Here is a 1,032,678-nt window from a genome sequence, read left to right as displayed (position 1 = left end):
AAGTTGCCAAGTTGGCCTGTTTTGTCACTGCTCAAAATTAAGCAGAAAGATTTCAGCGAAAGAAGAATTTCAGAAGCCACTTTAATGAACAAGCTTGGATAAGATGGAACAGTAAAAATGTCACAATTCTACGTGTCTTATGAAACCCTGCAGTGCAAAATGTTCCCATTCTTTAGCAGGCTTGGAAATATCTAAATTAGCTACAGCACCATGGAAGGTCAGAGGTGGCCTGTTCAAGGTGAAAACGATATAAGAATGTTCATGTTTTGTGAGAAAGTAGAAATTCAGCTCAACCAGGCATCCAAAGATGCTGGCTTCAATGTCACCTGTAAATAAAGAACAAGGACAATGCCTAAATGCTAAGCAAGGGTTAAATGGTTAATAATTTATAGTAATCAAGTGATAAGCTAATATGTACCCATTTTTAAAGTATGAAAACTTTAAAAACTTACAAAAAACATTAAGTAAGAAAAGCAAAATTCCAGTTAACATGGGCATCCTGGTTATAATTATATAAAATAGCACGTGTAAACAAGACACTAGAAGGCAGGTTACAGAAGAAAACTGTTGTGTTCAGCTGATAAGAGGGCAAATGGTGGGGTAGGTGCTTCTAACAATGATAAAGAACTTGAGCCAGGCTCAGAGACGGCTCTCATTCCCCCTCACTTACTAGAAATGACATTGTGGGCAAGTTTCCTCATCCGTAACATAGGAATAATAATAGTGCCAACTTCCTTCATTCAACTAATACTTTTTGAGTGCCTGTTAAGTACCAGGTGCGATGGATTCACCATTAAACTAGACAGGGTCTCACCTCTGTGGAGTATTCAGTCTGACAGTTAAGACAGAAAGAAAAGTATACTAAAATTATAAACGTAATAAGTTCTGTAAAGGAAACAACAGTTCACTGAGATAGAGAATTTGAGACCAAGCATTGATCGGGCAGTTTGGGAAGGTTTTGCTGAGAAACTTCGTCATAAGGATTCAATGGATGCAATTGAGGATTCAAAGGATGCAATGAATAAGGATTGAAATAAGGATTCAAAGGATGCAATGTCTATAAATCACCCACACTCTGCCTAACATACACTAAATGCTCAAGAAAGATGAATTATTATTTCAATTTTTTCTAATACTACTATATTTTTCAATTAAAAGAAAAAAAATAAACCCTGCTCGATTATGAACATGTTTCAGAACAAGAGTTCAGACAGAGTGAGATGGGCTAGATCAGAGCTTTCAGAACCACTTGGGGGATCTTGTTAAAATGCAGACTCCAGTGCAGTAGGGCTGGGATTAGAGGCCTGAGTTTCCTCATCTCTAACAAGCTCCTGGGTGATGCTGATGCTTTTGGTAGGCAGAGCACACCTTGAACAGAAGTCCCTGGCTTGCCTGTCCTTGATCTTGCCTGCAAATTGGAATCAACGGAGGAGTTTGAAAAGATACTGATGTTCATTTCTACTCCCAGAGATTCGGGTTCAGTTGGTAAGGGGTGCAGTCTAGACATTAAAATATTTTAAGGCTCTCCAGGTGCTAACGTGCAACAAAATTGGAGAAACCCTGGGCTAGACTGGCCAGCTCCTGCAGGGAAGTTAATCCAGGTCTAGTCATTGGTGGCTGGGCAGGCTGGAGGAGCCAGTCTCAGAGAAGTATGGTCACAGGCAAGAGGAGGAAGCACGGCCTGACAGATGTTTTCCCTCGAGGACAGACAGCCACGTAGCAGGAACCCAGCCAGTGATGCCCAGAGCATGAGGCAGGACCGTTTCTCTGGAGGCTTGGAATAAGCAAGGCTGCCCTTTAGTTCTAAAGGAATTTAGATTCCAGGCAGGGACATCACACTAGGATCCAGGCACCAAGCCTGCAGTATACAGCTGGGGGGGTTAATTACCAGGAAAGAGGTAAGAGGTCAGTCACTAAAATTGGGTTATGGTGTCAGAATCTGATCCAAGGCAAAGCTAAAGAGGCTGAGTGTAAGCTAAGCTTCTTAACATCCCGTGGCAATAAATAAGGTGATTAGGAGACTAAGCCTTAGGCAGGGGTGAGGGGTGCTGGTCCAGTAGACAGAGTAAGCAAATTAGGGATGGAGGCCAAATAGTGCACCCCAGAGATGTGCACGTCCTAATGGCTGGAACCTGGGAGGATGTTATGCTACGTGACAAAATGCATGCAAAGTTGCAGCATGATTCAATAGGAATTTTTACAATAACTTTATCTATTGATATTTATTCATTCATAACCCCAAACTGGAACCAAGCCACGTGTCCATCTCCAGGAGAATGGATTTTAAAATGTTGGATGTTTTGCAATGGAATGTTACTTGATAGTAAAGCAGAATGAACTACTGGCTCACACACCACATGAATGCATTTAAAAAAGAATTTTGCTGGGCTTCCCTGGTAGCTCAGTGGTTAGCAATCTGCCTGCCAATGCAGGGGACGCAGGTTCGAGTCCTCGTCTGGGAAGATCCCACATGCCACAGAGCAACTAAGCCCGTGCACCACAACTACCGAGCCTGCGCTCTAGAGCCCACGAGACACAACTACTGAGCCTGCACGCCACAGCTACTGAAGCCTGTGAGCTACAACTACTGAGCCTACGCACCTAGAGCCCGTGCTCCGCCACAAGAGAAGCCACCACAATGAGAAGCCCACACACTGCAATGAAGAGTAGCTTCTGCTCGCCTCAACTAGAGAAAGCCCGTGTGCAGCAATGAAGACCCAACGCAGCCAAAAATTTAAAAATAAATAAAAAATTTAAAAAACATTATGGTAAGAGAAAGAAGCCAGACCCAAAAGAGTCTATTAAGGGAAGTTTAGCAACAGGCAAAACTAATCAAAAGAGTGCTTGCCTATGGAGAGAGTGAAGATTGACTGGAAAAAAACAAAAGGGAACCTGGGGTCATGGAAATGTTCTGTATCCTGGTTGGGGTGTTGGTTTTATGCATACAAACATTCACCAAAATTCATTCAATTATATAGATTTAGGGTCCATGCATTTCTCTGTATAAATAAGGATCTTGAGATGAAGTGATTTTCCTGGGTTTTCTGGGTGGGCCCAATGTAATCCCAGAGGTCCTTGTAAGTGAAACGGGAGGTGGGAGGGGAGGGGAGGGGAATCAGGGAGATTTAGTGTGACACAACCGAACCTGCCATTGATGGCTTTGAAGACAGGGGAAGGGGACCGTGTTCCAGAAATTCGGCAGCTTCTAGAGGCTGGAAAGGCAGGGAAACACATTCTCCCCCAGAGGCTCCGGAAAGAACCAGCTCTGAGGACACATTGACTTCAGCCAAGTGAAAGTCCATTTTGGACTTCAGACTTCCAGAACTGTAAGACAATAAATTCCGGTTGTTTTAAGGCACTAAATTTATGGTGATTTGTGATAGCTGCAATGGGGAACCAAGATACTAGGTAAAGACTATGGCCCAGAAATCAGATATAGATGATATTGGGGGGAAAAATAATAAGTAGCTAAAATCTAAGCAGATAAAAATTGAGATCTAAGCAGATACTGAAGATTCCATTCGTGTCCATGATAAAGAAAGATCAGAAAAAGGAATAATTTGAAGAAATTACATGAATTATTAAGGAGAAGGGAAAAAAAGAAGAGAAGGTCTCAGAGCTCAGCAGTAGAGGAGGGCCTGGGGCGGGACAGGACTGCTTTTCTGAGGGACCGTGAGGTTTATAAGCTTTGGTCTTCGGGTAAGAACTGATGTTCTATAAACTCTGTAAACGAGTGGGCAAAGCAGCTATAAAGTGACAGGCAGGACTCTGCTTGTAGCTCAAGGGGACAGATAGCTACTTGCCTCCTGAGATCCAGGCTTCTCTTCTGAACACATGGTCACCCAGGTGGGACTGCATTTCCAGCCTCCCTTGCAGCTAGGCAGAAATAGTATTAGTCTGCCCAGGCTGCTGTAACAGAATACCATGGACTGGATGGCTTGAGCAACATGAATTTATTTTCTCACAGATCTGAAGTCCAAGATCAGGATTCCAGCTTATTCTGTTCCTGGTGAGACCTCTCCCAGCCTAGTAAATGGCCGGTCTTCTTGCTGTGTTTCCATATGGCCTTTCCTGTGTGTGCAAATAGAAAGCTCTCTGCTATCTCTTCCTACAAGGACATAGTCCTATTGGATCAGGGTCCCACCCTATTAACTTCATTTAACCTTAGTTACTTCCGGAGAGGCCCCATCTGCAAGTACAGCCACACTTAGGGGTTAGGGCTTCAATAAGGAATTTGAAGAGGACACAAACATTCAGTCCACAACAGACTCTGACTAGGTTCAAGCCAACAGGATATGAGCAGAGGTGAAGTGTATGACTTCAGTCCACCTTCAGCTGAAGACCTCCTTGCCCTGCATGCTGGGTCGGCCCCTGTTTCACCGGCTTAAACTCACATGTTGTTTTGCCATGAAGCTTCTACCCCACAATGGTGGGCCAGTCTGGGAGGATGGCAAAGGAACATAACTTCATGAAAGAGAGCTGCCTTGCTGCCAGGACTGCATTTTGGAAGAAAGAAATAAAATGTTGTTAAGCTAAGCCACTGTATTTTGAAGTCCTTTATAAAGCCAACATAGTCTTACCCTAATACATCCTATAACCCCCCAAAACAGGCTCTCTATGTAGTTAACAGAAGTAACTTATCATGACTTTCCACCAGATTATTTTAAAATTAAAATAGAAAATTTTTAAGATACCTAAGCTTACTTAATGAACTAGCCACTTCACAAGAGTCAGCTTCAAAAGAAGTTAATAGGGCTTCCCTGGTGGCTCAGTGGTTGAGAGTCCGCCCGCCGATGCAGGGGACACGGGTTCGTGCCCCAGTCCGGGAGGATCCCACATGCCGTGGAGCAGCTGGGCCCGTGAGCCATGGCCGCTGAGCCTGTGCGTCCGGAGCCTGTGCTCTGCAATGGGAGAGGCCACAACAGTGAGAGGCCCACGTACCAAAAAAAAAAAAAAAAAAAGTTAAGATAAATACCATCTCAAAGCCAAAACTTACCCTCAGTGTGCTCCAGGCCTGAGTAGAAAGCTACTTTCTCCCTCACCCTGAATTTCTTAACTTTGAATTAATTTTGATTCAAATAGTATGTCCTCATTTCATTACTTCTTACAAGATTTTTCTCTCTTGTTTTGGCTAGTCATAGCTTTTTCTTTTGCCTCAAACATTGTGTCTTATATCTGCTTCAATGTTAGGGAAAGTTTTACTTTTCAAAACTCTGTTATTAATATTTGTTTGCAAGAGTACAGAACCACATGAGTAGAATTATAATTAATGTCAGGAGCCTATCATGCCTTGCCTGGTCTAGAACTGCCTTATCAAATGAGAACATTTCTCACCGTTCAATTTAGGCCTGTACTTTTGACAACATTTCTTAGAAAACGTTTCTTAAGGAAATTTCCTAGCTTCTCCACTGTCTTTGTAGACATGGATGGGATAGTTTAACCACACTCCCACACACTCTCTGAGAACTACCTTCCCATGGTTCTGTTGTTACCGCAAGAAGACCCAGTTTGCACCACATGACCTTGTTCTACCCACCCATATCCAGGCCACCACTCCCCGCCTCACCCCCCGTGGCTTGGCCAATCACAGTCACTGTCTGAGACCCCACCTAGGTGGTGTACCTGAATCTTGGCACCATCTTGGTTTTTCAGCCTTCCTTACATCCACCTGCCAATAAACTCTCCTCTTTCTTTAACTATTTTGAGTTGGGTTTTTGTCACTTGAAACTGAGTCTTAATGCACTTTTTAAATATTTATACACCTTCCATTACTGATCATAGAGAATGTCAGGTAGTATCTGCCTTCTGACCCTTAATGGTTTCTTAAAGTGCTTGTATCATTTTACATTTGCAAATCTAAGTTTTCAGAGCATACTTAAAAAATACATTTAATTAGACTTTCACAAGAATTTCATACACAAATCAGGCCATGGCAAAAAATACAGGAATCAGACAGCCTAAGACCAAATACCAGTTCCCACATTTACTTAACTGGGTGATCACTGGGAAATTATTTGGCTTTCTTGTCCTTAGTTTCCTCATCTGTACACATAGAAGACCTATATCAAAAGATGAGAATCGGGCTTCCCTGGTGGCGCAGTGGTTGAGAGTCTGCCTACCGATGCAGGGGACGCAGGTTCGTGCCCCGGTCTGGGAAGATCCCACATGCTGCGGAGTGGCTGGGCCCGTGAGCCATGGTCGCTGAGCCTGCGCATCCGGAGCCTGTGCTCTGCAACGGGAGAGGCCACAACAGTGAGAGGCCCGCGTACAGCAAAAAAAAAAAAAAAAAAACAAAGATGAGAATCAAGGTTCTTAGCATAGTTCCCAGTATCAAGTCAAGTAAGTGTCCAATAATTATTTTCTTCGATTATTGTCATTATCATCAGAGGATTAGAAAGCAATGTTGTTACAGCCACTGTCATGAAGATGGGCAGATCTGTCAGCACAGGCTTATAAAAGGCAGTTGGACACAAGTGAAGAGATAAACCATTTTTCATCTTCTTATTTATATGGAAGAAGCACAAGAGACCCTAAGGGGAAAGGCAAACTAGAAACGAACATCTTCCTGAAAGCCAAGTAGTAGATAGCGATTAATGTAAAACAGCCACCAGCTACAGCAAAACCCAAAAAGATTTTTTAAAAATTTTGGCAGGGAATTGGTCATTAGGGAACTTGGTAAGTGTGTTTTTTCTTTCATCAAGGAAGAGGAAGCCAAATTGGGAGGTGGGGGGTGGTCTGGAAGACAGCTGTTCATAAGGACATGTAAACAGCATTTGTCCCCCAGACCCTGCAGGACATCCCTGCCTGCTGGGTATTTGTAACAATGAAAACCTTCAACAGGAAAGTTAGATTTTGAAATCAAGGTTTGCAGCACACAAGAAATTTAAAGCTGGACACAAATTATCTGAAAATTAGGAAATAGATGTTTATTTTAAAATTTATTTTATTGAAGTATTTACAACGTTGTGTTAATTTCTGCTGTACAGCAAAGTGATTCGGTTATACATATATATATATTCTTTTTCATATTCGTTTCCATTATCGTTTATCACAGGATTCTGAATATAGTTCCCTGTGCTATACAGTAGGACCTTGTTGTTTATCCATTCTATATATAATAGTTTGCATCAGGAAATAGATGTTTATAAAGATACTTGTCGTGTCATTTTCATCCGCCCTGGTTTGGGAGAAGACGCCTACAAACCACCACTGTTATTGGTGCTTTCTTCTGTTTTTTATTAAGGTCTCCTTCTATTCACTCCTTGCGGAGGCAGATATTCTACAATATTCTGCGCTTTCAGTTCTCAGAGCATTTCCTTTCTCCATGTTTATCTCCAGATTCCCGTCTTTCCTCTCTTTATAACACCTACATACGTTTCATCAGGAAGTCAATTTATAGTCAAATAACCTATAAACCTGGTAGTGATCTAGTGGCAGAGACAATATTCAAATTTTAGGAAGTAGACGTTACTAAGAAATAGGATTTGCGGTAGGAACAGACAGCATTCTTCCATCAAAAGGTCCTTTACAGGATTCAGGAAGCAGTTAACTCTGGAAGGCAACGTTGTATATTGGAAATTCAGAAGATCTAAGATTAAAATTGTGTTTCTGGAAAATGTGAGCTATTTGACTCTTGGACAGGTCAATTACCTTCTCTGAGCCTCAGTATTTCTCCTCTGTAAAATCTGGAAAACAACAGATGTTGTAATTACTGCCTCTAATGACAGCAATAATAATAACAGCTACCAGGTACTGAATGTTGAAAGGGTACTTTACACCCGTGATCTCCCGTATTCTGCTTCAATCTCTGTCCCAGGACTGCATCATGTCTGCGGAATGAGGCTAGAGAACTACACTGACCAGTGTCTCTTCAACACATGCCCACAGTCGTTAAAGTCGACCTTTAGAATTGCCTGGAGATCTCAGGACCTGCTCTAAACTGTTCACATGCCACTGATCGACCCCATCCTTTCAGAGCTCAGCCGCATTTCCCTCCGGCTAGGATGCCCATCTCTTCTTTTTCCTCCTGTTGAATTGATGGCCATCCTTCAAGACCCACCTCAAACATCCCGACCCCTAGGCAAGCCTTCTGTGATTGGTCCAGTGCTCAAGGACTGCTTTCTCCTTTTTGTCACCAACGTACCTTGTAATGCAATCTCCATCATAACCAACCTGTGGATTTTATTAACCTCTTTTTCACATTAAGCAACGAATGCCTGACCCTTTCTATTTTATTTTGTCTTACACTTCCCACAGTGTCTGAAGCTAGACAAATTCTTGTTGAAAATGATAATCATGTTGCTGCATTCAACACTATGTAATAATGTTGGTGCAGTTCCTGCGTTATGCTAACACGTCACATAAACTATCTCCAAGTACTGTAAACATCCCAAGGTGGCAGAAGGCAATGTAAGCTACTAAGTATAAACAGAGTTCTCAGTTACAAGCAACACAAGCTGACCCTGGTCACCTTAAAAAGGGCAAGTTAATTCCGGAGATATTTGTGGAGCGGGGAGAATGGGGGTCACAGAATCCACAGGAACCTGGAGGATGGGGCTTGGAGAACAGGTAGGAACCGAGAGAGTTCCAGACGCTCGGCAACAGGCCCAAGGGCAAGGTCTCCCATCCAAACAGAACAGCTGACGCGGACTACAGCCCAAGAGCCATCTGACCTTCAAATGCCCGCTTCATCTTTGTTTTTCTAGCTCAACTTCCAAAACCTGGGGAAACAGTCACTGGCAGAGCTTAAATCCTGTGCCCATGTAGTTTTTTTTGTTTGTTTGTTTGTTTTGCGGTACGCGGGCCTCTCACTGTTGTGGCCTGTCCCACTGCGGAGCACAGGCTCCGGACGCGCAGGCTCAGCGGCCATGGCTCACGGGCCCAGCCGCGGATAGGATCTTCCCAGACCGGGGCACAAACCCGTGTCCTCTGCATCGGCAGGCGGACTCTCAACCACTGCGCCACCAGGGACGCCCTCCAGTAGTTTTGACCAATGGGAAATAGAAGACAAATGAGCCAGACTGAGACACCCTCTTGCTTCTCTCTACCAGGCACTGCGGGAAGGCCCGGGGTCTCCTTCTCCGCCCAGAGAAGCCGGCAGGCAGACGGGCCTGCTGAGCGCCCGTGAGCTGCTCTGGCTCATGCAGAAGCAGAATCAGCCCTGGCCTCACTCTGCTGCCTCCCCCTCTCCCACCTCTCTTCATTCTCCTCTTCTCCGTTGCCATGGATTTCACCTCCCAGCTAGAGTATCAGCATTTTAATCTTTGCCTCTGCATCTGTGTCTGAGATGCTGGGCTCGGAACAGAGCAACTAGGGACAAGTGGGAAGTTGGTTTGGCTACAGCAGTGAGACCACGGTATGTAGGGAGAAACTGGGGCGAGGAATTTGAGCTTGAAACAGAAGTGATGGGAAGGGATTATAGATTCTTAAGCAGAGAAACAAGAGTGAAGTCTTTCTTAGAAAAGTCTGCTGGCAGTGAACAGAAACAGTGGAATCAAGCGAAATGGAAGGTGGGTGACTAGGGAGGTGATGGAGGTAAGGTGGGGAGAACGGAGAAGAGAGGGAATGGGGAAAAGTAGGATAAAACGAGATTTCAAAAGAAGAAACACGACTTAGTAACTAATTGGATACAGATGATCAAGGAAATCGGGGATTTACATTTTTCTTTCCAAAACCGCAAAAAACTGGTTACATGGGCAGGTGAGCCACTGGCAGAGGAAATCACGAGTCCAGTTGTTTGTTGTAGTTTTGATGTTACAAGAGAGTCCAAGGGAGATGTTAGAAAAACAGCTGGAAATTCGAGACAGATGGAGAGTTCCATTCTCTCTGCATGATCGTGAAGCCACAGACAGAAGTGAGCTCACGAAGTGGGATGCTCAGAGGGAGAGGTAGTGAGGACTCAAGTGAGAACAAGGCAAGGAGGGGCTCCTGGCAGATGGCCGAAGCCTTCTGTGGAAAGGAGGTGCAGAATCATCCACGGAAGGCGAGAGCTAGAGGAAGGAGATTCGAGGAAGGAATAGGACAGAGGATGAGCTAATGGCTATGGTGAGCACTCCAGGAAGCTGTAGGGAAGATGAGTGACACCCATTTTACTGAGCAGTCATGACGCCAGCTGCTTAACCCTCACGTGCAGAATCAACATTTCACTTGTTGAAATGATTGTTCATTTCAATCGTCCATTTCAAGGGTAAAACAATAAGAGGCTCTGAGAGGTTAACCAACTTGCTCAAAGTCACACACCTAAAATGTATATCAGTTCATTTCTGCTATGGTCACAAATCACCCTCAAACGTAATGGCTTAGAGCAATAATCATTTCTTTTCCTCCAGACGATTCTGTGGGTTGGCAGGTGGTCCAGTTCAGCAGGGAGCTTTTCCTGCTGGTCTTCCCTGGGCATGTTCACAAGGAACTAGTGATTTAGGGGGTGCCACGGTCGGGAATGCCTGGAGCTAAACCACCGGAGAGCAGCATGGTCCGAGGAAGCTAATAGATTCCGTGACTTAGAAGTTAATAAATTTAGAATAGATGCAATTAGAATGAGAACAAAATATCCAAAGTAACAGGAACGGAGAGCGAATCTAATATGTGGTAGAGAGCAGCTGCCTACAGCACACGGTAATAACAACAATTAGAGCTAATGGCTGTTGAGCATTTGCAGTGGGCCAGGCGCTGCTCTGAGGGCTTTTATGCATGATCTCATTTAATCCCCACCGCAATCCAATCCGGCACGGTCGTTAGCTTTATCTTTCAGTGAGGAAACAGGCTCAACATGCCTGGTCGCTTAACCAAGATGAATCCAGGCAGAGGGGTCAGGAGTTTGGAATTTGGAAGAAAGGTTTGATTGAGTGATTACAGTCTTGGTGTAGATGTCTTAGAATAATGAATTCCAGGACGTGAGCCTGTTGGATGCTGACTAATACAAAGAAAAGTTTTAAAGGTAATGAGGACACAACTATGAGCCAAAGATACTGAAGGTCATGAACTTGGCTATGGAAGTCAAAAAGAATAACGATGGGGCTTCCCTGGTGGCGCGGTGGTTGAGAGTCCGCCTGCCGATGCAGGGGACGCGGGTTCGTGCCCCGGTCCGGGAAGATCCCACATGCCGCGGAGCGGCTGGGCCCGTGAGCCATGGCCGCTGAGCCTGCGCGTCCGGAGCCTGGGCTCCGCAACGGGAGAGGCCACAACAGTGAGAGGCCCGCGTACCGCAAAAAACAAAACAAAACAAAACAAAAAACAAAAAGAATAACGATGGATAGATAATAAGGCAAAAAATTTAAAAAAGAACGCAAACCATGTCCTGAAGTCTCCAGTAAAATACAGGATGCGAAAAGTTTATACAATACTGTGAAACAAAAATAATAGACAAACACAGGAGAGGACGTATTGTCTGGACATGCCAGCTGTACTCTAGTAACAAACAACTCCCGAACCTCAGAAGAGAAAATAACCAAGGTATCTTTCCTGACCAACCACGGTGGGTTAGCTGTGGGTTCTGTTCACCCTTGTAACTCAGGTATCCAAGCTGACGGAGGCTTCATTCAATGCCTGCTTCCACAGGGAGATCAGCTCGGTGCTTTGTGCCCACCTAGAGGGGTGGGATAGGGAGGGTGGGAGGGAGACGCAAGAGGGAGGGGATAGGGGGATGTATGTATATGTATAACTGATTCACTTTGTGATACAGCAGCAACTAACACAACATGGTAAAGCCATTATACTCCAATAAAGATGTTAAAAAAAAAACGAAGCCAAAAAACACCTGCTTCCATAATCACTGTGTCCGCAAAAGAGGTACATCGCAGGCCAGCTCTTAAAGTTTCCATTTGCATGTTTTGGGCCAAGGCAAGTCACTGGGCCATACTAGCCTCAGGGGAATCTTACTGTGTGCCTGTAAGTGGAGAAGACCCAGAAATACTTGGAGAAAGGTTGCTAATGACAACCGCAGATACATTCTTGAGGATTCTGCTACGACATGAGACACATAACTAGAACATAGGTGTGGTATAGTCTAGGGATAGCACAGGGACACCAGCTGAGTATGCAGAATGAAATGGGGTGCAAGGGAGACAGAGCCGGGTGGTGAGGCCAGGTGAGGGGCAGCGGGATCAAAGCACAGTCAGGGTCACTCTCCAAATGGCAGCTGTGTGGATGGAAGATGCTGCAAACAGGGAAGCTTACTGTTAGAGCAGCTTGGAGTTCTCCTGAGCTCTCTCCTATTCAGGAAACTCTATTCCATATTAGGATGAGAAGGTTCTTTTCCTTTTGGTCCAACCATTCTCCAAGTCTGCCCTGGGATAATGTATTAGCAATTCAAGGGTGGGGTGAGAACTTCACTGGGGACAAGAAAGGCCTTAAGTAGAAGTGGCCAGAATCATGTTATCCCCAGGGCCCGGGGGCTCCATAGCTGGGCATGTGCCAGACTGTTAGAAAAACAAACATATCAGCTGTTAATAGGTGTCTAAGCTGGGCTCATCGTTACAATTCTTCAGAAGGTTTTAACTTTATGTATCCTAACAACCAACACAAAAATGAAAATGCCCCAAGCTACTTACTTTTCATTTTCAAATAAAATAAAACATGGATATTTATCTGCAAAGACAAACCTTTAAGTGTAAATACATTCCAGGATGAATTTGCTATTTGTGAATTACTGGCATAACGGACAATATTTTTCGTTACAGGTTTCCAAGTGACAGTGCTATTCAGAGATTGTTATATTCACCTACTTGAGTGTCCAGGGCACAGCTTCACATCTGTCACTCTGGGAGGGCTTTTAAGGAAGGAAAGGGACTTTTGAGATAATGTTTGTTTGTTTTTTGATTACCTACATTCCTAAGGTATTTAGGACCTAAAGAAAGTAGAAGAATGCATTGATTATTTTTCTACTAGATTGTCTTTCTTACATATCAGATGTTTCAGCTAAGCTTGTACTAGATCTCAGTCAATTTATGCGTGAATTCTTTGACAGCTACCAGGAACGCATCATGAGTAGAGAACTTAAGTTATGCACAGTCCTGTGACTCACCCATAAAGAGCTTTGTTCCTGAAATCTAGATAGTAGCAAGGACCAGCCTAGGCCTATTTTAATGAGAACTGTTGGTGCAAGGCAGGCTTCTTAAATTTCAGCACAGACATCAGAAATGGAAGCAAAACCTATGTAGTGGGGAAAAATAAACAGATTTTAAGAGCAAAGCGGCATATTCTTTCCTCTCTGAGAGTTTGGCAAAAATGTCCTCCCTTCAAAGCCAGCAGGACAAGCAAAGTAGCCAAGGATTGAAAACAAAACAACCCAAATGAAGGGAAGGAAAAGAGACGTTTAAAGAAGGTCACTCACCACATGTGCCGGTCACAATATCACAGCTCGTTCAAGGGGAGCTTAATCGTCTCTTCCCTGACGTGCCAGCTCATGGAGCTGCAGGATTTGCTTGAAATGTGTCTTTTCATTGAAGAGCTGTTATTCAGTAACATCTACACACTTTGGGTCCTCAGGAAGGGTTCAGCACGTAATTACCTATTCATGAAAGACTGCACTGTAATTATGAGATGGTCATGTATGGTTAATTCGAATAAGGATGTTAATGTTCTCTGAAGCTTGTAGATCTGACCTCGGGTAGAAGACACCCCTGGTTGTAACCCCACCTTCCTTCTTGCTAACAAACCCCCAGTTAATCCAGGTTTCAGATGGTCTGTGTTTGAGGGAAGGTGAGCTCTTTCCCCACCCCAGGGCTTGAATCTCGATAAACCCAGATCCATCAGAGAATTCTATTCTGTTCACCAGGGATTGGCTTAGATAAGGCTCATGACTCAGTTCTTTTCTTAATCAGCATATGTGAGGTATATACTTCTACACATAATAAAATCCAGCAATTTTAAGTGCACAATTTGAAAAGATCGACAAACGTAAACAGCCCTGTAACCACTGCCAGGTTCACGACATACATTTTCCTCACCCCCAGAAGTTTCCTGTTGTCTTTGTGCAGTCAGCTCCTTCCCCCACCTTCTAGAAACAATTGCTCTGCTTTATGTCACTATGGATTGGCCTTCGCTAAGTCATCACGTGCATGGAATCGTACAGTATGAGGTCTGTGTACCTTCTTTCACTTAACCTAACACCCTGAGACTCTTCCATGATGCTCGGTGATTCAGTGGCCTCTTGGACACATGGCTGAGCGGCTCTCCCCTGGACACCACTAGTACCATAATTTACTCGTCAGTTTGGATGGATGACAGACTTTGGGCTCATACTTGCAAAGCTGTTGTGAACATCCAAGGACAAATTTTTGCACGGACCTGTGTCGCCGTTTCTCAGTAAATACCTAGGAGTGAGATTGCTGAGTCATAGGCAGGTATATGAGAACTCTTTAAGAGGCTGCAAAAGCGTTTCCAAAGCGGCATTGCCATCAACAATTCTTGATTTCCAAGATTTCCGGTTGCTACACATCCTTGCTTACATTCGGTATTGTTCCTCTTTTTTTTTTTTTGCAGTACGTGGGCCTCTCACTGTTGTGGCCTCTCCCGTTGCGGAGCACAGGCTCTGGACGCGCAGGCTCAGTAGTTGTGGCTCACGGGCCCAGCCGCTCCGCGGCATGTGGGATCTTCCCGGACCGGGGCACGAACCCGTGTCCCCCACATCGGCAGGAGGACTCTCAACCACTGCGCCACCAGGAAAGCCCCTGTTCCTCTTTTAAATAGCAATGATTCCAGCGGTGGGAATTCAGCGTAGTTTAATTTGCATTTACCAATGACAACAGATGATATGATAATCATTTTTTCACGTGCTTATTTGTCATTTGTACCTCTTCTTTAGTGACATGTCTGTTCAAATCATTTGTCTTTTTTAAAAAAAAAACTCAGTTTATCTTCTTAATATTGAATTGTCAAAGTTCTTTATGTATTCTGGATATCAATCCTTTAGCAGATATGCTTCAAAAACATTTTCTACCAGCATATGCTTGTCTTTTCATTTTCTGAATAGTTACTTTTTAAATGAAAAGATTTTCATCTTTAGAACACTTTTAGATTTACAGGAAAAGTGAGCACCTCTCATTTCCTCACTCCACAAAGCTCCTTGAACACTGGTGGGCATGGAGCAGTCTTCTTCTGAAGAAACTACAGGAGAATTAACATTAATAAAGGTAAGTATTCCAGTCCATGAAACACCCTACATCTCTCTAGGAATGTCTGCAGGGGACAAAACACCAGGTGACATAAGTGAGCTGACTCCTGACAAGCCCCCTACTGTGTTATCTGGCACATTCTATTAAATATTGTGCAAATTTAAATTAAATGAGGGAGCAAAATGAAACAAAAGAGCAAAAACCTCCCAAATAATAAGTTTAGTCATAATTGTCATAATTATATTTTCACTTCTAACATAGGCCTAAAAATAGATTTAAAATATATATATATAAAATATTATATATATTATACATATATATATTATATATATTATATATTTTATATATATATATATATATATATATATCCTTCTGCTGGTATTGCTTATTTATTTCAATTGATGGAAAAATCCTCAAGAGATTCCCTCACATTTTGAAAGCAAGCGTCAAACATTTTATTTGGGAAGTTATTACTGTTATCCTCTTGTTTTCTAAATTAGGGATGGTCAAGAATATAATTGAGTCCTTTTGTGGAAAAAAACACGCCTGGCAAACTATGAAGGAGCTGGACTTCGCTTGTTCTAAGAACCTAATCTAACAAAGCGACTTCTTTTCCCCTTATGTGTGGAACTGGTTGAAACACGTCTACAGGCCTGCTTGAGATGATGTGGAAAATGTGACAGAAAAATCACCAGAGTCGTACGTTAAAGGGGACTATTTCTCAATACCCGAGGGAAAAGAGAAAGAGTAACTACAGCCAGGAAATCCAGGAGCGCCTTGGAAAGGGATCCAGAAAGGCCTGGTGATGGCAGACAGGGGAGATTTTGGCAGGAGTGCCAACAGGACACGAGGACATAGAAGGCTGTGGAGGATCACCTCTGGCACACAGACAGTTAAAATGCAGGGGGCAGGGGCTTCCCTGGTGGTGCAGTGGTTGAGAGTCTACCTGCCAATGCGGGGGACGCGGGTTCGAGCCCTGGTCTGGGAAGATCCCACATGCCGCGGAGCAACTGGGCCCATGAGCCACAACTACTGAGCCTGTGCGTTCTGGAGCCTGTGCTCCGCAACAAGAGAGACCGCGACAGTGAGAGGCCAGCGCACCGCGATGAAGAGGGGCCCCCGCTCGCCGCAACTAGAGAAAGCGCTTGCCGCAACTAGAGAAAGCCCTCGCACAGAAACGAAGACCCAACACAGCCAAAAATAAATAAATAAATGAATTTTAAAAAGAATTTACAGAAATACAAAAAAAAAAAAATTCAGGGAGCAGGACAATCTCCCTATTACCTATTTTCGGGGGAGAAGACAAACATTCAAGAAGCGTGTATGTCCCAATGATGCTCTTGGCAGGAAGAGTGGGATCCAAGCAAAATGGTGGCAGGTGGGGCCACGGGGCAATGAGCATGGGGTGAGGGTCTCTCCGTAACTGTGGAGAAACTGAACAACGGTGATGTGTTCCGGTAACTTGTTTAAAAACCCTAAGACGGCCTTTTCTTCAGAAAAAGACTGTTCCATGCCAGTCTTAGAGGAGTTTTGTGGAGTGAGGAGAGAGGGACGGTGTCCGGGGTTAGGAGGAGGATGGAGACGGAGGGAGGACGTGATGGTGTGTGTGTGGGGGGGTGACACAGGGGATGACGGAGAATTCCTCAGAGCAGAGTCTGAACAGGAAGTGACCAAGGGGCCGTGAGGGAATCTTTCAGAGAAGCTCCAGAAGAGGCGGCAGGGCCCAGACTTGCTACCCTAGATGGGGTGGGGACTGCTTCATTTCAATGTGCTCCTAAAGGAAGAAACAGTCCTCAAAGGAAGGGGGATTTGAGGACATCGGTGGGACAGACACGTAGTGAAATAGATGTAAAAAACAGCCCCCTCCTTATGGTTTGTCTATTAACCTGATCAGGCCTTCACTGCTTTGCCCTTTGTGCAGTGCACAGAACTACCTTCCAGACATTCTCTTCTGTACATCATTTACCGTGTTTGATCTTACATCTGTTTACATCAAATTCAACTGCATATAACAGAAAAAGCAAAATAATTGTATTTTCTCACAAAGAATTTTGGAGGAGCCAGTTCAGGACTGGTTTGGAGATTCCAGAAAGTCTTCAGTTTCTGCTCCATCATTCTCTCTCTGAGGCTTCTTTCTTGAAGGTTACCTCGTGGCCCAATAATGACACTGGAGTTTTGGGTGCCTGCAGGTCATCTTTGGGGAGATGACTGATGGGTGTTAGGAAATGTGGAGGGAGACTGGGAAGGGCTGTTGTGTATGAGTCACCAGCATAGATGCTGCAGCTAAAGTCGAGGGTCTAGGGGGACATGGGCTGAGGACAGCTCCCAGGGGGGCACCTGTAGTCAAGGAGAGTATGGAGTAGCAGAAATGAGCCTACCATTGGGATGGCACCGATAATACTAACACTCAAAACTAAAAAATTTTAAATCAGGACGTTCCTTGTATATCAAAAAATGCAGACCTTTGAATGTTCTAGAAAATTGTAGACACTAAAGATTGTCTCTCTATAATTTCCTAGGATGCAAATGTGTGAAGCAGATTCTCTGAAATATGAGGGGGTGCCCACACAAGACTATACATTTCTCACGAAGGCAGGGTTTTGTGGTCCCCCCACTGCAGCCCAGGGAGGGTCTGGTACACGGTATCTGTCAAATGATAAAATGTTGTTCCAGCCAAAGATCCCTGTTTCCTCCCTTCACTCCTCCCAAAAGTCTTTTCTCTTTAAAGCTATACCCTAATCTGGAATAAATTAAGTTGAACACATGCATACGGAGTCGAAGAGTTGGAAGGGAAAGAGGACGTGGGTCCTTACCTGTTCCGGACCACGGGCAGTTTGTTCGGGGAGCCACTAGATGGCGGTGCGTATCCACTCATCAGGAGAAACCCGCACTCTCTGAGCCAGTTTCCAAACGTCTAATTCAAATGTAACAGGTGTAAATTCCTGGATGAGATCACAAAGCGAGTCTACCATTTCATTTGTCTTTAGTAACAGTCTGACTCACTAAACAAAAAAACACTACCTCCTGATAACGGGTAGCGCGCCGAACACAATCAACTATCAAACCCTATCCCCCAACCCCGGGTCCTTTTCCTGAGGTTTCCCAAACAACAGCAGAAGGCTACCTTCCCTTCAGTTAAGTAGACGCCTTCCTTCTTTCCCATCTACCTCTCTCTTCCTCAAAACCCTACTGCTGTCCTAAAAGAGCCAGAGCCCTTGACTTCTCATCCTAGGGACCCACGCCCTTCGTCAGCCATCTGCCAGGACCACCTGCAAACACCTGGCCTGACTCTGGAAGCCACCAGAGGTGATGCTGAGTTTGAACCAGAAGAGTTCACTCAGCGGAGGGTTGGGGATGGGTGGGGAGGTCCACAGCGACCATCCCATGCAGCCCGAGTAAGAAGTTCCCGAAGCTTGAGTGTAGAGTCAGTGGGAGGTTGGCTGATTGTAAGACGGGAAGGACTGCTGAGGATGGACCACGTGTGCCCCTCTGACATTGAGACCTAAACACTCTGAGCTATGAGGAGCCGGCAAAGGCTTTCCAGGTCTGTTACGGGTTGAACTGTGTCTCCCCCTCAAAAGATATGAAGCCTTGACCCCAGTCCCTTCGAATGTGATCTTGTTTGGAAGAAGGACATTGCAGATGTAATTGGTTAAGGTAAGATGAGGTCCAACACGGCTGGCGTCCTCGGGAGAGAAGAGACACAGGCACGTGACGAGGGAGACAGAGACTGGAGCCCCGTGGCTGCGAGCCAAGAGAGGGACACTAAAGATGGTCCCCAAACACCGGAGGCTGCAGGAGGCGAGGAAGCCCCCCCCCCCTGCACATCAGAGGGAGTACAGCCCCGCTGACCCCTTGGCTTTGGACTTCTGGCCTCCAGACCCGTGGGGCAGCACCTTTCTGTTGCTGTAAGCCCCCCAGTCTGTGGTGCTTTGTGACAGCAGCCCTAGGAAATGAATACAAGGTCATTGCCATGTCTGCTGGCCACTGGAGCCTGGCCTGGAAGGCTCACCCTGGCCTCACCCCTTCCCCGCTCTCCTATCCGTGCTTCAGGGATGGACTCAAAGCTTACCTGTCCCTTCAGGGAGCAGCAGCTTTAGACGTCCGTCCCAGGTGTGTGTGCCTGAGACCCACAAGAGCAGCCATGGGACTAGCCCTCATCCTGGGACTCCTGCCACAGGCGGGGAGGGAGGACTTCACCCAGCAGCTCCTTCCTCCTCCCTGACTCCATCCTGCCCCTGCCCTGTGAGTTCCCAAACCCCGCCAGGCCTGAGCTGTGGAAAGCTTTGACTTGAAGGACAGATTTACATTTTGAGTCACAAGGGTCTTGACTTCTCAAGGTCTGAAAATGAGACGGTTCTAATCCTCAAAAGCAACAGGAAAAGCTTAGGGATATCCTCTGGTCTTGGAAATAGGGATCAGATCCTACAGGTGTGAAGACAGTGGGGTGAGAGGGGAAAAAGTTCCCCTTTCCTTGTTCTGAACAAGGTCAGTTCATTCAATAAATGAGTTAAGCACACCGAACGTTTTCTCCCTACTCACTTTATTAGTTTTTGAAGAGTTGGCATCTTAAGTGATCCTAATGACACCGAATCTATCTTAATTATAACCCTTCCTCTCAGGGCACAGACATGTCTATTGGAGAATTTTCTAAATTTCTTAATTAACCTGCCCTGACTTTATGTTGCCAAAGATTGTGCTCTGAAACCTGTATGAGATATTCTATATAGGCTACCCCAGAGTAGTTAAATTTTTTTAACACCATAAAGCAAAAAAAGTATAGCAATAACCTGCTCAGTGACTAAAGGTCAGAAAGACTAAAGAAAATAGACAACAACCAGAATTTAAAGGTCAAGGGTTATAGAGATTCATATTCTGCACACATCATTTCCAAGGGAATGTTTGAAGATAGATTTTTTTTTAACCTGCCCCAAATCTAATGTTTGATGGTGAGGGTTTTATAAGCAAGCTTGAATTCATTAATATGTGGCTGTTTACTCTCTACTTTATCTTTCAAAGAAAGTAGTTAATCCTTCATCTAAACAGAGACCAGGCCTGGAGTTTAATGAGCAGAGGTTTAACTGGGAGGAAAACTCATCTTTTTCCCTGTTTCCCTTTAAGCTCTGGTCCCTTTCAGCAAGAGGAGGACTTGCCTGCAGACGTAATGAACCTGCAGCTCCTTCCTCCGGTCCCTTGTGAGGCCTGAGAGGGACCCCCTCTATTGTCACACGGTCTTAATGGCATATCCGACTGACAAAATTAAGATGATTTAACTGCAGTGGGTCAAGAGCATCCTATCTTTTCACTCCAGCTTGTCCTTTCCAGAAGATTCTTTAAGGTCAGGTAGCATTGGGGAGGCCGTGGGCATTTTGGGGACCCAACTAAGGCAAAGTCAAGCTAATGTGCGTTCAGGGGACGGGCTCTAAGGTGTTATTGGGGGAACCTCTGGCCTCCGGCTGGTTCTTGGTGGCTGCTGCCCTGGGGAGGGTCCCTGGGCTGCCGGGGCCGTCTGAGGCCCACATAGGTTGCCTCTCTGACCCCTCCGAGGGCCCTGGGGTCTTCTGCCTCCCCCCACTGTGGGCCCTGGGCCCCTCTTCACCTGCATGGCTCCTGGGTACCTTCTCCTCCAGACCCTCCTGGGCGTCTCCTTGCTCTGTCCCTGGGACCACACAGGCCACTCAGCACTCCCACGACAGGGCTTCCTGGGGAGAGCACCCCAAATTCCTGTCTGGAGCTACCACCAAGGCCATGCCAACCTGGAGATTATACCACTGAAACCACTGTCATTGCTTTTCTAGAACTCTGCCCCGGGGGTTAGTAGTGGGTGGAGAGCAACAGTTCCTTTCTTTGCTTCCTGAGCTTCCCTGAGAGAGGAAATGAGGAGCCTTAGTTGCACCAGACCCCCATCAGGCCTCCCAGGCAGGAGGCTGCCCCAGTGGGGATGAGGGTTCATAACTGCTGCACTAAAGGATGCTGGAAATCCACCCGGAAACAGATTTCCTACTGGAGGAGACTGCTGACCACCTCCTGCCAGCCCTTCCCCTTAGTCCAGAGACTCAGAGAAGAAGGCAGCCTACCCCACCCCCGTGAACGCACACACACACGCACGTACGTGTATATATATACAACACAACACAGACCACACACACACAGTGCGCATAAAACACGTACAGACATGCGCGCACAACACGCACACCAGAAACTCTTAGTAAACAAGATAATCTTATTATGATATTTTCAAAAATCAAAATTAACGTAAAAATTCCTGATGAACAACATATTAAAATTCTAAAGATCGGGTTCGACCCTGTGTTTGCACAACCTCACTTGCCTCGTGCTCATCCCAGCTCTGAAATAAAACGTTATTTATGAAAAGAGGGGGCCAGCCTGGGAGCCGTGGTTTGCTAACGTGACTTCTTTTTATAAATTTATTTATTTTATTTATTTTTGGCCACGTTGGGTCTTTGTTGCTGCGCGTGGGCTTTTCTCTAGTTGCGGTGAGCAGGGGCTACTCTTCGCTATGGTGCGCGGGCTTCTTGCGGTGTCTTCTCTTGTTGCGGAGCACGGGCTCTAGGTGTGCGGGCTTCAGGAGTGCTAACACGACTTTTTAAAATACTGCATTAAGACAGTATCTGTTCTGATTAATGAGTTGTCTGGAAGCCTCTTAAATTCTGTGCCCAAGGCCAGGGCCTCCGTCTCCTTACCCCTGGTCCTGCCCTGGGTAGTGGAGTCGGGATCTGAACACAGAAAGCCTGGCCCTGAGCCTGTGCTCTCAAACACTGGGCTCACCTTCCCTTAAAAGACCTGGAGGGGAAGGAGCATTGGGCTATCCTTGAGGTCAGAGACCCGGGGAGGTGAGGAAGCCATTCCTTCATTTACCTGTCCTGGTCCTGGCTAACTTGAGAAAACATCTCTCCATGGCCTACACTATGCTCTTAAAAATTTTTTTTAAACTGGCTCATTTTTAAGATATGGAAACAGATTCAGTGATATCTGAAACAATTTGCCTCAGTTTACTCAGCTGGTAAGGGGAGGGGCCAGGGTTCATCCTAGGACTCTGCTTCCAAAGCCAAGCTCTTTGACCAGGGCTGCCTGGAGTGCTTGTCATCTATGATACGTGTATTTAGTGAGATTAGACAAATGTAGGCCTGGAAGAGAGATTTTACCCTGAAATGAAGCCCAAGACACACAAAGAGATAAACAGAGACAAAGGCAGAGATGGGTGGGGGTGGGGGTGGGGAGGGGAGGAAAGGTGGGGGAGGGATGTAAAGGCGACGGGGGAGGAGAGGTAGGAAAGTGCAGGGCAGGCCCCGGAAGGATGCTCTCATTAGCAGAGGACGTTTGACGGACAGTACAGTTTGTCCTTCCATCTCAGGGACAGCCCTGTGAGGTACACAGAAGAGATGGCACAGGTGGGAAGTGAGAGGTGAGATGCTAGGTGACTCGTCCAAGGTCAGGTACTCAGTTGTGGTGCCAGGACCCGCCGGGAGGCGAGCCTGGCGCCCTCAGCTCCAGGCCTGCTGCTCTTTCTATTTTATCAGACGACTGTGTTTGGGAAAGAGACAGGGCTGGAAATGCGAGGCCATCAGAGCCTCCATCTGAGCTTGGAGTGGGGACCGTCGAGGGAGGAGTCGTGGAGGCTGACAGCAATGATTTCCCAAATCCCCTCAATGAAGAGATGCCTCTCCCTCGCCCCACCAACCTCACTTCCTTTAAAGCTCAGCTCACTGGCCTGTTGATTCCTGGAGCTCCTAGAAACCCCTGCTTCCCACCCCGGCCTCTCCTATGTGGCCTTCAACTCCAGGAATGCTGGAGGTCTTTGAGGGCTCAGGAGAGAGTCTGATAACATTAGAGCAAGGACGCGTTATCTCCCAGGCACTGAGGTTGGGTAACTTGCCCAAATCCCTTGCAGAATAAGTGCAGAGCCAGCGCCCGCTCTCTCCAAGCCAGGCTCTCCCCCGACTGAGACCTGGAAGGAAGTGTCTCCAGTTGCCAGCTCGCTGTCTGCATTACCATGACTCCAAGGTCCTCCCCAAAGTGTTTCCTATTCCAGGAAGCTCTCACCCAGGAAGCTGCGGATTACTTTGGCTTCCCAAATCTTCTTCAGAGACCCATCAGCTTTTCAATCGAGAGCATCAGAAATGGCTCACACCCCAAGACGCTTCCAACCTCTGCCTCTCTAATCCTTGCCTTGCGGTGCCCAGCCTAAGGGGTGGGGTTAGTGAGCTCACCCTACCTGAATCCAGGCTCCTTCCCATGAAAACCTACCTCAACCAGCCTTCAGAATCTCGGTGAGGATCCCGGCGTTGGCCTCCTTCCTCTGACTCTCCTCCCTGCTCCCCGCACAGTAAGAATGAACACAGCTGGGTCTGCTAACCAGCAGATTGTTTGGGCGATATTTTTTGCGGAGCTGGAATTTGATAACAGAAAGAAAAGAGGAAAAGTAAGAGTTCTCTGTGCTATACAGTAAGTGCTTATTATCAATAGTTATTTTATATATGGTAGTGTATGGGACAAGAATCTAAAAAAAAGTGGATCTATGTGTATGTATAACTGATTCACTTTGCTGTACACCTGAAACTAACACAACATTGTAAATCAACTATATTGCAATAACAAATATAGCAATATAAAAAAAAGAGAAATAAGACAAAGAAGGACGAATAGGGACATTTCACTGGGGACCAGGGACCAGCTCATGCAGCAGCAGGACATCCTGGGGCCCCGGGCCCACAGGGAACTCGGGCCTTGATGGACAGCAGAAGTGGAGGCAGCTACGTGGAATCCCAGGGTTAAATCTGCGGCCCTCCTGTGGCCTGTGTAGGCAGATCGCAAACTTGGTTCCCTATCCGCCAGGTGGAAGGGAAAGCTGGGTCTGCTAAAGAACCATCTTTCAGTCTCCTTTCCGGGAAAGGTTCAGGGTTTCAGGTTCCACAGCCCACATCTCCCTCCCCAGGATGCAGTCTGTCTGGCCAAGGGGAGCCTGCTGAGCCCTAGGGCCTCGACGGTCCTCAGCCGCGGCCACTACTCACTCTGCGGGCATCTGCTGCCGGTGGTCCAACCCCGACTAAGCTGGGCCTGGTGTGCTCCCTGCCAGCCTGGCCTCACCGCCTTCTCCCAGGAACAAGGTCTGACCTTGACTCCCATTTGCCCCCTGCAGGGAGTCCAATCCGAGGTCTTCCTAGAGTCCGGCCTCCTCTGCCCGCCCAGGTGACTGTCCTCCGGCGTGGGTGCTGCCTGCCCCGCCCTCCGCGGGGCCCACACAGCGGAAGCCACTCTCCAGCCCAGCTCTGGACTCATGGCACGCAGGCGGAACCCCTACACTAGATCGAGGTCTTGTGGAGGTTTTCTGCCCAGAACCCCAGAATGTCCAGACAACAAATGACCTGCCGTCAGCCTCCCCTCAGCCTGTTCACACATCATCCCTTCTCCAGACATCAGCCAGGAGAGGGAGGCCGGGGCCTGTGTTACCACCAACTGGGCGCTCAGCCAGCAGAAGCCTATTGTCTCCCAGTGCGGGTGCTCGAAGTTGAAGAGCAGGGTGTGGGCAGGGCTGGCTTCCTCTGAGGCCCCTCTCCTGGGCTTGCAGATGGCCGTCTCCCCGCTGTGTCCTCGCTGGTCGTCCCTCTGTGCCTGTCGGTGTCATAAATGCCTCTTTTTTTAATTTTTTTTTCCTTTTTGAATTCCATTTTACTTTTTTTTTTTTCTTAATACAGCAGGTTCCCATCAGTCATCCATTCCACACATACCAGTGTATACATGCCAATCCCAATCTCCCAATCCATCCCCTGCCCCTGCTTTTCGCCCCCTGGTGCCTCTCTTATAAGGACACCAGCCATACAGGATCAGGGCCCACCCATAGGACCTCGTTTTACCCCAGTCACCTCTTTAAAGGCCCTGTCTCCGAATGCAATCACACCCCGAGGTGCTGGGGGTTAGGACGTCGACATATGAAATTGGGGTGTGGGACACAATTCAGCCCCAAGAACACGGCTCTTCTCTGCTGTTTCCCTCACGTTCCATTCTGTTCTCTTCCAATCCCCAGGGGCCAGAATCCCCGCCTGCCCATTTCTTTTTTCTTTCCAGATGGGAGTTTTCTCATCACTCCTCTTTCTAATCTGCCATCTCCCCTTCCATAATGGGGAAAAGGTGACCGTGGGACATGACTTTGAAGGGAAAGATGAGAAGTCCTTTGACTTCACATTGTCAAAGTCTTCTCTTCCTTACTTAGCTTTACGTGGAGGTCGAGGATCCCCGTGGATAAGCCTGGCAAGATGGTGAGGAAAGGAGGTTGATAGAACCGACGAGCAAGAGGAAGGGCAGGGCCTCCAGCAAAGGAGGGTGAGCTCGCCTGGGCTCCAGGATGCCCGGTGCTCTGCTCCCTCAGCCTTTCCTGCCCGGGCCCCTGCGGCACATTTACGTCCTGGGAGGAAAGGCTCTGTGCCAGTGGGGAGAGTTTGCTCCCTGCTTCTGTAACCATTTGGACCCCAGGAGAAGATAGAACCATAAAAGAGGGACCCTTTTCCCCACCTGGAGAGACTGCTGGGGCTCTCAGATTCTAGAACAGCGGGAGCACTCCCCCATGGGGCCAAGATTCCACAGTGACAACATGGGTCTAGCAAGCCACTGAAAATCTCAGTGATCATATGAACCCTTTGGCACCCTCAAGCTGTGAGGGTTGGGAAGATCCAGATTCTTTGAAGTGGATTGGAAAGGAAAAAAGTAAAAAAAAAAAAAAAAAAAGGACGCTAATTGACAACATTTTCATGGTACTTTGTTCTTTAATAGGCAGTATTGAGACCATTTACCATGTCCCTTTTGACCTACCATTCCTTTCGACTGTAATGAAATGAGTTTCTTGAATGGAATTTTTATAATTCTACTTTCTATGTTAGAGTAGTTAGTATGTGATGATGGGCCTGAAGCCAGCTGAACATCCTTTAGAAGTTTTCAAGGTATCTGATTGAGTTTATCAGCTTCTCTTTTGAAGCTTCTTTACTGCCTCTCTGAATGATTAGAGAGTTTTTTTATAATTGTGCAGAGCTTGACGTGATAATGAGACAATCAGAAAGTAGCTGCACAGACAGGGCAGAGGCACTGCTGCTTTACTGAGCAATGAAGGACCAACAGCTCTCCCTAGTGAAATAACAGGGGTATAAACGTTTCTATGAGCTACCTTAAAAACCCCATTCAATCCACACAAAGTCGGGATCAAACCTCTTTCTACTGCAGATCTTCACAAGTAGAATCGAAACGTATCAGTAAAACTTCTGATTATCAGTTAGGAATAAGTTAAACAATATATCAATTATTATATTTGTGACTGAAAGACTTTATAATATGCCCTTATTTAAAGAGTCTTAAATCTGAAAAAAACAGATAAAAGTGAATTTAATTGTCTCAGAACAACCATTCATCTTAACTTATCAAAACATAATGATAAGGGCTTATTAAAAGAATAGCAAATATTGATAGACTACTGGTAAGACCAAAAATATTTTGACTGGATTTTCATGAGAAATTGATAAATATGGTTAAAAAACTGCCACTAATACATTTGGGGAAAATTATAAAATGCCAAGAAAGAAACCCATATTCAATTTTTCTTTGCTCCAGGTGTGAACAATGCTTAGTAGAGACTGGGATATTCATGAAGGTCTTCCCTACTTGCTTCATTCATGCAAATGGAAAGTTATTCTGCATAATTCTCAATTAATGCACCACGGGAGAGGAGAGATTCCCACAAGACTTTGAAAATTAAATGGAAAGAGACCCAAAGGCCAATATTACATGGAGCCACAAATTGCAGACAGAAGTCAAGTCGGTAAGATTTGATAATCTAATGGAAAAGGCTTGATAGAGAAGAAATTACTTCCTTCAGATTCTACTAATTGTTGAATAGAACACGTATTCATGGGATTCATTCACAATCTAAGTGCATTCACTTGATGGGTTAGAGGAAAGCTCTTAACAAATTAAATTTTTAAATGTAAGCTGTACAGGGTTGGTTAACATTCAAGATTAACCCACCATTTTGAGGCATTCGGTGAAAAGAACAAAGAGAAGTTCAAGCTTTGAACCAGGAAGTGAAAAGTTCAAAGTTGTTTGGATTTTTCAGGCAGAAATATATGTGGTGACCTAGATGGGTGGGATGGGGGAGTGGGGTGGGAAGGAGGTCCAAGAGGGAGGGGATATATGTATACATATGGCTGATTCGCTTCGTTGTACAGCAGAAACTAACACAGCACTGTAAAGCAACTATACTCCAATTTTTAAAAAATCGAAGAATCCACGGTTAGGCATAGAGTTTCTGATATAGAGACCTAGAAAACTGAGTTTCAAAGCAATTGGTTTTCATTAACAGAATGTGATGGGTCATAAAAACCCCATCTAAATGGGTATAATGTCTGGAATGGGATCTAAATTTGGATCCCCGCTAATGTGCAGCAGTGGTTATTTGGGCCTCTCTATCCTCCCAAGCCTCTTCAAATGCACCTGTCCTGACCACGGAAATGCCTGGAAGTGAGGAGAGCTTGCTGTTTCCAGCTCAGGAGTTAATATCCTGTCTCCCACTTGCCTGCTTTTAATCCTTTGTGTCTCCCTGGTGACCTTGGTTCTTTGATCCTGTTGCTGTTTTTTCTCCCCTCTCTCTACAATATTTGCTCTCAAAAACTTAGCTATGGGGACAAGAAAAGGAAGCATATTTTCCCAAAGTAGCATCTTTTCAATCATTGTGAATGAGACTATGTTGACACAATATAATCACTGTTGAGATAACAATGAAAAGACAGTAGAAGTCTTGTGATTCCAACACTCGGGGGTGCGAGAGACCCTGACCAGTTCTTCCACTTACATAAACTAAGTCTGCTGGGCTACAAAATAATTAAATGTATTGACAAACTAATAAGAATCTTAAGAAAATGATGCAAATGAACTTACTTACAAAACAGAAATTGACTCACAGACATAGAAAAAACTTATGGTTACCAAAGGGGAAGGGTGGGGGAGGGATAAATTAGAACTTTGGGATGAACATACACACAATACTATATATACAACACATAAACAACAAAGACGTGCTGTATAGCGCATGGAACTCTACTCAATATCTTGTAATAACCTATAAGGGAAAAGAATATATATATTAAAATATATATATATTAAAAAGAGAAAAACAAGTCTTAAAAAAAAAGAAATTAAGGCCAAAAACTAAGTGAAAGTGGAACGTGAAATAGAAAGTACATTGCAAGCAGGTTTCAGCCCTGGGTTCATTTGCCAAACCTGGTGCCTTGGTCTTTGGCTTTTATGGCTGGTCCAAGAAGGAGAATCTAATAGGAGACCCCCTTGGTTTTTTTAATTGATGTGTAGTTGATTTATGATGTCATGCTAGTTTCAGGTGAATAGCAAAGTGATTCGGATGTACATATATATATATATATATATATATAGAGAGAGAGAGAGAGAGAGAGAGAGAGGCTCTACTACCATAGGAATGGGTCAAAGGGAACATTTGAAGAAATAATTGTGGTGGATTTTTCAGAACTAATAAAAAATTTCAATTCAAAGTTTGAACCCAACAATTTCCAAACACAATTAAAGAGAAAAGAAATCAACATTTAGTTGCATCCCAATGAGACAAAGCGATCTTCTCAAAAGCTGGAGAGAAAACGCATATTATCAACAATGGCATGAGATTTATTCTGATGATTTTTATTCTGATATTTATTCTGAGATCTGATTTTTCACAGCCCAGGAGAGTGAAACTCTATTTTTAGTGCACTTAGAGAAACTTAAATAATTTTCAGATCAATAAAAAAGCCAATAGGGCTTCCCTGGTAGCACAGTAGTAAAGAATCTGCCTGCCAATGCAGGGGACATGAGTTTGAGCCCTGGTCTGGGAGGATCCCACATGCCACAGAGCAACTAAGCCCGTGCACCACAACTACTGAGCCCACGCACCACAACTTCTGAAGCCCGCACGCCTAGAGCCCATGCTCCGCAACAAGAGAAGCCACTGCAATGAGAAGCCTGTGCACTGCAACGAAGACCCAACACAGCCAAAAATAAAAAAATAAAATACATAAAACAAAAAAATATGTAAAAAAATTAAAAAGCCAATAGCTTTTGTTAAGGAAATTCTGAAGGAAGTGTTTCATGAAAAGGAAAAGGACCCCAAATATAGATCTGAGATGTAAGAGGGAACACTGAGAAAGCATACATTTATGCAAACACTGGCTGTATAAAATAATATCAATCAACCCTGTTGGATGAAATAAAAACAAGACAGAAAAAGGCACTACAAAAAAAGGAATAATCAAAGTTATGGTGTTCCAAGTTTCTCGTATCATTTAGCAAAACTATGGAGCCATTGCTTGGCTTTAAACTTGGTTAAGTTAAATAATATGTCAACCGTGGAGTTGGTGAGAGACACGGGTGGGATTCCCAAGGTCGTGGTAATTAGTCATTTCTTAATATAAGCTGTGGGCACACAGTTGTGCGTTGTATCCCTATTCTTTTCTCTTACACATCTTGGTATCTGCTCAGTGCTATGAATTAGCCAGGAGAGAGGTTCATGTGATTAGAAAGTTGAGTGAAATGCAATACTGCCTTCAAGGTGCTTTCTCTGCAGTGAAGGAAATACACATGTAGGAACTGAAAAGCCACTAGGAATTTGCACACCAAATATAAAGTGATAGGAGAGGGCAGAGAGCAAAATGGGGCTCATTAAGTGGCCAGAGAAGATTAGTAAAAGGGGTGGCCATGGAAATGAGGCTTAGAGGAAGAGTGCCTGCAATGGGGTGGCTGATTCTAGGTAGGACCTGGTGAGGAGAGGCCCTGGAGTCACATGGAGCAGAGAGAGAAGAGAGTCGTCATTGCAGATGGGAATACAGCTGAAAACACATAAAAGGGATGAATATTCTGTCTAGTTCTCAAATTGAATAGACCAGTTTGGGGTAGGTAATTGAAAATAAAAGCACTGATTGTTAGTGTTGCTTTACCCACTTTTCTTCATTTCCTAGAGAGACTCTGATTGGAAGGCCAACACCGTTCCATTCTCAGACATCCCTATTTAGCAAGGAATATGCCCTTTGATACAACTTGAAAATTTCTTCATACCCCTTGGTAATTTTTGCTCCTCTCTGCTTTCCTTCTTCCTTTCTGATCTAGAAGAATTTTCTTCCTTTCCCTCTCTTATTGCATTGGCAAGGACCTTTAGTAAATGTTGAATAGAAGTGGTGAAGTGGGCATCCTTTCCTTGTTTCTGATCTTAGGGGGAAAGACTTTAATCTTTAGCCATTGAGTGTGATGTTATCTGTAGGTGTTTTCTAGATGCTCTTTATCAGGTCAAGGAAGTTTCCTTCTATTAGTTGGTAGACATTTTTTTTATTTTTATTTTTTTTTTAAATCAGGAATGGCTGTTGAACTTTGCCAAATGATTTTTCTGCATTTATTGAGATGATCATGTAGTTTTCTTTTTTAGCTTGTTAATATGTGAACTATATTGATTGATTTTCAAATGTTAAATTGACCTTGCATTTCTAGAATAAACCCCACTTGGACATGATATATTACCCTTTTAATATATTGCTTGATTAAATTTGCTACAGTTTTGTTAAGGATTTTTACATCTATGTTCTTGAGGGTTATCGGTCTGTAGTTTTCTTTCCTGTAATACTTTTGTCTGGTTTTGGTATCTGAGTAATGCTGGCTTCATAGAATGAGTTGTTAAGTATTCCCTCCTCTGCAATTTCATTGAGGAGTTTGTATAGAATTAGTATTATTTCTTCCTTAAGTGTTAGATCTGCAAAGGGGTCCCCTCCAGTCTGCAGCTGAGTCATATTTTCTTACTTCTTTGCCTACCTAGCATTTTCTGATTGGATAACAATAAAGTTGTGATTTTTACCTTGTTAGAGTCTGGATATTGTGTTACTATAAATATTTTTGAGCTTTGTTCTGGAATGCCATTCATTTCCTTGAAAAGGATTCTATCCTTTTGTGACTTGCTTGTAGGTTTGTTGACTGGGTACAAGCATATCTGCTTTTGAATTTTGTCCACTACTGAGGCAATACTACATGAGTCCTTTAACTGATGTAGTATATATTTTTAAAATTTATGTTGTTGAAGTATAGTTGATTTACAATGTTGGGTTAATTTCTGCTGTACAGCAAAGTGATTCAATTATATATATATATATATATATATATATATATATATTCTTTTTCATATTCTTTTCCATTATGGTTTATCACAGGATATTGAATATAGTTCCCTGTGCTGTACAGTAAGACCTTGTTGTTTACCCATTCTATATATAATAGTTTGCATCTGCTAATCTCAAACTCCCAATCCATCCCTCCCCCACCCCCCTCCCCCAAATGATGTGTATAAATGGCAAGGGTTCCACTCTGGAGCAAAAACGATGGCTGGTCCTGTGTGAGTTGAAGCAGCTGTTCTCTGTAATCCTTTCCGGTGGTTCTTTTCCTGGCCTCGGGTCATTTCATGACGTGCCTATGCTGACTGGCGCTCTGCAGACAGAGGGGAAGGGGCCGTTTGTAGATTTCTAGAGCTCTCTCTGTGGAGCTCTTGCCTCTCTGGTTCTCTGCCCTGAAAACTCCATCCCTTTGACCTCCTCTTCCTCCCAAAATCTTCTCCTGAACTCAGGGAGGCTGCCCAGCTCTTCCTGGTTGCCCTCCCCTCCAGGTGATGGTGGGACTCACCTTGTTTGTTTCTCCTATCTCAGGAATCTCTGTCCTTTGCTTTTGTCCAATGTCTAAAGATCATTGTTTCATGGATTTTGTCCTCTTTTTTAGACATCCCATCTTGACTAGATGTGAAAGTCTCAAATTTACTATCTACACTAATTTCGATTTACATGATTCTGTCTTTTCTGCTTGCCTTTCCACTTCTAATCAGATGCTAGGGTTTCATGAAACCAAAGTCATGTCAAATGAGAATCCAGGGTTTGGAGGAAAGAAGGAACAGAGAATTAATCAAGTTAAAGATAAAACTAGTTCAATACCTTCACTGGGTTCCTCCTACCTGTGAAGCATCATGCTTGGTGTCAAGCAGGTATTAGACGTTTGCATAAGCCATAGTCCCCTATGGATTTAGAGTTGAATGCAGTTAAGAAACAGGTTTTCTGAGATTTCAGGATTACTCTTTGAAACAGAGAATACCCCTACCCATTTCTTTTTTTCCTCTGCTTCTCCCTCCATTCATTTCCTAAGCCTCCTAGAAAACTATTCCCCAGCAAGACGGCCTGTGTTTGCCACTTGGAAGCTCTGCAAGCGTCCTTCCCTGGTTGCTAGGGGCTTCCTAAGGCTTCCTACTCAACTGTTCAGCCCTGATCTGAGAAGAAACGAGGAAGCCATTAGCCGCATCCACTCAGGGATGATCTTACAAAACCTGACTCTTGTCTGCATCTCAGTTCATTTACGCGTTCTGTTTGTCCTGTAGTTGCTGATGCTTTATTTATGTTGGGCATTCGGGCAGCTGTGCTGGCCTTGTTAGAGCCGCTGGTGCCCTTGCGGGAGCATTCCATTCTGCTACATTTGTGTCATACTTTTGCAACACACTGGAAGGCTGAATCTGGGAGGTTCAAGGAAATGTCAGCCCGTGATGTGTGTGAGGCTCAGCTGTGCTTCTCCATCTACCAGAAGAAACATTACTAATTGATTTGTCATTTGCAAAACCACAATCCTAATAAAAGTTCCATGAGAGGGTGCTACCAACTTTGACTGCAACACTGGTGGTCTCTTTAGGCTCCAAATCTGACATGAGCTGATCTTTAAACTTCTGCTTATTTTTTGAGCCGCCCATCGAATCATATAGTAACTTCTCCTTAATAGAAGCTTAGCCAAAGAAAGGGCTATATATTCCTGGTGGGGGTAGTCATGATGCTCAACTGTGCCCTCCCACATGAAAGAGAAGCCTAGGAAGATGTTTAGAAGGAGTAGAGACAAGTGAGAACCTACTAAGTGCTCGGACCCAGGTACCAAGAAGCAAACTCCTCCCTCCCCCATCTCTTCACACAGGGCTACAGTTAGGATGCAATCTTTGATTGTGTTCCTTGTGTTTATGTACCTTGTCTGGCTCCTCCGTGAGGCTGAGACCTGAATATGTGGCTTTAGGTGACAGATGAGGTGCAGAGCAGCGGTTCCCCCAGATGGTACCCCTCACCTGCCAGGTCTGTCTGTACACAGCATCTCCATCCCTGGAACCAGCCCGGATGCTCACCTCAGCTCTGTGAGTTCAGGTGAAAGCCCTCGTGAGCACTGTCAGCTTTAGTGAACATTGCGGGGGGGGGGGGCGGTTAGATCACGTGCTCCTCAGCAAAGAACTCGAAAGTCCTATCTTGACATTGACATTGATGTTCTCCAAAGTGATTTCTCAGCCATACGGCTGGCTGCAAAAACTCTCTTCTTCCCGTTACCCTATATCAGCCTCTCTGGCGTCTTTCCCCTCAAATGCCTTTCCTTTCTGTCATGGAAAGAACTTCTGCTCTGTACCGGCAACTGCCCTCCAAACTTGCATCCCTGAACTAGTCACTGTTCTTCAGCAGAGCTATGAGCTGTCCAGGTAGCAGCTCCATCCTCTTTAGAAGGCAGCGGGTGGCCATCTCTTGTTACTGATTCATTCTTTTCAATCTCACTTTTAATCCAAGAAGATTTTCAAGTGATGTTCCCAAAGGGGATTCTGGTGGAGTAAATCTGCTCCATCACTTTCCATCAGAGTTCAAAGTATGCCTAGGAGATGGAAGGACCAGAGAAGGTGTTAAAGAGAAGGTGGGAATGGAGTTGGACCTTGACACAAAAGTAGACTTAATGGGTGGGGATGAAAACAGAGGACCACTTCAAGCTATTTTCTGAACTTCCAAGCTATTCACATGTTAACTCTTCCCAAATAGAAACATGACAAAAAGAGCTGATATTCTCTTCACATTCTCCATAGGAGTTGACTAGGAAGGGTTCTAAATCTTTTGTCTGGCTTTTTTAGGTCCCTTATATAGGTGATATCATACAGTATTTGTCTTTCTCTGACTTATTTCATTTAGCATGTCCTCAAGCATATCCATGTTGTCACAAACAGCAGGATGTCTTTCTTTCTAATGGCTGAATAATATTCCATTGTATGAATACATACTACATCTTCTTTATCCATTTGGCTGGCTTTTTTAGGTCTGGCTTTTTTAGGTCCCTTATATAGGTGATATCATACAGTATTTGTCTTTCTCTGACTTATTTCATTTAGCATGTCCTCAAGCATATCCATGTTGTCACAAACAGCAGGATGTCTTTCTTTCTAATGGCTGAATAATATTCCATTGTATGAATACATACTACATCTTCTTTATCCATTTATTCATTGACAGACATTTAGATTATTTCCATATTTTGGCTATTGTAAAAAATGCTGCAATGAACATGGGAGCGCAGATAACTGTTTAAGATCCTGTTTCCATTTTTCTTTGGATAAATACCCAGAAGTAGAACTGCTGGGTAGTTCTATTTTTAATTTTTTTGAGGAACCTCCAAACTGTTTTCCATAGTGGCTGCACCAGTTTACATTCCCACCAGCAGTACACATGGGTTCTCTTTCCTCCACACCCTGGCCAACATGTCATTTCTTGTCTTATTGATAACAGCCACTCTAACAGATGTGAGTTTTGATTTGCATTTCCCTGATGGTTTGTGATGTTTGTCTGAGGACATCTAGCTTCCATTGTTTCATTCACAGCCGACACTCCAGTGAATTCACCTGAATTAAGTTACTGAATATGCACAGATCCTTCTTTTCCTTGGTTAGGACTGCTTTGTCCTTTTCTCCATCATTCTCATTTCTAGCCTTTCACCATCTGCCACTGTTTATTTATGCTCTTCCTCATTTCCATTTCATAATTTTTAAAAATACTGACTTCTGACCACAGTTTCATACCTCCAAAGCCCTTAACTGTTTTTTTAAGCTAGTAAGGAATATTAAAAAATAACATTACCAAATAACGACATAAAATAAAAACCAAATACCAAGAGCTGTCAGGTAAACTAATAAAACATTACAACTTTTCATCCAAACCAGAATGGATAATGGTGGGTGATTTCTCAAATCCAGATCACCTTTCCTTGGCGGCTGGGTCTCTAAAAAGATCACAAAGTCAGGGAAACCCAACTGAAAATGCAAACATCCTTGTGCACAGGGAGAGCTGCAGGGTTAGTGACAGTTATCCAAACAGAGGGGGTCCTTACGGGTGGGTGGGACTGGGAGGGGCAAGCTCACTTGAAGACCCGGAGGAGAAAGGAAATATGAGAAAGCCTAGAGAAAAGGTTTGAAAAGTGATTTAACAAAGGCCAGAAAAGAAGAAGGAGAAGAAGAAGAATGAGGAGGATGGGGAGAGAGGAAGGGGGAGGGGGAGGGGGAGAGAGGAAGGGGGAGGGGGAGAGAGGAAGGGGGAGGGGAAGAGAGGAAGGGGGAGGGGAAGAGAGGAAGGGGGAGGGGAAGAGAGGAAGGGGGAGGGGAAGAGAGGAAGGGGGAGGGGGAGGGGAAGGAAATAAGGAAGTACATTAGGAAAATTAGGTAGTCAACATCAAAGGAATTGAGTCTGCTTCACCTTTTCTAATTCTTCCCTTTCCAATCTGCCTGTGTGTATTTACTATACTACATACCTAGTGTTTCTAGTCCTCTGTCTCTTATTCAATCCAGCATCACTGCTGAGTATCAGACACTTTGGCATCTGCTAGGGCAGCGGCACCAGGATGTGGACCCTGCCCTGAGCAGCAGCCAGAAGGAGGAGGTGGTGATGTGGGAGGGCAGGTGGGACATTGAAGATGTCATTGCAGGGCCGAATAGACTTTTGACAGGGTAATGGTTTTTATTAACTAATTACAAGGCTTAACATAATCCCAAGAATGACATTTTACAGGTTTAACAGATTCAGCAGTTCTATCAACTAGCTAGATTAGCCCCAATGTCACAATAAAACTCTTCTGTTTACTGAAAGTCTGTAAGACATTGAGCCCTAGGCGTTTTCCCAAAGAGTAGAATAGACAGTGAAACTAAATGGAATAGAAAATAAATGGAGAAGAGCAGGGGGTGGGGAGGGAACAGGAGGGAAAGAACAAAACAGAGAAAGTACATGGAGTAAATATGAAAAGGACGCAGGGTTTGATGACTACTGAGAATAAGAGCTGGAGGGATTTGGGAAGGTCATCGTCTTTGAAAGTCATTGTAGGAGCACGTTTGCACTCAGAATCAAGTTGACACAGCAACCTCATTTCCTACAAGAGTATTCAAGAAAGATTTTGTCTTCAGCACCTTCAACAAGCTTCATTTGAAATGGCCTAACCACAGTCAAGTCCTTCCATATAACATCCTGCCAAAAAGTTTCACAACTATTGTTTTGGAGCCAAGTAAATTATTTTTAACCAGTAGACACCAAAGACTCTTTCAAGTAGGTCATCAAACAGAAGTCTGTGTTCTTCCGCTGCTGATTCTAACCTCATAATTCAAAACAGTTGAAAGGTCTAAACATCAACAATGAACATACAAAATGCTTAACAAAAACCTAGCTCCTAAAGTGGGGAGGACTCCCGGGTCTCTGGTTTACCGCCTCTGGATTTATAGACAGTTGAACTGAGATTTGGTGCCCTTGAGTGATGCTCTCAGAGCTACACAGCTGATAGCAAAGCGGGGGCTGAACTTGAATCCCAGCATCCGGACTCCTGACAGCAGCATCTCCCCACCACCACACCGCCCTCTCCTCATGAAGAAATAGTTTCAATCTCCTCTTTTTCTGCAGCCCCTCTGCTTTCAAGATTCTCCCAAGATTCCATATAAGGTCATAAGAGTAAGACTCGTGCATTGAACAGTCTGAGCTCGGGCACAAAAGTGAAATGTTTATTTTCTCCAACTGCTGCCTTTAACTATGCTTTCCTCTTCTTATCGCTTAAACACATCTTGGGTAAATTCCTCAGTTCTTCTGTTCATTTTATGTATTAAAAAATGTCCACTACCATTTAAAACATCAATTTGTCTTCTTGCCAACCCACCATTGAATGATTCTTACAATTTACTTCACATGGAGAGAATAATTGCAACTTATTTAACTGTTCATCTTTACCATTTTTGTTGCATGTTCCATTACTTTAAAAAAATTTAAACACTTTAATTTGAAATAATTTTGGACAGAGACAAGTTTCAAAATGGTACAAACAATTCCTACATATTCTTAGCCCATAATCCCCCAGTGATAATATTTTACTTCTTTGGCTTTATTATTCGGTTTTATATATATATTATATTTTAAAAATACACTTATATGCACATTTTCCTAACCATTTGAGAGTAAGTTGTAGACGTTATGCTTCTTTGCTCCTCAATACTTCAGTATGTATTTCTTTTTTAAAAATGACATTCTCCTACATAACCATGCAATGACTTTCAAAGCATAAAATTGACATTGATGCAACACTACGATCTAATCTACAGGCCTTATTCAAATTTCAGTATTATCTCACTAATGTCCTTAAAATAAAATGAGAAAATTAATTTCTTTCTGGTTCAAGATCCAATCAAGCATCACTCATTGCATTTAGTTGTCGTTTCTCTTTTGGCTTCTATTATCTGGAACAATTCCTTAGTCAGGTGTGGGTGTGTCTGGGCGGAAGGGTGGGACGTAAGACTGCGGTTGTGCCATGGCCCGGGGGTGGGGGGGTGGGGGGGAGTGGATGGACCACAGAGGGTTCTGGGAGGGTAGCACCAGGTGCCCTGCTACTCACTTTGCTAGTGTCATCCCATCCATCCTCACTACAGGTCAGTGAGGAGGAAGCATAGTCACCATCTACAGACGGGGACATGGAGGGGCTGCACCTCAGCTGCCCAATGCCCTGCGGCTCGAGGGTGGGACCAGGACCTTCCTGAGACAGCACTGAGGCCTCCTCTGAGAGACAGACTAGACTCGGCTTGTGGGACAAAGCTTTGTTCAAAGGAACTGCTGCCATGGCGGTTAGATCGGGGATTCTGAAAAAGCAAAACACGAAAGACTGAGCTCATAGACACAGAGAACAGAGTGGTGGTTGCCAGAGGTGAGGGTGGGCGAAATGGGTGGAGGGGGTCAAAAGGTACAAACCTCCAGTGATGAAATAAATGTCCTGGGCATAAAATGTACACCCTGGTGACTAGAGTTAACTTTGCGTTGCATGTTTGAAAGTTGCTAAAAGAGTAGATCTTATAAGTTCTCACCACAAGAAAACAAAATTCTGTAACTATGTGTGGTGATGGGTGTTAACAAGACTCAGTATGGTTATCACGTCACAATATGTACGGATGTTGAATCATGTGGTACACCTGAAAGTAATATAATGTTATATGTCAATTATAGGTCAATAAAAACAATTCTGGATTATGTGATAAGCCCATGCACACAGGACGCGGGTAAATGGAGGGGTGCATTAAACAGACAAATGTCAAAATATAGTAACAGAGAAGCGATTAAAGGCAAACGGGATAATACTACTCAGCCATAAAAAGGAATGAAAGTTTGCCATTTGCAGCAACATGGATGGCCTTGGAGGGCATTATGCTAAGTGAACTAAGTCAGACAGAAAGACAAATACTGGATGATATCACTTCTATGTGGAATTTTAAAAATTACAACAAACTAGGGAGTATAACAAAAAAGAAACAGACACAGATGCAGAGAACAAACTGTGGTTACCTGTGGGGAGAGGGAAGGGGGAGGGGCAGTGTAGGGGGAGGGGAGTAAGAGGTACAAACTATTACATATAAAATAAGCTACAGGGCTTCCCTGGCGGTGCAGTGGTTAAGAATCTGCCTGCCAATGCAGGGGACACGGGTTCATTCCCTGGTCTGGGAAGATCCCACATGCCATGGGTCAACTAAGCCCGTGAGCCACAACTACTGAGCCCGCGCTATAGAGCCAGCGAGCCACAACTACTGAGCCCGCAAGCCACACTACTGAGCCTGTGCACATAGAGCCTGTGCTCCGCAACAATAGAAGCCACCGCAATGAGAAGCCTGCACAATGCGACGAAGAGTATCCCTTGTTCGCCACAGCTAGAGAAACCCCGCACACAGCAATGAAGACCCAACACAGCCAAAAATACATTTAAAAAATTAAATAAATAAAATTTTTTAAAAAGTAAAAATAAAATAAGCTACAGGGATATATTGTACAACATGGGGAATATAGCCAGTATTTTATAACAACTATAAATGGAGTATAACATTTTAAAATTATGAATCACTATGTCGTACACCTGTAACTTACATAATATTGTATATCAACTAGACATCAATCAATCAATCAATAAAAACAATACACAAATAAACAAACAGGAAAGTCAGGTGCCTTCTCTGTTGTTTTTTTCCCTCACATCAGATTTCCATCAGCACCCAGATGTTTGTTCGTTTCAGTGAGCATTTATTGAGCACCTACTGTGTCCTCAGAATTGTTTCAGGGATCTGGGGAGATAAGGAGCTTGAAATCTACCTGAGCTGAAGGAACAGACTGAGACAGTGAACAAATCTGCGGATAAGCGGGTTTGGAGGAGGAGCCTGACTTTGAGGGAAAGCAGTTGCGCTTGGATCTGCCCCAGGACCCCCCTGCTCACCAGGAGAACGTGCTGTGACCTGGAAAGAGCTGACTGTTGGCACAGCTTGGCTAAGAGGAAGGTCCAGGAGAGAAAAGGACCAGGCTTGCCCTGCACGGATGAAGTTCCTGGCACTCGAGCCCCGGGGCAGCCGTGGAATTGGCCGTCTTTCCTGTGCTCTGTCTAGTATCCATTCATGGGCTACCTATGGAGATGGGTCCTATGCGTTTTATGTGTATTAAGCCATTTAATTCTCACAGCACCCTTATAAAATACTGTGATTACCTCCACTTGACATATGAAGAAATGGAAATACATACAAGCTAAGTACCTTGCCCCGGTTCACATGCCCTTTCAGTAATAAATCTAGGATGACAACCCAAGATGCTCAGCCCTGGCAACCAGGGCTCACGACATTGACCACCAGGCTGGGCTGCCTCTCACTGCGGTGGCTCTGAGCTGGCAGGCGGGGGCATGCTCTAATCAGAGTAGTAATAAACCACTTTACTAAGAAGAAAAGCTGTGCAGAGGGATGCTGGCTAGTCACATGGTAGAAAGAGAACAGGATTTAGATCAGAAGACCAGGTGTTGATTGAACTCTGATACTAACTAGTTATGCATCAGTTAACCCCACTGACTCTCAACTTCCTCATATTTAACCTAAGGTTAACAGTATCTACCTCACGAGTCTTCTGAATATCAGATAGACTGTATAACTGTGTCTAAAACAGCTCCTGGCACTAAGTAAATACACGGTAAACAGAAGGTGAGTGAAAGATCAGTGAGAGATGCTTCATAGACACAGGTCTGATTGCCCTTGACAAGAGTGTGAAGTTCATGAACAAGGACAAAATAAACATCAAACGTGTGGGGATGTTCAGTGGATGAATCTAGGGGTGTCTGTGGGGGGGGGGGCGGCGGGTGGTCTATGTGTATAATAGCTGCCATTCATGGGGCAACTGTCATTTACTGAGGTCACCATGAACCTTCAATGTACCATTAATAACCATGAATTAAGGCATTTTGTTATGTACTTTGGGTTTCACCGTTACATGCATTTTACAGATGCTTAAGCAGGGACTGTTCTGAGACATGGTGGTCCAGCCACCGTGCAGATGTCTATGAAACCTAGCAACAGGCAGGCCTTGCTGCAAAGATGTGGCCAACTTAGCCCCAGAGCTCCTGCCTCCAGCTATGCTATTGAGGAAACCTGGGCTAAAACAGATGAAAAGAAATTTTTTTTGGTACAAGAAAATACATTGAAGTAGATATGTATAGGAAAAAGCTCGAAATTTACATATGCAAAACATTAACTGGATTGTCTCCATACTTTTCTATACTTTCTATTTTAAAAACTTTAAATCAATAAAATGGTTATTTTAGCAAACGGTTGAAACAGGCACATTTCTTTCTTCCAAAATTAACAGACATGATCTGTAGACATAAGCTGAAAAGCCATAGTGACAATAAAGAGATTTTCAATGGATGTCCCATTAGTGTAAATTCAGGAGAAGCTCTAGATGTTTTCATAACCTACTATTTTATACTCTCCTCGTTTCAGTTGTATTTTATTGAGGGTTAAGGAAATAAGAAACGTTGATTTTCATATGTTGAACAAGAATCACTTGGAATATATAACAATGTAGTTAACATGGTAGGCTTATTAAATATGTTTCTATAATTCTGTAACTTCTTTAGGTTTTAAAGACAGTCAAATTACTTACATGCCCTGGAATTTCAAAGACTTGTCAACAATGCTACCCTCTGAGGCTTATGCCAAACTGAAATCCACTCAGCCTCAAAGAGTCTCTTTTGGCAAAAACTGGATGTGTAGGCTTAAGAGTAAGTCCCAAAGCCCCACAGCATTTCCTGTTACTGTTTATTCCCCAGGGACCAAACTTAATGTGAGGAAAATAAAAGCTGCCTTGGAATTTTCCTGCTTTCACCAGAAGGCGTTAAGTCTGACTTGCATTTCCCTACAACGGTCTCACTTGTAGTGAGAATCTTGACTCGCAGGGTAGCAAGGGGCTCCGGGAAATCACCGCCTACAAACGGCCCACATCATAGACAAGGACACGACCCAGAGACTATGACCATCCCCTCTGTGAACCTGCTCTGACTGGAGCTTGGACTGGATCACCATGGTTAATAAGAGGCATCATCCATGTTTCAAAAACTTAGAAGAAACAGTCAGCTATCCACACAGCTCGTCCATTTGATATATGAGAATCTCGCTAAAGAACTGAACTATTGATTGCTGGGGAAGATGGCAGAAGAGTAAGACGCGGAGATCACCTTCCTCCCCACAGATACACCAGAAATACATCTACACGTGGAACAACTCCTACAGAACACCTACTGAACGCTGGCAGAAGACCTCAGACCTCCCAAAAGGCAAGAAACTCCCCACGTACCTGGGTAGGGCAAAAGAAAAAAGAATAAACAAAGACAAAAGAATAGGGACGGGACCTGCACCAGTGGGAGGGAGCTGTGAAGGAGGAAATGTTTCCACACACTAGGAAGCCCCTTCGCGGGCGGAGACTGCGGGTGGTGGAGGGGAAAGCTTCGGAGCCCGGGAGGAGAGCGCAGCAACAGGGGTGCGGAGGGCAAAGCGAAGAGATTCCCGCGCAGAGGATCGGGGCCGAACGGCACTCACCAGGCCGAGAGGCTTGTCTGCTCACCTGCCAGGGCGGGCGGGGCTGGGAGCTGAGGCTCGGGCTTCGGTCGGAGCGCAGGGAGAGGACTGGGGTTGGCAGCGTGAACACAGCCTGAAGGGGTTAGTGCACCACGGCTAGCAGGGAGGGAGTCCGGGTAAAAGTCTGGAGCTGCCGAAGAGGCAAGAGACTTTTTCTTCCCTCTTTGTTTCCTGGTGCGCGAGGAGAGAGGATTAAGAGCGCTGCTTAAAGGAGCTCCAGAGACGGGCGTGAGCCGCGGCTAAAAGCGCGGACCCCAGAGACGGGCACGAGACGCTAAGGCTGCTGCTGCCGCCACCAAGAAGCCTGTGTGCGAGCACAGCTCACTATCCACAGCCCCCTTCTGGGGAGCCTGGGCAGCCCTCCACTGCCGGGGTCCCGGGATCCAGGGACAACTTCCCCGGAAGAACGCACGGTGGGCCTCAGGCTGGTGCAACGTCACGCCGGCCTCTGCCGCCGCAGGCCCGCCCCGCACGCAGTGCCCCTCCCACACCCGGCCTGAGTAAGCCAGAGCTCCCGAATCAGCGGCTCCTTTAACCCCGTCCTGCCTGAGCAAAAAACAGACGCCCTCCAGCGACCTACACGCAGAGGCGGGGCCAAATCCAAAGCTGAGCCCCTGGGAGCTGTGAGAACAAAGAAGAGAAAGGGAAATCTCTCCCAGCAGCCTCAGAAGCAGCGGATTAAAGCTCCACAATCAACTTGATGTACCTGCATCTGTGGAATACCTGAAGAGACAATGAATCATCCCAAATTGAGGAGGTGGACTCTGAGAGGAAGATTTATGATTTTTTTCCCCATTTCCTCTTTTTGTGAGTGTGTATGTGTATGCTTCTGTGGGAGACTTTGTCTGTATAGCTTTGCTTCCACCATTTGTCCTAGCGTTCTATCCGTCCGTTTTTTTTTTTCTTTTTTTCCTCTTAAAAATTATTTTTTTATTTTAATAACTTTATTATGTTTTATCTTACTTTATTTTATTTCACTTTATCTTCTTTCTTTCTTTTTTTCCTTCCTTCCTTCCTTCCTCCCTCCCTCCCTTCTTTCTTTCTTTCTCTCTCTCTTTCTTTCTTTCTACTTCTACTAATTCTTTCTTTCTACTTTATTTCCCTTTTATTCTGAGCCGAGTGGATGAAAGGCTCTTGGTGCTGCAGCCAGGAGTCAGTGCTGTGCCTCTAAGGTGGGAGAGCCAACTTCAGGACACTGGTCAACAAGAGACCTCCCAGCTCCACATAATATCAAACAGCGAAAATCTCCCAGAGATCTCCATCTCAACACCAGCACCCAGCTTCACTCAACGACCAGCAAGCTACAGTGCTGGACATCCTATGCCAAACAACTAGCAAGACAGGAACACAACCCCACCCATTAGCAGAGAGGCTGCCTAAAATCATAAAAAGTCCACAGACACCCCAAAACACACCACCAGACGTGGACCTGCCCACCAGAAAGACAAGATCCAGGCTCATCCACCAAAACACAGGCACTAGTCCCCTCCACCAGGAAGCTTACACAACCCACTGAACCAACCTTAGCCACTGGGGACAGACACCAAAAACAACGGGAACTACGAACCTGCAGCCTGCAAAAAGGAGACCCCAAACACAGTAACATAAGCAAAATGAGAAGTTAGAAAAATACACTGCGGATGAAGGAGCAAGATAAAAGCCCACCAGACCTAACAATTGAAGAGGAAATAGGCAGTCTACCTGAAAAATAATTCAGAATAATGATAGTAAAGATGATCCAGAATCTTGGAAATAGAATAGACAAAATGCAAGAAACATTTAACAAGGACCTAGAAGAACTAAAGATGAAACAAACAACAATGAACAACACAATAAATGACATTAAAAATACTCTAGATGGGATCAATAGCACAATAACTGAGGCAGAAGAATGGATAAGGGACCTGGAAGATAAAATAGTGGAAATAACTACTGCAGAGCAGAATAAAGAAAAAAGAATGAAAAGAACTGAGGACAGTCTCAGAGACCTCCAGGACAACATCAAACGCACCACCTTTCAAATTATAGGGGTTCCAGAAGAAGAAGAGAAAACGAAACGACTGAGAAAATATTGGAAGAGATTATAGTTGAAAACTTCCCTAATATGGGAAAGGAAATAGTTAATCAAGTCCAGGAAGCACAGAGAGTCCCATACAGGATAAATCCAAGGAGAAATACGCCAAGACACACATTAATCAAACTGGCAAAAATTAAATACAAAGAAAGCATATTAAAAGCAGCAAGGGAAAAACAACAAATAACACACAAGGGAATCCCCATAAGGTTAACAGCTGATTTTTCAGTAGAAACTCTGCAAGCCAGAAGGGACTGGCAGGACATATTGAAAGTGATGAAGGAGAAAAACCTGCAACCAAGATTACTCTACCCAGCAAGGATCTCATTCAGATTTGATGGAGAAACTAAATCCTTTACAGACAAGCAAAAGCTGAGAGAGTTCAGCACCACCCAACCAGCTTTACAACAAATGCTAAAGGAACTTCTCTAGGCAAGAAACACAAGAGAAGGAAAAGACCTACAATAATGAACCCAAAACAATTAAGAAAATGGGAATAGGAACATACATATCGATAATTACCTTAAATGTAAATGGACTAAATGCTCCCACCAAAAGACAGATTGGCTGAATGGATACAAAAACAAGACCCATATATTTGCTGTCTACAAAAGACCCACTTCACACCTAGAGACACATACAGACTGAAAGTAAGGGGATGGAAAAAGATATTTCATGCAAATGGAAACCAAAAGAAAGCTGGAGTAGCAGTACTCATATCAGACAAAATAGACTTTAAAATAAAGACTATTAGAAGAGACAAAGAAGGACACTACATAATGATCAAGGGATCAATCCAAGAAGAAGATATAACAATTGTAAATATTTATGCACCCAACATAGGAGCACCTCAATACATAAGGCAAATACTAACAGCCATAAAAGGGGAAATCGACAGTAACACATTCATAGTAGGGGACTTTAACACCCCACTTTCACCAATGGACAGATCATCCAAAGGGAAAATAAATAAGGAAACACAAGCTTTAAATGTTACATTAAACAAGATGGACTTAATTGATATTTATAGGACATTCCATCCAAAACAACAGAATGCACATTCTTCTCAAGTGCTCGTGGACCATTCTCCAGGATAGATCATATCTTGGGTCACAAATCAAGCCTTGGTAAATTTAAGAAAATTGAAATTGTATCAAGTATCTTTTCTGACCACAACTCTATGAGACTAGATGTCAATTACAGGAGAAGATCTGTAAAAAATACAAACACATGGAGGCTACACAATACACTACTTAATAACGAAGTGATCACTGAAGAAATCAAAGAGGAAATCAAAAGATACCTAGAAACAAATGACAATGGAGACACGACGACCCAAAATCTATGGAATGCAGCAAAAGCAGTTCTAAGAGGGAAGTTTATAGCAATACAATCCTACCTTAAGAAACAGGAAACATCTCGAATAAACAACCTAACCTTACACCTAAAGCAATTAGAGAAAGAAGAACAAAAAAACCCCAAAGTTAGCAGAAGGAAAGAAATCATAAAAATCAGATCAGAAATAAATGAAAAAGAAATGAAGGAAATGATAGCAAAGATCAATAAAATTAAAAGCTGGTTCTTTGAGAAGATAAACCAAATTGATAAACCATTAGCCAGACTCATCAAGAAAAAAAGGGAGAAGACTCAAATCAATAGAATTAGAAATGAGAAACAAGAAGTAACAACTGACACTGTAGAAATACAAAAGATCATGAGAGATTACTACAAGAAACTCTATGCCAATAAAATGGACAACCTGGAAGAAATGGACAAATTCTTAGAAATGCACAACCTGCCAAGACTGAATCAGGAAGAAATAGAAAATATGAACAGACCAATCACAAGCACTGAAATTGAAACTGTGATTAAAAATCTTCCAACAAACAAAAGCCCAGGACCAGATGTCTTCACAGGCGAATTCTATCAAACATTTAGAGAAGAGCTAACACCTAACCTTCTCAAACTCTTCCAGAATATAGCAGAGGGAGGAACACTCCCAAACTCATTCTACAAGGCCACCATCACCCTGATACCAAAACCAGACAAGGATGTCACAAAGAAAGAAAACTACAGACCAATATCACTGATGAACATAGATACAAAAATCCTCAACAAAATACTAGCAAAGAGAATCCAACAGCACATTAAACGGATCATACATCATGATCAAGTGGGGTTTATTCCAGGAATGCAAGGATTCTTCAATATACGCAAATCAGTCAACGTAATACACCATATTAATAAATTGAAGGAGAAAAACCATATGATCATCTCAATAGATGCAGAGAAAGCCTTCGACAAAATTCAACACCCATTTATGATAAAAAACCCTGCAGAAGGTAGGCATAGAGGGAAGTTTCCTCAGCATAATAAAGGCCATATATGACAAACCCACAGCCAACATCATCCTCAATGGTGAAAAACTGAAAGCATTTCCACTAAGATCAGGAACAAGACAAGGTTGCCCACTCTCACCACTCTTATTCAACATAGTTTTGGAAGTTTTAGCCACAGCAATCAGAGAAGAAAAGGAAATAAAAGGAATCCAAATCAGAAAAGAAGAAATAAAGCTGTCACTGTTTGCAGATGACATGATACTATACATAAAGAATCCTAAAGATTCTACCAGAAAACTACTAGAGCTAATCAATGAATTTGGTAAAGTAGCAGGATACAAAATTAATGCACAGAAATCTCTGGCATTCCTATATACTAATGATGAAAAAATCTGAAAGTGAAATCAAGAAAACACTCCCATTTACCATTGCAACAAAAAGAATAAAATATCTAGGAATAAACCTACCTAAGGAGACAAAAGACCTGTATGCAGAAAATTATAAGACACTGATGAAAAAAATTAAAGATGATACAAATAGATGGAGAGATATACCATGTTCTCGGATTGGAAGAATCAACATTGTGAAAATGACTCTACTACCCAAAGCAATGTACAGATTCAATGCAATCCCTATCAAACTACCACTGGCATTTTTTACAGAACTAGAACAAAAAATTTCACAATTTGTATGGAAACACAAAAGGCCTCAAATAGCCAAAGCAATCTTGAGAACGAAAAACGGAGCTGGAGGAATCAGGTTCCCTGACTTCAGACTATACTACAAAGCTACAGTAATCAAGACAGTATGGTACTGGCACAGAAACAGAAAGATAGATCAATGGAACAGGATAGAAAGCCCAGAGATACACCCACACACATATGGTCACCTTATCTTTGATAAAGGAGGCAGGAATGTACAGTGGAGAAAGGACAGCCTCTTCAATAAGTGGTGCTGGGAAAACTGGACAGGTACATGTAAAAGTATGAGATTAGATCACTCCCTAACACCATACACAAAAATAAGCTCAAAATGGATTAAAGACCTAAATGTAAGGCCAGACACTATCAAACTGTTAGAGGAAAACATAGGCAGAACACTCTATGACATAAATCACAGCAAGATCCTTTCTGACCCACCTCCTAGAGAAATGGAAATAAAAACAAAAATAAACAAATGAGACCTAATGAAACTTAAAAGCTTTTGCGCAGCAAAGGAAACCATAAACAAGATGAAAAGACAACCCTCAGAATGGGAGAAAATATTTGCAAGTGAAGCAACTGACAAAGGATTAATCTCCAAAATTTATAAGCAGCTCATGCAGCTCAATAACAAAAAACCAAACAACCCAATCCAAAAATGGGCAGAAGACCTAAATAGACATTTCTCCAAAGAAGATATACAGTCTGCCAACAAACACATGAAAGAATACTCAACATCATTAATCATTAGAGAAATGCAAATCAAAACTACAATGAGATATTATCTCACACCAGTCAGAATGGCCATCATCAAAAAATCTAGAAACAATAAATGCTGGAGAGTGTGTGGAGAAAAGGGAACCCTCTTGCACTGTTGGTGGGAATGTAAATTGATACAGCCACTGTGGAGAACAGTATGGAGGTTCCTTAAAAAACTACAAATAGAACTACCATATGGCCCAGCAATCCCACTACTGGGCATAGACCCTGAGAAAACCACAATTCAAAAAGAGTCCTGTACCAAAATGTTCATTGCAGCTCTATTTACAATAGCCCAGACATGGAAACAACCTAGGTGCCCATCATCGGATGAATGGATAAAGAAGATGTGGCACGTATATACAATGGAATATTACTCAGCCATAAAAAGAAACGAAATTGAGCTATTTGTAATGAGGTGGATAGACCTAGAGTCTGTCATACAGAGTGAAGTAAGTCAGAAAGAGAAAGACAAATACTGTATGCTAACACATATATATGGAATTTAAGAAAAAAATAATGTCATGAAGAACCTAGGAGTAAGACAGGAATAAAGACACAGACCTACTAGAGAATGGACTTAAGGATATGGGGAGGGGGAAAGGTAAGCTGTGACAAAGCGAGAGAGAGGCATGGACATATATACACTACCAAATGTAAGACAGATAGCTAGTGGGAAGCAACCGCATAGCACAGGGAGATCAGCTCGGTGCTTTGTGACTACCTGGAGGGGTGGGATAGGGAGGGTGGGAGGGAGGGCGATGCAAGAGGGAAGAGATATGGGGACATATGTATATGTATAACTGATTCACTTTGTTATAAAGCAGAAAGTAACACACCATTGTAAAGCAATTATACTCCAATAAAGATGGAAAAAAAAAAAAAAGAACTGAACTATTTTGGGGAGGGGATTAAATCCATTATGCGAAAGTCTTTGGGAATGGTATTTTAACTTTGGCTTCTCCTAGTTGTGTTGGGGGAGAGAAAGTAGGGTTAATGCCTAATTATGTAGTTATTTCTATTATGTGGTTACAGAGTCATTTCTTTACCTATGTTCTCTCCAGACCTACTCCATAGAAACTTGAAAACAGAAAACCATATCCTAGCCACAGTTATTCCAGCTCTGTATACATTTAAGCCCAGAGTTTTCTTATGGTTCCAGCCAGGGCTGTTGAGTCAGACTAACTGGGTTTGAATTCTGGTCCTGCCATTGAGTAGATACTTGAAGTTGGGCAAGCAACTTGATCTTGCATTAGCAACTTGACCTCTCTCTGGCTTCCTTTTCCTCATATTAAAATGGAGTTAATTTTAATATTCATCTTCTATGTAAAGTGCCTAGTGCAGTGCATTTCACATAGTAAATATTCGATCAATATTGGCTACTGATAAGTGCTCAAAAAGTATTTATTGGAAAGAATGTATTAAGGGGAAAGAGAATTGTCACAAAGAAGAAAGCCATGACTCTTTCTCAAACCACTCCAGCTCCTGCTGGTCTCAACATTTCAGATATTCTAGCATAATTTCTCAGGCTCATGGAAGCAGAAGAATTCTATTGTCACATGAAATTTACATATATAAGGTGTGATCTGCTCCAAAAACCTAGGATACAAATTTAGTCACGTTACTCCCCCACCCCCTTCCCCAATTAATACCTATGGTATACTCAGATATACCATAAAAAAAAGTCTAGAGTGGGCTTCCCTGGTGGTGCAGTGGTTGAGAGTCCGCCTGCCGATACAGGGGACGCGGGTTCGTGCCCCGGTCCGGGAGGATCCCGCATGCCGTGGAGCGGCTGGGCCCGTGAGCCATGGCCGCTGAGCCTGCGCGTCCGGAGCCTGTGCTCCGCAACGGGAGAGGCCACAACAGTGAGAGGCCCGCATACAGAAAGAAAAATAAAAAGTCTAGAGTGTCCACTTTTGTCCAGGAATGCCTGGGGCTTAATCAGTTGAAAGGGGTCAGAGCGCTCTCAAATGCCAAGTGGGGCAGAGATGGCCTGGCACTGTCTTACACTTCCTGCCACTCCACCTCAGTGGATGGGCCTGCAGCTTCCCCGGGGCGGCATCCAGCCAGAGCCCAGCTCAAGGTCCTGGCTTGGTGATGACTGTTCTGAGACCACAGTCACAGGACCAGCACTGCTGTCCAGGAGGCCCAACTGCTATGCCACAGCTGTGCCAGCAAAAGCCGCAGGCCTGCGGGCCACGCCAGCCGTTGCAAAGCCCATATGCCCTTTTCTGAGAACCTGGGCCATCAACCTCGATATCTCTTCTCCCCTTAACCACAACTTATTTTTAGGATTATTTCACCTATGCAGATGTGTCCGCCTGTGCCCCAGCTGGGTGAGTTTGCCAGGGCCGCCACACAAAGCTCCATAGACTTGGCCAGTGGGGGAGCTTAAACAGCAGAAATTTATTTTCCACAATTCTGGAGGCTGCAAATCTAAGAGAAGGTGTTGGCAGGTAGGTTGCTTCTTAGGCCTCTCTCCTTGGCTTGCAGATGGCCGTCTTCTTCCTGTGTCCTCATGTGGCCTTGTCTCCAAACACGGTCACATTCTGAGTTACTGGAAGTTAGGATTTCATCGTTGGAAATTTGGGAGCGGGGGCACAGTTCAGCCCATGACACCAACAACTGACTACCTACTTAGGATGTAAGTTAACTTGTTCAGTGAGAGAGATGGAGAGAGGTGTGTACCCAGGGAGGCCTCTCCAGACTACTTTCCAGGACAATAGGCACCGTGCTTTCCTTACTAAGTGGACAGTCAAGGGCTGTCCAAACATTTACAGAGCACCCTACCAAGCCCAGGAGCTCTCTGTAGAACAGAGGACCCCAGAGCTTCTCTGGGAGAAAATGGGAGTGTGGTCAAGACCCCTTCACCCTCTCCTCAAGGAATCACCTCTGACCAGTACCGTGTAAAACCCTGTCCTGGAGGATTCCAGGTGTCCCGGCTCCCTCTGTTACTTTTTCACAACGACATGATTCACTGCGGTTTGAATCGGTATGTATGTTACGTCTGCCAATCCTTAACTTTGGGAACATAATTCTGCGACTTACATTCAGCCCGGCTCCGCTCCACGGTCCGGATAAGCCTGAGACCTGCAGACACCCTGGCTTTATTTTTCCCCTTGGCTTCTTTTCGGAGACGGGCTGGTTAATCGCCCTGCTCAGCTGTGACACCCAGAAAAGCAGAGACAGGAAAGTCAGGCACGGCCTCCCCTTGACCTGTTTGCACACACCAGACCAATAAAGTGCGGGCAGAATGACAGTGACAGCTGCCCCGTGGTGTTCAGAGGGACCCGAGAGGTTCAGTTCTGCAGCCTCAGGGACAAGGGTATCATTACAGCCCGGCTGCTCCGAGAGAAGCCACTTCAACCCAGCCTGGAAGACGGACAGCTCTCGGTGGCGCAGCTAGACATCTGGGACCCCGAACACCAGGCATCTGGGACCCTGAGAGCCGGGGATCTGGGACCCCCCCCCCCAAGTCCTACTCACCCTGCGGCACCACCGGCCACGGCTCCCATCACCCGATCGGCTCCCTGCCGGGCTTCAGCAGCTGGGCCGGGAGCCCATCCCCACCTGCGGCGACAGAGGGGCACGAGGAAGGCAGGTAAATGGGGGCCAGGCAGTCTGGTGCCCGCTGCAAGGACAAGGGCCTCCCGGGGCGGGGGGTCCTGCGGGGGAGGCAGAAGTTCTCCCCGTGGGACGATGCTCTGCTCTCGGGGAGGGACCCGCGGTGTCTGCTGAAGCGGGGCCTGCGGCACGTCAGTTTCAGCCTGGTCACCAAGGGCATGACAGATGCTCCTGACTTCCTGTGGAGCCTGTCAGAAGTGCAGAAGCTCAACCTGTCCCACAACCAGCTCCGGGCCCTCCCGCCCGAGGTGGGGAAGCTGACACGGCTGGTGGTCTTGAACTTGTGCGGGAACCGCCTGAAGACCCTGCCCCGGGAGGTCAGCCTCCTCCAGAGCCTCAAGGTCCTGTTTGTGCACATGAACTGCCTGACGGAGCTGCCGGCAGAGCTGAGCGCCTGCCGGAACCTGGAGGTCCTGAGCCTGTCGCACAACTTCCTGTCCCAGCTCCCCGCCAGCCTCGCGGACCTCTCCCGGCTGCGCAAGCTGAACCTCAGCCACAACCGCTTTGCACACATCCCTGTCTGCGTGTTCTCGCTCAGGGAGCTGGACTTCCTGCACGTGGGCTCCAACCGCCTGGAGAACATTGCCGAGAGCATCCAGTGCCTGGCCAGCCTGCAGATCTTCATTGCCGAGAGTAACAATATCCACACCTTCCCCCGCTCCCTCTGCCTGCTCACGAGCCTGGAGCTGCTGAACTTGAACAACAATGACATCCAGACCCTCCCCGAGGAGCTCTACCTGCTGTGCAGACTGGCCAGGATCGCTTGGAACCCCATGGACAAAGGGCTTCACATTTCCCACAACCCTTTATCCAAACCTCTGCCTGAGCTGCTGGAGGGGGGTCTGGAGATGCTCTTTAGTTACCTGAAGGACAAAATACATACCTGACGTGGGCGCCGGAGACACCGACAGACTTAGCCGGGTACTTTCCTGGTCTAAACCTTCTCCTCTTCCTGTTTCTGTGGGTCGATGCTTGTGCTATTATTTGCTAAATCACACTGAACGCCCCTTCTAAGGAGGCGTTTGCTTTTAGCTCTGTATGTTCTTAATAACCCGCATAATACTATGTTCATCTCCTTCTAAACATTAATTGAAAGAGGACTTGGGTTTTCCCCAAAGAGAAATAATTCTGATTCTTCTGGGGAGCGGTGGGATTCAGCCTTTGGAAGGGAGGACAGCAGGTCTGATTCAAAGTCAATCAAAAGTGAAATATTTGTTAAGTATGTGCAGTGGGCCAGGTACGATATAGGAGGCATTGACACCATCTGATTTCAGCCCCTGAATTGGCAACGTGGGTAGCACTGGCAAGACATGCTCCCACCTCAGCCGCCATCAAGCATCACTTGGGACCAAAGAGCAAGCTGGGGCCCTGCCCTCCCGGCAATGACCAAATCAGCCAGAGCTTCCCCACGAGTCCCGGGGGGAAACAGCCACAGGAACTTTGTCTCCAGAATGACTGTTGGGTAACAACCCAGGCGCTCGTGCTGACATCTGGTGGTGAGTGACGGGGGTACAGAGTGATGGCTTTCAGAGAATAAATACAAACCAAAGCTAACATTCAGTGTCCACCTTCTTTCCCAATCCTCCTCTTGCACTCACGGTCACATCCTTGAGCTTTTCTAGAGACGCTTGCCAGTGGTTACATTATCCTTTAATAATTTCATTATTCCTCCCGTATACATTTGCCTTCTCAGAGATGAGCTAATAATAGGGGAAAAAATGGCCAAAAGGCAGGAAGGAGGAGGTAAGGCAAAGACAGGCCACCCAAAAAATTCATTACCTTTTTCACATTCAGAGAAGGGTGATATTTGCCACTTGGCTTTCCCATATGGACATTTAAAGATGAGTTTGCAACACGCAAAACTCTTTAGACAAAAGGATCTGTAAAAATATGGTTTGTTTTGTTTTTAATTCTGAGAGTACACAGCTGTCAGTTAAACGCAGAATCAGGACGAGGAATTACAGAGCTCCTGCCACGAGAGTCCCTGAACCTCACTGTTGTCACAGCAGCCAAGAGCCCCTGAGACATCACTATGTGGTGACAGTTCAAGAATTAGAATGAAAAGGTAGCAGTGAACCTACAGTACCTTCAGATCAGTGGAAGTCCAAGCATTCGGGTTTCTTGGCACGTTTGTTTACAGGACACAACAAGTAATAGCAAGACAGGAATGGGGGTTGCTGCTAGGATTTATCTAACTTCTTACTACCCTTAGTTTAATTCAGTTAAATTTATATTTATTAGCCCCTTCCCTGGGCAAGGACCTCGAGAGGAATAACGCTCAGCTCCTTCTACCAAGGAGCTCAAATTCTGGTGAAAGAGACAGACCCACGTGGGTTTCCACAATGTGGCAAGTTGTGATCCCCACTAAAGAGAAAGGACTGAAGCAAAGATAACACACTAGATGGCGTAGAGCAGACTGAGTCCCGGGTTTCAGAAACCAAAGGACACGACCAGGATGAATCAGTCAAACCCCCATTCTAGCAGTCGTCTCACCCTAATTCCCCCTTCTGCCTTCACCCCATGTGGGGAAGGGCAACAAAGCCTGGGGCAGTGGGTGGCTCTTTCTCAGGTTCAGACTCAGGCAGCTTTAGTATGGGGGACTGTGGTCTTATGTCTTCTAAGCGCTGCTCAAGGCTGGGGGGGGGGCGGGGGCTGGTGGTGGTCCATGTAACTTATTCACAGGACAAGTGATTTTTCCAGCAGACCCCAACATCAATTTCCCATCCAGCAAAGAAGGCAGCCAATTCCTGCCTTTACCATCAGACACCATCGTTCCATGAGCACCTTAGTGCATGAGCTCTTGTGTTGAACCACTGCAAACAGATCTTACCAGTGTCACTGGGAGGCAACTGCAGTCCCCTCCAGAGCCCCCTCCACAGCGCCCTCCAGCAGCAACCGGAGACCTGCTTATCCCCGCCAGGCACACACAGGCACACTCAGTAACCACACCCACGTTTGCTTGCTGGAGCCAAGGCTATTTAAAGACATCAGAGGAATTCTTACTTGATCTCATGACTCAGTGGGAAATTGTGGGACGCACTTTCCTCTGCAGAGCAGGGCTGAGGCTGGAGCTGGAGCCCATATATGCAGCTGTCCCACAAACACCACTTGTGCCAGGATCGCGCTCACGGTGTCTGCTGCTGAAGACCCACTTGGGCTCACGCTGAATTTCCATGACCTTTGCTCTGGCGGAGAGGCAGGCTGGAACACCACCATCACGCTTTTCCTGCTGAGCAATCATTTTATTTCTTCTCCTCGCTTTTTCAGTCACTTGATACCTCACAGTAACTCTATTCCAGGGAAAGAACGTAAGCATATTTTGAAGGTGACCCAAGAGCTTATTATACTTCTTGAGGAAAAAGTGCTATCAATGTGGTTGCCAGCATCTATCGGTGCCTTTCAGAGTATAGAAGCGAGGTTTTCTTTGTTAAAGCTCGGCATTGAGGACATCATAAAAGTAATTGCAGTTGCCTGATGAACTTTAGATGTTGATTCTTTGTGAATGCTCCTTTTTATCGATAAAGGGAAGTGCTGAGCAAAAACCTGGCTAACGAGCTTGGTTATTCAAAACATTAACGTGGAGGGAAATTTGATACAACCCTGGGTGTCTGCTCTCAAATCCTACAGTTTGCTGACGGGCTGTGAAATGCTTCCTGCTTATCTTTTGTAGTTCTGATACTGCCACATTCAAGTAACTGCCAGGTATTTCTAAGGCTTCCAGATCAAAGCATTGAGGCTCACTGCATTGGCTGAGGAGTACGTTTAGCAAAAGAATACGAGCTAATTGGGTGCTTGATGTGGGGAGCTGGCTGTTCACATCCTGATGAGGGGTTGGTTTGCATATCACTGGGCCCTCTGTAAGGAAGGATCTCAGTGGTGTGTTCAGAGACACCTTTTGAAGCAGCTTACAAGCATACAATTAAGAAATCCTCTGTTCCTAGGAAAGGAAGACAGCTTTGAAAAGACACATCTGTTCAAAGAATAATACCGCTAAATGCATAAAACTGCTGCACGCTAGAAAGAAGAGTGTCGTCATTAGTTACTTGTTGACTTAATAAATGGTTAATAGTAGAAATGGGCTCCATTCTCAGGCTTTAGTTAATGCACTGCGTCTCTATATTAACCAGATAGTTAATGCGCTGCGTCTCTATATCAGCCAGAGGGACAATCAGGGTGCACGTGTACTTCACAACCAGGCGTGCCTGCAAAGAGATGGAGAGGGAAAGCTGTCATTATTGGCAGGGATACTTTAAACCCTTTTCTTGTGGGAATGGATTATTGCATTTTAAAATTCCATTTCCTATGCCTCAAAGCACAGACTGAGTATGCATGTGGATGGCTATGCATTACACACAGAGGAAGAGGAAAGCACTGTGGGCTTGGTCACTGGAAGACGATGCAGGTATCAACACCCTGAGATGACCAGGGTGAGTGAGGCTCGAAGCTGGGCTGGGGTGCCTCTCATCAGTAACACACATCGGTGAGGGAGAGTCTGGACAAAGTCCAGACTTTCACTACAAACAGTGAAAAACAGAAGATGAGTTCAGGAAATGGTCTTTTTTAAAAAAGCAGACATTAAATCTGTTAGATTTTAGCTAACAGGAAGATACTACTCCATGACTCCATCAATACCTCCTTAAGTATCCACATGTACTCTATCTTCTTATCCCACCAAAGAATTATTTTCAGCACTGTGTGAGATATAGAGAAACACAAAATCCCCAGCCTAGATTAAATGCGCAACTAAGTACTGGTACCCGTGATGTAATTATAATTAATCCAAGAGCATAAAAATACAACTTTTCATAGATTTTAAGAAAATGAAACAAAATTCAGAGGAACATGAAAGCTATTATAAACAATAATGGGAACAATCTTGACCTTGTTGAGAAAAGAACTTTTTACGAGTGTTCCTTTGATGGTACCCATCAAGTTATATGTTGAATCCAAAGCATTACTAATTAAAAAAAAATGACAGCATAGTAATAAAAGGGAAGCAGAGAGGGCTCATAATGAATTTGTAAGAGCTTGGGCATCATTAGGCGAGCATAACTGAAAGCTATTAGCATCAAGCTTGCTATGCAGATTTTTTTTTTAAACATCTTTATTAGAGTATAATTGCTTTACCAGATTTTTTTTTAGTAGTGTCGTAGGCATCTATTTGCAAGGAAAGAGCTTATCTCCCATTGCTTAAACTTACTTCTCTCTTTTTTTTAACTCTTTACTTTATATTGGAGTATAGCCAATTAACAACGCTGTGATAGTTTCAGGTACACAGCAAAGGGACTCAGCCATACATATACATGTATCCATTCTCCCCCAAACTCCTACTGTCTAGGACAGGGAACTTTGCTCAATGTTATGTGGCAGCCTGGATGGGAGGGGAGTTTAAACTTACTTCTTATTTCAGCACAGGACAGAAAATGAAAGTGAACTTGAGTCCATCAGGAAAGTGTCAAAGTATTTCTGGACACTCTGGAGAGAAGCGTACATTATGAAATTTATAGGACTACTGGCTTCTGCAGAATGAGCTAGAGCAGCCTATGGAACATCATAGAGTCCCCCATATTCTTTGGTCTTCAGCGACTTGAGTTCCCCAGAAGAGCCAGGACATGCCACTGGGGGCAAATCCACATTCCAGCCTCAGTGGCTTCTTTGGTGTTGCTGGTTCTCTGATTGCAAAGCCGCTGGAATTTGTCTTCTTGGCTGACTTAGATCTTCGCATCCAGCATAGGGAAGAGATTCAATCATAATGCATTCATTGAATAGATGAGAAAGTGAACGAGTATGTACAGGTGACTTCACCTGTCCAGGCCTCAGTTTTCTATAAAGTGAGGCGACTGAATTCACTTTAAAGTAAACTCACTTTAAGCCTTTTTTAGCTTTGAAATTCAGACTGTATTTTTTTTCTTTGTCTTTCCCTTGTCTAATGCCTCAGTAAATAGCTACCTGAGATAAGAATTGTTGTGATGACTCAAGAAAAGCCAAAAACATTGATGAAATGCGTCAAGATCACTACCTCCTTGCAGTACCATAAAAAAATATCATTTAATTTTCGTTGACTTTCAAAAATATGAAAAGAGCTAAGCCTTTATTCAGGGTGAGTCTAGGAGTTTGCAGACCTCTAGATTGTCTGGATTCCATCTCTAACTTTGTATTGGATTGGAGGCTCAGAGGGAATATTTCTCTTTGGCTTTGTTGATTGAAAGATTTGAAGCTCCTCTTACGTTTCTGGAAGAGAAGGAATTCCTAATTATCTGTTTCCCACTAAAAAAAAGAACGAATTGGATTTGATGAAATAATATCATTTGGGTACGCAGAGCTGAAATCTTTTCTCTTATAAAAGAGGAAGCATAATGTGTTTCAAAGCTTGAGTTGAACTCTTGTAATGAGTCATGCCTTCTCTACATCCCAGTCCACATACATATGTGAGTCAAACTTGAATTTTGCTATAAATTTTCCAAAGCAACTCCTGCAGGTGGACACGCAGAAAGCTACAAAACAGCTCTTCCTTTGGTTTGTTTGATTCTTAATAAAATTGCTCCTCTCTCTGCCTCTACTGTTTTAATCAAAGCCACAAATGGGTGATATTTACAGTGTGGAAATTAGAAATTAATGACTATAATTTGGTTTTTGACTACCTCTCCTTCTAGAAGGGCAAATTACAATTGTGTTGGGTAAGAAGTCCTGAATAATTTTGTTGCCATAAATACTTTGAAAATTCAAAGGATGGTTCTGGTATTATCCTCCTCAGCCAAGGATTATGAGTGAAGGTTCAGGAATATTTTCGCTCTGGAAACCACAGGAGTAGTGTAAACTAAGAATATAGCAAGAAGGATAAATGTCTACTTTATGTTTTATTGTTTTATACTTTCTTCTTATCATGATTAAGTGTCTATGGTAAATAATCAAGAAATCTGTTTATTCTCTCAGAAATGTATATGTTTGTTATAGAAAATTTTAATTGTTCAACTAACCATGTAATATGTTGGTTATAGAATAACTGAGTTGACCCACTTTGTTTGTACATGGACTTGCCAGGGTCTCACGGATTCATCCACTACTGTCATTTTAGCTGGCTTTCTTCTGTGGCTGAAGAGGGAATGTAATCCTTTCTGATCTGAATGAACGGGTTCCATTTTTTCTGCCACTGAGGTTGTGTCCTTCATGGTCATCATCTATTGTGCAAAGGCCAAGGATGCATTTGACAAAACCACACGGCATGTGTGCAGTAAAGGTCTGACTCAGCAGTTCTTGGGTGTTGAAACTCTGTACATTTCAAAGAAAGGTCTGGCCTTTGACCAACTCCTGGGAAATAACCTCTAAGCTTTTGGGATATCCTGTCTGATAAGGGCATCTTTGTTTACCGGGGGCCATGGGTCACACCAGACAGGCTGGGCTCACCGTGTGATTTATGGTGAGGTCTTGGGCAACACAACAGCTGTGTAACCTCTGGAGAGGCTGGGAACTGAGGTACTAAGTTCAGCCACGGGGAGCTCCATGCCTCCAAGACACACTCCCAACAAAAACCCTGGACACCAAGGCTCAGGTGAGCCTCCCTAGTTGGCAGTACTCCATGCACATCAAATATCATTGTTGGGAGAATTAAGCAATGATCATCAAATTACTCCATTAGGAGAGGACAAGGGGAAGCTGTGCCTGATCTCTCCTGGACTCTGCCTGGAGGCACTCCTTTTATCTTTGCTGATTTTAACTTGTGTCCTTTCGCTGTAATAAACCATAATCATGAATATGAGAGATTGTCTGAATTTTATGAGCCCTTCTAGCAAATTGTTGAACCTGAGGTGCTCCTGTGGACTCCAAAAAGCATGAGCTAAAAAGTAGACTTTATTAAGAAAGCAAGAGAATGAATAAAGAAGACATGTGGTACATATACATATATACAATGGAATATGACTCAGCCATAAAAAGGAATGAAATTGGGTCATTTGAAGAGATGTGGATGGACCTAGAGTCTGTCATACAGAGTGAAGTGAGTCAGAAAGAGAAAAACAAATATCATACATTAATGCAGATATGTGGAATCTAGAAAAATGGTCCAGATGAACCTATTTTCAGGGCAAGAATAGAGACGCAGACATAGAGAACGGACGTGTGGACACAGCAGGGGAAGGGGAGGGTGGGATGAATTGGGAGATTAGGTTTGACAAATACACTACCATGTGTAAAATAGAAAGCTAGTGGGAACCTGCTGTATACCACAGGGAGCTCAGCTCGGTGCTCTATGATGACCTAGATGAGTGGAATCGGGGGGCGAGGGAAGTCCAAGAGAGAGGGGATATATGTATATATATATATATATATATATATATATATATATATATATACATATAGCTGATTCACTTCATTGTACAGCAGAAACTAACACAACATTGTAAAGCAATTATACTCTAAAAAAAAAAAAGAATACTTGCTGGAAAAAAAAGCAAGAAAAGGGAAGCGAGAGGTCCTCACATTCCTCCTCCATGTCAGACCTCCTGGGAGATAACTCACCTGCTGTATAGTTCCTTCTTTGTATAGGGAAATCCTGAGCACAGTATCCAGACACGTTTGGTGTCTGCCTGTCTGGTTTTGATTCTGGGAGTTGTGTAAGAAAGCCAGCTGCAGAGCACCCCAAATTTGGGGGCATGATGGATTTGCCACAAGCGATGGATGTCACGAGTCCCAGAGAAGACAACCTGGGGTACCATTCCCTCCTCCGCTCCCACTCACTCCAAGCAGCCTGGTGGGAGCTGCCACATCATTGTGGACATTCTTGTTCCTCACACAAACTTCTGAGAATCTATTAGGCATATCACAATTTCCCCCCAGGTGGAATAATTCTACTCTATTCGGAAGTCATTTATAGGTCCATCTCAGTTATTCAGGATATAGCTAAGATCCCAGAGTTAACATCATACATTTTACGCATTTATTCATAGGTAAGAGCTTTAAGCCATAAGAATAATGAATGAATCCATCCATCCGTCCACCCATATTATGTTATATAACGATAAATATATGGAAGAAAAATAAAGCAGTGAGAGGGAATATGGTGGGAAAGGTATTTGTTATAAGGTGGTTGGGAAAGTTGCCAACAGCATCCTGTTGGAACAGAGAGACCTGTAGAAAGTGAGGGACATAGTCATGTAGGTATTGTAGGAGAAAATATTCCAAACAGAAGAGAAAGCATATGGAAAGATAGAGTGTGTTTGGCATGTCCATGGACTGAAGTGGATGCAGGGGAGGGCACTGAGGTCACTTTGGTGTCAGGATGGCTCATGGACAGCTTTGGGCCATTGGAAGGACTTTGGATTTCACTCTGAGTGAGGTGGGACGCCATTGGAGGTTTTAAGTAGAGAAGAAACACATACTGACTTACATTTTAGAGGCGTTACTTTGACTACTATTGAGAATAGACTGTAGGGGCAAGAATAAAGCATGGAGACTAGTTAGGAATCTGTTGCAGTGTTTCAAGTGACAGGTGATGGTGGCTTGAACCAGGGCAGAAGTGGTAGAGGTGATCTCATTGTGGAGATACTTTGATAATAGCAGTAACAGAAATTGCTGATGAATTGGATATGAGGAGAGAGAGAGAGAGAGAGGGGTGGGGTACAGAATAACCTCAATGGGTTTGACTTTAGCAACTGGAAGAGTAGAATTGTCATTTACTGAGAGAAGAAGGGTTTAAGAGAGATCAACATGTTAATTTTGAGATGATTAATAGATTTTCAAATGGGTCTGCTAAGTAGGTACTTAGATAAAGAAAATAGGGTTCAGGGAGAAGTGTCCATTGGAGATATAAATTTAGGAATCACCAGCAAAACACACAGGAAGAAGTAAGGAGAAAATGTATCTCTTGTGAAGGGCTTCAATCAAAATTGGTGATTCTTTTTCCTTAAGTTTTGGTACTCAAAGTGCTATGCAAAGTGCTATGAAAATTCCATGTTTGGTGATGCTTGTTTTTTCCAGGTGCTGGATAAATAGGATGTTACTATATCTAGATCTCAGAGCTGTATTTGTGAAAACCCTTGAAATCATCGGTTAACAGGAAGAGACGCTTTCTCTAGTCACATAGAAATCAGAGCACAGAAAGGCAAGTTCCGAGTGGACACCTGATGCCCCATTTGCCTTCCTTCTGCTAAATTACCATCCACAGTCCTACCTGGCAGGTGATTTTAGTCAGTCATCAAGTAGACAAATATGTTGGTATTGCTCAAGATTCACCGAAATACAGTTGGAAAAGCCTCAATTTGTCTTCCTTCACCCTTTTTCCTTCTCTGTGTGTTTTAATTTGTTTAGATCTTAAGGAACATGATTAAGATTGTTTAAAACAAGGGTGAGGGGGAGCAAAATCAACAGTTGCATTCGATTTCCTCTCCAAACTTTGGAAATGAAATTTTTACTCCAATCTATCGTTCTAATAAAAACATTTTAGAGTGCACAATGTGACAAATATAATTGATGAGCTGGCCCTGCATTTTCTTTTACCTGTGTACTGCTTCACCTCATGGCATACCTGCTTCACCTCATGGCATCTGGGTGGGTCCACAGACAAGGAGCCCAGAAGGCTTCTCTGTTACTCTCTGGTGTCGTATGTATTCTACTGTTTTTCTTGATCTGAATTACTAATGCCCCTCCTATTTAAGCAGAACCAAAGAGCTTTCTTTTGGAACTCTAACTAAATCTGATCTTTTGTTTTGGCCTCATTTCATATTCTCTCCACAGGCATGGAAACACCATGAAGTCAGGTACAAGGAGAAACTATGGTACTTTAGATGATGATTCTTACATGTAAAACAGAGAAACTGCCCCATACATTCTGACGTAAGTCACAGAGAGAAAGGATGACCCTTCTGGGATCAATGCAGGATGTGATCCATTGTCGCCCCCCCCCCTTTCTTTTTGCACAGGGTATTTGAAAGAAAATAAAACAAAATGCTGAACAGTTTTGAAAAACAAAGAAAAAGTCCTACTGGCATGTATGTGCTCTTATTTTACCCACATATTGGTCCATAACCTCATTGTCCTCTGCATCTTGCAAACACAAGTCTTTTTGAACATGTTGTATGCTCTGAGTTCAAACTGCTCCCAACTCAAACCAGATAGCCCACAGAATTTTATCTTCTCTCTGGGAAATTATTTTCTCCACATATGTTTTGATGATGACAGCCCTTTTAACGTCTTGCTGTTCCTCCTCCTTGGGGGAACAGAAATGTAAGGAATAATTTCCTATTTGATACTTGCTTTCTACCCATGTACCACTGCAGTTTGAAGACTGTCTACATACCTGCTAATAACTTACTTTAAATCTATACTTTGGGAAGATGAGAGACAAAGGGGAAGAGAAGAAGGAACTTAAAATAACACGTTTGAGAAAATATGTGTAATATTTGGAAGAAAAGATGATCCACTAATTCTACTGGCTGTATCACATTCTATAAAGCTACATCCATGGGGGCTGGGCAAGCTCATTTCTAAGCTAAATTCCATAATTCTGCTACATAGGAAGAATGATAGAATCTCACTCTAAGTGAGGATGTTTTCCTGTATACATCACCTAACTCAAAACTGTCATAGTTCATCATTCATTCGAGAAAAGAATGATCAGTATTTCAGTTTACCTGCTAAAATGACACAGCCATAGGAAAGCAACAGACACACAATTCAAAATCCACAGGATTAATCACCTTTGAAATTAAAATTCCTGATTTTTCTTTCATCGAACTATAGTTGATTTACAATATTGTGTTAGTTTCAGGGGTACAGCAAAGTGAATTCTTTTCAGATTCTTTTCCATCATAGGTTATTACTGGATATTGAATATAGGTCCTGGTGTTATACAGTAAATCATTGTTGTTTATCTATTTTATATATAGAAGTGTGTATCTGTTAATCCCTCCCCACCCTTTGCCTTTTGGTAACCATAAGTTTGTTTTCTATGTCTGTGAGTCTGTTTCTGTTTTGTAAATAAGTTCACTTGTATTATCTTTTAGATTACACAGATAAGTGATATAGTATAATATCTGTCTTTGTCTGACTTACTTCACTTAGTATAATCTCTAGGTCCATCCACGTTGCTGCAAAATGCATTATTTCATTCTTTTTTATGGCTAATATTCCATTTTGTGTGTGTGTGTGTGTGTGTGTGTGTGTGTATACATATCACATCTTCTTTATCCATTCATCTGTTGATGCAAAATTCTTAATTTTTTTAACTTAGAGGATTGACATTATTTTGAATTTTGTGCAAGAAATGAGGCACTGTTATTAATGTCACCACATTATTTCAAATCTATAAAACTCAAATTTTCATATAATATAGCAATATTGTATAACTCAGAGACGTGTCAATTATTTTGGTATTGAAGGTAATAGAAAACTGTACCTTGTACCCAATTCCATAGGTCAAGAGATGGCCAAGCATTTGTGTTTTTTCTCTTAATACTACCAGGCTGCCATCCAACCAATACTTGCAAACTCTAGAATTAGAACAAATGAATCTTAAAATTCATCTCATCTAAATTTCTCCCCCATATGTATCTTTAAAAAAACCATTTATGCTCAAACACTCTTCAGCAACAGGGGGCTCACCCATGTGCAAATGGTCCAGTCCATGGATTTCTTGATATGTCTTCTCCTTGTTCTCCATCTCAACAAATGGAACCTCGGGCTTCTCTGGTGGCGCAGTGGTTGGGAATCTGTCTGTCGATGCAGGGAACACGGGTTCGTGCCCCGGTCCGGGAAGATCCCACATGCCGCGAAGCGGCTGGGCCCGTGAGCCATGGCCGCTGAGCCTGCGCGTCCGGAGCCTGTGCTCCGCAACCGAATAGGCCACAGCTGTGAGAGGCCCGCGTACCAGAAAAAAAAAAAAAAAAGGAACCTCCACCCACCCAGAAACCTGAGATGCATTTTAGCCTTCTGCCCGTCTTAGTCCTTCATCTAATCTCTCACCCAATCCTGAGATTCTGCCTCCAAAATCCTCTTTCCACATCCTCCTATTGTCCTATTCAAGCCACCACTGGGCCTCATTCTGGCCTCCATATTCATTCCTTTGGCCCTTTTTCATCCATACTTCACACAGGCACCAAAAGGGACTTTTTTTTTTTTTTTTTTGCGGCACGCGGGCCTCTCCCTGTTGTGGCCTCTCCCGTTGTGGCCTCTCCCATTAAGTACTTAATGCATTGTACAGAATGCATTCATATCTAATTATTCAAAATCATTAATTTGAAAATCGTGCCTTAGTTGAAATTTGTTTTATCAACCAGATGAAATAAAATGATGTATGTGTATCCATCATGAAAAAGTGCTTTTTGGTACAAAACAAAGTTACATTCATTTAAAAATATCATACTTGGGAAGCAAAGAATAAACAGATGAGAGTGGTCATCACTTATTTAGGTTAACGCTAACATTAACGGTGCATAATTAATCACGCAGTCATGAGTTAAATGAATAAATGATGACCTTGGGGACCGAATGGCCACCGCGCACAGTATCATCTCATTCACTGTTTGTCTGGTGGACGACATTACCTAGTTGCTGCAATTTAGTTACATATGTTTCTTAGTTGGTAGTATGTGGAATAAATAATAATTATTTAATGTGATATTGTAAAAAATATAGATAACATTCCTTGAGTACTTACTCTGAGTCAGATTTATTTAATTCTTATAAGATCTCCATTACATAGATATCATCTTCCCACTTTACAGGTTGGAAAACTGAGACTTCGAGAGCTTAAATTACTTGTCAGTCTAGCAATGGAAGGAGCAGGGCATCGACCCCAGGTCTGTCTGACTCCACTGTTCTGTCTTCTCTTGGGTACGTTTCCCTGACCTGCCCAGGGAGGGCACAGGGGACCACCTTCCTTTCTGTTTAGATATCTCCCCTTAATAGCACACAGAAGATTTCTTAACTCAGCTTGATGAGAAAAGACTGAAGTAAAGAGAGCTATGTAGTTTACTGATGATTAAATCCTGTTTGTGCACTTGAACGTGTATTTAAGAAACAGATTAATATTCAAGCTTGTGCACGGTAGTTCCTGGCATTACTACCAAATTCCCCAATATTGGTATTGGTAAGGCCTCATCTAGGAACTGATCCCCACTGGGTAACACTATAGTGACTTATATCTCTTAATTAATCTCTAAAACAACTCTATGAATTAGGTATTTTCCATAAGTAAGGAAAGTGGGGCAAACACTGTGTCCAAGTCATGGAGCAGCCAGCCTGGAGTGAGTGGATGCCTCCTCCCCACCTCCCGGGGATGCTGGGAGCATCCGTGCTTCCTTAGGGAAACGTCAAGAGTCAGGACCGTCATGAACAGGGGGCGCCACCGAGGCAGGGACTGTTGTGGGGTTGATCAGAAGTCAGTGTGAGTCCAAGCTGGAACCAATAAGAGAAAGGAGGGGTGGGCTGTGCGAGTGAAACCAGAGGGGGCTGGATGTCCAAGCTTCCGGCACAGGTGCTGAGCAGGCAAATGGGTCCGAGGGCGCTGGCCAGGCGGGCAGACCCCTGCCCATCCTGGTGCCTCCGGCCACCAGCCAGGAGCCTTGGGGGCAGTCTCGTCTGCTTCTGGGAAGGCCTCCCCCTCACCTCCCTGCTCGCCAGCACTGTCCCTGCTGTCACCGTTAGAGTGGACCCTCCTGAACCAAAACCAGCTCCTCTAAGAAAGCTGTTCATTTTGAGCTGTGATGGCCTGCGGTCACATCCTCCAAGGACAGACTTTGCACTTTAGCTGCACGGAGTGTATATCACCACCCTCCCTCACCGTCATGTTTCTCCCACAGATGATCTTTGAGTTCCTAGTGGTTGATGCCCCAACTCGCAGCCCTGGGGAGTCAAGGTGCCTCTGATGTGGGCCTCCCACCCCAGGCTCCAGAGCATCCTTGGCTCCTGTGGGCATCTTGTTCCCAGACTTCCCTGGTGTTTTCCAGTGAAGAAATTCTCACGTGGGTTGCGTGCTTGCAGAAAGGGCTCTGTCCTTGCCCCGGTGGCCCATCCTCTCTCTCCCCACAAGCATCCTCTGTCTGACCCTGGGCTGAGGCTGACAGCCGTGGTCTCCCAGGTGGAACGCAATCTGTGACACACTTCCAAACCAGAGTCAAAGCTGGCCAGTGCTAAGCCCCCTGCATCCCGGGCTCCAGAGCAACTTTATCGTTCAGGGCTTCAAATGCCAACGTGTCCGCCTAGAAAGTCTATCATTTCTGACTCAAACATTGTAGTAAGTTCCACAAGACATTGTAGTAAGACTTTACTGATTATTTTTTTCCAATAAACGAACGCAAACATTTTTACACCCTGGTTTCAGTTCCAGTAACTGTGTTAAAATATTTGGCTGAGAAAATCGAAGACAGTTGAAAGAGTATTGTAGACATCAACTCAGCCCTTCAATAATGCATTCAACACCTCGAAAAGCAAGAGGAAATCAAGGATGAAATGAAATAGTAAACAGAGCGAAGGCAGATTTCACATATGGTGGCAGCTCTGTCATTTCAAGCCTCAGATGGAACAGTGGATCAAAATGCCGAACGTGATGGATGAGGCTTGCATGTCCCAGATGAGTTGCTTTGGCTGCTGACACAGAGCATGCTTTTTGCACAATGCATTCTAAGTTGCAAGAAAAAGAAATTTAATGTCTGGCAAAGTTTAGTCTCATCCCACAGGAGCTTCCATGCCCTGGGATATCCTTGCAAGAGATGGGAGTCCAGGCACGCTATTCAGTGTTTAGCCCCTCAGTGGGAGAGACAAACAACAAAGAGATCAACAGCTCTGCCAGGCACCCCGGGTTGGTCCCTTGCAGGATCCTCCCAGGCCATGCCCACCTCTCAGATACTGATTCTGCCCTGTCTCACCAGCAGAGTCCTCCCAAGCCCAAGGCCCAGGCGTCCCTCATGTGTCCTAAAGTCTCCATATGGTAGAGCTTCATTTCCTACCCACTGCAGTGGTTCCTAGTTCCATTTCTGGCTCTGGTTTCCATGCAGAGTCCTCTGAAGCTATCTCCCTCTCCTGGACGAAACATTATTTGTGGAGGAACAGGGTCAGCCACTGGCTTCTCTGATCCCAGGACTGTGTGGGAGCCCCCTCTCCACTTCCCAAGACGCGGTCATGGGATCATCTATCCCCCACGAGCTGCAAGTGAGACGTGGTCCAGGCCGTCCTTGTTAAGTGGCTGAAGGGGATTAGTGTCACTCGCCTCTCAGGCTCTTTGAAATGTGCCTCTAATTTCAAAAGTCATGAAGTAGAGCCGCCTGTCCTGCACTATATTTATCATGTATTTCAACAAGGCTAATCCCTGTACTGTACAAGGAAACACCTGTGTCCACAGCCTCTGGCTCTGGTGTCCCAGCAGCGCCCAAGCACAGTCGTAGGTATGTGCCCGTGAGGGACACTTGTCCAAAGATGCCATCTGATTGAGTGACCAGAACCTTTTGTGCCTTCTGTGGGTGACAGGAGATTTGTGGCCTCGTGGACACTGTCCAGCGATGTGTGAATTACCTGGCATGGTCCACTTCTGCCTGAAACCATTCCTGACGTGCCATCCGTTGCCACAGAGACCATGTCGCAGTGTTTGTTATATCTTTCTCTCTCTATCATGGGTCTTAACCTCCTTTCATCACTTTTTCTCTCTGGACTGAATTCTAAAACATCTCTTCAGGTCTATCTTTTAGTTTGTTAATTTCTCTTCCTCTGAGTCTGGGTCAGTTAAATAGCATTCACTGAATTTTAAATTTCAGTTCTTATATTTTTCACTTCTAGACATTCTACATGGCTCTTAATCCAATCTCTTAGGTCTTTCTTTCTAATCTCTTCTTCATTACTATTTTTGATCCCTTTTCTTTCCGTGTCATTGAACTTATCCAATGTATTTGTTTAATGTCTGTTGTCTGATAATCCAACATCTAATATCTTATTCCAGTTCTGCTGAATTTTGTTTCTGCCTCATGCTCATAAGCCTAGCTTCCCTGTAAATTTCACGATTTTTAACCATGAAGCTTTATCTGAAAGTATCCTTTGAAAACTAGGTTAAAGGTGGGAAGGAGATTCTTTCAGAGAGGATCCGCATTTGCTTCTGTTGGTTCCCGGGTGCCTTACCTACCAGGGATGGCTTTCAGCTAATGTATAGGGTTAAAGTTTTGGACTATCCGTATAAGACTCACCTGCTTGAGGCCTGGCTTGTCCTTACGAATACTAGGTGGAAATTTTCTTTCTCTACCCAGCTCAAATCTTTAAGATTGGACATTTCTCTAGCTATCCCCTGGGGAGAGGAATGTGGGCTTATTTCCAGTTCACCTTTATGTTGAGGGCTGGCAATCTGGTTGAAGTTGTGCTCTTTTGTGGGGCAGGGGGAGACTTCTCACCTTGGACAGACCCCTGGTTTTGTTTCCTTCTCCTTATGCCCTAAAAAGCTATGGACATGTAAGCTCAGGTTCATCTAGGTTTGGCAAATATTTTAGTTTGGAAAATACCTGGTTTGGTAATTCCTGTCTTTCTCTAAATCCCCACTTTCCAGGTCTCTGCAGCATCGAAAACATTTTAAAAAATACAACACCTTAGGGCTTCCTTGGTGGCACAGTGGTTGAGAGTCTGCCTGCCGATGCAGGGGACACGGGTTCGTGCCCTGGTCTGGGAGGATCCCACATGCCGCGGAGCAGCTGGGCCCGTGAGCCATGGCTGCTAAGCCTGCGCGTCCAGAGCCTGTGCTCCACAACGGGAGAGCCCACAACAGTGAGAGGCCTGCATACCGCAAAAAAAATAAAATAAAATAAAGTAAAATAAAATACAACACCCAGGAGTTCCGTGGTGGCGCAGTGGTTAAGAATCCGCCTGCCAATTCAGGGGACACTGGTTTGAGCCCTGGTCCGGGAAGATCCCATATGCCTCGGAACAAATAAGCCTGTGTGCCACAACTACTGAGCCTGTGCTCTTGAGTCCACAAGCTACAACTACTGAGCCCTCGTGCCACAACTCTTGAAGCCCACGTGCCTAGAGCCCCTACTGCACAACAAGAGAAACCACTGCAATGAGAAGCCTGCGCACCAACGAAGAGTAGCCCCCGCTTGCTGCAACTAGAGAAAGCCTGCGTGCAGCAACAAAGACCCAACACAGCTAAAAATAAATAAATAAATAATATAAATAAATTTTTAAAAAATACAATACCCAGAATTTGTATCTGTTTTATATGGAATCAGTTGGGTTTGGCCATGTGCTAGAGACAAAAACCTGGAATTCAGACTTTATGGAAACGTCAGTTTACATCTCTAGCATTCAAGTAACTTTATGCGTGTATAACATACAGTTTTAATGTGAGTGTTTTGGGTAACATTTCAGAAATTAAGATTGAACAAAATGTTTATTGCCTTTGTTCTGATTATAACAACATTATATGCTCACAGCAGACACTAAATGAAATGGAAAAGTATTGATAAGGAGGTTAATATCACCACTAATCCCACCATCCAGAAGTAGCTGCTATTCATATTTTGTTATATCTACTTTTATTCAGCTTCGATAGGCTATTCTATTTTTAAATAGTTGAAAATGCATTGTTTCAAATAGATTTATTTAACTGGAAGATGATCATTGTTTTTTGAGATGTAAGTCACAGGACAGCTTTATTTCTCTCCTTTCTATTCTGAGGTCGCAGCAGATCAGTTAACTGGCTTGTAAGATACACTGCATTCCTCAGTGTAATCTAGCCTGGTGCATCTAATCAAAAGAATCCACTTAGAAAACCACGGGGGAGTAGTAACTGAAGAAACAGTGTCACTCGGTGAGGGATGTAAAGTGTCCAGCTGTAAAGGACTGAGGCAGAAATGACCTTATCATCATTTAAATACTGCTGTAGGCTGTGTTTGAGCTCCGAGGAATGGAAAGGGGGATATGGTGGAATGAGGGCCAGGATTGAAAGTGTCATTTGTATTTTACAAATAAAAATGCTTCGATATAATAATCTAATTATAATTACAGAAGTTTCACATTAGCTCAGACCTCCAGGGCCTGTCTCTGAGAGAGGGAAAGAGGTGCACCCACCTCACACCCCAGGCATCTTGAATGTGACCATCTGGACTCCCTAGGTAGATAGGGACTCTTTATCCAAGATGCTAAAGTCTCTGAAAAATGACAAAGATCTCCAGTTGAGCTGAAATACTTTGGTCTGTAACCATGCTTTCCTGTCCACTAAAGCCTGGGAGGGAGCCTCCCTGAGTGAACATGGACCCAATTTCCCGGTGCGGGGAGGTGTAAGGGGTGCAGAACATGGGAGAGGATTCCAATGAAAGAACACAAGGCCACAAGTGTCAGCAAGGCCAAGGAAATACAAGTACCTCTGGTTAGATTCCAGGAGCACAGAAGGTGGAGGGTCATTTTTTGACTCATTTAGAAGTCCTAGCTGGGTGTACGCTACCTTTTGACTCAGAGTCAGACGAAGGATAATACATTGAGCTTTATTTAGGGTGAGTTGGACCCCTTTCTATGACAAAAAGCACAGGCTCTGGTGTCAGAGATGATCAGAGTCTAGGTGCTAAGTCAGCAGCTCCGTGGCTGTGTGAACGCACAAGAGATACTTACCGTGTCCTCTATAACATGGTGATGATAATCCCTATCGTTGCTGGGGTGCTGGCAGGATTGAAGGTGATCTCTCTACCTGGCACAGGTAACCAGCAGTGATTTCACCTGACTGTGTAGGTCCATGTGTTCTGGAGTCATACTTTGATCATCATTGCTCCTAAAATAGCTAGCACATAGTAATTTTTTTATGTTCCAGTAAAACTTTATTAAAAAGAAAAGCAGGTGGCAGCTGGATTTGGCTTACTTGTCAGTTTTTTTAATTTTTAATTTTATATTGGAGTATAGTTGATTTACAATGTTGTGTTAGTTTCAGGTATACAGCAAATTGATTTTTTTTTTTTTCCCGGTACGTGGACCTCTCACTGTTGTGGCCTCTCCCGTTGCGGAGCACAGGCTCCGGACGCGCAGGCTCAGCAGCCATGGTTCACGGGTCCAGCCGCTCCGCGGCATGCGGGATCCTCCCAGACCGGGGCACAGAACCCGTGTCCCCTGCATCGGCAGGCGGACTCTCAACCACTGTGCCACCAGGGAAGCCCTAGTTTCCTTGTATTTTGTTGCTTGAGGAGAGGTGTGTCCAGGTGCAAGCACTGCAGCAAAAGCTCCCAGGTCCCAGCTGGTCTTATTCCCCCCTGAGAGACTACATCCTTATTCTTAAGGGGTAAGGGGCTGAAGGTCTCTGCTTCTGAAACTTCTTCCTGCTGGACAGGGGCCGCAGACCGTAGCCTACCCTAGAGGTGTAGAAGTCCCTCGCTGACTGTTCCAAGGACCTGGAGGGACCTGGGCTGCTTTCTGCTGGAATGCGCTGACTGGGACGTTCCAACAGCTCCAAGCATCTGAGTTGTGCGCTCAGTGTCTGCTCAGGCATCTGGACCTGGGGGTGGCCCCTTATTTCCAAGCCTTTTGCCTGAGTCCTGATTCTGTCCACAAGACTGACCAGATGTCCGTCCATACCGGCTTTTGATGCACCCCTCCTCCCCTTGACACCTCAGCCTGTCCATCTGCTCCGCTCACGTAGCCGGGATTCCCCACAAGCACGTGCACCTGCGGGGAATTGGAAACGGAAGCAGAAAGGAAGACACAAGTTTGCAAGTGTGGCAGAAAGAGGGCGTTGAAAGTTGAGTCCCACTGTGAAAAACGATCAAGTCGTTTTACCTGGAGGCTGATTTAATAAATGATAGCCGTGGGCTTCCCTGGTGGCGCAGTGGTTGAGAGTCCGCCTGCCGATGTAGGGGACACGGGTTCGTGCCCTGGTCCTGGAGGGTCCCACATGCCGCAGAGCAGCTGGGCCTGTGAGCCATGGCCGCTGAGCCTGCGCGTCCGGAGCCTGTGCTCGGCAACGGGAGAGGCCACAACAGTGAGAGGCCGGCGTACCGCAAAAAAAATAAATAAATAAAATAAATAAGTAAATAAATAAATGATAGCCGTGAGTCAGTAGGGTGGTGTCAGATAAATGAAATATTTAACACGATGTAATAATCCCTCCAGTAATGTTAGAATGCTTGCATTTGTTAATCCAAGCACCCCCTGATGAGATGGCTGAGTGGCTGAACATTCTGGAAAGCTGCTCACTAAATCATGGGACCCCCTTTAGTCAGGGGAGGGAGGTCCTTCTTTCCTGGTCCTCTCAGGGAACCCGGCGTGCTTTCCTCCAATTAACAAACCATGGATTTAAGGACACCTAGAAAATTACTCTCTCTCTCTCTCTCTCTCTCTCTCTCTCTCCCCCCCCCCCCCTTGTGGACAGAATTTGCACAGGCCTCCTGCAAGCTCCCTTCTCGGGTGGAGGATGCTGGTAAAAGTACCTCCTCTTATCTCCCACCTTGTAATTTGATATCTGCTGTGAACAGAGGGACAGACAATAGACCTTCCCCAGCACGGTGGTTGGTTTGCCTGTTCACAAAACTGGGGTCAGCTGAGGCTTTGTCAACTTTTGGCTTTCTGATGAGCAGCATAAAAGAAAAAAGAAAAAGAATAAAAAAGAGAAAGAAGAACTTTTATTCAGAATTCCCAGGCTCACAATAAATAGAGTTGTTAATTCAAGACCAAACTGCTTAGATAAATCGACTCATGGCACCCTATTAATTTATATGTTAAGTACTCAGTATCCATTTCTGGATTATTTTCATTCGATGATCAAACAGTACTGCCTCTAAGGGAGACAAAAGAAGTTGTATTGTTCCTGTGTCCCAGAGGCCCCCTTCACTGGCTAAGCCTTCTACAGCACGACTACAAACTCACCGAGGACCAGACTGGCTGCATGTGACACGGACGGGTCTTTGCTCCGGCCACCTGTCAATCACTCTGGGAAATATATGTGAAGTCATATTTTTAAAGCTTCAAAGAAACCTCTTGTTCGATTTCAGATAGGATGACTTCCAAATCTTTGGGAAAGATATGAGCAGGAAGAACCTCGTGCACTAACAGAAAACTTGAAACACAAACCTTAGCAAAGAGCCACGAAAAACAGTCAGTTTTTAAGGACGAGGGAAAATATGCAGAACTTTATATATACAGTGCGATTCAAATTTTAATACGTGCACATGCATGCATGTGGGTAGATGTTAGAAAAAAGACCAAGGAGAAATGGGCCAGAATGTGTTGGTTTCTATATGAACATATGTTGCTTTCATGTTTAGAGAAAACAATGTAACAGCAACAACCACAAAATAAGAAGGTGAGACCAGATGTGTAGACAGATGTGCAGGACATCCCCAGACCGAACAGCTGGTCAACCTTAGGGGCTGATGGGCATGACGTCTTCCCAAGGGGCTGGGTTAGCAGACCTGCCCAGCCCACCTCTGCTCCCAGCACCTCGTCTCTTTGTCAGGGATGTGTTTCACCATGCGAGACACATCATTTGGTAGGAGATGAATGAGTTGGGAAGATATATAGGGCTTAGAAAATGTTTCATTTTTAGAAATGTATCATGCATAGCAATTAAAGGCACCTCATACCTTTCAACAATCATTTTGCATCAATGGGAAACAACCAGGTTTAACCTAAAATGGAAAAAAATAAGCCAGTATAAAAAAACTCCCAAATATTGACATAGATTTTTTTCAGCCATCATTCCTGGATCAACATATAATTATTGAAGACTTCCTTTGTGCTTCTAGTCACTGACTGAGGTTTCAGAAGAGAATAAGAAAGTCTCTCCCCTCATGGACCTTACCTCCTTCTGGGAGGAGACAGGAAACCAACGAGGGAGGAAAGCATGACAGGGGTGTGTTCATGGGTGTCCAATATGTTAGTTTGCTTTATAACCGCTATATATGATTTCAGAGAGTGTTAACTGCTATAGAGGAAAATTAATCCAGGCTAACGGTGTAGATGGTAATATGGGGGGAAGCAGCTGCAGAAGGAGGCAGGTTTGGACCAAGAATGCAGAGAAGGTCAGACCCCATCTTATTCACTCTTCTTCCCCCAGACAGCTGAGCACAGTCTGAGGAACTACAGACTAATAGTTTTCTTAGTCAATGTTATCAACATCATAAAAATATCTATTACGACTGACATGCTTTAATAATTTTTTGAGATTTACCTTACGGAACATTTCTCTGGCCCAGAAAGCCTTCAGATTATCACTGAAATGAAAATGTCATATCAGCATGAAATGAAAATGTCATATCAGAAATTAATTTGACTTTCTAGGCTCCTATTGCAAACGATGTGTGAACACACTTAGGAGAGAAATTCTGGTCAGCTGATACTCTGGTTAACAGGGAACCACCAGATGTCACACTTAGCAAGGCTGATATGCAATGTTAGGAAATTGGGTCACGGGAAAATAGACTTGATACTAGAATCTCACTGAGTGTAACCCAACCATTGATGGTTCAGAGCACCTTGGGGTCTTGTGATGTCTGCTGTGACGACCCCTTGATTCTGCCCGTGTACCAGTGAATCACGATGGATTATTTGGTCCACTGCAGAGAGAGATGGCATGAATACACGGGGACGAGAATGGGGACTCTTATTGGCGGTAGGACAGGGGATAAGTCACATTTCCCCCCAGTTGTGAAATAAGTCCCACACGAAGTAAAAACAAAGCAGTAAAAAGTTGAAAGATGAAACTTGACAGAAAAAAACCCTCTTACATTGGAGACCATAGTGTTAAGTTATCAGAGGTTATACATGTCCTTGGCTTTGTAAGCAGGGCTGTGGCTCCCACGGCCCCTCTTCACTTTCCCGGGCTGCCACACAGAGAGGCTGAGCTGGCAGGAAAAGGATGAGGCTTGTCCCCCTCCCAACTTAGCAGGTCTGAGAGCACCTGTCCTGATCACGTGTCCTTGGTCTGATACCGCCCTAGTCTTTTGTGCTTCCTTCTGCCCCCTTGATATGATCGCCGTTGTCAACCCTTCTTTTTTTTTTTTTTTTAAATTTTTAGCTCATCCATGCTAGATAACCCCTGCCCTCACATCTCTCCAAAACTTATTTCAGGAAAGAACTTAACTTAAAACCCTTTGCTGTTTGGAGAAACACATGTGAGTCTGTGTTTTCTTGTTTTCTGTGGTATTTGCATTTTAATACTCACCTTGAATTTTTTCTAAAAGAGCTATGTCTCTTTTTTAGGGTTTTCAGAAACTGATTAAGAATGGTGGTCTTGTATATACACTACCAAAAGTAAAAAGGATGGCTAGTGGGAAGCAGCCGCATAGCACAGGGACATCAGTTCGATGCTTTGTGACCACCTAGAGGGGTGGGATAGGGAGGGTGGGAGGGAGGCCCAAGAGGGAGGGGACATGGGGATATATGTATACATATAGTTGATTCACTGTGTTTTGTTTTGCTTTGTTTTTAAAAATTATTTATTTATTTTTGGCTGCATTGGGTCTTCGTTGCTGTGCGCGGGCTTTCTCTAGCTGCGGCGAGCGGGGGCTACTCTTCATTGCGGTGTGCGGGTTTCTCCTTGCGGTGGCTTCTCTTGTTGTGGAGCACGGGCTCTAGGTGTGAGGGCTTCAGTAGTTGTGGCACACAGGCTTAGTTGCTCGGCGTCATGTGGAATCTCCCCAGACCAGGGATCGAACCCATGTTCCCTGCATTGGCAGGTGGATTCTTAACCACTGTGCCACCAGGGAAGTCCCTGATTCACTTTGTTGTACAGCAGAAACTAACACAGCATTGTAAAGGAATTATACTCCAGTAAACATATAAAAAAATAAAATAAAAAGGGAAAATAAATAAGTAAATAAAATGTGTTAAGAAGCAAAAAAAAAAAAGGTGGTCTTTTTTTCCCTCATCCAGGGAGTGAGTTAACAAAAAATATTTATTATTATCATCGTCATAATCACCACTATAGACTTTCCAAACTCTTCTATAGGCACCATTCTTTCCAGGACCCTACAATGGCATCTATAAGTTGTCAATCACATCACCTACCCTTGAGGCTTGCTACGGTTCTTGAAAAAAAATATTCGAAGATCCTTCCTAGTTGTAACATCCTGCAGTTGACTTGTTCCATGGAACAGGCTCCTGCAATCTTCTTTTTCTGTCTAATCCACAGACATAACTATTTATTTCGATACAATAACTGTTCATTTTCAGTTGCATCTGCCAAGAGTGTTGCCATAAAGTGTGGCATACTTCCAATCTTCGGGCGATGCGCCTCTTTAAAGACCCAGATGATGGAGAACATGCATCCCTTGGAATCACTATGGACGTATGGTACGTTTACCTGCTCTGAGCTGGGCCAAGCCTGTTGTGGGAACTACGTGATGTAGGCATCATGCATGTATGGCTTCGTGCAACGTTAACATAGAATGTTTGTCCACATCTGGCCGTGTGCTTTGAAATACACACTACTTGTAGGTTCTGACCATGGACAGCAGATGGCGCGCTCGTTTTAGGATTCCAGCTCCTAAGTGCGGCAGTAACCACGGAAAATTTCAGGTGCATATAAAAATTTATGCATTTTTTTTCTCTGCCAAGCCAGAAATGTACTCCATTTTCTTTAATCGGGTTCATTTGCTTCCTACTGTGTTACTTCAATTGGGTAATAGTCAACCCGGCTTCTCCTCTGGCTATCTTCTTTCCTAGGGCAGGGTATGAGGTTTGAGATTTGCCGGGAGTTGAGGGTTAGTGGTCAGTGCAGGTCTGGCAGAGACATTAAGTGCTGTATTTTCCTGCAGGGCTAGGCTGGGTGTCCTTCCTGACAGTTCCAAGTGGCCTCGTGCAGACACCGTCTTGACGGGAGCATGTTTGCCCTGGGTGTGGAGCCTGTCTGCTCCCCTGTCTGAGGCAAGGGAGCCTGGAGCCGGGAAAAGGCTTCCCCAGAAAGCTGGGAGGGCGTCTGTGCCAGGCAAGGAGTGTGCTGGGGGCAATTCCCAGGGGCACCCAGCTGGCTTCCCGGGAGGCACCTGTGCTCATTCCCAGTGATGGAGCGTGAGCACGCCTTTGGTCAGCTACCGGGCACTGGTTCATTCATTCATTCCTGCAATCATTCATTCAGTAAACACAAGGCCTCCTGTATGCCCAAAGTGCTGTTTGCCCATGTATTAGTCAGGGTCCAAACAGGAGACAAAAACCACATCAGCTATTTTAAGAGAGAGAATTTAATCTAAAGAACTGTAAACTCTGCATAAACTGTTAACTAGGCAACCAAATAGACAAAAGAAGAGCAAGGTATCCTCCGGCGGTGGTGATGGGAGGAGTGGCTGTCCCCTGGGGGTGGGGATGGGGGTGGGTACCATTTCTGGAAGCCCCGGCCAGTCCTGCTGGGTCTTAGCTCTGAGAAGGCTCCGCTCAGCTGGTTCGGGTCTCTGAGCCTGTGTGATGAGAGCGGTTCTGTGAGTGTTAGAAAAACGGCAAACTTGAGTCGGCCGCTGCTGTGGACAGGAAATGCCACCATCGGGGTGAAGAAACGCAGCCAGCAGGGATGCTCAGAGGAATGGGGAGCTCTGGGAGGATCAAGTACCAGCTTCGTGCTCCCTCCTTGCAGTCTCCCTCTAGCGCCCCCCACTGGCAGGTCTGGGCCAGCGCACAACAGTGATGCGCAGTCAGGGCCCCTGCCCCTGGGGCAAGGTGTAGAGACATTGCCGAGTCATGCATGGAACTTCATTCCCACCCCCATGGGCTCAACTTAGAGGGCGAGCAGGACCCATTTCCTCTTGTTGCTCCAATGGGACAGAAAATTTCACTAAACGTAACATAACTTATTTCCTCTCTTTTGCTTGAAGATTCAAATGAAATTTCCTCACTCCTATCTTTTCACCTCCCTCCCATCATGACAGACCCCTGTTTCCTTAGCCTGGTCTTACTCTTCACAAAAATCAGATATAAGAGCAAGAAAAGTATGTCACAGTGTCATCGTGGGCCTTTTGTTGAATGTAAATGGATGTGTTGGATTGAATTAATGCACTTTGAAACTAGACAGAGCGACTGACTACACTTTCAACAGCTTCCATTATGACGGTAACGTCTTGTTATCAGATCTAATCCATTTGACATACATTGGCATTCCCGTTCTTTGTTAGAATGCTGACTTATGCATTTTTTTTTAAATCAAGCAAAGTAGAAGTGGAAGGTATTGTGGAGGTTTGGGTCCAAAGGAGAGGAAATAGAATTGAATGGAGAATTATTTTGAAGACCACCTGGTCACTGTCCATGGATTTATCAAGGACAATGAGTATCAAAGGACAAGCCCCAGTCCAAACTGTACAGAGGCTGAAAGCTAGGAAGGCAGGTGGTTGGTGAAGGAAGGGTACCAAACTAGAAGTACTGAAGATAGAGGTTGGGCTGGGAATTATCTGTTGGCAGTACATCTCCTGCTGTTGTTTCTCATGGTTCACAGGCCAGAAATTTGGAAGCTGCATTTCCCCTCCTCCCTGGCCAGGAGTGCTTGGCATACATTTAACATTCCATCAGTGAGATGAGCTCAGTTGATATTTGGAAAGCGGGAGGAGGATGTTTCTCCCTCTGGAAGCCATGGTTGTGCTTCCAGCAGATGAGTTGTCAGCAACTTCAGCCCTGACATTTGTATCAGCCTGCAGAGGTTCATCTAGGGGACCCTCAGCAATTCTCTGTAGGTTCCTGACTTGGGGCGACAGCACCTCTTTGGTCTCTAACAGCAAATCTGAAAGTTATGGTGGTGCCTGATTCCCCCTCTTTCAGGCTTCCAGTGGTTTTTTAAGCACCTAATTTCCTCTCTTCAATCCTTTCCTGCTTGATCTACTAAAGTGGTCTCTACTTTCCTGAGCAAACTCATACTTAATTCAGAGGTGTGAGGGGAGCACAGTCCAAAAGGCACATTCCTTTATAAAGTCATTTTCTCTGATGAGTAAGTCTTATGCCACCGTGTTTACCAGCTGGACAAGTTTCAAGAAGCTCAGAGATTATATTCGCTATATTTCTTGATGACCAAACTTAGGTTTGGACAAATCTTGATAGCTTCAGAAACCTCTTCTTCCTGATCCAGAATTAAATATCCTTCCAGTACCTGTAATGTACAAGGGACAGCTGAGGTGACTATTATGAGGAAATGCCTGCCTTTTTTGCTGGTATGAACCACACAATCCAAATTAGAAACAAGCAGACAGTGCCTTCTTTCCTGTGGACGAAGGTAAATGAGAATCACTTTTCACACAGTAAATCTGACTCAAGTCTTTTATGAAAGGTGAAATTTAATATTCATCCCTGGAATGAAGATTCATCTCTTTAAAAGCTCTTCACTGTCTCAGGGTGTTAGTACTCATGTGGGATAGACTGAGATGGCTCCATCAATTCTGTCTTCCCAGGGGTTCTTGATCTGCAGGAAAAGAATTTAGTCCCTGAAACTGAATTATTTTGAACAGTCCTTGTCACAAATAGGTTCTTTCTCTTTGCTCTGTCTCCCACTATTTATACTTTTTTCTAGTTTTAATTTGTCTTAAATCTGCATTATATTATAAGTTTATAAATGTAAAATTTTATAAATTGCAGAGGGTTCAGTAAATGCTTTGTTATTATTTCCCATTCACAATTTCGTGAATAAGCTCTTTCCTTGTAAATCCTGAAAAGTGGAAGGATCTGGTAGCATTGTTGGTCAGAATAACAGTCTAAATGGAGACCACTTGGTCCATCTGGTCGTGGCATTTCTGAGCAAGGACCGTGCTGACCCATGCAGACCAAATCTACAAGGCTATTGTCCTTTCATTTGAGTGATGTGTTTGGTATTTAAGTGAGAGACATTGATTGATAATGCTTAGTATTTGCTGTTCTTTAGTGCTACTACACAGATGATCTTATCTGTTGGTCACAAAGATACGGGGAGGTAAGGAGGACAAGTAGGAACATGCCTCCATTTGACCACTTTGGAAAGACACACACTTTTCCCTGCAGCTGTGACAGCCAGGCACCCCAGTTTGGCCCAGACCAGAATTAGTGCAGAGCCTGCCCTGCTCTCTTGGCCTGGCCCTGATAATCCTTAGGGCAACAAAAGGGTAAGACAGAAAGAAATACCAAAAAAGACAAAAAGACATTTCTCCAAAGAAGACATACAGATGGCCAAGAGGTACACAAAAAGATGCTCAACATCATTAATCATTAGAGAAATGCAAATCAAAACAACAATGAGGTATCACCTCACACCGGTCAGAATGGCCATCATCAAAAAAAATCTACAAACAATAAATGCTGGAGAGGGTGTGGAGAAAAGGGAACCCTCTTGCACTGTTGGTGGGAATGTAAATTGGTGCAGCCACTATGGAAAACAGTATGGAGTTTCCTTAAAAAACTAAAAATAGAATTACCATATGACCCAGCAATCCCACTACTGGGCATATACCCAGAGAAAACCATAATTCAAAAAGACACATGCACCCCAATGTTCATTGCAGCACTATTTGCAATAGCCAGGTCACGGAAGCAACTTAAATGCCCATCAACAGATGAATGGGTAAAGAAGATGTAGTACATATATACAATGGAATATTACTCAGCCATTAAAAAGGAACGAAATTGGGTCATTTGTAGAGATGTGGATGGACTTAGAGACTGTCATACAGAGTGAAGTAAGTCAGAAAGAGAAAAACAAATATCGTATATTAATGCATATATGTGGAATGTAGAAAAATGGTGCAGAGGAACCTGTTTGCAAGGCAGAAATAGAGACACAGACATAGAGAACAAATGTATGATCACCAAGGGGGTAAAGCAGGGGCTGGGAAGTGGGGGGTGGGATGAACTGGGAGATTGGGATTGACGTATATACACTAATATGTATAAAATAGATAACAAATGAGAATCTGCTGTATAGCACAGGGAACTCTACTTCACTTCGCTGTACAGTAGAAACTAACACAACATTGTAAAACAACTATACCCCAATTTAAAAAAAAGACTAATTTACAATGAGTTGAATAAATTGTTTATCAATATGAAAAAAAACAAGAAAGTTGACTAACCACTGTTTTAGAGGCTTTAAAGTTTTAGATTTTATGTTCCTGTCTATGAGCTACTTCACATTACTTTTTGTGTGTGATATGAGTAGGAATGAAGATCCATTTGTTTACCAGTTGTCTCAACACATTTAACATGACTTTATTTTCCACACTGAATGGGTAGGTCATTATCTGAACTTCAGTTTCATTGATCTATTTGTTTATCCTGACATCAGCATCAAATTCTCCTCGATTACTGTAGCTTTGTATAAGTCTTGCAGTCAGGGGCTGTTAGTTCTCCAAAATTGCTCACCTTTTTCAGGATCTTTTTTGCTCTTCTAGGTTCATTGCATTTTCATATAAATTTAAGAATCTGTATGTCAGTGTTATAAAAATTTCCATTGTGATTTTGAATGGGATGGCATTAAATCGATAAATCAGTTCAGGGAGAATAAGACCTTTAATACTTCCATTCATTGAACATGGTATGTATAAATCTTCATTTAGATCTTTATTTCTGTCAGTCGTATTTTGTAGTTTTCAGTGTAGAGGTCTTAAATATCTTCCATTAATTTTTTTCTGCGTATTTTGTTATCCAATGATACTATAAATATAATTGTATTTAAATTTTGGTTCTGCAAATTTGAAGACAAAATAAGAGTCTATTACAATGAGTCAAAAAAATAAGGACATGTTTTTGGTGTAGAAGTTATTATTACAAATTACCTTATAATTCTATGATTTCTACCAAGTGGACATATTTGCTTATGTTGCCACCTCACCCATATTTTGTTGCTGTTGTTCTTAATAGATGGCAATATTTGCATGTGATTCTGGTATACTAAAAATAAAATTTTCCTTTTAAAGAAAAAAAAAAGAAACCTTCAAGAAAAGTAGAAATAAAACTTGTCCAGCTATTCTAAAAGTCTTAAAAGGTGAAGAGAATAAATTTATCCTGTCACTTAAAGAGTTGGGATTCTATAGAGTTGCCATATGATCCAGAAATCCCACTTCTGAGCATATATCTGGACAAAACTATAATTTGAAAGGATACATGCACCCCTATGTTCGTAGCAGCACTATTTATAATACCCAAGACATGGAACCAGCCTAAATGTCCAGTGACAGATGAAAGGCTGAAGAAAATGTGGTGTACATACATATATATATATGAATATTACTCAGCCATAAAAAAGAATGAAATAATGCCATTTGCAGCTACATGGAGGGATCCAGATATTATCATACTAAGTGAAGTGAGTCAGAAAGAGAAAGACAGATACCAAATGATATCATTTATATGTAGGATCTAAAATAAGACACAAATGAACTTATCTATGAAACAGAAACAGACTCACAGACATAGACAACAGACTTGTGGTTGCCAAGGGGGAGGAGGGGTGCAGGAGGGAAGATTTGGCAGTTGGGGATTAGCAGATGCAAACTATTATATATAGGATGGATAAACAACAAGTTCCTACTGCATAGCACAGGGAACTATATTCAGTATCCTGTAATAAAAACCACAATGGAAACAAATTTTAGAAAAAGAGCTGGGATTCTATTTGACTAAAACTCTAGCCGGCCTTCCAAGCCGCTGATCAAGAACCACAACCACCAAGCACCGTCAACACAATGAGCCTGCCCTGCATGTTGGTCGGCTGACGCAGGTGCCCTAGAAGGTTCTCCGTTTCTCTGAGTGTCTTGTCCCATCTCCTTGACTAGACTAGAAGAGTCTTGGACAGAAACTAGGAACCAGAGAGCCACACACAGCCACCGTGCCTATCCTGCCTGGCAACCCAACTCCCGTGAGGCTGACCAAAACACCATGTGGTCACTTCTGACCCTCCAGCCAGTGTTCCCTGGCAGATCCAAGCATGACTCCTGTGTAGGGAGGGAAAGAGGCAACCCTCCGGTGAGAGAGTGCCCCGCTTTCCACACCCACACCCGCACCCAGGAGCTTCTCTTCATCCTAATACAGATCAATACACAGGATCAATTGTGTGACTGTGCACTTGTGGGACTGTGAAGACAGTGGGAGAAATGGCCTTAGGGAAGGCTAGATGCAGCGATGCAAATAATGCCATCATTCTCTCTCTCTCTCTCTCCCACTCTCTTTCTCTCTCTCTCCAGCTTGTCTTTGCTTATTTTGGTAGGTTGACTTGTTCTTTCCCTTCTAATCCAAACAATTTATATTCACTTGGCATGGGGCGCTGCTGAAACCAGGCTTACGTCGTGTCAATGCAGCAACCTCAGAGGAGAAGAGCATCTTCCTCCGCCTGAAGCTCTCTCATGGGCCTCATGCGGGTGACACGCTCACTGCAGTGACCAGCCCCTGGGACGGGGCTGGTGCTATGTGTCCCCAGGCAGGCTCTCAGGAACCACGATTGGTAGCCCACTGGGAACAAGAGCTGTGGACAGGCAGCTCTCCAGAGGAAGGTACCCACCCCGAGTGTCTATGATGGTGATTCCCCTGAAGAATCAACACATCATTTGTGCAGCAAATTCCTCCTCTTATGGATACAGGGAACAATGAGAGTAAGTATTTGATCCCATAGCCATACATCTCTGCACAACCACCCACGGGCGAGTTCTCCTGGGGTGAGCAGTGGAATTCAATGGAATTCAGGCCAGAAGTCATCCTCTTTGGCAGAAGCCGACAGGGAGGCATCCCCCGTGGCCATTTCAGACGTTGGTATTATGTCTGGCTCAAGCCAACATTATCTGTCATTCAGTTTCAGGAACACCTGACACACCTTTCCATGCTGAGAGCTAATTGCCCTATTTTCAAACCTGGAACTGTCCCTCTTGTGATGTTTTTCCAATTGCAGTGATCTATTTGTCTAGCCAGCAAGCACAGCCAAAGCCAGAGCTATTCTCGAGAGTAGTCGGAGTAGCGAGCAGGGAAATTATTCAGCCACACAGTAAACAAAGGGAAATTCTCTCTGAATCAAAAGTTCCAAAGCAATAGCATCCTTTCCATAACCACACATATATGATGATAAAAATGATTTGCTATCCATTTTTAATCTTCATGAAATGAATACAGTCCATCATGAAAGTTGTGCAGGAGCTGCTTACTTCAAATAAGGCAATGAATACATTACCAAAGTAATTAAGTGAGAACCCAAGTGAAATAGAACGGTGTTCTCTACCAACAGTTCTCTGTAACCAGATAAAAAAACAAAACAATCCACAGGTTAGACACAGGAGATAGAGAAATAAAAACCAAGGCAATAGACATGTAAAAATAAATAAGATCCACTGCAGAACATTGAGCTGGATCTCACATTTCTAAAACCCCTCATAATATTATTTTTATTACCTAGGAAAGAAGAAACAATAGGGACTCACTTTAACCTGAACTTTGAGTTATTACTTTATTATTAATAGTTATTGATCACTTGCTATGTATAAAGCATTCTGGCAAGAAGTATAGAGAATACAAAAAAAAGGGGCATAAACTATTGATCCTGTCCTCCAGGAGATCAGAGTCTAGCTGAGGAATTAAGTTATATCCAGTGCACACAAAACTATGAAACTAGATGACGAGGGTTCTGTGTCCTATAAGTAGAATATATGCTATTTTCCTCTGGAATTTAGAAGAAAAGAGAAATTAAGGCAAGGCTTTTTGGAGGTGCCATTTGGCCTTGGCCTCGGCATGTGCACCAAGGTGTCATAAAAGGAGATGTTAAGTGGAGGGAGGGAAGGGGTGTGCTCCAGAAAAACATGGTGAGGTCTGGCAAAGAGTGGCGTATGCAAGGAGCAGAAATGCAGATAGGAAGAGCAGGAAGATGCAGCTGGAAATGGAGGTGGTAACAAACCAGTGCAAGCCTTCAACGCTAGGATGAAGCTCTCCAGACCTTCTGTACAGGGACGAAGAGGCTGTCAGAACCTTTTGAGAAGGGGTGTGCTGTAGTCAATGGGGTGATGTAGGAAAATCATTCTTGGTCGTGCAGAAGGACATTGGTATTGGAAGAGGATAAATTGGGGGCATGGAAAGTGGCCAGTAAGCTATTAGAGCTTGGGTGTTGTGTTCGTTTGCTAGGGCTGCCATAACCTAGTATCCCAGGCTGGGGAGCTTAAACAACAGACGTGGATTTTCACAGTCCCGGAGGCTAGAAATCTGAGATCAAGGTGTCGGCATGGTTGGTTTCCTCTGAGGCTTCTCTCCTTGGCTTGTAGGTGGTTGTCTTCTCCCTCTGTCTTCGCACGGTCTTTCCTGTGTGTGTGTGTGTGTGTGTGTGTGTATCTTAATCTCTTCATATAAAGACATGGTCGTATTAGATGAGGGCCCACCATAATGACCTCATTTTATCTTAATTACCCCTTAGATGCCCTATGTCCAAATATAGTCACATTGTGTGGTATTCGGAATTAGGACTTCAAGCTGTGAGTTTGGGGGGTGGGCACACTTCAGTCCGTAACAGGCATAATAAGGGCTTGAAAGAAGATGGTTTCCTTGGGTGTGAAGAAGAAAAAAATCTGGAGGCATCATGAAGGCAGAACTAAAACTCTTAGTGAAATGCTGGAAGTGTGGGGAAGGGAGAAGATGCCGTGGAGACCACGTTTCCTAAAAGGTAAGGGATGGAGGGGAAGAAAGAAGAAGGATGAACAAGGTGACCACAGATAAAAGTTGTTTTTTGTATAGAGGAGAGTTTAACACAAAAGGTAAACAAAGGGAAAGGAGGCAGGAGACAAAGAAACCAAAGGTGGTCTTGGGCAGGTGGAAGAGGGAGAAACGCAAGCCACTGAATTCAGTCTACCTATGGGAAGGGTCATCGTTTCCTTTTAGTTAAGACAAGAGAAAATTTAGAGAGTACAGAAGATTGTGAAGACATGTCAAAATGCAGAAGATGGAAAACAAGGGAATTCCCACCAGGTGGTCTCAGTCTTCTTGGTAAAACTCAAGGCAAGATATAGTGGAAACATCTAGATAAGTTAATGAACTGAAGTTTTTTGTTTGGGAATCAGAAAAAGGTGTCGGGGTCCCAGCTCTGCTGTGAGACCCTGAGCTCCTCCTTCCCTCTTTGCTGCTTTTCTAGAACAGAAAGTCTACCTCCCTGAGTGCACCTGAAATATGAATGTAAAAGCATCTTACAAGTTGGAAAGTCCTCTGAAGTCATGGGCTGTTAATCATTGTTTTGTTTATTTATTATGTGGGTGGGAAGATGACCCATCAAGCAGACCCTTTAGGACCATACTGGGTCCAAGTGGATCTCAACCTTCATATGCCCTGGGGCCCCATCCTCAGACCAGATTGAGCTGAAATAGACCTATTCTCCAATATGCTGGGCAGACTCCCCTTCCCCAGAGCTTCCCACCTTCAACCATTGGACCTTGAACTTGGTACTTTCCTAAAAAGTTACTGACATGTCTCACCACGGTGTTCAAAATAATTCACTCCACCCAGTAGAGTTAACATGAAGTTAGCTGGCACTTCATAAATCACTTCCGTTCTTGCATTTTTTATATCAGGATGTCATATTCCCTTCTAATCTCATATATCACTTCAGGACACAATGTCACTCGCAGATTTTTTAAAAACTGTAGAAAAGATCTTCACTTCTTTGATACATATCAATGACTCTCATTATTCAGAAATTGTCACTATTACTCGTAGATTGATGAACAGCTTGGTTTCCAAAAGTTTGTTTGAAGTCCACTGTTTTCCCCAAGATGAATATTTTCTATTATAAAAATGATATACGTCAGTTAGGTTTATAGGTCAACCTACAAGAATCTATACAACCATAAAAGAGAATGGACACCATAGCCTTACATCACTCTGTCCAAGCTATGGGAAAGCGTTTCGTCTCCCAGCTTCCTCAGAAGCAGAGAGAAGAGTCTTTCTCAGAAACACACATCTCAGGACCCCGAATTGGGTCATGTGTCCATTTTTAAACACTTTCTCTGGCACAAGGTGTGTTCATTGACTTCAGCCAATCAGGAGGTGGGGGTGATGTAAGACCTCCCTGAAATTCCTGGACTGACGGGGGAAGGACCAATCAATACCTGAATAAAGGGAAAAAAAGGAAGGGAGTCTGGATTCTGGACAGCCAGGTACATCACCCCCACTCACCACACATGTGCTACAGAAAGAAGCAAGAGCAAGAAGTGTTTTCTCTCTGTTCTTTGTACGATGCCAGCTTGGAAACCTCCAATTTCAGCTTTCCTCCCTAAATCCCAGCTGCCAGCATACCCAGGCTTCCACTGAGGTCAAAGTGGTCCATAGCAGACCTCATGTTTGGAAGCCTAGTGCAGAATAACCCATTCAATTCGCCCAGTTCTTCATGCCAACCATTCCCCTCTCCCACGCCCTCCCCCTACACCCACATTGGTGTTGCTGATCTCAGTTGACTAGTAAGAAGTTGCTAGATACACTAAGACACACTGAGGTCGATGAGTCACTAACTCAGGTATTTGTGTCGTTAAAGTAGGTGATTATTTCTAACCCCAACATCCCAGTAAATCACGGATTGGTGAAATTTCAGGCTGCATAAACAGAGAGAGATAATAAAAAGAGGAGGAAATGGAAGTAGATCAGTAAGCCAGCTGTGCCTGGGTCCAGCTGTGCCTGGGTCCAGCTGTGTCTAGGTGTCTTCCTTTGGATGCACTTTTCTTACTATTCCTTCTATTTCACCTATGAACATACATGGCAGTAGCAGCAGGAGGAAGGAACATGGTGGGGACTGTCGCATTTTGATATGTTACGGACGCCTTCCACATTCATTTGCCAAGTGAAGGCTGCTGCATGGAGTTATAGATGAGTTACTAGACAGGCAGGTGACGAATGATAGAGACTAACACACTGTATTCCGTCATCATCCATTATAGGAAGGACTATTACTACGTAACACTAAGAAAGGGAAAAAATACTGCCAATTATAAGAGTCATCAGTGTTAAAAATGAAAAACAAGAGTGCATTTCGAATTGATGGAATACAGTATGCACCTTCTTTCCCAAACTGGGTTATTTTCTAACTCATTTAAGTGCAGTTTGGAATAAGGAGGTAGAAGCATCAGAGATCTGAAGATGAAGATTTGAGGAATTCGTTTTCCTTTTTACCAAAAATACAGGCAGGGTTTCCCATTCCTGGGTCTTTTAGACCATCCATTCAAAAACCCATTAATAGTATATGAGCAGAGGCCGTGCACAAGGCACTCTGCTCGACTCCGTGGGGCACAGAGAGATGTAAACCATGGCAACAAGCCACAAGACGTCGTCTTTATGACTTAGTCGAGAAGAGGAATCACAGAGAATAGAAAAGAAAACCTTAAACAGAAGAAGCCATCATATTGTGTTACAGATAATTCTGGAAGGATCACTGGGGTCTGGCGCCATAGGGAAGACTTTGGACTTGAACTGGATCTTGTGGAATGGATACAGTCTAGACAGCAGCGGCGGTGTTCTGTGCTCTGCTACTGGGGAAGAGCAGAGTGCTCTGATGTAAAAAGGTCCTGAAGAACCTGGGGCAAGATGGGAATAAAGACGCAGACCTACTGGAGAACGGACTTGAGCATATGGGGAGGGGGAAGGGTGAGCTGGGACAAAGCGAGAGAGAGGCATGGACATATACACACTACCAAACGTAAGGTAGATAGCTAGTGGGAAGCAGCCACATAGCACAGGGAGATCAGCTCGGTGCTTTGTGACCGCCTGGAGGGGTGGGATAGGGAGGGTGGGAGGGAGGGAGACGCAAGAGGGAGGAGATATGGGGATATATGTATATGTATAGCTGATTCACTTTGTTATACAGCAGAAACTAACACACCATTGTAAAGCAATTATACTCCAATAAAGATGTTTAAAAAAAAAAAAGCTGGAAAAAAAATTCATCGGAGACCTCCCTGGAGCCAGCCACATGCTAACGCCCTCCCTCCAGCCTCGTTAGGGAACAGTACACTGATTTAGTTTCCTCTGCCTTCACTGCATTGATTCTCTCTGTGATCTTCCAGCCAGTGAATCTAAACCAGGTTCTTCTCATTCAGTTCTTAGCCATGCATCTTGGTGGATTGAATTCTCTTTATGCCCCAACTATCAATATCCTGGGACCGATTGGTAGAGTTGTTATACGGGGAATGGTATTCTGAGAGCACTTACTCAGGGAACCAGGACTACTAAAACCCAACCCATCATAACAGCTGTCTCCTAAGTCTCTGAGGTTCAAGGACGATGATAAGTATATTAAGGGCTAAGGAAGTTGGCACTGCCTTTGGTTTTGACCCAAATCCCAGTGTAGAACTCCAATAGGCTGGGCTGGATCTTGACAAAGACTCAATTGTCCAGGACTGATGCCCGAGTAGTCACATTTCTCTCTTTCCAAACCTAAATTTCAGATTATACTGTTGCACAAAGAAAAGCCATATATTTATATCCCTGACAGATAAGAGCTAGAACAGAGAGTCCTCATTTCCTTGTAAGAATTTATGCTCATCTCCAAGTTCAACCCGCCCGAGAATGGGGCCTGATCCGCTGGCTTTGATCATTTCTTCCTTGACCGTGGAGTCAGGCAGGGAGACATCTCTCCCCTGGAAAGTCTCAGGAGTTACCCTCGTTTCTGATCTGCAAAGTAGAATACATCGGACGGCAAAGGAATGAAAACAAAATCACACAGGATTCCCTTTCCAATGAATATCATTTACTGAAAAGAATAAATGATGTGAAAATCTAGGCACTACAAAGCCCAGGGAATAGGTGAAATATTCAGAGAATTTTTATATACGTAAAGCAAACAGAATGTTTCACATTAAGATAAAAGAAAATTTTTTTTTTTCAAAAGCAAGTTGGGGAGGGGAATGATGGAGACATCCTTCAATATCAGAATTACTGCAGCAGCTCTGGACTTGGCTTTGTCCTTTGGGCCATCCGAACACAGACAACGGGGTCAGCTCCCAGCTTGAAATGCCGGCTCTCTCCTCTCCGTCCCCTCCTCATTGGCCTCTATCGTGACTCAGCATCTCTGACTTTTCCTGCAATGTTAAATAGTAAAAGGCCCCAGAAAGTTCTTGATTAACTCTTTGTCTTAGACCCATCAACCAGTTCTAGAAAATAACGCTACAAGTCATGTCATTCTATGGTAACAACAAACGATGGGTCATTAGACTCAAAGACCAAAAAAAAAAGGTTCTAGCCAAAGTTTTGACTTCCTGCTACATTAAAAAAAATGGAGCCAGGGAGCCTCCCATTATTCTGCATGAGGTCCTGTACAGTCCCAAGCTCCACCCACTAGGAAATGAACCAAATCTCCAGCCCAGAATGTGATTAGCTGATCAGCAGAGGGTTGAGTGATGGGTGGGGACTTGGGACCAGGTGGTTTTCTTCCTTCTCGAAGCCAAATGCTGATCTCAAAGGGAGACGCTTGGCAAGCCAAGGCCAAACTCACATCCCTCTGAGGCCCCATTTCCCATCACACACACCCTCACTTCCACTCCCACTCCCCCATTGCCCACGACTTTTCATTCCCTGCTTCTCTCAGCCCCCTCAGCCTGATGGTTCCTGCCTCGGCTGGGGGCTCCTTGCCACGTCCATGGCCATCACGGTCGGGTCAGAGGGTCATGGGAAAACTACATAGAATTAGTCTTAAACACACAGGCACACGCATGCACACACACACACCCCATATGTAAGCATACACGCGTGCACACACATACACACACATGCACACATGCACATACAAGTGTACACACACACGAATTCTTTTTTAAAAATTCATTAGAATGCTTTTTTTCAGACCCACCCAGATTCCTCGCTCTCCCTCCCAGCATTTCTTGTTTGAGTTTACAGTTGACGGTGTTACAGTCAAACGCTGTAAATAATAGTCTCCCGCTAAATGACACCTGTTAGAAAGTTCCTTCTTTATGGGTTTCAGAACACAGGGTTGGGGTAGGGAGAGGATGAGAGATGGATTCAAGCTCTTCAAACATCATTCTATTGATCTACGTATGAAAAAATATGGAATCTGTCAAGACAAACAGCACTCTGTTCAATGTGAAATGTAAAACCAGCTGTGGTAGCCACTGCGGCCGGTATGTATATTTCAGGAAGTCAATTTACTTTTAAACGGAATTTTAACATGGGTGAAAGGAGTCACACTGGAACCTTTTTTTTTTTTTTTTTTTTTTTTTTTTTTGCGGTACGCGGGCCTCTCACTGTTGTGGCCTCTCCCGCTGCGGAGCACAGGCTCCGGACGCGCAGGCCCAGCGGCCATGGCTCATGGGCCCAGCCGCTCCGCGGCATGTGGGATCTTCCCGGACCGGGGCACGAACCTGCATCCCCTGCATCGGCAGGCGGACTCTCAACCACTGCGCCACCAGGGAAACCCCACACTGGAACCTTTATTTATGTGAAAACTTCTTTAGCAGTGAGGAACAATGCACACGCTCTCAGTCTGCAGAGACGGAAACTACACAAACCTCAGGAGACATGTTTGTTTTCTCAATCATCTATTTACCTGCGGATGCAGTGGGCAAAGACGGAGAAGGAGGCGGGGGGCCGGGAGGATCCATGGTACAGGCCTGCCAGCTTTCCAGCTCCTGGAGGTCCATGATCAGTGTGAGTGATCCCCTCTTTGGGGCTTGGGGAGCTACCTTCCTTGGGAGAAAGGGGGAAAGGTGACGATGGCAAAGCCACATCACCCTGCTGAAGGTCTACATGGAAGGGAGGTCCATTCTCTACATCACCTCTGAATTAGAGCTATGTGATCATGGGCCTTTTGCTTAACCTCTCTGGGCTCAGTTTCTTCATCTGTAAAGTAGAGGTAGCAACCCTTACCTGTCGGGATTTCGTGAGAGTTAAATAAGAGGACACATGTACAAGTGGCGTCGGGGTAGCTAGTCAACAATGAAAAGGTAGTATTTCCCTTTTCTCTTCTTTTTTTCCCTGAAGTGAAGACTTGTGTCTTGTTCAAGGTCCAAGGGTAAGGTGGATGAGGCCAACCCACCTTTCTGATTCACGGCACGGCCAGGGAAGCCTCTCCCTTCCTTATAGGCAGGAGCTGAGGAGGGTCTGAGACAGGTTAGTGCTAACGAGTGGGGTAAACTTACTGGTTAAGGCTTCTTGCTCAGTTAGCAGAGGTGCTGATCTGTCTTGGCACACGGGCACTTGTTCTAAGAGCTTAAAAACTGTATGAATAGTAAGCCAAGAAATGCCTGTGGCTGGGCTTGAGACTATCTAAGTAAATAGCAATTCTGCTGATGGCACATTTTCGGCACCTAGAAGGGATCCTCTTCTTAGGCAGGACAGGAAGTCCTGTTTCTCCCCACCTTGTGGAGCAGGTAGTTGCCCGTGGGGGAAAGTCACAGAATAACCTCTTCAGGAACAATAGTTTCTGACCGTCACGGAGCCATGAGGGAATTTAAGGTCATCTGTCCAGCTCCCATCAGATGTCTGATCCCCAGCATCCTGTGGGCTTCTCAGGTGACCTGCCCATTGGTGAGGCTTCTGGAGCTGTGTGTGCATCATGCACAGGCCTGTCCTCAGGGCCGGCGGATGGGGGACTCACTGGAGAAACCCCATTCTCTCAGATTGCCCACTTTGGCTCCCTGACTCCTTCAGATGTGACACGAAAAAAGAGTTTTATTAATATTATAATGTACCAGATAATACATGTTAGTTAACAAGAATCCACACAGCTCATTTTGGTTCTAATTAAAATCTGAAAATACATTCTCCACTGTAAAATCCGTATCATTTAATCACCGAATTACATATCCCGTCCATGTTCGTAGTTCCCAAATTGTGGTGCCTTTGATACAAATATCATTATAGAATGGATTACATGCTTTTAGTTTGATATCATGAACACTGATATGTGCTTTGGGAAAGATTATAAAGAAATCACTTGAGAACCACGACGCCCCTACCCCCTGGCCCTGCCACATAAGCTTTGGGGAGATCCACACAAGGGCACAAGAAAAATGGACCCCTGACTCTCCTCAACCCCAGAACAGCTTTTAACACATTTATGATTACAGTTTCCCCTTCCCTCTCCCTCTCCCTCTATTTCTCTTCTAAGGCGAAATAGAATCCCCCTTCAAATAACTTTTTTTTTTTTTTCAAAAAATTCACATCCATTGGTGTCCTAGGAAATTTAGGGTCAATTCTTCCTGTGTTTTTTTTTTTCCCCTTCCTTTTTACGCTGTAGGTGCCTTAGTATATATTGTACTATATAAGCGGATTAATTTTCTCCCTTTTGGCTCTAAAACGTTTCATTCAACTTGTTTTGGATTTCAAAGCTCAGTCTTTCTGGGTGGGCAGCACTCTGAGTTTTCAAAACAGACTTCTCACAGGATATTATTTTTGGTCTTTAATCACAGGGAAACAAAACGTGGATTCGGGACCATGCCCTCCATCCCTCTTTCCTCTCTTCCCCTACCAACCTTGCACCTGGAAAATACAAGACAAATACAAAATCTAACCTAGCAAAAACCCAGAAATATGCCTGGTGCCATCTGTGTTTTAAGTGAGACCTTCATCTGCACCCGCGCCCCTGGGGTCAGGAGAGGGACCCGTCTGCTGTAGGCTTCCCTCCCAGAGTAGCCCTCGCCTGTATCTCCCAGCTGCACCCCTATTGGCTGAGTGATGAACAGGGTAACTTAACCTTTCTCAGCCTCAATTTTCTCATGTCTTAAATGGTGATATGGTACCTAAGTCATAGGGTTCTTATGAGAATTAAAGGAGGGGCCCATGGAACATGGCAGGCACATGGTAAGCATCCTTAGGGCACCATTATCACCCCTCTGAAGATTCCTTCCCCAGCACGTTGCAGAGCACCCCAGTCTCCTCCTGGCCCTGGCAGCCAGCACAGCCACTCTCATCCCTTCACTCTCTATTCCTACTTCCTACCGGGGCAGGGAGGCCATTACTTGAAGACAACCTCTCCTGTAACCGACCAGGGCCCTTGGACCCTTTAATCAATAGAAACTGATAAGAGGCCAGAGGAGAATTTCAGGTGGGCAGGATAGGAACTTGGACCTGGCGTTTGTTTCAAGTCACCTGTGACAGGCGTGACAAAGCCAGGAAGGATGGAGAAGAGACAGAGGTCACGGGGAAGCCAGGGGGGCCAGAACCTCTCCTCGCAGGGCTCACAGTGGGTGAATTTCTCAGGGACGCCTGAGACGGTTCAGTCAAGGTCAAATCCATCCTGCCCCTCTTTTCATAACGTGGTGGTTTGGGGATAACTTCATCTCACCCCCAAGAGCAGCGTGTGGCTCTGTCCTTAGCATGTGGTCACCCTTCTCATCTCTCCTTCTTCAAAGATCATTCCTGTAGCAAAGGTGCTCGTGGATATTGTTTAGAAACCAGTAAGGCTCTGTCAGTAATGTTTCCTGGAGGACTGCAAATTTGAGCCAGTGTCCAAAATACAGTAACCTGGTAATAAATCATTATATCTTCTTTTCCAAAGAAAAGTCACTTCCAGGACAGATCTCTGCTTTTGCTCCTCCACAAAATGATGAATGTCTCCTTACAAAGACACACATTATATTAACCAAGCCAGATCTGGGTGCGCAGCCGGGGCAGAGCTTAGGGGACTGCACGAATGCGACGCCCAGCCTCGACACAGCTCCACTCACCGCATCTCCCCCCAAGACCCCCTCATTCCCCCACCCCGTGCCCCCCTTGGACTGGAGGCCCCCTTCCCTACAAGCCCTCCCATTGTTCGTCCTTGCCCTGGTGTTTCAGGGCATAATGAAGAAGCTGGCTTGTAACCCACACGATTTTGTCCTGACAGCACCTCCCTGTGTTCCCTCTGGCTGCAGGCTCTCTACGGCAGTCTGGAGAAACTTCTGAAATCTCTCTTCAGACCCATTAACTGGAGAGTGATACAGCTCTGAACCAGAATACTGGATGATTTGTTATCCCAGAAACTTTTCATTTTAATTTTTAAGAAATTGCTCTGGGTGATTCTTGGGGAAAAAGAAAAAAAAAACCCTGAAAAACTATAGTTAAATGCTTTCACAGTCAAAACCACTTGCTGTTAAAATCATTGACTACATTTTTTTTGGAATGCTTGACTGATTACATGCGCTCTTCTTTAGATATATTGACAGATTCTCAGGCTGGGTTGGTTCCCCAAGCACACATAACGCATAATCCTTGGCAAAATTACTAAAGGAATCATTTATATGGGCTGGAAGACTGCAGTTCTACCTGGAGAATTGCATTATTTCTTATCTCAACTACGCCGCTGTCATTCTCAAAGTGAGCTCGCTGCATGGCTCCCCGGGGACCTGCCACCGGGAGGCTGGGACGCTGGCGGCAGCAGCCACCTCCCGAGATGCTGAGCCCGGGGTGTGGGATAGAGAGTGGATGCCAGGTCACTCTTTCCCTCCAGAGAGAGCTTCTGCTCTGTCCCGTGGACACCGAGGCCCCCTGGGCCCCAAAGTGACACTTGAGTGACAGAGAAATGGCTCAGAGGGTGGGTTCAGGACCGGTGCAGGCCTGGCCTTGGCCGAGTTAGGTAGCATCTGGCTAAGCCTGGCATCCGCATCTAGAATATGGTACCCACCTTGTTTGATTCTATGAGGATGAAATCAGATCAAGCAGCCGAAGAGGCAAGCACGAGGCCCTCAAGTCATAAGCCATCCAGAAACGTAAGCCATCCAGCAACGGTCCTGTTCATTCCGCTGCTTCATGACCACATTCTCTGCGAGGCTAACACACTTGTGCTCCCGAACCAAACTGGAAACCCATATTGTTTCATCCCAAGCCTGCTTTTCTGCAAGACTGGAAAAATGGCTGAGATATCCACACCCACCTCCCCCTCGTCTCCCTTAGGAGTGAGGACGTCCTTCCCCGATGCCCCCCTGCTGAATCCCCCTCCCTCCTCATTAGCCCAAGTAGGTGTAGGCTTGTCTGTTCTGAGCCACTTCCTGACAAGGGGAATAGAGCCAATAGAATGGTCTAGTATAATCCCCTGGCGAGCGGATGTTGGAGGCTCCTGGGATCTCGCTCTCCGAAGACCACTGCACAAGTTCAAGGAGCCAAAAGAAGCCCAGTGAACAAGGGGGCAGGCGTGGGAGGTGAGTTTAGAGAAGGAATCACAGAGGGACTTGTATGGGAGCTACCCCGGGGGTTAAGCAGGGGAATGATAGAATCCAACTTGTATTTTAAAAAGAGCACCCTCAACACTCACTTGCCAAATGGTACAGAACCAGAGCAGCCTGGAAGGGAGGAGAAGTCGGGGACCTGGATGAGGTGATGTTTCCCTGTCAGGTGTGAGGAAAAGAGCGAGTTTAACACATGCCACAAAGAGGAGAAATCCTTCCGACTTCTCCAAAGAAAGTAGAACTACTGAGTTAAAGGATGATAACATAATTTCCGAAATTACGTAAACTTAATGATGCAGGGTAATGCAACATCTGCTTTAACAACAAAGTCACATAGTCAGGATTATTCTTGGTAGACAGCTGGCCCACGACATCCTTCTAGAAAAAAACAACAGTCAAACCAAAGAATGCTGGATGGTGACATGAAGCATACAAGAGCGCGGACCAAAATGCCCTCAGTTTGGACCAGGAAAAGATGCTAAGATATAAAAACAGGTGAATTAGAGGAGCAGAAGCACATTGGCGGGATGAGGGGGGAAAGATGGGAATGATTATGGGAAACAGAAGCTGCCAGGACCCAGGATCTCAGAAGACATGGTTTATAGGAGGGAGGCCAGACATGAGCTGTTCTTTCAAAGTTCCTGCAAAGCCTCTCTCTAAGCAGAGCGCGTGGGGGCCTCTCCATGGGTTGAGAGGTGCCGATGGTGGCCCCAGTGTTGGTCATTTCTGTACACAGTGAGCACTTTCCCCCCAGGATGGGAGGCTGGGCTCAGCTGTCTGCAGTGATCACCTGTGTATCAGATCCTGGGAACACGAAGTGAAGACATGTAACGAAAAGAAGCTGGGTTTCAGACCTAAGAGCCCATGAAAGGAAAACAAATAGATTTAGGTTGTTTTCATTTTTCTCAAAAAAAAAAAAAAAAAAGTCACCACTTGTCTGAACCGGCATACAAAGTGGTTTCCCAGTCAATCCATCAGCAGCTCTAAAAATCCATGTTGATCCACTCCAGAAAATCTGAAGAAGAAAACCTCTTGAGAGAAGGAATGATTTGCTTGCTCTCTAAATAGACTGTTTGCTACGTCTTTTAACACCAGCTAATGTTTGCAGAACATCACTGAGGTCAAATTGGATAAAACATATTTAGATACAATCAGATCGTTTTGTATTCAAAACAACTTCCAGGAGAAAGGCAGCCTGCTGTCCTGTGATTGGAACCTTCTAGGGAAACGCGACTGAGGATTTGCAGGGTTACTTGGCCTGTATGCTGAATGTTTATGCTGTTGCTGTGTGTTTATGCAGTCCTGACTTCCGGGTGATGTGCAGAGACTCCAGGAAAATCTGCACAAAGGCTGCTTAAGCAGATGGCAACGCTGGACTTGGGCAGAAAGGGAACTTATTTGTCTCTTTTGTTCTATGCTCATCACTCCTTTCCAGAATTCTCTATTCCTCACCATCGTAGAGTCTTAGAAGCTCATAGTCTCCTCATATTTGCTTCTGTTTTCTCCAACCTGACTCCCTCCCATGCAAATAGGAGGTTGATATGACGGGCAGGGTCTGGGAGCCGGTGTTGAGTGCTCTGCCCTACGTTAGTGTCTCCTTATGCATCCTCTGTGCCTCAGTTTCCCCATCTATAAAGCAGTGGAAATGAAAGTACCCACCTAGCAAGGCTGCAGCTAAGATCAACTGAGCTGATCAGGATGAAGCAATCAGGCAGTGCTGGGGTCTGGTAAACACCCAATAGAGGCAGGTGAGACTATTACCATTCTTATCCTTCTCCCAAGAGATTTTCATGGTTTCCCCCTTCCCTTCAAAAACTTTTCATCATTTCAGGTCCTCGCTGCTGAGGGAGGGCTTCACTCAGCCGTATAGCATTCCAAGCTCTGTCAGCGTCTCTTGATGTCCCCAACCTAATTTTTCATTTCTGTCCTTAAAGCTCATTTGCATCCCGCAGACTCTCTGCCTCATTCAACGTTTGTAGAAATTGCATTTTGTGCCAGGCTCTGTGCTGGGGGAGGTGAAATAAAATGAATGACATTTCCCTAATCTCCCAGGAGATAACAGAGCTCTCCCATGCTGCTCTGCCTTATCACGAGTCACCGGTGGTCTCTGTTTCGCAGTTTTGGGGATGGATGCATTGGTACAGAGCCGCCGCCATCCATCCACTGCGGGAAGAGGTGGACTGTTGGTCGCAGCACTGATCACAATGACGAAGTAAGTGAGTGGATAGCAGATTTGTAGCGAGACAGCTGAGTGGCTATGCCCTTCTGGGTGTATGTTTGTTTTTCTCTCAAGGAGCTCTGGTGTTGAAGTCTAATGTGTGATTTCACTGAGGTTTACAAAGAAGCAACGGTTCACGGAGGCACATTAACTGCACATCTGGATTTGACCTTGGATCTTGCCAGCGATCTTAGGGCAGGAGAGTGGTGGCAGGTCTACAGCCCCTTCCTCTGTGCCCCCAGCACACAGCACTCGGCACGCTGCCCTAGTGACCCCTAGAGTCCACTAGTGGGCTCTCAACCACTGCGCCACCCGGGAAGTCCCCCAGCTGCAGATTTTTAAGCGGGGAAGAAGGGAAAGGATTGTGACAGTAGGAAGAGGGTGAAAATCATTATAGAACTGTTTTTTTCTCTTTGCCTTGGATGCAGTTCCATCCTAAATCAGAGATTGTAATGTTTAGTCCAATCTGCGTTTCTTTAGCATTTAGACATTTACTGATGTTACTTAACTTTGGAAACCTTGTCAGAAGGGGATGGGCTTCAATTTATTTATTCAGTGTAGCAGACATAGTCTCAGGCCTCGCAGAGCTTCTCTCTCAAAATAGGCTGCTGAGGAAGATTTGTCCCCTGGAATGCCTCCCCTCCCCGAGCTCAAGGAGCGCTTGGGTACCGAGCATCTAGAGGGCAGACGTGATCTTTATTCCCTGGTACCTGTGTGGGTCAAGGGGCCAGGACATCTCCTCCTCAGTCCCAAATGTCTTGTCTTCCTCTCTGTTAAAATTTGAGTGCATTAAAACCCCACATGCCATGATAAAACCATCATGATGATGAACAGTGGCCTTAACTGAGTATTAAAGGATATTTATGTTGGGATGACGAAGTTAAAACCCCTAATTGATTGGAGACACTTGAGTAACGGGATCCACGGAGCCCCATTAGTATCACATTGACATACTCGCTTATCTTGGTAGCTGATGGCTAAAGGATGCAGATGAGAACCTTGCCCCGCATCCCATCGAGGGTAAGATTTCTGACCTTAGATTTATGTTTGCTAAAGCAGCAAACCCAGCTGCTGACTTCATGGTCTGAATTACAGATTTTTCATTTAGCTGGACGACATGAATCTGTGGCTCCGATTATGTCTGCACTTACAGCCTCCCCGAGTGCCCACCACATTCTAATGCACTTGTTTACCTCCCCCAACCCCAGCCTCCCTTGGAGTAAAAGTACATCTGCAGCGTCCGTCCCCTTGTCCCTCATCCCTCGGCAGAGCTGTCACTAGACAGATGCCTGGACCACTCTTAGCAGCGTCTTCCCCTGTTGTTCTGCTCCTTGCTGCCTTTCTCTCTTCCAAGGAGGCTTCCTTCCATCAGAACTTTCCAATCTAAGAAATAATGAACTCGATCCTCCCCCTCTGTTCAGGGAATGCACAGAGCAGAGCAGAGAAGAGCTTTTTAAATTTAACAAGCTTTGGCTGAACCCTGCCTTGCACTGGGCACTAGAGCCCCCTTCCCAGTTTTGGGGTGGAGGGTTGCTCATGTTCTGTGCAACCAGCAATGTATCTGGTCCCAGATTTTTCTCCAAAACTTTCCTTCCAGCTGATTGGCTTTGGTCCTGGAATTTTGAGACCTAGTCTGCATCCTACATCCAGGCTCTGGTCTTTCCTTTTTCCTTCCTTTTTTTTCTTAAATGAAAATATAATCATCCTATACATGCTGTTTTATGATCTGCTTAAAAAATTTTTTTAATTAATTGCAGTGGTGATACATACTTTGTTTGAAAGTTCATGTGTTACCTAAATATGTAAAGTTAAGTCTTCAAAGAATATTTCCAGACTTTTTCAATGCAGAGAGAAACACAAGCATTAAACTATAAATGTACAATTAAAACGAACTTTTAATATACATCTTTTCTTGAAAATTATTTTTTATTTTTATTTAGCACATGGTGGATATTTTCCACATCAACAAATTACATCTATATTATTCTAGATGCACAGGTCAGATGTAACATCATTTATTTAATGTACCCATTGTTGTTAGATATTTAGAATATTTCCTATATTTTGCGATCATAAACAATTATTGGATGAGCATTCTTTTAGCTGAATCATTTTCCCATTTTTTTCTTTTTATTATGGAAAATTTCATCCATACGCAAACTAAAGTGAATAATATAATAAACCCCAAACCCAGTACCTAAGTTCAAAATTATCAACATTGTGTCCATCTTGTTTCATCTGTTTCCCTCCCCAACACACACACACAAACACACACACACACACACACACACACTTTTTGTTTCCCTAGAGTACTTTAAAACAAATATGACACTTTCTAAATTCTTTCTAAAAGACAGGAAGAGAAGTATAAAAAAGGATCACCAGATAAGACCTCCTTCCTTCCTTTCCTGTCTCACCCCCACCGCTCTGAGGGCCCTGGTTTCTGGGAGGTTAAGCCCTGTCTCCTGCTTTTCCTACGAGGTTAGAATGGCAGGCGTGTTGCACACTTATTTTATAAGGTACGTCATGTCTCACTCATCGTCTTTCCGAATTGAATCGAGTTACTTGGCCTTTCTAAGCTCGAGGGTTGAAATAATAATAATAAGCAGATTGTACGGTTGTCCTGGGCGGTGAATGGGATCATGAAGGTGGGTAAGGAGGCAAGCACAGTGCTGGCATGGAGGAAAAGACACATGGTCCACGCTAAGCCCTTGCCCTTAGGAAAGCAGGTCAAGCAGAGCCTCTGGGCACCTGAGACCAGCAGCCTGGCCTTGACCTTGAGGAAGGTGGCTCTACAGCACCGGTATGTGTCCTGACTCGTCTCCACGAAAATAGACACCCCAGTGCATGTCTCTGCATCGAGACCATGCCGGACCATCCATGTGACTGTGACATCATCAATCCTCTAAAAGCCAAACGTCTGACCAGACTGTAGTGGGTTAAACCAAGTCCTCTGTGACCCGCATTTCCTTGGTGGGTCTCACATGGGTTCCAGTTCCTGCTCTGGGGCCTGCGACACCAGGTAAGTCATGGCACATCTCTGGGTCATTGTCTCACCTGGGGGACCAGAGCGCTGGATCCCAACATCCCTGAAGGCTATTCCAGCACAGAGGGCACACTTAGAACCTGGAAACACCTTCTCTCCGGGTAGGCTGGAGGCTGGTTGTAGGATGGAGGGTGCACCCCGCGTGCGTGGTGGGGCTGCAGGGCTGGGAGGGCCCAGGGTTTACAGTCACAGACCTGCACCAAAGGCTCCTTCTTCACCAGCTCCATGAGTCACGGAAAGTCTCACCCTCACTAGGTTTCTGCTTCCCCAGCTGGGACGCAGACATCATAACGCTGCCTCACAGGGTTAGTCGTTCACTCACTAGCTCCTTCACTCATTCACTCTCCAAACTCCATTGAGTGCCTACAAGGCACGATGTCCCTGCCTGGTCGCTGAGAAGACATCAGTGAACAGAACAACGGAACTCCCTGCCTGCTTTCTTGTGGGGATACATAGAACAGAGGCAACATCCTTTATTTAACTTACCCATCACTGATAGATATTTAGAATATTTCCTATTTTAAGGTCATAAATGATTATAGGATGTGGTTGGGAGTAGAGGAGAAGTGAACAAAAATGAATTGTAAAATAAGTCGTAAGTTGGATGGAGATAAACGCTAAGGAGAAAATAAAGTGGAGGCAGGGATAAGGGTGATAGGTGGACCAGTGAGAGAGGCGACAGGATGGCAGTTTTAGAGAGGTAGCCAGGCAAGACCATGGAAAAGGTGACACTGAGGGATGTGAAGGAGTGAGCCGTGAAGACACCAGGGGGAAGAGCTTCTGGGCTGAGGAAACAGAAAGGGCAAAGGTCCTGAGGCAGGACCATGGTTTAGGGCTGGGAAGGAAGCTAGTATGGCAGGAACAGAGGAAGGAGAGGGCCAGGCCAGGCAGGGAACGGGACAGATCATACTGGTCCCCGATAAGATAGAAGGATCCTGCCTTTTATTCTTCCTGTGTCTGGGAGCCACTGAGGGGTCCGGGCAGAGGCACGGTATCATCTAACTTAGCACTTTTCAAAGCATAGTCTCCTATCTCCTGGGAGTCCCTGAGACCTTTTCAGGGACCCTCATGAAGTCAAAATATGTTCATAGTTGTGTAAGGCTTAATTTTCCCTCTCCACTCTCATCTTCTCACGAGTATACAGTGGAGTTTGCAGAGGCTACACGACATATAACCTTTAATTGCTTGAAAGCAGAGGCAGATCAGAGAATCCAACTAAATTCTGTTAAGCCAGACCTTAAGGAGATCTGCAAAACATACTTTTCAAACTGTATACTGTTACGTTTCTCACTGCACTGTTTTTGTTTTAGAAAATGTTATTTTTCATAAAATTATGTATGTTAATGTGCAATGGGTGTGTTATTTTTTTACTGAATTATTTTTAAATTTTCAGTTTTAAATCATGATACGGTAAATATCAATGGATATACCTGATGTAGCAAAGCTTTTGGAGGTCGTCAATTATTTCTAAGGATATAAAGTGTTCTGAGACCAAACATGTGAGCCCCACTGGTCTAACAAAGGTTTGCACGGACCTCGTGTGTGGTGTCGAGACGGAGGAAGTGATTTCAATAACAGGACGGAGGGTGACTAGGATGGTGGCGCTGGGGCCGTTGAGGAGCGTTTAGATTCTGGATATATTTTGAACTGACAGAAATTGCTGATTGGACCATACGTAGATTTGAGAGAAAGAGTCAAGAATTCCTCCTTGGTTGGGACCTGATCAACCAGAAGGATAGCAGTGCTGTTGATGAAGTGAGGGTGGCAGTGGGGTGGGGGGACAGGATCGAGGCGGGGGAGGGGAGGGATGGGAGGTCAGGAGCTCGGCCATGGACATGACAGCTGTTAGATGTCTGCAGGTATCCAGGCAGAAGTTTCAAGCAGGTAAATGTACATACAAGTCTGACATCCAAGAGAGGCATCCAGGCTGGAGATATAAATGTGGGGTGTCATCAGAATATACGTGGACGTAAAGTCATGCACTGGCTGAACTCTCCCAGCGTGTGAGTGTAGATAGAAGAAAGCACCCAAAGATGCTGCAACATCTAGGGGGATGAGAAGAGGAAATAGCAAAGGAGACTGAGCAGGAATGGGAGAACGAGAGAAGCTGTGGGGTTCTGGGTTCCAAGTGAAGAAAGTGTATAAAGAAGGAAAAGTGGTCGACAACCTCGAGCAGTGAGCAGTACTGACTACTGAGTTCACACCTGAAGTTCAGAGTGCCTTGGATCCGGGCAGTTTCTGTGATGGCGTGGATGAATGTGGACTGGAGTGAGTGGGTGAAAGGTGAGGGTGGACAGCTCTGCTGAGGAGTTTGCCGTAACGGGATGGAGAGAAATCAGGTGATAGAGGAGGGGAAGCAAGGTCCAGAGAGAGTTTTTATTTATTTCTTTTTCTTTGATATTGAAGCGGAAAGATAGTATATTCCCTCTTTTGATGAGGACACAAGAGTAGAAAGGCAGGCTTTGACAGGAGAGGAAAGAGCGGGGAGGATGAAGGAATGAAGGAATTCTAGGAAGGAGAGGGGGTGGGATCCCGTGAAAAGAGGGGAGCTGGTCCTGACCGCAGTGATGGGAGAGAGGCAGGGAATGTGGGCGCAAGTGCAGAGGATGCGGTGTGTGTCCACTCTCTCTGTTTCTACTTTCTCAGTGAGAGTGGAAGCAAGTGCATCACGGGGTAGTGTTAGTGCAGGAGGGGATGGAGGCTTAGAGAAAGAGAGGGTGTGAGATAGTAATCTTGGTAACTGTAAGACCACATGAGCTATTCTCCACTGCAGGATAGACGCTTGACGCTGTTTCTTGTTAACTATAGATGCAGGAAGACACAGCTATTTTTCACTGGGTCTTATGTGTCCCCAGTATAGAGGGAATTATTACTCTCTATAGGTCGAATGCACACATCTAGTAATATTTGCGTTCATGTCGTCACCCTCCCAAATTTCCCATGAGAATCCTCAGGTCTGCGGGGACACTTTATGTAGACCCTTTACTGTAGTCCTGATGACTGATGATGAGAAATGGATTCTCTTAGGTTCCGTACCTCCTGCGGCCCATACTCACCCACCAAAGAGCCTGATGGAATTAGGTAAAGTAAGTAACCCGGTGCAATGTCTCTAGGATTATGGAGGACGTGCCTGGAAAATGCTGCCTGATCTGTACATCCAGAGCCACGGTACCCGCAGACAGAGGAGGGGAGGGGTGCCAAGTGGGGGGTGGGAAGGGCATTAAGCCATGTGTTCTCTTTCCAGTCAATTTCTCCACGAGGCCCCGAGGGCTTTCTTCCAGCCCAGGCAACTAGCAGCGATTCATCACTGTCTAAGGGGGAAGTTGCCTTTGCAGAACCAAACAAAGGCATTAAATTCTTAACTTTTAAGTTCAAGAGACTTCTTTTTCCCTCTCCCTCCTCTAAGCTGGGGGAGAGGAAAAGCAAGATAGGTGGGCACTGGCTGCCTCCTCCTCTACCTGTATTGGGGGTGGTGGAAAGGGGGAGAGCCCAGCTGGGCACAAGGACCCAGTGACCGAGGGAAATCACACCAGCTTGCGTCGCCAGCAGTGGACAGGAACAGAGCAGGGTGCGTCCGGGCCAGGAGAGTCTGTCTCCATCTCAGAGAAGACAGGGAGCAAGTTCTCAAGTTTCCTATGTCCCAGAGGAGTCTGTGGTCAGGACAAGGAAAATGCAGAGTGGTGAAAGCCCTTTTGAAGTGACGGTAGAACCCAGCGGACGCGTCAGGGAGGAGTCCACAGGAGAAGCAAAGAGGATGCTCGCATGACGCCGTGGGTACCAGCACAAGGAGTACCAAGTCCCAATGACCACTGCTGCTCCTTCCTGAAGGGCATCACAGCACTGTGTACACGTCCCAGGACTGAGCGAGGAATCCTGAATTGAACTGAGTGCATCCAATCCCCAAGATGACCAAGTCTATCCATTAGGTGGATTGTATTTCTGCCATCAGGAAGCATGAATGAGAGATTAACTGGGTCACAGAAGAAAACAGAAATTGACATTTCTGCCTGTCTGCATAGCTCTTCCTTGGTTCCACTTACAACATGGAAATATTCATCAAAGAAATACATATTTAAGTCACTAACACCTTAGTCTGAATGAGCTAATCACTGTGGTTCCCAAATGTGGAAGATTGCGCTCCCAGGGGACTTTGGTAATGTCTGGAGGCATTTTTGATTGTTACAGCTTGGGGAGAGGGGTTGGTTGTTGCTGGTATCTAGTGGGATGAGGGCAGGGAGGCGGCTGGACATCCTATAACGCAAGGGTCAGACTCCACAAGAAAGACCAATCCAGTAACGAATGTCGATAGTGCTGAGGTTGAGAAGCCCTCCATTTCTCTCCTGAATCAAAAGATAGTTTCATCATTAAAGCACTGAATTCCTCAAGGAGGAAGGCCGTGCAGATGGGGAAGAATAGAAATTAAAACTGAGAGAGAAAATAAATCCTATCCTACTCCAGATTTGGAATGGCCCATAGTTTCAGCACAGTCACTGATTATATGTACCACCAAGAGAAGCAGGAATGTCAGGTTAATTGCATCCTACTTTCAAAAGTACACAAGACAAGGATTCCAAATACTAATAGTCTGAGGGGAGGGATAAATTAGGATTTGGGGATTAGCAGATACACACTATTATATATAAAATAGGTAAACAGGGCTTCCCTGGTGGCGCAGTGGTTGAGAGTCCACCTGCCGATGCAGGGAATACGGGTTCGTGCCCCGGTCCAGGAAGATCCCACATGCCGTGGAGCGGCTGGGCCCGTGAGCCATGGCCGCTGAGCCTGCACGTCCGGAGCCTGTGCTTTGCAACGGGAGAGGCCACAGCAGTGAGAGGTCTGCCTACCGCAAAAAAAAAAAAAGGTAAACAACAAGGACTTACTTTATAGCACAGGGAACTCTGCTCAGTATCTTATATTAACCTATAATGGAAAAGAATCTGAAAAAGAATATATATGTATATACATATATATGTATAATATGTACATGTATAACTGAATCACTTTGCTGTACACCAGGAACTAACACAGCATTGTAATTCAACTAAACTTCAATGAAAATAAAAAATAATAGTCATAGGCACACGATATGACAACAACACTGAGATTTCATTTCATCCCCACCTGGCACGCACAGCCTACACTGAATCTGGGTGAGATTCAGGGCAAGTTAGGCTTACAGATTAGCAAAATCCTACCCTTGGAGGTCAGCGAGTTGCCTTCAATAGTCAAAAGTGAGATAAGCCTTACAGTTCTTATCTACTCCCATTCTGAGGGAGTTGCTTGATCACTTTTCTTTTAAAAAACCTAGTTCAGTGGAAGCTCCAGGCAGAAGCGACCCCTGGCACACACACACGGGCTTTCTCACTCCTGTGTCAGCCGGTCCACCTCCAGAGCCACCAGCGGCCTTCAGATGGGCTGCTACCCCCAGAGCAGGAGCCTGGGACGCAATCCCCACACCATGCAGAACACTGCCAGGAACTTGACATCTGTCCTTATCAAACAAATGGGCCACCATTTGTGCTTGGGTTGGTGAGCTGGTACAAGGGAAACCTTTCTGACGATGGAGAAATTCACAGGCATGCAGTTGGGTCAGAAGCCACCAATCCAGCATCGGTGACTGTCCCCCTCTAGCCCCATTTCTCCAGAGCGTACTGCGCTCAAAAGCCGGTCATTCTCTTGTCTCTTGCCAGGTTTTCGCGATGCTGTCATTTGGTTTCTTCCTAACCCAATGTTCCTCTTGGGGCTGTCCGACCTCCCCTTCCTCCTGCTATGTCCTTATTTGTTCTTTAACTCTCGTTGTCTGCTTCGCTCTCTGTTTGGCAAACTGCCTGGACCTCTTAGCCTCCGCTACCTCTTCTTGGTGGATAATTTCTGGATTCTTGTCTCCCTTCTGAATGCCCTCCTGAGGTCAAGGCCTGAATTTTCAACTATTTACTACTCATATGACTCTCTGCCCAGTTTCATCCTCCATAAAATGAGGATAATAATACTGTCCGCCTCATGGTGTCATTGTGAAGAATAAATGGGTAATAGCTTGCCACAGGGGAAGTACTCAGGGACTGTTGGCTATTGTTATTATTACTGTTATTATTGTTATCTATTCCTACTTAGAAGCCCAAACACTACCTCAAACTTAGTATGTCCACAACCAGACTCATTTTCCTCCTAAACCTGATTCTTTTTCTCTATCCCACCTTTCCAGTTACTCCGCTTTAACTAGAGTGATTCTATCATTTATTGTGCCAACTGGTACACTTGTAAAGAGAGAGGTCTTCATAATCACACCAGAACAGCAGGCTGAGGGCACGAGAGTCCCAGGCAGCCTGGAGGCTGTGTGATCCTTCTGTCCTGAAACCGCTTCTCTGGACCACCATCCCCTCTAGTTTGCATTAGTAACAGGCTCTCCTCACTGAGCCCTCTCCCCTCCAGCTCTACTCCTATTTTCCCCTACGTATCTTTCCCTCCTGCAAAACTTGCAATGTTTTCTAAGAACTTAAGGAATAGGGCAGGAATTATGTAACCCAGAGTTCAAGGCTTTCTGAGATCTCAGCCAGCGTTTATAACCTCATGACTCAGAACCAAGTCAAACAAATGGGCCACCCACTGCCCGGGGACCTACCCGCCACCTTCCCCTCCCCGCTCCTGCCTTTGCTCTGGAATGTTCCTCCAGACTCCCACCCCCAGTCCATCTTCATAGATCCACGTCCTACTTACTCACCACCCAGACTCCTCCACAAAGCCTTCCTACAACAAGCATTGAGAGCGTAAGGGCGTCTGATTTCCTAGCCACCAGTAACTTTCTCTCCTTTGAACTAATATGATACTTTTGTATCCCCTTTTGTGGCATTTATCCCCTCTGACCTTGAATTGGAATTGGAGCTACTCGGATTCATGCATTTGTCTTCCCATAATATACTGCAAATTCCTTCAGAACAAGGACGTGAATTCAATTTATCCAAGGAACTTAGCACTCGGTAGGAGCTCAGCAGGTATCTGTGATCCTTCCACAGGATCTCTTGAATACTTTTTTACTGACTGCATGTAAAAGTACATTGACTGAACTTCCTTCCTGGTTTTGTCATCAAATAGTTTCAGCCTATGTGCAGTCCCCAGAAGCTGGTTAAAGCTCTCGTTTCCCTTTTTTCCCTGGGGGGAGGGCAGTATGACCTGAGGGATGCTTCGAGAGAGCTGGAAAGAGAATGCGAAGGTCATTAATGTTCATACGAGGTCAGTTGCCATCAGGCAGTGACAGTGGGGTTTGCAGACAGGCAAACTGAGAATTGGAAAGTATAATACAGCTTCGCTGACCGACACCCAGGAGAGGTGCCGAAGGGGCTCCGAAGGGCTGTCTCAAGCACCCCCTTCACTTTACCCAGAAGAAACAGCGACACAGAGGGGTGAGCAAGGTGGCTGCGGGGTCACAGACCACGTGTGACATTCAGAACCCCTATCTCCCACCCTTGATGTTTGTATCTTTAGACCCATATTCACGTAAAAGAGATGAGTCACTGGGTTGTATCCCTGGGAAGCAGAAGGGAAACATTCGAACTTGTGTTATCTCTGTAAGTGGAGAACGGTTTCTCACTGACGGGCAGGGTTGGCTTGAGGAGACAGGGTGGCCTGGCACCTGCCCGGCTGGCCGGTCACTGCCTGGGGGTCCACCCCATAGCCCATGGCCCGAGGGGAGATGTGCTGGGTCACGTGGCAGCCCCCCTCGCTGAGGTGCCAGGCAGGCTCCTTCCAGAGGCTTCTTACCTGTCCTCACAACGTGTAACTTATCTGCACACAGATGAAGATGAGCAGGGTCAGCCGGGTACAAACGGAGACACACCCCAAATTGTTGCTGGCCTCTTTTTTCTTTCAAGAGCATCTTCTAACCCCTGCCAGGTGACCATTGCTCATTTACATGTCAAAGGTCCTCTAGCACAGCTGTTGATATCATCTTATACTGTTTGCGTGGAATTTCTTCACACTTCTGTGTAACCTCTCCTGGGCATTAGCAGGGTAGAGCTTTCTAGAGATCCCAGCAGAATGAATGGCCAAACTCCCCTGAAATGAGTTTCAGGTGACGTCTAGGCCTTAAGGGAGATACTTGGAGGGGGGGTCATGGAGCCTTCTGGTTGTCCTTTAAATCATTCTCTGCCTAACGTTGGCCTTGAAGGTAAACCTGCTTTCCTTACTGATGCACCTGGGAGTGGGGCCTGAGAAATCTGGATCCTGGACCACCCCCCAGCACCCTAGAGCAGGGCAGCCCTGGGTTCCTCCAGCAGAGGAGAGAATTCTGAGCAAAAGCCAAGTGTGCATTTTCACCTCCCGTGTTGCCTTTGGCTCCCTGAACAGTAGCAACATTAATAATAATAGACTAATGAGTCTACTTATTAAGAACCTACTATGTGCCAGGCACTGCCCTCAGTCCTTTACATGCTTTATCTTTGAAGCCGTAACGAGTAAGTGTTTGGATGTGGGTATCAGGTTATCATAGTATATAACTTTGAAGATTTGCTGTAAGAATAAGTGAAAAAATCTCTAAATAGCTAGTACAGGGACTAGTGTATAAGGAGTGTTCTGTCAGTGTTAGGCTTTCAAGATTGGTTTTATTATCCCCATTTTACAGATTTGGAGACTGAGACTCAGAGAGGTCAAGTATCCTGGATTGTATAGCCAGGAAGCAGAGAAGTTAGGATTTGACCCCGCTCTATCTGATTTTGTCCACAGCTGATACTTTCCACTGCTATTAAATATCAGGTATGTTACACTGAGTGTCCCATAGGTTTCTGGAAGAATAATACTCCTGATTCAGGGCATCAGATTTGTTCCCATTCATTTGACCCAATGGATCCCGTGTACCATCTCCATATATCATAATAGAAGGTGAGGGATTTTCACTTCTACTATGATATGGTAAATATGGTAGCTGTTTGGCAATAAGCAACTTCTCTTTCCAGATCAGCAATTTTACTTTTTAAAATCCGGAGCTCACAGTTCACACATCAGAACCAAACCATAAGCCTTCTTCATGCCCATGTCAGAGCTGTTGTTCATGGTAGAAGTTCAAGGAATGGGAAGTAGTGAATGGATTTGTGGGGAGTCATCCCCTGGGGTGTGTATGTTCATATACGATACTTGTAAATCACAAGGCAGGCCCACCTGGAATCCCATCCAAGAGGCTACAGAAACTATTACAGCTGTTTTAGCACCAAAAAAGCCTCTAGATAAACATGCTAGAAGATGGTCCCATGACAACGACCCCAGGACAACTTGAATCAGATCCAACAAGTGTCCATTTCAGTCTGAGTAAGTGGCTGTACTCCCTCCATTTTACTAGGAAAGCCTGGGCATGACTAACTAGCTCTGTTCTAACCTGTTCACCAACATCCTACTATCACAAAGGATGACTTTTGGGTTTCTTTTCTGCTATTTCACTGCTAAGAGCCCTTAGATATAGGTCCTCAGCCCCTGCCACTCTTATTATGGGACTTAGGACCATTCATTCACCGTGGTGGAATTGGCTCTAATGCACAGCTGTGGCTGGTGATTGTACCGTAATCTTACTTTTCACTTAACTCATGACCCTCTCTGTGAGCACATGTTCAAAATGAGCATCAGTGCAGCTGTATTATGTACAGCATACACGGCTTTGATACATCCTTGTTCCCCTTGTTGTCTGGATGGCATTGGGTCTGCAGAGCACAGGAGCGTCTCCAGAGAGACAGATGCAAGGCAGCACCAATCCTGTTTTCCAACTCAGTTGCAAAGGAATATTAGAGCTCTTAGTACGTCCTCTAGAACATGTTCAGGCCAGACAGTGTTTTGCAAGGTTTGAATTTAAAGATTTCTGGAATGATCCAAACCAGTGGTTCTAGAAATATCTTGGTAAAGGACCAGTTTGTTTTTGTTTTGCTTTTTTTTTACTATTTATAATTCATTGCACCCTGATACATATTTTAAATGTGATAAAAATGAATTACTAGAAAAATTAAATGAAAAAGGACATAAAAATATAAGCCCTAAGTTTAAATTAGATTCAGCAAGCATAAAATGACTCTGTCAAGTTCCTATAAAAGTTTCTAAATGCTTATTCTCAGTCTGTACTCATCTCATAGACCTGAAACAAATTGTTGAGGGCCACCTTCCTGGGATGGCGATTTGAGGATGTGTATGTTTCCATGGACCAGGACGTGCTCTCAGGACCTTCACCCTCCCCTCTCTGACAGCCGGAGTTCTGTGTCTATCTTAAGACCCTGAGCCTGGAGTATCACCTTTGGCTCTTATATTATGACCCTGATTGTATCAGTATCTGGTCCAAGAGCACACCTGACTGTTATCTACTCCATTCACGAACACACAAATCACAGCTTTCCTCTCTGGTCCTTTAAGAAGGGATGCCTTGCTGCTCTGATTAATTATACATCAGTTAATTAATTTGTTGGCTTTAGTGAATTGAATCAATTATTTTAAATGGCTTTTAATTGTTCATATATGCATTATAACAAAAGACAAAAGCGGTTAATAGAATTCAACATGAAAACCTCCCAGGACAGGGGATGGCCTTGTAAAATAAATTATTTAAAGTTTCCCAAAGTGTCTTTGTGACTTCCAAAAAGCCAGTGGTATCTGAAGCAAGACAGGATTCTGTGTAAGCATCCTTTTAGAAGTAATCCTAAATGTGGTGTGAGAATATATTGAAAGATCACTGCGACTCATACAACTGCCTCTAAGCTCCTGCGTGCAGGTCTTTCAGGAAAACTCAACGGCTCCTTGGGGACAGGATCACCTCCGTCCGTCAGTGTGATCGGTGAGGCGGGCATTGAACGTCTGTTAACAAGAATGGGTGGCTGGGAGGGTTCTAGATTCTCTCTTGTTTCAGGGAAGAAGTGAGAAGGTAGAGTCTGGACAGCACTGGCTGGGGGTGGGGACAGGAGGGATGCTTCAGGGGTCACTTCCTCATCTCAGCCAGTCTAGAAACCTGAAACCCAGAAACCAGTGCAGGAAAGACATCCACACAGCTTGCAGCCCCCTGGGAGGGGCAGGGATACACTCAGCCACTCCCTTCCCTCTAGGGCCTTCCTCAGCAGCCACAAGGAAGATCTTCCATAATGAGCCACAGTAGCTCTTGGGCTCAACTTCAATATTTTTACTAGGAAGTCCAGCTCATCCGTAAATAAGCCTCATTTCACAGGCTGATTCCTGCTTTTGAAAACTGTCTGTCCGATGTTCAAAAAGGGTGGCTGGTAACCAGTAGAATAAAATTGGGTTGGGGTGTTTTTTAAACCATTATTTTTTTTAAGAGGTTTTTTTAAAGATATTTATTTATTTATTTGGCTGCACTGGGTCTTAGTTGCGGCATGCAGGATCTTTAGTTGAAGCATGCGGGATCTAGTTGCCTGACCAGGGATCGAACTGAGCCCTGCATTGGGAGCACAGAGTCTTAACCACTGGACCACCAGGGAAGTCTGAAACCATTTGATTAATTCATTTACTGTCCAAACATTTGAGAACCCCCTATATGCCAGGCTGTATTCTAAGTGCTGGGGAAAGAGAGAAAGCTGTCTGTCTATACTCTCAACAGGATGAGTCTCTGGTCACAGACATTTACAGCACTGTGTAATGAATGTTACAAAAGGCAAATACTGAGGGCTATAATAACATACTGAAATGCCACTTAACGCAGGCTAGCAGAGTCCTGGAGCTTTCATAAAGGAGGTGAATCTGGAAGGACAGGGCAGGAAGCATCAGCTAAGCAAAAAGTCAGGTCAGAGAGGAAAGGCATGTGGCAGAGAAAGAACCAGAAGACCTGTGAAAAGCGGCACCATTTCTGAGGAGTTTGTCAGGACCAGGGTGTAGGGTGCTGGAGGTCCAGACTGAACCACACAGGTGATGAGAAGCCATCGTGTGGTTTTAAAATGAAGAATGGCACGACTGGGTCTGTGTTTAGAAAGTGCATCACAGCAGCTGTGTGGAAAATGGATTGGAAATGGGTGAAGAAGGTGAGCAGAAAAACTAGGACCCTGCTGCAGTGATTCAGGAGAAAAGTGATGAGAACCCCAAATAATGAACCCACGTGGTTGGGGATGGAGATGGGGGGTGGCAGTGATGTGGACTCTGTGCTGTGTCACCCAAATGTCCTGTCGGAGAAGGACTTGTTGCCCTGTTACTGGGAACACTGTGGCTGGGCCCTCAGGGATTGTACCTGGAGCAGCACAGAGCCCCTCCCCGAGGCCACTCCCCGTCCCACTGTGGACTGATGGCTGGGTGATGAGAGCGGGTGCAGGCTTGGCCAACGTGGTTTAATTCAGGGCCACCCTGGAGGGCTGTTCCAGCCCATTCTGATTTCACTTAAGAAAGCATGGTGAGCTCCTGCTCTAAATCTGGCATCACTCTAGGAGCTCAGAGGATGCAGGATGGATAACACATTGTCTCTTCCTTCCCGAAGTTCCCAATTTAGTGGAGACTAGCACTTAAATAATAGTGAAGCAGTGTGATGAAATCTCAATGCAGACAGAGGTGTTTACAGAGTACAGAGTAGAAAGGTTATTTTTGTCAACTCTTTCTGAGGTACTACCATCGGGCCCCAGCCCGCCCATCCAATCTAGTTCACCCACTCCCCACACTTGTATCCTCACTGCCTGTGGGAGGTAACGAGCCTCCAGAGACCCTTGACTTCAGAAACTCATGCCCCCTCCCCAAAACACACCCATTGGCGAGGGCTGCTTTCTCTAACCAGCAGGATTTTGTGGACATGATGAGGTGTAACTTCTGAGGCCAGATCATAAGACATCATACTTTTTGTGAAAATACACGATGTGCTGGTTTTCAGGACACTGGACATCAGTCATGAAGGACAGTGATTGCCATGAGATGGGAAGCAAGTGATGGGAGCCCTGCAACCACCTGAGTTTACTGCCTTGAGAGAGTCCCCAGGGCACATCACAGGAAGGGGGCGACCAGGAGGCTCACTGAATTGAGGAGACAGAGCTGAGAATCTAGGAGAAGAAGGTGGCCAGAGTTTACAGGACAGACTTTGGGAGGACAGAGTGGCATTGAAGGAGAACTCCAGAGATCTGCAGGTCACCCCTGCATGTTCAGCTGAGTACTGAACAGTGCGTGTGGGTGAAGAAAACAACCCAGGGACAGGGAAAGAACCACCCTTTCTTCTCTTAAAGGATGACAAGGACTCATAATTGACATTCAGAGAGAGCCAGGAATGGTGCCTGTTCCCACCAGTAAGAATGGAAAATCTCATAATTCACAGAGCACTGGGTAAAACATTCAGAAGAGTCTTGCCTCAGTGGGGGATGGCACTACTCTTGTCCCACATAACAAATCGTACATGCAAGACCTGAAACAACCAAACTATTTCTAAACAACTTAATTATATCCCAAAACAAAGCTCAAGAAAAAACTGATAGGAATGCAAAATATCAAGTACCCCAAAAGGCAAAATTCATAATTTCTGGCATCCCATTAAAAAAATTACCAGGCATGCAGAGAGCAAGAAAATATGATTCATAATGAAGAGAAAACTCAGTCAATCAAAACTGACGTAGAACTGACAGAATTAGCAGACAAGGACAAGCAGTTGTTAAAAGTGTATTTTATATGTTCAAAAAGTTAAGCAGAGACATACAAGATATAAAAACAACCAAACCCGACTTCTAGAGATGAAAACTAACCTGTCTGTGTTGAAAATACATTGAATGGGATTAGTGGCAGGTTAGCTATCGCAGAAGAAAAGATCAATATACTTGAAGACAGAAACTATCCACACGACCATAGAAACAGTATTTTTTAAAAACAAAAGGAGCATCAGTGAGCTGTGAGACAACTTAAAGCACCTTAATATACACGGCATTGGAATCTCCAAGGGAGAGCAGGGGAGAAAAAATATTTAAAGAAGCAATGGCCAACAATTTTTCAAAATGGATGAAAACTGTAAACTTAATGTCCCAAGAAGTTCAATGAACTCAAAGCACAGTGAATATGAATTAAAATACACTGACAACTCAAGACAAAATTGCTCAAAAATAGTGCTAAAGAAAAATTTAAAATCATCCAGAGAAAAAAGATACGTATGTATGTGTACAGAGGCACATGCTTAAGAATGACAGCAGATTTCTTGTCAGAGCCAATGTCAGAGATAAGACAATGGAGAAACATCTCTAAAGGCAATGAGTCAACCTAAAATCTATGCCCAAAAAAATATCTTTCAAAAATGAAAACAAAATAAAGATATTTTTAGACCATACAAAAGCTGAATGTGTTCATCACCCCAGGAGACTCATCCTGCAAGAAATGCTATTAAAAGAAGTCCTTCAGACCAAAGGAAAAGGATGCCAGATGAAAATCTGGATCTGCACAAGGAAATGAGGAGCCTCAGAAAATAGTAACTAATGGTTAAATAGATGATGGTTGTTTTCCTGTTGTTTAATTATGTTTAAAGATAAATGATTGTTTAAACAAACATAATAACCATGCATTCTGGGTTTTATAACATACAGAAGTAAAATATATGATAGCAATAGCACACAGGCTGGCAGGGAGAAAGGGACTATACTATTGTATGTCTCATATATGTTATGGACTGAAAGTTTTGTGTTCCTCGAAATTTGTATGTTGGAATCCTAATCCCCCCATGTGATGATATTAGGAGGTGGGGCCTTTGGGGGGTAATTAAATCTTGACGGTCCATCGTCATGAATGGGATGAGTGCCCTTATAAAAAGACGGGGGAGCTTGTTCTCTCTCTTGCTTTTCCACCAGGTGGGAAGACAACAAGAATAAGGCCATTTGCAAACCAGGAAGAGGGTTCTTATCAGACCCTGGACCTGCCAGTGCCTTCATCTTGGATTTCTCAGCCTTCAGAACAGTGAGAAATAAACGTTTGTTGTTTCAGGCACCCAGTCTATGGTCTTCTGTCATGGCAGCTGAAATGGTCTAAGGCAAAATGTGTGGTTGTGTAAATATCATTTGAAGTCCAACTAGGACAAGTTAATGATGTGTACTATAAGCCCTAAGGGAACCACTCAAATTACAAAATGGAGTTAGAGCTAGTAAGCCAACAAAGGAGATAAAATGGAAAAATAAAAATATTTAGTTAATCCAAAAGAAGAAGAAGGGGAATGAAGAAAAGATGAGACAAATGGAAAATAAACAACAAGGTGGTGGATATAAACCTATGCAAATCCATATTCACAGTAAATGGTTAATGGTCTCAACACCTCAATTAAAAGGCCAAAATTCTCAGATTGGATGAAAAAGCAAGACACAACTATATGCTTTAAATAAAGGACACAATTTAAATATAACGACAGATTAAAAATAAATTAATGAAAAAATATATTCCATGCTAACATTAATTAAAGGAAAGCTGTGGTAGCTATAACAATTTCACACAAGGTAGATTTCAGAGAAGAGAATATTACCAGGGATAACGAAGGTTATTTCATAATGATAAAGGGGTCAATTTATCAATAAGACATAACAATCCTCAATATGCACCTAATAACAGAGCTTCAAAATACATCAAGCCACAACTGATAGAAGTACACGGGAAAATAAACAAATCCACAATTACAGTCAAAGATTTTGGCATCCCTCTCTCAATAATTGATAGAACAATGAGAAAATCATGAAGGCTATAGATGTGAACACAATTATGAATCCACTTGACCTGACTGATATTAATTCAAGACAGATCATATACCCAAATGTAAAACCAGAAACTATGGAACTTCTAGAAAAGAAGTTAGGAAAAAACACTGGAAACTCGGGTGAGGAAAAGCTTTTCTAGATACGACACCTAAACATGGGCCATAAAAGAACAAATTGATTAATTAGACTTCATTCAAATTAAAGTCTCCTCTTCAAATGACAATGTTTAGAGAATGAAAATCTAAGCCACAGACTGAGAGAAAATATTTGCAAAGCATATGTCTGATGAAGGTCTTGAATCCAGAAAATACAAGAAACCCTCCAAACAATAACAAGAAAACCAACAACCCATAAAAAAATCAGCAAAAGCTCTGAAGAAACATTTCATCATTAATCATTAGAGAAATGCAAATGAAAACTACAATGATATACCACTTCACAACTTTTTAAATAACTGCAATTTGAAGAGACTGAACATATTGAAGAGGACATAGAGGAAATAGAAATCTTGTTTTCTGCTGGTGGGAGGGTAAAATGATACAACCACTTCCAAAGACAGTTTTCAGTTTCTGAAGAAAGTACACATACACCTGTAGGATCCAACCACTCCACTCCTACGTATTTACCCAAGAGAAAAGAAAGGCTATATCCATACAAAGTCTTGACAGAAATGTTCATAGTAGCTTTATTTGCAAAAGCCCAAACCAGAAGCAACCCACATGTCCATTAACAGGGGAATGGATACAAAATTGCAGCATATTCATACAATGGAATACCACTCACCAAAACAAAAGGAAGGAACTACTGATACATACCGACAACATGGGCAAATATCAAAGTATTTACACTGAGGGAAAAAAAACAGATGAAAAGGAGTACATATTTTTATTTATATAAAATTGTAGGAAACACCAACTAATTTACAGTGACAGAAAGCAGATCAGGGGTCACCTGCAGGCAGGGGGAGGGGAAGGGGTGAGAAGGAGGGATCACTAAGGGACATGGGGAGACTTGGGGATACATATATATAACATATGTTTAGTATCTTGATTGTGGCAATGTTTCACTGGTGTATATATATGTCAAAACACCAAATAACACAATGTAAATATGTATATTTTATTATATATCGATTATATCTGAATGAAATAGTTTAAGAAAATAAAGAAATTGTGAAACTTATTAGTGACATTATAGTTGCAAAGAAATCTAACCTGGCTATGCAGGCAGCCTCCCTAAGGACTGCGTAAGTGACTGTTGCAATCCTTCTCTGTCAGAGTGTGTTTGGGTAGAGGGTCCAGAGAACCCCTCTTCTGCCTACCCTGCAGACAGAGAGTAGTTCTCCTTTATTGCTATGTTCAACCCTATGGCCTACAGCCTCCACTCTGTTGTGCTAAAGACAACGAGCCCCATATTGGACCATTCGAGGTGCTGCAAGCTCCTCCTTAAGGAAGGGTTACGAGCTGTGGCCTACCCCTTCTGTCCTCCTGGCACCCTAGTTCTTGCCTCAAGTTCAGCAGTGAATACACGTCTATTTTATGAGTGAATGAACAAATGAATGCTTCATGTAAAAAACACAAATTTCCAGGTGATTCTACTACATAATAATATGCACAGTATGAACAGGTTGTAATCTAAATCTTAACTCTAAGAAAGTTATTTAGAATTAGCAACATATTTGCCTACATAAAAAATGAGAGCTAACATTTATCATACATCTATGTATGATAGTGTCTATGCTAGACATTTTTCTAACTTTTTTTTTTTTTTTGCGGTACGCGGTCCTCTCACTGCTGTGGCCTCTCCCATTGCAGAGCACAGGCTCCGGACGCGCAGGCCCAGCGGCCACGGCTCACGGGCCCAGCCGCTCCGCGGCATGTGGGATCTTCCCGGACCGGGGCACGAACCCGCATCCCCTGCATCGGCAAGCAGACTCTCAACCACTGCGCCACCAGGGAAGCCCCACTTTTCTAACTTTTTTAAAAGCATTTTTTTAATTGAAGTATAGTTAATTTACAATGTTGTGTTAGTTTCAGGTGTACGGCAAAGTGATTCAGATATAGTTCCCTGTGCTCTACAGTAGGTCCTTGTTGTTTATCTCTTTTATATATGGTAGTGCATATATGTTAATGCGAACCTCCTAATCTATCCCCCACAGCCCCACCCGCTATCCCTTCTGGTAACCATAAGTTTGTTTTCTATGTCTGTGAGTCTACTTCTGTTTTGTAACTAAGTTCATTTTTATCATTTTTTAAGGTTCCATATATAAGCAATATCATATATTTGTCTTTCTCTGACTTACTTCACTTAGTATGATCATCTCCAGGTCCATCCATGTTGCTGCAAATAGCATTATTTCATTATATTTATGGCTGAGTAATATTCCATTGTATATATATACCACATCTTCTTTATCCATTTCGTCTGTTGATGGACGTTTGGGTTGTTTCCATGTCTTGGCTATTGTGCATAGTGCTGCTATGAATATTGGGGTGCATGTATCTTTTCAAATTAGAGTTTTCTCCAGATATATGCCCAAGAGTGGGATTGCAGAATCATATGGCAACACTATTTTCAGTTTTTTAAGGGACCTCCACACTGTTCTCCATAGTGGCTGTATCAATTTACATTCCCACCGACAGTGCAAGAGGGTTCCCTTCTCTCCACACCATCTCCAGCGTTTATTATTTGTAGACTTTTTGATGATGGCCATTCTGACTGCTGTGAGGTGATACCTCATTGTAGTTTTGATTTGCATTTCCCTAATAATTAGTGAGGTTGAACATCTTTTGACTCACGCTTCATCTCATGGAATCCCCCAAAAGCACCCATATTAGTTTGCTAGGGCTACCTTAATAAAATACCACAGATCAGGGAGCTTAAAGAATAGACATTTATTTTCTCACACTTCTGGAGTCTAGGAGTCCAAGATCAAGGTGTCAGCAGGGTTAATTTCTTCTGAGGCCTCTCTCCTTGGCTTGTAGATGGCCATTTTCTCCCTGTGTCTTTACATGGGCCTTCATTTTGTGTGTGTCTTTGTCCTAATTTCCTCTTCTTATAAGGAAACTAGTCGTATTGGATTAGGGCCCACCCATAGGACCACATTTGATTCAACTATCCCATTAAAGGCATATCTCCAAATACATCACATTCTGAGGTCCTGGGGGTTACGATCTCAACATACAAATTTTAAGGGGACACAATTCAGCCCATAATAGTACCTATAAGATCAGTTATAACTATTGTTTTCATTTTACAGAGAAGAAAACTGAGGCAAAGCGTCGCTGAACTGTCCAAGCTCACACCTTTAACCAATGTCAGAGCCTGGAAGTTAACACAGGTGGTCTGAGGCCTCCAGAACCACATTCTTACTAAACACGCTGCCCTGAGTCACAACTGATCCAACTGTTCTCAGGGTGGGCACATGCTCAGGCTCACCGTCAAAGCCTGATTCGTCAGTTGGAATGGTCCAAAGACCTGAGTGCCGGAGGTATTCAGGCATAAAGGGGAGACACTGAGATTGGAAATTAGCAATGGGGGCTGTGTTGGTAGGGTGAGTGGCAACCGGAATATTTGGTGGCCGCAGCCCTTGTGACATTGTGAGGGGTCAGAGGACCAATGGCTGTTTCTATGTTTCTATGTATTCATCAAGTGGTTTATTTCTGAAGCTGCCTGTATTTACAAAAGAGACCAATGAATAGAGCAGAAGACATAATTAATATGCCACTGGGATCTCAAAATAATATGTGGATTGTTTTAGGGCTTTTAATTTACTTTAACTTTCTTAATGTACTGTAATATACCACACAGGTATATGCAATATAATTTAAAATCACTGGAGGCTTTCTTTTCTGATAGTAATTAATTTCACAGCGCAGCGGTATTTGACTACATCTCTCAGGCAGCCAACAGCACGGATCCCTCTTTTCCTCCACTTAAAATGCTCTCAGGAACATGTCTATTTCTCTAGGCCATTTTTTTTTCCTGGCCTGTTTGTATCCTGTGCAATATTTAGATGTGTCAACCCCAGCTTTTGTTTTGTCTTTATTATGAAGTAATGCACACTCTGAAAGGTTTTTATGAAAGAGCCTATGTGAAACCTAGGGCATTGAGGGATACCCCCCATCCATGTGGTTTCATTCAACAAATATTTAGGCACGATTCTAGGCATTGGAAATGCAGCTGTGAAAAAGTTGTCTCGATGACCAGTGATGTATGACAGGTGAGGACAGGCCTCCGACCTAATCATGACTCTTCTCTTGGCCACTGGAGAAGATGATCCCTGCAGAGGAAACGCCCAGGTACAGGAAAGCCGAGCTGGGTCTGCTGGGGAAAAAGTCCAGAATATGAAATTTGCCTGGCCCTGGAAACGCTCTCTGCCCAGGGCTGACCCGGCACCTGGCCCTCCAAGCCCAGTGGTCCCTGCATGGTGGCTTTCAGCCTGTGTGCGTGGGTAGAGAACACATCTGGCTGATTTCTCCTCCACCAGAGGCATGGGAGTTACATTTTATGCATGTAAAGAAGAAATCTAAACCTTCAAGTTCTCAGTACAGCCTCACATGCCGAAGAAACACCAGTCAGACATCAAAAGGAGCAATTCAAAGCAATTAAAAAATCTGAACACATTTTCAAAAAAGACCAAGAAGGGATTTCATTCATAAATGTGAGCAAAGCTGTTAAAAATCCATTTTTACCATCTGCCTCCCTAAAGCCCCACTCATAGCACAGCAGCTGTCTCCGTCGGCTTCTCAAGGTTCCAAAGGAGATGGGGTGGAGACAAAGAGCTGCATCTGAACTTTTCATCAAGCCTGGCTCGGGACAGAACAGGAGCCTCTGACTTCTGTGCTAATCTCCTGCTCTAGGAGATGGCTGGCTGACTCCCGACCCGGTCCCGGAGAGGATGGGTCCTGCCCGAGCTGCGGGCTGCCCTTCCCTTGGAGGCCTGCTATGCTGTCCTTTTCTCCCGGTGGAGTTTTGGCGAGGGGAGTGCAATCACTGGAGGCTTCTTTCCTGAGAGCAGTTGACTTCATAGCACGGCGCTATTTCTTGAGCTGAATCTCTCAGGCATGGATGGCATGGATTCCCTCATGATTCTCTTCACTCAGCTTTGCCTACAGCTAAAGGAAAACTGGCTCATGGCGGGGAGACAGGCATAGTATGGGGACGGCAGGACTAGGCTTTGTCCTGTCTGGTACCAAGTGACATCTAAGCTCAGGCTGGAGTGTAAACGTGTCCTGGGCTTTCCAGGATGCCTTCCAGCACTGGGTCAGCAGGAACAGGGGGACGCTTCTGTTGGTCCATCTTCTTCTCCCCATTCTTATTCTCTCCCTTACCATCATTCATGACTATTAAGATACGTTATTTTGGAGGACTCAGCCTCTCTTCTCCCTGCAATCCTTCTCTCCCTCCGTGCCATCAACTCTTAATTAGATCTTCCCTCCCACCCTTAAGTCTACAGTCCATAAATTTGTAAGCCAAGAGTACCTTTGCATCAAGCTCCTCTACACCCAAGACACCTGATCATGTTTGGTACCTGCTTCTAGGCCATTGTCAAAAGCCAAGGAACAGGAGGGTTTGGGAAGCCTCATTGAAAACCTTTATTTCTTAACAAGAATGAGTGATATTATGTATAAGAAGTTAAATATTTTATATTAATTGTATTAAGAATGTTAATTTGATACTGATTATAGATTTTTTAATTTTGATTTTTTATTGAAATATAGTTGATTTACAATGTTGTGTTAGTTTCAGGTATACAGAAAAGTGATTCAGATATGTATATATAAATATATTTTAGATTCTTTTCCCTTATAGGTTACTGCAAAATATTGAGTATAGTTCCATTTGCTATACTGTAGGTCCCTGTTTTTATATATAGATATATTTATATATTAAATATAGATATATTTATATATGTATTTATATATTTAATATATATATTAAATATAGATATATTTATATATTTAATATATATATTAAATATAGATATATTTATATATGTATATAAATAGATATATTTATCTATTTTATATATAGCAGTGTGTATCTGTTAATCCCAAATTCCTAATTTATCCCTCCCCCCACTTCCCCTTTGGTAACCATAAGTTTGTTTCTTATGTCTGTGGGTGTATTTCTGTTTTGTAAATAAGTTCATTTGTATCTTTTTTTTTTTAGATCCCACATATAAGTGATGTCATATGATATCTGTCTTTGTCTGTCTTACTTCACTTAGTATGATAATCTCTAGGTCCATCCATGTTGCTGCAAATGGCATTATTTCATTATTTTTATGGCTGAGTAATATTCCATTGTATATATATACCACATCTTCTTTATCCATTCCTCTGTCAATGGACATTTAGGTTGCTTCCATGTCTTGGCTATTGTAAATAGAGCTGCTATGAACATTGGGGTGCATGTATCACTGTTGGTGAGAATGTAAATTGGTACAGCCACTATGGAGAACAGTATAGAGGTTCCTGATTATAGACTTTTTGATACTGATTATAGGCTTTTTTTTTTGAAACTAACAGAACAAGAAAGGAGAAAAATTTTCAAAATTGTATGGGGTTCCCACCACTTTTGCATAGTACAAAAATAACCATGTATCTCATTGAGTATGCCAAATTAACTTTGTTATAAGTTTCATTTTACTACAAAAGAAAATAAAGGAGTATTTATTATGGAGAGAGACCTAAAGTTGATACATTTCTACAGCGTTTCATTATATATGTATAATATAAATCTATATGTGTATATTTGTCATAGTTTGGTGTATATCTATCATGAGTTCTGCTATTGAAGTTGTATTTTCTGCTCAAAACTATAAAAAAATTAGAGGAGAGACTACCCTGGTGACACAGTTGTTAAGAATCTGCCTGCCAGTTCAATATCAAAAAAACAAACAACCCAAGCCAAAAATGGGCAGAAGACCTAAACAGACATTTCTCCAGAGAAGATATACAGATGGCCAACAAACACATGGAAGGATGCTCAACATCACTAATCATTAGAGAAATGCAAATCGAAACTACAATGAGGTATCAGCTCACACCAGTCAGAATGGCCATCATCAAAAAATCTAGAAACAATAAATCCTGGAGAGGGTGTGGAGAAAAGGGAACCCTCTTGCACTATTGATGGGAATGTAAATTGATACAGCCACTATGGAGAACACTATGGAGGTACCTTAAAAAACTACAAATAGAACTACCATATGACCCAGCAATCCCACTACTGGGCATATACCCTGAGAAAACCATAATTCAAAAAGAGTCATGTACCACAATGTTCATTGCAGCACTATTTACAATAGCCAGGACATGGAAGCAACCTAAGTGTCCATCGACAGATGAATGGATAAAGAAGATGTGGCACATATATACAATGGAATATTACTCAGCCATAAAAAGAAACGAAATTGAGTTATTTGTAGTGAGGTGGATGGACCTAGAGACTGTCATACAGAGTGAAGTAAGTCAGAAAGAGAAAAACAAATACCATATGCTAACACATATATATGGAATCTAAGGGGAAAAAAAAGGTTCTGAAGAACCTATGGGCAGAACAGGAATAAAGACGCAGATATAGAGAATGGACTTGAGGACACGGGGAGGGGGAAGGGTAAGCCAGGACAAAGTGAGAGAGTGGCATGGAATTATATACACTACCAAATGTAAAACAGATAGCTAGTGGGAAGCAGGTGCATAGCACTGGGAGATCAGCTCAGTGCTTTATGACCACCTGGAGGGGTGGGATAGGGAGGGTGGGAGGCAGACGCAAGAGGGAAGGGATATACGTATGCATATACCTGATTCACTTTGTTATACAGCAGGAACTAACACAACATTGTAAAGCAATTATACTCCAATAAAGATGTTATATATATAAAAAAAAACTAGCTGTGGGTTAAAATAATAATAATAAAATAAATAAATAAATAAAAGAATCTGCCTGCTAATTCAGGGGACATGGGTTTGAGCCCTGGTCCGGGAAGATCCCACATGCCGCAGAGCAGCTAAGCCTGTGCGCCACAACTACTGAAGCCCGTGCGCCTAAAGCCCGTGCTCCGCAACAAGAGAAGCCATCACAATGAGAAGCCCATGCACCACAACAAAGAGTAGCCCCCGCTCGCCACAACTAGAGAAAGCCTGCGTGTAGCAACGAAGACCCAACGCAGCCAAAAATAAATAAATATAAATAAATAAATTTATTTAAAAAAATTTAGAGGAGAAAGAGTTTGTTAGTTGCTAATTAGCAGCTAATTGGATAAACTAATTTTAGCAGTGGATTTAATAGCTGATAATGGCTAAGGGCTTGCTACACCCAGATAATATGCTGCATTTTAATAAATGCCCTCAACATCTTATCTAATGACTGAGCAGGAGAAGAAACAATTATCTATATTAGGCTAATTTGGAGATATTTTGTAGGATTTTCCAGTACACTGCCAGTCCTACTACAAAGACAACTCAGAAGCATATTTCAGAAGACATATTTCCCTATCCATATGGAACTGGTCTTGTCCTAAGGAAAACAATGTATCACTGCATGCCAGGGAACCTTCTGATAAGATGATCTTTTCAGTTTTTCTAATCTCTTGCACTTTGACAAGTGAAAACTTGAAATGAGACCTCAGTATTTAATCTTGCATATCTTTGACCATTAATGGAATTCAACATTTTAATATATCTTTGGTCATCTATGTTTCTTTTTGTAAGGTGTCTTTTCATATTCCTTGCTCAGTTTTTAAAGAGTATTTGCCTTCTTTTGGATTTATACAAGTTCTTTATATGGTAAAGGTTATTATGATATTTTAATCAATATAAAGCCCAAAGGTGTAGTAACATAAGTTTCTGCTTTTGTAAATTTGCAGGGATGGGGATTGACTGCAACTGAATGCAATACTTCTGTTCATCTTGAATTCTGCCTTCTATTGTTGGATTACCTGTCTCCCCAAAGGACTGCACATGACATTGTTCTTCCTGGTCTTTGACATTTAAAATATTTATAATTTGGCCAAGATAAAAAGACTAGAAAAGAAAACATATCAGTTTCTCATAATGAATCACCCACAAGAGATTTTTCCACTGTGTGACTGGCATTGTATTTGCATAAAGTGAGAGGTAAGACATACGAAGTGTATGATTCATCAACAAAAAGAATTTCCAAATGTCACATTTAAGCTGCCTTTTACTGATAGCCGAATATGTAATACGGCAGGACCTCATACCTTGGACAAACCATTCTAAGGGGATCTTAGGATCCTTTCCCAGCTCCGTGGCCCCCTTGCCCTTTGCTTTCCTATGCTAAATTCATCTTTGTCACCTACCTCTCTCTCTTACTTGTTAGGAAACATTTTAGACATCAAAAACACGCAGAGACTAAGTAGCAAATATCAGTTTGTCCCTACTCAGCTTAACCAACGACTATCAAAAGCAGTGGAAACCCCCTGTATTGTTCTTCATCCAAAATATCCTGTTTCCTCCCCACCCAGAAGTCACTGCAATCCTGGATGGGGTATTTATTCATCCAATGCGTGATTATACTTACGTTACATGGTCATGAACCTTTAAACAATATATAGAACTAACTGGTTGCCATGGTTTTCTGAAGTTTATGTAAACAATATAATGCAACATGTAACTTTTATTCAACGTTGTTTCTGCGATTTATCCATGTGGTTACTTGTAGCTCTAGTTATTTTCGCTGAGCATGGTATTCCATTGTAAGACTTTTATTCGACTTTCTCTCCTTGAAATTCATCTCCCACCTTCATTTTCCTTTATAAAGCCAGGAAGTGTTCAGTGTCCCCCATCCATTTTCACCCCCGTAATTCCAGAGCATTCAAAAAAGGAAACCCTTTCTCCACCATTAACTTTTCAAAATATTTTTCAATGTGTTCTGCCTTTGTGCTACTATATTACCCTTTTGCATTATCTGCTATTATCTCTTCTTCATTCTCTATCACTTTATACACAGAGGGAGAAATGAAATGGAAACTTTTCTTTTTTTTTTTTAGAAGTCCTGACTCTTATCACCGCTCCCTCATTTGGGTACAGTTCAGTATTTACTGACAAGCAGGGCCTCGAAGTTCCCAGGCAGATTCATACTTTACTCCTACTCCAGCCATACTGATATCCCGCCCTTGACCTCTGACTCACTGCCACCAGGCACAAAGTTATGAAATGGATGAAGTTTGTCTCCAGGAACATAAGCTTTCCTGACTTGGGGGGCTCTTTCTCTCATTCAAAGTCTTAAAAAGTTTTGCTTTTGATCACAAATGAAAGCCTGTAGTGTTTTCGGTTCTATCAGAACTTTTGGCCTCTACAAACAGGAGTGGGGGTGGTCCGGGGGGCTGTCTTTGGCCTGGCATCATTGTTCCCTGGATAGTGCATGGGTGTTGGGATCAGAGAAAGCCATCTCCCATCCCAGCTTTGCTACTTGCCAGCTCTAAGGCAGTGGCAAGTGACTTACCCTCCCTCTCTCAGCCTACATCTCCTCATTAAAAAAAATAAGTAAACTTCCTCCCAGGATTGAATAGGATTAAACATACTGCATATGCAGAAGCAGGCACCTAGAGCAAATACTAAATAACTTAGTTTTCTCATTTTCTTTCTTCCTCGATGGTTCTCCCCAAAGTTCCATTCACACCCAGGGGGATCTGATTACCTCCCCACCCCAGCATCCATAGGGCTGGGAGCAGACTTTGACTGCATCCCGATCTTCAGAAAGGTCCTCCCTGGTTTCTTAAAACTTGGCTAGAAGAAAATCATAGAAAAAACTAAATGAAAGTGAATGTGCTGTATGGACTCAATTTCATTAGAAATATCCTACATCACGGCTCTTGCTGGAGATGACATAGGAAATAACCATCCCAATGCTGAGCTCCTGGAGTCATGTGGAATGGCTCAGACTTGGGACTTCAGGGTGCATCCCTCAGTCCCCTCTCCCTAAATGGTTTCAGACACCCTGGAGAACCATGCTGCTAATCCTATCTTGGCTCTTAGCCAAAGATCCAGACATCTGTCCATTTCCTTGATGCCTCCCTGGTCTGGATCCATGGATCAGCTTCTCTCGCATGTTTATAACAATGCACCTGCTTGCTTCTCCATCCAGGTGCCAGAGTTGCATTTCTCCAGAAGACTATTTGGGAAAAAAAAAAGAAAAAAAAATATATAAGAATTGTTTCATTCATAAGTGAAGTAAAGTCAACTCAAATCAGCCCAGGGCAAAACAGTATGAGTTGGGGCTTTATGGGGTCCTGCAACTTTGAAGGCCAAGGGTAGGCTGGATTAGATGTGGTTGCATTCAAGTGGCACCCCCCCACACACACACACACCTGCAACTAGAGAAAGCCCGTGTGCAGCAATGAAGACCCAAAGCAGCCAAAAATAAAATAAATAAATTTGAACACAAAACAAAGCTGCTGAAAGATGACTGGAAAGCAGTTTGTTTCATGGAGCATAAGGGGTGATTTGAGTGCAACCATTAAAGCAGTTACCCTGGAGCAATTATGGATGTAAGTGACCTCAGACAGGCTCTGAATTAGCAAGGGATCTCGCCCAGGAAGCCTGAGGTTGGAAGAGGTGCCATCTATTCTTTATGCTGGCAATGCCTCTTTTGCCCTTTTACAAACGAACAGAGAAGGAAATACTTCAGGGCTACTTCTCACAACTGCAGGGGAAATGTGTCTGCATTCCTGCGCTGGCCATTGTGGCCGTTATGATAATAGACAATAGAGGATGCCCTGCAGCTGGAGCGTGGGCTGGGGAAGCAATGTTCAGACTCCCATCGCGAGAAAGACAGTCCGTGAAAGAGCTAACAACAGTGACAGCTGACGAGTACTCATCTCAGCATCCGGGCTGGGCCCTGTGCAAAGTCATTTCCAGCGAGATTTCACGGGAGCTTCATGACCACCTCCGGGGCGAGCGATTTGATTATCCCCGTCCTACAGACGAGGAAACAGGCTGTAGCTGATGTAAGCTCTCTCAGTAGCTAAGTGGCAAAGCCAGCGTTTGAGCCCGTGTGCTGCTGGCTGTGGACTACACCCGGGTCTCAGGCCAGACCAAGGCCCTGCTGCTGCTCCTCTGCTGTCCAAGTAGCACGTCCACACCCAGCTTGGTCTCAGACTTTCATTCCTGGGAAGATTTGGGTGGCCCTATGAAGGGGATAGCAGCAACCCAATTTAGGGGCAGAATTAACAGGCTGTGGTGACCCCAGGGCCCCCTGCTACCCACTTGGCCACCTCTCATTTTGGCTGCTGCTGCAGGAGATGGTCCTTGCAATGCTGCCCTTGGGACCACTCCAGGTGCCCACGGCACCTTTGGCTTTTCCAGCCTCAGGTCTTTCTCCAAGGCCCCCAGAGCTCACTCAGCCCAAAGACAAGGGAAACCAGACATGGGAGAAGGATTTGGAAGAGGGAGGCAGCCCTCAGCCATCAGGACTGTGAGTGGGTGAGGAGAAGGGAATGGAAGGAAAATCCTGCGTGTTCCTTAGCAGGTCCCTGGAGGACTGAGCCCAGCCGCCCCAGGTAGGACCCCTCAACAGTGCCCACAGGTGGCTTTTCCTCATCCCCCACCTTCGTCTTCCCATTTCTTACTCCCATTCCCTGGCATCACCTAAGAAAGCCCTGCACCCAATGCTTGACTCAGGCTCTGCTTTGGGGGAAACCAAACTAAGACAGGAAGTATTTGGGGTGCAGCCCTTCCCTGGCAAGGACAGCAGTGGAGGCTGCAGGCCTCTCCCTGGGCCTCCCCTCCCACACTCCCCTGGGACCCTTCTCTGTGTACTGCCCTTGGCTCTCTGGAGCAGATGCTGAGATGAAGAACAAGGCGTGGAGTGGAGATGGGCCCCTGTGAAAGGAAAGCCCTCGGCTGGACTGGAAACCAGGAGGCAGCTGCAGTCCAGGCCCCCGGAGCCTTGACCAACCCTGCGGGCTCCTCTCTGGGTCACTGGATGCTACTGCCCAGGAAGGGCGTGACCTTGGACCCAGCTCTCTGATCTGGACATCAAGCTCTTCCCTGCACGGAGAGCTGGGCGAACGGCCCTGCGTCTGCCGCGCTGCGGGATGGTACCATTTGCTCGTGGGCCCATCTGTACCCCTGTGTGCAGGGCACACCCCTCAAAGGCAATGGCCTGAGCTGTTTGGTTCAACAGCCAGCATGTCACCTGACACAAGTAGGCAACCCATAGCTGTTAAATGATTGAATATCTAATAATGATTAGAAAAGCTCCTAGTATGTCCTCCATTTTACAGGAAGAAAGAGCTGGAGCCCAGAGGGATTCAGTGACCTGTCCAAGGTCATAGCCAGGGAGAGGGAGGGGTGGAGCGGCTTTAAATGCAGGATCTTGACCCTGAGTCCACTGGTCCTTCTATCTGCTCTCAGAAATCTGGACGGGTAGTGTTAGGTTTTCTCGTTTTGATTCTCTGCAGGATACATACAGCTGGGCAGATTTCCAGCCATATTAAAAATAATAATGAAGAAAAAATCCAGAACCGTTAACCACCTAGGAGCTTCGGGGCTAGAAGGACACAGTGACAGTGCTCTGTCCCCAGCACGGAGGGGAGAGGCTGAGTTGTCGCCTCGTGCGCTGGGCAGAGCCAATAGGCATATTTCCTGAAAGGTGATCCCAAGCTCTACTTTTAGAAAAGACTGTTCTAGATCACGCCCACCTGCCCATTTCTAATCCTGCCTCTGGATGGATGAAATGACCCACTTTGTACACTACCCTCCAACTCTGGGGAGTCACACTTACAGGAGGACAGGTCCTTTGGGACAAAACTATAGCTGAGCTAGGGATGCCCAAGGATCAGGCAGGGTGGCGTTTTATCCACCTGGAGCGAGCCAGGGAGCAAGATGGGCTCTTGTGTCTTCCTGATCACCTAGGCAGAACCTCAGCGTGATAGAGATGCTGTCTCTCACAGCCCAAACCCCAAATGCCGCCTTATCAAGCCACCAGCTGCCGTTCCAGAGGAATCTGATAATTAGTTCCTAAGTTTGGCCAGCTGCAGGATGTAAGAAGAATAGAAGGAAGCTGGGGCCTTGGCGGCCACATTTATAATTAGCAATGTGCTGATTTTCAGGGTGCTCTCAGGATGGAACTTGAATCTCCGTGCTGTACTACTATATTGTGATCTGGGGCTTGGTAGTTACAGTCCTTTGCAGAGAGCCAAGCACCTATTCCTGTTAAGAAAGCAACACAGGGGCCCCGTGCGGCTTCCTCATCCAGGTTAGCGGAGTTACCGGCACAGGCAGGCAGGAGGGCCCATAAGTCACAGCCTGAAAGGGCACTTGGTGTATTTATTACACCTACATCTTGGGTCCCTTGTTATTTATGCACTCGTTACTTTGTACTCAACCTCACCTCTCTGAAATATTTCTGAATCTGGGCAAATAAAAGAAGCTAGAACACAGCTGGGTACCTCTACCTCTCTGGTAGCAACCATCAGAAAAGTTTGCCAACTGCTTACCTCCCAGTGTCGGCCAGTGAGGCATACGCGTCACAACTCTTCACACACCTGCTGTCAAGGTGGCTCTTGCCCTGGGCTGCTCTCCAGCCCCCATCTGTGCATGAGCTCTGCCCTCCTCCCTGCCTCCCCTTCTAGAACTTTCTGCTTGGATCCCTCATTGGCCTCATTAATGACATGTAAATATCACTGATGACTTTCTTCTTGTAATTTGTTCCCTGGCATCTTCTGCAAAGTATTCAATTAAAACCGAATTGGAGATCAGAAAGGCCTGGGCAGGCAGGCAGCTACTTGCTAGATTTTCCTGCCTGGGGGAGAAGCAGCATTCCCACCGTGTTCAACCCCAGAAACGCAGGCTGGGAATGCCAGCCCCGCCGGGGACTGGTGCCAGGGTTACCTTGAGCCACTGCCCTCAGAAAACCAAGCCGGCGCTGCCTCTGGTGGGAGTGCAGCCCGAGAAGAGAAGAAAGTAATCTCCTTTCAGGAAAAGACGTCATTTTCTCCCTGCAGGTGATGGGAGGCGGGGTGGCATGGAATTCATCAACACAGCACAGCCAGATCTGACCGGGGTTTTGAACAAACATCTTGTGGGTTGTTTAAATTGGAGACAGTCACAGATAAAGACGTATTTGGTCCAGCTGTTTGCTCAGGACTCAGCCCTACTAGCTCAAACGCTGCTTATTGTTTTGAAGACTTTATATCCCGAAGTTGCTCCCAAGCATATCTGCAGGGGAAGAAGCAGAGCGCTGATCGCATGGGTGAGCTGTGAGGGCCTGGCTGGACTCAGGAAAGAGACGGAGATAAACGCCAGAGTGGGGGACCGCTTACAGTGACCGGATTTTGTGCAGGGGGTGAGACCTCAGGGGACACAGCCACTCCCAGCGGCCCCCAGTTCTCGCTGAGTGGAGGGTCCGGAGCATCTGGGATCACCGAGGCCTTTTCCGGAGCCGGGCTTTGGCATTGAGGTCAGATGGAGGGAGAGGAAGGGGAGTGGCTTCCTGTCTGCCTGTGTGTCTCCCAGAGTGGGGCTCCCTGGCCCTGGGCAGGAAAAAGATGGCCTTCTCTGATAGGAATGCTGTTGAATTGTTTGGAACAATAGATTAGGGTCTTGGTAAAGGCATTATTTGAACTCAACTGTTTTGTCGGTTCTGAAAAAAGGTTATGATGTGATCTCCATCTGATGAGCGTGGGACAGGGCTAAGCAATCGCTTTTCTGAAATACCAAAGTCACGACAAGCTTGGCTGTCGCCTTGGCAGCTGTTCCCTGGGATGTCTGAAACTGCCAAGGGCGAAGGGCAAAGCAATATATTCGGAAGAGAGGGATGAAATGTATTTTGTGGTCGAACCCCATCCCTACACATCCACGCAAAGGCTCCTGATGGTCCAACAGCCCAAGAGGGTGTGAGAGAGAAACGCATTGCCTGATGAGGAAGAGGAAAGTGGGCGTGAGAACGCGGAGTCAGAAGCAGCCCAGGATTCGGGCCACTCTTTCCTTTTCCCTGAAGGGGAGAGACAGAATTGAGGTTTCCTTCTGGGAAGCCACCTGGCTTCTCTGGGCACCAGTGGGTCCCAGACCCAGCTCTCCTTATCCCAGAACAGTGCTCATGGCAAAGTAGGCCAAGCAACCAGGGCTCCTGGGAGCTGGCTGGAGGGTGGAGCCTGGTGGATGAGGGTGAGCTTGTTGAGAGAAAGAGAGACAAACTGGATTGGGTTCCGGTTGCAAAGGGCAGATTGGAGATGAAGACAGGAACATACCTACAGAATGAGGAGCTAAGCCAGGAGGAGGGGTCAGCAGGGGTAGGGATGGAGAAGGGCTGCAGCGGGGTAGTTCTTTTTTTAAAAAAATTTTATGGAAGTCTAGTTGATTTACAGTGTTGTGTTAATTTCTGCTATACAGCAGAATGATTCAGTTATACATATATATACATTCTTTTTCATATTCTTTTCCATTATGGTTTATCACAGGATATTAAATATAGTTCCCTTTGCTGTACAGTAGGACCTTGTTTATCCATCTTATATATACTAGTTTGCATCTGCTAATCCCACACTCAATCCTTCCCTCCCCCACTTCCTCTCCCCCCACTTGGCAGCCACAAGTCTGTTCTCTATGTCTGTGAGTCTGTTTCTGTTTCATAGATAAGTTCATTTGTGTCAGATTTTAGATTCCACATATAAGTGATATCACATGGTATTTGCCTTTCTCTGTCTGGCTTCCTTCACTTAGCATGATCATCTCTAGGTCCATCCTTGTTGCTGCAAATGGCAAGTGGGATGGTTCTTAGCGGGTCACCAGAGGTTACGGTGAAAAGGCCTGGATTCTACCCCACCATGGTATGGCCACAGAGGGACCACGGTACCCCATCGTGAAACAGCTTCATTTAACCTCTTTTGAGAAGTCTTTTGAAGAAGTGTGAAGCAAACCTAGTTGTTAAAGTGAAAAACAAATTAACTACTATTTCTGAGACCTGTTTGAAGGGGCATCTATAGGGCCCAGGAACCCATCTCTGTGGTAGGGAATGATTAGGGAAGGGCTGGAAATTTTTCTTCTTTCCCCAGGAAGAAAACATTTGCTCCATGGAAGCCAAAACCGTATGTGTGCGTGTGCACCATGAATATTCATGATGGATAAATGCCTGTTGAGACAGGTGCTTGACAGCAAGTACCCAACAAGGACAAAACTCCAAAATGGGAAGTCCCCAACTCACATGCCTGCCTGCTGGGGCCGGGCAGAAGTCAGTAGAAAGGGGATTATAATCCTCATAAGGACTCGATTTTGGCCTTCTATTGCTGTATAACAAACCACACCCAGACTTAAAGGCTTCAAACAGCAGCTTATTATTTTCTCTCATGTCTCTATGGGTTGACTTGACTCAAAGGAGACCTTGCCCCAGGAGTCCCAGAATGTTCCTTCTACATTTTATTAGCCAAGCAAATCCCTCAGCTCAGCCCAGATTCAAGTCTCCTTGTTACTTTCTACATTCTTGCATCTGAACAGCTTGCCTTTATCTCCAATGTCCCTTTTGAATTTGACCACCGATTGGATTCTCAATCTCTCTCTCAAGCTTGCATTCCCCCATGAGGCATCACTCTAGAAGGAGCCTGCTTCCATTGGAACTTGGCTCCCTTTTACTTTGACATGAGCACTGTGCTGGGATAAGAGGAACCGGGCCTGGGATCTGGTCGTACTGCAGGTTACCTGAGTGGCTTCAGAGCAAGACCCTCCACCTGTGTCTCCTCAACTGTAAATGCCCCGTGTTGTTGAGGGGTGACCAGTCACATTACAGGAGAGCCTATGGGGTGGAGCCAACGCCACAGCCATCTTTAGAAAAACCATTCCCCACAGCGTCTTAAACTGTCCTCTTTCCAAATGGACTGTCTTTGCTTTGCACATTGATTGTATAGGCACCATATGCAAATAAATGATCACTATACTCTCTCCTAGTTTTCTTGAAACATACAACCCTCCCAGGTCTAGTTTTCATTTTCCTTCTTTGGGTGGAGACCTAGTACAATCAAGATTCCACTTTCCTTTGAAGACATCTATGAAAGAAATGACAGAGCAAACACGGTGACAAATGGCAGCTGACGCTCTGGCAGGGAGATTCTAGGGAGCGGTGGGGACTATGGTGAAATGGGGCCCGTGGGCCCGTCCCTCAGAGTGGCTGAGTATCATCACGTGAGAAAGACTGTTGATTCTATCGCCTCTAATTTACTTTAAAATACTTCAGTGCATTCAGTAGGATTCATATGTGTGTACAGTTTCATTTTAATCAACGCCCTAGGTGCAGTTAACATTAAAGGACCCTTCAAATTAGAAATCCATACTCCAGGTGTGGTTAGTTAGCATTTGAAAGACCCCAGTCAAAAGTCAACATTCCAGACACAAACACTTCAGATGTTGCATCTGGATCTGGGCCAAAGGCTTCAGTAATCATCCTGAAAATGGTGACTCTGCCTCCTGGGGTCGTGGGTGTATACCTGCTGTTTGGGGACCATCATACATGAGGTGTGTGCCCATCTGGTCTCTGCAACTGCAGGATTCCCTCAGCTTCACTGAAATCAAGGAGCCCATTTGAACCACCAGATCCCCTGCGTTCACACCTGGCCTACAAAAAGGGGCAACCCTAGAGCTTTTCATGGACGTGGGTGCTTCCCCTTGTTGATACAAGTCTCTACGCCTTGGTGCAGAGTGTCTTCCAGACCTTCCTGAGGCAGCTGGGCGGGGGGGACGGATGCGCAGGTCACACATGATTAGTCCAGGTCCAAGCTCCTACCCCCCTGAGTCTTGGATTCCCTTCTCTATATTGTGCCCCAAATCTCCCAATTTGTAAGTGTTGGCAAGTGAATTTGGTCCATGATGTTGGCCAAATAAATCCACATCGTGTGGCTATGGGCAGTTACTTCACCTCTCTGTGCCTTTGTTTCCTTAGCCATCAAAGGGGGATCATAATAATAAGACTCACAGGCTGTGTCATGGGCTAAGATGAGTCTATATTGAACATCTCGCAGGGACTGACCACACGATAAGCACTATGTGTGTGGACAATTTAAAAATAACTGAGTGCATTTCCGCCAGTCAGATGTCCAGGAGCTGCCTACTCTTGACCTCCCCTCAGTTTTCCTGTTGCCCATTTGCACTGTCCTCTTAGCCTCATGGAGGGGGGCAGAAGTATGACCTGTAATAAAAAATGCACTAAAGGAAGCCGCTTTACCAATGAGCTGGACAAATATACACCCTGGAAGAGATGTTCAGAGCTCACCACATCACTGCCTTCTCTTCTGCCATCTCCAGGCTAAAGGCAAACGTGGCTATTGCCGCCGCCAGACACTCAGAGTTGATCCAGTCCAGATCTGGGCACAGGGTAGGTGCTTAACAAAAGTGTTGACTTATCTGGACACAGTTAATGCCAGCTGCCTCATCCGGAAGCCAACTTTCCCTGGCAGAAATGTTGGCCCAACAGTCTGGCATGAAAGCACCAGAAATCAGCCTAGTAATTTCTCTTCACGCCTGGCCCACTGGTTAAAATCTTGAAGTTCAAATCGAAGCTTCTAATCTTTCCCCCATCACAGTTGGAGTTGTTACCTTAGGAGCAGATGTGTCTGAACTTGAGCACAGGTAGAGGACCGTGGCTTCTTTAGGAAACCCTATTGCTTTTCCTTTTCCTCAAGCCTTCTGTCTCTGAGAACTGAAGAAAGATCGGAGGTGAAGGGAAGAGAGAAAAGGAGGTTGTTGCCTACTAGGTGGCTTGGAGCCAGTGACAGAAGGGATTTTTAGAGGAGGTGGGATGTCTCTGAGCAAGGCTTAGGCTCATGAGGAGATGGGAGACAGCAGGGACCCCGTAGGCCCCAGGGGGAGGTCATCCACGGGGTGTCTCCTTCCTGGAGTGATCATCCCAAAGCCTCATACCCTCAAGTGGGTGCCGTTGTGATATGGCAATTGTACCCAGAAGCCTGGACTAACTGCTATGCCTTCTCCATCTTCCCATGGGGTCAACCTGTCCGTCCTCTCTGTACTCTCTGTAAATATGGTCCCTGCACATTTCAGACACTTTTCCTCTGGGCGCTGTCTCAGCCCCCAAATTATGCTTAACATTTTGAGCTAATGCCTTTTTCTGCCACCGTGTTTGGGGGTAAACAGGAAAGAAGTTCTCATTTCCAATCCTCACATCCATACCCTATGCTGAATGCTTACATAGCATTCCAGAACCAGAGACAAAGTCCATCAAAAGGGTTATGGCTAGAAAGAGAGAGGGACCTCCTACAAGGGAGGGCTTTTCCTAAAACCCTTCCCACCACAGCTGACCCTCCATCCTGAAAAGACCCGAGACGCCTTTGTTCACAAGATGCAGTTGGCTCTCTGGGTCCAGGTCCTCAGAAGAAAGTGAAAATTTCCCTGAAGGGAAAAATTCTCTGAAATTCACTCACTCCTATGCATAGTTAATGACACAAATCTGGCAGGACTATGTGATTCTCACTGGAAGAAAATTTCAGGCGAAAACATTCACAATACCATATTTTAGCTCAATTTCGACTCTACAAAGAGTAGCTTATTGATTCAAAGGCTGGATTTGAAAGTCGGTCTGTCCAGGTTTGCACCCTCACTCTACCACTTCCTAACTATGGGATAGACTTCACTCCTCTGTACCTTGGTTGCCTTATCTTTGGAGTGAGCACATAAATCGTTCCTCCTCCATCGGGTTCTGGTGATAATTAAGGGAAATAAGAAATATAGGCTTAGGACAGAGCCCGGCACACAGCAAGTGCTCAGTAAGTGTTGGCCATCGCTGTTCTTGTGGTTGTTACTGCTCCAGCTTCACTGGTAACTATTTTCTAGTTGGGTAAGATGAACCACAGTTTTGTGTAGGGAAAAAACCTGTGGGTCTATGTGTGGATGTGCTGACTTGAACATCCAGGCACAGAGTTTAAAATAAAATAGGAGAAATAGAGGAAAGGAAACCATAAATAGTTGAAAACCATTGAACTGGATGTAAAAAGACTCGTGGATGTTTTTTCATAGAACAGATATGTACGTGCTGACTAGATGCTCGGAATGCGCTCTATGCTGGGAATTAAAAAATGAACAAAATATAGAGTCAGCCTCCTTCAGGGAGCCTGTGGTCTTGTACGGGGGACTCAGGGGTAGATGGGCCGTTACAGCAGAGCCCAATGTGTGGGGAGGGTCTGAGGTGCTGGCTTGGGAGCCAAGGCTTCTGAGGTCCTTTCAGGATGGGGGGTCAGCTGCGGCGGGGGGTGGGCATTTAGGAAAATTCCTTACTTGTAGGAGGTCCACGCCCCCATCGTGCTCCTTCTCATTGGCCTGATATCTGGGTCGGGAGTGCTCAGTGAGCATTATATGAGGTGTCTATCGGAAGGGTATTTGGCCCACCTGGAGGGTTTTTGAGCAGAAAGAGCTTCTTGAAAGAAGTAGCATCTAAGCCAGGAATTGCACGTTGAATTAGAATTAGGTGTAGAGCGAGGAAGATCGGTGCTGGTAGGAAGAAAAACGCAAGCAAAGGCCACTTAACGGACAGGAATGGTTTGAGGAAGTGCGGAGAATTCACAACAGCCAGGACATTGGAGCTGCCGGAGACGTGAGAGGAATCAGACCGCAAAGACTTCCAGGTCACGTGACAGGCCTGCCCCTCATCTGAAGGTGGTGTGTCTCTCAATGTCATTCTTCGTTGCACGGGCAGATTGGGTCGGAGGGCCAGATTGGGGTCTGCTTGCAGGAATCCCGGTTAGAAGAGCAGCCTGAGTCGAGCTGACAGCGAGAGGAATAGAGAACAGTGCAAGGATGGAGAGGGTATTGATAAGTCAGAATCCAAGTGACCGGTGATTCAGTGGATGTGGACTGACAGCCAAGGAAACAGGGTGGGAGGAGGGGTATCAGTATTTCAGGTTCGGGCAGCTGAGCACCTGATTTTCCTGTTTTAAAAAAAGTTTTGGGGCTTCCCTGGTGGCGCAGTGGTTGAGAGTCTGCCTACCGATGCAGGGGACACCGGTTCGTGCCCTGGTCCGGGAAGCTCCCACATGCCGCGGAGCAGATGGGTCCGTGAGCCATGGCCGCTGAGCCTGCGCGTCTGGAGCCTGTGCTCCGCAACGGGAGGGGTCGCAGCAGTAAGAGGCCCGTGTGCTGCAAAAACAAACAAACAAACAAACAAAAACAAAACAAAACAAAAAGTTTTATTGAAGTAGAGTTGATTTACACTGTTGTGTTAATTTCTGCTGTACAGAAAAGTGTCTCAGTTACACACATATATATTCTTTTTCATATTCTTCCCTCTGCTATACAGTAGGACCTTGGTGTTAATCCATCCTATATATAATAGTTTGCATCTGCTAATCCCAAATAGCACATGATTTTCTCAAATAAGGAGAAAGAAAGAAGGAATTTGGAAACGATATGGGGTGGGTTTTGAGGATGCTGTGTTAAAGGTTCTTTGGGACATCAGTAGAGGTGAGATGTAGGCCATCAGATATAGGGCTCTGAAGGGCAGGATGGAGTCCTGGCTGAGAAATCACACACACACACACACACACACACACACACACGCATGTCTTGGCTCTGTTCCCAAGACTCTATGGAAGGCTGTCATCAAGGGCGTTGGGATTTTGATTGCTGAATGAGTACCGCTTCCTTCCAGAACCCACCCCTCTGGGACAGGATGGGAACACAGCTGGTGCCCAGCAGCTCACATGCCCTGACTCTGGGCACGCCCCCCGGGGGATGGGCTCCCATCGGTTTCGGCTGTGTTGCGCCTTCCTTGTTCGTAGGGGATGAAGATGAAGACTCAGCCTGTCTGCTCCAGAGTGGGGGGCTCCCTACACTCTCCTCCGTAACTGCAGACGGAGATGAGTGTCTTCCTCCACCAACATGAAAGTATGTTCAATGTTGGAGGGGATGCTCGCTTTGGTGCTTATAACTCACTCCCACCAAACACTCACCAGGGCATCCAGGGGAAAAATAACCCCCTTGCCATCCACCAGGTGCGTTTATTTCAGGGAAAGAAAAGCCTAAGCAAACCTCACCAAGTGGTCAGAATCTTAACAAGGACACAATTCCCTTAACATTCAGGTACAGCATTAACCTCATCCATAAGCCAAATTGAAAAACAGCAGAAATAATAATAAAAAGGAGATATTTACGGTGGCAATGTAGGAGAGGGGATAGTAAAGAGAGTCCCCTCCCCCATCCTCAGCCCCTGAGTTCCGGGGTCCTGAAGGACTGGCGACCTTCCATCCTCCTAAACCCCAAACACTCACCTACCCAGCGCAAAGCCTTGGGATCCTTACGGAAAGATGCCGTGACCAGCCTGCGTGTATTGGGACAGAAGATGAAAGTCGCCTCTATAAAAGTCAGCTTTTATTCTAAAGCAGAAATTTCCCCCGTGTTTATGGAAAATCACCATCTCTGTATGTGTTTTAAAGTTTTCGTTTAATGAATGAGCAAAAATGTCAGGTCGGCTCAAGGGGCAGTCCCTGTGCTGTCAGGGCAACCAGCCACCCTCTGAAGGACACGGGAAGCCAGAGGCTTGGTGGCGTGGATGTTGCCGGATGAGCTGCAACAGTTTCTAAACAAAAACCTGGATAAGGGTGTACAGTGAGGAACAACGGGGCTGGGACAGAAGTGTGAGAGAAATAACAACAATGCTTTGTGTTCAGATCACAGCTTTTGGTCTCGATTTCAAAGCCCTGCATGCATACATTAAATCTCCAACATTCATCCGAGGTCAACATCCTTACCCCACTTCACAGATGGGGAGAGCCGTCCAGCGAGGGCCGAGAGCAGCCACACCCACAGGACAGCAATGAATACAGCCTCTTTTTTTCGAACCCAGGCTGCATCCTTCCTTCTGCATCGGAGTCACAGCCAAAAGCTGAGACTGGAACAGAAGCAAAATCAGCTCAGCCTTCCCTCCTTCAGAGGGAATCCGGGCTCATCCCCGGCCGCTGCACATGGAGGTGTCCCTGGAAGAAGACTTTGCAGAAGCAGGGCTCCCATCTGCTCTCTGTGGACATTTAGTATCCTGGGGACATTTCCACAAAGTTTATCCCAGGCCCTGGGCTGGATGCTCCTTTCATGACACGCAGGGGCTGTGCGCTGTTTGTATTCCTGGCCGTGGCTCTCCCAGCCCTGATGACCCTGGATGAGAAGCCCATCAGGTGGTTTCTGTGTGCTGGTGGCTTAGAAATGGGGAGGGGCGGCAGACACAGAGATGGAATCTCCATCTTTAATCCTATACCAGCGCCAGCACAGTTGGTAACTTGCCTCTCTGGAACTTTGGTTTCTGAGGGGACGATTCCATTTAAAAAGGACACAGTGTTTTCCCATCAGGCTGATGAAATTGACTTCCCTCAATGGTAGGAGGCCCCGCAAATCTGAAAACAGAAAAGCATTTTGCTTTGCTGCAATTCATTTTTTGGTTAAAGAGTATTCAAAGAGGTAGGGAGATAAAACTCATTTTGTCATTTACCAGCCCTGAGGGGAAAAAAAGGAAGGAGGGTAGGGTGGGAGCAAAATATGGAAAATAATGCAATTGTCAAATAGAGCCCAAATGCTGGTCTTGGCTACCTCTCATTTCCTAAGAAATCTTTAAGCCTCCACTTAATAAACCCAGAGTCTGAAACACTCTGATTTTGACACTGTCGATTGGTGTGGCGTGTGACGAGAAACGAAAATCATAGTGCAACTCTTTGGCAGTAATCGTCTGAACACTTGAAGTGCTGCAGGAATGATTTGCCAGGCCCTGTGAGGAGTATTGGGCTGCTCTCCACCAGGACGTTGGAGGCTGTTTGATTGTCTGTGCTTTTTCCTCTTTCCTGTTTGTTTTCCAAGCAGAGGGGTCAAATGTAGAGCAGCGAAGCAGACAGAAAACACATTTGGATTTTTTGGGTCCCACTTCCTGCTTGTTTCTCTCCTCCCTTCTGTGAGTTTCCCTCTTAAACTCTGTAAACATCACCTCCCCAATAACATGTCCATCATTTCTATCTTCAGATGCTTGCCTTCGTCCCTGCTTTACCAACACAGTATATCTCCCTCTGTTCCTCTCTAGATGGAAGCCATTCTAGCTTAAAAAAATAATATATATCAACGTGTTTTGGGAGGTCAGGATGGTGCTCCCCACACTCAGCAGAATTTTTTCCCGTCATAGAAGACATAGGGGCAACTAGGAAGAAATGCTTCCCCAGACCGCTGGCACCTCCTGGAAAGTAGCTTCAAGCACAGATTTCACCTGTGGTAAAAATTATAAAACAATGACACCATGAACGGCCTTGCCGCCCGAGCTGTTATAACCTGCAGACCAGAGGCACTGAAGCAAATCTGCTGGGTCCTGCTTGAGCAGTACACACTGGACTTTCAAAACAATGCATCCAGATGGAATGAGTAAACGGACATAGGAAGGCCAAGTAGTGGAGGGAGTAATGAAAGCTTCTCAAGGGCAAATCTGTACCTACCTGAGATTCTTGGTCTCTGCTTGAAGGAAGACAAGATGTTTTTTGCATGATCTGTCATGGAACAGCTATGCTTGGGATGTATGTGTGGATGAGACGGGCCTGCTGGAAACAGTACCAGGACCCTGTTGGGCATCTGGGGTGGAGTTCTCAGACATGCCCTGTCTTAGGTTGGGCATCCTAGATGTAATCCCCTGGACGGACAAAGGTTCAAGTGCAATTAACACTTGAGAGGGCACCCAGGAAGCAGCTTTAGGACAGAAAGTGAACAGAGAAGAAAAGGTAGCTAAGAAAGAGCAAGGTAGTTCCCGTGGCAGGTGCCTGGAGCTCCATCCTGCTGTAGAAACCAGGAGCCAGTGTAGAAGACACACTTCCAGACATCCACCAGCTGTTATTGGCTGAGGGCTGCTCCTGGACTCACGGTCCCTCGGCACTTTGTCTTTTACCGTGGGTGGATGAAGTTCACTCTGGAGGCCAGTGAATGCTTCCAGAAAGGAAATCTGGGTGCTGAGAGCTGTAAACCCAGTGTACTGAAGTGGAGAGGGCCATGGATACAGGTGGGGTGCTGCAATGGCCCCTCATGCCTTCTCATTTCTATATCACAATAACATATATACATATTTTTTCTACCAAGCCTCATGGCTTGCAGGATCTTAAGTCCCCTGACCAGGGATCGAACCCAGGCCCCCTGCAGGGGAAGCTCAGAGTCCTATCCACTAGACTACCAGGGAATTCCACAATAGTATATTAAGTGGAACTTATAGAGTCACGTGGCTCTTTGGTGAGTGATGCTCATAAGTGGTGGCCCAGAGTTATGTAGATGAGGAATACTAAGGATTTAGAAGATTAGTCGCTGAGTGGCCCGTGGAAGGGAAAGCCTTGTCTGAGAGGGGCTTGGGTAAAAGTATCCCTATAGATCCTACAGAATAGAAGGTCGTATACCAATTGCATATCTATTCCTAAGCAGGCCGATGAACAGAGGAGGATGAAGGGCCTTTTCCAGAAATGAAGCCTCCTCCTAATTCAACAGCTGGAGTGTTCATTATGCTCTCCAAATACCTGAGCCTTCTTTTTTATAAAAGCCAGTCCTTAGCGCATGGGCACATTCTTTGCATCCTTGTTTCCGCAACATACTTTGACCCAGCACTGGGCACATAGTAAGGGTATCCAAGAGATGTTTGATAAGTCAATCAGTGAGTGAATGAGGAGCCATATCTCTCTAACAAAAAGACTGGTCTTTGACAATTTGTCAGTGACCTTCCCTGCAGGTTTAATATAATTTGGTGTAACCAGAGTGACATAGGACAGCAACAACCATAAGCTTTTGGCTAGTACATCCATCAGACATGAGGATAAGCCTGTGAGGGCAGGGACAGTGCTACGTCACACGCCAGTGAATTTCCAGGGCCTTGCAACTGGATTTGTTGGATGAATGAATGAATGAACAACCAATGTAAAGGCACAGGGTGGAATAGCTGCTAAGAGCATAGACTTGGGAATTATGTGGCTTGTGTTCAACTATCAGCTCTGTCCTTTACTAGCTCTGTGACTTTGAGCAAGTTATTTAAACTCCTTGTGCCTTGGTTTCCTCAACTATAAAATGAGGTGAATAATAGTATCTAGTCCATAAGGCTGTTGTGAGGATTAAATGACTTAAGGCATTTAAATCATTTACGATAGTGCCTGTAGCAAATAGTAAACCTTATTTAGAGTTTTACTGTTGTTCTGGAATCTCAGAGCCCCCTAAACATCAAGAATTATTTTCCTAAAAAATGAAAATATGGTCAATGTGGCCATTGCCTTTTAAGTAAATTCTAAGTCCCGCTTTCATTGTCTGCAGAACTTTGGAGATTTCACAGCGTACCAGGCAAATGAGCTTCTTCAACCTCAAAAACTTTCAAATATGCAATCCCTATCAAAATCTCAGTGACTTTTTTACAGTCATAGAAAAAAAAATTCTAAAAGTCATATGGAATTTCAAGGGACTCTGAATAGCCAAAACAATCTTGAAGAAAGAACAAAGTTGAAGAGCTTGCATTTCCTGATTTTAAAACTTATTATCAAAACAGTATGGTACAGGAATAGAATAGAGAGCCCAGAAATAAACCCTCACGTATATGGTCAAATGATTTTTGAGGAAGGTGCCATTCAACAGGGAAAGGACAGTATTTTCTACAATAGTTTTGGGAAGCTAGATATTCACATGTAAAAGAATGAAAGTGGACCCTTACCTTATGCCACATATGAAAATTAACTCAAGTGGATAAAGAGCTAAACATAAGAGACAAAACTATAGAACTGTTAGAAGAAAATGTAGGAAGAAAGCTTCATGACATTGGATTTCACAATGATTTATTGGATATGACACCAAAACACAGTCAACAAAAGTAAAAAAAGATAAGTTGGACTGTAACATAATTAAAAACTTGTGTCAAAGGAAACAACCAACAGAGTGAAAAGGCAACCCATGGAATGGGGGGAAATATTTGCAAATCTTATATCTGATAAGGGATTAAGATCCAGCATATATAAAGAACTCTTACACCCAACAACAATAACAAAACCTGATCAAAAAATGGTCAAAGAACTTGAAGAGACATTTCTCCAAAGAACATATACATATGGCCAATATATATATGAAAATAAGCTCAACCATGAATTATTAGAGAAGTGCAAATCAAAACCACCGTAAGACGCCACTTCATACTCATTAGAATGGCTGCCATCAAGATACACAAAATAACAAGTGTTTAAGAGGATGTGTGCACAGTCCCTTGTGCACCGTGGGTGGGAATGTTAAATGGTGCAGCCACTATGGAAAACAGTGTGGAGGTTCCTCCAAAAATTAAACAGAATTATCACATGTTCCAGCAATTCTGGTTCTGAATACATACCCCCAAAGAATTGAAAACAGACTGTTGAAGACATATTTGTACACCTTTGTTCATAGCATTATTCACAATAGTGAAAAGGTGGAAGCAACTCAAATGTCCAGTGACTAGTGAATGGATAAACAAAGGTGGTCTATCCATACAATTCAGCCTCAAAAAGGAAGGAAATTCTAACAAATGTTACCACATGGATGAACTTGGAGAACCTTATGCTAAGTTAAATAAGCCAGTCGCAAAAAGATGAATACTGTATGGTTCCACTTATAGGAGTTCCCTAGAGTACTCAGATTCATAGAGACAGAAAGCACAGTGGTGATGGCCAGATGCTGGGTGGGGGGATGCCGAGGAATGGAGAGGTGTCATTTAATGTGTATTAGATTTCAGTTTGGGAAGATGAAAATGTTATAGACATTGTTTGTACAACAATGTGAATGAACTTAACACTATTGAACTGGAAACTTAAAAATAGCTTAAGATGGTAAATTTTATGTTATGTTAAATGTTATGTTATTTACCACAGTTAAAAAACTTAAAAACACACACACAGAATTGAAAAATACAGTTGAATGAATGGAAAGCTAGACCAGGGATCAGGAGATTTGGATTCCTATTCTGAGTTTGGTTCATGCATATCTTAGCTCGACTTAGCTAAAAGATAAGTGAGAAGCAGTACTGAAAAAGCACTTTGAGCATTTTTATTTATTTATTCATTTATTAAAATAAATTTATTTATTTTTGGCTGCTTTGGGTCTTCATTGCTGTGCGCGGGCTTTCTCTAGTTGTGGCGAGCAGGGGCTACTCCTTGTTGTGGTGCGCGGGCTTCTCATTGCGGTGGCTTCTCTTGTTGCGGAGCACGGGCTCTAAGTGCGTGGGCTTCAGTAGTTGTGGTGTACGGGCTCAGTAGCTCCGCGGCACATGGGATTCTCCTGGACAAGGGCTCAAACCCGTGTCCCCTGCATTGGCAGGCGGATTCTTAACCGCTGCACCACCAGGGAAGTCCCTGAGCAGTTTTAAAAAGGATGGTATTGTTATTGAGGACCATTGGCTAATTACGTTATTAAAACACTGCACTAGCAAAACAAACGTTTTTGCCCTGACAAATTGTAGGCAAAAAACAGATGACTGAGAAGTTATCTTGTCGGCTCATATTAACACCCTAATAGTAGAAAGAGGGCAAACCTGAAAAAAGACAGTCATTTACTTAAAAGCAATTTTAAAAGGAAAAAAATAATAACAGTAAATCTGTGACCCAGACTTCATTTGCTATTAGGAATGAATTTGGATGGGTCTTGGACTGTTGCATCATGAAACAAAACTAATTTGAGTTTGGATGATTTTCTGTTTCATATGGTGTATTTAACTCTTATCAGATGGATATATGGACAAATAAGTATTGACGTGTGAACAATAAATTAAGCTAAAGCCATTTTCTTCCGTTAGGGATTTAATGCAGGGAAAGCATTACGCAGGGATGGTTTCTTCAGACACTCGCCCTTGTCAGAGAAAGCTATAGACCTGAGTTATCAACATAGTAGAAAAGGAGAAATGTGGTCCTCACACCCGCGTGCTCGCCCTGAGCCCTGTTGACTGGGCTCCGGTATGCCCTGTGTAATGGGCTTGTTGCTAGGTAACAGACACAGGGACCCCGGAAAGCCTTTCCTCGGGGCTGCATATATTTTCTACTAAAGCGCCGGCTTCTGTGGTCTGGAAACTGTTTCCATTAGTCATTGTCTCTGTTGCTCTTCCTCCCATTTGTTTTTGTTCACAGATTCCAATTTAACAAATGAGTTCATACATCTTATGCCATTAAACAGCCGTGTAAAATAGAGACACCGCTTTAATGGTCCTGGTTTACTCCAACAGGTAATTTAATAAAGAACATTTGGCTACTTGTATTTGTCCCCACTTTGTACAAGGAGGGGCGCTGGGAAAAGCATGCAACCAAATGAAAATATTTCCTAACAATAGAACCCTGTCTTAACTGTGGGTTTAACCAAGCAAATAAATAGATCAATAAAATTGCTCTTTGAAATCACAACGGTTTGGGGGCAAGTGGAGAAATTTGAACATGAACTAGGCATTCGATGCTTTTAAGGAATCTTGTTAATATGTTAGGGGCGGAAGTTGCTCTGTGGTTATGTACAAGAATGTCCTCACTTGTTGAACATGATGCTCAAGGTATAAGTGCCATAATATCTGTGAATTACTATCAAATGGTCCAGAAAAAACTATAGATGAAGGAAATATGACAAAATATTAACAATGGTTAGATCTGGATGGTGTAATGTATGGATGTTCATTGTCTGTTCTTTTTTTATTTGTCTGAAATGTTTCATAATGAAAAGTAATTTATAGTAGAAACAAACAGACAAAGAAACCCACAACTACTACCTTAGGAGGAAGGTCTTACTTATAACATGGAAGGTCCATTTTTTCTGCTCCTGCAAAGAGTGAGAAGAATTTTAAAGTTAGGGGTGGAGTAGCAAAGTAGGAGGAAAGAGATGGGGGACGCAGGGAGGAAAAAGTGTGATGCTGAGGACCCTGTGACGTGAACTGCCATTAAAAAACCCACTGTTGAGTGAACAAGGACTTGTGGTGTTCGGTCTGAAACCGTCATGCTTCTGAAATATTATTCACTCCTCTTGAATCACAATTATTCAGTAAATTGAGCTACACTCAGAATGGGTTGTGAGAGTGAAAAATGAGTCAGGTGTCAACTTCTATGTTGCAGAAAGATCCATAGACTCACCCATTTCCATGGGAGCTGGGGTCAGAGGTAAGCATGAGAATCTGGTTCCCTGGGAACTCATGGAAATCTTTGGAAAGGGTTTGAACCCTACAAAGAATGGAATTGGATTTGAAGCAATCTCTTCTTGATCTCAGGGCTCAGCTGTCATTGGGCCAATAAATTTTAATCTTTTGTCAAGTCTAAGAAGACTGAAATAAAGTGTTATGTTATCCCATTTGTAACAACGTAGGACATACATTAGTTGATCAGTTAATCAGATCATAGAATAAGTAGAATACATTTACTGTGACAGTCATTCAATACCTATTTATGGAACATATACTGCATTCTAGGTATATGTTTATAAGCTGAAGACCATGCAGCAGTAGGGGGTTTTATTTTGGCATGGCATTATAAAAGAAGGCTCTAGACATCCCTTGAAGACAGAGCAAAAGAATTTGCTGATGGACTAGATGTGAGATAGCAGAGAAAGAGGGGAGTAAATGGTGACAGTAAATGATACAGGGAGACTGGGGGAGGGGCAGGTTGGGGGCAATAGTAGGAGATGAGGGCCTGGATATAAGCATTGACATCTGCTATCTGACATCTCGTGGAGATGGTCAGAAGGCAGGTGTTCACGGTCTGGGTACAGACGAAGAGTTTGGGGTGAGTGTGTGTGTATGAATGTGTGTGTGTGTGTGTGTGGTTATTGCTGTTTTAAGGGTATCTGGGATTTGTTTTAATCAGGTATGGTAAGACACACAGACACAGAAATAACTATCATGAAGGAAGAGTTTATTATACTCACAGTTCTGTAGAAGCAGGAATCATGGCATGTAGGGCCACGGGGGAAGCACCAAGGTGAGATGGGTGGGCAGACAGAAAGAGAAGGAAGTTGTGGGAAAGAGCCTTTATTGTGGTTTCCATGAGAAAGAAAGGGCAAAGCAGGGTAAGCAGGTTTAGGACTGGCTGGTTGGAATAACTTCAGTGGGCTCTGGGGCATAGGCTGTGTCTATATATCTGGTACCTGGCCCCAGGATGATTAGGGCAGGTGGATAGTGGCTCTAGATCGGTTGGTTTGCATTTGAAAGGTGGACTCTGAGGCAGGAGAGCTGTTTACTACATCTCAGAATCTGCCAGCCCCGGGAGGGGCAGTCCCTCCAGGGTCAGCAAGGCCCCAGATGTCAAAGCATCAACATGCAGGAAATAAAAAACATGGTTATTACAATAATATTTAAAGCCATGAGCATGGATGAGATCACAAAGTGTTGGAACCCTGTGCACGTCAAGCAAGAGGTCAGCCAGATGAAAAGGATCTTGCAAAGAAAACTGGTAAAAGGAAAAGAAAGCCAGCAGAGCGTTTCAAGGGAACCAGCAGAACATGGTAGCCCCAAAGTCAAGTGGATGGAGTGAGAAACTGGGCCAGTGCTACTGATAAACCAAGAAAATGACATTTTCTTGGTGACCATTGGTGACCTTTGGTGACCTTTGCAAGAACAGTTTTGGTGCAGAAGTGGGGACAAAAACTCAAATGAATCAGATTCAAGAGAGAATAGGAGGGAGGATGTGAGACAGAGTGTCCTCTTCTGGAGTCTTTTGCTGTAAAGGGAGGGCAGAGATGAAGCAGGACCTGGAGTGGGGCCAGTTTTAAGATGGGAAGAAAACCTGTTTGCGTCTGATCAAAGGAACAGGAAGAGGCAGAAGCTTCACGGGAGAGATGCCCAGGGGTAGACAAGAGGGGCCTGAGAGGAGAGGCCAGCCTCGGAGTGGAGCAGGGCTGGCTCTGCCAGAGCCTCGGGGGCAGGCTGAGGACCCGGGCACAGGTGCTGGCTGTCGTGAAGATGCGATGATGGGAGCGGGTAGAAGCACGTCCACTGGCTTCTTCTTCCTCAGTGGTGATTAGCTTGAAGCTTGTTCTTTTTTCTGATGCTGATTTGATGCTCTTGACTAGATGGGAGACACCATCTGATTCATAGGGAGTGCAGGAGCCTAGCCCACCTCCTTTTTATTTTGGCATGGCATTGTGTACGAAGGAAATTGCAAGAAAGAAACGTAAATCTCTAAATATAGTGACATAAACTAGAAGAATGTGATCCTGATTAAATTGCTTATCCCATGTTGTGAACAAATGTTCGGGAGAAGAAAAAGACCCGCATGTGATAACAGTACACATTTTAACCCTCCTTCCAGTAAGCAAAAAGTTACTGACTTACCAGAGTATTCTAAAGGTACAAGAGAGAGGGGAAAAAAGTGGATTCAGCATTTGACTATTATATCAGGAAGGGCTTAACAGCCTCCAAGGGAGTTCTTAAGAAAGTGGTTTAGGAGGAAGACATGCGCGTGCACACGCAAACCCCGTACACTCAACACGCTGACCCTCCCCCGCCCCGACAGAGCACAGTCTTGGGAGTTACGCTCTAGGCACTGGGACGCCTTTATTCCGACAGCTTATTTTTTTGACCTGGCAGTTGTTTTGTGCCAGTCGCAATGACATGTCCCCTGCTCCTCTATTATAAATAAAGGCAATTCACTTATCGGCTGTCAAACAGTGCTCAAAGATACCTAGTTTTTCTTTTTTTCCCACGTTCGTAATTTAATCCTCTAAGTGGGTACGGTAGACTTCATGGAGATCACAGGATTCTGAGCCTGATAAGAAATCATCACTGCTCCTGCCGCAGGTGAAGAGCATCCCTGAGAGTCCCTGGTCCAGGGTGCAGGTGCAGCGACAGAACACCCTGGCTGCCCTAGGCTACGCCGTTGCCCACTGATTCTCCCGGAGACCTTCCCAGGGGTTGGGCCTCACCAGGTCTGGGCTGCAACTCCCCGTCAAGGGTCTACAAGGAGTTTCATGAGCAATGGCTGTTCTTGCCTCATTTAGTGAACTCCCCACCACCTTCCAGAACCTACAAGATTTTCAGGTGCCCTGTGAGCATTTATTCACCTCCGTTGGGGGAACACTTGGCATTCAAATTCAAGTCGACTCACTCGGGCCCTGAAACTCATGTAACCTTGAATTCTTCCATTTGCCGCTGAGGAGACAGTCACTGTCAAAATTTCTGGCCTGGTTCATGCCTGGCTCTTGGAGAGACAAATCGTAGTTAGCTCCATCATCAGAAAAGATCTGGCAGGCAGAAGGTTTTTATTTGTACAGAAGGCCCCTGTGTTATCTTTTATGCTGGTCACAACTCTTTTTTCTTTTTTCCAGACGTCCTTCTCTATCATGAAAACGTATCATAGTTAAGAAAGCTCCCGCATCTGGGGTCCTCTGAGGCCCTAACTGATTTAAACCCTGGGCCGACTTTCCTGTTTGCTCTTTCTTCCCACGGAAACAGAATCTACACTGTACGGCCAGGGTTCAGGGGAGGGAGTTATTAGTGTTTACCACAGGGGTAGCCAGCACTGCTTCCCACCTCTCCTTTTCCAGGTCTAGATTACGGATGAATCTTGATTCAGGCACAGAAACCCTTGATTTATGTCACTAATAAGTATGTGCTTTGTGTTGCAGTCACTGTGAACCACTCAGAATACATGATGTGCTGGTCTTAAATTGATAACCATCTGTTGCAGATCATGGGCAGCTCAGAAAAAGGAGACAAGGATGGGAATCAAATACATACGATATGACCGGAACTCAAGATGCAAATCCCAGCCTCTGGGTCAGGGTGTCTCAGCCGAGTCCAAATTACCCAGCACATCATCAACATCGACTTCTTGAGGTCACTAAGAACACACAGACCCTTTTTCGCTTTGTCAATGTCTTGCTTATGCATCAAACTATACACAAAGAACCCTGATCGCACAAATGAAAAATTGCTCCATTATCTGCCTGCCTTATGGGGAAAGGAAGGTCCCACTGCATTAAGAAACAGGTAAATTTCAAACACGACATGAGTAAACTTTGACTCCATACTGAAGGGTGCAATGCCTTTTCCCTGCATCTGCACAGAAAAATACATCCTTTCCACGTGAGAAGCTGCAAGGTCCATGGGAAGTCCAGCAGAGCCCAGCACGTGGCCCTTACTCTCTTCCTTCAGTCCCTTGTCCTAGTTCACTTGCTTTCACTAATCAAGATCTGGAAGAAATGTGTCCTCTTAAAGCTTCAGTTTGGTTAATCACTTCATTGGGTTACTTTTCAGAAAGCATTCTTGATAGTCCTTGAAATGGAACATGATTAATGGAAGTTCACCGGAAATATTAATGAGGTTGAAATGCCTTTACATCCATCTTGGAATTCTGGTACCTCCCCAACCCCCGGGAACTGCATTTTAGTCTAGGCGGCAAGGTAATTGAGCTTTGCACAGTGAATGGCATGAGATGGGTGCTTGTGGGCTCTGATACGTTCATGGAGGAAGGGTGATCCTTGACGTGATGACACTCTTAAATTTGCCTAATTTTTAGAATCTTCTGGGAGCGATTTTTACAGTTTGTATCAGTAACTGTTTCCCCCAGAAAACAGAGGGGGGGTCATCAAATATCTGGCTGCCCTTTTACATTGTGCACCAGGTAGAGACAATCCCACTTCCCCTAAAGTTCTGAATCGTGACATTAAATAGCGCAAGGAAGTAAAAGCATGGCACTCCACCAGGACTGTCAGCTGAGATAGAAAACCCAATTAGCAGCAACTTTGGCACCTGAGACGCCTGCAAATGGAATGAATTGCTGAAGGCGTGTCTCGCTGAGAGAACACTGCCTTTTCATTCAGTTATAGCAGGAGTATGTGCTACTTGATATGGTGCATTAATTGTTTTCTTAGGAAGCGGCAGTCTAAATATAATTTTTAGTACGTGCTTTGGTAAGAGGCATTTTATGTAGCTGGATCTATATATCATCGTTGACTGTTTTATTAAATGCTAAAACTTTTCAAGCAATTGTGCCATATTTACAAATTATCTAGACTAGCAAAAACCATATAGGGGCATGCTCAGGTTAATTACCGCCTGGGAGATTTTGGGGGTCTTGACATATTTTCAATTTCAGTAGGAAAAACTCAGCATTGCTAAGAGCATTATGCCAGTAACTAATTCCCATAGACGCAGACACGTTGTATGAAACTCAGCTGTCAAGATGGACGGTCTGGATCCACGGCCACGCAACTTAGGAAAGGAGGAATTTTAAATGAAAACTTCTGGAAGACAAGGAAAATTCAGCTAGTCTATTCCTCTCACTGTCACCACAGCGACTACATCCCAAACATTTGTTTCTTGTTTCCTTATAAAGTTAAATTTGAGGCCCAGGTGACTACCACCTCTGGTAAAGGGTAGGGAGGGGGTGAGTACAATTAAAAATCTAGCATTGGATATATTTGATACGGCATTTTTGTCTTTGTTTTGTGAAATGACGTCATTTTCCACCTGCCCTCCCAGAGCACTAAGGTCTGCTAGAGATGTGTTAGGGACCATTATAGGAACAAACTGGGGAGACTACACAAAGTTTGGGATTAGCAGATGCCAACTAGTATGTATAGGATGGACAAACAAGGTCCTACTGTACAGCACAGGGAACTATGTTCAATATCCTATGATAAACCATCATGGAAAAGCATATGAAAAAGTAGATATATATCTATAACGGAGTCACTTTGCTGTACAGGAGAAATGAACGAAACATTCTAAATCAACTCTACTTCAATAAAATTTCAAATATTTCTCATTATGCCCCCTGCCCCCTGCTCTGAAAAGATCAGCTCCACGTGAATCTCTCTGTAATACCAAGGTTTAAGAAAGAAGTATTGGGCTTCCCTGGTGGCGCGTGGTTGAGAGTCCGCCTGCCGATGCAGGGGACACGGGTTTGGGACACGGGTTTGTGCCCCGGTCCGGGAAGATCCCACATGCCGCGGAGCGGCTGGGCCGGTGAGCCATGGCCGCTGAGCCTGCGCGTCCGGAGCCTGTGCTCCGCAACGGGAGAGGCCACAACAGCGAGAGGCCCGCGTACCGCAAAAAAAAAAAAAAACAAAAACTTTTTACAGGGAATTCCCTGGCAGTCCAGTGGTTAGGGCCGGGCGCTTTCACTGCCGGGGTCCAGGTTCGATCCCTGGTCGGGGAACTAAGATCCAGCAAGCTGCACGGCATGGCCTAAAAACAAAACAAAACAAAACAAAATGTTACACAAATCAGAACAGAATACTAAAAGATGTTCAAATAAACCCCAGGAAGGCAGAAAAAGTGGAATAGAAGAAAGGAAAATGAACAGAACATAATTATAAAAAATGTTCAAATAAACCCCAGGAAGGCAGAAAAAGTGCAATAAAGGAAAAGAGGACAAACAGTAAAGTGGTAGAATTAAGCCTTAACATATTAATAATTAAATTAAGCATAAATTCAGTTCATCTTAAAACACCAATTAAAAGACAGAGATGGGCAGACTGAATTTATTTAACAACCCAGCTATATACTGTCTAAAATAAACATCAAATATATTTGTGTGTAGGTAGGTTGACAGAAAAAAATGGGAAGAGACGTATCATGTCAACATTAATCGAAAGAAAGCAGAAATTAACCTCCGATCAAGCAGATTTTAGAGAAAGGTGCAAGTTCCCCAGGCTGCCTTCCACCTTCCAGAATCTTCCTGTGCTCACTTACTGTGCTATGTCCACGGATTTGTAGTTAAGAGCAAGGCTGGTGGGAGTAGGAAACAACAGGACCACTGCATCTTGGCCAGAATTGAAGTCCTCAGTACTTTTCTTATTTCTAAAATAAACTAAGCTAGATATTTAAGTAGTTTATTTAAAGTATATTTAAATTATTAAAATAAACTCTCTATGAGAGAACTTAGAACTTACACTGAATTGCAAATCAAAGTGATTTTTACTTTTGTGAATTTCAATTTTGAAAATTTTATTGATTCATTCTCCAAAAATATTCTTGATCAAGGATATTCTTGAATATTCATTCATTCTCCAAAAATATTCTTGAATAAAGCTAATGTGTGTGCCCACGGTACCCAAAAGGTACGTAGCAGAGTCTGATTGCTTTCCAGGGGAGTCTGGCTTCAAAGCCCACGTCCTTCCCTTGGCTGGCCCCATTCCGCCTCTCCTACGCACCAGCATAAAACAAGAATGCTGGCTTATGACATTTGCCATGATTTGTATGTTTATCCCCTCCCCACCTTTTTTTTTTCCGGTACGCGGGCCTCTCACTGCTGTGGCCTCTCCCGCTGCGGAGCACAGGCTCCGGACGCGCAGGCTCAGCGGCCATGGCTCACGGGCCCAGCCGCTCCGCGACATGTGGGATCTTCCCGGACCCGGGCACGAACCCACGTCCCCTGCCTCGGCAGGCGGACTCTCAACCACTGCGCCACCAGGAAAGCCCTGCTTATCGCCTTTTTGATCTCCATTCCACCCTCAGGCACATCCCTCCTTCTGTCCATTCTTTATGTTCATAGATGAAATATATATCAGTAGAGAAAAAAATTGCATAAAACATGGCAGCCTTTTATGAAAATACACCAGATCAAAGGGAAAAATAAACCACTACACAAAGAATCATTGATAACACTAGGGAAAGGGCTTCAGAGAGAGAAAAATCTAGCTTGTTTACCTAATTTCTGGTCATTAAATTGCTTATGGTCCTGAATTCTCATGAGTCATACTTATAAACAGGAGAGCTTCTACAGGAAAAGGAAAGAAGTGAGCCAGGGCAGAAGGAAAGGTGTCCTGGACTGGCTGGCAGAAGAGATGAGGAAGCCAGGGGCGGGTCCTCCTGTCCCCAAGTGTGGGTGGGCAAGACCCTATTTCTTGCCCTCTGTGTCCTGCTTCTGCAAGGGGACAGCATCTTCCCCAGAGGGTGTTCTGCTCTGTTACAGAGAGACCCAACCGCATTGGCAAAGGGCCTAACTGGTCTTACTTGCTCTTAGCTGTGCGAAGTTCCACCCATTTAATGTAGGAAACCTGTAATTCTCCCATTTTGTATCACATACTCTCCATGGTCTTACAGGAGAAGTATAGAGGCCTTTTCAGCTGCCTTGACTCTGTGCCTTTCACACCAAACCTCATCCAAGATCGAAGAGATAGGCTCAAGTTTAAGAGCATTAAGTTGCACAAAAATAGGGCACTGCATTTAGACGCTCTCCCCAGAGACTCTGGCAGAGGCAATGGGAAATGGCGAGCTGAAATGTAGAAGTGAACTGGCGGATTTAAGATAGTTGACCAGACTGTGGGTTCATTACCTGCTGTGATGGACAAAGGGAGACTTGGGCACGGCTATATATTTTTAGATATCAGGTCAAATGGAAAATAAGTAAAGTAGTAAGCTTTTAAAAGGTATTTCTTTTTTTGCCTGTGGACTGAGTGGACATTCCAGTCAGTAAAGAAGTAAAAAGATAGGGCTTCTTCCTTCTCACAACCATGAAGATCGGTTTTCAGTCCTTGCCTGTGTAGGAAACGGACGAATCCTGAACTGAATGACACAGCCTTATATGTTAGGACATGCTGATAATCAGAAATCTTTCATTTCCCATATCGTATAAAGAGGCGATGCTGTTTTCTTAAAATTACCTTCTGACAATCTTGTTAAACCTACATCAAACAATAATAGAGACTATTTTATTCATTCGATAACAAGAGAAACATTCATTCAGAAGCTTTTATTGTAGGATTCCTACGATAGGAATTTAAGTAGTTTTCTTAAACTCTACTTTATGGAGAAATTATGTTCAAAAACCGAATCCATGGAAAGTGCCCCATGCCCTGAGTTTGACAGTTACGTCACCCTCGGGAGATTCCTTCTGCCCCTTTACAGTCCATCCCTCCGTCTACCCACAGACACAGCCAGCTATTCACCTTTTTCCCACAATTATTTTTTAAGCCACAAATGTGTGTTTCCACTTATGGTGAGGAGTGAAAGAGGGCCACAGGGGTATAAAGAACTTTTGGGGTTATTTTGAAAGATCGTCCAGGGTCTATGCCATGCACAAGTACTATCCACGAAAGGTTAGTATGCGCTCCTTCATTTGCCTAATGCCAGGGAGAGGCAGATAGGGCTGGGGTTAAACTTAGCTCTGAGCGTTTGAGAAAAGAGGCACAGTGGGGAGACCAGATACGCCCTCTCTTTTTCTTTGGAACCTCGGACAATGCAAATTTGATAGAAGTGTTAGCACAAGTGTATGTGCTGGGGGCGGGGCAGAGCGCTGGGCTAAGCCCGGTGGTTTCCACCTGTGTGGTTTCAGGTAAGTGATTCCGCTCCCAATTTCCCTCACTTCTCCAGTAAAGTGAGAAGGCAGGACTGAATGACCTCTAAAGACTCTTCCAGGTCTACAAATCCGTGTTCAATCATAAACAAGGTCTTTAAAACACCACTGACTGTGAGTTGTTTTAATCAGTTGGAATAAAAACAGAGAACGAAAAATTTGTAAAAGAAATAACTTTACAGTTCTCTGTATCTCTTGCAGACATGATCCTACACCTGGGTGGTCTGGCACAAGCATTAGTTCAATTGTCTCTTTTAGCTCTTTTTAACCATTATTTTAATGATTCTGTCACTGTGATCTTTGAGAAATAAGAGGAAAATGCATAAAAAGTAAACAACATCAATGTCTCTGTATCATGTTGAAAAATACGGTTTTCCTGGAGGAGGTATTAGGTTTACTTTTTAAAGACTGTGGTATTTTAAGTTCTGGGTCACTTTCATTTAAAGAGGCTTTTGAAACTAATTAATACAAAAATTATAATTTTCTAATACTGATTTTAGCAATTAGAAGAAAAACAGAAAAATACTTGAGGTCTTTCAGAATATTCCAAACAGATTACTGATAGAGGCAACCGTAATACTATTTCAAGTTGAGTTATAACAAAAGTTATAACACCTACTTTCTTTTAATAAGAAAAATATTCAGGGAAGGGGCAAGTCAAACTTCAAAATCACTCTTCTGCTTTTTCAGAGATAATTCTACATTTTTCTTCTAATTCTTACACAGTGGATACATGAATCTTGCAAATGTTAAACTCAATTATTTTAGGGTTTCTGATCCAGTTTGTGGATTATATCGCTTTTTCCCTTCTTTGCAATTACCCTCTGATACCACAAATAAAAACTCAAATAAGTCATTTTTACTACTTATTATTGTAGAATATTTAATGGAAGAAACTAGAATCTTTAAATTATAATGAAGTTCATGGGTTTTTGGCAGCAACTTTTATGGAACCAAAAGAAGTCATGTGCATTTTTTAGAGTCTCCATCTAAACCAACTGAAAATGTCATAATTTTTTTTAAAATTTAACTCAATTCAGCAAACTGAAAACAATGAGAAAACACATTTCAAACAGCAAGTAAACTTGAATCTTTTCTAACATAACTGTGGAACATGAAAATAATTTCTGAACTTGAACCAAGCTGATAGTTATTTGATTTGCATCTCAGCTCTATAGATCTATAATTTTGTTTATTCATTATCTCATTTAAAAGTTATCATGGATATATCATCTTCAAAAGCTAACCATATATGGACTTCCTTGGTGGTGCAGTGGTTAAGAATCCGTCTGCCAATGCAAGGGACACGGGTTTGAGCCCTGGTCCGGGAAGATCCCACATGTCGCGGAGCAACTAAGCCCGTGCGCCACAACTACTGAGCCTGCGCTCTAGGGCCCTTGAGCCACAACTACTGAAGCCCGTGCGCCTAGAGCCTGTGCTCCACAACAAGAGAAGCCACCGCAATGAGAAGCCCGCACACTGCAACGAAGAGTAGCACCCGCTGGCCACAACTAGAGAAAGCCCACGCACAACAACGAAGATCCAAAGCAGCCAAAATTTAATTAATTAATTAATTTTTTAGAAAGCTAACCGTATAGATTTTGTTTTAAGTGATACATATTAGTGTAGATTGTGCTTATATAGCAAAGTTGTATATCGTTTCAGTAACTTATACAGACATGGTTATATGTGTATATATAGATATATGTATAATGTATACGTCTATATAGATATAATGTAATATATACCATAATGTAATATTGCTATACCTCAAAGGTAGCTTAAAAACTATCAAATATTTTAACCATTATATATTTATAATATTTCATATATATATATATATATATATATATATATATATATATAAAACGTTTTTTTCTTTTTTAAACCTTTCTTTCCCTGGTGGCAGGCTGTGGAGTGTGTTCTAAATTTTTAGTTAAATCCTTACTTGTCAATTAGTTCATTTTAGATCAGCTCAATTTCTTTCAAATCGTGAGCATATAAACCTCTGCTAATTTGCATAGCTGTGCATGCAACCTTAAATGTGAAGGAAATTAACGGTAGGAAATTGGAACGTACTGGAGGAGGGGTCAGCAACTTTGGTTGGCCCATTACCCCTGGGACAGGGGACGGCAGTGTCTCAGGTGTCGGGTGTCACCTCTGTGACTGGTTGGAGACAGACAGCGGCTGAACCCTCAGCCGCCAGCTACTCCAAGTCCAAGAAGCAGAGGCCCCAACAATACCTTCATTCACAGCTTCCACATACTAACTGGGGACAAAGTCCCACTGAAGGTCAAGAGGGGCTGTAGCTATCAAGACAGGCAGGCTCAAGTGTCACACCGAAGCCAAAAACTTGTACCTGCTGCAATTACAGTGATCAGGGCAGGTCCCCATCCTGGCAGGGCCTCTGTCTTGAGAGGGGCCTTGTGGGCTGGGAGGTTCTGTGTGTGGTCCCCAGTCTCTGGTTCATTGGCCACTGGTGATGCCATAGTTTAAGCTGTATTTAAACTGTCAAGGAAGAGAAAGCGTTCATTAGAAAACTAGGAACATTCTCCCAAGGTGGTCACATGCTCTGTGCAATGTGCCTGGAGAGACAGGATTTAGGCTTCCTGGAATGCTTGTGACATTCGTGATGAAAAAAGTCGATTCGATTTTTCATAGAACTATTTGAGTGTTTGCTATAAAATGAGAACATTTATTGAGTATTGGCTATGAAATGTGAAGTCCACGAGCTTTTGAGATGTGTGTGCGTGTGTGTGCGTGACTTCTGTCTCTGGTCCACTGTTGTTTCCCATAATGCTAAGCCCTGGCCCATAGGCACTAAGTAAGTATTTGCTGAATGAGGGATTGTTTCAAGCACTATCCATAGGATCTCATAGTTTACATATAACACGTCACTTAAATTTCAACAACCCAAATAACACAGATGGTGCTCACACCCCAGCTGGCAGATGAGAAAACCTGTCACAGGGAGTTAAGTGACTTGCCCTCCATCACACACACAGAGGTGACAGGCTCAGCATTCGAACCCTGGTGCTCTCTTTGCAGAGTCTGTTCTCTTCATCACATCTCACGATCTCAAAGAGTCAGTGCTTCACGCTTACTTTATACTAAAACATAACCAACCTTACCCCAAATATTTCATGGCCAGACTGGTTTCCCTGCTTCTAGCATGTTCTGACACTTGGGAAATAATTTCCTTTCAGATGTGCCATTCTTGTCTGTCTGCTCCTTTAACTGGCCGTGTCTGAGTCTGCCAGAATTGATCAATCTGATGTCATGAGCCTGTAAAAGGCTAACGATAGATTTCAGGATATGGCCGTACTCTCCATACCTGGGGAGCCCTGACTTTCACCTGCATTACCTACTTATACGAGGGGATGATGGGTTACTTTTCTTTCAGTGCCTCTGAATGAGTTTAGCTCCGAAGGTAGATGTTGTATGGAAATCCCTGGAGAAACAGTTTCTTCATTTCATGCTTACAAGGGACTGTGGGGCAGAGGTACAGTCTGTTACAACCAATGAGCCCACACCTACCCTGAAGGGCGAGCGCCTCAGCTTCCACGACTGCTCCCTCCTAAGCCAATGGAGGCTGCCAATGGCTTTTGTCGCACGGGCACTTGAATTAGGAGATGGGCTGAGACCAGACAGCCAGCAGATTGGCTATAAAACAATATGATTACTTTCAGCTATGATAGGATTGGACCATGGGAGCTGCCGGTGAGCCTCTCGATTTTATCCATTTTCCATATGAAGGTCTGGCTAGCTTTTAAAATTTTTTCCTTAAAGGATTACCTTCGCATTAATATTGTCTTTTTGAAAATGTTTTATAACTTGTCTCATTTGCAGTAAACTTCATTTATGTTCTGGGGATGAGCATAATAATGCAGAATCAAATGGAAGGTCAGGATTATAATCTACTTCCAGGGCTCTTTTGAGTAACAGTCAAGATATATAGAGAGAGGAATAGGCTATTTTCACCCACAGAATTCATGCCCTGCTGGAAACAATAGGAACTGGGCAATAACGTTCGCAATAACTATTTGTATTTTGGACATGTTCAATGCATAGAAATTAGAGAAGAAAAATATATTCCAATTGAGCAGCCCACAGCCATTAAAATAAAGTATTCTGTCTGAAAGTTGGCCTGAACTATTCTATCTTATTTCCCCCAACGGCCCAAAAATCTAAGAGGGCAATTTAGAAAGTTAAGCTGGAGAGGGGCTAAAGTGAATTCAAGATCTTATGAAATAAATATTACAGGATACAGGGACAAAGAAGCATGGGTGTGCTCTCATCAAGATGTAATTGTTTGTGTCCCAGAGAGAACATGACACTTGCCATCTTGAAAAGACAGCATTGGGTGTTGGGGGTCCATGAGCAGTTTTCTGAGGAGACGATTCATAACTTCCTCAGGCTCCCATCCGTGGGTATAGTTTATTAGGTTATGAAGCATTGTTTTAGCAAAGTATTGAATTTTTCACACTATGACAACATCTGCCTTTTGGTCCTTTAACTAGGATGTCTGAAGGTTTAGATTCCCCAGGGCTCCCAATTACTTCTAGGAAGAGAGTCAGACCTGGATCTGGGGCGAACAAACTATACCATGGGAGTAAAATAATCTCATATGAGGCAACATATGTAAACTTCTCAGGCTGCTGTTGAACACACAGAAGAAAATGCATTGGATGGTAGCTGGTTGCCCTAAAAAAAAGTTTATCACCTCATCTGATGAGCAGGTCACTCAGAGACATTTCCAAGTCTCATTCTGACTCTCCCTGGACAAAGTGCAAAGAAATCAAGAGTGAGGATGATTTCTCCTCCCAGCACCTCCAGCACTCTCCTGCCCAGCGATGGCGGTCCCACCATCTGCTGGGTCTTCCAGGGCATCTTTCTTTGTTTCACTCATTACTTGGTCCAGCTTAAATCCCCCCAAAGTAGTTGAAGACATAAAACTTTGTGGAAGGAGCAGTTTCACTGGGTATTAAGACACAGCTAGAGTATGAAGATACAGATCAGCTATAGTTGATCTGAAACCATAGACCTCTCAGAGCATTTATTGACAGTCATGGACAACTGCCACAGAAAAGTGCACACTGGCCTCAAGCAGACCTTATAAGGTTTAGGTGGGTTATTGGATCCTCACAGCCCATCTCTGAGTCCATGGTTCTCAGATTAAGAAGCCCTACTCTAAAACACAAATGCCATATGATATCACTTATATGTGGAATCTAAAATATTATACAAATGAACTTATCTACGAGACAGAAACAGACTCACAGACGTAGAGAACAGACTTGTGGTTGCCAAGGGGGGGGGGAGGGAAGGATTGGGAGTTTGGGATTAGCAGATGCAAACTATTATACATAGGGTGGATAAATAACAAGGTTCTACTGTAGAGCACAGGGAACTATATTCAATATCCTATGATAAACCATGATGGAAAAGAGTATGAAAAGGAATCTATATATCTATATCTCTGTCTATCCATCTATCTATATAACTGAATCACTTTGCTACACAGCAGAAATTGACACAACCTTGTAAATCAACTATACTTCAATAAAATAAATTTTAAAAAGACAAGCCCTACTCTAGAGCAGGAGTTCTCAACCTCGACACTCACATTTGGGGCTGGAAGAGTTTTTGTTGAGGGCTGTCCTGTGCATTGTTGGATGTTTGGCAGCATCCCTGGTCTCTACTCACTAGATGCCAGGAGCCCCCTCCCTCCATCTGTGGCAACCAGAAGTGTCTCCAGACATTGCCCCTCCCCAGGTGAGAACCACTAGGGTGGACACATCCCAGTGGGACTCTATGAAATCATAATGTCGCCAGACTGTCTAGATTCACAAGGGGAACAGGAGCCCACGTTCGTGTGATATTTTTACCTTCATGCGCTCACTTAGCTACACAAACACCCAGTGAAATAGCGGCCACAAATGTAACAAGGAGCAAGTTCAGGTCTAAAGCCGAGTCTTCTGTTGCCAAATCCAGTGCTCTTTCCAGATGCACGATAAGGTAATTGGACTATAATTCAAAGCTCTAGTGGGGGGTCTGGCCCTTAATCAGCCACATAAGCCCTTAAATTGTCTACGACTCAGGCTTGCGTGGCTCAGCTGCGTAACATGAAGGGTACCTCCGCCTGCTTCCCGGCAAAGTTAGAGGAGCAGACTGCTGAGTGATAGCAATTAAAGACGACCCACACCAGTTTAAATGTAAGGTGTTATTAAATTGAAAAGTATCCATTAGTCTATAAGCATTACATGGGCATCGGCGCTCTGAAATCTCCTTTATGAATAGAATCATGAAAAATGATGATGCTTGTGGAATATTAAAAACTGAAATGGCCCAGGGATTGGCTGTCATACATGGCATTAATTTCCTTTTGTACGGTCCGGTAGAGCAGGCATATTCAAAACCGGTTGTTCTGTGTTCCAAAAAGAAGCCACTCTAAGAAGAAATAAAATGAGCTAACAATAACTGACTATTATTTTTTTTTTGTCGATTTCCAAACCCTTCATTGGATTTGCAGCCCAACAAGGATGCTATTTGAGTAGAATAAAAATACCCTGACTTGAATCTGTAAAGAATTATAAATGAGTTACGTCTTGCTCTTGCTTAAAAGCAGAAAGCCCACATGACTCTGAAAAATGGGTGTAAAGGAAGATGAACTGGTAGTGGTGGGTCTTGGCTACAATCACCTCACTGCTTGTTATGGAGCCGCCAGGGACAGTCACCCCATCATGAACGTAATTGGTTCTTCCCCACAAAACGTGTGGGAGGGAGGCAGAAGAAATCACATCCCTTGTTAGCTTCTGGGATTCATTGATGCAAGGCATCAGCAGCCCGTCCGGGCATCAGCAGCTGTCCGGGCATCAGATGTTGGTCCCTCATCCTAGGGCTGCGGCATCTTCACAATGATAATTGGAATAATTCTTATTCAGTTGCTCTTGGGGGCCCATGAGGACAGAAAAATTATGCTCAGCCCCAGAGGTCACTTGCTTGGCTAATTTTTCACTAATTATTTCTTAGTTGCTTCTTTTTTTACAGGAGAGAGGGAAACAAAGAGTTCTCTTCTAGGGTTTTATGAAGAAGGGTTTAGAGGCTTTACAAAAGTGCAGGATTCATAGGACTAGGGCTTTTATTTTATTTTATTTATTTTATTTACTTATAATTTTTGGCTGCGTTGGGTCTTCGTTGCTGCGCGTGGGCTTCTCATTGTGGTGGCTTCTCTTGTTGTGGAGCCCAGGTTCTAGGTGCGTGGGCTTCATTAGTTGCAGCACACCGGCTCAGTAGTTGTGACTTGCAGGCTCTAGAGCACAGGCTCAGTAGTTGTGGTGCACGGGCTTAGTTGCTCCATGGCATGTGGGATCTTCCCAGACCAGGGATCGAACCTGTATCCCCTGCATTGGTAGGCGGGCTCTTAACTACTGCACCACAAGGGAATTCCCAGGACTAGGGCTTTTATAAAGAGGTCAGGACATATACGGTACACTGAAATTGGTCAAGACAGTACCACGCCCACAATATAATTTTTTAAAAGGTGAGACTTGGCAGGGTGAGGCATGGCAGGTGAGGGATGGTAAGTGATAGGGTGAGAGTAGGCGGACTTGGTCCAGAGATGGCTACCAGGCTAGTTAGGTAATAATAAAAGGACCCTGAGTGAGGCTGGATTCTGAGGTTCATTGAAACACAGGTGGAGAAACACTTAGTAGGAACTAGCTAGTCTGAGCATCGCGCAAAGTGGACTGAGCTACTGACAGCTCTCATGAATTGCTATTTAAGACTTAACAACCCGGACTTTGGTACTTGTCCTGTTATCTGATTAGTGCGATTCTGTTGTTGGAAGCACAGGGTCAGAAGGAACCTGTAAGGAGTGAGGGTGAAGAGTTTCCTCCTAAGGGAATTGATGGTCTTGCTGTCACTCACCCCGGACGGGTGCCTATCCCAGGGCAGAAAATGTGGTTGGAAATAAGCATAGGACCAGAGGGCGAAGATGAGCCTCTTCATCTCCCTGGGGCCAGGGGTGAGTTTGGCGCTGTGATGGGTGTGCAGCCGCGTGGCACTCAAGGTGGTGGAGACGGGCCGGGGGAGTGAGGGCCGAGGAGATGGGGTGGGTGTAAGTTATCCAGCATCAGTCTCTTCTGCTGTTTTTGAAACTTCAGTAAAGTCTGATGGAAAGCATGGCAGGATCAAGTTCTGAGAAGATAAGAACTGTTTTTCCCCCACGTCATCTTTTGTGGTATTCACCCTCTCTCCATTCCAGCAGTGACACCCACTGCTGCGAGGTGTCAGACACACCAAGAACAAAGACGTCAACTGAATGTTTGAATACGTTTTTCTTTCACTGATAACAGAGATGCCGAAGGCTGAGGATTTCTATTGCCAAGAGTTAGGTTGTGTGGATGCTGAGAAGGATTTATGAGCCTCCAAGGCTGCAACAAGTCGAAGAGAATGTAGGGTGACATTTTGGCAGTGCTTTTACCCAAAAGATAAAAAAGATCAAGGAACTGATGGGAGGAAAATTTCTAGAGCAGAGCATGGCCAGAGCGCGTGTGACAGGGTTGCCTCGGGAAGGCCCCATCTCCTTGACCCTCTGGGCTAAGCACCAGGGGAAGAGAGAATAGCCCCCCTGAGGTTGGGGGCATCTCAGAAGTAGAGGCTGAGAAGCAGCTGGTCTTGAAGTAAAGGACCAGGCTGCAGACAAGGTGTGGCTTGTAGAAACAGATCAGGGGTTTTCAGCAGAGAGGAGCTGGACAACTCCAGAGCAGTAAGAGAGTAAAGTCGATTGTGTTATTTGCTCAAAATATTTGCACCCTGGATCCCAATGATACGAGGACATCAGTCAAAGCCACAGCTGATAACCTTTATTATTGCAAGCCAGTGGGATTTTAGTGGGGAGGTTGCTTGTCACAAGCTAATGCAGAAAGCCCATCCCAAAGCTTTCCAAGCCCACAAGAAGGACAAGAAAGGACTGGTGGGCAGGGGACCCTTGAAGAGGCCTTGTGATTCTGAGCAGGGCTAGGATGGCACAGAGAGACATGGGTCGACCTGAAGACCAAAACACAGTAGAACATGGGACCCTCAGCAGTAGACCAAGCATGGGAGAAATCAATGAAGAAATGGATGTGACGTTGGCCATGGATGCAATATTGAACTGAGCCGAATAAAGAAGAAATGAATGCTCCCTGCTGTTGAAGCCATGGTGGTTCTTAGATTATGCATGGGGGAAGGTGCTGAGAAGGGAGAGGAAAACATCCCCAAGGATGTACACAAAATAGAGCAAGGAATCCTTAGAACATACTTTCTATTCATTTGGCAATAGCAAGTTTTCTGCCATCTGCGGAAATGGGGCTCAAGAGCTCCATTTATAGAGAAGTCAAGTCTCCCTTTAACACACTTGACTTGGTGACTATGGAATTCAGACCTGCGTGTGTGTGTGTTTTGCGCTGTGGGGATGAATCCCATTGGTGGCAGAGAGACGCAGACAAGAAAGAGGGTGGGGTTGCAGCTGCGCTCCTGGGGACACCTCTGACCTTGAGGCCACGGAGGCCACGTGCAGGGGTAGTGCCTGATCCATGTTCCCGGGACCCCTCACATCCCTGAGGAACGTCTTCAGAGACTAATTTCTAGCAATCAGGCTGCTGGGGCGGGTGCCACAGTAACTCATTGTAATCCGGTTTGCACAGTGACGGCAGCCATGCTTTATCGGGGGGTCTACTGAGCACCACCCACTTTGAATACAGAGAAGGTTTGCATCTTCTGGCCATTTCCTCAAGTATGCAAGACATTAGAACAGGCTTCGTTGTTCTAGAACTCAAGCTCCATCTCAAGGCCCATTCTGCCCGATGGCAGAAAATGTAGTCTTAGGCAATGACAGCTTTTCTCCATCCCTTCAGGCGTGAACTTTCCTCTGGGGTGGCAGTGGCCATAGGCGTCTCCCCACTTTGGAACCCTCTCTGATACGTCTCTCTGGGTTCCCTCACCACTTTTCTGCACATCATTTCTGCAGCCCTCTGCCCTCTCCACAAATCCTCTTTCTGGGGCAGGAAAAGTGTTCAAACAATCCACCTTTCTTAGGGCACAGAAGACTCAGGGGGCTGTCCTGTGTCCTCTGCATCCAGACCCACCCAGCTACAACTTGACCTACATAGCTACCCCACGGGCATGCCCAGACAGGAGAGATGCTGGGGGGGGGGGTGGCGGGGCGGGGGGGACTGGGGCCTCGATTGCTTCGAGGTAAAAAGGAGTGTGTGTGTGTGTGTGTGTGTGTGTGTGTGTGTGTGAGAGAGAGAGAGAGAGAGAGAGAAAATTTGGGGGTATACTTCAACTAACACTTCTCAAAATAATCTTGCCATATATCATATCATTTAATCCTCAATGAAATGCCATAAGGAAAATATTATTACCCTAATTTTACAGAAGATAGAACTGAGGTTCAGAGATAGTAAATAGCATGTAAATAAATAGCATGCAACTAAGTAGCATCTAAATAGCTCGCAAAGGTGGTCGATGGTTTATCCAGAGCCCAAGCGCAGATCTGTCAGATTCCAAAGCCTCTGTTTTTTCCACGTTAGCACATTTCAGTTGTTCCTTTTCCTGGGAACTTTTCTTCCACGTTCCAGACAGGGTGCTGGTATCTCATCTCCCTCCTCCTATTACCTTAGCTTCACCGGCTAGTAGATCGAACATCCATTGAAGAGCTTACTACAGATGCCGTCAGAATGGCCAACAGGCTGCTCCAGGGAGGAGGACTGAGAATTATCTCTACGGGGGTCACGCGTATTTTCTGCTTAGAACCTATAGCCCATCCTATAGATATATCCTGCAAGGTCTCCTCAGTGACTATAACCATGCTCCCATTTCGTAGCCCCAAGCGTGTCCTAGCTCCCATCGGCGTTTGATGACACACACAGGGGCATAACCAAACCCGGCAACCTTTCATTCTTTAATCCATCCATTAGACAATACTTTCTCCTGCAAGAGCAAAAAGACCATCTTAGGTGTGTTTTCGAGTCGCTGACACTGAGAGTAAATTGTTGCCGTGAAAGCTCTGGGGCACCCCAAGATGCCACCCACCCGTCTGGAGCAAATGCGCACATTTACAGATGCCTGTGGTTTGCCTAATTACTTTTTCACAAGCCCTCAGAAACCACTGAGGGCTTCAGCTGCACCATGCGTGTGGTTTAATGAGGCTTCCGAACTCCGTGTTATGAAATTGTCACCAGTTATTTGTCAGGAAACAAGCTGCCTTGTGAATAGAGCAGACTTAAAACTTGGGGTACACACATTTTAATAATAATTCTTTGTAATTACAAAAACATCATATGACTTCAGTTACACGCAACAGATATTTTCTGGGCATTTGTTTTTAATGCACCTAAGTTTTCCAGGTTTTGTGTTCCTCTGAGCGTCTTTGAGGGATTGAAAGTGACAGGCACTGCTACCCTCATCCTTAAATCTGAGAAAGAAATAATGGTTTTCTCATGAAAATAGAGCTCTCCAGTTGATCAATGTTGATTTTCTTTCCTTGAAGATGGATTAACTACTGTATACTATTATGTTTACCCTCTTCACAAATCACTGTATTTTATCATAGTCATTGCATTCATTTTTTTCTAAAGCGTATTTAATGTAAGTACTATCATCCCTTGGTTATTAAAGGGATTGATTGGTTATTAAGGGGGTGATGATCTGGTGAGTGGATTATTCTTGCCTTTGGCTGGTAGGTTATTTCTCCTTCCTTCTATCTCTTTGGGCTCCTTGCTATGTAACCCCGCTGTTGCTAATTATGAGTTCTCCACACCAGCTGGAGCATCACTACGGCCTCATCCATCCCTGTCCAGGTCTGATAACACCCCTGTGGCCAGGGGAGCCTCCCATCCCCTGGAGCCACCAGACCTCCTCTCAGAGTCAGGGAGCTTAGTACCGGGGCCTCTTGCCCGCTATCAGGTGGGGTTTGGAAATAAACTTCTACCAGGGTTTGTCCTCAGGTCAAACTGCCTGAGCTTATTCAACTCTCACGATTCACAAAGCCCCCATGTAGAACTTCTCCAGCCTTTGGGGGAGGGATATCTCGCTGTCCATATTCCTACTCCAGGAATCTCTTGGGTTTCTCTGTCCTGCTCTAGGGAGAACCCAGTCCGTACTCCGGAAAATAATTAAGTTAAATTACTAATACACGTTCACTGTGCAACATTTGGAAAATGCAGAAAAATAAGTACACACAAAACAAGAGTAATGTCATGACCCAGAGATATCCCCAGTTTTTAATCTCTGTGTATATGTCTATGTCTGTTTTATGAAAAGGGATTATATCATAATACTGTTTTGTCAACTGATTTCTTAAATTAACAATATCTTATTATTATTTTCACATTGCTAAGTAATGCATCATATGTCTGCATCATTACTTAACAAATCTTCCAATGCTGCCTATTTAGAGTGATTTCTTTTTTTATGACAGATAAGGGGCAATATAAAAAGATTTCCAAGGATATGGGTGCATATCTTATTATTTCCTTATGATCAATTTCTAGAATTGGAATTGCTGTGTCAAAAGGTAAAGTGAGGGCTCTCTTCTTGACCTGGCTCTACCAGTTCTGCTTCCCACTGCTAGGTTTTCCTAGGCCTGTGTTTGTCAGTTCTGATACTCAGACCCCCTTTAGCAGAATTAGATGCAGATTCTTTTTTTAATTTTTTTTTTTGCGGTACGCGGGCCTCTCACTGTTGTGGCCTCTCCCATTGCGGAGCACAGGCTCCAGACGCGCAGGCTCAGCGGCCATGGCTCACGGGCCCAGCCGCTCCGCGGCATGTGGGATCATCCCAGACCGGGGCACGAACCCGTGTCCCCTGCATCGGCAGGCAGACTCCCAACCACTGCGCCACCAGGGAAGCCTTAGGTGCAGATTCTTGATTGCCACCCCCCCACGCCCCCACCCCCCACCCCCCCACCTCCCCCACCCCCCCACCTCCCCCACCCGTGACAGGAGCTGCAGATCGAGTCTGCATACCTAGCCCAAGGCACAGTTTGGGAACAGGAAAATCAGGCTCCTCCAACCCGTCTCATGTGACTAGGAACCCTGTATGTTAAAAATGTACTGGGCTTTGTTTTATTTTTAGTTTTTACAAATTTATTTATTTATTTTTGGCTGTGTTGGGTCTCTGTTGCTATGCGCGGGCTTTCTCTAGTTGTGGCGAGCGGGGGCTACTTTTCATTGCGGTGCGCGGGCTTCTCATTGCGGTGGCTTCTCTCGTTGCGGAGCACAGGTTCTAGGTGCGGGCTTCAGTAGTTGTGGCACGTGGGCTCAGTAGTTGTGGTGCACGGGCTTTGTTGCTCCACAGCACGTGGAATCTTTCTGGACCAGAGCTCGAACCAGTGTCCCCTGCATTGGCAGGTGGATTCTTAACCACCGCGCCACCAGGGAAGTCCCTGGGCTTTGCTTTAGTCACATATAGTAAGATGGCAGACGTGGAAATGAGTGTCACGAAGAAGTTTATACTCACAGATCCTTAGAAAAGGATGCACACCAAGCCATCAGGGCCACATGGGGAAGCACCAGGACCCATCCAGAGACAGAAGAGGACTGGAGAGAGCATGGCCCAGAGCCTGTATTGGGGTTTCCTTGGGAAGGAATGGCGAGGCGGGGTAGGCACACTGAGTAGACTTAGGATTGGACAGTTTGAACAATTTTGGCAGCCCAGGGGCTATAGGGGTGGTCCCTAGCTGTCTGCTACCTGGTCCTGGACTAATTCAGGGCGAGGGGACTGTATGATTACAACCTCCTTTGGAAATAGGTATTTACTAGAATTGAATTAGAATTTTGCTAACCTCTTCAGACTTAATTACAGCTCCACCCTCCCAGATTTCTTAATGACTAGCCCTAGGATTCAGCTTCTAGTAACGCCCACCAAAGTCTCCTGACACCCAGAATAGTCCCTAAATGAGCCTGCCTCCAGCTGAAACAAGATCACCAGGACTCTGCTGAATTCTCCTCTGTGTCAGTTCACCCAACATCAGGCACAGCAAAGCTGAAGCATCCGAGCCCAAAACAGGTTAGCTTAGTTCAATGTTCTATATGGAGAGGTCTGCTTGGGGAGAGGCTGAAATTCTTGGCTAGATAATATTTACGAATTAGCTGTGAATTTCAAATATCCCTGCATCCATCTCACTTCATTAGTATGGAATCAAAAATTATAATTATGGAGTAAATGTTTTTCAAAGAGGAGAGAAAAAGGGTTTTTGCCACAATCCTTGTTATTTCTCTTTTGTAGGGAAATCTAAAATTGGATCAGAAAAAACGGGACTATGAGATTTCAAAACTCTCCTTGTGACGGGATTACTACATATTATTATTTCTATTCATAGTTTCATTGCTTCTGATAGAGCTGTTATTACTGGAAACAAAAACACAACAATAACCCTCTGAAATCTTTTCCAGCAAATTCTCTAAATAGGTAGGCATCTTCCTACTTCGTCTCAATTCTTTTCTAGGGGGTCAGCTAATTTTACCTTTTAAAACCATTGATATTCAAATCCACTATTTCTTTAATATCGAGTTGCTTGCCAAGAATTGTCCAACCTCTTCTTGAGCACATAAGTGAAAATGTCCTTATCTATTGTTAAGGAAGCAACTGTTCTCTGTGATCCCCACTGAGGAGGTGGGGACGACTTCCCCCCTTCATCAGCATCCTTCTGTTCATGGGCCGTTTGTTCCTGCCTCACCTGACTCTCCTCAGATGTGTGCAGGAGCTGTAAGTTCCCTGTGGCATCAGCCTGCAGCCTCTGTGCCCTTCCTCAGCGTGACAGCCCTGGGCCGGGGAGAGACATCCTTTGCACAGCTGCAGGGAGGTTTTGGTCCTCATTAGCCTTCCGAAAGCTGCCAGCTCATCCGCCTGCCCTTTCATGGACAGGCAACAGGTGACATCCTGCAGCAGCCGTGGCGCTGATAGAACTCCTTGCTCTGGGTCACTGTTGTCGCCTGGCGTTTCACTGGTGTTGATCACGTGGGCACAGTTCGTCTTACTAAGACCCTAGGCATCCATTGTGCATTCTGGTCTAGCCCTGCAGGCTAGGCGCTGGGCTGGAGCCATTTTCCACCTCACTGCCTGGAAATCAGGGCAGCAAGGAGCAGCAGAGACCCATTTTAAACAGTCTCTCAAAGCTGGGTTTGATGTAGCAATGTCATTGTCAGAGATCAGCTTCTCTGGTCCCTTTATGCACCAATGGAAAGTTCTAGAATGGTCACCACAAGAAAGCTTTTCTCTCTCCTAGCCCCTGCCAATCATTGTGTGGATCCCTGGTGTTCTTCTAAGGCAGGCCTCCCACCGCTGGCTCCCTCTGTCCCTTTGATGGCCAACCTGGGTGTAGATGCCTGTCTATTCCAGCTGCCCTCCTTCTTAAGACTTTTTCTAAAATGTGAAAAGCTGAACTCTAGCCAGCATGATGCCATCTCATTTTACTTCAGCCAGATACCAAATACTAAAGCTCTGACAAAGACACTCAAACTGTGTTTTAGAAACGAGAGGAAGAAATCCAAGTTTTAGAGCACCGCGCAGGAGTGAACGTTAGCTCTTTGCAAAGTCAGCTTGGACTTGTACTCAGAATGGATTGAAAGACAACACAGACTGGATTCAGCTACAGAAAATGGTATGAAAAGTCCCAGACACAACCTTATGCAGAATATCTAAAACCTCACGGAGAGGGCTTCTAGTGGGATTTTCCCACTGCTTATAAAATGTGTACACTCATGCCAAGAAAAAGAAAAGACAAGCGGGACCACCTCTTCTGTCCAATGGGATAGCCCATTTCTTCACTCTCTTCTTGATAGTTGGCTCTGCAAACACCAGCATCATGTCAGCTGCTGGTTCTACAACGAGAAACGCTCTGTACGGATTTCAGTGGCAAACAGGTAATCAATCGTCCACGGGGGCAAAAGGGGGTGCTCTCCCAAATCTGCACATGTCTTGTTTCTCTGTCTCCTTTGAAAGAATATCTGTGTTCAGAGACATCTTGGGTCTCATCTGCAGCCTATGTGGAAAGGTACACACATGGAAACAACACATTTTCTCCAAACATGTGACAAAACTAAGTGATGCTCTGGGGACTGTGCTTGGGAGGGAAGGAGGGAGAGAGCTGTTCCCCGGGAGGCAGTTTGCTGAAACATTTCCTTTCCTGTTCTGTGGCTTGGGAGAAAGAGGAAGCAAAAGCCAGATTGCAGGAAGAAGCCTTCTCTTCTGGAGCCCACTTGTTTGTCAGCCTTGCAATGCAAAATAATGTTTGTGACTTGGGGTAAGAAGCAAAGGCTGGGACATGTGACTTTTGCAGGCGTCTTTGGGTGGGTAGGTGGGGCTCTCCAGGGCTCTTTGCCCCCTGTTAGTGCCTTAAAGTTTGTCATCTTTACCACCCAACCCGCCTGGCCCATCAGTCTTTTTTGATCTGAAGTCCTTATTATTTTATATTTTGTTTGGATGATGGCTGTCTCCACACTCCTGGGGAAGCCGTGCTAAGGAATTCTGTGTCCCGGACTCCAGGAAATAGAGCAGGAACTTGCATTTTGCACAAAGGGTTTGAAAATGAAGCAAAAACAAAAACCCAAAACACGTATTTCCTAAAGCGTTGCGGTCATGATGATTTCCATTACTGTAGTATATGTCAATTTGTTTCTTTTTTCTATAAATAACAATAAATGTGTTGGAGAACCGTGTCATTTCTAGCATTGTTTAAAATTTTTCAAATTCAAAAATGATGGGGGCTTCCTTGGTGGCGCAGTGGTTGAGAGTCCACCTGCCGATGCAGGGGGCGCAGGTTCGTGCCCCAGTCCGGGAAGATCCCACATGCCGCGGAGCGGCTGGGCCCGTGAGCCATGGCCACTGAGCCTGCGCATCCGGAGCCTGTGCTCTGCAACGGGAGAGGCCACAACAGTGAGAGGCCCGCGTACCACAAAAAAAAAAAAAAAAAAAAAGATGAATAAGCAATTAGATGGAATTGATGATACATATTTTGTCAGATGAAAGACGTGTGATTGAGTAAATGTGGTTTTCTCTAGGCAGTTGGTAAAGCACAACATTTCTAGCTGGGGAAAGCAGAGTCATTCACATCCCATGGTACCACCGCTGAGCGCAGTTCACTCTAGCCCAGGGCACATTACGGGGTCGGGGTGCCCACTTAGTAACTGGGGCTCTCACTCGGAGCTTGCAAATGAACACTCAAGGATGAGCTCCATCAGGTGGCTGGAGGCATGGGCTCAGGTGTGACTGATGCACAGTTTGCAGCCAGAGTTAAAAAGTTTCATTCTAGGTCAATTACACCTCCATTAAAAAAAATTATAACCCAATACACTGGTAGGATTATGGAAAGAGTGAATGATGTTTGACTTATAAGGATGAATACCTAGAAGCTGGTAAAAATGTTAAGTTCTTAAGTTCACAGAAATCAAACTGAAATCATCCCTTCGTGACTTTGAAGGTGTAATCATAGCAACATAGTCTGTTATATGTTTTTAATGTCCCGGAAATAGTCCTTTGTGTGTTGTCAAAACAATCCAAATAAAAAACACTACAGTCGAGTTAAGTGTGATACGCTTTCTATGTGTTTGTATTATTTTGTTTTGTTCTCACACATGGGGCAGAACGTACACCCAGAATAAAAATGACTGATACTTTTTAAGGATTTAGTTTAAAGAAAAAAAGAGTTTCAAAATGTTCAGCAGTGGATAGGAGAGACTCTCGTTTACAGCATCTTCATTATCACTCTTCTCCCTTTCATGTTTCCTGATTCAGTCAAAATTTGGAATGGTGTAAAGACAAAAGACGGAAACAAGCGGGTATGTCTAATAACAGGTTAATTCTCCACCAATATCTGGGCTGCCAGTCTAGCTGCTACCTGGCTTCATTTCACAAAACAGCCCCCAGGAAGATCCTTTCTAAAGACAAAGCAGAGTGCCATCTTCCAGCAGAAGGAAAGACCTGTCTCTCAAAGCTGCTTTTTCTATGGACAAAGTAGCTACAATCAGAAAAATTGGAAATACCAGGCAGGATTAGGAAATCAATAAATTTTTCCCCTTACAAAAGAGCCTGTGATTGTGAACAGCTTCACATGGCTTAATTTTTGGTCGTGTAAATGGAATTTAAACTGCAGGCAATAAATCAGGGACACCTTTGATTCATTATAGATAATCGAGAGGAAGCTCTTCTGATACTCAGTGTCAACGGAGTCATAGCTCCAATTTCCTTCAAACTCTACCATCAGTCAAAAGAAGGGACTGGCCCCCGGTGGGGTGGGGACAGCACTGGGCAGTGGGTCACTGCCACCCTCTGTCCAGAGCCTCCTGGGAGCCAGGCACCTACGGATCCATTTTACTGCAGCCCCTGTGGTAGATGGCGTAACCCTCTGGGGTGCAGGCAGCGTGACCAGGGCAATTATTTACCTTCCGGGGGCCTCGTACACCTGTACAGGTAGCACCCACTTTCAGCTCATCCTGAAGACTGCTTCCCCCCTTCCCACTCCCACCCCCCCACCCCGGGCCCCCAAAGCCCCTGCTGCCATCTGACTGCAGGCCGTTCCACCAGCCCAGATGTGTGGTCCAGTGCCCACCCTTCACAGCCATGCAAGCCTGTCTTCCTCATCACAGAGAGAGACCGATGTCACTGAGGTCGTGTCCGCAGCCCTCCCGGTCACATAGGGCCATCCTCCTCAAGTGCACAGGGACTCTCGTGGCCCTGGGCCCTTGCACTGACCCTCGGTCTCTTGGGCTCTTCACCAGCCTCCCTCATGCCACCCCATAGGTTCTTTCTTGGGGATCCTATGGCTTTTCCTGCCATTTTAATTTTTGTCTTTGAAAGCCCAGGCTGTGTTAAGGTTCCTGCCCATTTTCTTCCAGGCAGTTCCACAGGCTAGCTTAAGTTCCATTTTCCTCTAAGATGCTTCTCTGCTTCTTCCCATTTCCACACGTTCATATCTGTGATAGCACAAAACACCTTGATAGTGTTTTGCAGTTACAACTAGCAGCAACTTTTTGAATTAATGCTGCGCTAAATAATGGCACATTCTACAACTGATGGCATCTTAGATTTAATAAAATACAGCAAAGGGAGGCAAAGAAGATGCAAAGCAGTGCCCGGGGCGAAGGGGCTGCCCCTGTATCATTGGTACAGAGCATCCAGGTCCCAACACAGCGGTCAGGTCAGGGAGACGAGCTGCCACCCATCCCCAACCAGGTCACAAGAACCTCCGCTTGGCAACCAATATTTCCCCTTATTTCCTTAGGAATTGTGAGCCTGTGAGTCAAAGGCTTTCATAGCTATCATCACACAAATGGGGAGAGTTGCTGTCTAGACATAGACTATAATTACTGGTATTATTTAAAGTCACAGAAATGCCTGAGTGGCAGAAAGGAGCAAAGGGTCTCCTATAAGCCAAAAGCCCTACAATGGGCCCCAGCGAACACCTCCCTGGAGGATACGCACCTACTCCAGGCTTTGTTGGGGGTAGGGTGTGCCTGGTAAAAGAAGCTGCAGTGGATATAAATTGTAGGCGGTATTTCTTTCCTTTTTTAAGTTCTCTTAATTTGGTTTCCTCTAAGGTCAATTAAAAATCTTGAAAAGCTTCTGCAAGGCAGCACGGGTGCCCACAGAAGCCAAGAACTTGTCAGTAAGTCATTACATTTGTGCAATTGTCAACAGATCCTACCTACCGCCCCTCCTTTTATACTTTAAGAAGTACAACTTATGGTTCATTCTTAGATCTACACTGGTCAAAGCACAGTATTTGGAAAACAACTATAAGACTGTGGCAGTGTATATAAACATTGCAAGCTTTTAACAGAATAATCCGGCTTCCAACATTTTCTATTTAACCACCTTTGATCATACTTACCAACATGTTTGCTCTTCTTACTCACATCCGTATCCTTTTACTGTTTCTCACAAATGCAAAAATACCCTCCCTCCTGGGCAGGATGGAGGATTTGGATGTGGGCTGGGGAGACGCCCAGACCACCAGAGTGGTCCTCCATGGAACCCTGGACTCGCCTCAGCCGTGGCTTCCCTTCCAGGCCACGGCTGTCACCTGCTCCCATGGCGGGCAAGGCCATCTTCCCTGGACAAGTCCAAATCTAAAAAGACATAGGTTGATCTCTGGGGGCTACACACTATCCATACTCCTGCCAGGGTGCTCTGGTTCCAACACCCAAGGTTGTCCCTGTGCTTCCACTCTTATACTTGGATATTGGACTTTGACAGGCTGCGTCAGCCCATCTGACTCCTGGACCTCAGCCCGTTTGACTTTCCCACCTCTGTTTTCAGGGCCTGGGTCTCTCTTTCCTGAGCCCCAGCTGGTGGCTTGAGTTCTTCATCCATATCCGTCATCTTGACATCTTGGCTTGGATGTCTACTATGCATCTCCAACAGTATATCCTGACTCTAACTGTACAATCTCCTCCCACGGCCAGACACATCCATCTCCCGATCTTCTGCATCTCATTAGTGGTCCTATATTCATTCCATTCTTCAAGCCAATATACTAGGACTCATATTTGATTTGACAGTATTAGATCCTTGGGTCTCCCTCTCCCTTCTCTGCTCCCTCCTCTCTCCTCCCCTCCCTCCACCCTCCTTGCCTCCCCTTCCCTCTTTCCCTCCTCCCTCCCCCTCCCCTCCCCTCCCCTCCCCTCCCCTCCCCCTCCCCTGCCCCCCCCCTCTTTCCCCCCCCTTGCCTTCTGTGCAGCCACACCACATGGGCATTCTTGCTGCTTCCCCTGAGTTCTCCGGCTCCCTGTGCCAGGCCCCTCATCCTCCAGGACAACCACGTGCCTCTCACCTTCACCTCCTTCAAATGTCACCTCCCAGTCAGGCCCTCTGAACCAACCTATTTAACATTGTGACCTAGCTCCATCCTATAAGGCCTTCCCCCTCTCTGAGCAATGGTCACCTTTCAAAACACCATGTAACTTACTCTTTATATTCTGGTAATTGATCATCTGACTCCTTGAGAACATCATCCCCCGAGAGGCGAGGCTTCTCTCCCTCTTGTTCACGACACATCCACACACCCAGAAGAGTGCCAGCATGTGGTAGGAGCTCCATATATATTTTTTGAGTGAATGAATTCAAGAAATCCACTTCCTGAGGAAAAGGGATGTGAATGATCAACACCAGGAAACATTTTGGTAAATTTCCAGGACACATTTTGAAATTTCCAATTTCATAAAAGGAATCCAATGGGGATCCAGGCAGAAGAAGAAAATATATAAAGGGGGCAGGGGGAGCATGTCCCCTGGGTCATCAGTGCCAGACCATAGCGGGCCATGCAACATTCAGCGGGACAGAGCAGGCCACCAATCTTATGTAAGAAGCCAAGTTTTACTTTGGATATAGATGCAGCAGACTGTCTGGACCAGGCAAGAACCCAGAGGAGTTAGCACCGCCCAGCCATCTCTTCTTGCACAAGTCCGCTGAGAACCGCTCATAGGAAGGACAGGCTGCGCTTGGCTGTGCGCTGTCTCTGCTCCCCGAGAGCTGTCACAATGCCACTTCAGTCCCAGACCACAAGGCTGTCATTTATTGAGTGATGGATCCCCCTGGGCCAGGGCTTTTCACCTCCTGCCCAATGAAAACCTCACACCCCCATTTAGGAGATAGACGGCCCCGTTTTATACATGAGAAATCCAACGTGGACCAAGTTAAGCTACTCTCCACAGTACACAGGGGTAGAACCAGGATTTCAACCCAGGCACAGTAGCAACCCAGGCCTTATACTACATGGCATTATAAACATTAACCTGGCACCTACAAACTGCTGGGTCAACAGTACCCACTGGCCTCCTCATAAAGCTGAGAACTCCATCCTGCCAAAGTAGTTTCCAAATCTCTATTTTTCTGCTTTTCCTACAGTTCTAGCAAATGTCAGAAAGCAGAGTCCCCTCCCACAATCAATACAAAAAGTATCAGGACCTTCCTTCTGGAAAAGATAATACGAATAAAGGACCTCATGAATACAATCTTTAATATTCTGAGTGTCATGGATAAAGCTGATGTACTTTGAAACTTGAGACCAATTAAGAAATAAGTAGAATGGTGGTTACCAGAGGCTGGTGGGGGATGTGGGGTGTTGGGGAGGTGTTTTGGGGTGCTCACTTGGAACTAGTAGATAAATAAGCTCTGGAGAGCTAATGCACAACATCATGATTATAGTCAACAACACTGTAGTATAAACTTCAAAGCGGCTAAGAGACTAGCTCTTAATTGTTCCCACCACACAAAATAAATGATAATTATGCGATATGACAGAGGTGCTAGCTATAGTGCTAATTGTTTTGCAACACACAAATGTATCAAATCAACACGGTTTATACCTTAAACTGACACAATGTTATATGTCAATTATATTTCAATTAAAAAAAATGAAAGAAGAGGAAGGGGTCTTAACAATCTGTGATAAACCTTTAACGTTCTTACTCAGAAAGGTGAGAGTGGGAGGGAATGAAAATAGATTCAACCTGTTTGGACTCTGTGAGGAATCTCATGCCCTAAAAATCTATTTCCCATGTGAGAATGAAATCATGGACTTGGAATCAGAAAGACCTGCATTTGAGACTTATCCCTTATTTAAACATGTCTTCACTTACCCCACACTCTCGCTGTCAGAACAGAGAAATGATTTGTTTCCCTCTGCTCTGAGGACTGGCTTCATTTAATTTGCAAGGAATTATTTGCCTCTGTTTCTGTTGCTACTTGATAAAGAAATATTGCATCTTTTAAGAAATGGTTGGAAGCTCAGACAACAAAACAATAAAGAGAATAGAAAAATAGCAAGAATGAAATAGAACTAATTAGACTTGAACCTGACATCACTTTCCATAGCTAAGGCCATATATTAGTGCAAAAGGGAGAATAATGGTTTTTCATTTACCTTCATATTTATGTTCTTTATGAAAAATCACATAACATATTTAGGGAAATCCTTGGTTTAAGCCAGTGTATAAAAAGCTTTTCATTTGAAGTATATTACACTGGTCTGCTTCTGAGCAAGTAATTTTTTCTGCATAAGGAAAATATTTTTGAAAAGAAAATATTACAAGCACTGTTCTTTTTTATTTTAGAATTATATATTTTCAAATAATGAATACAATATCTACTACTGTTCCACAATATTCTCATTATTTCTATATCATCAGAGAGTATCCTTCTGGGGGTAAAATTTCAGAAATTACCAGAACATGGAGGAACACTTTGTTGTATTGTCATCCTTTAAACACATTTTGTTGAGTAAGCCACAATGGAATTGGGCTTAGTTTTGCTTTCCTTAACTGGATCTGTATTGTGAAATGAGGCTTGCATCTTATTACTTCTTACTGTTGCATTCTTTAAAAAAATTTTTTTTAATTTAAGCTTATGAATTCTATTATAAGCAGCATAGCTAAAATGAGGTAAGACATCGTTACTCACAGCACTCTGGTTGCTCAGTTGGGGAACTCCACACCTCCTGCCTGAGAAGGGAGAAGGGATAAATACACAGCCGACCCTGAACTTGTCCCCAGAGCCACCACTCTGGATGCAGCCTGGCTCCCGTCAGGCCTTCAATCCCAGACTCATCTCCACATCACCTCCCCACAGCCAGGGCCATCAGGTGGGTACCTCAGGCAGCAGCCGTTCTTAAAGGCTTTGAGGGCCATAAGTGCCCAAGGACCTATGACCGTCGTAGGCTTGTGGGGCAGTTGGGGAACCCTACCCACGTGCCCCAGCCTTTGTTGTCCCCATCATCCCTGAGGGAGCCCCTGACCATGTCGTGCTCAGAGCCACCCTCCAGACAAACACAAGTTTTACAACTTCCTCTCTTGGCCAGACCTGGCTGATGGAAGCATGCCAGCAACACGGGGTGGGGGAGGTCCAGAGTCAGCAGGGTGCCCCCCTCAGGGCGCTGTAGACATAAAGCAGCCGCTAGCCACTGTGGTTTTTCAAATTTCAAGCTATTAAATGTAAAAAAAGTTTAAAACTCAGTTCTTCAGTTTCACTATCTCACATACACAACAGTCACACGAGGCCAGCGGCTACCATACTGGACAGCAGAGAGTGTGGAAGATCTCAGCCACTGCAGAAAGTTCTCTTGGGCAGCTCTGCTCTAGAAAGCATCATATTTCTCCCAGCTGTTGATTCTGGGTGAGGAGTCCCGCTGGGTCAGCCTGAGTGGAAGAAATCCCAATCTTGTTCTGGCTCTGTCACCGACCTGCTATGGATCGGGGCAGGTCACCTCCTTACCTGTGAGGGCTTCGTGGAATTAGATTTTGGTTTGTAATGGAAGAAGGGCAGACCTCACATGACCCAAGGGTCCCAGGTTACTTGTCTCTGCTGTGGCATTTTATAGAATCGCTTTTATTGAATGTTAGTATTGCATCATGCTTTCTACTTATGTAAGGACAATCACATACAATTCAGTACTGTGTTCATTTTGGGGAACATTTGAAAAATTATATTACATAGTATTCTCTTTATGAGACCCAACTGGAAAATTTCTCTCAAGTCTCAGGACCAGGACAAAATGTGTTCCACATAAGCAAATAGTGGGCATTTAGGTTTCAAAACAATGTGAATATTGTAACTAATCTAATTTTCCTCTTTGTTTTCACAGCAAGGAGGCTCAGAGCAATCCCATTAGAAGCAGTTAGACTGAATCTTATGGTCTACATTTTCCTTCCTAATTGTATCTCTAATAAAAGCTATTGGGAAGCCATCAGAATATTTTTGGGAATGAATTGGAATAAATTATTTTATGAATTGAGGGAAACATATGTTCAGAACCCCCGAATCTTTAAACACATCATGAAAATGCATAACCAAAATCCGTGCTAAGAGAATCCATCTACTGGGAAGATATCCTTAGAAAGACATCTTCTAACCAGACTTGACCTTGGATTTGGAAATTTGGTAGACATGTATTTCTGGAGTATAATAAAAGACTAAAAGACATTAGGGGGCCTGAAGTAAGAAACTCAGATGTTCTAAAGACTGAAAAATGAAAATACATAACTGTTTTTAAGCAGGAGGCTTCATTGCTGTTGTTAAAAAAAAAAAAAAAAGTTGGAAGTTTCCAAAACTGTCATATTAACAGAGTTCTCACTCCTCCCACGTTAAGCATGACTCTATAATCGAAAAACACCTCTTGATGGAAGAATAAATTAGTAAAAGTAAAAGCATCTCACCTCTCAAAACACTTCCATCCTTTTTTGTTTGTTTGTTTTGATCACTGTCAAAAGTATACTTTTAAAAGCATATTTTTCAAATAAAAAAGTGTCATAGAAAACTAAATAACTTTCCACTTGGAGTTGTATTGTCATGGTATCAGACTTCATGAAAAAGGAAAAATAAATGTTTTGGAATCAAATTTGAAAATCCAGACTAGAGTGTACCCAGATATAGTATATAAGGATTATCTGGACATCACTGGATTTGTGCGTCCTTACAGTACAGAGCCCCAAAAGAATCTCCTAAACAAACACAACTGTAGGGTTCCAACATGAACGTGTGCTCTGTAGTAATCATGTAACAGGGATTGTTTTCAAGAAGAAATGGTATTCAGCCTTATACTGAAGCATAAAAAACAACACTGAGTGTTCTTTTCACTAAACATCTGAGAGTCTCTTCCTTCCATATGTATCACACAAATATATGATCATTAGTATATCTATGTCTTCTCAATCATTTTGTCAAGCAAAAGGCACAATAAAGGAGGATTATTTAAGTAATAATAAACGCTGTTTATTGGGAATTTACTATGTGCCAGGCACTGTGACCCTCATTCCTGATGGATTCTCTTATAAACAAACTGTGGGGTAGATACTGTTTCTGTCCTCATTACACAGTGGAGGAAACTTGAAAGTAACTTTTCCAGAGTCCACAGCCACGCAGCAATGGATGGGACCCCAAACTGAGATAGCTTGGCCAGGACCCCGAAAGTCCTCTGCAGAGGGGAGGGGACCTGGCTGCAAGTTAATGGTGGAGCTGAGAGAAAACCCAGGGAGAGGGACCCGGATCTCAGCAACCCTCGCTTCGAGAGCGCTCCCAAGCTCCTTCTCCACTGCCCAGAGAGGATGAGAGGGACCATGTCCTTGGAACAACAGGCATGGACAGGGGGACCCAGGACAGATGGCTTCCCCAATATCTGGGAGAGAGAATTCTGACCTGGCTTCTTATCAGCTAACGGTGAAATTTTTCATTTTGCTTCTCTCTGAAGAGAGGACAAATTTGTTTTCACTTACACATGGCTAATTTGCCTGTAGTGTGTTTAATAATCATCATTCTAATTATCAGAATATTCTGACACCAGATCATTGTGACCCCAAGAGGCTCAGGTCTCCTGTCTCTCTGCTTCCAATTCTATTAAACAAGGATGGATCAAAGCCTTTCTTACCAAAGTACCTTTGATTATGACTGCAACAAACAGACACTGAGCTGCCTTGATATCCAGCTTAAATGGCCAGGCATTGTCCACTCACAGCTCCATCCACAGTGAAAGGCCTCATCCAGATACAGATTCTAGACAGAATAAGTAAGACATCCTATTTGAGACCAACATGCTAACATTCACAAATAATTAAATACTAACAACTGGCTGGGCATCTTTGTATGGTTTGTGGTCACTTCAACTTAAAGATGCCTTAGTAACATACACACTACTATGTATAAAATAGATAACCAACAAGGACCTACTGTAGAGCACAGGGAACTCTACTCAATATATTGTAATAACCTATAAGGGAAAAGAATCTGAAAAAAAAAGAAATATATGTATGAATAGCTGTGCAGCATACCTGAAACTTACACGATATTATAAATCAACTATACTTCAATAAAAATTTTTTAAATAAATAAAAAATTTGTAGTGCTAAAAAAAGGATACGTAACTGTGAAGTTGCAAAAGAAAAAAAAAAGAAGATGCCTTAGTTATCCGTAGAATGAACATAGGTGGACGCATCCTCCTTTCCAGGTTGAGTAGAAGTGGCTGGAGTGGAGGGAGGGTGGATCAGATGTTTCCCCTTATCTGGAACAAAAGCATCTCAGCTTGAAGACTGACGCTCTGCAGGCTGCCCAACCCTGTACCTCTGCCCCAGGGGATGTGGTTAACAGGATGGGACCACCTCCTTGATGAGGGAGGATGCCCAGCTGGGCTTGCCCAAACCCTGGGTCCTGGCAGCTGCTTCCTACCCTATGAAGACTCTGGCCAGCCTGCAGGATTACTGGGTAAGCAGCCCCAGAGGAGCTACAATTCAAGCATTTTTATGATATTTTTCAGCTCTCTTGGGATCCCCCTCACCATATTTAGACGTTGGCTTTCATTACTCATTCCATGTGAAAGTAAGTGACTGCCTGGATTTCAGTTTAAGATTACAATCGCTGTTTATAAATCTCATTGACCTATTCTTGTTTGTAAATATGTATATAGCTTGTTTAGATACATTTATTTGATTAACACACTTGGGTTCCCTTTATATGTGTTACTTTACATTCTCTCTTGAACGTGAAGGAAAATAGCGTTCCCTCGTCTCCCCCTCTTTCTTTCGCTCTGGTCCAAAGGCAAACAAAACTTGGCTCTCATTGACCAGCTACTGGGCACCTGGGCTTGCTGATATGATTTCCCATCCCCTCATCAGCCCCTACCTCCCACCCTCACCCTACACTGGCTGTTTAAAGACAAGTGTGTTGACAAACAGGCCCTGGACTTTCCGTGCGTTCGTGCTTTGTCAAGTCCGGCAGGTTTGCCGTAGAGCAAGGCATGGGATGATGAGCCAATGTAAACAAGAACTAGGGGGCCTAAGAGGGTCTTCTCGAGGGTTTGCCATCCAAGGGCCCTCAGCAGACCCGGACGGCTCCTTCCAAGCAAACGGGCAGATCAAAACCAAAATGATCAAACAGAGTCTTAACAAAGACCTTGAGCTCAGTGTGGTGAAGTGTGAATTGCAGAAGCTCTGCTTCCCGGTCCAGCTCCCCGGGGAGTCAGGTACAAAGGCAAATTTTATTGCAGTAATGAAAAAAGCCATTGATTTACATGGTTCTGGAAATGCATCCAGCCAGATGAAAGAACACAAAGGAAACAAGAGATAACACGCTCTCCTCCCAACTCCTCCCTCCCCCTCCCCTCAAGGATGTGGATTTGGGGGAAAATATGATTTGTGGATGAGGCAGAGAGAGGGGCTGAACATCAGATGCTGCCTGGTCTCACCGGTGGAATCGTCCAGCTGGTCATCAATATGGGCCGGATGGCAGGGGGACAGCCTCTTGCCAAGCCTAGCCATCCTCATCCCGGCCTTAGCCTACGTTTTTGACAATTACTTGGATAAAGATATAAAATGCATGGAGAGTGTATATTTGTCTTTTTTTCCCCCATGCTGGGCCTGTAAACCTCCTTCTTGTGTTTGGAGAATTGCTTACAGAACAAGCCCTGCTTGGGAGCAGGGTTCGCCTTCGACACCCGATCCTGAAAGAACCAGACGCCTGTGTTTCCGGCCTTCCATGCTGCTGGGGGGTGGCGAGGCGAGCTAGGACCAGCCGCTCGGCCTCACACCCCCCAGCTGTGAACCAGAGGATGGGGGCTCAGAGCAGTGACTGGGGGCAACCCCTGCTGGTGGCAGGAGATGGGCTGCATTGTTAGTTCCAGGTTTCTGGGCCGCACTGGCACACCCACCGTAGGGCCATGTCCCCGGTCCAGGGCCAGAGGCTGGAGAAGCTGTGCATCCAGGCACAAGGGGCAGCCACGTCCTCCCAGTGGGGTTTCGTAGACTGGTTTGTGAAGGAATCTTTCCTGCAGCTCAGCCCGCCCTTTCTATGCCTTGGCCCATGGTTCTTCTGTGGCCTTCCCAGTGAAACTCTGAGCCACCCCAAATCTTTACAATCAATTACTTCTCTGCTTGCATCAGCCAGAGTTGATTTTGTTGCAGGCAACTAAGAACATTGACTTTGTGGTATCCTTTCCAAATCTGCTATCCATTAGATGACAGAATTGAGAAGAAAAACGTCCTCAAGAATGCAACCTATTAAGAGGACATCAAGCCGGGATAACTGTGTGACCCTACAGCTGGGCCCAAGAGCCAACTCCGTGAGATCAGACTGCAGTTGGAGACAATTCCCCAGCCTGAGCTGGAAAACACAGACACTTTGAAGAAACAGAGGGACACCCTCTGGGTCGATTAAAAAAAAAATTTTTTTTTACCACATTGCTAGTCAAATATAAAGAAACATAAAATTAGGTATAAACGCCTTAAGATTGTGGCTCATTTACAGTTATAAAACCAAAACAAATTTACAAATTAATTACCAGCAGAACTACAAAAGCAATAACATTAAAATTAACATCATTAATTTAATGCGAGAGATGATGATGTTTTGCTGAAACTGGTTCATTGCTCACCACACGGTTCGGCACCAACCGCTGAGGCTCAGGGGCTTCTAGGCGGGGACGGCCCATCTGCAGCCCTGAAGCTAGCAATCCACTGAGCCCTGGGTGCCCTCACATCCATCACTCTTCAGCTTCCTCTGGATCTTCAGCAAGAGGGTTCTCTCCAGGTAGCTGGGCTTCTGTCTCATTGCTCTGACTTAATGCACTGAAATTCCTTCTTCCTCCAAATCAATCCTTCCTTAACCGAGTCCTAACACCCTGGCATTGAACTCACTGGCCCAGCATCAATTCAATATTGACCCTAGTCAAGCCAACTGAGGCTAGGAGGCAAGATCAAATGGTACTAAGACGATGGCTCCCTCAGCATGCATGTTCACAGTGCAGTGCCAGATACCACTTCAGAGAGCAAAAGCACATGGTGAAGCCCTACTTTTCATTCTGGTGCAAATGTCATGGAAATTAGGATGTGTACCCATCAGGGTCCATGTCTGAGGATGTTCAGCGAAGCACTGTCTATGGTGGCAGGAGGTTGGAGGTGACCTAGTTCCCTTCACTGGGAAGGTGACCCGTGGCAGGTGCATACTGTGCTCTACTGTGCAAAAACTAGACCCCGTGGAAGTTCACATATCAGCCTGCACGAACCTAAGAACCATGGTAGAATGAGATTTAAAATACTATTTACGGGCTTCCCTGGTGGCGCAGCGGTTGAGAGTCCGCCTGCCAACGCGGGGGACGCGGGTTCGTGCCCCGGTCCAGGAGTATCCCACGTGCCGCGGAGCGGCTGGGCCCGTGAGCCATGGCCGCTGAGCCTGTGCGTCTGGAGGCTGTGCTCCGCAATGGGAGGGCCCACAACAGTGAGAGGCCCTCGTACCGCAAAAAAAAAAAAAAAATACTATTTACATTAGCTAAAGATACCTAAAAAAAAAAAATGCATTTTGCAAGAAGGCATGCAAATACAAAGATGCATATTACGTTTAAATATTTGTCTGTAACAGTATGACAGGAAGGGTAGTGAAAGATGCTGATAAAAGAGACTAAATATGAAAACAACCAAACTTACTCACTCACTCACTAGCAAATGACAGTACAGCCTTATATGGGCCAATGATAATGTCCATGAACAGTAAGGCTTAATAAACGCTTAAGTCAACACTCTGTACCCAAGGCAAAAAAAAAGAAAGAGAGAGGGGAGGAAAAGAGCAGGGAGGGAGGAAGAAAAGGAATGCTGATACTGCAGGGATCTGCCACACACGCAGATTACAAAGTTTCTGGTAAAAATCTTATTTCACGTGATGAGAAAAAAGTCTTTTGAAAGTTGCAATTAGAAAATCTGGCTTTAAAAGACAATAAGAATATTGTTTGATACACAGTAATGAACAGCTATTAGGATTTGGGCAGCTCCTCCCAGAAGCCTCCTTCTGTCCCACAGATCCACATCTTTAAAAGTAACCCAGGGGCTTCCCTGGTGGCGCAGTGGTTAAGAATCTGCCTGCCAACGGGTTTGAGGCCTGGTCTAGGAAGATCTCATATGCCGCGGAGCAACTAAGCCCGCGAGCCACCACTACTGAGCCCACTCGCCACAACTAGTGAAGCCCACACCTAGAGCCTATGCTCCACAACAAGAGAAGCCACCACAATGAGAAGCCCGTGCACCGCATTGAAGAGTAGCCCCTACTCACCAAAACTAGAGAAAGCCCACGCGCAGCAATGAAGACCCAACACAGCCAAAAATAAATAAATAAATTTATATATTAAAATAAATGTAACCCAGCCATTACCCTGACTCCAACTTATCCAATGCAAGTCTCCCAAGCGTGATTTGAACGTAATGAACATGGCGCTTTTCTTTACTGCATAATAAGTTTGCACACAGCTTTATCTTTTCAAGCCAGAATAGGCTATGCTATTTCAGTTACATTTGAGTGAAATACCCAAGTCATGATTCATGAAAACATTTCATTAACTGATTATAGATCTTGTCGCTTCAGCGGGGGAGCCAAGAAGAGTACTCTGACCTGAAAATCCTTCAGTGGAGGTTGAGTGACACACCAAGTGTTAGAATTCCTTGTCCAATTTCTAGTAAGAGAGGCTAAGAAAGTGACATTTCTTTCTAACCAGGCATCGACCACATATTTAAAAGGGAGGTGAGTTCCATAGCTATCTTGGGATACACGAAAATCCTTTAAGACTTGGCAAATAGGTTTTAAAAATAGTGGCTTTGTGTCCACAAGAATCAGCACCTGTTGATTCTTTTTTTTTTTTTCCATCTTTATTGGAGTATAATTGCTTTACAATGGTGTGTTAGTTTCTGCTTTATAACAAAGTGAATCAGTTATACATATACATATGTTCCCATATCTCTTCCCTCTTGCGTCTCCCTCCCTCCCACTCTCCCTATCCCACCACTCCAGGCGGTCACAAAGCACCGAGCTGATCTCCCTGTGCTATGCGGCTGCTTCCCACTAGCTATCTACCTTACGTTTGGTAGTGTATATATGTCCATGCCTCTCTCTCGCTTTGTCACAGCTTACCCTTCCCCCTCCCCATATCCTCAAGTCCATTCTCTAGTAGGTCTGTGTCTTTATTCCTGTCTTACCCCTAGGTTCTTCATGACATTTTTTCCCCTTAAATTCCATATATATGTGTAAGCATACGGTATTTGTCTTGCTCTTTCTGACTTACTTCACTCTGTATGACAGACTCTAGGTCTATCCACCTCATTACAAATAGCTCAATTTCGTTTCTTTTTATGGCTGAGTAATATTCCATTGTATATATGTGCCACATCTTCTTTATCCATTCACCCGATGATGGACACTTAGGTTGTTTCCATCTCCGGGCTATTGTAAATAGAGCTGCAATGAACATTTTGGTACATGACTCCTTTTGAATTATGGTTTTCTCAGGGTATATGCCCAGTAGTGGGATTGCTGGGTCATATGGTAGTTCTATTTGTAGTTTTTTAAGGAACCTCCATACTGTTCTCCACAGTGGCTGTATCAATTTACATTCCCACCAGCAGTGCAAGAGGGTTCCCTTTTCTCCACACCCTCACCAGCATTTATTGTTTCTAGATTTTTTGATGATGGCCATTCTGACTGGTGTGAGATGATATCTCATTGTAGTTTTGATTTGCATTTCTCTAATGATTAATGATGTTGAGCATTGTTTCATGTGTTTGTTGGCAGTCTGTATATCTTCTTTGGAGAAATGTCTATTTAGGTCTTCTGCCCATTTTTGGATTGGGTTGTTTGGTTTTTTGTTATTGAGCTGCATGAGCTGCTTACAAATTTTGGACATTAATCCTTTGTCAGTTGCTTCATTTGCAAATATTTTCTCCCATTCTGAGTGTTGTCTTTTGGTCTTGTTTATGGTTTCCTTTGCTGTGCAAAAGCTTTGAAGTTTCATTAGGTCCCATTTGTTTATTTTTGTTTTTATTTCCATTTCTCTAGGAGGTGGGTCAAAAAGGATCTTGCTGTGATTTATGTCATAGAGTGTTCTGCCTGTTTTCCTCTAAGAGTTTGATAGTTTCTGGCCTTACATTTAGGTCTTTAATCCATTTTGAGCTTATTTTTGTGTATGGTGTTAGGGAGTGATCTAATCTCATACTTTTACATGTACCTGTCCAGTTTTCCCAGCACCACTTATTGAAGAGGCTGTCCTTTCTGCACTGTATATTCCTGCCTCCTTTATCAAAGATAAGGTGACCATATGTGCATGGGTTTATCTCTGGGCTTTCTATCCTGTTCCATTGATCGATCTTTCTGTTTTTGTGCCAGTACCATACTGTCTTGATTACTGTGGCTTTGTAGTATAGTCTGAAGTCAGGGAGCCTGATTCCTCCAGCTCCGTTTTTCGTTCTCAAGATTGCTTTGGCTATTTGGGGTCTTTTGTGTTTCCATACAAATGGTGAAAGTTTTTGTTCTAGTTCTGTGAAAAATGCCAGTGGTAGTTTGATAGGGATTGCACTGAATCTGTAGATTGCTTTGGGTAGTAGAGTCATTTTCACAATGTTGATTCTTCCAATCCAAGAACATGGTATATCTCTCCATCTATTTGTATCGTCTTTAATTTCTTTCAGCAGTGTCTTATAATTTTCTGCATACAGGTCTTTTGTCTCCATAGGTAGGTTTATTCCTAGATATTTTATTCTTTTTGTTGCAATGGTAAATGGGAGTGTTTTCTTGATTTCACTTTCAGATTTTTCATCATTAGTGTATAGGAATGCAAGAGATTTCTGTGCATTAATTTTGTATCCTGCTACTTTACCAAATTCATTGATTAGCTCTAGTAGTTTTCTGGTAGCATCTTTAGGATTCTCTATGTATAGTATCATGTCATCTACAAACAGTGACAGCTTTACTTCTTCTTTTCTGATTTGTATTCCTTTTATTTCTTTTTCTTCTCTGATTGCTGTGGCTAAAACTTCCAAAACTATGTTGAATAAGAGTGGTGAGAGTGGGCAACCTTGTCTTGTTCCTGATCTTAGTGGAAATGCTTTCAGGTTTTCACCAATGAGGACGATGTTGGCTGTGGCTTTGTCATATATGGCCTTTATTATGTTCAGGTAAGTTCCCTCTCTGCCTACTTTCTGGAGGGTTTTTATCATAAATAGGTGTTGAATTTTGTCAAAAGCTTTTTCTCCATCTATTGAGATGATCATATGGTTTTTCTCCTTCAATTTGTTAATATGGTGTATCACGTTGATTGATTTGTGTATATTGAAAAATCCTTGCATTCCTGGAATAAACCCCACTTGATCATGGTGTATCATCCATTTAATGTGCTGTTGGATTCTGTTTGCTAGTATATTCTTGACGATTTTTGCATCTATGTTCATCAGTGATATTGGCCTGTAGTTTTCTTTCTTTGTGACATCCTTGTCTGGTTTTGGTATCAGGGTGATGGTGGCCTTGTAGAATGAGTTTGGGAGTGTTCCTCCCTCTGCTATATTTTGGAAGAGTTTGAGAAGGATAGGGGTTAGCTCTTCTCTAAATGTTTGATAGAATTCGCCTGTGAAGACAGCTGGTCCTGCGCTTTTGTTTGTTGGAAGATTTTTAATCACAGTTTCAATATCAGTGCTTGTGATTGGTCTGTTCATATTTTCTGTTTCTTCCTGATTCATTCTTGGCAGGTTGTGCATTTCTAAGAATTTGTCCATTTCTTCCAGGTTGTCCATTTTATTGGCATAGAGTTGCTTGTAGTAATCTCTCATGATCTTTGGTATTTCTACAGTGTCAGTTGTTACTTCTCCTTTTTCATTTCTAATTTTATTGATTTGAGTCCTCTCCCTTTTTTTCTTGATGAGTCTGGCTAATGGTTTATCTATTTTGTTTATCTTCTCGAAGAATCAGCTTTTAGTTTTATTGATCTTTGCTATCGTTTCCTTCATTTCTTTTTCATTTATTTCTGATCTGATTTTTATGATTTCTTTCCTTCTGCTAACTTTGGGGTTTTTTTGTTCTTCTTTCTCTAATTGCTTTAGCTGTAAGGTTAGGTTGTTTATTCGAGATGTTTCCTGTTTCTTAAGGTAGGATTGTATTGCTATAAACTTCCCTTTTAGAACTGCTTTTGCTGCATCCCATAGATTTTGGGTGGTCGTGTCTCCATTGTCATTTGTTTCTAGGTATCTTTTGATTTCCTCTTTGATTTCTTCAGTGATCACTTCGTTATTAAGTAGTGTATTGTGTAGACTCCATGTGTTTGTATTTTTTACAGATCTTCTCCTGTAATTGACATCTAGTCTCATAGAGTTGTGGTCAGAAAAGATACTTGATACAATTTCAATTTTCTTAAATTTACCAAGGCTTGATTTGTGACCCAAGATATGATCTATCCTGGAGAATGTTCCACAAGCACTTGAGAAAAGTGTGTATTCTGTTGTTTTTGGATGGAATGTCCTATAAATATCAATTAAGTCCAACTTGTTTAATGTATCATTTAAAGCTTGTGTTTCCTTATTTATTTTCATTTTGGATGATCTGTCCATTGGTGAAAGTGGGGTGTTAAAGTCCTCTACTCTGAATGTGTTACTGTCGATTTCCCCTTTTATGGCTATTAGTATTTGCCTTATGTATTGAGGTGCTCCTATGTTGGGTGCATATTTACAATTGTTATATCTTCTTCTTGGATCGATCCCTTGATCATTATGTAGTGTCCTTCTTTGTCTCTTCTAATAGTCTTTATTTTAAAGTCTATTTTGTCTGATATGAGAATTGCTACTCCAGCTTTCTTTTGGTTTCCATCTGCATGAAATATCTATTTCCATCTCCTCACTTTCAGTCTGTATGTGTCTCTAGGTCTGAAGCGGTCTCTTGTAGACAGCATATATACAGGTCTTGTTTTTGTATCCATTCAGCCAATCTGTGTCTTTTGGTGGGAGCATTTAGTCCATTTACATTTAAGGTAATTATCGATATGTATGTTCCTATTCCCATTTTCTTAACTGTTTTGGGTTCTTTATTGTAGGTCTTTTCCTTCTCTTGTGTTTCCTGCCTAGAGAAGTTCCTTTAGCATTTGTTGTAAAGCTGGTTGGGTGGTGCTGAACTCTCTCAGCTTTTGCTTGTCTGTAAAGGTTTTAATTTCTCCATCAAATCTGAATGAGATCCTTGCTGGGTAGAGTAATCTTGGTTGCAGGTTTTTCTCCTTCATCACTTTAAATATGTCCTGCCACTCCCTTCTGGCTTGCAGAGTTTCCGCTGAAAGATCAGCTGTTATCCTTATGGGGATTCCCTTGTGTGTTATTTGTTGTTTTTCCCTTGCTGCTTTTAATATGTTTTCTTTGTATTTAATTTTTGCCAGTTTGATTAATATGTGTCTTGGCATACTTCTCCTTGGATTTATCGTGTATGGGACTCTCTGTGCTTCCTGGACTTGATTAACTATTTCCTTTCCCATATTAGGGAAGTTTTCAACTATAATCTCTTCAAATATTTTCTCAGTCCCTTTCTTTTTCTCTTCTTCTTCTGGAACCCCTGTAATTCGAATGTTGGTGCAATTGATATTGTCCCAGAGGTCTCTGAGACTGTCCTCAGTTCTCTTCATTCTTTTTTCTTTATTCTGCTCTGCAGTAGTTATTTCCACTATTTTATCTTCCAGGTCACTTATCCGTTCTTCTGCCTCAGTTATTCTGCTATTGATCCCATCTAGAGTATTTTTCATTTCATTTATTGTGTTGTTCATCATTGTTTGTTTCATCTTTAGTTCTTCTAGGTCCTTGTTAAAAGTTTCTTGCATTTTGTCTATTCTATTTCCAAGATTTTGGATCATCTTTACTATCATTATCCTGAATTCTTTTTCAGGTAGACTGTGTATTTCCTCTTCATTTGTTAGGTCTGGAGGGCTTTTATCTTGCTCCTTCATCCGCTGTGTATTTTTCTAACTTCTCATTTTGCTTATCTTACTGTGTTTGGGGTCTCCTTTTTGCAGGCTGCAGGTTCATAGTTCCCGTTGTTTTTGGTGTCTGTCCCCAGTGGCTAAGGTTGGTTCAGTGGGTTGTGTAGGCTTCCTGGTGGAGGGGACTAGTGCCTATGTTCTGGTGGATGAGGCTGGATCTTGTCTTTCTGGTGGGCAGGTCCACGTCTGGTGGTGTGTTTTGGGGTGTCTGTGGACTTATTATGATTTTAGGCAGCCTCTCTGCTAATGGGTGGGGTTGTGTTCCTGTCTTGCTAGTTGTTTGGCATAGGATGTCCAGCACTGTAGCTTGCTGGTCGTTGAGTGAAGCTGGGTGCTGGTGTTGAGGTGGAGATCTCTAGGAGATTTTCACCGTTTGATATTAAGTGGAGCTGGGAGGTCTCTTGTGGACCAGTGTCCTGAAGTTGGCTCTCCCTCCTCAGAGGCACAGCACTGACTCCTGGCTGCTGCACCAAGAGCCTTTCATCCACACAGCTCAGAATAAAAGGGAGAAAAAGTAGAAAGAAAGAATTAGTAGAAGTAGAAAGAGAGAAAGAAAGAAAGAAAGAAAGAAAGAGGGAGGGAGGAAGGAAGCAAGGAGGGAAGGAAGGAAAAAAAGAAAGGAGATAAAGTAAAATAAAATAAAGTAAGATAAAATATAATAAAGTTATTAAAATAAAAAAATAATTATTAAGAGAAAGAAAAAAATTAAAAAACAACAACAAAATAAACGGACGGATAGAACCCTAGGACAAATGGTGGAAGCAAAGCTATACAGGCAAAATCTCACATAGAAACATACACATACAATCACAAAAAGAGGAAAAGGGGAAAAAATCATAAATCTTGCTCTCAAAGTCCACCTCCTTAATTTCGGATGATTTGTTGTCTATTCAGGTATTCCACAGATGCAGGGTACATCAAGTTGATTGTGGAGCTTTAATCCGCTGCTTCTGAGGCTGCTGGGAGAGATTTCCCTTTCTCTTCTTTGTTCTCACAGCTCCCAGGGGCTCAGCTTTGGATTTGGCCCCGCCTCTGCGTGTCGGTCACCAGAGGGCATCTGTTCTTCGCTCAGACAGGACGGGGTTAAAGGAGCCGCTGATTCGGGGGCTCTGGCTCGCTCAGGCCAGGGGGAGGGAGGGGCACGGAGTGCGGGGCGGGCCTGCGGCGGCAGAGGACGGCATGACGTTGCACCAGAGGACGGCGTGACGTTGCACCAGCCCGAGGCGCGCCGTGCGTTCTCCCGGAGGAGTTAACCCTGGATCCTGGGACCCTGGCAGTGGCGGGCGGCACAGTCTCCCCGGAAGCGGGATGTGGATAGTGAGCTGTGCTCGCACACAGGCTTCTTGGTGGCGGCAGCAGCAGCCTTAGCGTCTCGTGCCCGTCTCTGGGGTCCGCGCTTTTAGCCGCGGCTCGCGCCCGTCTCTGGAGCTCCTTTAAGCAGCGCTCTTAATCCCCTCTCCTCGCGCACCAGGAAACAAAGAGGTAAGAAAATGTCTCTTGCCTCTTCGGCAGGTCCAGACTTTTCCCCGGACTCCCTCCCTGCTAGCCGTGGTGCACTAACCTCTTCAGGGTGTGTTCACGCCGCCAACCCCAGTCCTCTCCCGGCCCTCCAACCAAAGCCCAAGCCTCAACTCCCAGCCCCGCCTGCCCCGGCGGGTGAGCAGACAAGCTTCTCGTGCTGGTGAGTGTCCGTCGGCTCTGATCCTCTGTGCGGGAATCTCTCCGCTTTGCCCTCCGCACCCCTGTGGCTGCGCTCTCCTCCGTGGCTCCGAAGCTTCCCCCTTCGCCACCCGCAGTCTCCGGCGGCGAAGGGGCTTCCTAGTGTGTGGAAACATTTCCTCCTTCACAGCTCCCTCCCACTGGTGCAGGTCCCGTCCCTATTCTTTTGTCTCTGTTTTTTCTTTTGCCCTACCCAGGTTCGTGGGGGGGGTTTCTTGCCTTTTGGGAGGTCTGAGGTCTTCTGCCAGCATTCAGTAGGTGTTCTGTAGGAGTTGTTCCACGTGTAGATGTATTTCTGGTGTATCTATGGAGAGGAAGGTGATCTCCGCGTCTTACTCTTCCGCTATCTTCCCGGAGGCGTCAACACCTGTTGATTCTTAACTCCAAGGCATAAAATAAGCTTGTTATGGTTTGGCATTGAATTGAGCTGTCACCTTAAATGAAATCACAGTAAGGACATAATTATTCTAAATTCTGCAAATAGATGATGTGACATCTCTCGGTGGTATGAAACAGCTACTATCTTGAAACTACTGTCTGACCCTCATCCTAGGTGAGGTCAACCAATCTGCGTGACTGTGAGTTATTCATGATACAAATTTTTGCTTCAAAATCTATATGCTTTCCCAAATTTTGCAGTTAGCCAGGGCCTTGGGAGTTCCTCTGCTCAAAAGGCTGTGAGTGGGAGTGATGGGTGTCACGTCTGATCTGAGGAACTGAAGACCTAGAGTGAGTTTCCCGCTCTCTCAACTCCCCACTACGATGACCACAGAGCTCACCTGTGAGGTGTGCAGTGTCCGTCAGACGGGTTCTCCGGGGGATGATGAGGGGGAAGCTCCCCAGACACCTGTACTGGGTGAGTAGCACAGATAAGAAAGAAGCTTCTGCTCCATTAAGCCACTCAGATCTGAGGGTCACTTGGTCACTGCAGCGACCTAGTCTATACAGACTAATATTCATATATATATATATATATATATATATATATATATTTTTTTTTTTTCAGTACGCGGGCCTCTCACTGTTGTGGCCTCTCCCGTTGCGGAGCACAGGCTCTGGACGCGCAGGCTCAGCGGCCATGGCTCACGGGCCTAGCCGCTCCGGGGCATGTGGGATCTTCCCGGACCGGGGCACGAACCCGTGTCCCCTGCATCGGCAGGCAGACTCTCAACCACTGCGCCACCAGGGAAGCCCTACAGACTAATATTCATATTGAATGACTTAATTAACAATAACCTAATTCATCACATCTTGGCAGGAACAAAAACAAATTTAAAAGATAACTATCATTGGAGTGTTAAGCAAAAACAAAAAAATTTAAAGAAATTTTTTAAATTCAGTGGAAGAATATCTAGAGGCTCTATCATAGGATGAGGGGAAAAGTAAGTGATCCCAAGAGCAAGTGCTCCTAATTCAGAGGGGGTGTCAGTGGGCTATAGTGTTAACAGAAGAAGGTGGATAAATTGGGTGATTGGGAATGACATATATACACTACTATATATAAAATAGATAACTAATAAAAACCTACTGTATAGCACAGGGAACTCTACTCATTACTCTGCAATGATCTATATGGGAAAAGAATCTAAAAAAGAATATATATATATATATATATCTGATTCACTTTGCTGTACAGCAGAAACTAACACAACATTGTAAACCAACTATATTCCAATAAAAATTAATTTAAAAAAATTAAATTAAATTAAAAAAAAAACAGAAGAAGGTGGGTTGTGAGCCAAGCCTTGTAATTTATGCCCAATTTGAGAAGCTAGAGCAAGGAAGTGAGGGAAGATCTGAAATTAAGATTGGGCCTGGACTGGTTCAAGACAGTGAAAAGAGAGGTGTATTTAGGAGAATAATTGGAAATACAATTTGAAAGTATTTTAATACCATGATGTGAAGTCCACTGAAAGTCAAGCTAAGGATTTTTTATTTATATTAAAGGCAATAGAGAGTAACTTGGCTTTTCAGATATTCGACTGGAGAGAGAGAAAAAGAGAGAGACAGAGAGAAGCAGGGAGGGGAGGTGTGACATCAGCTCACATCAGTGTTCAGGGTGGATTTCAGAGCAGACTGAGGGGGAGTTGGGAGACCTGTCTCCAGGCAGAAGGTGCACTGGGTTGTGATGATGACCAGGAAAAGGAAAGGAAAAGCCTCATGAAGAATTTACAGATATTGGTGAGTGAGTAGATGCAGAAAGCAAACGAGAAGGATGGCTAGCAAGTCATTCATTCATGCATTCATTCATTCACCAAATACATACTAAGTACCCACCATGTGCCAGGCACTATTCCAGGCACCTGGAACACAGTGGCAAACAAAACCAAGTCCCTGCTCTTATGGGATTTAAATACTAGTCGAGAGATGCAGACGATAAGCAGATAACAAGGCACCAGAGGTTATATGGGGGGGGCGGGGAGAAAATAAAAGGACTGGGTGAGGGATAAAGAAGGACAGAGGCAGATCTCCCTGGAAACCTGAGGAGAATCTGAAAAAAGTAAGGAAGCAAACGTATTTAGGAAAGAGAATATATAGACCACCTAGTTCTCTTTAGGTAATTACTTCTTGGAATAGGTATTCCATGCACATGCAAGAAAAGTCAAAAAGTACAGCGGGTGCACTCTGGAAATTCAGTCTTCTTCCCTCCCAGCACCACCCAGTATTCCCAATGGAGTCAACCAATACGGAGGAATGAATGCATAGAGATAAACTGTTAACTAGTCATACGTCTACCATTGACATAACTGTTTAATCCTTAAATATTACTATGGCTACTGAGCTAATAATTGAAAATAAACGAAAGCAAATTAAACAGGAAAGTTCATATCACATCTAAACATCACAGTCCAAAAAGGGAGCGTTGAAACGTCTCCATTGAAAACAGACGTTATTTTCAGTAATTTCTAACATTACTTAATAAGCAGAATTTCAATGTGATATTCAGATTAACTTAAATTTCCTTTACTGTGTCTTTTTTTGACTAAGATGTAAGCATCTGAGAGTGCTAAATATACTCCTTGAGGGATGAATTTTAAAGCAAACCAGCTCTGGAGAATGAGTCATTGTGTGTGACCACAGGTCTGGATGTTTAATTGCTAGCATTTTGTTTGCTGTTCTCCTTTGCAGAAGCTGTGCTTGGTGTTTGTTCCTCATTCCTTTCTTTGTCTCGGTGCCTTTTCGTTCAGAATCAGAAACAAAGATTGTCACTTCACAGGGAGAAAGGAAGCAAGGGGGTCAAACCACAATAATACAGAGTCTATTTCAAAATTGGAATTAAGTGTAAGATAGGGGCTGATTTTCCAAATGAGTCTGTCTCCTTTTACTGCTAGTATAAACTAATAGCTTAACCAAGGTAAATGTTTAAAATATTTATAACCAGCAAGCCTTACATATTTTTTGCAGTCAGGTAACTTTTATTTGTTTGTTAAAAACGACTATCTTTTATCCTAGTTTACGTTATGCATCATATTTATCTTAAAGTTTTAAATTCATTTAAAATGAAATGTTTTGTTTTTTCTCCCCACAAGTCCAAAATAGTGGGATTTTAGTGTATTAACTTTTCCAGGAATTTGCCTTTTTGTCTCTTTGTAGTACATGTATGTGTGTGTATATATATATACACACACACATATATATACACACACACATACATATATATACACATATACATATATATTTAATTACACAAAGATATGTGTTCATTATAGAAATAATAGGAAATATAGCTAAGTTTTAAAACATTTAAAAGATCTGAAGGTCTGAACTTGAACCATCAGGTGAATAATCAAGATTATTTATAATGAAGATATTCATAAGAGATATTAAAGTTAGACTTCAGTTCATCCCCCAGGATTTAGTTAGGTAATTAGAACACACAAATTTATCACCCACCTTCATTTCATTTAAAAATGAATGCATGGGGGGCTTCCCTAGTGGCGCAGTGGTTGAGAGTCTGCCTGCCGATGCAGGGGACGTGGGTTCGTGCCCCGGTCCGGGAGGATCCCGCATGCCGCGGAGCGGCTGGGCCCGTGAGCCATGGCCACTGGGCCTGCGCGTCCGGAGCCTGTGCTCCGCAGCGGGAGAGGCCACAGCAGTGACAGGCCCGTGTACTGAAAAAAAAAAAAAAAAAAGAATGCATGGTGACTGTGACACTCAAAATTGCTATTAGTTTTTTTCTCTACTAACCAAATAGAGAAGATATTGACTAATTCAACCCACAGCTGAACTATACCTAACTAGTCAGAAATAAGAGCTTTAAATTCCATTTGTAAAATATCCAAAGGAGAAGACTCCCAGTTTTCCCGAATCACCTGTTACTAAATTTCCTTCCTGCTCTGAATAGCTTTACTGTAAAGAAGCTCTTCACTGCAGTTAATTCAAATCTCTTAAGCCATAACTTTAACTCTACTTCTTCTCCTGGGACCAGTTGTGTTTGACTCTGTCACCTGTGATGTTCACTTCTCTCCAGGCATCTGTCTTGATTTCTAGGCTGTTTTGGTTTTTCCTTGCCTGTAATTCACTTGTGCTCATTTGTTTGACAGGGACAACTGTTTGAGTTGTGTACTTGTAACACACAAGGACAAGTACACACACCCTCAAACTCAAGTTCCAAAATGGTTATGACCAGTGGGGGCACTTTTTTGGTAAAAATTTGTAAAACCTTGTGAAAATTACCTAAGAAATGCCAAATTCATTCTTACTGTAAAAGATTAAAAAATATAGAGTCAAACACCAATACTTGCTCTCACCTAACTTCACTTACTTCATATCCAACCCTTTCACTGTCTATACTTTGAGTCAATTCTTTGGCATTCTGTCAGCCTGTGTTGACTTTTCCCCCCAAGATTCAATTTGGCCTTATTTTCTCTGTCTGTGTAGCAATAGAACAAATACAGATCCATAGAATCAAAATACAGTTAATCATCAATAGGAAAAAAGTCTTACATCTTCTTATAGAGGCTGGATACTCAGATCTGGTAGCTGCTACTTGACCAGCCATCTGAGTCATACCAGTGACTGGTGTCCAGTCGCTGGTAATCCACCAGGATAAGCTCAGACAGAAGAGTTTGATGGACATCCTCAGCAAAGCCCCACTTTATCCCCCCACGGAAAGCCCGACTTAACCTCAACAACCTTTCACAGACCTATTACTTTTAAATGGTCTTTCAGGGCATTAAAGGGCCCACTCACTAGCTGAGTGACTTTGGGAACCTCGTTTATCATGATTAAGTCAGGTAGTTGTATTAAACCACTTCTGAGGGCTTCCCTGGTGGCACAGTGGTTGAGAGTCTGCCTGCCGATGCAGGGGACGCGGGTTCGTGCCCCGGTCCGGGAAGATCCCACATGCCGCGGAGCGGCTGGGCCTGTGAGCCGTGGCTGCTGGGCCTGCGCGTCCGGATCCTGTGCTCCGCAAGGGGGGAGGCCACGGCAGTGAGAGGCCCGCGTACCGGGGAAAAAAAACAAAATAAAACACTTCTGAATTTCTTCCCTGCTTCTAAATTCTTTTATATCCTTTATTTTCTAAATTCTTTTATATCCTTTATTTTCTTCAAATAAAAGGCTAACCTAAGATAATTATATTAGCAAGAATATTCCCCCCCAAATAGCAAGCATTTTCCACTGGGAATTTTCTCCCTGTTTTCCTATTTAAAATACTGGTTGAGGCTAACACACCGTTGTGAATCAACTATACTCCAATAAAATTTTTTAAAAAAGAATACTGGTTGAGAGACCTTGACATCCACAACCTAGAATGATTCCTATTCCAGGATCAGAAAGAACCAAGGTATCTTCCATGAACTATGAAGTCCCTGGCAGGAAAATTTTTCAAAAATCAAGTTCCACAGATCCCTGAGGCAGAATGAATGTGATGGTGAAGCTCAGTGAGACCTGATTGAAACAGGAGTAATATAGCACAGTGCTGTTTTCCAAGATAAGTTTTCATCTTAATAATATGGTGAATACTTAATGCTCCTCATTAAGTAATCAAACCTCAAAATATATACGATCCCCTGAAAATGCTTATAAGCAACTTTAAACTCCTGATGTTTTAGTTAATTGGAGGAAATGGAATCAGACCAGATATATAGGAGACCAAGATTTAACTCAAAATTTATATAATCTTTTAAAAAACAAAAATCTGAAAGTTCTTTTTTCTTAGCACTTGCTATGTAAATATTTCACTTGATCATATTTACTTGAGAATCCTTTTCCCATCCTTCAATAAAATAATTAAAAAATAATTTGACACACGATTAAGAGGTTGTATACAATTTAAGCCAAGGTATTTCGCTAGGGAAAGCAAAGACAGCCATAGGAATTTGAGATTAGGAACTAATCTTTAAGGGACTGAAATTGTGAGACCAATGTGACTCCTAAACAATAGACACTGAATTCATGAAATGTCATTAGTAAAACTGTAAGTAACAGAAGGGCCGGACCAGGCCCTGAACATTATCAAGTCTGCTGTGATGGGTCAGGAGAAAGTTAGTGCTGAGGTCTGAACTCTTGCTCTTTTGAATTTTATTTCATCTGTTAAAAAGATGAGGAATACAATAAGGACAAATTATTTTGCATATTATTTGTGTATTCCAAATTGGAAAAAAAATGGAATCAGTCTGTTTCCTTTAATGATTACTTAGATTTCATTTCAAGAGCAGGCTGAATGCAGGTCCCTTTAATGCAATAATAGGACATAAGCCATCCACTGGGCAGTCTCTTCCTAACTGCCAGTGGCCTCAAAGCACAGCCTTCTGAGCTGTTGCCAGGGTCACTCAACTGAGAAGAAGTGTCCCTGAACTGGCCAGATCACCACATGACCGTGCCGTCCATTTCTCAATCTCATGCATGCCCTGCTTCCTAGTTCGTCCAGCCATTCAAACATCCACGTTTGAGTTTCTGTAATTTTCCTGGCCCCAAGCTCCGCATAAGAGAGCTTCTACCCAGTGCATATATGACTGAATCCCAGCAAGGTTACTTACGGAGCCCCTCACCTCTAAAAATTTTCCTCAGTTGTACAGTCAGAGAAACTCAATCTAACCATTTCCTCTGACATTTATAATAATAAAATACAGTGCCTTTTTCATTGATTTTATCTTTGTTGTTTTCAAAAGTAAGTAGCAGCCAAAGCTATAAAAAGCCCAATAGCATATTCTTATACTGATTAAGAAATGAACCTAATATTTATTCTACATAAAGAGTTGCTAAGTAATAACTCTGTATTATTAAATTAGAAAAACAAAAACAAGATGGTGCTTTTAATATTTGTCTTTTAATCACCTCTAAATAGGATGTTGCGTATTAAGGAAAATACATTTCTGATCACTACATAGCATCCTTAGTTCAGAGAATCTGTGCTCATACATGGACAAAAGCACTACCTGGATATGATGCCCAGGGCTGTTCTCACATCTGGGAACCCAGTGTGACATCTCAAAGGCATGAGAAAAAGTGCCAGCTAGAGTAAAGGATGCTGCTCATAAACTGTACAACCATTGTCAGTGGTCAGAAGGAGCTGTTTTCGTCGGAGAGACTATAGGAATGCCCCAGCGAGGTCTGATTTTTTACTGATTTCATTTGGGCAGAAGACACACTGCCCTATGAACCACTGCTTTCATTCTTAGGAGGGAGCGCAATTAGTTAGAAAGGAAAGAAGTGTACGCCCTGAAAGACAGATCATAAGAAGGGACATTCCCTTGCTTGAACTACTAACCGATCCGTTAGAGATCTAATAAAAGTTGGCACTTGTTGTGATGTCTGAGCTGGGGTGAAGCATGGAAGGCGGGCCCCTGTGTCATCGCTGCGTGGGACGCTCTCCGTTTTCCCACTCAAGCCTGAGAGGTCATTAACCAACATTCTCTCTCTCAAACCTCTTTCCGCCCGACTCTGACCACTGGAAAGTTAGGTGTGCTAATGCTTTAGGACATTTGTCAAAATGGTAGTTCGAACTGATTTAATAAGAAAGGATGCATATAATTTTAAAAGATTTCTTTTCCATGTGTGATATATTTACTCATAGTCATAACTGAATGAGCAGAAGAAGGAGTGTCGTTCTCAAGCAGGGAAAGAAACGCTTTTAGGATTAGCAAAAAGAGATATAAATGGTAAGCACCTAATTGCACATCAAAGAGACTTACAGGATCTTATTTCCTGTCTTGCCCATTCTGAGTGGAAATCATGCAGATGAAATCAAAACTTCAGCATAAAAGCAATAAACCAATGCATGAATATGCAGTGCCTTATTTACATCCAATTCAAGTCAAAAATGATTTAACGATAGGGATTACGAAGAGTAGTTTTTCTGGGGAGAGACTAGTGAGATTGAACATACAATTTCAATTCCAGTCAGGAGGGAGAAGTTTTAAACTCTTCTTAATCAATACAGAATTTTCCCTATGTATCAATACCTAAAACAAGCTATTATGGGTGTTGGGAAAACTGGACAACCACATGCAAAAGAATGAAGCTGGACCTTTTTACACCATACACACAAATGAACTCAAAATGGATTGAAGGCTTGAACTAAGACCTGAAACCATACAACTCCTTGCAGAAACCATAGAGTGTAAGATCCTTGACATCAGTCTCGGCGATGATGCTTTTGGATTTGACACCAATCAAAGACAGCAAAAGCAAAAATAAACATGTGGGACTACATCAGCCTAAAAAGTTTCTGCACAGCAAAGGAAACCATCAACAAAATGAAAAATCAACCTACCAAATGGGAGAAAATATTTGCAAATCATGTATCTGATGAGGGGTCAATATTCAAAATATGTCGTACAACCTAATAGCCAAGAAAGAAAACAAATGATCCAATTTAAAAATAAGCAGAGGAGCTGAACGGACATTTTTTCAAGGAAGACATACAAATGGCTAAGTGCTCAACATCACTAATCATCAGGGAAATGCAAATCAAAACCGAATGAGATATTGCCTCAAACTTGTTAGAATGGCCGTCACCAAAAAGTCAAGAGATAACAAGTGTTGGCAAGGGTATGGAGAAAAACCCTTGTGCACTGTTGGTGCAACCTCTATCGAAAACAGTACAGAGGTCCTTCAAGAAATTAAAAATTGAACCACTGTGTGATCCAGCAATTTACTTTTGGGTACATTTCCAAAGGAAACGAAATCACTATCTCAAAGATATATCTGCACCCCCATGTTCATTGCAGCATTATTTACAACAGCCAAGACTTAGGAAACAACCTAAGTGTCCACGGATGGATGGATAAAGAGGATGTGATATACATATATAGTGGAATATTATGATTATGCGGCCATAAAAAAGAAGGAAATTCTGCCATTTTAGACAACATGGATGCACCTTCAGGGCATTATGCTAAATGAAATGATAGATAAAGACAAACCCTGTATGATCTCACATATATATACAGGATCTTAAAAAACCAAATTCACAGGAACAGATTGGTGGTTGCCAGAGGCAGGGGTGTGGGGGTTGGGGGAAATGGTGAAGGGGCTCAAAAGGTACCAACTTTTAGTTATAAGATAAATAAGTCCTGGAGATGGAATGTAGAGTACGCTGACCGTAATTAACAATATTATATTGTATATTTGAAAGTTACTAAGGGAGTAGATCTTACAAGTTCTCAGCACAAGAAAGAAAAAGTGTGACTTATTGTGGCGATCATTTTGCAGATATACATATATCCAATCATTATGTTGTGCACCTAAAAGTAATACAGCATTACGTGTCAATTATACCTCAATAAACCCTGACAGCATAGGAAGTCCTTTCTTTGCCTGCTCATCTGGCTTGAAGAGATCAAATTGCCCAGGTGACAGACTTGCTTTAGCTTCCATGGAAGCTTACTGTGCCCAGGTTAAAGAAACCTTCTACTGGGAACCTAAGTTTTCAACCCATTAGAGCTTAGAGTGATGGGGTAGATGTGTACTGAGAGTGATGGTCAAAGAGTCAATCCTACTTTTACCCCTTAGCTTCTGCACCCATGAAGTCAAGCTATCTTTATACCAGCCAGTAATTCAACACATATACCCCATCCTGAAAGACAGCATCCCCAAGCTCATGCTGTTTTGGAAGCTTTAATAAGCCATTCCAACATTCTTATTGCTTCCAGGTAATGAGATGTATGGGAGAACCCACGGCACTCCGTGGTCACGTGCCCATTGTCACATGTCTTTGCCATCAAATGGGTCCTTTGGTGCAAGACAAAGCTTTTTGGATTCTGTGCCTATAAATGCATCATTCTGTAAGCTCTCAGACAGTGGTGCTTGCAGATGCACTGCAGGTGTGGATTGCAAAGAGATAGATGTCACTTCTAATAAGGACAAATCACTCCTCCTTCCAGAGTTGAACGTGTCCAGTGTAACTGACTGGCCATGTGTATGGCTGGCAGCTCAGACGTATCAAAATAGAGCTCCTGATACTCTCTCTCAAACCTGCTTTCCCTCAATCGTCTCCCTCATAATTAATGGCAACTCCATCCTTCTGGTTGTTCAGGCCAAAAACCTCAGGAAAAGCATTTTCCTCGCATTCTACATCTGACCTGTTAGTAAATCATGTTGGCTCTGCCTTCATAATACATCCAGAATTCGTCCTCTCCTTCTCCATTGCCACCACCTTGCACTTACCACTGTCAACTTTCACCTGGATTATTGGAATAACCTCCTAACTCATCTCCCTGCTTCTGCCCCTGGCCCCCTGAAGTCTATTCTCAACCCATCATCTGAGTGAGCCTGTGAAAGCACAGCTCATATCACATCATCTCTCAGTTCAAAACCTTCTAATGGCTCCCAGTCTCACTCAGAGAAAAAGGCAAAGTCCTTACAAGGGTCCATATATCCCTGTGTGACCCGAGTCCTGGTAGCAGACAGGCTCTAAGGTGGTTCCATGATCCCCCCTTCTGGGATGCCCTGCCCTTGAGTGTGGGTGGAGGCACCATGACTGGTTTCTAACCAAGAGGATACAGAGAAGTGTTGGATGTCATTCTTGTAATTACATTGTTTTGTACAACATTCTCTCTTGCTGACAGACTCTTTCTCACTCTCCCGCTGGCCTTGAAAAAGCAAGCTGCCATGTAGTGAATGGCCGGTGGAGGGGCCATGCAGAAGGGAATTCTATGCAGCCCTAAAAGTTGAGGGTGGCTTCACTGACACCCAGCAAAAAAACCCCCTGAAGCTTGCAGTCTTACAGCTGCAGGGGAATAGATTCTGCCAACAGCCCAAGAGAGCTTGAAAATGGACGCTTCCCTAGTTGAGCCTCCAGATGAGAACACAGCCCAGCTCACACCTGGACTGTTGCCTTGTAAGACCTGAGCTGAGGACCTAGGTAAGCTGCCCCTGGACTCCTGACCCAAGGAAACTGTGAGCTAATAAATGGGTGTTTTTGAGCCTCTAAGTTTGCTGTAATTTGTTATGGGACAACAGACAACTGATACAGTCCTGTTACTTCTCTGACATCTCTCCCGTACTGTTCCTTCATCCACACTGCTTGAGCTACACAGGCCCCCTTTCTGTTTCCCAGATGAGCCAGACACAAACCCATCAGGAGGCCTTTGCATTCACTGTGTTCCCTCAGCTTGGGATGTTCTTCCCCAAGATACACACATGGTTTTCTGCCCTCACTCACTTCCTGTTTTCACATGAAAACCATCTGCTTGGTAGGCGTTCCCTGGCCACCTTATCTAGTATTTCACATCCCTCCCTCATATCATAACTTCCTTCCCTGCTTTAATTTTTCCTCCTTAGAATTTATCACTCTCTAACTTACTATATGTTTAAATTATTTATCTTGCTTCTTGCCTTTTCTCTCCACCAGGACAGGGATTTGTGTCAGGTTTGCTGTTATTTTTTTTTTAATTTTATTTTTTTGCTGTACACGGGCCTCTCACTGTTGTGGCCTCTCCCGTTGTGGAGCACAGGCTCTGGATGCACAGGCTCAGCAGCCATGGCTCACGGGCCCAGCCGCTCCGCAGCATATGGGATCTTCCCGGACTGGGGCATGAACCCGTGTCCCCTGCATCGGCAGGTGGACTCTCAACCACTGCGCCACCAGGGAAGCCCTGCTGTTATTTTTTGAACAGTGAATCCAGTCCCTGTGGGTGTGTGATTCTCTTCTGCCACATTCAATGCTCGGCAGTGGGTACCAATTCAGAGGATGTTTGGGTTTAGCCAGGGTTGGAGTACGATGAGGGGATGGGGGCCCACGGGCTCTGTGTGTTTTCTGGGGACTAGTTCTGGTGCTAGATCATGGAGTCTAGGAGAGAAGTGGGGCATGAAGGCCTGAGGTATGGCTTTGTGAGTGGCTGGTTGAAGTCAAGTGGAATAAAAGATTACTGGGTCCAAAAGACTAAGGAACTGGGAGACCAAGGTATTGGATAAACCATTTCTGAAATTCTGAAGTCTCCAAGAATGCTGACTGGGTTAAGAGTGAAGTGACTCAGGTCATCTAAGAAGAAGGGAACATACAGAGAGGTTGGCAATTGACAGCCCTGACCTTGGAAAGTTCAAGATGGAAAAGCAGCCTTCACCCCAAAGCTGAGGAAAGTAGGACCCCCATGGAGTAGCCGAGTTCCTGTCAGAGCAAGGATCAGAAAACTACCAAGTCCAGCCTGCCCCCTGATTTTGTAAATAAACTTCTATCGGAATACAGTCACGCTTGTTTACATGCTTCCTAGGCTGCTTTTGCGCTAGCGTGGCAGAGTTAAGTATGCAACAGGTGCAAGAGACAGTATGGCCCTTGATGCCTGAAATATGTACTTCTCTGTCCTTCACAGGGAAGGTTTGCTAATGCCTGAGTTAGAGCAAGAAGGGGAGTGGAATATTCAGGCGAGTAATTGAAGATACTCTGGGACTTTGTTGACGGTGGACCATGAATTTCAAAGGGACCTTTGGAATGATGTGGGAGAATGGAAAGGGTAGAGGGTGAGGTCAGACTAAGGGCATATTCAGGACAACCTGGCCAGTGATGGTGATCTGGAGGCTAGGACTTCCAGCGGTGACTGAGGCAGCCGGGGAGGCAGGAGGCTTAATGGGCTGAACCCCAGGATGCTCCAGGTTGGGGTGGCTGCCCGTGGGTGGAGGTGGCAGCTGGTGGAGCCAACAGCAACCGAAAACCTTGGAGGGTTGACTTGCCCTCGGCTGACGCAGGGGACATGCAGCCGTGAAGGCCCGCGTGGGCTGGGCTTGTTAGCCTGTGGTCTGGGGGCAGGGCAACCCCTGGAGTGCAAGCACTGCCCAGTTCCTGGACGGGTGCCTGGAATATAGGGGAAGGAGAGGAAGGAAGCGGGGGACGGGGAAAGGCAGGGAGGCAAGCAGATGAGCCATAGGAATAAAAGTTAAGATGATAACTCTGGGTTACATGCATTAGTTCTAGAAATTCATAAACCAGATAAAATATTAACATGCTTTTCATATTAAAACGTGTCTTATGACCCGAGACAAAGTAAGAAATCTTATTATCAGTGCTAAGGCCTCTTCGGGTCCTAAAAATCCATGGTTCAACAATAGCAAGATACACTGTGTATCTTTTTTTTAATTGCAGTATAGTTGCTTTACAATATCATGTTAGTTTCAGGTGTACAACACAGTGATTCAGTTATACACACATACACATATATATTTATATATATATACAATATATATGTGTGTGTGTGTATATATATATATTCCTTTCCAGATTCTTTTCCCTTATAGGTTATTACAAAATATTGAGTATAGTTCCCTGTGCTATACAGTAGGTCCTTGTTGGTTATCTCTTTTAAATATAGTAGTGTGTATATGTTAATCCCAACCTCCTAATTTATCCCTCCCTCCACCCCCCTTTCCCCTTTGGGATCCATAAGTTTGTTTTCTATGTCTGTGACTGTCTGTCTGTTTTGGAAATAAGTTCACTTGTATCATTACACTGTGTATCTCATTCCTTCTTAATTTAGTATTCTTCTTATCAACTACCTACAGCCGTCACCGGTGATTAGAGCGCTTCTTTAAAACCTACCTGCATTCTCGTGTCAAAACTCTCGCCTCCTAAATGAGTAACACATGGCCGCTGGCGAGCCCTGGCGGAAGTGCTCCCACCCCCCCACCCCACCCCCCCCACCCCGTTACCGACTTCTACCTGCCTCAGCCATGGGCAACCTTCCTCACCTTCCATCAAAATAATGACGGGGAAGACATTTCTTCTCCCATCTCTGCTCCACTCTGCTAGGAAGATCCACGCCCCGCAGCTGCAAGTCCTCCTCTTTCCCAGCTTCCCATGAGGATGTATAGTTTTGTTATAGCCTCAGAGAAACTTAACCCAAATTCCCAGTAGGTCAGGGCCAATTCTAGAACATTGCACCAGTTAATGACTGCATTTTAATACATCTTTTCATAAGAGCAGAACAACCCTCCTCCTCTTTCAGTCTGGGAGCTGCCTGCCTGATTTGCATACTGTTAAATATTTCTCAGCTCGGATGCCTTTAGCAAAGGTTTTTTTCCCGTGTAAACTTCCTTCTACCAAAGGGCCACCCCTAACAGGAGAAATAAAAACAAGATTCTCAAAAGAAGATTTAATAGCAATTCCGAGCAGAGCTGATCTGGTTTCATCATCGAATCCCTGACATTCCACAGGGAAGAAGCCTAATTGAAGGGTGGAGAGGGAAGGAACTCTGATAGCCAAAAGTTCTGAGAGCCAGAAATGAAATCTAAAAATAATATTTGTCAATGTACCCAGAGGCTATTGCATGATGGGTCCCCACAGGAGAAGGGCTCCAGGCAGCTGCCTCTGCCTCGGGCTGCTTATGTTGATTCGCCAGAAATAGCAACAGCAAGCGTTCACCTAAGGCTTCTGCCATCATCCTCCCAGCTACAAATGTAACTCTCAACCTGAGGATCAGACCGATTCTTAGAAAGAACGTCTTCCGTCCCCTTTGTGGGCAAGTCTGAATTTTGCTGCAGTGCTCGGTCTGTTTTCTTTGGAATCAATGAATTTCTAATATTCTTCTAGCTGCTGTCTCTTGTGTTACTACATTTATTTACTTCCTCCTTTCCGTGTGCTTTCTCTACTTTTCCTGCCTTTATTTATTCTTCTTTCTCTGGGCTCTGGAACCCCAGAGGAGGAGCAATTCCAATATGGGAATTCTCGGGAAGACTTCACAGAATGTTTAACATTCTAGGGAAAGGAAACAGTACAATCAAAGCCACTTGCTGTGTTCTGGGACCTATGAGCAGTTTATTGTGGCTAAAGCAACGGCTACATCAAAGCTCAGTCAGACTATGAACCTTTGTCCTAGAGGCAATTGTCAGCCACGGAAGATTCTATGCCTGTGACATGACTGTTGGAACAATTAATGCTGTAGAACAATTAATCTTTATATCACGGAGGTCTGCAATAATTATCTATGGCTGCACAACAAATTATCCCCAAACTTGAAGACTTAAAAGTTACTATCTTATGGTTTCTGTGGGGAGGAATCCAGCACAGCTGGTGTCAGCCAAGAAGGAGGTCCTCTCAAGGCTGGGCTGTGGGGATCCAGTTCCCAGGTAACTCAAGGGGTTGTTGGCAGGCCCAGTTCCTTGCTGGCTGTTATTTGGATGTCTACCCTGGTTCCCTGAGGCTTTGCTCTGGGTTTCTCCATGGAAAACCCACTTCCTGTCAGCTTCTCCACAGAGCAGCTCACAATATGGCAACTGGCTCCATCAGAGATAACAAATGCGCAAGCAAGAGAGGGACACCGAGATGGAAGCTGGAGTCTTTGGGGACCTACTCTCAGAAGGGACATCCTATTCTCCCAATTGTGGTGTCTTCTGGTCATTAGAAGGAGGTCCTTAGGTCCAGGCCCCACTCAGGGGAAGGAACTACACAAGGACACAAATACCAAGGGGTGGCAATCATGGGAAGTCACCCAAAATAGGAGGAGAATCTGAAGACAGTGGTGTCCGTCACAGGCGGCACAGAGGAGTCAATGCCCTCCAGCCAAAGCTGCCAGGAGCCTGCTTGCAGCTGAACAAGCTAATCATTTATTTAAGTGTTGCAAGGGGGAGGCCACACCCTGGGGAACCTCGCAGTGTCTCAGAAGGTGGAGTCAGATCCCGCTACAGGGTCTGGGCCTCGGTTGGGTGATTGGAAGGCATCTAAGGAAGCAGAGCTCACCTTGGCCTGGGTGCTGTTGAGAGCGGGGGCCCTTCTGTGACTGGGTGTCTCAGTGAATCTTACCCACAGGGAAGAGGGAGCTGGGAAGGGGATAGAGCTGTAGGTGGTGAAGAAGAAGCAGTCTTTCATTTTGGCTGGGGGGGGGCGGGGAGGGGGTTTGGTACTTTGTGGTGTCACCGTGACCTTGCTCTTGCCTGTTCTTTGGCAAAATTATGAAGTGGCCTTGTTTTGGCTCCTTTAACCGGGGTCTGAGGCCGTTTACGTCTAATGGGAGAATGACAGGATCAGCCACGAGTGCCAGGCCAGCTTCAGAGTGTCAGGGGCTGCCCTTTCCTCCTTCTCAGTGGTCAAGTGAAAAGAGGCCGTTGACACTGCAGTTAAGACAAATGGTGGTTGAGAACATGACTGCAGCTAGACTGTCTGGATTCAAGTCCTGACTTGACCGTTTACAAGCAATAGGACCTGGGCCCATTAGTGAACCTCCCTGGACTTCAGTTTTCCAAACTCAGAGCGGCAATGATAAGAGTGTTTATCTCATTGGCTTGTTCTGATGATTCAGGAGTTAACATACATGTCAACTATCTAGGACAAAACTGGCATGAGTAGCATCTGTGATCCTTGAAGGGGCAATTCTGTCAGAGTGGCAGAAGCCAGAAGCCAGGCTGCAGTGGCCAAAGATAAATAGCAATTGATGAAGTAAGTTCGTTATGTGCCGAATAGCCCTTCGAGAGGGATCCTGACACAAAAATCTGGAAATCACACAGATAGGGAAAGGGAATTGGTTTATCCAAGGTCGCGCAGAGCAGTGCTTCTCAAAGTGTTAGAAATGCAAAATCCCCAGCCCTCCAGATGACTTTTTTTTTAACAGTTTTGCTAAAATATAATTGACATACAGTAAATCGCATTGACCTAAAATGTACAATTTGGTAAGTTTTGACCTGTGCACACAATATAAAACCATCACCACAGTCGACAAATTCATCACCTCCTGGTAATCCCTCCCTCCTGTCCCCCCACCATCCCCAAGAGATTCTGATGCTAATGTGTGAGAACCACTTTGGTCTCGAGACAAAGCTTGTCCTTGGGAGGACCTGAAGTCATGGTCCCCAAAATAGTAATAAAGATGAAATTGTAACTGTGAGGAAAGGAAGAAAACGGGAGGTAATTGGCAAAATCAGTGCATGGGAAAGGCAGCCAGCCCCAGGCTCACAGACCAGGTGAGGATTGTCAGACTCAAGGCTGTGAACAGAGCACATACTCAGTTCTCTCACTGGGCAACAGGGCTGGGGGCAGTGGGGACGTAGGACTTTTGGAAGGTCACCATCTCATAATTCTGCTAGGAAAATGTTTCAACTCCAGGTCTGTGATCATGGCACATCCCTGTCAAGAACCCTTAATGGGGACTTACCTGGCGGTCCAGTGGTTAAGATTCTGCGTTTCCAATGCAGGGGGCGTGGATCCGATCCCTGGTCAGGGGAGTTAAGATCCCTTATGCTGCACGGCCAAAAAATTTTAAATTAAATAATTAAAATAAGCCATGGCTTCCTCTTTAAAAAAAAAAAAAGAAAAGAAAAGAAGAAAAAAAAACCCTTAAGGGACTCCTTTTTCTATAAGATGCAGTAAAAACAAACAGACAGACAGGATCAAGCTGCAGCAGAGCCATCTCAGCCTGGCTTTCAAGCAGTCTGACCCCAACCGCCCTTCCAACACTATCTTCCCTCTTTCCGCTCCAGTTAGCTCTGGTGGCATCCCAGGGGGTTGCTTCCTGTTCTGCCTAATTGCTCTCCTTTTCCTCCCTTCAGAGAGCACATCCTCCTCTGCGGGTCCACAGCCCATCCACTGAAACACTGCTGTTTCCTGAAGCCTCCCCCGGTGGCACACCTGGGATTACTGTCTTTTTGCTTGGAATGGTTATATCATACATGATGGCGGTCTTGTTGAAAGTGGCAAATTCTTAAAGGCAAGGATTGTGTGCATCTCATCTTTGTGTTCTAGCACCTGGCATGCACTGAAACATACACTGAATGTTTGCTGATGAAATGGATGGGTGAACCAATGAATTTGCCCAGAATTCTTCGTCTTTCATTTATATGGCTGAGTCAGGGTACCAGGGTTTCTTAAGCTTAGCACTTTTGACATTTTAGTCCAGATAATTCCTTGGGGTGGGGTTCTGTCCTGTGCTGTTGGCTCTTTAGGAGCATCCTGGCTTCTGCTCACTAGTTGCCAGTAGCATTCCTTTCCCGTTGTGACAACCAAAAAAGTTTTTCAGACATTGCTAAATATCCCCTTTGTGTGTGGTAAGGGGAGGGTTTGGGGGAGAAGGATAATTCTGTTTGAGACACTTGAACATTAACTCCCCAGGTGTTCCTACTAAATATTCATTAAGAAAAGGATAGTGGTAATAATCTAATTCAGGTCAAGGAAAGAAGGAAAGTGATTAACACTTGGAAACCTCCTAAGTCCTAGGAAACTCCCTACATGTTCTAAGTGGCTTCCTTCCCCCATCCCCCCCATTCCCTCCCCGTTCCCTGCTACTTAGTACTTTATTCCGATAGACCGTCCATCAGTTCCTTTTAACAGCAAAGAAAAATATGTCCTGAACCAGAGTAGTGAAGCTTTAAGAATGGAATGACTTGGGCTTCCCTGGTGGCGCAGTGGTTGGGAGTCCATCTGCCGATGCAGGGGACACGGGTTCGTGCCCCGGTCCGGGAAGATCCCACATGCCACAGAGCGGCTGGGCCCGTGAGCCATGGCTGCTGAGCCTGCGCGTCCGGAGCCTGTGCTCCGCAACGGGAGGGGCCACGACGGTGAGAGGCCCGCGTACGGAAAAAAAAAACAAACAAAAAGGAATGACTTCAAGTCAGTTGGAATTTTGAATAGGATGCCACCGTGTCTGAGCTATGCATGTACCTCTTACTTTATCTCCTCATGTCCACTGTGTATGATCTACGACCATCTGTTCTCAGGAACTGAAGATGCTAAATCACTTCCCCACATTTGTTATGAGATAAAACCTTTACCATCTTGACTTCATGTGGACAAGTTCTGAAAGTGAGAAAGTCAGGAAGCATGTCGTACTCCCTGAGCTCTCTAGATGTTTACAACCTTAAGTGTTTCCCCTTCCATCTTTTAGATGCAGTCTTAGTTTTAATACATTTTCTTATTATAATATGATCTATGGTGTTCATTTTGCAAGTCTAATTCAATGGACCATTTGCTAAAAATGGGCTTCTAAAACAGAAGAGCGTCAGGGAACCCTAAGCCTCTGTCCAATCAGGCTAAGCCCTCAGCGTACCTCCTGTGGGTACCACTCACTGCCCCATCATTTCCCCCTCCCCTGCTATAGGCAGGTGGCTGTCTCTCTCCTTCACAGCCTCTTCTTTCCACTTCTCCCCTTTCTTCTTTCTTCTCTGTCTACCTCACGCTGACATTTTCCTTTGATCCTTTCATGCTTTATAGACCCTTTGTCTCTGCTCTTGCACTCAGCTTCTGTCTGTGCTGTGTGCTTCAATTTCAAATCACTGGGAACATAAGCTGTATATCACTGTTCCTCTCCTTACGTCACAACAGCAAAGGAAAAAAAATGAAAAAGAAGTCATCTTTCTGCCTGAGCGAAGCCTTATTCATGCAGTTAGTTGGTGGGTCTATTGCTCAGTACCAGCTGGAGCGAACCCTGGACACGATCCTCTTAATGAGAGAACTTCTGATGCAAGTGAAAAGCATATGCTTGTAGGGAGTAGCCTGGAAAATATGGTAAGATACCCACCAGTAGGAAAATCAGATTTCATCATGGTATTCTTATTGTTTTGATATCCTCACAATACTTAGCTTTACATAAAATTCTAGAATGTGTCCTGGAAGCAATGACATTGGATTTATGTATTAATTTTGAGTGTGTCTCACACGAATGGGAAATTGATTTGGGTCCTTAACAATCAGTGAGAGATTCAGCAAGATTGCCTCTAGGAAGTCGGCCCCAGGGTGAAGGATTCTGCCATTCTAGGCAGGTCACTGCGACTACATCCATCTGTTTCTTTCCCTCATTGTTAGGAGGAGCATCTATGGCTGTAGATAAACAGAAATGGACATATAACCAGAGGTGTGGATTTGAGTGTACCTATAATAGCTGCTTAACAAATGTTACAAACAAGTTTGGGGAACAGTGATCCATGGTTCCTTCCTAGAAAAGCATTTAGTTCTTTCTGTCTGTGGTCCTCTGTTCTCTTTTGAACTCTTATTGACTCATCAAGTTCCCTGATTACCTGTGCAGCCTGCAGAACTTAGAAGGAAAGACAGTCCAGGTTCTTACTCCCAACTACCAGAAAAGTCTTTCCAAAACAGAAAAATGCTTATTTATCTCTTCAAACCCCAGGGAAAGTTGAGAACTTGACAGACAAGCAAGTTGAGAAAGGCAAATTTGCTTTGCCTAAAACTGAAAGGTGTTGGCAACTTTTGAAAAAATGGAATTAGAGACTGGAGTGATCAGAGAACCAGAGGTAAAATATGGAGACCTTATTAATTCCTCCTGAGTGGATCTTCACAATATGGTCTCAGTATTTCATTTGATATGAATTCCCTGAATAACAAATATACCCAAATTCATGTTGCAGTTCAAAATGTATTTTCCAAAGCCATATACAAATAATCTTGAGTATCCATAACTCTATTATTTTTCAAAAAAAAGAATATATTCTTCTTCATGCTTTTATTAAAGACATTTTAAAAACCAGGCTGCTTTTTTTTTCAAATTTATAATTTCATAACATAATATAAAAGGAGTATGCTTCTGTAAACGATACCTCATCTTTTGTTTTTATAAATTTATTTATTTATTTGTTTTGTTTTTATTTTTGGCTGCATTGGGTCTTCATTGCTGCTTGCGGGCTTTTCTCTAGTTGCGGTGAGCGGGGGCTACTCTTCGTTGTGGTGTGAGGGCTTCTCATTGTGGTGGCTTCTCTTGTTGCGGAATACAGGCTTTAGGCATGTGGGCTTCAGTAGTTGTGGCACGTGGGCTCAGTAGTTGTGGCTTGTGGGCTCTAGAACGCAGGCTCAATAGTTGTGGTGCACGGGCTTAGTTACTCCGCGGCATGTGGTATCTTCCCAGACCAGGGCTCAAACCCGTGTCCCCTGCATTGGTAGGTGGATTCTTAACCACTGCACCACCAGGGAAGTACTCCACATCTTTACACTGACATTGACATTTCTCTTCCTGAAAAGAGGCAAGATAACGCTAATAATATTTTAGCCTTTCTCCCTTATGAACTCAATGAATTCATAAAGGTAAATGTCATAAACAGAGATCAGCAATCATATAGTATATATTACAAGGGATTTCATTTTGATCTGGCGAGAGGTATGGCTTTGCAGTACTTTAAAGATTATTATAAAAATTTGGAGGGTTCTTGTTTTTAATATTAACTCTTTAGCTAATGTAACATTTTCTGTCTCTATTCTCTTACAGCTTTTCTCCTTTTTTATTCTCTGAATCACATTTGTTGTGACTGCATCTCCACTGGATGTCCACAAATGTATTATCAATGTTTTTCCCCATTTTTAGTCATAATAGATCCTTGAATTGTAAGCTTTTGGGAGATAAGATTCACCAGTCCATAATTTCAGGTAGTCTTCATGATATTCTGAAGTAAAAATATGGCAAATTGTCAGATCTGGAAGTGAGACAGGCTTCTGACAAAATCCAACACCATTTCATTATATAAAAATACCCTTGATAAACTAGAAACAGAAAGCACCTTTCTCAACATGATAAAGACCATATCTGAAAAACTCACATCTAACATCACAGGTAATGGTGAAAGACTAGGTGTTTTCCCCCCTTGGTCAGGAGCAAGACCAGGGTGTCTGCTCTCACCACTTCTATTCAACCTTGTACTTGAGGTTCTTACCAGGGCAATTAGACAAGAAAAAATAATTTAAAAGCATCTAGATAGGAAAGGAAGATATACGACTATCTTCATTCACAGTTGACATGATCTTGTATATAGAAAATCCCAAGGAATCCACTTTAAAAAAGCTAGTAACTTGGTTCTGCAAGGTTTCAGGATAAAAGATCAGTATACAAACATCAATTGTATTTCTACACACTTGAACGATCTGAAAAAGAAATTAAGATCTAAATAATTGGAAAAATATCTTGTGTTCGTGGATCAGAAGACTTAATATTGTTAGGATGGCAATACTCCTCAAACTAGTCTACAGATTCGATGCAATCCCAATCAGAATCCCAGCTGAATCCTTTGTAGAAATTGACAAGCTTATTTTAATTTTTTTTTTTTGGCTGCGCCAAACAGCATGCAGGATCTTAGTTCCCTGACCAGGGATCGAACCCGCTGCCCCTGCACTGGAAGCACAGAGTCTTAACCACTGGACCACCAGGGAAGTCCTGACAAGCTTATTTTAAAATTTATATGGAACTGCAAGGGACCCAGATTAGCAAAAACTATCTTGAACAAGAAGAACAAAGTAGGAAGACTCACACTTCCCAATTTTAGTGCTTACAACAAAGCAATATTAATTAAGCCAGTGGTGGTACTAACACAAGAGTAGACATAGAGATTAAGAGAATAGAAATTAGAGTCCACAAATAAACCCGTGCATCTACTGTCAATTGATTTTCAACAAAGGTGTCAAGATTATTGAGTGGCAAAGAGCATTCTTTTCAACAAATGCTAGTGGAGAAACTGGATAATCATATGGAAAAGGATGAAGTTGGGATATATATAAAAAAATAACTCAGGGCTTCCCTGGTGGCGCAGTGGTTGAGAGTCCGCCTGCCGATGCAGGGGACACGGGTTCGTGCCCCGGTCTGGGATGATCCCACGTGCCGCGGAGCGGCTGGGCCCGTGAGCCATGGCCGCTGAGCCTGCGCGTCTGGAGCCTGTGCTCCGCAATGGGAGAGGCCACAACAGTGAGAGGCCCGCGTACCACACACACAAAAACCACAAAACAACAACAACAACAACTCAAAATGCATCAAAGGCCTGAGTGTAAGAGCTGAAACTAAAAAACTCTTAGAGGAAAACACAGGGACAAATCTTTTTGACCTTGGGTTTGGCAAAGGATTCTTAGATATGACACCAAGAGCACGAGGGACAAAAGAAAAAAATAGATCAATTGTGCTTCATCAAAATAAAAGCTTTTGTGCTTTAAAAGACATTATCAAGAAAATGAAAAGGCAACCAACAGAATGGAAGAAAATATTTACAAAGTATATATCTGAAAAAGGACTTGTATCCAGAATATATAAAGAACTCTTGCAATTCAATAACAATAAGACAAATACCACAGTTTAAAAATGGGCAAAGCATCTGAACAGACATTCCTTCAAGGAAGAATATAGAAAATGAATAGAGTAGTAGAATTTGTCAATGTGCCCTCACAACCTGTAGGGAAGGAAATATGCTGATTCTAAAGACTATTAGGGAGTATCTTAGGAATGTTCCTAGGATGAACAAAGAACCATTCTTCTTGTTGCATAGTTAGATAGCCCCTAATTACAGCCAGATCTACCTGTTCTTATTCTATGTTCACTAATCAGTCTGCTGATCCAACAGATGACTAACAACCAACTCCCATCTGAGTGGCCCGTGAGTCAGGTGCGAAGGACCACAAACAGTCATCCTATTAGATACGATTCCCGAGATCAATTAATGGATGAATATGCTCATTTCCAAACCACTCAGTGAGTTGGATCAAGGGAATTGATCCCCTAGAGTCTGCTAATCTTAGATGACTAATAAAATAAACGTACATTCTACATGTGTGGCTCTCATTCAAGTTCAGGTATATCAAGACATGGGGCATAGGGGCTTCCCTGGTGGTCCAGTGGTTAAGACTTCACCTTCCAATGCAGGGGGTGTGGGTTCGATCCCTAGTTGAGGAGCTAAGATCCCACATGCCTTGGGGCCAAAAAACCAAAACACAAAACAGGAGCAATATTGTAACAAATTCAATAAAGACTTTAAAAATGGTCCACATCAAAAAAATCTAAAATAAAAAAAAAGACATGGGGCATAAACAGCCAGTTTCTTTTCTCTCTCTCTCTCTCATGCTTTTTTTAATCCCCCCAACTTCATTCATTTCCCATTCACTCAGGCTCAAAATCTTAAAGACTTTCTTTGAATTCTCTATCTACATCCTATTCTAACACTCGTCAGAGCCAATGGATTTTTCCTTCTTATCCTTTCTCCCACCTAAGTCTAGCCTTGAGGGCAGCATAATTAGTGGGGGAAAATTATTTCAAAGTACCAATTGTTGTGCCCACTCATCGCACCCCTACTCCCACGTCAGTCAGTCATTTGTTCCCTAAGCGCCCCCTGTAGATCAGAACTAGACAGGAGATGCCCATCGTCACCAGGGAACCAGGAAAAGACAAGGCAACAAAAGCAGAAAACTCTTGATTCTTAAGTTCAAATCCTTGGGGTAATGCTGAGTCAGATCCACATCTGTGACTCCCCTACCTAGACTGAAAAAAAAAAAAAGAATCTCCAGGCTGAAAAAGAGAGAAATGAGGAGATTGGTTGGCAGAGAAAAAGAAGTAGAGTTAAACGTGAGTGTGAGAGTGTGCCATGCCTTCTGCCTGCTCAGCATGAGTCCTGAGAGAGGACATAACCGATCTTCTTCTTAAGTTTGGGGACCCATGAAAAGAAAGTATTTCTGATAGAGTGGGGCTGGGAGATAGCAGACAGCAAAACTCAGAGAGAGAAGTCCCTCCCCAGCCCTGCCCATCTATCCTGCCATCATTGAGAAGAAGCTGGGGGTGGGGCTCAGATGCTGTGACAGCTAGAGACAATCTACCTGGTGCCCTATGGGCTGGTGTGGATGGTGTCTGGAGGATCCCAAAGTCTTCCAGTTCTGGAAACCAGGGTTATCTAAGGGAGGGTCTGTAGGGGCTCTCACAGTCAGAATGAGGGAGCTCTCAAAGAAGGATTCTATGGGGACAATCTCTGCTCCCAATGACTGTCCAGCCTTTGTCTGAGGGACCGTGATCCCACGCCCACACAGAGGACAGATGAGACGAGTGACACTGGGATCAGTTTCCACCATAGTATGGAGAAGGTTAACGTGAATGTCTCTCATGTCCTCCTGCCCCACTCCTTCCGCCCCCTCCTGAAATGGTGGAGCTCACAACCCTGAGGACTTGTTTTACCTGGAAGTGACTAGAGTACAATTCTTCAGCAAGCAGAATGGAGACTTAGCACCAGAAATTGAAATGAATTCTAGAGAATGAGGGCAGTTACGGGTTTTGTTTATGTTCTTGTTGCCCACTTGAGTAGGACCTTTCAAATCAGTACCTGCTCTCCTCATATGACTAAAATATCTTTTTAATAAGCTCCCTGCATCCATCTTACATGCAGCTGCCAGGTTAATCTTCCTAAATGCCCACTTTAACTGTGCATTCGAAGGCTTCCTGTTGCTTTAGGATGAAGTCCAAACTCTTCATCCCGGAGGCATGGTGAAAGGCCCTACGCCATCTGCTCCCCAACTACTTGTGAATATTTTACTTTCTGCCATTTTCAGTCAGGATCCTCTGTTTCCAGAAAGTCATCCCTCTGACCTCCAGCCTCTATGCCTTTGTTTATCTTCTTCTCCAGCTACCTTCACCATATCGTAAATGTTCTCCCTGCTTCTTTTTTTTAAAAATATGAATCTCAAGTTACCCCACCATTTGCTTAACAAACAGCTTTTACAGATCATTCTTGCAGGTTTCTAAACACACCTATCCATTTTCAGTCTGCTATGTTATAAGAAAAGTAGTGATGAGTTGCCATGGGAAACGAGAGGAAGGGGAGATTAGCACAAGATGGGGCTGTCAGGGAAGGCTTCATAGAAGGTATGCACATGTGCTGGGTCATTAAAGCAGGTAAGATTTAGATATACAGAGATAGTAAATGTGGGGGAAGAGGAGTCTGCAAGGAAGAGATAAAACTATGAACAAGGAAATGACCCATACATTTAGGGATTGTTGAATGGTTGAATCCAGCACAAGCTGAGTTCCATTTTCTTAACTCCTAAAATATTTTTTGTCTGTACCACTTATTTTATATGTAACTGATCCCTATAGCTATGCCATATCATCTCTCTGTATATACCATATTAAATAAGCTATCTATCAACCTATCTATTGGAATGATTCATGCACATGACTTGTCTCCAAGTAGAAAAACATTACCTGGGTGTGGGTGGCATGTCTTAAGGATCACAGATAATTTCTGACTGGGTTGCACCACCTTTATTAATGATAAGACATGAAAAATTAAGGAAACTTAGATACTGGACCTGAGCATTGACTTCTCTGTGGAGCTAAATGCCATTTCTTTATCATTTAGAGTGTTTCTAGGAAATGAAACATTTAAAGTGACAGATGCACAGATGCTGAGACTTAACAATGATGATTACAGAATCTGAGTATAATAAAGGAAACTACAGCAGACGTAGTAGACACGGACGAGAGAACAAGAAGATCCAAAGTAAGGGTAATTGGTGTTCCAGATGCAGAGAACTAAACCAAAACAAACAAGATGGTTCAGGCATATAGCAAGGACTTTTTAAAAATGCATAACGATATGCTCCATTACTCAGTGGAGCCTCTGATGCCCTATATCATTGCTAGAGTCAGTTATTCCAGGCAGGATATTGAGCTTCTAACATTACAAATTGGAAAACTGGATCTTTTTCTTTTAATTAAAAAAAAAATTTTTTTTTAAATTTATTTTTGGCTGTGTTGGGTCTTTGTTGTGGTGTGCTGGCTTCTCATTGTGGTAGCTTCTCTTGTTGCGGAGCATGGGCTCCAGGCACGTAGGCTTCAGTAGTTGTGGCTCAAGGGCTCTAGAACGCAGGCTCAGTAGTTGTGGTGCACGGGCTTAGTTGCTCTGCAGCATGTAGGATATTCATGGACCAGGGCTCAAATCCGTGTCCCCTGCATTGGCAGGCAAATTCTTAACCACTGCACCACCAGGGAAGCCCTGGATCTTTCTTCACATAGAAAAAATAAATAGTGGTTAAATTATTTTAGAATTAATTCAAGTAAATTTTGAGTTTAATGGGATTTTGTAGGCTGATTTAGGTACAGAGTCAGTGTTTTTAGTATTGTTTCAATGTGGAAATGCATTCTGAGTGAGAAGGCCCTAACTTAGAAATAAACTCCTAGAACATAAATCACTTTTTCATTTGGGAACTATCTGTATTTTTTTTGTAATAGCTTCAGAACCTCACAGAAAACTATACTCAGAACAGGAGTCTAGTAAACACCTGTTGGAAAAAGAATAGATGTATGTAGGTGATGAAATCTGAATTAACTTGTAAGAAGAATAGTAGTTTGTGTACTGGATAGGAAACCCTCATATTCTTCAAGTGATAATTATGAGGAATCACAAGCACAAAATAGTTACTACCCACTAAAAATGATAGTGAATCTTGTCACAACAGGGCAGAGATGATGGTTCCACCCATCTCTTGGAAGTTGTATATGGGACAAAACTTTGACCTATGTCCACAAAATGAAAGGATTCAAAGGACCTTGGAAATGAAAGTGACTTGTGATTGCACAGCTCTCTTGGAAACTATTTAACAATTTCTACCCTTAACCTACATTTCATTCACTTATTCATTAATTCACTGTTATTCATTTATTTATGTAGTTCCAGTTACTTATTCAGCCAATGTATGAATTTTCTACTGCTACGGTTGCCAGTAACACAAATTTAGCAGCTTAAATCAATGCAAATGTATTATTTCACAGTTATGTAGGTTAGAAATACAGGTCAAAATGAAGGCATCAACCAGCCAGGGTCTTATCTGGAGGCTCAGATGGGAGTCCATTTGGGTTGTTGGCAGAATCCGGTTCCTTACAGATATAGAGCCAGGTCCTCATTTCCTTCCTTTCTGGCTGCTGGCTGGGGGCTGCCCTCAGCACCTAGAGGTCCCCTCTCCCAGTCCTTCCATGTGAGCCTCTGAACATAAGAGCCAACAAGAGGGCATTGATTCTTCTCATACTTGGAATCTCTCTGACTTCCTGTTACTAGAATAATTCAGAACAGCACCCACCCTATCTTAAGATCCATTACCTTCATTATATCTGCAAAGTCCCTTTTGCCATGAATTGTAACACGTTCACAGGATCCAGGGATCTGGGTGTGAACTTCTTTACGGGGCCATTCTGCTTACCACAGCCAACAATAATTATTGTCGTTACAGACCTTTTTCATTTTTAATAAATTCTCTACTCAGTGAAAGTTGCAGGGGAAAAAAAGCTGATCATTAACCTTGTTGAAACCCCGCCAAGAAGTGATCTCTTAGTCACATGGTTCATGAGTAACCTAATTTTTTAGCCTTAAAAAAAATCATTTCCAACCCTTAACTATATTAGTGGTTCTCCACTGCTTACTTTGCAAATTATCAAATGTATTTTTTATGATGGAATCATGAACAGCATAGAGAAATTGCACACAAATATATAACAAGGATATGATCTATGTAACTAATTTACTGCTAAATTTTCTACCACGTGGAGAGATGAGCATTTGCACTCACTGGTGTTGAGAAGTAAATTTCTGGAGGGTGATTTCACATATAGAAAAGCCCTAAAATATGCATATTCTTTGACACATAAATTGCCCTTCTAGAAATTTCTCTTGAATAAATAATAATGGAATGGATAAAGCTCTCACTACAAAAATATTCAAGACAGCATAACATGATAGTAAAGGATTAATGCAATCTAAATATATAAACAAGAAAATGGTTAAGTAAATCATACTTCTTTCATACAATGAAATGTTTTCTGGAGATATTTGGAGATCTGACCTCGCAGGGGACCTCCCAGGTCAGGGCCAAACCTGGGAGAACTAGAAAGGGCTTGGATTTTTCCATGCCCGATAAATGCAGGGACAGAAGGAACATCTGCATAGTGAATCCAGACCAAGTTCCAATATGGAGCAGGGAGCATAATTTCCCCTGTCCCTGGGTGGGACTTAGTTGTGGTGAAAGACCTCAGACTATGAGAGGTTTCCATAATTCCAGAGCAACACAGGCAACCTGCCCAAGGTTTCCGACATAGAGCCAGACCTGGGGAGACTGTGGCAGGTGAGGGTGCAGGTCCATGCAAGCTCCCTGGAGCTTTCAGGTACAACCCCAGGGCAAGGGGAAATCATGAAGTGAGATTAGTTCTTGCTCCCAGTAGACTGAGAGTTAGAAATAAAAATTAAGGTGAACTTTATTTACATTTCTTAGATACCTGAGATTTCTACACACAACACATGAACAGAGAAAGTCTAGATACTCTATAATAGTAATGGTAGTTACCCCTCTAGGTGTTAGTGTTATGAGTGATCCTAACTTGATTCTTTGAGATTTTCTATAATTTCCATTTGTTAAGATAATGGAATAGGTATGAGTCTTACATGTGGAAGAAATATGATCATTCTTTATTTTCTGCTAGTCTAATGTAGAGTCTAAGCACCAGACATACAGCAGGTAATTCTACCCCAACTCTTCTGGAACTCTCTCCTACACCTAATCAGGCTTCTGGAGTGGATGCTGTATTAAGGTGCGTGAATGCCTGGGGAGAAAAGGGTCCCTAGTATCACCATGTCTGTCCACACTGGATCCCACTGTTTCATGAATGAGGTGGGAGATCTGTGGTCTTCCCGTTACCCACACCTGAAACGGGCCTTGAAAATGTGCTTGTCCTGAAGGAGACATCACTCTGTAGCTGAGAGCACATCCGTGAGTTCTAGATTCTGCTCCCAGGAAGAAACAAATACCACCCCCTCTTGAGCCGATCCTATGACTCTGAGCCTACTTCAATGCCAAAGACTATGACCTAAAGTTGCAAAAGATGACTTAGGTGGAAATGTGCCTTTTATAGACGTGGTAGGTATGGAAGCCAAGTTTAATCTCTTTTAATGTTTGCACTGCATAGAAGCTTCTCTTTGGATCCATGCCACAAGGGAGACTTTTCTCTGTGCTGCGATGAACTCTTATTTCACACACGAGGTCTACTGGTTTGCAGCTCTGATCAAGTGAAAAGGAATACATTCTGAGTTAAGGTGTGAAGTAGTAAGAACAACGTGAAGAAGAGGCAGAGCCCAGAGCAGGTTACAAATTCTGGGCCATTCTCTGCAAGCCTGGGTCTTTTCGTTTTGACTAAACAAATCACAGAGAAGGAATTACTAAGATCCCTTCCTAAGGGGCTTTCCGGCTTAGCGTCCACACAGATAAAACCAGGAAAATTAACTACACTCCACATCTGGCACGTGGCCCAGACTCTCTGTGGGAGAATGATGAGGCCTGGCTTGGGTTACAAAGATCACTGATTAGGTTTTCAGGTGGGGACAACTAAGAAAAAGCAGTAAGACAGTACACGATATATCTAATTGTGATCTTTCTTGATGCAAATAACTCCTTGAAAATAAGGGCATAGACATGTATACCTATCTTTAATTTCTTGATAGAAAAGTGGGATAAAATATATGAGAAAACATGAAAAAATACTTATACCAAGGCAGAATAAAATTTATAACTGTTACAGTTTGATGGTCATCAATGCATTTAATATAAATGGATTTTTCTCATCGGGGCTAAATAGACAATAAACCCTACAGTCAGTTGGAGTCTCTATGTACACTCAGAAACTTCTTGGTTCTGCTTGTTCATTATGTGGTGTTTGAAGACTTTAGAGCAATAGGATATAAAAATGTGTCACTTTGGTCTACTTTGCCTTCAAGTGACAGAGCCTGTATTACCTGCTAATTTTAATTACTGTGGGTCGGTCCTTATCTGTGCCTTGCTGATCTTACGCCTCTAGTCATGGTCTTGAGTGACACTGGCTGACATTCAGAAGACACCCGATGTTTTCTTTTCTAGGGCTTAGAATTCCTCTACCCAGATAAGAGGGCAACAAGCCAGGAGACCCCTCCCTGGAAAGGTCTCTCTCCTCCTAACTGGGGGGCTTACTTGGCAACCGCATGTGTGCATCACATCTTCACTAGAACTGGACTTAACCATTGGAATTGCTTTGTTCAGTCCTGAGTGCCCATATTTTACAATCATTCACACTTTTACACAATCGCTTTTTACCCTCAGGGAGTTTTGCCCTTTTGAAAAATTTGAACCATAGTTTTATTATTCAACCTCAGAGAGGAAATACTTATGAATATTCTGCTTTCTCCTATTCACATTCATTTGTGAATTCCAGAAACTTTTGGCTGTAATCCAAATGTCCCTGTGTCCATGATACTAGTTCCTCACCATTCAAAGGGACCTTTCATCTCCAGTTGGCTATTAGCAGTGAAGTCAGACTCTCAGAAGAGCTAAGAGAAAACATAAATCGGTGTTCTTTCAAGTCATTCTTGCTTCTTCCTGGTGTAAGCCGTGAAGTCTGGGTACTAGAATATGACAGTTTTTGGTGAAATCTGGAACAGAGTCAAAAGGATGACTTCTTTGCTAAACAATGATAAAAAAATAGATAATTGGGAAAATAGATATACATTTCTAAGGTAATGCCCCCCACCACCAAATGAATACAAATACTTATTAAGTAAGGGATAATTGCATTCTACTGTATGAATATGAAACTTTAATTAAACAGTTTTCTGTTCTTGGATATATTTCCAGTGTTAACTTATAAAACGAACATGGCAATGCATATTCATGATTGTTGTTTCTTTAAAAAGTTCTTTCTTTCTTAAAAATATTAATCAAAATTTTCATATTATAAATATGACATTTGTTAAATATAAAAATTTTAAGAAATATGCCTAGGGAAAAAAATTTAAATTACTCATAATCCAGCTACTTTTAGGATTTGGGGGTTTGGAATATCTATCTCCAGAATGCATGGTATTCACAGGTGAAATCTTGTGATACTTCACAAGGTGTAATAATAAATACAAGGTGGATAAAATTCCCCATTAAGTGGTAAGTTCCCATTATTTAAATTTTAGCAAATATTTAAATTCTATCAAACATTTAAATTCTATCTGTGAAGGTCATCTCTCTGTATTTCATCTCTATGTCTCCCTAAGTCCCTGAAGCCCGGTAAAATCTAGTCATTTTAGATGTGGTTTATGCTGGGAATGACAACTACCCTGAATATAAATAGATATTCATTAAGTAACAATGATCAGAAATCAAAGGTCTATGAGGGCTCTGCCAATGGGTTCTAAATTTCCTGGGCTAAGAGGGGGTAATACAAACACTCCAAACTTGCCCAGCCTGGCCATCGGTTTCCAAATATCCGGAGGGAACTCAGAGCTGCTGTGACATTGCTCCCCAGGAGACAAAGCAGCTCATGGGCGCAGCAAATCAGGGGCTAATCTGTGCCCTAATTGGGGACTTCTCTTCCCTGTGGACCAAACAAAGCCAGCTTTCCTCTTCCCTCCAGCAAAATGTGTATAAAGGGAAATTATGCCTGACTTATACTAGCGTTTTTGAGAGTAAATAATGAAAGAGCAAAGGGAAAACTAATAGATCCAATTAACTTAAACCTTCAAAATAAAATCTGACAGTTTCAAAAGAAAGGCAAATGAGCCATGTCAGGTTGGGTTGGGGGCTGTGATATTCGGTCCTATCAGAGACATTTTGTTAGCATGGAAAACTCTTTGGGAATAAATAAGCAGGTAGAACTCTGCCTGGTTCAGCACTGAAACTGGTCTTATTGTCAATTTTACAAAGTTTCAAAAAAGGGGAGAATATGATGAAACGTCCCAATGTGCACTTGACATCAGGCTCTCCTGCAAAGAAATGGGCCAAGCCAAATGGAAATGACGTGTAGACCTTTTGAAGTGGAAATGAATCACTGAAAGGGCTTCAGTTTGGATAAGAAGAGGGCAAATTATAGGAATAATGATCTAAACTGTGCTTATTGATTACAGCTTCATAACAGAACCGTACTAGCATTTGTTAGATGCTTTCACACCTATTTTTCAGATAATCTTCCAAACAAATCCTGTAAAATGATGTATCCTCACTTTACCTATGGAGAAACTGACATTAGGCAAGTGTAAGTGACTTAGCTGAGGTCATAAACTCAAAAGAGGCAGAGCTACCCCTGACAGTCTGCAAAGGCCGGGCAGTTATTATCCAAGAAAGCGGTGTGGAAAGTACTGTGGGCACACACCACAGATTCGGGCACAAGCTCTTACTGTAGCAAACACTGTTAATACAAGTTTTTAGACATAATCAGAAAGAATATTAAAAAATAAATACAAAATATTATCCTAACTTTATATCAGAGTTCACTCCTCTTTGGAATGATATGTGTGATCTTTGCGTTCAACTTTTCCAAAAGGAGAAAGGTCAGAGCTGCAGAAGGTCCAGTGATCGGGAATAAAAACAAATCTGCTCTGAGCAAGTGGTGTCTGTTCAACTCAGTGTATCCCTGAGAAGACATTGTCATCACAGCAACAAAATGAGTTCAAGTGGGGCTTCCCTGGTGGCGCAGTTGTTGAGAGTCCGCCTGCCGATGCAGGGGACACGGGTTTGTGTCCCGGTCCGGGAGGATCCCGCATGCTGCCGAGCGGCTGGGCCTGTGAGCCGTGGCCGCTGAGCCTGCGCGTCTGGAGCCTGTGCTCCGCAACGGGAGAGGCCACGGCAGTGAGAGGCCAGAGTACCAAAAAAAAAAAAAAAAAAATGAGTTCAAGTGCACTGATGTTACATCTTGCGTGTATATGTTAACTTTGTCCTCTCTTCTGTCTTCTCCTTTCAGACATGAAGCAGATATCTGCTAGTGTTTTGCCCCTTCTCCCCAACCCTCATCCATTTCCACCTGTGCTTCCCTTTTGGGGAACCTCCCCCTCCTGCACTTGGAGTTCATTTGCCCTTGAAAGCCTCTGCCTGTACTCCAAGGATGAGATGGATAAGCCAGCTGACCTGACAGTGCTCAGTGATTGGTTCAGAGTTGGTCATGTGACTCAGGGTGTTAGAACCAGAGCAACCTGCTTTATCTGATGTATTAGTGTCCTGTGGCTGCTGTACCCAGTGAACACAAAGCTGGTGGCTTAAAACAACAGAAACTTAGTCTCTCACAGTTTTGGAAGCTAGAGCCTGACATCTGTTTCCCTGAGCCACAGTCAAGGTGTCTGCAGGGCCATGGTCCCTCTAGGGGCTGCCAGCATTCCTAGACTCCTGGACGCATCACTGCCATCCCCACCTCCATGGTCACATGGTCTCCTCCTCCTCTGTGTGTGTGGTGTCTCCCTCCACTTTCTCTTATCAGGAACTATTATTATTATGTTATTGCGTTTGAGGTCCACCTGGAGAATCTAGGATAATGTCCCCACGTCAAGACTCTTAACCTAATCATATGTGCAAAGACCTTTTTTTCCTTATAAGATAACATTTACTGGCTTGAGGGATACCGACCTTCCATCTTTGGGTGGCCATTACTCAGCCTGCTGCATCTGGGCAGAATTAATGACAGGAAACACATCTTTTTCATACTGGACTTGGGCTTGCTTCCAGTGGACAAGCCTGTAGAATTCTTGCCTGAGAAGGGCCCAGCAGGAGAAGTGGAGCAGAACACAGGTCTTGATGACATCCTTTCAGGATTCAGCCAGGCCCCAAACTAGGTGCAAGTTATTTTTGCCTCTAAATTCCCTTTTTCCTTAAGCCAGATTTTTTTTTCCCCACAGATAAAGCAATATAAATGACATCTCCACTATTAGAATACATCTTCTGGAAAAGTGTCTCATATTGAGCCCATTTCATAATCTAGGGGAGTGGAAATTTTCTACTTAAACCCAATCCTTTGGAATATCCATGTGTGCATTTTATGATCATTTACTTTGAGTCAAAGGTAGAATCAAGTTGTTTCTGAGAATTCCTGTTCGTTTTTTTTTTTTTCTCTTTTTCCATTGTCTGGAGGTGTTTCTTATCCCCTCCTTTCGTGCTGTTTTTCTTTCCACTTCACCTGACTCTCACTCCATTTCTTTTCCTTTCTCACTTCAAAGGTCTCCTAACTGAAATGTGCTGAGGCACTTGAAATGTGGTACCTTGGCGAATTACTGTCAGACACTGTAACCTTTGGATCAGCTAGAATCTTGCTGTGAGAGGAGACAGCAGGTATTGATGGAAGCTTAGAAAAAAGAATCATTAGAAAGTTCACATTGGTAAAGTTCTTCTATGAAGAGAAAATAATAGAAAAGAGTTAAGTTGTAAAATGGGCAATTAGCTGTTGACAATTAAAATGTTTGGTATAAAATATTCTGAGCATATAAAGTAAAATATATGTTGCAGATACAGAGATTTGGGGTCATGAAGCAATGTAGCTTTCAAGATTTAATTTCAAGAAGATGGATTTTTAAAAAGTTTCTTATGGTGTTTCTGCTAACAGGATGGGGAAACTTGGGCTGAACAGTTGGATATGTGTTGAGTGTGTGGCCAGGTGAAAACTAGGTTGAAGCGGGTGATGACCCATGTTTATCCAGACATGGATAACAGCAGTTTTAGAAGATCTGCTAAAAAGGCTCTCTTTCATTTGATGTGTTTATTAGTAACTTCACTCAGGCATGTTTATCAAGTTCAAGTATGACATGAGCTGGGAGAGACAGAGATGAATACACTGAGTGATAGAACCCAAAATGAAACTGTCAAGCTGGAACTTGAACTAAATCTAATGAAACCAAAGTTAAGTGGCCTCTATATTAGGTTCACATTCAAGTTCACAAACTCAAGATGAGGGAACTATGGCTTAGCAGCACTTTCAGGAAAAAAACAGTTATTTTTGGTTAATGGCTAGAGCCAAAAATTTTTTTAAGTTGCCAAAAGAGGTCACTGAATCTTGGTTGTCTTGCGACTAACAGAATCTGGAACCGGGGAGATAACCATGACCCTCAGCCCATAGCAATCACTGTGCTTTCAGTGAGAACCAGGTAAACTGCCTTTGGTCCAAAGGATAGGGACCAGGTGATGAGTGGCAGGAGGAAGTACTGAAAAGATGCTTAGTGAGAAAAAATATAATTCCAAAGTCATAAGATGTGTGTTCAACATTTGAAGCCATACAGAGTCCCAGGCCACATTTCAGAAATTTAGATTCAGTAGTTAGGAAGGAGACTTCAGTAATGTATCTTTTTACAAACCTCCCCACGTGATGATTAGACGGACTAATTTTTAAAACTCAGATTCTAGATTCTAGAGCAGCTTCCAACTTTTTACACACCTAAGAATTTTTGCTTTCCAAATCGTCCACATCTTTTAAAGTATTCCTTAAAATCGATCCATCCTCAAATACACATCATGTGTTTATCTTTTGCCAGATACCGAGTTGGAGAACACGGGGATCACTGCTGCTCTCAGCCCCAACCTCCAATCACATCAAGAGCTTTAGGAAATGCCCCACCCCCATCTCCAGCCTCAGGGATGATAAATACAGGCCTGGGAAACTGTCATCCCGAAAAAGCTTCCACGATACGCTGAATGTGACATTCAACAAGGCTTTCTTTTGCTCAAGAATTCCGTCTTCCATAAATTGACAAGTTTTATTTCAGGAAGTGCTAGGGAAGGAATGATGTAGGTAGAAACAAAGGCTGGAAAGAATCATTGACACCAGCTGGCTAATGAGTTACGATTCCACCTCTCCAGATGTGGTGGGCATACACCCACCCTCTGCACATCTGCATGTGACACAGGAGGCCCTGGGGGACCAGACCCATCATTTGTGTCCCTAACGGGTTCTCAGAATTTCACACGTGTCACCCCATTTCTGCTCATGCGAGCTTGTATGTACTTAGGCTAAGGAAGAGATCCCTGTTAACTGTGGGATTCTGTATTTGAAAATAAAAGACATGCTGAATGTTTCAGACTTTTGTGAAGGCTTCCTGGCAGCCTTATTAATTTGTTCTTATTTTGGTACTCACTGTTCTTTCGTCTGAGTGGTTATTTTAAAATGGGAAAGGAACCTAAATTAGTATTATACATTTTAAGACATACATTTGCATACATCATGAACTTTAATTTATAGTTGGGCCAAATAATTTTAACAGTTGCTATAAAATCCGTTATTTAATAATAGTTTTTACTACCATACTGAATGCAGCAGTAGACAAGCTTAATAGCCTCATGTCCACAACAAATTTCCAGCTATTATGTGTACATCCCGCACGCCTTTGACAACTCCATGGACCAGTCAAATTCCCACTGATTGCATTATTTGAATCTTGCTAGAAACTAGTTCACCATGTGCGCACAGTAGTTTTTTAGTGAATACATCTGTTTTTCCGACCTCAATTTCTTTTGCTTTCTCAGATTTACATCATTATAAAAACGACTGTTATTTTCAATAGAATAATTTTCCATAATCATATATGTACCCCTTCATAGGGCATCTGCGATTCAGTTCTAAAGCACAAAGAGGAAAATGTGCATAAATTAACTACATTTAACATTTATACTTCTGGTAGTAAACATAAGAGAAGATTTCAAGGGGGTTAAAAAAAAACAGATTTTAGACATATACCAAGGTAGTTAAGTAAGGAAATTTAAATTGGGCCATTGGAGAGAAAATGTAAAAAGTATAAAAATATAACACTAACTTGATCTCTGTTTTTGGCAACTTGCTTTTTAAAATTATGTTTATTTTCTTAAAAGTGTGACTGTGGTTTTAATTGAGTTACCTAAACTTGAGGTAGTTTTGATTATCTGAATTTAAGAAACTCTAAAAGTATTAAATCTGATTATGCTAAATACTCAATTTATCTCATTTATCTTTGTACCAGCCTCAGTTAACAATAGACTTGTTTTTTGTTGGCTTAATTTTCTAATCATCTAATTTCTATCACCAATTCATTCCAAACTCTACCTACAAATATCTAAATCTCCTCCCAATATGTTTAAACATAGCATTCTATTAATTTCATCTTCTTGGAGACATCTCTCTTGGACTCCTGACCCAGTGCAGTCTTCTCTGGATCTTCCACATGGCTGTTCTCCTAGATGTCCCTATGCTTTAATCCTGAGAATTCTGTCTTTTCTGTGTTGCTTCCCTTGTTATCCCAAATTCTATGCTTTTGAAATTATTGGTTTGCTTATCTGTCAGTAGTTTCCTTAGAAGGAGTTAATTTTTCTGAAACTTTGCATATTTGAACAGGTTTTTATTTCACCCTTTTTGCAGTATGGCTGAGAATGTGATTCCAAATAGGAAATAATTCACTTTCAGAATTTTGAAGGCTTTGCTCTGTTGTTTTCTGGCCCTTCTGAGTGCTACTGAGAAGTCGAAGTCATTGTGCGTCACACTGCATTTTCTGAAGCCGTTTTTTCCTCTCTGGAAGCTCATGGGGTATTTTCTCTGTCCAATTGTTCTGAAATTTCACAATGATGTGCTGTGGTTTGGATCTATTTTCCTCTATTATGCTGAGCACTCAAAGGGCCCTTTCAATCTGGAGGCCCTTCTTTTCTTGGAAATTTTCTTGGTTTATTTCCTGATTATTTCTTTCCCACTGTTTTCTCTTTTCTTTCCCCTTGGAACTTCATTATCTAGATAATGAATGTTCCTGGCCTAATCCTGTGGTTTTCATCTCCTTGTCTTTCTGTTCTACTTTAATGGAAATTAAATTTTTTCTACTTTAACGAATAAATTCATCAATTTTATTTTCCATCCTTTCTACTGAATCTTTCATTTCTGCTATTATATTTTTAATTTCTCAGAATTCATTTTTATTATCTGGATATTCCTTTTCTCCAACATCCAGTTCTCATTTTAAAGAGGCTCTGTCTCATCGCCCTAAGAGTGTTATTGATAGATTTTTTTCTTGTAGTTTTCATGTCTCTGTCCAATATCTGGTATCGGTTTTTTTTTCTGTTTATTATTTATGGGTTTCATAGTAGAGATTTTCCTCTGCTTTTTATTAGTCTCTGGTTCTCTCCTCATATTTAAAAGTGGGGCTTTATTTTATGGTTGTGAGTTATACCTCAGTAGGGCTCTAAACATAGAGGGGTATTATGGGGTATGGGGTATTATGAAGCTCCAAGCACATGTGTGAGGCTTGTCAATTTCAGTGAGCTCCTGGATGGTTTCACTGGGAGAACTCCAATGTCAGACTCCACGTCATGTCTCCTGGGCTGGTCAGATTGCTCAGAGAAGAATCTTCCCATCTTCCATCTGGAAGGTGAAAGCCTGGTTGTCAGTGTTCTAGAAGCTGAGTGGGGGAAAAAATGGTTGAGGTGTTTCAAAATTCATTATTTACACTGTCCCTTAAGCTCCATTTTCAACCTGGTATTCCCAACCTCAGTGGTGCCGAATGTCCCCCCAAGCTGTGTCACCTCCTGTCGTGACTTTGCCTGAACCTTAACCTCTTGTCTTCCGCCAGAGCCGATGAGAAGCCGTCGCCTGCGGAAGCTGATGAAGGATGATTTGGCCGGGGGCTGTTAACTACATTTGAACAAACTCTTAGCCAATCCTCCTGTTTGCAGTCCACCTAGACCCCTACTTCCTAAAGCCTTTGGGACTTCGGGTGCTTCTTGAATTTCTTATATGCCAGTGTAGGGTTTGTTTTTCCTTGTTCTGCTGGGTAAATTGCCATTCTTCTTTCCACTTTTCCACTTTCAAAATTTTGTTGCCCTTGCCCCCTCTCCCATTTATTGTCTTTGGGGTTTAATTCTTTTTTCCCCCTTATCCCTTTTTTTAAGGTTTCAATATTTCATTCAAGTTTTATTTATTTATTTATTTATTTATTTATTTATTTATTTATTTAGCGGTACGCGGGCCTCTCACTGTTGTGGCCTCTCCCGTTGCGGAGCACAGGCTCCGGATGCGCAGGCTCAGCGGCCATGGCTCACGGGCCCAGCCGCTCCAAGGCATGTGGGATCTTCCCAGACCGGGGCACGAACCCGTGTCCCCTGCATCGGCAGGCGGACTCTCAACCACTGCGCCACCAGGGAAGCCCTCAAGTTTTATTTTAAGCGATGTTAATTACAGCATTTGAAGGGGAGGATCTAATTCCACACAAAATGGAAGACTCTAAAATGTACCCATTAAACTGCTTAAAAATGAACTGAATGGCGAGAATACAGCGGAAGTCCAATTTAGATTCTGAGTGTGCTCACCATGTGATTATCATTATTTGGGGCTTCCGGGAAGAGGCAAAGGTACACGTGTGGGTTCAATATACTAGCTTTAACCCAAAGGACTGATACATTTATGGGTCTTTCTGCCTGCAGTATCTTTTCCTATAAAGGGGGGATAAATATAGGCTCATGATACTATTTATAAGACATAATCATTTTCATCTCTGCATCGCTTTACACTGTATAAAGCGTTTCACATATATCTCCTTTCGTCCTCCTGATACTTTTATAAGTCAGTTAGGGAAGGTGCTGTTAGTCCTTTTACTTAAGTAAACTGAGGAGCACAGAGGTTCCTTTGCCAGAGGTCACATGCCAGCCAGCGATGGAGTTGGACATGCAGTGCTTCTGGGTGCCTGGGGATCTGATGGAGCTATTTGAACAGAACAGACAGCAAGGAGAGGGGCACAGCTGATTCTGGAAGCTGACTGAATGTCTACATAATTCAGAAAAAGTGAACGTGTTAGGCAGGGATAAGAGATCTCAGTTTCTATCAAGCAAATGGTTAAAAAAAAATTCCAGACGAATCTGTGGTTAGGGAAACAGAATGAAACCTAGAAATTTAATCAAGATTTCAAGACATCAAGTTAGATTCCCTGGTAAGGATACGTATGACACAAGCCATTATCTCAGCACAAAGCCCTATTTCTTAAGGTTAAATACTGATTTTCTTATCTTGGATGTCCTCTGGAAATCTTATTACCCTCATGGCTGTTCTTCTGTATTAAAGGAGCATGGAAACACAGAAGACAGCACACAGTATCTGCGATCACCGTCTACTAGCATCTCTCTCCTCTGCTGAGCTGTACGGCCCATTTGGAAGAAAAATACAGGAAACCTTCGGACTTATCATCCTCTTTTTCATGCTAATTCTGTCATTTTTATCTTTAGCCCCTTATTTAATGAATTAACAAATAGCCATGGAGTCCCTTGGTAGGTGGCCCCAGAGGAGATACAAAGAGGGAAAAGGCGACCTCTGTCCTGAAGAAGTCATCATTTTTGAGGGAATAAGACATCAGATCGTAGCAGTGAGGTCGAGATATCAGATCTTACCAAAATATGGGATATTCACATCCTGTCAAAATATGTCATTCAAAATCATTCATTCATTCAACACAATCTAGCTACTTTCCTGGGCAGCTGTTGAGCGATGGTGGCTGACCTGGTTGGATTAGGGCCATGTTGGACTTGGAATTTCTGCAAGAGTCATGCCATCTTCTTACACTGTCTCTGAAATTGGGCCATTGACTCCACCATTCTTGGGCACCTCTGCCTTGATGTCTGGCCTCTTAGTTCTACTTTCATACCCTTTATTTATTTATTTATTTATTTATGGCTGTGTTGGTTCTTCATTGCTGCGCGTGGGCTTTGTCTAGTTATGGTGAGCGGGGCCTACTCTTTGTTGCAGTGTGCAGGCTTCTCATTGTGGTGGCTTCTCTTGCTGTGGACCATGGGCTCTAGGTGTGCAGGCTCAGTAGTTGTGGCTCGCGGGCTCTAGAGTTCAGGCTCAGTAGTTGTGGCGCACGGGCTTAGTTGCTCTGTGCCATGTGGGATCTTCCCGGACCAGGGATTGAACCCATCCATGTCCCCTGCATTGGCAGGCAGATTCTTAAGCACTGCACCACCAGGGAAGTCCCCACATCCTTTTTTCTTCCAATGTTCCACCGCGGCAGGAAGGGTATGGCTCTCCACCTTCTGTTCTCTTTGACGTGGACTCTCACATACATCCTCCTCCCTCCTGAGGGGACTGCATCCTGCCCTCGTAGCAGGGGACACAGTAGTGTACCATAGGCAGGGAGAAAGCCCTGCTTGTTGAGAATAAAAAAAAAAAAAAATCCCTCTTACCCTGCCGATTGAATTAAGCGTCATGAAGGAAATAAACAGAGTATGAAAAAGAGGATAAGAAGAGATACCTGGATTCATTCATGACAGAATTCCTTCCCCAGGGGAAGGCATTCACTGGAACCTGAAGGATGAGAAAAACCAACATGCAAAAGGCAGAGGGAACCATAAATGAAGTCCGAAGCAATGGTAAGTCATGTCCATTAAGTTGATAATTAGGGAGGACAAGCAGATGGGAGGTGAGCTGGGTCTTCTCGGTGTTCCTAGAAATCAGTTCACCCAACAACCATTCCCAGCCACCTTCTCCTATGCTTCCTCCACTAGAGAGGCTGGGAAACTGCGACTGAAATTCCCAGCACCCTGGGAGCAAGACGTGGCCATAGGACACGATGAGCTGTAGCAGAAAGTCCTTTCGGGGTCCTTCCCTTCCCCAGAAAAAGTCAAAAGCCCCCAAGAAGAAATCATCTTGTCCCTTGCCATTCCTCTTCCTCCCTTCCTGGAGTGCAGAAGGAGGCACTTATGTTTCACAAGGCTGGGAATGAGCAGTAAGACCGGAGGAACATAAGCCCTGCATGGCGTGGTGGTGGGGCTGCCTCACCTAGGCTACCCATCTCCAGGTGAGAAACTATAGCATGGTAACTTCTTCTTTTTTAAACATTTTCTGAGCAGTTTACTTGAATTCATAGTTAAACCTCATAAGAATTTTAAAAAAGTAGGTGCCGTTGTCATCCCAGTTTTTAGATGAGGAAGTTGAGGCATGGAAAAGTTGCATAATTTACCCAAGAGACTCGGTTAGTCAGTGGAAGAAGTTGGACTTTGAACACAGGCAGTGTGTACCTCAATCCCATCCCCTTGACCACTGGCTACATGCCAGTGTTGGCCGGGTTTTCTGTTACCCACAGATGACTGTAACCCTAACCTATCCATCCTTGAAGGATGGATAAAGTTTAGACAGCAGCTTTCAGATCATCATATCAGTGCATGTCGGTGCAGTGTGTGCCAGAGGAGGGCAAGAGAGACAACAATTTGATGAAGAATTTAGGCTAGGTAAAGAGACAAAGGTGAAGACAGAAAATACAGCACAATGAAAAGACAAATACCATATGATATCGCTTATATGCGGAATCGAAAATATGACACAAATGAACTTATCTACAAAGCAGAAACAGACTCACAGACATAGAGAACAAACTTGTGGTTGCCAAGGGGGAGAAGAGGTTGGGGAGGGATGGAGTGGGAGTTTGGGGTTAGCAGATGCAAACTATTATATATAGGATGGATAAGCAACAAGGCCCTACTGAAGAGCACAGGGAACTATATTCAATATCCTGTGATAAACCATAATGGAAAAGAACATGAAAAAGAATGTACATATACATGTATAACTAAATATATAGTTATATACATGTATATACATTTATATGAAAAAGAATATATATATACATGTATAACTAAATCACTTTGCTGTACGCCAGAAGCTAACACAACACTGCAAATCAACTACACTTCAGTAAAATAAATTAAAAAAAAAAAGAAAATATAGCAGAGTGAACTAGAAAGGGAACTACAAGTCACAGATCTACTGGCTACGACTGACTGTGGCTTAATTATACTGCCTTATCTTTAGCAGATCTAAGTCATTCTGTCTTTAAGCCTCAGTTTCCTCATCTCTCAAATGGGCATAATAATCATACATGTCTTTTAGAGTTTCAATGCCCTAGCAAAATGCTCTGCTCCGAGTAAGACTTCAGTAAATATTAGGCCCCAAAACTTAGTGAGATAAAATCGAATGTTTTCCTCTGTGGCTTGTCTCATCTTCACAGTAATGACTGTCTGGAATCTTCAATTCAAAATACAACATTTGGAAACTTAAAAATATTAAAGATGAAGAGAAAGTAAAGATGATCTTTTCTTTGATGTTAGTGGTGAAATGTTTTTTCTTTTTTTTCATATTCTAGTGAAAACCTGGCCTTATTACAGATCACAGGCCCCTGCACACCATTGTTGCAATAACTTAATCTGAGGGAGGATTCTGACTTTGTCAGTGTAACGTTTCTTAATAGTATTAGTCAAGCAGAGCTTGAAGGAACGTACCTATTGACTTCAAAGGATTTGTTTTAAAGAAAGTGAAATAAAAAGGAAATAAGAATTCATGGGAACTGGATTGGATACCATGATTTCCACACCGAGTTTAGGAAAAGCTGCCTAACCTCCAAACTGTGTTCTGAGAAAACAGTTGTCTGGTACAAAGGCACGAGAACTGATATAAAACGTTAGTTCAAAGCCTTTGGGGAAAAAAAGAGGGACCCAAAGACAGTCATTCTCTCCTTTAATGAACCCCCATGTGGAGAGTGGCTGCTCCGTGGGGAGCTGGTGCCTTTGAAGTGACTGTGAATCAGACAACCAAGTGCCACCTCACGGCCTCTGACTGAGCTAGCAGATTTCCAAGGCTTCACAGCTCCAAAAGAGCCTGCACAAAGCATTTTCTTCCAGGACTGCTTGCAGACTTAAACAAAAGACACAGAGAGTGACTGTACAGGGACCACCAGTGGACTCTGAAAAGATCTTCAGAAATCAGGGGTTTTTTTCCTTTGTTTTTTTCCATATTCAATGAACCAGCCTGAAAACTATGGCTGACGTGTGTGTGGAAGGCTGTTACCGTGTCTCTAATGTTGCTGCTTCCAACAGGAAAAGCCTGCTGCTGGCTCTCCATCCCCAGGGACAGGGCAGACAGGCTTTTCTGGTCAGAGGGGTGCTGCTCTGCAGGCAGTTGTTTCCCCTGGTCCAGGATGCAGGGGTGGAAGTAAAGGGTACAGCATGGCTTGTTTCCCCAGAGGGCCCCTGGGTGTGCAGCAGCCTGAGCATCCTGCCCTCCCAGCGCAGGGAAGGCCCCAGAGAGCTGTGTCCTTCCCCGCAGAACATACAGAACAGCCCGCAGAGGCGACAGACTTTCTGGAGATCAGGTGGTTGCCAGGGACTCTCCGGCAGAGCGCTTCCTATATCTGCCGTTCCCGGGAACACAGGTTTGGACGTGGCTGTAATAAGCATATTTTCTAGTACTTTGACGTCACCATGTGGGGTCCACCTTGCTACAGACCCCATGAGTAAGCAGGGAATGTTTTGAGAATATCAACCTACCATTTTACCTAAAATAAAGCAAAAGGAAAAAGTTCCATAGAAACAGATTGTTATAAAAATATGACCTATTTGCAAATCGCGAACTTATAGTCCCACCTGGTAAGATGAAAGAGAAGAGCTGCATAGTAAACTAAAAGTTTAGTCATCGGGGGCCTGTTTATAAAGAACTTGTACCCGACAATGCTGTTGACACTCTTACAACACAATGGGATAGACAGGACAGAAACTATTATTCTCATTTTGCAGAGGAGCAAACGAGAAAGGGCTGTCATGATAAATATTGTGGTTCCCTTGGATGTGGCCTGGTGTTGGGTCTGGCAGCTGATATAAACTCAAATGTGCCCAAAAGCAGAGGCTGTTGAGAAAAGATGGAGGGGAAGCCCTGCTGAAGATCGTCCCATCTAAATGGTAATTGGGCCCAATTAGGTGTTTCTGTCCCATCTCCCTGCGCAGAACCCCAGCACAGAACTTCGTGCAGAGTTGATTCTCTTTAGTATTTGATTTTAAAACCAGCGCTTAATAACTTATCTACCTCTAATGATGTGCCAGGAACCATTCTGAACACTTTATATCACTATCTCATTTAATCATCTCAACAACTCAGTAAAGTGGGTACAATTATTACCTTCATTGTACAGGTAAGGAAACCGAAGCACAGAGAGGTTAAGTGACTTGCCCAGTGTCACACAGACTAATGGTGTCAGAGTTAAGATTTTTAAAAAGAATAGGCAAATGCATTGTCCTAGTATCAGCATTTCAGGAGCTTAATTTCTATTCTGAGGGTAATGTGGGCAAAGCAAAGAACTGAAACCTATTCCCTCTCCCCTTTTAATTAGGCCTCGAGAAGGAATTCCTGGGGCATCTAAAAATTCAAAAAATTTAAGCCTTTATGCACAAGTGGCTTTGAAGTCTGCTTGGAGGAGCCTTGCCTTTTGCTGGTGACAGGTTCTGGCCTCAGGTAGGATACAAACAACTTCAAAAAAGAGCACCTGCCCCCATTCTTTCTTCTGTGCAGGTGAGAACCGGGCTTCACTGGTGAAAGTTTAAATGCCCTGGTTTCTTCTGGCCCCCGCGAACTGCTAATGTTGTGTTTTTCACACACATTCAGATGGTGAGTGAAGCTGTGAAGTCCTGACTGAGTAAGCCGACTCTGACGGCGAGGGCTTGCACCCAGCAGGGATCTTCTCATCTCTGCGTCCACTCTCCCCACCCCCCAGCGCTGCCCGCGGCTCACGTGCTTCTCCAGGTAGCGACAAGTGGGGGCGGGGGCGGGGGGGGGCGGGCAGAGACTGGGATGCACTCTACACCCTTAGGGCTTTACTTCATCAGAGAGGTTTGTTCAGGGCCTCAGATGCACGCAGAGCTGCCACGTGTAATGCCATTTCTGCAAGCCAGGAAATGGAAACTAATTTAAATCACACAGTTGGGACTCAGTCAAGCTGGACTCCAAATTCCAAGCTAGCTCTGTCTCCCACTCCCTCTCTTTCCCCCTTCTCCCTTCCTTCTTTCCTTCCTTCCTTCCTCCTTCCCTCCCTCCTTCCTTCCCTTTGTTTTCTCTTCAACGACATACTATCTTTGATCAATGAAAGAATATATCATTGTGAAACCCATACGAGGGGGATTATTTACATTTTCCATTTATTATCTCAAAATACACTTCCACAATCTCAACGTGCCTCTAAAAAGGGAATTAATCATTGCAGCAGGGCCTAGAGAACAAAACGTGAGTTTTCTAGGACAATGTTTTCCGTTTCTGCTGGGTCCTGTTAACCCCAGTTAAGCCACCTGGGAGGTATTTAAATGATTCTTTTGTCGATGCTTTTCGGCAGGTGTGATAGATACTTTTGATGGATCAGGAACTTTCTGCCTGTGGTTAACCAACAAATTCAACCTAACATTGAAGATAGGTGGGGATAGGTTATGGTCAGTTTTCTTTTTTTATTTACATTTTGACTTTCAGGAGGTTGGGACAAATGTGACAAACAGAGTTACTGATGCTAAAAACACCATCACAGTGCAGACAGTGGGCAGCGTGGGCTCCTGCCCTGGGCCTGGGCCTTCCAGGACCCTGGGGATCACTAACCTATAAAAATAAATGTACTAAGGGGCACGTGGTCACGTCTGTCACTAGGCATCTGGTGCTCAGTGTTGAGAGACCATAAACCATAACCCTAAACATCCAATCTCAAAACCAGCTCTGTGCTGGCTTCAGAGAAACGCTTCACCCTGACTTTTGTCCCCTGGCCTTGGAAGGGCACTGTGAAGATTTCCAGGGTGTGCTGCCACTGACATGCACATGGACACACCAAGGTGTGCGGATAATGTCACGGCAGAAGCACTTCGTTAAAAGTCCAATCAATTAAAAATCAAATCCTTGCTTTCAGGTAGCAGGAATAGAAAACAGTCTTAAATGTGAATGAGTGGGGTTTCCTCGTAATGCCAACCACCAATTTTCTTGCTTCGCTTTGGGTTCCAAGTCTGTAAGAAGTCACACACTAGTGTAGTATTTGCATGTGTTAAACTTGGTGATTGAGGAACATCTTTCAAAATGAAATGATTAATATTACTGTTAAAATGGTAGATATGTAGTTATACGTGAAACAGGATACTGATTCTTTACATTGACAACTAGGTGGACATAGAATGCTCACATGGCTAATAGGTTTCTGTTTATTCAAAATTCATCATGTATCACTGAATTTAAAATATTAAAGAAAATGTTAAGCTTTTTATGAATCTTTTTTTTTTTTGGGGGGGGTACGCGGGCTTCTCACTGTTGTGGCCTCTCCCGTTGCAGAGCACAGGCTCAGCAGCCATGGCTCACAGGCCCAGCCGCTCCGCGGCATGTGGGATCTTCCCGGACCGGGGCATGAACCCGTGTCCCCTGCATCGGCAGGCGGACTCGTGCCACCAGGGAAGCCCTATGAATCATTTTATTTCAGTCTTGGTATTCATAATCCTAATTTGTAGTTTGCATTTTACTTCTAGCAGATATCTTTGCATCATTGGGAAGAAAGGAATCTTCAGCAACTATAGGAAAGTAATTTTAATTTTCTGATTAAAAAGTTTTGAATTTACGTTTTTGATGAAAATATATACTCAAATTTTGCATAATTTGAATACACTAATCCTTTCTCAGTGTTTTCCCAAAGAGCTTTCTATGATGACGGAAATGTTCTATATCTGTGCTGTCCACATGTGGCTACTGATTACTTGCAAGCACCACTGAGGAACAAAACCAGGTGAAATATGGCTATAAATGTTCCATACAGAACAGATCATTGCTATCACTAGGACAAAAAAATTACTTGACAGTCTCGATTATGGCAACATATGAGCGATTTTACTAAAATAAAGGTAGTATTTATGCAGTATTGTTATCTTTGTCAAGGTAGGAACATATAACATATTATATAATAGTTTGCCAGCTTGATGAATAACTTTGAAATATTTAGACATATGATGGGGGCTGGCTTGACAGCACCCCTAACTGTGACCAGCCATTCTGCATATGTCACTGTTGTCCCCAGAGAGACAGGAGTGTCATGTGGTTGGATTAAAATTTAAAAAACCTCCCCTGCTGGAAAAAAGTGACAAGAAATGTCCCATTGGAAGGACTCCTACAGCATCCTTTCCTTAGAGGAAGTCCAATACATTCCTTTTGAAGAGAGGCCTTCCATTTGGGCTCAGTGCTGTTTTGGCCAGTTACCTGGAAGAGGGAATGAAGAAACAGTAGCTTAGCTGTTAGAATTGCCAGGGAAGGAACTGCTGGCAAAAACCCCACCACTGTTTGCAATGTGGATTTCAGGCTAATAAGGGCAGAGTTGGCTTAACACTGTAATGTTTAGAGATCAGAGATAATAGAAATTCATTGGGTCTCCCACTGAGCTTTAAGTAACCTGAGGAAGGGACAGGGCACCTTCTGGTTACCAGGGTAACAGCACTGGGAATCCCTACAGGGCTTCCTCCCCACTGGTGAAGGGACCCCTATCTGCGCAGCTGACTCCCATGCCCCCACCCAGCCACCTCACACACGTCCTTGCCCCGGGGTGGGGTGCTCCAGCTCTAAGGCTGTTCAATACTTTCTCCTGGGGGTCCCCAGGGCAGTGAGCCCCAGTTGCCCACAGTGGCAACGTGCTCATTCATACACCCTATATTGACTCCACCTCACCTTTCTGTCTCACTTTCCCATTCCTCTTGTATTGCTTCCTGGGATTACTTCCCCAATAAAACCTAAAACCACTTACACTTAAATCCTTAACTTCAGGCCTGTTCCTGGGGCAGCCCAGCGTAAGACAACCTCCAGCCCATAGCTCAGTGCCTGGCAGATATATGGCCTTCTTAGATATTTGCTGAAAGAATTCACATACTTTGCAAATGAAATCATACCTTAATATTAACTTCTTCACCCGACTCAAAGAAGGAAAATGACTAGATTGACATCTCCTTATGTGGATCCATCTCACATCTACTAGTATAACAGCTCCACTGGAAAGCACATGACCATTCAAATAAAGGAAATTTGGGTTCCATCACATCACAGGACCTCAGCACCAGGGAAAGCCCAGGTGACAGACCCTCACTGCTGATCCTTGGAGGTATGTGACCCCCCTGCCTCTCCATACTTCAAACGTTATTTTGCAATCGAGATAAGGCTCAACAAGTACATATTTGGGAGAAGAAGCAGGATGATGTAAGGTTCGTAGTATTAAAACGTCAATGATTAATACAGAGCCTTCGAAAGAGCACTTCTGATAAGGATCTAATAAGTGGAATTCTGCAAGAAAGAGGAGCTGTTCGTTGGGCACCAAAATCAAGTCCAGTCCCTCAATTTGCCCCGGGGAGGTGACAGCTGTGACATATCCTTGTCTGTTGGTTCTAGGGTCCACTGGAGACAGGGTCGAGGTGAGCGTGGGATCAATGCACTTTCTGGGCCTTTGTCAGTACCGGAGGGAGCCCGGGGCCCACTTGCTTCATGGGTTTGCCCTCTTGCTGGCGCAGTTCCCCGCCCTAGAACACCGTGCAACTCACCGGTAGTTACTTGGTTTCTAATTTAACCTCTTCCCAGGCCTTCCACTGCTTTCAATTAGCTAGGCCTGGCGCCTGCAGCTCCATGTGTGTTATTCCAAAGGAAATAGAAGGATTGCCCCCCGCTTCCCCGCCTTTTTCTTTTTCTTTTTTTTCAGTTTTACAAACTGAACCTCTTTACTGATGCATTGGAAGCTATTTTATCCACTTAATGAAATAGGCATTCCACACCCCAAATGGTAAGTTATATATTTCAAGACATCATTTGATTCATTACCCACGCCTCCTCCCGCGTTCCCCAACACTTTGCAACAGACACAGAAATCACAGGTTACGTAGGTCCGTGTGACCGCCGCCTTCCGTGCATGGCCCGCGGCTCGCTTGGGCCCACCAGGGACGGCTGGGACGCAATGAAGCGGCCGAGCGTGTCCTGCTCAGAGGGTGCGAGGTTCCGGGTGCAGGAGCGCGGGTGGCCCGCGGGGCTGCCGGTGCGCTGCGGGGTCTCGGTGCCAGCGGCCGCAGCTAGCTGCCCGGGCGCCCGCCAACTTCGCGGCGCCCGCGGCGCGGAGAAGCCGCAGACCCTCGCAGCCCCGGGATCTGCCGGCTCGCCTGGACCGCAGCCGCCGGGGAGCGCGGGCCCCGCGACTCCCGGTGCCTCCGGCCCTGCCCGCCGACACTGTCGTCCGGCACCGGCGTCGGAGCCGCCTCGCCCGCCCGCCCGCGGGGCCGCAGGCCGCTGTCCCGCCCGCCGCGCTCGCCAACTCCCGGCGGCCCGTGACCCGGGACAAACTTCTGGTCCAGGCGCGTTCCCTGCGCGGTCACCCTCCCGGAAGCCGGCCGCGAAACCGAAGCTGCGGCGGGAGGGGAGCGGGAGGGAGCGGGTGGCACCGCCCGGCCGCCGCTCTCCGAGCGGTGACGCCGCCCCCGCGGCCACCCCCCGCCCGGCTCCCCCCGAGGCGCCGCGGCAGCCGAGCGCCGGGCGCGGGCCGGCGGGGCCGGGCGCTCACGCCCTCTAGCGGGCCGCGGCGGCGCGGGCGGCCGTGACGTGGGCGCTCCCTTCAGCCGGCCTGCGGGGCACCGCCAGTCAGTCGGGGAGCAGGAGCCCCGCTTGCAGCCGGCGCGGGCTCGGCCATCGGCGCGCCGCCGCCCGGGGGCTGGCTCGCCTGGCGGCGCAGAGGCGGCGGGCGGGACGCGCGCGGCCACGGCCCCGGCCCCGGCCACCGCGGCGCCGGAGGCTCGGGTCCCGAGCCGGGGAAGGAGAGCGGCGGCTAGCGCAGCCGCCGGCACGGAGGGCGGATTTTGGCTCCACGGGCGCGCCCTCCGCTCCCTCTCGCAGCGGCGCAGCTCCGAGCGGGGCCGGCTGTAGGGCGGGAGGACCCAGGAGCCTCGTCCCCGGCCCCGGGAGCCGCCGGAGTTGGGACTTTTGCAACTGTTAGCACTTTGGGCGTATGGTTCTGGTTTTGGCTGTTCACCCTCCTCTTCTTGCCGCCTTGGAGGCAAAGCTCCCGGCCGCACTCCGCCCTCGCGCCCACCCAGTGCCGCCGGGAGCGGCCCGGCGCGCACTCAGCACCATGGGGAGACTTGGGACTTGCCTGGCGACTTTGACCGGACTTTTGCTAACTGCGGCGGGGGACACGTTTTCAGGTACGCGGGGCTGCGTCTGCCGGGGCCTGGGGCGCGCGGGCCGGAGGGGGCCCGGGACGCGGGCAGTTCCCAGTGGGAGAGCCCCAGCGGCGAACGGCAGGGCCGGGCAGGGGGCGCGGCGGGCCGGGCACCGAGTCTGCCTGTCCCCGGCGCGGGCGCGGGGCCGGCGGCGAGGGCGGGCACCTAGCGCTTCGGCGGGCCGAGCGGACGAGCCCCGGAGCCTGGCCCCCGTCTCGGCACCCGCTCCTCCGCGGCCTGGGCGCGTGTCGGGGCGGACGGCGCCACTCGGAATCCCGGGTAGGTTCCGAGAGCGACAGCAGAAAACTTTGCCTGAAGTTGGGAGTTGCAGCCGCCGGCCGCCGGGCGTGGGCGCTGCGCGGTCCTTCCCACGGCGAGCGGCGGCCGGGCCGGGTCGCAGTGCCCGCTGCGCCCGCGCGATCGCCCGACCAGCCAGCGGCTCCGGCGGCGGCGGCGATCATCGGTCCTCCCCCCGCCGCCCGGCTCGCGGCGGCCTTGACCCCGGCTCGTCCCGGCGGCTGCGCTGCTGCCCGGGAGAGCCGAGGCGGCGTCCTCGTCGGTCCCGGCGGGAGGACCGGCGGCCCGGAGGGAGTGGCCGGCCCGCAGGCCCTGGGCCGCCGTGGCTGTGCCCCGCTGGGCTCCCCCTCCGAACCCTCGGCCCCGCGGAACGCCCGACCGGGGGCAGCGGTCAGCCCACCTCTCGGCCCGCGGTGCCGCGTGGGGAGGAAAGGGAGTGGCGGGGAGGTGCCTGCTGCGCGCTGGCGGTCCGAGCTCGGAGAGCTCCTTGCCGGAGGACGCCTGGCCGGGAGTCGGGGATCTGGAGGGGCGCCAACCCCGCATGGTGTTAACCTGGAACACACGTGGATGGACAGCCGGCGCTTGCACACCCGCACACTAGCACACTTTCTCGTGTGTGTCAGTTTCATTAAGTTCCACGTAGAATGGTGGCACTGGGCTTGTTTTTCTTTTAATAAAAAGCCCGCTATTTGGCCTTGAACTTAGGTTGCAAAATAGGTTTCTATGTTTATTCGGGAGGAATGAGTAAGTTGAACTTTTTGTTTGTTTTTTGAATTTCATGAAGGATACTTTCACTGACGGTAAAGCGCATATTTTAAAACGTTTCAAACGTTTGCCTCTGTCAGATCTGTGGAAACCTACATCTTTACTTTCCCGGAGCCCAAGGGACACGCAGGCACACAGGCCGTGCCCCGGTCGTCCCTGAGCCCAAGGACCCTTGACCACAGTTGGCCGCCGCCAGGAAGCCGAGCGTGGAGTTGGCTGCTCGCTCTATGCTGTCAACTTCAGTAGAGAAATACCCTTTTCCCAAGTTTAATGTGTCATTAACTGTCTGGTAATTGCACGTGCGCCGGAGGATTTAACAAATTGATCCACTGCTGTCTGCTGTGAACTTGATGCAGATACTGGCCTGCGTTCTTTCTTATTAGTGAATTATGGAGTAGACTCGCCAGTTGTAGAGCCTTGTAACTCATTAGTGTTAGAAGCCAAGGATGAGGGCCTTAGTTGATGGTTTTCTCTTTATTAAGAATCCATAGCTCCCTGCCTGGGATTTGTTTCAAGTTAAGCTGTGTCAGAAAGCACTTGGATGGATTTTCAAGTTGTGGGCGAGGGGGTGGAAAGAAATATTTATGTAGCTTATTTAAATGATCGTTTTCTCATCATTAAAAGGGACTTCAGCCTATGTAGTAGTGGCCTGTGTCCTTGTTAATGCTTATGTAAATTAATAGTCAAACCAAAAGAGACTTTTTTTTAAACTCAATTTTAGCCAGAGTTTTCTTTCAGAGGAAATATGTCATTCTGTTTGTTTGTTATCATACCATTGATTGAACTGTGCCTCCTTTTCATTTGGAAGCCAGAGTTATCCTAGTATGTTAGAGGGTTAAGAGGAAATGAAGGGCAGTATCCCAGAGAGAATGCTTAGCAACAATGAAATTTAAAAAATTGAAGTTGGCAAAATTTGTGTGTGCAAGGATCAGATAAACTGCAGTGCATTATGCTTTTTCTCTTCACTTTGGGTTTTAGGTAGAATATGTGGGAAGCACTTAATGCTTTGGAAAAGTCTTTTTTTTTTTTCTTTGTATGTTGGGAAAGTTAATTCTGATGTTATGAGTGACACTGACACTTGTTTCGCTTTACGAGTCTTCTGGACATTGAAATACTTGGCTGCTGTCCCCTGACATGGGGATCCTTTTAGAGACAGAGGAGCTCGATGGTAAGTGGCTTGAGGGCAAAGGCAGTTATTTTTCCTTCTTGGCTCCGATAAAGCACTTACATTCACTGTTTGTTGAATAAATTAGTGATGTGACTTCTGATTATTTGCAAACATTCAAATTGTATGTGAACTGACTGACCCAGAAGGGAGGGAGAGGAGAGATTGTGAGATTGGCTTGCATCGTCCCTTCTTTTGAAATTAACATTTTCATCACCGATTCTTCTTAGGGCACCCAATGGACTGAATCCCGAGGTTTTATGTAATCAGTGGAGGTTTTTTTTTTTTGTTTTTTTTTGTGTGTGTGTGTGTAACTAAGATTTATACACAAGATACTTTGCTATTTCCCCTCTGCATCCTCATATCCTCTTTTGGAATGCATTCGGAATTGATGTGATTGTTGATTAATCATTTATGTAAGGTACTACACATAATTTGAACGCCAGATATCAGAAATAGAGTGCTAAACATATTGGAAGAAAAAAGAAAAGAATTAGGTTTTTTGTCCAGGAGGACTTTTATTTAGTATATATAAACATTCCATTTTAAACATCACTTTCCATGTTTACAATTTCTAACTTGTTAGGCAAAGTATTGGAGGCTCACTTTCTGCCTTCTATCTAGGCTTTGAATGGTCATTCAAAATAACTCCTGTAAAACGATATACAAGTAAGAAGCGAGGAAGAAAGTGGAATCATTCTTGCTTCTGCTTGAAATTCTCTTTTCCAGATTGAGAAGCCACATAGCTGGGAAGTCATTCCTCTTTGACCCATTTTCTCAAAAGCCAAGTTGTAATATATCCTATGCAAGGAAGTGTTTGGTTTTATATAATAATGAGACTGATATGGTAAGGTCTGGTAAGCAAGGCTTGGTTTGCAGACGGAGAAATGCAAACAGATTGGTCCTTTGCTTCCACCTCAGTATTTGGAATAGATTAAACCTTAATATAATCTTGTGAATTTGAAACTCTTCTTGAGAAATTTCTTTTTTAAAGTACTCTTTTAAGGACATCTGTGGGAAAACATCCAAAATCTGAATGGAGTCTGTAGTTGAGTTAGTAGACCTGTACCAATATTTAGTTTCTTAGTTTTGGATAATTCGACTCTGATTAAGTCAGATGTCAACACTAGGCGAAGGCGGGCGAAACATGCACTGAAATCTTTGTACTGTTCTTACAATAAGTTGAAAATTATTTCAGAATACAAGATTGTACAGTACCCTTTACAAAGAGTGTGAATAGATTTGTTTAGCAGTTTGATTAATTTTTTTCTTTTTCAGATAACTAGAGTCATGACATTTTATATTTTTTTGGTGCTTTAATGAGATTGTTCATGGACGTGATGAAAAGATTTCAAGTTTAAATCGGGGTGCAGGATAGCAATATGCCGAGAAATCACTGACATTTTTAGTGTTATGTGGATGTAAAGAAGTATTGCTTGAGTTTAATCAATTGTTCTGATCTGGAAAAATCACAGGTTTTAGTCTCTAATGTTTTCAAAGGGTTATTTTTACAGATTTTCAGTAGAGAAGTTACTTACATATACTGATATGTAGATACGTGTGTATGCAATTTGAGTAATTCTAAACGAACACGTAATGAACAAGTAATCTGAATTATGTCTTCACATGATATGAACCCCACCTGAGTCTCAAGCATAGCCTTTAGTTTTGGGAAAAGTTGGTTTTAGAATTTAGGTACTTCTGTGACAATTCGATAAAAGTTGATGGCTTTATTGGAAATTGTCGTAGTTTTATAACAATTGTAATTCATTCCAGGAATTGATAGGCTGTACGTATCTGTTTCAGTAGAGGCACTGTTTTGGATTAAGCGTTGTTTTCTCTTGGTTTTTGTTTTAGGTTTAGTTTTCTCGAATAAGCGTGTATTATCTAAATATCCTAAGACAGTTTTTAGTTAGGGGTCAGGCATTTTAATAAGTAGTTACATACTTTTTCAACAGTATAACATTTTTTTTTTAAGGTGGTGTCTATCATGCTTTGTAATTCTAGGATTCTTCTCTTTGAAAACCAACCTTCCCACAAACTTTTCTCCAGGGGCTTCTTATCTTTATGACCACAACCTGTTAATAAGCTTATTTTGTAAGTGAGAGAAGGTTTCATTACTAATGTTTTTCAGACTCACTAATGAAAAGTTTAAAGAAGATGCAAAAGCACATAAACCTCCCATCAGAAGAGGATGCTGCTTCTCCAGTTCCTAAGATACTGCCGTGGTTTAGCACTTAGTCATCAGAAAGCCTGCATTTATACTGTTGCTCCGAAAATCAGTAGGTAGGGCTGGTGTTAGGTGGGGAGCAGGAAAGCTTTAGTCATTACCCTTGGTAGCCTGTGGTCCCCCCGCCATCCAGGGCGGGCGGCTGGCAAGGGCAGAGCCTGATAAAGGGGTGGGAACGTGGGAGAGGAGAACGAAAGAAGAACACAGGCCTGAGAAGGGAAGGGTTGTGTGTGCTCACCTGTAAGAACACAGGTCTGCAGATCCCGGCAGGCAGGGTCGCTGCTCTTCCCCTCTCTTTGCTGTTAAGGGTGAAACGTATGGAGAGTTTAGGGAGGAGGATCAACAGAGTGACAAACGGGCAGGGAGAGCAGGTGACAATCCTACACGTTGGTGGCTTTAGGTGGCCTGGGGGAGGGCGTGGGGTGTGTTCAGCCTGTGCTGCTGGTGAGCTATGTGTATACCTGTGATGCTCAAAAACCAAGCGTGCCCGAGGGTCACCGGGAGTGGTCCTTCCTGACTTGGTCTCTATGGCCGGCATGGTGACTCTGATGTCCAAGGCCCCTGGAGGGTCCCACAGCATCCCCAGGTGATCCTGGCCATCTTTCGAGAAACGTTGTTCCAAAAGAACAGTTCTTAAAGTGTTGTTCTTGGACTAGAAGCCTCAGCATCACTCAGGAACTTGTAGATAGGCAGACTCCTGCCCCCTCCCCCCCACCCCCAGGGGGACAGAATCAGAAAGTCCTGGGTGGAGCTGGGGGTGGGGGCAGCAGTAGGTGCTAGAACTAGCCCTCCAGGAGCTTGGGATGCCAGACATAGAGTGTGAGTTCTAAAAGGCCTGGCATCCTCATTCTGCATTTTCAGCCTCCCTTGACAAGAGCTGAAAGGACCTAGGGATGAAAATATAACTCACGTCCGTGCACTTGTGAACACCCCTGCCCCCCATCAGCACGGCCCAGGTTATGAACAGGATGATGGGATGGTGCAGTGACTCTCAGCCTGTTAGGGGAAACCACCAGCGTGTTGTTTCAAATAATGGTCTTATCTGGGGAAGATATTGGATCCAGCCAGTTGTGAAACGAAAATGAAAAAAAGTCTCCTCTAATTTTACTTACCACAGTGTAAAGTTTTAATTAAATCTTGCAGTCACGATTAGCCACTGGAAATTTCTCTGGGTTGATACTGTGTTTCGAAGATATTTGTTGGCTTGTTGTAAGAAGGGCGTAGCCCAGTGCACTTATTAAAATGATGCTTTTAATTCAAGTGGATGTTTATTGAGCACTTACTGTTGGGAAGGCCCCTTTAGGGGGTCGGGGAGGCATTGGGGGTGGTAATGGGCAAAGAACGGAAAGATATATAGTTAACCGTACTTTGGAAAGTTGTCCAATTATTAAAAGTTTCAAAATCTACTGAAATAGAAAGAAGCAAGGACTGTCTTAGGCGAGAATGAGAAATTTGCATAAACTTTGGAATTTTAATATGGGAATGTGACACTTTGCCTTTGGAAATGAACTTCACTTCCAAACAGAAAAGAGAAGCTCTTCAATATATATCTCTTTAAAGTACTGATAATGTACTTTAATGTATCTCCTAAGATAGAGCCTCGTTTCTCTGTTAGCCACAAAAGACAACCCCTGACTCTCTGTCATTTAATGCTCCAGGTAAACAAAATCTATTGTGATGTCATTTAACAGATATTTATCTTAAAAACACTGTCACCAGACTTTCAGGGAATCAGTGGCAGGTGGAGTGCTTTCCACGTGGCAGGCGGGCCTCCAGCTCCCTGCCCCTCCGGCTGCCATCCCCAGCCCATCACTAGATGTAGCTGCATCCCTAAACCCACCTGCCTGCCTCACCCGCAAGGCTTCCCGGATGCATCTACTTACAGCTGAAGGGAGGCACCTTCTTGATGGGCTTTCACCTGCTTGTAACTCATTCACATCAAAAGAAATTCTTTAGTGGAAGTTGCTGCATTAGTCGCACTTCTCAACACTGACCTCAAGACAGCTTTAGGCTCTGCCGTGATTTCTTTTTTTGGCTGTATCATAAATGGCTGCTATTCTGTGTATAGCAGTGGGACTTGGAGAAGTAGTATATCTGGCAACTACCTCAGAGTTCGTGGTAACCACTGGTGCCTTCACCATCAGGCCTTTCGGTAACTGACCAGAAGAGTGGCCACGAGCAGGTGTGTGTGACGTGTTCACGAGGAATGGGGGCACCGCGCTTACATCTGCAGGAGATGCCTTCTCCAGCATCGCCGGTTCATGTATATAATTCAGGATGTCATTGAAATTTGGACATCTGGATTCAGTCCATTTTTCTGCTTAAAACTGAGAAGACTCCTGAGTCGTTAAAAACTTTTTCTATGAAGCAGAAGGTTTGGGCCCCGAGTTGGAGGCAGGGGGAGGGTGGAGGATCTGATGCAAGGCTGTGTCACTTACCTTCAGGCTGGGGCTCCTGGGGAGGGAAACTGTGGTGGTCAATGATCCAGGACCTGCAGCCGAGAGCAGATGGGAGTAAAGTTGTCAGAGACTTGTCTGTTTTTAGACCTTCCCTTGGAGAAGTTTTTAGACCTTCCCTTGGAGAAGGAGACTAGTGTTTAACAGAATGATTTATTTAAAAATACAACAGCCTAAGCAGAAGCAAAGCATTTGCTTTGTATGGGGCACAGAGCAGAAGCACTTATAGAGCATCGGTTTTTCTTCAGATGGGTGAATGCTCACTTTCATCTCTTTCCTATTCAATATGCAGAAAGCAGATTTATTTCAGACAATGAAAAGAATATGTTTTCGTTTGGGTTACTGTGGATGTCAGAGGCCCGGTACTTCTCCCCGGTTCTAGTGGTGGAATCAGAACCGGGTCTCTGGTGGGCTCCTGACCATGGGTGAGGGGGCTGGAACACACCCCTGCAGTCCAGTCTCGATGGGTTCTATTTGATTTCTCTTCTCAGTTGGTGTAGTTTGAGACATTTTAAATCATGTCATAACCACATGCTTGAAGTTGGCTTGTGATATTCTCTTTAGATACAAAACTATAAAGTTGTCTAAAGCATTTCTTTTAAAATAGATACTCGTAATAAATAAAATCAAGTTACTGAACAGTGTTTAGCATGTAGTAATCACATAGTAAATTAATAAAGTTAATAAATATTTGTTGAAGGAATGAATAAATGATTGAATAAAGTTCCCTTAGGGAAGAAAAAAAATCAAATTACTTCTGCTTACTGCTGTTTTTTAAATCTTTCTATCAAGTTTGATTTTTTTTTAAAGCATTTGTAATCATCTTAACAGTAGGTCCAGGTTGTGGGTTCGGTGCTTGATACCCTTAGCAATTTATAGGGGCATAGAGATTCAGTCGCTAAATTTAAAGGAAAACAGTTACCTTTTGTTAATTAAATGTGCAAAAGTGAGCCTATAATTTTATCGTGTATAATAAAAATTTATAAATCAGTTATGGCCATAAAGTAGAATTTTGGTATAATACTGATCTCTTAAAAAAAAGAAATTTACTGTGAGGTAGATTGACCATGTTTCTACTCTAGGGGCATTCGATTTTAGTTACTGGAGTGTTAAAAGAACCATGTATCACCAGTAAGAAGTTTCCGTGACAGGCAATAGTATGTATCATCTCCTGTTTTTATTTCTGTTATAGAATGAAATTAATTGCACCTGCTCAGAGCTCAGCCTGCACCTTTCCATCAGCTCATGTTTGGTTTGCAGGCAGGCTCTCATTCCTTCTTCATTCACTGTGGCATATTCTCAGGTGATGAAACTTCATAAAATGAGGCTGCTTTGACAACAATCTTGTGATCTGTTCTCCACTTCCTAGACTTTGGACACCTAGGCCTAGGAACGTGGTGTGAAATCTCCATGATTGACATCCGTTGGCATATGTCCTGTGTGTATGTTATGGGGGCTTTTGCCCTATTTTCTCTGTCAGTTACCATTTCATCCTGTTCGTATGGCTTAGAGAGCCTCTCCCTTTGTTGCTAGCCCCTGTGGGGAGCTTGCTGAGAGGCCTGTGTTACCGACCTCGGAAGGTTTGGAGCGGGGGTCCGGCCATCACAGTGGGACTTGGATAACTGGAGGGTGTTGTGGCCTGATGTCAGCTCTGGGGCCCCTGGGGGAGGAAAGAAGGGCAGAGGTGCCCCGGCACATCAGGTGTTCCTGATTTCAAATTCTGTTTCTGCCACTGAACAGCCATGTGGTCTTGGACATGCTGTTGGATTTTTCTGAGGCTTAGTTTTCTTTTCTGGAAAAAATACCTTTTAGGAGTATCCTAAAGACTAAACAAGTGGACCAATGCCACGAGGTTAGGAGGCCTCATGAGGAAAAGAGGGGACCAGTCAGCTCTGCCATCGCCCCTTGTAGGTGTAACCACACGTACTCCCTGTTTTTCTGTCACAAAGGCTTAAATATTGGCAATGTCATATGGTTCAAACTCACAGATCCCCTTTCTGGGTCCAAGACTTTGTTATTTGAGTTGCCTGGGGTCTCTATGGGTGATGTGTATGTAGATGTGCTTATACACATATTTATGTTATAAACATATGGCCAACATTATGTTTTAAAGAAAAAAAAAAAACCCTTGAAAGTTACAAAATGACCCCCTCAGAATTGGCACCGTGAAGAGCCAGCACTGCTTAGTGCTGGAAGGCAGTGTCGGACACCTGCATTGGAATCACCTGAAGCTCTTCTTACAAATGCAGATATGGGGCCACAGAAACTGGTAAAGAAACACCTCTGATGATCTTTTTTTAAAAAAATTAATTAATTTTGTTTTGGCTGAGTTGGGTCTTTGTTGCTGCACACGGGCTTTTTCTAGTTGTGGTGAGCGGGGGCCTACTCCTTGTTGCTGTGCGCGGGCTTCTCATTGCGGTGGCCTCTCTTGTTGCGGAGCACGGGCTCTAGGCATGTGGGCTTCAGTAGTTGAGGCTCACGGGCTCTAGAGCGCAGGCCCAGTAGTTGTGGCGCACGGGCTTAGTTGCTCTGTGGCATGTGGGATCTTCGCGGACCAGGGCTCGAACCCGTGTCCCTTGCATTGGCAGGCGGATTCTTAACCACTGCGCCACCAGGGAAGCCCCCTCCGATGATCTTGATGCTCGTTAAAGTTGAAACTGTACTGGCAGGACGTTAGCAATGACTCAGAGACCCTGCCCTTTGGAGAATTTATCACATCTTTTCTGACTAGTGTTAAGAAAGCATCTGAGGATGGTTACATGAAGTTTCACGTACCACACTGTACTTGACTGGAGACTATTTCTCTTAAGAAGCAGAGGCTTTCTGGTGTCAGAAGAGAAAATGAATTACAAAACACGGTATTTTATAGGAACTAAGCCACTTTGTACCCGTCTTTCAACTTGGTGACCTCCAGTAAATGTGACATCCATCTGGAATTTTTAGGGTGTAATAAAAGAATAAAGATATTTCAGAGAATCAGAACACAGATCATTTTAGATCTTTAGATTTGCAGCTGTGAGCCGAATTTTGAGATGACTCATTCAGAGAAGATAACAAGACATGATGACATTGGGGAGGTAATTTTCCAGCACTTATTTCTGTCTGACATTCATTGAGACATGGACACTATAGAAGAATTGGTCTTAGGGGCCCCATAAGCAGGGGCCAAAAGTGTGGCATTTTTATTATAGTCGTTCCTAAAAGACTTGCTAACCTCAAAATGGGCATCCCCGTCTGTTACAGCACTTGAAGTTTCCACCAGCTCATCATTTTGACCAAGGAAGAAAGGTGCTTGTTGAAATGACATCTCTGGGAGTGGTGGCTCATTAAGTCATCTTAAATATGACATCCCCAACTCACTATCACCTCAATAAGTTAACATCCTTAGATGTCAGATTTCTCCCTCGTAAAATGAAGACGTTTGATTCAAGGATCTGTAGGGTCTCTCCAAATACTTAGAGAGTCTGAGGATTGTCACCTGAGTTCACATTAGTTTGTCAGGTAGCACGGTGTAAGGGAATGAGACCTGGATCCTTGGGTCATTTTTGATAGACGAGGATGAGAGGGTCCAATCTGAGACGGCACCTGATGCAGCAGGAAGGTGCTTGTTAACAGGAAGTGGGTGTAGCAGGGATGTTGGAAGGATTTTAGGTGCTTCCCACGTTTGCCGTCGGCTGCCTCTGCTCAGATGTGCACAGATGAAGCCTACTCCTTTCCTCCATACTTGGGGATGTAGCTGCCATCCACAGCTGCCACCAAAGGCTCTGCAGCAACAAGGATGTTTAGGCTGGGCTTTTCTGCTTACATCTTGGCAACATAGATAAACCTTATTTCAGGGGCTTAGAATTGATAGTAATAAGTGATAACTATATATTGGGCATTCATTGTGTGCTGGGTACCATGCTGAGGGGCTATGATATTCTCAAACCTACCACTGACCACTAGCTAGTCAAAGCTTGGCTGAAGTCTTTGGTGGGAGCTTTGGGCGGTAAAGTGGTCTCCATTCCTAACAAAGCCAGGTTCCCTGAGCACGAGGTGCGTGCACTGTATTCTCTCTCTCTTCCCCTCCCCCTGTGCACAGATGCAGGTTGCCTTTTCCTGATTTATGCCTTGATTTGATGCCGTCCACCTGTACTGAGGTGTGCTCTGTGCAAAAGCATTTCAAATGGAGTGTCGGGTCTGTTAGAAAGATGCTGGGTGATGTTTTATTATGTGATGTAGAATCTTTATAATGACCTTCTGGGGAGCTTCCTTCGGGGTCACAGTTCCAGGAAAAAGTTTGAGTTTCCTTGTGATCTTCCTTCTTGTGGACACAGCGAATTGTATAGCTCATCACGTTTTCCTCTTTACGTGGGCTGTTAGGATGCCAGATTCACATATGTGTGCTGTAGTAGTTAGAACTTTTTTGAACAGAAAACCTCAGTCAAACTGGACTTCATAAAACAGGGAATTTGTGGGCTCTTGCAACAGAGAAGGCTCTGGGTAGCCCAGGTGGTCCTAGTGGCTCAAGGCAGTCAGGAGAGTTCTGCGTCTCCTGAGCTGAGTCCTCCAGCTCCAAGCCCAGTGGAAAGAGAAATTCCCTCCCCGCCAGCCGTACAGACCACTCCTGCCGCGGGGCTTGTGGAGTCAGCTCATGTCACCTGTCCCCACTTTAACCTCGTGCCCTGCTTGACCCGCCCACTGGGCCAGGCGTGGGGTCCGCCCGCAGTAGCCACAGGGAACGAGAGTGTGGAAATTGAGGCTTCTCCACGGAAACTCAGGCTCTGTTACCCACTGGAGAGAGTGGCTGCTGCCTGGGCCTAAAGCCGCAAAGCACCGAGAGCCACGATCTCTGCAATAGAACCTTAATTCTGGCTCCTTTCCTGGGCCTGAGTCTTAGTACCCCTCTTCACTTGTCTCACCTCATGCCCCTTTATCATGCTGTGTTTTATATATCATGATAAGTGCATTGAGACTTTTGGAACTGGGTGGTGGTGATGGCAGAAAATAAATGAGTTCCAAGTCTTAGCATCTGAGCGTTCAGAACGCAACTTTTGTGTATGTGCACTTCTTTTACGTCCTAGTGACACCAGGAACACGGCCTCAACTCATTAACAATGAAGAACATGGGTGTGGGAAGACGTCAGGGGGAGGGTATGATAGCCGAGTTCAGTAGTTCCCCAACTTATTGTTTAAAGCATCAAAACCTTTTGGTTAAGCAAAATCTTACATACGTAGAAAAGCATAAAAATCTTTTGGTTAAACAGAATTTGATGTGGGCAGGTTTAAAAAATGACTCTCCAAATTGGAAAAGCGGGTATCTGATGAGCTACTGCCCAGTAACAGATGCCCCCAGGCCTGGTGGCTTAAACGACAGCCATCTACTGTTTTTCCTGTTCTGTGGAGGGGACGCGTGTCTGCTGGTTGGCTGGCTGCAGGCTGGTCTAGGATTGGCCTCGGCTGGGCTGCCCTTCACGTGGTCCCCCAGCCTCCAGCAGGGAGAGTTTCCAAAGAGAGAGCAGAGGGTTGCCAAGGCCTCTTGGCTTACGCTTGGGGAGGGCACGTTGTCACCTCTACCTCATATCCTTCTGGTCACAGCCAGTCACACGGCCAGTCTGGAATCTAGGGTGGGGAAATAGACCTCGCCCTTGGTGTGCGGGGTGGCAGGGCCACGTTGTGAAGGGTGGACACAAGGACAAGGGGAGAATGGGGCCCTACACAGGGCTCTGCCAGGCCCCAGGGCCTGCGTCCTGAGTTGCCTCTGCTTTGCAGAACACAGTTGGGAAATCATTGGCACATGAAAAAAGGGAATATAGAATTGCAAGACCTGCGTTCGAGGGCCCACCAGCCACTTGCTGTCCTCCGAGGGGAAGCTGTTGAGCTCGGTGGACCCAGTTCCTTATCTGTGAAGAGGGTCATTCTGGGATGTTCTGATTCAGAGGTTGGCTTCAGAGATTGCATATGTTAATGGATGGTATACAAAGAAACTTTTACAAAGTGCTGTGTCTCTGGGTGTATTCTGGAGGTGATTAGAGTTTGCTTAAACCTGAGTTCTCATCCTGGCTGTGTCATCGGCGGGACAGTCACTTGGCTTCTCTGAGGCTGTTTCTTCATCTGTGGCGAGCGATGCTGTCTTCCCCCTTGGTCACCCTGGGGAGAACACAGTGCCCCATCTGTAAGAGCCACAGCCCCTGTTCCTCTTAGAGGCCTGTGACCACAGGATAACCTTGAGCCGTTGTCTGGTGTGTTTCCTTTATGTCTGCAAGCCCCAAAGGGTGTGGGTCCCCAAGCCCCAGGTTTTTTTCGATTTGTAATTCGATTTATCAGCTTATTGCTACATCCTCTGGCTTCTCAGGAGCAAGGGAAGAGGAAATAGGAATATTTCGTGTCGTTAGGTGTCGGTCCTTCACGTGTTCATTACCTCCCAAAAGAGTCCTGTCAGGTGAAATAGTGTCTCTGTCATTTGATGGTTTTTTGGAACTGAGGCCCCAACATTTCAGGATGTGGCACAGACAGTGGGTACAGCTCTTTGTGGATCCCAGGGGACTCCATCCCTCCAGAGTCTCTGGGGCCCAAAGCACAAGTCGTAATTTTTAAGTGTGCTTAAGTATTTCATACAGTTTCTCATTTTGGTGTTAAAGACGATTGTAAAGTTGGTGTAACCCAGCAGTGCACTGTAGCCACTGCTATTCCATAGCCTCTGAAATAGCAAATTAGAAGGAAAAGTACTTAGCTTCTGAGTAACTTGTACGAAATAAATGGATGAGAGCCGTTATCCATATTTTTCACAAGCAGAGGAGGGGTGAATGCTGTTTTCTCCATGGTTTGAAATCCTCTAGATAGAATTGTATTTTTGTAATTTCTTGTGTTTAGCATCTGGAGATTGGATTGAGGTGAAAAGTGTAAAAACCTTCGCAAAGCTCTTGTCCGTGTGTGTTCGTGGTCTCGGGCAAAATGCCGCTAAGGTCAGTGAGATTTTATTTAAGACTTTTCACTTCAGGTGGAGGTGAACAGGCCTTTGGAGATGGTTGTTAATCACCTTCTTTAGAACAAATTGCATTTGCTTTTGAGGTTGGACAAGGCAAAGATAGCACGTAGATCCCTACTGGAAGATTGAAAACACTTCAATGAGTCAGGTCTGATTGCAGTCATCACGGGAAAGAACTATTTGGTATATAATAGTTTACAAGGGTTAGGTACTTTGCTTATTTAAATCACTTTTTTTGTTGCAACATCATTGGGGAGATCTATGCCAAAATAAACCGTGCATTAATAAAAGTAGAATAAGTGAATATTAAGAGGTTATTAGCATCTTACAGAGTGACTTTTTTTTTTTTTTTCTGGTACGTGGGCCTCTCACTGTTGTGGCCTCTCCTGCTGCGGAGCACAGGCTCCGGACGCGCAGGCTCAGCGGCCATAGCTCACGGGCCCAGCTGCTCCGCGGCATGTGGGATCTTCCCGGACCGGGGCACGAACCCGTGTCCCCTGCATCAGCAGGCGGGCTCCCAACCACTGCGCCACCAGGGAAGCCCTTACAGAGTGATTTTTAAGAAATTATGGATTTAGGTTTTTTAAACAGAAGTATTTGTGAAATGATTGTCATTGTTAACAGATGCAAATTTGCATGTAAGTACCTATTTTGGAAAGATTCCTGAGCAGCTGGAAGTAAAATGAGGGGGTCTGTCCATTGCTAGGGATGAGGGAGAAGCCAGGACTGGACCTTGGGATTCTGATGTTTGGTTCTACCCCCAGGTGGCACGTGATTTGGGTCAGGTCTCCTAATTGTGACTCAGGTCCCAGAAGAATAAAATGGATATTATAATAACTCCTTCGAGTGCCTAAATGATGAGGATCAGATTAAATAATTTAAACATTTGCTTTCTCAGCTGCAAAGTCTTGGCCACTTGCGGTCATCACACACCTGGGTTGGTTGTCGGGGTTGCAGCCTGAGTCAGGACCTTCTGGGGGGCTAATCTGTGTGCCTGCAACCCCCCTCCCAGGCTGACGTTCAGTGAAAATCAAAAAGCTGCCAGCCCCGCGTGGTTCTCCTTTTGCTCTTTATAGATGGGAAACTGCGGTTAAGTTGGCATCTCGTCTCCTTGGGATGCTTTCTGAGCGCATCCTGTTTGTTCTCTTCTGGACCAGCCCTCATGTGCCAGGATTATCATTGATGCCTCAGTTCTATGGACTGAACCCGAACACGGGGTGAGGCATCTTCCATGGTGGGGAGGAGAGTTCAAGAGTTGTTTGTAGGGCATCCTTTTCCAGAAACGAATAATTATCGAGGACTAAGCCTGGACTGAGGCAGGATGAGATCCTCCGCCAGAGGAAGTGGCTGTGGCCTCGAGGTTGAGGACTCGTGGGCTGCTTTGCGCTCAGCCCTTGGGGTCCAAGGGTGTCCAAGATGAGGGCTGGCTCACAGGCACCCACAGAAAAACTCGATGGACACGGGCAGGTGGAGGGCTGGCCTGTAGGGAGCTTGAAGCTGACTCTGCAGGAAGGGAGACCCTTGAGGGCAGCTCCCAAGCCCACAGGGGTGGGTGTTGGTGGAGATAGGACCCCGCAAGGGGCCTGTGGGCACTCCTAGGTGTTATTCAGAGGGAAGGGAGAGAAGTGGCTTCCAAATATCATCTTTAAATGTTTGGGTTTTTTTTTTTTTCTCTTTAAATGGCATGTCTCCTAAGCAATTAAGTTTTTGAGGTGGTGGTTGTCTACCTAGAGTAGATGCAGAAGGGAAAAGGCCTGGGGAGTTGGGGAGAGGAACCCACTTTTCATAAGTTTTTAAATTGGAAGATCATTTTGTGGCTGATGTGGTGTCTCTCCCTCTGTCCCCAGGCTGTGGGGCCTGTTTGCTGCTGTGTTTAAGGGTCTCTGTGCGGGGTGGGAGTTTGGCCACAAGTAGGAAAATGTGGGGTGTTAGGGAACATTCAGGAACCAATAATTTCTTCTTTATTACCACACTTGGTATCACTGTCCCAGGCTTTCTCTTTTTCCTTTTCTTCTTTCCTCCTCCATCTACATCTCCTGTAATAGGTGGGTTTTAAAAGAAAGTGGAGAACAGGTATCTGTATCCCGCTGGACCATCATCCCTCTTACTGTTGAGAAATTATCAGTGACAGGCTACTTGGTGTCCTGTTACTCCTCTGAAGGGTGAGGACAGGACAGAGGGTGTTGGTCCCAACAGAGGGAAGTGGTGAGTGAAAGCATGACCACGGCCATGCCTGTCAGGCACTGGTGGGTGCTTTCTCTGTTTTATTTCTGATCAGCACAGCAGTTCTTAAGGGTTAAAAGATTATAATACAACGAAGGGACAGCCAATGGTTATTGAATACTTAAAATGTCTAGGCATTATTCTAAGTGCTTTTTATATGTATCACCCGGTTTAATACTGATAAGCACCTAAATGACCCCCATTTCACAGGCCAGGGAATAAGCTCAGAGGCTAAGCAAAGGGGCGCCTAGCTCAGGCAGGTTGCACGGGCAAAGCCTGAGTCTGAAGCTGCCGAGCCACAGAACCTGCCAGTTCTTTGTATCCGACACAGTCAGAATCCCCCTGCACACACCATGGATGTAACCTGCTTCTATTTCAAGACTCTGCATCTCTTTGTATGTATCCCTTTGATTGATTCGCTGGGAGTCCAGGAGGGTGGACGGATGCTTCAGGTGGACAGGGCAGTGGTCCCTGAATGACAGGCTGAAGGAACGGAGGAGAATCCCAGCTCTCGGGATGACTTTCCCAACAGAGTCAACGGGTAGATTTACTCATTCTGGAGACAGTGTTGTAACATAACCAGCAAAACTGGTAAGAGTCAGGAACAAGGTTTAGATCCTGCTTTATGAGCTCTTGCTCTAGTTAAATGTTTTTGCTGAACCAGGAGCCAATGCCGGTAAGTTCCAGGATTTGTGGAACTTGTGTGTCCAGAGGTAAAAATGATCAGACACTTCCTTGCACGTTGATAAACTCACATCTGAAATTTTGCATCATATGTTTATACAGTTGAGAAGGGGGAAATTTATGCCCTATGGTAAATACTGACATTTTAAGGTAAGACTTTTACAAAAATCTTATAAAGGCATCCATCAGAGAGAGAATCCAAATACCAAAGGCATTTGATACGTCCATTGGCCATTTAAAAATACATGAACGAGGTTTTCTTTAATTGAGAGAAATTTTACCTGACTAATTTTTCTTCCTGAGCTGTTATTTACATTTTATTTCTCCATAGAATCTTATCCTGTTATAACATGTTTAAACTTGAGAGTCTTTTAGTGATGACTTATCAAACTTCTCTGCAACAAAAAACATGTATAAGAATGAAATTTTAATTCTATTTAATTTCATTTTATCTATTGTAATTTCTAGCAACAGAAATTATTCTTAATGACTTATAAGTTGACGGCTTGATTGGTTTCATTCCCAAAATTGTTCAAAGCAAAAAATTGGAAACCAACTAGTCTCTAAAGGATTTGTTGCCAGTCCTGCACCTTCTCATTTGCTGGCAGGTAAACCGAGTAGATCACATCTGTTGGTTTTTAACTTAAAGGCAGCTTATTTAACCAGAATTATAGAAATATTCAGAAGTGGTTCTGAAAACAAAAATAATATTAATTTTAATATACTTTATAGTCAATGCATGCTTTAAATATACATATATATTATGTAAATATATATATACATATATATATTGGGTTGGCCAAAAAAGTTCGTTTGAGTTTTTCCATACATCTTATGGAAAAACCTGAATGAACTTTTTTGGCCAACCCAATATTATGTTAAAGAAATATATATGTATATACACATACACACGTTTTTTGGTCAAACCTTAGAAATGAAGATTTAGGCTAATCGGTGAATGAAAAACTCTATGATACCATTCCGTTTACCATAGCAGTCCTCATCAAAGCTGTGATTCAAGTTTAAAATGATGTAGATTTAATAGAATTAATTATATTTTGTAATAGGTTATAAAACCATGGCAAATCTATACTGTTTCTCATTAATTTATGGGAATGTAATATAATGGTCACCTAAAATTATGAGGTATTATAAAGTGACGATTAGGGTTAAAAAAGCGTGCTGTTTTTCTGTTAAATGCGTGTGAATGTGTGTATTGAACTCTGGTGTTTTACCTCTGGGAATAAAGAATTATGGACATACTTTCAAAAAACTACATCAATTTCTGAAGATATAGGGATCCAGTTTTTCCTATGGATGTAAAAGAGAGAAGTACGTGCTACTCAAAATAAATTGACATGGCAGCAAACTAAAACATAGCATGTTTTTGTTAAGAGAAAATATTAAATATTTGCGGGGGTTGACTTTCACTGAAAAACTTGCTTTATAAATAAATGTTTGATAAAGTAGATATTAACTATTTTACTGTATAACGCAAACAGACCCTAAACTAAATCTCAAGGATTTTTATTTGTGAATTTTTCCTGTGTAATTTGAAAAATGTGGAAAGTGTTGCAATTATATTGAAAAGAGTCAGCGTCAGGAATGTCCACATTTTTACTTGTTTGACAGTTGTTTTATTTCCAGCTAATATCATGCTTGAGTGTGAGTATATTTGCTAAAAAAGAATCATTATATTTAAAACTAATTTTTTTGCATTATTATTTAGTGGTATCATTTTAAAAAAAATTTTCACCAGTTCTTTGGCTGTGAAGTGACTTCTTTATGGTCAAGGGAAGGAAGATGTGTGGTCGTTAAATTTATAATATATCTGATTTTACAACATTCCACAAGGGCTAAAATATTCTATCTCTAGTATGGTACGTTTTCTTACCTTTAAATGAAATATGGATACAACAGGGAAGGTCATGGAGCCCTACAGTTAGTGGCTGGTGTTTGAGTCATCATTAAAGAAGGCTTCCTTGACAGTTACAGCTCGCATTGTTTCTTTGAAGCCCTGGACGTTTTTATACTGGAAAAGTGTGCCTTCCTTTTGTATGGTGTGACATCTGTTGAGAAAAGGCGGGCAGGAAAGGAGGACCTACCTGATGCTAGGACGGGAGTTGGTGCTGTGTACGCCTTAATTTTCCCATATCCTTAGCTGGGAGGTCCCCTGCTCCGTGGTTCTGTTGGGACTTTCACACTGACACTGGAAATGATGGGGCCGGGCCCTATGACTGGGGGTCCGTAGCCTTTATCTTTCTAGCTAGAGATCTTAATTTTAAAAAAAAGACAATTTTTTAGAGCAGTTTTGAGTTCACACCAACATGAAGAGGAAGGTACAGAGATTTCCCATATGCTGCTGCCACCGCGCATGCATGGCCTCCCCCATCATTGACATCCCCCACCAGATGGTATATTTGTTACAGTCGATGAACTTGCACTGACACATCCTTATCACCCGAAGTCCATAGTTTACATTAGGATTCCCTCTTGGTGTTGTGTGTCCTGTGGGTTTGGACAAATGTGTAATGACATGTATATGCAGTTACGTATCACTGCCCTAAGAGTCCTCTGTGCTCAGCCTGTCTCTCCCCATGCCCCTCCCCTGACAGGAAGAGGCAGAAACCCAGCTGGTGAACTTGGGTTTACAGTAAGTCCATTCTAGTCTTGACTAAGTCTGTGACTAGACAAATATTTTATGTTTCTCTGCTTCAGCTTCCCCTCCTGAGATGGAAACAAGTCATTACAATTTAAAAATAATTTAGATGGACTTTAGCTTCTGTTATTAATAATTATTATATGAATACCAAACAATAAACTCCTGATTTGACATGAAAGAATCTTGCAAAAACATTAGTTTCCCATTGTGTAACTAAATCTGCTGGACAATTGGTGGTTTCCTGTTGAATTCTCACAACTTGGAGGGAACAAGAGACACAGGGGGCTGTAGCCATCCTTCAAACCGCCTGCATGTCTCCAAGGCACTGTATTTATTTGAGATTTCCCTCTCCACTTTGTGTGGCCTTTCTGATGTTTCTTTAGTGGGACGTGGGTAGGAATTGTCTTACTACCTGGATCTTGAAGCACAGGCTAAATGGTTTGTTCAGGCCCTAGAGAAAGCCAGGGCTCTGGTTTCCCGTGAGTTCTAAAGCCAGGCAGCAAAGCTTTTGTGAACCCACTACTTGGGGAAATGATGAAGCATATTATCCCTTTACTAAGAGGAAGGCACATTTCTCCTTTGAATTGCTTTCAGAAAATAGAACACCAGCAGCTAGTCATTTTTTTTTTTAGTAATTTTCATACATAAGGCTATTTATAATGTGCTTTGAGTGGGACTGGAAAACATGGCAGGATGGTGGGTTATCTGAGATCAACCCATGGGCCAGGGGTTGTTTCCAGAATGATGACCCTCTAAGGCACAGGTCTCTAGAATGTGCACCCCTGGAGTGTGGAAAGGGGATACATCAGTATGCAAAAGGGGGACAACTTCATTTAAATGTGAAAAAAATCCATCCTAAGGGAATGAGTGGCTATGTATGGAGAATCCCCTGAAAGCAATTTGTTAAAGCGTTATTTAGAGTAGTGAAAAGTTGGGGACTACGGAAATATCCAGCAATAGAGAATGGATTAAGGCATGGTCTATTCCTATGAGAGAATGTCATACTGATCACAGTATAGAGATGTGAGACAAAAACTAGTGGCAAAATCATGTGTATAGGATAATGCCAACTTTATCAGATGATTCAAAGTGTTTTTTTAAAAAATCTATGGAAATGTATAAAGTAAAAGCAACATATTGATAGTGGTTCTTTCTGGATAGTGGATTTGTTGGTTTTTTGCTTTCTTTTAACTCTTCTATGTTTGCCAGATTTCCTTCGATGTGTTTATATATCCATCTTATGTTGGGAGAAAGTTATTTAAAATAGTTGTTAGGGGCTTCCCTGGTGGCGCAGTGGTTGAGAGTCCACCTGCCGATGCAGGGGACACGGGTTTAGTGCCTTGGTTCGGGAAGATCCCACATGCCGCGGAGCGGCTGGGGCCATGAGCCATGGCCACTGAGCCTGTGCGTCCGGAGCCTGTGCTCCGCAACGGGAGAGGCCACAGCAGTGAGAGGCCCGCGTACCGAAAAAAAAAAAAAACACAAAAAAACCAAAAAAAACTAGTTGTTAGGTAAGAGTTGATTCCATGAGTAGTTAACTCAGTAAAGAAGTGTGATGATTTGGGGAGTATGAACCAGCAGAGAGGAACCGAACAAGGGAAAGAGGAAAATTCTCAGAGGACACAATCTACCTCCACTTTCCCTTGCTCTAAAATGTGTAAAACACAAACCATATAAACGTAGGTGTGAGAACACACTGCAGTGTGATTTTTAAAAACAGATTGTACCCTTAGCGAGCTGTCTCCTAATCCTCACTTGGCTGGCTTTTCTGTTGGAATTGTTTCTTTGCTAGAATGTTAATGGATTGGTTAATTTGTGAGCGGCACTCCTAATTGTATTAAATCTCTACAACCTTATTAAGCATTTGTGCAGAATTAGATCAGAGAGTTTGGGGAAGCAGCGTGCCAGTGGTCGGAGGGAGGGAGAGCCAGGCTAGCAAGTGGGTCTGACCCCATCCCCAAATAATACAGCACAGAGAGAAAACCCCACTGCTGGAAGTCTAGAAGGATTCTAAAGCACATAAAACAGCCTCCTTGCTGTATATTTAAACACCACTAATGAGAGAGAGAGAGAGAAAACCAGAACCAGCTTGTTCTTTTTATTTAGATCTGTTAGGATTTACTTTTATTTGGGGGAAAAGAAATGAGTAAGAACTAACAACATGTCAAGAGTACTAGGTTTTTAATTCTCGTCGCCTGTGTTTCTATTTAGATACCAGGGTAAAGGTATTCTGTGCCTAAAGAGAGAGAAACGGTTTCAGAAAATAGAGTTGGACCATGTTTATTTTGAAAACTAAAGCCCCAATGGACTGAAATATACTGCTTCTTAAAATCCATGGTGGGCAGCTACTTTCTGCTGCAAGTAAGGGGGGGTGCATTCGGCCCCTGAGAAGGCTTAGCGCACCTTCCAGCAGTGGGTTTGGGGAGGATGGATGAGGAAGCTTTAACATTGACCTCTGGGCATCCTGACTGTGTCCCATTGCTTATCTGTAACTATTGGTGTACGTTTCCCCCCAAAGTTGAAAGTTTATTACTCAGGATTATCGCAACAGTAATGGAAAACCAAGTAAAACTTTTTAGCAGCCTTTTGTTAGATTTAAAGTTATCGATTCCTTGTATTGTGTGCTCTAGCACTTTCAAAGGATACTGAAGTACTCTTAAGGATGAAGACGGTTCAAACCCAGAAGCAGTCAGAATTTTTACTTTCTTGATAGCTCCACAGTACTGCGCTAAGAGTGTTTTTCTTGTCACTGTGGTTTTAAATTGGATGGTCCCACAGGTTTCAAGAGTCACGTGGAAAATAGAAAAATAAAGGCTATCGTTAATTTTAGAAGTTGTACATAATCATGTTTGTGCCAGGGATATGGGCTTGGAGTGTGAGAATAAGGCAGGTAGGACATTAAGGAAAGAGAGGGGGATGAGATGCTGCCTTTCCAGCTCCTGGGGAGCTCAGCTCAGCGTGTCTGTCACATGCCAGGTCAGGAAATCTGTAGGGATGTCCCAGGGTGTCCCCCAAAGCGTTCCTCTCCTCCACTAGGCAGGGTCTGCTGTTTCCTCTGCCTGGATGCCATGGGGATGGCCCTGCCCTGCCTGGTTGCCACCAGCACAGGGTAGCCTTGTGGCCCTCCCTCCTTGCTGGCTGCAGTGTCCCACCTGCTCTGGACCGTTCCTACCCCCTGATGTGGGGAGCATTACACCCAGCTAGTGGCTGCCAGCCTCCCATCTCAGAGGCAAGGGAAGCGGCTCCTTATTTTAGCCCCTGCTCTGGGGCTGTCGGTGAATTGGCCTGACGTTTGTAGTCAACAGGGTCCTAGAATAGGGGAGTTAAAAGATTGGAGTGTGTGTTATAAAAAAGGGTTTAATTAGTAAATGCAAAGGTGGTGAACTGTGTGTGTGTCTGTGTCTGTGCACACATGTGCTGTGGCTGGGGGTTGAACTGCAGATAAAGGGGCCCTTTGCTTCGGAGCCCTTCCATGGGGGGTGGGGCGGTGTGGAGGCAGAGAGTTGCTGGAGGAACTTTCCATGTTTGTGAGAGGTGAGCAGGGGGTGTGGCTTCCCCTCCCACCTGGATCTGAACATTTTCCAGACATGTACAGCAGGTTCCTTCCGTTCCTCCCAGATTTTCTAGGTCCTTGTAATAATGTAAACACATTTCATGTTGTTACTCAGTTAAATATATAGGATGCTTCCTGGAATAAAATCGGTGGCAAGGAACGTGTGCCGACTGACTGCTTAGTTAATAATTGCTGGTGTGGAGCATTCTTTTACTTTGCTTTTTTCCCCTTAATTGGCTGAGTATTAATAAACTCCTGGTTTGTTTCAATGGCACAGCCAGTTTTTAATGGTTGTACAGAAATTTCAGGAAGAAAGCTAAAGAATTAACATAATAAATAATTATTGTTTCCAGAATTTTTTTGTTGTTAGGATTATAAAATGTGTTAAAAAACAAAGCCACTTGAGCAGAAAGTAATTGCCCTGACAAGCACGGTGCCAGCAGCGTTCATAATGAAGCAGCCCTTCCCTCAATGTCAGGCAGATTTGCGTCCCACGGAAACGTTTCCTCACATTATGGAAATGTTCTTTTCCCATCAGCAGTGGAGAATGAAACTCCAGGCTTCTAATTAATCTTGGCTGATGTTTGATTTCATACCCAAGTTCAAGGCAAGAGGTGGTGGGGTCTCCCCGCTCCTGCCATGTACATGACCACAGGCAAATTTCTCCATTAATGTCAGAACACATCTGTGTGGCTCATTGTCACTGCCACACGTCAGTTATTAATGCATTAGCAGTCACTTCCGTCCGCTTGCTACCCGCTCATTCCCTGCTGGAGGAAAGAGCATGGCAGGAATTTTACTTTGCAGGCCTTTAACCTTGAACCTCTGTGTTCATGACATAAAGAGCTTGTAATGCTTTACAGATTATAACTTGTAACGCTCATACGTTTTCTCCCAGCTGTGAATCTCAACAGCTTGGTGAGGAAGGCCCTATACCCTCAGTTCACAAAGGTGGGGACCAAGATTTAGAAAACCTATGTGGCTTTTGTTCCTAAGTCAGATGGAATGATGTTGTTCCTAAGAGGGTTAGAGGGCTCCTTTGAGGATAGAATTGTCTTCACCATGTCTCTCTATGACACCCCTCTCACCTCTTGCCCAGTCTACTTCCTGAAGTTGTTAGGGAAGCAGTAGACATTTTTGATTGTCCAAAGGAAGAAGAAAATCAGATGTATAGAAGAAATGGTAAGATCAATTCCCATTAATTAATTTGAAGTGGGGCATCAAAGGATAAGAAAATTACTAACATAAGAATGGAAAATAACCTGTATGTACCATTAGATATCGGTTGTGAGCTCCCTGGCGATCAGTGGAATAGGGAAATGCAGGTCATCTTGCTCTGAGAGAGAAACCCTTTTCCTGCGCCTGGGTTTCCGCCGAGGGCTCCGTGTCAGCAGATCCAGTGATGTAATGGGCCATCCTTCTCATGGACAGTTTCAGAGTCATTATGGCAGTGTTATGCACGCAGCTATTTTTTCCTTTCAACCTGACCTGCAGTTTGAAGGAATAACTTAAAACAAGTCAGCGAAGGCAACTCTGTGGGAGGTACAGAGGATGCCTGGCTGATTTGATTGAGGGACAGAAATCAGCTTACCTAGCTGAGGGAAAAACTTCTTTCTTAAGTGATCGTCCTCGAAGCCCACTGCTCTACACTGCGTGTTGATGGCCGAGACCTCAGCAGCCCTGTCGCTGCGCTGTGGACTTCTAGAGCCTTCCAGTCTCTGAATGGCCAGGCTGGACTTGGACAGGAGCCAGGGTGCCCTTGAGGCGCAGACAGGACTTGGCTGTGATCCCAGAGAGCCCCACTGTTGCTGATGGCAGGGGCAGATTTTGCTGGGAGGATTTTGGAGCAGGCAGTCACCATGGCTGTAAGAAAACCTCAGGAAGGCGCCTGTGAAGTATCAAAATCTAAGCAACCTCAAGGCTTCCCTGATGTGCCTCGGAGGAGGAATCAGCTGCAAATAGCCCCTCTAGGAAGGAAACAGATTGACCTGCATGTGGAATGGCTTTTTTTATTGGCTTCTTAAGTGCTGGGGAATATCTATCAAACAGTGACTTTTGTTCTGTTCAGCACTTTCAAGGGGGATAGTAATTAGGCAAAGGTTGTTTGGGAACACCTGTTCATGACAGTGTCACCCTAGGAGATGCAGCGTGGCTGAGGGATGCTTTTTACCCCACAGAGAAGTCTCAGGCGGTTGCATCCATAGAAGAAAGTGGGGCACGGATACTTCAATAGTGATGTTGCTCTATCGGCACTTTTAATATGTTCACCGTCACTGATAGATAGAGGGCTTCCCTCATGATTGTATTATGAATGCTTCTGGTCCCATTTTTGGGTCTTTGCCACGTTCTGTCGTTCATCTGTGAATATTTGAATTTGATGTACATCTCCTATCCTGAGGCCACTTGAAGCAGTGAAGTCTTCATTTACCAAGATAATAATAAAACCTAACATTTTCATAGTTTTGCAGTTTTTATTTTTTTCCTTCTCCCCCAAACTAATTGTGTCCTAAAAAAATAATCCCATGAGATTGATAATAGCTGTCGCATTTTAAAGTTAGGGAAATATATTTAGGCCTGGAAGGGCTAATAACTAGGATGTGAGCAGTGGCCTTTGGGGTCCACACCCAGTATTCTTCCCATGACCCCATAGAAAATGTATCAAAAAAAGATGATAGGAAAATTTCCCCAGCTATCTGTTAGTTACAGACTAAGAGAATAAATACTCATGTGTTAAAACGTCGAATTCAAGTTTTTTACTTCTAAATGATTAAAGATATTGAAACGGAAATTCAGAAGTGAACAAAAGCAAATTGAAATGTAATACATTATTTTCAGTTACCTTTTTAAAAATATTGTATTTTCTTTCTAGATTTCCAATTATGAAATACTTTTCCACTAAATATTTAACCTTTAATTGGGACTAAATATATAAACTTGATACTTAAGGTGGGTGAGTTTTTTTTAAAAAGAATTACTGAGAAGGGTTGCTCAGGTAAAGTCCCACTTGCTATTTTTAGAAAATGACCTAATTTCTCTCTTGCATTTTGGAGGTAAGCGCTAGAGTATTATTTCTTTCTGTGCATAGACTTTTTCCAAGGCGTTATGTTTCTTCCCCCTTCCCCTAATAAGTAGGAGGGTGCTTCTTGGTCATCCCAGTGAAGATTCTCACCAGATAGGCACCTCATTTATAATTAGGTTAATTGTTTTTAATTGAACTTGATCATTCTCTGTCCCCGATCCCTGGAATGCTATGTGGCATATATAGGACACTAATTTCTTCAGTAAGTGAATGAGTTTCATAAATTATTGCATTGGACACCTCACCTTTTACCCGAAAACATCGCTAGCAGAAATCTCGTTATGTAGATAACCTTTTACACTTGATCTTAGCCAAAAGGCCAAGAAGCGATTGTAGATAACCTTTTAAAATGTGTTTGGCACACATACTTTGAATTTAAATCTTCTAAGAACATTTTAGTAGAATCATTTTTTTGTAATTTCTTTAATTTTTATATATTATACAGTTTCCCCTGTAATTTCTTTTTGTTAAAGATAATATTTCTTTTTTCATAGAGCAAGTTTGGAAAATAGTAAAAATTACAGGAAGAAGAAAAAAATGTTTATAATACTGTCATTCATCCTTACCATAATTCAGTATTTTTCTTTCCAGTTTGTTTGCAAATTGTATATGTGTTTTTAAGAATTAGAGTCATAGAAATTTCATCCTTTTCTTTTTTTAACTTAACCTTAAATTGTGACCTTGAATTAAATTAGCCTTAAGTAATCTTAAACTATATTTTCCTTATATCCTTAACATTTAAGAAGACATTTGAGAGCATATTTCCATGGCTGCATAATACTCCTTGCTATCGAAGTGTGTTTTTTATGCATTAATGAACACTGAAATGTTCAAAACCTGGAACAATGACATTTCTAAATGTGTTGCATTTACCAACATGGGATATTTTGCATTTTCAAAAATGGACTTTATTGAAAGGGCCCTTTTGAAATGAATGAGAAGTTTTAGACATCACATTAGATCAGATTCTTAAATAAAACAAAGGCTTGTATTTGAAAAACTTCCACATATACGAAACTAAAACAAGATGAAATTCTTTTGATCTTAATTGGAATATATATTGGCTGAGATTTTTTGTGTCTGAGCTCGGAATTACCAAGAAAATCTTTGGTTTTGCAAAACTCAAAATGTTTATTGCCAACAGCCAAATAATGCCTTCTAGTAAATAGCATGGCTCAAAATTGTGTTCCTGTGTTTATCTAACTGAAATCTGAATGGACTGCTGTGATCGTATTCTGAGTTGTACATACTTTCATAGGAATGAACACAAAGCATAATTATGAGGTTAAGATAAATGTGTTCAGTGTTCATGAAACTATGTCTACTCATCCAGTCTACATGCATTTATTGAGCACCTACTGTATGCTCAATTCAGTGCTTCATTCTTTCAGGGGAGAGAGAGGAAGTTAGGCACTCAGAATTTTCCAGAATTAAGTAATGTCATCTTTCAGGCAGGTATAAAATAGTGCTGATCTGGTGTCCTTTTCTAACAGGGTTCCAACAACCATTGTCGAGCTTTGCTGTACTAACAGTGTTGCTGATGTCAGCACTTTCTTGGAAGAAGTCTTTTTTGCTTATTCCACTTTGGCCTCCTGTTAGATTTTTTTTTCTGCTAAACATTGCTGTTATCTTAGCTTTTTTTTTGTTGTTGTTGTTGACTAGCTCTGTGGCCTGAGAATTCAGTTTTGAACTTTTTCTTTTTTTAAAGCAACATAGGTAAGCAAGCCACCGTGTGTACAGTTTAAGATGATTTATACCCACTTACTTGGTAGTCAAGTCTCGTTCCTAAAGGATATAAACTCTGTATTCCTAGTAGGGACCCTCATGTTGTTGGAACTCTGTACATGGTAAAGCATGAGTATCAAGTTTTGGGCCAAACAGAAATATTCTGTCTCCTAATTTTTTGCCATTCTGAAACACAGTGGCCTTCTGTGGCTCAAGTAGTTTTATCAAGTGTTTAGAATTTCTTGGCTGCAACCTGTTTCTGAGAAGTTTAACTCAGCTTTTGTTGAGAGAGGTCATTCTTCAGTCACTATGAAGCTATTGTAAAAGTATGTTAAGAGCTGGTAAAGAAAAAGGAACTTGAAGTCTTGATTAGAAAATAAGATGCCCTCCTTGTGCTTTAGGTTTTGAGATGTAGCTAAAATACATATTTTTAATTGCTACAGGGCTGTATTCAAACTTGAAATAAAAAAATGTCTCAGGGGGGTCGGTGGGGAGGGATAAATTAGGAGGTTGGGATTAGCAGATACACACTACTATATATAAAAGAGATAACCAGCAAGGACCTACTGTATAGCACAGGGAGCTATACTCAATATTTTGTAATAACCTATAAAAGAAAAGAATCCAAAAGAAGCCTATAAAAGAAAAGAATCCAATATTTTGTAATAACCTATAAAATATATGTGTGTGTATATGTATACATATATATATAAAACTGAATCACTGTGCTGTACACCTCACCCTGTCCTCTTGCCCAGGTTCCCTTGTGGGATTCACCCCATGTTCCTCTTGGCAATCTTCTCGTCTTCCATAGTCTAATCTCAGGTCACCTTTCACTGTACTTTTCTCCTCCAGCACGCCCTACTGTGGTGGGAAGGCCATCACTCCTTATCTGTGTTCTCAGAGGGCTTTACCCAATTCTTGAATCCCTTTTCGAACCTATTACAGGGCTTGAGGGCAGGACTCTGGAGCCCAAGTGCCTGGATTTGAAGCCTGGCTAATAATAACAACTACAGAAACAGTACAGTTTTTTGAGCCCTTCCTATATGCTGTTGCTGTGCCATTAGAGTGCCCTGGGGGAGAGGTGTTACCACGATCCCCATTTTCCTGATGAGGTGACAGAGGCCTGGAGCATTTAAGTAGCTTGCTAAGGTCTGCTTAGCAAATGGCACAGTCGGCCATATACTCCAGGCAGTAGCCTTCAGAATCTGTGCTCTTAAATATGGTCAGCATCTGTAATCGTATAACAGATTCACTTTGCTGTATACCTGAAGCTAACACAACATTGTAAATCAACTATACTCCAGGGCTGCAGAGAGGTGGCCTCAAGTAAGGGCAGGGCAGGGGGTCCCGGTGCACGAGTTTCTAGCACTAACATGCTGTTAGACCATGGGTGAGTTGGTCCACCTCTGTGAAAATCTCCATCTCTGAGATGGAGTCCTTTTAGTCGTCCAGTAAAAGGACTATGGGAAGGGAATTAATAGGAGGGAAATATCAAAAGAAAGCCAGTGAGAAGCTCTGGACAAAGGTTTGGTTGGCTTCGGTGGAATTTCACGTTAGCTGTTTGGGTTCTCTGGGAAATTTGACGGTGACAAAGCTTCTATAAAAAGCACCCTGTAAACTGTTAGGCAGTATACAAATGTTAAATGATTCTGTTACTCACTTAGTCCCATTTCTGCTTGTACTGTCAGCTTGGAACCTTAAAAATAAACTTGGAATAAAAAAAAGGGGGGGAATGCTTCAATGAGTTTAAATATATATATGTTGATATTTGACATTAAAACTATTGGGAGAGGGCTTCCCTGGTGGCGCAGTGGCTGAGAGTCCGCCTGCCGATGCAGGGGACACGGGTTCGTGCCCCGGTCCAGGAAGATCCCACATGCCGCGGAGCGGCTGGGCCCGTGAGCCATGGCCGCTGAGCCTGCGCGTCCGGAGCCTGTGCTCCACAACGGGAGAGGCCACAACAGTGAGAGGCCCGCGTACCGCAAAAAAAAAAACAAAACTATTTGGAGAAAAAGATAAAGTATTACAAAAACGTTTGAGAACAACGTCTTTGGAATAACTTTTATAACCTTTGTCCATGCTCTCCCTTACCTTTATGGTGAAGAAAAAAGTTGAGATTGCAAAACCCCCCAAAATACCTTCTTGTAGCTCCATTTTAGGAGAGTCGTTTGGCATCTTTTTGGGCGTATTTGATTTGGATGTTAAGCTGACTTTTGCTGAGAGCTCCTGCCTGTTAATGTCTGCCAGGCCTTGGCTTGCCCAGCTTTTCCTCCTCCCCCTGGGCCGGGGCTCTGCGAGATCAATGTGAGATGCTGTGGGTGCAGGACCTCCCGTTTCTACCTCCCTCTCTGCTTTGCTGTAGGACAGTTTGTTGGGGGCCCAGAAATACTCCCCCTTCCTCCATCTTCCTTTCTTTCTACTGCTGGCTGGTGGGTTTGGCTTTAAAACGGACAAACTCCCTGCTCCCCTGTCTCAGAATTAGTGATTTCTGCCCTTTCAGGGAGCCGCTGTGAACACACAGTGGCCTGTTGGGTTTCTGCTAAGCCTGCGGATTCACAATGAAGCATTGATGCCGGGGCTGCAGCAGCCCAGCCTGAGCTCCGGCCAGACGCACTTCCAGTGGGTGTTTGGATTTGTCACGTCGGCTTTTGTTTGCAGTCAGATGGGGGGGGCTTGCTCCCCCTTCATCTCCATCCTTTATAATGTGGTGATCAGCCGCCTCATAGGTTTTGATGCCAACATAATCCTTTATGAAGTCATCACATCACATCACACTTGCTGATTTTTTCCTCATATGAGAAATGGTTTTCAGGGGACGTATTGATTGGTGTAGTTCCTATGAATTGTGCCTGATCTTTTATTTGAGATTCACTAAAATGGTCACTCTCTTTGGGAGACCAAAAATGATTCAGGTTGCGAGTGAGTTGTTCCAAGTCTTTTCATGCTGAGCGAGTCTCCACGCTAAATTTTGGACCTCAGGAGACAGATTTAGGGTCCCGAGAGTTAAGAGCGAGACATGGTGGCTGCCTGGCCACGTGCCAGAAGCCGGGAGGTAAGGCTGGTGGTTCGTGGCAGGGCTTGGACGTAGCAGATGCTCTGTCAAAGCAAAACGAAACAAAAAACAAACTCCACCTTGATTCGTGTGGAGTATGTGCTAAAATCTAGAAAACCGAGATTCTCTGGTGTGGGAAATCCCGTGGAGTTCCCAGCATGCGTGGTAGCACCTGGAAATACTCATTTCAATTCAGATATGTCTGAAGTGGGCCCTGTAGGGGCTGCAGAGGGGAATTTGCAAGTGGTGTTTGTTTCAGGAATAAGTATTGATGGTGATACCAAAAGTAGGAATATTGAAGGAATGTGTCTACTCAGGAAGAGGAAATAAAAGGACTTTGAAATTTTCGTTTGATATTACCATCCTGTGAGATGCATGGTCTAGCAGAAACTGTAAGCAAAGAGAGAGGTGACAGAGGGCTTGGCTCCTGGAAGATGTCCGGAGGTGTCCTGTCTGCCTGGTGCCACATTTATTTCCACGGGAATGCGTGGGTGGTGAGTGTCACTGCCAGCCCAGGTTTCCTTCAGCCGCGGTTGGAAGAGAAACATTTCTCCTAACTTGGTTCTGGATGGAATGGTAAAACAGTTCAAGTACGCTCTTATTTCTCAGTGGTATTACACAGTAATTTTCAATTTACATTACATTAAAGCTGTTCTAGGCCTCCAAAACAGAGTTTTGGCTTTTCTCTTTGGTGCTACTGCTTTGTTAACATTCAGAATACTGAGAGAAACTTCTGACACAGATGAATTTTTAATGTGATCAACGACTTCAGTTTTACTCACTAGAATCTTAATAAATATTGTGCAGCAAAAAGGCTATAAAACTTCAATGATCAAGTCTTAGAAATCAGCTGTATTTATCACCCCCCCTTTTTTTTTAAGAGATCGGCAAAAATGTCCCCCTTCCCCCTTTTCTTTGGTAGCATGCTTCATAACAAAAAGTTTTAGGAAAGTAAAGATATTCTTGTTCATAGCACATCAACATTCTTTTCTCCAACAGAGGTAGAAGGAAGGCACGGTGAAAATCAGATTGTCTTTTCAAGACCTTGCAGGGGGTCGAGCCAAATCTCAGTTACTTGAAGGATTAGTTCCTTGGTTTCTCTGCGGAGTTGAATTGCCTGCAGTGAGTTGATGTTGAGCAGGCCTCGCTCCTTCTGTTGCTGCCTCTTCTGGACAGTTTCAGTTCTGTTTCGGTTCTGAGGCCTGTGGTAGGGATTTGGGGAGGGGTCTGCTGTGTTGCTAGCCCAGCTGGCCCAGGCCAGCTCCCTAAGGCCTATTTGGGCCCAGACTGAGAGATGGCATGGGGGGAGGTGGTATGTGTGTGGGATCTGGTCCTCCCCTTGGGATAAGCCTTTGCAGAACAGAAGACACAGGCAGAGGCTGCAGTTTGGAACCAAGGAAGTGCTTCTGGGGATGAGCAGAGCTGGGAATGGGGAAGGTGGGATGCTCTCCTGGATCCCCCCTTAGAGCAGCCATTCCCTTCCCTTGTCCTTTGGATGGATCAAGATGGGGGGCGGGGAGGAGGCCTTCAGCCCCTTCCCAGGACTGAACGGGGCGGGGAGGTAGCTGCCTTGCTGCCTGCTACCTGCCCTTGATACCTCCCTAGCCTTGCTGCCACCTGCTACCTGCTATGTTTCTGGACTTAAGACCAGGACCATCCTTAAAACCCCTGAGGATCTGGTGGCCTGCATTGGGCACTGGGGAAGAGACTTCTCTGGCTAATGGTGTTGAGGCTGGAGAATCAAGCAGTCACCGCTCCTAACTTCCTGGGCACAGGCGATTTGGAGGCCTTTGGGGTGGGCCTAGCTCCGGGAAGGAAACACACCCAAGCCATAGCTGCTTCCGGGCCCATTGCCCTCCTTCCTTGAAAGATGCAGATCAGCCTTAGCCTCTGATCTTGGATGGGTGGGGGCCAGATGGGGAGGGGGCCGAGGGAACACTGCCTCTCGTTCTCTACCAACCAGAAATCAGATGTGCAGCTGAAGAGCACCTGATCCTAGGGTCCAGTTCTGAAGTCAGCAGAGAAGGTAAAAATCTTTTGTTTTTTGTTCAGGGCAGAGTTTGAATTGTCGAATTCACCCAAGGATTACGATTCCTGTGTGCGTTGTATGGACACACAGTCACGCATACTACATGCTAGCAGAGAGTGTGACGATGTTTCACAGCGCCTACCTTTTGGAGGTTGGCAGAGTGGTGCTGTGTTGTTTGGCTAGTTTATATGGGTTTAAAGCCCAAAGAGGCTCCTCAAGCCCTCCTGCCCTCAGATACCTTCCTGGTTCCTAAGCTTTTCTCCAGACACAGAGCCTGGCTCTAGTTGGATGTGTCTTTTGTCATCTGTACCCTGTCCTATAGTTGCTGGGGGAAGCTCCCTTGTCAGTTTTGGGTCCCTGGATTCAGAAGCAGATTTGTCTGACCTTCTCGGCCTTGGTTTTTCCACACACTGCTTCTACCTCATTTTGATTGAAGCTGCTCTGTCAAGGCCCCCTGACCCGCCAGCTCGTCCAGTGGCTCCCTGTATTCTACTTCTTGGCCATCACTGACTTCTTTTTGCTGCTTCCATCTTGCCTTGGAGGTTCCTAACCCGCATGTGGAGTCTCCCGTTCGAAATTCACAAATGTCCCGGGGAAGGTGGAACCGGGAGCCGGGTGTGTGCAAGACCCCGGGTGCAATGCTGTACACGTGCTGTTTCCTCAGATGTTCCCACCAGCTGCTGAGGGGAGGGGCTGCTGTCATCACCGTTTCAGTGACGTAGAAACTGAGATTCGGAGCTGCAAGGAACGGAGATGTCTTTTGCACTTTTACTCTGGAAATTCTCATGGCAGCCAGCCGATGCTTCCTTTCTTTGCTCTTTGCATGTGGAAAAGCCCGTAGATAAACCAAGGCCAGAGTGAGTGACGTGCTCCGCTGTGCCCAGCTGTCTCCTCTGTGCGTATCTCCCACCTGAGGGAGGCAGCCTGGTGGAGGGTTTAGACCAGAGCTTACACCCTGGGGGCGGATTTCTGGCTCCAAGACTTACTGTGTGACCTGGGGCAAATGACTCAACCTCTCTGTGCCTCGCTACGAGAGATATTGGTTAACTAAATTGAGCATTTGAGTACAAGTCTAATAGTCTCCTACCAGAAAAGGAGTAAAGATTTCTCTTGCCTGTGCCAGCCTGATCTGGTAGAGGACAGGGCTGCGGGGCCCTCTTTAGGGTAGGCTTGAGGCTGTTCAGTTTCAAGTTGCTGACTGCCTGCTGAAGGCTAACATGTCGCTTTCCTAAAATAAGAATCCTGGATGCCATAGGTAAGCTGCTCATTCCTGACTCTGCTGTCCTCAGAGAACTGATCATCCTGTCTACATAGGTCAGAGTCCTCGTGGGTGCTTCAGCCCCACCCCACCCCCCAAACGTGATTTTCTTCCGCCTGCCTCTGAAATTGAATCCCAAATGGTATGGCACTGGGCCGGGGGAGGCGGGGGGGGGGGGCTAGGGGGGATGGGCAGCTCCGTAGCTGGCCTGTTACCATCTTAGCCTTACCAGCTGCCCATGTGCTGGCCTTTTAGGGACATCAGGCCCTCTTGCTCTGCAGGATCTGTCCCCCACCTGTTCAGTAATGAATGAAACTGTAAAGCTTCCACTCCCTGGTGAGAGAAGAGGCTGGACAGGCCAGCACTCCTGGGAGAGGCATCACATCGACTGTTAGTCACATCAAAGGAATGAGAATCCCCTTTGCTTCTGAACAGATCTTTTTGGAGACCACAGGATAGAAGTGCCCTGAGAATATTGAAATGGAATGGGAAAGAGAGGCAGGGAGAGTCTGGAGGGACGAAGAATCATTTTTCCTGATTCAAGTTTTATTTCAAGCTGGCAGGCTTCTGCACACTCCTGACATCACACCAATTTACATACAGCTTGTCCAAGACAAGAAAAGGTTCTACTAATGTTTTACATTCCACTTTTACGAAAAATCTCAGAGTTCCAGGCAAAAGACAGTCTTGTTGATCTGTAAGATTGCATTAAGAAACCACTCTATTGGTTATCTGATTTTTTTTTTTTTCCCTTGAAGCTCCACAATTGGTCTCTGGAATTAGTGTCTGAACTTTTGAGGTCCCTAAAATGAGAATGGGAAGGACATGGCTCTTCTCCATCGCTGAGAATCCAGATTTCCTTCCGATTTTTCCTTGAGTCTAAAAGCACTCAAATTTTCCATACAGGGCTAGAGGCACTAGAATTTTCCATTCGTGGGTCCCATGCTTGAGCCACAGAGATTTGGGGATGAACTGGAGTGCAAAAAATCATAGTAGTGTTGGCAGCTCTGAAACAGCTTGAAGAATTTGAGGGGAACTCTCTTGGGAACTGGGGTGGGGCTGTCTGAGTGAAGAGTAGCCTCTCCCAGTTAGAACAGACGTAAGGAGAGAGAGCAAGTCCAGGAACATCTGGAAAACCCTGGAAGTGCAGACTAGTCCCCGTGGGCTGAGAAGGTTAGCAGATCAGCAGCTATGGAGGCAGATGTCAAGGTTAGCTATCTGGGAACCTCTTCACAATCCTTGTTTACTCCCCCAGGGTCCATTTGTGCTGTTATTAAATGAAGACATACTTGTCCATGCCTGTCTAGAGTGTCCTTTCTAGCTAATGTCATTTAAAACTAAAAATAATTCTATACCCCTTAGAGTTCCTGAGATTTTTTTTTTTTCTGCCCAGCCCTCTTTCTTTCTTTCTTCTGAGATTTTGGTCTTCTGAAATCATAGTGAATTTTGACCTCGCGATCTTTTTTGGCCTTGCTCTAAATGATTGGAGTTTCTGGGTTTTTAATTAATTAATTAATTTTTAATCGAAGGTTGACATGCAATATTATATTTAGTTAATTCCCTGTGATCATTATGAATTAAGAAGAACCTTTAAGAGTTAAACATAATTGAGCCCTTACTTCTATATTGTCTCAGTCCCTTTTGTTTCATTCAGTAGGTGCTCAATAAACAATGTTTGCAGCTGATGCCGACCTAGTCACCTTGTCTCTTCCAAGGAATTGAAACACCCCTGAGAGCTGGGGCCATGTTGCTCGTGCAGTTATTGATCAGGATGTAAATGTTGGGTTGATTTGAGTGCAATGGAGAGGTGGCCCTATTTGATTAATCTCCTGGGATCAGCAGATGACTACTGTCAACGCCAAGAGGGCTAACTAATAATTTTTTTCACTTGAACCAGGTGAATAAATTGCCCTGTTGCTTAGATGCAGAAGAAGGTTGAGTGGAAATCTGAATTTTCCCTGGTAACGTTCATAGCTTTATTGGGGCTGCTACATAGTTACTGGAAACAGGAAGGTGGCACGTGGATGAATCAGTGGGAGATTGATGGATCTGGCTCCCTGAGGCTATAGGATTTGCAGTGGGGAGTGGCGCATCACAGTGGAGAAAAACCTCCATTTTCTGCAGAATGATTTAGGGCAAGAAGCAGAACCAGAGAACGTGTGTTAATCAGAATCCAAATCAGACCTACCAATTGTGCAAATGATTTAAGGGTTATTGTGGAAATTTACTTAAACCACCAAACTCAGCATAAAACAGCATAAACAGGAGGCAAAGCTGGTGTTGCCATAGTGATAAAGTACACACAGGGCAATGAGCCTACAGTATATGTAAGGCAATCAAGTACATCTGGAATGCTGGTTTCAGAAATAGAAGAAGACGCTACAGGTTTGATTTTATGAGATCAAAGATCATTTCGAAGCCAAGGAACTGAAAGAATATTAAAGAACCCAGAAATGTTCATGTTTGAGGTGATGAGAGCTTCTTGTACGCTTAGAAGGAGGGAGTGAATGATAAGTGATCCTACAAAGAACAAAATAGTTTGTTGTCACTCTGAAGGGATGTCTTTTTCTTTTTTTTTTTTTTGCTGTACGCGGGCCTCTCACTGCTGTGGCCTCTCCCATTGCGGAGCACAGGCTCCGGACGCGCAGGCTCAGTGGCCGTGGCTCACGGGCCCAGCCGCTGCGCGGCATGTGGGATCCTTCCGGACCGGGGCACGAACCCATGTCCCCTGCATCGGCAGGCGGACTCTTAACCACGGCGCCACCAGGGAAGCCCGGGATGTCTTTTTCTTTAGAGAAAATTGGATCACTTATAGGCAGTTGATCTAGTTAATAATCTGAATTTTATCCGCTCCAACCAAATCATCTGGGTGAACATTTCTTGCCATTCCTGCCTAATGTGAAACACTAGTTCAGTGTGCCTCTCCTTTTTCATAAAGAAATTGTCCAGCTGCTATTGACAAGCAGCTAATGAGTTTGACACGGGATCAGTATTGCCATCAGTCTTTAGCACAGACATGTATTTATCCCATAATGTGGCTTCCTAAAGCATGGACTTAAAGAGTTGTTTTCTACTCCAGGGGACATATAAATAAACTTCATTCTAACCACTATTCTTAGAAGATTCATCAAATTTTTAAGAGAGATGATCAGTCTTTAACTGTCTTTACACATCAGGATGAGACTGGAGTTGAGGATTTGACAATGACCCATACTTGGCCCTCCTTCACCAACATACGATATTACAATAGGATTCAACCGGTGGCTTTTTTTTTCTGTTTTACAATTTGAGGTTGATGTTAACGTTGAGAATTTTCAGGAAGCTTATCTTCAAAATCACTTGTGGCTTAACTCTGATAATTTTTCAATTTGGGGAGCTGGTTTGATTTTGCTTGAAAAATACCTCCACATTTAGGTACACTTACAGTATTTTTAATTATAATTTTAAGGTAACAATAGACAAAATTTGGGACTTCTAAGAGGAAAAAAAAAAGTCAGTCATGATCTTACCACTGTAATGAAATCACTGTAGTCATTTGTATATTTCCATTCTGGTTTTTAAAGGAGGATGGTTTATTTCATATTCTCTGCTCTTTGGGTTTATTTGTTCTCAATGTACCTGTAAAACATTCAGTGACTGGGTGTCAGGTGCAGAGATGACCCTGGCCCTGCGGATTATCTGTGACCATCCCTTCACGTATGGCATGGGGGTGACTGGCGGGGGTTTAGGATCAGGAATTGGCACAGGGGAGAGGCCTGAAATTTCTTCTTATGCCCACCGAGGAGGGTGCCAAAGCCTCAGGACCACCAGGGACAGTTGGGCCTCCCCCAGGATGTGGTCACTCTGTGGCAGAGGCTCCAGAAGATGGCGCATCCTGGGGTGGAGCTCTCTAGAAATTTCTGCTGAAAGTCATCTTGACTTGTAAGATTTTCCCTGTATGTCTGAAAAGTTACCTGTGTATCGATACTTGCTGTGCAGGTATTTTTACCCACACCTTGGAGCTGCAAAACCTAATTGGCTGAGCCAGGCCCCACCAGCCAACAAAGGAGCCACATAGAATGTAATATTTTCCAGAAGTCTGGCTTCGCATTTGAAGTCACACCCGTGTGTGAATTGGTGCCTCTGGTGGCCTCTCATGTCTGCATTCTCATCCTGAAATAGGAGTGGAGGCACCTAGGACTCTGTTGGAGTTTCCCACCCCCTCTGTCTCTCTCTGAAGTTCTCTTTCATTTGCATCCCAGTGACCTTGCACAGAAAGTATGGGTTGGGGATGAGGGGATCCCTAATCACCATAAGATTAGGGGTCCTGAGAGGGTTTTGCGCAGGGGCTGGGAAGCAGTGGAGGACATACGGGTGGGTGGGGGGATGGAGCATTGCAGCCCAGGCAGACGTGGACCAGCATTGGGAAGGACACACTGAAATATGCTCTTGTCCACCACGAGTACTTTCTGGAAAGGCTTTGACTGTCCCTCCCCCACAGTACAGAGACCCCTCTTGGAAAGATCTCTGTGCTTCGCTGACAGACTCTCCACATGCTGCTGAATTAGGGAGCAGGAAGTAGTTTGAGATGGCCTGGCCTTCTTAGAGTCAACCTTTATTCTTAAAGTCCCATCCCTTTACTTTGACGAGCATCGTAAAATGCAGACCAGAGATCTTCAAGATGGTGGAGCAGTAAGATGCGGAGATCACCTTCCCCCCCACAGATACACCAGAAATACATCTACATGTGGAACAACTCCTACAGAACACCGACTGAACGCTGGCAGAAGACCTCAGACCTCCCAAAAGGCAAGAAACTCCTCACCTACCTGGGTAGGGCAAAAGAAAAAAAGAATAAACAGAGACAAAGAATTGGAACGGGACCTGCACCAGTGGGAGGGAGCTGTGAAGGAGGAAAGGTTTCCACACACTAGGAAGCCCCTTCGCAGGCGGAGACGGCGGGTGGCGGGGATGGCGATGCTTCAGAGCCACGGAGGAGAGCACAGCAACAGGGGTGCAGGGGACAAAGTGGAGAGATTCCCACACAGAGGAACGGTGCCGACCAGCACTCACCAGCCTGAGAGGCTTGTCTGCTCACCTGCCGGGGCGGGCGGGGCTGGGAGCTGAGGCTAGGGCTTCAGAGGTCAGATCCCAGGGAGAGGACTGGGGTTGGCTGCGTGAACACAGCCTGAAGGGGGCTAGTGTGCCACAGCTAGCCAGGAGAGAGTTCGGGAAAAAGTCTGGACCTGCCTAAGAGGCAAGAGACCATTGTTTCAGGGTGCGCAAGGAGAGGGGATTCAGAGCACCACCTAAACAAGCTTCAGAGACGGGCGTGAGCCGCAGCTATCATCTCAGACCCCAGAGGCAGGTACAGACCACTACTGCTGCTGCCGCTGACACCAAGAATCCTGTGTGCAAGCACAGGTCACTACCCACACCCCTCCGGGAGCCTGTGCAGCCCGCCACGGCCAGGGTCCTGTGATCCAGGACAACTTCCCCGGGAGAACGCATGGCGCGCCTCAGGCTGCTGCAACGTCACGCCGGCCTCTGCCGCCGCAGGCTCGCCCCACATTCCGTACCCCTCCCTCCCCGAGCCCTGAGTGAGCCAGGAGCCCTAGTAAGCTGCTGCTTTAACCCCGATCTGTCTGGGCGGGAACAGACGCCTGAGGGAGACCTACACGCAGAGGCGGGGGCAAATCCAAAGCTGAGCCCCAGGAGCTGTGCGAACAGAGAAAAGAAAGGGAACTCTCTCCCAGCAGCCTCAGGAGCCGTGGATTAAATGCCCGCAATCGGCTTGATAAACCCTGCATCTGTGGAATACCTGAATAGACAACGAATGCTCCCAGAATTGAGGCGGTGGACTTTAGGAGCAACCGTTAACTTGGGGTTTGCTTTCTGTGTCTGATTATTTTTGGTTTTATGTTTATCTTAGTTTAGTTTTTAGTGCTTGTATTCATTGGTGGGTTTGTTTATTCGTTTGTTTGCTCTCTTCCTTTTTTTTTTTTTTTGTCTTTTTGTGAGTGTGTGTGTGTGTGTGTGTATGTTTCTTTGAGTGATTTTTTCTGTTTAGTTTTGCTTTTACCATTTGTCTTGGGGTTCTGTCTGTTCGTTTTTTGTTTTTCTTTTTATGAGTGTGTGAGTGTATGTGTCTTTGTGTGATTTGGTCGGTGTAGTTTTGCTTTTACCATTTGTTTCGGGGTTCTGTCTTTTTTTTGTTCTTTTGTTTTTCTTCCTTTTCTTCCTTGCCTTGTGGCTGGCAGGGTCTTGCTGCTGTGGCCACGTGTTGCGCCTGAGCCTCCAAGGTGGGATAGCCGAGTCTAGGACGTTGCACCACCAGAGACCTCCCAGCCCCACATAATATTAATTGGTGAAAGCTCTCCCAGAGATCTCCATCTCAAAACTAAGACCCAGCTCCGCCCAACAGCCAGGAAGCTCCAGTGCTGGATGCCCCATGCCAAACAACTAGCAAGACAGGAGCACAACCCCACCCATTAGCAGAGAGGCTAAAATAAAAACAAAAATAAACAAATGGGACCTAATGAAACTTAAAAGCTTTTGCACAGCAAAGGAAACCATAAACAAGATGAAAAGACAGCCCTCAGAATGGGAGAAAGCATTTGCAAACGAAGCAACTGACAAAGGATTAAGTGCCAAAATATACAAGCGGCTTATGCAGCTCAGTATCAATAAAACAAACAACGCCACCTAGAGGGGTGGGATAGGGAGGGTGGGAGGGAGGTGGAAGAGGGAGGAGATATGGGAATATATGTATATGTATAGCTGATTCACTTTGTTATATAGCAGAAACTAACACACCATTGTAAAGCAGTTATACTCCAATAAAGATGTTTAAAAAAAAAAATCCAGTCGAAAAATGGGTCTAAGACTTAAACAGACATTTCTCCAAAGCAGATATACAGGTTGCCAACAAACACATGAAAAGATGCTCAACATCACTAATCATTAGAGAAATGCAAATCAAAACCACAGTGAGGTTATCACCTCACACCGGTCAGAATGGCCATCATCAAAATATCTACAAACAATAAATGCTGGAGAGGGTGTGGAGAAAAGGGAACCCTCTTGCACTGTTGGTGGGAATGTAAATTGATAACAGCCACTATGGAGAACAGTATGGAGGTTCCTTAAAAAAACTAAGAATAGAACTACCATACGACCCAGCAATCCCATTACTGGGCATATACCCTGAGAAAACCGTAATTCAAAAAGAGTCATGTACCCCAATGTTCATTGCAGCTCTATTTACAATAGCCAGGACATGGAAGCAACCTAAGTGTCCATTGACAGATGAATAGATGAAGAAGATGTGGCACATATATACAATGGAGTATTACTCAGCCATAAAAAGAAATGAAACTGAGTTATTTGTAGTGAGGTGGATGGACCTGGAGTCTGTCATACAGAGTGAAGTCAGTCAGAAAGAGAAAAACAAATACCGTATGCTAACACATATATATGCTAACACATATATATACGTGGTCCAGTGGTTAAGAATCCGCCTTCCAATGCAGGGGATGTGGGTTCCATTCCTGGTTGGGGAGCTAAGGTCCCACATGCTGCGGGGCAACTAAGCTTGCACGCTGCAACTAGAGAAGGCCATGCGCCCCAACGAAGACGCAGCGCAGCCAAAAAAAACAAGAACAGGATTCTTTCTTGAAGGCCGCTAAGTGAACTCAGTGCTGGAGCCCCTGGGGACGCGCTCGGGAACGTGCTGGGTGATGGAGTACGAGGTGCCAGCCACTGGCCAAGCCTGTGGGCTCCTGTGCTGTGGTTATGGAGGGGATGCCCTGGGTCCTTTCTAAAGTCCCACGTGTGCTTTGATGAAACGGGGACACGGGCAAAGGAAGAAAGATTGTGTGTCATGGAAAGCAGCAGGTTTGGACCCGGGCCAGAGGTCATGTTTGTGTTTGCTTCTTGTCGCTCAGAGGAGGGGCATTTTGGAGGGAGGAAAGTCTCCTTCCGACCCCAGGAGCCACCCTATCACATCAGAGGTGCCCACAGAGGCACAGAAGGCCTTTGCCTGGGGTCAAAGACTGGGGTGCCAAGCAGCAGGAGAAGGAGGAAGGGCCACCTGTTCTTCCTTCCCTTCCCTCGAGGTGCTCTGGTGGGATCCTTCCTCCCTTCTTGTAAGGGGACTCCTGTTAGGGATGCCACCTGTGTTTCAGACACACAGAGTAAGGCCCTTCTGCAGCCATCAGATTCCCACAGACTTGACCCAAAGTAACAGCTGTAAAGCCTTGGGGACTGCTTGCTGATTTCCTTTGGTTTGGGCTCTGGGTCTCAGAAAGGCCCGTGTGCAGGGCAGAGCTTTGGTCCTCTCTCCAGGTACCAGAGTGTGCGGCAGGGATGGGCTCCGGAGCATCCCTCCCTCTTTGGCCTCGTCCTCCTTCCTCCCGTCCTGGGCTGGCTTCCCAGAGGGCTGGGAAGAGAGTGTGGTTGTCCCGGCTTCTCCCCCTTTCCCTCCCTGCCCACTCCCAGGAGGGAGCTGCTGGTGGCTTCTGGGGCCAGGATTTATGGGAGGCCAAGGTGACCCGCCCGTCTGCACTCATGCGGCCAAGTGGAACCCGGCGTCTCTTTCACGTCTGGCCTGCTTTCCTGGCTGGGGCCCAGGACGTGGTTTCTTAGTGTTTCCACATGTGAGAGGCTGGGCTGGAGCCTCTGACATTGTTCTTACGATCAGCACCTCTTTGATCAGAAGAAGTGCAGAGACGGAGGTTCTGTATTTACACAAAAAGCAAAAGGGAATTTAAAATAGTATGTTTGAATAGGTGCCTTGGAAGTGGAATTCACAGCTGAACAGGGCCTCTGGCATGTTCTGAAGCTACCCAACCATGTCAGCCAGTGGATGTGCAGGGATCACTTTTCTGACAGCAGGATCTTGTATGGGGATTTTATAGTTTTAATGGGGATTTTATAGTTTTAAGGTAAGTTTGGAAAGGAAAATTTGGAAAACTTGAAGCGATGGGGAAGCCATTTTTATTCGTAGGTTGAAGAATCAAAATCGTCCTCAGTTTTCAAGTCCTTGCTTAAATGTCACCTCTTCCCTGAAGCCTCCCTGGATTCTCCCTGACTAGCACTGATATCCCCCTGCTTGATGATTTTCTAGTGCCCAGAATATATGACCTTTATACATTGCAGCACTTACTGTTATTTGTTTAAGTGACTTTGTCCTCCGTTTATCTGTAAACTCTTTGAAGGCATAACCTCCCTTTTTCCATTCTGTTTCCCTGGAGCATAATTACATCCTCAATAATAAAGATTTATTCAGTGGAATCAAAATATATCAGATAGCATTTCTCTTTCTGTGTATGGGAAAAATGTAGTTTTCCTGAGTAAATTTAGAAGATAACTGTTTCAATGAAAAAACTTAAGGCTTAATTAGAAAACTTAGTTTCAAAGAGGGTTTGCATCAAGCTTGGACACTGGGCGTATATAACTATACATCTATTTCACTGTAAGCCTTTTGTGAGAAGACGGTCATCGTTAACCATGTGACTAGCGCGTGTGGCGGAATGTCTGGGAAGTGGGAGGTTCAGGAATGCTGCAGCGATGAATACATTGAGAACATTTCTGGTTTCAATTTGGTTTACCTACTCTCGGTCTGGAAGATCTGGAACGCTGCCCTGGACTTTTGGCTCTGCGTGAATTGGCTGTGAGGAAGAGGAGGAATTCTGAGCTTCAGGGGCTGGGATCATGAGAAGTAAGTGGACAGGAATCTTCTCTAAGACGAAGCCATTGAGTCTGCCTTGCTGATGACAGCCCAGGGTTGGAACTATTCTTCCATCATTCATAAAAAAGGTTTTATTTTCACATGCAACTTGCTCATAACATGGCTCGAAGCCCTGAAACAAACAAACCAAAAAAACAAAACAAAACAAAAAACCCCCAAAAAATACCCACAAAAATTTTCTGGAAGGGGTTACTTAACAGTTCCCATTTCATAGACAGTTGAATAAAACAATGTTGTCTTTCCTTCCCTGAGGGAACTGTGGGTGGGGGACAGTGAGCTTGAATCTCTGAAGGTATCACCATCAAGGAAGTCTGAGGCTTGTAACTTTCCCTTCCTTCTCCTCATCACCTCCACTTCTGTTCTTCTCATTTAATATTTATTCCACTAGAATAGTACTTTTTTAAAGTGTATTTTCTCCCTTGCTTTCACTCTGACTTGACACATTTTGGAACTTCTGTTTAATGTGTTCATGAAGTTAGCTTGAGTACGAGTCCTTGGTCTAAGATGTAACATCCGGGCTGAGTGAACAGATTGGCTAAGAATTGTGTCTGGAGAGTTGGTGTTGTTTTGCTTTTGATTCTCAGGCTCTTATACAAGAAAACAAGTCCTTTTCACTGGCTCCAGCCCTGACACAGACCTTCCGCCTTTCTCCTCTGTATAGCACGGTGGCCAGCAGAGTCAACAGGGCAGGGTGGGCAAGGCGAGAGGTGGCCCCCTTCCCAGCAGGAAGGTCAGTTCTCCCCGACAAGGATCACACACTGTGGATAATGACCACCAGACCCCTTCAACTTCAGACACACTTTCTCACCTCCTAAGTTATTTCAGTTTGGTCTCATTCATATGAGTTTGTCACATTGAAATGGATTAAGGAGAGAGGGGTGCCCACAAGTGGTAAATGAGGAGGAGAAGCTGGATGAGGATTAAAAATATATCTTGAGGGCATTATGCTAAGTGAGATAAGTCAGACAGAGAAAGATAAATACTGATCGATATGGCTTATGTGTGGAATCTGAAAAAGTATGACAAACTAGTGAATATAACATAAAATAAGCAGACTCACAGATACAGAGAACAATCTAGTGGTTACCAATGGGGGAGGGGCAGTATGGGGGTGAGTGGGAGGAACAAACTATTGGGTGTAATATAGACTCAAGGATGTATTGTACAGCACGAGGAATATAGTCAATATTTTGTAATAACTGTAAATGGAAGATAACTTTTAAAATTTTATAAAAATAGGGCTTCCCTGGTGGCGCAGTGGTTGAGAGTCTGCCTGCCGATGCAGGGGACACGGGTTCGTGCCCCGGTCCAGGAAGATCCCACATGCCGCGGAGCGGCAGGGTCCGTGAGCCATGGCCGCTGGGCCTGCGCGTCCGGAGCCTGTGCTCCGCAACGGGAGAGGCCACAACAGTGAGAAGCCCACGTACCGCAAAAAAACAAAACAAAACAAAATTTTATAAAAATAAAAAATTTTAAAAGTTGAATCTTTTAACCCATAAAAATATGTGTCTTGAATGATGAGGTGACCTGATCAAATAGCACGTGTTTGTAGTCAGGATATTATTGAGAACAACCTCAAGACGTTTTACTAGGGTGTTTCTGAATCTTTTGGTCAGGAATTGAAAGCACTCACTTCATATTTTCACTGCTCATAATAACGCAGCTAAAACGGGCTCTTCATAGTAAAATATTATGTTGTTAGAAGCAAACCCAATATAAAATGCTGTGAAAGAAAAAGGAAATGATGATCTGTATTTGACTGTTGACCTACAGAATACCTGGAGGTAAAAACAAAACAAAACAAAGCTAAAAGTAATTGCTCTCTCATGATTTGAAAATGCTGTCTTTTCAAGTTGATATGTATGGACTTATAAAGGATGTCCTCCAACTGTTGGTCAGCCTATAGGGTGTACCCTAATCGAAGCCATCTTTAACATACCAGTAAAGAGTAGAAGATGTATATTTGGGGAAAATAAGGTCCCAGACTCATAGGAAGTAAAATGGCTCTTTAATTTAGGGAGATTGGCACAGGATAAGGTATTGCTAATATAGATAGTGTGTCATCATTGTTCCTCCCCCAATATTCATTCTTCCTTTCTTTCTCCCTCCCTCCCTCCCTCCCTCCCTCCCTCCCTCCCTCCCTCCCTCCCTCCTTTCCTCTCTCTTTCTTTCTTATATTGGAGTATAGTTGATTTCCAATGTTGTGTTAATTTCGGGTGTACAGCAAAGTGATTCTGTCACACATATACATAAATCCATTCTTTTTCAGATTCTTTTCCCATATAGGTCGTTACAGAATATTGAGTAGAGTTTCCTGTGCTATACAGTAGGTCCTTGTTGATTATCTATTTTATATTTAGAAGTATGTATATGTTATCATTGTTTTTCAAGTCAAGATCCCAGTAGGTACCAACTATTTTTTACACCACAGCAAAATTAACAAAGAAAGCCTTTCTTATAAATGGGCGACAGCAGAAACTGCTTTTATGGAGAGAGACACCTAGGTAGCCTCTTCAGTAATTAGGGAAGAGCTTGGTTACCTGGTGTGTAAAGAGAGGTCATCTTCATAAAGGAACATAACTTGGGAAATTCATCATTGGTGGCTCACTTAATAATCTTGCTCCAAGATTTTCCATGAAGGAAGTAGTATCTTGATGACTGCAGTGTGTGGTGGTTTGTTATGGTCATGATGGGGCAAGTATTGGAGATCGTAGGGTCGTTGAAAACCATTGCTTTAAGGCACTGGTTTACCAAATTCTCCTCTGCTGATTCTCAGAAGTTTTACAAGCACCTACATTACTAAAGGCTAAAAACAAAACAAAACAAAACAAAAACTTGAGAGAAAAAAATCCAAAAGAAATCCCAAATCCTTATATCCCATATCTACTATCTTTCAAAACCAAATAATAAGAAGCTCAGTTCTGCAACATCTTTCATCATTCTTCTTTTCATAGTTTGGTGTCACTTTTGATTTGAGTTCAAAACTAAATGTTGAGTGCCAGCTTAAATACACACACACACACACACACACACACACACCTGGAACTGTTCTTTTGAATCACCTTAAAAAAAGAAAAACTTAAAAAACTTAAAAAGCAAAAAACTCTTCAAACTCTATGATCGGACTTCACCCCTGTGACATTTAGGATGTATGTTATAAAAAAATACAGGAGCTGGCAAACTAGCTCCAGAGCCCTTGTTAAGCTTTTTCCATTCTGCAAAGGCAACAGCTCTGAAATACAGAAGTGATTGCGTTAAATCCTTGCCTGGCAATTTTGTGTGGGACTGGGTATTGAAATGCAGCAAAGCAAGTAATGAAGGCATATGTTTACCTATAATTCTTTTTACCTTGGGAGAAGGATTAAATAGGAACAGTTTGGTTGTTGTCAAATTCTTAGCAGTTGCTTTCAAGCATGAAACAGTCCCTGGGCTCTCGGAGGATTTACTTAGCAGTTTGAATAGAGAGGTCTTTACTGCTAATGGAACTGAGATGGCAGGCTTAAGCAATGGGGTGCTTTATAGCCTCTTTAGCCACTTGAGAAAATGTAACATCAAACAGCTGAAACCAGCTCAGTCTCCATTGGTGTTTAGGAAGTTGTGCAAAATTGGTGAATAAATAATTCAGGGTTCGACGAGTGTCTGGATGCCAAAAGTGTTGAGAGTCTCTAAAAGCCCGATTCACGGAAGGTTTCTTTCTGGGAGGAACTCTGGAAGCGCCTACCTGAGCTTGGCCCCAGGGAACAGTTACAGAGGATGACATTTTCTATGAAAGAAAGAGTTTTCGCTTGGGATTGACGGAGCTTTGTAAAGAAACATTTCACTGGGGACTCCAATCCTGGAAAAGTGTTATTCATAAAAAAAAAAGAATATTTTATTTTCAGTACAGATGGTTGGCAATGACTGCTTGTGTATGGAGGCATGGATGTGTGTTTAAATGATAGGATAGGGGCTTCCCTGGTGGCGCAGTGGTTGAGAGTCCACCTGCCGATGCAGGGGAAATGGGTTCATGCCCCAGTCCGGGAAGATCCCACATGCCGCGGAGCGGCTGGGCCCGTGAGCCATGGCCGCTGAGCCTGCGCGTCCGAAGCCTCTGCTCCACAGCGGGAGAGGCCACAACAGTGAGAGGCCTGCGTACCGCAAAAATAAATAAATAAATAAAATATAGGATGGTGATGATTGCTTAGAGTCTTAAGTAACTTTAAGCTCTTTGCTATTTGATGGTTAGGATTTAAGAAAATACCTTTTGATGGGGTGGGAGAGAATGAGCCACAGTTTGTCTCATGGTAGCTGGTCGAAGCTTCTGCTTCACCCTGTAGTCGGTCTGTTCGTGATCATGATGGAGACATATCTGGAACGTGTTCTCTAGTGAGCAGGTGGAAAGCAGGCGTTGGGCACCGGCTGGATGGATGCATGGATGTTTGCAAACATCCTAACTCTCCTTCTTGGCAGAGTAAGTAGACCTGTGCTTCCACGTCCATTTGAACATAGGTGGCCACATGACTTGCTTAGGCCAATTAAATGTGTCACTTCTGGGCAGAAGCATGAAGAGCCAGCGTATGCCTCACCACATCCCATGCCCCCTGCCAGAGCAAACTGCAATATTTTGGCCCCAGGTGAGGAGGACTTTAAAGAGCCCCCACTGACCTGCAGTGGGCATGGAGGATCTGTGAGAAATGATGCATTCCTTGGTGTTTCATGATTGTTACTGCAGCATAACTTGGTTGACCCTGACTAGTATAACTCTTGAGGTCCTAGATTCTTCTTGAGGAAAAGAACTGTGCTCAGGAGGCCTTGTAGCTATTTCTTTACCTCGGGTGCAGCAGAGAAATTCCTGTGCCAACCTGTTGAGTCCAAGGTCACACGGCTAATAATTGGTGAGCTGGGATTTCAACCCAGCCCCCAGAATCCTTGCTTTTAATTACTGTAATTTGACTGTTAAATGAAGCAGAGAAGAGTATTCTTGAACTTTTATAAATCATACTTGGACTGCACTTTCTGAAATATGTAGTTTATGGTTCTGTTTTTGGTTTAAGACTCCCCAGGTATGTACTTTTAAAAAATATATTTTATTTATTATTTACTTATTTATTTTATTTATATTTTTTGGCTGCATCAGGTCTTAGTTGGGGCACGCAGGATCTTCGTTGAGGTGTGTGGGATCTTTCGTCGTGGCTCGCGGGCCTCGCTCTAGTTGCGGTGTGCACGTTTTCTCTCTCTAGTTGTGGCGTGCAGGCTCCAGGGCGCGTGGGCTCTGTAGCTATGGCACGTGGGCTTAGTTGCCCCACAGCATGTGGGATCTTAGTTCCCCGACCAGGGATCGAACCCGCGTCCCCAGCATTGGAAGGAGGATTCTTTACCACTGGACCACCGGGGAAGTCCCTGTGTATGTAGTTTTGCTTTATCTTTTAAGCTTCTTACCACCTCCACTCTCTCTCTCTTATGATGGTTAGGGTCAGGGCTCTCATATGAGAGGAATTGATACTGGGCTTCCTTTGGTCTATACTGGGCACTCTGTGGTTCATACTGGACTCCCTGTGGTCTATACCGGGCTCCCTGTGGTCTGTATTGGGCTCCCTGTGGTCTACACTGGGCCCCCTGTGGTCTATAGTGGGATCCCTATGGTCTGTACTAGGCCCCCTGTGGTCTATACTGGGACCCCTGTGGTCTGTGCTGGGCTCCCTATGGTCTCTACTGGGCTCCCTGTGGTCTCTACTGGGTTCCCTATGGTCTGTGCTGGGCTCCCTAATTTATTGGTTTTGTCCTTTCGAAAGGAGCTGTTGATGCAGCTGTTTTTTGTAGGATGAAAACAATTGGAGGAAAAGACCAAGACTGGTAGTGAACTTGGGACCATGCCTGAGATTTGTGAGTCTAGGTGAGGTACTGTCAGGGGGACCCTGGAGGCACAAATGCAGCTGAGACAGGCCTGGCTGACACATCTGCTGGGGGCCGCACTGTGTCTGGGCCCCAGGTCAGGGTGGTGAGGGAGCGGCAAGCCCAAAGGTGGGCTGGCAGCCCTCATGCAGGTGTAGGGCTGGTGAGGGGCTGGGGCAGGGACAGGTCCCAGGCCAGCTGCAGCGCTGAGTGAGACGGGGCCTCCGTGGTGGCTGAAGAGGCAAGCATGCTAGGCTCCTGGGGAAAGCTGCACCCTTTTCACCCGAGAGTCGAGAATCAAATGCTCTACTTGGCCAGCCTCTGTGTGTGTGTGTGTGTGTGTGTGTGCGCGCGCGCGTGTGTGCGTGTGTGTGTGTGTGTGCGCACGTGCGCTGTGCATCTGTGTTGAGGGAGAGAAAGAAAACAAGAATGGGGCTGTTGAAACAAGCCAAAGTTTGGCCAAGTTCTCCTCCAAATCTTTAATCCCTCCAGGATGTTTTTTCCAGGCCTAAGAGGAAAAATCATTTTCTAAAACTCTGTCTTCCTGATTTCTCTGTGATTCTGGGGGGTCACTTGTGGAGCATTTTCATCTCTAAATTCTCTGTATGTTAAACTTGCTTTAGTGCTATTTGAATTTCTGGAAATGATTATTTTTTCTATTTTCCTTTTTTGGTGTTAGGTCATTTCTTGTTGGGATGATAGTTTACAGTTTAGTTCCTTAAAAATAGTTTTGCTTACGGTGTTAATTTCACCTTTATTTGAAAAATGTATGTTTGTTCTTAGTTGGAAGTCACTTTCCATTGTTAACCCTTTTTTCTGATTACGTGAGTCCTGCATCGTCATAGGATAAACCGGAAACTACCACAAGATATCAAAAAGAAAGTAAAACATAATCCAGTTACTTAAAGAAGTACTATTAACAAGTTTTTGTCTTTTTTTCCAGATTTCTATGTATGTATACATGCTTTATACATGTGTACTTACACGCAAAATAGTGCATACGCTACATACGTAGTTTTTACAGCTTGCTTTGTTCAGTCACCAAGATCAGCATTATTTTTCCAGGCTGAAAAATAATCCTGGAAAACATGATTTTTAATAGCTGCCTACGATTTTAATACTATTCCGTAATTTATATGTTTTTACTTTTTGCAGTGTTCGCCATTTGGGTTGTTGGCAGTCTTTCACTATTAATGATGCTGTGTTGAGGGTCTTTGTTTCCATGTGAGTTGAGAGGTGATGAAGGCCTAGAGTAAAAAAATAACTCCTGTTCCTAAGCTCCTCCCGTGACTGGCTATGTACCCAAGAGCAACCCAGTGAGGGGATTAGCATTGTTCCCCACAGAGAAACAGGAAGACCGTCCCATCCATCCGGTGCCCACAGCTGCAGGCCAGGGAGCTGGGATGTGAACCCAGTTCCTTGGGGATCCAGGCCCAGTTCTTCCCCACCTCTCATTCTGGCGTGGGGAGCACTGAGACCAAATGATAAAAGAAGGACTCTTGGCTTATATGTGGAATCTAAAAAAAAAAGATGCAAATGAACTTATTTACAAAACAGAAATAGACCCACAGACATAGAAAACAAATTTATGGTTACCAGAGGGGAAAGTTTGGGGGGAGGATAAATTAGGAGGTTGGGATTATTAACATATACACACTACTATATATAAAACAGACGACCAACAAGGACCTACTGTAGAGCACAAGGAACTATACTCAGTAATTTGTAATAACCTATAAGGGAAAAGAATCTGAAAAAGTATATATGTATCTGTGTGTATATATATATATATATATATATATATAATGTATATATATATATATATAAAACTGAATCACTGTGCTGTATACCTGAAACTAACACAATATTGTAAATCAATGTACTTCAATTAAAAAAATAAATTAATTAAAAAAATGAAATAGAAAAAGAAAAGGAAATTGTGTGGGAAAAGCTATTATGATTAAACAAGAACCTGCCCATGCTGATCAGACCTGAATATATGGGAAACTATCAAACAAACCCTCCTTCCCCAGCCTTGGCATTTTAGATTAAAAAAAGAAGGCCTGGAGTGGTTTGCCTGAGACCTCTGATTCTCTGAAGCTGTGAGTGCACCACAGCCCCAAGGTTGGCCCCCCATGTTCTTTCCTTCCACTGTGCTGGACTCTTCAGGCCTCCTTAAGACTAAAAGGTGAGGGTCCCAATTCTCTATTCATCAGGGGGGCAGATTACATCTGTAAAGGGGCTTCTCCCCACATTACCTAGTTTGAAATCAGTATCTTCCAAAGTCCAAGGGTGGCCGTCCTGCAGACTGGCTGGATTGGAACTCCACCTCCACCTTTTCCCAGCCCCGTGGCCTGGGCAAGTCATTTCACTTCTCTGAGTCTCAGTTTCCTCTTCTGTAAAATGGAGACAGCAAGAGGGTCCGCCCCACGGGCTTGTTGTGAAGACAGCACTAGCGACAGGGCAGCTGAGATCTTCAGGGACGTTGAAGGAATCATTTTTTTTTTGCCTCTAACAAAATATATAGAAACTGCAAGAACTTGAAATATACCTATAGCTGTCATTGAGAGTATATATTTCAGAAAAGTATTAAGATAAAAGTGTTGGTGAAAAAAACTTTTAGAAGACTAAGAAAACTCCAAGTTCAAAGGCTTTTTTTAAGCCGGCACTAGAATGTCATCTCAAATATGCTTCCTTTGTTTTCAGATATGAAAGTTGTTGGAAAAACACAAAACGAACCAAGCTCATCACATATCAATAAGCCAGAGTTCGAGATTTCCTGATTTGGCTTCACCTACTAGCAATTTTCCAGCTCTTGGAAATTGAATGAACGCAGATAGATGTTTTTAAAACATCTAGTTTTAAAACATCTCGTTTCCCACACGATTTGATTCAGTTCGCTATTCTGGGCATGAAAATGAAGAAGGAATAAGGCCTAATCCTGGCCTGATGGTAAAGTCACACTGCAAGGTACAAGAATAGGGAAGGAAGCTTCCGTTGTAACTGCTCCATGCCCTTCTGGAATGGAAACACTGGGCCACAGCAAGGGGGTTGAGGCTCACCAAGATGCATTTCTTCTGTCTCTGTCAGTCAGTGGAGAAGTGGCAGTAATACCAGCGGTGGTGGGCGGTGTGTGACATTGGCAGTCACAGGCCTGGGTTTGAAACCCAAGCCTGCCGTATGCACCTAGAACGGGTCACCCCCATGTCTCCCAGCTTCTATTTTATGTACGAGAGTCCTTCCTCCTGTGAGGACTGAACGAGTTAACATTTGTGAGCGCATGTGATGGAAGGAGGGCTCCCGGGATTCCCCGGATGTTTCCCGGATGTGCTTCACCCGGGAAAGGGGGCTGCATGGATCAATCATCAGGACTTCATTCTCCGCATCAGGATCATGTTCTAGGTTTTCTTTTAAACTAGGTAGTTTTGTTATACTATGCAAGCAGGTGATGTGAATATGAATTGGTGTGCCCTCTGTGAGACAAGCACTCACTTTAGAAAAGTTTGTCCCCCCCACCGCCCCTCTTTTAAAAGGGCTTCACAATCCTTGGACCTTGGCAGGTCCATGGAGTGTAGGCCTGATGTACAGAGTTTAGGCAGCAAGAAGATTTCCATTTCACAATCTCATATGTAGGGACCGAAAAACTGCAGCTAGCAACCTGGAGGTCACGACCAGAAGAGCATGTGGGGGGAGATGTCATGGGGAATGGGAGGGAGCCTACACCTCGCCCCCTGTGCCCGTGATAGAGCTGGGGGCTTCATGAACTTAACGGCCTGCTAGTCATGAACAGTAGTGTGGATAGCTGTGCCCCTGCCCGGGATCTGAGCCTGACCTGGGTTCCTCCAGATCCTACTCTAGGTTGCTTGGATTACAGCTGTGAGGTTTGGGACCGGCTCTGGTGCTCTATCCAGTCAGATCCCCTGGTGGGAATTGATGGTACTCAGCTGCCCCTCCCTTGGACACCTGACTCTGGCCTCCCCACCCTGTGTGGGCAGCTTAGTGTCCTTCCTGTCTGCAGGGGGAACTCCTGGGTCCCCTCCTCTTCTGGTGGCTCTGGGATGACTCACACTACAATCTGGGTGGAATTAGGAGTCCTCCTGGAAACTGTTTCTACCACCTCCTGACCCCATCGACCCGCACAGTCAGCCACTCAGTCCGCACTCTGGGCAGGGCCTGCTCCCTGCTCAGTTTTTTGGCCATCAAACATCATAGTCATTTGGAGCCTCAGACCTTGGCCTTTCCCTTGTCAGGGTCACAGCTCCCTCCCTCGAGGGCCTGGTGCAGCCCTGAAGCTGGACAGGGAAAGCGGTTTACTCTTCACTAACGAGGCTCACGGCTCACGTGTCCTGTCCTCGACCCCCTGGTCATCCTGTCCTTGGCCTCCCAGCCCCTGGGAGTGGGATCCTGTCTGCCCAGGGCTGGACTCCAGGCCTTGGGGTCCCCTAGGAGGGAGGCTTTGGGATACAGAACGCCCAGGGACCTGTGGTGATGCTCGGTTCATGCCAGCCAATGTTTAGGAAGCACCTCCTCCCTGCTGGGCCTGTGCTGGATCCTGAGGGAGGATGAGGCCCCTGGGTGGGTACCAGGCGCACAAGCCTTCCTGTGCGTGGGCTGGGCTTACCCTCAGCGCCCTTGGAAATGTTTCAGATGGGGGAATTTTGTGACAGGGAGTAGAACTGAACTTTAACCCAGTTATTTTCCCTCTAAAAGGAGTAGGAAGGAAACCAATAGTACAGCTTAGTTAGGAAACAGGTTAGGGAGGGAACCCTGCTAAAGTGAGCAGAATTCCATTTATTCCAAATCAGAGGCCCTTATTTGTGTAAATGGGAATCCCGGTGTGGGCAGCTCCCCTGCCTCCTCTATTTGAAAAGAAAAAAGACAACTGGTTTTTTTCTAAAAGAATTTGCAATATTTTCCAATGGCCATATGGCAAGTATACTAAATATATTTCATATTTATTTCAATAGCAATATAAAAAGTATGTATGTCAGGATACATGTTCTAAGAGCCACTATTAGGTTTCTGTATGCCAGGCTGGATTTTTTAAAGTATCTGAAGCATTCACTGCTTTTCACTTTAATATAAAAACATTAAAGTAATTCAGAAACAAAAAATGTTAAGTCATTTAATGATCCTACTTAAAATTAATGCAACTGATTTAGTGTATTTCTGTTATCCCCTGGTGTCCTATTGTTGCACAGTAGTTATTATCTTTGAAATGAGAGTTGAAAAAGATAACATCGCTTTCTATCTGTGTCTTTCATAACATTGCAAATCTGGTGCAAAAACTTGTTTCTAAATCAGACATGTCTTATTCCATTTTATTTAATAGAATAACATATTTAAATCACTGTGTGATATGCCAGAACCATTAGTTGGCATTTTAAGAGTCATTTAAAGAATGTACTTTAATTTACATCAGAAGGAAAACTAAATTAGAATTCAATTCCATCTTCTGTTTTTTTTACTATATTCAAAATGAAAACTTTTCTTACTTTAAATTCTAGTTTTGTCCATGACTGTTAATACAGTCGTTCAACAAATAATTGGGTGCCCACTCTGTGTCAGGCACTGTTCTAGATGCTAGCAGTGCTAAACAAAGCAAAGTTGACATGAAGCTCTGTCCTCAGGGAGTCCCCATTCTATTTATGGACACATGTGTGGGCCAGGCACCAGGCTGTGTGCTTTCCATGCAGGAACCATTTTAGCCCTTGTATCAGTCCAAAGAGGAAAGCACTATTATTGTTTCCGTTTATGGAATGAGGACACAGAGGCTTGATGTGGTTTGCAATCTCCAGGCTCATAGGTGACAGGCTGGGTTTCCAGCCCGTTTCCATGTGCCCTCGTGCTGGTTTTGTGACCACTGTGCAGTGGGAGAGTCCTCAACTGGGTTAGCTTCAGGGAGGACCTGGAACCATCTAAATACGGTGTTAGGAACTAAGCTTAAAAAGAGTGGTGGGGGCTTTCTTGGTGGCGCAGTGGTTGAGAGTCCGCCTGCCGATGCAGGGGACACGGGTTCATGCCCCGGTCCGGGAAGATCGCACATGCCGCGGAACGGCTGGGCCCATGAACCATGGCCGCTGAGCCTGCGTGTCCGGAGCCTGTGCTCCGCAACGGGAGAGGCCACAACAGTGAGAGGCCCGCGTAACGCAAAAAAAAAAAAAAGAGTGGTGGGCTGTGGACTCCAGGTGATGGTGATGTGTCAGTGCAGGTCATCAGTCGGCGGGATGGGGGTGGGTGTTGATCATGGGGTAGGCTGTCCATGTGTGGAGGCAGGGAAATCTCTGTACGTTTCCCTCAGTTTTGCTATGAACCTAAAAGTACTCTAAAAATGGAAATTCTTTTAAAAAAAAAAAAAGAAAGAAAGTATGGAAGCAGCCTCAGAGGAAGGCCATTGAGATGCTGAGGGTGCCAGCATCTTATAAAGGGGATTTTAAGGAATTACTGAATTAGGATCAATGGGTAGAAGGTTCCGGAAGGCAGGTTCCAGGTCAATATGAGGAAGAGCTGTCACCTGCCCACGGAGGGATGGATGGCCTCATTAATGGAGACCCCAGGCCTGTGGGCATGGTCAGGACTCAAGTGTTAGATGCATTCTGGCCTCCTGGAGATGCTTTGATTCTTTAGGTTTAGGTGGGGCCTGATCCTCTGAATTTCCAGTCAACATAATAGATGATCCATTTGTGGGGTGGGAGTGGTGGTGGTGTGGCAGAGGTCACAGAGGTCCAAAAGCCCTTTTTTGAGGAGAGTACATGGATTGTATTAGAAACTGAAATGCCCACGTGGCTGAAACACAGAGAGTAAAGCGAGCATTGAATTAGGAAAATGTGGAGGAGTAGGTCGGGGTGTGGGTGCAGAAAGGGGAGGGTTTGCTGAACCCTGGGAAGGATCTTCCCTGTAACTGGAAATCTTTTAGCCTCGAGCAGCGCAGGGTAACAGGATTATATCTGTGTGTGTGTGGAGTGTACACACACACACACACACACACACACACACACAGATACACGCAGTATTTTTAAAGCTCACTCGGGCTGTGAAGAGGATGGATTTAAAAGTGTGGATGGAGAGGGGCAGGGGTAGATGGCTGCAGATGAGCCCGTAGACTGGGGAAGCATCCCCGGTGAATGAGGACGCAACAGTGAGGAGGGTTTGGGAGCTAAAGTCAGGAGGGCTTGACGATAGATTGGATAATGTGGGTGAGGGAAAGGGAAGAATTAAGGGGGGAGGTGGGGAGAATTAAGAGCGGAGGTTGGGAGAAAGGGGGTGGGATGAATTGGGAGATTGGGATTGATATATATACGCTACTATATATAAAATAGGTAACTAATGAGAACTGACTGTATAGCACAGGGAACTCTACTCAATGATCTGTGATGACCTAAATGGGAAGGAAATCCAAGAAAAGGGGGATATATATATATGTGTGTATAGCTGATTCACTTTGCTGTACAGCAGAAACTAACACAACATTGTAAAGCAACTATACTCCAATAAAAAAAGGGTGGAGGTTAATGGTAGTTAGTCATGGAGGGAACCCTGGAGGAGGAGACCCAGGGTTGGGGCAGTGTTATGAATGTAGGGGATCTGAGATGGCTAATGGGAGCTCAGAGGGAGAGGTTGGGCGACGGAGGCCCAGGGGCTGGAGAAAACTGGGGAGCGAGAATAGCCTTACCCAAGGTCCAGGGATAAAGGCAGAAGTGCCTGATGCTGCCTGCCTGGCGGGGGAGGAGTACCAGGACGGAGAGAGTGAGTCAGGACAGGAGGGGAGATGAGGCCTGAAGGGGATGGCCTTCGACTCCCTGGCTGGAGGTGGCCGGGGCTTCGGGGACAGCCCTCGAGGTGCAGCGTGGAGGCTGCAGATGCTGGAGGGGACAGGAACTCGGAGGACCCTTTCTGAGAAACTGGGTTACGAAAAGGAGCAGAGACGTATGACAGTGGCTCAAAGGAGATGTGGAAGGGAGGTTTGAAAACAGTTTAAAAACTGGGAGAGACTTTTGGCCTCTTTGCTGATTTATTTGAGAATTGGAGGGGATGAATTAAAGAAAAGAAAATTTGGAGTAATGCTTTTAAAGTTTCAACTTGGTTCCTTTGAAACGTTTTCCGTCGTGAACTCTGAAGCCATCTTTGAGGGGATGATGGATTTCTGTTGCCAGTCTCCTCACAGGCGAGCCCTGGAGAAGGGACTTCTTTGAGACCACAGCTTTGTTTTTCTCACCTAGAGATAAGACAAAGGCACGGTGAACACCACTCTCTGCCTTATTATCTAAGAAGGGGGGTGGTCCTAGATGCATATTGTAGCTTCAAGAGGTACCAGTGGATTTGAACCCGGACCCTGAGATCTGCTCACTTTACATCCTCTGAAAGTGAGACCCCTAGGCCAGGATCTGATTTTCCTCTTTAATTGAGCATCACATTAAAATCCGGAGCCCCAGGGACTACCATGCAGAACCATTTTCCCCTGCTCCTGATTTGTTTTTCTGGTCTGCAAATCTGTGTCCTGTTTCATTGAAAACAAATGGACATCTTTAATTAAGAAGGTTTTAAAGTCATGAGATTGCAAAGTAATCTTGAATCCAATCCTCTGGAAATTTTAACCAAATCACCCAATATCTTTAAGCTCTAAGAATCTGTTCAGCTTTAAATTGAAACTGAATCCCAGGAGAAAATGTTACCAGGTCTCATCAAAACCTGTGTTAATTTCCTTCTTTGTTTTCACTTTTCCTGTCTTAAATAATCAATCAGCTTGCTTTTTTATGGCACTGAGTCTCAAGTTGGGTAACTGTGATAAGATATAATTCTTCCCATTAACTTGACTGTAATAACACTTTATATTCATAATGGCCAGGAGTTAAGTGACAGAGGGCTGACATTTTAATTTTGTAACAAACCAGGGCATTCCTTGTGGAGCTCCTGAGGATGGTAGGGTCCAGTATGGGATTTAGATAATGGTCTGGAGAAACAGATCTGTTTCCTATGTAGATGGGTGGTTTTTCTAATACTGTCCCCGTCTCCCAAGTCTGCGCTTTTCCCTGCGATTGTTCTAATGCTATATATCCATCAGGGGTGAGGCAGTAACATTAGCTGTGGACCTTAATGGATTTTTTCCAACTTTACTGAGGTATAATTGACAAATAAAAATTGTGTATATTTAAGGTATTCTCATACATGTACATTTGGTATATGTATACATTGTGAAATAATTACCACAGTCAAGCTAATTATAACACGCCTATTACCTCAAATAATTACCACTTATTTATTTGTTTATTGTGGTGAGAATATTTAAGATCTATTCTCTCAGGAGACTCCAAGTATACAATACAGTATTATTAACCATAGTCATCATGCTGCAATATATCTCCAGAACTTACCCTGCATAACTGAGACTTTGGACCCTTTGACCCACATCTCCCCATTTTCCATCCCCTCCCATCCCTGCCCTGCATTCTTGCCCAGGCTCTAGAAACCACCATTCTACTCTCTGCTTCTACGAGTTCCACGTTTTTAGATTCCATATGTAAGTCAGACCGTGGAGTATTTGTCTTTCTGTGCTCAGGTTACTTCACTTAGCATAATGTGTTTTGGGTTCTGGACGTTAATGAAATTTGATTGTCAATATATCCTGTGCTGATGGTACTCACTCAAGTTAAACAAAATTGTAAGGTGCAGATGGATAAAAACCCAAACGTCAAACGCTGGCTGACCAGTTTACAGTGAGAATGTGATATAACGTTCTGTGATGGACACGTGGTACCCAGATCTAAATGGTCTCCGGGGAAGCCAGGTGAGAAGGTTGGGTGCCTATGGAATCAGCACAGGGGATGATGTCAGTGGCCACTTGTCATCCGCTGTTTGACATAGTGTATCCATTTCTATTGTAGCGACACACGTATGGCAAGAACCAGACCATGACATTTCTTTGGCTGTGCCGTTTTCCTAGCAGTGCTCTATTGGACATTTTATATGCAAAGACATGAATGATATCCTCAGTTTATAGATGAAGAAAGTGAGCCTCAGAGAGGTTGTGTATTGGCCTAAAAGTTGCACAGATCATAAGGGTCGGAATTAGAATTGGAGCTCACATTTAATTCTAAAGGCTGTGTTTCTGTTTACTGTGCCGTACTCTTAAGATGTGGGTGGCCCATAGGTCTTCAGTGACACAAATCATCTCTAAGAAACCTCAGTGTCTCAGCACCTGATGGCCTTTCCAGGAGCAGAGCATCTGGTTCACTTCGCTGAGGCCTTTTCTCAGCGAGGGCAGCTGAAGAAGGCTCCCTGCTGCTGCTGGGGACCACTTCTGCTCTAATCAGGGATGTGTAAACTTCTAGCCATCAACTGGGCCTGGAGTCTGGATAAAGTGAATATCACAGGTGATAAATGATCCCAGGCAATTCATCCAGATTTAGGGATGGATTTTGGGAAGGAGTCATAGAGAGGAACTGATGAAGGCGCGTTTTAATGGCCTCTCACCAAAGCTGTGTGCTGTTTACTGTTGGAACTAGTATGACTGATTGTACAGTGCTCTGAAAAGCTGTGAAAACGGCTAGAAAAATTCTGTGATTGCCTCGGTGCCCTAAATAGCCTTATGTCAGCAACTAGCATTAGCAGTCTTTCGTTAATCCATCAGATTTCTGACACCGCACATCCTAAAGCAGGAGAATCCTCAGGATTAGCCAGGGATGCATCACACGGCAGCTTGTCATTACAGTAGCGGTGTTGAGACAGCGTGTGGAAACGGAAGCGCCAGAGCGAGATGCTTCTCTCAAAGCAGTAGTGCTCCCCTTTCTTCATTCAGTCCAGGGATCCAGAGAACATGGGCACATTACTAAACAGCAGTCTCTATCATGGACTCTGACACTCTTTGGAGGCAACTGGGCTTTTTAGTTGTATTAATAAGACGTTGTAAAAACAACATTCCCAGTGCCTCTTGGAAAGCGGACCGTCGCTGCTAAATTCCCAGTGGTTCAGAGTGGGCAACCGCTCCTTGCTGAAATGGCCTCTCCGTCTATTTTGTGAGCACGTGATCTATTCCGAGCCTCCGTCTCCACGTGCTTTGCCCTTCCTTTAATTCGTCTTGGATCGATTCTGTATCAGAATCACCCAGCAAATAGTCGCGTCTTTTCTGGTTTCTTCAAGCCCGCAAATGCCTCCCCGTCCCGTGTTGCTGGTACCCTGCCCCGCCTTCTGTTCAATAACTTCCCCTCCCATCTGCCCTTCCCTCCGCTCAGAATTCTTCATATCCCATGTTGGTTCTTGCATCTCAGGCTTTATCAAGGCTGAACAGAGAGTGTGCGGGTGTTGGAGTTTGGCAGATGTGGCTTCAGATCTGACCTGCTCTATACATCATTCCGGCAGAGGGACCAGGCACCGCCCACGCGTAACTCCGGATTCTCCCATCTTTCTCTCCGGAGACTCCTCCTGCATCTTTCCCATCTCAGTCAGTGACAGTGCCGTTTCAGGCCCCCCAAATCTTGGAGCACTCCTCGCTTCCTCTTTCCCTCTGCCCCACCTTCAACCTGTTAGCAGATGCTGTGGGTTCTACCTTCAGCATATGTCTGACCACCTTCCTTGCCATCGTGCGGGACTTGGTTGGTGAGATCCTTCTCCGGGATTATTGCCTTACTAACTGGGCTTACCTGCTCCCCACATGGCCCCATGGTGGTCCACTCATACTTCCAAAGTGTGAACCAATCATGGAATCTTCGGTGGCTTTCTGTTTCATTGGGAAAAATCCAGAATCCTTGTCAAGGCCCCAGGTGCTGTGTGATCTGCTCCCCACACTTCTCTGGTTTCATCTCCTGCTCTTCTTTCGGTGCCTCCTCCCGAAACAGGCCCCCCTGTCGTAACCACAGCTTCACACACTTCCTCCTGGGAGCCTGTTCTGGATGCTTCCTCTGCCTGGAATACATACCCCCAGTATTCCTCACAGCTTTTCTCAATTCCTTTAGATCAGACGCCACCCATATCAAAATACTCACCCTATTTATTTTATTTTATTTTTATTAAAGGCATTTTTAAAATGAAGTATAGTTGATTTACAGTGTTGTGACTACCCTTGTATTGTCCATCAAAATACCGTTTATTTTTAGTAGTTTATATCCTCCGCGAGGATGTTCTCAATAAAGAACAGGATTTGTTTTTTTCATTCTGCTCACTGCTGCATCGGTCCCCTCTGTCCCTCTGCCCTGTCACCCCTCCCCCATTTGACAAGCGCAGACCTGTTAAATAAAGTGCAGACCCCTTCCTGTGGCATTTGGTCGAGACTGCAGTGCCCAGGTCCTTGTTTAATTTAGGCCATTACAGTGAGCACCCCAGCTACACCTGCGTGTTTACTGGACTCCAGGTTTGCATTGGCTGAGCCTTTGTTCCCGTGGCCGTGAAGGTCTTTTCTCATTTTTGCTTGTCCACGGCCCAACTTGACTCCCACCCACAGAAAAATGTCTTGGTTTCCTCCCAATAAAATGTATCTCTCTCTGCTCTGAAGTCTGCTGCCACTTATACAGCATCCATCCCATTGGGCCTTATGGAAGTGGTGGCTATCTCCCCGTTATCCTTGAAAGCTCCTTCAGGATGGATTTATTTTCATTTCACGTTTGAGTCTTGTATCCTTAGTTGTCACCTTGTGGCCTGTGATGACCCAACTTACCGATAGAAACAGTTCTCAATTCATATTTCAAATGATCTCAGTGAGTGTGGAAAGTATATGAATTACTTACTTGAACAAGAAATAACATGCATATAATAGATTAGAATATGTTATTTTCTTATTATCTTAGGATAATAAGCAGTGAATTATTAATAACACACCAGCATATATTTTATTTCATTTTTATGTGTTTAAAATATAAAAACAAAACTAAATTGGACTTATTATTGGTCCTAAAAGGGTGTTTTTAGGATTTGGGGGGAAATGAGTATTTTTACTTACAAAGAAATCACTAGTTTAAGAAAAAAATTTAAATGTGCATTGTGCCCTCTAAAATGTTGCCATGTATTTGGAATGTATGCTCTAAATGTATTTGGAATGAACATTCTATGTATGTTAGAGTTTTAAATATTTTTTACAAAAGTATAGAAAAAAATAGAAAAAAATGGACTTCTGTTCATTGTGAAATCAACCTTTATTTTATCTTCCTAAATTTAAAGTTCTTCTGATTTGAACGGCAAAGGCAATCTTATAATACCAGGTCCACATCTCATTTTCTTCTTATCTTTTCTTCCCACCACATAAGTAGCACCTCATGATTTAATGTACTAATATTTAGCATAAAGTGCATATTACTTTAATACAGAGTAAGCACTCTGTATTAGCTTTTATTATTCATAAAACGTGACATTCCCTTTTCAGACTCTTTCTTGACTTAGGATTCATCATATACAGCCTTATGTGATACTTATATTTGTATATCTCTTCTAGCTAACTATTCCTTAAGATGGTAGAGAATTTTGTGCATGGTAAGGGATGAATACATAATTTATCCACTGAAAAAATAATGAACTTGTGAACATTCTTTTAAAATTTAAGTTGCTTTGATTATTTGATGTTCCATAACACGGAGCCCAAACATGGGGAAACACCTGAGCTCAGACAAGTTAATTCCTAAAGGATCCCAGAAAAGCCACTGGAGACAGAAGGAGCCCTTGGGAACTAAGCAGGAGTCCCACCTGCCTGTCTACGGCTTCCTGGCTGGGAAAGTTCTCCTTAATTACTAGGGGATGCATTACAGCCTTCCGAGACCTCTAAGGCGCCGTAAAACCCACAGAAGGCCCTCTTCAACTGAATTTTATAGACTTGCCCATTTGGTTAAGATTGGTTACTCAGTTTATTTATGGTGACTGACTCATTTGGCTTCTGTTTGTTCAGCAAAGGTAGGAGGGAATGTCAGAGACAGCACAACGGGCAGCGGCTTCTGTTTCCCAGCTGTGCAGTCACAGGCAAGAAAGGGGCCTTTTTCAGAGCTTTGCTGGGGTCCCTCACGTTTGAGATGAGAGCAGTTGATTTTTCAGAGCCTGGACCTGGCCTGTAACCCGTTCTTTTTTGTGTACTCATTAACCATCACAAGACTGGGAATTTAGCAGGCATTCAAGGCATCCTTGGAGGGCTGGCTAGTTGATAGACTATGGCTCACCTGCTGAACTTGCTCCATGCGAGTCTTCATCTGGTTCTCCCAAGGCTCTGTGTTTGGCCTGCAGCGTCAATCACTTTCAGATCAATGAATGGAATTGATCATTATATTACATTAATTGTATTGTATCATACCATTTACTTTCAAGTCAAAGTGGTCTTCCCTGTCATGACGATATTTATTTTATTTATTCTCGTAATGATTCAAACCTACTGTGTATCTCAGAATTGTTAAGTCACTCTGCTGAGAAATAGCAGGGTCACACATACACAAGAGGCATCTTCTGAGCTGCTTGCAGCCCAGCAGGAGACAGGACTTGCCCGCATCACTGTCAGGACCAGACGGCAGGCCTGTTACCTGATGAGAGGTTTAAGAGGAGGGAATGTTTTTGTAGAACTGGAGAAATCCAGGGGACTTCAGAGAAGAAGGTGCATTTTGAACGAGGCTTTGAAGGAAACTTCGGATTTAAAGAAATGGCTTAGGTGGGAGATTTTGACTGTAGACATTATAGTAAGAGAAGGAAGTGGGCATGGTTATTAGTAACTGTGTGGCCATGTCAATGAAGTTATGTAATGCAAAGTGTTAAACTTTTAAACATTAAAAATAAGTTAACTCTTCATCCACGTGTAGGTATCTAAGTACAGTGATGTATTTTGTCAAATTTAAGCTAAATTTGATTTTTCCCCTTTCGTCTCCTTTTGGTGCAGGACATATTTCAGAATAGTTTCGTGTTGTTCAGGTTTTTTTGTTCTTTTACTGTTTTATTTCTTTTATGTGTTGGGATTCTTCATAGTCAAAATAGAAAATGAAGTATCAGATGCTGTGCTGTCCTTTGAAGGTAGGTTGCACGGTGTCCCTGGTGGAGGTAAGGACATCAGTGTTTACTCCGTAATGAGTACACGCCGTCTCTTTCCCACTGGCCTTGGAGCCGTGTCATTCATTTGTTCACTCGTTCAAAAACTATTTATTAAGCACCTACTGTGTGCCCCAGACACTGTCTGGTGTCTGTAAATGTGCATGCATGCCTTATGGTATGTTTTATATTTTTTTTCTTTCTCCTATTCCATTAACATTTCTTTGGGGAATATGCTAGGTTCCTAAATATCATCATATGAGTGCGTGTCGAAAAATCTCAGAAGGGAATAAGGACATTGATGAGCAAGATGGGCCGGTTGAAAATGCCATTCCTGTTTTGGACTTGAGTGCAAATATTAAGCACTCTGTTTCATAGAGGTGTGTTAGAACAGAATGGTGGATACTTTTGAAACATTCTTGGTGAGCAGCGTTCAAAAACTTAATTTTTCATTTTGGTTAATCTTCCTACCTACTGGGGTTTTGGTAGTGACTTAAGCTTGAAGGACTTTTCTTGGCTTTTGACAGAAGAATAGATATTTAAAGATTTTTATACATTTATTAATGCTAAACTTTCTTTAGCCCATTTCAGCTCTTCTCTGATTTGAAGGTGAGTCAAAGACCATTCAGTCAACCAAAGAGAAAACTAGAGGTCGGTTAGTTAAAGCCTCACAGGGTATGTCTTCTCTACCCTACCCCATGCTCCCAGTTAATGCCATTCCTGGAGAGACCCAGCCAAACGAGATTAGTAGAAAGAGGCCCAGAATAAAATGATAAAGAGCATTGTATCTATAGGAGGAAGCTCTTTTGGAAGACAGAAGTTGAAGGCTAATAGCTTTGACTTTATATGATTAATCTAGTTTCTTCCATTAAAAATTTTGTGCTTCTTGATGTTTTCATCTAGGGCTCAAGGTTTTGGAAATGGAGAAAGGCAGTGTATGCGTACAATTAAAGTTTCAAATTCTGTTATAAAGAGAACAGTCAGTGTTTCTGCCTGCCCTGTGCTGTACAAACTTCTCGGTGGCTTTTAATGTCCTAAACAGGTGTCTAATGACATGTGCCTTCAGGTATCCACCTTTGTGTCTGTTGCAGTCTTTTCATGATTTTAAGTTCATTTTTATTGGTTGAGAATGAGACTGTCTTCTGAGGCAAAATCATGAAGTAGTACATGACTGTATTAAGTTATTTAAATTAGAATTGCAGTTTTAATGCATTTGCTATTTGAGTATTATTAGGTTGATTCTCATGTTAATTTTAGATTTATTAACAGATGTGCTTGAGCCTGAGAGTAATTAATTTTTTCTCTTGATTCAGCAATCATTTGTATAGTCCAAAATGCAGATGGATTTCTTATGGCCTTTTAGAAAATGGTTTTCTTTTGATTTTATCACTTGGTACAAGACATGTTTCATTAGTAACACTTCTAAATTTAATTAAATATTACATTATTCCATAAGCAATAATCATTTCTAACTCTTTTCCTCACAGTGGAAAAGTTGATTTTCTTAAATAAACTTAACCACATTTGTTTCTCTAACACTGTAGTATTTTACCTTGTAAGTGTTTTTTTTTTTCCAGGTGATGCATTTAAACTAGGTATCTCATTTCCACTTTTTTTTTGTTTTTTTGTGGGTTTTTTTTGCGGTGCGCGGGCCTCTCACTGTTGTGGCCTCTCCCGTTGCGGAGCACAGGCTCCGGACGCGCAGGCTCAGCAGCCATGGCTCACGGGCCCAGCTGCTCCGCGGCATGTGGGATCTTCCCGGACCGGGGCACGAACCCGTGTCCCCTGCATCGGCAGGCGGACTCTCAACCACTGCACCACCAGGGAAGCCCTCATTTCCACTTTTAAAGCATTTTTTTTTTTTCTGATTTGATTTACTCATACTGTTCTGAATGCTTTTTACTTCTTATAGATGTGGAGTTAGCAGATCCTTCTATGGTGGGGCTTATGCAGTTGCTTGCTGTTTCCATTGACTGATTTCCTGTGAACAAATCAAATGTCTTTACATTAGTGTTCATGTCCCAGTTAGAATATATCTGTGCTTGAACACTTACCCAGAGAATGCTGCCACTTCTTTTTTTTTTTTAAGTTTTTTTTTTAAAAGAGATGTGTGCAATTTATTTATATTTATTTAAAAAATTTTTGGGCTGCACCCCGAGGCATGTGGGATCTTAGTTCCTGACCAGGGATCAAACCCGCGCCCCCTGCATTGAAAGGCAGAGTCTTAACCACTGGACCGCCAAGGAAGTCCCTGCTGCCATCTCTTAACAAGGGGATCAGTAATGTAGGAAACAGCCTTGTTATCATGCTTTATTTTACTTGTACCCAGATACAAGTTCCTAAGTCATTCAAAAGAAGTGAATACCAGTCTTTTCCATAGAATTTATTTGGTGGGAATAGTGGGGTAGAGGTGGTCTACAGTTAAAGATGAACGGTAGGATGGAGAAACAATTGGCCGTGATAGATACTGACCTGAGAAAGGAAAATGATACTTCAAATAAGTTTCCTGTATCTTCTAAGGTCAAAAAAATGTCATATACTTTCTACTTTATTATACTGATGATTAGCAGTTGGGGTCTTTCTTCTGAACCAGTGCAGATAAGCAAGTTTGAAAACCAGAATTATCAGGAAGTATCCCGATTTTCCTGCCTTGGGTCGTCTGCAGGTCTCCCAGCCGATTGGGTTGAGTGTCATAATTTTAGGTTGTGTCCTCATTCTGAGGATGCCGTGGGAGAAGGACACATACCTAATGGCAGGGCCACTAGACCTACCTGGAAGGGGAGAGGCAGGTCTCTGAAAAAGGAAGCAAACCCACCCACCTAGCGGAGTGGTACGATTGATGGCTAGTCCGGTCTGGCTGTTCGACTTCCAAGCCAAGGTCATTGCCATCAAAACCTTGACGCATAGTCAAAGGGATGGATTAATTAGGAGGATGCCTGACTCAGTGGAGAATGTTGTCAATTTGATTCTCACTTCGAGAAGTTTGAGTTCCAGAACCTTGACTCGAAGCCAATAAAAGCTTGTAATTACAGTCTTTTGGCGCATAGGGCTTTTATAAAACAAATTCATTGTCAGTGATGTGATAAACGTAGACCAGAATAAAGCGTGAATCTGCTTTAAAAAAATTTTATTTTTCTAAATGAGAGTGTAAATAACTCCTGAGGGCATATAAGCTGTGATCTGTTCCACAGGCAGGTCCCTTCAGCCTTTCCCTCCCCCAGCACACCTGGGCCTGGCCCCATGCCTCTTCCTGGGGCTGCTGTCCTGGCCTTTTCCTAAGTCATATCCTCATGGGCTCCAACCCACCCACGCTTTCCAGCTCCAGGGCCCTTTTGTTATCTTCCCAACCACTTTCTGTTCATTTCAATAGATGTTCCCATTTCTTTCACCAGGTGTTAAATTCCTTGAAAGCAGGGCCCATCTTAAGTTTTTCTGTATTCTTCATTTTCCCAAGGAGAGAGTGCCGAGGATGAAGCAGGAGTTTCATAAGTACTTGTTGTGTTTCTTATTTGACTTGCTATCAGAAGCATCTTTTATATTCAAGGGCCCATGCTAGGCTGAATTGTATTCAACCAGTTCTTCATTTCCTTAGTCATATAAAAGTTCCTGTGTTATTAATCCAAAAGGAAGTCTGAATTACTAAGGAGAGAGGTTATCCAAAGTATAATTCGTAGACAGGTTTCACCTCAGCCAGTAGATTTAATTTGTCTTTTTATGTTAAATATTGTGTGTTTATATATGTGTTGTATATTAAATTTACATTTGATTTTTCCTAATTGTTCTTGGTGAGTTGTTATAAATGGGATCAGAAATATTCCATAGTATCAGAAAGGAGAGGAAGAGACAAGAAAAGTCTTTGTTAATCCCCAAACTGCATAATAACAAGATAGGATTGCTATCATGTAACAAGAGAATGTTTAAATTCTCTCACTCAAGATGTACATATCTTTCAGATATTAATAACAGAAATGTGTGTACTTTAATCATACCCTGTATATAAAACCAGAGGGAGAGTGTGAATCTTAAGAAGAGGGTAATTACCCAAGTCTGTATTTCTGTATCAGATAGGCTGCTCTAATCACTAAACATTTTTATAGAAGTTCATATGATACTGAGGACGTAGTGATTAATCAAAGGTAATTTTATTTTTTTTAATTTATTTTTTTTGAAGTATAGTTGAATTACAATGTTGTGTTCATTACTGCGGTACAGCAAAGAGACTCAGTTATACATATATATACATTCTTTTTCATATTCTTTTCCATTATGGTTTATCACAGGATATGGAATATAGTTCCCTGTGCTATACAGTAGGACCTTGTTGTTTATCCATTCTGTATATATATCAAAGGTAATTTTAAAATGGAAGGCTTTTATTTATAGACATTGGTTTTTTAGGATCAGAGAATAGTACCTAGTATAGTACTATCTATATAGTATATATAGAGTAGTATAGTATACAGTATCTATATAGTACTATATAGGTAAAATATAGGTGAAAATTTTATTGAATACTCACTCTGGGTCCTGCACTGTGTTTTCATGCATGCGAATCAATGTTCCCTTCCATCCATGAAGCAAGCACTATTGTAAATAATACTCTACTCTACAGATGTGGAAACGGAGGCTTCAAAGGGTCAGTAAATGATGTAAGGTGGATCCAGCCCTGACCCCAGGCCCTTGGGGTACTATGAGGGATGTAGAGCACTGTCTGGGTGCACTGAATACATAAGGTGCATACTAAGAGCAGGCATCTGACTTTGCAACCACCTGTTCTTCTGCCTGCATCCATGGCAGACACTGCCCCAAATACCTTAGGATCTAAAAGCAAGTAGCTCTGCTAGGCTTATTGACTCCGTTCCGTGAAGAAAAGAAAATTAGACATTTGTTTCTGAGAAAGATTGCACGGAAGTAGAGTGTGCCCTTAAATTGTATCGACTTTTAAGAAGTGTTTTAGGCAAGGAGAGTCTCCAGCTTTTTCCCCAAGAAGTGCTCCACAGCATTGTACCCTGGGAGGAATGGAATATAGATTAGCCTCCTTCCAGAGAACCATTTGTTCTCTTTCAGAGATGAGGTCTGCTCTTACAAGTTGGGCAGACTTCACACCTAATTATTCTACTGTCATTACAATTTCCTCCCCTAATCCTAAACCTCGTGGAGGTTTTATTACATGGGCTGGTGGCATTAGCCTGTCAACAGCTGGATGAGACAGAAGTTAGAAAATGAACTTTTCAAGGTCAGGAAGCTAAGCGGCCAGAAAAACCAATTTGTCAACTTAAATCATCTTGGGAATGGAAAAAATTATTCCATAGTGTGGGAGAGCAAAGGCTGCAGTGAGCCCCTGCTTTGTTTTTTGCTGTCTCCTGTTGGTTTTTTTTTTTTTTTTTTTTTTAATAGCAGGATCATGTCTGGATCACAGACGGTTTAAGTGTTGACTTGATTTGTCAGAAGCTGTGGTGTGTGGTCACTTGCGGTGCTTATCTGAACGTTTATCATGAAAATCGTGGGCTCTTTTTACCCTTCTGGCTTAATTACCTGCAGACACATCAACCTGCAAACACTTGAAAAGTAAAGGGGCCTGAGCATTCAGTAATAGCCTCTCAATAGACGTTCTGTTACTTTTTAAAAGACTTTCACCTTTGTATTCGTTATCTTTTAGTAATGAGATGTTAATCCATTTTCCATATTTGGGGTGATAGCATATGTGGAAGGAATTTCACTTACTGGCTTTATAAAAATTATTCTTTCACAATATTTAGGAATATATGGTATAGTATTTTATAAAATTTAAATAGAATCTTCTCTTAAAATAGATATTCTTTGTGCTCTAAGTGCAAAGACATGGATTCCTTTTTGAAACCATGAGATGGGGGTGTTCACAACAGTAAAAACACATGTTCCCTCATGATGCTCCCATTCACTTTCTTGAGCTTTGTTTTTCCTTCGTGTAAGTCTTCATAAAAATACAATTTTTTGTATATTGCCATGGCATGAAATAAAAGCCATTATTGGAAAGCCTCTGTTTCTGAACAAGGCTCAAAGCTATGTTTCTTTATTTTCAGTATGGATCCGTGTTTCTCAGGTTATTTCAATGGACTGAGAAATCCAAATTACTGTTTCATTAAATAGTAAAGCAAATATGCAATTTCAAATAATCTGGGCTTTTTATCTTTTTTTAGAAGCCCAAAGAAAAGTTGTTAATTTTTACTCAGCTTATCTCTTTCTTACGTTGTGTTTGTACGTATAAGTACAATTCATGAATGGATAATCTATGGATGAATTTCAAAATATTCTGTTATTAAAACAATTTAATATATTGATGAAACCAAATTTTTAAAAAAGTTTTTAAACAAAAGTTTTTAAAATGCAAGAAAAGTTGTAATAACCAGGCAGCACATATTTAAATGTAATAATTCTGTAGGAATTTGTTTTTAAAAAGTTTCCTGTACACTACTATTACTTATTATAAGAAGAATGTTTTTCTCTTAAAGGTTGCATATTCACTGAAATGCTGTAAATAGAGTATTTTGTAATACTCTGGGGCTTTCCATGACTAAAGATGCTCTGAGATGAATTCTCTTGCAAAATGAGGACTGGGTTTTAAAAATAAACACCCTGTTAATTGTGTTTCTAAATTTAGATCGTTATATACTGGATTATCTTTTCTTAGAGCGAAGAGCACTTTATTTTATTTTCAAGTCAGAAGATTTTTATTTACTGTGGAGACATTTTTAACTCGGATGACCAATGAATAATCTCCCTTACTTCTGTAAAACATGCTAATTCATGTCCATCTCATGCTCAACACAGTAGAATTGTGTGTCCAGGAAGAGTCACTTGTATATATTCTCAGCCCTGTTTATGCAGGTTGTATTTGTAATCTAATTAATGTACCAAATTACTCTATCAAGAAAATTGATGAGAGTGGGTAGGGGATAGAAAGAGAGTTGTCCTATAATAAAAACTTAGTTGAATCCTTTGGAACAAACAAGGGTGAGCTGTTTCAGGGCAAAAAAATTTAAAAAGTTACAGCACTAAGGTAAGCAAACCAGCTGAAAAAAAGAATTAGAAAAGGAATAGCAGAAACCTAGACTGGAAATCTGAGAAAAAAGCATAAATGGTTGAGGTTTATGCAAAACAGATGAGGGGAACCTCTAATTGGCAAATCGAGGAAAAGGCTTTGGCAATACCCCAGAGGATTAGAGGATGACATGCACGTCTGTCATTTAACTTCAAAATAAATTGTTTAATTTCTTTATTATTTTTTAATTCTCATTTTGAAGCTCCTTTCCAATTAACTAAAAAAGCATTCCTGAAGGTTGTACAACTGGACTTCCACTTCGGCGGTTATTATTAAATATATGTTTAGATATTTTGTAAACATATTTAAGTATATTTAAATATAATTTTAAAATTTATATATATGTTATATATTATATAAAATGTTATATATGTATAATATGAATGTTATATATTATATATAACTTAAACTATAAATAAAGTTGATATATGTATATATAAATATATAATTTTAAAAATATATATATATTTAAATTTTATAGACATTTAAATATATATTATTATAATTTACTATATATTAAAGTATGTAACTATATTTAAAATAACCATATATTTCATCTCACTTAATATGTCTACATACAACTTTTGTCAGCTCTTTCAAACAGTGATGTATCTTCTGTCATATTAAGGTAGTTAAATAGAAAAAGAATGTGTTTCTCCCTAAAACTCTTAAAAACCTTGTGTGATTAAACTTTGCAGTAGTTTTGTTGGAAATGTTATGTTTTTACGTGAAAGCCAGCAAGCATTTAATTAAATATTAAATATTTAATTGGGATAAACACCAGTTTATATATAATTAAATTAAATATTTAATTAAATTAATTAAATTAAAATTATATAAAAGCGATTTTTAAATAACCCACCTCATTTGACACTATTTATCAGGAGAGCAAGCATCAGGTGCATTAGCATGCCTGTGATTTAATCATGTTTCCATTCTACATATGTAGCCATTTCAGCTATTCCAGGAAAATCCTTAGTGTTTAGAAAGGAAATTGACTCATGACCCATCCATTTTATCCAAGGGGCAAGCGTTGGTTTGCTTTTGGCGTATTCCTAATCGTGAAAAAATAAGAGACACTTTGAGAAAGCATGTGGAAATAAAACTTAAAGCCGTTTTAGTGGTAGGATGCTGACATGCATCTTGGCAAAGCATTAAAACGCACACATGCTTCTATAAAGCATGTAGTAGCAGTAAATGCCTGAGCTGCTTCCCTGCCTCTGCGGAATACTGCTCATTTGACCATCAGACCAATGACAACTCAATAGACAATGCAGATGAAGGCCAGCCATGGTGCCATCACTTCTGGATTTAAAACGCCTGCAGAAATTAAAAGAAAAAGTCCATCTAGTGAGTGACATTATAGAGCAGCAGACCATTGAGCTGCCCAGATTATCCTAAGAGGGCAGTGTCTCAGATCCAGAATCTGGCCTCTGGTCTTGGAAGAAACTTAAGTCGGGTTTTGTCAGTTCTGCAGGATTGGGTCTGTCCCAAGCTAGAGTCATGTTGGTATTTTATTATTTATCATAAGCAAATATGGCAGACTTGAAAAGAACTGGGTGCCCACACCCTTTAGCCAGGACGGCCTTTCTTTGTTGGCAAGCTCTGTGTGGACCCATTAGAATCACACTGTTCTTGGTGGACCTGGAATGGAATGTACTAGGAGGCTTAGGTTTCTTCTGTAAACATGGGCCCGGTTTACACTCGCCCATGTGAACATTAGCAGGAATGCATCCGTGTCCACTGCCTGTGTCGTGCATAGACGGATAAGCTGTCAGGCAGGAGTCCTGTACTTACTGAGCTTGCAGTGTAGACGGGAGGCATCTTGGTCACATACTGAGGCTCCATGAGTGCAGGTGATGGAGGCGGCAAGCCAGGTCTCAGGTCCTTGAGGACTTGACAGCCACCTGAGACCAGAAGGAAGAGAGGGGTTACTCCTGCGAAAGGAGGGGTGAAGAGCACCGTGGGGAGAGGAAGCCCATGTGTAGAGGCCCTGGGATGCAGGGGACCGGGTTTCCATGGAAAGGGCAGGGGGCTGGTGCTGGGAGGGAGGCCGGGGAAGGAAGGGGAGGGACTGTGGGGCTGGGGAGAGGCGGGCCACTGTCCACTGTCACCCTGGGCATCCTTGTGCTCAGCCTTACTGCCTGCTTGGGTACCCCCACTTCCTCCACTCTGCCCCATGTGCCCACCTGAGGCCGTTCTCCTTCTGTTCTTGCCTTTTATTAGACAGGATCCAAATCAGCAGTGTTGGTGGCCAGAGTTGTCAGTGACACGTCTTTGTTTCCTTAGAACCTTCTTTGCGTAGAACTTGCCCTTGAGTTAGTGTGAGGTCGAACCAGGAGTCACGTCTCAGCAGCTGTATCATGGCACCGGGGACCGTCTCTGTTTTGACAAGGGAGGTGGCCTTGCCATTTCTCCATTCTTCAGCCTCCCTACAGGATCCTCAGTTTTTCTTTTTATGCAAGTAGATTTCTGATGAGCTGCCCCTCACCCCACAGTCCATCTTGAAATCGTATTGTTGGCGGTGGTGGGGAGCATGGGATCCTTGCTGGGGTGGCTCCTGCATCCATTGCCAGAGTGGCACACTTCTGCGAACCCCACACCTATAGACCAGGTGTCCTGGGGCATCCTCTCCTCTCCTGTGGCCTCGATGGACATGACCAGTGTTTGCCTCGAGAATCTCCGTGGATGACAAAGTGACAACAATGGATCCTTTGATGTGTTTCTTTTAAAGCTTACTTTGCGTATCTTTAGACATTTTGGGTTGAATTGTGACGTTTTTGACTTTCAAGTGGCCGTCTCAATTGCCAAGCCTCCCAGTTCTGAGGCTTCACTTCCCTCCCTGGTCAGGCTTTCATCCTCCCTCTACTGGTTAGTCATCCCGGTCCCTTCTTAATGCCCAGAAAATAAAGGATCATTTTTTCGTTTTTTTTTTTTTGGCTAGAAGCTCTCCAAAGCCATTTAACATTTATCTGGAACTAGGCATAGTTCCATACTGGTACTTCTATATATTAGTCAGTTCCTAATGCCTTTAGTTCCTAATCTGTAAAATGGGAAGTTCAAATTTTTTTCAGGGTTGGTATGAGGCTCGTACGACATCTGTGTAAAAAACACGTCCACTGCCACGTTTGGGGTAAATGCCAGTTTTCTTCTCTTTTTCTCCAGTCTGGGCTCTTCCAGGATTGCTGCCTGCTGTCCTGCTGTGTTTCTGACTGTGTCTCCCAGGCAGGGCACGGGGCCCTCACACCCTGGGCTCACTTGCTCTTTGGAGAGGAAGCTGTGAACTGGGCATGTTCGTTCTTTGTTACCTGGCTTTGCATTTCACTACGCCCACCTCTCTGCTGAGCCCCTTCCCCTGCTCTCCCTGTGCTGAGACCTTCTTCTCCTTCAAGGGCCCCGAGTCACCTTGCCTGTCTTATCTGAGCAGGACTGGCGGCCCAGCGCACTTTGTCCTGATTCTGGGCTGACACTGGCCACTTCCTCACACTGTGACGTTGTTTGCGTATCTTCGGTAGATGGGGAGTCCTTACGAGTGACTTGTGTTTACTTCCACCTTGCTTCCTCCAAGTTGGAATGTTTGGGGAGGTCTCTGTTTGTATATTTTTAGGAGTAGAGGCAGCGTTCTAGAGGGGAGAATGTCACAGATGGAGGAGAAATGGGTTTCTGTTCCTCCTTTAAGATATGATCTCTAGTACTTTTTGTCCTATGTCTTGAGCACTTTCTGAGGCCACTACAAGCTCTTTTTATCTTTAGCAGCTTGGTCATGAGACAAGTTCTGGTGATACCAGGGCTGAGTGAAATAAATTTAAGGTATCATTTTCTTATATATTAAGAGAATCAAGTTAAAATGAGAGGGCTTCCCTGGTGGTGCAGTGGTTAAGAATCCGCCTGCCAATGCAGGGGACACGGGTTCGAGCCCTGGTCCGGGAAGATCCCACATGCCGCGGAGCAACTGAGCCTGCGCTCTAGAGCCCGCGAGCCACAGCTACTGAGCCCTCACGCCTAGAGCCCGTGCTCCGGAACAAGAGAAGCCACCGCAGTGAGAAGCCCGCGCACCGCAGCAAAGAGTAGACCCGCTCACCGCAACTCGAGAAAGCCCGTGCACAACAACGAAGACCCAACGCAGCCAAAAATAAAATAAAGTTATTAAAAAAATTTAGGGCTTCCCTGGTGGCGCAGTGGTTGAGAATCTGCCTGCCAATGCAGGGGACACGTGTCCGAGCCCTGGTCTGGGAGGATCCCACATGCCGCGGAGCAACTAGGCCCGTGAGCCACAACTGCTGAGCCTGCGCATCTGGAGCTTGTGCTCTGCAACAAGAGAGGCCGCGACAGTCAGAGGCCGGCACACCGCGATGAAGAGTGGACCCCACTTGCCGTAACTAGAGAAAGCCCATGCACAGAAACGAAGACCCAACACAGCCAAAAATAAATTAAAAAACAAAAATTTTAAAAATGAGAAATGATTTTAAGATGCACATTGAGGGTAAAGATTTATCCTTAAATCAACCAAGCAAAACTCTGATGAACTGTGAACCCGTAGTTTCCTGTCAAGTGCAAGAATTCCATTGAAAAACCCAATCTCCTGAGGGTCAGTTCAGATTGTTTCTCGGATGGTTGAAAATAAAATCCAGTCATAAAATCTTATGTTAGATTTTAAAGTGTCTCTCTCTAATATATGATAGTTCTGGGCTTTTCCTTTACTTCTTGTGAGACTGAGAAAATTATTAGATTATCAGTACTCAGAGGCAGCATTCCAGATGAGGGTTCCTTCTAGATAAGGGATGTGTATCACGGACAGTGAGAGGTAATGTGAACCTGTGAAGATGTTGTTTTCTACGAGAGGTTGTCGCTTGTTTCTATTTCAGTTTTAGCCTAACAAGGAAATACGGTATAGTCAGAGGTGGTCTAGATTTGAAAGGCTCCCCGGGTGTGTCTTGGCCACGTCCCTAGCCAGCTCTCTCTTGAGTCTGCCTCTTAACAGATTGGAATCTGGCAAATGGTGACGAAGGCTACTTGCCTCCTTGACTTCGAAGCGTGATTGAGGTTGTTGTGTAGGATACAGCAGTAGTTCTCAAACTTTAGTGGGCGTCAGAACTACCAGGAGGGCTTGTTAAAATACAGATTGCTGGGCCTCACCCCCAAACTGGGGTAGGGCCTGATAATTTGCATTTCTAACAAGCTCTCACGTGGTGCTTATGCTGGTCTGTGGATGTTTTGGGAGAACCATTGGTGTATAGATAGGTATGTTGAAGTGCTTTGGAAGCTAAGTTTCTATAATATTCTTGGAATAAAAGGTAGATTTTGATCTCCTTACATTAGCCCTATATTTGTTCAGGATAAAAAGGACAAAACCAATGATTGTTTTGCTTGATGAAATTCTTAATGAAAAAAAATCTTGTTTTGTGTCTTCTGTCCCTTACTGAAACAGCATAGAAGTGTCAGATTCCCCCAATCCATAATTTATTGTGGTATTTGGCACGAAGACTTAAAAATTAATAGGAAGCTCAGATATCTTAGCTTAAAAATATTTAATTCTTGGATTAAAGATCCTTTAAAGTTGATCTGAAATGGGTGACAGTCTTTTTTCTTTACCTTTACCTGTGACCAACCCATATTCTCTTAGTGCTAGAAAGAAGACTTTCTGTATATAGTGCCACAGTGATGTGGAAATTCAGGATCCACACTGGTCTGAAGCACCAGCATCCCACATCCCGTTTATTCATTCACCGTCTGTCAGCACAGAAGGTAGAAGGAACATTATGAAAAACACATGGGTCTTGTCAACAGTGGTGCCGGAACAACTGGGCATCCCCATGCTGTTTTTACCGACCAGAGTTCTTGGCCTCCTTAATCAATAGAAATTGATCAGAGGCCAGACAAGAAATTCAGACCAGGCTTTATTGGGGCCCCTGCTGCAGCAGGGGGAAGCAAGAACAAACAACAGTTTCCCTTGCTTGTTCGCCACCTGCCCCCACAAGGTGGTGAGCTGGGGTGAGGGTAGGGGCAGGTCCAGGGGTCAGGCCGGAGGCGTGGCTTAGGTGGTCTGCCCACCCCTTAGGTGGTGCTGTGTGCAGGGGGCATGTGCAGTACCCTGCTTTTGCTCCCAGCTCTTCAGAACTAGCAGTTGGTTTTTTGGTCCCTTTGTATCTTCTTGTCCATAATTTGTGCACAAGTGTGCATGCACTCGGTTTTTAGTCCCTTATTGTTTCTTTGTATTTTTTTGCTTGAGGAGACGTTTGTCCAGGTGCAAGCACTGCAGCAAAGGGTCCCAGGTCCCAGCCTGCCTCAGTGCCACAGATGAACATAGACACTGACATTTTCTTTTGCAAAATTTTACTCAAAATGGATCATAGACCTAAACGTAAAATGCAGAACTATAAACTCCTGGAAGATATCGTTGGAGAACATTTAGGTGACCTTGGGTTTGGTGTGATACCTTTTTAGATACAACACCAAAAGCGTGATCCATGAAAGAAAAAAAATTGATAAGTTGAACTGAATTAAAATGTAAAAATTCTGCTCTGGAAAAAAAACATTCTTAGGAGAATAAAAAAAGACAAGCCACAGACTAGGGGAAACTATTTACAAACACATATCTAATAAAGGGCTAATATCCAAAATATACGAAGAACTTTCAAAACTCAACAGTAGGAGAACAAACAACCCAATTAAAAAGTGGGCAAAAGATCTGAATACACACCTCACCACAGAAGATGTACAGATGGCAAATAAGCACGTGAACAGATGCTTGAGCAGTATACCGTGCACTTAGGAAATTGCAAATTAAAACAGCAGCGATGCCATCATACACCCATGGCATCCAGAATGCTGACAGCACCAAAGACTGGCAAGGCTATGGAGGAACAGGAACGCTCATTCATTGCTGGTAGGAAGGCAGAGTGGTACAGCCACTGTGGAAGACAGGCTGGCGGTTTCTTACACAGCTAGACATAGTCTTACCAAATGGTTTAGCAGCTGTGCTCCTAGGTACGAGTTGAAAACTTATGTTCATACAAGACCTTGCACGTGCCTGTTTATAGCAGCATGATTCATAATTACCAAAAATTGAAAGCAATAAAGATGCCGTTCAGTAGATGAAATGCATAAACAAACTGTTTTACATCTAGACAACGGAATATTATTGAGCTAAAAAGAAATAAGCTACCAATCCACAAAAAGACCTGGAGGAACCTTAATTGCATATTACTAAGTGAAAGAAAGTCTGAAGTCTACATACTATATAATTCCAATTGTATGACAGTCTAGAAAAGGCAAACCTCTAGAGACAGTAAAAAACATCAATAATACCTTACTATCCAAAAAGATTAAAAAAAAAATAAAATAGTGTGTGTTGGTGAAGACATGAAGAAATTTGAACGCTTGTACACTGTTGGTGGCAATGTAAATTGGTGCAGCCACTATGGAGAACAGTATGGAGTTTCCTCAAAAAGCTAAAAATAGAACTCCCATATGATCCACAATTCCACTTCTAGGTATATCTCCAAAATAGTAGAAATAATAGAGATTTGTGCACTCATGTTCATAGTAGCGTTATTTTCAGTAGCCAGGAGGTAGAAGCAACCCAAGGGTCCATCGGCAGGTGAATGGATCAAACAAAATGTGGTTTTTACATATAATGGACTATTATTCGGCCTTAAAATGGAATGAAATTCTGACACCTGCTAAAACATGAATGAACCTTGAAAGCATTAGACTTAGTGAAATAAACCAGTCACAGAAGGACAGATACTGTATGATCCCTTTCTATGAGGTCCCTAGAGGAGTCAAACTGATAGAGTCAGAAAGTAGAAGGGTGGTTCAGAAAGTAGAAGGGTGGTTCCCAGGGGCTGGGGGAGGGTTGGAGAGGGATGGGGAGTTACTGTTTAATGGGTACAGAGTTTCAGTTTTGCAAGATGGAGAGAGTTGTGGTGATGGTTGCACAACAATGTAAATGTAATTAACACTACTGAACCGTACACTTAAAATAGCTAAGATTGTATGTTTTATGTTATGCATATTTTACCGCAATTTAAAGCAGGAAAAAAAAGATCAGTGTTTGCTTGGGGCTGGAGCTGGGGCTTGGGGAGGGGTGAATAGGGCAGCGAAACTGCCCTAACCATGGGTATATGACATTATACATTTACCAGAACTCATTGTAGGTCCATCACAGGGTGAGCACTAATGTAAACGTGGACTTAGTTAATAGTAGTGTGTCAATATTAGCTTCTCAATTGTGCAGATGTAGCACACCCCGGCAAGGTGTTCATAGCAGGGGAAACTGAGGGTGGAGGAAGGGAAAGGAAATAGGTGGGAACTCTATTTTCTGCTCAATTTTTCTGTAAACCTAAACCTGCTCCAAAAAATAAAGTCTATTCATTAAAACAAGCAAAGAAACTTAAAAAACACATGGGGCTAAACCACCAAATGGTACAATTGGGCTAGTTTTTGAAGTAATTCACATACTGGAAATAGTCCCGGTGAAATCAACTACCTGGGATCATTGGATCGTTAATACAAATATATGGTTAATCTTTCTCTGTGCATCTCACCCTTCCTGCCGCCATCACTGCACAGATGCCCCGGGAAGAATTCAGTGCCACGTTGGAAAGAGAACAAGGGCTCGACCTTAGCTTATGTGTTAAATAGGGACATATGTTAGGAGCACAGTGAGAACCGCCTTGGAGGTGCAGCTGGTTACTTGCCTGCCTTTTCAGGGCTGATTGGCTGGATTTCCCTTTTCTTTGAGAGAATTAGGAAAGTTTTCCTTGTTTCCCTGTTTCCTTCGTGGAGGGGACTCACTTGTGCAATGGTTTTCTCTTCCCTCCAACCTGGTACCGTGTCCTCATCCTGGGGAGAGCAGTGGGCCTGTCCCAGCAGCATCGTTACCGTAGAGTGACGGTCTGGTCCCCTTCCCATCCTCCCTCCTCTCTCTCCTCCCACTCTCTCAGGCGGATGTGGGATTAGGAAGCAGAGACAACCCCATTTTCCTTCCACTTCCCTTTGGAATCTTCCCGCTTCTTAGTAGCCTCACATTTTCAGACGTGCGGTGACCATTTCTGCTAAACTCAGGGTTCTTAACTGAATGGAAGATTGAGAGGAGGTAGTTGTGCCCCTGTCCATTTACTATTCCTTTAAAAGATTCTAAACATGACCGTCTTTACCCCGTGAGCCCAGCGATGCCAGATCGTTGGAAGGTTTGAAGGCCAGGCGTCCCCGTGTGCTGCTATTTCTGGATTTCTCATTGACAGCAGCCGGATTACAGTGAAGCCCGTAAACTGACAGTTCCGGACAGGACCATGATTGCCGTAGGCAGTCAGAGACAGCAGGCGTCTCCGTGCTCCTGACTCAGGACAAGCATTCCTCCTGAGGTGCCTTGTCCTTTCTGATGATGGATTGAGAGAGACAAGCGGCACACGGGCAGGCAGACACCCCGCCCAGGCATTTGGTGCCATTTAACAGCTTCCTCCCGCTCCTGACATTTTCATTTCCCTCCTTCGCCCCGCACATCACTAACTGTTTGCATCTTTTCTTCTTTACACAGCAGTAATGCAAAATGACAGAAGCCACATCCAAGCTCCATTCCTCATTTCCTCACTCTGTTCTAGTTCAGTTACACAGTGGGTTTTCCACGAGCTGAGCCACGAAAGGCACATTCCAGCTTTAATTGTACCCTGTACGGGGTGGAGAGGGGGCATCATTCAAGATAGCCTGAAATTTGCATGAACCATCGCTGCTCAAAAAGCAGCGGGGAAACAGAAAGGTGTTGCATCTATGAGTTGCTCACGCTGGCTTGGGCTTGCCTTGCTGGTCAGGAAGCCTCTTTCCCAGGAAAGAACAATGAGGATTTTCAGTCGTATCCCTTTGGGAAGAGGACTGATGTCTGCTGTTCGTTCTTGAGTGCTGTTCCGGGCTGTGCGGCGACTCAAATGTAGCTTTGCAGAATTTGTCTCTTTATCTCCGGAACGATCCCTAGGAGGCTTGAGAATCTATTTAAAACTTTGAGACTTCCTTTCTTTATAAAAGGTAGCGCTGGGCTTCCCTGGTGGCGCAGTGGTTGAGAGTCCGCCTGCCGATGCAGGGGACACGGGTTCGTGCCCCGGTCTGGGAAAATCCCACATGCCGCGGAGCGGCTGGGCCCGTGAGCCATGGCCGCTGAGCCTGTGCGTCCGGAGCCTGTGCTCTGCAGCGGGAGAGGCCACAACAGTGAGAGGCCCGTGTACCACAAAAAAAAAAGGTAGCATTCTTTCATAAATATATCTACTTAAAAACTGAACAAATTCAGTGTGGGCATTGCAGAATTGGTCAGTGATTGATGGAGACATTTTTCAAGATTTTCAGCTTCTGACTTAGATTCCATCAGCTGGCCTCTTTTTCTCTTATTTCCAACATATCCCATCACCTGTCCTGTTAGGGATTGCACGTTTAGGCCTTTTATTCTTTGTTTTTAATATAACTTTATTTATTTTATTTATTTATTTTTGGCCGTGTTGGGTCTTCATTGCTGTGCGCGGGCTTTCTCTAGCTGCGGCCAGTGGGGCTACTCTTCGTTGTGGTGCGTGGGCTTCTCATTGCAGTGGCTTCTCCTGTTGCAGAGCACAGGCTCTAGGTGCGCGGGCTTCAGTGGTTGTAGCCTGAGGGCTCTAGAGCGCAGGCTTGGTAGTTGTGGCACACGGGCTTAGTTGCTCCGTGGCATGTGGGATCTTCCCGGACCAGGGCTTGAACCCATGTCCCCTGCTTTGGCAGGCAGATTCTTAACTACTGCACCACCAGGGAAGTCCCCTTTATTCTATTTTGAGGGCTTGCTTTCTCCTTTCTCCTCCTTGTAGGGGCTTTGTTGGTAGGTTGGACATGCAGCCTGACATGACATGACCGTGAAGTGTGACAGAGGAAGGGCAGCCCCGGTGTCCCACTTAGAGCAGGTGCTCACTTGCTGTTTGGTTGACTTAGTAAACAGCCGAGGATGTGACGATGTGCTGTTTATCTCACATGAAGTTGGCCTGGTGAACAGCCTGAATGGTGACTGTCAGCAGAGACTGTCTTCTTTCTCTTTTGGCTGCCTTTCTCTGGGTTCTGGGAGTACTGTGGGCCTCATCTCCTTCCCCTCTTCTCACCCCCTGTGCTGCAGTCACACTGATGCCATTTCCAGCCTTTAACTCCTTAGCATTGTTTCTGCCGCAGGGTCTTTGCACTTCCTATCTCTCTGCGTGGAGCTCAGGGCTCTGCCCATGGATCTTCAGATGGCCAGTGTCTCCATACCCAAATCTCCGTTCATATGCCTCCTGGTAGCTAATGAGGTCTGATGTGGTAGCCTCGTCTGCAACTGTAAGGACACACACACACACACACACACACACACACACACACAGCATATCTCCCTCCCCTGCTTTATTTTTTCCACAGACTCTTCTTCTTCCACACTAAATATTTTCATTATTTTGTTTGTTTGTTTGGAAAGAGCCTGAAAAATAGGCATTACTGTCACTAATGGTTTTATTCTCAAGTGGCAATATAGTTACCCAAACATGTTCATATATGTAGTTGTCCTGGGAGGGGTGAGTGACTGGTCCAGGTGGGGAGGGCACTTCTGTGTGCCTGGTGCTAGCTCGGTGCCCCCTTCCTGGAGCCACCAGACCACTAACGGCCAATGGCCATGGGAAGGACCACATTCTCCCCATCACCTGGCCATCAGCAGGCCTACATCACAAGCTTTCCAACTATTTACCCTCAGCAGTTCCAACGAGTCAAGTTTTCTTATGCTGGTGACCCACTTCTTTGTAGCCTTGTTTAAAGAGATTTCATCAGAGGGGGACTTCAGTTCATTGAACAGATATTTATTGGGCAAGGACTCCGTGTGAGGCACGGTTCTAGGTACTGGGGACACAGCAGTGAGCAAACACCCTCAAAATCCCAGAGTGTGAAGGTACGCAGCTAAGTGCCCTAGTTACCTCTTCCTACACAACCAGCCAGACACCCATGCCCGCCCCAAACTGAGTGACCTAAAAGCACAGCAACCATTGCTCTGGCTCATGAATCGTCAGTTTGGGCTGGGCTCAGCGGGAAGACTCTTCTTGGCTTCACGCGGTATCTGCTGGGGCAGTTCCCATGAGGGCTGGAGCAGGCAGGCCTGGTGCACAGGAAAGTAAGAGGGCCCGTCTTTGAAAACTATCAATGGAAAAAAAATGCTGTTAAAGGTATTAAAATACGGAACATCTTTCCTTCCTTCTGTGGTCTCTTTCTTAACACGTCACAGTGTTTTTTATTTGTTCCGTAAAGAATGGGTTGCCTTGGACTTGGGGATACTTGCTGGGCAGTGCAGCCCATTCCTGGCCCCGGGGGTGGGATGGGGTGCCCTGCCTTGCAGTGCAGCACACACAGCCCACCAGCCGGCCCAGGTCAGATGCCCTGTGCCCCGGCCCGGGGTGGGGAAGGCAAGCCAGGCTTCCCTACTTCCCGTGGACCTGCCACCTCAACCCGTAGTGGACTAGTGACCCTCAAGGCGGTGCACCCTCCATGCTGGACATGCTTGGTGCCTGGATTGGGGGTGGATGAGGGTTCACCCACCTCAAGTCACTTGTCACACGTGCCATGGCTGCCAGCTTGGGGGGGGCCAGCCCCTGCTGTGCTGTGCCCTGAAACATCACAGGATACACCCCTATGTTGCTGCCCAGGCCACAGCTTGGAGCAGAAGAGGTGGTGGTCACTGGCTGAGGGTGGGCAGAGGAGCCAGGAGTTGGAGGGGTGGGCAGCTGGGGACCTGCCCCAGGGACCAGGGACCACTCAGGAGCCCAGGCTCCAAGTCCCCTGTTCCTATTTCCTTGTCTCGTGAGGTTTCATGTACAGAATACAAACTCAAAGGTAAATTGGGAATTGCAAGATGGTGACCACAGAGCATTAAAGCCAAGTGCAAGTCCACGTGAGCCCAGGGCCCGGGTGACAGCACCGATCCCACATCCTCTGCCATTGGCAGGAGGAGGTGTTTCTTGGTGACTTGCCCAGTGGAGAGCAGGTTGGTGGTGGCTGTCGGCTGGGAGCTCAGTCCAGGCTGAGATGGGCCGAGGGAGGGGTGGGGGCCTCTTCTTTGTGGCATGGTGGCTGGATTCCAAGAACTAGGGTCCCGAGGAAGCCAGGCGGAAGCTGCATGGCATTTTATGATCTAGCTTTGGAAATCACGTAGCATCACTCCCACCGTTAGTGGGGGCGATCACAAAGGCCCACCCAGGTTCCCAGTGAGACTCCACCTACCGATGGAATCATGGAGGTTCCAGGGGAGCTTGGGTCTGGATGTGTCGTTGGAGCTGTATTTGTAGAAAACGTCATCTGCCCCAGTAAGAGAGCTTGTGTGCCAGGGATTAGTGCTGTGAAGCAAGTAAGCAGAGCCGGCGGAGAAGGAGCCCTGGTGAGCGTGAGGTAGTTTACACCATGGAATAGAGGTCAGGTAGTGCCTGTCTGACCTTTAGGGAAAGCTGGAGGTGCAGCCACACAGGTATCTCCAGGCAGAAGAGAGAACCTGTGTAGGGTGAATTATGAAAGCAGAGGGGCAGATGCAAAGTGAGAGTGGAGGGGAGAAGTAGGAGAGGGTTTCCGGAAGGGAGCAGGGGACAGTCCTTTCACGTCTTGGAGGATGATGTAGAGCTTTTCCTTGTGTGTACGGAAAGCCATTGTTTTTGAGCGATAGTGCTGTACGTCCTGGCTCACTTTTTAAAGAGATCCCTCTGGCTGTTTTTTTAGAGAACAGATGGTACAGGGACAAAGGTGGAAGCAGGCTGACCCATTAGGAAGCTATTGACATATTCAATGCAAGTGTTGATGGTTGCTTGGACCAGGTGGTCACGATGGAGGTGATGGAGTGACCAGCCTCTGGATGTATTTTTCAAGGTAGAACCAGTAGGATTTGGTGACGTGTTGGATTTGAGTTAGGCAGAGTTCAGGGGCACGCTCGTTATTTTGAGTTGAAGCACATTTTTAATAAATGATACTGGGGACCGACTCTGTCATATGCCCGGCTGGGGGAATGAAGCACAGTTACTTGACTGATAATGATGCCAGACAGTTCCAGGTGTTAGAATGTCATTAAGACGGCGTGTTGTCTCTCACTGTACGGTTTAGATTTTGTTAGGTGTTTCAAATTAATCACGAGCATAATTAATAGTTGTAGTAATTAGATTACCACTTTGTGATGATCTGCAGTGCAAGAGAGAATGTGAGGAAACAAGAAAAAGGAAGACCTCGCAGGCCTGTGTCCTCGGTGTCCTCTGTATGAGAGACATCAAAACAGGTCCCCTCTGAGCATTTACGTATTGGTGCTTCATTACAGGTTGGTATGTTACAACAGCTCAATACCGAGACAATTTTAATGTAAAGTGGAACTCTCCTAGGGCCCTTTGGTCCCAAGCCACCAAAAAAGAATTGTTTATGAGGATACTAACATAACAATAGTTCTAATTGAAGTGTGGGTTACTTTGGATAGCTGTGGAGAAACCAGGAAGCAAATATATGGTTTTACGTTCCTTCAAAGCTGAATTCAGTTAAGGATCAGTATGCATAATCTAACAAAAATAAGGAAGTTCCGCATTTTAGAACTTTAATGAATTACTGAACGTATATCAGGCAGAAAATTGTTAAGTAGCGTTTTGAACAGTTCTTGTTAACCTAAAGAGACACTTAACAAACTATCCATAGACTGATAGAAAAAGGATATTTGCATAGAAGTCCCTTTTCTGCCATGGTTCGCCCTGGAATGATTTCGAAAGTTTGCATAATGAGGGCAAAAAGTTGCAGGGTTACATAGAAACTGCATGCTACTTAATAAATTATTCATGTTAGCCTAAAGGTGTAATTATTCAGTGAATTGAGAACTAAAAAATTAGCTCTGTATTAGTATTTATTTATACTGTTTTTTTTTTTAACATGCTCACATTTTCCTGCCAGAGGTAATCCAAAGGCAATTCACATAAAATGTTGAATCAGGTTGCAATTCCTGTCCATTGTGTTCATCCTTTTCTATTTTTGTTGTTGTCTTTTGTTTGCTTTTAGAGAAAGTTTCTTTCATGTAGAAAGAAAAGTCAAACTCTCATTAAAGCTGTCCTTTTGCAAAGGAGGAGAGCAGTTAACGCCCTTCACCGCAGGCATGCCTGCAGCCCAGGCTGGGGTCTCCCACATCTGCTCTGGAATGAAGAAGGGTCACAGTGACACAGTTTTGTGTCCTGGTGGTCCTGGGTTCCCCCACTTCCCCGACCTCCCACAGTCCAGGTCAGAAACCATGATTATTATCCTTCTTTGTCTCAATTGTTATCACTTAGTTTTCAGTTGCAACAGTGTTTAACACATTTTAGTTCGAGAGTCTGTGCTTCTACCCTTGACCTCTAGAGTATCCAGAACAATAGGCAGGGTGGTTCCTTCGAAGCAAATGTCAGAGCAAATCATTTCTCCGCTTAAAAGCTTCCAGCAGGTTCTCATCTCAGAGTGAAAACAGAACTCTCCACCATGGCCCGGAGTCCTGTATGGTCTGTCCTGTTTCCTCTGTGTCCTTCTGTCACTCGGCCCCTCCCCCAGTTGACTGTTGCCACACTGGCCGCCTTCCTGCCTGTGGACCAGGCCAACTGTGCTCCCCACAGAGGGCCCGGATGCCTCAGCCCCATTCCAGGATGCCTGCTCTGCTCACTTCTTCACCCTGGACCCTGGGGGCGTCTGTGTAGACGCCACCTTCCCAATGAGGCTCACGCTGACTGCTTGCTCCCTGTAACTACTGCTCTGAGCATCCTCGGTCCCAGGCTCCCCCTTACCTTTGTCCCGGTCTGAGATTTTCCTGCTTAGCATTCGCCAGTATTTGTTGAATGAATGACTGTTGTATATCCTGAAACTCTTCTGTGGAAATGCTAAATGTGCTGTCTCCAACGTTTATTAGAGAGCATGCAAAGCCACCTTGTGAAGGCCCCACGACCACCAGGAGTGTCCAGTTAGAGAAGAAATCTGGGCGGGAAGCAGTTGAAGCAGTGGAGAGCTTTTGTAGGCTTAGGTCTGGGACTCAGCACATGCACATAACCGCGTTCCACCCCTGTTTAGTGGTCATGATAACAGGATGAGAATGGCACAGGTGGCTTGAGTGGGTGGCCTGACATGTGTGGATGTCCTGCTTGTGTTTAACCTGAGGGAATTTCATGCACAGGTGTCTTTCCCTTCCCAGACCTGTTTGAATCCCAGTTTCTAGAGCAGTGGTGGCTGCCATAGCTCAAGGGATCCGTAAAGTGTGTGCTTGCCTCCTGGGAGACTGGGTCACCATTTGCTTGGAAACTTTCACAGCAGAAAGCAGTGAAGCAGAGGAAATTTTTGGAAGACTTAAATGTCAAGAGATAAGGCTAAAGGCAACGAGTTGAATCTTTTGTTTCAGAGACCTTCCTGACGGGCAGCTTTGCAATTCCAGCCGTCTGCAACACACAGACACACAGACACACACGAAAGTTAGGGAGAAAATGCATGTTATCTTATACCTTCATTTGATTTAGTGGATGGTTGAATTGCCTCTTAGACTGTTTCAACACTGTCCAATAAAAATATAATATGAGCCAAAATTACAGTGTAGCATTTTCTAGTAGCTACATTTAAAAAGTAAAAAATTTTAATATCATTTCATTATATATTTTAATACATTTTATTTACCCGAAATATTGTCATTTCAAAGTGTCATCAATATAAAATTTATTAATGAGAGATTTTACATTTTTTTTAAACCACGCTTTCAAAATTTGGTATGTATTTTAGACTTGCATCTCAATTTGGACTAGCCACCTCTCAGGTGTTGAATAGCCGTATGTGGCTGGTGGCTGCTCTGTTGGACAGTATTGGCAGCTATAAAGAGTTGGCTGTAAGATAAAAAACTTCCTATGTATGGATTCTCTTTTAAAATGGATTCTCTCTCTTTTAAAAAGGTTTGTTTTGATTCAAAGTATATTTTCAGTCTATTAATTATGTTGTAGCAAGCTTCATGTGATGAATCAGACTATGGAAGAGAGAAAAAAATGTGTACTTATAGATGATCATGAACATGGTTATTAGTGATGACAGTTATATTTCACCTTAATCATTGGTGAATCAAGTAGCAAAGATATAAACAATAGAAAGAGAGCAGATAAGAAGTGGGATCCACGCACACATTCACGTAGCAGTCTGATACAGCTTTCTGTTTTGGTACATGCGAATTTATAGAGGTCTGGCTTAAGAAGTCATGTACCAGTGAGTGCTCTTTCGTATACGGCAAGATTATCATCTTTTCAAAACTGAGCTGAAGCTTATATAAAGCAGTTATATTTTGGTCCTCTTCCAAGGAACTGTAGCTACTAAACACCTCACGTGAGTTCTGAAGATAATATTCTAAGGATGCTTGCAGTACTGCAGGGAACTTGACTGACTCTGAAAGATGATTGGAGGGTGTAATGCCTGCTAAGGGTGGTCTTGGATGCCCGTGATAAATAAGACGAAGAAGGTAGCTCTTCACATCAGAATAAATGGCATTACATTTTGTTCTTATCCTTCTGAGCAAAACAAAGGTGACAACCTTTATACTTAAAACAAAAAACCTATTACTTAAAGATGTTAAAATTAAAAAGAAATAGCATTGGAAAGAATCCCTGGGTCTCAGCATCCTCCAGTTCATTCCCTTCTGTGGAACACTTGGTCCCTCCTTGTGCTGTTTTCCGCTCCCCACCCCCAATTCAGAGAGACAAGTAATTATATACACACCAGCTAAATGTCTGGTGAAATCTCCGGGCAAAACTGAGTTGACTCGTGTGGAACTGAATTTAAAAATACTTGATGGAATATTGCTGCAGTCTGTGCCTCCTTGTCAGGTTGCATTTCCTGCCTTGCCTCGCTCGCAAGACCTGTGCTTTGGTCCTGAGCGCTGTTGCTTTGCCCAGCCTCTCCTCTTCCCTTCTTCCCCACCACGTAACGCTAGCTTCTGAGGGCTCGCCACCTAGCCGTCCTTCATTTTGTCACTCTCAATTAGAAAAGAATATAATCATAGCCTATTTGAAATTTTTGTTTCATACCTAGACAACTGTCTTTTTTAGGAAGAACATATTTACATAGTAAAATAGAGGAATGTTTCATTATTGTGTAAGTGGCAGTGGAATAAAAATAATGCACTGCATTAAAAGTCTGTCCAGATCTATAGATCTGCTTTGGTAAGCTCTTCCTTCTGTTTCTGCCGATGCATAGAAATGAAGCCAAACACTGTCCTTTTGATCAGTTTAATGGAAAAGAAATTACTTTTAGTTCTCATGGTTCAAAAATATAAGTAGGGGGCTTCCCTGGTGGCGCAGTGGTTGGGAGTCCGCCTGCCGATGCAGGGGGCGCGGGTTCGTGCCCCGGTCCGGGAGGATCCCATGTGCCGCGGGGCGGCTGGGCCTGTGGGCCATGGCCGCTGGGCCTGCGCGTCTGGAGCCTGTGCTCCGCGATGGGAGGGGCCCCAGCAGTGAGAGGCCCGCGTACTGCAAAAAAAAAAAAAAAAAAAAAGTAGGAGTGGCTAAAGACCCAGGCTCTCTCCCTAAAGTGACACATTTTGTCCTACATCTAGTGTGTGATTTGCAGTAGAGAGCCTTGCGTGTTGGCATGGTAATAATTACGTGTTGAAACAATGTGCATACTCAAGCTATATCTAGAAATATCATTCTCATCAACCTGGAGTAAAACATAAACGAAATCAGTTTTAATAAAATAATCCTGCCATGTAAATATTGCAAATAGAAATGTATTCTTCTTTTGGGGTGTTATTAGCAGGATCCTTGGATTAGAGATTTTCATTTTAGTTTAGGGCCTTCATTCTTTCAGTGTTTTGTAAACACTGTTTCACTTGCTCAGGTAGTTTGCATTTCATTTCATTTCGTTTTGTTTTTTTTTTTTTCATTTTTTAAGTTGAGATATAATTGACATACAGCACTGTGTAAGTTTGTGTACAGTATAATGACTTGACTTAAATACATCATGAAGTGATTACCACAAGAAGTTTAGTGAACATCCATCATCTCATATAGATACAACATTAAAGAAATAGAGAAGAAAACTTTTCCTTGAGATGAGAACTCTTCGGATTTACTTTCTTAACAATTTTCATGTATGACGTACAGCAGTGTTAGTTATATTTATCATGTTGTATGTTACATCCCTCGTACTTATTTATCTTCTAACTGGAAGCTGGTACCTTCTGACCAGCTTCATCCATTAGTTTGCATTTTAAATCATCTCACATAACTTGTTGGAACCTGTAATCAGTGCTGAGGACACTGTGATATTTTAAGGGAATACTGAATGGCATTCGATGTGTGAGGGAGGTGCCTGGTTTGCTGGACCCACTGGAAGAACATGGGGCTTAAATTCACGGCGAGGAGCCAGCTGAGAGCCCAGGCCTTTTGAGGACAAGAAAAGTGTATAAAAAAGTTAAATCCAAAGCACGCATGCAGTGTCAAGCGTCTCTGAGAGTTTCCTGTTATCACAGCTTCTTTTCATTCCAGTGGTGAGGACAGAATAAACAGCGGCTGTTTGGACTTGTTTTCAGAACCACTTCCTGATCTTCTTTTCACCTGGTGAAGAACCACTGCCCTTTTCCCTGCCTTGGACCCTTCTTCACACACTTACTTTTGCAGATAATCAGCAGGATGCACACCTTGGTGGCTGGTGGGATGAAGTCGTTTACTTTTTCACTCAGTACATTTTTCTGTTGTGAAACTGCTAAGTGTGTGGCGCTGTGCTAGGCTCCAAGGGATGAAGACATAGTTCGGACTTGGCTCTGGTTCTCCAGAACTGGGTTCTAAGCTTGTAGAAGCTCCGGGAAGCAGAGGCATTTTTCTTCCCTTACGTCTTGAGTGTTTCCACTCCATAGCATTCTTCTGGGATTTAAAGAGTTTTCTTTTCTCTTGATTTTACTCTAGCTGACGCTTTCTAGTCAGACTACATTTAATATGCTGCTCATCCCAAACGCCCTTCACTTCTCCTCTTAAGATCTTTCTCTTTCCATTCTGATAAAGCAGTTGTGTAAACCTATATGTCATTTCTAGAATTGCTTCAAGGCCCCCAACGATTACACTTTGCTTACAGTTTATAAAACCCCACTGGACTCTATCTGAACATGAGCTTTTAGAACTGTTGGGAGATTAATACGTGCATCGTGTCAGGGAACTACTTTACTTTTTCAGCAGTAGTATTGGATGCTTGCAACCCCAAATGACAAGTGATTACTGGTTTAACAGCTGTATGTTTCCGCAGATATAGCAAAACAATACGTTTCAGTCTCTACGTGGAGAGATGGCAATCCACCAGAGCTTAAGTTTTTTTCCCTCTTATCCTCAGCAAGAGAAGCAGATGGACCACAGTTTAAAAGGGAGTGATGAGAGGTGCCTTCCTTAGAAGGCCTTTATTTGGCTGGTTGATTAATATCTTACTGTCCCCTTTAGACACCAGTTCCATCAACACAGAGGCTGCTCTGTGTCTGCTCACCACGTGGCAGTGTTCTTGGCACATTTACTTGGCTCATTTTTCGGAGGAAAACCCAAAGTTCTCCCTACCCGAGCAGACCCACTGCTTCCCCTGGGCTCACTCCTTGAGTGCCAGGCTCTCTTTGGGAGCCCTTTCCTGCCCTTTCTCCTGCCCGAAAGGCTCTGCCCCCTTTCATTGAATCTCTGCTTAGATGCTAACTCATCAGAGTTATTAAAGAGCTCCTCCAGATTTAAGAGCTACCTTCGTCCCACACTCCCTGTGCCCCTAACTTGTCTTATTTTCCTCCTTGGGACTTAGCACTCAACCGATGACATATTGATTTCTTTCTTTATTGTCTGTCTACCCTAAGCAGGATGTGACCTCCACAGAGACAGGGTCTCTGGGCTCAGCACTGTTTTATCTCTGGTGCCTGAGTGAATGACAGGCACTTGGTTATTCTTTGAAGGAGTGAATGAAGGATTAGGGGCGCTTGGCGGGTACCTGTGGGATGAATGAGGGAGGGAGGACATGGCTCATATGGTACCTAAGTGTGGAAGGACTTGGACACTGTCCCTTAGAAAGTAGGTGGTGATTGTACTGAGTAGAGGGATACAGCCATCCCTGAAGAGGGGTTACCATGAGGAATGGGGTTGCTTACCCAGTCATGGCTCAGTGCTCCTGGGTAGATGACTGTAGGTCTGTTTTTCCTTTCATACACCTATTTTCTAGCCTAATATCTAATAGCACCCGCTTTCATTCTCAGAAGTTTCCTGGGTTGGATGGTAAAATATGTGGCCATCCTACTTAAGAGATCCGATTGCATCCAGGGTTACAGTTCTGTTATGAGCACTGACAGTGGGAAGCACTCAGAGAAGCAACTTTGTGGGCAGCCCTGGCTGGACAGGGCCCTAGGGGAAAGGGAAGGTCTTCCTTCAAAGGACCACTGAGCGTGTGCAGTTCGGGACCAGCAAATGATATGACATTGCCCATCCTGTTGAAGGGGACTTCATGGAGACTCAGGAACAGTAGTGACCAGAGGAGATTCTAGTCAGTCCTTGTGGCCTCTATGCAATCCAAGCGCTCCCCACCAACCTCATCCTACAAGTCCCCACCCTGGCCAGTTTCAGCTGTGGGTCAGGGACCATTTTCCTACTTATAGGAAACTTGTGCCATTAAATGAAAAAAACCAACAGGGTGGGACTAGGAGTCTATCCTGAGTTTGGGGAGCAGTTGATGTCAGGCAGATATCCAAGAAGAGTGTCACATGGGCTATATTTGTTACAGGTATCAGGTAATGATATTAAACTAAAACATTATCTGAATATGCTCTCTTATAGTAAATGTAATATGTCAGTCTAAACTTCATCTTATACCTCTCAACTCTTCTTCTTACTTTGCTTATAAAAAAAATAATTTCAACTTGCTGTTAGAAGAGTTAAGTCTTCTTTCTCTTGTCAACCCAGCCTTCTTGAGGTTTTCAAAGTTACCACTTTGGTTTATGTCTTTCTACATATTTTCTCTGCTTATGCAAAGGTATATAAATATGTACATATATCTAAAGCTCACCCCTCTGTTTTATTTTATAGATATGGCATTATGTCATACCCAAGGCTTACCAAAGTCTTTTTCACTTAGCATTTTCAGAACATCTTTGCTGGTCAATACATATTGATCTTCTTCATTCTTTTTAATTGCACCATAATATTCTATAGATAGATATATCATCGTTTATTCGGCCATGTCTCTGCTGACGTGCTTCAGGCTATTTTCATTTTTTACCATTACAAATAATTTTTTAAACTACATATATATTTTGTACCTATCTTTAAGTGTTCATGCTTTAATTTCTATGGAACAGACTCATACCAGCAGGACTGCTGAGTCAAAGGGCATTTAAAATTTTAACTGTCATCACAGACACTTTCCCCAGAGGATGTACAGTTCATTCTCCCTGTAGCAACGTAGAGCATGCCTGTTTTCTCACACCTTTGCCAGCAATGTATGCTCAAATATTTTTATTTTTTTCTAATCCTTTAGGTAAAAAAAAAAATGAGATTATCTCTTACTTTTGCCCTTTATTTTTGAGTATGTATTTTATCATATAGTCAAGTGTTTTGTTGCATCTGTACCTCCAAGATATGTAGCGATTACTAACTGCTGATCTTCATTAAAGGTAATTTAGAAAATTAGGAAGATATCCTGTTTAAAGTTTAAAAATCAATTTGATGTTCATATGCCATATTTTATCAGTTATTTCACATATGAGGTAATTTTTTTTACATATTTCTAGGTTTTATTTCTAAGTATGGCTAATAAAGAAGTTTCAGATCAAGGTTTATAATTGGAAAGTTTTTTCTTTTCTCAGAGATCTATAGGTAAAATTTTAGCATTCAAAGTTTTGTGGTGAATTATGACAGTCTCTAGTAGATTTTGTGTGCCTACAACAATATGGAAAGTCCTAAGACCTTAACAGACATCTCACCAAAGAAGAGATACAGATGGCAAATAAGCATATAAAAAGGTGCTCCACACCATATGTCCTCAGGGAAATGCAAATTCAGATGACAATGAGATACCACTATACACGTTTTAGAATTACCAAATTCTGAAACACTGACAACATCAGATGCTGGTGAGGATGTGGAGCAACAGGAACTCTCATTCAGTGCTGGTGGGAAAGCACAGTGATATAGACGCTTGGGTAGATGGTTCGGCAGTTTCTTACAAAACTAAACATGCTCTTACTGTATGATTCAGCAGTTGTGCTCGTTGGTGTTTACTCAAAGGAGTTGAAGACTTCTGTCCACACACAAACCTGCTCGTGGATGTTTATAGCAGTGTTATTCATAATTGCCAAAACTTGGAAGCAATCATGATATCCTTCAGTAGGTGACTGGATAAACTCTGGTCCATCCAGACAATGGAATATTATTCAGAGCTAAAAAGAAGTGAGCTATCAAGCCATGAAGAGACATGGAGGAGACTTAAATGCATATTACCAAGTGGAAGAAGCCAATCCGAGAAGGCTACATACTGTGTGATTCCAACTACAGGTCACCCTTGGACCACATGGGTGTGAACTGCACAGGTCCACTTATATGAGGATCTTTTTCAACAGCAAATACTACAGTACTACCCAATACATGGTTGGTTGAATCCATGGATGCAGACCTGTGGATACAGAGGAACCACGTACAGGGAGGGCTGACTATAAGTTTTATGTGGGCTTTCAACAGTGCAGAGACTCAGTGCCCTTACCCCCTGCATTGATCAAGGGTCAACTCTCTATGACAGTCTGGAAAAGGCAAAACTGTGGAGGCAATGACAAGATCATAGTGGTTTCCAGGGGGTGGAAGTGGAGGGAAAGATGAATGGGCAGAACACAGAGGATTTTTAGGGCAGTGAAAATACTCTGTATGATATTTTAATGGTGGATACATGTTACTATGCATCTGTCCAAACCCATAGTATGTGCAACACCAAGAGTGACCTGTAATGTAAACTGTGGACTCAGGATATCCCGATTATGATGTGTCTGGGGATTCATCCTGGGTGACGTATGTGCCAGCCTGATGGGGGACATCAAAAGCGGGGGAGACTCTGCATATGTGGGAGCAAAGAATATGTGAGAAATCTCTGAACCTTGCTCTCAATTTTGTTGTAAGCCTAAAACTATTCTAGTGAAATAGAAACATTGACAAAACAAACAGTATGGAAAACTGCGATCCATTAATTGGTCATGTAATTTTTAAGTTAATAATTAACTTTGGCCACAGACTTTATTTACCCATTATTGAAGTATGATTTAGTAGAAACTATGCATTGTAAATATTTCCCATCAGAATGCATCAGATGTGACGGGGTGGGGCAGATCCATGAGTGATGGTGCACTTGGGCCATGTGTGATTCTGTGCTAGTGATCACGGCTTTCTTGTCCCTTGAACCAAAAGCAACCATGTAAACAGCGACTTGCTTCGAGCAGTGTGCTATAGTCAAGGTGCAGGTTTCTTTCTCCAAGGGCCTTAGTGTGTCATGAAACCTTCACTGATTGATGCTCGAAACGTTGCAGCACAAAATAAAAATAGGTTGCCGTCTGGTAGTGATGGAGGGAATTGTGTACCTGCACTACATGAGGGATGACATTTTTGAGTAGACGTAGGAAAAATGTCCCCACATGTTAGAACTGCTGTGTGTTTCCTCTGTCCAAATGCACATAGACAAGGGACCGAGGTGTATGGGAAGTGCTTCTCTACTGCTTTTCCTGGGGAAATGGGCATTTTTTCGCTTGCACAGGGAAAACTGAACAGATACCTATTATCTTATAGCTTTGTGGTGTCATTGAAAATATTGAAATGTCTCCTTCTCTTTGGTCCTCACACCCTGCACTGGCCTCGGCCTCATCTACCTGTGTGCCATGCGGGTGTCACTCGTCCTTCCTCTGCCCCCCCAAGAATAGCCACCCTTGATTCTGCCCTGGGTACTGCCTTAGCATGTGGCTCAGTCCCTAGTGGACCTGCCAGCCTAGCCCATGGGAGATGACCATGCCCCCTGTTCTCTAGATGGCGCAGACATGTTCGGACCTAGGAATCCAGCATGGAAAGTTTGATGGCGTTGAGGGGACATGTGTGTGAACTGGGTCCAGAGGTCGTTCTTGAGCTCAGAGGAAAGACTGGCCACTGTGCTTTGGAAACCCTTACATCTCTGAGGGTTGACATGTGCAGAAAAGAATTAATTCATCTTGAGGGTTTTTTCTCCTTTTGTGATATAGTTCTTTTTTTAATGTGAATCTCAGAATTGCCTGAATAATAATAATGATAATAATAATAATGGATACACTTAGTGAGACCTTCTTATTAATTGTTATGTTTTATCTCATTTAATCCTCATAACTATGAGAAGATACTCACAGTATCCATTTTGTTGTTGAAGAAACTGACATTTAGTGGTGTTGAAAGTAGCTTGCCAAGTTAAGCATAGCTAGAAAGTAGAGGGTCCGTCTGCCTATAGGACTTTGCTGAAAGCAGTTTTTCTTAATGAGCAAATTTGTAACTGTTGGTTAGCGGGTAAGTGGAGCCTCTTGTCAGATGCCGTCAAATCTCTCTTTGTAATTTTGTTTTTAGCTTCTGTCGGATGATGCATATCTCTGCCCTGTACCCTCTCACTTCCTGTGTTTTGGAATTAAAATGGTGTTACATTTTGAAAAAGAATGCTTCTTTGTGTCCAGAAGTGGTTCCCAAGTGCATTGCTGGCTTAACTAGTAAATGTTGCTAATTGGCCCTGCCTTGCAGATGGCTTGCCTCACCAGGCACGTCACCTACTTGGTTCTTGCTTACTTTTCCTTGCATAACAACTCTGAAGTTTTTATATTCATTTTACATTCATTTTGAGTTTCCATATATGTACTAAAAATGAGGTCCTCTCCTACCTGTGGCTGGAGATGAGTATATTTGTGGTTTAATTGGGCAGATGTAGGGATGGGGGACCCTGGACGAGAAATTCCCAGAAGTCTCTCCGAATTCCTCTTTGTGTGCTGGCAGTGGCCGTAGAGGAGAGTTTGTTATGATAGAGCAGAACATTTTCGAGCTGATACTTACAACCATGCCTCGCACCTCATGAGCCCTGCGTAAGTGCTCACCTTACTTTCTACACCTTATGGTGAAGATCCTCTTAGGATCTTCACTTTCCAGAAGAGGGAGCAGGTTGTGTATCGTTTCTTCTCAAGGCCTAGCAGCTAGTAAGTGGCAGAGCTGGGATTCCAATTCAGTTTGATCAGATTCTTGAGCCCAGTTTGTTACCCGTAGGCTTTTAGCCTTATCCTGGTTCACATGTTTTTTTTTTGTTTTTTTTTTTCAGTAAAACTTTAAAAAACAGGTGGCAGCTGGATTTGGCTTACTTGTCAGTTTTGCCAATCACTGGAATAGACCATTTGCCTAGTGGTTTTTTTAAAAAAAAATTATTGAAATATAGTTGATTTCCAATGTTGTGTTTCAGGAATACAGCGAAGTGATTCATTTTATATATATATATATTCTTTTTTAGGTTCTTTCCCCTATAGATTATTACAAGATATTGAGTGTAGTCCCCTGTGCTATCTAGGAGGGCCTTTTTTGGTTATCTATTTTGTATATATAGCAGTGTGTATATTTTCATCTCAAACTCCTAATTTATCTGTTCCCTCCGCTCTTCTTTGGTAACTATAAGTTTGTTTTCTATGTCTGTGAGTCTGTTTCCGTTTTGTGAATAAGATCCTTGTACTTAAATATCCTGGCTGGAGGGTATCTCAGATAGAGCTATTTTGAGGGAATGTCTAAGAAGATATATGAAGCATCTTGAAGTCATATATTTCATCAACCCTACAGTTATACCACAAGGGGTCTTTGTTTGTTTGTTTGTTATTTTGGCATCTCTAACAAATAGAGCTGTTGAAATACTTTCTACTGGTAAATGCGAACGAAGGAGACACTGTACCAATCATATAATTGTCCCATATCCTGGAAAAGCTAGAATAAATCAGGGAGAGCTTAATAAAAGTCAGGGGGCAGCACTGAGTGAAACTTAAGATGCTACAGGCTCCTTTATTCCTTTTTTTCCAAGAAAATGTATCATCTTGATGACATAGACCCCATAGCCAAATGATTCCAAATACAATTGCCCGTTAGTGTGTTTTTTAATGCTGGTTTCTCAATCAAGATGTTTCAAGAAGTTTTATAATGTACCGTAAAATTAGACATTAGTTATTTATAAGAAATGACAAATTTTTAAGGCTTACAGATAATTTGCTTATGGGCTTGGGGCAAGTCCTTTGGGATTTTTCATTTTAAATGGTGCTGTGAAGCTCTGATTTCCTTTTGTCTCAGGCATTGTGAGGTTTTGGCTAGAGGGCCCTGGGACGGAGACCTACTCTTTGGGTTTCTTTAGCATCCTTGTGGCTTTGTGTCCTGCAGTAGTTGTCGGGTATGTGTAATTTGGGATCAATTTAATAGTAAAAACCCAGTTTAGAGAACAGCTTGTTTCTAGTTTGCTTTCATCTGCAGCTGTGTAGCTTTGACCTTCTATGTAACCTAGTATCTGCGGGGCTTCGTTTTTCCTTCAATGAAACAAGGATGCATTCTCTGCCACCAGGATGCCCTTTTAACATCCTGGGCACTGAAGCATCACTCCTTGAGTGTTGCCATCCTTTCCCTTATCTCTTCCCCTTCAGTGACAACTAGAGGATCGTATTGGGTGCAGGAGGTTGGCAGAGGAACTTGGAGAATGATTTCCCAGAGACACTTTCTTTTCCACTGGAAGAGACCTAGAAGCCCTGGTCTGAGAATTAACTTTCACTGACCCAGAGTTTTCTGATGTATTCATGTTCTCTGGTTGCCTAGCAACCACAGACTCAGCAGATGAAGACACCAGGCGCTTCTTAGCTCATACTTCTCTGTTGGAAGGCTGGGCTGGCTGGCTGTGCTAAGCTCATCACCAGGCCAAAATCAAGGTGTCCCCTGACCAAGCGCTGGTCTGCAAGATCTGGGGAAGCAGTCACTTCCAGGCTCGTTCATGTTGCTGGCAATCCAGTTGCCTGTGGCTCTGGTCTGAGGTCCCTATTTCCTGACTGGCATGGGGCAGGGGGTGCTCTCAGCTTCTTGAAGGCTATCTGCCTTCCTTGTTGTGCCCCTCCAACTTCAGGGCCAGCAATGTCTCATCCTGTTAAATCTCTCTGACTTCCCCTTTTGCCACCAGCCCTAGACAGCCCTCTCCTTTTAGGGCTCAAGAGAATAGATCAGACTCGGAGATTAGAATGTCCTACACTTAAGGTCAGCCGTGTCATATGACAACATGGCATCAGCATGTTTTCATAATCGTCATTGTGTGTATGATGATAAAGGTAACAGTGAGTATAATCCCAGGAGTGACATGTCTTCATATTTACAAGTTCTACATGGTGTGGAATCTGGGGGTGCATGCATTTTTAGGATCCCACCCACCATGAGGGCTATCTCCGAGTGCCCCCGGCTCCACCTGCACCCTGCTGGAGTAATCACCAGTCTGGACCATTATTCAGTGACCCAGCAAACATCTTATTTCTGTAGGTTTGGCTAATTTCACTTGGTTTTAAGAAATTACCAACAGCAGTTTCACCTAAAGTATAATCATTATCTTGATCCTCGAAGGGTGTTAAAGATTCCTCGTGATGATAGTAAGCCTATTAGAAAAGACGGCATTGTTCCAGACTTACAGGGCTCTGGATGTGCAGACTCTTAACTGTCTCACAGGCAAAACAAAGACATGGGTCAGTTCACTGCTCATTTTATTGTGGGAATGAGTCTGCGGAACTGGTTTACTCGGGGTTCCTGCAAATATAATTGAGACTATAGGTCATAAATTAGAAGGTCTGTTATTGGGCAAATGCAGCATTACCTTATTGATCAGTTCCCGAAGTCCTAGGGTGAAAAGCAGTAGCACAAGCCTTAGAAGCAGTTTACCTAATGCTATTGATTTTTTTGAGTTTGCCGCGTAAGGAGTCCTCGGGGCCACCAGGCAAGGTCAGGCAATAATTCATGTCTGGGAAGAGCACCTGGAATGGAGTCAATGTCTGTTACTTTATCATAGAGATAATCACACAAAAAGGGCACCTGTATCAGTTAGAGTTCTTTGGTTGCAAGCAATAACATTGGACCACGGTTAATTTAAAGCAGAAAAGGAGTTTATTGTAAGGACATCAGGAAACTCACAGAATCCAGTGGCAGACCAGGGAGCTGGGCTGAAGATAAAGGTCAGGAGAGATCCAGAGCAGTTTTAGGGAGAAGATTTATTACCTAACTACTGCCCTGTCTTTTCAGGGCATGCTGCAGGGAACAAGATGGATATTTTTTTCTCTCCCTGGGCACCACACTAATCAAGACTGAAAGCCCTGGAGAGACTGTCCTGTGGACCTTGCCAGAAAGGCAGGGACCCAGAGCCTGCACCCACTGGTGGAGGGATGCACACCTGGAAGGGATGCCAGATGCAGTTACCAAGCAAGGAGGGAGCGGCTGCTGGGGAAGTACCCTAAAACAAAAAACCGACCTTCACTCTGAAATCTTTTTCCTTAAAATGCTTTCTTAAAAACTATCCTAGGGGGCTTCCCTCGTGGCGCAGTGGTTGAGAGTCTGCCTGCCGATGCAGGGGACACGGGTTCGTGCCCCGGTCCGGGAAGATCCCACCTGCCGCGGAGCGCCTGGGCCCGTGAGCCATGGCCGCTGAGCCTGCGCGTCCGGAGCCTGTGCTCCACAACGGGAGAGGCCACAGCAGTGAGAGGCCCGCGTACCGCAAAAAAAAAAAACCCCAAAAAAACTGTCCTAAAGAAATGTATTGGGTGGTGATTTCAAAAACACACTTTTGCCTTAAACAAGATTGTCTTCTATTGCTACATAAATGCTGCCTTCAATCATAGAAATCCAAAATCCCCAAATGCTAATGTGAAATTAGAATATTTCAGGCGTATCCCCGTATTTGCATAATATCAATGACATCCTTTGACTAGGTGGATAAGAAGGGCCCATTTAGCATATCCCAGTGAAAACCTGTGACCAAAAAAAAAAAAAAACCAATCTGCAAGCAAATAACACAGGAGGAGAAATCAGTTTGTTGTCCAGGAGTCATGTTTACTGATTATTTGTAAAGTGAATACAAACTACGAAAATAATCCACATTCTATTTGTTGCATGATAATAGCTTTTAAAATGAACAACATTTGTGTCTAACCTAAAAAACCCTCTGTATCTGACAATTTATGGGTAAGTGGTCATGTTGTAATAGCATTGTATCAAAAGCTGCTTTTCTTTATAAGGCCTTATATTTAATCCCTCCAACCAGCCAACAAGCTACATGCTTCCCAGGGAATTAAAGATTGAAGGTAAAAAAAAGAGGGCAAAGTTAACAACATCAAAGAGAAAGCACCTGAAAGAGGTAATAGTTTCAAAAAGAATGTTGACTGTTTTATAAAACAAATATAAGCTTCTGTAGAAAGAATTGGTGTAAAATGAGGTTATTGCTTTTGACTTACTCAAAATGATTTTTTTCTAGTGTATAACCTCAGCTAATCTTGTAAAAAATGTTTTAAAGTAAAATTTTAATGGGCTCATTGGGAATGACACTGACTAGTTTTACTATTAGATCACAAAAAATGTTTTAAATATTGATAATGTAATTTTGACAAGAGCAAATCATTACTTGTGATAGCATAGAATTTTTATACTTAAAATATGAGGTTTCTAAATGGATAAATAGGCAAAAGGGGGTTTGTTGGTGAGTTAGGTAGAATCTAAGATTGAATTCTGTTCTGACAAGGAAATAAAATAATGGCATGAAACCACCAGGGAAAATTAAAAAGTGATACTTTTAGTGAATGTTCTCCATTTTAAATAAAAACCTTGCCACATAATGACTTACACCTATAGTGGAATTGAAGCAACATATTATTTACACATTTAATCTTATTTTGATTTACTCTGATTTATCTGATATTGGCAGCCTGTTAGATGATAATTTAAAAATCCACTGCTACCGTAATTACTTTAGGAAACCTTCCTAATGGTAATTTTATTCCCCAGAATAATTTAACTTTCCATTTAAAATGCACCTGTAAACACGATGAAATATGTATTGGCAACAGAAGATGTTTATGTTCATGTAGAATGCTAATTTCCTTAATGGACAGCAATACAGTGCTTCATATTTTATGGTGATGGAGATGGACTAAAATTACTTTTTACTACAGGTACCTTCTATGTTTGTGTGTAGCATGAACAAGGAGTTTTAAGAGTTGAAAACTTGAAAAACATTCCCCAGAAGTGCCTTCGTGGAGGCAACTGAGATTATGATGTCATATTTTGTCAGTTCTCACTCATACTCCAGTTCAAGCTACTTGCCCAGCATGGTCGCACTTTCGAAGACCCTACATCTGGCTTTTTCCTCAGAAGATGGGTAGGACTGGTTCTTTCTCAGAAGCAGGGCACTCTATTTCTGAATCTTCACTGCACACCTGAGAGATACAGTCCTCTCCTGCCCTGGACTGTGGCTTCCCTGCTGGAAGCTTTATTCCACAGGGAAGAAATGACAGAAAAGTCCTTGAGTTACCCTCCCTAGAAGAAAGGAGAGGGAAGATGGAAAATCTTCCAAGGAAAGATGGTGTTGGAAATACGGAGATAGTCTTTCCAGAAAAGCTCTGGGGATGGTGTTACCCCCAAGCGTCTGAGGATGCTCTCTGAATGTCCTCTTCCAGTGACTGTAGGACGGAGCCTTCTAACTCTATTCTGCAAATGTTGAGGACAGGTACAGGTGTTGGGGAAAATAAATGCTAGATGATGGCATTCAGGAGACCCCCAAGGTCAGCCTGTGATGGAGGAAGGTTGAGAAGACTTCATGCCTAAGGTGTCAACAGCGGGTGCTTAATCAAGTTACGAACAGAGGAGCCAGCACTTCCAAATCCTGCGGGTTTGCCATAGGGTGAAGACATAGGGCAATAGTTGCCCCAAGAATCTTTCACCCTGTGCTTTTTACTTTTGGTGGAGCATGTAGCCCAGTTGGTTATGGCCTAGTTGGCAGGATATGTTTATTCCGGGAATTTGACTTGGTGGACTGAAGCAAATTTATGCAGGTAGAGCTGCTGAAGTAGAAATCCCTCAGAAGGGGCCAATGCCCCTGGCCAGCCCATGGGCATCGTGCTTGTCCAGCACAGGAAGAGACATTCCGCTGTGGTGACTGTGGAGGAGGTCTTAGTGACTAGATGCAAATTAGCATACTACTCCTTCCCAGACTTCTAGAATAAAGTAATTTCAGGAGTTATCTGTTAAGTATTTCTTTTTTTTGAACCCATTACTCTGAACGAGATTTGAACCAGGCGTATGACACGTCCCTGTCCTCAAGCATGTCATAACTTTATGGAAAAAAATAAGATAGATATTGAGGCATTTCCAGTATAAATGTTATATTCGTGGAATATAAAGTAAGTAGAATTGATGTGAAAAAGAGCTGCTTCCTGGTTGAAGTGAATTGCAAAGAAAATGCATCAGCGTTTCTGCAAGAAACAGAAGGTACCTTTGAAATGGGTGATTGAGGAGGATATAGAGAAACTGTTTACAAAAGTGGAGCCAGGGTTAAGATACCCTACGAGGGGATGGGGAAGCACCCGTCCACCTATCGGGATTGGAGAGGGCTGTTGAAGGGAATCAGGCATAGGAGCGGTGACTTTCATAGATGAATTCAGCTGGTGCCGAACCAGGGACTTCAGGGTTGGAGGCTGTGGATGAAAATGCCAGACCTCTCCTTCCTTGAGCCTTCCGACCTCCTCCTGATGCCCCTGCTTGGAATCAGAAGCAGAGCCCATGTACATTGGCCTCCCGGTCATGGAGGGTGGATTTGGAGTAGCCAGTGGGGAATATCGAGCACAGGCTTTATATAAAAGTTTGAAGTACACAAATTTACATACCATTCCATGTTGTGATGAATAGTTTGAAGCACAATGAATCGCATGTGAGGTTTACAGATAATATTTAGTTGGTAAAACCTCAATCTTGTCTTTCATTCTTCGGGCTAGGTAATCAGAGGAATTCATCATTCGGTGTTTTTCCTGACACTCCAGAGCACGTCGAGAGGTGTAGGGGTACTGAGCACATATAGAATCCAGACCCAAGGGTGGAAGTCTACTGACATCTGTGGGTGTAGGGAAGAGGGATGGATGCTGAGCTACGTATGGAGACACTGAGCTGTAATAACCTCTCTTCATCCTTTTTTGGCATTATACTTTTTTTTTTTTTGCGGTACTCGGGCCTCTCACTGTTGTGGCCTCTCCCGTTGCGGAGCACAGTCTCCGGACGCACAGGCTCAGCGGCCATGGCTCACGGGCCCAGCCGCTCCGCGGTATGTGGGATCTTCCCGGACCGGGGCCCGAACCCATGTCCCCTGCATCGGCAGGCGGACTCTCAACCACTGTGCCACCAGGGAAGCCCTGGCATTATACTTTATTTGGCTGTGTTGGGTCTTCGTTTCTGTGCGTGGGCTTTCTCTAGTTGGCGGCAAGAGGGGGCCACTCTTCATCGCGGTGCGCGGGCCTCTCACTGTCGCGGCCTCTCGTTGCGGAGCACGGGCTCCACACACGCAGGCTCAGTAGCTGTGGCTCACGGGCTTAGTTGCTCTGCGGCATGTGGGATCTTCCCAGACCAGGGCTCGAACCCGTGTCCCCTGCATTGGCAGGCAGATTGTCAACCACTGCACCACCAGGGAAGCCCCTGGCATTATACTTTTAAAAGGTGTGAAGTTACTAGAAGCTGTGCTGTGGTAAGCTTTAAAAATGCCAAGGAATCTTGTAAACAGATGAGGGCCATGACATAGAGCATTTGAATGGAGAATTAAAGCCCTGAAGACAGAGACAGAGAGATACAGACCCCATAGCTCTAGGTGATTGTAACTTTCTCCTTTGACTGTGGCGACCTCATGAATTGTTCATATATAGAGATTTTTTACCCCTTTGCCTCTAGTATTTATAGGCACACTGTTAACTCATAGCTTTAATATATTACTCAGAGGAGTATTGTGGGTTACTTCAAATTTCAGAGATGCTGCAGAAAACCATTTTTAATTTGAGAAACAACATATAAAGTGTATCCAATGTAACACAAGGGAGAAATGTTCTTAGGTAAATTATTTAAGTATCCTAAGAAAATAACTCAGGACATGATAGAACAGTATCAAGGTGCTGGAAGAACGTTTTTATTATTCAGAATGACTCCTGAATAATATCATTTTATGTGTATCTCTTAAATACAATAATAAAAATATGATCTTTAAAATATGGTACAATGGAAATGAAGCTAGTGAGCAATCATGCAAGAAAGCCTTGTACTTTCATGTGGACTGAGTCCAACAAATACTGATACCAAGCAGGTGTGATAAATAAGTTATTTGGTTTTAGGGATAAGGAAGACTGTTACAGAGGAAGGCAACCTTGTGTCACCTTTACCCTAAAAAGAAAACGTTATAAAATGTGCTTTTATCGCAACTCAAAGATAATTTGTGTGCTAAACATTTGAGCTAAATTTGTGAGCTAAATATTTGAGCTAAGTAGAGGAATTTTAAAACAGAAAGTTTATGCTGCTTAGCTTCTTAAATCTTGGTAATCTGAAGCTGAAGTAATTGTTGCATGGTGTTAATTTAGTAAATTATTTGAAAAAAGTTAGTAGGGTATGCATGACAGCTGAGATCTAGTCATCCTCTTCCTTTAGTGAAAAGGGTTGTAAAATAGATAAAAGGACACAAGCTTGTGCCATAAATAATTATTTTTAAAAAAGCTCTGTGTGTGTGTGTGTGTGTGTCTGTGTGTGTGTGTGTGTGTGTGTGTGTTAACAAAGTGAGCCAAATGTGACTTCCTTGGAGTATTTTCTGATTTTCATCTAAGTCAAAGCAAGTTCAGTAATAGTATTTGTACTTTCATTACTTTCTTTACAATCTACCTGTATCAGAATTTCCTCAATAAATCTAAACATGTAGACATAGAAGGGGTCACATATTGTCTTGGCCTGACTGTACTCTCCTTGGAGGTTCAGGGGAGTGGAGAGCACATGTTTAGTGCACTGAAGGTCATGGTCATCTAATCCATACAGTGTAGATGGTGAATCGATGTGTTGGGGGAGAGTTTCTGGAGAAAAATAGAAAACACCAAAACTCTCTTTTTTAGTTGTTCATGCTGTCATCTCTGGTAAGCATAAAATACTACCTTATAATTCTCAGTGTGAATAAAATACAATGATCAGAGTAACTTTCCTGATAATAAGTAATTGATGTATAGATTTTTGCCTAACTTGCTTACTTGAATCAAGCTTAAATGAGCCAGTATGTTATTAAATGAGCCTCTGTGCCTCCTTCTGGTTAAATTTTGCTGTGTATGGTGCGTTTCTGGGGGACCTGTTCATTGAGAAATGATGGATGCCAGTAAGAGAATGGCAAATTGAAAGAAAATTCATTCAACTTTTAGAGGGAGAAAAACTGTTTCTCTTATTCTTCCCACCAATGGGCCCAGCATGACTGAATTCAGTGGAAATTTTAGTGGGATTCAGAGACAACTTCCAGCTCTCTCTACTGTTCTGGACAGACACTGACAGTTTCCATGTTTTATTCTTACCATAGCCTGACTTGAGTAATTCATAAGCACAAATTGTGAGATGATGAAACCCTAAAATGACACAGTCGAAACCACAAGTTATAATATCCTGAGATATTTCCAAGTTTACTTGCCAATGAGTGAATGCATCTTTAATGTTGATTTTTATTCTATTCTATTTTGAGATTTAAAATACCAGGTTTTCAAAACTACAAATGCTCTATAATTTAATTATAAATACTTGAAGATACTTCTGTCTTATACTTTGATGTAAACTTAATAAGCATGGGATATTCAGTAGGTTAAGAATACAAGAGGCTTGGTTTAAAATGCCGTGATTTTAGGGTACGAAGCTGGAAATCAGTTTCTCAGTCTATTCCACATTTAACACTGACTGAATAGGTATTTCCTGAATGTTTATAATACACAGGCCATTTTATTACATACTATGAGGAATTAAGGAACGAATTAGACGGATATTCTGTCCTTATGTAGCTTACAACCTAGTCTGTGAGACAGATTTCATAAAAGTATGAAGCTTTTATAATTTGAAATAATAAATTCCAGAAAAGACTTAAAGATGTGTTAACGCACTGAACACGCCTAATGGGAATGTATTTTGTGTAAGTACTGTGCTGGACGCATAGTAATCATGTTTACATGGCTTTGGGTATGGAATGCCTGGGGAGCCTGGACAGGTAGTTAGAAAGGTTGCTTGGGGTCATGATTCAGAAGAAAGAGAAAGGAAAGATCATATACATAATATAATATTTTACTGTACGATGTGTTTAGTAGACTTTAATATTAGTAATATTTAGTAGACTATAATGTAATACCATATAATATCATATTGCATAAAACTATATATATATGTGGATATATATATATATATATATATATATAGAGAGAGAGAGAGAGAGAGAGAGAGAGAGAGTAAGGAATTTAGGCTTTAAAGGCATGGAGGAGCCACCGGACTCTTTTGAGCAGGACAGTGACTTGATCTGAGTAAGATTAATCTGAAAACCAATGGGACAGGGATTAATGCAAAGAAGAGAAGTTAAACAAGAAGCTGGTTGGCATCCGTACCTGAGTTCTGCATGGTGTGACCTCAGACCACGGCAGATCAGACTCCAGGGGCAGGAAAGAGGTCTCATACCCAACCATGTTGAGTGCGTTTGCCCACCCAGTGCTTCAGGACCTGTGATCCACACGGCCCTTGGACCTGGGGTGGCCCCAAGCCCCTCATCCCTGTCTTTGAGGCAGCTCTTGGATTTTCTCCCCACCCAGAAAAGCCCCTCGTACACAGGAAACACTCCACTTTAATACTCCAAATCCTGTCTACTCTGGGGCTATCCTTACGACCTCCCACTTCCTTTTTCACTGACTTGATCTTAGATCTGAAATGAATGAGGAAGGTCTCATCATGTTGCGGATTATTTCTCCAGGCAGGTCATCTGGAATTATCTGTCCACCCCCTGGGCTTGGTGGTTTCCTGGTTTGTAACCATGTCTCACCCAGCTGCACGGCATCGAGAAAATGATGTTGACTTATGTGTAGGCTGCCTGACAGCACAAGAATGCCGCCATCAGCAGTATGACCATCCTTTGTAAATTGCAAAGCCCTTTTATGTAAATTATCCCCTTTGATTCTTCAAACAACCTACCTCTGGGGCAGGTGAGATTCCTGAGCTTAGTTGAGAGTTGAGACAAGTGAGAGATGGTGACACGTGTGAGGTTTCCCAGTAAGTGATGAAGCAGGGGTGTCGCACAAAGTACAGGTACCTGAGCAGTCAGGACCGAAAACTTATGGGGCAGGAACAATGAAAGACAAGCACAATTTTATTGCATTTCTAAGTACCAGGCTTTGTGCTAAGCAGATGGCTTATGTGCTCACCTAATCTTCATCACAGCCCACAGGATAGATAAGGAAACAATGTGCCTTAAAAGTATCAGAAATCTAAATGTGACCCGGACCCTCCCACTCTGCACCCCACACTCTCAGCACATAGCTCAGTGCCCGGCCCCAGGCTCCGAGACCACACCTGGTGTGCTGTTTCTTTGTAGTGTCAAGGAGCAAAGGGGCCTAGCACAGACCAGCAATGCCAATGTGTGCTGTTCTTATATGAGGGAATCAGGTAAATGGTGCGAATGTGAACCTGAAATTAACAGTGATCTACTGAAAACTTTACAGACCAATGTCAGAAAATAAGCAACCAGTGATGCCTACTTTGTGAATTTACTTTCCTGGCTATAGTCTTATTTATTCCACTCATTAAAGTTATAATTAGTAGCAAGTACCTTTTAATTAAAAAAAAACTCATTTTCTTAGCTCATATGGGTGGTTTATACTCAGTGTTTTTACTTGAATAATATACCTTCCTAAGAGGGGTTTATTTGCCTTGATGGTGATAAATCATTATCCTTTATCACTGTACCACAAAGGGCCCAATTAAATAAGTGCCAACTCTATTATTTTTCCCATTCGGGTACCTTAGATTGTACCGTACGAACTGACACTCTGTTTGTTGGTCAAGTATCTGCAGAAATCAGAGAGGGAACTGTTTGCCCAATGGGTACAATCAGGATCTTTTATTAACAGCTGTGGAATTTCATGTCAGCCAAAGTAAAGTCTGCCTCGTGATAGATGAACAGAAGCGACAGGCGGCTGGATAGCTCTCTGCAGTTTCTATCTGGAAAAGCATATATAAGTAGACATAGATCCACAGTGGCCCTCTGGTCACCAGAGGACCCCAGCGTGGAGCAGAAGGCTGCGTTTCTACAAGGTAATTTGTTAGTTGTTGAGAATGGCTTTGGAAGGGAAATCATCTTTTAAACTGTGGTTAGGTTCTGAGGCCAGCTCCCAAAGTGCATATTTACCCACTGTGCATTCTTCCATTGCTCTGTGTTGTGTGTTGTTTATATTATTACGTTTATCACATTATATTATACCTGCTTTCATTTTTTGGTTTTGCTTATTGGGCTGAGAATTCCCTATGAGCAGGGATGGTGTGTCTCAGAAAGTACTTAGGCCTATTCCTGGCACATAGGAGTCACTAAGAATTTTCTTTTTGGGGAATGAAAATATTGGGTTGGCCAAAAGGTTCGTTTGGGATTTTCCGTAACGTCTTATGGAAAATACTGAACGAACTTTTTGGCCAATCCAATACAATGTTTAGTAGGTTCTAGAAAACTACATGGATAATAAATGTTTTTGAGAGAGAAATCTATTCAGAATTCCAAGTCTGGAAGCCAGGAAATACTCCTGGCACAGTAAATTGGAGAATGTCTGCAAGCAATATAATTCAGTATTTTAAAATGAAGGGTGTAGGGACTTCCCTGTTGGCAGGGTGGTTGGGAGTCTGCCTGCCAATGCAGGGGACACGGGTTCGAGCCCTGTCTGGGAAGATCCCACATGCCGTGGAGCAGCTAAGCCCGTGCGCCACAACTACTGAGCCTGTCCTCTAGAGCCTACGAGCCACAACTACTGAGCCCACGTGCCACAACTACTGAAGCCCGTGTGCCTGGAGCCCGTGCTCCACAACAATGAGAAGCCCACGCACTGCAACGAAGAGTAGCCTCCGCTCGCCACAACTAGAGAAAGCCGGAGCGCAGCAACAAAGACCCAACACAGCCATAAATAAATAAATTAAAAAAATAAAATTTATTAAAATGAAGGGTGTTACTAAAGTTCATTAATTCTAACCGCCTTGATAAAACCCTTTAGGAAAAGCTTAACCTTTCTTCAGTCACATAGTAACCAGAAATAAAGGGTTCAGGACAGGCCTTCTTCAAATCTGTAATTCTAATCCAAAGGGAAATTAAATTATGATTATATGTTGAGTTACTTGTTTCCTGGAATTTTAATGGAATGTGAATAATGCTATTACAATAGATCTCAAAAGCAAAGTCCTATGACCCAGAAAGATATTTACCTTTTTTCACTTTGAGGATGAATATTTCTTAGATACCACATCTCCATTGATTAAGCAATTTTAGAAAGAGAATGGTTCGGTGAATGTTTTGATTGTACATTTTTGTATTTTTGAGACCTCTAATTACTTTAGCCAACTTCCTTATAGGGGAAAATAAGAAAATCAGAGTGCTTTTATGTTTGGAAATATTGGAAGTAAAAGTTCTAAAATCTTGTGTTGACTATGTGGGAACAACATGGAAATTTTTGAACAGTGCTTAATAAAAACCTGAATCAGGTTGTATGTTTGTATTTTGAGATTTGAATCTCTGTTACACTGGCCCCCTTTCTGACTGTAAGACCCTTGAGGAGGGATCACGCCATAATTTTCTTTTTACCCAAACTGACTTTCACAGAGTCTGAAATATAATAGAAATTACTGATGTTTGTGGAATGAATGAATTATGAAAAATTGACTCAGGCATGTTAAAAACCAAGTTAAATATTTTTTGCCCTCTCTTTCTGGGCTGCTATACCTCATGCAGTCCTAACTATATATCAAAACCCATGACAGTACCTTTGATCAAGCCTGAAGGGTATTAAATGGCTTTAAAAAGTCAGAGTGTGGCTAGCAGAACACCTTAACAGGAGCAGACAATGTATTGCTATAATGGCATTATTAAGGAACACCAACATTTTCATTTTGAATGATTATGATGTGGAAACAATTGGGCAATTAGAAACATTGAAGTGATTTGTAAGGCCAATCATATTTTTTTATGTATCTTTACTGGAGTATAATTGCTTTACGATGTTGTGTTAGTTTCTGTTGTACAACAAAGTGAATCAGCTATAACTATGCATATATCCCCATATCCCCTCCCTCTTGAGACTCCCTCCCTCCCATCCTCCCTATCCCACCCCTCTAGGTTATCACAAAGCATCGAGCTGATCTCCCTGGGCTATGCGGCTGCTTCCCACTAGCCATCCATTTTAATTTGGTAGTGTATATATGCCAGTGCTACTCTCTCACTTCATCCCAGCTCCCCCTTCCCCTGCTGTGTCCTCAAGTCCCTTCTCTACATCTGCATCTTTATTCCTGCCCTGCCACTAGGTTCATCAGTACTGTTTTTCTAGATTCCATATATATGCGTTAGCATACAGTATTTGTTTTTCTCTTTCTGACTTACTTCACTCTGTATGACAGACTCCAGGTCCATCCACATCATTACAAATAACTCAATTTCATTCCTTTTTATGGCTGAGTAATATTCCATTGTATATATGTGCCACATCTTCTTTATCCATTCATCTGTCGATGGACATTTAGGTTGTTTCCATGTCCTGCCTGTTGTAAATAGTGCTGCAGTGAACATTGTGGTACATGACTCTTTTTGAATCATGGTTTTCTCAGGGTATATGCCCAGTAGTGGGATTGCTGGGTCGTATGGTAGTTCTATTTTTAGTTTTTTAAGGAGTCTCCATACTGTTCTCCATAGTGGCTGTATCAATTTACATTTCCACCAACAGTGCAAGAGGGTTCCCTTTTCTCCACACCCTCTCCGGCATTTACCGTTTGTAGATTTTTTGATGACGGCCATTCTGACCGGTGTGAGGTGATACCTCATTGTAGTTTTGATTTTCATTTCTCTAATGATTAGTGATGTTGAGCATCTTTTCATGTGTTTGTTGGCCACCTGTATATCTGCTTTGGAGAAATGTCTGTTTAGGTCTTAGGCCTATTTTTGGATTGGGTTGTTTTTTTGATATTGAGCTGCATGAGCTGCTTGTATATTTTGGCACTTAATTCTTTGTCAGTTGCTTAGTTTGCAAATATTTTCTTCCATTCTGAGGGTTGTCTTTTCATCTTGTTTACTGTTTCCTTTGCTGTGCAAAAGCTTTTAAGTTTCATTAGGTCCCATTTGTTTATTTTTGTTTTTATTTCCATTTCTCTAGGAGGTGGGTCAAAAAGGATCTTGCTGTGATGTATGTCATAGAGTGTTCTGCCTATGTTTTCCTCTAAGAGTTTGATAGTGTCTGGCCTTACATTTAGGTCTTTAATCCATTTTGAGTTTATTTTTGTGTATGGTGTTAGGGAGTGCTCTAATTTCATTCTTTTACATGGAGCTGTCCAGTTTTCCCAGCACCACTTATTGAAGAGGATGTCTTTTCTCCATTGTATATTCTTGCCTCCTGTGTCAAAGACAAGGTGACCATAGGTGTATGGGTTTATCTCTGGGCTTTCTGTCCTGTTCCATTGATCTATCTTTCTGTTTTTGTGCCAGTACCATACTGTCTTGATTACTATAGCTTTGTAGTATAGTCTGAAGTCAGGGAGCCTGATTCCTCCAGCTCTGTTTTTTGTTCTCAAGATTGCTTTGGCTATTCGGGGTCTTGTGTGTTTCCATTCAAATTGTAAAATTTTTTGTTCTAGCTCTGTGAAAACTGCCAGTGGTAGTTTGATAGGGATTGCATTGAATCTGTAGATTGCTTTGGGTACTAGAGTCATTTTCACAGTGTTGATTCTTCCAATCCAGGAACACAGGCCAACCATATTTAATCTTGAGTTTCACGCGTGAAGGCTGCTCTAGTCATAATGTTCTGTCTTCCCCTATTTTTACTGGTTAAAAGCAAATTTTCTTTGTTTTTCTGATGATACCAGGAGCATGCTATCCCTGTGTCCACAGAATACACAGATTATCTGAGGATTGGAGAGAAATATGGTGACTCAGGAAATGGCATTATTGTGTAGTATGCATGCATGAGAGATTTGGGTGGAAGAAGTATATTTGTCCTTCCTTAATTACCTTGTCAATAAGAGAGAGTTGGAGAACAAAACCTTGAAAGTTACAGAGGGATCTGAAGAAATAAGATCTCCTGGAATAAGTTTGCTTCTGCTTTGGAAGTAGTATTTCTGGGGCACTGAGTTCACATTATCATCATAGCAAATTCTCAGGCATTGCCTTGAACTGGTGTAAATCCTGTAAATGTTCACTCTGAAGGTGGGTGAGTGATGGTACTGGCAGGCTGAGATGGGACTTCCTTGCTTTGACATTGCTCATTTTATTTTTATAAAAACACATGAATGTGTTTTTATGAAAATGTTAATAACTAACATTGGAGGGGGGTGACCGCTCGCTGAGCCACCCGTGTGACCTTATTCTACTTCCTACTGGCCCTATGAAGGTAGGAGCTGGTGTCATCCACTTTCACGTGAGACTTTCACGTCTCATTTTTTGGGAGTAGCTTGCCCACAGTTCCACAGCTAAGATGTGGCAGAACTAGGATGGAAAACCAGGCAGTCTGATCCCAAAGGCTAACCTTTGCTATTACTACTATTTTGCAATGCCTTCCTGTTCTAGAACTATTAAAAGGCCAATGAACAGAAATAAACAGAGACATGGTACATGAGTAACCAATAATATATGCCTAACATTTAACTTAATTCACTTTTTCTGCCAAAAAAATGTGTTGACTCTCTACCATGGGAAATGCTGTGTGGGAAATATGAGGATGAGTTCCGCATGAGGTTCTCTGCTCAGGAAGTAAGAGGGTATGATAGAAGCCATCTAGAATATCAGTAAACAACTCAGATTCAAAGTGGGAAATAAGTGCTTTCTAAAGGTTATAAAAGGAGTAATTACACCTAAAGAAAGTCTAGGAAGGCATTGTAGAGGATGTGGCATTTGCACTGGGCTTTGGAAGACCAGGTAGTTATCAGAAATGCAGACTCGGGTTGGGGATGTGGGGAATCAGGCTCAAAGTGGAGGGGGACATACGTGAGTAGGTATCGGGAAAGGAAGAGATGCGGCTGGAATTTTCAAAAATGAGATTTGAATTGTCATGTGCTGTAGAAAGAGATTTGGTGGTGCCAGGTGTTAGAAAGCCCTAGGACCTGAGCAGTGATCAGTAGGCAGTGGGGTGTCACAGAAAGCCTTGGGGTTAAGTTGACTTGGGCATGGCTGGTTTCCACTGTGTCAGTCTAATGATCAAGGCCTGGAGCCAGTGATCCCAGAGGCGTGGTAGCTTGTCTTCTGGGGGTGTGGTCTTCCCGAAGCTGGTCAGACTCCTCCTCTAGCCATATTGCCTTTCCTTTGTGTTGTCAACTTCCCTTAAATCGGAAGACTTATCGGCCCCAGATCATAGGAGGGGCGTGCTTGTAATCTTAATAAATCCCATAGGTCTCATGTTTCTGGAGTCATTTTCCAGTCTGCAAAATGTCATGAGAAGATACACATGATGATCTGTAATGATGACTCTTCCTCCTAAAGAACAATGCTTTGGAAAACACTTTGAATTTGATCAGGTGTGGACAGTGAATAGTACAGGAAGCACAGGAAACAGTATTAAATACAAAGAGAAGGAATAGGACATAAGAAAGTGTTCACGAAAGGTTATAGCTCTTTTATAGAATGTGCTGAGTTTCTAATGGTCAGAATAAATATGTTTAAAGCAGTAGTTTAAAAATTGAGGTTGAAAAAAAAGACTTAAAGAAAAGGGAAACAGAAACAAAGCTTTCTTGAAGCCTTACTAAAAACAGTCTTTGTGCTGAGTTTTTCCTAAGTATCGTCTCAATTAATCCTGGCAGTAGCCCTGAGCTGGAAGGTTGCATTATCTCCATTTGCACATGAGGAAGCAGAGGCTTAGGGAATTTGAGCGACTTGACCAGTGGGAGGGAAGTGCTCACAAGTGGCAGAGTGGGGGCATGAATCCCGGTCAAATGACTCCAGAGGCTGCTGTTCTCCAGCTAAATGGAGGGTCAGAGCTCATCCTGTTAGTAAAATCTCCTAGCAAGACATGCAAACCAAAAAGGATCCCAGACCCTTTGAGTTATTCAGAAACATACATGCACCCCAGTGTTCATAGCAGCACTATTTACAATAGCATGTAAAGCTATTGTAAGACATGAAAGCATCCTAAATGTTCATCGACAGATGAATGGATAAAGATGTGGTACATATATACAATGAAATATTACTCAGCCTGAAAAAAGAATAAATAATGTCATTTGTGGCAACATGGGTGGACCCAGAGATGATCATACTAAGTGAAGTAAGTCAGACAGAGAAAGACAAGTATATGATATGGCTTGCATGTGGAATCTAAAAAAATGATACAGATGAACTTATTTATGAAGCAAAAATAGACTCACAGACATAGAGAACGAACTTATGGTTACCAAAGGGGAGAGGTGAGGGAGGGATAAATTAGGAGTTTGAGACTGACACATACACACTACTATACATAAAATAGACAACCAACAAGGATCTACTGTATAGCATAGGGAACTCTACTCAATTATCTTGTAATAATCTATAATGGAAAAGTATCTGAAAACAAATCATTTTGCTGTACACCTGAAACTAGCACAGCATTGTAAATCAATTACTGTATATTTCAATTTAAAAATAAATTTAAAAAAGAAGAAAAGTAATTTTTAAGTGTCAGACTGGTTTTGATAATACTTTCCCCCTTTCTGTTGTGGGTTGTGTTTACAGGGGCACAATGAAGCATGAGGCATGGGCTCCCTTTAGCTGATGGAGATGGGCTGCCACACAATCATTTGTGCTACTGTATCATGTGTCATTCAATGGCACTTAGCGCTGGGATGGGACGTGCTGGGGTTGTCAGGGTGGATACACTGCCTTGCAGTCATTTCTGAAAGTTTTGAGTGCATTCAGTTGTCCAGTAAGTTTATGACAATTTACCTGATCTTTCTGTGCATCATCATGTAATTTTAAGCTTTAAAAATGCCCTGGTGGGGCTTCCCTGGTGGCACAGTGGTTGAGAGTCCGCCTGCCGATGCAGGGGACACGGGTTTGTGCCCTGGTCCAGGAGGATCCCACATGCCGCGGAGCGGCTGGGCCCGTGAGCCATGGCCGCTGAGCCTGCGCGTCCGGAGCCTGTGCTCCGCGACGGGAGAGGCCACAGCAGTGAGAGGCCCACGTGCTGCAAAAAAAAAAAAAAAAAAAGCCCTGGTGTATCTTTGACATATAGTTTATTTTCGATGTACTTGGTATTTCTCGTTTAGAGTTTACCTACCTCAGAGGGCTTTTATTTAGAATTAGCTGCTCTGACCATTGGCTTCTGGAAAGTTAATAGGAACAGTGGTGTTTGGTGCCATGCTGCCTGTTAAGGTGGTTCAGGTGATATGGTCCATGCCTTGCGGCCACCCTCCCATCAAAGGGCAGCTTCGCTGTCTACCTTCACTAAAGCACATGGGTTTTGACAGGAATTGACATTGCTCTCATGATGGTTTGAAGGTAAATAAGTAAAAATGTTGTTTAAACTCCTTAATGTAGAATATTTTCATAAAAGTTCCTTTCTCAGGGCTCCGATGACACTGACAGCATTGTTAATACTCAGTATTCTACTGTCAGCAAGTATTTGATATCAGTTTAATCATTTCACTGGTTAATGTTGGCTTTTTAGCATGATCATTCAAATATACCAAAAGTTTGGGTTGATTATTCCTCACCAAGTAGATTTATTTTAAAGTCAAGAGAATTGCATCACTTGTAACATCAGGTGTGCCTTTTCCAGGATTCTCCTTTAAATCAAGTCATTATAACTTATCGTTCTGATACTTAGTCATTGATCTGTTTTGACTTGTTTTTTTTCTTAATAGGATCATGAAAAGTCCTTTTGCAAATTAGGCCTTCAGAAAATGAAAACAATCATGTTCCCCTGATTCTAACAACACTCATAAAGTTTAGCACGCAACATCTCAATTTTAATCTTCCTCTGTAGAAACAGGTTTCCTGAGTAGATTTCTTTTCATGCACGGTAGTCTGTTGTATCTGTACCACAGATAATTGTTTGCATCAGATTTGTCACTTTCTGGCATACTTTGAAATAGTAATGCATAGGAATGTGTAAATGTTTCGTCAGCTACAGAAGGTGCAAATGTACCATCTAAGAATGGTTTGAAAACTTCTAAGAGCATCTGTGTTTTCACAGTTACCAGTTCATGCCGGTCAGCCTATTGCCGGGTCTTTTTTATGCCTGTTTCTCTGCAGAGCCTGTTCACAGGGCTGTTCTGACTGTGCAGGCTTTATCTTTATGGATGATCCATAGACACACAAACAAGGAATTGTAGCAGCAATATTTCATTCTTAAGGCTGAATGATGACAGGCATAATTACTGAGGCTAACATCTGGAGTATTTTATTAAAGGGAAACCTGCCAAGATTGTTAGCATATACCAAACAGCATTATCCATATGTGCCATTTTATCACTGTTCAATGTCAGGGTGTGTTCATATGAAAGGAAATGGATAAAATCCAGCAAAGGATCACTACTAACGTATCTTTCCAGACCAGATTGTAGTTTAGCTCAGTGGAGCAGTTTGCTAGAGATTTTCAAGATCATGAACATCACCCATCTGGAGGGTTCCTAGATAGACCGGTAGTACCTAGTTACTTGGTCTTCCCAGAATTAAAATGTACCCTTCATTAAAATCCTGCTGAGTTTTTTTTTTTTTAATGTTCTTCAAATCCTTAAAAGGCATAAAGACTATCATTAAAAAATAAACAAGATCGGGCTTCCCTGGTGGTGCAGTGGTTGAGAGTCCGCCTGCCGATGCAGGGGACGCGGGTTTGTGCCCCGGTCCGGGAGGATCCCACATGACGCGGAGCGGCTGGGCCCGTGAGCCATGGCCACTGAACCTGCGTGTCTGGAGCCTGTACTCCGCAGTGGGAGAGGCCACAACAGTGAGAGGCCCGCGTACCGCAAAAAAAAAAAACAACAAGATTAACAGATTTTGAGGGCCTACTGTGTGTTCCATCTTTTTGAAAGCTTGGTACACACACTTGAGGAGTGTAGTAGGGATCTCGTCCAGTCGGGTGATAAAAGAGCACTCTGGTGCAATTATCAAATTTCTTGGAGTAGTACGGAATTACTGTTCACTCTTTTCCTTAGCAGACAACTCTACAGTCGAATAGAGGGTATTAAGTCGGCAGATTGGTCCTTATCAAACTGTAAGAGGTTCGATTCCTATGAATACTGCAGTTCTTGTAATAATCTTGCAATTCAGTTTATTTAAATAGTAATCTAGAGAGAGAGGCTACCCCACCCTGGCATGGTCATAGTTTGCCTCCTTAGGCACGAGTGGAGGGAATCGTGCCCGTCTATATTCTGTACCCAGGAATTGAGAAAAAGACAGATCTTCAAAAATCATACCCAGATAGTTTTCGATGGAAGGAAGAAAAAACCTGTCCCCAGAAAATGCTCCTAGTTTGTCCTCTTTACCAATCACTGCAGGTACTGAAGGCTGAAAAAGGAGTGAGAACATGGCCATCGTTTGGTTCTAGTGCCATCTGGGTGATGGATTGTGTTTATGAATAATATCTGCTAATAGTTCATGAGTTGGGTGGTGGAGGTCCACGCAGGGGCACAGGGAACACTGGAGGAGATGAGTGCTTTATTGTGCCTGTTGGACAGATCTGCCTACCACAAAATTGCATCTCCTTCTCTTGGAACCAGACAGCAAACTCCCTTCCACACCCCACATGCCGTTCCCTCACCTGGTGCCTACGCCCTTTACAACGTCTGCACTGAAAGCAAAGTCTTCCTCCCCACCTGGGTCCTGCTACCCTGCCTTCACTTCCTCATTGGCCCCTCCAGCACCCGCAGCCACAGCATCAGGGCAGCCCATCCTGTCTGGGTCTTTGAGGTCGGCTCTGGCTGGTCTTTGGCTCTGTTCTTCCTTTGCTCCCAGCTATCTGCCACGTTGCTGTCATCCCTGCAGGGCACACGTCACCCCTTACAGAAAACCCAGACTCCTTGGGAAGACCCAGTGGCCTTCTGCCACCTCTCTCACCCTCTCACTGCAGCCAAGACATCTGCCCTTCCTCCTGCCTGGAGGGCTCTTCCCACTTGGGTGGATTTCTTGTTAATCTTCAAAGGGACAGCCAGGCCTTAACATTTTAGTTTCCGGGTGATGGATCTTCCTCCTCAGAGTCTAGTGCCTCTTTCATTCCCTAGGGATGCACGGATCCCATGGCATTTCAGCATTCTGTCTCCTGCGGTAGAAGGACCAGGAAGATTTGTCAGAAATGAGTACTGAGTAATATGCATTCACCATTAGACAAACGGAGGCAGACCCCTCACTTTTAAAAATGTGTTTTAGCAGAATAGACGTCCTGCAGGTAGATTGGAAAGCAGGCTGTGCATGAACCCTGCAGGGAGAGGTGGGATTTTGCCGCTGTTGTGTTCCTGCAGTATTACAAGTCTGTGTCTTAAATATGTGCAAAAAAATCTGTCACACAGCAGTGTTGACTTGAAGCTTTTTACTCATAACTTCGATGTTTGGCTTGTTTGATTTTCAGACATTCTCATTTCTGTATTACTATTTTGCAGTTTTAAAATGCACCAATCACCAGTGCCTTAGCGTTTCCCATGTGTGCATGGACACACACACACACACACACACACACACACACGTATGTAAGGATTTACAGTCAGTCATAGCATCTATAAACATTTTCATGTTTCTGAATGTATGTATACTCTGTAGAGGGAGAAGGTTGCTAAGATCATCTAATCCCAAGTGTCACCCTGAAGACAGAAGTACACCATCGGTAAATACGCACAATTAAAGAGACACTAAGTTGGGACTTAGAGGGACTTTGAGGCTGTGGGAATGGAGGCATCTGAATTTGTTGTGGGCATTTTGCCATCCCCAATAATGGGCATCTTTTCTGGCTTCCTTTCTTGCGTGAAGCTGCTTCCTGACCCTCCTCCCCTGCACTCTCCTTTGCTAATCCCTGCCAGTGCCCCTCCCCCCCAACCCCTGCATATTGTCTGTTGCCTCCTAGTGACATGAGAGCTGGGAAGACTCTAAGCAGTCAAGTCCGATCAGAAGCGATGCTGCTACACAGCCTGGCACGCAGGAGGACTTTGGGAGGCTCACGTAGTGACTTATTGACCATGTAGACATCCAGATCGCTAGTTGGGGAATGCGGGAATGTGCCCAGAGAAACCAGAGCAACTGACTCAGACTGTATCTCCCACTGAATTTTTGTTCTTGAAGTAGGTTGGTGGAAGGGAGTTGATTTGCATTTTTTGGATCGATAGTGAATTTGAACATCATCTAAACTTTCATTGTTGATTTCTATTCCTTCTTTTTAATGTCTTTTGCCCATTTTTCTCTGTGACTTTAGCAAGAGACAGAGCATTTGGATTCCCTACAAAAGAACTACTTACTTGGTGTATGCCTTGTAGCTGTGAGTAGCTAAGTACGTAAGCTGGCTGGGGCAGGATGTTGCCTGGGATGGCTGAGAATAAAACAGGGAGTTTCGAATTTTCTGAATGTCCTGATTGGTTGATGTTTAGAAGTCAGCTACAGGGATTGAGGTGGAAAATATGTACATATTCTGTCTTTTCTGCTTCTATTGACTATCAACAGTGTGAGTCCAGCCTTACTCTAAAATGGCCCTGGAGATGTAGCTTCGTTTCCTTGGTGGTTTTCTTGTTTTGTTTTGTTTTACTTTTTTTCTGTAATGGCTTTCCAGAGAAATAACTTCAGGCTCAAATTACTCATTCTAATCCCAGGATTTCCCTGTTTCACCTGGTTCAGTGCAGTCAACATTTCATAGTTCATATAAATACCTTACCCATCCAGCATCATGATAAAAGGAAGGATATATTTAACATGAGTAAACATTCCTTGGATGATTGAAACTTATCTCAAAGTATAAAATTTTGCATTTTAACCATTCTATGGGAAAATTACCTAAAATACATTCCCTGTATCAGACTTCTAAGATCGTAGGGTAATCATTATTTTCTGATGGGTGTATATCAAGAAGTGGAATTAATGAATCATAGAGTATGCATATGCTTTGCTTCAGTAGACATGATCAAACAGTTTTCCAGTGGAATTGTACCAATTTACACTCCTTTAACAGTGTAAGAGTGTTTTGGTTTTCCCACCTGCTCACCAACATTTGGTCTGTCATTTTGATGTTTTCTATTTTGGTGGCTGTGTAGTATTGTCACATTGCAGTGTTGGTTTGCAGTTCTTTGGTGAATAAGGAGGCCCATCACCTTTTCATATATTCCTAGCCATTTGAATATCTTTGTGTGAAGAGTCTGTTCAAGTCTCTTACACCATGTTTTCTTTGGATAACCTATCTTTTAAGTACTCATTAGGGGTAGTTTTTCTAAATTCTGGATTTAAGTCCTTTGTTGGATACGTTTATTGCAAATACAGTTTTCCACTGGTTATGTTGCATTCTTACTCTCTAAATGATGTCTTTTGATAAACAGAAGCTCTTGATTTTAAGAAGTCTAAATTATGTTATTCCTATAATAGTTAACATTTTCTGTGGCCTCTTTGAGAATTTTTTTTGCCTATGCCAAGGTTACTAAGATGTTTTTCTATAAACACTTTATTGTTTTATCTTTTACATTTATATTTTCAGTCTTCTGGAATTGAGTTTTGTGAATTGTGTGAGGTAAGGTCAAGCTCTGTGGCTTCCAATTGACCTAGCACCATTGACTGAAAAAAGAAGCGTCCTTTCCCCCATTGCACTTAAGTGTCGTTGCTGTAATAAATCAGTCTATTGTGCTGTCTTCATTGTGAAACACTCTGATGGGGACTTATAGAATTTTATACATCTCACAAGTTTTCTTCTGAAAAATGTATAGGTTAGAATATGCCATCAGAGTGAGTTGCTGTGGAAGGGCCCTTATCTTTCCATTCTAACATGAAAACAATAGATAAAGATATTTTATAAAGTTAAATACATAGCTGAGATTGAAAACAAGGAAAGAAAATCTGTAGATGCTCAAAATGAAGTGAGGATTCTTGATGGTGAGAGGAATTGAATCCACATGGCTGATAAGGATAACTGGACCAGAGAAACCCTTTATATCATGGAGTTTTAATGCCTCACAGAACCAAGTTAGTATGAGCAGGAATTAACTTACCTGGATAAATCCAATAACCAGGAAAAGGTGACTCAGCAGAATTCTGCTTGCTAGCTAAAGGATAAACATAGAAACTGAAGTCCTAGGCAGTGGATGTAAACAATACAAATTATGGAACATTGGATCTCCTAGATTGTGCAGTGACTGCATTTGGAACTGAATTCATCCTCTGATTATTCTGGAGAAGCCCTGGACTAAGAAGCCAACATAAAATCTGACCAAGTACTCTACAGTCACATTGGGCTGGGGTAAAGGCAGCCAGAAAAACATTCCAAAGGAATGCCTCCTAAGACTCTAGAAGAAGACAGTTTTTAGTAAAGATGAACTCATGGTAAAATTTTACAAAGGCCTTCAAGGAAAGAGGGAGAATAATGAGAACTTTCAAAGAAAAAAAGAAGACTGACTGCAGACTTTTCATCGATAATACCAGATGAAAGAGACATTGGAATTTAAAGTGCTAAGAGAAAATAAATGGTAACCTAGAATTTTATACCCAGCTAAATTATCACTTGGGATTAAGGATGAAATTAATACATTTTGACATGAAATAAAAGGTAATTTTCTAAAGAAAAATACAAATAGTTAATGCACACTAGTAAGAAATCAACCATGCTAATAATTGCAGAGATAAATATTAAAATAACAATTATTTACTTACTTATTTCAGTCCATCAAAAGTGAGATAGTAGACAATCATGTTGACAAGGATTTTAGGACATGTAAGAGTCTCACACTTAGCTGCTAAGTTTACATTGCTACATTTTTAGAGAACAGGTTGGCAAAGGCCTTGAAACTGTGCAAGGTCTTTGAACCAGCAGTTACACTTAAGGAATATATCCTAAGGTAGTACAGTTGACCCTTGAACAATGTGGGGGTTAGGAGTGCTGTCCATACATGCAGTTGAAAATCCACATGTAACTTTACATTTGGCCCTTCATATCTGCAGTTCTACTTCTGTGGATTCAGCTAGCATTGGATCATTTAGAATTGTAGTATGTATTTAGTGAAAAAAAATTCATATGTAAGTGGACCCATGCTATTCAAACCTGTGTTGTTCAACTGTAGTTGAAATTATATTTATTTAGTTACTACATTGTTCATCCTAGTGTTTTTAAGAGCTCAAAGCTGAAAATAAAGTAAGTGTCCAACATGGGATGATTGGTGAAATAAATTATTGAATCTGTATAATAGAATACTGTATAGTCATTAGAAACAACATTTCATAATACATCAATTGACAAGAAAAAATACATTAAATGAAATAAATATACCAAATAAAAATATTGTAAAATGTGAATGACATGACCTATTTTTATAAAAGCAAATAATCATTGTACCTAAAATATTTGAAAATATATAAACATCTATATCTACATGTATTTCTATATATTCCTCAAAGTGGTTGTACTTGGGTCGTTAGTATTGTGTGGTTTTAAAATATTCTTTTTATTGTCTCTGTTTTGTTATTTTTCCAAGGTTAGATTGTAATATTTTATAAGGAAAAGAAAGAAGGAAATCTCATGTTGGAGGAAACACACAAAACACCACTGTAAGCATTATGTAGTATTTATCGTATGCAGCAACTTCACAGTACTGGTGATCAGCAGAGTCCCATCAGCTATGTCTCTTTTTTTCCTTGATTATAAGAGTTAAGTTGAAGTTACTTCTGCATTTTTAATTCCAGTAAATAATTATAACTTTTAAAATTTTCTTTAAAAACTCAAAGGATAAAAGAGCACTATATTGATTATTCAATATATAGAATGTATGGATCTTATTTCTCTTTATGATTCTCTACTCGTATAATTCCTTTTATATGTTTTTTCTTTCTAGACAACCAAAGGACATTGCTTTGGGTCCAGATCATGTGAAAGTGACATATGGCGACCCTATAGTGATTATAGACACGAGGGTATGAGAGAAGTAAAAAAAAAAAAAAAAAGGCATTAATAGAGGGTTTCTTGTGGGGGACAGTTTTTTAATTTTCTCACTGAGATTTTGAAATAGTTCAAGAGAGGTACCTGTTTCAGATAGAAGATAATTTCAAAAGTGCTGGAAGCCAAGATTCGGATATGGAGAAACAGACTGTTCCAGTGGAACACAATGCAAACTACACCCTTGTTCTTGCCAATAAAAAAGCAGAGTTGCTTCTACTTATGTAAAAGAGATTATCCTGAAAATAGATGCTGCACATATTGAGAATTTTGAGGGTGTTAGGAATGAGTTGTGATTTAAAACAGAAAAAAATATGAAAAGGAACTATAAATTATTAGCCATCTAGCCTTTAAACTTCCCTAGGAAATAATTTTTTTGAGGCTACCCATGTAAAACTGTTTCAAGATTTGGGGGTCGGGGAGGAATGGAGTAGGAGTGGAACAAATACAAAATTTAACTTTTAAGGCAGTAATTTTTAGATCATTGATAATTGGTGACCCTTTGATGCCTGAATTCCTTTTGGAGATAATTGTGGAATCAGTTTTAAAAACCCACCTCATGTTGGAGAGAACATTTATAAATCTCTTTATAGGCAAATATATACAAAACACTATTTATTACTTGAGACCATATCCTTTTAACTTTGTATTATATGACATAAGATTATGAAGGAAAGAAAAATATTTTATTAATCTCCTGCAGGCTCTTTTGAAATGACTCAAAGGAACTTTACTTCTGGGTCTTTAAGGAAAATATAAATTGACATCCAGTGCCAGCTACCTAAAAATACACTGTGTCATTCTTTACAATTTGTGTCCCATATTTTCTGTGTTAACCGTGGTTTAGAGAGAGAAACAGAAAAAGTGGGAAACCCAAAACTAGTTCTGGCTCTACTAAAAACTAGACATGTGGCTTGGAAAATCACTTATCCTCCTCGAGTTCAGTTTTTTTTCCTATTATGTGAGAGGGTTGAATTTATTAGTAGGTGATCTTCAAAGTCCTTGCTACTGCAATATTCTATTTGTGTGTTCAGACACAATGATCCAAAAGTTGATACCCTATTTATTTTCCAGCAATAATTACATTAGCACTAGAATAGTGTGGAATATGCTGTTTAAAAGTGTTTTTGGTTATTTATACCCAACTTCTTTATTCAGCTCTTGAGTTGGCTTTCAGAAAACATAGGGTAAGCCTTTTAAATAAAGTGATTATCTGGACTATAGAAAGATAAATTAAGCAGAAAATCAAGAATATATATTTTTGGTAGTATATCAGACTTTCACAATATCATATTGAGATCTTTAATTGTAACCAAGTAATGTTCCCAGTCTGTGTTTAACTATACATCAACTCGGTGGATGGTTCATAAAGAATATAATTGACAGCTAGTAAAACCCATGCAAAAATGAATCAGCTTTTAACTTTGTATTAAATTATCCTTTTCTAGAAGATTGAAAACTATAATCAAGTTCTTTCTGTGTAATTTGCTATAGATTACTACTCTAAGAGAATAACATCCTTTGTTAAAAAGGCTTTTCTATTATTGGCTAATGGTGTCCCCTCCTCCCACTGAATTAAAGCTTTCAGCCTCCTGTCAGATGCCCTGAGCTTTTCACCTGAACATTTTTACAATGAGGGCATAATGAATGTTGGAACTGGTATAGATTATTTAAAATAGGCTTACATTAACTGTCTATCGCTGTTCCTGACCTCCAGAGAGAGAGAGAAGAAACAAGTTCCTTAGTACAGAGATGGAATTTTTACCAAATGCTTTAAAGCTTAAACTGTACAGGTGAAGTCTGTAGCCTCCTACTGCTAGTTTTTCTTTATTTCTCGGGTCCACTTATTAGATGAGCAAGTATGGGTATTCTGACAGTTATAATGTGCCCATTGTATATCATAAACACTAGAAAATAATATAATAATATGTTATACAGAAGAATTAGGAACTTAGAACTGCTCTTTCATGCATTTATCAAAAATAATACTAAACTTTATGTATTAACATTCTGTAGATGGAGTGTTGAAAAATGCAGCAAAGGTCCCTGCCTTTATGGATAACAGTCAAAACCTTTATTATGATTCTCTTTATAGAGGCTAAGTGTAGGCCTTTCAAAAAATTTAGTGCCCATTCCTGACTTAAAAAAAACACTCAATAAAATAGGCATTGGTGACCAATTCTTTAACATTAGATAAAGTATTTAGATTGAAGAAATAAGGTTTACATGTTTCTTCATGTTGAAATATAAGAAGCATTCCCATTAGCCCCCAAACAATGCAAGGATGACACCATCTTCACCTGGTCACCTTTTTATTGGAAGTATTAGCCAATGAGATAGGACAAGGAAAGAAAATTAAAGGCATAAGAACAGTACAAGGGGAAGTAAAACTATCCCTTTGCAGGTGATACCTGAAAAATCCAAAAGAAGCAATGAGAAAACTAACACAAACAATAAAAAATTCAGTAAAAAACCAGGATATACAATTACAAAAAAATCAAACATTAACTGATCAAAAGATAAAATGGAATAGAAAATCCTATTTACAATAGCAGCAACAAGAAAATAAAATACCTGGGAGTAATATTAAACATATATGTATAAAATCTATATAAGGAAAGTTACAAACCTTTCCTGAAAGGTCTGAAAGTAGATTTGAATAAATGGATAGTCCTAACCCGTACTTGGATAGGAAAACTCAACGCTGTAAAGATGTCATTTATGTTCAAGTTAATAAATTGAATGCAACCAGTAAAAGTGACAAGTTTTTATTTTGAACCTGACAGTTTGATTTTCATGTTCACATAGGAACTAAACATGCAAGAATATCTAGGAAAACCTGAAAGGGGAAGAGTCATGGGGGATTTGCTTTCTCTGATCTTCAAGCCTCTGTAATGAAATAGTGAGGTGCTAACTAATATATCTGTTGGCCACTGGGGGAAGATAAAAATAGACCCTAGAACGCATGATAATTCAGTGTACTGAAAGTGGATTCTCAAATCTGGGAAAAGATAGACTTAAAAAATTTAGACATTATTTGTTGTATTTTTCATACTGGCAAAATACACGTAACGTAAAATTTACCATCTTAAACATTGTTTTGGTATATAGTTTAGTAGTGTTAAGTACATTCACATCAGTGTGACCAGTTGCCAGAACTCTTCATCTTGCAAAACTGAAATTCTGTATACATTAAGTAATAACTCCTCCCCTCCCCTCCCTGACCCCCCAGCCCATGGCAACCACCATCGTACTTTCTGTCTCTATGAATTTGACTAGGGACCTCATCTAAGTAGAATCATATAGTATTTGTCTTTTGTGACTGGCTTATTTTACTTAGCATAATATCCTCAAAGTTTATCCTTGTTGTAGCATGTATTAGCTTTTTTAAGGCTGAATAATATTCCGTTGTATGCATATCCTACATTTTGTTTATCCGTTCATCCATCCATGGACACTGGGGTTGCTGCCACCCTTTGGCTGTTGTGAATAATGCTGCAATGAACTTAGGTGAAAAAATACCTCTTTGAGACCTTGATTTCAATTTTTGGGGGTGTATGCCTAGGAGTAGAATTGCTGGATCATATGGTAATTCTAGTTTTTATTTGAGGACCACCTTACTGTTTTCACAGCAGCTGTACCATTTTACATTCCCACCAACTATGGATAAAGGTTCCAGTTTGTCTACCTTGTTGCCGATACTTGTTACCTTCTGTTTTCACACATGTATTTGCTTATTTTTGTATAAAGGAACATTGGGAAGATAAACCAGAAAGTATTAAACGTGATTACTTGGGAGGTAGGTGGAAAGAGTCAGGATGGGGGTGAGATTTCTCTTAGTACATCTTTTGCTCCTGGCCAAGATGGAGTAATAGGAACTGGATTTGCCCTTCTACTTGAAGCAACCTACAAACCCCACAAAAGCACAAAGTACACACACAAACAAAACAACAAAAAGAAGACAAAAATAACAAAAAAGGAAGGTAAACTGAAGCAAAGGTTTTCAAGGCTTGGACATTGGGCAGCGAAGGACAGTGAGCCCTGAGAGAGGGCATACCAAGGAGGCAACCCTGTGGTGGCCCCTGCTGAGTCACGGGGAGAATTTCCAGAGCACGGTGCAGGGCAGCCTGCGGGGAGCCTTGCCGAGTCACTGAGTTGAGGAGATGGAGATAGGAGTCTGGGGAGAACAAGGCGGCTGGAGTTCACAGTAGAGTCCTGGACAGGAGAGAGCCCCCAGGGGAGGACCCCAGGGCTGTGCAGTGTGCCCCTCTGGTTCACAGCAGCTCAGCACACGCAGGTGAGGAGACTTGGCCAGCTCTGGGAAAGGAACCATCAGGAAGGATGGGAAAGATTGGAAGGAATGGTGCCTGGCAGCACACACAGGGCCGGGAATGGAGCCTGTGCCATCAACCAGGCTGAGGAACCTTCTGGACTCAGAATCAGGGAATCATCAACCCTACACTGACCTCCGTCTCAGACCCGCCTAACAAATCATTAATGCAAGACCTACAAGGATCAAACTGTCCAGGTGACTTCACTGCTTCCCAGGTCAAAGCAAAGAAGGTTTGTAGAATGTTCATACAGTTTTGATTTTTGAACAGTGTAATGCTTTAAATATTCACATTTGAAGTTAAAATGTCAAGGAATGAAAAAAGCAAACCAGAAAATTGAAATCAAACAAATGGACCTGAGTATGACATAACCACGCAGAAGAAAAGGCTAATTCAGGTAAATCTTGGGCTCCATACACTATATATTCTCTAGGAGAAAAACACACAACTGCAAAGAAATCTTGAGCTCTCCTTGGTGGTACTGATGTAGGCACTCTGAATTATATTTGTGTATCGTTGGACAGAGTGAATGAGTAAATATATTGATGTTATTGAGAACCAGGGCTACATCGTCGGATGGGGAGATAAAAGTATGGAATGCATAGATCTTGATATTTGACAAAGCTCTTCTGAGGCTATATTGATTCAATACATATTATTAAAATGTTCAGAAATGTTGGATTGTCTAAATGCAGTAAGTTAAATCTTCCTTACACCTACCTTCTAGTGACTGAAATTGAAATGTGTCTGGGCAGTAAGGCTCTACTCCTAGTACCCTCCAAAAGTGACCTGTTCCTGATTTCCTATTGATTTACCTATTTATTTTCAATAAAATCCATAAAAAATATTGTTTATGTTTGGCATAAACTCCTGGAGAACAGTTGGGCCTTTGCCCAAAGCTGTCACTCATACGTATCTGTTGAATGGAAAGTAATGACACTTTTCTGCTTTTTCATCCCATCATTCTAGTGTTATATATACTAGTGTGATAGTTATAAAACATCATATATATATATATTTGTTTTAATCAACCACCAAGTTAGGAATTGCAGGTAAAAAGACAATCATGATGGTTTCTATTGTTGGAGAAGTGTGGCTTTAACTATTTTTCCCATTTCTAATTTTAAAATAAAAAAGTGAAAGCAAGATTGACCCAGTAAAACCTGATTTCAATTAGACCAAGCCTAGAGGAAACCTGGCCCTTGACAAGTAGTGACTATATCATAAAAGAAGACTGATTCATTTATGCTGTCGTCACTCCTGAAGACTGCTGGTGCATTGCATGGTTTTCCACCAGGATCAATTCCTTGATCTTGAGTGTGAAGATTTTTCAGAATCGAGCTGTGAACTTTCATTGTTATTTTTTAGCAGGACATGTACGATTCCCCTTGGTCAGAGCGCATACACTCAGATAAAACCAAAGGCAGCTTACTGTTCAATGCAAGACAGAGAAATTAGCAAAAATTAAGAAAGTAGTATTAAAGGTTGGCTACTCCTGATATATACATATATGTTAAGTAAACTTAAAAAATTGTAGGGTGATAGCACCCTGGCTCATATGTTATTTTTACTTTTAACTATTTATTGTTATAGTAGTGTTACTGAAGGATGTGTTGAATTAAAATGTTCTTATTTTTCATACACTTGTCAGTTACAGACTGGTAGTAATTTAGAGTTGCATTTGAACCTAGATTTCAACAGATCCAAATGGCTTATCTCAACTGTAAGGTGTTGCGTCTGTGGAGCTTACTCAGCTTCTCCATGTGGTCTTCAGCAGTGAGAGGGCTCATTCTGGTCATTGGCCACATCTGAAGGATGGACTGTATGTACTCTTTAACTCTGCTCCCGGATTTAACTTGCTTATTCTTCTAAGCATTGATGTTTAAGTCTCCCTTCTGAAATGACAGAGTGCCATTTTTTCTTCTTAAAAAAACATAGCTTTATTGATACATACTCCACATACCATACAATTCACTGATTTAAAGTGTACAGTTCAGGTGTACACCTGGTGGCGCAGTGGTTAAGAATCTGCCTGCCAGTGCAGGGGACACGGGTTCGAGCCCTGGGAAGATCCCACATGCCACGGAGCAACTAGTCCCGTGAGCCACAACTACTGAGCCTGCGCGTCTGGAGCCTGTGCTCCGCCACAAGAGAGGCCGCGATAGTGAGAGGCCCGCACACTGCGATGAAGAGTGGCCCCCACTTGCTGCAACTAGAGAAAGCCCTCGCACAGAAACGAAGACCCGACACAGCCAAAAAATAAATTAATTAATTAAAAAAATGTTTAAAGTGTACAGTGCAGTGGTTTTTGTATATGCAACGAGTTGTACAACCATCACCACAATCTAGCTTTAGAGCATTTTCGTCACCCCAAAAGAAGTTCTGTACCCATTAGCAGTCAATCCCTGTTTCTGCTCCCCAATCCAGCCCTAGGCAACTACTACTGTACTTTGTGTTTCTACAGATTTGCTTATTATGGGTATTTCATCTAAATGGAATCATACGATACATAGTCTTTTGTGATTGGCTTCTTTCACTTAGAATAATGTTCTCAAGTTTCATCCTTGTAGTACATATCAGTGCTTTATTCTTTTTTATGACTTAATAATCCATTGTGTGGATATACCACATCTTAATGTCTTATATGTCTATTCATCTGTTAATAGGCATCTGGGTTATTCTTTCTGGCTATTTATGAATAATTTTGCTATGAACATTGGTGTATAAGATTTTGTACGGATGTATGTTTTCATTTCTCTTAGTTATATACCTAGGAGTAGAATTCCTGGATCATATACTAACTCTGTGTTTATGTTTTAGAAAAACTGCAGGGCTTTTCCAAAAAAGCTGTACCATTCTTATTTCTACCTGCAATGTATGAGGGTTCCAATCTCTCCACATCCTTGCCAGTGCTTTTTTTTGTCCATCTTTTTGATTCTAGCCATCCTGATGGTGAGAAGCAGTTCTCAGCATTCCCTTAATGACTAATGATGTTGAGCATCTTTTCATGTGCTTCTTGGCCATTTGTATATCTTCTTCCAAGATCATCTCTTTAGATCCTTTGCCTGTTTTTAATAGGGTTATTTATTTCCTGAGTTTTAAGTGTTCTTTATATATTCTGGTTATCAGTCTCTTACTAGATATGGTTTGAAAATACTTCTCCCATTCTGTGGGCTGTTGAGAGTATTTTTATTTCTACTTTTAAGCCCTCATCATCTTTCAAATATTTAAAGATTACTGATCTGTGACTTGCACAGTGCTGGTACCCAGAAGGTCTTCCACAGAGGTTTATGAGTAAATGAACGATGTGTCTTCACATCCCCTCTCAGTCTCCTACCCACACTGACTATACTTCATTCCCCAGTTGAGTCCATATTCTGCCATCTCTCAATCTCTCACTGAGTGGGCAATGGCCATCCTACGGGAGTCTGCTGATTTTCCCTAATGCGGCATCAGAGGTGTGGGGGTACTGGAACCATCACCTCCTTTGAACTTGACACTGCTTTTCTCTTCGCTCAGCCTGAGGTTTCCTGACTTTTGAACGCAGCTCTGTTATTTTTTGCAAATAAACAAACTGTAGTCATCTGTCTTGGAATAACAGATCTAAGCGACACAAAACTCTGCCTTTAGTTTGAGAAGAATGAGTACGTAAGTGCAGAGCAGAGGATGTCAGCCTTGACAGCAGTTCTACGAAAAGACCTGGCCTTTTCAGTTAGCTCATTCCATACAATTCACTAGTAGGACAAAGTTTTTTGTTTTGTTTTTGCTGTTGTTGTTGTTTGGGGTTTCTGGTTGGTTTTTTTTTTTTTTTTTTTTTTGTGGTACGCGGGCCTCTCACCGCTGCGGCCTCTCCCGTTGCGGAGCACAGGCTCCGGACGTGCAGGCTCAGCGGCCATGGCTCACGGGCCCAGCCGCTCCGCGGCACGTGGGATCCTCCCGGACCAGGGCACGAACCCGTGTCCCCTGCACCGGCAGGCGGACTCTCAACCACTGCGCCACCAGGGAAGCCCTCTGGTTGGTTTTAATGAAGAGCTTCCCATCATTTAGAGCTCTGAAACAATGGAATGGGTGATTTAAGGGAGGGACAGTATGTAAACAGCATCATTGACAGTATGTAAGTAGTGGCTGGTTGAACGGTGGTCAGGGAATACAGTAGGAGGGACACTTGACTGCGAGGGACTATGGACTGAGTAATTCTTAAGAGCAACCTCTCTCTCCTCTAATCCTTTTCTATGACAAAGATGCTTAGGAGAAAGGCGTTTGTGTGCATTCTGAGGTTATATTTTCAATTTATAGAAATTTTCAATTTATTTTTTCATCAGATACTTTTTAACCGTAAAAGATCACTTTTATTCTTTACTCAATTATTTTGGCTTCTAAGGAAAACATGTCATTCTTAGTATTAATCCTTAATGAAGTTAAGTGTATGCTCAGATAAATTTTTGCTTGGTTGTGTATTTTCACTTTTTTTGTCATTAAGTCTTACAGCCGTATTTAGTAAAGTCTTTTGAGAGACGGCCAAGTAGCTGATTTTTTTTTTTGGTGCGGCAAGCCAATAGCATGTCAAAATTTGAATTTATGTTGAAAAGCTGTTTTGCAGACATAGAAGTCCAAGTAAACAGCCAAAATACTATTCCTCCCCAATTTTCTTGTGGGAAAGTGAGTATGTGTTTGGCTTTTCCTTCTAGAATAACTTGAGAATGGATAAACAGTTTTTCCTATGTTGTGTTAAGCATTTGCATCTTTGCAGCAAATCCAAATGTAAGAAATTTAACCCCAGTTAATTATGTTAAGTGGTTGAAAAAATATCCATTACTTAGGGTCATCATCTGTGTGCTAGATGTTTTACAAATGATATTTTTTCAAATGTAATCCCCACAATAGCACTGTAGGTATTACAGTCATTTCTATAGTATAGGCACTAAAATCAAGGGCATCAGAGTTTAAGGTAATTTGGTCAAGGCCACAGAATCAGTAAGTATGAATAACAAATTTGGGATTTGAACCCAAATCTTCTTGGCTCCAATCTCAGACCTTTTCTTCAAGCTTCTCCGAGTTATTCCGGTTTCTGTTCTTTTGTACCATAACATGAGATACTTAACATTCAGATATTCTGTTATTTTAAAATATCACTTCAGATTCATTACTCTGGTTTTTCATGACTACCTAATATCCAAAACAGCGGCATTTCTCCTATTTTAGTTGCTAGAAACAGGAATGATTTATCTGTGCCCTGGACTCTCTGTGACTCCAACCTCAATTTCTATGTTTATTCATAGGTTAAAAAACTGAAGGATCATCAAGAAACTAGCTATTAATCATTTTAAAAATTAAGTTCTCTCCAACTTTCTATGTGTGGTTTTCCTGAATGAAATGCCTTCATGTTTGTTGTACATCAGAGAAATGGAGAAATGCTCCCTTATGGCTTAACTTGTTTCCCCAGAGGACTTCGCAAGGATGGTTTGTGTGTCCCTGATTCAGGGCACGTGGATCTCCTTTGGGCAGTGAAGTGGACGATCATCACAGGGTAGATTATGGAATCATGCTCAGGGCTGATCGCTGGGTGGAATATTATCTGTTTTCCCATTTTACCGTTATTCTTTAATTTTCTGCTACAGCAGAACTTCTATTGTATCTAAGAAGCAGCATCTATCTGCTAGGAAGGATAAAAAAAAAACAAGCAGTGAAAAACATTGGAAAGAGTATAGTCAAGGTAGAGTTCATGTCAGAAAAAAAGTATAGCATTCATTGAAGTAAAGCAATTAAAAGTGATATTGGGACTCTTAGTTTTACTTTCCATACTGTTTGTTATAAAACCGCTCTTAAGTGTTTTTCCCTTATCGTCCCAAAGCACACATTTGAGTTTCTTACTTAAATTATTATCTTTACCAGCTGCTTCGATTTTTTTAAATCCCTCTGACTTCAAGGATTTTTAAAACCTCTAATCATATGGAACCATATAAATGTAACCTAACTTTAAATCCTGGTCTTATTTTTATCTTAATGGCAAAATAATGAATTAAAACCAAGCTTTGGGCATCCTGTGTTGTTGAAGTTACCTCTCGTGTACTCCAGGAATGAAAAATATGTACTCTCAACATATGTTAATGCTTATATGAAATCCCTTTCAAGTGTCAAATGTTTATGGGAAAAAAATCTACTTTGACTCTGAATTTTTATTATGCCTGAAACCTCACAGTAACATTATCTTTAGATTGTGTAGGCGGGGAGGGGCCATTGTTATAAATATTTGGCACTTACACAATAAGATCTGTTCTGTAAGGACCAGGGTGGACTCTTGTATGTGAAAATGGGCTCTCAGTATTATGCTGAAACACAATCACTTTAAAGAATCCGTGTTCCCAGGTTTTTGAGAGTATGTCACCTTTGGATGATTAATGCTGAAAATGAGCCACGTCCTGCATTTAAAAAACCTGTTTATTTAAAAAGTTGGCACATACATTATTTACTTAGTTCTTTGAGTATTTAACTGCCATTCATTTCTATGTGAGTTTCTGCTTTCCCTCCCCAAGCTGTAAATTTGTGTTTTCACCGGGTAGCAGGGAAGGGTCTCTATTACCGTAAACCATACATAATTAGAAACATAAATGTGGTTAATACACAGAGACTAGGTAAAGAACTACATTGTTGCTGTAAGTACAAATGAGTATTTTTGGATTATATACAGTTTTGCTGATCTGTGATCCTCTTCATTCAAATTTAGACAGGTAATTAAAGGTCATTTATGTGGGCTTGTTGTATTACTCAGGAAATAGGGGACATTGAAATGTAAAGTTTCTGTGCCTCACAGTAAATTCTTTCCCTAAAGACAAATAATTGCAGAGCCAGAAGCATTTTCTTTCCCTGGGGGGTGGGGGGAGTTTGCTGAGAAAGCTTACTTAGAAGTCCAAAATACCGCAAATTTGTTGAGACAGTTTCACTTAGTTGACATGTTGATTGCATGTCACATCAGACACAATACCCAGGGACTTATTCTGTAAGGTTTCTGGCCTTCCTCTTTATCATAATTGTGGAGTGTCACACTGGTGTGATGGGGACAGATTTAGAACAATTGTTGATTGGAAGCTCTTGATAAAGACGGGGAGTTCAAACACAGGCCCTGTCTGGAAATTCAGCAGTGAACATCACTCATCGATCATAATTTAACAAATGGGAAAGATTAAGACAACCTGCCATCCATCACATCCATTTAACTGTGCTCCAGAGTGGATTAAATTGTATTTAACAACTTTTCTCTTACAGGATTTACATACTCCGAAAAGGGAGTAACACTTCTTCATCAAGCTTTTGTTTTCTGTTTATCAATGTGAGATTTTGAAATTTTGTTCCAGAACATTCAGTATCTGGTAGATTCTTTTCAAAGTCTTTATGGCCCTTAATTTTCTCCAAAATTTGTTTTTAACAGTAAGCATGAATAACAAGTTAGTAGAATAGCAAAGGAAACATAGTCTTAGGATACAATGGTATAAAGTAGTAAATTATTCTTAAATACGAGTGTTCTGAGTTGAAACACGTTTGACTGGTACTGCAGGTATTAATTTGGAGCCCTTGAAGAAACTTTAAGGGGCATAGTTTTAAGACCATAGCACCCTAGGGTTAGAGAGCACCTCAAGCTGTCACCCAGTCCCTTTAGTTCACAGCTAAGAAGATGCGGCCCTAAGAGGTCAGTGACTATCACAGCACGGTCACTGTGATTTTCTGCAACAGCACCAGGATAAGAATCAGGTTTCCTGACTCCCAGGAATAGCTTCTCTTTTCATTTCCACTGTACATCGTCATGTATCGATTCTACACGAATTCTGTGAGCCTCTAGTCTTATCAGCATCTTGGGGATTTAAGGGTGAGGGGAAGGATGATCATGGTGAGAACAAATATCACTGACTCTTAAAACTTGATCCTATCAGTTTGAGTTAAAGAGGAAATGTGTGGGAGAACATAAGGGAAAGGAGATCACTCCTGTTCTTGTGTCTCCCCAGCTTACTTAACACTTGTGAGCTGATGAAAAATTTATTCATAAATTTTGCTAATGGAGTTGCTGTGTGTTGCCCTCTTAGATAATTTCTACATCTGCGGAGGCAAAGACAAAATACTTAAGTTTTCTTTTTGAAGAGCAAGAAAATCCAAAAAGAAAACATTTTCTAACATCTTGATGGATGTTATTGGTATAAAACGTTATGTATTAATTAGGATTAGATTCAGCCCAAGGTGGTGGAAAACACAAATAAGAATGTTGTAAGCAAGTAGAATTTTATTTTTCCTTTCCAGTAAAAGGAGTGTGGAAGTAAGTAGACCCTGACCGGGGGGACGGGCAGCCTCCTTCTTTCTGGATCCCTATACCATCCTAACGTGGCACCTCAAGGTTCAAGATGACTGCTCGAGCTCCAGCCATCACTTCCTAATTTGAACTAACATGAATTAAGTGATGAAGAACAGAAGCAGGGAGAGGGGAAAAGGGCCAGGGTGAGCTGGTTTATAAGGTAGTTTCTGGAAGCAGACATATAGCACTTCCACTTACATTTCATTTTCATTGATCAGAACTTAGTTATGAGAACACTTCTTGCTGCAAAGAAGACTGGACATTTTGGAATGATTTTGGAAGATTCAGTTTCTATTCTGAGTGGCAAGGAATCCAGCTAAATCAGCGTTAAATTATTCTATTTGATTTTGATTAATTACAGTATTTGAATTTGAAAGTTTTATCTGCTGTTTTTTAATTGGCATAAGCTTCGCATGTCAGGCTGGAGACTCTGACATTTGTGTCCAGTGGTGCCACTAAAGCTTTGACTATTAACCACCTTTTCCATCTCACATTCTCTCTGTAAAGTCCGTGTTTATGGTCAATGCATTTTCCCTGGACCAGTACATTTGCCTTTTTTTTTTTTCTCTCATGAGCCTAAAGAATGAAAAGTACTTGGTACATGCCCTACGACTTCTAAGAAAATGCCTCAAAGAGAAATTTTTTGGAACATCTGTATTTATTTTTCAGTTGTCTTTGATTGTCTCTGACTTGAGATGAAAGGTACAAGCTAATGAGAAGTCAGGCTCTGGGAAGGATTTCTGGGGGGACCATCCCCCCACACTGATACCAGCCCATCACTAGACAGACCCATGCACACAAGGCACAAGGCTATCATACAGAGGAAGGGTCTCTTTCAAGCTCTGCTTTGCTATAAAGTATATCTTCAGACTTCCTTTCTCCCCACCCAGACCCTTGGATCCTCCTCTGTATTCACATGCTGCCTCTTCGCCTCCCGCCTCCCCGTAGCCTTGACCTTGCTGCATCCTTGAAAGAGGAGGTTCGATGTAGCTCAAACCAGCAGGGGACATTGCTTCTTTAATCCATCTGATCTTCGGAAATTCCTGGGGGGATGTTTTCACAGTGTGGACTCTTGGATCTCATACCTGAACCACTGAATCAGAACCTCTGGGCATAAAGCTTATGGGTTCATTTTCCAAAGCTTTCCCAGGGCTCCCTAGGCAGCCAGCTTCCTGCTGTGTTTAGGAATCTTTTCGCAGCAATACAGGCACTAGACATAAACCCCCACCCTCCAAAAATAAAATACTTTCCACACTAAACGTTTCACACCTGTGAAGGGCTTGAAACTCCCAGTCCTCTGTTCCACACCTGCACCAAAGCCAAAGGAGGCCCAGTCCAGCTTGGCATTAAACGTGCCAGAGCTTTTTCTGAGCCATCTATGCCCATGGGCCCAGAGGACACATGATTAGTATTAATATCCAGCGCCACAAAGAAGGACAAAGATGGGGCACCCCAAATCTGTGTGCATCAAGGGTAGCGTGGTTCGGGAGGGGCTTGGAGAGGGGCCCGTAGGAAGAAAAGGAACAAGGAGGGATATTGCTTCTGTCCAAGGCGAATGAGGCTTCAGCATAAATGCAGCGCGTTTGCCCAGCATCTGTGATATTTCACCTTTAAACTAGGTTTTGGTTTAGCTAATAAATCTGGAATATATTTACGTAATTGTGATTTTAGGTATACTTAAGAGTTTACGTTTTAATTAAGTTGCTACGAGTGTTCTAAGTCCTAAATCAAGAATAGCGTGGAATTCTGTGAACAGATAAAAATTTCGGGGGCAGAGGGCAGGCAAGTCTGGATTCTAGCAGAGTTGATATCAAAAATTAATCAGAGTTGTAGTTTCTTTCTTAAGAAGTGAGGCAAAAAAAAAAAAAAAAAAAGAAGTGAGGCAGACTACAGATCTATTATGGACATTAATTAGAAAAGGAGAGAAAATGGTTTGGGATTTTACTACTGCTCAAAAAAGCCTTAATGGCATTAATGTCCTCGGAAGTATTGTGACATTGCTCAAGTTCAGTTGAAAATAGTCTGTGGCAGCCCTACTGGCATGTGGGGAAAAGTTAATTCTCTGAAGAGTGATAGTTCCAAATTCATCAGGACAAAAACTCCCTGCCTTCCTCTGGTGTATATTTTTACTTCAGCTGAGCTCCCGTCTTAGCTGCAGTTCTGCTTTGTAGCAGGCACATCTAACGGTCCACGGCAAGGGCCCTAAACCCAGGTGACTTCCTGGGTGAGTGACAAGTGACATGAGTGAGCGGGGGCTCAGAGAAGAGGGGCTGCTAGTCAGTTCCGTGTGGGAATATGGGCCCAGCTTTGCCAGATCTGTTGAGTCTGGAATTTCCAAAGTGAAAATTTCTGATCTATGTGGCCAAGCCATGCAGAGGAAATAAAATACAAAGAATTGGGTGTTGGATGTTGTGAAACCTGAATGCGGCCCTCGGGCCACGTGTTTGCTTCCTCTGCCCAGTGGTGGGAGGTTTCGTCTGATCCCACAGATTAGACAAGGCTCCAGACTCTCATGTTCAACTGGTCTGCATCTGGTTATTAAAATGTTAAGGGTTGGTGAGTCACAGGGCCTGGGGTGGGTGCTCCTGGGAGCTTTGTGTGTGACGGATGTGGTGGCCTGTGCCCTCCCCTTGTCTGCTAGCCTGTCCAGGGCAGTTCCTCTGCCCCGTCCCCCATCCCGTGTTCCCTTTGGACCATGTGGACCAGACCCTAATGGGGACGTGGCATTCCCAGTGGAGTGGTCATGAGACACACTGAAGGACAAACGTCTGCTCCCCCAGCCCAGGCAACGGCCATGGCTGCCCGTTGGCCCACCCTGTGTTGCCCTTGTGTGGCCTATTGTAGGTGCTCTAGCTTCCCTAGTGACCACGCTCATAGCATATGTGGGGTTTCACTCTGCTGTCGGCAACGCATGCATCTCAGAAATGCTTTCTCAAGATATTTTGCCTTTTTCTTAGAATGATTCTTTCCCGTGGACACATACTTCTATTTTTCGTTCCTTTGTATTAGTGATGCTTTTCCCTTTGCCTTTTCACACCTCAACCTTGTGATTTAGTGGGGAATGCACACAATAAACAGCTTAACAACGGACTAGATTTTCCTTGTCTCTTATGTTATTTTGCCATGTTCTCTGCGTTTTACATCTTCCCATGTTTAATCATCCAGCCACACGGGGCTGGTGACAGTACTCTCATGCTTGCTTATCGTTTCCTTGTCTTTGCTTGTACTACTCCCTTTGCTTAGAAAATTCTTCTTGCTTCCACCACCTAGGCTGGTGTGGTCAAATCAATTTGATTTTTTACAGTAAGAGACAATATCTTCTTCCTTGAATTTTGAAAGGAAGAGCCTTCGTCTGAATATCTCATAGAGCAGGGGTCCCCAACCCCCGGGCCGTGGACTGGTACCTGTTAGGAACCAGGTCGCACAGCAGGAGGTGAGTGGAGGGCGAGTAAGAACTTCAGCTGCAGCTCCCCGTCACTCGCATTACAGCCTGGACCATCCCCCGCACACACAGCCCACCCTGGTCCATGGAAAAATTATCTTCCATGAAGCCAGTCCCTGGTGCCCAAAAGGTTGGGGACCGCTGTCATAGAGAATTCACCCCTTTATATTTCCTGTCCCGTATGGACACCTATGAGAAAAAGTGTTTTCTCTCTCTTAAACTCTAAGGCTGTCCGCTATGGGAGCTGTTAGCCACATTGGGCTATTTAAATCTAAAAGAATAAAAATTAAGTAAAATTGGGATTGACATATACACACTACGATATATAAAATAGATAACTAATAAGGACCTACTGTATAGCACAGGGAACTCTACTTAATACTCTGTAACGGCCTATATGGGAAAAGAATTTTTAAAAGAGTGGATATATGTACATGTATAACTGAATCACTTTGCTGTACACCTGAAACTTACACAACATTCTAAATCAACTACACTCCAATAAAAATTATAAAAATATATATATAAATAAAAATTTTATTCCTCAGTCCATCCCACTAGCCACATATCAAGTACTCGGTAGCCACAAGTGGCTGGTGGGTACAGGGTTGGACAGTTTTGAACATTTCCTTCATTGGAGAAGCTTCTGTGAAACTGCTCAGGTCTCTGAGGGCTTTGATTGGTTTTCTCCATCCCACTTTCAGCTCCATCCCTATTCTTGGTGGGTGGGGTTTCAGAGGAAGCCGTGTGGGGCAGTGGTGAGTGTGTAGACTGGAGTTTAATAGCTTGGCTTGGTGAACTGGAGCAAGGTGCTGATAATCTCTCTTGGCCTTGCTTTCTTCATTGATAAATGGGAATAATCATTATATATGTGTGTATATACATGCATATGGGCTATTCTGACTGCAAAATGAGGTCCTTCATGAAAAGTTCTTAGTGGGGTGGTGACCACACACTGGGTGTTCAGTGAATGTTGCTTGTGTACAGTAGATGTTCAGTGGGCATCACACCGCATCACACCACACCTCCCCACCTTGGCTGTACTCATGCTGTGGCGTGGGGGCGGGGGGCCACCTGGGCCTGTGGTCCAAGGATTCAGTTTTACTCAGGACAGGAAGAGCCCATCCTCCCTGCTATGCCTGCCTCACTCCAAGGGTGAAGCCAATGTTTGTCATTGCCACTGAGCAAGGGCCCGAACTGAATAACTTTGCTGTAAGCCAGAAACTAATGCAACATTGTAAATCAACTGTGCTCCAGTATAAAATACAAATTAAAAAAAAATAGCTAACCCAGAAACAATGAGCCCCTGTAGCAATTATTTTTTGGCCTTGAAACCCTATTCCACCACTAAAAGAAACCAAGTTCCTTGGAGAAATGGTTAATTCCTGGTCTGAAGAATGGAATGTATAAAAGGAGCTCAGAACATCTTGTCCTGTCAGATCATAATTAATATTACAGACGAAATAGCACAGTGTCCAAGAAACTCAAGAGACAAACTGAAGAGAATTCCACAGGCCACAGATAGAAAATTTTGAGCAAAAAAAGGGATAATAATTGCAATGGACTGAAACACATAAAATATGATGAAATTAGTGAGAGTGTAAAGATACTAAAGAAAAATAACTAATCATCTTTGGAGGATAATAAGAAACCAAGTTATTATTTTGAAAATTAGAAAATGAAGGTGATGTGTTTTTATCTGAACTGTGGTGGTGGATACACAAATCTACACATGCGATACAATTGCATTAGAGTAAATGTACACACACACACAAATGTGTATACATAAAACTGGGGAAATCTGAAAAAAATAACTAAAATATTGACAGCAAGTAACTTATTGTGCCCAGAAAAATTTATTTTCCTGATTTTTCATAGACCATTATCTTTGTTGGTCACTAATATTTTCATTTAATGGAAACACAGAGGAATGGTTCTCTGTTTCCCCTATGACATCTGTGAAGCACTGAATGTGGTCATTTCTGATAAAACTGTTAAAACTCTTAATAAGTAACTGACCTTTAAGGCTGGGAAACTACATCTTAAGGGATTTTCATCTCGATAAGATGCCTGTGCCTCTGATTAGATTGGATTCGTCTTTCAGGTTCTATTCTGAAAGAAACCATGAATTCCTTTAGTGTAAATGAAACATTATCCCTGGCTTTGCCTCAACAGATGCAGGGGAAATCAGCCTTTTTGTCCTGTAATTGCTTTCATCAGCTCTCTAAGGCAACAGCCAAATTATAGATCCCAGGGGAGGAAGTTTTCCTGCAGGGAAGTTCCTGTTTACAGGAGTGGCTGTGCACCCATTTGTCAAGAGCTGTTCTTCTCCTGACTGCCACCTCCATTCCTCCCAGTTCTATAAAAAACACATCTTTTAGAACCTAATTACTTATGTCATTAACACATTGTCCCCCACTGAAGTTTCCCAGAGTTCGAAGGAAGACAAGCTATGGGTGTGTGGGAAATGTATACATATGGCTGATTCACTTCACTGTACAGCAGAAACTAGCACAACGTTGTAAAGCAACTATACCCCAATAAATAAAAAATCTTCAAATATCTAAAACTAAAGGGGATACACTTGGAATTACTGGGAAAAATGTGAGATATAATAGCATAGTATAAAGGAATCCTACATGCAGTTTTCATCTCCCATTTTTAAGGCGTCATATACATTGAAAGAAGAGTTTAAGTTGCAGGGAGTGAAATATATGTTGGCTGTTTCCAACAACTTTAAAAAATAATACAACACAGAATTTTGGATAAATGGATGCAAAAATGAGCTTGTCATTTCTTTTCTTAAGCTTCTGGGATTATCTCAGTCTGATTCTTCAAAATAATTGAGTCCCTGAACTTCTCCTATGCTGTGGTGTGTCTTTCTATTCATCATTTCATTTATTCACCCAGCTGTTTATTCATCATTTCTATTTAAGGTATCGCATTAGGAAATTAAATGTATAAAAAGATAAATGTATATTTCTTTATAAAGAAATATAAAGAAATGTATATTTGAGAAAAGTGGTTCTGTCTTTTAAGAGGACTCCTTTCGTTTGAAGGAGACCCTGGGCTTCTGTGTAGCAGATCAGAGTTTGGGCACTGAACAAGACTCTGAAGCATCCTGGAATCCTGTAAGACAGAAGTGTGAGAAATAGCCAGGGATAGGTTATGGTGAGCCTGCATTTGTAAAATTGTTAATAATTTCTACTGAAAGTAGAAATTTAACTTGAAAATTGAGAATTCAGTTGCACTGATTTATATAGGAGAGTATTGGCCCATTACATGGGCACCAGTGTCAATGCTCTATGTGCTTTTCCTGATTGAATTCTGCTTTTCCTGATTGAATCCTGATTGAATTCTGATACTTCTGATAACAGTACAGTGAAACCAGTGATTATATTCCCATTTGACTGATGGGAAAAGAGAGGGCAAAGATGTTAATTAGCATATCCAATTGTCACCTAACCCTGAGCATCCAAACCTAGGTCCAAAAGATTAGAGTCCAGTGCTTAGGCCTTAAGTTATTCCAAGTAGTAAGGAAAAGGGTCCAAATATCAATTCTGTATTATCACTTGTGTGGCCATTGATTGTCCCTTAACTTTTCTTTGCCTTTTGTCACCTATAAGAATGGTAATGGTAACACCTGTCTTATGAAATTTAAAACACTGTTATGGGGATGTTGTGGAGTAACACATATAAAAACGTTGAGTGTGGTGCATCATGTTATATCAATGAAGCTAATATTCTTATACTTACTCCATTGCATTTTTACATGGAATCTTTCACAACACTCTGAGAAATTCTTCTGTCCTGGATCACAGCCGTGACTTGTTAATTTGTACCTGAGTGTTTACTGGGTGATTACTGTGGAATACCAGAGTGGTAGAAGTAGATACAATTCCTTGACTCATTTTGAATAATATTGTATTCTTAAAAGAAAAAGGGAAAGGCTGGCTGAAACCTGGTATTTTAACAAACTAGGCAAATGGAACTCTTGCCTTATTTAAGAGGTAGATGAAAGCCTTTCTCACTATAGGCTTAAGTAAGGAGCTGGGTAGGTCTGTGAATCTTCCCTTGAATATTTTGGACACAAAACAAAAAAAGGGAATTTATATGTAGTATAAATTATTCCTTACATACATTTTGGCTTGTAAACTGGTTTACATAGAAACCTATGCTCTTCTTTTAAATTGGAGATTAAGACTATCCATAGAAGCTATCAAAATTAATAATACTTTTGTTTACAAGAAAGCAGGAGTACATTATTCAGCAGCTCTTGTTCTGAGCTTAGTGTGTTCTTATCTGAGAAGCTTCATGAGTATCCTGAAATTACTGTAAAATTCATCAGACAAATGGCAATAATTACCATGAAATCAGGCTTCTGACTTAGGTTTTTCTGCAATTAGTGGGAAAGCCTCATACTTGGATTTATGTTATTTAGATTGGGGAAATCCTTTTTTGTGTGTTTGTTTTTAACATCTCTATTGGAGTATAATTGCTTTACAATGGTGTGTTACTTTCTGATTTATAACAAAGTGAATCAGCTATACATATACATATATCCCCATATCTCCTCCCTCCCACCCTCCCTATCCCACCCCTCTAGATGGTCACAAAGCACCAAGATGATCTCCCTGTGCTATGTGGCTGCTTCCCACTAGCTATCTATTTTACATTTGGTAGTGTATATATGTCCATGCCACTCTCTCACTTCGTCCCAGCTTACCCTCCCCCCTCCCCACGTCCTCAAGTCCATTCTCTAGGTCTGCGTCTTTATTCCTGTCCTGCCCTACGTTCTTCAGAACCATTTTTTTTATGGTTTCATATATACGTCTTAGCATATGGTATTTGTTTTTCTCTTTCTGACTTATTTCACTCTGTATGACAGAGTCTAGGTCCATCCACCTCACTACAAATAACTCAATTTCGTTTCTTTTTATGGCTGAGTAATATTCCATTGTATATATGTACCATATCTTCTTTATCCATTCCTCTGTTGATGGACACTTAGGTTGCTTCCATGTCCTGGCTATTGTAAATACAGCTGCAGTGAACATTGTGAATTATGGTTTTCTCAGGGTATATGCCCAGTAGTGGGATTGCTGGGTCGTATGGTAGTTCTATTTTTAGTTTTTAAGGAACCTCCATACTGTTCTCCATAGTGGCTGTATCAATTTACATTCCCGCCAAAAGTGTAGGAGGGTTCCCTTTTCTCCACACCCTCACCAGCATTTATTGTTTCTAGATTTTTTGATGATGGCCATTCTGACTGCTGTGAGGTGATACCTCACTGTAGTTTTGATTTGCATTTCTCTAATGATTAGCGATGTTGAGCATTCTTTCATGTGTCTGTTGGCAATCTGTATATCTTCTTTGGAGAAATGTCTATTTAGGTCTTCTGCCCACTTTTGGATTGGGTTGTTTGGGTTTTTTTTTTTGATATTGAGCTGCATGAGCTGCTTGTAAATTTTGGAGATTAATCCTTTGTCAGTTGCTTCGTTTGAAAATATTTTCTCCCATTCTGAGGGTTGTCTTTTCAGCTTGTTTATGGTTTCCTTTTCTGTGCAAAAGCTTTTAAGTTTCATTAGGTCCCATTTGTTTATTTTTATTTTATTTCATTAGGTCCCTCATTGTTTATTTTTGTTTTTATTTCCATTTCTCTAGGAGCTAGGTAAAAAAGGATCTTGCTGTTATTTATGTCATAGAGTGTTCTGCCTATGTTTTCCTCTAAGAGATTTATAGTGTCTGGCCTTACTTAGGTCTTTAATCCATTTTGAGTTTATTTTTGTGTATGGTGTTAAGGAGTGTTCTAATTTCATTCTTTTACATGTAGCTGTCCAGTTTTCCAAGCATCACTTATTGAAGAGGATGTCTTTTGTCCATTGTATGTTCTTACCTCCTTTATCAAAAATAAGGTGACCATATGTGCGTGGGTTTATCTCTGGGCTTTCTATCCTGTACCATTGATCTATATTTCTGTTTTTGTGCCAGTACCATACTGTCTTAATTACTGTAGCTTTGTAGTATAGTCTGAAGTCCAGGAGCCTGATTCCTCCAGCTCCGTTTTTCTTTCTCAAGATTGCTTTGGCTATTCGGGGACTTTTGTGTTTCCATACAAATTGTGGAAGTTTTTGTTCTAGTGCTGTGAAATTTTCCATTGGTACTTTGAAAGGGATTGCGCTGAATCTGTAGATTGCTTTGGGTAGTATAGTCATTTTCACAATGTTGATTCTTCCAATCCAAGGGCATGGTATGTCTCTCCATCTGTTTGTATCATCTTTAATTTCTTTCATCAGTGTCTTATACTTTTCTGCATACAGGTCTTTTGTCTCCCTAGGTAGGTTTATTCCTAGGTATTTTATTCTTTTTGTTGCAATGGTAAATGGGAGTGTTTCCTTAATTGCTCTTTCAGATTTTTCATCATTACTGTATAGGAATGCCAGAGATTTCTGTGCATTAATTTTGTATCCTGCTACTTTACCAAATTCATTGGTTAGCTCTAGTAGTTTTCTGGTAGCCTCTTTAGGATTCTCTACGTATAGTGTCATGTCATCTGCAAACAGTGACAGCTTTACTTCTTCTTTTCTGATTTGGATTCCTTTTATTTCTTTTTCTTTGCTGATAGCTGTGGCTAAAACTTCCAAAACTATGTTGAATAATAGTGGTGAGAGTCGGCAACCTTGTCTTGTTCCTGATCTTAGTGGAAATGGTTTCAGTTTTTCACCATTGAGAAAGATGTTGGCTGTGGGTTTGTCATATATGGCCTTTATTATGTTGAGGTAAGTTCCCTCTATGCCTAATTTCTGGAGGGTTTTTTTTTTTATCATAAACGGGTGTTGAATTTTGTCAAAAGCTTTTTCTGCCATCTTTTGAGATGATCATATAGTTTTTCTCCTTCAGTTTGTTAATATGGTGTATCACATTGATTTGCATATATTGAAGAATCCTTGCATTCCTGAGCTAAACCCCACTTGATCATGGTGTATGATCCTTTTAACGTGCCGTTGGATTCTGTTTGCTAGTATTTTGTTGAGGATTTTTGCATCTATGGTCATTGGTGATATTGGCTGTAGTTTTCTTTCTTTGTTACATCTTTGTCTGCTTTTGGTATCAGGGTGATGGTGGCCTCGTAGAATGGTTTTGGGAGTGTTCCTTCCTCTGCTATATTTTGGAAGAGTTTGAGAAGGATAGGTGTTAGTTTTTCCCTAAGTGTTTAATAGACTTCACCTGTGAAGCCATCTGGTCTGGTCTTTTGATTTCCATTTGCATGGAATATCTTTTTCCATCCTCTCAGTTTCAGTCTGTATGTGTCCCTAGATCTGATGTGGGTCTTGTAAGCAGCATATATATATGGGTCTTGTTTTTGTATCCATTCAGCCAGTCTATGTCTTTTAGTTGGAGCACTTAATCAATTTACATTTAAGGTAATTATTGATATGTATGTTCCTATTATCATTTTCTTAATTGTTTTGAGTTCACTATTGTAGGTCTTTTCCTTCTCTTGTGTTTCCTGCCTAGAGAAGTTCCTTTAGCATTTGTTGTAAAGATGGTTTGGTGGTGCTGAATTCTCTTAGCTTTTGCTTGTCTGTAAAGTTTTCAATTTCTCTGTCAAATCTGAATGAGATCCTTGCTGGGTAGAGTAATCTTTGTTGTAATATTTTCCCTTTCATTACTTCTGGCTTGCAGAGTTTCTGCTGAAAGATCAGCTGTTAACCTTATGGGGATTCCCTTGTATGTTATTTGTTGTTTTTCCCTTGCTGCGTTTAATATTTTTTCTTTGTATTTAAGTTTTGATAGCTTGATTAATATGTGTCTTGGCGTATTTCTCCTTGGATTTATCCTGTATGGGACACTCTGCACTTCCTGGACTTGATTAACTCTTTCCTTTCCCATATTAGGGAAGTTTTCAACTATAATCTCTTCAAATATTTTCTCAGTCCCTTTCTTTTTCTCTTCTTTTCTGGGACCCCTATAATTCAAATGTTGGCACATTTAATGTAGTCCCAGAGGTCTCTGAGACTGTCCTCAATTCTTTTCATTCTTTTTTCTTTATTCTGCTCTGTGGTAGTTATTTCCACTATTTTACATTACACTTATCCGTTCTTCTGCCTCAGTTATTCTGCAATTGGTTCCTTCTAGAGAATTTTAAATTTCATTTATTGTGTTGTTCATCATTGTTTGTTTGCTCTTTAGTTCTTCTAGGTCCTTGTTAAACGTTTCTTGTATTTTCTCCATTCTGTTTCCAAGATTCTGGATCATCTTTACTATCATTACTCTGAATTCTTTTTCAGGTAGACTTCCTATTTCCTCTTCATTTGTTAGGTCTGGTGGGTTTTTGCCTTGCTCCTTCACCTGCTGTGTGTTTCTCTGTCTTCTCACTTTGCTTAACTTACTGTGTTTGGGGTCTCCTTTTCGCAGGCCGCAGTTTCGTAGTTCCTGTTATTTTTGTTGTCTGCCCCCAGTGGCTAAGGTTGGTTCAGTGGGTTGTGTAGGCTTCCTGGTGGAGGGGACTGGTGCCTGTGTCCTGGTGGATGAGGCTGGATCTTGTCTTTCTTCTGGGCAGGACCGCGGCTGGTGGTGTGTCTTGGTGTGTCTATGACCTTATTATGATTTTAGGCAGCCTCTCTGCTAATGGGTGGGGTTGTGTTCCTGTCTTGCTAGTTGTTTGGCATAGGGTGTCCAGCACTGTAGCTTGCTGGTCGTTGAGTGGAGCTGGGTCTTAGCGTTGAGATGGGGATGTCTGGGAGAACTTTCGCCGTTTGATATTACATGGAGCTGGGAGGTCTCTGGTAGACCAATTTCCTGAACTCAGCCCTCCCACCTGACACCCAGCCAGAGCACCAAGTCCCTGTCAGCCACACAGCTCAGAAGAAAAGGGATAAAAAAAGAAAGAAAGAAAGAGAGAAAGAGAAAGGGAGAGAGGGAGGGAGGGAGGGAGGAAGGAAGGAAGAAAATAAAGTTATTAAAATAAAAAATAATTATTAAAAATAAAAGAATAAAAAGTAATAAAAAAAGAAAGAAGGAAAGAAGAGAGCAACCAAACCATAAAACAAATCCACCAATGATAACAAGTACTAAAAACTATACTAAGAAAAACAAAACAAAACAAGAAAAACGGACAGATAGAGCCCTAGGACAAATGATAAAAGCAAAGCTATAGAGACAAAAATCACACAAAGAAGCATACACATACACCCTCACAAAAAGAGAGAAAGGAAACAAATATACATATATATATATGTATAAAGGAAGAGAGCAACCAAATCAATAAAGAAATCTACCAGTGTTAATAAGCTCTGAATACTAAACTAAGGTAAACATAAAACCAGAAACAAATTAGATGCAGAAAGCAAACCCCAAGTCTACAGTTGCTCCCAAAGTCTGCTGCCTCAATTTTGGGATGATTTGTTGTCTGTTCAGGTATTCCACAGATGCAGGTACATCAAGTTGATTGTGGAGATTTAATCCCCTGCTTCTGAGGCTGCTGGGAGAGACTTCCCTTTCTCTTCTTTGTTCTTACAGCTTCCGGGGTTCAGCTTTGGATTGGCCCCGACTCTGCCTGTTGGTCGCCTGAGGGCATCTGTTCCCTGCCCAGACAGGATGGTGTTAAAGGAGCCGCTGATTAGGGGGCTCTGGCTCACTCAGGCGGGGGGGGGGGGGAGGGCGGGGTACGGAATGCAGGGCGAGCCTGCGGCGGCAGAGGCCAGCATGATGTTGCACCAGCCTGAGGTGCGCCATGCATTCTCCTGGGGAAGTTGTTCCTGGATCACGGGACCCTGGCAGTGGCGGGCTGCACAGGATCCCGGGAGGGGAGGTTTGTGTGGATAGTGACCTGTGCTCGCACACAGGCTTCTTGGTGGCGGCGGCAGCAGCCTTAGCCTCACATGCCCGTCTCTGGGGTCCGCGCTGATAGCTGTGACTCACGCCCATCTCTGGAGCTCCTTTAAGCGGCACTCTTAATACCCTCTCCTGGCCCACCAGGAAACAAAGAAGCAAGAAAAAGTCTCTTGTCTCTTCAGCAGCTCCAGAACTTTTCCCGGACTCCCTCCCGACTAGCTGTGGCGCACTAGCCCCCTTCAGGCTCTGTTCACGCAGCCAACCCCAGTCCTCTCCCTGGGATCCGACCGAAGCCCGAGCCTCAGCTCCCAGCCCCCGCCCATCCTGGCAGGTGAGCAATCCTCTTTGGCTGATGAATGCTGGTCAGCACCGGTCTTCTGTGCGGGAATCTCTCCTCTTCCGTCCGCACCTCTGTTGCTGCGCTCTCCTCTGGGGCTCCGAAGCTTACCCCCTCCGCCATGCCCAGTCTCAGCCAGTGAAGGGGCTTCCTAGTGTGTGGAAACCTTTCCTCCTTCACAGCTCCCTCCCACTGGTGCAGGTCCCGTCCCTATTGTTTTGCCTTTGTTTTTTCTTTTTTCTTCTGCCCTACCCAGGTACGTGGGGAGTTTCTTGCCTTTTGGGAAGCTTGAGATCTTCTTCCAGTATTCAGTAGGAGTTGTTCCACATGTAGATGTATTTCTGATGCACTTGTGGGGAGGAAGGTGATCTCCACGTCTTACTCTTCCACCATCTTGAAGGTCTCCTTTCAATCAGGAAATCCTTTTTAAAGCCTAAACCAAACTATAGTTTCAAGAATTACTCAGTAGAACTTCTTTAAAAGGTTTTGTGAAAAATAAGTAAAATCAGATTTGAAAAAAATCGGATTCCATGTCTGCAGATTTGGGGCTCAAAAAGGCCACAGTGTGGAGAATAGCAGATTCTGTTGCAGAAGAATAATTTATGTATTTATTTTCCTGCAAGTCATAAAGGCATGGTAGTTACTCATAATGGATATTGAGTGCTAAAGGTTTTGCCCAAGGGCATTCCGGAAACTAAATTGGCAGGTGAAAGAAGGTTCAGTTATTCTGTAAAGAAGCATGTCTTTATGATGAATGGGGTGGGAGTGAGGTGGAGTAATTATCAACAGTATTTTAGCAAATCTTTTGTAAAAGTAAAATCCTGCAACCTGCCCTTTATCTCCTGTTTTGCCCTCCCAATCCTTTTACACAGCTCTATTTTCCCCCATAGAACTTAGGAGCTGTATAATTGGCCTATGTGTGATGTTTATGTTTGTATTCTGTTTACTCTATTAAAATATATCCAAGTGCCTAGAAAATTGCCTGGCCTGTAGTAGGTAATAGATAAATACTTTTTGGATGAATAAATGAGCCCAAAGACAGTCTTTATTTCGTGGTCTTCAGTTTATTTGTCTAAAGAATGAGAATTATATGAGATTACCCTCCCCTCCAACACTTTCCCAGAGCATCTATGAGGATAATTGTGACCATATACATTATCTTATTGTCAACTGAGATGTGATTGTATCTCAAAATATCTTTTGATTCAATTTAGAATGTATTCTCCCATGGGAAAAGACAAAAGCTAAATGTATTTGGATTCCAAACTCCAGTAGAAAGACTACCAGAAAGATGGGATTTTGAAGTCAGAAGTCGCGCTCCGACCCCAGCATGCCATTTTCTATGTCTTTCTATCACGTAGGTTATATTAAGGATAAAATCAGAGAAAGTATGATAAGTAGTGGTTAAGAGACTCAGCTCTGAAGCTCTGTTGAATTGGACTCCAATCCTGATTTTGTCTTTTGGCAGCGATGAATCTGGGGAAGTCATCAAAACTCTCTATAATCATCCATCTTCTCTACTATGAAATGCCAATAATAAGTGGTACTTCTTGGGAGGTAAGGATGGAAAGAAAATGTTCTCAGCCCATCGGTCAGTAGTAATAGGACTAAGTTGTTCTAGGTTAACCGTTTTGCTGAGAAGAGTTAGAAAACTGGACGATATATATATATATAGCCTTCTCTTTGAAGTCAGAGGCCTTCTAAAGAGTAGTTGTGTGATCCAGGAAGCTCAGAGCTGTGCGAGTCCTGCATGTAAGGTCACTTTCCTCCCCAAGAACAAGACTGAGTGTCTCAGCCTCTTAGCCTGCACTTTGGTAACTGGCAATATCAAAGAGCAGAGCTTTTAACTTAAGAGCTGGGGGTAGGGCCACTAGATTGGAGCTGAGGGTCTGTCAGGGAGAAGGTAAGTACCCCAGGCTTGGGGACCCCAAAGGCTGTGTCCTAGGTGTTAGGGTGAATAGGAAGGAGACTAGCTCAAATCAGCTCAATCACTGATTAGATTAAGGGGTCTGGAATTGCTACTACCCCAGACCTATCTGCCTGTCAGAAGCCCATCAGAGATAACCAGGCATATGAAGAGATGGCAAACCCGTGACCAAAAACCAAGAGGAAACACAGACAGTAGAAACAGATCTACAGGTTATCTCCAAAAAGGAATTGAGATTTATTATGTGCTTTAAAATAACTATGATTAATATGTTAGAGGAAGTCAAAGACAAGTGTGAGAATTTTGATATGTTACTAGAAATTCTAAAAATGAAAAGTACCATAGCTAAAATTAAAAACTCAATAAATGATTTAAACATATGAAAAGTAGTGAAAAGACAGAATGAAATATCCAGACTGATGAAAAGAGAGACAAAAGATGGAAAATACAGAGAAGAGCCTAAGAGACATATGGACATGGTAGATACATGTAACTAAACACTGCAGAAAAAGCAGAGAGAAGAATGGGAAAGGAACAATGTCTGAAGAGATGGTGCCTGAGAATTTCCAAAATTGATAAAAGGCATCAAGCCTATATTTGGAAAAATTTCAAACCTCAACAAGATAAACACAAAGAACCGAGGCACATCATGGTCAAATTCCTGAAGATCAAAGAACGGACTTCCCTGGTGGCTCAGTGGTTAAGAATCCGTCTGCTAATGTAGGGGACATAGGTTCAATCCCTGCTCTGGGAGGATCCCACATGCCGCAGAGCAACTAAGCCTGTGTGTCACAACTACTGAGCCTGCACTCTAGAGCCCATGGGCCACAACTGCTGAGCCCATGCACCACAACTTCTGAAGCCCGCGTGCCCTAGAGCCCATGCGCTGCAACTACTGAAGCCTGTGCTCCACAACAAGAGAAGCCACTGCAATCTCCATTCACACACCGCAATGAAGAGTGGCCCCCACTTGCTGCAACTAGAGAAAGCGCGCACGTAGCAATGAAGACCCAGCGCAGCCAATAATTTTTTTAAAAATTAAAAAAAAAAAGACAAAGAGAAAATGCTAGAAGCTTTCAGAGGAAAAAAGACATCTAATCTTTAAAAAGCAGCAATAAGATTTTGAGTTGATTTCTCAACAGAAACAGTGGCATCCAGAAGACAGTGACATGATATTTTTGAAGTCCTGGAAGGATTCTGCCAGTCTAAAATTCCACATCCAATGATGGTAGCCTTCAAAAGTGAGGACATAGGGCTTCCCTGGTGGCACAGTGGTTGAGAGTCCGTCTGCCAATGCAGGGGACACGGGTTCATGCCCCGGTCCGGGAAGATCCCACATGCCGTGGAGTGGCTGGGCCTGTGAGCCATGGCCGCTGAGCCTGCACGTCCGGAGCCTGTGCTCCGCAGTGGGACAGGCCACAACCGTGAGAGGCCCGCGTACAGCAAAAGCAAAAAAAAAAAAAAAAAAATGAGGACATAAATCAGCTATTTTCAAACATATACAATTTTATCAGTCCACTGATTTCTTTAGCACCTGGAATAGACCCACAGAATCGTATTTAAAAAAAAAAAAAAAAAAGAATCGTATTTTAAATCATTAGAACCAGACCGCCATATACAGTGATCTTTCTGTAAAATCATGCTCAGAGTTCCTACCTGGGATATTGGAATACCACTCCCTTCTGCCTTTTCACCCCATTATTACTTTGACGATAGGGTGAGACCCCCACTTCCCACATTTCTTTTACCAGCTGGATGGAAATGTCTGGTGACTGTTTCCATGGAGAGCTTGGTCCAGCCAAGGAGGATGGGGGGTGGGGGAGAAGGGCGTCAGGGCCTGGTATCTGTGCATTCAGGGAGAGCAAGAGGGAAGATGATGGGACCTCAGTGACTCCAGGGTCTCTTACAGGCTTCGCCCACACTTGAAATAATCACAGGTGGCCAGTAGCCCTGGACTGAATGCCCTTCTCCCCCGTCCTCCATCCTTCCGCCAGAAATGAGAAAGCTGGATGAATGGAGCCCCATCTCCACACTGAGGTCAAGGCCACCCCTTTGGACTGTGAAACCTCGGGCTGGAGGGATTCGGATCTCTGGGGACATCGTGGAGCATAGCTGTCATATCCGCCCTGGGCACTTACACAGACTTCATCTATTTGGGAGGGGAAATCTCTGGTGTTTTGTTAACCCACTGACATTTGGGTTTTCCTGCCCTGTTTGACTCATCTAATCCCCATTAATACAGGAGGCAAAAGCCAAGTGTAATTTCCCAGCCTCATTAGTGATGGTGACAGGTTAGTGTTTTATAGCACCCAGCATCCTCGTGGTCACCGTTAAAACAAACCACTTTGTAAACAGGAGGCAGAGTTCTTGACTTGGGGACCCCAGCCTTCTATTCCCATGATTGGAGATGGTGCTGATAAGGAAGCCCCTTCCCCCCACAGTGGAAGTAATCCCCGCCATGGATGTGATATGCTAGAAACTTCTCTTCAGTACAAAGCTTAGAGCCACTGGCTAATGTTTCACCCTAGGGTAAGTTTAGAATTCCTCAGTTGATATTTCCTGATAACAAATTAAATGGTCCAAGTCTGCTTAGGACGAGATCTCTTCCAGTAAGGAGTTATTTCAATGAATGTGACATGCTTTGAAGGTCTTCCAGCCTCTCTCACGTTTGCCTTTGGGGTTCTTTGCCCAAACGGGCCCCCCAAATGGCCTTGTTAAGAACAGGAATCTCTGCAGGGTTGGGAATGGGATGTGGCGAAGTGGCTCGCTGCTGGAGGGGAGTCCTTGGGAGGGGGCGGGATGCATCCTTTGGCCCCCACCCCCGTTACAGCCCCATTTGAGCTGGCAGACTCACCACCCACCTTTTTTGTTGGCAACACTACTGCCAGATGTGTGTGTGTGTGAAAAACCACCATTTTTTTTGGCCAAGCTGTTTTGACGGGGGTTTGGTTTCTAAATAGTAATTGATCATTAATTGCATTTCTTCCTACAAACCAGCACCTGCCTAGTATCCCTGTATACTTTGGACTATCCAGATGTAAATTAATAAGATTTTTATTTTATCTGAGATTATGGGTGTGTTAAAAACAATTCCATGGGGCCATGTGGGAAACGCATGGGAGGACTTGGAGCCCTATTTAGGTGTAATTACAGTCTGACCCCATTTGCTCCCAAGAGCCTGAGCTGTCATCATGGGATGGCAGACCGCTTGTGCTCATAGGGTCACAGGCAGAAAGATGGGGCTTGCTGGGAGAGCCCCTCACTTTAACGATGATTTACCTGAATCTAGCGTTCTGTGGTTTATAAAGCCTAGGTATATATTCTCATTCCCTGTGTCAGGAATATTAAAAAAATATCTCTTCAGAAATCCCTAGGGTTAAAAAAATTCTGTTTTTTAAGTGAAGTTGCCTGGAGAAGCTAGCTCTGCTGTGCTTTGTCAAGCATTTACAAAATTCATTTAAAGCAAGTCGGATAAAAGCCCGTGTTTGCAGAGGGCTTAGGAAGCCTGGTATCTGGTGTTGTAATGGCAGTTAAAGTCAGTTAACTGTTGCTTTTTTGACTTCTAAAGCAAGGTCCGTATTCACTTTAGGTTTTAAGACCTGGTATCCTACATGATAAGAGTTTGCATATAAATCCCCCAATACATAATCTCTCTCGAGGTTTTGCTAAGAAAATTGGAAATACAGGATAGTTTCGTGACTAAAGGATATTTTTCTCTGTTATCATTTAAATAAATGTAAAAGGAAATACCATGGGGATAACTTCCGATAAGCTACATTTAAATTTATATCTTTTGTTCACTTTTAGATTCTGTTGTTTTGTTTTTAAAAGAACATTCAAATGATTTCTAAGCCTCTTAGTGAAACAAGCTTGCTGTTTTTTAGCACACCGTCTTTTATATTGCCACATCTTCCTCCAAAATACTTTGTGGATTTAACCGTTTCTCCTGATTTGGAAGCCACCTGTGTGCTCCTGGGCGATGGTTAGTCTCTCTTCTGTTCTGGTTCATACTGTGCAGCTGCAAATTGAAGTTTATTCCTTGCATCCATCTCCACTTAGGAGTCCAGAATGGCTCTTTATTGGCCATGAGAGCAAATAAAAGTTTTCTGTTAGATGTGGAAGACACTCTAGCACTCTAAGACCTGGCATTCTTACCTGGACTATGCCACACCCCCATTTTCTTCCACCCACCTTTGGTCACTCCTGGAACAGTTCCACAAATCTGGATGGAGCATGTGCCGTCTCATGACTGCAGTGTTTTGCATCCGATTTCTTCATTTGTGGATGAGTGCCTTTCCACTAGAATTGCCTCCTGCACAGCCTCTGTCCCCAACAAAACTGAACTCTAGTATAACTGAAACATTCTATGTCCAGGGTTGAACATCCAAGGCCAGAAGTGATAAGATGGAAGCAAGTGCCCTTGGGTTTGAGTGTATTTGTTTTTAAAAAATTTTTATAGATTATACTCCATTAATTTTTTTGATAAATTGATTGAGTTTTTGGCTGCATTGGGTCCTCGTGGCTGCACCTGGGCTTTCTCTAGTTGCAGCGAGTGGGGGCTACTCTTCGTTGCAGTGTGCGGGCTTCTCATTGCAGTGGCTTTTCTTGTTGCGGAGCACCGCCTCTAGGCACACGGGCTTCAGTAGTTGTGTCACGTGGGCTCAGTAGTTGTGGCACACAGGTTTAGTTGCTCTGCGGCATGTGGGATCTTCCCGGACCAGGGCTCGAACCAGTGTCCCCTGCATTGGCAGGCAGATTCTTAACTACTGAGCCACCAGGGAAGTCCCGTTGAGTGTATTTGTTGAATGAATGATTTTTTCATCTGGCATTTACCAAGCCTAAGAACAATTTTTAAATTATTTTCCTCCTTCCTGTTCCCCCGTTTCCCTTTGATTATATGTATATAATCAAATGAATTAAGTGTTTTTTGGTTTCAGCCAACTTCAACTCTTACTGAAAATCTCATCTTGTAAGGATTCACCAAGTTTTCTGCCTAAGTTAATAAACCAAGTTAAATTCTGCTGAATGCATTTCTGTGTTTTTTGGATATCGTCATCTCTGCAGTGTGATTCTGAGCGTCATTTGTGCTTGGCCTGTATGACATTCTAGAAGAGTACCTTGAGTACTTCTCTTTTAATATTTCAGTGATTTCTGGAAGTAGGAAACATGACAGTAATGGCTAAGTTTAGGTTTTATTAAGGTTGGACATGAACTTGTGAGCAATGTAAATAATACTCAGAGAAAACTACCTACTCAGCTCAGATGTCCTTTGGCGTCTTGGCTGTGACCACTTGGCAAAAAGTGCTCCTGCAAAGCTTATTAGGGACTTCAATGGATGCTCTTCGCTTAAAGTCTTTCTTGTTTATTTTTTGTAAGTATTCTTAATTTTCTAATGCCTCTTTTTTTTTTTTAAACATCTTTATTGGGGTATAATTGTTTTACAATGGTGTGTTAGTTTCTACTTTATAACAAAGTGAATCAGTTATACATATACATATGTTCCCATATGTCTTCCCTCTTGCGTCTCCCTCCCTCCCACTCTCCCTATCCCACCCCTCCAGGCTGTCACAAAGCACCGAGCTAATATCCCTGTGCCTTGCGGCTGCTTCCCCCTAGCTATCTACCTTACTACGTTTGTTAGTGTGTATATGTCCATGACTCTCTCTCGCCCTGTCAAAGCTCACCCTTCCCCCTCCCCATATCCTCAAGTCCATTCTCCAGTAGGTCTGCGTCTTTATTCCTGTCTTACCCCTAGGTTCTTCATGACATTTTTTTTCCCTTAAATTCCATATATATGTGTTAGCATACGGTATTTGTCTTTTTTCTTTCTGACTTACTTCACTCTGTATGACAGACTCTAGGTCTATCCATCTCATTACAAATAGCTCAATTTCATTTCTTTTTAAGGCTGAGTAATATTCCATTGTATATATGTGCCACATCTTCTTTATCTAATGCCTCTTTAAAGGAGAAAGTCATTTAGGAGTTTAATAATTGGGAAGGGGTGGATTCTGGAAATGTTATGATGAACAGGAAATGGAGGAACAGATCTTTGGTTTAGTAGAGAGTTGAAGACAGCTTGTCAGGGGATGCAGCTCTTTTTCTACCCGTATAAATTTGATTGAACATATTTGGAAATTAGTGATTTTGTAAGACATCCATGGAGAAGTAGCCAGTGATCTCTCTGTATCCCATCCAATACTTGTGAAAGGAAAAAAATTGAGGTAAGTTTCGAAAGCAGCCACATACTGACTTGATGTCTAGTTACCGTTATTGACGTGCTTATATCATCCTGAGAAATTTATCTCTGCCAGCTTTCGTTTCCTTCTCAGTTGAAAGAGCACGATCCTTCCTAGATGGTAGGGTTGTTAAGTATGTGTGTTCAGTGGGGTATGTCAAATCACTGTTACATAGCAGGGGGTCAGTAGCATCAAATTCCCTTCTCATCCCCTATGTGTAATATAACCAGGGTTTAAATCAACACACTGAGTTAGTTCATATATGACTGCGCACCAGCTTTGTTGTACTACCTTTAAGGTGTTTCAAATGGTTAAATTTGCTTCTCTTTGAAATGCCATTTTTATCATTGTTCACATAATTTTTTTTGGCTGTGTGGGCTCATGTTTTTGGTGGAATCACACCATTTTCTGTTGGTTTAATTTACAATTCTATTTTCTTTTTGGCTGTATGCATACTTTCTCATATTGGGACCCATGGCACTGTTGGATTTTTGGCTTCGCTCACCTTTTTTTTCCCCTTCTCCTCTTTGGCCCATCTCTCCCTGTTTCATTTTGACACCACTAACATAACTGTTCACACGTGTTTTGTAAGTCTTCCCAGTACACCTTTAATGGTGCAGTATTCCTTTTTATTCTTTTTTATTTTTCAAATTGACCAGCTTATATTTCACGTATGTGAAAATGCCTTAGAACACCATGTTGAATATTGATTAGTGGGCATTTAAAATCTTAACCAGGGTTGTGTAGTTCTGTTTTGGCTTTCTGTTTCTTCTTTACATTTTTTTAATCATATGCCTGATAGTTTTTGTCAGCAGTGAATGATTCCTAAGGATCCTTCTGTGCATAGCACTGTGTTGGGTCTTGCAGGAAGCATTTTAAAGAGACCCTATGCAATGAATCCCCATTTCCTGTGAGTTTTTGTAGGCAGAGTTTCATAGAATATGATTGTCATCTTCTGGGTGCTTGAATCTAAAACAAATACGGACACAGAGCCCAAGTGAATACTTGAGCGAGAGTATGTAAATAGTAAACAAATAGACATTCGCATCCCTTACCGTGGACTAGACTCGGACTCCCCCTATTCCTGCTCTTCATTTCCTCCACGTGTTGAGATGTTAGGCTGCTCTCCACATCACCTGTAATAATTTCTAGGCAGTTGTACCACTTGAAAACAAGGTAACACGTCCTTTGATTGGACAGGCTGTTGCACTTCCTGTGATGGATAGCATCTTTGCAGCAGTGTTGCTTTATGCTTTCCAGTTTGTCCTCTGGAGAGATAAGCAGCAGGAATGGACATCGATGTTTCGGGATCTCAGGGCAAGAGGGAGGCAGGCTCACCTCCCTCTGAGGAGGTCAAGCTGGGATGGAGGCCCCTGCCTTCTCCAGGCAGCTGGAATGTGGACATGTCGACGTGCAGCCAACCTAGAAGCTTAACGCAGGAAATGTGAACCTTGAGGGAATGACCAGGGGAGTGAGTTAGAGATGATTCCCTGTGTGGCTTTGGCAGAGGGCAGAGTGCCGTGAGAGTCCAGTGGTCCTAGGCGGACTGCCCCTGGGGCCCAGTCCTGTCTGCGTCTCTCCAGGTCACCACCAGAGCATGGCTCTCCCAGCTACCATTTCTTAGTTACCCTTCTTATGAATGGCTCTTTGTTTAAATTGACCAGGGTACACTTTGTGATATTTGGAGCCGAGAATCTGAAGGTAACGGTCAAACAAATCAAACAAGTGGTCATAGTGGAGGACGTGCACCCTTACAGGAAAGGGTAGAATTATCCATGAAGAAACAGGCAAACAGAGATTGGCCTGGAAAACAAAAAGACCATCCAGAAGGAGTCAAGGTAGATCTATTAGAGGTGAGAAGGGAAGTTTAGGGCTGATTTACAGGACTTAACAAAGAAGAAAACAAGCTTCGTTTTTCATCTCAAAGGTCCTTTGAGGAGGTAGATATTGTGATCTTGTTAAACAGCCTGGCTTTTTTTCACAGTGAGAGGGACCAGAAATAAGAAGATGAATAAGAAAATGGCAACACATCCTTTCAAAGTGTGGGTAGGGGTGGGCTTCTTGCTACAGGGAGGAGAAGAACCTGTATGACCCATACAGAGGAATCATTGAAATTAGGTCCATAGCAAACACAGGACTTGAAGACAGTGCAAGAATTTGGTGCCATGTGTGTCATTTGGCTTTTAAACTGATCCAAAGTAAAATGAGATGAAAACAGTCTGCTCCCATCTGTTTCTTTTCTTAAGTATTGTCGGCCCAGTACGTGGCCAGACCTTTTTAATATAGAGAATCCTGCCTTAAAAAATGATAGGATACAATCAATTATCTTTGTGCTCTTCCACAATTTTTAAATTTTGTGGTCCTTTTGCCACTTTCTGTGTGGGAGACTAAGGTAAGGATTTGAAGAATAGGAGTTTTGAACTGCTCTGGTCACATCCATTTCAATGCAAACCTCGCTCTCTTTCTCTCTCTCTCTCTCTCGTTTCACTTGCACAGATTTGTTCCATTTTGGGGTCTTTGTAAGATCTGTCTTCATTTCCTCTGTCCCTGTCAGACTCCCATATTTCCTTGTCCTTTTTGGCCAAACACCATTGTTTTCATCCTCCTTGTGGAGCAGTAGATGCTCTTCGCGCTTTGATGTTAATTTCCTTTCTCTTGCAGCAGCTTGGAGCTGGCAAGCACTAACATCTCTTTCCAATTTTGAAGGGAGATTTGATCTCTCAGCACCCTGCCGCCGTGTCTGTGTTTTCTTTTTTTTTTTTTTTAATATATTCTTTGTTTCTTTATTGAGGTATAACTGACATACACTATACTGCACATATTTAAACTGTACAAGTGGTAAGTCTCTGCATATGTGAAACCATCACCAAAATCAAGATAGTGAACATACTCATTGGCCCAAAATTTCCCTTGCGCCCTTTATAATACCTTCATCCTGTCCCCAGCGACCCACAGATCTTCTATCACATTACATTAGTTTGCAATTCCTAGAATGTATGATTCCTAGCATCATACAATATGTCATCTTTTAATTTTTTTTTAATCTGGCTTCTTTCATTTAGCATCATCATTCTGAGATTCACCCATGTTGCATGCAGTGCATGTCCAGTCTTTTTAATTGCAGAGTTGTATTCTATTGTGTGGATATACCAGAGTGTGCTTATCCATTTCTCTGTTGGTAGACATAAAGCCACTAAGAACATCTGTGTACAAATCTTTGTTTAGACACAGGCTTTCGTTTCTCTTGGGTAGACACCTAGGAATGGGATGGCTAAATCATATGGTGGGCTATATATTTAACTTTTTAAGAAACTGCCAACTGTTTTCCAAAGTGGTTGTATCATTTTACATTTCCACCAATAGTGTAAGAAGGTTCCAATTGCTCTAGATACTTGTTAACACTTGGCATGGTCAGTTTTCAACTTTAGCCATTCTAATAGGTGTATAGTTGTACCTCATCTTTTCATGTGCTTATTTGCCATCCTACATCTTCTTTGGTGAAATGTCTATTCAAATATGTTGCCTATATATATATTTTTTTTTTTGGTATGCGGGCCTCTCACTGTTGTGGCCTCTCCCGTTGCGAAGCACAGGCTCCGGACACGCAGGCTCAGCGGCCATGGCTCACGGGCCCAGCCGCTCCGCGGCATGTGGGATCTTCCTGGGCTGAGGCACGAACCCGTGTCCCCTGCATCGGCAGGCAGACTCTCAACCACTGCGCCACCAGGGAAGCCCTGTTGCCCATATTTTTAATTGGGTTATTTGAGTCTTACGATTGACCTTTGAGAGTTCTTTATATTTTCTGAGTACAAGTCTTTTTTCAGATCCATGAATATTTTCTCCAGTCTGTGGCTTGTCTTTTCATTCCCTTAACAGTGTCTTTTTTTAAAAATTTTTTTAACATCTTTATTGGAGTATAATTGCTTTACAATGGTGTGTTAGTTTCTGCTTTATAACAAAATGAATCAGCTATACATATACATATATCCCCATATCTCCTCCCTCTTGTGTCTCCCTCCCACCCTCCCTATCCTACCCCTCTAGGTGGTCACAAAGCACCAAGCTGATCTCCCTGTGCTATGCAGCTGCTTCCCACTAGCTATCTATTTTACATTTGGTAGTGTATACATGTCCATGCCACTCTCTCACTTCTGTGTTTTCATGATGGTTCGTTGTGGCTGCTTTCAGTGCAAGGTTGGATTTCTGATGCAAATGGAAAAACAAACAAGCAGTTAATTCTGTGCATCCTTTTGTCTTCCTGTAAACACACCTGCCATGGCGTGTTACCCCTCTAAGCGCTCCTGCTTAACGTGCTTCGGTTTGTCAAGAATTGATTTGTTTGGCAGAATTATTCATAGTTGATTCTAGGAGTAAATTTTCTCCGGTATCTATCTGTAGAAATAAATCTCACTTCTCCGTGCCTTTCTTTAATTAGCTTGTTTCTGTTGTCATCAAATATTCACTTAATGAGTCTATAAAGGATCTTCAGTAGTGTTAAGCTGTCAGTGCTGTTTGGGGATAAAATTCAAGATTGACATCAAACGTGTCCATTTTAGTAAAGATGCAATTGACTTAAGTAGTATAAATGGAAGGGGTATCCATGAAACAGTCATCCTGCTGTTATCATGTGTAACGATTACACTGTAAGGAAAACCTGCCTTGAGGAATTGCGAAACCAAGGGTCAAGTTCACCTCTGCCGTCACCTGCCTCCCTACTGTTGGCAAGTCAGAGCAATGGTCTGACCCAGGGGTCCCCAGGAACCGGGCGGCACAGCAGGAGGTGAGTGGCGGGCGAGCCAGTGAAGCTTCATCTGCCGCCCCCCGCCCCCCCCCTCCCCCGTCGCTCGCATTACCGCCTGCACCATCCTCTCCTCCCCTCCGCCCCGTCCGAGGAAAAATTGTCTTTCATGAAACCGGTCCGTGGTGCCAAAAAGGTTGGGAACTGCTGGTCTAACCTATTCCCTTGTCTGTAAGATGGGGTAACATTTTGGCCCTCCTTTTTCGCCTGGTAGTTGTGGCGACCACATGGAATCATGAACGTGGCAGTGCGGTCATCCCATTCCTGCCCTGGGAGGACCCCAGCCGGGGGTTATTCTGCTCTGCTCGGCCTTTGCAGCCTGGTCTTCATCCCTCCTTTGTACTCTTCGTGCTAAGCAGCCTTCTCACAGGTCCCCCTCCCTCTGTGTTTATACTCTCCGGAGTCCCTCTAACTGCCCCTCAAGGCTGGAGCCATCTTCCTGACTACCTTAAATGCCTTCTCCCCTGTGGATTCTCCCTCGTTCATTCTGATCTGCAGTAGCCTCGTAGTGATCTCTGGTCCTCCATCACCTTAGCGATCTGTGGCTCTCTGTCGTCACGATGCTGAATCATCGTTGGTCCCATATGTGTCCTGGATTGCTAACAAGATGAAAATCGAGGGTCAGGATCCTGAGTCTTGCACTCTGTTACCACACTGCACAGAACCCTGGTATGGATCAGGGGTTACTGGATGCTGACTGGAGTGACTTTGATAAATCAGGGAAACCCCGCAGACTGTTTCCTTCCTTGCATAGTACTTTGGGTGCTCTGTGTGCCTGGGTAGAGATGTAAGTTGGCCATTCTTAAGTCTTACTACAGATAGTTAAGGGGTGACCACCCTGGGCAGCCAGGTGCCAGGCTCTGTGTCTGTAATAAGATCGGGGTGCTCGCTGTGTGGCTGGGGAGACCAGCGCTCGAGTGTACACTGTCCAGAGCAAGAAGAGGGATGTGGTCTCACGTGGGAGAGTTACTGGCATTCAGTGAAGAGCCAATACACTGGGAATAGGGTGAGGGCTGGCACATGCTGCGGCAGTGGGTCTTCATGGACGAGTGAGCAAGGGTTTGCTGGGAAGGTGCATGGGACGTGCCCCCAGCGAACGTACAGGAGCGTCCAGGAGCCTGCTGTGCATGGGGGCCAGTGTGGTTGTGTGTGGAACCCGGTGTGCAGAGCAGGTGAGGATGCAGGGGGAGATGCCCTTTGGTCATGTGGAAATGATCTTGGAGAACTGGGCTCCTTAGGAGAGAGGCACGTGGGAGCCAGAGGAGCCTCGACTTTAGGACCAGCCGATGCCACAAGGGGCGAGGAGAATGGCCGTGGTGGAGGGTCTTCCCTGCTGTTCAGTCAGTGGCAGCATCACAGGGAAGAGACCTAAAATTCAAAGCCCCAGCATTACTTCCAACAATTCTGATTCTGCAGGTCTGGGGTGGGGCTCAGCATCTGTGTCTTAAGAAACTATCCAGGTGATCTGATGCAGGGGATCATTGACCCACCCTTTGAGTAAATGCTGAATTGTCCCTAAAGAGCTTTGTAAATCCAAAGAATTATCAAATTTGCACGTTATCCATTTGTCCTGGCAGACAGGTCATGGATAGCTCTGTTCGGAGTCTCAAAAGGATCCGTAAATTCTATAAAGCTTAAAATCACTGAGCTAGGAAAAAATAATGTAAGACAGAATGATAACAGTGCTATAGCCAGAATACAGGAGAGTGGTAACCTTTAAAGAAACATTTTGTGATATAGGGAAAGTTGATGTTTACAAGAACCCGACTATAACACATTAGGAAAGGGAAGGCTTGACATCCCGTTTGTAAATCAGGATTTATGTTTGGGTGAATATCTCAGTGTTTAAAAGAGATACAATGCTTGGTGGATGTAGACATTTCACGATTTATCTATAATAGGGTTTTTTTTAAACAATTTTTCCCCTGACCTAATTAAATCATCTGGTTTCCCCTGAGTTTTATTTTTTTAATTTTGAAGTTAGCAATATATAAAAGTTCAGTATCATGAAGGTCTTTACTGAGAATTTTTAGTAACGGTGCCACATTTTGCTCTCCTGCGGTGAAGGTCACGCCTGCATTTCTATGATAAACATCTTTCTGAAATTTATGAAGGAAAAAATTGATATTGATGCAACTTGGTTTTCACTCCCAACCCGAGAGCTTTCACGTCAGTCAAGTGTACAGCTGAAAAGTGGTACCTGCTCCCTCTTTTCTTCCTAAACCCAAAGTGGGCATATGGTTGATCCTGGCAACACAAGTACCACGAATGGGATGCAGTAACTCTAGGGTGGAGGCTCTGATCAAGGATGCACTTCCCAGGGATGGTTGAGGCTGAGGGATCCACTGGTAACCACAGTTGTTCTTGGCAGTGGGGTTTGGCTCCTGGAGTCCCATATTTAATCATTGGCTTAAACATTACATGAAAGGTTACTATTTCTTAAGCCCAGTCAATATTCTATTGATCCACAAGGGTTTATTCTCCATTCATATGGTATCCATTCATATGGTACCCAGTGCTAGGTTAGATATTGTCCATATGGCCAAGCGCCAGGGCCAACAATTAGCTTACTGAAGAGCATCCCATAAGAGAGACCCAGGCCACGTGTGATCAAATGCAAAATTACACACTCAGATGATTAAAACCAATTATGCAACAACACTTTGATTAACTAATCCCAGTGACCACAGCTTCTTGTAACAACTCAGCCAGAATGAAAAAAAAAAAGTTTCATGAGAAGCAGAGTTCTCCACTTTCCTGACTTTATATTAAAAATATCCCAATGGGGCTTCCCTGGAGGTGCAGTGGTTGAGGGTCTGCCTGCCGATGCAGGGGACATGGGTTCGTGCCCCGGTCCGGGAAGATCCCACATGCTGTGGAGCAGCTAGGCCCGTGAGCCATGGCCACTGAGCCTGCGCGTCCGGAGCCTGTGCTCTGCAATGGGAGAGGCCACGGCAGTGAGAGGCCCGCGTACCGAAAAAAAAAAATCCCAATGAATCATTTCTGAAGCAAATAGGGCTCATTGCAGGCATATTATGAAGTCATTGACCTTGATATTATATTCTTTCTGGGAACCTTTCTACATCAGCGTTTTCTATGTTTAATGTTATCTTTACCAAGATAAGAAATATATCTTGTTCTTTGTACTTGATTTTTTGCTTAGGCTACACACGCTAGGTCTAAATAAATACTTTTTAGAGTGGGTGTGGTTAGAGAACCAGTTGTAGGAATACATTTTGGTTAGTGTTTGTTTGAGTTTTAGATTTTGAGCCTCTTTGCTGGAGACTGAAAAATGTAAACTGGGTCAGATAATTTTAGTCATGAGTCCGCAGGTGCCAAGGAGTGGGGTATGTTGAGAAGAGTCCTACTGAAGTTATATTGGTTATTCTCAAATAATCCTTTCAGCACATATGATGTAATCTTTTGGCGGTATGCTTGGATAGGAACGATCACCCCAAATTGGTCCCAGCCCACGTAGGGTCAAGAATGGTGGGTGCCTGGTCCTATGATTTGGGTTCTCTACTTTTCCCAGCCCTCACATCCACGTTCATATCAATAGGGTTTCTTCTACCTCCTCACTACCTCATCCTAAACATTCTCCTCTCTTTAACGTTGGGCTCAGCCATCCTTTTGCTTACATTATTTAACATTATCTTATTTAGTTTTTATATGATAATCAGACCCCCCCCAACCATACACCTTGGCTACACACCAACACATTTTAACCACCATTGTGTTCCTGATAAAGAAGTATTGTATTTAAGAGAAGAGAGAGAAAAATAATAGGATGTATACCTTTAGAATGGAAATACAGTTGACCCTTGAGTGACATGGGGGGTTAGGGGCACCAACCCTCCACGCAGTTGGAAATCCAGGTACGATTTATGGTGGACCCTTCATATCTGGGGTTCATCCGTATCCAGGGTTCCTCTGTATCTAAGGTTCATCTGTATCCCTGGTCCTGTGTCCCTAGATTCAACTAGCCAGGCCAGATCGTGTAGTGCTGTAGTATTTACTACTGAAAAAAATCCAAGCATAAGTGGGCCCATGCAATTCAAACCCCTGTTGTTCAAGGGGTCCACTGTATTATCTTAGGGATCATCTAGACCTGAATTTGTTAAATATTGTTAAATATTAGATTTTGATGGTACAAGTCTTTTGTTGGAACCCCAACATTTAAAGTAAATAAAAGTTGACTGTATCAGGTTGACTCAGGGTTTAGAATGACCTGGAATGGGTCTGGAAGAACCTTCACAGTCTGAGGGTTCTGAGGATCACAGTGTGAAAAACCAGCAATCTAGTTCCTCCTGCTGTTTTATATAGGTCAGGACGCTGAGGAAAGGGAGCCAACATTGACCTATTTACCAGATAAGAAGGTAGGTAAGTGGATAGGTAAGTAGGTAGGTGGGTAGGTAGTGTAATATGTATGTGTATATATAAACACATATACTGTATATATACAAAGTCGTTTAATCCTTATAACATTCTAGAAGGTAGATGGTTTTACAGGTGATTAGATGAGAAAAGCTTTTAAGTTGACAGAGTTGGGGCTCACCTTAGGTCTTTTTGGTGGCAAATCTACATTCTTTGCATCATACCTCCACGCTGCCGGATGGCGCTTCGCCTGAAGCCACACGGGCAGGGACAGGACTGGGACCCAGGCCCCTGCATCCTGGTCCAGGGTTGTCCCCCTAGACCACCTTTTCTCTTTAGTCAGTGGCCAAATAGTACCTGCTAAAAGAGTAAATGGAATATTGAGGAAGCAATTAAAAAGATGGACACTCCAGCAGTGCTGACCTTGAGAAGAGTTAATGTTCTTAGTTCCCTGTGTTTTAGCAACTAATTGGTCATGTAAAATGACTGGAAGGAAGCTGATTCACAAGTGATTTTTGTGCTCTCTCAGTATTGTTCTTAGCTCAGAGAATTTTGCCTGGAATCCAGCTTCCTAATTTAAAACATTATATGATGAATTATTTTTCTTCAAAATACTCTCTTTATGGCCTGAGAATTGAAGTTTGATGTTGAATTTTCAAGGATTCACTACTTTTATGTTTCATGAACTTGAAAGGTACAGAACATGTAATCATTAACATTCTTTTTAGGTTTCGAATATAAAATCAAACATGAACGATTGAAGCATTAAACCAGAGTTCCAGTACAATACCCAGAAAATCCCTCTGCTTTTTGTTGACTTATGCTGAGGACTTATTATGTAGATGCTTAGAATAACGGGCCGTGGATATCTTAGCTTCTTGCCTCTCGTTGCTGACTCCGATTTTCTTTTTCTCTGGAGCGTTTAGGAACAGGAGATCTTCAGGATGAGTTTTGTTTTTCTCTTGGCTCCTGCAGCATTTTCCATCTTTCTCCTTTGTAACTACTTCCTTGGCCCCCAAGTTGTCTTCCTGGAGGACCAGGGCATCTTTATCACCCTCCACATCTTTCCCGTAACCCTCACCCCTTCCCCCCAGGGCCCTATGTAACATCCGGCACACAGTGAGATGGGGGAGGAAAGAGATGCTGTGAGTCATATCAGAAAGGCAGGAGCTCCAGAAGCAGGATTTCTTCTTTCCTTGCTGTAGCCAGTGTGGTTAGTGAATAGAGACCATTAGTATTTCTTTTTCACTGTTTCTAATAAAGATAGAAAAGTGAACAATTTTCCATCTTACTTTTGTTACATAAATCTTTAAGAAATTCCATTAAACCCAGTAGGTCTGTAATGAGTAGCAAGCACCTTCCAAGGACTGGGGATGCGGAGGTGAAGAGAGTATTTCTAGGCCCAAAGAAGCTCATGGTGCAGTAGAGAATATAAACAGGTCACAATCGTATTGCTGTATAGGTGATACGGACATCTACAAGACCTATATGTCTTGTAGTGATGGTACAGTGGCAGGAGTGGTTGATTTTACCTGTGAAACAGGTACCCAGGAGAGGTGGCCTGTGAGCTGGGATTTGCACAGAAGAGAATGGGAGTCTGCCAGCCATACTCTGGGCTGGGGATGCAGGGACACAGGGAGAGCACGTGGGCAGCAGCATCATTGAGGTGGATCTCCAGACAGTCGGGGATTACTAGATTATACTCTGAAAGGGAAGCGGCAGCAGGAAATGAAGATAAAGAGGTAGACAAGGTCAAGTCCGGAAAAACCCCTGGGTTACATGATAACATTTGCACATTATCCCGTGGGCAGCGAGGTGCCCATGGTATAACACAGGGGGTAACGTATACAACAGCTGTGTGCTTTATGAAAGGTCAGCTTGCTGGGCGTGTGTGGGGTAAACTGGAGAGGGCAGAGTCTAGACATGAGAGGATGGGCCAAGTTCAGTGGGGACGTGATCTGAAACTCCAGTTGTGGTGTGGTGGGGATGGGAGACTGATAGGAGAAGCTTTTAGGAAGTTTTGGGGGAAGGTGTTGGGCAGACTCCTGGTTGACTCAGAGAGTTTTGGCTCGAGCCTCTGGCTTGTGGTTCCACCAGCCAAAGTCGGCTGTATCCACACAGAGCCGCCTGGCACTTTAATTTCCTGTTTCAGGTAGCATGTCCCCACGCCTGGCTGTGGCCCCCTTTGATGTTCATCATCTTGTAACAGTGAGTGCACTTTCCCATCTGCCACCAAGTCCAACCGTCACCCTGTCCTTGGGAGATAGATCATAAATATTACAAAAGTGTCATATCTTCCATAGGCATTAAATCCTCGGGGATTTGCCTATGGTCAGAATTGCCCTCTGAAAATCCTTCAGGAAACTTCTGGGTTGAAGACCAGCATTCTGTTTGTCAAAAGACTGTAGGTCTTTAAACATGAGAGTGATGCTGAACCCAGGAGATGTATGCACTTAGAAAGGAAAGACTTCTGTCTGTCATCATCCTCCCATTTTCATGGTTGAAGCCACACACGTTAATTGTACCTATGATGTAAGCCCTGCATATGCCCTTTTTGTACGGTGAGCAAGACACACCATCTGTGACCTGCCCAGAGATAGAATAGGTAGCTGACAGATCCAGGACTTAATGAATCCCGGGTCTCAGATTCCCGTTAAGTTGAATGAGTCTTACAAGTTCCCAATTTTTGTTGTAGAATAAGTACTCCTAATAATAGGAAATTGGAATGAATGCTTTACCAAGAGGATATAGGAAATTGTATTTACTTTTTCCTTATACATAATTTGATTCTACCCAATGAATGGGATGTATAGAAAAAATGTTCATTGAGGGAAATATATTTGGTTGAGTTTGGGTTAATCAGCGAAAATAAACAATTGGCTGGCTGTTTTAAGCTGAATAACATGGCTTGGCTGTACTGCCTATTGGTGAGTTCAGGAGTTTATTTTATCAGCTGTCCCAGATAATGATTTTATGCTAATAAAATCATCAAGAGATGAATTTGTAAATCATACTAAACTGGCAGGAGCACTACAGGGCATAAAATTAAGTTCTGTTCTTTATTAATTTCCTGGGTATCTCTGACCAACAACCAGGATCATTTTCTACCTAGGATACCTCTTCTTGCTGAGTAGTTCCACTTAGGAGAAAAATTACAGATTGGGAGTTTCTTAGCATGAAATTAGAGAATGGAATTCAGTGCTTTCATCAAGCAGTGTTATTCTGTTGCCCTTATTCACCTGAGAGATATTTATAACTTAAAAAGAGTTATTTAGAGCAGTGATCTCCAAAAGGCTTTCTCCATGCCCTTTGAGGCGTATAATACACAATCTGTTGATGTATGGAAGAAAATAATTGAACTTAATTTATATTTATTTTCTAGTTTGTACTTTAAAGAGTCAATTATATGTGTGTCTAATAATCTGAATATGTGGAGTACTACATTATATAATTTATAAGTAAAATGGGATGGTTGGGCCTTTTAATTTTTATTTATTTATTAATTTTTAAAATCTTAAAATCCAAAATGTTTATTTAGCTTTTTAAATTGAAGTATAGTTAATTTACAATGTGTTAGTTTCAAGTGTACAGCAAAGTGATTCAGTTATATATAATCTATCTATATAAATATTTATATATAGTGTATATATATATTCTTTTCCAGATTCTTTTCCATTATAGGTTATTATAAGATATTGAGTATATTTCCCTGTGCTATACAGTATGCCCTTGTTGTTTATCTATTTTATACATAGTAATGTGTTTCTGTTAATCCCAAACTCCTAATTTATCTCTTGCTGCCACCTCTCCTATCCCTTTTGGTAAACATAAGTTTGTTTTCTATGTCTGAGTCTATTTCTGTTTTGTAAATAAGTTTATCTGTATCTTTTTTTTTTAGATTCCACCTATAAGTGATACCACATGATATCACTTTCTCTGTCTGACTTACTTCACTTAGTATGATAATCTCTAGTTCCATCCATGTTGCTGCAAACGGCATCATTTCATTCTTTTTTATGGCTGAGTAAAAGGTTGTGCCTTTTTAAAAATCTGAAGTTACCTTTACCTTCCTCAAAATGTTCGAAACTGCTGATCTAGAGCACTTTTCTGAAATGGGTCAAGGATTAGTTTATTCTGGGACCTCTTTTAAGACCCCCTCTTCCTGAAGATCCTGGTTAAATAGGTCAGACTAGAACAGTGGTTATCAAACCTAAGTGTGCATCAGAATTACCTGGGGGTCTGGCTTGTTAAAACGCAGAGTACCGATGCTGGGCCCCCCAGAGTTTCTGATGCAGTAGGTTGGGGGTGGGGCCTGAGAACTTATATTTTCAACAGAATTCAGGGAACCACTTTGAGAACCTCAGCTCCCACCTGGGACTTGGGACACAGGCAACGCCCAAAATGAGGCGATGATTACTGATCTGGATTTTGTTCACCTTCCCTAGACAGTTCTTGCACATACTCCAGCATTTTGTTTTCCTTTCCTACTCCTATTGCTCCCATAGAGGCAGGCAGCTGCTTTTCACACTATGCTTTTCAATACTGGCATGGAGGATAAAAGCGCCAGTGTGATATTAAGGGAGATTCAAATGTACAGGGAATTCGTATGAGTGGTTTACTTAAATCCTCCCTGAGGTACTTATTTGTATATGAAAACTGAGGTCACAAATGATTTGGCTGTATCTGTACAATATTTTGGAGTAGAAATAACACCATTACCCATTTTTAAAAAAACAGATTTTCACGGGCTTCCGTGGTGGCACAGTGGTTGAGAGTCCGCCTGCCGATGCAGGGTACGTGGGTTCGTGCCCCGGTCCGGGAAGATCCCACATGCCACGGAACGGCTGGGCCCGTGAGCCATGGCCTCTGAGCCTGCGCATCCGGAGCCTGTGCTCCGCAACGGGAGAGGCCACAACAGTGAGAGGCCCGCGTACCGCAAAACAAAACAAAACAAAACAAAAACCCAGATTTTGAGATGAATAAGAAAAATACATGGTTGGTTGTTGCCTTTTTAAAATCAGGCCTTTTTAAAAATTAGGGATTGATAGACTGATATGAAATGAAGAATGCAGTAAGTGTGATAAGCCGTAGAAACTTTGACAAGACAACTCATATCCTTTGAATTACATAAAGTACATCTATCGGCAAATAGCATTTTTTACAATAGAGTGTGGCATGAGCCATTTAAATGCCTGTGCCATGTGTAAAAACTGCTTGCTAGATTAAATTATGTAGAAAAGCATTCTATAATGCTTGGTGTCCGATTCACTAATCATCAATGGGGCAGTCAAAGTTTAAGAGGCAATTGTATACTTTCATTGTTGGCAGGCAATTACATGTAGATGTCACTGGGATTGATGTACAAGAAGAAAGCAGTGGCTTAGCTATATTGGTGCAGGTTTTTTTTTCACTCTTAAAACAGTTATGTATATTATAGCTCACTTCTGTTTATCCTTTGAAAAATGTAGTTTATAGCCATTTGTCTCACAGCTCTAAATCTGAAATAAATGGAAAGGACCACCTGAGATTATGTGTATTTTAGGAAAATAGAGCATATAACATTAATTCTTTTAGCACTAGTTTTTGATCTGCCCTCTCTGTAGAGAGTCCCATTTAATACTTTATGCATTTGATAAAGGCTGCCTTAAATGGGGTCACTCTGTATTTAGAACAAATGAGAAAAATGTTCCAGAAATCTCCTCAAGGAGTATTACAGTCTTTTTACAAAATGACTTTTAAAAGGGCTGTAATTATAACAAGGAGAATGATTGCCGGAGTATATAAATCAATTTAACCTGTTAAAGTCAGAACAACTCAAAATGTGTGTGAATCTTACAAAGAGTGTGAAATTGACATTGGATTGTCCTCCATTAGCTCCTTAGAAACGGCACTTTCAGGAGCTTATTTACAATGTAATTCATGTAACAATCATCATATAAATACTACAGGTTGCTGTTTACTTATTTTACAGGGGCGGATTAAGGGTGAAGATGTGTAGACTTGAGAGAGTATGAACTCTGGATGCAGACTCTGCTTGGACTGCGAGTCCTACACCAAACTCTGGGTGATGTGGGCAATATTTGACCGCGCCAAACTGCCATCTGTAAAAACAGGGGTGTATCCATCAAGGTCCAATCAGGAGACAGAGAACAGGCAGTAATTTGAACAGGGAGAGTTTAATATAAAGAATGTAACAGCAGATTAGAATGGAGAGATTGGCTAGTGGAAAGAGTGCTCTAAAGAATAAAGGAATAGCAGATGTGAGGGGCGGCCCCTGCTCCAGGGCAGAAATGAAGTCCAAGGAGAAGATCCATCCAGAGCTGAGATCCGGGGCCCGGTGGATGGCAGGGAAGTCACTGTGGGGCCACACGCATAGAACTTGGAGGAAATGTGTCCTCTAGGGTGGCCGGGAAAGCTGTTCATAGGGGTGTCCTTCTGGGGCCGTCTCTCACACAGTCGCAGAGGGGAGCTCTGGCAAGCGCTGTCTGCAGGGCCTTGCTGGCCACTGTGCAGTGGAGAAGCTGGGCCTGGGAAGCCCCTGCCTTGTGGGCCTGGGGCTCCTGAAGCTGTGTGCTAGGGAGCCTTCCAGGGACCTCTGCAAGCTCCATCCTTCCTCCTGGACCCTCTACTGGCAAAGCTTAAAGTCTTGCCAGCTGGGACAGGAAGTGTAGTCAGAGAGCCTGGCTATATTTTTGCAGGGGAAGCAATGAAAAGTGAGTTTAGGGCTCAGAGGTAATACATCAAAAGGATGTATCCTTGGCAAAAGGATATTGATGCCCGCCTTTAGACTTCATGAGATTAAATAATACAGGTAGACATTTGCGTGGGTTTTGTTATGTGACAGTTTCTTTGATCAGACGTATTGAGACCACATCTTACACTGGTTGTGACGATTAAATGAAGTAATGACTGTCTGTTGTCTGAAGCAGAGTCTGGCTGGCATGTAGCGGATGTTCAGGAAATGTTTGCAGATCACATGGCGCTCACATCGTAGTGTTGACTAGTAACTTCAAGCTAAACAAAGGGTCCCAGGTAATGGTTCTCACCCTCACACCTTAAAGGCTACGGGTAGCACCCTTTGATGGATCGTGAAGTCCGTTTTGTGGACCCAGACCCAACCTTTTACAAAATCGAATAGAACAGAAATGAAAAAGGCCAGTGTAGCTCAGTGGCCATAAATGTGGTTTGTGAAATGTACATATACATGTGCTGGGTTACGATGTCATGACTGTGGGTCACAATAAAAAAAAAAATTGCTTAAATACTGCTCTACAGAGTGCACTCAATCCTTGTCCGTTTGGTTTCCTTTGTCTTCTCTCTAGTCCTGAAGGTTTAGTAGGATGTAGAATGGTCATGTGAAAGAACTTATAAGGTTTCCTTTGGGGAAAAAGTGGACCATCCTCTCCTTTATAGCTCCTGTCTTAATGATGTCATGCTACTTTTGGATCTACTGAATAATTCTCTGCTGTTCCAAAGAAAGAAGAAAGATAAATTCCCTCCAATATGCAAATGACAATATTTTATTTTCATAAATCATGGATGACCTTTATAGACAACTAGCTTTCCTATCTAATTATGGTCGGGAAAAAAATAAGAATTCAACTTTTCTAAAACAAAAGTCATAATTTGTGGAGACTTCATTAACGTTTAACTGGCTTATAGTTTTCAACCATAATAAAACATGAACATGTTCAATGATTTAGTCACATTTGGAGCTGATTCATCTTGGAATACACCAGGACAGGACTGGGTATTTTGTGGAGCTCAATTGAGGTAGTTTTCATTGCTTAAGTGGATATTACCTTACACTTAGAAAAAAATTTTAAGCAAAATTATTGCAGCCAAATTCTGCATAGAATTTTGGGAAATTCATTACCCATTTTTCTGAAGAAGCATTTATTGGGTACCTACCACGTACCGGCTCTAGGAAATGTCAAGACGACTAAGAATTATAATCAAAATGACTTTTGAGCAGAATTCCTAAGCTTTTAGACACCCGTTCCTTTTAAACTCCATAGTTTTCATGAAAAAAAAATAACATGGTTTCATCTGATTTCTAAAGCACATGGCATCATGCTTCAGTAATAGCACAGACAGCCTGTACTTTTTAGTTGGGGGGTAAATACTCAAACTCATGGCAGCCCATTAAGACTTTGTTGAGAGAAGCAATATTCATAAAGACTGTTTCAAAGAATATTACAGTTTTATCCTAGAATGCACTGAGCTCCCACTAAATCAAGTTTATCCAATCAAAGTTGGATGACATGCTATCCTGACATGTTACTGAATAAACCCTAAAACCCATTGCTTTGCTGTGGTGACCGCCCCTGAGAACTATGTTCATTAACTCATGTTGATTGTTTCATACTAGGGCCCTGGGAACATATTTCCCTCTGGATTTGGGATTAGGAGTTGTGTTTCTTTCAAGTTTTCAGTTTGGGAGATAGTGTCACATAGTGTTCAGAATATGGGTTTGAAAGAATATGGGTTTATACCCAGGATCCCTGGGTACAAATCTCTGCATCACTGTCTTCCAGCTTTGGGACCTTGTGTGCAAGCTCTGTAACCCTTCTGTGCCTCAGTTTCTGTGTGTGTAAAACTAGTATCTTGGTACCTACTTTATAGTGTTTGCCTGAGGATTAAACACGTCCCCAGTAAATATAAGCCCTGTTATTAGTTTTAGTATTAATGTTATCGTCTCATAGGTACTGTGAATTGTGTAATCATGTTTTCCTCTTGGCACTGGCTACCCCAAAGCTTAAAGTGAAATGTGTGGCCAATGCCCCGTGAATGAACCTAGTGATATTTTTTATTACTTGGCGATAATGGTGGAGTCCTAGTTATAATCCTGATATAATCTTGTCTTTTTTTTTTTTTCCTGCTCTACTTTCCTTGCTTTTTAACTTTCACTTCTCCTCAATTTTATTAATTTAATTGTCATGTTATTGTGCACTACCTGTCCCGGAACAGGCCATACAATCATCATTCTTGGTCAGAAGCCATCATCCTTGTTGTCCATTACCTGGGTATTTGACACCCATTGACACTTCCTTTCATATAATAACTCCTTCTTATTCCACCACAAGTTGTGTGTTGTGTTCAAATTTGCTAAGGAAAAGCCTTTCTCAAGGTATGATGGAAGCAGGTGGGCAGGCACGTGTGTGTGTGTGTGTGTGTGTGTGTGTATTTATGTAAGAGAGAGAGAATAAGAGTGATGCAGGCCACCACCCACCCGGCTTGCATCACCTTTCCTCCATCTCTTGTATGACTTTTGGTTTAGTCCTGATTCCTCTCCACAAAAGAGAAATAATTTACCTTGATTGAGGGGTGAATATGGCCCAGCCATGAGCTGCTGGGCATCGGTCCAAGTAAGACAATTCTGGGGAAACCTTGGCAATTTGTTGGTAACTGTATGCCTCTACATGATGGCAAACGGTCTGTGTTATCCTGAAAAAGGCGGGAGACTTATTTTTGGAAATGCTTCATTTCATGATGTTTCAGGGACTTTGCTCCCTTATCACATTCTTCACTGGCCCTAAGGCACTCACTTGAAAAGCCCAGCTGGCCTCTCTTCTTTGCTCCTATAGTGCCACAGAAGAGCCCACACACTTCACCTCCTTACAAAGTACACATTAAATTTTCCAATTCTGTATTCCAACTCTTTGTAACGCAGTGAACTCCTCAGAGTCCGTGTAGGAGGTACAGACGGCAAGGACAATTTAAGACCTAGTAATAGCTGGTACTGGTGGACTTGCCTGACTCTGTTAGACCAGCCACTCTTGCTGCCTCACTGATTCATCAGAAACACCAGGTGAGGGACATGTTATGTTTGTTTTATAGGTAAAGACATTGGGGTTCTGAGAGGCTAAATGATTTGTCTACAAACACAAAGGCAGCAGGGCAAGAATGAGGAAGTGCCAGGCGTCTGACCCCGGAACCGGTTCACTTCACCTCTACACAATGTTGTCTCGAAATCTAAAACCTTCATTTTGCTCTCTTGAGTTGGTTATATCCCATTGCTTTTTACCTTAATTGCCTTATTTTAGCTCAATAAAGCACCTTTGCTATTTTAGGGTCTTGCATCTGTTGGATGAAGGCCAGTAGTGGATCTGAAAATTGATGTGCAGGGGGCCATACCTTTGGGCAACAGGAAATTCACAGTCTATCCTATTTTCCAGTGTTTCCATAATCCTATATGGGTCTACGAGGAACCATGGCATTCTTTTTACGTTTCCTTTCAAGTGATAAAAACAACTTTATGTAATGGGAAAATTATATCCTTGCACCAATGTTGTATTAGTCTTGTGGGGTTTGCTGTCAGCCACGCAAGCTCTCGCCTTTATATTTGTTTATATCTGCAGTGCCAAGAATTGTTTCCTAAACCAGATCTTTAACCAGACTTGAGCTGTTTTGCAGATGCCCCCCGCCCGCCGCAAGCTATTTCTCACTGTTTAAGATTGCACTGCAGGACTTTCAGTAAAGTGCTATCTATGCTTCTATTGGGGTGGGTCCCTTTTCTGTCAAAATTCATGGTTCTTTCATTCTTTTGAATATTATTAGTGCTACTGCTGTTTGGGCTTATTCCTACAGCACTGAAGCTATTTTCTATATCAAAATTAGGATTTGCAACCAAGGGAAAATATTTCTCATAAACGTTTGCGTAGCCTTCTAACATTTCTTACCCCAAATTGGAAAGTTGTTAGTATTATGTGCTTAAAACAAATCCACTGTGTTTCTGAACTTGTTAAAGCTGAGTAAGAGGGAAGTATAAATTACCAATTGTTGTCAAGGTGAAGTATTGAGTTAATGCTGTATCTTTATAATGAGTTTCCTGTTCCCAGCAGAATGTTTAATTGGCCAGTTCTGTTAAAAGTGTTACAGAGGATGGTGTCCAGGGCCACTGATTTCACCATCATGCCTAGAGCCAGTGACTAAGACAAAAGCAGAAAGCTGGGGGACACCTCTTAAAATGGCCCGAGGAAAATGGCCCGAGGTCCCTTGTCTCTGCCCTGTTGAACGTTTTTTCTCAGCGATTTGGAGGCAGACAGAAAGCATGCTTAATCAAATTGGCAAATCACCCAAATCTAGGTAGGAAGACTGACACCCAAATGGCAAAATCAGGATCCCAAAAGCTCTCAACAGGCTGGAGAGATGCCCTGAAAACATTATATGGGGTTTAGAAAGGATAAATGTACAGAAAGTCACTTCCCTTATTGCAAAGGGGAGAAATGACTCCATGGCAGTGGTATAAGGAAGACATGTGGGATTCCAGGCTCCAGGAATCTCGGGATAGACCAGCAGTCAGCTCAGACTGTTGACAGTCTACAGTCTGAGGTCAAGGGAAGTAGCCAGTTGAATTCGGGCTGCAGTACTGGGAGTCATTGGTTTGGAAGAGTGCTGATGAACTGGACAGTGTTCAGAACACCTGCCAGGATGGCAAACATCTGAGAACCTTGTAGTGAGAGGGAGGAAGGGGGAGCAAAGCATGTTTTGCCTGGAGAAGCAAAAATATAGAACTTGATGGCTCTTTTCAAATAGTTAGCTTTCCCGTGTAAGAGCTGAGATTTTTTCACTGTTTCTTCACAGGGAAGAGCTGAGATAAATGGGTATACATTTCAGGAAGCAGTGTTTGGGCCTTTTTAAGGGGAATTGTCTACGTGGGAGGTATGCTTTTCTAAATGCTGGGTGCCCACCTGTTCAGAAGCTGTCTGTCTGTCTAGAAGGTTGTAGAACTGATGGAAGCATGTGGATGGAAATCGGACCAGGTGACCCTACCTCTGAGTTTGTGCAGTTGCTTTATTATTATTGTTTTATTTATTTTCTTGCTGCCAGGGCATACAGTACAGCCATAGGGTAATTATATTCTTATGTCTGTGTTTTCTTGACCAGACCCTTAATTCTCATCATTGGCAAGTGATTATAATTAATCTTTTAAATTGATATAATTAATAGCATTATATAATGGGCAGTAGAATTTTCATGATATTAAGATGATTGATGCAATCCTTCACTTTGGCAATGTGAAACATTGGGGGAAAGATTTGATGCTATAATAATTTAAAGTCAACAGGGGACACTTAAGAGGATGTGGGGTGGGACTTAAAATCATCACAGTGCCCAGGGTGCTGAAACAGCGGACCTGCTTTGCATCTACTGCATTTTCTTTTATTCTTTGTTTAAGTTGCTTCATTTTCAGCATCGACATCAAGCAGATGTTTACCACATGTGTAGTTGTGGATTTATTCTTGCCTTTCAAAATTGTGTGGACTGTAGGCAAATTTATCATCTCTTTTAATTTTGAGACCTCAAATCTCCAAAGTATTAAAGCAAAACCTGTTTCTATGTTCGATTCAGAATAATCCTTAGAAAAATATTTTGCAAGCTAGGTCCATAATATTTACTGTGTTTTGTCCTCTACCAGTGGTATGGTGGAAGTATCTCTCTTCATTTTTTTGGACAAATTATAATGGGTTTTTTTTTCTATTGAAAACACATTGAACACCTAGGATGGTTCTATTAAAGTTTTGAACACAAGATCAATTATGCCTAATTCATATGAATCTGGAGAATATGAGTTATAAATCTGCTTAGGTCTTACTTTCAGTTGGATTATACAGACGTTGGATTCTTTTGGGAGAACAATATAATATAGAATTATTGACAAGGCATGGTGAATACTCAGCTAGCGCTTCGCAAGGATGCAGTGGGGTCAGGATCCACAGCTCCTGAGCAAAAAGGCCAAATCAAATCGCTTTGAGCATCGAGTAGGTTTATGGTTCCCTGCAGTCATCATAGCTTACCCCAGACCTCTGGTCATTATTTATTAATGCTACTCTTCCTTCTTTTACATTTTAGGTGGTTGCCTCTTCGATGAGCCTTATAGCACGTGTGGATACAGTCAGGCTGAAGATCATGACTTCAACTGGGAACAAGTGAACACCTTGACCAAACCAACCTCTGATCCATGGATGCCATCAGGTTTGCTTTTAAAGTTCCCTTTTTAAAACCAAAGGTGCACAGGAGTCTTAATCACAGTAAATGTTCACTGGGTATTGGTTGAATGAGTGAGGGTGTTGGTCTTGGAGTTCGGTGGCAAAGGCTGATTAGCTGGTGGGGATGGTATGTGAGGACCAATGACAAAGAGCTGACCCTTGTATCTCTCCCTTTAAAATGTAAAGCTTACTTCCTTTATTGTTAGATACACCTGAGCTAGATTAATGGCCATTACCCAATTGATCCTTTCCCAAGTACCAGAACATATGGGAAATAGATCGACGTCTCTCCTGGCAGATGAGTTTGGTGATTGGAACTCTAGCTGGGGAATCCAAATAACAAAGTCTCCATCACAAATAGACCTTGGGAGGTGACTCATCTGGCACCTGGGGGATCTGGAGGTTGCTAGTGATCTTCAAAGCATTCTGATAAAATGGTTTTGCATGCGTGTGGATCCTTTTTCCACTGTAGAAGCACTTAGTAAATGTTCTGATGAGTGAGAAACATTTGATCCACTGAACACCAGCAAGAGTTCTACTTCTTTAGTTGGAAGATCAGGAAGATGGTGACTCACGGACTCTAATCAGATTGGCGCTTGATCATTTTAATAGACACCATTTTTAGGCTGTTGGTGTTGCATATCCATTTAAAATTTTAGATTTGCAGATTCACTTGACAGATGGGCTGATGACTGTGTCCCATTCAGGATTCAAACTGGAAGATATGAAGGAGGGGGAGGTGTAGCTTCTTGTTACCATCTTGTCCTTTACTTCTTTCTGATGTCCCATAATACCATCTCAGACCAAGATGTCCAAGCTTTAAATATAGAAAGGATGGGTTTCTAGTAGAGGCCATTACAAAAATGGTTACACGTGTCAGAGACCAGTTGCGCCCTGGAATAGTCAGTTGGGTAATTGAAGCAACACAGGGAGAGTGACCTTGCAAGTATTTGGCCTTTGAAGGCCCTTCTGCCTTTGGAAGAATGAAGTGGGGGCATTAAACATTCTGCTTGAATTTATTTTTCTTCTGTTGACTGATAGAATACTTGGTGATTAATATTAGGACTTTGTAACTTAAGATCTCTGAATGTTATCTTTTCTAACACTTTTGTCAATTCCAACTGGTTTCTGATGGTTACATAAGATGTATCCTCAACACCTACCCCCAAACAGGGTGCAAGTTTTGGGTTAGGGTTAGGACATGTGGGTGGTTTGGGTGTCAGCAGGTCTGGAGGGAGTTGGGGAAAGACTAGCAGTGGGTCGTCTCTCCTCTGACTCTGCCTATGGACATGGGTCCAGATAAGGCTCCTGAAAATGGATAGTTCTCCCGCCACATTAAAATGTTTACCAAGGGCTTCCCTGGTGGCACAGTGGTTGAGAGTCTGCCTGTCGATGCAGGGGATGCGGGTTCGTGCCCCGGCCCAGGAGGATCTCACATGCCGTGGAGCGGCTGGGCCCGTGAGCCATGGCCGCTGAGCCTGCGCGCCCGGAGCCTGTGCTCCACAACGGGAGAGGCCACAACAGTGAGAGGCCTGCGTACCGCAAAAAAAAAAAAAAAAAAAAAAAATTACCAAAAATGTAAAATGTATTTTTTCCTACTATTTATTAAACAAACTTTAGTTATTAAAAAAAAAACTTCTTTGAGCCCTAGTGTATACTAATCGTGATTACTGAGGGAGATGAAGGATTATGAGATGATTCTTTCTAGGAACTTACCTACTTGGGAAAGAGGGTTACAAAAATACAACTAGCGAGCAATCTAAAAGTGCATAGAATTAAGTGTGGTATAGACTAGAAGTATTCTAAGAGCAATTTTCTTACTGTAAGCCCAGTGTTTTTGGAGGACATGGACTTGGGCCCAGCTGACCTACCCACCAAAAGTGAGAAGTTAAGTTCTCAATGAAATGTCATTGTTAGAAATTACCGTCTTGTAAACGTGCATATGCTATCCTGAGGTATGGATGTGAAAACTGAGTTTCCAATATGTCTATACAGCCATGAGTTTTAAATACTCTTCAATTTCAGGATTTTGCCTCTTCCTTCTCCTCCCTTTTCATTAATAGGTATAAAATTTATTCCTTTCAAAACCAAATGCCAAGGCTGGCCTTCTTACACTAAAACAGAAACTAGTTTTATGAATTTCTCAGGGTAAGTGGGTGGCAAGATCAGATACAACCATAGCTTTACAAGGGCTAATTTTTAAAAACCTTTATTTAAAATATTGTTGGATTTGTTCTCACATGTGTATTTGTATTTGGTCTTGCACGTGCAGGCTGGTTCTGTGATGCCTTAGACCCAGGGTTGGCAAACTATATCCTGCCAGCCACAGCCAGTTAGCTGCTGTTTTTTTGGTGTGGTTTGCATGCTAGGAATGGTTTTTACATTTTTATTATTTTTTAAAAACTTTATTCATTTATTTATTTACTTATGGCTGCATTGGGTCCTCGTTGCTGCGCTCAGGCCTCCTTTATGTGTGGCGAGCGGGGGCTACTCCTCGCCTAGGTGCACGGGCCTCTCACTGCGGTGGCCTCTCCCGTTGCGGAGCACGAGCTCCAGGTGCGTGGGCTTCAGTAGTTGTGGCATGCAGGCTCAGTAGTTGTGGGTCGCGGGCTCTAGAGTGCAGGCTCAACAGCCGTGGCACATGGGCTCAGCCACTCCGCAGCATGTGGGATGTTCCCAGACCAGGGCTCAAACCCGTGTCCCCTGCATTGGCAGGTGGATTCTTAACCACTGTGCCACCAGGGAAGTCCTAAATGGTTTTTTAAAATCAAAATAATAATAATACTATTTTGTGACACACGAAATTCCAATTTCAGTGTCCATAAACGAAGTTTTGTTGGCACACGGCCACGCCCATTTGTTACATCTTGTCTGTGCCTGCTTTTGGGGCCGCAGTGACAGAGCTGAGCAGTCTGAGTAGTTGGAACAGAGGCTGTAGGGTTCACAAAGCCTAGATATCCCGTTTCTGGGCCTTTTCCACAACAATTACGCTAACCTCTGTCTTAGACCATTTTGGCATCAGCTTTGATTGTTTTGGACTCCTGGCTTATATGGTAATGATTTTCTGTGTTGATATTATAACTATTAACATATAAACATTTTTTCACATTTTCTTCCACTTTCAGATGACTTCTTTTCCAAACATTGGGCTATTAAAATCAGTAAGAAAAAAAATGTGATGATCAGGGATTTTCTCTATCTTTCCCATAAATTTGCTATCTATGGGAAAGCACCGTGACATTCTTTACTGTTTAGTACCAATATCCTTGTGGAACTCTTGTGATTCTAATAAGCAAATAATCTACCAAGATGAATTTAACAATTATGATGGTGAGATAGACTAAAATTTTTACTCTGATTTTTAAATTTACTGTAATTAAAGTTTACTTTTTCTGTGTCTTTTTGGAAAATGATGCTTCAGTGTGCAGGGTTTGTTTCTCTGTATCTTCACATGTGAGGTTATTTTTTAACCACATTTGAACTCTTTAAATACAGTCTGGAGCTTTATACAAGCTGGTTGATAACTATTCTGATGCTGTGATGTTAGCTATGGAAATACATAGTTAGGGAAAATAAATACCAAATGTCATTTAATTGTTTTGTATTTCAAGCCAACATTTATGTGATAGTTGATGATACTTTTGCAGCTAGCTCTGAACCACACAGTTTTCCTGATGGTGAAAGCGTGCTACATGTGATTTCTCTTTTATTGGAAAGCACGTGGTTCATTTCATATTCATTGAGCTCCATTAGCAATGGGCGACTCTCTTAAACTTTACCATAAGGATTATACTCTGAGCACAAGAACCCTTGATGAAGTAACCAGATGATAACCTGGTACATTTTGATAGCACCATTGTCTCTATCACTTTATATAGAGCAGTGCCTTGTATGATTATCCCTATAGACTAAGAAGTATTTGATTAGGAGTGTTTCGTGGTGTAAAAACATGTGCACGGTTTGAGAATAGTTGATGTGTTTACGTGTTGTTAAAGTATTCGTGTTTGGACCCTAGTGGTCCAGTTTTATGAAATGGATTTTAACATATTCCATATCTTATGTATTAGAAAATGTGATCCTGTTTAATTTAAAAAATTAGCAATAAATTCATCCATAATATTAAAAATGTAAAGGTAGCTTACAACCATAGCCATTTGATACTTATAAAATTGACATTTATTTATAACCCCTGTGGTCCCCGTAAAACATCATACCTCTAAAAAGGCTGTAATGAAGTAAATTGGGCCCTAGTGCTGGGAGAATGTAATACTCTTCCAGGTTGTATAGTGCTCCTATACAGGTTGTATAGTGTGCATCCTGGGCAACCTCACTTGGCCTCCACATCTTGGTTTTACGTAATACAGATTGGGAGTGGTGGGGTTGTCGATCTTTGTGGAGATGTTGTGACTGAGGAGTGAGTCATTTCCGAGGGTATCCATGTGAAAGGCAGAGAGAGGGCCATGCAGGATGAAGAAGCCATGTGGACTCTTAGTGTGATGCCCCAGAAAATAGAAAAAAAGTGACTGCATGTATTTGTTTTGAGAAAGATGATGGATTGACAGACAAAGGAATTGCAGTTTTCTCTTGGGGTGCGTTCACCGGGCATGTTTTCCTCCTACTGGGGAAGACGTCCTATGTATTCACACTTCAGGGCTTATGCAAAGTCTTCTGCTCTTTGAGTGACAAAGAGCAGAAGACTTTGGGCTTGAAAATACATTTTTCCTCCTTAAATTTCAGTGTGTATCTAGTGAGTAATATTTTTGGCAAAGAACATTCGCACAGTTGTTTAATTATTTCTTTCATTCTTTGAATCTGTCAACATTCAACAAATATGTATTGAACACCTGCTATGTGTGAGGCATCGTTCAAGATGCTTGGGCTTCATTGCTGAACGAACCAAATAAGGATCCCCTCCCTGGCGATGCACCTACATTCTCAGTCTAGTGAGATTATTCTTGGATTGCCAAAAGATCAGATCCTGTGAGACCATGTTTCCCCTCATTAATTAATGACTTTCTGGATGTAAAAACGTAAAAGGTAATATGAAATTTAGTTCATCAGACTCAGCACACCTTAGCGTCAAATTTAGCTTTCTTGGCTGTGCTGTCTCTTAAAAACACACAAAAAGCAAAAAACCAGAGCAAAAACATTGAAATCCCAGGCAAGTGGCAGTGCAGTACCTTCTGATAATTCTCCCTCATAAACCAAAGTAATCTTGTACACGTACGTGACTCCTAGCAGCTGACAAAAGTTGCTTCTTTGCTGTGTATCCTCTGATCCTCATGACAACCCTGGGAGATCAGACGGCGTTATATCTGTTTTACATCCAAGAGGACTGAAGTTCAGAGAAGATACACCTGCCCCAGGCTTATAGGAGAGAAACGCCCCCATTTTTGCTTTTCTGAGTGCCAGGGAGGCAACTTCCCACCCGAGCACTTGCATCTAGTGAGGGGGGCACGGGCAGCCTTCCTCCCAGGTGGCAGTTATTTGGATCTTCTGGAAATGAACTCGAAGGCTCTCCCCGTGGGGTTGCTGCCCACTCCCGGGTCAGATTCTGGCTCTGTGGCTTCACAGCTGTGGGCCTTGGCCGACTCTTCAGCTCTCAGGTCCTCAGGCTCCTCATGGGTGTAGGATTAGTTCGTGATACGTGTTCGTGGAGTGATGTCCAGGGGCCTGGTGCTAGGAGCTGGAGCGACAATAATGGAGTCTGTGCTCTTGCTGATTGTGAGGCATGCGGGCTGTGATAAGCAGACAGACTTAGAGTGTGATGGGGAGACATTCTAGGGCTGTGAAGAAAAACTAAATCAGGACAAGGGCTTAGTAAGGGATGGGAGCGGCAGACAGGAGCAGCCGCTCTGTGAGCAGAGATGGGGTCCCACCCAGGGACAAGGAGGCCTGGAGGCTGAGTGGTCCTCCCAGAGGGGAAGAGCAGGGGCAGAGGCTGAGGCAGGGGGAGCTCTGTGGGGGGAGGGGGCCGTCAGCCCTACAGGATCCCGAAGGTGTTGGAAAGGCGTTTAGAACCTGCCTCATGGGGTTATTGACCAAGGGAGACAAAATTATCCACTTCAGAGACTTAGCCTCCTACCTGGCCCAGCACAGAATTCAAGAAACGTCCTCCTTCTATTACTAAGTAACTTTCCAGGAGCAGTTGGTAGGAATTCATCTTTTAGTTTAATTTGGACTCTCTGTGAAGCGGGCAGTTCATGCCGATTTCCTATTTTCCCTTGTAAGTGATACCAAATAAGAAACAAAAGGCATAGATCTTCATATAATTTTTGAATGGATCGAAAAGCAAGTTGAGAGAAGTCCATTAAAATATGAACTTTTTTTGCCAGGATGGTAGGATTGGGGGTAATTGTCCTGTCACTTCTACATTACACATTTTCTTTATGATTAAGTGTAACTTTGTAATAAAAAGTATTATAAAATACTTTAAAAATGTGCGGGAGGTTATTGAATTTGGTGTTATTTTAGTTGATTCTGAATATTTCTGCTCCAGAACTCAGGAAATGACATGTTTTATTGTCTTTGAGCATCTTATTCACGTGTCCCATAGTGAGGCCCCTGCCTGACATCTAAGGTGTAGGATGGTCCTTGATGAGCATCCTCTCTGCATCTCACTCATGTCACCCTGGTGATGCTCAAAATGGGTTTCCAGTAGCTTTGAAACAGTGAATGATGAGACACGGTGAAAGGAACTGGACTGGCATTGCATCCTGCCAGCAGTTTCTAAGTTACAAAATTTAGAAAAATAACTTTAGATGATAACAAAAGAACCCCATTTCAGATCAGTGATCTTTGGGGAGTTCTTAGTTAAACAGTAGAGGGCTCTGGGTGGACTCATTTTAACATGAGTGTAGACAGTGTGCTCCATTCAGAGGTAAAAGCACGTAACATACAATTTACCTTTTTTTTTAAAGATTTGTTTGGTGTGGACCATTTTTGTAAAAGTCTTTACTGAATTTGTTACAATATTGCTTCTGTTTTATGTTTTGGTTTTTTTGGCCTTGGGGCATGTGGGATCTTACCTTCCTGACCAGGGATCGAACCAGCACCCCCTGCATTGGAAGGCGAAGTCTTAACCACTGGACCACCAGGGAAGTCCCCAATTTACCATTTTTGAGAGTAGAGTCTGGGCTTCCCTGGTGGTGCAGTGGTTGAGAGTCTGCCTGCCGATGCAGGGGACACGGGTTCGTGCCCCGGTCCGGGAAAGATCCCACATGCCGCGGAGCGGCTGGGCCCGTGAGCCATGGCCGCTGAGCCTGCACGTCCGGAGCCTGTGCTCCGCAACGGGAGAGGCCACAACAGTGAGAGGCCCGCGTACCGCAAAAAAAAAAAAAAAAAGAGTACAGTTCTGTGGCATTAAGTACATTCACACTGCTGTGCAACCATCACCACCATCCATCTCCAGAAACTTTTTCATCTTCCCAAACTGAAACTTTGTACCCATTAAACACTAACTCCCCGTCCCCCCTCTCCCCAGCCCCTGGCCATCACCATCCTCCTTCCTGTGTCTATGAATTGGTCCACTCTGGGTACCCCATGTAAGAGGCATCATGCAATAGTGGTTCTTTTATGTCTGGCTTATTTCATTCCGCATAATGTTTCCTATGATTCAGTTTTATTCAAGATCAGGGCAGTCATTCTTTTTTTGAAAAGTGTCTTAATTTTTAATAGTTAAGTGTTTCAAGGGGGCCAGCGTATTCTGTATGAACATTTATTTCAGTAGTTTATATTCAGTGTTCCACAAATGTTCTCCTTTAGATTTGTTCTAAATTCCTGTCTTGGCTGATTGGGAAACTGTTACAAAAAGGAAGAACAGTGGCTGACTATTTTTTAAATATTTGCTAAAAAGCATACAAGTGAGCCCGTACATATAAATATGTTTGTTTGTGTTTTTTAAAATTAATTAATTTAAGGCTGCATTGGGTCTTCATTGCTGCGCACAGGCTTTCTCTAGTTGTGGTGAGATTGCGGTGGCTTCTCTTGTTTCAGAACATTGGCTCTAGGTGTGCAGGCTCAGTAGTTGTGGCGTATGGGCTTAGTTGCTCCGCGGCATGTGCGATCTTCCCAGACCAGGGATCGAACCCATGTCCCCTGCGTTGGCAGGCAGATTCTTAACCACTGCGCCACCAGGGAAGTCCCAATATGTGTTTTTAAAATAGGTTTCTTTCTTGCTTAATTTCCCGTCAAATTGTACGAGATGACACCATAAGAGTTATGTGAAACCAAGTAATGGAATAAACACGCAGACCAATCGTGACAGATGCTGTAAATCTTTCTGTGGCTGAGTTGAGGAGGGGCTGAGGGTCCAGGGCGGAGTCCAGGGCCATGGGTCCACTGGGCAGTTGTGATGCCAGGCTGAGAAATTCACACCCAGGTGCTGGCTGGTGCCCACGTACTCTGTGTTCTGTGTGCAGGCGCCCTGGAGCTGGGCCTGGCCGCGTTGTTGGAAGGGAGGAGGGTGGGGAGAAGGGACAGCAGGTTTTGATGGGACACTTGGAGACAGCCTTACCATCTTTTGAGATACCTTGGACTACAGAGGGGCAGCGAGTGGGGCTGGACCGAAGACCAGAGAACCCTAGGCCTGAGGAAGACTTACCAGTCGGGTCCAGGGAGTGGCAGCCTCTCTTAATGGAAGGCAGGGTCTTTGGGTCAGAGGAGTTTTGGGTGGGCCGCTGGTGTGCTAGCTGGCAGGTTGATGGTGGCATGAAGCTGTCCTCACATAGACACCAGCGTGGGGAAGGCCTGGGCCATTCTGTGTGGTGCCGGGGTCCAGTCACCCCTGTCTCCAGCCTGCCACAGACCAGACCATCACAGGGGCAAGGTCCCCTTTCAGCCCCTTCGGGGCCTGCCATGGTCCAAGAAATGGAAGAGATGAATACATTTAGAGAAGAACTAGTTAAGCCTGGATTGTTCTTTTTGCCATAGACCAGGAAGAGATGGAAGGCCCTTCCCTCTTTGGGCCTCCAACTGTGTGAGGCCCTGTGTGTGCTCCGGGCACTGGGATGTAGCGATGACCCAGAACCAGTCTTCCAGAACAGAAGTGGTGGGCCCAGTGCTCCGGTGGGGGCCAGGCTGCTGCCCAGACAGAGGCCAGGGGTGAGGGCAAGCAGAAGGCCTGATGGAGGAGGTGGCACCCGAGAGGGGCCAGGCAAGCATGAGGAGTGGGACCAGAGCCGGCGGGCCTGCCGGACAGAAGGATCGCCCTGTCCCGCGGCAGTGCTGGCCAGCGGGGGGCACAGGCTTGCCCAGGGCTGCTCAGGAGCGGACAGTGTCGGGACTGCAGGCACTGCGGATGGGGAGGAAAGGGGTGAGGCTGGAGGAAAGACTCCCAAAGGCCGTCCTGAGCTGGTGCAGGATGCACAGCAAGGAGGCCATTTGACTCGATTTCTGACAAAGGGAACGAGAAAGGAATTGACTCTGTTTGCAGAGAGGAAAAGAAAGAACTGCTCATACGAAGGATCAGGAAAAGATGTAAGAAGGAAGTTTGAGATATGGGGACATATGTATACGTATAGCTGATTCACTTTGTTATACAGCAGAAACTAACACACCATTGTAAAGCAATTTTACTCCAATAAAGATGTTAAAAAAAAAAAAGAAGGAAGTTTGGTTAGTAAATAAGTATCCTATCACAAAGCATAGGAATATGTAGGAGAATTTCCTTGTTCTTAGGAGATTCATGTTAAAAAGTGTGTGTGTGTGTGTGTGTATGTGTGACAGAGTACGTGTGCAAATGTGGTGAGATGTTAACAGTTGTTAAGCCTGGGTGAAGTATGTATAAACATTTATCATACTACTTTTTCAACTTTTCTATAGTTTTAAAACTAAGCAAAATTTGTACTATAAATGTGGGAAACAAAAGACACATGGAGCTTCACTGACTTAGTGCCAATGAGATTCTTATCCACAGATGCCTTTTAGGCAAAAAGCTATCCTGTCAAATCACACTGGAAATATTTATATTTAAGAAGCCTAGGTTGACTCCCATTTTCCCTTCTGAGCATCTCGGGTTGATTCCTTGGTCTTCACCGGAGAAGTTTAGTGGAGCTGATGGGCCCATGTACAGTGACACACTTCAGGGATATAATTTTAGGACTTTCTAAAATAGGACAGATGCTTCACGCTGCGGTCTTATGCCTTGGTGGGTGAATCAAGTATAAAGATCGTTATCCTATTGGTAGATATTTTGGTGGCTAACTGGAACTTTGTAAGAAGACGCATAAGGAATTATTACATTTTATTTTTGGGTACATGCTTGAATTCATTTGTATCTCGTCCATAATGTGGGGCTGAACACAGAAAAATTCATAAAGAATTTCTTGGCAAGCTTCATGAAATAATTGAGCGGATCATTAAATAAGTGGACTTTAATTCATAGTTGACAGATATTTTATCCTAGGAGATTGTGATAAATTATATCTTAAAGTGATATTTAAAAGCTTAAGTGGTTGAAAGGGAAATAAATATGGCTGTTTAATTAGTTGCCGGCTGGACATCCTAACTCCTTGTTGTGGTGGACGACACATCCAGACAACCCATTATGCAACTGACTATACCCCATATGTGCGGGGTAGCATGTGAATACAGCGGTGCCCTCTGAGAGGATACCACGGGAAGCTGTTTTTTCCAATGCCCTGTTCTTTTTTGAATGCTTCAGGTTTCCTAATACAGAGGTGCTTCTTAATTTTATTTCTCCTGGTTCCTTCTAGGGAACATCTTTTCTTCTGTGACCCAGAGAAAATGTACAAAATATTGAAATCCTTGGCATAAGACTTGGAGACATAGACTGGGTTTGATCCAGGCAAGTTTAAGGCAAATAGGAATCAGTAGGTTTCTGGGGGGCATCTTGGGAAATGATGAGACCTCTCTTATAGTCATTCCTTTCATGCTGCTTCCTCTTCCCATCTCTGTTGACCGTGACACTGGTCCTGTTAAACACACACCTTGTGGAAATGGTGTCACCTCCCCAATTGTACTGTATAAACACAACGTGCCTGAGTTCCCCCGGTGGTCCTGGCTCCCTGCGGAGTGACAGGCTGCAATTTACCAGCAGGTCAGTGACTGAGCTGATGACGAGTGACCTTTCTAACACTGCAATCAATGCTTGTTATTTGGAAAACAAAATGATAGTTTGTATTTTTCAGCGGACGGATCATTGGGGCAGCCCCCCACTGACATGTGAATTTGTTACTTGGGCTGGATGAGTCGTTTCAGACAGGAATGTTAATTTATTTGAATTGATCTGGGTCTTGCTCTTATAAAAAGGTGTTGGACATTTGTTGATGGCACAAATTATTATAAATAATTGGTTTTACATGTCGGTCAAACAGAGGCATTTAGAATACCCATTTTACACAATAGCACTGTATACTAGCTTTGGCAAGCCTTTACCATCCATATTTTGTTTAGATTTGATGTTTTGCAATTGTTTTGAAATAGAAAACAATTGAAATATGTGAACCTGTGTATGTCGTATTTCAGTAGCGTCTCTCCACATGTTTCCTGTAATGGTTTGTGAGGCCCCATTAATACGTGGTCATGAGGGTGAATAACTCTGGGACAAGATGCTGGGAAGAGGAGAGCCACCTGAAGGGAGAACCCTGTGGTATTTGGGGGGGGTGTTGAGTCACTGCTTCCAGCTCCCATGTTCTAGAAACAGGGAAGCATGTGCACCTCTGTGCCCTCTGATGTAGATGTGGCCACACCTGCTGTGGCTGGTGACTGTGCGTTCAAGTGACACGTGTCGCTTTCAGGCAGAAGCTTTTAGAGCCAGATTCCCTGTGTTCTCTTCCCTTTTTCCTGCCTTGGTGATCGCAATGCTTTTAGCCTGGGTGCCTGCGTGACAAAATGTAGAAACGACTCCTCCTGAAACCCAACCCTGCTCCCAACACACACACACACACACACACACAGACACACACACACACACACTCACGCAACTGAGTGCAGGGGTCATGTGCCTGAGTGAGAGAAACTTCCTGTGTGAAGCCACTGAGATTTTGGGGTTGTTTGTTGAATGGTTCTCAAATTCTTTGGTCGTAGGACCCCTTTACACCCTTAAGATTGTTATTGAAAATATCCAAAGAACTTCTGATCATGTGGGCAGTTTCTGTTTATATTTTCTGGGTTGAATGAAAACTGAATAATTTTGAAAACAGCGTACATCAGAGTACGTGCACTCCATTAGCCATCAGAGCAATGATGTACACCTGTTAGTAACTGAGAGCAACATGGGAATAATAAAGTCAAATAATGTCCTGTTACTCTCAGGAAAACAGTTTTGACCTTGTGGACTCCCTGTAAGTAACTTGGGGATTTCAGGGGTCCCTAGAAGATACTTTGAGAACCGCTGAAGTAGATCATCTTAAGTGATATGCCTCCCTTGATGATTGACAGTTAAAGGCTTGGAGGAGTCTGGAAGGAAAAGAAGGAAGGGGAAAGGGTTTTGTAAATACAGTTGATCCTTGACAGCATGAGTTTGAACTGTGTGGTTCCACTTATATGCAGATTTTTTTCAATAGTAAACACTACAGTACCACATGACCCATGGTTGGTTGAATCGTGGGTGCCCAACTGAATCGTGTATACAGAAGGACCACCTCTAAGTTATACCCAGAATTTTTGTCTGAGCGGAGGGTTGGTGCCCCTAACCCCTGCATTGTTCGACGGTCAACTATGGCAAAAAAGGATATCCTTGAGTGTTATAATTCACATTTTCTTTCTGAATAAAGACAATATAAATAGTTTGTTCCTATTGTTGAAAAGGATTTTCTTTTCACTAATAAATACTCATTCTAAACGAAGTAATACACAAAGTTACATTGTATGAAGCCACACGACTGTGAATATTACAAATTCTGTGAAGTGGGGTTTACGAAATCTCGTGCTCTAGAAAAATTTGAGAGTAGAATTAACATTTATATATTTGAAATTGTGTGTAGCCTTTCTGGACAGCTGTGGATTGGATAAAGTGAATTATTTAAACTTCTTCCTTATGAATAAGCCTGTATAAAGTCATTCAGTAGTGCTGCTTCTGAGATTTTTAATTGTGGAACTGTCGTATATATTGTCGTGATAAAATAATGTCAACCCCTTTATTATGAAGTGCATAGTGACACAGTGTTATAAAGATGGCTGAGCATTATTCAGGGAGACTTAGAAATTGTGCTTGATAGAAATTGCGTATGAATTGACAAAAAATTCTTAGGTGAACTTACTAGTCACACATCTCCTATCAATAGCCCTGTTATGTAAGATAACACATTTATTTCCAAAGACATGAGTTCTAACAGGATTTGCTAATATTTAAAAGGCATGATGGAGAAACATTTTTTGAGTTTAATATTAATATAGCCGTGGAAAGAGTTAACGGGGGAATCTGGTAATCTTTATAGATTTTTACAGCTATGAGAGGTAGTTAATACTTAATCTTGAGGAAGAAGACAGACGTGGATGACCTTTCTAGCTCTTTCTAGTGCTAGAAACTTTTCTCCTTTTTCAATAAATCCTTAGGAAGCGCCTGCTGTGGGCAGGCACTGTTTTTGTATCCTAAGAGGTAAAGAACATCGTGGACAACCTAAAGTATAAATACAAGGAGGCGATGCCTTGCCTTTCAGAAAGACCAAGTATTAAGAGAGAATAATGTGCTGAACGGAAGAAAAGAAAATTAAATTCATGAAGTGGCAGAGACTTACTAAGGATTAACTTAATCTACTAATTGCTTACCCATTATGGTGGCTTTTGAAGCCTGGGACTCACTTTAGAAAGTCCTTGTTATTTGGAGTCCCCTGCAGGCTGAGAACACTTTAACGAGGCTTCCTAAGAAGATTTGATGGATGTGATGTAGAGCCAGAAGTTGCCGTCTGTCCATTGGCTGTGGCTGGCCTCCACAGCTGCCCCAAGATGCCGAGATACACCCTTCTCCTTTCCCAAGTACAATTGTGTGGAGGGAAGGGCAGCCTCACTAATGGAGGGTATGTCTCTATAAAATGCTTATACTTGGTTCATACATTGTTTGCCCTGACACTGATCAAAGAAATGGAGTGTTATTTGTTTCATTGAAACCTTTAAGTGACAAAGATATGTAGTTGTGACTGGTATGGCCAGTCACACTTTCTTACCCCTGAAATGAGGCGGTAGTTTCTTTTCTTATTTAATGTATCTTTTAAAAACACTTTTAATTTAATTTTTATTTTATATTGGAGTATAGTTGATTTACAATGTTGTGTCAGTTTCAGGTGTACAGCAAAGTGATTCAGTGTGTCTTTAATAAGAATTTTAATCAGCATAAAGCCAAGTCACTTTCTAATTTGGGCAGTTCCTCAAGTCCCCCAGCAGATGGAGACGTGCAATTCTTTGCTCTTTCATTGGACGGACTACTTCTTGCCCCTGTGACATTGCTGCACTTATAAAATGCAGTGTCAAGTTCTGCAAATGAGCTAACAGCCATGCCCTCTGCTCCCCTTCCCTTTCTCTCCTTCGGCCCGGTTAAGAACTGGTATTCATTCCTGTGTTTCATAAGGTCTTCATCATTAGCGACCTTCCCCAGCACATAAGAACAATATTTTCTTTGATGACATATGCACGGCAAAGCAAAGAGCAGAGAACCCCCTGCACCCCCAGGGAGCAGGTTTAAACCCTCTGTGATCCCTCTGCAGGCCGCAGTCTTCTGTGATTCAGCGTAAATCCCAGAGGTCAGATATTTTTTCAGCCGGCAGGGTAAACTTTGGTCACAGATTTTTTCTGAGGTCAGCATGGGAAGTAGAGAGAGGCTATCCTCATTTGCCTCTTTCCATAAAACTCACACAAAGAGAAATTGTAAAACAGTCTTGGTTCCAAGGAGTCTTTTTTTTTTTTTTGGCGGTACGCGGGCCTCTCACTGTTGTGGCCTCTCCCGTTGCAGAGCACAGGCTCCGGGAGCTCAGGCCCAGCGGCCATGGCTCACGGGCCCAGCCGCTCCACAGCATGTGGGATCCTCCTGGACCGGGGCACGAACCCGTGTCCCCTGCTCGGCAGGCGGACTCTCAACCACTGCGTCACCAGGGAAGCCCCAAGGAGTCTTTTGATTCAAGTGATTTTTTTCTTTTCTTTCCTTCTTGATTAACTTATACCATTCAGTTCCGGTGAGTTGAAGGGATTGCTCATCTAAGACCCCATCTTTGACAAGCTCAACAAAACCTTCCAAAAATATTAATTGTTGTGAAGCCCTTTATCATCATGATATTTGTTGCATTTCTACTAATCAATGGGGGACCATGATTATTTTTCACATTCTTAAGTCCAGTGCTTTCTGAGCTGATGAATTTTCCTCCAGTGCGTTATAAAGGAAAGAAAGGTAACATCCTGGGGTCATTCATGGGAGCAGCTGCAATCACTTGAGAATTGCAAGTGAGAATTGGTTAACAAAAAATGGAAAACAACTCGACTCCCAAACAAGTAAATAAAAACCCCAATTGTGACCAAAAGCATTGTTCTTTAAGGAGCTAGTAGTTTATCATATTTCTGTAGTATTAGACTTTCTCTATAATTTGAAGGCACAGTTTACAAATAGGTTGTTTTCCAAGTCAAATCATTAATTACATTCATGGGAGGCATTTTCCCTTACTTTGTAAAGCAAGTGCAGTGATGATGCCACAAATGTCTATTGACTTACTGAATGAGCTCTGAGAATAGGACTCATCCAAACTCAATAGATCCTGTGATCTAATCTAGTTCCTTATTTTCAAATTAAAGAGCTTTCTAAAGAAAATGAAGCTCTTTGTTTTTTGCTAAGAATTTATAGAGTACAAAGATGTAGTAGATACCATGACAAATAAATCTCAAAATCCTAGTGCCTTAACACTGGAGATGTTTATTTTCCATGTATATAATAGTCTAGAGTGGTTCCGGTTTGGAGGTTTTGGGGTTGGGAACCCTGTTCCAGACAAACGTCCAGATTTAAAAGGACTCTGCCATCTTTATTTTTTTAAAGTAATTAATTAATTTTTGGCTGCGTTGGGTCTTCGTTGCTGCGTGCGGGCTTTCTCTAGTTGCGGCGAGCAGGGGCTACTCTTCGTTGCGGTGCACAGGCTTCTCACTGCAGTGGCTTCTCTTGTTGCGGAGCACGGGCTCTAAGCGCACGGGTTCAGTAGTTGTGGCTCTTGGGCTCTAGAGCGCAGGCTCAGTAGTTGTGGTGCACGGGCTTAGTTGCTCCACGGCATGTGGAATCTTCCCAGACCAGAGCTCAAACCCATGTCCCCTGCATTGGCAGGCGGATTCTTAACCACTGTGCCACCAGGAAAGCCCAAAAATGACTCTACCGTCTTTAACATGCATTCTCCAAGATTGCCCTCAAGTGGACATCTAGACGGCAAAGGGGAAAGTCCGTGGAGGATCCACATGGGAAGTTTCTATGGACCAGACTTGGAAGGGGAGAGAAAAAACTCAGGGGGGGTCCCTGCAACCTGCAACGGCAGCTGGGGGTACTGTTTAGTGAGATTCCCCTGCAGAAGGAAATACAGAACATTGAGTGACTAGCCTGTAGCCCCTGCCACACTTGGCCTTAGAGGATTTCATTTAAAAAAAAGGTCATAGAGTACTTCCCGGTAAATTATTATATGAGAAAATTACTTGAAATTGAATATAATGTTGGCTTTCTTTTCTTTTCTTTTTTTTTTTTTGCGGTACGCGGGCCTCTCACTGTTGTGGCCTCTCCCGTTGCGGAGCACAGGCTCCAGGCGCGCGGGGCCAGCGGCCATGGCTCACGGGCCCAGCCGCTTCGCGGCATGTGGGATCCTCCCGGAACGGGGCACGAACCTGTGTCCCCTGCATCGGCAGGCGGACTCTCAACCACTGCGCCACCAGGGAAGCTCTCTTTTTCTTTAAAGAAGTGCCATCTTTAAAAATTCCAGTTAATTTACTAAAATAAGTTTTGAGAATTAACTTTAGCTTTATGGTGTTTTGATATAAAAGTCAGTGAAGAATTAATCCATAACTGATAGATTTTACACACGTAGAGCCTTTCCTAAGCCCTGTGTTATTAAACCATGCCCTAATATTTCTATGAAACAGATATTCTCTTACCTTAACTCTGAGAAGATAAGTTCCCAGATACCACAAAGATATATGAACATATATTGCTACTTAATTCAGCAAAGTAAATATCATTGAATAAATGTCAGCTTTTCCAGGGAAATCACTGCATATGACCTCTCTGGATAATATATTTATCAAAAAAACCCAATACTAAGAGTAAACAGATTTTTAATACATCTGAAGGAGCTTCCTAATAAACCAAAATGCCAACTCATAATTTAAAGGTATTGATACCAGTGGGTATTTACAGATGACATCATCATAATTTTTGTAGATTATTCTTCATAGAGGTCTGATGTGATATATTAAATTCAGTTTTAACCTTGGGCCTGGGAGAAGTGGTGTATTGTAGAAGTATGTAAAGACCACTCTGACTTTTCTTTCTATGTAGGAAAACTAGAGTGGGTGCAGAGCCCATGGTGCTTCTGCTCTCTTCCTTTCTATTCTGCTCTGTCAGTGCTGCGCGGTTTCGCTCCCCTCTCCCCGCACCTGCCATTCCTCTGACAACATCTGTGCTCAGCTTCCTGGGATTCATTCCTCTCATTACATGGGCTTGTATGTCTCAGACTTTTGGTGCCCACTGATTATATGACTGACATATGATACCTTTCTTTTTAATGTCAATCACAAATTTTATTTTATTTTATTTAAAATTTTTATTTTATATTGGAGTATAGTTGATTTACAATGTTGTATTAGTTTCAGGTGTACAGCAAGGTGATTCAGTTATACATATACATATATCTATTCTTTTTCAAATTCTTTTCCCATTTAGGTTATTACAGAATACTGAGTAGAGAAAAGGAATGTTGAACGGTTGTATTTTACATTGGCAAAAATAAAAATGGCTTCTTTCCTGCAAAAGATTTTTTTAAACTTTATTTTCAACTTATGTACAAAGCTGGCCCTTGAGATTTCTCCCCAGCCTACGCAAACAACATCTCACAACCAAAAGTTGGAAGTTTGGATATTTCAAAACTTGGAGATGATACGTAGATCCCCAAACCACAATTTGGTTGCACTCAGCTTTAGAAAATGTTTTCTGATTCTATTGAAGTGTCAGTGTGGGTTCTGTTTCTCTCTGAATTATGCCCAATGGGAAGGCAGCTGTTAGCATACGTTCAAAGAGCTCCCTGACTTCAATCCCCTGACTCTAGGACCTTGTTCAAGCTACTTGACCTCTCTAAGCCTCAACGTCTTCATCTGTGAAATGAGAATATTACTTACGTCATAATGTTGTTGGAAGAATTAAATGAGAGAGAACAACGTTTGGTGCAGAGTCCAGTGAATCATTTTCTCCTTTTATGGAGCATGCTTTTGGTGTTGTACCTCAAGATCAGATCGATTTTCTCTTATGTTTCCTCCCAAAAAAGTTCTGCATTTACTTTCTTCCTACATGTTTTCCGTTTAGGTTCAGGATCCATTCTGGTTTATTGTTGTATATGGTGTGAGGGAAGGGTCTAAGGTGATTACTTTTTTGGCACTTGTATACCCAAAAGGCCCAATCCCATTTGTTGAAAAGACCATCTGTTGTGGACTGAATTATGACCCCTGCCCTCACCCCCCACCCAAATCCATGTGTTGAAGTTTTAACTCCTAAGGGTAACTGTATTTGGAGATTAGGTCTTTAATCCCATGTGACTGGTGTCCTTAAGAGAAGAGGAAGAGACATAAGTAACGTGCTAGCACAGGGGACAGGCCCTGTGAAGACACGGCAAGAAGAAAGCCACCCGCGAGCCGAGAGAGAGGGTTCAGAATAAAGCATCCCTGCCAGCACCTTCATCTTAGACTTGCAAACTCCAGAACTCCAAACATTTAAAATAACGCCATTTCTTTCACTTAAGTCCCGCAGTTTGTGGTATTTTTTTTTTGGCAGCTGTAGTAAACAAATGCACCATCCTTTCCCCCATTGAACTATCTTGGCACTTCTGTGGGTTTGCTTTGAACTCCCAGTTATAGAGAAATCAGCTGCTCACAGTACTGAATCTGTTGCTGAAACGGGGGACTTGGCTTTGCCACGAGAAGGAGTAGACTGTCTTTACCGGCACATCTATGACCTACCAGGACATTTCATTGTAGCAAGTGGTTCTTTTTCTCCGTGCACAGAGGAAATGCTGGAAATGTGGTTAAAATTTGGTCATTTCCCCTTCCCACTCTTTTATTCAACCATGCACCAAGATCGGGAGGCTCATAATGCCGAGTCCACTGGGAGTGTCATGGGTGAGGGTGGAGGGACAGGAGAGCCATAGGCCCAAGCCTCACACTTAGAGTCTCCACATTATCTTCAAAAAAGGATACACTTCAGGGCAAAGAGACACAAAACTGAAAGTAGAATGTATTCCTCATATGGCCAAATCTGTGTCTCACTGCTAGATCACACCACTTACAGTGTACCCAAAATTAGTATTTTTAATCTCTTTTATTCTCTTCTGAATAGCACAACTATATCGCCTTATAATGTCTTTAGTGTTTGAAGTATTCATATGTAAACAATTAAAATAACACCATTGAAAGATTATACCTTGGCATCTCTGCATTTTTTAATGCTGTGGGGTTCTCAAAAATAGCACTGACGTGGGACACATTAGCCCTGAGTTGCCTGGTGCCAACTGCTATCAGTGAATAAATCAGGGTGTGGAGTGATTGTCCGAGGCAGCTCCAAGCTCCTTGATGGCAGCCTGGCCAGGCCTCCAGTAGGACGACCTCAGAGCCCTTTTCCAAGTCTACACCACGCCATAGAAAGCAAGCCTCCAATACATCCAGCAAAATGCTCAACCCCAAAGTTGTAGAAAGTTCTTCCTGTAACCCAGCCTGTTCTAAGAGCTGGTTCAAAGGCTGCCTTCGGTGGTTATCTCCTCCTGGAAGGTGTTGTGGGGAGCAATCCTCATTCTCCACTGTACAACTTCGATTTTCTATGGCCATTGTATCTTGGTAGTAGATTGGTGGCCGGCAGTGTCATTTGATGTAGGGATTCTGCCAGGAGACTCTTCTGCTTTCTCTCTGCACATAATCTGGTTCATCAGCCTTGCAGCTGGTTTCAGGAGGGCCTCGAGGTGTGATATACATTTATTTTTCCTGTGGGAATAATTTTGAATAGTGCCTCTGTAACTGGGGGTTTCTCTTTCTATCAGGACATCATTTAGGTTGACAGAGGAAATTAATGTGCTCATTCTGGAAAATCCCTATTGGATTACCCAGAGATGCCACATGGAAAATGTTGCAAACTTTTTGTTGTGTCATTGTTTGTGAAAGATTTATGACAATCCCCTTCCTGAGAACTGGGGGCAAATGCACTGTGCACAGGACAAATCAAATCTGACTTTCCTCTGCAATTGTCACATCTCCATGGACCATTTTGGTCGCCCACCCACTGGGTATCACCAGACAGAGTTAAATGCTCTGTGAGGCCAGCTGCCACGTGCAGAATCACCACCACTCATCTCTCTGCCCTCTTTCTGCCCTGAGCCACTAGGTTTCTAGTTTCTCTGGAATGAAGATGGACTACCTAGTACTTGAATAGAGCACCCAGGACTGGGCTTTAGTCCTCCCTCCTCCTTGCTCCACCATCCTGAGCACTTGCAGGTGCCTGACTTTGCCCGTCTCCAGTACGGTTGCTGCTTGAGACCCCCTTCCTGTGAAGCCCGCTTACCCCCTGATGTCCCCCGAGTTTGTTCTAGTCCTTTGGGCTCCTGATACTTCCTGCGGGGGTTTCTATGGCACCGCTGTTCTTGCTCTGAATGGTGAGATGTCCCCCAATCTGATGTGGTCTCTCCCTGAGACCAGGGGTGCACCTCCACTCAGAGAAGGTGTGTTTGTTTAGCATGCAGTGGTCCTCTGTCATTGCAGATAACAGCATTGAGAAGTGTTAATGATGCACATCATCCCTGTGGCTTACCAGCTACTCAGATGCCTATGAACTGTTGTAGGTTTGTGGGCTGCTGCCTGGTGCCTTGGAAAGTACTTAACTGGGCATAGCCCTCGCTTCCCCCGGCCTCTAGGTGTGGGTGAGCACCACCAAGGAGAATGCAGGGGATCTCAGGAACAGTAGAAGCCCTGGGACTTAAGCCCCCAGAAGGCTGCCTTTTTCCTGGCAAGGGCTCTGGGGCTTCTGCAGTGTTCTGGGACGTCCGGTGGGTTCTTAAGCCACAGTCTTAGAAGCAGCTAATCCCAGGTTCAGGGTCTACAGCTCCTGTTGCTGTGGCCCCTGACAGCAACACCCTCCCACTAAGGAATCCCAGCAGGGCCACTAGGCTTGATTTTGACATTGATGCCCTCTGCTGCTTTCACTGAAGCAGGGGAGGACTCTCCCATTCAAATTAGGACTTGAATTAAATTCATTAAAAGGTCTCAGAGCTTTGTGACCACCTAGAGCGGTGGCATAGGGAGGGTGGGAGGGAGACGTAAGAGGGAGGGGATATGGGGATATATGTATATGTATAGCTGATTCACTTTGTTATACAGCAGAAACTAACACACCATTGTAAAGCAATTATACTCCAATAAAGATGTTAAAAAAAAAAAAAAATCCTGTTGTCTGCTGGTTAGAGTTACCCTGGGGTTAGAACTCTGTTTCTTGACAAAGAGACAGAATGACAGAAATGAGTGAGTTTGTGATGTGCTCTCTTAGCATAAAAGGGGAAATAAAACATCCATGAAGGTTGGTAGTTTAAGAAAAAAAATCATGGAGATGTTTGAACAGCAATGTGAACTGCACACTTAAAATGGCTAAGATGGTAAATTTTATGTTAATGTGTATTTTAGCACAATTAAAAAAATTTTTTTTAATTTTAAAAATCATCTCCAAGTCTCTTCCAGGCTTCCCAAGGTTGGTGATGAATGAGGATTCAGGAGCTTATTTATTAATCATTTCAGCAGGCTAAAAGAGGTTTCTCCAAACCCAATCAATATGCATTTTAAAAGTTAATTTTCCTACCATTTGCTCATAATAATCTTGATGTTTTTGTATTACTGAGAATTTATATAATATTTCATAAATATTCATTGTTCTTTTACCACCAGTTGGCTTCTGGCTTCTGGTTATAAATATTTAGGCTATATTTCTCTCTGCAATCAGATTTATATTTTTAGTTGCCAACTAGACAGATACTTCAAACTCAAGGGGTTCAATGTTGCACTTACGTTCTGTCTTGTATTTGCCAGTCTCTGATACTAGATGAAAACACGTAGTGGTCAGGACAACAAAGTGGTTAAAAATAAACATTTGGTTTTGATTTATAAAATCAGAGGAAAATTAGAGCACTTGGCAGTATTTTTAGTGGAAGATTTTTTTTTTTTGGTTTGTGTTTAAGTCCTAGTATTCATATTTTTTATTGTGGTAAAATACATTCACAATGTGTCTATCCATCACCACTGTCAAGTTCCAGAACACTCTCATCAACCCAAAGGAAACCCTGGGCCCATTAGCAGTCACTTTCCATCTCCACCCCAGCATCCCCAGCCCCAGGAAACTACTAGTCTTCTTTCTGTCTCTATGGATTTGCATATTCTGGACATTGCCTACAAATGCACGGTATTAATTTAATTGAGATTAGTCTTCAGACAGGTAAACCTGTTCTCAATCATTTTGTGGTTTGCTGGTTAAAAAGAATCTCAATGTCCAGCCACTTGGGGTTGGTTAAACTTTGTCTGGGGTGTCCCTGTATTAGAATATGCTAAAGCCATTAAAGGGGGCTGTAGGTACATGTTTGTTGACCTTTAAAACTATTTATATTATTTACTAAGGGAAAAGTTAGATTAAATTATAGGGTGTGATTGCATTCTGCAAAAATGCAGGCGCACAGGCAGTGTCTAGAAGGAGATAACCAAGGTATTGACAATGACAGTTTAAGGTAGATAGCTTGAGTTTCCTCAATGATCTTTCTATAGGTCCTTAATTTCTGCTTTGTGTGAACATTTGCTTAAATGAGAAATAAAGGGTTATCTGTTGCCTCAATCAGCACTAAAATGGTTAGTGTAAGACTTCTTGGTATTTAAAAAATCTAACTACAGTATATTACTATTCTTTTAATTAATTATCTTAGACAAAAATTTATTGCCCATACAATCTTGAAAATGAAAATACCGCAAGTGAATTAATATTGAACCACATCAGTCTATCTTCACAGAATGCAGTTGGGGCAAAAATCAGTGTTTGAATATTTTAAAGTGTTTTAAAAATAGATGTATAGATTAGCTTGACTAATGCAATTTCCAGAAAAGGGCAGACAGCTCAACCAAGCAGTAAAATAAAGGATTTGGACCAGATAAGTTAAAGCTCTTTAATTCTGCAATTATTTGGCATAGTGATTTTAACACTCATGTTACCTGTTTTTTGTGACTGTAAAAAAATGAACTTCTAATTATGTGCCTTTTACTGTAGTCACAAAACTGGCAAAATGATTAAATTAAAAGAAAAGCTAGTTGAGAAACCTATTAAATGACCCCTTTATGTTATCCTGATGGAGAATGCAACATATTTTCAGAGATAGATTTGAGATGAAAACTCTATTTTAGTCTAAATTCTTTTATCCATTATTTGTCTTTAAGATTATTGTGTGTTCTCAGATTCTTTTTTCTTAATTATTCTTTTTTAAAATTAATTTATTTATTTTTGGCTGCGTTGGGTCTTCATTGCTGCTCATGGGCTTCCTCTAGTTGCAGTGAGCGGGGGCTACTCTTCATTGCGGTGCGCGGGCTTCTCATTGCGGTGGCTTCTCTTGTTGTGGAGCATGGGCTCTAGGCACGTGGCCTTCAGTAGTTGCAGCACGCGGGCTCAGTGGCTGTGGCTTACAGGCTCTAGAGTGCAGGCTCAGTAGTTGTGGCGCACGGGCTTAGTTGCTCCACAGCATGTGGGATCTTCCCAGACCAGGGATCGAACACATGTCCCCTGCATTGGCAGGCGGGTTCTTAACCACTGCACCACCAGGTAAGTCCCTGTTATCAGATTCTTGACACATCTTAGTATTGCACAAATACTAGCCATGCCTCTCTTCAGCTAATTTACATTGATCATGTGCCGTGTTCTGTTGTTATTTTCACCATATAATATTTGACCATAATGATATTAAGAGCTGACATATTTCATGCTTTCCATACCTACACATTCTCTGCCTCTAATTTGCCTTCCTAAGACCCTCACTTCAGCCACTATTTAATTATGTGCTACCCATGATCATACATGATGATCACTCATTTTTGTTACTTTATGTATATTTTTAATAACTTAAATAAGGAAATTTGAGGAAACAGTATATAGTATTCAAGGTGCCTTGGTGTAGGGTTTCACAGAATATGCTACATATTTATGTGATTTATTGAAGTTTTGGATTTTGCAAAGCATTTTCATTGTGAAATATACTTACAATAAAGTGATTAAAGTATGAATGTACCGTTAAACCGCTATGATGCTATTATCTACTTAACCATCACAGAGACAGAACATTGTCCAAATCAAAGAAGTCCTATATCAAAGAAGTTATCCTTTCTATTAACAGTTGCCTTCCTCTCCCCAGAGGTAACAAGTGTCTTGAGTTTACCTTCCTAACTTTATTGCTTTAGTAAAAAAAATTTTATCACTTATGCATACACCACACTCAATTTTAATTTTGCCTGCTTTTGAGCTTTGTCTAAATGGAATCTTACTCTCTCTGCTAGCTTATATCTTAGATGTTTTTTAGCCAACATTAAGATTCAAGATTGTTCTTGAGAAAGAAAAACGGAGCTGGAGGAATAAGACTTCCTGATTTCAGACTATACTACAAAGCTACAGTAATCAAGAGAGTATGGTACTGGCACAAAAACAGAAAGATAGGTCAATGGAACACGATAGAAAGCCCAGAGATAACCCATGCACATATGGTCACCTTATTTTTGAGAAAGGTGGCAAGAACATACAATGGAGAAAAGACAGCCTCTTGAATAAGTGGTGCTGGGAAAACTGGACAACTACATGTAAAAGAATGAAATTAGAACACTCCCTAACACCATACACAAAAATAAACTCAAAATGGATTAGAGACCTAAATGTAAGGCCAGACACTATAAAACTCTTAGAGGAAAACTAGGCAGAACACTCCATGACATAAATCACAGCAAGATCCCTTTTGACCCACCTCCTAGAGAAATGGAAACAAAAACAAAAACAAATGGGACCTAATGAAACTTAAAAGCTTTTGCACAGAAAAGGAAACCATAAACAAGATGAAAAGACAACCATCAGAATGGGAGAAAATATTTGCAAACAAAGCAACTGACGAAGGGTTAATCTCCAAAATATACAAGCAGCTCATGCAGCTCAACATCAAAAAGACAAACAACCCAATCCAAAAATGGGCAGAAGACCTAAATAGACATTTTTTCAAAGAAGACATACAGATTGCTAACAAATACATGAAAGGGTGCTCAATATCTCTAATCATTAGAGAAATGCAAATCAAAACTACAGTGAGGTATCAACTCACACTGGTCTGAATGGCCATCATCAAAAAATCTACAAACAAATGCTGGAGAGGGTGTGGGGAAAAGGGAACCCTCTTGCACTGTTGGTGGGAATGTAAATTGATATCGCCTCTATGGAGAACAGTATGCAGGTTCCTTAAAAAACTAAAAATAGAAAAACTAAAAAGGGTCATGTACCACAATGTTCATTGCAGCTCTATTTACAATAGCCAGGGCATGGAAACAACCTAAGTGTCCATCGACAGATGAATGGATAAAGAAGATGTGGCACATATATACAATGGAATATTACTCAGCCATAAAAAGAAATGAAATTGAGTTATTTGTAGTGAGGTGGATGGACCTAGAGACTGTCATACAGAGTGAAATAAGTCAGAAAGAGAAAAACAAATACCATATGCTAACACATATATATGGAACCGTAAAAAACAAAAATGGTTCTGAAGAGCCTAGGGGCAGGACAGGAATAAAGATACAGACATAGAGAATGGACTTGAGGACGTGGGGAGGGGGAAGGGTAAGCTTGGATGAAGTGAGAGAGTGGCATGGACATATATACACTACCAAATGTAAAATAGATAGCTAGTGGGAAGCAGCCGCATAGCACAGGGAGATCAGCTCAGTGCTTTGTGACCACTTAGAGGGGTGGGATAGGGAGAGTGGGAGGGAGACGCAAGAGGGAGGAGATATGGGGATACATGTGTATGTATAGCTGATTCACTTTGTTATAAAGCAGAAACTAACACACCATTGTAAAGCAATCATACTCCAATAAAGATGTTAAAAAATAAATTAAAAAAAAAAGATTCAAGGTTGTTATGTAACTGTAGTTAGTTCATCTACATTGCTTAAAGATCTTCCTGTATGAAAATGCCTCATTTTGTTTATCCATTTTACTCTTGCTGGACGTTTGGGTTATTTCTGCTTTTAGGCTGTCATGGAACGATGCTACTACAAATATCTTTGTGTACTAAGTACCTGAGAGCATAATTACACAAAGATTGGAACTGAGTACAGAGTATGTGTGACTTCTACCTTATTAGCGGTACTGACCGATTTTTTCCAAGATAGTTGTACTCATTTACATCCTCAGTAACAACTTATGAGAGTTACCCTTGTGGTACTTCTTTCTAATGCAGGGTATTGTCAGTTCAAATTATTATTTTTTTAAAGACTTTTTTTTTGATGTGGACCATTTTTTCTTTAAGTCTTTATTGAATTTGTTACAGTACTGCTTCTGTTTTTATGTTTTGTTTTATTTGACTATCAGGCATGTCGGACCTTAGCTCCCTGACCAGGGATCGAACCCGTACCCTCTGCACTGGAAGGCGAAGTCTTAACCACTAGACCGTCAGGGAAGTCTCCAGTTCAGATTATTAACTTAAATTACCAAGATGTTAGGTATGCCGTAGAATCCCATGTGGTTGAAATGTACATTTCCCTTATTGCCAGTTAGGTTGAACACAATTTCATGCATATGGCCATTTGGTGTTCCTCTTTTGTGAAGCCCTTTTCTCATTGGTTTGTCCTAGTTCTTTAAATATTTTTTATAAGTCCTTTGTTAGTTGTGTGTTAACTGTCTTCTGTCATTCTGTGCCTTGTTTTTCACTTCCTGCCTGGTGTTTTTGAATGAATAGAATTTTTACCTTAGTCAGACTTGTTAAATTTTGTCTTTTATGTTTAAGACTTTTTGTGTACTATTTAAGGAATCTTTCTGTATACCAAGGTCTAGAAGATATTCTTCTATATTATCTTATAGAACCACTATGTATTTTCCTCTCTATTTTGTTGTTTAATCAACTTAGACTTTATTTCTGTGCATGATGGAAGGGCCACATTCTGTTTTCCTCTATCTTCCTTTCTCCTTCCTTCCCTTCCTTCCTTACCACTAACTTCCAATATGGAAACCTGATTTCCCCAATACCGTTATTTAAAAGATTCTCTTTTCTGCTGTGCCACCTTTGCCGTAAATCAACATAAAGACAATAACCATATACATATATGTAGTTATGAATCTGGGCTCTCTATTCTGTTGCACCAGTCAGGTTGTCCATTTCTGCACCAGCAACTACACAGTCTTGACCACAACGGTTATGTATTATGTTTTCACATCTGCTAGGACAAGTCCTACCTTGTCCTTTCCAAGTTTTCTAAGAGTATTTTGGAACATTTCCATTCATATTTCAAAATCAGCTTGTCAAGTTCTACAAAAATGCCTGTTGAGATTTTGACTGGAATTGTCTTAAATCTATAGATCAGTTTGGGAGAGATTTAGTATCTTCAATATATCATGCCTCTTTTTTTTTTTTTGCGGTACGCGGGCCTCTCACTGCTGGGGCCTCTCCCGTTGCGGAGCACAGGCTCCGGACGCGCAGGCTCCGGACGCGCAGGCTCAGCGGCCATGGCCCACGGGCCCAGCCGCTCCGCGGCATGTGGGACCCTCCCAGACCGGGGCACGAACCCGTGTCCCCTGCATCGGCAGGCGGACTCTCAACCACTGCGCCAGCAGGGAAGCCCTATCATGCCTCTTAATCAGTGAACGTGATGATATCTCCATGTATTTAGATCTCCTCTAGTTTTGCTCAGTGAAGTTTTATAATATAACTTAGAGAGGCCTTGAACAACTTTGGTTCAGAATACTTGATATTTTTTAATGCTATAATAAAGTTATATTAAAAAATTCAATTGTTGCTGGTACCTATAAATATATTCCTCTTTTATGTGTAGACTTTTATCTACCTACCTTCTTAAATTCACTTATTAACTCTAAAAGTTTTTCTGTAGGTTCTTTTGTATTTTCAATATATATAGCATTCTTATCAATGCACCTTCATTAATCATTATTAAAATCAGTGGAGTTCACCGAGACTCCCCGATTGCTGTCCTCACCTGTGATTGGGGAACGTACCATCTGTGAATGTATCTGTGAATGTGAGATGATCCTCCCCTGCCCCAGACCTTTTAAGGAGTGTGGGATACTTGGATTTGGGCATCTTGCAAATATGAGTCTAGCTAGAGCCTAATCAATAAAACTGTCCCACTTACCCCAGGCCCTTAAAGTTAATTGTGCATATTATTCAGATGATGAGAAGCTATTGAAATCCGACACTGACAGCATTAAACTCCCCCCTCCCTAGTTGCTAGCAGTCACACTCAATAGGCAGTGAGCCCCCAAACATAGACCAACTCTATTATGGCGCCGCCGGATAGAACTTCTTCTGATGGTGGAAATGTTTTATGTCTGTGCTGTCCTGTATGGTAAACACCAACCACGTGTGGCTACTGAGTACTTGAAATCTGGCCAGCGCAACTGGGGAGCTAAACTTTTAGTTAATTAAAATTTAAATTTACATAGACGCAATTGGCTAATGGTTACTGCTCTGGGGAATGCTGTAGAGAACCCACATTTAGAAATATCCTAATCCTTTCCTTCTCGTAAGTCTGGCAGCCTTTAGCCAGAAGAACTTTTGCTTTCTCCTGTCTCCTTTCTCTGAGGCTTTCTTTTATCTTTCCTAGTTCAAGGCAGCTTTTTAGCTTCATTTGCTGGGCCCTGTGTCCTGAGGACTCTGACCTTGGGCATCTTACCCTGGTTACCCATTTCCCATTTTCTGATATTTCTACATGACAGCTCACCGATACTGTCACAAATGGGCAGTATTTCATCTGTATTGCAGTTTGGAAAGACATATAGATAAATCTAAGCACTTGATCAACATTGATGTCAGTTTTGAACTCAGCCTCCTAGTAAATTGAGTTCTGCCTATAATAAGACAGCTAGTCTACTTGAGTTCTACATCTCTTTATTGATTCATTGATTCATTCATTGATTATGTCATTCATTCACTCAAATAATTATTGAAAAACTATTATGGGGGCTTCCCTGGTGGCGCAGTGGTTGAGAGTCCACCTGCCGATGCAGGGGACACGGGTTCGTGCCCCGGTCCGGGAAGATCCCACATGCCGCGGAGCGGCTGGGCCCGTGAGCCATGGCCGCTGAGCCTGCGCGTCCGGAGCCTGTGCTCCGCAACGGGAGAGGCCACAACAGTGAGAGGCCCGCGTACGGCAAAAAAAAAAAAAAAAAAAAGAAAAACTCTTATGTATCTGGTAGGTAGTACATATTCAACAGTAAACAGACTCAGGAAGGTTACAATTTATTGAGGAATATAGGCAAGTATAGAGGTAATTCCAATTGTATAATGGCAGTTAGAATTATAGAAGAGCAATGCTGGGAACACAGGGTGCTGTGGAGACACAGAAGAAAGGGTTCCCGACATCGGATGCTTGTACAAAGCTTCAGAGAGGAAGTGAGGTCTAATCGGAGAGCTGGAGGTTGGTAAGGATTTATGGTGAGAGGATGGGGAAGGCAGCCTGTTCTAGACAGATACATTAGTTCCCTGTTGTTGCTGTAATAAATCACCACATATTTCATGGCTTAAAATAAGAAAAACTATCTTATAGTCCTAGCGGTCAGAAGTCCCCACATGGATCTCACTGGGGTGAAATCAGGGTGTCAGTACTGCATTCCTTCTGGAGGCTGTAGGAGAGAATTAATTTCTTTGTTTTCTCCAGCTTCTAGAGGCTGCCTGATTTCCTTGTCTCGTCCGTCTGCGAGGCCAGCAACCTGGCTTCTTCCTGTCTCCACCTCTGACCTCTTGCCTCCCCCTGCCACTTGTAAGGACTTTTTTGTGATGACGTTGGGCCCACCCGATAATGCAGGACAATCTCCCCATCAGGGTCAGCTGATTCGAAACCTTAATTGCACCTGCAGTCTTAATTTCCCCTTTTCCATGCAACTGAACACAGTCACAGAGGGGATTAGGGGATTAGGACATGGACATCATTGGGGGTGGGGGAGGGCTTTATTTTGCCTTCCACAGAAGAGGAATAATACAGCATATTCAGAAGGTGGAAAGAAATTCAGAATGGCTGAAAGCTTAGCCCATGCAGGAGCAAATAACAGGAGAACGGATGAAGAGGGAAAGCATGAAAAACGTGACTGAGTTTCATCCTAAGGAAAATGGGGAGGGGTGGTTAGATTAAAGGGAAATAATTAGATTTGGATTATTGAAAACTTCCTCTGCCTGCACTTGGAGGCTCATAACTGATAACACGTGCCTCCTTCATTGGCTATGAATTGAAACTTGTTAATTTAAATTATCAGAACTTAATCTGAAATGTGAAAGAGTAAGAAAAAATGAATTGGCCTGTATATAGGCAGAGCACCAAAAATGCAATGCTGAAAATAATTTGATGGGAGGCTATTCAAAATACTGGTTAAGTATTTAGATGTGGACTCTTCCATCTAGTGAATACCCATCAAAGATGGACCCAAACTACATAGGAGGATTTGTTGGTTTATGTAAGTGAAAATTGTAAGGGTAATCTTTCAGGCATACTGGGTCCAGGGGCTCAAATAATGCCATCCCTCTTCTCTCCAGGTTGGCTTTGTCATCCATCAATATGTCCTACAGAAGCTCTAGGCTGTAACCCTACTGGACAGTCACACCAGCACCAAGCGGGGGGCCAGGAGTTCAAATAGAAGTCCTAGGATTTAGTCCCGTGCTCATCTCTGAACCTGTCTCTGTGGCCAGGGACACGTGATATACAAATTGGTCAGTTCAGAGTAATAGTTGTCTACTCTGATTTTTAGGCAATGATATTTTGAAAGCTTGCTTCTGAAAGTAACAGTATGTTTTAAGAGTTGTAAGGAACTTTGTAACCAAATTTCAATTAAACCAGCTCAGGGCTTCCCTGGTGGCGCAGTGGTTGTGAGTCCGCGTGCCGAAGCAGGGGACGTGGGTTCATGCCTCGGTCCGGGAGGATCCCACGTGCTGCGGGGCGGCTGGGCCCGTGAGCCATGGCCACTGGGCCTGCGTGTCCGGAGCCTGTGCTCCGCGACGGGAGAAGCCACAACAGTGGGAGGCCCGCGTACCCGCAAAAAAACCCCGAAAACAATTAAACCAGCTCAGATGGGTACATTGTCTAAATTTCTTTGTCCTACGTTACCATCAGTGTGGATCTGAAATCTATGTTATTGCTAGTCCCTGATTGCATTCTACAGATGGACCTGGATCTGAAATCTTAAGATGTACATGCCTATGTTCTACAAACTTACCCTTTAAAATCAGCACAAAGGCTTTTGGTAATTGATAGCATTTGCCTGACTTTGAAAAGGGAAATATTTAATTAAACTTCCTTTAAAAATGAAATAAAACCATGCTTTTATTTTAGATCACTTTCTTCCCTTAAGCAACTGACTGTCTCTTTCAGTCTCTGTCAGCAGACTTAATCTCACTTCCGGTAAGTCCTTTTCAGTCATCTTATCTTCATTTAAATACAGATGTACTTTAGGATAAATTCCATGTTCTTTATACATTGAGTATGTAATGACATCCTACTCCCAGCGTTTCTTGCAATTGTGCTTAATGTTTGTAAATGGGCCATCTCTACTCTTTTAAGGGCACAATTTCCTAGTGAGCAAATGGAAAATATATTAGAATGTGGTTATTTCTATGATTGGTTTTATTTATGTGAAAGTTACAGAAACATTTGAAGTCACTTCCCATCTTTACCATCTTCTGTTCGGAGGTGCTGCCGTTCCTGACACAGCCGTCACCCACGTTTCTCTGAAGGTGACTCTCAGAAACACAGCTCTGAATCTGACACCTTTCTCTCCTTCCACGTTCCCAGCTTTGTTTTTAACATTTAACTGTTGATAACACTTTTTTTTTTCAAACGTAAGCATCTCTGAAACTGACCTCGTCATCTTAGTTTCTCTGTTGCACTGGCTCCCCCTGTTCTGAAGTCACCATGGTTCCTCATTTCTTCCCACACGGTTTCTACCCATTTCTTTCCAGAATGATTGCTACCCATCTGTTCAGTTTCTTAGAAGATTTTCTGAACCTCTTCAATAACCTGATGTACTTCTGTCTAAATCTCTTTCACTTCAATCTCAGTGCGATTGAGATAAAAACTTTCTAAAACATTATTAAAGTCCAAAGAGTTTTGAGAGTTGAGCTTATATCCCACTCCTCCTCTTGGCAACAGGTTTAGAAGCAATTTTTGTGAACTTTTTAGTCCTTGTGCATTATTTGGTAATACTTGTTTGTTCCACGGGCACCTGTCTTTTTAAAAAAAATTTTATTGAGATATAGTTGATTAACAATGCTGTGTTAGCTTCAGGTGTACAGCAGATTGAGTTATACACACACATGCATAATCTTTTTTCAGATTCTTTTCTACTATAGGTTATTATAAGATATTGAATATAGTTCCCTGTGGTCTACAGTAGGACGTTGTTGTTTATCTATTTTATATATAGTAGTGTGTATCTGTTAATCCAAAAGTCCTAATTTATCCCTCCCCCCTTCCCCTTTGATAACCATAAGTTTGTTTTCTATGTTTGTGAGTCTACTTCGGTTTTGTAAATAGGTTTATTTGTATCATTTTTTTAGATTCCACATATAAGTGATATCATATGGTATTTGTCTTTCTCTTTCTGACTTACTTCACTTAGTATGATAATCTCTAGGTCCACCCATGTTGCTGCAAATGGCAATATTTTGTGTTTTTTTTTATGGCTGAGTAATATTAGATTCTGTATATATACTACATCTTCTTTATCCATTCATCTGTTGATGGACATTTAGGTTGTTTCCATGTCCTGGCTGTTGTAAATAGTGCTGCTATGAACGTTGGGGTGCATGTATCTTTCCAAATTATATTTTTCTCCAGGTATATGTATGGTTATCTGTCTTAGCGTTTAGCTTGGACCATGAGCTCTTGGAGAGCAGAAAGCATGGTTTATGCTTACTGGGTAAATTATTTACAAAACCGGGTACTAATCTTTACAAAAGGTAGCTGCTTGGTAAATTTAGTAGGGAAATGATAAAAGAGAGTTTTGAAGTTAGGTGAGAAGCTTGTTTTTTCTTCAAGATGGCAGAACCCATTGACATGGGTAGCCCCTCCAATCTTAAATCAAATGAAGTGCTAGACAAATGCAGTTGACCCTTAAGCAATGCAGGGGTCAGGGGTGCCGACCCTCCAGTCAGTTGAAAATCCGTGTATAACTTATAGTTGGTCCTCTGGATCACAGCCCCTCTGTGTCTGTGGTTCCATATCCACAGACTCAACCAACTGTAGGCCCTGTAGTACTGTAGAATTTACTATTGAAAAAAATCCATGTGTAAGTGGACCCACGAAGTTCAAACCCGTGTTGTTAAAGGGTCAACTATACATCAAAATTTTAATGTTAAAAATATGTTTAAAATTACATACTCAAGCTCAGAACCAATTATGGGAAATCTTCAGGTAGCAGGAATGAAGAGGGAGGCCTCAGCCGTGAAGGACAAGGGGACAACTTGAGCAGCCATGTATGTGCTTTAGGGTCTGGAGTTTTAGGCTGAGGCTGTAGACCTCACTGGAAATGGTCTTAGACTTGGGTGTGGAAGTCCCACTGGAAAAATTAACTTAATCCATGTTGGAACTTGGACCCTGGCAGGGACCTTCACTTTCATGTTGGATGAGCTAAATTTTCATCCTATGGGAGCCCCCAATTCAGAAGCGAATGTCAAATTTGGTCTGCAAATCAGTGTACCCAAAGGATTTCAGTGGGGATGCCTCTACAACCAGGACACTTGTGGGACCTCCATGGGAAAAATGGATTCTGGATTATTGTGAGTTCCCAGACAAAAGTTATGAACACATCTGAAAATCCACTGTCAAGAGGTGTAGTCAGCAGACACAGCAAACCAGATCAAGCTCACCAATTACAGATAATGAAAGCCAGAGGAGTGCAATCTGCAGGCACAATGAGGGCATTAAAAATAACATGCAAATAATTTAAAGAAGGAGAACCTAGAAATAAACATAGAGCCATTAAATGTTTTAAAATACCCAATATATTTGTTCAAGAGTGGACCAGACACAGCAAAGACAGGATCCGGGTACGGAAAGATGGATCTGAGGCCACAGCGGGGTTGGTTTGTGCAGAGCTGGGCTGTGACTGCCCTGTAGATGGATGGTGATGCTGGGGATCCTCATTCTTCCTCATTTTCCCCCTTTTCAGTGGACTCGGGGCATCCGATAGGCACAAGTGCAGAACTACAGGCTTCATTGTTTTGCTCCTTTGCCTTCAATTTAGGTGACCTTATTCTTCTTAACTGTGTCTTCGGAGGTGATGTTATGAACCTGGTTCATGAGGAACTGGGCTACCATTTTGGTGAGGATCTGGTACCTAGAACTGTTTCAGGGATGGAGGGAGATAACCTATGTGGATCAAGGCTGCTTTCTGGGGGACCAAACTTGCTTTTCTTTTCCTTTCTACCTGATTGCAGTGCTCTCTGCTGGTTTTTATTGTCCACATCTCTTTCCCCTTCCGTAGGTGACAGCAACAGGTGGGTTCTGACTCCTCTTAGGTCCCTGGGTGGTGGTCCTTTTGAGAGCCTTGCATCCTGAGACAAGCAATTTTCTTCTGCATTCCCGGCATTTTCTCCTTTGATAAACCTGGGTCTGCTTCCAAGGTTCATGTTTCTTCATATATTCCAGTTTTCAAAGATGAAATTGTTGGGCTTCCCTGGTGGCACAGTGGTTGAGAGTCCGCCTGCCGATGCAGGAGACACGGGTTCGTGCCCTGGTCCGGGAAGATCCCACATGCCGCGGAGCGGCTGGGCCCGTGAGCCATGGCCGCGGAGCCTGCGCGTCCGGAGCCTGTGCTCTGCAACGTGAGAGGCCACAACATTGAGAGGCCTGCGTACCGCAAAAAAAAAAAAAGATGAAATTGTTGGTGGTGTTATTGTTTTTTTCATAATTCTGGCATAGAGTAGTTTTTTAAAAAATCAAAGTCTAGTTGATTTACAATGTTGTGTTAGTTTCAGGTGTAAAGCGAAGTGATTTGGTTATGCATATATATGTATATCTATTATTTTTCAGATTCTTTTCCCTTATAGGTTGTTACAAAATATTGAGTATAGTTCCCTGTGCTGTACAGTAGGTCCTTGTTGGTTATCTGTTTTATATATAGTAGTGTGTATATGTTCATCCCAAACTCCTAGTTTATCCCTCCTTCCCCAGAATAGATTTTTAAAAAGCTATCTGCTGAAATGTCTCCTTTAGGAAGATGATTTCCTTATATACTGCTTCTGGAGTGTTGGCAGCAAAAATGGGAAACAGAAAAATTAAACTTTTTATAAGTTAAGTTGACTAAAGTTTATTAAAATATGAGCTATTAGGCAGTCCTTTGACACTTTGTTACCTTAAATTACAAAAAAAACCCCACAAAACACCTGATACCTGTAGGTTTTTAAAAACCTTGTTTGCTACTGACCCACATACCCATCTGTCTGTTCCCTGCCCCCATTTTATGTATTCTACTAACAAGAATGCCTAGTTAAAATTATCACTTAAATATTGAAAAGGCATCTAAAAAAGAAGTTATCTGTGTTTAAAAAGTGATTGCTTGAATTTCTTTTTGTTGTAATCAGTTATTTTTGTGATTTTTAACACCCAAGAAGCCCCCCAAATGACCAAAAATTGCAGCACCATGTTGAGAAATGAAAAATAAGTACTGCCTAATTTGCTGAGACTTTGATCATTGATTTTAGGTAGTTTTATGTGTTTGAGGAAATAGGTATAAATATTTGACTATATGTAATTTTTTTTTTTTTTTTTGCGGTACGCGGGCCTCTCACTGTTGTGGCCTCTCCCGTTGCGGAGCACAGGCTCCGGATGCTCAGTCTCAGCAGCCATGGCTCACGGGCCCAGCCGCTCCGCGGCATGTGGGATCTTCCTGGACCGGGGCACGAACCTGCGTCCCCTGCATCGGCAGGCGGACTCTCAACCACTGCGCCACCAGGGAAGCCCCGACTACGTGTAATTTTTGACTTTATTTTTACATTTGACTCAGTGTGGGTGGAGTCTACACAAGTTTACTATTTGTTCCATGGCTATAGGTCGTGCCCCACATAATTAATTACTCTAGAGGTACAGACATAGCCTTTTATCTTTTCATCTCAGCTATCCCAGGAAAAGACATGTTTTCTTGTGTCCCAGTGTCACATGTACATTCATAGCATACTGGAGTCTGTCTGTCGAGGGGACTGGGAGGGGCTTTGAGTGAATGTATTAAAGGCATTTCCCCAAACCTCCTATTTGCCAGTATTTCTTCCTTCATCTCTATTTCATCAAACCTGTGAAGTAGAAACAAACTTGACAGAGTGGAATTTAATGTGCCCTTTTTATGTCTTCTCACACTCCCTTGAAGAATTAGAGCTGTGTCTTGAAGTGGTTCCAAAACAGAGAGGAGAAGCAGGGATGGGCATGCGGGCTTAGGGGGCCACCATCCCTGACCACAGGGAGGAGGCTTGGTGCCGGTGGGGAAATAGGTCTTCTTCACTGGGAGATTCTGGGCAGTGATTCCTAGGCAAAATCTACTTCATTTAAATGTGTGAACCTAAGCACATAGAGAAAATGTGGCCTGTACTTCTCAAGGGAACTCTATGAGGTTCAAAGCAAAGAGCTGTGTCATTTTTAATTCTTCACTGGATTCAAGTAGAAAATGGGCTTGCATTGGGTGACATACTTGAGATTCTTCTCCTGCTGTGCTCAATCTTCCTGTTTGACAAAGGACAAGGGAGGTTGAATTGTTGAAATTACATCTGCAATAGCAAATGATCTCAGCTGATCCTGCAGCAGGTTTTTCATCAGTTGGACATGCAGTTAAACTCTAAATATGCGAAATGAGGCGTGTTTTTGAATAAAGAATATTTTATTAGCTTTGTTAGTATTATGTCATAACTGTCTCTAATATTCTATATTAAAAGTGAATATATGGGACTTCCCTAGTGGTTTAGACTCGGCGCTTCCACTGCAGGGGGTGTGAGTTCGATAGATGCCTGGTCGGGGAACTAAGATCCCACATGCGGCATGTGAGGCAAATAGATAGATAGATAGATAGATAGATGTTTATCTGTCCAAGGTCTGTGGTTGGGAAAAAGCCCTGTTTGAAAAAAAAATAAAAGTGAATATAAACTGAGTAGAAACATATTCACCTCTGTTTTATAGCATTTTTCTGGTTGGAAGAAATGGAAGCAATTCTGAGACTCTCAGGTTTAAATAATAGTAATAATAATAGTGGCCAATTATTATTAGAGTGTCTGCTCTAAGTCTGGTGTGGTGTTGTTTTCCTGCACACTTAATTCTCTATGATCATTACCCGCGTTGGGGCAGTGAAGGACCCTGGGGCTTAAGGAGGTGAAGGAACCGTCTCAGTCCCCAGAGCCTGGCTTTCCCTGACTGCATCCTCCTGGAATCACCCAGTCTTCCTTGGGAGGCCTCTAGGAGGAGGTGGGGAGACAGCCAGCTCTGAAGTGGGCATGGGTTCAAGTTCCCGCTTGGGGGCTTGGGCAAGTTCCTCGGCACCTCTGGGCCCTGATGCCATCTGCAGGTTACAGCACTGCCTCTTCACTAGGCTCCAGGGAGTTAATATAGGAAGAGAGCTTGGAAGGGTAAACAGGCTTCTCCAAAGCATTCCCTTCTCTGGACAGCTGCTCTCGGCCCGTGTCACCCGCCCTGGGTTTGGGCAGGGCGCCCGGAGAGGGGGCACCTGAGTCTGCAGCTCCTCTTTCCTCGCTGTGGCCACTGCCCACGCTGTGTCCACAGCCCCTGGACTGAGTTCCTAATTCCTGTCCACCTCCACTGTCCCTGCCATACTCCCCCGACCCCAGCAGTCTTGTTCTGATTAAATGCTCGGGATGACCTGGGCACATGTTAATTTTGCAGTGAAGGTAAGTTTTACTGGAGCCCTAAGTGTGATGGGGCAGGGTAGCGGGGGAGAATGTGGGTGGGAGCCAAAGAGGGCAGCAGCCTGAGGATACTAGAGACTCATTCCTACCAGAACCTCAGAAGTGCGTCTTGCTTTGGGAGCAAGCGGACATTCTCAGCAACGAGTTGTCCGGAGAAAGTCAGTGGTCCTGAGCTTCCGCAGAACATGGCGACTTTGGAATAATAGGAGGTGGGTGGAGTCTGAGAGTGGGGATGGAAAAGGCAACTGGAGAAGCAGCTGGAATCAGAAATACCTACTTTTCGGGATCTACAGGAGCAGAAGACCCCCACCCTCACCCCCTTTTTATCCCCTTCCCCGGCTCTGGTCCCTGCTTCTCTGGGCCTCTGGCACCGCCCTGTGGCAAGCTGCGGCTGAGGTATGGATGGAGCTGAGTCCCCCAAATGCAAGGCACTTGTCCTGGTGGCATTGTCACCTGATAATCAGGTTAGTGGTACACGTGTTACAGCGCTATCCCTGGGACACACAGGGCCACATGACTCATTGTGAATTGCCCAAGGATGCAAATTACCTGACATACATAGTTTCCTTAAGAACATTTATTATGATCTCTAGGTGGCCTGCTTACAAATGCATTTCTTGGGCAAAGCCTGTATGTAAGCAGTGGGCTGTATACATTTGCACTTGACTCATAAAGCTTTAGAGATGCCAGAAATAGTGTGAGCTGAGTGCCTTATTCGCCTGAAAGACACCTACTTAGCAATGTGTGTGTGTGTGCGCGCACACGCACACACACGAGAGAAACGGAGGGAGGGAGAGATTGCAGTTTGAACAGACGTTTAGAAGGTACTGTCTCTGGAGTTTGATGGAGGGCATTAAAGCTGTGGACAGATTGTAGCAAAATTTTGAAAACATGTCCCTTAGTAGTAGTGGTGGTAGAATGCATTGTACTTGTCAAGCCTATCTTGTATGAAAGAGGCTCCAACCAGAGGGTTGATTTTCCTTAGCAACTTTTTTTCCTATTTGAAATGTCTAGCGTTTTACCAAAGCCCACTCTGTTTTTTCAATACTTTTTGTACTTTATGCTATTTTCAATGAAGATAGGAATTTAACTTCATTTTCAATGAATAAAAATCAATATTATCCATGGTTTTACATTTTTTTTCTGAACAGTTGAATACCTGTTCAAGTCTGCATTCTGCTCAACAATTTTTTTCAATCAGTATTGGGCTGAAATTGCCACAAGTTGGCTTGCAGCTTGGCAACCAGCTTGCCTCTAGAAAACAGTCCTACAAGGAAAAGTACACAAACGTCAACCAGGTTGCATGGAACATTTCTGCAAGGAGCAGAGGAGAGGCAAGAGTGACCTATCCTGTGTCACAGGCTGGGCCGGCAGGTCCTGAACTGGTGTCCGTCACAGCCAACCTCCTTCCAAGTACTGAAGAAGTCTCCCTGTGCCTCGTCCCCCTGCAGTGGAAGCTGTTTGCCCTGATCGCACAGCCCCAGTTTGCACTGGGCTGGAGTGGGTTGCTGTGCCAGTTCAAAAGCCATGATGTCTGCAGTATGGCTGCAGCCAGGCCCAAGCTGCCATCTGTGGGCTGAGTGCCAAGGTCACGGGGCCCAGGGGCTGGCTCCCCCGTGGCACGGTGACACCAGTGGGGCAGATACTAAGGAACTTCATGGGAAGTTCTGTCCCCCAGTTATAGTCTGTATTCTAAACACGTGGAAGAATTCATATAGCCAGGTTTGGCGGGTGATTTTGCACATGTATGGCTGTTACCCGAAAACTAAGTTCACCTCCTGGTGGGTGTGGAGCCAGAAGACACAACCAAGCCAAAGATAAGGAGAAGGAAGGATTTATTACTTGCAGCAAGTACGGAAAACACCAGGGATCTCTCCCAAAGCAGTGTCCTGAACAGCGAAATTGGGAAAGTTTTAAGGTAATGGGACGTGCGTATTCATGAGGGGGTTTAGGCAGAGGAGAATTCAGCATAGAATTGAGGCAAAGGTCCACAGAGTCCAAGCTTTAGTTAATTGAAGTTGGGAGGGTCAGCATCAGCATTCCATCTTCCATCTGGGTGGGAGCCTTAATTCCTGCAGAACTCAAAGGTATAATATGATGTTCATCCCTTGAGGAACCAGGACCCTGCCCCAAGGCTGCACTATTGTTTCTTGACAGCTCCTCCCTAGTTTCTGCATTCCGTCCCATAAGATCATTAGTTACTGAGACCTATTCAAAAGCAAGTATTGTGGCCAGGCTTAGATCACAAAATGACTTAAGCCAAAATGGGTTCTCATGTCAAGAAAGCCATGCCTAGTTCTCTTTCTCCAGCAACCCCCTAACCCATGTGCTTACATGGCAGCCTCTGTAGATGCGAGACCCTGGATAAAGTAATATCTGGGATCACCTTTTATAAGATGAAGTTCCAGCATATGGCTTTGGGGTGAACATGAACCCTGGCTCTGAAACCTTTTTATGATAGGTCCTGTCCATCAAGGCCCTTGCCCACTGATACATAATCAAGACAAAATGAATTAAATCCAGTTTCAGGTTTCTGTGTTTTCATGAGCAACCCTGCCTCTGTGATAACATTGTTGGGTAGATGAGACACCACTGAGTGACAGACACTTATTCCTGGAATCCCAGCTCCTCTATGGCCGTCCTTCACTTTCCTTAAGGCTTGCTTTTTCCCTAATTTCAGCTTTGCAAGTAACTTTTCACCTTCGTTTTTATTATTTTAATGAGGCTGTAGGTTCTGTTAAGTCCGTTGTGTGTGTTCTTACTCTTCCTTTTATCTCTCCCCTTCTATAAGCTAGAGTCTTTCTCATAAGCCGCTTTTCTCTTCCCAGTCGAGGTACCTGGCGACCGCCCCATTAAGGTTTGTGGGGTGAGGGTGAAGAATTGTCTTCGCAGTGGGAAGTGAGCCTCTCAGATCTTAAGCTCCCTGGGTTTAGAGCAGGAGGGGCTGGATCTGCCCCCAGAATCTCCTGCAGCTGTTTATCAACAGGTGAGCTCCTTCTCTTCCCTTTGGGGACAGAATATGATGGATTCTCATGGCAAGTACGAAAATAAAACTCTACAAAGGAGTATGGGAGAGCTGTGTAAGCAGTCCAGAATTTAAAAAAAAAAAAAATCTAGTTGCCAACTTCCCCTCTGAATGTTGAAAACTGAGACTTGGAAAGTTGTTTTCTTTTTTTGTTTTTTCTTTTATAGTGATACTAGTTCAAAGTGCACTTGCTTGTGAAGGAGAAACTGGGTCTAGACGGTCTAGCTCTTTGAAGAGTGGACACTGGGTACCGCTACACAGTGCGTGGAGGGGTGTGAAATGTCAGCGAACAGCAGGAGCGCAGAGGCGCCCGTGGAACTTGTCAGTCTGAGGTTGGACTGAAGCAGAAAGAAGGGTTTGCTAAAACCCGTCCCAGCTCATTTGCGCTGTTCACGTAGAACGCAGCTGGCGATGTTTGAGCCACGTCTTTCTACGAGACATCATGCTGATGAGTGGGGCCCTGTGACTTGCAGGCAATGGCAGATTATGCCCACTTTGGTGAGGTTTCCCTTCTAGAGCATCTCTTATGCGATTTTCCCACAAGATAAACAGGTGCCCAGGCCAGGTCCCCAAGGTTTTGCATGGAAATCAAAGTAGGAGGGATTGAGGACTTGGCAGGAGGGGGCAGAGAGAAATGAGAGGAGAGAGAATGAACATGGATGCGATCGTAAGGATACAGGAGGTGCGCATTCGTGTGTTGTGATCTCAAGAGCACTTTTGCAGCGGAAACTTCGTTAAGATTGACAAAGAAAAAAAAAGATTGACAAAGAGCGAAAGCTTGGGTTCAGGAGCCAGTAAGACCGTTTTTCAAAGACACAATCAGTCATTCATGTCTGGTTCTCCTTCCATGCTATAGTTTAAGTAGTGCGTATCCTTTATTTTTTAAAAAATATTTGTTTATTTATTTATCTTCAGCTGCGTCGGGTCTTAGTTGGCACTCGGGATCTTTTGTTGCGGTGCATGGGCTCTCTAGTTGTGGCACGTGGGCTCTGTAATTGTGGTGCTTGGGCTTAGTTGCCCTGCGGCATGTGGGATCCTAGTTCCCCGACCAGGGATTGAACCAGCATTCCCTGCATTGCAAGACGGATTCTTAAGCACTGGACCACCAGAGAAGTCCCAGTGCGTATCCTTTAAATGCAACATTTCTGGTATCCACAAAGGAGCTGAGTGTTTAAGACAGAGGACCTGGCTCCAAGGAGCTTCTTATCCAGGTGTGGGCCCTTTTTCCCTGGCTCCTGCTTGGAACTTCCTGGGTCCTCTCCACTGAGAACATGTGCCTTCACCTCTGCACATTTTTCTTCTATTATTTCTTTGGTTGCTTCTGTTACTTTCTCAGTTTTTTCTTTCAAAATTCCTATTAGATACATGTTAAAACTTTTGGCTTAACTTTTATTTCTCCAGACTTGGGTGGTTTCCTCATGTGCTGATAAATATTCAGCTGAGCACTTGAGGGGAATGTGCTGTGGGTTTCCTGAGCTCGATCTCCATGCAGCTGTCTTTTCTCCAGTGCTCTGTCCTGCAAGCTCCAACCGCCTTGGCCTCTCCAGACTCTTTCTGACTGTCCCTTCCACCCAGGGAATGTGTGGACTCCCTGAAAGCCCCCTATCTGCATGCAGCCTGTAGACTCTCACAAGGGAGTAATTGGGGTGATTGTAGGGTTCACTTCCTTTGTTACCCATCTTTCAAGTATCACTTTCCTTTGTTCTCCGGAATCCAGTGTCTTGTAAACTGTTGTTTCTTATATTTTGTGTGTATTTTACTTGTTCCTTGTGGGATGGTTAAATCTGGCCTGTACTCCGTCTTTGTGGCAAGCAGAATTCCCTTTGCGGTGCTTTTCAGATTTTTTTTTTTCTTTTTGGCTGCACTGCATGGCATTTGAGATCCTAGTTCTGCGACCAGGGATCGAACCCGTGCCCCCTGCAGTGGAAGTGCAGAGTCCTAACCACTGGACGGCCAGGAAATTCCCAGTGTTTTTCAGACTTTGAAGATGGGTCCCTTTTTCCAAAGAGTCTGTAACTGGACTACCATTGCCTTTGGAAAATGCCACTGTCATAAGAGAGGAAGTGGTGTTCTGTTGGTTAAGGAATTTTTACCTGATGCCCTGGTCCTTAGAAACTAGAGTCTCAGAGTTGATGTGGCATAAAGAGTTGACATAGGCCAGTTGTCTTCAAACTGGAATTTTTTTAAACAATAATGTGCTCCCCTCACACACTTCTAAATTGAGTGCAAAGTTTTTCATCATAAGTTGCAATATGTGTAAAGCATGTAATTCCAATAAATTATAAATATTGAGATTTTGATATAAAATCAATGATTATTCTATAAATAATAATATAGCAAAATTAATAATAAAAACATAATAAATATGTCATCTAAATACCATTGTAGTTTGAGGCTCATTATTTTCATTTTTTAAATTTAAATTTGATAATATATTCTTTTTTTAATAAATTTATTTATTTATTTATTTTTGGCTGCATTGGGTCTTCTTTGATGTGCGCAGGCTTTCTCTAGTTGTGGCGAGCGGGGCCTACTCTTCGTTGCAGTGTGCAGGCTTCTCATTGCGGTGGCTTCTCTTGTTGTGGAGCACGGGCTCTAGGCGCGTGGGCTTCAGTAGTTGTGGCACACAGGCTCAGTAGCTCCCAGGCTCTAGAGCTCAGGCTCAGTAGTTATGGCACACGAGCTTAGTTGCTCCAGGATATGGGATCTTCCTGGACCAGGGATCAAACCCGTGTCCCCTGCACTGGCAGGTGGATTCTTAGCCACTGCGCCACCAGGAAAGCCCTATTTTCATTTTAAATCATGAAAGAGTTCTTCTTTGACATTTAGAGATTTTACATTATTCCTCTTTCTTCTTGGTGTCATATTTCCATTCCACTTTCCCCATTTTCTGATATTTTCTAATGTCATATGTTTGCTCCTTTAACATGTTCATGCATCACCCTATTTTATCTACATCTAAAATTAACATATAAATCAAAATAATTGTTAAAACAGTTTCTCATGACCGTAAAGTTTTATGTTTAAAAATCAAATTCTTCTGGATTGGCTTGTCACTACAATTATCAGTAGCACACAATTGATCTAAACAACATAAATAGATAAAGGACTGATAGATAATATTTCAGCATAATGACTGAAATTTTATTTGAAATGCATCTTTTGGGGAAAAGAGGGTCCTTTATTTTTTCTAGTTAGTCTCTTTACCTGTGGGTAATAATTATTTCCTGCTGGAATAAGACCAGATGAAGAGATTACACTGATAATCCAGGTAAATTTGACATGAAGGAAACACACAGTGGCAACTCCTAAAATATGTACCTAAATTGATATAAATATAATGACATATGGCTTCTGTACGTGATTTATTTGAAGTTTTGTGAATTTCAGAGACAATGCACTTTTGCCTGGGGGTGGATATATACCAGAGTATTAGATACTATTTGGGGCTAATTATTTTGTCCTCCTGCTCTTCTCTAGTAGTTGACAGTCCACCACTGTATAAGCCTAAACTTGCACAATGGATAAAATACAAGATATGGATTTTATTATAACAAAAGGATCCCTAGCTTTGTGAAGGATTTTAAACGATTCCATTTACAAAATGATTTCTCTGCCATTGGTCCTATCTACTGCGTGAAATGATGCATACCTGCCTAGGGATGCACTTTGGCCATTCTGTTGTCCTGTATCAGTATGATGGATAGAACCATCTCCAGTAGGATAATTGGGGTCACCTTGTAAAACTGGACTTGTCTTTGCATGATCATGGGATTCTCAGAAGTCGTGGAATTTGGGCACAGGTCCTGGAAGCCGTCCTGTGCACCTCTGGGCAGCGTTAATCTCACTGCTGGTCTCCACTTGGAATGAGTTTCAAGGAGGCCGGTAGGGACTGAGGCTACTGCCCTCCTTATCCAAGCACTGAAGGATGAAAAAGGCTTCGTGCCAGAAAGGGATGCTCTGCCACACAGATGGTCCATGCGAAAAATGGTGTCTTTCCTTAACCTCACACTCATTGACCGAGGGATTTTACAAATTAATTGCTCCTTCCCCCGGGGTTAAATTAGTTTGCTTTTGTCTTGGCCAACACCCTCTTTGGAGGGAGCTTTTAATGAAAGTTGTCAGAGAAAGATGTAACTTAATTTCTAGGGAATATAATTCCAGACGACCACACTGCTACTTCTAAACTAGCTGAGTTTTGTTTGTTTGTTTTATAAGTAGCTCAGAGAGTAAAGAAAGCACTGTTAATTTCCTTGGCTAGATCTGGGTATTATTGCTTCTCCATGAGAGCTTTGAAATTTATCTAACCACATTCATTCAGTCATTCAAGAGCAGCTGTGACTCCATCCTAAAGTGAAATTATTCCTACTCTTCTTTGTGGCTCATCCTCCCAGGTACAGACTGACATCCTGGCCTCTGTGACACTTAATTGCATCCTTATATATCTTCTCTTCACCTTGTGGACTCGGGGGTCTTATTCATCCTTGTATCTACCACAGACTCTGGCACATAGCAGATTCTGGGAGGGAATAAATAAAGAATTGTCTTAAGCACATCTGAATCCTGGCTTGTTCTTAGTAGCTATGCTATCTTGGGGACAGCTCCCCACCTTTCTGTCCCAGGTTTCTGCACCCCAACATGGACATAATAAACCCTACACACAGAGTTGTGGTCAAAATTAAATGTCTATGAAGTACTTACTCTGTGCCTGAGTGGATGCTTAGTCCGTGACCTTCTTCAGCGGTAACCTGCCAGTCTTATTGCTATGGATGGGGTGGATGCAGGAATGCACTTGTGTTTTTGCCGACTTCCGTGCTAGGACGTGGAATTCACGTTCTGATAGGGACACACGGAAACTCCTGGGGAGTACAGTGCAGGAGAAAGGAAGACTCCAGGGTGAAAGGTGTAAGTCAGTTTAAGGTTAGGGTTGAGGAAGTTTCTCAGGAGAGATAAGGTGTGGGCAGTGATTTCAGGAAAGAATATCATTTTCTAGACAGTCTGTGTAGTAAAGTAGAGGTAATATGGCTGAGGGATTTCCAGGGGTTTAATAATTGTAGGGTGTGCCATTGAGAGTGGGGGAGGGATTGGAGGAGGGTTTTGGGGAGGGATGGAGAGAGGGTGGAGTGGGAAGCAAGCCCCTCCACAGAGGCAGCCAGGAGCCACGGAAGGGTTTTGTAAAGTAGAGGGTCATGGTCAAGGGGCCATTTGTGAAAAATTAATACCAGCTGAGTCTCCAGCTCTGGTGATGAAGTCCATGGCTAATTTATACCTGTGCTGTACCTTAAACTTGAGTGAGACTGCGGGATCTTCCTGGAAACAAATGGGTAGGGTCTCTAAAGGACCCCTTGGTAAGTCCTTTGGACTCTCAACCCTCACTGCCCACCCACCTCCCCCCTCCCCGATCAGTCACATCTTCCCTGGTCCTGATGCTGTGCCACACACAGCAGGGTCCTCCCGTAGTAGAACTTCTCCCTGGAGCGGGGGAGGCAGGCGATGCGTCTCCAGGTGACCCGTTTCCCTCCTGCTTGCCTGAGCCTGGCTGGTGCAGGACCTGGTTGGAGGAAAGTGAACTAACTAGCTGGATTCTGGCTGCTTCAGCCCACAGCCGACAGTTGGGATCACCAACGAAATCAAAGGCAGTCCTCTTAGAATGGGTCCTCTCTATTTCCTGGGGCCGTCACCCAGGAAAGCTACTCACCCGACACTGTGAAATGCACTTTGCTTTTATTTTTGTGTGGCTTTGGGGAAGGGACACTTAGAGTCTGTCCGCAACAGACACTGATCTTGAATGTAGAGGAAATTAGGGTGAGAGAGCCCCTAGGTTTCCTGCTAGAAACTGGCCCCTTGAAAGCTTCCCCAGGCCCCAGAGCTCCTTCCCTGGGAGCCCCACCTTCTCCCTAAAGACTCCAGTGTTCACGTGTTGCCAGGCTGCTGATCCGTTGGTGACTTCTGCTGCCGGTGCCACCGTGGCCAGTAGGGAAGGGAAAGTGCTTTCCCTTTGGCTGCTCTGTCCCGAGCATCGGTCAGACCCTTCCCGTGGATTCTTGGCTGGACAGAGACCAGGCTGGCATCTGCAACCTGACTTTGCCAGGGCTTCAGCTCCAGTGGAGGGAAGTGCGGCGTGGAGATCCTGCAGCAGGGCGGGACCTACCCCTGGGGCCTCTGCTGACCCCTGCCTGTCTCCCTCCCACCCCTGTAGCCCTCCGCCCCCCTTAAGTAGACCTACCTACTCCCAGCCCAGACAGAGGGGGACTGTTGACTCTAGGAAGGAGGAGAAATTCTGGAACCCTGGTCCAAATCCTACCTCCACATTTCCTACCAGGACTGATCTCAGTGCAAGTGATGAGCCGATCACCCTCTGGTAGCGCTCACCCCTCCCCCAGGACCCTAGTCTGGCTCTGTGGCCCCAGCAAGGCTATGCCCTAGTAGCCCAGTGTGGAGCACTTCCCATGGTCTGGATTCTTTGGAGAAAGACAGCACCTGTGCAGTACAGGGACAGCCTGGTACACGTTCCTTCTCACGCTGTCTCCATCTAGAATTTAGAAAAATGCTAGTGAAACACAGAGAAGACCTTCTCCTTGGCCCTGTTGTCAGAATAAGCTCCCCAGAGGAGGTGGCATTTCTCAGTGTCCCGCAGGGCAGTATTGGCCCTGACCTTTCCACAGGGCGGTGTCAGTCTGCACAGGGCCTCATGTGTCCCGGTGGACGCACAGGAACAGCCCCGTCCGTGGTGGTCTGATGGTCACCAGCCCAAGGGCAGTTGGAAGCCACCGTGTTTGTGTGCTGGGGGTTGCTGTGTTTTGATTTTTGCTCCATAGTACTCTCTTTCTTTGAAAAAAAAGATACTTAAGTATTAAAATATTTCCTTTTATTGCTAATTGTTTTCTTCTCTCCTTTTCTCATTTCTTTTTTTCTATTTTCTTTCAGTAAGTAGTAAGACTAGTCCTATCTAGACTAGTAAGGTACATTGTTCAGTTTACTTGTAATTGAGGAGATAGAGTAGGAGTTTGGGATTAACATATACATACTACTATATATAAAATAGTTAAACAACAGGGACCTACTGTATAGCACAGGGAGCTATACTCAATATCTTATAATAACCTATAATAGAGAAGAATCTGAAAAAGAATATATATACACATGTGTATGTATAACTGAATCACTTTTTGCTGTATACTTGAAACTAACACAACACTGTAAATTAGCTATACTTCAATTAAAAAAAATAAAATAAAATTCAGTTGTACTTTGTAGTTTCCTGTCCAATTACTGAGGTTAAAAGCTTTGCCTTGCCATTTACAATACAGCAAGACACCACCTCAAAATACGGCTCTCTCTGCGGATGTGGTGAGAGGAGAAAGACCTCCTGGTCCCCGTGGCCTTTGTCCAGGCTGACTTAGAGCAGGACACGCACCTGCTGTCAGGTGCACGGTCTGGCCCAGAGGCGTGGGAGCAGACCTGCTACATTACGTAGTGCTGGGCTGGCTGCTCGCTGGAGCCTCTGGGTGAATGGATCATCACTGTGCTTTCCAGACTTCAGTTTTTCTTCATGGATCTATGCCACATGCTTAAACATGGCCATCTGTCTGTCTGTGTCAAACATGGAGATACAGATCTTCTCCTGCTCCTCTTGGTATAAGGCTTACTGTCATTTCACATGTGGTGTCTGTCAGTGCCGCAGGGACCAGAGTCTCTGTCTGGCTTTTTTTTTTCCTTTGTGGTACGCGGGCCTCTCACCATCGTGGCCCCTCCCGCTACGGAGCACAGGCTCCGGACGCGCAGGCTCAGCGGCCATGGCTCACGGGCCCTGCCGCTCCGCAGCATATAGGATCCTCCCGGACAGGGGCACGAACCCGCGTCCCCTGCATCGGCAGGCGGACTCTCAACCACTGTGCCACCAGGGAAGCCCCTCTGTCTGGCTTTTAAGAGGAAGTGGCAAGGAGCCAGGATGTGGACCTATGTGGCATCCCTAATTTTAGGTGCAGTTTATCCTCAATAGAATAGAGGTTAATTGCTGAGGCCCTGGTTCCCAAACTGTGTACCAGGGCACCCTGGAGCATTATAACAAACATACGGGGTGTTGCAGGATCTTTATGTTTTCAAGGGAAACACAGCAGTATGGGCTGGACACCATGCAAATGACTACTGTTAAGTTGTTTAGGTACTTAATAAGCAGAGTGAGGAGGTATTTCCTTTGGCCTAGGGGCACCATGAAAAAAAAAATCACTGAAACCCTGAGAGCGATGTGAACGCAGGAAGTTTGGGAACTTTTGCTGTCAGGGAACAGTGAAGGCCCTTTAGAGCCAGGTGTGTGAGGGACGGAGTGAGAGAGAGAAGAAAATGCAGATTTGGCAGCTGGGAAACTGGGTCAGAATGACTAATTTAACAGGCATCCAGGGTGGCTGGTAGCCACTGATCTCCATGGTGCTCCGAACTAGAGATTGCTTCCCTTTCCTCCGACGTGACAGCCTGACACTCCTGGCCCTGCTGGTCACCCTGCTACTGGGTGTAGGGTACTGCCCTACACCCCTCAGACCAAGCGTTTTGCAACTGTCTTCTTTCCGCAGGATTCGTTCATCCACTGAATGTTTCTTGGCTACACCTACATGAGGAGACCACAGTGAGCAGAACAGACAGAAATAAATCCCTGATGTCTTGAAGCTTACATTTTTCTGGAATAATATCTAATAGGATATTATCGGTGTTTACTGTGAGCCAGGCATTGTTCTAAAAGCTTTGCATATATTAACTCATTTAATCCTGACAAAACTTGTTCCATAAGTATAATTACTTTTGCCATTTACACGCGTCTGGTGTAATGGTGATGACGTTCAGACCATCTCACTGCTCCTACACATTGGCTGGCATCCTTGGCGACGTGGTACCAGTCAGGCAAGACAGCAGCGTTTAGAGTGAAACGTGGCCCCTTTGGTCTGTTCACACGTATCTCTCTGCTTCTCTGATTGGGTCATGTGAGCCTGCTCTGTATTATCTCACAGCAAACCACACCCTTGACTTTGTCTACAAACACTGGTGTCTGAGCGTGTCCTTGTCTGCATGTGTGAGATTTACGTTTCAGACGTAATGGAAGCCACATTAGCAAAATGTTAAGCCTTTCAATGGGCACGTCCCCGGGTAATGTGTCTTTCTAGGACTTCCTGTAAACACAACACGGTGTATTTAGGTGGATGGCAAACTGGCAGTGCCGCCCAAGCAATTTCTGATCACACTGAAGAGTGGTTTACTTGCCTGGCGTGTCGTCCTGCCAAGTCAAGGGCTGTGACTTCGGTAATGAGAGTTGGACTTAGTAAAATGGTTTCTCCCATTTTTTTTTTGCTGGGCTCAATGGTTTCCTGGAAAAGCAGAGTCAGCAGAAACTAAGAAATGAAAGGTGTTGAACAGTGGATAGTTGTATCCAATGAAATTTCCATGAAATAACAGCTCATGCCGTTGTTCCTTTTTTTTTTTTATAACGAATGTAATACTTGCTCATCATAGAAAATACAGAAAATTATATAACAAAAGTAACTGCAGTCATATCGCCCAAAGAAAACAACTCTCTCCTTTTGGACATATGTTCTTTTACTCTTTTTCCAGGCAAAGATATGCTTCCCTCTCTTTAACAAAATCTTATCATGTGTTGACGATGTGCATTGTGGTTGCATTTGGTGCAGAGTAGCATAGATGTACGTTCCTCATTATTACTGGCAGAAAGAAAGGCAAATTGTCATCTCCTGAATCTTAAAAACAAACCCAGTACTTCCCTCGGCCACACATTCCCCTCCAGTCTGCTGTCCTTCCTTCTTTTTCTTCTCTTGGCTGTGGACCTGATGTCATTAAAGATACCTGTGGCCTTGTAGCCCTTCTCAATTCTTCATTAAAATTCACCTAATGGCAGAGGGGAAAGAAAACGTGTCCCATCTTTACCGCTTTGCTCTAGCACCTCCCACGGCTGAGCTCTGGTCCACAAGTTTCTCTCCTCTTCTACAGAGCAGATTATTTGCGGTCAGGGACTATCTCCTATACATCCTTTACCCTTGGAGAATGGTAAGGGTTCAGTAAGCGTTTGCATTTCCTTTATGCTAGAGCCTTGCTCCAGGGTACCACGGATCTTGGTTGGGCACAGTCACTGAGTGCCCACGGTCACCTGAACTCTGACCACAGAAGCCAAAGGGAGTCAGCCCCCACTGAGCATTCATGGAGTCTGCCTGCCTCTTTACCAGGGCCCATCCACATGGTCGTACTGGGGTGGATTTAATTTCCCACGTGAACACATGTGCCCATGATAGCATCTGCATATCCGTCATGGACACATGTGTCCTGAGGTTGTCAGGGAACATGGTTTTCTCCTAATTGTGGACATTGTCAGTTACCTGCCCCAAAATCTGTAGACACATTCTGCTTGTATTGTACAGATGCTTCAGGGGTTCCAGAGAGGGGCCAGAAGTAGTCCATGACCACAGGGAGTTCACAACCCAGAGCAGGTGGCAATGCCCGACACAACCTGGCAAAAGAGCTGAGTCATTTGGGAAGTTTTTAAAAAATTGTGTGTGTGTACGTACATACATGTGTGTATCACATTTATGTCTGGTCCCACCTCATATTCACGAAAATCATATGGGTTCAAGGATCTGGAGTTTTAATGCTTCTCCTGGTTCTGATGAGTGACACGGTTTAGGAGCTACTGAGTTGGAATTTGTAGCGCCAAGCAAAGTCTATGAGAGGGGAGGTGGAAACCAGAAGGCCACAAGACTGTAAGATCCTTGAAGCAGGGCCATGCTTCTGCATCCTCATGTGTACAGGGGCCTGGACCCCTCCCCCCATGCACATGGGAAGGCCCTTCGTTTGCGAGCTCCGTTGAACCGAGCTGACAGTGATAGGATTCACAGTGCTATGCATCTGGCAAGAAGGGCGCTCTGTTTTTCTAGACTAAAATAAGGAGTAAGAAAGAATACAGGGAAGGGGATCATTCCAGTCTAAAGAGAACCCGGGTTTTAGAAGCCATCTCAGGACTCTGGGATATATAGCCAGCCCTTGTTGGTGCTACAGTCACTATAATAACTGTGCTGGTGTATTTAGGGTTCTTGAAAAGGTAAATGAAGTGAAAGGTATGAAGTCTATTTGTAAAAGAAAAATAGTTACAGAAATGAATGATGGCATCCTGTAAGTATTTCAGTAATGAACCACTTTTCTTCTCTTTTTTGTTTGGCCTTCAGTAAGTTCTAGCAATTCACATTCAGTACTGCTGAGTCCCGTGGTATCAGAGATGTGCGTTGACTATAAAAACCAAATTGTATTTTGAAATCAAAATGAAATGATTTTCATATTACCTGCCATTTGGATTACCTGTCCTATTGTTATCATGAATAATGAAAACCTGAATGTAGGTGATAATAATAGTGATATCTTGGTGACGATGTGTCTGGTTCAAAGCACTTCTGTGTTGAGAGGAACAAACAATATAATGTATATAAATGTTGGAGACATTTTTGTGCATAATATTTTCAGGAAACCTGAAAACCTGAGTACATAATAATTATACATTCGCCTGCCTTAGAATTCAAGATGACACTCTCTTCAGATTCAACATAACAATAGATGCATATTTGACTTCCAGGAAAATACTAGTATGGTCTACCTTACCTAATCAAGGTATTTATATCCCAGAAATAGGTGGCCAAAATTAGATTGCTAATATAAACTGGAATTTTAAAATCATGGGCTTATAGATACTTGGAATATAAATTGCAAAATTATATGTATAAGTAGCCCAAACACGTGATTGTGTTATGTTATTGAGGTTTGAAAATATTGGCTGTGAGATCACTCGTAAAGATGTCTTAAGGCGACGTGACATGTAAATCTCAAGAGTATCGTCAAAGATCTGCGAGCGAGAGAGCGGCATGGACATATATACACTACCAAACGTAAGGTAGATAGCTAGTGGGAAGCAGCCGCATAGCACAGGGAGATCAGCTCGGTGCTTTGTGACCGCCTGGAGGGGTGGGATAGGGAGGGTGGGAGGGAGGGAGACGCAAGAGGGAAGAGATATGGGAACATATGTATATGTATAACTGATGCACTTTGTTATAAAGCAGAAACTAACACACCATTGTAAAGCAATTATACTCCAATAAAGATGTGAAAAAAAAAAAACAGATCATTTGTAAGGCCCTAGAATATGTGTAATTGTGGGTCTCATGCACTGAAATCCTTTCCTTTGGTCATACAAAGGAAAAAGTAAAGACTTCCATGTGGTACTTCTAAAATTTTTCTATTTCTAGGGGAAACTAGATTTCTCCTTCTTGGGAAAGAACTGCCTAACCAGAGTCCTGTCTCCCTTGGGAATTTGTATTTTTCTTCTTTTCTTTCTCCTTTGTTTCTGTCTGTTTACTTATTTATCTATTCACGTTTGCCTTCATTTTACTGTTGAATATTTTAATAATTGAGTATTGATTATCTTCCTTCTTTATGTCCACGTAGTAATGAAATAATCATTTAACAAGTATCATCTTACACTTTATCAAATGAATGTTCTGGTTAACTTGGACCTAAATGAAATGCCTCCTTTCTTCCCACTGTTGTGAGTTAAATCTCATTAACATAGTTCAATACACCTTTTTGATTCGATAAATGTAATATAACAGGATTTAGCCAATGTGCTTTGCAGATATGCAGCCCTTGGAAAAGGTGGGCCAACTATACTTATGATACCTAATACAGCAGAGATGCTGTGAAATAGTTGTAAATACAATGGAAATGCTATATAATAGTTGCCTGAACATGGCAGATTCAACTTTTGGTTTTCGAAACTTTCTAGAATTTAAAAAATATATATTTTCCAGCCAGTGTTGGTTGAATCTGTGATGCAACACAGAGGGTCAACTGTACTTAAAAATTTCAACTGCAGTGATAGGATTTGTAAGGGATTGGCTTGAAATGTATTCTTTGAAGTTCCAGAATAGGGTTTAGGCAGAATTGTGGTATCAGGTAGGGGAGAATTTAAGTTTCTTAAAAGTTCTGGACGATCACAATCTTCAACCTTACTGCACTTCGTTTGGAGGAAAATACACACTCCTTTTATTGTCAACAAGGGCTGGGTTGCAGTTGTCAACTATTGATTCTCTGTACTGGAAAGTGGAGCAGTGGTCTTAAATATTGCCGAAGGTAATTTATTTTTTACTTTGAAATAAAACCTTTGGGGAGCAAGTCTGCCTTCCTTATCCTGTCAGCCTTATGCCAACACAAAAATATATTTATTTTCTGAACGTTTCAATTAGCATTACAGGCAGGATCCCTGACTGGCAGAGGGTGGCTTCCTGAGTTTTAAAGTTTGTTCTAGATGAATTTGCGAGGAAAAAAATATACATGTGATTCACTAAGGAATAAGTTTATTTATTAGAGGATGCATATGCACCTTTGTCATCAGGCAGATTCTTCTTTTGAAAGTATCATATCTTGAGGCTTTGGGGAGAGATCCTGTGGGATGGGTCTGTGATAATCTCTCTGTCCGTCTACCTCCAAAAGGTCACAGGGAAAGTAATCCAGATTTGGCACTGTTCTGGCAGGGTCTGTGCTGAGAAGGCATTGGCAATGTGTCCGTTACTTTCAGGATTTGGCTTCCTGTTCCGACGTCAGAGTTTGCTGTAGCAAGAAATTGTCAGTTGGTCAGAAATGTGCCTTCGGTGATGTGCCCCTGTGATGCTGTGTATTCTTCAGACGATGAATTGGTTTTACGCAGAATAAAAGCCATTAGAAACATATGGTATGACAGTTGGCAGCAGAATGTGTCTGTTTTGTTGTAACTCCAGAAGCTGCTACTATTTGGCATTGACATGCCCTTGAAAATCCAAGATGCTTTGGTCAATGTGTTTGTTGTGTTAAACTTCATATAAATGTTATTGTGAGATTTATTGTACGAGGCAGGCTTACCTTCTTTGTTTTTAAATTTTAAGTTGATCTGAGATGAAAGGACAAGATGCAGTTTTTAAAGTACAACTATGAAGGTACTTAGAGAAGCTGTGTGCAAAACTCAGGTTCATCGCTTTTTAGTCACGTGGCATTATTTTAAGCCCCTTGAGTTGAAAAGCAGATTATACAGAAAGAATTTCTATCAACACTGAAGCTCCTGGTAAATTGTAAGTGATCATTATGTAACTAAAATTGTATAATTCAGAAAAGATATAAGGGTTATTCTGGAGTCTCTCTTCTGCTTACTGTTTCTTTACAGAATAATTTTATTTCTAACTTTAGGTCAGACAGATTAGGGCGTTTGGGGCTCAAACCATTGCTTAATGAGAGGCACGGTCTACACCTGATTATTCAGAGAGGAATTTGTAGATAATCTGGCACCAGAGTTGCTTAAAATACTCTGACATAAACTGCTTCTGAGGCTACCAGGGTAAGTAATAGTTAAGCTTTCTAGAATTCTCAGAAAGGAGTCACTCTAAGAGTTTAACACTGGAAATGCCAACGTTTTGAATTTAGCTTTATTGTGAGGACTTTTTTTTCTAAAATGAATGATGTATTCTTCTGATGCTCAAAACAGAGATACGGTGAACATAATTTGACTTTCCTTGTTGATTCATAATTCAGAGACCGAGTTCCTGTGAGGGATTGTAACTGTGGGTCTAGTTCCTGGGGCAGGTTAGGGTACCCAGAGATGAAGAGGATGCTGCCCTAGACTAGCTTTCTCGCAAATGCCCAGCATGGCCCCTTTCTTTTTCCTTCATGGTCACTTTCACATAAAGGTGGGTGAAGCGTGAGACCAAATGATCCTCTGGTTTGCGAGATTAATTTGTAAGTAATAATTAAGGGACACAAGGGTGCTATTTATAATTTTATAAGAACTACCGGTATAAACCAGGACTGTCCGGGGAAAATCATGGTCATTCCAGTAATAATTAGCAGGTGTTGAGCATTTAACTGCAGCAGTATGCTAGGCACTAGGGGCATTATCTCACTTAAGCCACAGGACAGCCCAGTGAGGTGGGCACTGTTGCTTATCCCTGTGATGGTTAATGTTATGTGTCAACTTGCTAGGCCACGGTGCCCAGTCGTTTGGTGAAACACCAGTCTAGATGTTGCTGTGAAGGTATCTTTGGATGTGAAGGTATCTTTGGGTGTGATTAACATTTAAATCAGGGGACTCTGAGTAAAACAGATAACCTTCCATGATGTGGGTGAGTCTCATCCAATCAGTTGAAGGTTCCCTGAAAAAGGAATTTCCTTCAAGACTACGTCATAGAATCCCTGCCTGAGTTTCCAGCCTGCTGTTCTACAGACTGTGACTTGCCATCCCCCAAAATTGCATGAGACAATTCCTTAAAAGGTCTCTCTCTCTGATATATACTACTATATAACCAGTGTATACTATTGGTTTTGTTTCTCTGAAGAACCCTGACTCATGCAATTCCTTTTATACAGATGTAACAAAGGCCCAGAGAGGTCATCTAAAGTCAAGTTAACACTGTTCATAGATGGAAAATATGAGATTTGAGCCTAGATTTTTGGACCCCAGGTCTCAAGCTCTTTACTGTTAAGCTCTGTTGTGTCTCAAGAACATACACAAAACAACCACAACAAACCCTCATGGGATTTTTGTTTTAACTGGCCTCTTTCTTGCTGAGACTCTTCGCTGTTACTGAGAGTTTTGAGCTGTTTCTGGACATCAACCACAGCCTTCGTGATGATTTTGTTTTAATCAGTATTACAGGCACAGACACTTCTCATGGAGACTATGCGTTCTTCAGTCGCCCTTATACACACTTTGTTCAGGGCATATGAAGGAATATCCCTGTGCATTTTTCAGAACTTCTGGTAGGTGTTTCAGAGGAGGACCCACTCCTACTGATAGATCATCACTGTCATTATCGGTTAACACCAATTCACAGGTGACACAACAGGCTGGCGTTTCTCAAACCTGTCGGAATGGGTAACCCTCTGGACCTAATATTGTACCAGTCATGAGAGACATTCAGACTTCCGCTTTTATATTACAATCAGAGGTACATTCCTGTATGGAATTTATAATCAAGATTAACATTTTGAGGCACATGCATGGCTCAAAACAACAATCATTATGATCTCTCACCGTTTCCGTGTGTCATGAATCTAAGACATGGCACAATGGGAAAGGCTTATCTCTGCTCCATGATGCTGGGGTTTCTGTTAGAGGTCTCAAAGACCAGGACCTAGAGTTGTATGAAGGGCTGTTAACTCCCATGTTTAACAGTGGATGCTGGGTCAGTTGGGGACCTCGCTGGGTCTGCTGTCTGGAGCACCCACGTGTGGCCTTCTCATGGGGCCTGGGATTCCCAACACGGTGACCACGTTCCAAAGGCAAGCATCGGGTCTGTAGGGAGAGGTGGGCACTGCGTTGCATTTTATGACCCAGCCTTGGACATCATGCAGCATCATTTGCACTGCAGTTGCAGAGGCCCCCCATGTTTAAGTGGAAGTAAACAGTGAAGGCATGTCATCACCACCTTTTAAGGAAGAGTTTCTGGGACAGGATATATACTGGTGTGGCCATCCTTAGAAAATACAGTCTGCCCAGTGTCCTAGGACCACAGCCGTTCATATCACATCCCTCCCATAAAATACTCTCACTTCTTCCCCTGGGACCTATAAGTCTCATCTCATAAAAGCATCAGCTCAAAGCCCAGGATCTCACTACCTAAATCAGATTCAGGTGTAGAAGAGGCACCTCTGGTGTGGTTTTGTACAGTTCAAGTACAGATCTTCTCAGTCTCAAGACCTGTGAACTAAAGGACAAGTTACCCACCCACGCCCCCAACCCCGGCCAACATGTAATGGTGGACAGGTGTAGGAGAGCTGCCTGTAGAGCCTCCTATCCAGAAAGGGCTGGAATGGCAAGCATAGCAGGATCACTTGTCCATAGAAACTCTGAGTCACCACCTGGCATGGGCGGTAACTGCTTGATCACAGCTTAGTCCTGTGACCTAGGAATGATTCTTCATGACTCTGGTCTTCTGTGTGAGTGTTCTGGCTCTTCCATAAGAGTTGGAAGTTGAGTAGTTTTCCCAGCCTGATTACTGCTTCCAGTAGTTTGGGTGTCCAATGGCCTCTTTCCATTAGAATCGTTTCTGTCCAGTTTAGTCTGAGCTGGCAGTGTTTCTGTCAGCCCAGTTTGCTTAAAAACCTGAATCTTATTGAGGTTCACTACATAGGACAGAAGCCACACCCATAAATGTCTCTGAGATAAGCCCTGGTATATCACCCTTAAGGTGTTTAGAGGCAGCCCAGGATCTGTGAGGCGTGCCCTTAGCATCCTTAGCCTTTTGTCTGCAGGCACGGTTCTCCAAGGCTCTGATATACATCTTTCTGGGATCTTATTAAAGGGTTTTATAGTGTACCCTTAGCTTCATCAGTCAAAGTTGTTTTCCAGTGGAATTCATTATTATCTTTCCTAGAAAACAGGTAATACAAACTGTAAAAGTTTGAGGTTCTGAAATTACTTTTTCCTGAAACAACAATTAGAATATGACCAATTGTGTTCAAAATTGTTGTACCACATGAGCTTTCACTGGGTAAATCTTGGATGAATGTGTGACACCTGGAGAATTAGTGAAAACATGAAAAATGTCCATACCTACAGGCTTTACAGAGGCTAAGTTGGGTGTTCAGTCACTTTTTCATGAAGCAATGGACCCTTGTATTCTCAATCATGCAAAAGCATCTCACTTTCTCATGACTATACATGTCCTGAAGGATTTTCTTATGATTAAAGTTGTTCTACCTTCTTTCCCGTAAGCATCTTTGCTATAGACACCTTAGCCAAAGACATTTTTGTCATATAACTAATTGGCCATAAGGCAGTTTTGCTGTGAAAGATAAAATAATGAAAAATAAAAGAGGGGCATTAAAGAAAGACAATGAATCATGAGAAATGAACAAAAATTAAAAAGACTTTATTGCAAAATACAAACTGTTCGAATACATTTAAAATGTGCGTAGATTCATGGCGAAACTGTGCACATAATTTTGGTTTATTTTCTGGGTTGTACTGAAGCACTTGTCTTCCAAGTCTTTTGTTCAGAGTATTTTGTACTTTTTTTTTTTTGCTGTTGAACCATCATTTGGCACCGCACTTTTTCTTTTTCCCTGAAATGTCTTCCTTCATTAGAAGAGGGATCAGTTTCCACACACTGGGATGCATTTTTTTTTTTTTTTTTTTTTTTTTTGCGGTACGCGGGCCTCTCACTGTTGTGGCCTCTCCCCTTGAGGAGCACAGGCTCCGGACGCGCAGGCTCAGCGGCCATGGCTTACGGGTCTAGTCGCTCCGCGGCACGTGGGATCTTCTCGGACCGGGGCACGAACCCGTGTCCCCTGCATCGGCAGGCGCACTCTCAACCACGGCGCCACCAGGGAAGCCCGTGGGATGCATGTTTGTATGAGCTTTGTATTGCATCGTGAACGCACACTGCTGTGTGTTCTTCACACAGACAACAGACACTATTGCATGGCTGTTGGTAGACGTTCCAAAGTTCTGTGGGAAACGTGGGTTCAGCTCTGTGCCTTCCAGTCCCTCAGCCTCTTTCTTCTCCAACGTAGTGTATTTCAAAATAAGAACCAGCTCTGGGGGCAAATCATACTCATCTGTCAGCTCAATAAGACCATAAATAATGTCGCTGGCTAGAAGAAATATTAATATGTTTCAACCAGTTGAAACCAAACTGTCAAACCAAAAACCAGTTATTTTATTTTGCCTTATGGCCAATTCATTGTGCAGTGAAAATCTTTGTGGTTAAAATGCTTGTAGCAAAGATGCTTATGGAGAAAATACTGGACTGGAATCAAAACTTTTTTTGGCCATGCCACACGGCATGTGGGATCTTAATTCCCCGACCAGGGATTGAACCCACGCCCCCTGCAGTGGAAGCGCCGAGTCTCAACCACTGGACCGCCAGGGACATCCCAAAACTTTTAGTTTGTGAAAATTTTTTCAATACACTGAAGCCTAAATGTCTACGGGATCAATGAAACAGCCTGATTAGCGATATTCTTCTGTAGCTATTGGTTTGTCCTTTTTATAGTTCTAGATAAAACTCCCTTCTACTATGAGGTTGGCAGTACCTTTTTTATGTTTGCCTTTTATCTTGCAATAGCAGACATTTAGAAACAGGGGTTCCTTTTCCTTCTTTCTAGAATCCCTGCAGGGCCCACAATGTCCAGAGGTATGACACATTGTTGCAGGTTGGGTCTCCTGGGATGCAGACTAGCACGCAGGTGTCTCTTAGGGGGGTGCTTTTGGGATCAAAGTCTGGGGAAGTGGTGGGAAGTGGGGGAGCAGTCCTACTTCTCCCTCTGCTCGGTCCTGTGATACAGAATCAACAAAGATCTCAGCTGGCCCCATCTGAAACATTCAAAGTTCTAATGACCTTTCAGAGTTGTCCTGAGTTGAGGTAGGAGGCTGAGTCTTCCTACCCCAGTGTTGACCAGTCACTGGATATGGTAGATATGGGTTGCCTTGGGTGAGATCACTCTTCATCCAAGGCAATGGTAGAGGCTGACAGCTGATGGCCAGTGGTATTCACTGCAGCTGGGGCAACACGTCCTTCAGTCCTAGGGGTGGGGAGGCATCTAGACAGCACATCAGCGTCCACTACCTGCACCTAAACTGCAGTGAGGTGGGGGAAGGCAAGACGAATTATCTGCATGTGGTCATGGCAGAGAGATCTCATAGGATAGAGCATATGGTCTTTGGGGTTGTTGTGTTTGTTTTCATTACTAAATCAAGGGAGAATTATTTTTATATCATGGTACAGGGATTAAAAGAATGACTTCCTTTCCACAAGAATCATAGGCTACTTGAAACACTTTTGACTGTTTTTCTAGTGAGAATTGGTTTTCTCTAGGATGCCAGGGTATCATGCAGCAGCCAGCATCCTAAGCGGTGCCCTCATCCTTCCACAGGGACTGTGGGCCTCCCCGTGTGTCTGTAGCAGTAACCAGTGCCTAGCATTATCGTTATCTGCACAAGGTTGCTCGTGGTTTATGTGTCCTTGTACCACAGGGGATTGGAAGGCTGGGGCTATGTTTTCTTCATCTTATCTCATTTGCCTGGCAAAGTGCCCGGCACTGAAGGCGCTCCCTAAATGCGCAGTGGCTGACTCCTGGCTGCTGTCTCTGTTACAGTAAAGCATCATTTTACCTTCCTTCTTGTCTTTGGAGCTCCACTTAGCCATTCTGAGTAGTTGCCGCTGCTTCTAATTCTAATCCCTAATCTTACCAGGGTTTCTGGACCTGTCAGTAATATTGATCCCTCTTCCAAATACTTGTCCTTTTCCCTATTTCTACTGTATTTTATGTGAGCTCTGGGGCTTCTTGGATAACCTACCCCGTATTCGATCTCTCTCCCTATTTCAGAGTAGCACTTTATTCTCAAGAACAGAGCAACCAAGCAGGTTTCAACTATGAATCTTTGGAAGGCCCCTTAGAATTTAATCTGTAGCTAGTTTTCCAGTAGATACTTATTTTATTTTATTTTTTTTTGGCAGTATGCGGGCCTCTCACTGTTGTGGCCTCTCCCATTGTGGAGCACAGGCTCCGGACGCACAGGCTCAGCGGCCATGGCTCATGGGCCCAGCCGCTCCGCGGCATGTGGGATCTTCCCAGACCAGGGCATGAACCCGTGTCCCCTGCATCGGCAGGAGGACTCTCAACCACTGCGCCACCAGGGAAGCCCTCCAGTAGATGCTTCTTGACTGGCAGAGTGCTGTTTAGGTTTGAACGTAGAAGGGTGTTCTGGTCTACTTGCTTGGTTGTAGTTTCTGAAACCCAAATCTAGGTTAATCGTAAATGGGAATTTATTGGTTTATAGAGTTGGGAGTGGAGGGGTGGAATATGGCTTCAGGCACAGCTGGATCCAGGGGCTCTAAACAATGCCAGCCAGGCTCTGTGGTCCTTTCTATAGCTCAGCTTACTGCCCCTTATGCTCTGGCTTTGTTCTCAGGCAGAGTTTCTTCCTGTGGTATGAGGTACAACTAATGACGACCCTAAGCTTATCCCTCAACAACTCCATATTGAAAAGGAGGAGGGACCTCCTTTCTCCATTTCAGCATCCGTATTATGCATTTCATGGAGAGAGTCACATACCCAAACCCAGATGATGCACTGATGCACAGGATGCATCATTACCAGGGCATGGAGAATTCTCGTTTGCCAGCCAGAGGCCTCTGCTCACCTTGACTGACAGACTGACCCAGACCCTGTGCAGTTGGAGAGTCCCCTCAAAGGAGGGGATGCTGGCAAACTCAAGTGCCTACTGTCACCCAAGAGGGACAGTGGCTATTCACATATAGAGGGCTATTTCTAGAGGGAAATGGACAAAGCAGAAATAGTCAAAAGCTTCATATCACAGTTCTATCAGCTCCAGGAGTCAGAATTTGCATACAAATATATTACTTTTCAAGATATGTAGACATGATATACACACTACTATATATAAAATAGATAACCAACAGGGACCTACTGTGTAGCACAGGGAACTATAGTCAATATTTGCAATAACTTGTAAGGGAAGAGAGTCTGAAAAAGATATATATATATATAAATCACTTTGCTGTACACCTGAAACTAACACAAAATTGTAAATTAACTAAAAAAAAAACTAAAAACAATGTAGACATAGGGTTGCTTCATACTCACATTGTATTTACCTCCTTCATTCTGAGCTGTTCACTCGCTTCCATTCCCTCCTCACCAGACTATGTACCTGTGTGTGCGCCCAGCCTGCAGGAGGCTTGCATAATGTCTGCTGCAGGAAACTGAAACCAGAGAGTCAAGGTTTTTATTTGCATCTCTACTTAAATAAGTAGAATATTTCAGAGTAAGATGGACCAGGCAGCGCTGCGAGATTCTGTAGTCGGTCTGTAGTCAGATGAAACAGTATGAAAAATACTGAATTTAGTTTAACCATGCAGGTTGTCATGTGGCTGATAAACCTTACTCATGCAATAAAAGGAAAACCACCATATTTCACATGAAAAAAAAAAGATGTGGGTTACTGTTATCTAATGTCTGTTTTCAGAAAGTTTTGAATACAAGGAATTGCTTAAAAGTGAAATTTGCTTTAGGGAACCCCTTCTTTATACAGTAAGGATAAACCTACTGTTTCTAAAATGAAATATTTGCATTTTTCTTTTAAAACTATGGTAATTTATTGAATGAAGTAGCACATTAATTTCTGGAAATTAAATAGCTCTCCCTGTAAATGTGGCGAACTTGCTTATAAATAAACTCTCAGGGGTGTTTCAGTCTTGATTCTGGCTTAGGAATGGGAAAGTCCTCAGTTCTTTTCCTCTCTAGTGCCACAGGGGAGCATGTGGCTGACCTGGCTCCATCTGAGGTGGCATCTGCCTCATATATATATATATATATTTTTTTTTGTCGAATATGTTAACACCCAGAATGATTCTGACTTTCCCTCTTACCTGTGAAATGGATTTTCCTCCAGTGGCCAACTGTGATGTTTGCTCATTTCACTTCGGGTGAAATCCTGATGCCTATGATTGCGGCACAAAATGTCATCATTTTCAGTGGGGATCCAGACTGTTTCAAGTTATCAAGAAAGTGCTCTTTTCTCGGAGAATTCCGGTGTGTGTTTTAATGACATTCTCCCCAGACCTTCCTCCTGTACCCCATGCTCACTCCCTGCCCTCACAATCTTTATTAAGGAAAGAGAATGAGTCCTAGATTTGTCTTTTTGAGAGTATATAGTTGAAATATTCAGACCTGGTAGATCTCTAAAAATACATATGACTCTAGCTCCAATTCTTGAGTAGGAGATGAGAGTAAATGCTGGCCGGTGCATCCTTCTGGGCATGATGGCACCAAACACAAGGTGGTTTTTATGCTTTTAGTCTGTGTCTCAGTTTAAATGAAATGAATGGAATTGAGCTGTCTGTTAATTTGTGTCTTTGTGGCTATGATATGTAGACTTTTTGGAAGCACCTTAAAATAATGAGGTGCCAGTGAGAGTTGTGGGGAAATAACTTAAAAGAACAGACTAGCCACACTGCAGAAATCAGCAGTGAGATGCATCTTTACCCAACAAAGATGGAGTGCAAAATACAGGAACGAGAGTCAGAGTGACCAGAAGTAACAGATTCAAGGGAAACTTCCAGTACAAACCATGGAACTGTCTTTAAGAATGCATGGTATGGGGCTTCCCTGGTGGCGCAGTGGTTGAGAGTCCGCCTGCCGATGCAGGGGACACGGGTTTGTGCCCCGGCCCGGGGAGATCCCACATGCCGCGGAGCGGCTGCGCCTGTGAGCCATGGCTGCTGAGCCTGCGCGTCCGGAGCCTGTTGCTCCGCAACGGGAGAGGCCACAACATTGAGAGGCCTGCGTACCGCAAAAAACAAAACAAAACAAAAGAATGCATGGTATGAAAGCTGCTACTTACATTCATATTTATTGTAATAGCAATAATCATAATAGTTGGCTAACATTTATTGAGGGTTTACTACATATAGTAGGATGTACTTTCCTAAATACTTGCATGTGTTTTGTTTACAGCCCCATAGCTACCCATGACGTAGGTAGTAAAATGATCCCCATTGGACCAATAATGAAATGGATGCTCATGCTGTCCAAGTTCTAACAGCCAAGATTTGATCCCAGGCTATCAAATTCCAGACACGGGCAATTCATCACCTTCACAGCATCTTGAATAAGAACTTGCATTATATACGTATGTTTACAACAGTTTTGTCCCAGTGTTTATTTTTAAATATATGTAATTTGAGAGACAACAAAATGGGGACTTGAAATTCTGGGCTTTGTTCTTGAGCTTTTAAATGATAGTGTAGGAATCCCATTTCCAGCAGTGGCCAACTAGCTTATTTCAGACCATCCTTTATGTAGGACAGCTAGATAATCTGGTAGGGGCAAGGGATATCAATTTCAAAGCATTGAGGTTTGTAAGGCAGCGAGAATTTGCGGGGCTAATATTCCAGAGAGAGGGCAGCCCCCAAAAATGGGCCCAGCATTTGGTGCAACTTTTCCCGTCCAGGCATTTGCTGAATCAGAAGTGTCACCTGGGAAGCTGGAAAGTGGACCAGAGCTTGTAGAAGACACATGAAGCTTGGGAGTCCCATCCTGCCAAGGAGGAGGAGCCGTGGTAGCTGATGCTCTCAGTGGGGACCCCAAAGCCTTCACCGAAGGAACAAGAGTGAACCTGAGAGAGACCAGTTCTCATAGAAGCTCTGGAATAAAGTAATTTGTTCCAGACCCATCTGTCTTCCACAAGAAATAAAAAAATCCTCCTTGGAGGAAGACAACATCAACTGGAGCCTTGAATTTTCTCTATAATTTTTCATTTACAGTGTTTAAAAAACAATTTAAAAAAACCAGGTATCCCCAAACACAGGATTTAACTAAAAATAAATAGGACAAGGAGCATAAAAATAGAAACCATTAAGTGATCCAGATATTGGAGTTATTTAACTTTAATGTAACATTGATCAAAGGACTTTAATGTAACAATGATTGAAATATTGAGAGAATAATTAAATGACTAGATGGGAAATTTTCAGAGAACTGATTCTATTAAAAAAAAATCAAATGGAAATTCTAGAATGACAATCTGTATTAATATAAGTTAAAAAAAGAAAACCCAGTGAGCTGGTATAACAGAAAATTTTACACAGCTGAAAGGAGAATTACCCGAATTTGGACAGAAAAAATATTTAGTTTGAAGTTCAGAGAGGAAAAAAAAGAATGAAAAACAGACAAGACATAAGTAAGTGAAAGGTCTAGAATGTATAATTGGAGCCCCAGAAAGAAAGAAGACAGATAAAGGGGCAGAAGTAATATTTGAGGAGATGACAGAAGTGTTTTCAAGATTGACAAACAACATCAAGCCACAAATGTAAAGAAAGATTAGGAACCTAAATAGAGTAAATGCAAAGGGAATTTGAGCACACAGTTTGACTACTAGCAGTAGTCAAACTGCTAAAAACAAAGACACGAAGAAGTCTTAGAAGCAGCCAGAGAAGAAGGACAAGTCACCTTCATAGGAACAGTAATAAGACTGACAGCTCCCTCCCAACAGAAACGACAAAAGCTAAAAGCCAGTGGATTGACATCCTCAAAGTACTAAGAGAAAGTATTTACCAACTCAGAGTTCTACTTCCAATGAAGATGAAACAAAGTTACTTTTATCCAAAAAAATGAGGAAATTAATTACTAGCCCAATTGCACTAAAGGAATACTAAAGGGGGTTCTTTAAGCAAAAGAAAAATGACCCTAGATAAAGAATGAAGATGCAAGAAGCAATTAGGATTAATGACAAGGGCAACTCTAAATAAAAACCAACTGTGAGAACCAAAAATAATAGTAGCTTTTGGGGTCTCACATAGAGATTTAAAATGCATGAGAATAACAGCACATAAGTCAGGAAAAATAAAATTGAATTAGAAGTATTTTAAATTTCTTGAGTTTTGGGGTAAGTGGTGTAAGTACAATCGATACTGAACTTCATTAGTTCACGGAGCCACATTGTACTCTCTGGGGTGATCATGAGAAGAAGAGAGAAAGAATGTGTGAATAACAAGCTACTGGCATAGAAATTCAAATAAAGACTTAATCTGTAAGGGGTCAAGAAAGGGGAGAAAAAGGAACAGGTGCCTTATTAGGAAGTTTAATCCCAAATATAGCTAAAATTGTACTAAATGTACATGAGGTAGATCTCCACTTCCAAGGCAGAGATTGTCAGATTGGATAAAAAGGACAGGAAAACATTTCTACTGCTTAAATATAGAGAGAAAGGGTAAAAATAAAACGTTGCATCCCCTAAACATAAGAAAAGCTAGCATATTAGACTGAAATCAGAAAAAGTTGACCTTAAGGCAAGAGGCATTAGTAGCAAGAGGAAACTTTACACTGGTAAAAGATTCAAGGTAACGGAAAAATAGAAGCCTTTAAAATGTCATCTACCTAATGGCATAACTTCAAAAGTTTAAAAAGACAGCATATTACCTAATATTCTGGCGGCTTGACTGCAAAGAATAGAATTTGCCAAAGGCCCAACAGAGAGCTGTCAGGGCATTGGGAAAATACTGATAATAGCTCCATCTAGACGTAGCTTTCAAATTCAGCCTGAGTCACTCCTTTCCACAGTTCCTTTCAAAGGAAATGGACGTCTTCTGTCATCTCAGCTGTGTAGTTGATGGCGTGTAAGGGAGGGCTCAGTGTGACGCTGGAGAGAACAGACTTGCTATGCCTTCCCAGGGGCTGAAGTTGGTGATGTGTGGGCCACACCTGGGAGCTTCAGATAAAGTCCAGAATTGGTAGTAAGGCTGCTTGCTTTTGTGCCATTAGTGGAAGTCTTACCAGAAATACATTGACTACAGAAGTAGCCAGGTGAAGAGAAAGCATCCAAGAAGGGTGAAAAGCCCAGCTTCCCTCGTTTTTTGGTATCTCACCCAGTGCATCGAAAATGTGAGCAGCTAGAAAATCCACAATGGGTTTCTGAATCTCTTCTTTCTTCTGTTCCCCATATTCCTGTTATTCTTTGTCTAATGAAAGCATCTCCATTGACTAGATGTGATGAAGACATGTGTTTGCCTTTGGAAGGTAAATATAGAGCTTGAAAAAAAAAAGCATTCTTGAAAGAGCTTAAAATAATACTCTTTACCAAGCCAATTCTCATTAGAACTGCTGTTGTCCACCAAGATAAACAGCTTCCATCAGGGAGCAGTTTTTTCTAATCAGGTTGATAGCTTTGAACTTCAATGAAAACTGATTTTGTAAATTGTTAGCTGGTGGGATTACGTTTTCAGGCTGGTTGTCTTTTTATTCAAAGAAGCCTAGCTAATGAGAGCAGGTGTTGGAGGGAAAATGAACCATAAAATTATCTTTCTCTATCTGTTGGACCTAGACTGCTGAATTGGCCATTTGTTAGAATGCATTTTAGGATTTCCTCCAGAAGTTCTATAAAACAGAAAATTTCAACAGAAATATTAGTCTTTATATATCATAAGAGAATAAAAGAAAATAATTTCTTTAGCTAAAGGAAATGATGGATGCAGTTGCTTGTAAATAAATGGTTGTCTACCTTTTTCTTTTTCATTGTCATTCTTCTTTTACCACGTGACCTCTGGTTTTTATTGCTGAAATATAGGAGAAATAGAAGTGTATTACAAAAAGAATTCTGTGACCTTCCAATTCTGGTCTTATACTTCTTTTTTCCTCTTTTGGCTAAAGTAGAAATAATGAGGATCTAGTGTGTTACCCCTTTACACTTCTGCGAAGGTTCTCCTTAACTTTTGTAAGAATCAAGTGAATTCTCTTTGTAAAATCTTGACACGTCTTGTCAAAAAAAGTTAGTGTGAAAAATGTAATGGAGCCTAATTTTATTTTACTTGAAGCTCCATTGAGGATTGCAAGTTTGTAGTATAAGATACTGGTAACCACTTGCAGTGCAGGTACCAGAACAGAAATATCCTTTCGCTTGCTTCCTATCCTTAAAATACTATTTCAAGATGGATCTAATATCTGGGAGTGTACACACAAGATTGTTAGCATTTGGTCACCTCTGAGCCATGGAATTAAAGGTTTGAGAGAGTGGGAGACTTTTTTATTTTTACTTTTTAAACTTTTTGACATGTTAGATTGTTTTACACTGATGTGTTATTTTTGAGAAGGGATTTCTAATGACGTAGAAGTTTCCTGTGTAAACATTATAGTATAAGGAGTGTAGAAGAGAAGCTTCTTTTCTTATTGTTTCATGCAGCAGACCAGAGTTTTGGTCTTTGTTTGACAGATTTGTTTCTAAGGAAACGATTTTTGCTAGTTAACCATTTTACACACATATCCTTGGAGGTGAGGTAGCAACAGCCCCTGCCTTCAGACGTGCAAAGCCCACTCCACAGCCCTCCGCACGTGGGCACCTGAACAGGGAGCACAGCCTGGGGCCTCCTGTGTCTGCAGAGCAGAGCCAGTGGCCTCACCCAACCATGTAATTCAGTGCACACTCAGGCCTGATTCAGGCCCCCAACAATGAGCTGTGTAAGCCCTAGGTCCCAGCCTGCTGCCCTGCCAGGGAGGGAAGCTAACTCACACCCCATCCACTACTGAATACGTGCCCAGTCGTGGCCGTCCGATGAGCCTGACCAGAGAGTCCAGGTGACTGCAGAGCCCACCCTCCAGCCCCACCTGGGGAGGAGCCCAGCCAGCCGTCCTGTCCACCTGTTCTGGGCTGGGGCACAGCCCCCATCCCTGTCCTCTGAGCTCAAACAGATGCCTCACCCCAAATAAACCCTAACAGCAGGCCCACCTGCCCAAGGGCTTTACCAGCAGACATGCCCAGAAACCCAAGCCGAGCTGACTGGTGAGGAACCGTCTCTGCCAAAGCAAACTGCACAGCCTGGAAGACGAGCCCCACTACTCAGACGCACAGATTCCAACGTGAGAAATCAAGGGTCATGAAAAGCCGGGTAACTATGGCACCAGCAAAGGAAACCAATAAAGCTCCAATGACTGACCCTAAAAAAGAGTGAATTATGAACTGTCAGACAAAGAATTCAGAATAGTCCTCCAGAGGAAGCTTAATTAACTACAAGAAAACACAGACAACTAAATGAAACTAGAAAAACAATGCATGAACAAAACAAGAAGCTCAACAAGGAAACAGCCACCATCAAAACAACCACAACAATAACAAAACAGCCCTGGAGTTCAAAAATACACTAACCGAACTGAAAAGTTCAATAGAGAGTTTCAAGAGTAGACTGGACCATGCAGAAGAAAGGATCGGCAACCTGGAGGATAGGACACTGGAAATTCCCCAGTCAGAGGAGCAACAGGAAAAAAGGAGGATAAGAGAGAAGAAAGCGGGGGTGGGGGTGGGGGTGGGGGGGTGGAATTATGGGACACAGTGAAAAGAAACAATATTCGCATTATGGAAATTCCAGAAGGAGAAGAGAAAGAGAAAGGTATAGAAAGTGTATCTGAAGCAATAATGGTGGAAAACTTCCCAAATGTGGGGAGAGAAATGGACATTTCAGATCCATGAGGTCCAAAGGTGCCCAGATAGGTTGAACATAAATAGCACTACACTGAGACACATTAAAATTAAATAGTCAAAAGTCAAAGACAAAGAAAGAATTTTAAGAGCAGCAAGAGAAAGAGAGACGTCACGCACAAGGGAAACCCCATAACACTATGAGCGAATTTCTCAACAGAAACTTTTCAGGCCAGGAGAGAATGGGGTGGTTTATTCAAAATGCTGAAAGAAAATAACTGACAGCCAAGAGTTCTATACCCGGCAAACCCATCCTTCAGAAACACAGTAGGGATAAAGACCTTCCCAAAGGAGAAAAAGCTGAGGGCGTTCATTGTGGCCAGACCTGCCTTACAAGAAATGCTAAAGGGAGTTCTTTAAGTAGAAGTAAAAGAATGCTAATTGATATGATAAAAAACATTAAAAGGTAGTGTAAATCTCCTTGGTAATGGTAAATATATACCCATTGATTGTGCATTATGTTAAATGGTACATTTAACTTACTACCCGAGTTTAAAAGTAAAAAAAAGAACAAGTTAAAATAACCATAGCTACAATAACCTGTTAGTATTTACCCACTATAAAAAAAATGTCAATTGTAATAGTAATAACCTGAAATGCAATGAGGAGGAGAAGTAAAAGTGTAAAGTTTACCAATTCTATTGAAGTTATCAGTTTAAAATGGGGTTTTATAAATTTAAGATATTTTATGTAAGCCTCATGGTAACCACAAAATTCTGTAGTAATTACACTAAAGAACAAGGTGAAGAGGTCAAAGCATAGTGATACCAAAAGACATCAAAACACACACACAAAAGACAGTACGCGCTGTACAGGACTTGAGAAATCCAACTGCTAAGGTCATAGAACTCATTAGCCTGTCCAAAAGGGAGTCCTCCGCTCAGCCCCTTTCCTCACTTTTCCTGCTTGTCCATCTTACCCTCCGAAATACTTGGATTTCACAGAAACAAGGTTTACCCAGTATGCAGGGAAGTTATCTGACATGTGTGTTATAGAGGAATGATTTTATTTGGCATGTAAGGATCTGTGATTTGCACCAAATTTGCCCAGGGATGGTGATGCTCCTGAGCATGGGAGAGGCCCACTCCTTACCCTGGACCGGCCACTCTTAACCTTACAGGCCGTCTCCTGCCCTTGATCCTGCCTCTACCATTTCAAAGGAATTCTGCTGATCCGGTGCTCTGAGTTGCCTCCCATTTGAATCCTTATCCTTGTTATTCTGTGGCACAGGTGGCAAATGCATTGTTTAAAAATTCCTCCTCTGAGAAAGAAGCCGTTTCTCATCTGACTGTCCTCCCTTCCCCCCCACCAACTGCTCCCCCCTGTACTACATCCACAGCCTTGCTGTGTCCCGATTCCCTGAAGGATGAGACTACACCCCCTGTGGCCCAGGGCTCTATCCTCTTCAGCTTTGAATCCCAGCCCCTAGCTCCCTGTCTAGACCGTGAATAAATGGTTCTGAGTGACTGAATGTACAATTTCTCAGCCTCGCTTGGCTTCCCTGTAAATTTGTTTTTTTTTTTTTAAACTGGAGGTTTGCAGTTCTGTAAATCCCTTAAAAAATTTTATGCTTTGTGCTTTTAAGTTTCTGCTTATAAAGTAAACAGAATAATGATTAAAATGAAACACAGTATATATAGTAATATGAAAACTAAGTGAGGCTACAATTACTCACCAAGGATTTTCACCTCTTTAATATTTGAATGCAATCTGGCTTATAGCAGCACAGACTCGCAAGTGACAGCATAATATTTTAAAATATTTATACTTGCACCTAATAAGCATTTGCTGTAGCTTATTTTGGATAAATTGAAATGAGCCTAAAAACTCTATAAAATATATCCCAAACAAGCCTAAAACCCATCACACTTTGAAGGCTTCTCTTAAATTACCTCCTGTGTTGAGGTGAGGATGGATTCTCCTTCTGAGGATGTGGTCTGTTTTGGTGAGTCCAGGAGACAACTGGGCATACAGACCTCAATCCTCTGGTGGACAGAGAGTCTACACAAAAAGGTCTCTACCTTCTACTTGCAACACCCTTTTCCCAGAGGAGGTAGTTGGGTGGAGAGTGTTTGGTATTGGGGTGAGTATGAGTGTGAGTGTATTTGAGCGTGTGTGTGTGTGTGTGTGTGTGTGTGTGTGTGTGTGTGTGTGACAGAGACAGAGAGAACCCTTCTATATTCAGGAAGCCAGAATCATGACATAGATAGCAGTAACTACCAGTTAAAACATGTAGACAGGAATTTATAGGTAAATGGTTGATGGAGTACTGGGGAGAAAACCTTTCCTCCAAAATTCTGTCTTATCTAGGTACCTGAAATTCTATGTTTTTTAAAAACATCTTTAAAATGCCAATGGACTTAAGGGAAGGGGGATCATAGAAAGGCTTGAGCATCTAGAACATGGGTTCTTAATTGTTTTTGTGCCACAGACGCCCTTGGCAGCCTGGTGAACCCTACAGACCCCTTCTCAGAATGATGTATCTAAATATGTAAAATAAAATCCATTAGATTACAATGGAACCAATTAAATTGAAATGGAGGAATCCATATCTTAAAAAAATATGACATAATAATAAGTGTCTTTGTAAATCATTGCATGAATAAAGTAGTTAATATAACATGGTAATGTGATACGAACATCTGTGTGATTTTCTGTCTGATGACAAAGTCAGAAGTACTGCTAACATGATGGTGGTTTGTTGCCTATATTGTATTTGAAGGAAATGCTACATTCAGTTAGAAGGTATTGAAATTCAAGAAGCAGTTTCAGGGCTTCCCTGGTGGCGCAGTGGTTGAGAGTCCGCCTGTCGATGCAGGGGACATGGGTTCGTGCCCTGGTCCAGGAAGATCCCACATGCCGCGGAGCGGCTGGGCCCGTGAGCCATGGCCGCTGAGCCTGCGCGTCCGGAGCCTGTGCTCCACAATGGGAGAGGCCACAACAGTGAGAGGCCCACATACCGGAAAAAAAAAAAAAAAAGTAATATAAACTATGGGTTTGACTTAATTGATCTGGGGCTTGGTGGTTTCGTGTGGGTAGTGAATGAAAAGGCTATAAGGTTTTTAGATTTTAAGCTTCCCTAGGTAAGAAATTATCTTTTCTTCCTGAAGTGGCCAGAAGGTGGCAATTATTAAACTGATGGCTTTGTGAGGAGTGCTGATGACTCTGTGCATATTCTGATGCAAGTATTCATTGGTTGCTCTCTGAGCTTTAAGTACAGCTGACGTTTTGGTTCTCCTCCCACTGGTAACATTTCATGGTTATGGATCTAGGATCTCTCTTAGTTGAAATCTCACAGATTCCTAGTAGAAGCTAGGTCCGGTGTCTTCCTGGGGGCTACAGGTTGGGCCGCAGGCAGGTTAATCTTTGCCACGTGGTCATGAAAGCTAATGGTTCTGTAATGAATGTGCAGCCGAAGTTGAAATCACAGCACAGACGCAGTCCTCCTCATCCTTCATGGGCAGATGAAGTTGTTCTGGAGAGCTGCATTTCCAAGATGGTTCACGGTTGACCACCGTTAGTACCAGGAATCCTTTTCAGCACTTTTACATGAAAATCATTCTGAACTCTCTCAGGCACCCCTCTGCCTTGCTAACATGTGGGTGATAAGCTGAGGTCATCATTAAGAAAACAAAGGCTTTCCCACAGACCTGCTGCAGTGGAGTGGTTACGGCGCTCTTAACTACCCCCGGCTGCAGAGCCGGCACTTCTCCTGGCATTTATATCTTATAGCGTCTTTCCTTTTGACAACTCATTTTCCTCATGGTTGCCTGCGTGTCTGCTTTAAGGAGTCTCTTCCTTTCTTCTGAATCTTTGAAGATTCAGAAACCAGATAATATAATTTTTCTATATTTGGTGAGCACAGCCTGTGGGTCATCTGAGTAAATGCATGGATTCGATGACATTTGTTTGGGCTGTTTGGGGTTTTTGTCTTGGTATATTTACACCCTAGGACTTAATTCTTCATGTTGCTGATCTATAACTCACTTCTAAATAGATGATAACCCATCCTCCCATGTCTTCATTTCTCTGTCCATCTACAAAATATAAAGTCTGATGGATAATTTAAAATATTAAACCAACTGAATGATTTTTTGGATTTCATTGTATTGTTTATTTTTTTCCTTTTCCATTATGGTTTAGTACAGGGTATTGAATATAGTTCCCTCTGCTATACAGTAGGATCTTGCTATACATATCCATTCTGAATATAATAGTTTGCATCTGCTAATTGCAAACTCCCAATCCATCCTTCCCCCACACCCCCTCCTCCTTGGCAACCAAAACCAACCAATTAATTCTTATTTGAAAATATGATAAAACCCATTTAAGATTTTTTTTCCTGAACAATTTTTAAGTATTTTTTGCCTTTAGTTCAGTTTTCTCCCCTGGGTGTGGAAGTAATTCTGCCTAATGAAAAGGTTTAAAGATGCCCTGTAAAATGCTCTCCAAAAGAACTGCCTCTCCCATGGGGGTAAAGGAGCTTTCAAACCCCTCACAGTAATGGTTAGCTTTAAAGTATCTGACTCGTTTGTGTGCCAGGTGGGAGCTCAACTCCCTGGAAGACCACTTAAGGCATCCATGCAGCTCTTGAAAGAAGTTTTGTAAAAGCGAGACACCACGCTGTAAAGAACAAAGCATTTTAATGTGAACCACGACTGCTTCTGGAAGAGCTCAACTGCTCTCCTGGAAAGACGTCCTGTGATTCCTGAAACAGGCTGAAACAGCCGTGGAAGCGCTGCTCTTCGTGTGGTCCAATCACACCTCGATTTCAGTTGTTGCCTGCAGGCTAATCCTGCTAACGTTTGCACAGTGAATAAAGCAAATCACAAGTATTCCTCCATCTTCCAAGATAAGGAAGATCACTATTTGCATTTGTATGGTGCTTTAAAATGTCCCAGTGGTGATATGGTACTGGCACAAAAACAGAAATAGAGATCAATGGAACAGGATAGAAAGCCCAGAGATAAACCCACGCACCTATGGGCAACTAATCTATGACAAGGGAGGGAAGGATATACAATGGAGAAAAGACAGTCTCTTCAATAAGTGGTGCTGGGAAAACTGGACAGCTACATGTGTAAGAATGAAATTAGAACACTCCCTAACACCATACACAAAAATAAACTCAAAATGGATTAGAGACCTAAATGTAGGGCCAGACACTATAAAACTCTTAGAGGAAAACATAGGCAGAACACTCTTTGACATAAATCACCTTTTTGATCCACCTCCTAGAGTAATGGAAATAAAAGCAAAAATAAACAAATGGGACCTAATGAAACTTAAAAGCGTTTGCAAAGCAAAGGAAACTAAAAACAAGATGAAAAGACAAGCCTCAGAATGGGAGAAAATATTTGCAAAGGAATCAGTGGACAAAGGATTAATCTCCAAAATATATAAACAGCTCATGCAGCTCAATATTAAAGAAACAGACAACCCAATCCAAAAATGGGCAGAAGACCTAAACAGACATTTCTCCAAAGAAGACATACAGATGGCCAAAAAGTGCATGAAAAGCTGCTAAACATCACTAATTATTAGAGAAATGCAAATCAAAACTACAGTGAGGTATCACCTCACACCAGTTAGAACAGGCATCATCAGAAAATCTACAAACAGCAAATGCTAGAGGGTGTGGAGAAAAGGGAACCCTCTTGCACTGTTGGTGGGAATGTAAGTTGATACAGCCCCTATGGAGAACAGTATGGAGTTTCCTTAAAAAAACTAAAAATAGAATTACCATATGACCCAGCAATCCTACTGCTGGGCATATACCCAGAGAAAACCATAATTCAAAAAGGCATGTTTACCCCAGTGTTCATTGCAGCACTATTTACAATAGCCAGGACATGGAAGCAACCTAAATTCCCATCGACAGATGAATGGACAAAGAAGATGTGGTACATATATACAGTGGAATATTACTCAGCCACAAAAAGGAATGAAATTGGGTCATTTGTAGAGACGTGGATGGAACTAGAGCCTGTCATACAGAGTTAAGTAAGTCAGAAAGAGAAAAACAAATATCATATATTAACGCATATATGTGGAACCTAGAAAAATGGTACAGATGAACCGGTTTGCAGGGCAGAAGTAGTGACACAGATGTAGAAAACAAACATATGGACACCAAGGGGGGAAAGCGGGGGATGGTGGTGGTGGTGGTGGGATGAATTGGGAGATTGGGATTGACATGTATACACTGATGTGGATAAAATTGATGGCTAATAAGAACCTGCTGTGTAAAAAAATAAGTAAAATTAAAAATTCAAAAAAAAAAAGTCCAAGTGATGGTCCAGTTGGAGTTCTTAATTTACCCTGACAATAATCCCAAAGTTGCCACTCTTTCCTGCAGTGCTTCTCTACCACTTGGTGATTTGAGTATATCTCAAATAACTTCACATTCTAATTATTTGATTCTATGGTTGCCTACCCTGTTAGACTTGAAGTTTCTAAAGGGCTGTGTGCAAGTCTTCCTCATGCCCAGGATCAGTGGCTGTTACCTGTAGGGATCTCACCAATGTTTCCTGACTGAACAAGTGCTGAATCCCTCATCTAACTTTCCCTCCACCTCTGGTCTGGCTAACTACTCACCCTGGGAGATGCCCTTCCTCTAAAGAGCGGTGACGGAGTCCAAGCTGGTACTGCTCGCCGTACGACAGGCCAGTAAGTCGAGAGTCGAGGTGTTAGGGCAAGGCATAGAGACTTTATTCAGAAAGCCAGCAGACCGAGAAGATGGCGGATTAGTGTCCCAGAGAACTATCTTCCCCGAGTTAGAGTTCAGGCTTCTTTTATACTGAAAGCGGAAGGAGTGTGGCTGGTTGTAAACTTCTTGGTGCCTGCCAGACCGCACAGGGGATGTGATAATCCTTTGTTCTTGCAGCTGCCCAGGTAGGTCTGGTTATAATGTTCCTGTAAACCTCCAACAAGAGGCAGAGCCTTGAGAAAGGGCTACCATGTCTATTTCTGGCTATAGATAGCATTCTTTGACAGGACAAAGGTGCAGAGCCGGCACGAATAAGCACAGGCCACAGAGCACAAGGGTTAGAGCTAGAGGAAGAGATCCAATATGGAGTCAGGTTTGCTCTTCTCTGTTGTAAAGCCATCACTACCACCCACCTCCTCCAGCTGGCTTTAGTGCTCCTTTTCTGTGTGCCCTAATGACTGCTGGTTGGAGTAACTCTATCACTGCTCACACCTTTGCAGTATAATTATTCTCCTGCCGCACTAGAATTAAGAATGGGGCTTGAGTCTTACTCAACTTTGAATCAGTGGTGCCTACTACAGTGCCTGGTACACAGTAGTTGCTCAATGCATGTTTATAAATTTAAGGAGTGGAAGGAGATAAGGTTGGAATTGTAGACTGGTGAGACTTTAAATGCCTCGCTCAGAAATTTGGAATGTATTGTGGAGGTACTTGTGAAATACCTCAAGTTTGCTCTTTCTTCCTAGGGTGTTAATTGTATACATGAAAAAGAGAAAAAATGAAAAAACATTGCTACCAGTAAGAGATATAAAGTGATTTTAAATATATCCATTGCCATTTCTTTATTTCTGATGCATTCAGGCTGTTAATTCAACAGCTAATTTAGTGCCCACCATATGCCAGAAAATATGCAAGGTTGGGGATATAGAAGTACAAAATTTACTATTTTGCTTTTTGTCAGGTAAAATTCAATTGTCAGTGTAATATAGAATCACTGTTCTTCTACATCACTTGGGCTGAGAATTATATTGGACACCATCAGCTCCTCAGCCTCTCAGCATCCATTCAGACATAAATTCCTTTGACTGTAACTCAAAATGTCCCTTTTATCTTTCCCTACTTCTGTAGTATCACTGCCCTAGATTGGTCTACTGTCATTGGTCTCCTCTTCCTTATATGTCCCCTGTGTGCCATAAACAGTTATACTACTGTTCACTTCTACTCATGTTGCTTTGTAACTCTATCCAGTATGTTTATGTGCCCATGGTCTGTTTCTCCATCTGGATTAAGAGCAACGCCTTGTATAAGTTCTTCACAAAAATGTTGGCTAAATGAGAGGGAAATTAGTCTTGAATAAAAATACCTAAGAAAATCAGTACTTTTAACTCTTCTACATTTCTTCCCATTTCATTGCCAGCAGCCATGAATGGATTCTTTGTACAATAATGAATGTTAGGAATGATTCTCGCGGTGACTCTTGGCAGAACAGGTCGGTGGAGGACTCTTTTTGAGGAAGAAGACCGAGTGAACTAAGCACCGTTGACGGACTCTATGACACATCACAACTGTGTCTGACCCCCAGACCCTTTTAGCACTTATCAGATAGTATTTGTCTTCTCTAGGCTTGTGTAAGCTAAGGAAATTGGACATCTGCTTTGAATAATATGACCTTAAATCATATTTTTAAGTAAAGCCACATGGTTGTTATTATATCATTTTATTACATTAGGAAGCACCCAGAACAAACAATATCCTCTGGGCTTCTGAAGAGATGCAGGGGCTGATCTAATTGTTTGTACGATATTAAATGTCTTATTTAAAATTCGTATTTTCCAGTGAACCTTGGTCATTTTTAAAGGAATAGATTTTATTCACATCTCTTTATTTTGCATTTGGTCACTAACTCTTGTTTACTTAAGAAAAAATAATAAAACTAATTTTGGCTCCGTACTTTCATCTGAAACATGGTGGGTTTTAATTTTGCTTTTAAATAAGACAATGGCTCATGTGATTTGAGATGAGAATCGACTAATTTTATTTTTTAAGAGTTATAATTCAAAGCTGAAGATGACCCTAATACCTTCTAGTGCATTTTTTGTTCCCCTAATTTTAATTTTCTCCAAAGAGCATATGCCACAAATATTTTGCTATCTCACTCTGTGACATGCTATGAAATTTGGATTATCTGTTGGGCTAAAACATAAGCCCTAGAATCAGACTAACTGGGTTAAAATCCTGGTTTCCTATGTGACCTTGGGGAAGATTTTTAACCCTTCTGAATATGAAATGATGCTAGTACTCCCCCCACCCATCTGTTATTGAGGGAATCAAGTAAAAGAATGGATATAAAGTGCTTAGCAGAGTGAGGGGCACATAGCAAGTGCTCAGTAAATATTCAGTAATACCACCAATAGCAATGGCAATAATAATAAACAGAGGAAGCCATGGTGGTTGTCTGTGTTTGGAACAGAGAAGGCCAAGAGGCAGCCTCCTGTGGGCTCAACCCCACTTTCACATTAGCCAGCCTGCTCATGTTGACCCTGTGACAGGACCACTCTATGTAAACCACTGGCCATTATCATTAATAAATAAAAAATGACTATTTTCATGTCTGGAGCGTTGTTTAGTATTTATACCCCGTAAGTCAAAACATTGGAGACTTAGAAATGTATATGCCTTTGGGCGCCCTGACTCGTAGGGCTCTATTCTATGGAAAAACAGTGTGTTCACATGGATTTTATTGGAATATACATGGTAGCAGCAGCAGGTTGAAAAGGTTGAGCTGGGTCTGTATGTCTGTATTGACCTCAAGAGTTATCCATGTTATATTACTGGTTAAGGGACAAAACAAATGCCAGAGGAAAGTGTCAGGTTATTATTCTTTGAAAAACATAGGAAAAGGCTAAAAAAAATCATATGTGTTTGTATGTATATAAAGAAGGATTTTGAAGGAAATACACTATGACTCTAGTGGGATAGGTTTGTGGATATCTGAGTGAGAAGTGGTTAATTTTCCCTTTGAAATCCTTTATTTTTTGACTTTTTATAATGGTATGTGTTACTTTTATTATTTAAAAAAAGTAAAGGAAGAAGTTAAAGCACAGGGAAAGTAAGAACTAGGTCTCTATGTAAAAGAAAAAAGTCTGCAGGGATATTTAAAATGTGGTTATGTATTAATTTGCTAATATACAGATTTTTCCCTGGGATTTTCCCAAGTACACAGTTGTCTCTCCTATAAGCAGAGCAGTTCATCATCAAGTGAGTACATTTTGAAAAGAGCTTAATAAAAATGAATAATTTAAAATGGTTAGAATTTAAGCTATAGTCAATTGACTTAAAAGGGAAAATAAAATATGCTAGAAACAGGAAAAAAAACCCCACCTCTTTAGAACTCTGTGAAAAATGAGAGAGAAGGGTGTGTGAAAACCTTAGGTCTTAACAGAAATGTAAAAATTTATACTGAATTCTAAAGGACATAAACAACTAAAAGCTAAATAGTGGAACTCCTATAAAAGTAATTTTCCACCCAACCAAGCTCAGAGATACAATGATAGAATAATATATCTGAACTTGTTTCTAGATCACCTAACTAATAAACTAACTCGATGTACTAGATTGAACTATTTTAATTAAACTACAGTTCCTACTGGTTGGAAATACTGAGAGAGAAAACCAAAAGCTTCTTTCTGAAATTTTTCGTGAATGATAATTGAAATATCTAACAGTGGGTAAATTATTCAACATGTTATGTTATATCCAAGGATACCATGGGTATAAACAGAACATTTTTGGTAACATGCACCATTCTTGTCGAAAATCTGAATGAGCTTTACATCTTTACTTTTTTTTCATTAATTTTGTTTGCAAAATCTGTTCTCTCTTTCTCTCCTTGTGTATGTGAATGTGTGTATGTATACTACGTGCGTGTATGTGTGATTCACAAACATCATATTGATATAAACTCATTCTTAAGTGATTTTTTAAAAATTAGTTTAGATTAAATTAGATTTTCAAATTTATTATCCTTTTTTGAATCACACGTCCAACATGTTCTCAGAAAGACGTATTCATTTTCTGTAATGCATTTTCAATGATGTAACATGATCCAAAATTCAGCCCATTTAGATATTGTTAGCTTAAAAATTGTTTTTATTATATGAAACTCTAATTGTGAAAATGTTCAAAATCCAGATTCAACCAAAAATGGCTAAATTTTGCTATGTAACACAGTGTCCCCAAAGTTGGTGTCTTCAAGCAGTACCCGTAGCTGTCAATTCTGTGGGTCAGCAGTTTGGGCCAGACTCAGCTGAGTGGCTCTGTGATCTGGGTTGTGCGGGGCTGTCTTGGCTGGGCTCCCCCATGCATCAGTGGTCAGCTGTAGGTCAGGGTCAAGTGGGACCTGGCTGGCACAGCTCAGCTCTGCTTCCCAGGGTCCCTGTCCTCCAGCAGGTGGCCTGTACCTTTTCACCTGGTAGTGAACAAGTCTTCTTCTCTGGTAGCCTCAGGTTTATTTATCATAATTAGCCCTTATTTCTTTATAGACACCTATTATATGTATATATAGTAGCTAGACTTAAGAGGGTATAATGTTCTTCCTAAAGCGATCTAACTAATGTGCCACATGCTTCATACTGAGAGGCAGCTTGGTATCCTGCTGAAAAGCACAGACTCTGAGACAGTTTGCCTGGGGGTCATATCTCATCTCTACCACTCACTAGCTGAAAGACCTTGGACAAGTTACTTAACCTCTCTACACCCCAGTTTCTCGTCTTCTGTAAGAGTTAAAAGAGTTAATATAAGTAAAGCATTTAGAAGAATGCCTGGTATATTATATATATTTATATATTTGTGTAATATGTTAGCTATTATTACTCATATTAATAGTCAATATATTTACCCATTTATCTGAAAATTCTTAATACTTCGTTTTGTAAACACAACTAACAGCTTTCACAATCACCATTAATTATTGTAGCATTTTTTTCCCTCGCAATAAAAAATGTACATTTATAACTCAATGGATTTGGTAAAATTTCAACTCAGATTTTTCATTCCGAGTTACATCTAGAATGATTATGCATATCTGAAAATTAACATTTGGATCTTGGAAAGAAATCTGAATGGCATACCTGGTTAATATTTCTGACCTTGTTAAGCTGAATAGACAAGGATGATGTAGTCTATATGATCACATGATCATTGACACTCATGATCACAGGAGGGCCAGAAATTACCTTGAAGTAGGCATTCAGCTATTCCATCTCCCTAAGCTAAAACCAGATACATTTGGATAAAAACCGGGGCCGAGGCCAGACTTTGGCACATGGCCACTCTGTACCAGGCACTCCTCTTAAGAAGCATTCTAAGTGAATCATCTCATTTAGTTCACTGAACACCCTCTTTGAAATGGGCACAATTGTATCCCCACTTCCTAGTTTAGGAGACTGAGGCAGAGTGACATTAGCTAACTCTCTCAGTGACATCCAATAAGTGGCCGAATTAGGATCCAAATCCAGGCTGTCTGGTGGCAGAGCCCCAGCCCTTTCCACCAAGGTCAAGGCGCCCTGTGTCCTACCCCACACCAGGAGTCCTGGTCCACGTAGCCCTCAGAACCTCTTTCAAAGTAGGCACTCTTCTTATTTCTAGATGAGTCTACTCAGGATTCTTCCCAGCCTGCTCTAGAAGGGCAAAGAGCGTGACTCTATGTCTTTACAATAGGAATGCTATCAAAATCACTGGGCTTCCTTCCTGATCACGTTCAGGAGCTTCACCAGAAACTCACAGATGTTTGGGTTTGAAATTTTTACGTATTTAAGAAATTTACTCATGTTTAAAATCATACCCGACATTTGCTCTAACTTTAAATGTCTTGATTTCGTCGTGAGAATGCATATTTTCCCAGGCATCTCTTCTCTAATTGTGTTTCTGCTAATGTGAATTGCCTCTTCATATCGTTTGCTAATTATTTATCGGTGTCTTAATGCTTTTTCTGATGAATTATCCAACAGATCCCCTAAATTCCAGACTGTTCTGATCACTCGTAAATTTGATATTGTATCATCAGTGTAATGCGGAGACCAGATTAATTTCCTTGACTGACTAACCTTGTTAAATTTTGATAATTCCCCCTTTCTGCCCTCTGATCCCTGCGAATCCCTGCTGGGCTCTGCCTCCTGACCCCAGCCAGGCTAATGAAACATCTCATGTAAAATCTTTTGCTTCCTCTTCAGGAGTATGGGGAGCTCCCAACTGGGGATGTTAGCAGAACCCTTGGAGTTTCTTGGAGAACGATTTTTTTTATGGCAAAGGGTGACTCCTTAAGCTGAAAATGTCAAATATGATGCATTTTTAAAATATTTCAGTTTGGTTTACATTTCATATAGAAGCTTACTGTGTAATGCCTTTTTAAAATCTTTTTTTGTTTGTTTTATTTTGTTGTTTTGTTTGTAATGTCTTCTAGAAGACATAGTTTAGCTGGTAGACAGACTATCACCAGACACACATGCAAAAAAAAAAAATCTCTAAATTAACAGTAATTTAGGGAAAAAATAAGCAGAAGCTTATATTGTGATGGCTTTTGTCATTTGAGACTTAGAACAAAAATGAACTCTTTTCTAAAGCCGTCAATTGATAAAAAGCCTGGCTTACATGGGAAATTAAGCAGCCTCTTGAGAACATTCTAACCAGGCTACCTGTCACTTCCCCATCCTCGTACCTGGGGCTCATTTGCTGAGATACAGTCATTAGCGTCGTCAGATAGTTAAAACGTGTTTGTTTTATTCTGTGTTTGTTCTTTACCTATAAATTATAAAGCACACACCTAGTATTTTCCAGCTAAGTCATTAAAGCAGTTTGTCTAGATGACACACTAGAATACAAGTGAGTTCTCCTTAAAGCATCACTTTTCTTATGGAAGGATAGACATTACTTCTCTCAAGGGAACCCCCAGGGTTTCTTCTGTTTTCCAGAAACCTCTTCCTTCCTGCTTTGTCTCTCATATGATAACTGTGTCTCAAAACTCTTTTTTTTTTTTTAAGAGTTTCTGGTTAACGGTTCTAGGTTGTAAACCCACAGATTTTACAGCCACATCAGGCTGCAGTTATGTAAATATTGGTGACCTTAATAGATCTGATTTGTTAATCTGTAAATTTTTTTTGTTTCTGTGCTCAATTCAAAATATTTCTAATATGATAGACAGCCTAGCTGTGAGGTTCTTGCTGGAAAAATCGGTCCAAGTTTTGTTGTTTGTAGTTCTCCAAAAGCTCAGTACATAATGTATCAGATGAGTCCTGCCATGGCTAAAAATGACTGGTTAAGGCAAATTAATATCTTTTGGTCGCCTCAGTATTTCTATGAGTAATAAAGAATAAAAATACCCATTCAGTTATGCTATGAATCACTAAATTAACAATTGCATTATCTTTGAGGCATTTAATTTAAATGTCCTGAAGCAAGTGTTTTATACACATTTTAGGTGTGAGCTGTGCTTATTATTTTTTTAATTATTTTTTTATTGATGTATAGTTGATTTATAATGTCTCAGGTATACAGCAAAGTGATTCAGTTATACATATATATATATATATATATGTATTCTTTTTCAGATTCTTTTCTATTGTAGGTTATTACAAGATGTTGAATGTAGTTCCCCGTGCTATACAGTAGGTCCTTATCGATTATCTATTTTATATATAGGAGTGTGTATCTGTTAATCCTAATTTGTCTCTCTCCCCCTTTCCCCTTTGGTAACCATAAGTTTGTTTTCTGTGTCTGTGAGTCTATTTCTGTTTTGTAAATAAGTTCATTTGTATCACTTTGTTTTAGATTCCGCATATAAGTGATGTCATGTGATATTTGTCTTTCTCTATCTGATTTACTTCACTTGGTATGATCATCTCTAGGTCCATCCCTATTGCTGCAAATGGCATTATTCCATTCTCTTTTATGGTTGAGTAATATTCCATTATATATATTGATATATACCACATCTTCTTTATCCATTCATCTGTCAATGGACATTGAGGTTGCTTCCATGTCCGGACTATTGTAAATAGTTGAACTATGCTTATTATTAATTTTATAGCACCTAGATTGATGCGGAATTCCCTTGGGGAGCACAGAGTGCCTTTTACTAGCCAGTGTGACATGCAAGAAGGCCGGGCCACATGAGTCCCCAGCTTCCCTCCTGCTGAGAGCACGTACTGGGCTCTTCAGGAGGGAAGAGATCATGCAGTTGGAGAGTATAGCTTGAGCTTCCCTGTGGGATGGTGTTGCTTCTTTGCCATCTTACTGTATTTTCACCAGAGTTTTAGGAACATGGCAAAAGTCATTGCAACTAACAGATGTTCTTCTAGCTCAGTAATTATTGAGAATCCACAAGGAAGGCAAGAAGAGAGAGGGGAAAAATAGAAAGTGACAGAGGACATCTGGATGAAGAGAGAATTTTTTTATTGAAAGTTTTCTTCTCGGGCTTCCCTGGTGGCGCAGTGGTTGAGAGTCCGCCTGCCGATGCAGGGGACACGGGTTCGTGCCCCGGTCCGGGAAGATCCCCCATGCCGCGGAGCGGCTGGGCCCGTGAGCCATGGCCGCTGAGCCTGCGCGTCCGGAGCCTGTGCTCCGCAATGGGAGAGGCCACAACAGTGAGAGGCCCGCGTACCGCAAAAAAAAAAAAAGTTTTCTTCTCTAGTGGTTGCAAAATAACGTATTTCACATTTGTGCTCGGGTTACATTTTCGAAAGGAGTGCAGAAAAGGCCCTTGGAAAAAGGAAGGATGCTTGACGCCTGGTCTGTAGAACAGGAGTGTGGCCGTGGAGAAGGAGGCTTCATCAGGCTGATATGGGTGCTAATAAGTGCTTTTGAAGTGCTGGTGGCACCTCCCCGCTGAGGTTTTGTTCCCTTGGAGCTTTGTTCCCGAGTTCATTTATTTCTCCACAGTCTTCATCTTCCCTATTTCACAAGGTTTCTCATCAGAAAAGACATTGTCTTTAGGACCATTGTTATACTGGCTGAGGGAGCAGGAGAAGGGATATAGTATTTTAGTATTTTGATATTTGAGGGGTACAATCAAATTTAAAATTACAAATTAAAAAGAAGAAGCTTTCTCACTGAGGAGGCAGAGCACAGGTTAGATCTTCTTGGTTTGGGGGTACTGGGGGGCCTTAAAGTACGGCCTTAAAGCAGTCTTGGGCTATGAAATCAGTTGTGGGTCATATCCAACGTTCATTGACTTATTTATGTTGCGAGATGAAATAGGGTAGAACAGGAAATGGGAGTATAATGCACAGACACACATGGTAAGAAACATAGTGATGCATTTTTTTCATGAGAGTTTTGTCCGAATATGTGTGTGTTTGTGTGCACGCACAGCATCACACACGTATGCTGCCTTGCAGCATGCTGTCTGTTTGATACAATGAGTTATGGTGAAAATGTTTGAGAAATATTGCTTTTGGGGCATTGCCTCCGGAGCTTGAATGTAAAAAATTCAGTCGCTCCAGCTCTATCAGATGGTGTCAGTGGGCCACTTTGGTGAGTTAAGGACTTCTTTGCGTTTCTTCCAGTCTTTACTATTGGGAGAATTTAGTGAATTGGCCTGAGCACTAACTGCATGTCTTACTTCCCTGCATTCTCTATTCCTTAAGAACAGCCCAGGTATATGGTGACTCTGTGTGCCTTGCCCACCAGCTCTCTTCTTTTCTCCTTGCCTTGAAACCGGTTCTTTTTCTGTTCCATTCACCATAGTTGAGTCCGTCTCTTCTCTGTGTGTCCACTTGCGTCCCACTCTTCCTTTTCATTTTCTTGTACCACTTTCTGTCATAGCCAAAGGGGTTGACTTGATGACCGTTATCTCTGGCTCAAGAAACGAGAGAATTTTTTTCCATTCCTTTCTTTCAGTTTTTCTGTCTCCGTCTTCTTCTTCCACTGCCTAGAAAACATGCCTCTTGGGCACCCGGGGTGCTAAGCCATTGTCATTTTAAGTGCATGCCACTCAGTGGGCTCTGCAGGTCAGAGCTGGTCCCCACATTGTTCCTGGTTCAGGACCACTATAGAAATTGAGGGCAAGTCTTTAGAAATTTTTATAGGAATTTAACAGAGTAGTTTTCTGTTTGTTTAAGCTAACAAATTTGGGCTTGCATTTTGCATGTCTTTTTATTTCCTTTTTTCTAGAAATCCATGTTCATTGTATTTTACATAAACTTGATCTGAGCTGCAGCAGAAAATACAAAACTGGTCCTTCATCATCAATGGTTTCAGAGGCACTGCTCTAGATAACTGAGTTGTTACAACTGGCGTATCTAACGGGCCAGAGGGAGAATGAGTGGCCCTGTAACCCAGGTTCTGGATATATGCTAGCAAAGATGGAACTTGTAAACTACTTACGTAGCTTTTGGATCGTAAGTCCACCGATTTGAAGGCCTGGCGGTAGAGGGGAAAATGAAGACAAAACAGCCAAAGGGAGAGAAGAGCCAATGATCTGTGTGCTTTTACTGAAACTAAGAGGCTTAAATAGTGAAAGTTGTAATGGCTTTAAACTTCATAAAACGCTGCTTCTCTGTCAGCAAAGGTATTGAATAACACACACAATTCTCTCTTCCTGCTGCATCTGTTGTGTGCACAAAGTTTCTCAAATGCTGGAGGAGAATTCTTGCAGGTTCCTTTAGCCTTTAAAAATCTGGAGGCTCTAACACCAATGCAAATTTTAATGATGGGGTAGAAGGAATAGCTAATTATATGTCGTTATTGCCACCATCACCAGCAGTGATGGGCGGTGGCTTCATCAAATGCATTTGCCAATGGATATGATTAAGCTCAATTTAATTCACCCAAAGATTCAAGAATATGAACATCACATGTTCTCATAACAGAGTTCTCCTTTACAGAAAAACCAAAATAATGATTCTTAAAGACCTTGCAAGTCTGCCTGTAGAGACAGGCCCCTATGGCCCCTTTTGAAGCCAGCTCCATTCCGTGGAGATCTTTCCATTTACCTGCAATGTTATATTCTCTCCGCTTCTGTACGAGGTGACTTAAGGGTGTTTGTTATCTGAACAGAAACAGAATTTCAATGTTAATTTGAATTCTGATTTCTTTTATTTATTTGCCCAATTGGAGTATTTTTTGTGGGGAAAAAAACTGAGGTAAGGATGTATCAAAAAGGGGGACCCAATTACTCTTTGGAAATGCATTTCCTCACAGTACAAACATTGAACCAGAAGGTGAAAATTAAACATTCAGCCATATAGGGACATTTAAGAAAGCAGACGTAATAGTCTAGAATTGAATAGAAATGCTTTTAATTCTTTAAACATCAGCTATGATGTTGACTTTCCTTCCATAGTAGGTGGGTGATAAATTCAAACAATTAAAAGGCATCTCACCTGCTATCCCTTTAGACACAACTGGGAATTTACCCCAGGATTCCAAGTTGCTAGACAATGCTAAACATAAATGTTCCCACTTTCTTCTGTACATTCAGCATAGGACAATAGTGCAGCACTGCCAGGAGTACGAGTGCCGGCTGACATATCATCTTCTGTACTTCAAACCTTGTGATAAGTCCTCGTGACCACACGCAGAAGTGAAGATCTCCTTCCCAAAGCTTAAATGTAGGGGCAAGATGGATCGAGTTGAAGGTTTTGTAAAACTTCAGTACTAATGTTCCTCTCCCATGAAGAAAGGGAACTTAAACATTACCATTTTAGGTGAAAATGGATAGGACCAGGAGGGTTGTGGACAAGCAGGCAGAAATAAATATATAGAGCTAAATGCTGAAGAATTACAGGTAATTTAGAGAAGCAGGCATTAGGAGGTATGAAGCAACATAGTAATCGTAATGATAATCACCAATAATTTTTGAGCCTGTGCTATATGGCAAACACTGTCCTAAATGCCTGTATATGCATTAATCGTTCATTGTGCAGCTACACAGAAATACCAGCTGAGCGACACTTCTCAGGGGACTATACCCCAGGGAACAGGTGCTCAGTAAAGAGAGACTTTTTCTCTAAAATATAGTGTGCATTAGAGAAAGACAAATACTGTTGATGTCACTTATATGTGGAATCTAAAAAGTACAACAGACTAGTGAATATAACAAAAAAGAAGCAAGACTCACAGATACAGAAAATAAACTGGTGATTACCAGGGGGAGGGGGAAAGAGGGAAGTGAAAGGAGGGGATGGAATTAAGAGATATAAACTATAAGGTATAAAATAAGCTACAAGGATATATTGTACAACACAGGGAATAGAGCCAATATTTTACAATAACTATAAATGGAGTATAACCTTTAGAAGTTGTGAATCACTGTATTGTACACCTGTAACTTGTATAATATGGTACAGCAGCTGTACCTCAGTAAAAAGAATACTGTGTGTTGACGAGTTGCTCATTGGTTTCTGGACTGTTTAGAAGCAGGACCTTTGCCTGTGACCGAGGGGACAGTCTAGATGGAGCTGCTTCCAGAGGGAAGAACCGGTGAGGTAGGAAGACGGTTCAGGTAGAGCAGGTGTTTCGACCAGCTCCACACACCTGTCCTTGGAAACCCTTTGACTATTGCAACAAAACCATGCACCGAAAATGCTAGATCTTGTAAGAAAACTGGAGCTGACTATTCAAAGTCTACACAGCTTTGTAGCCAGAGAACCAGTGAAACAGTCACAGCCCTAATAAAAATCCTGGCCTCATTAACTTCCGCCTGGCACTTAGAATCCCTGTGAGTCCATCCTTAGCCCTGTGCCTGAGGGCTTCCACATCCTCCTTCTCACCAGAGGGGACCTCGGAGCCAGTCATTCCCTTCTGATAGAGACCACTCTCTGCTAGCTGAAATAGACGATCTGGGTTCATCGTCTCCATCAGTCAGTGTGCTTTCCTCTCTAATCTCAGGAGGGGAGCAGAAGCTTCACAGCTTCTTCATCTGGTCTTGCAGTTTCCCAGACAACCTCACAGAGCGGGAAGAGGAATGGCTCTGTAGAGCCACTAAACTTCTTGCCACTTTTGACCCTAAGCGAAGGCCCTTCTGCAGGAGTTTCACCTTTGTCGAAAGGCCATCACGTAGCCCTTTATTGGAGAGAAAATTTGCCTTGATTGCTCTACAACATTAATGTCCTGCAAAAAATTGCATGTGGTCTGAAGGGACTCTAGTGTTATATGGATGTCACTCCCCTATTTGCTAATCCTGTTAGCTAATCTGCATTGCAGCAACATGCCTTGTAACGGGATAGACTGTATTCTGGTTCAAAAGGGGGGAAAAAAGGAGAAAGCATAAAAATCAGGATCATTTGAGTGTTTGCAACTTAAAATACCTGAGTTTCACCTTGACCTCAAGATAAAAATTGGTATTTTGTCCTAGAATGAAGCTTAATGAGTAAATATTGAAGGATAGGCTGTGTAGTTGGGGAAAATAGTATTTTAGGGAAACCCAGTGATTTCCCGAACAACTATGGTAGGATGTTACCTGGTTTATACCAACGTGTGAAAAGAGACTCTTCATCCAGTCATCCAAACTAGACTTTCCAGGATGCAGGAAACCTACTTTTGCTCTCCTATGCATGTTGCCTTATTTACCATCTCTGGTCGCCCAAGTTTAAGTGATGGAAACACTCCAAGAAGTAATATTCTCGGCAGAGTGACAATACTAAAGCTTTTGGTGATTCAGAGTTGGCTTCAAGGCCGACTCATGCCTTAGCCCCATCAGGGAATATTCTACATTGCAACTATGTTGCAGATGCCAGAGCCCCAAATGATTGAATTTGGAATAAATACGCTTATATTTTACTAAGAGCGACAAAGTACGATTTTTAACTCATAAACACCAACTGCCCTCTTTCAATTTGTGATGGGGTTGGTCGACCCTGTGTATTTTGAAGAGCTTTTTTTTTCACATTTTGTAGAGCATAGCTAACCCAAATCACTGCAGTGGTATTCTCTTGTCACAAAATCCCTCTCTCTGTCCCCAACTCTTTCTTAAATCACATTTGCCGTTCTTCTTTATTACTGAAATATATGTTCCGCAATAACCCTTCCCTTGTGGCTTGACTTTCATATTTCCAGGTGCGTAACATTCATCTCTTGAAAAATTGCTGTATTTTCAGAGAGCTCCCATAATTTTCCTTCACTGTCATGAAAGGGTTTGTTTTCTCCATATGTGCTCAAATGGCGCATGAAGAAATGTGGAGTTATTGGAGGGTAGCAGGATGAGTAATGGGCTGGAAACCCAGAGGCCCCAAGTTCTGATTTCGCCACTGACTCATCCTAAAGCCTGGCTAAGATGCGTCCTCATCTCTCTGTGACTCAGTTCCTATTTTTCTTACATGGCATTAACACTAGCTCATCTCATGAAGGGGCCCTGAGAGGTAATAACCAGAAGCAAACATTTTGTAATATTGACCCTTTAACAATAGTCTATTAATTTATAAAGGATATATCTACATTCCTGCTTTTTATTTAGTCCTCCTGATAATTCCGTGGGAAAAGTAGTCTTCTCATTTTGCTGTTTAGGGAATCACAGCTTGTGGATGAGAGAAAATTTCCACACTTTTTCTAAGATTGTGTATGTATCTTTATAGATACGTGTGGGTGTTTACTAAAATATATATACCCGCAAACGTGCATACACACACCTCCTTGAAAATTATGGTTCAGTGAGGGACGTTTTTAAAGGAATACTCAACTGAGGGTAATAGTCTCTTCATGCCGTAGAAACCATGAGTCCAACCACCCTGAGTAGTGTTTTTTTTATCTTTATTTTCCAAATTTAGTTGTACTTCCCCCTCAGAATTTCCATACATGTTTTCCTCTCTGCTAAAGAAGGCTTGTGATGACCTGTTTTCCCGTTCATCTTAGAACATTTTGATTTACCTTTCTTTGTGTGATATATAAAATTCATATATTTATTTTAGTTGCTATTTCTGGTGATCTTAGGCATGGAGAAAGTCCAAGTGACCTTTCCCAAGGTCAGGGTATCTGGGAAGCTTGAATCCATCTGGAAACTCTTCAGTACTCATGGGTGGGTTAGTGCCCTGGATGAAAAGTTGAAAACAAGGAGCTCACAGAGACTTCTGTGAACAACTGTCCCCCATGGGCACAGCCATTGATCGGTAAACTCCGTCATCCCCCCATTATGAGAACGCCCCTAGTCGAGGAGAAGCCAGTTGTGACAGTAGTTGGGGGGATGGGTGCTGAGCTGCAAGAAAATCATGTTATATTGATGACAAGGAGTATCATCAGGCCAATTTTCTAAGATTCCACAAACCAGAACAATCTGTTCCCTTTCTCTAGATTATATGAGAATCTCAGAGTGTCTGTGATTACTCAGTGGTGGTACCATTGTAGAACAGTGTTGTTTAGAGATGATGGAAAAGTTCAATATCTGTGCAGCCCAGTATGGTAGCAACTGGCCCCATGTGGCTGTTGAGCGCTTGAAATGTGGTTCCTGGGGCTGAGGACCTACACTTTCAGTATTACAGAACTTTTTTTTTTTGTCCAGGTGCTGAATTTTTTTTAATTCATCTCTTTTTTTTAAATTGAAGTCTAGTTGATTTACAGCGTTGTGTTAATTTCTGCTATACAGCAAAGTGGCTCAGTTATCCATATGTATATTCTTTTTCATATTCTTTTCCATGATGGTTTATCTCAGGATTTTGAATATAGTTCCCTGTGCTATACAGTAGGACTTTGTTGTTATCCATTCCATATGTAATAATTTTCACCTACCAACCCGAAGTTCCCAGTCCAACCCTCCTCCATATGCTCCAGCAGTTCCACTCCTGGGCATATATCCGGACAAAACTATAATTCAAAAAATACATGCACCCCTATGTTCATAGTAGCACTATTCACAATAGCCAAGACATGGAAACAACCTAAATGTCCATTGACAGATGAATAAAGAAGATGTGATGTATATATAATAATATATTTTATCTATATACACACACACACACAACACACACACACACACTCACACAATGGAATATTACTCAGCCATAAAAAAGAACAAAATAATGGCATTTGAAGCTACATGGATGGACCTAGAGATTATCATACTAAGTGAAGTAAGTCAGAAAGACAAAGACAAATACCATGTGATATCACTTATATGTGGAATCTAAAATATGACTCAATATTATAGAATTTTAATTAATTAAAAAAAAAAACTCCATGTGGCTAGTGACCACCAGATCGACCAGTGCAGATCTGCAAACCATGCACATACCTATTATTTAGGAAACTAATTGCAGTGACATCAAGGGAATTTGCCATCCCCACTGACCTTGAGAGCACTTTGGGGATGAAAAGGTGTGAAAGAGATGGGACTTTCAAAGCTAAGGTCAGATGTGTGAAACTGCAGTGTCGACCCATGGAAATGATGGTGACTTTTCAGGTACGAGCAGGAAGTAGTGTTTCCGGTTGTGACCATCCTTTGATTTTCTTTTCACAGGCTCCTTCATGTTGGTGAACACGTCTGGGAGATCTGAGGGACAGAGAGCCCACCTCCTCTTACCTCAGCTCAAAGAAAATGACACCCACTGCATTGATTTTCACTACTTTGTATCCAGCAAGAGTAATTCTGCTCCCGGGTTACTCAATGTCTACGTGAAGGTCAATAACGGACCTTTGGGGAACCCTATTTGGAATATATCTGGAGACCCAAACCGTACATGGAACAGGGCAGAGCTGGCCATCAGTACTTTCTGGCCTAACTTTTATCAGGTATGCCCTTTATTTTTCATTTCCTGTTTTGATGCATCTTCTAACTTCTGAAAATATAAATCAGTTTTATATTAGTCTAATCAGAGAATGTATTAGAAGTGTTGGTATTTTTAGACCAAGGTGAGGAAAGCTTATGCTCGTGGATAGGGAGTGTATTAAGGCTTTGTTTTTACATTACTTAGAGAAATGAGTAAAATGCACCATTCAAACTTGTTTATTTATATGTCTATTTAAGAAAATAAAAGCAGCCACCTGCAGCAGGGCAGGAAATGCTGTCTGCAAGGATGTTTTACTTTCTATGTTAAGTAGCCACATCTGACCCAGGGAGACAGAGCACTTGATGGTAGAAGTAAAAGCCTCTTCTTCCATGAGTGGATCTCAGGAATCATGGATCATTAGGAAGTGAGCCGTAGTGGAGGTCAGCTGGTGAGATGCAGGGCCCTGCGCCCACCCCATCAGCAATGGGAAGAAAATGGCATGTAGACCGAGTCCTTGTTATGGAGGAGCTGCTCTGTGGGATGTACTGTTGGGACCACATTGCCCACCTGGAGTGGGCACTTAAAGGAAATGAAGGGTGCAGGCCAGAAGCAGTTAGAAAGTGGTACCAAGGAGGTCCCGCTGGTTTCTCTGTCCTCTCGGAGAGGGCCTGTGCCCCAAGAGCATCCCGACTTGGCGTCAAAGGTGGGAAATTAGTGACGTGGCGTTCTGTGTGCTTTCTCCTTTGGTCCACAGCCTCTTTGAAAATAACTTCACATTAAGAATTCAGTTAATTTCAAGCTAAGAGGGTGCATTAAGTGAATTGCAGTATTTTGCTTTTCTCTTTCTTAATTCCTTTGGCTCACTCGGAAGCCAACAGGAACGTGTATCCAAGATCATCTCTCATGGTTAATTGAGGTGCTTGGCTAGACCCAGGGAGGAAAGACTGAGTCTTCTCAAGGGCTGCTTGTCATCTGAGCGGCATGATTGGCGCCCAGGAACCCACTCTGTAGGCTTGGTGTTTATTAGGGAAGATTTATCAATCCCAGTTCCTCTATCCCTGGGTTTGATCATGCTAATAAATGGGCTGTAAATTCTGTGCTGTTTTTTGTTTTTTTTTTACATCTTTATTGAAGTATAATTGCTTTACAATGGTGTGTTAGTTTCTGCTTTATAGCAAAGTGAATCAGTTATATATATACATATGTTCCCATATCTCTTCCCTCTTGCGTCTCCCTCCCTCCCACCCTCCCTATCCCACCCCTCTAGGTGGTCACAAAGCACCGAGCTGATCTCCCTGTGCTATGCGGCTGCTTCCCACTAGCTATCTATTTTACGTTTGGTAGTGTATATATGTCCATGCCACTCTCTCACTTTGTCACAGCTTACACTTCCCCCTCCCCATATCCTCAAGTCCATTCTCTAGTAGGTCTGTGTCTTTATTCCTGTCTTACCCCTAGGTTCTTCATGGCATTTTTTTTTCTTAGATTCCATATATATGTGTTAGCATACGGTATTTGTCTTTCTCTTTCTGACTTACTTCACTCTGTATGACAGACTCTAGGTCCATCCAACTCACTACAAATAACTCAATTTCGTTTCTTTTTATGGCTGAGTAATAATCCATTGTATATATGTGCCACATCTTCTTTATCCATTCATCCGATGATGGACACTTAGGTTGTTTCCATCTCCTGGCTATTGTAAATAGAGCTTCAATGAACATTTTGGTAAATGACTCTTTTTGAATTATGGTTTTCTCAGGGTATATGCCCAGTAGTGGGATTGCTGGGTCGTATGGTAGTTCTATTTGTAGTTTTTTAAGGAACCTCCATACTGTTCTCCATAGTGGCTGTACCAATTCACATTCCCACCAGCAGTGCAAGAGTGTTCCCTTTTCGGGCTTCCCTGGTGGCGCAGTGGTTGAATGCCTGCTTGCCGATGCAGGGGACGTGGGTTCGTGCCCCAGTCTGGGAAGATACCACATGCCGTGGAGCAGCTGGGCCTGTGGGCCATGTCCGCCGAGCCTGCACGTCCGGAGCCTGTGCTCCGCAACGGGAGAGGCCACAACAGTGAGAGGCCCGCGTACCGCAAAATTAAATAAATAAATAAAATAATAATAATAAAATAAAATTAACCAAGAGTGTTCTCTTTTCTCCACACCCTCTCCAGCATTTATTGTTTCTAGATTTTTTGATGAATGGCCATTCTGACTGGTGTGAGATGATATCTCATTGTAGTTTTGATTTGCATTTCTCTAATGATTAATGATGTTGAGCATTCTTTCATGTGTTTGTTGACAGTCTGTATGTCTTCTTTGGAGAAATGTCTATTTAGGTCTTCTGCCCATTTTTGGATTGGGTTGTTTGTTTTTTTGTTATTGAGCTGCATGAATTGCTTATAAATTTTGGAGATTAATCCTTTGTCAGTTGCTTCATTTGCAAATGTTTTCTCCCATTCTGAGGGTTGTCTTTTGGTCTTGTTTATGGTTTCCTTTGCTGTGCAAAAGCTTTGAAGTTTCATTAGGTCCCATTTGTTTATTTTTGTTTTTATTTCCATTTCTCTAAGAGGTGGGTCAAAAAGGATCTTGCTGTGATTTATGTCCTAGAGTGTTCTGCCTAAGTTTTCCTCTAAGAGTTTGATAGTTTCTGGCCTTACATTTAGGTCTTTAATCCATTTTGAGTTTCTTTTTTTTTTTTTTTTTTTTCTTGGTACGCGGGCCTCCCACCACTGTGGCCTCTCCCGCTGCGGAGCACAGGCTCCAGACGTGCAGGCTCAGCGGCCATGGCCCACGGGCCCAGCCGCTGCGTGGCACGTGGGATCCTCCCAGGCCAGGGCACGAAATCGCGTCCCCTGCATCGGCAGGCGGACTCCCAACCACTGCGCCACCACGGAAGCCCTTGAGCTTATTTTTGTGTATGGTGTTAGGGAGTGTTCTAATCTCATACTTTTACATGTACCTGTCCAGTTTTCCCAGCACCACTTATTGAAGAGGCTGTCCTTTCTCCACTGTGCTTGTTTTATCTTTGTGCCCTCGTACCTGCAACAATTTCTGGTATTTAAATGTCTCTTGAATGGAAATTAAGGGGTAGTAAAAGCTGTGTTAGCACACATGTAAATTGTTAAAATCCTTTTAGAGTGCACTTGGGCAATACATTTTAAAAGTGTTAAATATTTAAATAAGTCTAATTTTAGCAATCTACTGTTAGGAGTTCATCCTAAGGAAATAATGAATAGTGGTAGCAAACAGTTAGCTACAAGGTTATTCACGGCAGTGTATTTATAATAATGAAACACCAGGAGCAGTGTTACATTTCTTACAATAGAGGATGAGTTCATCTATGCTACCTCAATACAAAAATTCATTTTGCAACCGTTAAGAATAACGTTATGAAAGATCATTTCGTGATGTTATCTCAGCTTATTTTCTTAAGTGGGTAAAACTGGTAAAAAATCGTAAAGCAGTATGTTAAATTCAATTTTAAATTAAATATATGTACAAATATGTATTAATTATACATTAATATGTATCAATAATATTAATATGTATTATTGTGTATCAATATATATTAATATGAATTAATTATATATAAACACCTATAATATTAATATGTATTAATTATATATAAATACATATATAATTAAACTATATGGTGAAATAAATATATTAAGTAGTATCTCCCCAGCTAGTGACTTGAATTTTTTCTTTCTGTCATCTGTCATATTCTAAATTTTCCCCAATGTACATGTGCTGTTTTTATGTATAAAACAAAAAAAAAGAGTTAAAAAGTAGTTTTTCTTGCAGAGGGAAAATGTCCTACTTACTGAATATCCTTCTTTTTTTTAAATATGTTGATAACCAGTCAGGGTATAATTCAAAAATATGGCCTTTGGGACAAAGTTTCTTCTTTTGTAGTATTAAAATGGAAGCAAGGGAAGTGGGTTTGGCTAAGGCAGGCTTCATAAGGCTGTGTATGATGGGCTAAGCTAAGAGGCTGAGTGTTTTTAGAAACTTCTTTTGGAGGGGACCTTCCCACAGTAGAGAAGGCCTAGCTAGTTCCCCTCTGGAACCTGCACTGGACTCTTCCTTGGTCTCCAGGCATCTAGACAAGATCAGAAGGTCTGTCCTGCTCACCTTTGCCCTGATCTTCTTCTCTTTCCCCTTAGCAATGCACACCCAAAACCTCTAGGAGTGAGCCCTTGTGGGGCTCCACAGCTGCCAGAGCCTGGTGCATTCATTTAGTTTTGACACTGGCTACAATCCAGATCTTAAATTTTTGTTTTGCCTTTGTCTTAGTCAGCTTGAGCTGCTGTGACAAAAAGAAAAACAAAAGCCCACAATCTGGATGGCTTAAACAACAAACCTTTATTTCTCAGCTCTGGAGGCTGAAAAGTCCAAAATAAGGGGCCCTCAGATTCCGTTATTGTTAAGGGCCCCCTTCCTGGCTTATGGAGGCCATGTTCTGGTCTTCTTGTGTGTGCTCAGATGACCTCCCCATGTGTGCAGCAGAGAGAGCCCTGGTCTCTCTTCCTCTTCTTATAAGGGCACTAATCCCATTATGGGGCTCCACCCTCATTGCCTCAGCTAAGCATAATCACCTCTCTGATGCTGCATCTCCCAATTCTATCACTGTGGGGGTTGGGGCTTCAACATATGAATTTGAAAGGGACACAGCACTCAGCCCATAATAGCCTTGAACATACCTGGCTCAGACAGTCAGAACTAAAGGAATGATTTAATTTATCAACAGTCTCAGGAGATCAGCCTTTAAAAGGAATTATCAAACTACAGTTGGCCCTTGAATAGTGTGGAGCTTAAAGGTGCTGACCCCCCAACACACACACAATTGAAAATCCATGTGTAACTTTTGACTCCGCCCAGACTTAACCACTGATAGCCCACTGTTGACCAGAAGCCTCACCGATAACATAAAAAGTCAATTAGCACATATTCTCTGTGTTATGTGTATTATATACTATATTCTTACAGTAAAATAAGCTAAAGAAGAGAAAATGTTATTAAGAAAATCATAAGGAAGAGAAAATACATTTATGGTACTGTACTGTATTTATTGATACATTAAGTTTACATCATCTGTTTATAAGATGAATCACGTGTCAGTACCTACATCAATAGTGTCTTATACGATACAAATACCATAGATGTTATATGTATTACTAACACTAGATAATAATGAAAAGATAATGTGAAAAGTAAACTCATTATTTACAGTTGTAACAATTCATGCATCGATAACAAAGAAGCAGCAGTGTGATTGATTTACAGTCACCTCATGCAATCCATACAGTTGCTTTTTCGTAGCCTAGCCTATATACCAATGAATGAATTGTTATCAGATTTTTTTTTTTTTGTGGTACGTGGGCCTCTCACTGTTGTGGCCTCTCCCGTTGCGGAGCACAGGCTCCGGACGCGCAGGCCCAGCAGCCATGGCTCACGGGCCCAGCGGCTCCGCGGCATGTGGGATCTTCCCGGACCGGGGCATGAACCGCGTCCCCTGCATCAGCGGGCGGACTCTTAACCACTGCGCCACCAGGGAAGCCCCTTGGGCTCTTTTGAATAAAATATTTTGCCTTCCCAATTGTGAGCCTCTGACCCTCACCCACAAACTCTCCTGCTCCTCACTGTGACCTCTTTCACATTGCTGAGCAGTACCTGCTTTACCATATTCAACTGGAATGTAGTTCTCATTATAGCTTTTTGGTTCACTGGGTGATTGATAGTTTCATACTCTGGATTTAAAGGTGGATTTGCAGAGATTCTTTAAACCAGTGTTGCTAAATGTTTAAGAACCTGGATCAAAGTTTGTTAAGCATCTGGATCCACTGAAAATGCATTTGTTCATTTAATTCCCAAGGAGTCTAACCAAGCCTCAGCCTTTCACGTTTTAAAGGCATAGTTAAGGTTGTACTTCCCTCTTTTCTCCCCTTTATCTGCTGGACAGTAAACATAGTGAAGTCATTACCCTAATAGTAACATAAACTATTAGATAAATGGCACTCAGTAGACAATACAAGAGAGATGTCAGCAGGAAATTTCCCAAATGCTGAGATAGACCTTAAAATCACCATGTTAAGACTTCATGTTCCCAGTTGGCATGGGAAAAATACATTGTATCAACAGGTGGAGAGGAAGGAAAATACCTACCAATCCTATTTCCATCCTTGGCTCCATATGTCAGCTGAACTGGAGGTGATCAGAAGAAAAGCTGGAAAAATCAGTTTTCCGTGTTCAGGCAGCACTGCTCTGGATGGGGGCTTCCCCGCTGCACCCGTGGGGCGAGCACACCCTTACTAAGGAAATGCCTGTCATATCCTGATGTTCGTAAAAACCTGACTTATGCAGGAGCCATCTGCTTTTAAATCAATTTCCCAGACAGATTTCTCCATCAGGAGTTTTGTACTAGCCTGAGGATGTGCTTCTGCTTTAGGTGACTATTATATTTCTAATTGCAAAATACACAAAATTATTTTTCTGGTATCACGTGTACATGCATGCCTGTGACATTTTCTTTTATGAACATAGTTCATAAGAGTCGGTATCCAAATGATGCATTCTTAGTATACAGATAGGCTGTTTCTGGGACCAAAAGCTGAGGACAAGATAATAGGACATGGACATTTAAAGGAGGTGATAACGTTTGAGAGACCCTCACTCTCTGCACAGGGACTCTACTTCCCCCAGACGTCCCATTAGTATTTAGGCTGCAAGATACGTGACAGAGATCTAAAAAATTAATGTAGAGTGAGCACATGCTTGAAATACTAGTATATTAAAATATTTTATATTCATATAGTACTTTATATGATGCTTTTCACACTTTGTAAAGTAGTTTTGATCTAATGAATTAAGATTGATGAATTAAGTCTTAAAAGATTTCATATTACAATATTGCTTGTAAATGAGCGGCATCATACTGTAGTAAAAGAACATATGCTTTGCATCAGACAGAACTGGATTTGAATATGAGCCCTGTTTACTTATAAGCTTGGGCAACTTAAATTTACTGAGCCTTCCTAATTACGGAACTAAATATAAAGGCAGGGCAGGGTGTGAAGATGAATGGAAGAACACAGTTTGGATGTGCTGGCCTCTCAATAAATGGTGGTAGTTTATGGAGATTCAGATTTGTGGAAAACAGAAAAAAAGGGAAGCAGGTAATAGTCGAGTGCTTTCTCCTGCTAAGTCACTCCTTAAGTGTGTTTGGTGCGATGGCAGAAGGTATGCAATGAAAAAGGGTTCTGGGAACAAATCCTTCAGTGAAACAGTGGATGAAACGGGATGAACCAAGGGCTTTCCCACCAGAACATTCTAGCATGTTAGCCCTGGAACTGCTATCGTGGTGCTCTGGGCACTCTGCCTACACCTGGGGAGCAGGTGCTCTGGGCGGGCGGACCAGGAACGGGCGTGCTGGGCTGGGTTCCTTCTGTCTGTCCTGTACCTGATCCTCCCATGCTTTTGTCAAGAATGTCCATTTCTCCCTCATCTTTGGCTGCAAGATACTGAGTTGATTCTCTTCTTGGTCAGAGTCTGAGTCTTGTAAATTGTTGGATTTGGGGAGGTTTTCGGTGCAACCAAACACCACTGCACTGTGTACTTTGGATAAACATAGTCGGTTCTCTTGGGCACCTCTTTGTTTTTATAACCTTTCTGCTAACATGACCTAGATTAGCATGTGTAGAGTTTCAAAATGGTTCTTAGCAGAGTAAAGTGTTCTTGCCACTTTATGGAGCTTTTCCTATTTAAGGGAAAAAAACATTCTACCAGTACACATCACAGGGGTAATCTGCATGGAATACAGCTAATTGCAGGTTAATTACTGTTCATTAACACATAAATCGTCAAGTATCTGGTGATTAACATGTATTTAATTACTTAATTAGTGTTTGTCCTAACTGCTGTGACGTAGAACCTGCCCCTCTGTTAGGTGGCAGCATAAGTGCGGGCTACCTGCTTTCACCAGGGCACCTGGGCTGTGACACCTGCTTCCTTTGATTTAGACACTGCCTTTTGCCATTTTAAGAATAGCGCGTTCCTCTCACAAGCACCCTTTTACTTTATTGTGCCGATTAAAAAAATATTTCACTTTGATTCTGTTTCTTCTCCCCTCCTCTCTCCTCTTGTCCACCTGCAAGTTTCCGAGGCCTCTGATGGATTCTTCTGGGTTCTTAACCCCACCTGCACCCAGAGGCGCCCCTGGAACCCCACACTCACTGCCTTTCTCCCTGCTTTTGGAGATAGTGATTCTGAGTCCTGTCGGAGGCCAGGAGGGCAGTGATCTTTAACAAATGGTTGCTTTGAAAAGGAAAAAATGCACAGGTGGCCTTGAAATCCCTCCCCCAGGCCCCTCAGTAAAGGTGTTATGCCAGGCTGTGGGCAGTGACAAGAGGGATGGGAAGGTAAAGTCAGGGAAGATACTGGCCTTCTGGTTGCTCCAGAGCCTCCTGTAAAAGCAAGTCCCTTAGAAGCACCGAAGGGCCTGACAGGAGAGGAGGCGTGGATCCGTGCTCTCAGTTCTCTGTGCACTGAGCTTACCAAGGGGCCAGCACTTCGGGGAGGCTAAGCCAAGATTTACCCTTTACCTGTCTGCCATCTTTCCTGGTGGATGAAGGGGTGAGGGAATAGGAGATACTTGATCTTTCCCACCCCTTCCCATCACACTCCCTCCTGGACTCCTGTACGGCAGCCTCGCTTTCTTCGCTGGACTGGCCTTCAGCCCACTTATTTTATTAGAATGTCACGTAAGCCACGCCAAGTGGCAGCAGCTCGGCAGGCATTTGCTGCCCAGAGACAGTGTTTAAGGTCTGCGTGGGTGAGTGTTTTCCAAACTGTGTTCCAAGGAAGGTTAAAAGGCACCGGTCAACCAAATGGGAAGAAGCACTGATTTATACGAAGTAGAACACATTCTGTACTGCCAGGCCTTTCAGAGCCCGGGAGTGTTTCTGCATCTCCCCGGGTGACACATGGCAGGTGCAGGTGCCTGGCTGGAGTGTGCACGTCCATTTGGCTTTAGCAGAGCATCTCGAGTCCAGTATTCCCTGGAGCACCTTGGGAAATCCTGATATGTACTGATGGAAAAAGAGAACATTCCCTAACTCCATAAATTCCTTAGCTTATGGCCATTATTCCAAGTGCGTGACCATTGAATTGCTTCATACCAAGTGCAAGACAATCGAATTGCTTCGTCCCTCTAGGAGGACACGGGGAATTAGATGTGGCAGTGAAATAGAACCCAGTCTCGAACAGGAAAGCTATTCTAAGCAGGTACTCCTGTCCTCAGCATTTTGTGCTTAAAAAAGATGAGTTTTAAGAAATCAGTGAGGACGTATGAAGCTGTCACTCTACTACAGACTCAGAGCTGCATTTAGGAAGAAGCAGAGGGAGTCATGTGACAGTTTCGTATCTTCAAAGATAATATTTTATATATTTATTTTGAAAAGCTTACCATGTCTCTGGGTTTCCTTCTCAGTTTGTATTTGTTATTTGATGATCAAGGACAAGTCCTTCTTCTGGGTGAACATCTTCCACTTCTCTGTGGTCTGTCACTTCTTGATTCTGAGCACTTTTCCTTATCACTTTCCTATTTTTTTCCCTCTGCCTTAATTTTTTTACATATCCCATTTTATAGAATGGGCATTTGAGCCATGATTAGAAAATATTGGAAAAGAACACTACTTCTTTTTAAAAGGAAAAGGGAAAACACAAAAGTGAAGAAAGTTGTGTTATTTACTGGTAGAAAAAATAGATGAAATCATTTCAGAATGTCCTAAATGGCAAGACAAAGCACTGATAATTAGCTTCACTGTGAATCTTATCCTTTGAATGTCTTTAACGGAGAGAAAGTAGGTTTTAACTTTACTTTGATAACATGTTCATGGACTTCCCTGGTGACTTACTGGTTAAGAATCCGCCTGCCAATGCAGGGGACACGGGTTCAAGCCCTGGTCTGGGAAGATCCCACATGCCCCAGAGCAACTAAGCCCCTGAGCCACAACTACTGAAGCCTGCACACCTAGAGCCCGTGCTCCGCAACAAGAGAAGCCACAGCAATGAGAAGCCCGTGCAATGCAACGAAGAGTAGCCCCTGCTTGCCGTGACTAGAGAAAGCCCGCGCGTAGCAACATAGACCTAACACAGCCAAAAATAAATAAATAAAATAACAATGCTAAAAAAAAATGTGCATATAAACAAAGGTTTCAGTACTTTGTTCCTGATTTGGTAAGGTCTATCGTTTGTGGTTTTGCTTTGACTCTTCATCATTACAGAAACTTTTCTTTTCCTATGTTTTTGTTTTTTATTTAACTTATTTGGATAAAAAAAAATCAGTTTTTGTGAATATGATCCACCTTCGCTTTTTATTTAAACCAAAACCAGAAAGGAATTACGAGGCTCTGTGTGGGAGGACAGACAGATGCCACGGAATCCCCTTTGTTCTAGGGGACTGACAGTTTCCACCAGCCCATCTTCTGTGGGGAGTGTTTGTGTTGGTGAGATAATACCTTTGCTTTGCTTATACGTGGCAGGAAAAGTGGCAGCATGGAAAGCTAATTTTGCTCCTCGCTAAAGCAGGGAGCATCGGAGATGCTGCAGTGTTAAACTTCTTCCCGTCTCCTGTTTGGCAGACTCAGATCCAGGATGGCTTTCCATGAGCAAACAAAACAGCACTAGTGACTGGTTTAACCAGTTGCTTCCTACCTGAAAGGCAGTGGCTTTTCCCCAAGGCTCCAAAGATGGTGGAGCTGCACCATCTTGTCTCCTGAGATGTTATTTGTTGAGTGGTTGAAAGAATATGGATTCTCTGTAGTCTACATGTCTTTACATCCCATGGCTGCCAGTAATATCTGGGAACCAAGAGCAAAAATGAGCATTGAGTCCTTCCAATGACCAAGAACTTTGATAGAAGTGGGTCTCGGTGTGAATCCAAACACACGAATACAGTTTTATTCTAAACATCACGGTGAGCGCCCAATGAGTAAACACTGGACCGCTGCTTCTGGGGGACATAGGGCATTAGTCCCGTGTTGAGAGCCTGTGGTCACAAGACTTTCATCAACTGATCAATACCTAACCTTGGTTTATGTGTGTTTCTGTAAAGATGCCTTATTTAATGTGTATCATTGATTCTTAACAGTGAACTTGGCCCAGAGTGCTAGGCTTAGGCGTGAAGGAAGCTTATTTAACACAGATGTTTTCTCTGTAAGACACATCACAGCCTTCTTGCACTTGGCGATACCAGACAGCGTTTCAGCATTGCGCTGGGGGCCATCTTAAATAGCAGCATCGCCAATAAAAGGCACAAAAAGGTGAAAATGTGACACATTTAGACGAGGATAAGGACACTTGTTAGTGGCAGGAGAAGGGAAGCTGGAAGGCAGAGCTTCTCCTTGCCCGGCCTCTGCTGGGATGTGTGTGTCCGGCGACTCCAACCTTTGCCGCTCTGTCCATGTTCACAAGTGACCAAGCATGCTTTGCAGGTATTGATTTTGGGGTTTCGAAAAAACTAACGAGTAGACAAATTCAGAATCAGCAAATAATGAGGATTCATTATATTTTCTGTTAAGCCAAATTTCTCCCACCAAAAAAAATGTGAGGTAAGATTAAATACTGTGTGATGACAAAATTATTCCAGAATACGGTAGTTTGGCTCTGTGATTCCATCATACCCATCCCCCACTTCAGCTTTCAACTTTTCAAATAATCATAGCTTAGGTTAGGCTAGAGAGCAAAGGCATTTTTCTTAATAATGTATGTGTTTGGTAAAAACAAAAACATTTAGTTGTAATCGAGCTAATGCCAAAGGACATTGTGCAGAATGAGGTCTGAGAGTCAGGTTGGAATACAAAAGTGTTATAAATTCTCAGTAGTTTAGCTTATTTATAGAGGATTTGCCTTCTAAATGAGTTGGATTTTCCTTCATTTTTTAATTTAATTTTTAAGACTGTGTTTTGAGGTCTATCAAGTAATTCGTGTCTATGGTTTTGTTTTGGTATATTGCAATTATGCTTTTAAAAATTGGTAATGATACTCCAGTGCTACGTGGGCATTTAAAACACCACCTGTATATAAGAGCTGAGACAAATCAAGCCAGGAGAGGGCTTTCTCCCTGTTATTGCTAGAGTTCAAGGCTCCCCCAGGAAGTGCAAAGCATATTGTACTTGGCTGAGACGAACTACTGCTATCCATGTGTGCTTTCTTGTTATCTAGAGTAATGGCAGCCTGTTGGTGAGCAAAGCAGGAAAGCTTCCTCTTAAAGCAGGAGGCTGGATAGTAAATATTTCAGGCTTTTCGGGCCAGATGGTCTCTGTGGCAGCGACTCCACTGTGCTGTGATTGTGTGAGAGTCGCTGTAGACAATCCATAAATGAATAAGCGTGACTGCCTTCCAAGAAAGCTTTATTTTCTGACATGGAAATTTGAATTTCATCTACTTTTCATGCATCACAAAATCTTCTTCTTTTGATTTCCTCCTACCAGTGAAAACTGTAAAAACCATCCTTAGTTTGTGGGCCAGACAGAAACAGAGGTTGGGGCAGATTTGGTCCATTTGCTGTAGTTTGCTGACCCTTGTCTTAAAACTGGCATTGTTAAAACTGTGTCATATAACTGTCCCTTGCATCTTTATTTCTAGGTCAAATAGATGATGACTACATTTCTTAGTTCAATCTGGAAGTAAAGAATTTAGAACATATGTACATCTATGCATTAAAAGTCGTATATATTTGTGTGTATGTATATATATGTGTGTGTATGCATGGTTATATATTATATATGTGTGTGTGTATGTGTATATGCATACGTATATGTCTATGTATTCTACATATATAGTCTCTCATACCTGCTAGATTAGGCAGTTGGGTAATATGAAAGAAGCCCAGACTTGGAAGTAAAATAGACCTAGAATTATACCCTGATTTCATGACCTCAGAAGCATTTCTTAACCTTACTGAGTCTGCCTACTCATCCCTAAAGGGGAGTTAATATTATCTACCTCATATGGTTGACTGAGAAAAAATTAGATAATATGTACAAAATGTACCTGGGACATGGATGTATATGATAAATAAATGTTTTTTGAATGATTCATTTTTTTTTTATAAAGAAAAGATTTGGTGTGTTTCCCTCAAGAGATCCAAGTCTCACGTCTAATGTAGATTTTGAGTATATTCTGTCCTGTTTGATAAAAATAAGCATGGCCACATCCCTAAATCAATTTTCACACCTTTCTTTATTCTCTTTCCGGTGGTGCTGTTGGTGACCTCGTGTTACTGTTTGCTGTGACCTCAATGTTTTTGTTCTTGGATGCAGGCATCTTTAGACGTGCCTCTGACTGCCACCCCCATCCCCGCCCTGGGCTCTGCATACCTGTGTTATAATTCCCCTAGAGCAATATCTGTCCTTTCAATAGAGTAGTCCCTTATTTGACAGAAAGAGACAAAACTATTTCTGCTTCTGAAACTTTCTTGGTAAGGGCACCGGTTAGAAAATAGTACAAAATGGAAAACTTGCCAGACAGCAAGAGTTCATGACAAGGAAACCTTTTCAGGGGGTGCTTAAATCTGTTCTTAAGGAACCTATTTAAGACAGCCCTCATCTCCTTTGAACTGCATGTTTTAACCCTGTTGTTTGTTAGAAAAAAAACAGTCAATTTCTTAATGGTCAGGTGGTAGGTGAATTCAAGATAGTCGTCAACCTATGATTGTCCGACAGCACCTAAATTCAGATATCTTCATTTAATCACATTTACTTCAAAGTAGCAAACATTCAGGGCAAATCATACCCAGTTTATAGTCGTGGTTTGTGTTGAAACATTTATATCCTAAATTATAAACTTGATGAGAAAACTAACAAAACTTGTACTCATAAGTCCCTTAATTGAAATGAACTTCTCAGAAAGAGCTGGAAAGTGACCTTTTAAAAAACATGCTTCAGGGGCTTCCCTGGTGGCGCAGCGGTTGAGAGTCCGCCTGCCGATGCAGGGGACACGGGTTCGTGCCCCGGTCCGGGAAGATCCCACATGCCGCGAGCGGCTGGGCCCGTGAGCCATGGCCGCTGAGCCTGCGCGTCCGGAGCCTGCGCTCCGCAACGGGAGAGGCCACAGCAGTGAGAGGCCCGCGTACCGCAAAAAAAAAAAAAAAAAGTGCTTCAATTTTTTGGAAAGAAACATTGAAGTGATTGCTTCAAACTTGCAACACATTATGCACCTTCTGTTGTTTAAAACCTAAGGTGTCATACTAAGTTTTTATTTATCTATTTTATAGAAATCTACATGTCTGTGCATCTGTGTGCAGGTGTATAGACACAGACCCATAAACATATCTATAAAGATTGTTTTCCTCTTTTTGTCCCTGCAGTTAGCTGTAAGTCAGTGCTGGAACCTGCCAAGTTCAGAAGTTTGCTTCAGAAGTTTCCAGTTAAAGGAAAGGGCCAGTCCATTGGTCTCCGGTGTATCTGTAATCAGACTCTGGCTTTCTTTGCTTCTTGGTATTCCAGCTGGAAGACTGAGAGCAGCAAAGTTTCAGGTGTAAACTTATGTTCACTTCTTTGGTTGTGGCCTCACTGGCGAGTCATCTTGCTGGGAAATTTGGGCAATTGGCTTCTTGCTGAGTCTTGCTCTGGCTCTAGCCTGGCTGAGATGCTGGGTAAGTGCTTGCTCAGGCATCTGTGGGTTTGCACTTAGCAGGCTGAGAATTGGGCTGGAGGTAGTGTTGGGTGTATCACAGGCATCCTGCTGGTTAAGAAAGGAGGAGGGGAAGGTTCATGGTCCGACGAGCTCCATACTGTTCCCATCTGTCATTTGGCTGTTCTTGTCTCCCTTCTGTTCTTTCACTGTTACTTATTTTTTCTCCAACTAAAGCTTATATTTCATGAAATTGTCTAATTTTTTGATGCCCCCCCCCAGAGCATGTAGTAAATATTCTATAAATATTTGGACAATAAGGCTCAGAATCTTTGGGCGTAAAACTTTTTTTTTTTTTTTTTTTTGCGGTACACGGGCCTCTCACTGTTGTGGCCTCTCCCGTTGCGGAGCACAGGCTCCGGACACGCAGGCCCAGCGGTCATGGCTCACGGGCCCAGCCGCTCCGCGGCATGTGGGATCCTCTCGGACCAGGGCACGAACCCGTGTCCCCTGCATCGGCAGGCAGACTCTCAAGCACTGCGGCACCAGGGAAGCCCTCTGGGCATAAAACTTTTGAGGGTCCTAAGTTCTCTTAATGTGATGGATGAAAAAACAGATTCAGAGGTTTTAAGCTGGCTTTTCTAGTGTCTAATTCCTTCCCCCCCTTCCTTTCTCTCTCCTTTTCCATGGTAGGGCCATGGCCTTGTGTTGGATTCAATTAAATATGGTGCATTAAATTTACACGTGTCAACTTTTAAAAACAGATCCACATAAGCATGCTTTATATATGTACATTATATTCTAAGGGTTAATGCATCCCTTTAAAAATGAGGATTATTCCATTTTTATGGGAAGCTTCAGCCCTTGTAGTTGATAAAGGAAAAAATATAACTTTTGGTAAGAAGAAGGACAAACCTGCTGAGGAAAGGGATCTTCATCTATTCCGTTCATGATGTACTCCAAGTGCCTGGAGTAGAGAGGTGCTTGGTGGAGACTTGAACTGGATGAATGAATGTATAAGAGGGAGGGAAGAAGGCAGGAAAGATGCATGAACTTCTGGGTTTGGCTCTCAAAGTGCCCTTTTCATGGCCAGAGTGATGGCGTTCTTGGGTCACTGGTGGTGCTGGGCATCAGTCTGTGCTGTGGCCACTCTGACCAGAGCATCTGGCCGGTTCCTGCTCTGCCTGCAGATGCTGCTCCTCCCAGGCAGGATATGGCCGTTTCCCGGGAGCCCTGTCTGGAGAGCCCTGGGAAGGCTTTTTCCTCCACTTGTTCTCAGTATCCATCTGCTTTTTGCCCCTCAGTTGTCCTGTCTCAGACTTCAGTAGAGAGAGAAGCTAGCAAGATCCCATTGCAGGAATATCTGTGCATCTCTTCCTTTCTCTGTACTATCAGTGAAAAATATGTATATTAACCTCCTAAACAGGAGCAAGTTTCATTTCATATCTGTTCTCCTGCTGGGCCCCTCCTCCCCCTGTGTGTTTTGTATTTCAGCTTGGTGGCATCCTGGCACAGGGACGTCTAGTATAGCAGGTGTTTCTGGGATGACTTCTATCTGGGAAGCCCCCGAGCTTTTCCATTGGGGGTCCTGCTCATTGCTTCCTCCATGCTTGCATCCGTCACACAAACATAAATAATGCAGTCCTTTGGTTGCAGTGTTCATTCAGGCAACGGGCAGTAGTGAAAATGCCACGATATTTGGAATCAGAAAGATTGGGATTTTAAGTTACACCCGCCATAGACGCATCGCATGTTTTTGGACTAATCTCTTTGTTCTTGAAATATTGAATCCTTGAAGAATCTCTTCATGTGAAATAATAAATAAGACAGTGGAGTAATATCTGCCCAGGGTATGTAACATGTTTTGTGTGTAGTAAATCGTCACTTATAATTACTTTTTTTAAATTGAAAATTTGATGGGGATAATTGTGGAGTCAGATGCAGTAGTAAAAAATAATACAGATTCCTATGTACACTTCACCCAGTTTCTTCTGATGGTAACACTTGGCAAACCTCAAGTATAATGTCACAATGACATTGTTAAAATCTAGAGCTTTTTCAGAGTTCCCCAGTTTTACTTGTACTTGTGTATGCATGTGGGTGTATTTCCTGCTATATAATGTTTTCACTGTTTTATTGTGATAAAATACAAATCACTTAAAATGTATCATCGTAACCATCTTTAAGTGCACGGTTCAGGGGTATTAAATACATTCATAGTCTTGTGGAACCATCACCACCCTTCACCTCCAGAACTCTTTCGTCTTGTAAAACTGAAACTCTGCACCCATAAAACAATAACTTCCCAGCCTCTCCGCCCAGCCACAGGCAACCACCATTCTCTTTCCTGTCTCTGTGAATTTACTACTCTGGGTATTTGCCCTTCTAGGACTGACTTATTTCACTGAGCGTCATGTTTTCCAGGTTCATCCGTATCATAGCATGTGTCAGAATTTTTTTTGTCCTTCTTAAGACTGAATAATATTCCGTAGTATGGAGAGACCACATTGTGCTTATCCACTTATCCATCAGTGGACACTTGGGTTCCTTCCGCGCTGTTGTGACTGACGCTGCTACGAGCTGTACGATTTTATTACCTGGGTAGGTTTGCGCCTCCATCACCACAGTCCAGACCTCAGCACTTCCAGCATCACAAGGATTGCTCCTGTTGTCCTTTTGTAACCACACCCACCTCCCTCCTGTTCCTTCTCCCCCCATCCCTGAGCCCTGGCAACCACTCATCTGTCCTCCATTTCTAAAATGTTGACATGACATGATGCTACGTAGATGGAATCAAATAGCGTGTAATCTTTCATGATGGGCTTTTTCACTCAGCACAGTTCTCTGGAGATTCATCCAAGTCAGGTGTGTCCACACTATGGACGTACCACTGTCGGTTTAATCATTTACCATTTGAACAGCATCCGGACTGTTTCCAGTTTCTGGCTGTCATAAATAAAAGCTTCTATAAACATTCGTGTGCAGGTTTTTAAAAAAAATTTATTGGAGTATAGTTGATTTACAGTGTTGTGTTAGTATCAGGTGTACAGCAAAGTGAGTCAGTGATACACATATATATATATGCACTCATTTTTAGATTCTTTTCCCATGTAGGCCATTATAGAGTACTGAGTAGACTTCCCTGTGCTATACAGTAGGTCCTTATTAGTTATCTAGTTTATATATAGTACTGTTTATAGGGATTGACATATGCAGGTTTTTATAGGAATGAAAATGTTCATTTCTCCAGTGGTGCAGTTGCTGGGTTGTGTGTTAGACGGACCCTCCTCATGTTGCATGAGCCGTGGTCTCCCTGGTGACACAGTTTCCTGCTGTGTAGAAATGGAGGTGAAAATAATGTCATGTGGACCTTTTATCATTAACACTAGCCTGACAACAGACACCTTTAGACAATCATGTTAAGAACATTGATAACTTCGTTACTGGTTCTTTTATCTCCTTTAGCCTCAATTTCTCTGAAGTGGCTCCACCATCTCAAAGATGTCATTCTGAGAACCTCAGAGCGTGTTGCCCTTCTTCTATTGCCCTGCTTCTCCCAGGACCATACAGTCATAAAGCCCTCTTGATTTTGCCACTGCAGAGATTTTTATATCGTTCTCCTCCTAATTGATACTCTGCCATCTGAATTTCAGCTAGTATAGTCTCTTCTCTGTATTACTAATGTGCTGTGTTTCCTGGGATCTCCGAGCTGGGTCACAGCTGACCTTTATAGCTGCAGATCGCAGTTCTCCTCTTCATGGCCACCGTCATGTCCACCTCAGGGCCTTTGCACCTGCCCCAGAAGGTGCCTTATCCTCTTCACACCGTTAGCTCATTCACCTTCAGCTATCAGCTCAAACGCCACTTCCTCATGGGAGGCCATCTGGTATATGTTCTTCTAGTATCCTGTCCTCTTCTTTCATAATATGTTTAAAATTTTAATTGTATATATTAGTTGTATAAAACCTAGGGCCCCATGTGGTTCAGTCTGGTGCTAGAGTTTCCTCAAAGAAGTTGACCAGAAGAGATGTCATCTTAAAGCAATTTAAATCTTATCGCCTCTGGAAAATGACTCAGCCTCTGTCTTCCACGTATCAGTTCTTGACCATGGTACCCTGCCCCACTTTTATGAGGTGAGTCCTTGAGGTACAGTGCTGTCTGACCCACCGCCGTTCATGTCCCTGAAAACTGGGTTTGAGTCTTAGTTGTTTTTGTAGTTTTAGAACCCGGAACACTGACTGGCAGATATCGGGCGTTCCATTAATATTTTTGGAAAACATCAATGAATGGTTGAAACTACATATCTTATATATAGGAAATATTTGGTAAAAGTTGACAAAATGAGTGAATAATGAACACCTTTCTTAACTTTCCAGGTGATTTTTGAAGTCGTAACTTCTGGACATCAAGGCTACCTCGCCATTGATGAAGTGAAGGTGTTAGGACATCCATGTAGTAAGTTACCTCAGCTTCTAATCATCCGGGGACGTGGTTGGGGGTGTATTTATGTTATGGATAAGAGAAGGCACTAAAACCTGGGGGAGGCCGTCCTACTCAGAGAGTCCCTGATGGGCCTCTGGGTGGTGCTGTGCTAGCCCAGAAGTTCAAAAACATGTGCATCATGTGTGATGTCATTGTACATATCTAAATGTCTTTAAAGTGAAAATCAGGAATAAGGACTAAGGGAACATCCACATCCAACCCCGGCATAGAGCTTTGGGAGCTGAGCAAGCAAAAGTCTGCAAATGTGGGTGTCTGTGTGTGTGCTTAGGTGTACCAGCACGTGTGCTTGTGTGGGCACGTGCATATGTGTGTGCATGTGTGTGTCTGCATGTGTGCCTGTGCGCATGTGTGTATGTGCATGTTCTTGCATGCGTGTGTGTGTGTGTGTGTGTACGTGCACTGAGTTTCCCATAATCACTACATGTTCATAAAAAGTAAGACAGTTATGTTTGCCTTTTGTAAATTGTGATGAATGGTAGTGAACTGTACAAATTACTCTGTATTCTTTTTTTCCCCACTTAGCATTGTATTTAAGTCAATCCATGAGATTGTATCATACGAATATACTACATTCTATTTTTTCTTTTCCTCTACGAACACTTAGTCCCCCTCACCCCAGTTTTCCTCTATGACAAACACGGTTGCCGTGAACATCTGTGTGTGTGTGCGCGCCTCTGCATGCGGTGTGTGAGAGCTTGGGCGAGGTGTATTCTTCAAGGCAGAATTGCTGAGCGGTAGGGTAGAAACATTTTTAGTTTTACTAGATGCTATGAAAAATGTCTGACCAGTTTATATGCCCACCAGCAATGCACGGACATTTCATTTGCCCTATATCCTTGCCCCAAATTGATATTGTCAGACATTAAATCTTTGACCATCCCAGGGATGGCAGCCTGCTTTATGTTTTAGGATCCCTGGCATAAAAGAGAAATTGGCTCATTCAGACGATTCTAGATCTCTGCTGAAGGGTCCCCACCCAAATTCACGAGAGAATGGTTATATCTACACTGATATTAGAAATACCAACACACGCAGGAGTGTCTGCTTTTACTGCATGGATTGAGAGATTGGCGCCATGATCACTCCCTGTGGTGGTTTCAGAGAAGCCTGGGTGGTTGGTATCTGATGGGCTCTCATGACACTGTTGTCTGATTCCATCCAGAGGGGTTCTCCCCTCTGAGATCTTTACCTGGTGCTCCAAGTTCAAGCTCAGCAGTCATCTTGTTCATTACTAAGGCAGACGTTACTTTTGTAGCATGGCGCTTGGCCTTTTATTCTGTCAGCAAGACTGGCGAGTTCAAGAAGAATTTCTGCCCCTTTTTTTCTGAAAAGGCAAGAAAATGAACAATGCTGTCCCTAATGGGAACAGCAGGGCAAATTTAGGAAGCAGAATATAATTACCTGAGTTGGAACTTGGCCAAATTCTCAGAGTCATAGCCTCGGGCTTGGAAAAGTGCCATGAGATCTTCTAATGTGCATGAATATTCAGGGCCTCTGATTCACCTCTTACCGGGAGGTAAAAAGTCAGACAGTAATACTGTAGGCCTACTATGGGCTGAGCACTCCGTTTCCCAGAGCAAACCTCACCACAAGGCAGGTGTCCCTGCTGCCCTGGGTATAGGTGTGGTGGCCACTGGCCAACAAAATAGCTCCTCAGGTGTAGCCCCTCCCATCCCGCAGGATCCGAGTCATCGCCTTCAGTAAGAGAGAAAGACTTAATGCTTTTCCTTCTATCAGAGCCTTCCTGAAATGTGTCTCCTGCAGTTTTGTGCATTCTTTCCAAGCCCAGCTGCCTGCAGCCATAGAAATGGAGTTTATGTCTCTCCTTTGGAGAATACCGGTGCTGATACTTAATTGGCTTTGCAAACTGCTGTTAGGAGATACAGAATCACAAAACAGGCTCTGTCCCAAGGTGATGGATGCTACAACAACGTGTTGAACTGTGAGCTTTAAATGGTTTTGATGATGGCCTTTCTGTAGTTATTTTTTCCTGAATCGCTAAGTTTATGGGGAAAACATGCAAATAAAGATTTTAAAGAAAGCAGTCGTTTCGTCTTAAAATGGAAAGCTTTATAGTTTGTATTCTAAGGGCTTTCCTATCAAGATCTCTAAATCATAATCAATTATTTTGAAATGTTGATGATGTTCATTAAATTTACATCGTGAAGAAACGTATTTCATATCCAAAACTATGCTTTCCCAAAAGATGCAAAACTGCTGAGCTTTATTTACTTCACTCTAAAGGCCCCTGTTTGGATTCATATAGATTTATGAGTAGACATTACGACATTTTTTAAAAAAATAGCTGTTCTGTTAAGTGTATACAGTTGCTCATAAAATTGATTTTCACGTAGTGACAGTAAGATGCCAGATCAGCTTGAAACGTGGAGACGGCTGTGCAGTGGCTTCAGACCACTTCTAATGAAGATAGGTAATTTTTGTATTTGGTACACATGCTAAAACTATATTTTGAATTTGGTTCAATAATCCTAGTAGGAGAAACTGAAGAACCATTTTTTTCAGTTTCGAAACATTGTCTCCTGTTTTTAAGTAGGTTGTAACTTATGCATAGGTGGGTATTACTATTATTACCTTGTGGTGCTGATGTGTATTTTTATATCTTGTAAGCCATGCAGCATTTTAACATCACATATCATTCAATTCATCCACTCAAAGTGCATGGGAACATGGGATGTTTTTCCTTTTACTCGGGTCTTCTAAAAGTTCCTTCAATAGCGTTTGCAGTATTCAGGGTACTAACTGAACTTCTTTCCTTATACTTTTTTTGTTAAATCTATCCCTATGTGTTTTATTTTGATACTACTATAAATGGAATTGTTTTCCTAATTTCTTTTTCGGATTGTTCATTGCAAGTGTATAGAAACACAATTGACTTTTGTATATTGATTTTGTATCCTGAGACCCTGTTGAGCTTACTTATTATAAACTCTAATTGTTTTTTGTGGATCGTTAGAATTTTCAAGACCCGTGTCATCTTTAGGTCGAGTTAATTTTATATCCTGTTTTTCAATCTGGGTGCCTTTTATTCCTTTTCTTGCCTAATTGCTGTGGCTAGAACCTCCAGTACAATGTTGAGTACAAATGGAGAGAAGACATCCTTGTCATGTTCCTGTCTTAGGAGGGAAGCTTCCAGCCATTCACCATTCAGTATGATGTTAGCTGTGGGTTTGGGTTTTTCATAGATGCTCATTATCAGGAAAGACATTCTCTTTTATTCCTTCTTTGTTGGGTATTTTTAAAAAATCAATCATGAAAGGGTGCTGGGTTTTAGCAAATGCTTTTCCTTTATGTATGTAGGAGAGGAAAAAGTTCTCCTTGACCCTCTTAGGGTCTCTGACTGGGTCTGAAAATGAAACTGACAAAGACAGTTTCATGGGAGTAAAGCATACAGATACATTTAATGTATGTTTTATGTGACATGGGAACCTCGTAAGGAAATGGAGACCTGCAGAAACAGACCTGGTGTATTTATGCTGGTTCTCGTGAAGAGCAGACATTCATGGAGGAATATGATATGATAGAGATTGTACAGCAAGTGTGGCAAACTGAGGAAGACAAATAAGATGCGAGCGTTGATTCTTCTTGGTGAACCTTTGTCTTCGGAGATAAGAAAGCTCCTTTCTTCTGGTGCAGGGAGGGCACCTCTCACGTGAGGGTTTTATGGCCTGTTTAGGGGATAAGGGAAGGGAAGGTCAGAGTGACCTTCTTGCTACTGCTGTTTTCTTGAACTCCTTCAGCTTAATTTATTCAGTATGCAAAGGTGCCATATTTTGGGTAGCATTTCCTGAACTCCATTATTTATCAGATTAGCGTATGGCTTTTGTCTTTTATCCTATTGGTGGGGTGTGTTATACTGATTGATTTTTGGATGTTAAATCAATCTAGCACTCCCAGGATAAATCTCACTGGGTTACAGTGTACAGTCTTTGTTATATGTTGTCATATAACACCTTAAATATGAAGTTATTTGCATATATGATGGCTTAATTCTGAAATCTAAAAATTACACAGAATAATGCCTCATTATTTTTCTGCCAATTAAAAAAAATAATATTATAATGAAAATGATTGCAAAAACCCTCATAAACCTATGTGCCATATATAGGATAAAATGAATACAAAAATCCAAGACATTTCTGTATTACTACTTTGCGATATGAAATAAGTCAGCAGTTTCTTTAAACATTTAAGAAATGCTGAGCTCATAATATGGCATCCTAGGTTCAAATTTATTCTTATTTTATAAAACAAAATTAATTTTTCACTCATATTTATTTGCACACTCAAACATTGCTTGCCTACTTTCAAATTTAAATTTTTATGAAGACATTAAACAGTGTGATTAAAATAAGATAACAGAGACATATAAAAAATTGGAACTGTTTTCTGAATTATGTTTGTTGAATAAAAACTGACCCATGTGCTTTGGTTGAGAGACGCACAGAACTCAGAATTGAGTTTATTTGAGTTTATCATTTTATTTATTTTTATTTTTAAAAAAGTTTCATTGGAGTATAGTTGCTTTACAATGTTGTGTTAGTTTCTACTGTACAGCAAAGTGAATCAGTCATATGTATACATATACCCCTCTTTTTTTGGATTTCCTTCCCATTTAGGTCACCACAGAGCATTGAGTAGAGTTCCTTGTGCTATACAGTAGGTTCTCATTAGTTATCTATTTTATACATAGTATCAATAGTATATATATGTCAATCTCGATCTCCCAATTCATCCAACCCCACCTTCCCCCTTGGTATACATACGTTTGTTCTGTACATCTGTGTCTCTATTTCTGCTTTGTAAATAAGATTGTCTACACCAGTTTTTTAGATTCCACATACATGCGTTAATATACGGTATTTGTTTTTCTCTTCATTTTACACATGGGAACTTAGCTTGGCTTTTTCTCCAGTGGACTATCATTCTTCTTCAAGAGATGGGTGACTAATAAAAGTTATTTGTACACAGTGCCTAGCTTATTCTTCTATGATAAGGATGTTGACTCTGTTTTTCCCTTGACAAATTATTCCATTAAGATCCATTCTTACCTCTCAAGCAAAACAAAAGTAGTTTTGTCTTGAACCATGTTAAGAGCTTCCTGCTCACAAGAGTTTCTTGGCCTCTGTGGCCCTATAAACTTGCTCACGTAGTGGAGAATAATAAGGACAATGCTCTCCTCACAAGTAAATGTAGGGATTAAATGAGTTAATGTACATAATGAACTTAGAACAGAGCTTAGCACATTCTAAGAGCTCAATAAATGTTAGCTATTATTATTATTATTATTATTAGGCCTACATCCTGATTGGCCCCCAAGAATGAATTAGCTGCCGATTTTAACTCTAAGTAGCTAAATTGATTGATTTCTTAGATGGGATAACTTAGCAGTGTCCATTTTAAAAGTTAAAAAAATGTTTGCAAAATAGATTGTTTTCAGGTAGTCCCAGCTGTTCTTTTTAGCAGAAGTTGGCTCTCTTCTTTGTGATAATGTGCTACACAAATAGAGAGAAGCATTGACTGTGCATTCTGGCGGGCGGGCGTGGCTGCAGCCCATCTCAACCTGTGCCATTACATTAAAATGTAAATGAAAATACAAAGGGGTCAGGGCACAGTCCGCTTTTGTCCATTCCCGTTTGCACTTTGATGTCGCAAATTACCGTTCTCTGATTTTGTTGTTAGTGTTTTGGTGCAGGCTTTGAAGAATCAATAGTATGAGACATCTACAAAAAGGCTTGCATCCTGGTCAATGATAATTCCTGGCTTTGGGATCAAATGCTGATGTGAGATCAATTAATACCCGAAAACCTCTATTCTTTTGAAAACTGTTTTCTTAGTAAGAAACAAAAGAATATGGCAGAAATGAAAAAATAGGAGAGTTGTACTCAAAAACCTTTTAGTATTCATGGAAGGTATTTAGTTTTTAGAACTCCTGCAGATTTTAGAAAAAAACTGGCATAGCATTTTGAAAGGGTATCCAGGAGACAAATGGGCCTATAAATTTAGAGAGAAAGAGAGAATTTTTCTTCCTGAGTATGGGATAGATTGAAATTTTCCACTGTAATGGTGCTCTACCTGTGTTACAATTAGTTTGGCAAGGTTCAGAGCACGCAGCTGAGCGTGGAATTGAAACTTTTCTGGCTGTGGAGCTCTTTTTCTTGGGGTCTTTTCCAGTTTCCAGTGATAGATCCATTATTTTAAATAATAATGAACATTTTTGAGGCTAAGTACCAGGCACACAGAATACGTCCTCCTGCCAGCATCTTGTTTAATCTTTATCCCAACCCTATGAAATAAGTACTATTTTTAAATCGTTATTTTGCAAATTAAAAAAAAAATCCACTGAGGCTTGGGTTAAAGAATTTTTGCTTCTATTCAAATGTAGTAAGAGCCTGAGCTTGAACACATATTATGCTGAACTGAAAACAGTTGTAGGGTTTACAGCACTAGGCAGGGAGAATCCAGGCATCTTAAACCTCTGGAATGATTATGTATGCCTTTGATGTTTATTGAAAAAACTTACAAATGTCACCAGTAGAAATTTTAACCTTCATGATCTTGGAGGAAACTGATCTGGAACATAGAATTCCATAGCCCCTTTGTCTTATTCACCCTGGTGGATGAATTAATTAATTGAATTAATTCTCTTTCTTGAAAAGGATAATTTGCTGATAAAAGTGTTTACACTTAATAGGTTTTTCTGTCTTCATCTGATTTCCATTGGAGGTATGGCTTTATTATTTTAGTCAGACTATTTTTTTTTTTCTGGCAGTCTTCTTCTCAACCAAGAAACACTATTTCCCAAACTGAACACAGCCAATCTGTTCAGAGAAGAACCCTCCCAAAATACAATTTGAACAGAGGTATCAATTCCTTAGACTCTTAACCTTACTGTGCAAGTAATAAGCCCTGGTGTCTTTGAGAAAACCGTATTGAACATCAAATCCATTCTAAAGGAGAAGGGATAGCCCTCATTCTGGGCAGCATGTCTTAATAAGGATGGGGGTACAGAAATACTATCACACAATCCTATCTTTGGCCACCAAATTAAAAATGTAAGTTATATTCTAATAGAACTCCTAATACAATTAGCAAATTGTATTGATAAATGAGCTTTGCTATGTCTTTCTCTTTGGTTCAGTAGCCATTGCTAGAAGCAGGGCCCTTAGGAAAACAACCTTCCAGGGCGGACCTACTATGGATGGACAGACCTATAGCAGAACCAGTGACAATTCTGATATTCCTGTTATTTATTATTGTTAAGTAAGCTGATGAAGCAGAGCACATATATTTAATCAGATTCTCCAGAAAGATTACAGAAATTAACACTTAACATTTTTGAGGGCGTGGTAAAAAGAGTACTCTTCTACTCTGCTGGTAGAAATGCCAATTGTCATACGCCCTAAGGAAAGCAGTTCAGCAATTTGTGTCAAAAGTATTCTAACAGTGCTAACTGTGGGAGGATACAGCAGGGGTGATACTCAAAATAATTAACAACACTTCAGCATAGGCTCTGAACTGACCCTGAGCTTAACCACGTGCGGTGACGCTGCAGACCAGCAGCCGCAGGTATAACACCCCGTTAACCCAAGTTGTCATGAAAGATGGCTACACACCCAACACTCTGTGTTAGAGACCCAATGCGTTATAGTGACCTGCAGCCAGAGGCAAGCAGAGTTAGGAGGCCATGAGATGGACAGGAGAGGGTAACATCAGTGAGATGTCCTGACGGAGGACATGTGTTATCTCAAGGGTCTAACAGCAAGCTAAGGGAATCCATGGAAGCTTTATGGAAGGAAAAGCATTGGAGAAGGTCCTTGAAAGTAGCTGGAATTCCAGCAGTCAGACTGGGAGCCATACCTGGTGGGATGAGAGCATGGGGAAGGCAGACACCGGGCTGCAAGGCTCACCGAGGCAGTGTGGCCTGATGGGCAGAGCCTGAGCTTTGGAACTGGCTAGCCCAAAGTTTCCACTCTGCTTCTGACGCTTAGTAGCCAAGTACCCACAAGTAAAATGGAAAAAATACCTTCCTCACAGAACATGTGTGAGTCATCAATGGAAAAGTTTCTGGCCCCTGAAATGCTCGAAAAGAACGTTACCTTTTTCCATTTTCTAAAAGCAGTGGGTCTTCCAGCTTCTTGGGAACAGTGAGTAGAAGAGAAATTTGATGCAAGGACTTTTTACACAGATCTTTAAAACCATAGAATGCTGTTATTCTTGACCAGGGGAATTTGATTAAGTTAATGAGAAATAGTTTACAGGGCTTTAAGTTAATATAATAGTATTAGAAACAATGACCCAGAGTTATACTGGTTTTTTAGAAGTTACTTAGGACATTTTGCCTGCCAGGCATCATGAATGCATTGTCTGAGGTATTGGTGGCCTCCAAATTAGTAATGGGGGTTTCCTCTGTGTTACTGGTATTAAAATGCATTTTTCTTTGTTCTTGGATACTAATTCATTTCCACTCCTAATTATGTTTTTTACAGGCTAACGTTTAGTGCTTGTTTATCATCTTTGGATGCCCAGGAGTGGGGTACCATTCTTTGAAAGTGTCTAGATGTGGTCCAGAGACACGTTGGCCCTGGGGGGAGGCTGACAAGGCATAAAGAATGCCTTCTAGCTGTCATCCAGGTTTATGCATCCCTCCCAGAAAACACTGGCATCCTATCTTCTTCTTTTCTACTCCCTCACCTCCCCCCCACCCCACCTCTTGCTGCTCTCTCTCTCCTTGTTTTGATAAGAGAGTGTTTTCCTAAAAGTAGAAGTTATCATAAAATTTCATTCCTGACCTGTCACTCCAGGTCCTGACACGCATTTTCAGTGTGCTGTGGAAATGGGTCTGTGCTTCTCAGGTCAAACAGAGTGATCCTTTATTTAAACAGCTGTCCCTTATGGACGATGTATGTTATGAGACTTAATGCTGTTTAGCAGTTGGAATCATTCTTTCTTCTCGAATTGGAAATCCGGATCCGCCAACACCGCCGTGCTATAGCAGTCCCAACGTAATTTCACAGAATCTGTCTATGGGGATAGTATTTTTGGTAGCTGGGAAAGATTACACGAGTAATGCTGCATACCAATGAGTTGTATTAAAATATATATTACTCACAGCTCTGTACTTGGCTTAAAAAGTTTCCTTGGCAGCAGCATTTAACTTCTTACTGTTCTTTTCATGTTGCTAGTATAAATATCTAATATGTTTTTGTTCAAAACATCAATTAGGCCTCAGTATAATCTTTATTAATACAGGTCTGTTATTACAAGAAGGCTGCTGAGCTATGATTATTTGCATAGCAGGGACAATAAAGTATCTTCTTTCGGCCTGGTTCTATCCCAGAATGCCCGGCTGTTGCAGAACACACCAGAGCCTTCCAGAATCTCTTTTACAATCCTAATGAAATCTTTAAAGCTCTTAGAAGCAAAGGCATTCTTTCCTTCAAAGGTAAACAAAAGGGAAAGGCCGGAAATTGCAGATAGATTAAAAAAGACACCTATGAGTTCAGATCTCAACTTTTAACCTGTTTAATTCTTTCTCTTTGTGCAGCCAGAACGCCTCACTTCCTGCGGATTCAGAACGTGGAGGTCAACGCGGGCCAGTTTGCCGCCTTCCAGTGCAGTGCCATCGGCAGGACTGTGGCCGGCGACAGGCTCTGGTTACAGGTACGGTAACTCACTTTCATGGTTCAGAGAGAGTCCAGCGGGCAGAGTGCGTGTCCCCTGGGGAGCGCCCCAGAGATCGGGTCAGTGTCAGGCCCCTAGGGGAGATGGATGCTCTGAGCAGTTTCCCCAGTTCTTTTCCTTCTTTCGCAGTAAGTAGCCAGATTACAAAGAGCTCTAGACAAGCTCAGTGTTGTTCTCCACAAACTTTGTTGTGAATTTCTGGTTTTTCCCTTTGCTTCTGCTTAGCCATCTCATTTGGAAGATCTGGTTACCAAATTACTTTTGGAGCAGTATGTTGGAGTCCAAAATACAGTACCTTTCCCCCACTCTTCCTCTGGAAAAAAACCCAAAGAAGCATACGTGCGCGCGCGCGCGCACACACACACACACACACACACACACACACACACTAGTTTATAGGCCTTTCTGTAATTTTCATTTCCGCAGCAATAAGCTTAAACTTATAAATTAATAGCACACCTTTTACCTTTGAGCACTTAAGCAGACTTTTTTTTAGGGTCATCATAACTTGTGTGTCTCGTTTTATTGTCTTTCAAACTCCACCATCTGTATTTTGCACGGCCAGTAGTTTCATGGACAGATCAAGGGTTTCAGGAATTCTGACCAAATGAGCGGGAGTACGTGACCTGTCCCCCCAACCAGCACGCCCCCCACTTCTTTAGACTCTGGGTTTGGTTTCCCCCGTAGAATTCTCCAATTTTATTCTTATTGCTTCTTGTTGCGCATTGATCTATAGGCTGCTTGTTCTCCACCTTGACTAGTGTTGATTTTACCCCCCTTTCCTTACAGATTCTATTGTGGGTTTTGTTTTGGTTTGGTTGGTTATTTACTTATTTTAGTTTGTGACTGAGCTGCGTTATGTTCTAACCCTTCTCTGCGCCTGTTCTGTTCCACTTGGGCTTCTGTTCCACGCGTGCCGAATTTTCCTTGATATATGTCACTCTCCACCTATCATGTGTCTCCTTCTGCCGTGTAGTAACAATTGTCATGTGTCGCATTTGCCTGACACTCTATTATTTTTAAATCCCGTATTCCTTTTAATCATCACAGCTGAAGTCAGTGGTCACTTTTCTAACTCCATTTCTGGGGGAAATGAAAAACAGCGAAATGTGCTATCCCAAGACCACTCAGCAATGTGTTGACAAATGGGGAATACATTCTGAAGGAGGCTTCTTAAATGCTTTGGGGTCCTCTGCACACAATCCTCCACCTTCTACCCTGATGTCACTCTCTTTTCCCATACCCTACTGTCCCCATGAGAGAGTCCCCAGGCCAGGAGAGAGGAATGTGTGCAGAGGACTGAAATGGTATGTACCAAATTCATCTTTTTTTTCTGTTTTTCCGAGTGCTTTTATTTTTTTAATTAGCTTGTATTGGTGTATAGTTGATTTACAATGTTGTGTTAGTTTCAGTTGTATAGCAAAGTGATTCAGTTATTCATATACATATATCCACTCTTTTTTAGATTCTTTTCTCATATAGGTCATTACAGAGTATTGAATAGAGTTCCCTGTGCTATACAGTAGGTCCTTGTTGGTTATCTATTTTATATATAGTAGTGCGTATATGTCAATCCCAATCTCCCAGTTTATCCCTCCCCCCCATTTCCCCCTTGGTAACCGTAAGATTTCTACAGCTACAACTCTACTTCTGTTTTGTAAATAAGTTCATCTGTACAATTTTTTTAGATTCCATGTATTAGCGATATCATATATTTGTCTTTCTCTCTCTGACTTACTTCAATCACTATGACAGTCTCTAGGTCCAAATTCATCTTTACTGTTTCCTTCGCTCTAAAAATTTTGTAATCACTACTTTAAGAGCTTTTTGCAGCATGTGAAAAATGTGCTTGACCCTGGTCTTCGGTATTCAAATTTTTTTTTATCCTACGTCCCAGTTATTTTAGCTTCTTGATGTTGGAGCTTGAGAATTCTTTTTTTAGTTAGTGCTTGTTTCGTATTACATTTGATCAAGTTTGGCTACATATGTATGTATGGTAATTGATGAGATAGACGTTTTTAATTGGCATTTTTCACAATGCCTTACCTTCCTTTTAAAAATGAAAATACCCCCCCCAAATTTTTGTTGTTGTTGTTTTTGTTTGTTTTTTTTTTGTTTTTCGGTACGCAGGCCTCTCACTGTTGTGGCCTCTCCCGTTGCGGAGCACAGGCTCCGGACGTGCAGGCTCAGCAGCCATGGCTCACAGTCCCAGCCACTCCGCGGCATGTGGGATCCTCCCGGACCGGGGCACGAACCCATGTCCCCTGCATCGGAAGGCAGACTCTCAACCACTGCGCCACCAGGGAAGCCCCCCCCCCAAAATTTTTTAAAATAAATAAAGAAAAAGTGAAACTACCCTCGTCATCTTTGATTTATCTCCTGAAATCTTAATTTTTCGTGGAAAGTATTTTTTTTGTCCCTGATATTTGTTTTAATGTTATTTGAGAGACTACAATAAAAAGACTAAGCTTTTGTCTCAGCAGTCTTAGACATTCGCAGGAATTTACAGGCAAGTTGAAAATACAGTTTCGTTTTTTGTTTTTGTAAGTATCCTGGCCTTGGGAGGGTCCTGCTTACACTTGAGCACTTCCTTGGGGTTGGGGTCTTTAACTCCTTCCTCTTATGAAGTGGGAGACTTTGTTTTAGAGAATCCATCATGCTGTAGGGAGAAAGCTAGCTACCAGTTTGCAAAAAGGGTCTAATTGCAGAATTAGATTCTGCATTAGGTCTAAATGCAGAATTCCCAATGCTGATTCCACTATAGAATCACATGGAGAGTTAAAAAAAAGTGTGGTCTACACCGGATTCTGATTTAATTGATCTGGGGTAGCCTCAATCTGACTCTCATGCTGAATTTCCCACCTACCAGGTCTGTCTTGTTTCATTCTATTAAATTTAATCATAGTGCTGATAGATTGTTTCCCAGTCAATCCATTAATGCCTCTCTTTGCCAATTACCCCGTCTTCTCTTGCCCTTCTTATCATCAATGACTGCCTATTGTCCTGCAGCTTTCAAGAAGGGTCGTGTCAAGAAGGGACTGAGGGTAAGACAGAACTGGGATGACTTTGAAATTCTAAGTGACACCGAGTTTGTCCTGGACTCAGCCTGCTATGTGGTTTGTGAGTCTTTGTGATGTTAGAATAGTTTTAGTGTTCAATAATTTATTTCCTCTGTTTAGATAGGCATTCTGGGGGGAGATGTTTATTTCGTTAGAAGCTGATGAAATAAGACAAGGGTCTTTCGCTTGCAAGGATGGCTTCTATTAACCTGTGTTGTGTGAGATGGTTTCCAGCAGGCATCGGGATTTGTGGCAGGGGATGGTTTCAGAGTCCTTCTGCTCTCTTGCCTGTGCCCTGGCCCTTTGCTTCAGGCAATTCTTTACAAGTTGTGGGGAGAAGCAGACCTGGAAAACTAGACCAGGCCTCTCTAGTCTTGGAGGTATGAATACGGACTTTTCTTCCTTCCTACCTGAATGTTCTAACACTTTCAAAAATGCTTTCCTGGGCTTCCCTGGTGGCGCAGTGGTTGAGAGTCCGCCTGCCGATGCAGGGGACACGGGTTCATACCCCGGTCCGGGAAGATCCCACATGCCGCAGAGCGGCTGGGCCCGTGAGCCATGGCCGCTGAGCCTGCGTATCCGGAGCCTGTGCTCCGCAACGGGAGAGGCCACAGCAGTGAGAGGCCCGCGTACCGCAAAAAAAAAAAAAAAAAAAAGCTTTCCTGCATCTGAACTCCCTTGGATCCTCAAAATAATTCTAAGATTCAGGCAGAAAACTGAATAAAAAAATGTTTAGGTTTTTCTAGCATTTGAATCTTCCCAATAGTAAGTCAAGATTTAGAAATAAATAATACATTCTTTATTGGAGGAACATTGATACTGCGAAGCGTGATCATTTACAATCATTTGCATTACAGTCTTTTGAGTCCTACTGTAGGCACTTTGTGGAGTTTCATGGTGTATCCCATGGTTTTGTACTTCTTTTTTATAGATGAGGCTTTTGAGGTGCAGGATTGGCGAGGTTCAAAAAGGGAAATGGCATAGCTGGGACTAGCACACCCCTGTTTTTTCACTTTTACTTCACCACTGATTAATTCCACTCTGCTGTGCTGGCTTCTCCTATCCCGAGCTAGGTGAATAGGTAATACGCCCTTACTACTTTGTTAGAAGGATTTGGATGTAACTGACATTACGTAATTTACATCCAGGAGGCAGCTTGACAGCAACAACAACAAAAAAGTCCATCTGTATTACATGTACATCTTGATCCACGTCTATGAAAAATGGCCAGTGGTTTGATTGTTTAAAAATACAGATTAAATATGATCAATGTCAGAGTCTTTCACAAACACATAACACACATAAATCTGAGGATGACACTAATGAAGAAATGTTTATGGTTAGCAGATGTGTCCCATCTGCTTCCATTTTCTCCATCTCATCCATGGGCCACACAGGTTATTGTCAATGTGGAATTGGTCTTTCTAGATTACAGAACAAGGAAATAAAACACAGCTCATGAACCTCCATTATTGTAGCTGCAAAGCATCTAAAAGACCTTCCAGACAGTGTGCAGGAGGAAGACAGCATCTATCAAACTATTTTTATGTAGTAAAAAACTGATGTGCATTGAATCTGCTGAGGATACTTGCTACGTGCTATCAGATATGGTGATCTTTGCGTCCAACTGGGCTGTAACCACGGGAGACACTCAAGTGAAATGTGTTCACAAAACAATTCAAGCACCCAAAACAGGACCATGTATTTCTTGGTATTATCAACTTTCTGGTCACTGTGGAGCCTACATTTTGAAATATCTTAAGAGTATGTTTATATTTAAGATACTGAGAAGAGAAAATAGAATTTTAGATGTTCTTTTTTTATACTTAAATGTTATTTGCTGATGGGCAGTTTGTGAGTTACACATTTTTATACAGTCATTGACCCTTTAAGCCACATATTATTGTATTACAATTACTATTTTTCTTTCTGAAGTATTTAAAATTTTATTCTCTGCCATAGGCTTGTTTCTCTTGGGAATTAATATTTATAATGCCTCGTTCAGCTTTTCAGTGAATCACCAAAGCTGATATCGACGCCGGTAAATCTGAAGATGGTGTGTGCACATTCTTTTCCAGGGAATACAGCCCACTTTGCCCTCTTCTGCATCTGGTCCAGTTTGGGGCACTTTTGTAATTTCTGCCCTTCAATTCACTTTTGATACATTGTAGAGGCTCTTCCATTCCTTACTCTTTTTTTAAAAAATAAAATTTACTTATTTATTTATTTATTTTTGGCTGCACTGGGTCTTCGTTGCTGCGCGGGCTTTCTCTAGTTGCAGCGAGCAGGGGCTCTTCTTCGTTGTGGTGTGTGGGCTTCTCATTGCGGTGGCTTCTCTTGTTGTGGAGCATGGGCTCTAGGCGCGTGGGCTTCAGTAGTTGTGGCACACGGGCTTCAGTAGTTGTGGCTCATGGGCTCTAGAGCACAGGCTCAGTAGTTGTGCCTCATGGGCTTAGTTGCTCCACGGCATGTGGGATCTTCCCAGACCAGGGCTCGAACCTGTGTCCCCTGCATCGGCAGGCGGATTCTCAACCACTGCACCACCAGGAAGTCCAATTCCTTACTCTTTTTACTCCATATCTTAGTCAGCTCGGGCCATTGTAACAAAAATGCCATAGACTGAGGGGCTTAAACAACAAATATTTATTTCTCACAGTTCTGGAGGCTGGCAGTCTAAGATCACGGGCCAGCATGCATGTTCTTGGAGAGGACCAGCTCCCGGTTTGCAGACTGCCATCCTCTTGCTGCATCATCACTTGCATCCTCTGGGCTCTTCATCCCCTTATAAGGGCCCTAATCCCGTCATGGGGGCTCCACTCCCACGACCACATCTAAACCTAAATACCTTCCAAAAACCCCACCTCCAGTACAATTGCAGTGGGGAGCAGGTCTCATCATATGAATTTGGCGGGGATGCAAACATTTAATCTACAGCACTCAGCTACCACATCAAACTCAGAAGTGGGTGGAAATGAAGGCGCTTCAGCCCTCAGGACAAATGGCAGAAAACAAGGAGGCAGTGGAGATGCCTTTTCAAAGGTAGACAGACGGAGGCTTTGATAAAACCCGGGATTGAAACGTGCCTGTTGGGTGAATAGAAGCTGGTGAAGGAAAGCTGGAAAATCATACTTTTCTCTCAACAGATCTTAGAGGCCCCATCATTTTTAAATGGCCCACTTTTTAGAATCACAAAATTATGTAACTTCTGAATTTGGAACAATCTTCAAATTAAATTCCTCATTTTATTAATGAGAAAACCAGCTCAGAAGAGGCAGAGAACTTTAACACAGTCATCTATCCAATTATTATATTTATTATAGATAATTCTGTTTTGCTAGTGAAAGTCAATTATATGTAAAAATATTTTTGCTTATGTATAAATTAGTAAGTTTTGTCACTTGGACATTTTTCTTCACTGAGTGACCTTGTATTTCAAATATTATCCTTTTAACCAAATATTCTCAGATTTACTATGAAAATATCTGCATTAACCTTGGAACCATTATAGCAGAATATAATTTGAGTTGTTTTCTTTTAGCAAACATCCTTTGGTGTTTATTAGAAGTAAGGTACCAGAATAGCATTTTAAAATGACTTCATAACGTGCATCAATTCACAGAAATAGAAAAGGAAATCAGATGACATTACTCTGAAGTACGCTCTTAAAAACACTGGTGCAACCCAGCTCCTAGAAGGGTACCTGTCACATAACAAATCTTCAGTAAACCTGCTCATGGCTCATGGCTTACAGATGCCTGAACGACCAGGTGTCTCCTGCAGGTGAGTCCCAAAGGTACATAGTTGGACCAGGAAAACAGGCACAAACTGTCTTTTTGGAATGCTTCTTTTAGGTCTGTGGTTCATCTTCAGAGGGATGGTGTTTGATGAGAAGAGGGATGGATAGAATCTGGTGGTGTCTTTTCTGCTGTTGCAGAACATACAGCAAGTATCATGCAGAGTTTGAATAATTTTAGAAGAAAATGTGATCAATACATCATCACTTTTCCTTCATTTCTTGTAACCTTTCCCTAGGCTTTTTAAATTCTCTATTGTAAATTTTTGTTCTTTAATTCCCCCCTTCAAAAAAAAATTCTTGCCATTGGACCTCAGTAAATGGTAATAGAAATATAGGTCTAATAACGCTGGTCCTCTTGAGTTCTCACCATGACAGCAGACCTGTGTCATAGTAATTGATGAATAACCCCACCCACTCATTCTTTTGGTATGGAATATAATTCAATATGAGCTTTTAATTTGGGAAGCTTGCTCTTTGAAAAATTATATTCACTTGGGATTAATTTTTTTTTTTTAGTTACTGGCCAAGTGGTGTTGTTTTCTACTGAGAGTTTGCTATATCATTCCTCTTAACTGGGTATGACCTATACAATGGTGAAAAAAGCATTTTCACCAGTCTAATAAGTTTCTCACATTGCTTTTCTGAGCTCAGATAATTTTAGACCTTTTTGAGAGAAAAAGGAAAATCCTGAGATTCTGGTAACTTAAAATGATTCTCATAGCTCCTCTGACCTGTATAATTTGGTTCATTAATGAATATGTACATTGTATTAATAATATTTACATTAATAGCTTCAACAGATGTGTTTGAAATAAAATAATTATAACTCCTTTTGCTGAGTCCCACTGCTTGCTGAGTACTCTGCTAGGGTGTGTTTAGCCATTTTTTCCCTTAACTGATCCCAAGGAGAACTCTTTTATGTGCCCATTTATGGAAGAAGAAAATGGGCCTCAGGAAGTTTCAGTGGTTTTTCCATTTGCACATTGCTAGTAACAAGGTCTGGGTTTTGAACCAAGCCATCTAAGTTTAGACTCTATGTCCTTAACTGTAATGCCTCTCGCATAGCACAAAGACCCAAACATTTCTTCATGGATTCATAAACATCATATAGTAATTCAAGTGATACCTTTTATTGACATTTAAAATGAAAATTTTATTCGTGTGCGTGTACTATTGCCTTGGCTTCTGTGTTGTGGAATGTGTATATTTGGTCAACCTTTCTCGGTGATTTTTAGTTTCCTTCACAGATTCTGTGGGAAAAACATCACAGCTGTATATCAGAACCATTTTGTAATTATATATAAAAGCCATAAAATGATTTGAAAAGGAGTAAAATTATGGCTCCCTTATCAAACCTAACATGGGTGTTTTTAGACCCTATATATCAAAGCATAAATTTAACATCACTTACTGTCATAGAAAACACCGGGGGCTTCCCTGGTGGCGCAGTGGTTAAGAATCCGCCTGCCAATGCTGGGGACACGGGTTCGAGCCCTGGTCTGGGAAGATCCCACATACTGTGGAACAACTAAGCCCGTGTGCCACAACTACTGAGCCTGTGAGCCACAACTACTGAAGCCCATGCACCCAGAGCCTATGCTCCACAACAAAAGAAGCCACCACAATGAGAAGCCTGTACACCACAACAAAGAGACACAACTAGAGAAAGCCCGTGCACAGCAATGAAGACCCAATGCAGGCAAAAAATAAACGTAAATAAAATAAATAAATTTTAAAAAGAAAATACCAGGAAGACACAAAGAGGACTGTCTTCAGTTGCTATAGGAACCACTGGCTCCTTAAAATTTTGAGTGGTTGAAATCACATCCATTATTTAGTCAGTTAAGTATCCACATATATGATATACTGTTGAACATTCAGCCTGAAACCACCAGCAGCCTTGAAAGCATACACCATATCTTTTAACTTATATGATTTGGGATTACCTTCATTTAAAGATTTATTTTACATGGATGAAAGAGTAGCGCATATCTAAGGGGATTCTGAGAGAAATTAATTCATGAATTTTACTCTGTGATATTACCTGTCTCAGTCAAAAAAGGTATAAACAGCTGGTGCTTTGAGGAGGATGCAGCAGGAGCAGCTGGAGCGTTTTCCTCCACTGCAATCTGAAGGCCTCTGGGCCAGGCTGTGGAACTGTACTGTGAAAACTGCAGGTCAAGATGGTTCATTTTGGAGGACAGAAGAGAAAGGCATCAACTGCTAGCCTTAAGGACTGCTTGCTTTGGACCCAAGAACCACGCGTCCTGTAAAAGCACTTGTTCTGTTTTTTTTCTCATATTCATCAAAAGGTTCATTTGTTTCTCTTGCTTCCAAGAATCCGCAGCTGTGTCACGAGAAGGGAAGGTGGAGAAAGCCCTGCTCTGGAAGTCCCGTGGTTGAGGGCTGAGAATACTAAACACTGTCTCTTCTGTCTCCTGTTAGTGATGCAGGCCTTGGAGTGAGGGTCCTGGAGAGTTTGGACACTGTTAGAATCTCTGGTTTTTTCCCCTTCTGTCTCTTCTTTTTGGAAGGGGAAGAGAAAAAATGGAAAATGTTTTAGCTAGGAGGTAAACATATCTGCTTTAGGTAACCTTGAAAGTTCTAGGAGATTTTCAGTCTGGTAACCTGGAATTATGTACCTAGAAAAGAGAGAGGGAAGAAACACGACAATTTTTGATGGGTTTTGATTTCAAAAATGTCTTTAGGACCAGAGAAATGGAATGGAAAACAAAGCATGCCGCTTGTAGTCCTAGAGGGGCCCTGTTTGGGATAAGGCCAGAGACCTCTGAGACAGGCATACGGTGGCAGTCAAGTGGTTCCTATAGAGGATGAACTTTGAAATTATAAAGCAGGTCATTATTCTCTTCTGTATCTCTCCTACATATAAAAAAGCAACCCTTCATTCCCTTTGTTCAAAGCAAAGGGAATTGGCTATTGTCCAAGTGTAAGAAAATTATGTTTGGACTTCCCTGGTGGCGCAGTGGTTAAGAATCCACCTGCCAATGCAGGGGACACAGGCTTGAGCCCTGGTGCAGGAAGATCCCACATGCCGCGGAGCAACTAAGCCCGTGCACCACAACTATTGAGCCTGCGCTCTAAGGCCCGTGAGCCACGACTACTGAGCCCGTGTGCTACAACTGCTGAAGCCCGCATGCCTAGAGCCTGTGCTCCGCAACAAGAGAAGCCACCGCAATGAGAAGCCCGCGCACCGCAACGAAGAGTAGCCCCCGTTCGCCGCAACAAGAGAAAGCCCGCGTGCAGCAACGAGGACCCAATACAGCCAAAGATAGATAGATAGATAGATAAATAAGTAAATAAATAAATTTATTTTAAAAAAAAGAGGGCTTCCCTGGTGGCGCAGTGGTTGAGAGTCCGCCTGCCGATGCAGGGGACACGGGTCCGTGTCCCAGTCCGGGAAGATCCCACATGCCACGGAGCGGCTGGGCCCGTGAGCCATGGCCGCCGAGCCTGTGCATCCAGAGCCTGTGCCCCGCAACAGGAGAGGCCACAACAGTGAGGGGCCTGCGTACCGCAAAAAAAAGAAAAAGAAAATTATGTTTTTCCTGTGATAAGAAGTGATGTCCACTAAGCACAAAGGGCAAGTGACAGACTAATGGAGTTTCTGTTTATCCTGAAGGTTTAGAAGCTGATGATTGCTTTCATTAAGAATAGTGTAGTATACACCTTCCATGTCTGGCTGTGCGATTATTATAATAGTTATTCAGATGGTGCTACAGCTTGGGGCTGCTACCCCTGGCATATTGCTCCCCTTTCCCAAATTGCATTTTTTCTTCTACTGTGGTGGCATCTTTACAATATAGTGACTTGATGCTTTTGCAGGAGGTGAATGACACCTGGACAAAATGGTTCTTTGATTCCTATAGCTTTGGAGTATTTATAAGCCGGCAGCAAAACCATCTATTTTTCCTGGGGAAATTATGATGGTTAAAGTAGTCGTTCAAAAATACAAAAACGAGAGATTTCCTTCTAATTGCTTCTTAGAATTATTTTCTTTATTTATATTTTTTCTTTTCTTTTTAAATACTGAATATAGTTCTCTGTGCTACACAGTAAGTCCTTGTTGGTTATCTATTTCATAGAGAGTAGTGTGTATATATTCATCCCAAACTCCTATTTTTATTTTTATTATAGAAATTATAAATGTATACAGAGGTAGACAGAATGATGTCATGAACTCAATATACCCAGCATCCGACTTCAAAACCAACAATATGTGACAAGTTACTTCCTCTGTGTGTCCACCTGCTCCCCTCTGATGATTTTGAAGCAGTCCTAGTCATCATATCATGTAACTTGTAAATGTTTTCTAAAACAGGAGTCGGCAAACTTTTTTTGCGAAGGGCCAGATAGTAAATTTTGTAGGGCACAGGGTCTTAGTTATAGCTCTTCATCTCTGCCATTGTAGCGGGAAAGCAGCCACAGACAACACAAAACTGGATGAATGTGGCTGTTTTCCATACAGCTTTATGTATGGAGACTGAAATTTGACTTTCATGTATTTTCATTGTCACAAAATACTATTCTTCTTTCGATTTTTTTCAATCATTTAAAAAATGTAAAAAACATTCTGAGCTTGCGAGCGGTACAAAACAGGTGGCAGGATGGACTTAGCCTCAAACCCCTGCTCTAAAAGTTAAGAGCTCTTTAAAAAAAATAGAATAATCACCGTGTATGCCCTGCGAAAACAGTGTTCATATATCCTTGGCTGTCTTGTAACGTTATTTCTTTTAGCAGTTGTTTCATTTGTGATTGCAGTAAAGTTCACACTTTGCAATTGCGTGGTGAGTGTCTTAAGTCCTTTTTATCTTTAGGCTCCCTGTTCATTTCCCTCCATTTGTGATGGTTGTTATTGTTGTGGAAAGTGGGTTTGTCCTGCACAGTCCTACCGTGTTTTGAGTTTTGCTTATTGCCCTATGGTAGCGTCATTTAACGTGTTCTGACTGCTGTGTATCTTGCAAATTATGTCTCCTTTCGTGATGTTATCAGCCACTGATGATCATTCCTAGGGTCATTAATTCATTCAGGGTTGCAGAACTGTCCCATTCTCAGTCCTTCTTTGTTTAGTCACTAGAATACTTCTAAAAAGAAAAGAGCTCTCCCATTATCAACCATTTGGGTATCCTGGTATATAAATCGTAAAGGGAAGGTGGTATTGATACTTGATATTTTTGTCCTTTTAAGCAAATTGTCAAAAATAGTGAGGTAGTTCACTGGTAGTTCACAAGTGACCAAAGGGGTTATTTAGTATTGTTGTCATTGATGTCATCATTGTCATCATCAACCTGTGGATATAAACACATTTGATGAGTTTCGATCCATCGCACTTATTATCTTTATTGCTGCTCAGATCTTCCACCCCTAAACAGTGGGGTTTACCTGACCTGGACCATCTCGATGGCTTTCTTGCTTTGTGGTATAACCGTATGTTCCAGGCTTGTATTTTCCACCTTAATGACCTAGAATTGGCCGTTTCTCCAAGGAGCGCTGGTTCTTTTTCAGGGGGAACTGGTAATTAGAACTTACAATCTGATCACAGAGTTGCTTATTCCTACTCATTATTGTTTCTGGATCTTCCCATCCTATGGAGCTGGGATATATACGTATGCACACATACACACATTTAAGAGTAAAGCCTGTCCTGAGATCGTATTAACAATTCAAATTCAGAACTACAGGGCTTTTAACCTTTATCTTGTGCCTTTATCTTCTTTCAACTATGTTTTCAGAAAAGAGTTGTATGTTTTAAGGCATATTGATTGGGGAAAAGTGACGTTCTTAGCCTTGTTTATGTTTAACTAGCCTTGCCTCTTAGATTATGGACAACTCGGTAGGTTCTGCCATCTTCCTCATGGTCAAGTGCTGTTATCACAGTTTTGAAGTAAACAGGGTCAAGTCCTAGCCTTGCAGACCCAAACCTTTAACCCAACAGGAAATGTCAGTCAGCATCAGGTTCCTTAGTTTGATGTGGCTAGATTAGTCTCGTCAACAGATTTTAAGACTAAAGAACTTCTAATTTCTTTGGTATTTCTTTTTTTGGTATTTCTAATTACTGCATTCATTATATATATCCTACATTATTTGGATGAACTTTTAAATAAAATTTAAACACAGGTTGTTAAATATTATTCATGCATTGTAAACATATATTTAACTATGTCTAAATATCAGAATGAGGTTCTAAATTTTTGTAATCAAATTCTTTACTTGAATATGCCTATAAGACTATCATATGTTCGAATAATATGTTACTTTGGCTATCTGTATACCCATTAGCCAGTTGAAGAATACGTGTCAATAGATATTGACAGTATATGATAACATAAGTAAGAACTTCTGGTTCAGTATTCCAAGTTGATAAATATTTGTGTTAGCTTGGTTATGGGATAGAAATCAAAGGTCAGTACCATCTGAGTTATTAAAATTAAAAAATACATGGGCTCCAGAAAGTAGATTTGTTGAGGTATTCAATTATTATTGGATTTAGATTACAGGAAAGGTTTTAAACAAAATTATTCCTGGCTCTGCTGATACTATTAGTGATCCCATTGGCAAGAATTTCAACCGGTATCTTACAAATGGGCATATCTGAAAGTGGAGCGAGACGGACTATTTTCTCTATTAAAGAAATGAAAGTGCGGTTTAATCCCCACCCGTATGGCTAAGGAGGGGCGAACGGCTCTCCTGTATCTTCTCTTGGCCCCTGCACTCAGAGTGGCTCCAAAATGGGATTAATTTGCTCCCAGCGCTGCTAACTGCCCAGACCTCAATTTCTTTCAATCATTGCTCTGATTATTGCAAAACTCTTTCTGAAAGACTTAATGTGTATCTTTTCTGCTGGCAAATTACTGCTCATTTAGAAGTCCTAGAGTTAGTCCAGGCAGAAAGAAGGTTGGAAGTCTAATTTAAATAACTATCAGGACTTTATTTCAGGCTTGCTCAAATTGAAATGCATGCGTGTTTGAAGATGCTCTTGCTTTTCTAAAAAGCTGCATTTAACCCATTAAGATCATTTCCTTGCAGATTTGGCCGTTATGGTTGTCTAATTAAGTTGACAAAAGATGGGTCAGCAGTTTCTTTAACACCTGGACACCTGGTGCCGAGCTCTGCCTGGAACCGGGGGTTTTGTCCTGAGGACTCGGAGCCTCTCTTACGGGGAAACTCATATTCTAAAGAACAATCGCAGTCCCATCCTTGGTGATGCCTCATTGTCCTGCTGTAATGCTATTAAGAACCAGCTCTCCAGTCCTTGTCAGGGCCGCCTCTTCTAACTCTGTGAAATTGAGAGAAAACTGCCTGACAAAGGTGCTGTCTCTATCCAGTGGACATTTTCATCATTTTGTTTTGCGGGAATAACAGCCTCCCCATAGTTTCCTCGCTGCTCAGGGGTACCCCAGGTTCTGAACACATTGTTATGTCTGGTCCTCCCTGTCATGGGGAGAGGCAGACAGGGAGAGGGACTCAGCCCTTTCACATCGTCCAGCATCAGAGAAAATGGGCCAGCCATGGTTCCCTGCCTTCCCTGTTGAATTCTGACCTAAGGAAGAGTATCTGGGGACCAAAAGGCATCTTAAAAATCAGTCTGTTCAGTTACCTATTCAGTGCCTAAATCCCTTTCAGTATTACACAAGACGGAGGAGATATGGGGGCATATGTATATGTATAGCTGATTCACTTTGTTATAAAGCAGAAACTAACACACCATTGTAAAGCAATTATACTCCGATAAAGATGTTTAAAAAAATGGATATATATATAGATATATATCCATTCTCTTTCAGATTCTTTTCCTTTATAGGTTATTACAAAATAGTGAGTATAGTTCCTTGTGCTATACAATAGGTCCTTGATGGTTATCTCTTTTTTATATAATAGTGTGTATATATTACTTCCAAATTCCTAATTTATCTCTCCCCCACCACCTTTCCCCTTTGGTAACATAAATTTGTTTTCTCTTTCTGTGGGTCTGTTTCCATTTTGTGACTAAGTTCATTTGTATCCTTTTTTTAGATTCCACATATAAGTGATATCATGATATTTGCCTTTCTCTGCCTGACTCACTTCACTTAGTATGATAATCTCTAGGTCCATCCGTGTTGCTGCAGATGGCATTATTTCACTTTTTCTATGGCTGAGTAATATTCCATTGTATATATATGACACATCTTAAACCAATCATCTTGACGCACGTGATCTGAGAACTGGGCTAATACAGAACCGACAGGTGCTGTTGGACCTGCTGAATGTATTCAGCCTCAGGAAACAAGACCAGGATTAAAGTGTGAATGCCAGGATTTCAAAGGGAAAGAATGAATATGGCCCTCAGAAGCGCATCTTTCTCTGGCGTTTGGGCACATGATCTGTTCTCGTTTTAATCCTCCCCCCGTCCCTGTCCCCATGGTCTTTGGTCCTTTCCTTGGGGCGCCCCCTCCTCTCCTGTCCTGTCACTTTCCATCTGGCACTGGCATCGCCCCTTCTTTCTCTGCGGGTCTCACTTCTTCCTCTTCCTTTTGTTCTCTCCATCTCCCTGCCTCTCCCTCCCGCCTTCCACAGACTTCCCTGGTTTGTTTCTCTGCTCATCTCATTCCCCTTACATGTGGCCTCAGTGGTCGACAGTCTTCAGGCAGCTATTCTGCTCACGTTTTCCAAGTGGGATTTTCGACTTGCATGAAATTCCTGGTGATGCCACAAATTTAAATGAGTCAATCTGAGTAATTAATCTTATAGATATTTAAATTTTGCCATGCGTCCCTAATTCTAAATATACATTTTAGTAGTGCTACATGCTCTTCAGTTAAATTATCTTAAGCACACTTAATCTTACTTAGTTTGGTTGGTATTTTCCATTTTTGGGAATATCCACTTATGGATACTGAAGATGTGAGTCTCAAGGAGCATCCTTGCCTGATAGAAAGAGGTCAGAGTTACACAGCATCTCATAATATTATAGGGAATTTATCATTCTTCAAAATATTAAAAATGGGATTTATTTTAGTTTAAAAGTGCTATCGAGGGATTCCCTGGTGGCGCAGTGGTTGAGAGTCCGCCTGCCGATGCAGGGGATACGGGTTCGTGCCCCGGTCCGGGAAGATCCCACATGCCGTGGAGCGGCTGGGCCCGAGAGCCATGGCCGCTGAGCCTGCGCATCCGGAGCCTGTGCTCCGCAACGGGAGAGGCCACAACAGTGAGAGGCCCGCGTACCGGAAAAAAAAAAAAAAAAAAAGGGTGCTATAGATTAAGAGAATAAATGAATTTGTACCATAAAAGGCATGCAGTACCACAGAAATATAAATATTCTTCTGAATATTTGATCTTTTACCCAAGATAAGCTGATTTTTCCCCCTACTGTATTGGAAATATTAATAAGAAAAGGTCAGTGATTTAGGCCAATTCCCTGTCCTGTTTGATCTGTTTGTAGTATTTAAAAGGAGTTGGAAAATAACTTGATTTTAGGAGCCATTTGAATTCCCATTAAAAAACACAGTTTTTTTTTTAAAGGAAGGTTTTATTTATTTATTTATTATTTATTTTTTTGGCTGCCTTGGGTCTTTGTTGCTGCCCGCGGGCTTTCTCTAGTTGCAGCGAGCGGGGGCTACTCTTTGTTGCAGTGTGCAGGCTTCTTATTGCAGTGGCTTCTCTTGTTGTGGAGCATGGGCTCTAGGCACGTGGGCTTCAGCAGTTGGGGCACACGGGCTCAGTAGTTGTGGCTCGTGGGCTCTAGAGCACAGACTAGGTAGTTGTGGCACACGGTCTTAGTTGCTCCACGGTACATGGGATCTCCCTGGACCAGGGCTTGAACCCGTGTCCCCTGCATTGGCAGGCGGATTCTTAACCACTGTGCCACCAGAGAAGTCCAAAACACACAATTCTTATAAATAGATAATAACTCTCTATAGAGAATTTTAGGTTATTCATCCAAAAAAAAAAAAACTTAAAAATTTTTATTCCCTTTTGACCTAATAATTTTAGGAAATAGGGATTGTCCTAAGATCATTTATAATAGTGACAAATATAAATAATTTAAATGTGTAGCAATAGAGAACTACTTATATAAATAATAGCTACAGCCATACAGTGGAAAACATTAAAAAGCATGTTTTTGAAATTATCTAATGCTATGAAAAATTCTACAGATATCACAAGAAATTTAAATGAAGAGATCATATATATATTATCATATATATCATATATTATCTATATATCATATATTATATATAATATATCATATATGTATATATAATATCATATATTATATATGTAAAACCACTATTTAAATTTTATTTAAATTAAAATGATCTGTAACAAAAAGTAAACTAAACCTTGCCAATGCTTGTTCTTTTTCTTTTCTTTTCTCTTTCTTTCTTTTTTTTTTTTTTTTGGTATAATTGCCATTCTACTGGGTATGAAGTGATATCTCATTGTGGTCTTGATTTGCATTTCCCTAATGGCTAATGATGTTGAGCATCTTTTCATGTGCTTATTGGTCATTTCTGTATCTTCTTTGGGGAAAATGTCTATTTAAGTCCTTTGCACATTTTAAAATTGGATTGTTTGGTTTTTGTTGCTGTTGTTTTGCTGAGTTGTAGAGCTTCTTTATGTATTCAGGATATTAATCCCTTATGAGATAAATTATTTGTAAATATTTTCTCTCATTCTGTTGTTGTATTTTTACTCTCTTGGTAGTGTCCTTTGATGCACAAAAGTTTGTATTTTGATGAAATCAAGTTTACCTATTTTTTCTTTTGTTGCCTGTGATTTTGGCATTGTATTTAAGAAATCAATTCCAAATCTAGGATCATGAAGATTTCCCCCTATGTTTTCTTCTGAGAGATTTATACTTTTAGCTCTTAATTTTAGGTATTTGATCATTTGATTTAATTTTGTATAAAATAAAAGCCAAGTTCATTGTTTTGCACATGGATGTCCGGTTTTACCAGCACCATTTGTTGAAAAAAGTATCATTTCCGCATTGAATGGTCTTGGCACCCATGTCAAAAATCCACTGACCAGACCTGTGAGGTCTATTTCTGGGTTCTCTATCCTATTCCATTGGTCTATGTCTGTCCTTATGCTAGTACCACACTGTGTTTTGATTACAGTAGCTTTGTAGTAAGTTTTGAAGTTGAGAAGTGTGAGTCCTCCAACTTTGTTATTTTATTTTGGCTACAGTGACAGCTTTTGAATAGAACTGTTGCTAGCCCATAAGACCTAAACTGGCCTTAAAGATTTGCTGTGTAACTCTGACAAGTCAGTATTCATGACGATTGCGCATCTCTGAAAAGCCGCAGGAGTTTTCAATATCCTGATATTCATTGTATTACTGTCCTATTGCTGCTGTAACAAGTTACCACAAACTTAGTGGCTTCATTATCTCACTGTTCTGGAGGTCAGAAGTCCTGAAATAAGGTGATGGCAGGGCTGGCTCCTTCTGGAAGCTGTAGGGGAGAATCTGTCCTTTGTTTCTGCAGCTTCCAGAAGCTTCCTGCATTTCGTGGCTCATGGTCCCTTCCTCAGTCTTCAAAGCACTTGCTTCTCTGGTCACATCTCCTTCTGCATCTGACCTTCCTACTTTCTCCTACCTTATCATTACATTGGGCCCACCTGGATAATCTAGCATAATATTACCATCTCTAGATCCTTATTTTTTTATTATTATTTTTTGATGGTGCTAATATATCCTTTAATGGCAGAATGTGGTAATTATTGAATTAATTATTGCTAACATAGTTTTCAAATGAAAAGAGAATAGAAAAAAAACCAAATTAAACGTGACACAGCCTGACCAAACACATGTCAAATTACAGTTTCAAGGTTACTTTACAAAATACCTCCATTTATACCATAGATCCTTATTTTAATCTCATCTGCAAACTCCCAGGTTCTGGTGACCAGGGAGTAGACATCTTTGGGGACCGCTATTTTGCCTACTACGATTACAATGACTGGGCAGTGTTGCTGACAGAGGGGCACACAGATCCTCTAAAATATCCTTTTATTTTTCCCTGTTGGTATTCCTTGTAAATAAAGATTCACTGTCCAGTTGTAAGGATCAGGTATAAGTCTGTTAATATAACAATCTCACATTTCTTTCCTACCTATGGAACTTTTTTCCACTGACACTATGACTCCTAGAGTCAGCAAATATTAATTGAGCTCTATTCCCTGTGCACCCATGTCCACAAAATGAATACATCTGTTTCATGACCTTGAGGAACTTATAATCTACTAGAAGAGAAAGATGGTACTGCAGTGTAACCCACTTTTAAAAAATTTCTTTCTTTTTTATTTAATTTTTATTTTATATTAGGGTATAGTTGATTTACAATGTTGTGTTAGTTTCGGGTGTACAGCAAAGTGATTCAGTTATATATATCCATTATTTTTCAGATTCTTTTCCCATATAGGTTTTTACAGAGTATTGAGTAGAGTTCCCTGTGCTATACAGTAGGTCCTTGTTGATTATCTGTTTTATATATAGTAGTGTGTGTATGTTAATCCCAACCTCCTAATTTATCCCTCCCCTGACCTTTCCCCTTTAGTAACCGTAATTTTGTTTTCTATGTCTACGAGTCTGTTTCTGTTTTATAAATAAGTTCATTTGTGTTGTTTTTTAGATTCCACGTATGAGTGATATAATATGATATTTGTCTTTCTCTGTCCGGCTTACTTCACTTAGTGTGATAATCTCTAGGTCCATCCATGTTGCTGCAAATGGCATTATTTCTATCTTTTTTATGGCTGAGTAGTATTCCATTGTATATATGTACCACATCTTCTTTATCCATTTGTCTGTCGATGGACATTTAGGTTGCTTCCATGTCCTGGCTATTGTATATAATGCTGCTATGATCATTGGGGAGCATGTATCTTTTCAAATTATGGTTTTCTCCAGGTATATGCCCAGGAGTGGGATTGCTGGATCATATGGTAACCCACTTTTATAGATTATATTTCCTAAATAGCTTTAGAATCCCTCCCTTCCTGTCTCTCATCCCTCCTTTTGTCATGTGTTACTATGATTTTTGCAGAAAATACAGCCAGTTTCCTTGACATCAGTTGGGCTTCCACACTCCTTGCTTTGGGCCATTACTGTACCCACAGATGTGCTCACGTCACCCTTTTGCCAAAAATCCTTGTGTTCCTGGCATCAGGATAAGCTGTAACCCTCCACAGGTCCTATTCCTGGGTGTGGGCTCTACCATTCCAGCCTCATCACCTGCCATTCCAGGAGCACGTTGTGTTCTAGTGGAATAGAATAAACCTACCACCCCACAGTTCAGCTGTCTTGGCTGTTGACTTTTACAGAGCTCTTCTCAATTACTGGCTCCATTTTTCCTCCTTCACTGCCTGAGAAAGTCCTGTGCATCCCCAGTTATGGCCTCAAGTCATGCTTTCTAGAAAGCCAGCCCTCACCCCCCTCGCTGGTGAGGAGGCTCTTTTTCCTGGGTTTACTGTGTCAGGCAGTTCCTCGGTCTGTAGTGTAATTAGTGCCTTACCTGTCTGTTTTTCTAACCAGACTATGGATTCAATTAGGTAAGGGATGATTCTCTTAACCCCATGCTCCCTGTATATGTAGAGTGCCTGCCTCATAAAAGATGTTTACTAAGTGTGGGTTGAATGAATGCTTGGATCCACGTACATGTGAATGATGTAATAGAAAATACGTGCAGATTGAAGCAAGATTTATGATGGCATATGGATTCTAAGCTAAAATGATTGCTAGCTAGCACTTTTCTCCTTTCTATATACTGTTTCTCTTGAGGAAGCTGAATCTAACTTTCTATGTGATTAAATACATGGGCTTAAAAAAAAGTCCCATTCCTGAGAGTTCATGTGACTCATTGGAGTTCTGTAACGCTGTTAGTTTGAAGCTGTTTATTTTAAAGGATAAATTTGTGGCACGAAGTCAACAGCTATGAAGTAAAGCTCCTCTCAACATATATATGAATCCAACACAGAGGTTTTCTTAAACTTGACTGCCCTCAGTACATCCTTGAATACTTGTGAGGGATCCATAAGGGCATACTTTAAAATTCTTTTGAATAAACATTCTTTTGAGACAGGCTTATTTCATTAGGACAAATATTACAAGATGACTATAGAAGTATATTCTTACAAGATTCATGCCACAAGTAAGTAAATAAATAAGTAGGTAGCCCTTTTGTTTTTGTCATTGTTAATAAACAAAGCAAATAATTATAAATGTGAAGTATGCCTTTCTTCAGGGCTCTTTTTTTTTTTTTTCAAAATGAGATTAGATTTTTTTTTCAGTCTGAAAAAGACAAACTCAATTTTATAGAGTAGTAGGTCTAAGGTTACTCCTAGTGACCTTAGAATATTATTTATTATATTTATTTGGGGGAGAGGATGGGAGACAATGTATGAAATACAGAGAGAAATACTTTCCCCTGTTGTATTAATTAATGCTGGATTGATGTTGTTTTGTTTAACTTCTCAGTGCCCTTTGTCAGACCAAACTGAGGGGATTTAGTAATAAAAAAGACTCACATAGGCTATATAAGGTATATATTTAATGTCACATTCAGATCTATGACTCTTTAAGCTATTAACAAGGCTGTTTTGATAGCTAGTACTAAAGATCGTGGGAACTGTTCTTCCGCGGGCCCGACGTTTCCTTCGCTGTGGCAGGAACTGTACTGGCGCAGCACCTGGATGCCTTGTCTCTTTCCACGCGTTGCTGCTGGACCGGAAGCCGGGAGCACGCCCGGCCCAGCCCCTCCTTTGGGAGCTCACTCCCCACAGCAGCCCTTCCTCCATCCTGCGAGTTTGCCAGCAGCACCCCACGTGGGGGGCCGGAGATGGTGTGGTTTTGCAGTGCGGTCCGTGGCTGGGTGGGTGAGTCTAATTCCGTGCTTCAGTTCTCGCAAGCCGATGGTTACCGCGCATCGGCCGTGTTCTGCGTATTCTGCAGGGCCAGGTCCACGGGTACTAAACGAGGTGTTTGACAGCCTGTCCGCCTTTCTTCTTGAACTCATCCCTCAGCTGGTCCAGAATCCGGGCAGGGACTTGTGGTCCCGATAATTAGGCAAGTGTCCTTGCGCATGTATATCTTTAAATTCTCACAACTGCCCTGACAGTTGCATTGTCCCCTTACAGATGAGGAAAGGGGGGCCCCAGGAGCATAAATTACTCTGACGTTAGGTTTGGCACCCTGGTCCGTCTACTCCCAAACTCATGTCCGTTAGGACATACTGACAAAGAAAATATCACAGCAAAAGCTTCTAAAAGGCTTTGCATAATATAAATCACTGAGCTCTACAGGTGAGTTTTATTATTGGTAGCCTGGAGTGTTCATACCTATAAACACAAACATTTTCATACGGTCTGCGAGTCCCTGAATGCACAGGTGTGTGCCCACCTCCCCAGTTCCACTGGCCACCTTGATGTCCTCCAAAGCTTTCGGCTCTTTCTAACCATCCCGGGCCTCTTGTTCTCTCTTCTCTGACCGGGGCACGCCTTTTCTTCCACCCTGCCCTTTGCCTTGTAGTTCCTACTTACCCTTCAGATCTCAGCTCCAATGTCACTTCCTCAAAACGGCACCATATCTAAAGATGGCCTCATTGTGATTTCTGCCAGCCACCTGCCCTGGCCATCATTGGTGATCATGTATCCATTTCAAGCCTATATTCCCCAGCAACTGAAGCGCTACTGTGAACACTGGGGCCACTTTTCTGTTGTCCACTGTTGTGAGCCTAGTGTCCTAACACAGTGACAGCACGTGGATGGCACCCAGCATGGTTGCTGGGTGAATAATTGGACATAATGCTTGGTGTCGTGCATTTGCCTTAAGGTCTTTGCCCATTGTTTTCTCATTAATACTTGCAAATAACATGTTAAAGATAGCCTCTTTCCTGATAATTGTAAGAAAAAGAATATATAGGACTGAAATCTATAATCTTTCTTGAGGCTTTAAACTGTGGGAAGCATAGAATGGATTTCCAAGTCTGCGTAACTAAGGACTTAATTAATGTCTCTGGGATAGTGTAAAGACAGCACTGTTCCAGTATTGGAACCTGCTTTGTGTGGTCCTGGGCTGTGGGATGTGCAAAGGAACTTCTCTCCTAGCATTTCAGTGTCAGGTAATATTAAGCACCTACTTCTGCTTGGTTCTGATGGCTCCAGGAAGAAAATCCTAAAGCTGAGACTCATCCTTCAGAACTTATGCTAATACCTACTTACATTTTTAATGTAGCTCTTGATAAGTTGTTTATCAGTTCATGTATAAAATGAGGTCAGTCATAGGGTAGTGTGCGAATTAATTTTGTTTCCAAGCCAAGTATAAAAAAAATGATTAAGTATTACAAAAAGACTAAATGTTGATAGTTTGGGAGCAAAATGAAGAATTTTTCCATGTGCTTTTTCCTCTCCTCCTGTTGAGGCAGAATAACATAATGAACATTTTAAAGGGGCAAAACCAAAGACATTTCTGAACACTTAATTTTGCATCCCTCAAATCCTGAAAGTGTTGATCGAGGCAGAATTTCAGTTTCTGGGCACCTGTTTTCCTGGAACAACTGCCACGGGTAATAAACCGTGGAACCAAGATCTGTAAGGAGGTAACATCAGTAACATCCATTCTGGGCCTTCAGATGTCTTCCTGGTTCCATATGACAGCTGATATTGTTTCTTTCTGCTCTCCCCATCCCCGTGTTTACAGGGCATTGATGTACGGGATGCTCCTCTGAAGGAAATAAAGGTGACTAGTTCCCGGCGATTCATAGCATCGTTTAATGTCATGAATACAACCAAACGAGATGCTGGAAAATACCGCTGCATGATTCGAACCGATGGAGGAGTTGGCCTATCCAACTATGCAGAATTGGTAGTTAAAGGTATTTAATGTTATTTTTATACCTCCAAATAGTCTATTAAAAGAGACATGTGGGATGGTTGTGAGTTCATGATTTGTTGAAAGCTCAGACTTACCCTCGTCTGTTTCTGAACAGTAGTTTGGTGACAGGCTGTATGGATGGATTACATTTTAAGTACAAATTTTGCACCTGAGCAATAGTTTTGAAAAATGTATTTTATTTATGTTGGTTCAGTTGCATACAAAGCAATGAATGTGCTCCGGTCAAGTTCTTTTGCCAACTCTGTGTACAGAGATTGCAACCCTATAAATTTTTTTTTAAGGAATAAAATTTTTTTACTGATAGAAAATCACTTAATATGCAAATATTTCCCAGCCATGGTGTTTATGATAGCAGGGTGGTTAATAAAATGAAGCAGTGTCAGTATAAAAATGCGCCGTCACATCATACAAGCCACATTGATAGTAGTGGGTTAGCATTCATAATGTTGCTGTTAGGTTCTATTACTATATTTTGCATGACTGAAAAATTGAGTCATTATATTCAGGAAGGTGGGAGACGAGTAAAAAACAGGCGGGGGGATAAATTTCCTTTGGCTGGTTTGATGTTTTTGTGTGTGCATGGACTTAGGAGTTTATATAGTATTAAGCTGGTAAGGCAATTTTTGGTCCCAGACAGAATTTGGACTTTTAGATATACCGTGAGGCATTTTTATACCTTGTAGCAAGCCATTGCTGCTTCCTCCTACGGGAAGACAATGATGCCTGCTTGTCACATGTTCTCCCCTGCATTTATTAAATGGGGAACATAAACTTGGTCTCTTTTGGATGGACTATTCCTTTTGTCAGCAAATTTCTCTATGTCAGCAGTTTTACAGACTGCAGGGTTCAAACCCCAGAGCTAGCTGTGTGGGCGTGGTCCTATGGCTTACCCTCTCGGTGCTTCTGTTTTCTCATGTTTAACATAGACATAATAATGTGATCGACCCTAAAGGGCCATCAGGAGGACCAGATGCAAAAGGTATGTGAATGGCACTTAGAACAGGAGACCTAGTAGGCAGCCAGCACCTGTTCAGGCCATGATGGGGCATTGAGTGGCTCTTATTCTCCGTTCTAGTCCATCAGTGGTCCTCATCTGAGAATGCATGGCTGAACCACCTTTCCAAATAAAACAAAATACAAATACCTGCCCACCTATTCTCTACCACCATTACCACACCCATGTTGAATCAGAATCTCTGGGACCAGAGCCTCTGCCATAAAATCTATAGGTGATCCGGGCAGACGCTACTGCTGTGACATCAGCTCTGCCAACGTTAGTCACGCCCGGCTTGGGGGGAGCCTGCCCCCAGCACTGTTTATCTGCAGCAGTGGCTAATGTTCTGTGGAAGGAAGCCAGGAAGCACACCCTGCAGCATCTGCTCACATGGTCTAATTTGCCACACCAGAGCCCTGTGATTTTGGGTTTGTAGTGAAACTGTAGCCCGTCTGGCTAGTTTCCGAGTTTAGGTTTTACCTGTAAGAAAACTAAAACTCTGCATAGATGTGCACACCCTCCCCTGCAGAAGGCTCTCGGGGAAGCGAGGGGTTTCCTTGTGGAAAATGGACACCATTTGCCAACAGATCCAGCAGAACGGCTGCCTCGCTGTTGCCACGGCTGAGTTCTTTATTGTCATCACTGTTACTTAATTTTCATCTTGGTCCCGTTCTTTGTGACTGTGTTCTGTTTTCTGATTTCTGGTTGCTACAGTGCTTCACTGTGCCCGTGCCCCATGAGGCGTGGTGCTTTGTAATCAGTACGATAGAAATCTAGTCACCTCTTTAAAAATTGCCTCTGTGGGAAAGTTAATTTGTTGGGAGTTCTAAGCAAGTCAGAAATTTCTAGTCTGCCACAGCACACATAAGCACAGAGGCTGAGTGGGTCCTTACATTTCTGCCGCACGTTTTCCTGCCTTACGACAGCGTGGAGGGATCTTGGGTCATGGTGATAAAATGTCCGGGCACCCTTTGCATCTCTGCACCCTGCCACAGCTGGTGACAATTGGCTTGCAGATATGGCTCAAATCTGGAGTTTGACTTTTCCTCCATTTATAATTTTTATAGCCATATTTTGCATGTATTTGATTTTTCAAAATGAGATAACATGCTGGATTCTACTAATTAAATAAAGCACTGCATTGACACAATTACTTTAAAATATGTAATGGCATGTTTAGGCCACCTGTATGATTGAATACTTTTTATATGCATGTGTTTAGAGTGCTAATTTTTTCAAAATGGGAAAAACTTAAGTCCAAAGAGTTTATAACTTCCTTAAGGTCATTCCCTGATTTGATGCTGGCCCACAAATGAAGCCCAGGTCATTTTAAACTATCATTCTTGTCTGTTTTATGCCTACCACTGCTTTTGGTAATCAAAGACATAAAAATATTTCATGTAATCTCCATAATTCATGTATATATACATATATGCCAATATCATATTTAATTATAGGAGACATATATTAGGAATTCATATATATATATATCAATTAGATATATGTATATGATATGTATCTATAGGTATATAAATTGTTTCTTTGCTGGCTTGATTTAGAATTATTTTTATCATGCCCTTTCACTTGGATTAAATATTTTAAATTGCTTTTTATCACTTAGTATAGATTGAGTTCCTTCCTTCTTTCTCTTTGAGAAAATTTATTCAAAATTTAAATATTGAGATTGGTTCAAGATGGAGGAGTAGAAGGACGTGCTCTCACTCCCTCTTCCAAGAGCACCTGAATCACAACTAACTGCTGAACAATCACCGACAGGAAGACACTGGAACTCGCCAAAAAGATGCTCCACATCCAAAGACAAAGGAGAAGCCACAATGAGATGGTAGGAGGGGCTCAATCACAATAAAATCAATTCCCATAACTGCTGGGTGGGTGACCCACAAACTGGAGAACACTTATACCACAGAAGTCCACCCACTGGAGTGAAGTTTCTGAGCCCCACGTCAGGCTTCCGAACCTGGGGGTCCGGCAACGGGAGGAGGGATTCCTAGAGAATCAGACTTTGAAGGCTAGCGGGATTTGACTGCAGGACTTCGACAGGACTGGGGGAAACAGAGACTCCACTCTCGGAGGGCACACACAAAGTAGTGTGCGCATCGGGACCCAGGGAAGGAGCAGTGACCCCGGGGGGGGGGCCCAGACCTACCTGCTAGTGTTGGAGGGTCTCCTGCAGAGGTGGGGGGTGGCTGTGGCTCACCATGGGGACAAGGACACTGGCAGCAGAAGTTCTGGGAAATAATCCTTGGCGTGAGAACCTCCCAGAGTCCGCCATTGGTCCCACCAGAGAGCCAGGTGGGCTCCAGTGTTGGGTCGCCTCAGGCCAGACAACCAACAGGGAGGGAACCCAGCACCACCCATCAGCAGACAAGTGGATTAAAGTTTTACTGAGCTCTGCCCACCAGAGCAACAGCCAGCTCTACCCACCACCAGTCCCTCCCATCAGGAAACTTGCACAAGCCTGATGGCCTCATCCACCAGAGGGCAGACAGCAGAAGCAAGAACTACATTCCTGAAGCCTGTGGAACAAAAACCACATTCACAGAAAGATAGACAAGATGAAAAGGCAGAGGGCTATGTACCAGATGAAGGAACAAGATAAAACCCCAGAAAAGAAACTAAATGAAGTGGAGATAGGCAACCTTCCAGAAAAAGAATTCACAATAATGATAATGAAGATGCACCAGGAGCTTGGAAAAAGAATGGAGGCAAAGATCGAGAAGATGCAAGAAATGTTTAACAAAGACCTAGAAGAATTAAAGAACAAACACCTAGAAAAACTGAAGAACAAACAGAGAGGAACAATACAATAACTGAAATGAAAAATACACTAGAGGGCTTTCCTGGTGGCGCAGTGGTTGAGAGTCCGCCTGCCGATGCAGGGGACATGGCTTCGTGCCCCGGTCCGGGAAGATCCCACATGCTGCGGAGCGGCTGGGCCCGTGAGCCATGGCCACTGAGCCTGCGCGTCCGGAGCCTGTGCTCCGCAACGGGAGAGGCCACAACAGTGGGAGGCCCGCGTACCACACACACACAAAAAAAATACACTAGAAGGAATCAATACCAGAATAACTGAGGCAGAAGAACAGATAAGGAACCTGGAAGACAAAATGGTGGAATTCACTGCTGCAGAACAGGGTAAAGAAAAAAGAATGAAAAGAAATGAAGACAGCCTAAGAGACCTCTGGGACAACATTAAACACAACAACATTCACGTTATAGGGGTCCGAGAAGGAGAAGAGAGAGAGAAAGGACCAGAGAAAATATCTGAAGAGATTATAGTTGAAAACTTCCCTAACACGGGAAAGGAAATAGCCACCCAAGTCCAGGAAGCGCAGAGAGTCCCAGGCAGGAGAAACCCAAGGAGAAACAGGCCGAGACACATAGTAATCGAATTGGCAAAAATTAAAGACGAAAAATTATTGAAAGCAGCAAGGGAAAAACGACAAATAACATACAAGGGAACTCCCATAAGGTTAACGCTGATTTCTCAGCAGAAACTCTACAAGCCAGAAGGGAGTGGCATGATATACTTAAAGTGATGAAAGGGAAGAAACTACAACCAGAATTACTCTCCCAGCAAGGATCTCATTCAGATTCGATGGAGAAATCAGAAGCTTTACAGACAAGCAAAAGCTAAGAGAATTCAGCATCACCAAACCAGCTGTACAACAAATGCTAAAGGAACTTCTCTAAATGGGAAACACAAGAGAAGAAAAGGACCTACAAAAACAAACCCAAAACAATTAAGAAAATGGTAATAGGAACATACATATAGATAATTACCTTAAACGTGAATTGATTAATTGCTCCAACCAAATGACACAGGCTCGCTGAATGGATACAAAAACAAGACCCATATATATGCTGTCTACAAGAGACCCACTTCAGACCTAGGGACACATACAGATGGACAGTGAGGGGATGGAAAAAGATATTCCATGCAAATGGAAATCAAAAGAAAGCTGGAGTAGCAATACTCGTATCAGATAAAATAAACTTTAAATAAGGACTGTTAAAAGAGATAAGGTGGGACACTACATAATGATCAAAGGATCAATCCAAGAAGAAGATATAACAATTATAAATATATATGCACCCAACACAGGAGCACCTCAATACATAAGGCAACTGCTAACAGCTATGGAAGAGGAAATTGACAGTAATGCAATATTAGTGGGGGACTTTAACACCTCACTTACACCAATGGACAGATCATCCAAACAGAAAATTAATAAGGAAACACAAGCTTTAAATGATGCAATACACGAGATAGATTTAATTGATATTTAATTAAATATTCCATTCGAAAACAGCAGATTACACTTTCTTCTCAAGTGCGCATGGAACGTTCCTCTAGGATAGTGCGTTCCTCCAGGATAGATCACATCATGGGTCGCAGATCAAGCCTTGGTAAATTTCAGAAAATTGAAATCATATCAAGCATCTTTTCTGACCACAACGCTATGAGATTAGAAACTAATTACAGGGAAAACACCGTAAAAAACACAAACACATGGAGGATAAACAATACGTTACTAAATAACCAAGTTATTATAAGTAACAAGTTACAGTAATCCAGACAGTATGGTACTGGCACGAAAACAGAAATATAGATCAATGGAACAGGATAGAAAGCCCAGAGATAAACCCATGCACTTATGGTCACCTTATCTTTGATAAAGGAGGCAAGAGTATACAATGGAGAAAAGACAGCCTCTTCAATAAGTGGTGCTGGGAAAACTGGACAGCTCCATGTAAAAGAATAAAATTAGAATACTTCCTAGTACCATACACAAAAATAAACTCAAAATGGATTATGAGTTGAATCAAAACTATCTAAACAAACAAAGAGCTAGCACAAAGTTGTAGTTTATAAATAATAGGAACAATATTTTAGTAAATTTGCACTAAATTTATGGTCCCCCAAATAAAATTCATCTTTTAAGTGTCTCATTTAGCCTCAGTCTCATGAGATTTCCCCAGCTATTTTAAAAGTCAGTATGACTTAGCACACGTTGGATACGTTAAAGAACAAAGATGCCCCAACCCAACAAAAGGAACTTGAGTTGCTGGTTTCTTGATGGTCTAGGGATCTACCCGGTATCATCTTAGGGGCCAACCTCAGATGGGACGAGCTGTCCTGAGGTCCCCATCAGCAGGAAGCATGACAGGGAGCAACGGGTTATGTCTGCTATGGAGCAGACAGGTGCACATGCCAGTAAAAGAATAGCAGGCTTTATTTTACATGCATTTGTGTGGAGGAGCTAAAAACAAAAGCACACCAAAAGGCCCAAACCCCCTGCAGAAACATCCTTGAAAAAAATCACTAGGACTTAACATTTTCTCCGATGGAGATTCATTAAATAGAGATACATTATTTCATACAGTTATCTCCTTCCTTAATGTCATGTGTGGCGCCACTCACAGTGACACTGGCACGTGGAATGCCTTTATTTGGTGCCTGGAGATCCATTCACCTGGCACCTGATACACTGTGGAAAACAAGATTGCCTCTCTCTCCTGTCTCAGACAAAGATCCAGAAGAAGTCAGTCTCAGGTTTTCGGCAATGAGAGAGACCTTCCTGGGTTGTAAAGAGCGTTTGCCATTGATTGCTTAGAGTTTTATCAAGCTGGGCATGACTTGTGCTTTGCTTTAGAGCTTTTCTTTCTATTCACTGCTTTAACAAGACTCATTACTGCAAGATCCCTGAACAGTGGCAGTGCTGGACTTTATCACCCCAAGTGCTCACTGCTCCTGGAGCAGAACGAGTCCATTGGGATAGCTTTTGGGGGGAAAACGAGTCACCCTGGCAATGCATTTATGATGAGATAAACTATAATTTCGTCCGTGTTTTTCAAGTGATGATATCTTTGGAATACAAATATAAGGAGACTGAATTTAATGATATAACTAATACCTTGGGTGATTTTGAAGACACTCGGTTATTTTTTGTTTGTGTTTTTAACTCTTGACAATGGAGAGACTTCTAGAGCTTAATTACTACCACTTGAGAGAGTTTTTACAAGTCACTTTTAGTGCAAAAAAATCCTTTGGTGCCTATGTAGCTGTTCGAGAAAAATGAATTGCGTCCTAAAACAAACTGGGGATGTACCTACCTGAGCAGGCTTCGGTTTTAAAGATGGCTTATTTCACAGATGTGAACGCTACGCAAACCTCCCTCAGTATGCTTTTTCGTATTAACCTGAGCAAAACCATTCTCGTCAGTTCATTGCTGAAATGTTAATGTCTTCCCTGTTTTAGTAATTGATGTGCATTTAGCTCTTCTCAAGTGTCTGAAGGATGGCCTCCTGTTTGCCTTTCAGAGCCCCCTGTCCCCATCGCGCCCCCTCAGCTGGCCTCCGTGGGGGCCACCTACCTGTGGATCCAACTCAACGCCAACTCTATCAATGGCGATGGGCCCATCGTGGCCCGGGAGGTGGAATACTGCACCGCCAGCGGGAGCTGGAGCGACCGGCAGCCAGTGGACTCCACGAGCTACAAGATCGGGCATCTCGACCCGGACACAGAGTATGAGATCAGCGTGCTTCTCACCCGGCCAGGGGAGGGTGGCACCGGTTCTCCTGGGCCCGCTCTCAGAACCAGAACCAAGTGTGCTGGTGAGTCCGGGGATGCTGGGACCGCTTGTCAGTGTCTTCTGGGTTTTGACCTGCAACCTCCGTGCAGGTGGCTCACACCTCCCTCAGCTCTGCTGGGACCCTGTCTGGGTACAAAAGGTCCCTTCACCTGTGGACAGCAACCCAATAGCCTGTGGACTTCAAACCTCAAGGCTTGGTATCTCTCAGGAGGCCTCCGCCCCCTTTTCCTCCGTTCTTAATTTACACCTTCCTAGGAGTATCACCTAATTCATACGGGAATCATCCCAAAGTTGACAGAAACTGTTTGCTTTAATGATGTCTGCTCATAGGTCAACGCCTCTCATCTGGGTCCCTTTGTTTTTATGTTCCCTGTTGATGTGCTTGTAGCCTCGAGGGCCTTTGGAAGGCTAGATTCCATCTTAGCGATAGCTTTAAAGCTGTATTTTTATGGACGGATATTGAATGGAGGGGCTGCTTGCCAATGACATGGGGCCCATTTGTAAAATAAGCCAGGGTGATTTGTGGACCGCACGCCGGCTTTAAATTCTTAGATGATAAAGTTCTAATTGACTGTGCAGAGCCCGCTCTGTGGGTTGATGGAGAGAGAAATGCAGAGTCTTATAAAAATCAGACCCTAAAGAAAGAGCCCGTTAGAGGTTTGAGTGCTGTTTCTGTCTGGCTGCTCTTGGGTCAGAAGTAGAGAGAAGTGACAGGTTGGGGTACTGAAGTGTTCTTTCATCATTTAAATGCAGGTTCTTGCACTGAATTGAGGGCTGAGGTGAGGAGACTCAAGAAATTTTTATGGAGATAATTGATTCTTCGGGTGGCATTATTTAAGAGGACACTTATCAGTAGGTTTCGTTTCCTCTTAAGATTTAAAAGTACTCAGAGCGCAGTCTAACCCTGTCTGGTAGGAGAAATGATTAAACCTTCACAATGGTAACTGCTTCACTCTTTCTTCATAATTTGGACTGTATAGTTTCGAAAAGCCCAAAGCTCATGGAAAAAAATTATTTTTGTAAAACTATTTTTGTTAGAAGAGGGAACAGGACCCTTTCTCTTCTTGGGGTATGTGCTGTTGGGCCTGCCTTGTCCGCCCAGGTCTGTTTCCCATGTCCCACGCCCCCATGGTCACATCACGCTCAGTGCAGAGCCTCTGGTCTAAGAACTGTGGTGATTCCCACAGCCGCCATGGGCGGTCCAAGGAGAAAGGAGTTTGACAACACTTTCTCTTCCTCACTTCTCTGTACCATGTCATCTCCTCTCTCTCTTTCACTGAATAAAATTTCCCTGCCTTTTTTGAAATAATTTATCATCTGTCGTAATGCAAACAATGCAAACAATAGCTGTGTAACCGTGTATCTATCACTTTACAATATAAGAATTGCCTTCAAATCTGTTATTTATTTTATAACTGCCTCTTGAAGTCTCTGGGGCCAATACTGTGACCCCCTTACTAGGGGCAGGGAAATAGAAGCCCCTGCGGTCCTCCCCGCATCTGTGAGCAATAAGTTTGCGTTCTTTCACTTCAGCGTTATTTTGAGGAATCCTGTTTGGGGGCATGGTGCTAGATCGTCTTCCTTCCTCTCCAAAAGAAGGTTAGAATCCCATTGTCTAGGCTGGAGAAAGGACCCAATCTGTCATTCTAGTCACTGACAACCCCACCTACCTGTTGTTTTCAGTTCTGTTCTTTTGTCTTTTCTCCTGGCTTTGTGCCTGTACATTTCAGGTATCAACATGATTATTGTCTACATTTCCCCTAAATATAAGGCGTGCATATCTGTTTTCAAGAAGGCTTTTTGTTCTGGCTGCATGGTGTGTAAATGCAGAAACTTTCATAGTAGAATGGCAGTCCTTTTTTAAAACATTAAAACCAATCCTGAATGGATATCTGCATGCCAGCCCTGTGCCTTAGAGGTTTAATCTCACTTAAGCAAGGAAGCCTGATGAGAAAGCAGGTTTTTTCCTCTTACCATTTGTAACCTGCCGTGGACACTGTTGCATACCTGTCCTGCACGGGGATTGAGCATTTTTGAAAAAGCTGTGGTCGAACAAGTCAATCTTAGGAAATAGAAATATGTTAGGTGAGTGGGTCAAAGCTAGAAATGAGAGGGGGAGATGCTGGGTGGGTGAGGAAAGGGAAGTTGAATGAGCCTTTTACTGTCAGAAGAAATACAGTTTCACCCTTTGTTGAACTGAGACTTGAGAAAATCTGCAGGAGAGCTTGTTGACTGCTCAGGTGAGCCGTGTGAAATCGTGGTATGCAGGACGGAATGAAAAGGGGGAAGGTGGATGCTACACACTCTAGACTGAAAAATGTGCTAACAGTCCCGGCCTCTTCCTCAGATGGTTCGCGAGTGTTTAGGGTTCAGCAAGAGCGAGTCACGGATCTCAAAACCTGAGAGAGACACGGAGCATTCTGCAAAGCAGATGGAAGACGGAAAACGGCCTTGGCCAGGCATGAACAGTGGATGAATCTAATAGGGTGACAGGTAGTAGGAATAATTGGGCATCCATCCCGTGTGGTTTAAAAGGCCAAGAGTATGTGTCTGGAATTAGAGTGATAAAATTTAGCAGCAGCACATATAAAAAAAGAGATTGAGGATTAGGTTTAAATACATATGCATCTACAGTACGGTCCATATTCTGTTAGTCACTCTGTAATGCTGTTGCCTCACCACCCCCTCCAAAAAACAAAAACAAAAAACGAACAAACAAAAAACCCTAATGTAAGTGTAGGTTGCATTAAGAAAGCAAAGCCTATGTTGTAGGTGGTGATAGTCTTTTTCTACCAGTGCTGGGAAGCCTCCCTAATATTGTCACACTTACTTCTGGTCCCCACATTTTAAGAGAGAAAGCACAGAATAGACTGTGCTCAAGGGAAAGCACCCAGGATAGGAAATGTTCTGGAACTTTGCTCAACCACTGAGGAATGATGGAAGAATTGAGAAAGAGAGTGGGGATGAGCAGGGTGTCTGTGCAGATTTGACAAGAGCTAAGTCATGCATAATGAGTTTCCAGTGACTGGTGGGTTCAGGCAGAACCTGGCATTGCAGAAGGAGATTCTATACTCGTGAGAGGATTGAGCTGGCTGAACCTGAAGGCCTCTTCAACATGAAGAGTCTTATGTTCTCTTTCTAATGAAATGATCCAGTGTATATTTCTATCCTGAACGTCTCGGAGTTCACTTTTATTTTATCCTTTTCCAAATTCTCCCTAATCATGCGTATCGAGTGCTCTGCTGGGCAGTGGAGGTCTGTGATGACGTTTGCAAAAATCTGAGCAAACGGGGGGGAAAACCACTGAGTTTTTCATACAGCTAAACAGGTTAAATTTGAAAGACTGACTCTTATTCTGAGCTTCCAGCCTGGTTTTATGCTAAAATATCACTTTCATGAGATGCCAGTGCCTGAGGATACTACAGCTGGAGTCAGCAGTTGAGAATTTGGGCTCTGGTACCAGGCTGCCTGCGTTTGAGTCCTGGCTCTGCACGGAGCTAGACATGTGACCTTGGGAAGACTTCGTACCTTTTCTGAGTTTCTCTTGTCTTATCTATAAAACAGGGGTGATAATAATAGTGTTGTATCTCCTAGTGTGGCTGTGAAGCCTGAAGGAGCTAATGTGCATGTAAGATGCCTAGGACAGAACCTTACACGTCACAAGTAGTCAATACAAGTTAACTGCCCGTGGCGAAAAAAAAATTATCTTTTAACATTTTCATTCAAAAGAATTCGATGTTGGCAACCTGATTTTGTTGCCTGAGATTACTTATCTGGTAAATCGAAAATCGGAGGGATACAGTTTTATATTTGGATTCAGAGAATCCCCTGCAGTTGGGCATTGCATCCATGCCAGACGCCATTCTCTGATTCTTTTTCTATCAAATCTGTTTCTTTTGGACAAGCTCTGTTTTCATTGCGGTGCTGCACCCATGGGGCCTGTCCTGTCACGCTGTGGTGACACCCACGAAACCATATTTCGTTTCATGCATTGAAATGGAAAGATCACTGTTTATGACCCATCTCTGTGCCCTGGAATTGATTTTCATGTGTAGATGCGTAGATCGCTTGTAGATGCGATCTCATCACCTGGTCATATTTCTTTCAAGAATCGTACGGGAGCACACTGCAGACCTCTTGCTTCTTATGCTTCTGAAAATTATTTTCAGATATATGCACAGGCTCTTGCACATGTGACCCTGATCAAATCACTTGGCTTCTCTGATTCTCCAGATAGGAGCCCTCGACACCTGCCCTGATAATATCAAAGGTGTTTTTGAAGATCGGGTTAGACATTATCTGTAAAGGTATTTTACACATGAGAAAAGGCCCTGCCGACATGGGATATTAAAAATGGTTACAGTCAGGAGCTACTTTGAAGATTTATACACATATCTACTTATTTTTCAACTTTGCATTTCAGCTATAGTTGGGAAACCTCAGAGAGCTGAAATTATTTCAGTATCCAGTGAAGCAAAATGCAATTTAGTTTGTGTTTTCTATTATATCTTATATCCTTATAACTATGTGCAGCCTGTATATCACAAGTCATTAACTGGTAGCTACTTGAAAAAGGGAGATGGGTGATGCTGTTAGCCTGATTTTCACAGTGGACTTTTTAAGTGCTTATTTGGGGATTTCGCTTTTTATGTATCCTGGGCATTGTTTAACTGTGGCTAAGTGGCTTGCTAATAACTGGCACCAGGAGTTAAAACAGGATGATGGTAAACTAATGACTTAACAATTAGGATTGGTGAGAGTGAGAAGAAGCTGAACTGAAATGTGTTCTTTAGAATTAATATAACTAAAAACATTTGAAAAAAGAATGATTGCACTGTTTAAAAATTCTATGCATAAGAAATTTATTAAGCACCCATATTTGTAAGGCACTGTTCCAGGCCCTAAGGGCAGAGCAACAAGACGAGATCTGGCCTTCAGAGCGGATGTATTTGCGGGTATTGGAGGGAGGAATTGTACAGGCAATAAATAAATAAATATATGTACGTGCTTGTATATATAAATATATGTATATTACATGCACACACATATATAATACAATAAATGCTGTAAGAGAAATAGAGAAAGATATAGAGAATGGAAAGGTAGGATTTTTTTTATTAGATTATTTTTTATTTCTAATCGTGCTAAAATAACCTAACATAAAATTTACCTTCTTAACCATTTCTAAATGTACAGTTCAGTAGCGTTCCGTACACTCAATCAATCTCTAAGACTTTTTCATTTTGCAAAACTGAAACTCCATACCCCTTCTCCCCACTTCCTCCCTGGCAACCCCCAATCTACTTTCTGTCTCTATGAGCTTGACGGCTCGAGGTCCCTCATGTAAGTGGAATCGTTCAGAATTTGTCCTTTTGTGCCTGACTTATTCACTTAGCATAACGTCTTCAAGGTTCATCCATATTGTAGCATGTGTGATTGCACCTTTGTAATTACTCTGATAATGTTGTATGGTGTATACTTAGTTTATGGGATTCTTTGTAAACCCCTTTGAGACTTTAAGCAATTGCATTGGTTTTCAATGAATAATTCTCGAAGTTTAAAAACGTTTTATCTTTCTGACTTGTGGAAATCTTGCCTCCTAGAGCAGGGGGTAATGCTGTGTTTCCAGAGAGTTCAAGTATATGCATATAAGTGCTGCATCAGGATGGTACAGCCATCCCATCAACAGACAGCCTTCTGTTTGTCAAGAATAATGAGTGAGATAAGAAATTGGAGGGTTTTTTAAAATAATGAACTATTCTTTTAAACTAGTAAGGGGAGGTAATTTTATATTTGTAGAGAGGTATATATTTGTTCCATATATGCCTAGTTAGAACCTTTTCTGTGACTGTAATAAGAACTTTGATTATGTGTTACATTAAAATGCATTTTTGTTCTACTTGGGATTTGATAAACACAGTTATAGCTACCTTGTCTATCCTACTTACAGTGACATGAGAGATGGGCCATACTTTTCATCTACTTCAAGTCACTTCACCTTCCATTGCTCTGTGGCCTGTGAGAGAGTGAATTTATGCTCAGCCTATGGTGGTGTACATTTTTGTGCATCTCCTATTCTTTGCGGTGGTGGTCGTACTGCTGCCCTAGAACAGATGTATTTGTGTAGCTCTCTCCTGCCTTTGCCACATGCTTGGATGGCCGTGGGGAATGTTCCATTAACTACAAGTTAATGTTCCGTGTTGTCTCTTACCGTATACCCTGAGACCATCTTTAACATGCTTTATGTAGCAACACATGCTGTCCTACCAGGCCTAGTCTAAATCTCACTAGATTTAGGTTAATATTGGTTTTGGAGTATTAATTCACCATGTTTGCTAAATGTGACACAGGAGTGACTTGTTTTATTTTTAATTTTTATTGGAGTACAGTTGATTTACAATGTTGTGTTAGTTTCAGGTGTACAGCAAAGTGAATCAATTATACATATACTTATATCCACTCTTTTTTAGATTCTTTTCCCATGTAGGCCATACACAGTATTGAGTAGAGTTCCCTGTGCTATATAGTAGGTTCTCATCCGTTATCTATTTTATATATAGTAATGTGTATATGTCAGTCCCAATCGTTTTAAATACTCTTGAATGGGATTCGCATATGGGAAATGGAAAGTGATGGGTTTCTTGGCAACAGGGCCTTCCATGAAGCCCAAATTGCGTGATACCTGCATTCCACTGAAGGCCGACCTCTCTGTGTCTATTTATTTATTATTCTTCGTTCCTCTTGTGGGGGCAAAACAGACAGTCTGGTTGGGATGGGTCTGATCTGAATTTAAACCTTGTCAAAACTTGATTTGTGTTCTTCCTAAATCAAGGGTAGCCAGATTTTTCTGTTCTGTACAGAACTGTTGCTCGCATTGCAGTACGTCTCTGGACCCGCACGGATCACCCATGGGCACGGGGGGGGCAGGTGGGAGCCCATCTAAGACCTGACAAAGGCTGAGATTCAGAATGAATACAGGCCAAGACCTCATTGGATGGAACATAATTTATTTTTCATTTAAGTTTATTTACCAGGGAAAAAAAATTAAAGTGTGGTAATTCTAATTCTAAAAGAGCTCTGCCAAAGGGCAACAGGTTTTTTTTAATGCATTTCCAACACATTAAACCATTTAATGGTTTAATGTGCCTTCCCTGGTAGCACAATGGTTAGGAATCCGCCTGCCAATAGAGGGGACACAGGTTCGAGCCCTGGTCCAGGAAGATCCCACATGCCGCAGAGCAACTAGGCCCGTGCTCCACAACTACTGAACCTACGCTGTAGAGCCAGCGAGCCACAACTACTGAGCCTGAGTGCCACACGTTAAACCATTTCCAACACATTAAACCATTAAAACCTTTCTTTTTTTTTTAAATTTAATTTTATTTTTTATACAGCAGGTTCTTATTAGTTATGTATTTTATACATATTAGTGTATATATGTCAATCCCAATCTCCCAGTTCATCCTCCCCTCCACCCTGCTTTCCCCCCTTGGTGTCCATACATTTGTAAGAACCTTTCTTAATTATAAACATTAAAAGAGTATTAAAAAGTATCTGCCCTATTAGTCGGCAGATGTAAATACATGGCATTGGGTAGTGCATCACAATTGGGCAGAGGACAGGTGCAGAGCAGCAACGTGGCACCTTTTTTATTGTAATATATTCAGTCCCTGCCTTACAGGCTTTTGTGCCCCAGAGGCTGTAATACCCAAACCTGAAACCCTGCCCTTAAACACTGAGTCAGCACTTTCCCCGTGTCTGAGCCCTAAGGCCATGGCGGGGGAGGAGGGGGATAGGGTTAGAACTACTGGGGCAACTCTGAATGAGAGGTTTGGAAAGGCCTCTAGGAAGACCAGATAGATGGAGGTGGTTGCTTTCAGAGTCCTCGTTATCCTGCCTCTGTGACTCTTAAGTGCCCTGGTAGTTCTAGAAGGTGCCAAGCAGGCCCCTTGACGGTGAAGAGTGAGCATTGCTAACAGACTTCTAGTTGTGAGGTTGAAGCCTTTGTAGGCTGCTCCCTGTGTAGCTTTGAACGCACTGAGGAGGGAAAGAAATTTAAGAGAGAGATCCGGGGATTATCAGTCAGTGGCTGTGGCTTCCCCCGGCTGTACCTCTGATGGGCCATTTGACACTGAAGAAAATCGCAGAACCCGCCAGGCTGCATTTTGTATGTCTTATCAATGAAGCGCTTGACCAAATTCCTGGTTCTAGTGCTCGGATCCCATCAGTCTCTGTCAGAGGGGCTTTGCTGTCATAGAGAAACATCCTTGTGGTCAGGATTCGTCCCCTATTAAGTACCGACTTCAGCATGCTGAGTGAGCCTAAGGCCACCAGAAGGCTTAAGGATGCTTCTGCTTCCCACAGCAGTATCTTCTAGAAAGAGGAAGACACCCACTAAATCTTAACCTGGGCAGTTTTTAAAGAGACCCTGGGTCATCTAAATCTTTCCCCAAATCTCTTATATATTAACAAAAATATTTAGTACTGAGAATGAAATTTTTAATTTTTATTAGAGCAAATGCCTTAGTTCCTTCTCAAACTTATGATTCAGTAGACTTCTATTTTGTGGTCTCTATGTAAGCATTTCTCATAGACTGGGTCCTCTACATAATCAATATGCACTGCTTACTTAGGTTTTTTGTTAAGACTCAGGGCATGACTGAACATTCTGAATTGCCTTTGTGAATATTTCGGACATATTCAGAGAAGACAATGTCCATTGGTTAACTTCTTTCACTTTAAAGTCTGCCTGACTTGGGGTGACTGCTGGCGCTGACACTAACAGCTAAAAAATATCTCAACAAATTACTAAACCTCGGAACCTAAGTTTCTAATAATTCTAGTCTGTTTTCTACCGATACCACCACCTTCTTCATAGCGCTGTTGGGAGAATTAAATGTGCTAAATGCATGAGAAATGGTTAGCAGAGAACTTTGGTCACTCTGAAGTCTGAGTATTGGGTTGGCCAAAAAGTTTGTTCGGATCTTTACATACTATGTTGAGGAAAACCCAATAGGTCTGCTAGCAAATTCTGATAAAACGAATACACTTATTGCGACTGAGCATACACACTATTATGGCAAAATCTTCCAGTAGGACATTTCAGCTGGTCAGATGGGTTTTGGTTGACCCACTCACCAAATTGCTTTAAGTAAAACAAAAAATAGATGTACGTCCTCAAGCTAATGTCAAGAGCTGTTGCAATATTCACTGGAACCTGGGAAAACGGTGCATTTTTTGACTCTTTCCCATGTTGTTGGGAAAAAGCACAGTGACCCAAAGTCCCTGAAGGGTGGCAAAGAAATAGGATAACTTGTGAAGGCTTTATTCACGTCTGAGGCATCCGTCTGCAGTGGTGGTTGCCATTATAGTGACGCGGTGAGTGTTTCTGACATGTTAGCCCTTGGGAGAGCACCGCCCCAGGCCCTAACGCCTCCGAGTTTGCAGAGAGCACCCGAAGCCTGCCAAGCACAGTGTGATTAGAGCAGTAAGGCAGCCTCCCACCGTGATGGAGGCATCCTGGCGGATGTCCTCCCCTTTGCCCATTTACCTGCAGACGTCAGGAAGGTATAGAAGACCCTCGTGGAATGAGATTGGAGGCGAGGGTCCTGATGCTGTGGATATAAGGGACTGAAGTGTGCACAGGTAAATTCTTCCCCTGTGGACTGCTTCTGAGACAGGCTCTACCTGGCTTCTGAGCCCCTGACCCAAGAGCAGAAAGAATTAGTCTCAGTATGACCTTTGTCTTCAGGACATTTCAGGAAAAGTTCACGCACCCTTAGCTCACCAGGTTCGCTCTGGGTTTGCGCCTCAAACGCAGCAAATCCAATTTCACGAATTGGGAAATAGATGGATTTTATCTTTGACCTCATAGGTCCCGTGTGCTTCTATCCATCTTGCCTAGGCAGGCTCAGATTCATCCTCCTCTTATCACACCAGCTCTCAGCTCATTTGTCCTCTTTAATGTGGATGGATAACTCATTGGAACACATTCAGTGGCATTTGGGCTCCGATTAGAACTTGCCTGCTTCATCTGTAAGGATAATGTCGCTCCCGTTGTTACAAACTAAATTAAAAAGAAGTAAAATAAATGAGAGCTAAAACTTGCAGAGTGATAACAACAGATTATGAAAGCTTGATGATATGTCACAATTTTAGTTTATGAGGGTTAACCACATTCCTGTGTTTGGGTAATATTGTTATAAATTAATTTTAAGAATACAAAGAACCGGTAATTGCATTACCTATTAGAATAAATTTTGAGTGAATAGAAAGCTTTAAAAATGAATAATACATATAAATGAAATTAAAACTACAAATAGCAGAAATTTTATTAGGAAGTATGGTTATACCTATTATTAAAATAAGAAAGATAATAGAACAGTTTGAGATCAAGATTGCTGATCTTCCATCCATGTTATTACCTTTGTAGAATGAGTAATGTAAGTAATATAACTACTCAGGTAAAATATTTCTATTGACCAAATAGCAATATTTCTTTCTTACAGATCTAGACAAGTGACTATAGAGATGGATTTATAGCTGGCATTGAAAACTCTTCCTAGCATATATTAACAGTAGAAAAGATACAGGTATTAACATATATTTCCGTTAGGTGTTATATATTGTTACATATTTACTATTCTTTAGCTAGACTATATTGCTCTTAAGTTGGATCATGAATTCATCATACATAACATTTTATTTGTTAATGTTTGTAGCTTGTTGATCTATTTTAATTACTGAATTCATAGGTACCATATAAGAAGGCAAAAATTATGGAAATATATAGTGAAGAAGGTCATAGATTTCCTCATCTTTCTTGCACTACCTTTCTTGGGGATAATACTTGGGTGTTTATCTTTGCACATCTCTCTCTATGCCCATTTAGACATATAAATATCAATCTGTGTCCCAAGTCTCTTACTTACTAGTTCTAACGTGATATCATATTGTACGTAAGGTTCTGCAGTTTGATTTCACATCAGTCAGTACTCTCTGAACATCTCTTTAGTGGCTGGAGTCCAGTGCAATACTTATATGTCTTTAACTCACTCTTAGTAGTAGCGACTTATTATTATGAAATATGGATACCCTAATTATTCAGCCCTTTGCCCTTTTTTTTTTACATCTTTATTGGAGTATAATTGCTTTACAATGGTGTGTTAGTTTCTGCTTTATAACAAAGTGAATCAGTTATACATATGTTCCCATATCTCTTCCCTCTTGCATCTCCCTCCCTCCCAATCCCACGCTTCTAGGTGGTCACAGAGCACCGAGCTGATCTCCCTGTGCTATGCGGCCGCTTCCCACTAGCTATCTACCTTACGTTTGGTAGTGTATATATGTCCATGCCACTCTCTCGCTTTGTCACAGCTTACCCTTCCCCCTCCTCATATCCTCAAGTCCATTCTCTAGTAGGTCTGTGTCTTTATTCCTGTCTTACCCCAGGTTCTTCATGACATTTTTTTTCCTTAAATTCCATATATATGTGTTAGCATACAATATTTGTCTTTCTCCTTCTGACTTACTTCACTCTGTATGACAGACTCTAGGTGCATCCACCTCATTACAAACAGCTCAATTTCGTTTCTTTTTATGGCTGAGTAATATTCCATTGTATATATGTGCCACATCTTCTTTATCCATTCATCCGATGATGGACACTTAGGTTGTTTCCATCTCCTGGCTATTGTAAATAGAGCTGCAATGAACATTTTGATACATGACTCTTTTTGAATTATGGTTTTCTCAGGGTATATTCCCAGTAGTGGGACTGCTGGGTCATATGGTAGTTCTATTTGTAGTTTTTTAAGGAACCTCCATACTGTTCTCCATAGTGGCTGTACCAATTCACATTCCCACCAGCAGTGCAAGTGTTCCTTTTTCTCCACACCCTCTCCAGCATTTATTGTTTCTAGATTTTTTGATGATGGCCATTCTGACTGGTGTGAGATGATATCTCATTGTAGTTTTGATTTGCATTTCTCTAATGATTAATGATGTTGAGCATTCTTTCATGTGTTTGTTGGCAGTCTGTATATCTTCTTTGGAGAAATGTCTATTTAGGTCTTCTGCCCACTTTTGGATTGGGTTGTTTGTTTTTTTGTTATTGAGCTGCATGAGCTGCTTATAAATTTGGGAGATTAATCCTTTGTCAGTTGCTTCATTTGCAAATATTTTCTCCCATTCTGAGGGTTGTCTTTTGGTCTTGTTTATGGTTTCCTTTGCTGTGCAAAAGCTTTGAAGTTTCATTAGGTTCCATTTGTTTATTTTTGTTTTTATTTCCATTTCTCTAGGAGGTGGGTCAAAAAGGATCTTGCTGTGATTTATGTCATAGAGTGTTCTGCCTAAGTTTTCCTCTAAGAGTTTGATAGTTTCTGGCCTTACATTTAGGTATTTAATCCATTTTGAGCTTATTTTTGTGTATGGTGTTAGAGAGTGATCTAATCTCATACTTTTACATGTACCTGTCCAGTTTTCCCAGCACCACTTATTGAAGAGGCTGTCCTTTCTCCACTGTACATTCCTGCCTCCTTTATCAAAGATAAGGTGACCATATGTGTGTGGGTTTATCTCTGGACTTTCTGTCCTGTTCCATTGATCTATATTTCTGTTTTTGTGCCAGTACCATACTGTCTTGAATACTGTAGCTTTGTAGTATAGTCTGAAGTCAGGGAGCCTGATTCCTCCAGCTCCGTGTTTCGTTCTCAAGATTGCTTTGGTTATTCGTGGTCTTTTGTGTTTCCATACAAATTGTGAAATTTTTTGTTCTAGTTCTGTGAAAAATGCCAGTGATAGTTTGATAGGGATTGCATTGAATCTGTAGATTGCTTTGGGTAATAGAGTCATTTTCACAATGTTGATTCTTCCAATCCAAGAGCATGGCATATCTCTCCATCTATTTGTATCCTCTTTAATTTCTTTCATCAGTGTCTTATAATTTTCTGCATACAGGTCTTTTGTCTCCTTAGGTAGGTTTATTCCTAGATATTTTATTCTTTTTGTTGCAATGGTAAATGGGAGTGTTTTCTTGATTTCACTTTCAGATTTTTCAACATTAGTGTATAGGAATGCCAGAGATTTCTGTGCATAAATTTTGTATCCTGCTACTTTACCAAATTCATTGAATAGCTCTAGTAGTTTTCTGGTAGCATCTTTAGGATTCTCTATGTATAGTATCATGTCATCTGCAAACAGTGACAGCTTTACTTCTTCTTTTCCGATTTGAATTCCTTTTATTTCCTTTTCTTCTCTGATTGCTGTGGCTAAAACTTCCAAAACTATGTTGAATAAGCGTGGTGAGAGTGGGCCACCTTGTCTTGTTCCTGATCTTAGAGGAAATGCTTTCAGTTTCTCACCATTGAGAACAATGTTGGCTGTGGGTTTGTCATATATGGCCTTTATTATGTTGAGGTAGGTTCCCTCTATGCCCACTTTCTGAAGGGTTTTTATCATAAATGGGTGTTGAATTTTGTCAAAAGCTTTTTCTTCATCTATTGAGATGATCATATGGTTTTTCTCCTTCAATTTGTTAATATGGTGTATCACATTGATTGATGTGCGTATATTGAAGAATCCTTGCATTCCTGGGCTAAACCCCACTTGAGCATGGTGTATGATCCTTTTAATGTGCTGCTGGATTCTGTTTGCTAGTATTTTGTTGAGGATTTTTGCATCTATGTTCCTCAGAGATATTGGCCTGTAGTTTTCTTTTTTTGTGACATCTTTGTCTGGTTTTGGTATCAGGGTGATGGTGGCCTTGTAGAATGAGTTTGGCAGTGTTCCCCCCTCTGCTATATTTTGGAAGAGTTTGAGAAGCATAGGTGTTAGCTTTTCTCTAAATGTTTGATAGAATTCACCTGTGAAGCCATCTGGTCATGGGCTTTTGTTTGTTGTAAGTTTTTTAATCACAGTTTCAATTTCAGTGCTTGTGATTGGTCTGTTTATATTTTCTGTTTCTTTCTGGTTCAGTCTTGGAAGGTTTTGCTTTTCTAAGGATTTGTCCATTTCTTCCAGGTTTTCCATTTTTTTAGCATAGAGTTGCTTGTTGTAACCTCTCATGATCCTTAGTATTTCTGCAGTGTCAGTTGTTACTTCTCCTTTTTCATTTCTAATTCTGTTGACTTGAGTCTTCTCCCTTTTTTTCTTGATGAGTCTGGCTAATGGTTTATCAATTTTGTTTATCTTCTCAAAGACCCAGCTTTTAGTTTTATTGATCTTTGCTATCGTTTCCTTCATTTCTTTTTCATTTATTTCTAATCTGATCTTTATGATTTCTTTCCTTCTGCTAACTTTGGGGTTTCTTGTTCTTCCTTCTCTAATTGCTTTCGGTGTAAGTTTAGGTTGTTTATTTGAGATGTTTCTTGAGGTAGGATTGTATTGCTATAAACTTCCCTCTTAGAACTGCTTTTGCTGCATCCCGTAGGTTTTGGTTGACCTTATTTTTAATCATCATATTATCTATTTCTATCTTTAGGATGCTATTACAATCTTTTCCTTTTCAATTTGTAGGAGTCTTTTATATAGTAGGGTTATTAACTACTTGTCTGTTATATGTTTTCTAAATATTTTCCCTCATTCTGCCATTTGTCTTTTGACTTTATTCATGATACATTTTGTTGAAGAGAAATGTTTACATTTTGTATAGTTAAATCTGTCAATCATAGCCTTTAGAACTATCCATATATCTTAATATATGATTAAATTATCACTAGAATTTAAATCAATCCAAATATATTTATTCTAGGTAGATGGTGAGATATGCAGTCACTTTTACTAATCAAACTGTTATTTTTCCAGTGGCTTGTTTTCCAGTCTTGTTTTAGAAGGTACTTCCACATTTTCTTTGAATATTTTAAAGATCGTTAATTTTCATACTTCAGTCTTCAACCAGTGAAATTCTGGTCCAAAAGACATTCAAAGAAGACCACAGGGCTGGGGAGGCTTCTGGAAAAGGTTCCTTTGCTCTTTAATGGTGTACAAGGAGAAAGAGTCCTTTTTCACCTTTGGATGTTATGTGATGTGGCATCCAGGAATGCAGCAGGCATCAAACAATCCCAGGGGAACCAGCTAAAAGGACAGCCAGTGGGAAAGCTGAGTAGACATAACTGAGTTAAAATACCCTCCACACCTCATTTTGGTTCCCCCCTCCCTATCGTCCCTCTCTTCCTCCTTTCCTTCCTTTATTCAACAACTATTTATGGAGACCTTCTTATTTGATAAACACTCTCCTAGGCATGGAGGACACAGTGGTAAAACACATGAGCACTGGCCCTCATGGACACAGTTTTAATCTATAAAGTCGTCCATTTGTTTTGCAGCACATGCACATATTTATCTGGAGGAAAGCTTGCAGAGAGTCCCAGGATAGCTGTAGGGAGGAGGTTCTAAAAGGAAACATAAACATTAGGGCACAGAGGAACTTTAGAAATAAATTGTTTTAATCAGGATGCTTTGGGCTGCAAGTAACATAAAGCCTGCTCATACAAACTAATCAAAAAGGAAATGTATCAACTTGGAGTAAGAGGAAGCCCATAGATAAGTCACACTTTGCAGTTTGTTGATTTAGTGGCTCAGTAATATTACCAGGGACATGAGATCCTTCCAAACCTCTTCTGTGTCAGCTCCAACCCAAAGATGGTCCTCTTCATGGCCATGAGGAAAACATGCTTTGTTCATAGCTGTTGGAGGGGGAGAGAACCTTTCCCAAACCTAGAATATAACTCCTTTCTTTCAATCTGTTAGGCCAACTTAGGACCAATAATAACAACCAGTATATTTTTTTTGAGCTGATTTACTTAGTGTCCTTATTCTCAAATGTTAATGTACTTTGATGATGTTGGTGGTATACATCAGAATCACCTGGAAGGCTTTTAAAAGATTGCTGGATCCCACTCCAGAGTTTATGATTCAGTAGGTTTGGGGTTGGGCTCAGCAAGTTACATTTCTACCAAATTCCCAAGTGATGCTGAGTTGCTGGTTGAGACTGACTTGGAGCAATAAAGATGCAGTCTTGCACTAGACACCTATTAGAATGTCCAAAATCCAGAACACTGACACCACCACCTGCTGGTGAGGATGTGGAGCAACAGGAACTCTCATTCAGTGCTGATGGGAATGCAAAATGGTGCAGCCACTCTGGAAGACAGCTCCACACTTTCTTACAAAACTAGAAGTATATTACCACACAATCCAGCAGGAGTGCTCATTGATATTTACCCAAAGAAGTGATAAACTTATGTCCACCCGAAAACCCGCCCAAGGATGTTTATAGCAGCTTTATTCATAGTTCCAAAACTTGGAAGCAACCAGGATCTCCCTTGGTAGGTGATTGGACAAATAACCTGTAGTCCATCCAGGCAAGTGAATATTATTCAGCGCTAAAGAGAAATGAGCTATCAAATCATGAAAATATATGAAGGAAATTTAAATGCATATTACCAAGTGAAGGTAGCTAATATGGAAAGGCTACGTATGTACAATTCCTACTGTGTGACATTCTAGAAAAGGCAAAACTATGGAGACAGTAAAAAGATCAGTGGTTGCCAGGAGGTAGAAGGGAGGGAGTGATGAGGAGGCAGAACAGAGGGGATTTTTTTTCATTTTTTTAATATTTTTATTTATTTTTATTTTTCATTTTTTTTTACATTTTTATTGGAGTATAATTGCTTTACAATGGTACACTACCGAACGTAAAATAGCTAGCTAGTGGGAAGCAGCCGCATAGCACGGGGAGACCAGCTCGGTGCTTTGTGACCACCTAGAGGGGTGGGATAGGGAGGGTGGGAGGGAGGGAGACGCCGAGGGGATTTTTAGGGCAGTAGAAATATTCTGTATGATACTGTAATGGTGGGTACATGCCACTGTACATTTGTCCAAACCCATAGCAAGTAGGACACGAACAGTGAACCCTAATGTAAACTGTGGACTCTGGGTGATAATGTCCTGTTCATGTAGGTTCATCAGTGGCAACAAATGTCCCATCTGGTGGGGTAAGTTGATAATGGGGAGGCTGTGCTTGTATAGGGCAAGAGGTATATGGGAAAGCTCTGTACTTGCTGCCTAAATTTTGCTGTGAGTCTAAAACTGCTCCAAAATAAAAGAAAGAAAAAGATATATGCTCGGGTCTATGGATGGGATGAGCCATACCTAAGCTACAAGGTGTGGAGAACTAAATAACTATTGAAAAATTGGGTAAGGTTTATTCCCGATCTTGAATAAATGTGTTCAAGGTTGTTAGTACTCTGTATGGATCAAAATTGAGATCTGCAAAGAAACTTGCTTTTTATTTTTATTTTTTTAAGATGATTGATTTTTAGCAGGATACTAGTAGAATTCACTCTTGGGATCAGTTGGAAATCTATTCTTCATACTGAGTGTGTCTCTAACCTTGACTCCACTTATAATGAGAGAAATGTATAACACCTGAATTGTTTAGAGGATGTTGGGATGCCGTTCTCCATAGGTTTCTCACGCTTCTGCACATTTTGCCAGTGGAAGCACTGATGGTCTTTGTTCTGGGCTATCTTTTTAAGGATGCTGGTATAGCGAACAGCTGTGGGAGACAGAGGCAGCACCTGCTCCTGAAGCAGAGGGCAGGCTGTCTTCCTGTTCAGTATAATAAATGCCTCTCTCTGGAGCAAAGGACAAACAGGTGTGCTTATAGCCAAGTAAGAGATTTGGATTCCCTGATCTCAGGGTCCCTCAGGCGTAACACAAACCTACTGCGTGGGTAGCACGGCCTGGCCCCTCACTGTTGCCCTCATGGAACTTTGGGGGCAAGGGGTGATGAGAGAAGCTTGAAGCTCATGCCACTTGTCAGTAATGAAGTCCTTCATCTCTGACCCAAGAATCTCATGTCTTCTGCTAACGTACATGAAACTGGGGCAGGCAACTCGTTAATTTGAAAGTTGGGTAAAGTCTCAGACCCTTCAAAGTTCTTGATAGTATGTACTTAGAAGAAAAAAAAGTTAGTTCTTTATAATGTCATCTGACTTCTACCTTTTGATGAGTAGGAAGTTGAGACCTGGATAAGCGAAGCGACTTAACACAAGCGCACAGTGAATCTATTTACGCAAGTGCACCACCAGTCTGTTTGCACAAGTGCACAGTTGCAGAAGCTGCTTTCAGAGCCAGCCCTTGGGTCAATCAGCTCACTCTGCTTTGCCCCTCACCACAAAATGGGGCTCTGTGAGCACAGCCCACAGCCCGGGTTTAGAGTTGATTTAAGGATGTAATGAGACAATAAGAATTTCTCATTTCAAGAGAGAACCAGATAGAGTTGACATAAGCTGAGTGAGGTGGTTAGTTGTATAGAGTGCAGAGCTGTAACCTGACAGGGTGATTCAGCACTAAGAGATGCTTGGAGGAGTAAAAGATCATTATCAGCCAGGCTCACTGAGCTCTAATCCTTCTAAGAACTACAAAGTGAGATCAGTTGGCCTTCCCTGTTATTTCTTGATTTCTGTGTTTGCTGATTGCTGCCATTCTGAGGCTGGGTGCTGATGTATTTTACATTATAAAGTGGGGCTCTGTTCGACCCACAGGTATTAAATATGCCTCATAGCTGGTAGGGTATGCAGACTTAGCAAGGTGGTCCTATTGAAGGTTTTTGCCCTCAGTTAAGCTCTGGCACATTAGCAAGGCCATTCTGCTCACTTATTAGGTGTATGTTGGTATAGCTCGTCTTGTTTTTACATGGTAGCATGTATCTTTTTCTCTTTTGAAAGAATTTCTTTGTAGTACTACTTTGTAGTAGAAATCGTAACTCTTCTATATTTTATCAATAGTATTCCTGACCCTTCTAGCATACCGATCACATCTCAGCTTCAGTTATTATAAAAGGCTGATATTATAATAATAAGGTTAGGATTTTGACTGTTATGAAGGGTCTATAAGCAGATGACACAGTCATCTTTCATATAAATTCCAATATGGTTTCATAATTTTTTGAAAACAAAGACACATCTCTCCACCTCAGAACTGCCTATAGCTACTTTTTAAAAACAAAGCTTCACCATGGAAGCTGACAGAACGTGGCCCTGGGCTCTGCACCTGGGTTTTCACTGAGCCCCAGGCCCGTGGCAGAGAAAAGAATGTTATCTGGGTGACCTGTCTATAAGCTGGTTATTGATTCCACCGTGGTATTGAAGCTCTCGCCGTAGCCAGAGTGAAAACAAAAGTGAGGCCAGAGAGGTGATTTCTGCGGATGATCTGGATCCAACAAACAGAGGAAATCATTGACAGGCCCTGCCACCGTTGTAGCTTCCTTTTCTGGCCACCTTTGTCTAACTCTAAGTATATAAAACACACAAACGTTCCAAGAACCGCACAACTTCTGAGAATGATTTCTGAAGAAATCAGTAATAGAGGTCACTATATTTTAAATTATTAGGGATTTGGGAAGCAGAAATTCCAACAGTCAGCAATTACAATTCTTCCTAATAAGTTCACCACTTGGGCACCATTGGAAACATTTAAATAACAGGTTCAGAAAGGTAAACCTAAGCTAGTCTTTTGGACAGATTATGAATCTATGGTATTTCATTTGAGACAGATAGCTAACATGTTATGTGATGTGTTTATTAGTTCAAATGAAAAATATTTATGTTAAACCTTCTTTTTCCAAAGAAAGTGTAGAGCCTATAATATATTTGCATTACTTATCTTTTTTCAGCAGTTTATGCTCAGAAAATGATATCATTTCAGAGAATTAGTAGCAGAAATGAAATATAAAATTAAAAAGGAGAATGGGAAATCACAGGCTCCAGGGTCTTGGTGCTGTGGTTAGTGTCCCCTTGTCACCTTGCAGCAGCTGGCACAGGGAACGCTGTGATGGGGATTTAGGAGGTGTCAAATGGGCTGCACTGGCGTTTCAGTTGAAGCAGCTTTGGACCCATTTCCTCTTCCAGGTGGAGGAAGACTGCAGGGTGGGGGACCAGGTCTTCCACCCTGGAGCCATCACTCCTGGGAGTGTGCCTGGGTCCCCACGTCCCTGTCCTCAGCCAGCTTGGAGGGAGCTCCAGGTGCTGCCACCCCACCTGGATGCCCTGGGCACCTTCAACTCTGCTTCCCTAAAACACTGAGCATCTTCCTCTTCCCCCCCAGCCTTTTCTCTCTTACCTCTCCCCCCAGATAAATGTTCCTCTGCCCATGTCCCTTAGTTCAGTAAATAATTCCATGAACTGCCCACTCCTTCCAGCCAGAAACCTATGACTCACCTTGTCTCTGCACCCCCTACACCGAACCACTCAGTACATCCTACCCATTCTTGGTCCTAAATGCCCCGGGTCCAGGAGGTCTGTCTGGGTTATGTGCGCAGCGGCTGCGCTGGCCTCAGTCGCCCCAGCCGCACTCCGGCGCTCCGTGCATCCTTCCTGTTCATCATCCTAGGTGCCCTTTGCTCCCCTCCAGGGCTGCTCTATCCTGTAGTCAGAGACCTCACTGAAGTGCAGTGTGATCATACCAAGTCTAAGCAAAAGTAGGAAGACGGCAAAATACAACGTCACCCTGCAGCCGCCCAGCTCCCCCGGCCCTTCCAGGCCTCGTCTCTCTCCATCAGCCCTCACATGTTGTGCGTTGGTCTTTCTCCGCTCTGAGAAGGCAGGGCGTTTTGTCCTTTGCCTTGGCCATGCGGGGCCATTGGAGGCACTAGGGGAACAGGAGTGAAGACCAGCCGGCTCCCGGGACCCCACCCTCGGGCTCTGTCCTCCTCTCCGTCAGCTCCCCTGGCTCGTGCTGCCTCCGTTTCCGCCCTGTTGTACTTTGTTCATTTACCAAATGCTGCTCCTTCCTGCCAGGAAGGACCATGGGGGAGGTGCCCCCGCCCCCACCTCTCCTGCAGGTCCCTTCCCCAGGGCCTTGCCCTGAGCTCTGGGCTCTGGGAGAGGGAACCGTGCATTCCCGTAGGGTTCCTTTTTTTTTTTTTTTTTTTTTTTTGAGGTACGCGGGCCTCTCACTGTTGTGGCCTCTCCCGTTGCCGGAGCACAGGCTCCGGACGCGCAGGCTCAGCGGCCGTGGCTCACGGGCCCAGCCGCTCCGCGGCATGTGGGATCTTCCCGGACCGGGGCACGAACCCGCTTCCCCTGCATCGGCAGGCGGACTCTCAACCACTGCGCCACCAGGGAAGGCCCCGTAGGGTTACTTTTTAACCGTCTGATCTCTCGGCAACACGGGAAGCCTCACATCTCCGGGACTAGCGTCGGTCTTGTTCGCTGATGGACACACAGCACCTGCCCAGTGTGGGCTCTCAACAGATACTTAGTGGATGAATCCGTGTCGTTCAGAGTCTGGGTTGACATCTAATGAGCAGCAAGTGATAAGGTTTTTCACCAAAGGAGCAGTTACATCAGTCAGAGTGTGAGGCTATCAGTCTGATACCCACCTGTTCCTCTGTCTGGTACAGCATCCTGTTCCTCCTGTACTGACCCCCTGAGCTGCCAGAGGGCCTCCAAGGAGCAGCTGCCCTGCACCAGCGCTTGAGTGCCAGCGAGGGTCAAGTACATAGAGAGTTCCCTGTACGGGGGTTAGAATCAGAGGCTTTAGGGAGGCCTGTGGGGTCTCTATGTTCAGGACCCCCGCCGCTGGCCAGCTCCTCCCCGGAAGCTTACATTTCGGTCACCTTGGACCTTGCCCCCCTCCCCGAGCACATCATCGAGGCCTTCTCTGTCACACCGCCGTGCCTTCTCACATGTTGTTCCCTAGCTCAGAAATGCCCTTCCTCCTCTTGTCTACTTGTCAACCGCTTAGCTCCTCCCCTAAGTACAGGAACCATGAGGCCTGCTCCGTGCCCCATGCAGCTAGTGCCCCATCCCCGTCCGGCGAGAAGACACTGACCGTGTCTTTATGATGGCGTTTATCTCAGGCCCTCAAGACTCGCTCTCTGTCTCTGGCTCCGTTGTGACTCTGTCGGAGAAAGAAGACAAACTCAGACTGAGTTCTTTTCACCCTGTGTGCACCAGTGCCCGGCACGCACGGGCAGCCCACAAATGTTTTGCACGTTGAAAGAAAGGCTCCTGCTTCCTCTCATCCCTTCTAGGTCAGGCTCCTTTCTCCGTTTAACACGTTCTCCCGTCTTCTTTGGCACTGACCTCCTTGGAGGAAAGAATCTGTGGAAGGTCATTATCAAGTTATCTCAGCGCTTATTTAATGTGTGTTTAGCTGCCTTACTGTCACATAAAAACGTGTGGCCATAAAATAAAGTAATAAAACTCTCAATAAAAGCTCCACTTCCACTCACTATTTAATGCCAAAGAGCAAGAGACATTTGAGATTTTCATCTGTAGTAGTAAATCGGCATCATCAAGGTTGGTAGGCAATTTGCCTTGAAATATTGTTAACTTGATGAATAAAAATGGATATTGTTAGAATAGAAAGCAGTGTGTTTCATTGTTCCTTAAATGGCTCCAAATAAGGTCAGGATATGAAGGAACCCCACACCATGGGGCCAGGTGTGGGGCCACCAAGTGTTTTTAAACAAAGAAACGTAGTCACTGAAGAATCAGGAGAGATGCCCCACCGACATCATCTTTAGTGCACTGTCATTTATAAGCTACTTCCACATCCATTTTCTTACCTCATCCCCTAAATGAGTGTGAGGTGGATAACAGTATCCTCATTTTCCAAATCAGGAAGCTAAGGGTCTGGGAGGTCAGAGGTCACACAAAACGTGGCTACAGTTCCATGTGTGTCTGACTCCGAACCGTGTTCTTCCTGTCATGGCACAGCTGCTTCATGGCTAGGGGACTAAAAAATTCAAATTGATGCAAACATAGAGACTCTTTAGAAAATACACCATCATGCTTACCGTCCAAAGAGTTAACTTCCCATAGTGTCCAGGGGCCAGGTGGGCTCCAGAATACTTGTAGCCCTTCCACCGTCCCAAGGAGCGTGTGGATGCCAAAGAAAGTTCGTTCAGAGTCTGAGATTCTTTCCTAAGGACGTCAGCCCATTGTCCCTGATGGTATAGAACTTTCGGAATTCACGGGAAAGTAAACCTTTATTCCCAGATTATACTTTGAAGTCGGAAGATAAAAGGAGAGCTGTCTCAGGCCCAGTGCTCAAATAGAGGGGCTGAAGACTATTTTCAAATTCTAGAGACCTTATCAGAATTTGAAGTGAATCCCTCTAGTTCAAGTCCTTAGTACCATGAAACAGGGTTTAAAGCAGCTTAGCTCAGCCTAACACACACGGAATTAAAGCCTTTGGTAGGGTTTTGAAATGTGTTTTCATTTTCTCAGGAAAGAGAAAAGCAGATTGCTGACTTTCATGTACCTGGTTGCCTAGAAAGGTTTTCTATTCTGTAGTTCGGGGCCATCCTTAGAGCAACACAGAGAAGCACAATGGCACTTATTTACGTCTGTGATGGCCGGCCCTGGCCAAGCAGCATTTCCGATCGCTTCGTGTGCCAGGAGGAGCTGGTGGGGTGGGCTTAGGAAGCTCAGGCCCAACATCAAGAACAGCGGACACGCATCCCCAGCCAAGGCCCCTGCATGAAGCTGGTTTGTTAGAGGTTCAGCGGCAGTGGCAGGGACTAGAGTTAACTCAGCATCAGTAAAGCCGCAGAGGGTAGGTGTGGACTGGGATGGTCCAAAATGAACAAATATTATTAAATTTGGAAAACAGCTTTATACACAGTCATTTATAGTGGTCTTCTGAGTTGGTGTTATGGGCTGAATTGCCTTCTCCCAAAATTTATGTGTTGAAGTCCTAACCCCCAGTCTTCAGAATGCCAAATGGTATTTGAAGAAGGGTCTTTAAGGAAGTAATTAAGGTAAAACAAGACCATTAGGTTGGGCCCTGACCCAATATGACTGGTGTCCCTATAAGAAGAGGGGAGATTAGGACACAGACACACACAGAGGGATGACCATGTGGGGACCCAGGGAGAAGACAGCCATTCACAGGCCCAGGAGAGAGGCCTCAGGAGAAACCAGCACTGCTGACACCTTGATCTTAGACTTTCCAGCCTCCAGGACTGTGAGAAAATACGTTTCAGGCCACCCCGTCTGTGGTACTTTACTATGGCAGCCCTAGAAATCAAATATAGTTAGTCACCCCAAGGTGGAGACTATCTAAACACAGCTCTCTCAAGCTACAGCTGTACTCCCAAATCTACCTTTATTTCCCTCCTCCTTATAGTACGCCGCTGGAGAAGTATGTACAGTTTTGTGGAAGCCCTCGTTCCGCTGTGTTTAAATATGGTTTTGTGAGGATTATTCTTTCATTATAATTAGAGGAGGGTTGAGGCAGCTGTTAGTAGGAGCACCCGCTGAAACTGGCTAAGCCACTGCCAAAGGCCCAAGGGAGAAATATTTGCTGTCTTTAATTGTTCTTAAATTATTAATAGCATAAGCTCTCACTTCAGAACACTTCATGTGTAAGAGACGTGAACGTCCGTGATTGATTTCGATTTTACCTGGTTTAGATAAACCCACGAAAAGCAAGTGCATTTAACGCCCTTGTTACTATAGTACTATCTCATTTTAAAAACATATCATAAAAATTAAAAAGCAACATTTTCAGGCTCAACATTGCTATGATTGGTCTCTTTTTGTTCACAGTGCCTATTAATTTATTTTGAAATTTTAAGTAAACAAAAACTTTTCACCCTTCTTTAATGTCCAGAAAAGCAAATAGGTATTTGAAAATAAAAATGATTTGGAAAGGGCTTCCCAGGTGGTGCAGTGGCTGAGAGTCCGCCTGCCGATGCAGGGGACACGGGTTCGTGCCCCGGTCCGGGAGGATCCCACATGCCGCGGAGCGGCTGGGCCCATGAGCCATGGCCACTGAGCCTGCGTGTCCGGAGCCTGTGCTCCACAACGGGAGAGGCCACAACAGTGAGAGGCCTGCGTACCGAAAAATAAATAAATAAATAAATAAATAAATAAAGTAAAAATTCACTCTGTACTGTTTATGTTTATTATTACTATATGTTAGTATCAGTTAACATTTGGGCTAGCCACTTTTGTCAAGTAATCCATATCATAGACCAGATGGAATTAATCGTTTTAGTAGCTTATACTTTTAAGCCTACAGGAGGGGGCACAGTTTCTCCTTTGAATCTGGACTCTGCCAGTTAACTTCGTAGATCACCTTGACCCAGGATCAGTAAACTACAGTTCATGGGCCAAAGCCAGGCTGCCTCCTAACTTTGTATGGTCTGAGAATCATGTAGTGGTTGAAAAAAAAATCAAGAAGACAATGACATTTTGTGACACATGAAATTATATGAATTCAAACTCCAGTGTCCATAAATAAAGTTTGATCAGAACACAGTCCTGCTCACTCTTTTACGTATTGTCGGTCTTTGGGCTTTAAAGGCCAAATTGAGTAGTTACGACAGAAACTGGTCCACAGAGCCTAAAATTTGTACGCTCTGGCCCCATACAGTGAACGTTTGCCCAGCCCTGACCTTGAGCAAGTGGATGAACCAGGCAAGGCCTTAGTTTCCTAATGCAGCAAATGGAATTAGAAATCATTTCTCCTCGTTGGGCTGCAGTGAAGCCTAATTAGATGGTGAATGCAGAGCCCCTGGTTTCTCTGAATCACAGTAGACACACAGCCACCGGTAACAGGATTTTTGTTTGGTGGTCATTATGTTTATTATTATAATTTCGGTGAACAGCCAGCTGAGAGGGCAGTGTTAACTGATGGAGCTAACTTGACCTAACGGCAAATAAAGTACCGGGAAACAATGAATGTCGTCTAGTAGCATGCCAGAGGCCAGCGGGCTCTGCTGAAATCTGAGCTTGTCTCGCTTACCTGTCGCTGTTATTATCCTCAGAATTCCCCTCCTGACCCATCTTAACACAGAAATTTCTTTACCATGTGTATCAATCTTCAGTTCTTAACACAAATTAAAATCTAAACATGATTTCCCTTGTGTCGGACTTGTAAGAACAATGTGTTTCTTGCCCTTCTGCATCCCCTTTCCTCCAGGAGGGAGCTGCAAGGCTCCCCTCCATCCATTACTCCTGTGTCCCTTCACTGCATCCTGCTGGGTAACCTCCTGTCCCCTTGTTGACTTCAACTTTTCTACCATATCTGCTCAATTCTTAGTCATAGTCAACCTTTTAAAAGAATTTCAGCTTTATTGTATTGTATTTTTATTTTATTTTGTCATTGGATACCTGAGATGTATTATTTGGACAGGAATGTATTTCTGCCATGTAGAGATACTGGCAAATACATGTAGCATGTGTGGTCATACTATGAAAAATAAATCCAGGATCAGGGAATAGGCTTGTGCCTATGCTGAGGAGGATATATCTTAAAATACAATTAAATCTCCATTCTCCAGTAATCATATTCATTTGTTAGATTTCTAGTTTTTAAAATTCCAGTTATATACATCTTGACAATTTTTTTGTGCATGCACACACGTTCAATTCTTTTTCTTCAATTTTTTATCTGTAGACAATTTTTAAAGGTTACTTTCCGGGCTTCCCTGGTGGCGCAGTGGTTGAGAGTCCGCCTGCCGATGCAGAGGACACAGGTTCATGCCCCGGTCTGGGAAGATCCCACATGCCGCGGAGCGGCTGGGCCCGTGAGCCGTGGCCGCTGAGCCTGCGCGTCCAGAGCCTGTGCTCCACAACGGGAGAGGCCACAACAGTGAGAGGCCCGTGAACCGCAAAAAAAAGAAAAAAAAAGGTTACTTTCCATTTACAGTTATTACAAAATATTGGCTATGTTCCCCATGCTGTACAGTACATCCTTGAGCCTATCTTACACCCAATAGTTTGTACCTCCCATTCCCCCATCCCTGGGTTGCCCCTCCCCCTCCCCCTGGTAACCACTAGTTGGTTCTCTGTATCTGTGAGTCTGCTTCTTTTATGTTATATTCCTGGTTTGTTGTATTTTTTAGATTCCACGTATAAGTGATATCCTACAGTATCTCTGTCTGACATTTCACTTAGCATAATGCCCTCCAAGTCCATCCACGATGCTGCAAACGGCAAAATTTTGTAGTTTTTTAATGGCTAATTTCACCTTTATTGAGGCATAACTGACATGAAAAATTGTAAGATATTTAAAGTATACATCATGATGATTTGGTATATTTATGCGCTATGAAAGGATTCCCCCATCTGGTTAATTAACATACCCATTACATATTTACCTTTTTTTTTTGGTAAGAAAATGTAGGTTCTACTCTCTTAGCAAATGTCAGTCAAACAGCACAGTGTTATCAACTATAGTCAGCATGTTTTTCATTAGATCCTCAGATGTTATCCAGCTTAAAGCTGAAAGTTTGTACCCTTTTAACTACACCCCATTTTCCCCACCCTCCAGCCCCTGGCAACTACTTTTCTACTATTTCTATGAGTTTGACTTTTAAGTGATACCATGCTGTATTTGTGTTGTAAGTGATACCATGCTGTATTTGTCTTTCTCTGTCTGGCTTATTTCACTTAGCATAATGCCCTCAAGGTTCATCCCTGTTGTCATAAGTGGCAGGATTCCTTTCTTTCTCACGGCTGAATAATATTCCACTGTGTATCGATCTATCTCTATATATATATCACATCCCCTTTGTCCATTCATCCATTGATGGACACATGGACACCTGGGTTGTTTCCTTGTTTTAGCTATTATGAATAATGCTGCAGTGAACATGGGAGTGCAGATATCTCTTCAAGATCCTGTTTTCATTTCCTTTGGATATATCCCAGAAGTGGGATTGCTGGATCATATGGTAGTTTTTTTGTTTTTTGTTTGTTTGGGGTTTTTTTGCGGTACGCGGGCCTCTCACTGCTGTGGCCTCTCCCGTTGCGGAGCACGGGCTCCGGACGCGCAGGCTCAGCGGCCGTGGCTCACGGGCCCAGCCGCTCCGCGATATGTGGGACCTTCCCGGACCGGGGCACGAACCCGTGTCCCCTGCATCGGCAGGCGGACTCTCAACCACTGCGCCACCAGGGAAGCCCCGCATATGGTAGTTTTATTTTTCATTTTTTGAGGAACCGCCGTACTGTTCTCCATAGTGGGTACACCACTTACCTTCCCACCAACAGCGCATATTTCCCTCTTCTCCACACCCTCTCCAACACTTGTAATCTCTTGTCTCTTTGAAGACAGCCATTCTAACAGGTGTGAGGTGATACTGTGATTTGATTTTGATTCCCTGGTGATTAGTGATGTCGAGCATCTTTTCATGTGCCTGTTGGCCATTTGTATGTCGGTCAGCATTTTACGTGTTGGATTCATTCACTTGCACGCTTTCCACACACTTTCTGTAAGGTTAAATTTCATGCCCCGAATACAGAAGCTGCATTTCTGTGTTATCTCCTCCGCTCTCACCCTCAGTCCTCACTCCCCCTCCCACAGGCATAACTTTGCTCTCTCCTCCTTCGTTCAGCTCTCCAAGGCCTTCTCTAATTTATAACATGGTATTTTCTCCTGAGCTCACCTTTCACACCTGTCCCAACACTAAGCATCATTCAAAATGCACCTTTGCATTTTAGCAGTGTGATGAATTGCATGTGAGTGTGGGTGTGTGTGTGCTGTGTGTGTTTAGCTTGGCTCTCTAGATAGTTCACGGCAGCCAGTTGTCTTATAGTTTCCTAAGAAGGAGGGACTATGTTGACTTTTTGGGATAATGCCACATGTAGATTGCTGTCCAGTGAATGGCTTCAATGATGGTGTTTTTGAGTGGTAACTACTTATATAAGCATTAAAAAATACGAATATAAAATGTATTCCATATACAGCCAAACTGTCTTAGGGCTAAAAGTTTCCATTGGCTTATTTTCAGGGTTCAGTAATTCTTCCCAGAAGGTCGGCGGTGCTGGCTAGCAGTGATGCACAGGTGAAGGTGTAAGCCTTCCACCCCTGAGAGAAACCACAGGAGGCTCACACGTGGGCAGTGTACCCCCATCACCTAGTCGGAGGAGTGCCTTCTGCCTTTTTATAAGTTACGTTTTCCCCTCAAGAATGTGCTCTGTGGTCATGTCAGCCCAGTTCCGTGTGTACAAATGATGGCTGGGCCCTGGGGGCAGGGGAATGGGTGATCTCGTGAAGCTCTTCTCAAAGGGCCAAGGTTTCCGGCGGATGTTTTTAATGGTGCCTTACATGAATGACTGTTGTAGCTGATGGAGGCCTTGTGGAAATGACTCAAGGTAAGCTTCTGCTTTGCTTGAAGCTTACTGACCCAGTATAATGGAGTGTAATTCCGTGGAAGCAGTAAATTTATATTCTTACAGTTAATATCAGTGTATTCTCAAGAATGGAAAACCATGAATGAGGTTCCTAATTGGTTTTTCTGCTTAGGCCCTGACCTCAAGGAGAACATCATGAAAGCATGGGGGAAATTTTATTTTAAAAATCCTCTTTAAAAACCCTTCTCACCCCACCCACTATTAAAGCTAAACACCATGTCTATGGGTCACCATCTTAAGTGAGGAATAATGCAGATAGAGGGTATAGGTTTTATTCCAGCAACACAGTGCTCTTAACCATTTGAGGATTGTAATAACTTTAGCAGTAATGTCAATGGAATTACTATTCTTTGTCGCTGGAAGATGGTTCATGACTGGGGATGGAGGGAAGAAGGAAAGAAGGACGGAGGGAGGGAGGGAGGGAGGAGATGGACAGAGGAAAATGTAAGGCAGCCTTCAGAATTACTAAAGTAAAACAGAAATGTTTGTTTGCAAGGCAGTAGCACATAATAGAATCCCAGGGTTTTAATTGCATTAACATCCTTGCAGCAAATAATTCTCCTTCAAGAAAGGAGCCAGCTGCACCAAGCATAGTTATACTTTTCAGTAGCAACCCATCGTAACAGCTTTATAGAGACTACCTTTGGTTTGGTTCAGTCTTAGACTTGTGAGGTGTTAGATGCCCGATTCAGGAGAACTTGTTCCCGTTAGTTTGAGGCTAACTAAGGCTTTTGCTGGTGGCCCACGTGGTTCCTGATTCCCAGGAAAACATGAGCAGTGAAGGTTTAAAGGGTCCTAATTTATGGGACCTGCACAGGAAGCCCATAATTTGTGGGAATTATGTAGGAAAGAACCCATCCTGAGATGCGTGGGGGATGTCTCAGATTCTCAGAATTAACAAACTCTTTATAAGGGTGACGTTGGTTCACATGTCTGGGCATCTCAAGGCCCAGTCAAGTTGACACATAAAATTAACCATCACAATCATGAATGCCAGAAATTTAATTTGTAGATATCTGAAAATTGTGCTGGATTTAGGCAACAGTTCATATGGGATAAACTATTAGTAAACACAGTTATTAAAGTGATATGTGTATCTTATTCATCAAACCCATTTGTTTATGCCACTCTCCTTGATGTATTATGGTTTTACTATGTGTCAGTAAGAAATAATATGTTTGGATTTTTAAAAACATAGTTACATAACAGAATTCTCATTTCTTGTGAGAACCTTGCCTCAATTCGTATTTTTATGTAAAACTAATTATTGATATGGTAACTGAGCCCTAGTTAAGTAAAAAAAATCATCACCCTCTATAACTGATCTGGAAATAAGACCCTTAGGAGTAAATAGTTGTGTTTATGGACATGAGTCTAAAGTGGGGTCTTAGACCTACCATGCTAGACCAAGTTTGATAGACACCTAAAGATGAACCTTACAAAGGCTACTTCATCGCTGTAAACCATCCATGATGAAGCCACAAGGAAGGAGAAGAAAACCATCAGTTCTGGACGGCGGTGTCCCTAACTGTCCCTAACTGTGCAGGGAGTCAGCAGGGTCGTGGGCTTTCACAGTGGCTCACGTGTCTTTCTACTTTTTCAAAGACTTTTTCACCATCTTCAGTGGCAGCAGGCACTTGAATGAACTCAAGTGGGAACACAGCACATGACTCCAAGACGCAAGAAGAAAGGCAGTTGGGATGAACTGGTGAAACATTGTGGGCACCCAGGAAAGAGAACACCACTTCCAAAATGTTTAGTGAAAAATGCCATTTTAGAGCAACCTGAAAATCTCTGACCTGAGGAAATGGAGTGAGCAACGGAAGCTTTGAAAGATGCTCCATTCAGCACGCGCCTGGCAGCATCAGGCGGCACTTCCTCCATCACTCACGATCCCTGACAGCCTTGGTGCGGGAACGAATCATCAAAACTCTGCCGAGCAGGGCTGGCCCTTCCTGTTCCTGTGTCCCCGTGTCCCCTGACGGGGGTGCAGATGTAGACCTCTCAGAAACCCCAGAACGGAGCTCTGCTTATGCCTGTAGGTGCTGGTGCCTTTGCTGCCGGAACTGCTGGGCTGATTACTTCCACTGCCCAGTTTCGAAAGGCATGAATCATTGGCCAAAAACGATAGTGAAAATGTGTGTGTGTGTGTGTGTGTGTGTGTGTGTGTCTGGCCTGAAAGGTTTACTGGAAGTTCGACAGAAATTAATAAAAGCTGCTGACAGAGGGGACTGCCGCCCAGGCAGCAGGTGTTCTGGCCATTAGAAGGCTGCATGAAAGGTGTGGTTTTTGATTCTCCCCTCTACCTGCCTTCATAGTCACCGACTTTTGTGACTTCAGAGGGCTATCCTCAGATATAGATTCCCAAATTAGGAATAATTCTGAAATGATTTCAAGAGCCCAGTAGTCAAGTCTGCTCCGTCTCATCCTGTTCTCTGCACCGATCTCTCCTTGGGGAAAGCCAGCAGGGTCCCAATCGATTGCCTTTCTTTGCTGACCTCCAGCCCCAAATTGGCCTGATGAGATTGACTGACACCAGGCAGCGCTGTCAGGCACTTGGAAACCCTACAGGCAGAAGGCTTTAAGACAGGCCGTACCGCACAAGTCATATTCTACCAGTGTTAACATGTATATTTATGGCTCGCCGGCCCCAGAGTTCACTGTCAGCGCCTGCTGTGCATTAAAATGGATGTTTCCTTTGGTTTCCTTGAGCAGTTCTGCCTCAGCTAATGCTGTCAAGGTTCAGAATTTAAAAATAGTTCCTGTTAAATGTCGAGAGCTGCTCCTGATTATTGTGGCCACCGGTGGACCATGTGGGATGAGATAATAGGAAAATTCCAGGTAATCCACTCACATTCGAGCTGTATTTAGATTTATGAAGCCCTCCTCAGAGGCAGAAATACCACGTAGGGCTGGAGCGGGACTCAGAGATATTCAGGTGTCTGTTGCTAACGATACGCATGGAGACAGAGTTTCCTTCCTCTTTTCTTATTTGAGCTTGGTTTCTGAAAACCTTGATCACACTGAAAAGCCAACACTCAGAGGGCAATGAATATCCTGCCCTCAGAAAGGTAGAGCAAGTAAGTCCTTAGCAGGTATGACTTGACCTACACGTACACCAGCTCCTTGACGCTACCCGCACGCACTGTTGACTAGGTAGCAATCGGAGTCAGTGGCCAAGAAGACAACACCAAGTCAGGAGATGCCTGACATGGGTGGAAATGCTGGTGGGAAAGATCCGAGAGTCTGGGAGAAGCTGCGTGTGCTTGTTCTCAGCCCTTGCGAGGACCCGTCCTTATATTCGACTCTGTCAGAGGTTCTCCAAGTGTGGTCTCTGGACCAGCAGCTTCAGCATCCTGGGAGAACTTGCTAGAAACTGCAGATTCTAAGCCCCCAGCTCAGACACAGAGAATCAGAAACTCTGGGTGGCCTAGCTCTCCTTGAGCTGCCTCTTGGCCCACGAGTCTTGTAGTAAGTCCTTAACGTGATTCCGATGTGTTCTAAAGCTTGAGAACCAATAAAGAATCACCTCCCCACAGAGGTGAGATGAGACTGAATCTTGGTTCCATTTCCCCACAGTCGCAGTCCTCAGGCTGAGAGGAGGTATGAGTAACACTGAGACATCTCTGCTCCTCAGCTTGACACCCAAGAGACCAACAAGTGTGGGGAGAAGTGATTTTTAAATTCCAAAGCCAGAGTGCTTCTCGCTTTGGCACAGCGGGCCTCCCATCTCAGGTGGGGATGGCAGAACCAGTGTCCTCCAGATTACAAAGAGGGAGGAACGCTCTCTGTCAGAGCACGGGTCCCCTAGGCTGGCAGGAAGTGTTCTCGAGCCTTGTCCCACCTGCTGCATGAGGATGCAGCAGCCCCTGCCCTCATGCTATCTCGAAGATCACAGAGGCAAAGCAAGACTTTGACTTCTGCAAAATAGTCATAGCTGGGCCCAAAGCCCTAAACGAAATCTCTGGAGTTAACTAGACTACATACATTAAAGATTTGGGGAGATGGTGTATTTCTTTGCATCTGTATAATCCCACCATCAGTTCAACGTCTTCATTTACTACACACGCGGGGGCCTACTGCAGGCAAGGTGGCATTCCGTAACTATTCTCTCCTCGAGCTGCCTCTTGGCCTTCTGCCTGTGACCATTCTTTTTAAGGTAACTTAGGGAAGAAGGGAGAGAAATACTCACTTTCCTTTTCTTCTCAGTAGGAACACCAAATTCAGTCTCTCATTTCCTACCAGAAGCTCAGAGAATGCAATAATAGTTCTGGCAAATGGGAGCTGAATGAATTCCTCCAGCCTGGAAAAAACGCTCTAACCCTCCTGATGGCCAGGTGCTGCCGGTACGGAAGGTTCATACCCCTCAAAAGAGATGGAAATTCTGTCTTCATGGACTGACCTCTAACCTCCATGAGCCCCAGGCGACCTGGAGAGAAAGTGCCAATGGTGGGGGGGGGGGGTGTCTCAGCTGTGCACTGATTTTCTCTAATCCAAATTACTTTGTCTGATTTGAGGGTGAATGCAGGACCGTTTTTGAAGGCTTAAAGTGCTTCGGGCTTTAAATTGAGAGCAGTCACGCATCCAGCGTGAGGGCTGAGAGGTTGCATAATGGATAAGCCCCTTGTTTTAAAGTAATGAAAGAGATTCATAGAACCGCTGGCATTTTGCAGTTCCTGGATTTTTCCTGTTTTTATGTAAGTTGTGTGTCTGTGTGCGCACGCGTGCGCGTGCACGTGCCTGCCATTCAAGTACTGTCTTTCTTGTAGGGAATTGGATAGAAAAATTGCTCAGACAATTCATATTGCTAACACTTGGCACTAGTTAGCATATTTTGACTGGGTGTTTGCCTGCCTATCTGGTGGACTTAAAAAAATAGAAAAAGATGTTCTCACGGACTTGGAACTGAGTAATGCAAAGGTAGGATGGGTGTGGGCCTAAGTTAGTATCCCCTGCAGCTCCCAATAGCCCGCTTCAGAGGGCGGCTGACCTGGGGCGTGAAGGAACAAAGTCATAATGAGGAAAACCAGTAGCACCAGGGGAAGTGGAGATGTTTGGACAGCTAATTGCCAGAGATTTCACACAGTTGGAAGGAACCGTGGGAGAGCTCGTGGCTCATGGCGTAAGTCAGAATAAACATGGAATCATATAAAGAAAATCAGCCCCCACTCTACTTTTCCAGAAAACTTGAATTTGTTTTTTAGTTATTTATTTTGGATTTGTTGAGAACTCTTTCCCCTCAAAGGGTTCCCCTGCCCCTTGCATTTCGGTGAGGAATATTTTCTCGGCGCACATAAGTGATGACAGCATTTACAGCTCTGGAATCTCCAGCTGTCTGGTTATGTAAATGACGTGCACACACTACATCGTAGTTTACACAAGCATGTTTGCAGCTTGTAGAGCTCAGTGTTAAATTTGTTTCAGAGCTTGTTTAAAGAAAGGTCCTTTGGGCACGGCGGGTGAATAGTTGCATGGAAATCTACCTCAAGGCAGGGTAACAAAGCCGCGGAACAGGTATATCTCAATTAAGGAATCCCCTCTGATAATCAAGTTAACTGTGCTGCAAACCAAGCAGATGACTCATGAATCCTCGCAGGTGGGGCCAGCTGATTTCGTAGCCGCGGAACCAGAAGAGCTTCACGCTCTGCACCACCTGGGTTTTGTCCTGTTAAACCAAACAGGCTCCCTTTGGACAAGGTCATGTCTCCAGGGGTTATTCGCTGCCTCCAGCCTTCTGATGCACAAGTATGGCTTCACGTGGATACAGGGCTGAGTACTTTCACAACAATTTTCCGTAAGTGATCCCAGCGAATTCCCGGAGCCGTAGTGGAGGTTGACATTGTTCCCATTTTATAGATGAGTAAACTCTGCTTTGGCAAATGGAACTGTCCTCGAATTTCACAGCCAGCGAATCGCGGCACGCAGAGTTGTCCCCAGGACTCCTGCCGCCACCTCCAGTGGCTTTTGTCGCTGTGGAAAAGCGTCCTGATCTCCGGGTCAGCCGCTCCTGTTTGGGAGCCTAGTCCTTCCCAGGGTGCTCACTGTCTTCCTCTGCTCTGGTTGCAGTTCTCAATAGTCCCATTATTATTATTATTTTACTGTTGTGCAGCCGAAAACTCACTTACACTTAAACACTGCCTCAATCTGTCTTTGGTATTTTAAGCCTTTTAATTCCTAATTTCTGGAATACGTGGCTTTTTTTCCTTCTGAAAAGTGATTTCAGGGGCTGCAGTGGGTAAGCCTGTATCAGAGATGGGAGATATCCTTCCTGGAATCCCCTGAATCATTCTGGATCTGTGGAGCTCTCCCTGTCAGCGGGAACTTAATTTACTTGGTTTTAGGGCGACTCAGAGGGATGTGAGGTAAAAGGAAGGATTCTTTTTTTTTTTTTAATTAATTAATTTATTTATTTATTTTTGGTTGTGTTGGGTCTTCGTTTCTGTGTGAGGGCTTTCTCTAGTTGCGGCGAGCGGGGGCCACTCTTCATTGCGGTGCGCGGGCCTCTCACTATCGCAGCCTCTCGTTGCAGAGCATAGGCTCCAGACGCGCAGGCTCAGTAGTTGTGTGGCTCACGGGCCCAGTTGCTCCGCGGCATGTGGGATCTTCCCAGACCAGGGCTCGAACCCATGTCCCCTGCATTGGCAGGCAGATTCTCAACCACTGCGCCACCAAGGAAGCCCCAGGGAAGGATTCTTGATCTCTTCATCTTCTGATGGTTTGTGTGTGGCTGCGGAAGACCTGGCTGAGGTTTGCTGGAGCCGATGAACCGGAGACTTTGGAAAGGAGCTCCTTCTAGGCATGTTGCCAACCAGCCCAGGTTCCTGCGTTTCAATTACTAATTAGAAAAATCTGTTTTTACGTGGCTTCTAGCTACGGCTCTGAATTCCTAGCTCACATCCTTTGTCTCAGCTAAACATTTATAAATACTTGGAAGATGTCAAGGAAATTTAAACTTCCTTATAAAACTTTATCTTACGAATAATAGGCATGCATGTTTTGCAGGAAAAGCTCATAGCTGTGATCAGCATTTCTGAGCAGGAGTGGGAGCTATGTCAGTGCTGTGTTCTGTGGGCCTAATGCATGCTCAGCAGAAAACATGCGTGTCATGTTACATGGTGAGGCTTCCCGCCTGGCCTTCCCGGGCTAGGTCAGTTATACTGTAAGTACAAGGCAAAAGAGCATGTGGTGGAGGCAGGTTCCCCTCCAACTTCTCTCTCTGAGCTGTGGGGCTTTCCCAGCAGTGGAAGCTGGCATGTTCCTGGCCCTGTTTCCAGAAGATGGGAGTGAGATCTAGAAGGATCTTGTATCCCTAAAACTGTGGCAGCCTCAGAGTCAGGATTTTTTTTAAAATTTTATTGAAATATAGTTGATTTACAATGTTGTATAATTTCTGCTATACAGCAAAGTGATTCAGTTCAGAACATATATATATGTTCTTTTTCATTTCATTTCCATTTCTATATAGATGTATTCTTTTTCATATTCTTTTCCATTATGGTTTATCACAGGATATTGACTATAGTTCCCAGTGCTGTACAGTAGGACCTTGTTGTTTATCCATCCTATATAAAATAGTTTACATCTGCTAATCCCGAACTTCCAATCCATCCCAACCCCCCTCCCTCTTGGCAACCACAAGTCTGTTCTCTATTTCTGTAAGTCTGTTTTTGTTTCGTAGATATGTTCATTTGTGTCATATTTTAGATTCCACATATAAGTCATGTGGTATTTGTGTTTCTCTTTCTGACTTACTTCGCTTAGTATGATCATCTCTAGGTCCATCCATGTTGCTGCAAATGGCATTATTTCATTCCTTTTTTATGGCTAATATTCCACTGTATATATGCATCACATCTTCTTTATCCATTCATCTGTCGATGGACATTCAAGTTGTTTCCATGTCTTGGCTATTGTAAATAGTGCTCCTGTGAACATAGGGGTGCATGTATCTTTTTGAATTATAGTTTTTTCTGGATATATGTCCAGGAGTGGGATTGCTGGATCATATGGCAGCCCTATGTTTAATTTTTTGAGGAACCTCCTTACTGTTTTCCACGGTGGCTGCAGCAGTTTACATTCCCACCAACAGTGTAGGAGGGTTCTCTTTTAAGAGTCAGGATTTTAGGATTGCTGTGGTGTGCTGGGTCCCCTTTGTGGAATGCCAGGCCTCGAGTCACACAACACAGTTCATGGCTCTGGGTCCTCTTAGCATCATCTAGACCCCCGTGCAGGTCCTCAGGAGATGGACCACAAATGGACAGTGGGCAGATGTCTCCTCTACATCAGTTCTTGTATCCCCATGTGGACTTCAGTGTGGACAGTCTCTGAGAAGCCATCTGTCTCCATTTGAGTCTCTCTAAAGTCTTATTTTAGGAAACTCACCTCAGCTAGACAACAAATATTTATGACTTTGTTCTCAACATGGCTTAAGAGTTTAATTTCCATTTCACTTCTCTGTAAGGTACTTGTCAACTTGACCCAAATGGAACAACTGGATCCTAACCCCTCCCTCCTCACGCTAAACCATGTCACTCCAACTAGATGACTGTGTATTAAATTCCATGAGAACCAGGAATCTGAACAACAGCATGTTTGCCCTTACCCCCTGCACAACTATCCCAGGCCCAATCTCGAGGAGCTGGGATCCTGCATCTTCACAAGAGCCAGTGATTCTCATTATCAGGCAAATTCGGTTAAATGGAACAAGTTTCTTGGACCGATACTTGTTACCTAAATACTATCTTAAATTTTTCCTACTAACGTATGCTTCTCAAAGCACTTGGCACTGTATTCTGTCTCTGTTGGAACATTCTTGAATGAGTCAAGTAAGTGGCTGATCTCTTTTTCAAGTGACTTGCCTGTGGGTGCCCAGCCAGCCACCGGTGGGAATAGATCCGAGAGGAGGCTTCTTGACCGGTGCTCATCCTAGTTTGACAAGTAGGAAAAAATGTAACTAGTCAAATATTTGAGACACCATGGTTTTGAGGTCCACTGCTGTAGAGGATGAAGAGAGCTAACGGGGCAAAATAGGGGTGTGGGACCCAGTGCTTAAGATTCAATACTACATCTGCCATTGACCACTGAGAGTCTTAATTCTAAAAATTACATTTTATAACATTACATATAAAAATATGTATTCAATACAAATTATATATTAAGACATACAGAAATACAAATTGTAACATTGGGTAGAAAACTATATGTTAAATTATTTCATACATTGTGGTGATTTCTGGCGGTAGATGCTTATCTAATGGATAAAGATGTTAGGAGATCCTTTAGGTTAATTTGAATTCCCCTGGATAACTGCCTTCCAATGCCTGGGCTGCCGGCTGCCTCCCTCCTGGGTGGCTGTCCTCACCTTTCAAGTGGCAGCACATCTTACCTGTTCTTTAGGGCCTATTTCCTGTGTAGGAAGTATTTCTGCAGGAATCATCCCTGAACTACATAGGAGGTATTTGCAGTGTGGCTGCTTTCTGAAGAAAGGGAAATCAGCTGAGGGGCATGGTGTGGGAGGGCACCTGCTTACTCAGAGGCTACTGTAGCTGCCCTGCTGCCAGCCAAGCTCAGCTCCTGCCTCTCCTTGTCTCCTGGGCACTGCAGAGCATCCTACGTGTGCACTGGGAGGTCGGCAGTTCAGCTCTGGACTGGACAAAATAAATTACTGAGAAATCAGTAAACAGCAGCTGAGGAGACTATGGGAAAATGAAAGACTAATGATGGAAGGTTGGTGAAAGGTTGGCTCTTTCAGCTTACAGTTCTGAAAAGAAAACCTCCCTTTTTGTATTATATTTTAAAATTAAGCATCTTTCCTTATTGTTTTTAAGAATAAATAATCAAGGAAGGAGAGAAGAAAGTGTTCCCTTTTCTAGCGCTTGAACACCTTGGTTCAGAACTTAAATAAGTGGTCATGTTATTTCTTTGTGTTTTGGGTGATTTAGGGTTTAATAATGTGGTTGGTTGATAGAAGAAGAAATAATGGATTGTTCTCTTTGACTTGACGTAGCTTTGCATGCGACTGTTGTTTTCTTTCCTCTGGAGTTTTGCAGGCTGCCTGACAGAACAGCCTTGGTGCTGGAAGCTGGCATCTCATGCTCAGCTCCGTGGAGAAAATCACATGCCTGCAGATCCACCCTTCCGAGGCCACAGCATCCCATGTGCGAGTATGAAAAGATACAAGAGCTTCATCCTGTCCACTCAGAGTTTAGAGTCTAGAAGGAAAAGCAGAGAGGAAAAGTTAAATGCTTAATAAGAATGTAAGGAGTCTTAAAACCGAGTGGACGGCTGGCCCTGGGCTACAGACAGGCTTGTGTTCCAGCCCTTCAGCCGAGACGTGGGTTAGCCGTGGCCCCAGGAGAAGCCTCCCCAGAGGGCTTGGAACTTAGGCTGAGGCTTGCAAAGCAGGCAGAGGTATCAGCGAGATGAATGGAGGAGAGGAAGCAAGGACGTTTCAGACAAGGGAGCGTCTCCCATAGCCTTCCTCCTTTATAAATCCATCTTCTTCCTGTGCTGGGTGAGATTCCACGGTGAAGTATGTAAAGCATGGAGCTGGATGCCTGGTACTTAAGGTGCTCAATAAATATTGACTGTCGGGGCTTCCCTGGTGGCACAGTGGTTGAGAGTCCGCCTGCTGATGCAGGGGACAGGGGTTCGTGCCCCGGTCCGGGAAGATCCCACATGCCGCGGAGCGGCTGGGCCCGTGAGCCATGGCCGCTGAGCCTGCGCATCCGGAGCCTGTGCTCCGCAACGGGAGAGGCCACAACAGTGAGAGGCCCACGTACCGCAAAAAAAAAAGAAAAGTGAATATTGACTGTCATTTTGAAGGATTATGGTTAAAGGATGAGGCGTCATGAGACAATGAATAAAGCAGTTGTATTTCCTCGGCTTCTATAAATTTTTTTTTAATATCCTGGAGCCTGAAAGAGTCCATTACCTACTCTAGTTAGAATCCTGGTTTTGCCACTGAGTAGCTAAGAAACTAAATAAATCATCTTTTGCTTTAAGCCTCACTTTACTTCCATGTAAAGCGTGTCAGTTGGACTAAATGATATCTACTGTACCTTCCACTTTGAAAGATAGCAATTGACTTTGTTATAATGAATGAGGGAAACTGGGACTGGAGGCAAGAGAGTTAACCTAATTTGCCAGTTTCTTTTCCTGATTTATACTTTTTCATTCAATCAGTAATACCTATTTGAATGTAAACTTATTTTACATTCCTATTGATAGTAAAACACTAAATTATTTGGGAATTAAAATTTAAGAACAGGTATACAGATTAGAGTTGGCTGGTATTTCTTTTTATTTTTTCTTTTCCATTATGGTTTATCATAGGATATTGAATATAGTTCCTTGTGCTATACAGTAGGACCTTGTTGTTTATCCACCCTATATATAGTAGTTTGCATCTGCTAATCCCCAACTCCCAATCCATCCCTCTCCCATCCACCCTCCCCCTTGGCAACCACAAGTCTGTTCTCCAGATCTGTGAGTCTGTTTCTGTTTCATAGATAAGTTCATTTGTGTCATTTTTTTTTTTTTTTTTTTTGCGGTACACGGGCCTCTCACTGTTGTGGCCTCTCCCGTTGCGGAGCACAGGCTCCGGACGCGCAGGCTCAGCAGCCATGGCTCACGGGCCCAGCCGCTGCACGGCATGTGGGATATTCTCACACCGGGGCACAAACCCGTGTCCCCTGCATCGGCAGGAGGACTCTCAACCACTGCCCCACCAGGGAAGCCCCATTTGTGTCATATGTTAGATTCCACGTGTAAGTGATATCATATGGTATTTTTCTCTTTCTGACTTACTTCACTTAGTATGATAATCTCTAGGTCCATCCATGTTGCTGCAAATGGCATTGTTTCATTCTTTTTTATGGTTGAGTAGTATTCCATTGTATATATATACCACATCTTCTTTATCCATTCATCTGTCGATGGACACTTAGGTTGTTTCCATGTCTTGGCTGTTGTAAATTGGCTGGTATTTCTTATATGGAATTATCTGCTCCATCCTGAAATAAACAAAGTAGGAAATCAGAGAAGTCTATTTTTAGAAATGTGTTATGGCAGCTGTGATGCCTCTAATAGCAGGTAATGCAGAAGCAGGAGGACATTCTGAACTAAATGACTTTTTAGCGTCTCTTTATTGTTTATAAGATGCTTCCTGCTGTCCTCCTTTTCCTTGGTGCCATTACCCAATTAATTTTCCTAAAATCTCTTTGGTCATTTCCCTGCTCAAAAGCCTTCAGTGTGTCTTGTCTCACAGGTCAAGTACAGAAGCATTCGTCTTTCTTGTCAGGGTTCATCTTCTTTTCCCTCTCTTGCTATTTTCCCTTAGGACATTTCTGTTCCTACGGGTGTGATTAACTCACAGACCTGAAATATGTCCCAGTTTTTCATGCCATCCTGGTTTTGATGTCAGCAGTCTCACAGCCTAGCTTAGTCTCACAGCCTAGCCTCGTAACAAGCTCTCTTTGTTACAAGACTCAGCTCAAGAAAGAGGATTCACCATGTTGAAACGAGCAGGAGTTGAGAAAGAAACATTAAAATGTTTGTATTACAATTCTCTCTAGGCTGGGTGGCAGCATGTGGTAGGGCAGGCAGATACAGAGGGTCAAGGAACTCACAGACTCATTGAAGTTGGAGAGAGGTGGAGATGGAGGGTGGGTAAGATCTAAACTGGAGATGTTGGACGTCGCATACTTTGAGGCCGAAGATGTCTCTGGAGATGAAGTTAAAAGAAGAAGGGGTGGGGAGGGGTTTGGCGTTCTTTGAGCCAGATTGACTTGAATGTGGCTCGAATAGATAAAAGCTTATAGGCTGTAGGAAGTGAAGGGCAGGAGAAAGCTGGACGCCAGAGGTGAGACTCATTGGGAAGTTGTTTGGGTGCCATGGAAGTGATTTGGCAACAGTATCTTGAACGTGAACTAAATGGTGTTAAAAAAAACAAAAGTCTGGAAGATGCAAAGAGGCATAGAAGAGCCCAACCCAAGATACTTTCCTCTAATCTGGGGTATTTAGGAGGAGGAAACTCTTTGGATTTAGGAAAATCCAGATGGAAGTAAAGGGAGTAGCTTCCAACAGAACAGGTTTTCCAGAAAGGGCCAGGGGAATAGCAGGGCCCGTACACCAGGGTGGGCTGGGTTGGGTTGAAATTGTCCAAGGAGAGATAGAAGAGGGTATAGATCATGTACAGTTCAGGCTGGAAGGTAGATTGGAGACAGACATTGGCCATGGAAAACCACAGCTGACATACTGACGCCCCAGACCTCTGGACCTGGGCCTCCTGCTGGAAGGGTGATGGGAAGCCAGCAACTCTGTCCTTGTAAGAGAGAGACTGACTGGGACATTTTCTGATGTTCAGTTCTTCACAGCCAACCATCCTTTAGTACCAACTCAAAGCCAACCAGCCTTTAGTACCAGTAAAAAAAACAAAAAAACAAAAGCCTCTGACATAGATTTACTTCATTCCAGCAAGTTTCTTATAACCCATTTTTAGACTCATTTAAAGGTTTGAGCATTTCCAGTGAGTTCTGCTGCTAATTCTTTGTCACTGAACTCTGAGTCACTCTTTTGACCAACGCAAACTATTGTATCCTAGAGAGGACTTTTGCAGAAATATGGAAATTGTTTTGACGATTTCCTACTCTGGTCCTTCCACCTTAACTTTCCAATGCAAAGGTATCCTAATAATATTTACTAAGAGTAAATATTGTTATAGATGTTGTGCACAGTTTGGGGTGGCTAAGGAACTCAGCAGAAAGATCAAGAGCAATATACCATGTTTGTAACACAACTAACGATTGAACGTTAACTGTTGGTTTCTGAAGAGATACCTCCTTCACCATTAAAAGAAAAAATATACGTTTATTAGCACTTATCTTAAAATCACTTATAGTAAAATGACCAAGTTATAGAAACAGGTATAAAATGAAATGGTGTTTTTTCCCTGGTATTTCCCCTTCCGTCTCTTAGAGAAGAAAATCGGAGTTTTTGTTGCTGTGGTTTCCTTTTCTGTACTTCTGAGGACTCTCTGGTGGCTATATGTGATCAGCATTGCCCTGTGGTAACATTAATCTGTGTGACTCATGGCACTGTAGTGAATTCTCACCTCTTTCAAAGCGGTAATTAGACTTCTGGTCGTTTATTTTTTTTCAACACAACGTTTTCTTTATTGATTCCATACAACTCTGGGAAATGATACATCTGCTTTTATTTCAAACTTAAGGGTTATTGTAGAAATGCTTTTTTTGTTTGGTTTCCTGAAACTCTAAAGGATATCCATTTCTATGATACATAGCTGCAGAGAAATTCTCTAAAATGGTTACTTTGCTTCTTCCAGGAGTCCCTTTGGCATTCCACAGCCTCCCAATTACATTGTCTTTGTTCTTGGTGCAAACGTCTCTGTCGTATTTGGAAATACCCTCTGTTAACAAAGGGAATCAGGATTCACATTGAATGGTGTGTCTCTCAGATAAAGTATGCTTTTTGTTTTACCCAGAGCGTGGACAAATAGGAAACACACAAAGAAGCCAGACCACTCAAGGGTGAGTGGTGGGTGCCTCCAGCGGCTCCTTGGGATGGGAGGGTCAGGGCATGGTGGGGAGCAAAGGACCGTTCATCAGCCCCGGCCCTTCCCTGTGGGTGCAGGTCTCTGTCCAGAAGGAGGGAAACCTGGCTGCGTGGGCAAATACAGATCTTGATGTAAACACTGTTCTCAGTGTTTTGTGTTTATAAGGACTAGTTCAGTTTTCAGCAGCATGAAAACATTCAGGAAGCAGTATGAAAATAGTATTAAATGACAGAATTTTTTACTTCGTGGCAACCAAAATCCTAGATTTCAATGTCTTTTAACTTAGAAAATCCAGCCCCTGACTCACCTCCCTTAGTCAACCCCTCTGATGGAGGAATGCCATTCTTTCAGGGATAACAGGGACTAGTGGAAATGGCCACATATTCATTTGGGGGAGAAAAATCTATTTGGGCTTCTAGAAGTTTTTCTGTAGTTTCAAAAACATCAAACTGTAGGAGTTATATCACTCTATTTATAGAGATTATACTTCTTAGCATTAAAAACTTAGGCCTTTCAAGAGAAAAGTACGAATATATGTTTTAAGTGCAGAGTTCTTTTACATCTATTAGTGAAAATTATATCTAAACATACTATCTTGAAATTCAAGATTTCATCATGAGCAATGAAGTCAAGTTAAAATGAAAAAAACAAAAACTAAGGTTTTAGTATCATTCCAGTTTTTCTTCTTCTTTAACACAGACAATATAAGAAGAATGAGATTTTATTTTGGTGTAGATTTAATTAGATTTTGAGGAAATTAGGACATTCTTTTCCTGACTATTAGAATACAAGAAATTAATATTGGACCAATTTTTTTAAAAATTACCTATCCCCAGGAATTTAGATAATCAAACTTTTAAAAATATGTAATAGTTAATACTTGAGTTTATATGCATATATGTATATATTTTATTTAGAAAGCCTGTGTAAAGCCAAGGATTCAATTATTTATTGTAATTAGGCAGTCTTTTGACTGGAAATTTTATTTTTCATATTTTGTCATTTCCAAGATTTCTTGTTTTTGAACAAGTGATATTCTGGATCAGTGAATTCGTAAAAAGAACATCTTTTCTGTCTACATTTTTTTTTTCTTTTTTGAAGAAGGCAAACATTTGTATACCCACACACTTAAGGAAAAAAGAGCAAGTGGAATTCTGATGGCTGATAGGAGAAAACAGGTGATTAGGCTCATGCTCTCGAGGGTTTGATGTAAACACCCTGATATGCCTCACTTCTGATGCATCCGAAAGGTACTGATTTCTGCATTCGGTGGGTACAGGACAAAACAGAAGCTAAACATGTGGGCATGGAAGCTAGAGGACAAGAGGAGAGTTGCCATAAGGTTTGCTTAGACAAACAGCATAGAATTCATGCAGCTGTTGGTACCATTTGATCACTACTTCTCTCTTCTTTCCCTGTCTACCCAAACACCCCTTCCCCATCAGTTATTTCTTTTACTGGTAACAGCATTTCAGGACCATCTCAAGTTTACTCCAAAATTTCATTTCAGTGTTTACACATACAACAAGGCACCCCAGCTAGCAGGCTATGCTTCTCAGAAGACATTTATGGCACTATCTTTTGTTACTGGATTATATACCTTGAGGACTAATCCACCTCAGGAGCTTTTCCAGCTAACTCCAGTATTCATTCTAAGGTTAATTCCATTAAATTCAAGTCACTCGAGATTTACACTCATTTTTACAAGAACATTTCTGTCCATATAAATAATCTGAAGGCGATCCCACATTTTAAACACAGCGCATAAGTGAGGGTCTTAGGGGATGATCTGTCTCTTCATTTCCTTCTATCTGTGTTGCTGGCCAGTATTCCTGCCTGGGTAGATGTTGTTACTTCTCTGGTCCCCACAGTCACAGGGTCACTGTAGTAGCTACACTAAGGTGTTTGGGTGTTCATTATGTAAACTGATACATTCATCTATAATGAATTATTTTTTCACTACATTCATGTATAAATTAGACACCAGTTGGGTAATTCTATCTCCTGCTGATTTCTGAGAGTATTTTCCTTAAGCATGTTTTTCACTGAAATGGTTCAAATACGTTATTACATAGACCATGTATTCATTATTTCAAGTTGTCTTACATGGTATAAGATAGCTTATCCTTAAAAAATTATACACACATCTAGGTATGATACCTTATACTTGTATAGCAAAACACAATTTACAAAGCAAATTGTCAATTATGCTTCGGGATCATAGAAACAGCTTCCCAGAAGCAGGTTTCATTGGTCCATTTTACAGTGAGGTAGCCGAGGTGCGTGGTATCAGCCGTACAAGGCCAAGGGTTTTATAGCTGGAGGGACCTCTGTGGTACATTTGCCAAACATTCAGGGCTAACCTGTTGGAGAAACAAAGAGGGGGATGTCCTAGGTGAAGTACAGAGAGAAAATATGCCTGGCCCACCTGTCAAGGAGTGCACTGCCTTAGAAAGGAAGGCTATATAAATTATTAGGGAGCAAATGGGAAATGCCTGCTTCATAGAGGAACTACTAAAATGCTCTATGACCAGGAGGAGGCATGTTCAAGCCCACACCATGCAGCCCAGGCGGCCCTGAGGAGGTGGTCTTTCTGCCGAGCCTTAAAGGATAACTAAGGATAACTAAGATTGTTCCTGGTAAAGAATACATGTGGGAGCTAATTTCAGGCATTAGCTGAAAGAAAGGGCATTCATGGAGACACAGAGGGGTTAACGTACTTTTAATTTTACTTTTAATTTTGAACCATCCGTGGGACTCCGTTAAGTGAAATGGGAGTGTCATATGTTGAGAGCTTACAGCCCAACCTTGATATGTGCATTTTTCTGAATTCATTTTCATTTTTGTTAAGTGACCGCTTAAAAGGTAACTTTCTGGTCAAGATCCAACTAAAATAGGAGGCTGATTATTAATAACATTAGGGATTATTGGGAAACCTATAGGAAACTTTTAAAATGGCAGATTTTTGTATTTGCTGTGTGTCTGTAAAACTGGGAAGAAGCTGCCTCATGAACCGAGTTGAGCAGAGACACACGTTGTTTTATGTTTGTCATGCTCCGCTCAGGGTCAAAGAGCGTTAGACTTGTCCTCTAGGCAAAAGTAGCCTTCTGCTCCTGGTAAATAGGGAAGGAAACATTTATCAGAATGACATCATTCTTTTTAAGAACTCTTTAAGGAAAGGAAAAATAATTCATCTACAATGTTAGGGGATCAACTCCTTTAGGAGAGAAAAAAAATATTTGAGTGTAAATTGCTGATAAGTTCATTTTCCTTTCTCATGTAAAATTGTTGTGACATGTTAAAATAATTTATGTAATTATAGAAGGAAATTGGATTTTCTTTCAAGCTTTATATATGGATATGTGGTCTTAAGATTGAATATATACTGAATATTATGCTAGAAACTGAATGATGACTCAGAAGAGTACAGGTGACATTTGGTTTCATTAAAGATTAATAGTAGCTTGGCTTGTGTGTTTTACCATATCACAAAAAGCGAGATGTAGTGGCTGGGGCTCTGGATTATGTATTAGGTGGCAAGGCTTGTGGTCTAAACTGCCACTCACTTGCTGACGTTCCCGCTCACCAGTGCTCACTTTAATTTCCCACCCATAATAACAGTAGTAATAACATCCGCAACCAGCATGCCCAGATAGGTGGTGAAGATGGATAAGGTCATGTCTACAGGCTTGAGACTTCTTAGAAAAGTAATGAATTGAAACGCAACAGAATAGCCTTCTGGGGAGCAGCCATCACTTCTTCCCTCTTCAGAGGAGGAGAACATTAAAACTCTGGTAGGTGGTGTAAATCCCATTGGGATGGTGAGGGAGGAAGCGCAGTGGAAGACGGTGGAGTGACCTTGGACTGACTTTGTCACTCATTGTTCATGTGACTTGGGACGAGTTAGTTGATGTGATGGAGTCTGTTTCATCCTCCTTAATGAGAGGTAACATGCGTAACCCAGACACGTAAGAATTGAATTCATGGAAAATTCGACCTAAATTTCCCTCTTTAGTTTTGGACCATGTAGAGAAATACATAAAAAGCATTATTATCCTGTAGAGTTGGCGAAATGGGGTTGTACACATAGGACGCTTTGGTTATTATTTCTAATAATTTCACCATCTCTCTAGTCTTCATTCTGTGTTTTTAACCTGCAGCAGTGGAAAAGAAAACACCTTTTATCCTTCCTTGTCTTTCTTATCCCTTGTTGACTGTCACAGAGTCAAACAAGGAGGATTAGAGATGGAGTTTTATCTTTGTTAAATGGGCTTGCAGTTCATTGTGTATGTAAACATGGAGTTGATGAGATTGTTCTCCTGATTCAGAGCCCTTCAACTCAGAGTAACTGAAAAAGGATCCTCCCAAGAAAGCTGATTATTATTTAATAAAGGGGCACTATCACTTTTTTCCCAGTAATCTAGGGCAACAAGAAATAGTACTTGTAAAAATCTTATCAAGGAGAATCCTTGAAGGCAAGTTTTCATATGTATGAATCATTTTAATGAACTGTTGACACTAATTCAAATTAGCTCTTTTTATTGAAGTATCTGGCAAAAAGTATCTGAAGTATCTGAGCTCAGTACTCTCCATTTAAAGAAATCACACCCCACCCCATCCTTTTTTTCATGCATATGGTGAAGTCGTCCCAATCCCCTGCACAAATAACCTTTATTTAATTTAAATCACACTTAATGGGATTCTCATTGTGGGCTCACATGTCTTTAGGGCACGAAAAAGGGGAGACACAAGACACTGTCTTTTCAGTTTTACTGTAAGCTATGTGTCTGAAAGATAATGCATGTGATTAAAGAGAATTTCCCTGGTCCTGTGAATATTCATAATTTGAGGGGAAAAAGTCTTAAGATGTATTCAATGCCCTAGACGATGCTTTTTTGTTTTTTACAAAATGGTGTTTTAGTAAGGTGAAAATACTTCTGAAAATATTTATAGATTCCATGAGAATTTCTTAATATGGTTTAGAACATGGAGCATACTCTGTGCTCCATTGGGTACCCGGTATGTTTGCTTCGTCAGCTGAATCCCTTCTTGGTCTCTTAGTAGTTGCTCGATGCACTTCCAGCCCAATTATGAGATATTTATATTGTGCTGTACACTATTCTTGCAGGATTTTTTTTTCTTCCACTTTTGGTGGATGGTTTTGTTCATTGGTGGTATGAAAAGAAAAAGATTACAATCACCCAACACAGTAAACACCTGTTTTGCATATTGTTTCTGTGCGATGGGTGAGCACAGAATCGAAATGTGCTCAACAAATGTGCTATCATGTGGAATATTTCTGTAAGGACCATGATTTTTTTAAAGCTGTGGCACTCGTGATCATTGAAGCTTCCCAGGCACAGTGCCAGTGGCATTCTCTGAGCCTTTAGTTTCCACTGAAGTAAGGGACTTGGTTGTAACTGGATAAATTCTGATAATAAATGTGTGGCGATCCTGGGCAGAAACACCTGTGGGGAGGGCTTTGAGAAGGTTCTTAGTGTCTAGCAGTCTTCTGAGTAGTACCTAGTGACCGTCCTGCTATGTTGGAAAATTGCATTGGGCAATAGTAAATACTCTCTGTGCATGGTGACAATTAAGCCTTTCTGACCTCAGCCTTCGTTGATGTCAGGTGGCTGCTTCAAGCCATCTCTTAAAGGAGCTGTGGTTAACTAGTTAAGCTGCTTTGGTTCCAAGTAATAGAAACCAAGTGATACGTGCTTAAAGCATGAAAGAGGCAGAGATGATAAGAATATAAGAATACAGACAGGACTGATCTGGGATGGAACCCAGGACTCTGTCTCCATCTTGCATCTCTGCTTCCTCCCTTCACTTCTTTCTTCTCTCTGAGAGCCGCCATCTCCTGCCCTGTAGGTCCTGTGGAAGATTACAAGGCTGTCCACAGCTCCCGGGTTGTATCCAGGCAGGAACAAGGATGCTTCAGCTTTGGGACTCGCTTCTATGGACAAGAGGACGATTTAGAAAGACTAATTGTGAACTGGGCAGAGTCCCCACCATCCTCACAGAGTGACGTCTCGCTCCTGACCTTGCTCATTCTTGGTCCCAGCTCCCCGTAAACAGAGGCAGGGGCTTAGTACTGAGCGAATCGGGGCAGTGCTGCAGAGAAAGCATAGAATGTAGGGAAGCATTTTTCATCCTTTTGTTTCTGCTCTTTTGCTTATTACTCTGCATGCATCATCCTTATCATTTCGCAGCTCATGGCATATCTTTCTTGAATCTGAATCTTTAAGGGACCTTTAAAGATCACCTTATCCCCTCAGCCACTGTCACCTGTACAAAAACTCTAAAAGGTGTCCACCCACCATTACTAAAGCACACGTCTGGGTAGGAAGCTCATGCCTTATGAAGTGAATAATGCTTGGCCAGCTCCTAACTGCACTCCTGTTGATCTGAAGTCTGTCCTGCTGTAGCTCCCTCCCCAGGCCCACAATCTCCCTCTGGAGCAACACCCTTCAGCCTTTTGAGTGACCTTCAAATTCCTTAATATGTAAGGAGTCACTCTATCATTCGCTTGAAGGTATTTCAGTGCTTATGTTTACCTAGTATTATGTAACTGCTGTGGATGTAAAATGTTTGGCAAAGTGTGGAACAGAAACTGGACAAGTTTCCGAGGGGGTGGGAGAGGACAGGGGAGCAGCAGAATCCCTCTAACAATGTTTCAGCCCCAGGGAGACTGCATAGCCTCAGTCGCACGTAGCCATCCTCATATTCAGAGTTATCCGGCCATCGACAAAGTCCTCGATGTAGGAGTGAGAAGTCAGGGTGAGGACGTCTCACATAGGAGCATAGGGCCTGCCGCTTGAGGTGCAGGAAGCACCAGGGTCAGGGGGTTTAGGATAAGCCAGGCCACCCCCACTGGGGAGGGAAAAAAGGAAAAGCAAGGAAGGAAAGGGACGGACCATCTGGGAGAAGTGGATAAACTGAAGAAACTGGAGATTTTATCAAGTTCGAATTTGGGGGGAACATGAATTCCAGGTAATAGTAAAGTACTTGTATGTTCTCAGGGGCACGACTGCTGAAATCGTATACTAGTGTAAGAGACCTGCAGTGTCTCCTGATTGGTTTCAAAACAAACCATATTTATCTTATGATCTATGTTTAACTTAGTAATAGGTATAGTTCTTATTCTAAGTAAAGCTGGCATAAGTAGGTTCACGTTCATAATTTGACACGAGGACTTTATTCTAAGAACCCACTACCTTTGTTTTTTGTGGTTCATTGTGGTAAGTTGGTGTATCACTGGATAGTTTTAGAGCATTCTGGTGTTTTTCTCAGAATTGAACTCTGATGTGAGGGGAGTCTCAGAAAATTTAAGTGGAAAAACTGTAGGGCAGTGACATCATCATCAAAATGGCAGTGTAGGTCACTCCCGACTTCAGTCTCCCTCACAAGAAGGACAACTGGCAACTGTCCACAGACAAGACCCCTGTGAAGACCCCAGAACTAGGGGTGAGGCTGAAGCCACCCCTGGGGCACAGAGACCGAGAAGCCTGGGCTAGAAGGGCCTGAGGAGGGATTCCACTCTAACCACAGCACTCTCGCCAGGCCAGCCCAGCACCGCACCCAGAGGGCCCTGGGTTACGGTTTCTCCAGTGGGAAGAGGAGAACCAAAGTGGACACCCAGCTTCCCCAGCGTGCGAGTCACTTCCCAGGAGGCCCACTGGGTCTCACCTCTCAAGGATGCAGGGGCGGGGGTGGGTGTCTGCAGCTTGAGCCCCGGGGACCAGACAGACATGGAGAAAGGGCCACCGGCTCTCAGGTCTTGGCAGGCGTCCTCCTGCTTCCAGTGGCACCCGAACAGAGGCCCCAGCCAGTGCCCTCACCAACTGCAGAGCTGAGAGGGTGACCCGTCTGGCCAGGGAGCTCAGTGGGCAGTACTACCTGGCTTGGATCCTCCGCTGATGGACCGTATGCACCAGGAACACGTGGTAAGACTCACCCAGGCAGGAGTCCAGCTCGCAGCCCTGCCCGGCTGTATGGAGAGCCTCCGGCCCTGCACAGCCAGGGATCCTAACCCGTGACCCCAAGCAGCCTCAGACCTCAGCCTGCGGTCCCCCACCAGCCATGGAGCGTAGCCCATGGCTCTGCTGACTGCTCAACTGAGCCAGTAGCCTCTCCGGGCAGGTGTCTCAGCCTGTGACCCCGCACAGTCGCAGAGCACAGCCTGCAGCTGAACCTGACCTGAGACCCTGGACAGCAACCCCAGCTGACCACAGAGCTGTCTGCAGCCCCACCAAGCTTCAGGTATAGCTAAGGGCCCCTCCCACCAGAGAGCCCGGCCAGTGATCTCACTGGACAGCAGAGCACAGCCAATAGCCTACCTGAAGTCCACCCAACTTTGAGCACAGCCTGTGGCCCTGCCTGATCCCAGAGCACAGTGCAAGGTCCTATCCTACTGTGTGGTCAGTGAGCTGTGCCCGGAGCAACTGTGAACTGACCACGGTCCTGCCCCATCATGGGTAGGTAACCACGTAAGGTGACTGCTATGTGAACTAATTTTATGGTGGTAATTATTTAGCAATATATGTATACATCAAACTATCATGTTGTGCACTTTAAACTTAAAGGATATGATACGTCAATTATATCTCGGTAAAGCTGGAAAAAAAAGTTCAGTGTTAGGCAATTTTTGAGAAGGTTGTTATTTTCAATAAAAGGAAAAAGTTTTAAATGTATTAACGTCAGCTGGAATTGAACATCTAAAAAATTGTTATGAGTAATGTACAAAGTGAATAATTGATAATATTTACCTATTTATAATGGTTAGTTATCAGAATACACACATACACCCCCATACGTACGTATCTCCTACAAGTGAACCGTTATCTGACTTTATTCTAATATTTATTTTAATCAATAGAGTGAGCGCTAAGTTGTAATCAATATAACTGCTCTGCTTCACCATATCAGGTACTTATGGATCAGTCGGCTGGATACATGCCTTTATGTTGGCACTATGGGTTCATATTAAAAAACTGTGGAAGATGCTGTACTTGCCCTTAGGAAATCTCATGTTGATCTGTGTATTATGAGGGCAGAAATGATTTTTCATATCTGGTATGAGATGAGCTCTGTTTCTTTGTTTATTTCTTTGTTTTTAATTTTTACCTCTGTTTAGTATTAGGGATCGTATTCATTGATTTGAACATTTCAGGCAAATATTTCAACTAAATATTTAGATGTCAGATTTCCGACAGCCTTACCATTTGGTTGATCTCCATCCAAGTTTCAGTGGGGACCTGATCTGATTGGTCATGAGTCTGGCTGTCATTCTTATTGTCCCATGGCTTGGGGGCATTTCTGCCAAAGACAACTGTGAGTCTAGAATATGGTGGCAGTTTCATGGCTGATAGGCAAGGTAACCTTCTACTTTGTCATCCAAACCCAGATACATTTGGCTAATAATAATTATTCCAGAACAACAGGCTTAATCCTGGGCCTATCCACTGTAAACTAGGGCATATGGGTACTCTACTTATAGGTGACCATTTTTTTGTTCAAAGTCTTAACTTGTCCATATTTCAGCAAGTCACTTTCTTAAGACCACACTCCTCAAACCAGGAGGATCCTACTTCATATGCAAAACTATGGGGTGGAAACCGCACCTTCCTAACATAGCAGTTTTAATCACTGATAAGTATGAGTGCTACTCTTATATTAAAATATATTTTTATGAAATAGGATCCAAAGCCTGCATATTTTTAAGATAAGCTTTTGGGTCTTCACAGAAATATCATTTCTGCAGTAAGTTGCTTAGTGCAGCGTCCGCAGGCCCCTGTATTCTCTCTCCTCTGCTGTTAGTGCTATTTTTGTCTACATGTTTGAAAAGAACTGACTTACATGACCTTAAATTTTGAAGATGAGAAAACTGATTAACTGTTCTGAAAACTTTTGAACAGTCCTGTGGCTCCTGTAGCCTCCAGCGACCTAAAGGTTATGACCAGAGGGATGGGAGGACCACCTACCCTGTATATCTCTTGAAAATCTGCCTGATTTGGTACCACAAGAGGTTCCTTCTTTTGTATTAACCATTGCATCTCCTTTGAGCATCTGTAAAGGTTAAATACTCTCAAGGAAGGTATTCATTTAAGAAATAACATTTTTTGTGTGTTTATTTGCTATGTTTGTATTTCGTATAATATGGAGTATTTTATAATCATATAAACATAAGAAATGAGTTATTTCAACAGCTAACACCAGATTAGGGAAGGAACTTTGTTCATTTGGGAAAATGCCTTGGTAAACCTCTTGGTGTGACATAGAACCGAAGACCATGGGTTTTCAGGTGTCAAGGAAGCAAAGATAGCTCACTCATCCCAAATAAAAACAGGGATTCGAGGACGGGAGGAGTGATAGGAGATAGGGATGAGCTTTGGGGTAAAAAAAAGGGCCGAAGGGTATCTTTTCAATATTTCGTTACCTACCACATGGGTCTGTTATAAAATCCTTCCTGCTCACCCCCTGAGAACCTCAGTAAGACCTGCTGCACATGTAAAATGCCAGTGTAAGAGAGATTTTCAAGACAGAGCCAGGATGGAAAGTGCTTGTTCAGAGAACGGCTGTACAGCCCTACTGCACTTGAAAGCTGTCACAGGACCCATCAGCAAAGGAAGTGACACAGAGCTCAGAGCCAAAAGGAAGAGAGAATATATTCCCACCTACTCAAAAGCCCTTAGAGGAATTGTTGGACACAGACACTGGCACCTTGGGCTGACTTCAGGGTGAAGACCACCCCTTCAGCCCCGCAGAAGCTGGGTATCCCAACTCACCTCTGGGTTACCAGATAGCAAGATGTTCTGCCTCCAAGTCCAGTCTGAGAGGCAGGGGAGGCTTAGAGAAGGGAAAGCAAATGGTATCGAACACCAACTGCTTCTCCATTGCTTAGATGTGTCAAGCTTCAAATCCTGTCCTGATACTTGATATGTGCTGGAACTCCAAGTCGAATGGTATGTAAGAATTAGAATGATACTTGTGAGTGTTGCACAGTGACAGATAAAAGAATATACTAAGTGCAAAATAATTAGGGTCCAAAATCACATACAGTATTGAGAAGATCGAAAGAAGTAGAGGGAACAATATTGGTAGTTATGTTTACTTAATTCTACGCTAACTTCCTAATGGCTGCAACATTATTTAACCAGTATTTCAGTTATCCTATTTCCAAGTTTTGGTATATTCAAAAATCAAAGCATGCCATTTAGTAATAAGACTTATATGGTCTTGGCTGTGTGTCTTATATTATAAAGTGCTGACTTCTGAGGCAGGTGATATATTCATAAACAAACTACTTCCCCTGTCAAAGAATCTTTTTAAAAAATAGATACCAAATGTCTCCAATTATTGGTGTTTATCAGTGCACAAATAGATATCCATTGGTACTGATTTATAGTCTTCTGTATTATGTATATGAAACAAAGAGCCTTTGCCTGAGTCTGATAATATTCATTTCTTCATCAAAAACCAAAATCCACTTCTAGCAAAACACTACAAAATATTGTTAAAGTTGATTAAGTCTTGATCTGTCCATTTAAGGATTAGTCTTTCAGGATTTGAGTGACATATAATTCAGTATTTTTATTATCTTAATATAAATAAGTCAGACAGTTATTTTGTTTTCCTAGTTACATTCAATTTTTACTTAGAGAGATAACCTGATAATTAATTTCTTATATTCTGGAATGAGAAATGTATCCCTTAAGAAAATAGAAGTCCCAGCAGCTTCGGTATATGAGAGTTATTGGGATTTTACGTTCCTCTGGAATGTATTTTGTATGGAAATGTGTACACTCGTGAGGTAATAACCTTCGTAAGTCATTTTGAAATTTCTGTTTAATCAGATTCTGCATGTTCCTGCTAACATATTTCAAAGCCAAATATATACATGTATAAACATATGTGTTTATTAGGCATTAGAGACTTCCCACATAGCAATTTTTTTTTAAAAGCAAATCAACATACAGCAGGAAGGAGCTTAACCTGTGAAAGTTTGATATTTAAATGAGAAACATAATTTTAAATTAGTATGGAAGTACTAAATTAGTATAAATTAGTATGGAAGACTACTTTACACGTAGGACACGTGTAAAGTAATCGATTTACTACAGTTTTAAGAGAACAAGTGAATAGAGCCAAGGACAAGTCCTATATTTTAAAAAGTAACAAATAAGAAAAATAGAATTTATCTTTGGGCTCCTTTCCATCAGCTCCCACTTCCTCCCCCTCTCTGCTTTCCCCACCCCCATCCCTTCCTCCCCCTCCTCTGTTACCTTGTACCACTGCCCCCCGCCACCGTTGGTGGTCTTTCTGCTCTTTTACAAGGCCATTCACTGTCTTTCTAAACACATTCCAATCTGACTCTCCATCCTGATTACCATTCTTAGCTGTACAGACCCCTAATCTGATTACTTGATTTTTCTTCTTGGAGAGGACTGGGTAGATCCTAGCAAAATGCTTAGCCCTTAGGATCACTAGAGAAAAAATTATTAAATAGCTGTAGATACAGCATGTGCATTTTTGTATTTATAGTTGGTACCTTCAGCATGATTTTAATTCATGGACATAGTCAGTATGAAATATTAACCGGAACTTGTCCGTTACAGCCATATGAGCAACTCTGCTTCGATTAAGAGCAAGAATCCATATGAGCATTATTGTCTGTACCACCTCCTAGAGCCCTACTTAGCAGTTCCCATAAGCAATAGGTTATTCATTAATTAAGCTAATATTATTAAGTACCTACCACTTCATACACTGGAGTTATTTGCTGAATTGAATGTTTTCCTCCTTAAGTATTCCTGATGTCCGAGGCACGAAGTTCAAACTCAGCTGCCGCCCTGGTTGATCTGATCTCACCTATGACTGAGGCAGCCTGTCCAGGGGCCCTCGGCCCAGATCCAGACACACTGAGTTCACATCGAGCTTTTGCTAATGATATCATCCTTGCCAAGAACACCTTCCTTCTTTTTCCCCACCTGTGAACAAGTCAGACCAATCTCTCCCTTTATGCAAGATCCCAGATCTTACCACCTTCATAAACCAATCCCAGCCCGTTTTATGTCCGTCTTCTCAGAACCCTCAAAGACGACGCCACATCTGCTTTGCACAAGGTAGTGTGGGCATTCTGCACCGTCTTCGCCTCATGTTCCATGTGTATTAGATTCATGCCCACCACAAAAATAACAAATATTTTGAGCGTTAGACTTGTCCCTTATACTTCGTTTGTATTCCCTGCAGCACTGGGCACAGCATTGGGCCTGACGTTGGGGTAATCAATCATTGTTGAATAGAGTGGGAAGTGATTTGGCGGCCTGGAACCTGATAGACTAGCTTCCCAAAGTCGCTGCTAAGGAGGTGTCCAATGATTCTTCCCTTGCCATGTCACCTTAAAGCAAGGATTTATTCAAAGCCACGTGGAAAGAATATGTAAACAGTGTTATTGGTGTTTCTGTAGTAAGCAGTCAGCGTGCTAACCCTGGGGTTATCTTAAAGCTCATCTGTCTATTTTAATATAATAAATCTTGAAATATTAAGTTCTTTCATTTCCATTGCTGAAAACTTTTTCTCTGTGTCTCCTCTTTGTAGAGCACAGAGAATTCTCCCTTAAAGAGTATGGAAAATAGTACCAAGCTTATGAATAATGCGCAGACAACGTGAGGTTTACAGATGAAATTCTCAGTCCAGTAACCAGCACATAGTATAGTTCCTCAATATATAATTGTTGAATAATGAATGAGATCATTAAATCTCGGTGAGACTCTATATGTTGTATATATAAAGGGATAAATTCTGTGTCATAACATTTTGAAAAGACAAGTCTTTTTACTCTTGATGTGAGAAGAAATTACACATAAACTACCCAGTCTTTTGTTCCTAAATTACAATATTGAATACTTGCATTTTCGATTTTGGATCCTTTTTCTTTTTTTTTTTTTTTTTCCAAGACTGTGTGCTTTGTGTGTGTTTCGATTCTTTTCATGGAAATCAGTGGCCATTTCATCTGTTCTTTGAGAAACTTCATCAGTCAGTTACTTAGTATTTATTTCCATCTTTCCCATTTGGTCATAAGTGGCAGGTTGCATAGGCTGTTCAGTAGTAAATATTTGAAATAGCCCACGCTGATCACACACCTAATCTTCACCCACTTGGAGATAACTGATGTAACCTATTAGAAATTAAGGCTGTAAATTTTCAGGTAGGGATTTCAGTGTTACTGCAGTCAATACTCTGCAGATCGTGCTAACAGTTTTTTCTATGAAATACGTTGGCTAGTGGGTGGAAAATCAATGCCTGGGAATGAAAAAGAGGTGTCAAGTTTGATAAGAACATCATGCGTTTGACGTTTGCAGGCCAGAGGGTCCTGTCAACAAACACAGCAGTAATTCTGTCAGATACAGTATGCGAGGAATTAATGAAAATGCCAGAAACAAAACAGTCTGGACGGCAAGCCAGTTCTGCACAAAGTCAGGGCAAAACATGCATCTTCCTCTTGCATGTGAAGTGAATGCATTACATTAAGACAGTGGAGGAGAGGTAAAATGAGGCACATTTGCAGAGCTGTGGTCTCCGATACAAAGAGGAAAGGAGACAAAGGTGTCGTAGGTGGCCTTGCCATCAGAGGGGTTGTCACAAGTGTCTGGCAGACAAATGGAGACTGTTGTAACAGAGCGTCATGATTGGGTTTGGAAGTTGCAAATCAGCAGTCTTTTCTAGGCTAGTCAAGCTTGGCCTCATGACATTTATCTGTTAATACTTTGGGCATTTTTGCCCCTCTTATATGTCATCATCAAATGAACTTGGTTCTACTTTTGAAATTCTTACTCTGTATTGAAACAATTGTGTAGCACTGATGCTGATGTAATCCAACGAGCTCCTTGGATCTTTCATATGTAAACACCCTTATAATACATGACTCATGCTTGGTCACTCTCCATTGAATGACTGAAGATTCACCCTCAAATAGCTCCTGTGAAACTGTAGGATAGAGAGGGGTCTCTACTGCTGTCTTCCATCAGACTCTGGAAATATCTCTGGAATTTAGAATAAGGTTAATTGTCATGTTAATCAAATTTTCATTGGTTTTACCAGGAAAGGAATTGCTGCATGGATAGGTAGGAAAAAGGTGCCAGCACAGTTTTTTCTAACATACACTAGCTCTTTGCCTTATTTTTTTTTAAACATCTTTATTGGAGTATAATTGCTTTACAATGGTGTGTTAGTTTCTGATGTATAACAAAGTGAATCAGCTATACATACACATATATCCCCATATCTCCTCCCTCTTGTGTCTCCCTCCCGCCCTCCCTATCCCACCCCTCTAGGTGAACACAAAACACCGAGCTAATCTCCCTGTGCTATGTGGCTGCTTGCCACTAGCTATCTATTTTACATTTGGTAGTGTATGTATGTCCATGCCACTCTCTCACTTCATCCCAGCTTACCCTCCCCACTCCCCGTGTCCTTAAGTCCATTCTCTATGTCTGCGTCTTTATTCCTGTACTGCCCATAGGTTCTTCAGAACCTTTTTTTTTCTAGATTTCATATATATGTGTTAGCATACGGTATTTTTCTCTTTCTGACTTACTTCACTCTGTACGACAGTCTCTAGGTCCGTCTACCTCAATACAGATAATTCAATTTCGTTTCCTTTTATGGCTGAGTAATATTCCATTGTATATATGTGCCACATCTTCTTTATCTATTCATCTGTTGATGGACACTTAGGTTGCTTCCATGTCCTGCCTATTCTAAATAGTGCTGCAATGAACATTGTGGTACATGACTCTTTTTTAATTATGGTTCTCTCAGGGTATATGCCCAGTAGTGGGATTACTGGGTCATATGGTAGTTCCTTTTTTAATTTCTTAGGAACCTCCATACTGTTCTCCATAGTGGCTGTATCAATTTACATTCCCACCAACAGTGCAAGAGGGTTCCCTTTTCTCCACACCCTCTCCAGCATTTATTGTTTGTAGATTTTTTGATGACGGCTGGTGTGAGGTGATACCTCATTGTAGTTTTGATTTGCCTTTCTCTAATGATTAGTGATGTTGATCATCCTTTCTTGTGTTTGTTAGCAGTCTGTATATCTTCTTCGCAGAAATGTCTGTTTAGGTCTTCTGTCCATTTTTGGATTGGGTTATTTGTTTTTTTGATATTGAGCTACATGAGCTGCTTGTATATTTTGGAGATTAATCCTTTGTCAGTTGCTTCGTTTGCAAATATTTTATCCCATTCTGAGGGTCCCATTTGTTTATTTTTGTTTTTATTTCCATTTCTCTAGGAGGTGGGTCAAAAAGGATTTTGCTGTGATTTATGTCATAGAGTGGTTCTGCCTATGTTTTCCTCTAAGAGTTTTATAGTGTTTGCCCTTACATTTAGGTCTTTAATCCATTTTGAGTTTATTTTTGTGTATGGTGTTAGAGAGTGTTCTAATTTCATTCTTTTACCTGTAGCTGTTCAGTTTTCCCAACACCACTTATTGCAGAGGCTGTCTTTTCTCTATTGTATATTCTTGCCTCCTTTATGAAAGATAAGGTGACCATAGGTGCATAGCTTTATCTCTGGGCTTTCTATCCTGTTCCATTGATCTATATTTGTTTTTGTGCCAGTAGCATACTGTCTTGATTACTGTAACTTTGTAGTGTAGTCTGAAGTCAGAGAGCCTGATTCCTCCAGCTCCATTTTTCGTTCTCAAGATTGCTTTGGCTATTTGGAGTGTTTTGTGTTGCCATACAAATTGTGAAAGGTTTTGTTCTAGTTCTATGAAAAATGTCATTGGTAGTTTGATAGGGATTGCAATGAATCTGTAAATTGCTTTGGGTAGTATAGTCATTTTCACAGTGTTGATTCTTCCAATCCAAGAGCATGGTATATCTCTCCATCTGTTTGTATCATCTTTAATTTCTTTCATCACTGTCCTATAGTTTTCTGCATACAGGTCTTTTGTCTCCTTAGGTAGGTTTATTCCTAGATGTTTTATTCTTTTTGTTGCAGTGATAAATGGGAGTGTTTCCTTAATTTCTCTTTCAGATTTTTCATCATTAGCGTATAGGAAGGCAAGTGATATCTGTGCATTAATTTTGTATCCTGCTACTTTACCAAATTCATTGATTAGCTCTAGTAGTTTTCTGGTAGCATCTTTATGATTCTCTATGTATAGTATTATGTCATCTGCAAACAGTGACAGTTTTACTTCTTCTTTTCCGATTTGGATTCCTTTTATTCCTTTTTCTTCTCTGATTGCTGTGGCTAAAACTTCCAAAACTATGTTGAATAATAGTGGTGAGACTGGGCAACCTTGTCTTGTTCCTGATCTTAGAGGAAATGCTTTCAGTTTCTCACCATTGAGAACAATGTTGGCTGTGGGTTTGTCATATATGGCCTTTTTTATGTTGAGGGAAGTACCCTCTATGCCCACTTGCTGGAGGGTTTTTATCATAAATGGGTGTTGAATTTTGTGAAAAGCTTTTTCTGCATCTACTGAGATGATCATATGGTTTTTATCCTTCAGTTTGTTAATATGGTTTATCACATTGATTGATGTGCGTATATTGAAGAATCCTTGCATCCCTGGGATAAACCCCACTTGATCATGGTGTATGATCCTTTAATGTGCTGCTGGATTCTGTTTGCTAGTATTTTATTGAGGGTTTTTGCATCTGTGTTCATCAGTGATATTGGCCTGTAGATTTCTTTCTTTGTGACATCTTTGTCTGGTTTTGGTATCAGGGTGATGGTGGCCTCGTAGAATGAATTTGGGTGTCTTCTGCCCTCTGCTATATTTTGGAAGATTTTGAGAAGTATAGGTGTTAGCTCTTCTCTAAATGTTTGATAGAATTCACCTGTGAAGTATGTGGTCCTGGGCTTTTGTTTGTTGGAAGATTTTTAATCACAGTTTCAATTTCAGTGCTTGTGATTGGTCTGTTTATAGTTTCTGTTTCTTCCTGGTTCAGTCTCAGAAGGTTTTGCTTTTCTAAGGATTTGTCCATTTTCCGGGGACATATATTTGCTTGTAGTAATCTCTCATGATCCTTTGTATTGCTGCAGTGTCAGTTATAACTTCTTTTTCATTTCTACTTCTACTGATTTAAGTCTTCTCCTTTTTTTCTTGATGAGTCTGGCTAATGGTTTATCAATTTTGTTTAATTTCTCAAAGAACCAGGTTTTAGTTTTATTGATCTTTGCTATCATTTCCTTCATTTCTTTTTCATTTATTTCTGATCTGATCTTTATGATTTCTTTCCTTCTGCTAACTTTGGGGGTTTTTTTGTTCTTCTTTCTCTAATTGCTTTAGGTGTTAGGTTAGGTTGTTTATATGAGATGTTTCTTGTTTCTTAAGGTACGATTGTATAGCTATAAACTTCCCTCTTAGAACTGCTTTTGCTGCATCCCATAGGTTTTGAGTCATCGTGTTTTCATTGTCATTTGTTTCTAGATATTTTTTTATTTCCCCTTTGATTTCTTCAGTGATCTCTTGGTTATTTAATAGTGTATTGTTTAGCCTCCATGTGTTTGTGTTTTTTTACAGATTTTTTTTCCTGTAATTGGTATCTAGTCTCATAGCGTTGTGGTCGGAAAAGATACTTGATACAATTTCAATTTTCTTAAATTTACCAAGGCTTGATTTGTGACCCAAGTTATCATCTATCCTGGAGAATGTTCCATGAGCACTTGAGAAGAAAGTGTATTGTGTTGTTTTTGGTGGAATGTCCTATAAATATTAATTAAGTCCATCTTGTTTAATGTATCATTAAAGCTTCTGTTTCCTTTTTTATTTTAATTTTGGATGATCTGTCCATTGGTGAAAGTGGGGTGTTAAAGTCCCCTACTATTATTGTGTTACTTTCGATTTCCCCTTTTATGGCTGTTAGCATTTGCCTTATGTACTGAGGTGCCCCTATGTTGGGTGCATAAATATTTACAATTGTTATATCTTCTTCTTGGATTGATCCCTTGATCATTATGTAGTGTCCTTCTTTGTCTCCTGCAATAGTCTTTAAAGTCTATTTTGTCTTGATATGAGAATTGCTCCTCCAGCTTTCTTTTGATTTCCATTTGCATGGCATATCTTTTACCATCCCATCACTTTCAGTCTGTATGTGTCCCTAGGTCTGAAGTGGGCCTCTTGTAGACAGCATATATACGGGTCTTGTTTTTGTATCCATTCAGCCAACCTCTGTCTTTCAGTTGGAGCGTTTAATCCATTTACATTTAAGGTAATTATCAATATATATGTTCCTATGACCATTTTCTTAATTGTTTTGGGTTTGTTATTGTAGGTCTTTTCTTCTTTTGTGTTTTCTGCCTAGGGAAGTTCTTTTAGCATTTGTTGTAAAGCTGGTTTGGTGGTGCTGAATTCTCTTAGCTTTTGCTTGTCTGTAAAGGTTTTAATGTCTCCATTGAATCTGAGTGAGATCCTAACCAGGTAGAGTAATCTTGGTTGTAGGTTTTTCCCTTTCATCACTTTAAATATGTCGTAGCACACCCTTCTGGCTTGCAGAGTTTCTGCTGAAAGATCAGCTGTTAACCTTATGGGGATTCCCTTGTATGTTATTTGTTGCTTTTCCCTTGCTGCTTTTAATATTTTTTCTTTGTATTTAATTTTGATAGTTTGATTAATATGTGTCTTGGTATGTTTCTCCTTGGATTTATCCTGTATGGGACTCTCTGCACTTCCTGGACTTGACTGACTATTTCCTTTCCCATATTAGGGAAGTTTTCAACTATAATCTCTTCAAATATTTTCTCAGTCCCTTTGTTTTTCTCTTCTTCTTCTGGGACCCCTATAATTCGAATGTTGGTGTGTTTAATGTTGTCCCTGAGGTCTCTGAGACTGTCGTTAATTATTTTCATTCTTTTTTCTTTATTCTTCTCTGTGGTAGTTATTTCCACTATTTTATCTTCCAGGTCACTTATCCATTCTTCTGCCTCAGTTATTCAGCTAATGATCCCTTCTAGAGAATTTTTAATTTCATTTACTCTGTTTTTCATCCTTGTTTGCTCTTTGGTTCTTCTAGGTCCTTGTTAAACATTTCTTTTATTTTCTCCATTCTATTTCCAAGATTTTGGATCATCTTTACTATCATTACTCTGAATTCTTTTTCAGGTAGACTGCCTATTCCTCTTCATTTGTTTGGTTGGGTGGGTTTTTACATTGCTCCTTCATGTGATGTGTGTTTCTCTTTTAATTTTGCCTAGTTTATTGTGTTTGGGGTCTGCTTTTCAAAGGCTGCAGGTTCATAGTTCCTGTGTTTTTTGGTGTCTGCCCCCAGTGGCTAAGGTTGGTTCAGTGGGTTGTGTAGGCTTCCTGCTGGAGGGGACTGGTGCCTGTGTTCTGGTGGATGAGGCTGGATCTTGTCTTTCTTCTGGGCAGGACCGCGTCTGGTGGTGTGTTTTCTTGTGTCTGTGACATTATGATATTAGGCAGCCTCTCTCCTAATGAGTTGTGTTGTGTTCCTGTCTTGCTAGTTGTTTGGCATAGGGTGTCCAGCACTGTAGCTTGCTGATTGTTGAGTGGAGCTGGGTCTTAGCTTTGGGATGGAGATCTCTGGGAGATCTTTCACCACTTGATATTACATGGGGCTGTGAGGTCTCTGGTGGACCAATGTCATGAACTCAGCTCTCACCTATGATGCACAGGCCTGACACCCGGCTGGAGCACCAAGACCCTGTCAGCCACACAGCTCAGAAGAAAAGGGAGAAAAAAATCAAAGAAAGAAAAAAAAACATAAAATATAATATAATAAGTAAAGTTATTATAGTAAAAAATTTAAAAATATATTAGTATAAATAAAAAAGTAAAAAAAAAAGAAGGAAAGGAAGGAAGAAGAGAGCAACCAAACCAATAAACAAATCCACCAATGATAACAAGCGCTAAAAACTATACTAAAAAAAACAAGACAAAAGAAAACAAAAAAACGGAACCCTAGGACAAATGGTAAAAGCAAAGCTATACAGACAAAACCACACAAAGAAGCATACACAATCACACTCACAAAAGAGAGAAAAGGGAAATATATATATATATATATATATATATATATATATATATAAAGGAAGAGAGCAACCAAATCAATAAAGAAATCTACCTTTGAAAATAAGCTGTAAATACTAAACTAAGATAAACATAAAATAGAAACAAATTAGATGCAGAAAGCAAACCCCAAGTCTACAGTTGCTCTCAAAGTCCACCTCTTCAATTTGGGATGATTCGTTGTCTATTCAGGTATTCCACAGATGCAGGGTACATCAAGCTGATTGTGGAGATTTAATCCGCTGCTCCTGAGGCTGCTAGGAGAGACTTCCCTTTCTCTTCTTTGTTCGCACAGCTCCTGGGGTTCAGCTTTGGATTTGGCCCTGCTTCTGCGTGTAGGTCGCCTGAGGGCGTCTGTTCTTCGCTCAGACAGGATGGGCTAAAGTAACAGCTGATGAGGGGGCTCTGGCTCACTCAGGCTGGGGGCAGGGCGGGGTACGGAATGCGGGGCGAGCCTGCGGCTGCAGAAGCCAATGTGATGTTGCAACAGCCTGAGGCACGCCGTGTGTTCTCTCGGGGAAGCTGTCCCTGGATCACGGGATCCTGGCAGTGGCGGGCTGCACAGGCTCCCGGGAGGGAGGTGTGGATAGTGACCTGTGCTTGCACACGGGCTTCTTGGTGGCTGCAGCAGCAGCCTCAACGTTTCATGCCCGTCTCTGGGGTCCACACTGATAGCCGCCGCTCATGCCCGTCTCTGGAGCTCGTTTAGGCAGTGCTCCGAATCCCCTCTCCTCATGCATCTGAAACAACAGTCTCTTGCCACTCAAGCAGTTCCAGACTTTTTCCTGGACTCCCTCCCGGCTAGCTGTGACGCGCTGGCCCCCTTCGGGCTGTGTTCACGCAGCCAACCCCAGTCCTCTCTCTGGGGTCTGACCTCCGATGCCCGAGCCTCAGCTCTCAGGCCCCACCTGCCCTGGCGGGTGAGCAGACAAGCCCCTTGGGCTGGTGAGTGCTGGTTTGCAGTGATCCTCTGTGCGGGAATCTCTCTGCTTTGCCCTCTGCACCCCTGTTGCTGCGCTGTCCTCTGTGGCTCCGAAGCTTCCTCCCTTCCACCCCATCTCCACCAGTGAAGGGGCTTCCTAGTGTGCGGAAACCTTTCCTCCTTCACGGCTCCCTCCCAGAGGTGCAGGTCCCGTCCCTGTTTTTTTGTCTCTGTTTTTTCTTTTTTCTTTTGCCCTACCCAGGTACATGGGGATTTTCTTGCCTTTTGGGAGGTCTGAGGTCTTCTGCCACTGTTCAGTAGGTGTTCTGTAGGAGGTGATCCATGTGTAGATGTATTTCTGATGTATTTGTGGGGAGGAAGGTGATCTCCACGTCTTACTCTTCCACTATCTTAAAGGCCCCTTTGCTTTTTTTTCCCCCTCTGCAGTTAGCTTTTTGAAATTTTAGCAGATAGCCTTATTTATTTATTTATTTATTTATTTTGTGGTACACGGGCCTCTCACTGTTGTGGCCTCTCCCATTGCAGAGCACAGGCTCCAGACGCGCAGGCTCAGCGACCATGGCTCACGGGCCTAGCCGCTCCGCGGCATGTGGGATCTTCCCAGACCGGGGCACGAATCCGTGTCCCCTGCATCAGCAGGCAGACTCTCAACCACTGCGCCACCAGGGAAGCCCCAGATAGCCTTATTTCTAATCATAATATTGTCACAATATTAATAGTATTTCCAATCGCCATTTAGTCAGCTTGTTGATTTTTACCAGGCAATGCCTCCTCCCTTGTCTGAATTCTGGGAGACTGCAGAATGATTAACGTTAGACACCTAGCTAGAATTAGGGTGTTTGCTAGAGGTGGTTCTGGGAACAAAATCCACGGTAAAACATGTCATATAACATCTTGAAAAGGTTTTAATATTGATGAATAACTGGGGCTACTTTTTTTAGTTTATTTTCTACCAGAAATGTGTTAGCAAAAGCATGATGCATTTTATGATTTCATGTATCTCAGAAGTAATTACCAAATTCATAATTCTGTAAGTAGCAGATTTTTAATACCTACATTATTAGAACACACCAGATTGATTGTCTTGAATCCAGCCTTGGAAGTTAATAAAATGCACTTGTCAGTGTTGCAAACACCCGTTAATCTTGTATATTGTTTTGTTTTCATACAAACCATCCATGAGGAAATGATGCATCCTAAGGAGTTCTGGGAACTTTTACGGATTACTGTATTTCTCTCCTCAATGATTTGATAGTGGTTCAATGCTGCTTCCTTTTTTAAATTAAAGGAGGTTTGATCTTAATCTTATATTCTATATAATCCCTTCTATATTTAATTAATAATTTTTAATTATTAGTTAAATTTAAATATATACGTATACCTGCCTAGTATACTGCTTGGAAGATAACTGTTCAAAAATGATAAACATTATCTTTAGTGTTATAATTTAAAATGTGGTATTTGATGCATGGCTAGATCCATATTTATTCCTTTCCAGGATAGAAGATTTCCAGAGATAGTGGGGAGTTGAGATTAACGCTCTAGGGATTCTTGAGACTTTGAGACTATTGAAAGGACTTTCTCTTGTTTGTGGATCCCCATACTCTGGTCCCAAGTAATAATCAAAGGCCTCAATTAGAAGGAAAAAATTCTTGGATGTATTCCAAACTGGATATACTACAAGCTGATACAATATTAGGGTTGGCAGTTTAAATCTTTTTCATTCATAGCTTTACCAAAGAAGTCATCATTTTTATGAGATGGAAAAAATGAAAGCTTTAGTGGATGCCTTCCCCCTAATGTGAGGGTTGGATGCACAAAGGGTGGGTACCTCCCACTACTAGAACATTCGTTTGCCCTGTGATGCTTCCGCAGGCTCTGACACCACTCCCTTCTCCCCAGGTCCATTCAACTTACTCTTGTCCTTGGAGCTATAGTGAGTGATGGTGCGGTGTCTTTGCTTCCCACTGCAATCACTTCTTTCAGTTTGAGCCTCATGGGTGACCCATCTCAGGCTTCTAGATTTCGGCAGTAACTCAGGACAGAGCGTCTCAGCTCATGAAAAGTGGACAGGTGCTGGCTGGTGTGCTTTCTCTGAATACGTATGTACCCCTGTGTTTTGATGTATGACAGCCAGGCGTGAATCTTACTCTCCTCCCCACCCAAATAATGCTGCCATTCAAAATTATTTTTGTACTTGGATGATTCCCCAGGTCCAGAGCCAGCTACCCCTGCTTCCTGTATGGTGGTGGGGTACAATAAATGCAAGGTTGCATTGGGATAGCATATGTGTGCTGCTCTTAAAATCATGTAGCAAGTCAACCAAGCTGACTTGGAGTTGAAGAGATAAGGTACGGTTCAAGGTCATTGGTAGAGGTAGCATTCAAAGGAAAAGAATCATAGGCTTTGTGAGAACAGTGATATGGATTTTTTTTTTTTTTTTTTTGGTGTGGGGAAACAGAAAAAGAATAAGATGTAGCCAAAAAGTAAAAGTGAATTTCTTTTGGTGCTTTACCTTTTAATCTCAGGTCTCTCAGTCTTTACATCTGTGCTCTATTCTGTCTTGCTGCCAGATGTTTAGAACAATCATTGCACAATTGCCTTGTGAGAGGGCTATTTCTGTGCAGTCTGGGCCTGAGTGCGCCGAGCAGTTCAGCATGTATTCCTCCAGTTGACCTGGAGGATGTTGTTCATCTCTCAGTTCCTGCGTTTGAGAGTTCATTTGCCAAAGTTGCTTTCATTCTACACGCCTTGGCTCTGGCAGATCACACATATCAGAATGTATCCGTTTAGAAAAAAATGAACTCTGCTGTTTAGCCATATAGCATTAATTGATGACATTTCTTTAGCGTGTATTTACGTGGCTGTGCAGTCTTGTCTCCGGTTCAGTAAAGCTTTGTCTAAGACTCTCGATTTAGCTCACATTGTTGGGCTAATGACTTTGAATTAATGCAGTTTGTCAGCGGCAATAGACTTGCCATGAGAGTGGGTACATCCTGCTACATCTTCTTTAGACTGATGTGTGGAATCACGCATCCCATTTATTTCTCTACAGCATTATAAACAACATCTGTGCCTCTGCTTTTCTGGCAAGGATGGAGCTGCTCAAATCTGAGATTTATACCGTGGTTTATCATCTTCCCAGGTGATTTTCATGGCAACCTTCAAAGCTTAAACCAAGAGCTTAAAGTGTTCCTCAAGTGTGATCATAGATTGGCTTAAATAATGCCTTGAAAATCAGTTTACTCTCTCAGCTGCTTGGTGCTGTACAGACCCATGTTTGACACTGAGAGGGGTTCTGAATTTAATTAGGGGAGTCACAAGGCATGACCTAGGGTTCGTCTGCATCAAAATGCCTTTTGTGGGAGCACATTTGAAATGGCCAAGCATATTTGTCATTTCTAGTATCGGGTGGTTATATTTTCTGCCTTATAAAATGTAAGAGCTGAAGTCCTGTGTTATGTTTGTGCAGCATTTAAACCCAGGCCCTCTTACGAAGACCCCACGATCATGCTATGATTGAGTCCAGTTGTGGTTGGGATTCTGAACCCGTGCAACTCTTTGGCTTGGGCTGAAGAGCGGTTGGCAGCCTGCTTACTTCTTGTTGACTTAGACGTGAACCATGGCACCTGGAGTGCAGTTGGGGCAAATTGTCACTGACATGAGGGTGAGGTGAAAAGTATATGTCTGTAGTCTTTTATCTTTCCTTTAGCAGCTAGACACATGTTTCCTTCATGCAAAGGGAAGAAAATCACAGGGACCCGTGCTTGTCTCCCTTTAGAACTCTCTAGAATTAGCTTGTCATGAAATGTAAAACTAATGTGCAATTGTAAAACCTGCTGCCAGCTCTTTCCTCACTGCTGCCTGATGGCAGTAGATTTGGAAATGAAAGGGGTTATTATAAAGTGATTACTGAATAGCTAGGTATGTCATCTTAAACAAGCAGCTAAAATCTCTCTGTTAGACATTCAGGCTGTAGTCTTGTTTTGTATCATTCGTATTTAAGACATGATTTTGATTGTGGAGGAGTAATCAGTAATCAAGCACTAGGGGTAATTTAAGAAAAAAAAGTACATACTGGGTGATATTTTCTTTCATTCCTTATTAAAATACATTAGAATTTAAATGAGGCATTCTCTAAAAATGAGTAACTATTAAGTAGGTACCACATATAAAAATCCAGATACCAGCTGGCTCTAGTTCAGAGTTGAAGATTCTTCACTTGACTAAAAACTTTTCTTTTAAAATTCAAGTAAAACCTATTATAAAATAATATGTTGAAAGTGGCATATATCAAAGAATGAATGGTTTAAAAATTATATGTCTTAATATCTTATTACTGTCAGTTTCGTAGGGGAGGGGAGATGCCTTGAAGAATCTTAAAAGGAAAACATGAAACCAAAATAAAATGAGGTTCAGCTAATATAGGCTTTTCCTTTATCCTTCTCTTTCTTCTAAATGCTTTTCCTTGGAACCACCATCTGTGTTAGTGGCTTGAACAGTTGCACAGCCTCCACATCCTTCACCCCTGATCTTGAGCCTCAGGTTCCTCCTAAGGCTCATGCTGGCTGTCCATTCGTGGACATCATGCAGGCAGCAAACAGGTCCATCACAACCCCAGCTCTTCTCCCTCTGTCCCCTGTCTTGGCAGGACAGTCTCCTTCCTGTCCCTGGTCCCACCCTCCACTCCAGCCCCTGACCGTTTAATGGATGGCATTCCGTGGTGTATACCTCCAGGATGTTTTTTGGGCTGCCGTTTTCCTGGTACAGGCTGGCTTGGCCATCACCTGCAGGTCCGCCGGGGAGAGCCCAGCCTTGTACCCTTCCCTCCAGGCTCTCCCCTCCTCAGTCCACCCTCTACTGCCAGCAGGCCAGTCCCCATGTCTGACCCACAGGTCACCAGGCCTCCTCTCCCCGTAGCTGAGGCCCCTTGAGCCCCCGTGTAGGCTTAACCCTTTACTGTCTCCAGGACCCACACTGACCTCAACACGGGGGAGGTCTGACGAGGACACGCAGGTCGTCGCCTAGTCCCTTTGCTCTGGTGGCCTTATCACCTTGTCTTAACCCCCGAGATAACTGAGCAGCCCGATCCCAACTTACTCCACGTCAAGAACTAGATGCCTGTCTATTGCGGTACTGGACCCTCTTGCTTTATGACATGCCTGATACTTCCCCTGGAGCACATTCTATGCCTAGGACCTTGCTGGTCACTGGTAGAATCTCCTAATGTTACCCTGACCCCTCTGTTTTAGTCTCTGCTGAATGGACATGTTATGGGACCACCCAACATTGTGTCTTCATTTATCAATCGTCTATTCCACCAGGAATATCTCTCCTCTCTCTCTATTATTTGGTCCCATGATCATATCTTTATAATATATGCCTCCTCTTCTGGTTCATTAGAAGTAAGCTTTGTGTGTACTATGTTGACTTCCTTTTTTAAATTTATTTATTTAGATTTTTAAAGTTCTTTTTTATATCATCCTCCTAGAATATCTTTCCTCTCTCTCTAGTGATAATGTCTTTATAATATATGCTTGCTATTCTGGTTTACATTAGAAATAAGCTTTGTGTGTACTATATTGATACTCTTGTTTTGTTTTGTTATTTATTTAGTTTTTTAAAGTTCTTTTTTACATCATCCACATTGGGGGAATGCTTATCCTCTACTCCTGATGCTTCCATGGAGAGGAAAGGCCCCGGTCCCCTCTTCTGCCCTCTATCAAAGATGAACAAAGCCAGATACTAGTTAAAGAGGCCAGGACAGATTTTAATCAGAAATCCACTATTGTACTAGGGAAATGAGTCCAGCATGAACTGAACTCAGCTTGGATTTGCTCAGAGGTGACTGGGCCTTTACAGGAAGGATGAGGGGGTGGGAAAGGGGTGATGGGGGATCAGTAGGGTCAGGGAAGTGAAACATTGGTCTATGTAACACCATCCGGTTTGCTGACTGGTGCTTATGGAATAAGTCAGGTCCTCCCGTTCACAGAAGCTGGGAGCTGGGGCCCTGTCCTCAGGTGTCGCTGGGACCAGCATCCGTTCTCCGGGCAGCCTTGAGTTTCTCAGGGGGCCTGGGGTCCCCTAGGGATGCATCCTCGAGCTGTTAGAAATTATGTCCGTCTTTGTTCAAGTCTCTGTGGGCCCAGGTGGGGGCCTGGTAGAGAGGAGGACCCAGAGGAGCCTGACTGGGGTTTGGTCCCAGAGAGAATCCTGTCCCTTCTCCCTCCTTCCCATGTGAGCAGCAGGGACTCATTGGACTGGTGGCATCTGGAAAAGGAAGTGAGGACGTTTGACCAGCTTCTTCTGGGCATCGTCCTCAGGACACAAATGTTCTTTCATGCAACCATGGCTAAATAGACCTTCCCTAGGCGGGGGTGGAGAGAGCTTGTATCCGCTGGTGAATGAAGGGGTATGTGTGCATTTAATTCTAGAATGGATTCATTGTACAACTGCAGTAATCGAGGCAGTGTGGTGTTGGCATAAGGATAGATATATAGAGAAATGCAATAGAATTGAGAGTTTGGAAAAAAACAACCTTATTACATTTATGGTCAGTTGATTTTAAATGAGGGTGCTAAGACCATTCAGTGGGGAAAATAAAAGTCTTTTCAGCAAATGGTGCTGGGACAAGTGGACATCCACATGCAACAGAATAAAGCGGGACACCTTCCTTATATCATTGACAAAAATCACCTCAAAACGGATCATATATCTAAATGTAAGAGCCAAAATTATACAACTCTTTAAAGGAAAATAGGTATAAGTCTTTGTGACGTTTGTGTGGATTAGGCAATGGTTTCTTAGATATGGCACTAAAAGCATAAGTGAAAAAAGAAAAAAACAAACTGAACATCATTAAATTTAAAACGTTTGTGCTTCATAGGACACCGTCAAGAAAATTAAAAGACAGTGCAGAGAATGGGAGAAAAATTTTGCAAATTATATATCTGATAAAGGACTGGCATCTAGTATATAGAACTCCTACAGCTCAATAATAAAAGACAAGTAACCTAGTTTAAAAAAATAGGCAAAGGATTTGAATAGACATTTCTTTAAAGAAGATATACAAATGGCCAGTAAGCACAAGCAAAGATGCTTAACACCATTAGCCATTAGAAGAATGAAAACCAAACCCACAGTGAGATACCACCTCATATCAACTAGCATCCCTTTAAAAAGATAAAATTAAAAATGGGAAAATTAACAAGTGTTGCCAAGGATGTGAAGAATTGTATCCCTCATACATTGCTGCTACTTTGGAAACAGTCTGACAGTTCCTCAAATGGATAAGTTACAACATGACTCAGTAATTCCACTCTTAGCTACAGACCCAAGAATGTACGGAGGACATATGTCCACACAAAAACTTGTGCATGAATGTTCACAGAAGCACTATTCAAATGTGGAAATAGTCTAAAATTCTCATCAGTTGATGAATGGATATAAAACTTGTATTATATCTATACAATGGAGTATCAGTTGGAATAAAAAGGAGTGAAGTACTGAAAAATGCTACAGTATGGATGAACTTTGAAAATGTCATACAAAGTAAAAGGAAGCCAGTTACAAAAGACCATGTGTGTATGATTCCGGTTATATGAAATGTCCAGAATAAGCAAATCTATAGAGTAGATTAATGGTTACTGACGGCTGGAGGTGGTGGTGTTGGTGGCAATTGAGGAGTGACTGCTAATTGATGTGTAGTCTCTTTGGGGGGTGATAAAAATGTTCTAAACTTAGACTGTGGCGATGGTTGCACAACTCTGTGAATATAGTAAAAAACATTGAATCATACAATTTAAATGGGTGAATTTTATGGCGTGAATTAAAGCTCAAAAAGGTGTTGAAAGAAAAAGGGCTTAAATGAATGTAATAGCAAGCTTATCTGGCCACAGATATAAGCTTTTCTCTTTAATCACCTTTATCAGCATAAATCTGACAGCATGATCTTCACTTGTCTAAAATCAATGGGTCTCTGTCCCTCAGTTGGGAACCTAAAGGGAAGACAGACTATTATGTATTGGCTTCCTAAGACCTCAGTGTTACGCATAGCTAAGGATACCTTGTATCTTGCATCTATATTTTATCTTGTATCCACCTTGTATCTAGACTGTTGTGTTTATATTTCTTCATTGGTTCCCAATTTTTGTGAGGCAGTTGTGGAAGAAATGTGATTATTTATCAGCAGCCCCTCCCCATGACCCCCCAATCTGTTGGTCATCCATGATATGACTTCCTGACTTGAATCCATTATCTTTTTCAATCATCATTTATTGTATTCTCTCATCTTCACCCCCGCAAGGAGGTCTAGTCTCCCCAGTGTGGCAAATTAACTCTCACAGCATTGGAGGAATAAATGTGATCATCTTCAGTGGGGCTTCTCAAAATCCAGATTCCTGGACGTCCAACCCAAAGCTCAGCATTGCCCCCTCCTCATACCACCCAGGTTCGCTCCTACCACATCTGACCCACCATGTGCTCTGGCTACGAGGTATTAGTAAGTGAGAACGTGTCTGGAAATTCAGGAAAATGAACGCTACACCAAAGAAAGTTTGCTTTTAATTTATGAAGACTATATTCTTTACCAAGAATTCAGCTTCAGAAAGGATGAAAAAAGCTAAGATATGTCATACTGTTTATCATATCAATAACTAATTAGAATTATTATCTGTGGATCCTCATGAAAATGTCTAATTTTCAATATGTAAGAATCATGAGTATTTTTTAACTAAACATTAAATGGCAAATGAGTCATCTATCTTATTAAGGTTATATAATATATTCCATAGTTTTTAAGCCACTTCTAAGAAATATTCAAATGCTTGAGGAAGCATAGTTGTAATTTTTTAAAACAAGTTTTTGTGGCAAGTTAACAAATAAAAGATATATGTGTCAATGAACTGTGATTCATTTTCAAAAGTTGAGTGAGGAATGAGCTGTAATAAAATCCTTATTTGTGATCGTTTCCTTGTTCTTTTATTAAAGAACAGTTCTTTCCTTAAAGATAGAAAAGGCTGAGGGAACACTCTGGTGATCCAGTGGTTAGGACTCCGAGCTTTCACTGCCAAGGGCCAAGGTTCAATTCCTGGTCAGGGAACTAAGATTCCACAAGCTGTGCATTGAGGCCAAAAAAGAAAAAAGAAAACATGGCTGAATTGTGTGCTCCCCAAAATTCAATTCAGAATGTGACTGTATTTTGAGAAAGGGTCTTTAAAGAAGTAATTAAGTTAAAATGATGTCATTAGGGTGGCCCCTAATCCAATATGACTGTTATACCTTATAAGAGGAAATTGGGACACAGACATATGCAAAGGAAAGACACAGGAAGACACAGGAAGAAGATGGCCACTTACAAGCCAAGGAGAGAAGCCTGGAACAATCCTTCCTTCATGGCCCTCAGAAGGATCCAACACTCATGACAACTTTGTCTCAGACTTCTAGCCTCCAGAACTAGGAAAAAATAAATTTCTGTTGTTTAATCCATACAAAAAAGATGGAAAACATGGCAAGTTAAAAAAAGAAAAGGTAGCACCAAACAACACAGCACACTTTCTCCAGATGTCATATTAATAGTGTATGTCTGTCCATGTTTGTAATTCAGGGATTCCTTACCAGGTGGGAAGAGGGTTGGCCCCAGATCACCTGGGCAGCTGATTGCTGACCCCCTCTGTCCTCCCCTGGGGAGCTGAGCATCAGAGTCTAGGGAGGTGGAGTAGTGGGGTCGACACATGGGGTTTTTTTGGGGAGGGTTGTGACCCCACCCCCCTAATCTTTATGGACTGCAGAGATCAGGATTTGAGCGCTATGAAGTCAGGAGACAAGGGTTCATTTGAAGGAGAAGTTTGGGGTGGTTACTGATAAGGGGTACGGGCAGACGACAGGCCTGCAAGAGTGTTGCAATAAGTGACTATGAATCAGTACATCATTAATAAGTCATCCATTGATTTTCTGGCTTCCAGGAAAACAAACAAAAAGATCCACATTGCCTTTCCATTTTGTAAATGAGAAAAATTGCACTTTTTCATATCACCTGAGGCTTCATATTTGAAAAGGTCAGAAAAATAACACTGCAAAGTAAGACAGATGGGAAAATGGATATGATTCCACACAGAAACTACTTTTAGGGTAAAGTCGATGCTAAAATTTGATAGCAAAATATGGAGATATCTCAGCAGAGAGGTAAACTACACCATATTTACAAAAAGGGCAAGTTTTTTAAGTTGTTTGTTGTTTGAGGGAACAGAGATAATTTCAAGTTAGAACCTTTGTTTTCTTTTTTCTTACCTTTTTAAAGCAAAGGAAACTGGTTCCTTTCTTCCCATGGAAATCCCTCTTTCTGTCTTAATATTAACACCCTCAGTGGACTGCTGGCAGCGTGCTGTCCTTCTAGAGCTGAGTTTTCTACCCTTTCATTCCCCAAGCGTCCCTAGAAGGTTAGAAGGATGGAAAACTTAGGTTATTAAATACAAACTTGTCCATCATATGTGAATTTAAATGGAGGAAAATTCTTTTTAAAACAAGCTTTGACGAAAACACAGAAGAACTGTTATACCGTGGTCCCCCCTTACCTGCGGTTTCAGTTACCCTCGGTCAACCATGGTCCAAAGGTATTAAATGGAAAATCCCAGAAATTAACCATTCATGTTTTAAACTGGGCACCATTCTGAGTAGCGTGATGAAATCTGTCACCTTCCAGTGTGTCCTGCCCTTAGTCACTTAGTAGTGGTTTACCAGATTGACTGTCACGGTATCACAGTGCTTGTTTTCAAGTGACCCTTATTTTACTTAATAATGACCCCAAAGTGCATGGCAATTGGGATGTGCCCAAGAGAAGCCGTGAAGTGCCTCCTTTAAGGGAAAAGGTGAACGTCCTCTACTTAATAAGGAAAGAAAATAAATTGTATGCTGAGGTCGCTAAGATCTCTGGTAAGAATGAGTCTTCTATCCATGAAGTTGTCAAGAAGGAAAAAGAATTCTGTGCTAGTTTTGCTCTCACACCTCAAGCTGCACAAGTTATGGCCAGAGTGCATAATAAGTGCTTAGTTAAGATGGGAAAGGCATTAAGTTTGTACAATCAGATATTTTGAGAGAGAGACCACATTCACATAACTTTTGTTGCAGTATATACTAGTAATTGTTCTATTTTATTATTAGTTATTGTTGTTAATGTCTTACCGTGTCTAATTTATAAACTTTATTATAAGTCTGTTTGTATAGGAAAAAACATAGTGTTAGTACTATCCCCAGTCTCAGGCATGGACTGGGGGTCTTGGAAATTACCTTCCTTGGGTAAGGGGGCCTAGTGTATATAGCAATAAATCTAGCAGAGTTGAGTGTGGTCTTTTGTGAAGCCATTTGTACACATTCACAAATAATTTCAAACAGAAAACTGTGTAATCATTAAAAAAATTGTAAATACTACAGTAGGAGGGTCTGAACAGGTAAAAATGTTTTTGAAAGATTTATCTGCTTAATATCAACTAGCAGAGAGAATGGTTCATATGGGTAAAACTAAAATTGTGTTCAATTGGCTTTTTTCAACACTAATCACATTACTTCTGTAACAGGAAGCGACTGGTTTGGGTACTATTTTGCTCTGGGTGAAATATCAGATCCAAACTTCTAAGGTTTTTTCGTGGGCATCACAGCTTTATGAGGGTTAGAGAAGATCAAAACACATTCCAAACGAAGTTTTGACAGTTCTGAAAAACTCTGTGAAAATCATTTGCCTCCTCCTTTAATATACCCTGAAATAAATACTAAGAAAGTCTTTTACTGGAGAATCATTTTTATTTCATACAACAGTTTCTTATAAAGTTCATATATAGGATGAATTACAGTTCGTTCATTCCAGGGCATCAAAACAATTGAAGATCCTAATTTTAGTGTACAACAGTAGTGTTCCTCCTGCAGGGATGAACTTTACACTTTGGAAATGTCACCAAGGAACTCAGGGAAAAATGGACTATTCTGGTTGTTAGGGGAGCCATGTTTATAAAGCAGCAAGTAAGACAGAGGTGCAAGTCACAACACAGAACTTAGAAAGGCTTTTCATAGAAAACTGGTAAATACTGGAGAAAAGGAGGTGTTTTCTGAATTGACTTACGAAAACAAAGGAACTGAGCTAGACGCTTGGTATTTATTATTCTGTTAGCATCCTTTTATCAAATGCATTGATTAGTAAACATAGGATTCTTCTAGGATAAAGCATTCCTGTTAGACATAGGATCAGTAGTCAATAAACTTGATTGTTACAGAAGACAGGAAAACATACAGAAACATAATCAACATATGAACATGAGGATTTTGACATTGTGGGTGTATGAATGTCTGAGTTTTTATTTTAACTAAGAAGAAATAGTCATAAAAGAGATTGATTTTTGAACCAAGATTGAAAGGGATTGAAGGCTACTTTTTGGCAGATAAAAAGGTGACTATTACTGAGAACAGAGATGTTAATTTTGGAGGGAGAACGGTATTTGGGATACGGCAGACAGACTCACCCGACTGGTGAGGAAAGCGAGAATGGTTATGATCTGTTTGGCACTTGTGACTTACTCATGGAATCATTCTTACTTGGTTCCTATGATAAAGGGGCATCAATTAGAAGTCCTTGGATTGATTCAGATGAACTTGTCAAAAAGCAAAGGTATGAGGGACAGATAAGATTAGGGAGGAGTAGCTAGAACTGGTACCTTCGTGAAAATGCAATTTTAAGTACTATATGTGGATATATGAATGTGAAGTTAATATTCATGGTTAAATGGTTAAATGAGTAAATGGTATTAGTTTGCTGAAAAAAAATCCAGACTTCTGTCAACAAGCACACCTCACAGTATGTGCACTTCTGCAGACCTGCTCTGTCAGAAGTTATAAAATCGTCCATTAAATTCTCTCAGAACTCTCAGTGTGTGCAGCATATGTAGGTCTTTTTGGTCATGGAACTTGCACATTTAGAACAGCACATAAACATATGCATGTAGACATACACACACAAGCACACTGACTCCAGCAGGGCCACGGCATATGGTTGTGCAAGCCGTGCACAGCATAAACATGCGGTGCCGATTCATAGCATGAACCCCATAGATTTGTATATTTATAGTGCAGTTTTCCAGCAGGTGACAATAAGTGCCTTGAGGATGGGCCGGCCATGGCCTTGGACAGTTGGTTACCTTCCTCATGCTCTTTCCCTCCTCACGTAGCCGTCCTGAGTTCCGTTTTGGACCTCTCTTCGAGTATCCAAGAATGAAAGAGAGTGAGGTTCAGAAGTTTGGGCGGGGCAGGAGAAGCAACAACTGTACCCTAAGTGGCCAGAGCCAGGCCTGAGACTCAGCATTCAGGATCCAGATGTCTGGTTTCAGGGGTGAGAGCATCGCTGGTGTGATGCCTGTTACCCCTTGTGAGTACATGGCTTTGTAAAGCTCTTCAGGTCACAGGCCTCCAGCCATGGGTATGTATCCAGAAGAGTTAAATCTTCAATGAGATATTGTCTTGCTTCCATTAGGTCTGGCTGATAGTAACCATAGTCTCTCTCTCGTAAGAACCAAAGGTAGACTGCTCTCCAGGAAGGGAACTTCAAAGTGCCAACAGTGTTTCTGGGATATTCATGCCTTCCCTGTAATAATATTCTTTTAAGTTACTATGCAATATTTGATAGTAACAAAAGAGTAGAAGTAATCTACCTAAATTGTACAGCATAATAATAATTGACTCCTTGGCTTAAAATAGAGCATCCTTAGAACCTCTGGATCTAACTGCAAGCTTCTCATTTTATCCCTCTTCCTCTAGAACTGAGGTCAACAGTATTCTGAATTTTCATGTAAATTTGTCCTTTGTTTTTCTCTTCTTTTGCTGTTAAAGTGGTTTTAACACATACGTATGTTAATTCCATTTTGCTGATTTTTCACTTCTATAAAATTATATAATAGTTCTCTACTGTGACTTGACAAGTTTTTCACTCAATTCTGTATTTCTAAGATTCATTATTGCTTCATTCATATTCACTAGAGAATACTTTTTTTATTATTTTTTAATACAGCATGTTCTTATTAGTTAATTATTTTATACATATTAGTGTATATATGTCAATCCCAATCTCCCAATTCGTCCCAACACCACCACCATCCCCCCCCACCCCTGCTTTCCCCCCTTGGTGTCCATATATTTGTTCTCTACATCTGTGTCTCTATTTCTGCCCTGCAAATTGGTTCATCTGTACCATTTTTCTAGATTCCACATATATGCGTTAATATACAATACTTGTTTTTCTCTTTCTGACTTACTTCACTCTGTATGACAGTCTCTAGGTCCATCCATGTATCTACAAATGACCCAATTTTGTTCCTTTTTATAGCTGAGTAATATTCCATCGTATATAGGTACCACATCTTCTTTATCCATTGGTCTGTCGATGGGCATTTAGATTGCTTCCATGACCTGGCTATTGTAAATAGTGCTGCAGTTAACATTGGGGTGCATGACTGTTTTTGAATTATGGCTTTCTCTGGGTATATGCCCGGTAGTAGGATTGCTGGGTCATATGGTAATTCTATTTTTAGTTTCTTAAGGAACCTCCATACTGTTCTCCATAGTGGCTGTATCCATTTACATTCCACCAACAGTGCAAGAATGTTCCCTTTTCTCCACACCCTCTCCAGCATTTATTGTTTGTAGATTTTCTGATGATGCCCATTCTGACCGGTGTGAGGTGATACCTCATTATAATTTTGATTTACATTTCTCTAATACTTACTGATGTTGAGCAGCTCTTCATGTGCCTCTTGACCATCTGTATGTCTTCTTTGGAGAAATGTCTATTTAAGCCTTCTGCCCATTTTTGGATTGGGTTGTTTGTTTTTTTAATATTGAGCTGCATGAATTGTTTATATATTTTGGAGATTAATCCTTTGTCTGTTGATTCATTTGCAAATATTTTCTCCCATTCTGAGGGTTGTCTTTTTGTCTTTTTTGTAGTTTCCTTTACTGTGCAAAAGCTTTGAAGTTTCATTAGGTCCCATTTGTTTATTTTTGTTTTTAATTTCTCAGTGGTGAAAAATTGAAAACATTTCCTCTAAGATCGGGAATGAGACAAGTATGTCCACTCTCGCCACTATTATTCAACATAGTTTTGGAAGTCTAAGAGGTGGGTCAAAAAAGGTCTTGCTGTGATTTATGTCAAAGAGTGTTCTTCCTATGTTTTCCTCTAAGAGTTTAATATTGTCTGGTCTTAATTTAGGTCTCTAATCCATTTGAGTTTATTTTTGTGTATGGTGTTAGGGAGTGTTCTAATTTCATTCTTTTACATGTAGCTATCCAGTTTTCCCAGCACCACTTATTGAAGAGACTATCTTTTCTCCATTGTATATCCTTGCCTCCTTTGTCATAGATTAGTTGACCATAGGTGTGTGGGTTTATCTCTGGGCTTTCTATCTTGTTCCATTGATCTGTGTTTCTGTTTTTGTGCCAGTACCATATTGTCTTGATTACTTTAGCTTTGTAGTATAATCTGAAGTCAGAGAGTCTGATTCCTCCAGCTCCGTTTCTTTCCCTCAAGACTATGTTGGCTATTGGGGTCTTTTGTGTCTCCATACAAATTTTAAGAATTTTGTTCTACTTCTGTAGAAAATGCCATTGGTAATTTGATAGAGATTGCATTGAATCTGTCGATTGCTTTGGGTAGTACAGTCATTTTCACAATATTGATTCTTCAAATCCAAGAACATGGTATGTCTCTCCGTCTGTTTTTCTCCTCTTTGATTTCTTTCATCAGTGTCTTATAGGTTTCTGAGTACAGGTCTTTTACTTCCTTAGGTCGGTTTATTCCTATGTATTTTATTCTTTTTGTTGCTATCATGAATGGGATTGTTTCCTTAATTTCTCTTTCTGAACTTTCGTTATTAGTGTATAGGAATGCAGTAGATTTCTGTGCATTAATTTTGTATCCTGCAACTTTACCAAATTAATTGATAGGCTCTAGTAGTTTTCTGGTGGCATCTTTAGGATTTTGTATGTATAGTATCATGTCATCTTCAAACAGTGACAGTTTTACTTCTTCCTTTCCAAATTGTGTTCCTTTTGTTTCTTTTTCTTCTCTGATTGTCGTGGCCAGGAATTAACAAAACTATGTTGAATAAGAGTGGTGAGAGTGGACATACTTGTCTTGTTCCTGATCTTAGAGGAAGTGCTTTCAGTTTTTCACCATTGAGAGTGAAGTTTGCTGTAGGTTTGTCATATATAGCCTTTATTATGTTGAGGTAGGTGCCCTGTAAGCCCAGTTTCTGGAGAGTTTTTATCATAAATAGGTGTTGAATTTTGTCAAAAGCATTTTCTGCATCTATTGAGATGATCATATAGTTTTTATTCTTCAGTTTGTTAATATGGTGTATCACATTGATTGATTTCCGTGTATTGAAGAATCCTTGCATCCCTAGGATAAATCCCACTTGATCATGGTATATGATCCTTTTAATGTGTTGTTGGATTCTATTTGCTAGTATTTTGTTGAGGATTTTTGCATCTATATTCATCAGTGATATTGGTCTGTAATTTTCTTTTTTTGTAGTATCTTTGCCTGGTTTTGGTGTCAGTGTGATGATGGACTCGTAGAATGAGTTTGGGAGTGTTCCCTCCTCTGCAGTGTTTTGGAAGAGTTTGAGAAGGATAGGTGTTAGCTCTTCTCTAAATGTTTGATAGAATTCACCTGTGAAGCCATCTGGTCCTGGACTTTTGTTTGTTGGAAGATTTTTAATCACAGTTTCAATTTCATTACTTGTGATTGGTCTGTCATATTTTCTGTTTCCCTCTGGTTCAGTCTTGGAAGGTTATTCCTTTCTAAGAATTTGTCCATTTCTTCCAGGTTGTCCATTTCATTGGCATAGAGTTGCTTGTAGTAGTCTTTCAGGATGCTTTGTATTTCTGTGGTGTCAGTTGTAACTTCTCCTTTTTCATTTCTAATTTTATTGATTTGAGTCCTCTCCCTCCTTTTCTTGCTGAGTCTGGCTAAGGGTTTATCAGTTCTGTTTATCTCGTCAAAGAACCAGCTTTTAGTTGTATTGATCTTTGCTTTTGTTTTCTTTGTTTCTATTACATTTATTTCTGCTCTGATCTTTATGATTTCTTTCTTTCTACTAACTTTGGGTTTTGTTTGTTCTTCTTTCCTAGTTCCTCTAGGTGTAAGGTTAGATTCTTTATTTGAGATTTTCCTTGTTTCTTGAGGTAGGACTGTATTGCTACAAACTTCCCTCTTAGAACTGCTTTTGCTGCATCCCATAGGTTTTGGATCATTGTGTTTTCGTTGTCATTTGTCTCTAGGTATTTTCTGATTTCCTCTCTGATTTCTTCAGTGAGCTCTTGGTTATTTACTAATGTGTTATTTAGGCTCCATGTGTTTCTGTTTTTGTACACTTTTTTTCCCCGTAATTGATTTCTAACCTCATAGCGTTGTGGTCAGAAAAGATGCTTGATATGATTTCAATTTTCTTAAATTTAACAAGGCTTGATTTGTGACCCAAGATGTGATCTACCCTGGAGAATGTTTAGTGTGCACTTGAGAAGAAAGTGTAATCTGCTGTTTTCGAATGGAATGTCCTATGAATATCAATTAAATCTGTCTGGTCTATTGTGACATTTAAAGCTCATGTTCCTTATTAATTTTCTGTCTGGATGATCTGTCCATTGGTGTATGTGAGGTGTTAAAGTCCCCCACTCTTATTGTGTTACTGTCGATTTCCTCTTTTAGAGCTGTTAGCATTTGCCTTATGTATTGAGGTGCTCCTATGTTGGGTGCATATATATTTATAATTGTTATATCTTCTTCTTGGATTGATCCCTTGATCATTATGTAGTGTCCTTCCTTGTCTCTTGTAACATTCTTTATTTTAAAGTCTATTTTATCTGATATGAGTACTGCTACTCCAGCTTTCTTCTGATTTCCATTTGCGTGGAATATCCTTTTCCATCCCCTCACTTTCAGTCTGTATGTGTCCCTAGGTCTGGAGTGGGTCTCTTGTAGACAGTATATATATGGGTCTTGTTTTTGTATCCATTCAGCAAACCTGTGTCTTTTGGTTGGAGCATTTAATCCAATCACGTTTAAGGTAATTATCAATATGTAGGTTCCTATTACCATTTTCTTAATTGTTTTGAGTTTGTTTTTTAGGTCCTTTTCTTCTCTTGTGTTTCCCACTTAGAGAAGTTCCTTTAGCATTTGTTGTAGAGCTGGTTTGGTGGTGCTGAAATCTCTTAGCTTTTGCTTGTCTGTAAAGCTTTGAATCTCCGTTGAATCGGAGTGAGATCCTTGCCAGGTAGAGTAATCTTGGTTGTAGCTTCTTCCCTTTCATCACTTTACATATATCGTGCCACTCCCTTCCAGCTTGTAGAGTTCCTGTTGAGAAATCAGCTGTTGGCCTTATGGGAGTTCCCTTGTATGTTATTTGTCGTTTTTCCCTTGTTGCTTTTAATAATTTTTCTTTGTCTTTAATTTTTACCAATTTTGTAACTCTGCATCTCGGCCTGTTTCTCCTTGGGTTTATCCTGTCTGGGACTCTCTGCGCTAACTGGACCAGGGTGGCTATTTCCTTTCCCATGTTAGGGAAGTTTTCGACTATAATCTCTTCAAATATTTTCTCGCGTCCTTTCTCTCTCTCTTCTCCTTCTGGGACCCCTATAACGTGAATGTTGTTGTGTTTAATGTTGTCCCAGAGGTCTCTTAGGCTGTCTTCAGTTCTTTACATTCTTTTTTCTTTAGTGTGTTCTGCAGCAGTGAATTCCACCATTCTGTCTTCCAGGTCACTTATCTGTTCTTCTGCCTCAGTTATTCTACTACTGATCCCTTCTAGAGTATTTTTCATTTCAGTTATTGTATTTTTCACCTCTGTTTGTTTGCTCTTTAATTGTTCTAGGTGTTTGTTCTTTAACTCTTCTAGGTCTTTGTTAAACATTTCTTGCATCTTCTTGATCTTTGCCTCCTTTCTTTTTCTGAGGTCCCGGATCATCTTCACTATGATTATTCTGAATTCTTTTTTCTGGAAAGTTGCCTATCTCCACTTCATTTAGTTGTTTTTCTGGGGTTTTATCTTGTTCCTTCATCTGGTACATAGCCTTTTCATTTTGTCTGTCTTTCTGTGAATGTGGTTTTTGTTCCACAGGCTGAAGAATTATAGTTCTTCTTGCTTCTGCTGTCTGCCCTCTGATGGATGAGGTTATCTAAGAGGCTTGTGTCAGGAATTCTTTTCCATCGTATAAATATGTCTGTTTTCTGGTCAGTAGATATTTAGATTGTTGGCATATTTTCCTTTCTTTCTTTTTTTTTTTTTTGTGGTACGCGGGCCTCTCGTTGTGGCCTCTCCCATTGCGGAGCACAGGCTCCGGACACGCAGGCTTAGCGGCCATGGCTCGTGGGCCCAGCCGCTCCGCGGCATGTGAGATCTTCCCAGACTGGGGCACAAACCCGTGTCCCCTGCATTGGCAGGCAGACTCTCAACCACTGCGCCACCAGGCGAGCCCACATTTTTCTTTCTTATTCTTTTGTTAACAATGCTGCTAAGAACATTTCTATACATGTCTTCTGGTGACCCAGGGAAGAATTTCTCTAGAGATGTGTTTTTCACTCTTGTTGCAGTATGAAGTGTATTTTACATTGTGACACAGTCATACACTCACCTGTAAATTTACAGGAGCGTGTGTAGGTAGAACTAAAACAAAATCTGCACAGTCCTCACGTTTCAACCTAAAATGCACTCTAATGTTTTAGTTTCCATCTCTTTCTTTAAAATGAATGCTAATCTAAGACCTGAGGGATCCAGCCTGCATTCTGAAAAACACTCATCTAATTCAGAGTTTCTCAGACTTTAATGTGCACTAAAGATTTGGCTTCAGGAGGTCAGAGGTGCGGACTTCCTGTTGGTACCACTGCTTATTGTTCACCGCTTGTAATAGAGAAAATGTAGACTCAACCTGTCTGTTCCTCAGTAGGGGCATGCCGAAGTAAACTATTGTTCATTTATCTACTGGAATTTGATACACCAGTTAAAATGATCGATATGATCTATCTATAGATATAAACTAGATCTATGTATTTCAACTTGGCTGATGTTGAACCAGTCAAGTTGCAGAGAATGGTAGCATTTGTGTTAAATTTTAAGCATCCCAGATACATGTCATAAAAGTACAAAACCATGTCTGGGAATGACACATAATAACCTTGTAGCCTGCAGGAACATGGAAAGGATTTGTACCAGCACTATTTTATTTCTTTAATCAAAAGTGATCTGAAGCAAAACACCTATGTTAATATTTGATATTAGTAGGTGCACAGGTGATTGTTTTATTTTGTACTTTTCAATGTGCTTTAAAGGTCTTATTACTTAAAATTTCAAAAACTTTAAATTAACACCAGCAAAGAATACTTTGTATTTAACAGAATAACATCTTTCAACTATTGTGGGACTCCTACCCTTATTCTTTATAGTTAGTTCAGGTGGAATAAAATATGACAGATATTAATGTCAGTGAGTGCATTATCAATGCCAGCATTTCTTTATTTTGGACGGTTGAAAACAGTAAATTGTTTATTCCCTCTTTTTTTCCAACCCCCATTCAACAAACTCTTTACTTGAGAATATTAAATCTTAAAATTCTTTTTAAAAATTATCCTAGAAGACTTGGTGACACTAGCCTAAAACCAGACACCAAGGGTGACTAACCAAAGACCCAAGATGTATCCTTTTACTTTAATTTTTTTAATGTACAAACCAAACCAAGAACTAAACAAAGCGTCTATACACAGTAGTCTTTTAGGGTTACCTGACACCACAGGTAAATGCTCCCTCCAGGCTGTCAGTGGTCCCTCACGTTCAGAGCGTGAGTGCAGCCTTACCCTCTTGCCTGAGAGGGTCTCTGTTCTCACCTTGGTCTGTGTCCTAGTAATTTGTTATGTAAGATAATCTTTACATTTCCCATAAGACATGAATAGGAATTCCACCTTTCTACAGCGATCAAAATTAGAATCATCGGTAGAATTGATACGTGGAGAGTCCATTTCCCAGCAACGTAATGTAGTGGGTCACTTACCTTTACGATTTAGGCTGAATCCAAACCACCAGTTGGAAAACAGGAAAGACATTGTGAAGAATATGTCCATCCTAAACCAGGAGATGTGGGAAAATGTTTGCTTCCGTATGAGGCTTGGCCTTCATTTATTCAATGACTGTTTTTTCAGCTCTTCGTACTATTTTTGAAATTCAGCTTGTTTTTTAGGAAGAAACTATTCTTTTATATAGGACTGTGTGGTATATTTAAGAATAGATCATTTTCAAGTGTGTTTCTTGATTCTAATCATGATGTAAGAATTACTAATGTGAAAAGTATTTTGGTGGAAGAGGCTATTCAAATTCATGTCATTCTTATGACAAGTTTTCATTTATTTAATTACATCACAGGTATATAATGCCGTAGGGTAGCATAGGTTAAAGGTTGATGTATTTCAGAACCTTCAACTACACTGACAAAGGGTACTTTCTAAACTATGGAAAACATCGGCTAATTCAAAAACTATAGCTATGTTGCTTGCAAACAGTGCCATGTGCCTGGAACCTTTGCTGTTTAGGAATATTAAATGACTGTAGACCAAGATAAAATCCTAGTTAACCAGCTCTCTGCTCTGAAGTAAATAAAGCTATTACCTTATTATTTTGTCACCTCTTTTGTGTGACTGGCAAGGCAGAAATTCAGTAGCTGAAGATGACAAAAGGGGCCCACCGTGCCATTCTGGTTGTTATTCCTTTTATTGTAATAGACCTCTGGCAAGTCCATGAAGAGGCAGAAGAGAGAAACCTGTTAGCAGGAGCCTTGGTTTGTAATCTGTGTTTTTGATTATCAATGACAGGATTCTAAAATTACACCCAGATCTATCTCACAGGTTCTGAAATTGAGTTTCTGAAAAAGCACTGTAGTAGTAATGAAAGGTAAAGAGCAGAGTTCCAGAGAAATGAGCTGTGAATTGAACCTGCAATGGAAATTGATCCTATCAGTCAGTCTCTGCCCTTATCCGTAGAAAAAGAGGACTGAGTGTAGAAGGAGGCGGGATCCCTGATTAAATAGGATACCAAAGTGCTGGAGGCTAGGACCGGCTCGCTGGTCCCTCAGGTCAGGATTGCAAGTGTCAGACACCTCTGCTTGAAACCTGGCAGAAAGAGAACAGAAGGAAAAATGCTGCCAGTGGTGCCAGCAAGGGAATCGGTGGGAACTCCCTGCCTAGGCTTCGGGCGTGACAGCCACCGCACTCCTCAGGGACACCGTTCTGGTCTCTTGTCGTGAGCCTGTAAGCCCAGACTGGATCTGCTGGCCTTATGACTTGTGCCAACGGGGCCTTCATTTACCCATCCTACTGCGGGCCAAGGGGATGTGAAGAGAACTGGCCTTGGAATCCACACACATCCTCCGAAGCATCTTTAGGATTGTAAGAAAAGAGAGGCAGATATCCTCCAACTAGTAAATACAATTAACTACCCTGTTATCTGACTCTTCAGAGATTTATTTTGTGCACATGGAATGGTAGTAATAGTATGCCAAATTTGGGGAGCAGTATTTGCATTTTGCTCCCAGAAATGCCTTGCAATTAGCAGACTGAAATTACGCATTTCTATCTATGAAGTTGCCGTTTATTTCCCACAGTGTGACCTGTGTCGACAGCAGTGCCCTTCAAAGTCTTCAGCGCTCGTCAGCGTAACTCACTAGGGGAAATGTCCCTGTGGAATGCCTCGTTCACAGCTTGCAGCACACTAATAGACACGGTTCCGGCGGAAACACTGAAGATGAAGGTGCTATAAAACACCAAATTAAGATGTAATCATTAGAAGCCATCACTGCATCAGAGCTCGGTTTTGCAGAATGGCAGAAGGAAAGGAGAAAAGGAGTAGTGAAATCCGGCAGTTTGCTTAGCATGAGTTGACAGGGTTGTCAGATGCCCTTAGTCACTGGACATAGCCTAACAATGCTATCGTCAAAGGGGATATTATCACAGGTACTTGGTAGCCCAGGACATTCAGTCTGTATTATCAGATGTCATTTCCCATCTCACTTAGCGCTTGCCTTTGGGCCCTGGCAAGAGACAGTAGACTGTGTCGCCTGCATCGTCGTATTGATTCAACTTCTCTCTTAAGCTGTTGACTAAAGGGAGAAGCGTTTAGGACTCATCCCTCCCCTTGTTGATAGGATTTGACTCCGCCATGTTGGTACTGACATATTAAGAGACACAGCAGAACTGTACTTATAGTAGGCAAAGGTCCACAAAGGGCACAGATGGAAATACTCTGTTTGGAAATGATATTAAAATACTTTTTAAAAAGAAAAAAAAACAGAAGCAGACTTACAGATATCGAAAACAAACTTATGGTTACCAAAGGGGAAACGTGGGGGGAACGGATAAATCAGGAGCTTGGGATGAACACATACACACTACCATGTATATGATAGATAACCAACAAGGACGTACTGTATAGCACAGGCAACTCTACCCAATATTCTGTGATAACCTACATGATAAAAGAATCTAAAAAAGAATGAATATATGTGTATGTATAACTGAATCACTTTGCTGTACACGTGAAACTAACACAACATTGTAAATCAACTCTACTCCAATAAAATAATTTTTTTTTTTTTGCAGTACGCGGGCCTCTCACCACTGTGGCCTCTCCCGTTGCGGAGCACAGGCTCCAGACGCGCAGGCTCAGCGGCCATGGCTCACGGGCCCAGCCGCTCTGCGGCATGTGGGAACCTCCCGGACTGGGGCACGAACCCATATCCCCTGCACCGGCAGGTGGACTCCCAACCACTGTGCCACCAGGGAAGCCCTAAAATATTTTTTAAAAGAAATATTCTGTTTGGAATCTCTTCTCTAACACGGTTTTGTTTCAGTTGACTGGCAACAAGGTGCAAGCCGGTCACCACAACCCTCCTTCCATCTAAGACTCAGAACTCAGCCTCTATCTCTGGTCTCTTAATACCACTCATGACAGTAGGGGCTCTGGAGGCTTGGTCATGGACATGGTCGTTTGTGCTAGGCTTAGCTGTTTGACTTGGCAAGTTTACGGAAGGACATAAGTTTACTGTGATGGAATTCTGAGAGGTAATAGAGGGGAGGGGGGCATGCATTTCAAGACAACTTGGCCAGTAAACACATAGAACCTGTGTTTTTTAGTCCTGGGGCATAATTCACCTGTGTGTGTTCTTGGCTGAGGCGTATTAAAATGATGCAGGCTTCCTTCTGCAAGAGAAAGTAGTTTTTCTAGTGAAATTAAGTTAGGAATGCATTGCTAGTTGAAACTAATATCTGAAGCATTTAGTCATTTAGTAAGTAAAATTGATGAAAACCTTAGAACAGTCCTTGTGGAGACGTGTGATTAATAAGGAAAGGGTCAAAGAGATGCATGTTAATCTGTTTATATAAGGGATCTGGAGCTTATTAAAAGTTTTTGTAAACATTCAACTAATGAAGCATTATATAAAATTAGACATTGCCTTTAAATGGTAAAAAGTCACTAGACTGAAAAACACCTACAATGTTATTGCTAAGTAACTTATTTATATTTTCCCTAACACTGGTAATTTAAATATAAAAAATTGATTTGGTAAAAAGGAACATTCCATGAAAATCGTCCACTCAGGATTCTCCTGGGGAATTTTTTCTCACTTGTCCTTGGTTCCTAGAGTTATTACAGGATAGAGTAGCGTGAATGGTCATTATTAACCTCGTGCTATGGTTTGGACAGATACCTGGCCGATAAATCCCATCTCACAAATATAAACCCAGAACATTATTTCACATGAAACTTTTTCATTTTTTGGAGGTCACAGGGAAAGGGGACATCTCTGAGTTCTCTCTAGGTCCCAAATGATGAAGAAAACAAGGAATTTTTGCACAAATAAAAAGCAAGATATGAACTTCAATGATAGTCCAGACAAATTTCCAGTAGCTACAAAGTGTATGTGTGGTTGTCTGGAAAAGCTGGGCCGGGGAACGTGGCCTGGACCCCTCTTCTATGGAACCAGAAGGAGAAAGGTGAAGGATTCTTCCCAGCACTTTTGTCTCAAGATGAGATACACGGGACCTTTATTATAGTTTACATTCTTCGGTAATGTGTCAGGTGGAGTTTTAAGTATCTCTACATCCTGATTTCTTTTTATCCAATTTTCTTTATTTTGGTAGAGGCTCTGCAGTAGATTTGATAATGAAACATATGCTATTTCATTACCAGACATATGAATTCAGAGCCACAGTCAAACCTTGACCTTGGACAGGTTATTGAACCGACCATGGCCACAGTTTTTTTCATTTCTATATTGGGAAGAATAGTACTTAAGCCACAGGATTGTTTGGAGGAATAGAGATTATATACAAAACGACTCACACATAGTAAGTACACACACAGAACGTGGTAGCTATTTTTTGTTTGTTTTGTTTTGCTAATCAGTGATTTTATTTTTTTATACCAATTACAGCTTTATTTTAATAAACCCTATCCTTGGTTATTATATCCTACTCTTCCAATAATGTTCTTTTTATTTTACACAGCAGGTTCTTATTAGTCATCAGTTTTACACACATCAGTGTATACATGTCAATCCCAATCACCCAATTCATCACACCACCACCACCACCCCCCCACGACTTTCCCACCTTGGTGTCCATATGATTGTTCTCTACATCTGTGTCTCAATTTCTGCCCTGCAAACCAGTTCATCTGTACCATTTTTCTACGTTCCACATACATGCATTAATATACGATATTTGTTTTTCTCTTTCTGACTTACTTCACTCTGTATGACAGTCTCTAGGTCCATCCATGTCTCAACAAATGACCCAATTTTGTTCCTTTTTATGGCTGAGTAATATTCCATTGTATATATGTACCACATCTTTCTCCATTCGTCTGTCGAAGAGCATTTAGGTTGCTTCCATGACCTGGCTATTGTAAATAGTGCTGCAATAAACATTGGGGTGCATGTGTCTTTTTGAATTATGGTTTTCTCTGGGTATGTGCCCAGTAGTGGGATTGCCAAGTCATATGATAATTCTATTTTTAGTTTCTTAAGGAACCTCCATACTGTTCTCCATAGTGGCTATTTGAATTTACATTCCCACCAACAGTGCAAGAGTGTTCCCTTTTCCCCACACCCTCTCCAGCATTTGTTGTTTGTAGATTTTCTGATGATGCCCATTCTAACTGGTGTGAGGTGATACCTCATTGTAGTTTTGACTTGCATTTCTCTAATAATTAGTGATGTTAAGCAGCTTTTCATGTGCTTCTTGTATGTCTTGTATATTTTCTTTGGAGAAATGTCTATTTAGGTCTTCTGCCCATTTTTGCATTGGGTTGTTTGTTTTTTTAATATTGAGCTTCATGAACTGTTTATATATTCTGGAGATTAATCCTTTGTCTGTTGATTCATTTGCGAATATTCTCTCCCATTCTGAGGGTTGTCTTTTCGTCTTGTTTATGGTTTCCTTTGCTGTGCAAAAGCTTTGAAGTTTCATTAGGTCCCATTTGTTTATTTTTGTTTTTATTTCCATTACTCTAGGAGGTGGATCAAAAAAGATCTTGCTGTGATTTATGTCAAAGAGCGTTCTTCCTATGTTTTCCTCTAAGAGTTTCATGGTGTCTGGTCTTACATTTAAGTCTCTAATCCATTTTGAGTTTACTTTTGTGTATGGTGTTAGGTAGTGTTCTAATTTAATTCTTTTACGTGTAGCTATCCAGTTTTCTCAGCACCACTTATTGAAGAGACTCTGTCTTCTCCATTGTATATCCTTGCCACCTTTGTCATAGATTAGTTGCCCATAGGTGCGTGGGTTTATCTCTGGGCTTTCTATCTTGTTCCATTGATCTATGTTTCTGTTTTTGTGCCAGTACCATATTGTCTTGATTACTGTAGCTTTGTAGTATAGTCTGAAGTCAGGGAGTCTGATTCCTCCAGCTCCGTTTCTTTCCCTCAAGACTGCATTGGCTATTTATGGTGTTTTGTGTCTCCATACAAATTTTAAGATTTTTTGTTCTACTTACGTAAAAAATGCCATTGGTAATTTGATAGGGGTTGCATTGAATCTGTAGATTGCTTTGGGTAGTATAGTCATTTTCACAATATTGATTCTTCCAATCCAAGAACATGGTATGTCTCTCCATCTGTTGGTATCATCTTTAATTTCTTTCATCAGTGTCTTATAGTTTTCTGCATACAGGTGTTTTCTCTCCCTAGGTAGGTTTATTCCTAGCTATTTTATACTTTTTGTTGCAATGGTAAATGGGTGTGTTTCCTTAATTTCTCTTTCATATTTTTCATCATTAGTGTATAGGAATGCAAGAGATTTCTGTGCATTAATTTTGTATCCTGCAACTTTACCAAATTCATTGATTAGCTCTTGTAATTTTCTGGTGGCATCTTTAGGATTCTCTATGTATAGTATCATGTCACCTGCAAACAGTGACAGTTTTACTTCTTGTTTTCTGATTTGTATTCCTTTAATTTCTTTTTCTTCTCTGATTGCCATGGCTAGGACTTCCAAAACTATGTTGAATAATAGTGGTGAGAGTGGACATCCTTGTCTTGTTCCTGATCTTAGAGGAAATGCTTTCAGTTTTTCACCATTGAGAATAATGTTTGCCCTGGGGTTTTCATATATGGCCTTTATTATGTTGAGGTAGGTTCCCTCTATTCCCACCTTTTGGAGAGTTTTTATCATAAATGGGTGTTGAATTTTGTCAAAAACTTTTTCTGCATCTATTGAGAAGATCATATGGTTTTTATTCTTCAGTTTGTTAATATGGTGTATCACATTGATTGATTTGTGTGTATGAAGAATCCTTGCATCCCTAGGATAAATCCCACTTGGTCATGGTGTATGATCCTTTTAATGTGTTGTTGGATTCTGTTTGCTAGTATTTTGTTGAGGATTTTTGCATCTATATTCATCAGTGATATTGGTCTGTAATTTTCTTTTTTTGTAGCGTCTTGGCCTGGTTTTGGTATCAGGATGATGGTGACCTCATAGAATGAGTTTGGGAGTGTTCCTTCCTCTGCAGTTTTTTGGAAGAGTTTGAGAAGGATGGGTGTTAGCTCTTCTGTAAATGTTTGATAGAATTCACCTGTGAGGCCATCTGGTCCTGGACTTTTGTTTGTTGGAAGATTTTTTTTTTTTTTTTGCAGTAGATGGGCCTCTCACTGTTGTGGCCTCTCCCGTTGTGGAGCAGAGGCTCCGGATGCGCAGGCCCAGCGGCCATGGCTCACAGGCCCATCTGCTCCGCGGCATGTGGGATCCTCCTGGACTGGGGCACAAAACCATGTCCCCTGCATCGGCAGGCGGACTCTCAACCACTGCACCACCAGGGAAGCCCTGTTGGAAGATTTTTTTGTTGTTGTTTTGTTTTTTGGGGTTTTTTTTGTGGTACGCAGGCCTCTCCCTGCTGTGGCCTCTCCCGTTGTGGAGCACAGGCTCCGGACACGCAGGCTCAGCGGCCATGGCTCACGGGCCCAGCCGCTCCACGGCATGCAGGATCCTCCCAGACCGGGGCACGAACCCGTGTCCCCCGCACCGGCAGGCGGACTCTCAACCACTGCACCACCAGGGAAGCCCCTGTTGGAAGATTTTTAATCACAGTTTCAATTTCATTGCTTGTGATTAGTCTGTTCATATTTTCTATTTCTTCCTGGTTCAGTCTTGGAAGGTTATACCTTTCTAAAAGTTTGTCCATTTCTTCCAATTGTCCATTTTATTGGCGTAGAGTTGCTTGTAGTTGTCTCTTAGGATGCTTTGTATTTCTGTGGTGTCTGTTGTAACTTCTCTTTTTTCATTTCTAATTTTATTGATTTGAGTCCTCTCCCTCTTTTTCTTGATCAGTCTGGTTAATGGTTTATCAATTTTGTTTATCTTCTCAAAGATAGTTTTATTGATCTTTGTTACTGTTTTCTTTTTTTCTATTTCATATATTTCTGCTCTGATCTTTATGATTTCTTTTCTTCTGCTAACTTTGGGTTTTATTTATTCTTCTTCCTGTAGTTCCTTTAGGAGTAAGGTTAGATTTTTTATTTGAGATTTTTCTTGTTTCTTGAGGTAGGCTTGTATAGCTATAAGCTTCCCTCTTAGAACTGCTTTTGCTGCATCCCATAAGTTTTGGATCATTGTGTTTTCATTGTCATTTGTCTCTAGTTTTTTTTTTTGATTTCCTCTTTGATTTCTTCAGTGATTTCTTGGTTATTTAGTAATGTATTGTTTAGCCTCCATGTGTTTGTGTTTTTTACTTTTTCTTCCCTGTAATTCATTTCTAATCTCATAGCGTTGTGGTCAGAAAAGATGCTTGATATGATTTCAATTTTCTTAAATTTAACAAGGCTTGATTTGTGACCCAAGATGTGATCTGTCCTGGAGAATGTTCCATGTGCACTTGAGAAGAAAGTGTAATCTGCTGTTTTTGGATGGAATGTCCTATAAATATCAGTTAAATCTATCTGGTCTATTGTGACATTTAAAGCTCGTGTTCCTTATTAATTTTCTGTCTGGATGATCTGTCCATTGGTGTATGTGAGGTGTTAAAGTCCCCCACTCTTATTGTGTTACTGTCGATTTCCTCTTTTAGAGCTGTTAGCATTTGCCTTATGTATTGAGGTGCTCCTATGTTGGGTGCATATATATTTATAATTGTTATATCTTCTTCTTGGATTGATCCCCTGATCATTATGTAGTGTCCTTCCTTGTCTCTTGTAACATTCTTTACTTTAAAGTCTATTTTATCTGATATGAGTACTGCTACTCCAGCTTTGTTTTGATTTCCATTTGCATGGAATATCTTTTTCCATCCCCTCACTTTCAGTCTGTATGTTTCCCTAGGTCTCAAGTGGGTCTTTTGTAGACAGCATATATATGGGCCTTCCTTTTGTATCCATTCAGCAAGTCTCTGTCTTTTGGTTGGAGCATTTAATCCATTCACGTTTAGGGTAATTATCAATATGTATGTTCCTATTACCATTTTCTTAATGGCTTTGGGTTTGTTTTTGTAGGCCTTTTTCCTCTCTTGTGTTTCCCACTTAGAGAAGTTCCTTTAGCATTTGTTGTAGAGCTGGTTTGGTGGTGCTGAAATCTCTTAGCTTTTGCTTGTCTGTAAATCTTTTGATTTCTCCGTTGAATCTGAGTGAGATCCTTGCCAGGTAGAGTAATCTTGGTTGTAGGTTCTTCCCTTTCATCACTTAAAGTATATCATGCCACTCCCTTCCAGCTTGTAGAGTTTCTGCTGAGAAATCAGCTGTTAACCTTATGGGAGTTCCCTTGTATGTTATTTGTTGTTTTTCCCTTGCTGCTTTTAATAATTTTTCTTTGTCTTTAATTTTTGCCAATTTCATAACTCTGTGTCTCGGCCTGTTTCTCCTTGGGTTTATCCTGCCTGGGACTCTCTGTGCTTCCTGGACTTGGGTGGCTATTTCCTTTCCCATGTTAGGGAAGTTTTTGACTGTATGTCTTCAAATATTTTCTCGGGTCCTTCCTCTCTCTCTTCTCCTTCTGGGACCCCTATAATGCGAATGTTGTTGCGTTTAATGTTGTCCCAGAGGTCTCTTAGGTTGTCCTCATTTCTTTTCATTCTTTTTTCTTTAGTGTGTTCTGCAGCAGTGAATTCCACCATTCTGTCTTCCAGGTCACTTATGTGTTCTTCTGCCTCAGTTTTTCTGCTATTGTTTCCTTCCAGTGTAGTTTTCATTTCAGTTATTGTATTGTTCATCTCTGTCGTTTGTTCTTTAATTTTTCTAGATCTTTGTTAAACATTTCTTGCATCTTCTCAATCTTTGCCTCCATTCTTTTTCCAAGCTCCTGGATCATCTTCACTATCATTATTCTGAATTCTTTTTCTGGAAGGTTGCCTATCTCTACTTCATTTAGTTGTTTTTCTGGGGTTTTATCTTGTTCCTTCATCTGGTACATAGCCTTTTCATCTTGTCTATCTTTCTGTGAATGTGGTTTTTGTTTCACAGGCTGCAGGATTGTAGTTCTTTTTGCTTCTGCTGTCTGCCCTCTGGTGGATGAGGCTGTCTAAGAAGCTTGTGCAAGTTCCTGATGGGAGGGACTGGTGGTGGGTAGAGCTGGCTGTTGCTCTGGTGGGCAGAGCTCAGTAAAACTTTAATCTGCTTGTCTGCTGATGGGTGGGCCTGGGTTCCCTCCCTGTTGGTTGTTTGGCCTGAGGTGACCCAACACTGGAGCCCACCCAGGCTCTTTGGTGGGGCTAATGGCAGACTCCCAGAGGGCTTGCACCAAGGAGTACTTCCCAGAACTTCTGCCGCCAGTGTCCTTGTCCCCATGGTGAGCCACAGCCACCCCCCGCCTCTGCAGGAAACCCTCCAACACTAGCAGGTAGGTGTGATTCAGTCTCCTGTGGGGTCACTGCTTCTTCCCCTGGGTCCCGATGCACACACTACTTTTTGTGTGCCCTCCAAGAGTGGAATCTCTGTTTCCCCCAGTCCTGTTAGAGTCCTGCAGTCAAATCCCGCTAGCCTTCAAAGCCTGATTCTGTAGGAATTCCTCCTCCCGTTGCCGGACCCCCAGGTTCAGAAGCCTGATGTGGGGCTCAGAACCTTTTCTCCAGTGGGTAGACTTCTGTGGTATAAGTGTTCTCCAGTTTGTGAGTCACCCACCCAACAGTTATAGGATTTGATTTTATTGTGATTGTGCCCCCCCTACTGCCTCACTGTGGCTTCTCCTTTGTCTTTGGATGTGGAGCATCTTTTTGGTGAGTTCCAGTGTCTTCCTGCCGGTGACTGTTCAGCAGTTAGTTGTGATTCTGGTGCTCTCGCAAGAGGGAGTGGGAGCACGTCCTTCTACCCCGGTAGCTATTATTTCTCAAGTTTTCATGCTTATTTTCACTTTCCAATTATAGATCTCTTTATATTCATAAATGGTGACCACATTCAGGAAAACAAAAATCAAAATATATGGATCAATTGTATGTATGGATATACTAAAGCAAAGTATTTTAGATTAGGTTTTCCCCAAACCCGTGAAAGGTAAATTCTTAGAAGAGTGTAAGGTATGTAATAAGGGCTCAGTAAATGTTATGTAGTTAGTATTACTGTATTTTCATCATCATTTCATAAACAAGTTTAAGCTTTCTCATAAACAACGAGGTCCTACTGTATAGCATAGGGAACTATATTTAATATCCTATGATAAACCATACTGAAAAGAATATTAAAAAAGAATGTGTACATATATACATATATACGTATAACTGAATCACTGTATAGCAGAAATTAACACAACATTGTTAATCAACTATACTTCAATAAAAGAAGAGATATGTATAAAAAGAAAGCCTTCTCTGTATATATTCTTCCTTTTAAGCCCATCAGAATGCTTATATTCCCTGCGTTTCATTTAGATTTCTAAGCTCGAAACTCTGTCCCTGGAGCTTTGACTAAGAAACAACACCAAGACCTGATCAGGGGTAGTAAAGAACTACTTCAGCATTGACTGTGTGGAATTCTCTACAAATCACAACGCAACAAGGCCTGGAGTTCTGTTCAGAAGTTTATGCTCTTTAATCATTGTATTATTTCATGCTGAATTCTCAAGCTTTTACTCTTTTCCAATTACATAATGATGAATTATCTTAAAAAGATAAAAAATATATACATCAATTAGCATTAAGACTGCTTTTGTGTATCAGAGCCCCAGAGGAAAGAGCCTTAGATAAAAGCACTGTATTTCTCTCTAATGAAAATTTTGGAAGTAGACCCTTCAGGGATGGTATGGTAGTGCAGTGATTATCAGGAACCCTGGGTTCTTCATCATCATTGCTTTGAATTCTTAATGTTTAAGCACATTATGGTCCATCATGGCTGCATGAGCGTGAGACACCCTATCCTCAATCAAGCTAATAGGAAGGAAGGAGGAACAAGGATGGTGTGCCCCTTCCTTTCAAAGACACTGCCCAGAATCCATTCTTGATGTCTCACGTTGTATGCTACCCACCAGAACTTGGGTAGAAGGACAGACCTCACTGCAGAGGAGACTGGAAATTTTAGTCCTTATTCTGGGTGGCCTCATGCCCATCTAAGATTTAGGTGTTTTATTCATATGGAAGAAGAGAAGACAAGATACTGGGAATAAGGAGGATTATCTGTGATACCTGGGCTTCACTGGAACGTTTATTATTATTTTCTCTTATGTTCTCTTTTTCCTTCTTTTGCATCTTAGATCCCATGCGCGGCCCAAGAAAATTGGAAGTCGTCGAAGTCAAATCTCGACAAATCACTCTCCGCTGGGAGCCATTTGGGTATAACGTGACTCGTTGCCATAGTTACAACCTCACAGTCCACTACTGTTACAAGGTCGGAGGGCAGGAACAAGTGAGAGAAGAAGTAAGCTGGGACACGGATAACTCACACCCTCAACACACCATCACCAACCTCTCCCCCTACACCAACGTCAGTGTGAAACTCATCCTCATGAATCCCGAGGGACGGAAGGAGAGCCAAGAACTCGTAGTACAGACAGATGAAGATCGTGAGTACTTTCAGGTGTTATGTTTATGGGAAACAGACAGTCTTTTTAAAAAGCAGCTCATGTTTCTTTCTAATTGAGACCTTTACACTGAAAATGGGAGGAAGAATTACTTACTGGATTGAATAACACACATGTATATCTGTGCTGCTGTATACTGAAGCACTGATTAAAAGGGGTAAAGGGAATAAAGATCCAGAAGCTTATTTTAATTTTTATGAGTCATATAATTACTTTTCTACATATGATTATTCTGTATGGCTCTAAGTAGTTCTTCATTCAAGTTTTATCATCATGTTGGACTGAAGAACTGTTGTTCCGGGTATTCGATTATTTATAAGAAATGCTTATTCAAACAGCATTCTGAAACATTTTTCATAGTTCAGATAAAAATTCAGCCCCAGATAGAGGCTGCCCTTGCTGTTCTGCACAGTGCTGAGAAATTACCTCATTAGGTCGGTGGTTATGTAATAGATCATGCTTTTCCATAGGAACAATGCTGTAATTGGATATGACCTCAGTAACCAAGAATTTAATAAATAGACAGTGCATGTCACCAGCAACTCATCAAAAAAAGCAAATATACAGTTGCATTAAGCCTCTAAAATAATTTAAAATGGTAAAATGACACCTGGAATCCCCTAGCATAGGTATAAATGTGCTTTTACGCTGATTATACAGGGGACTCTCATGTACAATAGTGAGTCCGTGTAGCACATAAAATACAGCGGTAGTTTATCGTATATTTGGTTTAAAATTCATTTGCCAGGCATCAGAGTAAGTGGCAAACAACATGGGGAGCCACTTGCTTACTCCTGGGAAAAGTAGGTTCCACCTTTTTCTCTTCACGTAGCTGATTATGATCTTTATTGATTGTAACATGTGGTAAATGTTTATCACAACACTATTTTTTCATCTACAGAGCTGACAAGGTATTTTTGAGTGTTGATGACCTGTGCAATACCAGGCATATTGCTATAAAATAAAAACATGGAAACAGCCAGAGTAAATGGGAAGCTCGACCACATCTTCTCTTTTCTTTTTTGTAGCCCCTCAAGTCCTGCCTGTGTTGGTTGCTCTCAAGTAGTTGTTTCACTGCAGTTTTTTTTGTGAGAAGTATAGGTTGATATGAGTCACTCAGTCTAGGCTGAGCATGGAAGCCCTATCTCTATTTCTTCCAGCTCTTCCTTGTGTCCCAGGAGAGACTCAAGAAAGTTTCAGCACTGTCAGCAGGTCTTTTCTGGCCCCTTCCTCCCCTGCATTTTTGTATTTAATTTGGTCCTAACTCCTGTTGTTGCTACTTCCAAAATATTAGATTGTTCTTTTTTTTGACTTAATTATTTTCATTATATTTCTGGTTTTCATATGAAGAAACTGAGTCAGAAAAGTGAATGGTAAACCCAGATGTCTGGTTCCAGAAACTGTGGCCTGTACTTCTATGTGCCAAAGTACTTCTAAGTACTTACTAATATGATCATTAGTATTCTAGAGGCCTTATTTATATAAACATTGATATTACTGTCTATTCTATCTTTCTGCCTTGAGGTATTTTTTTACAATCATTCTTTTAATTGAAGTATAGTTAATTTACAGTGTTGTGTTAGTTTTAGGTTTACTGCAAAGTGATTCATTTATATATATATATATATATTCTTTTTCAGATTCTTTTTCATTATAGGTTATTACAGGATATTAAGTATAGTTCCTTGTGCTCTACAGTAGGTCCTTATTGATTATTTTATACACAGTAGTGTGTATCTGTTAATCCCAAGCTCCTAATTTATCTCTTCCCTGCCCCCTACCTTTCCCCTTTGGTAACCATAAGCTTGTTTTCTATGTCTGTGGGTCTATTTCTGTTTTGTCAAAAAGTTCATTTGTATCATTTTTTTAGATTCCACATATAACTGATATTATGTGATATTGGTCTTTGTCTGACTTACTTCACATAATATGATAATAGATTGTTCTTTTCTCTCAACTTCCACTACCTATATCCAGATTTTATGCTGAAATTTCTGTAGTAGTTTCTAACCTTTTATTGTTCCAGCTTTGTCCAATTCCAGTGCCCTCTACTCGTTCCCTAAACTAATCTCTAAAATACATTTGCATCATGTTACTCTCTCCACAAGAGCCGTCAGTGACTCTCTTTACCCATATCTCGGTATTCCAGGCTCAGGCTCTAGACCTGGTAGCTTTTCCTCCCTGACAGTGCATCCTGCAGAGACGTGCCCTGGTGCTGGTCCTGCTGCCACACTCCATGCATCCTGAGTGCTCCCTCACTGTCTGTCCTCCTCTGCACATCTTCCCCACCTGGCTTCCTACATTCCATCTCCTCCATCACCCTCCAAAGTTCTCCTCACAAGTTCAGGTCCTTCGTGAAACTGTCTCCAGCTCTCTCACCCTCATTCCTCTCTCATCCTTCTGACCTCATTTGCACTTGACAAGATCTTTAAATCTCTGAGCCTTAATTTCCTCATCTGAGAAGCAAGAATAATACAGTTCTCCAGCATATTAGGGTTAGAAGCCATTTCCATCGAGTGCTATTTGTAGCTGCAGAGAGGGGCCCTTTAATAGGTGAGCGTTATTATTGTTATTGTAAGAATTCAGAGGAACTTATCGTGACACTTTCTTTTTTTTTTTTTGCGGTACGCGGGCCTCTCACTGCTGTGGCCTCTCCCGTTGTGGAGCACAGGCTCCGGACGCGCAGGCTCAGCGGCCATGGCTCACGGGCCTAGCCGCTCCGCGGCATGTGGGATCTTCCCAGACCAGGGCACGAACCCATGTCCCCTGAATCGGCAGGCAGACTCTCAACCACTGCGCCACCAGGGAAGCCCTATCGTGACCCTTTCTTGTTCTCTCATTATGTTATATATAATTTTTTCCTCTTAACTGTAAACCACTTGAGAGAAGAAGCCATCTAATTTTCTTCTTTAGCAATTTGCATGGTATTGAGTAGGCAATAAGCACTCAAAATACTTATTAGTCTTTAAATAAAATAGTAAAATTTGCTGATAATCATTTAATTCAGGCTTAAATCAACAGTAATGTTTCCATCAGTGAGAGAGGAAAGTCGAGTGCAGTCATTTCTAGAGATGAGAGATGTTTTGCTGAAGCATAAACTCACCAATACTTTTGGGTTTCGAATTTACATGAGCTAATAACTCTGTTAAGTGCTGTTAAAACATAAGGTTAAATAAGTCACTTTTTTGTTTGTGTGTTTAAATTATATTGCTAGTCCCTGGAGTTGGGGTGTGCGTTACTTCCAAATAAAAATCTTTTGTTTACATAGCACACTGGCATCCAGTTCATTAGAAAAACTTTAATTTCAAATTATATTTCCTAACAAGAGCAAAAGAAAAAAAAGACTTCAAATAAGACAGAAAAAGAAAAATTGTTAATACCTACCGAGCTTGAAGAAAAAAGAATTGAAGTGTCACTTTACTTATCTGCCATTAACAAAGGCTACAATTTGTTGTACATCGTGAGTTTTATTGTAGTATAATATTTTTATTGAAATATTATTTATTTCATCAGAAAATATGTGGGAAAAAATTATCTTTTTATTACTGTTAAGAGTGTCACTAGACACTATAGGGCTCAATTCCATAAACTTAGATATTATGGTTCTATATCCCAAATCATGAATTCCTAGAACTTCTAAAAAAGGCACCAGACCTAAGTTCCTGTGAGGTACCAGTTTCCCTAATTTAACTAACTCTTCTGGTATGTTAATTCACTTGATCCTGTTCCTGACCTAACAACAATTATATGAATCCCATTTAGGTTTTCCTGTTATTAACATTTTCATGATTACAAGCCCTCCAATACATTTTATTACATTCATCCTTTTAAAATATCCTCTGTTCAACATAATTTTGACAATCTCTCTTTTTTTAAATTTTACTCTCATTTATACTAATCGAATGAAACCAAAGATTTGTTTTTTTCTAAGTTTTCACCCTCTTTACGTCTGTACATAGATTACTAAATATTTTCAATTCAGAAATATTATCACAAAATAATAGAACCACACATGCATCATAATTATCTTGATCCTGTGAGGAACCTGATGACGTCAAAATAAACACTTTCAAGGTCAAGAGGAAGAGACTTAGTAGAGCTTTTTTTTTTTTAATTTTTATTTATTTATTTTTAAATTTATTTATTTTTGGCTGCATTAGGTCTTCATTGCTGTGCATGGGCTTTCTCTAGTTTCAGCGAGCGGGGGCTACTCTTCATTGCGGTGCGCGGGCTTCTCATTGCAGTGGCCCCTTTTGTTGTGGAGCATGGGCTCTAGGTGCGTGGGCTTCAGTAGCTGTGGCTCGCGTGCTCAGTAGTTGTGGCTCGCAGGCTCATTAGTCATGGCTCACGGGTTTAGTTGCTCCGCGGCATGTGGGATCTTCCTGGACCAGGGCTCAAACCCGAGTCCCCTGCATTGACAGGCATATTCTTAACCACTGCACCACCAGGGAAGTCTGAGACTTAGTAGAGCTTTCTCTGGCATGGCCCATCGTAGTCCAACTTCTGATTGTGATGAGCATTTTAGTCTCAGAGCCCAGAATCCAAATTTTCTTAGAACTCACCAGTGTCATCACTTCTTAAATACCTTGTTTCTTTGCTTCGATGTAGTTTCACATCAATTCCTTCAACCTAAGACAAACGATTATTTAAACATTTATATATTTTTTAGAGTTTGGACATTAGGGATTAACTTACTCCAACTTCCTCATTTTAGAAGTGAGGCAACTGAGACCTAAGGAGGGTCCGCGAATTGCCCAAATTTCACAGTTTATTCACTGGAAAGTCTTAAATCAGAACCCAGGCCCCCCCATCTGAATCAGTGATTTTTTTTTTCTGCTAAACTCTCCTTAGTTCTGTTTAGAATAACTATCAATATAAATGTCCTAGATCTACCTTTAAGTAGCCCCTCAACTAAACAAATGTGTATTGCCTATGAGTCCTTTTGTAATTCTGGTCAGTCTTTCTAGTCTGAGGAGATCTCACCAACCCTTAGAGGGCTATTCATACCCTCCACAAGCTAACCAAACATTTCTTTAGCCCCCATGTTTTAAACTTTATTGAGATATGTTTATACAGTCATGAGTTGATTTGTGTTGTTTCTACTTTTTAATTATTATGAATAATGCTCCTCTTAGTATTTGTGTACAAGCCTTTGAGTGACACGTGTTTTCAGCTCTCTTGGATATATACGTAGGAGTGGAATTGCTGGGTCATATGGTAAGTTTATCTGTGTTTAACCATTTGAGGATCTGCCAGACTGTTTTCAAAGTAGCTTTGTGATTTTACATTCCTACCAGCAGTGTATGAGGGTTCCACTTTCTCCACATTCTTGCCAATACTTGCTATTATCTGTCTTTCGATTATAGCCATTCTAGAGGGTGTGAAGTGCTATCACACTGTGGTTTTGATGTGCATTTTCCTGCTAGCTAATGATGTTGAGCATCTTTTCACGTGCTTATTGGCCATTTGTATATCTTTTTTTGGAGAGCTCTTTATACAGATCCTTTGCCCGTTTTTAATTGGATTATTTTTTTATTGGGATTTCATAGTTCTTTATGTATTTTAGATACAAGTCTCTTGACAGATACATGATTTGCAAAAGCTTTCTCCCTTTTTGTGTGTTGTCTTTTCACTTTCTTGGTAGTGCCCTTTGAAGCACAAGAGCTTTTCACTTTACTGACGTACAGTTTATCTATATTTTCTTTTGTTATTTTTGTTTTTGGTGTCATATCTTTGAAACCATTGCCTAATACAATGTCATGAATATTTACACCTATATTTTCTTCTAGGAGTTTTGTAGTTTTAGCTCTTATATTTAGCTCTTTAATCTATTTTGGTATAATTTTCGTAGTTGGTGTGAAGTAGGAAACCAACTTCGTCCTTTTACATGTGGATATCCAGTTGTCCTAGCACCGCTTGGAAAAATTATTTTGACCCCACTGAATTTTCTTGGCACTTTTGATAAAAATCAATTGACTATAAATGTGGGGCTTTATTTCTGTACTCTCAATTCTGTTGTACTGATCTATCTGTCTATCCTTATGCCAATATCATGATGTCCTAATACTGTAGCTTTTTAGTAAATTTGAAATTGAGAAGCCTGAGTCCTCTCAAACCACTTTTTGATTACTCACACCATCACCAAATATACGTATACTTATAGGTAGTACAGATATACTGGTTTATAAATAGGATAGGCACACTAGACACTAAATTGTGTATCATATAAAGCATACTCAAAAACTTAATTTAAATGAATATGAGATAAATGATATTTTTAAAATAATATTGTATGTTATTTTGTAGAAAATTGGCAAGTACATTTCTATCTTCCCTTATGTCAATTAGATTTTCTCGTTAATCAAAAGGTGTTACATACTTTAGGTTTTAAAAAATGGCATCAGACTTTCCCAAATCTGTTTTATTATTAATAAATAAAATGAAATATTTTAAAAATATTTCATCTACATCACATCTTTGTAGAACTTCTATTTTGTGTGTACTTTTCATAGACATATTAAGTATAAGTCCAGGAGTTCATACATATTCTTCTTTGACATGCTTTTATCACTCAGTGTTATGGTTATAGAATTCATCCATGATGATGTATAAAGCTGTCATCGATTTTCAGTCGTTTTTGTATTTTATTGAGTGAATATAAACTAATTTCTTAAACTATTTTTTGTCTCCAGTTTATTAGTTTTATTTTAAAATGCTACTATGCTGACATCCTAGTCTATGTCTCCTAGTACATATGTGCAAGAATATTACTAGGGAATATACCTGAGGTGGGATTATTGGGCCGTATGACATGTGCCTCTTTAACTTCAGTGCATACAGGCAAATTATTTCCCAAAGTGGCTATACCAATTTATGGTCTCACAAGCAATGTGTGGGAATTCGCATCGCTCCACATCCTTCTTTATTTCTGAAGAATAAAAAAGTTTATTTACAAGATGATACTGAGCTTTGTCTAATTGATTCAAACTTTTTAGAGGAAGATTTGATGAAATTCTTTTCTTTATAAAGACAGTATAGCCAAAATGGTTTTAAATTGCAGGTTTTTGCAAGAAAATGGAATATATCTATTAAAATCTTACACCTCAATAGAGAGTTAAAAACCTGTCAAGTCTAGAAAAATGTATTTTGTTTTTGGTTTACTTAAATATGTATCGATTTTTTCCCCCCTTCTAGTTCCAGGTGCTGTTCTTACTGAATCCATCCAAGGAAGTACCTTTGAAGAGAAGATATTTCTTCAATGGCGAGAGCCAATTCAAACCTATGGTGTCATCACTTTATATGAGGTAGTATATACATTTGTTAGTAATTTAATTTTTACTGTAACTTCTATGATAGCTAGACCATCTACTATTTAAAAATGCATAGTAACATCATGCCTTTTAGGAAGTTGAATGCCTTTAATAGTTATAATGGTTACTGAATAGAAGCAAAAAAATTAAAAATGAGCTTTCGAATTATGTATAATTTCAGAATGTATATTCACCATGATTTAGATGCTTCCAGATTACATGTTATTAGATGTAAAGCCACACTCTAATATAGTTTAAAAATCACCTTTGTGAAAAACAGTAAGTGTTCTGTCATATACATTATTTGTATGACAGGAGGCAACCATGGCATCCTGTTCTCGCCAGCTCTAAAATATTTTACTCCTGAATTATAGAAGAGCGCTGATGATCCAGTTAGTGGAGTTGATAGACATTGTCTTGGGAATAACAACAGAATAATGTCTTCTGGTTTCTCAGCATTAGCAAAACAGCCTTTAGACTTCTGTGACACAGTTTTGTCTACTGATAGATAGCAGAGAAGAATTCGATGACTTGTTCAGGGGAAAAAATAACAGCAGTAGCGGGGTGGCAGTCATCATCACATCTGTATGAGCGTGATTTCACTCTGCCTATTGTCATAGAAACAAGCAGGTGCATTTTTTTTTCAAGCTAGCATTTATGTGAATGCAAATTCAACAAAATTATATGTTGTTCGGTTTCTAAAATCCGCAGCCATTCTTCCTATGGGACCTCTACCTGAATACCTTTCAGCTACTGACAAAGCTGGAGTAGATTCGCTGTCAGACAGTCACCACTGGTGAACCCTTTCCCTGACCCAACGAGCCTCACAGCTATGTTTCCTTGTACCTTTTAAAACTTGGTATTGAAATGCAAAAAAAAAAAAAAATTGTTGTTCATCAAAAGCTAAACAACGTAAGAGAAAAGAAAAAAAGTTGATTTTCGCATTAAGTTATGATGCTTTCCTTGGCTGCTTCGTTGTAAAAGAATCATGAAAATTCATGACTCTCTTTTGTAGAGTTGTTTTTTATAATCAGGTCAAACAAGTTCATTTTTTCCCCTCAGTGATCAGAATCTTTTAGTTAATATTTTTGGCCCCATGACCATTTTTTAGTTCTGTTTTGTGGATTCTTACCTCAGGATAACAGAATATTTTACTAGAAAATATACAGTCTTTGAAATCAACATTAAGTACCAAGAAATCAGTCCACCTCTCCTGAAAGCCACATGTTGATATCTAGACGGACAGAAAATAAAGGTGAGATCCTTTCTTTCTGATCCCATGGAGCATAATATTCATGTAATAAGTAACTTTAATGTGAAAACAATAGGAAAAGCAGAACCCATCAATCTCTCTGATTTCAGCAGCCACAGTGTCCCTCCTAGCTGAACACTGATCTAAATGCTACTACAAAGGGGATGTGTGAATGTCTTGTAAATCAACATTTTAAAACTCAAGATATAGGTAAGAAGAGCAGGCCGGTTGTTTTTTCTAGGCACCAAAGGGAAAATGCCAAATGTGTGAATCAGGCTTAAATGATTAAGTATAGGTTTCTGACTGTTGAATTTTTCTCTTCTTTTCTCCATGTTTTCTAGAAGTAGGAAGGAAGGTATTCCAGATTCCCCAAGGTGGGCCTTAGATGGTGTCTGTGCAGGGAGCTCCTCTTTGGCTAAAACACACTGCACCCTGGGGCTCTCCCAGCCTGTACCTGAGTCTGCAGGAGACCCAGCTTCCTCCTGGTGCAGGGCTGCTGGTGAACCAGACCAGTCCCCTCCCTGGAGGACCACAGTCCCCTGGGACAGACATGCTAAGGAAATAAAACCGTTGCCCAAAGGGAAACCAAGACCTAGGAACAGTGTAGTCACGGAAACACATTTGACTGTAGGTCAAAACTGGAAGGCAAGATACGTTATCATAGCTGGAAAAAAGCTTAGTAATAAATGATATGGGTGTTTCCTAAGGAGCACACTTGTATGGTTTTTTGAAGGAGAGGAGAAAAAACAGAAGGAATGTTGTAAATGCTGTAAGTGAACATGCTGTGGGTTCATGTTATTCTCAAGTTCTCTCTTTACCTCTTAAGAAAGATATACCAGATCATTAATGATTGGAAAATGCTGACAATGTCATCTTTTGCCGGAAGTTACGGCAATGATGGCACTAAAGCAACCTTCCGGCCTCAGTTCTTTGTCATCCCCATCTTCAGCCTTCTCAAACTAGCCTTCCTTCCTCTTGTCCCCAGCTGTGTTGTAGCCCCAGCCCTTCTCGTGCCTTACCTCCTGCTCAGCCGTTTCATTCTATCTGAGACATCTTCCTAAAATCTGGGACTGGTAATTACACTTTTCCTCAATAGCTATCCAGATTTTTATTTTATCAAATTATAAATGCAGTATTGTTCTCTGAAAGGATACTTTAAGCACAGAAGTATTCAAAATAAAATGTCTTTGCTTCCCAAATTCACTTTTCAGAGGTAACTACTATGAACAACTAGATGCATGTGCTTCCAAAATTTCACAAGGTAGAAATTTATAGTGCAAGTGCTCTTATGACTATACATGGATAAAATTTAATAAATGCTAGCAAACCCAGCATTGTATTACAAGAATATGCCATATAAGACCCCCTCCACATCATACAAAAATAAATGCCAAATAGGTTCATGAACTAAACACAAAAATTAAACTATAGCAACACTATAAGAAAAATAAGGAAGACGCTTTTGTAATATATCTTGACATAAAACCCAGAAGTCATTTAAAAAAGATTGACGGATTTGGTTATATAAGAATTTAAACTTCTGAATGATAGAAAATGCCACAAAGAAAAGTCTAAATACAAACAGAAGACTTGGGGAAATTATTTTCAACATTTGTAGCGGTCAACTGGCTGGTGGCTGTAGTTATAACACACTTGATACAGATTGATAAGTAGACAACACTCCATTAGGAAAAATGGGTGAAGAATAAAAGGAGTTGATTCATTGGAAAAAAAAATCTGAATGGCGTAAGCAGATGAAAAGATAGCTACCTAACCTTAGCAAGGATTAAGAAATGAAATAAAACGGACTCTTCAGAACGTTTAAGTTGGTGCAAATCCAGTGTTAAGGGGTGATGTGGTGAAATTTGTGTGCACAGACTGTTGATGGGGACATACAATTTTGCAACCTCTCATGTAGACAACTTGGGAATATCTATAAACATTCAGACACTGCATGTCAAGCCTGTTTAGGGAAGTTTCTCAGTCAGTAATACTCCCAAATGCACAGGGATGTATGTCCCAGTATTTTCATTGTACCCCAGTAACTTTATATGGCTCACGATTGCTTAGTGAATCAACTCCAAACTCCTGGTCACGATAGTAACACACCAGCAAGCTTTTGAAAAAAAACATTTAGTATGTATAAGGTATTAGAAGAGAACAAAATATAAAAGATCCTCTCTCTCCCCTACTAGAAGTGAGCAGTCCTATCAGCAGCGAATTATAGAAAAGAATGAAATGAGGACCAAATGTCTGCCTCGGTGCAGCGTGTGCAGGGCTGTCGGGCACATAGTAAAGGAGAACAGTCAGGACTCATCAGCCCACTGGGGCGTTGACGGATGGAGAGTTGAAAATACCTCAAGATCCCCCACCTGGAGAGCGGGGCTCAGTGAATCACCCTCCCCTGAGACAGTTCACATGGGTGGAGAGAGGGAGAATTGAGGGGCCCTGTTTGCTATCAGTGTTCAAGGCCATACATGGTACCATCCCAGCTGATACTTGCTACTGCATCTCCCATGACTCTCTCCTGGAACTGAATGAGCCATGTGTATGGAGTTTTCTTTTCTCCATGAACCTTCTGGTTTTTCACACCTGCTTCTGCTTATCCAGTTCTTTCCTCCTGACTGCCTCCGCTCATTCTCCTCCTATGGCACTTCTGCTTATCTTTCAGCATCTCAGTCAAATTTTGAACTTTTCCGTGGAGCATCCTAGGTTCTTGCATCCCCTGGAATCTGATTTACTTGTTGGTTCCTTTGATTGCTTGCCCCTCTGTTGAAGGACTGTAGTTAAGGCTGGCTGGCATTGCAGCCTAGGTCACAACTCCCTGGAAGATTGATTCCCCTCGTGGTCAGAGATTACGTGTTATTCCATTTTGGCTCTCCAGAATTTGAGACTTAGAGGAGGGAAAGAGGATGCTGGAGTATTTCAGGCACTGACCTGCCAATCAGAAGGCGTCCAATGTGAGCAGCAGCTGACTCCACCTCACCTGATCTAACCCCACATGTGTTGTCTGCGTGTCGGTTTGCTTTCAGCGTGGGCATCCCATCAAGTCCCTGGGTCCACCCTGGAACGTCAGTGTTCTCCATGGAGGCATCATTAGAATCACCTTGGCCCTCAGCCAGCGAAACGGCCAGGTGTGACCTCAGCCCCAGACCTCCCTCCTGGGAGTCTCCCGATGCTCGTCCTTGGCCTGGTACTTACTAGGCACTTAATAAACGTGCTGAATGAACCAGTGAAAAAATAAATACTGAAAGTACATGTTGCATTTGGACGTGAGCGTGGAGCTGGGTACCCTTCAGAAGTACTGCTCAGGAGGACAGATGCTTACTGACCATCAGCTGCGCAGGCAGTGGAGTTCTAGGGTCAAGTTCACTGTGTTCCCGAGGAACCTTTTTATTCCTGGAATTCAGACTCCAGGGCTCTGGATGGGTTTGAGGGGGAATCCATGAACTTTCTGACATTTTGTGTCCACTTGGACACAACATAGTTGCTTGTTAGGGATTTGTTAGAGGTGAGGGAGAGGATTCACGATTTTTAAGAGAAGCGTGTACGTGCTTTGTTATGGGTTGGGGAGAGGATCTGTGCTTTTTAACAAATTATCAAGGACTGTAACCGAAAGAACCCCAGTCTAGCTGATCCTGCAAGGCCATGGCTAGAGGCGAGTACAAACCCATCAGCACTGGTAAAACAGCAAGTCCTCTGATAATGCAATTGCTTTTTGCTTTGCAGAGCAAACGTCCTTCTTGCCGCACTGTGAGCACGTGTGTGAGTGCGTGCACAGACCTGCTCTCCCCGGAGTCTTTAGGAAAATATATACCGAATGCCAAATATTTACTGATCACAGTGGGGTCAGAAAGAAGAATAAGCTATCACTATTCAGAAAGAAGAGACAACTGTATGAAAAGTTCCAATTCCTTTGGCATGTTTAAATCACGATTTCAGACTACAAAGAGCTCTTACAGCTCTCCGTGATTTATTGCCGAATGGATGATAGGGACACAGTCACAACAGCCGGTATTGAGCAGATCCAGTGATCGTTAGGACGGGTTTGGGAAGGCTTTACGGATACGTAGAATGGGAGCCCCGGCTCGAGACATGGATGGACATGTTTTTGGTTCCATTCTCAAACTGCCGGCAGCATCTTTGAAAGCATTTCCTTCTTAACACACTGTGTTCTTTTGATTTCTATGACAGCTGTCTCTTTTGGCTTCTCCCTGCTTTCTGGCTCTCCTTCTGTGCCCTATATTAAATATCAGCGTTTCCCCAGGGACCTCATCCAGTCCTGAACCGTAATGTTCCAACGCTGCTCACCCCCAGGTGTCTACTTCCAGCCCAGACCTCTCAGCCCTATGTTGTACACGGTGTGTCCTCCTGACTGTCACAGGCATCTCGAGCTTGACATGCCCACCCCCCAGCAGTTAACTTCTCATTCATTCCATCCCATTTCAGTAAGCAGGACATCCTTTGCTCAAGCCCAAACATGGAGCCTGTCTTGGTTCCTCCATCTATCCCCACATCCAGTCCATCACTGACTTCTGCTCATGTCGACTCTAAAACTTGCCGATTCTTTTCATGTATTTCTCTCTTCATGGCCCCACCCTTGGTCCAAACCACTGCCTTCTCTCACGTGTGCTGCGACCTCAGCCATGGCCTCTGCCAGGGCTCCTAGGGGTCCTCCTACTACCTTTGGTGCCCCCTTCAAGAAAGCAATCCTCCACCTGGCAGCCAACGCGATCTCTTTATAAGGGAAGTCACATCGTTTTATCTTCACACTTAAAATTGTTCAAAGGCCCCTGTTGTATGTCTCCACACTTTCTCCCTTGGGGTACAGAGCACTGCAGGGAATTGCCCCCCCCATGTCTCCAGCCCCCCAGGGACCACGCCACCTCGCTGGCTGGCCTGCCGCCACAGGGGCCTTCTTTCTGTCCATCATCTGTGTCCGGAATGCTCCTGCTTCATGGTCTTAGTTCATGCTGTTCTTCCCCGGACTCCTAGCCTGGCTGACTCATTCCCAAGTTCAGTTAACTGTCATCTCCTCAGGGGACGCTCCCCCAGCCATTCTGAATGGCTGAGCATGGGCCCCACCCCAAAATCCCCTTCATCTTAGCATTCTGTTTGTTTCTTCCATGGCACGTAGTGTTTAAAAATTATTAATTTACTTACTGGATGTCTCCCCAGCTCCTCCCCAGCCCAGTCCAGATTATTGGTTGCCCGAGGGCAGGGCCTATGTCTTCCTGCTGACTGCAGTGCTCGTGCTCACACAGTTCAGTCAGTATTTGAATGGCAAGAGTGAATCTGAATTCATGATGGAGGAAAGAGGACAGAGTTAGCTCTATCACATTCCAAGGAGCTGAGAGTTTATAAGCAAAAGCAGTGTCAGAAAAGCCCAGTATTTGTGGGGCAGTAAATCTTTGTCCCCTGACCAGGACAGAAGAAAATATGATGTCATCCCATGTGAAGTTCTGCCAGTGTCCTTGTCCCTGTGGTGAGCCACAGCCACCCTTGCCTCTGCAGGAGACCCTCCAACACTAGCAGCCACGTGGCTGACAGGGTCTTTGAATGAAAAGAATTGAGCACAGTCTCAGAGACCTCTGTGACAACATTAAATGCACCAACATTCGAATTATAGGGGTCCCAGAAGGAGAAAAAGGGACTGAGAAAATATTTAAAGAGATTATAGTTGAAAACTTCCCTAATATGGGAAAGGATATAGTCCATCAAGTCCAGGAAGCACAGAGAGCCCCATACAGGATGATTCCAAGGAGAAACATGCCAACATGCATATTAAACAAACTATCAAAAATTAAATACAAAGAAAAAATATTAAAAGCAGCAAGGGAAAAGCAACAAATAACATACAAGGGGATCCCCATAAGGTTAACAGCTGATCTTTCAGCAGAAACTCTGCAAGCCAGAAGGGAGTTGCAGGACATATTTAAAGTGATGAAAGGGAAAAACCTAAAACCAAGATTACTCTACCCAACAAGGATCTCATTCAGATTCGACGTAGAAATTAAAACCTTTACAGACAAGCAAAAGCTATGAGAATTCAGCACCACCAAACCAGCTCTACAACAAATGCTAAAGGAACTTCTGTAAGTGGGAAACACAAGAGAAGGAAAACACATACAATAACAAACACCGAACAATTAAGAAAATGGTAAGAGGAACATACATATCGATAATTACCTTAAATGTAAATGGATTAAATGCTCCAACTAAAAGACACAGACTGGCTGAATGGATACAAAAATAAGACCTGTATATATGCTGTCTACAAGAGACCCACTTCAGGCCTAGGAACACATACAGACTGAAAGTGACAGGATGGAAAAAGATATTCCATGCAAATGGAAATCAAAAGAAAGCTGGAGGAGCAATTCTCATATCAGACAGAATAGACTTTAAATTAAAGACTATTATGAAAGACAAAGAAGGACACCACATAATAATCATGGGATCGATCCAAGAAGAAGATACAACAATTGTAAATATTTATGCACCCAACATAGTAGCAACTCAATACATAAGGCAAATACTAACAGCCATAAAAGGGGAAATTGACAGTAACACAATAATAGTAGGGGACTTTAACACCCCACTTTCACCAATGGACAGATCATCCAAAATGAAAATAAATAAGGAAACACAAGCTTTAAATGACACATTAAACAAGATGGACTTAATTGATATTTATAGGACATTCCATCCAAAAACAACACAATACACTTTCTTCTCAAGCGCTTATGGAACATTTTCCAGGATAGATCATATCTTGGGTCACAAATCAAGCCTTGCTAAATTTAAGAAAATTGAAATCATATCAAGTATCTTTTCTGACCACAACGCTATACTAGACATCAATTACAAGAAAAACACTGTAAAAAGTGCAAACACATGGAGGCTAAACAATACACTACTAAATAACCAAGAGATCACTGCAGAAATCAAAGAGCAAATTTAAAAATGCCTAGAAACAAATGATAATGAAAACACGACCACCCAAAACCTGTGGGATGCAGCAAAAGCAGTTCTAAGAGGAAAGTTTATAGCAATAAAATCCTACCTCAAGAAACAAGAAACGTCTCAAATAAACAACCTAACCCTACACCTAAAGCAATCAGAGCAAGAAGAACAAAAGAAACCCAAAGTTAGCAGAAGGAAAGAAATCATAAAGATCAGATCAGATCAGAAATAAATGAAGAGGAAATGAAGGAAAAAATCGCAAAGATCACAAAATCTAAAAGCTGGTTCTTTGAGAAGATAAACAAAATTGATAAACCATTAACCAGAGTCATCAAGAAAAAAAGGGAAAAGACTCAGATCAACAGAATTAGAAATGAAGAAGGAGAAGTAACAACTGACACTTCAGAAACACAAAGGATCATGAGAGATTGCTACAAGCAACTATATGCCTATAAAATGGACAACCTGAAAGAAATGGACAAATTCTTAGAAAAGCACAACCTTTCAAGACTGAACCAGGAAGAAATAGAAACTATAAACAGACCAATCACAAGCACTAAATTGAAACTGTGATTAAAAATCTTCCAACAAACAAAAGCCCAGGACCAGATGGCTTCACAGGTGAATTCTATCAAACATTTAGAGAAGAGCTAACACCTATACTTCTCAAAATCTTCCAAAATATAGCAGAGGGAGGAACACTCCCAAACTCATTCTACAAGGCCACCATCACCCTGATACCAAAACCAGACAAAGATGTCACAAAAAAACAAAACTATAGGCCAGTATCACTGATGAATGTAAATGCAAAAATCCTCAACAAAATACTAGCAAACAGAATCCAACAGCACATTTAAGAGGTCATACACATGATCAAGTGGGGTTTATCCCAGGAATGCAAGGATTCTTCAATATATGCAAATCAATCAATGTGATACAACATATTAACAAATTGAAGGATAAAAACCATATGATTATCTCAATAGATGCAGAAAGAGCTTTCGACAAAATTCAACACCCATTTATGATAAAAACCCTCCAGAAAGTGGGCATAGAGGGAACTTACCTCAACATAATAAAGGCCATATATGACAAACCCCCAGCCAATATTGTTCTCAATGGTGAAAAACTGAAAGCATTTCCTCTAAGACCAGGAACAAGACAAGATTGCCCAGTCTCACCACTATTATTCAACATAGTTTTGGAAGTTTTAGCCACAGCAATCAGAAGAGAAAAAGAAATAAAAGGAGTCCAAATCAGAAAAGAAGAAGTAAAACTGTCACTATTTGCAGATGACATGAAACTATGCATAGAGAATCCTAAAGATGCTACCAGAAAACTACTAGAGCTCATCAGTGAATTTGGTAAAGTTGCAAGATACAAAATTAATGCACAGAAATCTCCTGAATTCCTATACACTAATGATGAAAAATTTGAAAGAGAAATTAAGGAAACACTCCCATTTACCACTGCAACAAAAAGAATTAAATACCTAGGAATAAACCTACCTAAGGAGACAAAAGACCTGTATGCAGAAAAGTATGAAACACTGATGACAGAAATTAAAGATGATACAGATAGGTGGAGAGATATACCATATTCTTGGATTGGAAGAGTCAACATTGTGAAAATGACTATACCCCCCAAAGCAATCTACAGATTCAGTGCAATCCCTATCAAACAACCAATGGCATTTTTCACAGAACTAGAACAAAAAATTTCACAATTTGTATGGAAACACAAAAGATCCCGAATAGCTAAAGCAATCTTGAGAAAGAAAAACAGAGCTGGAGGAATCAGGCTCCCGGACTTCAGACTATACTACAAAGCTACAGTAATCAAGACAGTATGGTACTGGTGCAAAAACAGAAATATAGATCAATGGAACAGTATAGAAAGCCCAGAGATAAACCCATGCACCTATGGTCACTTTATCCTTGATAAAGGAGGCAAGAATATACAATGGAGAAAAGACAGCCTCTTCAATAATTGTTTCTGGGAAAACTGGACAGCTACATGTAAAAGAATGAAATTAGAACACTCCCTAACACTATACACAAAGATAAACTCAAAATGGATTAAAGACGTAAATGTAAGGCCAGATATTATAAAACTCTTAGAGGAAAACATAGGCAGAACACTCTATGCCATAAATCACAGCAAGATTCTTTTTGACCCACCTCCTAGAGAAATGGAAAGAAAAACAAAAATAAACAAATGGGACATAATGAAACTTAAAAGGTTTTGCACGGCATAAATGAGACAAAAAGGCAACCGTCAGAATGGGAGAAAATGTTTGCAAATGAAGCAACTGACAAAGGATTAATCTCCAAAATATACAAGCAGCTCATGCAGCTCAATATCAAAAAAAGAAAAAACCCAATCCAGAAATGGGCAGAAGACCTAAATAGACATTTCTCCAAAGACGATATACAAATTGCCAGTAAACACGTGAAAGGATGCTCAACATCACTAATCATTAGAGAAATGAAAATCAAAGCTACAATGAGGTATCACCTCACACCAGTCAGAATGGCCATCATCAAAAAGTCTACAAACAGTAAATGCTGGAGAGCGTGTGGAGAAAAGGGAAACCTCTTGCACTGTTGTTGGGAATGTAAATTGATACAGGCACTATGGAGAAGAGTATGGAGGTTCCTCAAAAAACTAAAAGTAGAACCACCATATGATCCAGCAATCCTACTACTGGGTATATACCCTGAGAAAACCATAATTCAAAAAGAGTCATGCACCACAATGTTCATTGCAGCTCTATTTACAATAGTCAGGACATGAAAGCAACCTAAGTGTCCATTCACAGATGGATAAAGAAGGTGTGGCACAAATATACAATGGAATATTACTCAGCCATCAAAAGAAACGAAACTGAGTTATTTGTAGTGAGGTGGATGCACCTAGAGACTGCCATACAGAGTAAAGTAAGTCAGAAAGAGAAAAACAAATACCGTATGCTAACACATATGTATGGAATCTAAAAAAAATAAAGGTTCTGAAGAACGTAGGAGCAGGACAGGTATAAAGATGCAGACATAGAGAATGGACTTGAGGGTGTGGGAAGGGTAAGCTGGGACAAAGTGAGAGAGTGGCATGGACATATGTACACTACCAAATGTAAAATAGCTAGCTAGTGGGAAGCAGCTGCATAGCACAGGGAGATGAGCTCGGTGCTTTGTGACCACCTAGAGGGGTGGGATAGGGAGGGTGGGAGGGAGACACAAGAGGGAGGAGATATGGAGATATATATATACGTATAGCTGATTCACTCTGTGATACAGCAAAAACTAGCACACCATTATAAAGCAATTATACTCCAATTAAAATGTTAAAAAAAAAAAAGAAAAAAAAGAAGTTTAGAGAAGAAGGTGTAGGCAAGTCTTAAGCGCGGAGCTCAGAAGTTTGAACTTTGTCCCGTACGCGTTTGTATCGCATTGAAGTTTTTCATAAGGCCAGTCCTTATGCTAATTATACTGCATCCTCACTGCTGGGTTGGGTCTCCCCTTACCACCAGACTGCTACCTTCCTCCCGGCAGGTACTGTGTTTGAATCACCACATGAGACCCCAGCCCAGAGTACGGTGCTTGGCACACAAGAGACATGCAGTGAAGATGCTGTGAATGAGGGAATTCATAAATTTGAAGAAGCAGTTATGTTGTCACAGGTTAGATCTGCCTTCTCTACCTCTTCTCTGGAGCTCTCAGGATGGAGTTCAAAGTGTGCAGCTAAGCGCATAGCAGTGACATTGAATTCCCCCGACAGCAGGTGCTGGTGGACGTGGTCTTGTCTCTTGACTCAGAGGAACCTCATGAGGGAAGCCCATGAGAGGGTTAACAGCAGATCTGCTGCCTGACTCTGATGGTGTCATGCACGGCGGTGATTAATATATACAGCAAACATTTTCTTGCCAAAGCATAGTTGACTCAATCTAAATATTCTTTCAGAGAGGTCTCCTTAATTATAATGACATGCTGTAAATGTAAGAAGAAAGAATGTCAATTATCAGTTGGTATAATAACAGTGTTAGTGTTCATGCACATAAATTATCAGTAACTTTAACCTATCTAAAAGCAAGAAAAGTGCTCAGTTTTGCAATTTAAAACTTTTGAATATGCCACATTTAAAAATTATGCCTTTACAAGGAGGAGAAATTAGTAATCACCCCTAAAATGCATGTTCCTGAAGAGTTGATGAACTACTTAGAGTGAAATTTTTTTTTTTTTTTTTTTTTACGGTACGTGGGCCTCTCACTGTTGTGGCCTCTCCCGTTGCAGAGCACAGGCTCTGACGCACAGGCTCAGCGGCCATGGCTCACAGGTCCAGCCGCTCCACGGCATGTGGGATCTTCCCAGACTGGGGCACGAACCCGTGTCCCCTGCATCGGCAGGCGGACTCCCAACCACTGCGCCACCAGGGAAGCCCTAGAGTGAAATTTTTTAAAACATCATTTGAAAGGGCATAATTTAAAGACACCTATGTTATATTTATTTTCACACAATCCAGACCCATCCAGGGTGATTTGAACACCTGTCATGTGGCAAACATAAAGCTTCCGGAATTGCACTGTGTCCAAAATGGAAACTCCTAGTCATTCAGAGCAATTTAAATTTAAATTTTAGTTAATTAAAATAAAATGATTCACAGACATAGAAGAGATACTTATGGTTACCAAAGGGGGAAGGGAGGGAGGGATAAATCAGGAGTTTAGGATGAACATATACACACTACTATATATAAAATAGATAACCCACGAGGACCTACTGTATAGCACAGGGAAGTATACTCAGTGTCTTGTAATAACCTGTAATGGAAAAGAATCTGGAAAACAATATGTATATATGTATGTATAATTATACAATCACTTCGCTGTATACCTGAAACTAACACAACATTGTAAATCAAGTAACTTCAATTTTTTTTAATGATTTTTAAAAATAATAATAAAATGAAGTAAATTTTTCAGTTCTGCCATCTCACCGGCCATGTTTCTAGTGCTCTGTGGCCACTTGTGGTTAGGGGCCACCACATTGAATAGTGCAGAATAGAACTTTCCCATCCTGACAGTCCTATTGGACAGCATTGCTCTAAAGAAAAAAGTAAATAGGACATATCGCAAACACCACAGTCACAGCATTAAGGGCTACTGACACGCATCTAGGATTTATTTTTGGAGAGGTATCTTTGCCCACATTAAGGAAAACGCTTAAAAGTGCCCTTGTTACCAGCATACGATAATCCTATTCAGGGCAAAATCAGACTCTGGCCCCTGGATGAGAGATGAGGCCTTCCCCTTGTCAGGTCCTTATCTGTTTGAGCTGATTGTCTATTTTGTTATTTTGTTTTAAGCCAGCTGTAATGTAGTTTTCCAACAAGACACTTTGAAAGCAAACAACTTCAAGGTATTAGCTTAAACCTGAACTCATTCTTTATGTTCTCATCTACTGGCTTGCAGTTCCTCTGTCTATAAAAGTAATAACTCATCACAGTTTTGGCTGAGTTCCTGTGCCCGTTCACTGGATCCAGGATTTGAAGAGTCTAGGGGAGCAGGACAGCTTATCATAAAGCGTCTGACAGTGCATACATCAGGAGGGCTTATTGGATAAAGATGCAGTCTCGGTCGATCTGCCTCAGGTATTTCATCACATCCGTCTTGTCTTACAGATCACCTACAAGGCAGTCAGTTCCTTTGACCCAGAAATAGATCTATCCAATCAAAGTGGAAGAGTTTCAAAACTGGGAAATGAAACCCACTTTCTGTTTTTCGGACTGTATCCAGGAACCACATACTCCTTCACCATCCGAGCTAGCACGGCTAAGGGTTTTGGACCCCCGGCAACAAATCAGTTCACCACCAAAATATCAGGTATCGTACATTCATGAGCTGTGTCTTATATCAGAAGTAGCATTTGGGTACTTTCTCATTCCCATTGTCAAGTCTGCAGAGCTCACCCAAACGTACACGTAAATTCATATTTTTGTAAGTATGAAAATCGGACTTATGGAATTCAATGAAACGCTGAAAATGTTTATCATTTGGGAGCTTCGGATCGTCGTCCTGCGTCAGGAGGTAGGCACTGTTTTAAGAGTGTGTGTCGGAGAACTCGGACATGAGCGGGAGATGCTGTTCCCAGCACCCTCAGCCCTTCGCAGTCCCAAGTTCCCAGAGCAGCAGTGTCGGGAAAGTCTCCATAGCGAGGTCTCTCACGAGGGAGTGCTCAGCAGAAAGGCAGCGTTATGTGGAGTCCCTTCCAGAAGGCTCAGCCTTCCGTGGGACCTTCACTGTTAGTAGTTTCACGTCCTCAAGAGAGAGGCTACTACAGAGGGGGGGCACCAAGCACTTACATCCGCCAGCTTGTTTCTTGTAGAGACTCAATTACACCATCCAACAAAGGACATAATTTGGGAAATATTTCTGGGCATGTGCAACTGTGCAGAAAATGTCTTTGTGCTTCAGACTAGAGGAAATGGAGTTGCCATCTGGTGTGGGATATGCAGCAGCAATAAACACAGTTCCAGGGGACATCTTTCCTTTTCCATGTTTTCCCCTTTGGATCCGAGTAGGGCAGTATTTGAGTTTGGGCTGTGACTGTTTTGGTTGGGGGTAGAAGAGCAGGAGGCAGGTGATAGAGTAACTTCTCATCAGTCAGGGTCAGCTAAGTAATACTTAGCCTGATTTTTATATCTGTTGTCCCTCATCCCTAGTTCTGCGAGAGATTTTCTTTAGGACTGAAGGAAGGGAAGGAAATACAGCACAAGTACTCTAAGGCTTCTACTAGGTTTTGAGGGAGAAGTGAGGTTTGGAATTTTGTTTTTAAGCAATTATAACTTAAGGGATAACTTTGCATTGTGTAAGAGTTAATTTATGAGCACAAACTTAACTTGAAATTTAATAGACACTTGATGTTTGATATAAGACATTAGCTTGTAAAAACAACATGGAGAGTTGGAAAAGAGGAAGGATACTTCAGAGGTTAGGAAAATGACATAAGTTGTACAGATGCCTGAGTAGAAAGACCACTGGGCCTGGAATCAGAAAATATGAGTTCTAGTTATAATTTTTCCCAGGGCTTTTTCTCTGATCTTGATCAAGTGAATTTACCCCGGGATGTAAATTAAGATGATATTATCTGTTTAAAGAGGTAATGTGTGCCAGTGTACATACCTCCAAGCCCCTTTTTTGGTAATTTCTCCCTATGGAAGCCATATTTCAACGATTATTATCTTAAAGAGGCTATTCTTTTAGAAAAAATCATTCATTTTTACCATTTGTATTAGATAAAAATTCTGGTTGGTGTGAGTCTGGCCGCTCCTAGCCCACCAAGTTCAACAGTTCTATCCCGAAGCAAAGCCAGCTGACATTTTAGTTAGCCTGCAAAGGCTCATCAAGAATAACTATTTGATTTTTATGGTTCAAAGAAATTACGGATTCTGGGCCCCTATTTTCTACTTCCATGGACCTCAGAGAACTACTCTCTATCCCAAATGTAGCTCTGTGTTATGAACTGGAGTTAATTTTTAACAGAATTAGAGCTAATTTTAATGCTGAGAAGATCCATTGAATGGACCTGAGCTATAACCCATGTCTTTTACATAAAAGCTTCTTGTATGTAAGAGATTTAAAAAACGATACTCGCTAAACTGGCCTCTACTGTCCTCATGAGGGACCCGACCTGAGGGCCTTACAAAGGCCGGTGCCTCTGCGGCCGGGGTCATAGCCTTCGTGCGGCGATGTCTCTTGTGCACCGTGATGACAGAATTACCGAAGAGCTGTTATCTTCTAGTAACAAGCTGAACAGTCTAGAAAGCAAAGACTGCCAGGAAATGGCCTTGGAAATGGGATCCGCCCTGGGAAGAGGGCTGACGTTTGTAGAACTAGATTTGCCCGTCTGTCTTTATCTATTATCTCTTTGAATTCCCGTAATAACCCTGGAGGGTAATTTCTCCTATTTTGATAGATGAGTTAACTGAAGCTTCAGAGATAATTACCGTGCCTAAGCTCTCATGCTGGTCGAAACAAAAGGCAACAGAAAGTCAAACCCAAGCCTTTCTCACTTCAACTCAGTATCTTTTCCTCGGTTGTGCTTTCCCAGAGAGCCCACCGGTGCCTCACTAGGTCCAGCCAGGCCCTCTGACTCCTGAGGACCTCTTCAAATCTCTGGATGGATATTTGGTACACAAGAAACCTTGACTTAGATGGGAGAACTGAAATGATCAGTTTTATGATCCTAGTAATTATTTTTTAAATTTGCATTTAATATTTTAAGAAAAGCATATGTACAGAAAAGTACACAAATTTATTTTACAATTTAATTACAGTGATGTACATGTATGGATGGATGTAATGGCTACACCCATTTAGCGAGAATCCGAATCGAGAAACAGTATTACTAACACCTCCTAAGCCCCCCCTCGTGCCCCCTCCTAGGTTAAACTCAAGACCAAAGTCAACACATGATGGTTTTAACAGCTGTCCCTGATGTTCAGGGTTGGGTAGATACGTAAAGGCTGTTTGTGGTTGGTTCACAGAGGCAATTTAAACTAAGTGTGCTGTGTTTTTAATGCTCATTGTAAATGAAAGTAGAAAGGAAACGGAAAAGACAAACCAGAAATCATGAGTCTCCTATCTCATACATCTTCCCCAGCACCCTCCATGCCGGCTTATGAACTTGAGACGCCCTTGAATCAAACCGACAACACGGTGACGGTCCTGCTGAAGCCTGCACACAGCCGAGGCGCACCTGTCAGGTACCAAGCGGAGAAGGGGTGGTTTTAGGTGAAAACTGAAGTCATCTCACGTGTGTTTTCTGGGGATTTGCTACAGGCCTCAGTCAACATGTAAACCCATATCCTTATGAACTCTAAGTAAAAGAAAGGACTGAGGGGAAGGATAGGGTTTTGATGTGGGGTGATCAAGTATTGTGTAAAGAGTTTGATTCTGATGCAAGTGGGTTGTTCTTTGAAGATAAGGAACAAAAACCCCAGTCCTTATACAAGAAACGAAATTGAGCTATTTGTAATGAGGGGGATAGACCTAGAGTCTGTCATACAGAGTGAAGTCAGTCAGAAAGAGAAAGACAAATACCATATGCTAACACATATATATGGAATTTAAGAAAAAAAAATGTCATGAAGAACCTAGGGGTAAGACAGGAATAAAGACACAGACCTACTAGAAAATGGACTTGAGGATATGGGGAGGGGGAAGGGTAAGCTGTGACAAAGTGAGAGAGAGGCATGGACATATATACACTACCAAACGTAAAATAGATAGCTAGTGGGAAGCAGCCGCATAGCACAGGGAGATCAGCTCGGTGCTTTGTGACCGCCTGGAGGGGTGGGATAGGGAGGGTGGGAGGGAGGGAGACGCAAGAGGGAAGAGATATGGGAACATATGTATATGTATAACTGATTCACTTTGTTATAAAGCAGAAACTAACACACCATTGTAAAGCAATTATACTCCAATAAAGATGTAAAAAAAACAAACCCCAGTCCTTTCGGAGGTGGCTTTCCTCCTAAAAGGTAATTGCTCCCTGTAATTTAGTTACCCAAGGTCAGGTGAGCCCTATTCCTTAAATGGACTTTCATGGAGTGCTTTTGTTTGTTTTGTTTACAGGGAGTTTTAAGTCCTTAACCTTCAGTAAACTGGCTAATCTCTCAATTGAATATGTGGTGTATAACTGTTTTTTTAAAGAAACAGGTGATTGGAAAGATGATTGTGAAGTCTTTATTTGAACAGATTTAAGTTTATTACCATGATGTAGGCCTCATTTCTCATCGTGTGATGATTTATATAGCTAAGAAATTACAAAGTATAACTTTTACCGTGAATGAATAAAATAAATTTATTCTTCGTAGGAAGGAGCAAAGGAATGCCTGAATAACTCTTTAGTATGAACTTGTCATAAGCTCATTAATCTATATAAATGAAATTTCTACTTGTTTCAGAGGGATTCAGATATTTTGTACTAACAGAGTAGATTCCCTTGAAAATAACCTATTCCTTTGAATAGCGTTCTCCAAGGAAACGTTTACGTTCACAATTAAGGCTACAGGGCCGGGGGTGGGGTTCCTTTCCCTGTGCCTTTTGTAGAATTTTATTGCATTAACCTTTTGAAACCTGGCCTCTCTTTGATCACGTTTTCACTACAGTATCCAAGGCGGATCCATTGGACTTCTTTCTGCCTGATAAGATATGTAAGTTTCAGTTCACAGACTCAAGATGAAAAACAGACAAGCATTAGTTGATAGAGAATTCACATCAGGGTAGAATCACAGAAGCTTTTATTTGAAAACCCTGCAAAATGATATGAAACAAGTTTTAGTTTGCTGACTTACTCAAAGTAGTAGCCCATGTAAGGGATTTCAGATCGCCACTCGTAGGTGCAGTGAGCACACTCTGAAATATGTAAAAGCTCTGTTCCAGATGTGAGATATTATTTCTGCAAGAAAAGCGATGCCACTGACACTGCCCAGGCCCTTTGGGTTGATTTGTTTGGCACTGAGGGGTTGCACGAACTGAATGACCCCAGGCTCACCCTCATTGGATGGCTTTCCAAGACCCAAGCATACCTGTGGCCGCGGGTCAGACTTTTTCACTCCAGAAAGCTGAATTATTATTAAATGAAAATTGATGCTCTGACCGTGGCCTTGAGAACATCATTTGTTTCTGACCAGTTTGAGTTGCCCAGACTCAGCAAAACAGGCCGTTAGGACAAGAGTCCAGGTTCTACCACAGAGGCATCTCGATGAAATGAGAGGGTAGAGGTCATTCACTTTCAGAGCCTCCAAACTGAAGGAAGCTGAAACCCTAACCATTTCTCCAACACTCTACTTTATTCTCATAAAAACTCCTTTCACACATTTTCTATTCTTGTTGCTTCTTTCCTTCTAACCCTTTCAGTTGGATTGCCATCCTCATCTTTGTATAGATCTTTCCAAGTCTAAGTTTTCAAATAACACTTCTTTGGTCAATCCATGTTAGTCCTGTCCCCAGAAACCCTTTTCTTATCTTTTTAAAGTGTCAGTTGTGTCCCAAACGACTACCCATATTTTCCATCACCTGCCTTGCTAAGGCACGGTTTTGTTCTTTTCCTTTACACCTTTCTAGTTGTTTTTGGAGACTTTGAAGCCTTACTACTTAGTTAGTTGTAGACATCCTCAGGCTTTGTATTCTTATGTCTATAAAAATAGAAATTCAGATGCTGGTCAGGGTGTCTGAGACGCAGGTCTCACATCATTTCAGCAGGCCCAGCTCTAACTCTGTGAAGATTTCAGTTTATCATGTCACATGCTCTTTCACACCTGTCATACTGCCTGATTTTCCAAGTTCAGCACTGCTTTGCTTTTATGAAACATCATCTTGTTACTGGCTAAGCATTCCTGGAATTGACTGGGGTCATTGTGCATTCTGCCTCTATGATGCCCTCTTCTACAATGTTAGCAGCTTGAAATGAACAAATTTACTATCTATATCCATCCTGGAAATCTGCAATGCCAGAATCAAGATCAATTCTTGTGGCAAACAGTTCAATAAGCATTACAGGGAAATCCACTACAGATGCCACCTTTACTGGAAGGATGCTTGTCTTAAAATGGGTAAATTTTATTGGCACAAATTTGAGAGAGGAAATTATCTCAAACTCACCTGTCAAAAATATTTTTTTTGAGAAAAGTGAATATTCTCTTCAAAGGATTCATTATTATAGTACAGCATAATGTGACTGATTATCTATTGAGTAGATGGAAGACCAATATATCTAGAAAGACTAGTTTGGGAAAAAAATGTCCATAATACTCTCAGTCTAAATGGGGTATATGAAAATTTTCAATTTCATTTAATGTTTAGAGAAATAAGAACTCTGATTAGGGACTCATAGGGACCTAAAATATAAAGCCATAACGTAGATTGAAACATTTGAACACATCTGGAAATTTGCAAAATGCACATGTAATCAACTGCAATACAAGAAAGCTTTTCCCAAATGGTGAGATAAACACTCGAAGAAGAAATGGAAGTGAACATCTGTTGGCTTTCCTGGATTTTGCACAGAATTATGTGTTCAAAAATACTGTCATTGTGTGATTGCAAAAAACCCATTCTTTTGATTGATTTGATTTTTCTTTAATCCATATTCATTGGTGTTGAAAATTCAGTCATACTTCACTGAGGCACTTTACTAAGTGAGGTGCTTGTATACTGATTCCACTACAAACACTCAGCTTGGTTAATGCGGATTCTTGAAATTGCACTAAACTCTCAGTGTAAATGATTGTTGTCTTTTTATCGATCAGCGCATCAGCTCTGTCACATAAAATTATTTAAATCCTGAGATGGCCGGGAAGAACACAAATTCCATCATTCCAGCCAGTAAACTAGCACCTAGGACAGAATTTTAATGTCTGTTCATGGATTCAATTTTTTTTCTTTAATAAGACAGGGAAAAGCTTAATTTTCTTTTACTCATTTAGAATCACCTCATTTCTCTCTCGTCTTCTCCCCACTGTTTATTACATGCAGACAGAGTCCAACAGAGAAAACCCTAATAATTTGGCAGTAAAAGAGCAACTCTAAATAAAGAATGAGTTTTACACTAACTGTGGTGCTTTTCTTGCACTAACAAAAATTCTGTCTGTGATTTTACTCTTGTGATGTATGTCTTTATATATAATCTGCTGTGTGCAGTAACCCTCATTAATGATGTTTTATACCTTCTAATGGGCTGTGGCTTGAGACTCAATCACGTTTTTGTAATTCAAATGACTCTCATTTTTGTTCCTTAGGCATTGTTGCTTTAATTTGTTCATAAATGTTTTGCAGCTCGGTGTCTTCTTAATTAAAACTCAGTGCTTGAATATGTTAACTAATTAAATATTTTGATATTCATTTCAGTGGAATGTTCGAAGATTACCAAATCATTCTTTGATTCATTCATTCAGGAGAAACTGTTGAGTGGGGAAAACATCTATTACCAGTTGTGTGCCTACAGGGAGGGATGGAAGGAGGGCAGTAATCACAGCAACAACCAAAGCATTAACACCGAGGCTGAACCATGTGAATGTAATTTTAATTCATGGCAGCCACTTTGTTCTTCTAATAGTAAAGTAGTCCAGATTATTTCTTTTTAATTTTATTGAAATATGGTTGATTTCCAATATTGTGTTTAATTTCTGCTGTACAGCAAAGTGACTCAGTTATACATGTATATAATTTTTCATATTCTTTTCCATTATGGTTTATCTCAGTATTGAGATATAGTTATAGTATAATTCCCTGTGCTATACAGTAGGACCTTATTTATTTATCCTGTATATAAGAGTTCACATCTGCTAATCCCAACCCCCCAGTCCTTCCCTCCCCCTTGGCAACCACAAGTCTGTTCTCTATGTCTGTGAGTCTGTTTCTGTTTCATAGATATGTTCATTTGTGTCATATTTTAGATTCCACATATAAGTGATATCATACGGTATTTGTCTTTCTCATTCTGATTTACTTCGCATAGTATGATAACCTCTCAGACCGTCCATATTGCTGCAAATGGCATTATTTCATTCTTTTTTATGGCTGAGTAATATTCATATATATTATATATATATACACACACACCACATCCTCTTTATCCATTCATCTGTCGATGGACATTTAGGTTGTTTCCATGTCTTTAGCCCCAATTATTTTAATGCTGTGCATTGGCAGTCATTGGTGACTTATACTGTGGCTATCCTCTAAGTTGAATGCTTCCTCAACAGTTATGTTTAAAAAGCAATTTGTGAATAGTTTCTGTTGCTGAGAATCAGGGCCAAAATCTTAAAGTAAGCAGGAACTTCACTACCTTATGAATGGGGAAGAGAGGAGGCATAAGGAATGGAAGACATATTTTGCCTAACTTTTTTCAACAATGTGTCCTAGGTAAGTAAGGTTTCAAATGAGATAGGAAATATTTCTTGTTAGTAAAAAGCAATCATAAATGCTTTATTCACCCAAAACACCTCTGATTTAAAAACAAAAAGACTTGTATCATGTAACACCTGCAGTTTCATATATAAGTCAAGAATTTATTTTTATGTACTATGTCCAGATTTTTATTAAACTGATTTTGCCTTGAATTTTTTCTCATGGTAGACTGCAAATGTGTGCTATTCTCATTTACTCCTAACACTTTTTTCCTTATGCTGCTTTGTTTTACATGGTAAAGGAGGAAACGTTCTGATATTAAAGCGTCATTGTTAACTTCAGCATTTCTTGAGTTATTCAAATTACTCATCAAATATTCTTTTGTAACAAATTAGACAGAAAATGAAAAAGGCATTAAAGGATGCTATTTTTCTCATTATACAGCTCTCTGTCTTTTGAAAAATCCACTCTTAGTCTTCGAAGAAGGTGAAGGACAAGTTTTCATTCCATTGAGGATAAACAGGCAGTAAAGCAATTGTATTTATTTTAAGAAAATGTGTTATATTTCTCACACACGTTCCATTTGATCCTAGAGCTGTATGGGAAACGAGCTTTATTCTCTTTGTGGGCCTGCACTCATGGCCCCAAGCTGGGTATCGCACAGCAGTTTTTGTTAAAGGGACTCAGCGTGAGAGTGCCAGGGAGTCTGTGACACTTGCCACCTCGGATGGGACAGTGAAACTAACTTTTGTCAGTAAAAGAAAGGAAAGAGATCATTATTACTAATGAAAGGTAGGAGATAATCATGCATTTTGTTCTAAGAAGTTTCCTATTTTAGGAATTACAATTGTTGACATATGATTGACTACAGTCTAGAAGTTTGATGTTAGGAAGTATGGACCAGATTCTTTTTATATTTTTTTAAAAGCAGCAGCAATCTATATGATTGTCTCCCCTTTCTAAGTCCCAGGAAAGACATTATCACTGCGTTGTCACCACCTTTTTGGACACCCCTTTCTCTTCTGCTTCATGCAAGGAGCCTTTGAGCATTTCAGCATTATAGGGTTCTTATGAGGATTAAATGAGGTACTGTATTTCAAATAGTACTTCAAACCGTACTTCACACACACTAAATGCTACGTAAGTGTTTCTTCTTGCTCTGGCACCCTTCAGGCTGTAGCAGTAGGTGGTTCTCATTGTTTCTTTTCACACGACCAGCCCTGGGCCTCTACCTTTTCCTTTGTTTGTCTCATTCTCTTCAAACCTGCTATCACGAAAAATCTAATTTGACATGAAAAATAAATTAAGAATTTAATAAGTGTGTCTATCAATAAAATCCTAAATGGAATTCCTATAAATTCTAATGTCTCTCCTGCATTTTAAATTCTGATTGCCTCTGGTTACCTGTTTATTTATGCATTTGCAAGTTTTGAGGAACTGATACTATAACTAGGTAATGAACTCTCCCTCGACCCCAGTTCTGTACAACAGCTCTTTAAAAAGGTTAGGTGTTTCCATGTTGACCCCTGAGTCGTTAGCTAATTATGGTCTTTATCAGCTCTAAACTTAAGTTTATGAATAAACTTAAGCATAAAACAAAAGGAAACCGATCTTCTGTTTAGAACCACTCTAAAAGTAAAGTTTGCAACGTGCCATACCAACGAAGAGTCTATGAGACAAGTAACTTGCTTGGCTCAATGGGGTCTGTTGTTGTCTCCACTCTCGAAGAATCTGCTCCTCCTTTCACTTTCTTAAAAGAAAGGTATCTGTTATTCAAGTACCATTTTATGGTCATTCAATCATTATGATTATATTAGAATTTATTCTCCAGATTCTAAAAATTGTCCTTTTTTTTGAATTTTATTTTATTTTATTTTTCTGTACAGCAGGTTCTTATTAATTATCTGTTTTATACATATTAGTGTATACATGTCAATCCCAGTCTCCCAGTTCATCCCACCACCACCCCACCCCCACTTTCCCCCCTTGGTGTCCATTGGTTTGTTCTCTACATCTGTGTCTCTATAAAAATTGCCCTTTAATCAGAATAGTTTTATCTATTAGTTTGATCTTGGCTCAGAGGAACCAGTTAAATAGCGATTTGCAAATATTTTATTATTTATCCATAAAAAAATTTATCTCTTTATATTACTTTCTTGCTGGATGAAAGAAAAAACTATAGTGTAAAACCTTACAATGCAAAGTTTACCTTAAGATCCAAAGATTCTGTAATTTAAAAGTAGCTTCAGGGACTTCCCTGGTGGCGTGGTGGTTAAGAATCCACCTGCCAATGCAGGGGACACGAGTTTGAGCCCTGGCCCAGGAAGATACCACATGCCGTGGAGCAACTAAGCCCGTTCGCCACAACTACTGAGCTGGCGCTCCACAACTACTGAAGCCTGTGCGCCTAGAGCCCGTGTTCCACAACAGGAGAAGCCACCGCAATGAGAAGCACGTGCACCGCAATGAAGAGTAGCCCCTGCCCACCGCAACTAGAGAAAGCCAGAAAGCCTGCGTGCAGCAACGAAGACCCAACGCAGCCAAAAAAAAAAAACTAGCTTCATTTTAAATTAACCTATTATAAATCAATGTATAATGTTCAGATGTACCCAGTACTTTGCTCTAAATTAATTGGAAACTACTGAATCTATCAGTAATGAATAAGCAATATCATTACGGCCTAAAAGATAAGACAGTATCAGGTGTCACGCGTGGTCTTTTGGATGGGCAGAATCAGTCTTCCATCCTTTGACATAGGCAGGAAACTCTTCTGATATTCAAATAATTACTCTGAATATGCATCACATGAATAGCGGACCTAACTTTCTAAAATGACTCCCATGATACAGGGAAAGAACATACTCTTTGGAGTAAATAAACCCAGTTTCAAATCCCAGCTCTCTCAACGACTATCTATGTGATGGTTACAAATCTCTTAACATCTCTGAGCCTCAGGCCACTCATCTTTCCAAAGCAAGGGGTGACGCCATGTTAGCTCACGGAGCTGCTGTTGGGGTTACATTGACGCAGTAGACACTAGGTTCGAGCACTGTGTGACTCCCTGGGGATCCAGAGGGGCCTGTCGTGGGCTCTGTTCTCCAGGGGGTTGCAGTCTCGACACATGAGCCCAGCATGTGCTCTGGTCCCCTGTCTCGGGTGCTGAGGAGCCTGAGGGCGGGGCTGTACCTGGGGTGGGGGGTGTTGGGTAAGATTCCAGAGAGGAGCTGAGTCTTGACAGATGGATGTTGCCCACGGGATGTATGTCAGATGGAGACAGGAGGTTACGTATGTGGCACGGACTAAATACTGCGCAAGACAGATGCATCCCAGGAGGGCGGGGAGGACCAAATTGGCCTGCTCTGGTGATCAGAAGTGTGATATAATTAGAGAGGGGTGGGATGGCGAGATGGGAGAAGCGGAAGGGAGATCAGGGGTAGATTGATTGATTGGGCGACCTTATGCTCCATACCAGGGGGTGGAGATGTATCCAATGAGCAGTGAGCAGCCATTCCAGGGACTTAGGTAAGGAAAAAATGTAGGGAAGATCAGCTGCAGCCGTGGAGGGTGGATTAGTGGGACGGGGCATAGGACAGGTGTACAGGTGTTCCTTTTCATCCACCCAGTTAAGGTATCGCTAATCCTTAGGGAAGGGATCTTATACATGTCAAATGCTAATTTTCATTAGAAACAGGACTTAGGGGAACCAGAAACATTTAGTTCTTTTAGAAGAAAAAGAATGTATCGCCTAATCAAAGTGATTGGTGATGTTAACTGTTTAAAGTATTGTTAAAGTGCATACTAGGACACTCAAAATTGAAAAACTAGCTCAGCCATGACTCTCTGGTAATTTACTGGAAATTACTAATCATGTGAATATTTTTAATTTATTTATTTTTGCTGTGTTGGGTCTTCGTTTCTGTGCGAGGGTTTTCTCTAGTTGTGGCAAGCGGGGGCCACTCTTCATCGCGGTGCGCGGGCCTCTCACTATCGCGGCCTCTCTTGTTGCAGAGCACAGGCTCCAGACGCGCAGGCTCAGCAGTTGTGGCTCACGGGCCCAGTTGCTCCGCGGCATGTGGGATCCTCCCAGACCAGGGCTCGAACCCGTGTCCCCTGCATTAGCAGGCAGATTCTCAACCACTGCGCCACCAGGGAAGCCCCATGTGAATATTTGTAAATCCCAGTTTTCATAAGTGGTAAAGAGGTGGCGTTGTTAGTCCTTCTTCCTCAGGAGAACCTGGACCTTTGTCTTTTTGCTTCTTTCTACCTTCCTTTTACTGGATCACCCTAACCGCTTTTCCCTGAGCCTGTGCTAGGCACTTTTGGGACCATTATGAAACACACTGGGGTGTGTCTGCAATGCCAGTGAATGGATGAGACGGTGTCTTGGCTTACTGAAAGAGCGCAAAAGGAGTGAATGCTCCAGGACGCTTAGTGGATGAGTGTGGCTGACTCTTGGCTGAGGGACAGGGAAGACTCAAGGTTTTGATCACACTGTTTCTCGTTGTTTTCATTCCTGTACCCAAAGGGACCCATGGTTGTCTCTGCAAAGATCAATGTCTGAGGTTGGACTGCAGGCTACACAAAGGCCCTTGAGTGTCATTTATAGTGGAGGCCGTACGTTATCATACGTGACCGCCTCCCTGGAGGTGAGGTCAGTAGCGCTGGGCACAGCCCCCCCACCCGCCGACCAGGAGCCCAGAAGCCACCTGTCAGGATGGGGAGGCAGACATGCAGGTTGAACTCACTGGCCACTGACAACAGAGAAAGTTACCTCCTGCTTCTTCCCCCCACCCCGTCTATCTGGACCATCCATAAATGAAACAATGGCATCACTTAAAAGCGGTCTCAGTTGTAAACCCAGAGCCCCAGAAGGTTGCCGGTGCCTTGAATTGAACAACTTACCGCCTGAGTGACAGATCTCACTGCTGCTCTGCCGTTTGCTCTCAGCGGCTGCTGGCTCTTCCTAATCACGATTATTGATTCCACGGAGTTTAAGGGATGAATTTCTAGAGGCGTTCCGAGCCGGGACCGTTAGGCTTTGGGAGACAGGATCTTGGACATTTTGACAAAGACTAACTGATCTGACTCTGGGTGCTTCACTTTCATTTCTTTAAGTGTTACAATCACGTAAGTACGTGAGAAAAGACGACAAGTTCAGAGAGGCCAATAGTTACTCTTGGGGCAGACAGTGAAAGCCCGCCCAGGGAGCTGCCGAGAGCTGTGGGCTTTGGGAGCCAAGGAGCCACTCGGAGAGGACCTGACCACTCTCCTCAGGTGTCAGCGGAGGAGGGCGGACATGGCCGTATAATGAACACTGTTTTATGTCATTCTCTTCAGCAGAACATTTTCTCAACCGGCGCTTCTAAGTATGTACAGTGTAATTGTTTATGGTGAAAACAGCAAAGCACAGGAAGAAGCTGATGTGCCTTCTATTTCATCAAAGATTATTTTATTAAGTCTATTATTACATTATGCTTGTGATGGTTACCTATATTTGGTTTTCAGCTCCTTAATTTAATTAACAGTCAGTTCTTCAATCTGTGAGATAGTAGAACGATTGGGTAGCAATGTTTGTTTTCTCCATATCGTCGTATCCATTTTGAGCTGTTCTCTGTGTCCTATTTTTTTCATTTCTCTATGTTTCCCTAATAGTGTTTGCCTGTCCAGTGTCAGTGTATTTCCTGCTCAGTGAGAATTGGTAAGAGCTCTCTGAAGTTATTAGTCTCTAGTTAAAATTCTTGTCCTTTATAATATTGCCAAGTGTTATAGGAAATTTGAGGGTTGACATTTGCCTATTATTCATTCATTTGTGCACCAAGTATCTATTGAGCATCTTTATTTTCAAGTCACTGTGCTAGGATCATGATCAAGCTGTGTAGAGAAGCCCAGAGTACACTGAGAGCATATGACAGAATGATGAAATCCCAACAAGGAAATCGGGATGTGCTGTTTCAGCTGAAACTCAAAGGAAAAGTAGGAAGTGGCCAATCAGGGGCTGGAAGGCAGGTGTGGGTCCACCAAGGAGAGGAGCAGCCTTTAGAACAGCCTAGGATCAGAGGAAGTAAAGAGACAGTGGTCATCCCAGCAAATACAATTAAAACCACACACATAGTAAATGAAGCTTGACCAGCACTCAGGAGTATTAATTAGATTTATGAATTTAATGTTGGAAGTGAGCCTTTTCCTAGGCTAATTATTATGTAAAATGTATGTAAATGTAATAGGAAATGCAAAATGATTTTCATAATTTAGTTTCTGAATATCCTTCAGTACCTCAAACCTAATTAAGTGTACAATAAATGTTTATTGAATTGAACGTCATCTTTTTCTTGTGAGAAGTAATTATCACTGAAACCTTTATAGATAAGAAGGCGAAGATCTCAAACCTCCTTTTAACTCGTTGGATGTATAAGGAAGAAGAAGCGTTTAAAATTTATATTCTCATCTCTAAATAAAAGTTAAATACCATGACCCTTCCATAGAGTGCAGAAGCATAAAAAAATACCCTACCCTTACCCTTGGATCAATCTTATTTTTTTTAATAAGAAGAGAAATTCAGAAGGACTACTTCAAATAAGCCATTGGTACAAGTTCATATTTCATCAGGAACGTCACTAGAATCTTGCACGCCTATACTGACCCCTTTGAAACTTCTGCTTCTCACCTCTCAGGGCCACTGACACCCTCCTTTCTCCTTTGCTTTCCACCCCCCCCAATAGGTGGGAAAGGGGGTTGGGAGGTGGGAGAAATGGGCGAAGGGGCATGAACTGTGGGGTGATGGATGGTACCTGGACTTGTCATGGTGGCCCCTCTGTAGTGTATACAGATGTTGAATTGTAATGCTACATACCTGAAAGGTATATTAGAATTATATTTTTTTTTAAAAAACTGGGAACCATGGAGAATTATTACAAAGAATTCTCTGAAAACAACTATCATCAAAAGCAATTAAAATGTAATGAAAGCTTAAAATTAATTAGTAATTAATTAAAAGAAAAGAACAATTGCATGGACCAGAAGCCTTGGGTTTGCACCTGGGCTGTGTTGTTTACACTACTGTGTGACCTTGGGCATCCTGTGAACTCTGAGTCTTTCTTTAGTTCTGAAATTGGGTCTAACACACGATCTATCCGTTTCACAGCATCTTCATGAGGATTAATACAGGCGAAAGTTGTTTGTAAACTGAAGTGCTAAGAAAGGGTAAAACTATAATATCAGGATTTGCTTAACAAAACACACTGACTAGATTGATGTTCAGTTTTTATTCCCTTTATTCCTCGTTTTTGGTAAAATGCTTAAAACTTCTAATCACTACTGCCCTTTAACTTTTATGCCAATATACCGAGACGACTACTACTACTACTGAAGTAGACTACTACTTCAGTAGTATCTGTGGGGACTTCCCTGGTGGCGCAGTGGTTAAGAATCCGCCTGCCAATGCAGGGGACACGGGTTTGAGCACTGGTCCGGGAAGATCCCACATGCCGCGGAGCAACTAAGCCCATGCACCACAACTACTGAAGCCTGAGCGCTTACAGCCCATGCTCCGCAGCAAGAGAAGCCACCACAGTGAGAAGCCCACACACTGTGACGAAGAGTAGCCCCTGCTCGCCACAACTAGAGAAAAGCCCGTGTGCAGCAACGAAGACCCAACGCAGCCATAAATAAATAAATAAAAACAAATAAATTTATATTAAAAAAATAGTATCTGTATTCTAAAGGAAACCCATACTTTGACAATAAGTTTATGGTCGTTGTAAGAAATATGTGCAGTCATTCTGTAAAATCATCAGTTTTAGAAGACCTACTGTTCCAATCCAAGCCCCACAGAGATGAGAAAGCACTGCTGGTTGGAGAGGTTACAAACAAGGGCTCTTTCCTGGGAACGAAGGTGCAGAGCTGTTCAGAAGCATCAAATATGCAGCCAACCACAGCATGAAGTTTGGTGACCCTGGGTTTAAATCCTAGTGCTTGTTTGCCCTATAATCTCGGGCAAGTGATACTTTTCTGTCTCATTTTCTTCCTCAATTAGTTGTGAGTGATAATATCTACCTCAAAGGGCAGCTAGGAGGTGAATGACAGTAAGCAGAGCAGTCAGGACAGCATCTACCACAGGCGTTATCAGCTCAATATAGGAAAGCTTTTCTTATTTATTGTTGACTCTATTCTGGTCTGTAAAGACGGCAGTACCTTGTAGATAACTTGGTAGCCTCTTTTTTTATGCCTGTGTCATAGGAAAGTTTCTAAGTCCCAGTATAATACTTCTGAACCTCAGTTATGATCTGACAGGAATAATAATCATGCTAATAAAAAAATGAAGAATTGTTGTTACTTGGATTGAGTAGCTATAGTGTGGCAGTCCCATGCTTGGTCCTTTATGAAGTGATTTCTAATCATCCAGAGCAGAGTTCCTGGTCAAATGCCAGCACTCTGTGTACAGATACAGGAACTGAGGTCTGGGGGGGTTAACAGTCAGCCATGCTCTCCCTGTGCAACAGTGCATGGCCTGCAAGGCCCCTCCCAGGAGCCATCCCTACCACAGACATCGTCCCTGCAGAATCTCTCTGGAACCAATGTGGTTACACCTTCCTTTGCAGACATGGGCTTTTCTGAAAATTAATATCCTTTCTTTATTGTCTCTTCCAGTGTTAAGAAAATATATAATGCCTTTGTTTTTAGATTATGATCCTTGTAATCTTTGGGGTTTATCTCTAATACTTCATTCTTAGAAGTTAAAGCAGGGTTTTTTGGTTTTGGTTTTCTTCATTTTTGTTTTTAAGCTAAGACTTCCTTTTTATTTTTTTGGTCAAGCCTAACTCCATCAAAATCTGCTCAGTGTTTACTAGTGAAGTTTTGATCACTTGAAGGACTTGGGTTAAACAGCTTTGTTTTAATGTATTGGATTGTTTTAATCAAATTCATCAGTCTTTTTTTTTGATATGTATGTTCTTTTTTCATATCACCGTGTTTAATAGTCTCCGGAGGATAAAGAAAGAAAATACCAATTCTTTTGAAATGCTTATTAATAGTTTTTTTTTTTTAATTGTTCCCTCTTCTTTATTGAAGAATTGTAAACTGCAAGACCATCTTAAACCTTTGGGACTAAAGGTTCTTTTGTCACAGTTCTGGAACCTTTGGAAAAGGTTCTATCCATTGCTAAACTTGTTTAAGGAAAGGATCTCTAAATACCTGACTTCCAACCTAAAATTTTTCCTTTTTTCATTGGTACACATAGTCACAAAAGCTAAAATGTCATTTAACAGTAAAACTTCAGTTTTATGTTACTATATTGGCTCGGTTTTTTTATGAGTTATTGTAGCTGAATTGCTACAGAGTGTGTTCACAAAAGGTACTAAATCCCTTATTACCACTGCCACCACCCTTCCCCCACCTGATTTTAGGTGACTTTTATTGTATTAAAAAATAATACTCTGCATTCCTTTACTGCCAGGAAACAAAGATCATTTTTATTAAAGTTGCTTTTAGGATGACAGTGTCAGTCATCTCTTTGAAAATTCATTTTGGAAACTAAGTTTGTTCTTCCAGAACCCTTGAAAAGAAGCCTGAAAAATTGCAGGGGAAGATAATAATAATAGAGCAGATGTATTTGAGCAGTTATACTGTGAAACTTAATTTAACTTTCCCTCAAACTCCATTTCAAACTTGCTTTTGTGCATGAAGATATACTGTCTCGCTTTCCTTCCCTCATGTCTCAGATTTTCTTTTTCTTCAACATAATCCCCTCCGAAGGATTCTGTGTAGGAGACCAGAGCTCCAGTCTGATGCTCCGGGGCCCGCAGGGCAGGTGCACAGGCCTTGCTCAGGGCCTTCTCTGCAGAAGGCCAGGCCAGGGGCCACTGGCCTGGGAAGGGTGCAAGGGGCTCCCACTGCCAAATTCTACCACCACTGCCCCCAAAACAACCAACACATCTGTAATATTTTGACTTCACCTTAATGATTAAAATGGAGAGCAAATGAAATAACTAAAATTGAGAGAAGATGGCTCTTGTAACCTGCGGCGTGATTAGAGAAGGCAGAAAAAGGAGTTCCAAGTTTGCCTGGAAGGCACCTGTGGGGAGGTGGAGGGGAGCAGAGTCCCAGGCTCTGCGTGTTTGCAGGCTGCTCTCCCTGCCCTCCCCCAGAGAGCAATCTACCTGGTTCTTATTCCTCACGTTGGGCATCACAGCGGGATGGGAGTCAGCAACCAGCCCTGGCTGTCATGCCCTGCAGCGTCCTTCTGCCAGGAGCTGGGCAGTATGGAAACTGTGAGGAAAACCCTGCCACTCCTGGGATTCCTCTCCGGGAAACTCGGGCACTCTCGGGACAGGCCTGCTGGGACCCTGGCAGGCATCTGAGCCAGAGCCCGGCCATTACCCTCAGTGTTTGGTCCTATTGATGAAGAATCCTCGTGCCCCTCGGGAGTCTGATGGGAGACTTGTTGAGACTTGGGTGGGTCTTTGTTGGCACAGGTGGTCGTAGTGAATGGAGATTGCATTGGGAATCCAAAGACATGAGCTTTTTGTTTGCTGTCATTGCTTTATCTCTAATTTGGGGGGAAAGTTGATGGCTGTAGGTGGCACAGGACAGTCTTCAGGCGTCACCGGCAGTAGGAGCGTTTGGGCACTAGGTCCAGGCCAGATGTTCTCGGGGAAGCTGATGCCACAAGAGATTTGTTTTTTTCCAATAGATCTTTTTTGGAGTATAATTGCTTCACAATACCGTGCTAGTTTCTGTTGTACACCAAAGTGAATCAGCCATATGCATACACAGTCCCCATATCCCCTCCCTCTTCAGCCTCCCTCCCATCCTCCCTACCCCACCCCTCTAGGTCATCGCAAAGCACCGAGCTGATCTCCCTGTGCTATGCGGCTGCTTCCCACTAGCTATTTATTTTACATTCGGTAGTGTGTATATGTCGATGCTACTCTCACTTTGCCCCAGCTTCCCCCTCCACGCCCCTGTGTCCTCAAGTCCACTGTAGACACTGACACTCCCCCTCTGTACCCTCTTTCACTCTGTACAAACCTCTGTCAGCATCTTGTCCCAGTTCTTTGTTGGAGGGACCTGTTTCTAACACCCCGAGAACGGGGACAGTGTGGACTTCATTCCTCTTTTTCTTCTTCCCTTGTGCCTGGCACAAGGCTTGATATGTGATAAATATCGTAGAAAATAAGGAAATATGAATAAAATAGTTTTCTTCTCACTTGTTGACGTCACAACTTGCCTGATCTTGTACCAGGGATTGTAAAAATACCAGAGCTGGAAAGGACCTTAGTGGTCAGGGGATGATTTGGTGGCAGTGCTGGACCCAGTCACCTGGGCATGGGGATGCCAGTTCACTGTGCTCTCAGCGGCACCCCCTTCGGGACAGTGGCATTTGTATGCTGGCTCACCTGGCCTGCACTACTGCTACCTTTAGGGACTGAAAGATCCTGACTTGAGTATAATAATGATATTTAGTATGGCTTTGATAGTATTTGATTTTTCTAGTTTTATTCAAATCCCTAGAGCTATTTAAGAAAAACAAGCTTTAAAAATAGTAGCAGACCTTGAGTTATAATTTTTATAGTCATGCATTTGTTATGAAATTGTGATGATTAAATTATGACAAACGTAACTGAAATGAAATGTGCAAAGGAAAACGTCTTCACTTGTTAAAAGGAGGAGAAGTCACTCTGAAAGATGTTCCATCTTGGACTAATTTACTTGAAATTTGGCGCCTGTCGTGAAGATTAATAACATGTGGCCTTTTACACAGCTTCTCGGCCCAAGTCTAATGTTCTAGTTGTCCTTTTATTATCCCAAACCTCCATAACTAAAGGATTTTTCCTTCCTGCCCTTTGTTCACAATATGGAGCTGTAATTGAGTTCATATTTCTCGCCCAGCCTTTCAGCTATAATTAATATTTTATTATATCAGATTTTTTCACTAACTAGCAGAGCAGCAGGGTGTGGGAGCACGTGCTCAGGCGTGCTTACACATACACACACACACACGTGCACACACATGCAGAACAGAAGTAACTTAGGGGTGCCAGGCGAGCTCCTGATGATGAATTATGGCCGAGAGAGCATCAGTTTTATTTGTGGTACCCTGAAAATATGCCACAGCAATAGATGGCCGATCCTATCCAGAAGAGAGCAGGACAAAGAGAAACTAAAGTGGGCAACATAGAATATTCGACCCCACGGATCAGTTTATGCTGTGCAGTGTGTTACCCAGGGTCCATTGTTTGTGGAAAACTAGTGATCAGACCTCATTTGTGAGTCAATGAGCAGGACAGGCTCTGTCAGCTGCTCTCAGCACCAGTGTTATGTGGATCCTAGTCATGATGACAAACACATTGAACTTATTGAACTGACCTTTCTTTTTCCTCATTTTAAACTGGTGACAATACTTTTAAAATGTAGTTCAGTTGTACCAGGTCATTGGGATCTTCAGGGTGTCATTTCAGTAAATGCTGACAGGTTTAGGGAAAGGATGTGACTGAAAAAGAACAGGAAGAAAATGCATTCTGCGTTATTGCATAAATAAACCTGAATTACACATTTATTTTACCTGCCTTGAATATAATTTATACTTTCATTTTCCCTCACCCCCCCGCAAAGAGTTAATCTTCAGGAAGATATTAATACTAGACTTCATTCTTTTTTTCTAGAGAGAGAATAGGTGGTTTTTACCAAAAATTGCAGATCAAGCTGAAAGTCACTAATAGTGCCATGAAATGAAAAATATTCTAAGTCCTTGAAATGATGAGAAATGACAACTTTAAAGGATTGGCAAAAGCAGCAATGAAACGGATCAGTACTTTTCTCCTCCTCACCCCCCACCATCCTGCTATCTGGTTGGATAATCCTTCAATATTTTATGCTGATAAGAAACAGAATAAGTGGGTAGGAAAATGGACTTATGACTAAGGGCTTAATCCGGAAATGAATTAGGACACACATCTTGAAGTCAGTTTCAAGTCTGCAGCAGGCTTCCCCTAACATCTTCAAAGTTAGAAAAGACCAAAACCATTTTGTCACATTTGAACTTTCAAGTTTAACAAACTACATGAAAGATGTTCAGATGTTCTTTTCTAGGTTATACTTCATGGGCTAGTCTATATAAATGCAGATTTCTTATTCTCCTTCTAAAAGCCTCAGAGTTTTGTTGTAGAAAAGCCTAGCATCAGTTAAACTTTAAATTAAATTTCATTCTGTAAGAAAGTTCGGATACAGTGATGTCACATTTTTGGCAGATTCATCTTCACAATGGATTGTGCCCTCACATTGCAAATGCCTTAGGAAAGTTTTATGTGATTTTAAATTCCAGAACAGTGGTGGAGGAAGGCTAGGAATGGTGAGACTTTGATAAACAAAGAGGCCGTCAGTAACACATTAAAAGGATAAAAGGATTTTAACTCAGCTCACTAAGCTAGAAACCTCTGCTTGGTTTTCCATCTGTGAGAATTTGCTTTTTTCAATCATCCTTTTAGGAAAAACGTTCAAACAGTGAGATTTTCAAATGTACTTTTGAGATGACACTTGTGGTTGGAAAGATCTTGTGAAAATCATCAGTGGGATGATGTTATTTGTACAAATGAAAAACGCATCAGTCACCAAGTTCTGTCCAGGCACCGCTGACCTGGATGCCAGTAGTGTGTTTATTTCCATCCAGGAGGCAGCAGTGTGTGGCCACTGGGCAGCAGAACGAATTCAGCCATTTTTCATTAGCACTTGGACTTTGATAAAGGGGAATAGAAAAGAGCTGCTTGACCTTTCGGTGCTTAAATTATTAAAGAGCAAATAGATTTGAGGTCTGGATGCTTGCAAATCTAATTTGTCTTGTGGAGCAAGGATGAAAAGACATTTTGGGTTTGAAATTGCTCTAGTCAACTTAGTTCTTCCTTTAATATATCTGAAGATGAGTAGATGGTAGCTATTTAAAAAGTAATACGTCTGGAGTAGAGTGCATGGCATAACGTACCAACTGGCTGAAATGGAGGCCCACTAAATAATCATTTAATTCTTGAATTTTCATCTGATCCTCATCAACTTGCTACTTGGAAAAATTAATTTTTTTCAGCCGTATTCACTTAGATGGCATTAAAATTACAAAACAATTGTCTTTCTCCAGGGGGTGTCAAATATCATATTGTTCAAGTTAAATCAGGCCAGTGCCTGCCACATACTAGGGGCTCAGAAAGTATGCGTTGACTTAATAAATGAGGAAAGCTGGGGAAAGATGGATGGAAAGTGAGGATGGAGATGAGGGGAGAGAGGAAGCAGAGTTGCAGCTTCCGATTCTCTCCATTTCTCCTTATTTGCAGGTTGTACAGGATAAACTTGCAATCTAACCTGCATTATCTTATCGCAAAACCTTTTTCTTGGTAATTCCCTTCTCTCTTACCTCTTGGGTATTCAGGAAATGAATACAAAAGAAACTTAGTATTAAGTTTTAGTAAAGCGAAGCATATTAGTGAATATCAGCATATTTCCTCCCTCCTACTACATATAAGGTATATAAAGTAAAAATTACTTCTGGATTACGTTACGCTTTCAAAAATATGTACTTCGTGGCCCACTTCATTCTGTCTCGTGAGATACAGCAGTGACTAACTGTATTGTCGGGTGGTCAGGAGACCACATCTACTGTTTAATTAACTATGCCCCAGATAGAATGGGCACCTCACCTCTGAACCTCAGTTTTCTCACAAGTAAAACCAGAAAACAAAACCTACATGTGCAGGGCTCCTGGCCTAGCACTTCCTGTATGGAATAACTTCTGCAAATTTTTTTCTTCGCATAAATCTTCATATTTCTACTTTGTCTAGTATACTAGGCTTTCCGGAAGTTGTTTTTAAAGTGGAATTTTGAAAATCATGTCCTATAGGAAGTAAATTGGAAAAGCTTGCTGATAGAAGAAAGCCAGTGTTAAAAATTACTTAATGGAGAATCTCTTTGCAAAGCAATTAATTATTCTTTGATTTATCCATCTTGTGAGAGTAGTTCTTGTATGCTGAATAAAAATTCTGAATAAAAAAAAATATAAAATGTACCTTGGAGACCCATCTAATTCTCTCATTTCATAGGAGAAAAATAAGAACCAAAGATGTTAATTTAAAACCCCAGTTTTAGCAGAATTAGGAGTAGAGTCTAGGGGGATGCACACGCCAGTGTCTGCTACCCTTACAGAAGGCGTTGCAGGAAAACAGTCACACTTTCTTAATGATGTTTGCACTTCTCTAACGGAAGCCTTGAGTGTTACACATTGTCCCTCTGTTACATTCTGTTGGTTGCATGCAATCTTCAAGGTTAGCCAACGCCATACTTGGTGGGAGAAATGCCAAAGAACTTGCAGATATAGTGGAATCGCCACATCTGACTGTAGATGTAAGAGGTCAGGGAGAAGCGGGAGTGAAATCAAAGCCCCCTCTGTCTTTGCCTGTGTTCCTTGTTCCCCCCACCCCCAAAGGAAGGTCCTTCCTAAATTCTTCCTTCCATGTTGGATACACCCTGCAGTGAGAACTCGGCAAGATTTGGTGGAGCATCTTAGGGGACCAATAGAAAGTCTTGATGTTAGGAAGTAAGAGTCATATTTCTCTTCTTTTCTTTAAGTTTACATCCCTGCTCAGAAGTCCCTTTATCATTATTTACACTGTAAGCCTGCTGGACTCCCTGCCTACTGAGCAGTCATTCTGATGTTGTACAACCGCCAGTTTTTCTTTGGACAGAATTACAAACCGAACGGCAGCTGCGTTGCATGACTGAAATAGAATGTGCTAAGTGGTTGTACTTCCAGAAACAGGAGATTCACTGGGTGCAGATTCAGAGTTCACACGGACAGGAGCACAGGGAGGGACCTCTCTGGGCCGACCCCAGCTCTTGGCCTTGGTAGGCACCTCCCTTCTATTCTGTTTCCCCGGCTTTAATGAGCGGCTGTGCTGAGCAGCCCCAGGGTTACAGCGTTGCTCGGGGAGTCAGGGTGCTTTTCTGACAAGGTAAGAAAAAGATATATCTCCTTGTCAGAAGGACTTGCAATCTAGTCTGGATTCAGTTTTTGAAAGCTGTTGTCGAGGTTTGTTTTTTCTCAGTATTAGAAACTTTTCTTTTCCCCAACCAAACTGCACAACAGTTCATCATTCTAGTAAATGTATGTAGCTCAATAAAGAATTCCATCCCTTCAAAGTTTCTCCTCTTCTCCTAAGGTTAATTCGAAATTCACAGATATTGGAGGGGGGGTGGGGAGGGAAAGGTGAGTAGGGACCAGGAGATCCACTCCTTGGCGGGGACATCTGTCTCACTGGCATCTTCTGAGGATACTCATTCCCATCTTATCTTTATATAGAATTCAAGTAGCCCTGTTCATGATTTACTCTTAGAAACCACTTGTAACCCCAGGGTGTTGGCTTTTGAAATTCCAGTGCCTTTTCTCTGCTTTTCTGATGTCCTCACTTTCCACTGACCAAATATGGTGAAAACAAAGGAATAGAAGAAAATATGGGAAGTTACACCTTGGTTAACCCGAATCATCACACATTGTATCTTGGAACTTGATAAAACTTCACACACAATCATACAGATGTCACCGAAGAAAATATTACATTGCCTTTTTTAATAAACTTACGGTTAATATTGATTGGTTCATTGACTAGGTAAACTGAGTTCATTTTCTACAAATTCATCTTCAGTTACATGTAAGAAGAATGTTACCTTGGTCTCCTGCTCACATAAACAGCAGAGATTGTTATATAAAAACGTTTTAACTATGGTAAATTTTCTTTCCCTCCAGAAGTTGTCTTATTTGGGGGTGAGAGAGTTCTGTGCAAAGGCATTAAGCACTTTCCCTCTCTGTCATAGAGCAAGTGTTGAATCCGTGTCCATTAGGCACTAAGCACTTATTATTGGCTCTCTCCAGTGTGTTCTTTATTTGGGGTCTCCTGTGGGTCTCCACAGTTGAAGACCATGGGAATCAACTCTGTTATCCGAAACTATCACTGATAATACTCTCTTTTTTCTAGTGTCTACCAAATAGTTGTCGAGGAAGAGCGTCCTCGAAGAGCTAAAAAGACAACAGAAATCTTAAAATGCTACCCGGTGCCCATCCACTTCCAGAATGCTTCTCTACTGAACTCCCAGTACTACTTCGCTGCTGAATTCCCAGCCAACAGCCTCCAATCGGCTCAGCCTTTTACTATTGGTGATAATAAGACATACAGTGGATACTGGAACACCCCTCTCCTTCCCCATAAAAGCTACAGAATTTATTTCCAAGCTGCTAGCAGAGCCAACGGGGTAAGTTTTATAAATGGCTGTTTACTTAGGCCATTCAGTGTTATCAGTGCGAACACAGTCAGATCAGATAAGGTAGCAGTAAGAAGGAAAGTCATGCTTTTGTGTGCTTTTACTTGGAATAAATGTGTTTTATTTGCTCTTTTTAAAATTATTTTCACCTGGAGAAATTCATGGGAAGAAATGCATATATTCATATTTGTTTGGGTAGGAAGAAGATATTGTCAACATGATGGTTTTTATTTTCAGTTTTTACTTGTTACCAAAAGTTGGCTACTAATTCTGCTTAGCCTACTATTTCACAGGGAAATAGTACAGCTCTAACACGTACATTCCGCTCATTTACAATTTTGTGAGATTCACAACATCTGTCTTTTCAGCATATTCTGTACCATTTCTTTGGTTCCACAAGAGTTTATGCTGCCTATAGCTGGGACTAAATTAGTTATCTTTCTTTTTTTTCTAAGAGAAAACAGCTTTGGAAAGATGAGATAGAAACAAAATAAAAACTATCAAGTTGTTTTTGAATTTTTTTCCCTTTCCTGTTCAGACCAACCCAGAGCTCTGATGAGATAGGAAAGTCTCCTTAGAAGGAAGGGCGAATTTTCCAGATATGACAGTGGTTTCCTCCTTCACAGCGTGGGTCTCGGTACCATCACTGCCTTTGGCCAGTGAGAAGCGGGGGAAATCAGGGGCACGGGTTTTGCCCACGAGTGTCTGCACAGGGAGCCAGTGAGGGTCCGGAGGAGGAAGCCAGGGGGGCCACCTGGCAGAGGCGTTCTGTGTGTAACTCCAGGCTCGCCATCTGCTCCCAGGGTGTCCATCAGCACCACCGCCAGCACTGGAGCTGGAAAATGTATCAGAGCGCAGTCCAAGTGCTAATCACTGTGTGGTTAATGCCACACTTGGAACAATGAGAACCTCCCTTATCCGTATTTAAAGAGAACTGCAGAGATTTTATTTGTTTCACATAAAACATGAATAGTGATTTTTTTCCCCCTCTTTATTTAACACAGGAAACCAAAATAGACTGTGTCCAAGTGGCCACAAAAGGTAGGTTGAAATTGTGCGAAGCTCTGCTGTCTTCTGTCCTTTACGAGTTTAGATGGCGTTTCAGAACTTCTTGAAATGTTCATGTCATTGAAATCAGTGTGTGCTTCTAGGTGTGTGCTAGGATTGTAGGCCAGTTAAATTTGACTGTGTTTCACACAGGTATTTCTTTTAAATGAGAAGTCACATTGCTGTGTTTCAAAGCAGTTTTCAATGGTTATCTTTTTAAAACTTCTATTAAAATAGAATTATTTCTGTTAAAATAGAATATTTTTATATGATCTCGTTTATACTGTGGTATAAACCACAGTACCCTGCATAGTAATACTGTGTCTAACGAATGTTCAGATGCATAATAGTAAAATACCTGCTGCTGTTTTAAAGCAATTATCTAGTTATAATAGGTCTGTAGAGTCTGCGTGGGCTTTTTTCACTGGGGATGTGTGTCTCTTTGAACCCAGGAACCAGGTGATGTTATTGTGGACCTTGTGTTTCCCAGGCCTGGTTACAATCCTGAGAAAATGGGATGGAGGCCGAAAGGTAGATTAGGATGAACCAGCATGAGCTCACCACACAGGGCCTCCTAAAGAAGAGTGCAGGTGTGTGTGCGCGCGTGTGCGCGTGTGTGTGTGCGCGTGTGTGTGCGCGTGTGTGTGTACATGTACTGTAACATCATCTCGTCAACCTCGCAGTGTGCTTTTACCATCCCATGTGGAAGTATTTGAGAAGATGCCGCGAGAAACATCCGATGCTGCGGGAAAACGAGGCAGTATACGTTAACACTTGCAGTTAAATGCACTCTTTCAGATCAGTAGAGGAACCATGAGGACAGGGAGAAGTGCTGGGAGATTGAATTTGGGAAGGACGGCAAGAAGGCAGAAGGCACCAGGTTTTGTCAGCTCATAGGGGGTCACTTGACAAGTTCTGTTGGATGAACGTATCTTGTTTTTGCTGTTTAACGCTCAGGCAGCTTAGTTTGAATATATCATGGGTGCCCATCAGCATTTTCAAAATTCTCATTGAATTCGTATTTCTTGAAGAAACATGACCTTTTTATTCCATTAACTTGACAAACACTTCTTGGTTTCATGTTACGTGCCAGGCCTTGTGGGAGGTGCTCACCTCATTTGTATTTTGTTTGTCCTCATGGGCTCATAGCTCTATTTCCAAGAATCTCCTTATAGTGATTTTAAAACACTCAATTCTTTATATCATATTGTACCTGATTAAGAGCCTTTATTCGTAGGGATAAATTAATAAAAAAATGAGATTACAGATATTGATGTGTTTTCTAAACTGTAATTCGCTGTTGACTATTAATTATCACAGTATTATAAGGCCTTTGAATGAGGTATCGACGTTCTCAGGCCTCCGATCAAGGCCCATGCTCGGATTGCTTTATTGAATTCTGCTGACCCTTGAGGTCTCAACAGAAAACCCAGTTCCAGAGTGCCTGATTCATAATGCCTTGCGTTTCACATCACAGCTGAAAGTTAAAATTACTTTCATATGTATGTTCTCATTTATTTCTTCTAAGTTACTGTGAGAAAGGAGACATGTATTGCTATTTTTATTTTTGAGACAAAGAAAATGCATTATTTGGGGAGATGAATTGACTTGCCAAGGGCACTCAGCTAATAATCTGTGTGTCAAGGCTTGATCCCAAGCATTTGGCCTCCTACACCAGTGTTTCCCTGTATCTCATGGCTTTTCACCCAGCAGAACCTCTGGCCAATCGTAGTTCTGCAGCATATGAGTATCTGTCCTCCTTTTTATTAGAACTGAGTCACCACCCAGTTGACTCTGGAAAGAACAGAATATCTGCCATCCCGTTCATGTGCAGAGTTAAATAATTATATAAACAACACTAGTAAATATGGAAATGTGATGTTTGCTGTTTTCACAATAGATTGAATTAGATGGTGATTTGGATCGTTTTCTTGTATCATCAGCTAGATTTAATCAATATTGTAATTTGTTTTTCAATTCGCCAAAGGATGATTAGGCAATCAGATGACCTGATTGACTAAATATTTCTCTGCTCATATTTTCTGAGTCATTTGCAAACATTTACACAGCAACAAACTCTATCCAACCAAATAACCTTTTCGGGGGGAAGAGGGAAACAAATTTTAATTTTGATTGCCTCACTTTGTCATTCCTATTCATAAAATCACAGCACAGGAGGGAACCTCAGGAGATAGTCTCCTGCTGGGTGAAAACTACACTGTTTGGTACCATTTTATTTCATGAATTTCTATACGTACAGGTTCAGCAACCTTCCTTTACAGCACTGTATAATGTTTCATCACCTTTATAATCAGATAATTTTTTGCTTATTCATACTAAAATTGATTTTGCAATGAAGGAAGCCATTCCATCTTGATGACTTCATCAAAACAGAGAAATTGGCAGGTCTGACAGTGTTACTGGTACCATATCATAAAGATGTTTGAAATTTAAAAGAGTTCAAGCATCTTGACTGTTTTTGCCACTTAGCGCTGACAATATAGTGGCTTAATTGAATTTTCAGACACTAAACCACTTTCCTGAGCAGCATTTTGAATTTACAAAGATTTCAGTGTTCACATGAAACAATTGTTGACAAGTATCTTTATAGAGAATGTATGGAGGTGGATTTTTTTCCGCAAGGAACTAATTTGTAATTTCAAACACGGATATGTCTCTTAAAGATATATTTCATGCTAGTTATAAATTTAATGTAGTGATTATTTTAATCGTATTCCAAGGGTACATTTTGATTCTAATCATCTCAAATGTAAAGCCTCATAAAAAATTGGACACCAGAAAATACCTAAGGTGCGTCATTACATATCTCCATATGTTGGGGAATTGCCTGTATTTTTATATATCCTCCTTTAATTTATATACCTAGATTCATCATAAGTATATGTGGTTAGCTATAGGCAAACTCACCCCAGACTCTTCTATCTCTTGAGTTAAAAAGACACCATACAGGACTTCCCTGGTGGCGCGGTAGTTAAGAATCCGCCTGCCAATGCACGGGACACAGGTTCGAGCCCTGGTCTGGGAAGATCCCACATGCCACGGAGCAACTAAGCCCGTGTGCCACAGCTACTGAGCCTGCGCTCTAGGGCCCGTGAGCCACAACTACTGAGCCTGCAAGCCACAACTACCAAAGCCCGTGTGCCTAGAGCCCGTGCTCTGCAACAAGAGAAGCCACTGCAATGAGAAGCCCATGCACTGCAACAAAGAGCAGCCCCCACTCGCCGCAACTAGAGAAAGCCCGCACGCAGCAATGAAAACCCAATGCAGCCAAAAATAAAATAAATAAATTTATAAAAATTAACTAAATAAATTAAATTGTAAAAATAAAAAAAGAAAGACAGCATACGATGACAATATACTTGATGTTTTGGGGTTACCCTCCCAACAGGATTCTTTTTAATCTTTATGGTGGAGTACATAGAATGGCTTTTAGCTATTTTTAGATTCTCCTAATTTTTATTTTGATTTTTAATCACATTCACATTTTTATAGTTGAATTCTGTTTAACACCACTTGATCCAGCTATGTGTTAGCAATGCTTGTATATGTTTTCCTTAACTTTCACATACCTTATGGCTGCCTATGGTAACTAGTAGGGTGGAAACTCTTTTCTGCTAGTTTTGGAAGAATTTGTTAGTGATCAATTCTAAAGAATTTGTTGATGATCAATTCTAAACTGACAGGAAACTTTTACTTTCACTTAAAAGTAAAAATCTGTCTTGTTAGTAAATTACATTTCTTGTATTAAATGAGGTATAGTCATTCTAATTGATATAATAATTAGTTTAAACTGTATACTTTGCATTAATCTCCCATAAAATAACTTTTTCCATGACATGATGCCAGCTATGTTTCTCCTTGACAGTATAGCCATTTGGGAGCTTTCTTGTTATACATTTATTAAAAAAAAATATTTGAGGACACACGTAGATCAAAAGTGAGGGGATGGAAAAAGATATTTCATGCAAATGGAAATGACAATAAACCAGGGGTCACAATACTCATATCAGACAAAACAGGCTCTAAAACAAAGGACATAAAGAAAGATAAAGAAGGACACTACATAATGATAAAAGGATCAGTACAAGAAGAGGATATTACACTTGTCAACATACATGTACCCAGTATAGCAGCACCGAAATACATAAAACAAATACTAACAGACATAAATGGAGAAATTGGTGGGAATACATAATAGTAGGAGACTTTAACACCCCACTCACATCAATGGACAGATCTTCTGGACAGAAAATCAGTAAGGCAACAGAGATCCTAAATGATACAATAGAACAGTTAGAGTTAATTGATATTTTCAGGACATTTCATCCAAAAAAACCCAGAATACACATTCTTTTCAAGTGCACATGGAACATTCTCTAGGATTGACCACATACAAGGGCACAAAACAAGCCTCAACAAATTTAAGAGGATAAAAAAAATTTAAGTGCCTATTATGTTAGGCATAGTGTAATCTTTAAAACTTCCAGACATAGATACATAAATATATCACTTTTTAAATTTTGAGGATTTTGAGTTCATAAAAGTTTTGAGGTTTTTGTTTGTTTCTTTGTTTTTAGTGTATGGGGGGGGCATGTCATATGTATTAACTTATTCCTCTCCTTGCTGTGATTTGACTAACAGCAGTATAGCTAGAAATCAAGACAAAGACTGCATGAAAACCATATGCTAAATTATTTTCAAGAGTATTATAGTAGTCAGATATAAACCTTAAAGAAAAAGAAAACAAAACCATTATTCTAATGTCATATTTTAAGGTGAATTTTCTGTGCAAAAATGCTCCACTGCTTTTAAGCGTAGTCTTTTATTTAACTTACATTTGTATGGCAATGTGCTTTGCTGGGAGACCTTCAGGAAACTTTGAAGGATTTCTGTTGTTCTGATACAATTTCTAACTATATTCAGAAATGTGAATGTTTCTTTTTTTAATCACTAGGCTCTTTGAGAAGTTTCTCTACACTGTTTTTCTGTTCATTGTTTTGTTCAAAGAAACGCCATCCTTTCTAGGCCACAGTGGTACAAAATGAAAGTACACTGATAAAAAGAACTGAAAAGAATGTCGAGATGTAAAGCTAATTAAGATTCCTTTTAATTACTCATATTCAACACACAAGCAAATTATATAGTAAGGCCGCTCATATATGCTAATCTGCTATCGTTTAGCTATGGGTTTAGAAATAGAAACGTAAATATGATACACGTTTGTCGCTCTGCATTTTGTAGAGAAAATATTTCCTTTTCTCGACCTGAAAGTCTCCATAATGTATATCATGAGTGCATTAAGGCCCCCGAGAAGTTCCCAAGGAAAGGAAACCTGTTTAACTTTGTTCAGCCCTAGAGTTTCTAAATTTATTTGATCCAAACTCATTTTTCAAGGAGCCCTAGAGTCATATAAAACCCAGTTTGGTAAATACTGGGTCTTCAAATTCCAGAAGATACCACCACCTTTAACTGAAATGGCAGGTTAGGAGCCGATACACCAGGTGTGATGTTTACTCTCCCGCGCGCACCTTTGTACCTAAAGGAGACCCTAAGCTTATCAGCACCAGACGCCATCTTTAAAGCCTAGGAATTCAGCGATATTCTCTTTCATAATGCATTCTTTTGATATTTTAAGACATAGTGCAGCAGGTTGTTCTGTAAAGGGCAGGTGATAAATATCTTAGGCTTCCCGACCCACACTGTCTCCATCAGAGCCCCTCAGCCCTGCCTTTGCTGTGGAAGGGCCGCCGTCATCATGGGTGAACAATGAACATGACTCTGCCAATAAAACTTTATTTGCAAAAGCAGGCAGTGGGCCAGCTGACCCCTATTTTACAGTAATTTGTAACAAAATCAAGTTTTTTCCTTGTAACCGAGAATAATTGTCACAAAGGAACACTTTACAAGGCAGAACACAGAGATCAGATAGAAATCCTTCCTGATCCCTGTTGTGGACTTCTCCATTTGAGTTTTGAGCCTCAGTTTGTAACTTGTCTTCTTTTTGAGCTGTGAATACAGGGCTGCCTGACATAGCTCTTTCCAAATATCTTTTTGTTCATATTGTTTACCAATTTCAGTATGGGATAGATGTTCTATTTTTATAGAAACAATGTAACTTTGCTCAGATGTAGAGTAGGTCACATTTTCCTGTAAGTAATGGAAAACTGCACAGGAATGTTGGTTGAGCAAGAGTATCTATGACCAAGCAAGTGTTCTGTGTGTAAACTTGGAATTGGTACCAACTTTGTCACGAGTTTTAGAAATAACATTTTACTGTTTACAGTTTATTATGCAATTTTGCATACTGTGTCATACCAAGAAAATTATCTTTGTGATATCTTGGGAGTTCTCCATTCTGTGTCCAAACTGTTAGTTTATTCATCTCACTGAGCAAAACTAAAAAGTTTTCATTAGTAACACATGAAAGATGATGATACCGCTTTTAAACCCAGTTGCCTCTGTTGTCTGGTTACAAGGAGCAACACTGTTTGAACAGTGCAAAGGGATATTTCAAACTATTATGTACCAGCAGTTTTGAGTTTATAATTGTCTGCAGATGGTAGATGATCTATTTTCCTTACTTGTTGCCACATTTCTGATAGCACCCAGGCTGTTCCATGTAAATTAGGCATCTTTCATGTAAGCCTGTCCTTAATTTTCCAATATTTTTTCTTTGCATCATTTTCCAGCTGTATCATGTTAGAAGTGACATTTTAATTTTCTCTCTTTTTTTTTTTTTCAATATCTGTGTGTCATGAATGTTAACCATTTAAACTCAACTGCTGAGCTGTTCAGGCAAACCGAGAAGCCCGCCTGGTCTGCTTCAAGAATCTTAATCATTTCTCTGGTCACATGTTAACCATGACAACTATAGCAAAGGCAATGATTAGTCTTTTTATTTTAACTGATGTTTTGAGATGCATTTTTTTTTCATTCCCTGAATGTGACAAAATAAAATTCCTAAATGGAAATTCTCTACAGGAAATTTAGTTATCAGAGAAATTTCTCTACATAAAAATGTTTTTAGTGAAGGAAGATAATATTCTTCACAAAGGTGATTTTAGCAAGAAGAGAAAATATTGTGACTTAAGCAGAAGAATTTTAAATAACCTATTACATGTTGAAAGCTTCAAGTTTGGCTCATCAGAATTAGCAATGAATCTTTCTACCCCCTTCTCAGGAGCAGTTGAAAACACTATTCCATCTAGATCCTTGTTTTTTGCTTTTTTTTCCCCCCTTTAGTCAATCTGTCCACAGTCTCAGCCCAAGCTCGCAACTGTGTCATGGTTAGAAATCCAACTGCCTGATGAAAGCCTGTTTAAGGGAAACAAACTCAGAAAATTCAACGGCTCGCTGTGGTTGTTTTCCTTTTTCCTTCTCTTTTTGTTGTTGCTGGAAGAAAGTTGAGATGATGTGATATGCGGATGGAGATTCTCCTTGCTAGCCTAGCTTCAGTCTGGCTTTTTCTTCCCTCATGCATGCTGACCTGGGAATCTTCCTTTGCCATAGCTGCGATAATCGTGACTCAGCTTACGACACCTCACATTCGCATCGCCCCTGCTGCAGGCGACGACCAGCTGACAGGTCAGACCTTCAAGTATAGATGAGTCATCTTGCCCATTTCCTGCTCATTTTTCTCGGCTTCGTTTCCCCTCTACATCTCCTCCTTCGCTTTAAGGCTTGTTGACGATGTCTCCGACTCTCGGTACAGACCTGTGCCCGCGTTAAATTAAGTGGTATGCTCGGCCTCTTCTGTGTGCACATGTATACCCCTGCATTCAGCACAGCCCCGCTGCATGATCCCATTGTCTGTGTGTCTGTCGGTATGTTCCTTTCTAGCCTAATGTTATACATAATGAAATTTGCTGGATTTGCAATGGCAATGCCATCAAAGAGGATTTCAATCAAAACACGTAAAGATGTTTTCCCAGTTATCCAAATTAATCCAGAAAGGCGTCGAGATCTGAACGTGAGGGGTTTATTTTCACCTTGTAGGGTCTAGTTTGCACACCCATTTAGCAATCCACAGGCTCGTCTGCCGGTGTTGTTAAGTGAAGCCACCCAAAGATGTTTGGGGTGACGCTGTTCAAACAGCTTTTCAAGTTCCTACAACTGGAGCAGAGCTGACTGCATTCCTTATAGATCCTTGTTTCAAAGCACACTGTTTATAGCAAGCAGAGGCACATCTGCAAGTCAAATGCACTGAATAATTTAGGGAAGTTTTAAAAAAATTGAATGGCTTTGAGTCGTGGAATTGAACTGTGTGCCTCTTTATACCAAGAGAAGTTAGCTTGTCCATTTGAACTGCATCTAAAGGTATATGGACAAACGTATAAACTTATATAGGAAAAGAATCCAGTACCTTACTGCATATCAAAGGTGAGTGGTTAGAGAATGCCAGAAGACCAGCTTTGGTCCTGCAAGAGAAGCAAGCCATTGTCAAGGTTTCTAACACAGTCACAGGAGCAGGACTCAAGTTCTGCTTTCAGAGGCATCTCCAATATGGTAGTTTGTTGCATGAGTTATAGGCGTGAGGAAGCCAAGTAAGAAACATGCAACTGCATTCCATAGAATTTCCACTCCTGCAACTGTTTTGTGTGTATGAGATTAAGGCATATACCCTAACATTTAAGAAAAAAATGTAAAGCTTAACTCATAGTAAGAATTCATGAATGTTTAAGTTGTTCCGTGAGCTTATTATTTTGGAATATAAAGCAGCTGAGACTCAGGAAAATTATAGACTGCTTTTTCTAAGGTAAAGAACTGTAGGATAATTTTACTTCTTTCTCAGCTGGAATTCCATACATATTTTCAGCCCTCTGTTTCAGGGCCTAAAAGCTATAAACTTATTACTAACAGTTCTGCCTTTGCTTTCAAGTTTCTTTTAAGCATATTTCTTTTACTGGTTGAAGTTCAGTTGTTGCAGACACTCTCTTATCCTGAACTCCTGATGTGTTCCTCCCAACAGTTGAAGTACTTAAGGGATCGTGTCTTTCTTACATAAGTCCTCTCCTCTAAAACCTTTACGTCTCAGGCCTGGCCCATGCACTCTGCGTAGGGTTCTGTGTCCACCTTGAAGGTAATCTGGGATCTTCAGCAAGTCTGACCCCTGCCCCATTACGTCTGAGCTGGTACCAGTCTTGTCAGCAAACATTAAAAATAGGTTGGCCTCACTCTCATAGAATGAGTACTTGTAGGGAATCTAGTTAAATAGCCCCTTTTGAGACTTTCCCCATAACCCACTGCTTTCAAATTCAGCACGTGGTTTACTAGGAATAAAGTAAGAGAAACTTCTGAATATAGTGTTCTCTCTAAAACTCCCATGATTAAGAAGACACTTCATAAATCAGCCTCCTTCCCAAAGCTTTCAGATCTATTGTACCTTGTTATTTTGTAACTAGTCTGCGGAGGACGCATGCATAGCTGAAGTATGTGGCAGCTGTCTTTTAAGGGCTGCAGGTGATCACCACCATTTACTTTGGTTTATTAGGGATGAAAATGATGGAGTGTTAGAATAAGCCTGAAAAGCCAGTACAAAACTACTCTTGTCCTTTTTTCCAGTATTTCCTGCTGCTGTTAGTGATGGTTACTCTTACCCAGATAAATTCAAGCTCAAGTAATATTTCTTTTGTATTTTCTGTTTGCATCAGCCACCCACTTGGATAGCAGTAACACTGTCTTTTTTTAAATAGATTTATTCCTGAGTTGTACTGCAAGCGTGAGTCTTCATTCATTCAATCGCCGATTGACCTTTAGCACCTTCTGATTGAGCACTGATTGAGCACCTTCTGTGTGCCGGGCCAAGGGCTACTAACTCTCTGTGTGGTTGCCCAGACTCTTGGCATCAGACATATGTGCATGAGTGACACCAAAACCTAAACGCACACATGCTCTTATGAATGGAAAATGACCACCATGCTTGTCATTTCGTAGTTGAGAAGAGACAACAGCTTTGTAACAATGGGGGGAAAGGACGTGTATTTCAAAATCTTTCTCTCCGAGTTGCTTAGAAAATGGTCAGTGGGACAGTTCTGAACATTTCACACCTGTGACCCATTGTTTATTAGATCAACACAGGCCCTTCTGGAAGCCAGCAGGAAATCACGAGGGATGCATTCTGAATGCCTAGCAATTTTCTGGTCCGTTTTGTTTTAATTGTGCTGACATCTTGCCCCTACAAATGCTATTGGAAGCTGTACTTAGAGGAAACTTTGATAAGACAGTGAGTTCTCTGCAGCCTAGATCCTGTTGTCCCAGAATGTAATCCATGCTGGTTCGGTTCACCTCGGTGTAGATGGGACCCTCCTCCCTTCTGTAACAGAGAACGCAAGCACCCGGTGACTGACTCCCAGCACCTGGAAGGTGTCAGACACAGCAAAAGTGCCCATAAATGTTGGCTAATTTAATTCACTGAATGAATGAATCTCAGATGCAGGATGCTGGTATGTTTGATAAGCAGGCCTGTCATCACACTGGGGCTGTTTCTCAAACGTTTTTGTCCTCAGTCAACAGTAGGAATACATCACCACCCAACATACACACATACACATACACAGATGTTTAGCTGAAGCAAAAGATTTAGAAACTGTCCTACCAATGCTGCTCTGTGTGAATAAGCTGCATTCCGACCTGTTCTATTCTGTTGTATCTTATTCTATTTCATTTTTTTAAATTTAGTTGCTACCTACTAAATCAATTTCATTTCCCACTAATGGGTTGTAACGCACAGTTTTAGAAAACAGTTTACTAAACCACCATAGTTAGGGGATTATGAAAGGGAACAGAATATATAATTGAATTAATGGTCCAGTCTTACCCCAAAACTCCTACTCTAAAGAGAGCACACAGAAAATTCTAGAAACTGGAAATGCTTCTTTCTACTTCATTCCCTCAGTTTCGTTATTAATTGTCTATAATATAGAACTGCTTTGGGAGGAAAATTAAAAGCTGCACATGCTAGAAATTTCTCTTTAAGATTTTTTTACTTCACTTTATAAATACCTCTAGGCTGTTTATTTTATATTGATATTTCTATTTATGATTTAAAACCCCAGCCAGCTCTGAGATGCTGTGGAGAATGGTTTTCTTCAACAGGCACTTTTTATCATCTGTTTTGGTTAAGACATACATCTAAAATGATAAGACCTGTATTGTAGAGTATTTATAAACAAGGTGACTTCTGGGATTCAGGTACAAATCAGATACATCACAGCATGTAGAATTACTTGCTAGATATAATTAGTACTAAAAAAATAGAGAACTAGCCAACACTTATTCCCACATAAAGTTTGAAGTTTTGGAAAAGATACGTGTAGGAGATGTGTGTGTGTCGATAAAGATAAACACAGCCCGACATCAGCTAAAGTGGCGAAAACAGATTTTTTCAGTAACTGCTGACCTGCAAGGGTCGAGCTGCACTCCAGTGTGATTTGCTGAGAGGTGACTGGGCCTTTACAGGAAGGATGAGGGGGTGGGAAAGGGGTGATGGGGGATCAGTAGGGTCAGGGAAGTGAAACATTGGTCTATGTAACACCATCTGGTTTGCTGACTGGTGCTTATGGAATAAGTCAGGTCCTCCTGTCCACAGAGGCTGGGAGCCAGGGCCCTGTCCTCAGGTGTCGCTGGGACCAGCATCCGTTCTCTGGGCAGCCTTGAGTTTCTCAGGGGGTCTGGGGTCGCCTAGGGATGCAGCCTTGAGCTGTTAGAAACTATGTCCGTCTTTGTTCAGGTCTCTGTGGGCCCAGGTGGGGGCCTGGTGGAGAGGAGGACCCAGAGGAGCCTGACTGGGGTTTGGCCCCAGAGAGAATCCTGTCCCTTCTCCCTCCTTCCCGTGTGAGCAGCAGGGACTCATTGGACTGGTGGCATCTGGGAAAGGAAGTGAGGACGTTTGACCAGCTTCTTCTGGGCATCGTCCTCAGGACACAAATGCTCTGTTGTGTCAAAGGGGCTCAGAAGAGCCCGCCTAGAGTTTGGTCACAGCAAGAATCTTTGTCAGTATATTGGCAAAGCTCTCAGGAAATAAACCCCAAGGAATTTCTTTCGCCCCAACGTGGCTCTTAAAGCAAACAGACTTTTTTTTTTTTTTTAATGTAACATATAACACACGGAAGTCAGTGAACTAGGTCTCCACTGAGGAAGGAAGCGGCTCCATTGTTTACGGACAACCTTCTGTTCAAGACACCCCACTGCATTCCTTCACTGACTCCTGAGGAAACCCCACAGCCTGCTTTCTCGGCGCCTGTTCCCGTCCTTCCGAGTATCGCTGGAGAAACTGCAGAAACAGGCAGACATTCTCGAGGTCTGCACCTTGGCCACAGTGATGTCCCCTGCCTGAGCGGTGACAGAGGCTACGTCCACCCAGCCGGCCACTGCAGGGCTTGTTCTGCCTGAGAAGGTCTCCTCGTCCCTCAGATTATCCAGCCAGGACCCTGAATTTGGGGTGTTTTCTCTCTTTGACTCTTGAATCCATCTAGAAGTTACCACTGAGATGGCCTGAAGTGTTTCCAGGGCAGAGGTCCAGCTTCTTCCCAGAGAAACAACCAGTTAGGCTGGTCTCATCGTTAAATAGCCAACTACTTGCCCACAGGAATGAAAGGCCATGATGTCATGTATTCAGATCTCACACGTAGATTGCGCGAAGGGCCCCTTTGTCTCTTCCTGCAGTGTTACCATCACCTTTTGATGACACTGGCTTTTAAGACATTTTCTGATGAAACTGGAATTCTCTCCTTTTCTCTGTCAGAAATCCCCCAGCCCTCATCCTTCTCCGTCTACTTACCAGCCCTCCCAGCAGCCCAGAAGCCCTGGAATGACCGGCTTCCCTCCCCTCCCTGACCCCCTCCTCCCTCTGCCTCCATCCACACCAGTCCCCGCTGTTGTCCTTCAGACACACCAGCCAAGCTCCCACCTTCAGGCTCTCGCTCCAGCTTCCCCTGCTTGGGAACATTTCTCCCCAGATCCCCGCTTGCCTGACCCCCTCACCCCCTACAGCCTTTGCTCAAACCCCACCTTCTCAGGGAGGTCTGCCTTGAGCACTTGGCCTTCCTAAGGGTGCAGCCCCCCGATGCCTCTCTCCCTGTGTCTCCCTGACACAGTCTGTCCCCTTCCACTACCACGTCCTTGTTCTTCACAGCACTTATCACCTCTGTGCCTATTTGTTCTGTTTCTACCGTCTTTGTCCCCCTCCTGGAACAGAAGCTCCCTGAGGGCAGGAATCTGTCTGCCGAGCTCTGATAAATCCCAGACATCAAGAAGGTCCAGTGCCCACAAGGTAGCCAGGTCCCAAAAATGCCACTGAGATTGTCTTTGGAATCTTATTAAATTTATGCATCATCATCACTGTGGGAGATACGATAGATTCCTCCATTTATTCGGATCTTGTCGTACGACTTTTAATACAATTCTGGAGGGTTTTTTTAAATATATAAGTCATTTTTGTCTAGTCTCCCCCCAAAAGATATTCCAAGTTCAGCCACATCTCACCTTCCCACGGTCACCACCCCCCAGGCATTTGACGGGTCCCCGACTCACTTCCACGACTCCCTACTCATTCATTGTCCACGTCGCAGATGACCTGGCGTGTGAAATCGAAGCCTGGCCCCGTCACTCCTCTTCAGAATCCGTCGAAGAGCTTCCCGTGGCACGCAGAATAAAATTCCGAGCTTGGCATCAACAGTGCAGGGGCTGCACCCTCCAGCGTGGCCTCACAGATCCTCATCTCACATCCCTTACTCTCAGCGCCCACCTTCCTTCTGTTTCTCCAGATCACCAAGCTGATCCTGCGCCAGCTGTTTGCACTTGCTCTGTCCCCCGCCTTCCCATCACCAGCTGCTCCTCAGCACCAAGGTTCAGCACAAGTGTCACTTCCTCGGGAGACCTCCCTAGACCGTGGTCCCCGAAGTCCATGGCCCGGTGGCCCCCTGGCCACCGGCCAGCCCGTCACTCTGCCTCTCTTGGAAGTTCCCTGATGACTCTGTATCCCCCTCCTAGGATGTGATGGGAGCAGGGCTTTGTCTGTCTCTCCTGTTCTACCAGAGGGTGTTCAAAATTATTTACTGAGTGACTGCACAGTTGATGCTTTTCCTTGTTAAATTTATTCCTAGATATTTTATAGCTTTCCTCACTATGATAGGTAGATTTTGAACAAATTTTGAATGAAGGTGAGAATCTTTTGACGTTGGTTTATTTTGCCTACTTTTGACTGATTTTATGTTAATTGCCAAATATGTCTCTTCTTTATAGTATATATTTCTAATTCAGTTGACCTTTCCATTGCAAATAAAATAGACTCATGGTTTTGCAACCCATTTACAAAAGCACAGTTTTAATCAGCCGTTTCTTTTGGCCAGAGCCATAGAAAAGTTTCCTTTTCACTGAATTGTTTGGAGAGAGGCCCACCCACTCACAGCAACGTTATCTGTTTTACTCCCAGTCCCAGACTGCGTCTGTCCACTTCTCCACCTCTGCCTGTCAGACCCAGCCAGTGGGTCCTTGGTGCTGTTTGTGAGCAGTAATCTGTCGCAAGGTAAATGCAGAGAGGCAGAGTTTGTCCTTCTGTGGACCCAAGGTTCTCTGTAAGATGAAGACATAACTGAAAGCAGGTCTTAGCCACATTGTGTAACTCCAAGGACTGGCTACAGCATGAAGGTGGTAGGATTATTCACTGACCTGTAGCTCAGTCAGTGGCAGGAACAGCATGTGCAAAGGCCCCAGGCTGGGAAGTAGCTTGAGCAAGAATGAAGGATTGGAAAACGGCCACCGTGGCTGGAAGGATGCGTGAGCACTCAGGTTGTACAGGTGAAAGGAGGTCGACCGTGACCCTGTAAATTACAGTACGGGCTTTGATCAAGAACAGTAGGAAGCACTGAGGTGTTTGCAAGAGGGGCAGACAGGTTCACCTCTGCACTAGACACCCCAGATGCACTGGAAACATTGGAGGAGAGGTGAAAAAGGCCAAGAGACTGAAATAAAACCCTAAGAAATGGAAGATCATCCACCAGCCTGGAGGAAAAGAACAGGGTGAGTGGATACAAATAGAAGAGCTAAATTCCAGGGAGTTGATACAGCCTGAGTCCCTGCCCTGGGTTATTGATCATCTACAATCAGCATGAAAGAACACATGATAGGAAACTAAAGGGACAGGTTCCAACACATCTTAGCAACACGTTGTGTACCTTGGAGGTGGGATGGTTTCATTCAGCCTCTTGCCCGAGATCACCACTGCATTTATTTTGAGCGCTATTCACCAGGGTATGCGTATGAATCAAAACTGGCAAAGAACATAAAGGATAATAAAACTCAGCAATCCTGCTTGAATATATGCTCACTGAGATAAAGTCCCACCACCTTTAGCTGCTGACAGTTATATTTTGCCCTTTCAAGAATTCAGTCGTCCATCGACAGATGAATGGATAAAGAAGATGCAGCACATATATACAATGGAATATTACTCAGCCATAAAAAGAAACGAAATTGAGTTATTTGTAGTGAGGCGGATGGACCTAGAGTCTGTCATCCAGAATGAAGTAAGTCGGAAAGAAAAACAAATACCATATGCTAACACATATATATGGAATCTAAAAAGAAAAAAAAATTGGTTCTGAAGAACCTAGGGGCAGGACAGGAATAAAGATGCAGACGTAGAGAATGGACTTGAGGACACAGGGAGGGGGAAGGGTAAGCTGGGACAAAGTGAGAGAGTGGCATGGACTTATATATACTACCAAATGTAAAATAGATAGCTAGTGGGAAGCAGCCACATAGCACAGGGAGATCAGCTGGGTGCTTTATGACCACCTAGAGGGGTGGGATAGGGAGGGTGGGAGGGAGACACAAGAGGGAGGAGATATGGGGATATACGCATATGTATAGGTGATTCACTTTGTTATACAGCAGAAACTAACACACCATTGTAAAGCAATTATACTCCAATAAAGATGTTTAAAAAAAAAAGAATTCAGTCATTAGGCTCATAAAGTGTTGTACTGGAGATAGTTGCTTGTGTCTGCTATGAAATATGTGTGGAAATAGGTGGGGGTTTCTTAAGTTAATTAATTATATTTATTCTGGCTGCGCTGGCTCTTAGTTGCAGCGTGCGGGATCTTTTAGTTGTAGCATTCAGACTCTTCGTTGCTGTGTGGAAATAGTTTTATCTACTACTCCAGGGGCCGTATTGTATGTCTCTTTATACTTTCCACAACCTGCCACTCAGAGCTGGGCACGTGAAAGGTACTCAGAGACCAGCTCTCATTTTCCGATGGAATGAATTCACTTCTAAAAGGTAAAATGGTCTTAAAGGTGTGAACTAATTTCCACACCACTTTTTTAAAATAACATCCCCCCGAGAGGGGCTCCTGACTGTCACGCTGTCAGGACTGGGTCTCCAGGAGGTACAGAGTGTCACGTGACCAAGTGTCCCATGGGCCTCCGATGGCCAGCCTCCTGTCCGGCACTTCCAGGAAGGGCGTACAGTTCAGCTCTGATTAAAATAAGTCGCAGCATTTCAGTCCCTGAAGCCCTTAGCTGTTGTGGCTGGGCTCTGGGCTGCTCCACGAGCATCCACTGTCCGTACTTTAGGAGGCAAGCTTCCCTCGTTCATCCTTCACATTGAAGACCCTCTCATCTCCTTGGAGAGCTTGATGGGTAATGAGCTCTGCGTTAAGAGATGAGGATTCAAGGAAGTGTAACTTCTGTCTACCATCTTTGTTAGGACCAACATAAAACAGTTCGATAAATAACCCACTTCAACAAATTTACCAGTTTCTTGAACTCTTTGTAATACGATAAGTGCATAATGAAATAAGTTAACTTATAATCAGTTGGGCTCTAAACGTACTATCCTATTATTCCCCAGTCATGGAGTCATAGAGCTTCGATTGGACCTTTTGAGAGCGTTTTGGGTGAAAATTAAGCAAAGAAAATGCCTCCTTTAGGCTTCCTTATCAATTAAAATGCCAAACTCTTTATTGAAGCCGATAATCAATATATTGGAAATAGTGGCCGAGTAAGACCTACCATTTTCCAACTAGTTAGGTGTCCTGGCTTTTTTCAAATGCAGTATCCTATCAGTACAGAGGATTAGCAATTCACATGCCCCGTCTTGGGCCTTTCTTAGTAAAGAGGGAACAGGGTATCGGTGCTGTACATTTCAGAGGCCAACATGGGCAGTTAACGTGAGGAGAATTTGGTTGGAATTTCAGCATCTCTTATAAGGGCTGCTTGAGGATTCTAAAATTTCCTTTTCATGGAGAAGAATATAAAGTGAGGGGAAGTTTTTATTCTTCCTGCAACAGCAGCTGAGTGCCTTTTAACGGCCTGTAGTGTCACTGGTAATTTATTGCCCTTTTTTGCTCTTTTATGTGTTGTATTTGTCATTTTGCTGTGGTAGTTTCATCTATAAAATGGTATAGTTACAAGACAATGGTGAGAGGATACAGGCCTGCCAGGGAAGATTCTGTTCCTTTCTCCTTGTCATTTTTGGAAGGAAACACTGAGTCAAATGTCAAGCATTTAGTTTCAGAAGTAATATATTTTAAAAGATATATATTACCCTGAAATAGTGTTATTTTCCATTTTTACTACACAAACTTTAGAATTTCTATGTAAAAGATTTTCAGTGTAAGAGAGCAATTTAATTTTTCAGTATCCTTTTGTGTTTTCTCTTTCTATCAGCAGTGTGATAAAGGAAGATAAAACAACGTGTTTAACTGTCTTTTATTTGCTTAAGGCATAGAGCTTCCTGGCTTGAAAAGCATAAATTGATATTTTATATTTTAGGAAATCTACCTTATAATTTTGTTATTAATCTAGTGCATTGTGCATATCCAAAAGGAATGCTGAAGGTAAAGTTTTGAGCTTAAAATAAACTAAAATTTGGGTAAAAGGTGCAAAATACTAAGAATGCCTGCAGTTTTAAAAAACAGAGATTTTGCACAAAAGATTTTATGTCACTGAGTTAAATTATTCTTGCCTTTTCTGTAAGGAATATATAGTATCAATTTTATAGTGAAATTATATTAATCCATACTTGATATCAGTTAACATGGAAAAGGCCTGGATATTTTTTTAAATATTTATTAAAGCTGAGTGACAATACCTGTTTTACTAGGTGTTTCTTTTTACCTCAATGGCTAGCATGGAACTAGACAACATTGTAGCCATTCACTGACTATTGTTGATAGATACCAATTTTGATACTTTGGTTTTCAGCATTTTACTTGCTTTAGAAAAACGTGACTACCATTTAGAACATAAGGCATCAACATGAATTCCAACAGCTTAATGTCTAAGAAACCAGTGAATTCCACTGAGAATTTGTAGGCAAAGGGCCATGTCTTACTGCTGTGCATTTTTGGTTGACTTTGAACTACTTTCTCCTATAAATAAGTATTTTTAGAATACTGTAAAATGCTTAGTATTTGTGAGAGGTTGTTGTTTTGTTTTGTTTTATAAATTTATTTATTTTCGGCTGCGTTGGGTCTTCATTGCTGCGCACGGGCTTTCTGTAGTTGTGGCGAGTGGGGGCTACTCTTTGTTGCGGTGCACGGGCTTCTCATTGCAGTGGCTTCTCTTGTTGCGGAGCACAGGCTCTAGGCACGCGGGCTTTGGTAGTTGTGGCTTTCAGGCTCAGTAGTTGTGGCTCATGGGCTCTAGAGTGCAGGCTCAGTAGCTGTGGCACACGGGCTTAGTTGCTCTGTGGCATGTGGGATCTTCCCGGACCAGGGCTTGAACCTGTGTCCCCTGCATTGGCAGGCGGATTCTTAACCACTGCGCCACCAGGGAAGTCCCTGTGAGAGGTTTTTAAAGTGTTTATGGGTGTGAGCCAGTGTACTGAGTCAGAATGGAAAAGAAGTCAGGACTTCCTCCAGCATCTTAACAGGGCAAGATGTTGAGGAAGCAAATCAAGAAAACTTCAAGGATAGATGTAGCATAGACAAAACTCTTTTCTGGAGAAAGAATTCTTATTCTAAATACCCTACTGACCTTATATGAGAATCAAGGGAAAGGTCCAGGACCAAAACAGAAAGTTGAAAAAGCACAGTCCTTTCAACCCAGGTGCCTCATCTTATTTGCCCTTTTGACAATATCAGTGTCAAAACTTGTTCATCAGTGTCTCCAGAGGGCTGATGGGGAGGCCCAAAGTCTTTAAAAAGATTGACTTCTGAAGTTCTAGCATATTCAAATCCCCCCACACAGGCACACGCAGGCACATATGTACTGCTTGTAGAGTTGTCATTGTTTTCATGTGAGAGAATCTTGGGTTTGGCTTTGAATGTCTGATTCGTTCTCAGGCCATGGTTTTTCTAGCTTAGGGACCATATATTCTTAATCAAATAACCTGTCTCTCTCTCTCTCTGGAAAGGTTGCCCCAAGGGGAAGGGGGAAAGAGGGGTCGCTCTCTTTTGTGGAACTGTAGCCCTTGTCTAGCTGCCTTCCCATCTCATATGCTTATCAGACTGGAATCCAGGGCTTCCAGAAGGGAGTATCACTTTCCTTGGTGGTGAATCATTTAAAACATTATTTGCGTTAAAAATCAGTATATCACAGAGCAAAAGGCAACATTTACATGCTCCATTCAAAAAAATAGAGCTACGGACTTCAAAGAAATTTGAAGCCAGTGGTGGGCCACTCAGGATAAAGCCCAGATTCAAGCTTCTGCCTGTCTTCTCCCGCCTGCCTTATAGGGACAAATGATGGGAAAGTGCTAAGAGTCGCAGCTACCCTTGATCAGCTCAGAGGGAACAGTGAAAGCCCTCCAGTTTAGACTCCGGATCATCTTCAAAGCCACACTCCCTAGGGCCATTTTCAAACATGTCAGACAGGAATCTGGGCCTGGATTTAACAGGGCAGTTCTCAGGGAACCTCTGGGTCCCAGCGTACAATTCAGAAAGTATTTGCTTTAGATAAAAGGTAGTGAGCTCAGGTCCAGACTTCTTGGGCAAATCTCTTAAACTCCAGAACTCAGCTTCCATATCTGTAAAACGTGAGAATCTATTTCTTAACTTCACAGGGGGCGGTGGGAGAATTAATACAGTAACATGTGTAAAGGACTCTCACAAAGCTGGCTGCGGTCAAGGCAGAGGAGTTGGCAGTTGCTGGTAACTTCTTTTGTGGCTTTGTTGCTTGTTGTTGTCCTGATAGAGGATTGTTTATGGCTGTTAGGGCTTTCAAGCAAACAACGTAATCAATGCAGGCCACCGCCCCTCCCAAGCTTGAATGTTGACCCCGCCCTTCCTAGAGGTTCAAACATGAACTTCCCAGAAAATGAATGGATTTCTTGATGCTAGGTAGGGTGTTATCTACACGAACAGCACGTGGCTACTGGGGTCTCCAGGAGCACTGGAGCGTGAGAGCAATGTGATTATTTTATTATATGTCAGGACCTGTGATGGATCTCCCACAGATGATATTTCCCACTTACCTGCCTTTGGGATATAAACAGCATCAGCAGGACCCAGCCTGTTCTCTTGCCACTGGCAACAATGGTGATGATGCTACTGATGGAAAAAAAAAAAAAATCACTGCATTTTCAAAGACAGCTGCTTTATTTGAAACAGTAATAACCCAAAGCAGTACCTAACCTAGTGTGCACTTCCCTGTAGCCCAGCGCATGGAATAAAACGCCAGGCTTTCTTTTGTGGTCCTGGCCATTTGGGGGTTCGTTCATTCCTTCCTCACTGTCGTTGGTTTAGATGTGGACACCTCTCTTTGTGTTTGTCCCTCAATTACACCGGTTCTCAAGGGAGCATGAGACGATGTGCTTTAATAGAACTCTGTTGAGAGGGATGATAGATTATCTCATTGAGGACCTTTTTCAGACACTGGATATGAAGTTGGAAAAATATAGAGTGGTTTGTAAGGGAAGGAGAAGCAACGTAAGTTTTCTTCAACATGTTGTTTTCACTCAGAAGAGTGAATAACTATCTCTGAGAAACAGTCTTTGAAAATCAGCCTGGCACCTGCCCGGGAATTAATAAATGGCATGTGTTCGGCACATCTATGAGAATCTCTGATGAGTTTTCCCATCTCCTCCAGTAAATATCCAAGCAATACATCACTCTAGCCATGTAATTGATGTTCAGTTTAATCTGTATAATGTACTTATTGGTATTGCTAATGATGCAGTTATTAATTATGGTTTATTATTAATTACAACAGTTTACTCAAATTAGAGTTCTTGGTCAAAACACATTATCAGCATACCAGTTTTTTTCTGGGATTTTTGCCTAGGTGCTGTCCTTGCAGTCGTTTAATTTTGTTCTTTTTTACTCAAGATTATATCTAACTTCACAGTAAATGTGACAAAAAAAAAACATTGTGGGGTATTACCAATTTGGTGGGTACTTCGTGTATGTCTTTGAATAATCTCTTTAGACATTGGCATATATTTATATATAAATACGTGTGTGCACACACACACACACACCCCACACCAGAGTGATTTACATGTGTCTTTTAGCCAGTTTAAAGGCTTAATAAAGGGAATTTTCAGATTTCTACCTTATTTCTTCTCTGAGTAACAAGGAAGTTAGAAAATGCTTCTAAAGTAAGGTCATAGGAATGATATAACCATTTTATTAAATAAAATTACTCATAATAATTGTAATCATATTAGCATTATCTTATTACAAGTTTCTCCTTTTTTTTTTTTTTTTTGCTTTCTAAAAAGTCCCAGACCATTGTAATTATTCTCCAGCAGAAATTTTGACTCGTTTAAAGACTTCTAAAACAAATTTGACATATGATCATGAAGAATGGTCTACAGCTACCTAATCATTACAAGTATTGAGTTCATAACACTTTATTCTTGACAGATACTCATTTCCTGTCTCTCTGATATGTACCCAGTTAACTTTCTTATCATTGATGGATATATATCTCACTGTTTTGGTGCTGGAACTATAATATTTTGCCACTAGTATTTATTTCCATGCTCTTTCTTCCTAGTAACCCCATTTTATCATTGATGAAAGTTTGGTCAGTAAATTTACTGGCAAAGACTTTTATCTGTCATCAACATACTGAGGAAAGCCTTCTGTGCCCTGGCTAATCTCCGGCATGGTCCCTGGAGCCAAGGCTCAGATGGTCCTTCTTTCTCAGCATGTTGTCTTGATGGCCATGGAGGGTCATCAGAAGGCAGCCGCAAGACCCCACTCGTCTTAGTAACCCCCCGCTAAATGCCAGGGATCAGTGGAGGAAAGACCACAAAATCGGACTTGTCTTTACACTTCTACTTTTTCCTCTTTTTTCTTTCCTTTTATACCCATCACCCTATGTCTGAGAACTTTAATGCAAATGGAAAAAGAATAGGTCGGCTGTGAAGAGAGTACAGATGAGAAAGACAGAAAAATTAAAGTGAGACTTATTGGGAGAGAGCTTTGATTCAGCGTGAACTGCGGGCACATAGTAAGATGCTGGGCCGGGTCATGTGAGGGCCGAAAAGTAAAACCAGCTTTGTCCCAAGGAACGCATGTTAGCATGTAATATAAAGGACTTACCAAAATAACTGAACTCAAGGTTGAAAATAGTCAAGAGGGGTGAAAAGAAGGTGCTATAGCAGTTCAGTAGGAGAGAGAATACTTCCTTCAAAGGCACAGGAACAGTGCTGGGCTAGGTGGCCTTTGAAGGACGGGTAGGATTGAACCTATGAAATGTGAGTAGGGATGGGTCCATGGAGAAGGAGTGGCAGGACCAAAGGGGAGATGTTGCATGTGGGGGGCTGGGAGAGACTGAGCATCTCCGTTTGGTTGGAACCCAGGTAGATGCAGGAAGGTAGAGAGAGAAGAGGCATGAAGTTAAGAAAGGGGCTGGGAGCTGGTTCATAGGAGGCCTGGCTGCCTTTTGTAATAAGCATTAGGAGGCTTTTGGGTTTTTTGTTTTGCTTTTTAAATGAAAGAATGGCATGATTAGGGCTCTTCTTTAGGAAGATCAGTATGGCTGGAGTGTCTAAGCGGCTGGCTGGGATGTCTCCTTAGGAGTCAAGAGCAAAATCCAGAAGAGAAATGAACCAGGTCCATGGCAGTGGGAAAGGAGATGAAGAAAGTATAGCGTTTTTTGAATTTTTAGACATTGGGCAGGGAGGTAAACTGACCTAATGTCAGGTGACTGTTCTTCAACCTGAAGGTAGAGTAAATAAATCTCCTTTGTAATATATTTCTTTTTTATGTGCTGAGGGTCAAAATTTTCTTTCTGGACAACCAAATTCATTTCCTTGCTCGGAATTTTATTAAGTACATGCTACGTTCTAGGCACCCCAAGGATACAGAGAGGAAAAAGGGGCAGCTTTTCTCTGCAGGAACATGGACTCCTGCCTTTGTTTAAGCCTATACATTCAAAAACATTCTACTCACGTACACAGATGGCACATGGTCAACGTTCTCTTTTAAAACTCCCCCTCTGGGGCTTCCCTGGTGGCGCAGTGGTTAAAAGTCCACCTGCCAATGCAGGGGTCACGGATTCAAGCCCTGGTCCGGGAGGATCCCACGTGCCGCGGAGCAGCTAAGCCCGTGCGTGTACCACAACTACTGAGCCCGCGAGCCACAACTACTGAAGCCCACGTGCCTAGAGCCCGTGCTCTGCAACAAGAGAAGCACTGCAATGAGAAGCCCGTGCACCGCAACAAAGAGTAGCCCCTGCTCGATGCAATCAGAGAAAAACCCGCGCGCAGCAACGAAGACCCAACGCAGCCAAAAATAAAAATAAATAAATTTACTTAAAAAAAGAAAAAAAACTTCTGTGTTTTAAGACTTTCATTCAGGAAAGACTTATCAGGTGACCACGAGGTTACAGACATCGGGTTAACGCTTACAAGTCACAAGTGGGTGAGAAATAGTACTTCCTCTTGGGAAGCTCCAGACCAGCCGTGGCACCTGCTGGTCCGTCCTTGGTTAGATAAGTGCCCTTTGCCTTTTATCACAGTCCTTCTTTTCTACCCTGCCAATCATGTGTGTTTCTTTTCTTTGATTCCCTTTCAGCCTTGACCAGCACACTGTGTGCTGGAAGGATCGCAGGCATGTCACTCCTCTGGTCTGGTTCATAACCACAGTGATCCAGCCTCTCTTGTCTGGACTTAGGCCTGGGGCATCCTTACCCCTCATCTATTTGTCTTATTTTTCTTGCAGGATTTTAACTTCCTTATGGCTTTGTTCTGCACTTTGATTTATCTTCACCTTTTGTTAGGCTCTCCTCTTTACAACTGGTCATGATGTTTTAAACTGGAGTCTTGTCCTCCAGAATGTCAGCCGTAACCACCCGAGTGATTACTGTGTTCCTGGGGGAAGTGGAGATGCAGTGAATCCCGTGGGCTTCAGGGTCACACCGGGATCCTGAGTGTAGCGCCCACCCCCCCATCCCCACTCTCATGTCCCTTCTCACTGGCTTGAGACAAGCCCCTCTTCCTGACTGCTTCTGCTGCCTCGGTTTCCCCATTTGTAAAATGGCATTAATTATACCTCATGGTGTGATGTTAAATAAAGGTTACGTAAGATACCTGGCACACAAAGTAGGTCTTCACGAAGATCAGCCTTCTTCCTTTCCATCTAATTTAGTAGCACCTGGGCAGTTGATCAGCGTACTTTAAATTCCTTTACAATTAAGAACACTTTCCAATCCCTACTAACTATGGGTGATCATATAACCAGGGTTTGATTCCACCAGGTTTGCCTTTTCATTGTGTCAAAGGATCTTTTAAAATAGTGCAATGAAGGACATTGGCTAAATGATAAAGTAAGATATTAATATATTAGGAGGTATTTTATAAACAACCACCCAATTAAGTATTTTTCCCATTTTGCCATAGTCTGTGAAAACCTTCCTCAAAGATATTTAGGACCAATGGTTCTCTGGTTGGATTTTTCCTCATGTCGTGTAGAGCATTACCTAGGGCGGAACATACAGATTCCTGGGTCCGACCTCAGACCTTCCATCCGGAGTCCCTGGGGAACCCAGCCATCTGCATATTCAAAAGCTCTTGGAATGATTCTTGAAGCCTCTGTAACTAGAGAACTTCTGTTCTAAAATATATTGAACAGAATGATACAACTAATGTAAGCCTTATTTCTCTTTTTTGCGGTACACAGGCCTCTCACTATTGTGGCCTCTCCCGTTGGGGAGCACAGGCTCCGGACGCACAGGCTCAGCAGCCATGGCTCACGGGCCCAGCCGCTCCGCGGCATGTGGGATCTTCCCGGACCGGGGCACGAACCCGCGTCCCCTGCATCGGCAGGCGGACTCTCAACCACTGCACCACCAGGGAAGCCCAAGCCTTCTTTCTTAAATAACTACATTGTTTGAGGAAAATTATATGCTTAGTAAATGAGAGTCAGGGGATGATGTGACCCCACTTTCTGCTGAGACCCCAGGAATCCTCAGTACGTCTCTAAGGGTCCCTTTTTGTGTGTGTGGCTCATTGGCCTGTAAAAAGACATGTCACACCTCTGCAGGCAGTTTGCTATACCCTGTACACTTTTTGAACCTCAGAAATACGGATTTTTCTAGCAAGCACATAGAATTTATTAGGTACACTTACTTTTTGATAAGAGAGTGAATGACCAATTTCAAGCAGCAGAAAAAGCTGCAAGGGTCTTTTGCAAACAGTTACTGCTTTGTGCAGGATGCTGTGTGATCCTTTCTCCCACATAAATGATTTTTGAGAGCTAAACATAAGCATGACCCAAGACACAAAGTATGGAAAAAATGTCAGGGACAGTTGATTTTTATTTTAACGCCTTCAAAGTTTAGTTTTAAACAAACTGTTGGAAATGTCCACTCTTAACCGATAACATCCTCAAAATCACCCACTCACATTTCCTTTATTGATTATTCAGTTCATATGAAAGGTGAACACAGTTGATGCCTTCTTATTGACAAGCTGTTCACTCATTTTATTACTTGATGGTGATTTGAGAAATGCAGATGGAAAAAATAAAGCCATTTCATCAGACCAGTAACGGCACTAATAATTCTCTGGAAACTTCCAGAAAGTAAGTTATAAGGGTTTGATCATCTTACCCACAGGCTGTAGGCCCCATCAATAAATGAGAGCAGTAACTGTCATGAAATTAGAATAAAAATTAAAAAGTAGATTAATTTTTTAGAGATGGTATATATCAAACAATCTAGCATCTCAGTTTTATATGAAAAATTATGTTTCTGATTATTAGTTGTACGTCATACATGCCCTGCATGCCCTACGGTGGAAATGAGGTACAAAGGAAGAATGATAAATTCAAAACCATAATCAGGTTACAAATAATACATAAAGTGTGAACGGAGATTATTCCAGGGATACTGACTGACTTTGCATTCCCAGAAGGAGAAACAATGATGTACAATTTAAATGAAAAATCTTGGAGATGTTTCCTGATTATATGTAATGTTAAGGTACAGCTGGAAAAAGCAAACATAGATAGCAAGGAATTCTAATTTTTCTGAGCAGCAAGACATGAAAGAACTGACAATAATCTTTAAAACCAGGGTGTTGCTATTTTTAAGAAAAAGAAAAGACCTCTGCAAAAGAAAAATAACTATGAAAATTTTTTGAAATAGATTCTCTATTCCATGAAGTCATAAAAATGCTAGTCCAGAGTGGCTGAGGCTTCCCCGATGGATACTTTAGAATATCTTTGGGGACCAGTGCTCTTTGAAACACACTCGGAGAAACAGTATTCTTACATGTTTCCACAGCTTCCATTTTGTTTTTTCTCATAAGGTTTCTCAACCTCCTGTTTCTCCTTTCAGCAGCTTCCCACGGTTGCTGTCCCCCGACTCTTTTCTCTCTTTCCCCCCTCAAATACCAGAAGTGGAATTTTGGTATTTGATTTTGCATGTTGTGAGAATGAAGTATTTTGTTGTTTGAATTCAGTGCAAACGTTGAACCCAAACACCAGATCCGCCATCAGGAAGCGGGCCAGGTATTTCCATGAGTGGCACCGACATCCGCCCAGTGCCTGGCGCTCTTAGACCGGAGGGCACCATATGCGGCCAGTGGGGTGCCCGCCGTGAGCTCCTGCATCCTTGCAGTTCCCATCACCCACTTGGACCAGACATTGGAGGCCCCTGGCCTGGTGAGGCAGTAGCCTTCATTGCTCTCCAAAGGGAACGTCCTTCTTTCCTCCAGTTGGGTTTTGAAGCTCACCCGTGGCACCTCTCGTGGCCTCTTGCAGCAGGCACGGAAGGCTGAGGTGTCACTCGTCTTGCTCATCTCGAGTCCCCTGCAGAGCCTCTTTACAGGACCTGGAGCATAAAAGGAGCTGTTTATTTGAAGACTGTGAAAACCAAGATCGGCCGCATCACAGGGATGGGCATAGGATGGCTCGGGCAAGGGGTCCATCCTGTGTCCATCCCAGGGATGTCACTATCGGTGTCCATCCCATCTGCTCACTGGGATGGAACTCGGAGAAGAGCCCCTCTCTGCCTTTTCTCCTCCTCCCCCCATTCCTCATCTAGTTGTGAGCAGGGAGGAGGGGCCCCAGCTCTGTGTTCCTGGATAAACCTGCAACCCCACCGAACCCTCACATGTCCGTCACCATCTGCCTTGAGATCATCCAGATTCATCTCACGAGGCCCTTTTTCTCAAGGAGCCTGGGTGTCCACCTCCCCCTTCTTCCCCTAGACCTTCGCCCCCTTATCTCTCTGTACGACTCTCTCCAGGTCCATCCCTTCCGGCCCCTTCAAGGTCACTGCTCCAGCAGCCATCTCCTTTCCCTCCTGCGTCATCAACTTTTCCCTCTCTCGGGGACCGTGCGCATCACCATTCAGAATGCCCTAATTTCTCGCGTCTTAAGGAAGAGAGCTTCCCTGGATCCCCACACTCCTCCCTGGCTCCGTGGCGATGCTCCCTCTCTGCCTGTATCACACTGACTTCTTCCCTCTCCTCACCGATTTCCCTCCTCCCCCCTCCCTCAATCTGCCATTCCTTTTGGTCTCCATTACTGGTCCCTCCTCGTGACGCACCCTCTCTCTTCACCTCCCAGGTGCCCTCCTGAGTCTCATGGCTTTAAAGACCATCGTTTTGCTGGCAACACCCCAAATGTTCACCCCAAGTCTAGACCTCTCCCCTTTATGCCCCACAGCCTACTTGAGATCCCTTTGGGTGTCTAGTGTCTCAAAACTAACTTGTCCAAAACCAAATTCCTGATTTCCCCACCTACCCTTCCATACCTGCCCCTCCAAGTCCTCTGCATCCCAGGACATGGTAACCCCATCTTTCCAGTCACTCCTCCCAGAAACCTGGATGTTGTATCAACACACCCTCCACCCAGTTCATGGACAAATACTGATGGCTGGACGGTCAAAATAGATCTCAAGTGTGACCATGTCTCACAACCTCCACTGCCATCTTATTCCAGACCATCCTAATCTCTTGTGTGGATTATCGCAATAGCCTCGTAACTGACATACCTGTTTTCACTGTTGACCCCCGACGGTCTGTTCTAAACACTGCCACCAGTGACCCTGGTGATCCTACGTGATCCTGTTGAAAGCTAAGCCAGATCACATCCCTCCTCCACTCCGAATACCCCCGTGGCTCCCATCTCGTGCAGAGGAAAAGCAAAGTCCTTCCAGGATCTCTTGAGGTGCCCCCAAGTCTGTCCTTGTGCCCCCCACTTTCCCCGGCATATCCAGTCCAGTCACACCTCAGTATTTCACAGTCTCGTCTTGTAGCTTTAAACTTTTTCTTTCCACTGTCCTCCCTGGGTGTCAGCATACCTCACACCCCTTCCTCTTTCTGGTCTCTGCTCACATGTTATTTCTCAGTAATTCTTCTCTGATACCCCATCTTGGAGCTCAGCGGCAACCGCCCTGCCCTGCCATCCCCACGCAACACGGGTTTCTCTGTAGCACGAGCACCGATTGACAACCTGCACAGTATCGTTTACCTCTGGGTCTGCGTCCCACAGGAATCTAATTTCCACAAGGAGAGAGGCTTTTGTTTTACCCACGTGCTCACTGCTGTGTTTCTAGAACAGCACACGGCACATCGTTGGATGTGCAATGAACTCTCGACGTATAAATGGAGAATATTACTGATTTCCCCCACAGTCAAGGGCAGCCAGCCCTAGTCACCATCGTGCAGAGGTTCTGGGTAGCCACGCCCCCCTCCCTTCCCTCTAGAAAGGCTTTCCGTTTGCTCAGGAGAGGAAGACCTTGCCCTGGGGGCTCAGCCACTCCAGGCAGCGGTGATGCCTCCGTGTCCTTCTGGGCTGGTGTCCGTGGATCTTCGGGGGAAATTTATGCAGCCTGTTCAGTGGTCAGAACTGGGCCCAGACCCTCGAGCCAGTGGCTGAGTACATCCAGTTCTCAGCCTGAGAGCTGCTGTTACTGAATTTAACGTCCAACACTGGACCAAGACGGGCTGTTTCCTGCCAAGCTGAAAACCAGCCAAACACTGCATTGGCTAATCACTCCCTTTCTTTTGAGAGTTTTCACGTTAGACATTATATCTGAAACCTTAAATAATGCGGGCCCACTGGAATACCATCCTTTTTTAAAAAAAAACTTTTTTTGGTCATCGAAACAAAACAACACAACCGGAGCTGTCACTGGGAGTCAGCAGCGTGGGCATCTGCGGAGATGATGTTCATTCTCCTTCCCCCTGAACATTTAGCTTATTTATCATTTTAATGAATACGTCCAAGCCGAGATAATGCCCACTGTGAAATGCATACATTTGAATTTATTCTCTTTAAAAGGAGCTACATGTGCAGTAACCTCTAAGCAGGATGCACAGTAGAAGAGAATAAAAACACCTTTCCATGAAGAATTAGAATTTATACCAAGAAAAAAAGAATAAAAGTTTATACCGTTAGAAACCCGGCAAGAAAATAAAACGGAAGGGGAAATATTATAACAACTCTCTTGCCAAGCAGTTTGTAAATTACACTCTTACGGGCATAGATTTGGGTAAAGGGGGAAAAAAACCAAGCTATCAGTTGCAACCACATTCTGTCACAAATTATCCTCTGTCTGAGGCTGACTGACAGCTCACAAGCACATGTTTCCAAAGCAAGAAACAGGGAGAGAAGAGCATCCTGTGGGGGAAGGACGGAAGGATGTCCATCTCAGGCCAGGATGGAGGGCAGAGCTCACGGAGAAGGCAGGGATGGTGTGTCCCTGAGGGAACCTGCAGTGAATGACACACCTTAGCGAGATTTTCCCGGGGTCGTGACTCATTTCAGCCCAACTTGTGTTTCCCCAGAGTAGTCCTAAACCCAGACACCTGAACGAGCCCCTTCACCCAGGCCCCACCACGGTGAGCTGGTGGCCGTACCTTTCAGGCAAAGGGAGGGTCGCGCACAGACCTGCAGGGCAGCCCTCCTCACGTTTTATCAGTTGCTCCCCCATTTTGCATGATTGTTGCCATGGTTACCTTGCACCTGTGTCCCACAGAGACTGAACATTTCATTTTCTTGACCTGCAACGTGAAATGAGTTAAAAGCAGGTGCTAAAGAATGATGATCCTGACCTTCGCTGGCTGCATGGCGATGTGCTTCCTGCAGGGAATGAGGGGCCGCAGGGCTGATCTCTTTCCCTGACCCAAGGATAGGTAGGGTCACTCCTCACTTCTCACAGAGCTTAGGAAAAAGGCTAAAGCACAATGTAACTAGTCGTTTAGGTAACAGAAGCAAACATGTGACCATTAACAGGACGCTCTTCTCTTATGGAGTGTTTACAATGTATGAGTTGAATCCTTGTAATTTTTTAAATTTAAATTTTTAAGCCGAATCCAGTTTTTCTAAATAATTTCTTCCCTGAGTGTTGTATTTACTGGAATAACTTAGTTACAAAAAACTTAGAGAATCATTTATTTAGAAAACATATCTGGAGAACTTGCATTCTATCCCTAGTGAGGTAAATGGAATGGTCCCCAATGCGCCAGCATTTGGAAGAATAAAACCAATTAGATTTTATTTTTTTAAGTTAAGTTTTCAAACTGGATAAAAAAAAAATCAGAATTGAAAACCATTGGACTTTTTGTCAGTTTTGTGAATTTGAAATATGTTATTTTTACGTGAATGGCTTTTTTCACCTTTTATTCATCTTTTAAAACATACACAATGAATCTTTAGATTTTTCTTAGCAGTTTATTCAAAGTAACAGTATCCTCCAAATCTACCACTTGGCTGTATGTTCCAGTGGCCTGTTGTAGTGGTATACTTCAGATGTTATTATAATAAAAAACAGTAAATATTTTCAGGGTTCATTTGGACAACTGTATGAGGGATATTCTTTCAAACAAAATAACAGAACATCCTCCTGAAGTGGTCAGAAATAAAAATGGCCCGTAAAGAGTCATTATATCCGGCAGGGTTTGTATTTAATAAGGTGTGATTTTTCACATCACCACTGCTCTCCTTGCAACCGTTGCTTTGATTGGAAAGTACACGTGGGGTGGAAACTCGGGTGATCGTGGCCCTCCGTCTCCTGCCTTGTGTTTCTCCCCGATCTTGACCAGCTCCGTCTGTCTGACGGCCACGGCCATGTTCAGGGTGCAGAGTCTCATATAAAATCTTAATATGAATAACTTTTGAAAGAAACATTTATATGTTCCAGTGGAAACAGATGGAAAGTTACAGCTTGACACCCTGCTTCTCTGCGATGACTCATCTTAGACCAAGCCCGGCCTGGAGTGCACAGGAGACAGTGATGGTTAAGTTTTTCAAGAATCAGATGAAGCATGAATGCAAAACCCAGTGGAAGAGTAGAAAGGGCTGGTACCATAGCCAGTGTTGATTTCATTTTTACCAACAAAAGCAAGAAGAAAATTCTAACATGAGAAATTTGGGCATAAAATTCCTACCTTCCCAATGACCTGTCTCCCTAGGGAGGGGACGTGATGGCTCAGATGCCAAGGACTGTCGTGCTCTGATTAAAAAGGGAGAAGCCCTTCAAAAGTGGATTCTGTTTAGTGAATTGAACATTTCAGTCCTAATATTTTTCATCCTGAACTCATTTAGCAGAGGAAATGGACATTTCATCAGACACAGACTTGACATTCCATCACATTATACTGTAAACAGGACAGATAGTGTTTTGAAACTGGGAAAGCAGGAGAGCTAAGACAGTGGCCACTGGAAGGCCCTGGTTATCTCATTTAAACAGATACGAAATGTGGGTGCCAGTAGTGTGATCATCGTCCGCTTCCCACTTTGTGAATAAATTGCTTAGAAGGAGTCTTTTGCCTACCAGATGTGACCTAGATTTAGATTTTCAAAGGCAAGGGGGAGAAAACTCTCTATTGTGTTAAAAAAAAAACAATTGCTGGTAAAATGCACAGTAAGTGAGCTTATCTCTCTTCTCCAGGTGTTTGGGCTAATATTGTTATGGAATTACTGCTTCATTTATGAAAAATAATTGGGGGAAATGTTCCAGCAAATCAACTTTGGATAAAGGCTGAGGACGTCTATTGTGTTGGTAGCAAGTTTCTAAAAGGCAGAAAGATCAGGGAGCCCAGAGGGATAATAAAAATATTTTAAAAACTGTGTTTGAGAAGAGTCTCTTATAAAAGGGTCAGGCGTGGGTGTGCTTTCCAACTTGTGTTGGGGTTTAGTGAAATAGGGAAGAACAATGCGAACAATTACATTCCTTTCAGCGCCTGTGAAAGCCGTTGAAAAAAAATCAAAGCTCTTCTGCCTGCTAACTCTGATAAGTCTTATGACTCTGTTAAATGCAGCAAAGTTTTAAAAAGCTAACATTTTTATTCTCCCTTACCCACCGTGTCTTCTTTCTCGTTTCCTCTCCCCTTCAGGAGCTGCCACTCCAAAACCAGTCCCAGAACCCGAGAAACAAACAGACCACACAGTCAAGATCGCAGGAGTCATCGCTGGCATCTTGCTGTTCGTGATTATATTTCTTGGAGTCGTGTTGGTCATGAAGAAAAGGTGAGCTCCCGGCCGTTGCCACCCATATGCTTCTTGGCCCGCTGTTTGCCAAGAGGCTTCTTGTGTGTGAAAATACTCAGTTACTCATTTGGCTTTGATGACCGAGATACATCTGTGGCTCTGGTTGTTCCTATTTTGCATCATAAAGCATTCAAGGTTATGGGACAAAATTTAGGGTACATGGCTATGATTTTGGGTAAATTTGCAGTTTCTCATGCCGGGTCAACATAAGGATCATGTGTCTTCCCAGAAGTTGGTACATAAAACTTGGCAGAATGAGTAAAATCATTTATTCACCAGGAAATGTTTAGTATTTACTAGCAACAGACTAGGTCTTGAGAATATGAGAAAAAAGACTTTTCCTTCTCATTATATTGAAGATTATGGCGATGACAGAATTTACTGGGCCCATATTATGTGCGGGCACCATGTTAATATCCCATGAGAAAGGGACTCTCAGAAAGCAGCTGGACAGCAACGCAGGGCATGGACACATAAGAACAAGAATGGTAGCATGTTGGATGTTATAAGGTTGCCCTGTTTGGCCAGGGGTGATCAGAGGAGGAGAAAAACAGATATGGCTATAATAAGCAATCTTCACCTCTAATACGTGAAAAATAGGCAGTGTGGAAATGAGTGAAAACTTGCTTAATAATGTTCAGTTTATATAGAAATGATCAACATAAAATATAGACAGCAAGAAGTGAAAAGACAGATTGTCCCTTTTTTATGTAGTTTAAAAACAATTATAAACAACAGGGTCCTATGTGTAGCGCAGGGAACTGTATACAATATTCTGTGATAAACCATAATGGAAAAGAACATGAGAAAGAGTATGTATATACATGCATAATCGAATCACTGCGCTGTACACCTGAAACTAACACAGCATTGTACATCAACTAGACTTCAAGTTAAAGAAAAGATTTTTAAAAGTGATGGAGTGTGAGTAAGGTTACGGAGGATAGGAGGTGAGGACGGAGGGGTCGGCAAAACCAGGTCTTGGAGGTCTTGTCTGATCACCTAAGGAGCTGGACCTGGTCGTAAAATCCACTGGTGGCATTTAAGCAGGTAGTAATGTGACGTGCTTTTGCTCTCAGAAAGATCACTCTGATGTTAGGGTTGAGGCCGGCAAGGAGAGAAGAAGGCTGGAGTTAGGAAGACCAGCAACTTCAGAAACATAAGGAGCTACGTTGTAGTAGCCGTTTGCAGGCCGATCTGAGGGAGATGGCGCAAAATAGAAAGAACCTCCTTGCTGCCGTGGCAGTTGGTGGGGGTATCGCCACTCCCCAGATGTGGAATGTGTAGGAGGTGGGACATGTGGGGCGTGAAGACGGGGAGCTCAGCTCTGCACTTTTTAAGTTCACTCTTCCTGTAACGTGGAGTAGACATGACCACTGAGCAGTCAGATATGCTGGTGTGGGCCAGGAAGAGTACTTTCCACAGTCAGAGTCATCCATCCACATACGTCCGGCTGAAGCTAGGGCTGGGACAAGGGCACTTAGAGCTACTGTCGAGTCAGAAGGAGGTCAGGGATGAAGGTAAACCCTTGGGTCACAGCAATATTTAAGGGGAGAGTTAATATCCAAATGTGTATACATACATATACATCTTTCCTGGCTTCTTCGTTTTCTGGTAACTGGTCTAGTTAGGCCTTAGGACAAACAGCTGCTCTGTCCCAGCTCATATGTGACTAATTGGTCCCCATCATTTCAGCTACTCCTTCCCACTTGTCATCCATCCCCTCTTCCTTTCTCTTTGCTCACACATCGTTTAATTTCTCTCCATTTTTTAAATCTTTTTTCTTGTGTTGAGAACTTTCACGATCTACTCTCTTAGCAACATTCAAATATACAGCGCTATAGTGTGGTGTATATATAGTGTTACTAGTATAGTGATATTAACTGTAGTCCCTGAGCTGCACATCCCATCCCCAGGACTTGTTTATCTTATAGCTGGGAGCTTCCTCCTCCTTTTTCATTTCTCATCTCTCTAGCTTTCTTTTCTTTACCCTTCTCTGCTTCTCTAGCTGTCAGTCCCTTTATTTCTTTCTCCCTTCACACCTCTGTCTCTTTTCTTCCTTCTTCTTCTCCGTCATCTCTCATACACTTTTTCCTGGATGTGCTTTTTCTCTCCCCACCTTGGTGTTTATGTAGAAAGCTTAGCTGTAGTACCAGTGGTTGGTACTTTTTTTTTTTTTTAATATGATCCAGTATAAATTCTAAGCAGCACTAGGCCCTTGTACGCCTGGATATTCAAACTAAACATTTTGGGGAGTTGATTTTTAGCTGTGGGAATGTGTTGGATTTTTGTGTCATCTGGCAAGTTCTCTGTGAGGAATAGCCTGAAACTACAAATCCAGTTGCCCTCGTGACCTTAGCTAAATGTTAATTCACCCTCCAAGGCTCTGTTTCTGCAGGATTAATTCATTATTCCACCTTGGACTCTCAGGCAGTCATGGAGGTTGTGTTATAAATTATGCATTTGAAGAAACTGCCCATGGTAACATATGGCCTTGATACAACTTTAGACTAAATTCCAATAACTCATATCAAATTTACATGATTATTTACTAGATAATAACCTTAAAAGGGTTATTTTCACAGCATGTGCCACTTGTGTATTTGCTTTTCCTGAAATATAGAATATGCTCCCTTGTAAGGCAAATTTGCCAATATACTATGCCTCTAAGTACAAAACTTGTAAGGTTTTGACCTGAACAGTCATGTGGTCCAAACTGTCCTATTTAATAGAAATTCCAAAACCTTCTGATTGTTCAGGGTTTTCTCCCAAAATTTGAGTCTAAATTTTAAAAGTTGTATTTTTAAACAGAACCGTTAAAATATGATAGTAATCATGAATAAGTGGCTGGAGAGTTATTGATACATAACAAGCTACAGTGTTTGGTTAGCAACAGGGAGTTTAGATTTGGAATTCCTAGACCTGTGTTTTAACTAATTTTGTGATTCTGACTTCCTCTGGGCCTTAGTTCCTTCATCTTTAAGTTGAGCAAATTGCACTCCCCGATCTCTGAAGTCCCCCCCAAACTCTCCGGTTTTCTGTTACGCGGCAGCCAATGGTGACACAACTATGCAGTTGCTGTCCTGCAAGTGCAGTGGGGGCTCCTTACTCTATCTCACGCTGTAAACATACACAGTTGCTTCTCCAAAGCTTGCTTTGTGCAGCAGATTCAGATCTCCGTGTGTTGGCCGGTGAGGGGTTCACCTTTTAGCCACGCGTTTCCCATTGTCACACAGGAGGCACTCAGTTAAAAGGCGAGTAGTGGGGAGATGTAATGAGAGAAGGAGGGTGGGCAGGAAAGAGCTGGCTTTCAGTGTAGTGCTAGTCGTGTTTGCTTGTTCGAGCCTGTGCTAATCAAACTTGCAGGCCCACTCCTACCCGGGCCAGACTCTGGGTCGCCAATGCGAGCACATGCCATTGGTCATAAGGACATCCTGGGCCCAAGAGAAAGTGTGGGTGAAGCAAATGCACCAGTACTTCTGGAAATACAATTGGAAGTCTGTCTTGCTGGGGAAAAGTCAGTAGTGACCGTCTGGGTGGGTCAGCATGCCAGGCCACGTGGGCCTGAGCTCTTTGGAGGAGGGACAGCAAATTTCACTGGGAGACATTGCCAGTTATTAGATTAACTAAGATCATGTGGGCGTCTGAAGGCTCAGCCTTCTCTAAAAATTAGTTGCTGGAATAGAACCTGTAAAATCTGTTCAACTCATACTAACTCATGGAATCCTTTCACACCTAGGCCATAATGACTGAAAACTGAGATGACCTTCAGTCTCATTTGGCTATAATGTTTTACAAACCTGTCACAAATTAGACTAGTTGTTACCTGTTTGTGAATATTAATACATTCAAGCCTTGCCTAGACTAATACAATACAAAACCTGCTTTTCCTTAAAACCTTTTACAAAACCTTTCCGTGTATTTTTATCTTATTCTTTAAGAGAGCAATTTCTTATTACTTTCCGCTTCCCAGGAGTATGTGTTCTGAGGGTGCGGTGTTTTGGCACAGCAGATGCTAAGAAAGGGTGTTGAGATGAATAGCTATGAAATAAGTTTCATGCAGTCACGTGACAACACACTCTCAAAATTAATATAAAATAAGTTGAGTAGCAGATACTTCGTTTTTATCATTTTCATCCCTGTATAATTAAATTTATTTGTATAAATGAAAATGCCTGCATTTTCAACATTTTTCGTAAGGAATAATTTATCTCAATAACATGTTTGACAGAATTTAGTATACCAGCACCATCTATTTTACCCTGATTAATTATGTTTACTATTGTTTCTAAAATTGCTATAGATCTTTTAGAAATTTGAGAACATTTGTATCAATTACAGTAATACTTCTGTCTCGGTCATTGTGGTAAATAGAAATTACAGAAGTTGTGACTAAATGGAAATCATTAAAGAGATACACATTCTTGCTGAAAATAGCAAATGTTAGTTACTCTACTTCATGAAAACCTGTTACAGGTAAATGTGACTACTTTCATCCTCCAGCACCATACCTCTATCTCCTTCCCATAAAGCATTTTAACAGATGTACATTTTGCAAAAGCAGCCTATATCATTAAATATTTAGCACCTTTCTGTTATATTTTAAAAACACTGGAACTACCAAGATAAAAAAGTTCCATAACATAGGAAGAGTATCTGGAAACATGAAACAGAAAAGATAAGGGAAAAAGTCTGATGAAAGCCCTCTTTTCAAAGAGACGCCTACAGCATGTGAGTGGAGGTAAGTCGACATTAACTATAGTTCCCCCACTAGAGCTGTTGACACTTGACATGGGAAAATTTTTTCCACTGCAGTTAAGTGTGAGTTACATGTGAAAAATGCCTTAAGCCTGGATGCTTTATTCGAAGTCCTACTTCAAAATCACATTTTCTGAAAGTGCATTGAGAAAGTCATGTCTAGGCATGTCTTTTTGGTTATTTAGAATATGTGTACTTGATATGTAGCTGTGTAAATAATACTCAGTTGCTGAGACTTTTCTACTCGAGCACATGCTTTTGGCATATGTGAAACAGGATACATGTGTTCACAAGTAGGTCCGGAAATGCCCTCCTAATCAATCAATCAGCTAGTGTCCTTCAGTTTCCTAGGTGATAACTGAGTGGGCTCCTTGTTCAGCGGTAAATTAAATTGACCTTTTTAAGGGCTCTTCTAACCTGGACTTCATATGGTTACTCTAATAGCTGCCACATTCTGACTATTTCTGGACTCAATCTAATGGTTTATTTAACCGTGTTCTATTCGGGGCTCTTTGGGCCCTCTTTATAAAGAAGATTTTAAAAGGAAGGTGGGGAACATAGGCGCCAGTTTTTTTAGTTTATAGGAGGAGGGGGTCAGAGAATGATAAGGGCAGCCAGCAGGCTTTAGCATCTCACAGACCTGAGTTCACACCCCAGCTCCTACCTGGGGGCAGCATAGATTCAGGGAAGTCACTAACCCTCTCTGAACTCAGTCTGCAAATGTGAAACGTGACGAGAATGATGATGAGAATGATAATGTGTGCGGGGGAAGTATGGAAATCAAGTATGGACATAGCTGGTGCTTGATAAATGATAGCCCAGAAGTTCAGAAAGCTGTTCAAGGTCCCGTGGGTATACGCGGCAGAGCCTGGGGTCAATCCAGGAGTGTCTGAGTGTTACCAGCCCACTGGCCACAGCAGTAAAGCTCAGAAGTGCCTCTCACTCTGTAAGCCTCAGCTGCTCTTGCCGACCAGTAGCTGGAAACACCAACTAGTCGTCGGCTTGTTGCTGTTTACTCCTGCTGGAAGCCTACAGATATTTCAGACTGCCAGCCTGTTTTAATCTCCTGTTTGAGCTATCGTTGGAGAATAGCTAAATGAAAGCTTTTTCCTCTTCCTCCTTTACAGAAGCGTTTTGTAAATCCTTCCGAATACATGTGTTCCATGGCATTCTTGGAGCCGGTGGTTTACTTCTGATAATTCGCAGCAGTGAGGATGCTGTGTCCTCGTCTGGTTTAGTGAGTGAGAGAACTTGGTTGAGTTTTATGGTAAGCCTTCAGCAAGCGAGCTTCTCTCCTTCCTCCTCAGAGACGAACCCTAGATTCAGGGGGCTGTGGACTGGGCAGCGGCCCCTGGAGACAGAGGCTGACACGGGCTCTGCTGAGCTGTGTGACCCTGGCACGTGGCTGGCTTTCCGTCCCCCAGCTTCCCCAGTAAAATGCCCCGAAGGCATCATAATAGGACTTTCCCGTGAGTGTTAGGAGAAGGAAATGAGTGACGACCATTACAGTGCTGGCCCCAATGAATATTAGCTATCAGTACACATGCTATGCTGCTTTGCCTGGGAGCTGTAGCTGAGGCTAGTCTCAGGTCCATTGCCCGCCTTAAAGGCTTTGTTTCCACCCTCAGAGGCCAGCCGGGACCGGGAGCTGATTCTCCTTTGGAGGGGGTCCGCTTCTCCGTGCGGGGTCCACGTGGAGAGCATGGGTCTTAGTTGTGAAGGTGGCTGGGAGCACAGCCGCCCGGAGGAGGACAGCTCACAGTCCCCGCAGCCTGAAGCCAGGCCTGGGCAGACATGCTAGAGCTGAAAGCGCGAAGGAAACGCTCTTGGGCCAAACTGGCCCAGCGGTATTCCTTGTGCAGAGGCCCCTGCTCCATCTGAGGGTTTTACTCCCTACGCAGAAGGAAGCCAAGTGCTGGGGCACCGATACCACCTCCCTCGCAGACTTCCCGCTAAGCCCCAAGTTCATCTGAGTAAGCATGGCCTTGGCACTCAGTGCAGATTCTTTGCGTACCCGAACCTGTCAGACCCAGGCCCGGGCTGGGGCCGGTGGTCTGCCTCCCGGGTCAGAACAGAGGACAGCATCAGTCTTTCCCAGGTCCTTAAGAGCATCCTGCATCTATAGGGACTCCCCGAGCCTGCTCTAGCACCTCTCAAGAGGTGTGGACCCTCTTGCCATGTGACCAGACCTGAGCCTGCACACACTGAGCTGGGCTCTCTCCAGCCATCTCAGGGCACAGCTGTCCTACTGATTCCTATTGGAATGACCCGTAATTTTCCAGTACAGCTCATTTGTATCCTGTATCCGTTAGCACAGCTTATTAAAACGTGTTCTTTCACTGTATCATCCCTCTGAAGTTCAAGTCTAACGGTACCTATAAGGGGCTCAGAGGGGGTTACATATCTACCACTGAGATTGATGGTTCTCCGTGGTGCTGTCCCCAGATGCTGTGCTGATGTCCCCAGCCCTGTCCCAGGCAGGCTCTTCATGTTGTAGAGGGTGTCTGTCTCACTCATGCTGACATGACCTCACGTTCTAGTTTGTAGGGCAGGAAACACCCAGAGCGTGAAAACCGAGGATGTTTTACGTAGGATGATTGCTTAAACCTGTCGTCTTGGTCAGTGAATCCGAGAATTCAAACTTAACATTCTCACTCTTTCTAGTTTTGTATTAATGAGTAAAACAGTAATGAAAAATACTTAGACTATAGAAAATATATATATGTTAAAAAAAAAAAAAAAGCAGGCCAATATCTAACCTGACTTCTTTGGGCAAAATTCATGGTCCCTCTTCTTCTAACATAAATCTAAATTTCTTTTTAACAAGGAAAGGAGTTGTATCTGGAATCTTTAACTTAGGTTCATTTATAGAAAGTTACATAAAATTAATTTTCAAAGTAGAGAAAGAGGAACTACTGTGTTAGTAGAGGAATGCTATTTTCTTTTCTTTTCTTTTCTTTTTTGGCATAGCTCAGCATTGTAAGATGTGATGCCGTGTTAAATAATATATTGACTAATAGGAAAGGCATGTTTTTGCCCAGTGTCCTCACAGACTGTACCTTTCAAAGGGCATAATGCTTCACTGGAAGGAGTTTTTGTTCTTATTTTCACATATACTGTTTTCCTCTTGGCCCTGCTGTGGTGGAACTAAAGTAAAGCTATTTTTATGGGTTTTACAGCAACAAGTAAAAATTGACTCATTTATTAAATCCAACATCCTTCTATTTGTTTGTAAAAACAACATAAAACCAAAAATTGGCAAAAATCTAGCGCAGGTTATCCTATCTATGAATGGCCGATTTTCTCTCTCCTGCACACGCAGGTATGAACACAGCTTTCTAAAGTTGAATATGTTCCTGAGATGACTTGGAGCACCAGTAACCCGATAGCAGAATTCCAGGGTGGACCTGGGATGTGTTTCTTCCCTGACTCACCTCATCACAGCGCTCAGGCTGCACCTTCCATGCATTCAGCCTCCTGAATTATTCGGGTACCATCTGCCTCTTCTGTTAGATTCTAACATGTTACAGGCTGTGATGTGATCCTTTCGAATTATCTCTGACACCCCAGCACAGTCTTTGCGCCTAGTAGACATGGAGTACATTTAGTATTTAAAGACAAAAAGCACTCCTTTCATGCAAGCCCTTCAGTACCACCCTGGACTTTGAATCGCTGTGGCTTTTTATTATTAGGGATATATAAGTTTTATAATATAAGATGCTTTATTAATTTTTCTGTACTGTAGGTTTTCTGGTGGACAGATTCCCTCTTTTGAATAGTATGATTTTTAAAGGTCTGAATAACAATTATTTAAGTTTTTTATTTGATATGTTAAAATCATTTAAATGAATAGGAATATATTTAAATTCAGATCTGGCTTCATTAAAAGAAAAATGGGCTCATATCTGTCATTTACTTAAATTATCACTTATTTCCAAACCACCTTTGAAACATTTTTTATAATAGTGTACTGCCTTGCATATTTTTCACAAGCAACATCAATCGAGATAGAAATTATTATATTCAAAAAAAGAATAAGAGCCTCAGGATGAAGTTTTCTCTATACAATGAGCACCTGCCCTAAATAAATTAAAATATCCAGTTTTTCAGGTCTTCATTTCAGTGGGTTCACAATGGAAGTGCTCAGACTTACGTCTTGGTGATTCATGTGGGTCTTCTCATCTCCAGCCCTTCAGCTGCTAACAGCGCTCCCACTGCATCCTTGCACAGCATTGTTCCTCCAAGTGTGCTTGATGAGAATTTATGTTAAACATTGGCTCACTGGCCTTCTGTCAGAAGGAAAACATTAATAGAAACAAAATCAGGGAAAAGCCATTTCCTGAACAGCTTAATGTAATTGTGGAGTTATCCGGAGCTATCAAAATGTCCTTCATCCTTTTCCCTGATTTATCTAAAAGCCTGGGTTGTGGGTTTGGAGTCAGAAGTCAGTTGTGGAAGAATTGGCCTCTCCGCAAAGCAAATTACTGCCTAATTCCTGGGAATGGTTCTTACCTTTACTAAAAGGGAAGGAGGAAAATCCCAGAAATACATTAAGATGGTGGGAACAAAGTGGGACATAGCATTAACTGAAATTCTTCACTCGGTGGCTGTCATCTGGGAGTGGTATTGTCCCCTTAGGGGACACTGGACATGCATGAGGGTGTCTGCATGGAGAATGGCTTAATTGTATACATCTGTCAGCTGTATAGTTTCATAGTTACAATTGTCAAGGTTTTTCTTTTATAATTTATCCAGGTAGGGTTGACTCAGAGTTCTGGTCTTAAAGTCACAGGAGGTCTAGATTAAGGTCTCAATCAGAACTGCCTACAAGGAGGCCCAGGAGGGCTGACCCGGGGGGGCCTGGTGAAGAGCGTGTGTGGAGAAGGTTGGGATGCTCAGGCCCGTTAGGTGTGCCACTATGTCACAGATATTACTGTCCCCTCCCACCCCTGGGAAAGTGAGAAATCTTGATTTCTTTTGTTAAATATTCTAAATTTTTTTAACACTGGCAACTAACCATTTTTTTAATGCTTTGTTGGCCAGATAAAATGGGCATCCAGTTGCCAGTTGGTGATTCCTAATTCTATTTTAAGATAAACCAAGCAGGAGACATGAAAACAACCCCATTTTAAAATTCCCTTAACACGTTTCTGGCTATAGATGATGCTTATGCCAGAAAAAGACAATAGACTCTTCCCTTGCCCACGTCTTCAGTACCTGAGATGCCCTCAAACCGATGAATAAAGGGTTCCTACTTGGAAATACATGAAATTTAAGCTTTGTTTATGTTGTCCGTGATGCCGACAGGTAGTTTGGATAGTGTGCCTCCGGTTTATGACAAGAGCCCATCCCATCTTTCCGCGCTCAGAATCGCTGTTGACTTCTTTATCGCTCTGTAATCCAGGTCGGGAAACTTTGGAATCTAGAGGAGCCTCAGATTGTAACATCTGTTAGAGCGCTTTCACTCAGAAGATTAACATTAAATTGATTAAATTCTATTTCTATTCTAATCATCTTCCTGGTCTTTCGAAACAGTTTCCCTAGCATGAGAGAGCCCTAGGCTGCCCCTGAAGTTGAATCCGGCCTCTGTACGCAACACCGAATTAAATCTTGGAGACAGAGTTTTGGTTGAAGTAGAAAAGAAAAGCTTTATTGCTTTGCCAGGCAAAGGGGGCCACAGCAGGCTAGTACCCTCAGACTGTGTGTCCCAGCTCGGAGGGGGTAGTGAGGAGTTTTATAGTAATGGTTCAAAGAGGGCGTGGTCAGCTCGTGGACATGCTCCGGATTGGTTAGTGGGGAGACAGGAGTCAGCATCATCAACCTTCTGGTTCCAGCTGGCCTGGGGTCTAGTGCTTGTGGATAGTACACCGTTAGCTTCTCCCACCTGGTGGGGGTTTCAGTATCTGCAAAAGAGCTCAGAGATGTTGTGTTTCCCTTGCTGGAACCAGGACCCTGCCCCAGGGCTGCACTATTATTTCCTGACTGCTCCTCCCTTGTCGCTGCATCCCCTCCCTTCCCTGATGAGCAGCTGTTTGAACTGCCCCTTGGAACTCAAGGAAGGTCATGGGGGCTGAATAAAGCCTATTTCCTATAATCAAGAAATAGGGGACACAGAAAGGCTTTTGTGCCCAGGGTCCTGTTCGGTTTCACCCCTGACCATGCTTATCATGGTGGATGGGGTCTCGGGAGGGAAGCCAGGCCCTCCTTCCTAAGGCGGCCTCCGGATGGACTGTGCCCAGCTGACCAAGTCAGAGCCCAGGGGGCTATGGGTTCTCCCGCTGCATAGCCCAGCCGAGGTAAGAGAGCCAGAAAACCTGGGGATCCTGTGAGAACAGGCTCCCTGCTAGCACCATGGCTGTTCATTTTGTTATGCTGAGTTTGAGAAGCAGTAGGACTTATGTATCTGCCATCATCTGAGAATAAAACGGTAGTGTATTTCCCTGTATACCCTTTACCTCCCACCCCAATACACATACATCTTTACAGCCTGTCTTTAAGAAGGAGAATCCAAATTTAAATAATCTCTGGTGCCCTGAAGTTTTGGAGCTGCGCCAGTGTCCAATCCAAGACCCCACTTGGTCTTGACATCAGACTGCAGTTATGAGACTCTTCTGCTGCCTTCGGCTGCAGCGAATCCTGGAGCCTTCACAGCACATCCAGAGACCTGACCCCGCAGCCCCGCCCCCTCTGCTCAGCGGGCACCTAGCACTTTCCAAGGAGCCCCCAGGAGCCTCAGAGCCACTCCACGGCTGTGCCACACTCGCTCTAGGGCCAGGAACACCCACTTGCATTCCCTGGCAGGAAAGTGCTCAATGCCTGAGCTCTACGGCCTTCACTTCCAGAGCAATTTAATTTCCTACTGCCCTAATTGCTGTGCTGGTGCCTGGACTTAAATGGCCCATCCATTTGGATCTCCAAACAGCCTCTGACTCACCCAGAAACTCCTCGCTAAGTTCTAAAATGGCTCTTTTTTTAACCTGGAACTTTGGGGTGCCAGCCTGATTCTGTAAACCTTGCGTAACTCTAGATCAAGTCTGGTTTATCGAACGCCCCTCACGTGGTGACATGCCCATCATTGTGTCAGCGTGAGGTCCAGGCTCTGTCTGTCACCCCATCCTGAGCCCCTGCCATCCACGGCTGATACCCAGGTTGGTAGTGATAAGTCTCCAGGGAAGCCTTCCAAGCACAGAGCTGCTGACAGTATTTTAACGAAGGAAAGCAACATAAATAAATGGTTCATTCTCATTCTGCATACATTTTTACTTTTGTGATCTACGCTGATATAAAGAACAACAATGACAACAAAATTTAACTCAAGTTGTAAGTTGCAGAGTTAGAACGATGATTCACTGTATGAACAGAGAAACCGACTCGAGGAAGAATGTGGTTGATTAATGAGCTTTGTTAACAAGTTCACAGTTTCAAAGGTCAAAATTATAGACCTAATGGCGTACAGCGCAACACTCTTCACTGGTGTTCAGGTCCTTTTCCTAACACAGAGCATCAGAGGGCATCACCAACAATTATTTTAATACCATGTGTTCTATGACTTATAAAATTTTGGATTCTTAAAATATCTTTTAATTACCATCCTGACTAGTGCATTAGCCTCAGCGTTTTTTAGTTTCAACTTAGGGCACTCAGCAATCACTTCCCTTTCACTGTGACACTGCTAATTTTAATGATAGTATGTGAAGAACCTACAACAATTAAGCTGGAGCTCTGAACAAATAACAAATCTTGTTAAGCTAAGGAAAAGGAAATAGCCATAATGAGAGATCCATAAGCTAAGAGAGAAACTAAGTTGGTTATAGAAAGACAAATTAAAGTAGATTTTTGGATTCTAAATTATTGTTGATTATGATAGCTTGAGGGACTCCCTGGAAGAGAATGGATTAGCCCACAAGTCTCTCCCAAGTTAATTTCGTGATTTGGCAAAACACAGCTTGTGAAATTTATTTCTCTGGCCACATGCAATCCCTTTTTAAATATGCATGAAAGGAGAAGCATACTGAACCGGGACCCAGAGATGCAGCCTTACTGTTTTTATTGACAAAAATGTCTTCCTACGTATATACCACAAAGAATTGAAAGCAGGGACTTGAACAGATGTTTATACACCCTCATTCATAGCAGCATTATTCACAATAACCAAAAGGTGGAAACAATCCAAATGTCCATCAACAGATGAATGGACAAACAAAATCTGGTGTGTCCATACAATGGAATAGTATTTGGCCTTAAAAAAGGAAGGACCGTCTGGCACCTGCTACAGCACGGATAAACCTTGAGGCCATTATGCCAAGTGAACTAAGCCAGACAGAAAATCACAAGTATTATATGATTCTACCTCTGTGAGGTACCTAGGGTCGTCGAATTCATAGATACACAAGTAAACTAATGGTGAGCAGGAACTGGGGAGAGGAAAGAATGAGGATAGTGTGTAATGGGTGCCAGCGTTTCAGTTTAGGAAGATGAAAAAGTTCCAGAAATGGATGGTGGTGATGGGTGCCCACAATGTGAATGTACTTGTTGATGAAAACTTAATTAACTATCAAGTTAAGAAGAAAAAAGGGAATTTTATTCGAGCCAAACTGAGGATTATAACCTGGGAAGCAGATTCTCAGAAAGCTCTGAGAGCTGTTCCACCTGTTAGAAGTCAAAGGCGCAGTCATACACGTTTTTGAGAGACAAAGGATCGTCCATCAAAGTGACATCCTGATATATTACATAAAGTTCACCAAGGATACGTAGTCCAGGTAGGCACGGGCAAAGCGAGCAGCAAGTCGCCATGACCCCCTACGGAGCTGGGAAAGCACACAGTGCTTTTAAGTTACATTTGCTACCGTGAGAAGAAAGAAAAAGAAAATTGATATTTACTGTTGAGCAGGTCTTCCCATCTTTGAGGAGCTCTGATTAATGTGTATGAGAGATGCACGTTGCACATTAGGGAGGGAGAAGGCGCAAACAAACACAGAGAGAGAATTTTATGTTTAATTTTTTTCTTGTCTTGCCTTAAAATATAAATTTTATTTCATCATACTTAATGCCACTGAGCTCTACACTTAAAAATGGTTGTTAGTAAATTCTGTGTTATGTAGATTTCACCACAATTTTTTTAATGGTTTAATATTGGTAGACAAAGGATGTTTAGACAGGTTTTGAAGTACTGCCCTCACCATTCTAACCAGCAGTCAGCCCCAGAGCATCAGGCCAGCCTTGGTACAGGGGGCCAGGTGTATGATGGAGCGTCTGCCTTTTGAACTCTCAGGCCTGGGCTGCTGGGAGGGTTGCTTTGCGGAGCTCAGAGCAGGAGAAAACTGATGCAATTGTGCGTGTTTACCTGGGGTTAGGAAAGCCCCAGAAAGACATCCAGCCACATTCAGAGCACGCAGCCCGGAGTATACCTGCATCGTTACTGACAACGGTGAAAGCAAGGAAGCCAAATTGCCTCCAAAAAGCACCTCCTGCATTGTCACCTTAACACCCCCCCAAAGCCAAGCAGGACGGCCATCAACCTGGAACCAGCCGGAACACATGTGCCCAGATTCCTGGGGAGGCACAGGGTATTTCAGTCATAAGTGAAGAAAACAATGTGCCCTGTGCCTTATTTTAAGCCACCGGAGAGTGGAATGTGGGTAGTGCTGGCGGAGGCTCTCAACAGCTGTCAGTTTTTTATTTTCTTTACTAGTAACAGCGACTCTGCACAGATCACCTACAAACAGAATATGAGTGTGTATAGCATTCTAGAAGCTCACAGCACTTCAGATCCAATCCACATCGCTCCCTAGTGCAGGCCTCAGAATTCGTGCACTTTCAGCCTTACGGCTTTGATTAAAAAGCAGAAAACAAAGAGAAAATAAATCCCGTACGTGCAGCCTAGAATGTAGGGCTGGGGCTCCTCTCATTCCATGGGTGGGTCCTGAGTAGGTCTCTGGTTTCCTGTTTCTAAGCAGACTTGCTGTCTCTGAGTTGATTGGAAGCCCTCTGAGGGCAGGATCGCTGAGTGAGTGAATAGACAGCAGGTCCTGCCAACATGACACCTGGGCACTCTTCCCACCGCGTGGCCCCCTGCCCCCTGCCGGCTCCTCACAGAGGCGTAGCTGACTCCAGACTACCTGCCTCAAGTCATGACCAGGCAAGGAACAAGTCCTGTTCTTGCGCTCCTCTTCCTGCAAAACCCTGTCCCTGAACTGCAGTCTCCTTTTTGTGACTGGAGTCACGTGAAGACAACGGTACCCCCAGAATGGAATTCTGTGTGTCTACCCTACCCTGAGGTACCACATTTTTGTATATATTATGTATGTCATCTGTAGGAGACTTCTTACAGGGCCCATCCTTCCTCCAAACAAGTTTATTGACCCAGTGAGATGATAATGACCAAAAAAAGGATACAGGGGGCTTCCCTGGTGGCGCAGTGGATGGGAGTCCGCCTGCTGATGCAGGGGACACAGGTTCGTGCCCCGGTCCGGGAAGATCCCACATGCCGCGGAGCAGCTGGGCCCGTGAGCCATGGCCGCTGAGCCTGCGCGTCCGGAGCCTGTGCTCCGCAACGGGAGAGGCCACAACAGTGAGAGGCCCGCGTACCGCAAAAAAAAAAAAAAAAAAGGATACAAGCAAGATTTACCTTGAGAAATCTGAATTACTAAACATCCACAAGTGAACGTGAGTTGGCTTTTCTCGACAGTCATTCCATCTGTGTTAGTTGTTACTTATTTAATAGTGATGGTGATGATGATGTTGATAGCAATAAAAATTCAGCACCTGCTTCAGACTAGGCACCACTACAAGCTTTTATGAGTGTTATCACAGTTAGGCCTTGCAGCAACACAGAGACAAGTAAATTGTTTAAAGTCACACAGACCGTAAGCGACAGAAGCAGAGGTAACGCCACGCCACCTGTCTCCAGAGCTCCATTCTGAGCCGTTCTGGCTCTTTAGTTGAAATGAAACAGACATAGAAAAAAGACGGACACAATACCTACCCGTGGAAAAGAAGCCACAGGAAAGTCCCATGACCTATATTGTAACCAGCATTCCCATATTTCTCATCCCAGTCATTTGGTGAGAGAAGAAAATTGTGCCCCGTGTGAGAGAGGAGCCCTGCAGGGCCAGGTGGACAGGCTCGGAGCTGCCCCTGGAACTCAGCTCTGCCGCTTACGCTCAGAAAACAGAGGGGGGACCTGGGTGACTCAGGCTCTTTTCGAAGCCTTTGACAAACCGAGCATCTCAGTAGGTTTGAAATAGGCCACAAAAAATGGCCACGTTCATGCCTAGATAATGTTCAAGCATCACGGTCCACACACTGTAAAACTCCACGTTGGTTCTGCAGCTCCGTCACCCAAATGCAGCGAATACTTGTCTTGGGAATGCTGCCACTGCCCCCACTTCTGGCACATGTAGCATTCGGCCCATGAGTCCACACGAAGCCTGTCGTTGCCGTGTGTGTGCATCACCCCGAGGGCCAGGCCCAGCTCCTCGGCGCCGCCCTCATCAGCTGGGCTCACCTTTCCAATGCCGAAGTCCATCATTTAGATCCTGTTTCCAACCCACAGGAAAGACTGGATCCTGACACTCCAGCTGTGTTCTCGTTTCTCATATCCTCACTTGTTAGATCCTCAGAGGAGCCACAAGGCCGCCGGGCTGTGGGGGAACAGGGTCCAGCCCTGCGTTTCAGCACTGCCAGGCCTCTCCTGAGGATGAGTCACTGGCTGGTGCTGGTGGAGGCGTCTGGAGTTCAAAGGCAAGGAGTCTAGTGTCCTGAGTGAAGAAATTCCATGCAGCGTGAGGTGTGAACCTTAGCCAGCCAGGTATAGGCTCTCCAAGTGGGCTTGTGAATCCTCCCTTCAGAAACAGGCAGGGGTGGCCTGTGGTCCTGATGTGTGGAAAGTTGGGTAAGATGAATGTGATAGAGCAGCTCTTATTTTTTGGTCTCTGCTGACATAGCGTAGCATCAGATGCTGAGACAAATATTACCTTCCAGTGATGTAGGGAGATGGGATGGTGAGACTTTAACACCTTACCATTTTGGCTGGCATCGGGGCTCTAAAATGATTTTCATACCAGCTTTCCGCGCTTGCTTGCTTTCTTATTCCCAGTTGTAGTTCCCACTCGTGTTCTCTTCTGCTAGGCAGAGAGCCATTCAGCCTCCCAGCTCTGGACAGCCCTGAGGATGTTTCTAGCATTCAGCTAAAAGCATTTACTGACGTCTATATCTATTTCAACATTATTTTACAGTATTAATTTTAATCTGAAAGGTGTTTCCTGAGAGCTATTACATATTTTAAATGAATTTAACCAGGACATATTTTCATTTTGGATCACGTCTAATCTGATTTCGATGCCAAACTGTTTGGTTTTCACGTTAAATCTGGCAGCCCCAGACCACTTTATAGCCAAACTGAAGTAATAGGAAGCTTATGGCAAGGTCTTTATAACATCTTTTGTAATTCTTACAAAATATGCTTTGAAGTAGCATTGTAAATATCTTAAATTAAACTTAGCAAAAATAAACGATTAAGCTACAGTTAGTGCCTGCAGTACTCTTGGTTTTAATTTTTTTTCCTCCCTCTCGCTAACAGTTTTGCTAAATTTGGTAATTTGCAGATTGTTTCTTCTATATTAGTGAGAAAAATAAATTAGTTCCATATTCATTTTTCTTAAAATAACTATTTTCTCAAGTTCCCTGTATAAGAATCAGCACCCAATTATTTGTGTTAATGGAGGAGAGAAAAGAATCAGATAAAACAATGGATAATCACACATTGTTTACATAGGGGAAAAGTGCTGAATTTTGTGAAACAAAGCTGACTTATGGACCGTTCACCCCTCTCTTACTAACTTGCATGGAACAGGATTTAACCAGTGCAAATCTACATAATAACAAATTTCATTGCTTTGGAATTCCCCTCAGTAGGACCTTCCAGTTGTGTGCCCGACCTCACGATAGCACAGACGCCCTGTCGCCATAGGTAGGTAGTAAACAGGAACCTTTGTTCACCCGTGATCCAGATTCATCTAGTATCACACAAGTTAGCCCTGCTGGACTCAGTGGAAGAAGTTAAATAAAACACATCGCGTTCCTGTTTGACTTTGGAATTAAACTTCTCTACAAACATCCTATCAACACCCTTAGAGCAAGCTTCCTTAAAGAAATATTGTGAGTGTGTGGAAGGAAAATGCAGACTGAAAAGGATAAAGGTCGACGACACATCACAGTGAGAAACGCAAGACCATGGTCAAGAGTCCTATCCTCCCCTACCTTTCTGTGTTCATTATTTTCTTTTCCTTCCCCCAGTTAGCTGAGAAAGGCCTATTGCAGTGTATGACAGATACACGTTAGCAATGGCCGCCCCCAAAGCCACGCCTCCAAAAATACCATGTTGACAAAGTATTGACAAGTATTGTTGACAAGTATTGCTTATCAAATTAATGAGACAAAAACTTTTTGTTTGTTTTTCCGGGGCATGAGGGAAGAGGGAAAGTCATAGATTTAAATGGATTTCTTTAAAACTACCCCTCCCCACTGCTTAGTGCATTCTCTGAACACTTCATAAAGCGTCCTCCATGCAACTTTTCCAGATAGCAGTGCTTTAGACACAGAAACAACATTCTCAATGACAAAGGAGAAAAAAAGCGTACCTCACTCATTGATAGCCATCGTGAGATTCTTCCAATTCATAGGATTGGTAAGAATCTCGCCCAAGGCAGGAATTCAGTGTGGTGTATGTGCGTACTTTTATTCAGTCTAGAGGAATCACAGGGACTGATTACAAATTTTTTTTTTTTTCTGCAAAGCGTATATATTCATATAGGCTGAATGGATGCTAATTCCCTGAAATGTGATTTTCCTTTTAATGCTGGGTACATTTTTGTTTTCTGTAAGTACTTATTCCTGACACAACTGTGTAAGTAATTTGAAAACATGATTTAGTATATGCAAGGATTCACTTTCCACTTCTATCATTTGGAATGCGTTTAATGCACGAGATTGTTCAAACTAAATGATGCATAGAATTTCAAGAGCTGCAAGGAGCCTTGGAGTTCATCTCTTCCTAACCTCTCATTTTATAGATGAAACAGACCGAAGCCCAGATAAGCTGAATGCTTCGGTGGTGGAGTTGGGGGGTGGAGGAGGGGACCCGCAGCTGTGAAGCCCAATGTGCGACTTCTGCACAGATAGGCTTTAATGCGACTTTTCCGGTGACTCTGCTTAGCTGGGTGATGTCAGCCGAGCTGATTTCGGGATGCGTCACTGACAATGCAAGGGCCAAGCGATTAATTTGAGAACGTCTGTATTTTTCTAGTGCAGCTAGGTGAGCTCCACTAAGCAAGAAGTCTTAATCTGTGACAGGCCCCAAACGTGGGGACAAAGTGCCCGGCCCGGAACAGGCCGGATGTGATTGATCACCGTGCCAGCTACACGATTACAGTCATCACAGTCTTTGCTCCCTCAAACTACCAAGCAGTAAATTTTTACATGAGCTGAGCACTTGTTGTTATTAAAGCTTCATTTTACTGTTTTCTGTTTGCAACAAACATTTAGCATTAAATTCACTCAAGAAAAAAAAAGCTCTCAAAATTATATATAGGCAGCCTTAGGCCTATAGCTACTTTATTTAGGGCCTTTAAAAGTAATATTCAAAGATTTGCCTACCTTTCTGTTTGTTATTAGAAATAAAAGTTTAGACTCATGGCCTTGGCTAGGAGGAGAAACTCATTAAAGGAGCAAAACACAGGAAGATTACTGAAGGATCAATCTCTGGACCAGTCCAGGCAACATTACAGTCACTGGAGCAGAAGGTCTTTTCTTTCCCTCCCTCCTGGTGGCCAACACAGAGGTCCAGGCTTCTGCTGCTTGTGAAGTGACAAGTACATTTAAAGGTGGTGTGGAGTGACCACCGATTGTCAAAACGAGTCCAGAATGAAACCGTTCATCCCTGTTTACTTCTGAGTTGCATAATTTGCAGATGTCCTGCAGCAAAAATAAATTAGCTCTACATTTTCTATTGAGCAGGGCCTTCCGACAGGGTGTCTTATGAATATTCTTCAGTCTGTTTGCTGAGGGGGACGAGAGGCTCAGAAGACCCCCAGGCTACAAGAGTGGCAAGAAACTCATACTCCCAAGAAAAGATGCTACGTTAAAATAAAATACCTGGATAATTAATGCAAAGCACAAAAATCATGCATTGTAGACTTAAGTAAACTTTTCTTGCTAAAAACTTTTTTCTTTTAAGTTCCAGTGTTGACTGTCTGAGGGAGGCTTATAGTAAAGGTTATACTTCTTGCATCCAGAATGTGCAGGAAGTCTGCAGCTATAGATGTCTCTGTGGCAAATGGGCCACATGGTGTCACCACTGCGGCCCGTAATTTATGTTGCTTAGGGACTGTAGTTTTCTAACAGATTGAACTGTTAGTTTTCAGGAGGATTTAATGAGATATTGGACCAAATGCCACTGGTCTGCCATGGATGCGGGATTGTGGGAAACGAGGAAATGTTGCTTTGTAAACAGCTCGGACCTCTGTGAGGGGAAGCAGGCTGGGGCCTTGGTGAGAGAGAACCACGGCAGGAGAAAACATGGCAGGTTTCAAGTCCTGTGTTTGCATCTCTGTCCTGTGCTCATTTAGAACAGGAGGCTGTGTCTAGCTTGGGACCCTGTTGACTGCCCAGAAAAAATGGTCCATATCTGGAGGTAGGCAATAAGGGGCTGAGGTTCTTCCATGTCATTGTTGTTGTCTGCATGTTCGTCGTCTGCATGGCCTTATAATTCCCCCAGATATGCTTGTGCTGTATTCCCATTTTCAATAATATTATCAGATAATTGACATCAAGACTGAACTGAAAGATTTTTTGCCAAGAAAACAGTCTCTTCAGAATGAAATTCTTACACATCATTTTGAGAGTCTTGACAATTAGACTCTTCCCCTAACATTTTAGGACTATTTCCTTCTTTCCTTCTTCTTTTTTTTTTTTTTTTTTTTAATGACCATGGTCAGGACAAGAGGTCATTTCTCAAAAAAGAAAGAAAAATTATTCAACTCATGAGTTCAAATTTTGATTTGTCTCTTTAGGACAGGCAGGTATTGTTAGATATTTCCTCTTCTCTGTAAGCGCTCATTCCAACGTAAAACACTTTTTGAGCATCACCCGGGATATTTTACTTAAGATTTTTAAAGTTGGCATTTAAAATATATCTCTAGTTGTCTTATTTTAAAAAGCCTTCTTGATTCTGCACGACCCATCCTAACCAGCACCTAAGAGCACTCGCAGAGGGCCACAGGCAGTGAGAAAGGTCTGGCATAGGTCTGGGCTAAACATGAAAATATACTTGCCAATTAAAGGAAAATTTGTGAGTTTAAAAATGAATAATCAAGTCCACAAGGCTTCATGTCCGAGGAGAGATTGTCTGTCTAGATAATCAAATACCCTATGTAACCTGGATTAGCTTTTAATGGGAAACTGAAAGTCATCAGTTTTCTCTAACCACTGTTAGATAGAAGTAGACAACATAGTTGGAAACGTTGCTTATGTAATTCCATCGGTCCTGGGCCAATCCTTAGCAGCTGATCCTAGAAAAGAGGTGGGAAGCTAAATGAAAAAAGACACCTCCCCTTGTCAAGTTCCCCATAAAAAGCACAGTGCCTGCTCTGTACATGTTTATTTGTACCCATTTGATAGTATAATATAGCAGTTACTTCTTACAGATCATTCAAGGGAAGCCTAGTGGAGTAAAAACACTAAAGTTCTCCTGAAAAAGGTTAAGCGCATCCTGGTTTGGAAGCCTAGGCAATGGGCCCTGTCCGGGGGCCTGGATCGTGACCCCAGCAGGGCCACGAAGTCATCTGTGACCTTTGGCAAGTCTTGGGACCTTTCCTGGCCTCTCCTGTTTGTCAGTTTAAGAACTGCCAGATAGGGGCTTCCCTGGTGGCTCAGTGGTTAAGAATCCTTCTGCCAATGTAGGGGACATGGGCTTGAGCCCTGGTCCAGGAAGATCCCACATGCTACAGAGCAGCTAAGCCCGTGCGCCACAACTACTGAGCCTGCGTTCTAGAGCCCACAAGCCACAACTACTGAAGCCCGCGCGCCTAGAGCCCGTGCTCCGCAACAAGAGAAGCCGCGACGATGAGAAGGCCGTGCACCGCAACGAAGAGTAGGCCCAGCTCGCTGCAACTAGAAAAAGCCCATGTGCAGTAACGAAGACCCAAAGCAGCCAAAAATAAATAAATAAATAAAATAATTTTTTTTTAATTAAAAAAAAAAAAAGAACTGCCGGATAATCCTGAGGGTTCCTTAGCACTACTGGTGTCTGATTCTAATAGTACCAGCCCTGATCTCGCCAACAAAGAAATAAATGGGATAAACTAATACCCAAGCAGCCTCTAAGAGAACCCTAGTCCACTTATTTGCTTTGTCCATTTCTATGAGGCTCACTCCAGTCCGGCAGATCTGTAGCCTTAAATGTACAGGGAAACCTGTTTCCTGTAGTATTTTTTATTGGCAATGGCTACCAACGAAGTTTGAAACTTGTTCCTTGGGTTCTCCCGTGCCCCTGATCTTGGACCAGCTGTTGACACTCCTTGCATATGTGAGGAAGGTTCTCAACCCTAGAAGGTTAACTTAAACACCACAAGAACAAGCTGCTCAATCCCACGAGAGCCCACTGAAGAAGAAAGAACATTTCAAGGAAAACTAATTCTGTGGTCCTCATACTGCTGGTACCGTGTGACCATCCTACAGCAAACACCTTTTAGTATGAAGGCAGCTGGTCTCGTGTGGTCCCAGATGGACTCATCTGGCACCATAATTAATTGAGTGTGATGTCCATAAAACAAAGCTGTGTGTATGCATGCACATGAATGTATACACACAAATTCAAGTACTTGTGTCTTAATTTCTGGGGTAGTTAAGATTTCATCCTTTTTTTAAATTTTTTTTAATTTATTCTTTTTTTTTTTTTTTTTTGGCTGCGTTGAGTCTTCGCTGCTGCGCGGGCTTTCTCTAGTTGCAGCGAGCAGGGGCTACTCTTCATTGCAGTGCCTGGGCTTCTCACTGCGGTGGCTTCTGTTGTTGAGGAGCACAGGCTCTAGGCGTGCAGGCTTCAGTAGTTGTGGCACGCGGGCTCAGTAGCTGTGGCTCGTGGGCTCTAGAGCACAGGTTCAGTAGTTGTGGCACACAGGCTTAGTTGCTCCACCGCATGTGGGATCTTCCCCGACCAGGGCTCGAACCCGTGTCCCCTGCATTGGCAGGTGGATTCTTAACCACTGTGGATTCTTAACCATTAACCACCTTCTTAATGAAATGTTGTGCTCAGTTCAGGGGTTCGGAGTGGTAGAGACACATGGATTCATTCAGTGAGTACCTGAGTGCCCCCTTATTCAAGGCACTAAGCCAGGTGTCATGGGGATAGCTCACATCAGACTAACCCAAGGACCTCAAGATCATGATAGCCTAGCAGGAAAGAGAAGCCACATTAAAAAAAAAAAAGAGAGAGAGGAGCCACAGACGTAAAGACAACACTGGGCTGAAAATGATAAAACACCATGGAATGTATAAGTAAAGGCTCTGCCAGTTCGGAGGGAAAACTTGCTTTCAGCTGGAGGAACCAGGAGAACTTCAGGGAGGAGGTGGCACTTATGTTGAAATTTTCAGGGAGGAGAAAGGAGAGACAGGTGGCAGCATGTGTTATGGGAGTGAAGTGCTGTCCTTATCAAGAATTGTTGTGCTCAGAATACTTCATGGCATTTGCTCTGACAGAGCACCTAGCCTGCTCATTTCACGTCAGCGCCCATGCCAAGGTCGGGTCTACTTTCCAACAAAGCGTATTGGTCCCCTTACAAAAGCAAACGAAGTAAGTTTACTCTGGAAGTAAACTAAAAGATCAAAGCAAAGACAGATGGGATGGGGAGTTTCACAGCATAAGAATAGGAAAGGTACTTTCGTTAATTTGATGAAAGAAGTTAACAACCTAATGTTAAGAAGTACAATGCAGATGGAGTGTGGAAAAATACTTAGCTCAGAGATGGTAAAGCAGGAAGCAGAGGGGGAAATACCTACCGAGAAAGTACAGTTTGCTGTCTCTTATTAAATTAAAAAATGCATTGCTGCCTGAGTCAGAGTGAGACTGTCTTCTCTTCTTAAAAAGTATCTTCGTCTGAGGATTGCCTGTTACTGTCTGAATCATAACTTCCACTGCTGCTTTCATTCAAAAGGAGCCATTAAACTCACATACTTCCTGAATCTGCCCAGTGTGTGAAAGCGTTCATTAAATCTACAAGCAGAGCCTTAAAAGAACAAGGATCAAATTAATTGCAACATGGGCCATGCATTTGTTTCTCTGACAGTCCCCGTGCTTTGGAGAAAAGGCGATCTGTGTGCCCTCATCTGAATTAGTAAACTCAATATCACTTTCCATTAGCATAGCCAAGTCAGCACCATACGTGCTGCTCTGACACTGCTTACATGTTAATGCTCCCACAAACAGAGTCTGTTCCAACTGGTTTCCTGTCAGGTTCCCAAGCAGTAAATCCACAAATTGGAATAAGGGGTCTTCTGCTGTCTGCAGAGCTGGCTTGTGTGAGTTCTTCTCCAGACCGAATTTCATAATTAGACTGTGGAGTAATTAAGAAAAATTCAGCACATGCAAATAGGGCAAAAGGATTTGCTGCTATTTATGGTTGCTATACCACCATCAAGAAAAATTAATTTATAATATTATTATTCGGCTTCTTAATGACCTGCAGAAGTCTAAAATGAGGACGTGGTGTTTTGTGCTCTGGAAAGACTTCTACCACCAGAGTTAATAAATATTTGCCCCATGAGGAAATTAGAGTAAAAGTGATATATTTGAAATTTTAGCCAAAAAAAAAAAGACTCCAAAAATTCCTGTGCTCCAAAAGCTTTAACGTTTATTTACTTTGCTTTTATTGGGGGTTTGTTTTTAGAAGGTGCTGGTTTTTAATATGCCCATCTTACAGTATCATCCCACTAGTAATCTATAAATACCCACTTTCCCTACCAACTTTCAGCACTTGCAACTGGGAATTTAATCAGACAGTATATAATTTTCCTGTTTTAAGATCTTCACCTTTTAATACCTTCACCAAGGCCAAACGTTGAAAGCCAGTGGCCCCTGACTGGTTATACGCAGCTCCTAAGAAGGAGGTAGGCTTGAACAAGGTGGCCTGGCTGAGCCCCCAAGTCAAATAGGTATCTTCAAGGTAACTTCGTTGGTTGCACATTGTTGAGAATTAGAATTGCAAAGATGTCTACTTTGACACATCCCACGTTTGAGCATCAGGATTGTTTCCTGGGCAGAGATTTACATCCTCTCACTGGAAACGGAAAGATTTATTTGTGAGCTGTGCACCTCCTCCTTGCTACATGTTTTCTTCCTTTGTTTCTCATTCCCTTGAAGCTGAAAACACCAGCATGCATTCTTAGGACTAAAACAGGGGAAAGCAGCATTTTTAGGAGTAAGGGCTTTGCATGTTAATTAACAGAAGCAATATTCACTGAGTATTAAAAATTCAAGGTTTAGTCCATCCAGGGTCAAATTGGGAAATTTAAAAATTGATGAGCTTATATTGTTAATAGTTTCCTGAGGGCAAGTCCATCCAGTATTTTGAGCTACTAATGAATTGCGTTTTGTATGGCAGTATAATAGAGAGAAAGCGTACAGTCAGACATCATCTAGAAGTTCTTTTTGGAAACAAGCTAACAAGGGAGGCTGTGTGATCTCTAGCCACTGCAATCTCTAAAAATAGGCTGGATAACCATCTATCTCCAGAGATTTCAGAGTGATGTGCCCGGAGGCTGGGAGTTGGATCTGGTGACTTCTGAAGTCCCTTCCACTTTTTTAATTCCCATAATTATTCCTGCAAATATAAATACAGACAACATGGTTTTCATCATGCCAGTTTTCACTGTGTGAAAAAAAAATGTGTAGAATTCAGCACTCCCGTTATAGAACATTGCTGGCAACTATTCAGCTTCACCCCAAAGAACTGCCTTTGTTCATAAAGGGAACCAGAGTGCACATCGTCACCAACAGGATGGTCATTTGTGATGTCTTTTAAGTGGCTGGATGACCATGGCATGAAGGGCTGAGAGAAAGGTCATGCAGATTAGCTCCAGACATACCCAGTTGTTACTCAAGAAGGATTTTGCTCTGATGAGCAAAACACCAAAGGCCAGTCAGGGAAAAAAGGTCAAGGCCAGGAACCTTCTGGAAAAGAAGTCGACTTAGTAATAAACAAAGACTGCCACCGTCTATCAGGCCTCCACGCCCACGCAGGATTGATAATAATATCCTCCACTGTGGCTCGAAAGCCTTGTCCACAGTTCCATTTCTAATTATTTCTGGCTCAGATGGGACTGAAATACATCTATTTCTTTTCCATCTTTTCTTTTTTAGCCCTTTTTTCTGCCCGTTGTTTGTATATGCCTTAAATTTCTCAATAATTTTGTACTTCTTTTTATATCTTTTCTATCAACTCCATCTCCTCTTGCCTTTCTGAGGAGGTGTGGTTTCTTAGGACTCATTCAAATACTGATAGCCTTTGGAACAAGTGACATAATTTTTAAGCTTTTTTTTTTTAACCTTTTTAGAAATACAGAAGCTTTTCTTAGATTCGCGGTGTATATTTTCTCAGCCCATTATCCAGCCAATGAAATAGCTTCTTTAGTAATTCTTTACAAAGTCTTCCCTGCCTCCTTCTTTGTTTATTTATTCATTCAGCAAATTTTTGAGAACCTATTCCATGCCAGACACTCTTCTGGACATTGTGAATATAGCAGTGGACAAAATAGACAGAAATCTCGATCTCTCTGGAGACCCGAAAATTACTTCAGAAATTTTGCTCTGTGAGCAGTAATCAAGGACGAAAAGGTGAGAGTCGGAAGTACTTTTGTCTTTCTCCAAGTGCACCCCAATCTTCTTCATTTTAGTAAATGTTGGCTAAATGACCACAGTCCACTAAGACTAGCCCAGAGGAGACATGCAATCGCTAGGGGCAAGGATGAATCAGATCTTCTGCCGGGCCGGGAAGGGATGCAGGAAAGGAGGGGAAGGTGAGGAGCAGGTCCTGTGGCCGAGGGGCTCCCCCCACCTCCAGCCAATCACGGGAAGACAGCGACCTCTGCGGGACGGATACAGGATGCAGGAGCCATGCTGGGCCTCGCCAGAGGATGGGGTCCTCGCAGAGGATGGGAGCTGCCAGCATAGCACTTGTCCTCCCCAAGGGCACCAGAGCCTGGACGAGGGGGTGGAGAGAGACGAGGCCAGGCCCGGCTAAGCAGAGAGGACAGCAACCCGCGTGCAGGCAAGGCAACTGCCTCGGGCAGCGGGTGTTCCCCCTGGGTTCGTGTTATTTTCTCCTGCTTGTGGATCTTAGAAGAGTGAAATTGTGTGCTGAAATCTCTCCATCGGCTACTTCTCCTGACCCTTCAGTTGGAGCAGACAAACGGAGAACATCTGAGGGCACATGAACCTGCACCAGGTCCTCCCCAAGTTAACCCACTCCCTCCCTCAGTGCTGGCCACGCGGCAAAGGTTGTTTTCTGTTGCTAGGCATCCCGAAAGCAGGTTAGCCTCTTATTACCTCTTGACAAAGAAAAACTGGACATCAAAGGGAGCTTGTCCTTCTAAATGTTTTGCTTACACTTTCACATGGAGTTGAGTAGCGCTAGTTGGGGGCTTTACTTATACTGGGCCTCTGGCTCACCTTCTGAGCCAACTTTGATGTTTTCAGTTCTTACTCTAATTGAATTGTCTTTCCTGTGCCGTGATTACGTCATGAAAGGCAGTCCCTCAGATTGTTCACTGTAAAGCAGAACCACACAGAAGTGGGACTATATTTATGGGTGCCGAGCGCGTTAAAGAGTCTCATTTATTTTAGAGAAGTCTCACCTCCAAGGCGGGGCTAAGGCTCTAAGATACTGTTTTAGCTAATCTTTAGTGCATTTTTAAGTATTTTAAAGTGAGCTGTTATGAATGCCTTATAAGTTATAGTACCTTTTCTCTTGAACTTCCTTGTTGCCAAACTTACTTCCAAATCAGAATCAACGAAGGGACTTTTTAGATACACAGATATCTCGCGCCCACCCACCCTGTGTGACCCCACAGAGAGAATAATCAAAGAACTCTGTTTTTAAAAACGCACCACAGGTGACCCTATTTGGAAATGACTATTATACTGTACTCAAAATTACATACTATAGCTGCAAAATAACTGCTTAAATGATAGTTTTGATAGCTTTCTTATCCTTGGAAAGCTAATACATGTTTATTATAAAATATTCCATCATAGCAGAAAAGTGCCAAGAGAAAAGGAAAATCATCTAATATATTCCCCTGCCCCCAATTCTATGATTGTTCTGGTGACGATGTGTGCACACATGTATCCATGTATGTATGTGCATGTGTGTGTGTGTGTGTGTGTGAAGGCAATGGATGCTGTCTGTGTGGTTCTCCAGCTCATTTTTTTTTACACAGTGTGCCACAAACATCTCGCCCTGCCAGGAATTATATTTAACAATTTAATGTCAGTCAATAATCTCCGAACACTCTGCTTTAACAGGAAATTAACTTTGTGGTCACACAGTCCTGACGATTAGATACGTTTACATTTCTTTCCAGAAGTTCATTTTTCTTGGAGTTTAGACCACCCCCTGTAGACCGCTGAAAACATTTGGGAAAAGCTCCTCATGTCGACATAAACTCTTTATTCTAAGTGTGAGTCACCAGCTTTCTTGTTTCTGAAACATAAACAAAATACACTTAGCTTCTAAGTGGTTTTCAACGTTAAACTGTCCTAAAAATAAATAGCTTTTCTTCTTGATTTAGAAGGAAAACCCCACAATGACTTCTTTAAATATGACTAAATTCTGCTGTGGTTCAAACCCTAATTTTAATATTATTTCTAAAGATGTGATGTGGAGACTTTGTTATCAGAGTCCCCATTGTGGTCCATGATATAATCACGAGACAGAAAAACAGGGAGGGAGAGACTTCCCTTGTGGTGCAGTGGCTGGGGCTCCGTGCTCCCAGTGCGGGGGGCCTGAGTTCGATCCCTGATCCAGGAACTAGATCCCATATGCATGCCACAACTAAGGAGCCCTCAAGCCGCAACTAAGGAGCCTGCCTGCCGCAACTAAGACCCAACGCAACCAAATAAATAAATATTTTTTAAAAAGAAAAACCGGGAGGGAAATAATCCAGCTGTGGTTCTATAAGGGCAGTAGCTGAGACCTTTTGTCATTTGCCCCAGATAAGACTCTCCCATTTGCTTTTTTTTTTTTTAACATCTTTATTGGAGTATAATTGCTTTACAATGTTGTGTTAGTTACTGCTGTATGACAAAGTGAACCAGCTATATGTATACGTATATCCCCATATCCCCTCCCTCTTGCGTCTCCCTCCCACCCTCCATACGCCTCCCCTCTAGGTGGTCACAAAGCACCGAGCTGATCTCCCTGTGCTATGCAACTGCTTCCCACTAGCTATAGATTTTACATTTGGTAGTGTATATATGTCAATTCTACTCTCTCACTTCGCCCCAGCTTACCCTCCCCATGTCCTCAAGTCCATTCTCTACGTCTGCATCTTTATTCCTGTCCTTCCCCTAGGTTCTACAGAACCATTTTTTTTTTTTAGGTTCCATATATATGTATTAGAATATGGTGTTTGTTTTTCTCTCTCTGACTTACTTCACTCTGTATGACAGACTCTAGATCCATCCACCTCACTACAAATAACTCAATTTCGTTTCTTTTTATGGCTGAGTAATATTCCATTGTATACATGTGCCACATCTTCTTTATCCATTCATCTGTTGATGGACACTTAGGTTGCTTCCATGTCCTGGCTATTCTAAATAGTTCTGCAATGAGCATTGTGGTACATGACTCTTTTTGAATTATGGTTTTCTCAGGGTATATGCCCAGTAGTGGGATTGCTGGGTCGTATGGTAGTTCTATTTTTTGTTTTTTAAGGAACCTCCATACTGTTCTCCATGGTGGCTGTATCAATTTACATTCCCACCAGCAGTGCAAGAGGGTTCCCTTTTCTCCACACCCTCTCCAGCATTTATTTATTTATTTATTTATTTATTTATTTTTTAAGAAGATGTTGGGGGTAGGAGTTTATTTATTTATTTATTTTTGCTGTGTTGGGTCTTCGTTTCTGTACGAGGGCTTTCTCTAGTTGTGGCAAGCGGGGGCCACTCTTCATCATGGTGCGCGGGTCTCTCACTATCGCAGCCTCTCCTGTTGCGGAGCACAGGCTCCAGACACACAGGCTCAGTAGGTGTGCCTCACAGGCCTAATTGCTCCACGGCACGTGGGATCCTCCCAGACCAGGGCTCGAACCCGTGTCCCCTGCATTAGCAGGCAGATTCTCAACCACTGCGCCACCAGGGAAGCCCCAGCATTTACTGTTTGTAGATTTTTTGATGATGGCCAATCTGACCAGTGTGAGGTGATACCTCATTGTAGTTTTGATTTGCATTTCTCTAATCATTAGTGATGTTGAGCATCCTTTCATGTGTTTCTTGGCAATCTCTATATCTTCTTTGCAGAAATGTCTGTTTAGGTCTTCTGCCCATTTTTGGATTGGGTTTTTTGTTTTTTTCATATTGAGATGCATGAGCTGCTTGTGTATTTTGGAGATTAACCCTTTGTCAGTTGCTTCGTTTACAAATATTTTCTCCCATTCTGAGGGTTGTCTTTTCGTCTTATTTATGGTTTCCTTTGCTGTGCAAAAGCTTTTGTTTCATTAGGTCCCATTTGTTTAGGTCCCAGTTTTTGTTTTTATTTCCATTTCTCTAGGAGGTGGGTCAGAAAGGATCTTGCTGTGATTTATGTAATAGAGTGTCCTGCCTGTGTTTTCCTCTGAGAGTTTTATAGTGTCTGGCCTTACATTTAATCCATTTTGACTTTATTTTTCTTTATGGTATGAGGGAGTGTTCTAATTTCATTCTTTTACATGTATCTATCCAGTTTTCCCAGCACCACTTCTTGAAGAGGCTGTCTTTTCTCCATTGTATATTCTTACCTCCTTTATCAAAGGTAACGTGACCATATGTGCATGGGTTTATCTCTGGGCTTTCTATCCTGTTCCATTGATCTATATTTCTGTTTTTGTGCCAGTAGCATACTGTCTTGACTACTGTAGCTTTGTAGTATAGTCTGAAGTCAGGGAGCCTGATTCCTCCAGCTCCGTTTTTCTTTCTCAAGATTGCTGTAGCTCTTTGGGGTCTTTTGTGTTCCCATACAACTTGTGAAATTTTTTGTTCTAGTTCTGTGGAAAAATGCCATTGGTAGTTTGACAGGGATTGCACTGAATCTGTAGATTGCCTTGGGTAGTATAGCTGTTTTCACAATGTTGATTCTTCGAATCCAAGAACATGGTATATGTCTCCATCTGACATATCATCTTTGATTTCTTTCATCAGTGTCTTATAGTTTTCTGCATACAGGTCTTTTGTCTCCTTAGGTAAGTTTATTCCGAGGTATTTTATTCTTTTTGTTGCAGTGGTAAATGGGAGTGTTTCCTTAATTTCTCTTTCAGATATTTCATCATTAGTGTATAGGATTACAAGAGATTTCTGTGCATTAATTTTGGATCCTGCTACTTTACCAAATTCATTGATTAGCTCTAGTAGTTTTCTGGTAGCATCTTTAGGATTCTCTATGTATAGTGTTATGTCATCTGCGAACGGTGACAGTTTTACTTCTTCTTTTCTGATTTGGATTCCTTTTATTCCTTTTTCTTCTCTGATTGCTGTGGCTAAAACTTCCAAAGCTATGTTGAATAATAGTGGTGAGAGTGGGCAACCTTGTCTTGTTCCTGATCTTAGAGGAAATGCTTTCAGTTTTTCACCATTGAGAACGATGTTGGCTGTGGGTTTGTCATATATGGCCTTTATTATGTTGAGGTAGGTTCCCTCTATGCCTACTTTCTGGAGAGTTTTTATAATAAATGGGTGTTGAATTTTGTCGAAAGCTTTTTCTGCATCTATTGAGATGATCATATGGTTTTTATCCTTCAATTTGTTAATATGGTGTATCACATTGATTGATGTGCGTATATTGAAGAATACTTGTATTCCTGGGATAAACCCCACTTGATCATGGTGTATGATCCTTTTCATATGCTGTTGGATTCTGTTTGCTAGTATTTTGTTGAGGATTTTTGCATCTATATTCACCAGTGATATTGGCCTGTAGTTTTTTGGTGACATCTTTGTCTGGTTTTGGTATCAGGGTGATGGTGGCCTTGTAGAATGAGTTTGGGAGTGTTCCTCCCTCTGCTATATTTTTGAAGAGTTTGAGAAGGATAGGTGTTAGCTCTTCTCTAAATATTTGATAGAATTCACCTGTGAAACCATCTGGTCCTGGGCTTTTGCTTGTTGGAAGATTTTTAATCACAGTCTCAATTTCCGTGCTTGTGATTGGTCTGTTTATATTTTCTGTTTCTTCCTGGTTCAGTCTCAGAAGGTTGTGCTTTGCTAAGAATTTGTCTATTTCTTCCAGGTTGTCCATTTTATTGGCATAGAGTTGCTTGTAGTAATCTCTCACGATCCTTTGTATTTCTGAAGTGCGAGTTGTTACTTCTCCTTTTTCATTTCTAAATCTGTTGATTTGAGTCTTCTCCCTTTTTTTCTTGATGAGTCTGGCTAATGGTTTATCAATTTTGTTTATCTTCTCAAAGAACCAGCTTTTAGTTTTACTGATCTTTGCTATTGTTTCCTTCATTTTTTTTTTCATTTATTTCTGATCTGATCTTTATGATTTCTTTCCTTCTGCTAACTTTGGGGGTTTTTTTGTTCTTCTTTCTGTAATTGCTTTAGGTGTAAGTTTAGATTGTTTATTTGAGATTTTTCTTCTTTCTTGAGGTAGGATTGTATTAGTATATACTTCCCTCTTAGAACTGCTTTTGCTGCATCCCATATGTTTTGGGTTGTTGTGTTTTCATTGTCATTTGTTTCTAGGTATTTTTTGATTTCCTCTTTGATTTCTTCAGTGATCTCTTGGTTATGTAGTAGTGTATTGTTTAGTCTCCGTGTGTTTGTATCTTTTACAGTTTTTTTTCCTGTAATTGATATCTAGTCTCATAGAGTTGTGGTCGGAAAAGATACTTGATATGATTTTAATTTTCTTAAATTTACCAAGGCTTGATTTGTGACCCAAGATATGATCTATCCTGGAGAATGTTCCATGAGCACTTGAGAAGAAAGTGTATTGTGTTGTTTTTGGTTGGAATGTCCTATAAATATCAGTTAAGTCCATCTTGTTTAATGTATCATTTAAAGGTTGTGTTTCCTTATTTATTTTCATTTTGGATGATCTGTCCATTGGTGAAAGTGTAGTGTTAAAGTTACTATGTTTGTGTTACTGTCAGTTTTCCCTTTTACGGCTGTTAGTAGCATTTGCCTTATGCGTTGAGGTACTCCTATGTTGGGTGCATAAATATTTACAGTTGTTATATCTTCTTCTTGGATTGATCCCTTGATTATTATGTAGCGTCCTTCTTTGTCTCTTGTAACAGTCTTCATTTTAAAGTCTATTTTGTCTGATATGAGAATTGCTACTCCAGCTTTCTTTTGATTTCCGTTTGCATGGAATATCTTTTTCCATCCCCTCATTTTCAGTCTGTATGTGACCCGAGGTCTGAAGTGGGTCTCTTGCAGACAGTATATACACGGGTCTTGTTTTTGTATCCATTCAGCCAGTCTGTGTTTTTTGGTTGGAGCATTTAATCCATTTACATTTAAGGTAATTATCGATATGTATGTGCCTATTACCATTTTCTTAATTGTTTTCAGTTTGTTTTTGTAGGTGCTTTTCTTCTCTTGTGTTTCCCACTTAGAGAAATTCCTTTAGTATTTGTTGCAAAGCTGGTTTGGTGGTGCTGAATTCTGTTAACTTTTGCTCATCTGTAAAGCTTTTGATTTCTCTGTCGAATTTGAATGAGATCCTTGCTGGGTAGAGTAATCTTGGTTGTAGGTTTTTCCCTTTCATCACTTTAAATATGTCCTGCAACTCCCTTCTGGCTTGCAGAGTTTCTGCTGAAAGATCAGCTGTTAACCTTATGGGGATTCCCTTGTATGTTACTTGTTGCTTTTCCCTTGCTGCTTTTAATATTTTTTCTTTGTATTTAATTTTTGATAGTTTGATTAATATGTGTCTTGGCATGCTTCCTCCTTGGATTTATCCTGTATGGGATTCTCTGGGCTTCCTGGACTTGACTGACTAATTCTTTTCTCATATTACGGAAGTTTTCAACTTTAATCTCTTCAAATATTTTCTCAGGCCTTCTTTTTCTCTTCTTCTGGGACCCCTATAATTCGAATGTTGATGCATTTAATGTTGTGCCAGAGGTCTCTGAGACTGTCCTCAATTCTTTTCAGCCTTTTTTCTTTATTCCTCTCTGTGGTAGTTACTTCCACTATTTTATCTTCCAGGTCACTTATCCGTTCTTCTGCCTCAGTTATTCTGCTATTGATTCCTTCTAGAGAATGTATCATTTCATTTAGTGTGTTGTTCATCATTGTTTGCTCTTCAGTTCTTCTAAGTCCTTGTTAAACATTTTTTGTATTTTCTCCATTCTATTTTTTGTATTCTCTTCATTCTGTTTCTAAGATTCTGGATCATCTTTACTGTCATTACTCTGAATTCTTTCTCAGGTAGACTGCCTATTTCCTCTTCATTTGTTTGGTCTGGTGGGCTTTTACCTTGCTCCTTCATCTGCTGCATATTTCTCCGTCTTCTCATTTTGTTTAACTTACTGTGTTTGGGGTCTCCTTTTCACAGGCTGCAGGTTTGTAGTTCCTATTGTTTTTGGTGTCTGCCCTCAGTGGGTGAGGTTGGTTCAGTAGCTTGTGTAGTCTTCGTGGTAGAGGGGACTGGTGCCTGTGTTCTGGTGGGTGGGGATGGATCTTGTCTTTCTCGTGAGCAGAGCCACATCTGATGGTGAGTTTTGGGGTGTCTGTGAACTTAGTATGATTTTAGGCAGCCTCTCTGCTAATGGGTAGGTTTGTGTTCCTGTCTTGCTAGTTGATTGGCATGGGGTGTTCAGCACTGGAGCTTGCTGGCCGTTGGGTGGAGCTGGGTCTTAGTGTTCAGTGGAGATCTCTGGGAGAGCTCACGCCGATTGATATTACATGGGCCGAGGAGGTCTCTGGTGGTCCAATGTCCTGAACTCGGCTCTTCACCTCAGAGGCTCAGGCCTGACACCGGGCCGGTGCACCATGACCCTGTCAGCCACACGGTATGAGCCAGGAACTAGTCTAGGTCCGTGGATTTCAGTAGTAAAAAGCAGTCAAAAATGTCTGGCTTCATGGAGTTTGTACTGCTCGTTACAGGAATTCCAGTGTCTCCTTTCTCTTTCTTCACCTTGCAAATAACAGTCATTTTCTCGCAAGCTAAAAGGGAAGATCCTTGAGGACAGGGAATATCCTTCTTTCTCTAGTGCCTATTCTAATGCCTGGTCCATTGCAGAAACTCAACGTGTAATCAGGAAGAACAAATCTGACTCCATACCGGATCAGTTTCTTTTACTTTAACCTTTGTATTTGATTGCTTTTGCTTAGTCGTACTAGCTCAAGCAGGCATGAAACCCCCATTTCCTTTTTTTTTTTAAATAAATTTAGTTATTTTTTTATTTTTGGCTGTGTTGGGCCTTTGCTGCTGTGCACGGGCTTTCTCTAGTTGCAGCAAGCGGGGGCTACTCTTTGTTGCAGTGTGCAGGCTTCTCATCGCGGTGGCTTCTCTTGTGGCAGAGTTCAGGCTCTGGGTGCACAGGCTTCAGTAGTTGTGGCATGTGGGCTCAGCAGTTGTGGCTCGCGGGCTCTAGAGTGCAGGCTCAGTAGTTGTGGAGCACGGGCTTAGTTGCTCCACGGCATGTGGGATCTTCCCAGACCAGGGCTCAAACCCGTTTCCTCTGCATTGTGCCAACACTCCCCCCCATATGCTTTTAGTAAAGGTTTCTGGGCATCTTTGTCCTTCCTTCTTCACCCCCCCATGACTCCCTCAGGAGCTGCCCCAGAGTCCCCTTCATCTGGCCACAGGAAGGCCAGCATCCAGGGCACCAAGGATGCTGCAGGCGTCCTGAGAGGAATAAGACAGACATGGTTGCCACCCTCATGGTGCTTGAGGTCTGAGGAGGCAACTGAAAATAAACAAGGAAACAAAGGGAATCGGGACAAACAGACCCCTCTTTCTATCATGTTTACCTCCTCATACTCAGAGGTGACCTGTCCCAGGATTTTGTGAAAGTTTCTCTGGGTGGGTTTGACCACCTGGGGTCCAGGACTCTCACCTGAAGAGAGGATTCGTGGGTAGCACAGAGCAGAAGAAATAAAGTAAAATACTTAGGGACCATGTTCACATATAAATCGAATGATTATTAGCTTCTTTATTTGTTTTCCTCAGCCCAGGAAAATGAGGCACAGAATTTTGGGGGGAAACAGACTAACACTAAAAAGTAGCTAAATTATCTGACAATTGTAGCCAATGTATGGATATAGGGTATTTGTAAAAATAATAATAACAGTATAATTTAATCAATGTATAAGCATAAATAAAGGCTCTCCCCCGGCTGCCCACTTGCCCCCTCCATACACAACCCCACCCCTCGGACAGGGAATCTGACTCCTAAAAATCTGAAAAAAATATAATATACTAACTTATAAAAAGAAAAATAACTCAGAAGCTTATAAGAGAGTTTGATATTCATTCTAGTCCTTTTATGTATTTACCCACAAATTTATATGAAAAGATAAAGTATTTTGTGTTTTGTTTGTTTTTATATAAATTGAATCATTCCTTACTGCTAGTCTGTGACTTTTTATTTAGCTTCATATGCCTTAGGGCTCTCTCCTATCACCCAGGATATTTGATCTATGTTATTCTTTTAACACTTAGTGTTTTCACATCCCTTTATTGATGAAAATGCAGGTGATTTCCACGATTTTTTTTTTTTTTTTTTTGCTTTCTTTTTACTTTCACAGCAATAGCTGCACTGGCCACTCTAGTGTGGGCCCCTGAAAGCCTCTCTCATCTCTATTTCCACATCAGTGACATTCATCCACCTCCACAGGAGTATGGACCAAAGTATATTCTCTGGTCTTTTAGAATTCCCTGGAAAACCATTCAGCCATTTGGTATTTTTGGTGCCTTTAACAATAATAATAGCGGTAGTAGATATTGGTAGTGACCTAACAGCAAACACACATAGAGAGACTGCGTGCCAATCACCCAACTCGTTTCAACCTCACAACAACTCTACTTTTATTCCATTTTACAGATGGGGAAACGCAGGTCAAGGAGGGTAAGTGACTTTCCAAAGTCACACAGTTAACCAGTGGTGCTGCTAAGGTTTGAGCTGAGGTCAGCGGCTACAGAGTGTGTGTTTAGTTACCATGATACCCTCAATGGGCTAGGCCCAGTGTTGATGAAATACGGTGAGTAGTAGCCTTATACCTGCCTTCATGGGCCTTTCACTAGTTGAGAAGATAGGTACTGGTAATCACACAGAGAATGTGCAAATGCTCTGTGGCAGGTGTAACCGAAGGTGGGGCACATGGTGGTCTGTTTACAAGCCCACAGTCAGGGGAGAGACTTAGCATGGTCCAGGAAGGCTGCCCTTGGGCAGAGGCTCCAGTGAGATCTACAGGTGGGAGGATTTAATGAGATGACCTTGAAGCTGGCGCCTCCCAGGCAGCAGAAGCAGCATCGGCAGAACGCCCTGTGCCAGGAGGGCCGTGGCAAGTATGAGTGACTAGAAAAGGCCGGGGAGAGAGGGTTTGGGGGTTCTCCTTGCAGGGGGCGGGGGTGCAGAGCCTATTGGGTGAGGAGGCTGCAGATGCAGACTGGAGTCGGACCCCAAGGTGCCTTCGAGGTCAGGGGAGGAGTTTGGGCCTCATCTGGAAAGTAGAAACCACGGCTGTGCTTTAAGGAAGAGGTGATGTGATCAGATTTGTGTGTTCAAAGCTCTCTCCGATGAGTGTGGAAAAAAGCAGATGGGGGCCAGTCTGGCTTCCAGAGACCTGCAGGGAGGCAATCACAAGAGAAGATGGAAGCCTAGACCAGTTGGCAATGAGGACATGGAGAAAAGGGGACAGATTTAAGAGGCGAGTTAACAGGACGTGGATCCTAGGGCTTCGGGTGAGGCAGACGTGCAGGAGGCATGGCAATGCTCCTCACCAAGTTGGCCAAAACACAGCATGAAGGGAAACGCCAGGTGTGGGACCTGCACCCACCTGGAGAGCGTGTGGACTTCACGAGATCCGCACACGATTCCCTGTGAGCTGCTTTACCCTTGAAGGGCAGCCTCCAGTGTGTATTGAGCAATATATCGTGCTTTCTTCCATTCGCCTTTTGGAGGTTTGTATGCAGATGGCCATTTCAGATGCTTACATTTAATATTATATTTTTCCCGTTTCTTTCCAGCGATTCTTAAAAGCGTACAAAGCTTTTCGTTCCATGAGCTAAAAATATTTCATTTCATAAAGAGAAGAAACTATGTCAGAAAGTGTAGGTTCCTAAATCCAAAAAAAATTAATTTTGCTTACATTAATTATTTCTCAGATATTGATAGAGAAGTGGAAAGGAAATGTTCAGCAGAGCATCTCATTTTTAAATGGTAAAACAAACCTAAAAAAGTCCGGAAGGCACGCAGTTCAGCATAAAGCTAGCCACCGTTGTGCGTAAAATTTGAAACTGTGTAGTCAGAGAGAAGGTCCCTCCTGTGCTTTGTACAAAGGATGTGCACGGCTGGACCCTCATTGTAGCAGCAGCCAACATTTTTCTGCATGCTCTAACCCTGAACCAACTCATAATTTTGAAGCCAACTCTGTAGGAAATATTGAAGTGAATAATGTAGTTCTATAATGAGGCAAATGCTGAATGCTTCTATAAGTCGCGGGCAGTGCATTGCCATAATGTTAAAGAAAACATCCTTCCAAAGGGCTTGTGTCAAGCCCTCATGGTTTGCCTGTGTTGTTTACGTTCAGTCTTTGAAAAACAATGACCCAGTCATGCTCTTTATGTTTTACTTGGGTGAACAGCATAGGACTTAAGGTTGAAGACCCTAATGTTGATGATCTTTACTGTGAAATTTTTCTTTGTTTCACTATAACTAGTTTAATGGACAAAATCTAATTTTCTTAAAATGAAGGAAGCACCTAGAAAGCTTTTTTTTTCCCCCTAAGTACAGAGATTCAGATCCCCCCGCGCCGCAGCAGACCTACCCAGAATCTCCATGGATGATGGACAAGCATGTATTCTTTTTAAAAATTTATAACATTAAAAAAAATTAGAGGGCTTCCCTGGTGGCGCAGTGGTTGAGAGTCTGCCTGCCGATGCAGGGGACACGGGTTCGTGCCCCAGTCCGGGAAGATCCCACCTGCCGCGGAGCGGCTGGGCCCGTGAGCCATGGCCGATAAGGGTTGTGGCTACATTGAACCAGTTTTTCAGAAAATGCCTTTCTGAAGATTGCTGGTTATAAGTTATTTTTGTTTTCTTCATTCAAAGATCTCAGAGTTGAAGGGTAAGTGGAGAAAACAGCCTCTGTTCTTGGAGAGACCAGCTCGGGGGTGGATGCTGTTGTCTCTTAAGTGGTCAAGGCAAGGACATACTGACCCTGCCACATCACTGAGGGCAGTACCTTGCCAGCCCGGTCCTCCTTATAAAAGCTAAAGTATCCTTCCAAGTAAGCCCACTTTCTTCTTGTATCCTCAGCCCAAAGTGAGATGATGACAAAGAAATTTTGAGAACTCTTTCTCTATGCCTGAGATTGGCATCCTTCAGAACCAATATGTCGGGTTTTCATTTGTTCCCTGGAGTGGAGCGGAGGGGAAGGTAACCCACCTGAAGGAGGAGTTCAAAGGTTGCCACTGCCTACAGGTCACCTCCTCAGCTGGCCTGGAGTATCTGGGGAAATTCTCACCTGGGAGACCTGACCCCAGAGTGACCACGGGGCTGCCCATCACCCCGAGACTTTAAAGAATCATCTTTTAAGATGCGACGAGATGGTGTTAGTAAATTTACTGTATTGGCACACAAACTACTTATATTTGCAAATTGGTAGGAGTATGTCACTTTTTCTTTGCAGTTGCCTTTTTACTTTTAATTATTTACTTAAAAAATAAAATTAACAATACCATATTTTAAACACATACTCAATGCCAACCGTGTAAGAGCAGGCTTACTTTATCTCAATTTTCTGAACCGATAACACAGTGACAGCTGCTAACATGCTTTTTCTACTGGTTGTTCTAGACTCCTTTGGCTTTCAAAAGACAAAGATAATACAATGCATTTAAGAATCAGTAACTAAGTAAATTTTATTCGAATATCTTATTTTAGTTCACCCTCTGAAAGTAGTAAATCCGTGTTCTACTGTTTGTGTATAATAATTTCATATAAAATACAGTTAATCTAACAGATACATTAGATTTTAAATATAGTGGAGTTAAAAGTAATTGACAAGGTGATTGCTTTACTGAGTACAGATAATTGTAATTCAGAGAATGTATGTGGAAAAATGTAGAAAACTACTTAGTCATGGCAGATTTTTTTCCTGACACTATAACTAGACTGAATTTTCTTTTAATGAAAAAAAAATTGTGCATGTATTGGGGGTGGGGCAGAATGTCATGTGGGGCGGGTCATAGCTTAACAGTTGTGGACTGGCATAGAAAAGAGTAATTGATTTGTTATTAAGTGGAAGGCTGCTAAGGGCACAAGTAGGAGACTGAGCTGGCCTCAAGAGAAGTCTATTTGCCGCAGAAGGAATTGCTGGGGGAGTGGCAGGATTGGTGGGAGAGGCTGCAGTCAGACTGGGCTGTTGACAGCTCTGCCCAGTCACCAGGGTACCAGCCTGAGTTCACAGACAGCCTGGGCTTTGGGAGGATGGCCTTCAGGTTGCTAACTCTTCATGTGGCCGTGTCACCTGATACTTAACCGGTGTGCCTGGAGGTCAAGTTTAAGGTAGAAGTTGGTAGAACATAGGACACGTCTGAATGGCCCATCTTATTGAAAAACCACAAGAAACTATGGAGCATCTGTCAGCCTCCTACTCAGCTATACAGGAGACGGAAAGACTTCTCTGGATAGAGTGGAGTGGCTTCCAGGGAAGGAGACAGGCAGGAGAAAATCTCTTCTTCACAAAAGAACACCAGCTGATCATTGTGGAAAGGATGGCAGGGTCAGAGGGCCACCATTTTGAAAAGGCCAGTGAAATATAATGTGCAAATAATTACAGATGGAGTGATACCTTTTGAGTAAGAGAGAAAGGAATAAGTAAATATATGTATTTGTTGTCCATAAACACACACACATACCTTATTTTTGCAAGGAGAACTCAAGAAGAATAAGCCCAAAATGCCTGAAATTGATTACTGTGAGGATAGATATGTGGGAATGAGGTGGAGGAAATAAAGAATAATGAGCAAGAGACTTCTCTGAGTATAAATTTTTATATAGTTTTGACTTTTGAAGCACGTAAGTGTTTTGCAAATTCAAAAAATTAAGTTAAATTAAAAATATGAAACAAGCCTTGTGTTCTGAGTCACCCCGAGATTGAATATAGATGGAAAAACAAATTAAGAATGTTACTGCCCAGAAGAAAAAAAATTAAGTAACTTTTGAACACAAGTCTCTGACTGTGTACTCTTAGTGGTGTTGCCAAACCAAACTTGGGTCCACTCACCCACGCACAGTAAAGTCAATCTACTGACACCTGGTAGTGGTGAAGGAAAGTGCAGCGTTTATTGTAAGATGGCAGACAAGGAGTGTGGGGCAGCTAGTGCTCAAAAAACCCGAACTCCCTGATGGGTTTCAGGGAAACATTTTTTAAAGGCAAGGTGAGAGGGGAAATTGCAGGGTATGTGATCAGCTCCTGCACAGTTCTCTGATTGGTTGATAGTGAGGGTAATGTCACAGGCGATTGTCATATTATCAATCCTCAGGCTCCAGCCGGTCTGGGTGCTACGTGCTCATGGTCATCAAGCAGTTAACTTCTTGCATTTGATGAGGGCTTTAGCATTTGTAAAACAACTCAGGAATTTGCATCAGATACTGTTATCAATGTACTTCAGGGCGGAACTAAAGATTCTGTGACTGCCATATGGCTGATTTACTGTTTAAATTGTTACCAGTTCTCCTCGCCCAACTGCTACTTTTGTCACTACATGTTCACAGCCTTTCAATCATTAATGTTGATCCAGGCTTTTGTGACTCAGGGGAGGCCTGGGAGACTACAGCTTTTCTACAAACGAGAGGCAGGCAGAGGACATGGTCGGACCCCATAGGATCCTGCTCAGTTACAGTGGGATATATTCTAAGGACAAAAAGAACTAAAATTAAATCTTCAGCATTTTTAGTAGATTTATTTTTCATAATAATGTTCATATTGCTATTCGGAAATGATTTTTATATAGTAGGATAAGCAAATAAGCCCCAGAGTTTTCATTGTAAGAGAAGAGAACCAAATACTTTTTTTAAAAAGAAAATCTCTGGGGCTTCCCTGGTGGCTCAGTGGTTGAGAGTCTGCCTGCCGATGCAGGGGACACGGGTTCGTGCCCCAGTCCGGGAAGATCCCACATGCCGTGGAGCGGCTGGGTCCGTGAGCCATGGCCGCTGAGCCTGTGCGTCCGGAGCCTGTGCTCCGCAACGGGAGAGGCCACAACAGTGAGAGGCCCGCGTACCGCAAAAAAAAAAAAAAAGAAAATCTCTGTAATGTTCAATTTGAATTGGAAATATCAGTATGAAGTCATATCAGCATGAAGTCATGATTTAAATATATACGGTATATAATACCTATAAAATTTCCTAGGCTCTATTCACTCAAAAGAGCTTGAAACAATGAAACCCTGGGTGCCGTGAGCATACATAACAGTGAGATCTTGATTTCTAAATGCTGTTCCCTAATAAAAACAGTAGGGCTTCTTGGAGAAATGACTAATTCCTGCTCTAGGTCAGGGAAAAACCAGGTGAGCCTGTAGCATCTTATACCAGAAAGCAAGGTCATACCCAGTGACTAATGGGATGATGTCAGAGGGACACAGTGGCCAGCTTGAAAGGGCCGCCAGATGCCAAGTTTGGGACAGTTCAATCATCCAGAAGAATAATGGCAGTAACTGATTATGAAGCATGGAATTTTAAAAATCCGTTCATCTATGGTAAATATTTAAAAACCAGACAAATAAAAAAGAAATAAAGAGAAGGGGACAAGGGGAGTTTTTCCTTACAGGGCAATGCCAGTGAGTAAATGTAGAAATGGGAGGATTAGAAAATCACCATTTTGCTAAGCCCAGTATAGTAATTGATTCAGATAAGAATCATCAGTGTTTGCTAAAACGCCTGGGTGAGAGATAGTCTGGGAGTGAGAATATTCACACAGTCTTGTCACTCACAGATAATTTTATTCTGTAGGAAAACTTAGCCTTTACAGTGGGAACGTCTGCCAGCCCACATCTTACTCATCAAATTTAGCAAAGCCGATAATGGTACAATTGAACATTATGTGCCCCCCGAGGGGATGCAGTTAGAAGGGTACAGCTTTGACATAAATGTTTAATCTGGGACAACCAGAAATGTCTGTCTAGGTGAGACGTTCTGCAATAAAGCTAGCCTTGGACTCTTCAAAAGTCAACGTTGTTTAAAAAAACAAAAAAAAAGCAGAGAGACTTCTTCATTAAAGGAGGCTAAAGGGATATAACCCAAAGCACCGTCTGAACCCGGATGCAGAGTTTTAAAAAAAGCATTTGGGGAACAGCTGAGGTTATTGGATGAATAGACTGCATATTAAATGACATTAGAGAATCATTGTTTTTCTCAGTTGTGATTGTGTAGGATGTGCAAGTGCTATCAAACGCTTCGGGGAGTAAAACTACATAAGGTCTAGATACAGAGACAGAGAATGAAAGAGGGAGCGAGCAAATGCTCACAATTGCGCAATCTAGGTGGAGGCAATTTGCAAGTGTATGCGCTGTTCTTTTGCCTTTACTGTAGACTTGGGAATTTTCAAGATAAAAAGTCGTGGGGAAGAAAGCTATCAACTAATGATAGTACAGTAATACAGCTGCATTTTCTCTTCCAGATGCTTGTAGATTGATTTTGTGTGATTTTTATTCTTCTTCCCAGTATAAAAGTTGTCAACAAAATGTGTGTAACTCCCAAAGCCCATTAAAATATATGATTAAGTGATAGCATGAGGGTTTGCTTCCCCCAGCGAGCTGGGGTCAGCAGCACTGAGTGGAAGCAGCACAGGGCGCCGGACCTGCGGCCCTGGCCAGATGCCGTCCCCAGAGCATCCTCCTGCACAGACTCTTACCATTAGGGCCCCACTGGCGGGGGGCAGGCAGAGAGCAAGAGTGAGTGCACAGCTGGCAGCCTTCTGCCTTGATTAAGATGAGAAGAGCAGGGAGGGTCCCAGGGATGCCTGGGTAGAGACCAGGGCTGCAGCCAGGGTTTTCGGGGCGAGCCCTGCTCCTGTCTCTGGTCCAAACTCGGGGGCTCAGGGGCTGTAGGGACAGGGCCCTCAGCCTGGGGCCCACTGTCTGCACACTGGCTTGTCTTGCAGAAGTGCTGTGGGGATTGCAGTGGTTTCACACACATCGGGTCTTACATGTCGAGTTCTCCTGGATGCATGTTAAGAAAAGCCCCAGTGGTATTGATCTGGGAAGGCAGATTTGTACTGACATTGTATACTTTCTCAGTGACACCCTGTAGTGTCACCCTCCTACCAAAATCCTCCTCCTTATGAAAGGCCATTTTTGAAGCCAAGCAACAACTTTTACTTCCAGCCTCCATCCTTCCAACTTTCACCCGTTATTTCACGCGTCTAAACACCACAGTTCAAACTATGTCTAGAGTATTTGATTCGGTGCCAACACTGCCGTGCCGTCTCCCCTTCCCCGTCTTCCTGTCCTCATCCCCGTGATCCCCTTTGGCAGTTTCTCTGCTTTTAAGCTGAATCATGGCGGCCTAGTTAACGTGAGGGCTTGCAGTAACCGAGCGTGCGGGTTGTTTTAGCTGAGGGGGTTTTGAGAATAGTGGGGGAATAAGTGTGAGAAAGTTGTTTAGAACAAAGAGATAAGAAAGACAAATACTATATGATATCACTTATATGTGGAATCTAAAATATGACACAGGGCTCCCCTGGTGGCGCAGTGGTTGAGAGTCCGCCTGCCGATGCAGGGGACACGGGTTCGTGCCCCGGTCCGGGAAGATCCCACATGCCGCGGAGCGGCTGGGCCCGTGAGCCATGGCCGCTGAGCCTGCGCGTCCGGAGCCTGTGCTCCGCAACGGGAGAGGCCACGGCAGTGAGAGGCTCGCGTACCGCAAAAAAAAAATAAACAAATAAAAATAAAATAAAATAAAATATGACACAAATGAACTGATCTCAGAAACAGAAACGACTCATAGACATAGAGAACAGACTTGTGGTGGCCAAGGGGGAGGGGGTGGGGGAGGGAAGGATTGGGAGTTTGGGATTAGCAGAGACAAACTATTATATATAGACTGGATAAACAACAAGGTCCTACTGTATAGCGCAGGGAACTATATTCGATGTCCTATGATAAACCATAATGGAAAAGAATATGAAAAAGAACAAAGAGGTAACACGTGGAAAACAAGAAAAATTTAAATCTCAAGGTTCTGTTTCTTTTAGAAAGTTCTGTCTGTGGAAGGTTCTGCATGTGCTCAGGGCCCATGCAAGCAGCAGTGGAGCGTGCTGGACTCCAGCCTCACACAAACCAACCCCTCACAGATCAGAACCTCTGGTCCATCCGTGGTAGCACTGCATATTCCTACATTAGGCCGTATTTATTGTCGTGGTCCCAGTATCACAGTGAATTACATCACAGGCCTCTGGAAATGGTGTGAGCAGAAAAGCATGTAGCCACAGCTGCATCCACCCAGCACATCCTGTCCATTCACAGTAAATGTAGAAATCCACTTCTTAATGACATTTTGCGCTGCTTTTTCATTTTTCTTGCTTTTGAAATACTGTGTTGTCCTGCACACTCCTGTTTGGGACTCCACATGCTCACTGTGACCTAGTGTCAGTCAGCCCAGGAATTGGGTTGTTTTCTCTGTTTCGTCAGATCTGAGCTACAAGAGCCCTTTTTATTATTGGGAGGGTCAGGCATACAAATCCTCCCTCTGGGAGTCAAAGAAATACTCCCGGGAAACTTCCTTTCCCCTAGAGCAGGACTCCACCTGGAATACGGTTCATCTTGACTCTCACGTTCTGCCCATAAACCTCTCAGGAGCTGCAGGATTATCCACACTCTGGCCGGGGGCACTGCGGGGTAGCCAGGGTGGAAATGAGTCAAAATTCTCAACTCTTTGAATTTCCTTTTTTGTGTGTGTTCCAGGAAAGCCAAAAGCAGAGGCTTTTCACATGAACTCCAGCAGCAAATTCTGGGCTCTGGCTGGAGTCTGTGTTTGCTTTGTGGCTCCATCACACGTGAAAGTGGCCTGAGGGTATTAAGTGGTGACAGCCTTTCAACAAAGCTAAGCAGCTATTCCCACGTGAGGGGTCTCCCAGCACTACATGGACGATCCATTTTGAATGGGCAGACTAACAGTAAAAAAAGAAATAAAAAGCCAATTGGACATCGTATGAGAAAAAATAAAAAGGGCACGTCTGGATCCTTCCCTAAGCTTGAGTAATCTCTTGTTACTAGTTAGGGGGGTTCCTTTCCTTGAGCACTTTGATCAGCTGGTGGGAGTCTTTTAGGAAGGTCTTCATGCTCTAGAATTATGGAGCCTCTGCTTCCACTGACTTAGCTGTCCTCTCGCATTGGAGCCATAATGTGGGCTGGGTAGAAATGGTGGTCAGGGAGGCTTGCGGGGCTCCCTTGCATGAGCATCTCTTAAGAACTCTGGGATGGGACCTTGCACATCAGTTACTTCCTCGATGTATGTACAGGTAAGCCTGTGTTAGGATGCCTGAGATCAGTCAAAGGTTTTTGCCAGTAATGTAACGAAAACTCTCAGCTACTGTCTCTTTTTTCAGGTAAAGTCTAATGACTCTGTTCCTTAGTGCTTTTACTGCAGAGAGATGGGAGTAGGAGGAATTGAGATGAACAGTGTTTATCTCCTGGAAGAAAAGTGCTGTTGATGCAGGGAATGTTGTGCAGCTAAAAGATGCGCCAGCATCCGGGTCTTGGAAGGCTCAGAAACTCTCCTATTTGCATGCAACATTTGCCTAGAATGCCAGCTATCTAGCATTAATGCCCATGTGGGGGGTTGACCAGAGCATTCTCATGGTAGTTGGCTTTCAGATTGCTTTTTACATTTGACAGTAACTATGTTAAGAAAGATCACTAGATTATGTCAAAAAGTAGTTTGGAGAAATATTTGTCTGTTGGAAGGACTCCAGTGCTGATGTTTCCAAATGGAGTGTGATGTTGCCATGTTCCCATACCAGTCCCAGCTCCTCTGTCATGAGCTCAGGTTAGAAGCCACTGTCCTTCTGAACCATGATGTCACTCAGGAAGGTGTGTGGTCGCTCAAACTCAGAATTGCATGGGGTATGTGGTGGGACAGAAAGAGCTCCCAGTGTATCTGTATCTGACCTGGGTGAATATCTGACCTGAGGATATGGAAACAGGCAAACTGAGGGGCCATTAGTAACTCGAAATGTTGATTGCCTCTAAGTTAATTGGGAGTGTGTCATGTAGAAAGCCAAATAAATGATAATTTCAAGCACTTTGAGGTAAGGACAGTATTTGATTGTGGTTTGATTTGAAAGACTAGAATGGTTTTTGCACATAGTAGGTACTCAGAAGTATTTCTTGAGTATTTGAGGGAACACCAAGGCATCGGGTAATGTTGCAGTCACTGTCGTCTTTACTCGCTCTAAGCAATGTTTTGAGTAATAAGGGGAATTCTTCAAGGTTCTTATCATGTATTATTTTAGGTAATAATGTCCCTATTTACGCACTTATGCTTTCATGGAAAATAGTGTGTGACACGCATGCTCTGACACTAAGCTAAGCATCTATGAAGCGGCCTGGATATTCACCCAATTGATGATTACATATAAATTTTAATGTGGTAATCAACGCTTAAATTGTCGGAAGCCTGTATTTATAATGAAAGGATAAGGAAAAACTTTTAAAAAGTTACTTTTTATCACTCTGTGAAATTTCATGACTCACGACTTGGGCACTTCTGTTTCTGTTCCTAAGACAAGGTTAAGGTTAAGGGAAATAGAATCAAGAATTTGCTTAGGAGTAAGCTTTTCTGTTTATTGGGAGCTACTGTTGTACATTCATAAATTTATAACCTGCATTATGTTCCAGCCGTATGTTAATGCTGAGTTCATAAGATTCATCAGGCCACATGCTGTCCTGTGGTTTCACTAATATAGTTCTCGGTTACATCAGCATCTTCTCTTTAACTCCACACACAAAACGCCGTACAGAGCAGTGTGTAAGCGGTCCTAGCAGGCAAATGTTCAGACATAATTAAAGATGAAGTTTAGCTTTTCTGTTATGGTTGGTGACCAAGATAATGTTCTTTAACTGTATCATGGGAAAATAGACAGCCAAGGCGTTTGGCTGTGAACCCTTGCTCACTGAAACTGCAGGCAGGATTTCTCCAATGGCTAGAAGCTCATTCCAGGAATTGCAGCCTCTAGGGATCAGGAAGAAGGCTGGTAGAGTGAGAGGGTTCCAAGTCTGATGGGTGGAAACAGGTCATCCCGGCTCTTTGGCCACGTTTTCCTACGTGTACAGTCTGCTTCTAGAACTTTGAGTAACTGGATGTCTGTTGGAAGATCACTTCCTTTGGTGCAAACTCAGAAGATAGGTGCCTTTCACCAAAGTAAAATTTTGCTACTGATTGTTAGGAATTGGATATAATTTTAACCTGAGTTGTGTCTTCTTAATTAAAGACATGCCCCCAGATATATCACAAAACAGATCAGCTACAATAATCACTCATAGAACAGATGTTCACCCAACACCTACTTGTGCTGGACACCCGCTCGGTGCTGGTCCAGAAGTGGTGAGCGGAAGGGTCCAAGTGTAAGTTCGTCCAGGGGGTCACTCTGTTTTTCTGAATACTGACCCAGTGCTTTCCGCCTGGCCTTGTGGCCATACCCCTTAGACGCCTGCTTCCTCGTAGTCTCTGTTGAACAGAGCGCTGCCCACTTAGATGGGACGAAGCACGGACAGCTTCGAAAGCTGCCAGAGTCCCGAATCAACTCCAAATAAATCATTAAGATGATGGGTTTAACCGGGCTGGCTGGACTGACGTCTCCAAATTTACCAATTGCTGTCGGGTTGTGGAGCAGTGACAACAAAAGAGGATCTGAGGGTGCAGGTGTGCCAGGACCTACCTGGAGGAACGGGTTGCTGGGCCCACTGACCTTCAGACATCTGGCACATTGAGGGAAAGAGATCAAGTCAGGCTGCCCCCGTCCAGCCAATTCATCTTCTCCCGCCCCCGCTGCATCCGCTCTTGATTTTTTTCTGTATTATAATAATTATCATTTAATTTTTTTCAGCCTTCCCATGCATCGACTAGTGGCCTCATACTATACAAATCTGTTTTACAGTAAATAGACATATTTTGAAGCGATGTTACAAAAAAGAGATGCCTCTCTGTGTTATATGTATCATATTCTGTTCATTCTGTGTTTAATTTGGGCCCAAGGAGGACAGAAGGACATACATTCACTAATTAAGCATCTCCACTTTTTTACCTCCTTTTTAGCTCATATCCAGAAATTTGTCTATATGCAAAAACAAAAAACACAGACTTGTATATATCTAGAGTAACCCTGCCCTTTAAGATGTTCATGTATGATTTCAGCCCAATTTTTAATTCTTCCTTCCGCTCCTCTTATGTTCTTAGAAATGATGAGAACTCGTCAGCCCTCTCACTGAACCCCCAGCAGTGAGCGTGCTGCTGGTAATTCATGGCACCTTTGCCTCTTAACAGCTTCTTATTTCTTCCCAGACCAAGACCATCATCCTATGATTTTACATATTTTTCTCCTTGGCGCTGTCTCAGCTATCCTGTTCTTCCCCATCTCCTAGGCAAGCCCCTCCTCTTACTAAAGCACAATTAAAGCTGCAGAGAATTCCCTTAGACCCTCCTCTGTACCTGAGACCCCCCCAGTGTCACCTGACAGCTCATCTCCCTCCTGTACCCACGCCCCTGCAGCCTCGTCTTCCTGGCAAAGGACCCGCACACCTCGGCTCAGACGCCCACAGCTGTGATTACCTTCCCATTCATCACCCCTAAGAATGAATGTGCACTTTAATTTGCAAATATAAAATATATGTATTTGCTTACAGTGAATTTAACTGAATGTGTATCCATGTAATTACTGCTAGTTCGGGTGGTTCTTGGGGAAATGCAGGGAGGAACTCCCATCCGATACAATTATTTGGTACAGCTCCAAGTATAGCATCATTCTGAGGTTTTGAAGGCAGCAGGATGTAACTGGTATTGCATATATTTACACTCACCGAGTTTCTTTGCTCTTAAAAATAACTGGAACTCAGAGAAGCGTGGTACAAACTACTTTGGAGTGAATTCCTCCTTATAAATCATATTAGAAAAAAACCCACATAGGTTACAGGAAGTTTTTATAAAACAACTGGTTTGTATTCTTCAAAAGGCCAGTATCATGAAAAGAAAAAATTCAGAGACTGTTCTAGATTCAAGACGCTAAAGACGCATGATAACTAAATGCAATACATGATCCTTGATTGATCCTCGAGCAAAAAAAAAATGTAAAGGACATTATTGGGATGATTTGGAAGTAATATGCATGTATATTAGATAATATTTTTGTATCATGGTTAGATTTCTTGAGAGTAGTAATAACACTGTAGTTATGTAGAATTCCTCATTCTTAGGTGATACATGCTAAGTATTAAGGGTAAAATGACATAATGTCTTTCAACTTTCAATGATTCAGCAAAATAAGTGTACATATTACATATGTGTGTACACCACACACGCACAGACACGTAACTTGCAAAGATTCATTCTTGTTATTCCTTATTGCTTCTAAAGGAGTGAAAAATAGTTTCTAAGTTAACTTTCCTACTGATAAATAAGAGATTTTTCTTACACTCCATGAGGCAAAGTAAAGGGAGTGAGCAGCGTGGGGTCGCAAGCATCCTGACTGTGGTCTCCCGCGCCCTCCATGGAGTCACCACTTCTGTACGTGCAGAATTCAACCACACCACCTGCCCACTGCAAGAGGTGTTTCTCTGCTATTTCTTGAAAAAAGGAACCCAAGAAATTTAAATCACATGATGTCAAATGATCTAAAAAGGGTTGCCAACTTGGGGGTGTAGGCCTCTTGTTCGTAAAAAGAGTGAACAGGGAGGAGAACTGCAGTCAGTATTGTGCCCTTTCTTGCTGTCTCAGCAACAGTGCCCTCAATGACACTACTTATTGGTCATCGCCTCCCATACTTTGGGATGTATGTTACCCTCTGCTTTATGGGTGTATCGAAATGTGTGGGAAGGTAAATTGAGTCTTAACATTTTGAAATAAAATGACCTTTTCTTTTTAAATCCCTTTAGCTGTTGAGTGAAATAGTTCAGTAGGTTTTTTAATTGATATGCAAATAGAAGGCAGATTTGTTTTGAAAGCACAATGCCATTTTAGAAAATACAAAAAAAAGGGGGAAAGAAAAAACCATGAAGCCTCTGCCTAATGTCAGTTACAGCTCTGGGGAGGAAGGGAGGGGACCAGCCACAGCCTGTAGCCACTTCCACGTGTGGCAGCATCAGTGTGCAGGGTGACAGGAGGGCCATTTCACCTGTACTTTGCTTCACTTAAGAGTTGTCCAGAGCTGCGTATGGACTTGATACAGAAAATGACTGGATTGAGAGCATTCTTCATAAGTAATCCTTCTGTGGTAACTTAAAAAAAAAATTTTTTTTTTAAACCTAATACTTCCCATCGTAGAACCAGAAAACTTTAAGAATTTATGTCCTCTTGTTTTCTGCCCAGTGTATTGAGTTTCGTGATTCTTGTGGTCAGAGTATGGAAAGAATTTGGTTTATCAGCATGTGCCATATTCTACTTGTTTCCTATGCATTTGCAAACATAAAATGGTACTTTACTGTTTAAGTTGCTGTTGTGTGCTTAGGGTTTTTTTTTTAATAGAGTTGCTCTTCATTGTTAGCAGCCAAAATCTTGTGTGGCTAAATGATTTCAGTTTATCTAATTTGCTTGACAATTAGATAACCATGCTAGCTAGCCTTGGGAAGAAAATATGTTCACCATAAAAAAAATTAAGAATGTTGATATAAAGTTCAAAGCGAAAATATTAAGCCATTTAGTTAGTAGGAAGCTTTCAGAACTCTGCACTTAGTACGCATAGAAACCATGATTTCTCACAGCTATAAATTCTGTTTCTGTCCATAAAAGGAAAATGTATCAAGTTTAATCATTTGATAGAAAAAAAAATTCCATTAGGCGACCTTGGGCGGGGGGGGGTTCGCCAGACTGGCATCCCTATTATTCCTATATGCATGTGTAACCTTAGGTTATGTTTATATGATTTCATTTTTAGAAATGTTTACCAAACATGCATATGGTTTCCATTACCAAGAATCAACTACACTACGTTCTTTGGATCTGCTTTCTTTATTCTTTATGTTTAATTGGTTACATGCTTTATAATTTTCAGTATTTTGGCAATTTAGAATACATGCAGCAATATATTGCTATGATCCATATACAGACAGTCCCCAACTTAGAACGGTTGGACTTAAAGTTTTTTGACCTTACAATGGTACGAAAGCAATCAGTAGAAAATACTTGGAATTTTGAATTTTGATCTTTCCTGGGCTAGCGATATGGAGTATGACCCTTTCTCGTGATGCTGGGCAATGGCAGTTCCCAGTCAGCCACATGATCCAGAGCGTAAATAACTGATACGCTTAGAACCATTCTGTACCCAGACAACCATTCTGTTTTTCACTTTCAGTGCAATATTCAATAAATTACGTGAGATACTCAACACTTTATTGTAACACAGGCTTTGCGTTAGAGGATTTTGCTCAACTGCAGGCTAATTCAAGAGTTCTCAGATCATTTAAGGTAGGCTGATGTTTGGTAGGTTACGTGTATTAAATACATCTTCGACTAAGGATAGTCTCAACTTATGATGGGTTTATCGGGACGTAACCCTATCGTAAGTCAGGATGATCTATGTAGTTATATTTGGGATGATACATTATGCTTCAGTTATAAAAATAAGTTGACACATCACTGTGTTCAGTAGATACCGTGTCCGCCAAAAATATTTCCATTTCCACACGGCTAGCTTTCATGCATAATTACTTACTTGTTCATCTCAAGCTGTAATGTCAGCTTGTACTATGTAATATGAAATAATCTCATCTAGACACATAATGAATTTCTATTATCTAAGAGTTGTTAATATTTGATGACATTTTCCTTCTTTGGGAAAATATATTTCAGGAAGAGAAAAATTGCAAATATTTTTAAAATCAGTGGTTTTTTTTGTTTGTTTTTTTGTTTGTATTGTGTTATGTTTGGCGTGCCCAGTGATTTGAATCACTAACGTTTAGTGGCAACGTGCTAAGCCTGTGAAGTATGAGAAATGTTTTTTGCCTCAAGAATCTCGTAAGACATTATCCATATTGAAAGGTAATTAATCAAATGAGACAGGATGAGGTCAGGATAATTACTGCTTTGGAGTTCAGAGAAAAGTGACATCACCATGGACCAAAAGATTAGATGCATCAAGGAACCCAGCCTTGAAGGATGGGAAAGAATGAGCTGTTGTAAGGAAAGGAGAGAGCAAATGCACAATGAGATGAGAGAACAGTGGAGGCAACAAAAGACTTCCAAACAGGCTGAACATTTTCTAACAAATGGCTGCTACTCTTAATGTAACCCATTCAAATCCATGAATGGTGCACTAAGATTTTAATAGAAAAATAGGCAAAGGATATGAATAGTCACTTTATAGAAGGGGAAGTGCAAACGATCAATGTATGCATTAAAAGCTGTTCATTCATTAATAAGCAATGAAATGTAAACTTAGAAAGTAAAATACTATGTTTTTCACATCAAATTGACAACTGCTTTTAAAAGCCGGTAGGGTATAGTGAGAAGGGCCTCCTCATGCATTTTCTGGTGAGAATAGAAATTGGTACACATTTTTAAAAAGCCATTTATAGCTTGTAACGCTGCTATTTTAAATGGACATGCCCATTAATCCACTACCACTGAGAATTTTTTTAACATCTTTATTAGAGTATAATTGCTTTACAATGGTGTGTTAGTTTCTGCTTTATAACAAAGTGAATCAGCTATACATATACATATATCCCCATATCTCCTCCTCTTGTGTCTCCCTCCCACCCTCCCTATCCTACCCCTCTAGACGGTCACAAAGCCCCGAGCTGATCTCTCTGTGCTATGCAGCTGCTTCCCACTAGCAATCTGTTTTACATTTGGTAGTGTATATATGTCAATGCCACTCTCTCACTTCGTCCCAGCTTACCGTTCCCCCTCCCCATGCCCTCAGGTTCATTCTCTACATCTGCGTCTTTATTCCTGTCCTGCCCCTAGGTTCTTCAGAACCTTTCTTTTTAGATTCCATATATATGTGTTAGCATACGGTATTTGTTTTTCTTTTTCTGACTTACTTCACTCTGTATGACAGTCTCTAGGTCCATCCACCTCACTACAAATATCTCAATTTTGTTTCTTTTTATGGCTGAGTAATATTCCATTGTATATATGTGCCACATCTTCTTTATCCATTCATCTGACCACTGAGAATTTTTTCAAAGGGAATTTTCAGATTTATTGATAAGGATAGTCATCACAGTATTATCTGTGACAGTAAAAAATTTAGAAGCTAGCTAAATTACCAAAAGACATTATTAATGTCATTTTGATTAAGTATTGTTTAGTCATTAAAACCTATGTTTTCAAAAAGATTTTAATGACATTTGGAAGTCATAGAAATAAGTAGTACAGAAAAATCCAAATTTTAAAAATCGTAATATGTGTAAAAAATAAAGACTGGATTAAAGTATCCTGAACTGTTAGCAGTTATTATTCCAAGGGGTAAAATTATAAGTGGTTGTATTTTCTTTAACCTTCTGTCTATTTATAGATTTTGTCCAATTGAAAATGAATTATTTTTAGAAAAAATATGTTAAACTTCCACTTAGTTTATTGAAACAGGACAAACAGGTAGTTAGGGTAAAGTCTCAAAGAGAGGATTTCATAAATCAGTAAATGCCAGTGTGCATCCTTTGACCAGCTAGTGAAATGAAGTTGCTGAATAACAAAAGTGTGTGTGTCTGTGTGTGTGTTGGTGTGTGTGCGCACTAGTATATTGTAAGGCTGAGAAAAATGTTTTAGTGGAGACTCTGCTGAGGAAAGTTAGGGTATCGTCCACAGTCTAGGGGCTACAGAGGACCTAAGCAGAGCAGGGTTACACACCCGGGCCACAAACATTAGTGAGAGTCAGAATAGGGTGGGAATTGATGTACAAGATTAATAAGAACCGGCACCGTTTAAAATAAATAAAACATAACAGAGAATAGGAAGAGCTATAATGGCACCCATCTTGTGTAGTAAAGGTGGGAATTATTCTAAGAAGCTTCTTGTCGTGAGTTTACACACAAAATACATTCAAATGACTTTGTAAGCCTTAAGAACTAAGTGTCCTTTTCAGGGTCATTTTCGGCCTGACCTGCCAGTGTGTCAGGCTGGCATGGTCACATCTCAGGAGTGTGACAACACCAGTGACCAGTGAAGTGATTCTGGCCTGTATTTCAGAGACATTGGTTTCTTCTAAATAGTCACCGTCAAATAACAGCAAAATTCTAGATGACAGATGAGTGAACATCTCTGTAGGGGCTCCTTTAGTTGAACTTCTACCATTTACTTGAAGAATACCTAAATGTTTGTTATAAAGGAGTAAAAAAGACCCTAATTAATGATTACTATGCATGTTGCCAAATTAAACACCATTTTAAAAGTTCAAATAGCTAAAAACTAAAGGATAGTGAAAACCTTAGGATGAAACACAATTTCTGCTCTAGAAAATGTGTATAAATAATAAATTGATCATGAAGAGCACAATAGAATTAATTCTAGTATTTGTACCATTATTTGGTCTTCCAGATTTTACAACAAATACTAAAATTCATAGTAAAGACTATCACTTTTAAAAAGTATTTGGCAATTTGAGAGAAACTCTTGGGTACTTGATCAACAGATACTCAGAAATTAGATATTATGTCTAAAAACCTTAAGCGTTATGTCTGAGAGGAAAAACACGAAGGGCCAAATTCACATGAAACGGGTAGAGTTAGAACCACAGTGAGGGGCCCTGTCAACAGCACAATCACAGGACAAGGTCCATTCACACTCCTGCTGGCCTAGACTCGCATATGGCCACGTGTGCAGCCACCTGCTTCAGTGTACAGCCCGTTTACAGTGCAAGTGAGTTATTTCAGTCCTCCAGTAAACACACTCACATTGGCTAGTACTTATGTAGACACTGAATATGGGCCTCTTCATTCATGTAGCAGATGCCAAATGAGCAGCTGTGAGCAGCGTTCTAAGTTCTGTAGAAAGGAATCAACAAAATTTCTTCTCTTGTGGAGCTTGCCTTCCGATGGGAAGAGACAGACCACAAAGGAAATAAGTAACGTATCTGTAAAACGGAGGAAAATAAAACTGGGAGGTAGCCAAGGGAGTGGAGGGGAGGGAGGGAAGTTGGAAGAGGCTAGTCTTGCAAACAGAGTGGTAGTCAGAATTCTATTTTAGAACAGAAGCGTTTTCTATACTTGTCTTCAGTTCCTTTTAAAAGACTGAACGTGGCCACTGTGCTAAAACCAGACCATGATAGTGTGGGCATTTAACAATATTAGTTCTTCCCGTCCATGAACATGGAATGCCTTTCAATTTATGCATATCTGCTTTTATCTCTTTCCTGGGTGTTTTCTAGTTTTCTGCATACAAGTTTTTCACCTTCTTGGTTAGGTTTATTTCTAAGCATTTTATTATTCCCCAGACCACAGAATGTGACCTTATTTAGAAATAGGATCTTTGTATAGGTAATCAGATTAAAGTGCAGTCATTAGGGTGGGGCCCTAATCCAATGTGACTGGTGTCCTTATAAAAGCGGAAATTCGGTTGCAGACAGCGTGAAGAGACTCTGGAAGATGCCACGTGAAGACAGAGACAGACTGGAGTGTCGTTGCTGTGTTGGGAGAACCAGGGAGATGAGGTGCTGAGGTCACTGTCATGACTCCCAAGGGACGTGACCTGGGTCAGAAGAGAAGTGAGGACACGAGAAGATATAAAAAGCTTGCTGAATAAATAGGCAAAGATGTAAGAAAAGAAGAAACTGTCATCACAAACAAGGCAGTCTCGTAAAGAAAAGTGTCATAAAAACCAAGGGATCAGGTCTACAAAAGGGGACCACGGAAGAGGCAGTGGGGACGTACCCGGAGGAGGAGGGTCACCTGTGCCGGGGCCGGAGCACCAGGAACCACTTTAGAGAGGAAGTCATCAAGAATGAATGGGAATGAACAGATGGGCAGGTGCGCAGAGAGAACATCAGTGCAAACGGGACCCCAGGGATGACAAGGGACATGTGGTTGGCAGGCAATGCACTGATTAATAGACCTGGAAACTAGCGTCTTCACTATCTAGGATTGTGACAGTACCTACTGTATTTCTTAATTACAAATTTAATGCTTCTTCATCCTCCCCAGTACATGTATGTATTTGTGTGTATTTATAATTTGTTATATGTAATTTGCATACAAAAACTGATTGTGTAAATTCTATATATATAAGATTTTTAACTAACATGAGCGTCTCATAAATACAGAACAGAAATACATCGTTTGTCTTTCCCCCTCTGCCCACCTACCACCACCTTCACCCCAGCCTCCTTTCTCTGACCTCCTGAGCATCCTTCCCAGCCATTTCCAGGATAATCCCTCACCTTCTGGCCTTCGTGCTACTCCATCTGCCAGCAGTCCGGAAGGCCAACTTGAAAATGCAAGACCCAAAGCTCTGGTGTTTCGTGTGGGTCCCCAGCAGATAACACACACCGATATTAAGAACAATATGACAGAGCTTAACAGGGCCTGGCGCCCTAACCTATTGGTCGTGAATCGTGAACGTTTCCATGGGGTTTTAAAGTTTTTGTTCTGAACTGTTGAATCACAAAGACAACAGAGCTCCCTTATGCTAAGTATATTCTGTGAGGACAGTCCTTGCACGTAAATGTTTTCTTAAATGCTTACTGTGGTAAGGCTCAGCATAGTGAAACTCAACAGGCTGCAGGGTGTCATGGTAACATGAGCGCGTACTCCTGCACCTGCAGCCCACTGATGACGGAGTTGTGAAAGCTCACACCCAAGACGGCGCAGGGCGCTGTACCAGTCAGCGCAGCTCCTGATTAATTACAAACCTAAAAAAATCCCACTTACAAAAACCCTATGGGCCAGAGAAGGTTCATTGGAAAGGGAGACTGAACACACCTCCCTGGGGCAGAAGCATAACTTGTGGGTGGGGGCAGCTCCATTGGCATGTTTACAGCAGGTGTTTCAAGGAAGCCATCGATGAGACAGTGATAAGCCGTAGATGAGTGGATTGTGAACACACAGAGGGAGAGGGTTATCAGAGTGGCACCTGTCTCCTTCCGTCCTTCATCCCACCAATGATTACCGAGTGCCTACCCTGTTGTAGGGCGCAGGACTCCAGGGTGAGCAAGACAGACGAACACGCATTCTAGTGCTGGCCGGCAACTTAAAAGAAACGAGGGTATAAAAGAAATATAAGAGAGTAGTCTGTGCTGTGCAGAAAATCGAAACGGGGCAATAGGACGGAGAATGGTTGATGATTACCCTTGGCCTCCAGCAAGCCTTAATACACATGAGGCCGTGTCCAACATGAACAGGACGGTCAGATCCACGTTCACGGAGCGCCCATCAAGCACGCGTCCTGTGGCAGGCCCCTGACAGGAAATTTCGTAAAACAGACTCCTTGTCAGTGTTCTTTTGCTTCTTCACAAATGACAGTGGTCATCAACAAAAGAGTCCTGGGATTCAGGTGTATGTCACCCCGGTTTATGCTACTTTGGACTGGGTTACACTTTGAAATGGGGATTAGTCATATCACACTATCAATTCAGGCCCAGAAAATGGTGGAGACTGAAGGAATTCCCAGAGCCACTGGGATTCTCCCACATTTGAAATGCCAGGCCCCTCCTGCACCCATAGAGCTTGGGGATGGTGGCAGTTGGTCACCAGGAGCCCGGATCCTATGAGTTCAGCCTTTCATGAAAGGCATGCAGAAGTTCTTAGTAATGCACAAAGTAGGTGTCACTATGGTCACTGGATGAAATTACGGCCCCTGGGCCCCTATAAGAAAGGGTCTTATAAAGGGTCTGCTTCTGTTAGGTGGTGCCTTTGTCGTGACCCAGGGACAATATTGGTCAACAATAACATTAGGTAGCAGTTTCTGAACCACAGCTCTGAAAGCATGAGCAATGGTCGTTTCCAATTTCATTATTAAATTCTTGTTAAGAGATTTGATTATCCCTGATGGCAAAGAAAATGCAGATTGCATTAAGTGATAATTTTGTATTTCTTAGCATTCTGTTTATCAACTGACGAATTTTCTTCTTACCCACAGTAACTCTGTCTCTTGAACGTTTAAATCCAGACTTCGAAAAGTTTTCTATAATTAGTTGGTATTTTTCATATGAAATTCAGAACATCCATGTTAATGAATTAAATACATTTTTCCATAGGACCAAGCTTGATTTTCTGTGACTAGCACCATTTTGACCTCCTCCTCAACGCCAATGAATAGGATGAAATTTGAAAGTTATACTCTAAAAGTATACCTCCAGAACTGGGTTTCTGAAAAATCGTGTATTAGGAAAACTCATGGCTGAGGAACAAGATGGGAAGCAGTGGAAAGAGGTGACTCATGACATCCCTAAAAGAGTTCTGTTTCCAGTCTATGATACAATAATGATGAAGCTCCACATAAATGGGCCATCAACTGCATAATCATATTTTAAAATAGTAATAACCAGTATTACGCAATAATTGTCATTTACCATCTCTTGCTTGGTAGAAACTTTTCAAGATCTGCCATTCTCAAAATTTGGGGAAGATACTTATAGAAGCATTTTCCATTATTTCAGGAAATACGCACTTTAAGAGGCATTGTCTCATGTGTCTGGCTGTATAGACAATTGGTCAAAGCCTTTCTGATTTTAAGGCTCAATTATTCTCTCCTTATTTTGATTCTTTTCTCAAGTCCTACCTTGTGCTTCTTATTTGGTTCCCTGGATGCAGAGTAACTTGCCTGCTTTGAGTGAGAAAGGCTTGGAGTGACCTTTCTGTAACCTCCAGGGCATATTTCACGGAACCTCTCCCTTCTCCCAGGAACTGTGGTTGGCCTCACTTGAAGCACATGCCAAGGGTTCCTCCTCACAGGAGCGTGCCTTTCTGTGGCCCTGCTTTCTTCCTCATTTTCCTTCATGTTGACGGGTTTTATTGCAAAAACCCCTATTTCTGTTTCATCTTTAACTTTACCTTGGTTTTCTCTTTCTGAAAAGATCTCTTTTTACTGATTCCCAATAGAGTTGTCTGGCCATTCGTATACTCTGTATCTGAAATTCCCCCAATGTTGTCAGATTTTTGAGGATATAAATTTATGTGCACTACAGTTTTGCATAGAGAGAATTTGTGGTTGAAAAGAGATCATGGTACCCTATTTTAATTAATCTCAAAAAATAAATAACACATTCTTTCTAGAACCATAGACAGTCATATCTACACAGAACAATAATAGTTCAGGTATGTAAAAACTATTATTAATACTCTCAGAATATCCTATAAGGTAAATAAAACATATTCTGCTGATTTATTTCTTTCTGAGACTTTTCCTCTGATTCAATGTAATCATGTTGATAATATACTTGTTTTAGCATGTTTTCACTTTTATGGGTTTTCAGGGGGATTGTTTGTTTTGTTCTGTTTTGTTTTGTTTTCTGAAAGGCCAAATCTCTCATTTGGTTACTCTTTTCCAAAATGTTTTTTTTTAAATACCAGGTATGTTTTGACTTAATTTTTTGCCCAACTGGTTTATCAACAGTCTCTGAGTCATATGGTGACATACTGTTTCCAAGAGCATGCCTAAGTATTTTCAGGGCAATTACAGGCATTTTGTAGGAGTGGTTACTCTCTTTTTGCAAAGAGCTGGCAAAGATTTTTATTTCAAATATTATAAACCAATATACTGTTGATGTCCATCAAGAGTTATCAAGGAACTCCTCCACAGCAGCTGACATGGGATGCTCGGGAGAATAGCCGACTTCTCTCTGGAAAATGGATTAGGAGGGCTGGTGTATATCTGCTGTGGAAAGAACAGGTCGTGTTTCCCTCTGGAACCAACCTTGTTGCTGATGGACACAGCTTTGTGGAGAATGTTTGACTCTCAGGCCACTTGGAAACCTTCTGCCTTGGCAATATCTACCTCTTTCATTTAAGACTGTGGCAAGGTTAATAATATTTACACATACTTTTCTCCGTGTTGCGAGATGTTAGTATAAACTGGGACACGCTGGCTTGTCGATTTCTAAAGTGAATCCGTTTATCTTTGGTTTAGCCTGAAATTGCAGCAGAGAGTACGTTTCCTCCTGGGATCAGAATGTAAAATAACTGAAGCAGATCGAAGCTGGCAGTGACTAATGACGTCTCTGCACGGGTCGGCAAGTCAGTGGGTTTCTGAGTATCAGGTAGGAAGAGCCGGAGTAGCCAGAGCCTCTTTAAGATCAAGGCGTTTCTTCCCTTCCCCCTTGAGCCCAGCTCCAAAGTGGGCGCGGGACTTAAATAGTCCTCCTCTGTTCTTTCTAAAGACATCAGATTCACAGTATACAAAGTTGTTACGTTACTGATAATTCCCAGCTAGCTTCCTTGTTTAATGAGCCATTTCAGCTGCCTGAAGGTATTCTACATGCAATAATTTTAATCAGTCACATAAAATTTATGAAGCTGAGTGTCCAGTGAAAATTAGTATGAATTAGAACAGTTTCTTTGAGGACTCCTCGAGCCGTTGGCTCCCTTGTTCCACCACTAGTATTCTCGAAAGTACTCTGCATCAGTGACAGACGTCAGAATGACCACCTTGTCCCTTAGAGTCTCAGTTTGCGGGACTGCGGGTGGCTTCACTTGTTGTTTTGTTTTGCTTGTGGTCAGTATCTGCATATATTCTCCTATATCCCTTCAACAGACACACCTTTACTTTAGAAAATACCAGAGTAATTTCTTTATTTTTCTCTTGAAATGTTTTATTTTTGCAGCTATTTTTTAAGCTTTAAAATGGTTTCAGGAACCCACCGCATCCCGTTGAATTGATGAGATTACATGCCTACCATTTGCTTGGCGCATTTAGAAATATGTTTTGAAAGACATCACTGTGCTCCCTCCCCTCGGTTCATCTCTCACAGTCTGTGCCCACACGGAGAGCAGCAAGATTTGTGTTTTCCAGCTCATTAAACTGACAGCAGAAATTAGTTTCTGGTATTAAAAACTAAAAAGTTAAATCACAGCTACACGTGTCCTTTATGCAATGGGCTGTGTGGAAGATGTTTGATTTTAATGTTTGCTATAATGGAGAATTTAAATTACAACGTTTGTCAAATCTCTAATCTTCGTTACAGGGCGGAATATTAATTAGGCTTTTAACTACGAGAGGTAAATAAAACGGGCATCCACCGTGCGCCCAGGGGTAAATTGCAGATTACCCACAAGCGGCAGAACACACTAAATGTCAGTTTTGTCAAACAAATTTAGAGGAACAGTTAAACTGTTAGCTTCCCGTTGTTCTCAGGCCTTTCTTGCAGCAGTGACTGTTTAGAGGAAGACGAAGGGGGTTAGATTGAATCGGCAAGATGAATGAGGAGACCCTGCACTCAATTAACTGATAACTGTCTATTAACTTCTGTGGACGGTTTCAAATAAACAGCCGATTAACCGATGCACTTTGGGGGGACTCGGGGAGCCAGGGCACAGGGGCCGTGAGATGCTCAATGGGAAGGAAATTTTCGGGCTCTCATTTTTCTCTGTCTTCCACTTTCATCATTTTGTCAGAGTTTTCTGCGGGTTTAGAGGATACGCCTGGAGCAGCGGCCCCGCCCTTGTGTTTCTCTTGGTCCATCTTACCTGGAACCCTGACGTAAGCCTCTCCAAAGAGTAAGCAGGGTCCAGGTCGCTGGGAGCCTATCCTGGGGAAAAGAGCTCTGACTCTGAGTTCTTAGGATTCAGGAAGAGGAAGAGTCTCCATCAATGATCAAAGCCAGGGTTTCTTTGCAGCTGAGGGTGTGGAAGGGGTGCTGAGCAGGGAATCCTCACCTGATGGTCCGCCGTGCACAGCCTCACAGGGTGTGTGAAGCCTGCCTTGCTTCCCGTGAAGGTGTCATTCCTCAGCTCGGTGTTTTGCTATTGTTGTTTGATTGAAGAATAGTTGATTTACAATGTCATGTTAGTTTCAGGTGTACAGCACAGCGATTCAGTTATACATACATATATACATTCTTTTTCAGATTCTTTTCCCTTATAGATTATTATAGAATATTGAGTAGAGTTCGCTGTGCTCTACAGTGGGTCCTTGTTGGTTATCTATTTTATATCTCATCTCGTGCTGCATTGAGGAAGCATTACATGGTATGATGATTATATTACTCTTGAGAAGAGCTGCACATTTTGATACAAAATTGTTAAAGAAACAGTGTGACTTAAAGGGGAAGAAGGAGATCAGAGACGGGAGAGGGAGGGAAAAACAAGACCAAGAAAATGTGGAAACTGTGAGTGATGATTTCAGGAACTTTAAAGTATTTCTGCTGGTTCTGAACTTACTTTCTTCAAGTATGCACATCAGCTTCCTTTTGGGGGGCATGCAGACATTACGTAACATGAGCCATTTATCAGGATCCTTGTGTACAGCACAGATTGCTGTAAAAGACTCCTGCTTTTCTTTACACACACATGCACACAAACATATACATAAAGGGATTTCATTTTTCGTATGCTAATTTGAAAAAGCTAAGCAATTTATACTCCATGCTCCCACTGGCTAGGTTGGGGCATCCCCCATGTGGAAATGTCCCATCGGGAGCAATTGGAATGAGAGAATTGGGAAAAAGCACAACATGCAGTGGATGGGTTCCCTAAATCCGTATTATTATTTTGAGTTAGAAAAGCTATAGTCTCTCCTGAAAAAGTCTCCTTTGAGGAAGAGCCAAGACTTTCTCTAGCTCTTGGGTATCAGTTTTGATACCTGTGACTATAATTGCTGCTTTACTTTATAAAAAGAGTGTTTTCTTTGATCATCCCTTGAATTACCTATCTAAAGATCATTGATGTTTTTAATACCTAATTTTACTTTGGATTATATGTAAGCACTTATGTGCTGATGGATGCTGCATCTCCTTTATAACCGTTAATGAGAACCATCAGAGTAAGGGCAGTTTACTTATCAAATACTGCGAAACCCTCAGGAGCTAAGATCCCAATTACCAAAGTTATAGCAATCAGGTGGAATAATACTCAAGTGATTGCCCTTGAAAAATAGAGACATTTTGCTTAACCTGAACTTGAACTGTCTTTCTTCTGTGCTCCCCACACCCAAAGGTACTGCTCATTTAAGAGGTTGTTTATTTTGCAAGCAACAGTTAGAGGCATTCGTTATAGAAGAGTAGGGAGAGCATCATTCAAATGATAGTCCAGAGTCTATTCTCTCATTTGCCTGTGTACCCTGGTACCATGTAGAGTCTGTACCAAACGCACTTTACTGAGGCTCTCATTGCCTCTGTGGTGGTTTTTCGTGCCCATCTATCCTGGCAGCTTTAAGCTTCTCAGACAGGAGAGCTGATGTCTTCACCCATATCCCCAGCTGCTAGCACATTGCTGGGCTCGCAGTGCTTATGAACTGCTGAATGAACAAATACTAGAAAAAATAGAGTGAAAGACACCTTTCGTGGATTCTCAAATATCCAGGAACAGCAGCATTATTTGAAACAGCAGTCAGCTGTTAGAGAAGGGTTGTCTCATTTTCCCTCCTAGCTACTGAGTCCTTCCCAAGTGTCAGGAAGTGTACTTCACCTGTATTCTCACTTAATCCTCATAATCATCCTACAACATATGTGATACAGTCTCCCCATATGGGGAAACCCAGACTTAAGAAAGCGTCTGTGTCTTTCATACAGAAAACCAGAACTGGCAAAATATGTGTATGGGGGAGGGGGGTGTCTCCTCTGGTTGCTGCTATTTACTCAGTGAAATAAGAGGTATTCCCCCGACAGAGGAGAGGGGGGATCTTGGAGGTATGAAGAGATGAGAGAAAATGGAAAATTATTTTTCCTAAAATCTAATTCCTATTATATTATTTCCTGCTCAGTGTAGCTTTTCTTGTCTAAGTATTACCACCCACCTTCTCAACTTCACCTCCAAAGCCTTCCACGGAATAACTCCTGGCCTTCACTGTATGTAGGCAGCTCAAACCCTACGTGTTTTGCTGAAAGGTGGTTGACTTATTACGAACTCCAAGGTGCATAGCCATATGATAGTAATTGTAAGGATTAACGATTGTATTTTGTTGGAATGAAATGTTAAGGGAGCTTCAAGTCAGTGGCCTAGAGTTGCTGGGTAGAAATTCAACCCATCTTTCCAGTATACATTTTAGCAAATAGTTTTCAACTCTGTCCATCTTAATATGTCTCAAATATTACAGAGACTTTTCACGTAATTGTTGTAGTTCTCTACGTCGTTAGCAGAATGAAACGCTGAGCATTCTCTCTGTGACTCAGGGAGCAGAACATTCCTTGGCGCAGCCACCAAAGCAGCCCAAAGTCACAAGGTTGAAAAAGAAATGTGCATGTGACTGAGGATGATTTGGGCTGTTTTTGCTGTTCCCCTCACCCCCAGGAGTCTTAACTGTTCACACTGCTCAAGCCAATACCCCACACAATACGAATTGTGATTTATGTCAGCTGCCATATAAGTTTGCTGTCATGCCATTTAACGGGGGGGTAGGTGTTTTATAAATTAAACAAAGCCATGAATCTCTTCTGTGTATATAGCCTATGCAAGGGAAGCTTTCAAATACCTCCTACCCGCGTCCCTTCCCCCTTAACTCTTTGATGTGCGTGAAGAAACGCCGTAGCATGACACAGACAGGTCATTATGTTTGAATTCGTTGGGAGTGGGGAGGGGGATGGCAGTATTTCTGTTTGCTTCAGAAATCGAAAGAAAATGCAGTACCTGCTGGATACATCTCCCCTGAAAGTTGCCGGCACTGTTCACAAGACAGCTCCCAGATAAGCAGAGGGCTTCTCTAATGATTAAACCCGATTTTTCTAAAATGCTAATTAGCTAGAGAAGGATAATTTGAAAGCCTGTCATACTTTGCTGGAAATGTCTTTCATGTCTGTGTTATTTGCTCCTACGAATCACGCAGCCATCACCTGAGTTGGCTCAGTTTCTCACTTTTTATTTAAACCATATGACTCTTCAATCACAAGAAAAGAGGAAAGACCATTAATGAGGAAAAGGAGAATCCCCTTTTCAGGATGAAGTGCTCAATTAAAAGGAAGGCTATTTTTCTATTTGTAGAAATCAGCTTCATTGTTACTTTTGAGCTCTGCATTTGGAACAATCACTTCAGTGGGTTCGTATGGCAAGTGCATCTCAATTCACTTTTCTGTGAATTTCCATTGAAACATGGAAAACCCCAGTTATCGCTATGAAAGTTCTGGCTCTGAGCTTGTCAAGCTAGAGGCCTTGGTCAGAATGTGTTGGGGAAAATGAATTAAAGGGTTGGAGACCTGGCTATCGTGCTGGTCGCCTAGCCTTTCGTAGGTGTGTCTTCATTCATAACATGGGTTCACGTGTTCCACCCGCCCTCACTTGTTGAACAAGCCATTCATCCTGTGGAATCTTCTGCATTCTGAGCTTTGCTGACCTGTTCTTGGTGTGTCATCTAAGGTGCCTTTCACCATCTGTGCTTACTGTGATCTGGGTGAGAGAGGGAGGCTGAATCAGATTCAGGCTTCTTGTTTTGGTAGGAACTGCTTGTGGTCATGCTTTTATGTCCCTGCATCGGGAAGCACGTAACGCTCAGATTGTTTGGTGGGTGGCGGTCTCACCAGCCTGATCCATCCATTACAAAGTTCCACTCAGCCCTTCACTTACTGGCTTTTTAAGATACTGATGATGATTGCCTAGACCTGTTACCTTATTAGGGGTTTCCCAATGGCGACACCCTAATTCCATCACTCCATCCATATTTATTAAGTGCCATCTCGGCTCAAATATTTGGTTCTTCTGAAATACAGCTCCTATAGGAAACTCGAGATAAACGTTTAATTCATTCCCTTTATTTTCTAGTTTCAGAATGAATTGGTGTCATAACAACTTTGTACAGTAACCAGTAGTACCATTATGGACTCAGGGATTTTTACCTATTTAATATGTTTGAACGCTTTACAGTAACTAGCGTTTGCATGTTGAGAGCATCTCCTCTTTGGCCAGGAGGAGCCCCTTCTGGTTGTCTCTTGTGTTCTTTCAACATGACTCCAGAAATCTTTGGAGCTTCCTTGCTTTCTGGTCCAACAGGGTGGTCTCAGCTAATCTTATTCATTGTCTGCCCCATGACTGGAATCAGCCATTTCTGCAAGAAATCTTGGGGGTTTTAGTAGGCAGTGGCACTTAGAGAATACATTCTGGCTTCAGGGGTGCTCATTGAACCTGGTTGCTTCTAGACCTACGTCAGCTACTTTCACCACCATCTTAAACCCTCTTGTCTGCGTATCTTTTTGCCGTACCTGAGAAGCCAGCATCTAATTCATCCCCTTTGTCACCAGGAAGAGAAAGAGCACCAGGCATAATAAAGTATAGGGGAATATCTTTGTAACCTCCGGGCAGGGAATGCCCTAAAACCATCATGGACATAATCATACACTTTTGTATACCAAAGGACACCATAAACAAAATTTTAAAGCAAGCTATAGAAGAAAATATTCTTAATATTTATGTGTCGAAGCACTAGTGGCCTAACTGTAAAAAAATATCTAGACATCAATAAGAAAAGACAAACCCAAATGTACAAATGGGTATAAAATATACATAGGCAACTTACAGAATACCAACGTATGGCTAAGTGACATTTGAAAATATATTCAACCTCACACATAATCAGTTATATGCAAATCTACAGAATATGACATGCCATTGTTTTACCCATCAGATTGGCAAACATTTTTAACTGATATCAAGTGTTGGTGAGTATGTGGGAAAACACAACTTGCTAAATATGATAATTTAGTACAACTTTGGTGTTACTGTTGAGATTTCATTTTAATTTTGAAAAAAAATTCCTGTCTCCCATCAACCCCCGCTGCCTCATACACACGTACATAATAAATAAATAGCATATAAAGGCGAGATTATTCGCTTTTCACATTTCTAATAACAAGTAAGAACCTTTTGCTACCAGTGTACCAAAGTACTAAAGTAAATGTAGTTTGCTTTGCCTTTATCTGTAAAAAAGAGAAACTTACAAATTCAGAATCAGAGGTAAAAAGTTTTAAGTGTGATTTTTGTATCTTTCCATGGGGAAAAGAATATTTTTGTCAATAAAGTGACCACAGTTTAGAATAAGTTAAGAAAACATAGGCCTGGATTGGCAAGAGTGGTTGGTAGATAAACGGATTTTTAGAAAGGCCCAATGGCCAGTCAGATGGCCGTAGGGATGCCTGTAAGTAATGAAATATTAAAGCTGGTGCTTCTGCAGCGATCTCTCTCAGTTGCTGTGTTCCACACAGGTTGCTAGAGCCCCAAAAGAAATGGGCTGTATTTGCCCCTGAATAAATTAACCAGCAGCTGTATTTTACACTTGGAATAGAACGATTTTGTGAAAATTTTTCATTCTATATGTTTATGAGCTTCTTGGATACTTAGTTCTGCATATCCAAGGGGTCACCTGGATTTTTTTATAATGTCCCTGGTTAATTCGGAAACAGAACACACAGTTTTCTTGTTTATTGGACTCTGATTTCCTTGCGTGATGACACCAATGGCTTGCTCTGTTTTTCATAGGCATTCCAATTTTTTAGTGAGCTTAACAAACTTCGTCAAGAGGAAACTGGAGGTACTATTCCGATATGACACGCATTAAAAATTCCTCTCTTTCTCACTCGTATTTATAGTCTGATGGAGGATCAACAGTGTACCAATTTAGTCTTGCGGCAGAGGGACATTTTTGAAACCATTAAATCTCAAGATAATGTGCACACACAGAATTCAGCCACATAAGCTGACTGTGAGTGGGGACCCGCTAGCACTAATGTCACTTTATTCCTGTTTTGCTCTGTTGTGGATTTTACCCATTTCCTATTTTCTGTGCCATCGCTGGTTCTAGTCCCTGTGGATTCATATTGCCCTGATGCGAGAAATAAGACTAAACAAAATATTACTAAGACTGACAGATACTGCATCTATTATTTTTACTACTGGCTTTTTTTAATGTTTCAAAATCTTAGGCTGATCTGGGAAATTACAGTAGGCGCTCGTATGAGCTTTGAGTTACTCCCGAGTGGAAGATGTGTGTGTCAGGAGAGCAGAGTGCGTGTGTGCTCATTGGTCCTTGCTGCAGCCTGTTTTTGGATGAGGCCAGCTTAAAAACATCACCAGTCAGTTATGAAACGGGCGCTCTCACCCTCCGGGCCGGATAGAAAATGGGGGAGGGTATGGGGAAAAGTTGGGCTCTCAAGGAATTTCTCTTTGGTAGGAAAGGTAACCAGGGAGGTGGGGAAGATGCCCAAGCAGATAGAAAAAACAGGGGAGAGTGATAATTAAGTGCATTTCAGGATTGACCCAGCAGCTTTTCCTCCAAGGCTGTTATAGGGATAATGTTAAGTTCAAGTTACCCAAAAAAAGAGTTGTGGGTTTTTCTTTCAATTCCTCTTTTATCACTTAGAAAAATACGTCCACATCCATGTTTTGTGTTTTCAAACTGGCAGGGTCCTTTTCATTCTTTCCACAAACTGAAAAGCTATAGGATTGAGCCCTGAGAAGTGCATGTCAATTCCAAGTACTGACCCAGAGACCTTTAGCTTCATCAGCTGTGCATCAGAGTCACTGTCTCTCTCTGTCTCTGTCTCTCCCTCTCACACACAAATATGTTCGTCCCATATTTTTATAATTAGGAAATAATATTATGATTAATCAGATAACCAGAATAAGAGCAAATAGAAATATCTGTTGAATGCCCACCGCAGGCCAGTACAGCTCTAGGACAGGCATATACAGCGAACAGGAGAGGCAAAAGCCTTGTCCTCGCACAGCTGATGCTAACGTTCGCCAAGAAGCATGTAGTGAAATCCCTGTGGGCTGAGGATAAAAACAGTGTTCCCCAACCATATCCAGATAATGTTTTCCAGTCAGAGGTTCCTTTGAAACTCAAGGGTGAGGAAAAGTTTTATCAGTCGAACACTCTACGGTTAAAAAGCTTTAGGTACTTGGACTCCCTCCAGAAAATAACAGATTCTATTCTTAATTCTGTTAATTCCAAAAATAAAACATAGGATATTGGAATTATGTTGTTCCCACATGCGTCCATGAATTTTCTTGCAGTAAATAACACGTCCCCGATCCCTTTATTTACTGTAATTTGTGATAATAACTGTCATCATACAAAAGATATACACATCATGATTTTGAAGTGATCCCGGATTGTAATACATGAAATTTCAACTTGTTTTCAAAGAGAGTCGACCTTTTCCAGATATTTCCTTTACAACTTCTAAGTTTGAGAAAGACTAATTTTTCATTAAATTTGTATAATATGACTCTGTTATTTGAGCCTCTTCAACATGAAATACTCATGGTTATGGTATGTGTACATGGGTACAAAGAGAGATCCTGACAGCTACTAGCCTAAGAGGTCCGCAGGGTTCTTTGCTTCTCTTGGCTGGTGTGTGTTCCTTGCAGACACCCTGACTGGTCAGTGGAGCGTTCTAGGGCATCTTTGCCTCTAGCTAACCCAACATAAAGCTGTAGCCTTAAGTAATATGTTAATAAAATCGGCCCCCACTCCTCAGTTGCAGGGGAGGAAGGCCAGTGTCGAAGGCCCCCTCTCAGTCTGCCTGAGGCAACTCCAGCCTATAAATTTATCTCATCACAGGGTCAAGAGGTAAACTCTGAAAAAGAGACCCAACCAAGATCAAAACCCTGACTTGCCTCAACATGAAACTCTATTCTTTGTGATTAACACGCGCCGTGTTCACTAGTCAGTGAGAACCAGAAGGCAGCTGGGTGGGGAATGAGTGTGTCCATAGCGCTGTGTCTGCAAGACATGGACACAGTGGTTTCTTAGGTGATGATACAGTGAGCAGTGAAGTTAGAAGAACACTCTTACGTTGGTCGTCGGCCACAAAGTCCCAGCTGGCAAAGAAAACTAGTCTTTATTTTCTGTGTCCAGATTTAAGCAACCAATAAAGTTTGCTTAATGAGGCCAATAACAGTCTCATGGAGATGGTTTTATCTCAACACAGGAAACGATGCCAGAGGTCTAGAGTTGTCTGGCCATATGGCCTTGGGAAACTTAACAACACTGTGCCTCAGTTTCCCTCTCTCTAAGATTGGGATAACAACAGTAATCTCCTCACTGGGCTGTTGTGAGAATTAAGAGTTAATGAATGTAACGTGCCCGGTTTATCTCAAGCCCTACATAAGTTTTTGTAATTATTATCCTCTTTGTTTTTCTATTAACTGTTATAGTGCCACTTCTTCTGCGTTGAAAGTACTTAAAATGTCGGATCATCTTCTTTTCCTTTTCCTTAAAATTTTGCCTTTAAAAACAACATCATCTGGTAGTTCTCACAGATCCATCTTTACGGAGACAGCCCCCTATTCACTGAGGTTTATTCAGCTGTATCTTGGCAATTTGGTATAATGTATACATTCTTTGACTCAACCAATATCTACTTCATCCCTACTGTGAGAAAAAATTAAATACTTCTTCTCCGTTCCAGCTTCTGCACCAGTCCTTAACTAAGTCGAAGCACACACTTTAATTGTAGAAGCCAGGACCAGAAAGCCATTTGCCTTTTCCTTCTTATGTCTATATGCAATTTGCAAATCCTCGAGTTTTGCCTTCCCTGTAGAATTTTAAACGACAGATCATTTAAGAATGAAGATACCTTTTTTTATAGCCAACCACTGATCTTCAGGTCAGTGTTACCAAGTCCTTTGTTGGTCATGATCTTTGTTGGCGTAACCCAACATGGCAGGGTCTCTATTAGGGTTGGGAGCGGGGCCAGTCGGGCTCGTTGGGGAACTGTGTCCTATAACCCTGAGTTGCAATAAACCAGGAGCTTGACTAGGGTCCAAATTGAGGTTGACCTTTGGATTCCTTCCCCTTGAATCTGCTTGGTGCACATGGCAAACATGCCCTTCCACCCTGATCTTCTGACAACTGCCACTCAGTTCAGATTCAGGGAGGAAAAGAAGAGGAGGAGTTATTTCTGCTTTCCTCCCAACCATGCTGCCCTTGGGTCTCCTAACTGGTGGCCATTGTCCTGCGGCTCTTCCTCCCATAGGACACGATGCTGAAGACATCATCCTTCACCATGTTTTCTTTACTGGCTCTAAGTCATGCCTGTCACATAGTTAATAACTTGCCAAGGAGTTTTCTTCCAATTACCTTGCCCTTGTTCCTTGTTTTTTATTTTTATGCCAGGGAAGAAATACAAAAGAAATGTTGGAATAGAATAAGCATGAAGGGCCATCCTTTTAATTTGAATTCATCCCACATTTCTTTCCTTCTCCTCTTTTGTTCTAGTTGGGAAATTTAGGGCTCTAACTATCTTTTTTCTCCCTCTTAATTTTTTTTCCAGGCAGTATTGCAGTGTTTTTTTAATAGACTTTATTTTTTAGAGCAGTTTTAGGTTTACAGCAAAATCAAGCAAGAAGCACAGCAAGAGAACAGAGAGTTCCCGTATACACTCTGCCCCCCCCCCACACACACAGCTTCCCCCTCTGTCAACATACTGGACCAGAATTGTACATTTGTTACAACTGATGACACGTCATTGTCACCTGAAGTACATAGTTTACATTAGGGTCCACTCGGTGTCATATGTACCATAGTTTTTAACAGCTGAGTAATGACACATACCCACCATTATAATATCATACTGCCCTAAAAATCCTCTGTTTTTAATTGAAGTATAGTTGATTTACAATGTTGTGCTAATTTCTGCTGTACAGCAAAGTGGCTCAGTTATGCACATACATACATTCATTTTTTATATTCTTTCCATTATGGTTTATCCCAGGCAAACACTGATCTTTTTATTGTCTCCATAGTTTTGTCTTTTCCAGAATGTCATGCAGTTGGAATCATACAGCAGGAAGCCTTTGCAGATTGGCTTCTTCACTTGGTGATATGCATTTATGTTTCCCCCATGTCTTTTACAGCTCGATTGCTCATTTCTTTTCAGTGCTGGATAATATTTCATTGTCTGAATGGACCACAGTCCATTTATCCATTCATCTATTGAAGGACATCTTGGTCACTTCCAAGTTTTGGCAATTATGAATATAGCTTTTATAAACATCAGTGTGCCATTTTTATGTGGACAAAAGTTTTCAGCTCCTTTGGGTAAATACCAAGGAGCATGATTGCTGGATCATATGGTTTCTATTCTTTTGAACTTATTAAGGTGTGTTTTATAGCCCAGAATGAGCTCTATCTTTGTGAATATTCTCTGTAAACTTGAATATGTGTTCCAGTATTGTCGGATGAAGTATTCTATAGATGTCAGTTATTGATATATCAGGTTGATTGATGATGCTTTTGAGTTCAGCTATGTCCTTACTCATTATCTGCCTTATGAATCTGTCCATTTCTGGTCGAGAGGTGTTGAAGTCTCCAATGATAGTAGTGGAATCATCTATTTCTTCTTGCAGTTCTATCCAGTTTTTCTTTTTCACATAGTTTGATGCTCTGTTTTTGGGCACATACACATTAAGGATTGTTATGTCTTCTTGAGAATTGACCCCTTTATCGTTACCTAATGCCCTTCTTACCCCAGATAACTTTCCTTGCTTTGACATTTGCTTTGTCTGAAATTTAAAAAGCTACTCCTGCTTTCTTTTGATTACTCTTAGCAGGTTATAACTTTCTCCATCCCTTTACTTTTTTTTTTTTTTTAAAGCAAACACTGTTTTCTTTCTTTTAATATTTTATTTATTTATTTATTTGGTTGCACCGGGTCTTAGTTGCAGCATGTGTGCTCCTTAGTTGTGGCATGCGAACTCTTAGTTGTGGCATGCATGTGGGCTCTAGTTCCCTGACCAGGGATCGAAGCTGGGTCCCCTGCATTGGGAGCTTGGAGCCTTAACCACTGCACCACCAGGGAGGTCCCTGCATCCCTTTACTTTTAATCTACATGTATCTTTATTTTTAAAGTGGTTTTCTTCTAACAACATATTAGTCAGGTCTTGCCTAAAGTTAGCAATAAACATTTACAACCAAATCAAGTCCACTTGCAAATAACACTATAGTGCATCACAGTTAGTGTAAGTACTTTAGAATAATGAAATATGCCTAATTCCTCCGCCATGTCCTTTGATTCATTCTATCATTCACTTCACTCATACATAAACTATAACCATCAACAATATTGTCGCTGTTATTATTTTGAACAAACTGTTATTTGTTAGATCAATTAAGAGTAAGCAAAATAAAAGTTTTTATTTCACTTTCATTTATTCCTTCTCTAATCCTCTTCTTAATGTAGCTCTCCTTCTGACCTATGTCATTTTCCTTCTTGCTGAGGAACTTCTTTTAAGATTTCTTGCAAGGCAGGTCTGCTGGCCACAAATTCCCTCTATTTCTTTTATTTATTTTTTATTGAAGTATAGTTGATTTACAATATTGCATTAATTTCTGCTGTACAGTAAACTGATTCAGTTATACACATATATACATTTCTTTATATATTCTTTTCCATTATGGTTTATCACAGGATATCCTCAATTTCTGTCTGAGAAAGTTTATTTTTCCTTCAGTTTTGAAGGCTAATTTCACAGGGTACAGAATTCTAAGTTGGTGGTATTTTTCTCTCAACAGTTTAAATATTTCACTCCACTCTCTTTTTGCTTGCATGGTTTCTGAGAAGAAGTCAGGTGTAATTCTTATCTTTGCTACTCTATAAGTAGGGTTTATTTTTCCCCTTGGGCTTGTTTCAACATTTTTTCTTTGTCTTTGACTTTCTGAAGTTTGAATACGCTAGGTGTAGAATTGCTGGTATTTATCCTTCTTGGTGTTCTTTGAGCTTCTCAGGTCTTTGTTTTGATGTCTGACATTAACTGGGGAAAATTCTCAGTCACTGTTTCTTTGGATAATAGAAATAGTGACTTCTCTTTCTTCCTTTCTCCTTCTGGTTTCTCACTATACACATGTTACACCTTTTTTAGTTGTCCCAAAGTTTCAGGATATACTGTTATCTTGTTTTACAGCCTTTTTTTCCCTTTGCTTTTTTGTTTTGGAAGTTTCTATTGTCATATCCTCTGGCTCAGAGAAACATTCCTCAGCTGTGTCCGTTCTCCTAATGAGCCCACGAAAGGCATCCTTTGTTTTTGTTGCAGGTTTTTTTTTTTTTTATCTCTAGCATTTCTTTCTGATTCTTAGAATTTTTCATCTCTCTGCTTTTGTTTTCCATCTGTTCTTGCATGTTGTCTAGTTTTTCTATTAGAACCTTTAGCCTATGACTCATAGTTATTTTAAATTCCCAGTCTGATAATGCCAACATCCCTCCCATATGAGCCTTATTCCAATGCTTCCTCTGTCTCTAAACTGTGTTTTTTGCCTTTTAGTATGCATTGTAATTTTTTACTGATGTCCAGACTTGATGTACCAGGGGAAAAAGACTTCTGCAAATAGGTCTTTAGTAATGTGATAGTAAGGTGTTGGGGGAGAGGAGGTGACCTATGATTGGGTCTCAACCTGTTAGTGAACTTGTGTCCCTGAGCTGTGACCTGCACAGGTCCTTCAGTGCCCTCACCTTGGGTGGACAGGATGGCTGGAGACAGCTGGATTTGGATATTTTCCTTGCCCCAACAGGCTCTGCCTTCCTCAACCATCTAGTAAAATAGTATTCTTGAGGGCAAGCCCTTTTAAAAAGCACAGAATGCTCTGGGTGTATTTCAAAATGTCTACTTTCCCCCCTCCTCCTGCTGGAAGCCCAATTTTTTCCTCCAGTCTTTACTTGGAGAATGAGTTAGGGTTCCTGGAGATAAAATTCAAAAAGGTGTAGGGTACCCCTAAGTCTGGACGTCCTTGGAGTTTTTAAGTCTCAGACTTGTCCACACTGACCCTCCAATAATTCAATTCTAGTTTAGATTTATCTACCCCAGTGATGATTCTCACACAGATTTCTGCTCATGGGTTTCTGCTCTGGTGAGTTGTGATTCTCTGTATCCGCCTGTTTGTCTCTGTAATTTGGGGGGCACTGGTTGGCCCTGTGACCTCAGTTATCTGACAAGTTAGAAGGAGTTGTTGATTTTCTGTCTCTTTAGCTTTTTACTTGTTGTTAGGACAGAGTGATGACCTCCAAGCTCCTTACGTGCCCGACCATAAACCGAAAGTCCTCTCTCTAATTTTTTATGCTCCATTTTTAGGTGTTGGTAGGAACATTTTTAGTTGTTGTTGTTACTAAGGGTCTTTGAGATTCATTCAATCCAAATTAGAGATTTGAGATTGAAATATCTCAAGCAAACCATTTGTTTAAAAATCAAAATGGAAAATAAATTTACTTGTGCCTTTAGATAAGATTGCAAAGAAAATTGCCTCCACTTCAGTTTTCCTGCACAAAGCACTATTTCATTAAGTTCACAATATTTTTCTGACAGTTTTTAAAGTTTTCTTTAAAATATAAAATATAGATCTGAAACACAAAGTCCAAAAGAGAAATAGATAGGAGAAAAAGAGAGAGAATAAATTTCAATTTATCCACACTTATTTCCAACTCCCAATTCTAAATCTACCCTTCCTCAACCATCTGTAATTATGGACTATAGCATTTAGCTGTGCATGAGGACAAATCAAAAATCCCAAGCAATGACTCAAAACCTCCGTGACCAAGCAAGCTACTTTTGATTAGGAGGTTGCAGAAAAACTGTCTTTTCTAATGCTTTGGTGTGACAATTGTTAATTCAATTAACAAGCGTATTTAATACCACCTGCTTTGTGTAAAGCGTTGGCTAGGTGCTAGTAAATTAATCCTACTTTTTTCAATTCATAATATTTAGTTATGAGGTGATAGAGTATTCACGTTTGAAAGCAACTTGGTGATAATTGTAATGTAAACTTGTAAGAGAATGTAAATTAATGAAATACTTTACTAGATACAGCACATTGTTCTAGAATGGGTACCTTTGGGGTCAAGAGAGATCTGGGGTGCAATTCCAGCTCCACCATTTGGACAACTTACTTAAGTCCTTGAGACTCAGTTCCTCCATCTATAAAATAAGAAGTAAAAATAGCTCTTACCAGGTTACTAGGATTAAATGAGAGAACACTTGCAGAGCACTGCCATACAGTAGTTACGTATTATATGTCAGTTTCCACTCCCCTCCCTTCCAACACAATTAAGTTTCTAAGTGCTGTATTAGTGGAGAGCAGAAGTGTCCACAAACATGCTTTGTTTGGGCTACATAGTCTTTTAAATTTTTAATTTGAATTATTTGACAATACTTAGAATTCAGACAGTTCCTATAAAATCTGGATTTCTGGTTTCTCCTGCAATTTACAATTTCGGGGACCCTTATGGGGCATCCACCCCCTGGAGCTGAGAGGCTGTCTCCCCTTCCATTTCTCCAGTGCCCACCACTCCTTATTGCCTTAGACCCGCTTCACTCCCTTGCAGTACCTGCCTGGCTGGCCCCCAGTGAGACATTTGTGTCTGTGGTCAAAGGGTGAGGTTAATGCAGGAAGGCTTGCTGAGGACATGGGAGCCATGTTTTGAAGGTTCACGGACACAGAGTATGTGCTTAACGGACGTGAGCCTAAAGCTGTGGGTCTCCAGCTGGACCTCTGCTGGATTTGAGCAGGTTCTCATGAGTCCTTAATGGGCTTCTTTTGTGCTTAAGGAAGATCAGCAGTGGAGTGTGTAGCATGACATCACTGAAATTAGTTCACACACGGAGGATTAGAGAGGAGAAAGATCTTTCCAGTACAAGCTTGGCTTTTATTGGAGCACACATCCGCCCTCCACCACCACCTCCCACCAGCAGTGAGAAGCACTTTCACTGTCATTTCCTAACCTGTAAGGATTAGAGAAACACAAGCAAGAGAAGACGAAGAGGGAAGTCTGGCGAACTTGACTATGTCTCTCTTCATAGGCAAAACAGAAGAAAATATTGGGGCAATTATCTGCATAACTCAGTCCAAAGCAAATTAAAGAAATTCCAGCAAAGGGGGGACGTTTTGCCTGAATGATGATGCTAATTATCTCGGTCCTCCACTTTAGTGCTCCTGGGGAGACCTGGCTTAAGAATGCTTTTCCAGTGAGCTGGCAGACACAGAAGTGGAGAGCAAATGTACTGTTGTAACTGCAGCAGTGGGTCTGGAGCCAGTGCTACCTCTATCCAGAACACCTGTGGAGAACATCCAAGCCTAGATTCTGCCCCTTAGACTAGCGTGTTTGGCTGGAGAAAAGGGGGCTCTGGAGAAGATGACCAGCATCTGCACGCTGGCACCCAGGGGAGACATGCCAGCTTCCTTTTCAAAACCTTTACAACTTTTTTTGTAAATGCATATTTTTTAAATTTTTATTGAGATATAGTTGACTTACAATGCTTTGTTAGTTTCAGGTGTACAACAAAGCAATTCAGTTTTTTATATATATGTATTATATATATATGAATATATATAAGAATATATATTCTTTTTCAGATTCTTTTCCCTTATAGGTTATTACAAGATATTGAGTATTGTTCCCTGTGCTGTACAGTAGGTCCTTGTTGGTTATCTATTTTATATATAGTAGTGTGTATCTGTTAATCCCAAACTCCTAATTTATCCCTCCCTCTCTTCCCCTTTGGTAACCATAAGTTTGTTTTCTATGGATGTGGGTCTATTTCTGTTTTGTAAATGAGTTCATTTGCATCGTTTTTTTAGATCCCGCATATAAGTGATATCATATGATATTTGTCTTTCTCTGTCTGGCTTACTTCACTTAGTGTTACAGTCTTGAGGTCCATCCATGTTGCTGCAAATGGCATTACTTGATTCTTTTTTATGGCTGAGTAATATTCCATTGTATATATGTACGACGTCTTTATCCATTCATCCGTCAGTGGACACTTAGGTTGCTTCCATGTCTTGGCTATTGTGAATAGTGCTGCTATGAACATTGGGGTGCATGTATCTTTTTGAATTATAGTTTTCTCCAGATGTATGCCCAGGAGTGGGATCGCTGGATCATATGGTAGCTCTGTTTTTAGTTTTTTAAGGAGCCTCCATACTGTTCTCCACAGTGGCTGCTCAAGTTTTATTATACATTCCCGTCTTTACAACTTCAGCACTGTCACAGAAGTTATAGATCATTTTCATTTTTCTGTTTAAAAATGTATCTTTTTTTTCCAACAACTTTTGGCAATAAAAAAGGGGCAACTAGGGCTTCCCTGGTGGCACAGTGGTTGAGAATCTGCCTGCTAATGCAGGGGACACGGGTTCGAGCCCTGGTCTGGGAGGATCCCACATGCCACGGAGCAACTAGGCCTGTGAGCCACAACTACTGAGCCTGCGCGTCTGGAGCCTGTGCTCCGCAACAAGAGAGGCTGCGATAGTGAGAGACCCACGCACCGTGATGAAGAGTGGCCTCTGCTTGCCACAACTAGAGAAAGCCCTCGCACAGAAACGAAGACCCAACGCAGCAAAAATAAATAAATTAATTAATAAACTCCTACCCCCAACATCTAAAAAAAAAAAAAAAAAGGGGACAACTTATTAATGAAACCCTTCTGCCTTCCAAGTATGAAATCAAAAGATTATTATAACTACGGGCAAGAAAGCATTTGGATTATGTGGCATTTGGAAATGAAAATAAAGTTTATCCATATGGTCTAATGTTGTCAGTGTCTTACACTGCATTAATAATCACCTAATACGGGGGTGATTTTGATCATGCAGCTCATTTTCAATTCTGCTGTGTCCTAGGTTCATCAGAGTCAAGATGATTTGCTAGAAACAGCTGCCGTTTTCTTGTGTACATGCTAAGTGCTTAAGCAAAATTAGAATATTTAGGGCATTATATTTTCAGTATTACGGTGCTCTCGTCTTCTTAAAGCTTCTTGCTTTATACCTTCTTCTTAAGCATCTCTAATTCTCTTCTTGTCTGTCCTGGGTGCATCAAACAACCTCTGGTAGTAAGAGCTATAAAAATGTGTTTTATCTGTGTGTTCGAATGTCAGTTTCCCTTAGGTTTTTTTGGGTTTTGTCCAGGTCTCTGTAACTTAAGATTATGAGCTTCTGGTGGTTAATGAGCATGATAGAAAGGCCAGGGTTAAACTCTGTCTCCAAAAGAACTGGAACTCTCTCTGCCTTCCAGGGCCTTTTTGCATCTCTTTCACCCAGGGAGGGAGCCTGAGGACTCACCCCTCTGCAAAACTTGGCAGGGAAGTCGACAACTTGACTTTTTTTACCTTCTGCCCTGTTGACCAGCCTTGATGGGGAGCTACTTTGGGTTCATTTGGGGTTCGGTCCAGTGTCACAGCCATCTGAGATTTGGCAGATGCCCCTCAGAGGCCTCTGTCCATGCAGGCTGCCTCACAGCCTCCTCCCGTCCCACGCACACTCCAGCGATGCTGTCTTCACACCTCGCCTGGGTTGTTCTTTGGTTCTGCAGGGCGCCCCTTAGATTCACTGCTTGGATTATTTCGGTTTTTTATGATGAATATCTACTAGGGGGATCTACTCCTGGACCCTGAATATGGCATGTCAGGAATAATTTAGTGCAAAGTTAGTAACTGTAGAAGCCTATCAGTAAGTATATTATGACTGCATTGTACTAGGGTCATTGGCCCTTTTACTTTAGCTCATAGTAGGAGAAGTGTAAGGTAATGTTTAGGCTGTACGTTCCTAACATGACTGAGGGTTTTTTTTTAAATTGAAGTACGGTTGATTTACAATGTTGTTAGTTTCAGATGTACATCCAAGTGATTCAGATATATATGTATACTTTTTCAGATTCTTTTCCCATATAGGTTATTGCAAAATATTGGGTATGTTTCCCTGTGCTGTACAGTTTGTTGTTTATTTTACATATAGTAGTGTGTATATCTGAACTGTCTGTGTCTGTTTTGTAAATAAGTTCATTTGCATCATTTTTTTAGACTCCATATATAAGTGATATTATAAGATATTTGTCTTTCTCATCTGACTTACTTCACTCAGTATGATAAACTCTAGGTCCATCTATGTTGCTGCAAATGGAATTATTTCATTCTTTTTTTTAACGGCTGAGTAGTGTTCCATTGTATATATGTATCACATTTTCTTTATCCATTCCTCTGTCGATGGACACTTAGGTTGCTTCCATTTCTTGGCTATTATAAACAGTGCTGCTATGAACACTGGGGTACACGTATCTTTTTGAATTATGGTTTTCTCTGGATATCTGCCCCGGAGTGGGTTTGCTGGATCGTATGGTAGCTCTATTTTTAGTTTTTTTAAGGAACCTCCATATTGTTCTCCATAGTGGCTGCATCAACTTACATTCCCACCAGTGGTGTAGGAGGGTTCCCTTTTCTCCACACCCTCTCCAGCATTTACTGTTTGTAGACTTTTTGATGATGACCGTTCCGACCGGTTTGAGGTGATAACTTGTTGTAGTTTTGATTTGCATGTCTCTAATAATTAGCGACGTTGAGCATCTTTTCATGTGCCTTTTGGCCTGAGGGGGTTTTTCTGAGGACAGGCAGGAGATGGGTCTCCTCTGCATGTCTGCAGCTGGCAGAGAACCTGCCATCTAGAAGGCATCATGAGACACTGTTATGGATGAATACCATTAATTCCATACAAGTGATTCCCGAGCGTTGGTCAGTGCACCTTTTCCATCCTCACGCATGTCTGCATAATGAACTCTCTGTCCCAAGGAAACTGGCCAGGAAGCGGAAGGAGACGATGAGCAGCACGCGGCAGGAAATGACGGTGATGGTGAGCTCCATGGACAAGAGCTACGCGGAGCAGGGCACCAGCTGCGACGAGGCCTTCTCCTTCATGGACACGCACAACCTCAACGGGAGATGTGAGTGCTGTGCGGGGCCTGCCCTCAGGGCAGCTCTCAGGTTTCCAGGATTCCACGTGGTGCTGGGGCTTACGAAACAAAACCTCCCAGAGAATTCTTAGGCCCTGTTGGTTTCTCCAGTCCCTTCAGATGATCCTGGACACGTCCCCACGTGCCACGGTTGCTTAGGAACGGTGATGTGGGCGGGGTGACGGGACCAAAGCAGACAGCACGGGCGGCCACGGCCACGTTTCTGTAAAGACCCGAGAGCAGTGACACGGAGGCTTCCCTCCTCACCCAGAGGAAGGCACCTGCTTCTCACCATCCCTGTTGTTATGCAGCTCCTGTTTGTAAGCGAGGCAGGTGTGCAGTCACTCGGGGGAAGCCCGTTATAAAGCAGTTCACTAAATGGCAGTAACAAGCTAATTGTTTATTTGTTTAGCTGACAAGTTCTGCCTTTATTATAGGGCTGTTAGTGGCAATTAATAAGCTAAATTGTATTTCCACTTCAGAAGGCTTATGTTTCACACCAGGTGGGTAAACGGAGATCAGCTAATACCTTCCATGCTGCCACCTGCCATCCAGGTACAAGGCGTTATTTTAGGAAGCCAGCAATTACACGGATTGTATGAATACAAAAAGTGCAGTTGCCGTGTCCCTGGTGATCTTCTTGGGGACCAAAAGTCAATCCCGTGTCCTGTGCCTAATGATGTGGTTCACAGCGCTGACAGGTTCAAGGTCAGAGGTTTCTTTAACGTGTGAAATCCATGCCCAAAGGCTGCTGCCGACCCTGGCTGTGCAACCAGGATGCTGGACGGCTTGCGGATGGATAAAGGACAGCTGTCACCAATAGTAATAAAGTTAAGGCTGGGGATTGGGAGAATCACAGACACACGGTCTCTGGTGCGAGAGGGCTGATCCCAGTGCAGGAGGTGTACGCTCCTGTCCTGACCACCCACCTGGGCTGTTGGGATCTGCATCTCCCCCGGCCCCCCACCCTCTCTGATCACACCTGCTGTGGTCAGCACCCTTCTCCCACACCTGCCTTTCCCCTACATTCAGCAAGGCTTCGTGGAAAGGCGTGTTCCTTTCTGTTCACAGTGGCTACTATTGTCCACCTTATCCCAGTTAGAGGCCTTACGTTTATTTATCCACATGCAGCCCTGGCCCACTGGTGCGGGACTTCAGCAGACATGGTTCTCACCCCGGCGGGCAGGACACACTCCTCAACCGTGGTCATTGTCCTTTGCCCTTTCATGTCATTTTCAGTGTAGGTGGCAGAATCTGGGGTACTTCAGTTTACCACAAATTCCATCCCTTTTTTTCGTACAATTTTCTCTGCTTTTTTGTAGCAAATATATTTTCCATTTAAAGGTATGCAATGCGTTTAACTGCCAAAATAAAGAAACTTAGGATGCATTGGGGGGGAGGGGGGCGAGTCCTTCCCACCACAGACAAGATGAGAATTTTTGTCAGAGCAGTTATTTCTTGACCAACAGTGTGGAAGGGACCACGCGGATACATGCTCGCTCTTTCCATGATAACCCATCACTGTTCCACATCTTCTATTTCATGGTGAAATTCCTCACGAATAAATTTACTTGGAATTGCCTACCCAAAGAGCAGAAACCTACATTGGTAGTTTCTAGGCTTTTGAAGTTTGAGCAACAGGAGGTATTTGCCTCTGGACAGGTTATTCAATTTGGCATTGACTTTTTAAAAAATGAATGTGTCTGTGGAAATCCAAAACTGCCCGTGTAGAGGGGGCTGCTGCAGCAGTGGGGACACAGCTTCCGGGGCTCACCCGCCAGGAGGCGTTATTTGATGCTTCCATCGGTAAAGCCAATGGAGGAAGCACGGCACGAGGCGTTCCACTGTCCTCCCGCTCTCTGAACAATGGGTAGGTCTCATCCAATCCCATCCACGGGCAGTGACCCTAATGGTAAACTTTGTCATCGTCATACTCTCTAAATGCCTTTAAATTAAAAGAGCAGTTACTGGAGAAGGAAATTTTCATGAAAAGTGTTCATTAGACCACTAGGCTTCTAGCCCAGACCTACTCCAAGCCTGGATGTGTTTGAGATCTTTTAGGATTGGGAAGCAAGTAGTTTTTAGGAATGAGATGGTGAGAAAACTGAGGTTGGAGAATTTAAAAATAAGCCTGAGCACGTTTATAAGAATGGGGAGTAATCCATCCACCAAAGCAAATGGGAGTCGTACCTAAAAGGGGGGAGAGTAGATATGGATAGTGGGTATGGGTTTAATTCTTATACAAAAAAGGGGTGTAAAATATGTTTTTAAAGGTGAAAATAAACATAGTTATTTTGTATCTGCTTTGCACATTATTACAAAACAAATAAAAATGTCAGCAGGTCATAGGCATTATATTATGCTCCCTGACCCCTGGCATGTTTTATAGGTACTCGGGGTTTTGTCCTTGTTTTTTATCAACTGCTCTCTTTCTTCCTGGCAGCTTATCATAAACATGCATTATAAATGTGATACTTCTCTATTTTAGAAAAATATAACTGACAGGCAGCCTGGGTTCTGGTTCTGTCGTTTGCTAATTCTATACTTGAAAAATATAAACACAGGTAAAATCATTGTCTGAAGGGAACTGCTCCAAGAGAGTGAAAATATATTAACGTGTCATCAGGATAAAGCTGACATGCAATAACCACAGGGATTTGGTAGAGCCGCCCATAAACCAGCCATGTAAGTGGGTATTAGTGTCCTGATCGGGAACTCAGCATCAAATAAACCGTATAACCACATCAGAGGAGTTAAAATTTAGACTTAGATCTAACCAGCTTGAGCACTTGAGCACATTCAAATAATTTATCCTTGCACTTTAATGAAATTAAAGTGTTTTTAAAGCACTCATCAATTAAGACGTTGAAGAGAGTTAAACTTTAAAAATAGGAAATATCCACTTTCAACGGAATCAGATAAATTGGATGGGATTGACTCTACCTCTTAATGACAGGGGGAAGAGAAGGTGTTGTAGTTAAATCTCGAGTGTTTCAGAGGAAGATTTCAAAGAAAAATAAGCATGTTTACAAGGATTTAAAGGCCGGATAAGACAACGTGTAGGCATGCAGCTTTCACATTAAATATAGTACACAGGGAGCATCATCTTTATTTTTCATAAAACAGATCGTAGCATTGTGAAAAGCTCTCTCAGTATCCAGAACAGGAGCAGGGTGAGGATTTAGCAAAGTACAGAAGCATTGACATTCAGAATGTTCTCCAGAAGCCATGTGTAGAAACACTCTCATACTTAGTTGTAAAAATCAGTTCAGTGTGGTAGTAAAATTCTGCAAGCAAAGGCTAGAAGTCAAAAGGGAAATTAATGAATTCCTTAATCCAAAATGGCAGCTGTGGTTGTGGGTTTTTTTCCTTCATTTGTGGGATCAGAAAATCTTTTCAGTGATGAAAGGGGGCGTGTCCTCTAAAGTACAAGTAACTCCCCACAGAGACAGTGGAGACTGATAGTATTTACTGCACAGACTCGGGTAAACCTCTGTTGTTTCTTTGGTCAACAGTCTACCCAGTGTCGTTTCCCCAGGAGTGACCTCAGGGCCATATTTTCTGGTGTTGCTTCTCTGCCCCCACTGACATGCCTTTTCTCTTATTTACAGCTGTGTCTTCACCATCGTCCTTTACCATGAAAACGAACACCCTGAGCACATCGGTGCCTAATTCCTACTACCCAGGTAACATAGCTTTCCGTTGTTTCATCTCTTCATAAACCCTGAGCAGTCAGAATCACCCAGGGCTCACTTTGCTGCCCAGGTTGCTTTAGGAGCTTAGCGTGTTTGAAGTGTTGTAACCCGATGCTTTCTGTGGCTTTCTGCGGGAAAACTGGGGGGGCCTTTCATCAGTCATTTACTGTTCTTTCTCTTTTTACTTTCTCTGCATTGACCTGCTTATGATGTATGGCAGACCCATTTGTGCCAACTGCAATTTTAGGTGAGAACATTTCCCTTTATCACAGTTTATTACAGGAGTAATTTCTAAAGTCAGTGGCCACTCTGTAGGAGACGGCAGTTTGATGCGAGGATCATAACCCGGACATGGGGGTGGTGGATGGCCTGGAGGGGTTGGGGGTGGGCATAGATAATAAAAAGACTTTCTTTAAATGATCTCCATTGATAAGAAGGGTTTGCCATGTGTGTGTTGGGAATGATACCAAAAGGTTCTAATGAACGATCCCCCCGGCTCCAGCGCTCTCCCTGTCCAGGTTCAGAATTAAAAGTCAGCTTTGATCCCAAGGAAAAACACAGTTTGTCATCACTCAGCTGTGTACTTGCAAGACCTAAAGTCTGTCCAAAGTGGTGACAGTCATAAACGTGAAAATAGCTTCTTATTATTTTCACTTATTGCTAAGCACTGAAAACAGCAGTTTCAAAAATAGCATTTTTCTAATTCTGCCAAATGTTATGCAGAAAAATCGTCACAGTAGAGCTTTGGCCCCCTCCCCCTCCTCGGAGCTACCCAGGGCACCCCCAGCATTTCAGATGTCTGTCACACAGTGGGATTTCAAAGGAGCCGCTGACCTCAACAGCAGAACGACAGGCTGACGCTTCAGAATCACGTGGTTTATTATGTGCCGGAGGCGCCGGAAATGAAACAAAATGTTAGCCCCCATGGGACAGAATGCAGTGAAAGTAGGAAATATTCCCAGCGGGGGCTTAAAGAAAAAAAATCCCATTTGTCCAGATATAAGAAGGGTGAGGAGAAATGGCATTACCTGGCCGTGATAGAACCAAACAAGCATGAGCTGCTGTTGCCTTTGAGACCGTAGCCCGAGCGTACCCGGCTATGTTCTCTCTCTATCAGTACTACTAACCTTACAGAAAAGGAGCACAACACAGATGACTTCAAGGTGTATAACCACCCCTCGCAGCCAGAGCTCCATCCTCAGCTGTGCCAGTCCCGCTTCCTAACTCTCTTTACAAGGGTTTATATCTTGGCAACATAATTTTTCCCCCTGTGCTTCTCTTTTCTCTTAAGTTGTTATGATTTTTATGTAGAGGGTGTTGGGGTTTTTTTCCCCCTTATGGTGTTTTCTGGGCTTGATTAAGCAAGTTTGTTGCTTGAGGAAAAAATGAACTCAGACAGAAGTTGAAGAATGGATCTAAAGCAGACGTTTTGAATTTGCGTCATTTTGAGGACTAATAAACAAACCCCACTAAAGCTGCCACCTTTTAATCCTGACCGTAAGGGAAAGAAAGCTGCATTTTTATCCTTTTCATAAGTGAGGGGCACAGGCTAATCTTAGGTGCCTGAACAACGCAATCTAAATGCAGATGACATTTGCAGAATCTCTTGATGGGAAATTTGCGATTTCTTTGTGTGCCTGGCATTCATTCCGCAATTCCTCTAGTAGGTGTTCTGACCTTGGGGGAAGCTATGAGTGGGGAGGGCTGAGATGTGCATTGTCAGAGGGAAGAAAATGTTCAGATTTCACAGCAGGATTTAGATAAGCTTATTAAACAAATACCATCTTTTAAAGTTGGGGCTTTGTTATTACGAACACTAATGACATCTTTTAAAGTTGGTTAGGCTTCTCTACAGAGAGAGAGTCACTTGAACAGACAATTCAGATAGCAAAAATGATGCACATTGTGAAAAATAAGTCAGCCAGATCAACAAATAACTGTTACCGTGTTGAGCTGGTACCAACACGCCAATGTGACAAATGGCGGTGCTTGGGGACTGTCCCTTCCACGTCACTCGGTGCGAAGGTGAATCCATATGTTACATAGGTTATCACTTGAAACCATGCAATGAAGATATGCTGTACATCTACCCTGGCACTTTTGGGGAATAGTGCTATTTTAATTTACGCTAAGACAGGAAGATGTGTTTTGTTGTGACTCACAGCTTAGCACAATTAAATCCTCGAGTGCCTTTTATTCTCACAGGCTAAGGTGCCCAGCCCTAATGTATAAAGCTTTAGCATGCCTTTATATCATTTTCTTGCAAAAAAAAAAAAAATAGATAGCTAGATAGATGGATAGATGGATAGCGAGGTAGGACCATCGCCTACCTCAAAAGCAGCATCCATTTCAATTCAAGATTTTTCAGCTGGTTCATTGAAAATTCGAGACAGTTTGTTAAAGAATGTAGGTAGAATGAATTCTCAGTTCTTAGAAAACCATCGGAACTTTTAGTGAGTAGCTTTATTTCTGATTTCCTCTTAGCCATAATTTTTAATTAAAAATTGTGGGTGGGTAACTTTTAACAAGTATAGGAAGTTGGTGACAAATGATATATTTTATCAGTAATCATTCTTTTTGAAGAAGTCAGAGGAAACTGATGGATCACTAATTTTGGTGGAATCAAGATTTTCTGCTAGTTTAGGTGACCCAATTTCAAAACAGATATCACACCAGAAACCTTCAGTTTCCTCGTCGGCAGCTATGTTCTCAGTAATAGTGTTCTTTTCTTAGATGATCTGGTAGTGTTTAAATGCTTTAAGACGTGTCCACATAATAATGAGGTCAAGATATCGTAGTGCAGTGGGGGTGATACATACAGTGGTGACTGCTCTGTGGACTTAAAACTTCCAAGAATGCCTCGCCCTGGGATCAGAGCACTGTGAGGTTGCCAGTGGATCCACATGGAAGACCCACATGATTCATTTGGGGAGGTGTAGAAGGTCAGTCCACAGTGGAGGGCATTTAATTACGTTCATCCCTAAAGGTGCAAAACTGAGAGAACGAGAGGCACAGAGGGGAAACTAATTAATGTTCCATGTACTTGAGTATAAAGAGCAGAACTTCCTGCTGGAGCAGCTGAAAGCTCCAGGGATTCAGGGCTTCAGGAGGGAGCCTCCCCTACATCGTGAGCTTGGCAGTTGCCAACAAGCAAATCCGATGTGAAAATGTCCCGGTTTATTTGCAACTGTTCTAGTAGATGGGAACATAAGAATTTCTAAATTTCAAAGCAAATCCAAATGAAAAAAACAATCATAAAATCAACTTACCACCTTTTTTATTTTGTCTTTGTGTCTTTAGCCACCTTGTAGTGATCCAGGTACCATTTCAGCAGCAGCACATAGCTACACACCTGTGTGCCACCCTTCATACCATGCATCCCAGGTGCTTTGCAATGCAGATAGGAGTGAGGTTTCAAAGCCAGGCCCAGCTCACCAAGCGCCCTTGAACTAAATCTCCTTTGGAGCTGAACTTCTCAGTTTAAACAAACAAACAAAAACCCATAGCTGAATTCCCTATTGATAAACAATCTGGTCATTTTTTTAATTGAACTTATCTTTTCTTATATGTTTTCACTCTTTATGCCTGAAACCAATTTTGATTTAATGTTCTCAGTTTAAGTGACTTTCTCATTATATTTTGATGAGACAGACCCTCAGTTGTAAAATGGCTGAGGGGATTCAGCATTAGAATGAGCTAACCTGTACAATGTGGAACCCTTAACCTAATAGCACCTTCCCGCATAAGACATTTTTTAATAGCTACAATTTCTGCAGTTCATTAATCTAATTTACTAGGAGTCTTCCATTAAAATATAGCCTCTTTAGGCTTATTTGACCAAATTCTGACATTAATTCTGTAATACAATTTGGTTGACTTGTTCAAGAAATTTAAGTGAGAAAATGTATGGAGCACAACTAAGACTTATTTAGTCATTACTTGGTTCATGGGGGATGAAAAGCAATTATGATACTATTTTAACCTCCTTTTCTTATTGAGTGCTTAAATTAAACACCTCCATCCTAAGGTGATGGGAGAAATGAGGCGCTGCCCTCTGACCACCTATGAATAGAAAACTTAACTGTAAAATTAAAACACAAAATAAAAACTACCTGTACTTATTCACGCAGTACTATTGCTTATGCCCTGTTTCCTTTTTCTCCTCCTCTTTTCTCCTGATATGTATCTTCTTAAAAGTGCCTATAAATGGTAAGTTCCCCCATGCGCCCGCCCCATGGAGAAGGTGTGGAGGGAATGGGCGGGGGGGGTGTCTTCTCTGTAGAACAAAGCCAGCTGGTTCTGCTGTGCGTTGGCCTGCATGTTAGCTCCTGTAGATCATCCCATGAGTGCTGTGTTGGCCCACCGTATCCTGTCCAGCTTTCTGATCCTGGAGCATGCGAAGTGACTTATCCAACCAGGTTCCTTTCTCTCCCCCTCCCGCCCCCCCAGTTATCTTGGATCTCATGTATCATGTCCACGTTTTCATTGCTAGCTTTGTAAGCCAACCCATCTTGTGCACTTTTTCTTTGCTCACAGAACATTCATACAGAGTTGATTTCCATCATCATACAAATGAGTTCACGAATCTTCGGAAGAGCACAAGACTGGTTTTGCACCAGGCCTTGATGAAGTTTCAGACTGAAACTTCGATGAACTTTAGCCCCCGAAGGCTAAAGGATTCTTACCAACTAGCTTTGGGAAAGCAAGAGATCGTTTGGACTGCTTTGTAAAAACAAAGATTCCTGCCTCATCCCTACTAGTATTGCCAACCCCACTGAAATCTCTAGACACTTAACTTTTCTTTTTTGCTGAGCCATCACGGGGATCGTGGCAGCCGTAGGTTGAGGGGATGTCAGCAGCCTCTTCTTAGATTCTCGGTGACCCCGTTGTAGCTGCTGGCTCCCCTCATTTTTTCCACGGCCTTCTTTTCCCAGACGAGACGCACACGATGGCCAGTGACACCAGCAGCTTGGTGCAGCCCCACACGTACAAGAAGCGCGAGCCGGCCGACGTGCCCTACCAGACGGGGCAGCTGCACCCTGCCATCCGGGTGGCCGACCTGCTTCAGCACATCACGCAGATGAAGTGTGCGGAGGGCTACGGCTTTAAGGAGGAGTACGAGGTGAGCACGCACCCCGCACCTGGGCTCCCCCTCCGCCCGCCTGGGCGCGGCGCCCGGGGGCTGTGCGACATCTCCCCTAGCAGGTGGGGCCCACGAGGCCGCCAGGAAGGCAACAGCTGTTTCATCCCTGGATCCATTTCCATCCAGCGGTGAGACTTAACCACCGGGGGGATGTCCTACCTTAAATGAAAAGAGGAGAAACACTTCTTCACCTTTTTCTTTATTCTGCATAAATACGCCATGAAAACAGAGGCCTGCCAGGCTCTCTTCCCCATTCCTCACCACCTTTCCTGGCTTTTCCTATAATAAAGTCTGATGTTAAATCCCAATAATTTTGAGGGTTATCTCTGGAAGAAGCTGTCCACCTAGAACAGTTGTAGACCAACCAGCAATGTCTTGCATGGAGATGAGATGGCAGTAGAGGGACCGGCTAGTGTCACGGCAGTGACAGCTGTCACCGTCCCGCCAGCCCAGGGAGCAGGTCGCTGTCCTGGGATCCAGTGCAGGCAGCCCTTGGGGGCCTTTCCAGGAACAGCGATATATAATCTGGCACCATATATAAATGTAGGACTCACCCCTTTCACAGCCTCTGTCTTCAGCCTAATTCTGTTGGAAAGTCTTTCCCAAACTGAAGAGAATTAATTTATTTGAAGAGTCTGCTTCAAAAGAGCACACCTTCACTGAGTGTGTATGTGTGTGTGTGTGTGTGTGTGTGTATGTGTGGTGAGGGGGGAGAAGGAAGGGGCTTGGATTTCTCTGTTACCTTATTAAGTAAAATTAGTTCACAGTCATTGGTGAAGATAAAGTAGCAGCATGCTTACAGTAAAAATAGGATTAGAAAGCCACATGGCTTTTTAAATCTAAGAACGTGTCGCTGGTACTGCATCTACCTGACTAGCTCCTAGTTGGAAAACATCTTGTCTGGAATTAGAGTATCTTTAAAATCAGTTTGTACCACCCCCCTATCCTTCGACGTTCAAACTCTGCTTCTTTCTCCTCTTGGGGGGCCCTCATGATGCCTCAGTTTTATGCCCCAGATGCTGCCTTATCTTGGGTTTAGCTTAATTGTCCAAGGCTCACTACAGCAGTCAGAGCCCCACCACCGCTCTGCTCCTTTGAAGGCCAGGTCTTTGTTCAACGCAGGCAAATACACAGACACGCTTTGCTCTGCTTACACGTGTGTCCTCACGTATTACCAATGACCGCAGTTCAGAAGACTGCAAAGCCAAGAAAACAATCACAAACCAGGGCCCAAAGGTTTGATTTAAGTCCAGAAAACATTTCCAAATGAAGTTCTGCATTTTAGCCATCCTGAAATTCTTAGGTTTGCCTTTAGTGATTTAATTCATAAGTCAGCGAAACTGACCGCCTTTGCATATTTCCTCCTGCACTTTTAAAGGCTGGCTTAGGAATGAATAGGATTAAGAGCAAGACTTCCAAAGGCATTAATATCTTATGAGAGACAAAATTAGATTATTGAGAAAATAGCAGCCTAGTGAATAGAGATGATGTCTGTAGTTCTGTCCAGTCTGCTGAGTGCAGACAGTGCTCTAATGTTTATCAGACATGTTAATGTCCGAGAGATTACGCATAGGCTCAAACAACAATTCGTAAAATAACCTGAGTCCCATTTTTCATGGACTGTTTTAAAATACCTACCTCAGGACTTCTAATAACACACCACAGATGATGCGTATTTGAAAGTATGCAGAAAATCAGTTCCGATTCACATCTCCTGAAGAAATACGATTTATAAGTGCAAACTGAAACAGCGTATACTCATCTGAAGTGTGTTATAATTGATGATTGAGTTGTTATACTCTGCAATAAAATGTTGTATTAGGGCTTCCCTGGTGGTGCAGTGGTTGAGGGTCCGCCTGCCGACGCAGGGGACACGGGTTCGTGCCCCGGTCCGGGAAGATCCCATGTCCCACGGAGCGGCTGGGCCCGTGAGCCATGGCCGCTGAGCCTGCGTGTCTGGAGCCTGTGCTCCGCAACGGGAGAGGCCACAACAGTGAGAGGTCCGTGTACCGCAAAAAAAAAAAAAAAAAAAATGTTGTATTAGTTGCAGTTCAAAAAACTCTTTTTCCCATGCTAGCTATTCAGTGGATCAGAGAAGACTGTTTCTTTTTTTAATTTATTTTATTGAAGTATAGTTGATTTACAGTGTTGTGTTAATTTCTGCTGTACAGCAAAGTGATTCAGTTATACGTATATATTCATATTTTTTCATATTCGTTTCCATTATGGTTTATCACAGGATATTGAATATATAGTTCCCTGTGCTATACAGTAGGACCTTGTTGTTTATCCATTCTATATATAACAGTTTGCCTCTGCTAATCCCAAACTCCCATTCCTTCACTCCCCCATCTCTCTTCCCCCTTGGCAACCACAAGTCTGTTCTCTATGTCTGTGAGTCTGTTTCTGTTTCATAGATACGTTCATTTATGTCATATTTTAGATTCCACATATAAGTGATATCGTATGGTATTTGTCTTTCTCTACCTGACTCACTTCACTTAGTATGATAATCTCTAGTTGCATCCATGTTCTGCAAATAGCATTATTTCATTATTTTTTATGGCTGAGTAGTATTCCATTGTATATATGTACCGCATCTTTATCCATTCATCTGTCGATGGACATTTCGGTTGTTTCCATGTCTTGGCTATTGTAAATAATGCTGCTGTGAACATAGGGGTGCATGTATCTTTTCGAATTATAGTTTTGTCTGGATATATGCCCAGGAGTTGGATTGCTGGATCATGTGGCAACTCTGTTTTTAGTTTTTTGAGGAATCTTTATACTGTTTTCCATAGTGGCTGCACCAACTTAACATTTACACCAACAGTGTAGGAGGACTCCCTTTTCTCCACACCCCAGAGACAACTGTTTAAAACTAACATATACAGGTATCCAATGATCACATTATACACCCTAAAGTTACACAATGTTATGTGTCAGTTATATCTCAATAAAACTGAGGAGGGGGGGAGTAAAAACTTTTCAATGCCAAAATCATTATCAGCTTTTTTTAAAAGAAAGAAGGAAAAAAAGAAAAAGGAGCAAATACTAGAGAGGAGAGTGGGAACAAATAGGAACGTGCTATTGGGAGAAGTATGAGATGGAAAGTTCTGTTAGGAATAATCCTAGCCCTCAGTAATTTTCAGGTTATTAAGTAGCCCCCCTCCTGGGGACAGGGTGCGGATGTGGGTGGGAGGACCGTGGTGGGACAGAGTAAACGGGACATGAGGAGTGATGCTGGCACAAGGGTAAATCTATAGAGTGGCCGCAGGGAGAGGGGAACACGTGCTCAGGCTCTCACCTACATCCCGAAGTCCCCCCTCTCCCTCGCCATCCTTGCCTGCACATGGCTGTATTACATGCCCACATCTTCCCTGGAGGCACAGCCAAGTTTATGGGGATTAATGGGGCAGTGGCAAACCCCAGCTGCCGTTATCCTGCTCGACTTACTTTAGAGAAAAATCCCAGGGGATTTTTATTCCAGTGTGAATCTGGAAACATCCTTAAGCAGTTATGTTTTAAAGCCCAGTTTGACTTTTAGAACTCTAACCAAACGCACCTCTTTGAATCTTGCTGTGAAGTCTGCAACGTTCCCTCAAACCCACACCAGAAGTCAGGAGTGTGTGGCTGCCTGGTGTCGTGTGAAGCTCAAGGATCAGATGGTAAGAGGCCGTGGTTTGGAAAGAGGCTCTAGTACCAGACTGTGGATATTCCAGCTCAGCCTGGACCAAGCTGTCTAACCTCCTGGGCCTCAGTTTCTCCATCTGTAAAATGGGATAACTATAGTATCAACCTCATAAGAGTATTGTGAGGCTTGACTCATTTAATGCATCACAAGTACTAGAACTGAATCTGATACTCAGTGGCAGCTTTAGCTAATAAAAGAGGAAAGGACTAATTTATAATAGGATCCAAGGCAGGGCATTCACCCCGTGGTCTTTACAGGGAAACTGTGTCACTTACAATTTCAGTGCCTGTCCTGTGTTCACACTCTGGATAGACAGCTCACTTACCTTGTGTCATCAAAACTTGCCATTCAAAAGTAACTTAAATAAATAGGTAGGTTTGACTCTGTGGACAAAGAGTTTGAGAACTGAGAAAATAAGTTAAATATTTTTTTCTTTTTTAAAATATTGGCCTATAGTTGACTTACAATACTATATTGGTTTCAGGTGTACGACATGGTGATTTGATATTTTTATAGATTACCCGTCAAAGTTATTATGATATTATTGACTGTATTCCCTGTGCTGAATATTACATCCCTGTAACTTACCCTCTTTTCTTTCTTACAGTTTAACAGATAAAATACGGTTTGCTCAGTTAAACCTGAACTTCAGATAAACAGAATAATTCTTTAATAGAAGTATGTCCCAAATGGTGCATAGGACATACTTATACTAAAAACTACTCACTGCATATATGAAACTCAGTTCATACTTAAAAGTATATGCTGTGGGGCTGCCCTGGTGGCGCAGTGGTTGAGAGTCCGCCTGCGGATGCAGGGGACGCGGGTTCGTGCCCCGGTCCGGGAAGATCCCACATGCCGCGGAGCGGCTGGGCCCGTGGGCCATGGCCGCTGAGACTGCGCGTCCGGAGCCTGTGCTCCGCAATGGGAGAGGCCACAACGGTGAGAGGCCCGCGTACCGCAAAAAAAAAAAGTATATGCTGTCAACTTTTATTGTTGAAACAGTATTTTCATATCTAAGTTAGAAGAGTCCTAAGGGATGGTGTAGCTACAGACCACAGAATACTATCTTTTAAACAATGGTTCTATGAGTGTCTTTGCAAGGTCGGATTTGGGGAAAAGCTTACCTTAAGCTGCGCTTGTTAGTTCACTGGAGAATACCAAGCACATGGGGTGAATGTGACACGTCTGGGTGCTGGGGACACGGAGGACACCGAGTGCCCTGCCCTCAGGAGTCTCCCTCTGCAGGAGGAAGCAGTCATGGGGTGGGTGTAGCGCCTCTTATGAAACCTCACAAGAGAGATTTGCGTTAGTACTTCGAAGGCTGGGGTTGCAAGTCTGGGCAAGGATGACTTTTTCCTTGAAGGATGTGTTGGAGTTGGCCAGGAGAAGGCAAAAGAGTGGGATTCCAGGTAGACGCGGAAGCAAGAGAACGTGGGCAGTCAGGGCGCTGTCGTGAAGGGCCATGTGTGTCCCACCCAGAAGCTTGTACATCACTCTGGCCGCCGTGGGAAGAGAAGAATAATTCAGGTAACGCATGCATCTCATTCCTGTACCTGGAGGGAGATCTCTTCACACAAACAGCTTAATTTTTAAATGCTGTTGTACATGGCACACAGGAACTGCTTGAAAGATAATAATCCACACCCAAAAAGTAAAGGGGAGATGGAAAATGTATTTACTGGAAAAGAGTAGTATGAACTACATCCCTTTCTCCCCATGCAAAAAAATGCAATGCAGTGCTTGGCTTCCAGATTTGTTGAAGCGATGAATTACTTCAATTCGGAAGCATTTCTTGGGGGAAACCATCAAGAAAGCCTCAGGTTGCCGCCGTGACTCAGCACAATCACCCAATCAGTCGGTTTTCTTCAATCCATGTACGTTGGGAAACACCAGCCACTTAGACTGTAAAATACTTTTGAAATAGTGACTTTTTCTCTGTTGACACTGTTTCAACAAATTCGCCTTTATCTTTCCCAAGACAGAGATGTCTGAAAACTGGCTTTAACCCTGGGAGGGTTCATTACCGCTCAAGTAGCCGACTGAAGTGTGTCCAAAGCAGAGGGAAAACATGCCGGGGATAAGACAGAGCAGCACTGAGTGCAGAAGATTTTGTTTGTTTTTGTTTTTTGTTCTAACAAGATCATCATATGGCATCTCTCACCAGGGAAGTGCAATAATTTGATTCAAAAGAAACTCAGACATGAATCACAGTAAAAAAGTAAACAGGCTGAATTGAACAGAAAATGGCATGTTGTCAGCAGACTGGTTTGGGGATCTCAGGAGAAAGACCCAGTGGAAAGGGCAAGTTTGTTTACGTTGCTACAAAAGAGGAGCTGGTTCTTTCTTCCAAAAAGCAAAGATCAGTCTGTGCTAAGCGCTTGGAGGAGATCCGTGAGTTTACCAGAAGTGGAGAAAGGAGACCAGCTGCACTCAGGAAGCAGTGGAGGCCTGAGCGGCCGCCCCAACAGACTCCTGGGCCTTTATCACCTGGAGTGAAAAGGAAGATTCTCCAGCTCTGCCCTGAGCCAGCAGGCCCTGCCCTAGATGTGGGAGCTGCTCCCTGCTACCTGAGTGGGACGGAGGGGGTCCCAGCCTCAGGGGTGACCCTGCACAGTTGGAGAATGAATTCCTACCCCTCTGTCGTCCCCAAAAGGTCTTCTTTGGTCCTGGATTTTTGAACTGATCTAATCGGCTTCTGGGATCCAAGCAGAAAAACATTAACCTGAAGTAGGAAAATAGTTGTGCAGTTCTGAAAGAATGTATGTTGCTATCGTTGTAAAATTAAGATAAAGGAAGGACAGCAATTTAAAACTACTCCCACATAGGACCTCCTGAAAAACACTGATGGTACTCTTTTATTAGCTAATAATTAATATTGCTCTGGGGCACAAAAATTTATCTTCCAGTTACTAGATCTGAAATGTATAAACCTAAGTAACTCGTGGCAGCTACTTCTCAAACAGCTACGTGTGTGTGTGCATATATGTCTAAACTTATTTAGAAAAGCATTATCCTGACCCCACCTACTTTTGTCCTGTGTGTTTCTCTAGGGTGCAAACACGGATGATTAATTTTATAATTGAACATGGAGACTGGTTTTTTGCTCAGTTTAAATTCGGGAATTGGAGGCTTTATGCCAAAATCTTCAGGCTTAAGTACAACCTATGCGTTTTTCCAAGGAACCTGGAGTTTTTTAAACATGTCTAACTCCTAGTAGCTCCTTGTAGATCTTTTTAAAATGTATGGATTGTAGGGGCTTCCCTGGTGGCGCAGTGGTTGAGAGTCTGCCTGCCGATGCAGGGGACACGGATTCGTGCCCCGGTCCGGGAGGATCCCACATGCCGCGGAGCGGCTGGGCCCGTGAGCCATGGCCACTGAGCTTGCGCGTTCGGAGCCTGTGCTCTGCAACAGGAGAGGCCACAACGGTGAGAGGCCCACGTACCGCAAAACAAAAACAAAAACAGACCAAAAAAAATGTATGGATTGTATATTTTCCCCTCTCATCCTTCCCGTTTTCCAAGTAAAACAGCTGATTTTGTTAAGTGTAAGCACAATGTTATATTTGATGGCTTTGTCTATATTTGACAAAGTGTGGTGAGCTAAGAAGGAATTGTCTTAGCAAAAAAAAGTCTCACTTGCCCTCCAAATGTGAGTCTCATTTTGGTTTGTTTTTTGTTTGTTTGTTTAATTTACTTGCCTCCCACCTCAGGGAAGCCAGTGAAAACTAGAGAAAACCACTCCCTGAAAAACCACTTCCTCCCCATGGAGCCTGCAGTTCTAATTGCTGATGAGATGCCCTTAGACAGCAAGGCCCTCAGCTGGGAAGACAGGCCAGCATCCCCAGGTGGGCGGCAGTGCCGCTGGGGAGAAGGGCGCCCTGTGCCTGGTCCCTCCCCTTGCGGGGCTAGTGGGCTGGTACCTCTAGAAAAGTTCTAAGAATAGTGCCCACGGCCACTTTGCTGGGTTTTGAAAACGGAGGCCGAGGCAGGTGGAATGAGAGGTGCTTTTGTGTTCTTTCCTGCTGGAACCATTGCCGACACAGCTGGCCCGTGCTCGTGGGTGGTCCAGCGTGCAGGCACCCCCTTCCCCTCACCTCCAGCTGGCACAGTCTTCAGATGTGCTTTTCAGTTCCCGCTTCACATTCTGAGGCACCAGCTGAGTCCATCCATTGCCACAATCAGTGCAGGTTATTTTCTGTCCCACAGGACACAAAATAAACAAAACAAAACCATTGAAAGCCAAGGATGGGGACATGGGGGAGCCTTGGCAAGCTCTGCAAATACATTAAGAATCACAACAGCTGCGCCTCCAGTGGCTGCCGCAGCCAAGTAAGTTTTGACATTTTTTTTTCCTTTAATTATTACGGTGATGCTGAGCCAGGTCCATGAGAAAATGATAAAAAAAAAAACTTCTGTGTGAAATTTTGAGGCTGCTTCAAGCTGTTTGGGGAAAATCAAGTGTATGTGTTTATGAATACTTTCTTAGTAGATGAAAATCTCTGCATATTTTAAATAACGCAACAGAGACGGTTGATTTTTACTGTGAATACTCGGTAGATTTTTCACTAAACTACAAATATAAAAGTGTCTGTTTTATTTGTTGCGTGCTCCATTTTGTCATGCTTGCTTTCAGGACGTCTTATGTGTTAGCTGATTTTTTTAATCCAGTTTTCTTTTGCCCACACTCCTGATAATATCCTGGACTCAGAAAACTTTGGAAAATTTAGTTTAAAATTGTTATTTCCCACGACTCTCTATTCCTCCCTCTGATTTTAGTTCATGGTGGTGGACCTTTTCCAGTTTGTTTGGAGTAGTTCTAGTTCACCGTCTGGTTTCCATTTTGAAGCTGGTCATTAGAACTGTCTTTATCTCCCCCGGGAGGAGTTAGGCGCTTTCCCCACTTGTTAATATGCTTTTAGTGTCGGGTGCCATTAGTCACAGGACCCGGCCCAGAAGGGACTGTCGGGATGCCTGTATCCCACACCTGCCGACCTCGTGTGTATCTGGTATCAGGTGGATGCTGTCACCGCCTGCTGACCTGGTCCAGCTGGCTTCAGCACAGTGGTATTGCCCCTCCCCCCGACCTCCCCTCAGCACCTCCCAAGTCCTATCCCAGCACCTCCCAAGTCCCCCTCCCACCGTTTCCAATTCCATCCCTTCCTCTCCCAGCCCACCGGCCGCCCTCATCTCTTGCCCACCCCCTTGTAACTCTCCCCGACCTCATCTCTCGACATTTACTCTCCCCCTTCACATCTACCCTCCACTCTGCAACCAGTTTTGTTTGGGAAACACAGATGTTATCACATGTGATGCCAAAACATCTGCTCTGGATTCTTTGCAAAATTAGGCCCCTCCTTAGCAGAGAGCGCTCAGTCCTCTGGGACGCGGCCCTGGGCCTGCTGCAGGCTGTCACTGTAGCCACAGCAGCTTCCCGCCACGTGCCTCAGGCCCAGCTCCTGCCACCTTTCACACCCTCAGCACCTCGTGTCTCTGGGCTGTGCTCCACGTCGTGGTTTCTGCCTCGAGTGACTCCCAGCTCCTCCTTCACCTGCCAGCTCCCTTCAGACCCAACATGGATGTTACCAGACACCAGGCCGTCCACGGTCTCATAGCTCTGCGTTAGAATAACATAGTGGGCAGTAATAATACCGTGGGCAATGTATTAACTGATAATATGGTAAAGTGTACATTAATGGATTATCCAATAGACATTTGAGAAACACTGCTAAATATGTTACTTTACATTTGTTGAATTGATTTCTGTGTATTTCAACACATACACCCCTAGAAGGGGAAATGAAGTTAAAGGTGGATAGAACTATTACAAATACACACTCAGAATGGTACACATCATCACGTAGGAGCAAGTGGATTAGCAGTGTCCAGCCAGGAAAAACTGTGCTGACCAACTTGAACCTTACCGATACCCGTCACTTAAAAATGGGAAGAATGGCATGGTTCCATCTGATCATTTTTACTCACTGAATGCCAACCATGTGTTTAAAAAAATTAGGGTAAATGCTTTTGTTCCATATTTGCTTTCATTTCTTTTTTAATCCCTAATAGAAATAATGTAGAAATATCTAGTGACTTCAATGCATTTCAAAACATGACTATTGCAAGAGAGAAACTGTATGTCCTCCTACACAGATTCAAAGCTCATAAAGGTAATTTGTGTTATCATGGACGTATTTTCAGGGGGAGCAAGGGTTTGAGGGGTGGACTTTTCATGAAACCCTGCTTGGTTCCTAGACTGATGATGTTGATGGTTAGACCTATGATGGTCTAGCCCTAACCCTAATGTAGTAGCACTCTACAAAGATACACACATAGATAGAGAGAGACACATAGATATTTCTAACCACAATGCTCTTACACTGTTATCACACCCATTTTACAGATGAGGGAATGACTCAGAATGTAAGTCATTTGCCCAAGGTCATCCCACTTTGGAGTGGTGGGATTTACTCCATAATCTGTTGACTCCAAAGGCCACGTTCTTTTCCACTACACCACATAACTTCTTCATGGAACACCACGAAACCACAGACCTACAGAAGTTAACCTTGGGTTTTATTGATTTGACTTGTGATTTCATGGCAGGAGCATTGTTTTACTCTGTGCAGTTTTATTTGCTTTGAAGCGTTCTGTCCTTTGGCAGAGGACAGAGCCAGCCCCGGGGGCCCCGCTGACAGCGCCAACTCTGGTTTGTTTCAGCATCTCGGCATCAGCAGATGCTGCCCCTTAACCTTGCTCAGCATCTCAGCTCCAAGAGCGCGGTCACTCCGACATTGCTCCTGCGCTGGCTTTTCCTCGTCAAGAAACGCAGGGAAATTATTCAGCAGATATCAGCCAGCCTGGCTCGTCGGAAACCCACCAGGACCAGGTATAAGCTAAAATCAAGCTGCTGCTCTTGAGAGGCATAGATCCCATAGGCTGTCTCCCTGGATTGCTGCACGACTGCCAGCCAACCCAGTAGAGGGAGGGAGAAGAGGAAGTGTAGACGCAAGTTGTGTGTGAAAGCTGAAGGTTTTCTCAGAGATCCTCTCTGGAAGAGATTCTGGAAGAAGCTGCATCTTTTTTCAATGAGGTGATTCAACATAACGGTAACAACCTTGTGAACTGGATCTCTGACCTCCAGGCAAGACCAAGATAACATGTCTCAGCTTCGACTAAATGATGCAAAAAATAACCAGTTGAAAAGGCAATTATTCTTTTTCAAAGAACAGTGCTGGGAAGTAGAAAGGACAGTGGATTGGCCATGAGAAGACTGAATCCCAAGTCTTTGACCTGTCACGTCACTGAAGAGTCTCACTGAGACCCTAACCCCAGACCCTTGAGCAAACCACTCACCTCCCCTGAAGCAAGTGGGTCAGTTGCGAAAACCAAGCACTTCCTAGAGCCTCTGTATCATTAGTCGAGCCGTCACCTTGGTGATGTTGGACTCCCAGTTTGGTTGACACATCTCCACGGACGGGATGTTTTTTGGTTCATGCTTCTCCATGGATGGGATGTTTTTTGGTTGATGTATCTCCATGGATGGAATGTTCTCCAGTGGGCAGCCTGACCAGCTGCCTGAAAACCGAAGCCTGGCGGTCACTGGTGTGTAGAAGGCCGTCACTTGGGACCCGCGGGTGGTTCTCTGGCCCCCTCTTGCCAGTTTTGAGTTTATTCAGCATTTCTGAACGAGGGAGTTTCTGTCCTGATGTGCCCTTCCTCTTTTTCCCTCCTCTCTTTTCCCTGTTTCAACCTCTTCCCACTCTCATTTCTAACTCCCACCTCATCTCCAAAACACTGGGAAGGCCAAGTGGAGAGAGTGCAGTAGTGACATTAGTACTTTTTTTTTTTTTTTTGCGGTACGCGGGCCTCCCACTGTTGTGGCCTCTCCGTTGAGGAGCACAGGCTCCGGATGCGCAGGCTCAGCGGCCATGGCTCACGGGCCCAGTCGCTCCACGGCATGTGGGATCTTCCCGGACCGGGGCACGAACCCGTGTCCCCTGCATCGGCAGGCAGACTCTCAACCACTGCGCCACCAGGGAAGCCCGACATTAGTACATTTTTGTATAAAGTCCTCACCGTGTCTGAAAGGTGTTCGTGATCAGAATTCCACTCCGTCTCTAATCCCCACTGTCCCCGTTTGTAAGGATCGTGAATAATAAGGAAATATATGGATTAAAAGTTTGGAATTAATTTCTTTCACATTTTGTATTACATAAATCCACATTATTGTTACATGTCTTATTCAGACCAAAATAATATTGAATCAGAAGCCATAGCCTTTTTGACCCGTCCTGTCTCTGAAAAGAAAGAGAACATGCTGACTTTTCCAATTTCTTCTGAAAGCAAAGTAGCTTTATGTCCTCAATGGGCTTCACCTATTATTCAGCATCTTCGAAATTTTTAAAAACTTCTTCACTCCCTTTATCTTCCATTGTTGCCCTTTAGGGACACGTGGAAAGCCTTTTCATCTGTGTACTTCAGGGAAATTTACAAGAGATACTGAATAATTATAATGCATTCAGTGTAATTATAAACGTCTAGCATATGTTTTTATATGTATTGTATTTATGTGCTTTAGGTAATTATGCATTTGAGTTCCTTGCCAATTTTATGGCCAAAATATTTTACTTGGCTGATTACTAAGTGTATTTTAAGCTTACTTCTTGAAACATGAAGAGAATATACTATAAATCCAATTAACATAATTTATCTGCCTAAAGAGAATGCTTGATTTTATTTTTTTCTCTATTTTAATGATGAAAACCATTTGTAAGGATGCAAAGTAACAAAATATGTTTTTAAAGGTTTCCAAGTCCCGATTTTATCGTGTTTTTTTAAAAAGAAAATTTTGAAAGAAATCTGAAATTTTAAGAAAAGTGTAAAGAAAAAAAAAAAGACAATAAAAATCACCCATAAACCTACTCTCAGTTTTCAGTAAGTTTCCATCGAATATTTTAATGCATTAGAATCTTTTTATAAATCGTTTCATACCTTGTTTGTCTTTGCCATGAACACTGCTATGAATAATTCTTTGGATTTACCTCCATTATTTTCTATAGATAGATTTCAAGAGGTGGAATTAATGGCTCAAAGTATATAAAATGCTTAAGTTTCTTTATGAACCTGTTATGTTGAAAGCTTGCTTTCCAGAAAAATTGAACCGATTCACACACGCCGTTAGCACTTTCCATGAGAATGCTTACCTCAACATACCAGCACTCAAATAAGCATTAGTCTTTTTTTTTTTAATCATTTTTGCCAGCTCGATAGGTAGAAAAAGAGTATCTCATTATTGCTCCATTTGAAACTGGACATGTCTTTATATGTTCACCAGCCACGTGAAAATTTTCTTTTGTGAACTGTTCATATGCTTTGCCTGTTTTCTTACTAGGGTGTTAATGTCTCCTACTGACTTGTACGACCTCTTCTATGCTTGCTTTGTCCTTCTTTAAAAATGTATTGGCTGTCCTTAAGCTTTGTGCTGGCATCATTTTAGAATCACCCTGTCCATGAAAAATGGACATTGCATGAGGCTGACATTTTATACAGTCAGCTTCGTGAAAAACTCTGTCATTTTGTTTGGAACTGCATGGGAGCCACTTATAAAGTTCGGGAAAATGGGCTTCTTGGCAATATTGGATCTTTATTTGGATCTTCTTTTATATTTTTCAGCAGAGTTTCAAAATGTTCTCCATGAAATCTTGTACATCTTGTAGTTATGTGTACTTATTTGCTAAGGTAATAGTATCTTTTAAAGTTACATTTTCTTTTTATTGCAAGTATATAGAGTACATGTATAAATAAAGAGATACAGGTATATAAGTATATGTGTGTATACGTATGTGTGTATGTATGTATATTTGTATGTTGCTCCTTTGTCCAGAAACATTTCTCAGCAATCTTTATTTCAGTCATTTCTCTGCAGATTATTCTGGAGTTTTCCATGGAGAAATCATGTCAACTTTCATTACTGACAGTTTTGTTTCTTCTTAATCCTTATACATTTATTTTTTCTTATTTATAAATCTCACTAGAACCTCCAGTACAATACTGAATAAAACTTAGGTTGACGAGCATCATTGTCTTGGTCCTGATTTTCAGAGAAAAGGCTTTTAATGATTAATAATTAGTCATAATTAGTTTAAGGATATTCCCTTCCATTTCTGGTTTATTAATACTGTTTACCATAGATAAATATTGAATTTGATAGAATGCTTTTTTAGCATTTATTGTTATACAAAATAATTATTTTATTTCTCTTTTTTAACATGTTAGCGTGGTGGGTTAATTAATGTAGTTAATATTCTAATTTTGGACCAACCCTTCATTCCTGAGATAAACCTAACTTGGTCATGATATGTTTTAAATATTGCTGAAGGCTGTTCACTAATGATGTTTACATCTATGTCCATGAGTTACTAGTCTCTTAATGATCCTTCTTGTATTTTTATTTTCTCATTTTAGAATGAAAAATACATCTGCTTTTTAAAATGAATTAGATAGCATTCTGTGTTCTTTCTGTTCCCTTAAAAGAAACCATGTGAGATTCAAGTTATCTTTATTTTTTTTTAGGTGTGACCTTTTTTTTTTAAATTGGAGTATAATTGCTTTACAATGTTGTGTTAGTTTCTACTGCAAATTATCTTCAGAACTCACCTACAAAACTGGCTAGGTCTGGCATTCTCCTCATGGTAAAATTTTTAATTATGAATTTTTCAGTAGTTATAAGACTATTCTGGATTTCTAGTTTTTCTTGAGTTAATTTTGTAGTGAATATCTTAATAGAAGTTGTGAATTTTGTCTAATTTTTTACTCAAGGGTATACATTTGTTCATATTTTCTTATTATCTGTCCTTTATCATCATTAATAGTGTTTATTTGTGCCTTTTCTCCTTCTTCTTTCTTGACTATTCTTGCCAACATTTTGTTGGTTTTATTAGTTGTTTCAAAGAGATAACCTTTGACCTTGTGGATCTTTCATATTGCATGTTTTAAATTTCTGATATTCCTGATCTTTTTTCCTTCTTTCTTTGAGTTTATTCTGTTATTTTTAAACAAGATGCTGAACACATTAATTTTCAGTCTTTGTTTTTTCTAGTAGAAGCATTTATTTAAGTATTAATTTTCCCTCTAAGTAACAGTCGAGTACTCTTATCCTTAAGTATTTTTAAATTCTCATTACAGTTACTTCTTTGACCCATGCATTATTTAGAGCATATGAGTGCATGAATGTGTGTGTTTTATTTCTCAGTGCATGGGAGATTTTTTTGGTTGTCTTTTTATTAGTGATTTCTAACTTAAATGTATGCTGATTGGATAAAATTCATTGAAATTTGTGGACATTATTTAGAGCCGTCCACATGGTCAATTTTCTTAATAAATATTTTATGTATTCTTAGCAACAATGTTGAGTGCCAAGTTCTGTATATTCTTTAGATCACGCTTTTTAAAAAGTTTGCTGTTCAAATTTTCTGTATACTTACTAGCTTTTTGTCTGTTTGATCTATTACTGAAAGAGGTTAAAAGAAGTCATATATTCTGAAGCTAAGTTATTAAGTAAATATAAGTTTAGAATTGTCTCTCCTAAGTGAATTGAACATTTCATCATTAGGCACTGATATCATTGTCATTAGTTTATATTGTCTAATTTCACTATAACTATGCCAGTTTCCTTCTAATTAGTATTTTCCTGGATATATTTTCAATCTATTTTAGTTGTGTCTCTTGTAAATAGCATATAGCTGGATTTTTTTTTCTGAATTTTATTTTTTTATACAGCATGTTCTTATTAGTTATCCATTTTATACATATTGGTGTATATATATGTCATGGATTTTACTATTTCAGCTTTTACCTTTAAAAGTCTTACAGCTTTTACCTTTAAAGTTTACTTACAACTTAGTACATTTTTAATTTGCTGCGATTACTGATTTATTTGAATTCATTTCTGCCACCTTATTTTGTGAGTTATGTTCGTTATACTTTTTCTTATGCTTCTTCTCCCCACCCCACCTCTCTGGCCTATTTTTAATTAGTTAAATTTTTGTCTCGTTTTATTTTTCTGTCTACTAATTTGGAAATTATACACTTTTTTCTTTTACTAGTCACTATAGAAATGTTAGCATGCATATTTTAAAATCTAGAATTAAATTAATTGCTTAACCTTCTCCTCTCAGATATCTTTCCTCCCCTATAAATAGCTCATGATAAGGAGATTCTCTGAGAACAAAGATTCCCTGGGATTTGTAGCATCTACAAGGTAGTATTTCTTTAATTTGCTCATTCATGCATTCAGCAGATGTTACTGAGGACTCTCAAAGCTAGACCCTAGGATTAAAAAGATAAGTAAATCTTGGTTGTTGTTCTTAAGACCATCCCTTTTTGTTTTCTCCTCCAGGAGTAATTAGGCACCTACCAAAGACCACATATCTTTCTTACATCCTAAAACCATGTTTTCGACCTGGTCATCATGTAGTTCCAGTGGCTGCAGGGTTGCAGGCTAATAACCATGGTGCTGTGCTTCCCGTGCAGTGGGGCCTCTGCCCTCCTTTGCTGTTGGTTACTGATGGCATTGGTTACTGATGGCAGTCGTCACTCTCGGCCACCACCTTCCCATTACCAGAGATCCTTTCTGCTGTAGCCACTTGTGTTTCTCCCCTCTGATTGCAGACCCCCCAGTTCTGCTCATCGCCTTTCCACACAGGATGTACATGTAGATGGACTGAGCATCCCTGTCTAATTTCCCTTTCATACGTGGATCTCTGTGGTCTTCATCATTCACGTGAGCCCCGATGTCCCTCTGAATCACAGTGCTTTTGGAAAATGGGATAGTATGTTCCGCTCCCTGTGCTTTGTCACCTCTTCTTTCCTGCTTCCCTGGGCTCACCATCCCTCTTCCTCTCTCTCATCACTGCCTGCAGCCTGGACTTGAGCCGAGCACACACATCTCCCATCACAGCTTCATTCCTTCCTCCCTTGCTTCCACTGCTGGGCCTTCGGAGCTCTGTATAAAAGCTCTAATTTATTTTTTTGGTGTTTTCTTCTTCTTTTCATTTATTTTATGGAAGTATAGTTGATTTACAATGTCGTGTTAGTTTCTGCCGTACAGCAAAGTGATTCAGTTATATATATATATATATATATGTTCTTTTCCATCTTCTTTTCCGTTATGGTTCATCTCAGGATATTGAATATAGTTCCCTGAGCTATATAGTAGGACCCTGTTGTTTATCCATTCTGTATGTGCTAGTTTGCATCTGCTAATCCCAAACTCCCAGTCCATCCCTCCCCTATTCCCCCCTCCCACTTGGCAACCACAAGTCTGTTCTCTATGTCTGTGAGTCTATTTATATTTTGTGGATAAGTTCATTTATGTTATATTTTAGATTCCACATAGAAGTGATATCATGTGGTATTTGTCCTTCTCTTTCTCACTTACTTCGTTTAGTAGGATAATCTCAAGGTCCATCCATGTTGCTGCAAATGGCATTATTTCATTCTTTTTTATGGCTGAGTAGTATTCCATTGTATGTATGGACCACACCTTCTTTATCCATTCATCTGTTAATGAGCTTTTAGGTTGTAAAAGCACTAATTTTTAAACAAGATCATCCCAGTGAAAACATCTCCTCAGTTGTCAGAGGTTGGGGGGGAATCAGCAGGCACAGTGGTGACAGTTGGTCTGGGTGGGTCATTTTATAAGTTGTATGTGCAGTTCAAGGCTGCCTGTATTTAGAAGCAATCCAGCCTGTACTGTAAGTCTGGTGAGCAGGAAAGAGGAGAAAATGGACCTGGATAAACAATTTAAAACTGATAGAAAGGTACTTTGCTGAGAAGCCCCGTGTCGTTTGCGCATTTTCCCTGGCCCTTTTGAAGCTCCTCTGCGTGTTAGTTCTGACTGTCTGCAGGGCTCCCACTGACCGGAGCATCGAGTGGTGCTGGTGGGCGGTGCTGGTGGGCGGTGCACATTGTCATGCTGCTCCACGCCTTGTTGGTGGGGAGTAAATCTTTCATAGAGCCTTCAGTGGTTTATGTTTTGTTTAGGATCTCGATGTCCAATTTTCTTGTCAACTTTTTGTTTATAGCCTGTCACAGATCTCATTAACGCCACTGACCCCTTAACCATTTTAAAGAGCGTAGGGTGGGTTGCAGAACATGGCATTTGATCTCTTTTGCACTAAATAAAAATTTTTAATTTATGAGTTTGAGCTCTAGCCATGATTACTGCCTTGGTCAGGTAACTTTACTGCTTTTTTGATTTTTAAAATGCCAGTATTTGACATCAGCATTCCCATAAAATAAATGATTCTTCATAATTGCTTTTCCAATGCTTTTCCCATGTGACTCTTCCCAATAGTTTTCCCCAAAAAATTGAGTAGTGGCTGTCACGATTCTTGTGAACTAGCAATTATGTCAGATAATTTAATCAGTGCTTGAACTGGGCTGGCATTGCTCTTGGAAGACCATTTTTCAGAATGACCTACCTCTGAGCATTTGTTCCATAATTAAACCTGTAAACACTTTTTCCCACAAAGACCCTCAGAAGTACTGTTAGACATTCAGAGCCTTCAGGGAAGAGCCTGTGCACCACTGCTGGGCAAAGTTAGCAAACTTTGAGCAAGGATGGGCAGGAGTCAGAGTTCTCTGTCGTGCAGTGTCATTGTCAAGAGCCTGCATACATAATTAATCAAGGCAGAGCTCATTGGGATTTTGATTGACATCAGACACCATTCCGGAATCGTGTGGTGAAGGACCACTAGCGGGGTCTCCCCTTAATTTACGGAACATATGATTCTCCTTCAACCAAAGTCACTGTGGAAAATGTGTTTCTTCTGCAGCCTGCGATGGTATGTTCTGTGAGAAAGTGATGCTCTAAAAATTAGGACTAGATTTTAAAATCATGATTAAATGGATGATAAAAATCACAGCATACGCTTTCAGATGTGTCCGTTTGGTTTATGAGGAGGCTAATAATGAAAAAGGAAAGACTTTAATGCCTCCAAGAGACTCTCCTGTGTTCGGACCTTTGCAGAAAAGCAAATAGGAGAGCAGGTAAGTAAAGGAATTGTTGGCCATTTAGATGAGGCATGAATAAGGGCAGAAAGTCTAAACATCTCAAGACATTTCAAATGAGACCCCTGTTACGTCTGTTCAGGCCCCGTGTCATCCAGCTCTCTCTCAGTCAGCTTTGCTGTGCTGGTTGCTAAATATAAGACACACCATTTTTAAAATTTTTATTTTATATTGGAGTATAGTTGATTGACAATGTTGTGTTAGTTTCAGGCGTGCAGCAAAGTGATTCAGTTATATACATGTACAAGTATCTATTCTTTTTCAGATTCTTTTCCCACTTAGGTTATTACAGAATACTGAGCAGAGTTCCCCGTGCTATACACTAGGTCCTTGCTGGTTATTTTAAATATAGTAGTGAAAACACACCCATTTAAAAAAAAAAAAAGTCCCAGCGCCCTCCTTGTGCTGCTGATACAAGGGCACACTCTGCTCTGGGTGCCCCCTTCTGGTGCCTCTCAAAACCTCCAATCCCTCATTTAGAAGAAGGGGTTAATGTCTCCCCATAGGACTGTTGTGGGAGTGGTATTCTGTGTGTGCATCCATGTATATGCATAAATATAGAAATAGACCTTTTACCTGTGTTCTGGAACTGGGCCCCTCCATTCTTGGATCACTGCCAGAGCTTTGAGCCGCCATCTCTGATGGAATCAGTTATTAGACCACCACCAGGCTTCAATTTCCTGTGTCACGTTGAAATATTATTCACTCCTCTGTGCTTGGAACCCCCGGTGTCTAAAGCACTGGGTGGTTGTGACTCCCATTAGCGAGCTTCAGCCCACGCCTCCTTGTAGCCTCTTCTCTGTGGTGAAGATGCCTCACTTGGGGCAGAGCATCTCCTCCCTCATTTCCACGCCTCTGTCTTCGTTGCAGGCATCGCTTGCCTGCGCTTGGAGCCCAGTCTCCATGAAGCTTCCCCACCCACCCGTCAAGCCCTACCTGGTTTCTCCAAACCTTTACCCCACGTGAGGGTCTGCGCCACGTAATTCACCCTCTCTTTACATACCGCCGTTACCCTGTGCTGTCTGTGTTGTGACTGTGAACACTGGATTGTAGCTCCTCGGAGGACGAGGCCGTCTCCTCTTTGGTGTGGCCTCTGCACTGTCCGGCACTATGCTCAGCCCCTAGTAGGCAGGGTGGTTGTCTGGGGCAAGGAACCTTTTACAGGACTGTCTGATGATGTGTCAACACAGACCAGTGGTGCCCAAGTTGGACAACCAATCATTAGAATTTCATGGTTTTGAAAATTATTAGAACCAGGTGGCGGGCGTCTTCATGGTGGAGCTTGGAATAATCAACCTTCTTGTCGAAATAGCAACTAACACTTGCTGAGCATCAGCCAGGGGCCACACTGGGCGAAGCCCTTCCACACATTATCTGATTTAAGGCTCACCACACCCTCCCACTCTGGACAGGAGGAAACTGAGGCTTAGGGAGGTTCATCTTTTACCCGTGTCACAAAGCTCACACGGGTGCTGGATTTGAACCCGGACAGCTGCACCTTCTGGACACAACAGGGAGTCAGGGTCTCCCTCACTATTTCCCCCGCACTTTGACCCTTAAGATGTGAAGAGGTAGGAAAGATCGGGCAGTTGGAACAGGGATCCTCTGGACGTCAGACACCCAGAAAGCTTGACAACTTTCTACTCATTGGGATGAGTGGCAAGTCACAATTTCCTAAAATATAAAGAAACGGTAAAAATGTTGGAAATTAAGTTTACTGACTACATGACTATACGGTGTTGATGTAGAACTTTCATCTTGTAAACTGACCTTGTTTTATTCATTCCGTGTGTACGATTTCCACTTTATTTGAAGGTGTTAAGAGTCAGATGTAAGTGTAGATTTGCTCCAATTAATACTCAAGGGGCCAGAGGAAGGAGGCTAAAGAGAGCCAGGGCGTTTGTCCTTTGGCCCTGGCCACCCACGGGATGCCATATTGCACTTAACCGTTGTAATAGTTTTTCCCAGTAAGTGCAATAGGTGTGATCGAGTAAAGGAACAGTGGAAAAGAGACATCGAAATGATTTTGTCGATGTTCCATATGTAGAAAGAAATGTATTTCAAAAGTCAGTCTTCCAATTATACAACTTGCAAATCTAACTAAGTAAAATCCTCCAGGGTAAAGGCAAAGCTTAAAGTGACCAGGATTTTTAAAAGCATGCTGTTTTGTGGCGGGGGGGGGTTTGTGAATGTGTGGCTTTGTGTGTTTAAAGCTCTCGCGGCGTGATGAGCTGGGAAGTGGTCCACGGAATATCGTAGGTAGGCGCCAGAAGTGCTACGGCTTTTAGAATAGTTTCTGCCTCTAGCACAGTAAGTGAATCTTCAGGTAACAGTGACTTAGGTGGAAAAGGCAATATATTTTTTGTGCCTGTAACTTCACATTAGTTGGAAAAAAAAGTAGGATAGGGAAAAAAACTATGGAAAACCATAAGCACGTCTGCACAGTAGGATTTTGCTTTCTCAATATGTAATGTTTCATTATGATGCTCTGAATGGGTAGCACACACCCCTTCCTTAGTTCTTTTTTGGCCAACCTCCTATATGCATTTCAGTGCATACCCACTGTGTAATCCAAGAAACCACCTAAATCAATCTCTAATGAAAAGGAAAGGTCTGGAGTCTTTGTAAACATAGTATTTATATAGCAGTCAGAGCTTCCTAAAAGTTCTTATTTGGGGAGCAGTGCAACAAACAAAAACATCGGCTGTCTTCTAGACTGAATATTTGTAATATTTTACAGCAGCTAATTTAACTCGAGGACACAGTTCTAATGAAAGAAGTCATAGGACAAAAAGGTAGAGCTGAAATATATATCTTCAGTGTCCTTGTAAGTCTGATAAACTGCCATGCTGTCCTACGCTTCTGCAGAACAGAAAGTGAGGAGACCCATTGCAGAAAACTGAATTATACATAATGTCATTAAGCCTCCACCTTCACTTCTGCTTGAGAGATTTGCTGCAGGAGACAGAGAGCGCAGAGGCAAATGAAAAAATAAATAAATGAAAGACCTGATCGCATTATACATTTTGGTGGAAATGTAATTGCTTATAAGTTCACCTGAAGTTCTTGGGTACGTGCAAGGTCATGTGTAGCTGCTGACGATAAGAACAGAGCCATGGCCCACAGCATCCTCGTGAACTCTGAGTGTAACCCTCAGGTAGATGGGTACGGAAGTAAGAAGTGCGCTCGCCAGTGATGCTGGCATCGGCACGTCCTGAGTAACCGCAAACTCTCCTTCGTGTTGAAGCGGTCACTCTTTTTCTTGCCTGTTTTTCCACCCAGAGATGTATTTCTGTAGATAACATGCACTGTTTACTTCTTTTTTTTTAATTGGTTTGCAATGGTGTGTTAGTTTCAGGTGTACAGCAAAGTGATTCAGTTATATGTACATATATATGTATATACACTTATATATATATATTCTTTTTCCAATTTTTTTCCACTGTAGGTTATTACAAGATATTGAGTATGTTCCCTGTGCTATACAGTAGGTCCTTGTTGGTTACCTATTTTTTATATAGTAGTATGTAAATCTTAGTCGCAAACTCCTAATTTATCTCTCCCCCCGCCTTTCCCCTTTGGTAACCATAACGTTGTTTTCTAGGTCTGTAAGTCTGTTTCTGTCTTATAAATAAGTTCATCTGTGTTGTTTTTTTTTTTTTTTAGATTCCACAATTAAGTGATATTATGTGATATTTGTCTTTCTCTGCCTGACTTACTTCCCTTAGTATGATCATCTCCACGTCCATCCATGTGCGTTTACTTCTTTTCCAAAGTGGTTTTGTAACTGCTCCTTTGAAAGCATGTCTAAATAGACAAGCTCGTTAGGAAGGATGTGAAATCCCCTTTTCCAAGATGATGTATCCTGGAAAATGCTCTCATCTGTCAAGGATGATCTCAATGTGAGCATTTTGAAAGGATGACCGTGCAGTAATGCCCTCTCTTGAGGTCATCATCTAGTGTCAGGACTGTGAAATGGAAACATCAGTGTACGTGTAAGACTTCATAACTCAGAGGCCCCACGTAGCAGGCAGAGCTGGAGAAAGCAGCAAGACCCTTTTCTGACCCTTAATTAACTTCCAGGACTCTGCAGATTGCCGCTGGCTCTTAAGCATCCCCGTATAGTTCTTAATTAATTCTAGCTGCCGGAGTTGCCCACCCTATATCACTGCAAAATAAGCCCTAGCTGAGGAGTGGGGTAATAGCCATCGTAAGCCCGTGGACCACATTTCCTCTTGTTTGATGCTGTGTCTTGAAGGCCATGGCGGTGGGGCGTGTCTGCCTCTGTGAGTAGGTCTGTTTCATTCCACACATCACAGGACCATAGTGTTGGGACAGAATGTCTCCCTGCTTTGTATGAACTATGGCTCAACGAAGAAATCAGTGATAATGTACCTCCAAAAAAATTAAGCGTATGAATGCTCGCTATGGAAGAGATGTTCAGAGAAGCAGAAATTGCAGGTTGTGTCTCTAGTTCTGCATGTCACTTGCAGGGAGGGCATGTGTCCTGGAGAGCCTTGTGGGGTCCTCAGGGACATAGAACCTTTTCATTGTCATAGAACTGCCATAACCTTTTATGTCTGGAAGGGCCGTGCTCAAAGGCTTTGAGAGTCATTAAGGTGATCCTTGCAACAAGCATACTACTGCCACGTGCTTTGTACCAAGTTAAAAGGGGGGATATGGACCCTGTCTTGGGGCAACACATAATTTAACCTAACCGTGGTGATGAAAATGACATAAAATGCCACATATGAGATCTGTAAAGAAAACTTAAGTGGCGCATACTGACAGCTGTAATGGAATTGTGGGGGGGTGGGAAGATCATTGGAAACTAGGGAAGAAAACACACAGAAGAGGTAGGTTTGAGCTGAGTTGTAACAGATCAACTTTGCAGGGCAAGGCCAGGAAGGGCCCCCCTGCTGAGCCACACCACACCCCCACGGAATTGGATCATAGGAAGGCATTGAAGGCCACTGTTGTGCCCTTGTCTTGGACGTACGCCAACGTTGCTTCCATTCTCTCCTTTTTACTTCTTCCTTTCTCGTACCTTTCTTGGCCTTTCCCACTTGCTCCTTGGCACAGCTGGGCTCTTGCGCATCCTGGCAGATCCACAGAGCTCTCCTTCCTTCCCCTGTCTTCCTCTAGATCTGTTTTGTCTTCTCCTCAGCCTACAGTAGGATGCGTGTTGCAGGGTTCACCTTCCTGACCCCCACATCAGCAGAGTCTGGCCCTCCTGGGATGACAGAAGATGCTCTCTCCAGTGTTGTGGCCATGGCCATGTGTGTTGCTTATGCTTCCCGTGTGGCTGGTACCCCCAGGGAGCCGAGCATCAGGGATGGAGCCTTTGCCTTGTTTAGGGAGCTCGACTGAGCCTTGGACTGACAGTCAGCAGCTTCTTTTGCCTCAGCCTTGTCTGCAACATCCTCCTTCCTCTAGAAAGGATGCAGGTCACAGACAGTAACCCTGGGAAACGGGGGCCACCTCCCAATTCATTCAGAGGCAGAGAAGGAAGCAGGGAAGGGAGGGAACCCAAGGTCGTCCTAGAGAGCCTTGTGGGGTCCTCAGACACGTTCACGAAGGCATCTCCCAACTTACGTGCTGACACTTAACACTGCCGTCTCTGATGCAATGTCCATGTTTCAGCATTCATTACTATTTGATTTAGTGATTAATTATCAGGCATTACAGATTTCCACAGTGTTTTAAATCCAATAAAAGTTATTTGGGGGGGACCTGAGGTTTGGAGACCAGTTGTTAGATGTCACACCAAAAGCATGATCCATAAAAGAAATAAAGTCAAGAAAATAGACTTCATGGAAATTAAAAACGTTTGCTCTGTGGAAGATGATCCTAAAAGGATAAAAAGACTAGATCTAGACTGAGAAAAATATTTGCAACCCACATATTTGACAAAGGACTTGTATCTGTAAAATATAAAGGACACTCAAACCTCAACGGTACAAAGGCAAACAATCCAATTAGAAAATGGATAAAGACATGGAAGACACTTCACCAAAGAGGATACACGGAGGGCAAATAAACACATGAAAAGATACCATGATCAGCCATTAATAAAATGCAAATTAAGGTCATGAAGAGTTACACACACATAATAGAACAGCTAAAATAAAAAGTAGGGACAGTACCAAATGCTGGTTAGAATGTGGAGGCCTTGGATCTCATAAATTTCGAGAGAATGTAAAATGGGACAGCCACGCCAGAAAAGAGTGTGGCAGTTTCTTAAAAAATTAAACATACCCTTAGCATACAACCCAGCAGTCACACTCCCGGGCATTCGTTACAGAGGAATGAAAACTTAAACTCTCCCAATAAAATGGTGCCTACATCGTTTCAACTTCTGTTTCCTGGTTTTGATATTACACTACAGTTATGTAGTAACCATTGTTAACCACTGGGGAAAACTGAGGAGTAACCAGGACCTCTCTGAGCTATTTTTGCAGCTTCCTGTGAACCTAGAATTATTTCAAGATAAACAATTTTTCAAAAGTTATTTTTTGGTATAATTTAAAATTCAATGGTTACTAACATAATTATTTCTTAACTCACTGGTGATAATAATAATAAAGTTGACTTTTATGAATATACTGAAATCTCTTTCCCTGAGCATAAGTAAAAGCTGTAACAAGAAAATGCATGAAGCATTCGTTTCTGTAAAGAAAAGCTGTCTGTGAGATGTTTTAGATAAATAACATACATATTATCATGGATAATAATAATAATAAGGCTTTATTATTATGGGTAATAATATCTATGAGATATTATGGGTAAAACACATAGAATAGTACTTAGAACTTAGCAAATACGCTGCACTTATCTTGTATTATTATTAATGTCATTTAATATTATCTGGCATTCTTATTAATACTACTAAATTGAGAGCTTATGGTGATTTCACTAAAATAATTATGTAATCAAAATATTTTGAGCCAAAGTTTTTTCCTCCCCACACTTCTTCTTGGTAAAAATTCAAATCCCCTTTCAGAAGTCTTCAGTCTCTGACGATCGTGTGAAAGTTCATTCTGTCTTATGATGGAGATGTTAATATAGTTCCTCCAAGGGCATTAGATCTTTGTTGTTTGCATTTCAGTATTGACCCTTGAGTTTACTTTACTTTCAGCTCTCTTGCCTTCTCTAAAATGTTTTGAGGCAGTACTTCTAATAGCATTAAGCATCTCATTTTTAGTTTAATCCCAAACCTTGTAGTTCTAAATAAAAAATTGAACCGCATGCCCCCAAGGTTTTAATCTAATATCTGGTTCCTTGGATTAGGGCCAAGTCTTCGTTTTTTAAAGCATCAGCACGTTCTAAATACACTTTTTGCTACTTCCTTTTAACATCTGACCTTGGTTCACTTAAACTAATTGTTATCCTTTCAGCAGATTGTGATCCTAAAAAAAAACAAAACAGAAATTACACTATAGAACATTGGTGGAATTTTTAAAATTCTGAGTTCAATGCCCTCCATTGTAAACTGTGCCGCTTCAGTAGTACTCTTTTTTTTTTTTAATAATTGAAGTATAGTTGATTTACAATGTTGTGTTAGCTTCTGGTATACATCAAAGTGATTCAGTTATACATACATATTCTATTTCATATTCTTTTCCATTATGGTTTATCACAGGATATTGGATATAGTTCTCTGGGTCAGTAGTACTCTCTTAATCATGATAGTAATTTATTTAAAACCAAATAAAAGCATATAATTTTTTAAAAACTTTTTAAAGAACCAAGCCTCAAAAATATCAAATTCATATACACTTGTAATGTAGGAATCTTCTGATTTATAATTGTCACTTGTTCGTTCACTAATACAGAGCTCTGCCTATGTGCCAGGTGGATGCTGGGCACCAAGGATGCGCAGAGGCTCAGCTCCGCCCCTTGGGGCTCCTGGTAGGGGAGGAGACTGGCCTTCATGCTCACATGCCCTGGGCATGACATACATTGTACTGATTACATGGCAGTTGTAGGGTACTTAATGTGTATAAGCTCCTTACATGCTCTCTTAACTGACTTTCATTGGTTTGAATACTGAAAGCAATGCTGTTAAGTAATTTAAATTATCAGAGTATTCCAATTGGATAAATTAAAAACCAAATTCAGTAACTGGCCTGTGGCCACGTGCTTAGGAATCAGTCAGAGCTGGGATTCCAGGCCCCGTCTTCTGGTCCTAGATCCCATGCTCTTTCCTCTTCTGCACCCTGTGTTGGGAGCCAAGATTGAAGGTGAATTCAGAGTTCCCCCCAAGCGTGAAATGCAAGCAGCAGGTGCTGTTCCAGGTGGCTTTTGGGAGGTTCACTCATGAGGAATGAACAGCGCTGATACAGAGGGTGAGGAAGTGACTGCCTGTCCAGTTGGTTCTTTTGGTCCTTTGATTGATTCATCCGTGAGCCTGTGTTTGGGGCTAGAGCATCTTTCTCTCCCGAGGAAGAAGAGGCCTCGGGCTCAGAGTGTGGCTAAGCAGCACTGCCAGGCAGGATTGATATCGTTGTTGTGAGTTTGTTGCCTTTACTTTTTCTGTTATCTTTACCTGCGGTGTGTGTTTTGGCCTTCCACTTACCGAAGTGATATGAAATCTCATTTCCAAATAAATATTTAAATATATAATACTTTAACTAAGTAAATTAGAGGGAAGAGGTGAGAGGACAGGGGAAATAGCAAAGGTGGGACCCAGGGACTGAGACTTAGGAAGAGCTCACGGAGCTACTCTGTCAACCTCACGTGCCTTCGGGATTTTTGTTTCATCTTCCCCTCCACCTACCTGCAACTTCCCAAACCAAAAGCATCTTCAGAAGACGGTGACAGTTTGCAGGGAGCACATGCACATGAATAAAGCATTCCACCCAAGGTCTGTGGTAGGATGATTTTAGCCACTAATGTTTGATCTGCTTTGAGAGATGAGTTAGTCCTTTCGGGATTCCCTCTCTTGGGAGGGGTGATCAGCACATGGAAACTTCCACCAAGATTCCCGCCCCACCTGGTGCAGCCTCACTGTTTCAACTTTGTTTTCAGTCTCCTCCTCACACCCAGATTCTAAGGCTCAGAGCCAAGACTTCCGTCACAAGAAGCCTCTGGACACCTAGGGTGATGGTGTCCCCAAATTTTTTAATTAATTTTTATTGGAATATAGTTGCTTTACAATGTTGTGTTAGTTTCTGCTGTACAGCAAAGTGAATCAGCTATACGTATATAAATATTCCCTCTTTTTTAGATTTCCTTCCCATTTAGGTCACCACAGAGCACTGAGTAGAGTTCCCTGTGCTGTACAGAAGGTTCTCATTGGTTATATATTTTACACATAGCAGTGTGTATATGTCAGTCCCAATCTCCCATTTCATCCCACCACCACCCCTGCCCCCCTTGGTAACCATAAGTTTGTTTTCTACGTCTGTGACTCTATTTCTGCTTTGCAAATAAGTTCATCTGTACCATTTTTCTAGATTCCACATATAAGCAATGTTGTATGATATTTGTTTTTCTCTTTCTGGCTTACTTCACTCGGTAAGACAATCTCTGGGTCCATCCACGTCTCTGCAAGTGGCACTATTTCGTTCCTTTTTATGGCTGAGTAATATTCCATTGTATATATGTACCACATCTTCTTTACCCATTCCTCTGTCGATGTACATTTAGGTTGCTTCCATGTCCTGGCTATAATAAATAGTACAGCAATGAACATTGGGGTGCCTGCATCCTTTCAAATTATGGTTTTCTCCAGATATATGCCTAGGAGTGGGATTTCTGGGTCATATGGTAGCTCTATTTTTGCTTTTTTAGGGAACCTCCATACCCAACTTTCAACAAGAAATGACATTTGTCCAAACATCGGTCAATAAAGGAAAGCAGCTATGACTCCAATTTCAAAATATATTATAATTTTCAATAAGAATGTTTGCTTCTAAGAGAAGTTAAACTTTCTGACAGAATACATTGAGGTGTAATTATTCTTCACTAAAGTGTTAGAAAAGGTATTTCTAACCTTGATTTCCTAATTTCTAAAATAATCCTCCCTTCTAAATTTTTACCGTGAATCTCGTGTCTCGGGTCCTGCAGGAAGAGCCTGGGAATGGTGCCGATAGGTTTTATAAATGAATAGATGTCAAAGAGAGAGTCACAAACCTCTCATTTAAATTCCTTTTTCTGCTATACTTGTTCTTTCCAAGCCTGTCATGTCTAAAAAAGTATCCTTAGATTTTCAGCCACATTTGATGGAGCGTCTGTGCTGTGATTTGTGAGGTGAGGACATTTTAAAACTCACAGCTCTCCAAGAAATACCATGGAAAAGATGTTTGTTTTTTAACAGAAAGGAAAGAACAAAACAATAATTGCCCCATTTCTGAATGCTGTATAGAATCCGTGGAGGGAAAACATAGAGGAAAACAATGGAAAGGACATTGTCAGGGTGACGCTAACAAAAAATGGCAGCAAAGTCAGTAAAGATTTACTGTCATCGAAGTCTGAAGCTCTAATGTTAGAACAACAGTAATTGCTAGCGCTGACTGAGCACTTCCTGTTTACCTGGTGCATTGCACGTGTCAAGTCTCTAGGTCCTTGAGACCGCCCTGTTGTCAGTAGGGAGACTTGCTATGTTTTCAAATAGGGACATGGCAGGTGCCCACGTGCTTTTTTAAAAGCTTACCCTAGGAGAAGTGTATAAACCACAGGGAGGTGAAGTGACCAGGTAGGAAGCTACTGCAGTAATGCAGACCAGAAGTGAGTGGAAGTCAGCTTTTCTGGCTAGTCCCAGAAGGAAAGGAGCAGCTTGCTTTCTGCAAAAGCATCCATTTGTTCTCTAGATGTTTCAAGGATTCCTTTTGCCAAAGGGGACCGTTGCTCATCTCTGAAGATCTGGGCACTGGTAGCACAGGCTCACCGACAAATCACTCTTCCCAGGCAGGTACAGAGGTAGAGGAAATTACAGTTCTCGAGTTGTATTAACATCTCAGACCCTGGCAACATCTGCATCTGAGGGGAAATGAAAATCGTTCTCTCTCCGAAAGATGGTGGCACTCCCTGAGGAAGGACTCAAACCCAGACTGATTTAGAGAGGCAACACAGCAATTACATCAGTCACTTTCACCTGCCGTGAAAGCAGAGCAGTCCCCTTTTTGGTGGCCACCTGTGACGAGCCGCTCATTGGCATCACGATTTTGACACCCCATCTGATGACTGGGCCTCCTTGGAACCGCCAGGGTAATGCAGTGAGGACAGGGCCAGGACCAAGTTCCAGAACCTTTGCAAAATTGCTTGATCTCATGATGTCCTGTGACTGTGATCAGAGATAGGCATGCCCAAATCAAAAAAGTAAACTTGGACCAAGATTTATGTAGTGAATATAAACAGTGCTGTAAATCCCTTGCAGTGCAGCCCCTCTGCTACCCCATCCTCCCTGCTCAAGAAGCAGCAGAGACGCTATCGGGACCATCTAGAAGGATGAGTCTGTACATGCAGCCTTTGACTTTCAAACTGAGGAATATCCGTCTCAGGCCCCCTTCAGGGGACAAGTGCCAGGGGACAAGAGACTCCCCGAAACTCTCTGCTGCGTCCTCAGCATCAGTGGGTGAAACATCCTCGTGAAACTGAAAGTGGGGTCCAGCTGCTCGCCGCTCAAAAACCAGTAAAGAGGCAAGGTTGCTGGAAAGGAAAGTTTGCTTTATTTCGGATGCCGGCAACTTGGGCAGGGTGAGGGTGGGGGACTCCTGTCCAAAGGCTGACTCCCCCCCAACTGACAATCAGTGGGCAAGAGGTTTCAGAGACGGAGGGAGGGGGCTACATGCAGAAACAGCACAGTCAGCCTTGACCGTCGTCTTGTTATTGGTCATCGGTGGTCTGACCAGAGTCATCTTGATTGCTTTAAGTACCGTTAATATTCAGTTCCAGGGTTGGTTTGTTCCCACTTCCTTGAGGCCAGTCCTCGGAATTGTGGCAGCTTATGTCATGGCTACAGTCTGGTCATCATGTAGTTAACTTCTTCCACCTGGTGGAGGTTTCAGTATCTATAAGAAAGCTCACAGGAGATGGCTCAGAACATTATCTATGGCCCTTGAGGAGGAACTGAAGGTTCTTGACTTTGCTTAATGACTAAACTATTATTCTTTAGTCTTGTTGGACCGTTTTCCTTTGTTTCTCCATTTTCTCACTTCTCTGATTAAAGTTATTCTTTGGCTAAAGTTTTTCTACAGACAAAAGGCAGGTGGAGGACATGGGGGGAAGGACCATAGGGTCCTGCTTGGTTTCACTCACGTGTGTGGGACAGGGGCTTCCAGGCCTGAGAAGCTAGGCCAGCTGGGAGGCGTCGCTGGGCCCTGCTGAGCACAGCGGGTGTCACCAAGCTTCCTTCCAGGGAACAAAGGGAAGAGGAATGAATGCCAGGAAAGGGTTGACTATCCCCAAACAGCTACCCTCTGCCTCTTAAAATTAATGCTCGACTGAAACGCACACCAAATATATCAAAATAGCCCCCTTTCTTGTATAGATATTTTATTTATTTATTATTGATGTACAATATTATGTAATTTTCAGATGTATAATGTAGTGGTTCACAATTTTTAAAGGTTATATTCCACTTATAGTTATTATACAATATTGGCTATATTTCCTGTGTTAAACAATATATTCTTGTAGCTTATTTATTTTATATCTAGTAGTTGGTACCTCTTTTCTTTTTTTTTTTTTTTTGGCTGCTTTTTTGGGTCTTCGTTGCTGTGCATGGCTTTCTGTAGTTGTGGTGAGCGGGGGCTACTCTTCGTTGAGGTGTGCGGGCTTCTTATTGCAGTGGCTTCTGTTGTTGCAGAGCACAGGCTCTAGGTGCGCAGGCTTCAGTAGTTGTGGCTAGCGGGCTCTAGAGTGCAGGCTCAGTAGTTGTGGCGCATGGGCTTAGTTGCTGCGTCGCATGTGGGATCTTCCTGGACCAGGGCTTGAACCCATGTCCCCTGCATTAGTAGGCGGATTTTTAACCACTGAGCTACCGGGGAAGCCCTAGTTTGTACCTCTTAATCCCCTACCCTATCTTGCTCCCCACCTTCCCTCTCCCCACTGGTAACCACTAGTTTGTTTTCTATATCGGTGAGTCTGTTTCTTTTTTGTTGTATTCACTGGTTTGGTTTTTCTACATTTAAGTGATATCATACAATATTTGTCTTTCTCTGATTGACTTATTTCACTTAGCATAATACCCTCCAAGTCCATCCATGTTTTTGCAAATGGCAAAATTTCATTCTTTTTTGTGTCTGAATAGTGTTCCATTGTATATATGTACCACATCTTCTTTATCCATTCCTCTGTTGATGGACACTTAGGTGGCTTCCATGTCTTTCCTACTGTAAATAATGCTGCTATGAACATTGAGGTACATGTATTGTGTCAAACTAGTGTTTTCATTTTGGGGGGATATATACCCAGGGGCGGAATCACTGGGTCGTATGGTAGCTCTATTTTTAGTTTTTTGAGGAACCTCCATACTGTTCTCCACAGTGGCTGCACCAACTTACATTCCCACCAACAGTGCACAAGGGCTCCCTTTTCTCCACAACCTCTCCAACATATGTTATTTGTGTTCTTTTTGATGATAGCCATTCTGACAGGTGTGAGGTGATATCTCATTGTAGTTTTAATTTGCATTTATCTGACGACTAGCGATGTAGAGCATCTTTTCATGGGCCTGTTGGCCATCTCTATGTCTTCTTTGGAAAAACGTCCATTCAGGTTTTCTGCTTCTTTTTTAATCGGGTGGTTTGCTTTTTTGATGTTGAGTTGTATGAGCTGTTTATGTATTTTGGATATTAACCCTTTATCGGTCATATCATTTGCAAATATTTTCTCCCATTCTGTAGGTTGTCTTTTCATTTTGTTGATGGTTTCCTTGGCTGTGCATAAACTTATAAGTTTAACTAGGTCCCATTTGTTTGTTTTTGCTTTTGTTTGCTTTGCTTTAAGAGACAGATCCAAACAAATATTGCTGTCATTTATGTCAAAGAAAGCTCTGCCTGTGTTTTCTTCCAGAAACTTCATGGTTTCCAATCTTACATTAGGTCTGTAATCCATTTTGACAAAGCCACCTTACTATGCCTCAGTCTGTGATTCCGTGAGATATTGGCCTTGCCTGTGCAATGTTCAGCAACAACCCAGGCTTCGAAGTTACTGTTTCGCCTCTTTTTCTCCATCACTGAACTGAAGAGTATTTTTTTTTCACTCTGCCCACTTGATCAGTGGTTTTCAGATTTTTTTTTCCTGCTTCAGTTCACTTGAGGGATATGTCACGTCATTAGCGGGAGCTTAGTACTGCAATGATTCTGAAGGTGGAAAGAAAAGGAGCTTTGAAATTGGGCAAATTTCCTGAAAAGCAGGTCTATTGAGGGTCCCTCCAGGGTGCACATGGCTTCACATCCCGGGAAAATCACTGTGCAGATGGTAAGAGAGCTGTGTGTCATCCAACAGGATTATTCCACAAAAAGTGGAAACCAGAAATGCCTGGCGACTTCTGACCCACGGCCAGGGCGACTTCAGAAAGCTGAGTGTGCAGTGTGATGCAGTTAGCACAAAGGCACGCGTCCTCGGCCAGCTAGGTGGTCAAGCACAACGAGCACAGGGTTCAGAGCCGGGTAGCCCTGGGTCCAGGCCCCAGCCATTCTGCTTCCCTGCTGCATGGTTGCAGGCAATCCACTTCATGCCTTCTGATCCTAAATTCCCTTCTCTATACAGTAGAAATAAAGACTTGCCTGGTAGAACTTCAAAGATGCCATAAACATATATTATTCATATAAGACATTGCTGTGAAAAGTCACTCATTCAGAGTAATATCCAACAGAATAAAAAACATTTTTAAGCTCAGTCAAATGTCAGGGTACAAATGTTTCTGGGCACTAAAACATCACATAATATTTTAGGCTCTAAACCTCAAGTCCATTATCACATAAGAAAGAGATGTTAGGTAAAGGAAGGCAACATGGCAACTGTTGCCTAGAGCATCACCAGCTGAATCCTGCAAAACAGAAATTACATTTGGAATTGAATTACATTGTACTAAAACATGGCCATTTGAAGTCCTGAGATTAATTAACAAGTTCTTTAAAGATATCAGTGTGTTGGCGTTTCGATTTCAGTTTGTTTAGAAATAACAGTTCCTGGGTCAAGGTTCTTGTTTCACCCAGCCCTCACCTCTCTTGCCCTTGAAGGCTCACACACTCCCTTTGGCTGCCTCTGTCCGGGACATTGATGATGGCAGTGACTGGTGGCCACCGCTGCCTCTGGCCCCGAGCTGCCAGGGCCACCTTCCCATCGACACTCCACCCTGCGGCCTGTCAGGCAAGTATAGGTGGCTTTAGTGCAATAGCAATAAATAGTTTATATAGACCAAATAAAATGCAGCGTTGGAAGAACCCAAAGAGGTGTATGGGTAGAAAACAAAGAAGTTCAGAGACTTTGCACGCCCCAGTGAGGGCATCTTCCTTCTTTTAGCGTGATGATTTTAGTCATTTTACGTGCACAGTTTTATTCATATGAGAAAGGGAGGAAAACTTCGATTTCAGAAGCTTCTAAAAACAACTCGACCCTGCACTGCCTGAGAACACACCGTGCATTAGGTACAGCCTCGACCTGCATCCCGTCCTTCCCGGCAGCTTTTCTGTTGAATAGGGTTTGGGGGGTTTTTCTCCTCTTTTAATATCTGGGAGCTGTGACATTTTTAACCGACTGCAGCATTTTGGAGTAACATTCTCTTGAGGTGGGCAACTGCGACGTATAATTATATCCTGTGGAAAATGATGGTGGTGTGAGGGGTGGGAATGAGGTTACTGAATCACAAAAACATGTTTCCTGTTCAGAAAAAAATGGCCACGTGTGAGATGTTCCACATCCTTCTTCTCTGTGCCCAGGGAGCGTGCAGCATCTTTACGTGGAGCCATTGGTATTCGCTGGACCTTAGCCTGCTTTCATTTTTATTGTTTCGGAGACTTATTACTCTTGCAGAGCGGTTCCCCGGTTTGCTGCCTTTTCTCAGTATATATGAGCTAAGGTAGTCCAAGGAAACACTTTAATTACATTTTAAGCAGAGTCAAAGCCTAAGTCTATTTTGGAAAATTCTAACAGACGGTGCAGTGAGACCATTAACTTCAGTCCCCCAAATAACATAAAGTGGTTTTTTTTCATAATCAAAAGTCCATAGTTGGTGTGTTAAATTGTATCTGCCTATTAAAAATCTGCCCTGAACGCTAAATATTGCCTCAGTGTGCGTATTGTATTTAAAAATCCCTCCTGTGAAAAGCATCCTTGGAGCATGGGCCGTTGTCATGCCTCCCAAGCTGGTCCTTGCACAGCTGCTCCAAGGATGGGGCATCATCAACTTCAAGGAAGCGCCTGTGCTGCGGTTGGATTGGATTTTAACCCTTACCTGCTCACAACTTCCGTCAAGCAAAACTGGAGAGATTAAGGAGGAATTGGAGGCTGTACTAAAACCTGAACTTAAGGGTGGGGGAGATGTTAGGAGTACGTAAGCCAGGTATCCCCCGAGCGGCCAGAATTCACGTGCTTAGGAATCCTCTGAAGGAATTCCTTCAAGGACCCGAGCTCTCACTTTCTCAGCAACAGCAGGATTCAAAACCTGGCTGGCTTTCCTTCCAGTAAATGTGAGAGGAACAGCTCTCCTCTAGAGCCACATAAATGATGTGGTGATTACTTACTTCCCAGGAATACTGGTTCAGAGTACGAGTCTTCTGAAAGCATTCAGTAATTCAATTTACGCAGTTTTATCGGAACACATCCAGCTTTTGACCTTCTTGAGGATAAAGAAGATAGCCAAAGAACCTTTTGTTCTTACCCCAAGAAAAATGCACAGCAGAAAATTGTCTGAAACGTTTGTTGATTTGCTTCATTTATTAAAAGATATTTAAAAGCCAGAAGGGCTGTGACGTAGGACATGGTAGAATGATTGTGTCGCAAAATTACTTAATTTTCCTCGGGCGCATTTCACTGGTGGGTTTATTAGTGACTACCTGTTCAGCTCATGGTCTGCAAAAAAGGAAAGATGGTAGGTCACAGGGTCATCAGAGAAGGCTCAGTCCCTCGGGAAGACGAGGCCTGGAGGAAGAGCCACTTCTGCCTCTGGAGTCTCACGTCTGTGCCAGGCCTTGCTGTGGGCCACACAGGAAGTGGTATTCTATAGCCCTGATGACCTGCATTTCTGCCCTGATTGCTATTCTTGCTCAGAATCCCCAAGCCAGGGGCTTCCCTGGTGGCGCAGTGGTTGAGAGTCCGCCTGCCGACGCAGGGGACACAGGTTCGAACCCTGGTCCAGAAAGATCCCACATGCCACGGAGCAACTAAGCCCACGTGTCACAACTACTGAGCCTGCGCTTTAGAGCCTGCGAGCCACAACTACTGAAGCCCATGCATCTAGAGCCTGTGTTCCGCAACAAGAGAAGCCACCGCAGTGAGAAGCCCACGCACCACAACGAAGAGTAGCCCCTGCTCGCCGCAATTAGAGGAAGCCTGCATGCAGTAACGATGATCCAACGCAGCCAATAAATAAAAAGAATTTCCAAGCCAGGAAGGCGGCCAGGGGCTCACTATGCAAAAGACGCATATGTCATGTCACAGCTTCTCTGAGTGCCCAATGGCTCTAGAGCAATAGATAAAGTTTTATTTTCTAAGTAGAAATTTAAACAGTTGACCTTTGTCCTACTGCAGGCATAAGAGGGAATCTAAAGTCTAAGGTAAATATGTTCTCAGCTATTTTGAAAATGTATGCTAATGGAAAGCCATGACATTTAAAACTGGGTCCATCTTAGAAATGTTTTTAAATGACAATCTCCATAACAAAAGAAAACAAAGCCAGGTGATCAATCCAGAAAGCCCTTTCTTCCTCTCTCTGGGCTCCCCATTAGGTATATTACTTACTTTACAAGCCAAGGATAAGAACACATGGTCTTCATAATGCAAATGTATTCATGGGAATGTATTCATGGGGAGACTGGCTGTATAATTGGAAGCAAAACCGTGCCAGAAAATGCGAGACGGATCACCAAATCTGTAGAGAGTCAGGAAACTGTGGATGGCACCAGTCATCTGATCTTTTCCTTGAAGCAGCTTTTTGTTTTGTTTTGTTTTGTTTTGATTTTGATTTTGTTTAAGAAAAAATACATTCTGCCACTTAAACTGATTCACATAATTCCTGGATGGAAAGTTGGGGAGGCTCATGGCAAGAACTCCCACTTCTACTGTTGCTCTCCTGCTGTTGCTTCCCTGCAACGATCACATTATCCTAGGAGATAAGAAAATTTCCTATTTTGTGAAAGCAGCCGACAGTTAAGCAAAGTTTACTTGACATCTTTTATATTGTCTTGTTGCAAACCTTCATTTGGAGATAAGGAGATACGATCTAGGTTGGAAAACAGTCATTGGTCATGTGTAGATTTAACTGTATCCCCTCCAAAGCCCCTGTCGGGAGGGGTGGTCCAGGAAGAGCGGTGGACTAAGGGTCAGAAAGCATTGAGATCTGACTCAAGCTGGTCTGCGATGATCTGGTTGGGGTCTTTGTCTGCAGCAGTAAAGCAGGCAGGTGGTCCTCCATGGCTGCTACTCTCATGAGTAGTAGTCAAGACGATGGACTCTTCATTTTGCTCACGTACTAATGCCCGTGGTCAGTGCTCAGAGATGGAGAGCATGGGCCCCACTCTCACAAAAACATGCAGAGGTCAAGTGCAGGGAGATTGGTTATCATCTCGTTGTTGATTTTGTCTGTTTTCTGGTCACCAGTTAATGAGAACAGTCAAATTAAAATAACGTTTTTTAGACTCGCAGACTTAGAGAACGAACTTATGGTTACCGGGGGGGAAGGGCATGCGGGAGAGGGATAGATTGGGAGTTAGGGATTGACATGTACACACTGCTACATTTAAAATAGATCACCAACAGGGACCTACTCTATAGCACAGGGAACTCTGCTCTACACTCTGTAATGACCTAAATGGGAAAAGAATCTGAAAAAGAATAGATATATATATATGTGTATAACTGAATCACTTTGCTGTACACCTGAAACTAGCACAACATTGGTAATCAACTAGACTCCAATATAAAACAAAAGTTAATAAATTTTTTTAAAAACAACTGTTTTTAAAAGCAAGGGCTATTGGAATTCCTGTGATCACCATAAATGCTAAAGAAACCCAGCTGTGATGTGGGCGCCTTCCCCCACGGAAAGCGTCTGTTTGTCAGGAATGGGAAGGAACTGGTGTGGCTCAGGGTGGCTTTGTCTCCGGTGACCCAGCAGGATCTCCTTGTACTAGTGGAGCAAGTGCCTCCTCCCTAATCCGTTGTTGACCCCCTCTCCATCTGTCTGTCTGTCTCTCATCCTGTGGGGAGTTAACTAGTGTCCGTGGGTCTACTGGAAGACACCCAGGTCTTCTTCAGAGTCAGGTCCCTTTTTCATCTTCCCATGAAAATAGCAAAGTCTGGAAACTTTCACATGGGTGGAGAAGGCAGAGGGGAATGAAATTGTAATTACATCACGACAAACTCAAAGTATTAATAGAATTAAATTGTCATAAGGGAAGTCAAATAATAGTTATTACTCAACGGTAAAATAATTGTCATTCATAGAGTAACAAAGACACTTCAGAAAAAGAGGATGACTTTTAAATCCCTAAAGCTATTTTAAATGCATATTGTATGGCGGAATAGACGTTACATGTCTAAATAAATCCTTTACCCATCCTATAACGGTCTTGTTCTAGATGGAATTAACTAACGATTTTCACTGTATTTTTATTAGCTTAATTTATTAATAATCCTGAAAATGTTTGTATTTGTTTTTGTCCTGCATTGCACAGTATCTTACCCTTCAGTTAGCAATGTATATTGTGAATCTGTTAATACAGCTCTAAGTGTGTAGTGCATCTGATCCTGGTCTGCCCCCATGGTTTTATTTCAAAATGATAAATACAATGTAAAAACTATTATGATAATGAGGTGTCGACAATGACCATGACTAAGGTACCTTACTTTAAAATGGGCAATTGAATACTGTTGGTGGGAATGTAAGTTGGTGCAGCCACTATGGAAAACAGTATGGAGGTTCCTCAGAAAACTAAAAGTAGAATTACCATATGATCCAGCAATCCCACTCCTGGGCATATATCCGGACAAAACTACAATTCAAAAAGATACATGCACCCGTATGTTCATAGCAGCACTATTTACGATAGCCAAGACATGGAAACAACCTAAATGTCCATCAACAGATGAATGGATGAAGAAGATGTTGTATAATATATATATATACAATGGAATACTACTCGGCCATAAAAAAGAACGAAATAATGCCATTTGCATCAACAGGGATGCAGCTAGGGATTATCATACTAAGTGGACTGGGCATTTGGGGTTAGTAGATGCAAACTATTATATATAGACTGGATAACCAACAAGGTCCTGAGATAAACCATAATGGAAAAGAATAGAAAAAAGAATGCATATATATGTATAACTGAGTCACTTTGCTGTACAGCAGAAATTAACACAACATTGCAAGTCAACTATACTTCAATTTTAAAAAATAAATAAATAAAATAAAATGGCAATTTAAAACTCTTAACTCTTATGCTTGCAGTGTTATCATTTCCCTCTTGGATGTGATGAAATGGTGTGTCCTGATGTTCTGTTGTGTGGAATTAATAGTGCAAGGGGGACAGAGTCAGGACAGGGCTCTTTTCCAGCCAGTCTCTGTTGAGGGCTGAGCTGTAAGGTAACAGCAGCTTTAACACACAGCAGTTCACAGAAAGCACGTGCACATTTTTTTTTTAACATCTTTATTGGAGTATAATTGCTTTACAGTGGTGTGTTAGTTTCTGCTTTATAACAAAGTGAATCAGTTATACATATACATATGTCCCCATATCTCCTCCCTCCTGTGCCTCCCTCCCACCCTCCCTATCCCACCCCTCTAGGCGGTCACAAAGCACCGAGCTGATCTCCCTGTGCTATGCGGCTGCTTCCCACTAGCTATCTGTTTTACATTTGGTAGTGTATATAAGTCCATGCCACTCTCTCACTTCGTCCCAGCTTACCCTTCCCCCCCCCGTGTCCTCAAGTCCATTCTTTACGTCTGCGTCTTTATTCCTGTCCTGCCCATAGGTTCTTCAGAATGGTTTTGTTTGTTTGTTTTTAGGTTCCGTATATATGTGTTAGCATACAGTTTTTGTTTTTCTCTTTCTGACTTACCTCACTCTGTATGACAGACTCTAGGTCCATCCACCTCACTACAAATAACTCAATTTCATTTCTTTTTATGGCTGAGTAATGTTCCATTGTATCTATGAAGCGCGTGCACTTTTACAGACGGACATCATGAACCCTGCAGGCAGTGCCTGTGGAGGTCTCCAAGTGCTCCAACTCCGCAGACACCCACACTGCAGAAGTCAAGCTTTATTTGGGCATCAAAGCCCAGCAGACGGCCCCCAGACACTGCAGTCACTCATTCATTCAATGACTAATTATCAGACTCCTATCACGAAGCGTGGGCTCCACACCAACAAAAATGAGGACCACGCAGCCCCTGCCTGGGGACATCCACAGCCTGGGGCAGAGACGGTAGAGTATGCCCAGCACTGCGCACTGTGTGGTCGGGTCTGAGCCACCTGCAGGCGGCAGGGCTCCCCATGGGGTCTGTGAGCAGGTGTGTCCCCACTCCGACCGCACTAAGGAGCAGCTCAGCTGATAAGCCACAAGTGGACCCATGAAAAGGAATAATGAATTGGTCCCATTGAACCACAGACTGATTGCTCAATAGTGGCCATTGCCAGCAATGGCCAAGATGGCCAAGCGCTTTAGCGGGGGATGGAGAGTAGGGGAGTATAAAGGAGCTTCCGTTCTAAAGAGGGAACTTGGAAAGCCATGCTGGGGCATGTTTGAGGATGTGCGTTCCTAGTACCACATTCACTGACCCCAGAGCATTTTAGGACGATGTTTCCACACACGTGATCTGCCTTTGTGTCTTCTGCCTGCTCTTCCCTTCTCTCCCAGTTGGTGCCAAGAAATATAAGAGTAGGTACAGAAAAGACAACAAAACAGTGTTACTAAATGCTTCTTGCTACCATCCTTCTTCCCAGTACCTCCTTATAGCGTTGGCTACGTGAAGGTGAAACAGAACGTGAACTAAAGTGGAAATTAAAATCCCAGATTTTTTTTTCACTTGTCAACTGATAGCAGAGGACATTTTCATTATAACTTGAATAGAAAAATGTATATCTGACTAATAACATGAAGATTAAAGACCCTAGGCATAATAATGCCAAATCCTTAAATAAATGGACATCTAAGCTCCATTAAAAATGAAAACTCTGGCAGAAGTTCTTAGAGGATTTTAGGCTGGAAGTCGTGAAGTCTTAGCTTACCTACTTTCACAGATTTAACCAAAAATAACCTTCCTTCAGTTTGCAGTTGGGAAGAAAAATGATATCTTTATATCTCGTAGGAGAATATTGAAAGGATGTAATGTAATTAAGAAATTGAGAGAAATGTTAAATTTTCTATAATAAATATTCAGGTAGGATGGGGATGAACACCCAACCATTTTCGGTAGATGGTACAGATAAATTGTGGGCTTACTCTTCAGCCCCCACCCGTGTTTGTGGCCTTTTAACTAAAGGAAAACAACAAAAAACTAAATGAGATATTTAAGATATAAAGTAGTTTAATAATCCATTATTTCATTCCTGTGAATATTCTCTTCCTTCCTTGACCCTTGTACATTTTTTAAGAACCCCCCCCAGTCATTAAGATCCCTGTGTTTGTTTACCGCACCGAATTGTAATTCGTCATGTCACTTGTCTCTTTCTTCCAGAGCTTCTTTGAAGGGCAGTCTGCACCATGGGACTCTGCTAAGAAAGATGAAAACAGAATGAAGAACAGATATGGGAATATTATTGCATGTAAGTGTTGATAGCATCATCGTGCTGTGCTGTAACTTTCTTTTCACATCTGCTGAGATTGACCACCGGCCTCATGCGGCAAGAATTTGCAGGGCAATTACTACCTTCATCCCGCTGGAAAAGCTGGTGTGATGCTCGTATTAGGGAAAGGAAAAACTACCTAAATACCCCCGCTACGTCCGTGTGTCTTGCTGTGGGGCTAGTTTTACTTTTAGATTGAAGGTTTGGGTAACCTAGGTAATGTTCAAATGCTGAGACAGAAAATGCATTTTGGAAGGAGTAAACATAACAGACCTAATGCTTCCCATCTGCTCCATGAGAAGGAATAGACATAATGATTCGAAGCGCGCCTCGCTGCCAGGAGCTTCTCAGCAGACATGAGCTCATTAATCCTCAGGACACTTGGGGTAGGGAGGTCAGTAATAGCCCCATTTTGAGGACAGGAAACTGAAACTCAGAAGTTAAATGGTAGTCCCTGTATCACAACACGCATTAGCAAAAGAGCTAGGATGATATCTCAGAAATTCTCAGTTCCTATGAAAAGGAATGGTCCCAATCCATAATGCCTCGGACGGTTTTTAAATCAAGCCCAACCTCATTAATGTTCCGTAACGATGCCGGGATGCCTGGTAGATTGATGAGCTTCCTTCTTCCAGGGCTGAAGCCATCCATCCCCTGCATTAAACTGCTCAAAGCCACACGTGACTGCACCGAGGTACTCATGGAATTAATACTATCTCTAAAGATACGTAAATTTAAAAAACAACAATAATGTGAAATATAGAGCACCTAGCTCATCCTCCCTTATTACTTGTAAGAGAACAAACTTGAAAGGTTTGGATACTCCAGCGGAGCTATATATTATCTTTCTTGATTGTGGAAGTGCGGTTAGATTTTATCTGCCTGAGTTAACATTTTCTTGGTAGGACAGTTGAGCTTCTATAGCAGCGCCACCCAGTAGAATTTTCTGTGATTGCAGAAATGTTCTGTGCCTGTGCTGTCCGGTGCAGTAGCCCTCACCATACCAGCACTTGAAATGTGGCTGGTGTGACCGAGGAACTGAATTTTCTATTGTATTCAATTTTAATTATTTTTAATTTAGATCGTCCACGAGACGAGGGGCTCCCATATTGGATGGTGCAGACCTACAGTGTGTTTCATGTTTAAAAAGAAGTGTGTCGGGGTTTACATATAATATGAACCATCCCAACTGGGCCTGAACATGGCCTGTTTTCCCTTTGGCCACTCACAAAGCCAAACCACTGGTTCTGCAGATGGCAAGTGCTAGCTTCGGGAGTCTTGTGCATTCATTTACTTAGAGCTTCATTTTTAGAGAGAAGATGTTCCCCTGAGATCTAAGGCTTCATTGCCCCTCAGTGAATTCAGTCAACACTTGGCCCCCCGAGGACCCCAGGGTGATGGGGACGATGTCCCTGCCCCCAGGACAGAGCAGCACAGACAGATGAGAGACTGTGAGTCTGGTCTCTCTGCACCAGGACGCAGTCCTGCGTTGGAGCTGTGTGTACAGCGCTGTGTGCTGCAGGGGCTCAGAGAAGGAAAGCATCATTTCCAGCCAGAGAGGGGTCATGGGAAGAGTCCGTTGGCCAATATAGATCCTCCCAAGTTACTTCGTGTTCTCTGTGAGCCTGCTGAAGTTTCACACCCTCAGAAGAATCCAGATTTCTCAAAGTGGCTTATAGGAGCCTTCCCAGGGTTCCTTCAGCTCTGCCACTAATTCCAAGGAGGTCCACCGAGGTAAAATGGGCACTTCGCAGCCGTGCCACCCACGCCAGGTAGAAGAGATGTCAGTGAGCCCTTGTCCTGCGGCCGCCATATCCGAGGTGTGGGCCTCACACCGAGCATCTGGAGAGCAGCGTCCAGGGCTCTGGTTTGGGCTGTGCTCAGAGACCCGGCCAGCCTCTGTTCAGTGTGACTTTGACTCTGTTCCTTCCCAATGTGTAGTTCGACGGCTGCACTTGGTAGATGCTTGAGAAATCGTTTTGAATGCTTAAAGAAAAAAGTGATAAAAGCTAGCATTTGCTGAGCACTTGCTATATGCTAGACACCCCTGTTACACCTGTTAAGCCCTTTACACCTGTTAACTCCCTCACTCCCTGTAATGATCCTGTGACATTGTTCATCCATTTTACAGGAGAGGAAAACTGGGGCATAAAGAAGGTGAAAGGGTTACACAGTTAATAAGATGGGGACAAGATTCCAACCCAGGGGCAGCTCTTATAACCACCACCCAGTGGATGCTGGATAGTCAGTCCCCACCGACCATTAGCATCATTGCCTGCACAGGCCAGTATCTGTGACAAGAGGCAGCTTGAGAAGACTTTCACCCCCCTCATCCCCATTCTTCATCTCCCCAGGCCACCTCCAAATAAATATACAAACTAAGTACAAAGAGTACACTCCCTGTTGAAGGCAGCTTCAAGCCAAGTCCTCCAGCCCCCAGGCTGACCCCCTGTGGCCCCCTGTTCTGAAATTCTGGAGCTGCCGCTGTTGTGGGCCTCCTGCAGAAATTCTTCTTTGATGGCTTCAGATCTGTTGCCTAAGAAAGATATTGGGGTCAGGGTCTAATTTATGTATTAATTGTTAGCCTATCATCACTAACCATCACTAGCTCAGAATGGGCGTCACCACCAAGATCATCTTCAACTCTCAAGACCCTGCACTTAGGACAGATTATCTTGTCACCCTAGGCAGGCACTGGCTGTGGTCTGTGTGTCCAGCAGAATGTTGTCAGAGGTGGAGAAGGTTTAAATCTACCTCCCACCCTCATGAATGTACACTGTCTGTGGGCTGGACCAGACTAGGATGCACGTGAACTAATAGGACAATGTAAATGACTAAGGGAAAAGCCTTTGGGGGCAAAAGAGAGGAATTTAGGATTGGGAACTAGAAGACACAGTTCACAGTCTGTTTCACCATGTATTAGCCAAGTGACCATGGGAAAGTCATGAACCTTCTCAATGTCCCAGTTTCCTAAAAAGCCAGCTGTTGTGGAAATGAACTTATACGCCACATAAAAACATCACTGATTGTTGTTACCTTTGAAAAATCGCATCTTTCTTCTCTGTTACTCCTTACCCTTCCTCAGCTTAGTGGGCTCAGTAGGTCATTTAAAACGAAAAACAAAAGCAGCATTTGGAAGTCTCGGGTTGGAAATGATGAACTTGTGGATAATTGCAGGCGCTACGTTGCTCCCTAATTGTCAGCAGGATTCTGCACAGCGACCCGCTCATCACGGGCTGTGACCATGGGCTCTATTTCTGGAGAGTTTGCCTTTATTCCTGATAAATCCCAGAGGGGGTGGATTTTCCAGCTCTCACCTGCCTCCACCTCACCTGTTGCGCTCTTTCAGTGTTTCTTCCATCAGCTTGCGTTGTTTTTGTGCTTTTGTAGGGACGATGTCAGAAAGATGTCCTGTGCCCAGGCAGCTCTGTCCAGTCTCCTGATCTTACCCCTCAGCTGCCGTGGCATTCTGAAGGCTTTCCCCGCACACATGTTGTCTTTTTTTTATGTATTTTTAAAGTAAAAATTGTCCGTATTTAAGGTGTACAACATGATGCTTGATATAGATAAATAGCGAAATGATTACGATAGCCAAGCTAATGAAAGTACCTTCCCCTCACATAGTTGTCATTTTTTATGTGTGGTGAGAGCACCCGCAATCTACTCTCCTAGCAAGTTTCTGGATTCAGTACAGTATAATTAACCATCGTCATCATGGTGTACATTCAATCTCGAGACTTAGTCATCCTATGTAACTGCCACTTCATACCCTTTGACCAACACCCCCCCATTTACCCCTTTCCCCCCGCATGCTCCTCGTAACCACCCTTCCACTCTCTGCTTCTATGAGTTTGACTTTTTTTAGATTCCATGTACAAATGAGATCATGCAGTGTTTTTCTTTCTGTGTCTGGTTTATTTCACTCAGCATAAGGTCCTAAAAGTTCATCCATGTCGTTTCAAATGGTTACCTTTTCCTCCAGTTTTCTGTTGCTTTCTAAAATCCCTCTAGAACTGTCTGTGATTGTTTCTATAATTGTCTATAACGGTCTATGCTGACGTATTCTGAGACATCAGCCACTTAGGCCACCTACCGAACAATTATTAATGCTCTTAAACTAGGGTGTGCACATCCTTAGATGCCACTAGTAGCTAACTAGCGGGAGTTTGATACCACATATGGCTTGCAGAAACACCACTACTGCCGGCTGGCTTCAATACCAGAACTGCCCTGATGCCAGCCCATGCCAAGCCTGGTGCTAGAACTCACAGCCTGAGTGCTGTTTGTCTAGGGGGCCCCAATCCAGCGTGAGCTCCCCAGTAGGGTCTGATGAAGCCGCTGCAGTGCTAAGTACCCCTCTGAGAATCACCATTTGGAGCTGCTTCATTTGAGACTGTACGTCTTTAGTTATGGCAGCGAAAATGAATCTTTGATATCGTTAAAATTGTAGAAGGATTTCAGGAATAAAAATACTTATCTAAATCACCCTAATGTATACACTCATACTGGTTGTTTCTTTAAAGGCATGGAGAAAAGTATTACACCTCCCTTCCCCACCAAGAAATCCTGCAATTGTGGAAAAATCAGTTTCCCTGACTGGGAAGCCCGCTTCAGGGAGTCTAGGCTTTGGGAATAGCACCACTAACTACGATGAGGAACTGGGGGATTCCATGAACAATGAACATGTCCTAGAGATTCTTGTTAGTGCTTTTCAGAGAACATAAGAAGTGCTTTAATGATCACATTCGTAGTTTTGTAACAGTGTTTGCATATAAAATGGTTTTAATGGTGCTTAAAAACTGTTTATTGGCTGTTGTTCTTAAGTAAGGTGAACTTTTCCCTCAGTTACACGATAAATTTGCTGAGCTAGCCCTTTCCAAATGTAAACAAATACCCCGTCCACTATTAACAGACACACAAACACACACACACAAGCATAGCCCCCCCGATAGTCTCAGCAGTTCTTAATTGTAATTAACAATTACAATTGAGAGAATAAGATGCAAGTCAGACAAAAAGAATGAAACTCTGCCATTTGCAACCACATGGATAGACCTAGAGGGTATTACACTAAGTGAAATAAGTCAGACAGAGAAAGGAAAATGCTGTATGTTACCACTTATATGTGGAATCTAAAAAATAAAACAAACAAATGAATATAACAAAACAGAAACAGACTCACAGGTACAGAGAACAACTAGTGGTTACTAGTGGGGAGAGGGAAAGGGGGAGGGAATTGAGAGGTACAAACTATTATGTATAAGATAAATAAACTACAAGGATATCATGTACAGCACAGGGAATACAGCCAGTATTTTATAATAACCTTAAATGGAGTATAATCTATAAAAATATTGAATCACTATCACTATTTTATATACTTGAAACTAATATAATATTGTAAATCAACTATACTTCCACTGAATAGGTAGATGTTAGATAGTTAGATAGATAGGTAGGTAGGTAGGTAGATAGATAGATAGATAGGTAGGTAGATAGATAGATACATAGAAGATAGATAGATGATAGATAGATAGATAGATAGATAGATAGATAGATAGATAGATAGATGCAAACCAGGGCCTGACGCAGCTGAGGAAGGGAGCCCAGTCCAGGCGGAGGCCCTGAGGGAGGGACAGCCAGCCTGGGTCAGTGTGGCGTCGGGGACAGTAAGGACCTCGTGTAGCTGGAGCAGAGGGGGTACCATCCAGGGGAGAGGCAGGAATTGTGAAGACCCTGGGGGACAGCAGTGAGCCAACACAGACTCAGCCCCTACACTCGGGAAGTTGACATCTCCTTTGAGAGGAAGAGAGACTTGACTATACAAATAAATGAAATAAAAATAAAAATGAAGTGAAAGTCAAGGGCCATAAGGAGAGGAGCGCAGTCCTGCAAGAGCCTGTACATGGGAGCTGACTGATTCCAGAGGATGTGGAATGAAGGCAGCTGACCCAGGGGCTAGAGCAGGGGTGTGCAGACATGCAGGAACCCATAGTTTGAGGAGGGGAAGGAAGGCGGGGTGGCCAGAGCTGGGAGAGGTGGAAGGGGGAGGGGGGCCCGAGAGAGAAGGAGGTGGGAGCCAGGCCTGCAGGGCCTTCTGGGGCAGATTCAGTGTCTTAGTCTTTATTATAAGAACAAGGGACACCTCATTAAAGGGTTGGGAGGGAGGGTTAATCTAATTTACATTTGGAAAGATTAGTCTAACTGCAGTAAAGAGTGAATCAGAAGGGGACCCTAGCTAAAAGATTCTCTCTTGGCCCAGGTGACAAGTGATGGTAATGTGTACTAGAAAGTAACAGATGGATTCAAGGAAGACACAGGGTCAGAGGTGACTCCTGTGTTTCTGACTTGGGTGGATGGAGGATGGACGGCGGACAGACAGACAGATGGAAGGACGGGCTGTTTACGAGATGGGTAACACTGGAAGGGAACCAGACTTGGAGCTCAGGGGTGGCAGTGAGGTCGGTGGTAGCAGGGAAAGCTTGTGAGTTGAATCCGGGGATATACTGAGACGCCTTTGAAACATTCAGATGGGATGTCAAGTAGGCACTTATGTGGACGGCTCTGGAACCCAAAAGAGTTGTAAATTTGTGAATCTCGGGGCACATCAGTGGTAGTCGTGAGGTTCTCTGTGGAGGGAGCATGGAGGGTGTCAAGGGCCTAGCACCCAGCCTGGAGGGGCTTTAAAAATGAGAAATACTGGGGCTTCCCTGGTGGCGCAGTGGTTGAGAGTCAGCCTGCCGATGCAGGGGACACGAGTTCATGCCCCGGTCCGGGAGGATCCCACATGCCGCGGAGCGGCTGGGCCCGTGAGCCACGGCCACTGGGCCTGCGCGTCCGGAGCCTGTGCTCCGCAACGGGAGAGGCCACAACAGTGAGAGGCGCACGTACTGCAAAAAAAAAAAAAAAAAAGAAGAGAAATACTGAGACAAAACTGCTTAGCATGTGCAAAGGAGCACATGTCATGGAGGGGAGGGCCACGCAGGGCGTCCCGCCGGGGCGTCTAGTACAATGAAGATGGCGATGTAACAAGGTGAGGAGCAGCCGTGAAACTGCCAAGAGCTGCTTGGAATGAGTAGGGGAGGGGCGAGGGGGTACGGCCTTGACCGTGAGGACCCACGACTCTTACAGGAAGGGAGGCCCTTCTGAGGTCTGGTGTCCGTCTGGACTCAGGGTGCCCGTGCTTAGTGAGGCGACTAAGAAGACAGTGTGAGCTGTGACCCGGTCTGTCCCACCCAAGTCTTCTCACCAGCTACCCTGCCTCCGTGGCCCGGGCTGAGGGCTGCAGGTCCCCAGGACTTTGTCTTAAAGCAAGGTGCTTCTTTCTGCTAACTGAGCAACCGTGTCACTTCTGAGGGATGTACTACTGTCGTGATCCAGGTTAGGTATAAAGGCAGGCAAAGGCAGGAGAGAGGGGGACGGGGTGAGTGTAGGGGCAAGATGCCCTGGGAGAGGGAGCTTCCTGCATCAAAACTCCGGCAGACGAGAGCAAGACAGAAACATATCCCACAATATGTGCAGGAAAGAAAAGGGTAAATTCTAGAAAAATCAGGCAAAATAAAATAAGAGTCAGGGGATCTGCCAGGAATCTGAAAATAAAGAGTAGGCGTCTCTGACAAAGGGTCCAGTTAAAAAAGTCAGAAACAAGGCAGGACTAAGAAGTTGGCGACACAAAACCAGCAGCAGGAGTGAAGCTTAGCACAGAGCCAGCCAGCGCTCAGCTGAAAGCTCCTTCTTGTTTCTTGCTCAGAAGCTGCCTGGCTGAGCCTGAGCCCACCCTCCATCCCCACCCCCGTGGGCAGGGGTAGGGACCCCAGGCTGGAGCAGTGGGGAGAGGTGCAGGACGCCCAGCACTTCCTGTCGGTTACCTTGGCCCCTCTGCCTCTTGTACCTTGAAACCAGTGCAGACCAGCCCTTGGCAAGATGTAACCACAGGAAGAGCAAGGCTGTCATTTGAAGCAATCAATTATAATTAAAATTAATTTTGAGTCTCCTGTCGGTGGACAAATGTTACATACATCACTGTGATTCCAGTTTGCCTTAAATATGTCATCAGTATTCAGCAGAAAGGGAGAATTGGTTAGAGATGAAAGATTATCAGTGACAGACTCCATTTCTGCTGCTATAATAATATCTAATCACTTACAGGTTCCGACTGCAAGGCTGTGACCCAGATCCATCGTGTTTAATGTGAAAATGATGTTAAAATATTTGAAGCTATGTAGATGTATTTTAAACATAACGTTATTTGATAAAAAGGGCATAAATAACATGTTTCAGGGACTGAGGGAGCTGCTTTAAATCTCTAATTACCCCACCTCTAATGTGTGAAGACAGTCATACACACACACACACACATGCATATATACACACACGCAAATACATATATACAAACATACATACATGTACACATATATATGTATATACATACATATATACACACCATAAATACACACACAGAGACATATTTATACACATACGTATGTACATACATATATACACACATGTAAACACATACTTATATAAATACTATAAATACATGCATGCGCATGCATATATGTATACATACGTGCATATGTATATACACACACCATAAACACATGCACACATGCATAAATACACACATGCAGACATATGTTTGGAAAAGTCCCAGCCGATTATAACTTTGCAGCATTAAGCAATGGTTTGTTATGACCAGGTCTTTATGGGCCTGTTTCTTAACCAAAAATATGACTTTTGCCCTATTTCACGTAGTAAGGGCTTTTTGGAAAGAAATTGGAGGAATAGCAACGTACCTTTAATGCAGATTGAGTTTCTCAAAATGACAGAGTTTATCCCCCCCTGGGTGGGGTAGCGCTGAGTGGTGATTATTATATAAACGTTCATTGAGGTTTGATCATATTCCATTCATCCATGGCCAAATAGGTTTCTTTCTCCAATTATAAAAACAGTCCATACACATTAAAGAAAATGTGTGCAGTGAAGAAAAGAGGGGGGAAATTGTCCAGGACCACACCAAACAAATTCAAACCCTGCTAACATTTTCTTTCTATTTCCTTCAAATCTCTTTTCTTTATGCCTTGAAGTTGTTGGCTTTATTTTGTAAAATAAAAATAGATTTATTGTTTTCTTTCTGATTCCTAAGACAGTATAAACTATGTAGACAATTAAAGTGGTACATAAACTCATAAATGGAAAAGTCAATATCCCTCCAGATTTTGCCACCCAGCAGAAGCCCCATCCCTTCAGTTGCCCACTATGCCTTCCTAGACACATATCCAAATGCGTTTGATTATTTCATATAAACAGACTCTTAGGAGACTTGCTGCTTTGTAACCCGCTCTCCTTCACTTACACTATGTCACAGAGATCTTTCCAAGTAAAGAAATTAAAGGTCTAGTAACCCTTTGTGATGATCGTTTCAGATTCCATTGTTTTATAAGATCACTGTTGATCAGTTCCCTGCTGAAATCATTGAATGATTTAAACTGGGTGGGGAGAAAATAAATTGTGTTTTAGGAAAGTAGCTCTCAGCATGGATTCACTGGAAAGGGGGCAGTCTGTAGGCAAAGATGAAACGGTTCAGGTGAGAAAAATTGTCAGGTCATGAAGTCACAGCAGTCATGATACAGGTGCCAGCTCACCTTTACTTAGTTCTAACTATGTACCAGACACTAATGCGTGACTTGTATTAACTCAGTCCTCACAAAAATGCTGCAAGGTAGGCACTCTTTTATTTCCATTTTACAGTGGTAGAAACTGAGGCACGGAGGTTAAATAACTTGTCCAAGGTCACACAACTGGAAAGTGACAGAATTAGGATCAAACCCAGGGATTTTTACTCCAAAGCCTGTGATCTTAACCTCTGTACAACACTGTACAGAATCAGGGATGGAAAACAAAAGCTGCTGAGTGGATGCCAGGGGAATCAGATGAAGGAGTTGTTGAGAAGTATTCGGCCTATTTCCAGACCTTTTCCTGTTTCATCTTTAAAACTAGCTAAACTCATCTTCCCCAAAAAGTGGGTGCGTGGAGTTTTCAGTTCCACTCTGCTCTGCTGGTCCCCAAACAAGCCTACTGGGCTCGTTGTGCTGTGAATTGCCGAACTCCAGCAAGGGTGTTGCTTTTATTCATAGAAGAGAGTAATTTCCTTTTTTATTGTATTTTATTCCTTTGTTTTAGTTGATTTTCAGTGTTTCAGGTGTATGGCAAAGTGATTCAATTTTATGTATATATAAAACTGAATATATATAAATAGGTTATTACAAGATATTGAACTTAGTTCCCTGTGCTATACAGTAGGTCCTTGTTGTCTGTTTTATATATAGTAGTGTATATCTGTTAATCCCCAACTCCTAATTTATCCCTCCTCCTCCCCTTTCCCCTTTGGTAACCATAAGTTTGTTTTTACCTCTGTGAGTCTATTCCTTTTTGTAAATAAGTTCATTTGTATCATTTTTTTAGATTCCACATACAAGCAATATCACATATTTGTCTTTCTCTGTCCGGCTTACTTCATTTAGTATGATAATCTCAAGGTCCATCCATGTTGCTGCAAATGGCATTATTTCATTCTTTTTTTATGGCTGAGTAATAGTCCATTGTGTGTGTCTGTGTGTGTGTGTGTGTGTGTGTGTGTATCTCCCACATTTTCTTAAGATCGAACTGTTCTATGTTCTTGAGAGAGAACTGTCCTATGTTGACATGTATTATCTCACTTGGTCTCCTCAACGTTCCTATGAGGGAACCACCATCACCCCCGTTTACAGATGAAGCTCAGCAGATTCAGATTTTGTCTAAGCTCACAATTGGTGGGATGAGTAGAGCCAGCATCTGAATCAGGGTCTCTGAGTACCAAAGCCCTGTTATTTTCATGTACTACCCAATGTGAACATGAAATGGCTTTGGAATAACCAAGAAAACACACACATCCTAGGAGAGAAACAGGGACGACAGTTTATAACTCCAGAGTCAGGTCCTGTCAGCCTTACCCAGCTGTGTCTCCAAGAAACACCAAGTCCTTGCAGTCTTGACCGCTTGGTTTTCGTGGTCAGTAACTGACCTATTGTTAACCACAAATCCCACTGGATTTCCCAGCCTTCATACCTGAGCAATCTAGTTCTCCAAGCTCCTTCCTCCTTTTGACCCAGTTGCTGGACTCTGGCCGACTTCCAGCTGGTCGGCCTCCAAAGCCAACTGGGAGGACGGGATTAAGCCAGTGGGCAGCTGGCGTTTCTGTGGATCCTTTGCCTGAGTGACCCCATATGTGCTTCAGGCCAGAAACATCCTCTGGGCATCTCCCTATAGTCATTTGATACTATTCAGCCCCAACAGAAGGCACTGAGCTTTTCTAAAAGAATGGTTGGTACATATTAGTCTTCTTAATTGGCATCAGATTCAAGGTGAATCAGATTTCAAGAAAATACAGCAGTGAGCCTCCATGTACTGCTTTATTTGCCTCCAACAATCTATATTTATTGCTTTTATAGTCACCTGAGATAAGGGCTTGATGTGAAAGAGGATGTCTGAGAATCCAGTTTCTGTTGCCAAGTCATTCTCAGGTACCCGAGCAGCAGCTTGGAGTAGACTGTTGTGGCTGGAGGGGCGGATTCTCTTACTTCTTTTGCTTTTACTTTCACTGGCTCAGCGTGGAGGCGGGTGATACTTTCCTATTAATTTCACTGCTGTTTAGGACGGATGGTTTTCCCAACAGCCCGCTGGGAGGCAGAGGATTAACCTGATAAGTGCTAACATCCCACCCAAGAAGGGCAGTTGTGCGAGGACCAGCCCCCCTCATTTCATGGCTGAGTAATATTCCACTGTACATATGTACCACATCTTCTTTATCCATTTTCCTCCCAAGGACATTTAGGTTGCTTCCAAGTCTAGGCCCTTGGAAACAGGGCAGCACTAAACGTTGGGGTGCATGTGTCTTGTCGATGGATGGTTTTCCCAAGATATACGCCCACAAGTGGAATTGCCATATCCTCTGTAGCTCTAATTTTTAGATCTTTAAGGAAACTCCATACTCTTCTCTCTGTGGGCTCAGCTCCTGCCCCCGTGTTCTCCTTCCTACCCGAGGGGGAGCCCACTCTCCCTGCTGAAATATCTGCCTGCCTGTCTCAACTGACGCTAACTCATCAGTGCCCACACTTACGTCGTCACAGAAAGAAAGAACACCTCGTAGGCCTCATCTCAGTAATTCCCAAACATACCTACTCAGCACACTTTATAAAGTATGGCAGTTGTCCTCAAGGAGCAGGCCATACAGTCACTGCCTCTCCTTCATCGTGGAAGGGAACGAGCCCCTCTCAGGAGGAGACCAGCACAAGGGACCCCACGGGCTATGAGACAGCAGGTCCTCGAGGTGCCCTTCCCACCTTGAAAGTACTGCTTCCTAGGAGCCCGGGGCTCGAGTGGAATGTGAGGAGGTGTCCTACAAGGAGGCGTGGAGAAAGTGGGCTCTTCGTTTTTTTTAACTTTGGTAACACACACACAACATAGAACTTAGCATCTTAACCATTCTTAAGTGTACCGTTCAGTGACATTAGGTTTCTTCTGCACCCGTGAAACAAGAGCTCACTCTTCCCCACCATCCCAGCGCTTGCCAACCACTACCCCACTTGCTGCTTCCACGGATTTGACCACTCCAGATGCTTCATATAAGTGGGATCATACAGTATTTGCCCTTTTGTGTCTGGCTTATTTCGCTGAGCGTATTATCCTCAAGGTGGACTCTTATATTTTTAAAGTGTGAAATATAGGTACAGAAAAGGGTATAATACATCCATATATGGGTTAATACATTGTTGTAAAGCAAACACTCGTAAAAGCACTAACCAAGTCCACAACAGGACCATGGCCAGCACCCAGGGAAGCCCCGGTGAGCCTCGCCTGAACACAACTTGCCCTTCTTCTGCCATATTCATTAGCCTAGGGAAGAGGTCATCCTTGGTGCCCATAGCCATGTGTTGGGCAGAATCGCTGCTGGGCTGTGAGAGGAGCCCTGCGGGTGGGCACTGTGACCCTCATGAAGGACCCTTGTGGGGATGTTCGGAGTGGACACTACGTGGTCTCTGACCACAAGGGGTCATACATAGTCTTGTAGAATCAGCTTTAAAATACAGAAAGAGCATACAAATAAAGAGAAATAAAAACAATCCAGTCTACATAGGAAATAGGCTTCATATGTGTCTTACAGGTTTCTGTGTCATGCGAGAAGTGGAGCAATTAAATTTGGAGAAATAATATGTAAATGAGTTGTGTCCTTAGGGGGTCAGTAGTTCCAGTAAGAGCCAGTTTTCCATTTCTTCGTAAATTCATTCCATGGCATATCCTGATTTAGATTATCTACTTATCTATCTATATCTATATACCTGCATAGATTCATCTACCTATATCTATTTATCTATCTAGATAACTAGATCTGGTTATAGATCTGCTGGTAAATTCTCCTTGAACCAGTTGTAACATCTTCCTGCTTCCTTCATTAACTAAATAAAAATCTTTGACATTTGTTGCTCTTAAAAAAGAAATGGAGAAATAGCAGTGAAGTTAAAAAGAAAAAACAGCTCTGTGGGGGGTTAGCTGATTGAATAGTAGATGTTGGGGAAATTCTTTATTTCAAAGGCTCTGTTGATGGGAGATGAGAGTGCAGCCTTGTCTGAGATCAAAGTCCCTAATGAGAACATTCCAGAACCACTTGAGAGGCCCAGTGGTGGTAGATCACGGGGACCTGGTGGCATTCATCCTGAGGTTCTCAGGGATGTAAAGCATGAAAGAGGAGGGATTCTGACAAGGAGCACAACAGATCCTGAGATAGCCTTGCGTCTAAAGATTAGGAGGCTCGAATGTGGTGCCTGCCTTTTAAAGCACAGCCCAGGGAAAGTCAGGGAGAACAGGGAGTGAACCTAACCTCCTTCAGAGGAGCCGACTGGAAGCCCAGTGTGTGCAGAAGAGCCGGGGTTCGATTCTGTTGTAGCATCTTTCATTCGGGAAGCTCAAATGGCTTTACCCGCAGAGCCACTTCGAGCTCCCTCTGCAGTAGCCGTGTGTGCACTGGCTCTGCCAGCACGTGCGAAAGCAGTGACAATCCACACATCCCAGCGCCCCAAGAACCCACCCCCCATGACACGGGCAATCTCTGGACAGGGGCCTCTGGTGTTAGGCAAAATGGATTCTAGGAAACTAGTTCTTGGAGCAGGTCACCACGGGGAAAATTCCTGCCTGCCCGTGGGTCCCGGGTTGCTCTTGTCGGTTTGGGCAGCCAGTGTAAAGATGGTGAGAAGCAAAGCACGAGTGTGTGTCACCCAGCACGTGGTGATAACAACAGCTGGCATTATCCATGACTCGCTGTACACCGGGCTCTCTGCTCATCTCTTCCTGTGTGTTATGTTCACGCTCACCGTAACCCCATGGGGAGGCACTGTGAATCCCCGTTTTGCAGCTCAGGAAAGGAAAGCCCAGAGAGACGAAGCAGCTCGCCCGAAATCACAAGTGAGGGGTTCCAACCGGCACCCCTGACCCCAGAGCCCACACGCGGGACCACTGCCCGCACATGTTCTCCCTGAGCAGAGCAGGGAGACACGGCTCCCTCCAGGCTTCGCCCGTGTCCCACCCACTTTATCCCCACTCTCCGGGTAAATGTACTGAGCCCAGGCTAATCGTAAGGCACAGACAGGAAACGATATGACCGTCTGTCTGGAACTGGAGTGAGAAGCCCCATCAATGAAGGAGAGTTAGAAGCTCGACACGGATCTCCCTCTAGCCCCACTGTTGGACACAGAACATTCCTCCAAGGAGGGCTGAACCAGAGGGATCAGCTGAAACGCTGGCTCTCACTCAGCACGTCAAGCCAAGGAACGGGTTCAAATCGACAGTTCGTCCAGTGACCTTGGGTCAGACGGTCTGTCACCTGCAGGCTCCCTGTCTCTTGCCTCAGTCTGGGGGTGTCATTTCTCACCCACTAACCCAAATGAAATGTCGGCAGTTTAGAGGCAGGAGCTCCCACTGCCGGTCAGGGGAAGAGTGGTTTGCAAAGTGCTCTCCCCAGACCACCTCTCAGAGACCACACTCCTTCCCCCTCAGAGCAGCTGGCCTTTATCTGCCAAATATTGGGTTTGGGTGTAAGCTTTCATTGGAAGAAAGGGCTCCTCTGCTTCAAAGAACATTCATTTAGGAAAACAATTTTTAAAGGACGTATTTTTTTAAAAAAACCAAAAAGTTCACTTTTGACTCATTTAAAAGATATTTGGGGGAAATTCTGCGATGTTCCAGACTCTGATATAGGGGTCAGGGGTAGGACAGTGAGCAAAACAGGAAAATCCATGCCCTTATAGAGGTTTTAGCACTTTCCTTTTTATAATTTAGATTTCAAGGAAATTATTGAGATGTCTCAGTAGCATTTATGGAGAAAATTTTCCATTCAGAAAAAATGTTTACTGTGGCTAGTTGGACCACCATCATGACCCCTATACAGTACTTGGTGTGTGTCAGCAGTCTGTGTTTTTGTTTAATTATTTAAACAGCCCAATGTGAGGCAGGCGCTGTCATCCCTCCTTCAGGTGAGTGGCCGAGGCTTGGTGGTGTAGCTGAGTGGCCTGGGGTCACGTGGCTGATGGGGACAGACTTGCTCCACCGGCCGATGCCCTCGGGGCAGGGGGAGAGAACTCTGGGTCAATGACTGAGGTTAGAACCATGTCCACATCTCCTGGGAGGCTGGGCCGTGGTTTATAACCATCATTTGTCAAGGTGGATGTCGCAGGCAACCTTCAGAGTCTCAGGGCTCACATGTGATTTAGTGAAGTTGTTGAACCTCCAGTCCAAGAAATCAAGAAATCATTCCACTGTGATTCACAGGACTCTAGGTAAAAGTTTCAAACCTCTGCCAATGCTTCACATCTGTAAATGACCAAAGAAGAAGTTAGTGAGATTTCCTGTAAAACGCAAAGGATTATAAAAAACCCTTCCCTGTCTTAAGAGCAAGAATGTAGGCGTGTAGTATTTAATTCTTCGCTTATCTTTAAAGCAGCGTGGATGTGGAATACCTCTCTGTAATGTGCTTAACGTGGCGGGGCCCTGAGCAGCCTGACAGACAGCTCTTGTTAATTGCTGGTGTTTTCCCTTTGCAGATGACCATTCCCGGGTGAGGCTGCAGACCATAGAAGGCGACAACAGCTCAGACTATATCAATGGAAATTATATCGATGTATGTATCTTGAAACTGTCAGTAAACCCGTGTGTTCTGACACATAGCACCCCGTGTGTCTGCTCTGAGATGCGTGGACACAGGCTGGTCCAACCCTGGGAGCAAACACATGCCCTGTCCCATACACGCAGAACTTGATGGTGGAGACATGTCAGCCTCGGGCTGGTGAGCTCCCCGTGACGTTCCCTGCCTCCTTTGCCATCCCACGCTTCTGTGGACTTAAGAAAATGGTATTTCCATTTTTTTGTCAACAGCTTGGATTATTTGACACTTAAAAAAGTCTGCTTGCATATTAATAGGACAAAACTCTCTAATTCCTAATTTGGTGATTTACCATCTCTTGTCATCACAGCACTTTCAAGTTGCCTTCAAAGTCATCTGCAGCTGTTAGCCGGGACCTCTGATGCATGCAAGACGTGTCATTAAATATGTAGGCTGCTTAATTATTGAAGCCTGCTCCTTTGTTCATTCTGCATCATGTTAACTTAATGTCTTCCATTAGAATAAATTCTCTGGGAGACAGCATGTTTTCACTTGAAAGAATGAATGAAATCAAAAGTGTAGACTGAAAATCGAGGGAAAGTTGCTGTTACCTCCAAGGCCCAAGTTTACATTAAACAGATCTCAGTTCCCAAGGCATCCTCTGTGCTTGGACTTCATACTGTTTCTTAACCCATCAGTACTTCCTTGCACAAGTTTTATTCAGATATCTGGATTCCTTTCTTGTCTTGGTTGAGTATTACTAAAAATACTAGCATTACAATCTCTAAGAGTTATCTAAAAATGACTACAAGAATGTTATGTGTAGTGCTTCTTGGGAGGGTTTGGCATTTGGGGGTTATAGATTTGAGGCCTGACGGAGGATTATTTGAAGACTAACTCGTATCTCAGTCTTCAAACAAAGACCCCTAGACCCTACATTTGATAATGACCAAAAACATATCCAATGCAAGGTAGAAGTTTTTATTAAAGCAAAGTTTCCTCCAAACGCACATTACACTTATTACTTTATGTGGGAACTATTTAGGGAGTGCCTCACAGGAGTACTCAGAGGTACCCAAGACCTTGTACCTTCTCCCTGAGGCCTCACAACTTAGGAGCTGAAGTAAGAAACGTCTTCACTCTGACACTTGTTCCCTGGGGAGAGTCCAGGAGAACCCTGTTCACACCGCAGTCCCAGCTCCCACAGCCCTCTGGGTCCTTGAGCAGAGGGACAGCGTCCGGGTCCTGCTGTACCCCTGCCCCTGACACAGGCCTCAGATGCTGTTAAGTCCTCAGCGTCTGCTGAACCACCCTCTGAGGAGTGGCTCTGACCAGATCAGGCTTCGTCCTGGAGGCCATTTGAACTAAGCTCTAAAGAATGGCTGGGTAGAGACACAGAGGAGGGAGGACCTAAAAGTAATGAAAATACCAGATTCATTTGTTCTCGTTTTAACAGAGAAAAGAGTCAGAATTCAGGGCCCCTTTTCACTTAGTCAATGAGATTTTATTGAGCACCTATTACAGGTCAGTAACTGTTTGAGGCACTGGTGTTGTAACTGTGCACAATTCAAACCAAAACCAAAAAGAAAGCTCTGACATAATGGACCTGATGATCTAACCAGGAGGAAGAGACCACAAATGAAACAAGTCGGTTAAGTCTCTCTGGTGTCGTAGACGGTAGGAGAAACACAGTGGCGGTGGAGTGTCAACTCCACCGAGAAAGTGGGGGTCTGGGCCGGGGGGATATCTGGGGGCTGAGCCTCCAGGCCGAGAGGCAGCCCAGGAAAAGGCCTGGCTGTGGAGCATGCCCGGCAGCTGTGGAGGAGTGAGGGATCTGGAAGCCGGGAGGAGGACGAACTGTAGGTCGGCGGGGTGGGGGTCAAAGTGAGGAGGCCCGCTAGGTGGCTGAGGGTGGCCTGGCCCGGGGCAGGCGGCCAGAGGGAGGGAGGCGGGAGGATCCTGGGTCTGGGCTGAGGTGGAGGCTGGGGAAGGAGGGGCCCTCATGCCTTCAGGAGGTGGGGTCACTGTTATCTGCACAGGACTGTGGTGGAGCAGACTCGGAGTGGGGAGGAAATGAGGAGCTGGGTTTATATGCGTTCAACTTTAAATGTGCGTCAGACGTCTGAGGGGAGGTGAGTCGGCACTGGTTCGCCCCAGGGTTTCAGGGCAGAGGCGCGGCAGGAGGTGAGGATGCAGGGCTCCCAGGACACCGGGTGCCGATGGCCATGAGGCTGGAGGAGCTCGTCAGGGGAGTGGGGTAGACAGAGGAGAGTGCAGACACAGGGCGTCCCAGCATCGCCACCAGGGAAAGCAGGAGGGGATGAAGGAATGAAGAGCGGGAACTGCGGCCAGGCAGGGAGAAAGCCAGAGCGTCACATCCGGAGGCCAACGAAGAAGGCATTTCGGGGGTTCAGTTGTGTTCATGCTGCTGGCAGCTCAAGTAGGGGAGGCCTGGGAACTGCCATTGTGCTCGGCATCAGAGGCCTCCATGGACCGTGCCAGCCCCCATCTCCCAGCACCTTGCAGACTGACACATACGGTGATGAGTCCAACCAGGTCTTGCTGCGTGGAGCTTACCAGCTGGCAGGAAATGACTGACCATCTGAATAACCCTCCTTAATATCTGTCATGACTCTATGTCAGACACCTGCAGCAGGCCAGCTGTACGAAAGAATGTGTTTGCTTTGGTTGTCCACTCTTGTAGACTTGCTTTTAAGAGCAAAAAGATCTAACAGATATGCATCTAAGTGGTCTGAGAAATTGGTATTTCCTCTCCAAGTATCTTTATTCTCTTTTTCAGCTGGCTTTGGGCATAGTATTTTGGGTCATCTCAGGGGACAGAAAGGGGAAGTATTAAGGTCCGTGGTGATATTATATGTTACCTGTGTGTCATTTTCTCTAAATTGGCTTTATCTTTCCCAGATATCGATCTCGTGATGTCCCTTGTTTCCTTCTTGCTTTGGTCCCAGTTTTCATCTTTCCCCCTTCTAGTAGGGTCATGATAAAAGGAAGGGGTCTTGCAGAACTTCTACCTCTTTAAATTCCTGGTCCTTGCTACAGCATCATGTCTTGGTATTAGCAGTGTTTAAAAATGGTGTTTGGTATTACTATTGATATAACCGCCTATATTGATGTAACAGAATATGCGTTAAAGCTTTGTCACATTGCCAATAACATCCCAAACACAGATGAAATCCTGTTGCACATTCCTAGCCGGCTTACACTTTAATCAGAGTTGTGGTCATGTTATTTCAGAAAATCCATAAGTTGTTAGTGTTTTCTGCTCATCCATCATCTCGTAGCCTGTGTGTGATTAAGTTACTCACCCAATCCCCGCCGTGCAGGCATCAGGACTGTTATATTTGATGCACCTTGGCTTATTAAGAGGTGCTCAGTGGTCCCAGGTCTGGTCATGTAACTTTCAAACGATGCAGCTATTGGTATTTGTAGGTGCATCATTTTGGCAAACTTAGCATGTGATTTCTGTGCTGCTTATTGATTTTTCAGTTTGTCAAATATTCTTTCTCATTTATTTTTAGGGTTATCATCGACCCAATCATTATATTGCTACACAAGGTAAGTTGATTCCAGCTTTGATGTCTTTCTCTGGTTGTTTGCCCGCTCTGTCATTTCACACCCAGCCCACCCTCCCTAGGAGCTCTGTTGCACAGTGCTGTAGCCCCGATGATTGCAGTGTTAGCCATCAGCACATGCACCCTGGTTTCCCATCAGAGGTCCTGGTGATGTAATCATTCGGTTAGAACTTCATGTTGAGATCATTAGAAGAGATGTGGTCATCAGTTAATTATTGAATTAACTCTGTCTGCCTTAGCAATTAATCTGACATTTGCAAAAATTGATATATATATATATTCCTTGAATAAATAGGTACTGGATAAAGACCTGAGCTGGTCACTGCTGGGAATGCAAGCCGAATCCAGCAAGCACCCGTCTCACATTGGTGTGGGTCAGTGGAGAGGACATTTGCACATGCAGTATCACTTAAAACCTTGTGCGCAAGGTACAGATAACAGGTTAGGGAAACTCGGACAAGAAAGAGGTGGGATGATTCAAAAACAGCTTTGTGGCAGAGGTGAGCTTGCGGGGAGAAAACATCTAATTGAGAGAGACATCACGAGCAAAGATCTGAAAGCAGCGAGTCAGTGCTCCTGGGTAGAAAGCAGTTGGTGGCTCACTTTGGCTAAAGGAAACAGAAGGAAAGTCAGAGGAACGTGTTGGGGAAGTTCATGGCGTGGTTTTGTTCTTTTTAAAATTTATTTTATTCAACTATAGTTGCTTACAATGTTGTGTTAATTTCTGCTATTGAATCACAAAGTGATTCAATTGTATATATATATATATATATATATATATATATATATATATATATATACCGTGGTTTTTGTACCCCACCAGCGATGGGGCGGGTCATCTGTAGAGGGTGAGGATCGTGGGAGATCTGAGGATTTCAGGAAGAGGCATTGTCAGGGATGAGTTGGTGAGTCAATACAAGGTGAACCAAAGAAGTGCTGGGAAGCAGAGAGGACCTGCTAGGGTTGAAGAGTTAGGGATGAAGAGAGAATACGTTCTCTCCCTTTTATTATTTTATCATCGTTTCTGGTAATGCATCATATCCCAGAAACAGGAACAGGGAAATCCGAAGGATGCAACCTGCCAACATTTAGGGGTTGGCCGGGGGTTGCCCAAGAGCAAGTCAAAGGAGCAAGGGAATCAAGGATGACAAGAAATCATGGATGGAAAAGTCTCAGCTTGGAGGCGGGTAGGTCAGAGGTGTCCAGTGCGCCACGAGGAGAAGGAAGGCGCTAAAGGATTGAGGCCAAGTTCAGTGAATGACTCACGAGGTAGAAGAGGCGGTCGTAGCCAGAGACCAGAATCCCAACACTTAGAGCAGCAGCAGCCGGTAGAACTTCCTGCATTGGTGGAGATCTTCTCTGTCTGTGCCATCCAGTATGGTAGCCGCTAGTCATTCGTGGCCACTGTTACTCAAAATGTATGCACTGCGGGACTTCCCTGGTGGCGCAGTGGTTGAGAGTCCGCCTGCCGATGCAGGGGACACGGGTTCGTGACCCGGTCTGGGAGGATCCCACGTGCCGCGGAGCGGCTGGGCCCGTGAGCCATGGCCGCTGAGCCTGCGCGTCCGGAGCCTGTGCTCCGCAACGGGAGAGGCCACAACAGTGAGAGGCCCGCGTACCGCAAAAAAAAAAAAAAAAAATGTATGCCCTGTGAATGAGGAACTGAATTTGAAGTTTTAATGTTGACTTAAAGAGCTACATTTGGCTTTTCCCCACTGGTGGTGTTGAGCACCAGAGCTCTGGGGTGGACAAACTCTGGGTGTAGCCAAAATGGAGCCTTACCCTCAATCCCCACGGCCACAGCAAAAGCCTGGTGGCACCACTCGTAGAGTCCAGTCTTATGTCACCACTTATAGATTCTACACCCAGGTCCAGTGTGTTTCCTTCCCTGGAATGACGTCAGTAAAGTCTCCTTCCAAGGTCGCCTTGCAGTCAGAAGAAACACTGCACAGACAGTGCCCGGTGTGAGCCTGGCACAAGGCAGGCCCTTGTTAGGAGGTGCTAAGGGCTTCAGAGAGCAAGTGCCCAGCTTGTCTCACATCTAGACAGAACGAGGACGTGTTTCCGGACCTCTGAGTCCAACCCTGGGAGCTTCCAAACCGAACTAACCAATGCCTGTGGAGGAACCATCACTAGTGCTTCACATGGATCCGCAAGGCTTTCAGAATGCCCCCAAGTCAGGGTCATAACAGCTCTGACTTAATACACCTGATGATTTTTGAAATTTGCAGTTTTTACAAATTTACATGAAAATTTTATTGCAAAATATACAAAACGCTCCAGAGTTCTTGATTAGCAGCCCACGTTTTCATAGAAAGTGTAAGCAAAAAATTAAATCTGATTCAAATTTTCAGTTTTCACCGTAGATTCACGTGACTCAACAGCCAGCAGAAGTAGAGATTGAAACCCGCAAAGCCCTACATGGGTCCCCTCCCTTCGTTCATTCTCTCTGCCCCTCTGTCCCCGAGAGAGGTCACGATACCTAACTGCTTAGCAGTCGTCCATGGCCGCCTTCAACCTCTCAAGTATTCGTGAGCAAATATACTTGTAGGCAGCTGAGAAGTAGCAAATGTAATGTTTGCAGGAGACCACCACGGTGCCTTTAGCAGAGAAGGGTACCCCGCTGTGCACAGAGCATGGCCCTTTCCTCGGTGCTGGGTGGGCTACAGATTGGACTCCACGACCAGGCCGTCCTTCCATCGCTATTATTGGTGCAGCAGGAGGAGGAAGGAGTGAGCAGATTTTTAATCTAATATTCAGTCCAGACAGTACCCATCACGTTATGAGTCATACCTTCAGACCGTGACGTGCAGATTGATAAGTCAGAATGTCTTTTCTAGTGTGTGCCGCAAGCGCAGTGTAACCGGTGGCCTCGGGTTGCCGGTAATAAAGATTTCTGCTCGTCTGCAGTAATTGACCTGGGCAAGGCAAATAGAACATGCTCGTGGGTAGCTTTCATTAAAAAGACAAAAACCACAAACAAGCTGATTCTCAAAGTCCAGCAAAAAGGGTGATGAAGTCTAACAGGCAGGTGCGGTTTTTGAATCCCTCCTTTGCTCTTTTTTTTTGGTCTCTATTTTGCACTGAGATGAGTCTTTAAAATCACTTCACAGCAGGAACCCCTGAAACTACATTAATCGTCCATTTTCCTGACAACTGGTTTTATCCCCAAGAGTTGGAAATACATAGATTTCTAGCAAGTCCCTTCAATGCAGAGGGCGTGTCATGAATTTATCCCTTCAGCCTCTCCCCCTCCCTCAACTTTATTGATTTTTTTCCACCAGTAACTGACTTTGACCTTTGATGAGAATGGTAATGTTTCTGCAAATTGAAGGGACCGCGTTCAAGCCAGATCGGTGGCTTTTTGAGTGTGTTCTTCCCGTCTGCCCACCCTTTCATTGTTTTCCATCTGGCAGCTAATACATTGATGATCCGGTATGCACTTCACCACATCTGCCTGGCCAGCCATTAATACAAGTATAACACTCAGCACTTAACCACTTGGCGTGCCAGGGGTCAGAGGAGAGGAACTCACGTCCGTGGCTGCTTTGTCCACACAAAGAGCCGGGGCAGAGCTGGGATTTCAAAAGCTGGTTCATGGAGAGAGGCAGTACACAGGCGGGTAGGGTCACCCAGAACGGATCGTAATCCTCCAAGACGATTCGGGAGAATGCCTGCCAGCCACGTGGTGCGAGAACAAGAAGCGTTCTCTTCATTGTTGTTTACGTTTATTTTTCAAACTGACATCAAGGGTCCTGCTTCAGAGAACTCAGGAAAGACAGTGTGAGGCAGTTGTGGAAGAAATGGCTGTAAGTCTGGGATGGACATGGCTGTCCAGCACCCCATCCCTCTGCCTCACTTCCAAGCTCATCTGTGGGCTGGAGATGCACAGAAGCATGGGGAGATCCTACCTAGAGGATAGGAAATCCGGGGGAGCACATCGCAGTCATGGGGTAGGGCACCCGTGCTTGGCCGGGTTTCAGAGGAGCCGGACGGAGGGTAGAGGGGGAGGCAGGTCTTCATCCAGAGGATGGGCCGAGTGGTAGGACACCCAAGGTCCAGGAGGAGCACAGCCCCTGGCAGTGGGCAGGAGGGAGACCGCCTGAGGGGGAAGGGTCTTCATCCACGGCATCTTAGGTCTTCTGGGTTGCTTCTTGAAATGGATCGTCTCTCAGGACAAATTCACACAGACACACAATTTTACACAGAAGTTCAGGCATTCTCCAGCTTACTAAAATCCAGCCTGAAAGATCTATACCCCCTAGATTAAGACCCCTGAATTAGAGGGGTTAAGAACAAAGAACTGACAGGTAAAGTGAGGACACATTAAAAGGCTTTGAATAAGGAGCGTTATTTAATGAAAGGCAGGGAGGGAAAAAGGAAGGATGTTTCTACGCCTTTTGGTGGTGAAAACAGCGCTTTAAGAAGATTAATTAGTGTGGAATTATCCTGGAGAGAAAAACCTGCAAACAAAGATAACAGGGAGTAACCACAAGAAAATCTGGGATAGAAATGAATGACTCAGACAGCAGGAATGGCAGGGGGCAGTTGTAGTTTTTATTTTACTCAACAATCCAGGTTTCGTACAACTAAAGTATGTTTTCTAATATTAAATATGTTCTAGTGTCAAAACTGTTGATTTTTAAGTGTGATTCCTTCTCATTTAAGAAAAAAATGATAGATACATTTTCTTTCTGTATTCATACTTGGGTTTATATAGTACTTTCCTTTCTGAAACTTGGCATTTTTCTTTGTCCATCATTCAGTAAATATTAAGTGCCTTTTATGTACTAGGCTTTGTGCTGTAACTAATTTAATGTATTTTCTGTCCTCTGACCATTTAACATATTACTCGTCTCATTTCATAAATAGATTTGAGGCCCATGGGTAGAACTAACACGTAGCTGAGTGCCTGTGCCTTGCATCAGGGCTCTGCAAGCATCTCTCTAGTGTCTGGTGGGGCAGGAAAGTGGGCCTCATGAAGCTCACCCCCCAAAATCACGTGGTGAATCTTTTACAAAATGAGTCTAGGATCCAACCTCTTCCTCCTAAGTTGTGATGCATCTCAAAAAGCAAATTTTCTATGATACGTTCATACCTGAAAATACTTCTTAATTAAAATTGTCTTAAATGTCCTGAAATATGACACTGAGCGTTTGGAGTCGCCTTGTTCCCAGCTGGGCATCTGGGCATCTGGAAGACACCCTGGTCCAGGGCTTAGCTGATCCAAGGAGTTAATGCTGATGGTAACAAAGAGACTCTGCATGGCAAGATCAAGGCCGAGCTCAGAACTCTAGTTGGGTGGCCAACCCTGTCAAATTAGCACAATTCAGAAAAAAAGAAACGGTAAAGTGGGTGTTGGGGCACCTATACTCAAGGAGAGTAAATTATATGGATTTTAACAATCTAGAATTAAAAAGATGTTCATCTTTCCCGCCCAGAGACTCTGAACGCTCAGTGTCACATTTCAGGACTCCAAGTCATAGATCCAGGAACTGAGAGAGACTTACTGTCCATCGGACAGAACTGCCCTCAGCCTGGCAAGGGTAGTCTGTGTCTCAGGCCAGCCAGAGAGGAAGATGCTTCAGCAGAAGGCTGCTTCATGGCCTGGCATCCGCAGAAGGGCCACAGGGTTCATCCACCAATCCACAAGCGTCTACTCACGGCCTGGTGGAGGGCGGGCACGAAGCAGATGCCCAATGGGATGGCAGGAGCGCGGGAGAGAGTGAAGGGATGAGCAGATGCGTGAATGGGGAGCTGCCACGTGCCCAGCACCAACCAGGCAGTAGAATACTCCATCCAAGCCAAACAGCACCTCCTCTGGCCTGACATGGTGTCTACTGACCTGGATGGATTTTTAGCTCCAGTATCTGTGACTGTGTCTGTTCTAAGTCAAGGGCTGGTCACCTCCTGTTCTCGTGAACACTTTTTCTTTCAACATGTCAGTAAATCAAGCCACTGTTTTTGGAGACTGTCCACTTTGTCGAAGTCACTTTGTTTAGCTCCACGCTGACTCTGCTCATGCATATATGGCCCCCCAACTATACCTTAGATAGTCAGCCTTATTTGTCCATAATTATAAGCTGTTACTAATTTGGAAAAGAGAAACCTAAAGCAAATTTCCTCCAGAGACTTTGAGCTAGGGGCAAACTCTTACATGAAAATAATAAAAACGTGGGGTGTGAAGGTTTACAGTGGAAATACCTCCTATCCTCCACTACTGCAAAACAGTTGGAACTTTGCTACAGTGACTCCATTCTGTTTACTTTTCATTTGTGTTTCTTCTGCATTTCATCCACATACCCTGTGTGGCATGAACATTGTTAATAAGGATTTTCAGAAAGATGAACATGGGTTAAATTTTCCCAGGCGTCTGAAGCAGTAATTACCAGTACCTAGAAGCGCACACTGCTTCCCTCAGCAAGTTGAGACTTGCCAGAGGGTCAGTGCAAGTTCTACACACTCTGTAAAGAGCTTTTGTCTCCTGGGTTCTGACCTCCAGGTGGAGATGAGCACTTGAAATTATTTCTCAGTAGAATTGAAAGGAAACATTTTTTTAAATCAAAAGCTAAGCCCTCAGTAAACAACTTTTGTTTTTATTCCTTCCTCCAAGCACCAGCTCTGCGCACACCTCAAGTACAAATTCTCCATTAGCAGCTATTGTTCTTCCTGGCTAAGCTGTTCCCGCATTGTCAGTGGGTTGTAGGTTATGATTGGATTCACTTATCATATCCTATTAGACGTTGATTTAAAAGTATTGCCCGGTAAACTGGAGTATGCTCTAGTTTCCAAACTTAAATAGGGATGCTTTGAGGAAGTGTGATTTATACCTAGAGAAACAGTGACCTCTGAGGAGGTCTAGGTATTCCTGACACCCAGGGCCAAGGTCTCCATGCAGGGCCCACCTTCATCTTACTCTCCATCTGCAGGTTTCCAAGCGAAAATGAACAATTTCAAGAAAACAGCTTATCCACAAACTTCCTTTAAAACAATAGTTTTTCTTCACCAGATTAATTTCAAAAGTTACTGGCCAATTAGCCAAAAGGTCGGATCACGGACATGGCTCAGCCCTGTGCTCTTAATAAACTCTCTCATTAGAAGTGAGAACGTTTAAAGTCAGCTTGCATATTAAAAGATGAAGCCAAAAATAGATCATGTTAGGTACCATCCTTCAGGGTTGTCACAGATGCTATGGCAGAAACATATCCCTCAAGGAACAGAACCTAAGTTGATACAGAATAATTTGAAGACAAATGCTGTCTCACAGGTACTGGGTCCTCAACTGCCTGGAAACAAATGCTTTTTAAATCTTTCAGAGTAATTTAGAAGTGTTCCTGATTTGAAGTAGAAAAATGATAGCATCTTTTAGAGATGGTAGAAACTTTAAAAAACCTTTAAGTCCAACTCTCTTGTTTTGTAATTGAAACGGTTGAAACTTAAAGCACAAATAGATTTAAGTGACTCTCATCATGTCAGTTCAAATGAGTCACGATTGCAAAAGGATTTGCGAACTGTATGGGTGAACATTCATATTTGAATAGTGCGTACGCCGTGTTCAACTTAGGAGGAGCATCATGTGTTTCCAGCCTCCTAAGGGGCCTTGGTTAACAGTGAGGAAAACGTAGGAGGTCACATCTTTCTTCCAGGTTCCGTCCTGAAAGGACAGAGCTGTAACTCACCCCCCAGGTGCTTTCTCTGGGGCTGGCCTACCCCGGCCTTCACCCCTCTTTGCAAAGCCAAGCTGTTCCTTTCAGGCATAGTTCATCGAAAATTGAATCAATATTTCTGTGCATCTACCAAGTGCCAGCTAAGTACAGGGTTGGGAATAGAGCATGGCTCGGGAATTACACAGTGTGCCATGTATATAAGCAACCAGCTGTTACCAATCTGTGAGTTTACAGCAACATCAGATTTGGGCAGTATTTTAGCTGTTTCTCTCTCCCAGCCCTAAACCATTGAGCAGGTGGAGAAGTGAGGCCTGATTTTGCCCTAGAACCACACTCTTCCTGCGTCTCGGGACCAGGGTCCTTTATCGCCCATCGATACGGTTTTGGACAAGTTTCTCAAGGCAGCAAACTTGAGGAAGTTTCTAGCCACTGCAAGTTCTTTTTCTCGCCTTCTCACTCAAAGGGATGCTTCTGGAGATTTCCCAGTGCCGTCGAAAACTTGAGATTGCCTGCACTCCGCCGTGCCTAGGGTGTCAGCTTACCTCTACGTTGCTAATGTATCACATTCATTCTCTTTTTCTTAAATAAAAATGGATCCCACTTGTGTACTGAAAAAAAGCTTAATTAAAGAAGTTAGTAATGCAAGCTTTTATTTCTCTGGCAGTGGCCCCTGAAACATATGGAGGTTTTCCCCTTCTCTCTTTGCTTCTCCTTGACAGAAGGCAGGCAGATCCTTTGGGTCACCCAACCCCTCCACTCTGAAGCCTGCCATTCTTTCTTTTCTCCTGGATGGCCTTCTCTCTGTGCCCCTCTTTAGAGCGTGAACAAGCACTCAGGGTGAGTGCACGAGGGTTCTCTTTGGAGACAGGCCTGATGGATGCTCTGTGACTCCGCCAGCAAGAGGCTCTTGTAATGTGAACATTTGTCATGTTCCTCCCTCCCGAGGCTGCAAACGCTTTCTCATCCGCCTTCTCGCAGCTCTTCGCGCGGTATCTCCATCAAGCCTGTCGCGGGGATCAGGGACCAGTGGGAATGCATCTTATCTCTGGATCTGAGATTGGACCCTTGCCACACGCTGCCCACCACCCTGCCGTTGTCTTCTATACACAAGTTCCTCTTTGGAGGCCTCATCTTTGCTGCCACTCAAATATGACTTATCTGCCTTTATCCTTGAGTTTCCATGTCAAGAATAATAGCAGCCTTTGCATTCCCATTCACAGGGGCACCACTGCAAGCTGGAAGTGTTTATGTAACTGCTAGGGTGGCGTGATTCTAGAGGAGGGCTGAGTACAGTCCGAAAGGAACAAAACCCAAGTAACGGTTCATTTAGGTAGATGGGGCTTCCAGAAATGCTTTGGAACATTCTAGTCCTGCCAGGAGTCACCCTGTTACTGGTTCTGTTCACAAATATTCCTTTGCTTAGGCAACATGGTCACAATCAAATCTTTGAAACCTAAAGATTTTATTTGGCCGTAAAATTGCTTCCATATACAAATATGTTTTATGTCAGTAACTAGGACAAGGCTTTTTCCTCTGCAAGAGGCAGTAGAGCAGAGTGGTTAGAGTGCAGACACTGAAGTTACACTGCTGAGGCTCAGATTCCAGCTCTGCCAGCAACCTCTCAGTAAGTATTAGCTAAAATTCTTATCATTATTCCATTGATTCCAAAAACACGTCGCTCAAAGCACATAGGTAGTCAGGCTTTAACCCAAGTATAGCGTATGCTCGTGTCATTTTCATAAAAGCTAATACATTCTACACCTGTTAGTGCTTCTTCCAGGATGTACCAAAGGGAACCACTTACATTTTCACCAGCATCCTGCATGCCCCTCCAGACTACAAAAATTATCGTCGCTGTTGTTGACTTTTAAACAAACATGGGTTGCAAAGACAATAAGCTAACTCATCAACTGCAGGAAGCATATTTTCCTTCAGTTTTTGAAGTCTTGCAGACATTGACCGTCTCTGATAGGAGCAAAGAGCACCAACGTGGAGTCCTGAGGCCTCTCTGATGCATCCTTAGAGTCAGACTACACGTAAGTGAAAACAGCTTAATTCCAAAGACCAGACAAGTCCCTTCCCAAGAGGCTTCTTCCAAACCAATTTCTGATATAAGAATCACACAAGGATGCTTTGGAGAGGAGCTTTGGAAGGCCAGGAAACCACTGGAGGAGAAAATGGGGCTGAGCAATGATCTGGGAAAGAGAATAATGATGACAGAGGAGCAGAGGGGGAAATCAGAGGGAGACAAAGGGCAAGACGTGTGCTCTTGGCCTGTTTCTGCAGCCTGTCTGTGTTGGGTGGGGCTGGACTGTTTGTGTATCAGAAATTATTTTAAGGCTTCCATGGGTGATCTTGTAGACTTTTATTTTGAAATGATTCAAAATAAATTGATTCGGGCTTCCCTGGTGGCGCAGCGGTTGAGAGTCCGCCAACCGATGCAGGGGGCACGGGTTCGTGCCCCGGTCCGGGAAGATCGGCTGGGCTCGTGAGCCATGGCCGCTAAGCCTGCGTTTCTGGAGCCTGTGCTCCGCAACGGGAGAGGCCACAACAGTGAGAGGCCTGCGTACCCCCAAAAAAAAAAAAAAGTGCTTCTTTATCTGTTTTTACCGTTGACTTGAGACATAGTTAAGAGTGGTGTGGAAATGCACAAACTTCTCCTTGTAAAGATAAATTAAGGAAAACCACAATAAAAATTATGAAGGCTATAAAAATGTATAACAGAAGAAGAATTATAATAATGACTAATCAACATAGGATGAACTCATATTGGAATTAAGATACTAGAAAATACAAATATAAAAAATGGGAAGGTGATGATGAAATACGAAGTTTCTGGTATCTCTTAGGAAGAAAGTGGCTATTGATTAAATTTATCTTTATTAACACATTAAATAATACCTACTATTTTATTGTTTTTAAGTATTTTATAATTATTTTTAGTGAATAAGATGAAAGTCAGATTATTAACCAAAAAAGAGCCAAGAGTTGAGGGGTTATGACTGATACTACAGACAGAGGTTTCCCAAGCTGTTTTAGATTTTATAGTAGCCTGTCCATTAGCGTTTGGTTTATACCGATTTTCTCGTAATTAAATCTGACATGACCTTTTGGTGTCCAATCAGGATTTCATATGTTCTAGTAATGCACCTGGAAACTGACATCCCATGACACTAATTATCTAGAGAAAGCCATGAATGTTTGCACAGTTCATGTTGGCACACTTTCTTATTTCAGTCTGAAAGGAGAATTTTAGGGGATGGTATGAGTGAGGTGTAAACATCGCCACGTGGATGGTGTGTCCTAGAGGAAGTGGATGCACACACAGTGGATGCCTAGTTTTTTCAGATATAAGAGGAGCACCTTGTGAGCCAATTTAGGAGAAACAGGGTACTCAGCAAGTTCCTGCTCACCAATCAACTATACTTCAATTTAAAAAAGGAAAAGAAGTAGAAAAGTTAAAAACAAAAAAAAGACTCAGGCAGTGGGTAAACCTACTCCAGTGTAAGAAGGGATTTGTCATTGCGTGAGAACCATGGAAATGTAGTAACCAAAAAAGAAAAAACCCACTGTTTAATATCATTAATTAAGTCATCACTTATGACCCTACTTCTTTTTTTTTTTTAAATACCTTTATTGGAGTATAATTGCTTTACAATGGTGTGTTAGTTTCTGCTTTAAAACAAGGTGAATCAGCTATACATATACATATATCCCCATATCTCCACCCTCTTGCATCTCCCTCCCACCCTCCCTATCCCACCCCTCTAGGTGGTCACAAAGCACCAAGCTGATATCCCTGTGCTATGTGGCTGCTTCCCTCTAGCTATCTATTTTACGTTTGGTAGTGTATATATGTCCATGCCATTCTCTCACTTCGTCCTATCTTACCCTTCCCCCTCCCCGTGTCCTCAAGTCCATGCTCTACGTCTGCGTCTTTATTCCTGTCCTGCCCCTAGGTTCTTCAGAACCTTTTATTTTTTTTAGATTCCATATATATGTGTTAGCATACAGTATTTGTTTTTCTCTTTCTGACTTACTTCACTCTGCATGAAAAACTCTAGGTTCATTCACCTCATTACAAATGACTCAATTTCATTTCTTTTCATGGCTGAGTAATATTCCATTGTATATATGTGCCACATCTTCTTTATCCATTCATCTGTCGATGGACACTTAGGTTGCTTCCATGTCCTGGCTATTGTAAATAGAGCTGCAATGAACATTGTGGTACATGACTCTTTTTGAATTATGGTTTTCTCAGGGTATATGCCCAGTAGTGGGATTGCTGGGTCATATGGTAATTCTATTTTTAGTTTTTTAAGGAACCTCCATACTGTTCCATAGTGGCTGTATCAATTTACATTCCCACCAACAGTGCAAAAGGGTTCCTTTTTTCCACACCCTCTCCAGCATTTATTCTTTGTAGATTTTTTGATGGTGGCCATTCTGACTGGTGTGAGGTGATACCTCATTGTAGTTTTGATTTGCATTTCTCTAATGATTAGTGATGTTGAGCATTCTTTCATGTGTTTGTTGCCTATCTGTATATCTTCTTTGGAGAAATGTCTATTTAGGTATAACCCTACTTCTAACAAGGCATTATTTCATTATAGCTTCAATGCCAATCTTTTCTTCTTTTACTAAATTAAAATTAAAATTCCATAGGACTGGTCACTAAATTAAATTTCCACTGGTGAACATTCTAACCCTGTAATGCTGGACATAAAGGGTGTTTCACGTGAGAGCTGTCCTTAGAAAATGCTGCCAGTTATATTTTTGAATTTAGGTTAAATAAAGTATTCCCAGGTTTTCCCCATCACAGAACAATTTCTCAGTGTTTGCTTCTAAATCTTTAGTTGATTTTTATTGTTTCTTTCAAATGGTAATCGGGGGGGGATATTCTTAACAATTCAGGAAAATAAGCAAATTTCATCCTGTGAACCTAGCCGTCTCAAGTTCGCTTTTCTTTTTCTGCAGCTGAAACCAAAAATTATTCATAAAAATTCCATGATTTTCACTTAAGTAGCCTCAGGGGAGAGCAGATGCACCTATCAAATAAGTGTTGTTAAGGATTACTAATTATTAATGCAGAAGCCAACTGCTTTCTGTGTCACCATTGTCACTTTTGTGACATACCAGACAGATGCAGTCCGTAAAGCATGGTGGCATATTCTACCTTTTACGTTTCACTGCTGCAAAAATGAAAAGCTACTAAATGTAAAATTATAAACGTAAGTGTTAAAGAAGCATCAGATTGAAAACTCACTTAAAGTTTTGTAATAAAAACTTATTCAGAAACCACTGAAGGGACATCTGATGTTTGGAACGTTGAGTAACTGACTTCATAATACTTATTCTAGATTATCTCCAGCAGCAGCAATAACAATAATGGATCAGAAATTTAGGGCGACTTTTTTTTGTTTTGTTTTGTTTTGTTTGTGGTACTCGGGCCTCTCACTGTTGTGGCCTCTCCCATCGCGGAGCACAGGCTCCGGACGCGCAGGCTCAGCGGCCATGGCTCACGGGCCCAGCTGCTCCGCGGCATGTGGGATCTTCCCGGACCGGGGCACGAACCCGTGTCCCCTGCATCGGCAGGCGGACTCTCAACCACTGTGCCACCAGGGAAGCCCATAGGGCGACTTTTATTTATGAGCTTGAAAATGAATGCGTAAATCTTAGGCCTCTCTTTTCCACATCGGAAAAGGGGTCTTTCAGCATCAGGGGTCTTCGGTTCCGATGGAGTGAGCTGGATGCCACAGGGCCTGACCAAGCCTACGCCCGGCCAGTGCCCAAAGCCAGGACTCCTAGTTTCTGCAGCTGCACTGCCCTTGGGGTCCCCGCCCCTTCCCTCTGTGCTCTGCCATTCGGTGTGCACCCCACACCATCCAGTCCTATCAGGTAGTTAAAGGCTGATGTGCACAAACAAGGCCCCTGGGCTTTGGGGGTCATTCTGAAAATTTCAGAGTGTACCTGGATTGATGTGGGTGGGAATCCCAGTTTCAAAGTCACTTAGCCTCCTAAGCCTGGTTTTCATCGTAAGATAGAAACATAGTTGTGATGCTGAATAAATGAGATGGTGCATGTAAAACACACCTGGCCTGAGGACTTATCCACCTGCCTCATTTAATTGTCCACCATCCTTCTCAGCCCGCTTCCCAGGTCCCCTTACTTTCCAGCCCAGAGCCCTCAGCTCCTTTGCTGACAAAGCAATGGTACTTCGCTAAAATCCTGCTCGGTTGCATCCAAAACTGTCCTCCAAGGGCAGCCCTGTCGACCCCAGTCTGATTCAAAGGTCAGCTGATGCATCCATGACCCACCGGCTCCTGTGCCAGCCCAGCCCAGGCCTGAAGCCCACCTGAGCCCCTGCTCTGCACCAGGGAGCCTGTCAGTGGCACTGTGAGGCCAGCAGGGGCCTGTCCCCCTGCCCAGCCCTGTGTGACCTTCCTGCCCCAGAATCACCACCAGGAGCCACAGGCTGCTCGCGGGCCCTGGGGTTCCCATCACTGCCTGGATGTCTCCACTGCTGGTTTCCACCGGCCTTGTGGATGGCAGGGAGCCATCCTCAGAATATATTAATATTTTTTTATATATCTAGAGTGTTTTATAACTTTCCCTCTCATTAATTGGTATGGAGCATGATCTCTTTGTTTACGGTTCTTTACTGTTCATGTTCAACATTGTCCTGTTTCTCGGGAGTTTTTTTTTCTTTTTTTGTGGTACGCGGGTCTCTCACTGTTGTGGCCTCTCCCATTGCGGAGCACAGGCTCCGGACACGCAGGCTCAGCGGCCACGGTTCACGGGCCCAGCTGCTCCGCGGCATGTGGGATCTTCCCGGACCGAGCCACGAACCTGTGTCCCCTGAATCGGCAGGCGGACTCTCAACCACTGTGCCACCAGGGAAGCACTCTCAGGAGTTTTTGTTCAATAAATAGAGTAGATCCCTCCACTCTGGACACTGATGTCTGTCTGCATCTGCGGGAAGCTCAGGGGCTCCCTCTGGACTTGACCTTTTGATACCTGGGCTCAGCTTTCTAGCCCACTGGGCCCACCACCTCCAGGCCCCCTTCCTTCCTTCCTCCCTTCCTTCCTTCCTCCCTTCCTTCCTTCCTCCCTTCCTTCCTTCCTCCCTTCCTTCCTTCCTTCCTTCCTTCCTTCCTTCCTCCCTCCCTCCCTCCCTCCCTTCCTTATGGCTGTGGATACCTCGTCACACATCGGGCCGAGCCCACCTCCTCTCAGACAACCAAACACTTCTTCCTCTGCCTTCTTCCTAGAAGGTAGGCTTTCAGTCTAAAAGATTGCTCCCTAGTTGTGTTTTTAATGTCTTCTTCTACTACTCATAAGGTCTGAACCCACAATTCTTGTAAAAATTTCGCATGTTGTCTCAAGATGGCTCCCACGTGTCCTTTCCCCACTCAGGTGGTACTAAGTCGCCCCTACTGGATGTTTCACCCAGAGGACCTGCCCCCCTCATTCCTCCCGCCAAAGTCACATCCACTCTGCACTCCACCACTGCAGGAAGAAGTACAATCTCTTCCTGACATTGACTACTGTAGACATACATCACTGGCTGACAGTGGTCTGCAAATGGTTTCCCTTGTGAATCCCCAAAAGAAGTTTGAAAAAATTATGTACCCCCTTTGAACATTTTAAGTTGCTATCTAAAATTTTCATCATAGGTTTATATACATTTATTTGTTAATAGGAGATAGGCGATATTTAATTATTTTCTAATATAAAATGAGGATTGATATAATGAGAATAAATATTTTATGATGTGCAATAAATAGAGTTTAACCACCTTACAGATTAAATCACACCGAATCTGAAAGAAAACACATGAAACTTTCATCCATGGTTTGCATCCAGGAAAACCTGGCTGTCCTACAGAACAGCCCAGTTCCAGTTAAAAGAATAAGTGTTACCAGCCTCTACCACTTCGGATGTCCTGAATTCAGAGCATCTCAGGATGAACCAAAACACCCCATTTTTAACACCAAAATTTTCCCTTTATATAAATATGTTTCATAAGGGAAGGCAGGAAGCACTGTGAGTTTCCAGGGTCAGTATTTCAGTCCATCCCTTGGTTTCACACCTGCAGGTCTTTTCACCGGGGCAGTGCCCCATAGTAATATTTAAGATGAGTGAGGGCTTTGTCAAGTTTGAGAGAGACCACTGTTCCTGGAACTCCTCAGGGAGATCAGTTTGGGCAGAGTCCATAAAGCCGCTAAGTGTCTAGAAATTACTACTTTGGAAACTACCCATGTCCCCCTTGAAAAATCTCCTTGTGTCTGCAGAGGCGTGCACATCTCAGCTGAAGTTCAGGAGTCCCAGGACGCTGACCTTACTGCACTTTATATGCGAGTGTGGTGTGTTCTTGCCTTATCTCCACCTTATACAGCCACAAGCCTCTTGAAAGCAGGGGCTATATTTCTGTTACCACTTTTGCATCCCTCACCATCCCCCCCAGGGTGCCTGGCACAGAGCAGGCTAAGTGCTCACCCGTGGATATGGGTCGCACACTCAGATTCCCACCAGGGGCCAGGAAGGGGATAAGAATGAATGAAGCAAGCTCGGAGGGTTCTGGGCAGGGGATCGTCGCAGGGATCCCAGGGAGGTGGCACCTGCGACAGCAAAAGCCGAGACTGGAGACCCGGTCCAGGCACAGGCTGTGCGGGACCACAGTTGCCTCATTAAGGGATCTGGGTTTTACTCAGTGGAAACCCCTTGGAAGCTTTTTAAGCAGGAAAGTAACGTTTTGCAGAGGCAAGCTGTGGCTGAGATGGGGGAGAACAGGCTGGGGGAGCCCGAGGGTGAGGCTACGCTGGTCATTCAGGGGGCACGTGGCTTGGCGGGGTGGGCGGTGAAAACGGAGGGAGTAAACCAGGATGTGCTGGGTTCTGGAAATGCTCGGATGCAGGGGAGGTTGAGGCCGCGGAGAAGGGGCCTTGGGAGAGGACGTGCCCACGAACTTGGCCTTTATTCTGTAGCAGTGGGACCATGGGAGGCTTAAAGGAGGGAAATTGATCTCATATAAAAAGGCATTTAAAAAGGTGGTTTTTGGTGGTTGACATGGCTTTCCTTCTCTTCTACTCTTGCCGGGGTCGTGATGACTTGTACACACACGCCTGTCAGGTAGGGCCCTTCCCAGTTCCTTGGATGCTTACCTGGCGGCATTGTGACCGGTGGGGTTAGACCTCACCCCATGGACAACTTTGCTGACCTCTCTCTGCCTCAGTCTCCTTTCAGTAAAATGGGAGAAGAGTAGCACCTATCAGATAAGGTTGTGATTTTTAAATTAATGACATAATACATGTAAAACACTCAAAAGAGACCTGGGAAATAGTAACAGCTCAAAAGAAGTTAGGAATTATCCTGTTTACAGTGGAATACCAATTCGTATCTGTACCCTTTCTTCCCTTCCAAAAACTCTCATACAGCACCATGAGCTCCAAAGGACCTTGACTTCCTGTGGCTCTAACGCAGAAAACATACTATATAGAAATGAGAATGTGAAAAGAAAGGAGGGGTAGGAGTCATCTATCAAGGTTTGAAATTATGATTTTTTTTTTTTTTTTTTTGCGGTACGTGGGCCTCTCACTGTTGTGGCCTCTCCCGTTGCGGAGCACAGGCTCCGGACGCGCAGGCTCAGCGGCCATGGCTCACGGGCCCAGCCGCTCCGCAGCATGTGGGATCTTCCCGGACCAGGGCACGAACCCATATCCCCTGCATCGGCAGGCGGACTCTCAACCACTGTGCCACCAGGGAAGCCCTGAAATTATGATTTTTAATATCTCCCACTGCCCATGAACTAGAGAACTGGTCTTCCACAATAGAGCCATCCTTGAATGTCTTTCACTTACCCTTTTCACAGCTTTTCATTGTTTTCATTCTGCTCTAGTTCTCTCTGCCCTTTGTTGTTGCTGCTTTTCCAGGGCTGGTTGGTGTAAGAGCACCCGTCCGATATACAAACTACCAAACGTAAGGTAGATGGCTAGTGGGAAGCAGCCGCAGAGCACAGGGAGACCAGCTCGGTGCTTTGTGACCGCCTGGAGGGGTGGGATAGGGAGGGTGGGAGGGAGACGCAAGAGGGAAGAGATATGGGAACATATGTATATGTATAACTGATGCACTTTGTTATAAAGCAGAAACTAACACACCATTGTAAAGCAATTATACCCCAATAAAGATGTTAAAAAAAAAAAAAAAAAAGAACACCCGTCCACACTTCTCTGCTCAGCAGAGACAGGTCTGTACGTGCTGACGATCACCAGGGAAGTGGGATGTGGTCCTGGCCTGATGCTATTGAAATTTCAGGACCTTACCTTTTAAACGCTTCGGTCCCCCAGGGACAGCTGCTGAGAATAACCTTCCCGCCTAGTGTGCCAACATTGTAAATGCATGGCCACAGTGAACATGGGGCTCGCACGCAGCCAGCAACTGCAGAAATCAGATACCTTCCTGGGCTGTCATTGCAGCCATTCATGCCAGAGGGAGCGGGGTTCACAGCATCCTTTGCCTGCTGTTTCCTTGTCTTAGGAGTTTATCTGTTTGTCCACCCTGAGAGCAATCTCCAGTGACCTCTCCGTGGATTATTCTCCCCATGCTGAGGGTGTTTTCCAGCTTTTGGGAGACAGACATCAAAGGCTAGGAATACATCCCTAGCCCCCCCAGGCGGTCCTTCTCAGGTGGTCCTCCCCCAGTTTCAGCCCAGCGACAGTATGGTACTGAGAGTAAGCGCCCTGTGTACCAGGCACGCATCTGGAGACTCGGCGTTGGCTCACAATGGCCATGGTCATCTGACGCCGCCAGGAGCTGCTAAAACCACATGGTGTCAGTGAGGTCGCCCCGCCCCAGCCTCCAGGGTGCTTTTTGATTTTGTTTGGGGATGTGTATCTCTGAATCATAATGTATTCGGGTCTCAGGAAATAATTTGAAATATGTTGAAGAGAAAAGGAAAACAGGACTGACAAATTTTGCATTGAAATCCTTACCTTTGGGTTCCTGCCTTCTTCCGTGTTTCCCCCTCAAAAAAAAAAAAAAAAACAAGATTTCAATGAACATTCATGAAAATATCTTGAATCGTCAGCCAAGATAAGACTCTCTGGTGCCCACCCTGAGCAGCTTCATCATTGAATTGCCCCAGATGTGGGACCAGGTGTGGGAGGAGCTGAGTGGTGTGCAGGAGGGGACCGCGCTCACATCCAGCAGCACGTGGTACCACCCAGGAAGGAGGCAAGGGACAAGGAACAAGGAAGATCAGGGCAAAACTGCACAGGGAGTGTCGGGGAAGGAGGCTGGGGGACCTTTTCTAGCACCAATTTTTTTCTTTCTCAGATCAACTTAGCATAATCTTTGTGTTCAAATTCATTTTCAGATCTTAGCCCCAAACTGTTTTAGTTCTTCTGGAGACCTGTCCTAATTTTAGCACTAAAAAGACCCTCACCTGATGCATTCTTCTCTCCTGATCTTTTTTTTTTTTTTTTTTTAGTCCAGGTTAATGGGTAAGAAAATCAAGACTAAATGATGATTTAGCGATCATTGTCATCACCCAAGTGAGCTTCTAATTCTTATAAATGCCCTTTATTTTAAAGATAACCCAAACGTAGTTAAGTAAACATTAAAAAAACCTGTGTCACCTTAACTACCACTTTGCCCCTCAGTAAAATGGCACAGCCATGTTCCCAGATAATATTTTATGAGAGAAGTTCCTTCTAAATCAGAAAGAATTGGGATTTCTTGATTCAGAGAGCTTGTATACGGCTTAGACTATTCAGTAGATTCAAAACCTACAAATCTTGGGTGTTCCACAGTTCCACCTCCGTAGGAGACCACGTGACAGGTCGGAGGTGCAGCCGAATGCCCCAATGCTGAAGGTCTGTGGTGCTTCCCCAGGAGACCCAGCCCCTGGCTCCGGCCAATAAATGCAGAGTCTCTTGGGTTAGGACATCAGAATTGTTTAGAAGCTCCACAGTGATTGTAATATGCAACCAGAGTTGAGAACCACTGCCTTCGACGGAGAAGAGTTAGTGGAAGCCAGGATCGCACTCTGGCTTCGGATCATGGGTTGAGTTAAGATTGGAGGCAAAGCCTCGGGGCAGGGGGCCTCAGAGGAGCCACCTGCTTAGTGGTTGGGACCAGCTCCTGCAGCACTGCCCGGCGGCACTCTGTGGACTGGGTGACCATCACGCTCATTCTGAAGAGGCTCCTGCAAAAGATGCCCCCCTTTCTATGAATCGGGAAGGAGTAAAGGCAATGTGCTTTCAAGCTTCTACAGATAATCTCTGAAATACGTCAAGAAATGGACTCATATTATCTATTAACATTACTTAATATTTTTATATTTAATATAACAGTATAATAGTAAATAATGTGGTTTATCCTGATGCATACAGACTTATTCATTCATTCGTTTATTCATTGAACTGCTGTGTGCTGGGTATCCCACAGGCACTAAGGAAAGGGCAGTAAACTGCAACAGCCACATTCCCCACCCGCCCCCACCCCCCGGAACTTGAGACAAGTCATCACAACAGGGTCTGAAGCCAAGAAGGGGCAAGTGAGTTGCACCTGGGAACTTGCCCCCAGCCGTGAATGTCTCTGTTGGGCATAGAGGGGAGAGGGGGCTTTCTCCCTGAAGGCACTCGCCGTCCACCATGCTGAGACATCTGATTCATCCACGGTAGCCCTTGTCATCAGAACTGTTTCTAGAAGTTTCAGAGTAGGTGGCACAGACCTGTGCATCTAGTGAAGGAAGCAGAAAGTGTCAGCCCTGTGTTTCAGGGTCACATTGGGAAGGCTATCTGTTTGCACAAAGATGGGCTCAGGGTATTTTTTCCTTGTAAGTAACAAGCTGTTAAGTACACAACGGAGGCACCTCTCTCCCCGAAAGCTAGAAGCATAGTGATTGATGGAATCCAATGTTTACTTGTGCCCCCTGTAACCTTGACTGAAGTCACTGAAATCTTCAGCCTATGCATCAGGAGAATGGCACGCACATGCCAAGGGCCGGGGCCAAATGGCAGGTGCAGCTTCATGGTGGGCAGTGTGCAAGGTCCCATAAGGGGACTCGACGCAGAGGCTCAGCAGTTGGAGGGGTTCTCACGGGGAGGGGAAGAGTGTAGCCATGGCAGCAGGAGGAATGATAGATGTTTGCATTCCAGAGAGGAGGGAATGAGGCTTGACAGTGAGGAAGAAGAAGAAAAAGTACACAGGAACCAACTGGTAATTGGTCAAGAGGAAGGGGAGATGACTGAAGGCGCCCCCAGCAGTGCCCCCATTGCTCAGCCAATGAGTGACCATTAATAAATATCTTTAAATGCACCTTGTTTTTTTTGTTTTTGTTTTGGTCTTTGTTTTTGCAGTTTCAACTCTTTTATTACCTTGGGCTTTAAAAGGTTTGAGTTAAATTCCTTAATGTTCATTTTATAAGGCAAATGAAGGCTACAAGTTCTTCCTAACCTATGGCTTAACCTACTGATTTCTGCAAAATAATTTATGGAGAAAGCCTTCTGTTTTTACTGATCAAATTCTACACTCAATGATAATATATCTCTTTAAAAAAAAAACTTGTCATAGAAAATTTCAAATATGTACAAAAGTCGACAGAATTGTATAATGAATCTTCATGTAACCATCACCTGGCTTAAAAATTGATCCACTTATAGCCCAAATTGCTTTAAATATACCTCCAACTTATCTCCCTCCATTCCTTATAATATTTTAAGGTAAAGGCACCTTGTTTTGCTCTGACGCTTGGCTGTGTGTAAAATGCCTAAGTGTGCGTTCATTCCACGAATCCTTAAAATAACCCTGAGACGTGTTCCTGAAATCAGTATGTAGATAAAGAGAGATGCAGACACTAAAGGTCTCAGTGGCCCAAGTAACTTGCCCCAAATCACACAGCCAGTTCAGAGCCAGAGGCAGATCTCAAATTCTCATGTTTGAGCTCCAGACCCAGTGATCTGCAGTGTCCAGATACAGCAGCACAGCTGTCCCGACCCATCCCTAAACGCTCGTCTGAGTCCCCGTGTAACGTGACTCTCCACGCCTTTGAAGTTGTCTTTCTCTCCTGTCCTCACATATCTGCTGGTCGTATAAAGATTTATGCTGTTACATGTAGACCCTCAAACATGCATGGGCATGAAGTCGAGTCTGGGTTTTTAAAAAAGCTGCATTAAAAGCAAGTTTAAGTTCCAGCTTTCCATACCTATACAGTATCTATAGCACTGGCATTTTGTAACCCGTTTTTTCCCTCTTTTTTTCCCAGTCCATAAAAAGAGCTTTTGAATACTAAGATCCCAAAAGCTGGGGCAGCAGATCCCGGTCACGTTCAGTGACAGGAAGTACAACTGCTTGAATCCAACTCCTCTCTTGCTTGAAGGAGTCTGGCGAAAATTTTAAAAAGGATTAATTTGACAGATAGCACAGAATAAGAAAAATATTAGAAACAAGAAAAGGCCATTTTTCCTATAGATGCTCATTTCATTCTATATACCGTTTCCCGGGATATCTGCCAGTCGTTAGCAGGAAGAGTAATGGTACCCATTTCTTTTTTTAAATTTCACTCTTGAGTATTATGGAGATAAATAGCTAAATGATGAAGAAATAACTTTCTTTCACGGCAGTCGTTTAAGAAGGGCAAAAGAGCTCATATGCAGATACAGTGGATGACACGAAAAAATTCAACCATGAGTGAAAAATTCAGTATTTCTAAGGGTGTCGTTTCAGAAAGAATACCCTCTCGCATCAACACTAGAAGGAGAGCTCTGTCCACCTAGAAAAGTAAGGGGACTGCCTGTGGCCGTCCATAGATTTCTTTGCAAGCCCCAGAAATTTTCCAGTTGCAAACTCACAAAGAAAACAAAAGTCTCTGCTGTGTTTTGCTGCAGGACCAATGCAAGAGACCATCTATGACTTCTGGAGGATGGTGTGGCATGAAAACACAGCGAGCATCATCATGGTGACCAACCTGGTGGAAGTGGGGAGGGTAAGTGGTCCTCTCCGCCTCCTGGTCATTTGTTCCTTGCTTAGCCAGCTCTGGAAGCAGTGTGTGTCCTTCCAAAAATATCAACTACCACGGCTCCTCCTCTCGCTTGCTTATAAATTATCAGTAAACATAGACTGAATTGCTTTCATTTGTTGTGATAGCAACAGACAGAAAAGGCACTCAAGATTTAAAAGCAGTTGTTATCCGGCTATATTGAGCGCACAACAACACAAAATCACGGCAAAGCGTGCATGCTGGTTGTTGGGTGTCAGAACACAACGGGAGGCCCCAGGAGACAGGACTGCATTCCCCACCTCTGGGAAATCCACTCTGAGAACAGCCAGCAGGCCTGGAGTCAATCCTGGGCTTAGAAATCCAGCATCTCCTCTCGCTTAGATTTTCCTTTCCTCCCTTTCCTGACCTGTAAAGTGGAGACCACACTCCGACCCCCTCCCCCCCCCACCCACCCCCCGCCACCCCAAGGTCTTGGGTTACTTCATCTGTATTGACTACGGAGGAGCTATTTTTATTTAACCAGGAATTTCTTAAGGAATTAAGATCTCGGTCATGGGACGCGAAGGATTCTTTCCAAAGGGAAATTTTAAAACAAGAAGATACACAGGGTGCAGCTGCTTTGTTGAACAGTGGGCCCAATTCTGTGGTTCTGCTGGAGGACCCGTTACTTCTTAGAGAGGTTGACATTGTGAGATCTACCCTCAGCCTAGAGATTAGCCTTGAATTGAGATATCGGGGCAGAAACCATAAAGGGGTTGTTTCTTAAGATTAGCTGCCGGCCTTGAAAAGAAAGGAAATCCTGCCATTTACAACACAGATGCACCTGGAGGACATCACGCCAGGTGAAATAAGCCAGTCGCAGAAGGACAGAGACTGCGCAATTCCACTCAAAGGAACGATGGAGGATAGTCGAATCTTAGAAGCAGGAAGTACAAGAGTGGTTGCCAAGGACTGCAGGGAGGGAGAGGTGGGGGGTGATGTTCAGTGGGTATGAGGTTTCAGTTATGCCAGATGAACAAGTTCTAGAGATCTGCTGTACAAAGTGTACTTGTAGTCAACAATAGGCCTCGCGTACTTGATTTGTTAAGAGGGTAGACCTCACGATAAGTGCTCTTAATACACACACACACACACACACACACACACACACACACACGGGCATGCACCAAGAACAAAGGCACACAGGAAACCACAGGAGGTGGTGGATATTGTCTATAACCTTGGTTGTAGTGATGGTACCAAGGATATCTGCATGTGTCAAAACCCATCAAATTGTGCACATGAGGTTTTTTGTACATCACTTATACTTCTTCAATACATCTGTTTAAAAAAATGGATTTTCAGAAGGTAACAGGAAGCACAAACCGGGAAGAAGAGAGACATTAAGAAGTGGGAGGGGGGCTTCCCTGGTGGCGCAGTGGTTGAGAGTCCGCCTGCCGATGCAGGGGACACAGGTTCGTGCCCCGGTCCGGGAGGATTCTGCATGCTGCAGAGCGGCTGGGCCCGTGAGCCATGGCTGCTGAGCCTGCGCGTCCGGAGCCTGTGCTCCGCAACAGGAGGGGCCACGACAGTGAGAGGCCCGCGTACCGCAAAAAAAAAAAAAAAAAAAAAAGTGACCCATGGGGGCTTCCCTGGTGGCACAGTGGTTGAGAGTCCGCCTGCCGATGCACGGGACACAGGTTCGTGCCCCGGTCCGGGAAGATCCCACATGCCGCGGAGTGGCTGGGCCCGTGAGCCATGGCCACTGAGCCTGCACGTCCGGAGCCTGTGCTCCACAACGGGAGAGGCCACAACAGTGAGAGGCCCGTGTACCGCAAAAAAAAAAAAAAAAAAAAAAAAAGTGACCCATGGAAAAGCACTAGTCCCAAACGTATTATAGGTATATTCTGCTAAATAAATAGTCAAGGAATAGGTAATTCAAATCTTATAAAAATTATTCTGAGAAGAGAAAAAGAAAGACTACTGCTCCATTTTATTTTAAGAGGCTAGTATAACCTTGATATCAAAACCAGAAAAGGACATAGCAAAAGGGAAAATTATAGATACCACAAATTAGGAAGAAATGAATACACCAACAGATCAAAAAAGAGAGCCCAGATGTTGATGTAGGCATTTGTGGGAAAATGTGTGATTAGTGGGAAAAGCATGAGCTTTTCCATCAATTGAACTGGGACATTTGATTATTCATGTGGACTAAAAAAAAAAGCCCATAAATGAATACTAAATAAAGACCAAAAGTTTTAAACACTTTAAAACTTTTAGAAGGAAATATGGGGGGAAATATTTATGGCCTTTGTTTTAAGAGTGTTTCAAATATACCAAAAGCTCAACACGTTAAGAAAAGGATGGGGAAAATTGACTATTAAAATGTAAAATTTTCTGTAGAATAAAGGATATTAGTAAAGTGACAAGACAAGTGGGGAGAAGCTATGGGCCCCTTATGTAAAGTAGAAAAGCTTACAAAGCACTAGTTTACATACTAACAGTGTAAAAACCATTTCCGTCTCTCAATTCCCTGTCTTCTGGGAGACATCAAGAGCAGGGGAGCTGGCTGAAAGTGGGGCTGGGGGGGAGTCGCTGAGCTCCCCACCACTAACCCCTCACGTGGGCGGTGGAGATGTCATAGCACTTGCTTCATAGGGATCTTGTAAAGATTAAATGAGTTTCTACGTGTCGGGTGGTTAGAGAAGTTCCCACCCCATTCTGAGGACTACGTAAACATAGATATTAATGTAACCCTTACATTTTCTCCAGCAAAGCTAAGACCTACAGTGGTATCTATAAATTACCTTTTTTCACCCCAAATCAGTATTTTGCTATGAAAGCAGTAATGACCACTGGAGAAAAAAAAAAAAAAATTCAACTGCACCAGAAAGCAAGCTCCTTTCAGGGAGGAGACAACCTTACAAATTTTTGGTCTCTCTCTCCTGGCACTCAGGAAATGCCCAACAAAGTGAATGAATGTGAATTCTTCCCTCTTAGTGTTACAGAGTAGTTAGCATCTGCTAGGTTAACTGTGAGACAGCTAAGCTAAATATTTTATCTGTTTCTTCCCCTGAAATGTGTGATTCATCCTGAACCTTCACTCGCCTCACAAATACTTGCTGACTGCCCCTAGTATGATAAGGAGCAAGAGAGATGTGGAGACGGCTTTGCACAGCTTTGCTTTCTCAATAACTGTATTCCTTGAAAGTTATTTACCAGGTTTTACATCTTTGCATCGGAGCTCACTTAAAATAATCCCAAGAAAAATTATTTTGAAAAGTAGATAATTATTAAAAATAACAACTACTACTGGATTTTTTTAAAATAAAGGCACACGTGTATTTTTTGCTTATTTGAAATTCCAAAGTGTGCTCTCTCAGGACTCAGTGACTGTGTTACCAGCCAGGGTTCTTGGCCTCCTTAATCAATAGAAATTGATAAGAGGCCAGACAAGAAATTCAGGCCAGGCTTTATTGGGGCCTGTGTCGCAGCAGGGGGAAGCGAAAACAAGCAACAGGTTCCCTTGCTTATTCCTGAGGCAGGGCAAGCTGGTTCCTTGTATGGGGTGAGGGTAGGGGTGTGTCCAGGGGTCGGGCCGGAGGCGTGGCTTAGGGGATTTGCCCACCCCTTTGGTGGTGCTGTGTGCAGGGGGCATGTGCCCTGTTTTTGCTCCTGGCTCTTCAGAAGTGGCAGTTGAGTGTTTTGGGCCTTTTTGTATCTTCTGTCCAGAATTTGCCCCAACTGTACATGCACGCAGTTATTTTTAGTCCCTTATAGTTTTTTTGTATTTTGTTGCTTGAAGAGACGTGTGTCCAGGTGCAAGCACTGCAACAAAGGGTCCCAGGTCCCAGCCTGTCTCAACTAGAGGTGAGCTGTTTTCATATGATAAACGCTCTTCCTTTAAGGAAAAATCAGGACAGCATGGTCTTTGGCTAACAGGTCAAAGGGAGATTGCGCTATAAAATTACTATAGTGAAAAAGCTTCAAACACCAAAGCCCACTGTCTGTTGGACATGGCACCTTTTGCTGGAATGCAAGTTTCATTCCGAGTTACCTGCCTTGGAATAATAGCAAATAAAAAGGCCAGGCAGTGGTGATCTCTGTGCCTTCCATCAGGCACTTGGACCCATCCCATACAGGGTGGCCACTGTTGATATTTTTGATGGAAACTATTCTTTCTGACAAATAGCTGTGGACACTTCAGCTAACAGTGTGCAGCAGAAGAGGGGAGTCAGGGTTCAAGTTCAGCCATAAATGGAAGCCCACAGGCTCACAGAAATTCAGTAATTTTAGGTCTGGTAAGCCTACTAAAACAAAAAATCCTTGCAATCCTTACCGGGTTTGTGGGGATGTGGCAAGCTCTGGAGAGTCCTCCCCTGTTACCATCAGCCTCTTGGACCAACCTGTCTTCAATTAGTAATGCACTTAATGGCATCTGTCCTTGAAATGTCTGATGTGATTTGGGGATGTTGACAAAAGGTCACATGCCCTTCGGGAAAAAGTCGAATCTTATTCCAGGCTGTTTCCCATTGTTCATCCTGCACATTTGTTGAGAGATGACTTTTCCATTTTCCATGGTTGGAAACAGCAGCAACAAACCACTGAAGAAATGAAAATGACATGGTTTTAAGGGGAGCAACTAGCTACTTACCACGTTGAGCGCAAGCACGCAGTGTGTCCTTCATGAATCAGGCATGAGCCCGGGAACGCTGTTTGTTTACACAGACTTGATTCATTAAGTCAGAGCCGGGCAGCTTTCCCCAGATTTCTGCCCTGCAGCGCTCCGCATCAGGCCGCTGTAATTGCTGGTGTTAGAGCCGCTGGGAGGCCTTCCCTGTCACAGCACCTGTGCAGAAGACTCAGACGCTGCACTTCCCTCCAGCGGGGTCCCCGGTACATCTGCCAGGACCTGTCATTATCTAAGACTTCCTGGTCACCCCCGTGCGTCCCTCTCAGCCCGTGTGTTGTGGGAAGGGACCCTTGTCAGTTTCCCTGGCACCTGGTGACAGCTGCACACCTGGCATGTAAATTGCACCGGATGTGCTGTGATTGTTTTCCCTCTTTAATGAACCCGCCCGAGGGACGCTGAGCTCTTTATCCATCGCCTGTTTCCCAGGCACTCCCATTGACACGGTTTCCACGGAGCCTCAGGACTCCTTTGTGTTCTACTAATTCATCTGCCAAAAGTCTTAGAACCAAATCTGGGGGCCTCCCGAAGGAGATTTTTTCCCACTGGTAATTTAAGCTAATGATTTCTAAACATATTTAGTCAGTTTTATGAAGGCCTCATTAGAATGTGACTCTTTATTAAAAAGCCAAATGAGGTCTCAGAGTCATGTAGGAAAATTATCGTTGAGCTGCTCTGAATAGTTCTGATAACAGGTGATGAAGGCTTTTGGAGCTAAGAGAAGTAGAGACCAGAGATGTTAACCCCCATCAATGTAAGGGATGCGAGGGGGCCACCTAAACAGATGCTTTAAAGGTTGTCATTTACCCAAAGAGGTTGACCTCTAATTCCTTTCACAACGTTTATCACTAAAAGGATAACAAAAGAAAAAAGTTAAAAATGAACACTGTTCGTCAGAATTAGCTGTCAAATTCACGTGCAAGGAAGGTATATTAAGATTTCAAGTGCACCTGTCACATACAACAAAGAACATTTGCTTTTCTGCAAAAGCCGCCAGATCCAGGATCAATGGAAGAAGCAAGAGAGAGGCAAGATTTTCCCCTTTATAACATGTGGAAATACTGTTTAATAGTAAAAATAACATAGGTAATGCCTAACAGGACAAAATAATAATATTTTTTACAAAATTTCTTAAGTTGTTCCAATTTGTACATGAAAGGGAAGAGACAAATTCTTTTTGAAGACATTGCTGAAATTTTTCTGTCTTGAACTCTCACGATTGCCTTTCATCGATCTTTTTTTAATGAATTAAATATTTAAGATTGACATTTTGTGACCTGGGTAATTATAGCCTTAACTTTTGATGAATTTATACTCATTCAATAAGTATTCCTCTCCATTTTGATCTACCATCAACCATTTCAGCAGTCATATTAATGTAGCTGATTCAAGCCTTGCCTCTCTCCATAACTTTAATACAAAACTAGGAAAAAAGAGGAAGTCTGCACTGTGGCCTGTGACGATTCCCACCCAGGCCATGCCACATCTCACGTCACCTCCTCCAGCACATCACCCAAGAAATGAGGCCCTAACTGGTCCTGAGCCATCAGCAGCAGGAGAGGGGCCCCCTGCCAGCCCCTCCCTCCACGAAGCCAGATTTCCAGTACAGAAGACTCCGTAGCTGTCCTGTGAACCTTTGAGGTTTTCTCGGCCCAACGATCTCAGGTCCCCTCTGTAAAAAGTTAGAAAATCAACCCAAGAGCCTGATTTGTCTTGTTCACAAACTAACCCAAAAGTGGGCTTTCTGATCCCTTTTCAGCACAATGTATGCAACATTTAATGATACACTTACTGTATCCAAGGCACTAAGAAATACAAAGGTATTTATAATTCACTTGATCCCTTTTCAGCACAATGTATGCGACATTTAATGATACACTTACTGTATCCAAGGCACTAAGAAATACAAAGGTATTTATAATTCACTTGTCCTGGAAGAACATAAACTATGGTATTAGGGAACATTCAAACCATCAGCTATAATACACGTAAGTCAGAGTGATGGTGACCCTAGTGAAGGGACTGAGTCTGCCTAAGGGAATCTCAGAGGACTGCATGGAGGAGGTAGTGAGGAGCTGGACTTAAATGGGAGAAGAGATTTTAAATGGCAGGAATGAGACAGAAACCACTTGAGGGAAAACAGAGAAAGGGGAGTAAATGAAAGATCGGGAAGGAGCGAGTGGTCTGACGCAGGTGGCTGGAGCCCTGATGGGGAGATACTGTGAACCCGGAGGCAGGAGGCTGGTTGAGGTCTTGTCCGTAGGGGTCTGAAATGCCTTTCTAGGAGGGCAAAGGAGGAGCAGGGAGTGGGGGGTGTGCTTGTGTGGTGTATGGAAGGCATGAAGCTGGTGCATCCTATGTCTTAATTAATGTTGTTGAGAGACAGTTCTAGTGGCCACTAGAGGAAGGTTTAGAAGGGTTACAGAAGGGCATGGAGACAGGGTAGGCCAGAGCAAGACTTGGTGAGGGACGTGGTGGGCTCGGGCTGTGGCAGGGGTGATACCCCCCCGGGTCCTTGGACTCTGTAATCAATCGAAATTGATAAGAGGCCAGACGAGGGATCCAAGCAAGGCTTTTCTGGGGGGTCGTGCTGCTGCACGAGGGAGAGAAAACAAGAAACAGGTGGCCTTGCTTGCTCCCTGAGGCGGGGCGAGCTGGTCCCTTAAATGGGGTGAGGGTGGGGGCGGATTGGTGGGTGGGGCCAGAGGAGCGGCTTAGGTGGTCTGCTCCTCAGGGGACCCACGCAGTTCAAACCCACGTTGTTCAAGGGTCAGTTGTAATTTGGCAGAGGGCACAGAGTAGAGCTAGAATTTGAGTCTTAGTCTGTCTAGTTCCAAAGCCCAGGCTGTCTCCACAATTCCCCAGGACCTCCCTGTGAACAACTAAGTTTAGTGTTGTTAACCAAAACTTCAGAAACAAGAGACCTGATTGAAATAAAGAGTTTACTGGGGGTTTGTTAGGACTGCAGCCCGGGAGACACTGATTGAAGAAAGACTTGAATTGTGGACTACAAAATGGGGGAGGCTTATAAAAGCAAAACCTGCATGGTTACATGGGCTGTTTATCAAGAATTACAGTCGGAGCTGGAAAGGAGCGAGAGTGCCAATTAAGCAAGGATTGGTTGGGGTCTGAAATGGTTGCATAGTTACAAGAGGGAAACTTGTAGCTTGCAGCTGGCAGGTATTGTTTTACAAATGGCTGGTGTCCTTGAGTTTGGTATGGTTCACAGGAAGTTCAAGCTCTCAGTGGTGCAGGGACGTGTCTGAGCCGGGTCCTCAATGGCCACCCACCTCCATCTCTGTTTGCCTGTACTGTGATGGCCCCATTATAATTTCACTTTGTCATCAGTACCTACCAGGTTGCAGTGTGCCATAGAACCAGGACCCCAATGGCCATGGAGTAGTGGCTACACGTGTGATAAAGACATTAGTGTAGCTTGTTCTTGGAGAATTGAATCCAAGGAAAGAGATGAAGCAGCACCTAGAGGGAAGCAGGATCAAGATGTGATGATAGAGGTTGGTGTGTGTGTGTCGGTGTGTGTGTTTGCCGCTGTGTGTCTGTGTGTGTCTCTGTGTGTGCATGTTTGTGTGTGTCTGTGTGTTTGTGTGTGTCTGTGTAGGGTGGATAGGAGCATACCTGGGAGTCTGAAGAGAAGATAGAATTGGACGCAGAGATTGAAGGTCCAAGAAGAGAAAGGGGAGAGATGATCATACTAAGTGAAGTAAGACAAAGAAAGACAAATATCACATGACATCACTTATATGTGGAATCTTAAAAAATGACACAAATGAACTTATTGACAAAACAGAAACAGACTCACAGACATAGGAAACAAACTTATGGTTACCAAAGGGGAAAGGGGGAGGGATAAATTAGGAGTTTGGGATTAACAGATACACACTACTATATATAAAATAGATAACCAACAAGGACCTACTGTATAGCACAGGGAACAATACTCAATACTCTGTAATAACCTATATGGGAAAAGAATCTGAAAAGAACAGAAATATATATAGATATGTGGAGATATATAGATACGTATGTGTGTATATAACCGAATCACTTTGCTGTACACCTGAAACTAACACAAATTGTAAATCAACTAGACTTCAATTTAGAAAAAGAAGAGAAAGGGGGAAGGTGACAGAGGAAAATCGCAGAGCGGGTGGGAGGGGACCCCCTCAGGTACCCAGCATATGCTACACACCAGCCAGTGTGTACACACCACACACAAGAGGCTGCGGCTACAAAGGCATTAAGTGTATGCCTGTCCACAGCAATGGGGAGTCAAGCAAGGTGATTAAATCCTATGATTAAGGCTTTGCAGAGTGCTGCTTCAGTAGTTCAGAAAGAAGGTACCTCATCACACCGGGAGTTGAGGATGGAGGGTTTGTCAGTAAATGCTTCCCAGACAAAGCGGTGCATGGGCCTGAGAGTGGAGGGGCAAATGGGACTGAACCAGCCAAGAAGGCAGGGTGCTCCAGGCAGAGGCAACCACAGGACCCCGAAGGGACACTGCGGCTGTGCTCAGAATGAACGTGGGGAAGGGGGAGAGACTGAGGCTTTGTCGTAGAGAGGCAGGTGTGCATGTGAGGAGCAGGGCCTCTTCTTGCGACCAACACAGAGCCCCCGAAGGAGCAGTGAGGGAGCGATGTGGAGAGAGGGTCATGATGGAGATGCTACAGAGAGGAAGCAGCCCCAGGGCAGGGAGAGAGACACTGGATTTAACAAGGAGAAGGTCACCTTTTGCCTGAGTGGTTCAGAGGGATGACCTCCCAGAGTTCTCTGACTGTATGCAACGGGAATCAACTCAGGCTGATTTAAGCCAAAGGGACATTTGTTGGAAGAGTATTAGGAGCTCAAAATGTTGCTTTGAAGAATAAGACTTGCACACAGACAGGAAAGACGGCAGCAAATCCAGAGGGCCAGTGATCGGAGGGGCCCCACAGCCAGACAGTCTGGCCAGGGTGCAGGGGCTCAGAGGACGGGTGCCAACAATTTCCAGGCTTTTTCACTGTGCTCAGGATTCAAATCACGAGGACAGAGCATCATCTCCCCCCGGTCGGTTCTCGTGCTCATCCCTGGCCGTCCTGGGCCCCTAATTGACAAGCCACCCCATGGGAATGAAGTGAGTCTCCAAGAGGAAGTCAAGGATGTATCGGGAAGGATGATGGATGAAATGGATGTTGTGACAGAAAACAGCATGACTCCCTACAGATGGTGAGGATGGAAGGCAGTCCGCAGGGTCGAGGCAGGAGTAGAAAATCAGGAGGTGTAGACTGAGTTTAAACTTGTCAGAAGCTTAGCCAAGAAAGAAAGGGAGAGACATAGGGCTGTAGGCAGAGGAGCATTTACAATCGAAGGGTATTTTACAGGTGGAAGACCTTTGAAAATTGTACGTGTTAAGGAAAGGACCAGGAGAGGGAGGGAGATTGAGCTGTTAGAAAGTGGACAGCTGAGGAGGCAGGAGAGGATGCATCCAGAACACAGGTCTTCAAGTCAGCGGTAGGAGGGGAGACGTCTTTTCCTCTGAGCCTGGAGAACAGAGACAGATCAGGATGCAGGAGAATAAATGTGACAGAAACACACACAACAGATTTGGGAGGGTACCCGCTCCGATAACGCAGGTTTCCCGGATGAAGACAGGAGCAAGGCTGTGGCTGAGCAAATAGCCATTTTAGGGTGCCGTCGAGAGCACAAGTGAAGGCTCAGCCAGAGGAGGAGCTGGCGTGCTCCTCTCTGGGGAGAAGGTAAGAGGGAGAAAGACAGAAGCAAGGCTCAGTGGTGGCAGCTGGACCCGGGTGCACGGGGATCCTGGGATCCTGGGAGCCAGAGGCAGCTCCTCCCAGAACTGACTGGGCTGTGAACAGGTGACCACGAGAGGGACGTGATGGGCTTTACCCAGTGAGCTGAGCTGGGAACCAACCAGTTCTCGCCTCCAAGCCTGAGTTCACACATCCCCGACAGGAAGGGAAATTGGCCCAGTGAGCTGTAAAATTCCATGTTTATACGAAGAATATGGCTCCTTGTTGATTACATGTTGGCTCAGAGATCCATTTGAGTAACGGATGCATCACCAGCCCAGATGTGCCGTAATCCACGTGGCCTCAGGACCCCCCGGGCACCCACGGTGTCTGCACTGAGTACCAGCAGCAGGAGAAAGCACAGAGTCTGGGTTTTGTAAAGGGAGTGATTCAGTACAAAGCCATGAGTGTCACTTCCTTGGGAGAGAGCCATCCACTCCTATTTCTTCTGCACTATTATACACGGATTTTGTAGAAGACCTAGAGCAGAACATTGCAGCGTGATTAGGTACCCATGAGACGAATTCTGCGAGGTTCTGTCTGTACATAATTTATGCAGACCGTAAAAGATGCACAGTCTATAATTTATAGACCTTCTTTTGAAAACGATCTAATCTGACTACAGATTTGGAGAGAACATATTCTTTTCAAAAGTTCTCAAAATTGCCTATAACAATCCACTGGTTTATCAACTGGCATATCAAGCAATCTTACCTTCTGAGCACATTTCCATCTTTTTAACCGATGCTCAGCAATACCGCCTCTGAGGCAGGCAGCAGGAAGGGGGTCTTCGGGGGAAATGTGGCCCCTTGCAATCATTTAATAAAGATATCCATGTCCAGCCCATCGTGTTCTGTGTAACCCCATGTGTGATTTTTGCATCTGGAAGAAGATCCCCTTGTGCACAGAAATAGTTACTTTACGCCCAAAAAGTTAATAAAGAATCATCACCATCACTTAATGTTCATTAATCCAATTTGGATAACCAGTCTGTTTAACTGCAAGGTAAACTGTGGTATAAAGGATATGCACAAACAGATACCATTGTGAAACAACTTCGTTTAACTAGGAAACACTTCACCGACTACTAATTTGGGTGGCAATTGTGAAAAATAGGAGACTAAAGGAAAACAGATCCTCTCAGAATAAAGCAAGGAGAAAACCACGGACCTTTCTTCTTCAGTCTCCCTGAAGGTCTATCAAATATTTTACATTAAACACTCAGTACTGCCTTTTTATTTTTTTATTTTATCGAAGTATAGTTGATTTACAATGTTGTGTTAATTTCTGCTGTACAGCAAATGGTTCAGTTATACATATGCATATTCATTTTCATATTCTTTTCCATTATGATTTATCCCAGGATATTGAATATAGTTCCCTGTGCTATACAGTAGGACCTTGTTGTTTATCCAGTCTATATATCATAGTTTGCATCTGCTAATCCCAGACTCTCAACTCATACCCCCAGCTCCCTCCCCCTTGGCAACCACAAGTCTGTTCTCTATGTCTATGAGTCTGTTTCTGTTTCGCTAAGTACTGCATTTTAAAGCTCAAGTAATGAGGCTTCTTATAGAAAATGTATCTGTAATGCTAACCCCAACTTCTGTAACCTTTATTCTCATGGTGTCCCTGCAAATAAGCGTGTGTGTGTGTGTGTGTGTGTATATGCATGCGTTTTTTTAAGGCTAGCTATTCCCCTCCCTCACAGTTGCTTACATGGGTAACCAGACTAGATCTCTCTCACAACTTCTGCACTCCCTGTACTTGATAAAAGGTTCTTCCCAAATGTACGCATCACACACAGACACACACACACACACTCTCTCTCTCCTGCTCACACATACTTACCTCAGTTTCAGAAATGTTGTTTGCCTTGTCAGGAACAGCAGACTGTTTGTTCTAAGTGCAGACCATTGTCTCTTTTTTCCTGAATTCTGCGTGAGTCAACACAGTGAATTAATGAATTTCCTGGGGTGGAGGCAGGACCAGTCATACCTTTTTCTCACAGGCTCTGTTTCTCTGCCGTTGCCATTGTTGGACACCTTAACCCCTTGGAGTCTGTCCACCACTCCTGGGACTTTACTGAGGCACCTGCAGCCAGTTAAGATGCGGTGCTCAAGTGACCTCGTACCCTGCTGTAGGTGAGGCCAGGGAAGCAGAAGAGAGGCGCCCACCTTCAAAACATTCACCCTCCAGTTATAGAGGAGGACACACCATCAGGTACAAGAAGGAACTAAACACCCTTGGGGACCGTTCTGCCCTCCCAGACCACAGGCCTCCGAGAGCAAAGACTAGGGTATGTCATCTGTGAATCCCACAGGGTCAGACACATAGAAAGTATTAGGAAGTTCTCAGTGAATGTTTCTGAAGAGGTGGAAGAATAATTACAAAGGAACAGATAAGCTGGTGCAAGATAACAACTCATACAAGGGAAACTTCTGTTCACTGCTCCCCTTCGCCTGGTTCTTCCACTCGGGAGAACAGACTGCAGGTGCAAGCCACCCGTGTGTGTGTGACGTGGTCCCCTGGGCGCCAGTGAGGATCACGACAGCTCTGTTTGTGACGACAGAGAGGAGGCTACATTTGGCCTCCCCAGTCAACCCTTTGGTATGATGTTCTTGGTAACTCAGCCCAATCCATCCTGTCCCTTTAACAGAAGGCAAAGTCATTTTTACTCAAAGATAGATGAATTATAAATTAGGCTTCTTAGAGGATTCTTTCTGTGTAGTGAGCCAGCTGATGCTTTCTTATGGGCCATCTCTCATGTGGCTAGGATTGAAACATGTTTGCAGGTCTGAATAACAGGTGTTTCCCAGAACTCGCTCTCCTGGCCCCCCAGGTAGTGCTAGCTGAGTGCAGATCAGCTGTTCAGTATTCTCCAGCTGCACCCGCGGAGGTGACTGTCGGGTGCCCACATTCATGGTCACCACCGTCAAGCCCCGTCGCTTGCCTCCTGCAGACACTTGTGCCGCTTGGCCATCGGTGCCCGGCCGTGGAACATCCTCGTCTTCATCTGGGTCTGGGCTTCCTGTGTATCCACCCCTCTACTGGCCTGAGCTGGGATCCTCACTGGCTCACTCTGTCGCCTCTCACTTTACCTGCCATGTCTCTGGGGTGCATGTAGGTGGTCACCTGCCTTAGTGTCGTGAAGCGCTTAAGAGGGCAGGGGCCTGGACGCGGCAGATGGACAGGTGCGCTGGGACAGACGCATCACAGCCCCTGTTGCACGGGTACCTTCCCGGGCCACATACATCTGTAATTTCTTGGCAGTAGAATCGGATGCAATATGGGATGGTCTCCAAGCTGCCAGAGCTCCTCTTTTGCTCCACTCACATCACTTGAAAATTGAGTTCTCTGGGAACTCCCTGGCGGTCCAGTGGTTAGGACTCTGCGCATTCACTGCCAGGACCCGGATTCAATCCCTGGTTGGGCAACTTAGATCCCGCAAGCCGCACAGCATGGCCAAAAAAAAAAAGAAAAAAGTAACTTGAGCTTTCCCCCCTCTTTGCACACTGCGGGTATATCCTATCCTTGAATAACTTGTTGAAAACCGTAAATGATGTCCTATCTTGAATGCAGAATTATTTTTTTCCTTCTCTGAGCTTTCCAAGTCTGCTGACCTCATCTTCTGAGGCCTTGCCCTGCCTTCTCCTGAAGGCTTGGGGTTATCTGGCTAAGGAAATAGGTGAGTAAATGCTGGGGACCTCTTAGGAGAAGAGGGCCAAAGAGGCAAAATAATGCAGCGAGCAGGGTTACAGTCTGTATACAACTGCTCTCAGATTCACCGAGTGACAAGACATCAGTACGTCTACATTCCTTTCACTAATTAAGGGATTTCAGTAAAGTAGGGTTCAATTCAGTTGGCTAACAGAACACCAGAATTCACTGCCTCGGAACTTCTCCTCTCAAAATACCTGCCGTGTTTACGACCAGATCAGGACACCGGTTTACGGCTTAAGCCACTGCCCCATTTCTCTGGGACCAGGTTTCCAGCAATGAGAACGTGGGACAACTCTGGACACTTCTCTGATATAAAATCCAACCAAAGAACCCCCTTCACACCTGACAAGGAGGTGTGGACTACATTGCTTCCTCATCCTGTAAACCTCAGGATTAAGGAATATGCATTTGGGTAATTATTTGAAAATTGCAGAGGTGCTGCTGGATTACAGAAGTGGACTGACCTCATAGCCAGGAGATGAGTTAACTAGTAGGGATTCCACTGGATTACTCACTGGGAAGTAAAAAGAGATAGAGTCTGAAAGGAAAGAGCTGAAGGGAACCGTGACATGTAGTGGAGAATTAGCCCATAGAAGGGAATAAATATGAAGAGTATGGGAGGAAATAGATATTTCAAAAGCCGACATTGGGTTCACCTCTTTTAGCTTCAGACTGTCTACTTTTGAAATAGAAACAGAACCTTATCACTGAAAATCCTGGACAGACAGAGAAGTCTTTGTTCTAGAAAAGGATGGTACAGTCATCACCTCACCAAAGATAGATTCTTTTCTCATGTTGTTGGGTGGAGAATCCAATATCAAGAGTGAATTTGTAGGAGTTTTAATCCATTCAACTGGTTGAATCACATACATCCCAAACCCAGGACTATTTATATGAGGTTCAGTCAACAATTAAGCAGGCCATCTATTTGTGTCACTATATTCTTCGACGTCTTTGCTGTGTTTAGCAGTTCCTGTGATAATCTAGGGGAGAGGGTTACAGAACAGGTGAGGATATTGAGACCCAGGGAGGCCGGGGCCTTTTCTAAGTTCCTCTTTTTTGCTTCTGACCCCTGGAGCCATTTACCTCCCCGCAAAAGATTAACTGGGACAAGTCTGCACCTCAGACTACCTCAAGGGATTTAGCCCAGATTCGTGTTTCTGAAACTCAAGTTCATTGTCTCTCCCATCCTGGTAGAGACCATCAAGTGTGAGCTCTTATAATCAGTAGAGCACCTGGTGCTCTACACCGTGAGCTGTTCCCTTCTTAGTAATAGAGATGCTGACATGAAGCAAAGATGGCAGCCAGTGGACATTCTCTGATGCGATGGGTCTTCAGACCTCGCAGTGACTCTGTGATGTGAGCGCTGTTGTTATCTCCACTTCTCAGATAATACACTGAAGCTTCCAGAGGTTAAGAAATTACTCCAAGGTCATGCAGCTAGTAACTGGCAGCCTGTGACTGGAACTGCAGAACCTCCCTCCTGCGCACTAAGCTATATGGCTTCCAAAGAACCTCATTCTAGAGTCATGAAATCGATTTCCCAGACCTGGAATAATTTTAATAGCCATGTGGTCTACTGTCCTCTTTTTTTGCACATAGGGTGCTGAGGACCAAAAAGGGTCTGTGACCTGCACAAGGTCACACAGCTAGAATCAGCCTCGAGCCCTCCTGCGTGCCCACCAGGCCTCTCCTGCCACACCACGCTGCGCCATCACTAAATGCGAGTTTTTAAGAGAACCTTCTTTATCAGTGGTCCTTAAAAGTAAAATGTTACCCCCTACCAAGAAGAATGTCCGCCTGTGTGTGTGTCTGTGTGTGTGGCGTTTAAAGAACATTTCCAGGTCTGTAACTAACTAAGCCAGAGAGGTCACATCCTGGAAACCTGGGGGATGTGGAAGGCACAGTCCCTGAGCTCACCTGCTCTAAGGAGCCACAGGTGTATCCGTCGTGGTGTGCAGCGTCTGCTCAGCAGCTGGTAACAGAGGTGCCTGACACACATACCCAGGCGATCGACTGCTCCCAGCCCACACCCATACACTCACACACACACATCCCAGCATCCAGTGTGTCCTTGGCACCTAGCAGCCCAGCTGGCAGGGCAGCTGGCTCGGCTGCACAGAGCCGCACGGTGGTTCCAGGGGTTGTGTACACTCACAAAAAGGAACGAGTGCCCTTTACAAATGTGGGTCGTACAGAAATCCATGTCCTGCGTGCCCCCCCACTTTTCGAACACACACTTTCTACCCCAAGACTGTTCCTCTTATTTTAAAACACAGCACCAGGAAGGTCCACCAGGATAGTGTCAGAAGCAGCTGGAAATCATGCAACAGGGACTGTCTCCTACTGAGGTCGGGAGAATCCCATCCCTCCAGCCCGTCCCCCCATCAGGGACTCGGGACTACTCCCGGAGATGCCCCCCGCCAACTTCGTCAATCCACAGTGCCCTCCCCCCTTCCACCACCCTGGGAACCTGCGCTTCATCTTTCTGGTCTCATCTGTCACGTGGTCTCCCTTGTGAAGCTTTGGGTCTCTTCCTTTAGATTTAACGTTCTTCTTTCTACCTTCCAATAGCAGTTTTGGTTTTGCTAATTTTACTGCTGCCAAGCATGATCTAAGAGCTTTACAAGCAAGAATGTAGTTAATCTTTCTAAAACCATTATTATTATCCCCATCTTACAACCGAAAAATGGAGGCACTGAGAGGTTAAGTGACGTGCCTGAGGTCACACAGCTCATTAGTGGGGCCACGCTTTGAACCCGGACAGCGTGGCTCTGGGGGATGTGCTGTGACCGCTGAGCTGCCTCCTTCTGCCCTGGGTCAGGTCGGTTATTTCCACACCAGCCTCTTCACCAGCGTTAGACTCATTCCTCTCTCCTCTCAGTGCCCCAGCCGTGCCGGGCCTAGTCTCTGCTCATCATGGCCTTTGGGGCTGTCTGGACGGGAGGACAGTCTGGACACCGCTGCCCTGAGCACAGACAGAGGCATCGCGACACTGCAGCCGTGGTGGGGAGCCCTCAAAGCTCCCCAGTCTGCCTCAGCCTCCCCACTTCAGATGATGGATATAAATAGGGATAATTCGTGCCCCACAGAATTAGTGTGAGGGGCAAGTAGTCAGATCATTCTAGGACTGGAATGATGGTGACCCCCATATGGTCTAGGCTGGATGGCTCTGTGACCCACACAGAGACAACAGTTAAAAAACTTTAGAGGACTGCAGTCCTGCTGATCTAAATTGTTACCCTGATACATGGGGAGACTGCCATTGAGAGAAAATACGGAACCTTCTTCTCAAAGATACGTCAGATATCTCTCTAAGAAATGTCCCCTCTGATGGACCTCAGGAGATGTATATATATATGTATGTATATATAATATATAGATGTGTATGTATGTATTATGTATACACATGTATGTGTATATTATATTATATATGTTATATATAATATATGATATATATACACATATATGTATATTGTATATAATATATATGTGTATATATAATATGTATATATAATATATATGTTGTCATAATGTTGTCATTGCTCAAAAGATTTCTGAATGTCTTCTTTCAGAATCATCTTTAGACTGTGTGACACACATTTTCATTGTCCTCAATGGTGGCAAATCTCCCTCTATTAGCAGGACGACTTAAATTTAGGGAATGGCTAAAAGTCAAGGCCAGTCTATTGAATAAGGTGGGGAACAAGCAGCCTGGGTAAACGTGTTTCTTCAAAGGGCTGATGCTCTGTGACCTACCTGGGTAGGACCCTTGTCATCCATGTGCGGTCAGAGAGAAAAGCAGCAAGACATTTCTCGGGAGTTCTGCAAGATGACACTTAGAATTCCACAGGAGGCTTCAGGCCACATGTTTCTTTACAGCAGATGAAAACAAATGTGACGGATATGGATATGACCTTGTGCATATTATAAGTATTATGTGTCCATTAATTAATAGATGCTATTGGAAGACCACATAGAAAACCAGAAGCCCTGTGGGGGGAACTTTAGGCAGGAGCCTGAAGGTGAGAAAGAGGGATTTGCTGGTGCCATGAAGTGATTCCTCCAAATTCACACTATCCAGACCTCCAGCAGTTCCTGACTTCATGCCAGTTTTGAAACAGCCTTCAAGGATATTGCCCAAAGGAGGCCCCAGGGCCCAGATGAAGCAGGTTTGGAAGGGAGGAGCTAGGAACCTACAATAAGCCAGGTACTTATGCAGAACTTTTATATAGACTGTGTCACTTACTCTTCAAAATCTCCCTTAAAAAAAAATCAGTGCTATTATCCCATATTATGCACGAGAACACTGAGGCTCAGAGGATACGCGTCACCGGCTGTAACACCACAAGTTAACAAGATAAAAGCCAGTGCACATCTGTCTTACTTCATCATGCTGGGACCAAAGCAATCCGCATTTTCAGGATATTTAGATGAGTGAATGTTTTCATTGCTGTGAGAGTTCTGTTAAAAAAAAAAAAAAAAATGTAGCAATAGATCTGTTCTCTTGGAAGCCTCGTTAGCAGCTGCTCTTGGCTGGGGCCCTTTATGGTCACTGTGCTTCCCAGCAGTGTTTTTGCTCTTGCCAACCAGCGGCTCCACAAAGCCGCACTCAGCTATTAATAGAACTGTGGTCACTGTCTCTTCCGATGTCTCCTTTCAGAAAAAGAAAGAGTCTGCTGAAAACCCTTTGACAAACCAAAACTTGTACCAGTGCCTTTGTCTTTTTCCTGCCTTCCACCTCCTTGTCGGTTGTGTCTATTAGATGGTGCAGTGGTACCCGCAGTTGAAGGGCTGACATTTAATCTCTTAACCCTTCATGATCATGGGCTTCTTAGCAAAATGAGTCCTTGGGCCCAGGCACAGAGCACAGAAGCAGACCTTCACGTTCTACCCCAGCCCCCTTCCTGCCAACCAGAGAGTTGGTGATACAGGAGCATCCAGGGAAACCTAGCCATCTGTGATCAGGTATACAGAAGAAGGATGCTTTCAGCGTGTGCTTCTGTTCTTCCTGCCCCTCTCCCCCTCATACCCTCACTCACGCCAAGAGGCCAGGCAGCTAAAGTCATTTCAAGCCTTCCTATTCGGTATCTGTTCCTGAAGCTGGGCCTGGCGAGACTGAAGGAAGCATAATTGACCCTCAACTTCCTCCTCCAAAGACCCCTGTGCTTGGAGCCTGTCCACAGCTTCTCCACCGCCACCATCCAGCTCATCCCCTGGGGTGTCACTCTTGGTCCCTGGGCCGACCTTTCGTTTCCTCCTTTCAGGACACAAGCCAGGGAGAGAATGAAGGGGAAGGAGACCGGCCCTGGCCCCTGCTGGTTCTCCCCTCAGGCCAGCCGCTGGTGAGGCCACAGTTGCAAGAACCCAGTGATTCCAAAGCAAAATCCAAGCGTGAAAGTCTATGTCTGGCATTCGTGATGATCTGGAAAAGGAAACTGTTTGGAAACTGTCTCTGTGGCTCCTCACGGCTCTACTGGATGTGATTCTCCTCCGCAAGTCAGGACACCCTTTCCTAGTTTCTGTTGGGCGTTAATCAAACCCCCTGGTGAGAGAGTGGACTTGCCCACCAGTGCCCCGAATAGGTGTGCAGGAAAGAGGGACAGAGAACACACCGGAATTTCCTTGGCTTCTGCACATGTTTCCCCAGCAGAGAGCTGGCACAGCACTCAACACTCCGCTCTCCCCTCTCCCTGCACCAGGAAACCCAGCTTCACCTCTTCAGGCATTCAGGGGGATCTGTGCCCTCTGACTGCCTGTGCTCACCTCCAGTCCAGATCACCACAAAACTATCACCATAAAAAAATGAAGAATTTCCATTGGTTGGGGGGGATACTCACAGTGAACCTGCTCTAGGGCAGATGTTATCACTCAGTCCAGTGGGTCCCAAACACATCTGCACTTTGGAGTCGCCTGGGGGCTATAAGAAATTACGGATGCCCGTGTCTTACCCAGAAATTATGATTTTTTAAATTAATTTTTATTGGAGTATAATTGATTTACAATGTTGTGTTAGTTTCAGGTATACAGCAAAGTGAATCAGTTATACATATACATGTATCCACTCTTTTTTAGATTCTTTTCCCACATAGGCCATTACAGAGTATCGAGTAGTGTTCCCTGTGCTATACAGTAGGTCCTTATTAGTTATCTATTTATATATAGTAGTGTGTATATGTCAATCCCAATCTCCCAATTTATCCCTCCCCGCCTTACCCCCGGTAACCATAAGTTTGTTTTCTATGTTTGTGACTTTATTTCTGTTTTGTAAATAAGTTCATTTGTGCCATTTTTTTAGATTCCACATATAAGTGATATCGTATGGTATTTGTCTTTCTCTGTCTGACTTCACTCAGTACGACAATCTCTAGGTCCATCCATGTCACTGCAAATGGTGTTATTTTGTTCTTTTTATGGCTGAGTAATATTCCATTGTATATAAGTACCACATCTTCTTTATCCATTCATCTGTTGATGGACACTTAGGTTGCTTTCTGGCCTTGGCTATTGTAAATAGTGCTGCAATGAACATTGGGGAGCATGTATCTTTTCAAATTATGGTTTTCTCCGGATCTATGCCCAGGAGTGGGATTGCTAGATCATATGGCAACTCTAGTTTTTTAAGGAACCTCCATACTGTTCTCCATAGTGGCTGTCCCAGTTTACATTCCCACCAACAGTGTAGGAGAGTTCCCTTTTCTCCACACCCCCTCCAGCATTTATTGTTTGTAGATTTTTTGACGGTGGCCATTCTGACCAGTGTGAGGTGATACCTCATTGTGGTTTCGATTTGCATTAAAAATGATGATTTAATTGGCCTGGAGTGTGGCTGAGGCTTTGGAATTTAATACCCCCCCCAGATGATTCTAACATGCGAATTTGGAAACCCCTGCCTTAACCTTAGAGCCCTCTGAGATAGAATAAAAACCACCCCCTGCAGATGAAGGACCTGAGATTAAGCAAACCTGAGTGACTCACCCAGGCTCACCGCAGCCTTAAGGAGAGAGCCAGCCTCTGTAGTCAGGCTGTCGTCTACATCCTTGCTTCTCAAAGTGTGGTCCGCAGACCAGCAGCATCACCTGGGAGCTTGTCCTAAATGCAAATTCTGGAACCACACATATCCAGACCTACTGATCAGAAACTCTGGGGTGGGGCCCAGCACTTGTCACAGGCCTCCAGGATTGTCTGACGCCTGCTGAAGTTTGAGAACCACTGCTACAGAGACATCAAGGTGCCCCGAAGGTCACAGTAACGTGCAGCCAGCCTGGGGAGCTAGATGTGGCCACCCCCTGGCGACCCCTGCACCTGGAAGGCGCTTTCTGCCGCCACCGCCAGGGGGCGCCCAGCTGCACCCGGGAGGTTGGGGGATGGCAGAGCCGGCGGGAGGGCCCGGCAGGGTCAAGATCCCTGGGAACCGAGCTGGCCCAAGGGAACTGGAAGAACAGTACCCAAGAGAAGCTCTAAGCCTTTGGTACATTGCAGAGGCTTTTGGCTTCCCTAACTCCCAGGCATTGAAGCCTCCACACCCGTAGTTACTGAAACTTTGGGGATGGGGAGGGTAAAGACTCTAAAAGAGAAGAATAGGTGACTATACACTATGTCCTACAGCAATCACATTCTAATAAGACACTTTTATTAGACAAGGTATACCTAGTTAACGTAGGTTAACTTTGTAATTTTTGGAGAAATACACAGATTTTTGACTTATGTGTTCATTCCATTGAGAATTGTTTAATTTTTCTTTTCGGCCGCGTGGTATGCGGGATCATAGTTCCCCAACCAGGGATGGAACCCCGTGCCCCCTGCAGTGGAAGCGCGGAATCCTAACCACTGGACTGCCAGGGAATTCCTGAGAATTGTTTAATTTTAAAAGTGCATGTATATACTCTATTCGTAGTTTTGTATCTATCCACAACCCTCTGCTTGCATGATTGAAGTCACAAAAAGGTAAAAGCAAGTCCCCTAAAATAGAGGAGACTTTGGTACGTGCCATATAAGCATCTTTGTTAATTACCATTGTGAAAGTAATTAGACATTGTATGAGTGAAATTAGGGTTGTTATCAAATTAGACATCACAAATATGCATGATCTGCTCAGACTCACTTTACATCTAGGAAAAGAACTGGAGAAATTATAGATCTCTGTTATTCTGGAATATTTTAGATCTGGCACAGGTATCCATGATATAAATCTTTGAAATATGGATAAGTCAAAATATTTATAAATGATTATCCTTTATAAAGTCACAGATAATGTTCCCATGAGGGGGAAAAAAAAGATTCCCTAAGGAAGCTAAAAATTTAATGAGGGCAGGGACCATCGTTTTTTTTTTTTGGTTTTTTTTTTTTTTTATTTATTTTTGGCTGCATTGGGTCTTTGTTTCTGTGTGAGGGCTTTCTCTAGTTGCAGCGAGCGGGGGCCACTCTTCATTGCAGTGCGTGGGCCTCTCACTATCGCGGCTTCTCTTGTTGCGGAGCACAGGCTCCAGACATGCAGGCTCAGTAGTTGTGGCTCACGAGCCCAGTTGCTCTGCGGCATTTGGGATCTTCCCAGACCAGGGCTCGAACCCGTGTCCCCTGCATTGGCAGGCAGATTCTTAACCACTGCACCACCAGGGAAGCCCCCAAGGGACCATCTTTGTCTTGTGCTGCACTGTATCTCCAATTCCTGATGTTTCTGGCTTACATCTTCCCAAGTAAAGGTGATAAGGCTTATCTAGAACGGCACTGAATTGGCCGCCAGAAAGTTTCATGAGGAAGCAGCTAAGGTAACAACCAGCCTGCACCACACCAGAAACCCGGGTGTACCAAGGTGTTTGGCGTTCTGGGAAAGGCCACCCCAGTCCATATTTCTTTTTGTAAATTTTCCCAACCTGGGATTGTCCTTCCTACGATGATCCTATGCTTGTCTCCATGAAATTCAGTTTTACATGTACCTATTGCATATTTTCTGTGTGTGGGACACATACCGGATTTGCTGGTTGTGCAGAAATAAGCAATTGAAAGCCCTTTGCATGCTGGCAGGTAATAAGCAGGTATAACGTGGTGTCAGAAGGGTGTCATACTAGCAGATCTGGCACATCTTAGCAGAGCACCAACAGAGAGCATCCATGGAGAAAAGACTTTGAAGGGGTGTGGCATTTGAGATATTCTTTGAAGAATGGATAAAATGTTCAGCTAGATAAAATATCTGAGTGGGAGGAGAGCATCCTGAACAGAAGGAATGGTATGTGTAGGAGTCTGGACCATGAGGTCTGCTTGGGGATCAGGCAAACCGCTTGTCTCTGAACATAAAATATATGTGGTTAGAAAGGAGAGCAGTGAAAAAAAAAAAAAAAAGGATGAAGATGCTAATTGTATCCAAATACAAAAAAGATCTTTACCTGCCAGGCCGAAGTTAATTTCTACTTAATTTCACGGGCAGTGGTTGGAAATGGATGTTTACTGAGCAGAGCAAGTCAGTGCCATTGGGATCGCACTTGGAAGGGTTTTTGCAGCTACTGGTGTGGAGGGGATGCAGGAAGTTACCAGAGCCTGAAGATGGTGGCGGAGGGAATAAAACTTTGGAAAACATATTTGAGAGATATTTCAAAAGCTTCTTAGACTTGGCCGTTGGTTGGGTTTTGGAGAAGGATTGCCAGGTTTTGTGCCTGGGTGACTGAGGAAATCTTAGTCATTAACATAGGGAGTTCACCGGGTTTTGTGTATTGAATTTACTTATACTAAAATGAATCTGTAATTCTAACTTGAGGAAAACACATAGCTACTACCTTCTTCAGGAAAAAAAAAAAAAACCTCTAATCTTTACTTTGGGCTCTGATTTCCTGCTCAGTCCTCCTCAAAAATGTTCGATCAGTTCCTGAAACTAGAAGAAATTTAAAGTTCAGAGGAGCTAAAATACTGCAAGCTAACTTTTATAGTTTATTTTTCCAGGCCATTCCTGAGTAGAGATAGACAGGAAATGAATGGTTACTGTAACTGAGATGTTTGTAGCATAAATACAATTTGTTAACTTTAGACCATTTTCCTAGGTTTTATTCCTCCCATAACTCAAATTGTGTTTTATTCTGGGGAGAGAAAAAAATATATAGGTGATCTAAAAAAATAAAGGTTAAGCTGTACTGATTTTGTGTGCAAATTGTATCCTATAAATTGTACTGTGACCCGTCATTTGGAGAACTCCAAAAAAAAACCCTAAATCTTCATTTCCTTTGTGTTTTCTAAAGGTCAAATGCTGCAAATACTGGCCAGATGACACAGAGATCTACAAAGACATTAAAGTCACCCTAATAGAAACAGAGCTACTGGCAGAATATGTGATAAGAACATTTGCTGTTGAAAAGGTAAGTTTTCACACTGCTTTGAAAAGCTTTGGTCAGACATTAGTGATACCAGCCTCATTAAGTTATCTGGGATAATTCATACGTGGTCACGCCTGAATGCAGGTAGGCTCTATCCAGTGATTTCTCAAGATTGCATCTTGCCCTGTGATTCTGTAATAGCTCAGTTCTGTCTTTGAAGCAAATCATTCCCATTTCATGAAAATCTGTGTTTTGCAACTAAACCAAAAGATACACCTATCTGTCTACTTCCTTTTTCTTTTTAACCTGATTGATATTGTTCAGCTCATCTCTCTGTCCTTGTTCAGAGGCAGTTCAATAAATGTCCTTCATGCTGTATGTCCATTTGGGTTTCCCAGTGTTGAGTTCGTATCGGTGTGGAGACACAGGTCCTAACTCCTCCTGGATCCCCTCCACCTCCTTGAGGCTTTTCCAGCCTATGGTTTAATATGGACTGATGGATTTTCCAGGTGGAAGCTTCTACCTGGAAACACACATAAGTAGACCTGGGACGCTCTTGCATGAACCAGCGCTTCCATCCATTCACTCCCATGCTGGTTTCAGCCCTCGGGCCCTGCGGGCGTGGGGTCCTGAATGCTGTGCTCTGTCCCACGGCCTCATCCCACATGCATGGATGGGACTGCTGCTCTGTGCCTTCTCCACAGGGCGTAACGGGGAATCTCCTTACTCCCCCTCTTTCTGCTGACATAGGGAGGGGCCGGAAGCGAAGCAAACTGCAGTCCATCCAGAGAAGTGTCACAGGTAGGCTGTGGGGGGTAGTGGAGGTGATGTGGCTGGCAAACGCTCTGCCTTCCTGTCCTCACCTTGCCTTCGAAGAAGGGGACCCACGGTTTTGTCTCTGAGGTCCCCCGGCTTCTGTCCACGGCTGAGCCTTACACTGGATGTGGCGATGCCGGCATGAATTTACCAGTGGCGGGTGCCCTTGCAGGCCCCGGGTTGTAAGTGGACCAGGGCGGTTGGCTCCCAGCCCTCCCCCCTACTTCTCACTGCATCTCAATGCACTTTCTGGATTAACAAGACCAGTTTTAGGAAATGAGGAAATTGCAGCGTTTGCTTACTGGCTCATTTACCCTGATTTTTTCAACTACCTCTCCTGGTTTTCAAATCCCTATTTGTCATACAATCACAAGGCTGAAGAGACTTTCATTTATTTTAATCTGTTTCTCAAACTATTTAGCTTTTTTTTTTTTTTCCCTCAGCCTGTCTTTTTTAATAAGCAGGCAGGAGGCTTAGAGACTTCAAACAACGTGGAGTTCTGGCTGACTCAATTCTTCAAGTTCTGAACCTCACACTTTGATGTCGGGTTTTTCCCTTCTTAGGCAGGATTGGGGGAAAAAAAAAAAAAACATATGGAGGATTTTTGTATGGCTCTTGGCAAGAGCCCTCATGAATAACTGCATTGAAAAAGATAGTGATAAAAGACCCAGAATATTTTCTTCTTTAAAACAAAAAAAAGCATCCAAAAGCCGTCACTTAAACATAGAGTTCTTTGAACAATAGTCAGCTCTCTAATAAGCTGAAAATGCATCTCTGTGGCTAAAGGAAGGATTTGTTTGTCTTTTTAGCCTTTTTTTAACCTCTTGGTGTTCTCGGCTACATCCCCAGCTGCACAGAAATGTTCCTGAAATACCCAGTTATTTAGTCCTCAGGCGAGCAGCAAAGAGGTAGTGGGAGGAAGGAAAGCATGAGGAGCTTGTTAGAGCGTTTGGGGAAATCAAAATGACATGTTGCCGGATTTTCTAACGGGGCAATTGGAATCTCTGAGGAAAACAAATCATTAGTACGTCTGTGGAGCACTTCTTGTAGGTTTTAAACTTCCTCATTAGAAAGGAAACTTAAAAAAAAAATAAAACAGCCAAGTGAAGTGTATACTTTGAGAGTCCTCCAATTCGGATTCTATTTTGAGAGTATTCGCATCAGGGGACCTAAAGGTGAAAAATGGGTTTGGGCTCCGTTCTGCAAACAAGCAGGCAGGTTTGTAGCCTGAAACTGGTCAGTTTCTGTTTTGCATGGGACGGTCATCCTTCCTTTCCCCTGTAGCTGGTGACTCCAAAAGCTGAACAGCTTTTAAATAACAAAGTGCCCATCATGGCAGGAGGAAGACAGCTGAAAAGTTTCTGTGGATCTAGGTGACTCTACCCCTGCCACAGCTGGCAGAAAGGAAGCCGGCGATGGACACCAAGTTCTCTCTGCCTAGGAGGTGCCTGGGGCTCAGAGAGGCAGGGATATGGTCCTGAATCTGCAAGACAGAGCATGTGCCTAGGGATTCATCCATCCACACATATTTATCAAGCGCCCGCTCTGGGCTAAGCACTAGTGTTTGTCGTGGGGGGTCTTCCTTCCCAGCTATTACAAGGAAAAGGAAATGCATACCTCGCTTTTACTGGGCTGGCCAAAAAGTCCTTTCGGGTTCGTCCCGGAAGATGTTACGGGAAAGCCCGAACGAACTTTTTGGCCAACCCAACATATAGCATTAATACTTATTACGTATAATACGATACTCATTTATTTAGCATTAAATCTTGTTAATGAAAAATGAACAAAAGATATACTTGATATCCAGTTGGGAAATATTTTGGACTGTGATCACTGATCACATCTATGATTTTCCCCCCCTGTATTACAAAACAGTGAAGAAAGAAACTGCCACGTCCATGAACAAGAGTGAGAGGCGACTCAGAAGCCAGTTCCGTTGCTCATCTTGTCAGTAGTGAACACATTAGAGGGTGGAGGTTTATTTTGGGAAAAGGTTTGCTGCATCCCAGACACTGACATTTACCCTGCTGAGAAAACGAGTCTTAGATCAGTTGGGCGCCCAGCCCGTGTTGGATGGAGTTCAGGTTCTGGGGATGCTGGCTCTGAAATCTAGCAAAGCTAGAAAGGGAAGTGCTCAAAAAATTAAAATTAAAAACAACAGTGTACGGGAGACATAAATGCCCTTTTGTCCTCTTTGGAATGAATGAATCTTTATTATAGGCTTTCCCACTTCCTGGGACCACCCCTGCCCTGCCCTGTCGTCCTGTGTAAAGCCAGGGGAGCTCTCAGGGGTTTAGAGGCTCACCATGTGTCTTCTGATGGAGGCTTTAGCCAAATGTTACCGTGGTTTCAGTGATAGAAAGTGTGGGCTCCTAACCACCAGTAATCTTGCTCTGGGGTCACAGAGCATATTTAGCAGATGACAATGTTCATTTTCCTTTGTGACTCCCTGACGGCTTAATTCCTTAATGCTTCAACCCCACTAAAGAATAGCATGATTTTCAAAGAGAAATAAAGCTTCAGCACTTGTGGGTTATTAAACCAAGACAAATGAATGCCCTGATGGCAAACAAGTCTTAATTTTAAAACCTATCGTTGTTTGCCTCTTCTAGTCTTTCGAAGCACATGAAAATTCCGAATTTCTTCCTGGCTACCTCTGCGTGAACAGCAGCTGCTGGTGAAAGTGACAAGGTTCCTGGGTGTTCAATGTTAAGATGATAAAACCCAGCCCAGGGCCAATGGAGAAGTGGTGTCCAGGGAGCGGTGCTAGAAAGAGAGAAGGGGGAAAGTCAAGTCTGATCTCAGGTTACCTCCAGCCTTGATTCTGGAAGTAATTGTTGTTTTCGAAGTAGACTCCTGGGCTTCCCTGGTGGCGCAGTGGTTGAGAGTCCGCCTGCCGATGCAGGGGACACGGGTTCGTGCCCCGGTCTGGGAGGATCCCACGTGCCGCGGAGCGGCTGGACCCGTGAGCCGTGGCCGCTGAGCCTGCGCATCCGGAGCCTGTGCTCCGCGATGGGAGAGGCCACAGCAGTGAGAGGCCCGCGTACCACAAAAAAAAAAAAAAATAGACTCCTGTTTTGAAACACAGTCTTAATACATAGGCTCATAGTGAGAAAAAGAAAAAAAAAAGATGGATATAAATCAACTTAGTTATTCTCAAAACAAGAGGAAATGTTAAAAAAATTAAAAACACTTGAAGTCTGTTTCCTTGTGCCTTCCCTTCGGTTCTGTGGCGGACCACCCTCTCTCTTCAGGTTACTGGCCTAACATAGAATTCCAGCAAAAATACCTCTGGATTTCCATGGTTTATAATCTCGACATGCCCGTTTCCCACAGGCTGACCGCTGAAGGCAGGAGACACCATCTCCATGTCTCTGCAGCCCCAGCCCCTGGAGTCAGGCCTGAAGCATTGCGTTTGCGTCTGACTGTTGGTGATCAGATGAATGGATTAAATGTTTACCCCAATTAAAGAGAGAAACCTAACAAACTTGAGTTGCCAGTGAAAAGTGGTTCTCTGTGCTGTCCGGTTGGAAAGTGGTCCTTCTTCCAGTGGCCTTTCTGCACATCCTCAGCGTGTGCACAGCCCGAGTGCCTGGTGCAAACAGCACCAGAACACAGAAGAGCTCACCAGGGGTCTGCATCTCAGCAGCTGGTCTTGAGCGCACAGATACCCCTTAGTTCCTTCCCGTCCCCGTTCTGTGCGTCCTCTGTGGGCTCGCTCCTCACACCGTAGGATCTAAGTGACACACAGACTGTTAACAGAGCCTGAGTTAACAGGTGTAGAAAGAAGCCTCAAGGAATCCCAGCGACACACCCATTTGCTGCCACTTCACCTGTTAATTAGCGTTTTCCCCAAACATCCCCTCCCCTTTCACCCCCACGAACATCTTCCTCCCTGTGAGGAGGCTTTCAAAGCGCGTATTGCACCTAAGAATGACCGTCTTCCCAGCAGCTCACTTTCCCAGCCCCGGGGCTCCCTGACTGCTTAGGGGTCCTTGGCACCCTCCTGGCCCCTCACCGTTTGTTCTCCTTTGTTCTCTTCCTGCGCTGTGCTGACCGACCCCTGGCAGCGAGGTGTTCATGAAATACGCGAGATCAGACAGTTTCACTTCACGGGCTGGCCGGACCACGGCGTCCCCTACCACGCCACCGGGCTGCTAGGATTCGTCCGGCAGGTGAAATCCAAGAGCCCGCCCAACGCAGGCCCATTGGTGGTGCACTGCAGGTGAGGGGGGCCCGAGGCTCCAAAAGGAAGCACGGGGAGCAGTGGGTGCGGGTCTCCTTGGGGTGATGGAAACGTTTGGAAACTTGATGGATGCGAAGGTGCCAGGTGCCACTGAGTTGTGCACTTTACGATGGTCATTGCGTGTTATGTGAGTTTCACCGCAATAAAAATCTAAGCGGAAGCAGGAGCGCAGAAGTCCTTTCTCCTCCACTGACTGAGCCCTCTCTCTGTGCAGCGCCGGTGCAGGGAGGACCGGCTGTTTCATTGTCATCGACATCATGCTGGACATGGCCGAGAGAGAAGGGGTGGTGGACATCTACAACTGCGTCCGGGAGCTGCGGTCTCGGAGGGTGAACATGGTGCAGACCGAGGTACAGCAGCTCCCGACCGCCCGCCTGCCCTCCCTCGGGCTCTGACCCCGGTGCCCGCCCTCCACCTCACCTCCCAGGGCAAGGGGAGAGAAGAGCCAGCAGTTCTGTCTTCAGAACCCCCAGGAGAAAAAGTGAAGCACCTGGCCATCCTTCTTTCCCTCCCTCCCTCCTTCTTTCCTTTTCTTTTTCTTTCATAAACACACAGAAAAGGCCACGAGTCTCCCAGGTAACAGAATCTGAGCCTAACTTTCCCCTTACTTCTGTGTCCAGGGTCCAGTCAAGGCTCTACGTTTAAGCATTCGGGGATTCAATACCATTTCTTTTTACTGTGTCTTTTAAACTAGCTGGTAACCAGAGCGAGACCACTCCTGAGAATAGCCAGGCATTTGCCAAGTAACCTTTAAGGGTAATCTCTGTGCATTTCGTTCTCTTCCTACTGTCCTTAAAAATTCCGTCCAGTGGCCTGGTATCATGGGAATTCGCCCATTTTCTGGAAGTGCTCTATAAGTTAGAACTTATATAAGTTCTATATAGTTATATAGTACTTCTATAAGTTAGAACTCAAGGTGTATCAGGACTTTAAGTATTTGAGAAAAAGTATTCCATCCTGCTCCTAGGAAATTTACATTTTTACTACTATTTGATCCTTTTAAGTAGGCATTACACCCACCACCTGGAAAATGATTCATGAAGTAGAATAAGACTCCCTTACATTTAGGTTGTGCATTAAAGTTTACAAAAGCCACTGGGAAACCTAATTTCATTTTTTAACTAACAGAGAAGAATAACAGAAACTGTAAATGCTGCTTCCATGGTCTTTTTTCTTTAGAACAGAGTTTTTGTTTTAAAGATAATAATGATCATAATGTATTTTCAATGTACTTAACAGCTGATCAAATGTCACCACATCCCCTTTTTCTCACTCAATCCATTTCTGAGGTGTTGTTTAATAGGACTGGGCTGTTTTCGAGAATTAAGAATTCAAGTTATTTATAGAAATTAAAGTAAAAAGTAATGGGCCTCTTTTGCATTTCATGTAATTGGAGAGCAATAATAAATATGCTAACACTTTACTAATTAACTGTCGGGAAAGCCAGGGCGAATTCAGAATTAGAGGGTTGGTTTTTAAACTGCAGGCTTATACGTACACACGAGAGCTCTTCCCTGGACACATAAGGACTTTCGTAATCATCGCATTAATTAATGTTTCAAAGTAAGTAGCTCTAAGTGCTCAGAACTGTTGATTTTTCATAGTGATGTCAAGTTTCCCTGGACCTTTCTTTGCACTATTAATTTGGTTAGCACATTCCTCTTTTCATTATATGTAGGTAAGATTCTGCTATTTCCTCATCTGAAATACTGAGTTCCAAACTCGTGGGATCAGAATTGCAGAGACAGTGTAGCTCCAGTCACTCCCACATGACAGTGCTTGCTCTGGGATTTATCAGCGTCTGAGTGGTTTTCATCGATCTGTTTACGGCTTCTGCATTGAGCCCCTGTTTATCTCTTCCTCCCACTATACTGTACGCCACACGTGGCCAGTCACCAATGTGCCCGCCGTCCCGTTAGGGAACAGGATTACTGGTCCTGGAATAAGCCCCTCCTAGCGGTCAGGTCCTCTCCCCTGCTTTCTCTCTGGTGGGAGGGCGTCGTCTGTGATGGGTGGACCATTGTTCTGTTTTCCTGTCTGTGTGGGGCTGCGTTCCCTCCTTCTCTAGTTCTTTCTGGTTACCTTGGTTTCTCTACTACTAACGAGTCCCGTCTGCTTCGCCAGGAGCAGTACGTGTTCATCCACGATGCCATCCTGGAAGCCTGTCTTTGTGGGGACACCTCGGTCCCTGCTTCCCAAGTCAGGTCTCTCTATTATGACATGAACAAGCTGGATCCACAGACAAATTCAAGCCAGATTAAAGAGGAATTCCGGGTAAGTCGTGCTAAAGGGACAGGTGGCCGGCTGTGACCTTGCTCCTTAAGAAGGATCTCAGAGTCGGCTCCTGAACCCTTGAGCCAACACAGGGTTTCTTAGCCTCGGCACTGTTGACGCTGGGGACTCGATCATCCATTGCCATGGGGGATGTTTAGCTGCATCCCTGGCCCCTACCCACTGGATGCCAAGAGGCCTCCACCACACGGTTCTGACAACCAGATCATGTGCAGACCTTGCCAGTGTCCCCACGTTGAGAACCACTGGTCTAGCAGAGCCAGGCCCCCCCTTAGCAGGCAGACACCACACTGTCCCACAGTGTAACACAGGTGCAGCTGGACCAAGCAATGTACATTCAGGGTGCTTGCCGGGCAAGAGTTCTTCGTGCAGTTCCTCATATTCACGTTGGGTGTAAATGCACCTGACTCGGCCAATCTCCACCAGCCTCTTACCCCCAAGCGCCCAGATGTCCAGCCCTAGTCGGACTCGACGGCACGTAATCCTGCACACCCACGGTGGTCCTTATGTCTGATGGGCACTGTCTGTGGACCAAGTCCAAGGAGCGTAAAGAGAAATAAAAATCCAACTGTGTCAGTGGGGTTCGGGGAGGAGGGGGACATCAGCTGCAGGAAACGTGGGTCTCCCGAGGTCTGAGACGGGTTCTCTTCCCAAGTGTGTGTCTTCTGTCCTCTAGACCCTGAACATGGTGACACCGACCCTGCGCGTGGAGGACTGCAGCATCGCGCTTCTGCCCCGGAACCACGAGAAGAACCGCTGCATGGACATCCTGCCCCCCGACCGCTGCCTGCCTTTCCTCATCACCCTCGATGGCGAGAGCAGCAACTACATCAACGCCGCCCTCATGGACGTGAGCCCTCTCGCCCCCTAGGCAGGGTGTGGGGGGATGGTCCTCCAGGGACAGTGCCTGTGTTATCTCCTGACTCCTCTGCCCTTGTTTTTTTTTAAGATGTAAACCGTATTTGCAACAAAGTGCATTTCAGATTCCGTATCTGTTTCTGTGTGAGGACCAATGTTCTTAGTCTCTCTGAGAGCCCCAGTCCAGGCGATTGATAAATGAAAGGTGTCTCGGTTACTCTCTGAGCTTCAATTTTTAACCTCCTGGCCGGAGAGCAAGAGACAGCTATTAAGTCACGAAAGCAGCAAAGTGGGATAATATGGTTTTTGCAGCATTATTTTAGTTGCCATTCCTCCTCATTTGGGCGGTAATTAACATGGGGGGAAAATTGCCTGTCAGCACAGATAGTACACAACTCATTACCTCCTGTCTGTCTGTTTACTTCTAACTGAATGAACATTTGCTGTTCAATTGATGGGCAAAGTGAACGGGTATTTTCAGTGCTAATATGGAAATTTTAATTCTATTGGTGTGCTATCAGTAAAAGCGCATTTAAACTTGTTTGAAGCTCTGCAGAGCTGTAAAAAGTATGTGTGTCCTTTGATGGCAGGAATAAGTAACACCATCACACATTTAAATGACAAGCAAACAGATTTTAGGAAAAACAGAACTATTTTAATTATACATATTCTAAAGTAAAGTTAAATTTTCTCCATTAAAATAGTTATGTATAGGGCCAACATTGCCTTTCTACCAGAAATACCAAAAAAATATGAAATACTGATTAAGTTTTCTTAGTATCAAAGTGAGATTATTTTATCATTATTATTCTGCAGATGACTCTATATTTGGTCTGTTTTGGCATTGACAATGGTGATAGAATTCAACAATTGTTAAATACATTCAGTGTTTTATGTCACAAACTCCCATGTGTACAAAATAACTTAGCTTCCTCCTGTTACATTTTCCTGGGTATATTTGGATCTTTCTTGTTTGTGTTTGCAGAGCTATAAACAGCCCTCGGCTTTTATAGTCACCCAGCATCCTTTGCCAAACACAGTGAAAGACTTCTGGAGGCTGGTCCTGGATTATCACTGCACGTCTGTAGTTATGCTGAATGATGTGGATCCGGCCCAGGTGAGACTCAAGATTTATGGCCATCAGGGCCCGTGCCCGGGGTCAAATCTGTGTTTGCTTTGTTTGCACATGGAGAAGTTCAGTCCCCCGTTGGCAGGTCACAAACGCCAGGCAAGGACGGAGAACCGGAGATGCTAAAAACCGGTGTTAAAAACCAGATGGGATTAGGGGTGGGCGCAGAAAATAGTCTGAAACCAAAAGAGATGGTGGGAGTGACAGGGCGAGACAGGGTCAGAAACTGGGCTGTTACCGAGGGATAGAAATAGTGACCAGATGGGCTTCCCTGGTGGCGTGGTGGTTAAGAATCCACCTGCCAATGCAGGGGACATGGGTTTGAACCCTGGTCCCACATGCCGCAGAGCAACTAAGCCCGTGTGCCACAACTACCGAACCTGCGCTCTAGAGCCCACGAGCCACAACTACTGAGCCCATGAGCCACAACTACTGAAGCCTGTGTGCCTAGAGCCCGTGCTCCACAACAAGAGAAGCCACCGCAATGAGAAGCCTGTGCACATCAACGAAGAGTAGTCCCTGCTCACCGCAACTAGAGAAAGCCAGCGCGCAGCAATGAAGACCCAACGCAGCCAAAAATAAATAAAATAAATTAATTTTTTTTAAAAAAAGGAAAAGAAATAGTGACCAGAGGGAGATACAAGGTAACGGGCAGAGTCAGAGCTGAACCAGAGCGTGAAGGTCGCAGAGCAAGCAGACCAGGACTGTGAAGAAAGGCCGTCAGCCTCTGACACAGTCCCAGATCCCGTCTTGGAGCATCTGTGCGCCTCCTGGCATGGCCCACTTGGAGCCCTCAGGTGGCGGTCGTCATGGAGGGGGTGGCAGTGCAGGCCGACAAGCCATTCTAAGGGACAGCAATTACTTTGTCAACTCTTTGGTAACGATATTAAAAAGAAATAAAACTGGGACGTGAAGATAAGAAAAAGTCAGAATGATCAATGGGGCTTTTTCATAGCTCTTCTTCGTAAACATGAAAAGGCAGAGACCTGGGTGGTGGTGACTCAGTGTTAGTAATGGAGTGAGAAGCATTTTTTTAAGGGACTTGTCAGGACAGCGTGAGCACAGGGACCCTGGGAGCTGGATGTATTGCCTTAGGGCCCGGCTATTCCAATTGAGGGCTGACCTGCTGTGATGGAGGCCCTTGTTAAGTAGTTTGAACTTGGCGTGTTGTAAGAATAAACTTGCTCTGGAACCGAATTAATTTTCTATCTCATAGACACAAATCCCTTAAAAAAAAAAAAAGTCTGAAGTATTGCAGCATCCAAACTGGACGAGATTTTTCCTTCCTAAAATCCATTTGATTGTCATCAATCTGCCATATATCCCATGGACCTTCACTTCAATTCTGTAATGTTTTTGTTTTGTTTTGTTTTGTTTTTGTTTTTGCGGTACGCGGGCCTCTCACCGTTGTGGCCTCTCCCGTTGCGGAGCACGGGCTCCGGACGCGCAGGCTCAGCGGCCATGGCTCACGGGCCCAGCCGCTCCGCGGCATGTGGGATCTTCCCGGACCGGGGCACGAACCCGTGTCCCCTGCATCGGCAGGCGGACTCTCAACCACTGCGCCACCAGGGAAGCCCCTGTAATGTTTTTAATTATGTTTGAGGCACTACGTTATCTTGTTATGGCTCTAGCCTGAAGACTAGTTAATGAAATAATAATGATAGTCCTTGCCCTCATCTAGTCCTTTTTACTTAAGAACCTTAAATATTTCAGGAGACTTCCCCAGTGATTCTTCTCCAAAGGATAGATGGCAACCATTGATGAAGACAAGCAGACATCACAGCTGGGGGGACTTCAAAGACACAACTAGAAGTAGGACCAAGGATCCTGATTTTCTAACTCACAATGCCATGGGTTAAATTTCACTCATTCAAGAGTCCTTAGTCGTAGACAGAGTATAAGCGACGGTTCCCTCTTCAGAATCGTTGTTTTTCCCCTAATGTGAATCCTGAAATGTAGTGATACACTATTTTTTTATCATTAGTGAACCAGACATCAGTGATTTTCACATGTTCTTTGTGAATGACAGTGTTTGAATTCTAAAGCTGCATTCTAACCCCAAACTGTCTGGACTCACACCTGGTAGGAGAGACAGAGAAGCCCCAGTTCCATTCAGCAGACAGAGTCAGAGAAAACATGCTCCTGGGATTCAGCCTTTTAGAGAACACTGAACGGAGCATTTGAACCGAAAGTCTTTGCAATTGCACAAGAATAGCCCTCAACTACTTTAAGTATTTATAGGTCTGGTTCATGGACATGTTATGCACTATTTAAGCCATTTTCCACACGGTTTCCTTGGGCAGAATGCAGAATGCCGTGTGCCAGGAGCCAAGCACCAGCCCGGGCAGTTCCTTTTTCTCTGGTGTAAGTGACAAGCTTTAGATCAGGGCCTGAAGTGAGAGAGTAAACAGAGAGCAAAGCTGGCTCAGTCAGGAGAAAATGGGCAGAACGGTTCAAATGTGCGTGTTTGAGCTTTTATGACCAGCTCAGCTTCCCATCATACACCTGTTAATTTTAACAGTGGGTACCTTCGGGTATCAAAAAGAAGATAAAACTTCAGCAGGCTATCTTTTGACAAGGCAATTTTATAACGTCACCAGGAAGCACTGGTGAAGAAGGAAAAATTTCGTGGAAGTATTATTTTTATTTATTTATTTTTTTTGCGGTACGCGGGCCTCTCACTGTTGTGGCCTCTCCCGTTGCGGAGCACAGGCTCCGGATGCGCAGGCTCAGCGGCCATGGCTCACGGGCCCAGCCGCTCCGCGGCATGTGGGATCTTCCCGGACCGGGGCACGAACCCGTGTCCCCTGCATCGGCAGGCGGACTCTCAACCACTGTGCCATCAGGGAAGCCCGAAAGCATTATTTTTAAATAATAAATGTAATTTCTAAAATACTATAGACTTAGCTAATGTAAAAAGGACACTTAGTTACTCTACTTTCATTCTTGATCATGAAATCCAAACCTTTAACTTCTGTAATAGAGGGAGAGAGATGGCTTCCGTTGACCCACTGAAAACTATCTTACAATCTTGGATGTAAATCAACTGTTGTAACTTTTGATGATGAGATTTCAGATCCTTTGGAAAATAAAAGTCATCAGTAAAAGGAATTTCAAGTGGTAGGTTCTCCCTTCGTGGTACATCATTCTGCTTAAAATGAGATGTTCTTCATCTGCTCTTGGCCCAAAAAGAGGCAGATCGTAGAATAATGAAGTAGTTCCCTCTTGCCCCTCCCCCCAGCCACTTGTCCCTCAGGTAAATCAGAAAGAGAAACGTTAAATGCTGCTCCCAAAACATCACTGCATGCCAAGTCCCCAAAGAAGTTTCACTGCAGACTTTAAATGCCTTAAATAAGGTCTTCAGGCTTTCGAAAAGGTTTGGGAGAACAGACCAGGGGGGTTTCTCACCTATCTCCAAGTTCAGTGTTTCTGTGGGCAGCAGTAAATGAAATCCCCTCCCTCATCAGCCACCCTGCCCAGCACCCCGCCCTCTACCCTCATGTCACATGCATCACATTCTTGCAAAAGTCCTAGTTTCCCAGTATCACCAATACCTGGAGTTTGAGACTCTAGGAAATTGTGTCTTTAATTAAAGCCACCTCCAGGTAAAAACAGCAGAGCAGTTACTCTTATTACACCAGGTTTCCTAGATGTGAGCTGGGAGGGTTTGGACCAGAGCATGAAAATGCAACCCTACACTGTTATCAGTATCTTATCACAAAACAGCCCTGTTCTTAAAAGTGACTACAAACTGCAAGGCAAGCCCAGACGGGAGGTTGGAGATTTGGGTGTTAACAGGTATGTCTTCATCTCAAGTGTCTTAGGTCTTATAGTGGCAGCTTGTGGCATCTCCCCAGGGCCTGAGAAGAGTTCCTTTCAGCAGCAAAAGGGATCTTACAGCATGTGTTCAATAGCACCCACATGACCTCCTTGGGAAGCAGAATTCCTCATGGCTTAAAGATGCTTTCAGAGAAAATGGAGAAAAAAGTACTAGATGGACAGGTGGATTTAAGGGCTCAGTCAACAAGAAAGTCCTGAAGTCGACTAGCTGGAAGGAAAAGAGAGAAAAGAAAGGAAAGGAAGTGAATCGAGGGCGTTTGGTCCTGATGCCGGTAGTGACCGCATCCAAACTGTGAGCAGTAAATGTATTTTTATTATTAACGTCGCGTCTCTGTGTTCTGAACTCAGTTGTGTCCGCAGTACTGGCCAGAGAATGGAGTCCACAGACACGGCCCCATCCAGGTGGAATTTGTTTCTGCTGACCTGGAAGAAGACATCATCAGCAGGATATTCCGAATTTACAACGCAGCCCGAGTAAGATCCGCAGCCACCGTGGCTGGTGTTGTGGTTTCATGATTTTCTCATTCATTGAATAGGTAGAGTGTCTGTGTCAGTCACCGTTCTGGGAGCTTGGAGTCTCTTCAAGGAGTTTGTGAACTCACTGACCTTATGGAGCTTATGTTCTAAAGGGAGAAGACAGACAGGAGAGGATAAAGACAACGCATATCCTACTAGATTTGTTAGCAAGCAGTGGGTGCTGTAGGAAAAAAAGTGGGGAGGCAGAAGGTGCCGGGGCCTGGACCAGAGGGAGAGCAGATGTGCCAGGTGAGCAAAGGCCCGACTGGAGTGAAGGGCCAGCCATGTGCTCTCGTGCAGGCAGCTCTGCAGGCAGAAGTGACAGTCAGTGCAAGGCCCTGAGGTGGGGCCTTGTTGGTGACTTCCTGGAACAGTAAGGAGGCTGATGCAGCTGCAGCCCAGGAAGCGAGGGTGGGAATAGCTGCTGGGGCCGAAGTCCGAGGGGTCGAGGGGACAGAGATCACGTAGGACCTTGCAGGCCACTGCCAGGACTGGGGCTTTTGCTGTGAAGGAAAGAAGGAGCCGTTACAGGGTTTTGAGTAGAAGAGTCATGAGCTATGACCTGCCGTTTAAAAGGCGCACTCTGGCTTCTGTGTTGAGAACAGACAGTAAGAGAGACGCATCAGGAGGCTCTTATAATAATCCAGGCAAGAAGGGACAAAGCAGGACGGAGTGGCAGCAGGGGGAGGGGTGGGAGGTGCAGACACTGATGTATTTTGACGGCAGAGCCGATGGGATTGGCCGATAGTTTGGATCCCAGGGAGCCAAGGTGGTTCTCAGGATTTGGGTCCTGAGAGCTAGATGGAGCAGACATTAACCAGGTTAGGAAAGGCTGTGCGGGTAACGGGATTGTTAGGGGTGGGGGAACGCATGGACAGAGGGTCCGTTCAGGGGGGGAACATACTGGATTCAAGATGACTATTAGATGCCTATGTGGGAATATCAATAGGCCCTCGAGTCTGTGAGGGTGCAATTCAGGAGAGAGGTCTGAACTGGAGACACAGATTGAGGACTTAATGGAAGATTTAAAGCCATGAGACTGAATGAAACTATCGAGAGAGAACTGAGCATGGGGCCTCCATCAGCAAGAGGTCTGGGAGGAAGGGGGCCAGGGCGGAGAGGAGAGAGCAGTGAAGGGGGAAGAACAGCCAGGAGGGGAAGGGGAGAGTGAGATCCCCTGTGTCGGGTGCTACCCGACAGCCGCAGAGGATTTAGCCCGAGAGGTTTAGCCATGGCCAGGTTACTTCCTGAATCCTGCAATTCCATTTAATTATGATGAAAGATTAATTAACTATTGATATCTTAGCAAGAGTCACACCAAGAAGCAGAACCATATTCTACTCCCAGGAAACAGGGTGTAATCTGTGTCTCCCTGAGATCACAAACATTGCCAGGTCATAACTTATCCTTTACCTTTAATTTACCTGTAATTAAAGTCAAGCCTTTTTACCACTTGCTGCCCACTGTGGTCAGTGCTCAGGTTGGCGCCATTTTTCACAAAACTGTGTGAGCAAAGGCCCAACCGGAGTGCAGGGGCCCTTTTGCAAAGCAATAGCATTCTGCTTGCTTTTATTTGTCTGGCCTGTCATTGGAAACACATGGATTTTTTTTTAACACCTTCATTGGAGTATAATTGCTTTTCAGCGTTGTGTTAGTTTCTGATGTATAACAAAGTTAATCAGCTATATGTATATCCCCATATCCCCTCCCTCTTGCGTCTCCCTCCCACCCTCCCTATCCCACCCCTCTAGGTGGTCGCAAATCACTGAGCTGATCTCCCTGTGCTATGCAGCTGCTTCCCACTAGCTATCTGTTTTACGTTTGGTAGTGTATATATGTCAATGCTACTCTCTCACTTCGTCCCAGCTTACCCTTCCCCCTCCCTGTGTCCTCAAGTCCATTCTCTACGTCTGCATCTTTATTCCTGTCCTGCCCTTAGGTTCATCAGAACCTTTTGTTGTTTTTTTTTAAAATTCCATATATATGTGTTAGCATACAGTTTTTGTTTTTCTCTTTCTGACTTACTTCACTCTGTATGACAGACTCTAGGTCCATCCACCTCACTACAAATAACTCAATTTCGTTTCTTTTTATGGCTGAGTAATATTCCATTGTATATATGTGCCACATCTTCTTTATCCATTCATCTGTCAATGGACACTTAGGTTGATTCCATGTCCTGCCTGTTGTAAATAGTGCTGCAATGAACATTGTGGGACATGACTCTTTTTAAATTATGGTTTTCTCAGGGTATATGCCCAGTAGTGGGATTGCTAGGTCATATGGTAGTTCTATTTTTAGTTTTTTAAGGAACTCCATACTGTTCTCCATAGTGACTCGATTATCAATTTACATCCCCACCAACAGTGCAAGAGGGTTCCCTTTTTTCCACACCCTCTCCAGCATTTATTGTTTGTAGATTTTTTGATGATGGCCATTCTGACTGGTGTGAGGTGATACCTCATTGTGGTTTTGATTTGCATTTCTCTAATGATTAGTGATATTGAGCATCTTTTCATGTGTTTGTTGGCAATCTGTATATCTTCCTTGGAGAAATGTCTGTTTAGGTCTTCTGCCCATTTTTGGATTGCATTGTTTGTTTTTTGATATTGAGCTGCTTGTATATTTTGGAGATTAATCCTTGGTCAGTTTCTTCATTTGCAAATATTTTCTCCCATTCTGAGGGTTGTCTTTTGGTCTTGTTTATGGTTTCCTTTGCTGTGCAAAAGCTTTGAAGTTTCATTAGGTCCCATTTGTTTATTTTTGTTTTTCTTTCCATTTCTCTAGGAGGTGGGTCAGAAAGGATCTTGCTGTGATTTATGTCATAGAGTGTTCTGCCTGTGTTTTCCTCTAAGAGTTTTATAGTGTCTTGCCTTACATTTAGGTCTTTAATCCATTTTGAGTTTATTTTTGTGTATAGTGTTAGGAAGTGTTCTAATTTCATTCTTTTACATGTATCTGTCCAGTTTTCCCAGCACCACTTATTGTAGAGGCTGTCTTTTCTCTATTGTATACTCTTGCTTCCTTTATCAAAGATAAGGTGACCATATGTGCATGGGTTTATCTCTGGGCTTTCTATCCTGTTCCATTGATCTATATTTCTGTTTTTGTGCCAGTACCATACTGTCTGGATTACTGTAGCTTTGTAGTATAGTCTGAAGTCTGGGAGCCTGATTCCTCCAGCTCCATTTTTCTTTCTCAAGATTGCTTTGGCTATTCAGGGTCTTTTGTGTTTCCATACAAATTGTGAAATTTTTTGTTCTAGTTCTGTGAAAAATGCCATTGGTAGTTTGATAGGGATTTCATTGAATCTGTAGATTGCTTTGGGTAGTATAGTCATCTTCACAATGTTGATTCTTCCAATCCAAGAACATGGTATCTCTCCATCTGTTGGTATCATCTTTAATTTCTTTCATTAGTGTCTTACAGTTTTCTGCATTCAGGTCTTTTGTCTCCTTAGGTAGGTTTATTCCTAGGTATTTTATTCTTTTTGTTGCAATGGTAAATGGGAGTGTTTCCTTAATTTCTTTTTCAGATTTTTCGTTGTTAGTGTATAGGAATGCAAGAGATTTCTGTGCATTAATTTTGTATCCTGCTACTCTACTACATTCATTGATTAGCTCTAGTAGTTTTCTGGTAGCATCTTTAGGAAGCTCTATGTATAATATCATGTCATCTGCAAACAGTGACAGCTTTACTTCTTTTCTGATTTGGATTCTTTTTATTACTTTTTTCTTCTCTGATTGCTGTGGCTAAAACTTCCAAAACTATGTTGAATAATAGTGGTGAGAGTGAGCAACCTTGTCTTGTTCCTGATATTAGAGGAAATGGTTTCAGTTTTTCACCATTGAGAACGATGTTGAATGTGGGTTTGTCATATATGGCCTTTATTATGTTGAGGTAGGTTCCCTGTATGCCTACTTTCTGGAGAGTTTTTAGCATCACATGGTTTTTTATAATGGCTCCAGATTGAAACTCGTTACTCTTTGGGCCAGTAGACGTTTCCTTCGTTATTTACAGGCAGGCCCCTCCTTCCCTCGTGCCCACTAGGATGAGTAGGTGGGATCAACCCGCTGGAGTTCAGCCCCGGGAATAATGCCTGCTTTCTCTCCACTCCCCGCTTGTTGCCCGACTCTCTGCAGCCCCAGGACGGGTACCGGATGGTGCAGCAGTTCCAGTTCCTGGGCTGGCCCATGTACAGGGACACGCCTGTGTCCAAGCGCTCCTTCTTGAAGCTCATCCGCCAGGTGGACAAGTGGCAGGAGGAATACAATGGTGGGGAAGGCCGCACGGTTGTGCACTGCCTGTAAGTGCTCAGATCCCCTGGGCTGACGCCCTGCTTCACTGCCTCTCAATTCAATATAAATGGAGAAGAAATAAGCAGGTCTGAGTGAAAGCTCACCAGTCCGCTCATTAAGTGTTTGGTTTGCTTTGCAGAAAACAAGATCATGCACGTTTTACATTTGGATGGGGTGTCGCTGCTATAAAATGAGCCCTGACCTTGTGGTTGGGAGCCAACCCCCCCACCTCAGAAAAACAATACCTGGGTGGGTTCAGTGAGCTCCTACCAGCTCTTGAGAGCCCATTGTTAAGCTTTGGGGAATTTTCTGAGCTGGTTGTTAAACTGTTGGTAACTTGAAATCATCGGTGGTGGGGGTATTTACATCACGGATGTCAGCAAAGGGCACAATCCGGGCACCCTCCCTGATATGGAAAAGCTGGTTTACCAGCTCACTAGTTGGTAATTCTATTGGATTTCATGTCAGAGGTTTCAAAGGAACCGTCTCCTTCTTCTTTGTGGTTTTAAGACAGTTTTGTTTTGTCTCATTTTGTTTGCCTGGGGATATATATATATTGGGAAGATGTGCTTACAGCCAGTGTCTCCAAACTGGTCTCCAGGATGGCAGTTTTAGCAGGTGCTAAAACGGGAGAACTTGGCTACAGAATAATGGTTTCCGACCTTGGCTGCACATTTGGGGAGCTTTAAAAAAAAAAAAACACTACGCCCAGGCCACAGCAAAACCACCTAAATCAAAACCTCGGGGGGTGCGAGGACCTGGATTGTTTCAGAGTGCCCCCAAGGTTGAGAGCCACTGGCTCGAGTCTCCGTGCTTTTCAAAGCACTTTCACCTGCATTTTCTCGTAGGTGATGGTAGCAGCTAATCAGCCAGTTGGAGCTGGCTTAATGGAGCCAGCGATTAGAAAGCCCTGCAGTCAGGGGAGATGGGTAGAGAATTTGTGGAAACTGAAAGTATTAAGCTGATGTCTCTTTTCGGTGGAGTGTCATTAGAAGCGCACAGTGAGATCTCTCCCGAACTGAAAGGAAGATAAAGCTCTACTCCGGGCAGACCGACCCTTGTGAAATCAACAGGCGAAGCAAAGGGCTGGGTTACCGTCCACTCAGTGCTGTATCTCCCGCAATGCAGCCCCCGTACCCCAAACCCCACCCCCACCCCGGGGTCTGGGAGCCTCCCTGGGAGCCCCTTTCGGCACCGAACGTGGCAGTGTCTCGTCCTGCAGGAAACTGCTGTGCCCTCGGAAAGAATCGTATGAACTGACTCATCCCTGCCCTCCGTCAGAGGCCCCACCCCCAAAACCTTGCCTTCCTTCTCAGGGACCCAGTTCATTAAAAACATCTCCACGGAGAAAATGTCCAAAAGGATCGATTAACAGCTCACGTCCCCGTTTTTATTTCTCTACGCCCAGATATAACTTCTGATCAGAATATAATCAGAGGGTCACCTGTGTGAGTTCATACAAGCCCAGCAAGGAAAACTGACATTTTGGTTAGAGTTTGTATTCGATCCGTTAGGTTTCTTGGAGATACTAAAAATAGTTTGCAGTTACCGATTTCTGCGTCTGGACTCCACCAGCGTCTGGACTAGGAATGCCACGCTTCCTAGTAGCTTCCTAACAAGGGCCAGTGCCGTAACCCAAAGGGCTACATCCCAAGAGGGGAGCTGAGGTACAGGACAGGCCTGAGGGGAAGACACAAAGACCCCTTGAATCACTGCACTTCATAGCCATACTCTCCCAAGGCACAGCTGCGACCCCGAACTAAACCATTACATCACCACCCCACGTGGTGGCTAAGACAGCGGGCTGTTCTTTAACTCCAGTGGACGTGGTGGGCACCTGCTGCTTCTGCCCTCCGACCGGCCCAGCCCCCACCCCCCTGGACTTTTCTTTGGAAACACCGTCCCCACCAAAAGTCCCTGCTGTTCCTGTGGGGCTGCCTCGTCCTCTCTCAGCATTACGGTGGGCATGAGACCCAGGCCTGCTGAGGATGCTGATCGTTGTTGAGATTTAAAAATCTTAATCTAAGGTTTTTTAGTTGTGGGAACATGCCAGGAAGGGATGCTTTGACCCCCAAAGGCAACCTGCTTTCCATCTCTAAGGAGAGATTTTCGTATTCGGCAAACCGCAGCGCCACCTACTGGCATTGGGCAGAGCGTCCCTGCCCGAGACGCCCTCCAGGGCTGTGAATTATTAGATGGTTCCTTGAGCCGCATTATGGCTCGCACTAGGCAAACGGGATTCTTTTTCTTTACACATGTCTTCCAGCTAGTAAAACCAGACAGAATGGAGAGAATTAAGATATCACCATCTTTCAACCCTTGATGAAAGTAATGGAAGTAGACAGTGGTCGTCGATAGCTGCTGAAAACGTTAGGTAAAAAGCCGATGGGGGAAAAGCAGTGAGGCGTCAGTGCAAAGAGAGAACACAAACTAAGGGAGCAGAAGAGAAAGTCCAGGAACGGAGCCACACCTCGGGGTCTCCTGATTCACAACAAGGTCCACAGCACACACCTACTGCAGGGCAGTGGTGTCTCTTCTCATGCTAAACACAGAAATCATCTCCAGGTGGATTGTAGACCAACACATGAAAAGGAAAACAATGAAGCTTCTAGAGAAAATCTTCAAGACCATGGGGTAACCAGAGATGTGTTACACAGGACAGTATCCATACAGGAGAACATTGGTAAATTGGATTTCATTAAAGCTGAGCACTCCTGTCCATCCAAAGACCCCAGCGAGAGCGAAAACACAAGGCAAGACAAAGAGCTTTGCGCTACATACATCTGACAAAGGATTCATAGCCAGAATGCCTAAGAACTACTGCAAGTCAATAGGAAAAGGATAGACACTCCAATTGTTTGGGCAGAACACTTGATAAGAGCTGCATTTTTTAAAAAAGAATAGCCAGATAGCCAATAAGCATAGAAAAGGCATCATTAGTTTTCAGGAAAATACACATTAAAATACATTAAAATCGAATGCCCCTGCATGCTCACCAGAATGGCTAAAATTTAAACGATAAACAAATAAATGATTCTAAGTGTTGGGAAGCTGTGGAAAAACTGGACTCCCAAATGCTGCTGGTAGGAAGTAAATATGTACAACCATTTTGGAGCTGGTTAACAGCATCTACTAAAGCTAAATATAAATGTATCCTCTGAGCTCTTCTCCTCCGAGGTCTGTGACTACAGAAATGAGTCATATATGCAATAGGAAACATGCTTATAGCAGGTATACTCATAATATGGAAAGCTGCAAACATCCCAAACATTTGTCAGCTCCTAGATAAAGAAATTATACAGTAGTACAATTATACAGTAGTATATCCATTCAATGGAATTGTTCTCAGCAATGTAAGAGAACAAACTACTGATACGATATGGGTTATTCTCACACAGATAATATTAAGTGAAATAAGCCACTCAAGAGAGTATATACTGTATGATTCCACGTATTCAAAATTCCAAAACAGACAAAAGAAACTTATGATGCTAGACGTGAGAACAAAGATTATCTTGGGGTATTGATGGTGTTGATGAGGAAGGAATATTGGGAGGAGGGGGGTTCAGGGGGCTGATAGCAGTCTGTACCTTGATCTGAATGGTGGTTACATGGCATATGCATTTGTAGAAGTTAACAGAGATCTACATTTACCGTTTGTGGACTTAATTATAGGTTTGTTATACTTTATCTAAAAAATTGATTAGGAACTTAATCATGGAATGATCAAGCTGGCATTGGAACACAGAGATCAATCTTAAAATCACAGAACAGGTTGCTATCTTGTGCCTGCTTCCCAATGAAAGTTCATTTATAAAGTATCCTTGTCCAGAAAAAAAATCCTGAATTCTTATGACGCTCTGGAGCTAACTCCCAATAAACAGGAAGTATAGGATTAGAAATTGGTGTGTTAAGTGCTTCTCAGAGATACAGTGAATGAGAACAACCCAGAATGTGGGTTGTCATTTTCCCTGCAGGGGAAAATGACCCCATTTCCTCAACAAATAAATTGCCAAGAGAGAAAAAGAAGAGAGCAAAGAGGAACCTATAGATTAAAATAAACTTGCAAGACATGTCAACCAAATTCAACACGTGGACTTTGCTTGGATGAGGATTTGAAAAAGTTAGCTGTAAGAAAATGTCTGAAACAATCTTGGAAATTTGTACAGTGTCTAGAAATTTGATTCTATTAAACTGTAGTGTTTATTTTAGGTGTAATAATAATGATATTGTGTTTGTTAAAAAAAGGATCCTTTATCTACTTGGAAAAGAGGTTGATTCCAGAGCTGGTGCAGGGAAGGAGATACAGGATGAGCGTAGAACATCTTGTGGTTCTAGAAAGTAAGGAAGTGCTTGAAAAGAGATGGAGGAACCAGCCTGATGGAGCTCCTACTGGCCCAAACCGGAACAATTTCAGCAACAAAATAAATATGGATACTATTTTAGCTCATAGAAGTGAAATTAATATGTATAAGTCTAAAGTGACAAATAAATAATAAAATAGAAATAAATAAGCAAATAAATTTTCAAATGGTGGCTGAGAGACAGCTCTCTCTTTAGAGTAGAATGTAGAAGGAGAGAGGGAAGTGAAAACCAGTCAGGCAGATACCACTGTGACTTGTTGCAGATGGGATCTACCAATGGACACTAAAATCAGCCGGTGAAACTTTGAGGAGAAACAAGATATTTGCATAATCCCAAAGTATCTTTCCCAAGATACTTACTAACTACAAAGAGAAGTTATGAGAAGTTATGATGGTAATTTACATAACTACACAGTGAAAAAATCTGCCAGACACCCACCGTCTTAATAAGCGACCAGGGGTGGGATAGGCAGGGTCGGAGGGAGGCTCATGAGGGAGGGGACATAGGGATGTATGTATATGTATAGCTGATTCACTTTGTTACACAGCAGAAACTAACACACCATTGTAAAGCAATTATACTCCGATAAAGATATTTTAAAAAGAATATAGTAGAATACAACATTGTAAATCAGCTATACTTCAATAAAATAAATTTAAAAAAAAGAATATAGTAGAAAAGGCAAAAAAAAAAAGTGACCAAGGTCGACATCACGAGCAATAAGACAGTTCAACACCATGAACCTTCAAAGGAGGTAACAGCCCTTCTGTGGCTTTCTTGCCAAAGTGCATAACCTCATTTCCAGTGATGAGAAGGCATCAGACGAACTCAAATGAAGGACTTTCTACAATTTGTATTTTGTGATGACTTCTCAAATCGTGGAAGGGGACCATGGCTGTTTTCTACATCTCACTCTATTTTCCATACTCTACAAAATAACTGACCAGTCCTCTTTGAAAGTGTCAAGGTCAAGAAAGACAAGGGAAGATGGAGGACTGATCACGTGGAAGAGACTAAGGAGGTGTGACACCTAAATGCAAGGTGGGTCCTGGACTGGATCCTGGACCAGAAAAAGTGGTGACACTTGACTAAGGTCTGTAGTTTAGTTAATAGTGTTATACCAGCATTAACTTCCTGGTTTTGACCATCTGCTATGGTTATGTGACATTTTTACATCGGGGAAGGTGGGCAGGCAAGGAACTCTCTGTGCTATTTTTGCAGTGATTCTGTACATCTAAAATTAATCCAGAATAAAAAGTTTATTTAAAAAGAGCCCTTATGTTTTAGAGATAAATCATGACATGCTAATGGATTGTTTAAGGCCGAATCCATCTTTGAGCATAACCCACACCCATCACAGTTTTCCTGCACATGCTACACGAGTTGTTCGTTTATTGAGAATTTTCCTGGGTGGTCCCTTTCCATAAAAACGGGTAAATTGCCATATCAAGTTACATCATCAGGGCAGAGACGAACTGGGAGAGCAGGATGTGCCAGTTTCGCATCACCTCCAGTCAGGTGACCCCTGGGCCCCATTTGCATCAGTAGAGGGATGGGCCCAGGTGGAGAGTCCCAGCCGGGAGGGCTTAGGCAGCAGGTGCACACAGGTGGTGGGAGCCGTGCGGTACGAGAGCGACCCAGGCCCACCACCGGCCTCTCCTCCTCTTCCCACAGGAACGGGGGAGGCCGCAGCGGGACCTTCTGCGCCATCAGCATTGTCTGTGAGATGCTCCGGCACCAGAGGACGGTGGACGTCTTCCACGCCGTGAAGACGCTGAGGAACAACAAGCCCAACATGGTGGACCTGCTGGTAGGACCCCGTCCATCCCACTCGGGGGACCCTTTCCCAGTTAGCGTGAGACACCCGGCCCCTCGCTCAGGCTGACCCCTGGGAGGGAGAGACTCGTGTTCACAGTGCAATCACTTCACTCGTGCAGGTTTTTCTCCCTCGTTCTCCCTTCCTCTGCCTTTTCACAAGGAGACTCAGCTCAGCACATTTGACACATGGAAATAGTTGAAACTCACAAGCGAACATCCTGATTAATTGCCGTTCTCCGCAGTGCCTTCCACGTGGCTGAGCACTTCATCTTCACAGAGAAGAAATAATCATAGCACATGAAATGCCAGATTTTCAAATTACATATTTTATAAATAGCTTAATCACCTAATATTTATCAAAGCTGGGAATTGGAGTTTGACATCCAGACGATTGCATTTAATTACGGTGGCCATATCTGAGGAAAGGATGAAAGAGGTGGAGAAACAAAGGACGATGTGGAATTATTTACTTAGAGTATTTCATGAAATCTCTTTTTTGTGCGGAGCTGTTGAGATACCAACCACTGAGACTCAAATAGGAGGATAGCTTAAAGGAGGAAGCTTTTCGATGAGGTTTTTGTACTTCTCTGTCAGTGCAGGAAGGATCGGGAGGAAACAGACCGACCCCAAGGTGGGGAGAATGGGCGGGGGCGGGGGCGACAGGGTCACCGATGAGCTTGGAAAGCCTGCATCCTGGGTGCGCAGCACTGCCGCAGGGGGTTGAAATTGTAAATGTAATAAAGGGACTAAAGAGGGAGTTGAGATTCAAGCTGAGGCTGAAGCAGCAGCCATGGCCCCTGCCTGTGATGGCCACATCCGAGCCCTGCTTGGCAAAAGCCCTGCTTCCCCCACTGACGTGCCTCGCGCCCAACGAGCTGCTCCCGCCCCCAGGAGCACCGTGCTGCCCAGGGAATTTGTAAACAGGCACCTGTTTGGCCAGGTGCAGACTCTCAAACCATCAGCAATTACCATGTTGGTTTCTGTGAGAAAAGGATCTTGCCCCCCACGTGGCAGCTCCCTTCCCTGCCCTGCCCTGGGGACGCCCCTGCAAACCCACCCTCTAGTCTCAGCTCTGCTCATTGGAGTGAAGTAACCTCAGACAAAGTACCTTGGCTATTGAAGTCGCCTTGGGCACGTCGCTCTACTTTCCTGAGCCTGAGTCATGTAAATTAGGGATAGTGTTGGTTTGTTGAGATCATCCCAAATGATGATATGTGTGATAGTGTTTTGGAAGCTGCCCAGGTGAGAAAGACCTGGTCCCTGAGAGTGGGGGGGTCTACGGGGCACGGTGTGGCCTGGTCCCTGAAAACGAGTGCTGGGTGAGGGCGAGGGGGCCACCGGAGTGCAGCATGTATACACACGGTGCTCGTAAGTGCCTTTCCCACGGCCCAGATGTCACGAGGATGGGCCAGGAGGCAGACCCTCACATTCCATGCCCGGACTTCACTAGTCAGAGAACTCTCTCACTCCCCGGGACCACCCCCATCCCGAATTTTAAAGAGTTTCCCCACCATGGAATTCTCCATCTTCTGGGCTTAGGGCAGTTGAGAAAAGGCCAGTCGGGCAGTTAGAGGCGGCCTGAGTTTAGAACAGATAAGCAGATTGACAGAGGATGGAAACAAATGCATAATGAAAATATTCTGACTGTGATGTCGTTCGGTATTTAACGCCCTGATTCAGGGACGGGTGTGTTGCTTCCAAACTTCAGTTGGTACTTGAAAAAAGCTGACCTTGATTTTTTTTTTTAATTTTAATTCCCTCTCACTGTAGCCTGAACTAAGCAGGTCATTAGAAGCAGACCCTTCCAGGCCTTTCCCCCAGTGGCTCTGGCTACAGCTTCCATCACTCACCAATTTTTTTTTTTTTTTACATCTTTATTGGAGTATAATTGCTTTACAATGGTTTGTTAGTTTCTGCTTTATAACAAAGTTAATCAGTTATACATATACATATGTTCCCATATCTCTTCCCTCTTGCGTCTCCCTCCCTCCCACCCTCCCTATCCCACCCCTCCAGGCGGTCACAAAGCACCAAGTTGATCTCCCTGTGCTATGCGGCTGCTTCCCACTAGCTATCTACCTTACGTTTGGTAGTGTATATATGTCCATGCCTCTCTCTCGCTTTGTCACAGCTCACCCTTCCCCCTCCCCATATCCTTAAGTCCATTCTCTAGTAGGTCTGTGTCTTTATTCCTGTCTTACCCCTAGGTTCTTCATGACATTTTTTTTTCTTAAATTCCATATATATGTGTTAGCATATGGTATTTGTCTTTCTCTTTCTGACTTACTTCACTCTGTGTGACAGACTCTAGGTCTATCCACCTCATTACAAATAGCTCAATTTCGTTTCTTTTTATGGCTGAGTAATATTCCATTGTATATATGTGCCACATCTTCTTTATCCATTCATCCGATGATGGACACTTAGGTTGTTTCCATCTCCGGGCTATTGTAAATAGAGCTGCAATGAACATTTTGGTACATGACTCTTTCTGAATTATGGTTTTCTCGGGGTATATGCCCAGTAGTGAGATTGCTGGGTCATATGGTAGTTCTATTTTTTGTTTTTTAAGGAACCTCCATACTGTTCTCCACAGTGGCTGTACCAGTTCACATTCCCACCAGCAGTGCAAGAGTGTTCCCTTTTCTCCACACCCTCTCCAGCATTTATTGTTTCTAGATTTTTTGATGATGGCCATTCTGACAGGTGTGAGATGATATCTCATTGTAGTTTTGATTTGCCATCACTCACCAATTTTTATGGGCAGGAACAACGTGGCTTTTCCCAAATCCACGGTGCAGACTACAGGACAAGGGTGATTTTACATGAAGGAAGCTTCTGATCTCAGCCCACTTACCTATAATAGCCAGGGCGTTTCCGTAGTTATGTGTGATTCTGATAGAGAAATAGGATCCTTGGATGCCCCAAACCCCGAGGGTCAGCACCAGTTTTAGGGTCAACTCAGTGGCTGAGAAATGTAGGAGAGTCCTGCAATTTCCTGAGAAAAATGTCTGATAAACTTGTCACAGTGCCTGCTGGCGGGATAATGGATAATATCTGGTGACCAGAGAAAAAATGTCACGATGCGCTTTTCAGTGGGTTTGAAGCTTCTTGAGTTGAATCAGGGCTCTTGTCGTTGGCTTGTTTGTTTTTGCCTGTAAGTACAATTTCTGTTTAGTTTGGTACTCGTACATTTGTGTGTTGGCTGAGAGAATTAATTAATTCAAGTCAAGGAGATAAAATCTGGTATAATTTTATTGGGCATAAAAGGCCATCCAAGACCTGTGTTTCTCCTAAGCACAAAATGTTGTACCAGCAGCTGAAAAGGTACCTCCTAGCTGCCTCTGCGCAGAATGAAGTGGGAGCCAGGATGCCCTGGAGCGCACCCCAGGGTGGGCGTGGGGAGCCCCACCAGGTGCGCCTGGGTCTGCTCATTGGGGGCCCTTTCCATTCAGACACCAAAATTTGCTGCCACGCCCTCCCTGCCAGGGCCAGATGAATGTTCTGCGGCGGTCGGTGTGCCCATCTTCGTCTCCCCTTGCAGCTCACTATTTTTCCAAATTGCTTCTGAGTTAGGAACTTCCCTATGTGTTTTGAAGCATGGCACTCTCCAGGGAGAGCCAGAAGGCCCTATGGATTTATTTCTTCAAATGTTTAGGTGTGGAGGCTCCAGGGGAAAGCCAGTGGACTGCCAGGAAGCAAAATCATTTTAACACAAGACTAGATGTTTTGATGCAGCAGGGGCCGCTGGGTTTGTTTCCTGACCCCTCTTTCAGGCCAGCTTCTCGGTTATCCACCTCTTCAGCCAGGCTCCAGCTGCCATCAAAGGCCTGGGTTCCAGGGGGTGGGGCAGGCCGCGACGGTACAGCCTGAGTGAGGTTGGCGCTATTGGCCTGGTCAGAGGCGGATGGGGTCGTCCGCTCTGAGCTCCTATGAATCTAGTACAGTTGCTGGAAAACCTGCTGCTTCAACTAACAGTCCTCTCCCACCTTTGCTTCCACATTTGGCTTTTGAAGTTCCCAGGGCTCCTTTTTAACCGAGAAACAGCCTTTAGGGGACAGATCTTGCCTAGAGAAACATATTATCCCCTGGGAGGTGGTGGGAGCTTTGGCCAACGTGCTGATGTGACATACGTACGCATTATAGAGTGGTTACCAAGATCACGATAATCAGCCCATCTGTGGCCTCACAGAGTCAACACAGCTGACTGTGTGTGTGGTCAGAACCCTTACGATCGACGGTCAGCAACTTTCAAGGGTACGATTTCACATCATTAACTCTAGTCGCCGTGCTGCACATTAGAGCCGCAGAACTTACTGCTCTTACAACTGAAAATCTGTTCCCTCACCAGCATCACCCCACTTGTCCCTCCCCCGGCAGCCACAATTCTAGTCTCTGTCTCTATGAAATTGACTTTTCTTTAATGGGAGCTTTAAAAAGTTCTGAGCCCTGGGCCCATCCCCGAGACTCTGATCCAGTTGACGTGGGCCTGGCTTTTCAGCAGCGGTGGTACCAGCGCCCCAGGTGGCCCTAATGTGCAGCCGAGGTTAAGGAACCTAGTAGCTAGTTTAGAAAGGCCCTTGGCCCGTCTGCACGTGAGATCACCTGGGGCACCTCGCAAACACAGATGCCAGGCCACGGCCCAGAAGATTAGGGCAGTCGGAGCCCACGTGATGTGCTGCAGGGCAAGAAACACGGCTCAGGAGGATACGGAGGCTGTCCCTGACCTGCCACGTGGGCTGCAGGGCGAGGCTGGGCAGCTTCCTCTCCATCCCTCTTGCTCCCACTCAGACCTCTGCCAGGACCTCCCATGACGGGCAAGTGACCACCCAGACCAGGCCCCTTCCCTCTTCCCTGCACTGAAATAACATGCTGGCCCGGCACTCCTACAGAGGGCCTTACCCCCGCCCTGCAGCCTCCCCAGCGTGGACAGCACACTGACTCTCCCACTCACGTGTGTAAACTGCCCCCTAAGCCTCTGCCTGAGAACTCACGGGAAACTGATGGGCTATGTGAAAGCCGGGGCGTGTGGGCGTAGGTGTGGTGTATAGGTGTGTGTGGGTGTGTGCGTGTGTGGGCAGGTGTGCGTGTGTGTGTAGGTGTGCATGTGTGTGTGTGTAGGTGTGCATGTGTGGGTGTGTGTGCCTGTGTCTGGCTGTGTATGTGGGGCTGTGTGTATAGGTTTGTGTGGGTGTGGGTGTGTGTAGGTGTGCACGTGTGGGCGGGTGTGCATGTGTGTAGGTGTGTGTGGGTGCGTGTGTAGGTGTGCATGTGTGGGTGTGTGTGCCTGTGTCTGGCTGTGTATGTGGGGCTGTGTGTATAGGTTTGTGTGGTGGGTGTGGGTGTGTGTAGGTGTGCACGTGTGGAGGGTGTGCATGTGGGTGTAGGTGTGTGTGGGTGTAGGTGTGCATGTGTGGGTGTGTGTGCCTGTGTCTGGCTGTGTATGTGGGGCTGTGTGTATAGGTTTGTGTGGTGGGTGTGGGTGTGTGTAGGTGTGCACGTGTGGGCGGGTGTGCATGTGTGTGTGGGTGTGGGTGTTGCAGCAGAGGATGTAGGCCTCGGGGGGGGTGTCAGAGAGGCTCACTCACGTCCCTGAGCTGTGCCCCCACCGGCCATGTGGCCCGTCTCTGGGACACTGGTGGCATCCACGTCCCCCGGGGCCAGGCCCTGCCACGCATCCCCCCAGGCTCGCAGCCCTGAGCCCACTGACCTGCGGTCACACTCCCTGCTCCTGAGGAGTCTGTGTGAATGCCCTGTGCCCCCGCCCACGCCAGACTCTGATCCCCCAGAGGCAGAGCCCACCCCTGCCCCCCAGCCCCAGCTGAGCTCCTGGCTCCAAGGAGGGCCCAGTAAACATTTTCTGGGCGAGCAGACTTTTCTTCTCTGTACCTGGACCCGTGTCACCCTGAGTTGCTCCCTGGGACCCAGAAGGCGGCGGCTACAGGCTAACAGGTCTGCATAGGGAAGCAGCTGCATGGACTGTTCATGGGCTTTGAGGGAGGAGGTGCTTCAGACTCTTTCAGAGCTATAATGAGGGTAATGACCCACCCACCCATCGTCAGAGATGGGCAGCTGCCTCCCAGGTGTCTCCTGGGCACAATGGTTGGTCACTCAGTGTGACCCACTGGGAACGTTGAACCAAACGGTCCTACCCAGGATTATTGGCACAAGGGGACCACTTCCCCTCCTGACAGGCGCGTCAGTCAGAAGAATTTTTTTCCAGACTGAAGGATTTGTCAGCAAGGATCCAGCCGAAACTGAAGCTGGTGCTAGTTTCAAAAAGCAGGTGCGCATGGGAGGGAAACTTTGCCCCAGGTGAGCCATGCAGACTCTTCTCTTTGAATCTTCTTAGGCGACGTGGGGTGTTTGAAGCGACAGACTGACCGTAGGGCCCCATTCTGCAGACACAGGCTGCCGTGCTGACAAAGGCACCGTCCAGCCCTTCAGGGGAGCCCTCTGCAGCCGCCCACTGACACCGTGGCCTCGTGCCGCCCCTCCGAGAGCAGGGACCTTTAAAGCGTGACCTCACTTTGGGTGCCCTTTCAAACTTCACTTTCTCCCCTTTTGTGGAAATAAGAGGTGGGTCTGGAGTGAAGGTGAGGTCAGGGGTCTTCGAGAGGAGTAGCTTGTTGCCCTGGTTACAGTCCAGCACAAAGATAATGTCACCCAAATCGGGAGATTCTGGGACCAAGGCATAAAAGTTCTTTTTTCCCTGAAGCACAGAGCTAGCTTGTGGGGCTTAATTATACTGTTCAAAAGCAAGGAACCTGAGAGAGGAAACCACCAAAGACGGGCCTATACCTGGTGATCAAGTGTAATCCGTTTGCAGTGTGGGAAGATTTCAGGCATTTCTCGAGGTGCTTGGGGGAGGAGACGCAGCAATTCATGGCCTTTCTGCTCGTTCCCCTTATTTTTCTGGTTCAGAAACCAGTCATCACAGAGTCTATGGGGGCTGGCAGCTTGCTTAGGAGGGATAAAATGAGAGAAAGAATTCATTTTGAAAACCATAGTCATGCCTATGACCAGGTACTTTCAGTGACGCCCCTACCACAGCCATCCCTCAGGATGAACCCGAGGGATTCAACCCTGGTTTCCTGGTTTCCTCACCTGCGTTGTGACCTGAGACCGGCAGCCACATGGCCCTCTAAGTGCATTTTTCTGTGTTAAGAGCATGGTTCATCGTCGGCGCTGAAACTAATTGCAAGAAGGGATTGATCTCTTAGTTTTCCATGAAAAAAAGAAAAAGAATTGTCTGTGTGATTCACAAAAACAGAGAAGTGATTGGAGTACTCCATAGCCAGCGTCAGCCAGTGAGCTGACAGCATAAGAATTTTGAAATTCAAATGATCTCTTTTAGATATTCTGAAAATGAAAGTATCAAACCCTGAAATAATAAATCCTGGAATGTGAATCAGAAAGTTTTAGTGTCACATATTTTTAGTGCCCTTAGGTGTGCTCCTAGGAGCGAAATCACTGGGTCATAGGGTGACCCTTCGGAGGGACCACCAGATGGTCGTCCAATGGGGCTGCACCATGTTACAGTCCTACCAGCAGTGTAGGAGGGTTCCAGTTTCTCCACAACCTCACCAGCACTTGATTTTGTCTGTCTTTTGTATTTTAGGCTGGCGGGTGTTAATGACATTGATGTTCAGTTTCATGGCGCCTTCGATGTGTTGAATGACCTGTTTACTTTGTCTTCGCCTCTAGATTGTAGGATCCTGAGGGCTGAGGCTATATCTTGAATTCCCCAGTCTCTAGCCTTAAATGTTAAATGGGTTGACTCAAAAGCTGCTAAACCCATTTTTTTGGTCACCATTTACATACACAACCAATGTTTGACCCCTAGCTGTGTGCCAGGCTCTTTGCTAAGGATGGTGTATTATCCACGGAGGGAGAGACCATGGCCCTTGTCTTCAAATAAATAGGTTGGTTTAGAGGGGCATTTAGAGAACAAAATGTAGGTGGAGAAAGAAAATTGCGATGACTAATTAGGCCCATATCAAAAAAAAAGGAAATTCCTTTTTTTAATTAATCTGGCAAACCCCAAAGTAAGAGGTGCATTTCCTTGGTCGTGGCCATCATATTGGATGTGAGACAGTGGTCCTGACCACACGGCTGGTGAAAGCCTCCCTCCGACTGAGGGGGAGGGGGGCCTGCCAGTTGCTGAGTGACTGGGCTGCTGCCAGGGGGCAGATGGAGGCGTCCTCAACCCCCGTGTCCCTCTGCTCGGTTCAGAGGCCACACCCAGGTGAGCATCGGTCAGCTCACGGCATAAACACAGGTGCCGAAGGCCCTCCCCTCCCACCTGAAACCCCACCTGGGCCAGGACCTCACACGGGGCTTGCTCAGGCCATGGTCCAGGATCTGAGAATTCTGTGCTCAAGAGAGATGAGCTCACTGCCCGATTAAGAACTGGTATGTGGCTCCCAGAGGGCATCAGACGTCCCCACTCTGTGCCTTTCCTTATCCTGTCGCCTCCACCTGGGATGCTTGCTAGGAGGACCACGTACTTTATCATTCAAACTGGGATACTCTTGAGAGTGAAAGGGCCTACAAGTCACGATGACACCAGGACAACAGGCATCAGTTGGGACTGTCCCGGGCAAACCAGGACACATAACCACCGCCCCCCTGCTCACGTGCTCATCCTCAGGCTCCCCCATTACCTGCCACCCCCTGCACATCTTCCTTAAGAAGCTCAGCTCCCTCCTCCACTGCACCCACGTTGGGGAGCATTCGTGGGCCCTGCTCAGCTCTGCCTTGTGAGTGCCATTGGGTGTCCATCTCATCCTCCTTGTTGGACATGGACTTCTCAGAGTCAGGGACCAGGTCAAGACACTTGGTACTTAACAGGTGCTTAATAAACTCTCATAAAACGGAGGAAATCCTGCTGACTGACAGTCAGAGGTAAAGCCGGTCCAGGAGTGAAGCCACGTTTATTTGCTGAGCAAATCATGAAGGCATGTCCCCAGCCCTCATTATCTTTCCTTCCACCTCTTGGCTTTCCAATAATTTGTACTCAGGATGTTGACGTAACAGGTGAACACATACGTGTGGACAAACAGAGATATGTGTTGCAGTTGTCTAGAACTTTCCAGGAATTCTAATGAGCATAGATATCAAAATACCTCTTTCATCGGCCTTGTGGGAAACATCTACAAACGACGAATATGTGTCTGGTTCAGGACCATGACTTCCCAGTTCGCTTCTGATTCACATCGTTCTCAGTTTGATTGCTTCCAATTAAAACCCTAATCTGGCATCATTGCTTTCAGAGAAACTGCATCCCGCTATGGCCACGCTGACATTTTGTCCCTTCTGTGTTCCAGGATCAGTACAAGTTCTGCTATGAGGTAGCCCTAGAATACTTGAATGCTGGCTGACGGCGTACACAGCCCTGCACACAAACCTTTCATCCTGCAAAGCCAGGACGTGCCATGGTGTTTGTGCCGATGAGATGAAGACTTCTCGATATGCTTATTTTGCTTTGCCTAATTGGCTCTTTTGAAGAGCCCAAGAAAGTGTTTATAAAACTGCTTGCCCTGCCCGATTCCCAATACTGCTGCTGCCTGACGGAAAACTACCCTCAGCATCCAGTGGTCCAACCCTGTCCTCCTAGGCACCAGCTCCGTAGAGCAGCATGGACAGCTGGTAAAATGAAGAGCACAATTATATTCTTATGAAGGAATTTGTACCTTTGGGGTATTATTTTGTGGCCCGTGAACCTTTGTTATTGTTACAACTGAGTGTACATTTTTGTTCTGTGGAGAATGCTACCTGGCATTATGATAATATATTATTTTAGTTAAAATTTGTATTTTAACATGTCGCATAATATATGTAGCTTTCCAAGACTAACAGATAAACATATAATGAACAAAGAGATGTATGAGCTGTTGTTTCTATCAGATTTGTATTGTTCCCAAGGGAAAAGCTTGGGAGGCGTTCAGTTCAGAAAGGCGGAGGTCGATGATCAGATTCACAGACCTGAAGCTTTGCCATGTGTTTATATTGTAAATATTTTTGATTTCATCAAATTATTTATTCATTAAAAGAAATTTTCGTGAAGCACGGTGAGTGACAATCATTTTTATCCAGCCCTGGAAATGACTTACTATTGTATGATGCTACCTCGTGTGAATTCTCAACTCAATAAATAAAGACCCGTGACCAGTGTCGTGTCTGCCTACTGTCCTGGCGCCCCGGCAGGGGCAGCTCCGGTCACTCTGGGCCTCTGGCAGAGAGATCGTGCCCGGGTCTGCTGGCCTGGAGCAGGTAGAGTTGGGACTCTGGAGAGAGAACTTTTGTCAGTGAGAGATCGAGGCCCATCCTGGGAGCCTCCCTGGGTGCACAAGCCCAGAAGCCAGAGCCAGTGAACTCTGACCGGCGGGCAGGCCGTTACAGGGAGCTCTGGGCCAGACACCAGGGCGGCGACTTTCTGACCAGGAGCAGCCTCTGCCTTTCTCTGTTTGATCTCAGTGGCCTGGGGGTCATGTCTGTCCTCTCCAAGCCTCATTCAAACCTGAAACTTGCTGAGAGAACGCTCTTTAGAGGGTCCCACAATCAGGGTGCATTTGAGCAGGACACCAAGCTGGACAAGACGTTTCCTGTAGGATGGAAAGACCACAGCCCGAGGGCTTTCCTGGCCTGTGAAGAAGGAGGAAGCCGGGCCGAGGACGAACACTGAGTTTAAACTGAGCGCCAGGCTGTGTGAAGTGATGGCCAGTAGATGGTGGGGACGGACCTTTGGCGAACGCCCATTCTATTCTGTGCTGGAAACTGTGCAGGCGTTTTCCCAAGTGGCAGCAGATCTACTCCCCAACCCAACAGTGTGATCGGGGACAGTATGGAGCCATCGGACAGCTGGAGACAAAAGATTAAATAACTTGTCCAATGTCACCCAGGCTCGTCAGTGCCAGGTGCCTCCAGGGCCTGGGGGGAGGTAGGGGCAGTGGCCCCAGCACCACATCCTTCTTATGACACTCGGGATAGGAAGTGCCCCTCGTCCTGAGACAGGAGACAGCCCATCACCCACTCTGGAAAATGGGGGGCTTCCTGCCCACTCTGGGGATCTCAGTGACTAAGAACGACAAGATCAAAGGTTGTCCATCAAGGGGACCGAGGCTGACCCTGCATCCAAGGCCTTCCCTGCTCTGCTGCACTCTGACTACACGATCCACGCACTCGGGAGGAGCTGGCCGCAGCCCAGTGAGTCTAGACCAAGCCCCTCACTGCCCAGGTCGCCGTGGACAGTGGCCTCTCAGCATCCCCACCCCACTCTCTTGGACGAGCTCCTAAAAGATAAAAAGCGCTTGCTGTCTAACTCTCCGGGGTACAGGAATGGGGACGGATGCCTGTAGCCGGCCGCACACTTTGTGTACAGGCAGGGCTGTGAGGGAAGTGGCACCCTCGGTCCTCTTGGACAAAGTCACGGTGGTCTTCACTCCTCAGGTGAAAGAAAAAGCCGGTTCAGCAGGGCCTGAAGCCACCTGAGCCTGAGTGTGCAGACGCGGCTCACATCCACCCCTACGTGATCAAACCCCATCTCACGTGGGAGCAATGGTTTCCTCCAGACTTGTGAATCTCTAGGATTTTTACCTTCCTTTCCCTCGGTTTCAGCTCTTAGCAGAAATAGTGATAGGAGAGCAGGAACATCTGGTGGCTGTTTCTCATCTCCCATGAGGCCTTCCTGCAGGTCAGGATTCCCGTCACCTTCCAGACACAGCAAAGGTCTCTGCCCTTTGCAAACAAAAGAGGCCGACCTCTCGGCTATGTGTTCCTTCTCTGTCTTCTCTCTGTGCCCAGGGTTCCCCTCACTGTTGTCTCCTGTGATGGCTGTGAAAGCCAGGTGTGAAAGCCCCCCTGACTTCCTGACACGGTCGTGCTCAAGGTCAGCCTTGTGACAGCTTTCAGTTCAGGTGCTGTGGTGTCTGTAATGTGTCAACTTGGCCTCACTGGACTGCATTTCCCAGATTCCATTCTCTGTGTGTTTTCAGGTAGGTGGGCCCCAGGGGTCATCCTGTGCCCAATGCTCTCAGAAGGCCCAGCTGCTACCCCAAGCCAACCAGGCGACCCAGCAGTGACCGGCACTGAGCATGAGCTGTCCACCAGCTGCTCACTGTGTGGATGCAAACTCATGCCTATATGTTCAGGTTTTGTTAAGACATCCCAGTTCTGGGTACCAAAATCAGCATCAGTTACCTACGGCTGAATAACAATTGCCCCAAAATTCAAATACTAAATAACCAATAAACATTGATTATCTCTTGCAGTTTCCATCGGTCAGAAATTCAGGAGTGGCTTTGCTGGATGGTTCTGCCTCTAAGGTCACTCATGCAGAGACTGTCCGAGTGTTGGGTCAGGGCTGTGGTCATCTGAGAGCTTGACAGGAGCAGGGAGATCCACTTCCAAGGTGGCTCACACACACCTGGCAAGTCGGGGCTGGTCATTGGCAGGAGGCCTCAGTCCTCTCCGCATGGGCCTCTTCACAAGCTGCCCAAGTGTCCTTGCAGCATGATGGCGGCTTCTCCCAGTGACCCAGGAAGCAAGGCAGAGGTCTTTTATGACCTGGCCTTGGAAGTCATGCCCTGTCATTTCCACCATATCCTACTGGTCACAGAAGTCTGCCCTATTCCGTGTGGGAGGGGATACACTGGGGCACAAATCCCAGGATGTGAGAATCCTTGAGGCCATCTGGAGGCCGGCTGCCACCTGCCATCCCACCCCGGTCCCCCACCCCAGCTGGACCTCTCCTTCTGTGGGCTGGTCAGCTGGACACAGTAAATCTTATCCCTGGATGCTAAGCCTGTCTGTCAAGGTCACTCCTGTCATGTGCTGTCCATTCCGTCCTGCTGTACTTTTTTCCTACCAGCTTCTTCTGCTGACCTTACCTCTAGTCACTTTTACTGTGCCCTAAGGAACCTTTATTGATATGTAAAGGAACTTACCCCATAGCCTTGATTACCATGAGGCTCTCTTCCCCCCACCTCCCAAGGAAATGGCCCCTCTGGACCTCCCCCAAGTAGATGCTTCCTCAGTTTCAACTGCTGCCCTTCATACTCCACTCAAGCTGGTGGATGGCCACGGCCTGCAGCTGGTCACCTGGAATGGCCTCACCTCTGAAATCTTCAACTTGCCAAATTCTGACCCCAGCCTCTTCAGCTGCTAGCTTCCTCTTTGCCATATCCCTGCCATCCTTGTTCTTTGAATTTATGAAGCCCTCCAGGCCATTCTCTGGGCGAGCCTCCCCTTCTTACCTTCTTTCCCAGAACAGCCTAAGCCCTGTGATGCATCACTTCACCCAGATTTACCAGCACCCTCAGTGCTCTTGACTCCTTATAGTTCCATCATATCTATCCTACAGATGGTCAGATTTAGAGAACTCCATCCAGGACTTCCAATCCCAGACAAGTTAGAGTAGCAAAGACCAGATTTACCCTCCTAATTGAAACAAATAAAAAATTGGGGGAAAAATATTTTTTAAGGTGGTTCTCAAGACACTGGACATCAAATAATGAAGGGAACAGGAAACAAGTTAGATGAACCCTAGGATCCCCCAGCTAACAGCCTTGAAAGAATTTCCAGATAATGGGTACAGGAAGGGGGAATCCAGGTGTAACCCAGTGGTCTCCCTTATTTGAAAGGAGAGTTCCCTTATTTGAAGTGAGAGTTCAAAAAAGCCAGGGTGGTTAGAGTTTGCAGGGCAGAGCAGCAGAGATGAGATGATGCATAGAGAAGGAATTCTGAACATCTGCACTGTCCCAATCAAGTCTTCAGTTAAGTACTGATCAGGATAAACATGGAAAGGACTTGAGGCCAAAGAAAGAACGACTCAAAAAGATTGGAAGGAAGAATACTCAGAGTTCACACGGAGCCGTATAGCTCCTATTCCCATTGGATAGAGAACCCAGAAAGCTTTGGCCTCAGCAAGTGGGGAAATTAGCTCTAGACTAAACACAGCTGTAGTCCTGCCTAGCGAAGCAATAACCAAAAGGATCAAACTGTTTCCAAATAGCTTAACTGCACCACAGAACAAAACTCAAGAATATAGGGATACAAAAATATCCCGCACCCAAGAAAGTAAATTTGACAGTGTCTGGCATGCAATCCAAAATTACCAGGCACACAAAGAAGCAGAGAAATATGACACACAAGAAAAGAGGAGAAAAAACAATCAAGTGAAACTAACCCAGAAATAATATGGATGATAGAATTAGTAGACAAATACACTAAAACAGTTATTTTATAACATTATTCCAGATGACCAAGAAGCCAGAGAAAAGATTTAGCATATTTAAGCAAAAACATGGAAGATATTTTTTAAAATCCAAGTAGAACTTCAAGAGATGAAAACTACAAAGCCTGAGATTTTAAAAAATGTTCTAAAGGGGGTTCACAGCAAATTCGACTGCAGAAGAAAAAAATAGTGAACGTAAGACATCAGTAGAAATCATTCAAAACAAAACACACAGAGAGAAAAGACTGAACAAAAATGATCAAAGTATCAGTGAACTGCTGATGTCGCCCTGAAGTGGGGGAAGAAGAGAGGCAGAAGTAATGGCAAAATTTTCCAAACTTGATGGAAATTGTAAACCCACAGATTCAAGAAGCCTAATAAACCTCAAACACCAGAAACATGAAGAAAGCTACACCAAGGTACATCATCACCAAATTGTTTAAAGCCAGTGACAAAGAGAAAATCTTTTTTTGTTTGTTTGTTTACATATCACATATGACCATTTTTTCTCTTTTTTTTTGAATTTTAGAATTTTATTTACTTTTTGATACAGCAGGTTCTTATTAGTTATCCATTTTATACATATTAGTGTATATATGTCAATCCCAATCTCCCAATTCATCAAACCACCACCCCACCCTGCCACTTCCCCCCTTGGTGTCCATACGTTTGTTCTCTATATCTGTGTCTCTGTTTCTGCCCTGCAAACCGGTTCATCTGTACCTTTTCTCTAGGTTCCACATATATGCGTTAATATATGATATTTGTTTTTCTCTTTCTGACTTACTTCACTCTATATGACAGTCTCTAGATCCATCCACGTCTCTACAAATGACCCAATTTCGTTCCTTTTTGTGGCTCAGTAATATTCCATTGTATATATGTACCACATCTTCTTTATCCATTCGTCTGTCGATGGGCATTTAGGTTGCTTGCATGACCTGGCTATTGTAAATAGTGCTGCAATGAACAATGGGGTGCATGACTCTTGTTGAATTATGGTCTTCTCTGGGTATGTGCCCAGTAGTGGGATTGCTGGGTCATATGGTAATTCTATTTTTAGTTTTTTAAGGAACCTCCATACTGTTCTCCATAGTGGCTGTGTCAATTTACATTCCCACCAACAGTGCAAGAGGGTTCCGTTTTCTCCACACCCTCTCCAGCATTTGTTGTTTGTAGATTTTCTGATGATGCCCATTTTAACTGGTGTGAGGTGATACCTCATTGTAGTTTTGATTTGCATTTCTCTAATAATTAGTGATGTTGAGCAGCTTTTCATGTGCCTCTTGGCCATGTGTATGTCTTCTTTGGAGAAATGTCTATTTAGGTCTTCTGCCCATTTTTGGATTGGGTTGTTTGTTTCTTCAATATTGAGCTGCATGAGCTGTTTATATATTTTGGAGATTAATCCTTTGTCCGTTGATTCGTTTGCAAATATTTTCTCCCATTCTGAGGGTTGTCTTTTTGTCATGTTTATGGTTTCCTTTGCTGTGCAAAAGCTTTGAAGTTTCATTAGGTCCCATTTGTTTATTTTTGTTTTTATTTCCATTACTCTAGGAGGTGGATCAAAAAAGATCTTTCTGTGATTTATGTCAAAGAATGTTCTTCCTCTAAGAGTTTTATAGTGTCCGGTCCTACAGGAGAATCCATTTTGAGTTTATTTTTATGTATGGTGTTAGGGAGTGTTCTAATTTCATTCTTTTACAGGTAGCTGTCCAGTTTTCCCAGAACCACATATTGAAGAGACTGTGTTTTCTCCATTGTATATCCTTGCCTCCTTTGACATAGATTAGTTGACCATAGGTGCATGGGTTTATCTCTGTGCTTTCTATCCTGTTCCATTGATCTATATTTCTGTTTTTGTGCCAGTACCATACTGTCTGGATTACTGTAGCTTTGTAGTATAATCTGAAGTCAGGGAGTCTAATTCCTCCAGCTCCTTTTTTGTCCCTCAAGACTGCTTTGGCTATTTGGGGTCTTTTGTGTCTCCATACAAATTTTAAGATTTTTTGTTCTAGTTCTGTAAAAAATGCCATTGGTGGTTTGATAGGGATTGCATTGAATCTGTAGATTGCTTTGGGTAGTATAGTCATTTTCACGTTGTTGATTCTTCCAATCGAAGAACATGGTATATCTCTCCATCTATTTGTATCATCTTTAATTTTTTCATCAGTGTCTTATAGTTTTCTGCATACAAGTCTTTTGTCTCCCTAGGTAGGTTTATTCCTAGGTATTTTATTATTTTTGTTACAGTGGTAAATGGGAGTGTCTCCTTAATTTCTCTTTCAGATTTTTCATCATTAGTGTATAGGAATGCAAGAGATTTCTGTGCATTAATTTTGTATCCTTCAACTTTACCAAATTCACTGATTAGCTCTAGTAGTTTTATGGTAGCATCTTTAGGATTCTCTATGTATAATATCATGTCATCTGCAAACAGTGACAGTTTTACTCCTCCTTTTCCAATTTGTATTCCTTTTATTTCTTTTTCTTCTCTGATTGCCATGGCTAGGACTTCCAAAACTATGTTGAATAATAGTGGCGAGAGTGGACATCCTTGTCTTGTTCTTGATCTTAGAGGAAATGGTTTCAGTTTTTCACCATTGAGAATGATGTTTGCTGTGGGTTTGTCATATATGGTCTTTCTTATGTTGAGGTAGGTTCCCTCTATGCCCACTTTCTGCAGAGTTTTTATAATAAATTGGTGTTGAATTTTGTCAAAAGCTTTCTCTGCATCTATTGAGATGATCATATGGTTTTTCTTCAATTTGTTAATATGGTGTATCACATTGATTAATTTGCATATGTTGAAGAATCCTTGCATCCCTGGAATAAATCCCAGGAAATCTTAAAAGCAGCCGGGCGGGGGGCAGGGGGTATGTGGGGCGGGTGCGGAACGTGTGCAGCAAAAGATAAAAATTACAGCAGACTTCTTTTGGGACACAATGCAAGCCAGAAGATAGTGGAGCAATAATGTAAAGTATTGAATGAAATAAAAACTGTCAACCTGAAATTCTGTACCCAGCAAGAATATTTACCAAAACAGAGGTAAAATAGAGACACTTTTTGATATACAGAAGTTGAAAAATTCATCACCAGAAGATCTATGCATATAAGAAATGAAGGCTATTTCTCAGGTGGAAGTCTGCATCTATACAAAGGAATGAAGAGCACTGAAAAGAGTGAGTACCTGGATAAATATAAAAGGCTTTTCTTATTGTTATTTAAATATCCTTAAAAAATAATTGACTGTTTAACTTTAAAACATAATAACAATGTAGTGTGTAGTTTATAACATAGGTAGAAGGAAAAAGTATCACAACAATAGCATGAAGATAGAGGGGATGAACAGAAGTATCCCTGCTGTAAGATTCTTCTGGTGCAGAAGTGGTAGGATATCACTTGGAGGTAAACAGTGATAAGTTAAAGATTAAATCCTAAACCCCATGGCAACCACCAAAATGCCACAACAAAGAGTTACGGCTACAACAGAGGAGATAAAAATGGAATCATAAAAAAGACTTGATTCATCCAATAGAAGGCAGGAAAAGAGAAAAAATGGAACAAAGGACAGATGGGAAAAATAGAAAACAAAGAGCAAGATGGTAGATTTAAACTTGACTACATCAGTAATCACATTAAAATGTAACTGGGCTGAATGCCCCAATTAAAAGTCCAAGATTATCAGATTGGATTAAAAAAGCAAGACCAAATTACATACTGCCTATAAGAAACACACTTTAAATATAAACAAAGAAAGAAACCTAACCATCTGCTTTCTTTAATATACCCAAGCTGCTGAGAGCTGCTAGAAAAAAAAATATGCAAATGGGCATATTATTGCCGCAGTATATTTATGGTGTCCATCTTTCCTTTCCAACTCCCCATCAAATAATCCAGGACTGTCTACTCGAACTATGTACACTGCAACAATGGCTTTATTTCCTCCTTAGCAGGAAAAATAAATGATCCACCCTCATACCTATAAATGCATTTATCTCCACACCCATTCTCACCTCCCTTTCACCAAATTCAAAGAAACAAGCCTTCAAGAGACAGGTTCTGGGGGCAGGAACCATATCTGAAGTCCCAGGCTTAGGACGGTATCAGGGATGAACAGGTGGGTTTGCTTTCTCTCTCCTGGGGAGATCCTTTTCACCGCCTCTGTATTTGACACCCTGTTCCCCCAGCTTTTTAATCAGGAAATCTGACCTTTTCAGAACCACCCACCTAAGCTGCTCCCAGATTCCTGACCCTCGGAAACTGTGAGATAATACATATTTGTTACTTTAAGCTAGTAGGTTTCAAGGGTAATTCTGTATCTCTGACTTAGGTTCCAATTCTGGTACCTAATAGGAGCTTCCAGAAAGAGGTACTTGTAGCCTAGAAATTTAAGGTGTAGATCAATGCTCTTTATTACCCCCTAGGTTCCAGAACCTTCTGCTCAGGGGTTATTTCCTGAAGTATGGCACACAGACCACAGATGGTTCATGTGATAATTGTAGCTGGTGCAAAGATGAACATTTATTTTTATCATATTTCTGAGTATTTCACTATGTATTAGAAAAGCACTGGCTTTCCATTTTCAGTGCTGATGGATTTCTTAGTGTCAGAGGGGCATCTGTGCATGGAGAGGAACAGTCACTACTAATTGTAATTTAAGCAACGTCCCAGTTATTAATCTTAGGAATTTATTAAACAATTAACATTTTTTGTATATTAGACAATCAACTTTTCCCTAAATATTTACAATTACTTACAACTAATAAATATTATAGATTCAACAAAATAAATGTTCCCAATCAATAAAAACCCTATATTACAAAGTTACCCCAGCACTTTTAGGAATCCCAAGTCTAACATATTAATTCCCTTCGATATGCTGACTCTTTAAATGCAAAATGGTCACACAAAAAATATAAAAGCCACAAAATTGATTAATGCCCTTACACCAAAACAGGTTACAAAGATACTGATGCCATGGCTTTCATCTGGTTCCCTTTTTGATCCTCACTCTTTTTTTTGCACGTCACCGATGTCACATGCTTTACACTGTCCTAGGATTTCAATAACTCTATCAGTTCAATAACTGACATTTTGCACCTTTCTAGAATGTTGGAAATTTTACCAGACCCCAAAGTAAAAGAATATTGCCTTGATCCCACTAGGAGATCCAGGCCTTGGGCTGGTGACCTGTTGATTCTTGGTCAGGACACAGTTGAACAGACCAAATTGATTCAAACCTGAGCCGGTGGTCATTGGGGCGAGTTTCTTTTTCTTGCAAGGAAGCTGCACTTGTTCTATCAGGGGGCATTTAGGTTCCTGTCTTCCTTAACGAGGCTGACTTTGAGACTTGGAGTCTTTTCCAGGAATAAAGTGGCCTCTATGGTTTGTATGCATTTATTTGTGTGCAGTCATGGAGATGTGTTAGTCGGGTCTCTTACCATAGTTGGACGTATGTCTTATTACTAACTCCCTATAATTAGTGGTGTTGCCAAGGGTTTGACTCCTTGAGAGAAGAGGGAGTATATGTGGGATTTGCTTTCTTCTTTTAAGGACATTTGGCTACTTTGTTATCTAGGAACAGGTGCTTGGATATTAGTTAACTGGCGAGATCAGTAAAGCTCCCCATGGCGACTTCACTTACCACTTGCTGTCCACTCTTGCTAAGGGCATCATTCCTTCTTACGCTGGAATGACTGCAGCTGACTCATCCGTTTCAATCACTCCTCCTGCTTCTGCTGTTCCATATCTACATCTGACAAATAGACAGGAGCTTACCAAAGAAACACGATATCTACGAATAGCATAGATAACACCTTTCCATTATGAAAAATAACACGAATGAAGCATATTCTATTAAATTCACCCTTTCTTTGAATAACTTCATTATTTTGTATTTTATATTAACTGACATTTTTTATTCTTGCTCCAAAACATGAATTCAATCCCCAATTTAGCCTTTTTCTTTCCACTGGAGAAGAGTGTCAGAGACCAAAATCTGGGGCCCACAAGTGTACATGAGCTTCCAGTGTTGGAAGAAATGCTATTTCCGTTGTTGTTGTTGGGACATTTTTTCCAACAGAACTGTCAGTGGTGTTTCTTTTAAGTCCATATATTTACAGTGATTTCCCAAGTTTAGTGTATTATAATATTATCCCAATCTCTCTAAAAACATATGATTCCATCGATCACCAAGACTTTCTCTCTAGGATCGGTGTACAGTGGGGATATACAGCTTCCTTTTATAATATATTTAACATTAAAAAGTGAAGCAATTTTGGGCTTCCCTGGTGGCGCAGTGGTTGAGAGTCCGCCTGCCGATGCAGGGGACACGAGTTCGTGCCCTGGTCCGGGAAGACCCCACATGCCGCGGAGCGGCTGGGCCCGTGAGCCATGGCCACTGAGCCTGCGCGTCCGGAGCCTGTGCTCCGCAACGGGAGAGGCCACAACAGTGAGAGGCCCGCGTACCGCAAAAAAAAAGTGAAGCAATTAAAAAAGATATTATAGGTAATTTCCTGCCAGTCCAGTGGTTAGGGCTCGGCACTTTCACTGCCGAGGGCGTGGGGTCAATCCCTGGTCGGGGAACTAAGATCCCGCGAGCCATGCGGTACAGCCAAAAGAAAAAATAAAATAAAATATACTTTAAAAAATAAAAATAATAAAAAGACATTGTGAATAATATAACTGGGATAAGACAAACACCCTGAGTGTGGATTGTGATTGAGTGAAGCTCTGAACTTGCCCACCGGTCTGCCCACCTGTGAGGCCCTCCCACCCAGCACAGGTGGGCATGGTTCCTGGACCCGCCATAACAAACACCACAGACTCGGGGGGCTCAAAACAACAGAAAAGTACTATCTGTGTTCTGGAAGCTAGAAGTGTGAAATCAAGGTGTCGGCAGGGCCGGGATCCCTCTGATACCTGTGGGGGAAGATCCTTCCTTGCCTCTCCCAGCTGCTGGTGGTGGCCAGCCATCCCAAGGGCTCCTTGGCTTACAATTATCTTCAGTCTCTGCGTCTGTCACTGCATGGCCGTCTTCTCCAGTGTGTCCGTGTGTCTCTTCTCTTATAAGGACACCACTCAGATTAGATTAAGGGCCCACCCTACTCCACTATGACGTCATCTTAACTATTTACATCTGCAATGGCCCTATTTCCAAATAAGATCACATTCCCAGGTCCTGGGGGTTATGACTTGAACATATCTTTTGGGGACACAGGTCAACCCATATCAGGCCTGTCAGGGAGCATAGCTCATATTCTAGCCTGGCCTCTTGCTCAAGGTGATGGAGAGCAGGGCTAGGGAGGCTAGAGGCAGGGGTGCTCTGAACGTAGAGGACTTGCAGCCCCATGAGGGCCCAGGGCTCACCCCACAGACCTCAAACCTGCTTTGTAGAATCTCGACCAGGATGGTAGTTGGTTGATCAGAATTAAACTGGTAGTGGACAGGCAGTTTGGAAGAAGGGAGAATGGTCTTGCTAACTTAAAGTTTCCTAAACTGGAAAATGAGGCAGTTGGGCTCTTTCAGAGGTTTCCCAATTTTGTCCAAGGGAGTAACGTGCAGAAGGGTGGACACCAGGGTCCACAGCAGCTCTGCTCCTGTTTCTCTTTCTGTGCAACTGCCTCCTCTGGCCCCAAATCAAGGTTGGTTCCTTGTGCATATCATTTATCCCTCAATCTTTTCTTTTCGGTGTAAAATATATATAGCATAAAATGTAATCATTTTTAAATATACAGTTTAGTGGCATTAAGTACATTCACATTGTCACACAGCCATCACCACCATGGGTCAGGGAGTGGGTGAAATGGGTCAGGAGGTACAACCTTTCAATTATAAGATAGTTTATGTGGGAACTATAGTTAACAATACTGTATATTTGAAATTTGTTAAGGGAGCAGATCTTCCAAGTTCTCATCACAAGAAAAAAATTGTAATGTGTGGTGATGGATTTTAACTAAACTTACGGCGATCATTTTGCAATATATATATATATGGAACAATTATGTTGTGCACCTAAAACTAATACAATGTTATATGTCAATTACATCTCTAAAACAAAATTTAATCTAAGTTTACAAACATCCAAACAAACCCAACCAAACAAAAAAAATGGTTAGAATGATAAATTTTGTCATGTGTATACATATTTTTTTTCTCCATTTTTTTGGCAGCGTTGGGTCTTCATTGCTGCGCGCGGGCTTTCTCTAGTTGTGGCGAGCGGGGGCTACTCTTTGTTGCGGTGCACGGGCGTCTCATTGCAGTGGCTTCTCTTGTTGCAGAGCATGGGCTCTAGGCACGCAGGCTTCAGTAGTTGTGGCACGTGGGCTCAGTAGTTGTGGCTCATGGGCTCTAGAATACAGGCTCAGTAGTTGCGGCGCACAGGCTTATTTGCTCCATGGCATGTGGGATCTTCCCGGACCAGGGCTCAAACCCGTGTCCCCTGCATTGGCAGGTGGATTCTTAACCACTGCACCACCAGGGAAGTCCCTGTCATGTATATTTTAACACAATAATGCCAACAAAACAAAACACTTTCTTCCTTCCCTTCCAAGTGAAGTCTATGCCTCAGGGTGAAGGAGAAATCTTCCAGCTGCTGGAGCCTGCAAGGCTCACTTGCAGCCTGTAACACAGGTTCAGTCGTCACCCTTAGCCCCTCCCTCTGCACTGTCCCCTGGTCCAAGGATCAATTCTAGGGCCAGGGGCTCTGAGGATAACAGAGTGAAAACCTCAGGCCTTGGGTTTCTTCTCTGCATGTAACACCGGTGGGTTTTAGGTTTGCCTCTGTAGGATTTCAGTGTTGATTTTTCTCGTAGCAGCATGAGGCACACATGCAGGTGACTCATAGAGGGGTGAGGTAAGGAGAGTTTGTGTGCGTAAATCCCTCTCTGTTCATAAAAATAATAGAATGAAAATCGAATTACCCCAGCTAACTTAAGAACCCCTCTGAAAGTTGGCCCTTGCTCCTGGGTTAGAAAAGAATGGATTTGGGGCCGTTTGTCCTCACCCGCCCTGAGGTGGCCCTCACCGTTTACTTCCCCAGGAAGCTGGTTTTATCAGCCCCATTTTGCAGGCACAGAGCTGATCTTGGGCAGAGGGGGTGTGGCTTCCCTGAGGTTGCACCATCGCCAAGGGGCCATGGCAGGACTTGAATTCTGGGGGGGAGGGGCTGCACCCATGTGCCCCCCCCCCGCCAGGCCTTCCCGGAGGGTCCAGGCTTTGGAGCCAACTTCCCAGGTTCAAGCCATGGCTCTTTGGCTGTTTGATCTTGGGTGGTTTATCTAAGCTCTCTGTATTAATTTGTGCATCTGGACAAAATCATGTGTTTCTTGGCAGTTGGCATATTTCAAAAAATCCGTGGGTTCTTTTCTTCCCTCCCTTTTTCCCCCTGCTTGGAGATGAACTGCTGTCTTGTGACTGGTCCAGCCTTGGCAGCCTTACCCCAGGGCATTCCCACAGAGGACTCTCTTTCCCACTCCCATGTAGGACACAGCAGATTTGCAGCGAATTCATGGGACAAAGCAAAACGCAGCTGGGACAGGTGAGCCATGGACACGTGATGAATGCCAGGGGCAGGCTCACAGCAGCATAACTCAGAGCAGCCTTGGAAAACGGACCAAAACTGCCTGAGAGAACTGGGGTTCCCGGAGTATGATGCTGCCGGTGATGCAGACCAGGAGCACTCGGGGCCAGAGCAGAGTCATGGGCGGCCCTGGGCTTCCCACGGCCGCTCAGACCCCGGGCACGCACGACAGCACAGAGGGGCGCCCCGTGCGCACCTGAGCCTCTGAGCTGGACAGGGTCCCCTGGCCGCCCGGGAGGAGTATGGAAACGAGATGCTTCACTCGGCCCCTCAGCTCTGCGCTCTCAGCTTGCAGCGCTGCAGCCCAGAGGCCTCCATGAGCCAGAAGGTTGAACGACAGCTGTCCCTCCCGCACCCACCTCGTCCAGCGCCCGCTCCTCTCCGCCCTGACCTTGAAGAAGGATGGAGGAGCGGCGGTCCTGCCGCAGCGGGGGCTGGACTGAAGCCCCTCCTCCTACCTGCCCCCCTTGGCTGAGTTAGTGCATTGGGGGCTGCTCCTGAGGAGGAAGCCGAGTGGGGGGGAGGGGAGGGGCAGGCTGGCCCTGCTTCCCGCCGGCCAGCGGAAGCGGAAGCGGCGCCTGTGAGGCGGGGAAAGCCCGCCCTGGCCTTGGTCACGGGACCTGAGGATGGAGTAGCTCAACGGAGTAGTTTCCCACCCAACCCCCCCATGCACTGAATCAGGACAGTGGGTCCAGCCTGGAGGGGGCCGCTGGGGGGCGATCTCTAGGTGGAGATGCAGGGGTCCTTTCCTGAGAGTTCAGGCCTAGAGCGCAGCTGGCTTGAGGGAGCACCCTGGCCTCCCTGGGAGAGCAGGTGACAGCCCTTCAGGATGGCATTTGGGGCCCACGTGCCGCCTTCAGGGAGTGTGAGCCGACGACATGAGGAATCAACCTAGAACTCACCCTGAGAGGTGACGCCAGCAGGAGACCGGGGCTGCGGGACTAGCAACCCAGGTGAGATCCGCTCTCCGGGCACCTCTGTGCTGGAGCCAGGCTAGGACACAATCCAGGCCAGCAGGGACAGCTCTGCCTTCCGGGGGGTCTGCTCCAGCCCGGCAAGAGAATTTGCAATTCAGGGGCCATTCGTAGGGGTTCTGCATCCTTCCAGGACCATCGGATCCTGGATCATCAGACTAATGGCTCCTGGCTGGTTAGCAAAGCCGAGACGCTGGTGGCGGCCTTCCCTGGGCTGAAGAGAGATGTTCCTGGTGCTGGAAACCTGTTTCATTTGTGGTGTGCGTGACCGAGAGCAGGCTCTCCCTGCCCAGCCTGGGGCAAAACGCTTGGTTTCCCGTCAACTGCTGATTTAAGGAGGGGTCTGTGTCCATCCACCCAAGTCCCCTTCCTTATTCATGCTATCTCAGTCTCTATTTCTTAAAACACCAATTTATCAGATATTACCCTCATTTTAAATTATATACATTGATTTAAACATAATTCACCTTCTCTTTCCTATCCCATTAGCTTATAAAAAAGCATTAGCAAATTGTCACACATTTAAATGACCGTATAATAGGTATTGGTTTTAATTGTCAGTACCTAAGTGACCATTATAACCAAGGGTTTTGCTTCATGAGTCAGGTAAGCCCCTCACTCTCCAAGGAAAAATGCTTGAGACTTGGCTGCTGCAAAGCTTAGAGCAAAGTTTGTCATCCCCTGGAAACACGCATGCAGGACACTGCAATATTGACTTTGGCCTTAAGAATTTTAAAAATATTTTTTGTTGTGGGAAAACATCCATAGCATCAAATGTATCACTTTAACCATTTTAAGTGTACAGTTCTGTGGCATTAAGTATATTCACATTGTTCTGTATCCATCACCTCCAGCCATCTCCAGAGATTTTTCATCATCCCCGCTGAAACTCCTGACCAATTAAACATTAACTCCGGGCTCCGTCTCCACAGCCCCTGGCACACCATCCTACTTTCTGTCTCCATGAACTTGACTGTTCTATGTCCCTCATGTAAGTGGATCATACAGTATTTGTCCTTTTGTGTCTGGCTTATTTCATTTAACATAATGTCTTCGAGGTTCATCCATGTTGTAGCATGTGTCAGAATGTCCTTTATTTTTTATTATTTATTTATTTATTTTTGCGGTACGCGGGCCTCTCACTGTTGTGGCCTCTCCCGTTGTGGAGCACAGGCTCTGGACGCGCAGGCTCAGCGGCCATGGCTCACGGGCCCAGCCGCTCCGCGGCATGTGGGATCCTCCCGGACCGGGGCACGAACCCGTGTCCCCTGCATCAGCAGGCGGACTCTCAACCACTGTGCCACCAGGGAAGCCCAAAAAAAAATTTTTTTAAAGCAAGTACACACACTCCCACAAATCACATCCTTAGACCATAGGTTAATCTCTGCTCTAGAGTATTAATTTCTTCCCCAAAAGTAATCAATGGAAGGTTTTCAAATCAGAACCTGGTTGAAACGCTGAGTAAAGCAAACCATCACTTCGGGTTTGACAGTTCTAGAAAGTGTCTGTGTTTGGGATGTCCCCAGCGTGGACACAACAGCAGGAAGTTTACAGAGTGTCTGGAGGGACCCAGGGATCAGGATCAAAGCACTTGGTTCCTGTCCCAGACGCAGAGAGATCAGCGACAGTAGCACAGAAGGAAAAGTGCTCACAAGGGAAGCTCGCCAAGGCGGGAGGCAGAAACCCCCCACCCCTTATTCTAAACAGGGGTCTCCCCGGTGCCAGCCTCTTCCCTTCTGACCGCTGGCAGCTTTGGCCGCAAGAGCCGCCCCTCCTCCACTTAAGTACAAACACTTTCCCATTTCCAGGAATCAGCTAGGGAGCTAGAGATCCTAGTTTCCAATTTCACTGCATATAAGTTTGTGTTCCGTGCCCAGGAGGGGCTTTAGGAGGGTGGGCTGCGGAGTCTCACCTGCAGGTATTACCCAGCTGGGCTGCAGGGCACAATGATCAGCCAGTATCGTCTACTGAGGAGGGAGAGTACTTCCTACAAATCACCACGTCTGAGCAGGAAATGCAGGTCCAACTGGATTTCACACAGAAAGCCGGGATGCCCAGGTGTGCTGGGGGATTCATGCCAGGTATCCAGGCGTCCTTATGGGAGGTGAGTTGCACAGGAGAAGCGGGTCTTCAGGTGTGCACACGGGGGCAGAGCCACGTGTATGTGTTGAGGTATGAAGACTCACAAATGTCTCAGGTCTGGTCCCCCTGGGAGGCAGGGCTACGGAACAAAACCTAAAGACCGCTGGACCTGGGACAGCTGGGACACTGCTCCCAGGTGCCCCACAGAGCGAGGGACAGGGACAATGCACCTTCTCCCGACGCATAACCCTAGTGGCACATCAGAGTCAACTGGGGAGCATCTAAACCATTCTGATTCAGGAACCCCACTCCAGACCTAGGATATATAAGGATCTCTGGGATGTGGCCTGGGCGTAGGTCATTTTTAAGTCCCCAGGTGATTCTGACGTGCACGCTGGACCCACTGACAGCTCTTCCACTTCCGTCTCTGTGAGCCCTGCCTTTGGTAAAACGTGCTTATGTAACCACCATGTTGAGTCGATTCTAAGATGAACATTTGAGGAGGCAGATGGTGACATTTCTTATAACACAGGCAGGCAGGTGACAGATGTGACATCCTGCCCTGGTTGACATTAACTACGCGTGTGCTTACTCCATCCAAGGCTTTCCTGTGGTCGTCACATTTTGAGTTATGGGCGTTGTTCCTACACCCAATGTATTTCATTGCTATTTTAAAATATTCTAAAAGATATTACACTATGATTAGGCCTTGAAATGAAAAAATATCGTGTGTGTGATGAACACGGACACACAGCAGCGGGATGTAAATTTGATGTTAGGGAAGCAAATATTTCACGTTGCAATTTCATATTTTCTTGTAAAACAACAGCCAAGTGACCTGACAAAGGAAGCCAGCCACCCGGGGTGAAAGGAGAAAGAACTGCTCATCCCTGTTAGAGATACAGCCGAGGGCCAGGAAATCACCTTATAAGAAAGGTCACATCCCTACTGCCCCTATGGCCCAGTCACCACGGGCCTGTGCCCTGAACCCAAAAGGGATCCCATGCAGTTGGATGTATGTACTGAATGGGGAGAGCTTTTGAAAACACACTAACTGAAGTATTTCACTGATTTGTTCCATTTTACGTAAGCACAAGAGTGACATGTGATAAGAATCCATGTCCATGAAGCCCAAAAGAGCACTTTCAATAAATATAAAGAAAAATTTGCAGTGCTGAAAAAGCATTGTGTCAGTTCTATTGGCAGTTTTCCTTACCAGTGATCCACAAAATGGGTGCATCTTAGAATGGATGGTTTCTTAGTTTCTACGAAACAGGATATTTTACTACTGGGTATAAGTTCCTAGCCCTCAGGTTTGACCTGCCTGTTGCACGGCCACCTGGACTCTCTCTCTTCTGGATTCCAAGAGGCGCCCTCTCCCCAGCCTTTTCTCTCGGCAGAGAGATTCTCTGACGTCACCCCTGCTCTCTGTCCCTTCTCTCCTCACCCCTCCCGGCAGGGCCTTGCAGTTCCCCTCTCCTGGGTCAGACCCTCTTTCTTCCTTCTGTCATTTCTCTTCCGTGTGATTCCTGCGTATTTCCACCACACGCTGCCCAAAGAGATGCCCTAACTTCAGTCAGCCATGCACTTCACCATGGGAGGCAGAAAGATACAGGGATTGCAGCATGAGCTGGGGAGTCCCAGGCATGGATTCAATCCAAGCTCTGTACCTGTAATGGGGGATCGTGTTCCTTCACTTTGCCTATCAGCCTGCATCTCTTCATCGCTCAGTAAATGAGATCACGTGTACCTTGTTGACCCTCTTAATGATCGTTGACCTGCTGGCATCTTTCCCAAATGTAGCAACCTTGGGTTTGGATGCGATTGACCAGGATGATTTGATTGGCTTAATCCCAATCATGTGACCTAGGTTGGTCCAATCAGAGTGAAGCTCAGGACTTAGCTGGTTTGGGGAAGATAAATTTTCTTTTGCTCTGATTGTTTAGAAGCCATGAGGCCTGTAACCCTAAGGGTCACTGGGTACCAAGGACACCAGCCTGAAAAAGAGGCTGACCATGGAGGAGGGTGGAGGGGACAGAGCTGTACGATGCTGAGCCAGAGCCCAGTTAAGCCACATCTGATCCCTGGTCTATTTTGTCTATATGAAGTGACTTTTATTCAAATTTCAAGTGTTTTCTGACCATTGCAACCAAAAACCTTCTAACCGATTCAGTATGAAAAGCACCTAAAGTACTTAATACATGGCAGTTTTTATGAGCTCAAGAGTTCAAATCGATCCTGTAAATATGGGTGAGACTCCTCCCTCCTTCCCTCTCTCCTGCCCTCCTGCCTAACTTTTATACTCAAAGTGAACCTTCTGTTCTGCGGCAACATATAAGCCTCTGTGTCTGCTCTGGGATTTTGCCAGTAAACATCACCATGTAGCTCACAGCCTCCACTCTGCAAACCAGAACACTTCTGATGTGCACACTGGAGGTCGGTGGTAACTCAGGGTGAATCCTCTTCCTATGAGACTGGGGTGAAGGAAGAAAAGCCCTTCGCAGTGGTGTCCTGCCCTCGCCTCAAGGCGCACGAGTGTCCCACCTCTTCCAGGAGGTCCCCCTGCCTGCCCCAGCAGTCAGTCCTCACTCCCCTCTACTCAGAGCACTTGCAATCAGCAGACGTCTCCACGTTCGCCTGTGCCTTGTCTCTGCATCGCTGGCCTTGTTTCCTTGTGTTCATACGCGTGTGCTGTGTGAGGGATCCTTGACGGTGGGGGCATGTTTTGACGTCAGGGAGCGTGATACCTCCAGGTTTGTTCTTTCCCAAGATTGCTTTGGCTCTTTGGGGTATTTTGTGCTTCCATTTGAATTTTAGGATTATTGTTTCCAGTTCTGTGAAAAATGCTAGTAGTATTTTGATAGGGATTGCGTCGAATCTGTATATTTCTCTGGGTAGTATGCACATTTTGACAATATAAATTCCCCCAATCCATCTTTCCATTTATTTGTGTCTTCTTCAGTTTCTTTTATCAAAGTCTTACAGTTTTCAGAATACAGGTCTTTCACCTCCTTGGTTAAATTTATTTCCAGTTATTTCATTCTTATTCATGCAATTGTAAATGGGATTGTTTTCTTAATTTCTCTTTCTGATATTTCGTTATTATTGTACAGAAACTTAACAGATTTCTGTATATTAATTTTGTATCCTGCGACTTTACTAAATTTATTTATTCATTCTAATAGTTTTTTGGTGGAGTCTTCAGAGTTTCCTATTTATAGTATTGTGTCGTCTACTAGTGGCAGTTTTATTTCTTCCCTTACAATTTGGATGCCTTTTTTTACTTTTGCTGTGGCCAGGACTTCTCATACTATGTTGAATAAAAACAGGAAAAGTGGGCATCCTTGTCTTGTTCCTGATCTTAGAGGAAAAGCTTTCAGCTTTTCACCATTATGATGTTAGTTGTGTGTTTGTCATAGATGCCTTTCATTATGTTGAGGTATGTTCCCTCTATACCCACTTGTTGAGAGTTTTTACCATAAACGTGTATTGAATTTTGTCAAATGTTTTTTCCGCACCTATTGAGATGATCGCATAATTTTCATCCTTTGTTTTGTTAATATGGTGTACCATGTTGATTGATTTACGGCTGTTGAACCGTCCTTACATGCCAGAGATAAATCCCATTTGATCATGGATATGATCTCCTTTCAATGTATTGTTGAATTCGCTTTGCTAAAGCTATAGTAATTAAAGCAGTATGGTACTGGCACAAAAACAGACACATAGATCAATGGAACAGACTAGAAAGCCCAGAAATACACCCACACACGTATAGTCAGTTAATCTACGACAAAGGAGGCAAGAATATACAGTGGGGGAAAGAAAGTCTCTTCAGTAAATGGTGCTGGGAAAACCGGACAGCTACATACAAAAGAATGAAACTTGGCCACTATCTTACACCATATGCAAAAATTAACTCAAAATGGATTAAAAACTTGAGTGAAACCATAAAACTCCTAGAAGAAAGCATAAGCAGTCAGCTCTTTGACATCAGTCTTAGGGATATATTTTTGGATCTGTCTCTTCAAGCAAGGGCAACAAAAGCAAAAATAAACAAATGGGACTACATCAAACTAAAAAGCTTTTGCACAGCAAAGGAAACCAGCAACGAGACAAAAAGGCAGCCCACTGAATGGGAGAAGATATTTGCAAATCATATATCAGGTAAGGGGTTAATAACCAGAGTATATAAGAACTTATACAACTTACTATTTTTTAAAAAACCAACAATCCGATTAAAAAATGGACCGAGAATCTGAAGAGACATTTTTCCATAGAAGACATACAGATGGCCAACTGACACATGAAAAAATTCTCAGTATCACTAATTATCAGGGAAATGCAAATGAAAACCACAGTGAGATATTACCTCACACCTGTCAGAATGACTGTTATCAAAAAGGCAACAAATAACAAGTGTTGGCGAGGATGTGGAGAAAAGGGAGCCCTGGTGCACTGTCGGTGGAGTGTAAATTGGTGCAGCCACTATGGAAAACAGTACGGAAGCTCCTCAAAAAGTTAAAAACAGAACTCCCATGTGGTCTAGCAATTTCACTTCTGGGTATTTACCCAAAGAAAACCAAAACACTAATTGGAAAAGGTATATGCACCCCTGTGTTCATTGCAACGTTATTTACAATAGCCAAGATATGGAAGCAACCTAAATGTTCATCAATAGATAAATGGATAAAAATACTACTCAGCCATGAAAAGAAGAATGAAATCTTACCTTTCTAACAGCATGGATGGACCTAGACAGTATCATGCTAAGTGGAATAATTCAGACAGAGAGAGAGACAAATACTATATGATCTCACTTATATGTGGAATATAAAAAAGAAAACAAACAAACAAAACAGAAACAGATTCATAGATACAGAGAACAAACTGGTGGTTGCTGGGCAGGGGGGTGGTGGGCAAAATAGGTGAAGGGGTTTAAGAGGCACAAACTTCCAGTTATAAAATAAATAAGTCACAGGGATATCATGTACAGAATAGGAAATATAGTCCATAATATTGTAATAATGTTAAATGGTGACAGATGGTAATAGACCATCTGTGATGGTGGTGATCAGCTCAGTATGTATATAAATGTTGAATCACTATGTTGTACACCTGAAACTAATATAATATTTTATGCCAGTTATAATTCAATTTAAAAAATATTTGGGGGCATATTGACCTCAGTTTTAATTTCCCACAGAGCCTAGTAGGATACTTGGCACACAAAAAGCACCCAATGTCTTTTCTTTTCTTTTTTTTTTTAACATCTTTATTGGAGTATAATTGCTTTACAATGTTGTGTTAGTTTCTGCTGTACAACAAAGTGAATCAGCTATACATATACATATATCCCCATATCTCCTCTCTCTTGCGTCTCCCTCCCACCCTCCCTATCCCACCAATGTCTTTTCGATAATTGATTGTCTCACTAAGTTACTATCTACGAGTCTCTTTATATTACTGTCTATGTTAGATGTATAGCTATATAGAGCCATATTAGCTATATCCAATATAGATAGAAATATACAGCGTTGACTCCAAACTCATCTGTCCCTCAAGTTAAGTATAGGAAGTAGGAAGCTTGCTGCCTCTCCACAGAGTCCCACTGGACCAGGTCACTCACAATCTGGACTGGACACCCCACGCCCTTGCTGTGGGAGCAGAAGCCTGGGCTTTCGTGTTCCAGAAAAGCAGGTGTTAGGTCCGTCTTCTTGGGGAAGTGTGGTCTCCAGAAAGCAAGAGGTTCAAGACCCGCTTCCCTGCTTTCTGGCCTTGGGTCTTCTCCCTAGGGAGGAGAGGACAGTCCACGTGCTTCACCCCTGGTGCTCCTTGGAGGAAGGTGAGCCCAGCCACAGGGGCAGGGCACTCCATGCCCCTCATTCGTAAAATTGCCTGCTTTGCTCGAGTAATGACAGCGGCACATGCCGTGTCACCCCGTCGTCGCAGCGTCACTGATGTGATTGGAAATCCAACTCCTTGGGGTGGGGCAAGTGGGCGGGGGCTTCCGCCGGTGAGAGCAAGAGGCAGCTCGCGTGGCAACCGTGAAGGATGGCTGCCAATATAAATTCTTCCATCAACAAGCACCAGACGTGCTCCTAACCTTATCATTGCACCCAGGGCTCTGTCTGCTCCAATTCCTATCTTCCTTGTGGTTAATGGCCTTTTAGCGGACTGATGCCACCTAACACACTCATCCATTCGGGGAAGGCTGCTGTCCAGAACTGAAAAGCCTGATTTGTAAATACGGAGAGATGGCTTTTGTCAGTCAAGGCATATCAGAACGAGGCAATAACGTTCCCACACAAGTTAATGTGTCTGAGCACATCTTTAACTTTTGAATATCCTGTTTTGAATATATATTACCTGACAATGTATAGACCCCGAAACTACTTTTTATTTCCACTCACTAAATCTGAATCAAACCAGTAAACATCCCAAACTACAGAGGCACAGAAATCCCGTTCCCCTTTTCGTCAAGTAGCAGTGGTTTGTAGTGGGGTAAGATGAATGAACTGCTCGTACAGTTTTAAAACAACAGCAATGACACAGCCAAGTGTGCCGCGGCCCCAGCTGGGGGCTGGGGGCCGGGGGACGGGGCAGTGCCGGGTTGAACTTTGCTCTGCGGCTCACTGAGTGACCTTCGCCAGCTACGTGGTCTCCCTGGGCCTCCATCCCCCTCTGCAGATGGGGACAGTCATTGTGCTGCTTTGGGGGGTCCACTTGAAGAAAAAGAATGCAACTTAGGGATACAAAAAAGTCAGGGCCTTGAAAGTCCCATGCAAGCAAGGGACCCCCTGGGCTTTTATTTCATCAGTTTCACAGTAAATCTACCACTGAGTCAATAAATAAAACAAATAAGGGAGTGAATAAATGAAGCTTGCTATCAACTTGTCTGAGTTTTAAAAATTGGTTGGTATTTTTATTAGGATTGTGTTAAATTTATGAATTAAAATAGAACTGGCATCTTTATATTGCTGAGCTGTCCTATTCAAAAACAAGGGATGTCTTAGTATTTGTTCTCATGGCTAGAAGTCTGTGTTTAGTCTCAACTATTTCAAATTATTTCATGTTAAAATTACCACGTTATGGGGAAGGTGCTATGTTTCTTTTTCTATGGGATGTGTTTCTTTCTTCTTTTAGTTTTTCATCTTCTATTACTGTTTAGGAAGGTTTAAAGTTTGTTCTAGCGGTTACCTTTGTACTCGCACCTTTTTAATTGCCGAGGGTCTCCAGTTATTTCATTTTCATCTTTTACCATGTCTCCCACTAATTGCTAGACAACAATCAGTGAGGTTATTCTGCTTTCTTCTTTTCTGCTCCCTTCTCCTTCCACTTTTGATTGAATTATTTCTCTTTTGTGATAATATATAACAATAACATTAACATGTAGTATATAAAATATTATTCTTGCACCCTTGTTTTGACTTACTTTGTATTCATGGATCTATAATTATATATATTAACTGCTTACTATAAGTCCTGTCATTGACATTTATCCCTTCAGCTCTATTTTTTTTTTTGAAAGCCACACATATGGGTTTTTTTGTTTGGGGTTTGGTTTGTTTTTTGGTTTGGGGTTTGTTTTGGGGGGTTTTTTTGCTTTAATTTGTTGAAAATCAGAACCTTTAAAGCATCTTGTAAATGGAAGGAATGGAATTGGACCTGGGGGGGCGGGGCAGGGTGTGATGGAAGAGATCAAAGTGAACACGTGAGCTCGAGTTGCTGTGGGCAGCAAGGGAGCTGGTAGGACATTACAGCAGAGCTGACCGCTATCTCTACGAAGGGTCCCCCAGGAGCACAGTACAGGTATCAAAATACCGAAAACAAAACAAAACCAAAACCAAAAACGATCTGCAACTTCTCCAACTTGTAAACAGGGAAGAGCATTTCACAGATTCAACGCTCAAGGGAAGTAAACGTGTTGATTTTTATCAGTTTAACCCTGATTTGAAAGCATGACCAGCAAAAATAAGGGGGCCGTCACCGTTGGCATCCCAGGCAATCAGCTGTGTTCTCTGAGAAGCTGCATGTCTCAGCCTGTCTCTTCTCAAGATGCCCTGTGGGGAAGAGGTGCCTCCTCTCTTGAGTTCCATCTCACTTCTCTCCTCACCACACCTCCGGATACTCATTGCTAGCTTTACATTTGGGGGGTTACGGTCCTGGCTGCTATAGACTTAGCTGTGGGGAGATGGGCGGGGGTGGGGGTGGGCAATTCTCGGAGGATGCTACGAGCCACTTAGACATTATCCCGGGTGTCTCTAAGGCTCCCTTCACTTCCTCAAAGCCATAACCCTCCCCTGTGAGTTCTGCAATTTTTGCATCGACGTTTTCCAGTGCTGCCTCAGGTCGTGCGTGTGGTTTTCTGGGGAGGATTTCAGGTGCAGTCCCGTGGGTTATGGTTTAGGTGGTGTGGCTGGCGCTCGTGAACTATCTGGAGATGAAGGGACCTGATCCCAGTCCTGTGATGTTCTGTGGGATTTGACACGTTCACCTGGTAATCTCCTGGCAGGAGGCAAAGGAAGTTGGCCTCTTGCGGGATCACAGAAGGGATTAGATTACAGGTTTATTGTGAAAGGATTAACTCAGGAACAGCCAGATGGGAGAGGCACAGGGCAAGGTTTGGGGAAAAGGCGTGGGGCTGCCCTGCCTCAGAAAGCATCATTCACCCCAAATGTCCACGTGTTCACCAACCTGGACGCTCGCCCCTTAGTTCTTGATTGAATGAAGTTTATCTTCTGGTCGATTCCTCACCAATAGAGGATTTCCTATGTTCTTGTTTGTTTAAAACTCTTTTTCTATAACTTTCAAATGTAAAGAATAACTTGGCCTGATATAAAATCTTTGGTTCCTATTTTCTATGACTTTTCTGAAAATACTGCTTAATTGTTGCCTTACCTGTATGCCATTTTTTAGGAACAATGATGTCACTCTTGCCCTTTTAAATTATTGGATCTTTTGGCTTGGAAGCCTTGAGGATTCTTTTCTTTATCTTTAAATTCTAATTGTTTCACCAGGATGTGTGTTGGAGTCGATTGTTCTTGGTCAGTTTCCCCAGGTACTGAGTCCCTTCAATATGCAGATTCAAGTTTCCTCTTGCGCCTGGCGAGTTTTGTTGCAATTATAGTTTAAATATTAGTTTTGTCCCATTTTTTTGTTTTTCTTCCTCATGGTTTCTGATTATGTATGTTGGTTTTTGTTTGCCTCTCTTGCCTTTCAACTGCTTTCTCTCTGAGCCTTTTCGCTTTTTTCTGTACATCATTTTCATTCTTTGGGCAACTTCCCCTCCTTTCTTCAATGCTCCTTATTGAATATTCATGCGAATCTTTCTCCCTGTGCACCTTGCAACTCATTTTTCATTTCTGAGATCATTTTGTCTTCTTCTTCCTTTTCTTTCCTGAGATCAATCAACTCTCCTTTCATTTCTTCCTATCTCTGCCCTATTCTGCTTTTGCCTTTGGAATTTCTGATTCAAGGTGGGATTATGGATCCTGAGACACTTGATGCTATTTAATTCAGTGTTGAGTGTTATGTTACCGTTATCTTCTGCTTTGGGATCATTTGGAGGAAGATTTTTATCAGCTGACGATTTCTTTATGTTATAATAGTTTTGCATATTTCAGTCTGTTTCCGTAGTCATTGTACCGAGTGGCTTACAAGATTCCTCATCCAAGGGCACCTCTCCGGTCAGTGTAGGGAAGTCTGCCTTCGGGGGGCATGAGTGAGGGACTGTGTGAACGTTTTTGCTTCTCTCTTGCCCCGCAGAGCCCTCAAACTTCTCTCTTGGGCTTCTTCCCTTCATCCTCCAAAGAAAGCTTTAGAGCTTCTCCCCCAGAAGCGATGCCCTTTGAAGACCGCCCTGTCCAGTCACGCTCACTCACGGGGCATGTTTGAACTTCAGTGACTTTAGGTCAGTCTTGGGGTCCTACCACTAGGCTCCCACATCCCTCTTCCACTCTGTTTTTCCCAGGCTGCCCCTGCCTTCCAGAGTCTTGAGGTAGGAACATGGAAAACAGTCAGCTGAGGTTAAGCGTTTATTTTTCCACTCAAAGTCGTTTAAAGCTCAGGCTTTGGGTCATCCGGCTCTGCTGGAAACTGGGTTCCATTTGCCCTTCCTGTTGTTTGCCCGTGGTTTTGGGAGGATGTATTGGAAGATCCAGTTGTATGGACTGATATTACTTCAGCTGCCCAGAATTCTTGCTATTGATGAACGTAAAAGGCAAAAATTACCTGGTGTTTTAAAATTTAGGGTTAGGGTTAGGGTTAGGGCCATGTGATAAACAAATTTTCTCAAAACATGATGTCCTGGAAGGGAAAAACAATGAGATGTGTCCCCGGTGGTGTTACTGCCAGGAACCTCTGGAGGGGCCTTTCCTGACTCTGAAACACCATGACTCTGTCCACTCCGCAACGAAGCTGAGGGTGGATGCCCCAGGCACTGAGCCCAGGGATTCAGACAAGGTCCCTTCCCCAGCACGCAGCCCCTCAGTTTCTGCTGATGACAGCTGCCCTGGACATCTGGCTGGGGTGTTTCTGCTCATATAGGAACCAAATTACGATCCACCGCATCCTGGCATTTGCCTCAGTCAAAGAGAAGAAAAAGGATGAGTCCATGACCAAGTGCAGTAAAACACTGTGACTTTTTTGCTGCTTTTCCCCCTCGCCCTTAGCCATCCTTCCTGCCAGACAGAAATATATGCACAGAGACACACAGATGCAGACGCACAGGAAGCCCGAGCTGGACGAGGAGTCCAGCCAGGACTCCCGTGGGCCCCCTTCAAGTGCAGTGGGGACCTGGGATCCAACAGTCCTTAATCAGAGGAGCAAGTAGCATCTGTGGGTGCCTCTTCTACCCCGAGTGGCCGTGCTTCCAGCTCAGGAGGCTGCACAGAGGCCCTGGCCCTTGGCCATCAGCCCTCAGAGGTCTCTACCTTTATTAGAGAACCTAGGTCCTTGTGGAGTCAACCTGCGTTGATGTAAAGAGCATGAGATGGAATATTAGTCTCTGTAAACATCTGGTTTGGGGAGCAAGTGGTGACCACTGGCTGCAGAGCACAGGATGGCTCTCGGGGACCAGTGGCCTTGCCCCGCCTCTGCAGTGCTGGCCTCATGCTGTCTCCTTCCCCACTTCCTGTACACAGCTGCAAAGGGCAGCCTTCCCAAAAGAGGAGAAAAGAAGAAAATTACACTATGGAATTCTGCAGTTTTTCTGCAGCATCTCTGCAGCTCCAAAGATTTCTTTTATGCAAAAACAAAAAGAAAAAAAAAAAGTCTTTCATCTGCCAAGATTTTTACTTATCACATATGAAAGGGTACCGTCTACTACACATTTTGAAATGCTTTAAAAATCGGTATCAAAGAGTCCGAGGCCCATTAATCCAAATTGCTTTAACACTTAGAGAAGAATAAAAGGCACTTTCTAAAATCTGCAAATGAGTGTAACCTACAAAATTACAGATTAAATGCTGGGGGGGGGGTAAAAACCCTGAGGTTCTCAAGCATCTTTAAAGGGAAAGAGAAATATGACTTCAATATTTTTCAATCATGTTTAGAAATAGATGAGAAAAAGAAAGATATGTGCTTAGACACAATGGAAAGAGATAGAAGGGGAAAAAAATCTAGTTCGGCTAAAACTGGTTGCCATTAAATTCCATTCAATAAAGTTTCCCAAGGAGGGATGAGCTCCATAGATGGGCTGTTTTTACCACCTTTGCAGAAACCCTTGAATCTAAACTAATAAGTCATTTCTCCCCCCCAGAAAAAGATACACTGGTCTCAAAATGTAGACCTGAATTCTCAACTGATACAGTTGGTAGGAAAGAAGCCATCTCACTTTTCTGTCTCTCCATTTAAATTTATTTTCCGGTACTCCAATCATAAGGATAGAACAGAAGGCCTATAGTATTTGATTATCTTGATTTTGCAGCCCCAGCTGGGATGGGAAAGCCATAATCATGTAATGACACCTTAAATTTACATCCTGCGTATCTCTAAAGAACTAATAGACCTGGCAATTTTTAAATCTAATTAATCCCATCACCATCCCTGACAGGTAGGTTCTGTGGAGATGGGGTCTTCAGGGCCCTCCCTGCTGAGCTGGTAATGAAGTGTCATGGGTGAGGAAGACCAAGATGTACTGCATGCTTACCATGTGCCAAGCTCCGTGTCCCACCCTCTGCATTCTTTCTCTCATTTAATCCTCCTGCCATCACTATGTGGTTGACATTTGGGACAGATTGTAGACACCCACAATTCTCCAGCCTTCCAATAAAGAAGCAGGGTCCAGTTCCCCACCCCTGGGGGCTGGCTGACCATGTGTCTTACTTCGGTGAATGTGAGCAGATGGGATGCAGGCAGAGACTTGGAAAGGTGTGCGCACTGGGGCTTCTTGAAACATCATCACCAAGTGAACAAGCCCAGGCCATCCTGAGAGACGTGTAGCCCAGTCACCCCGTCATGTCCGACTGCCAGATATGAACGAGGCCACCTTGGACCAGCCAGCCTGCCAACTGACCTCACACACACGTGCAAGCCCAGCAGAGATTGGCCAACTCAGTCTAAACAAGAAGAACCACCCAGCAGAATCACGAGCTTAAACAAATGCTTTTTCACCCATGACGTTATGCAACAAAAAATAATCAATACAGCATTAACCCCGTTTTAAAAAACAGAAAACTTGGGCTCAGAGAGACTTGGTAGTTTGCCCAAAGTCTTCGAACTCAGGACTGTCTGATTGCAAAGCACATATAGAACCCAGGCTGTAGGAAGAAAAGTTGGGAAAACTCCATGTGGTAAGCTTGAAAATGAAAGTATTTAAACTCTGTGGTTGTCCTCAAAGATTCTGAAAACAGTTGAAAACAGGACAAAGTAGACCAACATTTTGGGCTGACTCAGTAGCGCCAAGGAATAGAACTTTCAAGAAAGCAAAATTTAAGTCAAAAAGAGGAATCTCATGATAACATCCAGAGTGATTTACAACAGAATAATCGACTGCAGAGGAATTACATTAGAGGGTAAATAACACCCCCAGATCGCTGATTCCCTCTCTGGGAATGATGTGTCCTAGGGATGAAAAAGATACCCTTCCCTACTCCAGGGTTCCAGAGTGACATGATGCTTCAGACCTTCTGTCGGTGTCTGGACAATCCAGAGACATTGTGTGTAAGGCCTCTGGGACTTGGAATGAAATCTGGCCAAAATGAAAATGCACATGACCTCTGATGTGGTCATTTGCCTCCGGGATGTCTAGTCACCCGGTTCCTTGGGTCTTTCTGCAGTGGAGACTTTTGTATGGCACAGGTGACATTCAGCCGCATGTCTCCTGGGAAGTTGGGCTGGACCTCTGTGTCACAGGTGAACCTTGTCACGTCTCCCCCACCCCACGCACTGCAGCAGAATTGTAGCTGCTGCCACTGTGGAGGGCTGCACTGTTAGGGTTCATCCCCTACTTTCCGTTCTCTCTCCCCATTCACATGGCTTCTGCAGATCAGAAGTCTCTGGACTTACCCTGGTGTGGATGGATTCGGGCTCACCCCTCAGGACGGGAACAGGAATGAGCCTGACCTTCCTACCATGTTTTTCTGCGTTTCATAAAATGTCACCTCAACACCTCTGTGCAGAACTTCTGCACCTCTGTGCAGAACACCTTTCAGTGGTGCTGGCATTAGTGACCTAGTACTCTCCAAATCTTTTACATTTGCTTATGCTACTGTGTTCTAAGATTCTGTGTTATACTGTGTCACTCTGGTGAGAGAGAATTATACAGTGATTCCAAAGAATTATCATTGTCAAGCATAAACCTGGTACTATACAAAACATAAATTAGACACAGCTCTCTGGACTGTGTGGAGAAATTTGAAAAAAAAAAAACATAACTACAAGGAAAACTCCTTTGGATAAAAATAGTGATCACTCAGAATGTTGATTCCTTTACCCTGGATGCTGGTTTATGGAGGAAATCCACCCCCTACAGAGTCCTGTTGTGATATGACTCAGCCACTAAGAGGGCTTGAAATTCTCTTTTAATTAGTTGATTTAAATACTTATTTGATTGAGGGCCGCTTCCTATAAAGAAAGAAATTTGCATGCAGTGGCCAAAACAAGCAACCCAACCCCTGTACCTGCTTCCATTAAGAGTTTCTTTGTTTGGTGTCGTTTTAGAATCTGTCCATGAGTGGGAATGGCCCTGCGTATGTTCTGTGAACTGGGGTTTGAGTGAGCTGCTTGTGTCTGGGGTAAAGGAAATTTCTGGAGAGACGCCCGCTACACAGCCTTCTGATTTGACCAGCAACATAAAAGCCTGATGTCATTTGGGGAGAAAGCTGAAACAGAGCACACACCCCCACGGGGCTTGGAGGGGGTGGTACTCTGTTCCCCCAGGAAGCATCTCCCCCCCCCCGGCCATTCCTCCCACACTGGAGTCCCACACCCCCTCCCCGGGGATTTACACCGAAGACGAAGGAGGTTACTGCTGAAAGGGTAGTACTTCTGGTGATGATTATAAACAGCATGGAGATTCATTTAGAAACTAAATGACAGAACAAAAGCATAACCCTAACAATTTTATGTACCGTTTTTAGCTACCCGTGGCAGTAGAATAGACATCACCACTCTTAGACCCTTGTCGGGGTCTCAGAAGCACGCCTTTCACATTTCGGGATGACAGCAGCAGGGTGCGGACCACTGACTGTCACCTTCTGCTTCTTTCTAACGATCTTTACCACCAGGAAGAAGCTGCCACTGAGTTCCTCTTCCAGGTGATGGTCGTTTAGACCTGATGGCCCACGGCTTCTCCACTTCTCCAGTTGTTACTCCAAGGCAGGTAGATTCTCTTCTGCAGCTGGTCTTCTCCCTAAGCTAGCACCCAGACCCCACCCTCCTCGTCCTCCTTCCCCGGGCTCAAAGTAGACACCTGCACAGCTCTCGCGATGTCGGCAGCTTCTTTCCCGCGAGATGTGGGCTGGTCCAGCTCCAAGGCCACAAGCAACAGCTGAGAGGAGGAAGGGGGTGGGGGAGAGAGGCAGCATCGGCTGGAGGGCCCAGCTTTAGGTGAAATGAGGAAAATCTGTGGTCATGCGGCGCTTAGCTCAGTACCCACAGCGGGGTGAGAGTTGGTGCCGTGTAAGTTTAGAGGAAAGGAATCCTACAGAGACCTTGCTGGTGATGGAGAGACAGAAGGTACCTTCCTTTCTCAGATCTAGTGAGGAGGTTTCCGGAAGAACCCTCAGAGCTTAACCCTCCGGGCTGCCTTGAGTGGTGCAGGCTGACACCTGGTGGGCAGGTAAGTGGGAGTGGATCACCAAGCCTGCCACACCCTGCCGTGGGGAGGAAAGACACCTTCTAATTTCCCATACGCGTCACTTACACTTCCGGGGGTCTGGTAATTTGCATCTCTGGCCAGATCCCAGCTAATGATGGTGCTGCTGGCTCTTGGACCCTCTTGGGGGCGCAAGGGGCCAGAGAGGTGAGGGCTGCTGTGTGGGCTGCGGACAGCAGCATCGCCTGGGAGCACAGGTCTGAGCCCAGCCAGGGAAGCAGTAGGTGTGGGCCTGGCTCGGCCGGCCTGGGGCTGACAGTCCCTGCCCACGGGCGTGCTCTGGAAGGTTGAGGAGACCCCGGAGAAGAAGGCCGCTGGCCACCCAGAGCACAGGAAGGTTCAAGGGCAGACGCAGGGAGAAAGTAAAGCCACCCTGGTGAGCAGGCTCCACCAAGCCTCAGTCTGCAACAAGGGGCTAGTTCACCACTGCAGAGAACAGGAAAGAACAGGGCAGAGTGCGTTTCATCACATCAGCAAATAGCAGTAAAAATACCACAAACAGTAGTACTCAAAGCTGGTGAGGGCGCGGCGAGAGGGGCGCCCTGATCTATGAGGGTTTCAATTGTTCAGAACCTTCTGTAAAGCAAAGTGGCAATAGACAACAAAAGCCTTACAGATGTTTAAACAATGTAGCTCAGTAATTACTGTAATTATACTTTTAGGACTCCATCCAAAGGAAATAAGAAATAAATATGAAGATCTTCTTTGCACATATAGAAAAAAGTTAAGTGACCCAAATGTCTAACATTAGTACAAAAATGTTAGACAAAATTATTAATTTTTGTTATTTCAATAGAGTATCGGCATTAAAATTATGTTTTTCGGGCACTTTTTAGACCTAAAACAATATTAAGTGAAAAAAGTGGAACTCTAATAATGCATAGGAAAAAAGACCAGAAGAAAATATACCAAAATGTAATGGTTCTCTCTGAGTTATGAGAATGCGGAGGACTTTCTTTTCTTTTCACTTTATACTTCCCACAATAGACATGTATAACTCTTCTAATTAAAATTTTTTAAAAAATCAAGTGAAAGGGCTTCCCTGGTGGCGCAGTGGTTGAGAGTCCGCCTGCCGATGCAGGGGACACGGGTTCGTGCCCCGGTCCGGGACGATCCCACATGCCACGGAGTGGCTGGGCCCGTGAGCCATGGCCGCTGAGCCTGCGCGTCCAGAGCCTGTGCTCCGCAACGGGAGAGGCCACAGCAGTGAGAGGACGGCGTACCGCAAAAAAAAAAAATCAAGTGAAAGTCCTGGTGGTTTTGTGGCCTAGTGGCTTGGTGTTCTGGTGGCTTGGTGGTCTGGTGTTCTGGTGGCTTGATATCTAGTGGCCTGTGGTCTGGTGGCCTGGTAGCTTTGTGGTCTGGTGGCTTGGTGTCTAGTGGCCTGTGGTCGGGTGGCCTGGTAGCTTGGTGGTCTGGTGTTCTGGTGGCCTGGTGGCTTGGTGTCTAGTGGTCTGTGGTCAGGTGGCCTGGTAGCATGGTGGTCTGGTGGCCTGGTTAGCTGGATGCCAGTGCTGACAGGGCTGTGGTGGGTGAGACGTGTGGCCAAGCGTGCAGGTGACCTTCTTGGATCTGGTGTTGCCCGGCAGGGAGGCTCAGTTCTAAACAGTGCTGGTGCTGGCAGGAGGCCATCTCGGCTGACATGGGGTCAAGGCTGCAGGCGGGCTGAGACACACAGCACACAGCCACATCTCAAGCTTAAGTGAGTCCCCACCCTAAACTCAGGGCTGTCGGTGCTTTTCTGAAGCAGACCTCAGGAGCAGACCAATCACCAGGGGAGCTTGTTAACATGCAGACTGATTCAGGGTGTCTGGGGTGGAGCCTGAGACTCTGCATTTCTATTAAGCTTCTAGGTGACAGAGAGGCTGCCCGTCCTAGGACCCCCCCTCCTCTGGGTGACGTGGCTCCAGGGCAGTTCCTCAGACTCCAGCACGCATGAGACTCCCCCTGACAGGCTGTTAGACACGGAGAGCTGGGCCCACACCCAGAGGTTCCAGCCCCCTCGGTCTGGGCAGCGCTCGGAAATCTGCGTCTCTCACAAGCTCCCAGGTGATCCGTCGTCTGCGGCCCACACAGCAGCCCTCACCTCTCTGGCCCCTTGCTCTCCCAAGAGGGTCCAAGAGCCAGCAACACCAGCATCACCCGGGAGCCGGCCGGAAATGCAAATTACCAGACCTGCAGAATTACTGCCGTGTTTTCACAAGGTCCTGGGTGATTTTCTGCACGCTAGAGTTTGGGACCCTCTGATGTAGACAAGACTCCCAGAGACCTGCGTGATCAGCTGAGGCCCTGCCCCCACTCTCTGGGTGACCAAGGCACTCCTCCCTCTGGGACCAGCGGAGCCACTTCCCAGTCTCCCTACATGCTCATGCTGTGATGACCTGCCCACAGGGACAGCATCTGCCCTAGGCTCACTTCCTCATGGTGCTGACCA

At 43.0% G+C, this 1,032,678-nt stretch overlaps 2 protein-coding genes across 2 annotated transcripts; both read left to right on the top strand.

Moving 5' to 3' along the window:
• Nucleotides 1–51,889: 51,889 nt before the first annotated feature.
• Nucleotides 51,890–53,578, top strand: LRRC30 (leucine rich repeat containing 30). The gene has a single exon (XM_022551457.3). It carries the CDS (start codon nucleotides 51,893–51,895, stop codon nucleotides 52,796–52,798), a length of 906 nt encoding a protein of 301 aa, XP_022407165.2. The 5' UTR covers nucleotides 51,890–51,892; the 3' UTR covers nucleotides 52,799–53,578.
• A 194,035-nt stretch (nucleotides 53,579–247,613) lies between these two features.
• On the top strand, nucleotides 247,614–998,463 carry PTPRM (protein tyrosine phosphatase receptor type M). Its single transcript, XM_089894939.1, has 32 exons — nucleotides 247,614–248,372; nucleotides 430,043–430,165; nucleotides 523,747–524,018; nucleotides 543,006–543,084; nucleotides 552,698–552,813; nucleotides 576,389–576,563; nucleotides 583,923–584,216; nucleotides 683,156–683,464; nucleotides 690,677–690,786; nucleotides 704,687–704,888; nucleotides 707,668–707,770; nucleotides 729,926–730,199; nucleotides 731,213–731,249; nucleotides 738,786–738,860; nucleotides 764,023–764,155; nucleotides 846,186–846,337; nucleotides 849,958–850,032; nucleotides 854,976–855,163; nucleotides 896,808–896,895; nucleotides 913,047–913,123; nucleotides 916,645–916,681; nucleotides 939,257–939,354; nucleotides 963,798–963,914; nucleotides 968,759–968,913; nucleotides 969,149–969,284; nucleotides 971,059–971,208; nucleotides 971,903–972,076; nucleotides 973,070–973,201; nucleotides 977,402–977,527; nucleotides 981,712–981,875; nucleotides 987,907–988,042; nucleotides 997,380–998,463. The coding sequence occupies exons 1-32, from the start codon at nucleotides 248,177–248,179 to the stop codon at nucleotides 997,431–997,433; spliced, it is 4,557 nt and encodes a 1,518-aa protein (XP_089751065.1). The 5' UTR covers nucleotides 247,614–248,176; the 3' UTR covers nucleotides 997,434–998,463.
• Nucleotides 998,464–1,032,678: the final 34,215 nt, after the last annotated feature.

The sequence above is a fragment of the Delphinapterus leucas genome, chromosome 14 (genome assembly GCF_059928025.1).
Source record: "Delphinapterus leucas isolate spDelLeu-1000000601 "Yukka" chromosome 14, BTC_Dleu_Yukka2, whole genome shotgun sequence".
In the NCBI taxonomy this organism is placed as follows: domain Eukaryota; kingdom Metazoa; phylum Chordata; class Mammalia; order Artiodactyla; family Monodontidae; genus Delphinapterus; species Delphinapterus leucas.
This window is presented reverse-complemented; position numbering and strand designations above follow the sequence as displayed.

What these genes read in the sequence shown, in the direction of transcription:
- PTPRM (XM_089894939.1), top strand. Translation starts at nt 248,177, where the DNA reads ATGGTTCTGGTTTTGGCTGTTCACCCTCCTCTTCTTGCCGCCTTGGAG. An exon ending in GTGTCATCACTTTATATGAG is followed by an intron (nt 690,787 to 704,686) that starts GTAGTATATACA and finishes CTTGTCTTACAG; the next exon opens with ATCACCTACAAGGCAGTCAG. An exon ending in TGTCCAAGTGGCCACAAAAG is followed by an intron (nt 731,250 to 738,785) that starts GTAGGTTGAAAT and finishes CCTTTGCCATAG; the next exon opens with CTGCGATAATCGTGACTCAG.
- LRRC30 (XM_022551457.3), top strand. Translation starts at nt 51,893, where the DNA reads ATGGGGGCCAGGCAGTCTGGTGCCCGCTGCAAGGACAAGGGCCTCCCG.